Genomic DNA, 1153433 nt, shown 5'->3' with positions numbered 1-1153433 from the left:
TTTGACTGTCTTGCATTAGTTTAATAATATTCATTTCCTAATCATGGCAAATGCACTAACAGTGGACTTTTCCATCTGCAGAATATACTGAATGACCAGCAGGGGCAGTGTTGCACAACAGAATTTCTCTGCATTGCTGGGACGAAGCAAGAAAAATAAAAAACGTCCTCCAGCGTACTGCATCATTTTACCATTTTACACGGTAAGTCAAACTCACATTATATCATTTCTTTTTAGACGAAAAAAAGTTTACAGCATCTGAAGATACTCACTAACTTATAATGGGGTCTTGCACGCGAATATTCTTTCCGTCGAGATGGAAGCAATAGCCATTACATTGTGGTACTCTTGACTTTGACTGCCTCCAAGGCTGAAAAAAGATTGCTTTAGATACTGGTACTGGCAATATTCCATCCGAGAAAAAGACTGCTTTTGAGGTTAGAATGTTTTCTTTTACGTTAGTGATAGTCTTACCTTCTCACTGAAGGAAGCTCCTTTAACCTGTTCCCCTGCACTCTGTATGTGGGAATCTGATACGGAAATTGGTTTGTCGTCGAGGATACTCTGGGTTTTTGTACCTCCAACTACCTTTCATAAAGACTCCAATGCAGTGAATGGTTGAGAGTGCTTTAGCATTCCACCTCCGACCTGCCTTGCACTCCTAATTACAGATATTAGCTAGTGCATAATTACTGATCTCATCCTCCTCTGTGTCATCTTCACCCTGGACAATTGGTCCAGTGGTGCACTGACATTCTAAAGCTACAGCAGGAGGTCTTCTGATATAACCATTTTAAGGCCTACCTAGCAATACGATATATTTATCTTGGAATTCAATTGGGTAGCAGGGTAGACGAGATGCGCAACTGAATAATAGGATGGGAAAATGAAAGATATCAGGGCATTGTTTGAGACTTAAAAATTTCAAAGAACGTGTGCTTGATCAGAATATTCTTGACTGCACTCTTGGTTACCTGCTTGGATTTTGTGAAAATGAAGACGTTAAAATAAGTTGTTCAGAATTTGCATTATTCCTGTTAACTGCAGCAAAAAACCTGCTCTTTCGACTTAACATATGATTTAATTACTTCTGCTGTACCATAACCTAAAACAAATTCTGTGACACAGGTACACGGTCACTAGACTGGCAATGAGATATTTTGCTCTACGTCGTAATATAGGTGCTAAAGTTGTGTAGAGGGTAGAAGCAGATGAGGCATGGAATTGAGGGAAGTATTCCAGGGTGAAAACACAGAATGAGATTTGAATTTCTTATGAGCTGTTGATTTTTTCGCTCCATCACAGAGCCCATACTACTGATCTAATAATGCTTTATATAAATCATTTTTGACTGTATTGCATTAGTTTAATAATATTCATTTCCTAATCATGGCAAATGCACTAACAGTGGACTTTTCCATCTGCAGAATATACTGAATGACCAGCAGGGGCAGTGTTGCACAACAGAATTTCTCTGCATTGCTGGGACGAAGCAAGAAAAATAAAAAACGTCCTCCAGCGTACTGCATCATTTTACCATTTTACACGGTAAGTCAAACTCACATATCATTTCTTTTTAGACTAAAAAAAGTTTACAGCATCTGAAGATACTCACTAACTTATAATGGGGTCTTGCACGCGAATATTCTTTCCGTCGAGATGGAAGCAATAGCCATTACATTGTGGTACTCTTGACTTTGACTGCCTCCAAGGCTGAAAAAAGATTGCTTTAGATACTGGTACTAGCAATATTCCATCCGAGAAAAAGACTGCTTTTGAGGTTAGAATGTTTTCTTTTACGTTAAAGTGATAGTCTTACCTTCTCACTGAAGGAAGCTCCTTTAACCTGTTCCCCTGCACTCTGTATATGGGAATCTGATACTGAAATTGGTTTGTCGTCGAGGATACTCTGGGTTTTTGTACCTCCAACTACCTTTCATAAAGACTCCAATGCAGTGAATGGTTGAGAGTGCTTTAGCATTCCACCTCCGACCTGCCTTGCGCGCCTAATTACAGATATTAGCTAGTGCATAATTACTGATCTCATCCTCCTCTGTGTCATCTTCACCCTGGACAATTGGTCCAGTGGTGCACTGACATTCTAAAGCTACAGCAGGAGGCCTTCTGATATAACCATTTTAAGGCCTACCTAGCAATACGATATATTTATCTTTGAATTCAATTGGGTAGCAGGGTAGACGAGATGCGCAACTGAATAATAGGATGGGAAAATGAAAGATATCAGGGCATAGTTTGAGACTTAAAAATTTCAAAGAACGTGTGCTTGATCAGAATATTCTTGACTGCACTCTTGGTTACCTGCTTGGATTTTGTGAAAATGAAGACGTTAAAATAAGTTGTTCAGAATTTGCATTATTCCTGTTAACTGCAGCATAAAACCTGCTCCTTTGACTTAACATATGATTTAATTACTTCTGCTGTACCATAACCTAAAACAAATTCAGTGACACAGGTACACGGTCACTAGACTGGCAATGAGATATTTTGCTCTGAGTCATAATATAGGTGCTAAGGTTGTGTAGATGGTAGAAGCAGATGAGGCATGGGACTGAGGGAAGTATTCTAGGGTGTAAACACAGAATGAGATTTGAATTTCTTATGAGCTGTTGATTTTTTCACTCCATCACAGAGCCCATACTACTGATCTATTAATGCTTTATATAAATCATTTTTGGCTGTATTGCATTAGTTTAATAACATTCATTTCCTAATCATGGCAAATGCACTAATAGTGGACTTTTCCATCTGCAGAATATACTGAATGACCAGCAGGGGCAGTGTTGCACAACAGAATTTCTCTGCATTGCTGGGACGAAGCAGGAAAAAAAAACGTCCTCCAGCGTACTGCATCATTTTACCATTTTACACGGTAAGTTAAGCTCACATTATATCATTTCTTTTTAGACTAAAAAAAGTTTACAGCATCTGAAGATACTCACTAACTTATAATGGGGTCTTGCACGCGAATATTCTTTCCGTCGAGATGGAAGCAATAGCAATTACATTGTGGTACTCTTGACTTTGACTGCCTCCAAGGCTGAAAAAAGATTGCTTTAGATACTGGTACTAGCAATATTCCATCCGAGAAAAAGACTGCTTTTGAGGTTAGAATGTTTTCTTTTACGTTAAAGTGATAGTCTTACCTTCTCACTGAAGGAAGCTCCTTTAACCTGTTCCCCTGCACTCTGTATATGGGAATCTGATACTGAAATTGGTTTGTCGTCGAGGATACTCTGGGTTTTTGTACCTCCAACTACCTTTCATAAAGACTCCAATGCAGTGAATGGTTGAGAGTGCTTTAGCATTCCACCTCCGACCTGCCTTGCACGCCTAATTACAGATATTAGCTAGTGCATAATTACTGATCTCATCCTCCTCTGTGTCATCTTCACCCTGGACAATTGGTCCAGTGGTGCACTGACATTCTAAAGCTACAGCAGGAGGTCTTCTGATATAACCATTTTAAGGCCTACCTAGCAATACGATATATTTATCTTGGAATTCAATTGGGTAGCAGGGTAGACGAGATACGCAACTGAATAATAGGATGGGAAAATGAAAGATATCAGGGCATTGTTTGAGACTTAAAAATTTCAAAGAACGTGTGCTTGATCAGAATATTCTTGACTTCACTCTTGGTTACCTGCTTGGATTTTGTGAAAATGAAGACGTTAAAATAAGTTGTTCAGAATTTGCATTATTCCTGTTAACTGCAGCATAAAACCTGCTCTTTTGACTTAACATATGATTTAATTACTTCTGCTGTACCATAACCTAAAACAAATTCAGTGACACAGGTACACGGTCACTAGACTGGCAATGAGATATTTTGCTCTAAGTCATAATATAGGTGCTAAAGTTTTGTAGATGGTAGAAGCAGATGAGACATGGGATTGAGGGAAGTATTCTAGGGTGAAAACACAGAATGAGATTTGAATCTCTTATGAGCTGTTGATTTTTTAACTCCATCACAGAGCCCATACTACTGATCTAATAATGCTTTATATAAATCATTTTTGACTGTCTTGCATTAGTTTAATAATATTCATTTCCTAATCATGGCAAATGCACTAACAGTGGACTTTTCCATCTGCAGAATATACTGAATGACCAGCAGGGGCAGTGTTGCACAACAGAATTTCTCTGCATTGCTGGGACGAAGCAAGAAAAATAAAAAACGTCCTCCAGCGTACTGCATCATTTTACCATTTTACACGGTAAGTCAAACTCACATTATATCATTTCTTTTTAGACGAAAAAAAGTTTACAGCATCTGAAGATACTCACTAACTTATAATGGGGTCTTGCACGCGAATATTCTTTCCGTCGAGATGGAAGCAATAGCCATTACATTGTGGTACTCTTGACTTTGACTGCCTCCAAGGCTGAAAAAAGATTGCTTTAGATACTGGTACTGGCAATATTCCATCCGAGAAAAAGACTGCTTTTGAGGTTAGAATGTTTTCTTTTACGTTAGTGATAGTCTTACCTTCTCACTGAAGGAAGCTCCTTTAACCTGTTCCCCTGCACTCTGTATGTGGGAATCTGATACGGAAATTGGTTTGTCGTCGAGGATACTCTGGGTTTTTGTACCTCCAACTACCTTTCATAAAGACTCCAATGCAGTGAATGGTTGAGAGTGCTTTAGCATTCCACCTCCGACCTGCCTTGCACTCCTAATTACAGATATTAGCTAGTGCATAATTACTGATCTCATCCTCCTCTGTGTCATCTTCACCCTGGACAATTGGTCCAGTGGTGCACTGACATTCTAAAGCTACAGCAGGAGGTCTTCTGATATAACCATTTTAAGGCCTACCTAGCAATACGATATATTTATCTTGGAATTCAATTGGGTAGCAGGGTAGACGAGATGCGCAACTGAATAATAGGATGGGAAAATGAAAGATATCAGGGCATTGTTTGAGACTTAAAAATTTCAAAGAACGTGTGCTTGATCAGAATATTCTTGACTGCACTCTTGGTTACCTGCTTGGATTTTGTGAAAATGAAGACGTTAAAATAAGTTGTTCAGAATTTGCATTATTCCTGTTAACTGCAGCAAAAAACCTGCTCTTTCGACTTAACATATGATTTAATTACTTCTGCTGTACCATAACCTAAAACAAATTCTGTGACACAGGTACACGGTCACTAGACTGGCAATGAGATATTTTGCTCTACGTCGTAATATAGGTGCTAAAGTTGTGTAGAGGGTAGAAGCAGATGAGGCATGGAATTGAGGGAAGTATTCCAGGGTGAAAACACAGAATGAGATTTGAATTTCTTATGAGCTGTTGATTTTTTCGCTCCATCACAGAGCCCATACTACTGATCTAATAATGCTTTATATAAATCATTTTTGACTGTATTGCATTAGTTTAATAATATTCATTTCCTAATCATGGCAAATGCACTAACAGTGGACTTTTCCATCTGCAGAATATACTGAATGACCAGCAGGGGCAGTGTTGCACAACAGAATTTCTCTGCATTGCTGGGACGAAGCAAGAAAAATAAAAAACGTCCTCCAGCGTACTGCATCATTTTACCATTTTACACGGTAAGTCAAACTCACATATCATTTCTTTTTAGACTAAAAAAAGTTTACAGCATCTGAAGATACTCACTAACTTATAATGGGGTCTTGCACGCGAATATTCTTTCCGTCGAGATGGAAGCAATAGCCATTACATTGTGGTACTCTTGACTTTGACTGCCTCCAAGGCTGAAAAAAGATTGCTTTAGATACTGGTACTAGCAATATTCCATCCGAGAAAAAGACTGCTTTTGAGGTTAGAATGTTTTCTTTTACGTTAAAGTGATAGTCTTACCTTCTCACTGAAGGAAGCTCCTTTAACCTGTTCCCCTGCACTCTGTATATGGGAATCTGATACTGAAATTGGTTTGTCGTCGAGGATACTCTGGGTTTTTGTACCTCCAACTACCTTTCATAAAGACTCCAATGCAGTGAATGGTTGAGAGTGCTTTAGCATTCCACCTCCGACCTGCCTTGCGCGCCTAATTACAGATATTAGCTAGTGCATAATTACTGATCTCATCCTCCTCTGTGTCATCTTCACCCTGGACAATTGGTCCAGTGGTGCACTGACATTCTAAAGCTACAGCAGGAGGCCTTCTGATATAACCATTTTAAGGCCTACCTAGCAATACGATATATTTATCTTTGAATTCAATTGGGTAGCAGGGTAGACGAGATGCGCAACTGAATAATAGGATGGGAAAATGAAAGATATCAGGGCATAGTTTGAGACTTAAAAATTTCAAAGAACGTGTGCTTGATCAGAATATTCTTGACTGCACTCTTGGTTACCTGCTTGGATTTTGTGAAAATGAAGACGTTAAAATAAGTTGTTCAGAATTTGCATTATTCCTGTTAACTGCAGCATAAAACCTGCTCCTTTGACTTAACATATGATTTAATTACTTCTGCTGTACCATAACCTAAAACAAATTCAGTGACACAGGTACACGGTCACTAGACTGGCAATGAGATATTTTGCTCTGAGTCATAATATAGGTGCTAAGGTTGTGTAGATGGTAGAAGCAGATGAGGCATGGGACTGAGGGAAGTATTCTAGGGTGTAAACACAGAATGAGATTTGAATTTCTTATGAGCTGTTGATTTTTTCACTCCATCACAGAGCCCATACTACTGATCTATTAATGCTTTATATAAATCATTTTTGGCTGTATTGCATTAGTTTAATAACATTCATTTCCTAATCATGGCAAATGCACTAATAGTGGACTTTTCCATCTGCAGAATATACTGAATGACCAGCAGGGGCAGTGTTGCACAACAGAATTTCTCTGCATTGCTGGGACGAAGCAGGAAAAAAAAACGTCCTCCAGCGTACTGCATCATTTTACCATTTTACACGGTAAGTTAAGCTCACATTATATCATTTCTTTTTAGACTAAAAAAAGTTTACAGCATCTGAAGATACTCACTAACTTATAATGGGGTCTTGCACGCGAATATTCTTTCCGTCGAGATGGAAGCAATAGCAATTACATTGTGGTACTCTTGACTTTGACTGCCTCCAAGGCTGAAAAAAGATTGCTTTAGATACTGGTACTAGCAATATTCCATCCGAGAAAAAGACTGCTTTTGAGGTTAGAATGTTTTCTTTTACGTTAAAGTGATAGTCTTACCTTCTCACTGAAGGAAGCTCCTTTAACCTGTTCCCCTGCACTCTGTATATGGGAATCTGATACTGAAATTGGTTTGTCGTCGAGGATACTCTGGGTTTTTGTACCTCCAACTACCTTTCATAAAGACTCCAATGCAGTGAATGGTTGAGAGTGCTTTAGCATTCCACCTCCGACCTGCCTTGCACGCCTAATTACAGATATTAGCTAGTGCATAATTACTGATCTCATCCTCCTCTGTGTCATCTTCACCCTGGACAATTGGTCCAGTGGTGCACTGACATTCTAAAGCTACAGCAGGAGGTCTTCTGATATAACCATTTTAAGGCCTACCTAGCAATACGATATATTTATCTTGGAATTCAATTGGGTAGCAGGGTAGACGAGATACGCAACTGAATAATAGGATGGGAAAATGAAAGATATCAGGGCATTGTTTGAGACTTAAAAATTTCAAAGAACGTGTGCTTGATCAGAATATTCTTGACTTCACTCTTGGTTACCTGCTTGGATTTTGTGAAAATGAAGACGTTAAAATAAGTTGTTCAGAATTTGCATTATTCCTGTTAACTGCAGCATAAAACCTGCTCTTTTGACTTAACATATGATTTAATTACTTCTGCTGTACCATAACCTAAAACAAATTCAGTGACACAGGTACACGGTCACTAGACTGGCAATGAGATATTTTGCTCTAAGTCATAATATAGGTGCTAAAGTTTTGTAGATGGTAGAAGCAGATGAGACATGGGATTGAGGGAAGTATTCTAGGGTGAAAACACAGAATGAGATTTGAATCTCTTATGAGCTGTTGATTTTTTAACTCCATCACAGAGCCCATACTACTGATCTATTAATGCTTTATATAAATCATTTTTGGCTGTATTGCATTAGTTTAATAATATTCATTTCCTAATCATGGCAAATGCACTAACAGTGGACTTTTCCATCTGCAGAATATACTGAATGACCAGCAGGGGCAGTGTTGCACAACAGAATTTCTCTGCATTGCTGGGACGAAGCAAGAAAAAAAAACGTCCTCCAGCGTACTGCATCATTTTACCATTTTACACGGTAAGTTAAGCTCACATTAATCATTTCTTTTTAGACTAAAAAAAGTTTACAGCATCTGAAGATACTCACTAACTTATAATGGGGTCTTGCACGTGAATATTCTTTCCGTCGAGATGGAAGCAATAGCCATTACATTGTGGTACTCTTGACTTTGACTGCCTCCAAGGCTGAAAAAAGATTGCTTTAGAGACTGGTACTGGCAATATTCCATCCGAGAAAAAGACTGCTTTTGAGGTTAGAATGTTTTCTTTTACGTTAGTGATAGTCTTACCTTCTCACTGAAGGAAGTTCCTTTAACCTGTTCCCCTGCACTCTGTATGTGGTAATCTGATACTGAAATTGGTTTGTCGTCGAGGATACTCTGGGGTTTTTGTACCTCCAACTACCTTTCATAAAGACTCCAATGCAGTGAATGTTTGAAAGTGCTTTAGCATTCCACCTCCGATCTGCCTTGCACTGCTAATTACAGATATTAGCTAGTGCATAATTACTGATCTCATCCTCCACTGTGTCATCTTCACCCTGGACAATTGGTCCAGTGGTGCACTGACATTCTAAAGCTACAGCAGGATGTCTTCTGATATAACCATGTTAAGGCCTACCTAGCAATACGATATATTTATCTTGGAATTCAATTGGGTAGCAGGGTAGACGAGATACGCAACTGAATAATAGGATGGGAAAATGAAAGATATCAGGGCATTGTTTGAGACTTAAAAATTTCAAAGAACGTGTGCTTGATCAGAATATTCTTGACTTCACTCTTGGTTACCTGCTTGGATTTTGTGAAAATGAAGACGTTAAAATAAGTTGTTCAGAATTTGCATTATTCCTGTTAACTGCAGCATAAAACCTGCTCTTTCGACTTAACATATGATTTAATTACTTCTGCTGTACCATAACCTAAAACAAATTCAGTGACACAGGTACACGGTCACTAGACTGGCAATGAGATATTTTGCTCTACGTCGTAATATAGGTGCTAAAGTTGTGTAGAGGGTAGAAGCAGATGAGGCATGGAATTGAGGGAAGTATTCCAGGGTGAAAACACAGAATGAGATTTGAATTTCTTATGAGCCGTTGATTTTTTCGCTCCATCACAGAGCCCATACTACTGATCTAATAATGCTTTATATAAATCATTTTTGACTGTATTGCATTAGTTTAATAATATTCATTTCCTAATCATGGCAAATGCACTAACAGTGGACTTTTCCATCTGCAGAATATACTGAATGACCAGCAGGGGCAGTGTTGCACAACAGAATTTCTCTGCATTGCTGGGACGAAGCAAGAAAAATAAAAAACGTCCTCCAGCGTACTGCATCATTTTACCATTTTACACGGTAAGTCAAACTCACATTATATCATTTCTTTTTAGACTAAAAAAAGTTTACAGCATCTGAAGATACTCACTAACTTATAATGGGGTCTTGCACGCGAATATTCTTTCTGTCGAGATGGAAGCAATAGCCATTACATTGTGGTACTCTTGACTTTGACTGCCTCCAAGGCTGAAAAAAGATTGCTTTAGATACTGGTACTAGCAATATTCCATCCGAGAAAAAGACTGCTTTTGAGGTTAGAATGTTTTCTTTTACGTTAAAGTGATAGTCTTACCTTCTCACTGAAGGAAGCTCCTTTAACCTGTTCCCCTGCACTCTGTATATGGGAATCTGATACTGAAATTGGTTTGTCGTCGAGGATACTCTGGGTTTTTGTACCTCCAACTACCTTTCATAAAGACTCCAATGCAGTGAATGGTTGAGAGTGCTTTAGCATTCCACCTCCGACCTGCCTTGCGCGCCTAATTACAGATATTAGCTAGTGCATAATTACTGATCTCATCCTCCTCTGTGTCATCTTCACCCTGGACAATTGGTCCAGTGGTGCACTGACATTCTAAAGCTACAGCAGGAGGCCTTCTGATATAACCATTTTAAGGCCTACCTAGCAATACGATATATTTATCTTTGAATTCAATTGGGTAGCAGGGTAGACGAGATGCGCAACTGAATAATAGGATGGGAAAATGAAAGATATCAGGGCATAGTTTGAGACTTAAAAATTTCAAAGAACGTGTGCTTGATCAGAATATTCTTGACTGCACTCTTGGTTACCTGCTTGGATTTTGTGAAAATGAAGACGTTAAAATAAGTTGTTCAGAATTTGCATTATTCCTGTTAACTGCAGCATAAAACCTGCTCCTTTGACTTAACATATGATTTAATTACTTCTGCTGTACCATAACCTAAAACAAATTCAGTGACACAGGTACACGGTCACTAGACTGGCAATGAGATATTTTGCTCTGAGTCATAATATAGGTGCTAAGGTTGTGTAGATGGTAGAAGCAGATGAGGCATGGGACTGAGGGAAGTATTCTAGGGTGAAAACACAGAATGAGATTTGAATTTCTTATGAGCTGTTGATTTTTTCACTCCATCACAGAGCCCATACTACTGATCTATTAATGCTTTATATAAATCATTTTTGGCTGTATTGCATTAGTTTAATAACATTCATTTCCTAATCATGGCAAATGCACTAATAGTGGACTTTTCCATCTGCAGAATATACTGAATGACCAGCAGGGGCAGTGTTGCACAACAGAATTTCTCTGCATTGCTGGGACGAAGCAGGAAAAAAAAACGTCCTCCAGCGTACTGCATCATTTTACCATTTTACACGGTAAGTTAAGCTCACATTATATCATTTCTTTTTAGACTAAAAAAAGTTTACAGCATCTGAAGATACTCACTAACTTATAATGGGGTCTTGCACGCGAATATTCTTTCCGTCGAGATGGAAGCAATAGCAATTACATTGTGGTACTCTTGACTTTGACTGCCTCCAAGGCTGAAAAAAGATTGCTTTAGATACTGGTACTAGCAATATTCCATCCGAGAAAAAGACTGCTTTTGAGGTTAGAATGTTTTCTTTTACGTTAAAGTGATAGTCTTACCTTCTCACTGAAGGAAGCTCCTTTAACCTGTTCCCCTGCACTCTGTATATGGGAATCTGATACTGAAATTGGTTTGTCGTCGAGGATACTCTGGGTTTTTGTACCTCCAACTACCTTTCATAAAGACTCCAATGCAGTGAATGGTTGAGAGTGCTTTAGCATTCCACCTCCGACCTGCCTTGCACGCCTAATTACAGATATTAGCTAGTGCATAATTACTGATCTCATCCTCCTCTGTGTCATCTTCACCCTGGACAATTGGTCCAGTGGTGCACTGACATTCTAAAGCTACAGCAGGAGGTCTTCTGATATAACCATTTTAAGGCCTACCTAGCAATACGATATATTTATCTTGGAATTCAATTGGGTAGCAGGGTAGACGAGATACGCAACTGAATAATAGGATGGGAAAATGAAAGATATCAGGGCATTGTTTGAGACTTAAAAATTTCAAAGAACGTGTGCTTGATCAGAATATTCTTGACTTCACTCTTGGTTACCTGCTTGGATTTTGTGAAAATGAAGACGTTAAAATAAGTTGTTCAGAATTTGCATTATTCCTGTTAACTGCAGCATAAAACCTGCTCTTTTGACTTAACATATGATTTAATTACTTCTGCTGTACCATAACCTAAAACAAATTCAGTGACACAGGTACACGGTCACTAGACTGGCAATGAGATATTTTGCTCTAAGTCATAATATAGGTGCTAAAGTTTTGTAGATGGTAGAAGCAGATGAGACATGGGATTGAGGGAAGTATTCTAGGGTGAAAACACAGAATGAGATTTGAATCTCTTATGAGCTGTTGATTTTTTAACTCCATCACAGAGCCCATACTACTGATCTATTAATGCTTTATATAAATCATTTTTGGCTGTATTGCATTAGTTTAATAATATTCATTTCCTAATCATGGCAAATGCACTAACAGTGGACTTTTCCATCTGCAGAATATACTGAATGACCAGCAGGGGCAGTGTTGCACAACAGAATTTCTCTGCATTGCTGGGACGAAGCAAGAAAAAAAAACGTCCTCCAGCGTACTGCATCATTTTACCATTTTACACGGTAAGTTAAGCTCACATTAATCATTTCTTTTTAGACTAAAAAAAGTTTACAGCATCTGAAGATACTCACTAACTTATAATGGGGTCTTGCACGTGAATATTCTTTCCGTCGAGATGGAAGCAATAGCCATTACATTGTGGTACTCTTGACTTTGACTGCCTCCAAGGCTGAAAAAAGATTGCTTTAGAGACTGGTACTGGCAATATTCCATCCGAGAAAAAGACTGCTTTTGAGGTTAGAATGTTTTCTTTTACGTTAGTGATAGTCTTACCTTCTCACTGAAGGAAGTTCCTTTAACCTGTTCCCCTGCACTCTGTATGTGGTAATCTGATACTGAAATTGGTTTGTCGTCGAGGATACTCTGGGGTTTTTGTACCTCCAACTACCTTTCATAAAGACTCCAATGCAGTGAATGTTTGAAAGTGCTTTAGCATTCCACCTCCGATCTGCCTTGCACTGCTAATTACAGATATTAGCTAGTGCATAATTACTGATCTCATCCTCCACTGTGTCATCTTCACCCTGGACAATTGGTCCAGTGGTGCACTGACATTCTAAAGCTACAGCAGGATGTCTTCTGATATAACCATGTTAAGGCCTACCTAGCAATACGATATATTTATCTTGGAATTCAATTGGGTAGCAGGGTAGACGAGATACGCAACTGAATAATAGGATGGGAAAATGAAAGATATCAGGGCATTGTTTGAGACTTAAAAATTTCAAAGAACGTGTGCTTGATCAGAATATTCTTGACTTCACTCTTGGTTACCTGCTTGGATTTTGTGAAAATGAAGACGTTAAAATAAGTTGTTCAGAATTTGCATTATTCCTGTTAACTGCAGCATAAAACCTGCTCTTTCGACTTAACATATGATTTAATTACTTCTGCTGTACCATAACCTAAAACAAATTCAGTGACACAGGTACACGGTCACTAGACTGGCAATGAGATATTTTGCTCTACGTCGTAATATAGGTGCTAAAGTTGTGTAGAGGGTAGAAGCAGATGAGGCATGGAATTGAGGGAAGTATTCCAGGGTGAAAACACAGAATGAGATTTGAATTTCTTATGAGCCGTTGATTTTTTCGCTCCATCACAGAGCCCATACTACTGATCTAATAATGCTTTATATAAATCATTTTTGACTGTATTGCATTAGTTTAATAATATTCATTTCCTAATCATGGCAAATGCACTAACAGTGGACTTTTCCATCTGCAGAATATACTGAATGACCAGCAGGGGCAGTGTTGCACAACAGAATTTCTCTGCATTGCTGGGACGAAGCAAGAAAAATAAAAAACGTCCTCCAGCGTACTGCATCATTTTACCATTTTACACGGTAAGTCAAACTCACATTATATCATTTCTTTTTAGACTAAAAAAAGTTTACAGCATCTGAAGATACTCACTAACTTATAATGGGGTCTTGCACGCGAATATTCTTTCCGTCGAGATGGAAGCAATAGCCATTACATTGTGGTACTCTTGACTTTGACTGCCTCCAAGGCTGAAAAAAGATTGCTTTAGATACTGGTACTAGCAATATTCCATCCGAGAAAAAGACTGCTTTTGAGGTTAGAATGTTTTCTTTTACGTTAAAGTGATAGTCTTACCTTCTCACTGAAGGAAGCTCCTTTAACCTGTTCCCCTGCACTCTGTATATGGGAATCTGATACTGAAATTGGTTTGTCGTCGAGGATACTCTGGGTTTTTGTACCTCCAACTACCTTTCATAAAGACTCCAATGCAGTGAATGGTTGAGAGTGCTTTAGCATTCCACCTCCGACCTGCCTTGCGCGCCTAATTACAGATATTAGCTAGTGCATAATTACTGATCTCATCCTCCTCTGTGTCATCTTCACCCTGGACAATTGGTCCAGTGGTGCACTGACATTCTAAAGCTACAGCAGGAGGCCTTCTGATATAACCATTTTAAGGCCTACCTAGCAATACGATATATTTATCTTTGAATTCAATTGGGTAGCAGGGTAGACGAGATGCGCAACTGAATAATAGGATGGGAAAATGAAAGATATCAGGGCATAGTTTGAGACTTAAAAATTTCAAAGAACGTGTGCTTGATCAGAATATTCTTGACTGCACTCTTGGTTACCTGCTTGGATTTTGTGAAAATGAAGACGTTAAAATAAGTTGTTCAGAATTTGCATTATTCCTGTTAACTGCAGCATAAAACCTGCTCTTTTGACTTAACATATGATTTAATTACTTCTGCTGTACCATAACCTAAAACAAATTCAGTGACACAGGTACACGGTCACTAGACTGGCAATGAGATATTTTGCTCCAAGACATAATATAGGTGCTAAAGTTTTGTAGATGGTAGAAGCAGATGAGACATGGGATTGAGGGAAGTATTCTAGGGTGAAAACACAGAATGAGATTTGAATCTCTTATGAGCTGTTGATTTTTTAACTCCATCACAGAGCCCATACTACTGATCTATTAATGCTTTATATAAATCATTTTTGGCTGTATTGCATTAGTTTAATAATATTCATTTCCTAATCATGGCAAATGCACTAACAGTGGACTTTTCCATCTGCAGAATATACTGAATGACCAGCAGGGGCAGTGTTGCACAACAGAATTTCTCTGCATTGCTGGGACGAAGCAAGAAAAAAAAACGTCCTCCAGCGTACTGCATCATTTTACCATTTTACACGGTAAGTTAAGCTCACATTAATCATTTCTTTTTAGACTAAAAAAAGTTTACAGCATCTGAAGATACTCACTAACTTATAATGGGGTCTTGCACGTGAATATTCTTTCCGTCGAGATGGAAGCAATAGCCATTACATTGTGGTACTCTTGACTTTGACTGCCTCCAAGGCTGAAAAAAGATTGCTTTAGAGACTGGTACTGGCAATATTCCATCCGAGAAAAAGACTGCTTTTGAGGTTAGAATGTTTTCTTTTACGTTAGTGATAGTCTTACCTTCTCACTGAAGGAAGTTCCTTTAACCTGTTCCCCTGCACTCTGTATGTGGTAATCTGATACTGAAATTGGTTTGCCGTCGAGGATACTCTGGGGTTTTTGTACCTCCAACTACCTTTCATAAAGACTCCAATGCAGTGAATGTTTGAAAGTGCTTTAGCATTCCACCTCCGATCTGCCTTGCACTGCTAATTACAGATATTAGCTAGTGCATAATTACTGATCTCATCCTCCACTGTGTCATCTTCACCCTGGACAATTGGTCCAGTGGTGCACTGACATTCTAAAGCTACAGCAGGATGTCTTCTGATATAACCATGTTAAGGCCTACCTAGCAATACGATATATTTATCTTGGAATTCAATTGGGTAGCAGGGTAGACGAGATACGCAACTGAATAATAGGATGGGAAAATGAAAGATATCAGGGCATTGTTTGAGACTTAAAAATTTCAAAGAACGTGTGCTTGATCAGAATATTCTTGACTTCACTCTTGGTTACCTGCTTGGATTTTGTGAAAATGAAGACGTTAAAATAAGTTGTTCAGAATTTGCATTATTCCTGTTAACTGCAGCATAAAACCTGCTCTTTCGACTTAACATATGATTTAATTACTTCTGCTGTACCATAACCTAAAACAAATTCAGTGACACAGGTACACGGTCACTAGACTGGCAATGAGATATTTTGCTCCAAGACATAATATAGGTGCTAAAGTTGTGTAGAGGGTAGAAGCAGATGAGGCATGGGATTGAGGGAAGTATTCTAGGGTGAAAACACAGAATGAGATTTGAATTTCTTATGAGCTGTTGATTTTTTCACTCCATCACAGAGCCCATACTACTGATCTAATAATGCTTTATATAAATCATTTTTGGCTGTATTGCATTAGTTTAATAATATTCATTTCCTAATCATGGCAAATGCACTAACAGTGGACTTTTCCATCTGCAGAATATACTGAATGACCAGCAGGGGCAGTGTTGCACAACAGAATTTCTATGCATTGCTGGGACGAAGCAAGAAAAAAAAACGTCCTCCAGCGTACTGCATCATTTTACCATTTTACACGGTAAGTTAAGCTCACATTATATCATTTCTTTTTAGACTAAAAAAAGTTTACAGCATCTGAAGATACTCACTAACTTATAATGGGGTCTTGCACGCGAATATTCTTTCCGTCGAGATGGAAGCAATAGCAATTACATTGTGGTACTCTTGACTTTGACTGCCTCCAAGGCTGAAAAAAGATTGCTTTAGATACTGGTACTAGCAATATTCCATCCGAGAAAAAGACTGCTTTTGAGGTTAGAATGTTTTCTTTTACGTTAAAGTGATAGTCTTACCTTCTCACTGAAGGAAGCTCCTTTAACCTGTTCCCCTGCACTCTGTATATGGGAATCTGATACTGAAATTGGTTTGTCGTCGAGGATACTCTGGGTTTTTGTACCTCCAACTACCTTTCATAAGGACTCCAATGCAGTGAATGGTTGAGAGTGCTTTAGCATTCCACCTCCGACCTGCCTTGCACGCCTAATTACAGATATTAGCTAGTGCATAATTACTGATCTCATCCTCCTCTGTGTCATCTTCACCCTGGACAATTGGTCCAGTGGTGCACTGACATTCTAAAGCTACAGCAGGAGGTCTTCTGATATAACCATTTTAAGGCCTACCTAGCAATACGATCTATTTATCTTGGAATTCAATTGGTTAGCAGGGTAGACGAGATACGCAACTGAATAATAGGATGGGAAAATGAAAGATATCAGGGCATTGTTTGAGACTTAAAAATTTCAAAGAACGTGTGCTTGATCAGAATATTCTTGACTTCACTCTTGGTTACCTGCTTGGATTTTGTGAAAATGAAGACGTTAAAATAAGTTGTTCAGAATTTGCATTATTCCTGTTAACTGCAGCATAAAACCTGCTCCTTTGACTTAACATATGATTTAATTACTTCTGCTGTACCATAACCTAAAACAAATTCAGTGACACAGGTACACGGTCACTAGACTGGCAATGAGATATTTTGCTCTGAGTCATAATATAGGTGCTAAAGTTGTGTAGATGGTAGAAGCAGATGAGGCATGGGGCTGAGGGAAGTATTCTAGGGTGAAAACACAGAATGAGATTTGAATTTCTTATGAGCTGTTGATTTTTTCACTCCATCACAGAGCCCATACTACTGATCTATTAATGCTTTATATAAATCATTTTTGGCTGTATTGCATTAGTTTAATAACATTCATTTCCTAATCATGGCAAATGCACTAATAGTGGACTTTTCCATCTGCAGAATATACTGAATGACCAGCAGGGGCAGTGTTGCACAACAGAATTTCTCTGCATTGCTGGGACGAAGCAAGAAAAAAAAACGTCCTCCAGTGTACTGCATCATTTTACCATTTTACACGGTAAGTTAAGCTCACATTATATCATTTCTTTTTAGACTAAAAAAAGTTTACAGCATCTGAAGATACTCACTAACTTATAATGGGGTCTTGCACGCGAATATTCTTTCCGTCGAGATGGAAGCAATAGCAATTACATTGTGGTACTCTTGACTTTGACTGCCTCCAAGGCTGAAAAAAGATTGCTTTAGATACTGGTACTGGCAATATTCCATCCGAGAAAAAGACTGCTTTTGAGGTTAGAATGTTTTCTTTTACGTTAGTGATAGTCTTACCTTCTCACTGAAGGAAGCTCCTTTAACCTGTTCCCCTGCACTCTGTATGTGGGAATCTGATACGGAAATTGGTTTGTCGTCGAGGATACTCTGGGTTTTTGTACCTCCAACTACCTTTCATAAAGACTCCAATGCAGTGAATGGTTGAGAGTGCTTTAGCATTCCACCTCCGATCTGCCTTGCACTGCTAATTACAGATATTAGCTAGTGCATAATTACTGATCTCATCCTCCACTGTGTCATCTTCACCCTGGACAATTGGTCCAGTGGTGCACTGACATTCTAAAGCTACAGCAGGATGTCTTCTGATATAACCATGTTAAGGCCTACCTAGCAATACGATATATTTATCTTGGAATTCAATTGGGTAGCAGGGTAGACGAGATACGCAACTGAATAATAGGATGGGAAAATGAAAGATATCAGGGCATTGTTTGAGACTTAAAAATTTCAAAGAACGTGTGCTTGATCAGAATATTCTTGACTTCACTCTTGGTTACCTGCTTGGATTTTGTGAAAATGAAGACGTTAAAATAAGTTGTTCAGAATTTGCATTATTCCTGTTAACTGCAGCATAAAACCTGCTCTTTCGACTTAACATATGATTTAATTACTTCTGCTGTACCATAACCTAAAACAAATTCAGTGACACAGGTACACGGTCACTAGACTGGCAATGAGATATTTTGCTCTAAGTCATAATATAGGTGCTAAAGTTGTGTAGATGGTAGAAGCAGATGAGGCATGGGATTGAGGGAAGTATTCTAGGGTGAAAACACAGAATGAGATTTGAATTTCTTATGAGCTGTTGATTTTTTCACTCCATCACAGAGCCCATACTACTGATCTATTAATGCTTTATATAAATCATTTTTGGCTGTATTGCATTAGTTTAATAATATTCATTTCCTAATCATGGCAAATGCACTAACAGTGGACTTTTCCATCTGCAGAATATACTGAATGACCAGCAGGGGCAGTGTTGCACAACAGAATTTCTCTGCATTGCTGGGACGAAGCAAGAAAAAAAAACGTCCTCCAGCGTACTGCATCATTTTACCATTTTACACGGTAAGTTAAGCTCACATTATATCATTTCTTTTTAGACTAAAAAAAGTTTACAGCATCTGAAGATACTCACTAACTTATAATGGGGTCTTGCACGCGAATATTCTTTCCGTCGAGATGGAAGCAATAGCCATTACATTGTGGTACTCTTGACTTTGACTGCCTCCAAGGCTGAAAAAAGATTGCTTTAGATACTGGTACTGGCAATATTCCATCCGAGAAAAAGACTGCTTTTGAGGTTAGAATGTTTTCTTTTACGTTAGTGATAGTCTTACCTTCTCACTGAAGGAAGCTCCTTTAACCTGTTCCCCTGCACTCTGTATGTGGGAATCTGATACGGAAATTGGTTTGTCGTCGAGGATACTCTGGGTTTTTGTACCTCCAACTACCTTTCATAAAGACTCCAATGCAGTGAATGGTTGAGAGTGCTTTAGCATTCCACCTCCGATCTGCCTTGCACTGCTAATTACAGATATTAGCTAGTGCATAATTACTGATCTCATCCTCCACTGTGTCATCTTCACCCTGGACAATTGGTCCAGTGGTGCACTGACATTCTAAAGCTACAGCAGGATGTCTTCTGATATAACCATGTTAAGGCCTACCTAGCAATACGATATATTTATCTTGGAATTCAATTGGGTAGCAGGGTAGACGAGATACGCAACTGAATAATAGGATGGGAAAATGAAAGATATCAGGGCATTGTTTGAGACTTAAAAATTTCAAAGAACGTGTGCTTGATCAGAATATTCTTGACTTCACTCTTGGTTACCTGCTTGGATTTTGTGAAAATGAAGACGTTAAAATAAGTTGTTCAGAATTTGCATTATTCCTGTTAACTGCAGCATAAAACCTGCTCTTTCGACTTAACATATGATTTAATTACTTCTGCTGTACCATAACCTAAAACAAATTCAGTGACACAGGTACACGGTCACTAGACTGGCAATGAGATATTTTGCTCCAAGACATAATATAGGTGCTAAAGTTGTGTAGAGGGTAGAAGCAGATGAGGCATGGGATTGAGGGAAGTATTCTAGGGTGAAAACACAGAATGAGATTTGAATTTCTTATGAGCTGTTGATTTTTTCACTCCATCACAGAGCCCATACTACTGATCTAATAATGCTTTATATAAATCATTTTTGGCTGTATTGCATTAGTTTAATAATATTCATTTCCTAATCATGGCAAATGCACTAACAGTGGACTTTTCCATCTGCAGAATATACTGAATGACCAGCAGGGGCAGTGTTGCACAACAGAATTTCTCTGCATTGCTGGGACGAAGCAAGAAAAATAAAAAACGTCCTCCAGCGTACTGCATCATTTTACCATTTTACACGGTAAGTCAAACTCACATTATATCATTTCTTTTTAGACTAAAAAAAGTTTACAGCATCTGAAGATACTCACTAACTTATAATGGGGTCTTGCACGCGAATATTCTTTCCGTCGAGATGGAAGCAATAGCAATTACATTGTGGTACTCTTGACTTTGACTGCCTCCAAGGCTGAAAAAAGATTGCTTTAGATACTGGTACTAGCAATATTCCATCCGAGAAAAAGACTGCTTTTGAGGTTAGAATGTTTTCTTTTACGTTAAAGTGATAGTCTTACCTTCTCACTGAAGGAAGCTCCTTTAACCTGTTCCCCTGCACTCTGTATATGGGAATCTGATACTGAAATTGGTTTGTCGTCGAGGATACTCTGGGTTTTTTTACCTCCAACTACCTTTCATAAAGACTCCAATGCAGTGAATGGTTGAGAGTGCTTTAGCATTCCACCTCCGACCTGCCTTGCACGCCTAATTACAGATATTAGCTAGTGCATAATTACTGATCTCATCCTCCTCTGTGTCATCTTCACCCTGGACAATTGGTCCAGTGGTGCACTGACATTCTAAAGCTACAGCAGGAGGTCTTCTGATATAACCATTTTAAGGCCTACCTAGCAATACGATCTATTTATCTTGGAATTCAATTGGTTAGCAGGGTAGACGAGATACGCAACTGAATAATAGGATGGGAAAATGAAAGATATCAGGGCATTGTTTGAGACTTAAAAATTTCAAAGAACGTGTGCTTGATCAGAATATTCTTGACTTCACTCTTGGTTACCTGCTTGGATTTTGTGAAAATGAAGACGTTAAAATAAGTTGTTCAGAATTTGCATTATTCCTGTTAACTGCAGCATAAAACCTGCTCTTTTGACTTAACATATGATTTAATTACTTCTGCTGTACCATAACCTAAAACAAATTCAGTGACACAGGTACACGGTCACTAGACTGGCAATGAGATATTTTGCTCCAAGACATAATATAGGTGCTAAAGTTGTGTAGAGGGTAGAAGCAGATGAGGCATGGGATTGAGGGAAGTATTCTAGGGTGAAAACACAGAATGAGATTTGAATTTCTTATGAGCTGTTGATTTTTTCACTCCATCACAGAGCCCATACTACTGATCTAATAATGCTTTATATAAATCATTTTTGGCTGTATTGCATTAGTATAATAATATTCATTTCCTAATCATGGCAAATGCACTAACAGTGGACTTTTCCATCTGCAGAATATACTGAATGACCAGCAGGGGCAGTGTTGCACAACAGAATTTCTCTGCATTGCTGGGACGAAGCAAGAAAAATAAAAAACGTCCTCCAGCGTACTGCATCATTTTACCATTTTACACGGTAAGTCAAACTCACATTATATCATTTCTTTTTAGACTAAAAAAAGTTTACAGCATCTGAAGATACTCACTAACTTATAATGGGGTCTTGCACGCGAATATTCTTTCCGTCGAGATGGAAGCAATAGCAATTACATTGTGGTACTCTTGACTTTGACTGCCTCCAAGGCTGAAAAAAGATTGCTTTAGATACTGGTACTGGCAATATTCCATCCGAGAAAAAGACTGCTTTTGAGGTTAGAATGTTTTCTTTTACGTTAGTGATAGTCTTACCTTCTCACTGAAGGAAGCTCCTTTAACCTGTTCCCCTGCACTCTGTATGTGGGAATCTGATACGGAAATTGGTTTGTCGTCGAGGATACTCTGGGTTTTTGTACCTCCAACTACCTTTCATAAAGACTCCAATGCAGTGAATGGTTGAGAGTGCTTTAGCATTCCACCTCCGATCTGCCTTGCACTGCTAATTACAGATATTAGCTAGTGCATAATTACTGATCTCATCCTCCACTGTGTCATCTTCACCCTGGACAATTGGTCCAGTGGTGCACTGACATTCTAAAGCTACAGCAGGATGTCTTCTGATATAACCATGTTAAGGCCTACCTAGCAATACGATATATTTATCTTGGAATTCAATTGGGTAGCAGGGTAGACGAGATACGCAACTGAATAATAGGAAGGGAAAATGAAAGATATCAGGGCATTGTTTGAGACTTAAAAATTTCAAAGAACGGGTGCTTGATCAGAATATTCTTGACTTCACTCTTGGTTACCTGCTTGGATTTTGTGAAAATGAAGATGTTAAAATAAGTTGTTCAGAATTTGCATTATTCCTGTTAACTGCAGCATAAAACCTGCTCTTTCGACTTAACATATGATTTAATTACTTCTGCTGTACCATAACCTAAAACAAATTCAGTGACACAGGTACACGGTCACTAGACTGGCAATGAGATATTTTGCTCCAAGACATAATATAGGTGCTAAAGTTGTGTAGAGGGTAGAAGCAGATGAGGCATGGGATTGAGGGAAGTATTCTAGGGTGAAAACACAGAATGAGATTTGAATTTCTTATGAGCTGTTGATTTTTTCACTCCATCACAGAGCCCATACTACTGATCTAATAATGCTTTATATAAATCATTTTTGGCTGTATTGCATTAGTATAATAATATTCATTTCCTAATCATGGCAAATGCACTAACAGTGGACTTTTCCATCTGTAGAATATACTGAATGACCAGCAGGGGCAGTGTTGCACAACAGAATTTCTCTGCATTGCTGGGACGAAGCAAGAAAAATAAAAAACGTCCTCCAGCGTACTGCATCATTTTACCATTTTACACGGTAAGTCAAACTCACATTATATCATTTCTTTTTAGACTAAAAAAAGTTTACAGCATCTGAAGATACTCACTAACTTATAATGGGGTCTTGCACGCGAATATTCTTTCCGTCGAGATGGAAGCAATAGCAATTACATTGTGGTACTCTTGACTTTGACTGCCTCCAAGGCTGAAAAAAGATTGCTTTAGATACTGGTACTAGCAATATTCCATCCGAGAAAAAGACTGCTTTTGAGGTTAGAATGTTTTCTTTTACGTTAAAGTGATAGTCTTACCTTCTCACTGAAGGAAGCTCCTTTAACCTGTTCCCCTGCACTCTGTATGTGGGAATCTGATACGGAAATTGGTTTGTCGTCGAGGATACTCTGGGTTTTTGTACCTCCAACTACCTTTCATAAAGACTCCAATGCAGTGAATGGTTGAGAGTGCTTTAGCATTCCACCTCCGATCTGCCTTGCACTGCTAATTACAGATATTAGCTAGTGCATAATTACTGATCTCATCCTCCACTGTGTCATCTTCACCCTGGACAATTGGTCCAGTGGTGCACTGACATTCTAAAGCTACAGCAGGATGTCTTCTGATATAACCATGTTAAGGCCTACCTAGCAATACGATATATTTATCTTGGAATTCAATTGGGTAGCAGGGTAGACGAGATACGCAACTGAATAATAGGATGGGAAAATGAAAGATATCAGGGCATTGTTTGAGACTTAAAAATTTCAAAGAACGTGTGCTTGATCAGAATATTCTTGACTTCACTCTTGCTTACCTGCTTGGATTTTGTGAAAATGAAGACGTTAAAATAAGTTGTTCAGAATTTGCATTATTCCTGTTAACTGCAGCATAAAACCTGCTCTTTCGACTTAACATATGATTTAATTACTTCTGCTGTACCATAACCTAAAACAAATTCAGTGACACAGGTACACGGTCACTAGACTGGCAATGAGATATTTTGCTCCAAGACATAATATAGGTGCTAAAGTTGTGTAGAGGGTAGAAGCAGATGAGGCATGGGATTGAGGGAAGTATTCTAGGGTGAAAACACAGAATGAGATTTGAATTTCTTATGAGCTGTTGATTTTTTCACTCCATCACAGAGCCCATACTACTGATCTAATAATGCTTTATATAAATCATTTTTGGCTGTATTGCATTAGTATAATAATATTCATTTCCTAATCATGGCAAATGCACTAACAGTGGACTTTTCCATCTGCAGAATATACTGAATGACCAGCAGGGGCAGTGTTGCACAACAGAATTTCTCTGCATTGCTGGGACGAAGCAAGAAAAATAAAAAACGTCCTCCAGCGTACTGCATCATTTTACCATTTTACACGGTAAGTCAAACTCACATTATATCATTTCTTTTTAGACTAAAAAAAGTTTACAGCATCTGAAGATACTCACTAACTTATAATGGGGTCTTGCACGCGAATATTCTTTCCGTCGAGATGGAAGCAATAGCAATTACATTGTGGTACTCTTGACTTTGACTGCCTCCAAGGCTGAAAAAAGATTGCTTTAGATACTGGTACTGGCAATATTCCATCCGAGAAAAAGACTGCTTTTGAGGTTAGAATGTTTTCTTTTACGTTAGTGATAGTCTTACCTTCTCACTGAAGGAAGCTCCTTTAACCTGTTCCCCTGCACTCTGTATGTGGGAATCTGATACGGAAATTGGTTTGTCGTCGAGGATACTCTGGGTTTTTGTACCTCCAACTACCTTTCATAAAGACTCCAATGCAGTGAATGGTTGAGAGTGCTTTAGCATTCCACCTCCGATCTGCCTTGCACTGCTAATTACAGATATTAGCTAGTGCATAATTACTGATCTCATCCTCCACTGTGTCATCTTCACCCTGGACAATTGGTCCAGTGGTGCACTGACATTCTAAAGCTACAGCAGGATGTCTTCTGATATAACCATGTTAAGGCCTACCTAGCAATACGATATATTTATCTTGGAATTCAATTGGGTAGCAGGGTAGACGAGATACGCAACTGAATAATAGGAAGGGAAAATGAAAGATATCAGGGCATTGTTTGAGACTTAAAAATTTCAAAGAACGGGTGCTTGATCAGAATATTCTTGACTTCACTCTTGGTTACCTGCTTGGATTTTGTGAAAATGAAGATGTTAAAATAAGTTGTTCAGAATTTGCATTATTCCTGTTAACTGCAGCATAAAACCTGCTCTTTCGACTTAACATATGATTTAATTACTTCTGCTGTACCATAACCTAAAACAAATTCAGTGACACAGGTACACGGTCACTAGACTGGCAAGGAGATATTTTGCTCCAAGACATAATATAGGTGCTAAAGTTGTGTAGAGGGTAGAAGCAGATGAGGCATGGGATTGAGGGAAGTATTCTAGGGTGAAAACACAGAATGAGATTTGAATTTCTTATGAGCTGTTGATTTTTTCACTCCATCACAGAGCCCATACTACTGATCTAATAATGCTTTATATAAATCATTTTTGGCTGTATTGCATTAGTATAATAATATTCATTTCCTAATCATGGCAAATGCACTAACAGTGGACTTTTCCATCTGTAGAATATACTGAATGACCAGCAGGGGCAGTGTTGCACAACAGAATTTCTCTGCATTGCTGGGACGAAGCAAGAAAAATAAAAAACGTCCTCCAGCGTACTGCATCATTTTACCATTTTACACGGTAAGTCAAACTCACATTATATCATTTCTTTTTAGACTAAAAAAAGTTTACAGCATCTGAAGATACTCACTAACTTATAATGGGGTCTTGCACGCGAATATTCTTTCCGTCGAGATGGAAGCAATAGCAATTACATTGTGGTACTCTTGACTTTGACTGCCTCCAAGGCTGAAAAAAGATTGCTTTAGATACTGGTACTAGCAATATTCCATCCGAGAAAAAGACTGCTTTTGAGGTTAGAATGTTTTCTTTTACGTTAAAGTGATAGTCTTACCTTCTCACTGAAGGAAGCTCCTTTAACCTGTTCCCCTGCACTCTGTATGTGGGAATCTGATACGGAAATTGGTTTGTCGTCGAGGATACTCTGGGTTTTTGTACCTCCAACTACCTTTCATAAAGACTCCAATGCAGTGAATGGTTGAGAGTGCTTTAGCATTCCACCTCCGATCTGCCTTGCACTGCTAATTACAGATATTAGCTAGTGCATAATTACTGATCTCATCCTCCACTGTGTCATCTTCACCCTGGACAATTGGTCCAGTGGTGCACTGACATTCTAAAGCTACAGCAGGATGTCTTCTGATATAACCATGTTAAGGCCTACCTAGCAATACGATATATTTATCTTGGAATTCAATTGGGTAGCAGGGTAGACGAGATACGCAACTGAATAATAGGATGGGAAAATGAAAGATATCAGGGCATTGTTTGAGACTTAAAAATTTCAAAGAACGTGTGCTTGATCAGAATATTCTTGACTTCACTCTTGGTTACCTGCTTGGATTTTGTGAAAATGAAGACGTTAAAATAAGTTGTTCAGAATTTGCATTATTCCTGTTAACTGCAGCATAAAACCTGCTCTTTCGACTTAACATATGATTTAATTACTTCTGCTGTACCATAACCTAAAACAAATTCAGTGACACAGGTACACGGTCACTAGACTGGCAATGAGATATTTTGCTCCAAGACATAATATAGGTGCTAAAGTTGTGTAGAGGGTAGAAGCAGATGAGGCATGGGATTGAGGGAAGTATTCTAGGGTGAAAACACAGAATGAGATTTGAATTTCTTATGAGCTGTTGATTTTTTCACTCCATCACAGAGCCCATACTACTGATCTAATAATGCTTTATATAAATCATTTTTGGCTGTATTGCATTAGTATAATAATATTCATTTCCTAATCATGGCAAATGCACTAACAGTGGACTTTTCCATCTGCAGAATATACTGAATGACCAGCAGGGGCAGTGTTGCACAACAGAATTTCTCTGCATTGCTGGGACGAAGCAAGAAAAATAAAAAACGTCCTCCAGCGTACTGCATCATTTTACCATTTTACACGGTAAGTCAAACTCACATTATATCATTTCTTTTTAGACTAAAAAAAGTTTACAGCATCTGAAGATACTCACTAACTTATAATGGGGTCTTGCACGCGAATATTCTTTCCGTCGAGATGGAAGCAATAGCAATTACATTGTGGTACTCTTGACTTTGACTGCCTCCAAGGCTGAAAAAAGATTGCTTTAGATACTGGTACTGGCAATATTCCATCCGAGAAAAAGACTGCTTTTGAGGTTAGAATGTTTTCTTTTACGTTAGTGATAGTCTTACCTTCTCACTGAAGGAAGCTCCTTTAACCTGTTCCCCTGCACTCTGTATGTGGGAATCTGATACGGAAATTGGTTTGTCGTCGAGGATACTCTGGGTTTTTGTACCTCCAACTACCTTTCATAAAGACTCCAATGCAGTGAATGGTTGAGAGTGCTTTAGCATTCCACCTCCGATCTGCCTTGCACTGCTAATTACAGATATTAGCTAGTGCATAATTACTGATCTCATCCTCCACTGTGTCATCTTCACCCTGGACAATTGGTCCAGTGGTGCACTGACATTCTAAAGCTACAGCAGGATGTCTTCTGATATAACCATGTTAAGGCCTACCTAGCAATACGATATATTTATCTTGGAATTCAATTGGGTAGCAGGGTAGACGAGATACGCAACTGAATAATAGGATGGGAAAATGAAAGATATCAGGGCATTGTTTGAGACTTAAAAATTTCAAAGAACGTGTGCTTGATCAGAATATTCTTGACTTCACTCTTGGTTACCTGCTTGGATTTTGTGAAAATGAAGATGTTAAAATAAGTTGTTCAGAATTTGCATTATTCCTGTTAACTGCAGCATAAAACCTGCTCTTTCGACTTAACATATGATTTAATTACTTATGCTGTACCATAACCTAAAACAAATTCAGTGACACAGGTACACGGTCACTAGACTGGCAATGAGATATTTTGCTCCAAGACATAATATAGGTGCTAAAGTTGTGTAGAGGGTAGAAGCAGATGAGGCATGGGATTGAGGGAAGTATTCTAGGGTGAAAACACAGAATGAGATTTGAATTTCTTATGAGCTGTTGATTTTTTCACTCCATCACAGAGCCCATACTACTGATCTAATAATGCTTTATATAAATCATTTTTGGCTGTATTGCATTAGTATAATAATATTCATTTCCTAATCATGGCAAATGCACTAACAGTGGACTTTTCCATCTGTAGAATATACTGAATGACCAGCAGGGGCAGTGTTGCACAACAGAATTTCTCTGCATTGCTGGGATGAAGCAAGAAAAATAAAAAACGTCCTCCAGCGTACTGCATCATTTTACCATTTTACACGGTAAGTCAAACTCACATTATATCATTTCTTTTTAGACTAAAAAAAGTTTACAGCATCTGAAGATACTCACTAACTTATAATGGGGTCTTGCACGCGAATATTCTTTCCGTCGAGATGGAAGCAATAGCAATTACATTGTGGTACTCTTGACTTTGACTGCCTCCAAGGCTAAAAAAAGATTGCTTTAGATACTGGTACTAGCAATATTCCATCCGAGAAAAAGACTGCTTTTGAGGATAGAATGTTTTCTTTTACGTTAAAGTGATAGTCTTACCTTCTCACTGAAGGAAGCTCCTTTAACCTGTTCCCCTGCACTCTGTATATGGGAATCTGATACTGAAATTGGTTTGTGGTCGAGGATACTCTGGGTTTTTATACCTCCAACTACCTTTCATAAAGACTCCAATGCAGTGAATGGTTTAGAGTGCTTTAGCATTCCACCTCCGACCTGCCTTGCACGCCTAATTACAGATATTAGCTAGTGCATAATTACTGATCTCATCCTCCTCTGTGTCATCTTCACCCTGGACAATTGGTCCAGTGGTGCACTGACATTCTAAAGCTACAGCAGGAGGTCTTCTGATATAACCATTTTAAGGCCTACCTAGCAATACGATATATTTATCTTGGAATTCAATTGGTTAGCAGGGTAGACGAGATACGCAACTGAATAATAGGATGGGAAAATGAAAGATATCAGGGCATTGTTTGAGACTTAAAAATTTCAAAGAACGTGTGCTTGATCAGAATATTCTTGACTTCACTCTTGGTTACCTGCTTGGATTTTGTGAAAATGAAGACGTTAAAATAAGTTCAGAATTTGCATTATTCCTGTTAACTGCAGCATAAAACCTGCTCTTTTGACTTAACATATGATTTAATTACTTCCGCTGTACCATAACCTAAAACAAATTCAGTGACACAGGTACACGGTCACCAGACTGGCAATTAGATATTTTGCTCTAAGTCATAATATAGGTGCTAAAGTTTTGTAGATGGTAGAAGCAGATGAGGCATGGGATTGAGGGAAGTATTCTAGGGTGAAAACACAGAATGAGATTTGAATTTCTTATGAGCTGTTGATTTTTTCACTCCATCACAGAGCCCATACTACTGATCTATTAATGCTTTATATAAATCATTTTTGGCTGTATTGCATTAGTTTAATAATATTCATTTCCTAATCATGGCAAATGCACTAACAGTGGACTTTTCCATCTGCAGAATATACTGAATGACCAGCAGGGGCAGTGTTGCACAACAGAATTTCTCTGCATTGCTGGGACGAAGCAAGAAAAATAAAAAACGTCCTCCAGCGTACTGCATCATTTTACCATTTTACACGGTAAGTCAAACTCACATTATATCATTTCTTTTTAGATGAAAAAAAGTTTACGGCATCTGAAGATACTCACTAACTTATAATGGGGTCTTGCACGCGAATATTCTTTCCGTCGAGATGGAAGCAATAGCCATTACATTGTGGTACTCTTGACTTTGACTGCCTCCAAGGCTGAAAAAAGATTGCTTTAGATACTGGTACTAGCAATATTCCATCCGAGAAAAAGACTGCTTTTGAGGTTAGAATGTTTTCTTTTACGTTAAAGTGATAGTCTTACCTTCTCACTAAAGAAGCTCCTTTAACCTGTTCCCCTGCACTCTGTATATGGGAATCTGATACTGAAATTGGTTTGTCGTCGAGGATACTCTGGGTTTTTGTACCTCCAACTACCTTTCATAAAGACTCCAATGCAGTGAATGGTTGAGAGTGCTTTAGCATTCCACCTCCGACCTGCCTTGCACGCCTAATTACAGATATTAGCTAGTGCATAATTACTGATCTCATCCTCCTCTGTGTCATCTTCACCCTGGACAATTGGTCCAGTGGTGCACTGACATTCTAAAGCTACAGCAGGAGGTCTTCTGATATAACCATTTTAAGGCCTACCTAGCAATACGATCTATTTATCTTGGAATTCAATTGGTTAGCAGGGTAGACGAGATACGCAACTGAATAATAGGATGGGAAAATGAAAGATATCAGGGCATTGTTTGAGACTTAAAAATTTCAAAGAACGTGTGCTTGATCAGAATATTCTTGACTTCACTCTTGGTTACCTGCTTGGATTTTGTGAAAATGAAGACGTTAAAATAAGTTGTTCAGAATTTGCATTATTCCTGTTAACTGCAGCATAAAACCTGCTCCTTTGACTTAACATATGATTTAATTACTTCTGCTGTACCATAACCTAAAACAAATTCAGTGACACAGGTACACGGTCACTAGACTGGCAATGAGATATTTTGCTCTGAGTCATAATATAGGTGCTAAAGTTGTGTAGATGGTAGAAGCAGATGAGGCATGGGACTGAGGGAAGTATTCTAGGGTGAAAACACAGAATGAGATTTGAATTTCTTATGAGCTGTTGATTTTTTCACTCCATCACAGAGCCCATACTACTGATCTATTAATGCTTTATATAAATCATTTTTGGCTGTATTGCATTAGTTTAATAACATTCATTTCCTAATCATGGCAAATGCACTAATAGTGGACTTTTCCATCTGCAGAATATACTGAATGACCAGCAGGGGCAGTGTTGCACAACAGAATTTCTCTGCATTGCTGGGACGAAGCAAGAAAAAAAAACGTCCTCCAGCGTACTGCATCATTTTACCATTTTACACGGTAAGTTAAGCTCACATTATATCATTTCTTTTTAGACTAAAAAAAGTTTACAGCATCTGAAGATACTCACTAACTTATAATGGGGTCTTGCACGCGAATATTCTTTCCGTCGAGATGGAAGCAATAGCAATTACATTGTGGTACTCTTCACTTTGACTGCCTCCAAGGCTGAAAAAAGATTGCTTTAGATACTGGTACTAGCAATATTCCATCCGAGAAAAAGACTGCTTTTGAGGTTAGAATGTTTTCTTTTACGTTAAAGTGATAGTCTTACCTTCTCACTGAAGGAAGCTCCTTTAACCTGTTCCCCTGCACTCTGTATATGGGAATCTGATACTGAAATTGGTTTGTCGTCGAGGATACTCTGGGTTTTTGTACCTCCAACTACCTTTCATAAAGACTCCAATGCAGTGAATGGTTGAGAGTGCTTTAGCATTCCACCTCCGACCTGCCTTGCACGCCTAATTACAGATATTAGCTAGTGCATAATTACTGATCTCATCCTCCTCTGTGTCATCTTCACCCTGGACAATTGGTCCAGTGGTGCACTGACATTCTAAAGCTACAGCAGGAGGTCTTCTGATATAACCATTTTAAGGCCTACCTAGCAATACGATATATTTATCTTGGAATTCAATTGGGTAGCAGGGTAGACGAGATACGCAACTGAATAATAGGATGGGAAAATGAAAGATATCAGGGCATTGTTTGAGACTTAAAAATTTCAAAGAACGTGTGCTTGATCAGAATATTCTTGACTTCACTCTTGGTTACCTGCTTGGATTTTGTGAAAATGAAGACGTTAAAATAAGTTGTTCAGAATTTGCATTATTCCTGTTAACTGCAGCATAAAACCTGCTCTTTTGACTTAACATATGATTTAATTACTTCTGCTGTACCATAACCTAAAACAAATTCAGTGACACAGGTACACGGTCACTAGACTGGCAATGAGATATTTTGCTCTAAGTCATAATATAGGTGCTAAAGTTTTGTAGATGGTAGAAGCAGATGAGACATGGGATTGAGGGAAGTATTCTAGGGTGAAAACACAGAATGAGATTTGAATCTCTTATGAGCTGTTGATTTTTTAACTCCATCACAGAGCCCATACTACTGATCTATTAATGCTTTATATAAATCATTTTTGGCTGTATTGCATTAGTTTAATAATATTCATTTCCTAATCATGGCAAATGCACTAACAGTGGACTTTTCCATCTGCAGAATATACTGAATGACCAGCAGGGGCAGTGTTGCACAACAGAATTTCTCTGCATTGCTGGGACGAAGCAAGAAAAAAAAACGTCCTCCAGCGTACTGCATCATTTTACCATTTTACACGGTAAGTTAAGCTCACATTAATCATTTCTTTTTAGACTAAAAAAAGTTTACAGCATCTGAAGATACTCACTAACTTATAATGGGGTCTTGCACGTGAATATTCTTTCCGTCGAGATGGAAGCAATAGCCATTACATTGTGGTACTCTTGACTTTGACTGCCTCCAAGGCTGAAAAAAGATTGCTTTAGAGACTGGTACTGGCAATATTCCATCCGAGAAAAAGACTGCTTTTGAGGTTAGAATGTTTTCTTTTACGTTAGTGATAGTCTTACCTTCTCACTGAAGGAAGTTCCTTTAACCTGTTCCCCTGCACTCTGTATGTGGTAATCTGATACTGAAATTGGTTTGTCGTCGAGGATACTCTGGGGTTTTTGTACCTCCAACTACCTTTCATAAAGACTCCAATGCAGTGAATGTTTGAAAGTGCTTTAGCATTCCACCTCCGATCTGCCTTGCACTGCTAATTACAGATATTAGCTAGTGCATAATTACTGATCTCATCCTCCACTGTGTCATCTTCACCCTGGACAATTGGTCCAGTGGTGCACTGACATTCTAAAGCTACAGCAGGATGTCTTCTGATATAACCATGTTAAGGCCTACCTAGCAATACGATATATTTATCTTGGAATTCAATTGGGTAGCAGGGTAGACGAGATACGCAACTGAATAATAGGATGGGAAAATGAAAGATATCAGGGCATTGTTTGAGACTTAAAAATTTCAAAGAACGTGTGCTTGATCAGAATATTCTTGACTTCACTCTTGGTTACCTGCTTGGATTTTGTGAAAATGAAGACGTTAAAATAAGTTGTTCAGAATTTGCATTATTCCTGTTAACTGCAGCATAAAACCTGCTCTTTCGACTTAACATATGATTTAATTACTTCTGCTGTACCATAACCTAAAACAAATTCAGTGACACAGGTACACGGTCACTAGACTGGCAATGAGATATTTTGCTCCAAGACATAATATAGGTGCTAAAGTTGTGTAGAGGGTAGACGCAGATGAGGCATGGGATTGAGGGAAGTATTCTAGGGTGAAAACACAGAATGAGATTTGAATTTCTTATGAGCTGTTGATTTTTTCACTCCATCACAGAGCCCATACTACTGATCTAATAATGCTTTATATAAATCATTTTTGGCTGTATTGCATTAGTATAATAATATTCATTTCCTAATCATGGCAAATGCACTAACAGTGGACTTTTCCATCTGCAGAATATACTGAATGACCAGCAGGGGCAGTGTTGCACAACAGAATTTCTCTGCATTGCTGGGACGAAGCAAGAAAAATAAAAAACGTCCTCCAGCGTACTGCATCATTTTACCATTTTACACGGTAAGTCAAACTCACATTATATCATTTCTTTTTAGACTAAAAAAAGTTTACAGCATCTGAAGATACTCACTAACTTATAATGGGGTCTTGCACGCGAATATTCTTTCCGTCGAGATGGAAGCAATAGCAATTACATTGTGGTACTCTTGACTTTGACTGCCTCCAAGGCTGAAAAAAGATTGCTTTAGATACTGGTACTAGCAATATTCCATCCGAGAAAAAGACTGCTTTTGAGGTTAGAATGTTTTCTTTTACGTTAAAGTGATAGTCTTACCTTCTCACTGAAGGAAGCTCCTTTAACCTGTTCCCCTGCACTCTGTATATGGGAATCTGATACTGAAATTGGTTTGTCGTCGAGGATACTCTGGGTTTTTTTACCTCCAACTACCTTTCATAAAGACTCCAATGCAGTGAATGGTTGAGAGTGCTTTAGCATTCCACCTCCGACCTGCCTTGCACGCCTAATTACAGATATTAGCTAGTGCATAATTACTGATCTCATCCTCCTCTGTGTCATCTTCACCCTGGACAATTGGTCCAGTGGTGCACTGACATTCTAAAGCTACAGCAGGAGGTCTTCTGATATAACCATTTTAAGGCCTACCTAGCAATACGATCTTTTTATCTTGGAATTCAATTGGTTAGCAGGGTAGACGAGATACGCAACTGAATAATAGGATGGGAAAATGAAAGATATCAGGGCATTGTTTGAGACTTAAAAATTTCAAAGAACGTGTGCTTGATCAGAATATTCTTGACATCTGAAAGAAACACGTTAGTTAGATTCCTCACCTTAGAATATCCCCAGGTGTCAGACTGGATCCGGAAGATTTTTCGTCAGCAATACCCCTTGCGCGTCGCTAGGCGTCGTCTGCGGCTCCGCGTCCGTCGTCGGCGTCGTGCGCCGGGATGACGTCGTCGGAGTACTTAGACGCCGCCCTCGCGCGCTGACGTCAGTTCTTCTTTTTTCCGCGCCAGTAAGCGCAGATCCGGGAGAGCTACCCCTTTTAGTCTTTTTTGACTAAATCTTTTTGATCATTTTTGATCCTTGTCTGTCGACATCTGGTGCCGGTAGGATGCCTGGGTTCAAGGCTTGCGAAGATTGTCATCGACTGATGTCGGTGACCGATCACCACCGCCGGTGCCTCTACTGCTTAGGCCTCGACCACGACGCGGAGTCGTGCAACGACTGTCAGGCCCTGACTTCGAAGGCTAGGCGGGAGCGGTCCCGCAAGCTTCTCGAGCTTCGCCACTCGGCTCCGCGTCGTGCGCGATCCCGGTCCAGGAGGAGGTCCAAGGATCGCTCGCGGAGCCCTAGCCGACGCCACCATCGCTCGTCGGGCTCCAAGTCGTCGGGTAAGTCTAAACACTCTAAGAAGTCCAAGCGGCGACATCGCTCTTCGGACTCCCCTCGCCGGTCGCGCGACTCGGCCGAGGGTCCAAGTGGTTCCACCCCCGCGGCTCCGGCGGAGCCGCAGGCGCCGCGTCCGCCCCCATACCTTCCGGTCCCTGGGGCTGACGCGGCGCCGGCGGAGATCAGCGCCTTCCTCTGGGCCATGAGGAGCCTGGCCCCGCCGTCGACGCCCGCTGGCGCGCCTTCGGGCCCCGCGGACTCGACTGGGCGACCTCGCGTGCCGGCGGCTCCGGCCCCGGCGCCGTCGACGACTCCGGTCTCGACGCCGCAGGTCCCCGCGGGGCCCTTGCCTGGGCCCCAGTCGACGCCGGTTGACCTTGTCACTCCTCCACCGGCGCCGACGCCTGAACCACCGACGCCGTCACCGGCGCCACCGACGCCGACGCCTGTGACGCCGACGCCCCGGTTTAGCCCTCATCCGGACCCGACGCCGGCACGGCGTCCGCCGACGCCGCATCCGACGCCGCTTGAGACCTACCATCTCTACAGTCCGGTTCCGATCATTCCTCCTGTTTATCAGGAATCGGAAGAAGGGGGCGACTGGGAGGGGTTCGAGGACCCTCTGGCTGTTCAGTCACAGCTTTCTCAGGACTGGGCAGATGAACTGGGGGAGGCCAGCGGGCTGGACACTTCGCCAGACGCTGGATTCACTTCTCCTCCGACCGTGGCTTCGGAGGAGGGTGCAGCATTTTCTGTGGTGCTGCGCAAGGCGGCTGAGGCCCTTGGGCTCGAGTTGCCTGCCGTGGCTGTGAGGACCAACATCCTCACTGAGGTGCTTCAAACCTCAGCAAGCTCCACTGAGCCTCTGCTGCCGTTCAACGAGGCCCTCACTGACGTTCTGCAGGGCACCTGGTCCAAGCCCTCCACAGTTCCTCCTGTGGATAGGAACGTTGCCAGGCGCCACCGTCCTGCTCCGGGCGACCCCAGTTTCCTGTCCCAACACCCCACCCCCGAGAGTCTGGTTATCCAGGCCTCTACTTCCCAATCCTCCTTCCCGACCGCTCCGCCGGACCGGGATTCCAAGAGACTCGAGCAGTTTGGCAAGAAACTGTTCTCGTCCCTTAGTTTGGGCCTGCGGTCCTTAAATACCGCCTGTCTCTTGGACCGTTATTCCCATTCCCTGTGGGATACGGTGGAGGACGTGCTGCCCCTGTGTCCGGAGGAGGTCCGGACGCGTCTTACCCAGGCTTTGGCCGATGGGAGGGATGCAGCACGGCACGCCATAAGATGTGGGCTTGACACCACGGACTCGCTAGGTCGGGCGATTTCCACCACGGTGGCGCTCCGCCGCCACGCCTGGATGCGGTCCACGTCATTTTCCGGGGATGTCCAGAACACCCTCATGGACATGCCCTTTGATTGCACTCGCCTGTTTGGTGAGAAGGCGGACAGTGCGCTGAACCGCTTTAAGGACTCCCGGGCTACGGCCAAGTCCTTGGGCCTCTCGGCTCCGCGGGCGCACACCTCCGCTTTTCGCCCCTTTCGTGGCCAAGGAAGGGGCGCCTCCTCACGTCCGCAAAGCCACCAGCCGCAGAACCAACCTGCGCGCGGTCGCGGACGTGGCTTCCGCCGTGGCGGAAATGGAGGCCGACGTGGTCAGCCCACATCCACCCCGGCAGCATCCGCCTCAAAGCCTTCCTAGTCCGAGCTTTCAGGCCCATACCACGCCAGTGGGCGGCAGAGTTCGCCATCACCTGCTCCACTGGCGGTCCATAACATCGGACAGGTGGGTGCTGCAAATCGTCCGAAGGGGCTACTCCCTCCCCTTCGAGACGACCCCTCCAGCCATGCCACCGCAGCACCACCGTATCTCGGGGGATCATTTGGATCTTCTCCGCGAGGAAGTTTCGGCTCTCTTGGCCAAGGGGGCCGTCGAGCGCGTTCCGAGTCCAGAAGTAGGTCGTGGTTATTATTCCCACTACTTTCTGGTTCCCAAGAAGGGCAAGGGGGGCCTGCGCCCTATCTTGGACCTCCGGAACGTCAATGCCTTCCTCCGAAAGGAAACGTTCAAGATGCTAACGTTGGCTCAGGTTTTAGCTGCCCTAGACCCTGGAGACTGGATGGTAGCGTTGGACTTGCAGGACGCATATTTCCATATCCCCGTCCTGCCGGCCCACCGGCGTTACCTGCGGTTCACGGTGGGCCAAGAGCACTTTCAGTTTACCGTGCTTCCCTTCGGCCTCACCAGTGCCCCTCGGGTGTTCACGAAAGTGATGGCGGTGGTCGCAGCTCATCTGCGCAGATCAGGGGTCCCAGTCTTCCCCTATCTCGACGACTGGTTGTTGAAGGCGGGCTCGCCCCAGGCAGTCGTCTCCCACCTCCAGACTACGGCGGATCTCCTGCATTTGCTGGGGTTTTCCATCAACGTGCCGAAGTCACACTTGAGTCCCTCTCAGAAGCTCCTCTTCATCGGAGCGGTTCTCGATTCGGCGCGGTTCCGGGTCCATCCACCGGAACAGCGGGTCCGGGATATACAGGCCCTGATTCCCATCTTTCGGCCTCTATCCCGGGTTTCGGTCAGGCTAGTGTTGCGGCTTCTGGGGCTGATGGCCTCCTGCATCCTACTAGTGCATCACGCCAGGCGGCGCATGCGGGCTCTGCAGTGGGACCTGAAGTTTCAGTGGGCCCAGCATCACGGCAACCTGTCCGACCATGTCTTGATCTCGGAGGGTACTGCACAGCAGTTGCAGTGGTGGCTCACGGACCGCGAGTGGGTCAAGGGCAAGAGCCTCTCCCTTCCCCAACCGGAGCATGTCGTAGTGACGGATGCGTCCCTCCTGGGATGGGGTGGCCATATGGGAGAGGCGGAGATCAGAGGCCTCTGGTCTCCGGCGGAGTCTCGTCTCCACATCAACCTGTTGGAGTTGAGAGCGAACCGGCTTGCACTGAAAGCCTTCCTTCCCTCTGTCAGGGGAAGTGTCGTGCAGGTGTTCACGGACAACACCACCGCCATGTGGTACTGCAACAAACAGGGCGGGGTGGGGTCGTGGACCCTTTGTCAGGAGGCTCTGCGCCTCTGGACATGGCTGGAACACCAGGGCGTCACCCTGGTGGTTCAACATCTGGCGGGCTCTCTGAACGCCAGAGCAGACGAACTCAGCCGCCGGTGCATGATGGATCACGAATGGCGTCTGAACTCCGAAGTGGTGCAAGGCCTCTTTCAGCAGTGGGGAGAGCCTTGGTTAGATCTATTCGCCACCGAAGAGAAACCGCAATGTCAGCAGTTCTGCGCGTTGGAATTTCCAAGGCGGCACTCGCTCGGCGACGCTTTTCGTCACGAGTGGAGTTGCGGTCTGTTGTACGCCTTTCCGCCTATACCACTTCTGCCCAGAGTGCTGAAGAAGATCAGGCGCGACCGGGCCCAAGTCATCTTGGTGGCTCCGGATTGGGCACGAAGATACTGGTATCCCGAGCTACTCAGTCTGTTGACCGATCCCCCGATACGTCTGCCCCTTCGGGAGGATCTTCTGTCGCAGCAGCAGGGGACGGTCCTCCACCCGAACCTGTCCAGCCTCCACCTCCATGCGTGGAGATTGAGCGGCGGCAGTTGATGCCATTTGACTTGCCTCCTGAAGTCTGTGATATCATTCTGGCAGCCAGGCGTCCCTCCACAAAGTCGGTATACGCCTGCCGGTGGAACAAATTTGTGGCATGGTGCACAGCAAAGGCTGTGGATCCCCTTTCCGCCCCTCTTTCTGAGGTTCTCCTCTTCCTTCTTTCTCTGGCCCGGCAGGGCTCTGCCCTGGGCACCCTGAAAGGTTATCTTGCTGCCATCTCCGCCTTCTTGCGGCTTCCTGATCAGCCTTCTCTTTTCAAGTCCCCTGTGGTTACACGCTTTCTCAAAGGCATTACACACACGTTCCCTCCTGTCCCTTTTGTAATGCCTCAGTGGGACTTGAATCTGGTTTTGACATTCCTGATGTGCGCTCCCTTCGAGCCTCTTCACAATTGCCCTCTTCGTCTTCTAACTCTAAAGACTGCTTTTCTGGTAGCCATCACCTCGGCTAGACGGGTGAGTGAGCTCCAGGCTTTATCTTCAAAGCCTCCTTTTCTATCTGTTCATCCGGACAAGGTTGTCCTTCGGCCTCGTCCCTCCTTTCTTCCTAAAGTGGTGACTCCATTTCACCTTGGGCAGTCTGTCACCTTGCCCACCTTCTTTCCGCCTCCGCATCCTTCCAAAGAGGAAGAGAGGCTCCACCGTCTGGACCCAAAACGTGCGCTCTCCTTTTATCTGGACCGCACAAAACAGTTCCGGGTGGACGACCAGCTTTTTGTTGGGTACGTGGGCGCTAAGAAGGGGAAAGCTGTGCACAAACGAACCATCTCTCGGTGGGTCGTTTTGTGTATAAAAATCTGCTATTCCTTGGCTAAAAAGGACCCTCCTGTTGGGCTGCGCGCCCATTCTACTCGGGCCACGGCGGCTACTACTGCCTTGGGACGGGGAGTCCCTTTGCAGGACATCTGTCAGGCGGCGACGTGGGCTTCGCTACACACGTTTGCCAGGCATTATTGCCTTGACAGCCAAGTCCGGAGGGATGGCTTCTTTGGCCGTTCTGTCCTCCAGGACTTTCTGGTGTGATCTTGGTTCGCAGACCCACCACCGGGGATGGTATTGCTTGGGTATCTATTCTAAGGTGAGGAATCTAACTAACGTGTTTCTTTCAGATGAACAAGTTACTAACCTTCGGTAACGATGTATCTGTAAGAAACATTAGTTAGTTAGATTCCTCACCGACCCACCCATCCTCCCCATTCTGCGAACTGACATCTAGGGTTAAGGTTGTCCTTTCAGGCCCCTAGATTTTATTTTGGGCACCAGTGTCGGTCTTTGCATGGCTCTGCGTTCCTGGCGCGGAAGGCTATGTACAAGAACTGACGTCAGCGCGCGAGGGCGGCGTCTAAGTACTCCGACGACGTCATCCCGGCGCACGACGCCGACGACGGACGCGGAGCCGCAGACGACGCCTAGCGACGCGCAAGGGGTATTGCTGACGAAAAATCTTCCGGATCCAGTCTGACGCCTGGGGATATTCTAAGGTGAGGAATCTAACTAACTAATGTTTCTTACAGATACATCGTTACCGAAGGTTAGTAACTTGTTCTTCACTCTTGGTTACCTGCTTGGATTTTGTGAAAATGAAGACGTTAAAATAAGTTGTTCAGAATTTGCATTATTCCTGTTAACTGCAGCATAAAACCTGCTCTTTTGACTTAACATATGATTTAATTACTTCTGCTGTACCATAACCTAAAACAAATTCAATGACACAGGTACACGGTCACTAGACTGGCAATGAGATATTTTGCTCTAAGTCATAATATAGGTGCTAAAGTTTTGTAGATGGTAGAAGCAGATGAGGCATGGGATTGAGGGAAGTATTCTAGGGTGAAAACACAGAATGAGATTTGAATTTCTTATGAGCTGTTGATTTTTTCACTCCATCACAGAGCCCATACTACTGATCTATTAATGCTTTATATAAATCATTTTTGGCTGTATTGCATTAGTTTAATAATATTCATTTCCTAATCATGGCAAATGCACTAACAGTGGACTTTTCCATCTGCAGAATATACTGAATGACCAGCAGGGGCAGTGTTGCACAACAGAATTTCTCTGCATTGCTGGGACGAAGCAAGAAAAATAAAAAACGTCCTCCAGCGTACTGCATCATTTTACCATTTTACACGGTAAGTCAAACTCACATTATATCATTTCTTTTTAGACGAAAAAAAGTTTACAGCATCTGAAGATACTCACTAACTTATAATGGGGTCTTGCACGCGAATATTCTTTCCGTCGAGATGGAAGCAATAGCCATTACATTGTGGTACTCTTGACTTTGACTGCCTCCAAGGCTGAAAAAAGATTGCTTTAGATACTGGTACTGGCAATATTCCATCCGAGAAAAAGACTGCTTTTGAGGTTAGAATGTTTTCTTTTACGTTAGTGATAGTCTTACCTTCTCACTGAAGGAAGCTCCTTTAACCTGTTCCCCTGCACTCTGTATGTGGGAATCTGATACGGAAATTGGTTTGTCGTCGAGGATACTCTGGGTTTTTGTACCTCCAACTACCTTTCATAAAGACTCCAATGCAGTGAATGGTTGAGAGTGCTTTAGCATTCCACCTCCGATCTGCCTTGCACTGCTAATTACAGATATTAGCTAGTGCATAATTACTGATCTCATCCTCCACTGTGTCATCTTCACCCTGGACAATTGGTCCAGTGGTGCACTGACATTCTAAAGCTACAGCAGGATGTCTTCTGATATAACCATGTTAAGGCCTACCTAGCAATACGATATATTTATCTTGGAATTCAATTGGGTAGCAGGGTAGACGAGATACGCAACTGAATAATAGGATGGGAAAATGAAAGATATCAGGGCATTGTTTGAGACTTAAAAATTTCAAAGAACGTGTGCTTGATCAGAATATTCTTGACTTCACTCTTGGTTACCTGCTTGGATTTTGTGAAAATGAAGACGTTAAAATAAGTTGTTCAGAATTTGCATTATTCCTGTTAACTGCAGCATAAAACCTGCTCTTTCGACTTAACATATGATTTAATTACTTCTGCTGTACCATAACCTAAAACAAATTCAGTGACACAGGTACACGGTCACTAGACTGGCAAAGAGATATTTTGCTCTAAGTCATAATATAGGTGCTAAAGTTGTGTAGATGGTAGAAGCAGATGAGGCATGGGATTGAGGGAAGTATTCTAGGGTGAAAACACAGAATGAGATTTGAATTTCTTATGAGCTGTTGATTTTTTCACTCCATCACAGAGCCCATACTACTGATCTATTAATGCTTTATATAAATCATTTTTGGCTGTATTGCATTAGTTTAATAATATTCATTTCCTAATCATGGCAAATGCACTAACAGTGGACTTTTCCATCTGCAGAATATACTGAATGACCAGCAGGGGCAGTGTTGCACAACAGAATTTCTCTGCATTGCTGGGACGAAGCAAGAAAAAAAAACGTCCTCCAGCGTACTGCATCATTTTACCATTTTACACGGTAAGTTAAGCTCACATTATATCATTTCTTTTTAGACTAAAAAAAGTTTACAGCATCTGAAGATACTCACTAACTTATAATGGGGTCTTGCACGCGAATATTCTTTCCGTCGAGATGGAAGCAATAGCCATTACATTGTGGTACTCTTGACTTTGACTGCCTCCAAGGCTGAAAAAAGATTGCTTTAGATACTGGTACTGGCAATATTCCATCCGAGAAAAAGACTGCTTTTGAGGTTAGAATGTTTTCTTTTACGTTAGTGATAGTCTTACCTTCTCACTGAAGGAAGCTCCTTTAACCTGTTCCCCTGCACTCTGTATGTGGGAATCTGATACGGAAATTGGTTTGTCGTCGAGGATACTCTGGGTTTTTGTACCTCCAACTACCTTTCATAAAGACTCCAATGCAGTGAATGGTTGAGAGTGCTTTAGCATTCCACCTCCGATCTGCCTTGCACTGCTAATTACAGATATTAGCTAGTGCATAATTACTGATCTCATCCTCCACTGTGTCATCTTCACCCTGGACAATTGGTCCAGTGGTGCACTGACATTCTAAAGCTACAGCAGGATGTCTTCTGATATAACCATGTTAAGGCCTACCTAGCAATACGATATATTTATCTTGGAATTCAATTGGGTAGCAGGGTAGACGAGATACGCAACTGAATAATAGGATGGGAAAATGAAAGATATCAGGGCATTGTTTGAGACTTAAAAATTTCAAAGAACGTGTGCTTGATCAGAATATTCTTGACTTCACTCTTGGTTACCTGCTTGGATTTTGTGAAAATGAAGACGTTAAAATAAGTTGTTCAGAATTTGCATTATTCCTGTTAACTGCAGCATAAAACCTGCTCTTTCGACTTAACATATGATTTAATTACTTCTGCTGTACCATAACCTAAAACAAATTCAGTGACACAGGTACACGGTCACTAGACTGGCAATGAGATATTTTGCTCCAAGACATAATATAGGTGCTAAAGTTGTGTAGAGGGTAGAAGCAGATGAGGCATGGGATTGAGGGAAGTATTCTAGGGTGAAAACACAGAATGAGATTTGAATTTCTTATGAGCTGTTGATTTTTTCACTCCATCACAGAGCCCATACTACTGATCTAATAATGCTTTATATAAATCATTTTTGGCTGTATTGCATTAGTATAATAATATTCATTTCCTAATCATGGCAAATGCACTAACAGTGGACTTTTCCATCTGCAGAATATACTGAATGACCAGCAGGGGCAGTGTTGCACAACAGAATTTCTCTGCATTGCTGGGACGAAGCAAGAAAAATAAAAAACGTCCTCCAGCGTACTGCATCATTTTACACGGTAAGTCAAACTCACATTATATCATTTCTTTTTAGACTAAAAAAAGTTTACAGCATCTGAAGATACTCACTAACTTATAATGGGGTCTTGCACGCGAATATTCTTTCCGTCGAGATTGAAGCAATAGCAATTACATTGTGGTACTCTTGACTTTGACTGCCTCCAAGGCTGAAAAAAGATTGCTTTAGATACTGGTACTGGCAATATTCCATCCGAGAAAAAGACTGCTTTTGAGGTTAGAATGTTTTCTTTTACGTTAGTGATAGTCTTACCTTCTCACTGAAGGAAGCTCCTTTAACCTGTTCCCCTGCACTCTGTATATGGGAATCTGATACTGAAATTGGTTTGTCGTCGAGGATACTCTGGGTTTTTGTACCTCCAACTACCTTTCATAAAGACTCCAATGCAGTGAATGGTTGAGAGTGCTTTAGCATTCCACCTCCGACCTGCCTTGCACGCCTAATTACAGATATTAGCTAGTGCATAATTACTGATCTCATCCTCCTCTGTGTCATCTTCACCCTGGACAATTGGTCCAGTGGTGCACTGACATTCTAAAGCTACAGCAGGAGGTCTTCTGATATAACCATGTTAAGGCCTACCTAGCAATACGATATATTTATCTTGGAATTCAATTGGGTAGCAGGGTAGACGAGATACGCAACTGAATAATAGGATGGGAAAATGAAAGATATCAGGGCATTGTTTGAGACTTAAAAATTTCAAAGAGCGTGTGCTTGATCAGAATATTCTTGACTTCACTCTTGGTTACCTGCTTGGATTTTGTGAAAATGAAGACGTTAAAATAAGTTGTTCAGAATTTGCATTATTCCTGTTAACTGCAGCATAAAACCTGCTCTTTCGACTTAACATATGATTTAATTACTTCTGCTGTACCATAACCTAAAACAAATTCAGTGACACAGGTACACGGTCACTAGACTGGCAATGAGATATTTTGCTCCAAGACATAATATAGGTGCTAAAGTTGTGTAGAGGGTAGAAGCAGATGAGGCATGGGATTGAGGGAAGTATTCTAGGGTGAAAACACAGAATGAGATTTGAATTTCTTATGAGCTGTTGATTTTTTCACTCCATCACAGAGCCCATACTACTGATCTAATAATGCTTTATATAAATCATTTTTGGCTGTATTGCATTAGTATAATAATATTCATTTCCTAATCATGGCAAATGCACTAACAGTGGACTTTTCCATCTGCAGAATATACTGAATGACCAGCAGGGGCAGTGTTGCACAACAGAATTTCTCTGCATTGCTGGGACGAAGCAAGAAAAATAAAAAACGTCCTCCAGCGTACTGCATCATTTTACCATTTTACACGGTAAGTCAAACTCACATTATATCATTTCTTTTTAGACTAAAAAAAGTTTACAGCATCTGAAGATACTCACTAACTTATAATGGGGTCTTGCACGCGAATATTCTTTCCGTCGAGATGGAAGCAATAGCAATTACATTGTGGTACTCTTGACTTTGACTGCCTCCAAGGCTGAAAAAAGATTGCTTTAGATACTGGTACTAGCAATATTCCATCCGAGAAAAAGACTGCTTTTGAGGTTAGAATGTTTTCTTTTACGTTAAAGTGATAGTCTTACCTTCTCACTGAAGGAAGCTCCTTTAACCTGTTCCCCTGCACTCTGTATGTGGGAATCTGATACGGAAATTGGTTTGTCGTCGAGGATACTCTGGGTTTTTGTACCTCCAACTACCTTTCATAAAGACTCCAATGCAGTGAATGGTTGAGAGTGCTTTAGCATTCCACCTCCGATCTGCCTTGCACTGCTAATTACAGATATTAGCTAGTGCATAATTACTGATCTCATCCTCCACTGTGTCATCTTCACCCTGGACAATTGGTCCAGTGGTGCACTGACATTCTAAAGCTACAGCAGGATGTCTTCTGATATAACCATGTTAAGGCCTACCTAGCAATACGATATATTTATCTTGGAATTCAATTGGGTAGCAGGGTAGACGAGATACGCAACTGAATAATAGGATGGGAAAATGAAAGATATCAGGGCATTGTTTGAGACTTAAAAATTTCAAAGAACGTGTGCTTGATCAGAATATTCTTGACTTCACTCTTGGTTACCTGCTTGGATTTTGTGAAAATGAAGACGTTAAAATAAGTTCAGAATTTGCATTATTCCTGTTAACTGCAGCAAAAAACCTGCTCTTTCGACTTAACATATGATTTAATTACTTCTGCTGTACCATAACCTAAAACAAATTCAGTGACACAGGTACACGGTCACTAGACTTGCAATGAGATATTTTGCTCTACGTCGTAATATAGGTGCTAAAGTTGTGTAGAGGGTAGAAGCAGATGAGGCATGGAATTGAGGGAAGTATTCCAGGGTGAAAACACAGAATGAGATTTGAATTGCTTATGAGCCGTTGATTTTTTCGCTCCATCACAGAGCCCATACTACTGATCTAATAATGCTTTATATAAATCATTTTTGACTGTATTGCATTAGTTTAATAATATTCATTTCCTAATCATGGCAAATGCACTAACAGTGGACTTTTCCATCTGCAGAATATACTGAATGACCAGCAGGGGCAGTGTTGCACAACAGAATTTCTCTGCATTGCTGGGACGAAGCAAGAAAAATAAAAAACGTCCTCCAGCGTACTGCATCATTTTACCATTTTACACGGTAAGTCAAACTCACATTATATCATTTCTTTTTAGACTAAAAAAAGTTTACAGCATCTGAAGATACTCACTAACTTATAATGGGGTCTTGCACGCGAATATTCTTTCCGTCGAGATGGAAGCAATAGCAATTACATTGTGGTACTCTTGACTTTGACTGCCTCCAAGGCTGAAAAAAGATTGCTTTAGATACTGGTACTAGCAATATTCCATCCGAGAAAAAGACTGCTTTTGAGGTTAGAATGTTTTCTTTTACGTTAAAGTGATAGTCTTACCTTCTCACTGAAGGAAGCTCCTTTAACCTGTTCCCCTGCACTCTGTATATGGGAATCTGATACTGAAATTGGTTTGTCGTCGAGGATACTCTGGGTTTTTGTACCTCCAACTACCTTTCATAAAGACTCCAATGCAGTGAATGGTTGAGAGTGCTTTAGCATTCCACCTCCGACCTGCCTTGCACGCCTAATTACAGATATTAGCTAGTGCATAATTACTGATCTCATCCTCCTCTGTGTCATCTTCACCCTGGACAATTGGTCCAGTGGTGCACTGACATTCTAAAGCTACAGCAGGAGGTCTTCTGATATAACCATTTTAAGGCCTACCTAGCAATACGATATATTTATCTTGGAATTCAATTGGTTAGCAGGGTAGACGAGATACGCAACTGAATAATAGGATGGGAAAATGAAAGATATCAGGGCATTGTTTGAGACTTAAAAATTTCAAAGAACGTGTGCTTGATCAGAATATTCTTGACTTCACTCTTGGTTACCTGCTTGGATTTTGTGAAAATGAAGACGTTAAAATAAGTTGTTCAGAATTTGCATTATTCCTGTTAACTGCAGCATAAAACCTGCTCTTTCGACTTAACATATGATTTAATTACTTCTGCTGTACCATAACCTAAAACAAATTCAGTGACACAGGTACACGGTCACTAGACTGGCAATGAGATATTTTGCTCCAATACATAATATAGGTGCTAAAGTTGTGTAGAGGGTAGAAGCAGATGAGGCATGGGATTGAGGGAAGTATTCTAGGGTGAAAACACAGAATGAGATTTGAATTTCTTATGAGCTGTTGATTTTTTCACTCCATCACAGAGCCCATACTACTGATCTAATAATGCTTTATATAAATCATTTTTGGCTGTATTGCATTAGTATAATAATATTCATTTCCTAATCATGGCAAATGCACTAACAGTGGACTCTTCCATCTGCAGAATATACTGAATGACCAGCAGGGGCAGTGTTGCACAACAGAATTTCTCTGCATTGCTGGGACGAAGCAAGAAAAATAAAAAACGTCCTCCAGCGTACTGCATCATTTTACCATTTTACACGGTAAGTCAAACTCACATTATATCATTTCTTTTTAGACTAAAAAAAGTTTACAGCATCTGAAGATACTCACTAACTTATAATGGGGTCTTGCACGCGAATATTCTTTCCGTCGAGATGGAAGCAATAGCCATTACATTGTGGTACTCTTGACTTTGACTGCCTCCAAGGCTGAAAAAAGATTGCTTTAGATACTGGTACTAGCAATATTCCATCCGAGAAAAAGACTGCTTTTGAGGTTAGAATGTTTTCTTTTACGTTAAAGTGATAGTCTTACCTTCTCACTGAAGGAAGCTCCTTTAACCTGTTCCCCTGCACTCTGTATATGGGAATCTGATACTGAAATTGGTTTGTCGTCGAGGATACTCTGGGTTTTTGTACCTCCAACTACCTTTCATAAAGACTCCAATGCAGTGAATGGTTGAGAGTGCTTTAGCATTCCACCTCCGACCTGCCTTGCACGCCTAATTACAGATATTAGCTAGTGCATAATTACTGATCTCATCCTCCACTGTGTCATCTTCACCCTGGACAATTGGTCCAGTGGTGCACTGACATTCTAAAGCTACAGCAGGATGTCTTCTGATATAACCATGTTAAGGCCTACCTAGCAATACGATATATTTATCTTGGAATTCAATTGGGTAGCAGGGTAGACGAGATACGCAACTGAATAATAGGATGGGAAAATGAAAGATATCAGGGCATTGTTTGAGACTTAAAAATTTCAAAGAACGTGTGCTTGATCAGAATATTCTTGACTTCACTCTTGGTTACCTGCTTGGATTTTGTGAAAATGAAGACGTTAAAATAAGTTGTTCAGAATTTGCATTATTCCTGTTAACTGCAGCATAAAACCTGCTCTTTCGACTTAACATATGATTTAATTACTTCTGCTGTACCATAACCTAAAACAAATTCAGTGACACAGGTACACGGTCACTAGACTGGCAATGAGATATTTTGCTCCAAGACATAATATAGGTTCTAAAGTTGTGTAGAGGGTAGAAGCAGATGAGGCATGGGATTGAGGGAAGTATTCTAGGGTGAAAACACAGAATGAGATTTGAATTTCTTATGAGCTGTTGATTTTTTCACTCCATCACAGAGCCCATACTACTGATCTAATAATGCTTTATATAAATCATTTTTGGCTGTATTGCATTAGTATAATAATATTCATTTCCTAATCATGGCAAATGCACTAACAGTGGACTTTTCCATCTGCAGAATATACTGAATGACCAGCAGGGGCAGTGTTGCACAACAGAATTTCTCTGCATTGCTGGGACGAAGCAAGAAAAATAAAAAACGTCCTCCAGCGTACTGTATCATTTTACCATTTTACACGGTAAGTCAAACTCACATTATATCATTTCTTTTTAGACTAAAAAAAGTTTACAGCATCTGAAGATACTCACTAACTTATAATGGGGTCTTGCACGCGAATATTCTTTCCGTCGAGATGGAAGCAATAGCAATTACATTGTGGTACTCTTGACTTTGACTGCCTCCAAGGCTGAAAAAAGATTGCTTTAGATACTGGTACTAGCAATATTCCATCCGAGAAAAAGACTGCTTTTGAGGTTAGAATGTTTTCTTTTACGTTAAAGTGATAGTCTTACCTTCTCACTGAAGGAAGCTCCTTTAACCTGTTCCCCTGCACTCTGTATGTGGGAATCTGATACGGAAATTGGTTTGTCGTCGAGGATACTCTGGGTTTTTGTACCTCCAACTACCTTTCATAAAGACTCCAATGCAGTGAATGGTTGAGAGTGCTTTAGCATTCCACCTCCGACCTGCCTTGCACGCCTAATTACAGATATTAGCTAGTGCATAATTACTGATCTCATCCTCCTCTGTGTCATCTTCACCCTGGACAATTGGTCCAGTGGTGCACTGACATTCTAAAGCTACAGCAGGATGTCTTCTGATATAACCATGTTAAGGCCTACCTAGCAATACGATATATTTATCTTGGAATTCAATTGGGTAGCAGGGTAGACGAGATACGCAACTGAATAATAGGATGGGAAAATGAAAGATATCAGGGCATTGTTTGAGACTTAAAAATTTCAAAGAACGTGTGCTTGATCAGAATATTCTTGACTGCACTCTTGGTTACCTGCTTGGATTTTGTGAAAATGAAGACGTTAAAATAAGTTGTTCAGAATTTGCATTATTCCTGTTAACTGCAGCAAAAAACCTGCTCTTTCGACTTAACATATGATTTAATTACTTCTGCTGTACCATAACCTAAAACAAATTCAGTGACACAGGTACACGGTCACTAGACTTGCAATGAGATATTTTGCTCTACGTCGTAATATAGGTGCTAAAGTTGTGTAGAGGGTAGAAGCAGATGAGGCATGGAATTGAGGGAAGTATTCCAGGGTGAAAACACAGAATGAGATTTGAATTTCTTATGAGCCGTTGATTTTTTCGCTCCATCACAGAGCCCATACTACTGATCTAATAATGCTTTATATAAATCATTTTTTACTGTATTGCATTAGTTTAATAATATTCATTTCCTAATCCTGGCAAATGCACTAACAGTGGACTTTTCCATCTGCAGAATATACTGAATGACCAGCAGGGGCAGTGTTGCACAACAGAATTTCTCTGCATTGCTGGGACGAAGCAAGAAAAATAAAAAACGTCCTCCAGCGTACTGCATCATTTTACCATTTTACACGGTAAGTCAAACTCAGATTATATCATTTCTTTTTAGACGAAAAAAAGTTTACAGCATCTGAAGATACTCACTAACTTATAATGGGGTCTTGCACGCGAATATTCTTTCCGTCGAGATGGAAGCAATAGCCATTACATTGTGGTACTCTTGACTTTGACTGCCTCCAAGGCTGAAAAAAGATTGCTTTAGATACTGGTACTGGCAATATTCCATCCGAGAAAAAGACTGCTTTTGAGGTTAGAATGTTTTCTTTTACGTTAAAGTGATAGTCTTACCTTCTCACTGAAGGAAGCTCCTTTAACCTGTTCCCCTGCACTCTGTATATGGGAATCTGATACTGAAATTGGTTTGTCGTCGAGGATACTCTGGGTTTTTGTACCTCCAACTACCTTTCATAAAGACTCCAATGCAGTGAATGGTTGAGAGTGCTTTAGCATTCCACCTCCGACCTGCCTTGCACGCCTAATTACAGATATTAGCTAGTGCATAATTACTGATCTCATCCTCCTCTGTGTCATCTTCACCCTGGACAATTGGTCCAGTGGTGCACTGACATTCTAAAGCTACAGCAGGAGGTCTTCTGATATAACCATTTTAAGGCCTACCTAGCAATACGATATATTTATCTTGGAATTCAATTGGGTAGCAGGGTAGACGAGATGCGCAACTGAATAATAGGATGGGAAAATGAAAGATATCAGGGCATTGTTTGAGACTTAAAAATTTCAAAGAACGTGTGCTTGATCAGAATATTCTTGACTGCACTCTTGGTTACCTGCTTGGATTTTGTGAAAATGAAGACGTTAAAATAAGTTGTTCAGAATTTGCATTATTCCTGTTAACTGCAGCATAAAACCTGCTCTTTTGACTTAACATATGATTTAATTACTTCTGCTGTACCATAACCTAAAACAAATTCAGTGACACAGGTACACGGTCACTAGACTGGCAATGAGATATTTTGCTCTGAGTCATAATATAGGTGCTAAAGTTGTGTAGATGGTAGAAGCAGATGAGGCATAGGATTGAGGGAAGTATTCTAGGGTGAAAACACAGAATGAGATTTGAATTTCTTATGAGCCGTTGATTTGTTCGCTCCATCACAGAGCCCATACTACTGATCTAATAATGCTTTATATAAATCATTTTTGACTGTATTGCATTAGTTTAATAATATTCATTTCCTAATCATGGCAAATGCACTAACAGTGGACTTTTCCATCTGTAGAATATACTGAATGACCAGCAGGGGCAGTGTTGCACAACAGAATTTCTCTGCATTGCTGGGATGAAGCAAGAAAAATAAAAAACGTCCTCCAGCGTACTGCATCATTTTACCATTTTACACGGTAAGTCAAACTCACATTATATCATTTCTTTTTAGACTAAAAAAAGTTTACAGCATCTGAAGATACTCACTAACTTATAATGGGGTCTTGCACGCGAATATTCTTTCCGTCAAGATGGAAGCAATAGCAATTACATTGTGGTACTCTTGACTTTGACTGCCTCCAAGGCTGAAAAAAGATTGCTTTAGATACTGGTACTAGCAATATTCCATCCGAGAAAAAGACTGCTTTTGAGGTTAGAATGTTTTCTTTTACGTTAAAGTGATAGTCTTACCTTCTCACTGAAGGAAGCTCCTTTAACCTGTTCCCCTGCACTCTGTATATGGGAATCTGATACTGAAATTGGTTTGTCGTCGAGGATACTCTGGGTTTTTGTACCTCCAACTACCTTTCATAAAGACTCCAATGCAGTGAATGGTTGAGAGTGCTTTAGCATTCCACCTCCTACCTGCCTTGCACGCCTAATTACAGATATTAGCTAGTGCATAATTACTGATCTCATCCTCCTCTGTGTCATCTTCACCCTGGACAATTGGTCCAGTGGTGCACTGACATTCTAAAGCTACAGCAGGAGGTCTTCTGATATAACCATTTTAAGGCCTACCTAGCAATACGATATATTTATCTTGGAATTCAATTGGTTAGCAGGGTAGACGAGATACGCAACTGAATAATAGGATGGGAAAATGAAAGATATCAGGGCATTGTTTGAGACTTAAAAATTTCAAAGAACGTGTGCTTGATCAGAATATTCTTGACTTCACTCTTGGTTACCTGCTTGGATTTTGTTAAAATGAAGACGTTAAAATAAGTTCAGAATTTGCATTATTCCTGTTAACTGCAGCATAAAACCTGCTCTTTTGACTTAACATATGATTTAATTACTTCTGCTGTACCATAACCTAAAACAAATTCAGTGACACAGGTACACGGTCACTAGACTGGCAATTAGATATTTTGCTCTAAGTCATAATATAGGTGCTAAAGTTTTGTAGATGGTAGAAGCAGATGAGGCATGGGATTGAGGGAAGTATTCTAGGGTGAAAACACAGAATGAGATTTGAATTTCTTATGAGCTGTTGATTTTTTCACTCCATCACAGAGCCCATACTACTGATCTATTAATGCTTTATATAAATCATTTTTGGCTGTATTGCATTAGTTTAATAATATTCATTTCCTAATCATGGCAAATGCACTAACAGTGGACTTTTCCATCTGCAGAATATACTGAATGACCAGCAGGGGCAGTGTTGCACAACAGAATTTCTCTGCATTGCTGGGACGAAGCAAGAAAAATAAAAAACGTCCTCCAGCGTACTGCATCATTTTACCATTTTACACGGTAAGTCAAACTCACATTATATCATTTCTTTTTAGATGAAAAAAAGTTTACGGCATCTGAAGATACTCACTAACTTATAATGGGGTCTTGCACGCGAATATTCTTTCCGTCGAGATGGAAGCAATAGCCATTACATTGTGGTACTCTTGACTTTGACTGCCTCCAAGGCTGAAAAAAGATTGCTTTAGATACTGGTACTAGCAATATTCCATCCGAGAAAAAGACTGCTTTTGAGGTTAGAATGTTTTCTTTTACGTTAAAGTGATAGTCTTACCTTCTCACTAAAGAAGCTCCTTTAACCTGTTCCCCTGCACTCTGTATATGGGAATCTGATACTGAAATTGGTTTGTCGTCGAGGATACTCTGGGTTTTTGTACCTCCAACTACCTTTCATAAAGACTCCAATGCAGTGAATGGTTGAGAGTGCTTTAGCATTCCACCTCCGACCTGCCTTGCACGCCTAATTACAGATATTAGCTAGTGCATAATTACTGATCTCATCCTCCTCTGTGTCATCTTCACCCTGGACAATTGGTCCAGTGGTGCACTGACATTCTAAAGCTACAGCAGGAGGTCTTCTGATATAACCATTTTAAGGCCTACCTAGATATACGATATATTTATCTTGGAATTCAATTGGGTAGCAGGGTAGACGAGATACGCAACTGAATAATAGGATGGGAAAATGAAAGATATCAGGGCATTGTTTGAGACTTAAAAATTTCAAAGAACGTGTGCTTGATCAGAATATTCTTGACTTCACTCTTGGTTACCTGCTTGGATTTTGTGAAAATGAAGACGTTAAAATAAGTTGTTCAGAATTTGCATTATTCCTGTTAACTGCAGCAAAAAACCTGCTCTTTCGACTTAACATATGATTTAATTACTTCTGCTGTACCATAACCTAAAACAAATTCAGTGACACAGGTACACGGTCACTAGACTTGCAATGAGATATTTTGCTCTACGTCGTAATATAGGTGCTAAAGTTGTGTAGAGGGTAGAAGCAGATGAGGCATGGAATTGAGGGAAGTATTCCAGGGTGAAAACACAGAATGAGATTTGAATTTCTTATGAGCCGTTGATTTTTTCGCTCCATCACAGAGCCCATACTACTGATCTAATAATGCTTTATATAAATCATTTTTGACTGTATTGCATTAGTTTAATAATATTCATTTCCTAATCATGGCAAATGCACTAACAGTGGACTTTTCCATCTGCAGAATATACTGAATGACCAGCAGGGGCAGTGTTGCACAACAGAATTTCTCTGCATTGCTGGGACGAAGCAAGAAAAATAAAAAACGTCCTCCAGCGTACTGCATCATTTTACCATTTTACACGGTAAGTCAAACTCACATTATATCATTTCTTTTTAGACGAAAAAAAGTTTACAGCATCTGAAGATACTCACTAACTTATAATGGGGTCTTGCACGCGAATATTCTTTCCGTCGAGATGGAAGCAATAGCCATTACATTGTGGTACTCTTGACTTTGACTGCCTCCAAGGCTGAAAAAAGATTGCTTTAGATACTGGTACTGGCAATATTCCATCCGAGAAAAAGACTGCTTTTGAGGTTAGAATGTTTTCTTTTACGTTAGTGATAGTCTTACCTTCTCACTGAAGGAAGCTCCTTTAACCTGTTCCCCTGCACTCTGTATATGGGAATCTGATACTGAAATTGGTTTGTCGTCGAGCATACTCTGGGTTTTTGTACCTCCAACTACCTTTCATAAAGACTCCAATGCAGTGAATGGTTGAGAGTGCTTTAGCATTCCACCTCCGACCTGCCTTGCACGCCTAATTACAGATATTAGCTAGTGCATAATTACTGATCTCATCCTCCTCTGTGTCATCTTCACCCTGGACAATTGGTCCAGTGGTGCACTGACATTCTAAAGCTACAGCAGGAGGTCTTCTGATATAGCCATTTTAAGGCCTACCTAGCAATACGATATATTTATCTTGGAATTCAATTGGGTAGCAGGGTAGACGAGATGCGCAACTGAATAATAGGATGGGAAAATGAAAGATATCAGGGCATTGTTTGAGACTTAAAAATTTCAAAGAACGTGTGTTTGATCAGAATATTCTTGACTGCACTCTTGGTTACCTGCTTGGATTTTGTGAAAATGAAGACGTTAAAATAAGTTGTTCAGAATTTGCATTATTCCTGTTAACTGCAGCATAAAACCTGCTCTTTTGACTTAACATATGATTTAATTACTTCTGCTGTACCATAACCTAAAACAAATTCAGTGACACAGGTACACGGTCACTAGACTGGCAATGAGATATTTTGCTCTGAGTCATAATATAGGTGCTAAAGTTGTGTAGATGGTAGAAGCAGATGAGGCATAGGATTGAGGGAAGTATTCTAGGGTGAAAACACAGAATGAGATTTGAATTTCTTATGAGCCGTTGATTTGTTCGTTCCATCACAGAGCCCATACTACTGATCTAATAATGCTTTATATAAAGCATTTTTGACTGTATTGCATTAGTTTAATAATATTCATTTCCTAATCATGGCAAATGCACTAACAGTGGACTTTTCCATCTGCAGAATATACTGAATGACCAGCAGGGGCAGTGTTGCACAACAGAATTTCTCTGCATTGCTGGGACGAAGCAAGAAAAATAAAAAACGTCCTCCAGCGTACTGCATCATTTTACCATTTTACACGGTAAGTCAAACTCACATTATATCATTTCTTTTTAGACTAAAAAAAGTTTACAGCATCTGATGATACTCACTAACTTATAATGGGGTCTTGCACGCGAATATTCTTTCCGTCGAGATGGAAGCAATAGCAATTACATTGTGGTACTCTTGACTTTGACTGCCTCCAAGGCTGAAAAAAGATTGCTTTAGATACTGGTACTAGCAATATTCCACCAGAGAAAAAGACTGCTTTTGAGGTTAGAATGTTTTCTTTTACGTTAAAGTGATAGTCTTACCTTCTCACTAAAGGAAGCTCCTTTAACCTGTTCCCCTGCACTCTGTATATGGGAATCTGATACTGAAATTGGTTTGTCGTCGAGCATACTCTGGGTTTTTGTACCTCCAACTACCTTTCATAATGTCAAGAATTCCTGTCATACAAGGGAAACACGCCCTTATGTAAACAGGAGAGCTGTTACATAACTCAAGGGAAACACGCCCTTATGTAAACAGGAGAGCTGTTACATAACTCAAGGGAAACACGCCCTTATGTAAACAGGAGAGCTGTTACATAACTCAAGGAAAACACGCCCTATAAAGGGAGGAACCGGGAGGTACAAGGCTGTCGGATATTGTGTTTACACCGACGTACCTGCTTCGTGAAGAGCAGTGTTCCGGAGTGGTGCTCCAGTAAGGCAAGAACGGAGGTAGGTCGAGTCGTTACTCCCTGGGCCGTGTCTTGCCCCATCGTCACCTGTGAAGGACCCGGAAGCTCTACCGGTCAACCATTGAGCTTCGCTTTTTGACTCGGCTGAGTCCAAGCGCAGTGGCGCTTTTGCTGGTTGGAGTCGTAACTCCCAGCCCGACCAGAGACACAGGGACTGCCAGCTGTAACGCACACCAGGAGGTGTTTGCCGCGTTACAGACTCGGAAGTCCACAGGATCGATCGAGCGGCTGCTCTCGGTTCAGTCTTCTTGCTTGTGATTGGGGTATCGGTGACGCATCACCAGGAGGTGACTCCGCGTCCCGGTGCAGTCTGAGGAAGAGGTTGAGCGGCTGCTCCCTTCAGGTAGAGACCCCGGCTGGGTGTTTCCCTGACTCCTCGATTCTCCCCAACACTCTTCGTGCCCCTCACAGCCTACCGATTGGCATTGTCGGCCATTTCATTTCTGCCCTCTGTTGGCATACGCCGGGATCGGCGTATATGCAGAGGACGGTTAGGACCATCCGTGCTGTGGGCTGGTAACGTACTTAGCCTGGAGGATTCCAGTGACTATAACTTTTGTTTGTTCTTTGTATTTTATTTGCCTTCATTAAAAGAACTAACCCTTCACAAGTGGTTGCGTCCTCATTGTCGTGTCTGTTAAACGATCCTGAGACGTTCAGGGCGTTACAAAATATCCGACCTTAATAACACTAACTGTCTCCCGGTCGATAACAGACATGGCAACACTTGATGATGTGCTGGCTGCTTTAGCGGCCATGCAAGTTGAAGTGGCTGCCTCTAGGCAAGAAACAGCCGATGTAAAAGCCAGACTGGATGCTATCCAATTGGACCCGCTCACGCCCAGCACCTCCCTCACGAACCAGACCCCTGCGGTTGTAGTGGAAATGCCGGTAGCCATCCCCTTGGCAACACCAGAGAGGTACAGTGGGGATCCTAACACAGTGCTGGTATTCCTCACACAAGTGGCGCTACATTTATCGTGCAAACCAAAGGCGTTCCCCACGAGTCAGGCTCGTGTGGCTTTCCTTATATCCTATTTGGCTGGAAACGCGGCACAATGGGCCGTACCTCTGGTGAGCAGGGACGACCCCCTCTTATGTGATTGGGGTGCTTTTCGCGAGGAATTCCTGAAGGTATTCGACAGAAGGGCTGACTCGTACACGGCGGACCGTGAAATGCTTGAGTTGAGACAGGGATCCAACGACCTGGTGCAGTATCTCAACGCGTTCCGAAGGCTGGTTGCGGAAACCAAGTGGCCTGTTGCTAAACAGACGGCGCTCTTCCATCAAGGGCTGTGCGATGAGCTCAAGGACGCCGTGGCTCATATTGACCCTCAACCCGAGACATGTGAGGGCCTTATCAACCTGGTATTACGGCTGGAACATAGGCTAAGTGAAAGAAAGGGGGATCATGGGAGAAAAGGAAAATCCCTTCCATCCTATGTGACGGTGGGAAGTCCTGAAACTTCCACCGCATCCAAGGGAGAACCCATGGACATCAGCGCAATACGAGCGAGCCTCACAGCCACGGAGAAAGAGTCACGCCGTAAACAAGGATTGTGCCTATATTGTGGCAAAAAAGGCCACTACGTACGTGAATGCCCTGCCAAACCGAAGACGTCACGTTATCGGGCCAACCGGTCGGTAACAGCCGTGGTGGACATACCGGCGGAAAACTAGAGGACTCCAAGACCAGAGAAGGGGCATCTCGGAGTCACTCATCCATCCCTTCACTTTCCAACTCGGTCACTAAGGGACAACGACACCTGTTTATCACGGTGCACGTGGGAGTGCATGACCAGTGGATACCCGTTGTGGCCATGGTGGATTCAGGGGCCACTGGCATGTTTATGGACCACAACGAGGCATGCAGGCTAGGGCTAGTGCTTCTTCCCAAAGCAGTACCCGAAGACGTCTATGCGGTAGACGGAAGGCGATTGGTGACTGGGCCCATCGGACAGCACACGGGGGTCCTTCCGATGAGATATGGGAGGAACCATTTGGAACAAATCGATTTTAACATCATCCGAGCGCCCCAATATGGCGTCATATTGGGATTGCCGTGGCTACAGAAACACAACCCCTTTGTGGATTGGCCAACACATCGCATCGAAATGACGTCACCGTATTGCATCCTGCATTGTGGAATAAGAACGGAATCCCTTGACGCAGATGAGAGCGGGAGTCAGACGGTGGCTACAGCGGCAGAAAAAGATGTGGCTCTCCCCCAGGCTTATCACAGTTTTAAGGATGTATTTGATGAGGTGAAGGCGGAAGTGCTACCACAACATAGACAGTTTGACTGCCAGATCGACCTGGTGCCAGGGGCCAGCGTTCCCAGCGGCAGGCTGTATGCCCTGACGGAGCCTGAAAACGTGCATCTCCGGGAGTACCTGGATAAACTCCTCAAGCTAGGATTCATCCGCCCGTCCAAGTCTCCGGCCGCCTCGCCACTCTTCTTCATCCCGAAGGCTAATGGGGAGCTGAGAGCCTGTGTGGACTTTAGGGCATTGAATGCGATAACCATAAAAAATCGGTACCCCTTGCCTCTCATCAGTGTACTTCTGGAACAGGTCAAGAAAGCTCGTATCTACACAAAGTTGGATTTGAAAGGGGCATACCATCTGGTGCGCATGAGGGACGGAGACGAGTGGAAGACCGCCTTTAAGACCAGGTTCGGCCTTTTTGAGTACCTCGTCATGCCGTTCGGTCTGTGCAACGCCCCGGCAGCCTTTCAGTACTTTTTGAATGAGGTATTCAGAGAGGAGTTGGATATCTACGTGGTCGTATATATCGACGACATCCTCATCTATTCGTCCAGTGTGGAGGAGCACGTACACCACGTCAAAGCTGTGCTCCAAAAGCTGAGGGAAAACATGCTGTTTTGTAAACTCAGCAAGTGTGACTTCCACGTCACATCCGTGGAATTCCTCTGAGTGATGCTGAGTCCAGAGGGACAGGAGATGGCAGAACGAAAGATCAAGGCGGTGAAAGAATGGCCGGTGCCCCAAAGCGTGAAGGACGTCCAAAGTTTCATTGGCTTCGCCAACTTTTACAGGCGGTTTATAGGTGGATTTTCAGGAGTGGTGGCCCCAATCACACAGCTACTGAGGAAGTCCAAGGAGTTTGTCTGGTCCCCTGAAGCGAACAAAGCCTTTGAGGCCCTGAAAAGCGCCTTTGGTAAGGCGCCGGTGTTGGCTCACCCCGATCCGGATCTCCCCTACGTGGTGGAAGCGGACGCGTCGGATGTGGCGCTGGGGGCTATCTTGTCCCAACGCAACCACGACACAGGGGTGCTTCATCCCGTTGCGTACATGTCCCGCAAACTCAACGACGCCGAACGCAACTACCATATTGCGGAGAAGGAGCTTCTCGCAATCAAGGACGCCTTCACCGAATGGAGGCATTGGTTGATGGGGGCAAGACATGTGGTATCGGTGTACACGGACCATCGGAACCTACAGTTCATGACGGCCACTAGACACCTTTCTCCCAGGCAGCTGCGGTGGATGATCTTCTTTGCGGGGTTCAACTTCCGCATCACATATCGGCCGGGGACGGAAAACCGGAAGGCGGACGCCCTGTCCCGTCAATCTGCAGTTAAGGAACCATTGCCTGCAACCGAGCGTTCCATCATTTCCCCGAGGATGGTATTGGGGGTTATCCAACCGGATACTTTCCTGAGGGGAATAAAGAGAGGGATCAGGTCATTCGCACGGCGGAGGTGGCTCCTCAGTCACAGAGAATGGCAGCTGAAGGACGGGATACCCCTGAAGGGCAGGTGCCTATTGATACCCACGCCTAGGCTAAGGAAACAAGCATTCATCTGGTACCATGACTCTCCATGCGCAGGTCATTTGGGCTTTGAAAAAACGGTGGCTAGCATGGGACGGCATTTCTGGTGGCCAACCATGAGAGTGGATGTCAGGAGGTGGGGACAGGAGTGTCCTACGTGTGCTACCATGAAGGCCGACCATGGCCGAACCCAAGGGCTCTTACATCCACTTCCGACCCCGGATAGACCATGGGATAGCATATCACTGGACTTCGTGGTGGGCCTACCGGTAGACCAGGGGATGACGGCAATACTGGTGGTGGTGGATTACTTGACGAAAATGGGGCACTTCATCCCCTGCAAGAGAGTCCCTACGGCCGGGGAATTGGCGTCACTACTCCTAAAGAATGTGGTACGACTGCATGGATTACCTGGGGTGATCGTGTCGGACCGGGGGTCGCAGTTTACTGCGCAATTCTGGAAGACTTGGTGCACTGCGCTGCATGTTAAGACCGCCCTGTCCACCAGCTACCACCCTCAAACGGACGGCCAAACCGAGCGCCTGAACCAAACGCTCAAACAGTATCTGCGATGTTTTGTGGACCAGGGCAGGGAAGAATGGGTCGACTTGCTATGGGTTGCAGAGATAGCCTATAACAACGCCACTCACAGCTCCACACAGGCATCTCCGTTCTATAGCAACTATGGCCAACATCCCAGGTTCTTGCCATTTCTACATCCGTTCAGAGAGGACAGGATTCCCGCCACAGCGGACAGGGTGGCACACATAAAAGACACGTTGATGCGCTCAAGGGCTGTCCTAATAGAGGCCAAGAGAAGATACAAGGCTGCGGCAGACAGGAAGAGAAGGCCCGGGCCACTGTACCGCACCGGAGACTACGTCTGGATATCCACAAGAAACATGAGGTTTCGAAAGAACAGTGTGTTCCATCCCAAGTACATGGGCCCCTATCGAATTACCAAGTGTATGGGTCCCGTGAACGTGAAGGTGTGCTTGCCCCAGTCATTGCGGATACACCCTGTCTTTCATGTATCATTGCTCAAACCAGCACCCTCCAAGCCGTCTGGGACACCTAGGCCGGTATGCGTGGAGTCGGAGGTGGAGTATGAAGTGTCGGGCATACGGGCGTCCAAATGGCGCAGGGGGAAGCTGTGGTACCTGGTTGCGTGGAAAGGCTATGGCCCGGAGGAGCATTCATGGGAACCGGCTGAAGGGGTTCATGCTCCGCGCTTGGTCTCCTTGTTCCATCGGCGTTTTCCTGCCAGCGCTGGACCCGTGGGGAGCCGCTGAGAGGGAGGATGTACTGTCAAGAATTCCTGTCATACAAGGGAAACACGCCCTTATGTAAACAGGAGAGCTGTTACATAACTCAAGGGAAACACGCCCTTATGTAAACAGGAGAGCTGTTACATAACTCAAGGGAAACGCCCTTATGTAAACAGGAGAGCTGTTACATAACTCAAGGAAAACACGCCCTATAAAGGGAGGAACCGGGAGGTACAAGGCTGTCGGATATTGTGTTTACACCGACGTACCTGCTTCGTGAAGAGCAGTGTTCCGGAGTGGTGCTCCAGTAAGGCAAGAACGGAGGTAGGTCGAGTCGTTACTCCCTGGGCCGTGTCTTGCCCCATCGTCACCTGTGAAGGACCCGGAAGCTCTACCGGTCAACCATTGAGCTTCGCTTTTTGACTCGGCTGAGTCCAAGCGCAGTGGCGCTTTTGCTGGTTGGAGTCGTAACTCCCAGCCCGACCAGAGACACAGGGACTGCCAGCTGTAACGCACACCAGGAGGTGTTTGCCGCGTTACAGACTCGGAAGTCCACAGGATCGATTGAGCGGCTGCTCTCGGTTCAGTCTTCTTGCTTGTGATTGGGGTATCGGTGACGCATCACCAGGAGGTGACTCCGCGTCCCGGTGCAGTCTGAGGAAGAGGTTGAGCGGCTGCTCCCTTCAGGTAGAGACCCCGGCTGGGTGTTTCCCTGACTCCTCGATTCTCCCCAACACTCTTCGTGCCCCTCACAGCCTACCGATTGGCATTGTCGGCCATTTCATTTCTGCCCTCTGTTGGCATACGCCGGGATCGGCGTATATGCAGAGGACGGTTAGGACCATCCGTGCTGTGGGCTGGTAACGTACTTAGCCTGGAGGATTCCAGTGACTATAACTTTTGTTTGTTCTTTGTATTTTATTTGCCTTCATTAAAAGAACTAACCCTTCACAAGTGGTTGCGTCCTCATTGTCGTGTCTGTTAAACGATCCTGAGACGTTCAGGGCGTTACACATAAAGACTCCAATGCAGTGAATGGTTGAGAGTGCTTTAGCATTCCACCTCCGACCTGCCTTGCACGCCTAATTACAGATATTAGCTAGTGCATAATTACTGATCTCATCCTCCTCTGTGTCATCTTCACCCTGGACAATTGGTCCAGTGGTGCACTGACATTCTAAAGCTACAGCAGGAGGTCTTCTGATATAACCATTTTAAGGCCTACCTAGATATACGATATATTTATCTTGGAATTCAATTGGGTAGCAGGGTAGACGAGATACGCAACTGAATAATAGGATGGGAAAATGAAAGATATCAGGGCATTGTTTGAGACTTAAAAATTTCAAAGAACGTGTGCTTGATCAGAATATTCTTGACTGCACTCTTGGTTACCTGCTTGGATTTTGTGAAAATGAAGACGTTAAAATAAGTTGTTCAGAATTTGCATTATTCCTGTTAACTGCAGCAAAAAACCTGCTCTTTCGACTTAACATATGATTTAATTACTTCTGCTGTACCATAACCTAAAACAAATTCAGTGACACAGGTACACTGTCACTAGACTGGCAAAGAGATATTTTGCTCTACGTCGTAATATAGGTGCTAAAGTTGTGTAGAGGGTAGAAGCAGATGAGGCATGGAATTGAGGGAAGTATTCCAGGGTGAAAACACAGAATGAGATTTGAATTTCTTATGAGCCGTTGATTTGTTCGCTCCATCACAGAGCCCATACTACTGATCTAATAATGCTTTATATAAATCATTTTTGACTGTATTGCATTAGTTTAATAATATTCATTTCCTAATCATGGCAAATGCACTAACAGTGGACTTTTCCATCTGCAGAATATACTGAATGACCAGCAGGGGCAGTGTTGCACAACAGAATTTCTCTGCATTGCTGGGACGAAGCAAGAAAAATAAAAAACGTCCTCCAGCGTACTGCATCATTTTACCATTTTACACGGTAAGTCAAACTCACATTATATCATTTCTTTTTAGACTAAAAAAAGTTTACAGCATCTGATGATACTCACTAATTTATAATGGGGTCTTGCACGCGAATATTCTTTCCGTCGAGATGGAAGCAATAGCAATTACATTGTGGTTCTCTTGACTTTGACTGCCTCCAAGGCTGAAAAAAGATTGCTTTAGATACTGGTACTAGCAATATTCCACCAGAGAAAAAGACTGCTTTTGAGGTTAGAATGTTTTCTTTTACGTTAAAGTGATAGTCTTACCTTCTCACTGAAGGAAGCTCCTTTAACCTGTTCCCCTGCACTCTGTATATGGGAATCTGATACTGAAATTGGTTTGTCGTCGAGCATACTCTGGGTTTTTGTACCTCCAACTACCTTTCATAAAGACTCCAATGCAGTGAATGGTTGAGAGTGCTTTAGCATTCCACCTCCGACCTGCCTTGCACGCCTAATTACAGATATTAGCTAGTGTATAATTACTGATCTCATCCTCCTCTGTGTCATCTTCACCCTGGACAATTGGTCCAGTGGTGCACTGACATTCTAAAGCTACAGCAGGAGGTCTTCTGATATAACCATTTTAAGGCCTACCTAGCAATACGATATATTTATCTTGGAATTCAATTGGGTAGCAGGGTAGACGAGATGCGCAACTGAATAACAGGATGGGAAAATGAAAGATATCAGGGCATTGTTTGAGACTTAAAAATTTCAAAGAACGTGTGTTTGATCAGAATATTCTTGACTGCACTCTTGGTTACCTGCTTGGATTTTGTGAAAATGAAGACGTTAAAATAAGTTGTTCAGAATTTGCATTATTCCTGTTAACTGCAGCAAAAAACCTGCTCTTTCGACTTAACATATGATTTAATTACTTCTGCTGTACCATAACCTAAAACAAATTCAGTGACACAGGTACACGGTCACTAGACTGGCAATGAGATATTTTGCTCTACGTCGTAATATAGGTGCTAAAGTTGTGTAGAGGGTAGAAGCAGATGAGGAATGGAATTGAGGGAAGTATTCCAGGGTGAAAACACAGAATGAGATTTGAATTTCTTATGAGCAGTTGATTTTTTCGCTCCATCACAGAGCCCATACTACTGATCTAATAATGCTTTATATAAATCATTTTTGACTGTATTGCATTAGTTTAATAATATTCATTTCCTAATCATGGCAAATGCACTAACAGTGGACTTTTCCATCTGCAGAATATACTGAATGACCAGCAGGGGCAGTGTTGCACAACAGAATTTCTCTGCATTGCTGGGACGAAGCAAGAAAAATAAAAAACGTCCTCCAGCGTACTGCATCATTTTACCATTTTACACGGTAAGTCAAACTCACATTATATCATTTCTTTTTAGACTAAAAAAAGTTTACAGCATCTGAAGATACTCACTAACTTATAATGGGGTCTTGCACGCGAATATTCTTTCCGTCGAGATGGAAGCAATAGCCATTACATTGTGGTACTCTTGACTTTGACTGACTCCAAGGCTGAAAAAAGATTGCTTTAGATACTGGTACTAGCAATATTCCATCCGAGAAAAAGACTGCTTTTGAGGTTAGAATGTTTTCTTTTACGTTAAAGTGATAGTCTTACCTTCTCACTGAAGGAAGCTCCTTTAACCTGTTCCCCTGCACTCTGTATATGGGAATCTGATACTGAAATTGGTTTGTCGTCGAGGATACTCTGGGTTTTTGTACCTCCAACTACCTTTCATAAAGACTCCAATGCAGTGAATGGTTGAGAGTGCTTTAGCATTCCACCTCCGACCTGCCTTGCACGCCTAATTACAGATATTAGCTAGTGCATAATTACTGATCTCATCCTCCTCTGTGTCATCTTCACCCTGGACAATTGGTCCAGTGGTGCACTGACATTCTAAAGCTACAGCAGGAGGTCTTCTGATATAACCATTTTAAGGCCTACCTAGCAATACGATATATTTATCTTGGAATTCAATTGGGTAGCAGGGTAGACGAGATGCGCAACTGAATAATAGGATGGGAAAATGAAAGATATCAGGGCATTGTTTGAGACTTAAAAATTTCAAAGAACGTGTGCTTGATCAGAATATTCTTGACTGCACTCTTGGTTACCTGCTTGGATTTTGTGAAAATGAAGACGTTAAAATAAGTTGTTCAGAATTTGCATTATTCCTGTTAACTGCAGCATAAAACCTGCTCCTTTGACTTAACATATGATTTAATTACTTCTGCTGTACCATAACCTAAAACAAATTCAGTGACACAGGTACACGGTCACTAGACTGGCAATGAGATATTTTGCTCTGAGTCATAATATAGGTGCTAAAGTTGTGTAGATGGTAGAAGCAGATGAGGCATGGGATTGAGGGAAGTATTCCAGGGTGAAAACACAGAATGAGATTTGAATTTCTTATGAGCTGTTGATTTTTTCACTCCATCACAGAGCCCATACTACTGATCTATTAATGCTTTATATAAATCATTTTTGGCTGTATTGCATTAGTTTAATAATATTCATTTCCTAATCATGGCAAATGCACTAACAGTGGACTTTTCCATCTGCAGAACATACTGAATGACCAGCAGGGGCAGTGTTGCACAACAGCATTTCTCTGCATTGCTGGGACGAAGCAAGAAAAAAAAACGTCCTCCAGCGTACTGCATCATTTTACCATTTTACACGGTAAGTTAAGCTCACATTATATCATTTCTTTTTAGACTAAAAAAAAGTTTACAGCATCTGAAGATACTCACTCACTTATAATGGGGTCTTGCACGCAAATATTATTTCCGTCGAGATGGAAGCAATAGCCATTACATTGTGGTACTCTTGACTTTGACTGCCTCCAAGGCTGAAAAAAGATTGCTTTAGATACTGGTACTAGCAATATTCCATCCGAGAAAAAGACTGCTTTTGAGGTTAGAATGTTTTCTTTTACGTTAGAGTGATAGTCTTACCTTCTCTCTGAAGGAAGCTCCTTTAACCTGTTCCCCTGCACTCTGTATGTGGGAATCTGATACTGAAATTGGTTTGTCGTCGAGGATACTCTGGGTTTTTGTACCTCCAACTACCTTTCATAAAGACTCCAATGCAGTGAATGGTTGAAAGTGCTTTAGCATTCCACCTCCGACCTGCCTTGCACGCCTAATTACAGATATTAGCTAGTGCATAATTACTGATCTCATCCTCCTCTGTGTCATCTTCACCCTGGACAATTGGTCCAGTGGTGCACTGACATTCTAAAGCTACAGCAGGAGGTCTTCTGATATAACCATTTTAAGGCCTACCTAGCAATACGATATATTTATCTTGGAATTCAATTGGTTAGCAGGGTAGACGAGATACGCAACTGAATAATAGGATGGGAAAATGAAAGATATCAGGGCATTGTTTGAGACTTAAAAATTTCAAAGAACGTGTGCTTGATCAGAATATTCTTGACTTCACTCTTGGTTACCTGCTTGGATTTTGTGAAAATGAAGACGTTAAAATAAGTTGTTCAGAATTTGCATTATTCCTGTTAACTGCAGCATAAAACCTGCTCTTTTGACTTAACATATGATTTAATTACTTCTGCTGTACCATAACCTAAAACAAATTCAGTGACACAGGTACACGGTCACTAGACTGGCAATGAGATATTTTGCTCTACGTCGTAATATAGGTGCTAAAGTTGTGTAGAGGGTAGAAGCAGATGAGGCATGGAATTGAGGGAAGTATTCCAGGGTGAAAACACAGAATGAGATTTGAATTTCTTATGAGCCGTTGATTTTTTCGCTCCATCACAGAGCCCATACTACTGATCTATTAATGCTTTATATAAATCATTTTTGGCTGTATTGCATTAGTTTAATAATATTAATTTCCTAATCATGGCAAATGCCCTAACAGTGGACTTTTCCATCTGCAGAATATACTGAATGACCAGCAGGGGCAGTGTTGCACAACAGAATTTCTCTGCATTGCTGGGACGAAGCAAGAAAAAAAAAAACGTCCTCCAGCGTACTGCATCATTTTACCATTTTACACGGTAAGTTAAGCTCACATTATATCATTTCTTTTTAGACTAAAAGAAGTTTACAGCATCTGAAGATACTCACTAACTTATAATGGGGTCATGCACGCGAATATTCTTTCCGTCGAGATGGAAGCAATATCCATTACATTGTGGTACTCTTGACTTTGACTGCCTCCAAGGCTGAAAAAAGATTGCTTTAGATACTGGTACTAGCAATATTCCATCCGAGGAAAAGACTGCTTTTGAGGTTAGAATGTTTTCTTTTACGTTAGTGATAGTCTTACCTTCTCACTGAAGGAAGCTCCTTTAACCTGTTCCCCTGCACTCTGTATGTGGGAATCTGATACGGAAATTGGTTTGTCGTCGAGGATACTCTGGGTTTTTGTACCTCCAACTACCTTTCATAAAGACTCCAATGCAGTGAATGGTTGAGAGTGCTTTAGCATTCCACCTCCGACCTGCCTTGCACGCCTAATTACAGATATTAGCTAGTGCATAATTACTGATCTCATCCTCCTCTGTGTCATCTTCACCCTGGACAATTGGTCCAGTGGTGCACTGACATTCTAAAGCTACAGCAGGAGGTCTTCTGATATAACCATTTTAAGGCCTACCTAGCAATACGATATCTTTATCTTGGAATTCAATTGGTTAGCAGGGTAGACGAGATACGCAACTGTATAATAGGATGGGAAAATGAAAGATATCAGGGCATTGTTTGAGACTTAAAAATTTCAAAGAACGTGTGCTTGATCAGAATATTCTTGACTTCAATCTTGGTTACCTGCTTGGATTTTGTGAAAATGAAGACGTTAAAATAAGTTGTTCAGAATTTGCATTATTCCTGTTAACTGCAGCATAAAACCTGCTCTTTTGACTTAACATATGATTTAATTACTTCTGCTGTACCATAACCTAAAACAAATTCAGTGACACAGGTACACGGTCACTAGACTGGCAATGAGATATTTTGCTCTACGTCGTAATATAGGTGCTAAAGTTGTGTAGAGGGTAGAAGCAGATGAGGCATGGAATTGAGGGAAGTATTCCAGGGTGAAAACACAGAATGAGATTTGAATTTCTTATGAGCCGTTGATTTTTTCGCTCCATCACAGAGCCCATACTACTGATCTAATAATGCTTTATATAAATCATTTTTGGCTGTATTGCATTAGTTTAATAATATTCATTTCCTAATCATGGCAAATGCACTAACAGTGGACTTTTCCATCTGCAGAATATACTGAATGACCAGCAGGGGCAGTGTTGCACAACAGAATTTCTCTGCATTGCTGGGACGAAGCAAGAAAAAAAAACGTCCTCCAGCGTACTGCATCATTTTACCATTTTACACGGTAAGTTAAGCTCACATTATATCATTTCTTTTTAGACTAAAAAAAAGTTTACAGCATCTGAAGATACTCACTAACTTATAATGGGGTCTTGCACGCAAATATTATTTCCGTCGAGATGGAAGCAATAGCCATTACATTGTGGTACTCTTGACTTTGACTGCCTCCAAGGCTGAAAAAAGATTGCTTTAGATACTGGTACTAGCAATATTCCATCCGAGAAAAAGACTGCTTTTGAGGTTAGAATGTTTTCTTTTACGTTAGAGTGATAGTCTTACCTTCTCTCTGAAGGAAGCTCCTTTAACCTGTTCCCCTGCACTCTGTATGTGGGAATCTGATACTGAAATTGGTTTGTCGTCAAGGATACTCTGGGTTTTTGTACCTCCAACTACCTTTCATAAAGACTCCAATGCAGTGAATGGTTGAAAGTGCTTTAGCATTCCACCTCCGACCTGCCTTGCACGCCTAATTACAGATATTAGCTAGTGCATAATTACTGATCTCATCCTCCTCTGTGTCATCTTCACCCTGGACAATTGGTCCAGTGGTGCACTGACATTCTAAAGCTACAGCAGGAGGTCTTCTGATATAACCATTTTAAGGCCTACCTAGCAATACGATATATTTATCTTGGAATTCAATTGGTTAGCAGGGTAGACGAGATACGCAACTGAATAATAGGATGGGAAAATGAAAGATATCAGGGCATTGTTTGAGACTTAAAAATTTCAAAGAACGTGTGCTTGATCAGAATATTCTTGACTTCACTCTTGGTTACCTGCTTGGATTTTGTGAAAATGAAGACGTTAAAATAAGTTGTTCAGAATTTGCACTATTCCTGTTAACTGCAGCAAAAAACCTGCTCTTTCGCCTTAACATATGATTTAATTACTTCTGCTGTACCATAACCTAAAACAAATTCAGTGACACAGGTACACGGTCACTAGACTGGCAGTGAGATATTTTGCTCCAAGTCATAATATAGGTGCTAAAGTTGTGTAGATGGTAGAAGCAGATGAGGCATGGGATTGAGGGAAGTATTCTAGGGTAAAAACAAAGAATGAGATTTGAATTTCTTATGAGCCGTTGATTTTTTTGCTCCATCACAGAGCCCATACTACTGATCTATTAATGCTTTATATAAATCATTTTTGGCTGTATTGCATTAGTTTAATAATATTTATTTCCTAATCATGGCAAATGCCCTAACAGTGGACTTTTCCATCTGCAGAATATACTGAATGACCAGCAGGGGCAGTGTTGCACAACAGAATTTCTCTGCATTGCTGGGACGAAGCAAGAAAAAAAAACGTCCTCCAGCGTACTGCATCATTTTACCATTTTACACGGTAAGTTAAGCTCACATTATATCATTTCTTTTTAGACTAAAAAAAGTTTACAGCATCTGAAGATACTCACTAACTTATAATGGGGTCTTGCACGCGAATATTCTTTCCGTCGAGATGGAAGCAATAGCCATTACATTGTGGTACTCTTGACTTTGACTGCCTCCAAGGCTGAAAAAAGATTGCTTTAGATACTGGTACTGGCAATATTCCATCCGAGAAAAAGACTGCTTTTGAGGTTAGAATGTTTTCTTTTACGTTAGTGATAGTCTTACCTTCTCACTGAAGGAAGTTCCTTTAACCTGTTCCCCTGCACTCTGTATGTGGGAATCTGATAATGAAATTGGTTTGTCGTCGAGGATACTCTGGGGTTTTTGTACCTCCAACTACCTTTCATAAAGACTCCAATGTAGTGAATGTTTGAAAGTGCTTTAGCATTCCACCTCCGACCTGCCTTGCACGCCTAATTACAGATATTAGCTAGTGCATAATTACTGATCTCATCCTCCTCTGTGTCATCTTCACCCTGGACAATTGGTCCAGTGGTGCACTGACATTCTAAAGCTACAGCAGGAGGTCTTCTGATATAACCATTTTAAGGCCTACCTAGCAATACGATATCTTTATCTTGGAATTCAATTGGTTAGCAGGGTAGACGAGATACGCAACTGAATAATAGGATGGGAAAATGAAAGATATCAGGGCATTGTTTGAGACTTAAAAATTTCAAAGAACGTGTGCTTGATCAGAATATTCTTGACTTCACTCTTGGTTACCTGCTTGGATTTTGTGAAAATGAAGACGTTAAAATAAGTTGTTCAGAATTTGCATTATTCCTGTTAACTGCAGCATAAAACCTGCTCTTTTGACTTAACATATGATTTAATTACTTCTGCTGTACCATAACCTAAAACAAATTCAGTGACACAGGTACACGGTCACTAGACTGGCAATGAGATATTTTGCTCCAAGTCATAATATAGGTGCTAAAGTTGTGTAGATGGTAGAAGCATATGAGGCATGGGATTGAGGGAAGTATTCTAGGGTGAAAACACAGAATGAGATTTGAATTTCTTATGAGCTGTTGATTTTTTCACTCCATCACAGAGCCCATACTACTGATCTATTAATGCTTTATATAAATCATTTTTGGCTGTATTGCATTAGTTTAATAATATTTATTTCCTAATCATGGCAAATGCCCTAACAGTGGACTTTTCCATCTGCAGAATATACTGAATGACCAGCAGGGGCAGTGTTGCACAACAGAATTTCTCTGCATTGCTGGGACGAAGCAAGAAAAAAAAACGTCCTCCAGCGTACTGCATCATTTTACCATTTTACACGGTAAGTTAAGCTCACATTATATCATTTCTTTTTAGACTAAAAAAAGTTTACAGCATCTGAAGATACTCACTAACTTATAATGGGGTCTTGCACGCGAATATTCTTTCCGTCGAGATGGAAGCAATAGCCATTACATTGTGGTACTCTTGACTTTGACTGCCTCCAAGGCTGAAAAAAGATTGCTTTAGATACTGGTACTAGCAATATTCCATCCGAGAAAAAGACTGCTTTTGAGGTTAGAATGTTTTCTTTTACGTTAGTGATAGTCTTACCTTCTCACTGAAGGAAGCTCCTTTAACCTGTTCCCCTGCACTCTGTATGTGGGAATCTGATACGGAAATTGGTTTGTCGTCGAGGATACTCTGGGTTTTTGTACCTCCAACTACCTTTCATAAAGACTCCAATGCAGTGAATGGTTGAGAGTGCTTTAGCATTCCACCTCCGACCTGCCTTGCACGCCTAATTACAGATATTAGCTAGTGCATAATTACTGATCTCATCCTCCTCTGTGTCATCTTCACCCTGGACAATTGGTCCAGTGGTGCACTGACATTCTAAAGCTACAGCAGGAGGTCTTCTGATATAACCATTTTAAGGCCTACCTAGCAATACGATATCTTTATCTTGGAATTCAATTGGTTAGCAGGGTAGACGAGATACGCAACTGAATAATAGGATGGGAAAATGAAAGATATCAGGGCATTGTTTGAGACTTAAAAATTTCAAAGAACGTGTGCTTGATCAGAATATTCTTGACTTCACTCTTGGTTACCTGCTTGGATTTTGTGAAAATGAAGACGTTAAAATAAGTTGTTCAGAATTTGCATTATTCCTGTTAACTGCAGCATAAAACCTGCTCTTTTGACTTAACATATGATTTAATTACTTCTGCTGTACCATAACCTAAAACAAATTCAGTGACACAGGTACACGGTCACTAGACTGGCAATGAGATATTTTGCTCTACGTCGTAATATAGGTGCTAAAGTTGTGTAGAGGGTAGAAGCAGATGAGGCATGGGATTGAGGGAAGTATTCTAGGGTGAAAACACAGAATGAGATTTGAATTTCTTATGAGCTGTTGATTTTTTCACTCCATCACAGAGCACATACTACTGATCTATTAATGCTTTATATAAATCATTTTTGGCTGTATTGCATTAGTTTAATAATATTCATTTCCTAATCATCGCAAATGCACTAACAGTGGACTTTTCCATCTGCAGAATATACTGAATGACCAGCAGGGGCCGTGTTGCACAACAGAATTTCTCTGCATTGCTGGGACGAAGCAAGAAAAAATAATGTCCTCCAGCGTACTGCATCATTTTACCATTTTACACGGTAAGCTAAGCTCACATTATATCATTTCTTTTTAGACTAAAAGAAGTTTACAGCATCTGAAGATACTCACTAACTTATAATGGGGTCATGCACGCGAATATTCTTTCCGTCGAGATGGAAGCAATATCCATTACATTGTGGTACTCTTGACTTTGACTGCCTCCAAGGCTGAAAAAAGATTGCTTTAGATACTGGTACTAGCAATATTCCATCCGAGGAAAAGACTGCTTTTGAGGTTAGAATGTTTTCTTTTACGTTAGTGATAGTCTTACCTTCTCACTGAAGGAAGCTCCTTTAACCTGTTCCCCTGCACTCTGTATGTGGGAATCTGATACGGAAATTGGTTTGTCGTCGAGGATACTCTGGGTTTTTGTACCTCCAACTACCTTTCATAAAGACTCCAATGCAGTGAATGGTTTAGAGTGCTTTAGCATTCCACCTCCGACCTGCCTTGCACGCCTAATTACAGATATTAACTAGTGCATAATTACTGATCTCATCCTCCACTGTGTCATCTTCACCCTGGACAATTGGTCCAGTGGTGCACTGACATTCTAAAGCTACAGCAGGAGGTCTTCTGATATAACCATTTTAAGGCCTACCTAGCAATACGATATATTTATCTTGGAATTCAATTGGGTAGCAGGGTAGACGAGATACGCAACTGAATAATAGGATGGGAAAATGAAAGATATCCGGGCATTGTTTGAGACTTAAAAATTTCCAAGAAATTGTGCTTGATCAGAATATTCTTGACTTCACTCTTGGTTACCTGCTTGGATTTTGTGAAAATGAAGACGTTAAAATAAGTTGTTCAGAATTTGCATTATTCCTGTTAACTGCAGCATAAAACCTGCTCTTTCGACTTAACATATGATTTAATTACTTCTACTGTACCATAACCTAAAACAAATTCAGTGACACAGGTACACGGTCACTAGACTGGCAATGAGATATTTTGCTCCAAGTCATAATATAGGTGCTAAAGTTGTGTAGATGGTAGAAGCAGATGAGGCATGGGATTGAGGGAAGTATTCTAGGGTGAAAACACAGAATGAGATTTGAATTTCTTATGAGCCGTTGATTTTTTCGCTCCATCACAGAGCCCATACTACTGATCTATTAATGCTTTATATAAATCATTTTTGGCTGTATTGCATTAGTTTAATAATATTCATTTCCTAATCATGGCAAATGCACTAACAGTGGACTTTTCCATCTGCAGAATATACTGAATGACCAGCAGGGGCAGTGTTGCACAACAGAATTTCTCTGCATTGCTGGGACGAAGCAAGAAAAAAAAAAACGTCCTCCAGTGTACTGCATCATTTTACCATTTTACACGGTAAGTTAAACTCACATTATATCATTTCTTTTTAGACTAAAAGAAGTTTACAGCATCTGAAGAAACTCACTAACTTATAATGGGGTCTTGCACGCGAATATTCTTTCCGTCGAGATGGAAGCAATAGCCATTACATTGTGGTACTCTTGACTTTGACTGCCTCCAAGGCTGAAAAAAGATTGCTTTAGATACTGGTACTAGCAATATTCCATCCGAGGAAAAGACTGCTTTTGAGGTTAGAATGTTTTGTTTTACGTTAAAGTGATAGTCTTACCTTCTCACTGAAGGAAGCTCCTTTAACCTGTTCCCCTGCACTCTGTATATGGGAATCTGATACTGAAATTGGTTTGTCGACGAGGATACTCTGGGTTTTTGTACCTCCAACTACCTTTCAAAAAGACTCCAATGCAGTGAATGGTTGAAATTGCTTTAGCATTCCACCTCCGACCTGCCTTGCACGCCTAATTACAGATATTAGCTAGTGCATAATTACTGATCTCATCCTCCTCTGTGTCATCTTCACCCTGGACAATTGGTCCAGTGGTGCACTGACATTCTAAAGCTACAGCAGGAGGTCTTCTGATATAACCATTTTAAGGCCTACCTAGCAATACGATATATTTATCTTGGAATTCAATTGGTTAGCAGGGTAGACGAGATACGCAACTGAATAATAGGATGGGAAAATGAAAGATATCAGGGCATTGTTTGAGACTTAAAAATTTCAAAGAACGTGTGCTTGATCAGAATATTCTTGACTTCACTCTTGGTTACCTGCTTGGATTTTGTGAAAATGAAGACGTTAAAATAAGTTGTTCAGAATTTGCACTATTCCTGTTAACTGCAGCAAAAAACCTGCTCTTTCGCCTTAACATATGATTTAATTACTTCTGCTGTACCATAACCTAAAACAAATTCAGTGACACAGGTACACGGTCACTAGACTGGCAATGAGATATTTTGCTCCAAGTCATAATATAGGTGCTAAAGTTGTGTAGATGGTAGAAGCAGATGAGGCATGGGATTGAGGGAAGTATTCTAGGGTGAAAACACAGAATGAGATTTGAATTTCTTATGAGCCGTTGATTTTTTCGCTCCATCACAGAGCCCATACTACTGATCTAATAATGCTTTATATAAATCATTTTTGGCTGTATTGCATTCGTTTAATAATATTCATTTCCTAATCATGGCAAATGCACTAACAGTGGACTTTTCCATCTGCAGAATATACTGAATGACCAGCAGGGGCAGTGTTGCACAACAGAATTTCTCTGCATTGCTGGGACGAAGCAAGAAAAAAAAACGTCCTCCAGCGTACTGCATCATTTTACCATTTTACACGGTAAGTTAAGCTCACATTATATCATTTCTTTTTAGACTAAAAAAAAGTTTACAGCATCTGAAGATACTCACTAACTTATAATGGGGTCTTGCACGCAAATATTATTTCCGTCGAGATGGAAGTAATAGCCATTACATTGTGGTACTCTTGACTTTGACTGCCTCCAAGGCTGAAAAAAGATTGCTTTAGATACTGGTACTAGCAATATTCCATCCGAGAAAAAGACTGCTTTTGAGGTTAGAATGTTTTCTTTTACGTTAGAGTGATAGTCTTACCTTCTCTCTGAAGGAAGCTCCTTTAACCTGTTCCCCTGCACTCTGTATGTGGGAATCTGATACTGAAATTGGTTTGTCGTCGAGGATACTCTGGGTTTTTGTACCTCCAACTACCTTTCATAAAGACGCCAATGCAGTGAATGGTTGAGAGTGCTTTAGCATTCCACCTCCGACCTGCCTTGCACGCCTAATTACAGATATTAGCTAGTGCATAATTACTGATCTCATCCTCCTCTGTGTCATCTTCACCCTGGACAATTGGTCCAGTGGTGCACTGACATTCTAAAGCTACAGCAGGAGGTCTTCTGATATAACCATTTTAAGGCCTACCTAGCATTACGATATATTTATCTTGGAATTCAATTGGTTAGCAGGGTAGACGAGATACGCAACTGAATAATAGGATGGGAAAATGAAAGATATCCGGGCATTGTTTGAGACTTAAAAATTTCAAAGAACGTGTGCTTGATCAGAATATTCTTGACTTCACTCTTGGTTACCTGCTTGGATTTTGTGAAAATGAAGACGTTAAAATAAGTTGTTCAGAATTTGCATTATTCCTGTTAACTGCAGCATAAAACCTGCTCTTTTGACTTAACATATGATTTAATTACTTCTGCTGTACCATAACCTAAAACAAATTCAGTGACACAGGTACACGGTCACTAGACAGGCAATGAGATATTTTGCTCTACGTCGTAATATAGGTGCTAAAGTTGTGTAGAGGGTAGAAGCAGATGAGGCATGGGATTGAGGGAAGTATTCTAGGGTGAAAACACAGAATGAGATTTGAATTTCTTATGAGCCGTTGATTTTTTCGCTCCATCACAGAGCCCATACTACTGATCTAATAATGCTTTATATAAATCATTTTTGGCTGTATTGCATTCGTTTAATAATATTCATTTCCTAATCATGGCAAATGCACTAACAGTGGACTTTTCCATCTGCAGAATATACTGAATGACCAGCAGGGGCAGTGTTGCACAACAGAATTTCTCTGCATTGCTGGGACGAAGCAAGAAAAAAAAAACGTCCTCCAGCGTACTGCATCATTTTACCATTTTACACGGTAAGTTAAGCTCACATTATATCATTTCTTTTTAGACTAAAAAAAGTTTACAGCATCTGAAGATACTCACTAACTTATAATGGGGTCTTGCACGCAAATATTATTTCCGTCGAGATGGAAGCAATAGCCATTACATTGTGGTACTCTTGACTTTGACTGCCTCCAAGGCTGAAAAAAGATTGCTTTAGATACTGGTACTGGCAATATTCCATCCGAGAAAAAGACTGCTTTTGAGGTTAGAATGTTTTCTTTTACGTTAGTGATAGTCTTACCTTCTCACTGAAGGAAGTTCCTTTAACCTGTTCCCCTGCACTCTGTATGTGGGAATCTGATAATGAAATTGGTTTGTCGTCGAGGATACTCTGGGGTTTTTGTACCACCAACTACCTTTCATAAAGACTCCAATGTAGTGAATGTTTGAAAGTGCTTTAGCATTCCACCTCCGATCTGCCTTGCACTGCTAATTACAGATATTAGCTAGTGCATAATTACTGATCTCATCCTCCACTGTGTCATCTTCACCCTGGACAATTGGTCCAGTGGTGCACTGACATTCTAAAGCTACAGCAGGATGTCTTCTGATATAACCATTTTAAGGCCTACCTAGCAATACGATATATTTATCTTGGAATTCAATTGGTTAGCAGGGTAGACGAGATGCGCAACTGAAGAATAGGATGGGAAAATGAAAGATATCAGGGCATTGTTTGAGACTTAAAAATTTCAAAGAACGTGTGCTTGATCAGAATATTCTTGACTTCACTCTTGGTTACCTGCTTGGATTTTGTGAAAATGAAGACGTTAAAATAAGTTGTTCAGAATTTGCATTATTCCTGTTAACTGCAGCAAAAAACCTGCTCTTTCGCCTTAACATATGATTTAATTACTTCTGCTGTACCATAACCTAAAACAAATTCAGTGACACAGGTACACGGTCACTAGACTGGCAATGAGATATTTTGCTCCAAGTCATAATATAGGTGCTAAAGTTATGTAGATGGTAGAAGCAGATGAGGCATGGGATTGAGGGAAGTATTCTAGGGTGAAAACACAGAATGAGATTTGAATTTCTTATGAGCCGTTGATTTTTTCGCTCCATCACAGAGCCCATACTACTGATCTAATAATGCTTTATATAAATCATTTTTGGCTGTATTGCATTAGTTTAATAATATTCATTTCCTAATCATGGCAAATGCACTAACAGTGGACTTTTCCATCTGCAGAATATACTGAATGACCAGCAGGGGCAGTGTTGCACAACAGAATTTCTCTGCATTGCTGGGACGAAGCAAGAAAAAAAAAAACGTCCTCCAGCGTACTGCATCATTTTACCATTTTACACGGTAAGTTAAGCTCACATTATATCATTTCTTTTTAGACTAAAAGAAGTTTACAGCATCTGAAGATACTCACTAACTTATAATGGGGTCATGCACGCGAATATTCTTTCCGTCGAGATGGAAGCAATATCCATTACATTGTGGTACTCTTGACTTTGACTGCCTCCAAGGCTGAAAAAAGATTGCTTTAGATACTGGTACTAGCAATATTCCATCCGAGGAAAAGACTGCTTTTGAGGTTAGAATGTTTTCTTTTACGTTAGTGATAGTCTTACCTTCTCACTGAAGGAAGCTCCTTTAACCTGTTCCCCTGCACTCTGTATGTGGGAATCTGATACGGAAATTGGTTTGTCGTCGAGGATACTCTGGGTTTTTGTACCTCCAACTACCTTTCATAAAGACTCCAATGCAGTGAATGGTTGAGAGTGCTTTAGCATTCCACCTCCGACCTGCCTTGCACGCCTAATTACAGATATTAGCTAGTGCATAATTACTGATCTCATCCTCCTCTGTGTCATCTTCACCCTGGACAATTGGTCCAGTGGTGCACTGACATTCTAAAGCTACAGCAGGAGGTCTTATGATATAACCATTTTAAGGCCTACCTAGCAATACGATATCTTTATCTTGGAATTCAATTGGTTAGCAGGGTAGACGAGATACGCAACTGAATAATAGGATGGGAAAATGAAAGATATCAGGGCATTGTTTGAGACTTAAAAATTTCAAAGAACGTGTGCTTGATCAGAATATTCTTGACTTCACTCTTGGTTACCTGCTTGGATTTTGTGAAAATGAAGACGTTAAAATAAGTTGTTCAGAATTTGCATTATTCCTGTTAACTGCAGCATAAAACCTGCTCTTTTGACTTAACATATGATTTAATTACTTCTGCTGTACCATAACCTAAAACAAATTCAGTGACACAGGTACACGGTCACTAGACTGGCAATGAGATATTTTGCTCTACGTCGTAATATAGGTGCTAAAGTTGTGTAGAGGGTAGAAGCAGATGAGGCATGGGATTGAGGGAAGTATTCTAGGGTGAAAACACAGAATGAGATTTGAATTTCTTATGAGCTGTTGATTTTTTCACTCCATCACAGAGCACATACTACTGATCTATTAATGCTTTATATAAATCATTTTTGGCTGTATTGCATTAGTTTAATAATATTCATTTCCTAATCATCGCAAATGCACTAACAGTGGACTTTTCCATCTGCAGAATATACTGAATGACCAGCAGGGGCCGTGTTGCACAACAGAATTTCTCTGCATTGCTGGGACGAAGCAAGAAAAAATAATGTCCTCCAGCGTACTGCATCATTTTACCATTTTACACGGTAAGCTAAGCTCACATTATATCATTTCTTTTTAGACTAAAAGAAGTTTACAGCATCTGAAGATACTCACTAACTTATAATGGGGTCATGCACGCGAATATTCTTTCCGTCGAGATGGAAGTAATATCCATTACATTGTGGTACTCTTGACTTTGACTGCCTCCAAGGCTGAAAAAAGATTGCTTTAGATACTGGTACTAGCAATATTCCATCCGAGGAAAAGACTGCTTTTGAGGTTAGAATGTTTTCTTTTACGTTAGTGATAGTCTTACCTTCTCACTGAAGGAAGCTCCTTTAACCTGTTCCCCTGCACTCTGTATGTGGGAATCTGATACGGAAATTGGTTTGTCGTCGAGGATACTCTGGGTTTTTGTACCTCCAACTACCTTTCATAAAGACTCCAATGCAGTGAATGGTTTAGAGTGCTTTAGCATTCCACCTCCGACCTGCCTTGCACGCCTAATTACAGATATTAGCTAGTGCATAATTACTGATCTCATCCTCCTCTGTCATCTTCACCCTGGACAATTGGTCCAGTGGTGCACTGACATTCTAAAGCTACAGCAGGAGGTCTTCTGATATAACCATTTTAAGGCCTACCTAGCAATACAATATCTTTATCTTGGAATTCAATTGGTTAGCAGGGTAGACGAGATACGCAACTGAATAATAGGATGGGAAAATGAAAGATATCAGGGCATTGTTTGAGACTTAAAAATTTCCAAGAAATTGTGCTTGATCAGAATATTCTTGACTTCACTCTTGGTTACCTGCTTGGATTTTGTGAAAATGAAGACGTTAAAATAAGTTGTTCAGAATTTGCATTATTCCTGTTAACTGCAGCATAAAAGCTGCTCTTTTGACTTAACATATGATTTAATTACTTCTGCTGTACCATAACCTAAAACAAATTCAGTGACACAGGTACACGGTTACTAGACTGGCAATGAGATATTTTGCTCTAAGTCATAATATAGGTGCTAAAGTTGTGTAGATGGTAGAAGCAGATGAGGCATGGGATTGAGGGAAGTATTCTAGGGTGAAAACACAGAATGAGATTTGAATTTCTTATGAGCTGTTGATTTTTTCACTCCATCACAGAGCCCATACTACTGATCTATTAATGCTTTATATAAATCATTTTTGGCTGTATTGCATTAGTTTAATAATATTCATTTCCTAATCATGGCAAATGCACTAACAGTGGACTTTTCCATCTGCAGAATATACTGAATGACCAGCAGGGGCAGTGTTGCACAACAGAATTTCTCTGCATTGCTGGGACGAAGCAAGAAAAAAAAACGTCCTCCAGCGTACTGCATCATTTTACCATTTTACACGGTAAGTTAAGCTCACATTATATCATTTCTTTTTAGACTAAAAAAGGTTTACAGCATCTGAAGATACTCACTAACTTATAATGGGGTCTTGCACGCAAATATTATTTCCGTCGAGATGGAAGCAATAGCCATTACATTGTGGTACTCTTGACTTTGACTGCCTCCAAGGCTGAAAAAAGATTGCTTTAGATACTGGTACTGGCAATATTCCATCCGAGAAAAAGACTGCTTTTGAGGTTAGAATGTTTTCTTTTACGTTAGTGATAGTCTTACCTTCTCACTGAAGGAAGTTCCTTTAACCTGTTCCCCTGCACTCTGTATGTGGGAATCTGATAATGAAATTGGTTTGTCGTCGAGGATACTCTGGGGTTTTTGTACCTCCAACTACCTTTCATAAAGACTCCAATGTAGTGAATGTTTGAAAGTGCTTTAGCATTCCACCTCCGATCTGCCTTGCACTGCTAATTACAGATATTAGCTAGTGCATAATTACTGATCTCATCCTCCACTGTGTCATCTTCACCCTGGACAATTGGTCCAGTGGTGCACTGACATTCTAAAGCTACAGCAGGATGTCTTCTGATATAACCATTTTAAGGCCTACCTAGCAATACGATATCTTTATCTTGGAATTCAATTGGTTAGCAGGGTAGACGAGATGCGCAACTGAAGAATAGGATGGGAAAATGAAAGATATCAGGGCATTGTTTGAGACTTAAAAATTTCAAAGAACGTGTGCTTGATCAGAATATTCTTGACTTCACTCTTGGTTACCTGCTTGGATTTTGTGAAAATGAAGACGTTAAAATAAGTTGTTCAGAATTTGCATTATTCCTGTTAACTGCAGCAAAAAACCTGCTCTTTCGCCTTAACATATGATTTAATTACTTCTGCTGTACCATAACCTAAAACAAATTCAGTGACACAGGTACACGGTCACTAGACTGGCAATGAGATATTTTGCTCCAAGTCATAATATAGGTGCTAAAGTTATGTAGATGGTAGAAGCAGATGAGGCATGGGATTGAGGGAAGTATTCTAGGGTGAAAACACAGAATGAGATTTGAATTTCTTATGAGCCGTTGATTTTTTCGCTCCATCACAGAGCCCATACTACTGATCTAATAATGCTTTATATAAATCATTTTTGGCTGTATTGCATTAGTTTAATAATATTCATTTCCTAATCATGGCAAATGCACTAACAGTGGACTTTTCCATCTGCAGAATATACTGAATGACCAGCAGGGGCAGTGTTGCACAACAGAATTTCTCTGCATTGCTGGGACGAAGCAAGAAAAAAAAAAAACGTCCTCCAGCGTACTGCATCATTTTACCATTTTACACGGTAAGTTAAGCTCACATTATATCATTTCTTTTTAGACTAAAAGAAGTTTACAGCATCTGAAGATACTCACTAACTTATAATGGGGTCATGCACGCGAATATTCTTTCCGTCGAGATGGAAGCAATATCCATTACATTGTGGTACTCTTGACTTTGACTGCCTCCAAGGCTGAAAAAAGATTGCTTTAGATACTGGTACTAGCAATATTCCATCCGAGGAAAAGACTGCTTTTGAGGTTAGAATGTTTTCTTTTACGTTAGTGATAGTCTTACCTTCTCACTGAAGGAAGCTCCTTTAACCTGTTCCCCTGCACTCTGTATGTGGGAATCTGATACGGAAATTGGTTTGTCGTCGAGGATACTCTGGGTTTTTGTACCTCCAACTACCTTTCATAAAGACTCCAATGTAGTGAATGTTTGAAAGTGCTTTAGCATTCCACCTCCGATCTGCCTTGCACTGCTAATTACAGATATTAGCTAGTGCATAATTACTGATCTCATCCTCCACTGTGTCATCTTCACCCTGGACAATTGGTCCAGTGGTGCACTGACATTCTAAAGCTACAGCAGGATGTCTTCTGATATAACCATTTTAAGGCCTACCTAGCAATACGATATATTTATCTTGGAATTCAATTGGTTAGCAGGGTAGACGAGATGCGCAACTGAAGAATAGGATGGGAAAATGAAAGATATCAGGGCATTGTTTGAGACTTAAAAATTTCAAAGAACGTGTGCTTGATCAGAATATTCTTGACTTCACTCTTGGTTACCTGCTTGGATTTTGTGAAAATGAAGACGTTAAAATAAGTTGTTCAGAATTTGCATTATTCCTGTTAACTGCAGCAAAAAACCTGCTCTTTCGCCTTAACATATGATTTAATTACTTCTGCTGTACCATAACCTAAAACAAATTCAGTGACACAGGTACACGGTCACTAGACTGGCAATGAGATATTTTGCTCCAAGTCATAATATAGGTGCTAAAGTTATGTAGATGGTAGAAGCAGATGAGGCATGGGATTGAGGGAAGTATTCTAGGGTGAAAACACAGAATGAGATTTGAATTTCTTATGAGCCGTTGATTTTTTCGCTCCATCACAGAGCCCATACTACTGATCTAATAATGCTTTATATAAATCATTTTTGGCTGTATTGCATTAGTTTAATAATATTCATTTCCTAATCATGGCAAATGCACTAACAGTGGACTTTTCCATCTGCAGAATATACTGAATGACCAGCAGGGGCAGTGTTGCACAACAGAATTTCTCTGCATTGCTGGGACGAAGCAAGAAAAAAAAAAACGTCCTCCAGCGTACTGCATCATTTTACCATTTTACACGGTAAGTTAAGCTCACATTATATCATTTCTTTTTAGACTAAAAGAAGTTTACAGCATCTGAAGATACTCACTAACTTATAATGGGGTCATGCACGCGAATATTCTTTCCGTCGAGATGGAAGCAATATCCATTACATTGTGGTACTCTTGACTTTGACTGCCTCCAAGGCTGAAAAAAGATTGCTTTAGATACTGGTACTAGCAATATTCCATCCGAGGAAAAGACTGCTTTTGAGGTTAGAATGTTTTCTTTTACGTTAGTGATAGTCTTACCTTCTCACTGAAGGAAGCTCCTTTAACCTGTTCCCCTGCACTCTGTATGTGGGAATCTGATACGGAAATTGGTTTGTCGTCGAGGATACTCTGGGTTTTTGTACCTCCAACTACCTTTCATAAAGACTCCAATGCAGTGAATGGTTGAGAGTGCTTTAGCATTCCACCTCCGACCTGCCTTGCACGCCTAATTACAGATATTAGCTAGTGCATAATTACTGATCTCATCCTCCTCTGTGTCATCTTCACCCTGGACAATTGGTCCAGTGGTGCACTGACATTCTAAAGCTACAGCAGGAGGTCTTATGATATAACCATTTTAAGGCCTACCTAGCAATACGATATCTTTATCTTGGAATTCAATTGGTTAGCAGGGTAGACGAGATACGCAACTGAATAATAGGATGGGAAAATGAAAGATATCAGGGCATTGTTTGAGACTTAAAAATTTCAAAGAACGTGTGCTTGATCAGAATATTCTTGACTTCACTCTTGGTTACCTGCTTGGATTTTGTGAAAATGAAGACGTTAAAATAAGTTGTTCAGAATTTGCATTATTCCTGTTAACTGCAGCATAAAACCTGCTCTTTTGACTTAACATATGATTTAATTACTTCTGCTGTACCATAACCTAAAACAAATTCAGTGACACAGGTACACGGTCACTAGACTGGCAATGAGATATTTTGCTCTACGTCGTAATATAGGTGCTAAAGTTGTGTAGAGGGTAGAAGCAGATGAGGCATGGGATTGAGGGAAGTATTCTAGGGTGAAAACACAGAATGAGATTTGAATTTCTTATGAGCTGTTGATTTTTTCACTCCATCACAGAGCACATACTACTGATCTATTAATGCTTTATATAAATCATTTTTGGCTGTATTGCATTAGTTTAATAATATTCATTTCCTAATCATCGCAAATGCACTAACAGTGGACTTTTCCATCTGCAGAATATACTGAATGACCAGCAGGGGCCGTGTTGCACAACAGAATTTCTCTGCATTGCTGGGACGAAGCAAGAAAAAATAATGTCCTCCAGCGTACTGCATCATTTTACCATTTTACACGGTAAGCTAAGCTCACATTATATCATTTCTTTTTAGACTAAAAGAAGTTTACAGCATCTGAAGATACTCACTAACTTATAATGGGGTCATGCACGCGAATATTCTTTCCGTCGAGATGGAAGTAATATCCATTACATTGTGGTACTCTTGACTTTGACTGCCTCCAAGGCTGAAAAAAGATTGCTTTAGATACTGGTACTAGCAATATTCCATCCGAGGAAAAGACTGCTTTTGAGGTTAGAATGTTTTCTTTTACGTTAGTGATAGTCTTACCTTCTCACTGAAGGAAGCTCCTTTAACCTGTTCCCCTGCACTCTGTATGTGGGAATCTGATACGGAAATTGGTTTGTCGTCGAGGATACTCTGGGTTTTTGTACCTCCAACTACCTTTCATAAAGACTCCAATGCAGTGAATGGTTTAGAGTGCTTTAGCATTCCACCTCCGACCTGCCTTGCACGCCTAATTACAGATATTAGCTAGTGCATAATTACTGATCTCATCCTCCTCTGTCATCTTCACCCTGGACAATTGGTCCAGTGGTGCACTGACATTCTAAAGCTACAGCAGGAGGTCTTCTGATATAACCATTTTAAGGCCTACCTAGCAATACAATATCTTTATCTTGGAATTCAATTGGTTAGCAGGGTAGACGAGATACGCAACTGAATAATAGGATGGGAAAATGAAAGATATCAGGGCATTGTTTGAGACTTAAAAATTTCCAAGAAATTGTGCTTGATCAGAATATTCTTGACTTCACTCTTGGTTACCTGCTTGGATTTTGTGAAAATGAAGACGTTAAAATAAGTTGTTCAGAATTTGCATTATTCCTGTTAACTGCAGCATAAAAGCTGCTCTTTTGACTTAACATATGATTTAATTACTTCTGCTGTACCATAACCTAAAACAAATTCAGTGACACAGGTACACGGTTACTAGACTGGCAATGAGATATTTTGCTCTAAGTCATAATATAGGTGCTAAAGTTGTGTAGATGGTAGAAGCAGATGAGGCATGGGATTGAGGGAAGTATTCTAGGGTGAAAACACAGAATGAGATTTGAATTTCTTATGAGCTGTTGATTTTTTCACTCCATCACAGAGCCCATACTACTGATCTATTAATGCTTTATATAAATCATTTTTGGCTGTATTGCATTAGTTTAATAATATTCATTTCCTAATCATGGCAAATGCACTAACAGTGGACTTTTCCATCTGCAGAATATACTGAATGACCAGCAGGGGCAGTGTTGCACAACAGAATTTCTCTGCATTGCTGGGACGAAGCAAGAAAAAAAAACGTCCTCCAGCGTACTGCATCATTTTACCATTTTACACGGTAAGTTAAGCTCACATTATATCATTTCTTTTTAGACTAAAAAAGGTTTACAGCATCTGAAGATACTCACTAACTTATAATGGGGTCTTGCACGCAAATATTATTTCCGTCGAGATGGAAGCAATAGCCATTACATTGTGGTACTCTTGACTTTGACTGCCTCCAAGGCTGAAAAAAGATTGCTTTAGATACTGGTACTGGCAATATTCCATCCGAGAAAAAGACTGCTTTTGAGGTTAGAATGTTTTCTTTTACGTTAGTGATAGTCTTACCTTCTCACTGAAGGAAGTTCCTTTAACCTGTTCCCCTGCACTCTGTATGTGGGAATCTGATAATGAAATTGGTTTGTCGTCGAGGATACTCTGGGGTTTTTGTACCTCCAACTACCTTTCATAAAGACTCCAATGTAGTGAATGTTTGAAAGTGCTTTAGCATTCCACCTCCGATCTGCCTTGCACTGCTAATTACAGATATTAGCTAGTGCATAATTACTGATCTCATCCTCCACTGTGTCATCTTCACCCTGGACAATTGGTCCAGTGGTGCACTGACATTCTAAAGCTACAGCAGGATGTCTTCTGATATAACCATTTTAAGGCCTACCTAGCAATACGATATCTTTATCTTGGAATTCAATTGGTTAGCAGGGTAGACGAGATGCGCAACTGAAGAATAGGATGGGAAAATGAAAGATATCAGGGCATTGTTTGAGACTTAAAAATTTCAAAGAACGTGTGCTTGATCAGAATATTCTTGACTTCACTCTTGGTTACCTGCTTGGATTTTGTGAAAATGAAGACGTTAAAATAAGTTGTTCAGAATTTGCATTATTCCTGTTAACTGCAGCAAAAAACCTGCTCTTTCGCCTTAACATATGATTTAATTACTTCTGCTGTACCATAACCTAAAACAAATTCAGTGACACAGGTACACGGTCACTAGACTGGCAATGAGATATTTTGCTCCAAGTCATAATATAGGTGCTAAAGTTATGTAGATGGTAGAAGCAGATGAGGCATGGGATTGAGGGAAGTATTCTAGGGTGAAAACACAGAATGAGATTTGAATTTCTTATGAGCCGTTGATTTTTTCGCTCCATCACAGAGCCCATACTACTGATCTAATAATGCTTTATATAAATCATTTTTGGCTGTATTGCATTAGTTTAATAATATTCATTTCCTAATCATGGCAAATGCACTAACAGTGGACTTTTCCATCTGCAGAATATACTGAATGACCAGCAGGGGCAGTGTTGCACAACAGAATTTCTCTGCATTGCTGGGACGAAGCAAGAAAAAAAAAAAACGTCCTCCAGCGTACTGCATCATTTTACCATTTTACACGGTAAGTTAAGCTCACATTATATCATTTCTTTTTAGACTAAAAGAAGTTTACAGCATCTGAAGATACTCACTAACTTATAATGGGGTCATGCACGCGAATATTCTTTCCGTCGAGATGGAAGCAATATCCATTACATTGTGGTACTCTTGACTTTGACTGCCTCCAAGGCTGAAAAAAGATTGCTTTAGATACTGGTACTAGCAATATTCCATCCGAGGAAAAGACTGCTTTTGAGGTTAGAATGTTTTCTTTTACGTTAGTGATAGTCTTACCTTTTCACTGAAGGAAGCTCCTTTAACCTGTTCCCCTGCACTCTGTATGTGGGAATCTGATACTGAAATTGGTTTGTCGACGAGGATACTCTGGGTTTTTGTACCTCCAACTACCTTTCAAAAAGACTCCAATGCAGTGAATGGTTGAAATTGCTTTAGCATTCCACCTCCGATCTGCCTTGCACTGCTAATTACAGATATTAGCTAGTGCATAATTACTGATCTCATCCTCCACTGTGTCATCTTCACCCTGGACAATTGGTCCAGTGGTGCACTGACATTCTAAAGCTAGAGCAGGAGGTCTTCTGATATAACCATTTTAAGGCCTACCTAGCAATACAATATCTTTATCTTGGAATTCAATTGGGTAGCAGGGTAGACGAGATACGCAACTGAATAATAGGATGGGAAAATGAAAGATATCAGGGCATTGTTTGAGACTTAAAAATTTCAAAGAACGTGTGCTTGATCAGAATATTCTTGACTTCACTCTTGGTTACCTGCTTGGATTTTGTGAAAATGAAGACGTTAAAATAAGTTGTTCAGAATTTGCATTATTCCTGTTAACTGCAGCATAAAACCTGCTCTTTTGACTTAACATATGATTTAATTACTTCTGCTGTACCATAACCTAAAACAAATTCAGTGACACAGGTACACGGTCACTAGACTGGCAATGAGATATTTTGCTCCAAGTCATAATATAGGTGCTAAAGTTGTGTAGATGGTAGAAGCAGATGAGGCATGGGATTGAGGGAAGTATTCTAGGGTGAAAACACAGAATGAGATTTGAATTTCTTATGAGCTGTTGATTTTTTCACTCCATCACAGAGCCCATACTACTGATCTATTAATGCTTTATATAAATCATTTTTGGCTGTATTGCATTAGTTTAATAATATTCATTTCCTAATCATGGCAAATGCCCTAACAGTGGACTTTTCCATCTGCAGAATATACTGAATGACCAGCAGGGGCAGTGTTGCACAACAGAATTTCTCTGCATTGCTGGGACGAAGCAAGAAAAAAAAACGTCCTCCAGCGTACTGCATCATTTTACCATTTTACACGGTAAGTTAAGCTCACATTATATCATTTCTTTTTAGACTAAAAAAAGTTTACAGCATCTGAAGATACTCACTAATTTATAATGGGGTCTTGCACGCGAATATTCTTTCCGTCGAGATGGAAGCAATAGCCATTACATTGTGTTACTCTTGACTTTGACTGCCTCCAAGGCTGAAAAAAGATTGCTTTAGATACTGGTACTGGCAATATTCCATCCGAGAAAAAGACTGCTTTTGAGGTTAGAATGTTTTCTTTTACGTTAGTGATAGTCTTACCTTCTCACTGAAGGAAGCTCCTTTAACCTGTTCCCCTGCACTCTGTATGTGGGAATCTGATACGGAAATTGGTTTGTCGTCGAGGATACTCTGGGTTTTTGTACCTCCAACTACCTTTCATAAAGACTCCAATGCGGTGAATGGTTGAGAGTGCTTTAGCATTCCACCTCCGACCTGCCTTGCACGCCTATTTACAGATATTAGCTAGTGCATAATTACTGATCTCATCCTCCTCTGTGTCATCTTCACCCTGGACAATTGGTCCAGTGGTGCACTGACATTCTAAAGCTACAGCAGGAGGTCTTCTGATATAACCATTTTAAGGCCTACCTAGCAATACGATATCTTTATCTTGGAATTCAATTGGGTAGCAGGGTAGACGAGATACGCAACTGAATAATAGGATGGGAAAATGAAAGATATCAGGGCATTGTTTGAGACTTAAAAATTTCAAAGAACGTGTGCTTGATCAGAATATTCTTGACTTCACTCTTGGTTACCTGCTTGGATTTTGTGAAAATGAAGACGTTAAAATAAGTTGTTCAGAATTTGCATTATTCCTGTTAACTGCAGCATAAAACCTGCTCTTTCGACTTAACATATGATTTAATTACTTCTGCTGTACCATAACCTAAAACAAATTCAGTGACACAGGTACACGGTTACTAGACTGGCAATGAGATATTTTGCTCTAAGTCATAATATAGGTGCTAAAGTTGTGTAGATGGTAGAAGCAGATGAGGCATGGGATTGAGGGAAGTATTCTAGGGTGAAAACACAGAATGAGATTTGAATTTCTTATGAGCTGTTGATTTTTTCACTCCATCACAGAGCCCATACTACTGATCTATTAATGCTTTATATAAATCATTTTTGGCTGTATTGCATTAGTTTAATAATATTCATTTCCTAATCATGGCAAATGCACTAACAGTGGACTTTTCCATCTGCAGAATATACTGAATGACCAGCAGGGGCAGTGTTGCACAACAGAATTTCTCTGCATTGCTGGGACGAAGCAAGAAAAAAAAACGTCCTCCAGGGTACTGCATCATTTTACCATTTTACACGGTAAGTTAAGCTCACATTATATCATTTCTTTTTAGACTAAAAAAAGTTTACAGCATCTGAAGATACTCACTAACTTATAATGGGGTCTTGCACGCAAATATTATTTCCGTCGAGATGGAAGCAATAGCCATTACATTGTGGTACTCTTGACTTTGACTGCCTCCAAGGCTGAAAAAAGATTGCTGTAGATACTGGTACTGGCAATATTCCATCCGAGAAAAAGACTGCTTTTGAGGTTAGAATGTTTTCTTTTACGTTAGTGATAGTCTTACCTTCTCACTGAAGGAAGTTCCTTTAACCTGTTCCCCTGCACTCTGTATGTGGGAATCTGATAATGAAATTGGTTTGTTGTCGAGGATACTCTGGGGTTTTTGTACCTCCAACTACCTTTCATAAAGACTCCAATGTAGTGAATGTTTGAAAGTGCTTTAGCATTCCACCTCCGATCTGCCTTGCACTGCTAATTACAGATATTAGCTAGTGCATAATTACTGATCTCATCCTCCACTGTGTCATCTTCACCCTGGACAATTGGTCCAGTGGTGCACTGACATTCTAAAGCTACAGCAGGATGTCTTCTGATATAACCATTTTAAGGCCTACCTAGCAATACGATATATTTATCTTGGAATTCAATTGGTTAGCAGGGTAGACGAGATGCGCAACTGAAGAATAGGATGGGAAAATGAAAGATATCAGGGCATTGTTTGAGACTTAAAAATTTCCAAGAAATTGTGCTTGATCAGAATATTCTTGACTTCACTCTTGGTTACCTGCTTGGATTTTGTGAAAATGAAGACGTTAAAATAAGTTGTTCAGAATTTGCATTATTCCTGTTAACTGCAGCATAAAAGCTGCTCTTTTGACTTAACATATGATTTAATTACTTCTGCTGTACCATAACCTAAAACAAATTCAGTGACACAGGTACACGGTTACTAGACTGGCAATGAGATATTTTGCTCTAAGTCATAATATAGGTGCTAAAGTTGTGTAGATGGTAGAAGCAGATGAGGCATGGGATTGAGGGAAGTATTCTAGGGTGAAAACACAGAATGAGATTTGAATTTCTTATGAGCTGTTGATTTATTCACTCCATCACAGAGCCCATACTACTGATCTATTAATGCTTTATATAAATCATTTTTGGCTGTATTGCATTAGTTTAATAATATTCATTTCCTAATCATGGCAAATGCACTAACAGTGGACTTTTCCATCTGCAGAATATACTGAATGACCAGCAGGGGCAGTGTTGCACAACAGAATTTCTCTGCATTGCTGGGACGAAGCAAGAAAAAAAAACGTCCTCCAGCGTACTGCATCATTTTACCATTTTACACGGTAAGTTAAGCTCACATTATATCATTTCTTTTTAGACTAAAAAAAAGTTTACAGCATCTGAAGATACTCACTAACTTATAATGGGGTCTTGCACGCAAATATTATTTCCGTCGAGATGGAAGTAATAGCCATTACATTGTGGTACTCTTGACTTTGACTGCCTCCAAGGCTGAAAAAAGATTGCTTTAGATACTGGTACTAGCAATATTCCATCCGAGGAAAAGACTGCTTTTGAGGTTAGAATGTTTTCTTTTACGTTAGTGATAGTCTTACCTTCTCACTGAAGGAAGCTCCTTTAACCTGTTCCCCTGCACTCTGTATGTGGGAATCTGATACGGAAATTGGTTTGTCGTCGAGGATACTCTGGGTTTTTGTACCTCCAACTACCTTTCATAAAGACTCCAATGCAGTGAATGGTTGAGAGTGCTTTAGCATTCCACCTCCGACCTGCCTTGCACGCCTAATTACAGATATTAGCTAGTGCATAATTACTGATCTCATCCTCCTCTGTGTCATCTTCACCCTGGACAATTGGTCCAGTGATGCACTGACATTCTAAAGCTACAGCAGGAGGTCTTCTGATATAACCATTTTAAGGCCTACCTAGCAATACGATATCTTTATCTTGGAATTCAATTGGTTAGCAGGGTAGACGAGATACGCAACTGAATAATAGGATGGGAAAATGAAAGATATCAGGGCATTGTTTGAGACTTAAAAATTTCAAAGAACGTGTGCTTGATCAGAATATTCTTGACTTCACTCTTGGTTACCTGCTTGGATTTTGTGAAAATGAAGACGTTAAAATAAGTTGTTCAGAATTTGCATTATTCCTGTTAACTGCAGCATAAAACCTGCTCTTTTGACTTAACATATGATTTAATTACTTCTGCTGTACCATAACCTAAAACAAATTCAGTGACACAGGTACACGGTCACTAGACTGGCAATGAGATATTTTGCTCTACGTCGTAATATAGGTGCTAAAGTTGTGTAGAGGGTAGAAGCAGATGAGGCATGGGATTGAGGGAAGTATTCTAGGGTGAAAACACAGAATGAGATTTGAATTTCTTATGAGCTGTTGATTTTTTCACTCCATCACAGAGCACATACTACTGATCTATTAATGCTTTATATAAATCATTTTTGGCTGTATTGCATTAGTTTAATAATATTCATTTCCTAATCATCGCAAATGCACTAACAGTGGACTTTTCCATCTGCAGAATATACTGAATGACCAGCAGGGGCCGTGTTGCACAACAGAATTTCTCTGCATTGCTGGGACGAAGCAAGAAAAAATAATGTCCTCCAGCGTACTGCATCATTTTACCATTTTACACGGTAAGCTAAGCTCACATTATATCATTTCTTTTTAGACTAAAAGAAGTTTACAGCATCTGAAGATACTCACTAACTTATAATGGGGTCATGCACGCGAATATTCTTTCCGTCGAGATGGAAGCAATATCCATTACATTGTGGTACTCTTGACTTTGACTGCCTCCAAGGCTGAAAAAAGATTGCTTTAGATACTGGTACTAGCAATATTCCATCCGAGGAAAAGACTGCTTTTGAGGTTAGAATGTTTTCTTTTACGTTAGTGATAGTCTTACCTTCTCACTGAAGGAAGCTCCTTTAACCTGTTCCCCTGCACTCTGTATGTGGGAATCTGATACGGAAATTGGTTTGTCGTCGAGGATACTCTGGGTTTTTGTACCTCCAACTACCTTTCATAAAGACTCCAATGCAGTGAATGGTTTAGAGTGCTTTAGCATTCCACCTCCGACCTGCCTTGCACGCCTAATTACAGATATTAGCTAGTGCATAATTACTGATCTCATCCTCCTCTGTCATCTTCACCCTGGACAATTGGTCCAGTGGTGCACTGACATTCTAAAGCTACAGCAGGAGGTCTTCTGATATAACCATTTTAAGGCCTACCTAGCAATACAATATCTTTATCTTGGAATTCAATTGGTTAGCAGGGTAGACGAGATACGCAACTGAATAATAGGATGGGAAAATGAAAGATATCAGGGCATTGTTTGAGACTTAAAAATTTCCAAGAAATTGTGCTTGATCAGAATATTCTTGACTTCACTCTTGGTTACCTGCTTGGATTTTGTGAAAATGAAGACGTTAAAATAAGTTGTTCAGAATTTGCATTATTCCTGTTAACTGCAGCATAAAAGCTGCTCTTTTGACTTAACATATGATTTAATTACTTCTGCTGTACCATAACCTAAAACAAATTCAGTGACACAGGTACACGGTTACTAGACTGGCAATGAGATATTTTGCTGTAAGTCATAATATAGGTGCTAAAGTTGTGTAGATGGTAGAAGCAGATGAGGCATGGGATTGAGGGAAGTATTCTAGGGTGAAAACACAGAATGAGATTTGAATTTCTTATGAGCTGTTGATTTTTTCACTCCATCACAGAGCCCATACTACTGATCTATTAATGCTTTATATAAATCATTTTTGGCTGTATTGCATTAGTTTAATAATATTCATTTCCTAATCATGGCAAATGCACTAACAGTGGACTTTTCCATCTGCAGAATATACTGAATGACCAGCAGGGGCAGTGTTGCACAACAGAATTTCTCTGCATTGCTGGGACGAAGCAAGAAAAAAAAACGTCCTCCAGCGTACTGCATCATTTTACCATTTTACACGGTAAGTTAAGCTCACATTATATCATTTCTTTTTAGACTAAAAAAGGTTTACAGCATCTGAAGATACTCACTAACTTATAATGGGGTCTTGCACGCAAATATTATTTCCGTCGAGATGGAAGCAATAGCCATTACATTGTGGTACTCTTGACTTTGACTGCCTCCAAGGCTGAAAAAAGATTGCTTTAGATACTGGTACTGGCAATATTCCATCCGAGAAAAAGACTGCTTTTGAGGTTAGAATGTTTTCTTTTACGTTAGTGATAGTCTTACCTTCTCACTGAAGGAAGTTCCTTTAACCTGTTCCCCTGCACTCTGTATGTGGGAATCTGATAATGAAATTGGTTTGTCGTCGAGGATACTCTGGGGTTTTTGTACCTCCAACTACCTTTCATAAAGACTCCAATGTAGTGAATGTTTGAAAGTGCTTTAGCATTCCACCTCCGATCTGCCTTGCACTGCTAATTACAGATATTAGCTAGTGCATAATTACTGATCTCATCCTCCACTGTGTCATCTTCACCCTGGACAATTGGTCCAGTGGTGCACTGACATTCTAAAGCTACAGCAGGATGTCTTCTGATATAACCATTTTAAGGCCTACCTAGCAATACGATATCTTTATCTTGGAATTCAATTGGTTAGCAGGGTAGACGAGATGCGCAACTGAAGAATAGGATGGGAAAATGAAAGATATCAGGGCATTGTTTGAGACTTAAAAATTTCAAAGAACGTGTGCTTGATCAGAATATTCTTGACTTCACTCTTGGTTACCTGCTTGGATTTTGTGAAAATGAAGACGTTAAAATAAGTTGTTCAGAATTTGCATTATTCCTGTTAACTGCAGCATAAAACCTGCTCTTTCGACTTAACATATGATTTAATTACTTCTGCTGTACCATAACCTAAAACAAATTCAGTGACACAGGTACACGGTCACTAGACTGGCAATGAGATATTTTGCTCTAAGTCATAATATAGGTGCTAAAGTTGTGTAGATGGTAGAAGCAGATGAGGCATGGGATTGAGGGAAGTATTCTAGGGTGAAAACACAGAATGAGATTTGAATTTCTTATGAGCTGTTGATTTTTTCACTCCATCACAGAGCCCATACTACTGATCTATTAATGCTTTATATAAATCATTTTTGGCTGTATTGCATTAGTTTAATAATATTCATTTCCTAATCATGGCAAATGCACTAACAGTGGACTTTTCCATCTGCAGAATATACTGAATGACCAGCAGGGGCAGTGTTGCACAACAGAATTTCTCTGCATTGCTGGGACGAAGCAAGAAAAAAAAACGTCCTCCAGCGTACTGCATCATTTTACCATTTTACACGGTAAGTTAAGCTCACATTATATCATTTCTTTTTAGACTAAAAAAAGTTTACAGCATCTGAAGATACTCACCAACTTAAAATGGGGTCTTACACGCGAATATTCTTTCCGTCGAGATGGAAGCAATAGCCATTACATTGTGGTACTCTTGACTTTGACTGCCTCCAAGGCTGAAAAAAGATTGCTTTAGATACTGGTACTAGCAATATTCCATCCGAGGAAAAGACTGCTTTTGAGGTTAGAATGTTTTCTTTTACGTTAAAGTGATAGTCTTACCTTCTCACTGAAGGAAGCTCCTTTAACCTGTTCCCCTGCACTCTGTATATGGGAATCTGATACTGAAATTGATTTGTCGACGAGGATACTCTGGGTTTTTGTACCTCCAACTACCTTTCAAAAAGACTCCAATGCAGTGAATGGTTGAGAGTGCTTTAGCATTCCACCTCCGATCTGCCTTGCACTGCTAATTACAGATATTAGCTAGTGCATAATTACTGATCTCATCCTCCACTGTGTCATCTTCACCCTGGAATATTGGTCCAGTGGTGCACTGACATTCTAAAGCTACAGCAGGATGTCTTCTGATATAACCATTTTAAGGCCTACCTAGCAATACGATATATTTATCTTGGAATTCAATTGGGTAGCAGGGTAGACGAGATACGCAACTGAATAATAGGATGGGAAAATGAAAGATATCAGGGCATTGTTTGAGACTTAAAAATTTCAAAGAACGTGTGCTTGATCAGAATATTCTTGACTTCACTCTTGGTTACCTGCTTGGATTTTGTGAAAATGAAGACGTTAAAATAAGTTGTTCAGAATTTGCATTATTCCTGTTAACTGCAGCATAAAACCTGCTCCTTTGACTTAACATATGATTTAATTACTTCTGCTGTACCATAACCTAAAACAAATTCAGTGACACAGGTACACGGTCACTAGACTGGCAATGAGATATTTTGCTCTAAGTCGTAATATAGGTGCTAAAGTTGTGTAGATGGTAGAAGCAGATGAGGCATGGGATTGAGGGAAGTATTCTAGGGTGAAAACACAGAATGAGATTTGAATTTCTTATGAGCTGTTGATTTTTTCACTCCATCACAGAGCCCATACTACTGATCTATTAATGCTTTATATAAATCATTTTTGGCTGTATTGCATTAGTTTAATAATATTCATTTCCTAATCATGGCAAATGCACTAACAGTGGACTTTTCCATCTGCAGAATATACTGAATGACCAGCAGGGGCAGTGTTGCACAACAGAATTTCTCTGCATTGCTGGGACGAAGCAAGAAAAAAAAACGTCCTCCAGCGTACTGCATCATTTTACACGGTAAGTTAAGCTCACATTATATCATTTCTTTTTAGACTAAAAGAAGTTTACAGCATCTGAAGATACTCACTAACTTATAATGGGGTCATGCACGCAAATATTCTTTCCGTCGAGATGGAAGCAATATCCATTACATTGTGGTACTCTTGACTTTGACTGCCTCCAAGGCTGAAAAAAGATTGCTTTAGATACTGGTACTAGCAATATTCCATCCGAGGAAAAGACTGCTTTTGAGGTTAGAATGTTTTCTTTTACGTTAGAGATAGTCTTACCTTCTCACTGAAGAAAGCGCCTTTAACCTGTTCCCCTGCACTCTGTATATGGGAATCTGATACTGAAATTGGTTTGTCGTCGAGGATACTCTGGGTTTTTGTACCTCCAACTACCTTTCATAAAGACTCCAATGCAGTGAATGGTTGAGAGTGCTTTAGCATTCCACCTCCGACCTGCCTTGCACGCCTAATTACAGATATTAGCTAGTGCATAATTACTGATCTCATCCTCCTCTGTGTCATCTTCACCCTGGACAATTGGTCCAGTGGTGCACTGACATTCTAAAGCTACAGTAGGAGGTCTTCTGATATAACCATTTTAAGGCCTACCTAGCAATATGATATATTTATCTTGGAATTCAATTGGTTAGCAGGGTAGACGAGATACGCAACTGAATAATAGGATGGGAAAATGAAAGATATCAGGGCATTGTTTGAGACTTAAAAATTTCAAAGAACGTGTGCTTGATCAGAATATTCTTGACTTCACTCTTGGTTACCTGCTTGGATTTTGTGAAAATGAAGACGTTAAAATAAGTTGTTCAGAATTTGCATTATTCCTGTTAACTGCAGCATAAAACCTGCTCTTTTGACTTAACATATGATTTAATTACTTCTGCTGTACCATAACCTAAAACAAATTCAGTGACACAGGTACACGGTCACTAGACTGGCAATGAGATATTTTGCTCTAAGTCGTAATATAGGTGCTAAAGTTGTGTAGATGGTAGAAGCAGATGAGGCATGGGATTGAGGGAAGTATTCTAGGGTGAAAACACAGAATGAGATTTGAATTTCTTATGAGCTGTTGATTTATTCACTCCATCACAGAGCCCATACTACTGATCTATTAATGCTTTATATAAATCATTTTTGGCTGTATTGCATTAGTTTAATAATATTCATTTCCTAATCATGGCAAATGCACTAACAGTGGACTTTTCCATCTGCAGAATATACTGAATGACCAGCAGGGGCAGTGTTGCACAACAGAATTTCTCTGCATTGCTGGGACGAAGCAAGAAAAAAAAACGTCCTCCAGCGTACTGCATCATTTTACCATTTTACACGGTAAGTTAAGCTCACATTATATCATTTCTTTTTAGACTAAAAAAAAGTTTACAGCATCTGAAGATACTCACTAACTTATAATGGGGTCTTGCACGCAAATATTATTTCCGTCGAGATGGAAGTAATAGCCATTACATTGTGGTACTCTTGACTTTGACTGCCTCCAAGGCTGAAAAAAGATTGCTTTAGATACTGGTACTAGCAATATTCCATCCGAGGAAAAGACTGCTTTTGAGGTTAGAATGTTTTCTTTTACGTTAGTGATAGTCTTACCTTCTCACTGAAGGAAGCTCCTTTAACCTGTTCCCCTGCACTCTGTATGTGGGAATCTGATACGGAAATTGGTTTGTCGTCGAGGATACTCTGGGTTTTTGTACCTCCAACTACCTTTCATAAAGACTCCAATGCAGTGAATGGTTGAGAGTGCTTTAGCATTCCACCTCCGACCTGCCTTGCACGCCTAATTACAGATATTAGCTAGTGCATAATTACTGATCTCATCCTCCTCTGTGTCATCTTCACCCTGGACAATTGGTCCAGTGATGCACTGACATTCTAAAGCTACAGCAGGAGGTCTTCTGATATAACCATTTTAAGGCCTACCTAGCAATACGATATCTTTATCTTGGAATTCAATTGGTTAGCAGGGTAGACGAGATACGCAACTGAATAATAGGATGGGAAAATGAAAGATATCAGGGCATTGTTTGAGACTTAAAAATTTCAAAGAACGTGTGCTTGATCAGAATATTCTTGACTTCACTCTTGGTTACCTGCTTGGATTTTGTGAAAATGAAGACGTTAAAATAAGTTGTTCAGAATTTGCATTATTCCTGTTAACTGCAGCATAAAACCTGCTCTTTTGACTTAACATATGATTTAATTACTTCTGCTGTACCATAACCTAAAACAAATTCAGTGACACAGGTACACGGTCACTAGACTGGCAATGAGATATTTTGCTCTACGTCGTAATATAGGTGCTAAAGTTGTGTAGAGGGTAGAAGCAGATGAGGCATGGGATTGAGGGAAGTATTCTAGGGTGAAAACACAGAATGAGATTTGAATTTCTTATGAGCTGTTGATTTTTTCACTCCATCACAGAGCACATACTACTGATCTATTAATGCTTTATATAAATCATTTTTGGCTGTATTGCATTAGTTTAATAATATTCATTTCCTAATCATCGCAAATGCACTAACAGTGGACTTTTCCATCTGCAGAATATACTGAATGACCAGCAGGGGCCGTGTTGCACAACAGAATTTCTCTGCATTGCTGGGACGAAGCAAGAAAAAATAATGTCCTCCAGCGTACTGCATCATTTTACCATTTTACACGGTAAGCTAAGCTCACATTATATCATTTCTTTTTAGACTAAAAGAAGTTTACAGCATCTGAAGATACTCACTAACTTATAATGGGGTCATGCACGCGAATATTCTTTCCGTCGAGATGGAAGCAATATCCATTACATTGTGGTACTCTTGACTTTGACTGCCTCCAAGGCTGAAAAAAGATTGCTTTAGATACTGGTACTAGCAATATTCCATCCGAGGAAAAGACTGCTTTTGAGGTTAGAATGTTTTCTTTTACGTTAGTGATAGTCTTACCTTCTCACTGAAGGAAGCTCCTTTAACCTGTTCCCCTGCACTCTGTATGTGGGAATCTGATACGGAAATTGGTTTGTCGTCGAGGATACTCTGGGTTTTTGTACCTCCAACTACCTTTCATAAAGACTCCAATGCAGTGAATGGTTTAGAGTGCTTTAGCATTCCACCTCCGACCTGCCTTGCACGCCTAATTACAGATATTAGCTAGTGCATAATTACTGATCTCATCCTCCTCTGTCATCTTCACCCTGGACAATTGGTCCAGTGGTGCACTGACATTCTAAAGCTACAGCAGGAGGTCTTCTGATATAACCATTTTAAGGCCTACCTAGCAATACAATATCTTTATCTTGGAATTCAATTGGTTAGCAGGGTAGACGAGATACGCAACTGAATAATAGGATGGGAAAATGAAAGATATCAGGGCATTGTTTGAGACTTAAAAATTTCCAAGAAATTGTGCTTGATCAGAATATTCTTGACTTCACTCTTGGTTACCTGCTTGGATTTTGTGAAAATGAAGACGTTAAAATAAGTTGTTCAGAATTTGCATTATTCCTGTTAACTGCAGCATAAAAGCTGCTCTTTTGACTTAACATATGATTTAATTACTTCTGCTGTACCATAACCTAAAACAAATTCAGTGACACAGGTACACGGTTACTAGACTGGCAATGAGATATTTTGCTGTAAGTCATAATATAGGTGCTAAAGTTGTGTAGATGGTAGAAGCAGATGAGGCATGGGATTGAGGGAAGTATTCTAGGGTGAAAACACAGAATGAGATTTGAATTTCTTATGAGCTGTTGATTTTTTCACTCCATCACAGAGCCCATACTACTGATCTATTAATGCTTTATATAAATCATTTTTGGCTGTATTGCATTAGTTTAATAATATTCATTTCCTAATCATGGCAAATGCACTAACAGTGGACTTTTCCATCTGCAGAATATACTGAATGACCAGCAGGGGCAGTGTTGCACAACAGAATTTCTCTGCATTGCTGGGACGAAGCAAGAAAAAAAAACGTCCTCCAGCGTACTGCATCATTTTACCATTTTACACGGTAAGTTAAGCTCACATTATATCATTTCTTTTTAGACTAAAAAAGGTTTACAGCATCTGAAGATACTCACTAACTTATAATGGGGTCTTGCACGCAAATATTATTTCCGTCGAGATGGAAGCAATAGCCATTACATTGTGGTACTCTTGACTTTGACTGCCTCCAAGGCTGAAAAAAGATTGCTTTAGATACTGGTACTGGCAATATTCCATCCGAGAAAAAGACTGCTTTTGAGGTTAGAATGTTTTCTTTTACGTTAGTGATAGTCTTACCTTCTCACTGAAGGAAGTTCCTTTAACCTGTTCCCCTGCACTCTGTATGTGGGAATCTGATAATGAAATTGGTTTGTCGTCGAGGATACTCTGGGGTTTTTGTACCTCCAACTACCTTTCATAAAGACTCCAATGTAGTGAATGTTTGAAAGTGCTTTAGCATTCCACCTCCGATCTGCCTTGCACTGCTAATTACAGATATTAGCTAGTGCATAATTACTGATCTCATCCTCCACTGTGTCATCTTCACCCTGGACAATTGGTCCAGTGGTGCACTGACATTCTAAAGCTACAGCAGGATGTCTTCTGATATAACCATTTTAAGGCCTACCTAGCAATACGATATCTTTATCTTGGAATTCAATTGGTTAGCAGGGTAGACGAGATGCGCAACTGAAGAATAGGATGGGAAAATGAAAGATATCAGGGCATTGTTTGAGACTTAAAAATTTCAAAGAACGTGTGCTTGATCAGAATATTCTTGACTTCACTCTTGGTTACCTGCTTGGATTTTGTGAAAATGAAGACGTTAAAATAAGTTGTTCAGAATTTGCATTATTCCTGTTAACTGCAGCATAAAACCTGCTCTTTCGACTTAACATATGATTTAATTACTTCTGCTGTACCATAACCTAAAACAAATTCAGTGACACAGGTACACGGTCACTAGACTGGCAATGAGATATTTTGCTCTAAGTCATAATATAGGTGCTAAAGTTGTGTAGATGGTAGAAGCAGATGAGGCATGGGATTGAGGGAAGTATTCTAGGGTGAAAACACAGAATGAGATTTGAATTTCTTATGAGCTGTTGATTTTTTCACTCCATCACAGAGCCCATACTACTGATCTATTAATGCTTTATATAAATCATTTTTGGCTGTATTGCATTAGTTTAATAATATTCATTTCCTAATCATGGCAAATGCACTAACAGTGGACTTTTCCATCTGCAGAATATACTGAATGACCAGCAGGGGCAGTGTTGCACAACAGAATTTCTCTGCATTGCTGGGACGAAGCAAGAAAAAAAAACGTCCTCCAGCGTACTGCATCATTTTACCATTTTACACGGTAAGTTAAGCTCACATTATATCATTTCTTTTTAGACTAAAAAAAGTTTACAGCATCTGAAGATACTCACCAACTTAAAATGGGGTCTTACACGCGAATATTCTTTCCGTCGAGATGGAAGCAATAGCCATTACATTGTGGTACTCTTGACTTTGACTGCCTCCAAGGCTGAAAAAAGATTGCTTTAGATACTGGTACTAGCAATATTCCATCCGAGGAAAAGACTGCTTTTGAGGTTAGAATGTTTTCTTTTACGTTAAAGTGATAGTCTTACCTTCTCACTGAAGGAAGCTCCTTTAACCTGTTCCCCTGCACTCTGTATATGGGAATCTGATACTGAAATTGATTTGTCGACGAGGATACTCTGGGTTTTTGTACCTCCAACTACCTTTCAAAAAGACTCCAATGCAGTGAATGGTTGAGAGTGCTTTAGCATTCCACCTCCGATCTGCCTTGCACTGCTAATTACAGATATTAGCTAGTGCATAATTACTGATCTCATCCTCCACTGTGTCATCTTCACCCTGGAATATTGGTCCAGTGGTGCACTGACATTCTAAAGCTACAGCAGGATGTCTTCTGATATAACCATTTTAAGGCCTACCTAGCAATACGATATATTTATCTTGGAATTCAATTGGGTAGCAGGGTAGACGAGATACGCAACTGAATAATAGGATGGGAAAATGAAAGATATCAGGGCATTGTTTGAGACTTAAAAATTTCAAAGAACGTGTGCTTGATCAGAATATTCTTGACTTCACTCTTGGTTACCTGCTTGGATTTTGTGAAAATGAAGACGTTAAAATAAGTTGTTCAGAATTTGCATTATTCCTGTTAACTGCAGCATAAAACCTGCTCCTTTGACTTAACATATGATTTAATTACTTCTGCTGTACCATAACCTAAAACAAATTCAGTGACACAGGTACACGGTCACTAGACTGGCAATGAGATATTTTGCTCTAAGTCGTAATATAGGTGCTAAAGTTGTGTAGATGGTAGAAGCAGATGAGGCATGGGATTGAGGGAAGTATTCTAGGGTGAAAACACAGAATGAGATTTGAATTTCTTATGAGCTGTTGATTTTTTCACTCCATCACAGAGCCCATACTACTGATCTATTAATGCTTTATATAAATCATTTTTGGCTGTATTGCATTAGTTTAATAATATTCATTTCCTAATCATGGCAAATGCACTAACAGTGGACTTTTCCATCTGCAGAATATACTGAATGACCAGCAGGGGCAGTGTTGCACAACAGAATTTCTCTGCATTGCTGGGACGAAGCAAGAAAAAAAAACGTCCTCCAGCGTACTGCATCATTTTACACGGTAAGTTAAGCTCACATTATATCATTTCTTTTTAGACTAAAAGAAGTTTACAGCATCTGAAGATACTCACTAACTTATAATGGGGTCATGCACGCAAATATTCTTTCCGTCGAGATGGAAGCAATATCCATTACATTGTGGTACTCTTGACTTTGACTGCCTCCAAGGCTGAAAAAAGATTGCTTTAGATACTGGTACTAGCAATATTCCATCCGAGGAAAAGACTGCTTTTGAGGTTAGAATGTTTTCTTTTACGTTAGAGATAGTCTTACCTTCTCACTGAAGAAAGCGCCTTTAACCTGTTCCCCTGCACTCTGTATATGGGAATCTGATACTGAAATTGGTTTGTCGTCGAGGATACTCTGGGTTTTTGTACCTCCAACTACCTTTCATAAAGACTCCAATGCAGTGAATGGTTGAGAGTGCTTTAGCATTCCACCTCCGACCTGCCTTGCACGCCTAATTACAGATATTAGCTAGTGCATAATTACTGATCTCATCCTCCTCTGTGTCATCTTCACCCTGGACAATTGGTCCAGTGGTGCACTGACATTCTAAAGCTACAGTAGGAGGTCTTCTGATATAACCATTTTAAGGCCTACCTAGCAATATGATATATTTATCTTGGAATTCAATTGGTTAGCAGGGTAGACGAGATACGCAACTGAATAATAGGATGGGAAAATGAAAGATATCAGGGCATTGTTTGAGACTTAAAAATTTCAAAGAACGTGTGCTTGATCAGAATATTCTTGACTTCACTCTTGGTTACCTGCTTGGATTTTGTGAAAATGAAGACGTTAAAATAAGTTGTTCAGAATTTGCATTATTCCTGTTAACTGCAGCATAAAACCTGCTCTTTTGACTTAACATATGATTTAATTACTTCTGCTGTACCATAACCTAAAACAAATTCAGTGACACAGGTACACGGTCACTAGACTGGCAATGAGATATTTTGCTCTAAGTCATAATATAGGTGCTAAAGTTGTGTAGATGGTAGAAGCAGATGAGGCATGGGATTGAGGGAAGTATTCTAGGGTGAAAACACAGAATGAGATTTGAATTTCTTATGAGCTGTTGATTTTTTCACTCCATCACAGAGCCCATACTACTGATCTATTAATGCTTTATATAAATCATTTTTGGCTGTATTGCATTAGTTTAATAATATTCATTTCCTAATCATGGCAAATGCACTAACAGTGGACTTTTCCATCTGCAGAATATACTGAATGACCAGCAGGGGCAGTGTTGCACAACAGAATTTCTCTGCATTGCTGGGACGAAGCAAGAAAAAAAAACGTCCTCCAGCGTACTGCATCATTTTACCATTTTACACGGTAAGTTAAGCTCACATTATATCATTTCTTTTTAGACTAAAAAAAGTTTACAGCATCTGAAGATACTCACTAACTTATAATGGGGTCTTGCACGCGAATATTCTTTCCGTCGAGATGGAAGCAATAGCCATTACATTGTGGTACTCTTGACTTTGACTGCCTCCAAGGCTGAAAAAAGATTGCTTTAAATACTGGTACTAGCAATATTCCATCCGAGAAAAAGACTGCTTTTGAGGTTAGAATGTTTTCTTTTACGTTAAAGTGATAGTCTTACCTTCTCACTGAAGGAAGCTCCTTTAACCTGTTCCCCTGCACTCTGTATATGGGAATCTGATACTGAAATTGGTTTGTCGTCGAGGATACTCTGGGTTTTTGTACCTCCAACTACCTTTCATAAAGACTCCAATGCAGTGAATGGTTGAGAGTGCTTTAGCATTCCACCTCCGACCTGCCTTGCACGCCTAATTACAGATATTAGCTAGTGCATAATTACTGATCTCATCCTCCTCTGTGTCATCTTCACCCTGGACAATTGGTCCAGTGGTGCACTGACATTCTAAAGCTACAGTAGGAGGTCTTCTGATATAACCATTTTAAGGCCTACCTAGCAATACGATATATTTATCTTGGAATTCAATTGGTTAGCAGGGTAGACGAGATACGCAACTGAATAATAGGATGGGAAAATGAAAGATATCAGGGCATTGTTTGAGACTTAAAAATTTCAAAGAACGTGTGCTTGATCAGAATATTCTTGACTTCACTCTTGGTTACCTGCTTGGATTTTGTGAAAATGAAGACGTTAAAATAAGTTGTTCAGAATTTGCACTATTCCTGTTAACTGCAGCAAAAAACCTGCTCTTTCGCCTTAACATATGATTTAATTACTTCTGCTGTACCATAACCTAAAACAAATTCAGTGACACAGGTACACGGTCACTAGACTGGCAATGAGATATTTTGCTCCAAGTCATAATATAGGTGCTAAAGTTGTGTAGATGGTAGAAGCAGATAAGGCATGGGATTGAGGGAAGTATTCTAGGGTGAAAACACAGAATGAGATTTGAATTTCTTATGAGCCGTTGATTTTTTCGCTCCATCACAGAGCCCATACTACTGATCTAATAATGCTTTATATAAATCATTTTTGGCTGTATTGCATTCGTTTAATAATATTCATTTCCTAATCATGGCAAATGCACTAACAGTGGACTTTTCCATCTGCAGAATATACTGAATGACCAGCAGGGGCAGTGTTGCACAACAGAATTTCTCTGCATTGCTGGGACGAAGCAAGAAAAAAAAACGTCCTCCAGCGTACTGCATCATTTTACCATTTTACACGGTAAGTTAAGCTCACATTATATCATTTCTTTTTAGACTAAAAAAAAGTTTACAGCATCTGAAGATACTCACTAACTTATAATGGGGTCTTGCACGCAAATATTATTTCCGTCGAGATGGAAGTAATAGCCATTACATTGTGGTACTCTTGACTTTGACTGCCTCCAAGGCTGAAAAAAGATTGCTTTAGATACTGGTACTAGCAATATTCCATCCGAGAAAAAGACTGCTTTTGAGGTTAGAATGTTTTCTTTTACGTTAGAGTGATAGTCTTACCTTCTCTCTGAAGGAAGCTCCTTTAACCTGTTCCCCTGCACTCTGTATGTGGGAATCTGATACTGAAATTGGTTTGTCGTCGAGGATACTCTGGGTTTTTGTACCTCCAACTACCTTTCATAAAGACGCCAATGCAGTGAATGGTTGAGAGTGCTTTAGCATTCCACCTCCGACCTGCCTTGCACGCCTAATTACAGATATTAGCTAGTGCATAATTACTGATCTCATCCTCCTCTGTGTCATCTTCACCCTGGACAATTGGTCCAGTGGTGCACTGACATTCTAAAGCTACAGCAGGAGGTCTTCTGATATAACCATTTTAAGGCCTACCTAGCATTACGATATATTTATCTTGGAATTCAATTGGTTAGCAGGGTAGACGAGATACGCAACTGAATAATAGGATGGGAAAATGAAAGATATCCGGGCATTGTTTGAGACTTAAAAATTTCAAAGAACGTGTGCTTGATCAGAATATTCTTGACTTCACTCTTGGTTACCTGCTTGGATTTTGTGAAAATGAAGACGTTAAAATAAGTTGTTCAGAATTTGCATTATTCCTGTTAACTGCAGCATAAAACCTGCTCTTTTGACTTAACATATGATTTAATTACTTCTGCTGTACCATAACCTAAAACAAATTCAGTGACACAGGTACACGGTCACTAGACAGGCAATGAGATATTTTGCTCTACGTCGTAATATAGGTGCTAAAGTTGTGTAGAGGGTAGAAGCAGATGAGGCATGGGATTGAGGGAAGTATTCTAGGGTGAAAACACAGAATGAGATTTGAATTTCTTATGAGCCGTTGATTTTTTCGCTCCATCACAGAGCCCATACTACTGATCTAATAATGCTTTATATAAATCATTTTTGGCTGTATTGCATTCGTTTAATAATATTCATTTCCTAATCATGGCAAATGCACTAACAGTGGACTTTTCCATCTGCAGAATATACTGAATGACCAGCAGGGGCAGTGTTGCACAACAGAATTTCTCTGCATTGCTGGGACGAAGCAAGAAAAAAAAAACGTCCTCCAGCGTACTGCATCATTTTACCATTTTACACGGTAAGTTAAGCTCACATTATATCATTTCTTTTTAGACTAAAAAAAGTTTACAGCATCTGAAGATACTCACTAACTTATAATGGGGTCTTGCACGCAAATATTATTTCCGTCGAGATGGAAGCAATAGCCATTACATTGTGGTACTCTTGACTTTGACTGCCTCCAAGGCTGAAAAAAGATTGCTTTAGATACTGGTACTGGCAATATTCCATCCGAGAAAAAGACTGCTTTTGAGGTTAGAATGTTTTCTTTTACGTTAGTGATAGTCTTACCTTCTCACTGAAGGAAGTTCCTTTAACCTGTTCCCCTGCACTCTGTATGTGGGAATCTGATAATGAAATTGGTTTGTCGTCGAGGATACTCTGGGGTTTTTGTACCACCAACTACCTTTCATAAAGACTCCAATGTAGTGAATGTTTGAAAGTGCTTTAGCATTCCACCTCCGATCTGCCTTGCACTGCTAATTACAGATATTAGCTAGTGCATAATTACTGATCTCATCCTCCACTGTGTCATCTTCACCCTGGACAATTGGTCCAGTGGTGCACTGACATTCTAAAGCTACAGCAGGATGTCTTCTGATATAACCATTTTAAGGCCTACCTAGCAATACGATATATTTATCTTGGAATTCAATTGGTTAGCAGGGTAGACGAGATGCGCAACTGAAGAATAGGATGGGAAAATGAAAGATATCAGGGCATTGTTTGAGACTTAAAAATTTCAAAGAACGTGTGCTTGATCAGAATATTCTTGACTTCACTCTTGGTTACCTGCTTGGATTTTGTGAAAATGAAGACGTTAAAATAAGTTGTTCAGAATTTGCATTATTCCTGTTAACTGCAGCAAAAAACCTGCTCTTTCGCCTTAACATATGATTTAATTACTTCTGCTGTACCATAACCTAAAACAAATTCAGTGACACAGGTACACGGTCACTAGACTGGCAATGAGATATTTTGCTCCAAGTCATAATATAGGTGCTAAAGTTATGTAGATGGTAGAAGCAGATGAGGCATGGGATTGAGGGAAGTATTCTAGGGTGAAAACACAGAATGAGATTTGAATTTCTTATGAGCCGTTGATTTTTTCGCTCCATCACAGAGCCCATACTACTGATCTAATAATGCTTTATATAAATCATTTTTGGCTGTATTGCATTAGTTTAATAATATTCATTTCCTAATCATGGCAAATGCACTAACAGTGGACTTTTCCATCTGCAGAATATACTGAATGACCAGCAGGGGCAGTGTTGCACAACAGAATTTCTCTGCATTGCTGGGACGAAGCAAGAAAAAAAAAAACGTCCTCCAGCGTACTGCATCATTTTACCATTTTACACGGTAAGTTAAGCTCACATTATATCATTTCTTTTTAGACTAAAAGAAGTTTACAGCATCTGAAGATACTCACTAACTTATAATGGGGTCATGCACGCGAATATTCTTTCCGTCGAGATGGAAGCAATATCCATTACATTGTGGTACTCTTGACTTTGACTGCCTCCAAGGCTGAAAAAAGATTGCTTTAGATACTGGTACTAGCAATATTCCATCCGAGGAAAAGACTGCTTTTGAGGTTAGAATGTTTTCTTTTACGTTAGTGATAGTCTTACCTTCTCACTGAAGGAAGCTCCTTTAACCTGTTCCCCTGCACTCTGTATGTGGGAATCTGATACGGAAATTGGTTTGTCGTCGAGGATACTCTGGGTTTTTGTACCTCCAACTACCTTTCATAAAGACTCCAATGCAGTGAATGGTTGAGAGTGCTTTAGCATTCCACCTCCGACCTGCCTTGCACGCCTAATTACAGATATTAGCTAGTGCATAATTACTGATCTCATCCTCCTCTGTGTCATCTTCACCCTGGACAATTGGTCCAGTGGTGCACTGACATTCTAAAGCTACAGCAGGAGGTCTTATGATATAACCATTTTAAGGCCTACCTAGCAATACGATATCTTTATCTTGGAATTCAATTGGTTAGCAGGGTAGACGAGATACGCAACTGAATAATAGGATGGGAAAATGAAAGATATCAGGGCATTGTTTGAGACTTAAAAATTTCAAAGAACGTGTGCTTGATCAGAATATTCTTGACTTCACTCTTGGTTACCTGCTTGGATTTTGTGAAAATGAAGACGTTAAAATAAGTTGTTCAGAATTTGCATTATTCCTGTTAACTGCAGCATAAAACCTGCTCTTTTGACTTAACATATGATTTAATTACTTCTGCTGTACCATAACCTAAAACAAATTCAGTGACACAGGTACACGGTCACTAGACTGGCAATGAGATATTTTGCTCTACGTCGTAATATAGGTGCTAAAGTTGTGTAGAGGGTAGAAGCAGATGAGGCATGAGATTGAGGGAAGTATTCTAGGGTGAAAACACAGAATGAGATTTGAATTTCTTATGAGCTGTTGATTTTTTCACTCCATCACAGAGCACATACTACTGATCTATTAATGCTTTATATAAATCATTTTTGGCTGTATTGCATTAGTTTAATAATATTCATTTCCTAATCATCGCAAATGCACTAACAGTGGACTTTTCCATCTGCAGAATATACTGAATGACCAGCAGGGGCCGTGTTGCACAACAGAATTTCTCTGCATTGCTGGGACGAAGCAAGAAAAAATAATGTCCTCCAGCGTACTGCATCATTTTACCATTTTACACGGTAAGCTAAGCTCACATTATATCATTTCTTTTTAGACTAAAAGAAGTTTACAGCATCTGAAGATACTCACTAACTTATAATGGGGTCATGCACGCGAATATTCTTTCCGTCGAGATGGAAGCAATATCCATTACATTGTGGTACTCTTGACTTTGACTGCCTCCAAGGCTGAAAAAAGATTGCTTTAGATACTGGTACTAGCAATATTCCATCCGAGGAAAAGACTGCTTTTGAGGTTAGAATGTTTTCTTTTACGTTAGTGATAGTCTTACCTTCTCACTGAAGGAAGCTCCTTTAACCTGTTCCCCTGCACTCTGTATGTGGGAATCTGATACGGAAATTGGTTTGTCGTCGAGGATACTCTGGGTTTTTGTACCTCCAACTACCTTTCATAAAGACTCCAATGCAGTGAATGGTTTAGAGTGCTTTAGCATTCCACCTCCGACCTGCCTTGCACGCCTAATTACAGATATTAGCTAGTGCATAATTACTGATCTCATCCTCCTCTGTCATCTTCACCCTGGACAATTGGTCCAGTGGTGCACTGACATTCTAAAGCTACAGCAGGAGGTCTTCTGATATAACCATTTTAAGGCCTACCTAGCAATACAATATCTTTATCTTGGAATTCAATTGGTTAGCAGGGTAGACGAGATACGCAACTGAATAATAGGATGGGAAAATGAAAGATATCAGGGCATTGTTTGAGACTTAAAAATTTCCAAGAAATTGTGCTTGATCAGAATATTCTTGACTTCACTCTTGGTTACCTGCTTGGATTTTGTGAAAATGAAGACGTTAAAATAAGTTGTTCAGAATTTGCATTATTCCTGTTAACTGCAGCATAAAAGCTGCTCTTTTGACTTAACATATGATTTAATTACTTCTGCTGTACCATAACCTAAAACAAATTCAGTGACACAGGTACACGGTTACTAGACTGGCAATGAGATATTTTGCTCTAAGTCATAATATAGGTGCTAAAGTTGTGTAGATGGTAGAAGCAGATGAGGCATGGGATTGAGGGAAGTATTCTAGGGTGAAAACACAGAATGAGATTTGAATTTCTTATGAGCTGTTGATTTTTTCACTCCATCACAGAGCCCATACTACTGATCTATTAATGCTTTATATAAATCATTTTTGGCTGTATTGCATTAGTTTAATAATATTCATTTCCTAATCATGGCAAATGCACTAACAGTGGACTTTTCCATCTGCAGAATATACTGAATGACCAGCAGGGGCAGTGTTGCACAACAGAATTTCTCTGCATTGCTGGGACGAAGCAAGAAAAAAAAACGTCCTCCAGCGTACTGCATCATTTTACCATTTTACACGGTAAGTTAAGCTCACATTATATCATTTCTTTTTAGACTAAAAAAGGTTTACAGCATCTGAAGATACTCACTAACTTATAATGGGGTCTTGCACGCAAATATTATTTCCGTCGAGATGGAAGCAATAGCCATTACATTGTGGTACTCTTGACTTTGACTGCCTCCAAGGCTGAAAAAAGATTGCTTTAGATACTGGTACTGGCAATATTCCATCCGAGAAAAAGACTGCTTTTGAGGTTAGAATGTTTTCTTTTACGTTAGTGATAGTCTTACCTTCTCACTGAAGGAAGTTCCTTTAACCTGTTCCCCTGCACTCTGTATGTGGGAATCTGATAATGAAATTGGTTTGTCGTCGAGGATACTCTGGGGTTTTTGTACCTCCAACTACCTTTCATAAAGACTCCAATGTAGTGAATGTTTGAAAGTGCTTTAGCATTCCACCTCCGATCTGCCTTGCACTGCTAATTACAGATATTAGCTAGTGCATAATTACTGATCTCATCCTCCACTGTGTCATCTTCACCCTGGACAATTGGTCCAGTGGTGCACTGACATTCTAAAGCTACAGCAGGATGTCTTCTGATATAACCATTTTAAGGCCTACCTAGCAATACGATATCTTTATCTTGGAATTCAATTGGTTAGCAGGGTAGACGAGATGCGCAACTGAAGAATAGGATGGGAAAATGAAAGATATCAGGGCATTGTTTGAGACTTAAAAATTTCAAAGAACGTGTGCTTGATCAGAATATTCTTGACTTCACTCTTGGTTACCTGCTTGGATTTTGTGAAAATGAAGACGTTAAAATAAGTTGTTCAGAATTTGCATTATTCCTGTTAACTGCAGCAAAAAACCTGCTCTTTCGCCTTAACATATGATTTAATTACTTCTGCTGTACCATAACCTAAAACAAATTCAGTGACACAGGTACACGGTCACTAGACTGGCAATGAGATATTTTGCTCCAAGTCATAATATAGGTGCTAAAGTTATGTAGATGGTAGAAGCAGATGAGGCATGGGATTGAGGGAAGTATTCTAGGGTGAAAACACAGAATGAGATTTGAATTTCTTATGAGCCGTTGATTTTTTCGCTCCATCACAGAGCCCATACTACTGATCTAATAATGCTTTATATAAATCATTTTTGGCTGTATTGCATTAGTTTAATAATATTCATTTCCTAATCATGGCAAATGCACTAACAGTGGACTTTTCCATCTGCAGAATATACTGAATGACCAGCAGGGGCAGTGTTGCACAACAGAATTTCTCTGCATTGCTGGGACGAAGCAAGAAAAAAAAAAAACGTCCTCCAGCGTACTGCATCATTTTACCATTTTACACGGTAAGTTAAGCTCACATTATATCATTTCTTTTTAGACTAAAAGAAGTTTACAGCATCTGAAGATACTCACTAACTTATAATGGGGTCATGCACGCGAATATTCTTTCCGTCGAGATGGAAGCAATATCCATTACATTGTGGTACTCTTGACTTTGACTGCCTCCAAGGCTGAAAAAAGATTGCTTTAGATACTGGTACTAGCAATATTCCATCCGAGGAAAAGACTGCTTTTGAGGTTAGAATGTTTTCTTTTACGTTAGTGATAGTCTTACCTTCTCACTGAAGGAAGCTCCTTTAACCTGTTCCCCTGCACTCTGTATGTGGGAATCTGATACGGAAATTGGTTTGTCGTCGAGGATACTCTGGGTTTTTGTACCTCCAACTACCTTTCATAAAGACTCCAATGCAGTGAATGGTTTAGAGTGCTTTAGCATTCCACCTCCGACCTGCCTTGCACGCCTAATTACAGATATTAGCTAGTGCATAATTACTGATCTCATCCTCCTCTGTCATCTTCACCCTGGACAATTGGTCCAGTGGTGCACTGACATTCTAAAGCTACAGCAGGAGGTCTTCTGATATAACCATTTTAAGGCCTACCTAGCAATACAATATCTTTATCTTGGAATTCAATTGGTTAGCAGGGTAGACGAGATACGCAACTGAATAATAGGATGGGAAAATGAAAGATATCAGGGCATTGTTTGAGACTTAAAAATTTCCAAGAAATTGTGCTTGATCAGAATATTCTTGACTTCACTCTTGGTTACCTGCTTGGATTTTGTGAAAATGAAGACGTTAAAATAAGTTGTTCAGAATTTGCATTATTCCTGTTAACTGCAGCATAAAACCTGCTCTTTCGACTTAACATATGATTTAATTACTTCTGCTGTACCATAACCTAAAACAAATTCAGTGACACAGGTACACGGTCACTAGACTGGCAATGAGATATTTTGCTCTAAGTCATAATATAGGTGCTAAAGTTGTGTAGATGGTAGAAGCAGATGAGGCATGGGATTGAGGGAAGTATTCTAGGGTGAAAACACAGAATGAGATTTGAATTTCTTATGAGCTGTTGATTTTTTCACTCCATCACAGAGCCCATACTACTGATCTATTAATGCTTTATATAAATCATTTTTGGCTGTATTGCATTAGTTTAATAATATTCATTTCCTAATCATGGCAAATGCACTAACAGTGGACTTTTCCATCTGCAGAATATACTGAATGACCAGCAGGGGCAGTGTTGCACAACAGAATTTCTCTGCATTGCTGGGACGAAGCAAGAAAAAAAAAAACGTCCTCCAGCGTACTGCATCATTTTACCATTTTACACGGTAAGTTAAACTCACATTATATCATTTCTTTTTAGACTAAAAGAAGTTTACAGCATCTGAAGAAACTCACTAACTTATAATGGGGTCTTGCACGCGAATATTCTTTCCGTCGAGATGGAAGCAATAGCCATTACATTGTGGTACTCTTGACTTTGACTGCCTCCAAGGCTGAAAAAAGATTGCTTTAGATACTGGTACTAGCAATATTCCATCCGAGGAAAAGACTGCTTTTGAGGTTAGAATGTTTTGTTTTACGTTAAAGTGATAGTCTTACCTTCTCACTGAAGGAAGCTCCTTTAACCTGTTCCCCTGCACTCTGTATATGGGAATCTGATACTGAAATTGGTTTGTCGACGAGGATACTCTGGGTTTTTGTACCTCCAACTACCTTTCAAAAAGACTCCAATGCAGTGAATGGTTGAAATTGCTTTAGCATTCCACCTCCGATCTGCCTTGCACTGCTAATTACAGATATTAGCTAGTGCATAATTACTGATCTCATCCTCCACTGTGTCATCTTCACCCTGGACAATTGGTCCAGTGGTGCACTGACATTCTAAAGCTACAGCAGGATGTCTTCTGATATAACCATTTTAAGGCCTACCTAGCAATACGATATATTTATCTTGGAATTCAATTGGGTAGCAGGGTAGACGAGATACGCAACTGAATAATAGGATGGGAAAATGAAAGATATCAGGGCATTGTTTGAGACTTAAAAATTTCAAAGAACGTGTGCTTGATCAGAATATTCTTGACTTCACTCTTGGTTACCTGCTTGGATTTTGTGAAAATGAAGACGTTAAAATAAGTTGTTCAGAATTTGCATTATTCCTGTTAACTGCAGCATAAAACCTGCTCTTTTGACTTAACATATGATTTAATTACTTCTGCTGTACCATAACCTAAAACAAATTCAGTGACACAGGTACACGGTCACTAGACTGGCAATGAGATATTTTGCTCCAAGTCATAATATAGGTGCTAAAGTTGTGTAGATGGTAGAAGCAGATGAGGCATGGGATTGAGGGAAGTATTCTAGGGTGAAAACACAGAATGAGATTTGAATTTCTTATGAGCTGTTGATTTTTTCACTCCATCACAGAGCCCATACTACTGATCTATTAATGCTTTATATAAATCATTTTTGGCTGTATTGCATTAGTTTAATAATATTCATTTCCTAATCATGGCAAATGCCCTAACAGTGGACTTTTCCATCTGCAGAATATACTGAATGACCAGCAGGGGCAGTGTTGCACAACAGAATTTCTCTGCATTGCTGGGACGAAGCAAGAAAAAAAAACGTCCTCCAGCGTACTGCATCATTTTACCATTTTACACGGTAAGTTAAGCTCACATTATATCATTTCTTTTTAGACTAAAAAAAGTTTACAGCATCTGAAGATACTCACTAATTTATAATGGGGTCTTGCACGCGAATATTCTTTCCGTCGAGATGGAAGCAATAGCCATTACATTGTGTTACTCTTGACTTTGACTGCCTCCAAGGCTGAAAAAAGATTGCTTTAGATACTGGTACTGGCAATATTCCATCCGAGAAAAAGACTGCTTTTGAGGTTAGAATGTTTTCTTTTACGTTAGTGATAGTCTTACCTTCTCACTGAAGGAAGCTCCTTTAACCTGTTCCCCTGCACTCTGTATGTGGGAATCTGATACGGAAATTGGTTTGTCGTCGAGGATACTCTGGGTTTTTGTACCTCCAACTACCTTTCATAAAGACTCCAATGCGGTGAATGGTTGAGAGTGCTTTAGCATTCCACCTCCGACCTGCCTTGCACGCCTATTTACAGATATTAGCTAGTGCATAATTACTGATCTCATCCTCCTCTGTGTCATCTTCACCCTGGACAATTGGTCCAGTGGTGCACTGACATTCTAAAGCTACAGCAGGAGGTCTTCTGATATAACCATTTTAAGGCCTACCTAGCAATACGATATCTTTATCTTGGAATTCAATTGGGTAGCAGGGTAGACGAGATACGCAACTGAATAATAGGATGGGAAAATGAAAGATATCAGGGCATTGTTTGAGACTTAAAAATTTCAAAGAACGTGTGCTTGATCAGAATATTCTTGACTTCACTCTTGGTTACCTGCTTGGATTTTGTGAAAATGAAGACGTTAAAATAAGTTGTTCAGAATTTGCATTATTCCTGTTAACTGCAGCATAAAACCTGCTCTTTCGACTTAACATATGATTTAATTACTTCTGCTGTACCATAACCTAAAACAAATTCAGTGACACAGGTACACGGTTACTAGACTGGCAATGAGATATTTTGCTCTAAGTCATAATATAGGTGCTAAAGTTGTGTAGATGGTAGAAGCAGATGAGGCATGGGATTGAGGGAAGTATTCTAGGGTGAAAACACAGAATGAGATTTGAATTTCTTATGAGCTGTTGATTTTTTCACTCCATCACAGAGCCCATACTACTGATCTATTAATGCTTTATATAAATCATTTTTGGCTGTATTGCATTAGTTTAATAATATTCATTTCCTAATCATGGCAAATGCACTAACAGTGGACTTTTCCATCTGCAGAATATACTGAATGACCAGCAGGGGCAGTGTTGCACAACAGAATTTCTCTGCATTGCTGGGACGAAGCAAGAAAAAAAAACGTCCTCCAGCGTACTGCATCATTTTACCATTTTACACGGTAAGTTAAGCTCACATTATATCATTTCTTTTTAGACTAAAAAAAGTTTACAGCATCTGAAGATACTCACTAACTTATAATGGGGTCTTGCACGCAAATATTATTTCCGTCGAGATGGAAGCAATAGCCATTACATTGTGGTACTCTTGACTTTGACTGCCTCCAAGGCTGAAAAAAGATTGCTGTAGATACTGGTACTGGCAATATTCCATCCGAGAAAAAGACTGCTTTTGAGGTTAGAATGTTTTCTTTTACGTTAGTGATAGTCTTACCTTCTCACTGAAGGAAGTTCCTTTAACCTGTTCCCCTGCACTCTGTATGTGGGAATCTGATAATGAAATTGGTTTGTTGTCGAGGATACTCTGGGGTTTTTGTACCTCCAACTACCTTTCATAAAGACTCCAATGTAGTGAATGTTTGAAAGTGCTTTAGCATTCCACCTCCGATCTGCCTTGCACTGCTAATTACAGATATTAGCTAGTGCATAATTACTGATCTCATCCTCCACTGTGTCATCTTCACCCTGGACAATTGGTCCAGTGGTGCACTGACATTCTAAAGCTACAGCAGGATGTCTTCTGATATAACCATTTTAAGGCCTACCTAGCAATACGATATATTTATCTTGGAATTCAATTGGTTAGCAGGGTAGACGAGATGCGCAACTGAAGAATAGGATGGGAAAATGAAAGATATCAGGGCATTGTTTGAGACTTAAAAATTTCCAAGAAATTGTGCTTGATCAGAATATTCTTGACTTCACTCTTGGTTACCTGCTTGGATTTTGTGAAAATGAAGACGTTAAAATAAGTTGTTCAGAATTTGCATTATTCCTGTTAACTGCAGCATAAAAGCTGCTCTTTTGACTTAACATATGATTTAATTACTTCTGCTGTACCATAACCTAAAACAAATTCAGTGACACAGGTACACGGTTACTAGACTGGCAATGAGATATTTTGCTCTAAGTCATAATATAGGTGCTAAAGTTGTGTAGATGGTAGAAGCAGATGAGGCATGGGATTGAGGGAAGTATTCTAGGGTGAAAACACAGAATGAGATTTGAATTTCTTATGAGCTGTTGATTTATTCACTCCATCACAGAGCCCATACTACTGATCTATTAATGCTTTATATAAATCATTTTTGGCTGTATTGCATTAGTTTAATAATATTCATTTCCTAATCATGGCAAATGCACTAACAGTGGACTTTTCCATCTGCAGAATATACTGAATGACCAGCAGGGGCAGTGTTGCACAACAGAATTTCTCTGCATTGCTGGGACGAAGCAAGAAAAAAAAAAAACGTCCTCCAGCGTACTGCATCATTTTACCATTTTACACGGTAAGTTAAACTCACATTATATCATTTCTTTTTAGACTAAAAGAAGTTTACAGCATCTGAAGAAACTCACTAACTTATAATGGGGTCTTGCACGCGAATATTCTTTCCGTCGAGATGGAAGCAATAGCCATTACATTGTGGTACTCTTGACTTTGACTGCCTCCAAGGCTGAAAAAAGATTGCTTTAGATACTGGTACTAGCAATATTCCATCCGAGGAAAAGACTGCTTTTGAGGTTAGAATGTTTTGTTTTACGTTAAAGTGATAGTCTTACCTTCTCACTGAAGGAAGCTCCTTTAACCTGTTCCCCTGCACTCTGTATATGGGAATCTGATACTGAAATTGGTTTGTCGTCGAGGATACTCTGGGTTTTTGTACCTCCAACTACCTTTCATAAAGACTCCAATGCAGTGAATGGTTGAGAGTGCTTTAGCATTCCACCTCCGATCTGCCTTGCACTGCTAATTACAGATATTAGCTAGTGCATAATTACTGATCTCATCCTCCACTGTGTCATCTTCACCCTGGACAATTGGTCTAGTGGTGCACTGACATTCTAAAGCTAGAGCAGGATGTCTTCTGATATAACCATTTTAAGGCCTACCTAGCAATACGATATATTTATCTTGGAATTCAATTGGGTAGCAGGGTAGACGAGATACGCAACTGAATAATAGGATGGGAAAATGAAAGATATCAGGGCATTGTTTGAGACTTAAAAATTTCAAAGAACGTGTGCTTGATCAGAATATTCTTGACTTCACTCTTGGTTACCTGCTTGGATTTTGTGAAAATGAAGACGTTAAAATAAGTTGTTCAGAATTTGCATTATTCCTGTTAACTGCAGCATAAAACCTGCTCTTTTGACTTAACATATGATTTAATTACTTCTGCTGTACCATAACCTAAAACAAATTCAGTGACACAGGTACACGGTCACTAGACTGGCAATGAGATATTTTGCTCCAAGTCATAATATAGGTGCTAAAGTTGTGTAGATGGTAGAAGCAGATGAGGCATGGGATTGAGGGAAGTATTCTAGGGTGAAAACACAGAATGAGATTTGAATTTCTTATGAGCTGTTGATTTTTTCACTCCATCACAGAGCCCATACTACTGATCTATTAATGCTTTATATAAATCATTTTTGGCTGTATTGCATTAGTTTAATAATATTCATTTCCTAATCATGGCAAATGCCCTAACAGTGGACTTTTCCATCTGCAGAATATACTGAATGACCAGCAGGGGCAGTGTTGCACAACAGAATTTCTCTGCATTGCTGGGACGAAGCAAGAAAAAAAAACGTCCTCCAGCGTACTGCATCATTTTACCATTTTACACGGTAAGTTAAGCTCACATTATATCATTTCTTTTTAGACTAAAAAAAGTTTACAGCATCTGAAGATACTCACTAATTTATAATGGGGTCTTGCACGCGAATATTCTTTCCGTCGAGATGGAAGCAATAGCCATTACATTGTGTTACTCTTGACTTTGACTGCCTCCAAGGCTGAAAAAAGATTGCTTTAGATACTGGTACTGGCAATATTCCATCCGAGAAAAAGACTGCTTTTGAGGTTAGAATGTTTTCTTTTACGTTAGTGATAGTCTTACCTTCTCACTGAAGGAAGCTCCTTTAACCTGTTCCCCTGCACTCTGTATGTGGGAATCTGATACGGAAATTGGTTTGTCGTCGAGGATACTCTGGGTTTTTGTACCTCCAACTACCTTTCATAAAGACTCCAATGCGGTGAATGGTTGAGAGTGCTTTAGCATTCCACCTCCGACCTGCCTTGCACGCCTATTTACAGATATTAGCTAGTGCATAATTACTGATCTCATCCTCCTCTGTGTCATCTTCACCCTGGACAATTGGTCCAGTGGTGCACTGACATTCTAAAGCTACAGCAGGAGGTCTTCTGATATAACCATTTTAAGGCCTACCTAGCAATACGATATCTTTATCTTGGAATTCAATTGGGTAGCAGGGTAGACGAGATACGCAACTGAATAATAGGATGGGAAAATGAAAGATATCAGGGCATTGTTTGAGACTTAAAAATTTCAAAGAACGTGTGCTTGATCAGAATATTCTTGACTTCACTCTTGGTTACCTGCTTGGATTTTGTGAAAATGAAGACGTTAAAATAGGTTGTTCAGAATTTGCATTATTCCTGTTAACTGCAGCATAAAACCTGCTCTTTCGACTTAACATATGATTTAATTACTTCTGCTGTACCATAACCTAAAACAAATTCAGTGACACAGGTACACGGTTACTAGACTGGCAATGAGATATTTTGCTCTAAGTCATAATATAGGTGCTAAAGTTGTGTAGATGGTAGAAGCAGATGAGGCATGGGATTGAGGGAAGTATTCTAGGGTGAAAACACAGAATGAGATTTGAATTTCTTATGAGCTGTTGATTTTTTCACTCCATCACAGAGCCCAAACTACTGATCTATTAATGCTTTATATAAATCATTTTTGGCTGTATTGCATTAGTTTAATAATATTCATTTCCTAATCATGGCAAATGCACTAACAGTGGACTTTTCCATCTGCAGAATATACTGAATGACCAGCAGGGGCAGTGTTGCACAACAGAATTTCTCTGCATTGCTGGGACGAAGCAAGAAAAAAAAACGTCCTCCAGCGTACTGCATCATTTTACCATTTTACACGGTAAGTTAAGCTCACATTATATCATTTCTTTTTAGACTAAAAAAAGTTTACAGCATCTGAAGATACTCACTAACTTATAATGGGGTCTTGCACGCAAATATTATTTCCGTCGAGATGGAAGCAATAGCCATTACATTGTGGTACTCTTGACTTTGACTGCCTCCAAGGCTGAAAAAAGATTGCTGTAGATACTGGTACTGGCAATATTCCATCCGAGAAAAAGACTGCTTTTGAGGTTAGAATGTTTTCTTTTACGTTAGTGATAGTCTTACCTTCTCACTGAAGGAAGTTCCTTTAACCTGTTCCCCTGCACTCTGTATGTGGGAATCTGATAATGAAATTGGTTTGTTGTCGAGGATACTCTGGGGTTTTTGTACCTCCAACTACCTTTCATAAAGACTCCAATGTAGTGAATGTTTGAAAGTGCTTTAGCATTCCACCTCCGATCTGCCTTGCACTGCTAATTACAGATATTAGCTAGTGCATAATTACTGATCTCATCCTCCACTGTGTCATCTTCACCCTGGACAATTGGTCCAGTGGTGCACTGACATTCTAAAGCTACAGCAGGATGTCTTCTGATATAACCATTTTAAGGCCTACCTAGCAATACGATATATTTATCTTGGAATTCAATTGGTTAGCAGGGTAGACGAGATGCGCAACTGAAGAATAGGATGGGAAAATGAAAGATATCAGGGCATTGTTTGAGACTTAAAAATTTCCAAGAAATTGTGCTTGATCAGAATATTCTTGACTTCACTCTTGGTTACCTGCTTGGATTTTGTGAAAATGAAGACGTTAAAATAAGTTGTTCAGAATTTGCATTATTCCTGTTAACTGCAGCATAAAAGCTGTTCTTTTGACTTAACATATGATTTAATTACTTCTGCTGTACCATAACCTAAAACAAATTCAGTGACACAGGTACACGGTTACTAGACTGGCAATGAGATATTTTGCTCTAAGTCATAATATAGGTGCTAAAGTTGTGTAGATGGTAGAAGCAGATGAGGCATGGGATTGAGGGAAGTATTCTAGGGTGAAAACACAGAATGAGATTTGAATTTCTTATGAGCTGTTGATTTATTCACTCCATCACAGAGCCCATACTACTGATCTATTAATGCTTTATATAAATCATTTTTGGCTGTATTGCATTAGTTTAATAATATTCATTTCCTAATCATGGCAAATGCACTAACAGTGGACTTTTCCATCTGCAGAATATACTGAATGACCAGCAGGGGCAGTGTTGCACAACAGAATTTCTCTGCATTGCTGGGACGAAGCAAGAAAAAAAAACGTCCTCCAGCGTACTGCATCATTTTACCATTTTACACGGTAAGTTAAGCTCACATTATATCATTTCTTTTTAGACTAAAAAAAAGTTTACAGCATCTGAAGATACTCACTAACTTATAATGGGGTCTTGCACGCAAATATTATTTCCGTCGAGATGGAAGTAATAGCCATTACATTGTGGTACTCTTGACTTTGACTGCCTCCAAGGCTGAAAAAAGATTGCTTTAGATACTGGTACTAGCAATATTCCATCCGAGGAAAAGACTGCTTTTGAGGTTAGAATGTTTTCTTTTACGTTAGTGATAGTCTTACCTTCTCACTGAAGGAAGCTCCTTTAACCTGTTCCCCTGCACTCTGTATGTGGGAATCTGATACGGAAATTGGTTTGTCGTCGAGGATACTCTGGGTTTTTGTACCTCCAACTACCTTTCATAAAGACTCCAATGCAGTGAATGGTTGAGAGTGCTTTAGCATTCCACCTCCGACCTGCCTTGCACGCCTAATTACAGATATTAGCTAGTGCATAATTACTGATCTCATCCTCCTCTGTGTCATCTTCACCCTGGACAATTGGTCCAGTGATGCACTGACATTCTAAAGCTACAGCAGGAGGTCTTCTGATATAACCATTTTAAGGCCTACCTAGCAATACGATATCTTTATCTTGGAATTCAATTGGTTAGCAGGGTAGACGAGATACGCAACTGAATAATAGGATGGGAAAATGAAAGATATCAGGGCATTGTTTGAGACTTAAAAATTTCAAAGAACGTGTGCTTGATCAGAATATTCTTGACTTCACTCTTGGTTACCTGCTTGGATTTTGTGAAAATGAAGACGTTAAAATAAGTTGTTCAGAATTTGCATTATTCCTGTTAACTGCAGCATAAAACCTGCTCTTTTGACTTAACATATGATTTAATTACTTCTGCTGTACCATAACCTAAAACAAATTCAGTGACACAGGTACACGGTCACTAGACTGGCAATGAGATATTTTGCTCTACGTCGTAATATAGGTGCTAAAGTTGTGTAGAGGGTAGAAGCAGATGAGGCATGGGATTGAGGGAAGTATTCTAGGGTGAAAACACAGAATGAGATTTGAATTTCTTATGAGCTGTTGATTTTTTCACTCCATCACAGAGCACATACTACTGATCTATTAATGCTTTATATAAATCATTTTTGGCTGTATTGCATTAGTTTAATAATATTCATTTCCTAATCATCGCAAATGCACTAACAGTGGACTTTTCCATCTGCAGAATATACTGAATGACCAGCAGGGGCCGTGTTGCACAACAGAATTTCTCTGCATTGCTGGGACGAAGCAAGAAAAAATAATGTCCTCCAGCGTACTGCATCATTTTACCATTTTACACGGTAAGCTAAGCTCACATTATATCATTTCTTTTTAGACTAAAAGAAGTTTACAGCATCTGAAGATACTCACTAACTTATAATGGGGTCATGCACGCGAATATTCTTTCCGTCGAGATGGAAGCAATATCCATTACATTGTGGTACTCTTGACTTTGACTGCCTCCAAGGCTGAAAAAAGATTGCTTTAGATACTGGTACTAGCAATATTCCATCCGAGGAAAAGACTGCTTTTGAGGTTAGAATGTTTTCTTTTACGTTAGTGATAGTCTTACCTTCTCACTGAAGGAAGCTCCTTTAACCTGTTCCCCTGCACTCTGTATGTGGGAATCTGATACGGAAATTGGTTTGTCGTCGAGGATACTCTGGGTTTTTGTACCTCCAACTACCTTTCATAAAGACTCCAATGCAGTGAATGGTTTAGAGTGCTTTAGCATTCCACCTCCGACCTGCCTTGCACGCCTAATTACAGATATTAGCTAGTGCATAATTACTGATCTCATCCTCCTCTGTCATCTTCACCCTGGACAATTGGTCCAGTGGTGCACTGACATTCTAAAGCTACAGCAGGAGGTCTTCTGATATAACCATTTTAAGGCCTACCTAGCAATACAATATCTTTATCTTGGAATTCAATTGGTTAGCAGGGTAGACGAGATACGCAACTGAATAATAGGATGGGAAAATGAAAGATATCAGGGCATTGTTTGAGACTTAAAAATTTCCAAGAAATTGTGCTTGATCAGAATATTCTTGACTTCACTCTTGGTTACCTGCTTGGATTTTGTGAAAATGAAGACGTTAAAATAAGTTGTTCAGAATTTGCATTATTCCTGTTAACTGCAGCATAAAAGCTGCTCTTTTGACTTAACATATGATTTAATTACTTCTGCTGTACCATAACCTAAAACAAATTCAGTGACACAGGTACACGGTTACTAGACTGGCAATGAGATATTTTGCTGTAAGTCATAATATAGGTGCTAAAGTTGTGTAGATGGTAGAAGCAGATGAGGCATGGGATTGAGGGAAGTATTCTAGGGTGAAAACACAGAATGAGATTTGAATTTCTTATGAGCTGTTGATTTTTTCACTCCATCACAGAGCCCATACTACTGATCTATTAATGCTTTATATAAATCATTTTTGGCTGTATTGCATTAGTTTAATAATATTCATTTCCTAATCATGGCAAATGCACTAACAGTGGACTTTTCCATCTGCAGAATATACTGAATGACCAGCAGGGGCAGTGTTGCACAACAGAATTTCTCTGCATTGCTGGGACGAAGCAAGAAAAAAAAACGTCCTCCAGCGTACTGCATCATTTTACCATTTTACACGGTAAGTTAAGCTCACATTATATCATTTCTTTTTAGACTAAAAAAGGTTTACAGCATCTGAAGATACTCACTAACTTATAATGGGGTCTTGCACGCAAATATTATTTCCGTCGAGATGGAAGCAATAGCCATTACATTGTGGTACTCTTGACTTTGACTGCCTCCAAGGCTGAAAAAAGATTGCTTTAGATACTGGTACTGGCAATATTCCATCCGAGAAAAAGACTGCTTTTGAGGTTAGAATGTTTTCTTTTACGTTAGTGATAGTCTTACCTTCTCACTGAAGGAAGTTCCTTTAACCTGTTCCCCTGCACTCTGTATGTGGGAATCTGATAATGAAATTGGTTTGTCGTCGAGGATACTCTGGGGTTTTTGTACCTCCAACTACCTTTCATAAAGACTCCAATGTAGTGAATGTTTGAAAGTGCTTTAGCATTCCACCTCCGATCTGCCTTGCACTGCTAATTACAGATATTAGCTAGTGCATAATTACTGATCTCATCCTCCACTGTGTCATCTTCACCCTGGACAATTGGTCCAGTGGTGCACTGACATTCTAAAGCTACAGCAGGATGTCTTCTGATATAACCATTTTAAGGCCTACCTAGCAATACGATATCTTTATCTTGGAATTCAATTGGTTAGCAGGGTAGACGAGATGCGCAACTGAAGAATAGGATGGGAAAATGAAAGATATCAGGGCATTGTTTGAGACTTAAAAATTTCAAAGAACGTGTGCTTGATCAGAATATTCTTGACTTCACTCTTGGTTACCTGCTTGGATTTTGTGAAAATGAAGACGTTAAAATAAGTTGTTCAGAATTTGCATTATTCCTGTTAACTGCAGCATAAAACCTGCTCTTTCGACTTAACATATGATTTAATTACTTCTGCTGTACCATAACCTAAAACAAATTCAGTGACACAGGTACACGGTCACTAGACTGGCAATGAGATATTTTGCTCTAAGTCATAATATAGGTGCTAAAGTTGTGTAGATGGTAGAAGCAGATGAGGCATGGGATTGAGGGAAGTATTCTAGGGTGAAAACACAGAATGAGATTTGAATTTCTTATGAGCTGTTGATTTTTTCACTCCATCACAGAGCCCATACTACTGATCTATTAATGCTTTATATAAATCATTTTTGGCTGTATTGCATTAGTTTAATAATATTCATTTCCTAATCATGGCAAATGCACTAACAGTGGACTTTTCCATCTGCAGAATATACTGAATGACCAGCAGGGGCAGTGTTGCACAACAGAATTTCTCTGCATTGCTGGGACGAAGCAAGAAAAAAAAACGTCCTCCAGCGTACTGCATCATTTTACCATTTTACACGGTAAGTTAAGCTCACATTATATCATTTCTTTTTAGACTAAAAAAAGTTTACAGCATCTGAAGATACTCACCAACTTAAAATGGGGTCTTACACGCGAATATTCTTTCCGTCGAGATGGAAGCAATAGCCATTACATTGTGGTACTCTTGACTTTGACTGCCTCCAAGGCTGAAAAAAGATTGCTTTAGATACTGGTACTAGCAATATTCCATCCGAGGAAAAGACTGCTTTTGAGGTTAGAATGTTTTCTTTTACGTTAAAGTGATAGTCTTACCTTCTCACTGAAGGAAGCTCCTTTAACCTGTTCCCCTGCACTCTGTATATGGGAATCTGATACTGAAATTGATTTGTCGACGAGGATACTCTGGGTTTTTGTACCTCCAACTACCTTTCAAAAAGACTCCAATGCAGTGAATGGTTGAGAGTGCTTTAGCATTCCACCTCCGATCTGCCTTGCACTGCTAATTACAGATATTAGCTAGTGCATAATTACTGATCTCATCCTCCACTGTGTCATCTTCACCCTGGAATATTGGTCCAGTGGTGCACTGACATTCTAAAGCTACAGCAGGATGTCTTCTGATATAACCATTTTAAGGCCTACCTAGCAATACGATATATTTATCTTGGAATTCAATTGGGTAGCAGGGTAGACGAGATACGCAACTGAATAATAGGATGGGAAAATGAAAGATATCAGGGCATTGTTTGAGACTTAAAAATTTCAAAGAACGTGTGCTTGATCAGAATATTCTTGACTTCACTCTTGGTTACCTGCTTGGATTTTGTGAAAATGAAGACGTTAAAATAAGTTGTTCAGAATTTGCATTATTCCTGTTAACTGCAGCATAAAACCTGCTCCTTTGACTTAACATATGATTTAATTACTTCTGCTGTACCATAACCTAAAACAAATTCAGTGACACAGGTACACGGTCACTAGACTGGCAATGAGATATTTTGCTCTAAGTCGTAATATAGGTGCTAAAGTTGTGTAGATGGTAGAAGCAGATGAGGCATGGGATTGAGGGAAGTATTCTAGGGTGAAAACACAGAATGAGATTTGAATTTCTTATGAGCTGTTGATTTTTTCACTCCATCACAGAGCCCATACTACTGATCTATTAATGCTTTATATAAATCATTTTTGGCTGTATTGCATTAGTTTAATAATATTCATTTCCTAATCATGGCAAATGCACTAACAGTGGACTTTTCCATCTGCAGAATATACTGAATGACCAGCAGGGGCAGTGTTGCACAACAGAATTTCTCTGCATTGCTGGGACGAAGCAAGAAAAAAAAACGTCCTCCAGCGTACTGCATCATTTTACACGGTAAGTTAAGCTCACATTATATCATTTCTTTTTAGACTAAAAGAAGTTTACAGCATCTGAAGATACTCACTAACTTATAATGGGGTCATGCACGCAAATATTCTTTCCGTCGAGATGGAAGCAATATCCATTACATTGTGGTACTCTTGACTTTGACTGCCTCCAAGGCTGAAAAAAGATTGCTTTAGATACTGGTACTAGCAATATTCCATCCGAGGAAAAGACTGCTTTTGAGGTTAGAATGTTTTCTTTTACGTTAGAGATAGTCTTACCTTCTCACTGAAGAAAGCGCCTTTAACCTGTTCCCCTGCACTCTGTATATGGGAATCTGATACTGAAATTGGTTTGTCGTCGAGGATACTCTGGGTTTTTGTACCTCCAACTACCTTTCATAAAGACTCCAATGCAGTGAATGGTTGAGAGTGCTTTAGCATTCCACCTCCGACCTGCCTTGCACGCCTAATTACAGATATTAGCTAGTGCATAATTACTGATCTCATCCTCCTCTGTGTCATCTTCACCCTGGACAATTGGTCCAGTGGTGCACTGACATTCTAAAGCTACAGTAGGAGGTCTTCTGATATAACCATTTTAAGGCCTACCTAGCAATATGATATATTTATCTTGGAATTCAATTGGTTAGCAGGGTAGACGAGATACGCAACTGAATAATAGGATGGGAAAATGAAAGATATCAGGGCATTGTTTGAGACTTAAAAATTTCAAAGAACGTGTGCTTGATCAGAATATTCTTGACTTCACTCTTGGTTACCTGCTTGGATTTTGTGAAAATGAAGACGTTAAAATAAGTTGTTCAGAATTTGCATTATTCCTGTTAACTGCAGCATAAAACCTGCTCTTTTGACTTAACATATGATTTAATTACTTCTGCTGTACCATAACCTAAAACAAATTCAGTGACACAGGTACACGGTCACTAGACTGGCAATGAGATATTTTGCTCTAAGTCATAATATAGGTGCTAAAGTTGTGTAGATGGTAGAAGCAGATGAGGCATGGGATTGAGGGAAGTATTCTAGGGTGAAAACACAGAATGAGATTTGAATTTCTTATGAGCTGTTGATTTTTTCACTCCATCACAGAGCCCATACTACTGATCTATTAATGCTTTATATAAATCATTTTTGGCTGTATTGCATTAGTTTAATAATATTCATTTCCTAATCATGGCAAATGCACTAACAGTGGACTTTTCCATCTGCAGAATATACTGAATGACCAGCAGGGGCAGTGTTGCACAACAGAATTTCTCTGCATTGCTGGGACGAAGCAAGAAAAAAAAACGTCCTCCAGCGTACTGCATCATTTTACCATTTTACACGGTAAGTTAAGCTCACATTATATCATTTCTTTTTAGACTAAAAAAAGTTTACAGCATCTGAAGATACTCACTAACTTAAAATGGGGTCTTGCACGCGAATATTCTTTCCGTCGAGATGGAAGCAATAGCCATTACATTGTGGTACTCTTGACTTTGACTGCCTCCAAGGCTGAAAAAAGATTGCTTTAGATACTGGTACTAGCAATATTCCATCAGAGGAAAAGACTGCTTTTGAGGTTAGAATGTTTTGTTTTACGTTAAAGTGATAGTCTTACCTTCTCACTGAAGGAAGCGCCTTTAACCTGTTCCCCTGCACTCTGTATATGGGAATCTGATACTGAAATTGATTTGTCGACGAGGATACTCTGGGTTTTTGTACCTCCAACTACCTTTCAAAAAGACTCCAATGCAGTGAATGGTTGAGAGTGCTTTAGCATTCCACCTCCGATCTGCCTTGCACTGCTAATTACAGATATTAGCTAGTGCATAATTACTGATCTCATCCTCCACTGTGTCATCTTCACCCTGGACAATTGGTCCAGTGGTGCACTGACATTCTATAGCTACAGCAGGTTGTCTTCTGATATAACCATTTTAAGGCCTACCTAGCAATACGATATATTTATCTTGCAATTCAATTGGATAGCAGGGTAGACGAGATACGCAACTGAATAATAGGATGGGAAAATGAAAGATATCAGGGCATTGTTTGAGACTTAAAAATTTCAAAGAACGTGTGCTTGATCAGAATATTCTTGACTTCACTCTTGGTTACCTGCTTGGATTTTGTGAAAATGAAGACGTTAAAATAAGTTGTTCAGAATTTGCATTATTCCTGTTAACTGCAGCATAAAACCTGCTCTTTTGACTTAACATATGATTTAATTACTTCTGCTGTACCATAACCTAAAACAAATTCAGTGACACAGGTACACGGTCACTAGACTGGCAATGAGATATTTTGCTCTAAGTCATAATATAGGTGCTAAAGTTGTGTAGAGGGTAGAAGCAGATGAGGCATGGGATTGAGGGAAGTATTCTAGGGTGAAAACACAGAATGAGATTTGAATTTCTTATGAGCTGTTGATTTTTTCACTCCATCACAGAGCCCATACTACTGATCTATTAATGCTTTATATAAATCATTTTTGGCTGTATTGCATTAGTTTAATAATATTCATTTCCTAATCATGGCAAATACACTAACAGTGGACTTTTCCATCTGCAGAATATACTGAATGACCAGCAGGGGCAGTGTTGCACAACAGAATTTCTCTGCATTGCTGGGACGAAGCAAGAAAAAAAAAAAACGTCCTCCAGCGTACTGCATCATTTTACCATTTTACACGGTAAGTTAAGCTCACATTATATCATTTCTTTTTAGACTAAAAAAAGTTTACAGCATCTGAAGATACTCACTAACTTATAATGGGGTCTTGCACGCGAATATTCTTTCCGTCGAGATGGAAGCAATAGCCATTACATTGTGGTACTCTTGACTTTGACTGCCTCCAAGGCTGAAAAAAGATTGCTTTAAATACTGGTACTAGCAATATTCCATCCGAGAAAAAGACTGCTTTTGAGGTTAGAATGTTTTCTTTTACGTTAAAGTGATAGTCTTACCTTCTCACTGAAGGAAGCTCCTTTAACCTGTTCCCCTGCACTCTGTATATGGGAATCTGATACTGAAATTGGTTTGTCGTCGAGGATACTCTTTGTTTTTGTACCTCCAACTAACTTTCATAAAGACTCCAATGCAGTGAATGGTTGAGAGTGCTTTAGCATTCCACCTCCGACCTGCCTTGCACGCCTAATTACAGATATTAGCTAGTGCATAATTACTGATCTCATCCTCCTCTGTGTCATGTTCACCCTGGACAATTGGTCCAGTGGGGCACTGACATTCTAAAGCTACAGCAGGAGGTCTTCTGATATAACCATTTTAAGGCCTACCTAGCAATATGATATATTTATCTTGGAATTCAATTGGTTAGCAGGGTAGACGAGATACGCAACTGAATAATAGGATGGGAAAATGAAAGATATCAGGACATTGTTTGAGACTTAAAAATTTCAAAGAACGTGTGCTTGATCAGAATATTCTTGACTTCACTCTTGGTTACCTGCTCGGATTTTGTGAAAATGAAGACGTTAAAATAAGTTGTTCAGAATTTGCATTATTCCTGTTAACTGCAGCATAAAACCTGCTCTTTTGACTTAACATATGATTTAATTACTTCTGCTGTACCATAACCTAAAACAAATTCAGTGACACAGGTACACGGTCACTAGACTGGCAATGAGATATTTTGCTCTACGTCGTAATATAGGTGCTAAAGTTGTGTAGAGGGTAGAAGCAGATGAGGCATGGAATTGAGGGAAGTATTCCAGGGTGAAAACACAGAATGAGATTTGAATTTCTTATGAGCCGTTGATTTTTTCGCTCCATCACAGAGCCCATACTACTGATCTATTAATGCTTTATATAAATCATTTTTGGCTGTATTGCATTAGTTTAATAATATTCATTTCCTAATCATGGCAAATGCACTAACAGTGGACTTTTCCATCTGCAGAATATACTGAATGACCAGCAGGGGCAGTGTTGCACAACAGAATTTCTCTGCATTGCTGGGACGAAGCAAGAAAAAAAAACGTCCTCCAGCGTACTGCATCATTTTACCATTTTACACGGTAAGTTAAGCTCACATTATATCATTTCTTTTTAGACTAAAAAAAGTTTACAGCATCTGAAGATACTCACTAACTTATAATGGGGTCTTGCACGCGAATATTCTTTCCGTCGAGATGGAAGCAATAGCCATTACATTGTGGTACTCTTGACTTTGACTGCCTCCAAGGCTGAAAAAAGATTGCTTTAGATACTGGTACTAGCAATATTCCATCCGAGAAAAAGACTGCTTTTGAGGTTAGAATGTTTTCTTTTACGTTAAAGTGATAGTCTTACCTTCTCACTGAAGCAAGCTCCTTTAACCTGTTCCCCTGCACTCTGTATATGGGAATCTGATACTGAAATTGGTTTGTCGTCGAGGATACTCTGGGTTTTTGTACCTCCAACTACCTTTCATAAAGACTCCAATGCAGTGAATGGTTGAGAGTGCTTTAGCATTCCACCTCCGACCTGCCTTGCACGCCTAATTACAGATATTAGCTAGTGCATAATTACTGATCTCATCCTCCTCTGTGTCATCTTCACCCTGGACAATTGGTCCAGTGGTGCACTGACATTCTAAAGCTACAGCAGGAGGTCTTCTGATATAACCATTTTAAGGCCTACCTAGCAATACGATATATTTATCTTGGAATTCAATTGGTTAGCAGGGTAGACGAGATACGCAACTGAATAATAGGATGGGAAAATGAAAGATATCAGGGCATTGTTTGAGACTTAAAAATTTCAAAGAACGTGTGCTTGATCAGAATATTCTTGACTTCACTCTTGGTTACCTGCTTGGATTTTGTGAAAATGAAGACGTTAAAATAAGTTGTTCAGAATTTTCATTATTCCTGTTAACTGCAGCATAAAACCTGCTCTTTTGACTTAACATATGATTTAATTACTTCTGCTGTACCATAACCTAAAACAAATTCAGTGACACAGGTACACGGTCACTAGACTGGCAATGAGATATTTTGCTCTACGTCGTAATATAGGTGCTAAAGTTGTGTAGAGGGTAGAAAAAGATGAGGCATGGAATTGAGGGAAGTATTCCAGGGTGAAAACACAGAATGAGATTTGAATTTCTTATGAGCCGTTGATTTTTTCGCTCCATCACAGAGCCCATACTACTGATCTAATAATGCTTTATATAAATCATTTTTGGCTGTATTGCATTAGTTTAATAATATTCATTTCCTAATCATGGCAAATGCACTAACAGTGGACTTTTCCATCTGCAGAATATACTGAATGACCAGCAGGGGCAGTGTTGCACAACAGAATTTCTCTGCATTGCTGGGACGAAGCAAGAAAAAAAAAAAAACGTCCTCCAGCGTACTGCATCATTTTACCATTTTACACGGTAAGTTAAGCTCACATATCATTTCTTTTTAGACTAAAAGAAGTTTACAGCATCTGAAGATACTCACTAACTTATAATGGGGTCATGCACGCAAATATTCTTTCCGTCGAGATGGAAGCAATATCCATTACATTGTGGTACTCTTGACTTTGACTGCCTCCAAGGCTGAAAAAAGATTGCTTTAGATACTGGTACTAGCAATATTCCATCCGAGGAAAAGACTGCTTTTGAGGTTAGAATGTTTTCTTTTACGTTAGTGATAGTCTTACCTTCTCACTGAAGGAAGCGCCTTTAACCTGTTCCCCTGCACTCTGTATATGGGAATCTGATACTGAAATTGGTTTGTCGTCGAGGATACTCTGGGTTTTTGTACCTCCAACTACCTTTCATAAAGACTCCAATGGAGTGAATGGTTGAGAGTGCTTTAGCATTCCACCTCCGACCTGCCTTGCACGCCTAATTACAGATATTAGCTAGTGCATAATTACTGATCTCATCCTCCTCTGTGTCATCTTCACCCTGGACAATTGGTCCAGTGGTGCACTGACATTCTAAAGCTACAGTAGGAGGTCTTCTGATATAACCATTTTAAGGCCTACCTAGCAATATGATATATTTATCTTGGAATTCAATTGGTTAGCAGGGTAGACGAGATACGCAACTGAATAATAGGATGGGAAAATGAAAGATATCAGGGCATTGTTTGAGACTTAAAAATTTCAAAGAACGTGTGCTTGATCAGAATATTCTTGACTTCACTCTTGGTTACCTGCTTGGATTTTGTGAAAATGAAGACGTTAAAATAAGTTGTTCAGAATTTGCATTATTCCTGTTAACTGCAGCATAAAACCTGCTCTTTTGACTTAACATATAATTTAATTACTTCTGCTGTACCATAACCTAAAACAAATTCAGTGACACAGGTACACGGTCACTAGACTGGCAATGAGATATTTTGCTCTAAGTCATAATATAGGTGCTAAAGTTGTGTAGATGGTAGAAGCAGATGAGGCATGGGATTGAGGGAAGTATTCTAGGGTGAAAACACAGAATGAGATTTGAATTTCTTATGAGCTGTTGATTTTTTCGCTCCATCACAGAGCCCATACTACTGATCTAATAATGCTTTATATAAATCATTTTTGGCTGTATTGCATTAGTTTAATAATATTCATTTCCTAATCATGGCAAATGCACTAACAGTGGACTTTTCCATCTGCAGAATATACTGAATGACCAGCAGGGGCAGTGTTGCACAACAGAATTTCTCTGCATTGCTGGGACGAAGCAAGAAAAAAAAAAAAACGTCCTCCAGCGTACTGCATCATTTTACCATTTTACACGGTAAGTTAAGCTCACATTATATCATTTCTTTTTAGACTAAAAGAAGTTTACAGCATCTGAAGATACTCACTAACTTATAATTGGGTCATGCACGCAAATATTCTTTCCGTCGAGATGGAAGCAATATCCATTACATTGTGGTACTCTTGACTTTGACTGCCTCCAAGGCTGAAAAAAGATTGCTTTAGATACTGGTACTAGCAATATTCCATCCGAGGAAAAGACTGCTTTTGAGGTTAGAATGTTTTCTTTTACATTAGTGATAGTCTTACCTTCTCACTGAAGGAAGCTCCTTTAACCTGTTCCCCTGCACTCAGTATGTGGGAATCTGATACTGAAAATGGTTTGTCGTCGAGGATACTCTGGGTTTTTGTACCTCCAACTACCTTTCATAAAGACTCCAATGCAGTGAATGGTTGAACATTAGCATTCCACCTCCGATCTGCCTTGCACTGCTAATTACAGATATTAGCTTGTGCATAATTACTGATCTCATCCTCCACTGTGTCATCTTCACCCTGGACAATTGGTCCAGTGGTGCACTGACATTCTATAGCTACAGCAGGATGTCTTCTGATATAACCATTTTAAGGCCTACCTAGCAATACGATATATTTATCTTGCAATTCAATTGGATAGCAGGGTAGACGAGATACGCAACTGAATAATAGGATGGGAAAATGAAAGATATCAGGGCATTGTTTGAGACTTAAAAATTTCAAAGAACGTGTGCTTGATCAGAATATTCTTGACTTCACTCTTGGTTACCTGCTTGGATTTTGTGAAAATGAAGACGTTAAAATAAGTTGTTCAGAATTTGCATTATTCCTGTTAACTGCAGCATAAAACCTGCTCTTTTGACTTAACATATGATTTAATTACTTCTGCTGTACCATAACCTAAAACAAATTCAGTGACACAGGTACACGGTCACTAGACTGGCAATGAGATATTTTGCTCTAAGTCATAATATAGGTGCTAAAGTTTTGTAGATGGTAGAAGCAGATGAGGCATGGGATTGAGGGAAGTATTCTAGGGTGAAAACACAGAATGAGATTTGAATTTCTTATGAGCTGTTGATTTTTTCACTCCATCACAGAGCCCATACTACTGATCTATTAAGGCTTTATATAAATCATTTTTGGCTGTATTGCATTAGTTTAATAATATTCATTTCCTAATCATGGCAAATGCACTAACAGTGGACTTTTCCATCTGCAGAATATACTGAATGACCAGCAGGGGCAGTGTTGCACAACAGAATTTCTCTGCATTGCTGGGACGAAGCAAGAAAAAAAAGAAAACGTCCTCCAGCGTACCGCATCATTTTACCATTTTACACGGTAAGTTAAGCTCACATATCATTTCTTTTTAGACTAAAAGAAGTTTACAGCATCTGAAGATACTCACTAACTTATAATGGGGTCATGCACGCAAATATTCTTTCCGTCGAGATGGAAGCAATATCCATTACATTGTGGTACTCTTGACTTTGACTGCCTCCAAGGCTGAAAAAAGATTGCTTTAGATACTGGTACTAGCAATATTCCATCCGAGGAAAAGACTGCTTTTGAGGTTAGAATGTTTTCTTTTACGTTAGTGATAGTCTTACCTTCTCACTGAAGGAAGCGCCTTTAACCTGTTCCCCTGCACTCTGTATATGGGAATCTGATACTGAAATTGGTTTGTCGTCGAGGATACTCTGGGTTTTTGTACCTCCAACTACCTTTCATAAAGACTCCAATGCAGTGAATGGTTGAAAGTGCTTTAGCATTCCACCTCCGATCTGCCTTGCACTGCTAATTACAGATATTACCTAGTGCATAATTACTGATCTCATCCTCCACTGTGTCATCTTCACCCTGGACAATTGGTCCAGTGGTGCACTGACATTCTATAGCTACAGCAGGATGTCTTCTGATATAACCATTTTAAGGCCTACCTAGCAATACGATATATTTATCTTGGAATTCAATTGGATAGCAGGGTAGACGAGATACGCAACTGAATAATAGGATGGGAAAATGAAAGATATCAGGGCATTGTTTGAGACTTAAAAATTTCAAAGAACGTGTGCTTGATCAGAATATTCTTGACTTCACTCTTGGTTACCTGCTTGGATTTTGTGAAAATGAAGACGTTAAAATAAGTTGTTCAGAATTTGCATTATTCCTGTTAACTGCAGCAAAAAACCTGCTCTTTCGACTTAACATATGATTTAATTACTTCTGCTGTACCATAACCTAAAACAAATTCAGTGACACAGGTACACGGTCACTAGACTGGCAATGAGATATTTTGCTCTACGTCGTAATATAGGTGCTAAAGTTGTGTAGAGGGTAGAAGCAGATGAGGCATGGAATTGAGGGAAGTATTCTAGGGTGAAAACACAGAATGAGATTTGAATTTCTTATGAGCTGTTGATTTTTTCACTCCATCACAGAGCCCATACTACTGATCTTTTAATGCTTTATTTAAATCATTTTTGGCTGTATTGCATTAGTTTAATAATATTCATTTCCTAATCATGGCAAATGCACTAACAGTGGACTTTTCCATCTGCAGATTATACTGAATGACCAGCAGGGGCAGTGTTGCACAACAGAATTTCTCTGCATTGCTGGGACGAAGCAAGAAAAAAAAAAAACGTCCTCCAGCGTACTGCATCATTTTACCATTTTACACGGTAAGTTAAGCTCACATTATATCATTTCTTTTTAGACTAAAAGAAGTTTACAGCATCTGAAGATACTCACTAACTTATAATGGGGTCATGCACGCAAATATTCTTTCCGTCGAGATGGAAGCAATATCCATTACATTGTGGTACTCTTGACTTTGACTGCCTCCAAGGCTGAAAAAAGATTGCTTTAGATACTGGTACTAGCAATATTCCATCCGAGGAAAAGACTGCTTTTGAGGTTAGAATGTTTTCTTTTACGTTAGTGATAGTCTTACCTTCTCACTGAAGGAAGCGCCTTTAACCTGTTCCCCTGCACTCTGTATATGGGAATCTGATACTGAAATTGGTTTGTCGTCGAGGATACTCTGGGTTTTTGTACCTCCAACTACCTTTCATAAAGACTCCAATGGAGTGAATGGTTGAGAGTGCTTTAGCATTCCACCTCCGACCTGCCTTGCACGCCTAATTACAGATATTAGCTAGTGCATAATTACTGATCTCATCCTCCTCTGTGTCATCTTCACCCTGGACAATTGGTCCAGTGGTGCACTGACATTCTAAAGCTACAGTAGGAGGTCTTCTGATATAACCATTTTAAGGCCTACCTAGCAATATGATATATTTATCTTGGAATTCAATTGGTTAGCAGGGTAGACGAGATACGCAACTGAATAATAGGATGGGAAAATGAAAGATATCAGGGCATTGTTTGAGACTTAAAAATTTCAAAGAACGTGTGCTTGATCAGAATATTCTTGACTTCACTCTTGGTTACCTGCTTGGATTTTGTGAAAATGAAGACGTTAAAATAAGTTGTTCAGAATTTGCATTATTCCTGTTAACTGCAGCATAAAACCTGCTCTTTTGACTTAACATATAATTTAATTACTTCTGCTGTACCATAACCTAAAACAAATTCAGTGACACAGGTACACGGTCACTAGACTGGCAATGAGATATTTTGCTCTAAGTCATAATATAGGTGCTAAAGTTGTGTAGATGGTAGAAGCAGATGAGGCATGGGATTGAGGGAAGTATTCTAGGGTGAAAACACAGAATGAGATTTGAATTTCTTATGAGCTGTTGATTTTTTCGCTCCATCACAGAGCCCATACTACTGATCTAATAATGCTTTATATAAATCATTTTTGGCTGTATTGCATTAGTTTAATAATATTCATTTCCTAATCATGGCAAATGCACTAACAGTGGACTTTTCCATCTGCAGAATATACTGAATGACCAGCAGGGGCAGTGTTGCACAACAGAATTTCTCTGCATTGCTGGGACGAAGCAAGAAAAAAAAAAAAACGTCCTCCAGCGTACTGCATCATTTTACCATTTTACACGGTAAGTTAAGCTCACATTATATCATTTCTTTTTAGACTAAAAGAAGTTTACAGCATCTGAAGATACTCACTAACTTATAATTGGGTCATGCACGCAAATATTCTTTCCGTCGAGATGGAAGCAATATCCATTACATTGTGGTACTCTTGACTTTGACTGCCTCCAAGGCTGAAAAAAGATTGCTTTAGATACTGGTACTAGCAATATTCCATCCGAGGAAAAGACTGCTTTTGAGGTTAGAATGTTTTCTTTTACATTAGTGATAGTCTTACCTTCTCACTGAAGGAAGCTCCTTTAACCTGTTCCCCTGCACTCAGTATGTGGGAATCTGATACTGAAAATGGTTTGTCGTCGAGGATACTCTGGGTTTTTGTACCTCCAACTACCTTTCATAAAGACTCCAATGCAGTGAATGGTTGAACATTAGCATTCCACCTCCGATCTGCCTTGCACTGCTAATTACAGATATTAGCTTGTGCATAATTACTGATCTCATCCTCCACTGTGTCATCTTCACCCTGGACAATTGGTCCAGTGGTGCACTGACATTCTATAGCTACAGCAGGATGTCTTCTGATATAACCATTTTAAGGCCTACCTAGCAATACGATATATTTATCTTGCAATTCAATTGGATAGCAGGGTAGACGAGATACGCAACTGAATAATAGGATGGGAAAATGAAAGATATCAGGGCATTGTTTGAGACTTAAAAATTTCAAAGAACGTGTGCTTGATCAGAATATTCTTGACTTCACTCTTGGTTACCTGCTTGGATTTTGTGAAAATGAAGACGTTAAAATAAGTTGTTCAGAATTTGCATTATTCCTGTTAACTGCAGCATAAAACCTGCTCTTTTGACTTAACATATGATTTAATTACTTCTGCTGTACCATAACCTAAAACAAATTCAGTGACACAGGTACACGGTCACTAGACTGGCAATGAGATATTTTGCTCTAAGTCATAATATAGGTGCTAAAGTTTTGTAGATGGTAGAAGCAGATGAGGCATGGGATTGAGGGAAGTATTCTAGGGTGAAAACACAGAATGAGATTTGAATTTCTTATGAGCTGTTGATTTTTTCACTCCATCACAGAGCCCATACTACTGATCTATTAAGGCTTTATATAAATCATTTTTGGCTGTATTGCATTAGTTTAATAATATTCATTTCCTAATCATGGCAAATGCACTAACAGTGGACTTTTCCATCTGCAGAATATACTGAATGACCAGCAGGGGCAGTGTTGCACAACAGAATTTCTCTGCATTGCTGGGACGAAGCAAGAAAAAAAAGAAAACGTCCTCCAGCGTACCGCATCATTTTACCATTTTACACGGTAAGTTAAGCTCACATATCATTTCTTTTTAGACTAAAAGAAGTTTACAGCATCTGAAGATACTCACTAACTTATAATGGGGTCATGCACGCAAATATTCTTTCCGTCGAGATGGAAGCAATATCCATTACATTGTGGTACTCTTGACTTTGACTGCCTCCAAGGCTGAAAAAAGATTGCTTTAGATACTGGTACTAGCAATATTCCATCCGAGGAAAAGACTGCTTTTGAGGTTAGAATGTTTTCTTTTACGTTAGTGATAGTCTTACCTTCTCACTGAAGGAAGCGCCTTTAACCTGTTCCCCTGCACTCTGTATATGGGAATCTGATACTGAAATTGGTTTGTCGTCGAGGATACTCTGGGTTTTTGTACCTCCAACTACCTTTCATAAAGACTCCAATGCAGTGAATGGTTGAAAGTGCTTTAGCATTCCACCTCCGATCTGCCTTGCACTGCTAATTACAGATATTACCTAGTGCATAATTACTGATCTCATCCTCCACTGTGTCATCTTCACCCTGGACAATTGGTCCAGTGGTGCACTGACATTCTATAGCTACAGCAGGATGTCTTCTGATATAACCATTTTAAGGCCTACCTAGCAATACGATATATTTATCTTGGAATTCAATTGGATAGCAGGGTAGACGAGATACGCAACTGAATAATAGGATGGGAAAATGAAAGATATCAGGGCATTGTTTGAGACTTAAAAATTTCAAAGAACGTGTGCTTGATCAGAATATTCTTGACTTCACTCTTGGTTACCTGCTTGGATTTTGTGAAAATGAAGACGTTAAAATAAGTTGTTCAGAATTTGCATTATTCCTGTTAACTGCAGCAAAAAACCTGCTCTTTCGACTTAACATATGATTTAATTACTTCTGCTGTACCATAACCTAAAACAAATTCAGTGACACAGGTACACGGTCACTAGACTGGCAATGAGATATTTTGCTCTACGTCGTAATATAGGTGCTAAAGTTGTGTAGAGGGTAGAAGCAGATGAGGCATGGAATTGAGGGAAGTATTCTAGGGTGAAAACACAGAATGAGATTTGAATTTCTTATGAGCTGTTGATTTTTTCACTCCATCACAGAGCCCATACTACTGATCTTTTAATGCTTTATTTAAATCATTTTTGGCTGTATTGCATTAGTTTAATAATATTCATTTCCTAATCATGGCAAATGCACTAACAGTGGACTTTTCCATCTGCAGATTATACTGAATGACCAGCAGGGGCAGTGTTGCACAACAGAATTTCTCTGCATTGCTGGGACGAAGCAAGAAAAAAAAAAAACGTCCTCCAGCGTACTGCATCATTTTACCATTTTACACGGTAAGTTAAGCTCACATTATATCATTTCTTTTTAGACTAAAAGAAGTTTACAGCATCTGAAGATACTCACTAACTTATAATGGGGTCTTGCACGCGAATATTCTTTCCGTCGAGATGGAAGCAATATCCATTACATTGTGGTACTCTTGACTTTGACTGCCTCCAAGGCTGAAAAAAGACTGCTTTAGATACTGGTACTAACAATATTCCATCCGAGGAAAAGACTGCTTTTGAGGTTAGAATGTTTTCTTTTACGTTAGAGTGATAGTCTTACCTTCTCACTGAAGGAAGCTCCTTTAACCTGTTCCCCTGCACTGTGTATGTGGGAATCTGATACGGAAATTGGTTTGTCGTCGAGGATACTCTGGGTTTTTGTACCTCCAACTACCTTTCATAAAGACTCCAATGCAGTGAATGGTTGAAAGTGCTTTAGCATTCCACCTCCGATCTGCCTTGCACTGCTAATTACAGATATTAGCTAGTGCATAATTACTGATCTCATCCTCCACTGTGTCATCTTCACCCTGGACAATTGGTCCAGTGGTGCACTGACATTCTATAGCTACAGCAGGATGTCTTCTGATATAACCATTTTAAGGCCTACCTAGCAATACGATCTATTTATCTTGGAATTCAATTGGATAGCAGGGTAGACGAGATACGCAACTGAATAATAGGATGGGAAAATGAAAGATATCAGGGCATTGTTTGAGACTTAAAAATTTCAAAGAACGTGTGCTTGATCAGAATATTCTTGACTTCACTCTTGGTTACCTGCTTGGATTTTGTGAAAATGAAGACGTTAAAATAAGTTGTTCAGAATTTGCATTATTCCTGTTAACTGCAGCAAAAAACCTGCTCTTTCGACTTAACATATGATTTAATTACTTCTGCTGTACCATAACCTAAAACAAATTCAGTGACACAGGTACACGGTCACTAGACTGGCAATGAGATATTTTGCTCTACGTCGTAATATAGGTGCTAAAGTTGTGTAGAGGGTAGAAGCAGATGAGGCATGGAATTGAGGGAAGTATTCCAGGGTGAAAACACAGAATGAGATTTGAATTTCTTATGAGCCGTTGATTTTTTCGCTCCATCACAGAGCCCATACTACTGATCTATTAATGCTTTATATAAATCATTTTTGGCTGTATTGCATTAGTTTAATAATATTCATTTCCTAATCATGGCAAATGCACTAACAGTGGACTTTTCCATCTGCAGATTATACTGAATGACCAGCAGGGGCAGTGTTGCACAACAGAATTTCTCTGCATTGCTGGGACGAAGCAAGAAAAAAAAAAAACGTCCTCCAGCGTACTGCATCATTTTACCATTTTACACGGTAAGTTAAGCTCACATTATATCATTTCTTTTTAGACTAAAAGAAGTTTACAGCATCTGAAGATACTCACTAACTTATAATGGGGTCATGCACGCGAATATTCTTTCCGTCGAGATGGAAGCAATATCCATTACATTGTGGTACTCTTGACTTTGACTGCCTCCAAGGCTGAAAAAAGATTGCTTTAGATACTGGTACTAGCAATATTCCATCCGAGGAAAAGACTGCTTTTGAGGTTAGAATGTTTTCTTTTACGTTAGTGATAGTCTTACCTTCTCACTGAAGGAAGCTCCTTTAACCTGTTCCCCTGCACTCTGTATGTGGGAATCTGATACTGAAATTGGTTTGTCGTCGAGGAGACTCTGGGTTTTTGTACCTCCAACTACCTTTCTAAAAGACTCCAATGCAGTGAATGGTTGAAATTGCTTTAGCATTCCACCTCCGATCTGCCTTGCACTGCTAATTACAGATATTAGCTAGTGCATAATTACTGATCTCATCCTCCACTGTGTCATCTTCACCCTGGACAATTGGTCCAGTTGTGCACTGACATTCTATAGCTACAGCAGGATGTCTTCTGCTATAACCATTTTAAGGCCTACCTAGCAATACGATATATTTATCTTGGAATTCAATTGGATAGCAGGGTAGACGAGATACGCAACTGAATAATAGGATGGGAAAATGAAAGATATCAGGGCATTGTTTGAGACTTAAAAATTTCAAAGAACGTGTGCTTGATCAGAATATTCTTGACTTCACTCTTGGTTACCTGCTTGGATTTTGTGAAAATGAAGACGTTAAAATAAGTTGTTCAGAATTTGCATTATTCCTGTTAACTGCAGCAAAAAACCTGCTCTTTCGACTTAACATATGATTTAATTACTTCTGCTGTACCATAACCTAAAACAAATTCAGTGACACAGGTACACGGTCACTAGACTGGCAATGAGATATTTTGCTCTACGTCGTAATAAAGGTGCTAAAGTTGTGTAGAGGGTAGAAGCAGATGAGGCATGGAATTGAGGGAAGTATTCCAGGGTGAAAACACAGAATGAGATTTGAATTTCTTATGAGCCGTTGATTTTTTCGCTCCATCACAGAGCCCATACTACTGATCTATTAATGCTTTATATAAATCATTTTTGGCTGTATTGCATTAGTTTAATAATATTCATTTCCTAATCATGGCAAATGCACTAACAGTGGCCTTTTCCATCTGCAGAATATACTGAATGACCAGCAGGGGCAGTGTTGCACAACAGAATGTCTCTGCATTGCTGGGACGAAGCAAGAAAAAAAAAAACGTCCTCCAGCGTACCGCATCATTTTACCATTTTACACGGTAAGTTAAGCTCACATTATATCATTTCTTTTTAGACTAAAAGAAGTTTACAGCATCTGAAGATACTCACTAACTTATAATGGGGTCTTGCACGCGAATATTCTTTCCGTCGAGATGGAAGCAATATCCATTACATTGTGGTACTCTTGACTTTGACTGCCTCCAAGGCTGAAAAAAGATTGCTTTAGATACTGGTACTAACAATATTCCATCCGAGGAAAAGTCTGCTTTTGAGGTTAGAATGTTTTCTTTTACGTTAGTGATAGTCTTACCTTCTCACTGAAGGAAGCTCCTTTAACCTGTTCCCCTGCACTCTGTATGTGGGAATCTGATACGGAAATTGGTTTGTCGTCGAGGATACTCTGGGTTTTTGTACCTCCAACTACCTTTCATAAAGACTCCAATGCAGTGAATGGTTGAAAGTGCTTTAGCATTCCACCTCCGATCTGCCTTGCACTGCTAATTACAGATATTACCTAGTGCATAATTACTGATCTCATCCTCCACTGTGTCATCTTCACCCTGGACAATTGGTCCAGTGGTGCACTGACATTCTATAGCTACAGCAGGATGTCTTCTGATATAACCATTTTAAGGCCTACCTAGCAATACGATATATTTATCTTGGAATTCAATTGGATAGCAGGGTAGACGAGATACGCAACTGAATAATAGGATGGGAAAATGAAAGATATCAGGGCATTGTTTGAGACTTAAAAATTTCAAAGAACGTGTGCTTGATCAGAATATTCTTGACTTCACTCTTGGTTACCTGCTTGGATTTTGTGAAAATGAAGACGTTAAAATAAGTTGTTCAGAATTTGCATTATTCCTGTTAACTGCAGCAAAAAACCTGCTCTTTCGACTTAACATATGATTTAATTACTTCTGCTGTACCATAACCTAAAACAAATTCAGTGACACAGGTACACGGTCACTAGACTGGCAATGAGATATTTTGCTCTACGTCGTAATATAGGTGCTAAAGTTGTGTAGAGGGTAGAAGCAGATGAGGCATGGAATTGAGGGAAGTATTCTAGGGTGAAAACACAGAATGAGATTTGAATTTCTTATGAGCTGTTGATTTTTTCACTCCATCACAGAGCCCATACTACTGATCTATTAATGCTTTATTTAAATCATTTTTGGCTGTATTGCATTAGTTTAATAATATTCATTTCCTAATCATGGCAAATGCACTAACAGTGGACTTTTCCATCTGCAGATTATACTGAATGACCAGCAGGGGCAGTGTTGCACAACAGAATTTCTCTGCATTGCTGGGACGAAGCAAGAAAAAAAAAAAACGTCCTCCAGCGTACTGCATCATTTTACCATTTTACACGGTAAGTTAAGCTCACATTATATCATTTCTTTTTAGACTAAAAGAAGTTTACAGCATCTGAAGATACTCACTAACTTATAATGGGGTCTTGCACGCGAATATTCTTTCCGTCGAGATGGAAGCAATATCCATTACATTGTGGTACTCTTGACTTTGACTGCCTCCAAGGCTGAAAAAAGACTGCTTTAGATACTGGTACTAACAATATTCCATCCGAGGAAAAGACTGCTTTTGAGGTTAGAATGTTTTCTTTTACGTTAGAGTGATAGTCTTACCTTCTCACTGAAGGAAGCTCCTTTAACCTGTTCCCCTGCACTGTGTATGTGGGAATCTGATACGGAAATTGGTTTGTCGTCGAGGATACTCTGGGTTTTTGTACCTCCAACTACCTTTCATAAAGACTCCAATGCAGTGAATGGTTGAAAGTGCTTTAGCATTCCACCTCCGATCTGCCTTGCACTGCTAATTACAGATATTAGCTAGTGCATAATTACTGATCTCATCCTCCACTGTGTCATCTTCACCCTGGACAATTGGTCCAGTGGTGCACTGACATTCTATAGCTACAGCAGGATGTCTTCTGATATAACCATTTTAAGGCCTACCTAGCAATACGATCTATTTATCTTGGAATTCAATTGGATAGCAGGGTAGACGAGATACGCAACTGAATAATAGGATGGGAAAATGAAAGATATCAGGGCATTGTTTGAGACTTAAAAATTTCAAAGAACGTGTGCTTGATCAGAATATTCTTGACTTCACTCTTGGTTACCTGCTTGGATTTTGTGAAAATGAAGACGTTAAAATAAGTTGTTCAGAATTTGCATTATTCCTGTTAACTGCAGCAAAAAACCTGCTCTTTCGACTTAACATATGATTTAATTACTTCTGCTGTACCATAACCTAAAACAAATTCAGTGACACAGGTACACGGTCACTAGACTGGCAATGAGATATTTTGCTCTACGTCGTAATATAGGTGCTAAAGTTGTGTAGAGGGTAGAAGCAGATGAGGCATGGAATTGAGGGAAGTATTCCAGGGTGAAAACACAGAATGAGATTTGAATTTCTTATGAGCCGTTGATTTTTTCGCTCCATCACAGAGCCCATACTACTGATCTATTAATGCTTTATATAAATCATTTTTGGCTGTATTGCATTAGTTTAATAATATTCATTTCCTAATCATGGCAAATGCACTAACAGTGGCCTTTTCCATCTGCAGAATATACTGAATGACCAGCAGGGGCAGTGTTGCACAACAGAATGTCTCTGCATTGCTGGGACGAAGCAAGAAAAAAAAAAACGTCCTCCAGCGTACCGCATCATTTTACCATTTTACACGGTAAGTTAAGCTCACATTATATCATTTCTTTTTAGACTAAAAGAAGTTTACAGCATCTGAAGATACTCACTAACTTATAATGGGGTCTTGCACGCGAATATTCTTTCCGTCGAGATGGAAGCAATATCCATTACATTGTGGTACTCTTGACTTTGACTGCCTCCAAGGCTGAAAAAAGATTGCTTTAGATACTGGTACTAACAATATTCCATCCGAGGAAAAGTCTGCTTTTGAGGTTAGAATGTTTTCTTTTACGTTAGTGATAGTCTTACCTTCTCACTGAAGGAAGCTCCTTTAACCTGTTCCCCTGCACTCTGTATGTGGGAATCTGATACGGAAATTGGTTTGTCGTCGAGGATACTCTGGGTTTTTGTACCTCCAACTACCTTTCATAAAGACTCCAATGCAGTGAATGGTTGAAAGTGCTTTAGCATTCCACCTCCGATCTGCCTTGCACTGCTAATTACAGATATTACCTAGTGCATAATTACTGATCTCATCCTCCACTGTGTCATCTTCACCCTGGACAATTGGTCCAGTGGTGCACTGACATTCTATAGCTACAGCAGGATGTCTTCTGATATAACCATTTTAAGGCCTACCTAGCAATACGATATATTTATCTTGGAATTCAATTGGATAGCAGGGTAGACGAGATACGCAACTGAATAATAGGATGGGAAAATGAAAGATATCAGGGCATTGTTTGAGACTTAAAAATTTCAAAGAACGTGTGCTTGATCAGAATATTCTTGACTTCACTCTTGGTTACCTGCTTGGATTTTGTGAAAATGAAGACGTTAAAATAAGTTGTTCAGAATTTGCATTATTCCTGTTAACTGCAGCAAAAAACCTGCTCTTTCGACTTAACATATGATTTAATTACTTCTGCTGTACCATAACCTAAAACAAATTCAGTGACACAGGTACACGGTCACTAGACTGGCAATGAGATATTTTGCTCTACGTCGTAATATAGGTGCTAAAGTTGTGTAGAGGGTAGAAGCAGATGAGGCATGGAATTGAGGGAAGTATTCTAGGGTGAAAACACAGAATGAGATTTGAATTTCTTATGAGCTGTTGATTTTTTCACTCCATCACAGAGCCCATACTACTGATCTATTAATGCTTTATTTAAATCATTTTTGGCTGTATTGCATTAGTTTAATAATATTCATTTCCTAATCATGGCAAATGCACTAACAGTGGACTTTTCCATCTGCAGATTATACTGAATGACCAGCAGGGGCAGTGTTGCACAACAGAATTTCTCTGCATTGCTGGGACGAAGCAAGAAAAAAAAAAAACGTCCTCCAGCGTACTGCATCATTTTACCATTTTACACGGTAAGTTAAGCTCACATTATATCATTTCTTTTTAGACTAAAAGAAGTTTACAGCATCTGAAGATACTCACTAACTTATAATGGGGTCTTGCACGCGAATATTCTTTCCGTCGAGATGGAAGCAATATCCATTACATTGTGGTACTCTTGACTTTGACTGCCTCCAAGGCTGAAAAAAGACTGCTTTAGATACTGGTACTAACAATATTCCATCCGAGGAAAAGACTGCTTTTGAGGTTAGAATGTTTTCTTTTACGTTAGAGTGATAGTCTTACCTTCTCACTGAAGGAAGCTCCTTTAACCTGTTCCCCTGCACTGTGTATGTGGGAATCTGATACGGAAATTGGTTTGTCGTCGAGGATACTCTGGGTTTTTGTACCTCCAACTACCTTTCATAAAGACTCCAATGCAGTGAATGGTTGAAAGTGCTTTAGCATTCCACCTCCGATCTGCCTTGCACTGCTAATTACAGATATTAGCTAGTGCATAATTACTGATCTCATCCTCCACTGTGTCATCTTCACCCTGGACAATTGGTCCAGTGGTGCACTGACATTCTATAGCTACAGCAGGATGTCTTCTGATATAACCATTTTAAGGCCTACCTAGCAATACGATCTATTTATCTTGGAATTCAATTGGATAGCAGGGTAGACGAGATACGCAACTGAATAATAGGATGGGAAAATGAAAGATATCAGGGCATTGTTTGAGACTTAAAAATTTCAAAGAACGTGTGCTTGATCAGAATATTCTTGACTTCACTCTTGGTTACCTGCTTGGATTTTGTGAAAATGAAGACGTTAAAATAAGTTGTTCAGAATTTGCATTATTCCTGTTAACTGCAGCAAAAAACCTGCTCTTTCGACTTAACATATGATTTAATTACTTCTGCTGTACCATAACCTAAAACAAATTCAGTGACACAGGTACACGGTCACTAGACTGGCAATGAGATATTTTGCTCTACGTCGTAATATAGGTGCTAAAGTTGTGTAGAGGGTAGAAGCAGATGAGGCATGGAATTGAGGGAAGTATTCCAGGGTGAAAACACAGAATGAGATTTGAATTTCTTATGAGCCGTTGATTTTTTCGCTCCATCACAGAGCCCATACTACTGATCTATTAATGCTTTATATAAATCATTTTTGGCTGTATTGCATTAGTTTAATAATATTCATTTCCTAATCATGGCAAATACACTAACAGTGGACTTTTCCATCTGCAGATTATACTGAATGACCAGCAGGGGCAGTGTTGCACAACAGAATTTCTCTGCATTGCTGGGACGAAGCAAGAAAAAAAAAAAACGTCCTCCAGCGTACTGCATCATTTTACCATTTTACACGGTAAGTTAAGCTCACATTATATCATTTCTTTTTAGACTAAAAGAAGTTTACAGCATCTGAAGATACTCACTAACTTATAATGGGGTCTTGCACGCGAATATTCTTTCCGTCGAGATGGAAGCAATATCCATTACATTGTGGTACTCTTGACTTTGACTGCCTCCAAGGCTGAAAAAAGACTGCTTTAGATACTGGTACTAACAATATTCCATCCGAGGAAAAGACTGCTTTTGAGGTTAGAATGTTTTCTTTTACGTTAGAGTGATAGTCTTACCTTCTCACTGAAGGAAGCTCCTTTAACCTGTTCCCCTGCACTGTGTATGTGGGAATCTGATACGGAAATTGGTTTGTCGTCGAGGATACTCTGGGTTTTTGTACCTCCAACTACCTTTCATAAAGACTCCAATGCAGTGAATGGTTGAAAGTGCTTTAGCATTCCACCTCCGATCTGCCTTGCACTGCTAATTACAGATATTAGCTAGTGCATAATTACTGATCTCATCCTCCACTGTGTCATCTTCACCCTGGACAATTGGTCCAGTGGTGCACTGACATTCTATAGCTACAGCAGGATGTCTTCTGATATAACCATTTTAAGGCCTACCTAGCAATACGATCTATTTATCTTGGAATTCAATTGGATAGCAGGGTAGACGAGATACGCAACTGAATAATAGGATGGGAAAATGAAAGATATCAGGGCATTGTTTGAGACTTAAAAATTTCAAAGAACGTGTGCTTGATCAGAATATTCTTGACTTCACTCTTGGTTACCTGCTTGGATTTTGTGAAAATGAAGACGTTAAAATAAGTTGTTCAGAATTTGCATTATTCCTGTTAACTGCAGCAAAAAACCTGCTCTTTCGACTTAACATATGATTTAATTACTTCTGCTGTACCATAACCTAAAACAAATTCAGTGACACAGGTACACGGTCACTAGACTGGCAATGAGATATTTTGCTCTACGTCGTAATATAGGTGCTAAAGTTGTGTAGAGGGTAGAAGCAGATGAGGCATGGAATTGAGGGAAGTATTCCAGGGTGAAAACACAGAATGAGATTTGAATTTCTTATGAGCCGTTGATTTTTTCGCTCCATCACAGAGCCCATACTACTGATCTATTAATGCTTTATATAAATCATTTTTGGCTGTATTGCATTAGTTTAATAATATTCATTTCCTAATCATGGCAAATACACTAACAGTGGACTTTTCCATCTGCAGATTATACTGAATGACCAGCAGGGGCAGTGTTGCACAACAGAATTTCTCTGCATTGCTGGGACGAAGCAAGAAAAAAAAAAAACGTCCTCCAGCGTACTGCATCATTTTACCATTTTACACGGTAAGTTAAGCTCACATTATATCATTTCTTTTTAGACTAAAAGAAGTTTACAGCATCTGAAGATACTCACTAACTTATAATGGGGTCATGCACGCGAATATTCTTTCCGTCGAGATGGAAGCAATATCCATTACATTGTGGTACTCTTGACTTTGACTGCCTCCAAGGCTGAAAAAAGATTGCTTTAGATACTGGTACTAGCAATATTCCATCCGAGGAAAAGACTGCTTTTGAGGTTAGAATGTTTTCTTTTACGTTAGTGATAGTCTTACCTTCTCACTGAAGGAAGCTCCTTTAACCTGTTCCCCTGCACTCTGTATGTGGGAATCTGATACTGAAATTGGTTTGTCGTCGAGGATACTCTGGGTTTTTGTACCTCCAACTACCTTTCTTAAAGACTCCAATGCAGTGAATGGTTGAAATTGCTTTAGCATTCCACCTCCGATCTGCCTTGCACTGCTAATTACAGATATTAGCTAGTGCATAATTACTGATCTCATCCTCCACTGTGTCATCTTCACCCTGGACAATTGGTCCAGTTGTGCACTGACATTCTATAGCTACAGCAGGATGTCTTCTGCTATAACCATTTTAAGGCCTACCTAGCAATACGATATATTTATCTTGGAATTCAATTGGGTAGCAGGGTAGACGAGATACGCAACTGAATAATAGGATGGGAAAATGAAAGATATCAGGGCATTGTTTGAGACTTAAAAATTTCAAAGAACGTGTGCTTGATCAGAATATTCTTGACTTCACTCTTGGTTACCTGATTGGATTTTGTGAAAATGAAGACGTTAAAATAAGTTGTTCAGAATTTGCATTATTCCTGTTAATTGCAGCATAAAACCTGCTCTTTCGACTTAACATATGATTTAATTACTTCTGCTGTACCATAACCTAAAACAAATTCAGTGACACAGGTACACGGTCACTAGACTGGCAATGAGATATTTTGCTCTACGTCATAATATAGGTGCTAAAGTTGTGTAGAGGGTAGAAGCAGATGAGGCATGGGATTGAGGGAAGTATTCTAGGGTGAAAATACAGAATGAGATTTGAATTTCTTATGAGCTGTTGATTTTTCCACTCCATCACAGAGCCCATACTACTGATCTAATAATGCTTTATATAAATCATTTTTGGCTGTATTGCATTAGTTTAATAATATTCATTTCCTAATCCTGGCAAATGCACTAACAGTGGACTTTTCCATCTGCAGAATATACTGAATGACCAGCAGGGGCAGTGTTGCACAACAGAATGTCTCTGCATTGCTGGGACGAAGCAAGAAAAAAAAAAAACGTCCTCCAGCGTACTGCATCATTTTACCATTTTACACGGTAAGTCAAACTCACATTATATCATTTCTTTATAGACTAAAAAAAGTTTACAGCATCTGAAGATACTCACTAACTTATAATGGGGTCTTGCACGCGAATATTCTTTCCGTCGAGATGGAAGCAATAGCCATTACATTGTGGTACTCTTGACTTTGACTGCCTCAAAGCCTGAAAAAGGATTGTTTTAGATACTGGTACTAGCAATATTCCATCCGAGGAAAAGACTGCTTTTGAGGTTAGAATGTTTTGTTTTACGTTAAAGTGATAGTCTTACCTTCTCACTGAAGGAAGCTCCTTTAACCTGTTCCCCTGCACTCTGTATATGGGAATCTGATACTGAAATTGGTTTGTCGTCGAGGATACTCTGGGTTTTTGTACCTCCAACTACCTTTCAAAAAGACTCCAATGCAGTGAATGGTTGAGAGTGCTTTAGCATTCCACCTCCGATCTGCCTTGCACTGCTAATTACAGATATTAGCTAGTGCATAATTACTGATCTCATCCTCCACTGTGTCATCTTCACCCTGGACAATTGGTCAAGTGGTGCACTGACATTCTAAAGCTACAGCAGGATGTCTTCTGATATAACCATTTTAAGGCCTACCTAGCAATACGATATATTTATCTTGGAATTCAATTGGGTAGCAGGGTAGACGAGATACGCAACTGAATATTAGGATGGGAAAATGAAAGATATCAGGGCATTGTTTGAGACTTAAAAATTTCAAAGAACGTGTGCTTGATCAGAATATTCTTGACTTCACTCTTGGTTACCTGCTTGGATTTTTTGAAAATGAAGACGTTAAAATAAGTTGTTCAGAATTTGCATTATTCCTGTTAACTGCAGCAAAAAACCTGCTCTTTCGACTTAACATATGATTTAATTACTTCTGCTGCACCATAACCTAAAACAAATTCAGTGACACAGGTACACGGTCACTAGACTGGCAATGAGATATTTTGCTCTAAGTCATAATATAGGTGCTAAAGTTGTGTAGAGGGTAGAAGCAGATGAGGCATGGGATTGAGGGAAGTATTCTAGGGTGAAAACACAGAATGAGATTTGAATTTCTTATGAGCTGTTGATTTTTTCACTCCATCACAGAGCCCACACTACTGATCTAATAATGCTTTATATAAATCATTTTTGGCTGTATTGCATTAGTTTAATAATATTCATTTCCTAATCCTGGCAAATGCACTAACAGTGGACTTTTCCATCTGCAGAATATACTGAATGACCAGCAGGGGCAGTGTTGCACAACAGAATGTCTCTGCATTGCTGGGACGAAGCAAGAAAAAAAAAAAACGTCCTCCAGCGTACTGCATCATTTTACCATTTTACACGGTAAGTCAAACTCACATTATATCATTTCTTTATAGACTAAAAAAAGTTTACAGCATCTGAAGATACTCACTAACTTATAATGGGGTCTTGCACGCGAATATTCTTTCCGTCGAGATGGAAGCAATAGCCATTACATTGTGGTACTCTTGACTTTGACTGCCTCAAAGCCTGAAAAAGGATTGTTTTAGATACTGGTACTAGCAATATTCCATCCGAGGAAAAGACTGCTTTTGAGGTTAGAATGTTTTGTTTTACGTTAAAGTGATAGTCTTACCTTCTCACTGAAGGAAGCTCCTTTAACCTGTTCCCCTGCACTCTGTATATGGGAATCTGATACTGAAATTGGTTTGTCGTCGAGGATACTCTGGGTTTTTGTACCTCCAACTACCTTTCAAAAAGACTCCAATGCAGTGAATGGTTGAGAGTGCTTTAGCATTCCACCTCCGATCTGCCTTGCACTGCTAATTACAGATATTAGCTAGTGCATAATTACTGATCTCATCCTCCACTGTGTCATCTTCACCCTGGACAATTGGTCAAGTGGTGCACTGACATTCTAAAGCTACAGCAGGATGTCTTCTGATATAACCATTTTAAGGCCTACCTAGCAATACGATATATTTATCTTGGAATTCAATTGGGTAGCAGGGTAGACGAGATACGCAACTGAATAATAGGATGGGAAAATGAAAGATATCAGGGCATTGTTTGAGACTTAAAAATTTCAAAGAACGTGTGCTTGATCAGAATATTCTTGACTTCACTCTTGGTTACCTGATTGGATTTTGTGAAAATGAAGACGTTAAAATAAGTTGTTCAGAATTTGCATTATTCCTGTTAACTGCAGCATAAAACCTGCTCTTTCGACTTAACATATGATTTAATTACTTCTGCTGTACCATAACCTAAAACAAATTCAGTGACACAGGTACACGGTCACTAGACTGGCAATGAGATATTTTGCTCTACGTCATAATATAGGTGCTAAAGTTGTGTAGAGGGTAGAAGCAGATGAGGCATGGGATTGAGGAAAGTATTCTAGGGTGAAAATACAGAATGAGATTTGAATTTCTTATGAGCTGTTGATTTTTTCACTCCATCACAGAGCCCATACTACTGATCTAATAATGCTTTATATAAATCATTTTTGGCTGTATTGCATTAGTTTAATAATATTCATTTCCTAATCATGGCAAATGCACTAACAGTGGACTTTTCCATCTGCAGAATATACTGAATGACCAGCAGGGGCAGTGTTGCACAACAGAATGTCTCTGCATTGCTGGGACGAAGCAAGAAAAAAAAAAACGTCCTCCAGCGTACTGCATCATTTTACCATTTTACACGGTAAGTCAAACTCAAATTATATCATTTCTTTATAGACTAAAAAAAGTTTACAGCATCTGAAGATACTCACTAACTTATAATGGGGTCTTGCACGCGAATATTCTTTCCGTCGAGATGGAAGCAATAGCCAGCCTCAAAGCCTGAAAAAGGATTGTTTTAGATACTGGTACTAGCAATATTCCATCCGAGGAAAAGACTGCTTTTGAGGTTAGAATGTTTTGTTTTACGTTAAAGTGATAGTCTTACCTTCTCACTGAAGGAAGCTCCTTTAACCTGTTCCCCTGCACTCTGTATATGGGAATCTGATACTGAAATTGGTTTGTCGTCGAGGATACTCTGGGTTTTTGTACCTCCAACTACCTTTCAAAAAGACTCCAATGCAGTGAATGGTTGAGAGTGCTTTAGCATTCCACCTCCGATCTTCCTTGCACTGCTAATTACAGATATTAGCTAGTGCATAATTACTGATCTCATCCTCCACTGTGTCATCTTCACCCTGGACAATTGGTCCAGTGGTGCACTGACATTCTAAAGCTACAGCAGGATGTCTTCTGATATAACCATTTTAAGGCCTACCTAGCAATACGATATATTTATCTTGGAATTCAATTGGGTAGCAGGGTAGACGAGATACGCAACTGAATAATAGGATGGGAAAATGAAAGATATCAGGGCATTGTTTGAGACTTAAAAATTTCAAAGAACGTGTGCTTGATCAGAATATTCTTGACTTCACTCTTGGTTACCTGCTTGGATTTTGTGAAAATGAAGACGTTAAAATAAGTTGTTCAGAATGTGCATTATTCCTGTTAACTGCAGCATAAAACCTGCTCTTTCGACTTAACATATGATTTAATTACTTCTGCTGTACCATAACCTAAACCAAATTCAGTGACACAGGTACACGGTCACTAGACTGGCAATGAGATATTTTGCTCTAAGTCATAATATAGGTGCTAAAGTTGTGTAGAGGGTAGAAGCAGATGAGGCATGGGATTGAGGGAAGTATTCTAGGGTGAAAATACAGAATGACATTTGAATTTCTTATGAGCTGTTGAGTTTTTTCACTCCTTCACAGAGCCCATACTACTGATCTAATAATGCTTTATATAAATCATTTTTGGCTGTATTGCATTAGTTTAATAATATTCATTTCCTAATCATGGCAAATGCACTAACAGTGGACTTTTCCATCTGCAGAATATACTGAATGACCAGCAGGGGCAGTGTTGCACAACAGAATGTCTCTGCATTGCTGGGACGAAGCAAGAAAAAAAAAAAACGTCCTCCAGCGTACTGCATCATTTTACCATTTTACACGGTAAGTCAAACTCACATTATATCATTTCTTTATAGACTAAAAAAAGTTTACAGCATCTGAAGATACTCACTAACTTATAATGGGGTCTTGCACGCGAATATTCTTTCCGTCGAGATGGAAGCAATAGCCATTACATTGTGGTACTCTTGACTTTGACTGCCTCCAAGGCTGAAAAAAGATTGCTTTAGATACTGGTACTAGCAATATTCCATCCGAGAAAAAGACTGCTTTTGAGGTTAGAATGTTTTCTTTTACGTTAAAGTGATAGTCTTACCTTCTCACTGAAGGAAGCTCCTTTAACCTGTTCCCCTGCACTCTGTATATGGGAATCTGATACTGAAATTGGTTTGTCGTCGAGGATACTCTGGGTTTTTGTACCTCCAACTACCTTTCATAAAGACTCCAATGCAGTGAATGGTTGAGAGTGCTTTAGCATTCCACCTCCGATCTGCCTTGCACTGCTAATTACAGATATTAGCTAGTGCATAATTACTGATCTCATCCTCCACTGTGTCATCTTCACCCTGGACAATTGGTCAAGTGGTGCACTGACATTCTAAAGCTACAGCAGGATGTCTTCTGATATAACCATTTTAAGGCCTACCTAGCAATACGATATATTTATCTTGGAATTCAATTGGGTAGCAGGGTAGACGAGATACGCAACTGAATAATAGGATGGGAAAATGAAAGATATCAGGGCATTGTTTGAGACTTAAAAATTTCAAAGAACGTGTGCTTGATCAGAATATTCTTGACTTCACTCTTGGTTACCTGCTTGGATTTTGTGAAAATGAAGACGTTAAAATAAGTTGTTCAGAATTTGCATTATTCCTGTTAACTGCAGCATAAAACCTGCTCTTTCGACTTAACATATGATTTAATTACTTATGCTGTACCATAACCTAAAACAAATTCAGTGACACAGGTACACGGTCACTAGACTGGCAATGAGATATTTTGCTCTACGTCATAATATAGGTGCTAAAGTTGTGTAGAGGGTAGAAGCAGATGAGGCATGGGATTGAGGGAAGTATTCTAGGGTGAAAATACAGAATGAGATTTGAATTTCTTATGAGCTGTTGATTTTTTCACTCCATCACAGAGCCCATACTACTGATCTAATAATGCTTTATATAAATCATTTTTGGCTGTATTGCATTAGTTTAATAATATTCATTTCCTAATCATGGCAAATGCACTAACAGTGGACTTTTCCATCTGCAGAATATACCGAATGACCAGCAGGGGCAGTGTTGCACAACAGAATGTCTCTGCATTGCTGGGACGAAGCAAGAAAAAAAAAAACGTCCTCCAGCGTACTGCATCATTTTACCATTTTACACGGTAAGTCAAACTCACATTATATGATTTCTTTTTAGACTAAAAAAAGTTTACAGCATCTGAAGATACTCACTAACTTATAATGGGGTCTTGCACGCGAATATTCTTTCCGTCGAGATGGAAGCAATAGCCATTACATTGTGGTACTCTTGACTTTGACTGCCTCCAAGCCTGAAAAAAGATTGCTTTAGATACTGGTACTAGCAATATTCCATCCGAGGAAAAGACTGCTTTTGAGGTTAGAATGTTTTCTTTTACGTTAGTGATAGTCTTACCTTCTCACTGAAGGAAGTTCCTTTAACCTGTTCCCCTGCACTCTGAATATGGGAATCTGATACTGAAATTGGTTTGTCGTCGAGGATACTCTGGGTTTTTGTACCTCCAACTACCTTTCAAAAAGACTCCAATGCAGTGAATGGTTGAGAGTGCTTTAGCATTCCACCTCCGATCTGCCTTGCACTGCTAATTACAGATATTAGCTAGTGCATAATTACTGATCTCATCCTCCACTGTGTCATCTTCACCCTGGACAATTGGTCCAGTGGTGCACTGACATTCTAAAGCTACAGCAGGATGTCTTCTGATATAACCATTTTAAGGCCTACCTAGCAATACGATATATTTATCTTGGAATTCAATTGGGTAGCAGAGTAGACGAGATACGCAACTGAATAATAGGATGGGAAAATGAAAGATATCAGGGCATTGTTTGAGACTTAAAAATTTCAAAGAACGTGTGCTTGATCAGAATATTCTTGACTTCACTCTTGGTTACCTGCTTGGATTTTGTGAAAATGAAGACGTTAAAATAAGTTGTTCAGAATTTGCATTATTCCTGTTAACTGCAGCATAAAACCTGCTCTTTCGACTTAACATATGATTTAATTACTTCTGCTGTACCATAACCTAAAACAAATTCAGTGACACAGGTACACGGTCACTAGACTGGCAATGAGATATTTTGCTCTAAGTCATAATATAGGTGCTAAAGTTGTGTAGAGGGTAGAAGCAGATGAGGCATGGGATTGAGGGAAGTATTCTAGGGTGAAAATACAGAATGAGATTTGAATTTCTTATGAGCTGTTGATTTTTTCACTCCATCACAGAGCCCATACTACTGATCTAATAATGCTTTATATAAATCATTTTTGGCTGTATTGCATTAGTTTAATAATATTCATTTCCTAATCATGGCAAATGCACTAACAGTGGACTTTTCCATCTGCAGAATATACTGAATGACCAGCAGGGGCAGTGTTGCACAACAGAATGTCTCTGCATTGCTGGGACGAAGCAAGAAAAAAAAAAAACGTCCTCCAGCGTACTGCATCATTTTACCATTTTACACGGTAAGTCAAACTCACATTATATCATTTCTTTATAGACTAAAAAAAGTTTACAGCATCTGAAGATACTCACTAACTTATAATGGGGTCTTGCACGCGAATATTCTTTCCGTCGAGATGGAAGCAATAGCCATTACATTGTGGTACTCTTGACTTTGACTGCCTCCAAGGCTGAAAAAAGATTGCTTTAGATACTGGTACTAGCAATATTCCATCCGAGAAAAAGACTGCTTTTGAGGTTAGAATGTTTTCTTTTACGTTAAAGTGATAGTCTTACCTTCTCACTGAAGGAAGCTCCTTTAACCTGTTCCCCTGCACTCTGTATATGGGAATCTGATACTGAAATTGGTTTGTCGTCGAGGATACTCTGGGTTTTTGTACCTCCAACTACCTTTCATAAAGACTCCAATGCAGTGAATGGTTGAGAGTGCTTTAGCATTCCACCTCCGATCTGCCTTGCACTGCTAATTACAGATATTAGCTAGTGCATAATTACTGATCTCATCCTCCACTGTGTCATCTTCACCCTGGACAATTGGTCAAGTGGTGCACTGACATTCTAAAGCTACAGCAGGATGTCTTCTGATATAACCATTTTAAGGCCTACCTAGCAATACGATATATTTATCTTGGAATTCAATTGGGTAGCAGGGTAGACGAGATACGCAACTGAATAATAGGATGGGAAAATGAAAGATATCAGGGCATTGTTTGAGACTTAAAAATTTCAAAGAACGTGTGCTTGATCAGAATATTCTTGACTTCACTCTTGGTTACCTGCTTGGATTTTGTGAAAATGAAGACGTTAAAATAAGTTGTTCAGAATTTGCATTATTCCTGTTAACTGCAGCATAAAACCTGCTCTTTCGACTTAACATATGATTTAATTACTTCTGCTGTACCATAACCTAAAACAAATTCAGTGACACAGGTACACGGTCACTAGACTGGCAATGAGATATTTTGCTCTAAGTCATAATATAGGTGCTAAAGTTGTGTAGAGGGTAGAAGCAGATGAGGCATGGGATTGAGGGAAGTATTCTAGGGTGAAAATACAGAATGAGATTTGAATTTCTTATGAGCTGTTGATTTTTTCACTCCATCACAGAGCCCATACTACTGATCTAATAATGTTTTATATAAATCATTTTTGGCTATATTGCATTAGTTTAATAATATTCATTTCCTAATCATGGCAAATGCACTAACAGTGGACTTTTCCATCTGCAGAATATACTGAATGACGAGCAGGGGCAGTGTTGCACAACAGCATTTCTCTGCATTGCTGGGACGAAGCAAGAAAAAAAAAAAACGTCCTCCAGCGTACTGCATCATTTTACCATTTTACACGGTAAGTCAAACTGACATTATATCATTTCTTTTTAGACTAAAAAAAGTTTACAGCATCTGAAGATACTCACTAACTTATAATGGGGTCTTGCACTCGAATATTCTTTCCTTCGAGATGGAAGCAATAGCCATTACATTGTGGTATTCTTGACTTTGACTGCCTCCAAGGCTGAAATAAGATTGCTTTAGATACTGGTACTAGCAATATTCCATCCGAGGAAAAGACTGCTTTTGAGGTTAGAATGTTTTCTTTTACGTTAAAGTGATAGTCTTACCTTCTCACTGAAGGAGGCTCCTTTAACCTGTTCCCCTGCACTCTGTATATGGGAATCTGATACTGAAATTGGTTTGTCGTCGAGGATACTCTGGGTTTTGTACCTCCAACTACCTTTCATAAAGACTCCAATGCAGTGAATGGTTGAGAGTGCTTTAGCATTCCACCTCCGATCTGCCTTGCACTGCTAATTACAGATATTAGCTAGTGCATAATTACTGATCTCATCCTCCACTGTGTCATCTTCACCCTGGACAATTGGTCCAGTGGTGCACTGACATTCTAAAGCTACAGCAGGATGTCTTCTGATATAACCATTTTAAGGCCTACCTAGCAATACGATATATTTATCTTGGAATTCAATTGGGTAGCAGGGTAGACGAGATACGCAACTGAATAATAGGATGGGAAAATGAAAGATATCAGGGCATTGTTTGAGACTTAAAAATTTCAAAGAACGTGTGCTTGATCAGAATATTCTTGACTTCACTCTTGGTTACCTGCTTGGATTTTGTGAAAATGAAGACGTTAAAATAAGTTGTTCAGAATTTGCATTATTCCTGTTAACTGCAGCATAAAACCTGCTCTTTCGACTTAACATATGATTTAATTACTTCTGCTGTACCATAACCTAAAACAAATTCAGTGACACAGGTACACGGTCACTAGACTGGCAATGAGATATTTTGCTCTAAGTCATAATATAGGTGCTAAAGTTGTGTAGAGGGTAGAAGCAGATGAGGCATGGGATTGAGGGAAGTATTCTAGGGTGAAAATACAGAATGAGATTTGAATTTCTTATGAGCTGTTGATTTTTTCACTCCATCACAGAGCCCATACTACTGATCTAATAATGCTTTATATAAATCATTTTTGGCTGTATTGCATTAGTTTAATAATATTCATTTCCTAATCATGGCAAATGCACTAACAGTGGACTTTTCCATCTGCAGAATATACTGAATGACCAGCAGGGGCAGTGTTGCACAACAGAATGTCTCTGCATTGCTGGGACGAAGCAAGAAAAAAAAAAACGTCCTCCAGCGTACTGCATCATTTTACCATTTTACACGGTAAGTCAAACTCACATTATATCATTTCTTTTTAGACTAAAAAAAGTTTACAGCATCTGAAGATACTCACTAACTTATAATGGGGTCTTGCACGCGAATATTCTTTCCGTCGAGATGGAAGCAATAGCCATTACATTGTGGTACTCTTGACTTTGACTGCCTCCAAGGCTGAAAAAAGATTGCTTTAGATACTGGTACTAGCAATATTCCATCCGAGAAAAAGACTGCTTTTGAGGTTAGAATGTTTTCTTTTACGTTAAAGTGATAGTCTTACCTTCTCACTGAAGGAAGCTCCTTTAACCTGTTCCCCTGCACTCTGTATATGGGAATCTGATACTGAAATTGGTTTGTCGTCGAGGATACTCTGGGTTTTTGTACCTCCAACTACCTTTCATAAAGACTCCAATGCAGTGAATGGTTGAGAGTGCTTTAGCATTCCACCTCCGATCTGCCTTGCACTGCTAATTACAGATATTAGCTAGTGCATAATTACTGATCTCATCCTCCACTGTGTCATCTTCACCCTGGACAATTGGTCAAGTGGTGCACTGACATTCTAAAGCTACAGCAGGATGTCTTCTGATATAACCATTTTAAGGCCTACCTAGCAATACGATATATTTATCTTGGAATTCAATTGGGTAGCAGGGTAGACGAGATACGCAACTGAATAATAGGATGGGAAAATGAAAGATATCAGGGCATTGTTTGAGACTTAAAAATTTCAAAGAACGTGTGCTGGATCAGAATATTCTTGACTTCACTCTTGGTTACCTGCTTGGATTTTGTGAAAATGAAGACGTTAAAATAAGTTGTTCAGAATTTGCATTATTCCTGTTAACTGCAGCATAAAACCTGCTCTTTCGACTTAACATATGATTTAATTACTTCTGCTGTACCATAACCTAAAACAAATTCAGTGACACAGGTACACGGTCACTAGACTGGCAATGAGATATTTTGCTCTACGTCATAATATAGGTGCTAAAGTTGTGTAGAGGGTAGAAGCAGATGAGGCATGGGATTGAGGGAAGTATTCTAGGGTGAAAATACAGAATGAGATTTGAATTTCTTATGAGCTGTTGATTTTTTCACTCCATCACAGAGCCCATACTACTGATCTAATAATGCTTTATATAAATCATTTTTGGCTGTATTGCATTAGTTTAATAATATTCATTTCCTAATCATGGCAAATGCACTAACAGTGGACTTTTCCATCTGCAGAATATACCGAATGACCAGCAGGGGCAGTGTTGCACAACAGAATGTCTCTGCATTGCTGGGACGAAGCAAGAAAAAAAAAAACGTCCTCCAGCGTACTGCATCATTTTACCATTTTACACGGTAAGTCAAACTCACATTATATGATTTCTTTTTAGACTAAAAAAAGTTTACAGCATCTGAAGATACTCACTAACTTATAATGGGGTCTTGCACGCGAATATTCTTTCCGTCGAGATGGAAGCAATAGCCATTACATTGTGGTACTCTTGACTTTGACTGCCTCCAAGCCTGAAAAAAGATTGCTCTAGATACTGGTACTAGCAATATTCCATCCGAGGAAAAGACTGCTTTTGAGGTTAGAATGTTTTGTTTTACGTTAAAGTGATAGTCTTACCTTCTCACTGAAGGAAGCTCCTTTAACCTGTTCCCCTGCACTCTGAATATGGGAATCTGATACTGAAATTGGTTTGTCGTCGAGGATACTCTGGGTTTTTGTACCTCCAACTACCTTTCAAAAAGACTCCAATGCAGTGAATGGTTGAGAGTGCTTTAGCATTCCACCTCCGATCTGCCTTGCACTGCTAATTACAGATATTAGCTAGTGCATAATTACTGATCTCATCCTCCACTGTGTCATCTTCACCCTGGACAATTGGTCCAGTGGTGCACTGACATTCTAAAGCTACAGCAGGATGTCTTCTGATATAACCATTTTAAGGCCTACCTAGCAATACGATATATTTATCTTGGAATTCAATTGGGTAGCAGAGTAGACGAGATACGCAACTGAATAATAGGATGGGAAAATGAAAGATATCAGGGCATTGTTTGAGACTTAAAAATTTCAAAGAACGTGTGCTTGATCAGAATATTCTTGACTTCACTCTTGGTTACCTGCTTGGATTTTGTGAAAATGAAGACGTTAAAATAAGTTGTTCAGAATTTGCATTATTCCTGTTAACTGCAGCATAAAACCTGCTCTTTCGACTTAACATATGATTTAATTACTTCTGCTGTACCATAACCTAAACCAAATTCAGTGACACAGGTACACGGTCACTAGACTGGCAATGAGATATTTTGCTCTAAGTCATAATATAGGTGCTAAAGTTGTGTAGAGGGTAGAAGCAGATGAGGCATGGGATTGAGGGAAGTATTCTAGGGTGAAAATACAGAATGAGATTTGAATTTCTTATGAGCTGTTGATTTTTTCACTCCATCACAGAGCCCATACTACTGATCTAATAATGCTTTATATAAATCATTTTTGGCTGTATTGCATTAGTTTAATAATATTCATTTCCTAATCATGGCAAATGCACTAACAGTGGACTTTTCCATCTGCAGAATATACTGAATGACCAGCAGGGGCAGTGTTGCACAACAGAATGTCTCTGCATTGCTGGGACGAAGCAAGAAAAAAAAAAAACGTCCTCCAGCGTACTGCATCATTTTACCATTTTACACGGTAAGTCAAACTCACATTATATCATTTCTTTTTAGACTAAAAAAAGTTTACAGCATCTGAAGATACTCACTAACTTATAATGGGGTCTTGCACGCGAATATTCTTTCCGTCGAGATGGAAGCAATAGCCATTACATTGTGGTATTCTTGACTTTGACTGCCTCCAAGGCTGAAATAAGATTGCTTTAGATACTTGTACTAGCAATATTCCATCCGAGGAAAAGACTGCTTTTGAGGTTAGAATGTTTTCTTTTACGTTAAAGTGATAGTCTTACCTTCTCACTGAAGGAAGCTCCTTTAACCTGTTCCCCTGCACTCTGTATATGGGAATCTGATACTGAAATTGGTTTGTCGTCGAGGATACTCTGGGTTTTTGTACCTCCAACTACCTTTCATAAAGACTCCAATGCAGTGAATGGTTGAGAGTGCTTTAGCATTCCACCTCCGACCTGCCTTGCACGCCTAATTACAGATATTAGCTAGTGCATAATTACTGATCTCATCCTCCACTGTGTCATCTTCACCCTGGACAATTGGTCCAGTGGTGCACTGACATTCTAAAGCTGCAGCAGGATGTCTTCTGATATAACCATTTTAAGGCCTACCTAGCAATACGATATATTTATCTTGGAATTCAATTGGGTAGCAGGGTAGACGAGATACGCAACTGAATATTAGGATGGGAAAATGAAAGATATCAGGGCATTGTTTGAGACTTAAAAATTTCAAAGAACGTGTGCTTGATCAGAATATTCTTGACTTCACTCTTGGTTACCTGCTTGGATTTTGTGAAAATGAAGACGTTAAAAAAAGTTGTTCAGAATTTGCATTATTCCTGTTAACTGCAGCATAAAACCTGCTCTTTCGACTTAACATATGATTTAATTACTTCTGCTGTACCATAACCTAAAACAAATTCAGTGACACAGGTACACGGTCACTAGACTGGCAATGAGATATTTTGCTCAAAGTCATAATATAGGTGCTAAAGTTGTGTAGAGGGTAGAAGCAGATGAGGCATGGGATTGAGGGAAGTATTCTAGGGTGAAAATACAGAATGAGATTTGAATTTCTTATGAGCTGTTGATTTTTTCACTCCATCACAGATCCCATACTACTGATCTAATAATGCTTTATATAAATCATTTTTGGCTGTATTGCATTAGTTTAATAATATTCATTTCCTAATCATGGCAAATGCACTAACAGTGGACTTTTCCATCTGCAGAATATACCGAATGACCAGCAGGGGCAGTGTTGCACAACAGAATGTCTCTGCATTGCTGGGACGAAGCAAGAAAAAAAAAAACGTCCTCCAGCGTACTGCATCATTTTACCATTTTACACGGTAAGTCAAACTCACATTATATGATTTCTTTTTAGACTAAAAAAAGTTTACAGCATCTGAAGATACTCACTAACTTATAATGGGGTCTTGCACGCGAATATTCTTTCCGTCGAGATGGAAGCAATAGCCATTACATTGTGGTACTCTTGACTTTGACTGCCTCCAAGCCTGAAAAAAGATTGCTTTAGATACTGGTACTAGCAATATTCCATCCGAGGAAAAGACTGCTTTTGAGGTTAGAATGTTTTGTTTTACGTTAAAGTGATAGTCTTACCTTCTCACTGAAGGAAGCTCCTTTAACCTGTTCCCCTGCACTCTGAATATGGGAATCTGATACTGAAATTGGTTTGTCGTCGAGGATACTCTGGGTTTTTGTACCTCCAACTACCTTTCAAAAAGACTCCAATGCAGTGAATGGTTGAGAGTGCTTTAGCATTCCACCTCCGATCTGCCTTGCACTGCTAATTACAGATATTAGCTAGTGCATAATTACTGATCTCATCCTCCACTGTGTCATCTTCACCCTGGACAATTGGTCCAGTGGTGCACTGACATTCTAAAGCTACAGCAGGATGTCTTCTGATATAACCATTTTAAGGCCTACCTAGCAATACGATATATTTATCTTGGAATTCAATTGGGTAGCAGGGTAGACGAGATACGCAACTGAATAATAGGATGGGAAAATGAAAGATATCAGGGCATTGTTTGAGACTTAAAAATTTCAAAGAACGTGTGCTTGATCAGAATATTCTTGACTTCACTGTTGGTTACCTGCTTGGATTTTGTGAAAATGAAGACGTTAAAATAAGTTGTTCAGAATTTGCATTATTCCTGTTAACTGCAGCATAAAACCTGCTCTTTCGACTTAACATATGATTTAATTACTTCTGCTGTACCATAACCTAAACCAAATTCAGTGACACAGGTACACGGTCACTAGACTGGCAATGAGATATTTTGCTCTAAGTCATAATATAGGTGCTAAAGTTGTGTAGAGGGTCGAAGCAGATGAGGCATGGGATTGAGGGAAGTATTCTAGGGTGAAAATACAGAATGAGATTTGAATTTCTTATGAGCTGTTGATTTTTTCACTCCTTCACAGAGCCCATACTACTGATCTAATAATGCTTTATATAAATCATTTTTGGCTGTATTGCATTAGTTTAATAATATTCATTTCCTAATCATGGCAAATGCACTAACAGTGGACTTTTCCATCTGCAGAATATACTGAATGACCAGCAGGGGCAGTGTTGCACAACAGAATGTCTCTGCATTGCTGGGACGAAGCAAGAAAAAAAAAAAACGTCCTCCAGCGTACTGCATCATTTTACCATTTTACACGGTAAGTCAAACTCACATTATATCATTTCTTTTTAGACTAAAAAAAGTTTACAGCATCTGAAGATACTCACTAACTTATAATGGGGTCTTGCACGCGAATATTCTTTCCGTCGAGATGGAAGCAATAGCCATTACATTGTGGTACTCTTGACTTTGACTGCCTCCAATCCTGAAAAAAGATTGCTTTAGATACTGGTACTAGCAATATTCCATCCGAGGAAAAGACTGCTTTTCAGGTTAGAATGTTTTCTTTTACGTTAAAGTGATAGTCTTACCTTCTCACTGAAGGAGGCTCCTTTAACCTGTTCCCCTGCACTCTGTATATGGGAATCTGATACTGAAATTGGTTTGTCGTCGAGGATACTCTGGGTTTTGTACCTCCAACTACCTTTCATAAAGACTCCAATGCAGTGAATGGTTGAGAGTGCTTTAGCATTCCACCTCCGATCTGCCTTGCACTGCTAATTACAGATATTAGCTAGTGCATAATTACTGATCTCATCCTCCACTGTGTCATCTTCACCCTGGACAATTGGTCCAGTGGTGCACTGACATTCTAAAGCTACAGCAGGATGTCTTCTGATATAACCATTTTAAGGCCTACCTAGCAATACGATATATTTATCTTGGAATTCAATTGGGTAGCAGGGTAGACGAGATACGCAACTGAATAATAGGATGGGAAAATGAAAGATATCAGGGCATTGTTTGAGACTTAAAAATTTCAAAGAACGTGTGCTTGATCAGAATATTCTTGACTTCACTCTTGGTTACCTGCTTGGATTTTGTGAAAATGAAGACGTTAAAATAAGTTGTTCAGAATTTGCATTATTCCTGTTAACTGCAGCATAAAACCTGCTCTTTCGACTTAACATATGATTTAATTACTTCTGCTGTACCATAACCTAAACCAAATTCAGTGACACAGGTACACGGTCACTAGACTGGCAATGAGATATTTTGCTCTAAGTCATAATATAGGTGCTAAAGTTGTGTAGAGGGTAGAAGCAGATGAGGCATGGGATTGAGGGAAGTATTCTAGGGTGAAAATACAGAATGAGATTTGAATTTCTTATGAGCTGTTGATTTTTTCACTCCATCACAGAGCCCATACTACTGATCTAATAATGCTTTATATAAATCATTTTTGGCTGTATTGCATTAGTTTAATAATATTCATTTCCTAATCATGGCAAATGCACTAACAGTGGACTTTTCCATCTGCAGAATATACTGAATGACCAGCAGGGGCAGTGTTGCACAACAGAATGTCTCTGCATTGCTGGGACGAAGCAAGAAAGAAAAAAAAACGTCCTCCAGCGTACTGCATCATTTTACCATTTTACACGGTAAGTGAAACTCACATTATATCATTTCTTTTTAGACTAAAAAAAGTTTACAGCATCTGAAGATACTCACTAACTTATAATGGGGTCTTGCACGCGAATATTCTTTCCGTCGAGATGGAAGCAATAGCCATTACATTGTGGTACTCTTGACTTTGACTGCCTCCAAGGCTGAAAAAAGATTGCTTTAGATACTGGTACTAGCAATATTCCATGCGAGAAAAAGACTGCTTTTGAGGTTAGAATGTTTTCTTTTACGTTAAAGTGATAGTCTTACCTTCTCACTGAAGGAAGCTCCTTTAACCTGTTCCCCTGCACTCTGTATATGGGAATCTGATACTGAAATTGGTTTGTCGTCGAGGATACTCTGGGTTTTTGTACCTCCAACTACCTTTCATAAAGACTCCAATGCAGTGAATGGTTGAGAGTGCTTTAGCATTCCACCTCCGATCTGCCTTGCACTGCTAATTACAGATATTAGCTAGTGCATAATTACTGATCTCATCCTCCACTGTGTCATCTTCACCCTGGACAATTGGTCCAGTGGTGCACTGACATTCTAAAGCTACAGCAGGATGTCTTCTGATATAACCATTTTAAGGCCTACCTAGCAATACGATATATTTATCTTGGAATTCAATTGGGTAGCAGGGTAGACGAGATACGCAACTGAATAATAGGATGGGAAAATGAAAGATATCAGGGCATTGTTTGAGACTTAAAAATTTCAAAGAACGTGTGCTTGATCAGAATATTCTTGACTTCACTCTTGGTTACCTGCTTGGATTTTGTGAAAATGAAGACGTTAAAATAAGTTGTTCAGAATTTGCATTATTCCTGTTAACTGCAGCATAAAACCTGCTCTTTCGACTTAACATATGATTTAATTACTTCTGCTGTACCATAACCTAAAACAAATTCAGTGACACAGGTACACGGTCACTAGACTGGCAATGAGATATTTTGCTCTACGTCGTAATATAGGTGCTAAAGTTGTGTAGAGGGTAGAAGCAGATGAGGCATGGAATTGAGGGAAGTATTCCAGGGTGAAAACACAGAATGAGATTTGAATTTCTTATGAGCCGTTGATTTTTTCGCTCCATCACAGAGCCCATACTACTGATCTAATAATGCTTTATATAAATCATTTTTGACTGTATTGCATTAGTTTAATAATATTCATTTCCTAATCATGACAAATGCACTAACAGTAGACTTTTCCATCTGCAGAATATACTGAATGACCAGCAGGCGCAGTGTTGCACAACAGAATGTCTCTGCATTGCTGGGACGAAGCAAGAAAAAAAAAAACGTCCTCCAGCGTACTGCATCATTTTACCATTTTACACGGTAAGTCAAACTCACATTATATCATTTCTTTTTAGACTAAAAAAAGTTTACAGCATCTGAAGATACTCACTAACTTATAATGGGGTCTTGCACGCGAATATTCTTTCCGTCGAGATGGAAGCAATAGCCATTACATTGTGGTATTCTTGACTTTGACTGCCTCCAAGGCTGAAATAAGATTGCTTTAGATACTGGTACTAGCAATATTCCATCCGAGGAAAAGACTGCTTTTGAGGTTAGAATGTTTTCTTTTACGTTAGAGTGATAGTCTTACCTTCTCACTGAAGGAAGCTCCTTTAACCTGTTCCCCTGCACTCTGTATATGGGAATCTGATACTGAAATTGGTTTGTCGTCGAGGATACTCTGGGTTTTTGTACCTCCAACTACCTTTCAAAAAGACTCCAATGCAGTGAATGGTTGAGAGTGCTTTAGCATTCCACCTCCGATCTGCCTTGCACTGCTAATTACAGATATTAGCTAGAGCATAATTACTGATCTCATCCTCCACTGTGTCATCTTCACCCTGGACAATTGGTCCAGTGGTGCACTGACATTCTAAAGCTACAGCAGGATGTCTTATGATATAACCATTTTAAGGCCTACCTAGCAATACGATATATTTATCTTGGAATTCAATTGGGTAGCAGGATAGACGAGATACGCAACTGAATAATAGGATGGGAAAATGAAAGTTATCAGGGCATTGTTTGAGACTTAAAAACTTCAAAGAACGTGAGCTTGATCAGTATATTCTTGACTTCACTCTTGGTTACCTGCTTGGATTTTGTGAAAATGAAGACGTTAAAATAAGTTGTTCAGAATTTGCATTATTCCTGTTAACTGCAGCAAAAAACCTGCTCTTTCGACTTAACATATGATTTAATTACTTCTGCTGTACCATAACCTAAAACAAATTCAGTGACACAGGTACACGGTCACTAGACTGACTATGAGATATTTTGCTCTACGTCGTAATATAGGTGCTAAAGTTGTGTAGAGGGTAGAAGCAGATGAGGCATGGAATTGAGGGAAGTATTCCAGGGTGAAAACACAGAATGAGATTTGAATTTCTTATGAGCCGTTGATTTTTTCGCTCCATCACAGAGCCCATACTACTGATCTAATAATGTTTTATATAAATCATTTTTGGCTATATTGCATTAGTTTAATAATATTCATTTCCTAATCATGGCAAATGCACTAACAGTGGACTTTTCCATCTGCAGAATATACTGAATGACGAGCAGGGGCAGTGTTGCACAACAGCATTTCTCTGCATTGCTGGGACGAAGCAAGAAAAAAAAAAAAGTCCTCCAGCGTACTGCATCATTTTACCATTTTACACGGTAAGTCAAACTGACATTATATCATTTCTTTTTAGACTAAAAAAAGTTTACAGCATCTGAAGATACTCACAAACTTATAATGGGGTCTTGCACGCGAATATTCTTTCCGTCGAGATGGAAGCAATAGCCATTACATTGTGGTACTCTTGACTTTGACTGCCTCCAAGGCTGAAATAAGATTGCTTTAGATACTGGTACTAGCAATATTCCATCCGAGGAAAAGACTGCTTTTGAGGTTAGAATGTTTTCTTTTACTTTAACCTGTTCCCCTGCACTCTGTAAATGGGAATCTGATACTGAAATTGGTTTGTCGTCGAGGATACTCTGGGTTTTTGTACCTCCAACTACCTTTCATAAAGACTCCAATGCAGTGAATGGTTGAGAGTGCTTTAGCATTCCACCTCCGACCTGCCTTGCACTGCTAATTACAGATATTAGCTAGTGCATAATTACTGATCTCATCCTCCACTGTGTCATCTTCACCCTGGACAATTGGTCCAGTGGTGCACTGACATTCTAAAGCTACAGCAGGATGTCTTCTAATATAACCATTTTAAGGCCTACCTAGCAATACAATATATTTATCTTGGAATTCAATTGGGTAGCAGGGTAGATGAGATACGCAACTGAATAATAGGATGGGAAAATGAAAGATATCAGGGCATTGTTTGAGACTTAAAAATTTCAAAGAACGTGTGCTTGATCAGAATATTCTTGACTTCACTGTTGGTTACCTGCTTGGATTTTGTGAAAATGAAGACGTTAAAATAAGTTGTTCAGAATTTGCATTATTCCTGTTAACTGCAGCATAAAACCTGCTCTTTCGACTTAACATATGATTTAATTACTTCTGCTGTACCATAACCTAAAACAAATTCAGTGACACAGGTACACGGTCACTAGACTGGCAATGAGATATTTTGCTCCAAGTCATAATATAGGTGCTAAAGTTGTGTAGAGGGTAGAAGCAGATGAGGCATGGGATTGAGGGAAGTATTCTAGGGTGAAAATACAGAATGAGATTTGAATTTCTTATGAGCTGTTGATTTTTTCACTCCATCACAGAGCCCATACTACTGATCTAATAATGTTTTATATAAATCATTTTTGGCTATATTGCATTAGTTTAATAATATTCATTTCCTAATCATGGCAAATGCACTAACAGTGGACTTTTCCATCTGCAGAATATACTGAATGACGAGCAGGGGCAGTGTTGCACAACAGCATTTCTCTGCATTGCTGGGACGAAGCAAGAAAAAAAAAAAAACGTCCTCCAGCGTACTGCATCATTTTACCATTTTACACGGTAAGTCAAACTGACATTATATCATTTCTTTTTAGACTAAAAAAAGTTTACAGCATCTGAAGATACTCACTAACTTATAATGGGGTCTTGCACTCGAATATTCTTTCCTTCGAGATGGAAGCAATAGCCATTACATTGTGGTATTCTTGACTTTGACTGCCTCCAAGGCTGAAATAAGATTGCTTTAGATACTGGTACTAGCAATATTCCATCCGAGGAAAAGACTGCTTTTGAGGTTAGAATGTTTTCTTTTACGTTAAAGTGATAGTCTTACCTTCTCACTGAAGGAAGCTCCTTTAACCTGTTCCCCTGCACTCTGTATATGGGAATCTGATACTGAAATTGGTTTGTCGTCGAGGATACTCTGGGTTTTTGTACCTCCAACTACCTTTCATAAAGACTCCAATGCAGTGAATGGTTGAGAGTGCTTTAGCATTCCACCTCCGACCTGCCTTGCACGCCTAATTACAGATATTAGCTAGTGCATAATTACTGATCTCATCCTGCACTGTGTCATCTTCACCCTGGACAATTGGTCCAGTGGTGCACTGACATTCTAAAGCTGCAGCAGGATGTCTTCTGATATAACCATTTTAAGGCCTACCTAGCAATACGATATATTTATCTTGGAATTCAATTGGGTAGCAGGGTAGACGAGATACGCAACTGAATATTAGGATGGGAAAATGAAAGATATCAGGGCATTGTTTGAGACTTAAAAATTTCAAAGAACGTGTGCTTGATCAGAATATTCTTGACTTCACTCTTGGTTACCTGCTTGGATTTTGTGACAATGAAGACGTTAAAATAAGTTGTTCAGAATTTGCATTATTCCTGTTAACTGCAGCAAAAAACCTGCTCTTTCGACTTAACATATGATTTAATTACTTCTGCTGCACCATAACCTAAAACAAATTCAGTGACACAGGTACACGGTCACTAGACTGGCAATGAGATATTTTGCTCTAAGTCATAATATAGGTGCTAAAGTTGTGTAGAGGGTAGAAGCAGATGAGGCATGGGATTGAGGGAAGTATTCTAGGGTGAAAACACAGAATGAGATTTGAATTTCTTATGAGCTGTTGATTTTTTCACTCCATCACAGAGCCCACACTACTGATCTAATAATGCTTTATATAAATCATTTTTGGCTGTATTGCATTAGTTTAATAATATTCATTTCCTAATCCTAGCAAATGCACTAACAGTGGACTTTTCCATCTGCAGAATATACTGAATGACCAGCAGGGGCAGTGTTGCACAACAGAATGTGTCTGAATTGCTGGGACGAAGCAAGAAAAAAAACAAACGTCCTCCAGCGTACTGCATCATTTTACCATTTTACACGGTAAGTCAAACTCACATTATATCATTTCTTTTTAGACTAAAAAAAGTTTACAGCATCTGAAGATACTCACTAACTTATAATGGGGTCTTGCACGCGAATATTCTTTCCGTCGAGATGGAAGCAATAGCCATTACATTGTGGTACTCTTGACTTTGACTGCCTCCAAGGCTGAAAAAAGATTGCTTTAGATACTGGTACTAGCAATATTCCATCCGAGGAAAAGACTGCTTTTGAGGTTAGAATGTTTTGTTTTACGTTAACCTGTTCCCCTGCACTCTGTAAATGGGAATCTGATACTGAAATTGGTTTGTCGTCGAGGATACTCTGGGTTTTTGTACCTCCAACTACCTTTCATAAAGACTCCAATGCAGTGAATGGTTGAGAGTGCTTTAGCATTCCACCTCCGACCTGCCTTGCACGCCTAATTACAGATATTAGCTAGTGCATAATTACTGATCTCATCCTGCACTGTGTCATCTTCACCCTGGACAATTGGTCCAGTGGTGCACTGACATTCTAAAGCTGCAGCAGGATGTCTTCTGATATAACCATTTTAAGGCCTACCTAGCAATACGATATATTTATCTTGGAATTCAATTGGGTAGCAGGGTAGACGAGATACGCAACTGAATATTAGGATGGGAAAATGAAAGATATCAGGGCATTGTTTGAGACTTAAAAATTTCAAAGAACGTGTGCTTGATCAGAATATTCTTGACTTCACTCTTGGTTACCTGCTTGGATTTTGTGAAAATGAAGACGTTAAAATAAGTTGTTCAGAATTTGCATTATTCCTGTTAACTGCAGCAAAAAACCTGCTCTTTCGACTTAACATATGATTTAATTACTTCTGCTGCACCATAACCTAAAACAAATTCAGTGACACAGGTACACGGTCACTAGACTGGCAATGAGATATTTTGCTCTAAGTCATAATATAGGTGCTAAAGTTGTGTAGAGGGTAGAAGCAGATGAGGCATGGGATTGAGGGAAGTATTCTAGGGTGAAAACACAGAATGAGATTTGAATTTCTTATGAGCTGTTGATTTTTTCACTCCATCACAGAGCCCACACTACTGATCTAATAATGCTTTATATAAATCATTTTTGGCTGTATTGCATTAGTTTAATAATATTCATTTCCTAATCCTGGCAAATGCACTAACAGTGGACTTTTCCATCTGCAGAATATACTGAATGACCAGCAGGGGCAGTGTTGCACAACAGAATGTGTCTGAATTGCTGGGACGAAGCAAGAAAAAAAACAAACGTCCTCCAGCGTACTGCATCATTTTACCATTTTACACGGTAAGTCAAACTCACATTATATCATTTCTTTATAGACTAAAAAAAGTTTACAGCATCTGAAGATACTCACTAACTTATAATGGGGTCTTGCACGCGAATATTCTTTCCGTCGAGATGGAAGCAATAGCCATTACATTGTGGTATTCTTGACTTTGACTGCCTCCAAGGCTGAAATAAGATTGCTTTAGATACTGGTACTAGCAATATTCCATCCGAGGAAAAGACTGCTTTTGAGGTTAAAATGTTTTCTTTTACGTTAAAGTGATAGTCTTACCTTCTCACTGAAGGAGGCTCCTTTAACCTGTTCCCCTGCACTCTGTATATGGGAATCTGATACTGAAATTGGTTTGTCGTCGAGGATACTCTGGGTTTTGTACCTCCAACTACCTTTCATAAAGACTCCAATGCAGTGAATGGTTGAGAGTGCTTTAGAATTCCACCTCCGATCTGCCTTGCACTGCTAATTACAGATATTAGCTAGTGCATAATTACTGATCTCATCCTCCACTGTGTCATCTTCACCCTGGACAATTGGTCCAGTGGTGCACTGACATTCTAAAGCTACAGCAGGATGTCTTCTGATATAACCATTTTAAGGCCTACCTAGCAATACGATATATTTATCTTGGAATTCAATTGGGTAGCAGGGTAGACGAGATACGCAACTGAATAATAGGATGGGAAAATGAAAGATATCAGGGCATTGTTTGAGACTTAAAAATTTCAAAGAACGTGTGCTTGATCAGAATATTCTTGACTTCACTCTTGGTTACCTGCTTGGATTTTGTGAAAATGAAGACGTTAAAATAAGTTGTTCAGAATTTGCATTATTCCTGTTAACTGCAGCATAAAACCTGCTCTTTCGACTTAACATATGATTTAATTACTTCTGCTGTACCATAACCTAAAACAAATTCAGTGACACAGGTACACGGTCACTAGACTGGCAATGAGATATTTTGCTCTACGTCATAATATAGGTGCTAAAGTTGTGTAGAGGGTAGAAGCAGATGAGGCATGGGATTGAGGGAAGTATTCTAGGGTGAAAATACAGAATGAGATTTGAATTTCTTATGAGCTGTTGATTTTTCCACTCCATCACAGAGCCCATACTACTGATCTAATAATGCTTTATATAAATCATTTTTGGCTGTATTGCATTAGTTTAATAATATTCATTTCCTAATCATGGCAAATGCACTAACAGTCGACTTTTCCATCTGCAGAATATACTGAATGACCAGCAGGGGCAGTGTTGCACAACAGAATGTCTCTGCATTGCTGGGACGAAGCAAGAAAAAAAAAAACGTCCTCCAGCGTACTGCATCATTTTACCATTTTACACGGTAAGTCAAACTCACATTATCATTTCTTTATAGACTAAAAAAAGTTTACAGCATCTGAAGATACTCACTAACTTATAATGGGGTCTTGCACGCGAATATTCTTTCCGTCGAGATGGAAGCAATAGCCATTACATTGTGGTATTCTTGACTTTGACTGCCTCCAAGGCTGAAATAAGATTGCTTTAGATACTGGTACTAGCAATATTCCATCCGAGGAAAAGACTGCTTTTGAGGTTAGAATGTTTTCTTTTACGTTAAAGTGATAGTCTTACCTTCTCACTGAAGGAGGCTCCTTTAACCTGTTCCCCTGCACTCTGTATATGGGAATCTGATACTGAAATTGGTTTGTCGTCGAGGATACTCTGGGTTTTGTACCTCCAACTACCTTTCATAAAGACTCCAATGCAGTGAATGGTTGAGAGTGCTTTAGCATTCCACCTCCGATCTGCCTTGCACTGCTAATTACAGATATTAGCTAGTGCATAATTACTGATCTCATCCTCCACTGTGTCATCTTCACCCTGGACAATTGGTCCAGTGGTGCACTGACATTCTAAAGCTACAGCAGGATGTCTTCTGATATAACCATTTTAAGGCCTACCTAGCAATACGATATATTTATCTTGGAATTCAATTGGGTAGCAGGGTAGACGAGATACGCAACTGAATAATAGGATGGGAAAATGAAAGATATCAGGGCATTGTTTGAGACTTAAAAATTTCAAAGAACGTGTGCTTGATCAGAATATTCTTGACTTCACTCTTGGTTACCTGCTTGGATTTTGTGAAAATGAAGACGTTAAAATAAGTTGTTCAGAATTTGCATTATTCCTGTTAACTGCAGCATAAAACCTGCTCTTTCGACTTAACATATGATTTAATTACTTCTGCTGTACCATAACCTAAAACAAATTCAGTGACACAGGTACACGGTCACTAGACTGGCAATGAGATATTTTGCTCTAAGTCATAATATAGGTGCTAAAGTTGTGTAGAGGGTAGAAGCAGATGAGGCATGGGATTGAGGGAAGTATTCTAGGGTGAAAATACAGAATGAGATTTGAATTTCTTATGAGCTGTTGATTTTTCCACTCCATCACAGAGCCCATACTACTGATCTAATAATGCTTTATATAAATCATTTTTGGCTGTATTGCATTAGTTTAATAATATTCATTTCCTAATCATGGCAAATGCACTAACAGTGGACTTTTCCATCTGCAGAATATACTGAATGACCAGCAGGGGCAGTGTTGCACAACAGAATGTCTCTGCATTGCTGGGACGAAGCAAGAAAAAAAAAAACGTCCTCCAGCGTACTGCATCATTTTACCATTTTACACGGTAAGTCAAACTCACATTATATCATTTCTTTATAGACTAAAAAAAGTTTACAGCATCTGAAGATACTCACTAACTTATAATGGGGTCTTGCACGCGAATATTCTTTCCGTCGAGATGGAAGCAATAGCCATTACATTGTGGTATTCTTGACTTTGACTGCCTCCAAGGCTGAAATAAGATTGCTTTAGATACTGGTACTAGCAATATTCCATCCGAGGAAAAGACTGCTTTTGAGGTTAGAATGTTTTCTTTTACGTTAAAGTGATAGTCTTACCTTCTCACTGAAGGAGGCTCCTTTAACCTGTTCCCCTGCACTCTGTATATGGGAATCTGATACTGAAATTGGTTTGTCGTCGAGGATACTCTGGGTTTTGTACCTCCAACTACCTTTCATAAAGACTCCAATGCAGTGAATGGTTGAGAGTGCTTTAGCATTCCACCTCCGATCTGCCTTGCACTGCTAATTACAGATATTAGCTAGTGCATAATTACTGATCTCATCCTCCACCGTGTCCTCTTCACCCTGGACAATTGGTCCAGTGGTGCACTGACATTCTAAAGCTACAGCAGGATGTCTTCTGATATAACCATTTTAAGGCCTACCTAGCAATACGATATATTTATCTTGGAATTCAATTGGGTAGCAGGGTAGACTAGATACGCAACTGAATAATAGGATGGGAAAATGAAAGTTATCAGGGCATTGTTTGAGACTTAAAAACTTCAAAGAACGTGGGCTTGATCAGTATATTCTTGACTTCACTCTTGGTTACCTGCTTGGATTTTGTGAAAATGAAGACGTTAAAATAAGTTGTTCAGAATTTGCATTATTCCTGTTAACTGCAGCAAAAAAACTGCTCTTTCGACTTAACATATGATTTAATTACTTCTGCTGTACCATAACCTAAAACAAATTCAGTGACACAGGTACACGGTCACTAGACTGACTATGAGATATTTTGCTCTACGTCGTAATATAGGTGCTAAAGTTGTGTAGAGGGTAGAAGCAGATGAGGCATGGAATTGAGGGAAGTATTCCAGGGTGAAAACACAGAATGAGATTTGAATTTCTTATGAGCCGTTGATTTTTTCGCTCCATCACAGAGCCCATACTACTGATCTAATGTTTTATATAAATCATTTTTGGCTATATTGCATTAGTTTAATAATATTCATTTCCTAATCATGGCAAATGCACGAACAGTGGACTTTTCCATCTGCAGAATATACTGAATGACGAGCAGGGGCAGTGTTGCACAACAGCATTTCTCTGCATTGCTGGGACGAAGCAAGAAAGAAAAAAAAAGTCCTCCAGCGTACTGCATCATTTTACCATTTTACACGGTAAGTCAAACTGACATTATATCATTTCTTTTTAGACTAAAAAAAGTTTACAGCATCTGAAGATACTCACAAACTTATAATGGGGTCTTGCACGCGAATATTCTTTCCGTCGAGATGGAAGCAATAGCCATTACATTGTGGTACTCTTGACTTTGACTGCCTCCAAGGCTGAAAAAAGATTGCTTTAGATACTGGTACTAGCAATATTCCATCCGAGGAAAAGACTGCTTTTGAGGTTAGAATGTTTTCTTTTACTTTAACCTGTTCCCCTGCACTCTGTAAATGGGAATCTGATACTGAAATTGGTTTGTCGTCGAGGATACTCTGGGTTTTTGTACCTCCAACTACCTTTCATAAAGACTCCAATGCAGTGAATGGTTGAGAGTGCTTTAGCATTCCACCTCCGACCTGCCTTGCACTGCTAATTACAGATATTAGCTAGTGCATAATTACTGATCTCATCCTCCACTGTGTCATCTTCACCCTGGACAATTGGTCCAGTGGTGCACTGACATTCTAAAGCTACAGCAGGATGTCTTCTAATATAACCATTTTAAGGCCTACCTAGCAATACGATATATTTATCTTGGAATTCAATTGGGTAGCAGGGTAGACGAGATACGCAACTGAATAATAGGATGGGAAAATGAGAGATATCAGGGCATTGCTTGAGACTTAAAAATTTCAAAGAACGTGTGCTTGATCAGAATATTCTTGACTTCACTCTTGGTTACCTGCTTGGATTTTGTGAAAATGAAGACGTTAAAATAAGTTGTTCAGAATTTGCATTATTCCTGTTAACTGCAGCATAAAACCTGCTCTTTCGACTTAACATATGATTTAATTACTTCTGCTGTACCATAACCTAAAACAAATTCAGTGACACAGGTACACGGTCACTAGACTGGCAATGAGATATTTTGCTCTAAGTCATAATGTAGGTGCTAAAGTTGTGTAGATGGTAGAAGCAGATGAGGCATGGGATTGAGGGAAGTATTCTAGGGTGAAAACACAGAATGAGATTTGAATTTCTTATGAGCTGTTGATTTTTTCACTCCATCACAGAGCCCATACTACTGATCTATTAATGCTTTATATAAATCATTTTTGGCTGTATTGCATTAGTTTAATAATATTCATTTCCTAATCATGGCAAATGCACTAACAGTGGACTTTTCCATCTGCAGAATATACTGAATGACCAGCAGGGGCAGTGTTGCACAACAGAATGTCTCTGCATCGCTGGGACGAAGCAAGAAAAAAAAACGTCCTCCAGCGTACTGCATCATTTTACCATTTTACACGGTAAGTGAAACTCACATTATATCATTTCTTTTTAGACTAAAAAAAGTTTACAGCATCTGAAGATACTCACTAACTTATAATGGGGTCTTGCACGCGAATATTCTTTCCGTCGAGATGGAAGCAATAGCCATTACATTGTGGTACTCTTGACTTTGACTGCCTCCAAGGCTGAAAAAAGATTGCTTTAGATACTGGTACTAGCAATATTCCATCCGAGGAAAAGACTGCTTTTGAGGTTAGAATGTTTTGTTTTACGTTAAAGTGATAGTCTTACCTTCTCACTGAAGGAAGCTCCTTTAACCTGTTCCCCTGCACTCTGTATATGGGAATCTGATACTGAAATTGGTTTGTCGTCGAGGATACTCTGGGTTTTTGTACCTCCAACTACCTTTCAAAAAGACTCCAATGCAGTGAATGGTTGAGAGTGCTTTAGCATTCCACCTCCGATCTGCCTTGCACTGCTAATTACAGATATTAGCTAGTGCATAATTACTGATCTCATCCTCCACTGTGTCATCTTCACCCTGGACAATTGGTCCAGTGGTGCACTGACATTCTAAAGCTACAGCAGGATGTCTTCTGATATAACCATTTTAAGGCCTACCTAGCAATACGATATATTTATCTTGGAATTCAATTGGGTAGCAGGGTAGACGAGATACGCAACTGAATAATAGGATGGGAAAATGAAAGATATCAGGGCATTGTTTGAGACTTAAAAATTTCAAAGAACGTGTGCTTGATCAGAATATTCTTGACTTCACTCTTGGTTACCTGCTTGGATTTTGTGAAAATGAAGACGTTAAAATAAGTTGTTCAGAATTTGCATTATTCCTGTTAACTGCAGCATAAAACCTGCTCTTTCGACTTAACATATGATATAATTACTTCTGCTGTACCATAACCTAAAACAAATTCAGTGACACAGGTACACGGTCACTAGACTGGCAATGAGATATTTTGCTCTACGTCGTAATATAGGTGCTAAAGTTGTGTAGAGGGTAGAAGCAGATGAGGCATGGAGTTGAGGGAAGTATTCCAGGGTGAAAACACAGAATGAGATTTGAATTTCTTATGAGCCGTTGATTTTTTCGCTCCATCACAGAGCCCATACTACTGATCTAATAATGCTTTATATAAATCATTTTTGACTGTATTGCATTAGTTTAATAATATTCATTTCCTAATCATGACAAATGCACTAACAGTAGACTTTTCCATCTGCAGAATATACTGAATGACCAGCAGGGGCAGTGTTGCACAACAGAATGTCTCTGCATTGCTGGGACGAAGCAAGAAAAAAAAAAACGTCCTCCAGCGTACTGCATCATTTTACCATTTTACACGGTAAGTCAAACTCACATTATATCATTTCTTTTTAGACTAAAAAAAGTTTACAGCATCTGAAGATACTCACTAACTTATAATGGGGTCTTGCACGCGAATATTCTTTCCGTCGAGATGGAAGCAATAGCCATTACATTGTGGTATTCTTGACTTTGACTGCCTCCAAGGCTGAAATAAGATTGCTTTAGATACTGGTACTAGCAATATTCCATCCGAGGAAAAGACTGCTTTTGAGGTTAGAATGTTTTCTTTTACGTTAGAGTGATAGTCTTACCTTCTCACTGAAGGAAGCTCCTTTAACCTGTTCCCCTGCACTCTGTATATGGGAATCTGATACTGAAATTGGTTTGTCGTCGAGGATACTCTGGGTTTTTGTACCTCCAACTACCTTTCAAAAAGACTCCAATGCAGTGAATGGTTGAGAGTGCTTTAGCATTCCACCTCCGATCTGCCTTGCACTGCTAATTACAGATATTAGCTAGTGCATAATTACTGATCTCATCCTCCACTGTGTCATCTTCACCCTGGACAATTGGTCCAGTGGTGCACTGACATTCTAAAGCTACAGCAGGATGTCTTATGATATAACCATTTTAAGGCCTACCTAGCAATACGATATATTTATCTTGGAATTCAATTGGGTAGCAGGATAGACGAGATACGCAACTGAATAATAGGATGGGAAAATGAAAGTTATCAGGGCATTGTTTGAGACTTAAAAACTTCAAAGAACGTGGGCTTGATCAGTATATTCTTGACTTCACTCTTGGTTACCTGCTTGGATTTTGTGAAAATGAAGACGTTAAAATAAGTTGTTCAGAATTTGCATTATTCCTGTTAACTGCAGCAAAAAACCTGCTCTTTCGACTTAACATATGATTTAATTACTTCTGCTGTACCATAACCTAAAACAAATTCAGTGACACAGGTACACGGTCACTAGACTGACTATGAGATATTTTGCTCTACGTCGTAATATAGGTGCTAAAGTTGTGTAGAGGGTAGAAGCAGATGAGGCATGGAATTGAGGGAAGTATTCCAGGGTGAAAACACAGAATGAGATTTGAATTTCTTATGAGCCGTTGATTTTTTCGCTCCATCACAGAGCCCATACTACTGATCTAATAATGTTTTATATAAATCATTTTTGGCTATATTGCATTAGTTTAATAATATTCATTTCCTAATCATGGCAAATGCACTAACAGTGGACTTTTCCATCTGCAGAATATACTGAATGACGAGCAGGGGCAGTGTTGCACAACAGCATTTCTCTGCATTGCTGGGACGAAGCAAGAAAAAAAAAAAAGTCCTCCAGCGTACTGCATCATTTTACCATTTTACACGGTAAGTCAAACTGACATTATATCATTTCTTTTTAGACTAAAAAAAGTTTAAAGCATCTGAAGATACTCACTAACTTATAATGGGGTCTTGCACGCGAATATTCTTTCCGTCGAGATGGAAGCAATAGCCATTACATTGTGGTACTCTTGACTTTGACTGCTTCCAAGGCTGAAAAAAGATTGCTTTAGATACTGGTACTAGCAATATTCCATCCGAGGAAAAGACTGCTTTTGAGGTTAGAATGTTTTCTTTTACTTTAACCTGTTCCCCTGCACTCTGTAAATGGGAATCTGATACTGAAATTGGTTTGTCGTCGAGGATACTCTGGGTTTTTGTACCTCCAACTACCTTTCATAAAGACTCCAATGCAGTGAATGGTTGAGAGTGCTTTAGCATTCCACCTCCGACCTGCCTTGCACTGCTAATTACAGATATTAGCTAGTGCATAATTACTGATCTCATCCTCCACTGTGTCATCTTCACCCTGGACAATTGGTCCAGTGGTGCACTGACATTCTAAAGCTACAGCAGGATGTCTTCTAATATAACCATTTTAAGGCCTACCTAGCAATACGATATATTTATCTTGGAATTCAATTGGGTAGCAGGGTAGACGAGATACGCAACTGAATAATAGGATGGGAAAATGAGAGATATCAGGGCATTGCTTGAGACTTAAAAATTTCAAAGAACGTGTGCTTGATCAGAATATTCTTGACTTCACTCTTGGTTACCTGCTTGGATTTTGTGAAAATGAAGACGTTAAAATAAGTTGTTCAGAATTTGCATTATTCCTGTTAACTGCAGCATAAAACCTGCTCTTTCGACTTAACATATGATTTAATTACTTCTGCTGTACCATAACCTAAAACAAATTCAGTGACACAGGTACACGGTCACTAGACTGGCAATGAGATATTTTGCTCTAAGTCATAATGTAGGTGCTAAAGTTGTGTAGATGGTAGAAGCAGATGAGGCATGGGATTGAGGGAAGTATTCTAGGGTGATGTCAAGAATTCCTGTCATGCGAGGGGAGGAAAACGGTAACCAGCGTAAACGGACTACATCTCCCAGGATGCTTAGCGGTTGAGAGGTTATGTAAACAGGAGAGCTGTTACATAACTCAAGGAAAACACGCCCTTATGTAAACAGGAGAGCTGTTACATAACTCAAGGGAAAACACGCCCTTATGTAAACAGGAGAGCTGTTACATAACTCAAGGGAAAACATGCCCTTATGTAAACAGGAGAGCTGTTACATAACTCAAGGAAAACACGCCCTATAAAGGGAGGAACCGGGAGGTACAAGGCTGTCGGATATTGTGTTTACACCGACGTACCTGCTTCGTGAAGAGCAGTGTTCCGGAGTGGTGCTCCAGTAAGGCAAGAACGGAGGTAGGTCGAGTCGTTACTCCCTGGGCCGTGTCTTGCCCCATCGTCACCTGTGAAGGACCCGGAAGCTCTACCGGTCAACCATTGAGCTTCGCTTTTTGACTCGGCTGAGTCAAAGCGCAGTGGCGCTTTTGCTGGTTGGAGTCGTAACTCCCAGCCCGACCAGAGATACAGGGACTGCCAGCTGTAACGCACACCAGGAGGTGTTTGCCGCGTTACAGACTCGGAAGTCCACAGGATCGATCGAGCGGCTGCTCTCGGTTCAGTCTTCTTGCTTTTGATTGGGGTATCGGTGACGCATCACCAGGAGGTGACTCCGCGTCCCGGTGCAGTCTGAGGAAGAGGTTGAGCGGCTGCTCCCTTCAGGTAGAGACCCCGGCTGGGTGTTTCCCTGACTCCTCGATTCTCCCCAACACTCGTCGTGCCCCTCACAGCATACCGATTGGCATTGTCGGCCATTTCATTTCTGCCCTCTGTTGGCATACGCCGGGATCGGCGTATATGCAGAGGACGGTTAGGACCATCCGTGCTGTGGGCTGGTAACGTACTTAGCCTGGAGGATTCCAGTGACTATAACTTTTGTTTATTCGTTGTATTGTTTTTGCCTTCATTAAAATAACTAACCCTTCACAAGTGGTTGGGTCCTCATTATCGTGTCTGTTAAACGATCCTGAGACGTTCAGGGCGTTACAGGTGAAAACACAGAATGAGATTTGAATTTCTTATGAGCTGTTGATTTTTTCACTCCATCACAGAGCCCATACTACTGATCTAATAATGTTTTATATAAATCATTTTTGGCTATATTGCATTAGTTTAATAATATTCATTTCCTAATCATGGCAAATGCACTAACAGTGGACTTTTCCATCTGCAGAATATACTGAATGACCAGCAGGGGCAGTGTTGCACAACAGCATTTCTCTGCATTGCTGGGACGAAGCAAGAAAAAAAAAAAAGTCCTCCAGCGTACTGCATCATTTTACCATTTTACACGGTAAGTCAAACTCACATTATATCATTTCTTTTTAGACTAAAAAAAGTTTACAGCATCTGAAGATACTAACTTATAATGGGGTCTTGCACGCGAATATTCTTTCCGTCGAGATGGAAGCAATAGCCATTACATTGTGGTACTCTTGACTTTGACTGCTTCCAAGGCTGAAAAAAGATTGCTTTAGATACTGGTACTAGCAATATTCCATCCGAGGAAAAGACTGCTTTTGAGGTTAGAATATTTTCTTTTACGTTAAAGTGATAGTCTTACCTTCTCACTGAAGGAAGCTCCTTTAACCTGTTCCCCTGCACTCTGTATATGGGAATCTGATACTGAAATTGGTTTGTCGTCGAGGATACTCTGGGTTTTTGTACCTCCAACTACCTTTCATAAAGACTCCAATGCAGTGAATGGTTGAGAGTGCTTTAGCATTCCACCTCCGATCTGCCTTGCACTGCTAATTACAGATATTAGCTAGTGCATAATTACTGATCTCATCCTCCACTGTGTCATCTTCACCCTGGACAATTGGTCCAGTGGTGCACTGACATTCTAAAGCTACAGCAGGATGTCTTCTAATATAACCATTTTAAGGCCTACCTAGCAATACGATATATTTATCTTGGAATTCAATTGGGTAGCAGGGTAGACGAGATACGCAACTGAATAATAGGATGGGAAAATGAAAGATATCAGGGCATTGTTTGAGACTTAAAAATTTCAAAGAACGTGTGCTTGATCAGAATATTCTTGACTTCACTCTTGGTTACATGCTTGGATTTTGTGAAAATGAAGACGTTGAAATAAGTTGTTCAGAATTTGCATTATTCCTGTTAACTGCAGCATAAAACCTGCTCTTTCGACTTAACATATGATTTAATTACTTCTGCTGTACCATAACCTAAAACAAATTCAGTGACACAGGTACACGGTCACTAGACTGGCAATGAGATATTTTGCTCTAAGTCATAATGTAGGTGCTAAAGTTGTGTAGATGGTAGAAGCAGATGAGGCATGGGATTGAGGGAAGTATTCTAGGGTGAAAACACAGAATGAGATTTGAATTTCTTATGAGCTGTTGATTTTTTCACTCCATCACAGAGCCCATACTACTGATCTATTAATGCTTTATATAAATCATTTTTGGCTGTATTGCATTAGTTTAATAATATTCATTTCCTAATCATGGCAAATGCACGAACAGTGGACTTTTCCATCTGCAGAATATACTGAATGACCAGCAGGGGCAGTGTTGCACAACAGAATGTCTCTGCATTGCTGGGACGAAGCAAGAAAAAAAAAAAACGTCCTCCAGCGTACTGCATCATTTTACCATTTTACACGGTAAGTCAAACTCACATTATATCATTTCTTTTTAGACTAAAAAAAGTTTACAGCATCTGAAGATACTCACTAACTTATAATGGGGTCTTGCACGCGAATATTCTTTCCGTCGAGATGGAAGCAATAGCCAATACATTGTGGTACTCTTGACTTTGACTGCCTCCAAGGCTGAAAAAAGATTGCTTTAGATACTGGTACTAGCAATATTCCATCCGAGGAAAAGACTGCTTTTGAGGTTAGAATGTTTTCTTTTACGTTAAAGTGATAGTCTTACCTTCTCACTGAAGGAAGCTCCTTTAACCTGTTCCCCTGCACTCTGTATATGGGAATCTGATACTGAAATTGGTTTGTCGTCGAGGATACTCTGGGTTTTTGTACCTCCAACTACCTTTCATAAAGACTCCAAAGCAGTGAATGGTTGAGAGTGCTTTAGCATTCCACCTCCGATCTGCCTTGCACTGCTAATTACAGATATTAGCTAGTGCATAATTACTGATCTCATCCTCCACTGTGTCATCTTCACCCTGGACAATTGGTCCAGTGGTGCACTGACATTCTAAAGCTACAGCAGGATGTCTTCTAATATAACCATTTTAAGGCCTACCTAGCAATAGGATATATTTATCTTGGAATTCAATTGGGTAGCAGGGTAGACGAGATACGCAACTGAATAATAGGATGGGAAAATGAAAGATATCAGGGCATTGTTTGAGACTTAAAAATTTCAAAGAACGTGTGCTTGATCAGAATATTCTTGACTTCACTCTTGGTTACATGCTTGGATTTTGTGAAAATGAAGACGTTAAAATAAGTTGTTCAGAATTTGCATTATTCCTGTTAACTGCAGCATAAAACCTGCTCTTTCGACTTAACATATGATTTAATTACTTCTGCTGTACCATAACCTAAAACAAATTCAGTGACACAGGTACACGGTCACTAGACTGACTATGAGATATTTTGCTCTACGTCGTAATATAGGTGCTAAAGTTGTGTAGAGGGTAGAAGCAGATGAGGCATGGAATTGAGGGAAGTATTCCAGGGTGAAAACACAGAATGAGATTTGAATTTCTTATGAGCCGTTGATTTTTTCGCTCCATCACAGAGCCCATACTACTGATCTAATAATGTTTTATATAAATCATTTTTGGCTATATTGCATTAGTTTAATAATATTCATTTCCTAATCATGGCAAATGCACTAACAGTGGACTTTTCCATCTGCAGAATATACTGAATGACGAGCAGGGGCAGTGTTGCACAACAGCATTTCTCTGCATTGCTGGGACGAAGCAAGAAAAAAAAAAAAGTCCTCCAGCGTACTGCATCATTTTACCATTTTACACGGTAAGTCAAACTGACATTATATCATTTCTTTTTAGACTAAAAAAAGTTTAAAGCATCTGAAGATACTCACTAACTTATAATGGGGTCTTGCACGCGAATATTCTTTCCGTCGAGATGGAAGCAATAGCCATTACATTGTGGTACTCTTGACTTTGACTGCTTCCAAGCCTGAAAAAAGATTGCTTTAGATACTGGTACTAGCAATATTCCATCCGAGGAAAAGACTGCTTTTGAGGTTAGAATGTTTTCTTTTACGTTAAAGTGATAGTCTTACCTTCTCACTGAAGGAAGCTCCTTTAACCTGTTCCCCTGCACTCTGTATATGGGAATCTGATACTGAAATTGGTTTGTCGTCGAGGATACTCTGGGTTTTTGTACCTCCAACTACCTTTCATAAAGACTCCAATGCAGTGAATGGTTGAGAGTGCTTTAGCATTCCACCTCCGATCTGCCTTGCACTGCTAATTACAGATATTAGCTAGTGCATAATTACTGATCTCATCCTCCACTGTGTCATCTTCACCCTGGACAATTGGTCCAGTGGTGCACTGACATTCTAAAGCTACAGCAGGATGTCTTCTAATATAACCATTTTAAGGCCTACCTAGCAATACGATATATTTATCTTGGAATTCAATTGGGTAGCAGGGTAGACGAGATACGCAACTGAATAATAGGATGGGAAAATGAAAGATATCAGGGCATTGTTTGAGACTTAAAAATTTCAAAGAACGTGTGCTTGATCAGAATATTCTTGACTTCACTCTTGGTTACATGCTTGGATTTTGTGAAAATGAAACCGTTAAAATAAGTTGTTCAGAATTTGCATTATTCCTGTTCACTGCAGCATAAAACCTGCTCTTTCGACTTAACATATGATTTAATTACTTCTGCTGTACCATAACCTAAAACAAATTCAGTGACACAGGTACACGGTCACTAGACTGGCAATGAGATATTTTGCTCTAAGTCATAATGTAGGTGCTAAAGTTGTGTAGATGGTAGAAGCAGATGAGGCATGGGATTGAGGGAAGTATTCTAGGGTGAAAACACAGAATGAGATTTGAATTTCTTATGAGCTGTTGATTTTTTCACTCCATCACAGAGCCCATACTACTGATCTATTAATGCTTTATATAAATCATTTTTGGCTGTATTGCATTAGTTTAATAATATTCATTTCCTAATCATGGCAAATGCACTAACAGTGGACTTTTCCATCTGCAGAATATACTGAATTACCAGCAGGGGCAGTGTTGCACAACAGAATGTCTCTGCATCGCTGGGACGAAGCAAGAAAAAAAAATCGTCCTCCAGCGTACTGCATCATTTTACCATTTTACACGGTAAGTGAAACTCACATTATATCATTTCTTTTTAGACTAAAAAAAGTTTACAGCATCTGAAGATACTCACTAACTTATAATGGGGTCTTGCACGCGAATATTCTTTCCGTCGAGATGGAAGCAATAGCCATTACATTGTGGTACTCTTGACTTTGACTGCCTCCAAGGCTGAAAAAAGATTGCTTTAGATACTGGTACTAGCAATATTCCATCCGAGGAAAAGACTGCTTTTGAGGTTAGAATGTTTTCTTTTACTTTAACCTGTTCCCCTGCACTCTGTAAATGGGAATCTGATACTGAAATTGGTTTGTCGTCGAGGATACTCTGGGTTTTTGTACCTCCAACTACCTTTCATAAAGACTCCAATGCAGTGAATGGTTGAGAGTGCTTTAGCATTCCACCTCCGACCTGCCTTGCACTGCTAATTACAGATATTAGCTAGTGCATAATTACTGATCTCATCCTCCACTGTGTCATCTTCACCCTGGACAATTGGTCCAGTGGTGCACTGACATTCTAAAGCTACAGCAGGATGTCTTCTAATATAACCATTTTAAGGCCTACCTAGCAATACGATATATTTATCTTGGAATTCAATTGGGTAGCAGGGTAGACGAGATACGCAACTGAATAATAGGATGGGAAAATGAGAGATATCAGGGCATTGCTTGAGACTTAAAAATTTCAAAGAACGTGTGCTTGATCAGAATATTCTTGACTTCACTCTTGGTTACCTGCTTGGATTTTGTGAAAATGAAGACGTTGAAATAAGTTGTTCAGAATTTGCATTATTCCTGTTAACTGCAGCATAAAACCTGCTCTTTCGACTTAACATATGATTTAATTACTTCTGCTGTACCATAACCTAAAACAAATTCAGTGACACAGGTACACGGTCACTAGACTGGCAATGAGATATTTTGCTCTAAGTCATAATGTAGGTGCTAAAGTTGTGTAGATGGTAGAAGCAGATGAGGCATGGGATTGAGGGAAGTATTCTAGGGTGATGTCAAGAATTCCTGTCATGCGAGGGGAGGAAAACGGTAACCAGCGTAAACGGACTACATCTCCCAGGATGCTTAGCGGTTGAGAGGTTATGTAAACAGGAGAGCTGTTACATAACTCAAGGAAAACACGCCCTTATGTAAACAGGAGAGCTGTTACATAACTCAAGGGAAAACACGCCCTTATGTAAACAGGAGAGCTGTTACATAACTCAAGGAAAACACGCCCTATAAAGGGAGGAACCGGGAGGTACAAGGCTGTCGGATATTGTGTTTACACCGACGTACCTGCTTCGTGAAGAGCAGTGTTCCGGAGTGGTGCTCCAGTAAGGCAAGAACGGAGGTAGGTCGAGTCGTTACTCCCTGGGCCGTGTCTTGCCCCATCGTCACCTGTGAAGGACCCGGAAGCTCTACCGGTCAACCATTGAGCTTCGCTTTTTGACTCGGCTGAGTCAAAGCGCAGTGGCGCTTTTGCTGGTTGGAGTCGTAACTCCCAGCCCGACCAGAGATACAGGGACTGCCAGCTGTAACGCACACCAGGAGGTGTTTGCCGCGTTACAGACTCGGAAGTCCACAGGATCGATCGAGCGGCTGCTCTCGGTTCAGTCTTCTTGCTTTTGATTGGGGTATCGGTGACGCATCACCAGGAGGTGACTCCGCGTCCCGGTGCAGTCTGAGGAAGAGGTTGAGCGGCTGCTCCCTTCAGGTAGAGACCCCGGCTGGGTGTTTCCCTGACTCCTCGATTCTCCCCAACACTCGTCGTGCCCCTCACAGCATACCGATTGGCATTGTCGGCCATTTCATTTCTGCCCTCTGTTGGCATACGCCGGGATCGGCGTATATGCAGAGGACGGTTAGGACCATCCGTGCTGTGGGCTGGTAACGTACTTAGCCTGGAGGATTCCAGTGACTATAACTTTTGTTTATTCGTTGTATTGTTTTTGCCTTCATTAAAATAACTAACCCTTCACAAGTGGTTGCGTCCTCATTATCGTGTCTGTTAAACGATCCTGAGACGTTCAGGGCGTTACAGGTGAAAACACAGAATGAGATTTGAATTTCTTATGAGCTGTTGATTTTTTCACTCCATCACAGAGCCCATACTACTGATCTATTAATGCTTTATATAAATCATTTTTGGCTGTATTGCATTAGTTTAATAATATTCATTTCCTAATCATGGCAAATGCACTAACAGTGGACTTTTCCATCTGCAGAATATACTGAATGACCAGCAGGGGCAGTGTTGCACAACAGAATGTCTCTGCATCGCTGGGACGAAGCAAGAAAAAAAAAACGTCCTCCAGCGTACTGCATCATTTTACCATTTTACACGGTAAGTGAAACTCACATTATATCATTTCTTTTTAGACTAAAAAAAGTTTACAGCATCTGAAGATACTCACTAACTTATAATGGGGTCTTGCACGCGAATATTCTTTCCGTCGAGATGGAAGCAATAGCCAATACATTGTGGTACTCTTGACTTTGACTGCCTCCAAGGCTGAAAAAAGATTGCTTTAGATACTGGTACTAGCAATATTCCATCCGAGGAAAAGACTGCTTTTGAGGTTAGAATGTTTTCTTTTACGTTAAAGTGATAGTCTTACCTTCTCACTGAAGGAAGCTCCTTTAACCTGTTCCCCTGCACTCTGTATATGGGAATCTGATACTGAAATTGGTTTGTCGTCGAGGATACTCTGGGTTTTTGTACCTCCAACTACCTTTCATAAAGACTCCAATGCAGTGAATGGTTGAGAGTGCTTTAGCATTCCACCTCCGATCTGCCTTGCACTGCTAATTACAGATATTAGCTAGTGCATAATTACTGATCTCATCCTCCACTGTGTCATCTTCACCCTGGACAATTGGTCCAGTGGTGCACTGACATTCTAAAGCTACAGCAGGATGTCTTCTAATATAACCATTTTAAGGCCTACCTAGCAATAGGATATATTTATCTTGGAATTCAATTGGGTAGCAGGGTAGACGAGATACGCAACTGAATAATAGGATGGGAAAATGAAAGATATCAGGGCATTGTTTGAGACTTAAAAATTTCAAAGAACGTGTGCTTGATCAGAATATTCTTGACTTCACTCTTGGTTACATGCTTGGATTTTGTGAAAATGAAGACGTTGAAATAAGTTGTTCAGAATTTGCATTATTCCTGTTAACTGCAGCATAAAACCTGCTCTTTCGACTTAACATATGATTTAATTACTTCTGCTGTACCATAACCTAAAACAAATTCAGTGACACAGGTACACGGTCACTAGACTGGCAATGAGATATTTTGCTCTACGTCGTAATATAGGTGCTAAAGTTGTGTAGAGGGTAGAAGCAGATGAGGCATGGAATTGAGGGAAGTATTCCAGGGTGAAAACACAGAATGAGATTTGAATTTCTTATGAGCCGTTGATTTTTTCGCTCCATCACAGAGCCCATACTACTGATCTAATAATGCTTTATATAAATCATTTTTGACTGTATTGCATTAGTTTAATAATATTCATTTCCTAATCATGACAAATGCACTAACAGTAGACTTTTCCATCTGCAGAATATACTGAATGACCAGCAGGGGCAGTGTTGCACAACAGAATGTCTCTGCATTGCTGGGACGAAGCAAGAAAAAAAAAAACGTCCTCCAGCGTACTGCATCATTTTACCATTTTACACGGTAAGTCAAACTCACATTATATCATTTCTTTTTAGACTAAAAAAAGTTTACAGCATCTGAAGATACTCACTAACTTATAATGGGGTCTTGCACGCGAATATTCTTTCCGTCGAGATGGAAGCAATAGCCATTACATTGTGGTATTCTTGACTTTGACTGCCTCCAAGGCTGAAATAAGATTGCTTTAGATACTGGTACTAGCAATATTCCATCCGAGGAAAAGACTGCTTTTGAGGTTAGAATGTTTTCTTTTACGTTAGAGTGATAGTCTTACCTTCTCACTGAAGGAAGCTCCTTTAACCTGTTCCCCTGCACTCTGTATATGGGAATCTGATACTGAAATTGGTTTGTCGTCGAGGATACTCTGTGTTTTTGTACCTCCAACTACCTTTCAAAAAGACTCCAATGCAGTGAATGGTTGAGAGTGCTTTAGCATTCCACCTCCGATCTGCCTTGCACTGCTAATTACAGATATTAGCTAGTGCATAATTACTGATCTCATCCTCCACTGTGTCATCTTCACCCTGGACAATTGGTCCAGTGGTGCACTGACATTCTAAAGCTACAGCAGGATGTCTTATGATATAACCATTTTAAGGCCTACCTAGCAATACGATATATTTATCTTGGAATTCAATTGGGTAGCAGGATAGACGAGATACGCAACTGAATAATAGGATGGGAAAATGAAAGTTATCAGGGCATTGTTTGAGACTTAAAAACTTCAAAGAACGTGGGCTTGATCAGTATATTCTTGACTTCACTCTTGGTTACCTGCTTGGATTTTGTGAAAATGAAGACGTTAAAATAAGTTGTTCAGAATTTGCATTATTCCTGTTAACTGCAGCAAAAAACCTGCTCTTTCGACTTAACATATGATTTAATTACTTCTGCTGTACCATAACCTAAAACAAATTCAGTGACACAGGTACACGGTCACTAGACTGACTATGAGATATTTTGCTCTACGTCGTAATATAGGTGCTAAAGTTGTGTAGAGGGTAGAAGCAGATGAGGCATGGAATTGAGGGAAGTATTCCAGGGTGAAAACACAGAATGAGATTTGAATTTCTTATGAGCCGTTGATTTTTTCGCTCCATCACAGAGCCCATACTACTGATCTAATAATGTTTTATATAAATCATTTTTGGCTATATTGCATTAGTTTAATAATATTCATTTCCTAATCATGGCAAATGCACTAACAGTGGACTTTTCCATCTGCAGAATATACTGAATGACGAGCAGGGGCAGTGTTGCACAACAGCATTTCTCTGCATTGCTGGGACGAAGCAAGAAAAAAAAAAAAGTCCTCCAGCGTACTGCATCATTTTACCATTTTACACGGTAAGTCAAACTGACATTATATCATTTCTTTTTAGACTAAAAAAAGTTTAAAGCATCTGAAGATACTCACTAACTTATAATGGGGTCTTGCACGCGAATATTCTTTCCGTCGAGATGGAAGCAATAGCCATTACATTGTGGTACTCTTGACTTTGACTGCTTCCAAGGCTGAAAAAAGATTGCTTTAGATACTGGTACTAGCAATATTCCATCCGAGGAAAAGACTGCTTTTGAGGTTAGAATGTTTTCTTTTACGTTAAAGTGATAGTCTTACCTTCTCACTGAAGGAAGCTCCTTTAACCTGTTCCCCTGCACTCTGTATATGGGAATCTGATACTGAAATTGGTTTGTCGTCGAGGATACTCTGGGTTTTTGTACCTCCAACTACCTTTCATAAAGACTCCAATGCAGTGAATGGTTGAGAGTGCTTTAGCATTCCACCTCCGATCTGCCTTGCACTGCTAATTACAGATATTAGCTAGTGCATAATTACTGATCTCATCCTCCACTGTGTCATCTTCACCCTGGACAATTGGTCCAGTGGTGCACTGACATTCTAAAGCTACAGCAGGATGTCTTCTAATATAACCATTTTAAGGCCTACCTAGCAATACGATATATTTATCTTGGAATTCAATTGGGTAGCAGGGTAGACGAGATACGCAACTGAATAATAGGATGGGAAAATGAAAGATATCAGGGCATTGTTTGAGACTTAAAAATTTCAAAGAACGTGTGCTTGATCAGAATATTCTTGACTTCACTCTTGGTTACATGCTTGGATTTTGTGAAAATGAAGACGTTAAAATAAGTTGTTCAGAATTTGCATTATTCCTGTTCACTGCAGCATAAAACCTGCTCTTTCGACTTAACATATGATTTAATTACTTCTGCTGTACCATAACCTAAAACAAATTCAGTGACACAGGTACACGGTCACTAGACTGGCAATGAGATATTTTGCTCTAAGTCATAATGTAGGTGCTAAAGTTGTGTAGATGGTAGAAGCAGATGAGGCATGGGATTGAGGGAAGTATTCTAGGGTGAAAACACAGAATGAGATTTGAATTTCTTATGAGCTGTTGATTTTTTCACTCCATCACAGAGCCCATACTACTGATCTATTAATGCTTTATATAAATCATTTTTGGCTGTATTGCATTAGTTTAATAATATTCATTTCCTAATCATGGCAAATGCACTAACAGTGGACTTTTCCATCTGCAGAATATACTGAATTACCAGCAGGGGCAGTGTTGCACAACAGAATGTCTCTGCATCGCTGGGACGAAGCAAGAAAAAAAAATCGTCCTCCAGCGTACTGCATCATTTTACCATTTTACACGGTAAGTGAAACTCACATTATATCATTTCTTTTTAGACTAAAAAAAGTTTACAGCATCTGAAGATACTCAATAACTTATAATGGGGTCTTGCACGCGAATATTCTTTCCGTCGAGATGGAAGCAATAGCCATTACATTGTGGTACTCTTGACTTTGACTGCCTCCAAGGCTGAAAAAAGATTGCTTTAGATACTGGTACTAGCAATATTCCATCCGAGGAAAAGACTGCTTTTGAGGTTAGAATGTTTTCTTTTACTTTAACCTGTTCCCCTGCACTCTGTAAATGGGAATCTGATACTGAAATTGGTTTGTCGTCGAGGATACTCTGGGTTTTTGTACCTCCAACTACCTTTCATAAAGACTCCAATGCAGTGAATGGTTGAGAGTGCTTTAGCATTCCACCTCCGACCTGCCTTGCACTGCTAATTACAGATATTAGCTAGTGCATAATTACTGATCTCATCCTCCACTGTGTCATCTTCACCCTGGACAATTGGTCCAGTGGTGCACTGACATTCTAAAGCTACAGCAGGATGTCTTCTAATATAACCATTTTAAGGCCTACCTAGCAATACGATATATTTATCTTGGAATTCAATTGGGTAGCAGGGTAGACGAGATACGCAACTGAATAATAGGATGGGAAAATGAGAGATATCAGGGCATTGCTTGAGACTTAAAAATTTCAAAGAACGTGTGCTTGATCAGAATATTCTTGACTTCACTCTTGGTTACCTGCTTGGATTTTGTGAAAATGAAGACGTTGAAATAAGTTGTTCAGAATTTGCATTATTCCTGTTAACTGCAGCATAAAACCTGCTCTTTCGACTTAACATATGATTTAATTACTTCTGCTGTACCATAACCTAAAACAAATTCAGTGACACAGGTACACGGTCACTAGACTGGCAATGAGATATTTTGCTCTAAGTCATAATGTAGGTGCTAAAGTTGTGTAGATGGTAGAAGCAGATGAGGCATGGGATTGAGGGAAGTATTCTAGGGTGAAAACACAGAATGAGATTTGAATTTCTTATGAGCTGTTGATTTTTTCACTCCATCACAGAGCCCATACTACTGATCTATTAATGCTTTATATAAATCATTTTTGGCTGTATTGCATTAGTTTAATAATATTCATTTCCTAATCCTGGCAAATGCACTAACAGTGGACTTTTCCATCTGCAGAATATACTGAATGACCAGCAGGGGCAGTGTTGCACAACAGAATGTCTCTGCATCGCTGGGACGAAGCAAGAAAAAAAAATCGTCCTCCAGCGTACTGCATCATTTTACCATTTTACACGGTAAGTGAAACTCACATTATATCATTTCTTTTTAGACTAAAAAAAGTTTACAGCATCTGAAGATACTCACAAACTTATAATGGGGTCTTGCACGCGAATATTCTTTCCGTCGAGATGGAAGCAATAGCCATTACATTGTGGTACTCTTGACTTTGACTGCCTCCAAGGCTGAAATAAGATTGCTTTAGATACTGGTACTAGCAATATTCCATCCGAGGAAAAGACTGCTTTTGAGGTTAGAATGTTTTCTTTTACTTTAACCTGTTCCCCTGCACTCTGTAAATGGGAATCTGATACTGAAATTGGTTTGTCGTCGAGGATACTCTGGGTTTTTGTACCTCCAACTACCTTTCATAAAGACTCCAATGCAGTGAATGGTTGAGAGTGCTTTAGCATTCCTCCTCCGATCTGCCTTGCACTGCTAATTACAGATATTAGCTAGTGCATAATTACTGATCTCATCCTCCACTGTGTCATCTTCACCCTGGACAATTGGTCCAGTGGTGCACTGACATTCTAAAGCTACAGCAGGATGTCTTCTAATATAACCATTTTAAGGCCTACCTAGCAATACGATATATTTATCTTGGAATTCAATTGGGTAGCAGGGTAGACGAGATACGCAACTGAATAATAGGATGGGAAAATGAAAGATATCAGGGCATTGCTTGAGACTTAAAAATTTCAAAGAACGTGTGCTTGATCAGAATATTCTTGACTTCACTCTTGGTTACCTGCTTGGATTTTGTGAAAATGAAGACGTTAAAATAAGTTGTTCAGAATTTGCATTATTCCTGTTAACTGCAGCATAAAACCTGCTCTTTCGACTTAACATATGATTTAATTACTTCTGCTGTACCATAACCTAAAACAAATTCAGTGACACAGGTACACGGTCACTAGACTGGCAATGAGATATTTTGCTCTAAGTCATAATGTAGGTGCTAAAGTTGTGTAGATGGTAGAAGCAGATGAGGCATGGGATTGAGGGAAGTATTCTAGGGTGAAAACACAGAATGAGATTTGAATTTCTTATGAGCTGTTGATTTTTTCACTCCATCACAGAGCCCATACTACTGATCTATTAATGCTTTATATAAATAATTTTTGGCTGTATTGCATTAGTTTAATAATATTCATTTCCTAATCATGGCAAATGCACTAACAGTGGACTTTTCCATCTGCAGAATATACTGAATGACCAGCAGGGGCAGTGTTGCACAACAGAATTTCTCTGCATTGCTGGGACGAAGCAAGAAAAAAAAAAAACGTCCTCCAGCGTACTGCATCATTTTACCATTTTACACGGTAAGTTAAGCTCACATTATATCATTTCTTTTTAGACTAAAAGAAGTTTACAGCATCTGAAGATACTCACTAACTTATAATGGGGTCTTGCACACGAATATTCTTTCCGTCGAGATGGAAGCAATATCCATTACATTGTGGTACTCTTGACTTTGACTGCCTCCAAGGCTGAAAAAAGATTGCTTTAGATACTGGTACTAGCAATATTCCATCCGAGATCACATTGGCTACACTGTGAAGGGTTGACCTTACAAATGGGTGGACCATGAGCATTCCCATACACCCACCCTTGTATTTTAATGCATTCCTGAAATACTGAAGGTAGTAAACCTGATTTAATGTGACAATCGTGCACCTGCCAGGTAGAGCAGTAACAGGGCGAAAAAGCTTAATTTTGCTTTGTTACTTCCTCTTTGCATTTGTGCTTTATTCTGCAGCACACATATTACAAGGAATATGCCTCTAAGTATTGTTTTTCTGCTGGGAGGTATGCCTTCCAATACAAAAATAACAACTGCCCATAATATATTCACCTTTGCATCCTGGTGCAAGTCTGCCTGAGTTGGTGCAAGTTCACCAGCGTAGGTAGAGAGCTGAAATGTGCCATAGGTTTGTAATGTGGCACTGTTCTGTTCTTGTATCACAGCACAGCAACTTCTCTTGCTGCATTATGTTGTGTGCATTTTTTATGAAAATCTGCCAATACACTTTGAAATGTCCTACTTTTAAATACAATGTATCCTGCTTTATGGGCAGAAAGGCCTTCATAGGCGTGATGTGCTAATATTTAGAAAGAAAGTTTGGACCGGTAAAAAGGGGTTACTTTGATAGGTTGAACTGTAATATTTAAACTGCCACACTGAGGCTATAATGGTAGTGTAGGGAAGTGCCGCTTTCTGTATAGTTACCCCCCTCATTGCTCTAAAGGCTGATGGATATGACAAGTGAACATGAGTTTGCTGCCTATACACCAGTGCCTGTCCTCTCTCCTAAAACTGCTATCTTCCACTTGGTAATCCCAAATTGGCAAACATTTTACCACCTTATAAGTTTCAAGCATATGGTACACGGAGTACCCAGGGCATTGGTAGTAGAGGAGTCACCAGGGCTTCAGCACATTTTTTGCCACCCTGGGTGACCTATGTAAACTAAAGACAGCAGGCCTGTCATTGCAGAAGCAGTGCAAACTACACAAACTCTACTGTGCCCTCACAATGTGTGGCACAGTCACCTACACAGCCTTTACTGTATCTATGACACTCCTTAATGTAGGACCCCTCAGCCCAGGCATCAGGTTGCATTATATTAAAGGTGTGAACAAATAAGGGAAAGCCTATATGTCCCTATAGTAGCATTCCCCATTATAAATTAGTATATATGTTAGCGGTCAATAGGATAACATGGGCTGCCAACCGGACATATCGAGATTGGCTATTCCATTTTTGTTGCCCCTAGAATAAATCATGTTTGGTATCAAACAAAGTGCCTTCTCACCGCGGACACAATTCTTGTGCACTGGATGATGTGGCAAGCACCCATGTGGCACCTTAGAGTTTACCCCCAGCTCTACTGTGCTTCGGCTGACCAACCCGCGCTTTCTCGTGCCTGATGTAGCCAAGACAGGAGGTGACACCTCCCTCATCCCCAGCAGCCTAGTGAATTGTCACATCAGAGCAGTGAGCTTCAAAGGCTGCACCGCCTCTGATATGGATCTGGGAGGAAAGAACACTCCCCTTGCCCCATGCGCACTTGCAACGGGGAAAGCTTGGAAACTAGCCATGCAGGAGGCAATCACATAGATGAAGGATGGCCATACCTCTAATTTGGGCAAGCTGGTATGTACACCTAAAATTAAATTCTTTCATCTTTAGGAGGGCAGAAATAGTGTTTACAGGGTAGAAATGGTGACCTCCACCACCGGATGAGGTCACTTCAAGGGCAGACTAGCTGCAGAGGCTAGCTACGCATTGGCTCCTAGCTCACACATCCCTACATTCCCTAAATCTAGGATTTCAGGGACCCCCAATGACACCAGAATCTTAGATTTGAACAAATTTCTTTTAAAAGGGCCCAAGAGGAGACCCGTATTCCCAATAACAGAACTTTGCCCACCAGCCAAAAGCAAATGGCAACAGAATTGGAACTTTTTGAACGACCCCCGTCCTTGGCTAGAACTCAACACCCCTCAAAACGGTGGCCCCTGTGGAAGCCAGACGAACCCTCAGTCTACCCTGGACTAGAAAAACTACTCCCCTACAAAATGCTTTTAAAAACACTCACTGACTCTGAATAATTCTTTGCTATTGGGCCCTCTGAGGGATTGCCCAAATCAAGGTGGTCCAGTGCATTGTGGGAGATGTAGTCTCACCTGCCCCAAAGTTTCACACCACTATGTTACTGACCCAATGAGGTTCCTGAAGCTTTTCATTGTGTTTACTGCAGCCAAGACATGTTAGTCACCAATCTGTAAACCAACCCCCACAGACGACGCTGTATCTAGAGAGAACAGTGTGCAAACAACATCCGACATCAGCAGTGTGTGCCTGTTGTGCTTTTTCATTTTGCTTCTTGCTGCTCCGTGTAAGCAGTAAAATCAGGGGTAACACAGTGGGTACTGTTCTGCACCAAGGAAGCGCCAGGACAACTATGCACCTGGGGCTATGTAGAATGTAGCTGACTGTTGTGGCCTGGTCCCAGTCCTGGGGCCCGCATGACCTCACATTTATCATGGTTCCAAGTAACTCGACCCAGTGGCGGCTGCTGCGGAACTGGGGTGTTGGGGGGAAGAAAAAACACTTAAGAAGAGAAGAGGATTGAGGAGAGACAATGGTCGTACACAGTTGTCTTCTTGGCATCACGGAACAGAAGCACACAGGCTCCCAGACTCCCCTAAGCCAATCACAACTCTGCTGTCACCAACAAGACATCAGCGTTGTGATTAGTCTGAGCTTCCTGTTTGGCTGCTCAGGCAGTGCCTGGAAGACTAGGACAGTTCTCCACCTGGCTGGCTGGCCAAACTGACATGTGCACTAATGTGAGACATATTTTCTCCTCCCACTGGCTCTGACAGCCCAGCCCCGCCCCACCCTAACCTGGCTCTTAGTCTGCACTGAAAAATAACTGATAATAACATTGAGTTATTACTATTTTCTTTTTTGTTTTTTGCGCTGCTCAAAGAGTAGTGGGGTGACTTTGTTCCGCTTTAGCGGAGGAGCCGCCGCTGAATCGACCTACAAGTCACTAGTGGATTTTGCAATTTACTTCAATGTTATTTTTTCTATGTATTTTCCTGCACTGATTTACTATTGCTTTAAAAATCTATAACTCATATTATAAGTATGATATTCTGTTAATTTTGGTCTGTTACCCATACTTTATATAGATTGATGCTGGATTTCTTACAAGTTGTGTTATTTACATGTTCCTCTAGTAAAGCCTGATTTCTTTTAGCCACTCGACTTACTAGGACCAAAAAAATGAAGTATTACTGTGAATTCAAGGACCATCTTTGGGGTATAAATCTAATATTACAAGGTAAGGCTCCCCAACCATAATATTTCTACAGGTAGTCCCGAATCCTTGTTTAACACCATCAGTTTAGTGGATGGTACACTCGGAGCTACAGTCCAACAGTGACATTTAACTTGCAGGCCTTGGGTACACTTTGTGCACAAGACTAGGGGCTTAGAAGTAAGATTAAATATGCCAATTTACAATATACCAATTTCATCATATTGAAAGGCGGGTCAGGTGTAACGTATAGGGAGTTCTACACCCAGTAGTAACAGATATGGCAAGACATTGGGTATATGTAATGCAAAAGATGTTATTTTCCTGAAGATAAATCACAGATATTTATTTTCTTTTACCTGAACTGTTTCTTCCCATAACGTCCACTAAATTTGTTGTCCTTTTTAATTTTGACAGACATGACGTTTATTTTCCTGCCATTTCTCAAACATCTATACAGCAATTAAGTGCATTTCTATATTAATACCAGTTTAAATTAGTAATAACATGAAATTGTAGTTGATGCAGAATTCAACTTTTAAAATTGAACTGTATGGTAGTCATTTTGATTTCTATGTTCCACAAACCAAAAATGATGTACAATATGATTCTGATTGTTTATTAAAAGATTATCTTTTTTTTAATTGTTTAATAATATTCTATGTTGAAATGAAGCATAATCAAAATAGGCATGCCAAAGAATATCTTCTTTGTATTAATATCTCATTACTAAAAATACCTCCTTGTTTTGCTTTTATTTTTAATTAAACCACAGTAAACATTTATACATATTATATTTTAATCAATAAATATTTTTCATAACAAATCTTTTACTAAAGTTACATGTAATACTATACACCATTTGACATAAACATATAATTTAATTTTTCAATGTAATGAACAAGGCAATCTTTCAAAAATGTTAATTCAGTGCGTCCCTTTTCACTTTTTTCAATCTTTGCACTTCATCTACTTCATCCTCATCGGAGTCTAGGAAGTATCCTCTCATCGGAGTCTAGGAAGTATCCTCTCATCAGTACAAGTTCTGCTTCATATCTATTTAACTCTTCCTGTTTTTGGAGAATTTTGATTGTCATCTGCAATAAGAAAATAAAGAACTTTTAAATCTACATACGTTTAGCTTAAAAGCTTGCATGGAAAGTGTTGATACCATATAACATTCCTTACAAAAATTACAGTCCTCCATTGTTCAAGAAGCCAGAACTGGCTCCTCCCCCGGGAAGGAACATGGCGGCGGGCTGACACCGGTCATGGGAGCTCCCGGAGCAGTGAGGCAGAAAATCGAAGTTGGCAATGAAATGACTCACAGCGACGTTTAGTGAAGATACCGGCAGGTACATAAGAACGATTATTCTTTTTAAAGATACGCCGTGATTTTAAAACTCTTTTTTCTTATTTTTCTTACTTTCTTGCCGCCATGACGTGCCGCACCATTGTGTTATCGTATGGGGCAGGAAGCGGCGGTGTACCTTGGGTTCGGAGGATGCCGAACCAAGCTGTGGCGGAGAAAACAAGCCGCCGTCACCCGGATTGACTTTAGGGTTGTCGAGGGCAGAGGCAGCACAGTACACCGGCGGGCAGCCACGCTGCAAGAGGATCTTGCAACACAGGACTTCTCTGGCACCTTGGTTGATGGGATAAGTCTGGCGTCTGGCGGGGGTAAGGTTCAGCCCATGGAAAAGGAGCTTTGTTTTTCCCGCCAGGGTGTGTCTCACGGCCCCTTTGAGTCAGCTTTAGGGAACAAGGCTGGAAGACAGGAGAGGATATCGAGCCCGCATCTTTACAGGAGCAGCCTGTGCGAAGTGCTCCGGCTCGGTTTGGCAAATCTCTTAACACTATACCTGCGAAAGGAGTGTCGGCCTCCCCTCCAAGAAGCAGATATCAGCTACGTTCACATTTCGAGGCAAAAAATAAGGGGGACCCAGTTGTGGAGGGGAAGGCTGTTGGGGAAGTACTTCTAATCACCCCCCCAAAAAAGTGATAAAATCTGGGGAAAATAAAAAGCGAAGGGAGGCCAAGGCAGTAGTTAAGACTACCCATCACTGAAATCCTACTTTAAAATAATGGAGCGGGTCGCTACCTCTAAGGGTCCGCTATTAGGAGTTCAGCAAACCTCTCCCCCGCTTCTGCTGGAAAATAGGTATGCATCATTAATGTTGGACGCTGGAACTGAGAAAGGGGTTTGTCAGGCTGGACGCTGGAACTGAGAAAGGGGTTTGTCAGGCTGGACCCATAGACATACCCAGAGATGGAAACACCGCCCCCACGACAGATCAGCTTTCTAACATACCACCAATGCCGGTGCTGGTTAGCGACATTGCCCTGGATGGAAGAAATACAGATATGCCTATAGGAGCAGAGGCTGGCCGGACTCGATTAGAATCAATGCTCCTCAGCCTAAGAGGGGATCTACTCTCAAAATTTGAGATCTCTGAGGCCAATCAGAGAGGGATACATGAAAAATGTGAGACTTTAGGGGGAAAACTGGACAATATAGTATTACGAACTGGATTTCTGGAATCTGAGGTTAAGGCCCTCTCGGAAGTTGTACTAGGGAATATTAAAGACCTAAAGAAATTAAAAGTCCAAAATAAAGCTTTACAAGCAGACTTGGAAAGGTTGGAGATGCAGGCAAGGAGAAATAATTTGAGAGTTCTCAAAATACCTGAAGGCGCTGAGGGAGGAGATATTAAGGCGTTTATATGTAAGGTTTAAAAAGAGGGAATTCTGAAGGACAGACCGGATATAGACTTGGACAAAGAGATACAGAGAGCCCACAGAGACCCGTTTAAGTTGCACCCTGACAGGAAAGCCCCTAGAAATATCTTGATAAATTTCCATACTTATGCATTTAAGGAATTTGTTTTGGGGAGAGCCTTAAAATAAACGGCACTTCAATATGAATTGGTTAAATATCAAATTAGATCGGACCTTGCCAAGAGAACGGCGCAAAGGCAATGGGATCTTGGATCCAGAATGCCTGATTTAAGAAGCCAGAGGGCCCAGGTTCAAATGAAATTCCCGGCCTTACTAAATGTAATGGGGAAAAATAAGATGTACAACTCTAGCTCCCCGAAGAAGTAGATGTTTTCCTGGCACAAATGAAGAAGTAACATAGATTTAGATTATTACTCATATCGAAACGCAAAATACGAGTCAGATAACTAGATAATAAAAAATGAAGAAGGGCGTATATTATATTCGGGGGAAAAAAGGAGGAAGAGGGAAAAAAGAGGGAAAACAAAAAAGGAAAAAAGAGGAGGCAACAAAAAGTTTAGTAAAATTTGGTAAAAATTGTTATAGCTAGCTATAATTCAATTGTTGAGCCCTTTCTTTTTACAGTAGGTTTCTCAGTAGCAAAGGGAGGCTTCCGAAGAGGCGGTCTTTTATCTCCAAAGGTATTGTAGGAGGGTTCCTTATGGGTGGGATGAAGGGAGGGAGCACAGGGTGTTGGGAGCAAGAGGGAAAAAATAAAAAATGTAGTCCTCACACAAATCTTAAAGCTTTAGAGTAGCGAGGGATGAGTTTAGGGTGCGGTGAAAATGAACAGGCCAAATAAAGTTAAATTAATAACTTGGAACCTAAATGGATTGAGAAGTAGGAGGAAGTTGTCCCGGGTTATTGAATTCCTGAAGAACAGTGAGGCTCACATCGGTTTTTTAGAAGAAACCCACTTAGAGGACCATGAGTGCAAACAGGGTTTCAGTAAGGTTAGATGGATCCAAGAGGTGCTTTGCTCAGACCAAAAAGGTATTACAAGGGGAGTCGCTCTAATTATCAGAGGTAATGTAGGCATAAAAGTAGTAAAACAAGACACAGATAAGTCAGGGAGAGGGTTAACAGCCACCTTAACAGTCTGGGGTATCCCTTTAGTCTTTGTAGCTTATTACGGGCCTAATGAAGACAATCCAGAAGCGTTCTTACAACTAGAGGCTAGTTTGCTGAACTCGACCGCACCAATTATAATTGGGGGAGACTTAACCTGGTGTTAAATAAAGAGCTAGATCGTACCTCAAAAGCAAAATACAACAGCCCACCAAAAATGTCTGCTGCGATGAAAAGTTGGATTAAAGATATTAAACTGCTCGATATTTGGAGATGTAAGAATGGGAAAACTAGGAATTTTACCTTTTACAGTAAGAAATATAAACATCATTTGAGAATCCATTATTTTCTTGTTGATCAGGCGATGTTTTCAGAAGTTGAGTCAAGTTGAGTCAATAACTCATATCCCTGCAATCGTATCAGATCATTCAGCAGTGGCAATGACATTGGGGTTTAAGCAAAAAGAGATTCAAAGAAGGTGGACTCTTGATAGGACCATGTTACTAGATGAAGGAGCGATATTGGAGTTAGGAGACAAAACGGATGAGTATTTTAAGTTCAACATTGGCACAGTTAAAGATCAGATAGTCTGGGAGGCCTTCAAAGCTTATATAAGAGGGTTACTTTGTTTGATAATGATAAGTAAAAGGAAAGCTTTGAAAAAAGAAGAAACAGATAAGATGACTAAGATAAAGGAAAAAGAGACAGAATTGCAGAAGGCATCATTGGCAGAGTATAGTATCACGTCTGGAAAAAGAGCTGTAGGGCTTACAGGCAGAATTTCAAGCCAATTTAGATAAAAAAACGTATGGATAGTTGGAAAGCTAGCAAGCTGTAGCATTTTGCATACGGAGAGAAATGTAGCTCTCTATTAGCTTGGAAGGCAAAAATGGATAGGGCAAGGAACCTGATAAAGAACCTAATCCAAAGAGGGTCTGGAGTGTTGATATATGAGGATGATAAAATTTGGGAGGAGGCTAGAATTTTTATGAATGACCTGTATAAGGAAGACACCACATCAGGACTATAGGGAGTCCACGAATAGTTAAAGTTAATAACTCTCCCTCAGTTGACAGAAGAATATAAGACATCCTTGCAAGCCAGTATTACGGAGGAAGAGGTCAGAGCACAATTTAAAAAAATGTCCAGGGGTAAGGATGCAGGCCCAGATGGGCTTCCAATTGAGGTATACTTAGCTATTTTAGATAAGGTAGTACCAGTGTTAAAAAATCTGTTTAACAAAATATACATAGAGGGGAATGTACTCCAGGATCATGGGCAGAAGCAACAGTGACTCTGATCTTAAAACCAAACAAAGACCCACAGAAGATTGAGTCTTATAGACCAATATCTTTATTAAACTCAGATCATAAGGTTTTTGCAGGAATATTGGCAGCAAGGGTGGCAAAAGTTATTAAGGCTATAGTTCATCCGGATCAAAGAGGGTTCATACCTGGGAGACAGCTAAATGAGCTTACCTTTCAGGTAATGGGGGCAACAGATGTAGCAGAAGCAAAGAAGGTCCCTCTAACGATCGTAGCAATAGATGACGCAAAGGCTTTCGACCAAGTCAACTGGGTATATCTATGGGAGACATTAAAAAGCTTTGGTTTTTCTAACAACTTTGTCCAGGCGGTGAAGTGCCTATATCTAAACCCGAAAGCAAAGGTTTTGGTAAATGTGGCCTGACAGATTGGTTTAATATCTCAAGAGGCGCTAGGCAGGGGTGCCCCCTGTCACCACTTTTATTCAACCTGTACATTGAGCCGTTTGTCAGTTGACTTAGGACAGACCCTATCATTCACCCTTTCAAGATCGCAGAGTTAGAGCTAAAACTTGCTCTTTATGCAGATGACTTGCTTCTGTTTACATCAAATCCAGCAGAGGCAATACCTAGGTTATTTGAGAAGGCAGAAAAATTTGGTAAAGTTTCAGGGTATAAAATAAATAAGGAAAAAACTGAAATAAAGGAATGGAACCAAGTCATTGCTAGTCAGGGGGTAAAAAGTCAAATGAGGTACCTAGGGGTTCAGTTAACCCCAGAATCTAGATGATGTCCCCAAAGTTAATTGGAAGAGGGTCTCCAAAGAGGTTGTCAGTTTATTAACACGATGGGCAAACCTCCCTTTAAACATCTATGGGAGGGTTAACCTTGTCAAAATGATGATTTTGCCCAAAATTACCTTCCTATATAACTCAATCCCATTGCCAATTAGGGTGGAGGATATAGCTAAGTTACAAGGTAAAATTGGTACCTTCATTTGGGCTACGAAAAATCCCAGGATAGCTTGGAAAAAGCTAAGGAGAGGCCTTACAGTGGGTGGGTTAACAATAAGTGAGTAGGTCTGATAGTGCTATGCTTTCCATTTAAAAATGTTTAGGATGTTGGCTAACAAAACCGATTCTTCATCATTAGGTATATTGTTCGAGGCAATGTTAAGGGATGTGGCGCAAGGGCAGGATTTATTTCTATATAAGTACTGAGACCCGAAGTTCTATAAAAAAGTTAGACTAAAGATTTTGGGGGCTGCTTTAAAGAATTGGATGTATATTAGAAGAAAAATGAAAATTCCATATTATGCAGCTCAGGCTCCAGTTTGGGACTCCCCTGGCACTCTGGAATGCTTACAAGATCAACTTTGTCAGACGCTAAAAATGGGAGCTATAAGACGCTAGGGTGACCTGCAAGAAGACTCGAAGTTAATAAGTTGGGAGGCGCTTAGCAGATTAAATGGAGGGTCACTGACAAGGTTTAAGTTTTATCAGTTATCCACCTGGTGGGCGACGCAGACCTGGTGCAAGTAGGAGGCAAACTGGAAGTTTGATCTAGTTTCTAGTACAGGCATAAGGAAAAAGGAAGTTTCGTTTTGGTACTGGGCCCTCTTGGAAGCCGACGAGGATGGGGAATCTGAAGTCATAAGACTGTGGGGCGAAGTATTTGGCGACAGAGTAAATGATGTGTATAAAACATGGTCTGACTCTTTTCTTATGTTGCTGGCTATAGTCCAGGGGTCTCCAACAAGTAGCTCGGGAGCTACTGGTAACTCGCCAGTACCCTCAAAGTATCTCTCAGAGGTGAAGTCAATCCCAGTATCTCATTCAGAGAGTCTATGCAGAGACTCTAAGCATTTTAAAAAAGGCAGCACTTCTCATCTGAAGATCTTTAGCCAACCAGCCAATGGCAGGGACTAATATTAACAATCAAACACACACTGTGTCGGCCTATTGAGTCTGCCACATGGTCACCTTTATCCAGTCTCAGACTAAGTCACAAGGTGATTAGCCATGTGGTAGTCAACTGGTTTATCAATTTCACCATGTGTGTGAACAGTGGGCCATAAATGAAGAGTGCCGTTGGTGGCCTGAGCAGTAATCAGGGCTGACCCACCAAAGTGTGGGACTTCAGGAGTCAGAGTGAAAATGTTTTAGTTGGGTGCATGAGCAGCCAAGGGCTGAGGAAAGCTATGATCCTGAGCAGAGAAAATGAAGAGCCTCATCTGCATTCATCTATGTTTGCATCCATTATAAACATTGTTGATTCCTGTAAGCTACACCTGTTGTCACGGACTACCAAATGGGTACGCTAGCCACCATCATATGGGTTTTGTCTGTAGCACAATTGTGTCAGTTCATGGCATAATAGTCCCAATGACATAATTATGGCCATCCTTTACTATTTTGGGTATTTGTGGTCTAGTTATGGTACACTGGCAGCCATCAGTGACATATTAAGAGCATGACTGCACTATATTTAGGTGTTCATGATATAATTGTGGCTGCCCCTTGCATAATAAGGACCATGACTAATAATATGGTGGCCATCCTGGTCCTTATGGTGTCCAGACTAGGCACAATTTATACTAGTGTGCATTATTGGCATTATACAGTCGTCCTCGGTGCTATGGTGCCATGGATTATGACTGTAATACCTGAGCATTTGAAGCAGTCTGTCCATATGAGGCATTTGTACAGGTGAGTGCTCAATTAAAATGACTAGCTGATGTTTGCGGACTATGTATTTCCTAAAAATGAAAAAAAACAAGGGTTTTCTTCAGGAAAATGTAGTTTGTTTGCCCAAAATGGAAAGTGGTGATAGAAAAATCTGTATATTTTCAGAAATTGATATGCTGATGAAGACAAAAGGTTTCAATTCCAAAACACATTTAAAGTTGATACTTGAAAGATATGTCAAGCTGAATTGAGGAGACTTATTGCTGTGGTTATGTCCTTTGTGCCACAAGGCATGTGAAGATTTGAATATTACTTTATCAGTCAGGTGGGGGCATTTAATATTGATAATTGTTTCCCTAGCATTTCTTCTGGTACTATCACCTGGAATACTTGGGTGGCACTATAATAATCCTGCTTAGGGTGGTCATAGTGTAATGTTTACATGTGCTGTCCATATTTTACAGTGATAAAATTTGCGAGGAGCTCAACAGGACTTTCCTTGAGCTGAAGTAGCTCTCAATACAGAAAAGGTTGGAGACCCCTGCTATAGTCAAACCAGCTGCATCTCTATACCGCCTACAGAGTATATTGGTCACCAAAAAAGCTATCTAAAGTGACAGGGAATGAATATAGCTGCCCTAGATGTAAGTACCCTGCAGCCGACGATATTCATATGTTCATGGAATGTCCAAGAATTAAACATTATTGGATGGAGGTATGTGATTTTGTGGAAGCTGTGCTGCATCAACAGATAGAAGTCCTAGTATGATATTTTTTGGTCTACCCAACGATGACTTCATGAATGCATCTGCTTCCAAATTTGTGTTCTATGTGGTAATTCTTGCAAGGAGGGAAATCTGCAGGGCATGTAAATCAGAAATCCCCCCGACCTTTGCTGAATGCTTGAAGAGTATTATCTATGTTATGGAATCATATATGGCTTACGATCAAAAAAGCAAAGGCAAGAATTGGGCAGCTCTATTAGACTGGAGGGAGATTGAGAGTGGGTCCCATGATTAAGCCAATGTACCGTCGGTCCTGGCCTCCTAAGTAACATCCTGGAGCCCCATGAGATGTGAACAGTTGTGGAAGAAGGTAATGGTACTATCTTGGAGGTAAAGCTCCTTTTTTTCTCTCCATCTGCCTCTCCCAAGGGCTGGAAACAGGATGGCATGGACTGATTGGAGGAATCCCATCAAGACTTTTTTTTTTTGGCAGTATGAGCACACAAAAAAAAAAAATGAATTACAGTCCTCTGTTATTTGATTTTTTAGTAGTGTACGTTTATCAGATGGATTTATTGTCAGGTGTGAAGTGTGTACACTTATTTATGATAAGCTGCTTACTTTTTATTCTTTCCATGGAAACAATTTTATTTCATGTTATACGAAAACACACAGTTAAATGAACAACTATTTAAGATTGTAAATATGGCTTATCTTTTGTTGTCTTACCTCATTTTTATAATTATCATTACCCTTGCTACCTACATTTGTGAACATGTTACAAGTTGTATGATTTTACCCAATTTAAACATACAAGGATATCCGTTTGCCTATTGTGTTTGCGCTTGAAAAAGGCCTGGTTATTTCAATTTTCAATGTTTCACAGTTTTTCGCTGATGAGTTAAACACCACATTCTTTCAGGTTTATGTGCATACATTTTTAAATAGCACATTTTAATTTCAAGTTTTTTAATCAACGATAGATGTTTTAGTTGAAATTTCATTTTGGTGATATGTAATTAATTATTGGCAGTTTTATGAATAATGCCAAATTATAAGGTATGTGTTGTAAAGAGAAGGGCTTACTCATTTGTGTCTATTTATTTTTATGTAAATTTTCCCAATACCCTCTGCAAGTGTATAACCACATTTTCCTGCACCACATCCCCACGTTTTCACTCTGGCCACTTGATCACAGAAGATGGCTAAACATCAACCCACAGTTTTAGCCCTTTTAAGAAAAATGCATGTCTTTTTATTTTTTTATATATGAACATCTTATAATGGGTAAACACACCCAAATAAAAAAAATCTGTCTCAAAAGGAAACTAAATTTTTACTTCAAATTTCTTTTTTCAAGCATAGACCCTATATGCCCCCTTGTGATTCTCCTAATGCAAATGAATCTCATTGGAATATTCTGCTCAGCCTGACCAGGTTTCGTTTACCACATTCCAAATTTGACTACCATAATGCTAAAGATGACTACTTTATGCAAGGAAGCCCACTGTTTTGCCAGGGACACAACTGTTCAATGGATGTACACCATAATCCTAAGAACCTTCACAACATGTCAGTCATAGACATTATTATTCCAAGAATAGCCAGAATGATGTGACAAATGGCCACAAATATACCATGATTACTAACAATGTGGCATTTAAAGCTGCCATTATCCAATAGTTTGCGGAAGCCTGATTTAAGCAGTATTTAACTTCATTATGCCATTGCAAACATACTAAGAAAAAGTTGGCATTAATCACAAACGGTCATACTTATGGCATAGATGTGCTGTAAAAATAATGTAAAAAAATATCCATACATTCTTAGGAATACTGTACACAGACCAAGATCTTTAATTTAGGCCCCTGCAGCATCGATTGGAACAATAGGAGACTCAAACCTTTTCCCATACCATAGACATTCAATATTAATTTCCATAGGCTTTGATAACAAGTTGACTGTGGCTCATAAACATTTTTGGGGATCAGCTCAAACAACACTCCTACTAACGTTTATCAATTCTTAGATATACCTAGTCAACTATCATATTCCTTAATCTCCTACAATGCATCGGTTCGAAGGAGATTTTCTCAACAACCCACTACAATTTCCTTCTAAATAAACTGGTATATTTTATGTTTGCATTAGACTTGTAGCACAAAATCTCATGCCGTAAATGGCTACCATAAAACCTTCTTCCTGGATACAATGGCATGTAAACATGGTCCCTCACCACCTAGTTTTTCAATTTACATATCTACAGCTATCCATTTCACTATTACACATTAAAATAATTCTGAATTGATTTCAAAGCAGTTTTTTTTGTATAAATGTAGTATATTAGGAAAAATATCCCACATTTTAATATTATAATTGTCAATGTAACTATGTATGGAAGTGTCCACAACATTTTATTTAAATATTTGTTTTTAGTAATATCGACAGATTGAAAACCATATGTCTTGGAGCAGCATTGATTACAGCGGTGGATTTTAATTTAAATGTATTTAAAAATAAAAGGAAAATGTTATAATGATTACACTCATGCTACTACTTATAATTAAATAGGGTATCCCCCAGTAAAAATTATAAGACAGAGGGCATGGAAATTGTAGGTCTCTTTCACACCTTGAATCCCTTTCCTTTAAATGGCAGCCCCTCATTTAATTGTTCACCCCTGTAGCTGGCCCACACAAGATTATATATTTGGTTCATGTTCACTATATTAATTCTGTTCTCAATGTACTGTGGTTCAGAGTAACAACATTGACCACTTCCATATTCTTGCACAATGTCATGTGAAATCCCATTTGTTGCTTATTAGCCACATATTGGAAATACCAAATGCTTTTATTATTACATATGATCAAAAGGTTCCTTAGTCCCTGATAAATGTAAACATTGGTAGGAATCCACCCTGCCCCTAGATTGTGAACCATCCAGATAGCCAGGATATGTTTATCAACATTTATTAAATATGGCTGAGTGTCATAATTCCTTGAAAAAGAATCTAGCTAGCACAGACCAGCATATAGGATGACTTAGACCCCAAGTAGGAAATAATTGGTTCTCAGATTCACTTAGACAAAGAATGAGTGCAGTTAATAGTGATAAACAACAATAGTAAATACGCCACAGGTATGAAGAACTTGTAAATAATTTAGTACAAATGATAAACAAAATTACAAGAAAAAGATAGAGGCTACAAAGAGGTACTTTTTAATCAAATATTGGTCTTAATTTACACTCTCAACTAATTCTGTCATTTTAGAAATCAACCAAATGATATTAATAGCCCAGACAGAAAAAATGGAACATGAATTACTGAACAAAAACACTGATTTTTATTACAATTAATTCCATGCCGCATAAAAATACCAATCAGACTCAAGTCGAGGGATGCCCGCTTTTTTATAACACAACAACGAAGGTCAATTTTTTTTACTTGTCTTACATCCTCCATTTCTTTAAATTATCTTTTTACCTGTTTAATATCCATCTAAGCAATCAGACAATGACATCCAATGATGCACCATCATCCAACTTAGTTTGTAAATATGATACAGAATTCTTGGTCTTTTGGTCCCACCCAGTACTTAATGTCTGCTTTCAATTGAGCTCTGTCCTTGACACATGGGAAGGCTCTATCTTACACGTTTTTTCTCAAACGGAACACAGAGCCAATCCATGTAATTAGCACCCAATTGCCCCTTTTAATATTGGATTAAAATGAGTTCCAGGCTAGGATTCAATGGATTGAATCCAATCCGCTCACTGATCTTAAAAACTGGGATGAGGAGAAACAGAATATCTCTTTCTATCAAAAATGGTTTGGGCAAAATTGCTGCAATGAAGATAATATTATAGCTCTTATTGTTATGTCTATCACTGTATTGACAAGCAATGCATTTTTTATATGTATGTTTTAATGAATATACTGTAGCATTTATTGTTGTTGAAAGAAGGATTTTATGGTTAATTTGAAAGATTGAGGAATTCCAAACACAGTTACTCAGTGAAATCCTTTCTGTACTCAACACCATTTGGGTCATAATTGAAGTAGGTGGTGGCACTTGAATTTCTAACCAGGGACCTACTAACAGATGTTGGATACAATGCTGCTGTCTATTCTCTCTCTATAAAGGTGGCATTGGTATAACCTTACTTCAGGGCTGAGTATTCACCCCACAATTTGACAATCAACATATTTAAATATCACATTATATAGTTCATCTAATTATCCTGTATCTGATAGGCCTGCAAAGGGCATTGAATTCCCTTTACATCTACAACAACAATAAATTATTATAGGCCAACCTGAGCAAGGTAAATATTATAGTCCTTGGCAGAGACGTCAAGAACTCCAACAGGAAATGGGGCCTAGGGGCCCCATTCTGAAGACGTTCACAAGGGCTCTGAATCGGATTTGTGTTTGCCGAATCAGATCCGGAAACCCTTGTTTCCATCCGAATCGGACACACTTTCCATGCCAGGAAGGTCACATTTTCACGAGTTTTGCTATGGTGGTAGGTCCCAGTCCTTCTGAGGTCTGGAAGTCCAAATGTTTTCAAAGTCCCATTTTTGCAGTGGCCATTCTCTGTCTCCCATTAACAATAAAATTCAAGATGTTATGTTAATTTGACTTGATACCCTAGGGCATCTTGGCGCTGTTACGAACCAAAAACAAGAGTCGATGAGGGTGCTTAAAATAAGTGGGCTTTGAGTTGTTTCCTAAATTTACAGTAATTTGGACATGAATGAACAAGAAGAGGGAGCTTTTTCCATTACACAGGGGTGAAATATGAAAAAGCCATTCTACTGCTGTGTGTTAAACGAATGCGGGGGCACCCACAACAGGTCTTTCGAGCCAGATCTTGCAATACAGTAGGGAACATATGCTTTTATTCTTTTCTGAAGATAAAGTGGGCCTTTGCCCTTTAAGCCATTATATGTGAGACACAATATTTTAAAATTACAGTGTTTCTTCACGGGCAACCAGTATAGTTCTTTCAGCAACGGCTCCAAGGAAGTGATAGAAGGGCAGTTAATCACAAACCTCGCTGCCGTATTTTCAACAACCTGAAGTTTAGAGATCAGCGTCTCACTAACGTTTGACAGCAGGGCATTGCCATAATCCAGTCTGCTTATTACGATGGACTGAACAAAAGTACTCCGGGAGGAAATAGGGAGGTAAGGGAAAATTATGCACAGTAGTCGTAGGTTGTGGTGACATGAGCAAGTGGTGGCCATAATGTGCTCTCTCATAATTAAGGATTGGTCTAGTTTTATCCCAAGATTCTTTAGTGCTTGATTGGGCATAGGAGTGGCACTCAGTTGATGAGGCCAACAATCAGATGCCCAGATGGAAGAGGCTTTACCAAACAGCATGGTCTTGGTCTTATCTGCATTGAGCTTGAGATTGTTCTCATTCATCCTCCTTTGTGCAGATCCTATTTACTTACACATGGGGCTAGTTAGGGAATTCAGCATGACTCTTATTTGTGATCACTCTAAACCATTACAAGGATGAGATTCCCTCCAACATTGTATTTGTGAAAACGTGGCTGGTTGACAAAGGCCAGCCTTCTCCAGGCTCCACCGTTCATTTACTTGTTGGGTACATTTTTGGTCCAACCCTACTAGCCTTCCGGTAAGGGGAAGAAAAACACCTCCACAGAGCAAGGCCATTATTACTGCACTGGGAGAAGTTTTCACAGTTTATAAAGGCCAAGGAGTGGCTTGACATCTGCTGTAGAGCAAATGCAAATTAGCATCCCACAGTTTTAGACAGGGAACAGGTAACTTTCTAAAGATTACTTTAAATAAATATTTGCTAAGTATTAGGTATTATCAATGTATTTCTTTTTTTTTTATAAACATGGAACATCTTTGCATGAATTTAGTACTAATTACCTGTCAATAGTTACAAATTAAAGTATATCATCTTTACTTTGACATTTTCTAGGATTCTGCTGGTGCCTTGTTAGTGGAGAAAATGTTTTGTGGCCAACATATACCCAGTAAAGAATGCCTGGGACTATAGACACAAATACTTCTTTGAAGATACAACATTTGTAGGTGATTGGGCTCACCCTGCAGGTGTAATGGTATTATATACCTTATAGGTGAGAAAAGCAAATGATCTCCTCCCCTTACGCGCACACATAAGTGGATAAACATCAAGTAGAAGGGCATCAGCAGATATTGAAGATCGGTTTGGAATGTATCTTATTTAATGACAGACAGTGTAAACTGTGGACTATGTCTGGGTGACCGTGTTGTTTCAATTCACAGCAAGCAGAATCTTAACTGCCCTTTTCTGAACATGTTGCAAGCAGGGCCACATTTTTAAAGAGGGAAGCCAAAAATATAGTGAATTGCAGTAGTCTACCCGGGAAAGAATGGTAGGACTAGGTTTCACACCTATGTTAACACCCCAAAAACAAAAAACAGGACACTAAATTTGCATTTACTTGCTTTTAGAAAGTGACCTAAATGTTAATGAAGACACTTGTTCTATCAGAAGGTGCCGGTGTAGGAGCCCCTTGCAATTTGGAAGTGCACTAGTTTCTACTTTAAGTTATTGATAAAGGTTCTAAGCCAGAAGTTGTGTTTTAGCCCTATTAAATTTCAAGGCATTTTTTCACAGCCCCTGGTTCACATAAACCATACATGCATGAAAAGTAATCCCAGATGTAGATTCAGCTATCAAGGTGATTACAATTTGTGAATTGTTTGAGTATTTCATAATGAAAAGGCCAACTCTCTATGTCAGCCTATTTAAAGGGGAGATGTATAAATTAAACAATGTGGGATTCAAATGCCTATCACTCACAGGCGGATTATGCCAATATTATTTTGCACACATTCTACTTTTAAATTCCGGTACCCTACCATTTGGGCAGCAAGATGTACTTAGAAGTGAATTATCAATATTTAAAAACTAGGTTTTCTTCCTGTCAAAAGGGTTATAGTGACATGTGTAACGGAACACATTTTAAGCTGCTACAGTCTGGCAATATATGGAAGGCCTAAATCATATTTTTAAGGCCCATCCGTGGATCACACAATCTTTAGAGTATTCCACATGTGGAATTTTACTTCCAGGCCCTGGGTTCATTTTCTAACCCTATACTAGAGCCTTTTATGGAAGTTAAATAAGTCATTTAAGTTAAGGATAAACTGATATACATGTGTTAAAAATTAAAGCACAGGATATTTCGTTTTTAAAGTTGCGATAATGTGCACATAGGTTGAAATCCAGCAAAAGACATTGGGTACACATTTGGGAGAAACACAAAAAAGATGGTAATTATCTGCAGTACTTAATTTGAATTGCAGTTAATATTGTTAATATTGTTTTCTTAGATAGTTTTTATGACATTTCTGTCACTAAATAAGAATATACATAATTTGGGCAATGCTGATGATGGTGCAATGCAATCCTCATGTTAATGTGTTAATTTATTCACACGGCTGCTTGTTATGATGGTGCTATAAAATCTAACGTGTCTAATCATAAAATCAACTCATTCACTACTGATTTGTCATTTGTGTGGGCTAATAATGTAACTCCTTTTTATTTGTATTTTATATGTATTTACTTATAGTTTGTATACTTAGCCACAAAAAAAGTGTTAAAAGCAGTTTGAACGTATTTATTTCTTATATCCTGGACCCTTCCCAGTCAGGGTTCCACAGCAACCACAGCACCGAGACTGCCCTCATCACTGCCACCGACGACATCAGGACACTGCTGGACAACAGTGAGACCGCAGCACTCATCCTCTTAGACCGCTCCGCTGCCTTCGACACCGTCTGCCACCGCACACTATGTGCACACCTCAACGCCGCAGGGATCCGAGACAAGGTTCTGGAAAGGACCGCCTCCTTCCTCTCCTGCAGAACCCAGAGCGTTCGCCTCCCCCCATTCCGTTCCAAAGCCTCCGAGATCATCTGCGGCGTACCCCAGGGATCCTCCCTCAGCCAGACACTGTTCAACATTTACATGGCCATGCTCGCAGACGTCGCCCGACAGCACTACCTCAACATAATCTCCTACACCGACGACACTCAACTGATCCTCTCCCTCACCAAGGACCCCATCACCATCAAAGCCAACCTCCACGAAAGAATGAAGGCCGTCACCGACTGGATGAAGATCAGCCGTCTGAAGCTGAACTCAAACAAGACGGAGGTCCTCATCCTCAGCTCCAACCCTTCAGCCTGGGACGACTCCTGGTGGCCGACAGCACTGGGGGCAGCCCCGACACCCACCGACCATGCACGCAACCTGGGAATCTTCCTCGACTCAACAACGCTCTCTATGACCAAGCAAGTCAACGCCGTCTCCTCCTCCTGCTTCAACACCCTCCGCATGCTCCGCAAGGTCTACAGATGGATCCCGACAGATACAAGAAAGACAGTCACCCAGGCCCTCGTCAGCAGCAGACTCAACTATGGAAACGCCCTCTACACGGGAGCCCCGACCAAGCTCATCAAACGACTACAACGCATCCAAAACGCCTCAGCACGACTGATCCTCGACGTACCACAACACGGCCACATCACCCTGCACTTGAGAAACCTGCACTGTCTCCCCGTCAACAAGAGGATGTCCTTCAAGCTCCTCATCCACACACACAAAGCACTCCACAAGACCGGCCCAGCATACCTCAACAGACGGCTTTCCTTCTACATCCCCAACTGCCAGCTACGCTCCGCCGACCTCTCACTCGCCACCGTCCCGCGCATCCGCAGAACAACCAATGTAGTGCGCTTCACAAATGATTGATTGATTGATTAATTGATTTTTAGAAATCACAATTTAGAAAAGCAGTGATCCTTTCATTGATGTATTATTACCAGAGGTGAGAGTTTACTTTAATCATGAGTGATGTATTTCGGATACTTAGTGAAAAATTTAGAACTTTTTTAATTTGTTCCATTAGACTTCTTGCCTGCAATAAAAAATAATCATAATATAAAGGTTTTGGTATTAGCGACATAGTTTAATTTACTAAATCAATTACAAAGTGTGCTTGATAAATGTAATATTTTACTCACATCATTTTCATTGAATATTGTCATCCTCCTATTTAATTCTTGTTTTAATTTTGGCATAAATGTAGGGTTGGAGAAAAGGAACATTCGATTGGATTTCTTTTTGCCCTTGATAATATTGTTTGCATGTTCCTATTAACGATAAAAGACAAATCACCAATTAGCAAATCAATGTTTCTCAACTTCGACTTTATTATCACATGGCAAGAAGCTGAGAATGTCCATAATGTTTGTTTTCAGCTGTCTTTAACTAACCAACCTTATACATTTTAACTACAGTCATCTCTACATCATTTTACTTATTGAAAAGACTTGCAAAGAATCATCTTTATTTAATATGAGCACAAGCTACAAAGATCATGATCAAATGTACTCTTGTACTCTTGACTTGCCCACACATGGAGTATGTTAGGAGTAAGACAACTTGTACATGTAACTCAAGAGTAAACCAGGGGTGTTGCAATAATAGGTTACATATAATCATAACAAAGGTTTTGTGTATCAGTCCTGATGAAAATGTACTCCTATTCTAACAGAGGCAACTCCTCCACTAGGGAGGAGGAGTGTTGCCTTACTGCTTTCTCGCAGTGCAAGAAGCAGAAACATAAAATGGTAATGACTTTCGGTTATTAGCATTTTATGTTTGATTGCGGGCGGGCTGGTGTGTTGGTGGCACTGCTCTGCAAAAGGAAGGGGAGGAGCGGTGTGCCTGCGCACTACTTAGTCTGCAAAGACTGTTTCGTCGCCCCCCTGGGGCTACCCAAACTAGTCATGCGCACTCTGCCCTGCTCCATGCAGGCTGCAAGGCAGCCTGCATGGAGAACATGGCCTCCCCATAAGCCGCTGGCTGGGCGGCATCTGAAACAATCGAAATTCTGCTTGCAGTATTGTGATTGGTTTATTTGCGGGAGCCTGGCTGCCTGCTTTTGGTTCCTGTTTCTGCCGGAGGCAGGAGCAGAGAAGATGCTGGACCCGGCCGGCGTACAGGCAAGTTAAATTTGACCCCACCCACTCGTGAGCCATGGTGGTCACAACTATATTCCAATTGTCTTTTTTATCTTTTTTGTTAACTCACTTTTTCGTTTAATATATACATTTTAAAATTGTTGTAACTCAATATAAGTGAGTACCTGTTTTTCTAAACTGTGCTGAAGGAATAGCAACAAAATTGCACCACACACCCAGATACCAATCCCACCCTAATAATGTTGCTATTTGTTGACATCCTGCTGGGTATGGTACTATATTAACGATTATATAACTTAACGGAATTATTCAGTAATATCTCAAATTTATCTTAAATTTATTCTGTATGACAGTTGATGCACCCTACAATGTATTATGTACCACATGGGGAATTTAATAAAAATCAGTGGAACTACAAAGGTCTAATCTGTGACAGTATTAATTTTGTTTTAAAATGCGTATTTTATTATATAGCATGTCATTACATTTCCTTTTGCCATATAGTAAAGATGAAAATCTTAAAGTTACGGTACCAATTCCACACATTTATGTAATATAAAAATTGGATTATAAGCAAATAATGAAACTCTTCAAAAAGCAATGTACACTAAAGATTTAATGCTGCTAGTTAACCATGACCTTTATGGATTAAGATTGCCCTCCTAATAATATGTCTTTTGGGTGCACCTGCTTAGTTCAATTAATTTATTACCTAAAGTTATTTTCATACTAGTTACTGCTTTCTCCCCTGCTATTGATTTCTAAAAGTATGCATACATTATCCTGTTAACCTCATGTCTCAGTTTGAATTTCTTAGTGATTCCCTTTCATTCTCATATTTTCTGACAAACCCTATTTCATGGGTCATACCTTCATATTCTATTACTATACTGATGGCTTAACTAGTCTTTTCAAAACTCAGCTGGCATTAGCAACCCTTACTGCCTTGTCTTCGTGATCATTCTCTTATTTGTCTTACAAATGCTACCCACATAGTGCCTAAAATATGTTTAGGTCATTTATCAACCTCTTTCCCATAGACTTTTACATTGATCGGTTAGTATCTCTCTTGTTTTCTTATTTTGGATGATGATTATGACTGCTCTGCTATCTGCTCTGTTTACAACTTCACCTAATGAGTAACATTTAGACCCTGATTCCGCAATGGTCTCCAAATTCCAAATCTGCCTAAGCAATGCTTACAAGGTAACAAACTAGCTTGTATCTGTTCTCGCCATACCTGTCTCTCCCGTCTTGGATGAAAGACTTTCAACTTTATCTAGCCCTCGCCATATTAGGGCTTCTAGCTTAGTTGTTTGCTATTCCTTTCTAAGCGCACCCAAGTACAGGCCCTTGCTCCACCAACTATTTATTTAGAACTCTTGTTTTCGGTCCCACTCGCTCCAAATATCTAATTCTAACATGTCTTGAATAGTTATACACATTTACCACTGAAAGAGTGGCTGCACCAATCACATTCCCTTTCCTATAAGTCTAGGAACAAATTTTTGTAACACAACAGTTAACTCATGACCTTTTGTTGTTTTTCAATAATAATGTCATGGCTTTCTTGACAAAAGATGACAATTGCATCTCCTTTGCTTTTAAGTTTGTCTTTGGACAGACGTGAGCCAGGTGTCTGCACATAACCACACATAAAGTGATCATGAATTATACAACAATATATATTTATATAAGAAATCTGTTTACATTTGGCACATGTTGTCAATGTGTCTGATATTGGTGGTTCCCTTCAGTTATTGAGAAGGGGTGATAAAGGGATTGACAATATGTGCCGATTGCCAAATATCCTCCCACTGGTGATCCTTGAAGTTAAAGAGCATGGCAGTGGCACATACTTTTTATTTGTTTGTCTTCAGTGCTACCCCAATTTTGCAAATTCATTATGTGTTGGTTCAAGGCACCATTGAAGAATGGCTGGTGATTCTAATAGGGGTTATTTTGCCATAACTTGCTGTAAGGCAGACATTTTCTTTTCAGCGTCCTCTAGATCTATTTAATCTATATTCACACATTCTTTAAATTGTCACAACAGTGACGTGAGCAGGTGGGCTCTACGAGGGACAAGGTTAAAGGATGCTACTGATGCATGTGCATTCCTGTACTCACCATTGCAAGAATCCTTCCTCTATAATCTCAGGTTCAGATGTCTTTTGATGTTTCATGGGACCAGTCTAAGGCAATTCTCCTCCAATTTCATATCGTCCCATCTCTGGCCCTTCGCTGACCTTCACCGAACTCAATGTTCTTTTGTTCATGATCATGTCCAGCAGATTTTAGGAGACAGAGAGCTGCAGCTCTCTTGACACCTTTTGAAGATTTCTGCAATATGGCTGGCTGACAAGTGCCACAGCCTTACCCTACACTTACCTGTTGCCTTTGCAACATGCAAAAAGGAGGTATTTATCACTTTTGCCCAGCAGGTAACTCTTAAATGATTATGAGACTAAGGTATAGATATATTTCTACATAAACCTTTGTCTGTAATAAGTGTAAGTCAGCATGTATGTTATTGAGTGTGTCATTCTAATTTGTTTCTATGCTTGCTTATATGTATGTGCTAGCCTACTGGGCTCTTTGTATGTGTGTGCCTAAGTTATGGTCTGGCAAGCCTATATTGTTGGAACAATATTAGAGAGATGTAGGAGTTTTGGCCTTGTACTTTCTGAAAATCACCAGACCAAGGCAAAATATGTGTCCAGTTAGGAAGGCAAAAACGATGATTAAACCATGAGATGGGTTCAATAGACCCAATTAAGGCTATGAAACTACTATTTGCCATGGGACTCGCAAAAGTTTGGGCTGAATATACCTTCTTTCCTTCACTTCCGCTTACTTTTTCTTCTTTTTAACTATGGACACTGTTAGACCTGACATCCTTGGCATGGTTTACCCTGCCTTTTCCCTTCTGAGTTCATGTTTTTGCTGACTTCGCTTTTGATGTCTTTAGTAGCCTGGGTACTTTAACCATGATAAACAGTGCTAACGTGCAGCTGTGCTTTACTGACAACATGGCAACATTGGCTTATCCAAAGTTTGCATATTTAAATAACTTATAATTTCCTACTAAAGTGCCCTACATGTGCCTAGGGCGTGTAAATTAAATGTTTCTAGTGGGCCTGCAGCACTGATTGTACCACCTACATAAGTAGCCCTTTAAACATGTGTCATGCTTGTCACTGCAAAGTCTGTGTGTGCAGTTTTAAACTGCCATGTTAACCTGGAAAGTTAACCCACTTGCCTGACCCAAAGCTTCCTTCCTAATACACATAGGTCAACCCTACATTAGGCCCTGGACAGCCCATGGACAGGGTTCAGTGTTTTTTAAAAGTAGGAAATATTTAGTTTTTAGTTTCTGTAATACTCTTACATTTGTTTCACTACTGCAAGGCATATCTCTCCCATAGGATAAGGTAGGATTGCCTTATTACATTTCAAAAGTATAATTTCAAAATGGGAAGAGATGAGAACCTCAAATTAAGGTCTCTCTGGAATCACAATTTCAAAACACAACTTATGATGAAGATGGATTTTAAAATGAAATTCCGAAAAATGTTACTTTTTTACTGTAACAATTTGGTGCCTTCTATGTGTCTTTGCATACACGTCTGGGGTGGGTGAAAGCTGGCTTTCTTCATTACCTCTAGACAGCCACAAACAAAGGGAGCATAGGTATGACTAAAAGATCATCCACATCCTGAGAGCCTACCCCGGGCAGAATGAAAGCAAGGTGCTGACACTTTAACCTGAAAGCGATATGCACTGACCCCACAGAAATGGCTGCAATTATTGAGTCTGGAGACAGGGCTAGAAAGGCAGTGACTTGTGCATTTTAAAAGGCATCAATTTGAAGTCTCCCCACTTCTAAGGCCCAGCAGAGTATACGTGGTGAATCCACCAACCCAGAACACTTCTAGAACTGAGGACATTATATCAGTAAAAAGGAATACTGTGTTGCTGCTGGATGGAATGCCACTTTGCTGAACTACTTTGATGTCTTTTCCTGCTGTCCTTTTGCCTGGTGATGAGGAGGACTGGATCTGCATCTCAACATCCCTGAGCATCTCCAAGGGCTTGTTGGCTTGCATCCAGTTTCTGAAGTATAAGAGATATCAAAGACATCTTTTCAACCAATAAACAGCACCCGGACTGTGCTTGCTGCAAGTCTTGCTGGGCTAAGTGGTAGCAACCCAGTCCAGGGCTCTTAAAAGTTAGCATAAAGTGCTGCAACGACAAAAACACTTGCATCGAGGCAGTTGCACTGATCAGAACCAACACATCCCCTGTAGTGAGCTTTGGGGTGATGCATTACTGCTGTGTTGAAGCCAGGTCAGTGCATTGCACTCGCAACCTTCCCATCGCCTCCGGAACCACCAATTCAGAACCAATGCATCTCTGCCACTGTGTGGAGTAGATCGACAAATCATCTTTACAGAGTGGAGAAACCCCAGCGCATCACACTCGGAACCACTACACTTCAGACCTGGCATCTCATTCATGGAACTGATGCTTTACCGCAATTGCATGGAAGCATGATTTGCAACACTACAACTGCGTGGGGATCACTGACATATTGCATGGCTGCACCCCACTTCTTTATCTATGCAAACCAAGGACTAAGGTACTTTTATTTAATAGGCCCAGGTGGTTCCCCGATTCCCGCCCGTGCTCCATCGCAGTCTGCCTGCACTCTTTTTTTTTTTTTTTTGAAACCGTTTATTACAAGATTCAAAAATATACAAATATGGGCCTTCAACCTTCCGGCCGGCCGCTAGCAATGAAAGGAGCATACGATATACATTTATACAACACATGGTGTCGGGCAGAGCATGGATAGGAGTTAATAGCGTTGCGAGCTATACCATCCAGACCCCACTATACGGTTCCATTTTAAACTGAAAGAACAACAAATACAAACAAACCCACAAGGCAATCCTCAATCGGAAATAGCAACACGTGCTCCCCTAAGGGGGAAATACTAGCCATCCATAGAAGTCTCAAGAGGGGGGAGAGATCAGAACTAGGGCTGGGTAAACCCACTACCCAGGTGCCGGGGGGATGAATTGGCTAAGGGGACGGGGCCGGCGACGGACCAGGCAATAACGGTGGAGCACAGATTCCCCCGCGGTAGGCGTTCCAGGGGCCCCACACTTTCACCCATGTCCCAGGCTTACCTCTCGCCACATACACCACCTTTTCCCGAAACATGCACCAATCCATATGGTCCTTCCAAGCTGAGACAGTCGGGGGCCTCTGGGATCCCCACAATTGGGCAATATCACGCTTGGCAACCATATACCCCAGAGTCACCCACCACGTCTGCGACACCGAATAGTCGGTAGGCTCCCACACATTCAACAAGCATCTCCTCGCTTCGGGCAACAGCGCCACATGCGTAACCACTCGCAGCACCTCATGCACACCACGCCAGAATCCCTCCACCTCCGGGCACTCCCACAGGATATGCAGAAAAGTTCCCAACGCACCACACCCACGCTTACACAGACCGTCCTCAGCATAGCCCATACGCAGGAGCTTTGGCCCCGTCATGTAGACCCTGTGGAGTATCTTGAGCTGGACGAAACGAAGGCGAGCCGGTATGGCCACCTCTTTCGGGGAGGCCACCGCGGAGGTCCAGTCCTCGTCGTCCAGCTCCAGCCCATCGGCCACCCAAGCCCCACGAAGGGCAGTCAACAAGTCTGAGCGGTCGTTGATCAGTTTTTTGTAGATCAGTGAGATCGTGCCGTCCGGGATGTGTCCATCCAGCACTCTATCCTCCAGGGGGGAACACTCCGGGATGGAGGCAACGTCCGGAAAGGCGGAGCTCAGCGCATGACGGACCTGCAAATACCGAAAGTACTCGCTGCCCTGCAACTGAAATTCCGTCTGCAGCATCTCGAACGTTTTAAATCCTCCCCTCGTCCAGAGATCCCCCACTTTGCTAATGCCTATTATGTCCCACTTCTCAAAGCCCTTCGAGGTCCACAAGGAGCCCAACCGCTCAGACGCGTATAGTGGTGACGCCCGGGTCAAACAATCCTTCCACCCCATCGCCGCATTGGCCGCATGCCACACTCGCACCATGACACGCGTGGGGCCCGTTAGGCGAGCATCAGGCGCGATTATGGTCACCACCTGGAAGGAGTATCCTATCCATTTCAAATGCCGGGTTTAAGGCGGGCCCATATAGGCCCTGATTAATAGCGGCTAGCTGGGAGGCCCAATAGTACCGTTTGATATCCGGAAGGGCAATCCCCCCCATCATACCATGGGAGCGTCAGCTTCGCCAGGGCAATACGTGGCCTCCCGTCCCAGAGCAGGCGGCACTGCAAACTCTCCACTTCGCGGAAGTAGCGCGCTGGGACGAGGTCCATAGTGTTCTGCAACGCGTACAGGAAACGCGGCAGCGACATCATTTTAAACAATGCCGCCCGGCCGAGCGGCGAAAGCGGCAAACGCCGCCAGCGCGCGACATCCTCTTTCAGGCGCTGGAGTGGGGGAAGCAAGTTCCGGTCATACCGAGCCTCCGGGTCCAGCGTTATGAAGATACCCAGGTACCTAAATCCCCGCGGGGCGACCTGGATCGGACAGCCCCGCGGGAGGATAGGAGCCTCCCCGGAGAGAACGTACACACACGATTTAGCCCAGTTGATGACAAGACCGGAGTTACGACCGAATGAATGCAAAACATCAACCAGTACTATGAGTGATTTACGTGGGGAAGCTAGGTACAAAAGGATGTCATCAGCGTATAGGGATACGCGGTCCTCATACTCGGGGGTCCAGCGGAGACCACGGATGGAAGGCTCCCACTGCAGCCACTCCGCCATGGGCTCCAAGGCAAGTGCAAAGAGGAGCGGCGATAAGGGGCAGCCCTGCCGCGTGCCCCGGCCCAGCTCGAACGGAGCCGATACTCTTCCGTTCACCACCACTTGCGCCAATGGGCCCGAATACAGCAATTTGACCCAACTGATGAACCCTGGGCCAAATCCGAACTTCGCAAGCATCGCCCAGATGTATGGCCACTCAAGCATGTCAAACGCCATGGTGGCGTCTAAGGACGCCAAAATGGCCGGCTCCCGTATAAACGGGACACGTGCAAGCACACCGTGCAAGCGCCGCAGATTAAGGGCTGTGTTGCGATGAGGAATGAAGCCGGACTGGTCCTGATGGACCAAATCGCCCACCACGCCGACCAGCCGATTGGCCAGTACCTTAGCGAGAATCTTGGGCTCCGCATTCAGTAGTGAAATGGGCCGATAGGATGTAACCCGGTCCCGAGGTCTCCCCTCCTTGTGAATGACCACGATTGTAGCCAGACGCTGGTCCAGCGGGAGGGAGCCCACCGAGTGTGCCGCCAGGAACATAGCCCGGAGATGGGGTGCCAGCGTATCCGGTCGCAACTTGTACAACTCGATAGGGAGACCATTCGGACCCATGGCCTTGCCGGACGCGACCGAGCGTATGGCGAGGGCGATTTCGTCGGAGGTGGGAGCGGCATCCAGCAAAACCCTGTCATCCCCGGAAAGGGACGGCAGCGCAATATCCCTGAGCAGGGCACGGGAATCCTCTTCCGAGCAGGGAGACACCGGGGAATACACCCCACGGAAATAATCCGCGAAACAGGAGACGATTTCTTCTGGCTCAGTTACACACACACCATCCATTTTCTCAATCAGCGGGACCACACGATTCGCTCTCTCTTTTTTGTCCAACCACGCTATCAGTTTACCAGCCTTATCACCCACATCATACAGTCGCCCCTGTTGCTCTCTACTGAGGCCCCTGGCCGCCTCCGTAACGAGGGCCCTATAGGCCGCTTGCTTGAGTTGGAGGACATGTAATGCGGCATCCGTCACCCCACCTTCTAAATTACCCTCCAACTCGGCTATTTCAGCCTCCATCCGGGTCACCTCCTCCCGCTCGCGCCTCCGGGCATGGGAAATAAGGGATAGGGCTTCCCCTCGGAGTACTGCCTTGAAGGCCTCCCACAGCGGTACAGCCGAATGCACGGACCCCACGTTCTCATCGAAATATCGCTGAAGGGATTTAATCAATTCAGCACGAATGGTGGGGTCGCGCAGGTACCAAGGATTGATTGGGACAACCCTACCCTCACCTCTCGGAAAGACATCAAAGTGCAGTAAAAGCTGGGAGTGGTCCGAAATACCCCGTGGCAAATGGTGCACCTCTCCCACCCTCCCGACATAGGCCGCCGGGACAAGGACATAGGCTAGTCGTGAGAGACTACCATGGGCTCCCGAGTGGAAAGTGTACTGCAGCTGCGTGGGGTGTTTTAAACGCCAGCAGTCCACCAACCCAAATGTATCCAAGAGGCCGGGTAGCCACGCCTGTGCCCGGGGGAGGTCCCTGGGGGGGTGACGATCCAGAGTCCCAGATACCACCGCATTGAAATCCCCCCCACAACTAAAAGCCCCCCCGGAAGGCCAAGGAGAAGCTGCCCCAGGTCTGTAAAGGTGGTCGACTGCAGCCCCGGTGGGATGTACACTGACACAAAGACAACCACTTTGCCCTCCAACCTTCCCACCAAGACCGTGTAGCGTCCCCTGTCATCGTGGAGCACCTCATCAATCTCCAACGGGAGCGAGTTCCTCACCATGATGCCCACACCCCTTGAGCCAGACGTAAAGCCCGAGTGAGCCACTAGGCGGTAGCCACGCCGATTCATGGCGCAGAAGGAGTTGCCAATGAGGTGTGTCTCCTGCAGAAATACTACATCGGGCGAGATTCTCTTAAAAAACTGCAGGACCACACCTCGTTTGATCCTGTCCCCCAGCCCATTCACATTCCAAGACAACAAAGTTAAGTCCCTACCCCCCATCATACACAAAAGCCATCATTCGTCTCCCGGAGAGCACTTTAGAACTAACACAAAAGTACGTTTGCCTTGTGATAAAAACGAACAACACCCCATCCCTACCCACCCACCCCAACAGAACTCCCCAGAACTCCCCCCTCCCTGCACCCCTGCATGAGCCCGAACAGCCCCCCCAACGTGCAGTGTGCCTGTCGCCCCATATATGGTTGAACTAAGTAGACCCCCTAGAGGAGGAGGGAGATCCCCCAACAGACCCAACACAACCCCCATAGGAGGGGAACTTACAAAAACTGACGCAGAATCGAAAGTGGCATCATTTCCGTCCAGAGTGAGGCCCAATATTAAACCCTCAGTCCCGATCCAGCGTGCCGTCTCCCCCCGCCGCCCCCCCCCCCTCCCCCCCGATCACGATCCCCGGGCAGAGTATCCAGCCAGTCCCCGGCCGCTTCGGGACGATCAAAAAAGTGCGTGCGACCATCCACCTCCACTCGCAGCTTGGCTGGGAAGAGCATGGCGTATTTGAGGTTTAGGTCCCGAAGACGGCGCTTGACGCCTAGGAAGCTCAGTCTCTGCTTCTGGACCGCTGGGGTGAAATCAGGGTAAAAATTTACCTCCATATTGTCAAACTTGACCGGTCCATGCAGTCTGGAGGTTTGCAGGATAGCGTCTCTGTCCCGAAAATTGAAAATCCGGGCAATGAGAGGTCTCGGAGGGGCTCCGACCTTCGGCCTTCCCCCGGGAACCCTGTGGGCCCTCTCCACAGCGAAGAATTTACTCAGCCCCCGTGGCTGGAGATGGGTGGCAATCAGGTCCTCCACAAAGAGATCCGCCGCCGCCTCCTCACGTCCCTCAGGCACACCAATGATGCGGATGTTGTTCCTCCGTGCCCGACTCTCCGAGTCTTCCAGGCGTCGGTCCATAAGCGCACACGCCTGACTAAGCCGGCGCACCTCTGTTTGTAAGGCCGCCACATCTGTCGTTAGGCTCGATGCGGTGTGGGCCAAAGAATCTACTCGGTCGTTGGTTTTGGAAAGATCGGCCCTCACCAGGCCAACATCCACGAGGACCGAGTCGATCTTCTGCGCCAGTGTATCAAACCGCTGGCCCACCGAGGCCTTCATCTCGGCAATGGCGCCCATGATATCTCGCAGAGTCAGATCTGCGGGCAGGTCTGGGGCATCAGGAGGGCTCTCAGGGGACTTACGCGGTCCATCGGGAGATCCCTTCTGGAGGGTATAGCGGTCCATACTATTGGCCTGATGGACGGCGCCACGCCGGGTCGATTTGGTCTTTGCCCGGTCTCCATCTTGTTTCGTGGCCATGGCCTCCAGCCTCCCAGTCGCACCAGCCAAGTCGTGTAGGACAGGAAAGCAGGGCCACGAACTCCGGGGGGGGGCCCCCTCAGAGCAGCGGGGTGGATCACAGCCCGCAGGCAGGCAGGGCCTCCCAGCAAGGCCACACCAACACCAAGGGCTCCGCAACCCAACCTCGCAGAGATGGCAAGGAGGTGCGAAAGCGAAAGTGCGGGGTACGCGAGTCGCCAGGCCCTGCCTGCCGCTGTTGTTCACTTTGTCACTGGACCACCCCACAGCGCAAATCCGGGGTCCGGCGAGGGGAAGGCCGCAAACCTCGATCGGTGCTCACTCCGGTGTCCGAGGTCCGATTCGGAAGCGGGAAACGGGTGCCACCTCAGCTCAGGTTCACCAACATAGTCCCCTCATCCAGGGCAGGATAATTTCAGGATAATCGTAGGAGGTTGCGGAGGTCCTCAGGAGCCTCGCACCTACGCGGCCATCTTGGTTGCGCGCTAGGCTCCTCCTCCCTGCCTGCACTCTTAACTTTGTCCCGGTCTGGCATGACCAAATAACTCTTTAGGCAATAACTGCTTCTAAGCACTATTTTTGCTTTTAATCATTAAAAATTAATGCCTTGACTGCTACACATTTGTTTTTTTAATGTCTTGATCTTGTTTAATCCATTGACTTAGGGGTCGATTCCGATCTCGCTCGGAAGGCCGTGGAATCGGATTTGGCTTTAACGGATCAGTTTCTTAGTCCTTTTCCTGACCAATTTGCATCGTACTTGGTCGTTCGGACCAGTCTACAAAGTTCAAGTACACTTCAAGAGAATCATCTCCCAACCCAGTCCAGTTCATATGACTCGTACTCAGATGCTTCATACAGCTCTATGGACTCTGTTTCTGAGTGAGCGAGTACTATGCATGATTCGGACAGCCTTCACATTTCGGTATGTCGGGATACAAAAATTTGACGGAATCATTCTTTTGGGGCCCTTAGAAGGCCTACTGTCACTTGGCGCACTCTGATTCAGACCTGTGTGGTTACCCATGGGCCCCCTCTTCCTATGCATGCACAGTGTGGTGTGCACCATGGGGTGCCCACCACAGGGTGTACGTTTTTCCCCATTCACCCCTTTTTGCTATGGGAGCCAGTGCACGCGTCCAGTATAATTGATCCCATGGAGTTCAATGGGAGTCTGAGCAAACCGAGTCCGTAAGCATAAGAATGCATCATACTCGCTCGTTTGGACTCCAGTTGCACGAATTGCTCGTAAAGCCCTATGGATCCGAGTTGTACGGAGGGCATTACTAGCGAGATATGAATTGGGACCTTAGTCTTTATTTTTCTTAACTGTGTGGATTTTTTGAGGAGTTTTCACTGTGTTACTGTTTGATGTGGTGCACAAATACATCACATATTGCCTTTTAAGTTAAACATGACAGCTCTGTCCCAAGCCACCAGAGTTTGAGCACAGGTTAATTCCACAGTGTGTTTCTGACTTACCCTGACTATGAATGTGGTTACTCCATGTACAGTGAACATACCTTTGCCATCCAGTAATCCAATTTCTAACACACACCAAATTAACTACTCCTAGAGAGCCATGTTCAATTCTCACATCATCTTAGACCATTAATATAACTATATAATAATAATCTAAACAAAAATACATTTTAATAATTATGGTTAATTTTAAATGAAAAAAATCAATTTCCACCTAATGTAGAAGAAAGATTTTGTGTGCTTTAATACGTATTAAAGAGCAGGAACAGAATGAATCATAAATAATGTAATTTGATTTTAATAATAAATACTGTAACATTAATTTGTACATGAAAATAAATTATAACATATTCTATAATTATATACAAAAGTACAATTTTTACGTCAGCTTTCAAATAAAAACGTATTTTTTTAAATTTGTAACTGTTCCTCTTAATTTATCTTAATGTAAGATGATTTCCTATGGCGTTTTAATCTAAGTTCCTATCACCTTTATTTTGTATAGGAGGGTGTTGCATTATCATTTGTTGACCATGGGTGGTTCTGAGCTTATTTCATCTCTGAGATTGACTGATTTCCTACTGTTTTGGAGCTCTTTTGGGCTGTAGTTACTACATAAGTGATTTTTTTTAGAGAAATAGTCTTACTCTTTTGTGGGTTCCTAACCCCCTAACTCACATTCCTTGACCCTCCGTAAATCCCTCATTATTCCCCAAACCCACTCACTTTAATCATAACTGTTCCCTATTTTCCAGCCCCTCCCATCAAAACCCTCCATATTTACTACTTTAACTTATACCTACGTATGCAGATATTCCGCATTTGGACAGAGATCTCCACAGCAGAAAAAATAGGATAGGTGTACAGTCTACAAGTAGGTTTGTAAATAGCATTTTATACATTGTTAGTAGCACTATAGTAATATTACTAAATGCTGTTTCTAAATAGACCTGTAAGTGCTGAACATGGGTTTGCATCAAACTTTAGTAACTCTGGGTCTTGTTGTACGTTATGTTTCTTACATCATGATTCAGAAATATGCTTTTTTTTTATAAAAGCATTCACCAAAGTACTTCACATTATTTCCTTATTTAGTAAAATATTTGTTTCTTCACGTAGCTCAGACCTAGATTTTTTTAAGAGTCATTTACATGTTTATATTACCCCTTATCCACATGTTCTGCAACTAATTTGCACCAAGGTCGCATGTTGAACCAGGACCATGAGTTTTAATATATTTAATTCAGCCAGAGAACCCATTCAACATGTTAAAAAAAAACTTATGACAAATCTATGTAATTAAGGAAATGAGCATTTTACAAGAAGTCGATAAATGGCTAGTAGGGACATAAACACTTAAAAAATTATGTTGTTATTAATTAAATTGTTTTCAAAGAGGACAGAAAATAATACAGTTAAGATTTTTCCATGTTTTCACTAATCTTCAAAAGGCATGCATCCTCCTTTTATATGTCATGGATCTTGAACACATTACATTAATATGAGGAAGATAGTTCCATTCAGTACGTTTGTGTTATGAAATACATGTTTTAAACACACAAAATGGAAAATTCATAGAAATACTCATTATTTGATACAAGCCTTTATCTCATCTTCAGTAAGTAAATTCACGATGCCTCTGTCTTCCAGTTTTTTTTTAGCCTAAAAATCAATATTTACAAATGAATTGATTGTCTGACAATTTCACCTATTTTTCTAAAAACATACATAGACTTTAATTACATTCAATGGTTATGACTCTTTTAAGGAATACTTATTCAGAATAATAAAAAACAGTAATGCCTAACCCTTAAAAACTCTTTTAAATGTTTTCATTTATGATTCTAATTTAAAAATTAGAAACCATTAAATACAATGCATTTAGCAAAATCAGACTTTTAGAATTTCTTCTTGTGCATTTTTTATCAAACATTTCACTAATTGTGTGACTAAATTTAAACATAATATATTTTTACTTGTGAATTACATAATGTTCTATTGCTGATAAAAGCTTGAAATATCATCTCATAAAGACTAGTTTATTGTGAATTATTGAATAACGTTTCTCAAAGCTATGAAGAATTCTAAGACAACTCAATATAATGTATGTCAGTTACAGATTCATATCAGTAATTCTAGAATGCTGCTGGAATTTCAAATAATTTATATTTGCCACCATTTACATTTTGGGAAATGTAGCAAGTGTAATTGCTAAAAGGTTTTTCATCAACTTCTGACATATTTTTCTCTTAGTAGAACATCCAACCTCTAAACCTCAACTAATTATCATAATGTTCCTACTTTAACCTCACCTGGTGACTTTCTATTGGCCTTCAAATGATGGGAATTTCAAGTATCACAATTTACTTTGCCGAATTTTCAACTGCTCATTATTTCCATCAATGTGGTGTTCAATTATATAGCAAGATATATCTACACCTAATCATTTATTATGGATTCCCCCATGCAAAATTGGTAATAGGAATAGTAAAGGTATCACTTGAATCATTCATAACATATAAATGTGGAGATATGCAGTACACACTGCCTTATCTATCATCCAAGTTTACTGTGGCACATAGTTTTACACCTTCCCTTTCAAGAAGTAGGTCAAATAAATACACATATTCAATATTTAACTGCATATTTACCTGTCCAATGCAAGTGGAAATTCTTTGTGGCATCCGCAATAAAATGGAGTGTCCACAAACTGTTCTGTTATTGGCACATCTGCACAATCAGAATGTAACCACTGTTTGCACTTTTCGCACTCTATCCATTCCAGTTTTTTTTCTTTGGGATATAGTGACCTGCTCATGCAAATATATTGTGATAAGACATTTACAACAGTGAAAATTTAATATTTAAAATACAATGTGCATCTTTTGCATCACTTTTCCAGGCAAAAATACTCATTTACATTATCTCCAATTCTCAAAACTCAGAACAACATAAACACGTCAATAAAAAAAATTGAAGTGTGCTCTCATTTTTCTCAAGCTTAGAATAGTTGCTATTTATTTATAACATGAAACAAGATCACTATAGATTCAGTTGCATAACTTTCCCTGCAAAAAACAATTATTATATTATTTGCAGGTTTTGATTTTAGAAGACAGTCTAGTACTTCTCACTGTCACAAACTAATATTTATATAAAATATAGTTATATTATAAACAGACATGACTTAACTTCCTTTTTTTTATAATCAGCACTCTCTTGGTATAGGCAGACCATCTATTTTGCTGCAATGCATTCTGTACCATCGATTCCTCGAACTAGGCTCTTTCCTGTCTCTCTTTTTTGGACAACACTTTGCTCTGCTCCTGCAGTATCTTCTTTTTGCATTAAGTGTTCAGTGTTCAGACCAGTCTCTTTGGAAACTGAGGCTACCTTCTCCTTCTCAATGCCCTATAAAAGAACAATATGCAAATGTTTATGTTCAGTGAGGTTACTGTATAGATGTAATTTACACCATGAATACCATGAATAAGGATCATTTTCCCAAAGGTATTGTGCACCTAGGTTGTTCTTAGGAAAGCATCCACTTTACTTTCTCATAGTTGTTTGTCATGGAAATGGTTTTCAGCCCAAGACAAAGTATTCTCTTTAATGGTAAAAAAATATAGTGAGTCCAATTGCGTATGGCGCAACACAACATGCGGACATAAATGCATATGTGCTATATGTTTGCATGTGAAAATCTTTTGACATTTGAGTAAGAATTCACAACACAATTCAAGAACCGGTCTCAGGAAAGTGTGACTGTCAAGATTAGAGTTTGAACAAAATAGCAGTACTTTCCTTCATTGGTTTTATGCAAATGAAATTTTTCATGTAATACATTAACAACATTAATGCTTGCTAATTTAACTTAGAAGTAACTACATAAAATAATAACATACAATTGATAAATCATGGCAAAAAATATTCTAAACACATCCAAAAAACTGGAATAATTGGACATAATGTAATGGAATTCATTAATTTTGTATGATACTTTGTTTTAAATCTACTGTCGATGTAACAATCAGATGATTGTCATACAATCCACAACATCAAACTCAGACAGAGCTACAGTTAGATAAAAAGTTGATTTAGGTTGACATTTTACTTTGATACATTGTCTTAGGTGGACTTGACATATGTGCACATCATGGCTTTAAACATTCAGCTGTATTTTAATACTATCATATGTGGATGAACAAATGCATGTTTTAAAAAGAAAATTACAGTCATAACGTTTTCCAATTGTATTGTAACAGAAGGACAAATAATGCCAGGGTAAATAGGATGACAATTTATTGTCATGACAAGCTGATGCATGGAGCCAGTTTCTCCTAATTAAGGAGTGACAGTACAATAGAATATATGCTTATAACTTCTGAGGACAGTTGATGATCTCATATCCACCATCCAACTTACATCAAGCATGTCCTTTGCATGTATTTTCCACAAACTGAGAGTCCATATTTTCACCTGCCGCATAAAATGCTCATCAAAATTGATCAATAATCAGTGAAATAAATATGTGTGCACACATTTCATTATGATTTTTTTTTTAATTCACTAGGAAAAAATCTAAATATTTTACTAGTATTTATTATCTAATTGATTAAAGAATGATCATACCTGTTTTCTAAGAATCAGCATGAGTTTTGAAGCATGGTATCTTCTTAGGTGCTGCATATTAGTCGCTGATAATTCTTCGGATGACATTAAGATACCACGACTGACTACATCAGCTGCCTATTAATTGAAAAACAAAATAAAACAGTTGTGGGTTATCCATGGAAATTAATATTAGACAATGAATAAAGATTTCTATTGAAACTTACAGTGCAGACAAATACACCACAACTCTCACTGTCTGTCTGTTTCCATTGTATTGGGTATTCAATGTTCCACTGTTGAAGATCCCATATGTGCTTGAAAACATTACTGAGTTATAAAAAAACACTTCTGATAAATATACCACAGTGGATCTACTATTATTTTAAAAGTATTGATAATAATAATTTAACAGGTGTGCTGATGATACTTACCAAAGTACGTTCATGTCATTATCATCAATACGTTTATATTTGCCCAAGGAATCAAAAATTTGTATTATATGTGTTTTGCCGTTAAAAATCTGCAAAAAATCAAATGAAATATTGCTATACATCAAAACGTATTAATAAAAGGCTTGCCTAATGCTCGTATATTTATATATCTATGCCAAGCCATATTATCAATAAAGGTTGTTTAAATACAAAGAATCTAAAATGTAGTAATCAATACAGCAATAAGATATTATTTCAACAAGGCATAGATTTTACTTACACATTTCAAATTGGATACCCCTGCATTGAAGAGAGTGTCCGCTGACATGCACAAAGGGGAAACAAAGTACATATCTCATTGTATCCACCCAATAAAGATGTATGTGTTCATAACTGGAACTACAGCACCACTGTTCGAAAAGCAGATAGAAGATTTGTTTGTTACACTACAAGTGTGATTGTGACTCAAATCTTTTTGATGTGTGTCACTTTGTGCACCCACAAATTCACTTTCTCAACAAACGGGTGTGCCAATGTGACTGCTTATGATGTTTATCAGTACAGATTTGAAATGTAGTTTTCTTCTTAATCTTATGCCAGATTTTACAATAACTCTTTAGATTTGAAATGTTTCAATTTTAAATGTAACTTAGCATACCCACAGAATAAAATGGTTTCCAGTTTCCGGTGAATTACCGCCAACAACTCGAGGAAAAAAAACAATGCTGTCCCTGTGAATGTCCTACAAAATGAAAATAGAAAACAAAGCTCAACAAATAATATTTTACAGCCGCTTTGCAGACCTAAACAAGAGTCATATAGACATTATGAGCCATATCATAGAGAGTGCCACAGGGACGCAATGGGCGCCCACTTTGTTGTGAAATTCTTCATGTTTCATGGAAACTATTGTAGCAGAACTCGAGGCAGATTAAAAAAAGTCCCTATGGTGAAATGCTACACCGGTTAACTCCCCCTGTACTTGATACTTGATGTTAAAATTTAAAAGAGACATACCAAACTTACTATGGGCACAGGGAAAAACAATTTCACCACCATGATTACTGGACCACAGTGCATTCCAAGATACATAAAGGAGAAACATTTTCCCATACAAATATGCACACATTATTCAAATTACTCACCCATACATACAAAACACTTCACAGACTAGTACCCACTTACCGCAACCTCCGCATCACATTTCACACCCCCACTGGAAAACTCAGCTGAGCCAACCTCCTGATGACCACTGGTACCCACATCTGAAGAACAAGAGCCACTTGCATCACCTTCTTTGTTCTGGCTCCTAATCTACTTCACATGAGGGTTGCCAACTCAGTATTTGAATTTAGAAAGAAACAACATATGAAGTTCTTCACATGGGCACCAGCCGGAGCCCACTTGCTCATGTGCACCAGGAGACCCTCCTGGGAGAGACGTTGGTTTAAAAGTACACTTAACATGACATAAAATAACATTGCATAGCATATGTGAAAAGACATTTGCTGTTATCTTCAACTTCTTTATTTCAAACTGTTCATAAGTTAAACATGTGTGGGATACTGTATCTCCAATATGCTTGGAAGTTTGTTATCTTTTAATGCCACTTTCAAAAATCATGAAAGATATACAAGATTTTCTATGCACAGGAATGATGAGCTTTTCTGGATTAATTCCTAAAAGATGAAGGACAATGCCAGCAGGAATCTAAGAAGAACATGGAAATGTGATTTACATATCTGAACTATTATGAATGGAGAATTACAGATCGTTAGTGAGGTTCAACAGGTCAACAATTATATGAAGTTAATCAATCAATCAATCAATCAATCAATCGAAAAGGATGTATAAAGCCAAGCAAATCACCTGTTAAGGTCTCTCGGCTCTGGAGTTGCTAGCTGCTTTGTGGAGAAAGCAAGTAAAGCACTCAGAAAAACAGAGACAATAGAAGGAGAAAACAGTGAAAAATGAGGGTACAGCAGGAGAAAGCACTAAAAAAAATGGGTGAGATGAAGGCGAAAGCCAGAAAAAGAAGGCAAAAGTGGGGGAAAAGGAAGGAAAAAGCAGTCAAAATTATGGCAAATCAAGACAATTCACTGAGGCGGAAGCAGAGTGGTGCAGCAGCATGGGAGAGCTGGGCCGGATCTCCATTGAGAGTATAAATGGTCTACCATTTTTTTTTCGTTTTTACATTTATGAGAGTGATGGGCAAAAGTAGTTAATCATTATCTCTATTGGCACATATGAGCTAAATGATTGAGTGCAACTAAATTAATTGTTAGGGATTCACATTAATTCCAAAATGTCCACCTATTGCATTTATTTACCTGCTTCCTAGAATACTGTGATTATTGTAGTGCATGTGCCTGCAATTTACAATTTTAAACAATATTTGCCATTAAAACACATCAATTAATTTAGAAAATGACAATACACACTGAACAACTATAAAACAATAAATTCTTTGTAAATAAGTTCTTCATAATGAAGCTTGAGCATTATTGAAAAAACAAACAAAAGAGGACTTTGTTATTTGGTTCAAAAACCCAAAGTAGACTTATATATTTGCTTACCTTTATTCTTGAGATGTTTTGCTTCACTGTTCCTAAATTTTTGAATTCTCTCCACCAAGAAACAAACTGGAATGTTTCTATAATGTGATGCTAAGTATTGATAAAAGTATAATTGTGTGGCAAGAAATTATATTTTCTTTTGTTTTATGGTACTGCTCAAAGAAATCACATACTTTAAATAGACAATCAAATATTCACATCCTATGGGAGCACACACACACACAACTGTAAAATGTACAATTGATTACCTTATCCCATGTCATTAATTGAGCTTTCCAAAAATATCTTATGAGATATGCCGTTTCCTGTTCATTTAATACATCATACAATCTCAATAAATAATTGCAATACAGGAAGAGGCCAACATATAATATGGGTCTTGATTTCTGCCATAATTTATATATACACTGTAGTAATGGAGTAAGTTTTAGTTCCTATCATTTATTGTATTTGACCCGAATACATGACATTTAAAGGCACTGAACAAATAAATGTCAACAAATTAAACATCCAGGTATAAATAAATAGAAGTCTAGCCAATGTTATTTATTATACAGACAGTAATGCTATGTAATTAGCAATGTCATACTTTAAAAACACTTTATATGCAATGTCACATCTTAAAGTTACAAAAATCTGTATCTCCAACCTTTTCTTTTGTAGGAGCTACCTATGTTCTTTTTTTTTTTATTTTTTTTATTGTTATTATTCATGACAGTACATTGAAATTCATACATCACATACATATTTTGGCAGTGGAAAAGTATCATTAATTAATTGAAAGAATACAGAAAATTATTCCTAACTAAATCCTGTATCTCCGACTTCAACCATTCTCTAAAAAATTAGTTAACGCTCCCCAAATTAATAAACCGATGCGTTTTTTCCTAGCTCCCCTCAGTGCATATAGATTCCACTCAATTTCATAAATACGATAGAGCTTTGATCTCCAGATTCCAAAAGTAGGAGCGTCTGGAGATAGCCATTCTGAAGCAATACATAACCGTGCCACAGTCATTGCGAGAAATAAAAAGTACTTATAATCTAACAAATGACTATCCGTTTTATCCTCTGTTCCCAGTAACATAAGTGTAGGTGAAATTTTGAAAGGACATGCAAGTACCAACGATATAAATGATTCAATTCCCTTGAAAAAATCGGAGAGTTTTATACAATAAAAAAAGATATGCGCTATATCAGCGTCCGGGTCCCCACAGCGAAAACATTTTCCATCATATTTGTTTCCCCAACTTGCCATGCGTTTAGGAGTATAATATAACCTAAACAGCGTCTTATAGACTTGAGCTTTTAGATTAGCAGCAAGACAAATTTCTTTTGACAATTTTAAAGATTCGGATATGTCAATTAGAGGGTCTCCCAAATGTTCTATCCAATACAGATTATATTTGTGTAAGTCATCATTTCTATATTCCATCAAAGCTTGATAAAGTGAAGCAATCCTCTTTTGAAGGCGAACCCCTTCTAATATATTATTAGAAGATGCCGCTATCTGATTTTTAAAACAGAAGTCTCGAAGTTGGAGATATTTGAAAAATGAGGATTGAGAAAGCTGATATTTCTCTATCAGCTTAGCATATGTTAAAAATATTGCTTTATTGTCCTATAAATCGCCAATTTTGGAGATCCCCTTTTTGACCCAAATTTTCGCATTATTGTCCCAAAAAACTGAGGGGAGTATTTTATCCGCATCGAAAGGTGTGTAGTATGAAATTCTACCAAAATTAATCAATTTCTTAATATTTCTCCACACTCTAAACGCTGAAACCAATACCTTAAAGCGAGTATGCTTGTAGTAATGACCTTCCAGTTCCTTTAATAAACATCCTTTAGCGTGCTCTCCCAGCATCAAAAAAAAAATAGAGGGAGCTTCCGCCTCATTTTTCGGGGGGTCGCCAGTCAAAATATAACTCATTTTCTGCAGAAAGCAAACATAATAATAATATAAAAAGTCAGGCAGATTTCGTCCACCTCTTTCTTCTCGAAGTGTTAACCATTTCATACCTCTTCGAATCTTACCAGGAGCCCAGAAGAATTTTCCACAAATAGTTTGTAATTGCTGTATCTGTTTGTGAGAAAATTCAAGTGGAATACTACGAAATAAATATAATATCTTGGCAAGAACACTCATCTTAATAATATTTCCTCTTCCAACTATTGATAGTTGAAGTCGGCTCCATCTATCTAATGATTGCTTTATTTGAAGTGTAATTTCTTTCCAATTACTGTCAGTTATCTCTGACACCTGAGTTCTAATCTTAATACCTAAATAAGTAACCTCTTCTATTACACGCGATTCGTTAAACTGTATGTTTTTTGTACATAGTATTTGGGTTTTAGCAGAGTTTAGTTTATACCCTGATATAGCTCCAAAAGTTCTAGCTAAAGATTCAATCTCCACTATTGATTCCCTGGGATCAGTTGTCGTTATTGCAATGTCATCTGCATATGCAAATACAGAATGAGGAATATCTGAAGCTACAAACGGTTTAATATGGAGCGAATTTTGTAAGCTAATAATAAAAGGATGGATATACAGTGCAAAAAGTAAAGGTGAACAAGGGCACCCTTGTCGTGTCCCTCTAGTAATATTGATCTTATCGGATTTAAGACCCATAGCAGCAACTCTCGTATTAGGAGTTTTGTACAGAACTTGAATTGCAGTTAAAATAGCTTTCCCAAATCCCATTCTTCTCATCACTTCCCATAAATAGTCCCATTCTACCCGGTCAAAAGCTTTTTCTGCATCGAGCAGTATCAATGCCAAGTCTCTCTTTTCAGCTTCTGCAATATCAAATAGGGTAATAACCTTATTAATATGAGAAACCGTTCCCCTTTTAGGTATAAAACCGTGTTGGGTAGTTGTGACTAGTGACGAGATAACTTTGGATAAACGGTTCGATATCATCTTTGAGTAAAGCTTACTGTCGCAGTTAAGTAGGGATATTGGTCGATACGAGCCAGGTAGCTCTGGTGGTTTCCCCTTTTTACTAAACACTACTATGGATGCTTCGTTCCATGTATTTGGGGCAATTCCCTTTTGTGCCATCCTAAATGTTTCTAGCATCACAGGCTTCATTGACTCAAAAAAGCATTTATAAACTTCCCCCGGGATGCAATCTGGACCGGCAGCTTTGCCATTCGGAATATTCTTAACTGCAGACTCTAATTCTGCCATAGTGAAAGGGCTATCCAAGGCTTCTGCCTCCATTTCGGTTAATTGATTTGTTATACAAACATCGGAGCTACCTATGTTCAATGAAATTCTTCCTGAGCTTCTAATATTATTAGTGCTGTAATAGTGACCAAATCAGACAAGATTTACATGTGTTTCAATGCCATTCAAGACTGCCAGCAGTGATTACCGTGACCAAATCAGACAAGATTTACATGTGTTTCAATGCCATTCAAGACTGCCAGCAGTGATTACCGCAATGCATCAGCAAGGTTATTAGCAGTAATGCTAAAAAAGGCTTTATCAATTTGTCAGGCCTCTGAATAGGTAATACATAACAGCAATAATGTAATGCCCCTGGAACCAAAATAATAAGACTCCCTACGAATGCATGAGTTTTTACTCAAATAATACCTTTTAATATAAGATAGCATGTAGATTTAAAAAACACGTGCAAGCTAAAGGGTATATTGTTGCAAAAATAATTGCTTGTATTGCAAATTCTAATGGAAATTTAAATGAAATTCACAAAACTTTTCTCAAAACATTAGCTTTGCATCTCGAATACACAGTTTTCAAAACTGGTATATATTTATTGAAACAACCAAGCAAAAGCTTCAAATTTAGTAGGCTGGGTTCCATACTGGAGAGCTATTTACAAGCAGCTGGAGAGCCACCACTGGCTCACGAGCTACTTGTTGGAGAAGACTGACATAGCTTTGCACTATATATATATATATAGAGTTTGCTCTTCTGTTTTCAGTGTACGCTTGATAATCTTAAGGACGGAAATACAAACATTATCAAAGTTAGTGTATATTATTATACAGTATGACACAAAACTTTACTCCGCTATGCTACTTTTCTTTGGTTAGTTTGAAGACTAGATTCTAAATTCCGAAGTCTATTTAGGAGCTTCTCTTATCTGCTTTTAGAAGTTATGTGAAAGAACAGATTTTAATCTTACCATGATCATGATCTTAACCTAAGTCAAAAAGGCATTCTTATGTCTATAGTAATAAACCAATATAGTCTTCTGAGTTAGGGAATATTAGTTGTAAACAATTGTCAAATGCCATTATCCCAAAAAAGGGTGCGATTAAATTAGAAAATGTTATCAATTGCTATAAAAATTGTTAAATGAGACCTAGCAACACAGAAATCAGACTTTCGGGACCAAGCAAGAAAACCACAAATAGGTTGCCCTATGACACTCTACTGGCTTCTTATGTGCAAAATGTCACGGATAAAATGCATGAATTAATCTCAGCCAATGGTGATTACTCTGTACAGCATTCACCTTTTTTTGACAAAGCCATATGCAAATCAGTCTTGACCCTGCTCGAATGTAAACAATCTAAACCAAACTGACCTGGTAAGTACTCCTTAAACAGGAGCACAAGAACCTAGGACTTGTTTTGCTCTTTTTGGGGCTCATCAGCCAGGTATAGCTTTGGTCCAGTGACACAGTGTGCGGGGAGGACCGATAATGATGTACTGTGATGTGGCTCGAGTAGTTACCAGTGGCTGAGAATGATTCAAGCATTACATCCATCTCGTTTTTGTATAACATCTGTTTTGCCAGTTTTTTGCTAGCTCACACTATATATGTCTCTCTTTATATGTCTGTCTCATATATCTAGAGGTAGAAGCTGGGGCGAAAGGCAGAACAGGTCTTGGAGCATTATTAAAGCAGCTGTTTAAAGCAGGAAAAGGACCATTGCTGTTGTTTCATCTGTTATTTTTTTAAAGCTTACAGTGACAAGCAGACAGAATATTTTTTGCACTGATTAGAAAGAGAAAGGCTAGTTTTTTTGCATGTATCTTCACTTTCCAAGCTACTGCAATATTTTAAAAAAACTGACTTGTATTGCACAGCTGATAATATCTGTTTAAAAATATCAAACAGCTTCATTATATGTTTAATTTTGCACTACAAATTTAATTTCTATTCTTCATCTTTGAAAACATGCTCGCTCATATAAAAGAACTATGCAACAATGTTTTAAGTGGTGTTTGGGAAAGGTGATGGTGGGACAATGTATTTCACGTGAAAATGTACCCCCTTGTATACCTGATAAGTATTTTGCAAGTCACCTCGGAGTTCCATAACTTTATAAAGGAACTTGGCCTTTGGCATTGTTCCTCTATATGGTTATGGGACATCTTGGTGACTTTTAATATTCTTATAATGTACAGCAGCGTTCATGTTATCCCTTATGTCCAACTTTTAAAAAACCTAATGAACATATAACTATAGTGAAAAAAATTTATGAAATGCACTTACATCTCTTTGCTCTGAAACTATTTGATAAATCCGTGCATTAAGCACCTAGAAAGTAAAGATATTTCCATTAAAATAGTAGCATTTAATCTCATAATGTTTCAGTTTATCCGTAAGTAGCACAGTGCTTTGTACAATAGTTTAAAAATGTTCCTACATCATCAGTGAGCCAGTTTTCTGATCCATCTTGAGTCTTCTGGCTGTGGTTCGTTTGAATGTGAATTGGACAAAGGCTCCTCAAGCCCTTTACATTTATTGGGTTGTTTCCTGCTAGGGCTAATGTTTTTTCTTCATCACCATCATCATTTAAAATTGTCTTCAGAAATTCCTTTTGCAGAATAAAATGTAATAGTTAAATATTATATTTTAGGTTGCTTTTCTAACTGGTATGGATAATGATAGTTATACTATCACATTTTTATTGAAGTGGGTATTTAAAACATGTTTTATTCTAATAAATATATGCTCAAATATACAGATGTAATGTTAATATACATGCATACATACATATGTGAGGGGTGTGTAGACGTACCAATATGGAAACATCTACATATTGATATCATGTAATCAAGGCCACTATTGGTGCCCAAAACGCGTCATGGACATATAACAGCAAAATAAATGCACTTACCAACTTGGAGTCTGTGCCAGATAATTTTTGTCTGATAAATACAGGATAATATATAAATTTGTGAGGAAGAGAATCGTGTGATATTGTTTGCGTCGGCCAGAGACGCAATTCAGAGACCCCCGCTTCACTTTCAGGGCTGGACTTTACTGGCGCTGCTTCGGCTGTTCTGTCCTATTTCATGGTTGTGAAATGGTCCGTGCCCGCCTCGAGAACTGGGTGTGGGGACCCAAGGGAGCGCTTGATTGCTACCACAAGCAGGATAATTTGGCTCACGTTCGTATGAGATCCCTGCACTCCGCCCGACCACTCGGTCCAGTAACCACTCCACACATCACCTACCTGGAAGCAGAGTGCTGCATGCTGGGATTTGGAGTTTTCGACCACTTTGAACACTGCAAATAGGGGGAGTTACGTTTTAGAGGGCGGAGCCTTATTTTACCACTACATAAGGCGGCAGGACTTTGTACTTTGTGACGATGGAAGCCACCTGAAAACTTGGGCGCTGAGGAAGGCAGCACTATGCCGAAATGCATTCGCCGTGACATCTTTGTTTCAATTAAACGCTTCCATGATCATCCCCCGCTGTGGTCTCTGCTCTTTTGTGAGGAAGAGAATCGTGTGATATATATATATATATATATATATATATATATATATATATATATATATATATATATATATATATATATATTATCTACTGGCGGTCGCCAGTAGATAGTTATAGTTACAACCTAGTTTCCATAGGAAATCTCAAAATTCTATTTTGAATAACTTTGGCGCCGGTTGACGAATCCTCGCGAAATTTTCAAAACTAATGGGGCGCTCCGTTCAGCTCCTACCCTGAAAGTCTCGGGGGGATTCGTCAAGCGGGGGCTGAGATAAAAGGGGGGTCCCAAAACGCGTTTTTCCCATGCATTTTTCCATAGGACCTTTAGACACAGCTACAGCCCGAACGGCTGAACAGAATTACTTGAAATTTGGCAGAGAGGTAGTCCTCAGGTCAAGGAAGTGCCTTTTGTAGGTTTGGTGTAAATCTGTTCAGTAGATTCAGAGAAAATAGCCTTTAAATCAACATATATATCTGAGCCAGCTTACGGTGCGCTTACGGTGCGCTTACCGTACGCTTACCATACGCGTATGGTGGCGTGCACGAGCTCGATTTTGATTGGCTGTTAGATCTTAGTAAACATTCGAATCGGTCGAAACCAGGAAGCGGCGGCCGCCATTTTCTCTCTCGCTCTCTGAGTTGGGCAGCAAAAACGATGCCAACAAATGTCTAAAGAGGCAGTTTCTTGAGATCCTAACCACCCAGCATTGATATAGGGGTCCCCAAACAACCCCCAAGCCCAAAAAAAAAAATTTTTTTTTTTCGGAAAATCGCCGATTACGCTTACCACACCCTCCCCACCCCGTGTGCAAATGGTGCCCGAAGGGCACCATTTGTGCATGGCTTATTACAGGTAAGAAATAAACAAAGAATAAATTTCACAAAGATGCGCATAATATGTCCCCCATGTGCGCACGGTGCGCGAAGCGCATCGTGCGTACCCGGCCCATCCCCGCATAACGTGGGCACGCGGTGCGCACAGCGCACCGCGTGACCACCGTGCGTGCACGGCACTAACTGCGTAAAGTGGGCGTAAAGTGGGCGCGCGGTGCGCAAAGCGCACTGCGTGCTCACTGTGCGTGCACGGTGCGCAAAGCGCACCGTGCGCGCACGGAACGATCTGCGTTAACTGGGCGCGCACGCCACGAATGGCGTAAAGTAACTTAGCATTTAAAAAACCGTACAAATTCACTGAAAAAACCATAGGTTTCACACACGTTATAGTTAGCTGGACATTTTATTGATAAAAAACCAATGAAATTCCCCCGTTATAGTTAGTGCAGGCAACTATAACTCACGCGACCGCAATCTTCTGCTGATGACATATGTGTCTTTATGAAAAAAAAATATTTGTAATATATGTATAGCTAAAATTTAATGGAAGAAGACATGGGCAAATAAGTGTCTAAATACGGTATTAGCATCAGCAGAGGATTGCGGTCGCGTGAGTTATAGTTGCCTGCACTAACTATAACGGGGGAATTTCATTGGTTTTTTTATCAATAAAATGTCCAGCTAACTATAACATGTGTGAAACCTATGGTTTTTTCAGTGAATATATATATATATAAAAATATAATCAATCCAAGATCCTCCTGTACATGCCTTCAATCCTTAAGGGGTGGCGCGAGACCGGCGGAGCAGAACCGGTAATCAATATGTTCCAAAAACTAAATAACACTCGCGCTCTCAGAAAGTATCTGACGCATAGACACCGAACCTTATTTCAAGCAAATTGGGGGTTTATTTTCAGTCATAAACCCGCCGTGACACGTTTCGCCACCGTAGCGGCTTGTTCACACAGCGTTCGTAGCCTTAAGGATGCCATTATGTACATTTTTTCTAAAGTCATGAAAAGGAAAAAGGGGACTTTCGGTTTGCTTCCGGAGTTGCTGCATTATGGGCGCCATCTTTACATATGCAATTGCTGCCTGTTCAGTCATCTGTACATCTTTTCATGAAGAGATTATTAAATATCGGTATTAACACATATATAGAGTATCAAGCAGAAAAGTGACAGATCTATCTCACATTTGTAGCGGATCCAAGTTTACATGATATTACGCAGCTGACATGTTGCCGACATTATTTAGTATTGCCTAGCATTGCGGTGCTCAAAGTCCTTTGTGACATCACTCTGTACTGGTCAATCAGAAAATGGCCCGCCGATCTTTCCAGAGGAATTCTGGTCTATGTAGTTTGGACGACTTTTATATTTTTGCCATTACTCTATTGAGCACCTGAAGTGCATATCATTCTACTACACTTTATTTCGGTCACATGTTAATAAAAGTTTAATAAACTTTCCTTACTTCTGATATTACCCTTGCTAGTGGGTGGTTTCACGATGACAACCATAGTTATATACATATATGGAAAGTCCACAAGCACCTCATTCTGTCATAAATTAATACTACCCAAATGGCATCCCGGTTACCCCCCGTGTCACCCCACAGTGTATACACAATTTTTTTTGTATCAAACAAGTGTCAAAATTTAAAATCTTATCTTGCATGTCACACATATTCGCCGGATGGTCTGAAGAAAAGGGTAAGGATCTCGTTGGCATTGGTCAGTGAAATTTTCCCTTCCTTTTCTTCCTGTAGGAAATAAATATATTTACATCAGACATGTTAAATTAATGACTTTGCATACTTCACATATTTAAAAAATATGCTCAAAATTACTGATTAATCATTCATTTTGAAGATGTATGGCCATTTCCTCATCCATATTATGGCCATTCGGAAAAAGGGTACACATGCCTATTATATGTTTTGATTCTCGCTGTCTGAGTCTCAAAACTCGATTGCCGCCCCTGGCCTTAGGTAAGATCTGTTCTATGGCATAGTATTTTAATTTGGTATAATCTGAAAAATGGTGACTAGCAAAATGACGTGCAATAGGATATTGCTTATCATTATTTGTAATCGCTCTCATATGTTCCAGCACGCGTTTTTTCGCCATGTGTGTAGTACTGCCCACATAACGAAGTTTGCATGGGCATTCCAACACATAAATGACAAACGTGCTGGTGCATGTCAAAAATTGAGAGATATTAATCATAGTATTAGTACTAGTGTTCCAGTATTCTGTGATCATTTTGCTACTCCGACAAGCTTTAGAATGACCACATGGGAAAAAGCCTTGTAAATTTATACCTCTCGTCTCAATATTGGAAGTCAAATCACTATGTACCAATGAGTCTATGAAGCTACGTGCCCTCCTATATGTTATACTAGGTTTAGCTGGTAAGTTCTTTCCTATTGTGGCATCATTCCTCAAAACCTCCCAGTGTCGATGTATTACTTTACGTATCTGGGCAGAATGTCCATTATATGTCATAATCATCTGAGTTGTGTTGTCCTCATCGCTGACTATGGTCGTTGTGTCTGGTGTAACCAAAGTGTTCGATCTCTCAACCATTTTTACCCTTTCAACTGCCTTCTTGAGGACCCATGCTGGATATCCTCTTGTCTTATATCTTTCGATCATAGTTGTTTCTTCTTTGAGGTAGTCTATTGTGGAGCTGCAGTTTCTTTTTGCCCTAAGTAGTTCCCCATAGGGTATACTCCATTTTAAATTGTCTGGGTGACTACTTAGAACATGAAGTAGTGTGTTACCTGCAGTACATTTGCGAAAAAGGATCGTATGTATAGTGTTGTTTTTGACTTGGACACATGTGTCCAAATATTCCACTTGATCTTTACTCATGGTACTTGTTAGGGTGAGATTCTTGTTGTTATAGTTTAAATCATTGATAAAACATACTGCTTCTCTTGCTTCACCCTGCCATACCACAAAAATATTGTCAATATACCTGAGCCACAGTTTGACTCTGGTAAATGATTCTTCCAGTTCAGTATTAGCACGTATGTCCTCCTCCCATGCCCCCATGAACAGATTCGCGAAACTAGGCACGAAACAAGTGCCCATCACGGTACCGTGTTCTTGTTTATATATTGAGCCATTGAACATAAAATAGTTGTTCATGAGACAGAATCTGATCATTTCTAAGATCATGTCTGTATGTTCCAACAGGCTAATGTTTCTGCGTCTCAGAAATTTTGCACAAGCTTGTATCCCCTGTTCATGATATATTATGGTATAGAGTGAATTAACATCCAAAGTTATAAGGATGTAATCCTCTCTTCATATCAGATTGGCAATTTTATTCAAAAAATCTTTTGTATCCCTTACATAAGAAGGGAGAGTGAAATAAAATTCTCGTAGGAAATGGTCTACATATCGTGAGATGTTTTCCAGGGCACTACTCTTGATGAAATAATCGGTCTGCCTGGGGGGTTGTCCTTGCTTTTATGTATCTTGGGAAGCAGGTACATAACTGGGAGGATAGGGTAGTCCGTTTTCAGAAAACAAAACTCCTCCCATTCCAACAGGCCTTTATCTTTCCATTCATTGAGTAATTCCCACCCATTGGAAATGCTATTGTTATATTCCACCCTGGTTGCACTGATGTAGGTCTTACTGTCATTAAGTTAGCGTAAAGCCTCATTAATATACATCTCTCTTGGTAAAATAACAATATTACCACCTTTATCTGCTGGTCTTACTACAATACTTTCATCTGTGCCCAGATCATTTATTGCTTTTTTTTGGGTCGCAGTTATATTATGCTTAAACTTTTTCATTTTTTTATCCCAATTTTTTTGTCTAAAGTTTAGCATCTCAGCACTTACTAGTTCTTGAAAGGTGTCGATGTTATCATGCCCCATTCTGGGTACAAAAGTAGATTGTGGTTTAAAATCACTACAGGCTGCCTTATCATGCCTAATCTCTAATTCATCCAAGATGAGCAAAGAATCTGGACTCATGTGTGTCTCGTCTGGATTATTTTGAAGCTCATGTAGAATTATCATGGTATCTATATCCCCAATTGATAATTCATCCTCTTGTGTAGTTCGTACTGTATGATGTACCTCTCTACTCTTTGCTGGTTTCAGTTTATGCCACTTTTTCAGTTTCAATTTCCTGCAAAATTTGAACACATCAATTTTACTTTCAACATAATTCATGGGAACTGACGGACAGACTGAAAGTCCTAAACATAATGTTCTTTTGTCTTTGTTACTAATGGCCTTAGTGGTTAAATTCACAATAGTTTGATTTACCATCCCATCGTCCATTATTAATTCTTCCTGGAGCGTGTTTGTCTTCTTCCCATGTACTCCGTAGTTTTCTCTTTTCTTTCTTGTTTGCCTGGACCTTTTCTTCCTCTTCCTCTGGTACCCCTTCCTCTCCCTCTGCCCCTTCCACTCGGTTGTGGAGAGTCTTCCATCTGATTTGTTCTGGACATGGATCTCGTTGTCTGACGACTCTGCTTCATGAGCCGATACTCGTCTAAAAAAGTTGTTTTTAGCCAAGTCACTCTTTCTGTATCTGATGTTGAGCTCTCTGATGTTCTTATTTCTGATTCATCTGTATTGGTGTCACTGGGATCAGTTACTTCTTCCCCATGTTGTTCAGGGTATTGTCTGATATTAGTTTCCACAGTTGTCGCCTTATCGTACAAATGATCATATTTTTTGCTGTACGTCAGGACTCTGCCCGACTCATAGTCGCCACAGTCCCTGTGTAACTTTCTTTGTTTTCTCCTTTTGATGTCATCCTCCATTATTTTTAATCGTTTTTTTCATTTCTTCCCGGAATTTCATAATCGTTTCTTGGTCGTCATGCGCATTTAACAAGATTTTAATTTGTTCTATTTCCTGTTTAATCTTGTCTCTGTCTGACCAGGCGTATTTAACTAATATTTCTAACATATTCCTGGAGCTGGTGGCTGAATTCACCGACCACTCCTCTAGCCTTTTGGGGTCCGGAGAGTCATATGAAGGAGTTATATAGATTCTTAGGCCTCGCGGTACTATCGATTTATCAATATAATCTTGCAAAGACGTTGCCTCCCACCATTTGGAGGTTTCCTGTTTATGGATTTTTCAAATGTTCTTAGTGTTTCAAAGATTGTTTTCTCACTTGATGTTATAGCCTGTATATATGAAATATCTTTTAATTAATTAAAAATAAAAGTTTTCCTTTAATTGTTTGTCTAAATTTATGAATAAAAGTATTTTTAAAGTATTATTTTCAATATAATTTAGACTAAAAATTATTCGATTATTATTGGATTCGGAGGTTAGGAAGGATGGCCATTTTGCTCGATCTGTTTTGCAAGATTTTTTGGTCTAGTCAGGTGGACACCCTCCTCCGGGTAAGGTACGGCTTGAGGATTCTATTCAAAAGGTGAGGAATCAACAGGCAGAAGTATTCATCAGAAGAGCAAGTTACTTACCTTCGTTAACGCTTTTTCTGGTGGATACAGTATCTGCCTGTGGATTCCTCACTGTCCCACCCGCCTCCCCATTGTCCACCTGTTTCTACCAAAAAGATGCGTTTACTGTTTGGCATGAATGTTTTTAATATGTCTTAATCATGCTTATGTTTGAATAGTGAGAAATGCTTGCTCTGTTGCTATTTCTTTATGCCTTATTGGTTATGCATGTGTATATATATATATATTCACTTAAAAAACCATAGGTTTCACACGTGTTATAGTTAGCTGGACATTTCACTCGTAAAAAAACATTGAAATTCCCCCGTTATAGTTAGTTCAGATAACTATAACTCGCGTGACCGCAATCCACTGCTGATGACGTCACATATTACATCACTCATGACATGGTCAGTGACATCACTAATGACATCACGGATGACATCATCCTTGTGATAGAGTGGCGGTCGCGCGAGTTATAGTTATCTGAACTAACTATAACGGGGGAATTTCAATGTTTTTTTAAGAGTGAAATGTCCAGCTAACTATAACATGTGTGAAACCTATGGTTTTTTAAGTGAATATATATATATATATATATTACTTCAGGAGTGGGGAGAACATCTACTAGAGTCATCCATGGGGCTAATACGGATTTTAATAAAGCACATAGAAAAGGCCCTGAAAGAAATTAGGGTAGAATTAAAAGGAAAAGAAGAGGAAATCGAAAAAATTACTTTACCAGAAGATATGGCCAAATTGAAAAGTGATATCCTCAAGAATCTTGAAAAGCATGAGGACAGAGTTAAACAACGCAAACAACAGAAATTCCAAAGTGATAAATTGGACTTTGAAGAAGGTCACATTTTCACATTTGGCAGAAAATATGAAATACGGAAAAGTAAAGCACGATTAGAAATGACCAGTAGAGAATTCTCCGTTTATGACTCCCTCACAAGCACTGATGTAAGTGACAATGAAAACACAACACCAGTCACATCAGAAATGAGAAAAAACTAAAGACCGATTTTTTAGCGGAAATGCGGATTGCATTAGAACAACAGCATCAAAAAAACAATCAAAGAAGTGGGATGAACAGAGGCCGGGGAAGAGGAACAAGAAGTATGAGAGGAAGACAAGAAGAGGCCAGAGGGGCAGGGGAGGAAGCAAGAACGGACATTTGGACCAAGGATCGACTGAGACAACAAAAGAAATAACATCCTTCGCTTCACAAGAACTTAATATAATTAATCTGTCAGGTAAAACTCTAACAGACATTGAAGAAAGTGTCCTTAAAAAAGGTCTTAATTTCTGTCCAACCGCTCATCTAGATGTAGCACAAACCAGGATTGATTTGTACAAGTACACCAGGAAAATAATGTTGGCTAAAATACATGCAGAGAAAATAAAATCAAAAACTCAAATGGAGGCAAAAACATCCTCGACGAATGTACTTCAAGCTGAAGACATTCAAGGCCTAACAACTTTATTAACAATGGGAGTTGAAACACCATCACAAGAAACAGAAATCATACGAGATTTACAAAAATCACAACCACTATCAGGAGCTGGTGAAAACGGACTCAAGACAAAATCAAAATTCTATCCAACCCTACCATCGGGCAACAAAGTGGATTTATTTCACGAAGCTGTAATAGAAGATCTTTACAAAATAAAACACAGCCAGGTAATACACAATTTATCCATAAAAGAAAAACAAGCAATAATAAATCTGAAATTGGACACCAATATTGAAATTAAACCAGCAGACAAAGGTGGGAACATCATAGTCCTGGACATAAGGGATTTTGTAATTGAGGCAAACCGCCAATTAATGGACAAACAATATTATCAACTATTAACAAAAGATCCCACAAAAGAAATTGCAGACAATTTGAAATCACATTTACAAAAATGGTTGGCAAAAGGCCTAATCAACACGGAAGAACATAAATATCTGGTATGTGATTTTCCAACAATGGCCACCTTCTATTATTTACCAAAAATACATAAAAATAAAACCAACACACCAGGCAGACCAATAGTCACCGCAAATGGATCTCTTCTTGAGCCAATTTCAAACTATATAGATCACTTCTTGACACCACTCGTAAAAGACCTCAGTTCTTACTTACGTGACACCACGGATCTATTACAAAAATTGGAAGGAATAACATGGCAATCCACCTTTAAATTAATAACAATGGTCGTTGTTTTACTATATTCCAATATTGAACATTCAATTGGACTCCAGGCGTGCCAATACTTCTTAGGCAAAAGAAACATCGAATATCATCAACACAACACCATGTTAATGGAAATGATCGCTTTATGCCTGAATAACAACATTTTCACCTTTAACAAACAGATTTTTAAACAAATAAAAGGTTGTGCTATGGGCTTTTCTTTTTCCCCCAACTATGCCAATCTCACCATGGGCTGGTTCGAAAAAAAAGTGGCTTGGTCTCCAGCAAATGATGAATTTCTGGAAAAAACTATCCTTTTGCTTCGTTTTATAGACGACCTCCTAATCATATGGGATGGTACAGAATCTGAATTCCTAAGTTACTTTGATAAACTTAACAACAACATATATAAATTACAATTCACTTTTGATATTTGCACCACACAAGTAACTTTCCTTGACACCAACATTTACGTGGAAAATAACACACTCCACACAACATTGCATCGTAAAAAAACATCCACCAATGCAATACTCCATGGAGAAAGCTTTCATCAAAATAGCCTGAAATGGAGCATCCCCTACGGGGAGTTCCTGAGACTAAGAAGAAATTGCTCCGCGGATGATGAATTCAAAAAGCATAGTGAACAAGCATGCGAGAGTTTGCGGAAACGTAAATATCCATGGAAAGTGATCGAAAAAAGCTTACAAAGTGTAACAAATCAACAACGTCAAGACATACTCAAACAAACCAAACCAAAGGAAGAGACTCAAACAAACCAAACCAAAGGAAGAGACTTCAGACCAACAAATAATAAGACTCATCACAACACACAGTTTGGAAAACAAATACCTCATCAAAATTATTAAGAAACATTGGAACATTCTACAACTGGACCCATTGCTAGGAAAAATATTGGGAGACCATCCCAATATAACTTATCGGAGAGCAAGAAATCTCGCAGACAAAATCACACATAGCCACTTCAAAGAAACGAGAACTGCTACATGGCTAACAAGAGAAGGAATTTGGCCATGCAAACAATGTAAGGCATGCAAAATTGCGAAAAATATGATCGAACTGGAAACTCAGCATGGAACCAAATGGAGAATTAAACAACACTTAACCTGCAAGAGCAATTTTGTCATCTACATGGTAGACTGTCCATGTAAACTACGCTACATTGGAAGCACAATTTTTGAGGTCAAGAAACGAATATTCGAACACATCCGAGCCACCATACATAAAGATCGCTCAAATGCAATAGCGAAGCACATGGAGAAAGAACACGACAGTCAGTGGGAATGTCTTAGATTTTGGGCAATAGAATAAATACCCCCATCAGAAAGGGGAGGAAACCGTGAAAGAACATTGGGTCAAAAAGAATCACGACACATAGTGGCATTTAGAACCCTTGATCCAAGAGAGCTCAACCAGAATGAAGAACTTTACGTACATCTTTGAAACATTTTCAAAATATCTCAAAAGAAAATCAATGTCAAAATGAAGCATCAATCGATCGCATTATCAAACTGAGTAAAGAGTAAAAGATACTAGAATCATGCATGAACAAATAATTTTAAAGCTCACCAGGGAGCGAAACGGGACATTCAAAAATTACGATGAACAAATTAATTTCAGCTCACCAGGGAGTGAAATGGAACATTCAAATAAATAAAAATCACGGACATGAAGCGTGGACTTTGCCAAAGTGTATATATATACACAACAAAATTAACAAAAGACTAAGGAGGCATAAGCATACACTAAACGTTGTAAATACCACATTTACCATAATGCACCATGTTATTAAGGGGAAGTAACCTTTACATGGAAATAAAAGAAGTCTTTTTTTTCTGTTTTAGAGTAATCCCGTGATCAAGGTCAAAGTAGTCTGACCGAAACGCGTAGGGCATGGCGAAGAATGAATAAAACTGCCTGATTTACTTTCGAGATACAACAGAGTGCGTCTTTATTTCGCCCTCGGGCGACAACTTATTCACAAATACCGGCGTGGCTCTGCCGGAAAAGAAACACACCGCCCCAGTCTTAGAGCGCCAGCGTTACAATTTGGGCCGCACAAGGAAAACATATATGTATATGAATATGAGTGAAATGATATTGTCTTCAAGTTATTTAGATTCTGAGTGTTGCACTAGAATATATGATTTTCTAGATTATGCATATTTCTGATATTTCTTGTTTTTTTAATTATCAATGCAAGCACTAGCACACTTTAAAACTGCACGGTAACTCTTTATCTCATCAAATAAGGGGAGGACTATTTTTTACCACTAGTCATTGAGATCATGCTGTATATATGACCATATTGATGGTAACATTATTAATCAGCAACAACCTGAGGTTATACATATTGTTATTTTTATAATTACTCTAGGTTGATTGAATGGGCATTTACGCCATTATTGCATTTTTGTATTGCACACGTCATAACAATGTTTAAGACGCTGTCATGTGAGCAAGGCTCTGAGGAGCCGAAACGTTATGGCCGTCGCTCTGGGCAAATAAAATTGACTTTGCACTACAACTTGGTTCGTGTACCTACTTTGTGAGTTCGGAGGATTACCGAGGCTGGCGAATGCGGTAACCAGGATATATATATATATATATATATATATATATATATATATATATATATATATACACACACATATACACATATACATATACATATACATATACATATACATATACATATATATGTATATATATACTGACTTGTTTTTTGAAAAGACAAATAACAGAGATGCCAAAATTCAAAGGTTCATTGTTTCCATTATGAAATTAAATGAATGCATACCAGTGTCAAATTAAAATATTTCCAAATGTACAGTAGTCTACTATGGATTTACCTAAATTAGTTTGTATGTCAAATTGCATTTAAGCTGAGTACTTTAAGAAATTTGACATGTAATTGGGAAGTTTGACGAGCCACCTTAAGGAAAAATAACAATCCTTTTCAGGGTGTCAGGATGCACCCTTAAAGCAACTAAATTAACCTGCGCTCAGCATCTGGTATCTACGACACAGAGCAGACAGGCTCAACTTAGAGCAATGTTCAAAATATTTATACAGTCCTGAAAGTGTAATAAATTAATGACTACAAAACAATGGAAATCATAAACTGAAATAGAAAAGAAGAGTACATTTTAATAAATAAAGTTTATTGATATCGTTTTGTATAGATATAAAGCAAAATTGTGCCAAAAAGCACAAAACAACAATAGTAGTCAATATTTGCAATAGATTGGAGCCTAGGTTCGATTTCCGTTGGATTGCATGTTGGAAATGCCAAACACATTTCACCGGGACCGGGGTTTTAACTTGTGCTGTTGGTTTTAGCAGGGAAAGCTGCAAATAGAAAATTGAAAATCCCCCACAGGGAAGTCCTCACGTTGGCAGATACTTTTAGCAACTTCACCCTGTCAAGCCTTCTACTTTTTGACTTAGGGGTTGATGTAGAGGTTGGCAAATATGTTACTTAAGCACCAATGTCACTGGCATTCTGTACGCCATATTATATCCAATGCTAGTTGTATTAGGGTGTATAAGATACCGGAAACATTAGTGACTGGTTGTTCATCTGCTGATCCATAGTCTCTTTTTGGGAGCTCATAATATTCCAGCGGGGCAAGGCAGCTGGCTGTAGCTGATAATGTATTCCACAAGGATAAATACAGTTTCACTGAACAGGCCTGCTGAATTGGGTTTTATGTTGCTTGAGAAGGTCAGAGTGGGAAAAAATTGACTTCTTAGCTAAGTAAGGCTGAGATATGGGCTGATAGGCTGGGGTGGTTTATCTCAGTCTCCAGTAGTCTTGAAGTTCAATATTTCTAGATCATTTTTTCAGATGTGTTAGGAGATGTCCAGTTAAATGCAGCAAAATGTTCAAGGAGTCTAGGAAGAGCATTTGGGGGTTAAGACTCCCTTCAACGGAGGGCACCAACAGGGTTCATGTCTGGACCAGTTCATACTGGTCAGCTGGACACTTCATAGAAAGGGTCACTTATAGTTTGTGTCCTTGTTGTCACACAGGAGTTCAACAAATTGATGTTTAAAGTCGACTTCTTTGTCCTTGGAGCAAGAGCAAACCTTGTCTTGTCTTTCAGTGCTCCTCTGAGATCACGGACAGCAGGTCCAGTCCTCTTTTATTCTTTCACACGTCCATATAGTGTTATAAAGTGGGTATCTTGGTGTGCTACATGTCCGGCACAAGTTAATGAGTGTAGGTATTCCTGGCTCCTTCCGACACAATTTATTATAAAGTTCCAAGGGGTAAACATACAAACATTTGTTGCATTTCTTGTGTGCCTCAGAGCAAACACTCGCACAGTGCCCCCACTCCCAAGATCTTCAAATTCAAAAAACTCTTTTCCCCTTGTTCAGTGTCTCTGTACCCACCTAGATACCGGGGCAGGTTAATGAGCAGTCATCTCCTCTGTGGTCACTCTAAACCAATTTTGAAGGCAGTTCTTCCACCCACTGGGCTTGGTGCCTTCCTGACTGGAGGACAAAGGCTGAGCCCTTTTCAGATGAAATCTGTCATTTGCTTGAGACATGAGAGGCCCTTCGTCAGAGGGCCATGGGTAATACAGGAGTTACTGAGCCCAACCAAGGTGGTTGAGGCCTTTTAATCAGAAGGTCCCAGGTCCCAGTCCACCATGAGTTCTGAGTACCTGTGTTAAGTACTACCCAATAAGCACTTGAGTCTCAGTGGTAGCACAGGTCAAACCGACTAAGGCTTCTTGCACGTGAGGTTGATGCAAGGTATAGACAGACTTACAACTCAAAACATGCTCAACAACCCTAATTAATAATTGTTCAAATGGGAAAGGCCTGTGCTTTTGCATTGTCTGGGTAAGTCATAGCATCCCAGTATCCTGTCTAAGGAAACTGATTAATCTCTATTCACATGAGGCAACCTTCAGGTTAGGCCCAACTAGAAAGAGTACATTTTAGAATTTCCAGAATAGATTCTTAAAAGTCAAGCCGATTTATACTCTGGCAGACGGTTTCCATGGTGGAGTTCTTAATTCCCGCCACGATGTGAGTACTCTGCCCACCATATTTAGGGCTGTTCATTAGCAAGTCAACATCACTTGTATTACTGTGAACCACCCTCACACCCGTTCCTGCCAATACATTAAAAGTTGACATGTTTCAACTTTTTTAGAATTGTTTTATTTAAAAAAAAAATACCAAAGCATGATTTTGTTTTTGAAAATAATAAAAGCGCTGACTCCCTTGCCAATGTTTTTTTATCCAATTTGTGAAGGCCATTTGGCAGTTTTTACTGCGCCATACAGCAGCCTTTACCAGGTGGTGACCCGCAGTGAAAATCTGCCATTTGAATGACCAACATAAATAGGACAGACAGACAAATGACAATGCCTCCAATACACCTTGCACTGTTGGACCGTCCTTGGTATATGTCAGAGTCAGAAATGGAGGAGTTCCTACATCTACTTACTAAGGTACACCTGAACATAATGAGATGGAGAGAAGCTTTCCGCCATCGGGCCCCAAAGTGTGGCAGTGGTTTTAGTCCGAGCAACTTCGCCAAGCGGCTCTGTGGCTTGGCAATCAATCTTACTCGCTATCGCTGGATGTGGGTTTCAAAAGATCTGTGTATGTATCAGCGGCCTGGAGTTGAGCACAAGTATGGATGTTGTGAGTGAGGTGGCACATGTCCAGGATGCTCTTTCTATCAGATGCTAAGCCTTCTTGATTTCAATGATCATTATTAAGTCATGTTGGTCAGCCCCAGAATTACTGAGTAATTACAAGTGTGGTGATTGCCAAAAGTGTAGGTTCACGATGAACACAGGAACATTTAAGACAACTTTTAAACAATTTCATCTTGGGTCATTCTCCAACTATAATACAAATATTGCAAGCTGTGTAATTTCTTATCCTTTTAGTATGTTATATGTTGGCCAAAGTTCACAGATGGTAGAGCATTGAAAAAGCAAATACCGCAGCATGATCAAGTGGAAACTGGAATATGCCTCCCAGGTTAGACACTGAAATAGGCCACGCAAATGACAAGATCAATTGGCAGGTGGTGGAGGTGATGAAACATGACCCAAAAGGTAGCAATTTTGCAACGCTATTCAACACCAAGGAATGCAAAGAGATTTATTGCAAAGTTAAAGGATGGTACTGATTGAAATATGTGAATTAAAAAGCTAAGTGTTTTAGGGTATCATGGCTTAAGGATGCAATTTCTCAAAAAATTCTTGCCAGGGGGAACTGTGACTAATTAAATATAGATTGTGATGTTTATTCTTTACTGAGTGATGGATACATAAGATTGGACTAATCGCACAAGATAAACAATTGGCGTTCTTTTTTGGTAATGGGTTGACTTTACTTCTACAGTGTCATATAATGTGTTTTATTTTCCCTTTGAACAAAATCTTGGACTAATTAAACAAAATGAATTGTTGGTGTTCTATATCAGTAATTCATTGGCACTGCTCCCCCATTATTATATGAATGGATTGTGTTCTGCTTTTGAAATATTCTGAGAGCTGCTCTCCAACTGGACCATTGACAATTGAAACTATAAAATGTTGATGTATTATTTAGTGGGATAGAAAACCCTGAATTATTATTTTGATCTAGTTACTAGGTTATTACCTGGCTTCAGACATTTTTAGATGACAGAACATTCCAGGTTTTCAAAGGAGATACTACCTCAAAGAGCCGATAGCTCAGCTGTGGATTGTCCCAGGGCTTGTCACTGAGCCCCACATTATTTAATGTGTATATGAGACTGTTCACAGAGATGATCCTACCATATGGGATTAATATTGTCACATATGCTGACAATACGCCATTGGTGTTTGCTCTTAACCACCCCCAGAATTCTCCATCTGACCTGGAATCCTGTCTAGAGAAAGTGGCAAACTGGATGGAACACTCCTTTCGTAAGATAAATGGAGATAAAACATCGTTAATGGTCCTGGGCAACCACCCATCGCTGACCTCAAATGGACATGGCCAAACTGTCTTGGCCCCGCTCCGATCCCTAATTCAAAGATTCAAAGGCTGGGCGTTTGGCTGGATAAGTCCTTTAAATTTGACCATCAAGCAGTGAAACTGGCAGCAACCTGCTATGTGATTATTATATTCAATCAATCAATCAATCAATCAGTCCTTTGTAGAGCGCGCTACTCACCCGTAAGGGTCGAAAGGCGCTGGGGGGGAAGCAGCTACTTATGAAACAGCCAGGTCTTCAGGAGTTTACGGAATGTCAGCAGGTCCTGGGTCTGTCGCAGGTGGATGGGGAGGGTTTTCCAAGTCTTGGCAGCAAGGTGGGTGAAGGATCTGCCTCCGGTGGTTGTTCAGTGGATGCGTGGGATGGTCGTGAGGTCAGCGGAGCGGAGCTGTCGGTTGGGGGTGTAGAAGGTGAGGCGCTTGTTGAGGTATGCTGGTCTGGCATTGTGGAGTGCTTTGTGAGCATGGGTGATTAAAGGTGATCCTTTTGTTGATGAAATGCCAGTGTAGGTCCTTCAGGTGGACGTTGATGTGGCTGTGGTGGGAAATGTCGAGGCTGAGTTATGGGGAGGCGTTTTGTATGCGTTGGAGTCTCTTCTGCAGTGTGGTCATGGTTCCCACGTAGAGGGCGTTGCCGTAGTCCAGCCTGCTGGTGACGAGGGCTTGGGTGACCGTCCTTCTGGTTTTGGTGGGGATCCATCTGTAGATCTTATGAAGCATACGGAGGGTGTAGAAGCAGGAGGAGGAGACGGATTTGACTTGTTGGGTCATTGACAGAGAGGAGTCCAGAATGAACGCCAGGTTGCGTGTGTGGTTGGCAAAGCTGGTCACCAGGAGTCGTCCCAGGCAGAAGTGGTGGAGCCGAGGATGAGGACCACCGTCTTGTCCCAGTTCAATTTCAGGTAACTGCTCTTCATCCATTCGGCGACGGCCTTCATCCCTGCGTGGAAGTAGGTTTTGGCGTTGGTGGGGTCTTTGGTGAGGGAGAGGATCAGGCGGGTGTCGTCGGCGACTATGTTGTGGACGTGCGATCGGACTAAGTTGGCGAGTGGTGTCATGTAGACGTTGAAGAGGGTCGGGCTGAGGGATGATCCTTGGGGTACTCCGCAGGTGATCTTGGTGGCTTCGGATCAGAATTTGTGGGAGGCGGACTCTCCGGGTTCTGTCGGTGAGGAAGGAGGTGATCCAGTCCAGGGCTTTGTCATGGATCCCCACTTTGTAGAGGCGTGTGCAAAGGGTGTGGTGGCAGATGATGTCGAAGGCAGCCTCGAGGTCCAGGAGGATGAGGGCTGTGATTTTGCTGTTGTCCAGCACGGCCCTGATGTTGTCGGTGGCGGCGATGAGGGAGGTTTCTGTGCTATGGTTGCTGCAGAATCCAGATTGGGATGAGTCCAGCGTTTTGTTTTCTTTGATGAATTGGGTCTGTTGTCTGTTGACGATCTTTTTGATGACTTCCGCCGAGAACGGGAGCAGGGATGGGCCTGAAGCTCTTGAGGTCCTTTGGGTCGGCATTGGTTTTCTTGAGCAGGGCATTGATCTCTGCGTGTTTCCAGCTTTCCAGAAAGGTGGCGGTCTTGAATGAGTTGTTGAAGATCTTGCGGAGTTGGGGTGCGATGATGGAGCTCGCTTTGTTGAAGATGTGGTGGGGGCAGGAGTCAGATGGTGAGCCGGAGTGGATGGTGTTCATGGTCTTGATGGTGTCTTCGTCGTTGACGTGGTTCCAGGAGATCAGGAGGCCGGTGTGACTGGGGGCCGGTGAGTCTGTGGTGTTGGCTGCTGTTGGGGAGGTCTGGGTGTTGAAGCTGTTGTGGATGTCTGTGATCTTGCAGTGGAAGAAGGGTGCTAGGGAGTCACGTAGGTCTTGTGACGGCGGGATGTTGTTGGAGCTGGAGTTGGCGAGTTCCTTCCCGATGTTGAAGAGCTCTTTGCTATTGTGTGCGTTGTTGTTGATGCGTTCCTTGAAGGAGGTCTTTTTGGCCGTACGAATGAGTTAGTGGTGTCTGATGCTGGTGTTCTTGAGGTCTGCATGGTTATCTGGAGTTTGCTCATGGCGCCATTTCTTCTCTAGTTTCCGGCGGGTCTGCTTGGATGTCTAGAGGTAGGCGGTGAACCAGATGGATCTTCTGTCGGTACGTCTGTTTGTGGGTTTCTTGATCGGGGCGAGAGTGTTGGCGCAGTCATCAATCCATTGCTTGAGGTTGCGGGCGGCTGTGTTGGTGTCGGTGTGGTCGGTCGGTGGGTCTCGGGCGAGGGTGGTGATTAGCTGTTCTTCAGTGACCTTGTTCCAACTGCGGTGGGGGATTCTTTGCTGGTGGTTGTGTGCGGTGGTTTTCTTGAAGGAGTAGTGGATGCAGCGGTGGTCATTCCACTGGAATTCGGTGGTGTGGCTGATGGAGACGTTGCTGCTGGCAGAGAAAATTGGGTCGAGCGTGTGTTCGGCGGAGTGGGTGGGTGTCGTGATGAGCTGTTTGAGGCTGAGGTTGGCGAGGTTGTCTAGTAGTGTGGTGGAGTTGCTGTTGGTGGTGTTCTTGAGGTAGAAGTTCAGGTTTCTGAGGAGGATGTAAGCAGTGGGGGCCATAGCGTGCGTGCTGATGGCGTCTGTGATGGAGTCGATGAACTGTGGTCGGGTCCGGTGGGTCTGTACACGAGTGTTCCTCTAAGGTTGGTGTTGGGATCAATGTGGATCAGAAAAGTGCAGGTGTTCGGCGTGCTTATGGTGTCTTTGGTGTTGGTCGAGATTCTGAGGGTGTTTCTGTGGACGATGGCGATTCCTCCTCTTGATCCGTTGGTGAGGTCCCTGCGGGTGATCTTGTAGCCAACCGGGATGGCTATGGCGATGTCAGGTGCCAATGAGGAGTTCATCCAGATCCCCGTCAGGAAAGCGACGTCCAGGGAGGATAAGTCGAGTAGGTCTCAGAGTTCGACGGCTTGCCTGTGGACGAAGCGGGTGTTGAGCAGTATGCATCTGAGTGGTTGTGGTCTGCTTTGGTGGGGTGTGCAGGACGTACCCGTGTGTGCTGGCAGGTGTAGCTGCAGTTTTGGCAGGTGAAGGGTCCGTGGGTGAACTTCGGGGTGGCCGGTGTTGATTGCACGGAGGGTGTTGGCGTTGTAACAGAGTTGGTTGTGGCACTCGCGTGGGCCAGGGGTTCTGGTGCTGGGCGTGGTCCCGGTGCGGATGGGCGCAGACGGGCTTGCCTTAGGCGCTCCTTCGGCTGGGTCAGGGGATGGGCTGCAGGGGCAGCAGCAGGGGAAAAATGGCAGACAATGCAACAGATTGCTTCAGAAAGTCTTACCTCTCCTTTCCGTTATGGCAAGGAGAATCATGATCCAAGCTCTGATCCTTTCCTGCCTGTCTACAGAAACTCCATCTATCGTGGGTCCCCAAAGTCAACGATAAGCAAATTGCAAGTTGTGCCGAATTTTACCGCATGGATGCTGCTTAATATTTTAAAAAATCCATTCCGCTAATCCGGCCTTGAAGACCTACACAGGCTGCCTATTAATAAAAGAATTACATTTCAATCTCTTTACATAGCCCATAAGACCCTCTGGGGGGAAAGGGACCCCAATTAATTGCTCTCTCATAACTTTCTACCATACCAGGTAATCCCTTTGCTCGGCTAACTTATACTTAGCCTCAATCACTAAAATTAAAAAGTTGTGTAGGCAGTTCCCTTTTTGTATAACACTTATAGATTGCGGAACACTCTCCCTCCACATCTTCGCTCAGTGACCCTCCATCCCCCCTTTTGGAAGCTCCTCAAAACCTGGTTGTTCCATAACGCCATCCCATAAACCACCTAGCTTCTGCCCTGTCTGTTGCTGGTAGCGCTGGGATGCCTCCGGGTAGCTATGTGATTAACAAAGGCTGATAATAATAAGTTTCATTGGTCCATTGATCAAGATTAGACTTTAGACATTACAACCGTAATCTTAAAGCGGTTTTCTACACACAGGAAGGAATGGTGGTATGGGTAGTAGGGAAATGGTGCCTGAGAGGGTATATCCAGTAAATATTGATTGAATAGTCTCAATTAGTACGGTGCTGTAGGGTGGAGAGAACCACCGGTCTCTCCAAATCCTGTGGCCTAAGGTACAATACAACGTAATTCAAGCTCATACACGAGAAATAGGCATGTGGACTCGGGACATTTACAGCAATACTGAGACGTGACCTAACTCCAATATTGAAGAGCGAGTTTAAGAAGCGCATCGTTTCTGCTTAACACACACCGAAGGACAGCGTGTGATGGAGTTATCACCACACTTCAAATACATAAAACAGAAAACTGCAAAGCCTTGAAAAATGTGCATGTACATATTAATGAGGCGACAAAATACGTGTTGGTTTAAAGATCAGAGTTTGAAGAATTCATGAGAAGGAATAAAAGATCAAGGAAACAACTTTGATTTCTGTATATATAACTATTGTGACTTACAATAGCTACTGCTGTTATTTATTGCATTGTCAGATTTCAACGTGTACTGGAGACTTGAATTACGATTTTATACACATGAACATTTGCACTACGTCTTATGTTTTATAATTGTCAGCTGTTTCTACACCAAGACTGACAACAATATAAGTTAGCCGATATTCCTATTTTCCTTAGAGGTGATCACTGCACCCCAAGATGGTGACCTTTTAGTCATAAGTAGGGCTAGACAGTTTATAAGTTATGGATTTCAACAACTATCTAAAATAGTTTCTCCCTGCCTGTCTTTACTTTCATGACAGGTTGAGGGTCTCTGTGCTACCATGCCAAACCATTTTGAAAGACGTAAGTCATTTCTTTCTAGTTAGATTGTGGTTTGGTGTATGTCTTGTAAATATTTTGGAAAAAGGGCTAACATATTTTTGTTATCTGACTCTCCTACAGTGCAACACGTTGATAATGGTTGATGAAGTGGTACTGTATTGACTGCTGTTTGCTTTTGCCATTGTTGGTTAATAAGTAGTACATCTATGGTGCAAGTTGTTACACTGATGTGTTCGTTCATGGTGACGTGTTCATAAGGATCATATTACATTAGTTGAGTGCCCTGACAAAGTGGTTAGTAGTTATTATATATAGGGGTAAAATTGATAGATTGATGTGCTTCTCTTGACATATTTCAACTAATATTGATTGGTTCTTTAATACTGACATGATGTCCATGTTCCATTAAAACAGTGCATGCTCCACGTTGGATTTTTTTGAGAAACATCTAAACATGCGGTTTATTGAACTTTGGGGTGTCAGAGACTTCTTTTGGGCTTGAACACACTCTTGGTCATTACACCCCGTGTGAAATTTAACATTAACTCGACTATCTCCTTGCATGGATTTTTTTTGTAATGAATGATATTGGGAGTTTTATTAGGGCCATGACAGATCAGACAAACATCTTCACTCTTTACAGACTAACTATTGTTTTGTAACTTGGTGCCATTCTTTAGGATATATTCACTATGCCCACTATTCTCTGATGAAAGGTATAGAGTATTTACCCACATCTTGTTACTAGTCAGTACAGCCTGTCTTTTTATAAAATCTACTTTTACCTACAGCTTTTTGAGATACATAGATGATCTAGACCCTGCTGGTGGCCTCTGATGGATTGATTCTTGCACCCCAATTGATTTACCTGATGTCCTGGAAGCCTTGGCGGTGAATCAATAGACTTCTACTGGATTTAGCAATGATTTAGACTGGAAGAACTCTAGCGGGCCAGGACAAAACTGCCAAGCTAATCCGTCAAGGTTGTGTTGCTGTTGGGCTGAAGAAACAAACTTCTTTTGCTCAAAACTTTTCACCAAAATCAAATGAGATTCAGCTTTATAATGCAGAGACCAATTTCTTGGAGCCATCATCAGACACAGTCCACAGCCTTACCACCTGAAGGATTCTGAGCTCTGAATAAAGGCATGAGCACCAGTTCAGACATCTTGATTTTGTGAAGGTGCAAAAGCATTTGCCAATTAGAAAAGTTCTCTGGGTGCAAAATGATATTTTTCCACTCTGAGATTTTCATGAATAAACCAATGGCATCATGCAGATCTAGTTTAATGGCTATCCTGTATAGTGGAAACCTTTTTGGATATAGACTGTTGTCTTGCCCTGATGAAATATTTTGACTTCCATTCTTGAGACTAGGACCCAAGATTAAACCTCTTTCAATGTTGAACTTGGTTTCTGTATCCCACTGTCCACTATCTTGGGCAGCCTGAAATCATGAGTACGTCTCAGTGTTCCACTACCAGTTGTTCCACATTGACAAGTAGTGTTTTTGTTAGCCAATTTTTACAAGGAATGTAAAGATTCATGTTTAAAGGCTGCCAAAAATAGACTGCTAACATTTTAGTGTAATTGTATTTATTAAAATGTACTTTCTGAATCTGATTGTTATTGTGTTTTCATTTTAATGTATTACTCTTTTGGTGCAGATACATGCTTCACACATTGCTCCAAGTTAAGCTTGTCTGTTCTGTGTCATAAATATTAAGGGATTTAGATTTGGTAACTTTAATAACAGTGGGAGTTATACCCTGATTAATCATAAGGTGAGTAGTCATCCACTTCAACTAATAATCATTTTTCTTATAGAAACATATGTACAAAAAGTGGTTTTCGATTATATCATAAGCATTGTTTTTTTTTTAAAGAAATGCATCATTCCAGAATTCATCAATATTAGTCAATCATACCTGTGGCAGAGTATCAAACATAATCATTTTTAAATACTACCTTCCTTTTTCTATTCACCTCATCACTTGAATTGATCAGAAAATGTCCAACAGAAAACCTGTAAATCATATTCTCTTTCAATGTTTCTTTGTGTATTAGCTCTTGCTTTAGTTCAGTTTTAATGAGCTTCATGGATTTCTTTCTGTGGTTCTCCTTTCATCTACCAAATAAAAGTAGTTTTTATAAATATATGTTATAAAGTAATACACCTTCTCAAGTAAATAAAAAGCAAGTGTATGAATTGTTAATCGCATTAATGAGTATTGTAATGTGGGACTGTTGAATTACACTTCATACGTCATTTTTTATAGTTGTATTATTATAAACTCATCCATCAGAAAGTAAAGTGAAATTGGCTGATGTAATTCTCTTCATTTGTTTTTCAAATGTTTTGTTCATTTTTTCATTGTTTAAATGAAATAGAAGACGAACTGAAAATAAGAAATGCAACTCTTTCATATCGCAGACAAAGTAACGGTTCGAAGCAAGAGCACGATTCACTTGCTCAGCCTCAGCAGTGTTTATGTATCCAAGCAAGTCTGGAGTTAAAGCAATGCTCCTTAATTTTTCTTCTGCTCGTTTCTGGTTCTTTTCGTGAAATCGATCATACAAAGACAATCGTTCGTGTGTGCCGGATATGGGATGCTGTCTCTGATAAAATTCTGTCTCTGACATTTTCATGGATTCCATTGGATCATTAGATAATAATTTTTTTAGCCAAGGAATTTCAATCTTCAGGGTTTTCTCTGTGGCTTTCTGGATATTCTCCTCAGTTGCTCCACATAGTCTTCCATCAGAGGGTTGAAAGAATTGTCGCTCTGTTCGGTTGTTGGTGTGTCTAGCAACCTGACCAGCAATATCAGATATATAGATTGATGGTGGGTATAAAAAACTTAGCAGCCCATCTGCATGTTCACGTGCAGATTCTTGCCACCACAGTGGCGAACTGTAATAAATGACGGAATGTGTGCAGCCCATGTGTAGAACACCTCCTGAAAAATAAGAAACACATATTACACAATTTGTGTTTCTTTATTACTGTTTCAGCATTAAGAAAACACAACACATTTGGGGCTGCTCCAAATTTTATGTGATAAGATTTTAACAACATATACAACAATTAATAGTTCTATGAATGAGTATTATATACTTTTATGATGGAGATTGTTTTAAAATAACAAAACGTGGCTTTCTAATGAATATTGAACAAACACATTATAACTGGAGCATTCAAGCGTTGTGCTAAGATGCAACCGTCATTTATACATTTCTATAGAATGAAGTACAATTTGTATTTTAATGGTCATGGATTAACTTAAAGATGTTAGACCTGCATAACATCATCTAGAATAACATTTATTTGAGCAAGAAGATCACAGCAAATGTGTTGCTTCATTTTGTATTCTATTAGGTGAATATTTACACAATCTGAACCTATGAACAATAGCCTGACTTACATTATCATGCCACCCAAAAAATCCTTGCTTTAGGTTGAGCAAACGGATTTATTTGCAAGTGTAGAATCATTTTCATTGTTCAGACAATGTTAATAAACACTCACATAAATGTATTAATATGGAAAATGCCGCAAGCATGGTTTAAATATATGTGTTATATAAATTTCCTCATTGTGGAAGGGGACTTTCAAATAGTAGAATGATTTGAAAGTCATGTAGTAGTTTGCACCCGTTGCTAACACAGATATGACCTTTTTCTTTCTTTGCAAAGACCCTACAAATTAAAGGTCATACATTATAAACTTTTTTCCTGATTGAAAAACCGGGCCAAAATTACAACAAAATGACCAAGCCCTGCAAACCATTTTCTTGCAACATTTAAAAGCACATGGATGCATCATATTTACATAAATAGAATGCATCCGTGAGCTTTTACCAGCACTAGTGCACAATTGGTTGTCGTGCACCAATGCAGGCACCCTTGCGCCATGGTGCAAGGGTGCCTGTGTCACAGGGATAATTCCTGTTGTTGCTGAAACAGGACAAAATGAGGAGAAACAAAGGTATTCTCCTCGCTGGGGAACTCCTTTGCCTCCTGTGGAGCGGCATATAAAAACTGACGCATCCCGAGGTTTATGAAACCTTGTAAATCTGGAAATGCCTTTGAATTCATGGATATAACATGGGCCGTACCATGTTTATTGCAGTGGATTTGCCTATCGCGCAGAATTATGCGTGAAAGAAGAACATATTTACAAGTTAAGGAAAAGCCACGCATCGTGAATTTGCTTGGCAAAGTAATATAGGCCACCACACTGTGCCAGCATCGTAAGAGCATTGTAAATGAGGCTCATCATCTATCTCCAAATGTTGATTTTTTTTAAAAAAATGACATTTACTATTTGAAAAAAATGAATGCATACATAGATGTATATCTGCCAAATGTATTCATCATACATATTTGACCTTTACATATTGCCAGAGTTATAATTCAAAATTATATATATATAATATATATATATATATATATATATATATATATATATGTATGTGAAGACAGGGTTCTGCTTGCACACATTGCTATGTTAGCATAAGCGTATTAGAAGTTTAAACGCAATTTTGCCACTTTGCCGCTCTTGCACACAACACTACATGTAGCTGTTGTTGTAAGTTAAACTGCTTGCTTTTCTTCACATGAGAAAGGTCTGTTTTTCACATCCCTAGACTTACACCGCGACCTTAGTCTGTACACTGTGTGCAGAAGTCTTCAAGGTCATAATAACAATGAATGCTCTTGATTCAGGCCGATTGGCCCCTGCTCGAGACACAACACGCACACAGCTGCTACTAACTGAAACTCAAGTGCCTTTACTATTACTTTGCATGCATGATTCGGGCACTTGGAGAAAAAACCTTTCCAGTGACAGAGAGCTTTGCTGATCCTGAGATGTGATTCACCTCTGCTGATCTTGGAGGTATGGGGTTCCCCGTTTAAACCTAGAGACCTTCTATTATCATTATAAAACCTAGCTCCTAGCCAGGGGAGGGTGGTACAAAAGGCGCTATACGACCTGTTTCCACTACCATTGTAACAAGATTTCTCCCTTTGGGTTTTATGGATTTGTAACAATGCTGATTGGTTTCTTTCTAATAATTTTCCTGCTTGTGTTAGCCAAAACACAGCATCTTAGAGCACGTAGTTAAAACTAAACATTTTAAACTTTTCCATCTCTCTGATTACTCATGTTGTGGACTGTTATGAGAATAAAAATGAAAGAGTGTTCTTGATTCCCACCATTCCTGAGAGTACCCTAACTCACTTGTTCTGGGTTGTCTAATCATTGGTAGCTTCGCTGTAGTACGGAGAACGAATGAGACACTGATGCTAGTCGGATAGGTGTTCTGGGTACTGAGGTGAGTTTTTTGGTACATCACAATTCACTGAGGTCCTGGTTTCCTGTGCATATTTCTGTGTATGAGCAGAATCCCAGCAAAATTATGTACATTCTTCCTCGCATCCACACTCCATTGATGGGTGACACGCCGGCACCAAGCACCACAACAATTCACAGCAGGGGCTAACACACATTTATGGATGTGCGAAAGAGGAATTTCATAAGGCGTCTCCACAAGATGCAGTTGTAGGTGCAAAAAACAAACTATTTTGTGGTTATATCTATATATATCCTCAAACTTTGCCGGGTGCAGTCTCCAGCGGTGGTGAACCGCTACACAGTAATCCACAAGGGTGAACAATTCACGTTCAAACAAAACGAGTGCACTCACGGGTGAATTATAACAAAAATGCTTTTCATGTGCAAGCCTTCAAGCGCTGACATGCTTGAATGCGTGAATTGTTCGCCCCTGTGGATTTATATATACTGAATCCCAGCTACATGGCTCGTTTTGACTTTGCCTTGGTTTTGGGGCTGGAGCGATGGGGACCCGAGGGAATGCTGGACTGTAATCTATGGGACTGCTTCATATCTACAATATCCCCACCATTTGTTAAGGAACTACAGCGTTCAATTTGAGATTGAACATTTTTGTCTCCACAAACCGAACTTACCGGAATATTGCCCATGGGAGCTGAAGTTCACAGACATTGAGCTTCAGCTGACGGTGATTAATGGGTGGAGCCAGCTGACCTCCCCTGATTGGGAGGGCCTTAGAATATCAAGGGTGGTAGAAGGATGATTCTCGTTCAAGTTAGCGGCATCTGACGAAGGCAAGACGCCGAAATGCATTATGCCACATCTAACCGTCATTAAAGCATTCCTGAAACGTTTCCCGCTGTGTCCTCTGGCTTCTTTCACGGAGGGGTCTTTGTTGGATATATATATATATATATACACTTACTTAAATATCAGACATACGCCACTTTGCTGGTGAATTGGTCCTTGTGTTACTAATATTTAGCTGGAAAAAATGTGCGCTGCTTATTCTCTTAAACTTGCCAGATGTAACGTCATGACTGGAGTTTATGATAGGAATGTGTAGCATGACCAACTCACACTGTTTCCATATGAGAATCAATGAAATATTGATGTCTTTTCACTGATTGATCTTGAAGAAGCTGTTATGGATTGTGGATTTAGATTTGTTCAAAGAGTTTGAATTAACACATTTTTAGCTTTTCATACATATAAATGATTACTTATTTGCATTAGTGCAAAAATATTTTTGAAACTCATATGTATTATATGTATATGATGATGTTGTTACTTTTTTTATACATTTAGTGACCAAAATCTATCAGTTGTAAGTACTTATATAATGTCAGAAATTAACATTGATGTTTTTTAAACTCTCCAACCCCAGCTCCAACGACATCCCACCATCGCAAGCCTTGTGCGACTCCCTCGCCACCTTCTTTCACCGAAAAATCACCGACATCCATGACAGCTTCAGACCCCGGACGACCCCTGCCTATCACACCGCACCGAACCCACCGCACCCCACCGCCTACGACACCCTGACAACCTGGGCCAACGTAAGCATCGAGGACACAATCAAAACCATGTGAAAAATCCACTCCGGTTCTCCATCCGACCCTCTCCCGCACCACATCTTCAATAAAGCCAGCAAGTCCACCGCTCCCCACCTGCACAAAATCATCAACCTGTCCTTCGAAAACGCCACCTTCCCTGAGATCTGGAAGCATGCAGAGATCGACGCCCTACTGAAGAAACCCAAGGTGGATCTAAGCGACCTCAATAACTTCCGACCCATCTCCCTGCTTCCGTTCCCAGCAAAGGTCATCGAGAAGATAGTCAACATCCAGCTCACCCGTCACCTCGAAGACAACAACATCCTGGACCCCTTCCAATCAGGATTCCACAGCAACCACAGCACTGAGACCGCCCTCATCGCCGCCACAGACGACATCAGGACCCTGATGGACAACGGCGAGACGGTTGCTCTCATCCTCCTGGACCTCTCCGCCACCTTCGACACAGTCTGCCACCTCACACTACGCACGCGCCTCCATGACGCAGGGATCCGTAACAAGGCCCTGGACTGGACCACCTCCTTCCTATCCGGCAGAACGCAGAGAGTCCGCCTCCCCTGTTCCGTTCCGAGGCCTCCAAGATCATCTGTGGCGTCCCTCAAGGATCCTCCCTCAGCCCGACACTGTTCAACGTCTACATGGCACCTCTAACATGCATTGCCCGCCAGCACGACCTCAACATAATCTCATATGCCGACAACACTCAGCTGATCCTCTCCCTCACAAAGGACCCCCTCACCGGCAAATCCAACCTCCACCAGGGAATGAAGGCCGTCGCCAACTGGATGGAGGACAGCCGCCTCAAACTGAACACAGACAAGATGGAAATCCTCATCCTCGGATCCAACCCCTCCGCATGGGACGACTCTTGGTGGCCCACTTCACTGGGGTCCCCCCGGCTCCCACTGACCACGCACGCAACCTGGGCGTCATCCTCGACTCGAAACTCTCCATGACCAAACAAGTCAACGCAGTCTCCTCCACCTGCTTCAACACCCTCCGCATGCCCCGCAAGATCTACAGATGGATTCTGACCAGCATGAGGAAAACAGTCACCCAGGCCCTAGTCAGCAGCAGATTCGACTATGGAAACGCCCTCTACGCCGGAGCCCCGTCCAAGCTCATCAGCAGACTACAGAGAATCCAGAATACCTCCGCACACACCTGATCCTCGATATCCCATGCCGCGACCACATCACCCCCCACCTGAGGAACCTGCACTGGCTCCCCGTCGACAAAAGAATCTCCTTCAAACTCCTGATCCACACACACAAAGCACTCCACAAAACCACCCCAGCCTATCTCAACAGTCGACTCTCCTTCTACGTACCCAACAGGAATCTCCGCTCCGCTGACCACGCCCTGGCCACAGTCCCACGCATCCGGAGAACCACTTCCGGAGGCAGGTCCTTCTCCCATCGCGCCGCCAAGACCTGGAACGCCCTCCCCCCTCGACCTGCGACAAACCGAAGACCTGCTGTCTTTCAGGAGACAACTCAAGACCTGGCTCTTCGACCAGTAACAGCACCCCACCCTCCCCCCTCCCAGCGCCTTGAAACCCTACCGGGTATGTAGTGCGCTTTACAAATAATGTGATTGATTGATTGATTGATTGATTGATTTAAATGGGAATATTAGACACTACAGAAATTGAATAAAGGTATACGAAAAAAAACCATGTAAAGTTATCAATTGTAATTACATTGTTTCCCAAAAGTGCATATTAAAAAACAAAAGCAATTGCATTAGTGTAAAATGTTAAATTAAAAAATGCTGACACTGGCATATGTTATAAATATTTCCTGAAACACACCAACACAGACTGTTAATTGATTATTATATAACTTTATGCCATGGAAATAAAAAACACACAACTCTCCCATCATTCTATGCGAACACAATTATAATACTGAGGTTATATCACATAATTGCAACTCAAATATTTTATTTCTATATCATACCTCCGGTTTTCTGTAGTTTTGTAAACATCTTAGGGTAAATTTCTTTATAGAGGACAAGCTCTTGAAGCCTGTTTATGAGATCTGATTGTGATCCAATTCCAGAAACACCCAAACTTTGGCACGCATTAATCAGTTCATCATTTGTAGCCTATGAAAATACTGTGTGTTAAGACTAATTATAATAATGAAAATCAACTCCAACTACCATAATATAACAGCTAATTGTAATTAAAATATTTTAAGGAGTTCATAGACATGTGGTTGCTTTTTTTATATGTCCCAAAGACATATTACCTATAACCCAATGCACTTACATTTATCCTCTTCAGATTGTAATTTATAAATGCACAACATTTTCATTGGTTCAACATAGAACAAAATCAAAAAGAATTGTTCAATTAACAAAGATGTATTTCTTGAATTGTAAATTGCTTTTAAAGTTTTATGCCGTCATACATGTAGTTTGGATAAAAGCAAATTTAGCTTAGAAGTGAAGTCATTTAAAGAACTGCCAATGCACCAAGGTCAGAAGAAGAACAAGGCAGACAAGTATTGTGGCAACCACATCTGCTTGTGCACCTTTGCAGAGTGGTGCATACATATATGAAGGGGAGCTATGAGAAAGAGTACATCTAACACACACATGTAATATGGTAAAGGCACAATGCAGAGGATCAACAAAATTCTTCCAAATTAATAATCAGAATTAAAATTGAGAGTAGGGTACACTTCATGTACATTTCACATGAAATCCCTAATAGTTCTTCATTTGTCAATTAAGCTTCCTTGTATAAACCTGAAAACCTATTAGCAACAAACATCTTAAGCAAAAGTAGTATAACCTGAAAGTATGTAATATCTCTGAGGACAGCCCGTGGATCCATCATGGAGACAGAAATTACTCTGTCCCTATGGTGGAGAGGACACAACCTAATTCCCACATGATTGCCAAGCAGTTGGTCATGTATAGAGGCATTAGCAGGATGCATACTCATGGTGGTTACTGCCATTGCATTTTACAGTTTGCTACAGGGCTATCTGGCAATGACACAGCCCTGTAGCTAACAGTATTAATTTTATTTTTTTCAAAACGAAAATTTAAAGTGAGATTTGCTTTTTAAAAATAAAAAATCGAACACTCCCCTTATAATGTGTGAGTCTTCTCCCATGGCAGAGGTAGGCATTACAATGGTTTTATTTTCCCTTACCGCCTGGTTTTACCTGCCGATGAACATCAGTAAAAAAAGTCACTCCATGTCTGCCCACCTAAATTGTGCTGGCAGACATGTTGCCTTTTCTCAAACGGCCCTCACTGCACAAGTCAGTTGGAGAAGTTTTGCCTATGGCAGAAACAGAGTAGTCTTTGCCCTGGCCAAACATATGGTCTAACAGCAATTAAACTTGTTGGGCGGACCACTATATTAACATGGAGGGAACTCTGTCTGCATTGAAACGAAATACCCTTGCCACCAATGTATAGCTCAGGCCCTAAGTCTTTATTGGATGTAGATGTTCAATAAGATTTACAATTGGAGACGAAACCCGGTGACTATTACTTACAGTGGTCATCAAATAACAGGTAAAATGGAAAATAACTTTTGTATTGTTGAAATAAAGAAATATTTTTATTAACTAACACTCCTCATTCCCACCACTGCATCTTCTAATTGCAGTTCATGTATTTATTTTTTCATAAGGGGCTAGTTTTACATTTAACATTTCTGAGCTGTACCTGCTAGACCCTCAATTGCACTAATTAGCTCATAGTTGAACCTGTGATTAAAACCAGCTTAATAAAATAATTTAAATAGCTATGGAAATCATGTAAGAGATACAATTATCCTGCATTCTTTACAAAAACCATAAAGCAATCTAGACTTCGTTGTGCCAGACACATAGATGAACTTTGAAACAATACATTTGTAAGAACCCCTTGAAATAAAGTTGTTACAATATGTATTACCTACTTTGTAAGTAAATCGGAAAAAAAAAATGAAAACATACACCGTGGAAATTATGATACCATACAGCACGATCAATGATTTTGATAAACCATTTATACCAACATGTCAAGTCTCTGACTTTGAAAAGTCTATAACACATTTAAATTGATACCTGTGTTGATTCCAGAAGTAGCAGGATTTTATCTTCATTAATTGTTTTGTCTTCTTCTTTATTAACATTTTCATCTCTGCACCTCAATGGCAACCCTTTCTTCACTTCACTTTTTGGCACCTTAGGGCCCACCCTGGTTGCACTACCGACCCAAGGCACAAAGTTTGAGTAGTCCAGTTGTGTACAATAAGGGTTTTTCTGGTCATTTCCTGAAACATTAGTCGGCAATAACAAATATTTAATATAAAACAAACTATTTTCGGTTTATAAGAAATAATTCTAATCAAACATATTGCTTCAAGTTTATTATAACTCCAGTAAGTTATCATCTTGGTATAATATAGAAGATAAAGTCAAAATAGCAATAGTTGTATTCAAAATGATATAGTTTTAATAACAGAACAGAAATGCATCCTACAGAAGACCACAGAAGAGCTAAAAATAATAATTGTTGTAGTGGTGCTTATTACAAATGAATTTAAAAATGTGCACAAATCAATCAATCAATCAATTAATTAATCAATCAGGATTTTTAGAGCAAGGTTAATCACCATGAGGTCCTCCAGGCACTAGGATCATGCTGCAATCAGTTGAAGAGCTATTTTTGACTTACTTCTGAATTCCACGAGAAAGAGTGCTGTACGGTGATGGAAGTAAAGTCCATTCTAGGATGTGTCAACAACGTGAGAGAAGGAGCATCCTCTGATGCAGCTTCAGCAGATGCCGGGAGTGCGAGCAAGGGTGATGGAGGCAAAGCGCAGGTGTCTTGATGGCTGGGGGTAGTTCAGTGTGGTTGATAATGCATGCTGGTCCCTGGTCGTGGAGGCCTAATATGCATATATCAGCATCTTGAATTGGTATCTCATTTGGATGGCAGTCAATGGAGGTACCTGAGGTGGTGGATGATATGGGTCCATTTGGGAAGTCTGTGGATGAGTCAGGACACTGAGTTCTGGATGATCTAGAGTCTACGCAGGAATCACCACCGAGCTCCTAAAGAGAGTGTGTTGCCGTAGTAAAGCCAGCTGGTGAATAGTGATTGGATGGCCTTTTTCCTGGTATGTACGTCGATCCATTGGAAGATCTTTCGGTGCATGTGCATGGTGTTGAAGCTGAGGGAGGAGGAGGCTGTGTTCATCTGGCATTTCATTGTGATTTATCTACCCAGGATGATGGCAAGATTATGGAGGTGGTCTTTTGGTGTAGGTGTGGGTACAAGTTCAACATGCCACTAGGTTTCATTCCTCTGGGAATTATTTCACAATATCACCAATTCTGTCTTGTCCATGATGAGCTTCAGGCAGTTGGTCGTTATACAGTCGGTGATGCTCGTCAAGCATTTGTGGTAGCTGGTGCTGGTGGAGGCTGGGTTTTTCTGAAAGCGTGATGATGAGCTGGGTGTCATCTGTGTAGGAAATGATGTTGATACCATGGCTTCGAACGGTGGAATGTAGCAATGACTATGATATATTCGCCAACATGTAGTACTACATTTTTGTTGTAATAGTGGAACTGCTTACAAAACCTACTAAAACGAAAAAAAACTGTTCAAATAACTTTCAGCATTACAAATGCCCTTTTTAATCACATTGTCGTTAACACAAAACAAAAATATTAAAAAAGAATTATATATTTCTCAAGGACATATAGCTTTGGACATTAAAGACCCTCATATACATCTAATTGTAGAAATATAAACACATCAGATGAATCAATTGAAAAATAAAATTAAGGCCTCATTATTCATAGTGCATGTCAGGCATTGATGGCATGCTGTGGCATGTGGAAGGGGGGACAGGTTTGCTATAAAGGAAATCCCTTAGGATTTGGGGATGATTTTTTAAGAATAAGAAATGCATGGGGCAAGTGGCAGACTCAAAAAAAGGAAGTGCTATTTGTATATAAAGCATGGAAATCAAGAGTGGATTTCTGGCATGTAAAATCCAAACACTATGAAAATAGAAGAAGGACCAGCACACATTTCCCATGACAAAAAGGCTTCTGGCTCAACTACGTTCCAGCTAAACAGATGGTACAGTGGCAGTTCACAGGGCTCACAAGTGCTTTTTGACCAGGGCTCAAACCCCAGCTGGGGAAAATCGATTTTTTAAATTTTTTTAAATTTGTTTTCTAAATTCCACAAATGAAAGCTGTGCCTTTGTAAATCACCCCCTAGCAGTGTCTGGGAAAATTAACGCCTCCTTATTCATAGTGCATGTCAGGCATTGATGGCATGCTGTGGCATGTGGAAGGGGAGACAGGTTTGCCATAAAAGAAATCCCTTATTTAGCGGAATGAGAATTTAGGGATGATTGTGTAAGAATAAGAAATGCATGTGACAAAAAGGCTTTCGGCTACAAGAGCACTTCAGGAAAACAGATGGTATAGCAGTAGGTAACAGAGGTTATGAATTCTTTTTGACAAGGGTTCAAGGCCCATATGTTCTGTATTTCAAATGTTTTGTAAAATTTTTGTTAATTAACCCAAGATGGAAGAGATATCTTTAAAATAATCAACTAACCTTTCTGGAGGGTTTATAACACCATTATACCTCAAGCAACATATTCCCAAAATGTGACACGCTGTGGCATATGCCATGACATATGCCACATGCCAGACTTGGGCTCCAACCCCTTCTCCCCCCCGGGTGTGATGGGAAGTCGACAGTTACGGCGCTGGGAGTCCTAGGGGCAGTCCTTGGGGCAGAAGGGAAACCAGCTGGAGTCACCGAGTTACCGCGAGTAGAAGGAGTAGACCGGCTTTTAGTCTTTGACCCAGTCCTGCTCCGTTCATTCCTTTCTCTCGGCAGCCTGAAGTGGAGGCAGGTAGGCAGGGAAAAGGTAACTTGGCAATTCGGCAACTTGGTAAATAAGTGGCAACGTCGAGTAGGCTGCTAATGTTGAATGTATTTGCTCCAGAGGTTTGCGGGCATTTACTGTGGGGCAGTCAGCGGCCACTACCCTTGTTGGTGAATTTCTGTGGCTTTTGTGACTTTGAAAAAAGGGGGCTTTAACTTCAACTAAAAGGCCTCTAAGAGAAAAAGCAAAGAAATACATTAGAAAAGGTGAGGACGAGAGAGAGCGCCCTTTCCTCCGATAAAAAGGAACAAAAAACCTCAAGGCTTGACTGCAAAAAACAACAAAGCAAAAACAGAGGGGGTGGCTCAACCTTTAATCTCACCAGTGTATTGAATGTTTGCAAAAGCCATTAATATACCAAGTAAAGGGGAGGAGCCAAGATGGCGACCGGAGCAGACGCTTGAGCGCCCGGCTCCGTCGGTCCGTGGCCTCGGACTACTATCCTGATGCCCATCCTCGCCGATTTTCGAGGTGCAACGTGTGCGAAGACGCGCTGACCGCGCTGCCGCTTTCCCGGAGTCTCAGCCCGCCCGGATGCCCGAGTTCTGGGTGCGTTTGTCCTCTGCACTGAAACCCTGCGCCATTACGGCCTTTGCTGGCCCCCTGGAGGCTCCGCAGTTGCCGGACCAGCTAGCGCTAACCTGAGCCCCGCGGTCCCGATTTCACCTCGCACCACGGATCGTTGCCGGACGAGCCCGGAGAGGGACGGCCGGACACCTTCTGCACCCTGTGCCGGACGGGCTGGAGCTGTGGGGTGGGCCCCGGTGCGGCGGGTCCCCTGCCCCGCTCTGAGGACCGCGCTGTGGGAGGCAGCTGCCCCCTTCACCTATTGCCTAGCCAGCGGCGGAGGGAACCTGCGAGAAGAGAAGCGACTGTTGGCCTTTCCCGTTGCGGCGTAGACCTGAGGGGATTTGACTCCTTGCTACGACCCCCCCCCCGGCCATTGCACCGTATAGCGGCAAAACATGGCGTTTAGTGCCTGCTTGCGGCTGGGGGGCGATACTCCGGTCTCGCCTGCTGCCCACTTCGCCCCCCCTCTTCCGGACACCAGCTCCACGGTGCCGTCCCGGATTGCTGCCGCTGTGGGGGCCCAGCCTCCGCTTACATGCGGCTCCGTTCTGGCTGCCCTGCGGGACTTCCAACTACAGATGTGCGCTGGCCTGCAGGCGCTGAGTGAGCGGTTTGACCCCATACTGTCGGCCGCGGGTCGTGAGCGCACTGTGTGCCATCTACAGGGCGTGGGTCTCCCGGTGCTTTTGTCCGCTTGCGGGGACGCAACGGCGGTGTGTGACTGTGTTACACTGGTGCCTTCACCTGGCGCTCCCGGCGCCCAGGGTACACCGCTCTACACCTCAACTGCGGATGCTTTGTCCCCCTGGTCATGGCTGCCTGCTTCATTGTTGCCTGCCTCACCGCGTCCACTGGACTATCCTGTTGAGAGATGCCTAACGGCTTCGAGGAACCGTTCGCGGTGGCCCACTGCTGACTTTTTGTGGAACTCCTGTACCTTACTTGCCAGGTTTGGATTTTATGTGGTGCAAAGAGGGACCTTAATCGATGGGCGGCGGCCATTTCGTGATCCTACTTCACCATCCTTTCACAAGCGACCATCTTGTTTTTGTTTGTTCGGGACACGGGGCCTTCATGCAGGGGCTGGTTTAATCCCAAGCCCGCGATCGGGCCAGGGCTAGACTGATTTCTATTGTCATGGTTTATGGACGGGCTGGCCTGGGACTGGAACTGTATGTATGTTATGCGCGCACTGTTGCGACTTGTATCCCTTCGCTTACACTGTGGTGCCATGGTATCTTCGCATGCCGTTTTTTGGCGTAGTGGGCTCTCAGTGTGTGGGGGCCATGATTGGCTGATGGTTTGGGGCGCTCTGGTGTCCCGTGGGCTCCTCCCCGCCTTCTTTTCTGTTTTCTTACTTTCTTTCCTCTATTCCTACTTTCTTTCTCCTCTATATTTCGGGTTCATTGGGCGACAGGCACTATGCTGGGGGGGGGGGTAGGCCGTAGCCTCCGCATTGGTGTAGGGTGGGGGGGTAATACTCTGTTCTTAATTAGTTCTATGGGCCTTTTTTCCTTTATGTCTCTGCGTTCTACTTTCTTCGATTCGGGGTCCGGGTGTGGGGTGGATCGAGTGGGGGCGGCTCCGGAGGGGTGCGTACTTGCTCATGTGACTATCCTTTTATATTTCTGCACCGCCTCACTGTTTGAGTTTTTACTTCAATTGTTGTTCTTACTGCTGTTGCTGCTCTCCCGTGTGGTGAGGCTATCTTGCGGACTCGAGTCTCCTTTGTTCCTATCCTTCATTGACTTTTTTCTTGATAAAATTATCTAAAAAACTTAAAATTAACCTTCACTTCTCCTTCCCCGGGTGTCAAAGATATCTCCAGCATGTGATCCATAACTTGTTGTTAATCCTGACTGTTGACGCACGGGGGATTTAATGTGGGTATCAGTGCTTCATTGTATCGTGGCCGGCCTGACGGTTGTAGGCCCGTATTTGTTCTTTTAAGATGCACGAATAAAGGTTTTTTAAAAATAAAAAAAAAAAAAAAAAAAAATATACCAAGTAAATTTGACTTCTTAAAGGATCCAGCGGGGGCAATGTTACGCCACCATGAGGGACAGGACCAACTTCCTGCACCCATTACACCAATAGGGACAAGAAACTCAAGGAATGGTCAAATTAATGTCAATAAAGGGGACAATACTTGGACTATAGACTTAACTGCGTCTCAGCTTGAACAAGAATTAAGGGAACACATGGACCAATCATGGGGGTCCATTACGGAATTTTGAACTTCTGACAACAGGAGACCACTCCTCACAACAGGACAAACATCCATCTGAAACACCTTCTAAGCAAATGCTGCAAAAAACTCGAGAACAATCTTTGAGCATTTCGACTCATCATCCAATTGAGGTACATGTAAAAATCAACAATAAATCATTAAAGCACATACAACATGTGGAGAAAAAAAAAATCAAACAGAACATGTTTCACTAAATACACCACTAACATTGATCCCTTCAGCACAGTCGCCTAAAATAACACAACAAAGTATTCACTGGGAAGAAAAAACTTAAGCCCTCAAGGCTCAGAATCCCAGAACATGGTGGCAGACACACTGGAACACAGTATACTTAATAGTAAAGACAAAATACAAATTCACTCCACAGTAGAGAGTGAAATTTCCAGCAATAGCCCGGTAAAGGACAACCTCTATCAAACCCCTGATAACAACCATTCCGTAGTAGTAACTGACCCAGGAACAATATGGGATATCTTCTATAAAACATCACAACTTACAATAGAGGCATTGAATTATCAATCAAACAAGATGGATGTCTAAATAGACTTGCTTAATATTATGGCAAAAGCAATATCAGCGATTGATCAAAAACTGGCAAATCTGAATGTATTAGTAACGACGGCCCAAGCCTATGCATCTACATTAAACACAGACTGGGCCTGTTGCTCAACAATTGACAAACTGGCGACAAATCTGGAAGTCTTGTCCACCCAAACTGCTACGGGAGAGGATCCACGAGAGGTCAGTACAAACACAAATACAGATTTAGTAATAAAGAATCAATGACCGTAAATAGAGAAATGCCGGATAAGGAAGGAAAGCAGGAAAATGTAATCAGTACTACGCAGCCAAACCTGTCACGACGTATGAAGAAAAAACAACAAAAAACAACTGAAATGCCAAAAAGCCTCACACATCAGAAAACATTAGGGGCAGTCAACGTACGTCTCGACAGAGCCCGTAAAAGAATCAGCTCAAAATCAGGATAGGCAATTGAATAAAAAGCCATACCCAATTTTCACCAAGATCCAAGAACAAACAAACCCCTAGGAGAAGGTCCTGCTATAGTAAACCTCACAACTTCAAAAACTTCATTAGCTACTCGAGAATCAAAGCACATTGTAAAGGAAGAGGCAGTAAAGAAAGATTCACAAGCCACAATGAAACCTGTATGGATAAAATAATTTGTGGTCTTCCTAAAGAGACACTTGATGAAGGAATAAAATACCTACAGCCTGCTACCAGTAATACACCCAACCTTCACAAAGAGATACAAGGAGAAGTAACAATACATCTACACCCTGTGAGTAACAGTACATGAAACTCTGTCTACACTAGCAATACATTTCAACCACAATATAAATCAAAGGGTAGGCACGACACATTAAATAGGGGGAATTTATTAAGGCTCCTTCAATACATACCAACATTGTCTCACATAAAAAGTGAAGATATGGCAGCGTCCAATTTGAACCAAGGGACGAAGATATCCACCACGAAGACACTATAGTGACCTGGATAAATCACCATATGCTAGAAACGGTGCATAGTGAAAAATAAATTTGTAAAAATTGGGGGATTGCAGTAATGGAGCCAGAGCAAGAAAAGTACCCGTTAATTTTACTTGAATCAGCAAATATAACCAAACACATAATGAAAGCAAAAGAACACTTGCATGGCATATTGAGAGGTACCCCAAAAATACAACCAGATCAGAACTACAAAAAGTTTAGTATATCAGTAAGAACACAGGAGGACACGTTCACAAATAGGACAGTAAAAGACGACGCACCACATAAAATCCAACAAAAGGATCAATACAGCAGGACAACTAGTAAGATACATCCCTGTTTACGTTACTCCTGATGTTCCAGTGGGTAATTCGTATGTCTTGCCGAGCCACCTAGAGGAGCCTACCACAAATCCTTCAGTATTGGAAAAGTCTAGCATTTCTTGCCCTAACCAAAATAGAAAATCCAACATCAAAATTGTTTCTTGAAACGTGGCAGGCATACATAAAGCTCTTAAAGAAGCAACAGCAACAAACATACTGCAGGAAGGAGACATTCTATGCCTTTAAGAAACTTGTGCCACAGAGCCAGTACATCTGGAAGGCTATGCTGGTTTCTATAAACTAGCAATTAAACGCAACCGGTATGGTAGACCATCGGGCGGGATCTCGATTTACGTTAAACACTTAAAATTGTTAACAGTAAGGAAGATAAAAACCGAGTCAGATATGTTACAGGCACTCGTAGTTGAGCAAAATGGGTATAGAGAAGGTAGCGCTTCAATCCTGGTAATAAATGTATATTTAAACGCGTGTGGTCCATCAAAACTGGAGGCCACAAAAACTGTTATTAACTCAATACAGGAAATTCTATGCACTCATTTGCTACCAGCTAAATTGATTGTGGGAGATTTCAACTTGCACCATCTTGGAATGAATACGATTAGCAGTATGTATTTAGGTCATCATTTTGTAAGAAGGTATTAAAAATTCTTTCTGAGCTCGTTAAAGTCCACCAAGGAAATATTGAAAAGTTCAGACCCAAAGCATTCAGCAACGACCACATTTAAGAATTGCTCGACAATTGATTATATCTTTCTGTGCAACCAACTTAACCAGAAAATAGCTCACTTCGAAACAAAAGCACATGATACCAGCGATCACGCAATTCTCCACGTCGAACTGAATATCACTATCAAGCAACGGGAACAAGTTTCCGCAGTAGCTCATTCAACAGGGACTGAAGAATACTCATGAGTCAGAAGGATAAAATGGGATGAGCACAAGGCCACCATACTAAATGCATGGAAAGATTAACAATAGGGTAGAGGTAATCACCCTGTAATCAAGCCCAGTATGGATAATTGGATGGCGTGGACCACCGCCTTGAAACCCTCTCTCAACAACCATAAGAAAGCCAGTTTCCAATCAAAAATGAAAATTACACCACAAACTCGACATGACAACACAAAACTAAGTGTTGTAACACGCAACCTAAACAGGGCAAAAGGAGCTCATAGGATTGCTGGGACTCAAAGAACACAGGATAAGTGCAAAGAATTACGCAAGGAGCGCAAATATCTGCTGTGGACTCTCAAACAGAACAAGTTAAAGGAAGATTGGATAACGATTCACAAACTCATGAAGCCCCATAAACAGCGACAGCTTTGGCAATATATAGCCCATTTGGAAAATGGTAAAGTGGACAGGCGTAATTGCAGATGCATGGCTGAGAGACGTCTCCACAATCTACATTGAAAAGGAAGGCTGCATCGACTCTGGAAGCATAGCGGAATGCCCCATTGAGAGCACCAATACAAAAGTGGAGATTACAATGGAAACTGTGGGCACAGAACAAGATAGCCCTGCCAGTGAAAAAGTAATAAAAAAGATAGGCCTGGGTGCCCCATGTTTTCTTAACGGTCTTCCAGGAGCAATGTTTAGAGAAGACCCAGCATACTGGTGAAAAAATCTATCCAAGCTATTTATCGAATGTCTACTACAAGTAAAGGTGCCTGATTCATGGTGCGGGTCATTCTTACAACCAATATTCAAGGGAGGAAATAATACAGAACCAAAAAATTATAGATTAATTGCCCTCTTGGATATTGAAGGGCAAGCCTACGCAAGTACCCTATTGATAGAATTAAATAGATGGATCAAAGAGAATGAAATCCTCCCTCCTATTCAACCAGGATTCCGCAAAGGCTGCTCTACAATTGACAACAATGTGGCCATGTCATATTTAAGCCAGGAAGCAAATGTCAAAAACAAAAAAACAGTCTTTGCCTGCTTTGTAGACTATTCAGCTGCCTTTGATGGAGTGCCCCGAAACAAGCGTTGGGCCAAATTGCGCAACTGGCAAATTCCAGTAGGTCTCCTTAATGCCATCATCTCGCTGTATAGTAATACTTGGACTAAAATCAAACTAGCAGATAACACCACATCAAAAAAGTGCTTCACAAATCGTGGACTAAAACAGGGATGCTTACTTGCCCCTACACTTTTTAATGTATATACCGCAGATCTGGGAAAGATGCTCCACAACGCCAATCTTTTAATCCCAAAAATTGGAGCTAACAAATTTAAAATACTACAATACGCTGACGATTTGGTGGTGATGGACCACACGAAAATTGGACCACAAAGGGGTCTAGACGCCCTAAACAATTACAACAAGAGAAATTAATTAATAATAAATTCTCAGAAACTAAAGTAGTGATCTTCGGTCGTTGTCCAAAAAAAATATTACTTAAATGGGTTGTGGGCAAAGAGATTATCTCGGCTTCAAAATCCTATAATTACCTTGGGTGTTGGCTAAGTGAATCGGGCAAAGCGACTCTACATTTACATAAAATGAACTCCAAAGTAAAGTCGCCAATCTATGACCTGTGCAAATTACACGAGAAAATGCAAAGTCCAACGATAGTCCCAATCAGAAAAGTACTACAAGCCAAAATAAGGGCAACCGCGGGGTACGCACAGCAGGTATTCCCAGGCAAAATACACACTATGCTAGAAAAAGCACAACGCTAGGCGTACAAACGCATTTTCAAGTTACCAAAATATACTCGTAACAGCCTGATCTGCCTGGAGTTTGGTCTGATGCAACAGAAAAAAGAATGTCTGGGTACGCACGCAAAATACTACTATCAAGTACTCACAGCCCCTGCAGGAAACTTAAAGAGCATGCTGAAACCGATCTACGGGGTACAACCAACCCATGACAAATTTACATGCAGGAAGCAGTGGAAACACTGGATCTGGCAATACACAATTGGGATCAAGAGGACATAAACCACCTGGCCATTAAAAATGCAATTCGCAAACCATGCTATCAATTGTCACGGAAAAATTACTATGAAATGGGAGGAGGCCAACCTGGACTGATTGCAACACACATAGAGCACAAAACTCAGCCTTACCTCAGTCAAGCATTGGGGAGGAAGGCCCTAAAAAACCTTCAGGGGGCCAGGTTAGTGCCCCTCCCAATCAAAGAATTAAATCCCGGGTGGAAGTCCCTTGAACTTAAAATAAAATTTAGAATTTGCAACTTTAAAACAGAATCTTTGATTTGTTGCTGTCCAGGCATGCTACATTCCTGTCAGATGCTTTTCAAGCCAATGTGGTTACGCAATGGGGTACGGACAGTGAAAGAAGCATCTTTGGTTTCATTTTCTTGCACCCTACCAACAAACTTGGCTTGATTTGGGAGATATATGGACGATTTGCGCCTTAGATTTATTGAAGAAGATGGTCCTGGCTATACTAAAAGAGTCTCGACCAGCAATAAGTCACCCTCTAGAAAATAGTCTCGATGCTGACAGAAATTAATGCTTCTTTTAAAAAAAAAATTGCATTTAGTCCAGTCATAATGCTGAATCGGTAACCTTTCTCCTCCTAAATGTAAATAGTATATTACTTTTTAGAATTGAAATGAGAGAAAGTCACAAGTGAACTCTATTTAATGTATGGATATTTAGTAATTTAAGTTTTCGTTTTAATTTTTTTATGCATGTAAGCTTCATTGCAAGTAACGGTGCAATAAAAAAAAAATCAATTCTGTTGCCACTGTTGGCTCGTGTGTAATGTGTGTAAATAATAATTCACATGTGTGAGCATGGATCAGTTTTAGAACCTTGACATTGATGATCTCAAACACATTGGTTAAACATTTACTCATTTTACCATGGGTGACTGTTATTTTATGCCTACCAATTACTATATGTGGTTCCATAGTTGATGCAAGTGTCAGCCTATGCAATGGCCACACTGTAATACATGCATGAAAACTCTGTGCAATGGCAAATAGGCACATGTAGCAATTTGGAGGCCTTTGGTAGTAGTCTAGAGGTGTAGGTGTCTGACTATTGCCTGCACATATCCCAATTCATACACCCCCTTGCATGAGTACCATACGCATCCCAATGGTGCCCAATCTGCATCTTGTAGTTGCCATGCACTAAATATTTTCTGGTACCGGAAGATGCATGGTTTGTATTATATACTGTGCTAGATGACTAGTCTGTGTGACAAGGGAGTCTTTGGCAGTTTGAGGAGGAAGTGGGCAGACCACATGCCCCAAGCAGCTTCGCGGCAGCAGCCGCAGCCCTACACCGCACTGTCACATCCGCGACTGGGGGCACAGTTTAAATTCAACTGCCAGAATCCCGCGCTGCGGGAGCCCGCAGTCCAAAGAGGAAGGGGGCAGACCACATGCCCAAAGCAGCACAGTAGCCCTACGCCGCATCATCGCGTCCACGCCTGGAGGCACAGTTGAAATTGGATGGCAGGCTCCTGCAGTGCAGGAGTCTTTGGGGTGTGTGGTCTGTCCCCTTCCTCCTCAAACTGCCAACCAGCACTGTGGCAGCAGCTGTAGTCCTACACCACAACATCACATCCGCACCTGGAGGTGTAGTTGAGATTGGATGGCGGACTCCCGCAGCGCAGGTCGCGTGTCCGGGCGAAGACCAGGTCAAGAGCGGGCCCGTCTGCACCCGTCCGCGTCTGGCCGAGACTGGGCTGGGCCTACCCTCTTGGCACATATACTAAGCTGGATCCCAAATCAACCAGCCATTTGCCAACCCTCCCCAAAGCCAGCGTGTTTGTATGGTAGGCTCAGGACATGCAAGTGAGTAACTTTATTGATTTGTGTCTTATCCCTGTTTACTTGCTGTGGACTTGAGTGAGCTGTCATAGCCCCTCTTTGTGCTGTGCTTTGAAACTTGTTTTATAGCACTGATACATCCACCATCATGGGAAAGAGGAAGGCACAACCCTCGACACCCTCGGGCAGCCTTGTCTAACCATTGACTCGTTCTTGGCAAAAGCTGTGGGGGCCATCTCCAAGGAGATAGATCGAGTGGAGAGGTGGCTCTCAGCCAAGGGACCGTGCTTCCCGTATCAACTTTCAACTGATATATCAGCAAATCCCAATGGTCAGGATTTGGCAGCTCCCCCCTCTAATCTAACCACCTTGCTACCAAATCCTGCTGTATCAGTGACACTTCCTCCTGAGCCATCATCTCCAAGGCTCCTACAATCTTCTTCTCCAATTACAAAAGTGGCGAGTTCTCCTGCCCCCAAATGGAAAAAGAAGGTTAAGAAGGCGGTCGAAGGTCCTGTGGTTACACGCCAGGGACAGGCAACCATACAGACCAGGATTAGTGCGGAGGAAATGCTGACCCACCCGGCTCCAGTTTTACATAAAATCACGGCGACTTTTACTGACTTATTATCCCCTCTTTGGACCAAATCGGACAATTTGGTAAAGTCCCTAGAGGCTGTCTCCAGAGAAGTTAAAAACTGTCCATTTTACTTGACAAGTCCCCTCAATATTTACCCCCACAGCTCCTTACCCCAGCTGCTCCAACGTCCTTAGTTAATCCCCCAACAGTGGTTGTAATTTGCATGTAAATTACCTCTTAAAGTCTAGGGTGGTATTGGCTCAGACTACCCCTGTAGGTCTCAGGATTCTCTGTGATAATGTTGATGGTTTGCCCAATGCTGATCGGTTCACTTTGCTCCCCTGTCCATCTACCATAGGTGGGGCCAAATATATAAGGCCTCCCAGCTCTCAGTGATTGACCTCCCCCCCTGCATGTGTCCCCTACCCCATTGTATTGTCTGGTGTACTTGGACTCTCTAATAATCAATTGAACAGTGGATTCCCCCTTATAAATAAAGTTTCACATTGGTTAGCCCTGCACTTTGTCTTGATGATCCCTGATGGTGTAACCATTTTGGTGGCGCGGAGTGTAGCTTGGATAGGGCCCTCAATAATGCAGTCTCCACCAAAGATTTTCCTGATTTCTGAGCAATACCCTGAGTTGGCTCGGAAAATTCTACATGGAACTTCTAAATCATTTTCCCAGACTTATGTATCAAATTACTCCAGCTGTGCTTTTTTTTTTTTATAGACCTCCATTGAGCAACCTAATGGTTGAGCATCAAATTATGGGTGGGTCTGAGGAAGGTAGAATAGGGCTGCTTCAGCCACTCACAAATTCCTATACTCCCCTAGCGGACCTTAATGACTTGGGGTGACCAGGTAAGTGTCACCTTTACCTTGTGAAGTCAATCCATCATATAGGTCCTTCTCGTCAGTGCACAGAGGTGGGCGGTGTTTTACCGGCTACAAGCCAGATTAAGCTTTTGCCAGATCCCCCTCTTTGCGAGACCCCTTTAGGTATCTCCCATTCTTGGGGGACCCTTCCCTTGCCACCTTTTAGTTTATCTCTTCCTGATAGCACTAATTCGAAGCCTGGAACTGATTCAAGACTTATCTCTTGGAATGTGGCAGGTTTGTCCTCAACTACCTGATGTACAATATCCAACTATTGTCAGTGAACTTGAATATTATTGGTTTACAAGAGACCTGGGAGTCAAAGAAAAAATTCTTCCTGGAAAGGTATAAGACTATTTCTGCCCAGCGGCAGAATCGAATATGGGCAGAGCCAGAGGGGGGCCTCATTATTTATGAAGTGGGAATCTCAGGTGTTCCAGAGTATAAAATTGTGCATGTGGAGAGCTTTTCTACTGGTAACAATTAACTTTGATAATGCAAATAGGGGGCTCAGATGACCCTCTAATTTTAATGCTTTAAACAGTGCCTTAGACTCCTTAAACGGGGAGGATTTGGGGCATGAGAACCTCATGATGGTCTGAATTGCAACCTGTGCCCATATTTTGTAAATAGTCTTCCTAATGCACAGCTCTGTCCGGAATCAGATGATCTGCATATGGCGCACATCACGGAAGGGGAGAAGTTAAATAATTTTTTATATAGACATAACCTGGTATTTACCTTAGATCCTTTGTTTGTTATCTTTCTGACAGCTCCCTTGGGTGGGCTACTTGCTTCTTTTAATATAGAACATAGCCCTTTTAGCGATCACAATCATCTGACATTTTCAATGATGGGGGTGAGAAATCACACAACTGGCCCCCAAAAGTCCCAGGCACTTTTAATCCCCAAGGACCAGGGTAGGTGTCTAAAGGTCTTGACATCTATTTGTGGCTAGCGTAATCACAGCCTCTTTTCCACCTGCCAGGAAGAGATGTGTATGTGCTTGGATCCCTTAATCCATAGTGAGGAAATGTTAAGCTTGTTTGCCTCCATCACTCGGGTAGTTTCCAGCCTTTTATCTACACAGTGGCGGGGCATTGCCTGGCCTCCCCTTTATGGATTGCTCTCAAGTGCTCACGGACCCTAAGGCAGCTGAAGAAAGCTTTGAAACATGTCCCCCAGGATAAGGCTAATGTGTCTCTTTACTGCCGTCTCTTAAGGAGAGGATGTAGCCTAATGGCTAGAGCAGTTGACCTCAAAGCTGGGGAACCTGGTTCAAGTCTCGGCAACGATACTCAACATCCTGTGATTCTGGGCAAATCAATGAATCTCCCTGTGCCTAGCAAAAATTAATGTGCCCATCTGTAGCGAAACTGGTGCTCATGTAAAGTGCTCTGATAACCAATGTCTCTGGTCTAGTTCGTGCTATATAAAACTTAAAAAAATAAATAAATAAGAGGCCTTGAAAGATCATAGGCTCCAATTACAGAAACAGGCATGGGAGGATTTAATGAAAGCGAGTGATTTGAGGGATTCAACACTATTTTGGAAGATTAATAGTCCCTGTTTTGCGGTGCCAGTTAGATCTACTGTGTGCCATCATATCACTCCAGATCAGTGGGTTTCCCATTTTGAAAGTGTATATAGTGCAGGCCTCCCAGATGATCTCTACGTAGATATAATTCCCAGCCTCACTGTTACACCAGTTAGCTTTTTCCTGGAGGCGGTATACACGAGCATTGAGTTGTTGTCGCAGAATAAGCCACTGGATCTTTTTCGTGATAATATTGAGGTGTGGGCCCCAATTTTGACCCAAGTATTAAATGCGGCAGGCCCTGAAAGAGACGTTGCCCTCATGGTCCACTGCTCCTATTATACCTATTTTTAAAAAGTGGGTGTCATGGTTCCCTAGGGAGGGCTAGACAATGTTTGGTGGCTATTGTTGGGTTCCGGTCCGTGTTGTGCGCGGCGGGGCAGGGCAGGTCAGCGGTCTAGCTGTCCCGCCCATCCTACCCGGAAGTGTATCAGCCTGCCGGGATGCGCTGCCGGGTGAGACCGCATAAAGCCGCGGTGCTCAACCCAACAGCGCTTCCAGTACTGACCTGGAGAGCAAGCCTGCCGCTTGCGACCATCTGACAGACGCCTTGTTACAACCGTGCAGCCCAAGACCTTTGCCGCCATAGACGCGTGGTTGCGTCATCCTCGCCCACAACCCTCCTCTGTGTCTGGACCTCCAAGACGCTGGTACGCGTTCTTTGCTTCTTGCTCCCCCTCAGCGCAGGAGACTTGTTTCCTTGACCCTGCAACACGCTTGCTGCTACCCCCCTTTGCCTTCCGGCGCAGGAGTGCCGTATGTTCTTGTATTTCGCTGTGACACGCACAGGGAAGCGTGATTACGGCTATTGGTTTGGTTTCACCGCGCAGGAGCGCCTTGTATTTCACTGTGACACGCGCAGGGAAAGCGTGCTCACGGTTGCTTGTTGCTTCCCGGCACAGGAGCGCCTTGTGTTCTGGTACTCGCTGTGACATGCACAGGGAAGCGTGCTCACTGCAATTTGATTGGTTTCACCGCACAGGAGCGCCTTCTTCTTTCTACTTCCCGCGACACACACAGCTAACGCGTGATCGCGGCTTCCTCGTTTTACCTTCATTCACCGGAACACTCCTTGTTTTCTCTTCGTCCTTACCCAGCTACCACGCAGGAAAGCGTGGTGGCCCTTCTTCTGTCGCTGACGTTGGACTCTCTGGGGCCGCTCCTTACTGGTGCTTCCGGAACCAGACCCGCTTGCCTTCTCAGGTGACTATACTCATTGACCCTTGTATTGGTATGAGTGCTGTGTATGTACAAGCGTGCTAGAAGGGTGAACACATGCACTAAGCTATGGGTTCCTTTCTTCTATAGCTGGCGATCCCACAACCACAGTCCTCAGTTTAGTGCAGATCCTTCAAGGACGGTGTCCCTTCCCACCACCTTTAGAATCCTTCCCCTGGTCCCATCCTCGCCTCGGTCAGTATATCCACGCTGCCAAGGTAAGGAGGGGGACGGTGGAGGTTGTTCATGTCATCTCTGCGAGATAGCCTCACGAACATACCAGGTAAGCCTAGTGGGGTTCTGACAGTGGGACACAGATAATCTGCAATGTTATTGCCCGATTTCCCTCATTGACGCCGTAGTTAAGGTGTTGGGTCAGGTTCTTTTATCTAGACCAGGGGTCTCCAACCTTTTCTGTAGTAAGAGCTACTTCTGATCAGTGAAAATCATTGGAAGCTACTAAAGGCCAAGCTACTCAGGCATTTTTCTGAGACCCTTCCCACACCCAGCTTCATGACCTTAAGCCTAATTTCTTCAGAGCCCATACAGTGGTTTGAACAAAATACCTAGAGTTCTCTTGAAACACTGATAGGAATGATTTTGGATTTGTGTTTTCACTACCCTCCAAGACCTTTCAATCAATAGCTGTCACTGAAATAATCATTGTAATGCAGCTCAATTAACAAATATACAAGGAAGTCAATTTTACCTTCAATGTGGAGCTGTGTGATGTCTAATACTGTCATTATAGTAGGGTAGTAGTCACAGTGTGTGGCAGTCAGCCGGTGCAAAGCTTTGCTGAATCACCAATACAGATGGATTCAAAGAGGTATTACTCATCGATTGAAAAGCACAGCCATCTTGTCGCAGCTGCAATGTCCAGATTAGCTGAACTTCAGCTTTGTTTTATTCAGCTATTTGGACTGGACTGGAGCATGAAAGAAAGTAGTGGATTTGTCCTCTTGTCTGCATTACTTGAAAGGTTAAGTTTTGACTTTAAGGTTTTTTATGGCACCAGTCACGTGGGCAATTATATTCTCATTGCTCCCTTTACTGTTTTTTGGTATCAGTTAACCAGGTTTGCAGTACACATTGCTTTGTTCTTGTTCAACTAATAAAATAGCTATTGAGAAGAATCTTCAGCATCTTTCAAAAGTTATCTTTTTTCTTGATGTCAATATGCCTCCAGCAAACACTTTGTTCTTATCTTGTGCAGCAAATGAATCTTCAGCATCTTTCCACATTTTTTTCTCTCCAGCTACTTTTTCATGGTGTTAGGAAAGCAGGCTTACAGTACACATTTCTTGGTTTCTGTTAAACAAAAAAAAGCTTTCTAAGATGCTGAAAATTCTTCTCTGCAGCAACTTTTTCCTTGGTGTGGATTTCACCAATAACTGTCACTGAATGTGTATTCATTACCGCATAGAATCAATTTCAGTGAGAGACTTGACACTGCCCTGTGTCCACCAATTCCCTGTAATCTGAGGTTTAGCCTGAGAGATCCACTCTAATGGAGTCATTCAAATGTTCGCCAGTCAGACGTGTTTGAAACTTATCTTTGTGAATTAGCGTTCTCTGATATGAACGTTGCCAAATATAAGTAGAGCCGGGAAAAAAGTTTCATTGCAGCTGTGTGGATGTTCTTATACTTTTCAGCATCTACAAGACTTTGAATTGAAAGCAAGGCAATCTGAAATTAATTTCCATGTCATTTTGAAGTGTGACAATCTCCATTTCCATGGTGGCAGAGTCAAGGTGGAGCAGCGCACTAATTTTCTCAGACATTTCACTAACATCCACTTCCATCAAGGGGTTTGAAGTAAACATCACACAGGACTCCAGTTGCTCAAGATCACCTAATCTATCACAGAACTCTTGATTAACCCTCATCAAGAGGCTACTCTATTTTTGTATATCTAGGAGCTCAGCCTCTGCTTTATTTTCTGAAAGGATTTGGAGCGAGGGGAAGTGCTGCATCTTTCTGTACATGCTGTATGAAAATGTTAAGACAATTGCCAACATGATTTGTGAAAACATTCAAATCAAAACTTGTTTTTTTCTTGTAATTCTCAGTTGAAGACATTACATTTTTCTGTCACATTTGTCAAAAATGCTAAATCGAGCAACCACTCCGTGTTTGATAACTCTGCGGTATCTTCGTTTCTAGACTCATGAAAGCTTTGACTTCTGGCAATAGCGAAAGGAATCTGTGCATTATTTTTCCTCTGCTAAGCCATCGGATTTGAGTATGCAGTATAAGGTCACCATACTCAGCTGATATTTCTTCAAGGAACAATTTAAAGGTGCTGTGTTGCTTGGCCTTAGCACAAATTGAATTATTAATTTTAACACGGTTTGATCATGTGATGACTCGCATCAACAGGCAATATGTGCCAAGGTAATAGATCAATGGTAGTTCAATAATGCAGGGAAATCTGTATCTGCTTTGCAATTGGCAATGAAGCTAGAATGATGCTTTATCATTGCAGGTGTGCCATCAGTTGTTATTGCCACTAACTTTTTCAAGGGACATTTTGTTTCACAAAATAATTCTTCTCCTCATTGTGGATGTCAGCTCCTCTGGTTGTGGTTTTCAGAGGCAATAAAGTTAAAAATTCCTCTTTATCAGTGAAATCTTCAAAAACCATTCTAACAAACATTGCCAACTGGGCAATATCGCTTGCATCAACAGATTCATCACACTGAATGAAAAAATATTTATATGTCTTTAAATCCCTGTGAGAAGCTGGCATTGTATATTATGTCCACTAATGTAAGTGTGCACCTTGCACCAGTCCAGACAACCATTATTGTGATTTAAGAGGTCTCAGACAACCTTAGAATGTTATCCAAGGGGTAGCTGTGGAGAGCAGCCTTCAGGCTTAGTCTTGAAGAATTGTAAAGCAGCTTGTTTTACCAGAATGCAATCTTATAGTATAGATTGAAGGAAAAAAGAACCACACAAAGTATTTATAAAAATATGTATTTATTATGTAACACTATCTAGTATGTTACAGTATCTCCTACATGGAGATCAACACAAAGCACCCAATACCTTAGCAAAGAAATCACAGTAAATAGCACTAATACACAGTGGGCCCGGGAAGGGGGGGGGGGGGTGTACCAAACCATATACTAAGAAAGTGGTATAAAAACCACGACTCTAGTCAGGCCAATGTCGAAGACGAAGAATGGCTGGGTCCCACAGAACCACCCAAGGTAAGTAGATAAGGAACCCAAGGTGTGCAGTGTGTGAACATGACCGCATGCTCCGCACAAGTCTATGTACAAGCCGCAGTTGGAATTTTAAAGATTAGGGACTTCAGAGAAAACCCTTCGGAAGACAGAAGTTTGGAGAGCCAGCCCACTCGTGGATAACATGGTGCCCAAGTTACCTATCCCAGGGAAGCTGGGTGCATAGGTGTGAAGCAGCATCGGAAACTGCCATCAAACCCAATTGAGGACTTCAGGAAAGTGCTGCTGCTGGAAGGGGATAAAGTATCCAGAGGTATCCAAACATGCATTCTTGACAAGAAGTACCTGAAAGCAAAGGGTACAGTGTCTATGTCACTCCAGGAGTGACAAGGAGACTTGGAAGACAGATGTCCTCCGATGTCGGGTGCTTCAGTAAGGAGACTGTGACCTTGACTCTGCAGTTGCGAGGACCAGGCGATGCTGAGGATGACCAGGGCCTGGATACGAGCTGTCTCATGAAGGATGTCAAGTGCTGAGGGGTCGGTGTCCGGCGGGAGCACCACCAAGCCTTGGCAAATGCAACCCACAAAGGAAATCAAGAAGGTGCACGGTTGGGACAAAAAGGTCCAGGAGACTCACCACAAGCAGGGGAGTCAGGGCAGGCCCCGAGCAATCAGGGGAGCCCAAGGTAAACAAAGATGACCCTCAATTGGACCCACAGGCCGGAGGCACAGGGATCATGAGAGGATCTCGAACAGTTCACCAAAAGGAGCAGGACACGAGGTGGTGTGGCTGAAGATCTTGGTGGAGGAAGTTGCCGGAGCTCAAGGGCTACTTGGGCTACTTGTCGCCAAGTTGCCAACAAGCATATTTGGCTCCAAGTGTATGAACTTGCAAAACACGTGGTGCACAGGGGTTCGGTTAATGCTGCCCCCAAGAGGGATTCTGGCCTCAGACTTAGTGAGAGGGCAGCTCAGGCCTCAGGAGATGTATTGCTGAACCCTTCGGTCTGCTGAGCCCGAGTTCTGGCGGACTCCGGTCAGCAGTGTTGAGTGACTCCTTCAAGATAATCTCCATTGAAGTGAAGTGTCTTGGATGCTCCACAGGTCCTGCACGGATCCTGTTTGAACTTCATTTGGACATGACTTCATCTCCCTTTTAGTCTGGTGCCTCGTCTTTGTCTGTGCACCAGAGTGCCCAGATAGTAGAAGTGCAGTGGTTTCAGCTCTGAATGTTGTCCACTACAAATCTAGTGACCTACACCCAGGTAAGCTCTTAAGTACTCTGAGGAGATGGTTGGGAAGATTCAGGGGACCCTCCCAGTGGAGGGTCTGGACAGGGGGAGGTTACTCCCATGTCCTTTGTCCAGTTTTGCGCCAGAGCGGGAGCCAACGGCTCCCAGGACTGGTTTGAACTGGACTATGCACAGGGACACCAAATGCCCAACCCTAATACACTAAATCCTATCTGGGAGGTGGTGACACCTCCCTGTGACAGGATGCCTATTGTTCTGCCTTCTCCTGCTTGAGCTTGGCTCAGAAGCAGGAGGGCAGAAATGTGTCCCTGGTCGGCAGCAACCATTTTTTGCTGTCCGGGACTAGAAGGCTGGTACTGGGAACACAGAGAGCCTAACAGAGGGCGCTTCCAGTGCTTGGAATCATACCTCCCACACCGGGTATAATTCCAATATGTGTGGTACCAAACGATAGGATTCGTTGCAGCCGTTTTCGAGATGGTCATCGTGCGGTCATGCGAAGCCCCTCTATATAGTATACGGCTGCTTCACTGACAAACCGGGAGAATAAACTCCGTAGGCTGCAGGGGTGTCCTGCTCATGCAGGGGCACCCTCTTGCTTTGAACCAAGCACCCAGCGCACTCAGGATTTTAAAGGCATATACCAACTTACACAGACTTCAATGGCAGGCCTGTAGTTCCATTTTGAATGGTCTCTCATGGGTGACATAATACATGCTACAGCCCATGGGAGACCTCTAGGGTACCTATGCCCAGGGTACATGGGTACCATATACTAGGGACTGACCAGGGTACCCCAGTATCCAATCTGGGATGTACCAAAGTACTGAACACAACAGTTTAGGGAGAAAACAGAAAGACTGACTGGGATCCTGCTAATCAGGACCCCAGACTACTCAAAAACCAGCTTGGCACCAGTCATAAAGTGGGGGTACACATGCAGAAGGATCCTACCTTCCTACAATACCACTCTAGCTGCTCTATCATGTTGGCCGATAATGCAGAAACCCTTATTGCCATAGTGTTCGAGCCTAACTGCACATCTGAAATGGCAGACTTTCAAAGACTTCCAAAATAGCCCAGAAATTAAGGACTCTGCCATTAGACCACAAAAGTGGCTCATTCACTATAGCCATTGTGAAGGAAGCAATGTTCTGACACCCTATGATGACCCTCAACCACCACCATTTTGTACTGACTTAAGTGTGTTATGTTGCCCAAACCTTAATGTAGGATAGGTTTGCATATGCCTGCTTTTCTTCTGTCTTTTAGTGGAATAGTCTTTCCAAGAATAGAAGGTATGGGATGTTGAGGTGCAGTGTTGTGGGTGGTGGTGCACACATGTGCTTAATGTTGCATACTGAGGGATTAAGAGTATAATGTTATTTGGGTTAGGTGAATTATGACTTTAGACCACGTCAAAGCCAATAGGTCAATGTCATTCTGTTTTCTGACTTTACCTTGCTTTATGGTAGTGCTGACTTTTGCCTTTGACATGTTCTCATGTCATCTTGCTTTGCTTTGGGCCTTTCTGTGTGCATGGCTTAACTAACCCCATTTTCATGCTGAAGCCATTTTCTGTGCCTGCACAAAGAAGAGGGCATGTTTTGCTTTCCTCCTGTCTTTACTGACTAGCGAGAACTGGTTCTTATCAGAGGAATGTACATGGTCTGTCTTGTCGTCATAGCAAGAGCCTGATCAACCGTTGCTGTGACCTTAGAGCAGGCTGGTACGGGCTCTCATGAGAACGAGGGGCGGGGCTTGCTAGAAGCTTCGCTGTGTTTGAATGTGTTTTAAAAAGGGGAGCCTACACTGGCCTGGTGGAAGTTCACGCCGTGGAGCAGACGTGCTGTCACGCAAGAGTGGAGGCTGGTCTCACCTCTGAGCTTTCGCCCGGTTCAAGCAATGGACTCCCCTTGAGCGAAGTGGGGTGAAATGATGGAGCAGTAGGTGAGGTGTCTCTGCTACTAACTGTCTATTGATTCTTTACTGATTCTCTCCTTTCCTTCTTATTTTCTGATTCTTATATCCATACATATATATTTCTACATATATATATTTGCTTTGATTGTGTATTTCAATCAGTTATTTGATATGTGAGAGTCTGCCATGATCATTATATATTCGGCCTGCCCGTGATTGAAGTATTGTGTTAATAAATTTATATATTCCATATGTTTGAATTCGTCTTTTCCTTGAAGCAGGAGGTGTGGACTCTTCTTGGCCAAGTATTCTGTTGTAGAAGGATGGGTGAATTCCCTTCTAGCAGGTAATTGTGTTATAGGAAGGTGTTCTACTCCTGGCAAGTGATGCGCAAATTACCTTGGTATGTTATATTCCATAAGTTTGGAACTGATATTCTCTCCCTGGGAAAGTGACGGTACATACCTTGGTCCAGGGGAGATATAAGTTTGTCATTACAATGGCTCCGTCCGAAAATGTTGCTTTGTGCTTGATCAAGTGATGGGTAACTTTGAAAGATGCTTCCGTTGTGGCAGTGGCTTTCTTTGATGGCTTTGTAAAAAAAAAAAAGAAATTGCTGTGTCTGCATTGAAAATTTGAGTTCATTTACTTTTCGTGACCTCAGGCTACTTCCTTTAGGGAACTACTTCTCAAAATGCATGTGCTTTGTTGAAAACATGTCTCTAAACATTGCCTTTTTTCCCCACTGTAACTTTTGCTCCACAGATCAAACATACACAGTTATCTTAAATTTGTGTAAATAAAAAGGTGTTCTCCCACTCTTGGTTGGAAGTAGTATGTCTTACTGCTCTTTGGCCTTTTGGAGGGACCTAACTCTTCATCCATGATTATGTAAGTGACACATTAAGCTTACACACAGTCACAATTGTTCATGGCAGACACACTACAACACAGACAAGTGTGGTGTTGTCATGATCCGAAGGGCCGACGGCGCGGGGCCGCGACTAGGAACTCCAAGTCCCAGCAGCCCCCGCGGCCACCCGTCAGAAGCAAACATCATGGCACCCCGGTCGCGCATAAAAGGCGCGGCAACATGGTAGGCGGGGCCAATGATTCCCGTCCAAGCTGCAAATCACAACGGCCCAGAGCAGACTCCCGCAGCACCCGCCATCCTGATTCCGCGTTCAGCCTGCGACCCGGCGAGGAATTCAAGAAAACAGACTACCCGACGACCCTTCGGAGGTAAGCATGCCGCAAGTTCTCCCTTCGCGCCGCCGGAACCGGCGGGGCTCTCCCTGGCCCATACTATTCCCAGAGGCCCGGAGCAGTCTCGGTACCGGTTCTCCCAGCGCTCTTCGGCAGACTCCTCAAGCGCCACCTGAACCTCCTGACCTCCCGGCGCTCCTCCGCCCCAGGATTTCCCGGGCGTGAGTGGCATCGCCACCCGCACCACCGGACCTCTCGGCGCTCCTCCGCCCAAAGGATTTCCCGGGCGTGAGTGGCAGCGCCCCCCCAGCGTCCCCGAGAGGACCCTAGCCAAATCTTCCGCAGTAGGAAGGAAGGAACACCAGGTAGGGGAAGAACTAGTTTGGGTGGTGGTGGGGAGGCAAAGAGGAGCCTGTGGCTAAATCCGTCTTCTTGTCTCTTCCAGGTCTCTCTCCCCGCTGTCCCTTCCCTTCCTTCCCTCACCCACCTATCTTCTCGTCCGAGGGTATTACACGTACACCGGACAGGGGACGGATGGGCGGGGGACCCACACATAGCATCGACGTTATCCTGAGGAGAAGAATCATTGGGACCGCAACAGAATCATTGGCCCACGAATATATCTCCTCCTGATCTCGTCGGTGCGGAAACATGGCCTCACTAGACGATGTAATGACAGCGTTGACACAAGTCCAGCTAGAACTGGCTGCGTCCAGAGCTGACTCAGTAGCCCTGCATGCTCGTCTAGACCGCATGCAGCGTAATCCCTTTGATGCAGGAATGCCACCCCAGTCAACCTCGCCGCAGGTCATAGAGGAAATGCCGGCTCACATCCCCTTGGCTCCCCCGGAGAGGTTCCACGGGGACATCCAGAAAGTGCAGGTTTTCCTAACACAGGTGCAACTACATTTCCACTGCAAGCCAAAGCTTTTTCTCACAAACCAGGCCCGAGTAGCGTTTCTCGTCTCCTACTTAACCGGAGAAGCAGCACAATGGGCGGTCCCCATAGTGCGGCGAGATGACGCCCTCCTATACGATTGGGACTCATTTCGGCAGGAATTTGAGAAAACATTCGACCGTAGAGCAGACACTTTCTCCGCCGACCGCGATCTTCTGGACCTGCGGCAACCCCCCTCCGATTTCCTGGGGTATGTCAACAGCTTTCGCCGCTTAGTAGCAGAAACCGATTGGCCGGAGACGAAACAGTCCGCGATCTTCTACAGAGGGCTCACGGAAGAGCTTAAAGACGTTATCGCCCAGATCGACCCGCAGCCTCTCACTTGCACGGCCATGATCGAATTGGCTTCCCGGCTTGAATATCGTCTCCGGGAGCGAAAAGGCGAACATAAACGAAAGGACAAGGCTTCCTCGCCGTACGAGCAACCCCGCTTGTCGGAAGCAACGTCGTCCAGGCCCGACCCCATGGAGATAGGGACGGTGAGAGCATCCCTGACCCTTTCGGAGCGGGACCACCGACGAAAACAGGGCCCCTGCTTATACTGCGGGAAGAAGGGCCATTTCTTACGCGAATGCCCAGTGCGCCCGAAGACCGGTAGGCCCCGAACGGGTCAAACAACGGCCAGCCTCGTTGAAAGGCCGGCAGAAAACCCCCGGGCTTGAAGGAATGGGAAGGGAAGCCTTCAAGCTGTCAGTACATCCCTTCACTGGAAGCCGACATCTCCCAGGAACCAGACCATGTGTTTGTCTCCGCCCAAGTGACGGTCGACAACAGCCCTCTGGACGTCAGAGCCATGATTGACTCAGGAGCCACGGGTTGCTTCATGGATATCGAGGAAGCGGAGAGACTGAGAATCCCCCTCCGTCTCAAAGACGTTCCCGAATTGGTGTATGCCGTTGATGGCAAGGAGTTGGAATCCGGTCCCATTCGGCAGGTCACTCCGTCCCTGTGGGTGACGATAGGGAAGGAACACGGAGAGTGGCTTACCCTGAATATTATACAAGCCCCTCGTTGCAGGATCATCCTGGGGTTGCCGTGGTTACGGCGGCATGAACCTCATATTCATTGGGCGACGAACACGGTTACGTTCGATTCCCCATTCTGCCAGACCCACTGCCGTCACAGAGAAGACCCACTGGGGAAAAAGGACGGGACCGCGCACCATGTGGCAACAGCCGCAGAGAAGGAGGTGGTTCTCCCTGACTGTTATGCACTATATACCGGGGTCTTTGATAAGCAAAAGGCCGAAGAGCTGCCACCCCATCGGGACTTCGATTGCCGCATTGATCTGGTCCCAGGAGCCATCGTTCCGTGCAGCAGGGTGTATGCTCTCACCGGTCCTGAAACCTGTCACCTGAAAGAGAACTTAGAGAAGTACTTGAAACTAGGGTTTATACGCCCCTCCAGCTCTCCGGCGGCATCCCCCCTTTTTTTTATCCCGAAGGCCAACGGCGAGCTACGCTGCTGCATCGACTACCGCTCTCTCAATGCAATGACCATCAGGAACCAATACCCTTTGCCGCTCATTCCCGTCCTCTTGGAACAGGTCCGGGGAGCGCGGATCTACACGAAGCTGGATCTCCGTGGGGCGTACCATTTGGTTTGTGTACGCGCGGGTGATGAGTGGAAGACCGCCTTCAAGACCCGATTCGGCTTGTTCGATTACTTGGTGATGCCGTTTGGGCTGTGCAATGCCCCGGCCGCTTTCCAATACTTCCTCAACGAAGTATTGAGGGACTATTTGGACAAATACGTCGTGGTCTATATCGACGATATTTTGATCTTTTCGTCTGATCCCAAGGAACACGTCGGGCATGTACGATCAGTGCTGGGAGCCCTGGAACGAAACCGACTGTTCTGCAAGCTCACAAAATGTGAGTTCCACGTTACCACCATTGAGTTCCTTGGCTTCCTGCTCACCCCTGAAGGACAGATCATGACCGATCGGAAGGTACAGGCCGTGGCCACTTGGCCACAACCAACCACCGTGAAGGAAATACAGAGCTTCCTCGGCTTTGCGAACTTTTACCGGAGATTTATTCACCACTTCTCCCAAATGGTAACACCGCTCACCAAGTTAACCCGCAAAGGAACCTCCTTCATTTGGTCTCCAGAAGCCCAGTCTGTATTCGAGCAGCTCAAGAAAGCGTTTACATCCGCTCCCATCCTACGCCATGCCCAGCCGGAGCTACCGTTCCTGGTGGAAGCTGATGCGTCCGACGAAGCGGTGGGAGCGATCCTATCTCAGCGACAGCCGGATACTGGGCTGCTCCATCCGGTGGCCTTTATGTCCAGAAAACTGAGCCCGGCTGAACTCAACTATACCATCTCGGAGAAGGAGCTGCTCGCCATACGTGAAGCCTTCTTGGAATGGCGGCACTGGTTGATGGGGGCTCGTCATCAGGTGACCGTCTTCACGGACCATCGCAACCTCCAATTCCTACGGTCCGCCCGCCACCTGTCCCCAAGACAAAAAAGATGGATGCTCTTTTTCGCGGAGTACCATTTCGTGGTGACATATCGTCCCGGGGCCCTGAACAGAAAAGCCGACGCCCTCTCACGCCAAAGTCCTCCGTGTCTCCCTGCGGTGACGCCCGAGCAATCCATTCTTGCTCCAGAACAGGTCATCGGCAGCCTGAAGACCGAATCCTTTCTACAGGGGGTAAAGAAAGGAATCCAAACCTTCGCCTGGTCATCATGGTAATGAAGCCACAAGGAATGGCGGCTGCACCAGGGCCTTCCTGTGTGGGGGTCCCGGGTATTGGTTCCCACACTCCAGCTACGTAAGCTTGTCTTCTCATGGTGCCATGACATACCCAGCGCGGGGCACATGGGAGGGACAAAAACCCTGGAAAAGGTGTTGAGACAGTTCTGGTGGCCTTCCGTTCGACCTGATGTGTTGCTATGGGTGAAAAGATGTGCGGTATGCGCACAAATGAAGACTGACCATCGACGACAACAAGGACTGCTGATGCCACTTCCTACCCCGATGACTCCCTGGGAACGGATCTCCATAGACTTCGTGGTAGGGCTGTCGAAGGACCAGGGATGTTCCGCCATCATTGCCGTCGTTGACTATCTCACGAAGATGGGACATTTCATCGCCTGCAAGCAAGTCCCCTCAGCAGGGGTGTTGGCATCTCTCCTGTTGAGACACGTAGTGCGTCTCCATGGACTCCCGGTGGGGATCGTCTCAGACAGGGGGTCGCAGTTCACCGCCCGGTTCTGGAGGGTGTGGTGTGAACAGCTGGGCATCCATTCCTCCCTTTCCACGAGCTTCCACCCCCAGACGGATGGGCAGACAGAGCGCCTCAACCAAACCCTTAAACAGTATTTACGTTGTTACGCCGATAAAGCGGCGGACTCTTGGGTTGATTTGCTCTGGGTGGCCGAGGTGGCGTATAACAACTCACAACACGCCTCTACACACCACACTCCCTTCTTTCTCGCATCAGGGTTCCACCCCCGGTTTGTTCCCTTCCTTCTCCCCCGGGAGGTGGTGTCCCTTCCTGAGTTACAGACAAGGCTCAGCACCATACGCTCCACTCTCAAAGAGGCCAGGGCTAGCTTACAGATTGCGAAGACACGTTATAAAGCTCAAGCAGACAAACGGCGGAGACCCGCACCGGTGTACCGCAAGGGGGAGAGAGTGTGGTTGTCCACCAGGAACATCCGCTTCTGCTACCCCAGCGTTTTCCATCCGAAGTACATAGGGCCATACCCGGTGGTACGACATGTGAACCCGGTGGCAGTGCTACTGCGGTTGCCCCCGCATCTACGCATCCATCCGGTGTTCCACGTGTCGTTGCTCAAACCCTCTCTGTGCCCGGTGAAGAAGGCCCCGGCACCTGTCTGGGTGCGCCACGAACAAGAGTACGTTGTTCGCCGTGTCCTAGATTCCAAGCTGGTGAGGGGCAAGCTCTGGTACCTTTTGGCCTGGAAGGGTTACGGACCCGAGGAGAACTCGTGGGAGCCGGCGGCAGCGGTGCACGCCACCAGACTGGTGGCGGCCTTCCACCGTCGTTCGCCCACCAAGCCCGGGGGCTCCGGCGGTCCGGTAGCCGGGGTGAAGAGGGGTGTGCTGTCATGATCCGAAGGGCCGACGGCGCGGGGCCGCGACTAGGAACTCCAAGTCCCAGCAGCCCCCGCGGCCACCCGTCGGAAGCAAACATCACGGCACCCCGGTCGCGCATAAAAGGCGCGGCAACATGGTAGGCGGGGCCAATGATTCCCGTCCAAGCTGCAAATCACAACGGCCCAGAGCAGACTCCCGCAGCACCCGCCATCCTGATTCCGCGTTCAGCCTGCGACCCGGCGAGGAATTCAAGAAAACAGACTACCCGACGACCCTTCGGAGGTAAGCGTGCCGCAAGTTCTCCCTTCGCGCCGCCGGAACCGGCGGGGCTCTCCCTGGCCCATACTATTCCCAGAGGCCCGGAGCAGTCTCGGTACCGGTTCTCCCAGCGCTCTTCGGCAGACTCCTCAAGCGCCACCTGAACCTCCTGACCTCCCGGCGCTCCTCCGCCCCAGGATTTCCCGGGCGTGAGTGGCAGCGCCACCCGCACCACCGGACCTCTCGGCGCTCCTCCGCCCAAAGGATTTCCCGGGCGTGAGTGGCAGCGCCACCCGCACCACCAGACCTCTCGGCGCTCCTCCGCCCAAAGGGTTTCCGGGCTTGAGTGGCAGCGCCACCCGTACCACCAGACCTCTCGGCGCTCCTCCGCCCAAAGGATTTCTGGGCGTGAGTGGCAGCGCCACCAGCACCTCCTGCACCATCCATAACAGCGGCGACACCGGCGCTCCTCCGCCCCAGGATTTCCCGGGCGTGAGCGGCAGTGCCTGAGACCCCGGACAGGTCCAAGCCATTCCCTTCGCCTCCCCGTGAGGGAACGAGGAGAGCGAGTGAGAGGTGAGCCTGGCCAATACACGCATCTGTGACATTCCGAGTTGGACTCTTCAGACACCCGAGAACCCCCCAGCGTCCCCGAGAGGACCCTAGCCAAATCTTCCGCAGTAGGAAGGAAGGAACACCAGGTAGGGGAAGAACTAGTTTGGGTGGTGGTGGGGAGGCAAAGAGGAGCCTGTGGCTAAATCCGTCTTCTTGTCTCTTCCAGGTCTCTCTCCCCGCTGTCCCTTCCCTTCCTTCCCTCACCCACTTATCTTCTCGTCCGAGGGTATTACACGTACACCGGACAGGGGACGGATGGGCGGGGGACCCACACATAGCATCGACGTTATCCTGAGGAGAAGAATCATTGGGATCGCGACAGGTGTCCTCTGTGATGCCTTCATTTCTTGACATTCAGCTAGAAAAAGTATACTCTAGCCATCAAGTATGCTAAGAAAGATCATTTTACTCATAGAGGAGAACAGTAACTCCACGAAAGAACTATATAAGATAGTGAAAGAACTAAGTAAACCTGCTAGCATTTCTCAAACACTTACTCCCACGGTTGAGGCCTGTAACCGCATAAGTACCTTTTTCTCAGAAAAAATTAGGAAAATTTACTCAAACTTCTCCCCCGATCCACTAATACCAATATAGATAAATCCCCTAATACTATACCAGATTCTGACACCCCAGATATGGGAACTATCCCCTGTCTAGCGGATTTTGAACCACTTTTAGTGGAAGATGTTTTAACAGCAATGCAATCAGTTAAATCGGGCTCTCCTCTGGATCCCTGCCCTCATTTTGTGTTTTCTAAAATTGCACTCACACTTTGCCCTTTGGTCACTCAACTTTTTAATAAATCTCTCAAAACTGCCATATGTCCTAATGTCTGGAAGCATGCAGCTGTGATCCCTCTCCTGAAGAAATTGGGCTCCGATATTGCCAACCCTGAGAACTATAGACCCATTTCTCAGCTCCCATATCTTTCTAAAGTTCTAGAAAAATTGGTCAATGCCCAACTGACCAAATATTTAGAAACTAATTTTCTCATAGATCCTACCCAGACAGGCTTCAGAGCCAATAACAGCACTGAGGCCACGTTGCTGGCAGTTTCGGACAGTATTAGGTCCTCCATAGATCAAGGAGGATCAGTGGCACTAATTCTGCTCGACCTGTCAGCAGCCTTTGATACGGTCTCTCATCAATGTCTGTTGAACATACTTCGCCACAAGGGAGTGCAGTCCAATGCCCTGAACTGGCTGCACTCCTTCTTGAGTAACCGCACTCAGACGGTACACATGGGCCAATTTCATTCCAGCCCTACCCCCATTGACTGCGGGGTCCCCCAGGGCGCATCGCTGAGCCCCACCCTTTTCAATGTTTATATGTCATCCTTGGCTGACATTGGAAGGAAGTGGGGCATCGGCATGTGCTCTTATGCGGACGACACGCAGCTAGTGGTGGCTCTAAATGAAAAATCTGAAATTATTAAAACTAAATTACAAGGCTGCCTTGCGGAAATGGCTCAATGGATGCACTCTCACTGCCTGAAGCTAAATGCTGGAAAATCGGAGATCCTCTTATTTGGGGGAACCAAGCGAATCTGGGATGCCACGTGGTGGCCTCCCACGTTGGGCTTGGCCCCACCCCCAAACAACACGCCAGGAATCTGGGAATTATCATGGATGACGAGCTATCCATGAAAGATCACGTGCGATCCCTCTGTGGCAAGGGTTTCGCCATCTTGAAACTCCTAGTGAGGCTATTCCCATGGATACCGTTGAACTGCAGACGCTCAGTTACACAAGCCTTACTGGTCAGTCGTCTTGATTACGGGAATGCATTATTTGTAGGGATGAATGAACATCTTTTTTCTCGCCTACAGGTACTGCAAAACGCAGCCGCCAAACTGATTTGTGATAAAGGCAAGTTAGACTCGGCATCAGAATGCCTGAAAACTCTCCACTGGCTCCCTGTGCGCCAGAGGGCCGCATTCAAACTTCTTTGTCATGCTCATAGAGCTCTACACAGGACAGGTCCCATCATGCTCCAGGATAAAATTGAATTTTATGTCCCTACTAGGAACCTACGTTCCACTCAATCAGCATTAGTAAGGACAAAATGTATATATAAAGCTAGAACTGGTGGCCGCTCTTTTTCTTATCTAGCAGCCAAGAGATGGAACGAGCTTCCAGATGATCTTAGACACACCACCAACCACCTTCTGTTCCGTAAAAAGCTGAAAACGCACCTTTTCCCCTCTTCTCACTAATATCCTTCTGTTATAGCTATTAGCTGTGTTCATCTGGTTTAAGCGCCGTGATATCCCTCGGGATGAGTGATGCGCTCTACAAATACCATAAATAAATAAATAAAGTGTTAATGCCTTGTAGGTTTTTATTAATCACCAACTACAATATTTTATTTGCTATTTATTGGGCAATTGCCTGTTCAGCTTTTATTGTGTTGATGTATAGGTAGCATGCAAAAATCTAAACATTTGTCATGTAATTGGAAAGATAAAGGTCAGTAGCTATTGTAGCAAAAGCTGTGTGGCAGAAGGAAAATACTAAATTTTTGATTGCATGTACCTTTTTCTATATATCGGGTATGGAAATGAAAGTGTGCACTACCATGTGTTAATTGTCACATGTTTAATTCTCAATAGGGGGTAGAACAAAAGGGAGTGCATATACGCATCCACATCACCACTCCAGAAGGGGTATTCACAAAAAATGATAGGATGCTGATTTACTAGAGACCAAACTAAACTTCAAAAGGAGAAAAAAGGAGAAAAAGGAGGGGAGGGGAGATCTTTGTCTTAAAGACGAGAACCCTCACTCACCCAAAGGTGACATGCTTCATCATTGGGTCCCCTCTTGCACACAGTTACCGCAAGGTATCCAGTGTGAGCTACAACTCTCACTATAGAGAGGAGCGTGAGGTGTTTTAATGTACCCAATCGCAGCAATTGGGGTGAGGGGCAGAATGCATAAGAAAGAATCGTGTGTGTTTAAAATTAGCTCATGGGTGACTTAACTTAATTTAATATTCGTCCCCATAGACCAGTATTAAAAAAGCTAGTGATTATCTCGCTGGTGGCAGATCACAAAGCATCCCAGAAAAAGGAGGTTGAGGGGCTGGAACAGAGGGTGTCCCGGGCTGAGGCAAGGCATGCGCTACAGGTAGATGAGCATACGACACACCAGCTGCACCTGGCACAGCAGGAATACAAATCATATGTCTGGGGGCTGGCGACTGTGAGGCTCACGGAAACACGACATACAGTGTATAAAATGGGTGATAAGGCGGGAAAATTGTTAGCGTGGCTAGACTGCAGGGAACGGGCCAATAGATGGGTGGCTAGAATTCAACTGGCTGACGGCACGTCTACGACAGATAGCGGAGGCGTTTGCATTGCATTATCGCGGAATTTATACCCCGAAAGCCATGAATACCGTGGACGACAACTTGGCCTTCCTCCGAGATATACACATGCCGGCACTGGCCCCTTCGGCAGTGGCTACCCTAGAAACCGACCTGACTCCCAAGGAGCTCACGGCGGCGATAGCTGCCCTTCACCCAGGGAAAGGCACTGGGACCGAACGGCCTGCCTGTAGAATTTTATAAAAGGGCGGCGGCGCAGGTTGTGCCCCACTTGTTGAATATGTACACAGACAGCCTGGAGAAGGGGGCTTTGCCCCGAGATCAGCGGCTGGCCACGATTGTGGCTATCCACAAACCCCATAAACCTCAGCACGAATGTGCCTCCTATAGGCCGATCTCCCTTCTCAATGCGGAAGCGAAGATTTTGGCAAAAGTGTTGGCCACCAGATTACCGGCCTATTTAGCCACCATAATACACCCGGATCAATCGGGCTTCATGCCCAACAGAAACACCGCCCTGAAACTCAGGCGTTTTCACGGGGTCCTTGCACGGCAAATCACTATTGAGGAAGTAGCTGTTATTCTGTCACTCAACGCCAAAATGGCATTTGACCTGGTGGAGTGGCCCTTTCTTTTTGCTGTTCTTCGGCATGTAGGCTTCGGTCCAAAGTTCTGTGCCTGGGTCCAATTACTTTACACTCATCCTCTAGCCCAGGTCGTAGTGAATGGCCACGTGTCATCCACTTTCCCGCTGGGACGGAGAACGCGACAGGGATGCCCCCTCTCGCCGCTTCTTTTTGCGCTGGTGCTGGAGCCGCTGGCGGCTTGGATTCGGCAGGACCCGGTTATCCGGGGTCTCCAATGGGCAAGGGAATGGGAGGACCGCATATCCCTCTATGCGGATGATATCCTGCTCTACCTGGCATCGCCGGCGAGCTCCATTAATTGTCTCCTAGACATATGCATGTCCTATGGCCGAGTGTCCGGGTATGCTATTAATTGGGAAAAATCGTGTCTCTATGTGCTCCGGGGCCCCCGCCTCGGCTTCCGCAAGGATGCGGGATGCAGATAACGGAGGAGGGTTTCAAATATCTGGGAATATATGTCACCACCAACAAGGCGCACTTCGCGAAGAACCTCGTGCAGCCCCTTATGCGGCTTCGCCGTGATGTCAAGCATTGGCGCTCCTTACCGCTGACGCTGTTGGGGAGAGCGGCCCTCTTCAAAATGATGGCTCTCCCCCGTTTCTTGTATATACTACAAAAAACGCTGTTTCCGGTTTCCCACACGTATTTTGCAACGATAAATGCTGAGGTTACCAGCTTATTATGGGAGGGGAAGGCACCACGAATAGCGATGCGCAAATTGACGAAAGGCTGCTACGATGGCGGCATTGCCCTCCCAGATATCAAAATCTACTACTGGGCCTCGCAACTTGCGGTTGTCAACCAGTGGCTTCATACGCCAGGAGATGAACCAGCGTACCGCATGGACCGGCTGCTGCTGGGCGAGGGCGGCATCATGGGGGCATTATATAACAAGAATAAGAGACATAATCTTACGGGCCCGACGGCGCACACTGTTCAGGTGTGGCATGAGGCACAGAAGGACCTGGGTTGGGACGGAAAGATAACACAGGCTATGCCACTGTGGGACATGCGGAGGCTGGGTAGTCTGCGTAATACTAAAGGATTTCGACAGTGGGACCTGATAGGGATCTCGCGAGTGGGGGACCTCTGGAGGAAGGGAGGGGTGATACCATTCAAGCAGCTGCAGACTGAGTATGACATGGACGATGCCGAAAGATTCAGATACATCCAGGTCAGACATGTGCTCATGGCACAGATCGCGCCGGGTACACATCTGGCGGAAGCTTCGCCCTTGGAGGACAGACTCCTCACGGACCACCTTACTAAGCGAGCCATATCTCAGACATACCGTAAAATCATAAACAATCAGCCAGACCCTTTGGTGGCCCTAAAAACGAGGTGGGAGGAAGAGCTCGGTGACTTTGACGAGACGAAGTGGCGTGAGGGCATAGCTTCCCCTAGGGAGGTAGCGATACCATCCAAATTCAAACTCATACAGCTGAAAATACTACACCGCACATACTACACACGAACTCTGCTTTATAAACTCAAACAGACGGACTCTCCCCTCTGTCTTCGACGCTGCGGGCAGGATGGGACCCTCTTTCATACACTGTGGACGTGCCCCGTAGTCAGCCAATACTGGAGGGCGGTCATGCGTACACTTTCGCAGGCGACACACATCACGACGCTCCCGGAACCCAGGAGGTGTCTCCTCAATATATGGGAACCCACCGACCTTAACCGCGCAATGCAAACATGGGTAACAATAGGCTTGATGGTTGCAAAACGAAACATAGCGCAGAAATGGGGGTCCAGTCAGTCCCCTACCCTCCCCCAATGGTGTAGGGACATGGACTCCATCATGGTTGCTGAAAAGGCGGTTTATATACATAGGGGGGTGCCCCAAGAAATGGACACAGATAGGGGGGAAATGGAACAGTTACCGAGGAGACATCTGCGAGCCCCCGAGGGAGAACTCAGATCAAGAACTTAGTGACTAGGCATTCCGGGGGACGAGCGGAGGGGTGGGTGGGTGCAGCTGGGGTCTTAGCAAGCGTGATGACACATGTTTTAGTGCTACTGTACCTGATAATGATTGTAATGCCGTTTTTTGATGTGGAATGACACTACAGTTACGGATGTACTGTTTCTCGAGGTATGCAATGTCACAGATTGTTCTATATGTTATGAGAAAACCAATAAAATGTTATTTAAAAAAAAAAAAAAAAGCTAGTGATGTGAAGGACTGAAAGGATGTCCTATTCGTAATCGGTCAATATGTTTCTGCCAGATGACTAAAAGTTTGCGGCATTCATCAGGACCTAAAACGATGTCACTCTGCTTAGAAAAGTGTTAAAATAAAAACCATACTTAATTGTTATGGTAATTTAGACAGTGGTACCAGCTGCAGTCTGGTCCAGTGTCTGAAAAAGACAAACATTAATGTAAATATCATAACCTTTTTCTACCATAAATCCCTTTAGACACCACACTCGTGATGAGAAACCCACACGTGATGAACAACGTGAAAAGTTAAAATCCAAGTTTTCAATCAAATGACCACTCACCTAGGCGGTAATATCAATTTACCTCCACCTTGTGGGAGTTTTACCTCAGATCACAGATTTTCTGAGGAAAAAAGAACAAAAAGAAAGAAAAAGAAATCCATTGAAAGGGTCAACTTCCAGATCACACCACACAATCCTGAGGAAGATATCGCATCCACATGTTCCTACTGCTCACAGCGATTAACAACATGTAATATGTGGACGGCTAACGTGGTCAATAATAATCGCAATGAAACACCTCTAACACATAGGCATGTAAATAAAACCAATAAAATAAAACATGTCGCTTTGATAATGGTAGCATGTGTTGGTAAAGTGCTTCTAAAGGATGATGACTAAAACAACTCTTGCATATATCCAATTATGAGCGTTCGGTACAAATCAATCCTTATTAAAATGTCAATATGTATAGACAACATGGCTCTTTTAGGGGGAATAACCTTATTCTCGAATAGCGAGGCTAAAAAAGACCAGGAATGCCCAATGTCAAATATGTAGTAATAGCCATCTTATAAGAGGGTAGTCGCCATTATTCATATTCGTAATATCAGCAGAAAATAGAAGCGCGTGCTGACTCGTGTGCTCCCTCTGCAAAAGTCATATGTAATACCTCTCATTTCTCTGTGTCCGTCCCGTCTGTCGGTAAAATCCAAAGGGGAAGAAAGCCATACTCCTCGTGTGTTTTATGTACCCGTTATGCTTCGTAATTACGTATGACCCGGAAGTTAACGTCATGGACTTCCGGGTCAAAAGAACCTTTGGAAATGTAGTCAAGAGGAATCCCGAGATGTCACACGGGAACCTCTAATGACTATAATGGGGGAAAAGTAAGAAATAAAGCTTTTCCCAATCTCAGATGCCTTCTCAAACACGGCGAAAAACCTGGTGTAAGAGAAACGTAAAACAATGTAGTAAAAATTCACTACATGTCAGTCAAGCCAAATCCCCATATAGAGGGAATATAAAAAAATATATAAATATATATATTGGCTCGCTGTGGTTCTGACAGTACTGTATGTAGTAAATATTCATTTTCCAAATGTGGGAGGGAGGGGCTTTGCAGCATCGATGTATCTTCAAACCATGTATATGAGGGACCGTCAATAGCTCATCTAGTGTTGCTAAATTCGCGTCCATATCATCCAATATGACATAATGTATCACAGGACAAATACCAAGAAATCCCAGTGCTAAAAAAGCACCGAGGCCCATCCAAAAACACAGCATGTCCCAAAATGAAAGATATACACGTATCAAACCAAAGGCAAAGACCAGGCTTATACAGAGCACCAGGGAATATCCTCATTTAAACCCCTCAAATGGCTCTTTGTGCGAAACACCCATCGTTGTTCGCGGCGAAAGAGCACACTATCAAGGGGACCCATATTGATGTCATAATTGGGTTTGTCAATAATCACCCATTGTAAATTGTCCTCTATATGTGCCTTATCTAAATAGTGTTTGGTCATGCGTGTGTTAGATTTCTTACACCTAAAGGCACTCCGGTGTTCAATCATTCTTTGTCGAACCTTACGTGTTAACATGTCCATGTTCACTAATCTATATTGGAATGACATCATGTAAATCACTCCACTGGTGTTACAATTAGTGTGTTTGTTCAGATTCCATGGTGAGTCTGGTAATATGTTAACTTCAGTCATATGTTGTGTGAAAGGACATACTGAACACGACCCACAGGGAAAATGGCCAACCACTGGTGCCGCACCCCACAAAGTCAATTGTCTACTCTGGCTAGTAATAATCCTTGGTCTCATATGCACCATCAGGTCTTGTAGATTGCTACTGCGTTTTAATGCAAAAAAGGGGCGGTCTATGGTCAAGTTTCCAGTATTCAGTATATGCCAATTTTTATTAATGGCCCTTTTGATGTTTTCTGTAAGATTACTGAAAGCAGTGACACACACCATCCTTTCTGTTTTAGTTTTAGTAAATGTTTCTAAAAGTGCCTCTCTATCATTATTGCGTGCTCTTTTGGAGGCTCTTTTAATTAGTTGCATTGGATAGTGTCTTGCGGCCAATTCTTCACTCAATTTCTTGGCATGTTTATGGTACTTAGCCAGCTCCGTACAATTTCTCCTCAATCTAAGAAATTGGCCCACCGGTAGATTGGTCAGTAGGGCCCGAGGATGAAAACTATGAAAGCTTAATAGAGAGTTCCTTGCCATAGGTTTCTGATACAACTCAGTATAAATCCTACCTTCTTTGGGGTATAGTCTCAAATCCAAGAAGGCGATAGATAAATTACTAGCCTCCCCCGTAAACCTCAAGTTGTTATCACGTGTATTCAGCCACTCTGAGAAAATCACCAGGGACTCCTGGTCACCTTCCCAGATGACCAAGATATCATCTATATAGCGCTTCCACAATTTAAGCCTAGTCTGAAAGGGGTTTGTTACAGAGTAAACAGGTTTAGTTTCGAACCCATGCATGTACAAATTTGCCATGCTAGGTGCACATGTGCTTCCCATGGAAGTTCCTGTGGTCTGCCAAAACAACTCTCCTTCAAAACTAAAAAAAAAATCTTTGTTATGCGTTGTGCAACTTTAGCGCTTAAAGTCATCAGGGGTCTGATCATCACGCTGATTGGAAGCTAAAAGGTCACCTATCGTCTCAAGTGTGTCATCCTGAGTAATGTTGGTGTATAGTGATTCGACGACATACGTGGCCATCAATTGGCAAGCAGAATCAAAGGGAATACTTTCTAAACAAGACAACACATGTTTTGTGTCCTGTAGATAAGATGGCATCTGTGCCACAATTGGTCGAAGGAAATGGTCTACAAATTTTGATAGAGGTTCCAAAATAGAACCAATACCCGACACAATGGGCCTGCCCGGAGGGGGTCGTTGTTCTTTATGTATTTTGGCAGGGTATAGAAGCTGGGATTTTAGGATTCTTAGTAATCCACCCTGCCTCTCTCCCCTCTTCCACTAATGACTTGATTCTTTGTTGTAGTCGTGTGGTAGGATCTTGTGTGATGCATGTGTAGAAAGTCACATTGTTTAGTTGTCTCAAACATTCTTCTCGATATGTCACTGTATCAAGAATTACCGTGGCTCCGCTTTTATCTGCTGGTTTTATGGTAATCTGTGGATCATTGCCCAATCTAGAGACACAACGTCTTTCTGCATTAGAGAGATTACAAAACACCTTTTTTGTGTGGCTGAGATTAGTCTCGTAATCTTTAAGAACAGCCTTCTCAAAAGTCAAGACTTCAGATGGTATTTGTTGTGACGAGGGCACAAAAGTAGATTTATTTCTAAGCCCTGTATTCGGACTAGGGGGGGGTGACTCCTCGTCAATGTTGCTAAAAAAGAAACAGGGACTTACTTTCTGGAAAAATTCAGAAAGTTGCTTATGCATCATGAAATCATCTCCATGTTTAGTGGGAACAAAGCCTAGTCCCTTTGACAAGACACTCTCCTCCATTTCTGTAAGGATTTTGGTGCTCAGATTGACAATCAGATTGTTAGATCGCTCGTGGACGCTGTCATGCTCCTCGTGATCCTCTGTTCTAATGCTGGATCCCAACTCACACGTGGGGTCTCTATAGTTTGACCTCTGTTGCCTCTCCTTCGCCCTCTACGTCCCCTGTCCTGTCCCAAAAAAGGCTGATACGGCGGACCCCCATAGGTTGGACATGGATTGTAAGGAGGTGGTGGAAAAGCCCATGGTTGAGGGGGCCACCAAGGTACTTGTTGATTGAAGGGGTACGGTATCCCTCTACCCCTCCCTCTACCTCTCCTAGGTTGACGGTGAGATAGTTGTTCTGTATCTGAATCGTTGGAATCACTCCACTCATCCGAGTTGGAGGTCCACTCGTCAGTATCTCTACGCCAACCACGTGTGCCTTTCTTATTAGTCTTTTTATTCAGGCTTGCCTGATATCCATCTGTCACATGTCCACATACATCCATAGTCCACTGTGTGAACAGTTCACAGAAGTTAGTACATGTGTTGTTCAACTATTCTGTTCAACATCACAAGTAGACTGTGTACACTGTAATGCAAGACATACTGGGAACAGTGTAGGCCAAAGCTTTGACATTAAGCAGTATCCATTCATTGTGTCTACGCTGGCAGAAGCAGTGCAGCTTTTCTCTTTGACTTTCACGATATGTCCCATGATATGTTGTTGTTTGCTGTCATAGCGGATATAGTTTATGCAGCAAGGTGATCCTTCATGCACAGTCTCAGACCTTGGACGAGAGCTGTAGTGATTTTTGCAAAAAACTATTTTTTTTTTTACATGTTGTACACACGAGATGTGATGTGTGTCTATGATTTGTGATGTGATGCTGCATAACTATTGCAGTATGTATGTAAGCCCATGTTTTTCAATCTCACAGAAGTATGATATGTCTTCTCTCCTCTTGCCCATGGGAATGACTTGTAGTACACAGACATTGCTAAAGTAAGGCGTTCCCTGTGTAAGTCTATTTGTGCCTAATCATTAAGATGCAGTGTTACGTACCCATCCAATTTTTGCTACGACACTCACATAAGTCCTAATGGTGTTTTTATGCCACAATACATTGATGAGTGTGGAAAAGGCTGCACTAACCTGCATCCAAAGCAAAGTTGTGGAATGTGCATTTCTTTCATACAGCACATCCATGGGGTTCAACATTCAATGCATTACATAATGGTGAGTAGTGGGAAAACCACCACCCAACATTGCATCATGGTGCATGTGTCAACGTTATGTCTGGACAACAAGCTATGTTTTGAGTAACATATTCCAAGTGCAAGTATCATAGTATCTGTGCTATTCCAACATGATTTTATCCAGCAATCTGTAGCACACATTGTATGAGGGAAGTGGGATCTAGCCCTGTGCTTATGTATTCCCTTTTCTGGTCCCTTAGCATGGCACACCACTTGCACACTGCCACATAGCCCCTGTAAGTAGGATGTGTGTAAGATTGTTATTGTCTACATTGTTATTGGCTGGGAAGGGGCGCCACATTGTCCATGGAATACATTGTTGACATTAGAAGAATTAAGTATGTACTTTGTAGTGACCTGCCTTACTTCATACCTATTAGGCCTTGCAATGTTATGCAGACATCATGTCAAAATGTTTATGGGAAATATATGGGCATGTGCTCCACCATAGCATCATGATGGGATGAGGGTCTGTCATCTATTATACTTGTTCATATGGACCACATTGGCTTAGTAAGTGTCAACATGTGTGACTTGTTAACTATACGTTCTACTTTTCCCATATTGACTGGTAAATGTGTTGACTTCCACTGTGCATTTATAGTTACTGGGGCGACATGTACAAGATCGATTTGTCAATGTTTTCCTACATGATTGAGTGCCATTCCCATAGGTCCCATTCTGGAAATGCTGATTGATGGCAAATTGCCAAAAGATGTAGGAGTCAAGCGTACTGCCAAGGTACTTCGCAAGTAAATTTATGAAGAGGCCCAGATCGTCCACAATTGCCTGCACATTCATTGAATAGGTGAGCTTCCTGTTGCGGTATATATGTGATGTTTCTGCAAGAGGCAGAAGTTGTGTTGGGGGCAAAGGACTGCACACATGTACAAGCAGGAATCCTGCAATGGCTTAAAAGCCCTGCTTGTTGTCCTGTTGTTGCTGTACTGTGTTGGGGAAGTAGAGGTACCGTGGTGTGAGGCTTAGGATAACATCCAGGATGGTGGGGAGGAACCTGGAGAAGGATGCCTGGGATGGCAGAGGTGGGTTGGAAAGTTCCTGAGGCCAGCATGTGCAGGACAGCAGAGGGATGTTGGCGCAGCACTGGGATGTGGGCTCCAACCTTGGCGCAATCTGGTTCAGGAGGTAGACAATGGACCCCCTCTTAAGCCTGTAATGAGCTATGACCTCCCCTTCCCTGAGGTCAATGAGGGTGATCCTCTGACAGTATGTCCGCTCCCTTCTCCTGTGTTGTCTCTGTGGTGGTGGTAGTGATCTCCTTGGTGCTCCTAGCTGCAATAGCAGTAGATACATGGTGTACAAAAGTAGAACAGACCCAAATCACCTTGGCAAGCTCAACAACAAATGTTTTAGCTAGTCTTAAAAATGGCTTTTTTTCCTAGTGGTAAAAAGCTGATGCTATTGGGACCTAGCTGCAGTTTTTTCTTTTTTTACAACAAACAAATGATAGACGGAATGCTGACAATGCAGACATTCTCCCCCAGTCAAGAGATCTGGGTTAAATCCATCGTTCTTTTGCACACTACGCCACCCCAGTTTAGACATGGCCATATGCAAATCAGTCTTGACCCTGTGCCTCATGGGAACAGTCCAGCCCGAACTGCCATGTCTTCCCTGGACCGGAATCAAGCATCCTAGGACCGGTTTCTGGCTATCAGCCGTCATCAGCCAGGATAGCTTGACTCCAGTGGCGTAGTGAGCACGGGTCCCACGTCTGGGAATACCCATCCCACTTAGGGCGAAAAGCGTTACAACAAACAAATGATGGACGGAATGCTGACAATGCAGACATTCTCCCCCAGTCAAGAGATCGGGGTTAAATCCATCGTTCTTTTGCCCACTACACCACCCCAGTTTAGACATGGCCATATGCAAATCAGTCTTGACCCTGTGCCTCATGGGAACAGTCCAGCCCGAACTGCCAAACCATGTCTTCCCTGGACTGGAATCAAGCATCCTAGGACCGGTTTCTGGCTATCAGCCGTCATCAGCCAGGATAGCTTGACTCCACTGGCGTAGTGAGCACGGGTCCCACGTCTGGGAATATCCATCCCACTTAGGGCGAAAAGCGTTACAACAAACAAATGATGGACGGAATGCTGACAATGCAGACATGATATCTAAAATTAATAATAATACAATCGCCCGTACAATTCTTTCTAGAATTACCAATCCAATTGACCCTTCTAGTAGTTAGTATATCATCGGAAAGAACCGTTGGGAACCCGCATTGCTTATGCAGCCAAAATACAGTTTTATTTTTCAAAGATTCATGTGATTCGAACTGAGACTTGGCCAAGAGTGAGTCAGCCCGTGGTACATTAGTTAAAACCACCACATAGGGGGCACAGTCTGGCGGCAGATTAATAGAACCCTTTCTCCTCACCTCGGTCCAACCCGCGTTACTTTCAGCTGCTAAAGTGGCCTGATTCTCGTCGCTCACAATGTGCCGTTGGGCTGGAATGACTATTTGGTTAACCTTAATCCCCTCATCTGGTATGGCCATGGCCATAGGGGGGCTAGATTGAGTAGTGCGAGTATCCAAAAGATGACCTAGTTTAGTTACTTCTTTCGAAATCTGGTCTAATTTAGCAACCAAGGGTAGAATAATCTTATCAAATTTGGCATCGATGATACTAAAGAACAGGTTGAATTGCTCGGTATTCAATTGGACTGGGCTATCCTTTACTTGGGCCTCCCCCCCCCCCCAGCTAAACATTTGGGGGATGTTTGAATTCGCTTAACCTTTTTAATCCCCCCTCACTTCATAGGTAATTTCCGACAAGCCCTAACAGCTCTACAAACCGGGGTGTTCTCTTCAGGGTTATCGGGGATATCATTACACACGGCCTTGTTAATGTCCGCTAGATCATCACTATTAGTTGGCACCTGTAAGTCATGATCAAAGCTAACGTCCAGGTGTGGTACGCCTAAGGCAGTAGACAAAATAGGCGAAGAAGCGGGGGGACTACCCCTGCTTAGGGAGAGTCGACGTTCACTATTGATTTTATTGACAACTTTGACTAAATAATTGTCTAACATGGCTGTAGCTACAGAAGATTTAGAGGCATTTTGTTTGGACATGATTGAAACCACAGACACAACCTGCTACACAGTATTAAAACATAAATACCCAGCTATCATGAAATTCACAAACATATAAGGTTGACAAAGATGAAATTTTAAAACAAATATACTATCTTACACACTAAGCGAGGAACCTTCACTACAAACGTCAAAGTCCGTGGCCCTGCCCTGCCAAGTCCTGCCACAGACGGCCCGTCCTTTGCCCGGGCTTAGCCCGGCGGCCGCCCGCGCTCGTCCCGCGTGGCGGGATACCTGTCTCCAATAAAAATGCTTAGCTTACAGTGGGAGTGGCCGCTGTTCGTTCCTGCGCCCCACTGGCTCCTGGGAGTTGGAGTCCCTCCGTAGGCACTGGCAGTCAAGGTTAGTCTCTGGCAGCCCCTAGCGATGCGTCTCCCGCGAAGCGGGAGGCGCGAGCAGGTCAAATAGCCCTCGCTCGTTGGGGGGAGCAGCCGCTGTTCGTTCCTGCGCCCCACTGGCTCCTGAGAGTTTAACTTGGAGTCCCTCCGTAGGCACTGGCAGTCAGTCTCTGGCAGCCCCTAGCGATGCGTCTCAGGACGCTTAATATATGGCATCGTACATTGTAATATGGAATGTGTTGAACTGAAGACGAACCCAGCAGCAAGACAGAGCAGAGAGTGCAGAGCGCAAAGATTTCATGGCCACGGCACTTCTGAAACCTGGGGAGATATCCAATCACCTCTTTTGGGAGTCTTTGGGAGCCTCATGCGTGCGTTATGGAGATATGCAGACCTGCGGCTTCATTCAACATTCATCCCATGTGTGCATTAAGAGGGTTAAAGAGGCTATAAGAAATATGTATGCCTCTCGAGCTATACCAGTGATGACCTTTTCCGCTGCCCCCCTGCTCAGGGTCCAACTCCAGGTTCAAACGTTCAAAAGTTCCTGCAGGGGGGGTCCAGACTTAACACTAATTCCTCCCTAGCTGCAGCGCTGCACCGGTGGATTTTCCCTGTTGCTTACTGTAGCGCCAGTATCTTCCTCAGCGTCAGCACCAGCATGCACCCTCTTATCTTTCACTTGCCAGCTCTGCAGCGCTGGATACCAATGCAGAGTCCCAGGGCTCAGCGCCTTAATGCCGCGCTTACCGCAATCCTCCTGCTGTCAGTGTCCGTTGAAAGAAGCTTATTTTTCTAAGACCAAGAAGGAAAAATACTTTAACAGTACAAAGTGTAATTTTCAGGCTGTGCAATAAGTGTCCACCTATTAACCTATGGAAGAAAACAAGAATGCAGTTTTGTAGGCAAGTACAAAACTTCCAGATCCAGTCTTAGGTCAATGCCAGGCAAAGTTCAGACACTCCAAATTGGTACCAAGAATGCACCACCAGTGGCACAGAGGCGGCCGGGTGCAGAGGTCAAATTCGGGGTCAGGCGCCAAATGTTACCACTGGAGACTGGGGGTGATTGACTCTGCTTTACTCACCTGTGAGCAGCACATCTTCAGAGATTGATCTGTAAGTACAGGGGAGGACACAAGGCAGCACCAAACTTAGACCCTCAGCGGCTCAAGGGTGCCAACACAATACAATTCAATCGGGGAGATTAATTCTGGAAAGAGGCTGCAGGCGCTGGCCAGGAGGCTGCAGGAAGAAAAGCCACAGCTGTCCATTTAAGTTTGGATGCTAGGGGATGTAGGGACACCGTTGGTCAAGCTTCCCAAGGCCCAGAGACTTCGGGTGCGGGTTGTCCTTTGGCATCAGGAAATGCTTACTGACCAGGATGTGGTCAGGAGGAGTATTCAGATTCAGCCTGCAGGTGTTTGGGTAGAGTACGGCAGGGGTCAGCCCACCATGGCTCAGACGCGTTGGGGAACCTTTGCAGGACCGGTGGGCCACATTGACTTGGTCCGTGGGCGTCTGATGCAGAGGTAGGTCCGGAGCCGGTTCTGCAGTTCCTCGGGGCTGAGTTCCCTTTCTTTAAAGTTGGTTTCTTCTGGACAGGTCCGCTGCCCACAGGCGATCTTTGTCAAGGGCAAGCAGCCCTCCAAAGGCTTTGGAGATCCCTGAGCTGCAGGACAGGTTGTCTTTTGGTGCATGGAGGGAGGTAGGCTCCTTCTAGCATGGTTACCCCCACTTTTTTCCTGGTGTGTGTTTTTGACCTAATCTGACTGGGATCCTGCTATTCAAGACCCAATTCACTGTGCTTTTTTCCTAAATTGACCATGGTAAGTACCTTTGTACATCCACAGGTGGCTACTGCTGTACCCTTGTAAGTTCCTAGTTTATGGTACTAAGGTACCCAGAGCATAGGTACACCAGGGGTCTCCCATGGGCTGCAGCATGTATTGTGCCAACCATGGGAGTCCACTCTGTGACTAAAGGCCTGCCATTGCAGCCTGTGTGAGTTGGTGCTTGCATCTCTCATGACAGATATATTTTAGGTCACTGCACTTAAAACCTATAAGGAAACGTCTAACCAAGCACCCTGCCCTCAGGATGAAAGAGCCTGCCATAAGGGTGACCTATAAGTGTGAGGTTGCCCCTGCATGAGCTTGACACCCCTACATAACCCGGAGTCGATTCTCCAGGCTTTGTAAGTGCAGTCAGCCATTTTAATACATAGAGTGAACATCAGTCATTACAAGATGTCTAATTGTATAGTGGCTGCACCAAACCGGTCATGTTTGTGTCAGATCCCATAGTAGAGCGCCGACCGAAGCACCGATGGACACTGCCATCGGGGGCATTTCCGGACTACAAGTCCCGTGATGCCTTGCGACGTGATCGTCATCGCGTGCGCAGGGACGACTTCCTTTAAGCACTTCCGGGGCGCCAATGCGCTGCCGATTATTCTGTGTGTTTTCCTGATGGAGCAGGAACAGAGGAGCCGGTCTGGTAAGGGTGTCTGTGACACCGTGATCTCTTCAGGGCATTTCTTCTCCCCTCTGCCTGAACCTGTGACCCCTATTGGATTTTGGGGGATTTCGTTTGACTGCATGTCTTTACTCATTGTCAGCAGTTCCTTCGGTTCTTTTCCCTGGTTACGATCTCTGAGGAGGATTCACAGGGAAGGTGAAGACGCCTCCATTCCTTTGGTCCTTTGCTGGTGGTTTGTTTTCTCTCTGTTGGCGAGTCGCATTTCTGGACTCTTGCAGAGAGAAACGCCACACACAGTCTTCTTGTCTTGTAGAGTACTTTTCCTCTGCCATCAGCTGAAATACACACACTTCGTTTGGGGAGTGATGTTAACTCCATGATGTGGCATCTATAACTTTGGGGGTTAGAGGGTGCAAAGCAAATGTCATTAGAACCAGAGGGATATCTGCTTCTGCTACATAACGGATACCCCCCCTACATATATTCAGGAGCTATTGGACTGATAGCACGCTGATGTTTTGCAATTTTTTCTTTCTTACTGTTTGTTGTGCATATAATAGGGTTTCTGTGTGGAGAGGCAAGCTGAATTGCTCTTACGTCCCCTGTGTCGCTTCGCATTACAAATTAAATATGTGTTTACATACCCCTCTGAGGGCTTTGGTGCTTTGCTTAAAACAGCAGGTACTTCATGTTCCTTTGTGTTTTCCTTCGTTTTAGTGGTACCTTTACTTGCTACCTGCCATACAGAGGTGACCCATCTGTACCAGACTATCTCAACAGCATATTATCTTTCGTTAGAGGTATTACTATTACACCATAGAATAGATGGGGAGGGTAGGTTACGGACAGAGTTAAGACTGTACTTCTGATACTGTTACAATTAGGTAATTGTATGTTGTTTGTTTCCAGATCCCCCCTCCCCGCTGATCCTTACCTTTCCTTCCCCCACTTAATCTTCAATAGTCTGTGCTGTAATAGCTCTCAGACTTGAAGCTATTGAGAGGTGGATCCCATTTGAGCATCAAACCAGCCATGAGGACGTGTGGGGATTACAGTTTGGTATCAAACATGTTGGAATCATACTTCCAACACTGCAATCAGTGTTGGGGGTATGATTGCATGTCCTGGGGGGCTCCCTTGCTGTACCTCCCCTGTACTCCCTGTAACAGCCTTTCAGGGTCTGACATCAAAGCTAATGCTGCTGCTGACCACAGACTTGATTATGCCCTCCTGCTGCTGAGTCGAGCTCGAGCAGGGGAAGGGAGAACAATAGGTTTCCTGTCACAGGGAGATGTGGCCACCTCCCAGACAGGACTTAGTGTATTGGGCTGGGGTGGGGGTGCTTGCCAGCGCCACCTGACTGCTTTGAAGGGCACATTTGTTGCCAACCTTGCATACTCCAGTTAGAGTGTGAGACAAGGGCTCCCTGAACTGACTCTTGCATGAAACTGGACAAAGATCATAAGGGTCCCTACCAGAGGAGGGGCTGGACACCTGAATTGTTCCAAGTCTTCCCTTATGGTAATTAAGGACTTAACTGTGGGTGGGTGCTCAGATTCGTCTTGGGACAAGACTCAAGAATGAAACCATGTCACTCTTCGACCATCTGGACACTTGCACTTCGTTGGACTTTACACAAAGGAAGACTCCTGCTGCTCCTGGTCTTGCTGTTCTGCAAGTCTCGGTTCCAGGTAGTCTTCTTGGTTGTCTGCATTTCTTCCTGTTTCTTCGACAGACCTGGGGGCATCAAGGACTCCTGAAGTAATCTCCCTTGGAGTGAAGGAGTCCCTCCCCTGCATCTGCCAGCTCTGCAACAAAACTGACCGGGCTGCTGCTCCTTTTGTGTTGCTGAGCCTTGGGAAGTCCGTAGTACAAGTTGTGGTTCTGCAACTCCCTTGAGGCCTGACCTGTCCTCTCTGCAGTTATAAAGCCAGTTTTTCTTGTTGGAACTACTGGGACTAAAGCCCCTGTGCACTGCGTCGATTTTCCGTTGACAAGGCTTGTTGGCTCTGCACTCAAGAGATCTTCAAGCTACAAGAAGCTCCAGCATCTTTTCCTGTGAAGTACAGCATCCTAACCACATCCTCTGCACCATGGGCCTTCTTTCTAGGTGAGCTACTAGAAGTCCTCTGGTGGCTCCTGTGCCTTTGGCCTATGGGTCCTCCTGAGGGTCTTCTACTGCTTCAGTGGGCTCCCCAGCTTGCTTGGGGCCTGCATGGCTTTTCTGCTGTTGGTGAGTCCCTTGGACCTTGCTGATCCCAACGTTGCTCCTTCTTCGTTGTCCACGTCAATTGAGGCTACCAAGGCTTGTTGGTGCACCCGTCAGACACAGACCGCCTAGTCACCGACATATGAAGTGGGACTCACTTTGTACTCTTCTGAACCTCCCAATGCTCAAAGAGCATTGTGTCTTTATGCCACTCAGAGTCCGTGCCTCCTGGTCACATCCGTCTCCTCTCCTTGCAGGTTCTTCACTTCCATAATCCACCCTAGGAAGAAAATAGTTCAGGAAGAAGACGGATCTTAAGTTCTTTCACAAACTTCAGAGAGGCTGACTGAAGTGTAGATGCTGGAATATGCCATTGGAATCGATCTGTTAGGTAGACAGGACCAAGGTTATGCAATGCCTTAAAGGCGATGAAAAGTGCGTTAAACTTCATTCGCTTCTCTACAGGAAGCCAATGCAGGGTATTGAGGGCATGTCTGGCAGATGAATATTTGCAGCTCGGCTGCTCTTCGGCTTAACCAGAGTTTTGGAGTACCTGCAGTTTTGCCACTACTGATTTGTTTACTCCAACCAAAGGCCCGTTACAGTAATCAAGTTTAGATAGAACTAAAGCTACCACTACTGTTTTCTGTAATTCTATTAGGATAAATTGAAAATCCTGAGGGAAATTCTTCAAAGTAAAGGAGATTACATGTTGTGAGCAGGATAGGATAGAGATTGTCGTACTTTAATATTCGGGACCGCGTAGGGGACAGGGCCCTACCCCTGTCTATCTTGGTATTAGCGAACCGCAAATGGTAAATGCGGCATGTACGAGTGTTTTATATACCGTTCTAGCTATGAATGCACTGTGTACACGTTATTCTGCTTCAACTACGCGGGTTCCATTTTGGAAGCAGTGGCCATCTTGTCATTGCCCTCACATAGGCTATAATGGAGTAAATACGGGCCTCACAGTACATGGGCTTTCCCTCTGACTTCTCTGTGACCTGGGCAGCTGGCTCTGCTGCCCCAGGTCAAACCGGTCTCACGAGCTCCCCTTCCTCCGTCCACCTGTGATTAGCATCAGGGCTTGACCCGTCATAAAACCCTTTCATTCTATACAATCCTCCGGCTAATCTCTTCCACACCTGCTTGTTCCTGCTTTATGACTTGTTTCCCAAAACAGGAGATGCTCATGTTTATTGGGGGGTCTATTGACATCCGATGTGGGATCTGAACCTTACTGTGTAAATCATTGTGGGCTGGCCGAACTGGAATGTGGGATGGTCATCATGACTCTGCTTTTTCGTTTGTAATGTATACCTTTATATGGCCATATCGTAAACCAAGGAATGTGTGCCTGGAGCATGATATTTTGTACTTAAGGAGAAGCCCGTTCCTATGATTTTCAGCAGTCTCCTGAGAACATACACGCTGTTGTACTTCTAGGATACCTGTCATTGGTCTGCAGCCAATAAACGATTCTTTGACTTCACCCAGAAGACTCTGTGTTTCTGTAGGTCCGGAACAGGGTGAACCCAGAAGTCATAGGGTGTGTGCCCCTGCACCGCTGGGTCTAAAATACCCAGTACTTCAAGATGCTCACCTCATCAGTGCCAATAATGACTCCTAGATTTTTAGCCCTGGTGACTGGGGTGGGAGAGTTCTCCAGCTCCGCTGGCCACCATTCTGAGGACCAGAATGATGTGTCTCTGCCGAAGAATAGAACTTCTGTTTTATTTGAGTTCAGTTTGAGGCAATTCTCTGCCATCCAATCACTTGCACATCTCATACACTCCTTGAAGTTGGGGGCTGTGGTGTGATTTTTGCTCCAGAGGGATACAATAATCTGAGTATCATCTGCATATGATACTAAATCGAAGCCATGGGCTTTGATCAAGCGGGCCAGGAGTGTGACGTAGATATTAAACAGGATAGGGCTCAGAGATGAGCCGTGTGGCACCCCACATGGAAGCCTAAATCACTGTGATTTAAAGCCTTCTACTTTGACAAATTGTTCCCGGTTTGACAAAAAGGATCTCAAGAGTGTAAGGGCTGGGCCTACTATCCCTGCCTCTTGAAGCCGGTTTATTAGAATGCCGTGATCTACCGTATCAAAGGCAGCTGACAAGTCTAGTAATATCAGAGCTGCCGAGCCTCCATTGTCAACCGCATGTCTTATTTCCTCTGTTGCAGTAATTAAAGCCAGTTCAGTATTGTGCTTGATTCTGAAACCATATTGGGTGGAGTCCAAAACATGGTTGTTCTCAATAAAGTTTGCTAATTCTTGGTTCATATGTTTCTCCAAGATTTTTGCTGGCAGAGGTAGACGGGAGATTTTTAACAGAGGTAGAATAGATGTTTTTTTCCACCTTTTGGGAAACAGCCCTGATTCAATGGTAGTATTAACTACCTCCATGAGTGGGCTGGCAACTGTTCCTGCTATCATATGGATTACTTTGGGAGGGCGTATTTAGTGGCTAAGAGAAGTTTTAAGATTTGTTCATAGGAAATTAATGTGAAGTTAGCACATTGGGGTGGATCAGGATTCTGGGTGTAAGTTGAGCATTTGTGAAGATGAGTTTACAGCGTCTGACAGTGCCTGTGAGCTATGATTGTTAGCAGAGCTTAAAGCAAAGGTATAGTAAAAAGTGGACACTTAATTGCAGAATGAAGACACTAGGCTATTACAAAAAGCTTGGTGCTGAAACTAAGCCATCTGCAGGAAACTAAACAAAATACCATAGACCGTCTCAAATAGCTCTTTGGAGCTATTCTTTGCTCCTATTTTTTCTGAAAAGTAGCTGATTTTAGTTTTTGGAATAAGTTCTTTGTATTGTGCCAATTTTGTCTTATATAGTTCTTTCTCCCTAGGGTCATAATGTTGTCACCAGCACCTTTCTTGTCTGCTGCAGAACCTTCTTGATAACCTAAGTTCCTCTGAGAACCAAGGTTCTGTTGGTGCTGTCTTGCTAATTTTCCCTACTCTCTGGGGAATAGTAGCTTGTATAGCTGCAGTGATCCAGTCATGATATTCTGATGCAGCTGCCTCTGAGTCTTGGGAGGGACCGGGTTTATTCTGACTCAAATGACAGATACACTCTTGTTTTATCTATTCCCTGCCACAGATATCTTTTTTTGACTTCTAGCTAGGTATTGCTTAGGGCTTGTTGAGGGAGGCAAGATGAGATTTAACATCACTGCCGAGTGGTCGGACCAGTGGAGTTGTAGATTATTCTTATGTTTTATATCTATCTATAATGGGAATGTCCATAAGAAACCCAGTAGAAGTGGTTAGGTCTCCAGGCAGCGTGCTACTGGCCCACAATACATGAGGAACTCCTCATGTATGACCTACCGGGTACTGTTGAAGCCTGGTTAGTCCAAAGATTTGGGTAGTTCCAGTACTACCAGGTACTCGACTAGTTAGTTGTATGGTTGATGTGAGTGTGCAGCTATGTCACCATTGTAGTTTTTGAATTGTAGATAGGTTAAGCGTTCTTATTGGTGACAGGTCAACATGTTTCTCACCAAGTGAGTAGTCTGCGGGCGATTTGTCAGGACCAAAAAAGAAATCTAAGACATAACCTTAGCCCAGGGCCTTATTTATTGCTTTTACTTAGGGTAGGAGACCCATTGATTAAAGTTGTCGTCGCTGGTACTCCCAACCCTATTTTACATTCACCCAAAACACATATTCATCTACACTCACTAGGCCCCTCACCCCACTTCACCTTACGGCTGTTGGAAAAAGATCTCCGCTAAAGTGCCCCTACTATAGGGAGCCCGTTGGGTATTGCACCGCCGACCTGACGAGGAGCAGCCCAATGATGAAGCATGACACCCGACTGGGTGTGTGAAGGCATTATAATCCAATAAATGGATTCCCAACTTCCAGCCAACCTGACCAGAGTGGTTCATAGTCCCGTTGTCTGACTCTCATTTCATAGGAACAGCATAACCTTTTTCTCAATAATGTCCATAAGAAAGCAATGAAAGCTCCAATTTTTCTAGTGGAGTGGGCCTTTGTCGGAGCAGGTAAAAGTTAAATGCATATAAATATGCTATGCAAAAGCAAAACAACTATCTATCTTGAAATGGCTGATTTTGAAATTGTTGCCTTTGCCTTTCCCATACAAGGAGGTGCAAACAATTGTTTTGTTTCTCCATCTTGTCATTGCCCTCACATAGGCTATAATGGAGTAAATACGGGCCTCACAGTACATGGGCTTTCCCTCTGACTTCTCTGTGACCTGGGCAGCTGGCTCTGCTGCCCCAGGTCAAACCGGTCTCACGAGCTCCCCTTCCTCCGTCCACCTGTGATTAGCATCAGGGCTTGACCCGTCATAAAACCCTTTCATTCTATACAATCCTCCGGCTAATCTCTTCCACACCTGCTTGTTCCTGCTTTATGACTTGTTTCCCAAAACAGGAGATGCTCATGTTTATTGGGGGTCTATTGACATCCGATGTGGGATCTGAACCTTACTGTGTAAATCATTGTGGGCTGGCCGAACTGGAATGTGGGATGGTCATCATGACTCTGCTTTTTCGTTTGTAATGTATACCTTTATATGGCCATATCGTAAACCAAGGAATGTGTGCCTGGAGCATGATATTTTGTACTTAAGGAGAAGCCCGTTCCTATGATTTTCAGCAGTCTCCTGAGAACATACACGCTGTTGTACTTCTAGGATACCTGTCATTGGTCTGCAGCCAATAAACGATTCTTTGACTTCACCCAGAAGACTCTGTGTTTCTGTAGGTCCGGAACAGGGTGAACCCAGAAGTCATAGGGTGTGTGCCCCTGCACCGCTGGGTCTAAAATACCCAGTACTTCAGTTTGGCGCCCAACTCGGGACGATTTCAGCGGTACCAGTCCAAGCCAGAGGTTCGTGAGGAGCTTCGTGTGGAAATTCCGGAGGAAGGCCGCCACTTCATCGACCCCTGCATGTCGACGTGGTCCGAAAGTCTTTTCTGCGAGGTTCTCCGCGTCCCGACGGCTACGAAGGACTGCTGCCCTGATTAATCGACCTGTTTTGGACCCTTGACGAGTTTTGAGAGAGCGAAACAATCGAGAGAGTCTTCTGGTGACGCCATCGATCAGCAATATTCAGTTAAGTATAAGTGGAGCGTCTCCCATTTGTTTTTGGTATCCTTCGGGATCGTTTGATTTGGTAATTTGGTACTTTGGAGTTTGCAAACGCCAAAACCAGAGGACTCGTGTATTCACGAGAATATCGTATTCGATAATCCTTTGACGTTTGGATCTAGACTAGTGAGCAAAGATGCCTGGTTCTGGACTATTTGGTAGAATATTCTGTTTGGGTTGTGGAAAAGATTTCCAGCTAGAGGAATCATGTCCGGTTCCTCCGGTTGGAACTCCAACTTATGAGCTCTATGTAAAACATGGCGTAGGCCCCATTGCATATAACGAAGTGTGGATCCACTACACCAGGAAAGATGGTGTTTTAAAATGGCCCCAAAATGGTAGTTTTGATACCGATATTTTAGATAATTTGGAAATTAAATTGTTTAAGAAGAAAGCCCGGCCGGCGATGTTTGACTCTTTCCGCTTATGGCGAAAGGAAGCCAAACAAAAGGAAATTAAGTTAGCGAAAAAGAATAAGAGGGAGAAAGGTATGACAGTAATGCAAGCAGCTGTACAATTTAAAGACAATGAGGAGGAGCAGATGAGCGAGCAATTGCACAGGCAGCATAAGTTAGGGATTGACAAATGTTATCCAGCTTTGCCACATTCTAAGCAGAATGAGTCCGAAGAAAAGGAGAAAGATCCCCTGATGTCACATTTGTTGAGTTCGCCACCCCCGTATGCTCAAACTGCCACGGCGCCTCCCCAGCTTGCAAATATGCCGCCTCCAGTGCATATACTGCAAGCCTTGCCGCAACCGCCAGTTGCTTTGCAGCCGGTTCCTATCCCTGTAGCGCAGCCCTCTCAAGGGCCGCCAGTTGCGCTTCCAACTGCCCCCGCACTTCCTGCGACTTTGCCTAATACAGCAGCTGCCTCCCTTGACACTCTTCCTTCCACCACTCCAGTACCTGTCTCTACATCCTCTTTTCTTCCCTCTGTTTTTCCCCCTGTTCTCGCCTCAGCTTCTCCTTCGGCGCGACAGCGCTTAGCTAATGTGGTTACTACATTAATGTCTCCTCTCTTTGAGTCATCTGGTGCGACTCCTGGTTTACAGCGTAAGCAGTTGCGCAGCCAATTGCCTAACCCCGATGAGAAAAAGGTAATAGATAACATGGCGCGTAGATGGATCGTTTTTCCTTCACTGTATAATGTGGAATCAGTTGTCAACGTTTTCCATCAATGGGATGCCCCAAAACAGAGATATGTGTTTGAGAAAATGTGCGAAATTCTCTGTGAAGAATTGGAGGATAGTGGTAAAAATCCGAACCCGCAGGAGTTGTGTAGAGTGAGGTTCGATTTTGGAACTGGTATAATTGTGGACCGCGAAGTAGATAAAGCAGTTGCGGTTGTATTGTCCTTTAGGAATGATGATTGCCAACAATCATTGTTTGAACAAGATGTCCTTGTGGGGAAAAAGGCAAAAGCGCGACAATACCCTATGAGAGAAGTTCCCCCGGTATGGAAGGAAGCGGTTGCAGCTGCCGGTGGTAACCCCGCTGTGGCAGCGCATTTCCAGCGTGTTTGGGTGCATGTTCCATGGAAGCGCTCTGAGGTGTTAGCGCTTAAGCAGTCCTTGCCTGATCCCCGTAAGAACCCAGCAGGTTATTATAAAGAGTTGTCGCAGACGGCAGGGTCATGCATTATGAATCTGGCCGACATAGACATGTTGTTTGGTAATGTTGTTCCACAGCCTCTATGGGGATCAATTCGTAATGTAGATCACAATGCAGAACTAGGGGATACATGGGCTAACATTGTTGCTGCTGATGCTAGACAAACGGGTGGTGCGAAACCAGAACCTTTAGTAGCTGAATTGCCTGGTAGAATCATCACGTATATGAAGACAATAATGCCTGCGATGCGCGTAAATTGGGACAAGTTATCTGCATGCAAGCAGAAGAAAGATGAGACAGTGTCAGACTTCTTTACTAGGTTTGAAGAAACATTTATTGATCACAGTGGGCAGGATATGAGTACTGAGGGTGGCCAACGGTTGTTTGTGGATAGGTTTGTGCAGAATTTACTTCCTGACCTGTGTAAAAAGTTAAAAGATTCAGAAAGTTCTTGGGCTGTTTCTTCTTCAGCGCAAATACTGGCTACTGCACAGTATTATGAAAATAGAGATAAAGACGAGAAAGATAGAACAGAAAAGAAAACGAAGGAACTGAAGACAAAGGTCCTTTTACAGCAGGCCTATCCGCCACGTGGAGGTCAGAATAATTATAGGCAACCCCAAGGTGTCTATCACCAACCTCAACAGTTTCAGAACAACCAGCAAATGAATGGGTATTACCAACCACGTGTCCCTGTAGGTCCCAACCAATGTTCATACTGTAAAGAGGAAGGTCATTTTAAATATAGTTGCCCTAAATTAGTGCAGCGGAACGGTAATGTGTATAGCACAAGAGGTAGGGGTGGTCAGCAAGCTCCTAGAGGCAGAGGGCGTGGAAGTGTTCCCCAGAACGCGCGTCCTCTGCCGCCTCATAATACCATCAATAGCTTTGATCAGCAAGCTAACGCGATCAGTAATACGGCTCAGTATTATAATAATGATTATTATGCAGAGGACGGTGATGCAGAGAATAATGATTACTAGGACAGCCATAGACAGAGAGAGGGAGTTGTTTCAGTGCCAGTGGATCAGAGCGGACCGTATGTTGAGGTGACTACAGCAAATGTAACGGAGCCTTTTCTGCTAGACACTGGTGCTGCAAAGAGTTCAATCATGCATTCAAAACTCCCTGGCGCACCTTTGTCTGGCGACATAAATGTTTCAGTAGGTTTTTCTGGCGCCCCAGTTAGGAACCCGATTTCTAGTCCCATGTCACTTTCTGTTGGACCTTGCGAGCTGAAAGCACCCCTGATTCTGACAACAGGTTGTGGTGAGAATTTGCTGGGATTAGATTTGTTGAAAAGATTGCACGCTACACTGTATTGTTCTCCTTCAGGAGTACAACTTACATTAGGCAAGAAAGTGATTTCCCCAATGTATTTGTCTAAAAATACAATGCCACCTGAATTGTCATCCCTTCCGGATGCCCTTTGGGCTACTGGTCCCAATGATGTGGGCCTCTTGGAGATACCGCCATATGTGGTGACTCTAAAGGCTAATGTCAGACTGCCACGTATTCCCCAGTACAAGATCTCTAATGAAGGGCAGAAAGCATTGTTAGACATTGTCAGCGACTTGATTAATAAGGGTGTGATTGAAGAGACAAGAGGCAACGTTTGCAATAGCCCGATTTTACCTGTCTTAAAACGAACGGACCCTTCACAGCCACCTGTTTACAGATTTGTGATTGATCTTAGAGAGGTTAATAAGATTGTTGTGCCACAGTTTCCGGTTGTCCCCGATATAACCGCCTTGTTAACAATGATTCCAGCCTCTGCTGCGTGGTTTTCAGTGATTGATTTAAAGAATGCTTTCTTTAGCATCCCAATTGCAGAAGAGAGCAGAGATATTTTTGGTTTTAGTCTGGGAGGCCGAAGCTTCCGCTTCAAACGCGCCCCCCAGGGCTACTGTGAGAGTCCATCCATATACAGTCAGGCTTTGAAAGCACAGCTTGATGCACTTGTTTTACCTAGTGGCGCTATCCTGATTCAGTACGTGGATGATTTACTGATCGCCGCGGATACTGAGAAGATTTGTAAAGAAGCCACATTGTCACTGTTGCGCCATTTATCCGCTTTCCATCACAAGGTGTCTCTCTCCAAGCTGCAATATTGTCGACAAGAAGTGACCTACTTAGGTCATCTCTTATCGAAGGAGGGAAGGAAACTGACCCCAGAAAGAATTCAAGCCATTGCACAGTTGAGTGTGCCAAAAACACAGAGAGAAGTACGTGCTTTCTTGGGCATCACTTCATACTGTAGGCATTGGATCCCTAGTTTTTCTTTATTGGCAAAACCTTTGTTAGCCTTAACATGCAAAGACACACCGAATCCTATCCCATGGTCTGAAGAGTGCCAGAAAAGTTTTGTGGAATTGCGTAATGCATTATGTTCAGCACCTGTGTTGGGTACCCCCGACTACAGTAAGCCTTTTACATTGTATGTTCACGAGAAAGATGGATGTGCGTTGTCAGTGTTAACACAACCTTTTGGTGACAGACCGCGCCCATGCGCATATTTTTCATCAACCTTGGACCCTGTAGCGAGGGCATTGCCAAGCTGTCTGAGAGCGACAGCTGCTGCAGCGATGTCTATCCGACAATCTGCTGGTTTGGTAATGGACAACACATTGATTGTTATGGTTCCACACGCTGTAGACACATTATTAAATAGGACCAAGACACAACACTTGACTAGTGCGCGGCTATCAGGTTATGAACTTACACTGTTAGCAAATCACATACACATAAAAAGATGCAATACGCTGAATCCAGCTACATTGTTGCCAATTCCAGCAGACTCAGATGAGATTGAGCAACATGACTGTCTGTTCAGAACAGAAGAAGAGACGAAAGGGAGAGTAGATCTAAAAGATACTCCCCTGACTGAGTGTGAAGGCACTTTATGGGTAGATGGGTCATGTTTTAAGCTCCCTAATGGTGACACGACTGCTGCATATGCTATCACGACTTTGCACACGGTCGTGGAAACTGCACGAGTGCCACATAACTCGGCCCAAGCAGCGGAATTAATCGCCCTCACGAGAGCATGTGTGTTGTCTGAAGGAATGAGAGTGAATATATACACAGATAGCCAGTACGCCTTTGGCGTGGCTCATAATTTTGGGCGACTGTGGAAGGAGCGTGGGTTCCTGACGTCGCATGGAGCTAAAATTCAGAATGGCAAGTTGGTGAATGATCTCCTTGAGTCACTGACCCTACCGTTGCGAGTTGCGATCATGAAATGCAGTGCGCACAGGAAAGTCACAGATGATGTTGGACGTGGGAATGCGTTTGCTGATGAGACCGCGAAAGAAACAGCACAGAATGTGAAGACTAGAATGTATGTTGCAGGTCCCGCAAGATGGGTTAATGATGTGGGAATGTGTGAGAACACAATAGAGAGTGTGAAGTCGCTTCAAGCTGAAGCCACAGAGGAAGAGTTAAGCAAGTGGAGAGAAAGTATGGGTAAGTTGGATGAGAATGGTTGTTGGATTGATCTGACAGAACATAGGCGATGGTTGTTGCCTGATGCGTATGTGCTTCCAGTGGTTACTATGGCACATGGAATGGCACATATCAGTACGAAAGGTATATGCAAGTTGTTGGCTCCAGTATGGCAGAATGCTGGGATTCCCAAGTGTGCAGAGAATGTGGTCAAGAATTGCATAGTATGCTTGAAGTACAGCCCTGGTAGGGGAACCCCAACTCCAGCTGGCCACTTTGCACCCCCATCATGTCCATTCGAAGTTTTGCAGCTGGACTTTATTCACATGGAAAGATGCAACAACCTGAAATATGTACTGGTGGTTGTTTGTGCTTTCTCAAAATGGATAGAGGCTTATCCTCTGAAAGATAACACTGCCCTATCCACAGCCAAAGCCCTTGTGAAGGAGTTTTTCCCTAGGTTTGGGATGCCAAGAATGGTGTGGTGTGATAACGGAAGTGAGTTTGTGGGTAAAGTGATGAAGAATGATTGTGAAGGGCTAGGGATAAAGCAGAAGTTCCACGCTGCAAATCACCCCCAATCAGCTGGATTAGTAGAACGCTACAATGGAGCCTTAAAGCTCAAGCTGGCCAAAATCCAGGCGAGCACCGGTCTTAAATGGCCTGACGCTCTGCCTTTAGCACTCCTGTCCACCAGAATGACCATACACTCACGAGTGGGGCTTAGCCCTTACGAGGTTGTCTTTGGCCGTCCGGCCAATGTATGGGGTGTACCGAGGCCCATGAAGTTCAGTGAGGTAGAACATCCAGTACTGCTCGATTACCTGTATGATTTGACTGTTAAACTGCGTGTTTTGCACCAACAGGTACATGATACTCTTCCCCAAGCCTCTGAACCTCCTGGACACCCTATCAACCCTGGTACGTGGGTGCTAGTCCGAAATTTCCAGCGCAAGAGCAACGACGAGCCTCGCTGGATCGGCCCTCATCTTGTTCTTCTTTCGACAAGATCAGCAGTGCGAGTGAAAGGGAAGAAACACTGGATTCATGGTACCCACTGTAAAGTAGTCCCCTTGCCTCTGCCATACGACCAGTGGGTCAAGGAGGGTATCGCCGACTCAGAGACAGACATTGTACCTCGTTTTGTACCATTCAGCGACGCACGCATAAGAGGCACAGTTTCAGACCAAGAGAGTGACAATATTCTGCAGGAAGCTGTGCCACCATCAAGTCGACTGGACACCACTGAGCCTGAACTTTTGTTTCAAGACCAAACAGCACCTGGCCGTCTCCGCTATAATTTGAGACCTAGGCCCATGGACAAATAAAGATTTCCTCACTATTTCCTTTTTAACATTTTTTGCTCTCCCATCTGAAGGACTTTCTTGATTTTTGTTTTTCGAACCACCATCCGGGTTCTGCCGCAGGGTCGCGGTGCCAAGACTTTGGGGTACAGGCCGAAGACGCTAGGTCAACGGTTCTGGTTGGTCTAGGGCGTTTCCCTGGACTGACAGGCGTACTCCTTAGCAGAAGACACTCATCCACCGCGAGCGGCCCGAGTAGAGGATGGAGTTTTTTAAGATGGAGAGACCGATTGAGGAAATGAACTCTAACGCAAGGATGTGTAGAATTGTAAAAAGTAAATGTTTTGTCTTTTTGTGCCTTTTTACACTATGTAGTATCATAATGTTTATTGTAGGATTTGTGTTCTTCTCCGCTCAAAAGCCCATTGAACCCACTGAACAGCCTATACCTCTTTCTACTGCCTCCTCTCACTCTTTTCACCCTTTGCCTGAGCACGAGCAGACCAGACGATCAGAGTTTGTAAATAACTCGTTTATCCAGCTCTTGCACCAGCACCAACTGGTAATGAATACGACCAATTGCTGGGTGTGCGGGTTAATGCCCCATACCATTAACAAAGGTATTCCCTACCTGGTGCTGCCGTACAGTTACAATGGATCGTCATGGGCATTCCAAACCATGTTTCTCTATGCTCTAGAAACATACTCCCCTCGCCAACCGCGTTCCATCAGACCTATCACTAAATAATAAGGCTTTGATGAAAGGAGTTGCCGATATGAGTAGGGATATCGATGCATACTCATCCATTCCCAAAGAAGAGTTGAGACCTTATGTAGGATGGAAAGCGACGGGGTATAGTATTAGTCTGGGTGAAAGACAGCGAAAAATCTCATCTCCAATCTGGGTCGTACCCCACATGGGTCGGTTCTGCTTACAGGGTAATGGTCAGAATCCTAGAGCTCAACTGGGAAGAAGTGACTGTACTGAAACGTACACCTTCCCGTCACAGTTTTCCCCTGCGTTTTTGGCTGCCAAGGGCACATATTTCATCTGTAATGACCGAGCATATACATGGCTGCCCCCTGATTTCTCGGGCACATGTTATATTGCGAACTTGCTACCGCCGACATTTACTGCTGCCTCTGACTATCACAAGACCAGAGTTGTGAGAGGTGTGATTAGTAAGGAGGATACTGCCGGTCAGGAAGCGGGAGACTTCTTCTTGGGTTTCCTGCCGTTTTGGGGACCTATGGTCAACAGTAGGAACCTGAGACAACTGACTCGTGTGGTTGAATCCACTGTCAATGTAACGGCTGGTGCCCTTAGTAATCTGACAGCTGAGCTCCAAGCGGATCGCCTTATGACTTTGCAGAACCGCATGGTTCTAGACGTCATACTTGCAGACCGCGGTGGGGTATGTAAGGTTATCCAATCCAGTTGCTGCATTTTCATACCAGATAATGCTCCAACAGTGTATCAAGCCATCTCCAAACTCCATAAAATATCCGAATCCATACACGTGGATAAGGGAGATTGGTCACTGGTGGGGTGGTTCTGGGAATTGATATCTGCCTGGGGTTGGAAAGTTCTGATGGTCATTGGAATGATCTTAGCCATTCTTTTCCTGTTCTGTCTGTGCATACAGTGTGCTCCTGCGATATGTGGCCTCTGTGCTACCTTATGTGTAAGGAAACCTGTATCGAGGGACGAACTAAGTAATAGGATGATGCTACAGCAACATCTCCATGACTTTGTGAACATTGACCTAGATTCGGATTAAGATGAGTATAGTGATTGCCTATGTAAGGGCAAAAGGAGGGTCTGTCGTACTTTAATATTCGGGACCGCGTAGGGGACAGGGCCCTACCCCTGTCTATCTTGGTATTAGCGAACCGCAAATGGTAAATGCGGCATGTACGAGTGTTTTATATACCGTTCTAGCTATGAATGCACTGTGTACAGGTTATTCTGCTTCAACTACGCGGGTTCCATTTTGGAAGCAGTGGCCATCTTGTCATTGCCCTCACATAGGCTATAATGGAGTAAATACGGGCCTCACAGTACATGGGCTTTCCCTCTGACTTCTCTGTGACCTGGGCAGCTGGCTCTGCTGCCCCAGGTCAAACCGGTCTCACGAGCTCCCCTTCCTCCGTCCACCTGTGATTAGCATCAGGGCTTGACCCGTCATAAAACCCTTTCATTCTATACAATCCTCCGGCTAATCTCTTCCACACCTGCTTGTTCCTGCTTTATGACTTGTTTCCCAAAACAGGAGATGCTCATGTTTATTGGGGGGTCTATTGACATCCGATGTGGGATCTGAACCTTACTGTGTAAATCATTGTGGGCTGGCCGAACTGGAATGTGGGATGGTCATCATGACTCTGCTTTTTCGTTTGTAATGTATACCTTTATATGGCCATATCGTAAACCAAGGAATGTGTGCCTGGAGCATGATATTTTGTACTTAAGGAGAAGCCCGTTCCTATGATTTTCAGCAGTCTCCTGAGAACATACACGCTGTTGTACTTCTAGGATACCTGTCATTGGTCTGCAGCCAATAAACGATTCTTTGACTTCACCCAGAAGACTCTGTGTTTCTGTAGGTCCGGAACAGGGTGAACCCAGAAGTCATAGGGTGTGTGCCCCTGCACCGCTGGGTCTAAAATACCCAGTACTTTAAGATGCTCACCTCATCAGTGCCAATAATGACTCCTAGATTTTTAGCCCTGGTGACTGGGGTGGGAGAGTTCTCCAGCTCCGCTGGCCACCATTCTGAGGACCAGAATGATGTGTCTCTGCCGAAGAATAGAACTTCTGTTTTATTTGAGTTCAGTTTGAGGCAATTCTCTGCCATCCAATCACTTGCACATCTCATACACTCCTTGAAGTTGGGGGCTGTGGTGTGATTTTTGCTCCAGAGGGATACAATAATCTGAGTATCATCTGCATATGATACTAAATCGAAGCCATGGGCTTTGATCAAGCGGGCCAGGAGTGTGACGTAGATATTAAACAGGATAGGGCTCAGAGATGAGCCGTGTGGCACCCCACATGGAAGCCTAAAACACTGTGATTTAAAGCCTTCTACTTTGACAAATTGTTCCCGGTTTGACAAAAAGGATCTCAAGAGTGTAAGGGCTGGGCCTACTATCCCTGCCTCTTGAAGCTGGTTTATTAGAATGCCGTGATCTACCGTATCAAAGGCAGCTGACAAGTCTAGTAATATCAGAGCTGCCGAGCCTCCATTGTCAACCGCATGTCTTATTTCCTCTGTTGCAGTAATTAAAGCCAGTTCAGTATTGTGCTTGATTCTGAAACCATATTGGGTGGAGTCCAAAACATGGTTGTTCTCAATAAAGTTTGCTAATTCTTGGTTCATATGTTTCTCCAAGATTTTTGCTGGCAGAGGTAGACGGGAGATTTTTAACAGAGGTAGAATAGATGTTTTTTTCCACCTTTTGGGAAACAGCCCTGATTCAATGGTAGTATTAACTACCTCCATGAGTGGGCGGGCAACTGTTCCTGCTATCATATGGATTACTTTGGGAGGGCGTATTTAGTGGCTAAGAGAAGTTTTAAGATTTGTTCATAGGAAATTAATGTGAAGTTAGCACATTGGGGTGGATCAGGATTCTGGGTGTAAGTTGAGCATTTGTGAAGATGAGTTTACAGCGTCTGACAGTGCCTGTGAGCTATGATTGTTAGCAGAGCTTAAAGCAAAGGTATAGTAAAAAGTGGACACTTAATTGCAGAATGAAGACACTAGGCTATTACAAAAAGCTTGGTGCTGAAACTAAGCCATCTGCAGGAAACTAAACAAAATACCATAGACCGTCTCAAATAGCTCTTTGGAGCTATTCTTTGCTCCTATTTTTTCTGAAAAGTAGCTGATTTTAGTTTTTGGAATACGTTCTTTGTATTGTGCCAATTTTGTCTTATATAGTTCTTTCTCCCTAGGGTCATAATGTTGTCACCAGCACCTTTCTTGTCTGCTGCAGAACCTTCTTGATAACCTAAGTTCCTCTGAGAACCAAGGTTCTGTTGGTGCTGTCTTGCTAATTTTCCCTACTCTCTGGGGAATAGTAGCTTGTATAGCTGCAGTGATCCAGTCATGATATTCTGATGCAGCTGCCTCTGAGTCTTGGGAGGGACCGGGTTTATTCTGACTCAAATGACAGATACACTCTTGTTTTATCTATTCCCTGCCACAGATATCTTTTTTTGACTTCTAGCTAGGTATTGCTTAGGGCTTGTTGAGGGAGGCAAGATGAGATTTAACATCACTGCCGAGTGGTCGGACCAGTGGAGTTGTAGATTATTCTTATGTTTTATATCTATCTATAATGGGAATGTCCATAAGAAACCCAGTAGAAGTGGTTAGGTCTCCAGGCAGCGTGCTACTGGCCCACAATACATGAGGAACTCCTCATGTATGACCTACCGGGTACTGTTGAAGCCTGGTTAGTCCAAAGTTTTGGGTAGTTCCAGTACTACCAGGTACTCGACTAGTTAGTTGTATGGTTGATGTGAGTGTGCAGCTATGTCACCATTGTAGTTTTTGAATTGTAGATAGGTAAGCGTTCTTATTGGTGACAGGTCAACATGTTTCTCACCAAGTGAGTAGTCTGCGGGCGATTTGTCAGGACCAAAAAAGAAATCTAAGACATAACCTTAGCCCAGGGCCTTATTTATTGCTTTTACTTAGGGTAGGAGACCCATTGATTAAAGTTGTCGTCGCTGGTACTCCCAACCCTATTTTACATTCACCCAACACACATATTCATCTACACTCACTAGGCCCCTCACCCCACTTCACCTTACGGCTGTTGGAAAAAGATCTCCGCTAAAGTGCCCCTACTATAGGGAGCCCGTTGGGTATTGCACCGCCGACCTGACGAGGAGCAGCCCAATGATGAAGCATGACACCCGACTGGGTGTGTGAAGGCATTATAATCCAATAAATGGATTCCCAACTTCCAGCCAACCTGACCAGAGTGGTTCATAGTCCCGTTGTCTGACTCTCATTTCATAGGAACAGCATAACCTTTTTCTCAATAATGTCCATAAGAAAGTAATGAAAGCTCCAATTTTTCTAGTGGAGTGGGCCTTTGTCGGAGCAGGTAAAAGTTAAATGCATATAAATATGCTATGCAAAAGCAAAACAACTATCTATCTTGAAATGGCTGATTTTGAAATTGTTGCCTTTGCCTTTCCCATATAAGGAGGTGCAAACAATTGTTTTGTTTCTCAAAATGATTTAGTCCTGTCAATGTATGCATTAGTACCTGTTTCACATCTAGAAAAGCCCTTTCTGAACTGTCATATGTTGTGGCGAACAAAACAGGTAAATCAATGGATTGATATGAAAATTAGAACTAATCCAAAATTTCCACCAAAAGTGGTTTCCAAGTACTACTCTGTCCCGATGTAGTTGAAAGAAAGGATCTTCGAGAGTTGAAGCATGAATTTCACTGACTCTTCTAAGAGAAGTAACAGATTATAAAGCAAGTTTCCATGAAAGGTACTGCAATGGACAAGCGTGTAAAGGTCCAAAAGGAGGACCCATTAATCTTGTTAGAATTCCACCTGCCCCAGCATGAAACTTAAAAATTCCAGTTATCAAAGCCTTTATGGAGGGACTTATCCCCTTCGCTGCTAGGCCTTTCCACCCCCGTGCTAAGCCTTTTTTTGGCTATTTGGGGTAGTTTGCGCTTAGGCCCCTGTAACTTTTTGACCACATAAGGTATCCATGCCAAATTTGCGTCCTTTTCTTCTAACATCATGGGGATTGTAAAGGTACCAAGGGTTTGTGGATTCCCCTGTGGGGGTCCCAGAAATTAGCCAAAATACAGCAAAATTTGGTTTTTTGGGGGAAAACGGGCTGCAAATGAAAGCGTCTGGGTTTTTCTCTGCAGATGGAATCAAAAAAGGGTTCGTGGGTCTGAAATCACCACTTTCCCAGCTTTTAGGGAATGACAGACTTTTGTCAGAAAACCAACATTGTTTACACAGTTTTGGCATTTTTCTGGGACATAGCCTATTTTTGCTATTTTTTGTGCTTTCAACCTCCTTCCAGTTAATGGTAGAAATGGGTGTGAAAGCAATAATGGATCCTGGAAAGCTATACAATTTAGAAAAGTAGATAATATTCTGAATTCAGCAAGGGGTCATTTGTGTAGATCCATCAAGGTTTCTTTATAGAAACTAACAGTTAAATATAGGAAAAATTGAAAATTAGTTGAAAAAAAACAGCCTTTTGTGTCAACGTTTTCACCTGTAACTTCTTCTAATTATGACAGCTCTTTGAAAGCAATATACTGTTACATCCGCTGGACCTTCCTGGTTGAGGGGATATATAGGACTTGTAGGTTCACCAAGAACCCGATGAACCCAGAGTCAAAAACTGAGCAGCAATTTGCAATGTTTTTTTATTATGTTCCGGGTATATAGCAATTATTGTGGGAAAATGTATACATGGAAAAATCGGTATGAAAGACACCTATGTATTTCTGAAATGGGAACAAATTATAGAGTTTAGAAACAGTAAATATTTGCACATTTTCTAAATTGGGAATACTCCTACTAGCATGAGAATTATCGGTCATTTTTCAAAATGTTTTCTTTTTTACACAATGTCTTTCATTTGGAAGGCAGAAATGCATCAAAAATCAATAGGTAATAACATTTGCTTTACAAATCTGAATTACCCTAAGTCTCCCGATAAAAATGGTACCTCACTTGGGTGGGTAGGCATAGTGCCCACGACAGGAAATGGCTCAAAACCCAACGTGAACACACCACATTTTCACAATGTATATTTACCCTTTTTTTGCGAAGTGTCTAGCTGTAGTTCTTGAACACTAGCTCTGCCGGCACCTAGGGAAACCTAGCAAACCTATAAATTTTTGAAAACTAGACACTCAGGGGAATCCCAGGATGGGGTGACTTGCCTGCCTCCCACCAGGTTCTGTTACCCAGAATCCCTTACAAACCAAAAAGATTGTCCAAAAAAACACATTTTCCCCACATTTCTGTGGTGGAAAGTTCTGGAATCTGCGTGGATCCACAAATTTCCACCCACCCCGCATTCCCCAAAGTCTTAAGAGAAAAATGGTAATTGTATGCCTGAGGGGGGTGGGGGCATCGGCATGCCCATTTTGGGCAGCCCCCACCCCTAATGAATAAATTATCATATAATCCCTGGTGTCTAGTGGGCTTTCTACCCCCCGGGGTGCAGAAAGACTAATTGTGCCCAAAATATTTATGGGGGGAGCAAAGGCCCTTGCCCAAGGGGCTGCTCCACCCTCCCTGGTGCCTAGGGGGTGGATCCCTGCTTGGGGATCACCCTCCTGTGGCGATCGCCAAGCAGGGATCCACTGGGGATGGGTACCATTGGAAAGGGGAGATTCTCCCCTTTCCAACGATACCTCTCCCGTCTTTCTACGTGCTGAGATAGCCCCCTGAGCACGTAGAAAGTGAAACTGATATGAGCCTCTTGGCTCATTTCAGTTTCGGTTTCACTGAAATGACGTCAGCGTGACGTGCGCGCCGATCGTTATTTCAGGGAAACCGGGGAGAGGGGCCTCGGGAGCTGGGGAAGCTCTTCCCCAGCTCCCGAGGCTCTTTTAGCAAAAAGGGAATCCCTCTGGTGCCCGCACCAGAGGGATTTCCAATGCCATGTTTCATGACGAGCTGGACTCGTCATGGCACACAGTGCTCGTGTGCTCATGACGAGTCCAGCTCGTCATGAGCACGCAAGGGGTTAAAAGCATAATTCCTCTTAGGACAATGTTTAACACAGAAATGTGTTGTCTACATCTTGCAGCTATTGTGGCATATCTGCAAAATAATCGTATAGAAGTGTATGCCAACCCTGCAGTTTATTTTATACCTGATGCATTTACAATTGTCTGAACCTTTGCCTGAAGAGGGTTGATTTCTTGATAGTGGCAGAACATAAATATTTTCCATTTTGCTGTATAACATTGAATATTTTTAAAGGGGCTCGTAAACCAACTAAAAGGCATATATTCTTGAGGTAAATTTCAGTATCCGAATTGTAAGACTTCAGGAACCAAATTGCAAGATTTATTTCTTTGGAATAGGAATGTCTTAAGGTCCGGGTTGAGGACGTGTTCTGTGTGAGCAGTTACACACAAGAAGCTTTAAGACAATTCAAGTAGTGTTGAAAACATATAGTTTCTTACATGTCCGTGTAGTTTTGTAGCTTGAATAATTTTCTGGATTCACATGCTGTGCATTATTTTGCCATCTAGTGGTTGGGTCAGGAATTGTTGTATTTGTCCTTATTTTTTTTTGTGGGCGTCAACATACCACCATTTGGTGTCCTCTTAAGACATTGAAGTGCTTCCTCCGGGAGCTCTCACCTTTGGTCACCATCTTTGGATTTTTTTTTCTTGTCTCATCCTTCCTAGTGGAGGTGGGTGGGTTCGCTTGCGAATCCAGAATATTCTTCAAGCTGCAAAACTACACCGACAGGTTAAAAAACTATACATTTGGCAACATTAATCTTTTCTGGACTCACGTGCTGTGCATAGACTTTGTAGCAATTTACTAGTCTTGTGGTGGCTGGGTGGAAGATGAGGGCTGGTTTGTGAACAGATGTTGTAAGACCTTTTGTCCTACCTGTGTTTCTTTACTGTGTGGACATTCAGAGGAATAATGTTTCGTGAACATGTTCACTGAAGACCATGTTGATGATAGGCAAATGTCTTGAATTGGTGTATTGGCCAGAAAAGCGACTGTTGCTCCTTTCTTTCTTGTTACAAGGAGCCCCGCAGGCTCACTCAATATCTGTACAGCTTGTCTGTGGCATAACTGTATGGCTTGTACAATCCATCTCACAATTGTGTTTTTGGTTACTGGTCTTCCCAGATAACACAAAGAATTTCTGTATTGTTTCATATTTTGTTAAGTTTTTTTCTATGTTATACATGACTGCTCTTCTAGCATCAAGAGTGTGCAACGCTCTCTCTGCTTGTGTCTTTTGTTTTTGGAAGGAACTTGGTATTTGTATGGTTTGGTGTATGTGGAATTTTGATACCACTTTTGGCATAAAATGTGGATCTGTTCTCATGACAATCCTGTCACCATGTATTTGGAAGTAGTGTTCCAGTAGTGTTAGTGCTTGCAATTAACTAACTCTGCCTTTCCAGCAGCAATAACATCACTACGCATTCTTTAGTGTGAGCATTTGTGGCGTTGCCTTGTGTAGTGGCTCGAATGGTGCTTTCATCAGGTGAGCGAGTACTATATTTAGGTTCCATGTGGGTGCAGACACCATTTTTGGTGGTTTCAATTCTTTTTGCTCCTTCTAGGAATCTTTCTTCACTTCTCACGTGGTAAAAGCTCTTCCTGGTTCGCCCTCTTGTATATGCTACAATTGCTGCTAAGTGAATCTTCAGTGATGTGTAGGTTAGTTTGCTATGTAATAAATGTATCAAGTACTTCGGAACAGTGTTTCCCTTGTGATCTTTTTTGAAAGACGTTCTTTGCACACCTAAGATTACTAGAAAGCCTAATGGCAGTTCTCTCAATAGTGCCTCAAATTGTAAGAGCAACAAGAAAGTATATTTTCCATTTTACCGTGCAACATTTTCTTGTGGTTGGCTATGTCCTCAGGAGTCATGCAGCAAGGCTTAGCTCTCGGGTTCTGGGTGAAGAGCTTTTCGTTCTTGCATTGTTAGTAGGTCTTGCCTTTTTGGAAATTTGTTCCCTGAGATATTTCCATTATCTCTGAGAACCATGGACAAAGTTTGTCTCGCCCACGGTGGTGCAATGAGAATCATTGTAATTTGGCTGATTTTGGGTTTGGGTACTCTTTTTCCGCGATTCCACTTCTCCAGAGTGATCAACAGTCTATAGCGCATTCCCCAGGGACTGATTGCAAGGGTGCCTGGATGCGGATTGTTGGCATTTTGCATTGTGGAGTGTTGCAAAGAGGTTGATTTGCGGTGTTCCCCATTGGTTGAAGACTTTCTGGAGTTCTGGAGCAGACACACAATGTAGAAGCAGACAGACATCATCATCCCACAAATGGGAATTGAATCAGTATGTGAGCAATTCCAAGGAACAAAGTTGCTGAGCTAAACATAATAGCAATACATCTGCCAAGAAAGGACATAGTCAAGATTGCTAAACAAACAAGGAGGAACACAGTGTTAATAGAAATAGCTCTACAAAAAGACATGGTGGTTGTGTTGTCTGTTTCTGAAAGGTCTTCGAGTTCAAAACAGTGTTCCTAGCCTTTAAGATATTGATGTGCTATACAGCATCCTGCTGTGTCCACAGCCTCCTTACTTTGGGGTTGTTCATGTGCGCTCCCCATCCTATGTGGGGATAATCTGTCGTTATGGTCACAGTTCGAGTTGGTTGCGTGAAAAGTCAGCATGGTGGAACAAGACAAACATAGCACAAGGTAATGTCCTGATGAACTGTCTGCGTGACAAAGTCTGGATCTTCCAAACTCCCTGTTGCTTGAGACCATTGCGCTTGAAGCCATTCCTGCGATGGTCTCATGTGCAAGTGAATGTTGGGTATCAAACGAATGCACAAAACCATCATTCCTAGCAGCTTTGCCACTGTCCTAACTGTCACATCGATACCGGAGGAGGCAAGCTCTGACTCCTTTAGCTGGGCTAATATTCTCTTCTTCCTTGGGAACACATTCCCCGATATTGTATTTAATTCTGCTCCTAAGAACACTTTTTCTTGTTCAGGCTCTGGGGAAGACTTTTTCCGGTGTATGGAAAACGGAATTGAACTAGTGTCTGCACATAACATATACAGCAGTGATACAGAGACTGTACAAGCTTGCTTTTACTAACCAGTTGCCTAGGTATGAGTATACATGGATTACTTGCTTTCTTAGAAGTACAGCTACTGCAGCTAGGCACTTTGCTTGCATTCGGACTAAAATCAGCACCAAGAGTTTTCACACTTTGAATTGGTAGTGTGTTTTGTTGACCACAAATCTTAAAAGATGCCTACTTGCAACCATAGACTTATTTGCAACTGAGGGATCACCTCTTGGAGAGTTGTCATTTTGAACCTTTAAGATTTCTCAACAAATTCATAAGAACTCAGACAGGTCCAATATTCGACGTAGTGTTCCATTATTGGAATTAGAAAGTACGTGGAGTAAATGCCTTTGTTCCTTTCCTTGAGTGGTACCGGTTCTATTGCATCTTTGCCTTGTAGTTCTTGTACCTCTTGGAGTAACTGAGACATTCAAAGAGAGAATTTATATCTTCTTGTTTGGTCTTTTGTTCATTTAGCTCTATGCAGTAACCGTACTGTATTATGTTTAAGATCCATTTGTCTAAAGAACTTCCTCTACAAGTGGAGAAAGATCACTTCAATCAGTTCCTACAGCATACTACACCAGTAGTCGGCAGTTTGTCTTGTTGGGAGCACACTCCGTGATGTTCTTGGAGTGTGGGCATGCCTTAGAATGTTTATAGGATGTTGTTTTTCTAATAATTGCAGCCACTTTGTTGTAGTTGGAGCTCCCCCTCTTTGCGGGAGGCCTCTTCTCCAGGGGCGTCCTTGAAAGGATTGTCTTCCTTGCTGGTATTGACAATTTTGTTGCTGCCCTTGTTGTCCCTGGCTTACTCCTTGGTAAGTTTGTTGATATGTTTGATGCAAGGTTGTAGGTTGATGGTGACCTCTTCCCACTGGTCTCATTGAGGGCGTGCCTCTATGCATGTCTCTGAAACAGCAAGATCAATGGATGCCCTACAATTCATTGTCCTTTTTCAATTGGTTCAGCTTGTCGTCCATGATGCTTCCAAACAATTGTTCTCCATTGAACGGTGAGTTCAGTATATTGTTCTACACTTCTGGTTTGAAACCTGAGATTCGTAGCCATGCGTGCCTTTTTACGGTGATGCTGATCATCATTTGTCTGCTCACTGTTTCTGCAGCATCTAGGGCTGATTTTAAGCATGTGTTAGCTATGTTCTTTCATTCTTCCACTATGTGGCTTGCTCTTTTTAAAATTGGGAAGAGGTGGAAGAGCTACTAAAGCACCTACCAGAATAATGTTGGTATGCATGCCTGTTGAGTAATGCGTTCGAATTTGATATGCGCCATTGATTTGCCGCACTTCTCTCGACCTTTCTCCCCATAAGGTCCATCCTCTTGCTTCCTTTGTCTGCTGGTGGACCCATGGTGGTTGGAACATTAGCCCTTTTCCTAGCAGTGGATGTTATAATGGAGTCCGCTGCCACTGACTCCTTGATTTAAATCGGGTCTTTTGAGAAATGTTTGTATTTTTTATCCCCTCTTGGAGTGACTGCTTTACATGTGGCAGGTTCTTTAAATGCTTTTTTCCCTTGATCTAATACACTTGTCAGAATAGGGAGGAATTGGCTCCTTGATTGAGTAGGCATCAAAGTCTCTTGTAGAAAACATGGAGTACAACTGGAGGAAGAAAACCCCCAATCTTAAGTATCTGTATGTATAACCAGGTCATCAAAAAGGCAGCAAATACCCTTCGAGGCCAGCACCACCAGATGCCATGCTGCCAACCTCCCCAGAAGAAGCAGTGGATACGAGATCTTGCCATTGTAGGTCTTGAACCTCTGAGGTTGCCAAGCCCACATACGTTTGTTCCTAGTCTTCTTCGAAGAACTCTTCTTCTTCTTCTTGCTCGTCGAGCGGTTCAGGTGTCATTGGAGGCTGTAACTTCTCGACGGTCTTTACCACTTCGACGAAAGCTTGAGCAATTCAAGATACTGTCAAACTTCCACAGAACTCTTTTTTCTGTTGCAAAATGGTTGCCATTTCTGCCACTCGCCTCTTTTTCTTCTTCTCTCTCGGATGCGTGAGGTTTGGCGTCGAGACCTTCTGCCTTCCTTTTCAAGCTTGATGACGCAGACGCGAAGCGAAGGAGTCAAAACAGCCTTCGACTGCCAACACCGAAGTGTCTTTTTCTTGAGCGTCTTTCGACGTCATTGGTTTTTTGAGGGTCTTCATCGGATCCTTAGACAAGGACTCCAGAACGGCGGAGTGTTTGTCTTCGGACGCAACTGCAGACTTCGAGTGCTTCGACGCCGGGGCTCCCTTTGAGGCCCTGGAGTCTGTTTTTTGTGACTCGTCTTTTTCGAGGTCTACGGTTCTCTTACCTCCTTCGAAGTCGTCTTTTCGACAACTACAACTGGGACGTCTCTGTCGCTGAAGGGCCAGAAGTTGATGAGGACATTGTCCTCTTCTTCGCTGGAGAGGCCCAGGTCTCGTAGCGATGGTGGTGCACCTTGCCCCTGTATGTTGTAGTTGGCTCTTCTCTGTTTCTCTCGTATACTAAAAGTCTTTGTGGTGAAAGCAGAGCATGCGTTGCAATCGTCACTTCGGTGATCCAGTGGCAAGCAAAGGTTGCAGACTGGTTGCTGGTCCTTTTGTGCGTACTTGTGATGAATATTCTTGCAAAACTTGAATGGTGTCCACTACCTAGCACAGGGAGTCCCCTGTTTGCGCATTATCCATTTCTTGTCAAAGGCTGTTGTATTTACCTTTCAGGGCACTCCGGTTCCTCAATTCCAAGTCCTGCATGTCGCATCCTTGTATCGTTGTCTTTTAGAAGTTTTTCCTTCCTTTTCATCGATTCTTTTCTCCAAATATCAGGAGATCCTTCCATATCGATCCAGACCCAATGGCGGAAAAAAAGAATCTGAAGATTGTGACCAAAGGCGGGAGTTTCCGGAGGAAGCGCATCGACGTCACAAGAGGACACCAAATGGTGGTATGTCGACGCCCACCAAAAAAAAAGAAAGAGGACAAATACAACAATTCTGGACCCAACCGCTAGATGGCGGAATAATGCACAGGATGTGAATCCAGAAAAGTTTCACACTGCAAAACCATGGTTGTCGAGCCCATGTTGGAGATATTAAACATCTCTCACCATGATACTGTCTGAGTTTCCTGACCATTAACAGAAGTAGTGGAAGTGGTGAACTGGTCAAAGATATTTGCATGTGCTTTTCCATCAATAGAGCATTGCCTTTGCAACAAAAGAAAATGCAAAATCCCACACTTTGGATTGCAAGCAAGTATCCAGACCATCAAACAGGTCTATTTCTGGAAACCCCACTTGTGAAAGTATGGGTGGTGAATATTGGGGTGAATCTCCCAATGTGGACTTGTTGTTGCGTTCTGGTTAGAAAGTTTTAACTAAGGACATCTTTGTGTAGTAGGTGAGGTAGGAAGGCTTTGATTGCTGGATGAACAACTTGCAGCTCTAGAATCCCATATTCCCTGAATAGAGAGGCAAGCATCTCCACAACCTAAGAATCTAAATATCAGTCACCTAAACACAACAGGTTGGGGAGCACATATGTTGTTAGAATTATGTGGGGAATTGGGATCTGAAAAGGCATCCTTTGGATTGCAATGGTGGGATCCACAGAATCAAAGTGTGATGTGTGCGGTTGTCTACCAACAAGAGATATTAAGTTGTCCCAGTGATTGTGTCTATTGTTGAGAGAGACATTGTTGTAAAGGTCTCATATTTAGTCTGGCATGTGGGACTATGTGAGAAATATTTTGGCAGGAATTTAATTCAGCAGTTTCAGATTTCAGGGCAAGATGGCATCCTGTATTCAAACAGGAAGTCAATGGTACTATATTGTGTATTCTGTCAGTGTTAGTTTGTGCTGAGTATAACCCCTAGGTACGACTTTGTGTTTGGGTCTGCTGAGTAACGGCTAGTAGTAGATAAGACTGTAGGTTGATGGTACACCCTTGTTGATGTAGCAAATTTATAGTTTGTTAACTTCGAGGTTTGCAACCAAAACACTTGTTTGCTTTGATTAGCTAGTTGTCCAGACATGGGAAGACATTAATATTTTGTCTAAGCAGGAGTGCTGCTACCACTGCTATACATTTTGTGAATGGGATTACCACTGCACCAATAGCAAAGGGAAGAGCGTTGAACAGATAATGCTTCCTTTGAAAGAGAAATCTGACGTATTTCGGTGTGCAGGATGAATTGGTATATGGAAATAGAGGTCCTTAATTCTAAATCCGCCATGAAGTCCTCTTTTTGTAATAATGGAATGATAGCTTGGAGAGTGACCATATGGAAGTGTTCTGATAGGTGAACAACCTTTACAACGCACTACACTTACAACGCATTTTTTACAACGCAACATCAACTACAACGCATTCCATTACATAGCATGACACTACAAAGCATGTTTAAAAACTACCTTTACAACGCATTCCATTACATCGCATACTACCTTTACAACGCATACCATTACAACGCAATCCAACACTTACCCTACTGTTGCACCCCCTGGAGTTAGAATAGTAATTTTTACCCCTATACTATGCGTTGTAATGGTATGCGTTGTAAAGGTAGTATGCGATGTAATGGAATGCGTTGTAGTGGATGTTGCGTTGTAAAAAATGCGTTGTAAGTGCATGCATTGTAAAAGTGTGCGTTGTAATGACATACATCCGTTCTGATATGATATAATGGTCTGAGATCGAGAATAGGCCAGACAAATCCATCTTTTGGGGGGATAAGGAACTATAGTGACTATACTCCTGTTCCCTGAAATTGCTGTGAGACTGGTTCTATTGTTCCCTTTTGAGTTTGCGAGGTGGGATATTTGACCAGCTCTATTACAAATCCTTCTGCAAAAAGAGATGATGTTGTGTAGATAATTTTGAGGAGTAGTTATGAGCTCCAGACAATAACCTTGTTGGATAAGGTTCAAGACCCATTGGTCTGTTGTGAATAATTTTCAATTGTTGCAGATTACCCCCGCCAGGTGTTATGGGGGTATGGTAAGGAAGTCCTTGCTTGTTTTTGGCATTTGAGGAATGGGTATTGTTTCCTCTGCCTTTAAAATTGCTTTCTCTGTAAGAACCTCTGGGTCACAATACAAAACTCAGTAGAATGTTCTTGGTGTACAGGTTTGTCCCAGATTTATCTGCGGTAGCTGTTTTGACACCTTGTTTATAATTTGGCCTATGAAAAGAACCACTATAGGTGTTAATTTTTAAAGCTCCCATTAATTTTGCTACCTCAGTGTCCTTTTTCATTTTCTCAAGGGCTATATCCAATTGAGGTCCAAAAACATGTTCTTTATTGAACTGGAGATTTAGTATCTCCTACTGTACTTCAGGCTTAAATCCTGATACGCAGGCACGCATGTTTAAGGGTATTGAAGGATCCCCCCGCCCCATTTCGGCCCAGTGGGCCCTGTTGTACCTTGCTAACAAAGCCTGGCTATTGGCTATATGTCAATGATTAGCTGCTTATGCCGCAACTCTTTTACCAGAGGCATCTATGAGCTTGTACTCTTTTTCTGGAAGTGGTGCATCTACAGTTGTTTGGGAGTTAGCTCTTTTCCTGGCATGTGACACCACTAAGGAGCCCGGGGTTACAAGACATTACAAAAAAAAAGGGGGTCTGTTGGTGCTGGCTTGTGCTTTTTGTCAAAGCGTGTAGTAATTATCCTCGCTTTAATTGGTTCTTTAATAATGTCGTCAGAATGACGTGCCACACCTTTGAGCAATGGTAAGTATTGTTCCCCTCTCTGTGCAATCGAGAAAGTCTCGAACAGAAAATCCTACTCTATTGAGTCCTAATAGCACGTGTACTCACATGACCTTTACATCTAGTACCTCTTATTTCCCACTGGACCATCACAACCTGATATACAATCAGGGTCTGTGTCTGCTTGGGGCTCAATATCATAATCATCCCAAGGATCCCCTGGTTGTATCATCTGGGATGCTCTGATCTTCCTCTACCACAATTGTCTGAGGTAGGTAACAAAACCCCTTTATCTATAGTAGAGTAGGTGGTGGTGGAGGTGTTTTCACATATCTCTGTGGTATTGGTGAAGTGGGCAATGGGCTAGTTACAGCATCCTTTCTCTTTACAGGTTGAACAGAAATGTTTCTATTCCTTTTCAACCTCAACTGCTTTATAGAAGTCTTCTTTGCAAATTCAGCCTGGAAAGAAAATAATGATAAAACAAAGAAGACTGGTGGTTGTAAGTTGAGCTTTTGATGAAATTGCTAAAGAATGTGCTCTGGAGGAGACTTCAAACCGCAAAAATGAAGAATATTGGTGGTGGAAGCTTTGCTTTCGATGAAGGAATATTTGGTTCCGAAATATGGAGTCTAGATCTTCGGTCTCCGCACGGAAACAACCTAAAGCAGGGTCCTCCACCTCATTTCCATCCGAGGCCACAACACCGTTAACTTTCGGAGCCGAGCCGCAGGGTCTGGCTTCCAAGTTTTTTTGTCGGTGAGCGCCATGGCTTGTCTGCAGTGGCGGCCTGTGAGCAGGTTTTTCGGTGAAAACCAATGGCTTGGGCTTAGGGTCAGGGGTAGAAGTACTCACTGTTGTTTCTGCGCTGGCTGAAGAATGGTAAACAAAGTCTGAGTCTCAATCGAAGGATGACTTGATCATGGATGGAAAGTGATTACTCCTGCGCAGCTGAAGCTTCTTCTTCCTTTTCTTGTCAACCGAAGAGGTCCGGGACATCCTCTGCTTGTTTGCGCTGCATTTTCTGGCATCTCAACGTTGGTCCCAAAGAGTCGTTTTGGACCGAAAGTATTTGAAGGCCTCACAGGTGTCTTCTCGATGCTTGGGCGAGGGGCATCAGTTACAAATGGGGTGTTAGGCTAATCGGACAGAAACGGAATGGAGTGTGTTCCAAGTGCCACTCCATATACCCTCACATCGGCGGTCAATTTCAGAGAGCATTGGAAATGGAGACGCGTTGCCCATCCGCGCGCGGTCTGTGGGCCAAGGAAGCGAACCGAAGATCTGCTACGGAAAGGGTATATGGGAAGCAAAAGTTTATCGATCGAATCAATACCATTGAAAGATATAAAGGGACCGAAGGGAGCCCGAAGGAGTCTCGAACTGGAGCGTGAGATACTACATCTGAACACCTCAGCAGAAAAAAACAATCTGAAGGTGGCGTCAATGACCATGCGCAGTATTACCAAGGGGAGAAGTCAGACAGCCTTGTGACTCGAGGAAAACTTCTAGGAACATAAACCACTTGTAATCATCCAAGCCCAACACTAGATGGCAGACTGAGGCATGTGTGCTGTAGATACACATGCTTGCACAAAACATTGAGGATCCCTAGTGTCATTATGGGAGATTTGGTAATCCAGGAAGAAACATTGTATATCAAAATATGGTCACCCGACTAACCCATACACAACCCTACCCCCGAATTTCCTCTGTCCATACTGGAAATAATATCTATCTATCCATCACCCTTGTTCTTGCACCACAGTTATGAGGAAACCAGCAACATTTTTGGGATAGTTGCATATGTTTTCCCTCCAAGTTTCCTCTGTTTCAAACTCCAGATCGTCTGCTGCTCTCCAAAGTATTGTGCTATTCATTGTCACATCCCTGCCAGTCAGAGCTCCTATGAGGCCACCACAGAATGCTTTGTCTGTAGTAATCTGACAACAAAAGCATACGCAGGTGGAAGGGACTGTCACTACCTCCATTACCTAAAATATCTCTCCTCCTATTTGTAGAGGACTGCCTCAGTATTAATCTCCTTCAATCTTCCCTCTATTAGACTTTAGCTGAAATACTAAATAGCCACTTCCAGAGCTCTCGCTATCCTAAAACGGAGTGTGCATTCTTTAATCTCCTCGGTTCTGAACTTCTTCAATACCACAGTCCAACACTGGTAGGGGTTCTTAAGTGTCTTTCTTGCCCCACTGCTCACTATTAACCATGCTGGCAGGGTTGTCGTTATTACCCCCAACCCAAAGATCCATGTAGCTAATGATTGTTCACTGTGGCATGTCATTGGGATTGTTTTGGACTTTTGAAGGCCACCGCTGTGAGAAGCTGCCTCCAGACGCTCTCTTGGGGTAACTAACAGATCCCTGCTGCAAAACAGATTAATGTGTTTTGCATCTTGGTGGTAGGGTTTGGATTCGGAAAGTGGTAACATGTTTTGGTGTACAGAGTGTCAGGAAGCCCTCAATCTCTACCTTCTATCAAAGATATTCACTTCTGGTTATAAACAGTTCCTTCTCTACCTTCAGATTCTTTCGCTTAGCGTCATTCTGGTCTTCGGTGTGCATTGAGTTTCCTTGTATCCATGTCAATAAGTAGGCACTAATGGCAAATCCCACAATCCATATACATTATTTTAATAAAATATGCACTTTCATTGGCTCCTTAGTGTGAATTTAATAAAAGCACCCTAGCTTCTAGACCAAGAGGAACGGTTTGTTGGATGCTCCAAACATGGATACTGCCCATTTTATGACAATATTAGGTGTCCTATTCCGCTTCAAACCTTTTTGCCTTCCTACATATTAAATCCTGAAAGCGAATAGATTCAAATGTCAAATTTACTCATGCACTTATGTTTGTCATTTACATAGGTTTTGAGTCCAACATTGCCATGATGGCAGCACAAAAATCTTTACTATGGCCCTCTGGAAACTGAGTTTGAGTTTAGAGGGCAAGATAACTGTTCAAGATTTATAGAATAAACCATTCACTGCCATAGCTTTAGGCATGCCGATAGTCAATCTCTCTACACTTGCAGCACAATATGACAGGCATTTGGTCCCATCCATCTGAGTGAACAGAATTTATCAAGGAGAAGAAATAAAGGAAAGCAAAAGCCATCAATCAATTAAGACAGGGTCCACCAAGACTCTAATACTTTGGTTGGATCCTGAGAGCCAGATCACTAGGCAGCTGCCACAGAGGTTAGTTCCAACCACCGTTCTTCACTACAAGTACCAGACTAAAGCATGAGATACAGGATACTGCAGACAGTACACCTTTGCCATGGAAGTGGATGTGCCAGAAAAAAACCAAAAGACACATATAGGAAATGCCTGTAGAAATAATGCTTGTGAATGCCATAACTGCATCGCTTTCCGCACACACATGATGGCAACCGCAATCCTCAGAGCCATTATAGTCATAGTTAAAAACAGGGCATGAGCAATATTGAGGCTGTGCTTTTTTCAATCCAGTAAAAGTGGGATATCACAGATTTGTATGGGAATAATTGCATCTAGGAACTAACTGAATTGGAAAAATCAATCCTAGATCATAATACTCCAGTATGGAAGCACAGTTATTTTTTGACAGAGCAGTGCAACATCTTGAATGCTTGAGGGGTCAACAAATTTGAATTCTCTCAAATGTCATTCCGTGTATGATAACCCTCCACCCCAACCTGACTGTAAATGTAATGGAAGCAAATTTAATTTTTTCCTGAAAATCACATTTGGATCAATTTTAGACATTCAAAAATGGAGTAACTGATCTACTTTATGACAAAAATACAATATTGCTTTACGATCATTGTAAGGAAAAAACGTGCAAAACCAGGATTGAAGTGGTATTCATAATTTCTAGTGACGTCATCAAAAAGACTCTGTGTGAAAGGTTATTTGTCCATTGGGCTTGCAGCTCACGCATTCCCGGAGGCAAGGTGGTGCAACAACTGCATGCCGTCTTGTCTAAGGCACTACCAGTCAATTTCAAAATTAGTCAATGTTTATCCTTGTATCATTTGTCCATTTTGATTTACCTGTTGAGTGCCCTATATGTATTGGAGCAATAGGAGCCTTAACCTGCTACGTTGCTATATTAAGGTTGCTAGAGGTACGAGACCGTTGGGTGTTCCCATAGTACCTTCTAACCATATCATGTTTGTCTTTTATATATACTTGCACCACAAAGCTATCATCTTTCAGTACAATTTGTAGGTCGAGCCTGGGCAGCGCATGCACTGCTCTGTGAGCCATGCTGTATTGGAACATATACTTTAAGCCCAGTACACTCACAAGCCAATGACAAATATGGGCGGAGTCACTGTCCTTCGTAAATGCTGGCTTCTGATTCGTTATTCGGCATGTTAGTCCCTCCTTAGTGCCGCCTTGTCTTTATTTGTAATCTCCCATGATCCTGGCCCTTGTACCATGTAACAACTGAAGTAAGAAACTATTCGTTAGTGGTCAGGAGGACGGAACATTTATACATACTATTTGGCACTGCCCAGCACTGGACCGCTTCTGGAAGGGGGTGATCTCTTGTCTAGCTGAAGTGCTGGGGTGGATGATTCCGCGCACGCCACGCCTGGCATTGCTTCATGTTATGGAGGGCGTTGGGGGCAATATATACAAGCAGCACCTACTGCGGCTAGGCCTTACGCTGGCGAAAAGAGATATTGCCAGGGCGTGGAAGGCGCCTAGAGCCCCATCGATTGCAGCATGGAAGAACGGCCTAGATTTCTGTATGGGGCTGGAACAGCCTATATTTGTGGCCCGAGGGTGTCCACGCAAGCACTATAAAATATGGAAAAGATGGGCGGATTACCGGGGACTGTGGCTGGAGCCACCAGTGGAAGAGGTGGATTAATTAGTGGAAGGCCTAGGGAGGGTAGTCGGGAAGAAGGGGTGCCAGGTAGGAGGGGACGACTGGGGAATTCCTCTTCTTACGGCATGATGTGGCAGCGGGGTTGTGGGGCGAGGGTAGGGAGTCCATGGGCAGGGTGCGACACAGGGGCAGGGGTGGGGGGAGTTAGGGGGGGTTGTTATTGTTCGATATGTATCCTTGCTAAATGCACAAATAGATTGCTACGACGATATACTGCAATGTCATGCTGTTGTTGACCCTGATATTCAGGGTCCTGTACCATCTGTGCAATCGCTCAATAAAATATGTTTAAAAAAAAAAAAAGAAACTATTCGTTACAGACTAAAGAAGACTTACCTGTCAGTAGAGTTTTGCAGCTTGAAGAATTTTCTGGATTCACATGCTGTGCATTATTCCGCCATCTAGTGGTTGGGTCCGGAATTATTTCTCCTGTTATTTATTTTAATTTTTTTGGTGGGCGTCGACATACCACCATTTGGTGTCCTTCTGTGACGTCGACGTGCTTCCTTCGGAAGTGCCCACCTTTGGTCGCCGTCTTCGGAATTTTTTTTTTTATAATTGTTCTTTCCTTTTTAGGTCTCGGCTAGTGTGGCTGCGCACATGCGCAGCTCGCTCGGCAAGATTTAATGATTTTGAGGAGTTTCAGTTAAGGGCTTTAAGCCCCGCCCCTCTTTTCCATTGGCTGGCGTCACTGTTTATACTAAACGGTGGCCAGCCGTTGGAAAAGAGCTTTCCATGTTGCTTCCCTTTGGCTTTTTCAGAGCCCACTTGGACGGGCTCGCCTGCTTTCCTCCCGTCGCAAACATTTTCTTATCTTTGGGATCTCTTGTCTTTATGGGGCCATGTGTTTAAACACATGGCCCCATAAAGACAAGAGATCCCAATGCTTGCAGCGTGGTCCTCCTTTCACTTTCGGGACCGCGCTTGTTTTTTTACGAGGAAGTCGAGAAACCGCTAATTACGTCTGTCTTTTATTTCTTTACTCTGGGAGCCATGGAGGCAGCTGTTAAACAAAACCCGTCTGACTTTTGACCTGCTCCCGAGTTGCTTGACCAATCAGAGAGCGCCCTGTTAGCTCTGCAGGATTTCCCCATGTCCCCTCATGTACCTAGGTCTACATCAGCAGAACCAAGATGGTGGTGTCCATGAAGCGGTTTCAGCTCTCTCCGGTATCCTGAGGACTGTCATTAGTTCTATTCTTCTGCTTCCACCTGAGCTCTGCTGAACCGGGCACCAATACCCCCTCAGTCCCGCATAAAAGGTTTGAATATAAGTACAGTTTCAAGAGACCACACCTGGTGCACAGCGATGGTAGCGTGCCTTTCTGGATCCCCAGTGGAAGTGAGTATGCCAGAAGGAATATGCTACTTACCAGTATGCATCTGTTCTTGGCATGTAGAGCTGCAGATTTGTACACTTAGCATAGATCGCCATCTGGTGTTGGGCCCGGATGTTTGCAGTTTGTTTTTGTTCTTTGGACAGTAATAATAATAATAATAATAATAATAATAATAATAATAATATGAAATTTGTAATGCGCTCAGCTTACCCAGGGGCGTCCCGGCGCAACAGACCAGAAGGGGAGACTCAGCTAGTCACTACTGTGGAAACAAGTAGGTCTTAAGAAGTTTCCTAAATGGTAGGATCTTGGGCTCTGAGCGAATCCTGAGGGGCAGAGAGTTCCAAAGAGAAGCCACCTGCACCGAGAAACGCCTACCCCGAGAACGAGCTTTTCTTACTCTGGCTGACTGCAAAAGGTGTTTTTGGTCCGAGCGCAGCAGACGTGGAGGTTTATAGGGACGGGCCATATTCGCAAGGATAGGGGGGCCTTTGCCATGTAGAATTTTGTGGGCAGTACATAGCGCTTTAAATTTCACCCGCTCCTTCACGGGGAGCCAGTGAAGCGCTCTAAGGGCGGGAGCATCAGACTGCCTTCTGGGAACATCCATAAGGATTCTCGCAGCTGCATTTTGCACCTGTTGGAGAGTTTTGAAGGTCGCTTCGGGGGCACCGAGAAACAGCGCATTCCCATAATCGAGCCTCGATAGAATTAGGCCACGTATCAACAGCTTCCTTGCTGGATCAGGAAGCAAAGGTAGCACCTTTCGGGCTGATTTCAGTAAGCCAAAGCAAACCCCTGCGGTCTTCCTGGCATGAGTCCTGAAGGACAGATCTTCTTCCAACCATACTCCCAAGGACTTGATCTCCTTCTTGGGGGATGGTGGGTCACCAAGAGACCGGGGCCAACAGGTCGCAATAATGGAGGGACTGGGATTGCCCAGGAGCATCAGCTCGGTTTTACCTCCATTGAGCTTTAAGGCAGAGGTGGACATCCAACGATAAACATTGGCGAGGCAGTCGTGTAAAACCTCAGGTTGTTCCGCCAGCTGAGTGAGGCCGACCACCAGCTGAGTATCATCAGCATAGCTGATGATCTTCACCCCCGAGGGGGCGACCACTCTTTCAAGTGGAGTCATATATATATTAAATAAAGTAGGGCTCAGCGATGAGCCCTGCGGGACTCCACATTGAAGAGGGATTAGGGCAGATTGCTCTGACCCCTCCCAGACTTGGTAGAAACGGTCAGATAGAAAAGATCCCAACCATTTCAGGGCCGTCCCTGAGACACCTACCTCTGACAGACGTTGGAGGAGCACTTGATGACTCACAGTGTCAAAGGCAGCACTCAAGTCCAGGAGGATCACTGCCACTGACCCTCCTGTATCTAGAGTGCTCCTTGCCTCCTCCACTACTGCCAACAAGGCAGTGTCTGTTCCATGGCCGGGACGGAAACCAGTCTGGGAGTCTCCTAGCAGGTGGTTGGACTCAAGATGGTGAGAGAGCTGACGGTTAACCAGCTTCTCTGCAATTTTTGAGAAACCAGGCAAAAGTGAAATTGGCCTAAAGTTGGTCAAGTTGGATGAGTCCATTCCTGGCTTTTTCAATAAGGCCTTCACCACGGCCTTTTTCCATCTCTGGGGCACTATGCCCTGCGTAAGTGAAAGGTTCAAGAGGTCAGTCAGAGGAGTTGACAAGGTGTTAGCCACGAGTTTAAGATGTTTTATGGGGACTGGGTCACTCGGGGAGCCACTCTTCATCTCTAACAGGACTTTTATGACCTCCTCTTCCAAAAAGGGGCCAAAAGATGCTAGCTCAATCAGGCAACTTGTAGGACTAGCAACCGATTCATCGCTTTGAGGGATAGTAGGTAAGGAGGATAATATTTTCTCTATTTTAGAGTGGAAGAAGCTGGCCAGTTCCTCACATTTTTCTTTGGGATTATCATGCAACACTGGAGGGACCGGGGCTTTCAGAAGTTCCTTAAAGATTTTAAACGATTCTCCTGAAGAATTACTTGCTCTCTCAATCCGGTCGCTAAAGAAAGTCTTTTTAGCGTCCTTCAGTGCGCTTTTATATTTCCTTAGTTCCCTTTTATAATTGGCCCGGCTATCTTCCGTCCGCTCTCTCCTCCAGGCACGTTCAAGCCTTTTACAAGAGGTTCTGATGCACCCCAGTTCGGGGGTATACCAGGGGGCAGAGCCAATTCTTCTCTCCCTGACAAGCCTTCTTTTATTTGGGATCAGTAAGTCCAGAGAGTTGGTAAGCCATTTGCCCAAGAGCTGGTCAGCAGTGTTGGGGTCATCTGTGAGGTGAGGACAGGTTCTAGATAGCTCTTCCGCCCAACTGTCCACCGGGAGCTTCGACCAAAGTCGTTCCACAGTATGTTGTCTAGGAGCGGGGTCTCTGCGGTTCCCCAGCAGCCAGCTAAACGGAACAAGATGGTGATCAGTCCAGGGGAGAGCCAACATCTGAAGAGCCTGCAAGTTCACAGAGTTAGCAAAAACTGCATCAAGCTGATGGCCTCTGTTATGGGTAACTCCCATATTAACAAGATGAAGGTCCAGTGCACCAAGCGAGCTTACAAGCTCCCTTGCCACTACATCATTGGGGTCGTCAAAATGAAAATTGAAGTCCCCAAGGGTGACAAAGTAGGACGAGGCAGCAGCCAATGGGATGGCAGCCTCCATGAAGGAATCCACGAAATTCCCTAGAGTAGCGGGAGGCCGATACACAAGGAGGCCAGAGATAGAGACAGTTGAAGAGATGCAAAGGGTAAACTGACAACTTTCAGCGTTGTTAATGCCACAGTCGACTGCTTTGCATACAAATGTGTCTCTGTAAACAATGGCCACTCCACCCCCTCTCCCATCCGGCCTATCAAGATGGAACATAAGATACCCCGAAGGAAGAGCGTTGACGATGTCAGGGTCGGAACCTGTAGTCAGCCACGTTTCCGTCAGAAATAAAACATCCAGACTATGGTCCAGAAGGAGGGAATGAACTTCGGTAGTATGACAAGGCAATGATCTACAGTTGAGCAGTGCCATAGTAAGAGAGTTAGGGTGCTTGCAAGTATTGTACGGGCGACAGTCAAGACAATGGTTAAAAACGGAGCCCTCAGCCCAATAATAGCAGCAGCTGGAGTGTCTAGGCGTGCGTAAAGCAAGCAGTGTGTCCCGTGAGTACCTGTAACTGGGGGTCTGAGGGCAGGAGGTGTTTAGCAGAGTAGTGTGCCCTGGGCCCGTCTGGGCTCGGACGGGCACAGACGGGCTTGACTCTGGCGAAACTCCGGCGATAGTCCGGCGATGACGCTGCGTGATGACGCTGCGCGTCAGCATGGCTGGCTTTATGCTCGCCGAGCGCGGGACACTAAAGACACTAGAGCGCTACCTGCGCCTCCTGCAATATCCCCCCTCCCAAGATGGCCACCAACACGAGACAGTGGGCAGGGACCCGCTAAAACGCGGTGCTTTGACCAAATTTAGGTGAGAGTAAGGTGGCAGCAATGCAGGTATGCGAATGGACCTAATTTAAAAACAGGGGAAAAACGAGTAACTAAAATTAAAATTAAAGAAAAAAACGGGACGTTTAAAAATAAATTACAGCAGCAGCCAGCAGCAGAATAGAATAGCGGTGAGTGCGAGGCTATCCTAACACTAATGGTCAAGATGTTAAGGGTGCTCACCTGAGGTTTGCCTGGCTTTATGCACGCCGAGCGCGGGACACTAAAGACACTAGAGCGCTACCTGCGCCTCCTGCAATATCCCCCCTCCCAAGATGGCCACCAACACGAGACAGTGGGCAGGGACCCGCTAAAACGCGGTGCTTTGACCAAATTTAGGTGAGAGTAAGGTGGCAGCAATGCAGGTATGCGAATGGACCTAATTTAAAAACAGGGGAAAAACGAGTAACTAAAATTAAAATTAAAGACAAAAACGGGACGTTTAAAAATAAATTACAGCAGCAGCCAGCAGCAGAATAGAATAGCGGTGAGTGCGAGGCTATCCTAACACTAATGGTCAAGATGTTAAGGGTGCTCACCTGAGGTTTGCCTGGCTTTATGCACGCCGAGCGCGGGACACTAAAGACACTAGAGCGCTACCTGCGCCTCCTGCAATATCCCCCCTCCCAAGATGGCCACCAACAGTCTTTGGAAGTCACGAGTTCGGTGACTCCTCGTTCGGTCCGTACTGCGCATGGGCTTCGGCTCCATCCTCAGATTGTTTTTCGCCAACAGGGAAATGATGGAGCGTAGTAATAACAGTGAGAAACCCATGTGTGTTGTATCTAAATAAGATGGACTGGAACGGATACAGGTAGCCGGGGAGGCGGGTGGGCGTATACAACTCTGCAGCTCTACATGCCAAGAACAGATGCATACTGGTAAGTAGCATATTCCGTTCGAGGCATATGAGCTGCAGATTGTACACTTAGCATAGATTATATAGCAGTACCCAACCTTAGCGGCGACCACCGGTATCCGTTGCAGCGGTTTGAAAAAGTGTCTTTAGTACAGCCTGGCCCACACTAGCTTGCTGCTTGGAATGCACATCTACACAGTAATGTTTTGTGAAGGTGTGCGGTGTTGACCATGTGGCTGCTTTGCAGATGTCATCTAAGGGTAAGTTCCCTAGAAAAGCCATAGAAGCCCCTATCTTTCTTGTAGAGTGGGCTTTAGGTGGAACCAAAATGTTCTTTTTGCCTTTTGATAGCAAATTTGTATACACTTTACAATCCACCTAGCTATCCCTGATTTAGAGATGGGGTTGCCTTTATGTGGTGGAGAGAAGGAAACGAACAATTGTTTAGTCTTCCTGAAAGGTTGCATTCTTTGTATGTAGTACAGCAAAGCCCTCTTAACATCAAGTGTGTGTAAGGCCCTTTCTGCAACAGATTGAGGTTGCGAGAAAAAGACAGGCAATTCCACCGATTGATTGAGATGGAAGGGGGAAATGACCTTGGGCAGAAACTTCGGATTTGTACGAAGTATGGCCTTGCTGTGATGTATTTGTAGGAAGGGTTCCTGTATATTGAACGCTTGTATTTCACCAACCCTTCTAAGGGAAGTGATAGCTACGAGGAAAGCTGTTTTCCAGGTGAGGAACTGTAGCTCACATTTATGCATTGGTTCGAAAGGTGGACCCATTAGCCGTGTAAGAACTACATTTAGATTCCACACAGGGGAAGGTGGTGCCCTGGGAGGAATTACTCGTTTAAGGCCTTCCATAAAGGCTTTAATAGCGGGCACTCTGAACAGTGACAAATGCTGTCTGTTTTGTAGATAAGCAGCAATCGCTGCTAGGTGTAGGCGTATGGATGAATATGCCAGGTTACACCTGTGAAGATGGAGCAGATAGCATATGATGTGCTGTATGGATGCGTCTAAAGGGTTGATTGTATTGTTACGGCAGTAAATTACAAATCTTTTCCACTTTGCGGCATAGCATGCTCTAGTGGTAGGACGTCTGGCTTCCATGATAATGTTCATACAATCAGGGGGAAGGTTAAGGTAACCAAATTCTAAGATTTCAGGAGCCAGATCGCAAGGTTGAGCTGAGCTGGGTCCGGGTGCCTGATTTCTCCATGGTTCTGGGTTAGGAGGCATGGGGACAGGTGCAGTTTTTGATGTGGTACCACTGATAGCTGTAGTAGTGTGGTGTACCACGGCTGCCTGGCCCATGTTGGGGCTACCAGAATGAGTGTGAGGGAGTGCTGCTGTAGCTTCCTTACCACTAACGGAATTTGTGGGAGAGGTGGAAAGGCGTATGCAAATCTGCCTGACCAGTTCATCCATATCGCATTGCCTTTGGACAATGGGTGTGGGTATCTGGCGGCGAAGCTTGGGCATTTTTTGTTTTCGTGGGTGGCGAAGAGGTCTATCTGAGGATGCCCCCACTTTTGGAAGAATGGTTGAAGAACTTGTGGATGCAGTTCCCATTCGTGTAGTTGTTGCGTTTGTCTGCTGAGCAGATCTGCCATGGTGTTTTGTACGCCTGGAACGTGCTGCGCCAGGAGAAAGATGTTTTGAGGAATTGCCCATCTCCATATGCTCTGGGCTAAGCGGGAGAGCTGGGGAGAGTGTGTCCCCCCCTGTTTTTGGATATAATACATTGCAGTCATGTTGTCTGTGCGAATGAGGAGTGCTTTGCTTGAAATCTGTTTTTGAAAGGATTTTAGGGCTAGAAAGATCGCCAAGAGCTCCAGATGGTTGATGTGGAGCGATTTTTGCTGTGGCGTCCATAGACCTTGCATTGTGAGGTGTAAGTGGTGCGCTCCCCAGCCGGAGAGCGATGCGTCCGCTGTTAGAATCACCTGAGGAACCGGGTCCAGGAACGGCCGCCCTTTGGAGAGGTTTGTGGTGTTCCACCACTGCAGAGAGTGATGGGTGCGGCCGTCCACCAACACCAGATCCGTCAGCTGACCCTGGGCCTGGTTCCACTGTCGTGCTAGGCACTCTTGAAGTGGACGCATGTGGATTCTTGCATGGGGCACTATGAAAATGCAGGACGCCATCATTCCTATGAGCTTCATAAACACTCTTGCTGAAAGAGAGTGTTGAGGAAGGAATGTTTTGCGCAAGGCTTGCATGCTTGCGATTCTGGCTGGGTTTGGATAGGCAATACCTTTGGAGGTGTCTATAGTGGCCCCGAGATATTGCTTTGTGTGAGATGGTAGGAGGTGGGACTTTTGGTAGTTCACCGTGAAGCCTAGCCGGTGGAGCAGTTGAATGGTGCTGTTGGTATGTTGCACACATTGGTTGTAGGACGCGGCTTTTATGAGCCAGTCGTCTAAGTAAGGGAAGACGTGAATATGTTGACGTCTGAGGTGTGCTGCTACAACTGCTAGGCATTTGGTAAACACCCGTGGTGCGGTGGTGACCCCGAAGGGGAGAACTGTGAACTGGTAATGTTGGCCGTCCACCACAAACCTGAGGTACTTCCTGTGAGAAGGGTGTATTGGAATGTGAAAGTATGCGTCTTTCAGATCCAAGGTAGTAAGAAAGTCTCCCTGAGAAAGGAGCAGGAGGACTTGTTGTAGGGTGACCATGTGGAAATGGTCTGAATGTATGTATGCATTTAGAGGCCGGAGGTCCAGAATGGGCCTCAGGGTCCCATCTTTCTTTGGTATTAGGAAATACAGAGAGTAGACCCCTAGATTTTGCTGATTGACGGGGACCTGCTCTATAGCGTGTTTTTGGAGGAGGGAGAGCACCTCCTGTTTGAGCAGTGTGGAATGTTCTTGAGACATTGGACGGTGCCTTGGTGGGATATTGGGTGGGGTAGATGTTAGCTCGAGACAGTACCCTGACCGAATAATTTGGGTCACCCATTTGTCCGATGTTATGGACTCCCATGCGTGGATAAAGTTTTGTAGTCTGCCCCCGACCGGAGTGGGATGGTCTGGGGGGAGCGAAGGGAAGTCATTGTGCGGGCGGGGTGGCAGAACGGGTGGTGTTAGTTTTGCCCCTGCCCTTATTGTTGTTGCCTCTGTAACCACCCCTTTGGTAGCCCTTTGAAAAGGTATTTTGAGGAGGGGACTTGTAGGAGGTAGAGGCGCTATCGGTGGAGTAGCCTCTGCCTGTGCTACGAAAGGATGAGCGTCGAAAGGAGCGTTTAGGGGCCTGTGATTGTAGTGCCCCCATGGACTTTGCTGTGTCTGTGTCCTTTTTCATCTTTTCTAATGCTTCGTCCACCTTTGGCCCAAAGAGAGTTTGTTGGTCAAAGGGGTGATTTAGTATGGACGCCTGGACTTCAGGCTTGAACCCTGAGATCCTGAGCCAGGCATGACGACGAAGCAGGACACTAGTATTTATGGCTCTAGAAGCAGTGTCAGCTGCATCGAGGGCACACTTAATGGAGGTGTTAGTAATTAGTTTACCCTCCTGTATCAGGTCATGAGCCTTGCGTTTGTGTTTTTCGGGGAGGTGCTGCATAAGAGCCTCAAGCTCGTCGTAGTGTGCTCTGTCATAGCGCGCAAGTAGTGCTTGTGTATTTGCAATGCGCCACATGTTTGCAGCTTGGGAGGCGGTGCGTTTGCCAGACGCGTCTAGAAGTTTGGATTCCTTATCTGGCGGTGGGGCTTCTCCTGAGGACTGGGAGTTAGCCCGCTTTCTAGCTGTGGACACAACTAGGGAATCTAAGGGAGCAGGGCTCCTAATGTATGCAGGGTCTGTGGGTGCCGCCTTGTACTTTTTTTCTATTCTAGGGTTCAATACCCTGGCCCTGACAGGGTCTTTGAACACCTCTGCAGCATGCTTGGTGACACCTTTAAGCATGGGCAAGATAGATGTGGACTTGTCCTGAATGTCAAATGTGTCCAGTAGGAAGTCGTCTTCCACTGGTTCACTATGCATTTCCACCCCATGGTAGTGTGCTGCTCTCTGCACTAAGTGGTGAAACCCTAAGGAGTCCTCTGGAGGAGACGGCCTGGATGGGTATAGGTCGTCCTGAGGCATATCAGGTATGTCAGGGTTTTGGTAGTCTTCCCATGGGTCTGGGGTCCCCGGTGGAGTGGGGTCCATTGGGGCGTCCGCCGGGTCATAATCTGGATCCCCGTAATCCGGATCTGGGGACGGGGTCGGGGAGTGATGAGGTAAGGGTGGCGGAGACCTGGGAGGGGGTGGAGGAGGTGGAGGAGGCGGAGGAGGAGGTAGTGGGGAGGGCACTCTGAGAGGAGAAGTAGCAGAGTCCTTCCGCTTGGGAGGTGGAGGAGGAGCCGGTGTGTCAAGACGTCTTTTCTAGACAACTAAAGTCAATAGCCCAGTCTTTGGATCTTTAAATAGAGTCTTTTGCAAAGGGTCTGGTGTAAAGAGATCCAATGGCGCCGAATCGTCCGCTGGCGCCGATGTTTTCGGAGCCGAGGGTTTCGATGGTTTCTGTGCGCCATGTTTTTTTGGAACCTCCGGTTCTTTCGGCGTCGAAGGAGTTTTCGGCGCCGGAGCGTCGGTGCCGACAGATTTGTGTTTGTGTTTTGTCGGCACCGAGAGTCCAGGCTTCGGCACCGGGGGCTTCGGAGTTGAGCTGGGTATCACTTTCTTTGGTGCCGGATGGTGTTTTTCGGCACCAGGCGTCGGCTGGCTCGAGCCCGAGCTGCCGTGAGACTTCTGAGGCTTCGACACCGGGCCCGAAGGTGGGGTGATAGAAGCTGTGTGCTTGGTTTTGCCCAGGCCTGCAGGCGAGGGTGTAACCGGAGTCTCTTTGGTTTTGGGCGCGGGGGTGGGAGGGGGTACAGTACTCACGACCCGCTGCGCCGGTGTGATGTCCTCCACGTCGGAGTCGTCGGCCTCGGAAGCGCTGACGACGTCGTCCTCCTGCTCGGTGTGTAGTTGCCCCGAAGCTCCGGCGTCGTCTCCGAAGATGTCCGGTGGAGCTGCGGTCGATGAGTGCGCCATGGTGCGTCGAGCTCTTCGATCCCGGATGGTCTTTTTTGATCGAAAAGACTTACAGGCGGGGCAGTCTCTAGCCTCGTGTTCTGGAGAGAGGCAAAGGTTACACACCTGATGGAGGTCGGTGTGGGGAAATTTAGACCCACATTTTGGGCACTTTTTGAACCGAGTCCTTTTCATCGGCCGGGACCGGAGTCGAGGAGGGCCCGAAGGCCGGTGCCGATGTACGGAATGGAGAAAAGTGCCGCTTCGAGAGATGAAGATATGATGAAGAAACTCGAAGAACGAGGATTTTCCGTCGAGGCTGGAACCGTAGAATTTCGAAGCCGGAGCACGAAGTATCACATCCGAGCCCGATGGCGGAAAAAACCAATCTTAGGATGGAGCCGAAGCCCATGCGCAGTACGGACCGAACGAGGAGTCACCGAACTCGTGACTTCCAAAGACTGTCCAAAGAACAAAAACAAACTGCAAACATCCGGGCCCAACACCAGATGGCGATCTATGCTAAGTGTACAATCTGCAGCTCATATGCCTCGAACACATATTTTTAAAAGAGTTGGTGAGAAGACAGACAGGCGCGTTGCTATGTATATAGGCAGTCTATGTGGATTTATCTGGCACCAAGATCCTAGTCCAGGGCGATTATTTTGTGCACTGCGGTAATTCATTAACGGTTCACTTCACTGCATCTTTATTATATCACTGTGCTATTCTGGGCAGTAAAACTGTGATAACAAAAAGCAAGTGTGTGTATTTGTTCCGGGGGAAGACCAACATCTTATTTACATGCATTGACCTGCCTCTTCTGAGTTATTTGCAGATGTGTCCACTACAGCGGGTTAATCGGTTAAAATAAAAAGTATTGCAGAGTGTAAATGTGCACGATGGGTAACCTCTGAGGGTTAGTCCTTGTGCCCTAATGGAGTTAGATCCTGGGGACACTAAGACTTACACTTTATACCACTTAATAGACCCACATACCACATTTGCTAGACGTACTATTTTAAAACTCACAGAATGACCAACTGATGGCTAGCACTTGTTCCAATAGATATGCGAAGTGGCTTCCTCAAGAAGCTATGTGATGGGCCCATTAGATGTTATGTGAGCCAGCTAGACGGTTTCTGATCCCTTCAGACTACGTGTACTCAGGCTGTGCCACAAAATTCTGGATCTAGCAAGACATTGACCAGGCATGGGTGGGCCAAGAAGATGGATGTTGTGCGCGCAAATATCAACTAAGGTAAAAATGGGCCCATGCCTTCATTGGCCAAATCTAACAAGTCTAAGATGTGAAAGTTGCATATCTTTGGTAATATTGGGTCTAATTGATATCAACATTGGTCCTGTGCAGTGCCAAATTTGTAGTGCACGCAGGGTTATAGGGCATTAGTGCAGACCATACTGTGCTGGCATTAGTGCAGTGCCCTCTGAGCACAGCAACAGAAAATGCTTATTTGAGATGTGGGAGCAGAAAACTGGTTAAAGGGCCATGACCTTTGTTGAGTGCTCGTGCATTCCCAGGCCCAGAGAGTATTATGGGCAAGATTGTTTTGGCTACAAAGCATGCCTAAAATGTATGGACTGTGAACTTGAGGGCAATATGTTACCATAACTAACAAATGTTGTGAAAGGCAATGTTTTTTAGGGTTGTATCATAAATAGAATGTCCTTCAGCAGTGATTTCAAAACGCTTATTTCACAGGAATTATGCTATGTTGTTGAATAGTTTATTTCCCAATATTTGTTGAGCTCAGAGTATTGTAATATACTATTGTCTATAGAAGCGACATCTGTTCATGCTTTCAAAACACAGTTTACCGTTTTCAAAAAACGTGATGTGAAAAGTACATAACTTAAAGTTATGAAGTTCTGATGACATTCAAGTATGCGGCAGTGACTGGTAAATATCATGCCACAGGCATCCTACTTTTGTAGTATAGAGTTAGAGCATAGTGGAGTACTGTTGATGCTAAAGAAGTTCTGATGCAATGCAGCTATATTTGTTAATATTCACGTTTAGCAGCATGCAGCAAACTGCTTTATATACAGAAAAGGGGGGGTGGGGGAATAATGAGGAATAGAAAAAGAGGAAAAAAGTATCAGGGAGAGAGAAAGGACAATGATGGTGATAAAGTGCATTCAGAATGATTCATAAACATCTTTATACTTTTGAAAAACAGTATTTTTCAGTCAAAGTGTAAATGCCTTAACAGGTAAATTATGCAAATTATTAGCAGTAAATTGGCACCTGTTGGATAGTAAGAGTACTCAAGGCGATGATTCATATATCTCATATATGCAGCAGCATGTACTGATCTAAAGTGCTAGTGCATTAATCGCTTTTTCAGTGCAATTTTTAAAAAACGACTTAGCCCGATAAAGTGCAAGTGCATCAGCTGCCTCTCTGTTACATTTTACGATTTCTTTAGCATGTATACAATGAAACTCTGTATAGTAAATTCATATTTATACAAAGATATAAATGTATATTTAAATATATGCTCCTTAACTGATTTTTCATTACTTTTGAGACTTTTTCTGTTTACTTGTTGCCTACACACATCTTTTATTATCTGTTGTCAAAACACTATTATGGCTAATACCGTGCAGGCTTCACTACTTCATTGTTTCTCTCTCCTCTGGAGAATGTCCCAAGTGCTGCTTCCTTACCCAGTGTTCTTCAACTGCTCGCACTTTCAGAGCTACTTTTTAGGTCAAGCTAGACCGCGCATGCGCTATCTCTTTGAGACCTGTTGTAATCACTCAGTGGGCATCCAGTCAAGGCCTCTTTTTTCTATTGGCTGGCTGCATTTTCACTCGTACATTCTGTACTTTGATTTGTTAAAATCATGCATTTTTAGGTCTCGGCTGTAGAAAGCAGCGCGCATGCGCTGCTATCGGCATCCGAGAGCTTCTATGAATCAATACAGATTCCGAAGCTCTCGGAGGCGGAGTTGAAGCCCCGGCCATTTTTTTAATTAGCTAGCGTCAGCTTCCATGCAAAACGCTGGCTTTTGATTGTAAAGGAGGCTTCTTAGTCCCTCCTTGTTGCCGCCTTGTCTCCTTTTGGCCATGCCCACCGGGATTTGATCTTTTATCGGCGGCGTGACACTCTCCCTTTCATTGCTCCCTACGGACTTTTTTCTTTGCAGTCGGCTTTGGCAAAGTCAGCCGCGTGTTTAAGTAAAAGCGTGATGCGAAAATAAACAAAAAAAAGTAAAACAAGTGCTGTACCGCAAAGGCAGCCGTGTGTTTAAGTTTGGGCTATATAAAAATGCATACATAAATCAATAAATAAACAATAGTAAAGTGCATTACTACACAGTGTGATAATCCTAAGACGCCAATCAATGCTCTGAGACATGACTGGCAAAAACAAAATGTACACCGTGCTATCTATAACTGCAGGGAGGGAGCCAAATTTCTTTCTGTCACCGCTCTATCCAAGCAAGGGGCTAGCACGCAGCACTGAGGTGAGCCAACATTCTGCGGGGAGACACTGCCCCTCTCGCTACAGAACTCCTGAAATGTCTTCCAACAGCAAGTTACTATCGTTATTCTTGAGCTGTCTAATAAGACCCGTCGATCGATGAGTTGCTGGCGTATTTGAAACAAAAACGGCCCTTTTCCGTTTTCAAATATGTGTTCGTAGACTCAAGGGAAACCACTGGGCTTCTTTGTCAAGTTAAAAAAAGAGCTTGTTTCGTTTAATACTTTCTGGTTGCGTTACCGCCAGCACATGAGGGGGGTTACGTTTCCTTCTGAATACATCAGTATGTGTCAGCATTTTCTTTTTATTTTCTGTTACCCATAACCAGAAAGTTCTGCTATATTATCCTATATACTTGGGCTTATGCGTCAATTCGTCCGTTGCCAGGTCATACACTCTGTGTTTTGCGGGTCCCTTTGTGGGCAGGGCTTTTTTTGGCCATGGGAGCGCAGTTTCTGCGGGGCTGATGGGAGATCTGGTGCGCACTTGGTCGCATTGCGAGTGAGTTCTCTGTGGGGAGGTCTAACCGGCCTGCCGACATTATCCCCACTGGTAACGGAGGGATCCTTATAACGAGCTAAGTAGACCCCCCCCCCGTCCCCAGAGACTGATTAGCTGTACACCTGCCCCCTGTAGTGAGCTACCCGTACTTCACCCGCCAACACGGCCAGTACCCTGGGCAACCACCATCTTTTACAAGACCGATGTAACCCCTGCTCTGGTTACAACTTCTCCCTAATCATATATATCCCGACTGAATGCCGACCATCTTTAAAAAAAAACACACACACAAAAAAATCGAAGATAGCACCTCTACTCAGGATAGCTAACCTAACCACGGTAGAAACACATCAACACTACACGCCCGCGTTCCACCCACACTCCTGCCAGCATAAGCCATAGTAACCAGCAACCACCGCTTCAAGAGGCATGCTGAACGGATTGGGTTGAGACCCCAGCTTTCACCCCAGCTATTATTTCCTATAAACTAAGCTGTGAATACAAGGAGCACAGTGTAAGCATACTGTGGAGGACTACCCAGTTTGTGTTTGGGCGCAATCCCAAGTAAGCTATGTTAATCTGCCAGTCTCATTTTCTCTTCAGCATCACCTCCCTATTTTTAATTCTCAATATAAGTGCAATAGCCAATATGCAACTATCTACTCACACTTGAAATCTTCTTCCAACAGCTCACTCCGTGCAGAAACCGTAAGGGTGCCCTTTAGAAAGTACAGTAATCATTGATACTCCTCTGTTCCATACCTCCATAAATCAAAATTGGCAACAAGGCATTACTGTTGTGAGCTTGGTTTCCAGTCCCAAGATCCAAAAGGCATAGTTTGTATCTAACACAAATGAAGTCAAAAGATAGGTTAGGATGCCTCTTGCACTTCTGTACCACAATGGTTATGTCAGTTCATTAACTAATCTAAGCAGGCACCTACTAAGTCAAATTTTGTTTCCATCCACTCACCCGTTTGATTCGCCCTCTTATTGACATGGAAGTCACAACACTTGACTCCATCAAAGCTACAGTGGGTACCCATAGCTTTAAACGAACCGAGCTTCCTTTACTACCACAATTGACACGTGATCTGCCAACCCCGCTTACCCACCGCCCCCTTTTGACTTGGAATAGCTTCCACGTATTGAGCACATACAGGAAGATGGTCTTGAACCTAATAAGAAATCCTTACTTAAAATGTAATTGGCCTACAGTATTTCCCAACGTTTTACTGGCTGATTCCATTCTACTGCATCCCACAGACCCCAACCTCAGACCAATACATCCTAGTCTTGCCCTCTGATTAAGAAGGTTCTTAGTGACCTGGCTTCAGGATAGCTCCCACATAAGAATAGCTATGTTTTATGTTGAAAACGATCACCATAAATGTCTTTAAAAAAGCAAAAAGACGCAAAGTGCCTTTTATAACATTGTTCCTTCCAGTTGCAGTAATGCCATAAAAGTCAAAGATCTGGTGTAGCAGAGAGCCAGCTGGTCTGACTAGATGAATCGTGGTATCACGATGGCCTAGAATTGAAAGGTAAGGAATGCTGAGATTGTCGACAGAGTGATATTTTGAGGGGTGAGGTTTGAAAAGGAACAGGAGGGACGTGGGCTGCTGGCATTAGGATGGGTTTGGTGAGAACTCCGTTATGTTTACTAGAGTGGGGTTAATGTTAAGAGGTGAGGTAGAAAGGTGTAGTGTCTCAGGACCGTTTGATACAGTCCACTTACACTATCATGCTTTCTTTTGCTCATTGTGGCATGCCACCTACTTTTTATCTTTGTGAAACTTGTCTAATGACTCCTATAAGGTTTGCATTAACTTTTATCTTTGTTTGGTCCCATAACCAAATTCCTTATGCTTCTGTAGGGGGCTACTCCAAAAAGAGCCAATTCATAGTTAAGGATGGCTACATTCCCCGAAAGTAAAGCCAATCCATCACTTTTAACTGGAAGCCATTTCTTCCCCACCCCTTAAGAGCTTGTAGATGTCACTGTAATCTATGTAGAGAATCAACATTATGACAGCCAATATGGTGGCTCCTATTGCAACAACAAGCAATAAAAGGCTATACCTATTGCATTTGTAATAAGTTAAAGCCATTTGCTTTGCTAATGGTATTGTATAGCAAAGGCGAGACCTATTTTGCTTGTTATATATTTCCTCCCGTCTCATCTTTCTGGCAGACGGTGGGTTCGCTAATGAATCCAGAAAATTCTTCAAGCTGCAAAACTATACTGACCGGTAAGAAACTATTTGTTTTGCAGTGTGATTCTTTTCTGAATTCATATGCTGTGCATAGATTTTGTAGTGGTTTGCTAGTCCAGTGGTAGCTGGATGGAAAATGAGCGTTGGTTTGTGAATAGATGATTTAAGACCTTTTGTCCCACTTGTGCTTCCTTAATATTGTGTGGACATTCAAATTCATGTTTTGTAAATGTGTATGTGGAAGACCAGGTTGCTGCCATGCAAATGTCCTGAATTGGAGTATTTGCCAGAAATGCGATTGTAGATGCCTTCTTTCTTGTTGAGTAAGCCCTTGGCGCTCCTTGTAATGCTTGACGTGCTTGTTTGTGACATAACTGAATTGCTTGTGCAATTCATCTAGAAATGGTATTTTTGGTTACTGGTCTTCCTAAAAAACTTTAAGCAAAGGAGACAAAGAATTGTTTTGTCTTTTTGTACTCTTTGCATACACTGGACGCTAGAAGAGCAGCCTGGTTCTTTCAACGTAGTACATACGTTCTTTCTGCTTTCGTTTTTGGCTTTTGAAAGAAACTTGGAATTTGTATAGTTTGGTCATGAGAACAGAGCCACATTTCATGCCAAAGGTGGTATCACAATTCCACATATATCACTCTATGTATTTGGAAGTAGGATTCCTGCAATGTTTGCCACTAAGAGCCTGTAGTTCACTAACTCAGCTCTCTGTCCCGCTCACTCTAAAGACTGCACAGAGATGTGATAATTTGTGGAGTTGCATTATGTAGTGGTTCAAATGGTGCTTTCATTAATTGTGTTAGAACTAGGTTTATATTCCATGTGGGTGCTGGCACCATTTTTGGTGGTGCTATTCTTTTTGCTCTGTCTAGGAATCTTTTGACCACATGAGAAGTGAAGCAACTGCTCCCTGTTTCTCCTCTTGTGTATGCTACAATTGCTGCTAAGTGCACCTTTAGGGAAGTGTAGCTTAGGTTATTGTGAAGCAAATGGGTCAAGTACTTTAGAACTGTTGTTTCTTTAGTAATTTTGTTTGTGAGCTGTTTCTTAAGGCACCACAGTGTGTATCTTTTCCATTTTGCTGTATAACATTTTCTTGTTGGTTTTCTTGCTTCCCTGAGAACAGCCATTGTACTGTTAGAATTTGTGCACCTTAAACTACCCAAGTCCTCAGGAGCCATGCTGCTAAGCTTAAGCTTTCTGGTTCTGAGAGTAGTACCCTTCCGTTTTGCAATGTTAGTAGGTCTTGCCTTCTTGGTAGTTTGTGCATTGTTCCCTGAGATATTTCCATTATCTCCGAGAAGCAAGTTTGCCTGGCCCACTGTGATGCAATAAGAATCATTGTCATGTGACTGATTTTGCATTTGAGGATTACTTTGTGGAGTAGTGGGATTGGGGAAAAAGCGTAAGCAAATAGTCCCTGGGGAATGCCCTATTGATGTACTGGTCAGGGATGATTGCACGGTTGCCTGGATGCGAAGTTAGACTTATTTGCAACACCCCACAATGCAAAATGGGCAATTTGTGGAGTCCCCCATTGTTTGAAAATGGTTTTGAGTTCTGATTGAGAAGACTGATTCATTTCCCACTCGGGGGATGATGTTTGTCTGTCCGCTCCGATGTTGTCCTTCCCTGGTAAGTGTATCGCTACTATGTCTACGTTCTTTTGGATTACTCTATCCCAAGAAATTTGGAAATGGGCAGAGAGGGCTAGAGACCGAGTTCACCCCTGTTTGCTTATATAAAACATGGTTGTTGTGTGGTCCGTTTGAATCAACACTTTCTTGTTGTAGATTTGTTTTTTAGATGCTTTCAAAGCTAATATCAACTTTTTGGCGTTGAAAATAGTGTAGTGTTTCACTGCATCCTGGTGCGTCCACAATCCTTGTGCCTTGAAATGGTTCATGTGTGCTCCCCACCCTTTTTGGGAAGCATCCATTGTTATGGTCACTGTTGGGGTTGGTTGTGTGAAAGCAGTGCCCGTGATATGTTTGTCTTGTTACACAAAGAATTAATCAGGAGATGGCATGGTGGAACAGTCAACAGGGAGTTGGGAGGATCTAGTGGTTGTGACCATTGCTGTTGGACCCATTCTTGAAAAGGTCTTGTGTGTAGGCGGCATGATGGCATCATGCATTCATTTAATTCCCAACATCCTAGTATCCTTCCCACTGTCCTCACTGTCAGATGATGTCCCTTCTGGTAGAGATGAGTCTCCTTCAGCAAGGCTAATGTTCCTTTGCTGCCTGGGAAGGCCTTCCCTAACACTGTGTACAAGTTTGCGCCCAGAAACACCTTTACTTGTTCTGGCTCTGGTGATGGTTTTTTCCAATGAATTGAAAATCCCAGCTGAACTAGTGTTTGCAAACTGTATCACCTATTGTATATGTATATGCTGAGACAGTACGAGTTTGCTCTTACTAACCAGTCGTCTCGATACGGATAGACATGAATTCCCCGTCTTCTTAGGTGTGCGGCTACTTTTGCTAGGCATTTTGTGAACACTCTTGGTGCTGAATTTAGTCCTAATGCTAGCACCTTGAACTGATAAAGGACGCCTACTTGCACATCCCCATGAACGGAAGACACAAACACCTATTAGTGTGTTTTGTTGACTACGAACCTTAAGTCTGTTTGCCATGTAATCTCCTTGCTGCAATTGGGGAATCTCCTCCTGCAGTGTTGTCATCATGAACCTTTGTGTCTTTATGTACTTGTTTACGCCCAATATTAGACTTAAGGTTCCTAGTGTCCCATCTACCTTTGTAATTAGGCATTTACTCAACGTCCTTCCTGTGTTCCTTGCCTTGTGAGGCACCTGTTCTATTGCCTGTTTGGTTTGAAGTTCTTGCACTTCTCCATGTAGTCGAGATAATTCCCTTTGTGAATGGTGGTTGTTTGGTTAGCTGTGTGCAGTAACCGTATTGTATTATGTTTAACACCCAATTGTCCGTTGTTACTTTCTTCCATTCTTGGAGGAAAAATTTTAGTCACAACACCAGTGGGAGGCAGTGTTGAGTGAACTGTTCGCATACCGGCTGTTGAGCTTGTGCAGGTTGTAATGCTGTACACTTTGCACTCCAAAAAGGGCACACTTGGTCCTCAAACTACCACCAAGTGACTGTGATGTTTTCTCCACCTCTTTGCTGCTGTTAGTCCCTTCCCCGTGGGCGCCCACAAAAGGACTATCTTCCCTGTTGGTACCGCCAGTTTTGTTGTTGGCCCAGCTGTTGAGTTTGGCCTGTTCCTTAGTATCTTTGGTGGTATGCTTGGTGTGAGGTAGTTGGTTGGTGGCCACCTCTACCTGTTGGTCTCCTGGATGGGGTGCCCCTACGCATGCCTCTGAATTGTAGAGAGCCCATCGACCTTGCTGTGTCGTCTTTTTTCAACTGATTTAGCTTGTCGTCCACCACGCTACCCAATAATTGTTCTCCATTGAATGGTGAATTTACTATGTTTCTTTGGACTTATGCTTGGCTGAGAATCTCAGGTTTCAAGCCAGGTCTTCTCTCTGTGATGCCGATCATCATTTGTCTACTGGATGTTTCTCCAGCATCCAGAGCTGATATTAAGCATGTATTTGCAATATTTCTCCCACTTTCCACTAAGTGGGTAGCCCTCTTTGGGAAGAAGTAGGGGATCTGCTGAAACACCTACCGGAGCAGTTCCAAAAGTTGGTATGCATGACGTTCAGCACCGCATTGGAGTTAGCTATGCGCCATTGGTTGCAGCACTTCTCTCAACCTTTCTACCCACTAGGTCTATTCTCTTGCTTTCCTTGTCTGGGGGTGGGCCAGCAGGAGTTGGCATATTTGCTCTTTTTCTGGCTGTGGAAGTGATAATGGAGTCAGCCGCTATTGACCCTTTGATGTAGTTACGATCTTTTGAAGAATGTTTGTATTTCTTCTCACCTCTTGGTGTGACCGCCTTGCATGTAGCAGGCTCCTTAAATGCCTCCTTCCCTTGATCTAGCACACTTGGCTTCTTGATTGTACTGGCATCAAGGTTTCCAATTCCGTCCAATGCTACCAACAGAAAGCAGGACTGTGGTTTCTCCTCTTCAACTGCATTCCATAAGTTTCTGCAGTATTTTTTATGACATGATTGTACATTCCAATGTCATCAGGCGGTAAGGGTCTTGAGGATATGTATCAGTTGCCTCTTCTGGTGATTCTGCGTCGAGATCTTGCCATTGGAGGTCCTGAGTCTCCGAGGCCACCGACTCCACATATGTGTGTTCGTCCCCGTCCCTCTCTTCGTCGAAGAAGTAATCTTCTTTCTCTTGCTCGTCGAGCTTGTCTGCTTCTGTAGAAGCCTTCGGCGGAATCTTGAATTGTTTCAAGCTATCGTCGAATTCTTTTTTGTGCTGTAGTCTGCTCGCCATTTTGGCTTAGAGGCGCTTCCTTTTCTTTTCTACCTTGGCTGCATGTAATTTGATGCCGAGAGTTTCGGCCTTCAATGTCAACAAAGGAGAGGTCGAAACAGGCTTTCGCATCGGCAAGTGTGAAAAGGAAGCGTCTTCATCGTGTCCGTCTTTCAACGTCTTTGATTATTCGAGGGTCTATGCCATTCTAGAGTCCTTGTCCAAGGATCCGACGGGCTGCCTATCTTTGGATGCTTCTGCGGTCATCGATTGCTTCGACGCAGAGGCTCCTCTCGAGGCTTTTGAGTCTGTTTTTCGTGACTCTTCAACTCTTTTTGGGGCCGACGTATGTCTTACCTCCTTAGAAGTCTTCTTCTCGACCATTATGACCTGGATGTCTGTGTCCTCTTCGACTTCAGGCCGTTCTGCGACATTGTCCTCTTCTTCGCTGGAGAGGCCCAGGTCTCGAAGCGATGGTGGAGGGCCCTGTCCCTGAATGTTGTAGTTGGCCCATCTCTGCCTTTCGTGGATTCTTCTCTCCAAATCCTTGGAGCTCCTTCCGAGACGATCCAGACCCAATGGCGGAAAAAAGAATCTGAAGATGACAACCAAAGGTGGGAGCTTCCGGAGGAAGCATGTCGCCGTCGCAGAAGGACACCAAATGGTGGTATGTCGACGCCCACCCATAAACAAAAAAGAAAACATAAGAAATACTACAATTCCAGACCCAACCACTAGATGGCGGAACAGCGCTTTTGAAGCATGAATCTTTTCTGGATTCACATGCTGTGCATTATAGTTTCTCAACTGCGCATTGAGAGACCCTCCTGCAGTAAGTGACCTCCGGCTTGCTTATTTAATTTGTAGCAAATGGGGAGCTAGTCAGGGGTTATGTGAGACAGAAGGGGGGCACCTCAGCAATGCCTTTAAGCATTTAGGTCTCGCATTTGCAAGAGTTTATTGCATTCTAAGCTATAGGCATGGTAAATTACTATGTTTTGGTTTTTAAAACATAATGCCTTAATGGCTTTTGTTTGTCATTTACTATGCCAATACCTCAAACTTGTGTATATGCAAGACCTATTGCATTGCAGGTGCTTGTTCTAGCAAGCCATTGCCTACAAACCCTGACTCCCAAGGGAGAGGATGGGAGAGTACTTGTGAGAAACATTACAGTTGGCAAAAAAAGCAGTGTCACTACATACGTATGTACAAATTGTTTGAAGACACTACTCTTTGGTTTCATGCTCCTGCTTAGCTTGTATTTGAATGCCATGTGGCGTATCAGAATAAAATTAAAATTAGGTGCCTGTACTATTATTCATCACCTGTTTGGCAGACCTGGTTCCTCATTTCTCAAAACATCACAGTATTTGAAAGGTGTGCAGATACAAGATGTCGCACTGGTTATGCAGCATGGAATTTGTTGTTAAAATAATACATCTTGATACCCCAGCCGCTCCATGACATTGTTATGCCTTTACAGTTCAGAGAACCTTGTTGTTAATACTAAGAGCGGCATCGAACCCTAGAGGGTTCTTCCTGTCTGCTTCACAAGCATCTGGTCACTGTCAGTACCCATGCTAATGTAAAAAGTCCTAATAATCGACCTTTGTGTAACTACTCTAAATGTATCCATCAGGTAGGTGGGCTAAAGTACATAGGGCATGCCAAATTTCAATCATTAATTTAAAGGTGCACAAGAAACCTTACAGTTCAGTACTGTCATCCCACACTGGGAATGTCTGCTCACTTCCACTATGCCAGACCAATTTTTGGAAGCATTTGCTCCCAACTGACTGTATGGAGGATTTGGGTTGGGGAAGAGTGCCGACAGGAAAGGCAAAGTACCTCTGCAAATTTACAAAACTAGTTACAAGCATGTGAATCTATGAAAGATAATACTGGAGAACCATAGTGTACAGGTAAGTATCTTCCCCGTCATCATGGTGGGAGTTTCACGGTAAAAGAATAACCATAGCAGTAAAAGAAAAAACTGCCTGGAAACCATAGAGAGTATATCCTTGTGTAATCACTCATCCTCATTATGTGGCCCAAACAGCCAATCAGCAGCCATCCCTGAGATACACCATCCCCAGCAGAGCCACCATACCTCAGATTTCCAACAGCCCAAGAGTGAGCTACCGATGAAACCAGAGATAAAGGCGGTCTACCTAAGAAGAAACAGGGAGGTGGGCGGGCCACATGTGAATCTATGAAAGATAGTACTGGAGAACCATAGTGTACAGGTAAGTAACTATTTTTTTTCTCCAGTATTGAATCTTTCATAGATTCACATGCTTGTATCAGAATGGATAGCAGTCCTTATCCCATATAGCGTTTTTAGGATAGACCCCTTTGTCTCCAGGGCTCTGCGTTGTCTTTTAGTTTATTTTTTAATGCTATACTGCATAGATTGAAATTGCTGTAAGATAAAAGATTCATTAAGAACTACAAAACTGACCTTAACAGCTGTGAAAATATATATATATATAAAAATAAAAAAAATAAAAAATATATATATATATATATACATACACAATTATATATTTAATAAACCATATAGTGAAAAACAAGTACCTTAGTGAAACAGGTGAGCAGAACCGCATGACCCACTGCTGAATCTGCTTTCCACTGCGTGTCCAGACAATAATGTCTGGTAAACGTGTGTACATTTGTCCAAGTTGCCGCTCTGCAAATGTCTGGAAGCGAGACACCTGCCAGCAAAGCTGTTGAAGTTGCCATCTTCCGAGTGGAATGAGGGCCCACTCTCGTGTGCAAAGGTTTTCCTGCTTTTTCATGACATAAAACAATGGCAGATGCAATCCATATAGAAATGGAAGTTCTTGACAGGGCCAAACCTTTCCTGGGCCCAGAATAAGCTATAAGCAGTTGATTTGTTTTACGAAAAGATTTTGTTTTCTCTATGTAAAATTTGAGGCATCTCTTAATGTCCAACGTGTGCAGAGATTTTTCTGCTGCAGTGTAAGGATTCTTGAAATATGCGGGCAACACAATTGGTTCATTGAGATGAAAAGCCGTAGGAATTTTAGGAATAAACTTTGGATTTGTCCTGAGAATTACTTTATCTTGTCTGAATTGTAGGAATGGCTCCATAACTGAGAATGCTTGGATCTCGCTGAGCCTCCTGGCCGAAGTGAGGGCAAGAAGTAAAACTACTTTCCATGATATGAACTGCAATTCAGCTTTGTGAATCGGTTCAAACGGAGCTCTCATGAGTTGAGACAAAACAGTGTTGAGCTGCCAAGGAGGCGGTGGATGTTTAATTGGTGGGTACTGTCTGATTGAACAAACCTTTTAGGAATTCTTTAGTCTTTGAGACCAAAGCGATGGACAATCCGGTGTTCTGCGGTATCTGGAGATAGCCGCCAGATGTACTTTTATAGATGCATGAGAAAGTCCGGCCTTGGCTAGGTGAAGTAGATATGGAAGTATTTACTGTGGAGAAGAATTAAAAGTATGCACATTTTTTGTTAAATACCAATTGCTAAATCTCTAATATTTTGCTGTATAGGTTTTGTTAGTAGAAATTGCTCTAGAACTTGCTAGTATCTGTCGGCATTCTTGAGGAATATCTAGCGATTGTCAGCTTGGAAACTTATGAGCATGAATTTCAATTTTAGAGAGGTCAATTGCGGGTGAAGAATCTGTCCTTGTTTCATGAAGATTAGATCCTGAATTATTGGAAATTGCACTCTTGGTTCCACTGATAATTGGAGAAGTTCTGTGTACCAGAACTGTCTCGGCCAAGCCAGGGCTATCAAAATTATTTGGCATGGTTCCGACCTCATTTTTCTTAGAATCCTCGGAATTAGAGGGAATGGGGAAACGCATATGCAAACATCCCTGTCCAGCAAAGGTGTAGAGCATTTCCTCTCGATCCTTTTTGGGGAAATCTGCTAGCAAAATGTTTGCATTTCTTGTTGTTTTGATTCGCAAACAAGTCTAATTTCGGTGTGCGCCATAGACTGGATATTCGTAGGAGTTGATCGTGATTCAGTTCCCATTCGTGGCAAATGGAAGGTGATCTACATAGGTAATCTGCCCTTGTGTTGTGTACTCCAGGAACGTGCTCTACCTGCAGAGCGATGTTGTGCTGTAAAAAGAGCCAATTCCAAATTTCCTGGGCTTGAGCTGACAGGGAGTTTGACTTCGTCCCACCTTGCTTCAGAAGATAAAACATTGTTGTCATACTGTCGGTCCTGGCGAGTCACGAATTCTGGGAAGAAAGGCTTGAAGACCCAGGAATACTGCTTTTAATTCCAATAGATTGATGTGTAGAGTTGCCTCTTGAGTTGACCACTGACCTTGAATCTCTAGGTCTTGCAAATGTGCTCCCCAACCTTGTAAGGAAGCGTCTGATGTCATGACGTAACTGGGAGACTGAGGTTCGAAGAGGAGACACTTTGTTAAGTTGTCCCTGATGCCCCACCATGACAGTTCGCGTTTGAGCTGAGTGTTGATATTGAATTTGTCCTCGAATGAAACCAGGGCTTGAATCCATTGCTTGTCTAGAGATTCTTTCAGTGGTCTCATGCGCAGGCGACAGTTGGGAACCAATGGGATGCAGGATGACATCCATCAGAATCTTCAAATCTTTACTGGGAATGAAGTGGACCTTTTTGATTTTATTGATGCTGTTAAACGCAAAATCTTTTGTATACGTTCTTCCGAAGGGTATGCTTTCGCTTCCCGAGTATTTAACATTGCTCCGAGGAATTGAAGTGATTGTGCCGGAATAAGGGAAGACTTCTCTCTGTTTATCCGAAGGCCTAATTCTTGGAATAGATCCATGCAACTTATTAGGGACCGTTGCGTTTCCTGGTACGAAGCGCCTTTTATCAGTCAGTCGTCCAAATATGGAAAAATCTGGAGACCCTGCTGCCTCAAGTGTGCTGCGATCGGCACCATACACTTTGTGAAAACCCTTGGAGCAGATCTGAGACCGAAGGGCAATACTTTGAATTGGTAATGGCGCCCCGCCACCACGAACCGCAGATAGTCTGTCCTTTCTGTGAATTGGGATATGGCAGTACGCATCCAAGAGGTCTAATGATGTCATGTAATCTCCTCTGTGTAGTAATAGGAGGATTTCCTGCAAAGTCGGCATGCGGAAAGAATTTTTCTTTATGTATTTGTTCAGATGCCTGAGGTCCATTACCTGCCTCCATTTGGTAGGCTGCTTTTTCTTTATAAGGAAAATGTGTGAATAGAATCCTTTTCCCTTGTTGTTCTGGGGAAACTTCTTCTATTGCTCCTTTCACAATGAGAGCTAAGACTTCTGCCTTGAGGGCTGAAAGATGGTTTTGCTTTCTGTGAATAGGAGGTTGAGGTGGAGGTTTTTGCAAGCATTCTAGGGTGTGGCCTTGTTTTATAATATCCAACACCCATTTGTCCGATGTTATTGACTGCCAATGATTGAGATAACGAGAGAGGTAATGGATCTGCTTGCTTTGAGACAGGTCGGAGGCGCCTGAAGAACGTCACTGCCTCCTACCGTAGTCCTGTATCTTTCCTCTCGCAGCATTTTCCTCCTAGTCTGCTGTTGATAGGTGGTGTTAGAGGACCGATACTGCTGATTGTTGGAGAATTGGCGGTACCCCTGCTGTTGGTAAGGTTGGTACCTGTTTGATTGAAAGGAGGAACACTTTTGATGGTATTGTCGTCTCGATCCTCTACCATGAAAAGATTGAAAACGGCCCAGTTGTAAGGACCCCAGAGCTCTAGCCGTGTCTGATGAAGCGCTTCAGGGGATAAAGGCAGACACAATGTGTTTCCCGAAAAGACTCTCCCCATCAAAAGGCATGTCCATGATTTTTGCTTGGACTTCCTGTCTGAAAGATGTTGATTTCAGCCATCCTTGCCTGCGAAGCGCCACCGCTCCAGCCATCTGCCTGAAGCTCACTGACACAATATCCATCACTATATCAATGGACTCCGAGGCTGCTCTGGCTCCGTCCTGGAGAATTGTAGTTGCTTCCTCTTTCTTGTCGTCCGGAAGGTGGGACAGAATTGGTGCGATGTCGGACCACATTTGTCTATTGTATCTGCTGATGAGAGCTAGTGCGTTTGCTGCCCTGATGGAAGCTGCTGCAAAGCGCTTTCCCACGCTATCCAACCTCTTACACTCCTTGTCAGGGGGGACTGAACAGGAAGAGGCCGGATTTTTGAACGTCTCTGTGCTGCCTGTGTAACAACGGACTCAGGACGTGGAAGTTGATCAGGCACGCTGGGGGAAGTCTCAGGAGCACGCTATTTCTTTTCAATTTTTGGAATTGAGGCTGGTACTGAGGCCGGGTTCCTCATCAATTTCAGACCTTCATCCCATATATGTTGGATAATCGGGATAGCTCTTACAGATTTTCGAGATGTTTCCTTAAAATCATAAAGAAAACATTCATTCTCCTTCACGGGTAATGAAAGTTCAAACCTCTTCGAGGCATTTTCCATCAGATCATGGAAACTGGCAATGTCTTCTGGCGGGGAGCTCGCCTGAGGTAACTGTGATGAAGGTGATGTTGGAACAATATATTGATCCCATTCATCTCCTACTATGTCATCTTGGGGTATCTCTCCTTCCTCTGTTTGGTCTTCATGATCACTCTTCCCGAGGTCATCCCTAATAGTTATTATTTTTTTTGGGGTGTCTACTCTTTGCACTGGAGGCAGAGATTTAACCACTGGTGTCTGAACCACTGTCTGTGGTATATTTGCTGAGGTGGAGGCCGGAGCATTATCTTCTGGAAAACGACGATAATAGCTGTTTATCATGTGCCTTAAATCAGTTATTAAGGATATAGGTACTGACATAGAGTCCTCCTGGACATTGGGATTCGCTTCCTCCTCTTCCTCATAATTATAAGCCTGAAGGAAAGATTCATAACGTTTAGAACCTAGAATTGTTCCTGAACTTCCTGGAACTCTTCTTCATCTGACTCTTGATTTTAATGTGCAGTTGAGAGGGACTATAGGCTATACCATAAGGCCCTTCATCCTCAGACTCCTGACAATCCAGAATAGTGGAAGGAAGAAGCGGTGACATTTTTGGTGTGGAAAACTCTGCTTTCTTGCCCGTCGACAAGCCTGTCAATGGAGCAAAACTTTTAATTGAGATGAATGTGGAGGACTTCGTCGGAGATCTAAAAACAGCCACCGTCGACGGCTTGCTCGTCGACGGGTTTGTCGATGGCGCAGATGTTGATGTCGACGATAGCCTCACTCTCACCGTCGACGGAGTCGTCGTCGTAACCGCTGTCGACTACACAGTCGTCGTCGAGATGGTCGTCGTCAACAAGGAGATCATCCTCTGAGTCGTCGACGCCTTCGTCGGCGAGCTGACAGGAATTTAGACTTCGACCGCAACGACGACGGAGCCTTCGTCTCCAAGGTAGTTCTGTGTGGAGTATGAGGCAAAGAAAGAGGATGACTCTCTTTCTTTAGATTTTCCAGATTTTTGCCTTTTTTGTTCCCCTTTCTCCTCAGAAGATTCCCTCTTATGCTTTTTAGAAGAATGTCCTTTAGAATCTCCATCAGACTCAGAGTCTGTGGTTTTCTTCTTTTGTAGCCATAATAATAGGCGTGCTTCTCTGTCCTTAAGTGTCTTTGCAGAGAAGGTGCGACAATGCTTGCACTCCTTTGGAACGTGCTTGGGGTACAGACAGTACAAGCACTCCTTGTGTGGGTCCTCAGAAAAGAATCTGGGTTTTACACAGGATCTGCAAGATTTGAAGAGTCTCTTTTTAGAGCTTTCAGACATTTTGAATGAAATAGAGATGAAAAAATCAGTACCTCACTTCCAACTGTTGAAGGTGAAAAGTTCAGCAAAGAAACAAACTGAGCTAGGCTCAGGGAGACTCCTTCTCACATGATGGCGGTTGGAAATCTGAGGTATGGTGGCTCTGCTGGGGATGGTGTATCTCAGGGCTGGCTGCTGATTGGCTGTTGTTTGGGCCACATAACGAGGATGAGTGATTACCCAAGGATATACTCTCTATGGTTTCCAGGCAGTTTTTAGGTCTCGCCTGAGACAGCGCTTTAGCGCTGCTCTCGCGAGAGCTTTTGTAAATGGGGGATCTGGAAAGTGCAAACGAGTGCTTTCAGGCCTCCAAATACAGTGCATGTGCGCCGGGCGCGCGCACCATTTGGCAGCCTGCACACCATTTGCTTTCACTTTCGCGGACGCTTTGATGTTTGATCGCGATCACTTTCACTTTCGCGGCCGCACGGCCGCTTGTTACTAACTGGGTGTTTGTGGGCGCTGTGTGATTCTCGGGAGGTTCAAGGGACCCATTCTGCCCCCTTCTGGTTCTTAGCTACGTCACTTCTTACGTAACTATTTTCTGTTTCATCTTTCGTGTTGTTTCTTTCAGACCCACCCAGTACCGTTCTGATTATTCCTTCCATCTCTGGTTGTATCTATCCCCTTCACCTTGCTTTTTTTTCACAGAAATACAAAACTGTGCCTGTTATAATAAAGTCACTATTTATTAAAGCACCAACGCCCTGAGTTTGTAATAACGTCTATTAAAAAAAACAATGTCCGTCATCAGAATTAAAGGTGTGAAGTCATTTCCTCTGTTGTCATTGTTATCGAAGGGAGCGTGATGTCATGTCCTCTAACGCAGTGTTCCGATTATGCCTCTGCCTTTAGACCTGCAGCAGTGTAGAATTTGGTGCCATGCTGAGCTCCTAGTACTACAAAGCGGTCTGAAGGACGGCATAACAAAAGAGGTGGCCGACCGTGGCCCCTGCCCTCCGCAAATCCAGGTCACTAAAAGGATGAGGACGGAGCAAGACCGCCTCACAACAGGAGAAGACAAGGCCATTCACGTAACTAGACTGTGAACAAAATCATGTCTGCGATATTACGATAAAAGGAAAATCAGAGCTGTTGACAAATAGCAAACTTGTGTTTTTCTTTTTTTTTTGCCGGTGACATTTTAATTTGTGCCTTTTAGTCACGTTATACAGCAGATGTCTAGAGCACCAGCGCCGACAGCTCCCTTAACTCAGAAATGTGTTATTCACCTCCATCTTACACTGCCGCATACCCCTCCACCCCCCCACAAGTTGAGTTGTGTCAGGCCTTTCCTCGTGCCTTCGAAGCACGAGTGCCTATTGCACAAATATATTTAAAGAACAGGGAAAGCAAACTTCAAACACTGAAGCAGCGCGAAGCAAAACACATTATGTTCAATTAATGGGACTCTGAAAGGTTACGTGATTTGGCAGGCTCAGCTCAGCACATGATATAGATAAAGATGTTCTGACGATAATCACCATATTTCTCGGATGAAAGATTTAGATACATTTAGATTTCTCTGTACTGTGGACCGCTGAATTATACATTCTTTGCCACTTGAAAGTCGAGTCTTCAAGTAAAGAATTGAAAACTTCATAAACTGTTGCATATGTTTTATAGCTTTTCATTTAACATATATGCCAATATTAATAGATACGGTATGGCAGTGTCCAAAACCTCGTAACAGAGCAATGAAGATGAAATGCATTTTTTTAAAAGATGTACTTAATTGCAATCACGCCGAATGTTTGGCTGATGAAAGCACCCAAATATAGCATTCATATGTATATAATTTGCTATATAACATGCAAGTATTTGATACAAAGGTGGTCTGCAACAAGATTAGCACTTTTTCAGGGTTGTAGTAAAAAACCTTCTAGGTTTTCTTGGTGCGCTTGTCTTGTACATTAATTGAATTCATATGTGGCCTTTTTCAGTATTGATTGTGGTCAGCATATGAGAGAGATAATTTTTTTTAATCGTACTTGCAAGCCAGAGCTAGTCCAAGACAAGCAAGGAAGCCTTATTGAATTTATGGATTTAGGCATGTGTCGATGTCAGCCATTTTAGGGTGCAAAAGATACACAATTGATGGACGGAATGCAGAACAAATCAAAACATTCACCCCCAGTCAAGAGATCTGGGTTAAATCCATCATTCTTTTGGTCACCATGCCACCCCAGTTTAGACCTGGCCATATTCAAATCAGTCTTGACCCTTTGCCTCATGGGATGGCCATTTTAGGCTGGCCATATTTGATCGTTGTCATGGAAGGGCATGGGAGGCCATTGACATGGAGGAAAGACTTCAGACTCCACTTCCTGTTCCTTCCTCTTGACTGGCCCCTCTGTGGTGTCTCTACTGCGGCTATTATTGAACTGGGTAATTGACCTGTAGACAATGTTGGTTTCTTGTTTTTTACTACCATTGCTGTGGGAACGGGGACCTGATAATTATGCACTGATGGAGTAGTATAGGCTCTGAGTCGCCACTGTTGCCTCCAGTGTGAATTTGGGCACTATCAGGGATAGAAAGCTCCTGGTGAGGCCACTGCATCAGAGGACGGAATCAGTAGAGGCCCGTCTTAGGCTGCATAAAAGTGATATGGGCCACCACTGGACCCTTTCTTTGATAGCAGGATGGGATTTGTGGGGCTGTGTTCAACATGTTGGCTGGTGAGGGGGTACCGGCTTAGATATGCCCATTTAAGCGGGTTTGTCAGGGGAAGTGAATCATTGACTGGGGTAGGTACCACATTTGGGGTGTCTGGAGCAGCCTGTATGCCCCGTTTGGCTTCATTGCTGGCGGTTCTTTATTATTTTTTACAAGGGGGGCAGGTTGCTTTGGAGGAAACACCTTGTAAGAGGTACTTATCCTTGAACATTTTTTCTCTGTAATGGGTTGCGGCTGACACACCCAAGAACATCCAATTAAAAGTTGCAATTTATTCTTCGACAGGCTTCCTGAGCCAAGCTGCAGTCCCACTCTGACCACCAGTGATGCATTTCCTCAGTAATAGGCCCACTCAGACAGCCTGGTCACCCTACATCCTTAGCATAACAACAGAGGACACCTGGCAATGAGACAACAAGAAAAAGATCTCCCTTGGCACGTGCCGGCTCTGCCAGTGTATACCTTCCCAACAAAGGTAGTCTTCAGTCACAATTTAAACAAGCATTAGCATAGCCAATAGGTCTCGCTTTTGGGACCTTATAAGTATTTAGTTATGCAACTGTTGCATGGCTAAACAATTATAAGGTCCCAAAAGCGAGACCTATTGGCTATGCCAATGCTTGTTTCTTTTACTGCTATGGTTATTCTTTTACCGTGAGACTCCCACCATGACGACGGGGAAGATACAAGCATGTGAATCTATGAAGGATTCAATACTGGAGAATCAAATGGCACATAAGGAGAACGGAGAAGTGAGTTTGACTTTCTGGGGACAGGTGAAGAATGAAACAGAACAGCAGCTCTGCAAAACTGCGAGGCACCAGGTGAAGAGCAAATAATACTGACGGGTAAATAAGTCATGGCGCTGAACACCAAACAAGATTTGCACTCTTGGGACAAGCCACAGTTACAGACAACTCCGTCATAAGCTAGAGCGACCTCAACATCATCACCTTCAAGATCTAAACACCTATATATAACAAAACTTCTAAAACAACCAACAACAACAAACACTTGTAAACACAATGAAAAAACCTAGACGTCCAGCAACTCAACACCCACCTTAAAAAACAAACAATACACATTCAGCCAAAATACATACACACCTTCTAATACTGGATCTTCACTACACTGGACAAACATATACCAACCAAAAACACATCCAGAGCAGACCACAGAATGAACAGCACATGTGTTTTCATTCATTTGCTTTTATCATTAACCCAACTCCACATACTACAACACAAATGGAGATAATCAGGAGATAAAACAGGGCAAAAGCATACTACAGCACAATAGTATTGCAACAGAGCCTACAAAAGAACGACCAGAACCAAAAAAATGTGCGTGGAGCAGTGGTGCCTAACTGAAGTAGACAGCCTTTCCATATAGCTCCATAAAAGTCAAACAGAATTCTACAACTTAAGTGCCTAAACTCAAATACCATGATCACAAGATTTCTGTGACAAAATATCCAATAAATCTATCTCAAACAATACAAATATTGAAAGGAAAATGCTACTTACCCAGTATGCATCTTTTCTTGGCATATAGAGCTATAGAGTCATATGCTATGCATAGATCGCCATCTAGTGTTGGGCCCAGATGTTTGGGAAGACTTCTTCGAAGAAACCCAAAGTGCAGTCAAGAGGTAGGTGACTCCTCCTTTCGGGGATAGTGCGCATGGGCATCAACTCCATTGTTAGATACAATAAACATGGACATCTCTTTTTACTACTCCTACTATCTTCATTATCACCCTCTGCGGTAAAACAATCTAAGTAAGATGTTACAGCAAGAGGTAAAGGTACCCCAGGAAGGTGGGTGGGGACATATGACTCTACAGCTCTATTTCACAAGAACAAATGCATACCGGGTAAGTAGCATTTCCGTTTGAGGCATATGAGCTGTAGATCATATGCTATGCATAGACTATATGGCAGTTATCTCCCAAAGTAGTGGCTATCCTGTATCTGTTGCTGTGGTCTGAAATAGTGTATGTAAAACTGCCTTGCCCACTCTAGCTTGTTGTCTTGCTAACACATCTACACAATGGTCTACACCTCACACATTCACAAAACACTATGTTGCAGCTTTGCATATGTCATCTGTGGGTATATTACCTAAGAATGCCATAGAAGCCCCCAGTTTGCATGTAGAGTGTGCTCTAGGGGGAAGTGTTAATGTTTGTTTTGCTTTTGCATAGCAGATTTGAATACACTTGACTATCCACCTTGCAATTCCTGATTTTGAATAGGGAATTGCCTTTTTCGCTTTTGCTCCACCACACAAAGAAAGGACAAAACCTTTCCGTAACACAAATAAACTCTGAGTAATACAGCAATGCTCTAACTCACCAGATTGAGTGATATGAAATGCAGAAATGACTTTAGGAAGGAATTTAGGATTAGTTCGAAGAACTACTTTATTTTGGTGCATTTGTAAAAAAAGGTTCTCCTATAGTTAGAAGAGTGAGTGAGCTTCAGGCATTGAGTGATGTGAACTGCAATTTCTCACATGGAAAACTGCTTTCCTGGTGGCTATCACATTTGTGCAATGGCTGAAAGGGTGGACCCATTAGTTTGGTGAGGACAATGTTGAGATTCCATATTGAAGCAGGTGGCCGTCTCAGGGGAATAACTCTTTTGAGTCCTTCCATAAATGCTTTAAGGAAAGGTACTCTAAAAAGATAGATGTCTATTTTGTAGATATGTAGCTATTGCAGCTAGATGAAAACATATTGACGTGTATGCTAAATTGGAACGTTGTAGATGTAACAAATAGCAAATAATGTTTTGGACAGAAGCATCAAGCGGGTTGATGTGGTTATTACAGTAAATCACAAACCGCTTCCACTTTGCTGCATTGCATGCTCATGTGGTTGGACGTCTAGCTTCCTTGATAATATTCATACAGTCTGGCGGTAGATTAAGATAGCCAAACTCTAAGACTTCAGGTGCAAGATCGCCAGATTGAGTTGACTGGGGTCTGGGTGTCTTATGTCTCCATGGCTATGTGTGAGGAGATTGGGTGTAAGACGTAGTTTTTGATGAGGAACTACCGAGAGTTCCAACAGGGTTGTTAACCATGATTGACATGCCCATCTGGGAGCAACTAGGATTAGTGTTAGGGATGCTTGTTTGAGTTTCCAAACCACTTATGGAATGAGTGGGAGAGGTAGAAAAGCATTAGCAAATATCCCTAACCAGTTCATCCATAGTGCATTGCCTTTGGACAATGGGTGTGGATACCTGGACGCGAAGTTTGGGCATTTTGCGTTTAGGTGCATGGCGAATAGGTCTATGTCTGGAAAGCCCCACATTTGAAAGAATGGGAAGAGAACTTGAGGGAGTAGTTGCCATTCGTGGATTTGCTGTGTCTGATGATCTGACATCTGATTGTTTACTCCAGGGAGGTGTTTTTCTAGGATGTAGATTTTATGATGAATGGCCCAGCTCCAACTGTCCTACCTAGCCCAGGACATCTGGAGGAAGTGTGTTCCCCCCCTGTTTTTGTATGTAATACATAGCTGTCATGTTGTCGGTATGAACCAGGACAGCTTTGCCCGCTAGATGGGTTTGAAAAGCTTGGAGGGCTAGTAATATGGCAATGAGCTCTAGATGGTTGATGTGGAGCAACTTTTGTTGGTGACACCACAGGCCTTGTATTGTGTGTTGCTGTGGATGAGCACCCCAGCCAGTTAGAGACGCGTCCGCTGTTGGCCCTTCATAGACCCAGTTCCACAGACAGTACTGTCCTTTTGACTGATTTGTGTGTTCCACCACTGAAGAGAGCGATGAGTACGGCCGCTTACCAACACTAGATCGGTTAATAGACTGGTTCCACTGACTGGCTAAGCTTTCCTGAAGCGGACGCATGTGGAGCCTGGCATACAGCACGATCATGATGCAAGACGCCATCATCCCCAGCAGTTGCATGAAAACCCGAGCTGGGAGCGATTGTTTTGTTCATTTTAAACCCAAAGCCTGAATGTTGCGAATTCTGGCTGCGTTGGGAAACGGCAGAGCCTTCTGAGTATCTAAAGTGGCACCTAGGTAGTTCTGTATATTGGCTGGCTGAAGATGTGACTTTGGCACATTGACTGTGAACCCTAGTCAATGTAGTAACTTGATGGTTATGGAAGTATATTTGAGACACGTGCTGGCTTTGATGAGCTAGTCGTCTACCAACAGCAAGTATGGGAAGACATGGATGCTTTGGCAGTAGTAGCTGCTCATCTCAGGAGACATACATTTTCTGAAGACTCGGGGGACAGTGGTGACTCCGAATGGGAGTACATTGAACTGGTAATGTTGGCCCGGTAGCACAAACCTGAGAAATTTGCGATGAGCAGGGTGGTTTGGAATATGAAAGTAGGCGTCCTTTAAGTCTAGAGTGGACAGAAAGTCGCTTTTTTGCAAAAGAGGTAGTACCTGTTGAAGTGTTACCATGTGAAAATGGTCAGACTGTATGTAAAAATTGAGTTCTCCGAGATCCAAGATTGGTCTGAGAGACCCATCCTTTTTTGGTATTAGGAATTAAAAGGAGTACACGTCCGAACGTTGGTATTGTAGTGGTACGGGCTCTATTGCCCCTTTTAAAAGTAGGGACTGTACCTCTTGTTTGAGGAGGTGTAGATGATCCAATGAGAGTTTGTGTGACTTTGGGGGAATGTTTGGAGGAGTGATGATGAACTCCAGGCAGTAACAAGTACGAATAATTTGTAGAACCCATTTGTCTGTTATTGACTGTCAAATTTCTTACCAGCTTGGCAGTCTTTCCCCGACAGGTGTTAGTGACTCACCTCTCCTTCCCCCGACCACCTGTTTTGTAATGGAGGGGGAGGTGCGTGTGTTTGAACCTCTACCTCTTCCCTCATGACTACTTCCAAGGGGGTTACAGAGAAAGTAACAGTTAGAGCCAGAGGGTTGGTCGTTACCCTTGTAGGTGGAGGTATTTTCTGAGGAAGAATTCTTGGACCCCGCTCGATAAAAAGAGCGACGAAAGGAACCACGGCCTTGCGGTGACTGAAGCGCCCCCATGGATTTGGCCACTTCAGTGTCTTTCTTCATCTTTTCCAGAGAAGAGTCAACCACTTGGCCAAAAAGGTGTTCCTTATCAAAAGTTTTTTTTTAAGATAGAGGTTTCAACCTCGGGTTTGAATCCAGAGATATGTAGCCAGGCATGCCTTCTTAAAAGGGCACTGGTATTTACTGCTCTGGCAGCTGTGTCTGCAGCATCGAGGGAGCACCTGATTTGATTGTTGGAAAAAAGTTGTCCATCCCTAATCAAGTCTTCAGCTTTAGATTGATGTTCTTGGGATAGATATTGGATCAATTGTTCCATCTCGTCCCAATGGGCACGATCGTATCTAGTTAGCAACTCTTGTCTGTTGGATATCCGCCAGAAATTTGCTGCCTGAGATGAGATTCTCTTCCCCGAAGCATCAAGAACCTTAGATTCCTTATCTGGGGGTGGAGCATCTCATGTGGTTTGGGAGTTAGCCCTTTTACATGCGTTAGACACTACTAGCGAGTCCAACGGTAATTGTCACCTAATGTGCGCTGGGTCAGATGGTGCTGACTTATCTTTAGTGACCCTGTCGGGGCACGTATCATTGCCCCTAGGGTAGACAAAAACTATATCACACACTTTACCAATGCTCAAGGGTATGATCAGACATGTGGATGATGACTTTTGAGTAGTGCGAAGGGTCTCGAAAAGGAAATCCTCTTCAAGAGAATCTTTGTGGAGCTGCACCCCATGGTAATTGGCAGCCCTACCCAACAATTCAATGTAACCTACACTGTCGTCTGGTGGAGAGGGTTTGAGTGGAATAGAAGTCAGGATCATTGCCTGTGGGCGAGTTAATGTTCTAGTCGTCCCATGGGTCTGCAGGTATTGGCTGACTATCGTCATCTCCATCCCCATTATCATCCCCATCATCCTGGTTGTCAGGTGAATGTGGTGAATGCTGAGGTGAAGTAGGCACAGGTATAGACTGTGGAGAAGGAGATGGGATAGGAGGAGGAGGGGAAGGGTTAGTTCCGACAGTTCTCTTCTTCGAAGGAATGTCATATTCCTCTTCAGCATCAGTCATTCTTTTTAGAGTCACTGTGGTGGTGATATGCCCAGTTTTTGGATGAATGTAAAGCGTTTTCTGTTTCGGGTCCAGTTTATCGAGCGGATCGTTGAAACTGTGCTTTTTTGTGATTTCGTTGCTTGCGGTTGTTTCGGTGCCAAGGGTTTAGGGGCTGGTGTTTCTCGGATCCGAAGTGTGTTTCGGTGCTGAGTGTTGTGGGTCGGAGCCGGACATAGATTTCAATCCCGAAGGTTTTAGCTCGATGCCCGATTAGGCTTCGGTGCCGGGCCAGAAGGCGGTGTGTCAGAAGCGTGGTTTCGTGCCGACTGGAGCCCGAGGGCGTGGGTTGCTCCGGAGGCTTCTTTTTCAGTTGAGGTGGATTTTGGGGCGAGGGAGGTTCTGTACTTACAGCACGTTGTCCATGTGGGATGTCTTCATCCTGGTCGAAGCCGTATTCGGAAACGGAGATCGGTTCCTGTTCCTCCTCAGCCCGATAGCATCACCGGCTTCTTCCTCAGGCTCCATTCCGGATCTCTTCAGAACTGAATCTGTGTGCTGGCTCTGCAGTGTCTTCTTGGAGCGGAAAGCTTTGCACGCATCGCAGTCCTGTTCACTGTGCTCAGGGGAAAAGCACAGGTTACATACTTTGGGTGAGTTGGTGCGCTGGTATTTTGCGTGGCACCAAGTGCTGAATTTAAATGGCGTTCATTCCATCAACTGCGAGTCGAACCGACGCGCGTAGGCCCGACAGCCTACTACGAGCTCACCGATCGAAAAAGGTTTTTTTTTCAGTAAACACGACATGCGAAGAATGGAATACGCAATCGGAAACAATACTGTTGAGGTAGAATGTCTTGCCCACTGAGGGAAACTGAAGGAACAATGTCGAACCGGAGCTCATCGACTAACATTCGAACCCGATGGCGGAAAAAAACAATGCGCATGGGCATCGACTCCATTGTCAGATTATCACCGAAAGGAAGAGTCACCTACCTCGTGACTGCACTTTGGAAAGACTTTGTCGAAGGAAAAACAAACATCCAGACCCAACACTAGATGGCGATCTATGCATAGCATATGATCTACAGCTTATATGCCTTGAACATTGCAATGTTGTAGAGTGTTCCGCACTCTTCTTCATGTATGACTGAACCATCACAAAAAGGGTATTAAAAGTATGCTTTGATGGGTGGTTAAAGGCATCTCTGTCACAAAAAGATTTTCTTGATATTATCATTTCAGCCAGACCATCAGGGTCGCGATCAGACCCAGCACCGACAAGAATCTTTAAAGATATCCTTTGCTTAACCTTTGAATGAGAGGTAGCCAGATGCCGCCTCCTCAACAAGTCCCTGGAACTAGGTTCATTCACACCTCAGCTCTAAACCTCCGACATCAGATCTCTCTTCAAAACGAAAAACCTCGACCCATCTGATCTAGCAAACTACAGGTCCATATCAAATGGACTATTCTTAAGAAACATTTTTCAGAAAGCAGTGTTTAAGCCATAATGGTTGGTGTGACAGTACTCGACTCTCTAAATTAACCAACAGTCCGGTTTTCAGACTAAGCAGAAGCACAGAGTCAGCCTTCATGTAATCTGCACAGTGGATAAAAACATAGTTGCTGCCAAGTGTAGTCTACCTACTCCCATTCATATTACCCCCTCACCCACAACACAGAGGGCTTATGATGGACCCCTGAGGAACACCACAATTATTCAGCATCTACCTAACACCTTACTAAATCGGATTTAGTCGTACAACCTCACCTGCTACAACTATGTAGATAACACCCAAATAATTTTTTTAATGGATAGCTCCGAAGACCTTTACAGTTCAAAACTCGATGACTGCCTTCATGTCATTAACACATTAATCATGAATAACCATCTAAAGCTCATGTATCACAAAGACAGGCTGGAGGTTTTGGCATTGTTTTGTCTCTACTACCATATGTCCTAAGGAACTTCAAGCCCCTCTGACGAGATCAAGAGAAGCTTGCAACCTAGGAGTAACCATGAATTTCAGACCTATCCTTGATACCTCATACTAACAACGTCACAAGTAGCTTCTAAACAATGAAAATGATATGTCGCATCCTCCCACACCTTGCATACCAAAGCAAACTACAAGCCATCCTCACACTCGTAATCTCCATGCTTGACTATGCCAAAAATCTATACCTTGGCACACCCCCGCAATCATTATACGTAAAATACAACTTATCCAAAATGCTGCTGCAATGTTTCTTCTCTGCCTTCACTCAAGAGAGTGCATGACTTCCGTCCTGCAATCGCTATATTGGCTACCTATAGCTAGAAGGGCAATGTTCAAGGCACTCTGCACTGTTCACATAGTCTCCCGAAGCAAAATACGGCCAAATCTACAAGTTAAATGAAAGCAATATAAATCAAACAGAACAATGCACTCCATGCTTGCATCACTTTCTTTTCATCATACCACCTTATCTCAAGAAATCCGTAGGAAGCACTGCTTTTCCAGTACAAGCTGGCAAGGTCTGGAAGTCACTACTAGCCAGCATCCAGAAGCATATGCACCTCTGAAGACAGTTGCATCCTCAAGTGCTCTTCTCAGCTTACAACCCACAAACTGGAAACGTTTCCTGGGCTTTATTGCCGAGATGCAGGTAATGCTGTTAACTAGGAAACAGCAAAGGTTTCAACTAACTCTACCTGCATAATACAGGCAGTCTTCTGGTAAGCAAAAAAGGGCTGATCTAAGGTTTGTCTTGGCATTATATATAGTAACGTACTTCCTAATATAATGGTTATGGCCCACAATAATACTAAAAGTCTGAGTTACTTACCTTCGGTAATGATGTATCTGGTACAGACACAGTCTAGCCGCAGATTTCTTAACTGAGAATATCCCCAGGCGGCAGACTGGATCCGGAAATATTTTGCAGCAGCACCTCCTTCCTGACGTCATCCACGGACATGACGTCAGCGGAGCCATATAAGTCACTCCCGGCGCGCTGATGTCAATTTTCTTCGGAGAAACTTTTCTGCGCCAGAACGCGGAGCTACCACCAAAAACTGTGAGATGATGGGAACAGTTTGTGAAAAAAATGTGAAGATCAGTGAAACAAAAATAATCGAATGGTGAGAAACATCACCAGAAGGGACAGTGACGAGCACTGTACACTGGAAGAATTTGAAGAGAAAGAGTCGATCATCGCTCTGAGAAACAGCCCTGCAAAAGCGAAGGCAATGCCCTCCCCTGAGGCAATCGACACATGAAAAGAATACCAAGGCAGACGACAGAAAGCCTGCAATCACAAGATCTAACCGCGATAGGCAACAAGATCCGAACCATATAATTAAAGATGATCCGCCAAAGGTTGGCAACACCAGGCATGCCATATCCTCTGCAAGAGAACCATTGGACTGACTGAGGCCCAGTCAAAGAGACCCCAAACCAATGGAGAAGGTGGGAGGGACTAAGAACAGTAGAAGGCCCCACACTGGAAGAACCAGGGTGTAGGAATGTAGGAGGAGACATGAACCCTCTGCCCCATTACGAGAATGGGAGTAGCAGAACAAGGAAAACGGAAAGAACCATCCTCCCGAGAAGGGAGGATGAAAGAAGTCACCTCGTAGAAAGACAAAGCCACCCAGAGGGCGGCGAGAGCATAATACCCAATTTGAAAAGGTCCTCGCAGAACAGGGAGGATGGGCGGGCGTTAAGGAACCTGCAGCTAGACTGTGTCTCTACTAGATACATCGTTACCGAAGGTAAGTAACTCATACATCTGATAGAGACATCTAGCCGCAGATTCCTTAACCTAGAATAGATTCCAAAGCCATACCCTTGAGATTGTGGGTATGCGACTGAACCCCACCAAGTTCCAAAGGAACCCAGTCAACAGGTTGACTAAACACAGTGGGGTCAGCAATGCCACAGTGGACAATTCCAGACCAGGAGCTCTGCAAGGAGCGACAAACAATGGGAGGCAAATGATCACAAACCGCCGAGGAAGGGCAGGAAAGCCCCGTCAGTGTACACACTGTAGAAAGGGAGCAAAGAACTATAAGGGCAGTGCAGAACGACAAAGTCCCAAAACTCCAGTAAAGGAAAGGAAGTGAGCATAGGAACCGAGGGATCGGCAGGATCCAATGGGTCCGCAAAAGAGAAGGGCCTAGAGAGAGACAAGACTGTATGACCGAGTCCACGTATAAAGGTTGAACATGCATAACAGTGGAAGAAGCACTGTGTAAGCGCACCAACGAGGACACCGGGGACAGCAGCGGCAGAATGCTGACCATGCCCAGGAAGAGTCAAAGCGTCTGGGAAAGGGCGATTGCGCACTATCGCGTCTGGTATCTCTAAAGAGATATATGAAAGGGCGGACATCAAAACCATATAATCGTGCTATAGAAAAGCACAAGCGGGAGACGGAAATACACAGGGAAGACCGGGTGTATCGCCAAAACCACACCACGTAAAAGGAAAGGCACAAGGGAGTGGAGCGAGAATAGTCCAGATGCGAGAGATGTCTCACTAGGTACGCAACCCGTGAAACGGATCTGTGAAGCGAACACACACAGAGGGATTGCACCTACGAGAACTTTAGGGCAAGTCCACAGACACCGCCGCCAGGACCGAGCATGCGTGGCTCCTGGCTGTGTGTAGACGCCAGACAGCCATGAGGATGAGTGGCATACGTTTTGTTTCTTGTCTAGAAAAAGACTCAGCTGTTGTTACCTATGGTGCACTCTTATCTTTCCGATTCTATTACCACACAGAACAAAGACCAGAGCTATAAGTGACATCAGCCACCCGGCAGGGAGAAGCCACGGTCCCCCGCGAGACAGGCTGGAAGGCTGAACAATACAGGAAAGAACCAGTATGAAACGTACATAGAGTATCGTGAATTGTATAGAGATGTACATACAAGATCACAGAAGACAGTGAATGTCCTGAGGAGTGCACCTCTACAGAGAGCTTTTGCAGTAGCCCGCAGAAGAAATATGCCAAAACTCCTGTGCGGAAGGCAGCAGGGGAAGAGGAAAAACACATTCTGGGGAAGGACCCAGGAAGGCGCGTCACTAATCTACATAGTCTTGTGCCCGAAGTGACCCAGATGCCACCATGTAAGAACAAATTACGAAAAGCAGTACCCACCACGGATGGAGGGGGGGGGGGGGAACTAGGCATCGCAGAAGCGTAAGGAAAGCTTCAGGCCTCTGTAACAGTGAACACTCTATGGAACAACCACGGTATGCACCAGAACATAGGAGAAGTGCGCCGTACCCGCCCTACGCGTCGTGGGGCAGGGCACCGACCAATGCAATCCACAGGTAGGACATCCGCAGCGGCAGAATCATGCAGAGATGGAACTGAACAAGGCGGTGCTAGTACACAGAAAGACAGCCAACCCAGTCAAGGAGGCTAAGCGGAAAAGACCCTCCTGAAAGAGACACACGAGGTAGAAGCCCAGAGATAGTAAGCATAGTCAATTGCCAGGAAGTGCCACGGACCAACTGCAGACCCCAACGGATAGGCCATATAGCGATGCCAACCGGTGGGCTGCAAAAAAGAATAAATGGAAGGTCCACAACAGCAGAAAAAGACCACAGTCACATTGCAGGGCACCGCCCTCCGAAAAAGACTCCACAGGAGCCTACCAAACCTTATGTGTAAGGGAGGCAGCTACACAGTAGCCAACAAATACCCCACATGGGGTAAGCCTCAACCCCAGTTAGGGGCACCTCTTGAGCAGGGGCTCATAGAGGAGCAACAGAAACAGAAGCAGCCGATCAGCTGCACTAAAGGGAAGCAAAAACGGCGAAAAGCCGCCCAGGCCACCTGGGTATTACAGCATGAACCCAGGGCCCAAAACAACACTGCACATGGACCGCAAAAGAATCTCAAAAACATAAAATGGATGGCAGGCCAGACAGGAGGCGGTTGACTGCTGAGTCCACATGGCTGTCAAAAAGGGATACGCCATCAAACGGCAAATCCCGTAGACTCTCCACAATATTCTCAGGGAACCACCATCGCGTTGCCAGGCATGGCGACGCAAAGCAACGGACCTGGCCATCGCCCGACCCACAGTCAGTAGTGTCGATGGTCGATCTAATGGTAAATTGTGCCATTTCCCGGCCATGATGGAGACGAGCCAGGTCAGCACGAGGACCCTCTGGGACTCGGTCGAGGGTCGTCTTCCTTCTCTTCCAAAGGGCAAAGGCAGCCCGTGCAAACACGCAAGGGGTGTTCACTAGTTCGGGTCTCCGTGCTTTGGACGCGGAAATGTGGCAGACACAGGTCTCCAACCAGTGAGACTCCCTAGTGGGAGGCAGTAACGGGAGAGGAGAGGCAGGCTGTGTGGCGAAAGCCACCTGGACGTCCCGGCCCTGAGCCCTAAGATGAAAGGACAAGCAGACCGGCCTCATCTGGAGCTGGACAATGCCAATGTGCAATTGCTCGATCCAAAGGGTAACCTGAGGAGGGCCATGTGTCGGGTTTCCCTGCCATCCCGCTAAAGCACACACGACTCTGCCAGGATACTCACTTCCGGGTGAAGGCTGAGCCCCGGTCTAGTCCTCGGCAGCTGACGACGGGTCACAGAAGCACTTCCGGGGGAAACGCTTAAACATCGCGTTTCCCACCGGCTCCGTGCTTCGAATTCTTCCGGCTTCCCCTGAAGACGCGTAGGAGTTTCCTGAGCCCAGACGCTACTGAAGTGAGCTGTTGGTTTGTTTCACCCGCGCAGGAGCGCTATTCTTTTGGTTCTTTTGGTGTCCGCGCTGGAGCGCTATTCTCTTGGTTCTACTGGTGTCAGCGCTGGAGCGCTGTTATCTTGGTTCTTTGGGTGCTCGCACAGGAGCGCTTGTTGATTTCCGTAGGTCTAACTGCACAGGAGCGCCATCAGGGGCAGTTCGTGTTCTGCCTACAGTGACCCTTACCTCGCCAGCGCTCTGGAAGGGGTGAAGGGTTTTCATGCACAAGGAGTGCTTTACGTTGGTTTTGGTGTACCGTTGTGTTGTTTCCCCTTCGCGCAGGAGCGCTGTTCCTTAACGTTTGACAATTGTGTTTGACACATCGCGCAGGAGCGCCTCACCTGGATTATCCTTCTTGGAGCTGCACTGATGTCTGAGTGCCGTGGTCTACAGAAGCACTGGTGAATCCCCGGCAGGAGAACGTTTGTGTGTGTTTTAAGGGTTGTTTAAAAGACGAGAGTGGGGTTCTTTACCAATCGGGTTATTTTCTGTTTTCCAGTTGGCCCCGGGATATCCTGCAAGCTCCACCCCACTCACCAAGCCTCTACATCCTTTTCTGGCTCCTATCCCTGCGTCCATCTCATCCCTGCTGGGTCCTATTTCCACAAGGGTCAGGTGGGTACAGGGGCGGGTGCTCTTGTCGTCTCTGCGGAATCGCTTCACAAGCAGAGGTAAGTCTTGTGGGGCACCCAACACCATGCCCACGTGCCAAGAAGGGTGTCAAATAACGACCCGCCAAAAGGCAGCAAGGGCTCCTCCTCCACCGCACCCTGGTGGAGGAGATCCAATAATGGATCTGAAGACAAGGAGACCGAGGGGGGCTGCAAGTGTAAAAGAGTTGCAGCCCTCACAAAGGCGATAACAGATCATCTGTAGGGGACGGTTGGAGGCTAACTCGTCCACAGGGAAAGAAAGACGCCGCAGTCGGATGAGCAGGGGGCCACTGGCCAAGGGGCAGCGGAGCCAAAGGGCATAGAGACAGGGGTCCGCTCCTCTTCAGAGGAACAGTAGGGACCGGCGCCAGCCCCGGCATCAAGACGGCGTCATATCGACGTCGACATTAAGCAAAGGCAACTCGGCCCGGTCTCGGACCGGCGTCAACTCACCCTCCACTGAGACCTGTGGAGAGGAAGAGTCGATACCCGTGGTGCAGCCATCGCTGACGTTGGCGCAGGAAGCCGCAAAGGGCTATGCAGAGACATGGCAGAAGGGCCCAACGTCTGACTGGGATGCCCCTCCGGGCCGTGTCCCAACATCGCACCGACTCCGGAACCGGAGTCGAGTGACCCGGCCTGTGCCGAGGGCGAACCCGCCGGCAAAAGTCCGACCTGAGTCCCTACCTCGCTGTCACATTGCAGAGAGGCTGACGACCTCCGTGACTTGTGCTTCCGCTTACCTGCCTGAGGCGAACGATGTACGCGAGAATGACTCCATGACGTACTGGAACAGAAGCCCCATCCCAAGATGGAGGCGCCGAGCAGGACATCCGAGCGGCCAACAGCTTCATCCGGCGCTCCCGCAGGGACTTCGAAGAGTGCGACACATGCCAGCAGATGAGGCCGGAGTCGTGGTGCGCCCCTAAGCACCACATGCAAATTGTGTGCAGATCGGTCGCCGACATCTGTCACATGCACGTTTCACATGCCTTAAAGCCTGAAGGCATCACGCACTGTTCCCAGACACCTGGAGGCGTCCAGAAGGCCTGGGAAACAGGCCAGAGGAACTCCTTACACCTGGATCCGCGTCGGGACGCGTAAAAGAAGGAAACTGACGTCAGCACGCCAGAGAGACTTATATGGCTCCACTGACGTCATGTCCGCGGACGTCAGGGCGGAGCCATGAGGCGCCGTCCCTTGGCGCGCAGAGGTGCTGCTGCAAAAATATTCAGGATCCATTCTGACTCCTGGGGATATTCTAAGTTAAGGAATTTGCGGCTAGATGTCTCTGCTGCATATTATGGATCTGATAGTCAGCAACAAGTTGTAACTTGGACAACCCTCATGTATTATACCTATTAAATTTACATATCACCAGCACTGTACAGCCAAAAAAAAAACATCACCAAATTAACAGGCATGAGTAACTGAAGACATCAGTCACACGTTAATGAATAATTTTGTAGGACTAATATAGACCATTTATTGCAGGTCCCAAATATCTATCCAAACTCCCTTTTGTAGATCTCACATATGGGATGGTAATAGGAATGCCCCTACCAACAGATTTCGCCCCCTGAGCTGGTCTGGTTGGAGGGAGAGAGAAGTGGACAACTATACACAACATCTCAGACTGGAAACCCCAGTGCTGTATTAATGTAAGGAGATTATATCATGGGAAATATCATAAAGACCTATCAGAGCTGTTCAAAGCTACCAGAATACTGAAAATCATAAAAATGTGCTTCAGTCTCTTACACTTCATCATCCAACACACTTTACGCTTATCGTGTTATGGAAAGCAGCACATAGCAGAGGAGGTGATCATGCACCACATGGAAACACTTCCCATATAGGATCATAACAAAAACAACATTCTTCCAACTACAAACCCTATGTGGTGTAGCATGCTACTCATGCAGACCAGCATGTCATCGCCCCACATAGGGGTAGTAAGCACTATATAAATGCTGCAATAGACTTTAGCAGCATATTGTGCTGTACTGTAGGTGAGAAACGCTGCCAAGACCCAGGAGAATACGTTTTTGCTGATCAGGCAAAGGGAATCATGAAGACCAGATAAAGAATGCTGTCAAGTAAAGGCTTCAGTAACCCCAGCTCCTGATTGCCCCTTTTCTACATTTAAGTGCAAGTCCAAACCTTCTTAATGCTAGTTTTGGCGATACCCAAGCCTTCCATTTGATGCACCAGCCAGGGCCTTGAACATCCAGTCAGTTACTCATTTGCATTAACCCTTTGGTGTTTGATTATTTTCCTTAAGTTTTTATGAATAAGAGGCTGGATAGAGCAGTCAACAAGCAGAACCTCATGAAAGTAGAATATAGGATTTATTTATTCAATAGTGGAGGGGGCTCCTATATACCTCAAGGAACAAAGTCCCTTCTAAAGTCAGGCCAGTTTAACATGTTCAGACTGAAATTCCACACAGTATGGTTGTTGGACATGGATGGCAAATTAGCTAGGCAACGGATGTGAAACCCCACAACCATGGCATGTGTCTTCCAGCAACACAGATACATGACATCAGGAATAATTCCAGCCCAGCAATTGAGGTAAGAGACGGCAGAGATGCATCCAGCCATGGTGTGTTCCAGAAAGTCCTGGATGAAGCCTTACCTCTAATGTAAGGCTTAGGCCATTATTTATGCTGTGTGCCACATCCTCATTATGGGGTGAGCAGGAGCAAGAAAGGAAGCAAGATGTCAAATTGGTCTGATGAGAGATCTGGCCTGGCCCAGCCTCCATTTCATTAAGGCAGAAAAGTGAGAAAAAAGTATTTTTTTAAGTGGGTGGTGGATGAGTGTCCACTCGGGGAACTGGGTTGAGGGGCAAGTCTAAGGTCATTAGCTCTCAGAAGTTGCTCTCCTTTGCAACTGGGGGTAAGTGGGCAACAGAACCCGGACTCCTAGGCTGCACATCGCGCTCCATGAGTCGCTGGATTCGGAAGCTCTCATAGTGGATGTTATGAGTAATGTCCTTCAAGTCTTGCAAATTAGATCTGTGTGAGGAAACACAAGCAGAAAAGAGGCATGAGGAAGGAATGAATAATATGAGCGAGCCAAAGCAGATGAGAGTGGAACAATATGAAGAGCAAAAACACAGAAGGTAGATGAACAATTCATCTTGAGCAAGAATGACAGTACACCTTTTTACTAAACAGCCCATATGTTGAAGACTGCTTTCACCTGCAAGGAATATTGCCAAATGACAAGTAATATAGGTACTGAGAGGAGTTATGAGAAGGGATTCATGGGAGTGAAGATACAAATGAGCTTGTCAGGGGAAGAATGCAACAACAGCAAATGTAAAGTGGGGTTCTGTACTTGCTGAACCTTCCCACCACTGCTCATCTCAAGCTTCCCATGGGCAGAATCTCAGCAGTACCCTATATACAGACTATGTGAAGTGTACAGAGTGGGGCTGAAGACTGGTAAGCGATACCATTTTGTGCATCATGTGGGGATGCCTTGTGCTGTGTATTTAAGAGCCATGGGACTCTTCCTACTAAGGAATGACTTCTTTCTGTGGTAGGGGTCTCTGCTTTTCTGTAGGTATTAAACCCCATGGAGTTCTTCTTTGTAGGTATTAAACCCCATGGAGTTCTTCTTAGTGAAATGTCTTTTCTTAGTGGTAGATGGGTGTTAATACCCATAGGAAAGTAGAGACAAAGGAGCTTATCCCTCAGGAATGTCCTCTCCCTGTGCCAAATGGCCTTTCCCCTCCTTAACATCCATGGAGCTTTTCATACTGGAATGCACTCTCTCTCTCTATGGGTGTCAGGGGTTTCCATGTTAACTGCCACAGAATGTCCTCTCAGTACCCAGAGGAGAGTAGAGACTCCTCCTACCAGACTGTCCTCTCTGTGTGGGTTAGAGCTCTGTAGATGTTAAAATCCAAAGGAGACCAGATAACAACACACAGAGCGAAGAACTTCCAGTAGGAAGGGCTCCATAGGGGTTAATACCCACAGGAGAGCAGAAACCCCTTCCATCCATAGAGTGTGTGCATTCCAGTATGAAGAGCTCCATGGATGTTAATACCCACAGGAGGGGAAAGGCCATCTGGCACAGACTAGAGACTTTAAGCCACACAAACACTCCTGGAGCTTTTCATTCTAGAATGCCCTTGCTCTCTGTGTGGGTGGCAAAAACCCACTTTCCTACAACTTCTGTTTCAGTACCCTCCCCCTTCCACTTTTTGCCTGACTGATGGATCTTTGACTGAATGTGCATTGTGTTCCTGATAACCAGGTTCTCAGTGCCTGTTTTCTTTTCCAAAACTGTACCTTTGTTTCCACAACTGGCATACCTCTGGCACACATATACGTCCCCTGTAAAAGGTACCAGTAGTACCAAGGGCACTGTGACCAGAAATGGTCTCTAAGGGCTGCAGCATGTACTGTACCAACTGAAGAGACCCCTCACCAAACACATGCAAACTTATCTGCACCAAAATACGCAGGCTGCAGTGGCAAAGTGAGGAGTCGGCCTGGCACATATCCCTGTGTGTAAGGCCTACCAGCGCTGCAAGAGGCATAGGTAAGTAACCCCTACAGCCTTACGGCTCTATAGCTGGTTGCACTACACCTCTTGTGAGGGCATAACTGCATGAGAAGATATTCCCCTAGAGTGTCTAAGTACATTCTTGGACATTGTAAGGGAACAGTGAAGCCATACTGAGCATATGGAGAAGAGGGGAATGAACCTGTGCCTGTACAAGGGGAGGCGGGGAAAGAGGAGGAGCCTGTTGGAGAGACGGCTCTGGAGGAAATCTCCTCTTATAGTCTGCCAGCATACATTGTAGATACGTTATCAGATTTGAAGGGAGGCACATTGTCTCCTGCTGCTGATATTTGTAGGAAGCTGGCTCTGTATATACTATACCTCTGCTACCTTTTGGGTTCTACTGAGTGTGTGAATTTATTTGCTATCTACTTTAACAGAGTGAGGTATGGTGTGCGCAGAGAGTGAGGTGCTGACTGAGGGTGTAAAACAAATGCTTAACACAGTAAGGCTTCATCAGAGGACAGCTTGACCTCACTACCACAAATTAAGACTGAACTTCAGACGAATTGTTTTTGTATAGAAATATTCTTTTAGTTATTTTATTTTCTAGAACAAAGCAAGCTTGGCACAGGTAAGCAATAAATACTTTACATTTACAATTCAAACTGTTTACAAACTGCATTACTACTGTACTTTGCATTATCAGTAACACTACTGTAACAAAATCAATGCTTTTCAGAATACAGTACATATACTTTGTATAGGGTTTTTAGTAGACTATCATGTAAGTTACTTTTTAGATTACTTTTCTTAGACAGGGCAGTATACCTGGATACTGCACTGGGACATTTCCTGTAAACAGGTAAGTAAAAGCGTTTTGGTTAGTTAGTTACAGTTTTAAAGGATTTATTAGATTTTCCAACTCCACAATTAATGTTAACACTATTTTCCTCCATAGGATGACTGTTTTTCTATGAAACGTTTTTATCGGTTAACAGGTAAGTAGTTTGTTGTGGGAGTTGGTATTCTGGGGTTAGACTCAGGGGTCCCCCAGGGTCAAGGATGCACTCTTGTTTGCACACGGGCATCCTAGTGCCGCTGAGGGTGCGAGTGCTGAGGCGAAATGTTATACGATAGGGGGCCGCCGGTTGGTGGCTGCTGACGAGCAGGCCACTGGGTTGTGGGAGCAAAGCTCCTGGACTTAAGCTCAGGACAAGTGGGGGTTTAGGCTAGCACAAAAGATGCACCCTCTGCACCTAGCCGCCCCAGTGCCGCTGAGTGCTGTTTTGGCATTGAAAGACCTATAGCTTTCAATGGGGAGTCTCCGGTTTGCAAAAGAACTGCAGGCTCGGGGATGAAGTTCTTCTGGGTGCGACCACCACTTGAAGAGGTAAGTTGGGATGTTGAGGGTTGGTTAGGCACAGTCGGTTGGGCCACCCAAGACCGTGGGGCGTAGGGTGCACGCGTGCCTTTTAGGGTCGGATCTTCTTACCAGTTCCTGGTCGCGGTTAGGGGGACCTTCTGGTTTGAGGCTGCAGGCGTCGGCTGGAGGCTTGAGGCAGGTCAGGGGTCGCCGGATCTCAGGCCAGGATCGCCTGGGAGACCTCTTGGTTTTGGGCCACTCGAACTCGGGCCGTGGGCGTTGGGTGCAAAGTGGTGCACACTCACGGATCCTTGCAGAGCTGGAGTCTGTTGTTCGAACAAATCCTGTGTTAACAGGAGACAGAGTCTTTTGGATTTAAGGCAGGCAGGTCCTCCGGGTTTCTCGAGGGTGCTGGCTGCAGGACACACTGGGATTTCGCTGGAGCAGGTTTGAGGTGGGGACAGGCCGGTAGGGCTGGGGCCAAGACAGTGGGAGTCCTCCTCTTGTTAGCTGCGGCACGGCTGTTCGGTGGTCCTCCTCCTTTTCTTCTTCTGGTTTCTTGTCTGAGGAAGCAAGGTTCAGGGGTGCTCCTAAATACTAGATGCAGGGGCGTTACAGGTAGGTAAAAGTTTGGGACCAATGGGTCCCTTCCCTGGGGTGGGTACGTCCCCTATTTTGCCATGCTCCTGTGGGAGGGGGGCATAAGCCTTTCCCTGGTTGGCTGGGTTCCCCCACCTGCAAGATGGTGGGGACTGAGACGTGTGTTTCACCTCGCCTCCCTCACCTGAGGGGTGGAGTTGGCAGAGGTGGGCACAGCTCTCTTCCTCACTTGCTTTTCCTGCCGGTTCTCCTGCCCAGAGTGGGGGTCAGAACCAATGTGCACCAGTTGCTGAAAGCAGCAAGTGGCATGGGGAAGCTCACAAAAGGCGGCAAGCCTTTGAAGCTTCCCCTTCGTGGACCCTGCCCATCCTAGGAGAGGAGGCTTGGCACCTCGTCCCAGGATGTGCATTGTTTCAGGCCCCCAAGAGCAGCAGGCTTTCGATCCAGGGGTCCAGAAACTGGCTGCTTTCAGCTGCCACCACCAGACATCTCAGCCTGGACAATAGTGGTAGGTCGTTTTTCTGGGGGCATCTCTAAGATGCCCTCTGTGTGCATTTTTCATTAACTCCCACACTGATACCAAACTTCTCCGTTTTTAGTGCATCCTTATGGAGTGGTGGATTTCATAATGACACCCTCCCAGCACCATAAACTCTGTAAGTGCAGTGCTGCCATTAAATGTCCAAGAATGGACTTTGACACTCTAGGGGTACAGGGCTCATGCATCAGTACCCTCACCACTGGTACAGGGCACCCATCTAGAGAGGTGACTGATCTATGCCAGGGCAGTGGGTTGTAGGCATGGCACACAAGGATGTGTGCCATGTCGACTCTTCACTTTGTGAGTGTGTTTTTCTTGGTGCAGAACAAAGGCACACTGCAGGCTAATGGTACAGGGCCTCTAAAGGTGTCACAATAAGTGCTGCAGCCCTTGGAGGTCTTTCCTGGTCACAGTGCCCTGTGTACCTGTGGTACCATTTACCAGGGGCAACTTCTCACAATATTGGTGTTGATTATGGTTATCAATATTATCATTCACATCATCAGAATCCTCCTGGTATTTGACATTAGGGTATGTTCAGGATACAGTCAGTAAAGGCAGTGCTTGTGTTGATCATCAATATGAAGTCTTTTTTTCCTGCAATGACTACAGGCTCAGATTCACCTAAAAAAAAGGTATTTTAAGGTGATTTAAACTGACGTCCAACATGTCTGAAAACAGATCTGCTAAGTTGGTATTAAATCGGACTGGAGAAAATACTCCAAAATAGAGAAAATAGAAGAAAACTGAGCAGAGCTCAGGGGAGACTCCCTTAGCACGACTTAGGGTAGAAAATCTGAGGGACTGGAGCTTCTCCAAAGAAGGTTCCACAGGGTGGTGTCTACTGATTGGCTAATTCCAAGTCTTAGTCTTTTTTTTTTATTAAAGGACAGAGATATGTTACAAATATTTTAAGGCCAAGGGCCTTATGTTCTAGGTCTAATAGGACATTTATTTTAATAATACTGGGGGCTCCCATCTCGACGACGGGGAATGATTCAAGCATGTGAATCTATGAAAGTTCCAATACTGGAGTAATGAGCCTACACTAATGCAAGTGTTGGATTCCGTAATAAATGCACTCTGGGGGCACCTCAGAGGTGCCCCCTGAAAACCTACCAACTCACTAGTGTGTGCCTGACTAGAAATGGCAGTCTTGTGTAGACAGACCAGACATGTTTCTGACCCCTGAGGTAGGAGCCTTTTGCTTTCTGGGGGTCAAAATCAAAGCCTGCTCCGGGGGGAGGTGCTTCACACCTATACCCAGGCAGGAACAGCATGCCCCATTAAAAATGAGCCTCAAAAGCTTCCTGCCTGTTACGCTGACCAGGGCCTCTCCAGCTAGTGGAGATTCCAGTCTCCTTGACCAAGCCCCACTTTTGGCGGCAAGGTCAGCAGGAAAATTAGTAAACAGAGGTGTGTCCCCTCTCAGCCAGGACCACCCCTAAGGTGCCCTGAGCTAAACTGACCCCCTCTTTAGAATCCTCCAAACCAATAGGGAGGATTTTCAACCAATAGAGTAAGGGGTATGCCCTCTACACCCTTTGGATATCCAGTCCCTCTGGATAGTCACCCTAAAGGTAAGTAGGCCATTGGCTACTACCTTCTAACCCCTGTAAAGACCTAAATTGAGTATTTAGGGGCACCCAAGAACCTTAATACTCAGATTACGTATGACCTATGAAGAAGAGGACAAAGAAGAGCCATGCAGCAGTGAAAACAGAAGACACCAACTGAATTGGCTCAAGCCCTACCAGCCATTCTGCTGCACTCAAAGACCCTACTAAAGAAGAGAGGGTTCTGGAGGTTGCTGGGCTGTGGAACGAGTCAGTGAGGATTCCAAATCCCTGTGAGTATTCCAAATCCCTGTGAGTATTCACTGCCTTCAACAAAGACTTCTGATCTCCAGTGGTCAGCTGACCTGTCCAAAAGAAAACCAAGTAAAGACTAAAGCTCTGTCTGTGGAACCGTGAAGTCAACCCCTCTGCCCCCGACACCCACAGCCCGAGTCCAAGATGCCCACTGGTCCAGAAAAGGTTCCCCAGTGATCCTGAGCAAGAGTCCCTCGTGGGTTGACCTCTGCCGGACTCCACATCGATGCATGCAGCCTCTGCACGTAGAACCCCTCCTCCCCCACCAACCACACTGGTAAGCTGACTTCCGACACCATAGGGCCCAGGGGCTCCCGCGGTCCTAACAACGGTGTTTCAACATCATAAAAACCTACAGCTTCACAGGTAAGCTGGAATGTGCTATCGATCGGCTCCAAGTTTCAGATTTCCCATTAGTTTGCATTGGGCACCCAACGCTGTGTTGGCACTCTGCACCCGACTCCCCCTTTGCCGCTGGAGGTGTAAGTTTGGTGCCACCTTGTGGCCCCCCTTGCTTATTTTAACCTCCGGCGACTGGGTTTAAAAAGCATTTTAGTCACCTGTAAGTAGTACCACTTTGATTGCTCTCTTTCTCCACTAGATAACATTGGCACCAGGCCCCAATAATGACCTCTGAAACCCGGCCGCCCAAGTGCCGCTGCTGGTGCAGTTTTGTTACTTACCTGAACCTTGCCTGGTACTGATTCTTCATCCGAAAGCTTAATACTGTAAAATGTTTACTCACCTGCTAATTGCTGATTGTATTTCCTCCCACAGGATAACGTTGTATTGATTGTTGCAGTAAAATACATTTTGCAATATCACTGAGAAATGCAGTGCCCACTTGATATTGAAAACAAAGTATCTTTGGTTCTAAGAGATAAATATACAAAAATAAATCTGAGACTAATTGTTTGTAAAAATATTTAGCCATTGAGTGAGTGGGGGAGCAGTTAGCACTACCCTCTGATAAGCCAAAGCATTTGCTGTACACACAACCACTAAAGAAAGCATTAGTATTTTTCAGAATGAATCCTTTTCTGGATTCACATGCTGTGTATTATTCCGTCCTTTAGGAGTTGGGTCGGAACTCTCAGTTCTATTTTTTTGTCTTTGTCAGGCGTCGCTGACCACCACTTGGTGTTAGGTCTAGCCCTTGTGTGACGTCCGATTGCGCCCCGGACGTTTCTGTGTGTGGTAGCCATCTTCTGATTCTTTTTTCTTCCACTGGGCCTGCAAGCAAGGGGAGACACTCCAAAGTTTGGGATGAAATCCCCCCAAAAACCTAGGATTTTAGGAGGAAAAAACATTGTTTATCGATTGAGAAGACACCTGAGAAGGAGAGAGAACCCAGACACCTTTCCACGTTGGGGGATCCCGATGAAACAATAACGACACAGATGGCCGGCAATGAGGAGAGGTAGAGACCATGGAAAATACCCCTTTCAAATGTTGCCCTAATTGTCACCACAAATTTGCTCAACGCGAGCCACATGACGTTTGTAACCTGCCGAGGGATCACAAGGATAGGGACTGCAAGGCCTGAGCGGTACTAGTGCCGAAGACTCAAAGCCCGTCTAAAGCAGAGTGAGGACTATTACGCAGTCATGTTCTTTGGTCCGAAACAACAGGTATCGCTGAGGGACTTCGGCCTCTCAGCTATGAAGACGAACAGGGGATGACCGCAGAATCGACACATGGAGGTGGGGGCGTCGAGATCCTTAAAGGGGGCGCTGCGAGGAAGCGTACCACGAAGAGGATGGCCAAGGTTGTAAAAAAAAAAAAGCATGGTAACATGTTAAATGGTAACGAAAACCCCTCACCCATTAGATACCAAGGGCCTAAAAAACAAGCATTTACAATGCAATGGTCTCGGCAATATTAAAGGTAGAGCTATTGGTATTGCTCATTATTTTTTTATTATTTTTGTATCCCTAAATAAATGGCATTGTCATTTCTATTGGCATTAGCTTTTTTTTTTGCATATGTGATACCTATTGCATTAGCAGAGAGAGAGTGAGGTAGTGAGAGAGAGAGTGAGGTATTGAAATAGAGAGTGAGGTAGTGAGAGAGAGTGAGGTAGATAGAGAGTGAGGTAGTGAGATAGAGAGTGAGGTAGTTAGAGAGTGAGGTAGTGAGAGAGTGAGGTAGTGAGGGAGAGGGATGTTGTGAGTTAGTGATATATAAGCATAGAGTGATGTTGTGATGTAGTGAGATTGAGAGAGAGGTAGTGAAAGAGAGAGTGAAAGTGAGTTAGTGAGATAGAAAGAGTGAGGTAGTGAGATAGAGAGTGATTGAGGTAGTGAGTGAGAGAGAGTGAAGTTGTGAGCTAGAGAGTGAGTTAGTGATGTTTTGAGAGAGAGAAGTTGTGAGATAGTGAGGTAGTGAGATAGAGTGGAGTAGTGAGGTAGAGAGAGTTATGTAGTGAGAAAGAGTGAGGTAGTGAAACAGTGATGTAGAGAGGGAGAGGGATGTTGTGAGGTAGTGAGATGTAAGCAGAGTGGTGTTATGATGTAGTGAGATAGAGAGAGGTAGTGAAAGAGACAGTGAAAGTGAGTTAGTGAGATGTTGCAGAGTTCTGATCCCGTGATGAAGAGCACACACGCTGCTGAACTTGGCTCCGGTGGGAGTATAACTTTTGCTTGTTTTTGTGTGCAGTGTTTGTGCAAGTTAAGTTTGCACATTCACGCTGGAGCAGTTTAAGGCAGCAGGCATGATCCTTGGATACTTTGAGTTTCTGACACTTTAAGCTTCACATTTCGAGCCAGGTGGAGAGGATTGTTAAAATTTAGAAGGACACCTAAAAATTCTAAAATGTACAGACCTGCAAGAGCTGGTATCCATTTGCAAGAGAGGAGAAAAGTCGAGCAATGGCCTACGATTGGATTTTCGCTAAAAACTGAAGTATCATAAACGAAAATAATAAAAAGTAAAAGAAATGTGGTCAGCAGAGAGGAGCTGGAATGGCATACGTCAGTATGATAGCTGAGCTCTTGAATACCATTGATTTAGGTTTTAGAGCAATATGAATCGAAAATACAAGCCTGATAAATGACAACGATTCTGAAAGTTTAAATGTCCGCACTCCAATTAAACTGAAGGGCAATCTTGGAAAAGAAGATATCGGTGTAAGTTATTTTTAAAACTACATTGATTTACTCGCTCGAAACTGACACGCTGCCAACATAACGTGGATGGCACACTGGGTTAAGTTTGCTGCTAAAACACGAGTTTCTTTGGGTCACAAGTTCCAGCCACATCAAGGACCACCCATCCGTCTTAGTTTGGTAAATGGGAGAACAAATGCATTGGGTAATAGCACTCCATTATTTACAGTGCTCAAACGGTAATAAAGCAGTATGGAGTTCTATATGAAAAACAAGTTAACATTAGATATAGCTTAAGATAGGGAATGCCTTGTTTATATCAATAATGTTTTTATGTTTGGTTTGTTTATCAGACACTGCGTGTGGACTAAGGGGGGGCGGCATGTACACCGGAGTCCTGTCAAGCGCGTGCTGTCAAGGCACCACCGAAAGTTTGAGAGCTCGGATTTCTCGCTCTTTAAAGCCAAAAGTCTTCTCTTTAAAATGAACATATACGGCCTTTCACGGATTGCGCTTGAGGGATGCAACAACAACGTTTTATTATGTAAATATGTAGAATTCTATCCACGATTTTATTCAAAACTGTCTTTACTGACATGCTGGCCTTAAGTGAAAAGAAAACACAAGAGCTTGTTCTTAGATTTAAATGGCTCTTATTAATCAGCACGTCATAGTTTCTTTGAGCAGGATACCGCCACCAGCACGCTTGGCGCAGTTTGTGAGGGGCGAGCCCCGATATTGGTGCTGCTGTGTGGGGAGCTCTGCGCCAAAGGTAGTCGCCTCTCCAAGCTCGCTCTCTCCCCCACAGAAGCAGTCTGGAGCCGCGGCGCTGCCCGGCAGACGTGTAATTTAAAGGCTGGTGGAAGAGCTGCCTGGGTATTCAGCCCTGTAATCTGCAGGCGAGCGCGCTGTCTGTGCACGTGTTTACCAAAGGGCATCGCGGAGAGGTGATCTCTGACCAGGGCGCGCGGGACGGCCTGGGATACTAGGCACCCCGGGGGACAGATGGGGCAGCAGCAAGCACAACACCCCAGGGGAGAGAGGGGGCAGCAACAATCACGGTAGCGTAACCACTGTGTCAGGTCCCCATTGACAGGAAAGAAATGTCCCCTCTAGCTGCTGTATGAATTATCAAATAAGGGCTCAGTGGGCCCTGGTGCCACTGCACCCATGGAAGCCACGCCCCCTCCAAATTCAGCCCTCAAAAGATACATCAACCGAGCATGAAGTTCGCTTTCAATAAGTGGTCTTAAAAGTACACGGCGACCAGACTTTGCGGTATAGCCACAGGGCTCCCCCTCTAAAGCAATTGTGGCCAGGCCTCTTTAATTCTGAGAACGATCTAGACTACAGACGTCCGGTCGACCGTGGTAAAGCCCCGAAGCTTAACATAGACAGTTGGAGCACTACCTGAACCGGAGACACCACGCAGGAGCCAGCGTGGGAGTCTGTAACCAACACCATCTCCGGCGGGATCACTGCGAGTCCGGGTAAATGCCGGCTCCGGAGGCACAAGGGGGAAAGGCGTCCAAAGCACGGTGCAGATCCCTGCTCGTCGAACTGGAGCCTGCCCCGGCAGCGCCGCCACCAGCACAACACGGCGCCGGACGGATGGATCCTCACGGCCAGACGATAGCAAAACCAGAAGATCAAAATATGTCTTCCCAGTCAGCCCTGAGAGACCGCCTCCTTCATCTGCCCTCTTCTGGAGGCGGCTTCTATTACTCCAGCTGTCAGGACGAAGGGTAGCCCAAATTACCGGCGCTAAGGCAAATATAACATCCTCATCTTGTGGTCCGTTCCTAGAGAGCACGCCTAGGACTCGAGTCTGCAGGGGGAGAGGACGAGCACACCACCGCCTTTCTCCGAGGCATTTCTGTTTTGCCTCGGAGAAAGGCAGCGGCGTTTCCGGATTCGGGGGCGTGTTTTTCTGTTCTCTCCTCTTGCCATTGGCTGGAGGAGATAATTAGAAAAGTTGCAAAAAACACGCCCCCGAATCCGAAAAGGATGGGGCCTGTTCGGAGTGACGGACCTCTTCACCAATGGCTGGCCAGCATTCAAGAGGCCAGCCAATGGAGAAGAGGGGAGAAGAGGGGCGGGTTCAAGCCCCTCTTCTCCAAGTCATTATATCTCGTGAGCGAGACTGCGCAAGCGCAGCCTTCGCTAGCCGAGACCTAAAAAGGCGCAAAAGGCAGCCGAGGCATTGAAGAAAACAACAACCAAGGGTCAGCTGAGGCAGAAAGAACCCCACAGATTCCATTCCATGGATAACGATGAGGTAATGACGTTGAAATCCTTGAAGATGGGTGCCGGAGAAAAGGCTGCGAAGGACAAGACGGTACCTTTGGAGGCAGAATCCTCCACACTGAGGAAGAGGATCTCCCGAGATTCAGAAGCCGAAAGGGCCCTCTAGGTGGAGAAAAAAAATGGCTGGAGGCAGAAATGGTGGCACTCCTTCCAAGAAAGGAGGATTTGACGAGAAGCTAAAGGAGTTCAGGATTCCTACTAAGCGCTCTACTACCAGAGAGGGAGAGGAAGAGGATACCCTTGAACCTAACGAGGAGGACGAAAAGGAACTTGACGTTCCAGAAGAAAAGGAAGTGACAGGAACTTTTGAGCAAGAGTGGAAGACCTCAACACAGAAAGCCCTGAAGAAGAGGTCTGTAGCAATCCCTCGAAGGATCTGCCACCAGGCGACATAGCCTTCTACTACAGCCTCATCAAGCGAGCAGTTGATACCTTTGGGGTCCCCTGGGAGGAGGAGAAAGGAGACAATATTTCCTCCTGGAAACATTACCACATTTCACGAAAGGTGCGCAATACCTGTCAATGCAGCCAAGCCATCCGGACCAGGGAAAGGAGGCTTTCAAGGAGCCTGCCTCAGAAAAGGGAGTAACCCCAAGGGTGGAGAAAAGATACAAACCCTCCACAAGGGACCCTAGATACATCCACGGGAACATGGTGGCTGACTCCATCACTGTTACCACAGCAAGGAGAAGCAACGTTGATTCCTCCACTTGCACGCCTCCAGAGAGGGAAAGTAAGAGAATGGACATGGTGGGGAGACAGATGGAGAAGGAGGCATTAACGCAATGGCACATTGTGAACACTAATGCCCTCCTCAATAGGTATGGCCACCAACAATGGGACGACATTAGTTCTTCAATGAATAAGCTCCCAGAAGAAGCTAAAAAGAGAGCAATATCCATCATACAGGAGGGAAAAAACATAGCCGATACAAACAGGTTTTAGCTGTGTCTAGAGCTGATTTCAGTCAGCAGACAAATGTGCACAGGCAAACTTCCATAATCAATAAACCCTTCACAGGAGATGCCCTGTTTGGAAGTGAGGTAGATGAATCCCTACAACAAATAAAAAAGGACAATGAGATGGCCAGGGCTATGGGGGCCCTGCAACAGAGAGGGACCTTCAAAAGAGGAGGATTTACCTCAGAAGACCCACAGGAAGGGGAGGTCTTCTCAACAGGACAACATTTACCACAAGGAAACAGACATCAATCTGGATACTAATCCTGGCAGCAGCAACCAAAGCAGTCCTTTCATGGCAGAAGAAGAGCCAAGTAACAACCTTTAAGAGGGGGAGGCGAAAACTCCAAGTGACTTGCCCACAAAGGACAACATCAATGGGAGGCAGAATAGTGTATACCCACTTCAATGGGAAAACATAACTACAGACAATTGGATTTTAAATGTGGTACACCACTGTATACAACTAACAAAGAAACCTCCACCAAGGAAGAAAAAGTTCCAAAGAACAGAACTCTAATAGTTGAGGGAGCAAATAAAGGAGAAACAAGCAATAAAGAAAGTACCAACAAGGGAACACAACAAGGGAAACTACTCACGATAAGACCGATCTTCGATCTCAGATTCATAAACAAATTCATTTGCACGCAGCATTTCAAGATGTCAACACTACAAGAAGTAATCCCACAACTACAAAAAGGGGACTTCATGGCAACAATATACCTAAAGGAGGCTTATCTGTACATCCCTATGAACCAAGCACACAAGAGATACCTCCGGTTTATCCACAAGGATACCCACTACGAATTCAAGGTCTTTCCCTTCAGAATAAAATCAGCACCAAGAGTTTTCACAAAGTGTCTAGCAGCAGTAGCAGCGTCCTTATGAAGGATAGGTATAGATTTGGATTCCTATCTAGACGACTGGCTGGTGAAGACAAGTTCAAGGCAAAGATGTTACACACACGTCCGTCAGGTGATCACAACTCAGCAAGGATTGGGATTTCCATAAACCACAAGAAATCCTCAACAAGACCGGAACAAGAAAGAAACCTTCCTAGGAGCAATATTAAACTCCAAGATGTCACAGGCATACCCGACCCAAAGGTGGATACAAGCTATCAAACAGCAAACTCGCCTCTACCAGAAGGGACAGTCTCTGACAGTAAGGACAGTTCGGAAACTCATGGGCATGATAGCATCATGCATTCCCATCATCACAGGGGCATACCTACATATGCACCCTCTACAGGAATGGCTGAGCAACAGTTGGTCACAAACCACAGGGAGTTGGGAGGATCTAGTGGTTGTAACAGGAAGGGTACAGAAGGAGATACAATGGTGGGCTTCCAAAAACATAACACTAGGCAGCCCTTTCGAATCACCAACTCCCTCATTGACCATCATGGATGCATCCAACAAGGATTGGGGAGCACATTCAGGAAACCCGAGTATACGAGGTCAATGGAACGGTGCAGACTCGATAAAATAGATCAACATCCTAGAAAGGAAGACTGTGTTCCTGGCAGGAAAGCCCACACAGTCCCAGAATCAATACGGCCTTTGATCCTTGGGGGAGGGTTTAGAGAGTGCAAAACAAAGAGCATGCGGAGGTCCCTTCAGGACACTAGGAAAAGCGCAAGAAAACCATAAAAAACAAACATTGCCCTAGAAGAGAGGCAGTAGAACACGACTTACTATAGAGATATCTAAGAAAAGAAGGTATAATCGGATAGCTAGTCCCCATCTTAAAAGAAATAATAGCAGATGGAGAAGGGACCTGATTGAAGTAGCAGACAAAAAAAGTAAGAACATAGTATGGGAAGACCAACGTCACAAGTGAAGGTCCAACCAAAGAACCAGTGTAAAAGAACTGAAGGGACAGATGGCCCAACAAGCTTGGAGGCCAAAGCAAAAGAATTTCTTGTTTGCACGGAACAACCCGTGCCCAGCCAACAAGCCAGGTAGCCTTGTGAGTGAGGATCCTGACGTCACCCAAGATCGTATTTGGTATGCTCATTAGTACAAGGAAAACAAACCCCCACGGGGTGGAACTGTATCTGCACTTGCGAGAAGGAAAGTCCCCAGCGAGAATCCCAAGAGAACACCAAACTCCACACAAATCAACCCAGATAGGGTGGCAAAGGAACCCATGTCTGAGAAGAAACAAAGATGAAAAAAATCGCAATAAATCCCCAAAAAGGGACAGAAGGCACGTCTGAAGAACAGCCAGGCCAGTAGCAGTGCTGTCATGGAGACATCTCCAATCCAAAAGGGAAAAGCAACAGCAGCTTCACGCAAGGCAGCAGATTTCTATGCCTCTGCATGGCCTGTTTTAGAGAAAGGGTCATGCCTTGACATGGGTGGCCTACTCACTCAGACAAGGTATGCCTTAGAGAAAAAGGAGAAAGGGCAGGAGCTCGTCTTGCCCGTGTATCGCGAGAACTAGCACAAGAAGTACTAACGCCTGAAGAGAGAAAGAAGAGACACCAACTAGGTCAGGACCAGGCAATACACCCTAGGCCAAAAACCATGCCCCTTCCCATGTGTTTGCCAGGAAAGAAGGGCACAAGATTGAGTGTTTTTCCACACTAGCCAGGGGATTCCTTCCTTCCACTCCAACGGGGAGAGGGAGGTGGTGTAGACGTCGAGAGGAACCTCTGTGCACCATCTTCAGACCTGCACCGGTGCACCAAGGCACAGCATGTGGAACCCCCTATAAGGGGTACTATGGTGTCAGAAACATAAGGAGGAATACCTGTAAGGCATACAGACTAAGTACCCTGTAGGACAGGGGACAAGGCAACAATGCATCCACACAATACCAAGAAACACCCCAAATGGAACTTGGGTAGAAAGCAAGAGAACACCAAGCAGCCACTAGTGTACAGACCAAACAGGGCCAGAAAATAAGGCGCGCCCCTAAACAACCTGGGACCACAACCTGTCATTGACAGGGTAAGACTGCAAGAAAAGAAATACATGCCGGCACACCACACCGGATGCCACTTGGAGGTGACGTGTGAAAGGAAAAAGACAACTGGCACTGCCCTATAACGGATCACACAGAAAAGAAATGAAGGCAGACCGAGTACAGGGGTGGGGGAGGAGAATAAGAGAATGGTATAGCAATCGGGGATTAAAGTTTTGCTCCAATCCGACTATCCCGAAAACGGCATAAAGTGGAGTCAGCTTGACAGCCAAACAGATATTGACCATTGAAAGGCATGTTCACCAAGGCAGACTGAACAGCATCAGAGAAACCAGAGGTGCGTAGCCAGGCACGCCTGCGAAGAGCTACCAAAAGGGCCATGGGTCATCCAACAGAATTAGCGGTATCCATGCCACAACGAATAAGCTTGTTCAGGATGCCCGTCAGGTGGCTAAATTGATGACTCTCGGGACACTCTTACTTAGCAGAGACAGAGGGGAGAAAGAGTGAGACTGAATCCCACAACAGATAAGAAAAACGGCCCAAAACACAAGCTGTATGAAGGGAAAGCAGAGCTAGTGGCAGAAAAGAGATATCGACCAAGAGCATACAGACTTTTAGACTCCTGTCTGGAGGGACGTCTGGGATAGAGCTGATGTTGAGGGAGGCTTTAGCAGCCTGAACCACAAAGCTGTGCGGAGTAGGCTGACTAAAAAGGCAGAGCGGGTCACAAGAGGCGCACTCACTTCTTTGGGACTGAGAAGCCCACGAGAGGGAGGCTGAGAACCAAAAATGGCATGGAGGGAGAGATAGTATTCCTTCATCTAAGCCAGAGTCACCTCAGCACTGGGAAACACCAATAGGCGAGGGATAGATTCTTGATCCGACTTCGAAATTGGAGTAATAGGAGACATGTCAAGGACACTGCCTGTACACGGTAAAGTCGAGGAAGGCCGCGGCTCTGACCGCCTGCGTCATGACTTAACAGACGACAGTGAGGACGAAGGACTTCGGAGCTGGCCCTCAACCAATGAGGGGCCTTCGACCACTGCGCCGCTAACAGTTTCATGCTGTGCTCCTGCAATGCAGACAACCGAAGCTGAAGAAATGAGCTGCAAAGTTTGGTCAGGGTGTGCACCAGAACACCACATGCAAATAGGATGAGGATGCTGGTCAACATCATAGTTCACTGGACCTCGACGATATCTAGGAAAAAGCACAGTTTCGTCAACAATGACAAGGTAGGCTCAAAATAGGCAAAGGTACCGTGCCCCGGATCCACGAGGAAGTGCAGAAAGGAAGAAACTGACGTCAGCGTTTAATGGGAGGGCTTATATGAACTCCGTAGCAAAGTTGTCCACCAGTTGTGATGTCAACTGAGTTGCTCAACAACCTCTTCTACAGCAGTGCCTCTGCGCTTCGGTAATGCTTTGAGATCCAGTCTGGTGCCTGGGGAGAATTCAAAGGTACCTGCAGATAGATGGGTCTATCAGTTGTGTACCTGGAGTGGAATCTCTGCATGGTTGCAATTCTCCCTGCAGGCTGGGCCTAGGTATGAGAAACACTGCTGAGCAATCTTGTTGCTCTGACCTGGAATGAAAGGGAATATTTGCCTGCATGTTAAGGAACTGGATTGCACCTTGCTGGAAGGGTTACCTAATTCTTGGCAAGATCTGCCCAAGGCCTAGCTGACTTTAAGGACATGCATGAGAACAGCTTGATTCTCAGCCATATGGTCCCTGTAGCCCAGGAGGAAAGCAAGAAGAGAATCTAGTTTGAGTAGATTCTCCATCACCTTCACAGTTCGAGACAGATGAGTCTGAATCATCCCCTCCTAATCCCATAACTGTAGGATGCCTCAATTCTTATTTCTTCCGGCCCAGAGCAACCAGGAGACAACTGGCCTTCAAATACACAACATGGAGTCAGGCTGCACTGGCCGGAGTGGTCTCCCAGATGCAGAACCATTTGAACCATCCTTTAGTCTGTTCATGTTGCCAGTTGAAGCCACAGCTGAGCATGACTCTAATCTGACCAATTTCAAGTGGGGACTGGTGTTGTCAAGTGACTGCTTTAGAGATGGATTTCTTGAGGGGCAAGCACTGTAATGACACGCTTGGGAAGCTGGTCCACTACTTTTATCTAAACTGCCACAAACAGACTACTTTAGTCCTAACTGATACACGGCCTCAAGTGAATTGGACATTGTCCCCAACCAGACACTGGTACATGTAAATCAGGTCACCAGGACTTCACACCCCTAGGCTCTTGGACCATCAAAAAGGCTTTTTGTTGGGTTGTATCTTGTTTTTGCGATTCAGTGCTGTACATATTTGGGTGCTACATTTTCATCTTCATTAGGACTATTTTTTTTACATTGGACCAAATCTGGTCTCTGGGTAGCACTCTGGTAACAAGGGGTTAAACAACAAAAATGCATCCAGAGTCCCTGTAACAGCAGTCCTAGCTGACCTTTGAAACCCGTTGCTCAGAGTTTAGCCTCTTCGAAGAACTAGAGACCAAACTGCCTCTTGTTATCCCAGAATCGAACCAAATCAAGTCCTTTACTTGAAATTGGGCTTGTGCCCAATGTTATCCTAAAATCTTGCACCTAATGAACCATAAAGACTTTTGGCGTCATCTCTCCGCAACAGAATGTACTAGCACCTTCTGGTTTTTATTATATATATTACTGTTAACGGTTACATTTTACTTAGATGTTGAAGCATCGCCTGTATACTGGTCTTATAAGTGTTATTTATCAGCTTGGCTATCTTCTTGAAGTACACCAATATTGTAACCTTGAAGCACCACTAGTAAACAACAGTATCTATACAAAATTCTGCTAGGTATCCTCTACCACCCCCTCCCCCCTGCCAAAAAGGAAGTTCCCAGAGCTCCTCCCAGTGCCAAACTGCACTTTTCATGTGGCAAATCCCGAGCCACATTCATATAATGATGTCTGCGTGGCCCCACCATTGGGGGCAGTTCCCCTTACCTTTGGCTCTGCTCTCCTGGGCTGTGCTTCCCCAAGAAACAACCTCTGAATATTTCTGTAATACTGTTCTTATAAAATTATATTTTTGTTTGTACCCTGAAGATGTTTCTTACAGACAGTACTCTGCTAACTCAGAAAAGCTGGCCAACGTGTGAGCTAGCAAGCAGACCACCCTTGGGATTTGTGCTTTTTAGAAGCTGAAATACTCCAAATAACTGCTATTGACAACTTGCTCTATGAAGTAGCATTCACAAGTGAGGGTTTCAAATGTTTCATATGTAGGGTGAGTAGGGGACACTGAAATACACCTGCCTCTCAGTTTATTTTTTAACATTCAACTACTGGCCAATATGGTGGTCAGATATCCAAACACATTTTCTGTTTGTAACTCACAGGTGAAATTGACTTAATCTACAACATTTGCAGGCAAGCCTACAACAGTAATTGTCACTTTTATCTTTCATACTTAGAAAATGATTACATCATTATGACAGATAATCTGAAAACCGACTAGGAAACTAATAACCATTCTCCAAATACCCACATACAAGATGTCAAAACATTGGATCAAATTCAAGATTTTGTAACAGCCTGAGCATTTATCTGCCCCCATTTCAGACTCTTAATCAGTAGTTCCAGCAATTCTCCCCAGGCGCCAGTCTGGATCCAGAATGCTTTTATTACAGCAGTACCTCTGCGCATCAGTAGAGGTCATCAAACGACTCACCGCAAGGTAATCCACCAGATGTGACGTTGACGGAGTCCATATAAGCCCTCCCCTGACACCAGTTCCTTCTGTGACTATTTTTCGAAGCCAAAAAAGTAGAGCCACCTATAGAAACTGCCTATGGAAACAATGTGCCATAAAAAAAGACATCTTTGTGTCAAACATTTACGAAGTCCTAAAGACAGGCATCATAATGGGATCTTGTAGGTAACAAGACAAGCAGTTCACAGAATGGGGAGGATGCGTGGGTCAGCGGGGAATCTGCGGAAAGATCCTGTTTCTACCAGATATGGCGTTACAGAAGGTGAATAACTTAATCATCTGATAAGAGACATCTAGCCGCAGATTTCTTATCTTAGAATTAGATACCCCGCAAACACCATCCCTGGAGGAGGGTCTACAAACTGATCCCACAAAAGATCCCTGAATAAAGTGACCAGGCTATCTTAAAAATATAGGTGAGGAAATGGGGACGCTCCACCAGCAGAACTGTGGTAAGTCGTAGGGAGATGAAGTCTGTAAGACGATGAAAAGCATGTGGAAAACGTTACCCACAGCAGAGGATAAGAAAGTGTTGGAGAGAATACTCCATACAAACAGCAATACCATGTAGACCTGCCAAAGGTATTCAAACCATGACGTCCTTGGTCTTTTAGCCTTTGTAAACAGCCCATACCAATGATTTAGTGGATACCACTCTCCGTCCGAGAAAACCCTCCTCAAGAGAAGGTAACCCACCGATGTGATATAAAATAAAAGGCCAGGAGAAAGGAAAAAAAATGCATAGGCAATGACCAAGTTAAAGTCGTACTAGAGCACCAAGAAAGGCGTAGTTAGAAAAGCAGACATGTATGTGGAAGAAGTTCAGCACAACCATGCTTGCAATATATACTCATATATATGTGAACATACACACACACACACATAAATATACACTCACAAGTGTGTGTATATATATATATGTATATATATATTATATATATATCAGAATACACAAAAAAGTATCATCCTCCCCATTAGTGAAGTGAACCACGGTCTCCCACAGCAAGCGGGAATACTGACCAGTATAGGAATGAGGAACACCTATAGAATAGAGCTATCCATCGAAAAGATACATATAATTACACACATACATTGGCAACAGTGTAGGAGTGTGCCCCTTTATTGCTAGTTACTCTCTAACTTTTTGCCAGATACTGGATGCTACCTGAATGATGCTGGGGTCTGGTTAGCAGGGTTCCAGCACACAGTGTTCTTTCCCAAAACTGTTTCCACAATTGGCACACCTCTTGGCCACATGCAAGTCACTTGTAAAAGGTAGCCCTGGTATCAAGGGCCGTGTGACCATAGAGGGCCTCTGAGGGCTGCAGCATATAATATTCCACCCTCAGAGACCCCTCACCTTAACACCCACACACTGCCATTACAGGCTGCGTGTTTTGGTGGAGACCAAACTGAAGAGTTGACATGGCACACATCCCTCTTGGCCATGCCCACCACCACTGCCTATCGCATGGGTAAGTCATCCCTCTCGCTGCCCTAAGACAGGGTGCCCCATCCCATAGGTGAGGGCATAGTTGCAGGAGCAATATGCCCCTACGGTGTCTTTGCCATTCACAGACATTGTAAGTGCAGTGAAGCCATAATGAGCACATGGGCTGGGAGTTTGTCATTATGAACTCCACAACTCCATGATGGCTTTACCGAAAGCTAGGAAGTTTGGAACCAAACATCTCTGGAATTAGCGTAGGTTTATTATGCTGTGTTGGATTTATTATAAAATGCACTCGGAGGGCATCTTAGAGATTCTCCCTGAAAAACGGCCAACCTATAGTGTATTGGCTGACTGGTCCCTGCCAGCCAGCCACCACGAGACAGGTTTCTGTCATCATGGGGCGAGAGCCTTTGAGGCTCACCGCTAAGTCTTGCTGTTCCTGCCAGGGAGAGGTGTGAAGCACCTCCACCCAGAGCAGGCTTTGTTTCTGACCTCCGAAACCACAAAGGCTCACGCCTTGTGATGTGCTGATATGGGCAGCTCCAACCAGTAGAGATGTCTGCCCCCCTGTCCAAGTCCCACTTTTGGTGACAGGACAGGCGTGAAAATTAGTAACAGAGTAGCAGTGTCCACCTTAGCCTAGCACACCCTTAGAGTCACCAGGAGCGGAGTTGAACTCCTCTCTTAGAAATTCTCCATCTTGGATAGGAGAATTAAGCCCAATAGGATCAGGGATGTGCCCCTCTACCAAGGACAGTAGCCATTGACTACTGCCCCTCACCTCAGTAACGCCCTTAAATTTAGTTTTTAAGGGCTCCCTTGAACCTTGTTCCTCAGATTTCACAGTCTAGGAAGAAGGACCGAAGAGTCGTGCAGCAGTAGAGAAGACAATGACAACTGACTTGGCCCAAGCCCTACCGGCTTGTCTCCTCTTTCAGCAACCCTGCTCCAAGAAACCGGCGTGGCCCGCAGCCAGCAACCTCCAAGAGCCCCGGGGACCTGCTCGGTCTTCAACAAATACTCTTGTCTCCTGTGGGTGCCGGTTTTGTCTAGCAAGAATATAACACAAGGACTCCGGATCCAGGCGGATTTGCGACACTTGCACTGCTCCTGATGCCCACGGCTGGAGTCCCGGTGGCCTCTGACCCAGTGAAGTCTCCCCTGCAATTCTGACCTGGGATCCAGAATTGAATGACCTCTCCTGATCTTCCCCATGACGCCTGCCTCAACTCGAAAGGTCCTCCAACTGCGACCAGATATGTTGAAACCAGACACCGAAAGATACCCCTTCACCTGCCGCCGCAGGCCTTGGTGTGCCCAACCAATAGTGTCCTGGCATCCCCCCACAACCCAACTTACCTCTCAATTTGTGGGCTTACTTCAGCCAGCCTTCCGAACCAAGCCTGCAGCTGTTTTCTCCAACCGAGGATCTCCATTGATTTCTACAGGACACCCAATGCCCCCTTTTAACACAGCACTGAGACTGAACCACCAGCTGCACAGGGGCGGCAGGGTGCAATTTGGTGGACGATCCAGTACTGACCTCAACCCCCAGGGTCTGTGTCCCTCATCCGCAGATACGTGCAAGTGGTGCCTCTTCAAGGTGCCCCCAGCCTCCATTGGATAACATTGGGTCCCGTGACCTCTGCACCCGGCCGCCACAGTGCCGCTGGTGGTGCTGTACCTACCTTGTTCCGACCCTTGCCGAGTGTTGACCAAAACCCCTGGAGACTGAACCTCAAAACTGTGTACTTACCTGTAAGTTTTTCACCTGTCTTTCACCCATAGGATTGCATTGGTCTCTCACTGTATTGTAGGTGTGTTCCTGAATATATAGGATCTTTTTTACGTTGAAATGGATTTCATACACACGTAAAAATATTGTTTGTTATTATTGCCAGTAAGGTTTGTATTCCATCAAACAATATTTTCATGCATTATTGGCAATAATAACGAAGGTATTGCAAGTGAAAAGTCAACTTACCTTTAACTAGTTACTTTTATTACTAGGAACCAAGTTTAACTCCAGGCCAATGTTTTGTACAAAAATATTACTTTGTGTTCGTCATTGAGTGTGTGTTTGTGCCCTGGATGAGTATGTACACCAAATACATTCTCACTACCCTCTGATAAGCCGAACTGCTAAGCCCAGCTTTCACTAAATTGAGAGTAAGGTATTATCTACTTTATCCTCTGCTGTACCTTTGGGGACTCTCTGGACTCTATATACTATACCAAAATAGATATAGTGAGCACACACAGCCAGCTTCCTACAAACAGACCTTAGATGAGACAACGACGGAGTGCACATTATGAATATTAAGATATTAGTACCAAGCTGGAAAACCAACAACTTGATACCATATTAGAAGGAAGAGGGAGTAGAAGGCACCACGCACCTCCGAAAATAATAACAATCGCTCATGAAACAACACTACTGACTAACGAGGCTACCACTAGGTGGCTGACAGGAAATCAAAAGAAAGGAGCTGGTGTGAAAACCCTGCTATGAAGGAAATGAAGACCACCACCAGGGTCCATAAAACTGTAAAGTTGAAATAAAGGCCAACATACGGAAGTCCTTGACAGATAACCAATTCAAATCCAATAGACAGAGACATCAGGCAGAGCAGGACCTGACTGAAGCATCTGATAAAAGATGAAGTACATAATTGTGAAGGGACCAAGTCCCACGAAATGGAAAAGCCGAAAACAAAGGATGTCAGTGTGTACAAGCACAACAAGGATTGAGGCCAGTAAATGTCTCTATCGAAGAAAGGATCTATAAATAGCAAAACTTTCAGTATACCACAACTTAAAAGAAGATAAGACCCACATCTTGAAAAGGAAGAGAGGGAGAGAAAGAGAAAAAATAATTCAAGCAGAAGGAATTCACAAAACTAAGGTGGAAGTGGTAGAACGAGCCTTTGAGGGTCAGAATCGTTATCAAATCCTCTGAGGAGGAAGAAGAACCTCCAGGAAACAGACGCTAAGGGAGACCAAAGCCCCCTTGGAAATTAATCCTTAGAGAGAAGGAGCCATAATATCGAAGAGACACCTGTTCAAGAAGGAAAACTAAAGATGTAAATTAGCCACAACACCGAAAAAAGGGGAGGAGCCAATAAAGTAAGTAAATGCCATGGATGTGATCTGAATTGGCAAACAATGCCTATGGGAACAAAGGAACAAGGTAGTCCAAAAAGCGCCAAGAAACAACATCTTCTCCAGGGATGAGGCAGAGAAAAGGCATCCAAGGTAGGTGCGCAAGACCAAGGTAACCTTGCAGCAGTGGTGGGATATGAACCATTGCATTAGAGGGGTCTCTGATAACCAATGCATCAGCGATCTGCAGCCTAACAAGGAACCTGAAATATCAGCTGCAGAGAGCCTTCTTGCCAATGCATAGCTAGAGCAGAACAATTAGAAGTGCCAATGCACTAATAACAGACCCAAGTGGAAACACTATCTTAGGCCAGAGCGGAACATCTACCCAGGCCAAATTATGCCACTCTCTTCACTGCTTCCGCTATGGATAGGACGACGCCAGTTAAAGGGAGGAAATGCCCCATGGTGATGAGAGATGACCCACTATGATGGTTGAGAGTCCCGAGGGGTTATATTGGGTGCCGATGCACGGTAAAACGCACAAGCACTATGTTTTTAAATACAGTATCCGTTATAGGGACTTCAGTTTATCTAAGTGCCATTAACTGATCCCAAAGTGCCAATGAGGCATACAGAAGATGATCCCTGTAGAACAGGGATCAAGGCAACAATGCAACCACACAATGCAAGCAAAATACCCTCTATAAAGTAAGAACCTGGGTAGAACTAGCTGCAGAAAGAAACCTGTAGGAACAGGCACAAATAGGGTCACAAAATAATATACATCCTAGATAAAGGGAACCATAACTGGTTATCAACAGTAAAAGAAGAATAAAAGTACCAGCAGAAGGCAGGACCACCCCACCAGGTGTCACCCGTAGTTTGGGAAGGGGATTTGAAAAGAAAAGCCAATGGGCTCCACCCTGGAATGGCTCATAAGTGAATCAAAAAGAGACTTCACCCATACAAACCTAATGCAGAAAAACTAGGGAAGCAGGTGACAGGTTGGAGCAGACTCTTAACTCTATCTCGAAATCGCCATAAAGCAAAGTCGGCATGTGCACCGACTAGACGGGCACCGACCAAAAGGCTTATTCATCAAGGTGGCTTCAACAGCAGAGAGTGAAAGGAGGGTGTCAGGGCTAGGCAACACTACCGGCATTCTACCCAAAGGTAGGGAGGCGTGGGGTGGACTTGGGTATCGAATACTCAACCAAAGAATAGGAGGAGGCGGGGGAAGAGGAAACGCGTGAAGTCGGGAGATGCCACGACATGGACATCACACTTCATCAACAACCTGAGGTAAGTCTAGATGCAGGAAGTCGAAGAGAACGGCTCCTAGAATGTGCTCGCAAACGGACAGTGGAGTGAAAAGGAGATTGAGGATGATGTCAAGTCTTGAAAGGTTGTGACGGCCATGTGTAGGTAAGTTCCCCTTTGGCAAAACGTGGGGGTTAACCATGCACAATGGTTGATGCACTTTGACTGGCAGGACCCCAGGGCACACTCAACCAGGTACCCTGGGCCTATGTTCTTTCCCTAAACTGCAATGTTGCAAAACCCAATTGGCAACTCTCTGGCCACATGTAAGCTCCTTGTAAAAGGTACCATGGAAAAGCCTCTAAGGGCTGCAGCACTTGCCACCCTTAGAGGCCCTGTACCTTTACACACACACATTGCCATTGCAGGCTGCTTGTTTTGGTACAGAACAAAGTGAAGAGTCGACATGGCAAACATCCCTGTGTGCCATGCCTACAATCAACTGCCCTGGTGTAGGTAAGCCACCATACCAGTGGTGAGGGTACAGGTGCATGAGCCCTGTACCCCTATAGTGTCTAAGTCAATTCTTAAACATTGTAAGTGCAGTAATGCAATAAAGAGTATATGGTATGGGAGTTTGTCATTACGAACTCCACAACATCATAATGGCCTTACTGAAAACTGGGAAGTTTGGTATCAAGCTTCTCAGCAGATTAAACCCACATTGATGCCAGTGTGGGATTTAATGAAAAATGCACTCAGGGGGCATCTTAGAGATGCCCCCCTGAAAAACAACCTAACTCTGGTGATATGTTTCTGGACCCCTGGGTAAGTGCCTGCCACTCTCTGGGTCCTGAAACAAAGCACATCCTGGGTCGAGGTGCCAAGCCTCCTCCCCAGGATGGGCAGGGTCCCTGAAGGGGAAGCTTGAAAGGCTTGCCGCCATTGTGAGCTACCCCACCCATTTGCTGCTCCCAGCAACTGGCCCTCACCGGTTTGGACACCCCAATTTGGGCAGGAGAATCGGCGTGAAAATCAAGTTAGGAGGAGGTGTGTGCCCACCTTTGCCAAGTCCACTCCTGAGGTGGGGGAGGCAAGATGAGGCACAAGTCTCAAGTTACCTGGGACTTACTAAATGCGATCTTAGGAGATTGCAGTCAGTCCAGCCGCTCCATTCTGTACTGATTTTGAAAGTGGCCATAAGAATTCATACTATTGCTTTTTTGGAAACAACTGTACTTTGCCAATCACACTAAGAATACAATTTAAATCCTGCTGCTTGATCTTTAAGGCCTTGTCCAGTGTGGCCTACTCATTTGTAACAAAACACTTCCTAGCGACACACCAGTACAGGCTCTCTGATCCTCCACTGCAAATCTACTAATAGTTCACAAATATAGGATGCAGGGGTATGGAGGGAGGAGCTTTTTAGTCTTTGCCCTGAAGGAGTGGAAGTCCCTACCAGGGCATCTTTGCTCTGAACATGATCTTAATTTCTTTAGGAGATCATTAAAAACAAGGGTATTGAAACACACTTTCTCATGCTTATTATGCTTTGTCCTCTGGATTTTTATGTGTTTTCTTGATGGCTACTCTTATTCTGTTTGGATGTTCATTCCCTCAACACTCACTTACACTTGACTATTGCCATGAAACCTTTGATATGGGTGCGCTCTTATAAATAAATAAGACACAAGTCCTAAAACCAGCGGAATAGGTCAGATAGGTTTGGACTGGTCAAAGGAGTTTTGCACATTAACAGTCAGACAAAGCTATTCATCTGTTCTTGTTACCTCAAAGATGAGCAGCAACACGGAAAGAGTGGTGTGGGTGTATTTCTTTTAAGCAAGGGGATAAGAAACGCGTTACTTACCTGTAACAGCAGTTATCCAGTATTGGTGTCTTTCATAGATTCACATGCCTGAATCATTCCCCGTCGTCGAGACGGGAGCCTCCGGTACATAAAAAAGTAATGTCCTATAGACATACATAGAGAAAAATAGGCCTAAGGGCCTCCCCTTAGCCGCCTATCATAGTCCTTATGTAAAAAGGACCAAACTCTTAGAGTCAGCCAATCAGCTATCACCTCCCTCTAGAACCTTCCTGGCAGGAGCCTCAGTCCCTCAGATTTTCGTACGCACCAAGCTAGGTAGGCGTAATATAGTTAGAGAGAGGCGTGAGTCCTTCCAGGGGAGGCGGGAGGGTTGCATGTGAATCTATGAAAGACACCAATACTGGATAACTGCTGTTACAGGTAAGTAACGCGTTTCTTATCCAGTATTAGGGGTGTCTTTCATAGATTCACATGCCTGAATCAGAGTAGTTAGCAATACAATATGCACATTTCCGATGTAACATGCCATAAAGGTATTTGAGATAATACACTATTATCATAACAGTTCAAAACATTGGCATACATCAAAAACAGTAAAACAGTAAAGAATGTGCATACCAGGAAGGCGGGTTGTTGGAAGGCTCACCTCACTGGAACAGATGGCGGAGCACCGCCTGGCCCACTGCCGCATCCTTCGTGAGTTCGGCATCCAGGCAGTAGTGTCTGGAGAAGGTATGCGGTGACTTCCACGTCGCCGCTCTACAGATGTCCAAAATCGGCACTCCAGCGAACAGCGCTGCTGATGTGGACATCGCTCTGGTGGAGTGTGCTTCCACCCTGTCTCGCAACGGCCGTCCGGCCCCTTCATGGCAGAACGCTATTGCAGAAGAGATCCACCTTGAGATGCTCTGCTTTGTTAGAGGCATACCCAGCCTTGGTCTGCTGTAGGCCACAAATAACTGCGAAGACTTTCTGAGGGTTTTTGTCTTGTCTATATAAAACTTAAGACACCGTTTGAGATCCAGAGAATGGAGCGTCCTTTCTGCTGCCGTGGTAGGGTTTGCAAAGAAGGAGCGTAGGACCACCGGCTCGTTGAGGTGAAAGTCTGAAGGCACTTTCGGTATGAACTTGGGATTTGTCCTCAGCACCACCCTGTCCTGTTTGAACTGCATGAAGGGCTCCTGAATGGAGAGAGCTTGCAACTCACTGACTCTCCTGGCAGATGTTAGAGCGAGTAGCAGAGCCGTTTTCCATGAGATGTACTTGATGGAAGCTCGGTGAATGGGCTCAAAGGGGTGCTTCATGAGTTGGTTAAGGACCAAGTTGAGGTGCCATGTCGGTGGGACCCGTCGAGGTCTTGGAAAGGACCTATAAAGACCCTTAAGGAACTGTTTAACAAGTCTACTGGACCAGAGAGACGGGCCTTTGAAAGTCCTGGTAAAACGTGAAATTGCCGCTAGATGCACCCTTATGGATGCATGCGCTAGTCCGGACTGTGCCAAGAGCAGGAGATATGGCAATATCTGTTCGGGCGTGATATGAAGTGGTCTCAGGCCCTTCTCCGAGCACCAAACGCAGAAGCGCTTCCATTTGAGAGAGTAGGTTTTGTTGGTACTGTCCGCCCTCGCTTTTGCTAGCACGTCCATGCAGTCCTGCGGGATGTTCAAATGACAGAACTCTCTGTGCTCAGGAGCCAGGCCGATAACCTGAGCGATTGGAGGTTCGGGAATTGCACCTGCCCTTTGGACATTGTCAGCAGGTTCGGGTGCTGTGTTAGACGAATCGGTGTCCTGATGGAGAGGCGATGAAGGTCCGAGAACCAGTGCTGCCTCGGCCAGTACGGGGCGATTAGAATTAGGGTACAGGGCTCCGCCTTCATCTTTCTGAGGACCCTGGGAATCATCGGGAACGGTGGAAAAGCGTACGCAAATACGCTGAACCAGCCTATGGAAAAGGCATTTCCGAGCGACTCCGGTTGGGGATGCCAGCTTGCGTAGCTTGGGCATTTGGCGTTCTCCCTGGTGGCGAACAGGTCGATTCCTGGAACCCCCCATTCCGAGAATACGTGTGTTAGTGCACTCTCGTCGAGCTCCCATTCGTGGGAGAGGGATTTCTGCCTGCTTAGGGCGTCCGCAATGGTGTTGTCCTTTCCCGGGACGTAGTCCGCCCTGAGGGTGATCCCCTGGAGAACAAGCCAGTTCCAGATCTTCTGCGATTCGCGCGATAGCGTGAGCGAACGCGTTCCTCCCTGTTTGTTCAGATAATGCATCGTCGTGGTGTTGTCCGTTCTGACGAGCACCTGGGAGTTCTGGATGCGTGGTAAAAAGGCCTGCAGAGCTAGATACACAGCCCTCAACTCCAGCAGATTTATATGGAGGCGTTGCTCCCGATCCGACCATTTGCCACTTACTCTGAGGTCCTGAAGGACAGCTCCCCAGCCCGCTAGAGATGCATCTGTGGTGATCACCAGTGGCGCTGCTGGAAGCAGGAACGGTAGTCCTCTCGAGAGGTTTCTGCAATCCTTCCACCACTCGAGACTCTTGGATATTTGCGGTGTTATGCTTATAATGTCCTCGAACGAACCTGTACTCTGAGTCCACTGGTTCGCGAGAGCCTCCTGCAGTGGACGCATCCGCAGCCTGCAGTGAGGGATGAGTAGTATACAAGAAGACATCATTCCCAGGAGTGACTTGAAGGTGCGAACCCTCAGGGATTTCCTTGATGCCACCGTCTTGGCCAGCGATATGATCCTGTGCTTTCTGTCGTCTGAAGGAAATGCTCTTGCGCATTCCGTATTCAAGGTAGCCCCGAGGAAGGTGATGCTTCTCGTTGGGGACATATGTGATATCTGAAGATTTGAGTGTCAATCCTAGATGTTGGAAAAGATTGGTACAAGCGTTGAAGGATTTGGTTGCGCCTACGGCCGTGGGCGCCTTGACCAGCCAGTCGTCTAGGTAGGGGAAAACTTGGTGACCCATTTGACGTAGGAAAGCTGCCACAGGGGAAAGGCACTTGGTGAAAATCCGCGGAGCGGATTTGAGGCCAAACGGAAGGACCTTGAACTGGTAGTGCTGTCCTGCCACTTCGAAACGTAGAAACTTTCTGTGCCCCCTGAGTATCGGGATGTGATAGTAAGCATCCTGAAGATCCAAGGATGTCATGAAATCTCCTTCCTCCAGAATGCCTAGGATTTCTTGGAGCGTCACCATCCTGAACGACTGACTCTTCAGGAAAGAGTTGAGTGCTCTGAGGTCCAGGATGGGCCTCCACTTCTTTTCTTTCTTTCGTATCAGAAAGAAACGGGAGTAGAATCATTTCTCCCTCTGAGCTGATGGAACTCGCTCGATTGCTCCCTTCCTCAACATCTCCGATATTTCCCGGAGCAGCAGCCGCAGATGTCTGTGTGGAAACCTGCGGGGATGAGTTGCAGGCGGGATGGCGGTAAATTCTAGGGAATGGCCGAATCTGAGGAGTTGGAGCACCCAACGATCTGAGGTGATGATGCGCCAATTTTTTAGGAAATGAGTCAATTTTCCTCCAATTTGTGAAGAAGAACATGGTAGCTGGACTGGCTGGAGTAAGCGGTCACTGGCGTCCGCCGGTGCCCCTTTTCTGGTTCTTACCCCTGAAATTAGATCTTCCGTAAGATGACTGTCGACCCTGTTGTTGCTTTTGCTGGTACTGGGTCTTATTCTGGAACGAATATGTGGACTTATTCTGGAAGGATCCTCTGTAGGAGGACTGACCTCTAGATTTGTTGCCCCGAAAGGACTGGTTCCTTGACTGCAAGGTTCCAAGCGCTCTAGCCGTGTCCGTGTCCTTTTTAATGGCTTGGAGCGCCTCGTCAATTTTATCTCCGAATAGATGCTGTCCGTCGAAGGGCATATCTAGCACCTTCGTCTGCACTTCCTGCCTGAACGATGTCGCCTTGAGCCATCCTTGGCGGCGCAGGACTGCAGCCCCAGCCAGTTGACGAAAGCCTGTCATGGCTACATCTATGGCGCAGTCGATGATCTCGGCCGCAGAAGACTGGCCTTCGGAGAGTAGTGCCTTCACCTCATCCTGAACTGCACTCGGAAGTTCTGCTAAATATGGGGCAATATCCTCCCAGAGTTGGCGGTTATAACGCCCTAAAAGGGCTATGGAATTGGCCACCTTGATGGTCATTGCCGAAGTGGTCGAAAACCTTTTGCCTATTGTGTCTAATTTTCTGCCCTCCTTGTCCGGTGGTGCTGACAGAGGCGAGGAGGGATTTCTTGAATTTTTCTGGGCTGCTTGGGTCACGACAGAATCCGGCTTCGGGTGGCCAGCCAGCCAGTCAGGCAAGCTGGTGCCGTGGACGGTGCCTTATACTTCTTATCCAGGCGCGGAACAACCGCAGGAACTGAAGCTGGCGTCAGCATCAACTTCTTTCCCTGGTCCCAGAGGAAGTCGATGATAGGGATTGATTTGGTCGTCTTCTTCGTCTGCTCCTTAAAGTCATGGAGGAAGCATTCCGTCTCCGCCGACTCCATGACCATATGGAACCGCGTCGCAGCCCGTTCAACTAGCTTATGAAAACCACCGATATCCACAGGTGGTGAATCCGCCTGGCGCGGTTGTGGGGAAGGTGGTGAAGATGCTACGTACTCCTCCTCCTCATCCTGGTCCGATTGGTCTCCCTGGACCTCTCCTTCTTCCATCTCCTCAGCCTCCTCATCCGATGAGTCTATCACCTGAGGTGGCGGCTCGTGGCAGACCTGCGTAACCGGCCGTGATTGCCTTGGGGCTGTCGCTGGGGGGTTTGTTGTTGGCACTGGGACCCCTGTATCCAGCCTTGGTGGTTCCGGGAAACGTTGTTTGTAATCCCTGATAAGAAACTTGAGGTCCCTAACTATTGCCAGAGGGAGGCAGACCATTGGAGTGACCTCCGTGCGGACCTGTTCCTGGACGGGGCGCTCCTGCGCGCTTGAATCTTCCTGCTCCTCGTCCGTGCTTTGGCATTTGACAAACAGCTCGGAAGGGGAAGTAGCCTGCTGAAAGAGCTCCTCTTCGGACTCTTCACTCTGCAGAATCTCCAGAGGTAAATTGGTTTGGACCTTGCTTGGAGATGTTGTTTCCGGGGTAATCTGTGGTCTGGAAGCAGATCCTTGCACAGAATTCTCCGTGGTTTTCCGTCCCAAGGACGACGACGACGTTCCCGTCGACGGCTCCGTCGTCGACGGTGTGGCTGTCACCAACGGCGTCCCCATCGACGATAATTTCCTCGTCGACGAAGTCTTCGTCGATGATGCGGTCGTAGACGATTCCGTCGTCGTCGACGCCTTCGTCGTCGACGCTTCCGTCGTCGACGCTTCCGTCGACGATGCCTTGGTCGTCGACATCTTCGTCGACGATGCCTTCGTCGTCGACGCGCTTGTCATCGATATCCTCGTCGTCGACTCTTCCGTCGACGGAGGGCTCCTCATCGACGAAGTCCTCGACGGGACTATCTTCGTCGTCGACGATGATTTAGACGACGGTTTTAATAGTATAATAGACGAGATAGGGGTACCTGCAGACGATGATGAAGGGGTCGTTGTCGTCGACGAGCGGACCGACGCCGCTGTGGAAGTGGACACTGTCGTCGTTGCTGTGGAGACATGTCCTGATGGCCTTTTTTGCGCAGAGGATGGTGTCGCTATTTTTGTGGCCGACAGAGTAGGCTTCTTGAAAGTGAGAGAGACCTTGTCAGACACTGAAGATTTCGAAGATCTTGCCTCTGAAGACTTCTTGTGCGTCTTCTTAGGAGGAGCATCTGAGGGGCCAGGAGATGTCACTCTCGGCCTCTTCAGGGAGACTTCAGAGGTTCCGGAAAACACTCTCTCTGTCCTTGAGCCTGTCCAGCCAGATAAGCAGGCGGCCCTCCCTGTCTCTTAAGGTCTTATGTGGAAAAGACCTACATATTTTACAGTCCTTAGGGACGTGGTCCGGATAAAGACAATACAAGCATAGTTCATGCTTGTCGTCCACATGAAGCCTCTTCTTCCCACATGAAGAGCAAGCCCTGAAAAGGGCTTTCTTCTGGGAGTCAGACATGCCAGGAGTTGTAGATGAAATAAACACTCACTGCAGCAATAAGAGGCCTGAAGTGGTCAGCGTTGAAATCCTGAAGAAGAAAGTCACCAAAAAACGTGAATAATCTGGTTTGAAAGAAATCCTGAGGAGAACTCAGGCTGGAGACTCCCTAGCACAACGTGCAGTAGAAAATCTGAGGGACTGAGGCTCCTGCCAGGAAGGTTCTAGAGGGAGGTGATAGCTGATTGGCTGACTCTAAGAGTTTGGTCCTTTTTACATAAGGACTATGATAGGCGGCTAAGGGGAGGCCCTTAGGCCTATTTTTCTCTATGTATGTCTATAGGACATTACTTTTTTATGTACCGGAGGCTCCCGTCTCGACGACGGGGAATGATTCAGGCATGTGAATCTATGAAAGACACCCCTAATACTGGATAACTAATGTAACAGAGTAAATGTGCTGGAAGTCTTTTCCCACCCCCCAAGAAGACCATGCTTTGGGAAGAGGATATGAAGAAACGGTTTGTGCAGGCTGGCATGTCCACATGGTGAAAGCCAGCCTACATTATTAAGAGCCTTCACACACGCCCCACACATGATCAAGGAAGGCACTACAGTCATGAAGACTAGAAAACTCAACAGGGGAGACACAATAGGCATTTTTCCAAAAGGGGAAAAAGTTAAAAAAAAAAATTGCCCTTAGACTGTTAGTTTACTGTCACCACCATTGTAGCCTTGGTAGAGGAAGAAGTTGCCACCATCAATTAGGGCTTCACCAAAAGAATGCTCATTTTCTGCCATCAGAAGCCAGCTCTGATAATCAATAGAAAAAGCAAAATGATGAAGTTACTTCAGGGGGCTCACCTATTTATTACGTTCACTGAAGAAAAACACAGGGACAGCGAAACAAAGTGACTTGCCTTTTTTGAAGCTGTGTAGGGGGCTTTGTTACCAACAACATGCTCTTAAATAACTTTTCAAACACTAACAGAGAAACTTCATCGGAAAGACTGTTGCTGGAGGCAAAGCCTTCATGTTAGTAGAGATAGGTGTTTGTACCCCAAGCCTTTCAGATATCACTGAAGGACTTGGATCAACAACTTTATACGGGACTTTACTTGCTGTAAGAAACTGGCTCTATATATACTACACCAAAATGAGATATAGCGTGTATAGAGTCCAAGTGTCCCCAGAGGTAGGCAGAGATTAAAGTTAGATAGAACCTTACTCTCTTTTTGTGGTAGAGTGGTCGAGCAGTAAGGCAGTATCAGAGGACAGTGATAAGCATTTGATGTACACACTCAGTCAGCAAATGAATTCACACACTCAAGAACTGTACTCTAGGCCAATTGTTTTTGTATAAAAATATACTGTTTATTTTTTAGAACCAAGCAAGCCTGGCACAGGTAAGCAATAAATACTTTTCAGTAATAAGTTACTGAATATAGAAGAGTTTGAAAAGGCTATAGAAATTGTACTTTGTTTGATTTACAGGGGAGCAGTAGTATGCAACACTTAGCAAATACAGTCCATTGAAATGAATAGGCTTTTTCAGTAAATTACAGGTAAGAAATAAGTTACTTACCTGTAACTGCAGTTATCCAGTATTGGTATCTTTCATAGGTTTACATGCTGGAATCATTCCCCGTCGTCGTAGTGGGAGTCCCACGGTACAAATTACATGGCAGTAAATAATAAAAAATCCATAGGCCCATAGATGCAAACATGCATTATATAGCCTATTAGTCTCTTTTTGTAAAAAGGACCAAACTGAAACATATAACCAATCAGCAATCAGCACCCTCTGGAACCTTCCCAAGAGAGGCTGAGTTCCTTAGATTTACCAGCACAAGTGTAGTAAGTACCGTAGTATAGAGGAAGCCTCTCCGGGGAGGAGGGTGGGTGCATGTGAATCTATGAAAGATACCAATACTGGATAACTGCAGTTACAGGTAAGTAACTTATTTCTTATCCAGTATTGGGGTATCTTTCATAGATTCACATGCCTGAATCAGAATAGCACGCAGTGCCCCATATGGATAATGGAAACCTATCCATATATATACGCACGCGTATTAGTTGGTAAGCACTATAGTGGACGGTGTGTAGTGCTAATATATTGCTTAGTACTCTGTGAAACATGGAAAATGATGGAGCATATCAGCATAAGCAACAACATTCACCAGTACTTGCTAATATAAGGATACACATCTATATATAAATATAAATACATATAAATATCCATACACATAGATAAATATATATACAGAGCACATCTAGAAAAATGTGTTTACCTTAGTGAAAAAGGTGTTGTAGCACTGCCTGTCCAACAGCTGCGTCAGCTCTGTGTGATGACTCAAGGCAGTAATGTTGCGAGAACGTGTGGGTTGTCTTCCATGTTGCTGCTCTGCAAATTTTGTCAAGTGGTACTTCGGTAAATAGAGCAACAGAAGCGGAGACTGCTCTAGTGGAGTGCGCTCTTACAGTTCGTGATAATGGTTTGCCAGCCTTGTCGTGGCAAAACTGTATCGCATTTGCTACCCATCTAGCTATGGTAGCTTTGATGACTGCATTTCCTTGGCAAATTTGACCGTAAGCCACAAACAACTGATTTGTTCTGTGGATCTCTTTTGTGTGTTGCAAGTAAAACTTGAGACATCTCTTTATGTCAAGAGAGTGTAAAGGTCTTTCAGCCGGTGTGGATGGGTTAGGGAAACAAGTTCTGAGGACAACCGGTTCATTCAAATGGAATTGAGAGGGTACTTTAGGAATGAACTTAGGGTTTGTTCTTAAAATGACCTTATCATTAGAGAACCGTAGGAAAGGATGAGATGTAGTGAATGCTTGAATCTCACTAACCCTTGTTGCAGAGGTGAGAGCCACGGGAAGGGCGACCAAGTTAAGAATTTCAGATCCGCTTTATGTATAGGTGTGAGAAAGTGGCTCTGTATATACTGTTCCCTAATAGGTACAGGGTGTACAGAGTCCACAGTCCCCCAGAGGCTGATAGAGGTCAAAGTTAGGTATGACCTTACTCTCAAAAGTGGTAGCTTGGTCGAGCAGTAAGGCAGTACCAGAGGACAGTGTAAAGCATTTATTGTACACACTCAGTCAGCAAATGGTTTCACACACTCAATAACTGAACTCTAGGCCAATGATTTGTATATATAAAATATATGCTTGTTTTATTTTTAGAACCACAAGGGGGTAAAAATATACTTTCTCAGAATGAGAGGTTGAATATAAATACTTTTGTTTCAAGCAATAAATTTGTGTAAACAGTCACAGTTGGTTGCAATAAACAATCCTATTTCCTAAACATAACAATGCATTGAGCTCAATGGTAAATTCAGGTTATTTGTAATAAATTACTTTTCAGATTACTTTTGGAATTCCAGGTCTGGATCCTAGAACCAGCCTGGGGTCAGTATTCAGAATCAAGTGAAGAAAGTCGACTTAATAACTGTAATGATTTTTAGATAATTTTTAGCTATTTCAAAAGTTAGCACTTAGAAAATATTTCACAGAAAACATTCAATGGATCTCTATGGCAAGAAATTCAAATTGCAGGTAGAGTACTTTATCGTTACTTTAGTAATCCAGGACTGGGTGCCTAGACCCAGGACTGGGGTCCTTATCAAAAGCAGGTAAGTAATTTCGTTTGCAGAAATGGTACGATTTTAAAAGAATATTTCAAATTTGCAAAAGTAGACACTTAGAAGAAATTTCACAGAAAAGCAGGCAATGGTTTCCTATGGGAGAAAAATGAGTTAGAAGTAAGTATAGTTGTGAACACTTTTCAGAGTCAGGGCTGGGCACCAAGATCCAGCACTGGGAGCTCACCTAGGAGCAGGTGAGTAAATTCGTTTTTGTCACTTGGCTGATTTTTGGTGAATTTTTGCAGTTTTGAAAAGTTCACACTTAGAAGATTTTTGAAGAAAAAGCCAGTCAATGTTACCCTATGAGGAAAATGAAGTTAGCGGTTTAAGGGTAAGTACTCGACTGGTAGTGTTGAAATTCCGGGCATGGACTCAGGGGTCCCCCAGTGTCAGGTAGGTACAGTTGGTTCACCCTCAGCGGTTTCAGGACGGCCGGGTGCAGAGAGAGTTGGGCCCAATGTTATCCTATGAGGGATAGGGGGGCCTTGGTTGGTGGCTGCTGTCTGGCAAGCCACGCGGCTGTGGGAGCTGGGCTCCTGGTCACTTACTCAGGGCAAGTGGGGAAGTAGGTTAGAGTAGAGAGGGCACTGCCAGGGCCACTCGGGCGGCTGGGTGCAGGGTGCTTTTGAGCCTTAGGGCGCTCAATGGAAATCAATGGGAATGTTCCGGTTTGGAAAGAGGCTGCAGGCTCGGGGACGAGGATGTTTCAGGTGCCACCACCACTTCGAGAGGTAAGTTGGGTAGTTGTAGGTTAGGTGGGTACCCCAGGATTGGGCACAGGGGGTCGCAGGGCGCCGGGTGCAGGGGTGCCTTTTGACGTCGGGAATCTTACCCTCTGGTTGATCGCGGCTGGGGTGGCACTTGGTTCTGAGGCTGCAGGCTTCTTCCGGGATGTCGAGGGGGGTCCTTGGGTGCCGGACTCTGGGTCACAGTCGCCGTGGGGTCGTCCTCTGGGTCTTTGTCCACTCCGGCACTGGCCAGGCTTGGCTGGTGCAGAGTGTGTTGGGTCCGCGGTCCCGGGCTGGTGCCAGGGATAGCAAGTAGGTTTCTTGAGTAGAGCCTCTACTCGTGGGAGTCCCAGGGGCTTAGAGCTAAAAGGTAGCCAGGTCCTCCGGGGTTGGTGAGGTTGCTGGCCACGTGGGATGCCGCGCTGGTGCAGGTTCGAGAGTCGACAGGCCGGTAGGGCTGGGGCCAAAGCAGTTGGTGTCTTCTTCTCTTTTTAGCAGCTGCAGGGCAGGTCTTTGTTCTTCTTGCTCTTCTTGTCGTTTTTCTATCTGGAATCTGAGGAAGGAAGGTTCAGGGGGCCCCTAAATACTAGATTTAGGGGCGTTACAGGTAGGTGAAGGCCAGGGACCAATGGGTCCTTGTCCTGGGGTGGGTACACCCCCTATCCTGCCTCTCTCCTGTGGGAGGGGGGCAGTAGCCTAATCCTGATAGGGTAGGGCCTCCCATCTTCAAGATGGCGAGAGCCCGGAGATGTGCTTCACCTCGCCTCCCCCACCTGAGGGGTGGGGTGGGCAGGCTGGCACATCCCCTGTCCTTGTATGGGGTTTCCGGCCAAGCTTCCCGTCAGAGTGGGGGGTTGCAGTGGCCTGGGGAAACTCCAACTGGCGGCATGCCTTTGAAGCTTCCCTTTGCTCATCCTGGGGGAGGAGATTTCTCACCTCACCCAGGATGTGCATTGTTGCAGGCCCGGGAGAGCAGGGGCTCTCCCACCCAGGGGTCCAGCAACGTGTCTGCTGTGTGGCAGCCTGGGCAGCCTCAGAGCAGACGTGGATTGCAAGTTAGCTGTAAGGGGGCATCTTCTAAGATGCCCTCTGGGGTGCTTAGTACATTAAATCCTACACTGGCATCAGTGTGGGTTCAATGTGCTGAGAAGTTTGATACCAAACTTCCCAGGCTTCAGTGTTGCCAATATGGTGCTGTGGAGCTCGTGTTTGACAAGCTCTCAGCACCATGTATTCTTAAATGACAGCACTGCACTTACAGTGCCCAGGAATGGACCCGGGTACTGTAGGGGCACAGGGCTCCTGCTCCTGTGCCCACACCATAGGCGTAATGCACCCAGCTAGAGGGGTGGCTGACATATGCCTTGGCAGTGTAGGTGATGGGCATGGTACACAGTGATGTGTGCCATGTCGACTCTTTGTTTTGTCCTGCACCCAGACACTCAGCCTGCAAGGGCAGTGTGTGTGTGTAAGGGTACAGGGCCTCTGAGGGTGGCACAATGAGTGCTGCAGCCCTTAGAGGCCTTCCCTGGTCACAAGGCCCTGGGTACCTAGGGTACCATTTACTAGGGGCTGACATGTGGCTAGGGTTTGCCAATTTGGAGTTTGTGTGGTTTAAGGAAGGAACATAGGCCCTGGGCACCTGATTGGCAGGAACCCAGGGTACACTCAATCGAAGTACATTCAGCAATTTAGCAAAAAGTGGGGGCATACCATGCAAGAAAGATGGCACTTTCTCACACAACCCCCCCCCAAACGAAAGGTGATGAGACTAACCTTGTCCTATGGAGTCTTCATTGTCTAAGTGGAAGAACCTGGAAAGTCCATCTGCATTGGCATGGGCAGTCCCTGGTCTGTGTTCCACTTCAAAGTCCATTCCCTGTAGGGAGATGGACCACCTCAGTAGTTTTGGATTTTCCCCTTTCATCTGCATTAGCCATCTGAGAGGTCTGTGGTCAGTTTGAACTAGGAAGTGAGTGCCAAACAAGTATGGCCTCAGCTTCTTCAGGGACCAAACCACAGCAAAGGCCTCCCTCTCAATGGCACTCCAACGCTGCTCTCTAGGGAGTAGTCTTCTGCTTATAAAAGCAACAGGTTGGTCTTGGCCTTCATCATTGGTCTGGGATAGGACCGCTCCTATCCCTAGCTCAGAGGCATCAGTCTGCACTATGAACTGCTTGGCATAATCTGGAGCTTTTAGAATTGGTGCTGAGCACATTGCTTCTTTTAGGGTGTCAAAAGCCTTTTGACAACTAACTGTCCAGTTAACTTTCTTGGGCATTTTCTTGGAGGTGAGTTCTGTGAGGGGGGTCACAATGGACCCATACCCCTTCACAAACCTCCTGTAGTACCCAGTCAAGCCAAGGAATGCCCTGACTTGGGTCTGGGTTGTTGGAGCTATCCAGTCCATGATGGCCTGGATTTTGGGTTGTAAGGGCTGTACCTGGCCTCCACCTACAAGGTGGCCCAAGTACACCACAGTGCCCTGCCCTATCTGGCATTTGGATGCTTTGATAGTGAGACCTGCACTCTGCAGAGCCTCTAAAACCTTCCCAAGGTGGATCAGGTGATCCTGCCAGGTGGAGCTAAAGACAGCAATATCATCAAGATAAGCTGCACTAAAGGACTCCAACCCAGCCAGGACATGGTTCACCAACCTCTGGAAGGTGGCAGGGGCATTCTTTAACCCAAAGGGCATCACAGTAAACTGATAATGCCCATCAGGGGTGGAGAATGCTGTCTTTTCTTTTGCTCCTGGGGCCATGCCAATCTGCCAGTACCCTGCAGTTAAGTCAAAGGTACTGAGAAATTTGGCAGCCCCCAATTTGTCTATCAGTTCATCTGCTCTTGGGATAGGGTGAGCATCTGTCTTGGTGACAGAGTTGAGCCCTCTATAGTCCACACAGAACCTCATCTCTCTCTTTTCACCCTGTTGATGAGGTTTGGGGACCAGAACTACTGGGCTAGCCCAGGGGCTCTCTGAAGGCTCAATGACCCCTAACTCCAGCATCTTGCTGACCTCAGCTTTGATGCTTTCCTTGACTTGATCTGACTGTCGATAGATTTTGTTCTTGACAGGTGCACTGTCACCAGTGTCCACATCATGGGTACACCAGCTTGTCAGACCAGGGGTCAGGGAAAAGAGGCTAGCATATTGTTGCAAGACTTGCTTGCAGTCAGTCTGCTGTTGGGCAGAGAGGGTGTCTGAGAAAATCACACCATCTACTGACCCATCTTTTGGGCTGTAGGATAGGAGGTCAGGGAGTGGCTCACTCTCTGCTTCCTGTTCTTCATCAGTCACCATCAGCATGGTGATGTCAGCCCTATCATTGTAGAGTTTAAGGCGGTTCACATGGATGACCCTTTTGGGTGTCCTGCTAGTGCCCAGGTCAACTAGATAGGTGACCTCACTCTTTCTCTCTAGGATAGGGTAAGGGCCACTCCATTTGTCTTGGAGAGCCCTTGGTGCCACTGGCTCCAAAACCCACACCTGTTGCCCTGGTTGAAATTCAACCAGTGCAGCTTTTTGGTCATACCAGTGCTTCTGGAGCTCCTGGCTGGCCTCAAGGTTCTTGGATGCTTTTTCCATATACTCAGCCATTCTGGACCTTAGGCCAAGCACATACTCCACTATGTCCTGTTTGGGTTCTTGAAGAGGCCTCTCCCAGCCCTCCTTTACAAGACACAGTGGTCCCCTTACAGGATGACCAAACAGAAGTTCAAAGGGTGAGAAACCTACTCCCTTCTGTGGCACTTCCCTGTAGGCGAAAAGCAAGCATGGTAATAGGACATCCCACCTCCTTTTGAGTTTCTCAGGGAGTCCCATGATCATACCTTTCAATGTCTTGTTGAACCTCTCAACAAGGCCATTGGTTTGTGGGTGGTAGGGTGTAGTAAACTTGTACTGCACTCCACACTCTTTCCACATGTGTGTTAGGTAAGCAGACATGAAGTTGGAACCTCTGTCTGAAACCACCTCCTTAGGAAAACCCACCCTGGTGAAGACACCCAGGAGGGCCTTGGCTACTGCAGGAGCTGTAGTAGTCCTAAGTGGAATTGCTTCAGGGTACCTAGTAGCATGATCCACTACTACTAGAATGAATTTGTTCCCTGAGGCTGTGGGAGGTTCGAGTGGACCCACAATGTCCACACCTACCCTTTCAAAGGGGACCCCCACCACTGGTAGTGGAATGAGGGGGGCCTTTGGGTGGCCACCTGTCTTGCCACTGGCCTGACAGGTAACACAGGAGCTGACAAACTCCTTCACCTTTTGGTGCATCTGGGGCCAGTAAAAGTGACTCACTAACCTTTCCCAAGTTTTGGATTGCCCCAGATGTCCAGCTAGGGGGATGTCATGAGCCAAAGTTAGGAGGAACTCCCTGTACTTCTGTGGCACTACCACCCTCCTGGTGGCTCCAGGAGTGGGGTCTCTTGCCTCAGCATACAGTAATCCCTCTTCCCAATAAGCTCTATGGGTACCACTGACATCTCCCCTGGCTTCTGAAGCAGCTTATTGTCTCAGGCTTTCAAGAGTGGGACAGTCTTGCTGACCCTGGCACAGCTCTTCCCTAGAGGGTCCCCCTGGGCCCAAGAGTTCAACCTGGTAAGGGTCAAGCTCCATGGACTCAGTTCCCTCAGAGGTATCTACATCCTCTCCAGGGGGAGAGGGGTTCTGAGTGTTTGGCTGTACAGAAGCTGGTCCCCCAGTCTTCTTGCCCTTCCTCTTGGTTGGTTGGGCCATTATTCCAGGCTCCAAACCTACTTTTTCACCCTTCCTCTTGCTCTGTGCTCTGGTTTGCACACACACCAATTCAGGGATGCCCAGCATGGCTGCATGGGCCTTTAACTCAACCTCAGCCCAGGCTGAGGTTTCCAGATCATTTCCAAGCAGACATGCAGCTGGCAACTTTGGAGAGACCACTACCTGTTTCAGGCCAGTAACCCCCCCCCAGCCTAATGTTACCATGGCCATGGGATGACTAGTGGTGACACTGTCAGCGTTGGTGACTGGGTAAGACTTCCCAATCAAGTATTGCTCAGGGGAAACCAGTGTGTCTTTCACCATAGTGACACTGGCACCTGTATCCCTCAGAGCTTCTACCCTAGTTCCATTCACCCAGGGGTACTGTAAGTATTTCTTCAAGTTGGGGGGCCACACAGCCACAGTGGCAAACTCCACTTCTCCCAAGGAGACTAAACTTGCTTCAGTGTGTTCCCAGATTTGCTCAGGGTACACCTCTGATCCCATTTGTATACTTGCTGCCCCAGGAGTGGCTGTACTGGGTGCCTTAGGGGCTTTGTTTTGGGGGCAAGATACAGTTAGGTGTCCCTGCTTCTTACAGGTATTACAAAAGGCCTTTAAGGGATCAAAGTTCTTCCCCCTATATGGTTGGGGCACATAGGGAGTAGTTTGGGTCCCACCCACCTGAACAGGTTTTTGGGGCCCTTTGGAAGACTCAGACTTTTTATCTTGGGGATTCTCACCACCTTTCCCCTGGGGAGGTTTTGTGACCACCTTCTTTTGGTCACCCCCAGTGGTTGTCTTGGTCACCCTAGTCTTGACCCAGTGGTCCGCCTTCTTTCCCAATTCTTGGGGAGAAATTAGACCTAGGTCTACCAAATGCTGATGCAACTTTTCATTTGTGCAGTTACTCAAAATATGTTCCTTCATGAATAAATTGTACAATCCAGTAAAATCCTGCACACCATGTCCAGCTAACCAACCATCCAGTGTCTTCACTGAGAAATCTACAAAATCAATCCAGGACTGGGTCTGGGTTTTGTGAGCCCCCCTGAATCTAATTCTATACTCCTCAGTGGTGAATCCAAATCCCTCAATCAGAGCTTTCTTCATGAGGTCATAGGATCCTGCTTCTGGCCCAGAGAGAGTCAGAAGCCTGTCCCTGCAGTTACCAGAGAACAGTTCCCACAGGAGTGCCCCCCAGAGAGGTTTTTTTACTTTCCTGATATCACAAGCCCTCTCAAAGGCTGTGAACCATTTGGTGATATCATCACCTTCCTCAAATTTAGGGACAATCCCTTTGGGGATTTTAAGGTCAGAAGTTTCCTCCCTATCCTTGTTTTTATTATTGCTGCCACCATTGATGGGTGCTAAACCCATCTCTCTCCTTTCCTTTTCTAGAGCCAGGAGCCTGGACTCTAGATCTATTCTTTTGGCCAGCCTCACAAGGCTGTCCTCTTCCCTGGGGGGTCCCCCAGTGTTGTCTCTGGGACCAGAGCCACCTGTGTGGTCTCTAGGTGCCCAGATGCTATGTCTTGAGTTGGAGGGTATGGGTGCCATCTCCTCCCTAGGGAATAGTATGGGGAGGTTGCTGTCCTCCTCCCCTGTTTCCCTTTCCTCATCTGACTGGCCATCACCATGTTCAGATGGGTGGTCTTTAGCATACTCAGCCAGGAGCTCCTGGAGCCCTTGTTTGGATGGATGCTGACCCATTTGTAAATTTTTGAGTTTACATAAGGACCTCAATTCCTTGAAAGACAAGTGTAAGTAAGGTGTGAGGTCGAGCTCCTCCACCAGGTCCATGTTATTATTATCACTAATAGCTGGGTTTGTTTGAGACATTCTAACCTGACAGTTCTAACCCTCTACCCTGACTATAGTGACTTTTATTTTTCTAAAATTCTAATGGGACTTAAGCAAGGCCCTAGCAAGACTTTTAGTAATTTTGGAAAAACCAATCAGAATTCTAAAGGCAATTTTTAAGAGTTCTGTCGTGTGATCAGATGGTAACCAAGTAGTCCAACAAATGCAAGTTTGTATCCCACCGCTGATCCACCAATGGGAGAAAGTGGCTCTGTATATACTGTTCCCTAATAGGTACAGGGTGTACAGAGTCCACAGTCCCCCAGAGGCTGATAGAGGTCAAAGTTAGGTATGACCTTACTCTCAAAAGTGGTAGCTTGGTCGAGCAGTAAGGCAGTACCAGAGGACAGTGTAAAGCATTTATTGTACACACTCAGTCAGCAAATGGTTTCACACACTCAATAACTGAACTCTAGGCCAATGATTTGTATATATAAAATATATGCTTGTTTTATTTTTAGAACCACAAGGGGGTAAAAATATACTTTCTCAGAATGAGAGGTTGAATATAAATACTTTTGTTTCAAGCAATAAATTTGTGTAAACAGTCACAGTTGGTTGCAATAAACAATCCTATTTCCTAAACATAACAATGCATTGAGCTCAATGGTAAATTCAGGTTATTTGTAATAAATTACTTTTCAGATTACTTTTGGAATTCCAGGTCTGGATCCTAGAACCAGCCTGGGGTCAGTATTCAGAATCAAGTGAAGAAAGTCGACTTAATAACTGTAATGATTTTTAGATAATTTTTAGCTATTTCAAAAGTTAGCACTTAGAAAATATTTCACAGAAAACATTCAATGGATCTCTATGGCAAGAAATTCAAATTGCAGGTAGAGTACTTTATCGTTACTTTAGTAATCCAGGACTGGGTGCCTAGACCCAGGACTGGGGTCCTTATCAAAAGCAGGTAAGTAATTTCGTTTGCAGAAATGGTACGATTTTAAAAGAATATTTCAAATTTGCAAAAGTAGACACTTAGAAGAAATTTCACAGAAAAGCAGGCAATGGTTTCCTATGGGAGAAAAATGAGTTAGAAGTAAGTATAGTTGTGAACACTTTTCAGAGTCAGGGCTGGGCACCAAGATCCAGCACTGGGAGCTCACCTAGGAGCAGGTGAGTAAATTCGTTTTTGTCACTTGGCTGATTTTTGGTGAATTTTTGCAGTTTTGAAAAGTTCACACTTAGAAGATTTTTGAAGAAAAAGCCAGTCAATGTTACCCTATGAGGAAAATGAAGTTAGCGGTTTACGGGTAAGTACTCGACTGGTAGTGTTGAAATTCCGGGCATGGACTCAGGGGTCCCCCAGTGTCAGGTAGGTACAGTTGGTTCACCCTCAGCGGTTTCAGGACGGCCGGGTGCAGAGAGAGTTGGGCCCAATGTTATCCTATGAGGGATAGGGGGGCCTTGGTTGGTGGCTGCTGTCTGGCAAGCCACGCGGCTGTGGGAGCTGGGCTCCTGGTCACTTACTCAGGGCAAGTGGGGAAGTAGGTTAGAGTAGAGAGGGCACTGCCAGGGCCACTCGGGCGGCTGGGTGCAGGGTGCTTTTGAGCCTTAGGGCGCTCAATGGAAATCAATGGGAATGTTCCGGTTTGGAAAGAGGCTGCAGGCTCGGGGACGAGGATGTTTCAGGTGCCACCACCACTTCGAGAGGTAAGTTGGGTAGTTGTAGGTTAGGTGGGTACCCCAGGATTGGGCACAGGGGGTCGCAGGGCGCCGGGTGCAGGGGTGCCTTTTGACGTCGGGAATCTTACCCTCTGGTTGATCGCGGCTGGGGTGGCACTTGGTTCTGAGGCTGCAGGCTTCTTCCGGGATGTCGAGGGGGGTCCTTGGGTGCCGGACTCTGGGTCACAGTCGCCGTGGGGTCGTCCTCTGGGTCTTTGTCCACTCCGGCACTGGCCAGGCTTGGCTGGTGCAGAGTGTGTTGGGTCCGCGGTCCCGGGCTGGTGCCAGGGATAGCAAGTAGGTTTCTTGAGTAGAGCCTCTACTCGTGGGAGTCCCAGGGGCTTAGAGCTAAAAGGTAGCCAGGTCCTCCGGGGTTGGTGAGGTTGCTGGCCACGTGGGATGCCGCGCTGGTGCAGGTTCGAGAGTCGACAGGCCGGTAGGGCTGGGGCCAAAGCAGTTGGTGTCTTCTTCTCTTTTTAGCAGCTGCAGGGCAGGTCTTTGTTCTTCTTGCTCTTCTTGTCGTTTTTCTATCTGGAATCTGAGGAAGGAAGGTTCAGGGGGCCCCTAAATACTAGATTTAGGGGCGTTACAGGTAGGTGAAGGCCAGGGACCAATGGGTCCTTGTCCTGGGGTGGGTACACCCCCTATCCTGCCTCTCTCCTGTGGGAGGGGGGCAGTAGCCTAATCCTGATAGGGTAGGGCCTCCCATCTTCAAGATGGCGAGAGCCCGGAGATGTGCTTCACCTCGCCTCCCCCACCTGAGGGGTGGGGTGGGCAGGCTGGCACATCCCCTGTCCTTGTATGGGGTTTCCGGCCAAGCTTCCCGCCAGAGTGGGGGGTTGCAGTGGCCTGGGGAAACTCCAACTGGCGGCATGCCTTTGAAGCTTCCCTTTGCTCATCCTGGGGGAGGAGATTTCTCACCTCACCCAGGATGTGCATTGTTGCAGGCCCGGGAGAGCAGGGGCTCTCCCACCCAGGGGTCCAGCAACGTGTCTGCTGTGTGGCAGCCTGGGCAGCCTCAGAGCAGACGTGGATTGCAAGTTAGCTGTAAGGGGGCATCTTCTAAGATGCCCTCTGGGGTGCTTAGTACATTAAATCCTACACTGGCATCAGTGTGGGTTCAATGTGCTGAGAAGTTTGATACCAAACTTCCCAGGCTTCAGTGTTGCCAATATGGTGCTGTGGAGCTCGTGTTTGACAAGCTCTCAGCACCATGTATTCTTAAATGACAGCACTGCACTTACAGTGCCCAGGAATGGACCCGGGTACTGTAGGGGCACAGGGCTCCTGCTCCTGTGCCCACACCATAGGCGTAATGCACCCAGCTAGAGGGGTGGCTGACATATGCCTTGGCAGTGTAGGTGATGGGCATGGTACACAGTGATGTGTGCCATGTCGACTCTTTGTTTTGTCCTGCACCCAGACACTCAGCCTGCAAGGGCAGTGTGTGTGTGTAAGGGTACAGGGCCTCTGAGGGTGGCACAATGAGTGCTGCAGCCCTTAGAGGCCTTCCCTGGTCACAAGGCCCTGGGTACCTAGGGTACCATTTACTAGGGGCTGACATGTGGCTAGGGTTTGCCAATTTGGAGTTTGTGTGGTTTAAGGAAGGAACATAGGCCCTGGGCACCTGATTGGCAGGAACCCAGGGTACACTCAATCGAAGTACATTCAGCAATTTAGCAAAAAGTGGGGGCATACCATGCAAGAAAGATGGCACTTTCTCACAATAGGCTCAAAAGGTTGCTTCATCAACTGAGACAATACTACATTTAATTTAGGTGGAAAAACCCTAAACAGGCCTTTCATGAACTCCTTCACAATTCTTGATGACAGTAACGAGGGGCAGTTAGGTAATCGTCTGTATCTCGATATAGCAGCCAGGTGAACTCTAACTGAAGAATGTGTGAGTCCAGATTTTGCTAAAAAGAGTAAATAAGGCAGGATTTCTTCAGCCGCAGAGTGGAAAGGATCTAAGGCTTTGCCTCTGCACCATATACAAAAACGCTTCCATTTAAGTTTGTATGTTCTATTGGTGCTGTCAACTCTTGACTTGGCTATAATCTCTTTACAGTCCTGGTCAATGTTTATGTTCTTAAATTCAAAGAATTCAGGAGCCAAGCATGTAATTGCAGTGTGGCTGGTTCCGTGTAACACACTTGGCCATTGTTCCTGGACAACAGTGTTGGCGTTGGGAGAAGGCGAATGGGCATCGCTTCACACAATAGGAGGAGTTCTGAGTACCAATGTTGCCTGGGCCACCTGGGGGCTATGAGCAGAATGCAACAACGTTCCCGCTTGATCTTCGTGAGGACCCTGGGAATCAGGGGTAAGGAGGGAAAAGCGTACGCATAGATCCCTGACCAGCGCATCAAAAGCGCATCCCCCCAAGATCCTGGGAGAGGGAATCTGCATGAAAACAACCGGCATTTGGAGTTGCTTTGAGTTGCAAAGAGATCCAGCTCTGGTTTCCCCCATGTCGCAAGTATTCTGTCCAGCTGAGATTGTTCCAGCTCCCACTCGTGACAACCTTTGTTTGCCCTGCTCAGGGTATCCGCCAGGGTATTCTTTAAACCTGGGACATGTTCCGCTGTTAGAGATTTTGTGGGTCGTTAACCAGTCCCAAAGTTGTTGGGAATCTTGTGACAGAGATAGGGACTTGGTTCCTCCTTGCTTGTTTATATAAAACATGCTTGTGGTGTTGTCCATGCGGACTAGAACCGAGGATCCCTGAATCTGTAGGAGGAAAGCTTGAAGTGAGAGAAAGATGGCTTTCAACTCCAGTCTGTTTATATGCATTTCGCGTTGGGCTGAGGACCATTTGCCTTGAACTTGCAGGTCCTGTAAGTGCCCTCCCAAACCTTCCATAGACGCATCTGTTGTGACAATGTAGTCTGGAATAACTGGGAGAAAAGAGAGTCCTTTGGATAGATTTGATCTCTGTGCCCACCAGAGGAAAGCGTCTTTCATTAAAGGAGTGATCTTTATTATGTCGTCGAAAGAGCCCTTGGTCTGTATCCACTGGCATTGCAACTCCTCCTGAAGAGCTCTCATGTGTAGTTGAGTCATTGGCACTAGGTCTATTGCCGATATAAGCATTCCTAGCAGGGACTTGAACACCCTTACAAAAACGCACTTTTTTCTGTACAATTTTAGTGCGAGCGTCTGTAATCGTTGCTGTCTTTCCTGGGAAAGGAAGACCTTGTTCTGGTGTCCAAAATTGCTCCCAGAAAACACATTCTCTGGCTTGGAATGAGTGAGGATTTTTGGTAGTTTAATGATAGGCCCAATCGCTGAAACAGGGAAATGCAATCTTCCGTTGCTGCTTCCACTAGATGAGCTGACTGCGCTTTCAGAAGCCAATCATCTAGGTAAGGAAATACCTGATGACCGCTGTTCCTTAATGCAGCTGCTACTGGGGCCATGAATTTCGTGAAAGTTCGTGAAGCCGATTTGAGACCAAAAGGAAGGACTCGAAATTGATAGTGGGTAGAACCACTGTAAACCTTAGGAACTTTCTGTGTTTCGGGTGAATAGGGATATGAAAATAAGCGTCTTCAAGGTCCAATGACGTCATGAAGTCGCCACTGTTGAGGCGACGCAAGGTGTCTGCCAGTGACCACCCTGACTGATTGAGTGTTCCAGAATTTGTTTAACTTTCTGAGGTCCAGGATAGGCCTCCACTCTCCTGATTTCTTGTGAATAAGGAAAAAACGGGAGTAGAAACCTTTCCTCCTCTGCGAAAAAGAGACTTTCTCTATTGCTCTCTTTTGAAGCATGATCTTCGCTTCCCTCTTGACCATATGTAGACGAGGGGGGTGCGATCCCCTGGGGGGGGTATTGGGTGGTATCTGAATAAACTCCAAGGTGTGGCTGTGAGATACGAGATCTAGGACCCACTTGTCTGAGGTGATTTTGCGCCACTGGTGTAAATCCATGGAGAGTTTTGCACCTTTTAAGGGAAGAGGCGCACTCGCTGGTACCCTATTGAACTCATTGTTTGCGGCCGGAGTCATGACCGTGGGATGTTGACTTCCGTCTTGAGCCCTGTCGAGAGAAACCAGCCATAGTTGGTTGACGGTTATATTGCTGATATCCCTGTCGTGGCTGGTAAGACTGATAGGTCTGGGAACGCTGGTAATTACTTCTGTAGTTTGAGAAACCCCGGCCCGAGCTCTCCGAAAGGGAACCTGGCGGTACTGAAGGGTACCCAGAGCTCTAGCTGTGTCAGTATCTTTTTTGATTGCAGTCAAAGCTTCATCAATGCGAATGCCAAAGAGGCTATCACCGTCGTAAGCCATATAAAAAAATTTGGATTGCACTTCCGGTCGGAAACTTGTCGCTCTCAGCCACCCTTGACGCCGTAAGACGGCAGCACTCACTAACTGATATCGCTATGGACATTGCCACTTTAGGCAATCAGCTCCGACGCTGCTCTTTCTCCTTCAGTGAGGAGCTTAGTAAACTCATCCTTATTTTCTTCCGAGAGGAAGTATTTAATTTCCCCTACATCAGATCATAGCTGATGGTCGTATCTGCTCAGGATTGCCAGAGCGTTTGCCACCCTTACAGAAATCGCTGCCATCGACGAATGTTTATTTCCGATGGTGTCAAGACGTCTACTATACTTATCAGGTGGGGAGGTAACAGGAGCGGAAGGATTTTTAGAGCGCCTCTGAGCCGCCTGAGAGATTACTGAATCCGCTTTGGGGTGACCTGTTAGACACGCGGGAGAGTCCTAAGGGGCTCTATATTTTTTATCCAGTCTCGGCAGCACAGGGATTATAGAGGCTGGTGTATTCATCATTTTCACCCTTTCCTGCCAAATGTGATCAATGATAGGTATTGACCTCACACTTTTTCTGGATTACTCTTTAAAGTCATAAAGAAAGCAGTCTTCCTGATGTACAACAGTTGGTAGGTGGAACCTAACAGCAGCCCTATCCATAATATTATGGAAACCTCTTATGTCTTCAGGAGGGGAATCCGAAGGGCGATGTGGTGGCGTTGAAGGAGTTGGCACTACGTAATCATACCATTCATCTGTGGGTGTCGCAGGGTCAGGAATCTCTCCCTCCTCCTGCTCTTCATCAGAGGTAGCTGGGTCCTCTTGTGGAGGTAGCGGGATAATGGGACTTGGAGGCGGCAACCGTGCTGGAGTTGCTCTATGTGGTGGAGGTACTACAATTTCCTGTTCTTGAGGAGGAAATCTCTTCCTATAGTCCTGCAGCATACTCTGGAGGTCTAATAGTAAAGCTGATGGGAATTGCACAGGTTGTTGCACAGGCTGCTCAATGTATCTGTAATGTCTGTAATGAGCAGGAGGGGCTTCATACTGTTGGTAGTAGTGCTCCTCCTCAGCATAGTCATCATCCTCTTGACATTTCACATTCAACTGTGAGGGGCTATAAGCTGCTCCAAATTGACCCTCCTCGTCGTCCGTATTTTCAACATCCAGAAGATTGCTGGGAGGTAGAGGTTACATTTTTGGGGTTTTAAACTCCATACGCGCCCTTTGCAAAAGTGGCGTTGAAAAACTGCCATACATAACAGCTGGTGAAATCTTTGTCGTTGACGGTGGTATTATTGCCGTCGATGATGTAATCGTCAATGGTGGTGTCGTCGTCGACGGTGGTGTCGTCGTCCACGGTGGTGTCGTCGTCCATGCCGTCGACGCTGGAGTCGTCGTCGACGTCTGTGCCGTCAATGATGGAGTCGACGTCGACGGAAGTCGTCGTCATCGTCGACGGTGATGTCGTCGGCGATGGTTTTCTCGACGACGAATACTTGCTCGTCGACGGTGCGGTCGAGGCTTTTGATTTGGATGCCCTCGACGACTGAGGTGTCGTCGACGATAAAGGCAATGTTGATGCAATAGACCCTTTAAGATTTGCCGTTGAAGAAGTCATCCTCGTCGACGGTCTGGAAGATGACACAGTTGAAGTTGTGGAAGTAGCAGGTAAGACCACTGAACTTGAGGAGGTTTTCTTAGCAGATTTGGTTTTAGAAGCACCTGCAGATTGAGGGGATGAAATCCCTGAGGAGACTGTGTTTTTTCTCCTGAGTAAGGGATTCTTTTGCCATGTGAGAGACTTTAGGCTGTATCATTTTCTCCTCAGGCTGTCCCTCAGGCGACCTCTGCCTCTTATGAGACTTAGAGGAAGTATCACTCTCTGCATCTGAAGCGGCGTCATTCTTCTTCTTTACCCACAATAAAAGCCGTCCTTCTCGATCCCTCAAGGTTTTAATAGGGAAAGTGCGGCAGATCTTACAATGCCTTGCCTCATGCTTTGGATGAAGGCAATAAATACAGTCTTTGTGGGCATCATCAATATGAACATTCTTCTTCCCACAGGACTGGCAAGGTCTGAATAATCACTTAGAATCCGACATTATCCTGATAAAGTATAAGATATACACTTATCTGAATCACTGAAGAACTGAGCCAGGGAGACTCCCTTACACAACAAAGTGCGGTGAAAATCTGAGGAACTCAGCCTCTCTTGGGAAGGTTCTAGAGGGTGCTGATTGCTGATATGTTTGGGTTTGGTCCTTTTTACAAAAAGAGACTAATAGGCTATATAACACGTTTGTATCTATGGGCCTATGGGTTTTATATTATTTACTGCCATGTTATTTGTACCGTGGGACTCCCACTACGACGACGGGGAATGATTCAGGCATGTGAATCTATGAAAGATACCCCAATACTGGATAAGTTACTTTTTACGTTACTTTTCACGTTACTCTTCTAACTCAGTGCTGGATACCTAGATTCAGGACTGGGACATTTCCTGGTAAGTAAATAGGTGTTGGTTATTTGTGCGATTTTTAAAGAATATTTTCAGATTTCAAAACTCCATACTTAACCTGTTTTTCCTCCATAGGATAACATTGACAATTTTCTTCCAAAACGTTTCTATCGGTTCTCAGGTAAGTAACGGACTGTGGGAGTTAAGGTTCTGGGGTTAGTCGGATGGGTCCCCCAGGGTCAGTAATGCACTGTTGTTGCACCCTCAGCGGCACTAGGGCGGCCGGGTGCGGAGTGTTGAGGCCCAATGTTATCCAATGGGGGATAGGGGGCCTCCGGTTGGTGGCTGCTGGAAAGCAGGCCACTGGGTTGTGGGAGCAAAGCTCCTATGGTTAAGGTCAGGGCAAATGGGGAAATAAAGTAGCACAAAAGGTGCACCCTCAGCGGCACTGGGGCGTCCGGGTGCAGAGTGCTGTTTCGACGTCGGGCGCCCTGTTTTCTATAGAAAACCTCTGGTTGGCAAAAGCACTGCAGGCAGGGAGACTAAGGACTACTGGGTGCGACCACCACTTGGAGAGGTACGTTGGGAAGTTAAGGGTTGGCTAGGCACCGTCGGTTTGGGCACACAAGGCCATGGGGTATCGGGTGCAGGGGTGCCTTTTGGGGTGGGATCTTCTTACCAGCTCCTGGTCGTGGTTGGGGGATCTTCAGCCGACGCCTGCAGCCTAAATCCAGGAGGCTTGAGGCAGGTCAGGGGTCGCCAGATCTCGGGTCAGGATCGCAGGTGTGACCTCCTCATGGTGTTTTTCCACTCAAGCTCGGGCCGGGTTCGGTGGGTGCAGAGTGGGCTAGATTTGCGGTGTCCGGCAGGAGCCAGAAGCTGCAGTTTTAACAAGTCTGGTGTTCACTGGAGATTCAGTCTTTGAAGTGAAGGCAGGCAGGGCCTCCGAGGTTTTTGACGTTGCTGGCTGCAGGACACACTGGGATTTCGCAGGAGCAGGTTCGAGGGGAGACAGGCCTGTAGGGCTGGGGCCAAGTCAGTGGGTGTCGTCCTCTTGTTAACTCTGAACGGCTCTTCGGTCCTCCTTCTTATCTTCTTTTCTTGTCATTTCTGGATCTGAGGAAGAACAAATGTTACTTACCTGTAAACTGTGGTTCTCCAGTATTGGTGTCTTTCATAGATTCACATGCTTGAATATCCCCCGTCGTCGAAGTGGGAGTCCCACGGTATATATAAAAAGCAATAAGTATCATGTATATATACATATACACATACATAACCACATAAGAGTATATACATACCCAAATAAACTTATATATATATAGTTCAAATAACATATCAAGTTAAAAATACCATAGGATAGCATTGAGACATAGGAAAGCATTGAGAAAAAGAATCACTTTGCTAACATATCACTGTCACTTTATAGTCCAAACTCCAGCCAATCAGGCGCTATCACCCTCTAGAACCTTCTCCTCAGAGGCTCAGGCCCTCAGATTTTCCCGCACGAGAGTGACCATAGAGCCGAAAGAGGAGAAGAGAGCCTCTGAGGGGAGGAGGGTGGGTCGCATGTGAATCTATGAAAGACACCAATACTGGAGAACCACAGTTTACAGGTAAGTAACATTTGTTCTTCTCCAGTATTTGGGGTGTCTTTCATAGATTCACATGCTTGAATAGAATAGTAAGCAGTAAACAGTATTCGGCTGACCAAGCCGTATTGATATTGCATGTAATACAAACAATGTATTTAAAGCGCAATAATAATAATAATACCCCAGGAGGAGGGAAGTAGCAGAGGCTCACCTTATTTAAACAGACTTCGTAGAACTGCCTGTCCCACAGCCGTGTCTGCTTCGTTAATGGATTCCAGACAGTAGAGCTTCGTAAACGTGTGCCTGCTGGACCACGTAGCTGCCCGGCATATTTGATGGATGGGCACACCAGCGAACAGGGCAGTGGAAGATGACATAGCCCTCGTTGAATGGGCTCTCACTCCCGAAGACAGAGGCTTACCAGCCTTTTGATGGCAAAAAGAGATTGCTGATGAAACCCAACGGGGAATAGTAGGTTTGGTGACAGATTGTCCTTTGCAAGCACGCCCGTAGGCCACAAACAACTGGTCAGATTTGCGAAAGGATTGAGTTCTGCTAATGTAGAATTTTAGACATCTCTTCAAGTCCAGAGAGTGTAAGCTTTGCTCCGCCGGGGTTTGTGGATGCGGGAAAAAAGTCTTTAAGAGCACCGGTTCGTTAAGATGGAAATCGGATGGCACTTTAGGTATAAAAACCGGATTAGTGCGGAGGATGACACAATCCGACCTGAATTGAAGGAACGGAGGCTTTATAGTAAATGCGTGAATGTCACTGACTCTGCGGGAAGAAGTCAGAGCAAGGAGGAGGGCCACCTTCCAAGTTAAAAATTTGACATCCGCAGAGTGGATGGGTTCGAAGGGCGCCTTCATGAGTTGAGCCAGCACGATGTTCAGGCGCCACGTGGGTGGAGGACGCCGAATGGGCGGGAACATGCGGAAGAGACCCTTGAAAAATTGTTGCATGACTCTGGATGAATAGAGAGAGGACGAGCCGTCTTGTCGGAAGCGAGATATTGCTGCTAGAAAGACCTTTAAGGTAGAGTGCGATAATCCAGACTGCGCTAGTTGTAGGAAGAACGGCAGAATGTGTTCTGGGGGAGCGTGCACAGGATGAATGTGGGCGGAAGCACACCAATGACAAAATCGCTTCCATTTGAGCTTATACGTTTTCACTGTGGATGGAGCTCTTGCCTTAGCTAACACCTCCCTGCAGGCTGGAGGAATGTTCAAATGTGCAAATTCAAGGTGCTCAGGTTCCAAGCCGACAAGCTGAGAGATCTGGGATTCGGATGGCATATCCGACCATCGTTCATTGTCAGCAGATCCGGCTTCAGGTGGAGAAGGATGGGCTCGCGTTGGGATAGGAGAAGCAACTCCGAAAACCATGCTTGCCGAGGCCACCGTGGAGCTATTAGAAGTACATGGCACGGTTGTTGTCTCATCTTCCGCAGCACTCGCGGAATCAACGGAATCGGCGGAAAAGCGTACGCAAATATCCCGTACCAATTGATCGAAAGGGCATTTCCGCACGACCCTTGGTGGGGAAACCAGCTTGCGTAGGACTGGCATTTTGCATTCTGCGGGGTTGCGAAGAGGTCGATTGTCGGGTGACCCCAAAGGTTGAAGACAAATTCCAGCGTCGGTTGATGTAACTCCCACTCGTGGGTTGATGATGCTGACCGACTGAGTGCATCCGCCAGAGTATTGGAAATGCCGGGCAGATGAATTGCTTGTAACGTCATCTGATGGAGTATGGCCCAACTCCAAATCCTCTGCGCCAGACGGGAGAGCAGTGGAGATCTTGTCCCGCCCTGTTTGTTCAGGTAGTGCATGCACGTGGTGTTGTCCGTCTGAATGAGGACTGACTTCCCTTGGAACTGCAGGCGGAAGGATTTCAACGCCAAGACAATGGCCATCAGTTCCAGTCTGTTGATGTGCCAGCAACGCTGAGCTGCTGACCATAGGCCCTTGACGGATAGATCTTGAAAATGTGCGCCCCAACCCTCCATGGATGCGTCCGTGGTAAGGACGAGTTCTGGGGTTGACGACAGAAAGGATGTTCCTGCTGCGATGTTGGCAGGACAAGTCCACCAATGCAGCGCTTGAGCCATGCGGGGTGACACCACGACCTGATCGTTGAAGGAACCGGAAACCTGGCGCCACTGCTTGTCTAACTCCTCTTGGATGATGCGACTTTTTAGTCTGCAGAGAGGGATCAAAGCGATGCATGAGGACGCCATTCCCAGAAAGGATTTTAATATGCGGACTGAAACTGACTGCTTTGCTGCGATGGAGCTCGCAAGCTGTTGAATCCGTTCCTGACGCTCTGCTGAAGCGAAGGCCATGGTTGTGCTCGTATTGATACAAGCGCCGAGAAAAGTCTTGCACGTAGTCGGCGTGAGTTGAGATTTTTGTACATTGATCGACAACCCCAGGGACTGAAACAGATCGAGACAGCGCTGGGTATCGAGGGCCGCCTGGTGGGAGGATTGAGCTTTGATGAGGCAATCGTCCAGGTAGGGGTATATCTGAATACCCTCTTGTCGTAAGTGAACCACCACCGGGGCTAGGAATTTTGTAAAGACCCGCGGGGCTGAGCAGAGTCCGAAGGGTAGGACTTTGAATTGGTAGTCCCTGTGGCCCACTCGAAACCCTAGGTATTTCCTGTGACGTGGCAGAATGGGCACATGGAAATATGCGTCCTGCAGATCGATCGTTGTCATGTAATCCTCTTGAGAAAAGAATTGGAGGATGTCCTTCAATGTGAGCATCCGAAAGGACTGAGTCTTGAGAAATTTGTTGAGCAATCTGAGATCGAGGATGGGACGCCATTCCCCTGATTTCTTTAGTATGAGGAAAAAACGGGAATAGAATCCCAACCCTCTTTGAAATTTCGGAACCACTTCGATGGCACCCTTGTTTAACATTATTTGGATTTGTTTGAAAAGTTCTCTGAGATGGGCGGGTGGTGGCCCGGATGGAGGTGTGCGTGGAGGAACCTTCACAAACTCTAGGGCGTGGCCCCTTGAAATAATATCCAGGACCCAGCGGTCCGAAGTGATTAAGGACCAGGTTGAAAAGAACTGGGAGATTTTTCCTCCAACAAGAACTAGAGGACAACTGGGAAAAGGAAGTTCTTTCCGTACAGAGTCACTGCTTCTTGGTTGAATTTCCTCTGTAATTCGACTTTCCTCTGTATGACTTGCTAGTTTGCTGTCTGTAGGACTGCTGCGGTTGTGAATAGTACCGCTGTTGCCCCTGATTGTACGAGCGGTATTGGGACGAGGAGCCACGAAAAGATGATGATGTGGAGGTGCCGCGGCCGCGCGCACCTCGAAAGGGCTGCTTCTTAAACTGTAGAGTGCCGAGGGAACGAGCCGTATCCGTATCCTTTTTAATGGTTTGCAAGGCATCTTCTACATGCTGGCCGAATAATGACTCCCCGTCATATGGCATGTCCAAAATCTTAGCCTGGACCTCTTGCCGAAAAGAGGTTGATCGAAGCCAGCCCTGTCTTCTTAGGACGGCTGCTCCCGCCAATTGGCGAAAACCGGTGGATGCGATGTCAACAGAGCAGTCAATGATCTCGGATGACGCCCTCTCTCCCTCTTGCAGGATCTTCTGAGCTTCCGCTCTTGAATCCTCCGGAATAAGCTTGACCAATGCAGCCATGTCCGACCACATCTGTCTATCATAACGGCCGAGGATAGCCAAGGAATTCGCAGCCCGGACCGTTGTTGACGCCATGGTTGAAAACTTCTTGCCTATGGCATCCAGGCGACGGCCGTCGCGGTCCGGAGGCGCCGACATTGGAGATGATGGATTCTTGGAGCGGCGCTGTGCCGCTTGTGTGATCACTGAGTCCGGCTTAGGTTGAGACACCAAGCAGGCTGGGGAAGAATCCGGAGCTTTATATTTTTTCTCCAGGCGTGGGAGCACCGCCGGAATAGAATTAGGTGTCTTCATTAATTTTAAGCCTTCATTCCATATGAAGTCTATGATTGGCACAGCTCGTACTTGTTTCTGAGGCTGGGACTTGAAGTCATATAAGAAACAGTCCTCTTCCCTAACCACCATGGGAAGGTGAAAGCGTTGTGCTGCTCTCTCCATCAGCTGATGGAACCCTGTTATGTCGACAGGTGGCGAGTTGACTGGTGACCTTGGCGGTGATGCGGGCGAATTGATTTGGTAATCATCCCAGTCCGCCATAGTGTCGTCCTCTGGGAGCTCGCCCTCTTCCGTATCCGGATTGTCCATATTATCATCCTCTGCATTGGAAGGCAGTGCAGGTGTGGAGGGCGTGGGTATCGTTGGCAATATAGGATGAGGTGGAACCTCAGATGGCGCTTCACGTGGAGTATTTTGAGGGGATGCTGGAAAACGACGATTATAGTCTTCCAACATATATTGGAGGTTGGAAACAAGCTGCACAGGAAGCTGCATCATAGGAACCGGAGTAGAGGGATTTTGCTCTTCTTCCTGTTCATAGAATTCATCCTCCTCAGACTCTTGGCATTTTATATGGAGCTCCGAAGAACTATGAGCATCCCGAAAAAGAGACTGATCGCCCTCATCCGAATCGTCCTCATCCCCTGAGGGAAATAGTTGACGAGGTGGCCGTGGTCCAGGTGGTAACATAACTGGGTCTAGCATGGCCTTACGACAAAGCATTAAGGAGCTGTCCACAGACCCCGGTGCTGGCGTTGACATTGGCACCAATGGCATTGTCGCAAAATTTGACCCTACCGTCGGCGAGGCGACCGTCGACGAAGCAATCGTCGACGGAGCTGCCGTCGACGAGGTTGCTGCCGTCGACGGGACTGCCGTCGACGGGGTGGCTGCCGTCGACGGGGTGGCTGCCGTCGACGGGATGGCTGTCGTCGACGGTGTGGCTGTCGTCGACGAGGCTGTCGTCGACGAGGCTGTCGTCGACGAGGCTGTCGTCGACGAGGAAGATTTCCTCTTCTTCTTTTTACCCATCGTCGACGGAGTTGTAGACGTCGACGGAAGCGCCAGCTTCCCAGTCGTCGACGAAGAAGTGAGTGGTATCGTCGACGAGACAGTTCTAAGAGACACACATACTATCGTCGACGGAGAAGACGTCGACGAAGTCAGTGTCGTCGACGATGGATATCTACTCGATACCGTCGTCACCGTCGTCGACGAGGCTGATGAAGTAGCCGATCTCGTCGACGGAGGGGCCGTCGACGGGCCCGTCGACGGTTTTGAAAGTTTCTGACTGGAAACATGTGCTGACGGAGTCACAGACGCCTGAGAGCTACGTCTCGGGGGCGCAGACGTGGTGACAGAGACTTTGCCTGTAGACACTTCCTCAAGGTGAAGTCTCTTCTTTTTCAGAAAAGGAGATGGCAAGTCCTGGACACTTCCACGCTTTGAGGAGACTCCTGTTTTGACAGAGGCTACACTTTCCACCTCAGAAAGTGGGTTGTCTGTGTCCTTTAGTTTTTGAAGCCATATTAAAAGGCGACCTTCTCTATCTTTCAAAGTTTTGTGAGAGAAAGTTCTGCAGATCTTACAATTAGCCACCTTATGATCAGGATACAGACAATAAATACATTTCTCATGGGGATCCTCAGAGAAAAGTCTTGACTTTCCGCAAGATGAACAAGGACGGAAAAGAGATTTCTTACTTGCAGACATGATGAGAGATAAAAAACCTCAAACCAGATGAAGAACTGAGCAGAGCTCAGGGAGACTCCCTTCACACGACGTGCGGTAGAAAATCTGAGGGCCTGAGCCTCTGAGGAGAAGGTTCTAGAGGGTGATAGCGCCTGATTGGCTGGAGTTTGGACTATAAAGTGACAGTGATATGTTAGCAAAGTGATTCTTTTTCTCAATGCTTTCCTATGTCTCAATGCTATCCTATGGTATTTTTAACTTGATATGTTATTTGAACTATATATATATAAGTTTATTTGGGTATGTATATACTCTTATGTGGTTATGTATGTGTATATGTATATATACATGATACTTATTGCTTTTTATATATACCGTGGGACTCCCACTTCGACGACGGGGGATATTCAAGCATGTGAATCTATGAAAGACACCCCAAATACTGGAGAAGCAAGGTTCAGGGTGCCCCCTAAATACTAAATTTAGGGGTGCTACAGGTAGGTAAAGGGCAGGGACCAATGGGTCCCTTCCCTGGGGTGGGTACACCCCATATTCTGCCACTCTCCAGTGGGAGGGGAGCAGGAGCCTATTCCTGGCTGACTGGTTCCCCCAATCCTCAATATGGCGGGACCTTGACGTTGTGCTTCACCTCGCATCCCCCTCCTGAGGTGTGGAGTTGGCAGAGGTGGGCACACCTCTTCCTCACTTGTTTTTCCCACCGGTTCTCCCACCCAAAGTGGGGGGTTGAACCAGTGGGGACCAGTTGCTGAAAGCAGCAAATGGGCTGGAGAGGCTCACAAAGGCGGCATACCTTGAAGCTTCTCATTCGTGAACCCTGCCCATCCTGGGGGAAGAGGCTTGGCACCTCGTCCCAGGATGTGCATTGTTTCAGGCCCCTGAAAGCAGCAGCTCTGAACCCAGGGGTCCAGCAACATGTCTGGTGGTGGCAGCCTAGGCAGCCACTCAGTCAGGTCACTAGAAGTTGGTTGACTTTCAGCGGGCATCCCTAAGATGCCCTCTGTTGTGAATTTTACATTAAACCCCACACTGGCATCAGTGTGGGTTTAATGTGCTGAGACGTTGATACCAAACTTCCCAATCTTCAGTGCAGCCATTAGGGTGTTGTGGAGTTCGTAATGACAAATTCCCAGCACCATATACTCTTAATCGCCGCACTGCACTTACAGTGCCCAGGAATGGACTTGGGCACTGTAGGGGTACAGGGCTTGTGCACCCGTACCCTCACCACTGGCAAAGGGCACCAGCTAGAGGGGTGACTGATGTATGCCAGGGCAGTGGTTTGTGGGCATGGCACACAAGGATGTGTGCCATGTCGACTCTTCACTTTGCAGGCTGCGTGTCTTGGTGCAGAACAAAGGCAGTGTGAGTGTCAGGGTACAGGACCTCTAAGGGTGGCACAACAAGTGCTGCAGCCCTTAGAGGCCTTCTCTGGTCTCAGTGCCCTGGGTACCTGTGGTACCATTTACCAGGGGCTGACATGTGGCCAGCGATGCCAATTGGGTTTAGGCTTCAATGCAGTTTTAGGGAAGGATCACAGGCCCTGGGTAACTGATTAGCAGGAGCCCAGGGCACACTCAGTCAAAGAACATCAGCAATTTAGCAAAAAGTGGGGGCATACCATGCAAGAAAGAGGGCACTTTCTCACACTTGCCGCTTGTACGGTTTAAGCCAGATGGAAGAAGCATTTGCTTCTATCTATAAAAAAAAGTTATCCTACAAGGAAAGAGTAAGCACAGCAGCTCCAATATATGGTGACATCTAGTGGTATGGACTTGTATAGCTGCCTCATTATTAATAAACAGGCAGGGCTCACTTTAAAATATATAAATTAATTTTGCAGTAGGAGCAGAGGGCCCAGAAATAGCACAGGCCTGGGGCATAATGCCTACTTAGCATTCCCCTCCTCCTCCAGCAATACCTTTCACCCCAGATGTTCATGAAGTTGTGGAAATAAGAACTAGACAATAAGTAATATAACATTGTTTCCATCCAGACCAGCATCAAAGATACTTGTTGGAGAGCACCGCTCACCACCGCAACAGAGATTCATTTTTAGGAAGGATCACCCTTGACAAGAGAGCCAAGTGAATGATTAACCTTCCGCAGTAGAAGAGATACCCCTTAGAGGACCCGACACTCCAGTCACAAATTTCAGTGCTTTTGATTATTAATCATACCTGATGAGCAGATCTCTCAAGTTTGCAAATTCACAATGTTCCACATTTTCAACTAGAAGAGAAGCAAAAACAACAAGCATGTCAATTGCATAAGAGACAACGAGTAAATACATTTGACATTGAGGAGAATTTACAAGTAGGGCACTTGTGCATTTGCATGAACCATATGTATGTGACTCAGCATAAGCAGACTTACACATAAAGCCAACGTGCATGACTTCTGTGCATCAAGGTTGTGCAGGTGTTGCATAACCAGTAGACAGTCGGAGATCCTAAATGGTGAAGTAGTGCATATCTAACTGATAGCACACATAGGACTTTGAAAAACCTGATACTTTAGGAGACCAGACATAACGCACATGCTGGCCCTTTTATTTTAACTGCTAATAACTTGCACTTTAATATAATGGAGACAGGCAGTGTCCACCACAGTATAGGGCACCAAAGCGTACAACATTATCCTAATCACATGCATTTCTCTTGGCATCAGGCCACAGCCACACACATAGGCCAGTTACCAGTGTGCATCAATAAACTAGTGGCAAACTCAATCCATAAGCTAGGATTTCAGCCCACATTAATATGCCAATGCCACAAACCAATTGCCAACCAACAACTGTGAACCAGTTGCCAGTACACAACCTTCAACTAGACGCAGCCCACACCAATTATACTGTCACCCACAAATATAAGTCAGTCAGAAACCCACACAAACATTTGCCAACCATCAAGAAACAATGAGTCAGTCAGTAATTCTTTATTCGGCCATAGATAGCCAATCTAAGACAAGAACCAACAAACTTTTCACATGTGACCTAAACATAAGAGTAATGCAGTGAACAAAGCACTTCCAACCAATATTTTTATTAAAAATAGATCACATAAATAGATAAAAAACCTGATCAGAGTTAATAAAAATATTAAGACCATCAATAATACATCATGAATCATTAGGTGTAAATTAGCTTGTTAACATCAAGGGATCCTAACTTTATTAACATTTGCTTGTTGGTAGTTAATTATATCCAGTATCTGGAATAGGGGGACCGACTGAACGTATTTCAGAATATATAGACATATTCTTGCAACCGATTGTACGTAATCTTCCTGCGTTCATTGAGGATACGAAAGATCTTCTCAATAAACTGGAAACTTTGGTCTGGACTAAAGACTTCACGTTTGTAACCCTAGACGTGAGTGCCCTATATGCTAGTATCCCTTTGGACAAAGGGATGGAAGTTCTTACATACTTCCTGTCAAAACGAGATGCAACTCTGTATGATCATACACGAATGATACTGGAATTGACACGTCTGGCACTTGACAACAACTAGTTTATGCATAATGAGACCTGGTTTTGACAGCATTCAGGGTTGGCTATGGGGGCAACATTTTCCCCATCATTTGCTAATATATATATCCAGCATATATGGAGACGTTGTCCCCAAGACTTGACCAACCCCATCAGTTTTTGGGTTCCATTTATCGATTACATTCTTATGATTTGGGGGGGGGGGTGACAAAAGACACTTGATGCATTTCTAGAACACATCAATGTTAATCAGCACAATCTGAGCTTTACTCATAACATTAGTAGTAGCCATATCGAATTTTTAGATATTACACTCTTCACTGACAATGGTAAGCTTGAGCGCAAACTTTTTGGCAAGGACACAGCGTGTAATTCGGTTTTGCACGCTAGTAGTGCAAACCCTCAAATTCATGCTATACCATTTGGCGAAATGACTCGGCTCAGACGTAAGGATGAGTTATTCCAGCAAGAAATTGAAACTCTCAAATGACGCTTCTTGATTAGGGGCTCTGATTGCACATTATTGGAAAAAGACCACACTAGGATTAATAGAACAAAAAGAACAGGACTCCTTAAACCAAAGTGCAAAAAGAAGCGTGTTGTACCCTGTGGCACAAGTAGAGACTGGTAGCCAAGTAAGGTTCACAAGTACCTTTATTCTGTAGCTGGTCGAAGTACATCAAGATGGAATACAAGTACATCAGGTAGGTAATCCAGGTAAACAGGTGATGTAGATGTAGGTAGCCAGAAGACAAGTTTTAGTTCCATGTCACAGCAAACCCCACCAGGTGCAGCCTGGCTAATTTGCAGAGCCACTTATAGAAACTGCTAGGAAACAGTGTGCCCAAAAATAATTTTCTTTTAGTAAAACATTTGATATATTATTTTTTAAACTTAAAGGGACAAGAATGCCAGAAAGGATCTGGGAAAGGGAAAGACAAACCAGTTTGCAGAACAGGGAAGAAGGAGGGTCGGTAAGGAATCTGCGGCTAGAGCCTGTCTCTACCAGATAAAGCGTTACAGAAGGTAAGTAACTTATTCATCCGATACAGACATCTAGCCTTACGTTTGAATTAGATGCCCAAGCAATACCATCTTCAGCAGCGGGTCTATGGAGAGAGAGAGAGTGTGAGAGAGAGAGAGAGAGAGAGACAGAGAGACCCCATCGGAAGGGTAGGTGAGGGAGAAGACGCCCTACCAAAAAAATTGTAGAAAACATGGGAAAAGACACCCACGACAGAATAATAAAGATGGGTTAGAAGACTTCAAATAATTACAACACCATAGAGCATCCCCAATGGTAACCGGACCAGTAGCAAACGGGGCTGAATGCCGAGGATATTGGCTAATATCACTGAGTCTAAGCTCTTTGCTATGCTTTCTTATGGCTAGGCTGGTACGTTTTGCATCACTTGTGTCTATGGCAAACAACAAGACCATGAGTGGCTGTAGGAAATACTCCGAGAAGCAGCAGGGCTCTGAGGGAAGATGGTGGCTGACTAAGGAGCTCGGTCGGGAGCTCCGTGCCCTAAGCTATATCAAACAACTGAGATATGGCCTCTATATCAATATTCAGCTACCATCGGATAAAGATTGAAATAATGTGGATCGGGAGTGGATCCGGAAAGATGGGATATACTATTGAGGCATAAAGAGGCACCAACGAGGCACCAACAAAAGTAAATGAAGAACGAGGAGAAAAAAAAGCAAATCACAAGGGGCCAACGTACCTGGTGGGCCATCGGCATCACTGGCACGGTATCGCTGCCGGCCAGCGGTCGGCATCTTTGTTTAACGCTGTCCCGCTGTTGCGGCGGGGGTCACTCGTGCGAAGCCTGTGTGAAGCCTCCTGAAGGGAGGTCAGACATCCGACCCTGGCACAAGGGAGCAGGTCAGAGGCAAAGTCGCGTCGATCCGCAGGAGTGTGGGCGGAAGCAACTGTGGCGCGCCACAGCAGCAGGAGGGCCGCCTACAGAGTTTCCTTCCGGGGGAGAACAGTGGCAGCAGTCGCGATAGCCTACGTGGAAGAAAAAACGAGGTGCAGCTCCACTTACAGCATTACAGATAGCCCAGACTGGGAGAGACTAGATCGTATCATCATCACAGGAAGGCGGGGGACTGGAGGACAGCGTGAACATGAGCCGATAAGTGTGCAGGACTCCTTTTCTGGTTTAGTATCTGTCAAAAAGCTAATAGAAATGGGAGTAGGGCAGGGAAAAGCTTCTGCAGGGGCATTTCTGGGGTCAATTCCAAGGGTACCCGGCAGCCAAGGGGCAGTAGCAGCAGGGATCCTGGAAGGCGTTAAGGTCCCTCCTACCACTAGCAGAGGATTGGTGAGTGGATCGATTGAAGGAGTGGGTTATTGCCTTAGGAGCAGATACTTGCCCACTAAGGGGAGCACTGATTCCAGGACGCACCCAGCCACTAAAGACACTAAAATCAGTAAAAAGTAATCTCCAACACTGGCTAACTCATTGCCCAAAGTGATAAAAAGACACAACAAAAAATATATCTCAGGGCAGCCACAAGCCCCGTTGTCTAGGGCGAGTCGCGCTAAGCTTAAAACACCAGGTCTGAGCAACGTACAGAAAATCACCCCCTCTCTGAGATCCTACTTCAGGGTACAGGAGAAGGACGACAAATTAGAAACAGGAAGGGGAGGATCAAAGATCTTGGAGAAAACTCTCAGCAGCGTCACCACAGAAGCAGATCTTCAACCGTCTTGTTCGCCTTTGGCAGGAGTCACAAAATCAATAGTCATAAGAATGGCAGGGTAAAACAAGGTTGGAAGTATAGATCTAGCGATGAGCAATAGATATCAAGTTCCCTCAACACAGGAGCCAGAAACTGGAGGAAAAGCCCTAGAAGGTGCTGAAGCTGCAAAAGGGGTTGTCCCCAAGGGGGGGGGGCAGAAACTAACCCAAATATCAGACAAGATCCAGTAGCCTCCGGTAATCGCCACGCAGAAAACATCCTAGAAGAAATGATGAAGGAGATGAGAGCCAATTTTGCGATCTCAGAGAGGAATCAAACGAAGATACAAGAAGCCTGTGAGGCACTCGACCAAAAAATAAACACGCTCATTGATAGAGTGACGCAGGTGGAAGTAGAGTCATTGAGCAAGAAGACTGAGGCCAATCATGAAGAGATAACTAAGTTGAAAACTAGAGAAACTGAGATCAGTGAAATAATGGAATCCCTGGAGAACCATGCTCGGAGGAACAACCTTAAAATCCTAAATGTGCCTGAAGGTATTGAAGGGGAAGATATAAAAGGGTTCATGATTCAGCTACTGGAGGAGAAAATTCCCTGGACTAAAAAATGTACATCACAAAACTTTGAAAAAGAAAAAAATCATAGCACGGGGTGGGGAGCAAAATGGGGGAAAAAAGAAAAAAATGTCCTAAGAGCAAATTTAAGAGGAGAAAGGGTACCCCTAAGTGAATTACAAAGGATTAAAGAAGATGCTGGCCGCCGGTAATGAAGCCAAAGAAAAGAGGCTTAACATTTTATCGTGGAATATAAACGGGCTAAGGATAAAAAAACGGTGATTGAAGATCGTGGAATATATAAAAAATATTGACTGTGAAATAATCATACTACAGTAAACTCACTTATTAAAAGAAGAATGGGCGTTGATCTGAAAAAATCAAAGATGGGTGGATCACTGTATATGCACAAACCAAGACTGTAAAGTTAAGGGCGTAGCAATTATATTTAAAGAATCTTTGAAAGCAATCATTGAAAAAACAGAAATAGATAAAAAAAAGGCAGATGGGAAATTGTAAAAGCAAAAATACACAATAATTCTTATACTGTAGCAGGATACTACGGCCCTAACATGGATGATTCTGAGCCCCTGCAAAAAATATACTCTCATCTAATGACAGCTCAAGCACCAATAATAATGGGTGGGGATTTTAACATAATACTAAACCCCAAGGAGGATCGACACCCAGCAAAAATGTTTCCTAATCTACCAAAATGGAGAGAATGGGTCGGGATGTGCATTAAGGACTTGGGGCTTATAGATGTATGGAAAGAAAAAGGAAATAAAAATCATAGATTCACTCTTCAGAATAAAAGGCTAGGGCATACCTCTAGAATCGATTTCTTTTTGATTGACAGAAGCCTGGTTGACCGCACAAGTAAGGTTGATCACATTCCAGAACATATTTCGGACCACTCAGCTGTGCAACTCAGCCTAAAAATCTCCCCTTGTATTCAGAGATGGACAGTGAACAGAGTTCTCTTTGCAGATACATCTTGCACTGAAAAGCTAATAGAAGAGACAAATCTTTTTTTCCAACTAAATAAAGAAGGCACAAAAAAAACAGATAGCCTGGGATGCCTATAAAGCCTTTATTAGGGGGAGAATCATAAACATTACAGGGCATAAAAACAAGGAGAATAAGACCTTTATTAAACAAATTGAAAAAGATCTAGTAGCGCTGGATGTAGAGCACATGAAAGCAAAAACCGCACAAGAAAAGGTAGTAATAGAGGAAAAAAAGAAAGGAAAAAGGGTAGAACTAGCAGACTTCCTTGATACAAAGGTTAGAGACAGATGGGAGGCCAGTAAATTATCGCAATACGAGTATGGCGAAGGCTGTGGGAGAATCCTTGCATGGAAAACAAAAACAGAACCAACACGAAATAGGGTCACGAAGATTCAGAAGGAAGTCCAACCTGGCTGCTGTTCGGAAGATATGGAAATTAGACGAGAATTTAAAGATTTGTTTGATAAATTATATATGGAAGAAACAACTAGACCTAAAGACCAAATACAATGTTTTTTGGATAGGATAACAACTCCAGCAGCAACCCCTGAGCAGAGAATAGCCCTGAACCAGGAGATTTCCAGAGACGAAGTCTCAGACGCAATAAAAAGCCTAAAGAAAGGAAAGGCGGCAGGCCCAGAGGCGTTACCAAATGAATTGTACTCAATCTTAAGGGAAGTTCTAATATCCCCCCTAACAGACCTTTTAAACGATATCTTTTTAGGGAAAAATGATCTTCCAGATTCATGGAATGACGCAATAGTGAGCATTTTACTAAAACCAGGAAAGGACCCAGCCAAATGTGAGTCTTACCGACACATCTCACTTTTAAACTCAGACTACAAGATCTACACACAGATACTGGCCAAGAGACTATGGGAAGTGGCAGGGTCTCTGATCCATTCAAATCAAAAAGGGTTCATCAAAGGCAGACAAATATATGAATTATCTCATGAGCTCGTCAGTGCAATTGACATTGCAACCCATAATTCCACACCATTGGCAGTGATAACTTTCGACGCTGCAAAAGCGTTCGAAAGGGTTAGCTGGCCTTTTTTGAACGCCAGTCTAGTCAAATTTAATCTTGGGGACAACTTTGAGAGTGCAATTAAAAATATATATAAAAAGCCAGCAGCCAAAGTGCTGGTCAACGACGCTCTCACGGACAATATAAAGAGGCACAAGACAAGGGTGCCCCCTCTCCCCACTACTTTTTAATCTTTATATAGAACCATTAGCGTGCCTTTTGAGAAGGGAAGAAGGGATAGTATCTTTTAAACATCAAGTCTGGGAAAAGAAAGTTGCATTATATGCAGATGACTTAATGATATTTACTGGCGACCTAAATAGCTCACTCCCAAAGATAGAAGAGGTTATAGATCAGTTTGGGGCAGTTTCAGGCTATCTTGTGAACCAATCAAAAACGGAAATCTTAGAGTGGAATACAAACTCTGGAAACCCATTAGTAAAGGAAAAAATAAAATATCTAGGGATAGAAAACATAAAAGACTTAGACAGGATAGCCAGTATGAATTTTTCTAGAATTCATTAAGACATAAGGAAACTCCTTAAGGCCTGGTCAGGTTTACAATTGTCTTTTTTGGGGAAATCTAACTTGATCAAAATGAGTATATTACCTAAATTTACATACTTATTTAGTTTTATCCCGTTGGATTTCAAGACAGAGCAGATAAAAAAACTGCAAGGGGAGATATCTAGTTGTATTTGGGCGGCCAAGGGGGTAAGGATTGGTTGGAAAAAACTGAGAAGAAACAAGGCGCAGAGAGGAATCGCGAGCCCAGATATACTCGAGTACTGCAGAGCTTTCCAATTTAAGAACATAAGGAGACTTCTGGGTAATTGAGAAACATGGCCTACATATATGAAAGCCTTGGTCGACTCTGATGGAGACCATTTTGTTTATAAATTTGGACACCCCAAATTCTTCAAAAAGATTAAACTAAAGACCTTGAAATCAGCCGCAAAAACCTGGTATGGAATAAGAACGATCCTAAAGATTCCCTACTACAGGAAACATGCACCAATCTGGGACTCTCCAGGTACCCCCGAGTGTCTAAAAGACAGAATAGTGCTTCCCATGAGAGAAGGAAACAAACAACTGGGGACAGTTAATAGAAAACAACAAAATCATAGAATGGGAGACCATGAACGAAAAGACTCTGGGGTCTCTAGCAAGATTCAAATACTACCAACTCAACAGTTGGATAAAAGACATAAAGGAAAATCTACAAGGGGATAATGACACTGAACAAAAGCTGTTGAATACAAAGCCCTTTAAAAAGGAAATATCATTTTGGTACTGGGCCCTCATAAGAGCTGGCGAAATAGAATATAAAGCCCCAAGTGAAATCTGGGGAAAAGCCTTGTTAAGGTTTGACATTTCTCACTACTGGCAAACCTCAATGGCAATTCTTGGGCACGTGGTAAAATCAGCCCCACTGAAGAAAAACCACCTGTTCACGGTACACAGATCATATTGGACGAACAAAAAGCTGACTAAAATCAACAGTAATATGGTAAAGAAGTGCCCCAAATGTGGGGAGGAAAGAGCAGATGATCTGCACATGTTCCGGTACTGCGTTGAACTGGAATAATTCTGGAAACAAATTGGTAAGACTCTTTCCAAGGTGCTGGAACAGCCCATAGAGGTAAGCATGGAGACAGTTATTTTTGGGATTAATCAACAAAATATAAATTATCCTTCATTGAATAGGGATCAGGAAAATATCTTCTTCTTATTCATACTGCTTGCCAGAAGGGAGATATGTATTAACTGGGTAAAAGTCACACCACCAACACACAAAGAATGGCTGGCTTCTATACTGAGGGTGTACAAATTAGATAAACAAGGGAAAAAAGTAAGAAGTTTAAATTTTGGAATATTTGGGAACGTTACAACCAAGTAAACAACAGGGTGTCTAATGATTAAGGCAATGGCAACAAAGATTTCAAGCTGGGCCTTGAATTGAGTAGTCATCATGACTAGCTCCCCCAACTCTAACAATCTTGTGCCGGGAGATGGACAAAAAGGGGCCCCGGAGGACAAGGCTAGATCTACCACCCCACACAACACTGTAAGGTTTCAGTGTATCGGCTACAGAGTGTTTAAAGGGGCCCCCGACTCCTCCAAACTCCTAAAAAACTTTGCTTGATGAGGACAAGAAGAAAAACTCCAAGAGAAAAGCGAGCCCTTTGGGACCATGCAAAAGAGAACTATAGAGGAAAAAGTGTTGCGATTGCAAAGCAACGAGCAAGTGAAGGTGCTGTGGGACATGAGGAAAACACAGTAACATAAGCAAAAATATGCTACCTTTCTAGAAGGGAGCACAACATGACAAGTCTGTAGTCATACATCTTTTTTATCAGTAACTCTATAGACCAACAGAAAGATATATGTATGGACACCCAACTCATACTCCCACTCACCAACGACCCCACCACCACCAGAACCAGCTTCCACAGATACATGACAAACATCGACTGGATGAAGAACAACTGCCTGCAGCTGATCACGGACAAGACAGAAGTACTGATCGTTGGCAGCAGCAGCAACACATGAAAAGTTTGCTGGTGGCCATCAGACCAAGGACCGGCACCCACTCCCTCCAACCACACCAAAAACCTCATAATCATCATTGGCAACAACCTTACCATAAAATCACAGATCAACGCCATCTCCTCCACCTGCTTCCTCACTCTGCCCATGCTACATAAGCTCTTCAAGTGGCTACCCCTAAACACAAGACGCACCATGACACAAGCCCTCATCACCAGCCATCCGGACTACGGTAATGCCCTCTACGTAACAATTGGCCCACACCTTCTAGAGAGACTTCAGACTATACAGAGCACCACAGCCATACTCATCCTCAGCCTTCCCCAATGATCCCACCTCATGAAACACCACTGGCTCCCCATACAGAAGAGATGCTAATTCAAGCTGCTGACACACGCACACAAGGCTCTACATAACCAAGGACCCGCCTTCATTAACCACCGCCTGAACTTCCACCAACCATTGAGAAGACTACGCTCGGCCTCACTTTCACTTGCCTATACTCCCGCATTTACCGAAGCAGAAGTGGAGGATGCTCCTTGTCCCACATGGCAGCAAAGACCTGGAACAGCCTCCCCACACACCTCCAAACCATTACCTCATTTCTGGTTTTCCGAATGGCCCTCAAGACCTTGCTGTTCAAATAGGCCTCCAGGGACTGCAAGCGCCTGGATAGCCTATCGGGTGATTGGCTGCCCTTTATAAATCCGGATTGATTGCTTGATTGATAGACATATATGTATAATATTATGAAATACATACAAATGCACCATATACACTGTATAATAGAATACACCCAAGAAAGGTACACAGAAACGTGCACAACAGTTGGCATTGGCCGACATGTGAAAGCAGCGGGCTGGCACCAGCCATACGGTACCGCATAAAATAATAGAGGACATGGAAGATATCACATGCCCCAGAACAAGAAAAGAAATCTAACATAAAACAAAACTACTGACTGAATGGCAACAATGTGGCAGCTGAGAGATGACCGAAATGGAAAACTGCAGGTGAAAAAAAACCTGCTAGAATAAAGCAACAAAGACCACTATCTGAGACTGTAAAAGCAAGTTGAACAAAGGTTAACTTAGGAGAGGCCAATTCAGACAACCAGTCTCCATCTTAGAAGAAAAATATCAGGTAGAAACAAGAAGGGGTGGACTAGTTGAAGCAGTGGAGAAAGACAGAATAATAAGTGTGGGAAGACCAAAACCACAAGCAGAGGTCCACAACCAACCGATCAGTGGAAGAACTAGAGCAACAGATGTTATGCTGTGTGCACCGACACTCCAAGTGCAGAAGCCACAAAAGAAATGTGTACATAGGAGATAGAACTCTTAAAAGGGTCAGAAGGTATAATTGACACACAGTAATACACCCACAGTATGCCACGACTATGGAGGAGAAAGAACCTCACCTCTTCCAAAGAAAAGAGAAGGGAGAACATTCCACAAGCAAAATGAAATCTGCAGTGTCCATGGGACAAACTGAGTTCAGCCAACAATTCCTGTGACATCAAAAGTGAGGATCTCTGCATCACCCAAGAGCGTTATTGTAGGTGGCTGGCTTAGTATATGGTGCACACTTATTCAAGAGATGCACCTTGCACTAATCCAGACAACCCTTATGGTGATTTTAGTGGTCTTTCATAACCACAGAAAACTCTCAAAGTGGTAGCCGGGGAGAGCAGCCTTTAGGTTTACCTTGAAGGAGACTAAACCATCTTGTTTTACCACATTTAATCACCAGTATAGATTAGATGAAAAAGAACCACAGTGATAGTGTTTTATAAAAACAAGTCTATTTATTACACAACACAAACACACTGGTATATCTCCTACCCAGAGATATCAACACAATAAACAAGAATACTTCAAAATAATCCGGTAAGTAGCACAAATAGACACTAGTCTCCAGGGGGAGAGCAAACCATATACTATGAAAGAGGAATACGAACTGCAAAGGAGAACAGGACTTGGACCAGAAGACTCAGAGGAGCTGGGGACACAAGGAACCACCCAAGGCAAGTATCAGGAACCCCACAGAGGCTGTGTGCAGAGTAGAAACACAGATCCATGCCCAACAGAAGTCAATGGAGAAGTCCCAGTTGCAGTTTTAAAGAAAAAGGACCCTTACCGGAGGACCCCGAAGAAACCTTTTGAAAGGCAGAAGGTTGGAGAGCCACCCAAACCCGTTGATGCCCTAGGAACCAGGTTACCTGCACCAGGGAAGCTTGGCGCATAGGGATGAAGTGATGTCTGAACCTGCCATAGATGACAATGGGAGACTTCGAAGAAGATGCCTCTGGAGAAGACTGTGAAGGAGTCCGGTGGAATCAAAGGGTGGATTCTGGAAGTGGAGAACATGCAAGCAGAGGGGACAGAGTCTATGCCACTCGGAGGTGACCAAGAGGCACTGAAGCACCATGCGCACCGATGGCGAAAGGTTCAGAAGAGACGACGGTGACCTTGTCGCTGCAGCTGTGAGAACCAGGCGACGCTGAGGAAGCCCAGGAGCCGGGCGCGAGCTGTCCCAGATCGGATGTCGGTGTCTAGGTGGTTGGTGTGTGGCAGTAGCACCAACATGCATTGGTAGCCACAACTGGCATGAAAAGGGAGGAGATGCTGTTGTTGGGACCAGCAAGGTCCAAGGGACTCACCAAGTGCAGGAGAGTCAGAGCAGGCCCAGAGCAAGCAGGGGAGACCACTGAAGCAAAGGAAGACTCTTGGGAGGACCCACAGGCCAAAGGCACAAGAGGGCCTCGAGCAGCTCACCAAAGACGGAGGCCCACCTGAAGGTCTCTCGAGTGAAGAGGCAATAAGCCTTGGCAGAGGCAAATCGACGCAGTGCACAGAAGTTTAGTCGCAGCGGCTCCGACCAAGGATACTGTCCTCAAAACTGCTGAGAAGACAGGTAAGGTCTCTAAGGAGCTGCAAAACCACAACCTGTGTTGCTGGCCCTCAGGAAGTCCCTAGGACGACAGGAGCAGCAGACCATCAGCTTTGTTGAGGTGCCTGCAGATGCAGAGGAGTGACTCCTTCACTCCAACAGAGATTACTATGGATGTCCTTAATGCCCACAGGCCTTCTTTAGAACCTGGATGAAGCACAGACACAGATGAGGCAAAAGCCTTCAAGAAAAGCAAAACAAGGAGCTACAGGAGTCTTCCTTGATGCAGTCTTAGTTCCAGTCGAAGTCCAACAAAGTTCAAGTGTCCTAACGGTCGAAGAGACTCTTGGTTTCAGAGATGTGTCTTGTTCCACGATGAATCTGAGGACCCACCCACAGGGGAGACCTTAAGTACCCTAGGGAAGGGGTTGGAACGACTTGGGGTCCCTCCCAGAGAGGGGGCTGGACAGAGAGGAGGATACTCCCCGGTCCTTTGACCAGTTGAGCACCAGATCGGGAACCACTGGTTCCTGAACTGACTCAAACTGGAGTATGCAAGGAGGGCACCAAATGTGCCCTTCAAAGCAGTCTTGTGGCACTGGCAAGCGCCCCCACCCAAGCCAAATACAGTAAGTCCTGTCTGGAAGGTGGTCACACCTCTGTGACAAGAAACCTATTGATCTACCTTCCCCTGCTCGAGCTCAGCTTAGCAGCAGGGGGGCAGAATTGGGTCTGTGGTCGGCAGCAGCACTTGCTTGCTGGCAGATCCTGAAAGGCTGTTATTGGGTGTACGGGGGGTCCCCTAAAAAGCCCCTCAGTACTTTGGATCATACTTCCAGCATCGGAATCGGTGTTGGGGTATGATTCCAGCATGTTTGATACTGAATATGACTAGGTTTGGTGCAGCCATCATATAGTTTGACATCTTGTTAATGACGGATATCCACTATATATCTTAAAATGGCTGACCACACTTACGAAGCCAAGAGAATCGACTCCGGAGTTTGCAGTGGTGTCCTGCTCATGCAGGGACACCCTAACCCTTGTAACCAAGCACCCTGCTCTCAGGACTGAAGAGCCTGCCATAGGGTTGACTCATTCATTTCCTTATAGGTTTTAAGTGCAGTGACCTCATACCGTCGTTAGGGGTGAAAGCACCATCCAACAGAGGCAAGTCGGGAGTCACAGTTTGAGTGGACTCCCAAGGGTGGCACAATACATTCTGCAGCCCATGGCAGACCCTTGGTGTACCTATGCTCCGGGTACCTTATTATCATATACTAGGGACCTATAAGGGTACACCAGTAGCCAATTGTGGAAGTACTAATGTACATACCAGAACAAATTTAGGTGAGAGAGCACAGATGCGGGGATCCTGATTAGCAGAAACCCAGTAAACTAAGTAACAAATACACTGACACCAGGCAAAAAGTAGTGGGGGTAACCATGCTAGAAAGATCTCACCTTCCAACAGATATTTTCCCGCTCATGTGTCCAAGGGATAATGAAACCCAAGGAGGTGGAACTTTATCCTCGCTCGCGAAAAGGGTAGGAAAGTCCCAAGAAGAATCCAAAAGGCGTGCCAAACCTCTCTATGAACCAAACCAAGAGAGGGTGGTCAAGGAACACACATTGGAGAAAAACAAGCAGTTCAGTAACTAAAGGTTGGTATAGGAAGGGTCATGGGAATGCTTCCACAAATAACAAAAAACATTGTCGAAAAGCAAAAAGCAATAACAGCTTTGTGCAAGGTAGAAGCAGAGCAAAAACAGACCACACAGTGGCATAGAAGAGAAAGAGTCAGCAGAGCAGACTACCCGTGCCAAGAAACAGACAAGATACATCCACAAGGACCCTTGAGAGAAAGAGAAATGATAAGAGTACTTTGTACCCGTGCATAACGGGAACTAGCACAAAGAGGCACTAAGCCGAAAAGGAAAGAAAGCAAGCAAGAATGAACATCGCCCAGGGCAGGAGCTCTCAATATACCCTAGGTCAAGAAGTATACCCTCTTTCCCTACATTTTCTCTGGTGCCCTTCTTTCAAAGCAAATGCAAAGAAAAGATCAAGGAGAAACCTCATGCGCCCTCCTACCAAGCACACAATGTGACGTCCCCTATAAGGGGTACCAAAGAGCCAGAAACATATGAAGGAATGCTCGTAGATAGGATAGGGAACAAGGCAACAGTGCATCTTCACAAGAGAAGCAGAATACACATAGAGTAACACTGGGACAGGGTGAATCCCAATGCATGAGATATCCACATTCAGACTGACAAATGGTTTGTAGAGACAGTTAATCTATAGCGAAAATAAAAAATGGTACCAAGCACACAACCCTGTCGCACTCCCCTAGCTAGGTTGAATGTTGTCTCACCCTTAGGGCCATACGTCATGCTTGTGGTTACCTCATAGGGCAACTGTCTTAAAAAACCAAGAATGTTTGCCTCCACCCCCATGCCTGTCATGATGTGCGCCTTCAGTGATTTACATGATTGAATTCCGATCTCAGGTCCATAAAAGCAAGGTAGGGTACATTATATTTATTAATAGATGTAAGTTGAGACTCAGCTCTACTGTTCCTAATCATGCACAAAATCCAAACCACACATCTGATATGATGTCATTTTGGTGGGCCCAACAGAATTTTGCCCATGATTTTTGTAGGAAAGTTGATTAGTGAAATTGGGCTGTAGCATTTTGGGTCACATCTACTTCCCTTTTTAGGTTTAGGCTCTAGACAGCGCATGCACTGTCTCAAAAGAGACAGGTTGTATAACCTTGGTGGCCTTTAACAGCCCATAGGCTGACTCCATCAAAGCTCTCCTAATCTTTCTCCCTATTTGCACATGGTATGCATGCGTCATGCCTCTTCCTGTGTTAAGCCCTCCACAAGAGCAGGGACCAACTACTACTACCATTTTAGGAACTACTTTTTGTGTGTTTTAAGCACTTAATACAAGCTCTTTTGTTTTCAGTCACTCCATTTATGTTAAAAAAGGCTCGTTATCTCTTCACATTTCTCAGCCGAATGTTTTCAAATGTGGGCAGAAGAAACGCAAGCGCAATGCTTTCACTGATCGGGCACTTTGAATTTGTGCAGTTCCGTCTGATGCGAGCGGAGTATAGAAAGCTTTGAAGAGGTCGCAGGCAATTTCACCACAGTTGAGCACTGCTGTCTGACAGCCCCTGGTACCACACCCGCTATCTATTAAGATGCACAAATACTTTATGAGGATAGATTATGTGAACATAAGTATGCACAGCATCTCCAACTACTCGTGGACACTCCTGCTTAAAAACCGAGGTTAAAAGAAGATAATTGAATCCTTATTTTTAATGCAACAGTTGAGCTAGTAATATGAGGACTTGAGATTTAGGAAGGCCATACTTAAAAAAGGGCTGGCCTGATCCCGCTCGGCTCCAGTGTCTATGGCCCTGCTAACAGCATGCAATCCTGCAGCCCAGGCGCAGACCACACCCCTCAAGCTCCCGCTCTCTGCCGCTCTCTTCCAACTCGTTTTCTCTCTATATGTCTTTCTATTTCTCTCTCCCCATCTTTTCCCTCTCCACCATCTTTTCAACCACCCTCCCCCCACTGCCTAATTCTGGATTTCTTCCTATGCATCCGCCCTCCTTTGTGTACACTGTGAGGAGCCAGCGTCGGAGCCAGAGTGCTGTGGCTGCAGTCGCTGCAGCAGGGATATAGACTGCGGCGCCCAGAGCTAGCGAAGTGGCTCAAAGTGAGTAGAAAGGGGAACAATAGCGCAAGTAAGATCAGCGCATGCCAGGGTACCTGTCTGTGCTCAAGGGGTTTAAACTCCCCGGGAACCCAAAGGAAGAAGGAGAACCCTCTATGCTTGCATCGTGCTAAGTGTCAGGGCTGTGGTGGTGCCCCTCTGGCGCAGACATGCAGAGCCAAAACTTTCCATTCAAATGCACTGACTCAATGTTTTAGAGCACGGTTACTCATAGAACGGCCCGCGGGCTGCCAGCGGCCCAGCAAACCTTCCTTGGCGGCCCACAGACCTTGCAGACATCCTACCTGTGTTTAAAAAAAAAATGTAAATAGTGTTAGCAAACACTGCCGGTTGCAGCAGCCCGGACTCTGAGACTCTGCTCTGTGGGGGCCGGGGGATTCCAGTGATTGTCAAAGTGGAGATGCAGGGGCCTAAGAGGTGAAATACAAGAAAGCTTTATTAACATGTAAATGGTCTTTTAAAGACCTGTGAAGTACTCGGGTGCGGCTGTGTGTGCACACTGGGAAGCTGTCTCAGTGCGGCTGTGTGTGTGCACTGGGAAGCTCTCTCAGCCTGGGCTGAGGGCTGACACAAACACGGGGTGAGATGACAGAGGGTGACGGAGGGAGGGAGAGGGTGACGGAGGGAGGGAGAGGGTGACGGAGGGAGGGAGAGGGTGACGGAGGGAGAGGGAGGGAGACGGAGACAGAGGGAGAGGGAGGGAGACAGAGGGGGAGGGAGGGAGACAGAGGGGGAGGGAGGGAGACAGAGGGAGAGGGAGAGGGAGGGAGACAGAGGGAGAGGGAGGGAGAAAAAGGGAGAGGGAGGGAGACAGAGGGTGACAGAGAGAGGGAGACAGAGAGGCGCACTCTGGGGGAGACAGAGGGAGAGAGGCAGAGGGAGGGAGAGGAAGGGAGACAGAGGGAGAGAGACAGAGGGAGAGGGAGGGAAACAGGGAGGGAGAGGGAGGGAAACAGGGAGGGAGAGAGACAGGGAGAGATAGAGGGACGGAGACAGAGAGAGAGATGGAAGGAGGGAGACAGAGGGAGGGAGGGAGAGGGAGAGGGATGGAGGGAGACGGATGGAGGGAGGGAGACAGAGGGATGGAGGGAGGGAGACAGAGGGATGGAGGGAGACGGATGGAGGGAGGGAGACAGAGGGAGGAGGGCGACAGAGGGAGGAGGGCGACAGAGGGAGAGAGACAGGGAGAGAGACGGGGAGGAGAGAGAGAGGGGGAGAGAGAGCGAGGGGGAGGGAAAGAGCGAGGGGGAGAGAGAGAGAGAGAGAGCGAGGGGGAGGGAAAGAGAGAGAGAGAGAGAAAGAGAGAGAAAGAGAGAAAGAGAGAGAAAGAGAGAAAGAGAGAAAGAGAGAAAGAGAGAAAGAGAGAAAGAGAGAGAAAGAGAGAAAGAGAGAAAGAGAGAAAGAGAGAAAGAGAGAAAGAGAAAGAGAGAAAGAGAGAGAGAGAGAGAGAGAGAGAGAGAGAGAGAGAGAGAGAGAGAGAGAGAGAGAGAGAGAGAGATGTGTGTATGCCGGGTCTGGTGGCTCAGTGGACGAAGGCGTCTGATGCAGGGACCTGTGTTCAACCTCATGGTCACAATTTTCTTTTGCTGTAGCCCCGCCCCCACCGGTGCGGCCCTCGGCCACAAACCACACTGTAAATTTGGCCCCCGAGAGAAAGTTTGTGAGTACCCATGTTTTAGAGGGTCACGACAGGAAATGGGCCTTTTTAAACACTGATTTGAGGGCTTTGGTGCACAAATTCTTAACACTCTGACCATGCATCTCAAGAACCTTGTTAGAGGTAGGAAGCACAATATGAAATATGTTCAATGCAATGCAATATTGGCACATGCTACTCAGCACACGGAACCGCCGCAATAAAGCCCAAGACAATAAGTGTGCACTATAGTCACCTTTACGGGATAGGGCACTATATTTCCAATCGTTTCACTCCAAAAGCACAGACCCCACATCTGTGCATTAAGTTCGCTCATGCAGTACAGTACGCTATAACTGTCAATTGATTTGTGCAGACAGCTAACCTTGTGCAAACGGGTCAGTTTTGTTTAGTACAGGAAGCTATATTTTCAGTAAGTTCACTTGCATGTCGTACACAGTGCTATATCCGTGCACCATAAAGCCCCCTCATTTAGTACCTGCAGATGGATCACGGGACAGTTATGGAATTCACGGCGCTACATCCATGCAATCAGGGCACTATACTTTTTAAATGAGACGACCACTCGTATATGGCACTATAACTCAGCAATCTGGACACTATCTACAGGAAGGGCTCTTAGCAGATCAGCTGAAGGAATCCACCAGAAACGGAGGTACTGGCCAAGCCAGGAGTGATTCATATGAGGATGGGGCGCGCTGCTGGCTGGATCCGATGCAGAGCACGAAGGCAGGGTGTTGCTCTGTTCTGATCTCTGAAAAGTCCTCCTTATTGAGGCTCAGAAACTTTTCTGGAAGTCGAGCTGCTTTCAGCAGGGCAAACTAGCCAGTTGAATCTGACCAAGAATGCGACAACACTGGCTGTGGTTCAGTGGTGGTACCATAATAGTCTCTAGTCCTTTTGTGAAATATATAGTTCATTTATAAACACCATAGAACAGAGCACAGTTTTTGAATATCAGTGCATTTCTCTAAAAGTGCTTAAAGAGAACGGCCACTCATCAATCGTGAACTAATGTGCTTACACCAAAGTGAGGGACCGTAAGTGCATCCCAAAATAGTACAAAAACATTGACAAAATATTGAGTCAATTGTAAATATTCAAATCATAATAAAACAGTCTAATCATGTGGACAGGTGTCCTAACATATTGATTAACCCCTTGTGTGCCACGCCCTTTCCCCGCCCTGTGCCGGCCGTTGCATTAGCGGGCGGGGTTCATGACGAGCTGGACTCGTCATGGGCACAGCGCAACCGCGGCCCATGACGAGTCCAGCTCGTCATGGGCACAGAAAGGGTTAAATTCATACATGTGGTAAAACAATCAATACAGAAGTCACAAAAACCCACTATGAATGTAGAAAATGGACAATAAAGCAGAGGAGCCAACTGCTCATCACTCTTGCCCTTCCATCAAGGTATTCTGCGAAGATTTTAAATCCAATGTTCTTGGCCCAAATGCTGTCGATGCGATTCGCTCCCTAACATTGGTGGTGATATATATATATAGATATCTATATCTCCCTAAACTTATACCCTTACCAGCCAATACCCATCCCTAAATCTTAAAATCACCCTTACCATTCAATACCCTTCCTCACCCCTAAAAACACCTTTGCCACCAAATGCCCACCCCTGAAAACATCCTTACCACCCAACACTCTAACACACCCCTAGACCCCAAAAACATCCTTACCATCCAATACTCTTACTCACCACTAAAACATCCTTTCCACCCAATACCCTTACCCACCCCACAAGTCTAAAAATACCCTTACAATCCAATACCCTTACCCAACCCTAAAATCACCCTATATCCTTACCTACCCCATAACCCTTAACACCACGTGTGTGTACATTATATATAAAATGGGGTTACCCTTACCTGATATATACTTACATTTTCGTTGTAAAGGCATGCATGCTAAAGGTAAAGGTATTGCCTGGTAAATGGTGCGTTGTAAAGGCTGTTCCCTGCGCAGCCCTGCACTCAGCGCTCTTCCATGCATGCAGTCTCACTCGCCCTGCACCCCTTTAAAAGTTGCACCTCAGTCTCCACTGTGCAGTGTGTACCTGCTATATCTCATCTAGATGGTTAAACCTTCAATTTTAGTAAAAGAAAGGCCCGTTTCATACCGTGACATTCCAAATATCTAAGTATTTCAGATGAAAGTTGAAGCTAGAAACAGTATTTCAATGTCCGAGAAGCCTCATTGCTACTGTGACAGCTTGAGAGGTATGCGCTTGGTGGTGACAGAGTGCTGACAATGCGCCTCTCTTCTGGGCAAGCACTGGTGTGCATTTCTGAGGCTGAGATGGGGGTGTTGTCTGACAGCCAAGAATGCCCGCGTGAGGAGAGGTGGAGAGGGCTTTACAGGTGTTTTCCCTCGAACTGCCAGTTAGACAGAAGAAAGTGTGTGTGGGAGACAGCTGGAGACTCAAGAGCTCTTAAATCCTCCAACACATCGCTAACGTGTCTTCATCACATCAGGGAAACCCCAAGACAAGTGGCAGGCTTAGACATACCCGCTGCTGCTCCTCCTTCCTACATACCAATCCTTCCCCATCACAAACAGACATGTTTTACCGTGCAGCAAACAATGAACAGCATACCAGCCTATCCTCGTGCAAGGGGCAGCCACACAGAAAATACCACCGGAGTGCGCTGCTCAGTGCAAGAGAGCCTCACCTTCAATAATGCCCCACTTGGTCTTCCGGCCGAGCACCGTCTTCCCGTTCACCTGATGCTCCTGGTCGGTTCCCACCACAGCGAAGGGGATTTTTTCCTGCAGGAGAGCACAGTGTGCACTTAAGTCAAAAGGTCTTATGTCTGCTGATAAACCATGCCCACTTCCTCCCTCAGACGCCCTCCTTCATAGACACACAGGAGTGCGCACCCTTATTAGGTCTCGCCTGACCCAGCGTATGCGCTGGTCTGGCGAGAGGTCTCGCCTGACCCAGCGCATGCGCTGGTCTGGCGAGACTTTTTGAGAGGGCTCCAAAAAGTGCTACCAGGCCAGTCTAGAGCTACAGTGCATGTGCGCGGGCGCCGCGCTTTACCGCAAATACTTTCACTTTCCGGCCACACGGCCGCTTTGATGTTTGATGGTGATCCCGATCGCGATCACTAGCTTTGCATAGCTAATAGGTCTCGCTTTTGGGACCTTATAAGTATTTAGTTTATGCAACTGTTGCATGGCTAAACACTTATAAGGTCCCAAAGGCGAGACCTATTGGCTATGCCAATGCTTGTTTTTCTATCCAGGGTGCTCGTTCCCATGCTGGGCTGGAGAGACTGCTGCGCTCCAGCAGAGTGCACGGGCCCACCCTCTCCTTCAAAAGGCTCCGTGCACGGGCTGAGCGGAGTATTTATGCCTGCCAGACGTGAAAGTGTAAAGAAGGCAGGATGCAGGACTGTGTGTGCCTGGACGAGGAAGAAGACCGTTCTAATAAGTGTATTCAATCCACTGGGCCAATAGGGCAGCAACATCCTACATATTGCAACTGAAGATAAGTGGCGATGGGGGGGACTGATGTTCTAAATCATTTTTTGTACAAAAAAGGGGTATTCTAATGATGTTTATGCACAATAGTTTCCCATGACCACCCCGCAAGTTGCATGCAACATCTCGGGCGAACAGGGCTAACACATACAGAACGGGGAAGTTATTTATGTACAACTTAATTTACAAGTAAATAACTAACTCCAAATTGTCATCTTTGAGGACAGAACTTTCAACAGAAGTAGTGTGATTAGAGCTGTGTGTTTGATTCTCTCACACAGAGGGACGCTGTACAATAGTGAGGGGGACACCAACGTACACCCCTAGTCTAAGATGAGTATTCCCCGCAGCACCAAAATCCGTGAATACTTACTGAGGGCCAAGGAGAACAATAATGAAAGCTTGTAAATTTAATCAGAATCCAATGAAAATCATTTCTAAATAAACCTTTGCAACAATTTGACATTGGGCCTATTGTATATATGGAGAATTCTATGCAACCTTTATTTCCTCGATGGGGCAACAGTCCTGCCACTTTGAAGCCTAATGACAACTGCTGCAGACCTGCTGATGCTGCTAGGTGGAACGGTCCAGCAGAAGTGATCACTCCATTAGTGACCCCACATCTCAGACTAGGGTTCAATGAATATACAAAAAGGGGTGAGCTAAGTACACCAGTGAACAATTTGTAGGAGTTTCCTGATTTGTTGGAGCAAGTACTGCAGAACAGACATGTAGAGATAAGTATGTCTCTCACTTGGAACATATGCTCTTTTCTCGAGGAAAACAATATATACCTTTAAAGCTGGCAGGAGCTACAAGCTAGACTAGAGAATGATACACACCACAACATCGCATTCTGTATGCCTAAGGGAGAAAGGGGTGGGTGGGAACACAGACATTTCCTAAGGCAGTGAAAATACTAAGCCCTGATTACATTAAGGCTGCTAATCCCATTTTAGGCACCAACTTCAGTTTACATCCAAAATGCAATCTGGGTTCCTATTGTGAGTGTCTGCTAGCAAAAAATTGCCTCACGTTTGTAGGACACTGCCTCTGTATATACTATACCAAAATGAGGTATAGTGTGCACAGAGTCCAGTGGAACCCCAGAGGTAGGAAGAGGTAAAAGTAGATAGCACCTTTCTCTCTATTTGTGGTAGTGTGGGCGAGCACTAAGGCTTTATCAGAGGGTAGTGTTAAGCATTTATTGTACATACTCGGGCAAGAAATTATTTCACACACTCAAAGACTGAACTCAGACCAATTTGATTTACATAAAAATATTAGTTCTCCCAGGGGTTCTGGAGGTTGCTGACTGCAGGACAAGGCGACGTTTGACGCAGGATCTCTGGAAACTGCAGACGGACTGTTCGGGCTAGGGCCAAGTCAGTTCTTCTCTACAGTCTCCTCTGCTGGGCGTCTTCTTTCGTCCTTCTTCGTAGGTTACGGGAATCTGTCTTCATGGTTCAGCGCTGCCCCCTAAATACCATATTAAGAGGGCGCCTTAGGGGTCTCGAGGTTAGTAGCCAATGGGCTACTTACCTTAAGGTGACTACATCCTTTGTGTGCTCACCCCACGTGGGGGAGTGGGAACAATCCCTAGTCCTGATTGAAGAATGCCTGCCATCTGCAAGAGTGGGCACTGAAGAGTGGGCTTCATCTCGCCTCCCCCACCTGAGGGGTGGGGTTGGCAGTGGTAGGCACACCTACTGGGCTGTGCTAATTTTTCCCACCGGTCTTCCCGCCAAAAAGGAGGGGAGATAGGAAAAGGGCCTGCTCCTGATAGCAGGAGAAGCTGGGGGTCGCATTACAAAAGTGGCAAGGCCTTTGAAGCTCCTCTGCTACAGATGGCTCTTCCTGGCTGGAGAGGTGTAACCCCCCCCCCCTCATTGCAGGCTAAGAGTGGCACAATAAGTACTGAAGCCAATGGAGCCCTTCCCTGGCCACAGTGCCATTGGTACCCATGATACCTTTTACAAGTGTCTGACATGAGGCCAAAGACGTGTCAATTGGGAGTGCAAGGTACAGTTTTGGGAAACAACACAGGCCCTGGGAATCTGATTGCCAGGGACCCAAGGCACATAGAGTCAAAGTGCATCAGTAGTCTTGCAAAAAGTGGGGGGGTTACTGCAACAGAAACCCAGATTCCTACAACGTTGTGTGAAACTGTGCAAAATAACTCTGTGCACCCGGCAAATTACGCATGCCTCCCCATTCCTCGATGTACAAACTGTAAGCGCACATGAATGACTAATTTCAGTACGCAATGATTTGCAAAATATTGCAAATGTATTCCATAATTTTTGCAGCTAATTTTTGCAGCCCAATTGTCATTGACACTGCTTGACACCCTTTTCAAGAGATAGATGGTGAGGACCCAATCTATCAGGATTCTTATAAAGCGTGACTAGTCGCCCGTGAGGGCCTCAAGGCACTGTCTAGCCTAGTCTTGGCCTGTCTAGCATATTTTGTCTACAGAGTATCGCTCCAACATTATTCATCAAGGACCTCTCTTAGTCCACCAGTCTCAAGACTTCAGGTTACAGCTCACCCGTATCTGGTCATTTAGCATGGTCTCCTCTGGGTCCTCATCCAGTTCTCGCTGAGGGTATGTACTGATCCCATGGGCATCCAGGTCTTGACGGATCTGTGGTGCCAACATACAATGTCCGTTAGTCACTCGTTAAAGACATCTGGCTAACAAGTCTACTTCGCTGCCTGAATATCATTTATCTCTGTAACTCCATCACTCTGCACCCCAAGCTTTTCTTCCTAAGCCTGAGCCTACAGTGCCCTCCACGGACAGCTGTAGGCTGCTTCTCTCACAGCAACACTACCAAGAGTCACTTGCTGTTCTCCTCTGAAATATATGCCTGATGACGGGATAAAATGACAAGATTTAACCCACATGGTCCATTGTTAATCCACCTGGTGAACACCATAAACTCAAAAACTACTAATTATGATCAGATGAGAAAAACAAATTGGCTGCCATTCTTAGCTGAGAACGTGGCTTGACCTTGCTAAAAGCTAATTTGTGCTGCAGCTCACCTTACCACTCAGTCCCTCTTGACAAGTACAGCCTTGTCAATTCAGAACCAGGCTTTAATTATTGGCCCAACTCAATCTCAGGCTCACTCACAACTGTAGCTAGGATTGTGCCATCACCCTGCCATGCTGCACGTTTCTCCAGCTTCATAACGCTTTCCTTGAAACCTGTTCTCTCAGCTTCTCAGGGCAAACCATTCAGCATTCCTAAGAAGGGCATCGGCTTTCGCTTAGCCACCCTATACCCAGTGCATCCTCATTTGCACCCTGATCTCAGCCCAGTACAGCTCAAGACAAAACCTGCATGTCCAGAACAGTTTTTCCTCAGCATGCTTCATCGGTGTGCCCATGAATTATGAACCTTTGACACACTAAGCTTCAGTTGGCACCCAATTTGTCCCTTGCTTCCTCCAGTTTGTGCAACCCTTAACATCCCCAGATCCCCCCTGGCATCCCCTAAGGCCATAGGATTCTACGGCACCTGGCACAACTACATCCAAATGCCTCCTTATGCCTAGAGCAGCCTTTCCTACATGTAGACATCCAGATCACTTGCCCGTCACTCTTTACCTCATATTAAGAACAACTTTTCTGGTATAAAGTAATACCCAACATCACTCACCCCAACCCTAAAACCCTACCTCGTTGGACTCACCCGCTCTTTAAATTCCTCCCGTTCATCCAGAGTCATCGTGTCCGCCTTGGCGATCACAGGAACCACATTCACCACCTTACCCAGGCGCTTCATGAATTCCACATCAAGCGGACGCAACCTGCAGTGAGCAAGGGCAGAGTGTGAGACTGAGGATGAGTCCTGTAGGGCACCCATTTTGCAGTAAGGAAGCAGAGGCCTTGTGCTTCTGTGTGTACGTTGGCATGCTCTCTATCTCAAAACACTTTTTGGTTTCCACATCAAAACACCAGTGTGTGCCTCGTGCAACATCTACTTCCATCAGTCTTAAGCGTCATTGCATTTGTGAGCACACTAGTCTACTAATTCATTTGAACATGCGTACTGCGGCACATGGATGCATCCTGGTGTTTTATGCAGTTAGTACCTGCTGAGTATGAGAAGGTGCAGCAGCAGGCCAAATGCACTGTCCTATATATATATATCCTTTAGTCCCCGGCTATTTACAGAATCCACTCAATAGGGGAGCCACAGCTCAAAGGTCATGAAGAAGCCAGTGCAATTTACCTGCATGTGCAAAGGACACTACCTCTGATGCAGAGGTGCAATAAGCATCAGGGACACAATTTCAAAAATTACAGGAAGGGCTGGGGCAAGTCTTGGAATCTTTACTGGTACCAGAATCACAGCAGTGCAGTTTGAAGTGGTGAGACAGAGCCGTTCTACATTATCAGTCACTAAATCTGCAAGAGGTTGTGCATAAGTATTGGTACTCTGCATATCCAATGAGCTCTATGAAGGAAACTTAATGCTAAACTCATCTCGCAAGAGTGCTCTTAATACAGTCATCTGTTAACACATCTGACATCAGATGAGGCTGGACCTACCACCAAATGATTGACGACTCCTGAGGGGGGAGGAAAAAAAATCTTGAAACAAGGCAATTCTCAACTCAACCACTAGAAGGTGGAATAATGCAAAGCATGAGAATCCAGAAAAGATTTAGGCTGCAAAACTATAGATAGTCTGTGGTTCTAGCTGATGACAGCCAAGTTCTCGATTGCGTCCAAGTGTTGAAGTGTCTTCTGTAAGTGGCCATTGCATCTAAACCCTGCACATGGTTATGGATAACAATGTTTATCTAAGTTAACCAGACCTTAGTATACCTGATATTCCTTTATACAGAGTCTACAATGTGTACTGAACCACCTATAAAAGTAGTTTTATCCATATAATGATTTTGCATTTTATCGACATTAACATATAAACATGCGAATGCTATCAAATGTGTATTTATTCACGTTTAGATTGACCATAACTAATGTAGGCGTGCATTTGAAATGGCTAATGCATGGGAGCTATTTCGTTTCTCGACACGTGTGCATTACGTTTCTAGGAGAATCTAAGTACAAATTAACAAAAGCTATGTGTCTCTGCTTTTTCCCCCATGTGAAATGTTTTCTTTTACATGATAACTGTTGAATATCCTAATTGATTGCAACAGTACACCTGCAGAACACAGGCTGGTCCAATGTATCTTGTTTTGTGGGAGATAATTGTACGTTTGAAGGACGCTTGGAAGAGCAGTATTTTTGGAGGATTGGGAGAAACTAAGGAGCTCAAGATTGCATCTTTTTACTTTACTTGATTGGATCGTTTTAAGGGAACCCGGTGTAGAAATGTTAAAACTGTGATTTAAGTTAGCGTTCAGAACTGTAAAAACCTACTCTCCACTAACAGAACTTTTTCCAGACAGCTTAGAGCAGAGTAGGGTACTCTCTTTATTGAGAAGGAATGGTTTCTTACCTGTAAGGATAAGTTACTTACCTGTAATCCTAGTTCTCTTCCAGGGGTATCCTCATCAAAGTCATAAGCACTGAATATTCCCGCCCATGTGTGGGGACCCCGGAAATAATAAAAATATATATGAAAAACATATATATACAGCTCTGTATATGTATAAACATATATTATTTTTTGCAAGCAAATGCAGCCCCCATAGTAGGCTAGACAATGTAGATATAAATATCCAATAACACACCATAGGTATAATAATACACCTAAATCTCTCTTTTTTTAATTTTTTTTTTTAATGAGATAAAAACTCATGAGAAAGAAAAGAAAACGCTGTGCAAAACACAGATCCATAAACATTGTCAGCCTGCAGGCTGCATTGCAATACAATACCATAGAGACTGAAAAGCCTTGTACAGGTAAAAACTGGCACCGTGCCTTTAAGGCAGCCCTGATTCCAATATCCCATCCTGCCTCAGGGGTGACAGTTGGGTCAGTTGTTCTTTGCAGGACCGTAGTCCTAAACACAAAGATATACTTCTTCCATATTTAATAATACAGACCTCTCATTTGCCTGGGGAGGCGGGTGGGTTGCTTATGACTTTGATGAGGATACCCCTGGAAGAGAACTAGGATTACAGGTAAGTAACTTATCCTTCTCTTCCAGGGGATCCTCATCAATAGTCATAAGCACTGAATAGAATAGCAAGCCCATCCTCCACCGCAGGCAAATGAGAACTGCACTATACATTGAAGATAAGAACCGAAATAATCAGTTGTTGAACAGATTCCTCAAGGAGGCTTGCCCTACTTGAGTGTCTGCTCTGGTGTCCGAGTCCAGACAATAATGTCTCGTGAATGTATGGACAGATCTCCAAGTAGCTGCTTTACAGATCTCGGAGAGTGGGACATTATTGAGAAATGCAGCAGTAGCCGCTTTCCCTCGTGTGGAATGTGCCTTAGGCAGAGGCCACAACGGTTTCTGAGCTAATTGGTAAGCTAATTTAATGCTTGACACAATCCATCTGGCAATGGAACGCTTAGATGCTGCAAAACCTGTACGGACAGCACCATAGTTCACAAACAGTTGGTCAGACTTTCTGACAGCCTTAGTTCTATCCAAGTAAAATTTGAGAACTCGTTTAACATCCAAAGAATGCAACGCCCTCTCAGCTGGCGAGGAGGGATTGGGAAAGAAAGTTGGTAGTGAGATAGACTGATTCACATGAAAATCGGACACCACCTTAGGTAAAAATGAAGGATGAGTTCTCATCACCACCCTATTAAGATGAAAAACTCTATAGGGTTCTTTTGAGCAGAGAGCCTGTATTTCACTCACCCTACGTGCTGAGGTGATAGCTACCAAGAAGGCTGCTTTCCACGTAAGGTGCTGTAATGTAGCCTTATGTATGGGTTCGAAAGGTGGACTCATAAGCTTTGAAAGAACCAGATTCAGCTCCCAAGGAGGCAAGGCAGGCCTCACTGGGGGGTAAACCTTCTTGAGCCCCTGCAAAAAAATGTTTACCACTTGAATCTTAAAGAACGAATGCTGAGATGGAGAGCGCCTATAGGCCGTAATGGCCGCCAGGTGCACTTTGATGGAGGAGAATTTCAACCCCACCCTGGCTAAGTGAAGCAGATAGGGTAATATCACTTCCTCTTGACATTTCGTAGGATTATGATGAGTTTGAAAACACCACAAATAAAATCTCTTCCACTTACAGAAGTATGAGTGTCTCGTAGAAGGCCTCCTAGCTTCCTTCAATATGGCCATACATTCCTGGGGAAGGTTTAAATGGCCATTCTGGAGGACTTCAGGAGCCATGCTGTTAAGTTCAGCGAGGGAAGGTTGGGATGGTAAATCCTCCCCTGCATCTTGGTTAGCAAGTCCGGCCTGCACGGCAGACGCTTGTGCGGCCGGATCGATAGGTGAAGGAGATCTGGGTACCACCACTGCCTCGGCCAGTCCGGTGCTACTAGGATCATCTTGGTGGTAGCGCTGCAGCTTGGTCACCACTTTCGGGATTAGCGGGAGAGGAGGAAAGGCGTACACAAATGTCATTGACCAGTCGATCAAAAGGGCATTCCCCAGAGACCCTGGTCGATAGTACCTTGAGGCGAAGAGGTCTACCTGCGGACGGCCCCACTCCTCGAAAATGTCCTCTAGCACTTCGTCGTTGAGAACCAAGTCTTCTGGGTCTTGAACATGTCGACTGAGTGAGTCCGCTTGAACATTCAGCTCGCCTGGAAGGTGCACCGCCGTTATGGAAATGTTCCTTGCCAGGATCCAGTGCCACAGGGATTGAGCCTCCAGCGAGAGTGTCCTGGAACGAGTACCCCCCTGCTTGTTCAGGTAATACATCGTGGTGGTATTTTCCGTTTGTACTTGAATGGAACTCGTTCTGATTGAGGGCAGGAACGCTTTGAGGGCTAGGTGGACTGCCCTGAGCTCCAGCATGTTGATGTGATACAGCTGTTCGCTGCTGGACCAAAGCCCCAGAGTCTGCAGGGGTCCCAAGTGCGCACCCCAAACCTGCAGCGATGCATCGGTGATCAACGTCTGTGATGGGGGTTCTTGATAAAAAGGAATCCCCACCTGAAGATTGAGTGGTTTTAACCACCACTTGATTGACTGCCTGGCCGCAGATGAAAGACAGACTTTTTCCACCCACAGGGAATTCTTCTGGTTCCATTTGTCCTCCAGATCTTGTTGGAGAGGACGCATCCGCAATCTGGCGTTGGGCACTAGGAATATGCAAGATGCCATGGCCCCTAGCAGAGATGATATCTGCCGCGCTGTAGACAGACTGTTGGCTATAATCTGCCTGCCTTTCTGGGCAAGGGATAATCGTCTCTCCTCCGAAGGAAACACTTTTCCTACTGCGGAGTCTATAATTGCTCCTAGGTAGTGAATCCTCTGCGTTGGTGTGAGGGTGGATTTCTTGTAGTTCACCCTGAGTCCCAATCGGTGGCACAAATTCAGGCAGCGTGTCAGCTGTGAGTTTACATTCTGAGGCGATGGACCTTTGAGTAACCAATTGTCTAGATAGGGATAGACGAAGACTCCTGCGCGCCTCAGTGCGGCCGCTACTACCGCCATACATTTTGTAAACACTCGAGGTGCTGATTTCAGGCTAAATGGTAGAACCTTGAATTGGTAGTGAGAAGTCCCCACTACGAATCTTAGAAATTTCCGATGACTCTGGAAGATGGGAACATGAAAGTATGCGTCTTGCAGGTCCAGCGAGCACATCCAATCACCTCGACGGGGATGTGGATATATTTGGTGAAGTGCAAGCAAGCGAAACTGTTCCCTTCTGATATGCTTGTTGAGTGTCTGTAAGTCCAAGATGGGCCGGAACTCTGCTTTTGTATTTCTCTTTTGAGTTAGAAAATATCTGGAGTAGACTCCTTTCCCTCTCTGCGCCCTGGGAACTCTTTCTATTGCTGATTTGAGCAGAAGGGTCGCCACTTCTTCTCTTAGCATCCTGAGCTGATGAGATGAATGTACAGGGTGGATCGAGGGAGGGGGCCTTCGGAAACGAAGCGAGTATCCATGTCGCAGTATATTTAGAACCACCTTGTCTTTGGTTATGGATTGGCACTCTCGAAGATGTTGTGCAATACTTCCTCCCACCGGAGCAGTGGACGGCATTGGAGGAAGCGATCGCTCATTGCTTTCCTTGAGCCTTGTTTCCGCCGCTGGATTGGCGGTTATTTCCACGTCCCCTAGATGATCTGCGGGACTGAAATTGCTGCTTTTTCTGCCCTTGCTGAACTTGATTTTTCTGCCAGTGAGGGGTTTGAACCCTCTGTTGGAAGCTACACCTGTCGATTCCCCTACGACGACGGAATTCTTTTCGTTTCTCTAGCCCCACGGCTTTCATGGTATCGAGCTCTGATTTCATGCGAGCCATCTCGTCATCCATATGTGAACCAAAAAGCGAGCTCCCAGAGAAAGGCAGATTCAAAATTCTTGCCTGTGCTTCAGGCTTCAGAGCCGTTAGCCTTAGCCAAGACGATCTTCTGGCGGAAATCCCATGAGCATAAGAGTGCGCTGCCAGCGTTGCTCCATCCGCTGCTGCACTTATCACCTGATTTGAGACTAGACTGCCCTCTTGCAGTATCTCCTCAAAGTCCTTTCTATCTTCAGGAGGAACTTTTTCTATAAATCTTTGAAGAGAGTCCCAGAGTGATCTGTCGTAGCGCCCCAGAAGCGCTGAGGCACTGGCCACTTTTATGCTGGAGGCCGCTGACCCACATACTCTTCTCCCCCGAGAGTCTTGTGTCTTGCTTTCCTTATCCGGCGGCACTGTGGATGACAAAGCCACTGAGTGAGTTTTTCTGGCTGCAGCAGTGATCACAGAGTCCGGTGGAGGGTCCGCCCTGAGAAAAAGAGGATCCTCCGGGGCTGGACGATATTTTTTAAGTATTCGTGCCGGAGCTGATTTGATAGTAGCCGGCGTGAGGAAGATATCCATGACTGGTTTCAGCAACCCAGGAACCAGAGGCAACAGTGGACGAGACGCCGATCGTTCGTGAAGGGTCTCAAAGATAACAGAGGAAGTGGTTTCCTGAACAGGCATTGGAATGTTCAATTTAGCCGCTCCTCTGCACAAAACATCTTGGAAGGTGCTAATGTCATCCACTGGCGACACTCTAGATGGTGGCGTATCTGAGAGTGTGGGTGAATAATCTCTTCTGAACGACTGGCTTGACGAAGAGGATGTAGGAGACCCATGTCGTCTTCTCTCCGATCCCACCGACTCTCTCCTGCGAGAGGTGGACCTGGATCGTCTCCTGGGCGAACGTGAGCGCCGTTGATATTCTCTTCCTCGAGAATGGGAACTTGCTGGTCTTAACGGTTGAGCCAGATTCCTCAACCTTGCTAAGGAAATACTAACCGCCTGTGCCACAGAAGTTTCCTGAGGCAGTACTCTGGTGGGGCTGTGACCCAGAGTATGAACCTCCTCCTGTCTTAATGGTCTCGTCGACGTTCTCACTTCAGGGCTCTTTTCTACTGGAGGAGCTGGGTCTGGCGATCCGGATCTTGAAATAGACAAAGGGGATCCTGAGCCTTCTGAAGCTGAAGGAGAAATTGAAATAGGCCGAGATGAACCATGTTCCGATGTGTTATAAATCAGTTTATGTGGAGATTTGCGCCTCGACACTGGTCTGAACGTCAAACGAATTAGTGACGTTTCGCAGTACTCCCCCGCGGAGGACTGTCTCGACGGTGATATGCCTATCACCGGAGATCTGGACTTCGACGCCGAGTGGATAAGCGGCGATGTGTCCTGCCTCGACGTCGAGAACATTGTCGTCGACGGAGGACTTGTCCTGGACGGAGGCCTAGAACCCAACGGGGAACTTCGCCTCAACATCAGTATCCTCTCCGACGTTTTGAAGGCCTTTGAAAACGGAGGCCCCTGCCTCGACGTCGATCCCGACGGAGGCACCTGCCTCGACGTCGAGTGTTCCGACGATGATCCTCGTCTCGAGGTCGGTAATGCTTTCGCAAGCGATTCAGGTCTTGAAGTCGAAGACCTTTCCTGATCTTTTGACAACGATCTTTGCCTCGACGTCGCAGTAGATTTCGACGCCAAACGCCTGTGTTCATCTTGCGGCGTCGACTTTTGCCTTGATGTCGATTTCGACGCCGACCGACGATGTCTATCCTTCGACGTCGATCTCTGTTTTCTTGACGTCGAACGATGCTGTCTCTCCTTCGACGTCGATCGCTGTTTTCTTGACGTCGAACGATGATGTCTCTCCTTCGACGCCGATCGATGTTTTCTTGACGTCGAAGTTGCCGACGACGAACGAAAGCGCTTCGCCGCCGGATCGAGTGTCGACGTAGATTTTCTCTTTGAAGCTTGACTCTCCCTGGACTCCTCACCTCTCAACGATGATCCCGCCGCTGGAGTCTTCGACGCCGAGCCCGACGCCGATGGAGAACATACAGGGATCAGCTGCTTCGACTTCGACCATTCAGAAAGGCCATAAAGCCTGATTCTTTCTCTCTCTTTCAAAGTCCTCTTTGAAAGATCCTTGCAGTGACGACAGGACGCAGGAGAGTGTGAATCCGGTAGACAGACGATACACACATCGTGTGTGTCTGAAGAAGCCTTCTTTTTGCCACAGGATGGACAGGGCATGAACAGAGAAGGCATTTTTCTGACAGAAAAAGTTCTTGAATCTTGTCAGAAAACACAGGAAAACTGCTTCCCCAACAGGATATATTAAGAGGAAGCAAAAAAGTCACTAGAAAAGTAACAATTCTTGACTAGAAAGTCAAAAATGAAGAGAGCTGAATTCCAGGGTCCTGACTGAAGGAGCCGGAAAGAACAACTGACCCAACTGTCACCCCTGAGGCATGATGGGATATTGGAATCAGGGTGCCTTAAAGGCACGGTGCCAGTTTTTACCTGTACAAGGCTTTTCAGTCTCTATGGTATTGTATTGCAATGCAGCCTGCAGGCTGACAATGTTTATGGATCTGTGTTTTGCACAGCGTTTTCTTTTCTTTCTCATGAGTTTTTATCTCATAAAAAAAAAAGAGATTTAGGTGTATTATTATACCTATGGTGTGTTATTGGATATTTATATCTACATTGTCTAGCCTACTATGGGGGCTGCATTTGCTTGGAAAAAATAATATATGTTTATACATATACAGAGCTGTATATATATGTTTTTCATATATATTTTTATTATTTCCGGGGTCCCCGCACATGGGCGGGAATATTCAGTGCTTATGACTATTGATGAGGATCCCCTGGAAGAGAATTCTAGTTCTATCTCAAGAGACTCTCCACTGAAATCATAAGCAGATGCTGCATGAGGTACACATGTGGGCGCGACTATTCAGTGTCTATGATTATCAGCGGAGATCCCACGAAAGAGAACCAACTTGACTTAACTGTTTCTTTGAGGCGACATTAAAATACTTTGTCCTTTTGCTAATCTGGCTTTGATTTGAACTTTATATTAACAAATGCATTCGTATATTCATTATTGAGTGATGTAAATGTGATTGTTTTGTCTTTTGACACTCACTAACATTTAATAAACTTTTACAGTTCAGAAATTGAACCACTCTCTGTCTTCCTTGAGAAGCATAATGTGCTTCATGTTATTTAAATGTATTGATTTTTTACAAGACTCCGTAACAAATTTTGATTAATTAGATAGCGCTTTATGGGCCCCAAATTTGCACAAAGAACAGCCCTAACACCTCCTTATAGTATTAATTCAGTTCCATCCAAAAGAAGGTAAACCCCACCGAGAAAAGAGCAAGGGGGAAATATAATTAGTATCTGATCATCATTTGTCGTGCAGCGCACTTAGCTCATATGGAAACTTTGTGGTGTGTGTATTTATATCTTGATAAGACAAAGTGGTGCAATTTACTTATATTCCCCCTAAACTAATGGAAGTGTCATTAAACACAACAAAAAATAGACCCATCACTGCATGGACTATACAATATGAAATCAAACCATTGTGACCTTGGTTAGCGACAAAGGCCTTAATGATAGTAAATTAACCTTTTCCACTGCTGAGAGAGCTACAAAGCCATACAAGTAGAAACAGTGCGAAAAACAAATGCTGATAAGTTAACATAAGGTAACATTCCTTAATCTTTCAATGTAGAGCGTCTGTAAGAGTGCCAAAATCTTCCTTACTATAGCGGTTGTATTAGAAAAGCTGGCAGTGGCCGAGTAATGCAGGGAAGAGTGTAATGCTAAGGAAATTCACTTTATTGTGATACAAGTGTGAACAACATTACAAAGCATCAAATATGTCAGGCAAAACAAGACTTTGGAATGTTTTCCTAGCAGTGGCAAAGTATACATACACATGGGTTTTGATCAGACAATATCTCCCCTACCACATAGGAACAAACCATGACTGAAACAGCACAAGGAGGAATGTACACAGAGTATGCTAAGCTGAACAAAAACACTGTAACATAACATAGGCCTAGCTATGGGATACAACTCTGGCACATGGAACTCACAATGAGTTAGAGTATGGGTGCAGGTAAATCAGTAAACCATTGTGAATGTTCTTCCTTCGCCAATGTAACGAAGGACAGGCCAGCATGTTTATGGAAGTATAGGTTTCACTGTGAAAGTAGTCGATTTTGCCGCTTCAAAAATCAAAACATGCCAGTGTGCGGCTACAAAGCATATCTCAGAAATCAGTTTACATTTGTCAATGCCCACATATCAAGTATCTCTGAGCATGTTAAAGACACTATTCATATAATTTCACTTACTAACAGTCTCTTTCAGGGAGCCCCATTTTATGTCTAAATCACATTAATTTCCGTCTGTGACAACGATGTACCTCTTAGTTGACAGCTCCAGTTTTATAACACTTCTGGTGCCTTGTTTTCCCACACAATTCACCCAGCACAGTCATGACAACTCAACACACACCTGTGGGATGTTAGCCCCAAGATAACATGATTTTTGGAAAGTGTAGCACCTCACATCAGATTATAAATACTATGAATACATTTATTACTGTTCCTTGTTTTTGGTTCCAGCCTTGAGAAAGCTCATTTGGCCCAGCTCAGCTTACAAAGAGCGAAAAAACATATTTGCCGTTTATCATCAATTATCCATTAAGGAATATTAATTAAATCAGCTTTTATACTTCTGTAAAATATACGAAAACCAGAAAAGTATGTGTGCCATCCTTGTAGTTATTTGGACCCTAAAAACCTGCGAGATGCAGCAAAACAGATCATATACAGCATAAGGGGAAAAGGTCAAGAAACCTAGACGCCTGTTGCCTTATTCTTGCAAAACCATGTTCACAGTAAGCATCTGTTTGTGGCATGTAGTGCCTTAGATTCACATGCTTAGCTTAGCATACATCCGCCATCTAGTGTTGGGCTCGGCAGCTTACAAGTTGTTTTACTTTGAATAAGTCTTTTGAGTCACAAGGTATAGTGCCTCCTATGCGCATTGTCTTTGACTCCATTGTTAGATTGTTTTTCGCTTGGTGGGTGAGGGTGGAGTGCGAAGGATGATGTATCCTAGTGAGATAGTGTAACGTAGAAAACTGCAGCCAACAAAGATGAATGGGGAGGAGGGTGGGTGCATGTGAATCAACAGCATTACATGCTACCAACAAATGCTTACAGGGTAAGAAACGTTTTCTTTTTGATGGCATGCATGGCTGTAGATACACATGCTTAGCATAGACTGTAAAGCAGTTTTCCACCCAAAGTGGTGGCTAACATATGTGGGTTGCGTTTGCTTGAAACAATGTTTGTAGAACCGTTTGGCACACATTGGCTTGTTAATGGACCTGGACCTCCGACCCTCAGTCTAGGTCCACTCTCTCCCCGGTGCTCTGCTGTGCCTTTTCTTGCCTCCAGACCCGACCTCCTCCTCGGGAGGTTCGAGGCTGCTGTCCGCTTCTGCGCCTGCTGCCCGCTCTAACTGGGACCACACTACCTGCAACCACCGTAACCTTTCTCACTCGCTTCTTTTCTTAATTTTTCCCTGTTGTGCAACTGTTATTGTGCCCATCTGTGTCTTGCTCTAATTCCACCACTGTTTTTACTTTCTTGTGCCTGCCTGTTCCTTTCGCCGCTGCTACCCCTGCGGCCCCTCCCCCTGGGAATTCACCCCAGGAATTCCCCCGCACCCCCCTCTCAGCCTCTCCTCCCTCCCACCTCCCCTACTTAATGGCGGCCGCTGCACGGTCGTGCAGCGGACGCGCCTCTGGCGCACCGAAGGCTCACCAAAGGCAAGCCCATCTGCGCACATCCGCGACCTGACCGCGGGCAGTGCCAGGAACCCTGGACTTCCTACTACCCATCGCTACGACACCACCACCCTCCTCGCTCTCAACCCTGGAAGACTTAGAGAATGCCAAGAGGCCTCGCCTAACACGACCCACAGCCAGTTCTCCTGCCTCCACTACCACCAGACCCTCACCGCCACCCCCGCCTCCAACACCGCCGATGCCAGCACCAGCGACACCCTAAAATGCATCCTCCTCAATGTACGCTCCGTACACAAACACGCCATGGAAAACTAGAACCTACTCGTCTCTCTCTCGCCCGACATCGCCTTCTTCACAGAGACCTGGACCAACGCATCCTCCGCATCTGAAATCAGCCCCGCCATCCCAGACGGATACAAGATCCAGAGGAAAGACCGCCCCAACCACCCAGGAGGGGGCCTCGCCATCACCCACAAGAGCACCCTCTGCCTCACAACCTCCAGCAAAACCTTCCCCTCTGCCGAACACCTGCACTTCCAGATCCAGACCACCCCCAAAGCCACACTCCGAGGAACCCTCGTCTACAGACCCCCGGCCCCCGAACACCCTTTGCCACCACCATCACCGACTTCATCGCCTCAACAAACTACATACTCATTGTAGACCTGAACTTCCACCTCGACAACCCCAGCGACCCCAACTCCACTATCCTTCGTGACATCCTCGCCAGCATCGGACTTAAACAATTTGTCAACACACCAACCCACAGAGCAGGAAACACCCTCGACCCCATCTTCGCGGCAGCAAACAGCGTCCAATTCAGCCACACAATGCAGCCGCCATGGACCGACCACCACTGCGTACACATCGCCATCAACAAACCTAAGGCACCCAAACCAGCCCCACGCCCACCACGAAGGAACTGGAGCAAGGTTACCAACAAGCAACTTAACTCCACGCTCAACCGAGACAACCACACTTGGGCACCCGACGCAGCCAGAGAACTCCACACCTGGATCTCCGACTGTGCAGACGAGCTCGCCCCGCTACACAACCCCGACAGACAATGCCCCAGGAAAGCCGCCTGGTTCACCACCGCTTTCCAAGAAGCCAGAGGCACCTGCAGACGCCTGGAGAAGAACTGGAGAAACACCAAGACAACCGAAAACCATACAACCTACAAGGACGCCATGACGGACTAACATAACCAGATCAGAGCCACCAAGAGGAACTTCATCCATAACAAAATCCTGGCCAACTCCACCAACTCACGCAGCGAAGCCACAGACATCACCCCATCCCAGGACCACTGCGACAAGCTTGGAACCTATTTTCACCTCAAGATCAAAAACCTCTACGACAACTTCATCGACCATCCACCAGACGCCACAGACAGCCCCCCGCCCCCCAGAAACACCAGCCAGCCACCATCTCCAACTGGACATCGATCACGGCCGAAGACACCGCCTCAACCATGAAAAGCATCCACTCAGGGGCCCCCACCGACCCCTGCCCCACTCACATCTACCACAGAGCCGCCATAGCACCCGAACTACAACGCACCATCAACACCACCTTCGAAACAGGCACCTTCCCAGATGACTGGAAGCAGGCAGAAGTCAGACCTCTGCTCAAAAAGCCCACAGCTGACCCCACCGACCTCAAGAACTATCGGCTCATCTCGCTCCTCCCTTTCGCAGCCAAAGTTGAGAAAACAGTCAACAGGAAACTGACACGATTCATTGAAGAGAACGCAGTCCTCGACCCGTCCCTATCCGGATTCCGAAGCAACCACAGCACAGAGAACACCCTACTCGCCGCCACAGGTGACATCCGCACCCTCCTGGACCAAGGCCACTCCGCAGCCCTCATCCTACTCGACCTATCAGCGACCTTCGACCCCACCACTGCCAAACTCAACTTCCAGAAAGGAATGCAAGAAGTTGCAGTCTGGATGACCAACAGCTGGCTGAAGCTCAATGCCGAGAAGACAGAAGTCCTCGTCACCACCCCTTCTGCATGGGACAGCACCTGGTGGCCGACCGCCCTCGGAAGCCCACCTAGCCCCTCAGACCACGCCAAGAACCTCGGCATCATACTCGACTCATCACTCACCATGAACCGAAAAGGTCAACACCGTCACCTCCAGCTGACCTTCAAGTGGATCCCCCCTGAATCAAGGAAGACAGTCACCCACGCACTCATTACCAGCAGACTGGACAATGGAAACGCACTCTATGCAGGCATCAACAAGTCCCTACTCCGCAAACTCCAGACAATACAGGACACCGCCGCCAGACTCATCCTTGGCATCCCCCGACACAAACACATCAGTCAACACCTACGAAGTCTCCACTGGCTCCCCGTGGAGAAAAGAGTCCATTTCAAAATCCTCACTCATGCCTACAAAACAACGGACCCAAATACCTCAACAACAGAATCAACTTCCACGTACCCAAAAGAAACCTCCTATCTTTCAACCTCGCACTGGCCGGAACCCCGCGCATCCACAGAGCCAGAGGAGGCGGAAGATCCTTCTCTCACATTGCAGCCAAGACCTGGAAGGAACTACCGGCAGACATCAGATGCGCCCCCTCCCTGAACACCTTCAGGAAGACCCTCAAGACCTGGCTCTTCGGCTAAACAGATCTGCGGACTTTTGAATGATAATAGTGATCAAATTGTTTCCACTTTGCTGCATAGCATGCTCAAGAAGTGGATCTTCTTGCCTTTTTAAGAATGTCCATACACAGAATTCAGATACTTGAATCTACTTCAACTAAGACCTCTGGACTGGAGCCAGATTGCAAGATTGAGAGATCTGGGGTTTGGATATGTTACTTCTCCCTGGTTTTGAGTTAATAGAGGTGCCAGTTGGGAAGTACCTGGAGTGGAACTACTGGGAGTTTCAGTAGATGGTGAACCATGGTTGTATGGCCCATGTGGGAGCCACTAGGATGAGGGTCAGCGATGTCTGTTGCAGTTTGTGAATCACAAACTGAAGCAGTGGCAATGATGGAAAGGTGTAAGCAAATATCCCTGACAATTCATCCACAGTGCATTGGCTTTGGACTGTGGGTGTTCGAACTTGTAGGCGAGGTATGGGCATTTGGCACTTTCTGCCATGGCAAATAGGTCTGTGTTTGGGTTACCCAATTGCTGGGAGAATTGGTGAAGGACTTGGAGGTTGAGCTCCTACTTGTGAACTTGTTGTCGTTTCCTGCTTAGGAGGTTTGCAAAGTCTTTGTCTACTCCTGGTATGCCTGGACAGCATGCCTACAGATGGTCTGTAGTAAGTGAGATAGTTAAGGTGACCTGGTGCCCCAGTTTCTGCAGATAATATATGGTATTCATGTCTGTTTTGATGAGAATTACTTTGCTCGTGAGCTGTGGAAGGAATGCTTTCAGTGCTAGATGAAGAGCTAGCAGCTCTAGGTGACTGATATGGAGATGAGTCTGACTGAGTTTCCAGTGGCCCTAACAGTCAACTTCTGTGAGTGATGTATCCGTTGTTATGGTCCTCTGTGGAACTGGGCTTAGGAAAGGCCGTCCTTTTAGAAGGTAGGTGGAATTCCACCACTGCAGAAGGTGGCAAACTTGACCGCTGATCAACACTAGATTTTGCATATGACCATTCGCCTGAGACCATTAATGCGCTAAGCATTCTTGCAATGGGCGCATATTGAGTATGGCACAGGATACTGTGGCTATACATGATGCCACGGTGCCTAGGAGGCGCATTACTGTTTGAATCTCATCCCACAGTTTTAACTGGTATCTGTTGATAAGTGTTTGAAAGGATTGAATCCTTGCAATATTTGGATAAGCTATCCCTGTTTGACCCTGTTTGAGAACTGAGGATGGGAAGAGGTTGCAGGTGTGACTTGATTCCATTGACTGTCAAACCTAGACAATGGAGTAGGTTTATAGCAGTTTGAGGGTCATGAAAACAGCTCTGATAGGTTGAATTTTTGATGAGCCAGTTGTACAGATATGGGAAAACGTGTATTTTTTGCCTGTGTAGATGAGCGGAGTAGATGAGCTGTTACTGGAACATCTGCTAACACATTGGGGGCTGTAGTGACCCCAAATGGAAGTACTTTGAATTGAAAGTGTTTTCCTTTTAAAGCAAATCAGAGGTACTGTTGATGTGCTGGGTAAATTTGAATGTGAAAGTATGAGTCCTTTGGGTCCAATGCAGACATGAAGTTGCCTTGTTGTAGCACTGGAATGAAATCTTGTAGAGTGACCATATGGGAGTGAGAGGATGTACCTGTTTAGAGGTCTGAGGGCTAGGATTGGTGCGAGGGATCCGCCTTTATTGGGAATGAGAAAATAAACTGAGTACACTTCTGTGGCCTGTTGGTGTAGTGGCACAGGTTCTATTACTCCCTTTTGAAGAAGAGCTTTTACTTTCTTTGAGAATCCGTTGATGGTCTATTGACAGTCTGTGTGTGTGGGTTGAATGTTTAGCGGTGTTAAAGTGAGCTCCAGGCAATACCTATGTGGGATAATAACCAAAACCAACTGGCTGGAGGTGATAGTTCGCCATGTGGGCAAATAACTGTTGGCCACTTCCCCCGACTGGTGTAATACGATCAGGGGAATGGCAGGTAAGGATTAGTTACTTACCTGTAATCCTAGTTCTGCAGGGGTATCCTCATCAAAGTCATAAGCAAGTGAATATTCCCGCCCATGCACGGGACCCCGGAAACACAATCATATATGTGAAAAACATATGTATCTCTCTCTCTCTCTCTCTCTCTCTCTCTCTCTCACTATAGATATATATATATATATATACACACACACATAATAAAACACAAATGCAGCCTTTCCTACATCAAGAGCTGAATAATGCTGTAAGGACTTCCCCTGTATACCAGAAATAATACATTAAAAACAGGGAAAAAAACAAACAGCAAAGCATGTTTGAAAACTGTTTTAATGCTTAGCATTTAGCGCAATCCTGTAAAAAGGACTGAAAGCATTGACAGCTCACAGGCTGCACTGTAGAAACATAGCATAGAAAAGCCGAAAAGCTAACCCATAGCAACATAGAAATAAACTGGCACCATACCTTTAAGGCAGCCATGACCCCTAGCTTCCCATCATGCCTCAGAGGTGACAGGTCAGTTGTTCTTTGCGGTGACCCGAAGGCCAGAGCACAAAGAGTTGACATTTAAAGCGTTCCTTTGCCCGGGAAGGCGGGAGGGTTGCTTATGACTTTGATGAGGATACCCCTGGAAGAGAACTAGGATTACAGGTAAGTAACTAATCCTTCTCTTTCAGGGGATCCTCATCAATAGTCATAAGCACCTGAATAGAATAGCAAGCCTCATCCCTTCCACCTGCTGGCAAAAAGGAAAAACAGAACTACAAATCAAGCTCATATCAAAAACTTGAAAACACAGATATCGTACCATCTGAACAGATTTTTCAAGGAGGATTGGCCTACTTGGGTATCCGCTCTGGAGTCGGAGTCGAGACAGTAATGCCTCGTGAAGGTGTGCACCGATTTCCAGGTTGCTGCCTTGCAAATCTCATCCATTGGAACGTTATGCAAGAAAGCTATCGTAGCTGCTTTCCCCCTAGTGGAATGTGCTTTAGGAGATGACAAAAGGGGTTTGTTTGTCAATTGGTATGCCAATCTAATGCAGGACACTATCCATCTTGAAATGGACCGTTTGGAAGCTGGAAAGCCCGTACTAATGGCACCATAATTTAAAAAGAAGTGGGCTGATTTCCTTATGGTCTTTGTTCTCTCCAAATAGAATTGGAGCACCCTCTTAAGGTCTAAGGAATGGAGTGACCTTTCTGCTGGAGTAGCAGGATTGGGAAAGAAAGAGGGGAGAGAAATAGCCTGGTTAACATGAAAATCAGACACAGCCTTTGGCAAAAAAGAAGGGTGTGTTCTCAATACCACTCTGTTGTGATGGAACACAGTATATGGTTCATTGGAACATAGCGCTTGGATCTCACTTACCCTGCCCGCTGATGTTATTGCCACTAGAAAAGCAGCCTTCCATGTTAAGTGCTGCAGCGTGGCTTTATGAATGGGCTCAAAGGGGGGGGGGGGCATTAGTCTGGAAAGGACTAGATTCAACTCCCAAGGAGGAGGAGGAGGTCGAACAGGGGGATACACCTTCTTCAAACCCTGTAGGAAATCCTTAACCACCTGCAGTTGAAAAAAGTTAGGTTGGTTGGGTGACCTTCTGTAGGCCATAATGGCCGCCACGTGCACCCTGATTGATGAATACTTCAAATCTGCCTTTGCCAAGTAAAGGACATAAGGAAGAATTACCTCTTCCTGCCCAGTTGTAGGATTAAAAGGATTATGTGCACACCACAAATAGAATTGCTTCCACTTAAAAGCATATGATGCTCTCGTGTATGGCCTCTTTGCCTCTTTCAAGATATGCATGCAATCCTGAGGTAGATTCAGGTGTCCGTACTGCAGGATCTCAGGAGCCATGCTGCCAAGTTCAGTGAGGGAAGGCTGGGGTGAAGAATCTTCCCATCCATCTTGGTCAGAAGGTCCGATCTGCACGGCAGCCTCTTGTGGGGGCGTATTGACAGCTGTACTAGGTCTGCATACCACCACTGGCAAGGCCAGTCTGGTGCTATCAATATCATCATGTTGGATTGGATGAGCTTGGACACCACCTTCGGGATGGGAGGTAGGGGAGGAAAAGCGTATGCAAATGCTCTGGACCAATCCTACTAAAGAGCATTCCCTCTCGTCCCTGGTCAGTAGAATCTGGACGCGAAGGCGTGGCATTTTTTGTTTTGGTCGTCTGCAAACAAGTCTATTGATGGTTGACCCCACTGATGAAAAATGTCTGCCACCACCTCGTCATTGAGCACCCAGTCTGGCTGATCTTCAAAGTGCCGACTGAGTGCGTCTGCTCGCACGTTTTGCTCTCCTGGAAGGTGCACTGCTGTGATGAGGAGGTCTCGAGCCAGAAGCCAGTGCCAAATCGCTTGAGATTCCAGGGAGTGTGGGCGAGAGCGTGCACCACCCTGTTTGTTGAGGTAATACATTGTGGTTGTGTTGTCTGTTTGTATTAGAATTGAGTTGGATTTTATCGATGGCTGAAAAGCTTTTAGAGCTAGATGGACTGCTCGCAGCTCTAATATGTTTATATGGTAGGACTGCTCCTTCCTGGACCACCGGCCTTGTGTCTGCAGGCCACCCATGTGCGCCCCCCCATCCTTGCATGGATGCATCCGTGATCAAGGACTGCTCCGGAACTGGTTGATAGGAAGGGACTCCTACCAAAAGGTTCTTCGGTCAAGTCCACCAAAGAATGGACGACTTTGCTGCTTGGGAGAGCAAAATCCGATCTTCCCAGTGACCTGACGACTGATCCCATTTGTCCTCCAGATCCTGTTGCAAAGGTCTCATTCTCAGTCTGGAGTTGGGAATGGGAAATTTGCAAGACGCCATCGACCCCAGCAGAGATGCTACTTGCCGGACCGTTGGCTGATCTGTATTGAGGAGAGTACTGCATTTCTGTTTCATCGATAAAAGTCTCTCCTCCGAAGGAAACGCTTTTCCTATGTTTGAGTTCAGAGTGGAGCCCAAATAATGGATGGTCTGAGTAGGCCGGTGAACCGATTTCTCCATGTTCACATGAAGGCCCAACCGGTGGAGCAGATTCATACAAATTTGAAAATCGTTCCTTACCACCCGAGGGGATGGGCCCTTCAAGAGACAATCGTCTAAGTACGGCTAAACAAACAGACCCTTTCGATGCAAAGCTGCCGCTACCACTGCCATGCATTTGGTAAAGACTCACGGTGCGGATTTCAGACCGAAGGGTAAGACCATGACTTTGTAATGTTTGTTGCCGACCAAGAATCGCAGGTACTTGCGATGACGTGGAACGATGGGTATGTGGAAGTACGCATCTTGTAGATCCATCGAACACATCCAATCTCCTTTTTGTAGCTGTGGAAATATTTGATGAAGCGCCAACATGCGAAACTTCTCCTTCAAGATGACTTTGTTCAGCGATCGAAGGTCCAGGATAGGCCTGCATTTGTGCTCTTGATCTTTTTTCGGCACAAGGAAGTATCTTGAATATACGCCCTTCCCTCGCTGAGCCGTGGGGACCTCTTCTACGGCCTTTTTTCTTAAAAGAGTTGACACTTCTTGAAGCAGCAACTTTAGCTGGTGAGGACGTGTTCTTTTTGGAGGAATGTCCGTTGGAGGTACCCGAAAACGTAGTGCGCATCCATTGCGCAGTATACTGAGCACCCACTGATCTTTTGTTATGTTGCACCACTCTTTTAGATGATTTGATACACTTCCTCCCACTGCAGTGGGCAACGGTGCTAGAGGAAGCTCGCACTCACTGCTTCCCTGTGGATCTGGCAGTGTTGGAGGATTGTTGATGATGACCATCTCTGCCTCTGGATGATTTTCGGCCGTGGTACTGCGACTTGCTTTGATTCTTGCTTTGAGACCACTGAGTGGTTTGAACCCTCTTCTGGTAGTTTTTGCGCTGATTGGGCCTGTATCTTCGCTTGAATGCTTTTTTCTTTTCTAAGCCCACTTTTTTGAGAGAGTCTAATTCGGTTTTCATTCTTGCCATCTCCTCATCAGTATGGCTACCAAACAGAGAGGAGCCGGAGAATGGCAGATTAAGGATCCGTTGCTGGGCATCCGGTTTTAGCGCCGTTAATCTCTACCAAGCAGATCTTCTTGTGCAAATTCCATGTGCATAGGAATGCGCCAACAGCGTTGCACCATCTGCCGCTGTGCTGATCACCTGGTTGGCTACCAGAGATCCTTCTTTGATGATTTCCTCAAAGTCTCTTTGATCCTCCTTCGGGAGCTTTTCTCTGAAACTGTTCAGGGAGTCCCATAAAGCCCTGTCATAGCGCCCTAACAAGGCTGCAGCACTCAAGACCTTCAGCGAGGATGCTGCAGATCCGCATACCTTCCTTCCCCAGGAGTCTTGGGCTCTACTTTCCTTGTCCGGTGGGACTGAGGAAGATGCGGTTACTGCATGTGTTTTTCTTGCTGCTGCTACAATCACAGAGTCCGCAGGTGGATCTGCTTTCAAGAAAGGAGGGTCCTTTCTGCCGGCTTATATTTCTTTTGGATTCTGGCCGGTGCAGCCTTAATTGAAGATGGAGCAAGAAAAATGTCCATCACAGGTTGCAAAAGTCCAGGAACCAGGGGGAGCAGAGGTCGTAACGCTGATCTTTGATGGCGTGTCTTAAAAATAACTGTTGTTGCGACCTGAGGAGCCGAAATTTCAATGTTCAACTTCTGTGCTCCCCTTTGAAGAACATCTTGATAGGTATTGATGTCGTCAATTGGAGATACCCTTGATTGAGGGATATCTGACAGAGTGGGAGAATAGTCTCTCTTACATGAACGAGTAGAAGAGGACGACCATGTACGGGATCTTCTCCTTTTGCATTGAGAAGCCGCAGATCTGCGATCTTGAGATCTGCCTGTGCGGTCCCTATGCCTGGTAGATGAAGACTTATCCACCTCTCGCACCAATCACTGCAAAGGAGATCTGTGAAGCGGACTGGAATACTGCTCTTCTCGCCTCACTGCTCCCGTAGGATTTTTGGTCCAGTGATGTAAAGGAAGGAGCCATCTCGGTGATAAATGCACAGACGGAGAGTCACCCCTACGCTGTGAAGGAGACCTTCGTTGCGACCTGCCGGAATGTCTCTCTGGGGACAGTGAGGGTGAGTGTTCTGATGAATAACGGCTTGAGGAGTGGTGAGATGAAAAAACAAACAGCAAAGCATGTTTGAAAACTGTTCTAATGCTTAGCATTTAGCACAATCCTGTAAAAAGGACTGAAAGCATTGACAAACTGTTCTAATGCTTAGCATTTAGCACAATCCTGTAAAAAGGACTAAAAGCATTGACAGCTCACAGGCTGCATTCTAGAAACATAGCATTGCTAGAATGCAGCCTGTGAGCTGTGAATGCTTTCAGTCCTTTTTACAGGATTGTGCTAAATGCTAAGCATTAGAACAGTTTTCAAACATGCTTTGCTGTTTGTTTTTTCCTGTTTTTAATGTATTGTTTCTGGAATACAGGGGAAGTCCTTACAGCATTATTCAGCTCTTGATGTAGGAAAGGCTGCTATTGCGTTTTATTATGTATGTATATATATATATATATATATATATATATATCTATATATATATATATATATATATTCTCAAAATCCAAATTGGATCCTCTTTTGACGTTGGCGCTCCTCATGTAGCGCGGTGCGTATCTCTTCGGCAGGATCCAGCCGATATCTATACATCAAACTTAGTCTCTCAGACTAAGAAAGAGCGCACTCACTCGTAGATTTTTAGGTAAACGGCTTTATTTTTCTTTTTGCCAGGCCCAACGCGTTTCACCTCTTCCAGCTATATATTATCTACTGGCAGTCGCCAGTAGATAGTTATAGTTAGGACCTATTTTCCATAGGAAATCCGCAACATTCTATTCCCAATAAGTCTGGCGCCCATTGACGAATCTTCGCGAAATTTTCCAAACTTTTGGCCAGCTCCCCTCCGACCCTGAAAGTTTTGTGGTGATTCGTCAAGCGGGGGGCCGAGAAAAAAGGGGGGTCCCAAAATACGTTTTCCCCATGCAATTTCCCATAGGATCTGTTGTCGCAGCTACAGCCCGAACTGCTGAACGGAATTACACCAAATTTGGCAAAGAGGTAGTCCTCAGTTCAGACTCGTGCCTTTTGCTTAAATGGTGTAAATCCGTTCAGTAGTTCCTGAGAAAATTAGGGTAAAAAAGTTAGTGATATCTATGGCTGGAGAGGATCCGCGCACCCTCCCCGCACCGAGCGCGCACCCTGTATTCTAATTGGCTGCCAACACTCCAGATCAGGAAGTGTTGGCAGCCATCTTGTGCCTCGGTAGAACCGAGGCACAAGAAACCTAAAAAACAAACGCGCAGAACGCAACATGGGGGCAGGGTAGAAACAAATTATTATTATTTTTTTTTTTTTTTAAATCGGCGAGATTCGCGCACCCAGCGCGAATTTCGGCTGAAAATAAAAAAAAAAATCTGCGCGGTCTCCTGCGCTGAATATTCTAATGTGCCCCCGGGGGCCAAATCCCGGGGGCTTAATTAAAAAAAAAAAGTGTGGGGTGTCCCAATCCCCCCCACACTGCCCCGGGGACCACCACCCCCCGGGGCTCCGAGATTGTATATGTGGGGGGGCTCACGGCCCCCCCGCAGTCCCGGGAACCACCACCCCCAGGGCAACTTATACATGTTGGAGGGGGGGCTATGCGGCCCCCCTCCTGGAGCCTTGTATTGGCCCTGGGGACCGCCACCCCCCAGGGCCGGCTCCTGCAGTGTCCCGGGGTGCCCACCCCCAGGACACTGCTGTTTGCAATGGCAGGGCGGGAGCCGCGGCTCCCACCCTGCCATTGCAAACTGCTTTGCTTCATTGAAGCAAGAGCAGGGAAACCTGCTCTCGCTTCAATGAAGCAAAGCAGATTGCTTTTCCACATGGGGAGCAGCATGTTAGCTGCTCCTCATGTGGAAAAGCAATGCCGGCTCCCGCAGGAGGCAGGGAGCCGGCTGGGACCGTGGGGGGATTGGGGACCCCCCCACGGTCTCCAACGAGAGGCCAGGCCCCGGGGGATGGTGTCCCCGGGGCCAGAAGTGGCCCGGGAGGGGGGCAACACGGCCCCCCTCCCAAATTAAATTAAAAACTAAATAATAATAAAAACAACAATGGCCAGCCCCGGGGGATGGGGTCCCCGGGGCCTTAAAGTGGCCAGAGGAGGGGGGCTATGCAGCCCCCTCCATAACATATTTTTTTTAAAAGGCCCATGCCCCGGGGGATGGGGTACCCAGGGCCAAAAAAATAGAAAAAAAGGGGGGTACACAGCCCACCTTCTAAAAAACAAGAAGGAACAAAAAAAACGGGATGGGGCCGGAGGCCACGCCCCCTCCTTACACCACTCTGCAAACGCGCCCCCTGGCGCATTTGCAGAGGGGGAACTAATTCCCCTTGAATACTGGGGGTCCCTGGGGGCCAACTAGCCCACCAGGAACCTCCAATATGCGCCAGGGGGCTGCGTTGCAGAGAGGTGTAATGAGGCCACGCCCCTTTTTACACCTCTCTGCAATGCAGCTCTGTGGCGCTTACTGGAGGTACCTGGTGGCCTAGTTGGCCGCTAGGGGACCTCAAGATTCAAGGGGACTTAATCCCCCAACTTAAAATGCGCCACGGGCACGTTTGCACCATGGTGAAGATAGGGGGCGGGGCCTGAGGTGATACTGTGCAAACACGCCCTGTGGCACGTTTTAAGTTGGGGAATTCATTCCTCTTCAATCGAGAGGTCCCCTAGGGGCCAACTAGCCCGCCAGGTACCTCCAGTAAGTGCCACGGAGCTGCGTTGCAGGGTGTTGTAAAAAGGGGCGTGGCCTCTGAACACCTCTCTGCAACACAGCTCCCTGGCGCATACTGGAGGTACCTGGTGGGCAAGTTGGCTGCCAAGGGCCCTCAGGATTCAAGGGGACTTAATCCCCCAACTTAAAACATGCCACGGGGCGCGTTTGCACAGTGGTGAAGGTAGGGGGCGGGGCCTGAGGTGATATGTGTGCAAACACGCCCTGTGGCGGGTTTTAAGTTGGGGAATTAATTCCTCTTCAATCCAGAAGTCCCCTAGGGGCCAACTAGCCCACCAGGTACCTCAAGGAAGTGCCACAGAGCTGCGTTACAGAGTGCTGTAAAAAGGGGCGTGACCTCTGAACACCTCTCTGCAACGCAACTCCCTGACGCATACTGGAGGTACCTGGTGGGCTAGTTGGCCCCCAGGGGACGACAGGATTGAAGAGGAATTAATTCCCCAACTTAAAATGCGCCATAGGGCGTGTTTGCACATGTCACCTCAGGCCCCGCCCCCTTCCTTTACCATTGTACAAATATTCCTCTAAAATCAGCCGAACTACGAATTCCGATTTACTCACCTGTTATCAGGAGAGAACCCAGGGCTGCATCTTTTAGACCAGCACTGACCCTGAAAAGTAATTCTAAGCGTACTTACCAGTAACATGTATTTCCTTCCATAGGAATCCAATGTGTGGTTTTCAGCAGAAAAGTTTCTAAGTGTCTATTTTCACAAACTAAAAATATTCCTAAAAAATCGTCTGTATGAATTAAACACATTCTTTCAACTGTTTACAGGAGGTTGGCCAGTGCTGGATCCAGGATCCACCACTGAGTAAGAAAAAGTAACGATAACACTACTTACCTGCTAAGTGAATTTTCTGCCATAGGATAACATTGGTGATTCTATCGGAAAAAGGTTCCAAGTGTCAACTTTTAAAATACAATAATCCTTAAAAATTACTACTGTAACCAAAGCGCTTTTACTCAACTGTTTACAGGAGATGTCCAAGGACTGAATCTAGGATCCAGTCCTGTGGTTAGAAAAGTAATCCATAAAGTAACTAATTGCATTTAATTAAAAATTCACATTGAGCTCAATGTTGCTTTGTGTTTGAAATTGTGTTGCCCATTGCAACAACTGTGAGTACTGTAGTTAAATGTCTGTTGCCTATTTGCCAAGTATTTAACCTAAAGTAATTCATTCTGAGAAAGTATATTTTGTATTGTAATGTACAATGTAATTATAATGTATTTTTTAAAAAAATATCTAAAATTAAATAGTTTTAAAAATGTAGTAAATCAGTATCATAAAAATCAGTATAACAATTAATACATTAAAAATTGTCATTTACAAAACCTTTGAAATTCACTGAAAAAACCATAGGTTTCAGGCCTGATATAGTTAGGAATTAGCATTTAAAAAACCTTTGAAATTCACTGAAAAAACCATAGGTTTCAGGGGCGTTATAGTTAGCTGGACATTTCCCTCGTACAAAACCCTAGAAATTCCCCCGTTATAGTTAGTTCAGCTAACTATAACTCGCGCCCCCGCAATGCACTGCTGATGATGTCATATATTACATCACTCATGACAGGGTCAGTGACATCACTGATGACATCTCAAATGACATCACTGATGACATCACTGATGACGTCATCCAGTGAGTCTGTGTTTCTGTAAAGTTTTAATATGTTTAATATATATAGGGAAAGGCCTGTTGAAGAATGAGTGGGTGTACAAGTGTGTGAATGGATGATTTTCTAGGTGCGTAACTGACTCTATAAGTGAGTCAATAAATGTGTCTTACTGCAGACTAGTGACCAAACTGTGTGAATGTCTGTATGTGTCTGTGTGTTGGTGTATAAGTGGCTGCATGGTTTTGTGAATAGCTATATGAGTGTCTATATGGGTTATTGATTGGTTGTTTGAGTATCTGTATGGGTGCCTGAGTGTTTGTGTGGGTAGGGTGTGTGTGACTCTGTGCAGATGTGTGAGTGGGTGTTTCTATGGGTGCATGGTTTTAAGAGTGCAACTGTGATGGACTGTATGGTTGGGTGAGTGTATGTATGAGTGTGTTAGTGATTGAATGTATATCTCAGTTGTACATGTGTCTGTAACTACATATGTGAAATGCAGTGTATATGTGTGTAAGAGTATATAACTATCTATATGTGAGAGTGTGTGATTGCGGAAGTGGCTGTATGGATGAGTGTGTGCTTGTATCAGTAATTGTATAAGAGCGTCAGAATTTGTTAGTATTTTTATGAGTAAGTGAACTTGAGTCTGTTTAACTGTATAGGTGAGTAAATTGGACTGTGATCAATTATTTGCATGACTGACTAGGTGTGTCAGTACCTCAATGGATGATTGGCGGTGTGTGAGTGTCTATATAGGTGTATAAATGCATATGATAGTCCTGTACTGAGTGACTGTAAGTATGAGTGATTGTACAGGTGAGTGAGTGGAGATGTATGTAGACCTAAGAGTCAATGAGTGGGTATGTAGTTATTGGTATTGGAGTATCTATGGTTTTCAAAATGGCCGTCTGAAATTTTGAGTCGGTGTATCAAAGGTTATATTAGGGTGTGAGAAGATGCACTAATTTATCACATGGATGACGTCATCAGTGATGTCATCAGTGATGTCACTGACCATGTCATGAGTGATGTAATATGTGACGTCATCAGCAGTGCATTGCGGGGGCGCGAGTTCTAGTTAGCTGAACTAACTATAACGGGGGAAATTCTAGGGTTTTGTACGAGGGAAATGTCCAGCTAACTATAACACCCCTGAAACCTATGGGTTTTTCAGTGAATATATATATATATATTACCTACTGGCGGTCGCCAGTAGGTAGTTATAGTTAGGACCACGTTTCCATAGGAAAACCTCAACATTCTATTTTGAATAACTTTGGCGCCGGTCGACGAATCCTCGCGAATTTCTCAAAATAGGTGGGGCGCTACGCTCCGCTCCTACCCTGAAAGTCTCGGGGGGATTCGTCAAGCGGGGGCTGAGATAAAAGGGGGGTCCCAAAACGCGTTTTTCCCATGCATTTTTCCATAGGACCTTTAGAACGAGCTACAGCCCGAACGGCTGAACAGAATTACTAGAAATTTGGCAGAGAGGTAGTCCCTAGGTCAAGGAAGTGCCTTTTGTAGGTTTGGTGTAAATCTGTTCAGTAGATTCTGAGAAAATAGCCTTTAAATCAATATATATATCTGAGCCCGCTTACGGTACGCTTACCGTACGCTTACCGTACGCTTACCGTAAGCTTACGGTGGCGTGCGCGAGCGCGATTCTGATTGGCTCTTAGATCTTAGTAAACATTCGAATCGGCCGAAACCAGGAAGCGGCGTCCGCCATTTTGTCTCTCGCACTGAGTGTTGTTTATCAAACATGATGGCCAAAAACATGTTACGGGGCTGTTTTGACAACTCCCTCCCACATAGTCATGTTGAGGGAGTCCCCAAACATCCCCCAAGAGCAAAAACGGTTTTATTTTTTTTTCGGCAATTTCGCGGGGTACGCTTACCGTACGCTTACCGTACGCTTACCGTAAGCTTACCGTACGCTTACGGTAAAAAAATAAAAATAAAAAAAACACTATCCACACTTACCCCACCCCCTGTGCTTTTGGTGGCCGCAGGCCACCAAATGTGCAGGGCTTATTAATAGAGAATAAAACGTAATTTTGGCAACATGAAATTATAAAATCGAAATAAAAAAAACACTATCCACATTGACCTCACCCCCTGTGCTTTTGGTGGCCGAAGGCCACCAAATGTACAGGGCTTATTAAAGTTGATAAAAACCGTGCACGGAACGAACTGCGTTAAGTGGGCGCGCACGCCACAAATGGCGTAAAGTAACTTAGCATTTAAAAAACCGTACAAATTCACTGAAAAAACCATAGGTTTCACACACGTTATAGTTAGGAAATAGCATTTAAAAAACCTTGCTAATTCACTGAAAAAACCATAGGTTTCACACATGTTATAGTTAGCTGGACATTTTACTGATAAAAAACCAATGAAATTCCCCCGTTATAGTTACTGTAGGCAACTATAACTCACGCGACCGTAATCCTCTGCTGATGACATATGTGTCTTTATGAAAAAAAAATATTTGTAATATATGTATAGCTAAAATTTAATGGAAGAAGATATGGGCAAATAAGTGTCTAAATACAGTATTAGCATCAGCAGAGGATTACGGTCGCGTGAGTTATAGTTGCCTACAGTAACTATAACGGGGGAATTTCATTGGTTTTTTATCAGTAAAATGTCCAGCTAACTATAACATGTGTGAAACCTATGGTTTTTTCAGTGAATATATATATATATATATATAGAGAGTGAGAGAGATACATATATGTTTTTCACATATATCATTGTTTACGGGGTCCCACGCATGGGCGGGAATATTCAGGTGCTTATGACTATTGATGAGGATCCCCTGGAAGAGAAGTCAAGGCTTTGTGGCGGTGGCTGATGTTTGATTGAAACCACCTCTGCCTCCATAATAATTTCCTCTGTAGTACCTTTTATAAGATCCTCTGGGGGATGTATGTTGTGAATTGAGACCCTGGTATGTAAAGAAGGCGTCTGCAGATGTACCTTTTGCTGCTCCACAACAGGAGGAGCGATGAAAATTCCCTCTTTAGATATGTTTGTAACACCCCCATGTGTTTGGCCGTTTCATTGTCTTTCTTAATATTCTCAAATAAGGCGTCTATTGAGGCCCAAAGAGATTTTCTCCATCAAAGGGAAGTGCTAGAATATTTTGTTGCACTTCTGGCTTGAACCCTGAAACTTTGAGCCAGGCATGTCTTCTCCTACGGACACTGATGTTAATGCCTCTAGAGGCTGTATCAGCTGCATCTAGTGCACAGCAGATGGAGGTGCTGGCTATTTGTTTACCCATTGAAGCAATTTCAAGTGCCCTTTTTTTGTATTGTTACGGGAGATGTCAGATGGACCTCTCCATTTCATCCCAGTGTGCCCTGTCATAGTGGGAAAGTAGACCAAAGGAGTTTGCTATCCACCAATGGGTGGCTGATTGTGTTGCCACTCTCTTCCCTGCAGCATCTATATTCCTCGCCTCTTTGTCTGGTGGGGGTGCCTCATCAGAAGTTTGTGAGTTCACTACTCTTTCTTGTTATGGCAACCACTAGAGAGTCTGATGGTAGTTGACCTTTTACATATGTTGGACCTGTATGGGACGGCTTATATTTTTTATCCACTCATGGTGCAATGACCCTTGCTTTTACTAGGTCTTTTTAAATATCTGTGCAATGTCTCACCATACCTTTAAGCATGATCAGATACTCTGACGAACAGTGGGTGTATGAAAGCATTTCAAATAGAAAATCATCTTCCAATGGTTCTGTGTGGAGCTGAACCTTATGATAACTAGCTGCTCTACCTTTGATGTCATGGTATGTAATAGTATCATCTGGAGGGGGAGGCTTAGCCAGATGCAAATCCAGGTCTGTGTCTGCATCATACATCACCCACAGATAGTCTTGAGGGGAAATACAGTATTGATCCCCATGGTACCAATGTCCCTGAAAGGAATGACTAGAACCCTTTGTGTGAATCGGCAGGAGGTGAACGTGGTGGAGAGTGTGCCCTTGGTGGTGGTGGGCTTAATGGGTAGTGGACTGGTGGCATTGTCCATCCTTTTTCTATGCTTTGGTGGGCAGGGGCTCTCCAATGCTTCTTCAAAAGTCAATTTTCTCTTTGCTGTCTGTTCCTTAGCTTGTGGAGGCGCAGCCATGATTCTACCGGTGTCTGGGTGAATCAACAGTTGTTTTTGCATGGCATCGAGGCGTTTAGGTAACCATTCATGTACCGGTTTCACAGTTTTGGAGCCGATCTTCTGTTTGGCTGAAGTATGCGTCTTTGGTTCCAAAGCAGTTTTCGATGCCGATGGTTTCAGTGCAGAGGTTTTCGTGCTTGGAATTAGGAGTCTCGACTAGAGGCAGATGACTGCTAAGCATGAAATTAAATTAAATTGATATGTGAAATGAAACTGAGATTTGTACAGAGCGCTACTACCCGAGGGTGGCTATGCGCTAAAGATTCAGGGAGGAGAGAGAAGAAATGCCTAAGATAGTTTATATGTGCTGAATAATTCTTAGACTCTATTTGTTAAACAGCAGGTTTTTTGCGCTTTCCGGAAAGCTAGCAGATCATTTTTTTCTTTAACTGGCAGGTTGTTCCAGAGTCTTGCAGTAATGGCAATGAAGCTTCTGCCGCCTCAAGTGGCTCTTCTGGCTTTAGGGACAACAAGGTTAGCAAAGGAAGCGGATCGTAAAGTTCACAGAGACTTAAAGTTAATCAGTTTCTTTACTGGAAGACAATGAAGTGTCAGAAGGACATGGGAAACTGATCGATATTTAGGGATTCCCATAAGAAGCCAAGCTTCCGCATTTTGAATAATCTGTAGCTTGAATAGGGATTTTTTCCAGAGGCACAGAAATAGTGCACTGCATTCTAACTTAGAAAAGATGAGAGCCATAATGACTGATTTCCGCAAATCCAAGCGGATAAATGAAATAATTTTACTGAGCATTGTGAACATAAAAAACACAGGAAGAGATGGAGTTCACCTGTCATTCGAAAGACAGTTTGTTGTCAAAGTATATTCCTAGATTTTTTAACTTTCTCAGCCGTTTAGTTTCAGACAGTTCCTGGCCATCCATCTACCGACTTCCTGAATACAGTCATGAGAACGGGAGGCCACACTGTCTGGGTTACCTGCGATCAACACCATAATCTGTGTGTCGTCTGCGTATGACACTACTGCAAATCCAAAGAATGTAATCAATTTGGCCAGAGGAGTGACATACAGGTTAAAGAGGGTAGGACTTAGGGCTGTGGTTCACTGTGTCGAACGCTGCGGAGAGGTTTAACAAGATTAGTGCAGTGTTTCCTCCAGTATCCAGTGTATGTCTAATCTCTTCTGAGGCTACCAATGCCAGGTCTGTGCTATGATGGCTCCTAAAGCCAAACTGGGTGGCATCCAAGAGCGTGTTCTTCTGAATAAAGTGGGTCAGCCTGTGGCAATGGCTTTCTCCACCATCTTTGCAGGAAAAGGCATCGGCCTTATGCTGTTGTTTCGGCCGGGGCTAGGCATTTCCAGTACAGCTGTTTGGTGCAGACCATGGCCCGAAGGCAGTGGCGGCCCATGTGAGAGCTTTGGTCGGTCTAAACCAGACTGCAGACCCTTTGGTATGTGTTATTGAGACTGTGGTCGGGAGGGATGGGGCACAGTACTCACGGTTTAACCCGGGGGAATATCCTTGGTTTAGAGTTCGGACCCCAAACTGTTGACATATGAGAAGGAGCCCTCATCTGCTGTCGAGGCATGAGCGTGTGCCTTGTGGTGGTATTCTTCATATCCAAAAATGCCCGGAGTGTCGTCGACTGTATGTCTGGAAATTTCAAGGTGTCTTTCAGGTCACGCAGTGTCTTTTTTTAACTGAAGCATTTGCACGCCTCACAGATGGATTGCTGATAATCTGGAGACAGGCACAAGTTACACACCGAATGTTGGTAGGTGTGTGGAAATTTGGCGAGGCATTATGGGCAAAAACAAAAAGGTGTCCTTTCCATCACCAGATGGGCATTACGGGAGTGGAACTTGGAAACGAAGGATCTGCCCCGAAGGATCTGCCCACCGGGCCTTGGTCGGCTGGAATGTGTTGACGGTGACCAATGTAAACTATAAGTAACCGCGATCTATAACAATACTGATGTTACAGGCCTAAATGCAAGTTTTTTGACGATATCGAGACGGAGCAGAGGAGTCCACAACAGAACCAGATGACTGAAAAAAACAATCCGACAATGGAGTCGAGGACTATGCGCATTGCAAGCAAGAGGAGGAGTCACTACACCTCGTGGCCTGAAAGACTTCTTCAAAGAAAAACAACGTGCACACTTCTGAGCCTAACACTAGATGGCGGACTTATGCTAAGCATGTGCATCTACAGCCACACATGACATCAAACAAGGCATTCCACGGTAAGGCTACTGAAAGAGTGTGATTTGTTCAGTTGAATCAACTGGTGTCAAAGATATTATCAGCCAAGGAATAGTTTCCCTCAAAGGAACTTCCTATACATTCCTGGCATTCTGTTTCAGTGTGGCTCTTCCCCCATCCGCAAAGGGGCGTGTAGGTGGGCTGAAACCTACACAAGGGTGGCTGTAGTGCCCGATTGCACCAGTTCTAAACAGGGCCCACATGCTCCATCACAATCCACAGCAGGGTATGTTATTGCATATCCAGACTGCACCGCCCTGACCGCTCAGCATGGAACTTTGCAAGGGCCCCTCTCCCACTCGTCGGATTGCACCAATTAGGGAAGTGGAGCAGGTGAGTGGGACCCTGGAGAGTACTTGCTAAAGGTATGATGGGGTATTGGAGGGGTGTTCCAAACTATAATCCAAAGTTTAGTGTCTCATGGAGTAGTAAAGGTTGGCTCTGTGTAGATTCTTTAATTATAAATATTCTAAGACAACTGGTAAATCCATCACTGTACATCTCCTATGCCTTTTTTAGTCCCTAAATTCACCAGTAGTTTTCATGCTCCCCTGACCGCTTCAATGCCTCTGCTTATTCTCACCAGTGTCCTGTTGGTGGCACAAAGTAGATGCAGCAGTGTATCCTTGAATCAGGAATTCGCCGTTTGCGATTGATGACCATCTCCTCACGCAGATACTTCTCATACTGCTCCTGGATGTACTCCATAATAGGCTCCCAGCTGCGAGAAAGGTCAAACCGGTGAAAAGAGGAGCAGGAGAAAAGCAGCAGGTAGAAGGTAGAGAGAGGATGTACATAGAGGAGAAAGAGGGACAATGGGTGTTATGGAAATAGTAACAAAGGGGAAATAGTAAGAAGTGCGGAAGAAAAGGACAAACACAAATGAGTGTTGGACAGTGAAGAAACAATGGAGATAAATAACACAAGAAAGTGGCGGTGAACAAACACAGACACCTACCCAAGGTGGAAAAAGAGTGGTGAAAATGAGAGACAAGTCACCTGTGAAGAGAAGGCAGAAAGAGAAGTGGAAAAAGGGTGGCAGAGAAGCAAGGAGGTGGGAGAAAGGAAGAAGCACATGTGACAAAAACTGGGTAAAAAACAATCAAAGAAGAGAAGAGACAGAGGGAACACAAAGACTGAAAGATGAAATAATCATTAAAAGCACTGCATTGAAGAGGGCTGAGACGCAGTGGAGGCAGTGCATTATAAGGAAGCCTTATGAGCGCAAATCGCTTTCAAACAACTTCAGGGTTGTAAACTGAAATGGGCCTCTCTACTGAATCTTCCCTATCTTGTTATGGTATACTTAAACAGAAAAGTTATCCACCTCTAGTAACTGAATTACATGTAATCTACTGGAAGTGCTAATTATATCGCAAAGGAACTGTGCGCCATAGTTCGACTTAGCAGTCAAATACTGTTAAAATCCAGAGAACCACAGTGCAGCTCTCCTTCAGATCTAAGTAGGATAAGTCAATCTATCTGACCACTATGAAAACTAGGGAGGTTGAGTGGGAGGTCGAAATAGCCATTTATTATGAAAACCAGATGGTGCAATAATTTATAAGTCTGTTCTGTGTAACCTTGGTATTTTGAAAGAGAAAGTCCCTTGGCCAGTCAGTTGTCAACATAGGGACCCCACAGGTCTACTCTTCCTTCTGAGATGAGAGCAACCACATACACACATTAATTGGACACTATGGGGGTGTTTGGTAGAATTCGTGCAAATGAGTAGAGCTGTAAACGGATAGTGCTTTGGCTCTGCCTTGTGAGATTTGACTATAGAAGAATGCTTCACTCAGATTCATAGATATGTTTTTTAAAAGGCTCTTTATTGGGTTCTTCAAAATTCTATAGATACGAGTTTGATGAAGCATGGTAATCTATCACACATTTGTTTGCATTTATACATTGTTCCAACATACTCAGAGCATTTTTTGGAAACATTAAAATCAATCAACTGTGGTACTGTTTGTAGTCAGTTTGCTTCTTATACGTTTTTCACATTTTGAATCACAGCTATCCTTAAGTAGCCTTTTATGACACGACGTCTGGCATCCTCCAAGCTGGTCATTCCTTCTTGAATAAACCTTTTTAATGGTAAGAGGTTCAATGTTACTCTCAAGGTACCTTAAATGTACACAAAATGCCAGTTGTCCTCTTTTTAAAAAAAAACATATTTTAAGGGTTTTTATAGGGTGCACAATACATGGTTCAATATGCATCTACATCTTAGTAGATACACCTGTCATAACATCAAATGAACATCCTAAGATGTCAGCATAAGGTATTAGCACATGAATGCAGGGGAAAGTCATTAGCAAACACTGACATGAAACTTCATATTATGAGTGTGGTACAAGATATTGTCCGTTATGGAGTGCCAGCAAAATTACTGCACAGCCATGAAAGACAAATGCACACAAATAAATAGTTATTAACCAAAGGCGTCTGACTGTGCATCCTCTTTACTTAAGGAAGGTGATGGACTAGGCCTAAATAACCCTGGTCTATGCAAGACCATAGACGTATTGCTTGGGCCACCTCTAGGTCACCCTGCATTTTTAATGAAGGTTATAAAAGGGAACTGAATCTTATCAAACTTAGTCATCCTTTCAGATATCAAAGCTGACAATTGTTCCATAACATAAACGCGCGAGATCATGAACAACCACATGTTCGTGGGAGGGGAATTTGGTTTACTTCCACAGAAGACCTACCGTTAAAAGGGCTGCAAGCAATCAATGTGTGAGAAGTTTACTGATATGAATGGTTAAAGGCTATTCTGCCTCTCCTCCTGTGCCTTTCATCAACAGTACCAACCTAGGTAATCTATGGCAGTTATCATACTCATTTATTGAAGTATCTCTGATTAAAGCATCTGGGCCCGATGACACATGAGCCATCGGGCCCATTTCCTACAACCTTTCCCATTCAAATCTTGAGAGCTAAACATTGGATGAAATCTGGTTGGGTTGAGGTACCAATGCAAAATCATTTTGCATCTATTTTCTTTGCATTGTGTGTAGATGGATGATTTTGCAGCACAAGTCCATATATGTGCCCAGGAGTCATCAGATATTCTGTGTTTCGAGGTCTGTCTCCGATGCTAAGGCATAAGAAGACTTCAAAAGCTGTCAAAGAGAATTCAATATCCTTTATAGGATGGAAATCCCTTTTGCGTTAAGGCTGCTATTAAGAAAGTCTCAATCGAGGTAGGGTCACATGATCCCACCTCTCTCTGTCTGTGTAGTGTAGCCAGTTTGTGTTGCTGAATATACTTAAAGGGATAAACTCTTAGGAAATGAAAGGCTTGTTGATACGCCACTTGCAATTGCATTTGTCCTGATTCATACAGGTCACATATGTAAAGCCAATGTTGCCGTAGGGGCGGCAATCCAAGTCCTGAAACTCCTATCATACAGGCTGGGCGGCAAGTCGGGATTATTTAGAACTGGTGTGAAGGGTGTGGAGAATGGCATCATCCCACCCAACAGTGTAGTTGCTAGAGGGCTTTCCCTAACAGCCAACCTGGGAGCTAACCATACATAACATGTACGGTTAATTTATGATGGTGGCTCTTAACTTGTGGTCCGCGGACCCCTAGGGGGTCCACAACGCCTACTTAGGGGGTCCGCAACTGAATAAAATATTTATATATACTTTATTCATATTTTAACAAAGAAGAACAATGTCAACTTGAACTGTTCTGCAAATGGGAAGAAATTTCAAATTGGAGGCTAAAAATGATATTGCTATCGTCAGATTGATTTGTGGGAGCAGTGTAAGTGCACCAAACAGAATTTAGTATGAACGATGGGTGGCCTCAATTGTATTTAGAAAAGCTCTAACCTTCGCGCATTAAAATTTATGTTGATGTTTTTTTTCATTTGTGAATCACATAAAATATTTATTATATTTGTTTTATGAATGCCTTTTGCCATAATTGTGTGTATTGTTTTGGAGTTGAAGTCATCTAAATTGCTTAGGCCGGTGTCCTTGGATTCCAATAATGATTCAGTGGGGGGTCCCCCGATCACAGTATTAATTAAATGGGGGTCCACAAGAGTCAAAAGGTTAAAAGAACCACTGATTTAGGATATTGATTTTCTACTTGTACGCATAATTTCCCAAAATCAGCTTGGAGGATGTCCTATATGGGGTGTAGTTGTGTCTCCCTATCTTAAGTTTCTAAATGGGAAACAAATCAGACCCCTTCATGTACAGATTTGAATCGGATTTTCTAGGACACTCTGGGTTTACTATTAGCCCAGGTAAAGACTAACAAATTGTTTGCCTTGTTATGAGAGTGGTTATGGTATTGTCGGAGATACAGACAGTAGCTTTGAGAGGAAGTTCATTTCAATAACTGCTACACTAGCTTAAGGTCTTGGCAGCCTGGAGCACAGCGTCTCATGTTGTCCTCTTTTTCTGCATGACCACTTCTTCCAAGGAGTTGCAGCAAGTTACCTTCTTGCACTGGACTGTGACTAGGCGGTGTACTCTTTGACTTTTTATACAATTGGATACAATCTCCCTAGGACACTGTAAATTGCATTTAAGTCCTCGAACATATTTTTTGGCTGGGCCAAGCACTCATATGCAAGGGTTTATCTTTGATCACCTGGGGCCGTATTACAGAAGGTGCCCCGGGGCCGCAACAGGCGTTTGCGCCCGCTTTGCGCACCCCGGGGAACTTTGGTATTATGGAAGGGGGGCAGACGCTTGTGCGTCCCTTTTATAATACAGATAGAGCTGGCGCACTTAATGCACTAGCGCTACCTTCAGAGAGTGTTCCTCATTTGCATAGGGGGGTGCCCTATGCAAATGAGGGGATTACTTTGACTCTGCACCATATGACAGACAGGGGCGCAGAGTTAAAGAAGCCTGCAGGAGACGCACTGACAATGCGCCATTTAAAAGGTGGTGCACTGTCAGTGATCCCCTGTGAGCAGCCTGCTGCAGGGGGCCCCACGGACCCCGAGACATGCCCTTGCAGGCGGGTGCAACACTAACTGCACCCGCCTGCAAGGGGATCTCTAATCCCTTTTGAAACTGCATGCGGGTGCCGCCTTCACAGTGAAAACAAGGAGCAGCTGCTCCTTGCTTTCATATGAATTCCTGGGAGCAGCACATTCACCATAATAGGGCGCATTATCATTGTATCCTTTGAAAGGAGCGCCAGGCGCAAACGAATGATAATGTGCAATACGGCCCGTGTATGGCAATTACCCCAGTCTACCTCCCCCGACAACAGCACCCAGCTCGAGGGCAGAGTAACAATTTTCTAACCAAAAACTAAACAGGGCAACCCACTATACCTCCAAAAGCCTGTTTAAATAATTGACAATGGTTCTCAAGGATTCATTAATGTGGTATACTTATTTAGTTGAAAGAGACATGGTAGCATCAGCTATTCTCAACTTATAAAATCCGGCTCTAGCCATCTTAGCCTTCATACCTACATATTGCTACCGTCCTTTACGGCCAGAAGGTCTGTTTGATGATAGATCTGGTGCAAGATCTTTCTTGAATCTCTTCCTAGAAGTTTAGAACAGTACCTGAAACGGATTCTGGTGTCTCACTCACACAGACGAAATCCTGAGGTGGAGGTTTACATTTTGTTTCAATCCGTGAATTGTCAGATTTAGAAGTGCCAGGTTTTGAAAATAACTCTCCTCTACCTGAACATCTGCTTCTTCCAAGGCAATAGTCATCAACATTACTGCTGTTAGTCAACAACTTCTAATATTTTTTCCTCCTTCAGTTCTATGTGAAAATGTTCTTCAGCTCATTATGGCCCACTTGTTAAAGTCATTTCATTTCCTAGTGATGAGGCTGGGCTCTGTGGCTTCCTCTGGGGCTGCAGTACAGTGCAGTCAAAACTCTTGCTCTTCATTTCATCCCTTATCTGTAGTCTGGGAAGGACAATTACTCTTTCACCTCTGGTTATAATTCAATTTAACATTTTGGAATATTACACTCTCATTGGGAGTCTTCAGGATCTGGTGAGATACCCAGTAGAGGCATAAGCAGTTTCCACCAGTCCTTGAAATGACAACACAGATGTTTAGGTACTCAACTTCTGATTGTATTGCACCCCTTTCATATTAAAGAAAAGCAGCCTCTATTTGCCTAATAGTAACTGCATATTTAAAACATTAATGTTTGTGTCAACATGCTTGTCACCCCTTTTCTGTTACTTGTTGTAAATCTAAGCCAAACAGCCAATATACAATTATCTTCTAGACTTAGAGTTGGCCTTCACCATCTGGAAAAAGGATGCCAAAAATGGGTGCAATGTGAGGAGATCCCTAAACTCATTGGCCTTCCGTCATCCCCATTCAGGAGGTTAATACCACCTACCAGTCGCTGCTTTTTTTTTAATTTGGAGAAACATCAATATTGGTGAACGGAGTGGACTCGTTTTCTGTTGGAGACGGGAGGATAGGCAGACTTTGCATGTTGGTAAATTTGGACCAAGAAGATATGGGTGGGTGGGCTCGGGGTGAGTGTTGTGTGTAAATATATATATACGAGGCAGCAGGAACAATAGGAGTGTTTGAAGGGTATCAGGAAGGTGTTTAATAGGGATAAAGTACTCAGCAAGGTGTGCGGGTTGGATGTGAAGGGATTAGTAAGAAATTCAGCAGATGGGAGGGGATTGAAGATGTGTCGGACTAGACCAGTGAGGTGTGGTGGAGACGAGGACCTGTGAGGTGGGCAGATTAGTGATGAATAAAGTGTACTGGAGGATAGTTTGGCGTGCGAGATAGGTGGAGTAAGCGTTGCTGATTTGTGAAGATCTGAGAGGAACAGGGAGGAGCAGTAAAGGCTGTTTAGGAGGAATGGAATAGTTGATAGGATATTATGAGGTATGTAGGGCCAGGAAGAGATTGCGAGGGATGTAAGTGAAAGGGATTTTAGATGCATGTGTGGGGAACAAAGGTAGTCATGACAAGTGTGGGAAAGTACTGTTTAGGTGTAGAGAGTAAAGGAGGATATGGGTGAGGTGTTTGGGTTGAAGAAGGAATTGTGGAGGTGTTGGATTGGAAAGTGGAATGTGTAGGGTAGTTAAAATATTTGGCTTGATTTGTAGATATGTGAGGTATACTTGGGGGAGGAGAATATTGGAGAGGGCTGTGCCATGACTAGTATGGATGACGGGGGTCAGTGAATTGCATGTGGTAGAGAAAAACAATCAATGGGGACTGCTTAATTGTGAAAGGAATCGATGAGATCTGTGGAATAGAGGAAGAATTAGGGAGATATTTGTGGTGCAGAGGAGAACTATTTTTAGTTCTGAAAGGTGTTGTTGGGTGTGTCTAGGGTACAGAAGGGGATCAAGGTGTGCAGTGGAGGAAGACATTGTTGAGATGTTAGGTGATGGGGGAATATGAGAGGTGTAAGAAGACTGGTGAGGCGTGTGGTGTATAGTAGGTAAGGAATCAGAATGACATTGCTGTTTAGGATATCAGTAGAGTGTATAGAATGAAGGAAGAAATCTGTAAGCTGGTTGGGATGCAGAAGACGGACACAATAAGATCTGTGAGGTGGATAAAAGGATCAACAGTATATGTTGGAAATGATGAATTATTACAGCATTGCGTTACCAGAGTATTAGTGAGGTGTGTTAGGTGAATAGGCTCGAAAAGCATACCTATGAGAGTTAGATGAAATGGCGCTGGTTAGTTGTTGAAGAGATGAATGTGGTTAGTGGTACTGAAGAAGGGTGTTTGTTGGGTGGGAGAGAACAGAATTTGGGTTAGTAAAAAAAGGATGTTAGTTGTTAATAGGAAGGAAGATAATATTGGTAAGGTGTGTTGGGGTGAGTTTTGTAGGTGATGAGTGTGGAGCAGTTTCAATTAATGAGGGCTATGTAATTTGGGAAGATATGAGATTAGTTACCTCATTTACCACACCTGCCTCATAGATTCCCTGCATCCTACTTTTAAACTAGTTAGGTTGGTACATGGAGGGGTTCTTTGTGCAATGGGTGGGGTAGAAAAGAGGATTGATAAAGTGTGTGGGTGGAGGACTGAATTAGTCAGTTGTGTATAGTGCCTGGGGAATTTCAGAAAGGTGTATAAAGTGATTTGTGAGGTATTTGTAGTGAAGGAAAGAGTCAGTGATGTGTTTGGAAGGGGATACACAAGATGAATGGGGTGGAGGTGGGTATGATTTGATTTTTCAGTTTATATAGCGCTCAAGTGCCCTGAGGTGTGTTGGTGCTGCTGCTATCATGACAAGAGAAGGAAAATAAGACCAGGAAAAAAATGCTACTTCACTAATTGAAGAGCCAAGTATTCAGGGATTTTCGAAAGGACATCAGATCTGGGCACTTTCTTAAATTCATGGGAAGGGAGTTTCACATTCTTGCGGCCTTCAAAACAAAACTCCTACCTCCCCATGAAGCTTGTTTAACCATAGACATTACTAAGTAGTTTGCTTCTGAGGATCGAAGTCTTCTAGGAGGGGTGTACCAGACACATTTCTCACAAAGATATAGTGGACGAATATTATGTAGTGCCTTAAAGGCAATACAGAGCGCCTTTTGCCACAGGAAGGCAGTGTAGCCTAATCAGGGCTTGTGAAGTTGATTGGTATTTTGGTATTCCTGTGAGAAGGCAAGCTGAGGCATTCTGTAGCTTCTGGAGTTTAAGGAGGGATTTTTTCAGGATACCAATGAAAAGGGCATTCCCGTAGTCCAATCTGGCTTGGGCTAAGGTGGTAACCACCAGCTTTTTAAGGTCAGAAGGGATAAAAGGAGAGATCTTTCTGATTATTCTTTTAAGTTAAAGAAACTGATGTGGCAAGAGCATTGACCTGATCTTCAAAATTAAGCTGATCATTGAACAGGATTCTTAAATTCTTCACTTTTCGCACCGGTGAAGGTGGAGCCCCCACATCCTATGGCAACCAATTTGGTGACCAAAAGGGATTGTCTTTGCCAAAAAGAAAAAGCCTCCGTCTTCCCTGAATTGAGCTTTAGGCAATTTAATCTCATCAAGCAATTTACCTGGGACATACAAAAGCTAAACTTTTGAGCAGTGTCCTCTGGGTTACTTGAAATGGATACCACTATTTGGGTATAGTCGGCGTAAGAAACCACTGAGAATCCAAAAGTTTTATTAGTCTTGCCAGTGGGGTGACATACAGATTAAAAAGAGTAGGGCTTAATTAGGAGCCGTGGAGTACCCCACGTGGCAGACAAAACAGTTCAGAGATAAAATCGCCTTTAGCAACATGGTTTGTTCTATCTGTTAAAAAATATGTTATTAACTTGAGCGCAAGGATGCTTATTCCTTGCTCAGCTAGTCGGTCAATCTAGAATGAGCCTCAGTTCCTCTGAAGCGGCTATCAGCGCTGTCTCAGTACGGTGTGTTTTTCTAAAACCATATTGGGTGGAATCCAGAAGGCTGTTATTGTCAATAAATGACATAAGCTCAATGTTCAAAGCCTTATCTAATACTTTAGCTAGAAAAGGCAGTCTAAATATAGGCCTGTAGCTACTAGGCTCTTGAGAATCCAAATAATTTTTCTTCAGCAAAGGTAGAACAAAGGCTTTCTTCCACTCAAAAGGAAAATATACAGTGCTAATGACTTTATAAAAATCGTAGTCAATTAAGTGCAAAAAAAGTCAGCAGCAAGAATTATATAAGGTACAGGAGATTCTTAAAAGGTTTATAGGATAGGTGAGAGTCTTACGTAGGTGGCTGGGGTGAAGGTGTATATGGAAGTGTGGACTTTGAAGTGGCAGTGTAGAAGGGACTGGGTAGGTGTATAGGTTGGAAGAGGATGTTGGTGAGTTAAGTGGAAAATCATATTGGTGAGTTCGGCTGAAATTATTTATGAAGTGTTCGTGGGGTGGAGATGAGCCGCAGAAAGATGTCTTAGATAATGCATTATAATAGTCAAAGAATTCTCCAACCCAACTGCCACAGAGAACACCATCCACCCCTCCCAGGAACTCTGCAACACCCTCATGGACAACTTTCACAACAAGATCGCCACCATTTACAACAACTTCGATCCCCAACCCACCCCTCTCAGCCTGGAAAACCTCAACCAACCAGCAATTGCTAACCAAACAATCACCACCTGGTCCCCCCTAACCACCTAGACCACCACAGCCATCATGTTGTCCAGCCACTCCGGGGCACCCACCGACCCCTGCCCACCACCTCTCCAACATCAGAACCAACTCTATCAGCACAGAACTTAGCGCATCCTCAACTGCGCCATTACCACAGCAAACTTCCAAACAAATGGAAGCATGCTGAGGTTAAACCCCTCATAAAGAAACCCTCAGCCGACCCCAGAGACCTAAAAAATTCCCAATCATTCTCCCTTCTCCCCAACCCAGCCAAAGTACTAGAGAAAGCCTTCAACCAACAACTCACCAAATACCTAGAAGAAAACCATCTACTCGATGCCTCACAATCAGGATTCCGGGCCAATCACAGCAAGAAACCGCTCTGATCACTTCCACAGACGACATCAGAACCCTCCACGACCACAGAGAAACCATGCCCTTGATCCTCCTCCACCTCTCTGCTGCATTCAACACCGTCTCCCACCAAACCTTCATCAACAGACTCTCCAACATCGGCATACAGCAAAAAGCCCTCAAGTGGATCATCTCTTTCCTGACAGGTCGCACACAGAGCACCCAACTGCCTCCTTACACCTCCGCACCCAAAGATATCATCTGCGGCGTACCCCAAGGATGGTCCCTCAGCACCACCCAGTTCAAGATTCGGAAGGACCCCCCTCGCTGGCGTTGTCAGATCCCATGGACTCAACATAATTTCCTATGCTGCCAAAACGTAACTCTTTCATTCGCTCACAGAGGACCCTGCCAAAGCCAAAACCAACTTTTGCAAAGCCATAACCGACGAAGCTGTGGAATCCATTTCCTCTGCTTGTCCTTTTTTGCGTTTGACCGTCTGGAGTAGAACAGCCCCATATCCCAGTCATAACATTTACAACCAAACAGTGATGGAAGGTACACACATACACCTGCCAATAGGTGCACAGGACTAATCGAGCAACAATGTAATACAGATGCAGAATTATGTGGGTTGCACTATGGTCAGGACTATACTCTGCACTGAGCACAGCATATTAATATGAATAGAGAGCCCAGGGAAGGGTGGGGCATCTTCATTTGGGAGGTTATAGACTTTCATGGCCCTGGGCATGCTGCAGTAAAGATACCTCCTGCATGGACATGAACCCAACATCAAGGGTAAAGGAATGACTGAATATGACCCCAGGACTTGGCACTCACCAAGGGACAAGAGGGCAGAGGACTTAGGGGAAGCAAGTCTAAGAGTGCTGCACACCATGACCGCACAGTAGCGCATGGGGAACACCCGAGGTGACTCTTTAGTTCACAAATGTACTGGGGAGAACCTCTATGCACAGTGCACACCGTACAATACCCCAATCACACGCAGGAAAGGAAGAAGAAGGAATAGACATGGGGCAATGAAGATAGGAAGTGTAGGAGGAATCATTATCAGAGGACGGGGTGTGGAATCCATTTTCTCTGCTTGTCCTTTTCTGTGTTTGGGCATGATATTCAATGCTGATGAAGCCTGTAGAACGTGCAAAGCAGAATGCTTGACCCTCGGTAAACTAACATACAGTGTTGAATTTAATACGTTGTAACACAATGCAAGTCTTGCTCAGAGACATCACCCGTGACTTGCAACTGCATGCCAGCCCAGCAACAAGGCACCGTTATCATACCATATATGGATGAGACAAAGTGTCTACCTCTGATTAGTTACTGGATTGCTTAGGTTTGGAAAAACCCATGTGTCCCAATTTGGACACATGGGGTTGACGAGCACCACCTCACTGCATCATACAGGTGGCACACACACTATTAGCTTCTTCTGATTGGCTCTGTATTGAATATACTACTTACCAGTATGCATCTGTTCTTGGCATGTAGGGCTGCTGACATTCATATCTGTGCATAGATCGCCACCTAGTGTTGGGTCCGGATGATTGCACATTGTTGTCCTGGAAGAGTCTTCGAAGTATCACGAGATAGGTGGCTCCTCCCCTGGACTACAGTGCGCATGGGCATCCTCTCCATCCTCAGATTGTTTTTCGCCATTGTGGCAGTGATGGAGTAGATACCGTAAGTGATGACCATGCTATACAGTAATTCTGAGTGCTGCAGCCGCTACAGGCGCCGGGGATGAGGGTGGGCGATATGAATGTCAGCAGCCCTACATGCCAAGAACAGATGCATACTGGTAAGTAGCATATTCAGTTCGAGGCATGTGGGCTGCTGAATTCATATCTGTGCATAGATTATATAGCAGTCCCTCCATTAGCGGCGGCTGCCCGTGCCAGCTGCAGCAGTCTGAAAAAGGGTCTTGAGAACAGCCTGTCCTACAGCTGCCTGCTCTTTTGAATGTACATCTACACAGTAGTGTTTTGTAAATGTATGTATAGTGGACCATGTGGCTGCTCTACATATTTCCTCTAAAGGAATATTCCCTAGGAAAGCCATTGACGCCCCTAACTTTTGTGTTGAGTGGGCTCTGGGAGGAATCGTTAATGTGCGTTTAGCTTTTTCATAGCAAATTTGAATACATTTAACGATCCATCTGGCTAACCCTGCTTTGGAAATGGCGTTGCCCTTGTGTTGTGGAGAAAAGGCAACGAACAGTTGTTTTGTCTTCCTAAAATCCTGTGTTCTGTCTATATAGTACATGAGGGCCCTCTTTACATCTAGTGTATGGAGCATTCTCTCCGCGACATTTTGTGGATTTGGAAAGAAAACAGGCAGTTCAATAGTTTGATTCATGTGGAACTGCGATATCACTTTAGGCATGAAAGTGGGGTTAGTTCGTAGTACAACTCTGTTTGCGTGAACCTGTATGAATGGCTCTTGAATGGTTAGTGCCTGGAGTTCACTAACTCTTCTCAACGAAGTGATTGCCACTAAGAAGGCTACTTTCCAGGTGAGGAATTGAATCTCACATGAATGTAGAGGTTCAAAAGGTGGACCCATCAATCTGGTGAGGACCACATTCAGGTTCCACACCGGTGCCGGTGGGTGAGTTGGAGGAATCACTCTTTTGAGTCCCTCTAAGAAGGCTTTGATGGCAGGCACCTTGAATAAAGAGAGGTGCTGCCTGTCTTGAAGATAGGCCGCTATTGCGGTTAGATGTATACGGATGGAGTTGTATGCCAGATTGCATCGGTATAAGTGTAACAGGTAACAGATGATGTTCTGAATGGATGCATCCAGAGGATTAATGTCATTGTTTTTACAGTAAATGACAAACCTTTTTCCATTTAGCCGCATAGCAAGCTCTGGTCGTGGGTCTCCTGGCCACCTTGATGATATTCATACATTCTGGAGGCAGGTTCAGGTAGCCAAACTCTAAGACTTCAGGAGCCAGATCGCCAGGTTCAGCTGTTGCTGATCTGGGTGCTGAATTTCACCATGGTTCTGTGTTAAAAGTTTGGGTGTGAGCCGCAGTCTTTGAGGCGGCACCACGGACAGTTCTAGTAACGTGGTGTACCATGGCTGGCGTGCCCACAGTGGAGCAACCAGGATAAGTGTCATTGAGTGTTGCCGTAGTTTGCGTGCCACTAGCGGTATTAATGGCGCTGGGGGAAAAGCGTACGCAAATCTGCCTGACCAGTTCATCCATATCGCATTGCCCTGCGACTGTGGATGCGGAAACCTGGCGGCAAAGCTTTGGCATTTTGCGTTTTCCCTTGTGGCGAATAGGTCTATCTCCGGATGACCCCACTGCTGGAAGTACGGTTGGAGTACTGATGGATGTAGCTCCCACTTGTGTATTTGGTGGCTGTGTCTGCTGAGCAGATCCGCCATCTGGTTGTCCTTGCCCGGGAGGTGTTCCGCAATGAGGAACATGTTCCTCTGAATGGCCCACTTCCACCTGCTCTGAGCCAGATGAGACAACTGTGGAGAGTGTGTTCCTCCCTGCTTCTGTATGTAGTACATGGCAGTCATGTTGTCCGTCCGGATCAACACGACTTTGTTGCACAAGTGTACTTTGAATGCCTTCATTGCCAGGAAGATAGCCATCAGTTCCAGAAGGTTGATGTGCATCTTCTGTTGCTGTGTTGTCCATAGTCCCTGCACTGTGTAATTGAGTACATGAGCTCCCCATCCCTGGAGAGACGCGTCCGCCGTCAGTATTATTTGTGGAACAGGCTCTTGGAATGGTCGGCCCTTGCAAAGGTTGTGTGGATTCCACCAATGCAGAGAGTTGTATGCCCGACCGCTCACCAACACTAGGTCTTTCAACTGTCCTTGAGTCCGATTCCATTGACGTGCCAAGCACTCCTGAAGCGGGCGCATATGTAGTCTCGCGTGCGGGACTATGAAGATGCAGGAGGCCATCATGCCTATCAACTGCATGAACACTCGCGCTGGAAGGGAGTGTTGTGGTCTGAACTTTTTTATCAGCAGTTGCATGCTGTCGATTCTCGCTAAATTTGGCTGAGCTTTGGCAGCCAGAGTGTCTATGGTCGCGCCAAGGTACTGCCGTACGTGGGCGGGTTGGAGATGTGACTTTGGATAATTTAGTGAGAATCCCAGACTGTGAAGAAGGTGAATGGTGTGGGATATGTGGCTGGCACACTGCTGGGCTGACTTTGCCTGAACAAGCCAGTCGTCCAGGTAAGGGAAGACGTGAATGTGCTGTCTCCTTAAGTGTGCAGCCACTGTCGCTAGGCACTTGGTAAAGACTCTGGGCGCCGTTGTTACTCCGAAAGGGAGTACTTTGAACTGATAATGCTGATCCTGAAGAGTGAACCCGAGATATTTTTTGTGTGATGGGTGTATGGGTATGTGGAAATACGCATCCTTCAAATCTAGTGTTGCTAGGAAGTCTCCCTGACTGAGTAACGGCAGAACCGGCTGGAGGGTGAGCATATGAAAATGCTCTGACAGAATGTATTGGTTGAGGGGGCGGAGGTCTAGTATAGGTCGTAAAGACCCGTCCTCTTTTGGGATTAAGAAGTACAGAGAGTACACCCCTGACCCCCGCTGTTCCATAGGCACGAGCTCTATGGCTCCTTTTTGCAGCATACTTAGTACTTCTTGCTGCAATAATGTCAAGTGCTCTGCGGACATAGGACGGTGTCTTGGTAGTATGTTGGGTGGATTGGATGTTAATTCCAGACAATAACCGTACTGGACAATTTCTCTGACCCACCTGTCTGTGGTGATGGATCTCCAGACTGGCAGGAACTGTTGGAGTCTCCCCCCGACCGGTGTTATGTGGGCGGGGGGCAGCGACAAGATGTCACTGTTTGTTATTGGTGTTGTTGTGTCCACGTCCTCTGCCTTTGGTGTTGGATCCACGATATCCACCCCTATTGTTTTTATTATAGGTACTCTGGGTACCTCCTTTACTGTACTGCTGCTGGGATAGATTTCATATAGATTTCGCAGTTTCAGTGTCCTTTTTAATCTTTTCCAGTGTAGTGTCAACCTCGGGGCCAAATAAAAAAATCTGGGTTGACTGGTTGATTCAAGATATTATTTTGAATCTCAGGTTTGAAACCTGATATTCTGAGCCATGCGTGCCTCCTCAACATCACACTAGTGTTGATTGCCCTTGCTGCAGTGTCAGCTGCATCCAGTGCGCATTTGATGGACGCATTTGTAATGAGTTGTCCCTCTCTGATGAGGAGCTCCGCTGCTTCTTTGTATTCATCTGGTAGGTGTTCTAGCAGGGTTTCTAGTGTATCGTAGTGTGACCTGTCGTATCGGGCCAGGAGTGCCTGAGTGTTGGCAATGCGCCAGATGTTTGCTGCTTGTGCTGCTACCCTTTTGCCCGATGTTTCTAGCACTTTGGACTCCTTGTCTGGAGGAGGAGCATCACCTGTAGTCTGCGAGTTAGCTCTCTTGCGAGCATTAGAGACTACCATGGAGTCCAACGGCAAGTGACCTTTAATGTATATGGGGTCTTCGGGTGCAGGTTTGTATTTTTTCTCTATTCTGGGGTTTAATACCCGTGCCCTGGTGGTGTCCTTAAAGATGTCCTTAGCATGTTTAAGAACCCCTTTCAACATTGGTAGAGTCTTGACCGTTCTTTCTGACGTGGAGAACGTGTCCACTAAGAAATCCTCCTCCACAGAGTCAGAATGGAGTTCCACTCCGTGATTGGCAGCTGCCCTTTCAATGAGGGCATTAAAAGCAGCAGTATCTTCAGTGGGAGATGGTTTGATATTGTAAAGATGAGTATCAGGAGCATCTTGTGGGTCACCTTGGTCAGTAGGGTCTCCCCATGCTTGATCTTGGTCTTGCTGTTGGTCATCAGGGTCAGTATCCACAGGATAAGTGGTATCCTCCCCAATATAGCCCTCTCCTGCATCATGCTCTGAGTGTGTAGGAGAAAAGGATGGTGGTTCCTGATGATAGGTGTGGAATGTTTCCACAAGCACTGGCGTTGAACCTGATGCCAGTTTCCTTTTTAGTGGAATCCTGTAGGAGTCCAAAGCCTTCTATGGAACAATTCTCCGCTTGCGGAACAACAGCCTACCAGTGTCAGCGTCGATAAACTTGTCCTGCGAGTCCTCAATATCGGTTCTTTCCGTGGACACTGGCCGTGGTTGTTCGACACTCCTCCTAAGTTCGAACATCTTCGGCGTCCCCGGTGGCGGCAATCCAAACTTGATCGGTGCCGGCGCCGAGAGAGCTTTGGCGACTTTGTGTGGTTCGGGACCCGTTTTTGGTTCGAGGGTTGCCCGTTCCCTGATGCGCTGTAGGGACTCTGACACCTGTTGCAACGTGAATGCAGACGGTGCTTTGGAACCGATAGGCTCTTTGGAGACAGGCCGCGACGCCGTCTCCAGTTTCTTCCCAGCCTTCGGGTTTTCGATCCGAAGTTTGGGATCGACGCCTGGTTGATTCGAAAGTTTGGCGGTCGCCACACTCTTCGGCGTTGACGTAGTCGGATCGACCACCGAGACCTTGGTGGTCGGTGCCCCAGCCTTTGGTGCCGTAGGCCGTAGCGTCTTGTCGGGACCGAGGGCCTTCTTCTGTGTCTCGGTGCCGAAGCCCTTTTTGTCTTCTCGGTACCGAAGTCCTCCTTTCTTTGGTCGGTTCCGATGTCCCTTTTCTGTGTCGACGGATTGGAGGGCTTCGATGCCTTCGATCCGACTTGAACCAGTTGCACTTTCGGTTTCGTTTTAACCGGTGCTGGTTTTGGTTTCGCTTTAACTGAACCGAATACAGTCTTTTTTGATAGCGTTGGCTCTTTTGAAATGTTCGAGGCCGGGCCTTCAGGCGGGGCTGTAGAACGATCCGACTGATTTTGGGTAAGGCCCGCAGGCGATCCCTCGACCTGATCCTTAGCAGGACTGTGTCCTTCGGCCTCCGCATCGACGGATTGGCCTAGCTCTCCTGAGCTATCTTCCTCGGCCCCAAGGGCCTCATCGTCGTCTCCTACCTCGTTGACGACGTCTTCGTCCTCGAAGATCACCTCATCATCGTCGTCAGAATGGGATTCAGGCTCTGAAACATGGCTCGAGTCGATCTCTTCGACGCTCTCGACTTCCTCCTCCTAGGTACTGAATATGTTAACCGGGTTAGGCGCCGATTGTTTGGCCTCCAATCTAGCCGCCCGTCGATTCCGAAATGTCTTCTTTGACCGGAACCGGGCGCAGGCCATACACCTTGACTCATGATCCGGTGATAAACATTTGTTACACACCAGATGGACGTCGATGTGTGGATATTTCGCATGGCATAAAGGACATCTCTTGAAGGGAGTCCTCGATTCCATCCTCGAACGTCGATCGATGGTCGGACCGAAACTAGGTCCGAGAAGTGTGAATAAATCCGAGAACAGGTCTAAATATATGTCGATACCGAACGTAAACAATACCGACGATACTTAAAGGCTTTTGGCCTTCAATAAAGTTTTCCTAACTTGAGCTAAGATAAGCACATCCGAACCCAATGGCGGAAAAAAACAATCTGAGGATGGAGAGGATGCCCATGCGCACTGTAGTCCAGGGGAGGAGCCACCTATCTCGTGATACTTCGAAGACTCTTCCAGGACAACAATGTGCAATCATCCGGACCCAACACTAGGCGGCGATCTATGCACAGATATGAATTCAGCAGCCCACATGCCTCGAACCTATTAATTGTGTAACCTGGACTGTCTGCAGACGGACATGGGATGTACTGGACCATAGTTGCGAGAAATACTCTTGTACGTGTGACTTTATTGAACATGTACCAAAATGCCTTTCTGTGGTTTACAGGCCTAAAAAACTGCAATGAACGTCTGCAATTTGGACACTTGGTCACCAAGATAGCTGTTCCCGTGTACATGCATAAAGCTGCCTTTGAAATTCACCTGAGTCTGTGACTATTTTCTTTAGCTCCAACATAGCCAAATGAATGAGAGACAACTGCCTCAAACTCAACTCCGACAACACAGAAGTTCCGATCTTCGGGAAGGATGACTCCACATGAGATCACAGCTAGTGGCCAGCTCAACTAAGACCAACACCCACTCCAACAGACCATGCACACAACATGGCCATCATGCTCGACAGTCAACTGACCATGAAATGACAAATCCACTCTGTTAACGCCTCCTTCTTTTGCATGCTTCACAGACTCAGTCTTCAGATGTCTCCCAAATCACCACCAGGAAGACCGTCACACAGGCCCCAAATACCAACCGCCTCGACTACCGAAACGCCCTCTACGCCGGGATCTCCACCCAGCTCCTCAGAAGACTCTAGACCATACAGAACACTGCAGCCAGACTCATCATGGACCTCCCCAAATGGACCCACATCACACCCCACCTTAGGAACCTCCACTGGCTACCCATCCAGAAGAGATGCCAGTTCAAGATTCTCACCCACGCATACAAAGCACTACATGACCAAGGACCGTCTTGCATCAACCAGCTTTCCATCAGCCCACAAGACACCTGCACTCTGCCTCTCCTGCGCACGACCCCCGCATCGGTCACAGCCAAAGCGGAGGACGCTCCTTCTCCTACACTGCCACAAAGAACTGGAACAACCTGCCCCTCAGAACAGCACCCTCCATGGCGAACTTTAGAAAAAAACTCAAGACCTGGCTCTTCGAGAGAAACTCAAGACCTGGCTATTCAACAGAGACACAGCAACCTCAGCGCCCAGATACCTCTAGGGGTGACAGAGCTGCACTATACAAGTACTGATTGATTGAATGGGAAGGTGACTGAGATAGAGGACAGGAATGGAAACGTGGGTTTGTTGAAGACAGTAGTGATGTGTGTTGGGTGGATGAGCAAGTGAGTAGAGAGGGTAATAGTGAGGTCTGTGGTGTGGGTGAGACAATACATAGTGGATGTGCATTTGTGTATGTCTACCCACCTGCAAGATATATTTGGCAAGGAATGGAATCAATGAGGGTTAAGCGGTTGGGATAAGTATCGGTGACATCTATAAAGTAGTTGATGGGCTCAAGTGTGTAGCGCTACAGGTGCAGGATCTATGCATTGTGTGGTTGGAGGGGGAATTGATGTAGAGTAGAGGATTGGAGATAGGATTGGTGTGATATGAGGGACAGAGGACGGGATTGGTGTTCAGTGGCGAAGGGGATCACTGAGGTTTAAGCAAGGCATAAGGGAAAATCGTTCTAGAGAGGGGGATCAGTGATGATTGTGTGAGGTACATGGTGTATAGTGCGTGTTTGGATGAAGAGTGTAACGGTGGAAAAGGGAATAAGTGCAGTGAGTGGGGCAGAGACTGGAGTTGAACACTAAAGTTACCAGTTTTGGTTGTTGATCTGATCCCCAAAACCTGGTGTGTCAATTACAGTCAGCTTCATCTTCAAGCCCTTCTCCTCAATCACTGTGAAAGAAATACAGGATGATGGTTACGGAGAATGAGTAAAAGATAAAAGGAAGCAATGCATACAGTTTCATGCAGCAAGGAAATTAGATGTTATATTACCTGTAATATACATTTTAAAACTTGGTACTTACATGTAATACAAGTTGTGCAATTTTGCATTCTTCTGTCCTCTGGTGTTTAAAAATGGAATAGGTGTAAAACGTTTTAAAACACAACTTGTGGGTGTTCACCAAGGGAGCGTGTATAACCACAGATATCATGGCTTTGTTCCGAAATCTAGAATTCTTATTGTTTGTTCCCGCCCTGTTTGCTTAAATGAAAATTTGGACGACAGTCACGTCTATTGCTTAGTAAGAGTGTGCTATCCTGCCATTATTTTTTTTTGGGGGCCTACCCCGTGTTTTTCCACAATTGAACTTGACAATTAAGTACACTGGAGGAACTCAAAATGTTTGTGTTTGTTTGGCATTAGAGCTGTCCCTAAGTTTACACCCTTTCAGAGAAGGTATATACTGCTCCCTCCACTTAGGCTTTTTCAAGGCTGGAATTGTTGTCAGTGATCTAAAAGTAGCTGTAAGATACAATATGGAGTACAAAAATATTGTACATTTATCATATATAATATTTTGTTGGCAATAATTTGTCTATTTTAAAACTTTACCATACAGCATTTACACTTATATCAACATATCATTGTGGTGTATACATTGCAATGTGTTTTACCATTGTATTGTCTACACTTCTGTTACTAAAATGTAACTGCACACTTAATCCCTACTCCACCTACCCCAGCCCTGCATCTAACCCAAGCCCTGAATCGAACACAGGCATTGAACCGAATCACAACCATGAACCTAAACCTTAAACTAATCTGAGTTCTGAACCCAACTCTAACACTAACCTGACCCGAAACGTATAATTAATACCTACCTGATGATATTATTGCAGACTGTATTATGAATCCAGATGTCTTTATCCTGGCAATATTTTTCCCAGAATATGTTTGGACAAAAACATCAAAAACTAGATAATTTGGTGGCACACCTTGACAGTCCAGGAGCACAAGTCCTTTAACCTGTCTGTTGGCTCTCCCTGGTTAAAAATCAATCTGGCTCCATAACTGGGCACCCATGCCTTCATCATGTGTCGAACACGTGCAAAGAATATCGATGCCCTTGAGGTCCATGGATGAATTGGTGGATGGTGTGGTCAATTTGGACTGCTTGTGCATGGGGCCCAACATGATGGTTTTTCCTTTCAGGGGGCTTGCTATGTACATGACTGGCTAAAAGTACTCAATTGAAAACTACTGTACCTGGTGAGTGTTGGTGAGTATTGACAACACCTGGAAAGATGCACCTCTTCCAGGGGTGACTGCGCTTTGAACTAAGCATACCTAGTTGTTGGCTCTGTCTTTTGGAGCTATTATTTGACAGGCATAAGTGCTGGAACCTTTACTGAGTACGATGTTGGTGAGGCTTAGCTGGACACCCAGAGACCTGCACTACACCGCAGAACATATTTGTTAGAGCAGTGGGTGAACCTTTGCTGGGTTAAAACTCGCCCCTAAGAATGAACCCATACTTAGGAAGCTTGTAATAATAGTTTTGTTGCTTGATGATGTAACAGATTCACATACCTGATATAAGTATGCGATTAGGTTCATGGCTGAAAAAGTGTATTCCTTGTGGAAGTCGATTGGGGTCTGCAATGACACCCCAGTATGACATGGACCAATGCCAAATAACCCAAATATCTTGGTTATCCTCAGAATATGCTTTTATGCCACTATACAGTAGTGATAGGGCGAGAAAAGTGTATTGGGGAGAGGCGTGGTCATTTATTGTATAGGATATTCAAACTGCAAGACTTTCGTTTTACATCTAAAATCATTATAGATTCAGATTATTTACATAGAGTAGCAAGAAATGTCTGTTAGATGACAGGTTTGGGTAGAATTAGTGCCCTGTAGGCTTCTTCTTAATTTGTACTTTCCGAAGGTTTTATTTTCATTTGCTCAGCCTTATTTCCTAGGCTGGCTGAAGGGTCGCATGCGAATCCAGAAAATAAAAATCAAGAAAATCAAGCAGCAAAACTTCTACTATGCGCAGCAAGTAAACATTTCGTTTTGTAGTGTGAATCTTTTCTAGATTCACATGCTGTGCATTTATTTCGTAGCAGTTACCTCACTGTTGCAGTTGGGTTAGAGATGAGTTTGAGCTAGTACCTAAATACTTCAGTAATCGCTCTCCCACTTGTGATACTTTATTCACTTGGATGTCGATGCAGTAATGTTTCCAGAATGCGTGGACTGACGACTGTGTGGCTGCCTGTCATATGCCACTAATTGGGATGTTTGACAGGAAAGCTAAAGTAGATCCTTTATTGTTGAGTGTGCCCTTGGTTTGGTTTCTAGTTGAATGCCAGCCTTTTTGTGCCACATTTGAATTGTCTGAGCTATCCACCTTCCGATGATGTTCTTAGTACCTGCCATCCCAAAAACACCTTTCTTTTTGTCTGCAAACGATGGAGATTTACTTTCCTTTCAGGATAGTTTTTATACTTTCAAGATGAAACATTATTTCCCTGCACTAATCTATTGTATGGAGGGCTCTTTCGGCCTAAGTCTATAGTTTCTGTAAAAAAAACACTAGTTATCTGGATTGTTTGATTTATGGACAACTGTGATATGACGTTTGGTCGGAAGCTTCAGTTGTTTTTCATGACTATACTGTCTTTCTGTATTTGTAGGTATGATTCTGCATGATAAGTCCCCAAGGCTCACTTACTCAGCAGAGCAATGTCATTACAATTAGACATACTGTCTTGATTGTGAAAAAGGTTAGCGCTGTACTGTGGAGTTGTTCAAAAGGGACTTTATCAGTTGCGTACGCACCAAGTTTGGGTTCCACATGGGAGTTGGTACACATCTTGGTGGGGCTATTCTGTTGGCCCCTTATAGGAATCATTTGACCACTAGTGTGGTGAAGAATCTTCTTCCTGTGTGCCCCCTTATATAGGCCACTATCACTGCCAAGTGTACTTTCAGTGACACATATGTTAATTTGTTGTCCGACGGGTGTGTGAGCTATCTGATGACTGTCGTCTCTTGTGTCCTGTCTTGGAAGGAACCGCTTTCTGGCACCAACTTGCGCATCTTGCCCATTTGGCTGTGCAACACTTCCTTGTAGTTGGCCTTCTTGCATCCCTGAGGACTGCCATAGCTGTCTCCCAGTGAGTCCCAAGTGTCTGAAATCTATGTTCTCAGGAGTCATGCTGCTAGACTCAGGGTGTTTAATTCTGGGTGGAGAACTCTCCTCCCTGGCAAAGAAAGCAGGTCTTGTGACACTGGCAGGCTCTGTATGTTGTTGTGTGCCATCTCTATGAGTTTTGAGAACTAGGTTTGTCTTGCCCTCTGGGGTGCAATGAGTATCAGTGTCATCTGCGATTGCTTGCACTTGTTGATCACTAATAGCAAAAGTGGGATCAGAAGAAAAGTGTTTGCAGTTTCTGTGACCAGTCTCTCAACAGTGCATTCCCTAGGGAGCAGTAGTGTGGGTGATGGATGTGAAGGACTGGCATTTTCCCTTCTCTGTGATACAAACTGGTCTATTCCTGGTTGATTCAGTTTCCACTCGTACAAGGAGGATGCTTGTCTGCTAAGACTCTCCGCCTCCACGTTATCTACCCCTGGCAGATGAATTGCTGTTAAGGTTATCTGCCTCAGGGTGGCCCAACTCGATGTCGTTTTCTGCCAAATTCAATAGGGTGAAAGACTTTGTACCCCCTTGCTTGTTGAGGTAGAACACTGTTGTTGTGTTGTCTGAACTTGTATGGATTTTGCCCACAATTGTTTCTGGAAAGCTTTTAAGGCTAGGAACATTATGTTTAGCTCCAATACAGTTATGTGCTATGTCCCTTCTTTTCGCTTCCAACTCCTTAGATTTTGAGCTTCCCATCCTATGTGAGATGCATCTGTGGTGATGGCCACTGTTGGAGTTGGTAGCATGAAAAGTCTTCATATTATGTTTACTTTACTCCACCATGCCTTTCCTCCTGCACTTTCTGCATGACAACCACTTTATCCTCTAAATCCCAGTTGAACAAGTTACTTACCTTCCGTAATGATATATCTGTAAGAGACATATATTAGTTATAGATTCTTTACCTTAGAATTACCCCCAGGCGTCTGACTGAATCCGGAGAAATTTCTTCTTAGCAGTACCCCCGGGCGTCAGTAGGTGGCATCGGTCGACTCCAGGTCAGTCGTCTGCATGGTGGTTGGTGGGATGACGTCGCGGTGTCTACTGAGATGCCGGCCCTGCGCACTGATGTTAGTCCTGACACAACTTTCCATGCTAGGAGCGCACAGCCAAGCAAGACACTGACCACTAGTGCACAAACCTGGGGCCCTACAAGGGAGTCTCTATCCCTAGAAGTCAGTTTGCAGACGGGGAGGATTGGTGGGGTGGAAAGGAATCTATAACTATTATAAGTCTCTTACAGATACATTGTTACTGAAGGGAAGTAACTTGTTCATCTGAAAGAGACTATTTGTTATAGATTCCTTACCTTAGAACAGATATCCCAGCAACACCTAACCCAGAAGTGGGTCTGCGGACTAAGTTCAAACCAGGAAGTCCTGGAGAACAGAACGGCTCAAAAAGCTGTCTCTCCCGACTTGGCTGTCCAGGCAGTAATGCTTAGTAAACATGTGCAGGTATGCGCACGTGGCTGTCTGGCAGATGTCAACCAGCAGAACTCCACGTTCCAAAGCAGTAGTATTTGCCAACGTCCTGGTAGAGTGGGCGAGCAGTCCTACTGCAGGTTCCTTTTTAGCCAAAGAATAACAGATCTCAATGTAGAAGACGGCCCATTGAGAGATGGTACCTTTGTGCACCGGCCAACCTTTCTTGGCGACCACATAACCCACGAAGAGTTGATCGTCCACCCGGAAGTCTTCAGTGTGGTCGAGGTAGAAAGACAGCGCACGTTTTGGGTCCAGACGGTGCAGTCTCTCCTCCTCTTTGGAAGGGTGCGGGGGCCGGAAGAAGGTGGGCAATGTGATGGTCTGACCTATGTGGAAAGAGGTAACCACTTTGGGTAGAAAAGAGGGCCTAATAGGGAGGACTACTTTGTCCCAATGGACAGCAAGAAAGGGAGGTCTGGAAGATAAGGCTTGAAGCTCACTCACCCTGGGAGCAGAGATGATGGCAAGCAAGAAAGCAGTCTTCAAAGTAAGGAGGCGAAGAGGACAATTATGTAGTGGCTCAAAGGGAGCACACATAAGATAAGCGAGGACAAGATTCAAGTCTCACTGGGGCATTACAAAAGGAGAAGGAAGAAAGAGATGAGTAATAACCTTCAGAAATCTGTTAACAATATGAGACTTGAAAAGAGAAGGCTGATCAGGAAGGCGAAGAAAGGCTAAAATAGCAGAAAGAGCTCCTTTAAAAGTGCCCAGAGCAGAGCCCTGCTGGGCCTGAGAAAGAATGAAGAGGAGAACCTCTGAAAGAGGGGCGGAAAGGGGATCCACAGCCTTTGCTGTGCACCATGCCACAAAATTGTTCCATCTACAGGCGTATACCGTTTAATTCGAGGGACGCCTGTCAGCCAAGGTGACATTACAGACTTCGGGAGGAAGCTCGAAAGCGGTCAACTGCCGCTCAATATCCACGCAAGGAGGTGGAGACTGGACATGTTCGGGTGGAGGACCGTTCCCTGCTGCTGCGACAGAAGATCTTCCCGAAGAGGCAGTTTGATCAGAGGATCGATGGCCATGCTCAAGAGCTTGGGCTGCCAGACTCTTCGTGCCCAGTCCGGAGCCACAAGAATGACTTGGGCCCAGTCGTGCTTTATTTTCTTCAGCACTCTGGGCAGAAGTTGTACAGGCGGAAAGGCATACAGGAGGCCCCAACTCCACTCGCGACTAAAAGCGTTGCCGAGCTAGAGCTGCCTTGGAAATTCCAACATGCAGAACTGCTGAAATTGCGCGTTCTCTTTGATGGAGAATAGATCCAACCAAGGCTCTCCCCACAGCTGAAAGAAACCTTATACCACTTTCAAGTGAAGACGCCATTCATGATCCATCATGCACCAGCGGATGAGTTTGTCTGCCCTTGCATTCAGGGAACCTGCCAGGTGGTGAACCACCAGAGATATGCCCTGAGGTTCCAGCCATGTCCAAAGGCGAAGAGCCTCTTGACAGAGTCCACGACCCCACCCCGGCCTGTTTGTTGCAGTACCAAATGGCGGTGGTGTTGTCTGTGAACACCTGCACTACTCTTCCTCTGACAGAAGGAAGTAATGCCTTCAGTGCAAGACGAATCGCCCGGAGCACCAGAAGGTTGATGTGGAGCCCAGACTCTTCTGGAGACCAGAGGCCTCTGATCTCTGCCTCCCTCATATGGCCGCCCCATCCCAGGAGTGACACATCCATCACTACTGTGAACTCTGGTTGGGGAAGGGAAAGGGATCTGCCCATGACCCAATCCTGGTTCGAGAGCCACTGCTGCAGCTGACTTGCAGTTCCCTTTGAGATCTGGACGACATCAGAAAGATTCCCCTGGTGCTGCGCCCACTGGAACGTCAAGTCCCACTGCAGAGCTCGCATATGCCATCTGACATGATCCACCAGAAGGATGCAGGAAGCCATGAAGCCCAGCAGCATCAGGGTCGTTCTCACTGAAATCCGGGATAGAGGCTGAAACATCGATATCGTAGCCCGAATATACCGGACTCGCTGCTCGGGAGGATAGACCCAAAACTGCGCTGTGTCCAAAACCGCTGTAAATTCGGCATGCTAACTGTGAACCCCAGCAAATGCAGGAGGTCCGCTGTAGTCTGGAGGTAAGAGACAACAGCCTGGGACGAGCCTGCCTTCAACAGCCAGTCATTGAGATAGGGGAAGCCTGGAACCCCTGATCTGCACAGATGAGCTGCGACCACCGCCATCACTTTGGTGAACACCCGAGGGGCGCTGGTAAGGCTAAAGGGGAGCACAGTAAACTGAAAATGCTCATGGCCTACCGTGAACCATAGGTAACGCCGGTGGGCAGGCAAGACGGGGATGTGAAAGTACACGTCCTACAAGTCCAACACTACCATCCAGTCTCCAGGGTCGAGAGCCGACAAGACCTGAGCCAAGGTTAACATCTTGAACTTCTCCTTCCGGAGGAAGCAGCTGACATCCCTGAGGTCTAAGATAGGACACAGGTCTTTGTCCTTCTTGGGCACCAATAAGTAGTGCGAGTAGCAGTCACGGCCTACTTCTGGCGCAGGAATTTGCTCAATGGCTCCCTTGCCCAAGAGAGCCACAACTTCCTCCTGGAGAAGGGAAAAGTGATCCTCCGACATGCGATGGGGTGTTGGTGGCATGGACGGAGGGGTAGTCTCAAAAGGGAGGGAGTAGCCCCTTTGGACTATCTGCAAAACCCACCTGTCCGACGTGATGTCGCATCAGTGGGGGAGGTGATGGCAGATCCTGCCGCCCACTGGCAACTGGTGGCCCTGGAAGGTCGGACTAGAAAGGTTTAGAGGCTGCTGCAGAGGGACTTTGGTGGACTGGCCTGCCTGCTGGCCCCCAGACCAACAGAGCTGGGTCCCACGTACCTGACCACGCAGAGGCCGGAAAGCTTGGGCATCCCGTGGCTCTGGGTGGAAGGTGGTGGGGCACCCCTTCCGTAGCCACGAAAGAGACTGCATGGGCGACAAGTTATTGCGAGGCCCAAGGATCTGGCCGCAGCCCTAGAATCCTTGAAACGCTACAGCACGTTGTCCACCTTGTCACCAAACAAGCGACGGCAATCAAAGGGCATGTCCAAAAGGGTAGATTGGACAACCCCAGAGAAGCCAGACGTTCTCAGCCACGCGTAGCGCCTCAGGGCTCCCGACATGGAAACTGTTCTACACAGCGAGTCAGCAGTATCCAGCCCACACCGGATGGTGAACTTTGCTGAATCTCGACCCTCAGCAACAGCGCGGGTGATCCCTCCCAGTCCTCCTCACCCTCCTCTGGCTGCTACTCAGGGCGGTAAGGAACACAAGGAATGAAGAGCGGTACAAAAGTAGATCTAATATTGGTTGCATTGATTTGTCTGGTTTTGGGACCACGACGTATGTTGAGTAGTTTCCATGGTTGGTCTCCTTCAGGGATGTCTTTTCCTTCTCCATATAGGTTGTTTCCTTTGGTCTAACATAAGATGCTCAGTCCGTTAACAAAGAATAAGTAGCCACTGAATACCGTGAAAAAATTTGTTCGTGAACAGATTTTGTGAGGAAACTTGATCAGATAGTTTGCTCATCACCCGGCAAGAGTATAGAGTTCATCAGCCCACCCTTATTGGCGGAGCTTCGTCATCTGGAACTCTAGGAGAACTGGAGAACAGTAGGGCCTGGCGGCTCAAGACTGTGGCCCTCCACAGTCTTGAGCCGCCAGGCCCTACTGGGTACCTGACCCTTATGCGCCTGGAAAGGACTCTTGCCCAGATGTATGTTCCAACTATATGAACTCCAATAACGTGCAGTGCTCTAGTGTATGTGCAGATTAAAAATGACTACCGGGGCAAAAAAATATATTTATTAAGAAATTGTCCAAGTGTCATATCTAAAATAATCTAATAGTCTTGAAAAAATATAGACTATTTCCTGGCTAAATCTAGTGTGGTCCTTCCAGGAGCATAAGGGTCAGGTACCCAGTAGGGCCTGGCGGCTCAAAACTGTGGCCATAGATCCAGTTCTCCTAGAGTTCCAGATGACGAAGCTCCGCCAATAAGGGTGATGAGCAAACTATCTGATCAAGTTTCCTCATAAAATCTTTTCACGAACAAATTTTTTCACGGTATTCAGTGGCTACTTATTCTTTGTTAACAGACTGAGCTTCTTATGTTAGTTGTTAGGTTTTGAATGGGGATTGGAGGTGGTTCAGTCTTTAATTAATTTCCCTGTGACCCTTATTTATATAGTGTTGTTGTTTCCTTTGGTCCCCATTTTGGTGGGTGCTTTATTAGTTCTATGCAATAGCTCTATAGGATGATGTTGAGTATCCATCTGTCTGCTGTCACTTCCCTCCACTCCTGGAGGAAGGCTCCTATTCTCCCCCCCCCACAAGTGTCTTGTTTGGGGGTGGGCCCTTGCCTTGTAAGTCGCTTGTTTGTTGGTGTCACCCCTCTGGATGGTTGTCCTCTGCCCCTCAACTGTCCGCGAAAGGGCTGCCTGTGTGGCAGTTGGTATTGCCATTGTTGTGTTGTCACCTGTGTCTGTTGGAAGGGTTGGTGTGTTATTGTGGGTTGGACACCCCCTCTTCTTGTTGGTCTCCTAGTGGGAGGGACTCCTCTACTGTACTGTACTCTAAATTATAGGGCTCTCATCGACTTTGGCATTTCATTATCCTTTTTTAGTTGTTGCAGTATGTCATCCACTGCACTGCCAAATAGTTGTTCCCCATTAAATGGTGTGTTAATGATGTCAGCCTGGACTTCATTCCTGTAGCCCAAACTACTTGCAGCCTAGCGTGCCTTCTCAATGTTGTCCCTGTGTCAGTGATGTTCAGTGCTGTTTTCAAGCACGTATTTTGAATGTTCTCATCTTTCTCCACGAGAGAGCTTGCCCTCTTCTGATATTGCCCTGGTAGATGCTTCAACAGTTCTCCCATCTCCTCCCAGAGGTAATGGGCATATCTGTTCAATAGTGCACTGGAGTTGAGGATTCACTATTGGGTGGAAGCCCCTCTTTCAAACTTTCACTCTACCATTTCTAGCCTTTTTACGGTGGTGGTCCTGAAGAAGTTTGCACATTCACTCTTTTCCAAGTGGTGGCCATGATGATAGAGTCCACCACTGCAGTGCCCCGTATGTAAGCCGGGTCTTTTGAGGAATGCTTATATTATTTCTCAACCCTAGGTGTCACTGACCTGCAGGTTGCTGGCTCCATGAAGGTCTCTCTCTCCTAGTCTAGAATGCTTGGAAGCATTGGCATGTATTGTCTTTTTCTTTGAGAGGGTAGGAGTGTCTTGAGCAGGCAGCTTGTCTGATTTTTCCTTCTCAAACTGGACAAAATATCGGTTTGCCAGCCCCTTAACCACCAGGTTATACATGGCAATGTGATCAAGAGGCGAAGGCCTCAACGTATATGCGCACTCTCTCCTCCAGGGAATATGCCTTGAGGTCCTGTCATTCCTCTTCAATGTCTTCCCACATCTAGGCATTGTGGAATTAGCTTGTGACTCTGGGTTCTCATCTTCATAGAAGATCTCCTGTTCTTTCTCTTGTGGTTCTGAGGTCAGTGGGAGTCAATTGACGATGGAATATCCTCTGCCCCTGCATGACGTAGGGTGCCTGCTTCTCACTTGCTCTCAGAGTTTTGGGATAGAACTCTGTGCAAACCTTGCAGCCCTCTGTGTTGTGGTCTTTTGGAAGGCAGAGATTACACACCTGGTATATTTCTCTATAGGCAAACTTGTGATGGCACTCCGGGCAGAATGTGAAAAGGGAGTTGCCCTTGTTGCCCCTTGTATTCTCTTGTCTTCTCCTATTGGTCTTCCTTGTGTCCTACCTACGTCAGTATTTTTCAGTTAAAATCAGTTGATTTCAGTATGATGCTCCGTCTCTTCTGCACTTGCAATGCTTCTATCCCCTGGAACTTCGAATTTCCCTCGATGGTCTGTCACCTTCTTTCTCTCGACGATTGGACAGCTTTCAGAGATGCTTCTAGACCTAATGGCGGAAAAAAGAATCTGAGGATGGTGTCCGCACACATGGGCTTTCAGGGTGGGCGTATGATGTCATAAAAAGATTGGACTAAGGGCCAAAGTGTGGAAACGAATAGTTTCTTACCTGTCGGTGTAGTTTTGCAGCTTGAAGATCTTTCTGGATTCACTATGCTGTGCATTATTCCGCGATCTTGTGGTTGGGTCCGGATTCGTAGTCTTTTCTTTGTTTTTTTTTTTGTAGCCCAGGTGGGCGTCGACGTCCACCATTTGGTGCTCCTCCCGTGACGTCGTCGTGCTTCCTGCGGAAGTCCCACCTTTGGGGCGCCATCTTCGGGTTCTTTTTTCCCTTTCCCTTTCTCTCTCTTTTTTTTTTTTTTTAACCCTAGGCGATTAGTTAATCTTTCCTGTTCATTTTTCTGTACGTTTTCATTTTTTCTGATTTTTTCCATTTTACCCCCTCTTCCTCCAGCCTCATCTTCCTGGCGGAGGTGGGTGGGTTCGCTAGTGAATCCAGAAAGATCTTCAAGCTGCAAAACTACACCGACAGGTAAGAAACTATTCGTTTTGCAGCGTGAATCTTTCTGGATTCACTATGCTGTGCATAGACTTTGTAGCGGTTTCCCTAATTCTGTGGCGGCTGGGTGGTAGATGAGCGTTGGTCGTTGAAAATGTGCTGAAGCACCTTCTGTCCAACCTGTGCTTCCTTGTTCATCTGAATGTCCACGCAGTAGTGTTTCGTGAACGTGTGCACCGATGCCCAAGTTGCCGCGAGGCATATGTCCTGGATGGGCGTGTTCGCCAGGAAGGCCACGGTGGCCCCTTTCTTCCTTGTGGAGTGGGCCTGAGGCCCCACCGCTAGCTCCTGTCCCGCCTGTTTGTGGCAGAATTGAATAGTGAGGGCAATCCACCTTGCGATGGTGCCCTTAGTCACTGGCCTACCCATGAAGCTAGTTGCAAAGGACACAAACAGCTGTTTCGACTTCCTGAGTCCCTTTGTTCTCTCAATGTAGTGCATCACCGCTCTTCTTGCGTCGAGGGTGTGCAGGGCCTTTTCTGCGTTTGAAGTCGGGTTCTGGAAGAAACTTGGTATCTGAATGCTCTGATTCATGTGGAACGCCGACACCACCTTGGGCATGAAGTGTGGGTCCGTTCTCAGGACTATTCTGTCCTTGTGAATCTGAATGTAGGGCTCCTGCAGTGTTAGCGCTTGAAGCTCGCTCACCCTGCGTAATGAGGTTATGGCCACCAGAAAGGCCGTTTTCATCGTCAACATCTGCAGTGTGGCCTTGTGAATGGGTTCAAACGGTGCCTTCATGAGCTCCGTCAGAACCACGTTTAGATTCCAAGCCGGCGGAGGCAACCTTTTCGGGGGGGCCATCCTTTTGGCTCCTTCCATGAATCTCCTCACCACCTGCGAGGTGAAGAAACTTCCACCCTTTTCACCCCTGGTGTAGGCCACGATTGCCGCTAGGTGTACCCTTAGTGAGCTCGAGCAGAGGTTACTCTTTAGAAGGTGGGTGAGGTACCTCAGTACTGTCGAGTCAATTGTCATTCTGTTTTGCAGGCCCTTTTTCCGGCACCACACAGTGAATCTCTTCCATTTTGCGCTGTAGCATTTTCGTGTAGTTGGCTTCCTTGCCTCCCGTAGCACTCGCATAGTGCTCTGAGGCAATCTTAGGTGTGCGAACTCTAGGTCTTCAGGAGCCATGCAGCCAGGTTGAGGGTCTCTGGCTCTGGATGCAGGACCTCTCCGTTTTGCATTGAGAGCAGGTCTTTCCTCCTCTCGAACCTGTATGGATTGCCTTGTGCCATTTCTTTAATTTGTGAGAACCATGTCTGCCTTGCCCACTGCGGAGCCACTAGGATCAGAGTCATGTTGCTGGTTCTGCACTTGTCGAGCACTCTGTGCAACAGGGGTATCGGTGGAAAGGCGTAGGCAAATGTCCTCGACCAGCTTATCCATAGGGCATTTCCCTGGGATTGCTGATCTGGTTGCCTGGACGCGAAGCTTTGGCATTTTGCATTTTGGCGTGTTGCAAATAGGTCTATTGTGGGAGTTCCCCATCTCCGGAAAAGCTTCTCCGCTTCCTGGCCATTGAGCTCCCACTCGTGTGATGCCGAGGTCTGCCTGCTTAGCCAGTCTGCCTCCACATTGTCCTTCCCCGGTAGGTGAATTGCCAGTAGATCTATCCTGAGAGGTATGGCCCATCTCCAAATCTCCTGCGCCAGAGAGGAGAGAGGGAACGACTGCGTCCCCCCCTGCTTGTTGATGTAGAACATCGCCGTGGTGTTGTCTGTCTGAACCAACACCCTCTGGTTGTTCAGGTGCCTCTGGAAGGCCTTCAGGGCTAGCAGGATTGTTTTCAACTCTAGGTAATTGATATGGCGAACCGCATCTGCTGGAGCCCACAGACCCCTCACTCTGAGGTTGTCCATGTGCGCTCCCCATCCCTTCTGCGATGCGTCCGTGGTAATGGTCACTGTTGGGATTGGTGGTGTCAGGCTTCTCCCTGTTGTTATGTTGTCTCTGTTCCACCAAGTTATCTCCTCCTGCACTGCGTGCGTAACAACCACTAGATCCTCCCAACTTCCGTTTGCTTGTGACCATTGCTGTTGTAGCCATTCCTGGAATGGTCTCATGTGCAGGCGTACATTCGGCACCAGCTGGATACACGACGCCATCATCCCCATCATCTTGCTCACAGCCCTCACTGTCAGAGCTCGCCCCTTCCGGTAGAGCTGCGTCTCCTTCAGTAGAGCATCTGTCCTCCTGTCGCTGGGCACTACTGTACTGTTGCGGGAGTTGATCTTTGCCCCCAGGAAAATCTTCACCTGTTCCGGTTCCAGCAATGATTTTCCCCAGTGGATCGAGAATCCCAGATTCGTGAGGGTGTCTGTTACGCGTTTTGCGTGCCTCTCGCACTTCTTGCGTGAGTTTGCCTTGACCAGCCAGTCGTCCAAGTAGGGGTAGACATGTATTCCCTGCCTTCGTAGGTGTGCCGCTACCGCCGACAGACATTTTGTAAAGACCCTTGGTGCTGATTTTAATCCGAAGGCCAGGGTTGTGAACTGGTAGTGTTCCTGTTCGATGTTGAATCTTAGAAGGCCCTTGTGCCTTCTGTTTATTGGGATGTGAAGGTAGGCATCCTTGAGGTCCACGGTGACCATGAAGTCCCCTTCTCTTATCTGGGGCAGTACCTCCTGCAGCGAAGTCTACCTTCGGAACCACGAAGTAGTTTGAGTAGACCCCTTTGTTGCGTTCTCTGAACGGCACTGTCTCTATGGCTCTCTTTTGTAGGAGTTTCCGCGTTTCTTCTCTGAGTATTGCCAGTTCTTGGGCCGATCTCTGTCTTCCCTTCGGTTTCCTGTTTGGAGGTCTTTTCTCCAAATCTACGCAGTATCCGTACTGCACGATGTTCCGTATCCACTTGTCTGTGGTTATACGCCGCCACTCCTGAAGGTAGAACCTCAATCTTCCGCCTACTGGTGTCGTATGCTCGTAGGCTCTTGAATCTTCTCTTCCCCCTGATGATACTTTTTTGCGCCTCACCCTTGGGGTCCTGACGAGGGTAGGCGTCCTCTTGCATGCTGAGTCACTTCGACGAGGGCTGTTCGCCCCCTCTCCTCCTTTGGCCACGTCCGTTCCCTCTCCCGCGAAAGGACTGGCCCCGAGGCTGATATTGCCAGTTTTGCTTCTGCTGACCTTGTCCGTGACCTTCACCCTGCTGACCTTGTTGGAACGTCTGGTGCGACGTCCCCTGCTGGCTTCCTCCCCTACCGTAGGGTCTCCTCGAGGGATTTCCTCGCCTCATTCCCCTCAGCTGTAGGGCCCCCATGGACCTCGGCGTTTCGTTTTCTTTTTTCAGCTGGGTGAGCTTCTCGTCCACTGTTGCTCCGAACAGTGTCTCTCCGTTGAAGGGGGTGCCAAGGATGTTGTTCTGCACTTCCGGTTTGAATCCCGAGATTCTTAGCCATGCATGCCTCCTCTCTGTGACCCCTATGGCCATGAGTCTTGCTGAAGTCTCTGCCCCATCCAACGCCGTCTTTATACAGGAGTTGGCGATGTTCTTGCCTTCGTCTATCAGGTGAGAGGCTCTCTGGCGGTATTCTTCGGGGAGGTGCTTTACTAGCTCCCCCATCTCATCCCAGTGCTGGTATTGGTGTCTATTGAGGAGTGCATTCGAATTCGCCATGCGCCAGTGCATTGCGGCGTTCCTCTCGACCTTTCTTCCTGTGAGGTCTATCCTCCTGCTCTCCTTATCCGGAGGTGGGCCCGAAGTTGCTGGTACGTTGGCCCTTCTCCTGGCCGTGGAGGCTATGATGGAGTCTGCGGTCACGCTACCCTTGATGTAAGGGGGGTCCAGGGAGGAGTGCTTATATTTCTTCTCTGTCCTGGGCGTGATCGACCGGCAGGTCGCTGGTTCCTTGAAGGCTTCTCTCCCCTGATTCATCACGCTTTGTAGCATGGGGAGGAACTGGCTCCTTGTCTGGATGGGGAGCAGTGTCTCGACGAGAAAATCGGCTTTCGGTTTCTCCTCGTCGAGTTTGACGCCGAAGGCCATTGCTGCGCTCCTGACCACCATATTGTACACCCCGATGTCGTCGGGTGGCGAAGGCCTCGAAGGGTACGTGTCCACGGGCTCCTCCGGGTTTTCGGTGTCGAGATCGTGCCATTCGACGTCGTTGCTGGTAGATGCCGCCGAGTCGTAGAACGACTGTTGGTCTTCTTCCTCGGCTTCTCCCTCATAATAGGGCTCTTCTTCCTCTTCGAGATCCCTTGTCAGCCCTTCGGCGTCGAATTCGTCTTCGACCTCGACGACGTCCGCCGATGAAACCGTTGGAATCTTGAATTCCTTCATCCTGGCGTCGAACTCCTTCTTCCTTTGAAGGATGTTCTCCATTTCGGCCTCGAGCCGCCTCTTCTTTTTCTCCATCTCGGAGATGCTTTCGGCGTCGACCGCGGGTCTTTTCGATGAAACTTGCGCCGACGTCGAATGTTCTTTCTGCGTCGATCGGCCCGTTTCCTGGGATGTTTTCGACGACCCTTGCCTTTCGGCATCTTTCGGCACCAGGGAGTCCTTTTCTAAGGGTCCGCTCGGCCTCTTGTCCATGGTTCCCCCTTTGGTCGTCGAAGTTTTCGGCGCCGGGGCTCCCTTCGTGGACTTTGACTATGTTTTTCTCGAGTCACCCTCGTGTTTTCGAGGTACTTTCTGTTTTGCGCTCGACGATTCTCTTACCTCGTCTTCTTTCTTCTTGTCGGTCTCTACGACCGTGAAGTTTTCGGCTGTCTCGGCGACGTTGTCCTCGTCGTCCGTGGAGAGGCCCAGATCGTAGAGCGTCGGGGCCTTACCCTTGCCATCCATGCTGGCGTTGGCTCTTCTCTGCCGCTCTCTCACCCTGAGTGTCTTCGGCGCGAAGACTGAGCAGGCGTTGCAGTCGATACTCTAGTGATCGACCGGTAGGCAGAGGTTGCAGACCGGATGCTGGTCCTTCTGCGTGAACTTGTGGTGGCAGTTTGGGCAGAACTTGAAGATCGTCGAAGAAAAAGGGCGCTGGTCCTCCTTTCTTCGCGCTCCTGATGAAATCTCTTCCTTTCCTGATATCTTCTAGTGATTATATCGACGAAACTCGCTTTTCTTCCTTCTTCCTTCGAGTGTAATTCTGGAGCTTCCCGATGACGATCCAGACCCAACGGCGGAAAAAAGAATCTGAAGATGGCGCCCCAAAGGTGGGACTTCCGCAGGAAGCACGACGACGTCACGGGAGGAGCACCAAATGGTGGACGTCGACGCCCACCTGGGCTACAAAAAACAAAAAAAACAAAGAAAAGACTACGAATCCGGACCCAACCACAAGATCGCGGAATAATGCACAGCATAGTGAATCCAGAAAGATTCACGCTGCAAAACTGTCGACACCCAACAACAAGAAAACCAAACAAGCATTGGCATAGCTAATAGGTCTCGCTTTTGGGACCTTATAAGTGTTTGGTTATCCAGCACAATATCCTTGGTGCAACAATATCAACTGTTGCATGGCTAAACACTTATAAGGTCCCAAAGGCGAGACCTATTGGTTATGCCAATGCTTGTTTTGGGGGTTTTTCTCGAGCGGCCGGCAACTGCATACTGGTGTCAGACTGCTCACTTTCTCCTGCACTGGTCGCTCCCCATCCCTACCGTTGTTTTATATTTATTTTATATTCTGCGTGGCCCCAGTAAATGTATACTACTACTCAGCCGCTTTTATTGCTGTAGTGCTCACCAATATATTTATTTACTTTAATATTTTAAAATGGTTGTCGGCTGTGTTGTCATGGTGAACTACAAACAGCAACAAGCAATTGGTTTCGCACCGTAATATTTTTAGTGCCATTTTTGTGTTAAAATTGTTTAGATTGGCTGGTGTTGGAAGTCATAAGGGTGTGCAGTGATTTGCTTTGTGGGTAAATATGTCTGGAAGATGTATGCAAGCTGTGAAGCTGTATCGGGGGCATGTTTGAGATGGAAGTGTGTTCCTTGAAGAATCCCTAACTGGACTACGAAACCGCCTGCAGCCTGGACATGCCCTTCCACAAAGCTGGAAAGGAAAATAAAGCTCTTGGCAGAGGGCCTGGGGACCGAGGAACTTCAGCAGAACAGGGATACTGTAAAGAAGTGACCGAGTCCGGGAAGGTTTGAGGGCAGGACCAGGCGGTATGGAAAACTAAAACATGAGCAGATGTCGGTCAGAGTGAGGAATTAAAACAAGTTAAATATGGCGAGCCACCGTTATCAAAGTAAAAGCGCGCATGGTGTACTGCAAATAAAAACAATGGCCAGTACTGTAGCCTCAAACTATATTTATATATAGTTATAGTGAGTTTTGATGGCCAGGTGGCCTTCTCCGCACCTCTCCCTATGCCGATCGCCTAGTGTCGAAATGACAAGTTCTTCTGCTAATGGATGTCGGGGTGTGTTTGTGTGAGAGATGGAGTGGGCGGGCGGGGCTGTTTGCTTACTACTTAAAGCATGTCTGCCGAGACCCCGCTAAAGTGTAAGAGACAAATCACGTGCGAACCTGCACCTCGCGCCCCGGGCGATATGTATATGCCTATTCTATTGATGTCTCTAACTCAATTACTAGGGAAGCCCTCCTTTTGAAAATGAATGGAGGCAGACTTCCGGTCGAAGCGAGTGCCCTAAAATGCACTCTTCTGTGTGTGTGTGTGAGATATGCAACAAGGTACCCCCAGAGGCAACCCGGCATCTCATGCCCCTGTGAAGCTGCGCCTGTCACTGACTCCTGAATCAATACCGATCTGATGCTGTGCGTTACATTACAAGTGCACTACGCTCGGCAGATAATCTGATCGATAAATATTGGAAGCTGCAAGACCTGTCGAGAGGTCATGTTTACTTCACAGCCTGGGACGCCAGTAGATTCTGGGCCATTCAAGCTCCTTTGTAATAGTTACTGGAAAACAACTGTAACGAACAAGTTACTTACCTTCGGTAACGCTTTTTCTGGTGGATACAGTATCTGCCTGTGGATTCCTCACCTTGTGAATATCCCTTGCGCCAGCAACATTCGGAAACTTTTGTAGCAGTCCACGCTGATGAGGCCGAAGACGACGTCACAGAGACACGGCTCCGCTCGCGACTCCGCTGACGTCACCGGCTCCATAAGAAGACCTCGTCGGCGTGATGACGTCAGTTCCGCCCCTTTTTTCCGTGCCTTCGAGGCACACGGACGGACTGACAGCAATATGTACATAAACAGTATACACAGTACACAATATGCATATCAACACACTCAGTGTGGAAAATAAATAACAAAACAGAAATACCAGTATAGAAGGATGGACAACGGGGAGGCGGGTGGGTCAGTGAGGAATCCACAGGCAGATACTGTATCCACCAGAAAAAGCGTTACCGAAGGTAAGTAACTTGTTCTTCTGATGGATACATCTGCCAGTGGATTCCTCACCTTGTGAATAGATTCCACAGCAGTCCCCACTCCCGGAGGAGGGTGTCCACCCTTCTATACCAGAAAGTCCTGAAGGACGGAACGAGCAAAGTGTCCGTCCCTCCTCACCTCGGTGTCTAAGCAATAATGTTTTGCAAAGGTGTGGAGGGAGGCCCAAGTTGCCGCCCTACAAATGTCCTCCAAAGGAACACCCCTAGACAAAGCAGACGTAGAAGACTTTGCCCTGGTAGAATGAGCCCTCAAACCCTCCGGAGGCTCCTTACCAGCTAGGGAGTAGCAGATCTTGATGCATAGTACAATCCATCTTGAAAGGGTGCGCTTGTGCACCGCACGACCCTTTCTGCAGCCAGCAAAACCCACAAAGAGCTGGTCATCAATCCTGCAGTCTTTTGTCCTGTCCAGATAAAAGCTCACCGCCCTCTTAGGGTCCAAGCGGTGAAGTCTCTCCTCCTCCTTGGAAGGGTGTGGGGGAGGATAAAAGGAAGGAAGGGTAATGGACTGCCCTAGATGGAAGGGAGTAACCACCTTAGGCAAAAATGCAGCCCTGGTCCTAAGTACCATTCGTTCAGCATGAATGGTCAAGAATGGGGGTTTTGAACTTAGAGCTTGAAGCTCACTTACCCTCCTTGCCGAGGTGATTGCAACGAGGAATACCGTCTTAAAAGACAACAGCCTCAGGGGACACTTGTGCAAAGGCTCGAAGGGAGAACCCATGAGATAGGTTAAGACAAGGTTCAAGTCCCATTGAGGCATAACAAAGGGAGTTGGAGGAAATTTGTTTACAAGGCCCTTTATAAAACGAAGAACAATAGGAGACTTAAACAACGACGGCTGATCCGGCAAACAAAGGAAAGCCGATAGAGCCGATAAATACCCCTTCACTGTAGCCACAGCAAAACCCTGCTGAGCAAGAGAAAGGGCAAACTGTAGAATATTAGACAGGCGAGCCTTCAAGGGATCAATGGACCTCTCACCACACCAGAGAACAAATTTAGACCACCTATATGAGTAAATAGATTTGGTGGAGTGTCGCCTGGCCGATAAAATAACATCCACCACATCTGGCGGGAGAGAGAAAGAATTCAGGTTGCCCCGTTCAATCTCCAGGCATGAAGGTGTAAGCTCTGGAGGTGGGGGTGTAGAACCTGCCCCTCCGACTGCGAGAGGAGGTCTGCCCTCAGAGGGAGACGGAGCGGAGGGCACGAGGAGAGGTGGAGAAGATCTGTGTACCACACCCTTCTTGGCCAATCCGGGGCGATCAATATGACTTGGGCCCGGTCTTGGTGAATCTTCCTCAGAACCCGAGGAATCAAGGGTATGGGAGGTAACGCGTAAAGGAGTCGTGAGCCCCAACTCAACTGGAACGCGTCCCCTAACGCTCCCTGCAACGGATACTGGAGACTGCAGAATGACGGGCAGTGCGCGTTCTCGTAAGTGGCAAACAAGTCCACCCGAGGAGTCCCCCACGTCCGAAAGACATGACGAACCACCTCCGGATGGAGCCTCCACTCGTGGTCGGCGGAGAACTGTCGACAGACTGTCCGCACGCACGTTCAGAACTCCGGCCAGATGATTTGCCATCAGACAAATCCGATGGTCCTGAGCCCAGGACCATAGACGCAGGGCCTCTCTGCAGAGACAAAGAGACCCCACTCCTCCCTGTTTGTTTATATACCACATCGCGGTCGTGTTGTCCGTCAGGACTTGAACAGACTGACCGCGAAGGGAAGGGAGAAAAGCCTTGAGCGCCAAACGTATCGCCCGTAACTCCAGAAGGTTGATGTGAAGCAACCTTTCCTCTGGAGACCAAAGACCCCTGATCTCCAGATCCCCCAGATGAGCACCCCACCCTAAGGTGGATGCATCCGTTATCACTGTTGTCACCGATGGAGGTAGATGGAAGGGCTTTCCTTGGGACAGATTGCCCTCCACGCTCCACCAAGATAGATCCGCTGCAGTTTCTCTGGAGATCCTCACAGACTCCCTGAGATCTCCCTTGTGCTGATACCACTGCTTGCGGAGGCACCACTGGAGCGCCCTCATGTGCCAGCGTGCATGGTTGACCAACAGTATGCAGGAGGCGAACAGACCGAGCAGGCGAAGGACCTTCAGAACTGGAACGACCGCTCCGTTGTAAAATAAAGGAATCATTTCCTGTATGTCGAGAATCCTTTGTGGAGGAGGGAATGCTCGACACACAGTAGTGTCCAGTACCGCACCTATGAACAGGTTGCGCTGAGAGGGCACCAGGTGAGATTTGGGCACATTGATCGAAAAACCCAATCTGTACAACAGCTGAGTTGTATCCTGCAGATGGCACAGCACCTTCTCCGACGACTCCGCCTTGATCAGCCAGTCGTCCAAATATGGGAAAACCGAAATTCCCGATCTTCTGAGATGGGCTGCCACCACTGCCATCACCTTTGTGAAGACTCGAGGTGCCGAAGTAAGACCAAACGGGAGGACCGCAAACTGATAATGTTGCGACCCTACCGTGAAACGGAGATACTTCCTGTGCGACTTCAGAATGGGGATGTGAAAATACGCATCCTGCAAGTCGAGCGACACCATCCAGTCCTCCTGATTCAGCGCCTGAAGAACCTGAGCAAGGGTGAGAATCTTGAACTTTTCCTGTTTCAGGTAAAAGTTCAGGATTCTGAGGTCTAATATCGGACGCAATCTGCCGTCCTTTTTCGGGATCAGAAAATACCGGGAGTAGCATCGCTGACCCCTCTCCTGCTCCGGGACCACCTCTATCGCACCTTTCTGAAACAACTTCAGGACTTCCTCCTGTAGGAGAAGACGGTGGTCCTCCGAGCAAGCCCCTTGGCAAGGAGGGTAATTTGGAGGGAATTCCCGAAAGGGAAGGGCAGACCCATTTTCCACAAGATCTAGAACCCAGAGATCTGTAGTTACAGATTCCCAATCTTGTAGAAAATGGGTAAGCCTGCCCCCCACAGGACCAACATGATCCGGAATGTCGGATCTAGGGCTGTTTTGCGGTGGTGGGAGGGGCTGAGGAAGAGGAAGAGGAGGAGGAGAGCTGACGAGAGCCACGTGTGCGACCCCTGATTCTTCCTCTGTAACCTCTGGACGAGGAACTTTGCTGCTGCTGCTGCTGCTGCTGAGTCTGCCTATAGGTACGAAAGGATGCTCTTCCAAAACCTCTGTACCTCTTAAAAGACCCTCTCGACTGAGACTGGAGTCCCAAAGATTTAGCAGTTGCCTTGCTCTCCTTGAATCTTTCCAGAGCAGCATCTGCCTTTTTCCCAAATAGGCCAGACCCATCAAACGGTAGATCCAATAAAGTAGACTGTACATCCTGAGAGAACTCCGACGTTCTCAACCAAGCACTTCTCCTAGTTGCAACAGACGACCCCATGATCCTTGCAACAGAATCTGCAGTGTCCAGCCCACTTTGGATCACTTGCCGCGCAGCCGCCTGAGCATCAGCCAAGATGTCATTAAATCCAGATCTATCATCCTCAGGCAATTTCGGCGCCAGTTTCCTAGCCGAGTCCATCAGCGCGTGAACATAGCGCCCCAAGAGACATGTGGCGTTAGTCGACTTCAAAGCCATGCTGGCTGATGAAAAAACTTTCTTAGCTGACTGGTCCAGCCTTTTAGCCTCTCTATCCCCAGGGACCTGTGGAAAAGCCCCCTTAGACTTTCCAGAACAAGCTGCTTGAATCACCAGACTCTCAGGTGACGGATGGGATGACAAAAATTCAGGATCTCCTGGGGCCACTCTGTATCTCCTTGCGATCGTCTTTGAGACCGCAGGAGCAGAAAAAGGTTTGCGCCACGCCTCCAATACAGGCTCCACAATGGCCTCATTAAAGGGAAGCAGAGGCTCTGATACCGTTGCTGGAGAATGCAGCACTTCAGTCAAAATATTTGACTTAAACTCTGTTGTAGGAAGCTGGAGATCAAGCAACTCCGCAGCTCTCCTTATGACTGCATGGTAGGGTGCGACATCCTTGGATGGCTCATCAGATGGCGGAGTAATCTCCCACTCAGGAGAAAGGTCCAAACCACTAGCTTCCTTAAGCTCATCAAAAACCTCATCCGACTCCACCAATTCGCCATCCTCCGCCTCCTCTTGAAGGTATCTCTGCTCCTCAATAATCCTCTGAGTCTCCCTCCTGGAGCGAATTCGAATCCTCGGCGGCGCCGAAATCGACTCCGACGGCGCCGGTGCCAGTGGAGCCATCGGCGTCGAACGTGGATCCAGCGGAGCCTTCGACGTCGAACGAGGTCGAGCCGGAGCCGGCGAGGATGGAAGCGGCGTCGACGTTCTCGGAGCCGGAGGATTCCAAGATGGCGTCGCTGGATAAAATGGGTAGAAAGGAGCCTGAGGATACACCTGCGGCACTCCCAAGTTAAAGGCCAAAGGACCCATCGGACCCGTAGGTGCACCAGGGGCATACATGGCACGAGCAAATACCCCATACATCGCATTTAAATAATGCGAAGGGTCCTGACCTGGCCCAGGAAAGGCAGGATACTGGTCAGGCCCCACCGGACTCGGGCCAACCGGCGCCGACGGTGGATTCAACGGCGTCGCAGGCTCACCCGGGGCTTGAAGTTCTTCCGGGGCCGGAGATGGAGCCGGAGCCGGGGATGAAACCGGCGTCGGAGTCCAGATCGGAACTGGCGAAGCCGGAGACAAAGGGACCACTGGAGTCGAAGGACCAGCCGGTGAACCCGGCACAGGAGCAGGAGAGACGGAGTCCCTTCGACGCCGAGCAGGTGACTTCGGCGCCGTACTCTTGTCAGAATGACGCCGAGAGGAATGCCTTCTCTTTTTCTTGTGCTTCTTAGCTCTCGAAGCATGCCCTGACGTCGACCTCGATGCCGACCTCGACTTCGATCGAGACCTCGATCTCGATTTCCTCCTCCCTCTCTTCTCCTTCTTCATCTTGGCAATAAAGAGTTTTGCCTCCCGTTCTTTCAGAGCCTTTGAGCTCATTTTACAGCAGCTGGTACAGCCGTCCACATCGTGGTCCGAGGATAAACACCACACACAGTCCTCATGTGGGTCAGTGATGGACATATGCTTGCCACACTCCCGGCAAGGCTTAAATCCAGACTTCCTCGATGACATTTTCAAAGAAGACAGGAAACAGCAATGAAAATACACAAAGTATCCACGACGCTAACAACAGCGATTCCCGAAATCCGTTGGCTTCGACGGCGCGGAAAAAAGGGAACTGACGTCATCACGCCGACGAGGTCTTCTTATGGAGCCGGTGACGTCAGCGGAGTCGCGAGCGGAGCCGTGTCTCTGTGACGTCGTCTTCGGCCTCATCGGCGTGGACTGCTACAAAAGTTTCCGAATGTTGCTGGCGCAAGGGATATTCACAAGGTGAGGAATCCACTGGCAGATGTATCCATCAGAAAATATAGTTTTAAACTCGACAACAGGCTTGACTTTCCCCCAAAATGAATTCTCCAGAACTCTCAAAAGAATATCTATACATTGATTCAAGTTCCTCAAAAGGCTCTTATTTGAAAGCAGTTTTACAACAAGCATTAGCCGCGGGGTCAAAGCGAAAGTGATCGCGGGGGAAGCACGTGAGTGGTGCACGCGCAGCAGTAATCACACCATATGGCGCCTCTGCTCAAGCGCGCGCCCGCGCACATGCACTGCAAGCTTTGGCCGGTGGTAGCATTTTTTGAAGCCCTTACTTAAAGTCTCGCCAGACCAGCGCAAGCGCTCTGTCAGGCAAGACCTAAAAAATAGAGAGAGAAATTAGACTATAAAAGGAGAGTTCTGTATCCAACCGCTAGATGGCAGAATAATGCAAAGTATGTGAATCCAGAGAAGATTCAAGCCCCACAATAATAATCCACTGGTATTGTGTCTTGAGATACAAAGTTAAGGTTGCTAAATGATCCAAAAGAGAAGTATATACCAGAGTAATTTCCATCATACATAACATGTATGATAACATACCCCTCTCACAATTTATTACACTCCACTCTGTAGCAATATCGAATGCTAGGTTTTCTGGCCTCTTTCAATACCTTCAGGCACTTATCAATATTAAGACTAAGGTATCGAAATTCTATTAGGTCAATATTTATGACGTGTTCTTAATTGACCCTGAATTGATGGATATATTCACTCCTCCCTTCATAACGAGTAGTTTGGGATAGACATTAAATTTCAAGTGTGGTGAAATAGACACCTCACTATTCCTGACAATATCCATCATGCTCATATTGGTGTGATCACAATATGAGTCACTGCCACAGAAGATGTATGTTTGTAAGTAAGTAATAGACTTGTATTGCACAAGCGTAGCTGGAGAGTAATGTAGCACTCAGATAGTTCTCTGAATGTCCTGTTCAATATGTTGAACATAAATTGTGAAAAAGCATACGCAAATGACTTGTAGCAAGTTCTGCCTAGGGTGTCCCAGAGTGGCTACTGGTCAAAATATGGTGTATTGTGATTGTCGCTTTAACTGGCAATACTTCCAGAACCATACAGGCTACAGCAGGAGTGAAGACATATTGTGTCTTGGTCCCTCTGGTCTGCACCAATGTGCACCAAACATGTACGGGGTGGGGTCTAGATGAAGCAGGGTTACTCTTCTTGCTCTGTGAAGGCGATGGAGCAAATTCTCAAACCAGATCTTTTTGGTTATCTCAAGGGCAACTGGATGGGGCAACCTTCTGACTGGTCTCAGTTGATCGAGCTATCCTTGTGTGGGTTCTTCTAGTCAGATTGTGCATGTCTTCTGGGGGATGCAGTTTCTAAGCTTGATAGGCGCAGTGCAGCTCTTACAAAACTGGTTAATTTCTCCCTCTCTTGAAGGTACAGCAGCATGGAGACTAACCAAGACTTGGGCCCAATCTAGAGCGAACATCGCAGTCCTGCAGTGATTCTTCGTTATAACGCTGGTGTTCAGGACCCAACAGAATCATGATGATGTCAAAGAAATAAAAAGTGACTGAGGTGTCCAGTACCAATCCAACTTTGGCGGTCCAGGCGCCTGCTAGGACTAACTAGTGGGATTATCACATTCACAGATTTGGGGAATTGTCTGGAACTGAGGAGCATTCTGTTGTTTCTTGCCAGATTTTGTGTGCTTCCCTGCTCAGTGTCCACAGTCTGACCAGCAATGACTGACTCGTGAGAATTGTGTATTCACATCTGCCTGGAGGTGTGGTGCTCACATGCATGGAAGTTTACCACATTACAGAAAATGGGCAAGGTGCACATTTTCACCCACACAAGGAAAACCTACCTTAGAGAGAAAATGGGCAGGAAATCTCACTTACCTACCAGGTACTTCAGGTTTCCGGTTGAGGGTCAGAGAGTGATGTTTAACTTGGATTTCCTAATCTACAGATGCACCCTAACTCAACACCAAGGACCTACCACTTTGTGGTGAACACATGTGGTCCAATAGACACCACCACTCAACAATACATTTTTACACCACAGAACCACATTAAGGCACCGTTCATACATGTCTCAGACATAATGGAGAGCAGGTAGTCAGTCTCATGCAGGTAAACAGGCCGGAGGCCCTGCCTGGGTTACGAGGTCAGTAGCAATTCTTACGAGGAATAGGGTGTATTTTGGGTGACTCTTTACACCAAAGCACAGTTCTGAACAACAAAAACCACGAATACAGGGAGTGCTTCCAGTGGGTAGCCTGATTGTTGATCTCACTGAGGTTGGGGAGGGGAGGAGTGCAAGAGAGGACATGTGGTTGTCCAGAGAAATATACAAGGAAATACGACAGATTTCCATAGCAAAGCATAGCGCTTTCATTCAAACACCGTCTAAATGTGAAATATGCTGGAGCTCCAATAGCAGGGACACCTCCTTTGAAGAAACTTAGACTTTCTTATTTCTCTTGGCGACTGTTGGTGCTGATTTGTTCCAGGGCCGAAATCTCAGACACAACACTTGCAAGCAGAAGGAAACACTCCTTCCAGCTCGAATCTCTTCAGCTCAAAAGGTTCTTGTAACCTGCCCGCGGTGATCTGTATGAGATGTTTCTTGGTTGCTGAATGCATCTTTGCTTTTAAGGTTTAAGTATTTTCTATCAATTTAGAGGACAATTGCTTCTGGTCTTTTGTTTGGCCGCTTCTCTGTCAAAGGCACTTTTGGTAAGATTTAGAGGAGTCCTCTGGTCTGAGGATAGCCCTCGCCTTGGCACACTAGTAGCTGATTTCGGTGTAGCTAATCAAGGGACATTAACCTTTTAGGAGCTATATGTGACTCAGCTCAAACAGTGCAACTTCATCAAAACTACTACCGTTTTAGATCATAAAAGATATCCAACAATAAAAACATTTAAAATAGAGTTAACATTCGAATAAAAAGCACATGACATTTTGAGAAGGAGCATAAATAACAACATGGTGCAAAATACAATTCATTCAATAGTTCTATTATCCCCAGCCTCAACCTGCTTTATATGTCTTGCTCGAATGTGCCACATTGCTCTTAAAAATTTAGCTACCGCAAACACAACCGGGGGCGAAAGATCTGTTTTTAACACTCTGTATGCATGTAGATAATGCCTAAGACCCAGGTTCTTAAGAAGGGGAACAAGCCATTAATTTCTGGGTCTACGGTATGCTTTACAGAAAAAGATCATATGTAGGTCATCCTCCCGGGTTTGGGTGCATAGTGAGCATTGCTCTGATGAGGGGGGATTGGACCACTGCTTCGTAAATGACCCAAGTGGGAGTGAGCTATGTCTCCACTGAAGGAACAATTTTCTGATGAAGACCGGGCTGATATTGTCAAGAACACTCTCTTGGTGGTACACATCTTTCATTTTAATAAATAAGTTAGTAAGAGACCCCTCCTTTGTAGCCCCTATAAGTTTTGATAATTTAAATTCATAAAATTCCTTTACCAGGAGTTTCCTAGGGATCCTACAGCACGCACTCCCTGGGTTTCGCCAAAGCTCCGGCCGTCCCAGATTCTCACATGTCTTTTTCAGATAGGATAACCATGGGATAGGAGCGGCTTTTGGCAGAGTTAAAATCTCTTGTAGTTCAGACCTATATGTTGCAAGTTCTGGCCTAGCCCACAATCGACGCCAGAAAGTCAGCGGTTTGAGTGCCAGCTCTTCACTAATGGGTCTCAATCCCAGGTCCAGCCTCAACGGCAAAAGAGGTGTACTTGTTGGAAGGGCTGCCAGCTGCCTAATAAAATTGTTTTCAGTGACTAGTAAGTTCTGTGTAGAGGTGTGGCCCCACAGTTCCCCGCCGTATACTACTGCCCCACGCGCTTGCATTTTATAAATTTGTAGGGCTGGGGTCAAAGGTTTAAAGGACAAAGTATTCTTCAACCTACAGATACCTCCAGTTAATTGAACAAGTCTCAAATAGGCCTTGTTACGATGGGTGTCCCAGGACATTGTTTGATTAATGGGGACTCCCAAATACTCAAATGTACATACTCTCTCCAACTTCTGAGTGCCTATGATGGGATTAGGCCGGGTGGAATTTGGGGGGTTGAGAATCATGTATTTCGTCTTCATTGCATTGATCTCTAGACCCCGCTCAGTACAAAAGGTCGAAAATCCATCTAAAATTCGTTGAATTCCCATGGGGGACTTAGACAGCAGCAGGGTGTTATCCGCAAACATAATAGCGGGCACCCTGCTGCCATTGAGTTTTGGTGCGTCGGAGTCGGCCACCCTCAGCAGGTGGTCGATAACCCCGTTGACAAAGAGGCAAAACAGGGTCAGAGCGAGGACACAGCCCTGTCTTACCCCCCTGTCAACCGGAAATCTATCCGTAAGTACCCCATTCCTACCGCACCTCACACGTGCAAAATTTCCCATGTGCAGTCTTATCAAAATGGAAAGGATATCTTGCGGTATGGCCAGTCCGCCAAGACGGACCAGAGTCTTGCTCTTGGGACTAAGTCGAAGGCAGCACGCAGGTCCACGAAAACCGTGTACAAGCTGCCACCCTCGATTATTGCGGTCTTCCAGTAAATAAGGTTCAAGCGGAACACCTGGTCCGTAGTCGAAACCCCCTTCCTAAATCCTGCCTGATAGGGGCTAAGGATGGAAAAGTCATCAATCCAAGTTTGGAGGCGATGAAGAATCAGCCTACCAAACAACTTCTGGGAGACATCTATAAGGCTAATGGGCCTGTAGTTAGCTGGGAGCAGAGGTGACCCCTTTTTAAAGACCGGCACAATCTCTGCGCCCAGCCAAGTACTAGGCACCTCCATGCCCCCAGAATAGCATTAAACATAGACAATAGATATGGTGCCCAAACATCTGGTTCCTGTTTAAAGAGATCCCCGGGGAGGCCATCCAAACCCAGAGCCTTGCCAAGGGGTAAGGCAGAAATTGCTGCTCTAATTTCAGTCACCGTAAAATGGTCTCCAGAATGACATGGTGTTACAGTGGGTGGTAATTCACCGGGGACCCCAGCCTCCACCCTATAAAGGGACCAGAAATGCTCCTTCCAGGCTTCAGCTGAGATGTTAGGGTCTATAGCCGATGGAAGATCTTCTGAGCCAGTATTTACAATTCTCCAGAATTTGCGGGAGTCCCTATTGGCTAATGATTTAGTAAGGTCTTCCCACTTCTCCTGATCCCACTCAATCTTAGCGTTAAAAATCAATCCCTTATACTCCCTCCTCCTAGCCTTGATCTCAACTCGGCTATTGCCTTCCTTAATGGCGATTAAAAGGTCTGATTTCCCCTTACGGCAAGCAACATTATACCAGGTCTGGCGATTAGTGCCCCCCCCCCCTCTTCTTAAGTGGACAGAAGAGGACTTCAGCCAGAGACTTTATCAAGTCATCGTGCGCCAAACGCAATAACTCATAAGTGTCTTTGGCGATAGAATTTCCCATTAAAGTACACACTACCTCCAAAATGGGGATTACCCTGGAGTATAATTCTGCGACTTTCCCTTGATTAGTGGCAAGCTTTTCCCATCTAATTCTCCTTCTGTTAGACGTAAGGACCAACCCCGTTGATGCAGAACCTACCATGACCTTTCTTCCCACTAGACCCGGGATCTTATATTGTAACTGGAGCGCATTGTGGTCGCTGTCCTCCCTTGTAATTACCTTAAAGTCAATGATTAGCGACCACTGGGAGAGTTGGACCAAGATATAATCTATTCTTGATTCCCTACCCTGTTTATTATACGTCCACTTTGGAGGGATATCAGAGTTTACACGGCCATTACAGGCCCGCAAACCATGCTTAAGTGTTAGGGCAGTGACCTGGACCGCAAGGGGTGTCCAAGCTCTAGGTGGGATAGCATATGTGGGAGGAACCAACCAAACGGCGTCCTCGTCTCAAGAGGGTCCATCCACTAAGCCCGGTAGAGGCTCAAATTTTGAATTCAGATCTCCCCCCACCACGAAGGGTATTGTCCGGGGAAATGCTATCGAGAAAGGCTGAGAGTTCATCCATCGTCCTCGATTCTTGGGTGATATTAACCAGCCTTGAATAGACATTGACCAGGGCGAGCCTGGAAGAATTTGACCATTCCAGTATCACGCCGAGGATGTCCTCTTAATGGGTGAGGATTCGTGTAGCAGAGCACCCCAGATCTGTTGCCACCCAGATGATAAGGCCTCCCGATGGCCGCCCACGACCCCCCCACCTAGCTGCCACTGAGAATGCTGCGAAACCTGGGCGAGAGTACTCCTCTCTCGCCCAGGTTTCTTGGAACATACAGATATCATTACCTTCCACAAAGGAGGCCCATTCTGGGGAATCCAGCTTGTTCCCCAGACCGGCCACGTTCCAAGACAGTATCTTTAGATGTGGAGGGCTGCTTATTTCATAGGGAACTGTGGGGGTATTTTCACCCAGGGTGGCCATAGATCTGATGTGTTGTCGGGGTTCCTCCCTATCAGCTATAGGATGGTTAATACTAGGTGGGGGGACTATTGCCCATGACTCGGGGTCCTTAACAACACTAAGCGCCTCAGACTGAGCTACCTTGGGGGAGTTTGACGTTAGACCAACTGGGGTATCATTTCTCCTCTTGGGACCCTTAGATGAACTGGTGGCCACCCCTCCACTCTCCTTGTGTTGTCAATCCACCATGTCCAGCGAACTAAACCTGTTAAATGTCGGAAAATAAACAGGCTGCTGGACACCATGAGAGTAAGCATCCCCACACTCTCTAGCACCCCATCCCCTACCCCTCCTAGGAACAGTTTGCCATCCATCCCCCTCACCCCCGAAAGTCTGCGGTGGATAAAAGAATGACAATGGTAGCGGCTGGATAGATGTGCCTTGGTTATAATGCGGCCAGGAGCATATGTGAGAAACTGACCTAGGTTCCCTAAAGTTAATCAGCACACAATCACCATTAATGGTTTTTCTTGAGTTGCCCAGCCATGGAACCCTTCTTACCATGAGTACCTCAGCAGATACTCCTCGCGGGAGAGGTCTATTAGTGGTAAGCCAATTAACAACCTTGTTTCTTAGTGCAGCAACAGGTTCTTTAGAATCCTGCTTAAGCTCTGGCACCCCTGCTAAGATGACTGTGTAAGGGGCCGCCTCTGGGGGTAGATGCACCGGCCTAGGCCTTTTGGTTTTCGGGGGGAGAAGTTGTGTGGGTGTACTTTTGGTCTCTACCAGAGTAATGGAAGGTATCCCCACGGTGGACAGTGAGGCTACCGGACGTGTGACCACCGGCTGCGATTGTGGGGATTTCACTTGTGGATTTGCTCCCTCTAGGGGGGGTACAAGTGTGGCCTCCTTAGTCATGGTTCCCCCTCTACCCATATCTGCCCTATTACCGGACTTGAGTGTGTCAGCTAGTTTAACAGTAGCTTTGTCTATAGTCACTAATCTTGCCTCAATCTTTATCAGACGAGCCTCAAAGGGGCTTAATAAAGCCCTCATAAGAGTGCCAATATTATGTAAGGTTAAGTCCTCCTCTGTATTTGTGCTAGGGCAGGGGTTCTCTAGATATGTTAGGTGCGGATCTGGATTTGTAGCAGATGCCTCATGGGGTTTGTCTTGCACGGAACAATTTATTGTGGGTACATCTCTCGTATTATTCCCAGCTCCCTGGTTATGCTTCGCAAGTTTAGCCTTACGTCCCCCTGGATTATGAGCCCCTCTTTTCCTCTTTGAAATAGCTCCCTCCCGTTGTCCCTGTGCTGCCCGGCTTTCTTTATCAGTGACAGGGGTATTATCTTCCTCAATGGCCGAAATAGGGGGTAGGGTGTATTCCCCAATTTCCCCAATTTCTCCAGTGACTGAAAGTATACATTCAAGTCTATTCTCTGGGGTCCGTGCCTGTGCTATCGTTCCCATGGATGATCTCCTAACCCACTCGATTTCTTGTGAGATACGTCTTTCTAGGACAGTGATTTCATCAATTAACAGGTAACCAGCTTTGGCGAAATATGTGTCCAAAGTACCTTTAGCCGGTCCAGGACCCAGCGTGGTTTTGCTACGAGTCTCACTGGCGATCATTATCCCCAGTATCACGGTGCGGATCGGTCGAGCGCTCAAACACCAAGGGGGGTAGCCCGGTCCCGGTCTCTTCCGTTCTCTAACGGCCTCAAACGGCCCGCCCTTTGCCCGGGCTTAGCCCCGGGCGCTCCCGCGCGCTCCCGCGCAGCATAGAGCTAGATCGATTATATAGGGCGGGGTTAGGGGCCGTGGGCGGAGCAACAGGGAGAGCGGACCAGGTGTTAGGTGTCGGTCGAGCAGGGACTCCTGGGAGATGCAGTCCCTGGTAAAAGGCTCGCAGCCCTGATGCAACCTGAGGCCACAGACCACCACTCCTTCAGGCGGATTCAGCTGACTCTGTCCCCACACAGCGAAGCGGCACCCGCGGAGCGGGTGCGACGAGGAATGGAGGTGAGTTTTGATTCAGCAGCAGACCTCCTGTTGAACTAGGCTCCTCACAACGAAGGTTTTGGCAAGTGATCCCACAATAGCAGGGCAAGCAGGTGTTTGAAATCCCCTCGGGCGGGCCGTGGGCAGAGCAACAGGGAGAGCGGACCAGGTGTTAGGTGTCGGTCGAGCAGGGACTCCTGGGAGATGCAGTCCCTGGTAAAACGCTCGCAGCCCTGATGCAACCTGAGGCCACAGACCACCACTCCTTCAGGCGGATTCAGCTGACTCTGTCCCCACACAGCGAATCGGCACCCGCGGTGCGGGTGCGGCGAGGAATGGAGGTGAGTTTTGATTCAGCAGCAGACCTCCTGGTGAACTAGGCTCCTCACAACGAAGGTTTTGGCAACTACTACTCTGCCACTTCAGCATACAGCATTTGTGGATCCTGGCACCTACTCTACAGCACTTAACTATGAATATCTGCTCAAGTGTCTAAGGCTAGGAATTTCAGTAGTAGAGCACCTGGCCTCCCGATGATTGGTTGCAGGCCTTGGTTTCATACTCAGTGCCCATCTATCCTTGAGAACTGCCCATGGTACACTGTGCAAAACTTGAAACAGAAAACCGTACATTACCCAAGGATAAATTGACTAGTGCAATCAACACATTATCAGAAACAAAAACATTCTTATATATCCTCGTTCATTGTTGATTACCGCCAAAACACTCTTGAACTCTGACAACCTTGAACTCTGACATTAAGGTTCGGTCCCCGGCTACTGTCCACACCGAAGGCATTTCTATTCTTAATGCCACCATATAAAACAATCTAAAGAGACCACTGATGTGCGTCATTTTGTCTAGCACCAATCAATGTCATAATGTGGTCTTATGATATACTTGTCCGTTGTTGACATTCACTGTAACTCTTTTACACACAGAAGATGAACTTTTCCAATGACAACTAATGGGGAGATGCATTCAACACATGTGGGGCCAAAGTTTTGACCTCAGTGGAAATGACAATGGTGGACCCCAAAGACCTTTGATATCTATTACTCAGAGGGAAAGGACCTCGCGCCTGCCTAAAGCCCTAGAAAGGAGAGATAATAAAAGCTGGGCTTTGAAGTCCACTGTATATTCCCAGGATTCAGAAAGGGGCTGTAGTTTCTGGGAATAACACCAAATATATAACAAGGGGAGAGACCAAGAATGCCGGGGGCTAAAGAACCTCTGTATAACTCCAGGATTCAGACATGACCTGACAGTTGAGGGTACAGAAGCTCCCTCAATATCCCTGAGCGACTGAACAAAGAACGCTTGACAGAATGAGGAATATCTATGTACAGGCTGAGTCTATTGGCAACATTGATATCTGCGTGGACAGGCAGGAAAGCACTCACCATGGCTTATGGATTTAAGCTCCACTGTCTTCGGAATCTTCTCCTCAGGTTCTTCAGTTGCACACTTCCAGCTAATTTTGGATTTGAAGAGTGTGTTTACCAGTGTGGACTTCCCTAGACCACTTTGACCTGCCATGGAGAGAAAAGGAGATCTGGTGAGTGCAGCAAGAAGGGGGACACTGATAAGAAGCACTGAGCACTGTCCCGCAGCAGACACCATGCACAGGTTGGGGGATACTGCCAGTGTGGAAAGTGACGTTACATTTTCTCCAGTGTATCTTCAGGAGGAAGTACTACATGTTTTAAAGAAGTGATTAGATCCCTCCCTTTGCATGCCAGGCCGTGATATTGCCTTTGAGGGGAATGCGGCGACTACCACAGAGAGGGAAACTCTGGTTTGTCACTGAGTGGCAAGGTTTAGCTGCTAACATGGTACAACCTAGAGGCAGTTGTACTACCCTCTAGGATGTAACCATGTCCTTCCAAACATTATACTGCAGAGCTTAGAGAGAGTTTTTCTACCCTCTAATATTTGAAGAGGCACGATTAACTCCAGGGCGTAGAAGAGACAATACCATATGTTGGACAAAGATAGCATAAATATCAACTAACCTCATGTGATAATAAAAGCAGGGGCTTAGTAACAACGAAATAGCCAAACAATAAAAAACCCTACGTTGCCACTTTCAGCATTACCTATAATAGCACTGCAGCAGCAAAGTCCGATCCCCCTAGAACAAGAACTTTCTCTCTTGATGCCACCCACTCAGCTACTCACCTTTCCATCATTCCTTCCTTTCTCCCTTCCATCCATTCTTTTACCCATCCATCCTTGCATAGTCCATCTTTTCACCCACCTATCTTCCATCTACAATTTCAACCTTCCAGCTATCATTTCATCTATCCGTCCAGGCATCCATCAGTTTACCCAACCTTTTTATCCATCCTTTCATCGCCCACTCGTTCATCTGTCTTTTCACCCTTCTGCCCACCAAGTCAACCCTTCAACATTCCATCCACCCTTTCAACAATCTGTCCACGCTTCCATCCATCCACATTTCCACCCAGTCAGCCTTCCATCCATCCTTTGACTCATCCATTTTTCACACATACTTCCAAGAATCATTTCAGTCATGCAGTTATCCATCCTTCCTTTCAGGCACTCTCAATTTTCCAACCATTCAATAATCCTTTTGCTCATTCATCATTTCATTCATCTATCCTTTCCCACATTTATCTATCCATCCCTCACCTGTCAATTCTTTCACCCACATCTTTATATTTTCTTTTAAACCTTGCTTCCTTTAACAACTGGACTTGCTTACCATTCCCCCTTTATTTCTTCCTTCTTCCCCCATCCGACTATTTTTCTTCCCATATTACTTTTTCCTTCTTACTGTTCTCTTCAACCTCCACTACTGATATTTGCATCCAACCACCCTCACTCCTTTTTGGTTTCACCATATAGGGCTATTTATGAGAATTGTTCTACAGAAACTGTCAACACTTTATTGTGATCCAGCTTTGCAATCCAGTGGCAAGAACCACCTTTGTACCAGAGTGAGGAATTCACAAAATCAGTAGTAGGCAAAATTGGCGCCTACAAGTGGTCATCAGGAGAGGAGACAAGAAACACTCATTGTAATAAGAGGGGTAATAGAACTGCAAAAGGTAGATGCAAGATGGCGCAGGAGGAGAAGGGGCAAGTTAGTGGTGGTGAAAAGGGACCGTGCAGCCTTGGTTAGAGGGGTGTGGTGGGTGCATTAGGAGAGGTAGAAAGCAAGTGAACGAGGAAAAGGTGACTTTTTTTAACTTAGAATAGGGAATTGGTTATAGTGTCAGACTAGGGATTCCCAAGATTTAGCTCATAATTAAGGATTCCCTATGCCCATGGTGGGATTTACACAAGCCTTCATCTTTCTGAAGTCCAAAAATGTTTATAAATTTAGCACTATAGAACAATTAAACCAGTTAGTGACGAAGTATATACATATATATCAAGTAAAAAAAAACTACTTAGGTATAATACTAGTTCTCTCCTTAACTGAATATCTAAACAGTAGCATTTGGAAAGGTATTTGCTGAGGACCATGTAGCTGCTCTTCAAATACTCTTGAGAGAGGTTTCCCACAAATGCTCAGGTTGCACCCTTTCTCCTAGTTGAGCATGACCTAGTGTTTTCTTCACTATTGTAGAACACATTAGGATTATTCGTACAATCCATCTTGCTTTAGAGGCCTTTGATAATGATTGGTCATATGATTGTAGCACATGAGCCACAAGGAACATTTGATTCTGTCTGCGGTCCTTAGTAGTTTGTAAAGGGTGAATAATCGTCTATCTGACATCTAATGTATGTAGTGTTGTTTCCACAGGTGGCTTTGGCTTTTTTTTTTTTTTTAAGTCAGGCAGTTGAATGGTGTGATTCACATACAAATTGGACACTAATTTATGTAGGAATTTTGGGTTGGTTTTCATTCGTACCATCTACTTATATATTTGAAAGTATAGTTTTTGTATAGTAAGTGCTTGCAGTTCCCTTACTCTAGCTAGAGATGTGATTGCTATTACAAAGACTTGCTTTGGTCTTAAATGCTTTAACATGAACTTGTGCAGCACTACAAAATGTGATTTTAGTAGCTGTTTTAAAAGTGTATCAAAGTTGCACGAGTGGTGTCATCGCTCTTTGACGGTACATTTTTTTAGGCCCTTCTTGGGATCTTTTAGTGGCCGGTAGCCTCAAACGTGATTTTTGGTGTATACCAAAGCAGCCAAAAGATGTAATCTTAGTGATATGTATGATCATTTGCATTCTAGCATGTGTATTATATATTGGAAAATAGTGACCTCCTCTGTCATGTTACCCATTTTTTCACACTGATTTCAGCTGTGATACAGTAAATATTTAGGAGCATAACATTTGTGTGTGAATGGCGTTCTAGAATCTTTCATTACTGGTAAGCACTTTTTGATAGTTTGAGGTGTGAAAATTCTATGTCTTCAGGAATTATACTGCTATGGAGTGCTAACTTGGTTCTCGGTGGTATGTTTTCCCCCTTTGCATTATGAGCATGTTAGTGAGGTTTGGTAATCTTTTCACTAGTCTCTTGGACAGTCACAGGGTGTGAATATCACAGCTGTCTTCCCACTCTGGACCTATTAGAATAATTTGCATCTATGTAGTCGTTCCTTTGTTGATTGCTGCTGGTAGCACTGGCTTTGTGTAAAAGCACAGGCACATTTATTAAACTATTTTTGAGAGAGTGCTTTGCTCTCGAAGAATGTGTGATGAAACCTGGATGCAAAATCTTGGCATTTTGTGTTTTTTTGCTGTTGCATACAGGTTTATTGATGGTGATCCTTAATCTGCAAAGTCGGGTGATATACTTTGTGTTGAAATTCCTTATTAAGTTTTGTAAAAGAAGAAAAATAAATACATCAGAAGAACAGTAATAAATATCAGCAGATTTTGGATTATTAATACTGTAAGAATAAATAACAGCAATAAATATATGACATTTGGTAATAAAGAAATACAAATATAAGAGAAATACACAAATTATCATATGTTAAATATAGGTAAAATTGCGTAACTAAAATTTTTAAATATTGAGAGAAAGGTAGGAGAATAACGTAAAGAATAATAGGATAATGTGAAAGTGTAAAAGATGTGGAAGATGAGGAGAATGGAGCCAGGATACTCAGAGACAAGGAAAGATAAAAGAGGAGAGAAAAAGGTATTGAGCTACAGAGTTGTTTCCCCTAATTTGTTGTATTGGTAGCGATAGAAATATTGTTAATATCATCATCGTTCGATTTAAGGAAGGGTGACCAAGTCTGAAGAAATATGTCCGTTTGATCAAGTAGATTATAGATCACTCGTTCATGTGATGCTATTTGTATCATGGCTACTAACTATTCTTCCTGTGTAGGTGGGGATGATGATTTCCAATGGCATAGTACACATATTTTAGCTGTAGCCAATGCAGTATGAAAAAGGCGATGTTGAGGTTTTGACAGTTTGGGGGAGTTTCGCAGATCATGTAGGAGGATGCTGGCAGGTGTAAGTGGAAGAGATAAAGGCATAGTGGAGTGCAAAACCTTGCCTACATAATTCCAGAAAGATTGTATGTTTGGGCATTCACATGTAACATGAGTTGTATCACAGCCAGGATTGGAGCATCTCCAAAAATTAGTATGTGAAAGGAGACCATCTTTGTGTAATTTTGCAGGTGACCAATTCCAATCATGAAGAATTTTCAATAAACAGAATTTAAGCCTTGCTTCGTGGGTTCCTTTGTGTAGATTTTCCAATATCTGTTCCCATTCATCATCTGAGTATGCCATTTAAAGTGAAGGTTTTGAGAAAGGGGTCGCGAAAAGAGATGTAGTGTGGGAGTTTTGTAAAGACCAAATGTCACTCCTTTATGTTTTCCCCATGTGTTTAGATATAATAATATTGGTGAGTGTTGTAATATCCAGGGTGGTGATCCTAACTGTTTTTCCAAACACTGTTGAAGTTGAAGATATTTTGAAGACTGCTGTGTGGGTATGTTAAATTCCTCTTTTAATTGTGTAAATGATTTAAAGTCGCCATTGTGAAAAAGTTGATCTAGAGAGTGAATACCTGTTTTTTCCCATAAAGGCCAGGATAAGGTACGGCTATTAATGCGTATACCTGTATTTTTCCACAAGGGTGCCTTGTTATGAATTTGAGGGTTTGAACCAAGTAACCAATGCGCTCGTTGCCAAGATTTATGCATAGCTGATATAATGACGACTAGACCCGCTCCCATATAGAAGCGAAAGGCCTGAATCCGTGGATAAAAGGTGTCTTTCTATTTGAACCCATTGTGGAACATCAGTGATCCCTGATAAAAAATAAGATACTTCTGACAAATGCACCGCAAGGGCATAATGTTAGATCGACAGGAGACTAATTCCTCCATACGATTGATAAGCTTTTTGTTTTGCCACAGCAAGGCGAGGTTTAGCTGAGCCCCATATGAAAGTTTAAATCTTGGAGTCTATTATGCTAAGCATGTATAAAGGGATCTGAAGAGGGAGCATGCCCAGAATATACATGAAACGTGGAAGAGTAACCATTTTAACAGCCTGGACCCTACCCCAAAGAGAAAGCCTCAGTATTTTCCATTTTTCAAAATCACGCTGCTGGTGGGTTTCCCTGATTCCCTCTACCCAGTCACTAGCGATTTTGGGCATTCGGCCCGGCACGTTGAAGGCCATGACTTCGGTGGACTGGCACCTAGTTCTTCATCTATTGGGAGCAGCAAGACAGTCCATTGCCTCCTGCTGGAAGCGACCCCACCCTCCTCCCATTGCCGCTTGGTTTCTCCGGCTGTGGGATGTCTTGTCCTTGGAACTACTCACGGCACGCCTCAATCACACAGACACTCGATTTGACCGCATCTGGCAGCCACTTATACGCTATTTCACTAAAACCGAGCACTCCCGCTTGATGCCCCCAGACACTGCGCACCCTGCAGCCCTTCTCTCGGGGTCGGAGGCCGGACTCCCCAGAGCAACCCACTTGAACTGGCAGGCAGGTCCCTTTGCTCCTGAGGTCACTGGCCCCCACTCTAGGCCCTGCCTCCCCCCCAATGGCGCATCCTCCTTCGACCCCCTTCCTCTTCCCTCCAGGGAGGACGCACCCTTAGCCGATCTCTCCTCTTTCTTTCTGTCCTCACCTCTTTTCTGACTCTTGTTTCTTTCTTTCCTTTGTTGTATGATTCCTTTTATATTGTGTATGGCAAAGTTTATGAATATTGTCACAGTGCGAAGTGTATCACTCCTGCGGGGTGGAGGTTTCATATTTGCTGGGGCTATGTTAACTTAGCACCTCAGCTAGAGAGTCAAAAGGGTCTATGTCATCCTTCTACTGGACGATCAAACTCTAGTTTGGCGGCTGCCCTCTTGTTCCTCCCATAGTCCCTCCCTTTCTCCAGGTGGGGGTTTCTTTTTGGCGCTGCCGCTTGTGATTTGGGAGGGCCCCATGCCTTAAATGCATTTGTGTACCAGGGTCTGTGGGGTAGTGGCTGCTCTGATGGGCCGACTCTGAACTGATAACCTACTGTGTAGCCCAGCTGTGATGCCTTCCCACTCTTGTTTTTCCTTCACTGTGACAATGGCTTTCTATTTGTTTGTATTCAATAAACAGATAATAAACAAAACCACGCTGCATTTGGGAGATCAAAGGGTTTAGGTTATCTATAACCATACCTTCCAAACCTTTGTTCACTAATACTCCTAAATATTTAAGGCATGAAGATTGCCAATGAAAGGGAAATCCATGTATAGCTGCCTTTGTCGTTCCACCTGAAATGGGCAATGCCTCACTATTATCCCAGTTGATTTTATAATCTGAAAAGGAGAAAAAATCATTTATAATTTGGAGAAGGGACGGTATGGAACGGGGAAGATTGGTAAGAGTAAGTAGAATATCATCTGCATACAGATAAAGTTTAGAATTTCCTTTTGGGAGCTGTATACCCGTACCTTCATCTGATTGACAATTTGTGGCCGCTAAGGGTTCCATGGCTAAGAGAACAAGCATTGGCATAGCCAATAAGTCTCATCCTTTGGGACCTTAAAGTATTTAGTTATGCAGCACAATATCATTGGTGCAACAACATTAACTGTTGCATGGGTAAAGTGTCATCTGTCTCACTCGCTTATGCACTAGTGCAGCACGGATCTACTTTGAGCGGTGGACGCTTCACGTTATCTGAGGCTCACCGATGCAGCTGGGCTCGGTAGTTCAGAGATGCTCCAGCGAATGCGGAAGACTCATTGGAGCAGGGGATTACAGGATAGCTTGGGGCTCTGGATGAGTCAGTGGGTCTAGAACATGGCTTTGTTAACTCAGGTGGTTGAGCAGCGAGGCTGTTCACTAGTGCAGTCTGGCTCTGTGATAACTTAGCAATGGCTCATTAGTGAGCAGAACTCAATGATGGGTGTAGGACCGGCAGGACAGAACTCTGCGATGGGTGTAGGATCGGCAGGACAGAACTCAGCTATAGGATTAGGACCGGCAGGCCCTCTGGTGGGCTTTCGCCAGTAGTAACAGTCTGCATGTGAGCTGGGACGATCTGATTAGCAGACAATTCACCAGTAGATGCGGGATCCTGCGAGTACAGATCTGTCAGGGGGGTCATAATCCACCGACAGATGTGAAGATGTGGAACATTACATTGTACAGGGGGTTGTGTGTGCCATGAGGGGGTCAAAGCCGCCAGGAACCCTGAGTGTGCGGGGGGAGGGTGGGGGTGTACCCAGCAGTACCGGCTTGCCGCTTACTCTCCGCTTACCTCTGACCCCCGCGGCACCAGACTTCCAGGAAATGGCGGCATGACTCTGGCCGGCGGCAGAGTCAGACCCGCGTCGCGGGAGGACGACACTTCATCGGGCTTCGGGGTGCAAACAATGCAGCTCTGTCTGATTCTGACCGTGGAGGAAGGAGGGCAGGGAAGGACAGATGTGAGGCAAACAAAAGGGAAGTGAGAGTGGATCATATGTCCCGGACTGGAGTCAGCAGAGAGGGGAGGGGTAAGGAGGCGGGCCTGTGAGCAGCTGAGGCGGGGGTGGGAGCGGCTCGAATGGGCCAGTGTCCACACCCCTTCATGCGGTACACACCCACTCCCTCTGCGGCTTGTACAGTACCTTCGGCTGGCGTAGGACAAGAACAGAAACCAGCTGTAGCCCAGGGATCAATGTTTAAAGCACATCAGTGGGAGCACTGAGCTGCGGCGCTGAAAGTGGCACATCGACGGCACTGATTGCTCAGCACTAAGAGCAAGCAACACAGCACGAGAAACCACATTACACCATGAGAACCGCATAGTAATACGAGTCACGTTGTTATTTATTTGCTGTTTTGTATAGCTCTAATCAGAGTTTTAAAAAAATAAAAAAATAAATTTATGAAGCTTCCAAGGTGAGTTTTTAAACAGAAAAGGCATACAATGCAGGGCGGTGTTTACCAAGTTTCTAAAGGGTATTCAGTAGATGAATGGAAATAGTGTTTATTTAATGACACGCCGGAGTAAGCTGATCCCAAGTGGGGGAGGTGTGCTGTGTCTGCCTGCTGGAAATTGAAGCACTCATGCTTGTGCTGGCCTCCGCCTTGCGGGAGCGAGGAGCGGCGGTGCGAGAACCATATGTTTTCAATTAAATGCGCCGCTGCTCGCTCTCGCAAGGTGCATGCCGGCACAAGCACAAGTGTGGGGGAAAAGGAGCAGACCAATTTCTAAAGGTCATCTCCTAGAGCAGCGCATGCACACTGCCTAGGCGAGACCTAAAAAGGAGTGGGGAAAGACGTCAACCTTGACGTGTTCCTCTGCGAATCGGGAATGATTCAGACAGAAAATCACCACAATTTACTTGAGCGGATGGGTTGTCATATAATAAACGCACTTTATGAATAAATTGATTTCCTAATCCAAAACGGTCCATCGCCTTAAAAAGGTATTCCCATTCAATGCGATCAAACGCTTTTTCTGCGTCTAATGAAAGTGCATCGCTTGGGAGAGGTTCAGCAGACCACAAAGTATAAGCTCGTGTACGAAGATGATTCCGAGAAGATCGCCCTTGAACAAATCCCACTTGGGTTTGGTGTATCAAAGAGGGTAGAACTTTACGAAGAAGGGACGCTAGAATACTGGCCAATAGTTTGAGGTCACAATTTAATAACAAAATGGAGCGATAACTACTACATAACAAGGGATCTTTACCAGGTTTAGGCAGTACAGCAATAACTGCTTAGATAGAAAGAGATCCTAATGAGGATACTCTAGCCGCTTCTTGGAATGAAGTATGCAGTGTCAATAAAAACATGCCCTGTCCAGCGATAAAATTCAGCTGGAAATCCATCTTCCCCAGGAGCCTTGTTGTAAGGTAGATTAGCTATTGCACGGGATATCTCTTCATCCACTATGTCTTGGGGACGTGTGAGGATATTACCCTGTGTTGTTTTTATGGCAGGGATGACCATAGCTGCTTCTCTTTGGCGTTATTGTGCGGCTAGCAGTCTCCCTGCCTTTTCCCCTTGTTCATAATGCCTTCCTTTCATTTTCTGCAGAGCATATTCGGCTTTCAATTGAAAGGGCTATTTAATGTCATGCGGGCTTGTTCAAGTAACTTGCGATTCTGAAAAGTTGGGTTTGTTGTGTATAGACGAGTATAAGATTGAATATCATGCTCTAGTTCTTTTTGTTGTGCAGCATTTTGATTATTAGCAAGTGCTGCATCCCTCATTAACTGGCCCCTGATAGTGGCTTTAGCTGCAGCCCAAATAGTCCTGCTGGAAGTCACAGATCCTCGATTAGAGGAAAGGTAGTCTTGAAGGTGTGATTGTAACTGAAATTTACCCTAAGGAGTCCTATGTCTTTGAATGCTCATGCGCCAGGGTTTGTGTCCTTGGTTAGAGAGTCCCAGGTCTAGGGATAAAAGGACCGGAGAGTGATCGGATAGTGAGGTTTCCAAAATGCGAGTTTCTGTAACTAATTGGACCACTCTCTGTGATGTTAAAAAAAAAATCCAAGAGAGAAAAGGTGCCATGAGTGGGAGAAAAGAATGTGTATTCTGCTTCTGTTGGATGGCTGAGACGCCAGTGATCAACTAGCCCATTATCCATTATGATGTCACCCATTAGAGCTCTATTTCCAGCATTTCCCTTCTCTTACGTGCCCGTTTTATCCAGAATCGGATCTCTTGTTAAATTCCAATCACCACCAATGACGTACTGTGAGGCATCTATTTCTGTTAGTAGACGATTCAGTTGAAGAAATTATTTTTTTGATCCGGTCGGTGCGTAAACTGATCCGACACAAATGAGAGCATCTCTTATGCGTAACTTAGCAAACACATAGCGTTCATCTGGATCTGTCCAGGTTTTAAACACTGTGACTGGAAGGGATTTGCGGATGAGAATTGCCACTCCACATTTGCGAATAGGGTCCGTAACTGTGGAGTCACCCTTATGAATACTGCTATGGATCACCTTTCCCACCCATTCTCTACATAGTTTATCAGATTCTAGAGTGTCTAAATAAGTTTCCTGAAGTAATGCCACGTCTCCTATCTTCAATCAAAACATGTAAAGTACTTTCTTCCTTTAAATGTAATGTATGAGACCGTGGACATTCCATGTGAATGTGCATAAAGGATGGGTGTTCACCATGTTGGAAAAATATCAGATTACAAAATAAAACAATACCCAATGACGTATTCAAGTTTAAGAGGATAGTAAAATGTGGGGAAAAATAAAATCTAGAAAAATAAAAAGAGAAAGGTACCTTGGCTCCCTACAAAAACATTAAAGTCCGGGTAAGTAACTGCTGACAAAAAGATCTAATTGAAAAATGAATTGAAAGCGGTTTAGTTTATAAGATAAGAAATACAAAAGACAAAGGGAGAGAAAACGGGGGGAGAGAGGGAGGTGTAAAAGGTAATTAAAATGAAACGTGTAAATTGCTAGTGTAAAAATACTAGCAATCCTAAACTGTTGACCGCGGGTCTGGGCTCACAAGAGCACCACCGCGAGGAAGGACCCCATAAGGAATAATGAGATAATAAGTGGGATGAACATAGGAATAAAGTTAAATGGATGTGTCCCAGACAGTAAGATTAAACGTGTATGCTGATGATTAAGTAAAACATAGCATGACATGGTATGAATTAAGATGATATCCTATGATAACACATTAATATGTTTAGAAGTAGCAAATAATGCATCACATATATCATAAGTTATAAAGGGCAAGAAGGCAATGATAAAATACTAAGTGCATTAGAAATATTATAGCAATGGAAAGAAACTAATACTTTTATGAACTAAGCTCAAGCAATATGTATTATATGAATAAATAGATGTATATAAGTGAAGTGGTAAATAGGAATCATGATATATCAAACATTATAAATATTAAATAGAATAAAATAGTATACTAAAATATGCTGTAACCTAGAATATGATATAGTGTAATCTAGATACGATATTCAACTGAACAGAATTTGAGCATCATTTCTTGTGATATTATGCAATTAGTTTTTAATGCTTATTCTAATAATAATGGACTATAAACATATTTTAGTCATACTTTTAGCAATAATAGTTAAATGACTGTACTAATTAGCGGTTAATTTAGGTAACGTCCTATTCAGTCAGTGTTTTAGGTGGATTTAAGAGGTGATCGACCTAACCTGAGATACTATGATATAGTAGAATACAAAGAGAATGATACTCAGCTGAGTAAAATTTGAGCAACATTTCTTGTAATATTAGGTAGGCTGTTGAAAGTACTTATAGTAATGATGATAGAACACAAACTTATTTGAGGCCTTCTTTAACAACAACAGTTACAATAACTATAATAATCAACAACCGATTTGGTTCATAACACTTTGAATCCGCATCTGATGAGGGCTTGAGAGGAGATCTAGACTTGTCTCAGAGCGGTTCCGGTGAAGATTTAGTTGTTCTAGGTCTCTGCCGCGGTGTCGTGAGTTCCTAGGATTCCGACTTCTGTTGATCGGCAACTGTTGAGAGAGGTTATGAGTTGGCTGAATTAAATCCTTTTGCGCATATTGTACCTCCATATCTTGCGGTTTTATAGATTCTAGGAATTTCTGCAAGTCTTCTGGGTCATAAAAATCTTTTGAGTCCCCATTCTTAGTGATGCGAAAACGTGCAGGTTCAAATAATCCATATTTGATATCAAGCTGTCAAAGTTGAGGTCTCATGGAAAGAAATGCTTTTCGCCGTTCATTTGTTTCCTTGGAGAAATCAGCTGCCATGTGAATGAGGTGTCCCTCATATAAAAAAGAGCCTTGTGAACGAGCTGCAGCCAATAATTGCCTTGCCTGTTAATGTCTGAGGAAGCAGGCAATAAGTGGCCTCGGGCGTGCTGAAGTTTCTTTTCATGGAAGACCAACTCGATGAGCTCGTTGGATTTCTGGAGGCGTATTGAAAGAGGAACCAATACATTTTGGGAGAATGTCACAAAGGAAAGCTCTAGTATTTTGGCCTTCAATGTTCTCCGGAAAACCAAAGAAGCGGACGTTATCTCTTCTACTTCGGTCTTCTAAGTCAACTACCTTGCTAAGAAGAAATAGAAGGTCCTGGTCTCTACCTTGGAATGATTCAAGATGACTTTCCATCACTGTTATTAGAGAATCTAGTCCTTCAACTCTGGCGTGAAAGCCTGCAATATCTGCCCTAATTGATTTGGTTTCTGTAGCCAGAGATGTTATGGTGACGTTCATACCTTCTAATCGAAGGCTGACGCTTGAAATTTCATGCAATATGCGATCCATGGTGTCTGTTGGTATAGAGTCAGTAGCAGTAGGTAAGACCTGGGGCGAGCTAAGTGCACGAGGAGTACTCCCCTTTATTGCTAGGTTGGCATATTGCTAGGTTGTTTAAGAACTTCTGTAAAGAGAAGTCGTTTAGGGGGCTTGCTTGCATGTTTATTATTAGATATTCGCCCTGGATTCTTGGCCAATGCGCTGAGGTAACACAAAAGGTAACCTTCCCCGTCTTAAAGTGGCAACAAACAGAAGATTTAGGAACCTTAGCAGATTTGGCAGACTTGATAAAATATTTAACATGGCGATGTAGATGCACAAAATTAAAGAAATCTCTATTGTAGATATTGTTTGTTGCATGCTTAGCTTGCGTAATTGAAGATTATATTTCTTTTGTTAACGCATGTATTAAATGCTGGCACACATCTCTGCAGATATTGCTGTTAGTTGGTTAGTCAAAGGACTATGATAAGGTCAGTGAATAACTGTGTAACCGGTAAATGCAAGGCAATGCAAACGCCTGTTAGTAAAATTTTAATTTCAGTTCATACAGGCATTCAAGCACATATATGAAGAGAAAGTCTCATGAGAAAGACCATTAGGTTTAAAATTTTACCTCATAAATCATTTTTAGGAAAGCTGCACACATATTAAACGATGATTAAACAGTCAATTAGGTCATTGCGTACCTCCTCTTGAGCCCCAGGCGTTATACTGAGCCATATGTGCCATTTTTGTAAAGAAAACAGGACTTTGCAAAGCATGTGAGGTAAATTAAAAATGGAGCTTAGCAACAGGTCGAGGGAATTCCTGTCATTTTATCGTGTACTTGCCGCAGTGAAGATGTCATTGTGGAGATACGCGGTATTGCAGTTAAATGAATAAAACTTAAATTCCCATGCAAGGCGTTGTGGCGCGCCGACAGACGTAAGAGGTACAGCCTAGACAGGATGGTGAGGCGAGCTGAGGCCCAAAGGAGCTGCACTCCGTTGCCTATTTGAGGTGAGGGCAGCGTTTGTTTTCCGTCGGAAGACCAAACTGGTCTACACACCCTTAGTGTGAATAAAATGAAATTAATTGGACCCTTTACTTGTTGGTGAGAGCGCCGCTTCCTTCAGGCGTCCGTCCCGTGGCGGAGCTCTCACATTAGGCGGCTATCTTCCTTTGAGGCCAGACCACACCCCCCGGTGATATACTTTGGAGATGGGTTTACTCTAGATCACATCACTCCCTACATTCCTTATGATGCCATTGTTTTATGTTTCAGCCCTGATGAAGTCTAGTTATATTTAACAGACGAAACGTGTTGGCAAGGAGCTGTAGCGATATAAAGGAATGACATGTATGGCGAACTGTAATTCCAAAGAAAGCCTGGATGTCTGAATAAAAGATATTGGATACTTCTACATACAATCATACTCGTTTTCTTGACTTTGAGTGTTTGGAGTTACTTTGAACATGGCCACAAAAGGAAGTTATGTTCTGATTAGTTTGCCCTACATCAGGTTTCTCTTTCACCAATATTTCAGATGTTTTTTTAATTGCTCTTTTGACAGCCACTAGATTGTCATACTTGCCATTGTTCGGTGACCACTGCCTCATGATTCACTTCTGTGGAGGTCTTGTGCATAGTCTGGAATGTGGTATGATAGAGTAAGATTGATAAGCATGATACCATTTTAGTCTCCAACCTGATCACTACTCTGTGAAAAATTGAGTCATCTGATTTAATCAAATGTGTTCTTGCGCTGCAATAAATGTTTTCTATGTAGCTACTGCTATCAAGCTTTTTTTGAAGTTCTAGACTGCCCCTTGTAAAAAATTTATTGTATTAGTACCGAGGATGATTTCTCAATATTGATGGAGAAACAGGGTTGTGTAATAGCTGCATCACTGTACTGAACTCTTGCAGTTGTCTTTTGGCGTTGATGGAATGATTTCCCCCTTTATCAGCCAGTCATCAAAATATGTATACATAAATTGACTGCCTCCTGAAATAAAGTGCTACCTCCACAAGACATTTTACAGACCCCCCTTATCCTAAAGAACACTGAGGATTGCAGTATAATAGGAAATAAGACCCAGGTTGCTGCATATGCTGTTTGTCTGTTTGGTGTAGGAATTAACAGTGTAGATGTCAAACAGACATATTGTCTACACTACACAAAGAGTGAGCTTAGGTCTGCTCCTTTAAAAAACTGGCTTCCTTCAACCAGCTTCTTTCAGTCATTGGCTTGAGAATTTGTCAATCACGACTTGACTTAGCACAGTGGAGAAGTAATCTCTCACCTAAACTTGTTGACTGTTTGAGTGTATCCTTCTATCTCCACTTGAGTGCTTGTATTGAAATACTCTACAACTATTGCCCTATCTGTCCACTCCTGTTGACTCCCTCCTGTGTGTCATACTCTAATGTGCTGAAGTTGCATGTATTCCCATATCTATTCAATACCCTTAAAAAAATGTACCGATACCCACATTGATATGGATCAACTTTGTCACGAGATTACGTGATGTGTGCAGGGTAGTGCCCAGCTCACCACTGTCATCAATAACCCTTTGTTATCAGTGGCATAAAAATCTTTTGGACAATTGAATACTTCCACAGGGAACACATATCCAGAGTAGACGGTCCCTACTGCCTCTTTACTGTAGGGTGACTGACAGTTGGCAGATGTTAATTGCCTTTTAATCCTTTCCCTCTTCAGTCCCCCCCCCCACCTAAACTGGGCTATTTCACTTTACCCTGCTTGTATGTGGTGGGTAGTGTGATATCACGCACGTTTGTAGAGTGACTGTGGTTGTATGTTACATGCCTGTGTTCATGTTAGAGGACTGCACGAAAACAGCACTTGATGGAGGGTCTCATCTATGATACATTTGGTAGACTGAACTCTTCATGGACTTTTCCCCTGCAAAACCCTACTACCCAGATTCCTGAGAGATTCCAAAAGGATTGCACCCCCAAGGAAGGCTTCAGCCCCAATGTGGAGCTTAAACACAAATCTAACTCAGTTAATGAAGGAGCCGTTCAAACCCATGCCCAAAGCAGAACTACGAAACTTCATGATAAAGACTGCCTTCTTAATAGCTATAACATCCCTACGGAAAGTACGTGAACTACAGGCATTATCTATTTTGGAACCATACATGCAAATCCACAAGGAAAAGGTTATCCTAAGGACCAACCATCAATCCCTACCTAAGGCAGTAAGCAAATTCTACATGAATCACAGCATTCAGCTATCAGTTTTCTTCAAAAACCCACAAAAACGACCAGAAAGAAGCCTTCATACCCTGGATGTAAGAAGGGCTTTACTATACTATCTACAGGAGACAAGACCATTCTGTAAGGGGAATCAGTTGTTCGTCTCTCACTCCAAGTCCAACAAAGGAACACCTGTGACAAAGGGGACAATTGCACATTGGATTGTAGAAGCAAAGGTATGCTAGTCCTCAGCGGGAAAAACTCTAAACGCCCAGCCCAAAGCCCACTCAACAAGGAAAAAAGGGGCAACCCTAGCCTTCGTGGCCAATGTGCCAATCATAACAATATATGCAGCGGCGACATGGGCATCGCCACACACCTTGCCCAACCATTACTGCATGGATATACAAATGACAAAGAAAGCTCAGGTGGGACAAAATGTACTTCAACATCTGTTCACAAGGTCTTCCTCACCTTACCACAGCCACCCCAAGGAGGGGGAAACCGCTACATAATCTAATGCACAGTATGTGAATCCAGAAAAAGATTGATGCTGCTAAATAAAATGGTTACTTACCAGTAAGTGTAGTTTTGCTACTTGAAGAGTTTTCTGGATTCACAAATTCCACCCACCCACCTACCCTCAGAGAAGGAATGCAAACGGGTGGGAGGAAAGATCATGTAAATGAAAAACAACCAAAGACACGAACATTTAAGACATACCCTATTTTACCTAAGAAGGAAAAGGGAAAAAAAGAATCCAAAGATGGCTATCATGCACAGGAACTTCCGGGGTGCCAGCTGACGTCACACAAGGGATGGACCTAGCACCAAGTGGTGGTTGACGACGCCCCACAGAAAAGAAAAAAAAAAAGAAACAGACAATTCCGAACCAAACCACTAGATGGGGAAATAATGCACAGCATATGAATCCAGATAAGGATTCATGCTGCAAAATCTTTATTTATGTATGCCGATGATTTAATCCTGATGTGCCTCACCCCAATTTGGTCTCCAAAGACAACTTGATGCCTTAGCAGTTTACTCTGTAACCCGTGATCTAAAGATAACTAAAGGTAAGACACCAATTATGGTCATGGGGGCTTCTGGTTTGAAATCTTGAAATCAGTGGCTGTATTTAGGATATAATTTAGAAATTATAAAGTCATAAAACTACATAAAGACAAATAATCTTCAACAATTTATCATGGTCAAATCATGCTAAGGGGAAAATCTCCAAAGTCACTACAATAGTGCTCAACCCTAAGAAATGTTTCAGTTGTGTGGGGGGCACATCTCAAAACTTCCATCAGTGGCACTATATGCTGTGGAAACCAACTCAACTGCACTGACGTGAGGAATCCACAGGCAGATACTATGTCTCCCAGAAAAAGTGTTACCAAAGGTAAGTAACTTGTTCTCCTGATGGATACATCTGCCTGTGGATTCCTTACCTATTGAATTGAATCCCCAAGCAGTCCTGCTCCTGGCGGAGGGTGCCTGCCTACCTATACCAAAAGATCCTGCCGCACAGAACATGAAAAATGGCCGTCCCTCCTCACCTCCGAGTCTAAGCAATAGTGCTTTGCAAAAGTGTGGAGGGAGGTCCAAGTTGCCGCCTTGCAGATGTCTACAACAGGGATGCCTTTAGCTAAAGAAAAAGACTTAGATCTGGTAGAATGAGCTTGAATATCTTCAGGAGTCTCCTCCTTGGCCAAGGCATAGCAAATCTTGATACAGAGGATAATTTACCTGGACAGAGTTCTTTTGTGGACAGCCTTGCCCTTCATCTTTCCCACATATCCAATAAAGAGTTGGTCGTCCAACCTAAAGCCCTAAGTCCTGTCCAGGTAGAAGCTGACCACCCACTTAGGGTCCAGGCGGTGAAGTCTCTCCTCCTCCTTAGAAGGGTGAGGGGAGGATAGAAAGGGGGCAAAGTGATGGATTGCCCGAGGTGAAAAGGAGTGACCACCTTAGGCAGGAAAGAAGCTCTGGTCCTAAGAACCATCTTATCCGCATGGAATGAAGTAAATGGAGGCTTGGGACTAAGAGCTTGCAACTTACTCACCCTCCTAGAGGAAGTGATTGCAACCAGAAATATTGTCTTAGACGCTAAGAACCTTTAGGGACAACTATGTAATGGCTCAAATGGAGAACTCATTAAGAAAGCGAAAACAAAATTCAAATCCCAATGAGGCATTAATACATGGAGTGGGAGGAAACCTATTCTTGAGACCTTTAATGAATCTCCTAACTATGAGATATTTAGATAAAAAGGGTTGATCTGGTAAACAGAGAAAAGTCAACAAGGGGGACTAGTAGCCTTTAACAGTAGCTGCTGCACAACCCTGTTGAGCCATGGAAAGAGAGAAACTCAAAATATCACACAAATGGGCCTGCAAAGGATCAATCAATCTCTCTCCACACCATTTAACAAACTTAGCCCACCTACCAGAAGAACCAGTTACTTACCTTCGGTAACGATGTATCTCTAAGAGACATATGTTAGTTGTAGATTCCTTACTTTAGAATTTCCCTCAGGCATCAGTCTGGATCAGGAGATTTTTCTTTAGCAGTACCCCTGCGCGTCAGTAGTTGGCGTTGGTCGACTCTGCAGCAGTCGTCGGCATCGTGGTCGCCGGGATGATGATGTGGTGCCGACTTGGGACATCACCCCTGCACTCTGACATCAGTTCTGACACCACTTTTCACACCAGAAGCGCAAAGCTATGCAAGACACTGACCACTGGTGCTCCACAACTAGGGCCCTGTATGGGAGTCCCTATCCCAAGAAATAAGTGGATGGGTGGGGTGATAAGGAATCTACAACTAACATATGTCTCTTACAGAGACATAGTTAGAGACTGTTCATTGTAGATACCTTACCTTAGAATAGATACCCCAGCAATAAGATCCCTGGAGGAGGGTCTGTGAACGAAGTTCAGACGAGAAAACCCTGGAGGACCGAACTGGCAAAATAGCCATCCGTCCGGACTTGGCTGTCCAGGCAGTAATGTCTGGTAAATGTGTGCAGAGAGGATCACGTTGCGAACAAAACTATATCAATGAGTGGGACTCCCCATGCCAATGCCATAGTTGCTGCTGTATCCCTAGTAGAATGAGCACGAACCCCACTGAAGGATCCTTCTTCGCTAAAGCATAGCAGCTCTTTATGCAAAGGACAACCCATCGAGAGATGGTACGTTTTTTAACAGCTCGGCCTTTCTTGGCACCTACATATCCAATAAAGAGTTGATCATTCACCCAGAAATCTTTGGTGCGGTCAAGGTAGAATGACAGCACACGTTCTGGTTCCAGATAGTGAAGTCTCTCCTCCTCTTTGGAAGGGTGCTGAGTTGGGAAAAAAGTGGGCAAAGTGATAGATTGTCCTACCTGAAATGGTGTAACCACTTTAGGAATAAACAAAGGCCTTGTTCTAAGCACCACTTTGTCCTGAAGCACAGAGAAGAAAGGGGGCTTGGAAGACAAGCTTGAAGCACACTCACCCTGCGAGCAGAGGTGATAGCCAAAAAGAAGGCAGTTTTGAGAGTAAGGAGCCCAAGAGGACAGTTATGAAGAGGAACAGAGGAAGCACACATAAGATGTGTGAGAACAAGATTCAAGTCCCACTGGAGCATTATGAAAGGAGATAAGAGAAACAGATGAGTAATGCCCTTAAATAACCTATTAACAATAAGAGACTTGAATAAGGATGGCTGATCTGGCAGCCAAAGAAAAGCAGAGAGAGCAGCAAGATAACCTTTGAGAGTGCACACAGCAGAGCCCTGCTAGGCCAACGAAAGTATATACAAAAGGACGTCTGAAAGAGGGGCAGAAAGGGGATCCACAGCCTTTGCTGTGCACCATGCCACAAACTTGTTCCATCTACAGAATATACCGATTTAGTGGAGGGACGCTTGGCTGCCAAGATGACATTACAGACTTCGGGCGGAAGGTCAAAGCTGTCAACTCTCGCAACTCAATCTCCATACAAGGAGGTGGAGACTGGACAGGTTTGGGAGAAGAACTGTCCCCTGCTGCTACAACAGAAGATCCTCCAGAATTTGGATCCACAAGAATAACTTGGGCCTGGTCGCGCTTGATCTTCTTGAACACTCGGGGCAGAAGTGGTACAGGCGGAAAGGCGTACAGGAGGCTGCAGTTCCACTCGCAATGAAAAGAATGACAGAGCGAGTCCCGCCTTGGAAACTCCAACGGGCAATACTGCTGACATTGTGCATTCTCTTTGGTGGCAAACAGATCTAACCAAGGCTCTCCCCACTGCTGAAAGAGATCTTGCACCACCTTGAATAAATACGCCATTTGTGATCGACCAAGCACCGACAGCTGAGTTTGTCTGCCCTGGCATTCAGAGAACCCTCCAGGTGTTGAACCACCAGGGTCATGTCCTGATGATCCAGCCATGTCCAGAGGTGAAGAGCCTCCTGATAAAGGGTCCATGACCCCACCCGCCCTGTTTGTTGTAGTACCACATGGAAGTGGTGGTGTCTGTGAACACCTACACCACTTTCCCTTTGAGAAAGGGAAGGAATGCCTTCAGTGCAGTCGGATCCCTCGGAGCTCCAGCAGGTTCATATGGTGCCTGAACTCTGATCTCTGGCTCTCCCAGATGGCCGCCCCATTCCAGGAGTGACGCATCTGACATCGCCATTAGATCTGTTTGGGGAAGGGAGAGGGACCTACCTCTGACCCAATCTTGGTTCGTTAGAGTGAACTGCACATCAACTGCAGTGGTGGCTGAGATCTGAACGTAGTCGGAAAGATTGCCCTAATGCAGCACCCACTGGAACTTCAGGTCGCACTGCAGAACCCGCATATGCCACCTGGCATGATCCACCAGCAGGATACAGGAGGCCATCAGGCCCAGCAGCCTCAGTCATTCTCACCGAATTCCGGGACAGAGGCTGAAACATCGGTATCATAGTCCGAATATCCCAGACTCACAGTTCGGGAGGATAGGCCCAAAAGTGAGCTGTGTCCAGAACAGATACAATGAAAGGGAGTATCCGTCATGTGCGACTTCAGCAAGTTTATAGTGAACCCCAGAGAATGCAGGAGGTCCGCCATAGTCTGGGAGTGGGAGATGACAGCCTGGGGCGAGTCTGCCTTCAACAGCCAGTCGTCAAGGGAGGGGGGGGGGGGTGTAGAGGGACTGGAACCCCTGATCTGTGCAGGTGAGGTGCGGAAATCACCTTTGTTAACACCCGAGGGGCACTGGTAAGGCCAAAGGGGAGCATGGTTAACTGAAAGTGCTTGTGGCCCACCATGAATCGTAGGTAGTGTCTTTGGGCTGGCAGGACGAGAATATGGAAATAGGCGTCTTGCAAGTCCAACGCCAACATCCAGTCTCTGAGGTCGAGGGCAGACAGGACCTGAGCCAACCTGAGCATCCTGAGCTTCTCCTTCCGGAGAAAGCGGTAGAGGGCCCGGAGGTCTAGAATAGGATGTTAGCCTTTGTCCTTCTTGGGCACCAGAAAGTAGTGGGAATAGCAACCACAAACTACTTGTGGCGCAGGGACCCCCTCTATAGTTCCGTTGGCCAAAAGAGCGGAAAATTCCAGACGGAGAAGTGCATATCGGAGGCCCATTTGCCAATCGTAAGACCGTGACATGGAGGGAGGAATAGTCTTGAAGGGGAGGGAGTAGCCCCTTCGGACGATTTGCAAAACCGACCTGTCCGAGGTGATGATGAATCCTGCCTCCAAATGGCCGTTGATGGGCCTTAAACATTGGGCTAGGAAGGTTTGGCGGCTGCGGATGGCCCGCCAGCTGGCTCTCAGACCCGAGAAGACGCTGGGCCCCACGGCAGAGGCTGGGCAACCTGCATGAACCAGTGGCTTGGCTGGGCCGGACATGGTCCGTAGCCACAAAAGGGACGAAAAGCAGACTGGAGTGGGCAAGAAGGCACAGAGATGCCCAAAGGTCGGGTCGTAGCTCTAGAATCTTTAAAGCACTCCAGCTCTCAGTCTGCTTTGTCACCAAAAGAACGATGGCTATCAAAGGGCATGTCCATCAAGGTTAACTGGACTTCCCCAGAAAAGCCAGATATCCTCAACTAGGCGTAGGGCCTAAAGGCTACTGACAAGGCAATCATTCTGCCTAGTGAGTCGATGGTATCCAATCCACATCTAATAGCAAATTTGTCTGTGTCTCTCCCATCCACCACTGCCTGGGAGAGAACGGCACTGAGGCAGCACCTGCGCAACCGTATCCCAGATGGTATGGGAATGGCAGGCCAAGAGGCATGCGGTATTCACTGACCACAGTGCCAAGCTGGAGGAAGAGAACATATGCTTCTAAAGATGGTCCCGCTTCTGGGATTCCCTATCTGGAGGGGCAGAAGGGTATGCACCTTTAGAAGAGGCTTGGACCACCAAGCTCTCAGAAGAAGGGTGTTGAGTCAAGAACACTGGGTTGCCCGGGGTAGTGCGGTGGTGGAGGGCAATTGTCCTCTCCACAGGAGGCCCTGTGCTGGGCTTGGACCAGGAGGAAATCAGTGAGGGCCTCACTGAACGGCAATAGGAGTTCAGAAGAGGAAGCCGCAGGATGTAGCGCCTGTGTCAGGAGGTTAGTCTTGACTGCCACCAAAGGGAATTAGAGGCCCAAGACCTTGGCCACCAGTTTCACCACCAAAGCATAGGACGCTCCCTCCTCCATGGCCACGGTAGGGGGAGAAAGCAAACCAGTGTCTGGAGAAGTGTCCAGATCACTGGCATCAATCACCCAGGTCCTCTCACCAGTCCGGTTCTTCGAGCTGGTCAGATGAGGATGGGAAAAGGATCAGCAGGGGAAACAGCCGGCATGGTGTCGTCGGGATCGGCGCTGGAGAAGGTCGAGCAAAATCGACCAGCATCTTACCGGATCCAGGCCTGGATCTGTGGGGGCCCTCCAGCACCTGGACTAGAGCTGCAGGCATCGAAGGCCCAGGACCCCCAACCCGCTCTGCAGGGACCGAAGGTGCGCCGGCGAAGTCGGGCTGCCCAAAGACTAGGTGGAAGGCCTCGTAGAATTGCCTAAATTGGGTATGGGACGCTCCGGTTCCTGGAAATGGTGGGAGGCGCAGAGAGATCCCTGAAGCAGGCCCGGGAGATGAAGCCTTTGAGTGACGACTCTCTGAATCCTGCGTTGTGTCAGCCGACCAACGGGGAGAAGACGAAGAGTGCTTGTGCTTTCTGCACTTTCTTCTTGTGTTTTGACCTACCCGAAGACTGGGGGCTCCTCAAACGGTCTCGAGCAACCTTCCTCTCTAATGAGACTGGAAACGACACAGAGCTGACTGCCGGGCCTCCAACAACTTTCAGGACCGCTCCCGCAGAGTCTTCGGGTGCATGGTCCGGCAGTCAGAGCGCAAATTCGGGTCGCGCTCCAGACACCACAGGCACACGAGATGCCGGTCAGTCACAGACATCATTTTGTGACAGGACCCGCAGGGTTTGAAACCGGTCCGACGCTGGACAATTCCTCACGCACCAGGAGTCCAAGACTCAAAAAAGATGTTGACAAAAGTCGCAAAAAAGCTAGCCAAAAAATGTCTAAGGGTAGCTCTCTCTGGATCTGTGCTAGGTTGGCACGTAAAAAGAAAGAACTGATGTCAGGCACAGGGGCAGCATCTTAGTAGGCACCACAACGTCATCCCGGTGACCACGATGCCAACGACGGACGTGGAGTCGACCAACACCGCCTAACGACGCACAGGGGTACTGCTAAAGAAAAATATCTAGACTAACGCCTGGGGAAATTCCAAGGTAAGGAATCTACAACTAACACTCTCTCTCAGATTAGACAGATTTGGTGGAGTGCCTCCTGACCAATAAAATAATATCCACCACATGCGGTGGGAGAGAGAAAGAGCTCAGGTTTCCCACTTTAATCTCAAGGTGCAGGCTCTGGAGGTGGGGGTGTAGAACCTAACCCCGCGACAGTGAGAGGAGGTCAGCCCTGAGAGGGAGACGGAGCGGAGGGTGCGATGAGAGGCAAAGGAGGTCTGTGTACCACAGCCTTCGCGGCCAATCCGGGCGATCAATATACTTGGGCCAAGTGTTGGCGAAACTTCCTCAGAACTCAAGGAATCAATGGTATGGGAGGAAACACGTAAAGAAGCCGTGAGCTCCAATCTAACTGAAATGCATCCCCCAATGCTCCCCGCACCGGATACTGGAGACTGCAAAATGATGGGCAGTGCGCGTTCTTGTGAGTGGCAAACAGGTCCAACCGAGGAAACCCAGACATCCTGAAAATGTGATGGACCACCTCTGGATGGAGACGCTGCCCATGATCGGCCGAGTACTGCAGACTGAGGCTGTCCGCAAGCACATTCACTTCTCAGGCCAGATGATTCGCTATCACATAAATATGATGGCCCTGAGCCAAGGACCAGAGTCGCAGAGCCTCTCTGCAAAGAAGATACAACCCTACTCCTCCCTGTTTATTGATGTACCACATTGCGGTATTGCTGTCTGTCAGGATCTGAACCGACTGACCGTGAAGGGAGGGAAGAAAGGCCTTGAGAGCCAAACGTAACGCCCGCAATTTAAGAAGACTGATGTGAAACAATCTGTCCTCTGGAGACCAAAGACCTTTGACCTCCAGATACCCCAGATGAGGTCCCCACCCTAGAGTGGAGGCATCTGTTATCACTGTGGCCACCGGAGAAGGAGGTTGAAATGACTTTCCTTGAGACAGATTGCCCGAAACACTCCACCATAACAGATCCGCTGCAGTGTCTCTGGAGATCCTGACCACCTCTTTGAGATCTCTGTTGTGTTGAAACCACTGCCTGTGGAGGCACCACTGGAGGGCCCTCATATGCCAGCGTGCATGGTTGACCAACAGTATGCAGGAAGCCGACAGACCGAGCAGGAGCAAGACCTTCAGGACTGGTGCATCCGCTCCATTCTGAAAAAGTGGAATCATAGCCTGGATGTCTTGAATTCTCTCCAAAGGCAGGACGCATGACTCACAGTAGTCCCTATGAACAGGTTGCGCTGAGAGGGCACCAGGTCAGATTTGGGTACATTTATCGAAAACCACAAGTCGAACAACAGCTGTGGTGTTACTTGCAAATAATGCAGCACCATCTCTGGACGACTGGCTGCTCAATGCAAAGTCGTTAGTTAGGGGATAACGGGAATCCCCCAACTTCTGAGATGTGCTGCTGCCACCGCCATCACCTTTGTGAAGACCCGAGATGCGGAAGTAAGACCGAATGGAAGGACCGCTAACTGGTAATGTTGAGACCCCACCGTAAAACAGAGAAACTTCAAATGCAACTTCAGGATGGGAATGTGAAAATAAGCATCCTGTAAATCAATCAACACCATCGAGTCTTCCTCCTGGAGTGCCAGAAGAACATGAGCCTGGGTCAACATCTTGAATTTCTCCTGCTTGAGGTAAAAATTCAAGACCCTAAGGTCTAGGATCAGCCTCAAGCGAGCATCCTTTTTGGGAATCAGGAAGTACTGGGAGTAGCATCCCTGACCCCTTTCCTGCTTTGGCACCACCTCAATCACACTTTTTTGTAGTAAAGATAGAACTTCCTGCTGGAGAAGCTCTTATGAGCACCAACCCTGATTGGGGGAGGGAGGAACTCCTGGAAGGGTAGGGCATGCCTATTCTCTACAAGGTTCAACACCTAGAGATCTGAAGTAACAGACCTCCAATTCTGAAGAAAAGGGGATAACCGTCCTCCCACAGGACAAACATGCTCCAGGATGGAGTAGCTAGAGCGGCTTCCCTGCTGTACCAGTTGGAGGAGCAGAAAAGGAGGAGGAGACTTGCTGCCAAGCCAAAACTCGCAGATGACCTCAGCCCTTTCCCCTGTATGACCTGTACAGGGGATTCGCCTGCTGCTGCTGTTTGGCACGAAAGGATAAAGTCCTGCACAAACCACGAAACTTGCGGTATCCAAAGCCCCTAGATTGAGACTGGAGACCCAACAAATCTTGCTGTGGCTCTGCTGAGAACCCCGACTCCCGTAGCCAAGCGTGCCTCCTGGTCGCAACAGAGGAACCCATTGCCATGGCAACAGAGTCAGCAGTGTCCAGACCCGATTGCATGACCTGGCGGGCCACAGCTTGAACGTCAGAAAGCACCTCAGAACAAGCATTGGCATAGCCAATAGGTCTTGCCTTTTGGACCTTATAAGTGTTTAGCAATGCAGTACATTATCCCTCACTGGCATGCCTACACACTGCGAGCCTTAAATAATATAGCACCATATACCTCGGAAGAGCGCCGAGAAGAATGTATTTTTGCCTCCCTCTGCTCCAATTATACAACTGCCAACATCGGAGGATGCAAAATAAGTAACTATGAAATGTACGTTTAAAGAAAAGCGTGTGTTCCGCAGAGAAGCGCCTAGAAGCGAGTAGAGAGGCATCAAAATGTTGAATGCATTCCCTATGGACTGCTGTGGTAGTACTGGGCCCTTCAAAGGAGTACCGTAACTACAATACTACGTGCTATAGCACGCGCAAGGTAAAGGCAATATTGAAATAAGTCCGGGTAAAAAAATGTGCATTAGGAACCTGCGTTGGTAAAATTAACTGCCGGTGACCCGCTCCTTCCCCAAACAAAGTCCTCATAAACAATCCAAGAGCATCCTGCCATCCATCAGGGACGCTGCGGTTTTATTATGAACCCCAGACAGCCCATCTGTTTTCTTTGTGAAGCCGCTCATGCGTGCACGGAAATAGGATGGGCTGAAGGCGAGTTTAGAGCTCCCTACTGAGAAGTGGTGTGATCTGCAGTTCGTAGGTTTTAATCCCGGCAGAAAGGATTTAAAACATAACAAGCATACGAAGGAGATATTGGACTAGCTACTAACGCCCTGTCTCTAGCAGGGAAGCATCACATTTCACATAATACAGAGGTATACATTTAGGAAGAAAAGATGGTAACCATAAACACGTTCGATTTAAAGCATTGACAATGAAACCTGATTTCAGTGGCACCACTGTTCTCTGCTGAAAGAAACCCAAACCCAGTGGCTAAACGAATACCAAGGCCATGAGGACATGCCAAGTTGGTGAACGTCTAAGGAAAAAAAAAAGCACACAAGTGGTGCGCGCGTGCCACAGGGAGCCATGTGTTTTGAATTATCGCGCCCGTGTCTGGGCACGATAATTCAAAACATATGGAGCCCGTGTGGGTAACCGCAAGCAATAGGCCACACACGCACGAGCGTGTGGTGAGCTTTTCAAAGCCCCTTACTAAAAGTCTTGCCAGAGCAGCGCATGCGCGCTGCTACAGGCTCGACCTAAAAATGGCCCTGAAGGTCCTCCAGAGGTTTCGGGAGCACTTCCTTTGCCGAGTCCATCAGAGCTTGGATATAGCGACACAATAAGCATGTAGCATTAGTCGACTTGAGAGCCATAGTACCTGAAGAGAACACCTTCTTTGTGGATTGCTCCATACGTTTGGATTCGCTTTTTGCAGGTGCAGATGGGAATTATCCCTGCAGACTGCTTAGAGGAGCACGACGCTTGGACCACTAGACTATCTGGTAATGGATGGGTAGAAAGGAAGACAGGATTCCCCCAGAGCCACCTTATACCTTCTTGCCACAGACCTAGACACCGCAGGAGCAGCCATCGGTTTCTGCCACAACTCCAGGATGGGCTCAGTCAAAGCCTCATTGAAAGGAAGCAAAGGCTCCGAGACAGAAGAAGGGGAATTGAGCATTTACGTCAAAATGTTAGCCTTCAGTTCTGCTATGGGCAATGGTAAATCGAGCAGATACGCTGCCTTCCTAATCACAGAGTGATACAAAGACACCTCTTGCGTTGGAAGACCTTCTAGAGAGGAGAGTTCCCATTCAGGAGATGTATCTAGGCCACTAGCTCCTGAAGACCCTCAAAATCCTGTTCAGGATCAACAATCTCACCTTCCTCAGCCTCCTCATGTTGATCTTGATGCTCCTCCTCTTCCATCAACCTCTGTGCTTGCCTTCTAGATCTCATCTTCGGGACTGGCGTCGGCGACTTCAGGATCGGTGTTGAAGGGAGGTCCACCGGGATAGTGGACAGCGCCAGTCGTGGTCGAGCCAGCGCCAGACCGGAGCCAGGCAGCGATGGTGAAGATCCATCTAGTGGTACTTGCCCAGCGTTGAGAACCTCAGTGTCAGGAGAGGCCAACTCCCGGAGCCATTGGCATAAAAGGCATGAGAGGTGCCTGAGGAAAGTGAGGTGGCAAGTCTCCCGGGGAGTACGCCAGCGGACCCATGGGGCAAACAGGCGCACCAGCAGGGTTAGCCGCTCTGGAAAACAAGCTGAACATTGCATTAAGGAAATGCGACAGATCCTTACCCGTAGTCAGGAAAGCAGGATACCCTGAATCTGGTATTGTGGGCTCTGAGACTGCTCGAGGAGGCATCACAATCTACTACGGATGTGGCACCGGAGACCCTCAAGCCACAGGTGGAGTGGAGTGGCCGGCAGCAGAGTCGGCGCTGGTGAAGACACCACTCTCGGAACCGGAGACGGGGCTGGAGTCAACTCAGGAGAAGGAGAGACTTTGTCCTTGCAATGACGCCAGGGAGCCAGAGACCCTGACTTTGGTGTCTCATCCTTTGATGATAGACGTCGAGATCCATGGTGCCGCTTCTTTTTATGTTTTCTCATCGACTTCGAGGTATGCGGAGTCGCCGACTTGGACCGGGAACTCGACCTCCTTCGACCTCTTTTCTGTTTTTTTAGCCTTCGCCATAAACAACTTGGATTCCCTCTCCTTCAATGCCTTGGGCTTCATGCGCCTGCATGACAAACACTCCCCAATGTCGTGGTCCGACGACAGACACCACAAACAGTCATCATGAGGGTCAGTAATAGACATCTGACCCCCACATTCCCTGCATGGCTTGAATATGGATTTCCTCTGCGTAGCCAAGCATGGTCGCTGCCACAAAGACTCGAAGACTTGCAAAAAAGAAACTCTCAGAAATAGACCGCCCTGGGAAAAAATGTTGTGTGTCGACGGTGCAGAAAAAAGGGAGCGGACGTCACCACGCCGACAAGGTCTTCTTATGGCTCCGATGACGTCACGTGGAGTTGCGTGTGGAGCCGTTCCATTGTGACGTCCTTGTCGACGCGGAAGAGCTGAGAAGAAAAATTTCCGCGGAATGCTGTGCAAGAAGGTACTTCAAAAGGAGAGGAATCCACTGGAAGATGTATCCATCAGAAAGTTTGATTTGGGCTGTGCGGAGGGTTTTATCTGTCTTTTTTTTTTACTGTGATGAATTGTTTTGAAAATGGACTGTTTCTGTGGATTCACTACTTTTTATGTTAAATAAATAAACTCTCCGGATTTGGATTGGGACTGAAATAGGACTGACCACTCAACAAGTGTGCCTGGAGTAAGAACTAGCATTGAAACTGCAATAGGTCTCGCCTTTGATTAAGTTAAAGCCATTTTCTTTGCTAATGGTATTGTTTAGCAAAGCAAATGGCTTTCACTTAATGAAAGGCGATACCTATTGCATTTTTAATGCTTGCTAATATAGCACATTATTTATCACATGCGTGTTCGAAGCATCCTCTCTGTGTATCTCATAAAATGGATTATGTGTCAAGTATCTGCGGCGTCACCTCGGACGGTTGCCCACTGCTCCGAAGCAGGCTCACTGGGGCTCTGTGCCGGGCTTCAGGGAGAATGGGAAGGGGCGGAGTAATAACCGGACTTCAGACTAGGGGTATATAATATGAGAACTGCCCACTTGGCAGCACCAGCCAGACTATGTTATTTTTTCTTTCTTTTTTTTTGTTATTCTCATTCTCTCTCTCTCTCCTTTATTCTCTCTATCTCTCTCTCATTCTCACTAGAGCTTTTTTCGCCTGGAAACCTTAAGACGTACATTATAATCTTAACATTAAACACTGATAAAAAAAAATGGTGGTACACTACACACCTTTAATATGCTGTGGGTTGGTCACTACAAATCAACTCGAGAACAGTGCACAAATTACTTCATTACAACAAAGTAAATGTAACCTAGCTTGAAGACAGCCCGCGAGAGGGACTTGGGGTAACGTCCTTTTCCTTCCATCACTATGCACTCCATTTTGATAACCCCTTTGAAACGCCATCTGTCTAAGAGGAGTGACAAGCGTCTACAAACAGCCAAGAGGGAGATACGCACAAAGATAAAGGCATCATTTGCGGTTCTTACCGACAGATACCAGTGTGGCGGCACGTGACGGGTGCTATTCTCGAGAGGAGAGGAGTTGTGCACTGGTAATTCTGTGACAATATCAGACGTGCAAGGACACTGAAGCATCTTCGAATCCTAGAGCTAAGCAAGAAACCCGATCTCTGCTCACTGGAGCAGACCCTGCTCCACGGGTGCTCACTCCGTGCAGCACGAGACTTCTGGAGATAGTTTGTTCCACGGTCTCTTGTTATCCTCACAGGCAGTGAGTGCCCTTCATGCTGGAGGCTTGCAAGGAAAGGGCCAGCGTCCGTTTCTGATACCTACCACTCCAAGTTGGAGGGAAATGTAATTGCCGAAATGTGATTAGGTCACCCTCACCTGTTACCAAATGTTGCCATGAGAACTGACAGACGGCGCCAGCTGATATTACAATGAGATGCACAGGACTTCGTTTGCGGTCCTCCTTGTAAAATGAGTTCAATTTCCCAAACTGGGCGTTTTAACCTAACACTACGGTTTAGTCCCTATCAAACGACAACTTAGCCAGGGAACACTGCAGCCTTTGTCAATGCGGCGAGCCCAAGTACTTATATGACTTATTCACACAATCAAGGAGTGCCTACCGATGTGCCTCTCATGGAGCTGCCAGAGTTGGACCAAAATAGTATAAAGACCGTCAGTGTATCAAAATGGTGTAGCCCCGGTCAAGATTTCGGACCGAGGGTTCACCGATTATACTAGGCCTATAGCAACTGCGACTGGCCGTGTTTTAGAGTAGACAAACAAGGCCACTGAAAAACCGAACCCATGACAATTGACCGCTTTAACACAACAGCCAGGAGACAAAGCTAACCAAGTTCGAGACAAAGTAAACTAACCTACCACATTATTCACCCGCCAATGTCGCATACCATTGTCTTAGGGATTCCGCATCTGTAGTACCACTCGAAACAGACTGGGAAGTAATAGTCGGGCAGAACTATTCACTTCCTCCAAAATGCCAAAAAGGCATCACTCTGATTTGGAGGGGCACGTGGGGACAAAAAAGATTATATGGTGAGAGGCATGTGCGAGGTCACATACAAGGCGGATTATCCTGAAACGCTTTCCTAAAAGACCCGTTCCAAGTTCTCCAACAAGAGGAAAAAAGACCAACTGGGAAAGGTAAGAAATAAATCTAATTGTTAAAAACTGTTTGTCTATGTGGGGGTCTAAAAAGCTGCATAGTCGCTTATGCGGATATACCCAGCGTCTAATGTAGCAAAGAGAAAAGTGAACAGCTCTGCTGGAAGGGGATAGGCCAAGCTTTTTATTCACGGCGACCACCATAAGGAGCTGAGCATGGGTGGCGACAAACTACGCAAGCAAATCTTAGCCCGTAACTCGAACGGATCAATAGGGCCTCCCCATTAAATACAGCACTCGCATTCAGCTTGATTGGCTACGGAGGACAAAGCATCGCCGAACAAAGCAATCTCAGCCCCGTTTGTTGGTCTACAACCCTCAGCAACGTACACCACCTTACCTACGTTAGAGATCTCTGTTCCTCTCGGCCGCCGGTTTGTTCACCAGGGGGCGGCTCTAAACACCAACAGGATCCTTTATCACCGCGCCAGACGGAAGTTCCGCCACAGCAGCATTCCCATAGGACATTATTTAACAAGTAAAACAAGACATTATTTGACAATTAAAACAAGCTTGCTACCGCAAAGGCAGCCGCGTGTTTATTTTCGCATCGCGAAAGCGCGATGTGAAAATAAACACGTGGCTGACTTTGCCAAAGCAGAGTGAGAAGAAAAAAGTGCGTGGAGACTAATGAAGGAGAGAGTGTCACGCCGCCGGTAAACGATCCAATCCCGGTAGGCGGGGCCAAAAGGAGACAAGGCACCAACAAGGAGGGACTAAGAAGCCTTCTATACAAGCAGAAGCCAGCGTTTTGCATGTAAGATGACGCTAACCAATTAAAAAGATGGGCGGGGCTTCAACTCCGCCTCCGAGAGCTTTGGAATCTGTATTGATTCCAAGAAGTCCTCGTATGACGAGAGCAGCGCATGCGCGCTGCTTTCGCCAGCTGAGACCTAATAAACAAACAAATACCCAAAGAGGGTCCCTGAAACATTGATTCAAACAGGGAAAAGAAACCAGGGAAAATACTAATAACAAAGAGTCGATAAAAACCTTCTCCAAAATATATATAGGTAAACACTACGTTTATGATATAAATGTACCATAAATCAGACCAGTGTTATTAATAATTTATTGATTTTTTAATATAAACATTTTACTTTTTTGGGATTGTCGTTTAAAAAAAAAACATATAGTAGTGATATTTAACAGATACATATACATTCTGTGAGCTCCACACATATAAAAAGTCACAAATTAACTAAATCATTACACTAAAAACCAAGACAAAAATACATTTACTACATGACAAATTCGAACAAGACGATCACATACATTCACATTGAAATACAATATATATATTGAGACATAAAATACGAATAAATAATGGAATCTTAATTCCTAAAGTAAAGACAACAAGTGCAGTGCGCACCTGTGTCTACACAACATTGGACTTTAGAGAATTTTTTTATACTGCACTGTTATTGTTTTTACTTTAGGAATTAAGATTCCACTATTTATTTGTATTTTATGTCTCAATATATATATATATTGTATGGTACATTTATATCAAAACGTAGTGTTTACCTATATATAGTTTGGAGAAGATTTTGTTGACTCTTTGTTATTAGTAAGAATAAACAAAGCCAAAAAGTAACCAAGGCTGGTGTGGCCGTTTCCCCTCCCAGGCCCCCCCTCAAAGGATCTGGAAGGAGGGCAGGATCTTTCAGGGCCCCGAGTCTATGGGGAGTACGTGACTTGTCTCAAGTCTCCCTTCTCTCTCCAGAACCTCAGTCACAAGGACAGGAAGGAGGAGCTCTTAACTTCCTCTCTACCTCACAGTCATTGGTCAGCAGAAAAGGAAATTGAAGATCAGAGCTCCCTCTCGCCGCGGCAGTCGAGAGTCAACAGAGCAGGAAGCGGGATCTCCGAGTTCATGTTCTTTGTCTCACTGGGTCAGGGTCGGAAAGTAGCAGCTCATGCTCAACATTCTTTGATGCCTTCCAAATCCCAAAGCAAGACAGACCGTGGAAGCTCTCGCCAGTATTCCCACTAGCCAGTGTTAACGGGAACTGGGGTTTCCAACTATTAGCCAGTCCTGGGGCGCAGCCCACAGGTTGAAAGCGACTATCCTGGTGCCTTGTCCCCTTGCTCTGAGTTCGCAGGTCCCTTAGGGGAAGTTTCCACTCATCAAAGCCCACAACTCCCCTCCTCATCACTCTAACGGGTCCTGTCAGATGTACATTAGTGCGAACACAATATTACTCCTAACCTTCGCCAAATGTAAGGAAAGACGGTTCACTCTGTGGAAGAGGAACAGGTAGAACCTACAGCTGCCTCGAGCAGCGACCTCCTCTGTCGAGGCAGAGAACTGAATATCTGCTCCATCATTGTAAAGGAACCGAGCTGGCTTCACCAGAAGCACCACCTGCCATTATAGCACCGGAACACCAGCACTTCCCCTTCTGTCAACGCTTCTGAATAATGACCTGCAGCACTGTTCCAGTACCAGGGCGAGGACATCTCTTTCGAGGTTTCGCGTTCCTCTCAGTGCCCTGAAATGCGCCTCTTACACTCGGTGCTGTGATTTTAGCCTAATCCCGCACCGATGTGGCCTGAACAACCCGGCATTATGTTTTTTTACTTTAGGCAGGTGACTTCCACCCCTCAGCTGTCACCAATGGCGCTCGCCGTCCCTGCCGACTGCGATCCGCCTCCCTTGCCTGTCGTGTGTGAACACGAAGAGGCTTCTCATCTCGCCGCACAATTAGTCTTGCCGCCATGGCCTCCCCTGGCTGCCTCTGATGCGACCGGCTCGGGGGTGACTGACAGGCTTCTCTACCCGGATCACTGGGACGGCTGCATGCAAATCCCCGCATTACTGTCGGCCACATTCCTGCCCTCGGGCGAGAAAGGAGCTCGGGCTGGGATGAGCTGTCAGCGGCAGGGCAGGCCGGGACGAGCGAGTCCACGGGAGAGCTGACCGACGGGCATAACGGGGCCACAGAGGGCAAGCTGGGCTCGAAGGACCCATGTCATGTCCATGTCAACGTAAGGTGAGTATCAGCGCATGCCACTGGGGGGGTGGAGGTAACGCAGGCGCCCCATGTCTGCATCAGTACTGGCTTTAAGTAGAGAGGTGAGACGTCCTTTTGTCTGAGGGACGATCACAGGCACAAGGGGTACAGAGAGAACGGGGGCATCCATCTTTCATTCCGACCTTTCATGCTACCTGGGTACACATAGGGTACCTCGCCAGCCTTCACCGCCACCAGCGTTACAAAGAGAGGTGGGGGTATTCTGCAACTTCCACTGTGTATGCACTCTGTTGAAAATCTGTCCAGCAGTCACAACAGACTTTAGGATATGCACAAAGATGCTCTACAGAGGGCCAGTGCCACTCTTGAGGTGGGTGGGATAGCCGTCTCCATCTTTCGCAGCACCCGTCTGCTCTCACCAGTTCTCTGCTTCGTTCTGCTTCTGGCCCCTCTTGCGCCTTGTCTCCACTACGTCTATATCAGCACTGCCACAGTTCTGCTGTCTCTGCCCACCTTCATCTAATTTCTGTTCCCTCATCGGGTGCCCTGGCCTCTATTCCCTTTCCCTTCGTCTGTCTCTCTAATGCTCTCTAACCTCTGCTAATCTCACTACCCACTGCTGTCTTTCCCCTCCCACCGGTCTCTGTTCGTCGTGGTATTGGCTCCTCTTTTTCTACGCCTCTCCATCATACTCGTCTTCCTCATACTACTCAGTTACCTCCAGGGCTTTAAGTGGGCCGGGTCCTGCCGGTACTTAGCACTGGCGTTTCTAGAAAGCAGGTGCTGAGACGGGTCCCTATCGGGCTCTCCATTTTTGCCCTCACCGTCAGGGTGAAAAATAAAATCTTAGCTCTGCGGCAGGGCCACCCTTCTCTGCCTTTGAGTAAACTTCAGTGACTCGTTATCGCACCGACGCATTTTCAATAGTGTGTACAACGAAGCCATAGTTTTATCTTACGCAACTAACACCCATTGGCAAAGCCAATGGTGCTGGTTTGTTGTAGGTGTAATGTTACTTGCTGTATTATATATCTGGATGCAATGACAGAAACAGCAAAATACCAGTCGGCCGCTCAGTATGCGAAGCACAGATTTTTAGCTTAGGTGTTTTGAAGCCACGCTCTTAATTTCATCTACCACCCCCCTTCGAGGGACCCCCCCCTAGTTTTTTCATCCCACTTGAAGCCCTGGCTACCTCTTTCTGCCATCCTCTGGGCCTTTCTACATTTCTGCCACCACTTGCCTCCCAGTCTCTGCCGCAGCTTTTGGTCCCCTTTTCTCATCGGCCCTCATCTCATCGCCCCACCCACCGCCTCTCCATGGTCTTCTCGGGGTCAAGCTCAGCTCTTGCTTTGAAGTTGTCTTATGCAGTCAATGCTCCCATTCAGCACAAGAGACCCACAGCTGCATGATGGGAGCCAGATGTCTGTCCGGGGGGACCCAGCCCAGAAGCTGGAGAAGCTCATGTTCTCCTGGTCTGTTTAGCAACGCATCTTTTGGCTGGGACATATTTTATCCATGTTCGTGTTCCCATATACCCACCTCCCTGACGCCCCCACCTCCCCCTACTCCCGAGAGCTTTCCAATAAACTGTGCCTCGCCATGTGCTAACTAGGGCAGTGGCGCCTGAGTTGCTGATAATCTAAGGAGACGTCTTCCCCTCTGCTTTGGAGGAAGTGGTAATGCCTTCCGGACATTGATCTAAAGTAGGGAATGGACGGCTTTTGTGTTTTAGAGTAGGAGACGAGGTCACTGTGGACACAATACAGAAGCCACTGAAAAGATGGGCAAGCAAGGCCCAGTTTGGATACAGCGGAGTCTGGGTGGCGAAGGGCAGACAAAAGGATTATGTTCTCTTTCATGTTGGATCAATCCCCAAAGGCAGTGTCGGACAGGCCTATAGGGCAATCACGCAGTGCCCGATGGGCTGGTCTGACACGTCAGTGTGTGGGCTGGTTAGGTCTCGCCTGACCCAGCGCATGCTCTGGTCTGGCGAGACTTATTGAGAGGGCTCCAAAAAGTGCTGCCAGGCCAGTCTAGAGCTACAGTGCATGTGCGCGGGCGCGCGCGCGCGCCGCATTACTTTCACTTTCGCGGCCGCTTTGCATAGCCAATAGGTCTCGGTTTTGGAACCTTATAAGTATTTAGTTATGCAACTGTTGCATAGTTAAACATTTATAAGGTCCCAAAGGCGAGACCTATTGGCTATGCCAATGCTTGTTTTATTTCCAGTTGGGACAGTTTTTACAGTTGATGTCCCTGATATTACCACTTTTTTTTTTTACCCCTTCTGCTTTGCTAACCGGGGACGCTTTTATTTTGGTGTCCAGGCCTATTTTTTTGTCCCATTCCGACCCTGCCCAAAGAGCGTTGACCAGCTCTCTCAACTATCCCATGTTAATCTGTTTTGCTATAGAAAGTGGGTGGTAACAGAAAGGGTGGCCTACTTCTTATATAAGAGTTATATGCCAGGGAGCACATTTGTGCAGGAGGTGAGCCGGGAACTGTGTGTGATTTTTCACTTGATTAATAGTGTTTCAGAAAGGCAGAGTAGCAGAATCAGAAACGGTGACGTTAATTGCTGCAGTCAAATCAGTGCTTCTGTTCTCTGAAACGCTCAAATGTTCTTATTTTGTTCAGGAGAGTCCAGGGTCAAGAGACAGTTTTTAGGTCTTGCCTAAGCTGTTGTGAAACATATTGTTAGCTTACAATAGGCTTAGAGACTGCCCATTCCTTACCATTGACTGGCTTTATTGTCACACTCATTTGCTTGCTTCTTATTTATTAGCATATGTGGGCTTTCTCCTTCCTCTTCCTGTGTTTGTGCCTCCCCTGAAGCAAGGAAGAATTGCTGTATTCTTCCATTGCTTACTTTTTCAGGCACTACTTTTTACGTTTAAGCACTGTACACAAGTGCATGTGTTTTCCAACTGTCATCCTCGTGTGCGTCTTTCCCCCCTCTGCCACGCTCAGTGTTTTTATCTCTCGTCCATGTGTTTCTACTCCCTTTTCTCCTTGCGTTGCCTTCATGCTTGTATGCTTTCTCCCTGGCAGCACCACATTGCTATTGTTTGTATAATCCCCCAACCCGCGCATAACATCCACATTTGTGGATACAGATTCAAGGAAGAGACAAGGGAGACTGCCTTAAAATGTTCTTCAGAGGAGGTCTGAAAAAGGCTTATTGGGGCTATCTAACAATAAGGCCCGGGTCCTGATGAGATTCCTCCCAACCTTTACATACAGGATGTGGAGGTTTGGCCCCCATCCTGTCCTCCCTTATTAAGACGGCTGTGAAGGCAGACAACACAGTGTCATGAGCAAACTCAATTATTGTACCGGCTTTGAAAAAGGGTGACTGGGCTAGCACCATTTGCTACAGGCCCATTTCACTGCTTGACTCATTGGTTAAGGTGGTGGGGGCGCATTCTCTTGAACAGGCTCTCTAAATAGGTAGAAGCTGATAACATTCTTTCAGAAGCACAGTATAGCTTTCATTATGGGAGGTCAACCGTGGATCAATGCTTGAACTTGTATTTAGTGTTAAGCACATATATTGTTGCACAGTCCGGCTCCATACTCTTGGCATTTAGGGACCTATCATCCGCGTTTGACCGAGTAAATAGATCCAAACTCTAGCAGATTGTGTCATCCATGGGGGTAGATCAGGACATGGTTTTATTTTTGAGGGACCTCCACAGGGACACGGTGGCAGCAGTATGCTTTTCAAAAGATTTAAAGGTCACCTGCCATTTTAATTTTCAAAGAGGAGTGAAGCAGGGATGTATCCCGGTCCCATTTCTTTTTAACTTGTATGTTAATAATCTGGAGCAGGTCCTATCTGACTCAAAAGTAGATTGTCCACAAGCGTGGCCCTGGCGTCAGACGGTTTTATTATACTCGGACGATGCGGTCCTTATGGCTAGAACTGCCAGGGGCCTGCAGACCTTACTGAATTTGTTTGTTTATTTTATAGAGGAGTTGGATTTATCGGTGAACGATAAAAAATCTTTTGTGATAGTCGTAGGCCCATGATCCACCAAAGTGATTACTTTCAAAGTTGGGTCTTCCCCGGTGCCAAAGCCCAGAGAGTTTTCTTATCTGGGTCTGTTGTAAGACTCTTCCCTGAGTTGGCATCCCCTACTTAACAGGAAAAAATAGGACCTTGTCAGGGAGAACGCTGCCATATTTAATTTTGCTACACGGTTGGGCAGTAGATCCACTGGTGCTCTCTTACAGATTTACAGGGTTAAGTGCACCTCTAAAGCAGTTTATGGGAGTGAAATCTGGGGATATACCCCTCAAAAGGAGGTACAAATTGTCGAAAAGCTAATCTCTTTGCTCAGTTGGATCCCAGGCCTGGCCAGATATTTATCTAAAGGGAGAGAGGGCAAAAGGTAGTAATATCAGTTAGATAAGCCACTCTCAATTCCTGCAAAGTACCCCAACTTTCTCAGAGCATGAAGAATTGGGAGTGGCTTATCTAACTGATATTTCTGCCTTTCGCCCTCTCTCCCTTTAGATTAGGGGTCCTCCTAGTACGGCCCGCGGGCCGCCAGCGGCCCGGCAAGCCTTCCTTGGCGGCCCGCGGACCTTGCAGACATCGTACCTGTGCCGGTAGCAGCAGCGTGGAGCTATGGGGGCCGGGCGATTCTTTTAAAAGCCATTCACTTGTTAATAAGGCTTTGTTGTATTTCACCTCTTCTTAGCGCCCCTGCGTCTCCCCTCTGAATGAGTGGAGATGCAGGGGCGCTAAGAAGAGATGAAATACAACAAAGCCTCATTAACAAGTTAATGGTCTTTAAAAGACCTGTGAAGTACTTGGGTGCGGAAGCTCCCAGTGCGCTGTGCCATTTCCTGCCCAATCGTTCTTACTGTCACGTAGGCTGGCGTCAGTACCTCTTCACTGAGCTCGCACAATAGGCGCATGGAACAGAATTTTCGGTATACAGTGGTCTCTTTTTGAAGGGGGCAGTGTCATTTATCCCCCCCAATCAGCTAATGAATGATGAATTCTTAAAACATATGCAGCGAATTCCACAGCTAGGTTCTTTCTAGGCACTACGATCTATGTTAAATAATCATCCGAGAGTCCCACGGTGAGGCATTTCTAATTGCAAATAACCTGAGAGCACCGTTGCTCTTCTGAAGTCAGCTTGAAATATCCCCCTCTGTCCAATCTCCCATCTTCTCTCTCACCCTTACTTATCTGACAAAACGATTTCATGCTGTTCGTAATGTGTACTTACCTACATCTCTTTTTACCTGAAAAATGAGATGCTTAATTACAGCTATTGGAAACTTGCTCTTTTTAGCCCACCCAGACAGAGTTGTTAACAATGATTAATAGATCATGCATTGCACCTCTTTACAGCTTGAGCAGAATGAGTGAGCTGCAGAGCACAGGGGAGAGCCACAGATAGGAATGAGGAACTGATTGAGAGAGAGGGAGAGAGATAGAGAGAGGGAGGGAGACAGGGAGAGAGAGAGGGAAGGAAGGAGAGAGAGTGAGGGAGGGAGACAGGGAGAGAGAGAGGGAGGGAGAGGGAGGGAGAGAGAGAGAGAGAGAGAGGGAAGGAGGGAGACAGGGAGGGAGATAGACAAACGCAGTGAGTGAGGCAGAGGGAGAAAGAGAGAGATAGAGGAAGAGAGAGAGATAGAGGAAGAGAGAGAGAGAGGAAGAGAGAGAGATAGAGATAGAGGAAGAGAGAGAGATAGAGGAAGAGAGAGAGGGAGAGGGAGGGAGACAGGGAGAGGGAGAGTGATAGAGGGAGAGTGATAGAGGGAGGGAGACAGAGATAGATAGATAGATAGATAGATAGATAGATAGATAGATAGATAGATAGATAGATAGAGATGTGTGAATGCCGGGTCTGGTGGCTCAGTGGAGGAAGGCGTCTGCTGCAGGGGCCTGTGTTCAACCTCATGGTCACCGGTTTTTTTTCTCTAGCCCCGCCCCCTCCCCCACTGACCCCGCCCCCACCGGTGCGGCCGTCGGCCACAAACCACACTGTAAATTTGGCCCCCGAGAGAAAGTTTGTGAGTACCCCTGCTTTAGATAAATATCTGGACCAGGCCTCGTATCCAATTGAGCAAAGAGATTATTAAGGATTGCCTGGCCTTGGATCATTTCCTTTATATTCCGTGGTTAAACTAGATCAGGGATTGTTTTTTAAACTTATGTAGGGAGACTTATTTAGGAATCCAGGTAGTAAGCAGGACTATAAATGGGTGAAAGAACACTTTTTTAGAAGGAGACGGTTGGATAGGGAGGAGGATGCTTTAATGAAATCTAGTGTTTGCCGATATTTTCTTTTGAATACCCTGACCTCCACTGAGCCTTACTTTTTGTGTGTTAAAAGGCTGCTGACGTACGTTTCCACAGGACACGCTACATTTTTTTTATGTTTTGTAGCTTTTACAAAGTACCTAGGCAACATTATATTCTCCCCGTATTGAAAAGGGACGATTTTACTCAGGTTTGACAGCACTCTTAGCTGCAAATGCTCTTGGGAGATATTCTTAATGTTCTTCGTTTTTTAGGTCTCGCTGAGCCAGCACATGCGCTGCTCCGCGAGAAATTTAGAGTGTGGGTTTTCAAAGTGCTGCCACAGGCTTTTGGTGGCCTAGCGCTTGCGTTCACGCAAGCGTGCACACGCGCAGCCGCCATCTGTCTTTGATCGCAATCACTTTCATGGGCCGCGCGGCCGTGTCACTTTCACGACCACGCGGCCAATGCTTGTTTTAATTGTTACTTGTTATCTGGTACTACACAATTTCAATTGACTGCGGGCGTTAGTGTACATTTCGTCCTTCATTTTTTCTTTCAGATTTGAAAAAATTAACCGATACTCTACTGCCATCATGTGGCTAAATATCTCAACTGTGCAACATAACGTAGAGAGTAGGTCAAATATCCCGAATGTCTCAAACTCTTCAGAGATTAATTTATAAAACCAAAACAAATTACTTGTCCATCATGTAGCACGGTTAGGCTAATACAGTGATAGCATTTTTAAGACCTGTGGTCGATATATTTAGATCTTATCAGATGGCTAGTGTAAAAGTTTGCTGTACGAAAACGTAGTAGGAAGAAATCCAACCACTTTGCAAAATAAGAACGTTAACAAATAACATTTTATGTATTCTTTTGTACACATTGCTCAAAGTTTCTTATATCTAAACTGGTTTTAGCACTCTATGATTTATAACATACATATGTGAATGCGTCGTCATGCAAGCATAGACGTCGATTCACCAAATTACCAGGGGTAGTGGAAGTGACATCACTTGTCCTTTGTCAATAATGACATCACAGGAAGTGACAACATATGACCTTTCTTTACTCTTTCTAGCCTCTACCACCTACCTCCCACCTCTGTCCCACTCCCGCATCCATCTTTTCTCACATTTCACTGTCTCTATATCACCTCTCTTTTTCTACCCTATCCCCCCACCTCACAGATTTTGCGGTTTCTTTTTCACCTATCTTTGTATCGCTTATTTAGTTCACCTTTTGATCTTTTTTGTTTCTTTAGATCCCCTCTTTCTCCCCTCCCCCCTCTTTCTCCGAGTTCTCTCACACCAGTCTGCCTCTTTTTCACCTCACGTCTCCCATTCTCTAACTCTTCGAATTGTCTCTTTATGATCTGCCCGCCCTCTTTTTCTTATCTGTCTCTCTCATCCATACGTCTCCATCACTTTTTTTCCACACCTGGCTCCCCCTCTCTTTCTGTCACTTATACTGTCTTTTTATCATCTGTTGTTATAGCCTGTGTCTTTCCCTCACCTTCTCAATCTCCCTTTCATAAAGGGTTTTTTTGTTGGTCACCTGTCTCTCTTTCTCTCTTACGCATACAAACATGCACACACCTGGATATGAACAGAACAAAATAACTCAGTCACCTTAACTGTGGTTTCATGACGTTTGAAACTGGGCGGTGTTCTTAGTTCATGGACACCGTCTTCGTCTTTCTGTCACCAACCTGCTACTCTGCAGTGCCCTCCTCCTGTCTTCTCTCTGTTTCCTCTGGTCTTCTTCCCCTAGTCATTCATTCATTCATTCTCTCTCTCTCTCCTTCTCGCTTTCTGTCTCACTCTCTCCTTTCTCTCATCTTTCACATATGCTGATTTTTTCTCTCAGTCGCCATATGTGCTTAACAACAGCCAAAGACATGGAGACGCTTTTTTACCAGTGCTATGTCCACTAGGAAAATATGTAATTATATTGCAAGATTGTTGCTTTCTGCAATGAAATTGTTTTCCATGTCTTCCTGTACTGCAGTTAGCTAAGGGACACCTCAGAGTAGAACACCCCCGACACGAATGTTGTGTCATTGTCAAGTTTCAGATGGAAACATTTTGATTCATTGTAGCCCTGTGTTCCATTCCTGAACGCATATAATTCTCATAAATATTCTAAATAAATACTGGCTACTAAAATTAAAGGAGGATCAGGAGACCCACTGTTTCATTTTTGTTTCTGTCAGACCTCTCATGCCAGGGGTCGCAAAGGCAGTGCTAGGAGCAGCAGGGGCATGTCAGGGGTCAAAGCTGCAACCCCTGGCAACCCCTTTATGATGTCCATGAACGCAAGGCGTAATTTCACCAAGTTTGAATGTTGTGTCTACACACTCCCTTTGACGCCCGCAAATACGGATACCTCATGGGAGCATACGTCACCCTTTTGAGTAGAAGTGAGCAAGTCACTAAAAGTTCGAGCCTCAGGCCTAGCTCTGAATAAATAAATCAGGGTTGTTAAAGTGCAACTACTCATCCGTGAGGGTCTCAAGGCGCTGGCTGAGCTCGTGGTCATCTTGGAATCTTGAGCAACAAGCATTGGTATAGCCAATAGGTCTCGCTTTTGGGACCTTATAAGTATTTAGTTATGCAGCACAATATCCTTGGTGCAACAACAACTGTTGCATGGCTAAACACTTACAAGGTCCCAAAGGCGAGACCTATTGGCTATGCCAATGCTTGTTAAATGCTATTGTTAGGCTGAGAAAAAACTCTGAGTAAACCCCCTTGGTGTGCAGGTCGCCATCTGTTAGATTTGTGTATGACTTTAAATTGTGTACATATTATTTATGTATTTTTAAATTGACTATATTGAGGGTGATTTATATCTGAAGTGCATGTTATGGCATGTTTTACTTTTATGCTTTTTATCTTAAAGACTGAATAAAGTGATGTATTTATTGATTGACAGGTGCACAATAAGCGACTGGTATCCAGGATAAAGAAACTCTCGCTCTTCACAAGAGTGGCCCAGCTTCCAAGCTGGCATATCCTGGACAATCAGCACTTACTGCAGAGCTGAAACTTCTTGTTCTGCTCGCTCCATCTTCAAGGAAACAAGTTACTAAATTGTTTTGTCTTGTTGGTGGGATTGGACTGACTGCAATATAGATTGTCTGTACGTTACATCTACGTGTTCTACATGCATTGCTACATGAAGAATGGATTTCCTCTCATTGTTTTATTTCTGAATCGAATGAAATGTTTGTTACTGTATATATACGTTTATGGTCAAATTGCCCGTAATAACGTTTTATTGATTGATGATAAATTGTCTTAAGGCCCCTTTATAGCATGCCGCAGCATAACTGAATTCTAGGCGTTCTATGGCTTCCTCCTCCTTGAGATCATATTTTTGGTCATTCTTTCCCCTGTGCCATTCATCACAGCAGGAGGCCTGACGAATATTTTAGCTTATTTTAGCATTGGCACTCTATTGCTATTGGCACTCATGTGATTCCCTCCTTAAAATCATTTTGTGGCCATTGTTCGTTGGTTGGCAGTGCTTTAGAAAACCCCACATAAAATGATAATAAATAAAACAAAACAAAAACATGTTAATTGGGCTACACAGCACTAGGGCTAGACTGAGTCTCTTACTTTCAGATCATTTGAAAAAGAATAGACGAACATTCAGGAAGATTATCCCCGTCACTAAGAAAACCCAAAGATCTTGCTCCATTGACACCAAGCACTACAGCAAGACATGTCTACAACTCGTGAGAGATACATGTAGGTTGCAAGGCACATTTCCCAGGGGGCACATTACGTAAGTGCCACGAGGGCAAGTCGGAATTAGAGTTTGCACTGCGTTTTGTGTTGCAGGCACTTTCCTAGTACATAAGTGACCACAGACCCTTTCACGGCATCTTCTGTAAAACAGAACATATGGTTGGCACCAGGTCTACTTTGACCCATGCAAATCGGGGAAAGCCTATGAACCCGTGCCCACACCACGATCCATCAACTGACGCTGGGGCTCGCAGCATTTTGGAAGCCTTTCTAATTGTGTGCTTTATGGGAAGTGGCACACAACATTTAGTGCGTCTCTCAAAGGCACGGGGGCATGGAGGTCCTAGGGAACTCTGGCAAGCACGTGCCATCACCCACTGCACCCACGTGTGGGAGGAATTCCTTCCCGCTTCTTGAATAACATTTTGAGTCCAAAATGGTAGTTAAGGCGAGTCACACGATTGCTGTACTCTCACTATTACAGGTGTGAATGCAGCACAATGTCGCTGTGCTTAGGAGAGGGCACCTTTCCTGTAATCTGGCGTTTAGTCCCAGACTGCACCAGTTGTACTTGACACAGACCAGAGCCGTGTGCTGGAGTCATGTAATCCAACGCATAGTCTGTTTATCATGATATAATCGTGACACATTTCTACGAATCATTGTGTTAGTATTAACTTTGGATGTGTGAGATACATAAAAAGACGTTGATTTTTTTTATATAGAAACCAGGTTCATAAATACATTTTCTGTTGTGACGCACAGTAATGGCACTGATGCGTCACAGAAAATAATCTAAATACACGAAGTTCGATTTACAAAGGAGCATATTATATGGCAGAGTTACAAACTGACTTCAGGAAAGTCTGCCACCTCTTAATTTGGGAATCTTTGAACTAACTATTCTTTCTACCACCAATATTCTGTCTGTCAGTACAGAAGCAGTGGGGTGAGGTGAGGTGTACAGGGGATTCAAGGAGGTGGGAAGGTCCATGGACCACGACATTCAAGATGTAAGTTTCCCTTAAAGGTTGACTTTTCAGCAAACAGTCCAAGGGATAGGAAGCCAGGGAGTACTTCAAGGGGTGGGAGACTGAGGGCCATTAAAAAGAAAGGAGTGAAGGTGGCAGAGCACTCTAAGCAGGATACAAATAATGAGGTGAGACGTATGAAGGCCGGGGGAGGGGGGGATGGGGAGCTCAAGTTGGTAAAGTATTCAATGATTATAATGTTTGAGCAAGAAGGCGCTTCAGGGCGATTGGAAGCTCGGAGAGGGGGCTTGGCCATCAACGGCATTGCTCCCAAAACCTATTTGGTTTTGTGCTCCATTTATTATCAGCCCGGAAGTCATGTTTCTTTAGGATGTAAGAACTTGCATCTGAGAGGTGATGGTAAAGAGACCAAGACAGGTGTCCTTTTTTCGGACAGAAAGTTAGATTGCTTTCGCAAAGTATAATTCTGCCGCTTTATTCCGGTTTGGGGGTCAGCCAGGCAAGAAAAGTAGACAACCGCGCTGTACTCTTGTAATACTTTAACACAAGTCTCCAAGGTCAAGCCAGAAATGCTCGTCTGTTCTGCTTTTCTTCAGCTGCATACCTTTAAAATAGAGGTTCTCCCAAAAGATTCCCTGCAATGTAAGGCTTTTGTTTCGGGCACTGTTGTAAAAGGTAGCCTGGGCTAGGCGATTTCAGCACAGTACCCACTTACAAACTCACATCGAAGGGAAAGGCAAAACCGCTATGGTATGGACTCCCATCCCACATTTGACAGTCATCATATGAATAGCGGGAAAAATATGCCCCAGGAGGGGTTTTTACTAAGTTCAGATACCGGTCACCAGCACATTGAAGCTGATGATATTTAGGCACTAAATGGACAAACCGCGAGTGAAAGCCTGAAGCTTAGAGACACTCATAAACAAGCATTTGCAAAGCAAAAGGTCTCGCATTTGTGAGAGTTAGAGATATTGGCGTTGTAAATGAAAATGTTTTTTACCTATGTGTTTTGGTTTGGAGTGTAGTGGATTTATGAACAAAGACGCAGCTGTCGCACTGCCTAGAGGACTGAGGATGGGGAATTACCACTGGGAACCGAGACACAGTTACACCACTGCCTACAAGACTTAGAATGGGGAGTTATTGACGGGACCAGCGAAGCAGCTGCAGCACTGTCTAGAGGACTTAGAATGAGGAATTACCACTTTGACCAGAGACACAGCTGCAAGTACTGTCTAGAGGACTAAGAATGGGAGAGTTACTGACGGGACCAGAGAAGCAGTTAGCAGCACAGCCTACAGATCTAAGAATGAGGAATTATCATTGTGACCAGAGACAGCTGCAGCACTGCCTAGAGGACTAAGAATGGGGGAGTTATTGACAAGTCCAGTGAAGCAGCTAGCAGCACTGTCTAGAGGACTAAGAATGAGGAATTACCACTGGGACCAGAGAAGCAGCTAGTAGAACTCTCTAGAGGACTTAGAATGGGGGAATTACTAATGAAACCAGAGAAGCAGCAAGCAGCAGTGTCTGGAGGACTTAGAATGAGGAATTACCACTCGGAACAAAAACACAGCCGCAGCACTGCCTAAAGGACTTAGAATGGGGAGTTATTTTTTTTTTGTATTGAGCAAGATAAAGAGTCAGGTCTTACAAGAGACATAAATACAGTAATGTGCAAACGGCAAGTATAAGTCAGATAAGCATAAGCCTTTAGTTCATTTAACACCACATACCGGAAATACATATTACAATAACAGCGCCTTAAAACTTATCAAATCCCGTAGTGCAACGAATACCTCAAGAAAAACAGTTACAATATTTTTGCAATACTGTTATCTATAAAACACCTTTGGCCTATTTAATCAGTAGCAGGGAATTGCCATACTCATATTGAAGAAGAAGCAGAGGAGTATCCTGCCCACGTAGCCTTAAATCTACGGAGTGCCCCTACTCTCATTTGCCTCCTCAAACAGATAAGCCCGATCCAGCTTGGCAAGCCACTGCTCCATTGTTGGTACCTTGGATGATCTCCAATTCTGCAGTAACAAGGACCTAGCTACTGCTACTGCAGAGGAGATAAATATTGTTGGTAGTTTGATAGCTGTAGCCCTGCCTGGTAAAAACCAAATAGGACCTCCTGCATTGATGGAAGAATAGGCCTAGCCATGCAATCACTAATACATTTGGAAACCTCCACCCAAAAGTGCTGTAAAGTAGGGCATGTAAAAAATGTATGGACCCAGCCACCTGCCCCCTCCATCTTACATCTAAGTCATTGCATAAAATGTTCCCAGCCACTCCGATTCAGTCTCGGAGGCGTATAATATGACAACCATCTAGATAATAAAGTCATCCTCCTAAAATTAGCCGCTCTCACGGATCTGTGACCAATTTCACACAATAGTTGCCATTCTTTAATGCTAAAGCTACAGCCTGTTTCCTGCATACTTTTTGCGATCATATCCTCAATAAGCTTGTTATTCGCACTTTGACGTAGCAGCCAATACCAGTTCCTTTACCACATACTTTCATGTCATTAATCCTGCTTGCTATATTTTTGTTACATCATTAATCTTTATATCATTATTTTTAAGGTAACTCATTATTTGAATAAAACTTAACCGTAGGAATGGATATTGGCTACCATATTGCTATAAAAATGCTTCCCAAGTCATTGGGTTAGTAGCATTATAAAAATCACCTAGCACAAAAAGCCTAGTTCTCTCCAGGACTGCAGCACTCTATGTGGAATCTGTAAGCCCCACAATCCGCCGTCTTGGAGAGGGGTAAATACATGGCATGCTGAACATTATATGCCCTATAGAGTTGTTGATTGCTATAGTCATTATACCTTTTCATAGGTAGTTTCGTTGACAGAAGAAAAGCTGCTAAATTATTCGCACTCTCTTTTAACATATGATTTAAGATAAAATTATCATATATTGATGAAGGAGCTGCTAATTGTATTGTCTGGCTAAACTAAGAGGCCTGATAATATGTGGGAAAGTGGGGTAGAGCTATCCCCCCATGCTCAGTGTCTAATTGAAGAATAGATAGTTTTACCCAAGCTTGTTTCTTTGCCCATACAAATTCCTGGATATCTTTATCCAGTTCCTCAAAATAGGAAATTGTCACATTCAGAGGAAGGTTCAGAAACAGGAATACAAACAAGGGGGGCATTGACATTTTAACTAATTAAATTTGATCCACTAATGTCAGGGATAGTAACGGCCACCTCTCTAAAAGCTCTTAACTTTATAAGAGTGTTTTCATAATTTAAATGAAACAATTAGGAGTTATTGACGGGACCAGAGAAGCACTATCCAGAGGACTTGGAGCACTCGTGTAAGCACCTAGAACAGTCTTAAACCAGCTAGAAGAGAGAACTTTCAAATGTCCCTTCGGAGATGAGCTGGAAGGCACAAACTTTGACTTCTAGGACATGACTGGAACTGGATTGCCAAAAGTGCTATTGCTGAAGGTAACACTGATGGAAGTTATAGTTATTATGAGGCACTGAGAAAGCAAATAGAGCTTCAGAAAACGAGTTGTTAAAGATACAGAGCAAGTGTAAAATTTCCACAACAGCCTAGACTCACCAAGTCATAAGGTTCGCAAACACAAATAAAACAATGAGCTTTTCTATAGCTCTTCTTCACTTGCTGTAGTATGTGCAATAAACCGCTAAATGTATCTTACTAGCACTGGAATGGAACCGCTGATCTGTAGCGTACTTGCAGATTACTGCAGCAGACACTTTAACTGAGTGAGATCTCTGGGTTTCAACATGTATTCCGTTTTTGTAGTAACTTATCATCCATTTGAGCTAGAAACCTTTTGGGGGGTTAACATCTGCAAATTATGTATCGGAAGCTGGATTATGTGGTAACTAAGATAGATCCATAATTATGTGGAAAAAGCGGTAGCATAATTAGGTGGTCCTGCCTAAAGTTAAGGGTTGCATATACTGCTCGGCTGCTTGATGATTCCAAGTCAACCTTTCTTTTCACACAGCTTCCAGGAATATCAGAGCGCATCCGAACACAAACTTATTGAAATACAAAAGTCTAGCAACCGGGACAGTTGACCACCCAGCTAACCCTGAAACGTCTTCGCACAAAGTGGCGGGGTTAGACAGTGGCTGTGTTTCTGGAACTGCATAGGACTAGAATTACCCATGTTTGGCAACCCAACTTCCATACAAAATCATTAATTTCGGATTTCTACCCTATACCTGAAGCGTGTGTGAAGGAAGGGTGAAGGTAGGGTGGACTCCCTTACCCGTATGGTGGTTATTGCTCCGCGTGCCTCAGCATTGCATGGTAAAACATTTTCGTTGCACAAAAAATAAAAGACAGTCTTCGTTAATTATTGTTTGCATTAATAGATTCATAGACGAAAGACAAATATGAGGATAAGCGCGACTTTGACGGATGTCATTTTCATAGCCCAACCACAACAAGCCTATCTCTGCGCAGAGCGCACGCACCACACATCATTTTTACGACACTGGAATACTGCAACGGAAGGGCGCAGGTACAACATCAGATTCACTCTCCATTATGGAAAAAACAGCCTTCAATTCACAAGCGGCACATTTGCAACTTTGCAAAGGGCACAACAGTGAATTCTTCACTTAGCGAGGAGTAATGATATGTTCAAGCATGGAGGTCCAGGGTTTCCAAAAAAAACTAAAGCTGGTAACAACATGGACGAGTGAAAGCGGCAGGCAGTGCACTGCGCAAAGGCTCCTCTGTTGTTCTGCTTGCCTGAGGCAGGGTGGGAGCAGGGAGTTTATAACCTGAACTGCAAGAGGAAGGAGGAGGGACTAAAGTCTACACGGACATCGGGTGAATAACAATGAGAAAGGAAAGGCAGCCATCAGCTGAGCATGAGAGATGCTTGAGGACAGCTAAAAAATAGTCCTTACAAGTGTTAAAAATGACATGCAGCATAAGAGCCCATGCCAAATGGGCCGTCCGTTTGGAAGGTTACAAAATTTGAAAAGGAGGGACTAGTAGATGCTATTTCATGAATGAAAAGCCCAAAGACAGTAAGAGGAGCCAACAGAAAAGATGGGAGGGGCTTAGAAAAGATGGGAGGGGCTTCAAGCCCATTTCCTGAGCATAGCATGTCTCGAAGAGACAGCGCAAACGCTGCCTAGGCGACACCTAAAAAGAGACCCGAGGCACAAGAGGCAAAATGTGTAGTCACCAGCAGCAATGCGAAGAAATGTCTTTCTACCCCTATGGCAGGCAGTGACCATGAATATACATCTTGACTCGTGACTCTACACACTAATGTTCACTATACAGGCATTTCACTTCACCAGGGGGCTGTATGAAGAATGTCGTTACAGTGAGTCACGTGGCAGCACAATGCTAGTAGGCAGCTCTGCTCTTTATGTACAGGGTTCCAGCCATACAACCTCCAAAGTATACATAATATATATCCTGGGGCAGCAGGAGAAATGCCCAGAGACAGTGGGAAGCACAAGCCCAAAGAACTGTAGGCCAGAGCAGTGGGTAAGATCCTGAAGTGAGGTGAATGGAGTCAACAGACATGGAAGTTGAGGTCAGAATCCATGACAGGGAAGCAGGAGGCAATAGAGAGGTCTGGGGTAGGGGTGAGGTAGGTAAGAGAAAGTAATAGAAAGGATGAGAAAAGAAATGAAAGTAGAAAACAAGCAGTGGGGCGGATGGGATGGGAGCAAGAGGTAGTAGGAAGGAGGAAGGTGCCAGTGGTAAGTGTGCTGGGTTTTAGGCAGCAGTGCAATAGAAGCAAGAGGCAACAAGTATTTGCAATGCCAATAGGTCTCACATTTGTGAGAGTTAGAGTTATTGGCGTTGTAAATGACAATGTCTTTTACCCATCTGTTTTGGTTTGTGGTGGAGTGGTTGTATGTGGTGTGGAGTGGGATTGTGTGGGTTGGTTTAGAATGGTTAGTTGTAGAATTGTGTGGTGTGGAACTATGTGGTGTGGATTGGCTTTGTGGAGTGGAATTATGTGGCATAGTGGATAGATAGGGGTAAGAGCTGCACAGAGTAGACAGACAGGAAGACAGAGAGGGATAGGTAGTTTGTGCATGAAGTGGTGAATGAATTCCAGTCAGAGGAACAGAAAGTGTGTGTGAGAAAGACTGGGAGAGCAGGTGACAGATGCATAAAGAGGGAGTGCCTGTGTACACATAACACACCCCAAGAAGAGGAGGAGAGCGTGGGATTGATGTACGGAAACCTTGAAAAGGCATGGGAGAGAAACTGTGCTTGAAGACCTGAAGTCAACCATATGAGAGAGGCAGGAAGAGTGCGTGAGGGAGTGGTGAGAGAGCGAGAGAGAGGTGAGAGAGAGAATGGTGAGAGAGAGAGAGAGAGAGAGAGAGAGAGAGAGAGAGAGAGAGAGAGAGAGAGAGAGAGAGAGAGAGAGAGAGAGAGAGCGAGAGAGAGCGAGAGAGAGAGAGAGAGACGGACGCTGGTTGTTCTTCCCAAAAAAAACTTATTAACTTCAAACTAAGGCAGGTGTTCAGAAAGTTAATGACCACCTACCAGCTGACAGCGGGGCACCGAGGATGGGCACCGGACCGAGAGAGATAAGACAGACTGGAGAAAGAATATGTAAAGGGGAAGAAAAGTAAGATTGGGGAAGAAAAGTAAGATTAGGAAAGGATCGGATAAAGAAAGGCTCAGTGGAGAAAAAAGATGGCACGAGGAGGAAAGAAAAAAACTGATGAGGCATCACACGCAAAGGCTTGTGAGGCATGCCATGAGTGTTTGGTGGCAGATTTTATTCAGTGTTATAGTCTTGTGTGACCAATGCCGTTATATTCAGAGCTGTAACACAGCATCTCAAACAAGCTTCAGTGGTCCTGCATTCACTACAGGCGTCAGCTGCTGCTGAGCACAAATAGGAGGAGCTCAGCATGCTGGCCTCTCCGAGGCATCAAAAGATAGGGGCATTTTGTGGGGGGCAGGAGTGGGTTTCATCAGTGAAGAAAAGTAAGACCTACAAGAAGTAGTGGACAAGAAACTGACGCGACACACAGCAAACAGAGCATGTGCACAAAGTGGCGACTATTAAAAAATAATAACAAAAATTGCCACTTTGAACAATAAGGAGCTCTAAAACACCCTTGAAACTGGTGCAAACTCCCTGATAAGGAATGTAAATGGACACTAAAGTAATTGATGGTCAATGCACTTTCTAAATAAATCCCTGCAGTCTAGTTACAAGTTTGATTCATCATATAATATGGAGAGTTATTAAGACTGCTGCAAACCACAACATGTAGCATGCAGGGCACAGATTTGTATTTTGTGTAGACAGCTCAGTATGCTTGAGAGATCATTTTATTGCCCACAGGTCACAAGCTACACTTAGAAGTGAGATATGAACTGGCATCAAGGAGCTGCATGCTAACAGACTGATTTTCTTTGAAAGCACTGGCATCAGTGCAGCTACCCCCTGTCAGGATGACACTCAAACAAAAGCAGTGTGATTGGCCTGATACATTGATAACACCTACTAAATGTACACACACGTCAGTGTTGGGTTCAATGCGCACAGTATTAAAAAACCAAGCATTGGCATAGCCAATAGGTCTCGCTTTTGGGACCTTATAAGTGTTTAGCCATGCAACATTTGCATAACTAAATACTTATAAGGTCCCAAAAGCGAGACCTATTGGCTATGCCAATGCTTGTTTCTGTTAATTTCTGCTCTGTAGTAATGGCGGCGCACGGGTGCCACCATTACTACATAGAAGTAATAAACTGGAAGAAAATAAACTGGCTCACGGAGAACATCAAAGCGGCTGCAAAAGTGAAAGTGATCGCGATCAAACATCAAAGCGGCCCTGTGGCCGCGAAAGTGAGGCGCGCCCGCGCACATGCACTGTAGCTCTAGGCTACAGTGGTAACACTTTTTTGAGCCCTCACAAAAAGTCTAGCCAGACCAGCGCATGCGCTGGGTCAGGCGAGACCTAACAAGGCTTTTTAACGCAGACATGAAGACAAGTGCCTCGATGCAAGTCAACAGCGCTATAACATTCTGTGTGCAATTGCATCAATAGAGTATTGGACAGAGGGTGATTGGAAACTTCAAACAACAGAACGCATGTACAATTTGTTGATTACTCATTTATTCCCTTAATAGATTAAGCAAGTCTTATTGGACAACTGAGGTTGCATATAAAACAAGCCCCAAGCTTTAAAGGACAACCTAACGCACGCTGGTAAATGTAGTGTGTTTCCTTCCATTTAGAGAGCAGCAAGAATCATGCTGGTGTTTATTTTGCATTTTGAAAGGTTTGAAAGATATAGATAGATAGATAGATAGATAGATAGATAGATAGATAGATAGATAGATAGATAGATAGATAGATAGATAGATAGATAGATAGATAGATAGATAGATAGATAGATCGATCTTACATTCCATGGGAATCAAGCTCTCATGACCGTATATCATATTTACACAGGATTGATACTGGAGCACAAAATGCTTGCTACGGTTTGCAGCTGCAGTCTTAGCCTTCTCTACATCCTGGAGAATTAGAGCGCATGGCCCAGACAGGAAGGTGCGACCAACATAACATGCTTGACTGCTCATTAGAAACAAATGTCAGAGGATGGGCAGTAGTCTATTGGTACAGGAGTAAAAAGTGGCTCACACAGATGGGACAGGTGTCAGAGAGGGCGGGCAGTGAACAGCTGGCACAATGGGACCAGAGTTCAGGAGATATACAGAAGCACAGTGGCACAGAACAGGTAGCAGAGACTACAAACAGTGGTAAAGAGGCAGGCTGGTGCATGAATCACCAAGTATAGGATTCTGCATGGTTACCCCCACTTTTTGCCTGATATCTGGTGCACTCTGAGTGTGCACTGGCTCCCTGCCAATCAGGTTCTCAGGGCCTGTGTTCTTTCCCAAAACATTATCTTTGTTTCCACAATTGGCACACCTCTGGCCCGCATATAAGTCCCTCGTAAAAAGTACTGGTGGTACAAAGGGCCTTGTGACCAGAGAGGGTCTCTGAGGGTGGGATAATACATGCTGCAGCCCTTAGAGACCCCTCACCAAACACATACATACTGCCATTGCAGACTGTGTGTTTTGGTGCAGATAAAACCTAAGAGTCGACATCAATCAATAAATCAATCAATCAATCAGAACATTTGTAAAGCGCACTACTTACCTGTGAGGGTCTCAAGGCGCTTGGGGGGGGGGGGGGGGGTGGATGCTGCTACTGCTTGAATAGCCAGGTTTTGAGGAGTTTTCTGAAGGTAAGCAGGTCCTGGGTCTGCCGTAGGAGGATGGGGAGGGTGTTCCAGGTCTTGGTGGCGAGGTGGGAAAACGATCTGCCGCCGGAGGTCGCTCTTTGGATGCGGGGGACTGTGGCGAGGGCGAGGTCAGCGACGCGGAGCTGGCGGTTCAGGTGTAGAAGCTGACTCGTCTGTTGAGGTATGCTGGTCCGGTGTTGTGAAGTACCTTGTGTGCATGGGTGAGGAGCTTGAAGATGATCCTCTTGTTGATGGGGAGCCAGTGCAGGTCTCTCAGGTGGGGTGTGATGTAGCTGCGGCGAGGGATGTCGAGGATCAGGCGTACAGAGGTGTTTTGGATGCGTTGAAGTCGTTTCAGGAGTTTGGCCGAGGCTCCTGCGTAGAGGGCGTTTCCGTAGTCCAACCTGCTGCTGACGAGGGCCTGGGTTACCGTTGTTCTTGTTTCGGTGGGGATCCACATGTAGATCTTGCGGAGCATGCGGAGGGTGTTGAAGCAGGAGGACCAGACGGCGTTGACCTGCTTTGTCATGGAGAGAGTGGAGTCTAGGATGAACTCTAGGTTGTGTGTGGGGTCGGTGGGTGTTGGAGCTGTTCCCAGTGTGGTCGGCCACCAGGAGTCGTCCCAGGCCGAGGGGGTGGAGCCGAGGATGAGGACTTCCGTCTTGTCCGAGTTTAGCTTCAGTCGGCTGTTCTTCATCCACTCGGCGACGGCTTTCATTTCTTCGTGGAGGTTGGTTTTGGCGGTGAGGGGGTCCTTGGTGAGGGAGAGGATCAGCTGGGTGTCGTCGGGGTAGGAGATAATGTTGAGGTCGTGCAGTCGGGCGCCGTGCGAGAGCGGTGCCATGTAGATGTTGAACAATGTCGGGATGAGCACTGGGGTACGCCGCAGATGATCTTGGTGGCTTCGGAGCGAAAAGGGGGGTGGCGGACGCTCTAGGTTCTGCCGCAGAGGAAGGAGGTGGTCCAGTCCAGAGCCTTGTCTCGGATCCCAGCGTCATGGAGGCGTATGCGTAGGGTGCGGTGGCAGACGGTGTCGAAGGCGGCTGACAGGTCCAGGAGGATGAGAGCCACGGTTTCTCCGTTGTCCAGCAGGGCCCTAATGTCATCGATGGCAGCGATGAGGGCAGTTTCGGTGCTGTGGTTGCTGCGGAACCAGCACTGGGATGGGTCTAGGATGTTGATCTCCTCGAGGTAGTGGGTCAGTTGTCTATTGACGGTCTTCTCGATGACCTTTGCCGGGAGCAGGGAGATGGGCCTGAAGTTCTTGAGGTCCTTGGGGTCAGCCTTGGGTTTTTTGAGTATGGCGTTGATCTCGGCGTGCTTCCAGCTCTCTGGGAAGGTCGCTGTCTCGAAGGAGATGTTGATGGCTTTCCGGAGGTGGGGTGCGATGGTGGTGCTGGCTTTGTTGAAGATGTGGTGAGGGCATGGGTCTGACGGTGATCTGGAGTGGATGGTGTTCATGATTTTGATGGTGTCGTTGTTGTTTATGTTGGTCCAGAAGAGCAGGGGGTCAGTGCGGATGGTGGCCGTGGGGACAGAGGTCTCAGTGGTTGTCGGGGCAGTCATGGCGTTGAAGCTGTTGTGGATGTCTGCGATCTTGCGATGGAAGAAGGTGGCAAGGGAGTCACACAGGTCTTGCGAAGGTGGGATGTCATTGGTGTTGGTGCTGGGATTGGAGAGTTCCTTCACGATGTTGAAGAGCTCTTTGCTATTGTGTGCGTTGTTGTCTATGCGGTCTTTGAAGGAGGCCAATTTGGCGGATCTGATAAGGTGATGGTGTCTGCGGGTGGCGTTCTTGCGGGCTGCGTAGCTGTCCGGTGTCTGTTCACGGTGCCATTTCTTCTTTAGCTTTCGGCAGGTTTGCTTGGAGGCCTTTAGGTCTTCAGTGGCTTTCTTGCTGGTGTGTCTGTTGGAGGGTTTCTTGATTGGAGCGAGGGTGTTGGCACAGTCGTCGATCCATTGTCTGAGGTTGCAGGCGGCGGAGTCGGGGTCGGTGGATGGGTTCCAGGCAAGGGTGGTGGTTAGCTGGTCTTCGGTGACTTTGCTCCAGCAGCAGCGGGGGGTCTGTTGGGTGCGGTGGTGCGTGGTGGGTTTCCAGAAGGTGAAGTGGATGCAGCGATGGTCGGTCCAGTAGAGTTCGGTGGTGTGGTTGACGGCAACGTGGGAGCTTGCGGAGAAGATGGGGTCAAGCGTGTGACCTGCGGAGTGGGTGGGCGTTGTGACGAGTTGTCACATCGCTGTGTACCATGCCCACAACCACTGCCTGTGGCATAGGTAAGTCACCCCTCTAGCGGGCCTCACAGCCCTAAGGCAGGGTGTACTATACCACAGGTGAGGAGTTAGCTGCATGAGTAATATGCCCCTACAGTGTTTAAGTCCATTCTTAGATACTGTAAGAGCAGTGAATCTATAGTGAGTACATGGGCTGGGATTTTGTCATTATGAACTCCACAGCTCCATGATTGCTTTGCTGAATACTGAGAAGTTTGATATCAAATTTCTCAGCACAAGAAACGCATGCTGATGCCAGTGTTGGATTTATTGTAAAATGCACTCAGATGAAAACGATTAACTCCCTCATGTCCAGCTTACTGGTCTGCACCAGCCTGCCGCACACAGACATGTTTCTGACCCCTGTGGTGGGAGCTCTTGTGGGTCAGGGCCAAAGGCTGCTTGTGGTGGACGTGCTTCACACCTACCCCCAAGCAGGAACAGCATTAAGGGCGGTGAGCCTCAAAGGCTTCCTGCCCTTTGATATGGTAGCCAGGGCCTCTCCAGCTAGTGCAGATGCCCACCCTCCTAACCAAGCCCCAGGTTTGGCAGCAATTCGACACCAAAGGGCACTCCTACATCCACAGCCCGACCACTTCGGGGAGCCCAGCCGACGGTGCCCAGCGCTCCTTCGACATTTCAACTTACCTGACCTGCAGGTGGTCCCCTTCATCCAGCCTCCAGGTCCGAGCGTGCAGCCTCTTTGTGCAACTGAGACTCCCCATTGAAAAGGATTGGCTGCCCGACGCGGATTTGCACCCTGCACCTGGCCACAACTGGTGGTGTAAGGTTGGTGCTGCCTTGTTGCCCCCCCATCCTGCGCTTGCTTTAAGCCTGGGGCCTGTGTCCTGAAACGGCGGGTACCTACCTGCTAACAGCACCTCTTGTTGGTTGCCCCCAATCTCCCTTGACTAACATTGGGCCAAGTGACCTCTGCACCCGGCCGTCCAAGGGCCACTTGAGGTGCAGCACCTAACTTGATCTGACCCTTGCCCAGTGTTAGTCCAAACCCCCGAAGACTGGATGAGTAAGAGTTGAGTACTTACCTGTAACAGCATAAAACTGTTTTCCTTCCATAGGATTGCGTTGCATCTTTTGCCTATCACACTAAATGTCTATCTTTTGCAATTGCTAAGTTTGCTACTGTTTGATTGACATTACCAAAGTATTTCGATGCTGCTGTAAAGTATTTGATTGCCTTTACAAAAAAATCCCTACTGCATTTAAAAAGTAGTGCAGTTCTTAAAACCGTTACTTAACTGCAACTGAGTTCCTCTTGGTTCTAAAAATAAAATAAAGTAGTAACTTTTTATACAAAACACTTGGTCTTGGATTCAGTCTTTGAGTGTGTGTGTAATCAGTTCTTGCCTGTGTGTGTACACAAATGCTTAACACAGCCCACTGATAAGCCTAACTGCTCAACCACACTACCACAAATAGAGCTTTTAGTATTATATACTTAAGCCTCTGTAAGCGTCTGGGGATTAACTGGTCTCTGTGTGCACACTATAACTTACTTTGGTATAGTATATACAGAGTCAGCTTCCTGCAGCATATTCTTGGTTGTGAGTCAAGCAAAGGAATGCCCTGACTTAGGTCTGGGTTGTTGGAGCTTCCCAGTCCAGAATTGTCTGGATCTTGGGTTGTAAGGGTCTACACCTACAATTGGCCCAACTATAAAACAGTAACCTGCCCTAACTGGCACTTGGATGCCTTGATAGTTAGGCCTGCAGATTGCAGGGCCTGTAAAACCTTCCCCAGATGGACCAGGTGATCCTGCCCGGATGAGCTAAAGTTAGCAATAGCGTCAAGATATGCTGCACTAAAGGTCTCCAACCCAGCAAGGACTTATTCACCAACCTTTGTAAGGTGGCAGGGGCATTCTTTAAGCCAAAGGACATAACAGAAGCTGATAATGCCCATCTGGTGTGGAGAATGCAGTTTTTTCTTTGGCTCCTGGAGCCATGCCAATCTGCCAGTACCCTGCAGTTAAAACAAAGGTACTGAGAAATTTGGCTGCACCCAATTTGTCTATAATCTCATCAGCCCTGGGCATAGGGAGAGCATCTATCTTAGTGACAGCATTGAGACCTCTGTAGTCCACACACATCCTCATTCCTCTCTTTCCACCTTGGAGGCGTGACTTGGGGACTGAGACCACTGTGCGGCCCAAGGACACTCAGGGGTTCAATAGTCCCTAACTCCAGCATCTTGCTTACTTCAGCTTTGATGCTCTCCTTAACTTGGTCAGATGACCGATAGATCTTCGTTTTGACAGGCAAGCTGTCCCCAGTGTCCACACCAGTGTGTCTGTCCAGGGGTAAGGAGAATAGCTCAGCATATTGTAGTAGGACTTGCCTGCAATCAGCCTGCTGTTGGGCAGACAGGGTGCCTGAGTAGACAACTCCATCAACTGATCCATCTTTTTGAGTGCAAGAGACTAGGTCAGGAAGAGGTTCACTCTCTGTCTCCTGCTCCTCATCAGGAACCGTCAGCATGGTCGCATTAGCTTGGTTACAGAAAAGTTTGTGGTTGTTGACATGGATCACCCTCTTAGAGTCCTGCTAATGCCCAGGTCTACCAAGTAGGTGACCTCACTTTTCTTTTCTAGGATACAGTAAGGACCACTTGATTTGTCTTGGAGAGGCCTTGGTGCCACAGGGTCCAAAACACATACCTCCTGCCCTGGTTGGTACTCCATCAGTGCAGTCTTTGGTTTGGCTTCTGGTGCTTTTGATTGTCCTCAAGATTTTGGATGCTTTATCCATGTACTCTGCCATTCTGGAACATAGGCCTAGCACACAGTTCACAATATATTGCTTAGGTTCTTGGAGAGGTTTCTCCCAACCTTCCTTCGCAATATAAAGGGAGTCCCCTAACAGGATGGCCAAACAGAAGTTCAAAAGGGGGAAACCCCTACTTCCTTCTGAGGCAGCTCTCTGTAGGCAAAAAGTAGGCAAGGCAAAAGGACATTCCATCTCCTTTTGAGTTTTTCCGGGAATCTCATGATCATGCCTTTCAATTTCTTGCTGAATCTTTCAACAATGCCATTGGTTTGTGGGTGACAAGGTGCAGTAATCTAATAGTTCACTCCACACTCATTCTACGTGTGTCTCCAGTATGCAGACATGAAGTTGGAACCACTGTCTGAAATCACCTCCATAGGAAACCCTACCCTGGTAAAGATACAGATGAGGGCCCTGGCTACTGCAGGGGCTGTAGCCCTAAGGGCAATTGCCGTAGGATACCTGGTAGCATGATCCACTACTACCAGTATGAAATGGATTCCTGATGCTGTGGGAGGCCCCAGTGGACCCATCATGTTCAAACCTACTCTTTCAAAGGTAAACTCAACCACTGGCAGCAGTAGAATTAAAAGGGCCTTGGGTGTCCACCTGTCTTGCCACTGGCTTGACAGGTGACACAGGAGCTGATTAAATCCTTTACTTTCTGGGATAGGTTTGAACAGTAGAAATGACTGACAAGCCTATTCCAAGTTTTTGTCTGGCCAAGATGCACAGCTAGGGGGGTGTCATGGGCCAATGTGAGGAGAAATTCTCGAAACTTCTAAGGCACTACCACTCTCCTAGTGGCACCAGGGTTGGGGTCTCTGGCCTCAGTGTAAAGGAGTCCCTCCTCTCAATAGGTCCGCTGGAAGCCACTGACATCTCCCTTTTCCTATGCAGCAGCTTGCTGTTGCAGGCTCAAGAAGTAGATGGAACCTCCGTCCAATGCCCAGGAGCTCAATCTGGTAAGGTTAAAGTTCCATAGTTTAGGTTCCCTCTGAGGTTGACAAGTCCTCTCCTTGAGGAAAAGGCTGAGCTTTTTGCTGTACAGAAGCTAACACCTTTCCTCTTGGAAGGTTGAGCCATTATTCCAGACTCCAACACTTCTTTTTCACCCTGTGCTCGGCTTTGTGCCCTTGTTTTTCACACACAAACTCAGGCATTCCCAGTATGAGTTTTCAGTTCTACCTCAGCCCATGCTGAGGTCTCCATATCATTCCCCAGCAGACATTCAACTGGGATCTTGGAAGAGACCACTACCTCTTTCAGGTAGTATAGCCATGAAGTGGACTGTAGTGACATTATCAGCATTGGTGACTGAATAGGTTTTTCCAGTCAAATTTTGTCCTGAGGAAAACAGGGTTTCTTTCACCGTGGTGACACTAGCACCTATATCCCCCAGGGGTACTGCTGTTACATTTTCATATTAAGGGGCCAAGCAGCAAGAGTGGCTAAATCTACCCCACACTCAAAGACTAAAATAGCTTCAGTGTGAACCCTGATTTGCTCTGGGCACAATATTGATCCCTTCTTGAGACTTGCCACACCAGTGCCAACTGGAGGATTACTAGGGGCATTCTTTTTGGGACAGGCAGATTCTCCAGTTTTCTCTCCCAACTTCTTACAGTTAACACCAGGCCTCTAGGAGATCAAGATTTTTACCTTTGTACCCACTGCTGGGCTGTGAAGAGTTCTGGGCCCACCCTCCTGTGCAGATGTTTTGGGGGCTTTAGAAGACTCTTGATTTTTATCTTTAGAGTGATGACCCACTTTCTGTATGGGAGGTTTTGTAACCCCTTTACTTTGGTCACCCTCAGTGTTAGTCTTGGTCACCCTAGTCTTGGCCCAGTGGTCTGCCTTCTTTCCCAATTCTTGGGGAGAAATTTGACCTAGGTCAACCAGATTCTGATTCAACCTTTTATTAATGCAATTACTTAAAATGTGTTCTTTCATAAACAGAGTATAAAGCCCAACATAGTCATGCACTTCACTTCCAGTTAACCAGCCATCTAGTGTTTTCACTGCGTAGTCTATGAAATCAATCCAGGACTGACTCGAGGTTTTGTGAGCTCCCCAGAATCTAATTCTACATTCCTCAGTGGTGAGTCCAAAGCCCTCAATCAGGGTAACCTTCATGAGGTCATAGGACTCAACATCTGCCCCAGAGTCAGGAGTCTGTCCCTTCAGTTACCAGTGAACAGTTACCAACGCAATGCTCCCCAGTGTGACATCTTCACTTTTCTCATTTCCACTGGTCCTCTCAAAGGCTATGAACCATTTTGTGATATCATCACCTTCCTCATATTTGGGAACAATCCCTTTCGGGATTTTAGGGTCATAAGAATGTTTTCTGTCCCTAGGTATTATATTGCTGCCACCATTTATTGAGGCTAGATCCATCTCTGCTCTATCCTTATAGCCGGAGCCTATCCTCCAGGGCTAGTTATTTAGTCAACCTTACTAAAAGGATATCTCCTTCATCGAGGCTGTCCTCAATGTCACTTGGGGTGCCTGTCCCAGCTGTGTGGGATCTAGATACCCTAATCGCTACTTTTGGGAGGATGGGTGCAGGGGACACATCCTCTCTAAGTAGGTGAGGAGGATGGGAATTGTCCTCCTCGTCACTACTTTCTCCTTCTGCAGGAAGGCAATCATCTTCAGAACGGTGTTCCTTAGCATATTTTGCCAGGTGCTCATGGAGCTTAACCTTGTAGGATTTAAACCAGTTTTGATTTTTTTAAGTTAGCAGAGGGTCCTTAGCTCCTTCTAGCCAAGATGGAGGTAAGGGGTCGGGTTGAGTTCCACAACCACATTCTCTATATCTTCCATCATTTTACTAATAGTTGGGGCCTTTTTACAAGGACTAAAATATCTCCTACGCACTTTTACCTCTAATTAAAGTAAACTTTTAAAATACTAACAGGACTTAACCAAGGCCCTACCAAGACTTAATTTTTTTTAAATTGTCAATTCAGAAATACAGTAAATCTAAAGGCAATTTTTGATTATAGTCCTGTGGTCACTTTTTGTCAAAGTGGTCCAACAAATGCAAAGTCGTTGACCTCACCACTGATTCACCAATGTAGGAAGCTAGCGCTGTATATACTATACCAAAGTAAGGTATAGTGTGCACAGAGTCCAGTGGATCCCCAGGGGATTTACAGAGGCTAACGTAGATAATACCTTACTCTCTTTTGTGGTAGTGTGGTTGATAAGTTAGGCTTATCAGAGGGCTGCGTTGAGCATTTGTTGTACACACTCAGGCAAGAAATGGTTACACACACTCAAAGACTGAATCCAAGAGCAACTGCTTTGTATAGAAAATATTACTTTGCTACTTTTATTTTAGATCCAAGAGAAACTCAGTTGCAGGTAAGAACCAGTTTAAAATAGCAATACTTTTCAGGTACATTAGAAATGGGTATGCAAAAGCAGTAAAAATACTTTCCAGTGATACTGAAAATACTTTGTGGTGTCAATCAACAGCAGCAGTAGCTTTGCAAGGTAAAAAATAGACAAGTAGTGCAAATATCAAGAAATGCAATGCAATCCTATGGGAGGAAAACAGTTACGTACATTTACATGCAAGTACTCTACTTACACATCCAGTCTTCGGGGTATTAGACCAACACTGGGCAAGGGTCAGATTAAGGTAGGTACTGCATCACCAACGGCACTGGGGCGACCGAGTGCAGAGGTCGCTGACCCCAATGTTAGTCATGGGAGACTGGGTGCACCCTAGCAAGCATGGTGGGGGCTGAAAGGCAGCACTGAGCATATGCCACCAGCTTCACAGGTGCAACCGGGTGCAGGGTACAAATCAGCATTGGGTGCCCAATGCAAGTGAATGAGGAATCTTGGTCGCACAAAGAGGGTGCAGGCTTGGAACAAGAGGATGGACGAAGGTGACCAACGGTTGGGCAGGTAAGTAGAGGTGTCGGTAGACATCCGGGCAATGTCTGCTGAGCCCCCCCAAAGTCGGGGGCAGAGGATGCAGGTGTGCCTTTAGATGTCGGAACTTCTCTACCGGAGATGGTCGCGGTTAGGGGGACCCTTCCAGATGAGGCTGCAGGCGTCTTCGTGGAATCCAAGAGAGGTCAGCCAACAATAGTTTCGAGGTCAGAATCACTGGGGAGACTTCACTGGACAGGTGAGATGCTCAGACTCAAGCGTGGGGTGTCCGGTGCAGAGTGGGAAAGAATCCCAGTTCCAGCTGGATCCGGAGTCCTTGGAGTTGGTTTCTTGTTGACAGAGCCACTACCCTTGGGATATCTGGTCTTTGCTGAAGTTCAGAAAGTCTTCCTCTGGTTTCTGGAAGTCACTAGCTGCAGGACAAGAGTCGTCTTCTTTGCAGTCTTTAAGCGGTAGAGCTGGGGCCAAATCTTTGTTCTTCTTCCAGCTTTGCTGCATGGCGTCTTCTTTGTCCTTCTTAGGTCGCAGGAATCTGAGGATCAAGGTTGCCTCTAAATACTGAATTTAGGGGGGGGTTACAGGTACTGGCAGATCGTAGCCAATGCGATGCTTACTTTTAGGGTGAATACCCCATTTGTCTCTCCCCTACCTTTGGAGAGGAGGCATCCCCTGACCTGAGCGGCTAAAATCCTTCCATCCAACATGGGAGATTTTCTTAGGAGGGGTCACTTCAGCTCGAGACATCTTATGGGTGGTCCTGGCTGAGAGGGGACACATCTCTCCTGCTTACTTGCTGCCAAAAGTGGGGCTTGGTCGGGGGACGGGCATCTCGTCTAGCTGGAGAGGCCCTGGCTAGCATAACAAAGGGCAGCAAGCCTTTGAGACTCACTGCCCTGAATGCTGTTCCTGCTTGGGGGTAGGTGAGAAGCACTTCCACCTCAAGCAGGTTTTGTTCCTGACCTTCAAGTGCAGAAGGGCTCCCACCTCAGGGGGTCAGAAACATGTCTGAGTGTGGCAAGCTGGTACAGACCAGTCAGCTGTATACTAGGGAGTTGGTCCTTTTCAGGGGGCATCTCTAAGATGCCCTCTGCGTGCTTGGTACAATAAATCCAACACTGGCATCAGTGTGGGTTTATTGTGCACTAGTGGGACACAGTGGAAAGAAACATGGAGACATTGGTACTAGAGGGGCAGAGGTAGCATGCAACACTGGTTTCTAGTACAGTGTACGGGAACAGCAGGTAGAGAGAATGGACAGCAGCATGTTGGCAAGAAAGATGCAAATGGGAAAGAGGATTGAAGAGGAGAGGAGATTGTTGGCACAGAGAAATTGTACAAAGGGCAAACAGGAATATGGTAATGCTGAGGTAAGTGGGTCAGATAAGGAGTCTGGCGGAGGAAGCAGGGATGGGGGGGGGGTCGTAGCAAACACCATGGCAGAGAGTTAAAAGATAGGGAGCACGGGGGGACTGCGGGAGAGAGGAAGACTACACACTGTGATAAGCAGGTGGGGGTGGCGCATGGTAGCTGATAGGAGGTTGGAACCAATGGATGACAGACAGGGGAGATGGGGAACCTTCATCACAATGGAGAGGAGCATTGAATAGCTACCTCTAAACATCGGGGGCAGGGGGAGTCTATAAGGCCACTAACTTGGGGGAACATTGGACCTAGAGTCAGTGTCATGTTGCGTGAACAGCTACAAGTGGAGAGGTCCATGGCCTATGCTTCCTGCCCAGACGGACAGTGAACCCACACAATGGTGTACTCCTAAGAGGGCACTGAAGCAACCAATGTCAAGGCTGGTATTGGTTCTGGCATCGCTTATGGAATCTGTGCCAGGTCATGAATTAACAGCTCCTAGAAATGGTATGCAGGGAATTCCACCGTGCATAAAAAGCACATTTGGCAGCAAAATGCTACAAGTGGTACCTGCAAGATAGTGGGGATGAGTTTCCTGAAATCAGGAGGAAGTGGGAGAAAGTATTACATTTAAAAAGAAATTGAAGACGTGGCTGATCAATTAGCCATTGGGTGATATGTAAAAACGCTATTTATGTCAGTTTACGGCGCATTATACGTCAATGCGCTTGGCACACAAAGAAACAGAAGGAACAGAGGTGAGACAAGGGTGCGTTGGCATAGAGGGAACAAGAAGTACAGAAGGTGGATATCATCATTGGGAACGAGGGGCAGAGACGATCGACAGGTACACACGGACAGTGAAAAGAAGGGAAGTAGGAGAAACGAGTATGGCTATGCAGGAAAAGAGGAGATGGCAAGGCAGAAATGGTCATAGAGGCACAGAGGAAGAGAGAACTAAGGGCTGCAGGAACGAGCCTGAGCGACTGCAGCATAATGGACAAACCTGTGTCAGAGTGGAGCAGGGAGGCACTGAAGAAACAGATCTGGAAGTGTCGGGGGTGGTTTAGAGAAACCAGTGACAAAGTTTGCCAGACAATGAGTGACAGTATTAAGACATAGAATGGCAGGCATTTCAGATGGCACAAGAAAGGAGAAGAGAGGAAAGTACCAAACGGGCCTGTTCAGTTCTAGGTACCTTTACAAAATATTGTAAAATAAATAAGTACAAATGTGTTTGCCGGGTTTGTTAAAAAAAAAAAAAGAAACGCAGAGTGCAGGAAACTGAAAGAAAGACAAAAGGCAGGTTTAGGAAGCTGGCTCTGTATATACTATACCAAAATGAGGTACAGTGTGCAAAGAGTCCAGTGGAATGCCAAAGGTAGGCAGAGGTAAAAGGAGATAGCGCCTTACTCTCTATTTGTGGTAGTGTGGGGGAGCAGTAAGGCTTTATCAGAGGGTAATGCTAAGCATTTGTTGTACACACTCAATAAGCAAATGATGTCACACACTCAAAGACTGAACAAAGGACAATTTATTTGTATCAAAAATATAATTTAGTTATTTTATTTCTAGAACCAAGCTAGGCCTGGTGCAGATAAGTGACATAAATGCTTTGCAAAATCTTATGCAATGTTTTACAATGGAATGCAGGTTCAAATGCAGTTGATTGAAATACAGGTAAGTCAAAATGTCGAAATTACTTTTTAGTTACTTCGCAGATTACTTTGTACGTTACTTTTCAGATTACTTTTTGAGTAACTTTTTCTACAAAGTGTAATATGCCTAGATATCACACTAGGACATTTCCTAGAGAAAAGGTGAATAAATCAGTTTTTGTACAGTTGCAGTGTTTCAGGATTTCATACAAATCAACTTCACAAACATTTTTCAAGGAAAAGCAGTCAATGTATTCCTATAAAGAGAAATGAAGTTATCGGTTAACAGTTAAGTACTTTGTTGTGGGAGTTGGTATTCTGGGGTTAGAAGCAGGGTTCCCCCAGGGTCAAGGATGAACTCTTGAAATACCCTCAGCACCACTAGGGTCGCCGGATACAGAGTGCTGAGGCCAATGTTATCCAATTGGGGAGAGAGGGCCTCCGGTTGGTGGCTGCTCATGATAAGGCCACAAGGTTGTGGGAGCTAAGCTCCTGGTGTTAGGCTTAGGACAAATGGGGATCCGGTTTAGCACACAAAGTGCATCCGCAGCGGCGGCTGGGTGCAGGGTGCTGTTTTGGCGTTGGGTGCCCTGTTTTCAATGGGAGTTGCCAGTTTTGGATTTTGGCTGCAGGCTCGGTCCCGGAAGACTTCCGGGAGGAACCAATAGTTGGACAGGTAAGTTGGAGGGCTAGGGGACGTAGGTGTACCTCGGGTTCTTTTCTCCAGGGCACAGGGCGCAGGGCAGCTGGATGCAGGGGTGTCTTTTGAGGTCGGATTTCACCTTACCAGGCCACTCGCAGTTGAGGGGGGGTCTCCGTACAGAGGCTGCAGGCAATGGCGGGGAGTCCTGGAGGGGTCAACCCACGGTGGACTCGGACTCTGGAGCGCTGGGGGACCTTGCTGGGACCGGTGGGCCAATCCAACTCGTGCCATAGGCGACTGGTGCAGTGGTGGTTCCAGGCGTTGGGTTTCTTTGTCCTCAGAAGGCTCAGAGTCTGTTTTGGGAGTTTCTTTTGAACAGAGCTGCTATTCACAGGAGATCCAATCTTTCTTGAAGGCAGTCAGTCCTCCCAGGGTCCAGGAGGTCGCTGGCTGCAGGACAAGAAGACTTTTGGTGCAGGATCTCTGGAAACTGCAGACGGGCCGTTAGGGCTGGGGACAAGTCAGTTCTTCTCTGTAGTCTACTCTGCATCTTTTTTCATCCTTCTTCTTAGGTTGCGGGAATCTGTTTTCTTGGTTCAGGGATGCCCCCCTAAATACTGTATTTTGGGGGAATTTTAGGGGTCTCTGGGTCAGTTGCCAATGGGCTACTGACCTTAGTGTGACTACACCCTTGGTGCACTCACTCCACATGGGGAATGGGCACAATCCCTAACCCTGATTTGAAAGTGCCTGCCATCTGCAAGATGGCAGGCACTGAAGAGTGGGCTTCACCTTACCTCCCCCATCTGAGGGGTGGGGTTGGCAGAGGTGGGCACACCTTCTGGGCTGTGCTAATTTTTCCCACCTGTCTTGCCCCCGAAAAGGAGGGGAGACAGAAAGGGGGTCTGCTCCTGATAGCAGGAGGCTGGGGGTCGCATTATGAAGGCGGCAAGGCCTTTGAAGCTCCCCTGCCACACATGGCTCTTCCTGGCATGAGGGAGGGGTGACCACCTCCACCCAAGAAGGCTTTGTTTCTGGGCTCAGGGAGCAAAGGCTCTCGCCCCAGGGGTCCAGAAACATGTCCTGTGGTGGCAGGCTAGTGTGTACAAGTCAGGGAATCCACCAGAGGCTGGTCGTTTTTCAAGGGGCATCTCTAAGATGCCCTCTGAGTTCATTTTTCATTAAATCTCACACTGGCATCAGTATGGGTTTAATATGCTGAGAAGTTTGATACCAAACTTCCTAGTTTTCAATAAAGCCATTATGGTGCTGTGGAGTTCACAATGACAAACTCCCTGCGCCATATACTCTTAATGGCATTACTGCACTTACATTGACTGAGAATTGGTATAGACACTGTAGGGGTACAGGGCTCATGCACCTGTACTCTCACCACTGGTTTAGTGCACTCAGCTAGAGGGGTGGCTGACCTATGCCAGGGGAGTGGGTTGTAGGTATGGCACACAGGGATGTGTGCCATGTCGACACTTTACTTGTTCTGCACCAAACATGCAGCCTACAATGGCAGTGTGTGTGTGTAAAGGTACAGGGCCTCTACGGTTGGCATAATAAGTGCTGCAGCCCTTAGGGGCCTTCCCTGGCCACAGTGCCCTTGGTACCCATGGCACCTTTTACAAGGGACTGACATATGGCCAGAGCGGTGCCAATTGGGGGTACAAGATACAGTTTTGTGAAAGAACACAGGCCCTGAGAACCTGATTGGCAGGGACCCAGGGCACAAAGTCAAAGTGCATCAGTAGACTAGCAAAATGTGTGGGGGGGTTACTGCAACAGAAACCCAGCTTCCTACAGCAGGGATCAGCAAATGACAAGCTACTGACGGGCTGAGAACCCAGTGGTTCCATCTCATGTGTGCCACCTTCAGCCGGTGCAAGCCAAAAGGCAAATCATACCAAGGCAAGCATACTTTATAGGTTGGGTCATTCAAGCCCAGCCTTCTATTAAAAACATGAAGCTGCAGGATACAGGTGATGTTGGTTATAAAAAGAAAGACAGCAATGGCAGAATGTGTGTACATGCCATTGCACGTGGGAGCAATGTATTAGGAATAGAGAAAAACACTGCATTGAATGACTAATAAAAATCAAACATGAGTAGGCACATTTGGTGACAGGAAGGGGCACTTAGACTCTGGAAAATGACAAAGGAAAAGACATTGGAAAAAAATAAATATGGCACATGTCTACCGGCCACTGAGCACAAAATGCCTGCTATTTTGTAAATGCAATTCTTTTAAATGGGAGAAAATTAAATCATTAAGTTAACCTTTCATTTGAAAGTTCTCCCATTTAAAGCAATAAGAAACATCATGTTGCTCTTAGCTCCAATATGGAGTTGACAAGGACTTTTATATAAGAGTTAAATGCCTCAGTGCTTTGGTTCTTAATGTGTGTGCTCTACATGAGGCCAAAAACCTGGAGTTTGCTCATTATTAGACCCTGCTATCTGCAGCCTGATGATAATAATGTAAAATAAACATAGGCTTCCCCTAACTTTAAAAGGAAAGCCAACACTTATTTATTGATTCTGCGATTATTTATGAGCAACTAGTGGCTCCTGATCAAGCAGTTGGAGACACCTGCATTATGGTGAAAGGTTGCAAGACCAGCACCTTATTTGGAATGCACTGAATGCTAAAAGAAAAACCTGGACCAGATGAGCTACTCGCTCTTGGACCTGGGAAACTCGAGGGATCTCTCTGCCACGTGCCAACAGCTTTACAGTTTCATTGGGTTGTACCACTGCTGACCATGCAGTACCTGGTGTGTACGCCAATCAGATTTGTTGAGTACCTACCTTTTGGCTATTAAAAAAACAAAAGTATCAATACTATTTGGTGGGGAAGGCAAAGTGAGGGATTTTGGAGAAAGGGCACTAGATGTTCCAGGTCAGAAGTTGGGATAGAAAGAGTAGATGAGGAAGAATGCTAGCTGCCACCAACAGGCCACATGCCCATTCCGACCGCACCCCCTCCGCTCTGTAAGATGAAATCACTGAACTATATTAGACAAATATAACTCTGAAACTCAGAACTGACTTAGTAATACGCACAGGTGGGTAAGTATGAGAAAAAAATGCCTTTGTATCCTTCATGATTTCCTCTCCTTTAAAGGAAAATGCTACTTCTACTTACCCAGTATGCATATGTTCTTGGCATGTAGAGCTGTAGATTCACATGCCGTGCATAGCCTGCCATCTAGTGTTGAGTCCAGATGTTTGCACTTTGTTTATCCTTCGAAGAAGTCTTTTCCAGTCACGAGGTAGGTGACTCCTCCTTTCGGTGATAGTGGGCATTGGCATCAACTCCATTGTTAGATTGTTTTCCCGCAGAGGGTGATAATGGAGTTAGAGAGAGTAGTAGAAAGAGATGTCCACGTATATATGTATCTAAGTAAGATATCACTGCAAAAGGTATAGGTACCCAGGGAGGTGGGTGGGTACATGTGAATCTACAGCTGTACATGCCAAGAACAGATGCATACTGGGTTAAAAGCATTTTCCGTTCGAGATATGTGAGCTGTAGATCACATGCTGTGCATAGACTATATTGCAGTTATTTCCCAAAGCGGTGGCTAAACTACAGCTGTTGAAGTCATTTGAAGTAGTGTACGTAAAACTGCTTGGCCCACACTAGCTTGCTGTCTTGCTAACACATCTACACAATAGTATTTTGTGAATGTGTGAGGTATAGACCATGTTGTAGCTTGGCAGATGTCATCTATGGGTATATTTCTTAAGAATTCAATAGAAGCCCCTAGTTTGCGTGTGGAGTGCACTCTAGAGGGAATTGACAATGTTTGTTTTGCTTTTGCATAGCATGTTTGAATGCACTTGACTATCCACCGGGCAATACCTGATTTTGATACGGGATTGCCTTTATGTGGTGGAGCAAAAGCCACAAATAGTTGTTTTGTCTTACGGAAAAGTGTTGTTCTTTCTATGTAGTAGACTAACGCTCTTTTCACATCTAAAGGTGTGTGAATCATGTTCTACCACAGAATCTGGTTGAGGGAAGACCATGGGCAACTCAACAGATTGGTTGATATGAAAGGCAGAAATTATCATTGGTAGAAATTTAGGGTTGGTCCTAAGAACCACTTTTCTTTGTGCACTAAATGGTTCTTCTATAGTTAGTGCCGGAAGCTGACCTACTCTCCTCAGTGATGTGATAGCTATGAGGAAAGCTACCTTCCAAGTGAGAAATTGCAGTTCACATCTATGTAATGTCTCAAAGGGTGGACCCATCAGTCAGGACAATGTTGAGATTCACACTGGAGCAGGTGGAAGTCTTGGATGAATGATTCTTTTAAGTCCCTCCATAAATGCTTTAATGACAGGCACTCTTAAGAGAGACAGAGGATGTCCGTTCTGTAGGTATGCAACTATTGCAGGAAGATGTAAGCGTATGGAAGAGTATGTGAGATTGGAACGCTGCAGATGTAATAAATAGCAAATAATGTTTAGAACTGAAGCGTCCAGTGGATTGATTTGATTGTAATTGCAGTATATCACAAATCTTTTCTACTTTGCTGCATAGCATGCTCTTGTGTTAGGACGTCTAGCCTCTTTGATGATGTTCATGCATTCTGGCGGGAGATTAAGGTAGCCAAAACTCTAAGATTTCAGGTGCCAGATCACAAGATTGAGATGAATGTTTTATCTCTCCATGGCTCTGAGTGAGAAGATTGGGAGTGAGATGTAGTTTTTGGTGAGGAACTACTGAGAGCTCCAACAGTGTTGTGAACCAGGGTTGCCGGGCCCATGTGGGAGCAACTAGGATTAGTGTCAGGGACGCCTGTCTGAGCTTCCGAACCACTAATAGAATGAGTGAGAGAGGCGGAAAGGGGTAGGCAAATATCCCTGACCAATTCATCCATAGGGCATTGCCTTTGGACAATGGGTGTGGATGCATGGATGTGAATCTAGGGCATTTTTCATTTAGGTTTGTGGCGAACAGATCCAAGTCCGGAAAGCCCCACATTTGGAACAATGGGAGGAGAACCTGAGGGTGGAGTTCCCATTCGTGAATCTGTTGTCTTTGACGACTCAGCAGATCTGTAATCTGATTGTTTACTCCTGGAAAGTGTTCTGGAAGGAGATAAATTTTGTGACATATAGCCCATTTCCAGATGGTCTGTGCTAGTTGTGACAGCTGAAGAGTGTATGCCCCCCCCCCCCATTTTTGTATATAGTACATTGCTGTCATGTTGCCTGTATGGATCAGGACAGCTTTGCCTACTAGATGTACTTGAAACGCTTTGAGCACTAGAAAAATCGCTAGCAGCTTGGTAGGACTTAGAGGAACCACTCCAAGGATTCAGCTCCCGCATAAGAGGAACCGAAGACTACAACTCCCAGAGTGCAGGCAGTGCGCACTGCAGTTCATCAAAGTTCTAATAGGATCATAGTGTCAGTTCTCCTCAGTTCTGAGGTACAGCACTTTCTATTCCAGACTGTAGCTGGGCCTTTACACATGACATTGGGATTTTTTTTTTTTGTTGCAGTTTTATGTAGCGCAAACTCAACCAGAAGGCATTGGAGTACTTTACATGAGAACCACTTCCATTACAGAAGAACACATTTATTTATTTTTAGCCAAGGGATATGAAATGATTTGCACAGACTTACAGGAAATTGAGCCTAGGTCAACACTTGAACCTGGATGCTGTAATGACATGGAGTTGTCTTTCTAAAGAACAAGTTACTTACCTTCGGTAACGATATATCTGTAAGAAACATTAGTTAGTTAGATTCCTCACCTTAGAATATCCCCAGGTGTCAGGCTGGAGCCGGAAAGATTTTTCGTCAGCAATACCCTTGCGTGTCGCTAGGTGTTGTCTGCGGCTCCGCGTCAGTCATCGGCGGAGTACTTAGACGCCGCCCTCGCGCGCTGATTTCAGTTCTTGTACATAGCTTTCCGCGCCAGGAACGCAGAGCCATGCAAGAGACCGACACTGGTGCCAAAAATGTAGGGCCCTGAAAGGGCGGACCTCAACCCAGGATGGATGGGGCGGTGAGGAATCTAACTAACTAATGTTTCTTACAGATATATCGTTACTGAAGGTAAGTAACTTGTTCATCTGAAAGAAACACAGAAACACGTTAGTTAGATTCCTCACCATAGAATAGATACCACAGTAATACCAACCCCGGTGGTGGGTCTGCGAACCAAGATCACACCAGAAAGTCCTGGAAAACAGAACGGCCAAAGAAGCCGTCTCTCCGGACTTGGCTGTCCAGGCAATAGTGCTTGGCAAACGTGTGCAGTGAGGCCCACGTTGCTGCCTGACAAATGTCCTGCAAGGGAACGCCGCGTCCCAGGGCAGTGGTCGCCGCTGTGGCCCGAGTGGAATGGGCCCTCAGCCCTACAGGAGGTTCCTTTTTAGCCAAGGAATAACAGGCCTTGATACACAAAACGACCCGAGAGATGGTTCGCTTGTGCACCGCCCGCCCCTTCTTAGCACCCACGTAGCCAACAAAGAGTTGGTCGTCCACCAGGAACTGTTTGGTGCGGTCTAGATAGAAGGACAGCACCCGTTTTGGGTCCAGACGGTGGAGCCTCTCTTCCTCTTTCGAGGGATGCGGAGGCGGAAAGAAGGTGGGCAGAGTAACAGACTGGCCGATGTGTAAGGCAGTTACCACCCTAGGGAGAAAGGAAGGACGAGTCCTGAGAACAACTTTGTCCGGATGGACAGAAAGGAAAGGAGGCTTAGAAGAGAGAGCCTGGAGCTCACTCACCCTTCTAGCAGAGGTGATGGCAACCAGGAAAGCAGTCTTAAGAGTCAGAAGACGAAGGGGACAATTATGAAGTGGCTCAAAGGGAGCGCACATCAGATAGGTCAATACTAGATTCACATCCCACTGAGGCATTACGAAAGGGACAGGAGGAAACATGTGAGTAATGCCCTTAAAGAATCGAGAAACAACAGGGGATTTAAAAAGAGAAGGCTGATCAGGAAGCCGTAAGAAAGCAGAAATAGCCGAAAGGTATCCCTTGAGGGTGCCCAGAGCAGAGGCCTGCTGGGCCAGGGAAAGAAGGAAGAGGAGAACCTCAGAAAGAGGGGCGGAAAGGAGATCCAGAGCCTTTGCTGTGCACCATGCCACAAATTTGTTCCACCTGCAGGCGTATACCGATTTTGTGGAGGGACGTCTGGCTGCCAGAACAACATTACAGACTTCAGGAGGCAAGTCAAATGGCATCAACTGCCGCCGCTCAATCTCCACGCATGGAGGTGGAGGCTGGACAGGTTCGGGTGGAGGACCGTCCCCTGCTGCTGCAACAGAAGGTCCTCCTGAAGAGGCAGTCGAATCGGGGGATTGATCGATAGACTGAGTAGCTCGGGATACCAGTATCTTCGTGCCCAATCCGGAGCCACAAGGATGACTTGGGCCCGGTCGCGCCTGATCTTCTTCAGTACTCTGGGCAGAAGTAGTATAGGCGGAAAGGCGTACAACAGACCACAACTCCACTCGTGACGAAAAGCGTCTCCGAGCGACTGCCGCATTGGAAATTCCAACGTGCAGAACTGCTGACATTGCGCGTTCTCTTCTGTGGCGAACAGATCTAACCAAGGCTCTCCCCACTGCTGAAAGAGGCCTTGCGCCACGTCCGAGTTCAGACGCCATTCGTGATCCATCATGCACCGGTGGCTGAGTTCGTCCGCCCTGGCGTTCAGAGAGCCCGCGAGGTGTTAAACCACCAGGGTGATGCCCTGATGTTCCAGCCATGTCCAGAGGCGCAGAGCCTCCTGACAAAGGGTCCACGAGACCACCCCGCCCTGCTTGTTGCAATACCACATGGCGGTGGTGTTGTCCATGAACACCTCCACTACACTTCCCCAAACAGAGGGAAGGAATGCTTTCAGTGCAAGCCGGATCACCCGCAGCTCCAATAGGTTGATATGGAGCCGGGACTCCGCCGGAGACCAGAGGCCTCTGATCTCCGCCTCTCCCATGTGGCTACCCCCATCCCAGGAGGGACGCATCCATCACCACTACATGCTCCGGTTGGGGTAGGGAGAGGCAACTGCCACTGACCCAATCGCGGTCCGTGAGCCACCACTGCAACTGTCTTGCAGTGCCCTCCGAGATCAAGACATGGTCGGACAGGTTGCCCCGATCCTGGGCCCACTGAAACTTCAGATCCCACTGCAGAGCTCGCATCCGCCACCTGGCGTGATGTACCAGCAGGATGCAGGAGGCCATCAGACCCAGAAGCAGCAGCACCAACCTGACCGAAACCCAGTATAGAGGCCGAAAGATTGGAATCCGAGCCTGAACATCCCGGACCCGCTGTTCCGGAGGATAGGCCCGGAACTGCGCCGAGTCCAGAACCGCTCCGATGAAGAGGAGCTTCTGGGAGGGACTCAGATGCGACTTCGGCACATTGATGGAGAACCCCAGCAAATGCTGGAGGTCAGCAGTAGTCTGGAGGTGGGAGACGACTGCCTGGGGCGAACCCGCCTTCAACAACCAGTCATCGAGATAGGGGAAGACTGGAACCCCTAATCTGCGCAGGTGAACTGCGACCACCGCCATCACTTTCGTGAGCACCCGAGGGGCACTCGTGAGGCCGAAGGGGCGCACGGTAAACTGAAAATGCTCGTGGCCTACCGTGAACCGCAGGTAACGCCGGTGGGCCGGCAGGACGGGGATGTGAAAATAAGCGTCCTGCAAGTCCAACGCTACCATCCAGTCTCCAGGGTCTAGGGCAGCCAGAACCTGAGCTAAGGTGAGCATCTTGAACTTCTCCTTCCGGAGGAAGGCGTTGATGCTCCGGAGGTCCAAGATAGGGCGTAGGCCCTTTTGCCCTTCTTGGGGACCAGAAAGTAGTGGGAGTAACAACCCTGACCTACTTCTGGGCCAGGAACGCGCTTGATGGCCCCCTTGGCCAAGAGGGCCATAACTTCCTCCTGCAGAAGTTGCAAGTGATCCCCCGACATGCGGTGGTACAGCGGTGGCATGGCTGGAGGGGTCGCCTCGAAGGGGAGGGAGTAGCCCCTTCGGACGATTTGCAGCACCCACCTGTCCAAGGTGATGGTACGCCAGTGGACCAGGTGATGGCGAACTCTGCCTCCCATTGGCATGGAATGGGCCTGAAAGCACGGACTAGGAGGGCTTTGAGGCGGATGCTGCTGGGGTAGATGTGGACGGACCGGCTCGTTGTCCCCCTGTTCCGCCTCGGCGGAATCCACGTCCGCGACCGCGTTGAGCCTGGTTCTGCAGCCTGTGGCTAGACGGACGTGAAGGGGCACCCCTTCCTTGGCCACGAAAGGGGCAAAAAGCGGAAGTTTGCGGGCGCGGGCCGAGAGGCCCAAGGACTTGGCTGTAGCCCTGGAGTCCTTAAAGCGCTCTATCTGCTTTGTCGCCAAAAAGGCGACTGCCATCGAAGGGCATGTCCATGAGGGTGCTCTGGACATCCCCGGAGAAACTCGTGGACCTCAGCCAGGCGTGGCGACAAATCGCCACCGTGGTCACCATTGCCCTGCCTAGCGAGTCCGTTGTGTCCAGTCCACATCGGATTGCATACCGTGCCGCATCCCGCCCCTCGGCAAGAGCCTGGGCGAGCCGTGTCCGGGCCTCCTCCGGACACTGGGGCAGCACGTCCTCCACCGTTTCCCACAGGGATAGGGAGTAACGGTCCAAAAGGCACGCGGTGTTGATAGACCGCAACCCCAAACTAAGGGCGGAGAACAGTTTCTTCCCAAACTGTTCCAACCTTTTGGATTCCCGATCCGGGGAAGCGGACGGGATGGAGGTCTGGGAGGTAGAGGCCTGGATAACCAGGCTCTCGGGCGTGGGGTGCACCGACAGAAAACTGGGGTCGCCCGGTGCAATGCGGTGGCGCCGGGCCACGTTCCGGTCCACAGGACGAACTGTCGAGGGATTGGACCAGGTGCCCTTCAGAACGTCAGTGCTTCATTGAACTGCAGCAGAGGCTCCGAGGAGCTTGCCGGCGGTTGAAGCACTTCAGTGAGGAGATTAGTCCTCACGGCCACAGCAGGCAGCTCCAGCCCGAGGGCTTCGGCCGCCTTGCGCAGCACCACAGAGTATGTAGCACCTTCCTCCGTAGCCACGGACGGAGGAGAGATGAAGCCAGTGTCAGGGGAGGTATCCAGACCACTGGCATCCCCCAGTTCGTCTGCCCAGTCCGGAGATAACTGGCACTGCCATGCCAGAGGGTCCTCAGACGCCTCCCAGTCGTCTCCGTCATCCGACTCCTGGTATACAGGTGGAAGGGTCGGAGCCGGGCGGAAGATGAACCTGTCATCCATCGGCGTCGGATACAGCGCCGGGTGGTTTTTCTCCGACGCCGGGCCCGGACCGGGACTAAACCGGGGAACGGCGTCGTCCGAAGGCAGCGCCGGGGGCGGCACCGAATGGTTCGGCACCGGCGGAGGGGTCGTAAGGTCGACCGGGATCCAGGCCTGGATCCCGCGGGGGCCTGCGGCGTCGGGACCGGTGTCGACAACGGCACCAGGGCCGCAGCCACCGGCTTGTTAGGCCTCCCAGGCGAGCCTGCGGGGACCAAAGGTGCGCCGGCAGGCGTCGACGGCGGAGCCAGGCTCCTCATGGCCACGAGGAAGTCCCTGATCTCTGCCGGAGTCGCGTCAGACCCAGGGGCCGGAGGTATGGGGTCGGACGGGACTCCTGCGGCTCCGACGGAGACACGCAGGTGGTGCCACCTGAACCCTCAGCCGCGTCGCGTGACCGTCGAGGGGAGTCGGAAGAGCGATGTCGCCTTTTGGACGTCTTACTGTGCCTTGACTTACCTGAATGTGAGGACTTAGACCCCGACGAGCGGTGATGGGTGCGGCGCTTCTCACGGTCCCGGTCGAGGAGGAGGTCGAGGGACCGAGCCGACTGCCAGATCTCGAGCAGCTTGTGGGACCGCTCCCGCCTAGCCTTCGAGGTCAAGGCCCGGCAGTCGAGGCACGACTTTGCATCGTGGTCGTCCCCGAGGCAATAGAGACACCGGCGGTGGTGATCCGTGACCGACATCAGTCGGTGACAGACGTCACAAGGTTTGAAGCCAGGCATCCCTTCCGGCAACAGAGTCGAGGTCGACTGAAAAATGGAACCAAAAGAGTTCAAAAAGGTTTTGTCAAAAAACGGACTAAAAGGGTATGCTCTTCCGGATCAGCGCTTACTGGCACGGAAAAAGGAAGAAGTGACGTCAGCGCGCGAGGGTGGCGTCGAAGTACTCCGACGTCGTCATCCCAGCGATCACGATGCCGACGGCGGACGCGGAGCCGCAGACGACGCCTAGCGACGCGCAAGGGTATTGCTGACGAAAAATCTTTCCGGATCCAGCCTGACGCCTGGGGATATTCTAAGGTGAGGAATCTAACTAACGTGTTTCTTTCAGACACAAGTTTATTACTTGTTAAAACACAGCACTGCAAGAGGGTACATCAATCTCCCAGTACATGTGGCAACTGTCAGATTCCAGCACAAACATTTAGTTATGTCATATATGTTCAGCCAGCGTGTTGTGAAGGTCTCTGTGTAGGAAACGGGCTCTGTATATACTGTACCAAAAAGAGGTATAGTGTGCACAGAGTTCAGTAAGTCCCCAGAGGTATGGCAGAGGTGAAAGTAGATAATACATTACTCTCAATGTAGTGGTAGCAGGGCTGAGCAGTTAGGCTTATCAAAGGGTAGTGTGAATGGTTTTAGTCAAACATACTCATACAAGGCAGAAAAACACAGTCAATGACCGACTCCAGGCCAATGTCTGTAGAAAAATATCACTTTGTTACTTTTATTTTTAGGAACCAAGTTGAACTCAGTTACAGGTAAGCAGACTTTTAGGCAACACTTTCCATTATTGGCAATAGGTTTTGTATGGTACCAAATAATACTTTTCATGTGCATGAAATGGTTTTCAATACATAAAGAGATACTTTGTATTCAGGATCACACTTAGTACAATACAGTGAGAGACCAATGCAATCCTATGGGAAAAACACAGGTGTGTAACGTACAGGTGAGTAAGGGGTTCTCAAGTTCAGTCTCGGGGGGTTTGGGTCAACACTGGGCCAGGGTCTGACCAATGTAGGTACTGCATTACCAGCGGCACTGGGGAGGCCGGGTGCAGAGGTCACTGGGCCCAATGTTATCCTATGGAGGCTGGGGGCACCTTAAAGAGGCACCGGTTATAGGGAACTACCTGGCGGTGCAGGGTCACAGGCCTTGGGGGTTATGATCAGCACTGGAGAGGCCACCAAAGAGCACAGAGACTGCTCCACCAGCAGCACAGGGGTGGCAGAGTGCAAAGAAGGCATTGGGGCCCCGTTGAAATCAAGGGAAAGCCGCTGTTGTGGAAAAAGGCTGCAGGCCCGGTTCTGGAGGTTGGCTGAAGGAATCCCACGACTGGAGAGGTAAGTTGGATAGTGTGGGGATGCTGCAACACCGCCAGTTGGGCACACCAAGGCCGTAGGGCTGTGGGTGCAGGGGTGTCTTTTGGCATCTGGTTTCCTCACCAGATCCTGTGTCGGCCGGGGGGACCATTCAGGTTGAGGCTGCAGGCATCGAGGGGGTGGTCAGGAGAGGTCGTCCAAAGCTGGATCCCAAGTCAGGATCGCCAGGTAGACTTCACTGATTCGATGGGCCACCTAGATCTGGGCAGTGGGTGTCGGGTGCAGAGTGGTGCAAGTGCCGCAGATCCCGAGTCCTTGTGTTGGTTTCTAGCTGGACAAATATGGTGTCCAGGGGAGAGACAGAAGTCTTTGTTGAAAACAGCACAGGTCCTCCAGGGTTCTTGAGGTTGCTGGCTGTGGGCCATGTCGGTTACTTGGAGCAGGGTCAATGGAGGGAGAGACGGGCCGGTAGGGCTGGGGCCAAGTCAGTCGTATTCTTCTGCTCCACTACTGAATGATTCTTCAGTCCTTCTCAAACATAGGTCATCAAATCTGAGGAACAAGGTTCAGGGGAGCCCTTAAATACTAAACTTAAGGGCGTTACTGAACTCAGTTTAAGGGTGTTAAGGAGGTCGGGGGCAGTAGCCAATGGCACAGTCCCCCCAGGGTGACTACACCCTTTGGGTGCCACTTAACTTTAGGGAAAGGGGTGCATCCCTGTTCCTATTGGGCCTAATTCTTTAATTCAAGATGGAGAATTTCTAAGAGAGAGGGATTCACCTCAGCTCCTGGCAACCCTAGGGTTGGGCCAGGCTAAGGTGGACACTCCGACACTGCTTACTAATTTTCCTGCCTGTCCTGCCGCCAAAAGCAAGGCCTGGACAGGGTGGTGGGCATCTCCACTAGTTGGAGCTTCCCAAATCAGCAAATCACAAGGTCACCACCAGGTGTTGCTGTTCCTGCCAGGGAGAGGTGTGACGCGCCTCGGCCCAGAGCAGGCTTTGTTCCTGACCTCCGAGAGCACAAAGGCTTTCACCCCATAAGGTCAGAAACCTGTCCGATGGTGGCTGGCTGGCAGGGACAGGTCAGTCAATACACTAGGAGTTGGTTGTTTTCAGGGGGCATCTCTAAGATGCCCTCTAAGTGCATTTTATAATAAATACAACACTGGTATCAGTGAGGGTTTATTATGCTGAGGAGTTTGATACCAAACTCCTTAGCATTCAGTAACACCATCATGGAGCTGTGGCGTTTGTAATGACAACTCCCAACCCATGTACTCAATATGGCTTCACTGCACTTACATGTCTGTGAATGGGTACAGACATTGTAGGGGCATATTGCTCAAGCAGCTATGCCCTAGGGCTGAGGGGCCTGCTAGAGGGGTGACTTACCTATGCCGCAGGCCGTGGTATGTAGGCATGCCTCAGCCCTCAGAGGCCTTCTCTGGTCACAAGGCCCTTGGTACCAGTGGTACCTTTTGCACGGGACTTACATACAATACTTGGTCCCTATTCCAGTGGGAGTAAAGAAAGACAAAAAGGAGGGACAAATAGGCAACACTGGCCCCTAGCAAGCAAGGATTTTTAAAGGACATAAACAAACAAATTAAAAGCAGGGGGCTGATTTAAGCCCACAAGAGAAGTATACTAAAGTGTACAAGAGGTCAAAAAAGCTAGACCTAAAAAGGGAGCAGTGAGGCGGTAGGAAAGGAGCCAGCATTAGAGAGCAGGTAGTGGGTGGGAAAGCAGTAGACAGTGCAAGTGAAATTAGAAAGCAGTAGAAACTGGCAGGACGTCTAGGATGTGGATGTATGCAGCACTGGGAGAGGAAGCAGGAAGTGGTGAAATGGGGGTCCAAAAACACTGGGGAAGGGAAACAAGAGTCCGAGATTATGAAGGTGGGTGGACAGAAGCTGTGGGAGAGATAAATCATGAGTCGGTGCGAGTGTAAGCAGGAGGTGGTGGAAGGGAGACAAAGTCATTGGAAAGGAGGTACGAGGCAGCTTTAAGGGTGCAAAAAAAGTAGGAAACACAATGAGATGGAGGCTATTATAAAGTTAAAGCTTAAACACATCTGTCCGTGTCTGCAGAGAGATGTGCTCAGAGTATGGCTTGGGTACTCACCGACCACCATTATGTTAAATTCAAAGCCTGTTTTCATGGCTTTGCGCCTCATCTGGTCCAACACTGCCTCAATGCCCACATAACCGAAGGGTTCACGTCCCAGCCCGCATGGGTGGCATTTGTCACCCGTTGGATCATCTTCCACTGCTGCCTGCAGCCCTCGATCCTCCATTCCAGTCCACGCCGACTCCACGCAACTCTCTGTGACAGAAAAGAGGAAGACAGAATGAGGCAGTGAGATACTCATCACACAACACGTTCTCTGCATGTGTCCGTAAGCAGACCGAGGGGGAACTGAAAACAGTAAATCACACAGCACAAATATTTCTAAGGTCTCTGTTAGGAAAAGGAGAGCTTAGAACAGTGAAACTATCTACACATCATATGTAGCCTGTGAAAGCTGGCTGGGAGAGGTGAGCTGAGAAAAGAAACAGTTGCATCACATGAAGTCAGTTAAGGGCAGTGAGCAGCACCGAAAACGAAAGTGAATGCAGTATTGACATGAAATTGGTGGTACCCCTCTGGGGCCCATTGTTAAGATACTATGGATTGGAGATCGGAGATCCGGGAGGGGGGGCGGAAGCCAATGAAACTCATGTACCGATTATGCAACAGGGACAAAAGAGATGGGGAGATCCTACACTCATGCTGATGCTATGGATATGACTGGGACTTTACAAGCGACCCATGGGTGGGGGGTAATCTCAACACTAATCTATGAATGCACCTTGTATGATTCGTCTATGTGTACTGACCACAGAATAATGTTCACTATGGCAAAATGTGTGCTGTTAAAAATATGCTAATAAAAAAAAAATATATATATATATATTTTAAACAAATTGGTGGTACCTGTCCAAAAAAGCCAATTCCACCCTGGAGGAGCTAGTTACAGGCAAGTACGAGATCTAAATAATATCAGGGCTGTGAAGTACCAGGATACAGTGGATTGTAGGTGGACTCCCATTATTAGTCAGTAGAGTTACATTAAACATGCAGACACAAATCACTCTGGTGCTGACAGCAGTGGTAAGCACAGCATTGTAGCAGCACTGTGGCCAATGTAATGGGCTTTAAATTGGTGGAGGCAGTGGGTGCAGACCCTCGTAGGCAATGCACAATATATATGTGTTACCCATCAAAGCCCACTGATTTAAAAAGCACTCGGATTACAAATTTACTTCACTGAAAGCAACTTTATCACATAAGAAATAAGTTACTAGGCTCCAACAATAGCTTTGCAGCTGGAAGGTCTTCTAGATTCAGATCTTCAACCTCAGAAACCAAAGGAACCACATCTTCAACCTCAGGATCCAATGGCTATCCAGAAACTCACCACCCTGCTCAACACCTTTTTCACCACTTCAACATTTCCCAATGTCTGGAAACACGCCGAAGTCAGACCACTACTCAAAAAACTCTCAGCCGACCCTAGTGAACTCCAAAACTACTGGCCAATCTCCCTGCTCCCACTCCCAGCAAACGTACTGGAAAGGATCATCAACAAGCAACTCAGGGCACGCCTGGAACAGAACCAGCTACTCGACGCCGCCCTATCCGGCTTCCACAGCAATCACAGCACAGCAAACTGCCCTGATCACAGCCACCAACGACATCCAAACCCTCCTCGACCAAGAAGAAACAGCAGCTCTGATCCTCCTCGACCTCTCAGCAGACTTGGACACCATATCTCACCACACGTTGATCGAAATACTCCACCACATCAGCATCCAAGTGGAAACACTCAGATGGATCACCTCCTTCCTCACCGGAAGAACCCAGAGGATCCTCCTCCCAACTTAAACCTCCAAACACAACGAGATCACCTGCTGTGGTAGGAGTTCCACGCATACTGGCCATATTACAGGCTATCACTTATACAAATGTAAAGGACACACTTCAACATTACATTATATATTTGGAGGAGTTGGATTTGCATTACAGAACGTATTGGTGTGATTGGATTTAGCCGGGAACATTGTTTCCAGATTTGAAGTTTGATCAAAATAAAACAGCCCTGAGGACGTTGAGGGGTGACCTACCCATTGATGAAACACCTATTGGATGGCAGAGAAGTTGAATCAATAAAAGAAAAGAACTGGAGAATATACGGATGTCTGGATGACTAATATCAATATTATTGTACATTATTGCGTGTGCTTAGAGGCTTGTGTCAATTCCACACATGTATCACAAGTGTCGCTGAATGGATGAAGAAGAACTGCCTGCAGCTGAACACATATGATGCAAGTACTAATCTTCGGCAACACATGGAACGACTCCTGGTGGCCATCTGACCTGGGACCTGCACTCGCTCGCTCTCACCACGCCAGAAACCTCGGAATCATCACTGACAACAAGCTCACCATGAAATCACAGATCAACACCAACTCCTTCGCCTGCCTCATCACTCTGAGCATGCTACGTAAGATCTTCAAGTGTCTACCCCTACACACGAAGCATACTGTGACACAAGCCCTCATAAATAGCCCATTAGACTATTGCAATGCATCCTACATAGGGCTCGGTACACACCTCCCACAGATACTTCAGAACATACAAAACACCACAGCCAGACTCATCCTCTGCCTTCCCTGACGAAACTACCGCAGGCAACTTCACTGGCTTCCCATATACAGAGATGCCAATCGAAGCTGCTGACACAGGTTCTACACAACCAAGGACCTGCCTACATTAACCACCATCTGAACTTCCACCTACTTTTGAGAAGACTTTGGTCCGCTTCCCTTCAACTTGTCCATACTCCCCACGTCTACCGAAGCAGAATTAAAGGACACACCTTCTCCCACATCACAGCAAAGGCCTGGAAAAGCTTCCCGCAACTCCAGGCCATCGCCTCACTTCTGGAATTCTGAATGGCCCTCCAGATCTGGCTGTTCCAGTAAGCCTCAGGAACATGCAAGATTGATATGCAATATTTTGCACTCTATTGGTTGAGTCAGAAACTTCTCTATTTCTCTTTTTTTCCCTTTTCAGGGCATAGGAGTTATGTAGAACCCTGTGATGGTAAACGTAAACAGACAATGCCCCAATACGTGGTCAGCACCTTTCGATTTTGTCCATCTGTTGCATTTGTTACTGTTTTGCTGTCTATCCTGGCTTTTATTTACCTTGCCTTCCTGAGTCACTTCTTCTTTTATTCATTCTTTCATCAGAGAGGCAGGTGGGTTGCATGTAAAGTCTAGAAGAGCTCCAAGCTGCATAGCTTTTCTATAGATAAGCGACTTATTTCTTTTGCAGCATGGATCTCTTCTATACACACATCATGTGAATCAGTGATGCAGTGGTTTCAGTTAATGGACTCTGAGGAATATGGTAGTAAAGTGCGCATAAAATGTTTCAGAACTTTCTGCCCATCTTGTCCCTCATTTCGAGTCTGAACATCTACACGGGGATGTTTTGTGAATGTGTAAATTGATGATCAAGATGCTGCTTTATAGAGAATATTGATTGAGGCATTTGACAGAAAAGATAAGGTTTCACCTCTTTTTTTCCCGTATAACTTGCCGCTGGTCTTACCAGTGCAGTGTAGTATGTTTGGATGGTTTGTACTAACCACCTTGCTTTTGTAACTTTTTATTCAGGCACGCCCTATTTTGAGTCACATACACTACGAACAATGGCTTTCCTCAATGGTTGTGTTTCTTGTATGTAACACATAATGGCCTTCCTTAAATCAAGTGTGTTTTGGGCTAGCCTGGACAGACGTGGGAATACTCGAAGTGGGCGACTGCTACCAGCAGGGAACTTTAATCCCAATGGAGGACTTAATGGACTCCTATCAGCTACCTCCTGGTCAGTTTCTTAGGTATGAAGCGTTGACACGAGCATTCCAAGACCTATGAGGCGGGGAGGGGATGGAATCCGCGACGCATAGTACACTACAACTGGTGGTGTCAATGGGGGCCACAAAACACTTAGTGACCTGGTTTTACAGATCCCTTACAGGCATGACCAGAGGCCCACTAACTGTATTGAGGAACAGGTGGAAAAAAAGCTCAAAAACAGGAGCTATCAGATTCGGAATAGCGAAGAACACTAGCCTCACCTAAAAAGATATCTAGAAACACCAGAATCAAGTACATTCAATACAATTATGTACATATGAACTATATGACACCATATAGGTTTCAGGTTACATACGACAATGATCCCCAACCCTGCCCTAGGTGTGCTCACATAGACGAGGGGTTTGTACACATAATATGGGACTTCCCGCCATTGCAATCATACTGTTCAGAAATCCTGGAAGCTCTAGACCTCTCACGGGGAAGAACCCCCCTCCCTCCCCCTCTCATACACTAGAGAAAGGTATTTTAGGGTTATACCCGAGACTGAACTCCAAGAAAGTCAGAACTAGATTCCTAGACTAATCGTTAGGATTGGCCAAGAGACGAATAGCCATAGACTGGAAATCAACGATAGGGCCACTTGCTAAGACATGGAAATCAGATGTGATGCAGTGGGCTAGAGCTGAAGAAAGCGCGCTGATTAGAGAAGAAGCTAGGGGGATAAGACTCCATCCAATAGCAAACCTGTGGACAGAAACACTAACAATGTGGGAACACCCAGAACAGAATAGCAGTAAGAAATGTGAAACCACTGAAATACTGAGCAGCCACTAAGGCGCCCAGTGGCACAACAAAGGGACACACCCAGACAAACCGCGCATACCCCCACCAAACACACCACCTCGGACATAAGCCGCACAGCCGGCCAAACACAGGGAAACACTAGATACCCCAGATGCCCCCCACCCCGCAGGCCAGGGACTATAGCAATAAACTGAAGCTCTTTCTTGTTTCCTTCTTTTTCCACCTTTTTCTATTGTTATGTAGAATTAGATACACAGTGTATGCGGATTGACGAACTGAGACTAGATGCAAATACTTAACATTACTGTCTCCCTGTGCACGTAGAATGTACTCCCAGAGCCTCTTAGAAACGATATGGTGTATTCTCAAAAGCTGCGATATAGCATCCTTTGCATCTAACATGAAAAAGGCATAAGAAGAAAATATAGAAGTAAATGATGCCACACAGCAGCAGAGATACCCAAATGTATCATAATTTATGTTGCAATATTGATAAATAATAAGGCACTATTGTTTATAATTGAAATTTAAAAAACCAATAAAAAGATACTTTCTGCCTGTGATTAGGTAGTTGAAAAAATAAGCTAGGAGCATGGATGAATTTTTAAGTTTGTCCTCATATCAATCCTGTGTAGTTGCAGATAAAACTCTGGGAATGTTAAAAGAAGTTCACTAGAACAATAGATGAATTCACCTCTAGTGTGCGGTATTTCAGTTTTTGTTTGTGCATTAGTTCAAATTGTTGTTTATTGAGTTGTGCTAGAATTAGATTAAGGCTTCACAAGCATGCCGGAGTGAACCTTTTTATGTAAATATTTTTTGTCCTCACATGGAATCTCTCTATTGCTGGGTTACTAAATACATTTCTTTGCAAAATTCCTCTGGTGTATGCAACTATCGCTTACAGATGTACACATATAGATGTGTATGTGGGTTTTGAATCCAACAATGCATTACGTACCTGATAAATGTGTCTGCAGTTGGGTAATCTAGTAAATTCTCCTTTGTGTACATGTGGGCAAATCTTGTAAGTTGTGCAGCATAACACTTGTGTGGTAAGCCTCGGTGCATTCATGATCATCTCAGATCGACCCAGGTGGCAGCATTTTAGGTTTTCAGGAGTGAGGCTTCTAGGTTGAGACTGGGTAATTCTAGGGTACATATCCCCCACCCTTGCATTTTTAGGAGGTTTTGGGATTATCAGTATCTTTATTACCCTATTGTCTGCCATCACCAAAGATGTGAGTGCCATATTTGTGGGGCTATTAATGCGAATGCCTTATTTATTGTCTGCATTGGTTGACCGATAACAATGGGATGAATGAAATAGGAAAGAAACGGGTCCCTGGCCAATTCATCAACAGTGTATTCGTTTGTGAAAGGGAGTGTTGGAATCTGAATGAGCAGCTTAGGCATTCTGCATTTGCACAGGATGCAAAACGGTCTATTTATGATATTCCCCCAAATCTGAAAAATTGCACGTTTGACCCATGTTCTAGGTGCCATTTGTGTGATGTTCCCGTTTGCTTACGGAGCACGTCCACTTTGACATTTTATTCACCTAGTAAATGTGTTCCTACCACATACAGAAGTCTTATTCTAGCCTTAATAAAGGCAGATGATTGTGATCCCTCTTGTTTGTTAAGGTAGAATTTTCCAACTGCTTCCTTATGGAATGCTTTAAGAGATAGGAACACAGTCCATACACATTCATATGTTTGATGGATTACTCCTGTGTACACTGTCTTCTGATCCTTACATTTCCCAGGTGTGCATCCCACTCTCAGTGTGATGCTCTTATTGTGATGACCACTGTTGGGAGTGGGTGTTTGAAGTCTTTGCCTTTTGCCATGTTTCCTACTTGTAACAAGTTCAATTCTTATTTTTCTGTGCCAGTCACTAGAACCTCCCAAATCCTTGACACTTGTGACCATTGGTGGATGAGCTATTACTGCATGTGTCTTACGTATAACCTAGTAAATGATATTAGGAGACTGTGTTATGCCATAATGTCTAACATCTTCATTATCGCCCTCACTATCAGAGATTGTGATGACTGGCAAAAGCAAACTTGTCTTCTTAGTGCCAGTTATCTCTTTTGTAAGGGAAAAACTTTGGCTTTCACACATTCCGATTCAACCTCCCAAACAATCTTTTATTGACCAGGGTTGATTGATAATTTTTCACAGATGGTGGAGAACCCCAATTTGAATTATGTCCTCACCCCGTGGGTTATGCTTATCTGGCACTGTGAGATCATGTTCAGTCAGAAGGGTATATGTGTATGCTGTACTGCCAAAAGTGTGTTGGTGCCACAGTGAGACATTTTGTAAACACACTTTGTGCAAGCTTTATTCTAAATAGTAATAATTCAAACTGATAGTGAACCATCCCACCATACACCTGAGGTATTTCACGTGGCTTCTTTTGAATGAAGTAAGCATCCTTTGGTAGTCAGGTAGTCTCCTTTCTCCAGCACTAGAATCACTTCTTGTGTGGAGATGTGTGGCTCTATGATTAGAGCGGCAGACCCTGATGCAGATGTCTAGCCCGGGACCAGGGTTCAATTCCCCGCCTTGGCGGGTCTTGGGCTCAAAAATTCCAGGGACCTGATAATTCTTGCCTCGGTGCCATTCCAATCATGGAGTCCCACTCTGCAACTCTGGGCAATAGCTTGCTTAATCTCCACAACGGCCCCCACAACGCTAAGGATGCCTGGCCTCCACCTTGTGGGTGCCCAGGAGTGGACGCCTCACAGGGAAAGCCAGGATGGGTTCCACAGCGGTATTCGTACAAGCGCCTTAGTGCGCTATACAAGTATCAATTTACATTTTGTTGGGTTAGCATTAATTTCTGAGTGTTTATAAATGTCTTTAAGAATCCCGGTTTCATTACAGATCTAAATAGCAGGTCTTTTTTGTAATTAGAAAGTAAAATAAGTTAATTCTTTGTATGTGCTCTTCTTTAGGAACTTCCTGGATTGCTTCCATCTTTATTTGATCTTCGACTCTTTGCTGTAGATGTTTGAAGTTTTCTATTTTGCACGTCTATGTTTTTTTGGGGGAAAGTTGGTTGCTGTTTCCTCCAACTCTACTCAGCATCCGTACTGTTGGACATTTAGTACCCACTCGTCAAAGGCTATCCTTTCTTATTCCTTTAGGCAATATATGCCCTCCTGGTGTTTGTGTAAATACGGCGCATGTGTAAAAATCCTTTAATTGTTTGGTCACGGGCGCTTCAGCTATGGTCTCTAGCTCTGGCTGAAAATGACAGTCTTGCCTGTACTGGTTGTTGCCATTGTGATGGTGTGGCTTCTGAACCCGAGACCCCACTGCTTGGAAAAGGGTTGCTGAAAGGGTGGACCTCCTTTACCTATTCTGTTTCATGCTCCCCCTATGAAAGACCCACTAGCTTATTAGGCCTCCATGGGCCTTGCCTTTTGTCAGCTTGAGCAGGAACACACATTAATGAGTCACGTAGTACTCTTGTTCCAATTATAACAGTAATCCTTTTTTTTTTTTTTTATCCCAAATAACAAAGTAAATACATAGTCAATCCTCTTCTTCTGAAATCTTCTTTGGTCAGCCACAACAGGAGAGCCAAGCGCCAGTGCCCCTCTGGGAAGAAGAAAGAGAAAACCAAAGGTAAGTGCCCAATAATGCCACACATGGCTTTTAAGGGAAGTGGACAAAGTGATGAAGTTTCACCAAAAGAAAAGTATCTCTTTGGCACGTCACCGAATGTGCACAAGAATAACCAATAAACGGCTTCTAGCAGCCTCTCTGCCTGGTAAGTCAGCGGATTCTTATATGCCGGTAGGCTCAAGAGATTATGGAACGTACAATAAAACAAACAAGCATTGGCATAGCCAATAGGTCTCGCCTTTGGGACCTTATAAGTGTTTAGCCATGCAACAGTTGCATAACTAAATACTTATAAGATCCCAAAAGCGGGAGGAGCCTAGCCTGCAGCCGAGATGGCCGCCTAGCTCTTCGGCTCTGCCGACCTTTTCGCCCTTCGTCGATATCCTGGCAAGAATCCTGCGCCTCCGAGCCCTACGCTTACCTGCGCCACGTCCCTGACCACGATACTTTGACTCCGGTCGAAAACGGAGCTCCCCCGGCGGAGTTGGGCCCCGGTTTCCATTCCGGCCTTCCAGGCGGTCGCGGCCGGGCCATTGTTTGGTGGGGACGGCCGGCGGCGACAACGATAGCAGCGGCCGCTGTGGAGAGGGAGGAGCCGGTACACCGGACCTGGAACGCGGCGCTGGGATTCTCACAGCAGCCTTTTTCGTGCTCGGCTGCCCAGCGCGCCCCGCTCGCAACATTGTATCCAGCTCCCGTATACTGTATCCCGGCCCAGCTGGGAGAGGGCCGGGATCGCTTCTTTGTTGCAGCCTACAGCAGCGGACGCCATCTTCCGCATCGGAAGCCCTGGTCTCGCCGGTGGGTTTCCCTGCACCACAGATTCTCCTGTCCCTGAAGCCTTTCCACGACCGGCTGCCTCCACGTTTCCAGCACCACCGGGGCCCCACAGAGAGCTTATCACCTTCCAGATACCGATGGTTGGTGAGGGGGGCTTGCTCCCCGGGGCGCTCGATGGTTGCTTGCCTAAGATGGCGGACGCAACAGCACCCTCCATCCTTGATCCACCGCTGGGGCTTCGCGACATCCTGGCAGCACTGGAGGACCTGTGGTTGGCCTTCCGCGACTCTGCCACTGGTTTGGAGGACCGGTTTGATCGGACTTTTTCAGCTGGCCATGATGATTCTCCAGTGCGGCATGTTAAGCCACATCTTCAGTCGACTGTCGGTGGACCACCCGAGTTGAGGTATGTGGCGGTGACGGGGGGACGTGTCCCAGTGCCCGCTGCGGTACTCCTCGGCTCTGCCCTGGAGGAGTCTGACAATCCTGCTCCCTTGGTATGGCCGGAGCTTGTGCCTCAGCCGCCGTTTTGCCCATCTCCTCTGTCCTTTGGTGCCACGTCTCTGAGCGTCCTCCTGGACTTGCTTCCTGTACATCGGCCGGCCGCTACTCTGGGATTTATGCATCGTCCTGCTCCCTGTTGTGCTAGCCACCGCATAGCAGTGGCGCATTCTGTGGTCCTTTACTATCGAGCTTCGCTCCAGTTTGACTTGTCTCTTACCCCTCGATTGCTGCAACGGACTCCATGGTGGCCCATCCCGTCCAGGTTGGCTGTACTGCAATTGGACTCTGTTGGACTGCAGATTCGAAGGGGCCAAGGCTGAGGAAGGGGGTTTTTCTTGTTGCACATTGATACGTATATGGCTGGGACTGGGACTTGTGACTGTTGGAGGTACATGTAGCAGGGTGTTAGGTCGGGGCTTGGGGTTGGGTGACCGCGGGTAACGATTTTGCTGGTATTGAATAGATCCTTGGCCCTCCTCCGATCAACCGTGACATTCTTTTTCTTTTTCTTCTCTTTCTCTTCTCCTACATTTCGGGTACTCTTTTGGGGCGACAGACACACTGCTAGGGGGGGTAGGCCGTAGCCTCTGCATGCGTGTAGGGTGGGGGGTATATTTCCTTGTTGGTTTTTTTTTTCTATGGGCCTCCTTTTTCTTTCTTTCTTTTCTCTCTTTCTCTTCTCCCTTTCTACTCTTTACCTTTCTCGTTTGTTCTCTCCTTTCTTATTTCTTGGGTCGAGGGGAGGATTGGGAACTTGTGGGTAGTGCTTGGGGATCGTCATGTGATATGCTTCTTTTCTATCCTGATTTTATTGAGTGCGATTGATTACCTTACGGATAATGCTTGCTGACTCTTCTGATGATCGTTGCCCACTATAGTCCTAACTGCATTGCTCTGATTCGGATCCTTCCAGACCTGTTGCTATGGACTTATTTCAAAACTTTATAAAACTTAAACCTCATCATCCTGCGCTCGGCGGCACAATTGTGTATAACGTAATCCGGTCTATTTGTGCTTGTACTGATATGCTGCTGAATCGTATAATTGCTTGCTGATGTGCCCTTTTTTATGTCGAGGCCGGCCTGAGGGTTGTAGGCCCGTATTTGTCTGCACATACTGTTAAATAAAGGTTTTAAAAAAAAAAAAAAAAAGATCCCAAAAGCGAGACCTATTGGCTATGCAAAGCGGCCGTGCGGCCGAGAAAGTGAAAGTGATCACGAGCAAACATCAAAGCGGACGTGCGGACGCGAAACCGAAAGTAATCGCGGTAAAGCGCGGCGCACGCGCCCGCGCACATGCACTGTAGCTCTAGGCTGGCCTGGTAGCACTTTTTGGAGCCCTCTGAATAAGTCTCGCCAGACCAGCGGATGCGCTGGGTCAGGCGAGACCCAAAAAGATACTTAGGAGAGAGAGCATCCCTTAGCTCAACCAACAAGTACGTTACTTTTCCCAGTCCTCCTTGCGCCTCTCTCCCCACCTCCCTCTCAAGTCCTGCACCCGTACACGTACCTTGGTCAGCCGCGCTCCTCCAGGAGCGGGGCGGTTCGTGGGAACGTTGACCTCCTGGCGTTTCTCAGACTTCGGGAACAGGCTGGCGGTCTTCCTCCCTGCTGACAACTCAGCTCAGCTCCGTCTCCGGTCTTTGATCCCGCAACGTCCTCTCCAGCGTCGGTGTTTCTTCTCCAAAAACCCCGCTTTCCATGATCTCTTCCGGGGTCTTCACTGCCGGGAACAACAGGGATTGGCTGGAAGAACCCATGTTGTTCTCCTCCTCCTCGGGATGTTCCGGCCAAGCCTTAAATGGGCAGGCAGTCTAGGGCGTCTGTATCGAGAGCAAGAAGGCTGGAAGTGACGGGTAAGCGGAGGGCCACGGAGTAACATCAATAGCGCCCTCCTACCCCTCACACCTTATAATTGGCGTCTGCTTTGGTGAGTAGTCCACTGCAGACACAAATAAGTTTTCCCCTGTAAAGGTTGTGTTTATGACTGGAATTCACTTCATGTTTTTAACCTGAGATTCTGAGCCAAGCCTGTCTTATTATTATTGTCTGTGTACAACTGGCTGCTTCCTGCACCTCCAGCATCCAGAGATGATCAAAGGCATCTGTTTGAAATGGATCTTCCCTTACTGAATGACTGACTTTGCAGTCTTTCTAAACTCTTCTATAACTTCTAAAAGCTGCACGATTTATTCAATATCATCCCATGGCCATACTTGCGGAGCCGAAAATTGGAATCTACTCTCCTTCACCCTGTTGCCGCTGTCCCCTCAATCTTCCTCCCCACTGCCTTCGGCTTCTTGCTTCTCCTTGACTGGAGGAGGTCCAACTGATGGTGGAGCATTTTTTTCTCTTACAGGGAGTGGGGACTATCAGTGGGCCCACTGGCACATTTGTTTTAACATACGTCAGACCTTGAGGTGATGCCTTTTGCTTCTTTCCAACTGAAAGTGTCACTGTCTTTGAGGAGGCTTGCGTGCTGGAAGGTTCTTTGCCCTGATGGTTGATACTTGGTAACAGAGGCAGGAACTAATTCCTTTTCTGAGTTGGCAGAAGTGTCTACCGGAAAGCAACATTATGCTTCCTCCTCCGTCAAGTGTACCCCGTAGGTATTCCTTATATTTTTCAACAACGCTGCCCATTTAGGCTTTGAGGCATCGTCTTTACTCTTCATTGTTGTGTAATGGCTGGCTCGTCTTTTTGGAAGGATGTGGTATCTTTTTTCCATCCAGAGTCTCTTTATTATTCTTTTCTCTGACTGCAATTATTTTCAGTCGAGTGAGATGGTCTGTCTACTCTGGTACTTTTGGTCACCGATTTGACTGCCGAATGTTTTGAAATCAACGCCTCTACCCAGTCTTCAAGTCTAATTGCTTCGGATGGGGTGTGCTCTGCATCAATGCAATGTGGTGATATGCGTTTTCAGAAGCGTCAAGAATTTGTCTAGATTTTGTTCTGATACACTCCTCAAATCTAGACGTTGAGTCCATGACATTGAAACCTTACTGCTTCCTCTGGGCCCCTACAGTCTCTTCAAATAATCCCTCCTCATGTGAAAGTCCTCATCTTTCGAAGGATAGCGGTTTTGCTTGTGCCATGGCGCAAATCACCCAACCTTGCTTGTTCCTCACTGTTAAGAGTTCTCATCAAGAAAACTTTGCAGACTTTATAAGTCTTCTGGTCCTCAGAAAGGCATCAGATGCAACCTCAGCGCACGTCTTTCTGTGCCAGTTTACGGTGACACTTGGGTTACAATCTACAGGGAATATTTTCCATCCCACCCGATTCTGAAACACTGAAAAGACCCTGGGATTACTGCTGACCCCTGGCAAAGCATTCTATGACCCCATCCCACTCTCCCGTGCTCAAAGTCCAGTTAGAAAGAAAACGGTCCTGTTTGTTCTTTGAAGCTGGTCTTTCAACATCTCGGTGCTTCTCCATGTGTCCTCGTTCAGCCATGGAGTTATGGTTGAAGTCTGCTCACTGACATCCATTGCTGTTCTTCCACACTGCTTTTTTGGTTTGTTGACATGGAGCTTTCAAAATTGCTGCCGAACTAAACTGAAGAAAAAATTATCTAAAGATGTCAACCATGTACTGGGACATTGTGATCTTACATTCCTTGTCGTAGGGAGTCAACGCCAGCAAAAGAGAAGAAATTTAAATAGGAGTTTTTCTGGATGCAACCACAAGGTGGTGGAATAATGTACAGCACATGAAACTAGAAGAGATCCACACTGCTAAACCACACTTGTTAGACACTGTTACCCATCTTTGGTCTCACTTTCAGGGACACATTTCATCAAATATACACCTTAACCTCTAGGTAGAGTATCAACCAAAGACAACTGTGTACACCTAACTTTACCTTGAAGGAGACATCATACACCTTTGAAGACACATCCTCTGATGTGTTTGTATGAAGTAAGATCCTGTACAGACCACATTTCTGGCTTTGGTATGTTGAAGGATTCAAAACAAGCACTGCCTTCATTCCTCTATAGTGCCTGCCAGTGATGAGAGCCACCAGTGTAGATTTTAATTTGCTTTGTGTTCGCAGTCTAAGAGAAGAGAACTTGATGTTAGCCATGACAGGCTGTTGAAAGCACACCACCTCTGCATGGTATGCATTCTGAAGCACAATGAGATGAAAGTCAGTTGCTGGTGCACTGGTGACTGATGTTGGTGAGTCCAGATCAACATCTCTACAGCGAAAGCCAGCTGAAGATCTTGCCTGCAGCTCCCCATTAAGAGCAGTATCACTTAGAAGCAGAAAGGACAGGTCATGACAAATGATTGTGTGCCTTCTATTGGGCAAAGACTTTTTGTCCCAAGCGGTACTTGAGTAGAGTCCTGCCTGTGCCTGCCTATCTCACTCTCTCTCTCTCCCTCTCGCCCCCTCTGACCCCCACAGGCAGGGTCATTTAAGAATTAAGACTAAGATTTTTTATCTAGAGCAGCTATACTCAACCATAAGTGGGACTTGTGAAGAAGCCTGTATACGTCACCTCATCAAGTCGGTTCCACAAAGTGGAGTTATGCCTGTAGATGCTCTTTATTCTTTATTTCTGAACCCACTCTGCCATATGTGAGGACCTTTAAGAGTCCTACTTTTGCGACTTCAACATTTTCATCTTTGCCCCTTCACATGTAGGATTGGTGAGTAATTCTTTATTTGATTTGACAGCTGCCCACTCGGTATTTGGCCTTGCTGTGGGCTTTATGAAGAGAGCTGCCTGTAGGCACCCATTAATACAAGCCCAGTACCAGAAACCCTCTCACTGTTATATCCGACTCTGCTCAAAGGCATGATTGGAGAAGCGATCTGCTGGTGGCCACCAATCACCAGACCTGAGTGCAAAACCTCCTCTACTACCACTTGTGGTATAGCAACCCTCCACCACAGTGGAGTCCAGTGATGTACTGCAAGCTGCTAACCACTCTCCAGAGCTACACCCCTCTCTCTGCTTGGGGGAGCTACTGAAAATAATGGGTCTGTGGTTATTCCCCTGAAACAAAGAGCCATGTAGTCCATGCTCCCAGAACTTCTCTTTTCCATTTTTCACAAAACAAAATACATTTTACAGAAATTCGTTTTAAATCATGCGAGCTTTAAAATGTTTCTAATTCTTGAAAACAAACTAACCAAAATGCCTTAAAATATACTATTTCGTTCTATTGTGAAAATGTTTTTAGGGATGTACCCCAAACTCCCTTTGCAATTAACGAGAAATATGATTTGGATCATTTATAATTTTGACAGAGTAATACTTTAGCGCCTCATAAGGCAAACATTGGTATTATAAGGGGGGATGGGTGAGGGGGATAGGATAAAGCAGGAAAAGAAATAGCACACCATGGTTTTTGCCTCCTCAAAATATGACTTCTTTTTTCAGAGATTATAGATGTGTGCGTGAAGAGGGCTGATCCAAGGACTGGGTGACAATAGCTTCTCTGAATATCAGAACTGAGGAGACCATTTTGGTACTGGGTTGTTTCAGCGGTATTTGATCTAAATGATGTGTACCTAAAGGTACAGCACTGAACAGTAATGTATTTCGCATGTATATCCTTCTGGACCACTATGATACATAACATGAAATGGCAGTAATTTATCTTATGCTTTATCTGAGAATTCTCACAGAGCTCACCGTGAAAGGCCCGCCCAGCATCGGGAGATGGCAAAGCTGTCAGAATGACAGTTAAGTTGATATCAAGGCAGTCCTTTGGTGCACGCTTGCATACACTGAAATGGGAAGGCAGGGCAAGAGGGAGATACTACAGCATGCCTGCACTATATTGACACATTATTAGTGTAAATCAAGTCTTGCCCCTAATGTTTTCAAACCACATGCAGTACACATTTTACAAAATCCACTGCACTCAGTCCCACAAGGGTGTAAACAAAAATATAACAAGCATTGGCAAAACCATCACTTATGGGAGACCTGTTGGCGTTGTCAATCTTTTTTAAAGATCTTGCACAGCAGCGCACACTACTGTGCAACATGGCTCAAAGTAAAGTACAGTCAGCATTGACTACATCATGGCGCTATTTTTGTTTACTTTAAGCAATGTTGCACAGCAGCCTGCTCTGCTGTGCAACATCTTTAAAAAATAACAAGAATAAATAGCTCTGTGCAAGCTATTTGGCTTTGTTGATGTTTAAGGATCCACAGCAGCCTGCCCTGCTGTGCAACATGGCGTAAAGAAAATATAAACAAAGTGCTATGGCATAGCCAGCATTAACTGCGCCATAGCACTTTGCTCATATTTACTTTAAACCAGATTGCAAAGCAGCCCACTGTGCAACGTCTTAAAACAGCACTTGGTGTGGGTGGTAAGCTACAAGAGGGAGAATAGTGGGAAACAAAGACTGAGTAGCAGCAAGCGGTCGGGGAGTTGATTTTTATAAAGAGAGCAAAGGGGGATTTTAAAAAGAATGAACGGAGGGGGGGGGGCAGGTTAAGAAGATCAAACGCGGGCAGAGACCGTGGGGGAGGGTGGCATCACGGAGAGCGGGAGGAAGGCAGGGGTGAAGGATAGGTAATGCAGAAGCATGCACATTCTAACAGTGCATGCCAAAAAGTAAAAAAAAAAAAAGTTAAAAAAATCTGCAGTGAGTGGAAGAATACTGGCCACAGGAAGCTGTACTTGGCCCAGGCTCCATAGGAGGGAGGACAAGTAAGCCCATGAGGCAGCCGGTGACGAGGAAGAGGTGCTGACTAATAGGAAGCAAGGAAACAAGAGACACGTGGGAGCAAACCAAAGGGAAGTAAAGTAAGTAATGGGCGTGCTTTAAACCCCTCTTAAGATTTATTTTTCTTTACAAGACATTTTGCAGACGGAACCTAAAAAATAAATGACTGCTGCGTATGCTGAATCAGGCAGATGCCTGCTCTGTGGTGTTCAATGCCCTAAGCCTAACTGGACTCCAGAGTCTGCCTGAACCTATGATCAGGACAACTGATCGTCACAAAAAGGGGTGATTTATTTATTAATTTAGCCTGATAAAGTCGAACAATGCTTATTCATTATACAAGAGTGATTCTGGTCCATTAAGGATTCCCATGTCTGAATGACATTATTTACTATGGCTGTGGGGGATCCTTTTACATTCCTGAAAAATACAATGCGCGGCACGACGGCTGAAGTGTGTGGATTTATGCAACAAGCAATTTAAAAGAAGCATTGGCAAAGCCAAAACGTCTTGCTTCGACAGGCGAGTGCTGTCACTATCTTTTGTTGTTGTAAGCATATGGAACAAAATAAAAAAGCATGATGCCAGAAAATGAAAAAAACATGCTGTCACCCAAGGCAGGCTGCTATATGCTTGCAGTAATAATTGTAAAAAACATTCACCAATATGGCTGTTTTACTAATTATGCTCTTTATATAACTAGCCTTTCACTTGTGCTGGATCATCATCATCTATCTGAGCAACCAAGTGGTAGGCAAACTAAATAGCAGTTAGTTAAAGATAAAAACTAAATTAAAAAGCCCATTTTGAACCAGCTTTGTCACTGAAGAGATATAAACTATTATTATAGTTGGGTGAAAAACATGCACAGGCTTAGACCACTCACTCAAAATTAGTGGATAAAGTGTTACGGCCTCTGTGACATGATGGGTGAATCAAACTGTAAATGACAATTTAAAAGACTAATAGATGAAGTACGATGGCTAGGAAGTCCTCTAAGTATATTCTGTGTGTTATTTTTCTACCCAATAGTCGGGTAAGACACCTAAATATGTCTCAAAGTCCAGACCTAAAACATGAAAAGAATGTTCAAAAAGACACTTACACCAATTTTTCCATTTCTTCAACAACCACTTTTCGGTGACTTTACTTAAAAAAAACATTGCAATGGTGGGATTAGTTTGGGAGCATTGGTACAACTGACGGACAAACATGGAACTGTACATTCAATTCAATTTTATTACTTTATTCAAATACATATTGTATCCATAAAAGAACAAATAAAATTCATATGACCTATTACATTAAAAAAGTCATAAAAACATACATAAATATAACATACAATAAATAAAATACACCCACATCAAAAGTGCATAATCATACATCAGATCTATACAGTGGTCATGGAGCGACGTACTCTTACAGCTGCTTTCATTACATTCTTTTTGTCTTTTTTAAGGTGGACCGTTGCTCTTTATGATATGAAACGTGTACTGTATTGCTCATCATGATGTAAAATATTTATGGTGAAAACATTGTAGTTATTGTAAATACAAAACCATAGTTTGCAATTAACATAAGATATGCAACTATTTACATCTGAATTAATGCAATGATTGTTGCACCTGTGCCTTGTGAGTGGTTGTCTGGTTGTTTTATTTTTACATCACTGACTCAGCAAAAAGAAAAAACTAAAACACGTATTAAGCGACTGATTATAGCACTAGAGGTTGTGAGTATGAATTCCTCACAGCTGGGCCAACTTGGGTACTATTTGAAATGTTTTTTCAAAGTAGTATTGGCTATAATGGGGTTAAATCCCTAAAAGAGTGGTTTTTGGTCTGGTTTCCCCTTCTGAAGTTATTATTCAACAGGATCCTTTGCCTGAACATTTTTCATTTCTTCACCAAACTTGCCCTGGGTCTGGAGAAATGAAAGGTCGCCCATGTTATATAAGCATACATTACTTAGTGTACATTTTGTGGCTCTTGTTTGTGTTTAAATATGTTATCCTCAATTTTAACAGTAATGGAACTTATGCCTTGAATTTGTTGTATAGAAATATTTAAAATTCATGAATTAACTAATTTCTACTGTAGTAAACTTGAAATGCTAAATTCCCTTTTTAATGACCACGACCGCTGTGAGACTGAAAAGAGAGAACGCTTTGTTGTTCAATGGCGTGGACTACTACAACAAGACCAGTGTTTTACACAATCTCGTTTGACGGACATTGATCACTATACCCCAACACCACAAAAGTACTACAACGTGTCTAAAACTAAGCATTACATATTTACAAATCTTTAGCACTACAGCTCTAATACACCACACCACAACGAACTGCAACCACATTTTAGCTGCAATAAAATAACAGCACTGCAATTTTAGCACTGTGACCCTACAACATAACAATACAGCACTATATCTACAACAAAAGTACCACTTAACATTATACAACTGCAGTACAAGCACTACCGCAAAATGTAATTCATCAGTGACAGAAAAACATGTTCACTTGCCCAAAGATTTCCACATCACCCGGAGATGGCATTAAGGGAGGTGGCAATTCAAGAGCACACAAATTGATGTTGCTATCTCACACCAATGTGTTAAGTACACTTGGATCTGGTGTACCTTTCCAGTTTTTACTAGCAATCCTTGACAAAGCATAATTGAAACAAGTGTTTTTTAGGTTTCATGCTCAGTAACATGGATTGACTAGATCAGGTCAATTGAAACTGTACTGTTGAAAGTTGCACAGACAGTAATGACTGTATGCCTGTGGCATAACCAGCTTCAGGTATGCGCTGCGGACATGTCCCTTGTGACTGACAGGAGGCAAAAAACATGGATCACTTCTGACAACCAGATGAGAGTATGGGTTGCAAACTTTTTTTTTTTTTCCAGATCCTGAACTCCACCACCGCCAGGAACCCCTCACGCCATGCTACACTAGAACAGTGCCTACCTTATTTCAGAATAGGGCAATACATTTCTTTTCCTTCATAAATTTCACCCATAGCATAGAGCGGTGCAAGCGGCGCCAGCCTGGATTACACGAAGCAGAGAAAAGGTCTAAAGGGATAAACCCACTCGGTGAGAAAGGAGGGCACCATCTCTTTCTGAACAAGAGAAAACAGCAAGAGACAACCCTCCACGACCGCCTCCTCATGGCAAAGCAAATAGAGGCGGGCATTGCTGACTTCCACACATGACTAGAATGGCAATAGCCCGCTGGATTGCCCCTTCTGGACTCTTTCCCTAGCTTTCAGTAAATATGCTTTCCAACTTCTGCAAGAATGCCTAGAAGGCACAGAGGCTACATGTTCAGATGCCAGTGAATACAGTCTGTCGTTCATCCTTCTGAGGAAAATAACATAATAACTATCAAGTTAGGTAAAATACAAAATCTATGATTCTCGTCCAAGATGCTCAAAGGGGTAAATGCTTGCTTATAAATTACACATATTAAGTTATATTACTTCGGGAAGTCCTGCACAGCTGTGTGAAGCTGCATAAGTCTTGTTTTCCGGCTTTTGTGAAGGTTTCAAAGCTGTTGGCTTTGTTCATTGGAGAGGAAACGTATGCACCTACTTTAAAACGCCCTTCCGCCATAATCATCATTAGTGAAACATTTAATTGAGCTTTCCTACCTGTGAGTTTCAGATCAAGTTATCAAATAAAAGCTCTTCATCGGTTCCTAGAACCAGCATAAATTCAACATAATCACTTAGTTTGGCACCTCTCAGTGTTAGACCATAATTCAAATCAATGAAGGTGCCAAGATTATGAAGTCACCTCTTGGACCACATTGAGTTAATCACAGGCTTAGCTGGTGAAAAGGAGGCAGCAATTGCAAAAAATGATTTGTGATTCTTGAGGTGAACATCCTTGGGATGATACTTCGATTACCCCATTCAGATCCTCAGTTCCCATGGCGAAGCCTGGATAGTAGATGCTTCTCTCACAAGGAAAACATAGGCGGTGTAAATTTAGGATGACGACTTCTCCATACTTTTTTCATATCTACCTTTTCTCATAACATACGACAATGTCATCAATGTGGCAATGGAGTTCCCAGTGAGGAAAATCTTGGAGCTGTCATATGAATTGGTAATAGAGGTTGCACATTTCAATGTGTCTAAAAAAAGTGTTCATTATTCAAAGTGTGCAGATGACAGATAATAATCAATTCTAGGTCTACAACTTCCTGGCTGTATACTCCGCAGAGTCAATGTCACACAATTATCTGATGACTTCGATAACAGCAAAATTAATCAGAAATGTTCCAGGACAGCATAATGTTAAAGTGAATGAAGGTAGGAAATAGCTCCGCCAGTGTAGGGACGCAGAGTATCTCTAAGCCATGACAAGTACACACTCATCTCTGCTTTCCGAGAATGCCCGAGAGCGCATTTCATCCTCGTCAGATTGCCTATCAATGTATCCCCTCTTCCAATAATATTCAACGTCACTTGTTAGCACAGTCTCTAATGAAAATCAGTATCAATTGAACATTAACTACCTGGATGGTGTGGGTAGACCTTTTAGACAGAACTCCTATACCTGGTCTTTAGGAGAGTATAATTAAAAAACCTCTGCTCCAAGTGTCTTTTTAATTTTAAATGCGGTCTTTGAGAGCAACAGATCATATCCCCTCCAACAAATATTGCCAATATATTTTAACATGGAGTGTAGTACTCCTGTAAAGCTGAATATATTTTTTGTGGATTTACCTATTTTCGTACAAGGCATATAAGCAATGGTCGCCAACTCAATGCCCAAGGAGCTAATGCCCCGAAGTTGCAGAACAGAACTTCATAATGCTGTTGTGTATATATCATTATCATGGGAATATCATGACTTCCAGTAGATTGACAAGAAGAGGCCTGGTAGTGAGTTGTTTCTACTTTCATTATTTGAATTCAGACAACCAGTTTCCATGCACGATCTGCCCCTTATCTTGTCTGCCCAATGAAAAAGTATCAAGGGTCTTATTTTGTTTAAGAATTAGTGAGCGTTTTAAAGTATAAATACTGCTCTGATAAAATAATTTGTCAAGATAAATTATTGAGATCATCTACTCACTTGTCAACTTTAATACACCCATCGCCCTTTACACTTTACAGCAAAGCACTAATACATTTTGGTATGCGCCTTGTTTGTGCTAAAAATAATATTGTAAATATGCAATTTTTGCGGATTTGTTTTCCATATTTTGCCCTATCCAGGAATAGATTCCATGATTCACCAATCTACCACACTGAAAATAGTTGATGTAAAATTAAGTTCTGAGGAACACCTAGCACTTCAGACATGGGCTCTGAACTGAGAGCATGGGAGCTGCTTCGTCCAAAGATAAGGAAGTAGAATGTGCACTGTAGAAATTCCAAGCTTACTGATCCACCGTCCACCCAGGACATTGGAGCTACACACCTTTTCAGTAACTCCATCTTCCATTCCTTCTTGACATTGCTCATCAGGCCCCGGTTGTAAGAGAAAGGGCTCAGGTGCTCGGCTGGTCAGTGAATGGTTAGATGTGATTGACAGTTACTGGGCCTATATGACACAAGGGCGACCGTCCTCTTCCTTAACAATACTCACCTTTGTGAAATTGAGCACTTGAAGCAGGCCTATTTAGGAACTGGACAACTTTAATATTCTATCTCTACAGTTGTCTCAGAATGTATGTTGTTAAATAGTGTTTGTCTGGTTTGGTTTTGCCTTTGTGAATAAGCTTTTTCCAGATCTTTACATTTGTTTTCCAATGTGCATGGCCTAGTTTCCTTCATAGGTCACTCTTTTCAGATGGGATTCCTTGTCTGCACAGGATGAGATCCTACATTGAAGCTCGATGTTGAACCGGAGGTGTGTTTACACTTTGCCTGCAAAGTTTTGCAAGATTTTAAATATTCGCCAGTCATGAAGTTCCTGCTCTACGTTCACCTGACCAAAATGTATTTCATTTTAGTATGATAATTTTCATCGTATTGCGAGTTCAATTTAACTTTAATTACAACAAGTCAAGCTGGAAAGTGAAAGCAGAGTTTTTCTACGTGAGTTTATCTTGCAAACTTTTCTGTGGACTTTGCCAAATGTTTGCAGAATTGTTCTCTGCAAGTTGATGTTTTGCAGAGATTTTCTATGCTGCATGGCATTGTGCAGGAAAATACCACTAACTGTTTTCTGGTAAGTTTATCCTATGCAAAACCAGTTTCTTAATTTTAAAACGGAATTTCTTCAGTATAAATTGTTGCATAAAACATAATTGTTCATTGCGTTCTTAATTACTTAAAAAAATTCACAACACTCATGAACCAAAAAAGGAAAGGGTAAGCAGGGATATTTGCCTTGGCATCCTTGGTTGCTGACTTCATTTTTGCTGGCTTTAAGACTCTGAGCACTTTACCACTGCAGCTCAGTGCTAAAGTGCATGTACTCTCTCCTTAAAGCATGGTAACATTGGCTTATCCACAATTGGCATATTTAATTTACTTATAAGTCTCTAGTAATGAGCAATATGTGTGCCCAGTGCTTATAAACTAAATGCTACTAGTGGGCCTGCAGCACTGATTGTCTCACCCACTTCAGTAGCCCTTCAAAAATGCTTTATTTAGGCCAGCCACTGCAGAACCTGTGTGTGCATATTTGAACTGCAATGTCGACCTGGCAAGTTAACCCACCTGCCAGGCCCAAACTTCCCCTTTTAAAATGTAAACGCCACCCCCTATGATAGGCTCTGGACAGCCTCAGTGGAAGGGTGCAGTGTATTTAAAAAGTTGGACATGAACTTTTGAGTTTTACATTTCCAAGTAGTGAAAAACTCCTACATTCGTTTTTTGCTACTGCAAGGCCTATCTCTTCCTTAGGTTAACTTTGGGATTACCTTATTACACTTTATAATTGTAATTTCCAATTGGGAAAAGTTAGACTTTGAGTTTGGTGTCTCTGGACTCACCATTTAAAATCACAACTTAAGGTAACGTTGGACTAGTCTGAAAATGGCACTTTTAGAAAGTTAGCATTTTCTTACTTTAACCATTCTGTGCCTTTTGCCAGTCTCTGAATACACGTCTAGGGTGAGTGACAGCTGGGCTTTGTGCATTCCCTCAAGACAGCCACACACAAAGAGGAACTTAGGTTGATAGGTCATTCTGTGCAGGATGGCAGGAAGGAGCTGACATTTACACCTGAATAGGTTGTGCCTGTCCCAACACAAACAGCTGCAGACCCCCCTGTAGTGAGCCTAGAGCAAGGGCGGGAAGGGCACGGACTTTCTACACTTCAAAAGTTTCTCTTTGAAGTCTTCCCTACTTCAAAGGCACAACTGGGTATAAGTACTGGACCCATGACACTACCAACTCAATACACTTCTGGACCTGAGAATGTTCTTCCAGGAAGGAGGACTGTTGTGCTGCTGAAAAGACTGTCACTTTGCCGGACTTCTGCTTTGCTGTGCCTACTGCCCTCCGTGTCTGGGAGTGAGAAGGACTGGACTTGCATCTCTACATACCCAGAACCAAGGTGACTTTAAGGGCTTGTTGGCTTGCCTCCTGTCCTAAAGTCTCAGGGACATCAAAGACTTCCAACAACCCTTCTACAGCCTCTGAACTCTGCTGTGAGCCCCTCCCTGCCCAGCAGTGACAATCTAGTCCTGGGCCCTTGGAAGTGGTTTTTCCTGTGCTTTACTTGCAAAATCCACGCATCGCCGTCACTGCGCCGGTCGGAACCGACCCATTTCCCCTCGACGCATCGCCGCTGCCACCGAAGACGCTCGCATTGCCGGGCTGCACGGCTCGACGCCGATGCATCTCCTTCATCGTAAATGGTTCGCCGGTGATGTATCACCAACTGCAAGGATCGGAATTGGCGCATCGCCTACATTTGAAGGGATCAACTTCGACGCATTGCCTCCTCTGCTCCCCGCATCCTGTCTTTGCCGTTGCCGCACACTCCATCCAAGGTACTTTGCGGCGGGACAAGGTTGGTCCCTGCATGTGACGTGCTCCATCGCGATCGGCCTGAACTTTTGGATTTACCCCGGTTGGCACTTCATGGTTTAAGCACTATATTTGCAGATATTCTTTAAAAACTCATAACTTTGGTTCTATTTATTGGAATTTTTTCGTTTTGGTCTTGTTCAGTTCAATACATTAAGCTATATTTTTCTAACCAGGTTTGGATTCTTTTTGTGTTATGTTTCGACTGTTGAACTGTTGTAAAAGTTGCACAAACACTTTACACATTGCCTCCAACGTTAAGCCTGCCTGCTCTGAGCCAAGCTACCACAGGGTGAGCAAGGTTAATTTATGGTGTGTAACTAACTTGCCTTGATAAGGATTGTTGTCCCTATTTAGACAGGGTGCATACCTCTGCCAACTAGAGGCCCAATTTCTAACACGAGCACACCCGGCACCTTGGTGAAGTTAAAAGTATAAGTATAACTCGCAAAACATACACAAGCATAGATGCTTAGTGCAGGTATAAACAAAACTCCAGACAACCGTGGCAACTGATCAAAGTGGGAATTTCTAGTGCACAACTAGGAAATAATCATAAAGTAGTTGCTCAGACTATCTGGGAGAGTCACATCTAAATGTACAGAAATTAATAGCTACTCTTAAGGTAAAGTGCGATATTAATAAATCTATTTTGTCCCAGAAAGGTGAGCCAGGAATGCACTTTAAGGTTTGATGAGTACAGGGCACAGATTCTCTCCAACGTGCACTATACTGTGTAGCGACTTGATATCTCTTCAAAAGAGTGGAATGGGGTGAGTATGATGACAATTTTCAAAAGTGTTGAAATTGCTTCCTCTTCAAATTAATAACTATTCTTTGCTTTACCGATGTTTAGGTCAAGCCTACCAGAAACGGCAAGCTGCCTGGTTTCCAAGTACTATTGTGGGCATTCCAAGAACTTACAGCAGCTTACATCACCCCCCATTGCTTACTATTGGTTAACTTTATTGTCAGTCTCATTAGATTGTTTCTTATTCAATTACTTTCCTTGTCTATCTTGTCTCTGTCCATCCCCTAGAGCATAGCCTCAATACCATTCTTTTGATTGGCTAACTTGTGCCCCTCCACTACGCACTTTTAGTGATTTTTTGTTTCTGTTTAAGTACTCCATCAGAGTGCATGTGTTTATCAACTTACTCCCTCCCCCCCTAAATATATGTTCCCCAGTTCTGTATTGCCATCTTCCTCAAATTATTCTCCCTCTGTCCCTGCATTTTTTTTCCTATATGCTTCTTCTCCTGCCCTGCATATTGTTCTCTCCCTCCTGCCTCCTCTGCTATTATTTTTTTTAACATACATATTTTTGGAAGGGCCAGGCAGCAAGTTGCTGCTTGCCCTATACAATCGCGTCATCCACTATCTTAGATCAGTCATTACAAGATACAAGAAAATGAGGTCACCTCCAACAGCGAGCGCTTCAATACGCCTTTTTGTTTTGCAAATACTTAACGGGGTTAGCAAAAGGCATTGTTTTTTTACCAATGTTGTTAAAAATCGCAATAAGCATTAAAAAAGCCATTAGGTCTCAAAGGTGAGAGCTACTGACGCTGTCAATGCTTGTTGCTATAGCACTGCTTTATCAATCTTCAAAAATGGGTGGAGAGTAATTGTGCATTGCTCCTTACAGATAGAATGCCCATGTGGTAATGATGAGTGTCTGATAAAAAGCATTTGGACATATAAGGTGCCAAAAAATAAAGCCTTTTGGGAACACCTCTTTAAAATGAATTCATTTCTGACTTTCATAATGCTTTATAGAAGTGAATGGAGTACACTGCTCAAACTGAAGCAATTTACATCCACTGCCTCTTCATAGCAGGCGAAATATTTTGGCCCAGACTTGCCCCATGGGACTACGATGACAACTGAACCCCCTACAATGGTAATGTAGCAGAAATAATCTTACAGTGCACACCATAAAAGTAAAATCGTGTTTTTGCGGATGCAACAAAAAATGTAATTAGATGTTTAAGGGCAAAAGTATTATAATAGTAAGTACAATTACTTGTGTTTTACAATCAAAAAGACAGATTGACCCGAGAACATTGCCAACAGCTAAAATGATCATGACAAACCAAGATCTGGGTTAGTTCAATTGTAGTCATCTTCTGGGGCACCACTCACTGCAATCCAGGTTACAGGTGGCAGACGAGACACATTTCTGTCTATTCTACTGCAAGAAGATGCTGTGTGGGCTGAGAACTAGAATGCACGGCAATGCATGGTAGAAGGATTGCTATTATCAGGGGGTAGCTTGGGGAGGGGTGTTTGCGGTGTTACACTTCCCCCCCAGAAGATGTATTCTGTGGTAAATAGTTGGGTACAGGTGTTTTCAGTCGGGTCCGGTGCGATGTCTGTCGGATTTCACCCTTGATTTGTACATGCACACAGACAACATACACACTCTCTCACTCTTGCCTCTGCCCTAAAACTTGGTACTTTTGAAAACTATTGTGTCTTAAGTACCCCTAACAATCCGCACTCCTCTTTCTTTCCACTGCCTCTTAAGACCCCCTCGAGTCCTGCTTCCCATAATGGATTTTGACAAGATATGCCAGCATGATTGTTGGGGAAATCTGAAGCTTACACCCCCCCCCCCCCCCCCCATTTTACTGGCCGAGCTAAGGCCCTGGCTATTATGCAAGGCAATGACTTGCGTATATCCACTTTCTGGACAGTATATAAAGGGCCAAATAAATCAGGCTGTTCTCACTTCACACAAAATAACTGGAAAACATTCCTGGAGGTACTACTGGACAGGGCAAGGTCACTCCTACTGTGGCAATTATTGTCTATTTTCCATTTTCAAAGCTGGCTTCAAATGAATTTCAAAAGTTGTCCTTAACAAATTGTGAGAAGTTGGCCTGGTATATGATGCTCACTAGTTAAAGTGATCACCTTGTACCATGCCAAGCAACCCTTATGGTGTGGTTGTAAGTCAACCTTTTCGGACTAGCTGCCCTAGTGGTAGCGTAGGCTAAGCAGTCTTTGAGGCTAAACTCGTGAAGCGTGTTAAGCCAGCTGTTTTACCAAATGTAACCCCCTTTTATACCAATGAAAGGACACCACACAGATATATATTCAAAATATATATGTATTTATTTCTCAAAGTAACCCCTAGTCTCTTTATGAGCACAGGAGCACAAATCGTCAAACAAGATTACAGTAGAATACACAGAAGTTGCACTTTATATGGATAGGCCCTGGTGGCCGCTCGAACCATATACTAAAATAGTGGTATAAGTACCACGAACAGAAAAGGGAAAAGGCCTAGGGCCTCTAGAATCGCTGGGCCTACAAGGAGCTAACGTCAGTTAGTGACCAGGAGGTCCACGGGTGGCGTGTGCAGAGCAAATAGTCACACGCGTGCTCCCATAGGTTTCAATGGGTGCGTAAAAAGTACAAAGTTACTGCAAAGAGGATCTTCCGGATGGACTAGGAACTCAAGATTTGGAACACAGGCACTAGAGATGTAATACTACACTTGGGCACAGGTGTGCCAGCTTTACCTCACCCACAGGAAGCGGGTGCATAGGCCTCGAAGTGCGTCGGGTTTCTTCTATCTGTTCCGTGGAGCTTGAAGACAAAGATGCTGCAGGCGGTCGGTCCGGGAGAGATGCAGTGGATCCAAGAGTGGATCGGAGATGTTGAAGACCTGTAAGCAGAGGGGACAGTGTTCACAGTCACTAGCCAGTGACCAGCGTGGCACCAGGTGGGTACCAGGCAATGTCGGGTGCAAACAGGAAGAAAGGTGTAGCTTGTCTCTGCAGCCACGTGGTCCCTGGAGGTCGACGACGTCCAGGAGTCGGTTCACGAGCTGTCCCACGCAGGCTCTCGCTGTCGGCGGTGTCGGCGACTTGATCGAAGCAAACAAGCCTTGGCAAAAGCAATTGTTGTAGGAGATGAAATAAGCTGATGGTTCTGACCAGCAAGGTCAGAGGGACTGCTCCTTTGGAGGGGAGCAAGGGCCAGTCTGGAGCAACCAGACCAGCAGTGTATTTCGTAGAGTTCGTCGCCAAGATGGCTACTAGCCAGCGGGCCAGCAACCGGTTAGGCGCGTCGAGTGGCAAAATGCAGAAGGGCCCCACGCAGATCGTGGAGATGCTGGAGGGCTCACCTTTGGTGCAGATGCTGCTCGGGTGTTGGGCTTCTCAGATCCCAAAGCACAACTTGGAGGGAGCCTCGGTTGTTGCACTTGTCAGCTTGTCGTGGTCGTTTCAAGATGGCTGGCTCCACGTGTCTCGGTGCCTCCACGGGTCTCCTCTTTTCAGGGACTGTGGATCGGGCGGTGAGAGGTCTGGAGGTCCAGGTCTTGTCAGTCTCTGGGCTCGGGCTCCGGCGGGAGGCGGCGGCAAAGCAGACGTTGATTCGCTGGATGGTGCTTGCGTTAGCAAGGTGGTCACTCCCTGACCACAGGGGAGATTGGCTTCAGTCCTCTGTGCAGCAGAGCATCGAAGTTCCCGTCTTCTTCTTAGTGTTAAGTTGATTCCAGGATGTCTGAAGTCTTAGGACACAGCTCCTACCTTTAAGCGGATTCTAGGGGCCGGACTACCTGCTAGGTCCCTCCCTATGGGTGGGACCAGGAAGGGGGGTGGTTACACCCCCAATCCTTTGTCCAGCTCGCCCCAGGCCCGGGACTGGTGTGCCCCAGGACCGGTTTGAACTGGCATATGCACCGAGGCTCCTTGTGAGCCACAGGCATGTCTGGTTTCTTTCAAGCCCTACCTGACCAATACACAAAATCCTGTCTGGGGTGGTGCACGCACCTCCCCTGGCAGGAAACCCTTTGTCCACACCTCCCAAGCTGGAAGGACTCCCAGCAGCAGGAGGGCAGACTTGTGTCTGTGGTGGCAGCATCCATTTTGTGGAGCTGAGGCTATGTCTGATTTTACCCGGGTTTCAGGTACTGTACATGTCGTGTCCCTCTAGAAGGGTGGAATGCTAACCCCGTCGCCAGAATTGGCGAGGGGTTAGTATTCCAATTCGTATGACACCTTACTCGACATGTTTTGATAAAGCCAAACCAAAGATAGCATTTAACCGCGAGGTTCATAATGCACTTAAGAGTATATGGTATGACGATATCTGGAAACAGTAGAAGGAAGTTGTTCCGACCACTGCAGACAGGCTCAGCTCATGCCAGAGCACCATCTCACATGGAACCAAGCACTCTGCCTTCAGGATTGTTAAGGCCTGCCATAGGAGTGACTTATAGGTTACCATGTGTCCCATTTAAGGTTAGGTATAGGTATACTACACCTAAGTAAGAGGTGATTACACCAACTTACCCCAGCTGAGTGATCAGCCAGTTGTGTCAAATTGTTAGGCCAAGCCTGGGGTGGCATAATACATGCTTCAGCCCTTGGCAGGCCTTGGGTACACCAATGCCCTGGGTACCTAGTGTACACTGGTATAGGGGCTGACAGGGTGATCCACTTCCAATTGGTTATGCACCTAGGGTGCATAGTTTTAATTTAGTAGAGAGAACAGCAGGCTGGGGGTCTGATTGGCAGGCCCACAGCCTCAATATGTCAAAAACCAGTGAAGCAAAAAGCAAAAATTTGGGGTGACCATAGGATAGCAGACCCTACTCTCCTACACAACACCCCCCCAAACGCTGGGACATTAAACTAGCCTTGACCAGTCTCGTCTTCATGTCCTAAGTGGAAGTACCTGGAGAGACCATCTGCATTCCCATGGTCAGTACCTGGCCGGTGCTCCACTGTAAAGTCCATCCCCTGTAGGGAAATGGACCACCTAAGCAGTTTGGGGTTTTCACCCTTCATCTGATTTAGCCACAAGAGGGGCTTATGGTCGGTCTGAATCTTGAAGTGAGTGCCAAACAAGTATGGCCTCAGCTTCTTCAGGGCCCACACCACAGCAAAGGCCTCCCTCTCAATAGCTGACCAATTCTTCTCTCTGGGGGTCAACCTTCTGCTAATAAAAGCAATGGGTTGGTCTTGACCATCTACATTAAGTTGTGACAGCACAGCTCCCACACCCAACTCAGAAGCATCTGTTTGGACAATAAACTCTTTGGAGTAGTCAGGACTTTTCAGGATAGGTGCAGAGCACATGGCCTCCTTCAGGTCATCAAATGCCTTTTGACAGCTTACTGTCCACTGAACCTTTTTGGGCATCTTCTTGGATGTCAGATCATTAAGAGGAGTCACAATGGACCCATAGTTCTTAACAAACTTCCTGTAGTACCCAGTCAAGCCCAAGAAAGCTCGAACTTGAGTCTGGGTGGTTGGAGGGGACCAGTCCTTGATGGATTGTATCTTACTCTCCAGTGGTTGAACTTGGCCTCCACCTACAAGGTGGCCCAAATATACAACCTTACTCTGCCCTATCTGGCACTTAGTAGCCTTGATAGTGAGGCCTGCCCTTTGCAGAGCCTCAAGAGCCTTCTTCAGGTGGATCAGGTGATCCTCCCAGGTGGAGCTAAAGACAGCAATGTCATCCAGATATGCTGCGCAAAAGTCATCCAACCCAGTAAGGACTTGGTTCACCAGCCTTTGGAAGGTGGCAGGTGCATTCTTCAGACCAAAGGGCATCACCACAAACTGGTAGTGCCCACCTGGGGTTGAGAATGCTGTTTTGGCCTTAGACTCCTCAGCTAATCTGATTTGCCAATAGCCAGCTGCTAAGTCAAATGTGCTCAAAAACTTTGCAGAAGCTAGTTTGTCTATGAGCTCATCTGCCCTTGGAATAGGGTGTGCATCTGTCCTGGTGACAGCATTGAGTCCTCTGTAATCCACACAGAACCTCATCTCTCTCTTGCCATCTTTGGTGTGAGGTTTGGGGACCAGAACCACTGGGCTAGCCCAGGGGCTCTCTGAGGGTTCAATGACACCTAATTCCAGCATTTTATGTACCTCAGCCTTTATACAGTCCCTGACGTGGTCAGGTTGTCTGTAAAGCTTGTTCTTTACAGGCAGACTGTCACCAGTGTCCACCACATGGGTACACCAGTCAGTTTGACTAGGTATCAAGGAAAACATATGTGAAAATGATTGTAGAACTTGTCTACATTCAGTCTGCTGATGGGCAGTGAGGTTGCCTCCAAGGGTCACTCCTTCAACTGAGCCATCTTCAGGGTTCTGAGACAACAGGTCTGGGAGAGGGTCACTCTCTTCCTCCTGTCCCTCATCTGTAGCCATGAGCAAGCCCATGTCTGCCCTGTCAACATATGCTTTAAGCCTGTTAACATGGAGTACCCTGTGGGGACTCCTGGGAGTTCCTAGGTCGACCAAGTAGGTGACCTCTCCCTTCTTTTCCAGGATTGTATGGGGTCCAGACCATTTGTCTTGGAGTGCTGCTGGGTCCACTGGCTCCAACACCCATACCTTCTGTCCTGGCTGAAACTCAACCAAGACAGCCTTTTGGTCATGCCAAGCTTTCTGTAAGGCCTGGCTTGCCTCAAGGTTTTTGGATGCCTTCTCCATATACTCAGCCATCCTGGAGCGGAGACCAAGTACATAGTCCACTATGTCTAGCTTAGGCTTTTTGAGAGGTAACTCCCATCCTTCCTTCACCAAACACAGTGGGCCTCTTACAGGGTGCCCAAACAACAATTCAAAGGGGCTGTAGCCAACTCCTTTTTGTGGGACCTCCCTGTAAGCAAACAGAAGGCAGGGTAGAAGGATGTCCCATCTTCGCCTGAGCTTTTCAGGTAATCCTTTGATCATACCCTTTAGGGTCTTGTTGAATCTCTCAACAAGCCCATTGCATTGTGGGTGATAAGGGGTGGTGAACTTGTAGTTGACACCACATTCCTTCCACATAGCTGTCAAGTATCCTGACATAAAGTTGGTACCTCTGTCAGATACTACCTCCTTAGGAAACCCCTCTCTGGAGAATACTCCCAGCAGGGCCCTGGCCACAACAGGAGCTGTAGTGGTCCTAAGGGGAATTGCCTCTGGATACCTGGTGGCATGATCCACTACCACCAGTATAAATCTGTGCCCAGATGCAGTGGGAGGATCCATGGGACCCACTATGTCTATTCCCACTCTTTCAAAGGGGACCCCCACCACAGGTAGTGGTATTAGGGGGGCCTTTGTTGTGCCACCTGATTTGCCACTGGCTTGGCAGGTCACACAGGAGCGACAAAACTCCTTTGTATCTTCATTCATATGAGGCCAGTGAAAGTGAGGGACAAGCCTGTCCCAAGTCTTATTCTGGCCTAAGTGTCCTGCTAAAGGAATGTCATGGGCCAAGGTAAGAAGGAAGCCCCTAAATTGCAGAGGTATAACCAACCTCCTGGTAGCACCAGGCTTGGGGTCTCTAGCCTCTGAATAAAGGAGCCCTTCATCCCAATACACTTTATGGGTACCTTGAGCATTCCCAGCAGCCTCAGCAGCAGCCAGCTGTCTGAGGGGTTCAAGAGAGGGACAGGATAACTGAGCCTGCCTCAAGTCAGCCCTTGAAGGTCCCCCTGTCCCCAGAAACTCAACCTGATCAGGTTCAAGCTCTTCAGGGACAGTTCCTTCAGGGTCCTCTAGATCAGCTTCCTGGGAAGGCTGATCATCACTCTGAGGCAGGGGGGAAGGCACAGCCTTGACCCTCCTGTTCTTCTTCTTGGTAGGTGCTTGGTCCATTGTTCCAGGATCCAAGACCTGAGGTTCAGTGAGGCACTTTTTGGCCTGTGACCTGGTCACAGCAAGGACATGTGATGATATACCTAACATCTCTGCATGAGTCCTGTACTCCACTTCTGACCATAGAGAACTCTCTAGGTCATTGCCCAACAAACATTCTACTGGGAGGTCTGCACTAACCACAACCCTTTTGAGGCCAGTTACCCCTCCCCATGAGAAGTTAACAACTGCCACACTATGTGAAGTAGTGGCATTGCTGGCATTGGTCACCAGGTAGTTCTCACCTGGTATGTACTGTCCAGGGTCCACAAAGCCTGGTGTCACCATAGTGACACTGGCACATGTGTCCCTGTAGGCTTGAGCCACTTTGTCATTAATTAAAGGAGTCTGTCTGTACTTGCCCAGGTTATTGGGGCTCACAGTCAGGGACAAATCAATGTCCCCATCACAGATCAAGACTGCCTGTGTCAGGGTTCTGTCTAAGTCAGAATCTCCTTCAGTTCCCATAGTGATTCCCACTACACCCTTTGTCTGGGGACCAACACTGCTAACAGTAGTACTGGGAGCAGGTGCCTTAGGGGCAACAGTGTTGGGAGCTCCACCCTTTTTGCAATCACTAGTCCAGTGAGTTGTATTTTTGCAATGATTGCACCAGGGTTTCTTTTGACCTTCTTTCTTCTTTTTGGACTGTTGTTGGGACCCACCCTCCTTAGCAGTAGTTTGGGGCCCTGTTGAAGACTTCTGGTCTTTAGGTTTCTGATCTCCACCCTTTTGGTCTGTTTTCTTCTGATCACCCCCTTGGCCCTGGTTCTGGTTCTTTTGCTTAACCCTGGTTCTGACCCATTTGTCTGCCTTCTTTCCCAATTCTTGGGGAGAGGTCAGATCAGAGTCAACCAAGTGTTGATGCAGTTGCTGGTTTTGACAGTTATTTAAAATCTGTTCTCTCATCATCAAATTATACAATCCTGTAAAATCAGATACCTTACTTCCCAGCAACCAACCCTCCAAAGCCTTAGTGGCACATTCAACATATTCAGACCAGTCCTGAGTCTGTGTCTTTTGGGTGTCTCTGAACATTAACCTGTACTGTTCAGTGGTTAAGCCTAACCCATCTACCAGAACACTCTTCAGGACTCTGTAATTTCTGACATCCTCTTCTCTAACAGTGAGGAGTCTGTCTCTGCCTCTTCCTTCAAAGGAGAGCCAGAGGATTGCTGCCCACTGGTCTTCAGGAACCTGCTGTACTTTGCAGGCTCTCTCAAGAGCAGTTATCCATTTGTGGATGTCATCCCCACTTTTGTAGGGGGGCACAACCTTAGACAGGTTCCTATTGTCAAAGACCCTATCTTTGTCCTTAGGGACAATGCTGCCACCAGTGGGTATAGACCCACTCTCTCTAGGTTGCCTAGCCTTGTTCAGTTTCTCTTCCATCAGGGCTACTTCTAGCTCCTGCTTCCTGATCCTCAGCTGGGCTTCCTGCATTCTGGCCTCATGTTCCCTCCTCTGAGGGGTGGTCATCCTTTTCCTGGAGCGACCTTGAGAGCCTCTAGAGCCATGGGAAGCATTGGAGTCACCTGAGCGATTCCTTTGCCTCCCAAGCACTGTGTTAAGTCCACTGGGGAGATCCAATGGGGTAAACCCACTGTCAATCCCCAATAGCCTTAGTTTAGCTGGGCCAAGTATAACACTTGGCACTGGGCTAGTTCTCCCTTCATCATCACTACTTTCTGTATCCTCACCACTTTCCTCCCCTGTAGTATGATTCTCATCTAAGGGATGGCTATTGGAACTGGGTACCTCTGTAGCATCTTCAGAAGGGGGGCCTCCTGTTCCTGACCCTAAGGGGGCTAACTGGGAAGCTTTCCTGAGTTCTCTCTGATTCTCATCATTTTGCAAGAGTTCTCTGAGCTCAGCAGAGGTAGGGTTCTTGGGCTGTTTAAGGCCTCTAAGAGTTGCCAAATGCCTGAGCTCATTCTGGTTAAGGGTCGCAAAGCTGGATGGTGCCCTCTGGGGGTCACTCTCAACAGAGATGGGTACAGTGGACCCCTCTGCCCCGGCCATTGCTCTTAAGTGTGGGTGGATGTGTTGCAATCTACCTACACTTGGGTTTACCTACTAAACCTATCTAGTAGTTGTAGTCAGGGTGTGCTACTCCCTTTGCTCTACAACAACTAAGTTCAGTAGAACTTAAGTATATCTAATCTTGTTTTATATGTACCTACAGGTATCTATGTGATCTTTCAATTGGTAACCAAGAGATTACAATGGTAAAACACAGCAAGCTCAAATCCAACCGCTGCTCACCAATGTGAGAAGTTGGCCTGGTATATGATGCTCACTAGTTAAAGTGATCACCTTGTACCATGCCAAGCAACCCTTATGGTGTGGTTGTAAGTCAACCTTTTCGGACTAGCTGCCCTAGTGGTAGCGTAGGCTAAGCAGTCTTTGAGGCTAAACTCGTGAAGCGTGTTAAGCCAGCTGTTTTACCAAATGTAACCCCCTTTTATACCAATGAAAGGACACCACACAGATATATATTCAAAATATATATGTATTTATTTCTCAAAGTAACCCCTAGTCTCTTTATGAGCACAGGAGCACAAATCGTCAAACAAGATTACAGTAGAATACACAGAAGTTGCACTTTATATGGATAGGCCCTGGTGGCCGCTCGAACCATATACTAAAATAGTGGTATAAGTACCACGAACAGAAAAGGGAAAAGGCCTAGGGCCTCTAGAATCGCTGGGCCTACAAGGAGCTAACGTCAGTTAGTGACCAGGAGGTCCACGGGTGGCGTGTGCAGAGCAAATAGTCACACGCGTGCTCCCATAGGTTTCAATGGGTGCGTAAAAAGTACAAAGTTACTGCAAAGAGGATCTTCCGGATGGACTAGGAACTCAAGATTTGGAACACAGGCACTAGAGATGTAATACTACACTTGGGCACAGGTGTGCCAGCTTTACCTCACCCACAGGAAGCGGGTGCATAGGCCTCGAAGTGCGTCGGGTTTCTTCTATCTGTTCCGTGGAGCTTGAAGACAAAGATGCTGCAGGCGGTCGGTCCGGGAGAGATGCAGTGGATCCAAGAGTGGATCGGAGATGTTTAAGACCTGTAAGCAGAGGGGACAGTGTTCACAGTCACTAGCCAGTGACCAGCGTGGCACCAGGTGGGTACCAGGCAATGTCGGGTGCAAACAGGAAGAAAGGTGTAGCTTGTCTCTGCAGCCACGTGGTCCCTGGAGGTCGACGACGTCCAGGAGTCGGTTCACGAGCTGTCCCACGCAGGCTCTCGCTGTCGGCGGTGTCGGCGACTTGATCGAAGCAAACAAGCCTTGGCAAAAGCAATTGTTGTAGGAGATGAAATAAGCTGATGGTTCTGACCAGCAAGGTCAGAGGGACTGCTCCTTTGGAGGGGAGCAAGGGCCAGTCTGGAGCAACCAGACCAGCAGTGTATTTCGTAGAGTTCGTCGCCAAGATGGCTACTAGCCAGCGGGCCAGCAACCGGTTAGGCGCGTCGAGTGGCAAAATGCAGTAGGGCCCCACGCAGATCGTGGAGATGCTGGAGGGCTCACCTTTGGTGCAGATGCTGCTCGGGTGTTGGGCTTCTCAGATCCCAAAGCACAACTTGGAGGGAGCCTCGGTTGTTGCACTTGTCAGCTTGTCGTGGTCGTTTCAAGATGGCTGGCTCCACGTGTCTCGGTGCCTCCACGGGTCTCCTCTTTTCAGGGACTGTGGATCGGGCGGTGAGAGGTCTGGAGGTCCAGGTCTTGTCAGTCTCTGGGCTCGGGCTCCGGCGGGAGGCGGCGGCAAAGCAGACGTTGATTCGCTGGATGGTGCTTGCGTTAGCAAGGTGGTCACTCCCTGACCACAGGGGAGATTGGCTTCAGTCCTCTGTGCAGCAGAGCGTCGAAGTTCCCGTCTTCTTCTTAGTGTTAAGTTGATTCCAGGATGTCTGAAGTCTTAGGACACAGCTCCTACCTTTAAGCGGATTCTAGGGGCCGGACTACCTGCTAGGTCCCTCCCTATGGGTGGGACCAGGAAGGGGGGTGGTTACACCCCCAATCCTTTGTCCAGCTCGCCCCAGGCCCGGGACTGGTGTGCCCCAGGACCGGTTTGAACTGGCATATGCACCGAGGCTCCTTGTGAGCCACAGGCATGTCTGGTTTCTTTCAAGCCCTACCTGACCAATACACAAAATCCTGTCTGGGGTGGTGCACGCACCTCCCCTGGCAGGAAACCCTTTGTCCACACCTCCCAAGCTGGAAGGACTCCCAGCAGCAGGAGGGCAGACTTGTGTCTGTGGTGGCAGCATCCATTTTGTGGAGCTGAGGCTATGTCTGATTTTACCCGGGTTTCAGGTACTGTACATGTCGTGTCCCTCTAGAAGGGTGGAATGCTAACCCCGTCGCCAGAATTGGCGAGGGGTTAGTATTCCAATTCGTATGACACCTTACTCGACATGTTTTGATAAAGCCAAACCAAAGATAGCATTTAACCGCGAGGTTCATAATGCACTTAAGAGTATATGGTATGACGATATCTGGAAACAGTAGAAGGAAGTTGTTCCGACCACTGCAGACAGGCTCAGCTCATGCCAGAGCACCATCTCACATGGAACCAAGCACTCTGCCTTCAGGATTGTTAAGGCCTGCCATAGGAGTGACTTATAGGTTACCATGTGTCCCATTTAAGGTTAGGTATAGGTATACTACACCTAAGTAAGAGGTGATTACACCAACTTACCCCAGCTGAGTGATCAGCCAGTTGTGTCAAATTGTTAGGCCAAGCCTGGGGTGGCATAATACATGCTTCAGCCCTTGGCAGGCCTTGGGTACACCAATGCCCTGGGTACCTAGTGTACACTGGTACAGGGGCTGACAGGGTGATCCACTTCCAATTGGTTATGCACCTAGGGTGCATAGTTTTAATTTAGTAGAGAGAACAGCAGGCTGGGGGTCTGATTGGCAGGCCCACAGCCTCAATATGTCAAAAACCAGTGAAGCAAAAAGCAAAAATTTGGGGTGACCATAGGATAGCAGACCCTACTCTCCTACACAAATCATGAAAATTTGGCCCATTTGCATGATGCAACTCTTACTCTAAAACAAACAACTTATCTTACTTAAGAGGTGAGATGCAGCAGCCAGGGTGGCTGACTCCGGAACACTGGGGCTCACGGTTCAATCCCACGCGCCGGCGGTAGTTTAGTCCAGTACCTTGTGACTCTGGGCAATAGCTTGTTTAATCTTACCGATTGTCCCCAGCGCCGGGACACCTCTCCGGAGGTAGCTGTGCGCTTTCAAATACTGGTATATTTCATTACTTTCACGTGAAATATTAAATGTTAAAAGGAAAGCAGTTTGCAATTACTGTACTAGTTACCTTACAGGATCATAAGCACCAGAGCACCTTGAAGTCTATGCAGTCATGAGAGCTGAGGCAAAATGTTTGCAATTTTGCCAAATTTTTACTTTCTTGCAGTTACTAAAATGTGGCTCACTTTTGTCTACATCACACTTATTAACTATATCTGTTTTAAGTTATTGTTTTGGTGTCTATATATTAATGCGTTTATTGCGTTTAATGACTTACACAAAAACAAAGGAGCCATTAATGAAATCATTGAAACTGTTTCAGTGCCATGATAAATTAATAAAAATAAGTCGAAACCAAGCACTGTAAATTGTTACAAAATTGAGTACTGCCTTCTTCTCTGCCAGTTCCCACTGCCTACAGGTGAGTGGTGCCATCCGACTCAGAACTACATCAGGCAAATTTGCCAAAATCGCTCTAGCATGGCAAATGTTATACCCTCCAACACAACTTTGAACTTAAAAAACAAATGCTATTCATGTCGCGTCTGATCTTCAATGCACCTCAACAAAAAAGGTGACACTACTGCTAGACCAGAAAACCATACAGTCCCCGTAAGGGTCTTAGCCTATCAAGTTGGAGTAGGGTTTTTTGGACAGACTACGGCAGACTAGGATTAGTCAACCCCTAAAATCAACATAACATTGATCACTTACAGTCAGTTGTCCCGATAACCAAAGATTTGGAGGCTGACCTTGAAGCTGGGGAACGGGGTTTGAGTCTCTTCAGGGGCTCTCAACATCCTGTGATTCTGGGCAAATCACTTAATCTCCCGTGCCTAACAAAATGAATGTGTCTGTCTGTAACACAACTGGTGCTCATATAAAGCGTTCTGATACCTTTGGGTCGAGTTTGTGCTATATAAAACTCCCCAAAAAATTGAAAATTGATCGCAATAATTCCAGACCAGTTACAACTTGGGCAACAGTTTCATATTCAGCCATGCGTGTTTACAACCAACAGTTCCTCTAGCTCGAGGTTGAATGAGCACTGAGTGGTACACTAACGAATCCAATGGGCTTCTTCTGGTAGGCTCATACCATGTGATGAAAACTCGCCTGCTCCACTAACGTGACAACGCAGCCGCCCTTCTTCAAAGCAAAGTGTCTTTCCGAGAGTCAACGAGATATTACGGTGAATGGAATTACACATAGATCCAACCTGTCGCTGCCAGTTGCTCCCACTACTCAACAGATATAAAAATCTCAGTCCTACATAAAAGACAGTGAGAGAGTAAAAATAACCCAACCTATATCAGGAACAGACGACGCTAATACTTTATATTTGGAGCTACTACAATCATGTATTTAAAGTCTTTGATTCAAAGACCACAGCTAAAGCTCTCGATCAAATGCACAAGAATGTTCATGATACAGCCTCTCCTGACATGAACAGTAACACCAAATACTCATCTGAACAAAAATATGCCCCTGTACTCAGCTGCTACAAAGCATACTGGTCTGCTACACAAAAGCTTCCGATCAAGGCATCTCTCAGCCCGATTAAAACATATAGAACGATTACGAAAACGAAAGAAAAAAAAAACGACTGCTCAGATTTCAGAAAGGTCTTAAAATAGAACGGTTTTGGCGCAGTAGGGATCTAATACCAATTTCCCTTTTCAGAAGGCTTGCATAACCACGTTTAAGTGGACTATGAACGTCAAAACCTATCTGGAATTGGAGCAAGACAGCTTTGAGCAGAAAAATGAAAAACTAATATTTTATTTTGTTTTGTAATAATTAACTGGGGTCATTAGAATGTGCCAGATTGGTGTGAACAGTGCGGCAAACTCAGCAGAGACAGAACGCAGTTTCACTTCATTTAAATTAATTAACTCTTAAAGGCGTGGCTGAAGATAGCAGCAACATGTTGGTTTCACTTTTCTCCACACAAAACACAAATGTTTCCTCTTTTCTGTTGAATGCAAATATTTTAAAACTCTCCTTTCCAAAGTGTGCGTTGCTGTTTTTAAATAAAAGCTTGGCCGTGTTACTTAACCCTGCGGGGTTCCATTCAAGTGTTGTTTCATTGAAATACAAAAGCCAAATGTTCACCATTAACTTCTGCACAACTCCAAGGACATCAATAGTGAATTATTGTGGCTCTTGCCTCACAAATTGGGTTTAGGATGACCACAAAATTCCAGAGCCTGGATTAGGGATGCCACAATAATGTATAGCGATCTATATTTGTAGAAAATGATCAGGCTTAAATCTAGCAGTAGAAAAAAATGTCTGCAGCAGAACAGTTGGAGCTGTCAGTAAACCCCTGCTGCAGGGCATGCTTCTGTCTCGCCCACAGCTGTACTCCGTCTCCATTGCCTGCACGAGAACATAAGTCATTCCCTGGGCTCCCTAGCACTCATCAGCCGGGCAGGATGGGCATTCATAGAGCAAATGTCAGGGTAGTGTCCTCTTGCTGGCAGTGCAGGTGATGGCCACACCATAGTTATTGTTTGAAACTTCATCTCCGTCCTAGGCCAATGGTTGAAGGCCACAGAAATCCTCATCACTGCCAGAGATGGTGCTCGGATACAAGTCTTCCACTCAAACTTCAGCAGCAACCACGGAGAGTCATTACTTGAAGCTAGGAGACTGTGTGCTGGCTAAGAGGCACAAGCCAGCAAGGGCACACAAGCAGGGGCTACCATGCAAAGGACCTGTATCCACCGTCCTGAAGAACGTAAAAACATGTGCTTTGTGATAACATACAAAAGTCAGCTTTTTCATTTGCTATGTGACACATGCAGGTGTTGGCACAGAGTATCAGAGATCTGTAGAACACACACTGCCGCAACGTGCGTGCCTGCAGAGTTCCTCCAAACCAGTCCCAAGCTCTTCTAAACACAGCACTCACGTTCTAAGTCTTCACATATTTATCAACCAAATCCTCACCCATCTCCAAAATGGCCCTTCACTAACAAAACACATCCAAAACAAACCTTCCAATTCTGCAGGCCCAATTACAATTCAAGTTAAAAAAAAAGCAGTGGCACTACCATTGTTCTGCTTGACACCCATCTTATATTTCAATGACTCAAGACATTTTTAGATCTCGCCTGACCCAGCGCATGCGCTGGTCTGGCGAGACTTATTGAGAGGGCTCCAAAAAGTGCTACCAGGCCAGCCTAGAGCTACAGTTCATGTGCGCGGGCGGCGCACTGCGCTTTACCACGATTACTTTCACTTTCGGCCGCTTTGCATAGCCAATAGGTCTCGCTTTTGGGACCTTATAAGTATTTAGTTATGCAACTGTTGCATGGCTAAACACTTATAAGGTCCCAAAGGCGAGACCTATTGGCTATGCCAATGCTTGTTTTTTAAAACTATCTGTTCTGGCAGTTAGAAAACAGCCATCTGAAGGTTTTGTTCAGTCCAAACGAGGTCAACCAATAGCATGAAAACAAAGAAGCACAATTACAAGTCTGTGGTGTCCACCAGCGCTCTCCAGTTAAGGGTAATTTCAGAGTTGTGATCATACTCTGACTTCCAACTGCCTTCCAAATGGTTTGACCTGGATAGAAAGAACATGTTCTTCCCCATCCTATCATTCCACTTATGAAGAATCAAACTAGACAAGGGCATGCCTGTCTAAGCTACATCTATCCATCAAGTGCCACACCCTCTGTTCTAAGCCAAGCTTGTTTAATGTTCACATCATATGCAAGAGACCTCAGCTGGCACTACTAAAAGAATACAGTGTGCAATAACTCTCCTGTGCCTCGAACGCTCAAACAGTCCTACAGCTTTCAAAAAACAAACTCACCCTTATCAACAGTACCAGACTGTCATGTGCCGAAGTTGGAGGTCGGACAATCAAACTGTGGCAAAATAAATCACATCAAGCACCAAGTAACCCTATACAAACATATTCTTCATTGCAAGTGCAAACATTCCACCTCCGCTTGGCTCCACAACTTCTCGCTTTACAAACACCTCTCATTAAAGTCCATTTTCCACCAATTGTGAATTTGTAGGCACTTTCTTCAACCAGAAAACACAACTCCCTCACAGACCACCATTTTACGATGTTTTATAAGAAAAGGTATCTCTAGCAAGATGTTTTAACTGAACTAAAAGTGGCGAGCTACCAAGCTCCTGATGAAGCTGAAATTCCAAGGGCAATTTAGGAAGAATGTTTCAGGAAGGAATGACTTTCCAGATGCAAACATACTTTTTTTTTTTTTAATGCACAGGGATTCTAGGCCTCAGTTATAGTCACTTACTTTTATATGAATATGAAAGGTATAAGGGTTTCATTCTGTACGAGGCAGAATAAAATGGGGAGCAAGGAGCTAGTTTCCACTGGGTTCGTTTCTTTGGGGTAGGTGTGGGTTTTCTCAAAAAAGTTTTAATGGTTCAAAAAAATAGCCAAAGGATTTATGTTATTTAAATAGCATTTATACAGCACTTACTACCCCTGCTGAGGCATTGAAGCACTTTAAGACGAGCAGCACACTACCAGGGAGCCCAAAATTAGTGGTCAGTCCATTAGCTATTGGGGTTAGTTTTGCATGCGCATTCCATGCGTTCGCTCCACTTTTCTTGTGGTACATTGACATAGATGTGATCATTAGAGGCGGCTATATGAGAAGCAATTGCTTGCTGGAATAAATAGATAGTTATGGTTTCCAAAAACAGCTTACGATGGATAGGCATGAGTTTTAACAGTAATTTATATGCATAAGAGGAAGGCAGAAGGTAGAAAAGTATATGGGATAGAAGTAAACGTTTCAAAGAAGGTCTTTAATGATTATAGCAGGTGGAGACTTTTTGCATGCAATTTGTGCATGTAAATCTGCTGAAAGAAACAATTGTAAATTCTGCTCCTAAGGAATGTAGCTTACACAATCTTTCTAGAGGCACTTAAGAGGTGACACAGATACTTCCCACAGTGAAAAGAGAAGCCCAGTGCTTGTTGACAACCCTTTACTGTCAAGCAGTGCAACATATAAACACATTCCTTAACTGTAATTATAATGAGAACACACCCCATTGAGATCCCTTTTTATATACCTACTACAGTAGTGCAGTCAATACAATTATTGTTACAGTTTATGCAAATCATATGCACCATACATAAACTACACATATAATATATAAAACTTATGTAAACAACCACCAACTTGAAAATATTGCACATGCACGTTTATGACCTATTTAACCCCTTTAGCGCGGCACGGATTTCTGCGCTGTGCTGAAGGTTCTGTGCGCGGGCGGGGCCATGACGGAGCGGTTCCGTCATGCGCACAGCGCAACCGATGCACATGACGGAACCGCTCCGTCATGCGCGTCGAAGGGGTTAATACCTAGTTAGGAAGGTGCAGTTCCCTGCGTCCACCTGAAGAGCACTCCCACAGAACATACACAATGCACAGAAGACTGGATGTTTCAGAGGTCACCTTCACCTTCCAGCATCCATCTTACCTTTATGGGTAAGGAATATACTGCAAAGTTGTAGGCAACAGCTATCCAACATTACACATTAGTTGTTTTTCTCTACAAGTTCCCTGTGTTTGTCTTTTCCATATTGTACTCTCTGACCCCTAGTAAAAAATAGTGCAAACTTTAGTAGTTGCCAATTCAGACCAAAACATGTGGCCTAGGTTCTGGCTGGTTGGGTGGGTCCTCAAGAGAGGGCACCTAGCTCCCTCCCCAAATGTGTAACCTAGCTCATCGGGTCAGGGGAGTGACTGCCTGGTTGAAGGCAGTCCATCAAATATGGGGAGTGCAGGTTTTACGGGCCTAGTACGGGATGTGACCTGCTGGCCCGGAATCTTCCATGCTCTCTTCCAAGACAACACTTTTCTTTACACTTGAAGTTTGTGGAAGTAATGTTGCAAAGAAGGACCGGAGCCTCTCCTTGAGAGACAGATGCCAGCAATCAAGCCCGCAATACCCAAGGGCAGCCCGGGGGACTTAACCTTCTTCTCTCCCGAACCATGGCAAGTGCATCTATGGAATTACACGTTATTATTCATACCAGAGCAGGCTGAAATACACTCATCTTCCTGCAAGGTTGCTCCTCTAAATGTGTCTGGGAAAGAACATTCTAAAATGTTACCTTCATGACTGCCCACAGGCCAACCACAACAATGCCTCAGAGGCGGCAAGCGAAGTGGCAGTGAAGAGAGCGGTGCGTTGAACTCCTTCTGCAATGGTCTATGGCGGAAAAAGTTACACCCTGGCAAAAGTGCAACAAACAACCCAAAAGATCAAAACGTCTCTTCTGTGCCACTGACCGGACTCAGACTAAGTCATGCAGAAGAGTAGCAAATGCACACGCTCTTCCTACAAATAAATATTTGTATTATTCGCAACAAGAAACAGAATAGATTTTTTTTATATTGCAATCGTGTACAGAGATAAGAATGTCAAATAGACGGAGAAAAAACGCAGCATCACTGTGCCAGCGCCATGATAGTAGGATGGCAGCAATGAAGTACGTACACGGTCAAAGAGTCCACATTCTTCTTCAGAGATGCTGTTGGGGGGGGGGGGGGTATCCTGTGCAGCCTGCCATCCCTTACGCAACTCATAAGACAAAAGGGGACATGTAGTAACAAGAGAAGAAAAGAGCACAGACAGCTGCAAACAGCTCTCCCGAGCACGCACCCCTCCCCCAAAGGATGGAACAGCCCCGTCTCAAGAGGTTAATATAACGGTGGGGGCGGGTTACCATCTCGTAGGTCGTCCGGTGTGTCAGGGGTTGGCGAGGATCCTGGCAGCATTCTGGCGGCATGGGGAAGCCTGCTGCTAATAACATGCAGGGGCTACACTTGTATTCGCTACCAAGGGCGGGGGTAATTTAGAAACAAAAAGTGAACTTCCGCTGCTGCGGTTTACACTTCCTCTTAACCAGAGTCAGGTGGTAAAGTGGTGCACAACAGAGGAACTGGGAGGAAGAACGTCTACCGCGTAGAAACCATAAGGTCTATAATACAGAAACTAGAAATCCTGGACACGGGCCCCGACAGACCGCTGCTGAAGGAAGCTTACAATAAATAAGAACTGTAAAACTCGCGTCACAGCTCGAGGAAAGTCACGACAATAGGGCCTCGCACACGCCCTGGTGACGCATGCACGTCCTACGGCACGTGCAGGGCAGAGCATGGAGGCGTTTCTGACAAGTGGCATACGTAACTCTGGCATGGTGCTGCCGCACGAACATCTCGCTACTGCGAGCACTGCATGTGCGAGAAAGCCATTGTAGGACAGACATCAGGACACCAGTGGCAAATAACCCCACGCACCAAGGTTGTGGCTCTGTAGCTCCTGGATGCCCTGTGGCCTCTCGAACCAGGACTGATGGCAGCCACAATAGGTAGCCATCAGTGAAACATGCAAGCATCAACGATGGAGTGTAAATCAGAAAGACAAAGTGGAGCAAATCACTGGACTGAAAGCAACTTGCAGATCGCTGTAGAGGTCTTGAATTAATTTGAGGGCTGAAGGGCAGGAGAAAAGGTATATATACTTGGAGTCTCAGCAACTTTGAAATCAGCAGGAAGAGGCCAAAAAGGACTGATTTTAGGTTAGAAAATGAATCCCTTATTAAAAGGCGGAAGAGCAGAGTGCAGAGTGAGAACAAAAACAGAAAGGTGTGGATGGCCTTGTGTGGAGGATTATAATACAAAAAGTCCAGAACGGAGTTTGGAATCGTCTAGTTTGCTGGAAGAAGAGGAAAATAAGGCCTGCTTGAAAATGCATTTGAAACAATAATTGGGAGTGTGAGTGTGTTCAGGGTTTATTGAATAGTATATTGATGATACAAAATCCTAGATTTCCTCAGGTTCACTCCTAGTGGTTACAGATAGGGACTGATGGGTGTAAGAGATAGCATGGATCCTAGAGAAACTCCTTGCGTGAGCGAAGACGGTGAGATGGAGGGTCTGTGATTTTGACAAATTGTGACCAGTGTCAACACTAACTCACTGATACCTAGTCTCACTTCCAGGGTTTTGAGCCGAAGGGAGTGACTGACAATATAGAAGACAGCAGATATGGTTAAAAGCGCAAAGAATCATGAATTACCGAGTGCATTATTTTGGTAAGCGGCAGGTGAGCGGTCTCTATTTGCAACATCTGCACATGGATCATCGCCTGTAGATATCCCAACCTGTCTAATCAGTGAACCTGCGGCAACAATTTTATAAACAAAAGGATTGTTAGTTTACTTTAGTGTGTCACAGGCATGGTATTTTAAGATCGCCTTAGTCATTGCTTCCTCAGAGGGCTATGAGCAGCAACGTTAATGTTAGTCTGCTGCAGAAGGCAGTGTGGTCCCTGCAGTCGTGTTAGGCCTCCTGACCTGGCCACCTCCAGCCGCAGCCCTATATCCCAGCTTCAAGCTGCCGCGGTTCGAGTTCTACTACAGTTTTAGGTTTCCGGTTAACTAGAGCCCTTTCGATCCCGGCCTGGGCAGGTCATTCTCTGATTTCAAAGGGCCTTTCACTTCCAACCTCTTCGACCCTCCGACTTCCTCGCCGCCAGCGCGTTCTTTCGTTATTCTCACAGACCTTCGCTTTTCTTTTGGGGTCAAGGGTTAAGGGAGAGACTGACCTTTTGCTCTCCTGCGCCAGCAAGGCCCCAAATCATACGGGAGGAAGCTGCTGACATGTGGGTGTGGCCCTGAAAGTGCACAAGTGTGTCTTAGCCGGACCGCCCCGGTAACGCACCGTGGGGTATTGACTCTAAACACCGCTGCTGCAGGGTGGGGGTAGCGCAATAAATATTAACTGCCAAACGAGGGACAGGGAGCTTCATCTTAGTGCCAGGGAACCCCATGGTGGCGCAGGAGCAGAAACTGATGAAGCAGTGAGTTTAGTTTGGGTTTTTGTTTTCCAAAGGTAGCTGCTCAATTTTGGTTGGAGCCCAAATGGCTCTGCAAAGCAAGCCAAGTGGACTCCTTCCTCACTGGACTCGGAAGGTAGCGAGAAGGAGCAGTCAAAGGCTTCTCAGGAAGGTAGTGTGTTGTTAGAGACTTAGAACTCAAACAATAGACACAATAAATCACTGTCCTTCCCTGTGCCTGTCTGTAGAAAAAACAAAGTACTATAATGTCACAGTAGAATAAAATACTTTCAAATTAGATGGAGGTATAGTCTCAACCAAGGGCTCTTAGTCATACAATGCACCCTTAGGATCCCCCAACAATATCTGTGACAATTCGCAGAGATAACGATATAGATAAAGACTAGGCACTTGTGTGAGTTTATTAAGCAATCACCACATTGGGAATTTGTGGATCAGTTTAAATAGCACTTGAGCCAGAGATCACGCTAAGCAAAAGAGAACTTCCTATAAGCAGGATTACCTTTGTGCATTCAAGACAGTCTTAGGGTCTTTCTAATTCAGACCTTGTGTTACTTGCTCAGTGGAGACCGGGCTGTGGCGGCTCTGCATAGGATGCTTGTTAGGATCTAAATCCGCCTCTTTTAAGATGTAGCAGGCCCACGGGCAGCAGCCTCACTCTGGCCAGTGAGGTGACTGGCACAGTAGCCCTGGTCTGCGATTGTGGCCTCTGAGCCATGGAACAGGTCTTCCATTTTGGTAGCAACAACGGCTATTAAACTGCAGAAAGCAGCTTTGCACCTCACTCACAGGTGATCCGTTTCTTACCTGGGTCCTTTTCAGTGGAACAGGCTTCCGCCTCACATTCGCATCTGCTCTGACTTTGTCCCTTCAAGAAGTTACTTAAAACCTGGCTTTTCTGATCATATTTCTTCTTTTCTCATCTTGGGACTGTGCTGCAGTGCTGAGATGCCCTGCAGTGGTGATTCATTGCGCTATATTAAGTTTGGATAACATAACATCAGCACAGTGTGTTAAATTGGGAAGTATTCATCTTTGGCAGTTGCCACATCCGGGTTGAGGGTCATTTGTTCTACTTCTGCCGAGACAACCACTTTTTGCAGGATATCTCCTAGCAGTTACAGAAAATATCTAGCTCACGCTGGATTAAGGCAGATCAGCAGTCCTTATCCTTCTTGACCTGGCTGCAGCATACGATAACATGTCACACATTATTTTATTGAAACAACTGCACAAGATTGGTCTGCAGTTTAGAGTCTCCAAATGGTTTCAATCCTTACTAACTGGCCAAACACACGCGGTCTATCTTGCACCATTTGGATCGGACCCTGTGCATGTCACCTGTGGTGTACCTCAGGGGTCATCTATGAGTTAAAGACTTTTCAAAATATTTATGGCTCCACTGGCAACCGCTGTAGAAACAAAAAACAAGAGGCTTCAAATTTTCCGCATATGCTGATGACACTCTGCTTATTGTGTCGGTCCCAGAGACTGTGGAAACCACAAGAAATGGTCACGTGGTCTGTCTATCAAAGGTGGCCACTTGGATAAGGAATCGCTGCTTAAAACTAAATGGTGACAAGACCGAAGTGATCTTGATGCAAAAAGCTAAATCGTTCTGGTCAAATAGCTGGCAGTTGGCTGATGCTGAATTGCCGCAGCATCATTGTCCAGATCTTATCTATGGGAATGTGTTGAGCATAGGAATGGCAGATGATCTGTTTTCATCCCTTCAGATAATTCAGAATCCAGCGGCATGCCTGATCAACAACCTACCAAAAAGATCCACTTCTTACCTTGTGCTGAAAACACTGCACAGGCTTCCAGTGCACGAGGCAGCCATCTTTAAGCTGCTGTGCCATACACACCAAGCTTTTCACAACACTGTTTACACAACAAAGTCCCAGCTATACTTGTGAAACACAGTCCAAGCCTTCCAACCTTTGAGGCAACTGGGATCAGCGAATCTGGCACTCCCTCAGTCTCGACACATTTATTATGTGAAAACTGGGGAACGCTCACTCCTTTACTTATCTTGCTGGCCTTAATTGGAACCCCTTACCCCTGCACCTGAGACTAACCCCAACTTACTGCCTTTTAGGAAGGCTCTGAAAACATGTTTTTTTAACACTAATCGAGTGCCCTACCCTCTGTACGTGGCACCATTCTCATATCCTTCTGCTTTGGCCCATACCAGGACATCCCTCTGGCGATGAGTGGGTACGCTACCGATCAGATTAACATAACATAAAACTAAAGGCCATGGCAGCATAAGTCCTTCTGATAGGGTATGGGGTACCAAATTGAATGCAGTTCTGGCTTTATTTTTTTTCATACAGTTTACCACATGAACTGTGATCTGAGAGACTGGATGACCCCTCAAGACTCGGGGTCAGCACTGGCTTTACTGGCCTTCCCTCTCAGAGCAGATAGGCAGCGTGAAGCAGACCCACATCTCCAGCAAACTGAGAAGACTTCAGGTGTTGTATCTTTACGTCTGGGAGACTGGCTGCCATGCGGATAGCCACCCTGCTATCATAGCAGCTCGTAAAGTACTTTGCAGAGCATTACCATCCTTGGTTAGGAAGGACTTGCACTTGAAACAAAGTGCGGTGGTCTTATTCCCATATTCATACTCAGGATGTAAGCGGTCTAATGGTCCAGGCACCAATTTGGGTTGATTCCCTTTCAAATGTAATGTTCTTGTTATAGTGCAGATACAGCTTCTGTGCACGGTAATGGTTCACACAGCAAGTAGAGATCATGCTGGTTCCAAGCAGGAGTATTCAAAACATGGGTACAATTAAATATGAAGACTCTACACCTGCTTTTCATCAGCCATCTTAAAGTAGCAATCAAAGGAAGACACATTGGCTGGCTATGCCTAGAAGCGGTCTCAGTAACAGAAGCTGCTGGCTCACTCCAACTCCTCTACTATCCACACCAAATGGTACTGTTCACTGATTTCGAATTTACAACGCCGTGCTAAAAGGACCTCCTAAAAGTTGTAAAGGTAGCCTGGTCTCCAGCCTGCCTCATTTTGGCATCTGGGTCTCCAGCCACAGGAATGCAGGCAATCCATTTCCACTGTCTGGGGAAGTTGCATCTTCCTTGCATCTTGAACCAAAGGCAATCCAAAATGGATCTCGAAGTCCCAGTATTCATACTCACACCTCACACAGAATCCAGCTACCAGTGTATGCTACACAACCACCATATAATTGCAGCAAACGGTTTCAGTGTTGCATGGAAGCAGAACTTTACGCAAGGGAAGCCAGTATGCCACAATCATCACAATACAAAAAAAGGTCCGTTTAGGACTATTAATTTACAAAAAAATTAAAATGCTGCCATCACCGCTTAACGGCTTACTTCCAGGACTTGGACATTAGATTAGTCCCATATGGACAAAAGAGAGCATGCTTTGTGCACACCTCCAGGCCACAGAAAACATTCGGACCTTGGCATTATCATGGACAGGCCTAGCCCTCGGCACGCGCACTAGATTCACATGTTAGCCGGGCCAATAAAAAGTCAGGATCCCAGTTTCACATGCAGTCAAGGTCATCCTGGGCAGGGCTGTATGTCAGTTTACCATGCAGGGGACATTCCCGTCCCAACACGTTCATGTGTACTTTCGATGCTCTAAATTATAAACGTACTATTCTAATGTATAGGCGTTGCAACATCTTTCGGCCATATTCAAGCTTTATAAAAGTATATAAATAAATCTTACTATGAAATGTAATGCCTCCAGGCTCTCCCATTGTTGGCAGGCAAGGGGACTGTACACAAGGTTGTAACATAATTTCCCAGTACTACACACTTTGGTAAAGTTGGCAGGCCAGATTCCAGGACATACCTCCTGCATCCGAAGTCTGCAACCTAGACATTAGACCACATCTCCGCATTCAACAAGGAGTTATATACAAACTAAACTGGACTGCACTGAAAATAACCAAGTTGAAACTTGTGAACATTAAAACCATGTAGTCTGAGCCTCAGCTGAACCAAACAGACAAGTAACAAGACTTTGGTAATCTGTTAATGGATGGAATAAAAGCCGGCTGCCAGACCTTGGTCAATTTGCTGCTTTTCAAAAGAGTCGTGTAAAAGTCACAGTTCTCTTTCTGTTTGAGTGTAGTAATGGCCCATTAATAAAAGACCTTTAACAGATGAAGACAAAATGTAATCCTAGTTGTATTTTCGTTCTGTATATATAATTGGTGACTCTGGTCTACCTTTCCCATCGTGATATGCGTTTCTTTTTTACACCAATTAAATGGTGTCATTTGAGTTTTGACCAGGAGGACGGGTGGGTTTTACAGGACTATACTAAGAGGTGTGTTTCTAATCCTGTTCAATTAAAATCGTGTTTTTGCATTATGCGCTTAAGAGGTAAATAGGTTTGTTTTAAATTGGCCTTTCTTGGTAACCTGTATGTATAGAGGAGACTCCCAAATGTTGCAATGGCCGCCTCAGAGAAAGACACACAACTTGCGCAGAGCCCCCTGGATGTTCACCCCTCCCCTGCACCGCACCGCAGAGGCCTGTGCACCGGACGAATCTATGTACAGATTCCAGGGTTGGGTGCCCAGGCAGCAGAATGTTGGCCAGAGGAAGTGTTTGCTTTCCTCCTCCAGTCATCCGTTTTGTCAGAGCAAACACCGCGGCCCCGCTTCATTCACAACAAAGCAGTCTGTCTGCATCTGATCGGCCTCAACTGTGCCCTGGTCTGTGCGCGGCGCAGGCCCGTGAGCCTGTATCCACCTCCCCTCACCCAGACTTCAGTCAATGCACGTGGGAACTAAGGGGGGAACGACGAGTTGCTCAGGAACCGAGTGTATTATGGAAAAGCACGGCTTGTAACGCCACCGGGTATTACTGCTTTAAAAGTGGGCATCGCTGAGCCTAAAAGTGGGCATCGCTGAGCCTAAAATGCGATTCACACACACGGAAAACATTCCCAGGTGTCACTGCCTCAGAACTGATCAATGGAGACATCAACGGGTAACATCACCGGGTAATAATATCACGCAGCAAACAATCACACACAGTATAAGCATCACTGGGTAACACTGCTTTAGTAGAGATGGCACACACATGGATACCTCTAAGCATCACACGGTATAACCGAAGAATCAGATACACTGAAAACACCCCCAGGTATCACTGCCTCAGAACTGATCAATGGAGACATCACTGGATAATCCTGCTTCAGTACTGGACGCACACACTGTGAACATCTTTAAGAATCAGTGCAACCTAAGAATCGCACACACTGAAAACACCCCCAGGAATCACTGCCTCAGAACTGATCAATGGAGACATCACTGGATAATCCTGCTTCAGTACTGGACGCACACACTGTGGACAGCTTTAAGAATCAGTGCAACCTAAGAATCACACACACTGAAAACACCCCCAGGAATCACTGCCTCAGAACTGATCAATGGAGACATCACTGGATAATCCTGCTTCAGTACTGGACGCACACACTGTGGACAGCTTTAAGAATCAGTGCAACCTAAGAATCATACACACTGAAAACACCCCCAGAAATCACTGCCTCAGAACTGATCAATGGAGACATCACTGGATAATCCTGCTTCAGTACTGAACGCACACACTGTGGACAGCTTTAAGAATCAGTGTAACCTAAGAATCACACACACTGAAAACACCCCCAGGAATCACTGCCTCAGAACTGATCAATGGAGACATCACCGGGTAACATCACTGAGTAATAATATCACACAGCAAACAATCACACACACTATAAGCATCAACGGGTAACACTGCTTTAGTAGAGATGGCACACACATGGATACCTCTAAGCATCACACGGTATAACCGAAGAATCAGACACCCTGAAAACATCCCCAGGTATCACTGTCTCAGAACTGATCAATGGAGACATCACTGGATAATCCTGCTTCAGTACTGAACGCACACACTGTGGACAGCTTTAAGAATCAGTGCAACCTAAGAATCATACACACTGAAAACACCCCCAGGAATCACTGCCTCAGAACTGATCAATGGAGACATCACTGGATAATCCTGCTTCAGTACTGAACGCACACACTGTGGACAGCTTTAAGAATCAGTGCAACCTAAGAATCACACACACTGAAAACACCCCCAGGAATCACTGCCTCAGAACTGATCAATGGAGACATCACTGTATAATCCTGCTTCAGTACTGGACGCACACACTGTGGACAGCTTTAAGAATCAGTGCAACCTAAGAATCACACACACTGAAAACACCCCCAGGAATCACTGCCTCAGAACTGATCAATGGAGACATCACTGTATAATCCTGCTTCAGTACTGGACGCACACACTGTGGACAGCTTTAAGAATCAGTGCAACCTAAGAATCACACACACTGAAAACACCCCCAGGAATCACTGCCTCAGAACTGATCAATGGAGACATCACTGGAGAATCCTGCTTCAGTACTGGACGCACACACTGTGGACAGCTTTAAGAATCAGTGCAACCTAAGAATCACACACACTGAAAACACCCCCAGGAATCACTGCCTCAGAACTGATCAATTGAGACATCACCGGGTAACATCACTGAGTAATAATATCACACAGCAAACAATCACACACACTATAAGCATCAACGGGTAACACTGCTTTAGTAGAGATGGCACACACGTGGATACCTCTCAGCATCACACGGTATAACCGAAGAATCAGACACCCTGAAAACATCCCCAGGTATCACTGTCTCAGAACTGATCAATGGAGACATCACTGGATAATCCAGCTTCAATACTGAACGCACACACTGTGGACATCTTTAAGAATCAGTGTAACCTAAGAATCACACACACTGAAAACACCCCCAGGTATCGCTACCTCAGAACTGATCAATTAAGACCACCAGGTATCACTGCTTCAAAAGAGATCAATGGAGACATCACCGGTATAACCGAAGAACCACACACACTGAAAACACCCTCAGTAATCACTGCCTCAGAACTGATGAATGGAGACATCACCGGGTATCACTGCTTCAAAAGAGATCAATGAGACATCACCGGGTATCATCACTTGGTAGTATCACACAGCAAACAATCACACACACTATAGGCATCACCAGGTAATAATGCTTCATTAGTGATCACATACAGTTTGGACTTCACTGCATAACCTAAGAATTACAAACACTAAAAACATCACCAGAGATCGTTTCAATAGAGATTACGCTCTGTAAACATCACTGGCCCCAGCTCTTTCTTCTTAGCAGGGCAAGAGAAGGTGTCTCAGAATAACAATTAAATAAGCACTGGGTATCAGCCCAACTTGGCTGTTTTGCCATCGTTACAGGTAGGTGGTATACATGTTTGGGTGCCCCCTTTTCCAATGTCTTGCTAGGAGATTAAGGGCAGCTGAAAGGGAAAGGAAGAGAAAAGAGAAGAGAGAAGCTAGTATACAAGAAGAGTACTTTTGCCGTGGGCGTGGTCTGGGTTTGTGGCGTTTTGTTTTGTGGGCAGTTGCCCCTCTCAAGTGAGCTCACGGGGGGTTCATAGGGGTCCAGGTACTCGTCCAGTGATGTCCACATCCCCCTAGTTGCTGGTCTCCAGGGTGAGTTTTGCAGTGCGGTGCTGTCTGCGCCTCTGAGGTATGTCACCCAATTGAGCCAGCCTTTGAATGTCGTCTTAGCTGTATCTTTCCAGTTGGACAGGATCATTTTCACTGCCGAGGTCCAGCAGATTCTTGTCGTACTGTGAATCTAGTTCTGAGGTCATAAATGCGGTGGCAAGGGTAGAGAACTCTGGTTTTAGTGTGCACCCCAGCGCCTTTTTTATGAAAACGAAGATCTTCTCCCAGAACGTTTTAATTTTGGGGCAGTAGAAGATGAGGTGTGCTAGGTCCCCCTTTTCGTTGTCGCAGTTCCAGCACAGGTCGTTTTCCCTGAGGCCTAGCGCTGCTAGACGAGCCGGGGTCCAGTAGATCTTGTGTAGCAGCCAGAATTTTGTCTGAGACAGTACTGGGGAGATTTTGTTCCATGAGGGGGAGGCCCAGAGAAGAGCCAATTCATGCTCGATTAGTGTGGTGCCAAGTTGTTTTGACCAGTAATTCGATAGCTTATCGTTAATTTTGGTAGTGCTTGGGCGTAGAAGTTTGTACAGGTGCGATACATGATGACCTATTCTGTTGAGTTTCGTCATATATTGTATAATCGATGGGTTGTGATGTGCTAGTTTGGCTTTTGTTAGTGTTGTTCTGATTTTTAGGAAATTGTAGAACTCGATGTCTGGTAGCCTATGTCTCTCTTTTAGCACGGCGAAAGTGATGGGGTTGACTTCCTCTTCCAGGTGGGCTGGGTAGGAAATTCCTTTTGTCTTCCATGCCTCTATAGACAGGCATTTCCCCATATACTTAATCTTGGTGTAGGCCCACAGAGACTCCCATTTCGAGTTCCTTACACTGTTCTTCATTTTCTTGTCTATTTTGAGCAGGGCAATTTTTGTGTTTTTGAATATTGGGCTGGAGGCGTGTGTGTGTGTTTATTGGCTGTTAGTAGCACCAGCGGTTCTAGGTTGTTTAGGATTGCTCGCTCGATTAATAGCCATACCGGCGTGTACCCTTGAGGGGGTGACATCCAGTAGGCTCCTTGCTTTGCTAGGAAGGCGGTTTGAAAGGTTCTGTAGTCTGCTAGGTTTAGTCCTCCCATTTTGTTGTCTAGCCTTAATTTTTTTATACTTATTCTCGCTTTTTTACCTCGTCATAGGTATTTATTAATCAGCTTGTCCAATTAGCGGTGGAAGTCGTCAGTGAGTAGAAGTGGCAGCATGCTCAGCAGGTAATTAATCATTGGGGTGATCATCATCTTGATCGTTTCAATTCTGCCCCACCAGGTTATAAATTTGGGAGACCAGGACTCCAAGAGAGTCTTTGTCTTCCCTAACAGTAGCTTCTCATTTTGGTCTAGTGTGGACCTAAGGTCGTTGCCGAAGTGTATCCCTAGGTATTTGATGAACTCAGTTTGCCAGGTCAGGCCCGACCTCCCTAAGGCATCCCTAGTGGTGTGGATGTTGAGGGGTTTACATTCTGATTTGTCCCTGTTGAGCGTATATCCTGAGTGGTTTGAGTATGTTTTTGCCCTGTTGTTGCCGCCCCCTGCCTGTCTGAATCTCACGCTACGCTGCGCGAGGACGCCTAACCAGCGCAGAACTCGTGCCGCCCACCGGAAGCTGTGAGCTGACTCGCGGTATGCGGGACGCGAGCAGATAGACGCGCTAAGTACCGGCACCTGATTTTTAATTTCGGCGGACCCAAGGAAAATACCGGGCCTTGCCGAAAATCGCAGCCAAGGATACTGCTGGAGAGGAAGAGCCGCGGGTGATACAAGAAAAGGCCCACAGAAGAAAGGTGTGGTTAAACTGCACCTATGTGGCTAAACTGCATTTTAAACGTGCCCTGACTGCCCAGAAGAAACCAATGCATAGGAGAAGGCGGATAGACCGCCCAGAAGAGAGAAAGTGGGAGAAAGCTGGGAAGCAGGTGACCCGGAGTACCCAAGGAGTACCCAAAAGCCTGGGGTGGAGTTACGGAACTGCTCCCCACTGCAGAAGGAAAGAGGTATAGGAGAGGCCACCAGGTCACCGATTTGGAAAAAAGGAAGAAAAGGGCACAAAACTTCAAAAGCAAATTGGCAAGGTATGGTGGGATAAAGGCACAACAGAGGTAAGTGCATGAATGATTGCATGAACAATTGCTGTACCCCGGTGCCCTTCTAAGTATTTATTAGCTGGTAAAATTGGCTGATTAGAGGGCAAGGGAAGGGGGAAAAAGCAAAGAGAGTGCAAGGAAGATTTTTAAAATTATAACGCACAGTAAAATTGGAGTATATAAGCGCACAATAAAAACAGATTCGCTATACCTTAGGGACGATGGCACCAAAAAGGAAGCAAAAAACTTGTAAGGAGCCCATGGAGGAAAGCCCCGGGGGAGAGAGCTCTCTGGGGAGGTAAGGATCCAAGAAGAGAGCCAGGAGAACCAGGCCAGTCCCAGAGAAGGAACTAAAGGGGCGCCTCAAAAGAGAAAAAATAAAAAAGCCATTAAGAAGACCCTGCAAGAAATTAATGGAAGTATGTCAGCAACTAAATCCAAAAAGGACTTTTTAGGTAAACACTATAAAAGATTAGACTTATCTACAAAATCCATAGAAGTAGAAGCGGAGCAACAGAATGGGAATGGCATGGTAGAATCCCCTGAAGAATTCTTAGCGGCATAATTCCTAATAAGCCACTCCCTTCTGAGTCAAAACAATCTAGCAATAGCACCGCGTCTGTCATCATCCTCCAAACTACTCTCGATGCAAGCACATGAATCAGAGACCTCAGACCAAATGGAGAATAACAGCCAAAGGTCAAGAACTGTCTGGGGGGTCTCACCAAATATATCGGCACTACAATCAAAAGGGATAAGAAATCAAATCCAGCAGGAAACATCGAGAACTGAAAGAACAGTCGATCCCGAGAGAACTAGTCTACAAGATCTAGACATTTCCACGACCCCCTCCTCTTCAATGATGGATCTATTATTGATGCTTCAAAAAACTATGCAGGGGTTGTTGGAAGTTACAATGTTAAATAATAGGGTTCTGAAAACGCAAAAGCTTTATCTGAAAAAGATTGAGGAGGAGCTGCAAGTAATTAGAGGTCAAATGCCACACATGATGAGACCAGTAGTAGATGCCCATCCTATAGAACAGAAAGAAAGCATAGAAACAGTAGGAACCCCACATAATGTATATATATCTAAGTGTCTGATGTTGATCAAAAGAAGAGGGGAAAACTCAAGATATAGCTTCTTGAACATTAGGGGTCATCATAAAAGAAAGATACGCAGAAAGAGGGAAACAAAAGCAGAAACAACGGGAAAAATAAAGGAAAAGGAGAAAGAGGTAAAATTAAAAATTCCCGCACTGGCAGTGTTATCTGCCAAGACCCCAAGTGCTGAGGGGCAAGAGGAAGGGCCACAAAAATCATGTAAAGAAACAGAGTAGTAAGAGTCCTAGAAATGAGAAATTAAAAACTAAAACCACAAAGACAAAACCCATAGTAAATCTAAATTATGTGGGACATAATATAAATCTTAAGAACCAAAATCAAGAAAAAGCTGTCCCGCAACGAGGTAAATTAGAAGCAAAAGGTAAAATGGGGGAAAACACCGAGCAGGTAGGTATAGAAGCCCCCAAGACAGGAATAGAGGTGGGAAGTGACAAATGGCTGTATTTTGAACCTGAGCAAACTGAAAAAAAGGGAAAGAAAATAAGAAAGATTATACCTTTAAATAGGTCTCAAATCCTATTCTCATTTTCTAAATGCCCAAGCTTGAGGGGAATAGGAACACAAGGACCTGAGACAGGTGGGTTTTATAGAAAATATAAGTGGAAAGGAGATTACAAGAGTACTACTCTAGTCTGACCTGGTAAAAATGGCAATTTGGAAAGCAGCGAGTGAGATACGCCAGGAAGGTATACGGTTAATCCCAGAGAAAGAACTAAAGGGAAATGGTCAATCAGAAAGTAGCTTTCTAAAATGTCATGCAGGACTAGGAAAGAGACAGGTGAGGCTACTAGAGGAAAATGAAGATGGGGGAAGCACTCTGAATGTAATAGTCAAAAACTCAGTAATTGATAACTCTTGGGGTAATTGGAGCCAAAGAAGTAGCCCTGCAGGACCCTCTCAGAGGTACAAGGATGTAATGGATGAAGATGGAGGATTAAGTGAGGTGGAATAGGATGAAGGGGTGTCGCATAGCCTTAATTTCTTATCGTGGAAAATTAATGGCCTTGGCGATATAATAAAACAGGAATGTATAAATAAGCTAGCAAATAAAGTGGAAATTGTTTGCCTGCAAGAAACCTGGCTATGCGACGAAACCATAATATTTGATGGCTTCCATCAACTCCATCGACCGGCCAAGAAAAAAAGGTTTGGTCGCCCGGCAGGGGGGGATCATGACCTTACTGTCTACAAAAGTAACAAATAACGTGATACCGCTAAAAGTAAAATGTAAATGGCTCCTGGCTTGTAGACTATCTCTGTTGATTTTAGACAAAAAATATGAAAATGTAATTATTATAAATGTGTATATTCAATGGAAGAATGCTACAGAGTATGGAATTGAGCTGGTATATTTTTAAGATGATATAGATTCTTTATGTGAAAAGTATGACTCTGATATATTTTTTATTTTGGGGGATTTTAATCATAAATTGCACCCAAGGAAGGTAGACCTTTGGCATAGAGATATACTGGATGCATATGAAATAAAACGAGCAATTTTGCCAGCCTGTGAAATCTTAAGACAGGACAAAGATCTGGGAAATTATCTAGGGGCGAAGAGTCTTTTCTGCCTGAATGGCAGATTTGAAACAGATCGCCCAGCAGAGAAAACATTCAAAATAGGCACACAAAATTGCCCAATAGACTATGTCTTTATGTTTGCTTGGAACTTCTCTCTTATAAGGGAATTTAAGATATTTCAGAAAGAAGGCCGTGACCACAATCCCCTGCAGTTGAAGATTCAAGGGGGAACCCCGAAAGCTCGAGATAAAGTAATCTCACAACAAGTTGAATACCCCAAGAGAGTAACAACTAGATTAACGGAAGAGTATATGGAAAAACTAGGATCATTTCAACAAAAGGTAGTCTTGGGAGATATAGGGGGCCAGAATTTGGAATGGTATGAGGGAAAAATAGACGAAGTGGTGCAATGCCTTCGAACTGAATTAAAAAAAGATAAAACAAACCAACAGTTAATCCCTGTTAGATGACCTAAATGATTCTCTGCAGACTGTCTAAAGAAAAAAAGAGAGATAAGGAAAGTAACAAGAAGCATTAGTAAAAAGCACGATCTGAAGAGACAAAGTCATCTTAATAAATTAAAAAGAGAGTATAAAAAGCTAATTACAAATGCAAAAAGGGTGTATAAATGCTGGGAAAATCTACTGGAATCTATTGAATCAAAAAATATAAGACAGTTTTGGAAGCTGGTAAAAGCATCAGCCGATCACCCAGAGGGGGCAATGAACTGTGTGATAGTCGAGGAAGTATGGGAGAAGTACCTGAAGGAATTGTATGGCGCTCACAGAGATCTAGAAGTAGAAGAGCCCCAGCCATGGCATGACTTAATGGAAGAATTAAAACCAGACTTTACAGAACAGAATGTAGAGAATACAATAATGAAATTAAAATTAACAACAGCAGCAGGACCAGACAATCTCCCAGCAATCCTAATAAAGTCACAGATGAAGTGGTGGGCGAGATTTTTTTCTCATATGTTCCTGGTAATCTTAGCGGTAGGGAAAATACCAAAGAATTGGAAGGGAGCTATAATAAGGCCAGTCCATAAAAAAGGTAATGTGAATGCAACACAAAACTATAGGTTGATTAATTTGCTAGATATAGGAGAAAAAGTATTTTCAAAAATAGTTCTGAATAGATTAAAGGACTGGGTGGAGGAGTTCTCAATTGTACCAGTCGAACAGGGGGGCTTCAAAGAAGGCCACTCCACGGTTGATCACTGCTTCGCCTTGTGGGCAATAGCGCGCAAGCCAATAGAACAAAATGGTAAGCTGTGCTGCTGTTTTGTTGATTTTCGAGCAGCAATCGATTCAGTTGATCGGAACTGCCCCTGGGAAACTCTTGTAAATAAAAATATCCCTGAAGGCTTGCTTGCGATAATAAAAGAGCTACACAGCCAAAATTGGGCACAAGTGATTAGAGACACAGAAGGGTCATTGACGCCAAAAATAGCAATCGAGAATGGCCTTAGACAGGGCTATGTGTTGGCCCCTTTGCTATTTGCCATATTTTTAGCAGATCTACCAGCAACCCTAGAGGTTGAAAGAAGTGCAAGCCCGAGAATGGATGGAAATAAAGTGTCCTGCTTATTGTATGCAGATGATCTGGTACTTTTGGACCAGACTGAAATGGGCCTCCAAAGAAAGTTAAACGCCTTTAGCGAATATTGCGAAAGGAAATTTTTAACTGTAGATATGGAAAAGACAAAAATGTTATGCTTTGGGAAAAAAGATATTCGATTTAATTGTTTTTTAGGAGATTTGAAACTGGAAACGGTGAATGAATATCGCTACCTCGGGATGTGGTTTGACAGGTCTTTAAAGTGGCACACTCACCTAGAAGCCCAGAAAGCGAAAGCCTTTACATCGATCTGTGGTCTGAAAAAATGTAATTGTGATTATGGCAATTATGTCTCACAGACCGTTGTTAAAGACTTTCAGCGCAATGATACCCCCACAAGTACTCTATGGAGCGGAAGTTCTTAATTTAAGTGGCAAATGTGAATGGGATTTAGAGGAAGGGAAATGCCTGAAAACATTGATGTCACTACCACATTTGTCGATGATCCAAGCAATAAGAACCGAGTTAGGTACAACTGCTTGGAGTGTACAGTCACAAACGGCTTTAATTAGATTTTGGAAACGCTTGGATATAGAGATAGGACAGAAGGTATCTCAATGGTGCAGAAAAGAGATCCAAAATAGCAAATTAAAATGGGCTACATAGAACAGGAAGAAAATACTATTGGCCTGTAAGAACATAAAGTTGAAAATTTGCCAAGAATCCCTGTATGTAGAATTTATTAAAAGCGATCTTAGGAAGCATGGACAAGAAGTCTCTAGACGTGCAGATATGGAATATCTGGCAAAGAAAAAATCTGTGCAATTTATGAGGGACTCATGGCTAAATGAAAATTGGCTCCCTTATTTGGACATTTTACCAAACCATTGGTACAGACAGGAAATCTTAAGACTGAGAATTGGTATAAATCCCTGGTTGGTAAACGAAGAATTAAAAATAAAAATTTTAGATCATGTTGGTTATTGTAAGTGTACTCTGGGAACAAAAGGTGATATATTACATATTTTGTTAGATTGCGCAACAATACTAGAACAGCGTAAATTTTATCTCCGCCAATGTTTTAAAAATATGATATAAAGCTACAGCCACAGGCGGTGGAGTTAATTACAGAAATGCCTAATCTCGAGATTGCGATTGCATTAGGGAACTATATGAAGGTAATCAAAAGTTATCTCAGAGAGAATTAGCCGTAATTTTTAGAATTTTTAAACTGTTTTAAATTTTAAACAAGGTTAATATAAATCTTTTTAAAATGGATGAATTGCACATTATTTTAAAGTGAGTTTTAAATTATGTATAACTTTTATAAATAGCCCTGTTGATTTGCGTCGAAAAGTCACTATTTTACTCCATTTTTGAAAATTTATTAATTTTTAACGTCGAGAAGGTATAAATTTGTGCTGTTGAACTGTCGTTTCTAACCGGTTTTATCACTGTTTAAAGACCAAGGTCCAAATAAACATTGCATTTAAAAAAAAATAATAATAAAGTATGTTTTTATGGTTTCTATGAGGACTGCGATGGAGGTCGTAGGCTGCTCTGTCACAATGAGGATGTTTTCCGCATAAGCGGCTAGTTTTATTTCCACGTCGTTGATACCTTTCATTGTAATAAGAGATTGGACACCATGGCCAGTTCCCTCTGTAGGCATGTGACCGAATGACCTGCTTCCAATCCATTCCAGTCAGGAGGAGCATTCAGTGAAACTCTACAGCTGAGGACAAGGCGACCGTGAGGGACCCAACAAATTCTATCATCTACTCGCATGCAAGGGTTGGTTACATATCTTATAATTACTTCAATACTTGTTAATACCCGGAACCTAACTAAATGACTGATATGGAGTGGATGTATCACAAATTGTAAGTTTCAACTGCCTCTCTATGCCAGTCTGTACACTTTTTCTTCCACATGACTATTCAAGACCCAATAGGTATACAGCTGCAGATCTTACAATGACCTTCAATCCTCCACAATACATATCAATGAGAGCTCCCTGAATCTATATATGGCCTACACAAAGCGTCCACATTGAACACAATCCCTGGCACCAGCAGATGCAACAGTGTTACAGTTTCAAGGCATGCAGTTGGCTCAGCTTTTGGCACCTCAGCAACACACCTATATCAAGTTCAAGTTCTATCTCAACCTGCTTCAAACGTACACATAAGACTAAACTTCAAGCAAAAAGGGCTCCAAGACATGTAGTTGGGCAAGCATTGCATTGCAATCAGCACAATCATATCAAATTATCCTGCACTAAAACTACACTTTAAAGACAAACCCTGGCACCATCATTCACACAACTCAAAGCCATATGAATGGCTACATGTCTGCCACCTCAACACCACATCCTCTCAGCAATATACATGCTGATCCTGTCAAAAAAAGAGTTTACACTTACGACACCTCAAGTTCCCTATAGCCCTGCATCAAAGGCATGCAATGGAAAAGATGCCTTGAAACAACACAATACTCACTTAGGGCCTAGCCACAGACATCCAGATATACCAGCATAACAAAAAAACACTATCCTTCACACACAGGCATCCATGCACATAATGTTTTACACAGAAGTTATACGATCTAGCTGGCCACTCTTTAATAAATAGCACATCACTAAACAATCCCCTAGTAGATATAATCCCTCTTTGACCACAATTCAATACAACCCAACTTTTGCAATACTAAAAACAACCAAATACTAGGTCAACGGACCACATTCACTCATGCCAACCAGTACCCCGGACCTGTAAAGGGCACACAGATTCTGAAAGTGTTACTAAAGAAACAATAGTAGAACACTATGCAAATACACAAATATAGATGAAAAAAATTAAGATGCAATAAAATACAGACAATTATATTAAGAAACATAAGTGTAACGTAGCAAAAAATCTAAAAAGAATTATCAATCAGAGTATCTAAAATTCTCAAAAACATAGTAAAAACATGTGTTTAAAATATTGGCAACCTCAGACTGGCTAAGATCTCACTTTCCCATTATGCTCCTGGTGACTCTGGTACAGCTATGGAAAACACATGGACAGCAGTCCCAGCCCCCTGGCTTCTGACACTACACAAGTCCAGCTGCACCCTCCAGGTTCATGTTTTCAGAACCATCAGTAATGAGCGACATTCCTTCTGATCCAACAGCCGAGCTTCCTTTACACATGAGTATATGCCCTCGGGATCAACAGATTTTGTAGGCTAAAAGCGTTAATGCTTAAGTTTGTATTCTAAAATGTGTTCTTGGTGGACAAGGCTCCCGAGTCCTATGAAAGGAAGACTTATAAGTCCTGGGTCTCTCACTCCAACAGACTCTAGCAGCAGGAGTGGCTGGCACGGATTGGGGGTGGTGAGGCAGAGGGTGGGGGCGTAAAAAAAGAGGAAAAAGAAGTAACACCTTGCTGCACCTCTCCTCCGTCGTCTTTCCCGGCCGGTGTTCCAGGAACAGGAAGCACCTAGGCTGAGGCTCCCCTGTGCCAGTTACAACGCTGCAATGCAGCGTTGTGATTGGTCTGAGAGCCGTGGTTCGGCACTCAGCCAGGGAATGGGAGCCTGGGCATGTTCTCCACCCAAGCTGTAATGCAACCTGGGTGGAGAACAATCAAAGTGCGCATGACTGTTTGGACGGCCTGAGACGGCTGGCCAAACATTCATGCCAACTTAGGGAGAGCAAACCATTGCTCTGTCAGCAGAGCAGCACCACACGCAAAGCTGCCGCAGCAGGGAAGACATAAAATAACAATAAATGAGTTATCATCATTTTATTTTTCCTTTATTTCACTGCTACAAAGCAGTGGGGCTACGTTCCTCCGCCTCAGCGGAGGAGCCACCACTTTATAGCAGTACCATTATGGAGAGTTGTGTGCAACGCTTGTGGCAGGAGTTTGATGCTGCACCTCATTTGTGTCCAAAATAACAAGGGAACTTAAGAAAAAAGTTCAATGGAACACAGCCTGCTCTTAGGACTGCAGATGAGAAAGTGACGCTGAAAGGTCCAAGTCTGCAAAAATGGGTTCAAGAGTATTTAGCTACCACAACATCTCTGGTGGGACACCAATATGGTAACAGACTGTAGTGGCTGTATACGAGATATAAATATGAGATACACAGAACTTAAATGCCAAGCTAGGGGCTACGACTTGTCAATTTAGATTAATGCTTAGTCATAAAATAGAAATTAGTCAAATGAACACAACAGAGCAATCAAATCACAACACTCCAAATATTCATTTGACATTGTTGTTACAGGAGCAGTTCACAATGACGAACGAGTTGTAACCGCTCTCGTCGCCCCACTCCAAAACAGGTTGTCAGGCTCTGTGTGGTATCCAGGTACACCATACATTAGGGGTGGTCTCCAGTCCTACAAATTGGTATCCCAAGGTTAGCCCAGTCTACCCCCCTGTAGACAGGCCGGGTGGGTCTGCATTGCGACACTTGCTGCTGATATCGCTTGGCAGATACAGATATATAGGGATTTGCCCTATTAATCCCACCAAAACCTGGGCTCAAGATGTAGTAATCTCTTTCTGCAGTAGCGAGGCCTATAAGCAGCAGGGCTAGCATATGTGCGTTGGCACATTATGAACAGCAAAGAAAGACTTATATTTTTGTACCAGAAAATAACCTGGCAGAGGATATTTGGCTGATATTTGTGCTACTGATCATAGGTTGTTTTTTTGCGTTCGGCGAACTTGGTGTAATTTGTTTGTTGAGTGGGGCAAGTCAACAAATTAACAGGGAGTGCCGAGCCAAGCCGTGAAAATGTTTGCTATATAAAGCATATAACAAACACCACATAAAATATGATAAACTTTCTTCAAATTTCCAAAAAGTGTTTTGCTTTAACATGAGGAAGCTCAGACATTAAAATGCCACAATATAGCACTGCACTGCGAAGTTCTTTATTAAAGTGACAGTTTTTGAACATGAACCATTGGCAAACCAAGAAGTCAAGACAGCTGTCATGTAAACCCACTTGGCCAGATTAGTACAGAGCAACATTATAGTGTATTAAATAAAACACGATAGGTTTTTGTTGTCTGGTGTTCTGAGCTCACGTCTAAATGTGTTGTCATACGCGATAATGAAGAAAATGAGTTTTGGTGAAATAAAATATTTGCTTAAGATCACACAATTTCGCTGGGAAGCCGTGATTTATCCAGGTTTTCGGGTTTCAGATTATATGCAAATCAGCCATACGTGCATATTTACTTGTCTTTCTTTATGTTATGGCTTTGTTTTTTACCTCCTTATGCATTTTTCTGCATTTTATTTTAAATAGCATAAGCTCACCCTGGATGGTATCAGAGGATTTTAAACTAGCACGAATTACATTAAACAAGGTCATCATTCATTGTCTACAGAGAAGGGGCGATTGAGTGATTTGTTCAGAATTTCAAGATGTTGAGCCGACGCCCAGACTCGAACCTGGTGCTCCGGTTTCAAAGTCGGCGGCTCAGGCCGGAACGCTACATTCAAGGTACATGGCGGGAGGCAGGCAGAAGTCACACGAAAGCCCAACTCGTTGTAGGCTTGGGGTTCTAACTGGACGTGGCACACACTTTCAGTGGCTTGCACAACTCCATCAGTTTGAACCAATTAGATTGCAGGTCTCAGGACACATTCAGCAGAACTGTCTTTGGGGAGGCCTCAATCTGCCACCCCACAACATTTCCCTTGATATGGAGTGCTTTCCCATAACCCTAGGCACCCGGAAGGGCCGCAGTCCGGGGCACTCACCCATTACCTTCAAAAGAGGACTGGCTCCCAGATGTTGGCGCAGGAGACGCTCGCGCAGCACGGTTTAAATGTTTTAAAATGCTGATGACATATTCTCAAATGAAATCTGTACTAATCACAAGGTATTTGGTGGTATACTACGGTATGGTTTTGGCGACCTCATAATAAATACAATTAATTGATTATCCACATCTTTCGGAATGAAATGTGGCTCCATCACCAAAGTGACAAAGGAAATGCATCATTGTGAAATAAAAGGAAACAATCTATAGAAGGGCATGTGCGACTAGGATCAAAGAAACAGGCAAAAGCCAAAAACTCCACCGGATGGGAACGATCACCCAGCCACAGGCAAGATTAAGACACTGATTGCACGAGTGAAAGTGCCCAGAGATGTCTGCTAAACATCTGTCCCAGTAAATTGCAGGTAATTTGGGCGTCACTGGTTAGCCTTGCAGTGACTGACCACAGGTGGCTAAATCTCCCGCCTTAGGAGACAGGAAATACAACCTCTTCCTCTGTGAATGGGCAGCTGCCTGGCCTCAGGCGAGCTGGAGACACGGGTGGGTGACCCGCACCCACAGACCAGGAGTCAACAGGGAAGGATGGCCCTTTACACCAAGTCAACCAAACTCAGTGACTCCAACATTCCCAACAGGAAGTCGGAGGGAGAGAAGGCATGTGATGGTAACGTCACCTCAGCTCCTAAATGGGAAGAGATGGAGCAGAATGCTTTAAGGGTGATAATCGGAACGCGCTGGTGAAGTGACTTTTGACAACATTATTTATTTTATTTGCAGAGTTTTATATAGCGCTGGCTAGACCCGGAGGTATCAGAGCGCTTTACATGAGAACAGTTGTACAGAGTTACATCAGTTACCATGGCATAAAATAAAACAGATACGAGTCACTTGGAGCATAGAGGGTGGGTGGGGGAAGGAGATTGAGACAGGGTGCGGTAGAAAAAGACAAAGTCAGGTAAATCGACAAAGGGGGAACGAAAATCAAGGGACCCTCAAAATCAAAGTCCACGCGCCCAATAGTCCTAAGTGGGTCACAGAATCTCATCGTCCAGTGCCAGACTCGCTCTCTGTGCCAAAGCACCAATGGTAGTGGAAGGGGCAAAAATAAATCCTTCTCGGTGGGGGGTACGTGTCCCGACAGAGGTGGTCAAATTGATGTCATGTAAAGGCAAGCGACACCAAGACGAGGACCAGAAGCTTGGAGCGAACTTTGTAGCTAGTTGAGACCGTCAAGATGGGGAATCGGGACACGGACCCATAAACCTCCAGCACAAAATGGAGGGAATACAGAACAACAGACATACAATCTCAAAGTCAATGAAATAACCCACCTCCAGCTGGACTGGAGAGGGGAGGCTGCCAAGGGATCTGAAAGGCAGAAAAACAGAGACAAGCATTTGCAATCCAATAGGTCTCGCATTTACGAGGGTTTCAGCAATTGGCATTGTAAATGACAATGCATTTTATTTATGTTTTGGTTTTTAAAACAGATAAAAGGCATTGTCATTTACAATGCCAACAGCTTAAACTCTCGCAAATGCTAGACCTATTGCATTGCAAATGCTTGCTATTTTAAAGCTGTAGGTACATAGAAGCAACTAGGAGAATCGATTTGGGGTTTGACCAGAGGATGAGCCAGCTGATTGCGTGGACATTTTACTGCAGAACTTTCAATCAACAAGCTAAAAAGACCATCCAACATTGAGAAGTAAAAACACTGTTTTTTTATGGAGTGGTGCATTTCTAACACTCACTGAAAATAGGCAATGTAGAATGTAGATGTGCTTGATGTATGTGGACGGTTTTGAAATATATTGTGACATTATTTATTGAATGACTCCATTAACCATAAGAGTCAGCGCAGCATTTCACGCAGGAGAGGAGAAAAATAATCTAATCTAATTAAATAACTGTACTCATTCATTAAAACTTCGTTTGCAAAGAGACAAGTCCGTTTGTGGGTTGGGATGCAAGGCGGCAAGGTGTTTCATTTAATTTTAACGCTCACTGCTGCAACGTGCAGTGGTCTGCAAGTAAAATACATAACAGAGCATGGCTTTTCTTTCAAGATCTTTTCGACTTCATTTATATCCCTTCATGCTTCCTCAAATACAAACATGCTAAACTATGCTGTTACCATATTTCTGTTTGGAAACTGCCTGAGAAAAGAAGAAATTAAGTTGAAAAGGTGGTTTAAAATGTGCGTTTGTCAGACGTATTTACACACGAGCGTGAAGTCAGAAAGTTAGTATTCATGGGTGTGCAGACCACAGTGTGTCGCAGAGTGTGAATTTATGCATATTTAATCTGGGGGACGCCTTTCTTTTAGGGATATCTAGTCATTCATTTCCAGCAGAGTAGTGACTTCAGAACAAGACTATGTTTATCATCGGCAACTTCTTTGTTACTTTAAAAAAAATGGCTCAGATAGAATTTGTTTTCCCAAGTTAGCCTTGGGGCTTTACACTACACTTGCGTGGAACTGGATAAAGGAACTACCCTTAATTGATTCGAAAGGGAGTCTAAGCAACTCAAACGCGTCATATGTTTGTGAGAAGCTTCTGACTGTTCTACGTTAAAGTTATCTCCTTTTGTTTCAGTGAGGGTGGTCAAAGGTCGTTGCAAAGATGTTTTGGGTGGACTGAATAAAAATCTGTTTGAAATGTTCCTAGGAATAAAGAAAAGTTACAGGACTGCAGCGAGAACCCCGTTGTCTGCTCTGCAAATTGCCTGCTATTAGATGAACGGATGAAACACGAGAGCTTAATGACAAAATGGTTACAGCAGAACGGGAGGAGGGGTTAACATGGCAAGCAGCGACAGGTGGTGGTGTGCGTAGGACACCCAACGGGGAGATTAAACAAAGCACGACACAAGCTGTACTGAAAAGACGCCCTAATGGTAAAACGCCATACAAATGGTTGCAATCTGTAATATTTACAAGTGCAGATTACATTAGGTTGCCATTGTGAAACAAGCAGGAAGTGGGATAAGGGAGGGGGTGGCAAATGGTGTGCACTTTCGCGGCCGATTTGATGTTCTCAGTGGCCGCGCGGCTCACTGAGAACATCAAAGCGGCCGCAAAATGATCAGGCAGGCTGCCAAATGGTGTGCGTGCCCGGCGCACATGCACTGTAGTTGGCGGCCTGAAAGCACTCGTGTGCACTTCCAAATCCCCCGTTTACAAAAGCTATCGCGAGAGCAGCGCTAAAGCGCTGGCTCAGGCGAGACCTAAAAAAAAATCGCCGATTTCACTTGAGTCATCAGGGAAAACATTCGGCAGCAGCGTCTCGAATATAACTTGCTGCTATTGTCACAGGACTTCGACTCGAGGGCCCACTCAGTAGCCCCGGGAGGGTGCGGCCGCTACGGGGTCAGAAGGGAAGAAGATCAGGAAAAAAAACTCCGCTCTCACTAGGAGTTCGCAAAGGAGAAAAGGTTCAGGGAGACGGGGCAGCAGTTTCATGGCAAATAACCTTGCAGCTTTGTCAGTGGAATACGGCTCAAGTAACCCAGCAGCAGTCCCAGCGGGCGAAGTGGAAAACCGAGCAACCAAGTCCATGCCCGGAAGGTAGGTGACAGTCAGAGGGGTGATCCCCAGCCTTTCTCCTCTTAGCTGCATAGGCAGCTCAACCGACCATGATTAATTAGATATCAGCTAGCGTCAGTCAGTCCTGGATACTCTGTGAGTGCAGAAACCGATCATTGAAAATTCTCTCGGGTGTGGAGCAATCACTGGACAGCCTTCCACAGGTCCACTGGAGGAGTAGGGTTCGAAAATGTTTTTTTTCCCGGGAATTATGTCCAAAGGAATTCCTTAGCCGGGGAGCTCCCGGCCAGAGCTCCTACCTGGCGGCCATCTTGTCCATGTCTAAAAAAGGTTCACGGTTTTGGAGAGAAACTGACCTCTCGTTAGATCACACGTAGAGACTTTGCAGTGCTGCCTCTATTTATTTATCCAGCACAGAAGGTTTTAGGTCTTATACTGCAATGATCCCATATCCGAGAAGAGTCTTAGTTAAGGCTCACCTCCTGCCCATAAATGAATTAATGAATGAATATGCACTTGTATAGCGCATGGCTACCCAAGGGCATCCCAGCGCTTCATGTGGCGCCTCAGTCAACAAAGCACAAATCAAGAGAAAAGGAAGGTTTTAAGCTGTTTCCTGAAACTAAGATGGCTCCATCACCATTACCTATCAATGGGGTAACCCAACAATAACCCGAACGACCTGGGCAAAATATGATACGCAACAGTGGTCTAGTCGGAGAGACCAACAGGAAAGACAAGACTTAACTAATTAGCTCATCCAAATTTAATTTGTACAAACCAGCCTCCTCAACCTTGAGGTAGGGGGTAAGCTACTACTTCTATCAATATGGAAGGGAGTATACAGTAAGATCAATTCTTATCACACACAAAAGAGTAAATGCGCGAGTATTTTATATATGCGACTTGACAGTATAATTACATTATTTACATACAGTCGCTCCAGATAGAAAAATAAGAGAAAGAAGTTGCTCACAAAGAGTGCTCATGTGTGAAACTTTCTTCCGTACTGATAAAAATAATATCTTACCCCTACCTCAATGTTGAGGAGGCAGGTTTGGACAAATTAAATTAGGATATAAGCTTTGTCTCGTCTTTCCTGTTGGTCTCTCCGACATGTTTCCATCACAGCATGAGGGGAGGTTGAGGGACAATTTAATGACACATTTTCCAGTGTTAGATATAGCACATGTACTAGATATAGCACATAGGAGGAAAGGCATTGAGTGCATGCAAGCAGTTGCCCCACAGAAAAACACTGAAGATGAACCAGTCCTGGTTTTATCCTTTGCTTTCTGTTGCATGCAGTTTTCTATTCACTAATACAGAACTACAAGTCCCAGAATTCAAAGAAAACTGGATTCAATGCCCATCAGTGGCAGCGGGGCTCAGGAATTTGAGGGTCCCCACGAACTCAAAAATAGCTATTTTTATTATGAACAAACCAGGGGATGGGTGCGGGGAGGGTCATTTCCCTTGCTTGCATTAGTACTCGTGGCACCTTTGCTACGCTGCTGGAGACCTTCTTTCTCCCCAGTGTGTTCTTAGATCAGCTAACTATAGATCTGTGATTGCTAGATCTCCTAATATAAAAGTAGAACTGGTTATCAATCTCTTTTGAGCAAACAAAGAAAGAAAGGGAGGTCCCCTAGTAATCCAATCAAGGACAGGGGGAACAAACAGAAAGCAAAGACGTCCCTCACAACAATATGATAAAATCACAAACTAAACAGTGCTAATGGTCAAGAAATTACTAATATGAGAGGACATGACAGTTATTTGATATCATAAAGTCAACAATAAAATCTTCAAAAAATCATACGTTTGCATTGGGTATTTGTTAGATATGATTATGTACACAGTAACATAAAAACAATATCATATAAAAGCATTTCATTAAAAATACATCATTATGAGAAAACAATTGTCGACGCAGCGTTTCTGCGTGAAATGAACACCTTCTTCAGGACAGTTTTCTAACAATAGCGAAGATGCTGTTAGGTTTCAATCAGCCTAAACTGCAGAATACCAATCACCATACACCGGTTGGCATTACGAAGTTCTTATTAATTCGCATCCTGATCCTATAGACCAACGGTGGCACCAGTATACATATTTACATTGTGAATACCTTGCACCATAAGGTTTTTAATGAAGAGGTGATCATCATTTCTCTCTCTCTGATTTTATACCGCAACAAGACAAATCTCCAGATGTGTTAGCTAAATTGAAACCTAACGGCATCTTCGCTATTGTTAGAAAACTGTCCTGAAGGTGTTCATTTCACACCGAAACGCTGCGTCGACAATTGTTTTCTCATAATGATGTATTTTTAATGAAATGTTTTTATATGATATTGTTTTTATATGTTACTGTGTACATAATCATATCTAATAAATACCCAATGCAAACGTATGATTTTTTGAAGATTTTATTGTTGACTTTATGATATCAAATAACTGTCATGTCCTCTCATATTAGTAATTTCTTGACCATCAGCACTGTTTAGTTTGTGATTTTATCATAGTGTTGTGAGGGACGTCTTTGCTTTCTCTTTTGAGCAAGCTACAAGGTTTTGGCAAAAACGTTACAGAAATTCAAAATTGATAAAAATCGACCCTTTTATCTTTTAGTCCGCCTGTTGAGAATATGGTATGTTTGATACACCACCAAAATCTGCTCGGTAGACAAACAAAACACATACAACCACCTTTGCCCAGGCAGTCCATGCCTCTGTGACACACACACATCTTTAGTGAAAGAAGCCAATCAGAATGGTCCTAACACAGGGACCTATTCTAATTTGTTGAAAGGGTCACCAATCAGCCATGAAGGATAGCCAATCATTTATGAGCCATTCGTATTTTGCCTCTGAGGTCTGGCATGTTAGAATGACTAGCACTATAGATTCTTTGGTCACATTTGCCTTGCATGGTTTCTTTCACCTATTTATACATACCAGTGTGCTAAAGAATGTCCGAAGTATCTGAAAATGTGGATCTCTGTGGATCCTCTGCTGCTGGATGGTTCACACACTTCTAGATCTGAAGGATAAGTTACTTACTTGTAATCCTAGTTCTCTTCCAGGGGTATCCTCATCAAAGTCATAAGCACTGAATATTCCAGCCCATGTGCGGGGACCCCGGAAATAATAAAATTATATATGAAAAACACATATATATACAGCTCTGTATATGTATAAACATATATTATTTTTCCAAGCAAATGCAGCCCCCATAGTAGGCTAGACAATGTAGATATAAATATCCAATAACACACCGTAGGTATAATAATACACCTAAATCTCTCTTTTAACCCCTTGCATGCCCGCCCCTTTCCCCGCCCAGTGCCGCGCTTAACATTAGCGGGCGGAGTTCATGACGAGCTGGACTCGTCATGGGCACAGCGCCACCGCAGCCCATGACGAGTCCAGCTCGTCATGGGCACTGAAGGGGTTAAAAAAAATTTTTTTTTAAATGAGGTGAAAACTCATGAGAAAGAAAAGAAAACACTGTGCAAAACACAGATCCACAAAACATTGTTAGCCTGCAGGCTGCATTGCAATACAATACTATAGAGACTGAAAAGCCTTGTACAGGTAAAAAAACTGGCACCGTGCCTTTAAGGCAGCCCTGATTCCAATATCCCATCATGCCTCAGGGGTGACAGTTGGGTCAGTTCTTTGCGGGACCGTAGTCCTAAACACAAAGATATACTTCTTCCATATTTAATAATACAGTCCTCTCATTTGCCTGGGGAGGCGGGTGGGTTGCTTATGACTTTGATGAGGATACCCCTGGCAGTGAACTAGGATTACAGGTAAGTAACTTATCCTTCTCTTCCAGGGGATCCTCATCAATAGTCATAAGCACTGAATAGAATAGCAAGCCCATCTTCCACCGCAGGCAAATGAGAACTGCACTAAACATTGAAGATAACAACCGAAATAATCAGTTGTCGAACAGATTCCTCAAGGAGGCTTGCCCTACTTGAGTGTCTGCTCTGGTGTCCGAGTCCAGACAATAATGTCTTGTGAATGTATGGACAGATCTCCAAGTAGCTGCTTTACAGATCTCGGAGAGTGGGACATTATTGAGAAACGCAGCAGTAGCCGCTTTCCCTCGTGTGGAATGTGCCTTAGGTAGAGGCCATAACGGTTTGTGAGCTAGTTGGTAAGCTAATTTAATGCTTGACACAATCCATCTGGCAATAGAACGTTTAGATGCTGCAAAACCAGTACGGACAGTACCATAGTTTACAAACAATTGGTCAGACTTTCTTACAGCCTTAGTTCTATCTAGGTAAAATTTGAGAACTCGTTTAATATCCAAAGAATGCAACGCCCTCTCAGCTGGTGATGAGGGGTTGGGAAAGAAAGTTGGTAGTGAGATAGACTGATTCACATGAAAGTCGGACAACACCTTAGGTAAAAATGAAGGATGAGTTCTCATCACCACCCTATTAAGGTGAAAAACCGTGTAGGGTTCTTTTGAGCAGAGGGCCTGTATTTCACTCACCCAACGTGTGGAGGTGATAGCTACCAAGAAGGCTGCTTTCCACGTAAGGTGCTGTAATGTAGCCTTATGTATGGGTTCGAAAGGTGGACTCATAAGCTTTGAAAGAAGCAGGTTCAGCTCCCAAGGAGGCGAGGGAGGCCTCACTGGGGGGTAAACCTTTTTGAGTCCCTGCAAAAAATCTTTTACCACTTGAATCTTAAAGAACGAACGCTGAGATGGAGAGCGCCTATAGGCAGTAATGGCCGCCAGGTGCACTTTGATGGAGGAGAATTTTAACCCCACCCTGGCTAAGTGCAGCAGATAGGGTAATATCACTTCCTCTTGACATTTCGTAGGATTATGTTGATTTTGAATACACCAAAAATAAAATCTCTTCCACTTACAGAAGTACGAGTGTCTCGTAGTAGGCCTCCTAGCTTCCTTCAATATGGTCATACATTCCTGGGGAAGGTTTAAATGGCCATACTGGAGGACTTCAGGAGCCATGCTGTTAAACTCAGCGAGTGAAGGTTGGGATGGTAAATCCTCCCCTGCATCTTGGTTAGCAAGTCCGGCCTGCACGGCAGACGCTTGTGCGGCCAGATCGATAGGTGAAGGAGATCTGGGTACCACCACTGCCTCGGCCAGTCCGGTGCTATTAGGATCATATTGGTGGTCGAGTGTTGCAGCTTGGTCACCACTTTCGGGATTAGCGGGAGAGGAGGAAAGGCGTACACAAATGTCGTTGACCAGTCGATCAAAAGGGAATTCCCCAGAGACCCTGGTCGATACTACCTTGAGGCGAAGCCTCGGGCATTTTGTGTTGTTATCGTCCGCGAAGAGGTCTACTTGCGGACGGCCCCACTCCTCGAAAATGTTCTCTAGCACCTCGTCGTTGAGTACCCAGTCCTCTGGGTCTTGAAAATGTCGACTGAGTGAGTCCGCTTGAACGTTGAGCTCGCCTGGCAGGTGCACCGCCGTTATGGAAATTTTCCTTGCCAGGATCCAGTGCCACAGGCATTGAGCCTCCAGCGAGTGTGTCCTGGAACGAGTACCCCCCTGCTTGTTCAGGTAGTACATTGTGGTGGTGTTGTCAGTTTGTACTAAAATGGAACTCGTGCTGATTGAGGGCAGGAACGCCTTGAGGGCGAGATGTACTGCCCTGAGTTCTAGCATGTTGATGTGATATAGATGCTCGCTGCTGGACCACAGCCCCTGAGTCTGAAGAGACCCCAGATGCGGGCCCCAACCCTTTAGCGATGCGTCGGTGATCAGTGTTTGCGATGGAGGTTCCTGATGGAAAGGAATCCCCACCTGCAGATTGCTCGACTTCAACCACCACTTGATCGACTGCCTGGCCGTTGTCGAAAGGCACACTTTGTCCTCCCACAGAGAAGACTTTTGGTCCCATTTGTCCTCTAGATCCTGTTGGAGAGGATGCATCCGCAACCTGGCGTTGGGCACTAGGAATATGCAAGATGCCAAGGCCTCTAGCAGGGATGATATCTGTCGCGCTGTAGACAGCCTGTTGTTTATAGCATGCCTGCCTTTTTGAGCGAGGGATAACTGTCTCTCCTCCGAAGGAAACACTTTTCCTAGTTCGGAATCTACAATCGCTCCCAGGTAGTGTATCCTTTGCGTTGGTGTGAAGGTGGATTTCTTGTGATTCACCTGGAGCCCCAGTCGGTGACACAGATCCAGGCAGCGTGTCAGTTGTGAACGTACAGCCTGAGGCGATGGACCTTTTAGTAACCAGTCATCTAGATAGGGATAGACGAAGACTCCTGCGCGTCTCAGGGCAGCAGCTACCACCGCCATGCACTTTGTGAACACTCGAGGTGCTGATTTCAGGCCAAATGGTAGAACCTTGAACTGGTAGTTGGAGGTTCCTACCACGAATCTTAGGAATTTCCGATGACGCTGGATGATGGGTATATGAAAATACGCGTCTTGCAGGTCCAGCAAGCACATCCAATCGCCTCGACGGAGATGTGGATATATTTGGTGAAGTGCAAGCATGCGAAACTTCTCCCTCTTGATATGTTTGTTGAGTGTTCGTAAATCCAAGATGGGTCTGAACTCTGTTTTTGTACTTCTCTTCTGAATTAGAAAATATCTGGAGTAGACTCCTCTCCCTCTCTGCGCTCTCGGAACCCTTTCTATGGCCGATTTGAGAAGGAGGGCTGCCACCTCTTCTCTTAGCATCTTGAGTTGATGAGACAAATGTACCGGGTGGACAGATGGAGGACGACTCCGGAAACGAACAGAGTATCCATGTTGCAGTATAGTCACAACCCACTTGTCTCTGGTGATGTTTTGCCACTCTGGATGATGTCGCGAAATACTTCCTCCCACCGGAGCGGTGGACGGTTTTGGAGGAAGCGATAGCTCATTGCTTGCCTTGAGCCTTGTTTCCACTGTTGGACTGGCGGTTGTTTCTTCGTCCTCTAGTTGATCTGTGGGACTGAAATTGTTGTTTTTTCTGTCCTTGTTGGTCTTGATTCTTCTGCCAGTGAGGGGTTTGAACCCTCTGCTGGAAGGCACGCCTGTCAGTTCCCCTACGACGACGGAACTCTTTCCTTTTCTCTAGTCCCACGGCTTTCATGGTCTCGAGTTCAGACTTCATCCGAGCCATCTCGTCGTCGGTATGTGAACCAAAAAGCGAACTCCCAGAAAAAGACAGATTGACAATTCTGGCTTGTGCCTCAGGTTTCAGAGCCGTTAATCTTAGCCAGGAAGATCGTCTCGCTGAAATACCATGGGCGTAGGAGTGAGCTGCCAGTGCCGCACTTATGACTTGATTAGAGACCAGACTGCCCTCCTGCAAGATCTCCTCAAAGTCCTTCCTATCCTCCTGCTGATGTTTCTCTACGAATCTTTGGAGAGAATCCCAAAGCGATCTGTCGTAGCGCCCCAAGAGCGCCGTGGCACTGGCCACTTTCAAACTGGAGGCAGCCGATCCGCACACTCTTCTTCCCCAAGAGTCTTGCATCTTGCTTTCTTTGTCCGGCGGCACTGTGGATGACAAAGCCACCGAATGGGTTTTCCTGGCGGCCGCAGTGATTACAGAGTCAGGTGGAGGGTCCTCCTTGAGGAACAGAGGATCCTCCGGAGCAGGACGATATTTCTTAAGTTTTCGCGCCGGAGCTGACTTGATGGTAGCCGGCGTGAGGAAGACGTCCTTCACTGGTTTAAGCAACCCAGGGACCAGGGGCAACAGTGGACGAGACGCCGTTCTTTCGTGAAGGGTCTCAAAGATGACTGAAGAAGTCGTCTCTTGAACAGGCATTGGAATGTTCAACTTTGCTGCTCCCCTGCACAAAACATCCTGGAAAGTGCTGATGTCATCCACTGGTGAAACTTGAGATGGAGGAGTATCTGAAAGTGTGGGAGAGTAATCTCTCTTGGAAGAACGGCTTGAAGAAGAAGAAGATATAGGAGACCTACGCCGTCTTCTCTCAGATCGCCCGACTCTCTTCTGCGAGAGCTGGACCTCGATCTTCTCCTGGGCGAACGTGAGCGCCGATCATACTCTCTTTCCAGAGAGCGAGGACTTGTTGGTCTCCTAGGCTGGGTAAGATTCCTCAATCTAGTTAAGGAGATGCTTACTGCATGAGCCATGGAAGGCATACGTGGTGGTATGGACTGAGGCAGCACTCTGGTGGTGCTTTGTCCCGGAGGATGATCCTCTTCCTGCCTTCTTGGTGTCGGTGACGCTGTCCATCGAGGACTTGTCGGCCCAGGATGCTCTATAGGTGAAATAGGAGCTGGAGATGAAATTATCACTTCAGGTGATCTGGATCTTGAAGGAGGAGATCCTGATCCTGCTGAGGCTGAAGGCGAAATAGAAATCGGCGGTGAGCCAGAAGCTGAATCATGCTCCCATGCCACATCGTATACTTCACTCTATGCGGAGACTTGTGTCTCGACGCTGACCTGGATGTTAGTTGGCGCTCCTGATACCCCACAGCGGAGGACTGTCTCGATGGTGATAGGCCTATCGCCGGAGATCTGGACCTCGACGCCGAGTGGATAACCGGCGACGAGTCATGCCTCGACGTCGAGAGCCTTGTCGTCGACGGAGGGCTTCTCCTGGACGGAGGCCTAGATCCCAATGGGGAACTTCGCCTCGACGTCTGTTTCATCGCCGACGTCATGGACATCTCTAACGACGGAGGCACCTGCCCCGACGCCGATCAAGACGGAGGCGCCTGCCTCGACGTCGATCCAGACGGAGGCGACCGCCTCGACGTCGATTCATGCTCCTATAACGATCTTCGTCTCGACGTCGGCAATGTCTTCGACGACGATCGCTTCTCCGTCGACGGCGAACCAAGTCTCGACTTCGATGATCGCCCATGTTCTTTTGACGACGATCTTCGCCTCGAAGTAGATTTTGACGTCGGCCTTCTTTCCTTCGACGTCTACTTCCTCCTATATGTTGACTTCGACGTCGAACGATGATGTTTCTTCTTCGACGCCGAACGATACCTCCTCGACAGCTAAGTCTTTGACGACGAACGAATGCGTTTCGCCGCCGGATCTTGCATCGACGTTGATTTTCTCTTGGAAGTATGAGCATCCCTGGTCTCCTCACCTCTCAACGGCGATCCCACCGCTGGAGTCTTCGACGCCGAGCCCGACGCCGATGGAGAACACACAGGGATCAACTGCTTCGACGTCGACTGCATTTCAGAAAGGCCATAAAACCTAATCCTCTCCCTGTCTTTCAAAGTCCTCTTAGAAAGGTCCTTACAATGTCGACAGGAAGCAGGAGAATGAGTGTCCGGTAGACAGATGATACACACATCGTGAGTATCTGAAGCAGCCTTCTTTTTGCCACAGGATGAACAGGGCATGAACAACGAAGGCATTTTCTGACAGAAAAAAGTTTTGAAATCTGTCAGCAAAACAGGAAAAAATGCTTCACCAAAAAGAAATAATTAAGATGAAGCAAAAATGTCACTAGAAAAGTAGCAAATCTGGACTAGAAAGCCAAAACTGAAGAGAGCTGAATTCCAGGGCCCTACCTGAAGGACCTGGAAAGAACAACTGACCCAACTGTCACCCCTGAGGCATGATGGGATATTGGAATCAGGGCTGCCTTAAAGGCACGGTGCCAGTTTTTTACCTGTACAAGGCTTTTCAGTCTCTATGGTATTGTATTGCAATGCAGCCTGCAGGCTAACAATGTTGTGTGGATCTGTGTTTTGCACAGTGTTTTCTTTTCTTTCTCATGAGTTTTCACCTCATTAAAAAAAATTATTTTAAAAGAGATTTAGGTGTAATATTATACCTATGGTGTGTTATTGGATATTTATATCTACATTGTCTAGCCTACTATGGGGGCTGCATTTGCTTGGAAAAATAATATATGTTTATACATATACAGAGCTGTATATATATATGTGTTTTTCATATATAATTTTATTATTTCCGGGGTCCCTGCACATGGGCGGGAATATTCAGTGCTTATGACTATTGATGAGGATCCCCTGGAAGAGAACAACATGGTTATCAGGTTCCAGGAGCAGATGACCCCATGACCTGGTGCTTTCATGTTTCTGAGGATTGTGCACATCACTTGCACGGTGAACATTATGTTGTCTTGGAGTAAGGGAGTAACTGATATGCTTCCTTTCAACCTCCATAACCAACCCAGCACTCGACTCTAGATAGATGTATGCCAGTGCTCTATTCTTAGGGGTCTCAAAGCAACATCTGAATAGGTCTACAATGTAGGAGACTCTCTGATCCGTTGACTTGGGAAAAACATGGTTTTGCGGGATGCACTGGATTATTGTGAAGAGCCAAATTAAAATATTTATTCATAACTATCAAATTATGTGAAGCCACTAAAATACTATGTTTGAGACGCACATATCTGTACAAGCAAATGTCTTTTTGACTCACTACATTGAAAGGGTGGGGAACCCATGTTTACCCACGCAATTATGGCATAAGTTTCATGCAGAATGTGGACCTGAAACATGTTTTAAACATTTAGAAGCTAAGTCAACATTTACTTCACCGTTTTCTTCTGCTCGGGCAACAGTGCTGAAATACGGTTCTTAGTTATGTAGCGTGCTAAATCGATTACATCATTCGTGCTTCCAAGCACTCATTTGCTCGAGGTGCTTAGCTGGGGCTACTAGATAGTGGCTCTGGGTACTGGATTCTTATGGGTCGGGATCTAACAACACAACATGCCAGTCGAAGACTATTTTGGTGCCTTGTGGTCGTGAAGTCCTGGTAATCTGGCTGGGGGCAGTAAGTCTGCCACTAAAACTTCAAACCCAATGCATGCATAACTGCCAGTGGCTTTTGAAAGGTGATTAAGCTGTTGGATCTCTATAGGATTGGACATTTTTTTGCAGTGATTTCCAAGGTTTCTTGTAGCAAAGGATCTTGAAGCTACAAAAAATGAGCAAGGAGGTGTCAGCTCAGTGAATGCTGCCGTCACCAGGCAGAAGTGTTGGGTGGCCTTAAATGACTTCTGTCAAACTCACAGCACACCAGTTGAGGAAGGGGGAGGGGGGGGAATAAATGCCTGGTCACTTTTTAGGTCTCGCCTGACCCAACGCATGCGCTGGTCTGGCGAGACTTATTGAGAGGGCTCCAAAAGAGCTACCAGGCCAGACTAGAGCTACAGTGCATGTGCGCGGGCACGCGCGCCGCGCTTGACCGCGATTACTTTCACTTTCGCGGCCGCTCTGATGTTTGATCGCGATCACTTTCACGGCCGCTTGGCATAGCCAATAGGTCTCGCTTTTGGGACCTTATAAGTATTTAGTTATGCAACTGTTGCATGGCTAAACACTTAAAAGGTCCCAAAGGCAAGACCGATTGGCTATGGCAATGCTTGTTACCCTGGCAGAAGCTGCACCATTGATCCTAGACCGGGGTTGTGAAAGAGAATGCAGAAGACCCATAGAGGGGAGATCAAGGTTCTTGCGTTGGTACAGGTTTGAGTAACTCCCCACGCCAAGGTCACTGTTAAAGGGCGGTCTCAAATGGACTTTTTCATCTGTGTTGAGGTTCTCTTCTTGACCACAGTTCCTCCACTATCACTTGTCCCTCGGTCAGGCAGTCTGTCTCTGGGCCAGAATGGGCAGGAGTCCTATCTTGTTGGCTTGTCCTGATAGTAGGGTGTTTACTAGCTGCTCTTCACAAGGCGCATTGCCGTTCAGATGGATAAAAATGGATTACGTATTGTACGATGTCTCGAGAAGAACTAGCACATAAGAACCTAATGGCATGTTGAGGTCAAAAGCATGCTGATGTACTGGGCTATAGGGTCCAGTATGTATTCTGCTTAGTGTGGAGCTGGTCGTGGGCCCAACTCAAATCTGTGGCTGTGATGGATCAGCACAAACCGGATTTTGTGGCCATGCTACAATCAGATTAGGCGTGCTGACTCCAGCCACTGATCAGGGAGTTACTAAAGAAGTGGGGCAAGAGTGCAGGGCACAAACAACAAAGAGGTCCTTACTCCTTTCCAGAGATGTGAAGAGAGATCACTCAACCTCCTGAGAGGCAATGGCTCCAAAACAGACACCGTACAGACACACAACCGCACCCCGAAAGTTACTGTCAAGTTGTTAAAAGGAGGCGCATTTGGAGAGCTGATCGATCAGGCAGATCTGTCACCTGAGTGACCCCACGTCGAGAGACCACTGGAGAGGAATTAAAGGGGGGGGGGGGCATTACAAACAGAGGAACTTGAATGAAAGGTAAAATGTAACATGAGGCTACAGCTGCGACCTCAGCCGTGGTCTCGCGCACTTGCAGTACAGGAGATTGAGACTACAGGCGTGCTTAAAAGCAAGAGATGCTTGAAAAGATGAGTTCAGGAAGGAATTGAAAAGAGGAGACTAAATCGTGCAATTGAAGGATACAGTTGGTGCTGAAAAGGCGAGAATGTTAAAAGGTGCGGTCAGTTTACAAGATGTAACAGAAAAAGAGGCGACTATAGAGGCCAAGTACAGAGGCCAAGTACAGAGGACAGCAGATGTCCTGACAATAAGATACTAAAAAGATAAGAGTGCAGGAATAGAGTGCTGAGACAGATGATATGCGAGTGCTGGAAATGAAGCCCGCACCCATGCATGATACGGAAGTGCTGAAAGGGATAGAAAATGCTTAAGAATGGACGCAGGGAAGGCGCGAGAGATACGCCCACTTAGTGGAAGAAAGATGCGAGAGATACGCCCACGAAAGTGGAAGCAGCTGAGCAATTAGTGGTCAGGGAGAGGAAAGACGCCTGTGATAAGTAACGAAGAAATAGAAAAGGCGAGACCCGTACTGCTGAAGGGAGAGCCTGGAGGGGGTTGGGGGCGTGGAGGCGGCTGATGCCTGAAAGCAGTACAGAGATAAAACTGTTGAAAGAAAAGCGGAGCACCGAGATAACGCTCAAAGACGAAGGGGGGCGGGGCGTTATGACAGGAGTCGTGGTGGGGAGGGGCACGAGCGGTCTTCAGCCCAGACCTCCATCCCCAGGCCCTGCTATCCTGGGACAAGATTTGAAACAGATGTTGTTTTTTTCTTGAGTGCAAGTTGTCCTTGAAAGAGCATTGTTCAAGGAGGCATTCATCTCCAGAGATACAATCAGGCAGGACAGGCCCTGGATGTGAGACAGGCCAGCCCTACTGCAAAAGGCAGGCCATCAATGCAAAGAGGGGGGAAGAGCATGGAAATGGCAGGGTGGCACTCGCATACAAAGGGGAAAGACAAGGCAGCGCTGCTCACATGCAGAGCCAAGTAGGGCTTTAAGTGGGCCGGGTCTGGCCGGTGCCAGCACCGGCAGTTCTTAAAAGCAGGTGCTTTGACGGGTCCCTATCGGGCTCTCTATTTCTACCCTCAGGGTGGGGGGGAAAAAGGCAACTCTCTGCAGCCTTCACTACTTTTGATGCAACATGAAAGAGACTCGTTTTTCAGTTTCATAAAGCGCAACCATGAGCTCCACCACACAAGGACATATTCATGTTTTGAATCACATGATGTTGAGCCGACAGGAGGCTCTAACCTGCTTTCTCAGCACAGTCGGCAGCTCTACCCTTTTGCCACAACCTCCACAGAAACGAACTGACACCTTTTCAAAATAATATACAACGAAGCAATAGTTGTTGCTTATTTATCTTATGCAATTTAGAACCATTGATAACACCAATAGTCCTTGCTTATTTCACGTGTAATGTTACTTGTTGTGTTATATATCTCGATGAACAGACAGAAGCAGCAAAATACCATTCGGGCAGCAGACTATACTAAAGTGCAGATTTGTAGCTAAAGTGTTTCAAGCCACGCCCTCAATTACATCGGCCACGCCCCCATGAGAGCGCCCCCCGTTTCTTCATCCCACTTCAAGCCCTGGAGCCAGGTAAAGACAGGCCTGCTCCACAGCGGATGAGACAACGCAGAACACTTCAGATACGAAGCAAGGGAGAGGCCGGCTCGCGCCCTCACCTACACAGCGCGGCAGGTGCCAGGGAAGCACAACCTGGAAACGGACAAACAAACATTGCCAAAGGAAACACGTCTGGCCATTTATTTTGCAAACGTATGCGATGCGCATTTAATATAAAAGTAATAACAAGTAAAAAAATGATGCGGGGTAAAGGTGGTATGCATATCTTTTGGGAAAGGGGGGGGGCATTGCAAAAACAAATAAAAGGCATAATGAAAAGGAACAGAAATAAAACCAGAGATTAGCCCACCAGCCCTAGCACTGAAGTAGACAAACTTTTTGGCCGATTTGAATATGTACACATGCAAAATTCCATCGTTCACACTGAAGACAGCCAATGGGAGAAACAGGCTGGTCCATTACACAGTGCTGTATGCTGCGGTAGTCAGGTGTTAAATGTAATTGACACCTGAACATACCAACAGATAAAGAGGGACGACTGAAAGCCCTTGAAGGTATACATTAAGCCTGGGCAAAGCACTACGCTACGCTCGCGTAGTTTGCGAAGTTTGCGCTACTTCGCACTCCGCGAATTGCACGTAGCACAGTGCAAACACGCGTAGCGTAGTGCAGCGGTCATTTTTTGCTTGCTCGCGGTCCTCAACGTCAAATTGGCGACCGCGAGCAAGCAAAATGACATCCCGGCGAGACTTTTTCCTCGTTCGCGATCAGCAACATCAAGTTACCGATCGCGAGCGGGGAAAACAAACCACCCGGCGAGATTCTCAATGCGGGGAGGTCAGGTTTCTCATTGCGAGTGGTCGCTTATGCTCGCGACCGCTCGCGATGAGAAAGCTGCCGCTCGAGTAAAAATCTACTCGAGCGGCAGAAAACTACAGCTCGCACTGTGCAAGATGCCGTTTTCAATGATTGCACAGTGCCGGATGCTTGTTCGCACTGTGCAATCATTGAAAACGGCATCTTGCACAGTGCGAACAGGGTACTACGCAGTTCGCGAAGTGCCAAGCATAGCTCGCGTAGTGCGAAGTGCACTTTGCATAGCTACGCGTAGCTCTACTTCGTGCACTACGCCCAGGTTTGTATACATAAATGTACTTAGTTTTATTGTAAGTTTTTTTTAACATAAGGCTGGGAAAACAGCTAAAACTCTAGGCCTTCCATAGGAAGACATATGCCAGTGCTAAAGAGGATATCGGTGAACGCCCTTTAGGGAGGCCCAGCCAAAAAGATAGAGTAAATAATTACTTGAAGAGACACAGCTAGTTAGAGATAGGCCAGCATTTATCAAGGGCACAGAGCTAGGAGGAGACAGAGCAGTACCTCCTCGGCCAGAGCAAAGAAGAGTAATGCTTGTACAGGGTGTAGACACCAAAACAGAAGTACTCTTTAAAATGTGATGCAAAGAAATGGGACAGCAGCAGCTCTGTTGGCCACGGCAGGTTTAACCAAATAATGTGACCAAATTGGGTAACACTGCCAGTCTGGGACTACTCCTGTATGGCACTCTGAATGGACCAGCCCATCTCGAAGTGCAGATGTTGGTATGGTCATGGTATAACTAAGAGTGCAAAATCACCAGTACTACTTGCACCAAGTGTAGAGTATGACAACAAAAAGAACTGGACTAGGCATACAAAAACAGAAAGACATCAATACTACCTGCACCAGGTACATAGAAGCAATAAAAGGGCAGCATTGATAACATGCAATAAAGCGTGAAAAAGAAAATAGTTATTGGCTTAAATGTGAACAAATAAGAAAACGTTAGAAAGCAGACTGCGTACACAAACTGCAGTTGAATTGAGTGACTACAGTGTAATCTTAAAGTTATTTTTCAGTTACTTCAGATGCTGGTTCTGCTGCAAAACACTGACTAATGGGGGGCATCTTTGAATCAGAAGACACTCCGATGAACTACTTGCGCCATATGAGGGGCAGAAAAGGGTGTGGAAAGCACCAGCAGAAACTGTGCATCCCAGTTATTCTTCAAATTTGGGATCAGAGGGCTTGTCATTGCATTTTAGCTGCAGCAATTTCTACGTAATCAATACATTATTTCTTCTAGTGTATTCAATGGGCTATATTCAAAGACTATATCAGTAACAGGGGATCTGCCTGTTGAGGCTAAGATGAAGAGGTGGGAACAGAGTGGCATTTGAGAGGTAGATTGGAAACTAAAACCTCTCCAGGAAAATGTTTTAATACAAGTTCTAGATTGGACCAGATAAGAAAGCACCTATAGCACCCTCCATGGCAATTTTATGGGGATGGCCCAGACATACTCCTACCCTCACTGACCACACTAGGATCCTAGGCATTATTCTGGACAACAAGCGAACCATGATGACTCGGGTAAAGTCTGTCTCCTCCACATGTTTTCTAAGATATTTAAATGGCTACCCCAAAGCTCAAGATGCACCATCACCCAGGCCATCATCTCCAGCTGATTGGATTACGGCAACATCCTCTAGGCAGGGATCACAACTCACCTCCGAAGACAACTACAGACCATACAGAATGCCGAAGCGAGAGTCATCCTGGGTCTCCCTAGACAAACCCACATCACCCCATACCTCAGGGAATTCCACTAGCTCCCCGTAGAGAAAAGATGCAAGGTGTCCAGTGACCTGCACAGTTTGCTCCTGTGAGTGCGCTCCCCAGACCGTAAGTGATGCGCCCATTGTTAAGGTTCTCTGTGGTACTAGGTCTAGAAAAGGCTGTCCCTTTAGAAGATTGTGGGGGGTTCCACTACTGCAGAGAGTGGCAAGCTTGACGGCTGATCAACATTAGTCTGGCATGAGGTACTATTGCTGTGCATGATCCCATAGATCCTAAGTGACGCATAACCATCCTCACTGGTATACACTGGTGAGGTTGAAGCAGTGGAATTAGTATCGGGAAGAATTAAATCCTTGCTGTATTTTGGCAAGCTGTCCCTCTGTGTGAGTTGTGGATGGCTCCAAGGTAAGGCTGCCTTTGAAGGGAACGCAGATAAGACTTTGATGCATTGATGATGAAACTTAAATTGTGAAGTAGGTTTATTGTTGCCAGAGTGTGTTGAAAACAGCTCTAATAAATCTGTTTTTGATGAGCCAGATGTCTAGATAGGGGAAAACATGTATGTTTTGCCTTTGTAAATGAGCTGTTACTATGGCTAGGCATTTGGTGAATATCATTGGAGCTGTATGTCTCAGAATGGAAGCACTATAAACTTAAAGTGTTGACCTTGAAACGCAAACCTGAGGTATTTGCGATGTGCAGGGTTAATTGGTATGTAGAAGTAGGTGTCCTTCAGGTCCAATGCTGCCATGAAGTTGCCTTGTTGAAGAAGAGGGATGACATCCTGCAGAGTGACCATGTGAAAATGCTCTGATAGATTGCACCAGCCAAGGTTTGGTAGGTCCAGGATTGGCCTTAGAGACGTGTTCTTTTTGGGTATTAGGAAGTAAAGTGAACAGACCGCTGTGCCTAGTTGGTGTAATGGCACAAGTTCTATTGCTTTTTTTTGTAGAAAAGCTTGGACTTCCTGTCTGAGCAGCTGCTGCTCTACTGTGGACAGTCTGTTTGTGCAAGGTGGAATGTTTGAAGGTGTGTATGTGAGCTCCAGGCAGTAACCATGTTGGATAATATCCAACACCCACTGGGAGGTGGTGATGGTCCACCATGCGGAAACAAAATGTTGAAGTCATCCCCAGACAGGTGTTGTGTGTTTGAGGAATGGCAGGTAAGCCCAGGTTTAGAGGCGCTTACGGTACACTTGGTAAAGCCACATGTGCCTCTGCCTCATGAGTTGTTGCTGCTGAAGGAGCTTTTGTAATATCCTCTGGGAAAGGATGTTCGAGTATGTGCCATATGGTATGCAGTGGAGGTCTCAGGGGATGGTGTCTTGGATCCTCCACAATAATACAAACAGGAAAAGAAACCCAGTTGATCTGGATTTTGTAGGGCTACCATTGCTTTTGCTGTCTCATTAACTTTTTTGATTTTCTCTAAAGGGTGTCTTCCAGAGGTCATAAAAGATGTTCTCCAAAGGGGAGAACTAACAGGTTCTGCTGAGCTTCAGGTTTAAACCTGACACCCACAGCCAGGCTGGCATCTATTAAGAAACTAGAATTAATGCCCCTTGCAGCAGTGCCTGCCGCATCAAGGGCACACCGTATGGTGGTGTTTAAAATGAGCTTGCCCTCTGAGGCGATTTGATATGCCTGTTTATTGTATTCTTCTGGAATCTCCCATCTTGGTCCAGTGTGCCCTGTTGTAACGGGATAAGAGACTAATGGAGTTTGCAATTCTCCAATGGTTGGCAGATTGTGTGTCCATCCTCTTACCCGCCGCACCTATCTTTTTACTTTCTTTGTCTGGAGGCGGAGTGTGACCAGACGTTTGAGAATTTGCTCTTTTACGAGCTGTGGCACTACCAGTGAGTCAAGTGTAAGATGACCCTTGATGAATGCTGGGTCAATAGGGAAGAGATTGTACTCTATCAGCCCTAGAAGTAATTACCCTAGCCAGGACATCGTCATCAAATATGTCCTACATGCGCCTGAGCATACTTTTTAATGTTGGTAAATATTGAACTGAGTTTTGATTGGACGAAAGTGTTTCTGTCAAGAATTCCTGTCATGCGAGGGGAGGAAAACGGTAACCAGCGAAAACGGACTACATCTCCCAGGATGCTTAGCGGTTGAGAGGTTATGTAAACAGGAGAGCTGTTACATAACTCAAGGAAAACACGCCCTTATGTAAACAGGAGAGCTGTTACATAACTCAAGGAAAACACGCCCTTATGTAAACAGGAGAGCTGTTACATAACTCAAGGAAAACACGCCCTTATGTAAACAGGAGAGCTGTTACATAACTCAAGGAAAACACGCCCTATAAGGGAGGAACCGGGAGGTACAACGCTGTCGGATATTGTGTTTACACCGACGTACCTGCTTAGTGAAGAGCAGTGTTCCGGAGTGGTGCTCCAGTAAGGCAAGAACGGAGGTAGGTCGAGTCGTTACTCCCTGGGCCGTGTCTTGCCCCATCGTCACCTGTGAAGGACCCGGAAGCTCTACCGGATAACCATTGAGCTTCGCTTTTTGACTCGGCGGAGTCAAAGCGCAGTGGCGCTTTTGCTGGTTGGAGTCGTAACTCCCAGCCCGACCAGAGATACAGGGACTGCCAGCTGTAACGCACACCAGGAGGTGTTTGCCGCGTTACAGACTCGGAAGCCCACGGGATCGATCGAGCGGCTGCTCTCGGTTCAGTCTTCTTTGCTTGTGATTGGGGTATCGGTGACGTATCACCAGGAGGTGACTCCGCGTCCCGGTGCAGTCTGAGGAAGAGGTTGAGCGGCTGCTCCCTTTAGGTAGAGACCCCGGCTGGGTGTTTCCCTGACTCCTCGATTCCCCCCAACACTCTTCGTGCCCCTCACAGCCTACCGATTGGCATTGTCGGCCATTTCTGCCCTCTGTTGGCATACGCCGGGATCGGCGTATATGCAGAGGACGGTTAGGACCATCCGTGCTGTGGGCTGGTAACGTACTTAGCCTGGAGGATTCCAGTGACTATAACCTTTGTTTATTCCTTGTATTATTTTTGCCTTCATTAAAATAACTAAACCTTCACAAGTGGTTGCATTCTCATTATCGTGTCTGTTAAACGATCCTGAGACGTTCAGGGCGTTACAAAATATCCGACCTTAATAACACTAACTGTCTCCCGGTCGATAACAGACATGGCAACACTTGATGATGTGCTGGCTGCTTTAGCGACCGTGCAAATTGAATTGGCTGCCTCCAGGCAAGAAACAGCCGATGTAAAAGCCAGACTGGATGCTATCCAATTGGACCCGCTCACGCCCAGCACCTCCCTCACGAACCAGACCCCTGCGGTAGTAGTGGAAATGCCGGTAGCCGTCCCCTTGGCAACACCAGAGAGGTACAGTGGGGAAACTAACACAGTGCAGGTATTCCTCACACAAGTGGCGCTACATTTCTCGTGCAAACCAAGGGCGTTCCCCACGAGTCAGGCTCGTGTGGCTTTCCTTATATCCTATTTGGCTGGAAACGCGGCACAATGGGCCGTACCTCTGGTGAGCAGGGACGACCCCATCTTATGTGATTGGGGTGCTTTTCGCGAGGAATTCCTGAAGGTCTTCGACAGAAGGGCTGACTCGTACATGGCGGACCGTGAAATGCTTGAGTTGAGACAGGGATCCAACGACCTGGTGCAGTATCTCAACGCGTTCCGAAGGCTGGTTGCGGAAACCAAGTGGCCTGTTGCTAAACAGACAGCGCTCTTCCATCACGGGCTGTGCGATGAGCTCAAGGACGCCGTGGCTCATATTGACCCACAACCCAAGACATGTGAGGGCCTTATCAACCTGGTATTACGGCTGGAACATAGGCTAAGTGAAAGAAAGGGGGATCATGGGAGAAAAGGAAAATCCCTTCCATCCTATGTGACAGTGGGAAGTCCTGAAACTGCCACCGCATCCAAGGGAGAACCCATGGACATCGGCGCAATACGAGCGAGCCTCACAGCCACGGAGAAAGAGTCACGCCGTAAACAAGGATTGTGCCTATATTGTGGCAAAAAAGGCCACTACGTACGTGAATGCCCTGCCAAACCGAAGACGTCACGTTATCGGGCCAACCGGTCGGTAACAGCCGTGGTGGACGTACCGGCGGAAAACTAGAGGACTCCCAGACCAAAGAAGGGGCATCTCGGAGTCACTCATCCATCCCTTCACTTTCCAACTCGGTCACTAAGGGACAACGACACCTGTTTCTCACGGTGCACGTGGGAGTGCATGACCAGTGGATACCCGTTGTGGCCATGGTGGATTCAGGGGCCACTGGCATGTTTATGGACCACAACGAGGCATGCAGGCTAGGGCTAGTGCTTCTTCCCAAAGCTGTACCCGAAGACGTCTATGCTGTAGACGGAAGGCGATTGGTGACGGGGCCCATCGGGCTGCACACGGGGGTCCTTCCGATGAGATGTGGGAGGAACCATTTGGAACAAATCGATTTTAACATCATCCGAGCGCCCCAATATGGCGTCATATTGGGATTGCCGTGGCTACAGAAACACAACCCCTCTGTGGATTGGCCAACACATCGCATCGAACTGACGTCACCGTATTGCATCCTGCATTGTGGAATAAGAACGGAATCCCTTGACGCAGATGAGAGCGGGAGTCAGACGGTGGCTACAGCGGCAGAAAAAGATGTGGCTCTCCCCCAGGCTTATCACAGTTTTGAGGATGTATTTGATGAGGTGAAGGCGGAAGTGCTACCACCACATAGACAGTTTGACTGCCAGATCGACCTGGTGCCAGGGGCCAGCGTTCCCAGCGGCAGGCTGTATGCCCTGACGGAGCCTGAAAACGTGCATCTCCGGGGGTACCTGGATAAACTCCTCAAGCTAGGATTCATCCGCCCGTCCAAGTCTCCGGCCGCCTCGCCACTCTTCTTCATCCCGAAGGCTAATGGGGAGCTGAGAGCCTGTGTGGACTTTAGGGCATTGAATGCGATAACCGTAAAGAATCGGTACCCCTTGCCTCTCATCAGTGTACTTCTGGAACAGGTCAAGAAAGCTCGTATCTACACCAAGTTGGATTTGAAAGGGGCATACCATCTGGTGCGCATGAGGGACGGAGACGAGTGGAAGACCGCCTTTAAGACCAGGTTCTGCCTTTTTGAGTACCTCGTCATGCCGTTCGGTCTGTGCAACGCCCCGGCAGCCTTTCAGTACTTTTTGAATGAGGTATTCAGAGAGGAGTTGGATATCTACGTGGTCGTATATATCGACGACATCCTCATCTATTCGTCCAGTGTGGAGGAGCACGTACACCACGTCAAAGCTGTGCTCCAAAAGCTGAGGGAAAACATGCTGTTTTGTAAACTCAGCAAGTGTGACTTCCACGTCACATCCGTGGAATTCCTCGGAGTGATGCTGAGTCCAGAGGGACAGGAGATGGCAGAACGAAAGATCAAGGCGGTGAAAGAATGGCCGGTGCCCCAAAGCGTGAAGGACGTCCAAAGTTTCATTGGCTTCGCCAACTTTTACAGGCGGTTTATAGATGGATTTTCAGGATTGGTGGCCCCAATCACACAGCTACTGAGGAAGTCCAAGGAGTTTGTCTGGTCCCCTGAAGCGAACACAGCCTTTGAGGCCCTGAAAAGCGCCTTTGGTAAGGCGCCGGTGTTGGCTCACCCCGATCCGGATCTCCCCTACGTGGTGGAAGCGGACGCATCGGATGTGGCGCTGGGGGCTATCTTGTCCCAACGCAACCACGACACAGGGGTGCTTCATCCCGTTGCGTACATGTCCCGCAAACTCAACGACGCCGAACGCAACTACCATATTGCGGAGAAGGAGCTTCTCGCAATCAAGGACGCCTTCACCGAATGGAGGCATTGGTTGATGGGGGCAAGACATGTGGTATCGGTGTACACGGACCATCGGAACCTACAGTTCATGACGGCCACAAGACACCTTTCTCCCAGACAGCTGCGGTGGATGATCTTCTTTGCGGGGTTCAACTTCCGCATCACATATCGGCCGGGGACGGAAAACCGGAAGGCGGACGCCCTGTCCCGTCAATCTGAAGTTAAGGAACCATTGCCTGCGACCGAGCATTCCATCATTTCCCCCGAGGATGGTATTGGGGGTTATCCAACCGGATACTTTCCTGAGGGGAATAAAGAGAGGGATCAGGTCATTCGCATGGCGGAGGTGGCTCCTCAGTCACAGAGAATGGCAGCTGAAGGACGGGATACCCCTGAAGGGCAGGTGCCTATTGATACCCACGCCTAGGCTAAGGAAACAAGCATTCATCTGGTGCCATGAGTCTCCATGCGCAGGTCATTTGGGCTTTGAAAAAACGGTGGCTAGCATGGGACGGCATTTCTGGTGGCCAACCATGAGAGTGGATGTCAGGAGGTGGGGACAGGAGTGTCCTACGTGTGCTACCATGAAGGCCGACCATGGCCGAACCCAAGGGCTCTTACGTCCACTTCCGACCCCGGATAGACCATGGGATAGCATATCACTGGACTTCGTGGTGGGCCTACCGGTAGACCAGGGGATGACGGCAATACTGGTGGTGGTGGATTACTTGACGAAAATGGGGCACTTCATCCCCTGCAAGAGAGTCCCTACGGCCGGGGAATTGGCGTCACTACTCCTAAAGAATGTGGTACGACTGCATGGATTACCTGGGGTGATCGTGTCGGACCGGGGGTCGCAGTTTACTGCGCAATTCTGGAAGACTTGGTGCACTGCGCTGCATGTTAAGACCGCCCTGTCCACCAGCTACCACCCTCAAACAGACGGCCAAACCGAGCGCCTGAACCAAACGCTCAAACAGTATCTGCGATGTTTTGTGTACCAGGGCAGGGAAGAATGGGTCGACTTGCTATGGGTTGCAGAGATAGCCTATAACAACGCCACTCACAGCTCCACACAGTCATCTCCGTTCTATAGCAACTATGGCCAACATCCCAGGTTCTTGCCATTTCTACATCCGTTCAGAGAGGACAGGATTCCCGCCACAGCGGACAGGGTGGCACACATAAAAGACACGTTGATGCGCTCAAGGGCTGTCCTAATAGAGGCCAAGAGAAGATACAAGGCTGCGGCAGACAGGAAGAGAAGGCCCGGGCCACTGTACCGCACTGGAGACTACGTCTGGATATCCACAAGAAACATGAGGTTTCGAAAGAACAGTGTGTTCCATCCCAAATACATGGGCCCCTATCGAATTACCAAGTGTATGGGTCCCGTGAACGTGAAGGTGTGCTTGCCCCAGTCATTGCGGATACACCCTGTCTTTCATGTATCATTGCTCAAACCAGCACCCTCCAAGCCGTCTGGGACACCTAGGCCGGTATGCGTGGAGTCGGAGGTGGAGTATGAAGTGTCGGGCATACGGGCGTCCAAATGGCGCAGGGGGAAGCTGAGGTACCTGGTTGCGTGGAAAGGCTATGGCCCGGAGGAGCAGTCATGGGAACCGGTTGAAGGGGTTCATGCTCCGCGCTTGGTCTCCTTGTTCCATCGGCGTTTTCCTGCCAGCGCTGGACCCGTGGGGAGCCGCTGAGAGGGAGGATGTACTGTCAAGAATTCCTGTCATGCGAGGGGAGGAAAACGGTAACCAGCGAAAACGGACTACATCTCCCAGGATGCTTAGCGGTTGAGAGGTTATGTAAACAGGAGAGCTGTTACATAACTCAAGGAAAACACGCCCTTATGTAAACAGGAGAGCTGTTACATAACTCAAGGAAAACACGCCCTTATGTAAACAGGAGAGCTGTTACATAACTCAAGGAAAACACGCCCTTATGTAAACAGGAGAGCTGTTACATAACTCAAGGAAAACACGCCCTATAAGGGAGGAACCGGGAGGTACAACGCTGTCGGATATTGTGTTTACACCGACGTACCTGCTTAGTGAAGAGCAGTGTTCCGGAGTGGTGCTCCAGTAAGGCAAGAACGGAGGTAGGTCGAGTCGTTACTCCCTGGGCCGCGTCTTGCCCCATCGTCACCTGTGAAGGACCCGGAAGCTCTACCGGATAACCATTGAGCTTCGCTTTTTGACTCGGCGGAGTCAAAGCGCAGTGGCGCTTTTGCTGGTTGGAGTCGTAACTCCCAGCCCGACCAGAGATACAGGGACTGCCAGCTGTAACGCACACCAGGAGGTGTTTGCCGCGTTACAGACTCGGAAGCCCACGGGATCGATCGAGCGGCTGCTCTCGGTTCAGTCTTCTTTGCTTGTGATTGGGGTATTGGTGACGTATCACCAGGAGGTGACTCCGCGTCCCGGTGCAGTCTGAGGAAGAGGTTGAGCGGCTGCTCCCTTCAGGTAGAGACCCCGGCTGGGTGTTTCCCTGACTCCTCGATTCCCCCCAACACTCTTCGTGCCCCTCACAGCCTACCGATTGGCATTGTCGGCCATTTCATTTCTGCCCTCTGTTGGCATACGCCGGGATCGGCGTATATGCAGAGGACGGTTAGGACCATCCGTGCTGTGGGCTGGTAACGTACTTAGCCTGGAGGATTCCAGTGACTATAACCTTTGTTTATTCCTTGTATTATTTTTGCCTTCATTAAAATAACTAAACCTTCACAAGTGGTTGCATTCTCATTATCGTGTCTGTTAAACGATCCTGAGACGTTCAGGGCGTTACAGTTTCAAATAAGAAATCATCTTCTAATGGCTTTAACCTCCTTTTTCTTCTTCTTTGGAGGAAGAGTCACACGCAGATTTATGGCTTCCTCAAAAGACAACCATCTCTTAGCAGGTCGCACCCCTGAGTGAAGGAATCTTGCGAAGATATGTACTGTGTCCAGGTGAATGACCAAATGTCTTTGGCGATAGTCTAATTCTTGGTGAAGTCTCTGGAGGAGGAGACGGCATTTACTTGCTGGGTCATTGACAATGCTGAGTCCAGGATGACCCCCAGGTTGCGCGCGTGGTCAGTGGGCGTCAGTGCAGCTCCCAGAGCGGCTGGCCACCATGAGTCGTCCCAGGCGGAGGGGGCGGGTCCGATGATGAGGACCTCCGTCTTGTCCGAATTCAGTTTCAGGCGGCTGTTCATCATCCATTCGGCAATGACCTTCATTCCTTCGTGGAGGTTAGATTTGGCGGTGGTGGGGGCGAGGGAGAGGATCAGCTGGGTGTCGTCGGCGTATGAGAGGATGTTGAGGTCGTGTGATCGGACGATGTTGGGGAGTGGTGCCATGTAGACGTTGAAGAGTGTCGGGCTGAGGAACGATCCTTGGGTACGCCACAGATGATCTTGGTGTCTTTAGAATGGAATGGGGGAAGGCTGACACTCTGGGTTCTGCCAGTGAGGAAGGAGGTGGTCCAGTCCAGGGCTTTGTCACGGATCCCTGCGCTGTGGAGGCGTGTGCGGAGGGTGTGGTGGCAGACGGTGTCGAAGGCGGCAGAAAGGTCCAGGAGAATGAGGGACGTGGTTTCTCCGTTGTCCAGCATGGCCCTGATGTCGTCGGTGGTGGCGAGGAGGGCTGTTTCGGTGCTGTGGTTGCTGCAGAATCCCGATTGGGACGGGTCCAGGATGATGTTCTCTTCGAGGAAGGAGGTCAGTTGCCTGTTGACAATCTTCTCGATGACTTTCGCCAGGAACGGGAGTAGGGAGATGGGTCAGACATTCTTGAGGTCCTTGGGGTCTGCCTTGGGTTTCTTGAGTAGAGCGTTGATCTCGGCGTGCTTCCAGCTCTCCGGGAAGATGGCGGTCTCGAAGGAGCTGTTGATGATCTTGCGGAGATGGGGTGCGATGGTGGAGCTTGCTTTGTTGAAGATGTGGTGTGGGCAGGGGTCAGATGGTGAGCTGGAGTGGATGGTGTTCATGATTTTGATGGTGTCATTGACGTGGGTCCAGGAAAGCAGGTGGTCGATGTGGCTGGGGAGCAGTGAGTCTGAGGTGTCGGTGTCTGTCGGGGGGCCTGGTTTCTGAAGCTGTCGTGGATGTCTGTGATCTTGCGGTGGAAGAAGGTGGCTAGGGAGTCACAGAGGTCTTGTGATGGCGGGATGTCGTTGGAGCTGGGGTTGGAGAAATCCTTCACAATGTTGAAGAGCTCTTTGCTGTTGTGTGCGTTGTTGTCGATGCATTCTTTGAAGGAGGTCCTTTTGGCGGTTCGGATCAGTTGGTGGTGTCTGCAGATGGCGCTCTTGTAGGCTGTGTTGCTGTCCAGTGTCTTTTCGCGGAGCCACTTCTTCTCAAGCCTACGGCAGGCCTGCTTGGATGCCTGAAGGTCAGCGGTGAACCAGATGGCTTTTCTGTTGGTGCGTCTGTTGAAGGGTTTCTTGTTCGGGGCGAGAGTGTTGGCGCAGTCGTCGATCCATTGCCTGAGGTTGCGGTCGGCGGAGTCGGTTTCGGTAGTGTCTGTTGCTGGGTTTCGGGCAAGGGTGGTGACTAGCTGGTCTTCGGTGACTTTGCTCCAGCTGCGGTGGGGGACCCGTTGTGTGCGGTGGTAGCCTTCTCGAAGGTGAAGTGGACGGAGCGGTGGTCGGTCCAGTGGAGTTCGGGGGTGTGGCTAAAGGTGCCGTGGTTGCTGGCGGAGAAGATGGGGTCGAGCGTGTGTCCGGCGCAGTGGGTGGGAGTCATGACGAGCTGTTTGAGTCTGAGGTTAGCGAGGTTGTCGAGCAGGGTGGTGGAGTTGCTGTCGTAGGTGTTCTCAAGATGGAAGTTCAGGTCTCTGAGGAGGATGTAGTCCATGGATGCAAGGGCGTGCATGCTGATGAAGTCGGGATGGAGTCGCTGAACTGCTGTCGGGGGGTCTGTAGATGAGGGTTCCTCTGAGGGTGGTGTTAGGGTCAGTGTGGATCTTGAAGTGCAGGTGTTCGGTGGCGCTTAGGGTGTCGTCGGTGCTGGTCGAGATTTTGAGGGTATTTCTGTGGACGATGATGATTCCTCCTCCTGTTCTGTTGGTGCGGTCCCTGCGGGTGAACTTGTAACCGTCGGGGATGGCTATGGTGATGTCGGGTGCCAAGGAGGGGTTCATCCAGGTCTCCGTCAGGAAGGCGACGTCTGGGGAAGAGTCGTCGAGTAGGTCCCAGACTTCGATGGCGTGTTTGCGGGCAGAGCGGGTGTTGAGTAGAATGAATCGGAGGTTGTTGCGTCCTACTCCGCTGGACATGGTGGTGGGCTTCGGGGTGGCCTGGAAGCAGGTGGTAGATCGGCCGGCGTTTAGTGCGTGGAGGAGGTTGGCATCGTAGCGGCGTCTAGTGTCGTGGCGCACACGGGGGCAGGGGGTCTGGCGCTGGGCGCGGTCCAGGTGCGGACGGGCGCAGACAGGCTTGCCTTAGGGGCACCCGCGCAGCGGCTGCCATTAAGAGGAGGAGGTGGGAGGGAGGGGCAGCTGGGAGGTGGGTGGAAAAGAGGATGGGCGAGCTAGGGGGGCGGGGCCGCAGGGGACGCAGCGGCGGGAAATGAGACCAGGGTGGCTACGGGGATAGGGGATCAATGGAGGTCCAGACATCAGAAGGCAAAGAAAAAAATAAAAAGCAACAGGAAGCCAATACAAGCCCAGAAGCAGGCAAATATAGAACAGAACCAGTGCAAATGAAGCCAAGTGAGCGAGGGCGGCCACAGGAGGCTAGAACTCGCAACAGCAGCGGTGGGGAGGCACGGCACTAACAGGTGGAGCTAACTGTGCGGCGTGGGGGAGAAACCTGCCTGAACAGGGCCAGGTCTTCAACAGTCATGAAACTAGGCTGAGGGTGGCTGGCTCCAGGTGGTATATCTGATGCCTAGTTACTCACATTGTCAACAAGTCTTGCCCTGCGCCATGTACACCAGATCTGAGAACTATGTCTGTCTGGCCAACTGAGGTGCTATCAGAATTAGTGTAATGCTTGCTTGTTTTCACCAGTCTCTCTCTAGTGGTGTCAACAGAATTGATGGGAAAGCATATACAATTTTCCCGGACAAACCTTTTGATAGGGCATTCCCAAGAGATTGGTGGTGTGGGTACATGGATGGGAAATCTTGGCATTTTGCATACTTTTCTGTCATGAAGATATATACCTGTGATGTGCTCTAGTCTCGAAAGATGTGCTATTTTACTTCCTACTTAAGTGAGGAGCGAGACTGCCTGTTTAGCCTGTCTGCTTCTGTGTTTGAACTCCTGGAAGTAGTAGGGTTTTGCTTCTCTGAATAGCCCATCTCTATATGTCCTGGGCTAACCTGAACAGTGTGCGTGACATTGTTCTTCCTTGCTTGTTGAGGTGAAACATAGTGGTCCCGTTGTCTCTCTATATTTGCACTGTTATCACCATGACAGGGGTCTGGATGGCCTTTGGGGATAGGAAGACAGTATTTATATATTTTACCACTTCGTCGTGGTTTCACAGGTCCCTGAAGTTTAGTCTCCCCATGTGAGCTCCACTCCTTGTGTGGGGTGTGTCTGTTCTGATGGATAATGAGGGAGTTGGTTGTTTGAAAGGTCTGACTACTATGAGGTTGCTGGTATTCCACCATGCATTTCTTTATGTACCCTCTCAGTGACAACCACTGGAAACTCCCAATTCCTGTACACCTGTAACCACTGATGATCAAGCTACTCTTGGATTTGTCCATTGTGTAGCAGGGCATGGGAAATTAGCTGTAGGCCGGATGCCACCATGCCCTTAAGCTTCCCCACTGTCAGATTGTCCCTTCTGGTATAGATGAGTTTGTGTGGTCTGTGCCAGGATCCTCTTGGTAACAGGGGAACGCTTTGGCCTCCCTGGAATTTAGTCTTGCCCTCAGAAATGTATTTTCTCAGTCTGTGACTGGGGATGATTTACTCTAGGTGCAGGAAAAACCCCAACCTGTGGAGTGTTTCAATTACTAGATCTTCTTTCATCAGCACATGTAGGTAGGTGTGCTTGAGGTCTAGGTTTTCCATGTAGCATCCCCTTTTCAGAGCTATGGAATTACTTCTTACAGCATGGCCATCTTGAATATTTGGGTATGATGAATTTGTTCAAAACACATAGGATGAGTTTGAGTGTGTTGTTTGTTTTTGACACCAAGATGTAAACAGAGTCGACCCCTTGATGTTTTTCCTCCTTTGCTACCTTTACTATTGCTGGGTTGCTTAGAAAGTCTCTCAGATCTCTTTTCTCAGATGCACCAATTCTTCCTTGCTGCAGATTCTCACCTCTTGGCCTGTTTGTTAGAGGCATTCATACTATTCACCTGCTTGCAGATCCTGGCCCCCTGTCGGATTGTACCTCACTACCCTGGCTTTTTCTTGTAAGCGCAACCTCTGTGTTATGTGGCAGTGAAGGAGGCATGGGGAATGATGGGGTGTGACCCTCTCCGTGTCAGTGCTCTTCTTCTTGGTGTGGCTATTTCCTGGAAAGGAGACCTCAAAAGAAGGGCGTCCATTACCTTTGAGGCCTTGTTGTACTTTTTCCTTCACTGCAGTGACTCCTTCAATGCATTCCCAAAGAGATATTTGCCAGTGAAAGGCATGTTTACTACAGCTTCCTACACCTTATGCTGAAAACCTGACACCCTCAGCCAGGCATGTCTACTTGGGGTGGTGCCCGAGCACAAGTGTCTGCTGGCTGTATCCACTGCATCCTGTGCCTATTTTAGGCATGTGTTCAAGATGATCTTTCCCTCTTGGATCACTGCCATCACCCTCTTATAATGCTCTGGGAGATGCTCCATCAGTTCCTCTATCTCCTTCCATTACTAGTGTCTGTACCTGATGAGCAGTGCACTAGGGTTGGCTATGTGATACTGTGTGGCAGCTTACTTCTCCTTCTTGCACCCTACCATCTCCACCCTCTTGCTCTTGTTGTCCATCGGGGGCCCCATGGCAATGGGTGTGTTGGCTTTCTTTGGCGTGGGGGTGACAATTATGGAGTCCCCTGCTGCGTGCCTTTAATGTAGATGGGCTCCTGAGAAAAGTGTTTGTACCACTTCTCATCCTTGGGTGTTACTGCTTTGGCTCAGGCTGGTTCCTTGAAGGCCTTTTGCCCCTAGTCCACAATGCTAGGGAGCATTGGGAGAGATTGCTTTATCCTCTGCCATGGTAGTAGATTCTTAAGAAGGAAGCTTCCCCTCGATCACTGGTTGCTTCAGCTTCGAGGACCTTAGTTCAGTCCCTGCACTCCTGAGGTGTTACCTGTTGCTTCTTCAACTTTTCTCCTTTCGACATACTCTCCTGCACCTTCTCCCATTCGACTTTGTCAACTTCGTTGGTGTCGGAGCATTCTATTTGTTCCACTTCGGTTTCCTCTGAGTTTTTTCACCTTTCAACAACCTTATGTCTTTTTAGCAAAGGTTGCTCGTGCGGTGACTGTGGCATGGTATAATGCTCCCACCTTTGTTTCTTTCTTGCCTTCAGGGTCTTGAGCAAGAACGTATGGATGCACTCTTCCAAGCTGTGGCCTTTTGGTAGACAAAGATTACACATCTTGTGGCTGTCCTTCTGGGTGAACCTGTGGTGGCATTTCGTGCAGAACCTAAAGGGGGTATGATACATCTCCGGTGTATATTCTCCAACATGCTTCCCGATTCATCTGACATTAGTCAACAATTCTGTGGTTTCTCGGTTTTCCTCGATCATCCTCTGTCAAAACTCAGCTTTGGATCTTTCATGCAAGGAGTGACATAGCAAAAACTGGTTGACTGGACAATGTCTATGACCGAAAAAAGGAACTAAAAGGGACAAATATGGACTGAATTATTAACTAACAAATGATACACATTCTGCTTCCATCCACCACAGTATACTGCATGGGAAAAATCAGCCCACTTAAACGAACAGGCTAGGGACACATGGATTGAGAGCATTTAGCCTGTGCACACATGCTCAGCCACCACAAAAAAGCCTATTTTGGTACCACTGTTGCTGGGCTCACTTTTTTACTTAACGCTTTTATCAGTCCCTCGTTGTCGCTTGCAGGATGAAAGAGCCTGTGTGGGCAGTTCTAGCAATGACTAACTTATAAAGTGTGTGTGCATGCATGCCCTATTCACTGGCAGTTATCTGTGAATGATTTTTGCTACACTACACTAAAAACTATTTAAGGATGGTCGACCTTGAGATTGCCTTGCATTTTCAACCCATCACTCCATCTTTCCCTCTCATGTTTCCACTCAATGCTTTATGGAGTAAGCGATAAACCAATATATGCTCATTATATAAGCAATATAAGCAACCAATATATGCTCATTCACTTTTAACCCCTTGGGCGCTAGGGATATGCTGGATACGTGCTCACCGCGTGGACACCTGCCCGCACCAGGGATGGCAGCAGAAGCGCTTCTGCTGCCACCCCAAGCCTTTCCCTGGTGATCTGATGACATCAGCGTGCACACTGCGTGCCAACGTCATCAGCAGGCACCAGAGACATACTGAAAGCCATTTGTTTCCAGTGTGTCCAGGGAGCAGGATCTGTTTCAGGTAAATCCTAACTCCTTGGAGGGATTGGTAGGGCAGAGACACAGGAGGAAAGAAAAGAGTTTGTCTTTTCCCCCGTGTCTCTCCGAAGTGCAATCCTGCGGCAAGATCGCAGGTGGGAATGCTATCACACAGCAGAAATGCACCACTAGACACCAGGGTTGTTTTTTAGGTGGTAGTAGGGTCTCCCCCTCCCTTCCCCAGGGGCGGGGGGAAATCAGACATTTTTTAGGCAAATCTGCCTGCTGTGAGTGGGGTAGAGGAGAGGCGGAAAGCCACTAGACACGTATGGGGAGCGACCCCTTGGGCAAAGGTTTCTCCCTGTTTATAAGCGGCCATCTTTTGGCTAATGGTCAATGGGGCGATGAGGTAAAGCGGGGAAAACCCATGCTATCCTGTATGCATTGTATTCCATCTGAAGGGGCTATGCAGGAACATAAATTAGAATGCTAAACGGGGTCCAAATTCCACCATAGAAAGAGGAGGCAATCCTTCCTCAGCACCAACGCTGCAGTGGAATGCCTGAAACTGAAGTTTTTACTCTTTGACAAGAACGTCAAAAACAAATTGGTAACCCCTTTACCTCCAGTGCCGATGAGGCCTTAAATACATCAAAGGCCGAAATGCGTAGTCCATTTCCCTTCTTGGAAAAGTTAATTCACAGATGGAAATTGCGAATTAACCATTTTCTGATGGGGAATTGCATTAGGAGATATAAAGAAAATACTTTGTATATCTACAGATACTATTCTTTGGTTGGATTTCAATGCAATGCATTTGTTAATTCTGTTGAGAAATAAATGCAGTCGGGAGAGGCCAAGACTGACCTTAATTTAGCTTTTTTAGTTGAAAATGTATGTTTGTATATATTCAGGACGTTGTTAACTACTTGTTCTATTTCATTTACGTAATTGGAAGAAAAACGCAAGGGAAACTAAAGCAGCACCAACAAATGGGTTTGAAAATATTTGTTCTCATTGGCTTTTCTTTGAATTGTTTTCACCAAGATTAATTAAGATGGCATTCCAAGCATATTTGTTTGGGTTAACACTTTTTTTGCGGATATTTTGCTAGCCCAAGAACTGCAATGAGTTTGGGTATCTCCCTATTCTTTAACAGTAGTGCAAAAAGAGCAAGCTGGATTGCAGACAGGGGCTGGAAGGCTTCCCATTGGAAGTGCTGAAACCTGGGTTGCTCCTAATATGGAGCAGTCTTTTTGCCTACCTTTAGTGGTGCTGCAGGCATTAAAGTCAATACTGAGAACTTTTTGCCTATCAAATTTTTTTAAACTGTTTATCAATTAAGTGTTTTTGTATGATACTGTTGAGTAGACTAATTTGTATGCAGACAGTTTTTGAGTGGCAACAGTGCCACACTTAAGACCCACTCTAGAGCTATGCAGTGGACTCCCACAAATCTCCATGAGATTAAGCAGTTTTGGTGTTTAACTTTGTTGATGGTATTGCTAAGGAATCCATCACTTTCTATATATTGGTCTACTAGAATCTTGATGGCAACTGCAAAGGAATTCAGCAACCATGAGTTGAGACCGGTATTTGCTTCTGTAGCAGATGCTGCCTTTTATGAATAATGCTACAGCATTGCCACAATATAATTAACACTGGGCGTAGTTTGCATAGTTGCGTTACGCGTAGCTACGCGAACTGCGTAGTGCGGTAGGGAAATGCTGTTCGCAATGATTGCACAGTGCCGGATGCTTGTCCGCACTGGGGTGTGAAGATGGGATGTGAAGATAGGAAATGGGATGTGAAGATAGCGTAGATTAAAGGAAAGAGCCTTACAATGCTGTTTGAAAGTCAAACATCTGGTATGAGAAGTTGCTATGAGAAGTTAGCTGTTCTTTTGTTTTATTTGGTCTCCTTCATTGCAGTTTCATCCAGCAGTCTGTAATAGGCAGCCTTGTTGCAGTTGAGCAGGCAAGTGTACCCAGGTTTGGAGTGGTGGAGGATGTGGCTAGATTGAAAGAGTGCCTCTTTCCTGAATACATTCCTCCAACACCCAAAAAAGACTTTCCTTGTCAGACATGTAGAGTCTGAGTCTGAAGAGGAGTACGAAAGGAGAGTTGTATGTAATGCCCTGTGTGTTTTTCTAATCCTGGCCTATGTGTGCCCACATATTTTAAATCGTACAATACACAACTCAATAATTAGGAGAAACCAACCATGACAGTAAAAAGGAACTGACTGTGGTCTGTAGTGCTATATTTTTCTGTTTAGATACTGGGTTGTCAGGACTTTGATGTGCTTAGCTACCCCTGTTTATGCAGTCAGTCGGTATTTCATCTTTTTCCAATAGGTTGGTTCTTTCTATTTGAAAACAAATTGCGGTTTTTAGTTGAATGTTTTATTTTTTACTGTCTGTGCTTTCTGTGTGTTTTATCTATTCATTGTGGGAGTGTTTTAGAAATGAAAGTGGTGTGGAGCTTCATGAGGATCTCTGAGTGGCATGTGGATGGTGACGTGTTTGGCTGGCAGTGTGTGTGAGTGTGTACTGGCGTTAGGCTGTCAGTGTGTGTAGTGACCTACAGCAAGTCCCTAGACACACATACCACTACCAAAACGCCAGTCCACACATTACGCGAGCTTCCAGGCAGTGAAATTGTAGTGTTTGAACTGGCATGTGGCTGGTGGTGTGTGTGGCCGGCCTCCGGCTGGTGGTGTGTGTGAGCTGGCATTGGCTGGCGGTGTGTTTGCGTAGTGACTTCCTGCTGGTCACTACACACACATTGCCAGCTAAACGCCAGTCCACACACTTCGACAACTGCCAGGCGGTGTGTTTGCTGTGTCAGTCCTAGTGCATATGAACGTGATGGCCCTTGAATGGTGCTATTTGTTGATGTGAGTGTTGTCATGTGCTGGGCCAGCGACTGGCTGTGTGAATCTTTATGTGTATGTGACGTATGAAAGGTGCATGAATTGTCTGTAAAGCGGTTGGTGCCTTGTTGTTCTTTACAGCTCACAAACTGAGTCTCACTGGTTCAGTATTACATAATTATCTCAATAACAGTGATGTCTACATTTTTATTTTCATGAAATCCTTTGTTAATATAATTTACATTTTGAACTTTTCACTCACCCTAGTGAGTATGTATGTGTGTGTACTTGAGAAGGTTGTGCAGTACTATTTGTGTATTCTGTCTTTTTCTGCCAGGTTGTACAATGTCTCTATGGAAAATCTACCAACTTCAGATATTTTTGTAAACTAGAAACCAGAGGGACTCTAGGTGGCTAGTGTGGATCGCGTAAGATTTTTGTACCCAAAAGCCCTTGCAATCCTCAAACAGGCTAAAAACACTTCTTTTCTCCATACTTCTATGGCTCAAAGTACTGGAATTTGCAGGAAGCCGCACATTTCCTGCCACCCAGAGTTCCCACATGTCTCCTGATAACAAGCACTGGCAAAGCACTAAGGTCTTGCATATGCTTAGGCTTCATTTTTTAAGCCATGTTGCAAATGGCTGAAAGTAAAGAAAAAAAGCTTTATGACACAGCCACCGCTGACTGTGTTACAGCATTTAGTTTTTTTGTTGTTTTTTTACTTGCAGCTATGCTGCACTGAAGCCAGCGCTGCTGTATAGTCTACACTATAACGTTCCAGTAGATCTACAGTCTGGGGGCTGCAAGCGAAATCCTGACCTTTGCATGCAACCCCCTATTCAAAATGCGCAAGCATTTATTTACAAGTTCATTAACATGAAAGAAAGCAAGTAACTAGGGTGTCCTGCACAGTCAACGTTTGGGCCACCTTCATTTTTAAAGACATTCTGCAACAAACGTGTAAAATATGAAAACGTCTCTTCAAAAAATGCATTTTATTTACATGCTAGTAGTAGTAGGGCAGCAGACTAAATCAGTATTTTTTTTTAGGAATATTTTTCAAACATTAATTATGAAACGTTCATGCTTTAACTCACCCTGAGAGGCAAGTTAGTTATGTGCACCCTTTGGATGGCCTGGGTTGCTAATCTACATGCACAACATTTTAGTAAATTCAGATGTTGGAGAAGTTTTTGTACAGCGCACATCCTGAAGGTATGTATTTCAAGATCGCATTACATTCAATAATAAAGAACAAGCACCGGCACAGCCAATAGGTTTCGCCTATCTGAAATCTATTGTCTTTGTCAAGGTTTTTTGTATATGTTTCAGAGGTCTATAATAAAGATGGGATCAGTGACGGGAGTCACAAATAAAGGGTGGTGCGGGAGGGGGCATGCAGAGGGGTTTAGAAATAATGGATAACAAAAGAAATTACCTTTAACCGCCGCCAGCCTCCAGTGTCGTTCCGTGTTCGCTGCCTTTCCTTTTCTTAGGTCCCAGCAGCCCCTGGGACAGACTCCCATTGGCCTGATTGGGCTGAAAAGTTGCCCTACTCAGACCAGGGAGTCTGTGGGGGTTTCTCCAGCCCGGATGCTCAATGCATCTGGGCTGGAGAAAACCTAAGTGCGCATGTGTATTTTGATAGGACTGCGACGGTTGGCCAAACACACATGAGCACTTAGGGAGTGGAGTGCACATAGCACTTCTCTTCCCCCCTTCCCATGCCTAGGCCCCACCCCTCCCTACAGAGCTGGCAAATGCAAAATAAAACGAAACAAGAACATTGTTTTATTTTACGTTTGCTAGCTCTGAGCCAGGCAATGGAGTTAAGCTCCTCTGCCATTGCGGAGGAGCCACTGCTGGATGGGACGGAAAGAGCTGTTGACTTGCGGAACTGGGTTAAAGTCTCCGCGCCGGCTCAACATCCTGTGATCCTGGCCATATCATGTAATCTCCCCAGTGCCATAAAAACTTGTCTTTATGCAATATATTATACTTTATAGAACTTTTAAGTGTTTTTTATAAAAGCTCCTCTTACTGTGATAAAAAGTGATCTGTACACTTTTAAGATGTGCCAGTGTCCTAGGTGAGGAGAAGAGGAAGCCTGTGAGGGAGAAAGCCCATGAGGGGAGAGAGGAAGGGTCAGGAAGTGTGGTGGAAAAAGCGGCACTCACACTGCACCACAGGGAGCACTGGGATGGCAGATGGATGCTAGGGAGCAGAAAGACAGCGGCTAGAGCTGGTAGTAGTAAAATATAGCAATAATCGGCGTTTAGTGGGTTTCATAGACCTTTTGGCCGCTGTGCCACTGCACCTGCCGCACCATTCAAATCTTGACCTTAGTGCCTGCAAGCTAACTCCACTGGTGGCTGCTTGCTCAGTAGTAAAATATAGTGTAAGGCCTGCCCCTTTTTGTAGGGTTATCTCTAAAAGTTTTGCCTTCTTCCTTGTATGTTTTCAGACCTGCTTATGTTGGTTTTAGGAGTCTGGGTACTTTACCACAGCTAACCAGTGCTAAAGTAGCTATGCTCTCTGTGTAAACTGCACTGGTGATTAGTTTGTCCATGATTTGCATATTTGATTTACTACTAAGTCTCTAGTAAATTGCACCAGGTGTGCCTAGGTCTGTAAATCAAATGCTACTAGTGGGCCTGCAGCATGGATTGTGCCACCCACATGAGTAGCCCTGAAAACATGTCTCAGACCTGCCACAGCAGTGTCTGTGTAAGCAGTTGTTAAGCTGCCATTTCGACCTGACAAGTGCAGCCACCTACCAGGCCAAAACCTTCCTTTTACTACATACAAGTCACCCATAAGGTAGACCCAATGCAGCCCTGTGGGCAAGGTGCACTGTATTTAAATGATAGGACATATACTGGAGTGTTTTACATGTCCCAATAGCGAAATACTGCCAATTTCATTTTCACTATTGCAAGAAATCTCTCTCCTATAGGATAACATAGGGATTGCCTTGAAATATCTTTTAAGTGTAATTTCCCATTGGGACCGGGTAGAGATTTAGAATTTGAGTTATCTGAACTCACAATTTCAAAATACATATTTGGGTGAAATTGTTTTTTAAACTTTGTTTGAAAATGCCACTTTTAGAAAGTGGGCATTTTCTTGCTTAACCATTCTGTGCCTCTGCTTGTCTATAGAATCCACGTCTGGGTTAGGATGACAGTTGCGCTCTTGTGCATTCACTCTAGACAGTCACACAAAGGGAGCTGAGGTGTGACGTGCATACCTTGATGGGCCATCACCAGGCTGATTGGCCTTCCTGAGCTAGAGTGATGGGAGGAATGGTCACTGACACCTGAATAGGGATGTGCCTGTCCTCGCTCAAAGCTGCCTCCACCCCCATGTAGTGTGTCTGGAGCCAGGTCAGGAAAAGGCAGGGTCTTGTGCACTACAAAGACTTTCCTTTGAAGTTTGCCTATTTCAAAGGCAGAAAGCGGTATAAGTATTGGACCTCTGACACTCCAAAATCGAACATTTCTGGACTGAGGACATTCTGCCAGGAAGACAAGCTGGATGCTGTAGGAGGGACTGACAATCTGCCAGTTGCTTTGCTGTGCTGGCCTGCTGCTTCTGTCCTGGGAGTGAAAGGACTGGACTTTGCTTTCTACATCCTGCTTACAAGGTTTTCCAAGGGCTTGTGCATGCCTGCCTCCTGTTTAGAAGACTTAGGGCCATCAAAGACTTCACCTACCAGTGCCTGGGCTCTTCTGCTGAAAGCCCTGTCTTGGCAAGTGGTGTCAAATCAAGTTAATAGGCCCTTGGAAGTGCAAGCTGGAGATAAAATCCAAACATCGACTTTCAGCACCCATTTTATTGCCGCATCGCCGCTGTACAGCCAAAGAATCTACGCAGCGCCTGCAGTGTGGCAGAAAAATTACCACAGCCCAAGTCCCGAGCACAGTGTCACCAATGTCCATGGCATCCGCTCGGACTCCGTCCCTGCTTTGCGGCTGAAGAATCGCCACATCGCCTGCTTCGCTGCATCGACAGTGTGATGTGCCGAAAATCCAGACGAGCTTTGACACTGCCCCCTAATTGATGTTGCCCAGCAATAAGGAACCACGGCCACATGTCCGGAGATCGATGCATCACCTCCCTTTCCAGTAAGAAACAGGCGCATCACCTCCCCTGACAGTTAGGAACCAGCGCATCACCTCCCCTGCGTTGCAGTAAGTAATCAACACATCACCTGCATGGCAGTAAGGAACCGACGCATTACCCTCCCTGTTAGTAAGGAACCAATGCATCGCTTTGTTTTTCCGGCGCCTTACCTCCTCTGCACCTGTAATCATCTTTGAATTTAGACGCTTCCCAGGTAATTGTGCTAAAAGTGACTCATCCATAGATTTCTATGGACTACATTCGCTTAAACTTTGAAAAGTGATCTTTACTTGTGTATGTTAGATTTTTGTCGTTTTGGTCTTGTTTTATTCAGATAAATATTGGTTATTTTTCTAAACTGGTGTGGACTCATTTTGTAATGTTTTCACTGTGTTACTGCATGTGTATGTACAAATGCTTTACACATTGCCTCTGAGATAAGCCTGACTACCTGTGCCAAGCTACCAAGGGGGTGAGCAGGCTTTATCTTACCTGTGTGACTCCCTTACACTAACTAAAGTAAGGGTACCTACTTGGACAGGGAGCATGCCGACTGACAACTAGAGACCCCATTTCTATCATATAACAATAATCGGTATCAGTTGGTTTACTAAACCTTTTGTCCTCTGTGTCACTGTACCTGCTGCACCATTCAAATCATAGCCCTAGTCCCTGCAAGTTAACTGCACCTATGATTGCTTGCTTAGAACTAAAATATATGAATAATCATTATTCAGTGGGTTTCCTTGACCCCCTGTGCCACTGCACCTTCTGCACCATTCAAATCATGTCCTTAGTGCCTGCAAGGTCAGTGCACTTTTGATTGCTTGTGTCATATTAAAATACAGCAATATTCGGTGTTCTGTGGGCTTCCTAGACGTTTTGACCCCTGTGCCACTACACCTGCTGCACCATTCAATTCATGACCCTTGTCCCTGCAAGGTAACTGCACTGATGACTGCTTGTTTAGAACTAAAATATAGCAATAATCGGTGTTCAGTGGGTTTCCTCGACCTTTTGGTCTTTGTGCCACTGCACCATTCAAATGATGGCCCCAGTGCCTGCAAGGTAACTGCACTTGTGACTGCTTGTTTAGTTGTAAAATACAACAATAATCAGTGTTCAGTGGGTGTCCTAGAGAGTTTGGGCCCTGTGCCACTGCACCTGAAAACATGTCTTAAGAGGGGTCACTCTCCACATCAGAAACTGGGTCATCCTTCATGTTAAGCTTCTGTAGCCACAGACGTAGTTGACCTTCTCTGTCCCTTAAGGTCTTTTGAGGAAAAGACCTGCATATTTTACAGTCTCTCACCTGATGGTCAGGATGTAGGCAGTAAATACATTTTTTGTGAGGATCCTCGGAGTGAAGACGCAGTTTTCCACAAGACTCACAGAGTCTGAAGAGTGATCTCTTAGTAGTAAACATTGCTGTGAAGCTTCAAGTAGAATTCTTGAAAGGAAGAGTTGAAGTACTGAGCAGAGCTCAGGGAGACTCCCTTCACACGACGTGCGGTAGAAAATCTGAGGTTCTGAGTCTCTGGGGAGAGGGTTCTAGAGGGTGCTGACACCCGATTGGCTGGAGTTTGGACTATATCTAATCACTTGGACGAGCTAATAAAGTGACAACTTTTTTCCTATTGATTGCTATGTTACAATACTGCCTATGGTATTTTTTAGCTATACTTTTGCTATACTATGTATATATGTATGCATATATTGCTATTTTATGTACCGTGGGATTCCCACTTCGATGACGGGGAATGATTCAAGCATGTGAATCTATGGAAGACACCCCAATACTGGAGAATCGGTATTCAGTGGGTTTCCTAGGCATTTTGGCCCCCGTGCCACTGCACCATCCAAATCATGACCCAAGTCCCTTCAAGGTAACTACAGTTGACTTCTTGTTTAGTAGTAAAATATAGCAATTATTGGTGCTCAATTGTTTTCCTAGACCTTTTGGCCCCTGTGCCACTGCACCTGCTGCACCATCCAAATCATGACCCTAGTACCTGCAAGAACAAGTGAGGAATTCGTTGGCACAATTGCAGTGTTATGCCAGAGTAAGGCCCATGTAGCGAAGCGGCTACTTTCTTACATTGCCCTATTTTTCACAATAACATTTCTTCTGTGACCTTTTGCATATATTTGCGTGCACAACAATGTTGGATTAGTTTCTTCGAAACTACTTTGTTTACACACCTAACTTCGCACAACATTATCACGATGCCTCGAACATCATGTACAAGGCCATTCTACACACTATAAACGAATGTTGTTCCATCTTCTTCCATTGGGCGATAGGGCTATCTACATATCCATAACATCACTAATCTAAATGCACATCGCAAGGCTGCTTTCTATTATAAATAAAAAACATCCCTAAAGATTAAAGGAGGCAATTCAGCTGACAGAAGGTCTCTGCATTCTGAGACCTCACCACTCAGCGGTCTGACATTTCCGTGAGGGGGTGACTAGTTTGTGACCAAGATGGATGGTTGTAAAGGTGCGCTCATTGACCTTTTGGTTTAATCTGTTCCTGCTGTGGGCACTAGGCCCAGCCACACAAATGGGGCAACATTTGTATTGGGTTAGGTGGGAGAATGTTGGATGGTAGAAACTTTGGGGATTCCTGCTGATTCGGGATGTTTACATCACAAAAATGCAAGGAAAATGTGGAATATTATGCAAAGAGTGAGGTTTGCAGGGCGTTGTGGGTACAAAACGTTGTGGGACACAGGCGAGGTACTCCACCTTGGACTTCCCTGGGTGTCTAGTTTTCGGAAAGGTCTGGGTTTGAAAGGTTTCCCCGGGTGGCTGTCGATCCCCAGCCCAAAAAATAAAATCCTACTCCCATTGCCAAATCAGATTCTTTTTGTGACAGGAAAGATTAACGTCTCCACGTTGTATTTGGGGCCTTCCCTGTTGCGGGTACTAGGTCTACACACACAAATGAGGTACCATTTTTATCAGTCTACATAGGGGAATGGTAGATGGCAAGAAATTAGGTGCTCCCTGCAGATTCACAGAAATTTAAGGAAAGTGTGTTCTTTAGTCAAAGTCTGAGATTTGCAAGAGCCGAGTAGAAAAAAAACCTGGTGGGAGCCACACAAGTCACCCCACCCTGGATTCTCTATGTGTCTAGTTTTTAAAAATATGAAGGTTTTTTAGGTTTCCCTAGGTTCTGGCTGAGCTAGGGCCCAAAATCGACAGCTAAGAACATTGCAAAACAAGCATTGGCATAGCCAATAGGTCTCGCCTTTGGGACCTTATGAGTGTTTCGCCACGCAGCACATAATTCCCCACTGGGCAAATTTCTGTAATGGAACTAGTGCTTATATAAAGTGCTTTGCTCCCTTAATTTGCACTATATAAAAATGCAAAAATTAAAGAGGAATGTAAGAAGAAGTTCTTGTGGGTTCTTGAGGTGGGAGTGCGAAAAGATGCACTCCGCACAGTGATTAAATTATTCATGTTTGGATGTGAGGGTTATCTGGCTGGGATTATAGGGAGAGGCGAAAGAAGCAGCAAAGGCATCCATGGCATGATGCTGCACATCCCTGACCTACTGTTTACCATTGGCCTAATGCTGGTTTACATGCACTGTTCACGTCTGGTTACTGTTGGCCCTGGCATAATGGTAGTAACTCTTTACTTATTCTTGCCATCCTTACCATAAGGGTGGCCAGCAAGACAATGGTGGACGTGGCATCAGTCATAGTGTTGGTCCTAGCATAACGGTATCATTTCTTGTCATATTGCACATAATATTAATTCAAAGAATTAAGCAGCAGTAGGGGTATCTGGGCGCTGCATTGACAGCTACCTACAAGTAAAGCAGTGGTGGTTCATTTGCAAAACTATTTGAAAGTTTGAGGAAGAGATGCACCCTGCACCTTACTTTGTTGAATGTGAAGCATTTCTCAGACCAAATGAATATTCCAAACAAGTAAGAGAGAGAGAGTGAATGCATGTATGAAACTCTCCATTAGGACTTATTTCCTCAGCTTCTGCTACTCCTTTGTATCACTCCCCACCCTCTAGGCTGCAAAGAGCTTTAAAAGAGCAGAAGGGCAGCACAGGCGCAAGAAAGACAGCAAGGTGTTGGTGATTTAAACGCTCGCCGCTGTTTTCTGCACATCACGAGTTAGAATCCCAGCAAGGCCATCTCAGTCCACCATCCTTCTGATGTTCATAAATCAACTGGTTAAGAGTAACGGTTGTTACTTACAGCACTTAGAAACTGCAGAAGCATGGGACGACACGCTATATATAAAACAGGTTATTAATAGACAATAATGCTACATGAAAAAACCTCGCTCCCGAGGAAGGCTATGTAACGACTGCTCTGTAAACTGGATAAGCCACCCCTGTTGTGAAGGTATGGTCACTGGTATGGGATCAGAGAGGCGAGAGGAGGCGCTCACAGATCATGCCAGAGTGCGCGCTGTTTGCATCTTAGCGCTAGTTTATGGCGCTTGCACCGATCTCATACAGAGGCAGCTCAAAGGACTTGCCATGGGCATAACTGCCATCTCCTGCCCACAGGGCATTCCTAGAAAAGACAGTTAAAGGAGGGTGAAGCAATGGATGGATGGATGGGTCATGGGTGCACACGGGAACACCAATGACCATCCCTCAGACACCTCACAAGATAAGATCCCTCCAGCACTGCTTCCCCAGCCCAGAAGCGCACTTGCCCCTCACCCACAGCTCGGCCTTCACCTCATCAGCCACTCGGGACTCCAACGGGTGACTGGACGGAAGAGGGTAGAGAGAATGCGAAGTCGCTCCCGTAACATTGCGCGAGGTGGTCTGGGTAAAAACGCAGCTCGTGTGTATAAGTTACCCCTGGGCACACGTGAGAAGTGGTGCCCAGGAGCAGTCAGTGCTTTGTTAAGTTGCGTGTTGTCCCCGGAGGTACAGGGGCATAATGCAACCTATGGCAGCCCCTGCGGCGCAGCCCCCCCCCCCCCCCCAAGTCTTCAGGCCCCAACCCTTCTTTTGGGCCCCCTTAAGCCCAAAGTAAATGAATATATGTGAGTTATGGGAGGCTGGAGGTTCCCTCTTCACAGTGTGCGGGGGAGGGGAATAATTTTGCGTTGGGCCACTGCTGAGGGGCGCTTCTTTCTAAACCAGAGCACCTCACCTACCTTTACCCCAAACTTGCCTTTCTATAGAGGCAGTCAGTCAGCATGATGTGCACAGCAGTGCATGGCGCTGAACTTGCAGTATACCAGTTGCACACATGCACATGTCGAGACCAGAGGCCTCCAGCAGCAGTGGGCTTTCAGTGGGCCAGGTCCTTACAGGTCTCAGACCCGTTAGTAATTAAAAACGAATATTGAAAGGTGTCCCTATCAGCCCTATATATTCATGTCCTTAACATCACTGGCAAATAACACTGATCGATTTCTGAGCAAGAAATGTAAAAGACGGTGAGCTATTCAATTTCAGTGATTTACCTCCTGTTTATATTTCACATATTTGACATTAATCTTGCACCAAAATACCAGTCGTGTGGCACGCTATAGGAATCACACAAAAATTCGTTTTCATGTTTAACCCACTCCTTTAATTAGAGAAGCCACACCCCCTTCAGAGACCCCCACTTTTCTGCACCCCACTTAAAGCTCTGGAGACATCTCAGGCCATGTGTGAATGTCGTTGCAAAGGCCCCTCAGAGAGAGAGCTTGTGTGGCATGCTTGACAATACCAGCGTTCAGGGCTCCCAAGAAACAGTCCTGACCTTGTGAACATCATCGCTTCTAGTTCTCATAGACAAAGCATGGGCCTACTGTATCTGTACACAGTGCTCCCCTGAAAATTGACTCGACCCCCTGAGAGTCAGTTTATGTCTGTGAAATGGACTACATTACCCTGTGAATGTCTGTGGCTGGACTCCCAAAGAGACTGCCCATGCTTAGGTTTTGAGAATGCCAGTGCACGGGACTCCCAATGAGAATGCTTAGGCGGTATCCTTGAGAGTGCCAGTGAACTTGAGAGGCCTGATCCTGTAAAATGACAGTTGTTTGTCTTTCTCATGGAGGCAGCATGGCAGCATCCTACCGCTAAATGATGGGGACGCCCTACAGAATGTGAGGACGGGCCCCTTAGTGCCCCGTTTCTCACATATATTAGCCTTGGGACGAATGGGGGCCCCTGAAAAGTTGCACCGCAGGGGCTTGCGTTACGCCCTTGTAGCATGAGACTAGTGAACGTCCTTATGCAGGGCTCCCTTAGCTATACTCGACCTTATGAGTGCCAGTGAGCGTGGCTGTCGAAGAGACAACGACGAGACTAGTGGATGTAAGAGCGCAGGACTCCCAAGAGACAGCTTTGGCTGCGGCCTTGAGAATGCCAGTTTGCACGGACTCTGTAGATGTACAGTCCTCATCGAGGACGAATCTGAGCAGGGTGAATGTTAGGTGTCTCAAAAGACAGCCCAAGCCCCGGAAGTGCCATGCACCAAGTATCATTGAGGCAACTCTCAGTTGTAACTGTAAACAACATTTTGTACTCGGCTTATTGTAACTGCGCACTGGCAGTGCCGCAGAAACCATGGTGATGTTTTTTTTTTTAAGGGTTGGAAGGCACATGAGACAGTTATTCTTGTGCCTCACCTCCACCTCCTCCCAACCCACCAGCCGGCGCGTCCTCATGGCTGAACAACCCAGTGACACCACCACAGCTGTGCCTGGAGCCCAGCGACAGCTCTCCGCTAATGGCAGAGCCGCGTATCCTAGCAACTTAAAAAACAAGGTTAACAAGCAAAGGGGTCGGGGGTGGCGAGGGCGGCAAAGATGAAGAAAGCCCATGAGTGGTGTGCGCGTGCGCGCTTGGGAGAGCGAGCAGCGTAACTGTTTTCAATTATCGCGCCTGCGTCTGGGCCCGATAATTAAAAATAGAAGTGGCCCCCCACGCGCGTAACCGCAAGCCTTAGGCCGTGGGTGGTTACATTGGCTGGGAAAGGCGTGACATGCACCCGCATTTACCTACTAGCGTGCAGTCTTTTAAGGAAGACGCACGCAAACACCAATAGAAATATTGGTGGAAAAAATGCCACAAGCAAGAGCTTGTGAAAAGTCCTGGTCAGCTGCAAGAGGTCGTTTTCCAATTGCAGCGCATGCACACTGCTATAGGCTCAACCTAAAAAGGGTCAGTTTTCAGTGGAAAAACGTGATGCGTCCATGTTGTGTTTTAGGGCCTTTTTTGACATGGGTACTAGCCCTACCCACACAAGGGAGACTTTGAGAAATGGTAGGTGGCAGAAAATTCCAGAACTTTCCATCACAGAAATGTGAGGAAAATGTGTTTGTTCAGTCAAAGTTTGAGGTTTGCAAGGCTACTGGGTAAGAAAACCTGGTGGGAGCCACACAAGTCACCCCACCATGGATTCCCCTAGGTGTATAGTTTGAAAAAATATACAGGTTTGCTAGGTTTCCTTAGGTGCCGGCTGACCTAGGGCTCAAAATCCACAGTCCGGAAAATTGCAAAAAAAAAAGGTCAGTTTTCAGTGGAAAAATGTCATGTGTCCATGTTGCGTTTTGGGTCCTTTCCTGTTGTGGGCACTAGCCCTACCCACACAAGTGAGGTACCATTTTTATGGAGAGTCATATGTGAATACAGAAAGTAGAATATTTGTTATTACAAATTATATTTCTCTACATTTGTGGCGTCCAAGTGTAAGTCAGTGGGTAAGAAAGAAGACATTTTGAAAAATGCCCTCTGAATCACATGCTAGTGTGGGAGCCTACAAATTCAGAGATAATGTAGTTCCAGTGTTGTTTTGGAACTCCGACTTCTATGTAACCTCTTTTTGTATGCCACTTGTCTGGTCGTGTATGTCTATTAATTGTTATATGTACCAGCTTATATGTCTTAGCCTCACGATACTACCTTTTTATTAAATAAATAATTTTTTATATGTTTCTATAAACAAATTTGTATATAAGGGCCGTATTTTCTATTATTTTTCTCTTCTCCTTTTTTTTCACTTTAGGTGTCGAGGGTAGTTTGATTTAAGTATTTGTGATCCAAAAATATGTGTGTGTTATGATAATTTTATGTATGCTGTGAACCATTGTTAGGATAAAATACAAATTCAGAGAGGTACAAATAACTACTGGTCCTAAATTCCATATCCAGTGTCTACTTCAGAAATACATAGATTTTCTAGATACCAATGTTTTAGTCTTTATATTTTCCCATATGAATTGCTCTATACACAGTACACAATGAAAAACCATTGTAAGGTGCAGTTCAGTTGTTGACACTGGGTACCATGAGTTCGTCAAAAACCTACAAACCCTATATATTCCCTAAACCACAAGGGTCTACCGGACATAATGGTATATTGCTTGTGTAAATCAGCCATTATAATAATAAGTTACAATTGAAAACACTGTCACAAATGGCTGTTTTTTTTCCTACTCATTTTGAATATTTCTTCACACAAATGACACCAAGCTGAACTCAAAATTCGGTCTACTTTTTAGACATATATAGCTCCCCAGGATCACCCATAGGTTTCACCCTGATTTCCACCACAAACTGCAAGTAGGTTGAAAGCATAATAATTTGGAAAATGGTCTAACTCTTTGAAAAATTCCAAAATGAAGGTTACAAAAAAAGTTTTTTTGATTCAGTTCTGTATGTTTCTGAAAGCCAGGAAAATGGTGATTTGAGCACAGAAAACCTTTTGTTGATGCCATTTTTATGAAAAGAAACACACACTTTTTTGCAGAGCATTTATTTCCCCCCACAAACCAACAATTTGCTATATTTTGCAAATTTTTTCAATCCCTTCCAGGGCAATCATCAAACCCTGGGTACCTTTGAGAACCCCAGAACGTTGGAAAAACACGAGAGCAAATTTGACATGGATACCTTATGTGGAAAAAAGTTATGGAGACCTAAACTCTCAGCCTTTTACTGAGCAGTCCTTTTTTTTGCACTGTTTGGACAAGAAGCGGTGAATTAAATATCATAAATTAGATCTTCAATTTGAAATCTGCTACCTGGGCCACTTACAATATTGATACAATCTGCTACATTTTCAATCCAGTTTTTATTTTTCATTATGCCATACTCTACCCAAAGAGTGTTAGTGCATGCGTTGTTTGCGTGCAGAAGACCAGCACACGTTGCCCCGCAGGCAGGCTTTAGAAAATGAGTGATAGACAAAGGTAAGCTCCCCCACGACATGAGAGCTAAGGTGAGGGGCATCCCTCCTCTCACAGCAGCTTCAGAACCAGAAATCCCATATCTACCCTAAGCACAGGACTCACTCTGCCAGTGTTTGACTTAGAGAAATGCTGGGTGAAGGCCTTGAACTGCCCCTCTTTACATAGAGCAGTCATGTTCAGCTTCAGAAAACTCTGCATTGGTGGAGCCTTGGACACTACAGGTGATAAATTACTACTACACATGCTCTACCTATACTTTGGTCTCCACTTGCTGATAACAGATGTCAGCTATTATTCAATGCTATTCATTTAATTTACCGTAGAAGGATGAAACCTGAGTGGGTGCACTGGGACTTGAACCTGTGACCTTCCTGTTTCGCATAGATCTCCCAGGAGATGCAATATTCTATCTTGCTGGCTCTCTAAATATGTTCTCTTTGTGCAGCTTCACTAGCACCACTGCACCCCAATCTACTCTTGAATGTGGTTAATCCAAGCTCATTCATCTCTTGTGCACAAGGCCACGCTGTGAGTTTGCAAACAATACACCGCCGGTGCGCAAGGCAAGTGGAGGTCAGTTTAAGAGAAGAGCATCGTGCAGAGGTAGATGTGGTGCACATAATCATCCTTTGGTGAGGCACTGGCGTGGTCTTCTAAGCCTTATTACTGCCATTTGGGGACACAGTTATTGTGGTGCAGGAGTGTGACCTGCATTTTAGGACACAATGTTCTGCCTGATTTTTTGTCTTCTGGGATGCAGAAGGTCCACATGTTGTGTCAGTTATGCTTTACCAAAATGTAACATAGCTCAATACAACAAAGATAAATTAAAAAGATCATCATAAACCCCTAAATGGCATAATTCAACTGTTTTACTCTCCAGTCCTGCCCACGAGACACAGCTTTTGTGTAAAGTGATGTTTCTCAGGCAGGAAGTACTGGGGCTGGCTTCAAGCTGGAGCACCCACAACATTGGAACAATGAAGTGTGAACCCAGAACCTGGCTATGTCATCCTTCATGACACAGCAATCACAATTTACATCTTGTAAAACTAAAACGTCAATCCCACCCCTCGCCCCTGCGATCTACTAAAGGGCCGTTCTCAGGAAGACTAATCTGCATCTGCTTCTTAAACATAAGGCCTCATGGAATTTCTAAAGTTAACCTAGTCTTTCCCTCTTCACTTCAGTGTCTGGGTCTCCTCCATCCACCTACAAGACTACAGGCAATACACTTCCATTGTCTGTGAAGATATTGTCACCTCCACTCTTTACCATGATTGATCCGGGGCATTCAAATGGATCCCACTTTGCTGTGAAAATTAAAATTTTGAGGGTACACATCAGAAGACATCTGCTCGAGCATTTACAGAATTTCCTTTTCGTTTGCATTAGATTTTTGCTTTATTCATAATGTATATTTTCGAATGTTGCTTTCATCGGGAGGTTACAGCCTCAGTCACGTACACACGTACAGACTACAGCTCTCGATATTTCCCTATATAGGAGTCCAGCCATTACTTTAAACTTTAAGCGCTGAGCTGGTCAGTTATCCATGCTGAAGCAGTGGTCTTTCAATAGCCTAGCAGTAGACAGACTGTTTGCCTGAATTTAGTGCCCATTAAAATTACCTAATATAGCGCAATCTCACATGTAAATAATGATGCTTCTTTCTCCAGTTTTGTATCCTTAGAGTGGGTGCTATCTCAAAAGTCTACTCTATGTACTACGTTCCTAAAATGCTGCATGAAAATATTTGCCTGGACTTAAAACTTCTGATTGTCACCTCTTCTTTTTTCCTTTGATTGACCATTCTCCATACATTCTTCCATCATCTGCATACCTACTCTCTCTGAGTACAGGCTACTATGCCATGTGAAGGTTTGCCTTAATCAATATTTTTTGTATTTCTGAAAATTGCCCACACCTCATCTCAAAAACCTAGCAATACCTAATTTCTTCTAGTTCTGTTACTAATCCAAACTACCATCTCCATGAACTCACTTATGCACCACTAATAACCATACCAAACACCTATAAATGTAATCAACCACAAAGACATTGCAGTAACAGCATGGAATGGTATCTGTTGAAAAGGGCCCTTTTTGCAGGGGGACCCCATTTGTTTAGGTCTCGCCTGACCCAGCGCATGCGCTGGTCTGGCGAGACTTATTGAGAGGGCTCCAAAAAGTGCTACCAGGCCAGCCTAGAGCTACAGTGCATGTGTGCGGGCGCGCGCGCCACCCTTTACTGCGATTACTTTCACAGCCTCACGGTCGCTTTGATGTTTGATGTGATCGCGATTGCGATCACTTTCACTTTTGCGGCCTCACGGCCGCTTTGCATAGCCAATAGGTCTCGCTTTTGGGACCTTATAAGTATTTAGTTATGCAACTGTTGCATGGCTAAACACTTATAAGGTCCCAAAGGCGAGACCTATTGGCTATGCCAATGCCTGTTTGCCTTCCTCCTCGTCTTTTTTTGACCTTGTTTTTTCTGCCTTTAGGACTCTGATCCCTCTACGACTGCTGACCAGTGCTTAACTGCATGTACTCTTATCTAAAACATGATGGCAATTGGTTTATCCACGATTGGTAGATTAGGTTTACTTATAAGTCCCTAGTAAACAGGTATACCATATGCCATGGGGATGTAAATCAAATGCTACTAATGGGCCTGTAGCACCGATTGTGCTACCCACAGAAGTAGCCTTTCAAACCTAACCCCAGCCTACCACTGCGGGCCTGTGGGTGCACTTTACTGCCACCTTGACTGGTCATTTTCAACAACTTGCCAAGCCTTAAACTCTCCTTTTATTACATATCAGTTGCTACTAAGGTAGACCCTAAGTAGCCCTAAGGGCAGGATGCCGTGTAAGTAAAAGGTAAGACATGAACCTTTTTGTTTTACATGTCCTGGTACTTACAACCACCCAAGTTTGTTTTCGCTACTGTGAGGCCTGTTTCTCTCATCGGTTACCTTTGAGAATTCCTTAAGTACCCTTTTTAACTGTAATTCCTGATTGCAGAGGAGTAGCTGCTTTATGTTTCATATCACTGGTAAAGTTGGATCAGGTATTACTAATCTAGAAACTCCACTTTTTGAAAGTGGACATATCTCCGCTCTTAGCTGTCTTGTGTGCCTTACAGCCCGTCTCCAATACACATCCGGGGTATGGTGACAGCTACACTTTGTGCATTCCCTCTAGACAGCCATGAGTACAAGACACTCCGCTGCATCTGAATTTATCTGCATACTGATGGGTCTTCCTGAGCAAGAGGGAAGGGAGGGGCTGACACATGCACCTCAATAGGTAGTGGCCTTGCCTCACACAAAACACTGATTTACCCCCACACATAGGTTGGTAGACAGTGGCGGGCTGAAAAGAGACTTGTGAACCATAAAGGCTTTGCTTTGTCGTCACCTCCACTTCAAGGACACATTTGGCAATAGGTTTTGGGTCTATGACCCCTCTCAGTTAACTTCGGGATCCTAAGGAGACTGCCAAGAGGAGCTGTACTATAGGAGGAACTGCCACTTTGCTACCTGCTCTACAGTGTTGGCCTGCTGCCTACTGCCTCTGACCTGAGCGGTGAGAAGGACTGGACCTGTTCTCTACAACCGTTTGCAACCTAAGTAACTCCAAGGGCTTTGTTGGCATGCCCCCTGGTCAGAAAATGTCAGGGCCATCAAAGATTTCATTTGCACAAACGACCGCTGCTACGCTGTGCTATTCCGAAGCCTGACTCGCCCTCAACCAGTCATGGGCCTTCACAGCGTGTCAGCAGCCGCTTTTGGGCATCCACATTCATCAGCACAGTGCACCGATCAAGAACCGTCATGTCTGCCTTCTCAAGAGCAGACCATCATGTTAGTCAACTTTGCCGAAGCACAGCACCCAAAGGCAGTACAAAAGCAGTTCAGCGCAACCCGTGCACTCTGCACACATCAAGGAAAGAAGGGTGTCTGCCCTCTGTGGCTCCAATCACTGCATCATATCCAGCATGGGGAGACTCCAGCAATGTGGGCCAATACAGAGCCAATGGCAATGCTGCAATCCCCCGAGAAAGGTACTGTGCACTCTGGGACTTACGAGGTCCCTGGCGCCCCCCAGCATTCTCACTGGCAGCCCCCAAAGGAGCAGATCAGTCTCCCACAAACTTGACATTGGTTTTCAACTGTAATACCTTTGGAGGCATTGCACTCGTAACTGTAAAGAACCTACTGAAAGCGCAAGGGCTCTTTCAGCATTGTACATACTTGAAGTATTCGTAACTTAAAATGCTTTATTTGGATTCTTATCATGTTTATCTTGTTTTGAAGAGTAAAATAGATACTATTTTCATATCTCATTGTGGAGTCTTTTTGGTGGTGTTTTCAATGTGCTACTGTATCCACGTATGCACACCTGCTTTACACATTGCCTCTCATGTTAAGCCTGACTGCTCTGTGTCAAGCTATCAGAGGGTGAGCACAAGCCGATTTAAGTGTGTAACTTACGCTGACAAGGATTGCAGTTCCTACTTGGACAGGGTGCATACCTCTGTCAACTAGAGGCCTGATTTCTAACTGTATCCTTGAGAGCACAAGACTTATCTCAATAACCAACAACAACCAATGCATTAACAATAACCTCAGGTGCCAGAGCAGTGTGCTACCTGGCGTAAAGCACTTCAATGCCTCGTAGGGGTAAGAAGTGTCATATAAATGCAATTACAATACAATACATACTCCCCAGAAGCAGTACAAAGGACTGTTGGCAACTGAGCTGTGGGGGAGGTGAGGGTTAGTAGGGCAGTGCACGTTTGGCAGTGATTTTCTGGGAAGTCCTTAAGTTCTGTTTAATCATCACTGGATTGTAGTTGGATTCCCAGTGCCTCACTACCACGGTTTTAGAGCTCTGTGGCCTGTGTCCCCTCAGAATTTGATTATTTTAGGTGACCTGGCCGATCATGGGGAAATAGCAAACATTCGACATCCAGCCAGCTCCGAGTTAAGAAAGCAAGGTTAACACCCTTGAACAAATTGTTAACACGTCTACCATAAACAGTGCCACATTCTGGACATCATTTTTTTTGCATCCCATCTTCATTTCTGAATGACCTGAGAGTCATGTCGATTATTTAGACTCATCCAACGAGGGGTATTGGCTTTGTCAATGTTCTTAGCCATATTGTACAGAACCCTGGCTGCTGTGCAGCATGGCTGAACGTTTTTTTTAAAACTGTTCAATAATGGGGGCGTGCAACATTGAGGGTGAGGGTAAAAAAAAAAGTACTATGAAGCAGCCAGCACTCTTTTTTTGTTGGGGGGGGGGGGTGTCAACCACCATTCGAAGGAGAGAAGGCGAATGAGTAGGGGCAAGATTTTTCTTGCTGACGGGAGGGTGGACGTGCAACACAGAGGGTGTGAGTTAAAACGGAAAAAAACACAATGACGTGGCCAGCAGTGTCCACGGCGCAGCATGTTTTTTTGTTCTTGGTTTCGATGGGTGTGGCAACCAGCAATGGGGGGGTGGGGTTGAGTGGGGGCAAGTTTCCTCTTGCTGGCAGGAGGCATCAGAGAGAGGGCATACAACATGGCGGGTCTGGTGGGGGGGGGAGAAGAGTAATATGACTTGGTCAGTGGTGTCTGTGTTGCAATTTTTTTTGCTCCGGTGGGTTTCTACAACCAGCAATGGAAGTGGGTAGGGAAGGTGAGTGGGGACAGCTTTTCTCTTGGTGGCAGGAGGGAGGACATGCAACACGGAGGGTATGGGTAAAAAAAAAAGGAATATGACATAGTTAGTGTTATGGCGGATCAGGGGTACCAGCAACAGATGGTGAGAGGGCTGGTGAGTGGGGGAGAAGGTTATTATTGCTGGCAGGAGACATCACCGAGGGAGGAAAAACGTGCAACATGGAGGGTGTGGGTAAAAAAAATAAAAAAAATAAAAAAACAACCGGCATGACCTGCAAGCTGTGTCCACATCACAACACTTTTTTTTTCTTTTCTTTTTAATTATAAACGGTTGGTGGGGCTACCAGAAATGGAATGAGGGAGCGTGGGTGAATGGGGGCCAGCAGCATCTGAAGGAGGGAGGGCAGTGAATGGGGGCAAGCAGCAATGGATGGGGGTGGGTACTGGGGACAAGCAGCAACAGGAGAGAGAGTGGGTGAGTGAAGGCCCCGTAACAAAACAACAAAAAAAAAAAAAGAGAGAAAGCCACGTGTAGCCAAGGTACGGATTAATAATTTCTTAAAGTCTGTATTGAATCGCCCAAGAATCAGTAGGTAAGGTACGGATGAAAAGTTTCTTAACAAAGTGTGTATTGAATCGCCCAAGATATATCACAGCTCTGCATATATGTGTGTATATCAAAAATATAAATAAAATTATGTGAATTATTACAAGACTTATTGGTTTTGTCATTAATACACCAGGCAGAAATTGTTAAAACTCTATAACTCTGGATGACTGATGCAAATTGTGAATACTTGTTTTATGTACTAATATCAAAATCTTGCTAATAATATTCAAGGTTGTGCATTTCTTTCTATACTACTTTGTCTCCCCATCCTGTAAAATTCAATTCTTTCTGTATGCTACAATTAAATGTAGGCCCAACAAGCTGCAACTGAGGGGACATTCATTTTGATTACCTTTTTCTCAAAATATTTAAGCCAGGGGGACCCCCTTACTTCTGAATTTTGCACTTCCACACCTTCTCATTATTACAGGATTAAGTTATATAGATTACTCACTGAAAAAACAAAGGTTACAGCGACGTTTAAGCTAGGAACTAGAATTTCAAAAACCTTAGGAGCTCACTAAAAAAACAAAGGTTACCAGGATGTTATAGCTAGGTTCAGATTTTACACACACAAAACCATAGAAACTCAGCAGTAGTTAGAGGTATCTCAAGTAACTATAACTCGTGCCCGGAGGTAACTATAATTCGCATACCCACCATGCACAGCTTTCTCATCAATAATTTTACAGCAAATGTTGCATCAATGATGTCATAGAAGATGTCATGAGTGATGTAATATGTGGAGTAACAAGCAGTGCATGGCAATGGCACGGGTCATAGTTACCTTAAGGCACAAGTTATAGGTACTTGAGATAACTAACTATAATTGCTGAATTTCTATGGTTTTGTGTGTATAAAATTTGAACGTAACTATAACATCCCTGTAGCCTTTTTTTGTGTGAAATTTTAAGTTTATTTTACATTTTGGCCCCAGAGACCCTATCTTCCAGGGCCCAGTCAATAAAAGGTGGGTGCTCTGGTGCGCCCTTAGGTCACCCACTATCTCCATTGGGGGGTGGGGGGGAGGGAGGTGCAGGAGGAGCCTCAAGGCCCCTGCAGCCCCAGACACATCCAGCGAGAGCCGGCATTGCTCCTGCCAGTAAGGAGCAGCTAAAAATGCTGCTCCATGTGGGTGGGAACAATATTCAGATGTGTTTCTCTTTCTGCATCACTGCAGTTGGGATACAGATCAGAAGTCCACTACTAGCTGACGAAAGCATCTTTAAAGGCCCCAGGGCATGTGGCTCCAAGGGTCGAAATCGGCCCGGGAGGAGGGGCTGTGTACTCCCCTCCCACTTTATATTAAGGACGTGCCACGTGTGATGGGGTCTCCAGGGCCGAAATCAGCCCAAGATTGGGGGCACATGCCCCCTCTCCTAGCTAATTGCAAAGCTGGCCCCTGGAGTACCTGGGGCTGAAATTGGCCTGGGGAGGGGGGCCATGCACACCCTCCCTCCCAAATTATATTTACAAATCCATCCTCCTACCAAGACCTGACCCACCCAGGGGGGAGAAAGAAAACAAGCGCAGGCGCTAGCCATTTTTTTTTCCTTTATTTTGGAACGGATTCGTAGATCCTCTGCGAATCTGCAGTAGCATTTTTTTTTTTATGTTTTTGGCCCCAGGTGGGATCCCTGTGGGACCCCATCCCCAGGCCTAGGGGGTCAGGGTATTCCTACCCTGCCCCCTTCTGTTTTTTCTGTGGTTTTTTTTAAAACTCGGGCTGAGTCTCAAGTCCAAAGATGGCTGCCACCACTTCCTGGTGGAAGTGGTGACAGCTCATCAGATCTCATCATGAGATCTGTTGGATCCGCGGAGGCTCTGCAACCCTAAATAAACATACATCTTTTTTTCAATAACTCCAAAACTACTAAACAGATGTACACCAAATTACAAAAAGCACTCTTTCTGGACCAAGAACTAGCTTTCTGCCAAATTTGGTAAATCCATTTAGCGATTCAGGCTGTAGTAATGATCAAAATCCCTATGAAAAAAAATTTGTTTTGGGACCCCACCTTTTACTTGGCCCCCGCTTGACGAATCACCCTGAAACTTTACAACCAGCAGTTGCAGTGAGTAGTAAACTAGTTTTGAAAATTCTGGGAAGAATTGTCAAACGACGCCAAAGTGATTAGCAATACAAAAAAACACCTTTCATAAGGAAACTAGGTCCTAACTAGAATGACCTCACCAGTAGTTAATAATTAGCTTGCCTAACAATGTACAAGTCATGTGAAGTCAATAAAAGCTTCTCTAACACAGTTTGGGCATTTCAAGCTACCCTCGCAAGCAGCATGGACAGTGAGGAATCTTCTCAAATAAAAAGAAGTCAATAGCGCTTACAATTCAAGTCTCCATCACACCATCACATACAATACACTGTTCCCCATTTGTTCCAAATGTTTGTGGTTTCCGGTAATAATTCTCCCCAATGATGGTCCTAAATAATTATTGTCCCCAGTGATAACACTTCCCAATGAAGGCTGCTCACTAATGATGATCAGTCCGAAATGATGAACTCCATCGAGAGTTTTACACAATAGTGTCGGCTCCCAAAAGGATAACGGTCTTCAGTTACATCCTTTGAGAATGACTGCTATAATGAATGATGACTGCACCTAAAGCCACTGTCATCAATGACTGAACCCGAGACAACTGCTCTAAATGATGACTATCACCAATGATGATAAAAAAACAATCCAGATTTAGACTACTGCCAATGGCTGCCCCAATAATAGATGTCCTGTTAATAAATGTCCCAGTAAAGGAAATGTTCTAATTAATTGCTAAGAGCAAATGCCCCAAATGACAGACTGCACACAAATGATTAACATCCCCGACAACATATCACACCTGCATTTAATAATGACCATCTTCAATGGTAACGGTTATCCAATGACTTTTTACTCACTTGTAGTGCTGGAAGAGGTCACCATTGATCTTGTACTCTGCTGTGGCATGGCCTCCATGCAAGCTTGTGAATCCCATTCCTCATCCTGACGTTGAAGATAACAGACGAGATGTGCCTCTGTGGAGAGAGAACCAAGCAAGAATAACTGGATTGCGGTGCAAGATCTTTAATATATTCACACTATTGTGCTCTAGGTCAGGGCCCTTCAGCATGGCTGAAAGCAAGGGCCATGAGGTTGCCTCTTATACACACTCCACACTGCCTGGGGTGCTACGACTGAAAACAAGGTCACAGTTTCTTAACTCAAGTAATTCCCTCACAAATAGAGCCATCTAGCAAATATCTCTCATTCGGTGTGGGTGGAGCTACTGGCATATTTATGGCAGAAACTGTTTTCCAATAATAAATGCAGATGCAACTGACATGTTAAGAATATTGTGCATCAAAGGGTCTGTAATTGACCGCTAACCACAGCACAAACAAACTGGGCAGTGTGAGAAGCGATGCATTCCCTCTCCACAGCCGGTCCATTCTGAGCTCTCCACCACTGGGGCTTAATTTTAGGTCTCGCCTACAAGACAATCCAAGCTGTTTGTTTGTGAATGACCTTTGATGCTCTTACTAAATACTTGCAGTGGACTTAGAGGCCACCCACTGCTTACCATTGGTCAGCTTTATTGTCACTTGTTGCTTCTTATTCAATGGCTTTCCTTTACTCTTCTAGTGTTTGTCCTTCCCTTTGAACATAGCCTTTCTACCGTCCTTTTGAATGGCAGTCTTTCTACTTTTAAGAAAATAACAACACCCTTTGGGCTTGTTCGTCAGATCTCAGACACTTGGCACTCTTACCATAATTTAATTCCTCACTTTATGTATACCCCAGGTCACATTAAGGTTCAGACAACACACCTGTGGATTATTAAAATAATGTTTCTCTTTAACACTTGATTTGCATACAAATCACTATATATGATCCAAAACAAATGATCAAATCTCATATAGGTACCAAAAATATGGAACCATCATTCTTTAAAAATTACATAAAATGATTAAAAACACATTTATATTCCCCGTCACAGCAATATAAGAATGTTTTTCTTATTTACCCTATTTTAGAATCAGAAAACAATTCATTACACAAAGACAGAAACAGACAGGGGGAGTACAGTACACAATCACATATGTCTTTACAACCACTAATCTGTTTAGATCGTTGCTCATAGCACAGAGTATCTTCAAATGGGTAATATCTACGGTCTCATTCAATGCCAGTCAGATTTAGTATCATATATGCTTCAACGAGTTTCGGTGGATACCCAATATTTACAGCCACCTTCTTCAGAATATTTCTCCTACAATTTCAATAAAAACAGTTTTGCTTGTTTTCAATATTGTTCTAACTAAGAGCTCTGTCTGAAAGGCATTTAAGGCTTGGAATACTGTCTTTAGCTCCAAGATATTGTTAAGCTGTACTGCATCTTGTTCCTTTCAGACCACTCAGACTTTGAGCGAACCCATGTGAGCTCTACAGCACATGAGAGACATCTGTTGTAATGGTTACAATTGGAGTTGGTTGTGCAAATTCCCTTCCTTATGTTATGTGTGATCTGTTCCACCACACCATTTCCGCATGTAGTTATGTGTGGCACCACTAGATCTTACCAACTCCATGTTGCTTGTGACCATTGGTTCTCTAGCCATTCCTGAATTGGTCTCATATGTAATCTCCCTGGTAATGAACTGATTCTTGCTCCTAGAAACAAGTTTTCTAGTTCTGAATTTGTGGAAAGCTTTTCTAAGTTTATAGAGAACCCCAGTGTAAAAAGTGTCCTCATCACCTGTTGTTTATGCTCCTTGCATTTGTTGTCAGAGTCTGTGCTTACTAACCAGTCATTCAAATAGGGATAAACATGTATCCTTTGTCTTCTTAAGTGTGCTGCCACTACTGCAAGACACTTTGTCAATACTCTTGGTGCTGATTTTATTCTGAAAGCTAGTACTCTGAAATGAGTTCTAGAATTGGGCAAAAAGACCAGTCTACCTTTGGGATTAGGAAATATGTTGATTGATTTCCTCTCTTGATCTCTTCCCAGGGTACCTTTTCTATTGTCTTTTTTCCCCAGTAATTCCTCTAACTCCTGGAGTAGATGTGATGTTTCTTCGCTTGAATGGATCTTTTTCTTTGGTCCCCTTGCTGGTGGTGTTTTGACATATTCTATGAAACTTCCAAACCTTACGATGTTTAATATCCAGTAGTCTAACGTTATCTTCCTCCACTCCTGAAGGAAGTTTCTTATTCAGCCTCCTACTGGTGTTGAGTGTGGGAGGCTTTTTGTGTAGGGCAAGTCACTTGTTTGACGGGGTGGTGCCTCCCCTGTGAAGCTGTCTGCTCCCACTGAATATTCCTTGAAAGGATTGGTACCCTTGTTGCTGGTACTGACAGTGCTACTGGGGTGCAGATGATTGGCTGCTACCTTGGAATCCTGATGTGTTGAGCTTGATTAGAAACTGCCTCTTACTGTAGGCTTGCTTGTTGTTGCGGCACCTCTTCTCATGGAATCCCTAAATTGCAACTCTCCCATGAACTTTGCAGTCTTGTAGTCTTTTTTAAGCTGGTGCAATTTCTTATCCACAATGCCCCTTAACAACTTTTCCTCATTGAAGAGTGTATTTAGGATATTAGCTTGCATCTCCAGTTTAAATCCCAAGGTTCATAACTATACATAATGGTGTAAAGTTGTTACTGCCATCATTTGGTGACTTGCTGTGTCAGCAACATCTAATGCAGATTTCAGGCACGTATTTGCAATATTCTTGCCTTCCTCTGCTAAGCTTGCTGCTCTTTTCCTGTATTGCTCAGGTAGGTGTTAAATGAGCTCTGCCATCTCCTCCCAATGCTGGTATGCGTACCTCTTAAGGAGGGTGCTAGAGTTCACTATACACAATGGATTGGCTGTGCTCTTTTCAAATTTTCTTCCCATGAGTTCAATCATTTTCTGAAGGTAGCCTAGATGTTGATGGGATATTAGCACTTCCTCGCAATGGAAGTGATAATGGAGTCAGCAGGCACAGTACCCCTGTTTATATTTCTTCTCCGGCAAATGCGAACAAAAACTTCTCCAAACCACTACATATACCCTATGCAATATGTCTATAATGTACAAAGAGCTATGAATCAGACCAGTAGTTTTTGTAATTTATTCATCTAGAATACAAAAATATATTTGTAATTTATGTGTCCTAAGTTCAAAAAATATTTTTATATAAATCATTTTTTTAAAAGACGAGAGAAATAGTTCATACAATGATATAGTTATAGGTATTCAATTCGTGAGCACCCACATGTATGAGCAATCAATACACATGTTACATCTAGTACAGCACAAAAAACACAAATCACAATACAATAGCAACAAAAAAATGATCAAAAGACTATACAAGACACTATACAGAACAGTAGATACATTGCAAATATAAAAAGAAATGACAATGAATAAAAATTGTTGCTCATTATGCAAATATTTTTAGTGTAATGAGTATTGTGTGAAATGCACAGAAATGCATCGACGCAAGGTTCGGATGTTAACAATTGATAAGATCAACCTTCATCAGGGCGAGCTTCGATGGGGAAGTACCTTACCTCCAGGTAAAAGTGCATGGCTTGCCAGCCTCACTTTTTGCAATACAAACCGTGAATTATACGCTACACTACTCCCACCTAAGTCCCGACCGAAGGATATCTGGAACCCACTCAAGATATATTTACAGACCTTGGCACTTGGCTCCCTGGCACTCACTCCAGATGGTATAGTGCCAACGGGTGTGGGTTGAGCGGGCTGGATGCGCTGACGCCTTATTGAAATAGTATCAGCCACTTGGGCGATGGGTGCTTGCTTGGCTGTGGTGAGTTTGGGCTCTAGATCACCAGGTGAGCGTGTTATGGTCATTTATTAAATTTAGAGCTGTTTTTCACATTTCTTTTGCTTTGACATGTGACTAAGCATGATACTGTCATGTGAGTGGAATTGTTACCAATTTTTTCTTACAGGAATTAATGTAACAATAATATTGACTGTATATGTTGGAATAATGAGAACGTTTTTTTTTTTTTTTTAAACCTTCATCAGGGCGCTGTCTGTGCGAATAAATTCTGTGGCAGGGGTCAATCCATTCAAAGTATAATCAAACTGAGCTGTGCACAAGGTAGGGGGCTCACAATCTTCACAACCATTGGTTATGAATGGACGTACCCAATGGGTATAAATGGAAACAACACTGCGCCATGAATACATAAGTCATGTGGCACCCACTTCTTGTAACCGATTCACAGGAGGGAGCCGATGGAGGTAAAGGAATTATATACTGGTCCTACCTGAGCTATGAGACTCCTACACCCTCGACGGGGTGAAATGGAGCAACATGGCTCAGGGGGCTGGAGCGGGTGACCAGCCAAGAAAAAGCCCTAAAGATAGAGTCAGTGACTCAGGCTTAAACAGTCGTGAGCGATAGAATCAAGATAGGAACACACCTCCTCTCTGACCTTGATGTCACTGCTATACATGTAGCGGGCTCTTTGAATGCCTCCCTTCCTTGATCCAGTAAACTGAGCAACATTGGAAGCAATTGATTCCTTGTCTTCGATGGTATTAGGGTCTCTGGTAGAAACATGCCTGAAACGTTTCCTCTTCCAGCTGTGCTTCATACTTGTCTGCAGCCTTCCTTATTACCTAGTTGTACATTGCAGTGTCATCCTGAGGCAAAGGTCTCAATGGATAACAATCTACCCTTTCCTCAGGGGAATCCGTCTTTGTCGCATGCCACTGACTTTCTGCATATTCGGAGTCTTCTGACACCTGAAACATTTCCAGGCCTTCTTGTTCTTCTTTCTCTTCATAAAAGGATTCCTCTTCCTGAGGCTCTGGTGTCACAGGACGATCCATTTCCTCAACTTCCTTCTTCCCCTGGTCTTTCGGGATTAAAGATTTTTGAGCAATTTGAAATTCGTTCAGAGAGGCATCGAAATCCTTCTCCTTTAGGATAGGATGCAGCCATTTCGGCCTTGAGGCACCACTTCTTTCTCTCGCTCTTCGCCAAGCGTTCTTTGGGGTCAAGAGTTGAGTTGATTTTCGTTTCGACACTGATGAAGCATTTATCTACATACTGGTCATCAAGCTTTTTATCTCCTCTTGAGATTTTTCCCCGTTTTGACTTTGAAACATCTCGAATTTTAATGTCTTCCGATGATTGAGTCTTTTCGGTAGACTTGACTCCTGCTGTGTCCCTTTTCGAGGGATTTGAAGGGTTCCTTGTCTCTGGGCTTGTCTCAAATTGGAGACCTTTTCGACATCAAGGCTCTCCTTAGTGCCTTAGTCTGTTTTTCAAAAACTCTAGCAAGGGCAAGGTTTTTGGCATTACCTGTGATCTTTTGTCTTTAAGTAGGATTCACATGCTGTGCAATATTCAGCTTTCTAGTGGTTGGGTCAGGAATCTTTTTTTTTTAGTCCTCTTTTTAATTATTTTTGTTTTTGTTTTTTGCTTTCAGGCATTGTCTGTAGCTAGTTAGCACTATATCCATTCTCCTATGATGTCAAGAGTGTGCCTCGTAAGCCTGTGTGTGTGGTCGCTATCTTAAGGTTCCTTTTTTTCCCTCTGCAACTCCTATTATCCTAAAAGACTTCCTTTCTGTATTTTGGGTATTGTAATATCTTTTCCTCACTTTCTGGGGAGGTGGCGGGTCGCATGTGAATTCAGAAAATTCTTGAAGCTGCACAACTACTCCTACTGGCAAGTAACTTTTTTGTTTTGCAGCATGAATACTTTTATGGATTCACATACTCTGCATTGATTTTGTAGCTGTACCTCAGGTCACTCTTTGGGCAGTGCTAGAATGAGCTTAAGCTTGCAAACTGATGTTTCATTACTCTCTGTCCCAATTAAGACGCTTTGTTTATTTGGATGTCCACGCAATGGTGTCTTGTGAGGGTGTGGATGGATGACCATGTGGCTGTCATACATATGCTGCTTATGGGCACGTTTACTAGGACTGCCAGTGTGCCTCCTTTTATCCTTGTGGAATGTACTCTGGGCCTTGTGTCAAAGCGCAGGCCTGCCCTCTGGTAGCACAATTGGATTATTTGTATTATCCACCTTGTGAAGGTGCCCTTTGTCACTGGCCAGCCTTTGAATCTGCAAACGATACGAAGAGCTGGCTTCCTTTTCTGACCTCCTTTGTTCTTTGTAGGAAGTACATCATTAGTTGTGTTAGTACCAGACTGAGGTTCCGCATTGGCGTCAGAACTGATCTGGGTGGAGCTATTCTTCTAGGAAGCTTTTGTGTTGTGAAGAAGCTTCTACCCATGTAGCTTTGTGTATAGGCTACTATTGCCAACCAGTGTGCCTTTAACAAGGCGTACATCAGGCTGTCTAGCAATCAATCATTCAATCAATATAGATTTGTTCAGTGTGGTTTATCACCCAACAGGGTAACCAGGCGCTTGCAGGTCCCGGAGACTCATTCTAACAGCCAAGTCTTGATAGGAAAGCAAGGTGAAAGCAGGGAAAAAGGAGGAAACGGCACTCAAAAACAGGGGAAAAAGCAAGGAGAAGGCAGTGAAAAAGAGGGAAAAGCAGGCAGAAGACACTCAAAAAAAGGGGGAAATAGCAAGGAGAATGCAGTGAAAATGAGGGGAAAGCAAGAAGTCACCCAAAAAGCAGGGAAAAAAGCAAGGAGAAAGCAGTGAAAAGAGCAAGGAGAAGATATGATCAAGAGCGATGCAGCAGCACACACGGGACAGCTGGGCCTGGGGCACATAGATAAGGTATCTGATAATCCTTGTGTCTTCTGTTCAGCCGAGGAAAAGTCCAGTCTCTGCACCACAAGACAAACCTCTGACATTTTGCCATGTAGTATTTCATAATACTTGGTCTTCTTGCTTCCTTCAGAACATCCATGGATCATTTTGGAAGTTCAAGTATCCAAACTATATGTCCTCAGCTGCTAGGCTAAGGCTGCTTACTGCCGGGTGATGGACCTTGCCTCCCTGTAAGGAAAGAAGGTTGAGCTTTTCTGGTAGTCTTTTTACTTTTCCTTGTGCCATATCCACGATGTGCGAGAACCACATGTGTCCTTCCCATTGAGGAGCCATTAGGATCAGTGCCATCTGAGACTGTTTGCACTTGTTTATTAGTAAGGTATGAGGGGAATCAGTAGAAAAGCGTATGCAAATTTCCCTGATCAGTCTATCGACCGGGCATGTCCCTGGAAGTGGCACTGAAGGTCCCCGGATGCGAAGTCTTGGCATTTTGCATTTTCTGGGGATGTACAAAGATCAATCTCTGGGGTGCCCCACTGGCAGAGAACCTCTTGAAGCACTAACTTGTTTAGTTCCTATTCGTGCAAAATGGTTGTTTGTCTGCTTAGTCTGTCTGCTTCTCTGTTCTCTATGCCTGGTAGGTGCATTGTTATCAAGGTTATTCCTTTCTGAATCGCCCATCTGCAGAACTCTTGGGTTGGCTTTGACAGCACGTGCAACCTTGTCCCTCCTTGCTTGTTCAGATAGAACCTCGTGGATGTGTTGTCCATCTGGATTTACATGGTCTTTCCCTTCATCTGTGTCTGAGGGGCCTTTAGGGCCAGGCAGCCCATTTTAGTTCCAGGACATTTATCTTCTAGAGTGCTTCTTCTGCTATCCCTAGCTCTCTGATCTTTAGTTTCCTCATGTGCGCTCCCCAGCCCGCATGGGACATGTCCACAGTGATGGTCACTGGCGAAGTTGGGTGAAATAAAGGCCTGCTTACTGTTATGTTTTCCACATTCCACCATGTCATCTATTCCTGTACTCTTTGTGATACAACTACTAGATCTTCCCAACTTCCCCCGTGCCCTGGGAGCATTGGTTTTGGATCAACTCCTGTAGTGGTTTCATGTGTAGCCTTGCATGTGGGATGCATAAGGCATTCATGCCCATCCTCTTCCCGGCAGTTCTCACTGTCAGAAACTGACCATTAGGTTAGCTGCAAGCCTGGTCTGTGATTGCCTGAATCCTCTTGAGGGTGGGAAAGGCTCTTCCCACCACAGTGTTGATTTTCGCTCCCAGGAAACTCTTTTCTCTCTCTGGTTTTGTCAAAGACTTTTCTAGGTTGATTGTTGAACCTAGCCGTGACACGTGTCCATGACTGTAGTGGTGTCATTTTGTCACTGCAAGAGCTTGCTTTGACTAGCCAGTCATATACATTCGGGTAGACATGTATTGTTATCCGTCTTAAGTGGGCCGCAAGGGTAAACAGGCATTTTGTGAAAACCCTCGGTATTACATTGATTCCAATGGTAGTGGCTCTTGTAGACTACGAACCTTAGATATCTTTTGTGTTTGCAGTTCATGGGAACATGTAGTTAAGTGTCCTGTAGGTCTATTGTTGTAGTGTAGTCCCTTTCCCACAACCACAGGATGGCCTCTTGCAAATATTTCACTTTAATTTTTTGCATCTTTTTGAACTTGTTTAAGAAGAGCAGGTCCAGTACTTGTCTTAAAGACTTGTCCGGTTTTGGGACGAGAAGTACACGGAGTAGTTTACATGACTGATTTCTGCTGTGAGCACTCTCTCTATTGCTCTTTTTTGTAAAAGGTCCTGTGCTTTGTGTTGCAGGCAGCGCATTTCCTCCTCCTGATGTGTTTTTTTCTTTAGTTTGACCCCAAGTGGCACCTTTACAAGTTCTATGCAGTAACCATGTTGGATGATGTAGACGGTCTATTTGTCTGAAGTGACCCTCCTCCAATCCTGGAGGAAGACCTCTATCCTGCTCCTCTCTGTTATGTGGTGGAGCAGTTGATAGGTAGAGTCGCTTGCTGGAGGAGCTGGCCCCTCTACAAGGTTGTCCCCTTCCTCTGGCCCGAAAGGGCTCACGCTGCAGTGTTGTTAACTGTCACTGTTGCTGCACTCCCTGATGTCAAGCAGTTGGTAGGATGGCTGTGACTTTGCGCTTTGAAAGCTTCCCAGGCCTGCATATCTTCTCACCAGGGTTGTTCCCTTTCTTGGTTGACCCAGGAGTTGCAACATCCCCATAGGCCTCGCAATGTAATTGCCCTTTTTTATCAATGGTGTGTTTATAATGTTTGCCTGAACCTCCTTTCAAAAACTGGACACCCGTAGCCAGGCAAAGGACATTTCTTGTACCTGGTGAATCAAGCTACCTGTGCTCTTCTTCCTTCCCCCTCTTCTCCCATAGAGGTTTCGAGGGGATTCTAAATTCTTTCCAAAAAGACCCAAAATATTTATTTTTCTGTAGGATCGCCGCCATTTTAGCTTCGAGCAGTCTCTTCTTTCTCTCAATTTTGAATGCCTGCTGTTTTACCGACCTCTAACACTTCAGCATCGGAGCCTTCCACTCCAACCACTTCGGATTTCTTGACGTTGTCCTCCTCTTTGATTGGCAGGTCGAGTCCTTCAGCAACAGGCTCCCTTTTCTCTGTGTTTGCATGGTTGCTTGTTGTTCTCGCCTCTGCCTCTCCCTTGCTCTCAGGGTTTCCGGTCTGAACTTGGTACAAGCTTTGCAGTTCTTCGTGCCATGGTTCCCTGCCAGGCAGAAGTTGCAGGCCTCAGGGCTGCCCTTCTGGGCAATCGTTCAGTGGCACTTAGGGCAGAATCTAAAGGGAGTATTTTCAATTTCCCCTGGTGGTTCTCTTTCCCCTTCTATGCATGCTCAGACCACGTGGTCGACGACTGACACGATCCGCTCCCTTCTCTGGTGATCTGCAGTCACTTTCTCTGTGATTTTCTGGGGCTTAAGGTTATTCACCTTCCGCTTTTTGTTTTGCTGTCCTTTCTTCACAATCCGTTTTAATTCCTTCAGTGATTCTTTCAGCGTCCAGAGAGCTTGGCAGTTGCTTCCAGACCTCATGGCAGAAAACAAAATCTGACATAATTCCTAGAAGCTACAGACAACGCCCAAAAGAGAGACAAAAAAGCATGTAAAAACACAAAAGCATTTGTGCTGCAAAACAGCAGATATGATTTTTTACATTTTTAAATGGAAATAGTACCAAGAAGCACAAAGTGCCAATTATAATCAATGGTCATGGTAAAACAAGGCCTAGGAGCATTTTGAAGCGGACTGTGATGGAGCGTGGGTCGGATACACTAAGCAAGTTCGACCTGGTTAAAGATTTCACCTTCTGACTTTAGTCCTTAAAAGTCCTGATCCATCACAGGAGAACACTTCGAGAAAAAAAAAAATAGGACCTCAGGGAGGCACTTAGAGACTCAAAGGGTGGCAGGCAGCGCCCAACAGGAGAGTCCAGTTCAGGTCCAGTCACCACTGGTCAGCTGGGCAGGCGCAGGAAAATGTCTCCTGTAGCATGTTGTGTACCTGCAGCTTTAACAGGTCAGCCCTATGATTCTTGGAGTCCACTTCTTTTTGTCCTGGTGTTAGAGGGAGAGCAATGGCAGTCTTCAGAGCTCTTCTCGGGTCACAGACAGCAGAAACAGTCCTCTTCTGGTCTTCCACAAGACCAGAACATTTCCTGATGTGGGTGCCTCGAGATTTCACATTTAAGGCCTGGCATGAGCTGGTGGGTGGAAATGACCCTGGTCTCCCCTAACCAATGGGGTAAAGGTGCCTGGGGATAACCATACCCACTTTTGGCATGTTCAAGGTGGAGAACGTCTTCAGCCACACTAAATACTGTGATGTCAACAAGGGGCCTACTATGATTGGGGCTGGGCTGGCTGGGGAGGGACAAAAGACGGGAGCTGACCTGGGTGTTAACTACATCTGCTTGGGACACAGTAGGTCTCTTTGAAGTTAATCAAGTTCCTGAGCTCAGCCCACAGGCCAGCATGCCATGTGCATAACACTAGCTCCCCACTACCAAGGCATTTTGTCCCTGTCCTGGGAGCATGTTTACACCATATTCACACCTATTCAAATGCGAAATACTGGCTGGCAAAATTGGGAGAACAAAATACAGATTAGATTCCAGAGACTTCAAGCAGGGCAAAGGTAACTTCTCAGAAGTACCTTTTCCTAGATGGTTATACAAATTGTGATGTTACTATTACAATGGATTTTGAATAACTATTAAAAAGAGTCCTTGAATTATATTTTCTAGCATCATTAGATGTAATAATGTATCCTAACGTTTTCCTATGGAGCAGTCCAGCCATGCTATTGTGAAAATGGCTTTTGGGCCTATTTCACTGTAAGGCCACGTGGAATGGTACATTTTACATGCCCTACCTTTGAATACCATGCACCTGGCCTTATCAGAAATACGGCTTACTTCAGGTGACTTATTAATATTTAAGAAAAGGTATTGACCTGTAAAAAAAAGTTTTATTTTGACAGGTTTGATTACCAGTTTAAAACTGCACAGCCAGGCTACAATGGTAAACCTGTAGACAGGTTTGCTAGGTCCCACCAGTGGGTGGCACAATGGGTGCTGCTGCCCACTAGTGACCTTTAACTTACAGGCCCAGGGTACACTCTGTACCATGTACTAGGGACTTGTAGGTATATTAAATATGACAATCAGGTGTTCACAAATTTCAACATGATAAAAGGGGGATCACAAGTACATTATTACTGTTTAGCAGGAGTAAAGCGAGCAGAGTTCCATGGCTAACAAAAATGGAGTTCAGCAAAAGGGCAAAACAAAATTCAGGGTGAGGATGCCAAAAGGGAAAATTTCCAACATTCACTCGCCCCATGAAAAGTTTTACCTGGCTAAATGAGAAACATTCCACCACATCACTCTAATCAATAACAGAGAAGCTTGAACATGTATGTAGATTTCATGTATCAGAGTTTACCTATTGTGAGCTTTTTTCTTTGGCATTATACAGAAAAGCAACTGTTTTCTGTAGAGCATATCTGATGCAGAATATTTTTGTTGGTGTTATATAAAGATACAAGCAACATTAAATGTCATACAGGTCACGTGGCTGTAGCAAATCAAAACAACTGTGCAAAGTTTTGTAATACTTCACAACTTTGCACACTCCTCCCTAACACAAGACTTGGATATTATCAGGGTACGGGTAGATCATTGTAAGGCACTGTATGGTGGCCATACTTAAGGGTGTAATTCTCTCTCTGAGTAAGGTCCTAAGGACACTCAAAGCAGTGCCCTGTACCACTCTTTTCCCGAGTGCCTGACCTCCAAACTGCTATCGCAATGCAATCTGCTGTTAACTACACACACGCCTTACGGGTGGGAATATCCTATATGTGCATTATACCTCATGGACCAATTTGAAATGGAATGCATGTGGTGTTCGGTGTAGTCTTTACCTTCTAAAAAGTAACACAAGTTCACCTTCCACACAACCACATGCTGTCCTGCTGCTTGTTAGGTTTGGCCTAGTCAGCGGTTTCATTAGCCGTACGTTTTCCAAAAATTCGTAACACAAATACATACATTTATACATATACACAAGGACTTTAGATGAGGCCCTTTCATCCATTGTCCTAGCCATGGGTCATTCACATTTTGCTTCCACTCGCCAAAGCCTACAGATTGGGCAGTAGTCAATCCACTTCATATAGTGGCTGCCTTACACAGTGGGGGGACAGCATTTTAATCCTCATCACATGTGTACAGCTGCCATAAAAAAAGAGTGCACTTTAGTACCGGAGCTGGGCCACTCCTTTTTAAAACAAACAAAAAAAATAAACGTTTTCACAAATTTGCCATTTTTTGCATATATTAACCAAAAAACATTAAAAAACATAACTACTTTTCTAGGGCAGATCGTTTGTCTGGAACTAACTCACTGTTGAAAATAGAACCAAACCCACCCTGTGTTCATTCCACTGACTCCTACTCTGTCTCTGATGTAAAATAACTGCTTAGGCCTTGCCTCCCACTTTTGTTAAACTCTTTGACCCGTTTACCCTTGTACCATCTACCCACATCTATGTCGGCTTTCCCTGCTTCCACCCAGAGCCCTTCCTTTCTGAACCCCATTGTAACCTCTCGCCCTCCCCTGTCCGCTCTTCCTTGCATGCCTGCACTACTCGTTTCACCCCGCCTGCTCAGCTGCCCCCCAATTTGGCTTTCTTATTATCTTTCATACATACCATATGCTGGTTTCGTGATTAACTCGTCACATCATATGCTGTCTCTTTTATTTAGTCCTTTTCATTTCGTTCCCTCTCTGCTAATATTTTACCGTCCTTCACTATCGCCCCCTCCCTCCGCTCTTCCCCCCTGCTTACTCGTACTTGCCTCAGTGCTCAGGCGCTAGATAAAACTGTAAAATAAATACATTTGGGTTTGCCTATGGTTGTTTTGTTTCCTTGTGAAATTCTTCAAAGAACTTTGACATCGCAAGTCATTACTAGTATCCCACAAGATTTGTTTTATCTGTGACTCTCTCGACACTAATAATTCGGAGACCTTACTAAAATAGGACCTGCGGCATAGTCCTAGATGCCAACATGTCGTCGTCTGAACGGCCATTGCTCTGTGACTGCTGGAAGCAGCACGTCACTAAACACGACAGCATGGGTGTAAGAGCAGGCCCCCAGAGGCGGTGTGGCGTACGGGGACCCTCAGTCTTGGGGGGGGGGGGTCACTAAACACGACAGCATGGGTGTAAGAGCAGGCCCCCAGAGGCGGTGTGGCGTACGGGGACCCTCAGTCTTGGGGGGGGGGGGGGGTTGGGGGGGGGAGGGGGTTCCTTCTCTCTTCAATGAATATCTATGAGACATAGGAATCACAAGGGGCCCTTACCAGATTCCACATGCCCCCCCTCATCATTTTGCTTTACACCACTGCCTACGAGTAAATTACCCATTTCAATGATGGACATTCTGAACCGTTGACTAATTCCATTCCATCATTGTTTCGCTCATCTGACATTTTATTGTTTTTCACGTATTGTACTTGGAGTACACAATGCATCCTACAGTGCCTGTCGGCCTTTCTTCGACTAGGCTACAATGACGGTTGCCATAGAGAGGCTACAGACAAGCCCGTAGTGGGGCTCAGGTGTCCTGTCAAATTTGTGATAGAACTCAAATACTCGTGTGCGCCTGCATGACTACTTCATCCGCATACTAGCCAATAGCTTCTTCAAGGCCCTGTACAGGTAACAGAAGGGACTGGGAGGACGGGTTCAATTTAATAATGGAGACAGTGCTCAATTTGAGCCGGTGGGGCCCACCGATGCTCATTTTTGGGACCAGTTCTTACTTTACCTCAGACTTTGAAACAGAGCAAGAGAGAGGAAAACATTACAAGGGGAAAGAAGGAAGAGAAACAGAAAATGGTGACAAAGGAAGAAAGTGATTAAAAAGAACCAGCAAGCGAGATTAAGAGACATGGGGTGTCTAGTGGTATATTAAAGAGTAATGAGATGAAATCAAGTCAATGCAGCCTGGTATTGACCACTCCGACCTTCGATAGTGCCAACTGAGCAAACCGTTGGGCTTGGTATTTATTCTTTTCTGATTATACAGAACTCACCAATGCTTTTTGGCATTGGATTATCCACAGTTAAGTGAGCTGTGATAATTTCCTCTGCCCGCCCCCCCCCCCCCCTCCCCGTCCCACAGTGAAGGGCTCAGTTCCATCTAAAAGAGATCCCACCGACCTACAGCAGGGCCTTCCGCCAACGAACACCTTATTCCACTCTATACACCGAGGTCTCTTCCCACCGCCCCACCCTCTCTGCCATCACACTCGCACCTTGAACACTTCTCAGGTCCCTCCTCACTGTCGCCAGCATGATCTCCATGTCCCGTTTGGAGCGGCTCATGGTGGAGCCTGCTTCTTACACAACCAGGGACGTTAAGTCCAGTAAAGCCCCTCATAACCGTGTCCATCTGTGGCATTCTAATCACCACGGCAACGGGCCTGCTGCCGCGTGAGGTCACAGAGCCAGAGCACGTCACTGTCGTCAGGTATCTGAGGGAAAGGTAGAAATCGTTGCCAGGTGGGCGATCACAGGTTCCGACGATGTCACGGTGAGGTGGCTTCTGGGAGACAGAATTCCAGCACAGGCCAACTGTTAATGGGTGGCAGCGCCTCTTTAGTTCCACGCCGACATCTTTTATGAACTGATAGCAGTTAAGCAAGAATTGCGAAAAACGTTGACAGATGCTCTAAGTTCAGCCGAAGTCTGCCATTCAGTAAGCAGACGGACGAGGCAGGGAGCCTGGTAGATGAGAAAAATCAAAGACGTGTGTTAACTACCAAAGGCGGGTTTATGAACTGTTCTCTGATAATCAATCAGAGCCAGAGAAGATGGCGGCGGTGGCAGATTTCTCAATGTATCTAGGTTCGTTCGTGAGCATTCAAGCTTTAAATTTGCATTCTGGGACTTGCAGTCCTGATTTTGAAATTGAGTAAACAAGACTACAAATAAAAGGATGCAATGGAAAAATTACAACCAGAGGAGTTAAACAAAATGTTTTTTCAAGAAAACACACATGGCGCCACTAGTCACCGGCACTGAAAGGGACTCCATAACGGGACAGTGCACATTGTGTAGGAGCCGAACACCGGGACTTATAGTGAGGTAAACCAATGGATAGGTGGCCTGAACCCGTGGCACAGGATGTATGTAATGGTGAAGATAAGATAAATGAGAAAGACACATGCAACAAATTAATGGATGAAGAGGCTGACTGAAAAACGGCTTTAAGTATATATGTGACATAGTGGCAGTTTCCACTGCATAGTTGTGCTGCGATTACTTACCAGTAATAGCATAACTCTGAGTCCTTCTCTCACCGTGATGACTCACTCACTGAGGCTTCCTGTGCCTCCAATCACAACCTCTTCCCACAGATATAAATGCCACCCCTTACTTTCTGTTCCAAACCAAGACCAAAACCGTACACAGTTGGACTGGCCGAAAAGGGCGGGAGGGAGGGCCTGAGTCATCACGGCGAGAGACTATTACCAGTAAGCAATCCCAGCATCACCCCTTTGTGCCTCTCGCTGTGATGATTCACTCATTGAGATGCACCCAAGCCAAAAAGCGGCCAGGACAACTGCAAAGAAAATGCAAACCCAAGTTGAAACCACCGGCAAAAACACTGTACAATACGGAAGACAGCACCGCGGAACCCAACTAATCTGGAACCGTCAGACCATTCAATAAGGAGACCCAAAGGGAGAAAGAACTGCCCAAAAGAGTCCCAGCAAAAAGTACCAGAAACCCCAGCCATGGAAGCCAACAAGCCACAAGGAGACATTTCCAGCAACCCCAGAAGAGAAGAAAGACCAAACTGCTAAATAACAAGCAGAAGCATGAACCGGCCTACCGGCACAATGCCAGAGTCGAAGGTAGATCTCAACCCCCATGATTGGAACCAAGCGCACGAACATGCGGAGGAGCCCCAGAACATCCAAACATGGGCCAGGAAGAGCAGGAAGGCAATCCTGACAGCAAGCAAGGGAAACGCCACCTGTCCAGGAGACGAGGAGCTAAAATAAAAAAACACCGGAAGAAACACCACCCAGCAGGTAATGAAACAAGATATACTGGGAGCCCAAAGCCCAGGCCAAACCAAAGAATAATCCTGCCCACAAACACCTGAAGTAAAGACAACAATCGAAATGCAGCCAGCTGGCGAGCAGACTATACCACCACCAGAAACAGCACCAGCAAGGCCAAAAGACAGGACGCCAAGCGTGCAAACACGGGGGACCAGAGAGTCTGCAAAACCAGATGCAAATCGCAAAACGGGCACATCACCAGAAGGACAGATATGAAAATCCCAAAAGGTCCCTGGAAACAGGTCCTGAACGACTTCCAGACCCCCATAGGGGGACTGAAAGCCAGAAAAGCCCCACCAGGAGGAAACCAGTACCTGAGGCAGAGAAACAGAAAGCGGAAACCCATGTGACCAAGCACACCAAGCCAGAAACAACTCCCATGCTGAGCAGAACAACAGGCAGCAACCTTCCGGAAGCCGGCACAGAAGGGGAAACCCAGGCAGAAAAACCACAGGGGGGATAGAAACAATGGAAACTGCCACACCAGACTCCTACCATCTCCTGCAACAAAGAAACACAGAACGAGGCCGTGCTAGAGCCACCAGAACAACTGGAGCTCCCACCCTCCAACAACAAAAAGGGAAAGCAAACAGCAAGACCACAGGCCAAAGATCAACCAGGAAACAGAACACATAGAAACAACAGACTCACAGCACCAAGACACCATGACAGGACAGAAAATCAAGCACTGTCAGCACATGTAACAGGGCATGGAAAACGAAGCCCCTGTGGACCAACAGCCAGCTAGGAAGGGGAAGAAGGATATCCCCCGCAGACAAAGAGCAGCCAGCAGAGGAGCAAATACTCAGGCAACAGCCAGGGGACAGGTACACAGGGCGAATGGCAGGACCAGGAACTGGAAAAGCACGACTCCACTGCGAACTACAGAACCGCTGAAGACATGGATAAACGTGCAGGAGTAGAAACGCAACCAGCAGAATGAATCTTACCCGAAGACCCCAGGAAACAACAGGTGAAGGAGCTGCCGCAAGGACAGAAGTCAAATGGAAAGCAACCATGCTGGAAGAGATGCTGTGTCTGACCCACAGGCCATGTCGCCACCGAACAGGCCAAAACAGGAGCACAGCCCAGAGGAACCCGCATCGTGGGAGACAACAGACCGCATATCCCACCTGACAGAGATAAGCCCCAATGGAAAACAAGCATTGGCATAGCCAATAGGTCTCGCCTTTGGGATGTAATACGCCATGACAGAGAGGAAAGCCAGATGGCGCCGCGCGTAACTGTGCACGTATCCGTAAGCTTAAGGCCACAAGCAAAAGCGTGTGCTCAGACTTTTTAAAGCCCACTTACTAAATGTCTCGCCAGAGCAGCGCATGCGCTGGCTCAAGCGAGACCTAAAAATGTAATGGAGTGGTGTTCAAGACCTTCAACTGAAGGCATGGAAGATGATGCCTCAAATGCAAAATGGGCTAGGCGAAGGGGCTATGGTTAAGATATTTAGGAGAAGAATGCCCACAATCACCAAGGATCGAATGGTGGGCTTTTTATTTAAAATGTAAGCGGATGCAAAAGTTGAACAATTATTAATAACCAGAGGATTATCAAGAAGTGTGAAGGCGGACCTGTACAGGTAGTTATATTCAAAATTGCAAAAGGGGGTGGGGCGAAGTGTGAGGTCTGTAGGTTGGAGTTATAAAGAATGCTCAGATGTATTTTAAATGGATGGCGTTTGCATGTTGTGAAAACAGTGTAATGTTAGAATCACTAAAATGTGATTGACACAAACAGTAGTTGAGCAGAGGCAAATGTACGTATTTGGGATGGGGTGTTTATACAAAATATACATTGAATAGTCAATTGCACAGGTTGTAAGGGTGAAGCGGGTGACAACAAAATGTGTGCTGAATTTCTGATCTTTAGGGAGGGAGGGGGTACAAGCGAGGAGGCAACAGATGGCCAGAGCTAGCTAATAATCAATGGGAGAGGTTGAGGCGTTACTTTGAGAGCTGCTGACTTCGGACCTGGGGAATAGGGTTTGAGTCTCAGCATTAGTTTAAACAGGGCCTTTAAAATAATATATATATATATATATATATAATGTAAATACATGACGATCGTCACGGAAACAAAATGAGGAATGCCCAACAATCCCTAACTGAGCTTGAGGACACAAGAGGAGGAGGAAAAGCAAAAAGTCGTCAATGTCTAACAGGAGAGAGGCTTTGTCGTAACTTTGAGAGCTGCCAACTTCAGACCTGGAGAATTACAAACAACCAATATTTTGTGGAGAGTAGGGTTTGGGAAGTTAAAATTAAAAAGATACATTTCTGCATAATTTATTCATAATTCGTTTTCAATGCCCAAAAAACTGTAAATTAACAAACGTGGAGTAAACTTGTGGAAGTAGATCTCCAGCATTGTGAATGGAAGCCCTGCTTATGATAAACACTTGATTTGAGAGAGAGTCCTGGTTTGAGGCCCATCGATACCCATATGCTCCCTCTCTTTGAGAGCCTTTTTACTTCAGTACACCGCAGCTTCTCTGCAACAGCAACTCTCCCCTTTAACACTAAAGTGTGCATGCACTGTGGCCCGCATCACCAGTGGCCATTAAATACGAATATGAGTAGTTACTAATTTACTAACTCAAAGCGAAAACATTGGGGAAAAATGCAACCCTGTTAACACCACAGAAAAAGACAGATGATTTAAAGTGCAATTAAACGCGTCTGTGGGCCTCAGTCTGCATGAAGAAGAGCAGCAAACAAACCTTCAGATAGTAAACCATATGTCTATTATATTCCAGATCAACAAGTTTGAGCTATTTGCATTGTAAATGACAATGCTTTTTATGTTTTGGTTTCTAAAACATAAATAAAAGGCATTGTGATTTACGATGCCAATAGCTTAAACTCGTGTAAATGCGAGAATTTTGCATTGCAATTTGCTGTTTTATGGTTGAAATTGCCGTCACCACTTTTGTGCACCCGATGACTTATTATGCAAATATCTCCGCAAGATAAAAACACGAGTAAACACTTACACAAAGAGGCCACTAGACACAGAGTGCTTCCTGGCTCACCAGAATATTCCGAAACCTAAGGACAATGTAATACACGAACAGTCACTAGTCAAATGTGTTTCCTTCAAAGAGCTCTAAGTTTACCATTCCACAACAAAAGAATAAAGTTCCTACCTGCTGCTATTGCTAATTGGGCTTCGTAGTAGGTTCTATCACTCGTAGCTGCGTTTCAAGGTCTCGTGTCTATTCTGAGAAAAGGAGGTTCAATTACTATACCATCATCGTAAGGAGAAGGTTTACCCATTTAAATTCTATTATACCGATTGCTGTGCCTTCTTACCATCTATCTGTAACTCTCGTTTCCTACAGCTGCAACGTGAAGCAGTCCAACGGAAAGCAGTACGCCGGGAGTGTTTCGCGTACTCGTTTTCAAATGGACCAAATCTCGCGATGAGATCCGTAACTAATCAAAACATGGGGTGCCCGACCTCGTCAGAGATAAGACTCAGAGGACAGCAAAAGCTGGGCTACAGGAAATTACGGCTAACGACCCAATACACAGCGCCTCTAATCTATTTAAAGACGCTTCTAACTGTGCGTCAGGGAAAATCTGTCCAAGAGCCCATATTGCAATAGGCGCTAGTGTGAGCAGTCTGGCAGGAATCACAACACGTCACTACACCTGTGACGCTTCTTACAACTCGATTAATGAAATGGACGTAATCAACCACAGGGAGGCCTTCCACAAACAAGACGGAAGAGACGCCATGCCCAACAGACGCCGTGCGCGTGCACATCATCGCGCATGTCTGCCACTTGTTTATATATGCATTGCGCTTTCACCTTAAGTGAAAGCGTAATGCAAAAATAAACAAGCGTGGCTGGAAGAGACGCCGTGCACGAGTGTGCGCGAGCTAAATCTCCAGTCTGGGTGGGCGGGGCCTATGGGTGACAGGGCGGACACAAACTCCGCTCCCAAAGAAGCGGGACACAAAAGCAACAACTATAGCTCTCGCCAAGGCGAAGCAGCACATGCGCTGCAACGCGGGCGAGACCTAAAAAGGGAGTTATAATTATTTCGCAGTCTCATCATTTTAGAACTGAAGCAGTTTCAATACTATAAGCAACGAAGGCAGTTGTTGCTTTTTTATTTTATGCAACTAACAACCATTGACAAAGCCAATAGTCCTGGCTTGTTGCAGGTGTGATGTATTATATATCTGGATGCATTAACAGAAGTAGCAGAATACCAGTCGAACAGCACATTATGCTAAGCACAGATTTTTATCTACCTATTTTAAGCCACACCCTTAATTACATCGGACTCACCCTTTGGCGAGACCCCCAAGCTTTTTCAACCCACTTAAAGCCCTGGAAACAACACCATGTCACAGTCACCTCAGGTCCCGGCACTGGGCAACATGCATGACTCATGACTTCCAAGTATTCAGATAGCCTATGTGCAGGGGTATAGTGAACCCTCCCCACCCCAACCTTGCTTTGGGAACAACAGCAAGGGTGAAGTTCTTGATGGGCATCTTCTGTCTGCAACTATGCAGACAAAGCCTCAGCTCATAATTAATGTATAAAGGTGGGTGAGTAAGTAAGTGAAGGAATGGGTAAATGGCTGGGTGGATTAGTGAAGGGATGAATGGATGAGTGAAAGGGTGGATGGATAATGAGAGGATGGATGGAAGAGTGAGTGGAAGGATGCATAAGAGAAAGGGTAAATAAACAGGTGGAAGGGTGGATGGATGGGTAAAAGGATGGATGGATGGATAAAAGGGTGGATGGATGGGTAAAAGGGTGGATGGATGGGTAAAATGGTGGCTAGATGAGTGAAAGGATGGATGATGGGCGAGTGAATGGGCGGGCGGCTAGATGAGTGAAATGATGGATTGATGAAATGATAAGTGAAAGGGTGAATGGACGGATGGAAGAGTGAGAGGGTGCATGTAAGGATGGATGAGTGAGTGAAAGAGGGTAGATGGGCAACAGGATGGATGGGTGAGTGAAAGGGTGGATGGATGAGAGAAAGGGTGGTTGGATGAGTGATAGCGTCAATGGATGGATTCATGAGTGGGTGAGTGCATGGATTGTTGGGTGGATGGAGGGGTGAAGGATGGCTAAGTAAAAGGGGGATGGAGAGAGAAAGAGGATGAATGGATGAGTGAACGTATGGATGGATGACTAACAGGATGGATGGGTGCATGAGTGTATGGATGAGTGAAAAGAAGGATGTAAGGATGCATGAGTGAAAGAATGCATAGATGAGTGAAAGGGAGGGTGAAGAGCTGGAAGAAAGGGTGGATGGATGAGTGAAATGGTGAATGGATGGGCGAATGGACGGATGAGTGACTGGGTGAATAGATGGATGGATGAGTAAGTGAAAGGATGGCTAGATGGGGAGAGGGTAAATGGTTGGATGGATGGGTGAATTGATGGGTGAAAGGAAGGATGGATGAATGAGTGAAAGGATGGATGAATGAATGAGTGAAAGGATGAGTGAAATGCTGGATGGAAGGATAGATGATGAATAGGTTTGGCTATAGATGGCACACAGATGGAAGGACAGAAGGAATGGTGAAAGATTAAATAATGGATGAAAGAATGAATGGATGCCACACCCCCGGGTGACTCAACCCACCATCACAAACCGGCACATGATTTTAGGCAGCAAGCGCAGAACTCGGGCTTGAAATGTTCCTTTAGCCTGCCAAAAAGCAGAAACAAATTCCTTGTACAGCACCGCGGTACCACAAGACATGTTCCACTGTTGTGCCACTGGGCGGCGCTGCTCTCATGCCACCAGGGAACAGCGCGAGCAGCTACCACCTGCCCAAAGGCCATGGGGGATACATGAGGGCACAGCTCTGTGCAGCCCTTCTGCGGGGAAAGGCGGGTAAGACAACATAACCTGCACTTGCAGACAACAGCACCGACGTGACTAGAGTCCTTTCCACCACAAATGTTTTTTCTTTTTAAAACTTTACACCCCTAAGAATATTGCGCCCGGGGCAAACACCCCTTAGTGGCCCCGCCCACGCTACGGCACTGCCTACCAGTATGGATGACATCTGACTCTTACACCTTGTAGCCCTCAATGTCTTAAGTAAAATTTCCTATACACTGACTTTCACATTTATGAGTCACTGTCTCTATTTAATATGTGTGTGATGCAACACAGTCTGTCACCCTGCCATACATACTTCGAATGAGTAGCTCTCATTTTGGTTAAGATGCGATGCAAAGCCACCCTGCATGGCTTTGAGTGGCCTCATAAAGCATGACTAAGGTGATGCAGCGCAAATCGCTGTGTCGCCTTACTATGTGCCCCATAGTCGTTCTATGGGCGTTGCAGTGAGTTTTCTCACACACCACCAGTGGAATTTGACGCTGCTCCAGATTTATAAAGGCATGTAAACCTAAGGAAGCGCCAAATCCGTACACTTCACAAGATGACGCGCAACGAGGAGAAATATGTTCATTTCTCCTCATTGTTTCCTCATTCTGTTTGTGCTGCACACATAAAATAAGGAAAAAACCTATTCGCATTGATCTTGTGCAGGAAGGTGCTCCTTCCTGCACAAAAATAATCCTGCGTGCAGCAGAGGGGAGGCACCCTTGCACCACGGTGCAAAGGTGCCTGCATTTGCGCTAGGCTGCAGAAACGGCACCAGCGCAGGGTGAAAGGACAGGAATGCACCATATTGCAAAAATGTGATGCATTCCTGCCCTTTCACTTTGGCATAGGGCATCACAGAAAGATGTCTTGTTGCATTGCCCTATGCCAAAATCCCATAAATAAGCGACAAAGAGGCAAGACAGTTGTCATGTGCACCCTAAATGGGGCCTAGATTCTTATTATACATGTAGAAGCATTATAGACTATTAAATCAAATGCAAGGCATTTTTATACAGTGCTCACATATTTCAAAATGCTGCCATGTGCAATAATAAAAGGAGGTATGGAGAAATTAAATATTGCCTAGGATCACACCATTTAGTCAAGCAAGGAAGCTGGGATTGAACTCAGTTTTTCTGGTTTCCCATTGTGAATTTCAGACACTGGATGGCTATTACTTTCTCCTGTTTTACATCACAGGTCAATGCTTTGTTTTTAATTCTTGATGCATGAGGTTAGATCAGAGGTCTTCAAACTTTTGTTGGCCGAGCCCCCCATCTAAACCTTTTTACACGTCGAGCCCCCCCACCACCACCACCTGATAAAAAAGTTCTGGAAGCTGGTACTCTGCATCATTGATGGCCATTCCCTCCTGCAGAGCCCAGGTTGTATAGGGCAAATAATATTAAATAAAGTCAGAGTGTTTAGTATACTGAAGTTTTGGTAGTACATGTGCTTATTCTAAAGTTCAAATAAAAAGAAAACAATTAGCACAAAAAATTTCATTGGTGCTTTATTTTTCACATAAAACACAAAATTTAGGATAGATTAGCAAAAACACTCCCAAAACTCAGGTGTGGGAGTGCATGTTTTTCTCCACAGAGACAATGTGTGGATGGATTCTTTCTTCTGCCATCCTTAGGTTGTGCTCCACTTCCAGTCTTGAGCAGAGCCTGGAAACGGGAGTGCTCACAAAATGTTGTAATATATTTTTTTCAGTTTTATATAGCGTGAACATGACCCAAAGGTATTGGAGCGCTTTGCAGGAGCATCTTTTACATTACACAAGCACACATTCTTTTTTTGTAAGCACAGGGAGATTTCGTGATTTGCCCAGAATCACAGGATGTTGAGCAGACATCAAGAATTGAACCTGGTTTCCCAGCTCTACAGTCATCAGCTCTGGCTGTTGTGCCACATCCTTGCCCCTAAACAAGATATCAGAAAAAGAAGATCCACAAAACATGCTTTCTGACACAATTAAAAAATCCATGATTATGTGGAGTATGGCCAGGTGTTGCCATATCAGTAGGAGGCCAGCCACAGTTTTCCAAGAAGGCCTAGGGGACATTTACATCATACACATGTGATACAAGTGATTCAAAAGGATATATACATCTTTATTCTCTAGCAGCATCAAGAGTCAATTTGTTAGCATAGTTGGCTTATAAAGAAGACCGCCTTCCAAAGCTTCAGAAATAACTGCACAAGAAAACATTTAAATTTGGTCTATGAAAGAAGCGAGGACAGATGGTAGGCATACTTGACAATATTTGTTATATTAGGCTTGTGGACTCCGCTCTAGGGATTGGAACATGTTAAACAAGCACCAGTGACTTTAATCAAGGTCAAATTCATTTTTCGTAAGTCACTGGTAAATTAAGTGATTTTGCCCAGGATCACAAGATGTTGAGCCGATACCAGGACTCGAACCCAGGTCCCCAGAACCAAAGTCAGCACCTATGGCATTAATGCCAAATCCGCTCCTCCTTGAAACATCCAACGTTCCCACTAGTATTTAAAAAAGTAATACAAAAAGCTCTTCACTCTTACCTGCCAGAGAATGAAATCTTCAGGAAGGTTACAGCCGTGAGCGTACGTGCAGTTAAACGTACTTCCGACGTGGGAAGCAATATGGGGCGCAACTAGACCTGAACTTCGGGGGGTTGGGGTGGCAAAGACTCCCAGCCAGGGCTGACCCTGACACTGATCGCTTCAGCTCATGTTGCAGCAGAAAGTCACGCTTCCGGATTTAGATGTCACATGGATCGAGGAGAGCTCCAATGGGCAGTCTCCCCTGTGAGCTGTCCCATTTCAATCTCTGCCCTCCCTGCAATGTTTCAACACCACCTCCACACAGACATAGCTGAGGAGCATGGGTACGTGAGGCAGGACACAACAGTAAGATATGTTATGGACACGGATTTTATCATGTGTGAATTGACAGTACCTGAATCGGTGGCGGCAGCCATGTCAAAGGCCTTAAAAAACATACAGGACCTCCTGTCTGACCAGTTTTGACTTGCAAAGGGTCACAGTTCGGACACACCCTGTGGGTGCAGGCGGGTCCCCAAAGTGTGGATCAGAGTTACGAGAAATACGGAACAAAGGCATACTCTGTTGACAAGTTGCAGTTGTGAAGACCAGAGGGATGAGGTAGCTGCTGGGCCCAGTGGTGTATTTTGACCAGAGAAGGGGCGCCGCCCATAAAGGGGCTTCTGCAGTGGTCGAAGTGGGGGGAAAAAAGTAGGGGAACTGTGGGCGGAGAATCAGAGGGCGAGAATAACCCAAGGATTGGATCAGTGGGCGGAGCCGGAGGTGTGGCCAGAATGCGCAAACATCCCAATTTTTTATATTTGTTTGGCATTTCACTGCCCAGTTTAATCAACCAATGGATACACATGATTATTTAAGGTTATAATGAGTTATTGACATTAAAACACATTCACAAAGTGGGATATGCTTCTAATCACAGAATGTCCCAAATACGAGAAAATGTGGAAGCACAAGCTATTTGTTGCCGAGCCATGGAGTTTGTCATCAGCACTTCTCCCTTTTTTCACAACAGCAGTTCAAACATAAATGGCAAAATATCCTTGTTTGCAAATGTTTTCTATATAATTATGGCTCTGCCATATTTGCCTCATAATGCAAGATCTGCTGCATGATCTGACCATTTAAACTAATAAATTGTTTATAGCTCAAACGTATCAAAAGTTAATAAAAAATGTGACTTGTTTTTTTGCCGAGTAGATGGCTTGTTGCAAAGGTTGACTGATCACCTTTCTCACTGTTGCATTTGTATGTTACACTGGTACTAATAAGGCAAAATCTTTCCAAAGACTGTTAGCATGTGTACACATGTCAAAATAATAAAGTGTCAGAAAATATACTGCATTACGCGGCAGCCTTTTTTTAAATGCATAATTTAGTCAACACTGCGGCATAATTTTGTCCTCCTTTGCTGCATAATTAATTCCAGTGGCCCCACAGCAAGCAGTACATGTTAAAAGTAAGGGTGGGCGTAGTTCGCGAAGTAGCACTTCGCGAAGCTACGCAAAGTGAAGTTCGCACTACGCGAGCTACGCGTAGCACTTCGCGAACTGCGAAGTAACATGTTCGCACTGTGCAAGATGTTGTTTTCAATGATTGCACAGTGCGGACAAGCAACCGGCACTGTGCAATCATTGAAAATGGCATCTTGCACAGTGCGAGCTGTAGTTTTCTGCTGCTCGAGTAGATTTTTCCTCGAGCTGCAGCTTTCTCAACGCGAACTGGTAGTTTCTCATCGCGAGCGGTCGCGAGCATACGCGACCCCTCGCAATGAGAAACCTGACCTTCTCGCGTTGTGAATCTCGCCGGGAGGTTTATTTTCCATGCTCGCGATCGCGAACAAGGAAAAAGTCTCGCCAGGATGTCATTTTGCTTGCTCGCGGTCGCCAACTTGACGTTGAGGACCGCGAGCAAGCAAAAAATTACCGCAGCACTACGCAACACTACGCTACGCGTGTTCGCACTGTGCTACGTGCAGTTCGCGTAGTGCGAAGTAGCGCGAACTTCGCAAACTACGCGAGCGTAGCGTAGTGCTTCGCCCAGGCCTAGTTAAAAGTGCTTGTGAATGAAGCAGAGAGACTGTGAAGTTTGTGAACTTAGTTTGGTGTGCGTGCAAATTCTGCATTGCCAATCCCTGGTGAGTTCCAGCTACTACTTCTTGAAACAAGGCCAATGGAGGTACCTATGGGTGAGGCAGACTGGCCTCAAGGGCAGGTCCGGCCTTAGCACTGGTGGTGCCCTGTTCATTAATGTTTTTTTATTGCCCCCTTAATGACCACATCTGCCATGGGTTCCCTCACTACCACCCTTTAACAGTGCCCCTCAAGTCTCCATAACCACACTCTCTGATGCATTTAATTTGATTTACAGCGCTGCTCATACCAGTGTAGGGTGTCAGAGCAGTTTACATCCCACACATTACTTAGAGACAATCAATATGTGTGTAAATCACTGTATAGAAAATTTTACATAAGACTAAGGACTACAAGGTGTAGGAGTCACATGACAACCATACTAGTAGGCCATATAGGTTAATAGCGCACTGTTCTATGTTAGGATTTTAACTTATAAACTGCAAGCAACAAAAGTATTTCTCTGACAAAAGCAGTGACCACTGACCTATTTACATTATGTGCACTTTGTGATCTGCATGGTACATGTTCTTTGCAGCAGGCACATTAACCCTCTGTGCTACCTAACCATGAGTCAAAACTTCCACTAGACAAAACTCTGATCTCTCTCTAGGAAGAACATTAAACACCAGAGTCATCATAACATTTTTATTGTTTCTGAAAATTGCTGGGGGCCAGGAAGGAGGCAGCAAGCACTTTTAAAACCTTAATATACCTGCAAACATAATGTCTCCACCCAAAGTCAGCGCCCGGTCACACCGGTTGCACTGCCCTAGAGCTGGCCCTTCTCAAGGGTCCTGTGATCTCAGTGACAGAGTCACTGTTGTTCTTGGCTGTGCTGCTTAATAGGCCTGCCCGCAAGACTGGAGGTGAACTTCAGTATGGATTGTGGTGGACAAACCTTGAAGGTTAACCCAGACTTGCCAGTGCTAGGGTCTACCTGCTGGTGCTAAGACACCAGCGCTTCTAAGGTCTTGCGAAGCCTTCTAAGGTCTAGCATGGGATTGTGCTCTCTCAGGAGAGTCGTCTGGTGGACTGATTATTAAGGCTGAACCTTGTTCCCCAGTTCCAAATTCAGCAGCTCTGGCCATAGTGCCACATCCTCTCCCCCACTGAACACCATACTGCCCCACTGAGAAAAACTCACACTGACTTTAACTACAACCCAATTGCTGCCAACTATAAACACCTGGATGAGGCTCAATTTAAATGACGCAATAGACAAGAGCAATATGCGGCCTACAAAAAAAGTAACAACATCCTGGAAAAAGCAAACACTCATAGGGAATGCAAAATTTAGCAAGCCATGTGAAATTTAAGCAGGAACAACATGGTTACCTTAATGCTTTTACACTCACTATTCAGAAATCAGTGAGTTCTTTTGCCTCAAAAGTTAAAGACAAGACTACAGGGCCCTGAATGGACCCACTTCAATGTCCATTGCTTATATCCTTACAAAGCGTAAGCAGTATGGTAAAAAGACCACATCCCTGGACGCAGAGCCGCAGTACACATTTTGTTTTCCAATCCACACTTTGCAGTACCTCCAGGATTGGTGCACTAGTTGCAAGCCCAGGGAAAACAAAGACAAGAAAACAAAAATAGCGCTTCACTCGCAAACTCTGTAAAAGTGCCACTGATGTGCTTGGGTGTGAATAAAATCAATCTGGCCAGTTTGCTACCACTCTGTCTTACTTTATTTAGTTATTTTTCATATTTTTAACCTTTTATTCCAGAGGCTGCACTTTGGAATTAAAATACGGCATTTCCAGCAAAAATGATTTTCTTTTTTGGATCCATTTCACAGGGGAGCAAATAAAAGAAAGGAGAGGAAAGAGAGTGAGAACCCCATCTTGAAGTCACATTTTCAGTAAGAGAAGAACTGCTAGACAGAAAGAGAGGGAAGAATGAAAGAGTGTGGGGGGGCAGCTGAAGCGGCAGAGCAGAAGTTGACACTGTATTTTCTTCTCTGAGCAAGATGCAGGGGCGTAACACAGGCCCCCCGCATCCCCCGCAGTGCGGGGGGCCCCCAAGCTACAGGGGGCCCCCTCAGAACTGCCCTTCGGCCGGGGAGCTCCTAAAAGAGTCCGGAGGGGGCTCCTCCACGTACCTTGCAGGGGGGCCCCCGCAATTATTGTTACGCCACTGGCAAGAAGGAACAGACAGAGTCCTGTTACTTCTCTGCCGCCCGTCCTCGAACGCCAGGAAAGGCTGAGCTTTATTTAAAGGCGATGGTGATTTCTTGTCCTGGGACGCATTTTCAGAATAAAAAAGTAGGGGAACAGAATCCTTGGAATTGAAGAAGTAGGGGCACGCTGTGCCCTTCCGATCCCGCCCACTTCGACCACTGGGCTTCTGACTAAGACCTGGGGATACAATTGCCTACACATCAGGTGCGCAACGCCCATAGGGCTCAAAGGGCTTCAGCGCCCTCACCCCCCTGGCCCCCAAACCCACCCGTAGTGTGCGTCAGCCCCGGCAGAGACAGCTTCCCGGGCACACACACACAGACAGTTTTGGAGCTGGCAGCCTAACCCGAGTACTTCACAGGTCTTTAAAAGACCATTTACGCCTTAACGAGGCTTTGTGTTTTTCACCCCTTCTTAGAGCCCCTGCATCTCCACTCTTCCTATTGCTGGAAGAATTACCCCCCCTTCCACTCCCCACCACCTCTGAAATCATTGTGCCTCTGGCCTTTAAAGACCTGTGACTCCAGACTCTCTCAGCTGAGCCCCTAGCAGCTGGAGCTGCAGCGGCCCGGGCTGAGATACAGGACTGGCGCCTGAAACCAACAATAGAAGATGAAGTACGCGCCCCCCCTGGAGACATGCTGCGCCCCCCAGGGGGGGGCGCCCCACAGTTTGAAGACCTATGGGTTAGAGTGTGAGTGGCAGTCAAAAGCCTCAGGCAAACTTGGCTCTTTTTGGTCTTAAGGGTCTGAGAGGGCCTCAGGATGAGCCAGAGCCTCGAGCCTGCCTTGAATCTTCAGTCACTCAACCAACTCTAAAGCCCGCCGGAGATGGATTTGAATTCCAACAAAGGCATCTTAGATTTTGATCCTGGGATCAATAAAATAGCTAACCCAATCCTGCAAAACCATAAAATATCCTGTGGCCTGTGTAATGTAGAAAACAAATGTATATATGTACCTTAAACAGTTTTCAAGCAATGCTAAGTTTACAATGTGTTGTATACTAGAACCCCTACAAATAAAAGTCTCAAAAGTACAAAAGAGCATCAGTTATGTTGCTTTTTTTTTTTATATATCACAGCACTTGCAGATATCTTAATTGTGTTGTGTGCTGTGGAGTAATGGTTAGACATTCAGAATTAAGTACAGCTTTAAAAGCACCATCAATGATGCTTTTCAAAAACGTTTGAGATATATTTTGTAAGTGTTGTAGTTTGTGGTGCCCACCTTTGTACCGTTCTTAAAACTTTGTGTTCTATGAACTTAAGTGGTTAAAGCCACCAATTATCTTTGGCCTAGTTAAGTTTTAAATGTATGGTAGCTCCTGGGACAGCACATATGCACATCGCAAGCCCCACAACCACAACATTTTTCCCAGGTAAATTTAAACAGGTTTTCCCTGCCAAAATGTACCAGGGAAAAACGTTGCCTTGTAAATAACAGAGCATGCAGGTTTTGGTACAGAGAACACTAAAATCTGTATCTTATGTCCCATTTTAGAGAGAACACACAATTGATGCTATTTATCACACCGGATAAATTGAGGCCCCCTCTTAGTATGCAACTTAACATGTGCAATAGATATCACACTCTCCTCCAAGACATTTGTAATCAGGGCCTAAGTGGAATTACGTAATTTACAGTACAAAATTGTGCAGTCCTAATGAGCATAATTTTCAATGTGTTTTTGAGAAAAGATATATGCATGCAATATTGTTAGATACACTTGAGCTTGGATTGGAGCGGAGGGGAGTGAAAAATGCAAATACCTACCACAAGTGACTGACTCAACTATGTGGGGATGTTAGGATTTGGGACTGCTTTGCAGTAAGGGTGTCACCTTTTACGGAATAGCTAGGTCTTTACTGCGTCCCTGAATCTGATGTGGTTTTGAATGTTTCTTATCTTTGCAGGGACTGAGTTTTAAAATGTTGCTTTGAGGACAGAGAAGGAAGTTCCATCAGTGTGCAGCTTCCTGAAGGAAATGAATGAGGGCTGGGATGCCAGTTTTGAGGCCAGAGTTCTAGTCTGTGTGCATCAGTGAAGCTTTCTTTAGATTGCCCGGTTGGTAAAGAAAAGTGATTTGAAAGAGGAACATCTCACCAAGTATTTTGAGAGCAGGAGATACTAGGGCAGGCCAAGAAGAACCCATTGGAAGCAGGAGCTGCCCACCTTATAAATAGGGCCTCATGGCAGACCTCTTATGATCCTCGCTATAATAGTTACATTTAGCTGAGGAGACCGCAGGAGGGAATGTGGAAGGGAGAGATTACTTCTTTGAGGACAGAGGCCAGCATGATTGTCTGGTCTTCTGCAATAGTTTATAGGGTAAAAGGCTATAGTAGCAGGAGGGGCAGTGCTTAAAATAGATAATACTTCCTGAAGGTATTTTCTGTCTCTGCAGTAATTGCTTCCTGCTCAGATGAGCCAAAATGTTAACTCAAATGAGGCTGGGATTAGGTTTGCGGGGCCTAGGAATTCCGCCTAATTTCCTGCCTGCCACAACAAAGCAGAGACTAGTTTGTCTGTAGTCCAGTCTTTTTCTCACAGTACGATTACCCAAAATGTTATGCAATTGTTCTAATTTAGCCCCATCATTCTTATTAAACAACAGACTCATGCATCCAAAGTTTTTCTGGGATCACTTTGTCATACTGCTACTAAGCTTCCACCCCAAGAAGTCTTATTTCATACGTAATTTGCTTCACACAAGAACTCAATATAAATCTGCAAACATTGTTAAACGTAAATACATTCTCCTTCTTCGAGCACCATGGCAAATTCTTTCACAAATGTTATTGCTATCAGATAATCTGCTCCCATTTGTGTTCAGGGGTACGTTGTAGGTCTGAATGTCAGCCCTGAGCTGCCTAGGCATTTATTTATTAAATGGCAGCTATAGCTGTAGTGGCATCAGAGGTTGATCCCTTTACCCATACTTAGCTCCACAACAGCAACTTTGTTGCTGCTGCCCAATGGCTTGGTAGAGAGACTGGAATGTAAAAAATACATAGGACTTTTAAAGGTCTGTTTAATTTCTGATCCTTTCACTTAGACAAGGGGTACTGAGCGCAGTGCGATGAGTGCCAAATGGAAAACTAGGTCAATATCTCTTACCCTTGGTATTCCCAGACTGACACCCATCTGTGATGTGGGGGTATCATCTATAATCAAGCTTGTGTGCTCCGTTTCTATCCTTAATGTATGTCATTAGAGCAAATCTTATCAAACATGGGCTGTATGTCTTGCTAAATGACCACCCAAGCATTTCAAATTCAAACATATTTGGTGGGAGTGGTTACAATGACCAAATACTATGTATTCAACATTCTTTGTGCTATAGAGCTAGGATATGTGGCAGCTTCTCCCAAACAGCTAAAAAGCTGTTTACTACAGTAATATATTCAGAAAATTACATAAAAGTATTGTGTGCAGGTTAATGAAGCATGAACAGAGCAGTAACTAAATAAATGTGAATAAACTGCATTATTTGCTTCCAATTTTCAAAACCTTCATTTGGAGGAAGGGTGGTGAACTATCTTGTAAAATATTTTTTTAAGACTTGTTAGGCTGACACAACTGGCCCCAGAGTGTTTGGAGTATACAATTTGCTAGAGATTGTGATGTAAAATAGAATCTGGTGTTTCACATCGCACCAGGTTTACTGGCATAATGTGTATCAGAGGCGCAACGAGATCCGAATTTCAGGGGGGGGGGGGGCTGTGAAATGTTTTTGGGGGGGGGGTTGATTCTTCAAGCAAAAGGCAGAGTGTTGCTGCAGGGACTCTGAGAAGGGGTGAAAAACATCAAAGCCTCATTAACAAGCAAAAGGTATTTTAAAGACCTGTGAAGTACTCGGGTGCGGTTGTGTGAGTGCCTGGGAAGCTGTCTCATCCCGGGCTGCCGCACACGGGGGGGGGGGGGGGGGGGGGGGGACTGAAGCCCTTTGAGTCCAATGGGCATTGCGCCCCTGATGTGTATTTAAATAGAACATTTGTCATTCACTGTACTAATAATCTTGGGAGCCCCAAAATCATGTTATGCTGAGAATGTTACTGACCCTGTGTGCTTTAAAATGCACTATTTGCCGCATGTAGTCTCAAAGAAATAAGTGTTTTACGCACTACTTCGGAAAAGCGAAGGGAGCCCCCAACAAGTAATTTTGATTTGGCTCTTATCTTGTCTCTGCGTCCACTAATCCACGCGTTAGACCCCACCACCCCCCTTTCACCCCCCCCCCCGAAATTTGAGTTTAGTTGCACACCCATGGTGTGTATACACACATAGCAAAACAGATACTGATGGCAAATAAAGCTTAACAGGTTTGCGCAGTCAGCAGATGGTACTGCCTGCTGCAACACACGAGTCTCAGGCTCGGTGTATGCTCACACGCATAACTTTGGAAACCACCTTTGAAAACCGTGCTCAGAATTATCAAATGTTCCTTGGCGCTTATAATATCAAGACATGTCTGTCCAGTCCATCTATGTTACAGATAGAAACTGGCAATGTTTATTTATTTAGATGCTTTATATACTACACACATGTTGTTTTACTGTAAGCACATCATAGCACCCTGTCGTGCATGTTTACGAAACGATGCTAGATGGCTTCATGGATTCATGTGGGATGAGAGGGCCATGAATGAGAGAAGAGGAAATGCTTCTGTATGGCGTTGACGGTCAGCGCTGGTCTGCCTGGTTGCTTGCCAAGCACCACACATTGGAAATGTTACCCAAGCAGCTCTTTTGCAAAAGCCTACGTTAAAGCATATGCGTTGGGTAGGCTCTCGGTATAGATTTAGTAGGTTCTAGAACCTTGGTCAATGACGTAAGGAACTAGTTCTCGCCTTTTTTTTCTTCTTGGACACTGGGCATCAGATAAGGTTACCGTAGGGCTCTTTATCATCACGGACACTTTATCCCAGTCCAGCCTCATTTCACTCTTGAAACTTCACCCACGAGGTTTTATTTGAGAAAAACCCAAACTACTTCTCCCAGAACTCAAAGGGTCCTCCAATGGAGGCCTAGGAGCGGAAGGCGGTCGCCCGGTGACACGGACTCATCTCAAGTGTCAGACTGAGTGCCCGTTGGCCGATTGAGGAGCCCTCCTCGGAGACCCACACGTAGCAGGAAGGGATGGGAGGGCCCGCACATTATTCTGATCTGTGCAGGTGGGTTACCGTTAATTCCAGACGCCACCGGAAGCGAATGAATGCTCCTGCATACAACTCCAGGGCACAGAGTAAACATACAGCCGCTACACTGGCCACGCACCGGCTGCCGTCCTCTCTAGTGTGACTGCTTGAAGACGGCTGGCAGGGGTTCTCTCAGAGCGGACGGTGGTTGGAACGGGGCACAGGCGGGGCGGGGCTCGCCGCCTGCAGTCTCGCAGCCCGCACAGGGCCAGGTATCAGAGGTCACATACATCCCTTTCATCTAGCCGGCACTTGCTGGGGCAGGAAGCACGGCGGGTCGTGGCCAGAGGCAATGAATCTGTCCGTGACTCGCACAGATGGACGTAAATCACTGACTTTCAGGGGGGGGGGGGGGGGGGCGGGTCTGAAGCCAGCAGCTGCTCTCCGGGGTCAAGGCCAAGACTTTAAAGCGGGACAGGGAGGCGGAGGCAGCTCCAGCACGGAGAAAACCAGATAGAGGCAACCCCCGAGTAACGCAAAAGAATACAATCATTGCGGGGTAGGGGTGGGGTACCTCAAAAAGACAAACATGTCCTTAAGAGAATTCTGTACATTCGGCAACTCGGGACATATTCAGGCTTCGCCGTTAGGGCAGATTAAAGTGGTTCAATACCAACCGGTTCTTTTTTCACTACAAACAGCACTTTTCTTTCGGCAAGCGCTTTGTCTTGGTTCTCCAGGCGCTCATCTTCGACAGTCTCTATCCCACCGGAAATCATCTTAGTCCCCGCCCCCATCCCCCGCTGGTCACCCCACAGTTTGAAGACATCTGCACTACAGTGACACTGCATTGCCTCACATCCCTTCCTTCAAAGTGCAAAATTACTATAGTCAACACACAATATTCACGTGTTTTTTTAAACCCTTACTGTCGAAATTCAGCTATGATGAGGGCCTCGAAGAAAAACACCCAAAAGCACCTCCACCGGACAGCCACGGCTGTCAAGGAAAGCAAAGTGTTACACATCCGACCCCACTGTTAGCAGCTTGCTCTGGCACAGAGTCACGTGGTGTGCGCTCTCCAGACACCTAGTGTTGGGATATTCCAACCTGTTTCACAAATCTTTGTTTTGAGCTTCAGGCGAGACATAGTCGAACCAGAAAAGCATCACTGTCGGGGTGGTGCAGTCTTCCTTCCCAAGACATGCCTGCAGAGGCGTCTCATCCCAATAGGCTGTCTGGTGTACCCGGTGCTCTTTTAGATACAGGAAAACAAGGGCAACCCCATACATCTAGAGAACCTAGGGTTAGTAATATGTTTACATGAACCAATGGTCACAAAGAAATCAATCTCCTTTAGAGTTTCACCATGCTGGGAGTCGCATATCTAGTTAGCATGGAGGAGTCTCGTTTATTATCAGAATTACCCTCACAAATCGCTCCACCAACTAGAAACCGCCATGCACTACTAACTACAGTATTGAGAAAGAGCTATCAGTCTGTCAGTCCTTTCCGTGTCCAAGCCGGGTGAAGTTTTCCGTGTTGTGTGTCCAATCTTAGTTGGTGCAGCGTTTTATCTGGTTAATTGCGATATAGAACGAGACTCCTCCATGCTAACTAGTTACACAACCCCCAGCATGGCACTCTTTTAAGCACAGCTAGTGTCTAGTGGTGAAAGAATACAGTGTGACAGACCAGAGGGTGACTGCAGGTCTTAGGAGAACACCTTTGCTAATAGATTACGTAGGAGAATGTGTGCCCTATGAGAAAACAGACCTTACAAAGAAAAAGGGACAAGAGTTCTATCAGTAAACTGACCCTACAAGAAATGTGGTTCCTACGAGAAGGATGGCCTCACGAGTAATGCTGCCCCTTAGGAATGCAGGTTGTAGGAGAAGGTAGGCCACATTAGAATGCACGTCCATAGTAGAAAGGTGCCTTGGGCGGCGGCCATGACTGCAAGCCCAAGCTCTGTCTAGACGGAAGGGAAGAGCTTACTCTTCCTTAGGTGTGGTGGATAATCTGAGGGAAGTGACACTCACAAGGTCACCTAGAATACGGCACTGAGACAGCTCACTGATTGCACCCAGCCTCTGCAGGAGGGTGGTCACAGTCGGACTGGCCAGCCAGCCACCTTTGGCATTTTCCCCATGGGCTGCTAGCTAGGGCTCTGCTTTCTGAGCGGATGGACTGACATGATCAAACGACGAAAGCCCTCGTAATCCTGTCTAGTAGCACGCTCATGCAGTGTGAGGGTGGATTACACGTTTTTGCCAGGGTGGTTTAATTTTATAGTCTGTTCTTGAGTATGCCTTCTGTAAGGAGAAGAAAACGTTGGAGAGGAGAAACGGTGAGAGGATCTCTCAGCAGCACAACCCTCCCCAAGTCTTTGTCAAAACGCGCTCCTGTCCTGGGAGCTTACCAAGAGCTGAGAGCATCAAGAATGTGAGAAATGTACTGGATTGACACATGTATTGTGTAAGATTTGCACCGCACCTCCTGATCTCCACACCAAACCAGCACCTACAAGTGACTCTTGTGCAGGGTCAGAAATACGACCCAGGGGGTGGTATTTTGGGCCCTCTATGGGGACGGTAAATACCCATCAGAATGATAAATGATGTGGGCCCGCTGCATGTCAAGGCTCTAGTTCACCAAGTGATGTTTCCATCAAGGATGCTTTGTGCCTGCAGCATGGTCCCATTCAAGGTGCTTGTTGGCGTAGCCGAGTCTGCACAAGAGTCCTCACTGCCAAGTCAGGGCAGCACAATGGTGCCATTTACCTCTGCACAAGGGGGCACAACCTACCCAAACACCTCAGGGAGGTTAGCCATGAGCCCATTCACAGCTAACAAGTTGAGGCACGCCCAGGGGGCAGAGGAGCAGGAGGCATCCTTGGGGCAGGGTATCTTGTGGGAGGAGCTTCATCTTCAACACATGCCCCCAGGGGAGGGAACTAGAGGCTACGGGGTCTCAAGGGTGAGCTGACTACCCGAGATTTATATTCAGTTACGTTACACTGTCCCTCTGCACACTACTTAATAGGAATGTTGGACATACAGAAAAATGTAACTTGTCCTCACACACCACCAGGTGTCATGCTTCATCACAGGACAACCCTCGCTCTCCAAAAACCCGGTTTGGTGGAGAGCGAGCCTACACCTGAAGACAGGGAGGCACTTCTAAATTAGAATGGGCCTGTGTAAACAGTGAATTGAAAACCCAATGTGGCATCCTAAATTTTATTTATTCATTGGATAAACCACTTGGTATTAAAAGATGAAAATGTGGAGATAAGGGGAACTATTAGCTTCATCACCCCAGCCTATGGGAGGGACCACCACAATACCCAATTCTAGTGGCTAGAAAGCCGAACTGTGTCATCAAAAGGTGCCCTAATGTGACTCCGATTCAAGTTTATACTTGCAACAAATGTAACAGTCTCTGCAGTACCTGTTAACATAGAATACCATGTAAGTGGAGCACGAATAGCAGCACCACCCTAGCACGAGGTTACCAAGTAACTTTATGACACGGGAAGCGGGATCCAGTCATGGGCAATTTTTGAACAGCATCTTCATGCGTGCTTGATTTCAACTGAAGCGCGCAAGCGCTGCAACCTAAATGCATATGGAGTAACTGTTACATAACCTGCGGCAGTGAAGGGATTTCCAGTCAGGGTCCATGGCTTAGCAGGCCCGGTGAGTCCTGTCACTTATTGCTTTACTGTACTGTGTGAAAGACAGGGGATTCGGTGGGGCCGGCTAGGGGAGGAGAACAAGAAGACACCATTGTGGTTTGAGTGATAAAAAGGATATACTCAGCCTCATCATCTGGAGCTCTTCCACAAGCTGATGCTCTGCATGGGAGGGGAGGGAGAAGAACAGTGGAGAAAACAGAGATAAGGCCTGGAAGAAATGGATACTTAAGGCTTGGGAGGAAAATGGTGGTAAGAAGACTGAAGAGAGGAAAAAAAATAGAAAGGCTGAGGGAACTATACCAAAAGATAAAGGGATAAAGGAAGGAAAAGAAGAGAAAAGAGTGGAAAAAGAAGGGGTAATAGGCCAGAGACAGGAAAGTGAGGGAAAAGGAACACAAGTTAACGAGGATGGTGAGGAAGAAAAGGCATGTAGAGAAAAGTGCTGATAAGATGAAATTGAGGAAAAGCAGTTAGATGGTGGGAATAGAAAGAAGAGAGAAGAATAAGAGGTAGAAATAAAAGAACAAGGATGCAGGGAAGATGGTGGAAGTGGAGCAGGGGAAGAATTCCTCAAATACAACATACTTCGATTTGAATGGTCGCAATCCTTGAGTGCAAGGCATTCTTTTCGGGGGGGGGGGGGTTTGGTCCCAATCCATACACGCCCTTAAATTTCCACACCACATGCCAAGACAAAGGGTATGAAGAGCTCAAACCATCACCACTGATGCCTTAATGCACTATGAGGTGCAAAGACTGCCCTTAACTGTCAAAGAGTGGCTAAATATAACTCATAGGCTTGGCCCTTGCACTGAATCTACCCCCAGACCTTCCCCACCACACACACACACAATTACACAGACCTCAAGGCCCTGGCCTAAGACAGCAGAGCTATGCCTCAAGGTGATACGTACCATGGAGGCTCAGGCATCTTGCAGTAGGGCGTCACATCAGACAGCAGTTACACAGTTCTGACATTTTCTTTAGGCAGCCCAACCATCCTCGAGCGCCACAGAAGGTAGGCGATATCCTCGTGCACCACAGAAGGTAGGCCCAGCAATGGACAGCGGGTCTCATGTAGAAAAACCAGTCACAAGACTGAGTCTCAGACACCTAGGTTGATAAAATGATTGATTGAAACTACCATAGGCGAAACTAGGCAGATGTCCAGGATCACACAGATTCAGTGAGGAGCTCTAAGCGCCTCAAAGGAGTACCACCTGTGAGCTGACTCCTTCCAGCCCACCCTACTTGCAGCTCCGGGGAGGGGGGGATAAAGCAGACAGTGGAGCAGGGAGGTCTCGTGGATACAGGATCGCTTTAATGTTTTGTCTGACTGGCAAAACAGAGAAAGGACTGTCCTCTTTCTATAGATCACAAGTGAACAGACCAGGAGAGAGGTAAACGTTGGAGGGTTGATTCTGACCCCTTTTCCTGAACTTTTGACCTCTCCTCCCAAAGGCGATGATATCAACAGCTGCTTGTCATAGGTTGGTACACCGATTTGAATCGGATACTAGGAAGCTGCAACCTGAAACTGTGAAAAATTTAAAAACTCTATTTCTCACTAGGAGGCAATTAGATAGAGAAACAAAAGAACTTATGAAACCTTCGTGTAGATATTTTATGATTTTAAGTCCTGGCATTTTAAGTCAACCATTTTGGTCTTTTGTAAATAACCTGCACCACCGCTTTATTTTATCTAGGTTTAGATTTTGTTGTACTCACTGGCTCCTAACTGTACCTAAAGGCTTCTCAAAGTTAGGCTCTCTGCAACCATGCGCATGTGACAACTCCTCCGAACAAGATATATTGCACTTTATGTTCTTCTGTGGCTTTTATATTGAACTGAGAGTTAAATATATTCTACCACTTTTTAAAGATTGCTATTTTGCACAAGTTAGGCCAGCACTGACCTACCTACAAATGCTTTCTTCCCCCTTCGTTTGTTATGGGGTTGCATGTTTTCTGTCAAGGGCGATCCATAAACGAAATAATATGGTGGGCTTACATTCATGATTTGGGCCATTAGAAAATGTCTGCCCTTTGTGTCTCTATAACTTTCTCAATTTTAACTTACATCATCAATGTCTTTTTAAAAAAAAATGTAACATGTACTTTTATGGCCATTATGTGGCCAAATAAAGTTTTAATTGATTGACTGATTGAATCGGATACTCTTCAGTGGTGGATTAACACTGTATAGAGCACTGCCCAAGAACGCTTCTAGGCGCTCTTTATTCATAGAAGGCAGAATGAGGTAGCGAGAGAAAGAGGGAATTGTATTAGATCACACAAAGCTTCAATCAATCAATCAAGAATTTGTAAAGTGCGCTACTTACCCGTGAGGGTCTCAAGGCGCTGAGGGGGGGGGGGGTGCTGCTACTACTTGAATAGCCAGGTCTTGAGGATCCTTCTGAAGATGAGCAGGTCTTGGGTCTGCCGTAGATGGGAGGGTGTTCCAGGTCTTGGCGGCGAGGTAGGAGAAGGATCTGCCGCCGGAGGTCATTTGTTGGATGCGCGGGACGGCGGCAAGGGCGAGGCTGGCGGAGCGGAGCTTTCGGGCAGGGATATGAAAGTTGAGTCTGTTGTTCAGGTAGGCTGGTCCGGTGTTGTGGAGTGCTTTGTGTGCGTGGGTGAGGAGCTTGAAGGTGATCCTCTTGTTGACGGGGAGCCAGTGCAGGTTTCTTAGGTGGGAAGAGATGTGGCTGCGGCGGGGGACGTTGAGAATCAGTCAGGCTGAGGCGTTCTGGATGCGTTGTAGTCGTTGTAGGTGTTTGGCCGGGATACCTGCGTAGAGTGCGTTGCCATAGTCCAGCCTACTGCTGACGAGGGCCTGGGTCACTGTTCTTCTTGTTTCGGTCGGGATCCACTTGTAGATTCTGCGGAGCATTCGGAGGGTGTTGTAGCAGGAGGAGGAGATGGTGTTGACCTGCTTTGACATGGAGAGGGAGGAGTGGAGGATGAATCTCAAGTTGCGTGCGTGGTCCGTCAGGGTTGGGGCTGCTCCCAGTGCGGTCGGCCACCAGGAGTCGTCCCAAGCAGAGGGGGCGGGACCTAGGATGAGGACTTCCGTCTTGTCCGAGTTCAGTTTCAGACGGCTGCTCCTCATCCACTCGGCGACAGCCTTCATTCCCTCGTGGAGGTTGGTTTTGGCGGTGTGCAGGTCCTTGGTGAGGGAGAGGATGAGCTGGGTGTCGTCGGCATAGGAGATGATGTTCAGGTTGTGCTGGCGGGCCACTTGTGCGAGGGGGGCCATGTAGACATTGAACAAGGTCGGGCTGAGGGATGAGCCCTGGGGTACGCCGCAGATGATGTCGGTGGCTTCAGATCGGAAGGGCGGGAGACGGACTCTCTGGGTTCTGCCGGAGAGTAAGGACGTGGTCCAGTCCAGGGCCTTCTTCTGGATTCCGGCTTCTTGGAGGCGTGTTCTTAGTGTGCGGTGGCAGACCCGTGTCAAACGCAGCTGATAGGTCCAGGAGGATTGAGGGCTGAGGTTTCGCCGTTGTCTAACTGGCGCCTGATGTCGTCTGTGGCGGCGATAAGGGCAGTCTCAGTGCTGTGGTTGCGTCTGAATCCGGACTGGGATGGGTCTAGGATGCTGTTGTCCTCGAGGTGGTGGGTCAGCTGCATGTTGGCGATTTTCTCGATGACCGTCACTGGGAAGGGGAGCAGGGAGATGGGCCGGAAGTTCTTGAGGTCTTTGGGGTCCGCCTTGGGCTTCTTGAGGAGGGAGTTTATTTCGGTGTGCTTCCAGTTTTCCGGGAATGTCGCAGTGTCGAAGGAGATGTTGATGATCTTTTGCAGCTGGGGCACGATGGTTGTGTCAGCTTTGTTGAAAACGTGGTGTGGGCAGGGGTCTGATGGAGATCCTGAGTGGATGGAGTTCATGATCCTGCATGTCTCTTCATCGTTGACGTGTGTCCAGGAGGACAGCTTGTTGGTGCAGGTGGCGTTCGGGGAGTGGTCTGATGTGGTCGGGGTGGGTGAGGAGTTGAAGCTGTCGTGGATGTCGGCGATCATGCGATGGAAAAAGGTGGCCAGTGAGTCGCACAGATCCTGTGAGGGCGGGATGTCGTTGGTGTTGGCGCTGGAATTGGAGAGATCCTTCACTATGTTGAAAAGTTCTTTACTGTCGTGTGCGTTGTTCTCCAGTCGGGTTTTGAAGGACGATCTCTTGGCTGTCCTGATGAGGTGGTGATATCTGCGGATGGCGTCCTTTGTGGGCTGCAAGGCTGTCTGGTGTGCGGTCGTGGAGCCATTTCTTCTCCAGTTTCCGGCATGCCCGTTTGGAGATCTGGAGTACTTCGTTGAACCAGGTGGCTTTCTTGCTGTGGTGGTTGGTGGAGGGTTTCTTGATCGGAGCGAGGGTGTTGGCGCAGTCGTCGAGCCACTGTCTGAAATTTCGGGTGGCGGAGTCTGTGTCGATGGGGTCAGTGGGTGGGTTCTGGGTGAGGGTGGAGGTTAGTTGGTCTTCGGTGACTTTGCTCCAGCAGCGTCGAGGCAGTTGTTGGGTGTGGTGGTGCGTGGTTAGTTTCTTGAAGGTGAAGTGGATGCATCGGTGGTCAGTCCAGTGGAGTTCGGTGGTGTGCTTGAAGGCGACGTGGGTGCTTGTGGAGAAGACAGGGTCGAGCGTGTGGCCGGCGGCGTGGGTGGGTTCGGTGACGAGTTGTCGGAGGCCGAGGTTGGCGATCAGGGCGCTGGAGTTGACGTCATTGTTGTTCTCGAGGTGGAAGTTCAGGTCCCCGAGGAGGATGTAGTCCGTGGAGGCGAGTGCGTGGGTGCTGGCGAGGTCGGTGACTGAGTTGCTGAAGGGGTCCAGGAGGTCTGTAGATGAGTGTTCCTCTGAGGGTGGTGTTGGGGTCGGTGTGGATCCGGAAGTGAAGGTGTTCGGCGGAGTTGTGGGAGTCGTCTGCGAGGGTGTGGACCAGGAGGGTGGACTTGTGAACGATGGCTATTCCTCCTCCCATCCCGTTGGTGCGGTCTCTGCAGGAGATCTTGTAGCCGTCGGGGATGGCTATGGCGACATTGGGTGCCAAGGAGTCATTCCACCAGGTCTCGGTCAGGAAGGCAACATCTGGGGCGGTGGTGTCAAGCAGGTCCCAGAGCTCGACAGCGTGTTTGCGTGCGGAGCGGGTGTTGAGGAGTATGCAGCGGAGGTGGTTGGGTCCATTCCTTGGGGTTATGGTGGTTCTGTCGCATGTGAAGTTGCAGGTGTGGCAGGAGAAGGGTCCGTGGGTGCGTTTCAGGGCGGCCAATCAACTTTTACATGCGACTATGAGCAGAGGCAGCGGTCACAGCGGCCGTGAACTCGCGCTGGGAGGCAGCGGCGAGGCGTCAATCAGGAGGAGCTGAGTGGCGGCAGGGGGGCGACCTGGCCTGCAAGCGGGTCAGAAGTCAGTCAGTCGGGTCAGTCAGACACAGGCCTACATCTCTAAGCAGAATCAGCCCCCGAGGGGGAACATAAAGAGCTGCCCAGCGGAGCTCCGTCCCCTTTCCGTCCCCTTGTTTGAGCCGTCCGTGTTGTGCACGACTGAAAAGCTCAGTGTGTGTAAAACTGTGGACACCCAAAGCGGGCTGAGTGTTCTGCAAGTCCTTTCAGATGCCACTGTACACGTGACACACGTCAGCCACTGAAAATCAAGCAGGTAAACGCGCGTGTAATGCAAGTAATATTGTGCAGGCTCGGTGTTGCAGTGCTGTAAATGGAAAGATAGAAGCGCTGGTACTCACTGTACTCTACCTGCTTGCTCCTGAGAAGTGCCGGTGAGCTCTCATTAAACGTGTCGCAACATTGAAATAGTGTTGAGAAGTGCATGTTCTCTCCCTTTCACACTAACGAAGTGCAGGTACTCGGTGCCGGACAGTGCCTGCCTATTTAAATCACTGGGTGTGGGCAACAGTGGTGTTGTGTCGAGTTTCCAACGCGGTTGCATTTTGAAAAGATGGTTGGTCGAAGGACTCGGCGATTTCAACCGGAATTACTGAAGCAAGACAGACTGTATTCATTTACATATGGCTGCCATACTGACGCCCCGTGGCCACAAACACCCCCAAAATGGTTCACTTCTCCTCACCGACCAATACTGAACTAATGCGGACCGATTGGAGGTCAGATTTTACAGCCCAAATGCATGCATATATTCTAGAGTGTAATGCAGGTAAAGCAGTGCAGGGCTGATCCGAGAACACTGCAAGCACAGGTTATACTCTGATGGGGGTTACTGGTAGAGAGAGTCCTGATGACAAATGACATCAAAGTGGTAAGGGTCAGTTTTCATGGAACGGGTGGGCACGGGTAAGGCAGGGTATCCGTTTTGTGGTGTTTGTCTGGAAATTGAACCCTTGACTCTAAGGAGCACTCTGTGTACCTGAAGGGCCAACGTCAAAGAGGCACTAAATTAAGTGAGACCTTCACCCAATAAGAGAGACTGTTTCCAAAATGAAGGAGACTGTACCAGATGACTGAGACCCACAAGCTGTGACTGAGGATCTCACTCAATGAGTGAACTTGCACGCAATTAATTAGAACCAAACTCAAGCATGGAGGCACTGATCCAATAGGCAAGGTCCTTCGTCAGTGTGTGAGGCCCGCACCCAGCAAACGACAAACTTCCCAATAAGCCCCTCTTTGAGGGAAACCCTTGTCCAATGCATTAACAGGTAATCATGTGAGAGCCTTATTCAATCTGTGACAGTTTCTCTATAAGCGAAATATACATCAAATGAGGGAGGCCCTTTCTCAACACAAGAAACCCCTAGCTACTCAGTGAAACCCTCAATAAAAAGGTCTGCAAACATTGAGACCTGCACTCACTATGTGAAACCCACATCTAGTGAGTGAGCCCTGTCAAAGTTTTCAGCAGGCCCTAAGACTAACAAAAACAATACTCACTGAAGTAATGTTGGAACGGCCCAATAAGAAGTCCCGCTGTAGCAGCTTCCAGCTGTGGTTTCTTCACAAGGGCGGGTAGAGGCGGAGGCGTCGCCCCCCCACCCCCCAGCCCGCTGCGAGCCACGCTAGAAAACATAAAATGGCAATGATTGCCATTTTATTTTTATAATGTGCGCACTGCAACAGCCAGCCGAGCCTAGAGACATGCATGAAGTGTCCTCTGCTGCCCGTGGCTGGATGGATCCTCCAAAATGCGTGTGTTACTTTGGCCGACTGTCTTGAGCCAGCCACAGTGACATGTGCACTTTGAAGCTCTCCACCCAGCTGTCTAGACAGTTGTGTGGAAACCAAGCACAGGCCACCAGGGCCTGAAGGAGCGTCTAGCCAACCCGCTCCATCCAATACTAGCGCTGTTCTCGTGCTGGTTTACAGCAGGAGAGCAGCGTCTGGATTGGCTAGGGAAGCTCAACTTCCAAAGCAGCTTCACAAGTGCAACACCAAGGGGGGCGTGCAGCCATGAATAAGTACCTTTTATTTTATTTATTTAAAATGTTATTCTAATTGTGTTTTTTCAACTTTTGGTGGGAGGGGTATTATTTTATGCTTTTGGAGGGAGGGGTATTTTATTTATTTTTTGGGGCGGGAAAACGTGCTTTATTTTGTTTTTTGGGAATTGGTAGGGCACTTTACTCGCCCCCCACTTCCAAAGAGTACCAGCCGCCCCCGAGGGTGGGATTAAAATGTACCACGATTTCCTCGTTTGAACGAAATGCCCCTTTTTCGACTGCTCTATTGCCGAGCCGGGTGCCCCTCGTTGGTACTAAGGCGTCGTGAGATATCAGCTCGGCTCTTCTGCTGGCGCTCGTCGGCGCCTGGAGTCTCCCGGTGACAGGCGGGTTGGAGCCTGCTCACGCAGCCCAAAGTGAAAACAGACTGGGGGAGCCGCCGCCCCCTCCCCCTCAGAGACCCTCGCGAACAATCGGGCCTTGTCTCTCGGAGCCCGCCCCTCCCGGCCAGGTAGAGAGAGCAGGGAGGGGATCCCAGGGCGGCGTCGACGCCAGAGAAAACGCCGGAATCCTGCCCAAAGCCTGGTGCTGTAAGCGGCTCTTATCACGCATTTTCTCTTCGGAAACAAAGTTCAGAAATATACTGTTAGGTTTCAGCAGAATATGCATTTACCTTCATGTTTCTACCTGTAGTCTGCGGAAACTCCAGCCTGAGAGATTCCTACACATTAGCCAAGAAGGCTGCGTGGGCTAAAAGCCCGTCCCACAGGCCTTTGCTCGACGCCGCGGGTGACTGGAGATTGCGGCCTATTGTGGCGAGAAATTGTAAAATCTACAAGGCACAATGCATCGCTATCTGGACATGATTTTAGTGCTAGATAAACACTTTACGCCTATGTGGACATACGCAATTCATGAGGTGCGGAAGGCGGAGCGTGGCATTCAAACGTCTAGCCATGAAAATACAAGGTTATGTAAAGTTTGTACAACGGAGGCTACCCAGTGCGGGATGCATCAACAGTTACACAGCACTAGGTCTTCGAGAACGGGGCACAGCACTAGGTCTTCGAGGACGGGGCCCTTGGGCTCCGATTTAGTAATTCCGCAGAACATGGGCATGTCTTTCAAATAAAGTTTGGGCTGTGGTACTTCCTCTGGTCGATGGCGTATCCCCGTTGAGTCTGATGTTGTTTAATAAATGGTGACGGAGTATGATTTGTGTTGTGTTTTTTTTTTTGTTATGAGGCTTGATTTATCTACTGTTAACACATGGTGAATACTCGATGGAAATCAGTTATCATTAAAAGAAAAAAAAACATTGACTTAAGAGAGTGTGCTTTCTTTTCCCTATCACTGCACATTCTATGCTCTACACCTAGATTATCTGCTGCCTACACCTCCCCCTACAATGACATCCTTTCACCAGCAACACCACCACGCTCCACAACAAACAGCATCCACCTCTTCCCCACTCTCTACACCCACACATGTACAGCCCCAGAAACCTTTGCTTCTACCTCTCCGCTCCATGCTGCCCGAGTCACCTTTCGAACCAGGAACAGGCAGAGATTTTCCTCACCATCTACCCTAAACTATCCCAGGGTTGGACCTCTAGAACAATGAAATCAGGTCAACGCGCAAACATGGAAAACTCACGGGACATGCCTACACTTTCAAGCAGCTGCCATCAACTCACTTAAACCAAGTCGCATAATATCATAGAGGACATTCATGCACCCAATGCACAAATACGTCTGCCACGTGAAGGTGGACACCTTGGATGACTTTAATATAGTCCAACCCTACAGGTTCTGCAGTCGTACCTCACACCCAAAAAGAACAATTGATGGGCAGAATGTTGCACAATGTCAAACATTCACCTCAGTACCGAGATCTGGGCCTATATCCATCGTTTTTTTGCTCCCCATGCCCTTCTAGTTCAGACCCAGCCATTTGCAAATCAGTCTTGACCTTGTTCCCCATGGGAACAGTCCAGCCCGAACTGCCAGACCAGGTCCTCTGTGGACTGGAAACAAGCATCCTAGGACCGGTTTCAGGGCATCACCCTTCATCAGCCAGGCTAGCTTGCCTCCAATAGCATGGAGAGCATGGGACCCACATCTAGGAATACCTCTACCACTCGGTTGACAAATGCAAAAAGAAGAATTGATGACAGAATGCTGCACAATGGGAAACATTAACCCCAGTACACAAAATCTGGCAAAATCCATCGGTTTTGTTGCTCCCATGCCATTCCAGTTTGCCCAGACGTGGGTCCCAGGCTCACTGTGTCACTGGATTCAAGCTAGCCTGGCTGATATGGGGTGATGCCCCAAAACCGGTCCCAGGATGCTTGTTTCCGGGCCAGGGAGGACTTGGCTTGGCAGTTCGGCCTAGACTGTTTCCATGAGGCACAGGGTCAAGGCTGAGTCGCATCTGGCTGGGTCTAAACTGGGGTGGCATGGTGAGAAAAAGAATGATGGATTTAACCCAGAAACCCACAACTATTGACTGGGGGTGAATGTTTGATTTGCTCTACATTCCGTCCCTCATCTGTTTGTCTTTTGTCGTACCTCACACCGGCCTCAAGATGGAACACTATAGAACATTATCAATTCTTTCGGTACAAAAACAACATGGGTGAGTGATAATGCTGACGATACATGTGGATATTAGTATTCCCTGTTCTCTTTTAACCAAAATGAATGCAAGATTCAAAGAGTGTCTGTCTTAATTGAGGTATCCAGCACAGGATGTGGACTGAAGGCTTCGTAGTCACCAAAAACTGCAAAGGGGGAGGGGGGGGGGGGCTTCAGAGTATCGCACAACAGTCAACTAATGTGGATGAACTGTGTAGGTTCTCTCTCACTAAACTTTTCTTCATCACACTTCAGTGTTGGGACCCAGGATCTGGTAAATTGAGCGTTGCAGACCACAACAGGATCAGATCACCACTCTTGTTACTCATGTACAACAACAAAATGCTTCCCACAATGGTCCAGCCAGCCTTACTAGTAAGAATAGCTTTGAAGTGCTAGCCACTGTAATGGCATGTTAACATTACATTTCTACATGGTGGGTTTAAAACACCCTGCCTTGTGGGCTACAAGGCCTAAATAGGGATGATTTATTAATATTTAAAAAAGGAGCCTTTGGTCTGTTAAAAGGGTATATTTTGACAGGTCAAATTGCAGTATTTACACTGCTACCATCAGGCTACAATGATATGCCCAAATCTGTTTGCATTACCACTGTAATGGATGTCACGATAGGTGCTGCAGTTCACAAGTGGGATTTAACTTCCAGGACCTGGAAGCACTTTGTACCATATACTAGGGATCCATAGGCAAGTACAATATGCCAATGCAATGATGTTTAAAGGGGAAGAACAGGTACTTTACTTCGGGTTAGCGGGAGTAACGTGCACAGAGTTCTAAAGCCATCAAAAACACAGGCTCCAGCAAAAGGCGAAAAATCAGGGGTGACCACACAAAAAAGAAGATTGCTTACACTTCCCTCCAGAGCTTACCATAGCAAGGGTAAATTTGAAACTTGTCAGTACTTACACTCATCAGGTTTGATTTAGCCTAGGCTTTTTAGGGAGGAGTGAGATTAGACCAAACTTTAAAAGGGAATTTACCTTGGGAGAGAAAAGCATCTATCAAGCTACAACATGAAGATTCAAAGACAAGATAATTTTCTCTCAACGTTAGCAAATTGAAGCTCGGGGGAGTAAATGGTCAATTGGAGTTTCCTTATGATAGCGGATAACTATCAGCTATCATCTGGCTGTGTAGGAAGGTGAACTTATCTCTAATGGAAAATGTTTTGTCAGAAAATACTGAGGTGCTTCTCTCAATGGTGTGAGAGGGTAGAAATGAATTTGTTCTATAGCTCACAATGGTGGATTTAATGTGCCAAAAGAGGGGTTGGATACTATTAGATGACTTAGTGATTTGATACCGAATGTATTAAGTTGTTAAAACTGCCAATTTGTGTTCTTTCCTCCTCTTTTTAGTTTGGTAAGGAGGGCATTTTGGTTTTGCCTCATAACACCACAACATCACTGACACACTACACCCACACCAACTCCTTTTATCGACACAGCCACCTTCGACCTACTCCTACACTATACATTTTACACCACCATCTAACCCTCCTCTCACACCCTATGTGACTACCTAGATCCCACACTGCCACCAACATATATTACTGACAGGAACACCAATAACCAACATCGTTTACCACCAATACCCTAAACCCGACACTTCCTCTAAAACAACAGATACTGCCCATAATCTAGTATCTATAGCCCACATCATCACCTAGGCCATAAACCGTCACCTACTCTACATTCTACACCCCAAAACCATACTACACTAACTATACCCTACTCCCACACCACCACAAACTACCACCTACAACACCACTCTTGTACTGTTCTTTCTTAGGACAGGTTTTCCTCACAGTGATTTAATTCTGTACGCCGTACCGGCTGACCCGCCACGTTAAAAATACCTGAAGTATTTTTTCACTGTAAGGAGTTCTTGAAGTAGATTTTTTGTGCAGCATTTAGAAGTGATAGACGAACATGTTCAAGCACATGCTTCAAACCATTTGAGATTCCACTTTTTAGCATTGCGCTCCAAACTCCAGAGTTGGCCAACATCCCACAAAATCTCACAGTTCACGTATCGTTCAGCCAACATAGCTCATTTTAAGCAACATCTTCCAATGTCTTCTCAGTTGTAACAAACGGTCACTGCTCCAGGTATTTCGCTCCTTGGTGCCGAATCCTTTGCGTCTATTGTAGGGCCTTATTCGTGCTACTTCTAGACAGGCTGCCCTACTTAACTGATAGGCAAACTTGTCTTCACTCAGGACCGAAATTCCTCAATTGAGCGTGGCAGCACTAGATCCCAGTGTTAACAGCATCTTCGTGGAGTCCTCTACGAAGTCCAGATAAGGATAAACATTCAAGAGACTGGCTATATCCTAGATGTTACTAAATATAATGGAAGTATGCGTTCAAAAATATATATCAGCCCTATCCAATCCGCAATCAATACCCTCTACCCAAATCCAGCTAGATTGGAAAGAAAAAATAGAAGGTAAAAATGCTGACTTCTTTTAGAAAGTCCAGGTTACACTTGTTTTACACTTATTTCAAATATCTTCATTGTAACAACAGACCGATAGGCTACCATACATCATCTCATGGCACACGCAGCCGTCTATTACAGAGAATCAAGTGATAAAAGTGTACAATAAGCGTTAGCTGTATGATTTACGGCATCTGTAAAATTTGCACCAGCGTATCACACTTCAGGTTAGGATTCGAGTAATCTAAAAGGAGTTACTTTCCACTGCTGCAAAGAACATAACCAAATTGGTTGTTTATCCTAAAATTATTAGAAGTCATAAAAAAATGATTTAGTAACCAATGAATACTGTGCATACATGCCTTGCTCAGGGTAGCTTCAATGGCACCACAACAAAACAAGCTTCCAGTCACCTTCCAGTCTGCAATGACACTCATAGTAAATCACAGTTGCAAGGTTTTGTATCCACCGTGGCCAATCACTAGAGGAAACCAGAGCTAGGCGCCAATAATGCACGCTGTGGGCACATAACTGGCACGAAGTGTTTAGAGCCCAGAGAGAGTCCAAGGCAGTCTTCTGCAATTACAACATTTGTAGATATGCCGTAGAACGCATGAGCGTAGGTAAAAAAGTGAGCAGTTCCACATAAACTGTTTTATTCTTTTCGTGCTTATCTTTCTGTACAAGATAACTATCTTTACAAAACACCTACATAAATACAAAAGTGCATGCTGGGAACCTTCTGCTTGTTTTGTGAATATACAGATGTGTGAGTGCCAGACTGAGGGCATCAACACTTGAGTGTCTGCCCATACACCTGGACATGGAGGAGCCAGGAATTAGATGAGCTGAGGGGGCACTAAACTAGAGAAAAGAGTGTGTCATCCTACTGTACAGTGACTATGAATGGCCAAAGAAGGCAACAAATGGCCATGGAAAGCCATGTGTGGCCACAGGCAGCCTTAACAGGCATCCATGTTAATGGACGACCACTGAAAGACGACTGCCCACACCATAAACGTCACAAACTGTGATTCACATGAATGCCCACGTGTGTTCTTTAGACAACTTATTGTGGAGTACTGCCAATGCATCAGAACTGGACCCTCTAGTGCTCTCTGATGCTTCCACACCCCTTCTGTCTGGGATCCTGGAGTGATCAAAGTGTAGCCTCCTTCACAAAAGGAGTTCTAGAAGATTCTACAGAGCTGGGAGGTCACTCTAGTGTCACTGTATAGGGAAATGCCACATAGAAGGTGTTATCCGTATAGAGTGGGTGTTCAGGATGTTCGGCAGGGTTGACCGGAAGCTACTGATCGATAGGTGGTTGGGCTTCCAACATGGAGTATACATAAGTATTGAACGCAGTGTGGTGCTTGGATTGGTTACATGATTGATGGCAGAGTAGTATGACTGTTGCAATTAGGTGGAAGTAGACAGCCAGGCTGAGAGGAGCCCCTGTCACCCACAGAAAATCAACAGCATAGATTTCTTTAGGGTCACCTCAATATCTGGAAGTTGCCTTGAGGTCTTCTCTGTGCTAATCTGTGCTGTTTCCCAAAGAACTAAATCTAACCAAAGGTGTTCTCCATGCTCCGCTGTTGCCGCACATGGTTGTCTAGCAACCTATAGACAAGGCATATTGTAAAGGTTACAGAACGGCCTCAGGGTTGCATAACCCTTGTATGTTGCTGGAAAGAGCAACATTTGGGGAAATGAAGGTCCTTGTCTGAAGAAATGCAGTGATCCTTCATGAAGATGGCCCGATTATCGAGAACTTGGTTGCGCATGCACTGATCCCATCATGGAATTGATAGGAAGGTCAGGTGAGTAGTAGAGTCATCTCCACCCTTCCCCCATACTCCCATCCAAAAGTAAGCTTTCTTTATTTTTGTTTGTTGAACCCATAGAGAAGAGGGCAGTGCAACAGATTCTATCTTGTCCCTGTAGTTAAAGCCATACCTCGCACAGCAGTACGCTCTACTTAAAGCACATTTCAAAAACAACAACAAAAGATTTACTAAGCAATATTGTCAGTGGTGTGCTGATGCACGCACTTGAGTGAGGTGAGTGCACACAGTTTCTCACCTTTGGCTACTGCGCAAACATTATTTGCAGTCTCACTGCTGACAGCTTTAGCCACCTGTCACATACAGCATTGCAACCAATAGTTTAACATATATTTTGAGTGTTGTCTGGGTCTGGATGGCTTCTTTATCTATTTCAATTCCCTGCTCCTGAATGTATGGCTTTTCTTCCTGTTCTTAGGTTATTTCCTACCCTGGTGCATTCAGTTTTCTCCTTTGTTTTTGACTTGTTGAGTGTATTCTTCCACAGCTGATGTCAGCAATCTTTTTTTGTGCGGGTGATCTGATTTAGCAATCGATAGGCATTCATGTGTGCCCTCTCCGCATACCCCTGGTGCTGTCTGATAGGCTAGAAGGTGAAATGAAGGAAGACTTCTGAAGGGGTCCACTCAGGGGCGGCTCCTTCGTTAAAATGGAGGAGCTTCGCCCCACTGAAATGCCCCAAGAGATACAAAATAAAATGGTAATGAAGAGAATCCATTATCAGTTTATTTTTCCTCACTGTATGAAAGTGCTCACTTTGGTATGGCTACCCCACACTTTTTGCCACACTATGAATGCAACTTTGACTGAATGTACTAACCAGGTTCCCAGTGCCTGTGTTCTTTCCCAAAACTGTATCTTTGTTTCCACAACTCGCACAACTCTGGCCCACATTTAAGTCCCTTGTAAAAGGTACCAGTGGTACCCCAAGGGCCTTGTGACAAGAGAGGGTCTCTAAGGGAAGCAGCGTGTATTATGCCACCCTCAGAGACCCCTCACAAAACATATGCACACTGCCACTGCAGCCTGCGTGTTGTGGTGCAAGTCAAAGTAAAGAGTCGACCTTGCACACATCCCTGTGTGCCAGGCCTGCCAGCGGCATAGGTATGTCACACCTACAGCAAGACCTAGAGCCCTAAGGCAGGGTGCACTATACCTCTGATGAGGGAATAACTGCATGAGCAGATATACCCCTATAGGCATTATAGGTGCTTAGTGAAGCCATAACGAGTACATGGGCCGGGAGCTTGTCAATACCAGTTCCAAAGCTCTGTGATGGCTTCCCTGAATCCCAAGATGTTTGGTATCAAACTTCTCAGATTAATGAGCCCACACTGATGCCAGTGTTGAGTTCATTATTAAATGCACTCAGGGCACCACCCAAACCTACCTAACCAATAGTGTGTATCTGACTGGTCTGCACCAGCCTGCCATTTCCAGAGTGTTTCTGACCCCACCTAACATGGAAGCCTTGTGCTCTTGTGGGTCAGAAACAAAAGCATGCTCTGGGTGGAGGTGCTTCAGACCTACCCCAAAGCAGGAACAGCGTTCAAGGGCAGTGAACCTCAAAGGATTCCGAACCTTTGTTATGCAAGCCGGGGCCTCTCCAGCTAGTGAATATGCCTGCCCCCTGACCAAGCTCCACTTTTGCCAGCAAGGTCGGCAGGAAAATTAGTAAGCAGGAAAGGTGTGTCCCCTCTCAGCTAGGACCACCCCTAAGGTGTCATGAGCTGAAGTGATACCCTCCTTTGAAAATTCTCTATATTGGTTGTGAGGATTTTAGCCAATAGGATTAGGGGTATGCCCCCTCCCCAAAGGGAGTGGACATACAAAGGTTGTAGTGACCCTTAAGGTAAGTAGCCCATTGGCTACTACCCGCCATTACCTGCAACACCCCTAAATTGTGTATTTAGGGGCACCCCTGAAACTTGATCCTCAGTACTCTGGTAACCTAAAGAAGAAGGACGGAAGAGCAGTGCCAGCAGTGAAGCCTCAAGACGACAACTGACTTAGCCCCAGCCCAACCGGCCTGTCTGCAGTCCTCGAAGAAACCTGCGCCAATAAGCGACTCGTCCAGCAGGCCCAGTGACCTCCACAACCCTGGGAGGACTGCCTGCCTTCCCTAAAGACCAAGAACTCCTGAAGGCAGTGGCCCTGTCAACAAAGAACCCCACAAGAAGAGCTCCAGTGCCCTGCTGAACCGCCCAACCAGACCCCCGGACCTACCTCTGCACCGGACGCCTCTGACCCGAGTTGAAGTGGCCCACCGGTCCTAAGAAGGTTCCCCAGTGGTCCTGAGATTGAATCCACCCCAGAGTGACCTATCCTGGACTCCACTACCACGCCTGCAGCCTGAACATGAAGGGTCCCCCGACAGCAACCGGCTACGGTAAGACTTATCCGACGTCCAAAGACACTACTGCACCCGCAGCCTACCGGCCTTTGGGAGCTCGTCAGACATTGTCTCCGAGTTCTTCAGCACCCCAGCTTACCTCCAGAGCCACTGGTTCCCTTCCCTCAGACTCCTGGTCAGAGCCTGCAACCTTTGCTGGTCCTAAAGCCCAAAGATTGACCCCAAACTCCGATTTTACTTACCTGCAACCGTCTACAGTGACTAACATTGGGCCCCAGTGACCGAATTTGACCTCTGCACCCGGCCACCCCAATGCTGTTGGTGGTGCAGTCTCTACATTTACCTGACCCTTGCCAAGTGTTGGTCCTAGAAACCGAAGACTGGAATTTTAAGTTGTGTACTTCCTTGTGAAATTACAACATTGTTTTTCCATCATAGGTTAACACTGAACTGTTTGAGAAATGCATGTGTCAATTTTTTATACTTAAAAATTGTGATATTGCAAAACGTATTTTACTGCAACTAAGTATAATTGGTTCTAAGTAATAAACATACAAAAAGTACATACAGATGGTTTTGATGCATGTTAAATTGACAAATAGGCTCATGAACAGTATGTATCAACAAAAGTTGACCCAGTCTGGGCGCGCAGTAGTTACTTGGCTGGCTCCAACGGGCTAAATGATTACATTTGATCACAGTCTCCCCACTTATGTATGGATCTAGTCGTATTCACTTTTTAACAAACACTGTTGCATCTTTATCCTTCCAGCATTACCTGAATGTTCAGTCTTACTATTCTTATGTATAAATATGCCTATTATAGGAACAGAAAGATTCTAATGTGCTATGCTACTTCATACATTAAACAGTAGGATCCTTACCTTCATCCGGCTTGTTTTCGATCAGTCGGCTACTGTTCCCAGATTCCTCCGTGGATGCAGACATCTTGCCGCCATGCCATGTATCCTGGGTTCTCAAGACTGTAGTAGGAGAAGCCTGATCAGCCCGGGAAAAGGATCGGGCCCGTTCCATCATAGACTGCAGGCTGACTTTTGAAGCAGGTTCCACAATGGCAGGTTTGGGCAGCAGTGGTGTAAGTCCAGAAAATGTGGCAGGAGGTGACGTCTGGATCACCTGAGCTGATGATCCTTGGTGAAACCGGCGTTCTTCCGGAGGGGACAGTGGTGGAGTCAGGCTCAAGCTAAGAGGAAGGGTGTCTGGAATTCTTACCATATCACTAGTAGCAAAAATGTCCCTTGGGGTTCCTGCTGGAGATTCATGGGTTGTAGATGAAGGATTCAGTGGGCCTGAATTCACATGGGGCCCGACCTTCAGTTGGGTTCTTGGTAATGGTTTGGGGGTCACATGTACCTCAGAGACCAAGTTTTGGCATTCTGCGGGCTTCACCAAGAATCCGTCCAAACTGATAGGAAATCTTGGTATCCTGGCGGGCTGTGGATACGCTGGTCTGACAAATGGTGGAGGAGTGGCCTGATCCTGTCGCCCATTTCCATGAGGTGGTGAAGAGGAAGAGGATGATGAGGAAGAGAAAGATGGCTCTCTGCTGATGGGCTTGCTGAATATTGGTGCAGAGCCCTGTGATGGGGAGCCCCAACCTGTTGGAGAAGGATAAGCATCGTTTGGGGATGGTATTAGATCATGTCCCTGATCCTCTGCAATGTGGAGGTCCAAGGAAGGCAAGGAACTATGGTTAACGGCATCACGTGCTGCAGGCCGTACTGCTGGCCGCTCCACCTCCGAGCGAAAAACACTCCCATGGGAGGAAGAGAATTTTTTCATGACGGGACTGGATATCCGGGCAATTCTGATGCCTGGTTCGTACATTCCCACGGGCAGCTGGGATGGACGCTGGGGGGTGACCATCTTACTGACAGGCTGCCATTCCAGGCTGGAGGTGGAGCTGTGGAGGCTCTCGCTGTCACTACCTGGTCCAGACGAAGAGAATCCATTTGGCTGCAGGCGGGTCTGGAATGATGAAACACGTGTTAGGCTAGCATGGGCATTCCCGTTGCTCTTTGCCGTCTGAATGGTGCCTCTGTTGAAGGATAGGCTGCTGCCGATGCGGCTCTTCTGGGCAGGGATGTGGCTGGGGTTGGAACCGATACGGATGTGAGATTGGTAGAGGGGCAGGTGCGGCCCTGGAGATATTCGACTATCACCATTGCTTCGAATGACCATTCCCGGGGAGGTGGGGCTGAAGGGAGAGCTCAGTGGGGAGGAGGGTGAAAACGCCGGTAGGTCATCCACGTCCTCCATGTCAAAAGACCTCTTCAGAGCTGCGGAAAGAAAGAAATATGGGAGTCATTACCAAAGGAGAACACTTTTAAGCCACTCAACAGAAAGCAGGTGAGAGAGAAACACCATCCCCACTCCCACTATATTCTCTTGGTTCTCGGTCTACTTGGCTATGTCTGCATGCTTTTTATTCCTGCCCTACTATTCTTGCTCCTCTTTCTTCGAATTGACACTTGATTGGCTCTATGAAAGGCCCAAACAAAGCGCTGCCCAACATTTGGCTTGCTCCTCACAAAACTCGACCATTTACAAGCAACACTTGACCAGCTCATGTGCACATTTCGTCACACTTGCCCAGCACCATACTTGCCAAACTTACATAGCCATTTACATAGCTTCACGGGATACATTCCCGGCTTCAAAACATATTGCCCGGCTTTGCATGAAACTTTGCAGCAGATCACATTTTAGTTTATTTGTGGATACACAAAAATGCTGTTTAAACATCACAGTTTGCATGGATTACATTCATTTAGCTTTTTTCTGCGATTGATATACAATGTGACATGGTCCGAACCACGTGGAAATATTATTAATCAACCCAATGTTTTTCTAAGTTTGGGCTCTTTTCTAGAAAGCAAATCATATCTCTGGTGTAGTTGTCCGAAGCGCTATCACTTGATTCTGCAGCGTTATCACTTGATTCCGCAGTAAGTACCAGGATTAGTTGACAGTTGGCCAGTGTCTGTCTACTTTTTGGTTCAGGCCCTATGTTGTGTGCTACATTTCAATTTTCCTCAGAACTTTCTATTAATACTATCTTCTTTTATTCATTTGTGCCTTTTGGGCTGATTGTATTATTGTGAGTCAATGTGTCCAACTATGTGATTTAGTTGACTGGATTGTTTTGTAAAATTGTGATTATATACTCTTGGTTCTTTTAATCACGTTATTATCTGTACATTGGGAATATCCACGTCCTGATGTAGGCAACTAGTAATTACTGGCAAGGTGAACATACCATGACTTGTAAAGGACTGAAATGACTTTAATATTTGTTCTGTTCAATCATAATCTGGTTATTTATGCTGGGGCTGTTCAATATTTTAATTTCACGAGATTACCATGTCCTTCCTTTACAACTTGTTGCAGATTACAAATGTACGGTGGGTAATTGATTTTTCCTTGGTATTTTATTTTGGGATCAATGTATGGACGATTGTGGTTGTTCCGAAATTATGGAATAAAACATGTTCTATATTTTGTGAATATTGCTCTATGATCCCGTGTTGTCTGTAGTCTATCTATTGAGTTGGGTGTTAGCAAAAGGTACAGGCTGATTTAACTCTTTCGGTTCCAGTTAGAATGTATAAAAGGAAAATAATTGGAATTTTCCATTTCTTCCTGGTTTTTTATAGATTGAACGAATTCTCCTACTGGGCATCTTTTTAATTCTGTCTCTCTAATGCCTCCCCCTCCCCGCCCCAGACATGTTGGAATTCATTGAGTTGAGCAATGCTGTGCAAGACTGTGCAATCCTGCATGCAAAACACCCGACAAGCCAGTCAACACGTAAACCTTGTGCCTGCTTGAAAAGTATCCTGTTTTTATAGTCATTGGAAGCGATGTAGATCCTTGGTTAACACGTGGCGACCATGGATATCCAAGGTTTAGGCTTCTTTTGAATGTAAATTGAATATTGATGGTTCCATTTGAGCTGGAGACACCACATGCCAGTGAGGGTGGGCACTATAGGGGGTACACGAGACTGACTGCGCCTGCTGTGTGTGGTGACTGGGTGGTTAGGAGTCTGCTTTCACCTGGAGGACTTCGAGCTCAGGGGTAGCTGCACTTGTCCCGTTCAAAAGTCAGTTTCAAGTGGGACAAAAAAGCAGTGTTCTTTTGGTCTGATGGGCAGACTTTGTTTTGAGTCCAGGCCTGTTGAGGCTTGGGTGTGTCAGAGAGAATGCCTATCGCAGATCTAAAAGAAGGTCTCCCCTATCTCATAGGGTGCTACCGCCCTGGTCTGGAGAATACATCACAGAATACATTTTTCAGTACCAATATGAAAGCCGTACTGGAACCATTAGCCAAGACACCATAGAAAAGACAAAAATAATCCAATTCCCACGTTATTTTAACATTTAATGTTAGTAATATGTGTTTTCATAATGAATCTTTTTCCTATTAGTATCACTGTAAATAAAAAGTGTCACTGATCTGTCAGATCCCATCTGGGGTGGGGGGTGGGGGGGGGGCAACAGGGCACGCGGTAATCAACCCTTTGTACGCGGCTTTTAGTCCGCATACCATTACTACGCAAGCGTTACTATGCTTGCGATGTAACAACGCGTACCATTACTACGCAAGTTGTTACATTGCAAGCATTGTTAGAACGCATGCGTTGTAATGGCTGGCTACCCACATCGTTGTTTGGAAAAAAAGCTGCTTCTGTTTCCAAACAAGGACGTGTAGCGCGGACGACGCATAAGAAAGGAGAATAGAGGAACCACGCTTTACTGAGAAGAGAGGGGCCACGAGGTAAGTGGGGCTGTGTAGTTTTTAGGGTTGCGCAGGGGGTAGTTTTTTAGGTTGTAGGGTTGTGTTTGTGTAGTGTAGAGTAGTGTATTTGGGTTTAGGGTAGGTTCGGGGTCGTGAAGGGTAGGGTTTGGGAGTAGGGACAGGACTGGGGGTCGGGGAGGGATGTGGAGGGGGTAGTGTTTTAGTGTTTATGGCAGTGTTGTGGTGTTTGAGTAGGGTAGTGGTTTAGGGAAGTGTAGGGGGCGTGCAGGGTAGTGTTTGAGTATAGGGAGCGGACTGGGGGTAGGCGGAGGGACTTACAGGGGGTAGTGATTTAGGGTTTAGTGTAGTGCTGTGGAGTTTGTGTAGGGTAGAGTTCTAGGGTTTAGGGTAGTTTCGTTGGTGGACGTGCAGGGTAGGGTTTGAGTGTAGGGACAGGAGTGGGGGAAGGGAAAGGTCATGCAGGGGGTAGTGGTTTAGGGTAGTGGTGTGGTGTTTGTGTAGTGTAGGGTAGTGTTTTAGGGTTTAGGGTAGTGTTGGGGGGGTTGTGCAGGGTAGTGTTAGAGTGTAGGGTCCAGACTGGGGGGTCGTGTTTAAAGTAGTGTAGTGGTGTTTGAGTAGTGTAGAGTAGTGTAGTGTTAGAGGGTTTGGGTAGTGTCAATAAACGTTGTAGTGGTATGCGCAGTAATTTAATGCAGTGTAAAAGCATTTTTAGTTAATTTCTAAGCAGTTGCGTTTTAAAAGCATGCAAAGTAAAACTTGCGAAGTAAGGCCATTTACTAAGTAAAAACCTCGTAATAAAAACATGTGAACTAATGGTTTGCGAAGTAAGGACATACATTCGGGCTTGCAGGGGCTACTGGCACAACCGTGTTGGTGGGGTCCTTCGCCTGCTGGGTGCTAGGGTCCATCCCAGTGAGGCGGTGGAAACTGGGCCAAGTACCCTCTCTGCACACATGACTCTCAGGGTATCAAGGGCGAGCAGTCAAAGGCTTCTCGCAGAGATAGTAAGAGTTGCAGAGACTCAGAATCCAAACAATGGATGCATTATCTTATTGTCCAGTCCTGGGCTCGTCTTAGTAAAAAAAAGAAGCGATTTAATATCACAGCAAAATGTAATACTCTACACGGTAATAAAGGCTTACCCACATGGTTGCAGAAACTCCTCTATGGGACTCCAGTCAAATACCACAATTATCACTTGCTCTAAAAGAGGCTTAATACAGCTCCTATGGTGCCCACAATATCAATAATGATTGGGCAGCTATAAAAGATCCTGGGCAAGAATCAGGCAGCGGTGCAAGTTCATTATTCAGTTGCGCAAGGAACTATCGTGCTTGGCAGCTTATAGGCCACTTTTTCGGATCTTAAGCAAAATGGCTCACACTGGCCGCCATTAATCTCCCTAATGTGCAGCCTTACCCGTTGGAGTGCAAGATACTATCGCTCAGTCTTTCAGGCTTCGCGTTACCTGTCCTCATAAGCGGCACAGGATTGCTGGCAGGCAGCAGTCAGTCTCTAGGATATTGCTGCTGGGAATGAACAGCGCAGTAGGCGTTAGCAGTTGCCGCCCCCAGCCCGTTGGGGCTGTCCCCCACTAGAGCAATGTTGTCAGCACGTCGAGGCAGAGGCAGAACAAGTCCTTCTGTTCAGGCTGCAACAATCCCAGATGGCATGCGGTCACTTGGGGATTGTTGGTGCTGATCACAATTTGTAACAGGAATCACACATGGAGGTTGGGAGACCCTTCATAGCTTGGGTCAGTACAGGGACGCGCCCAGTACAAGTCTGCTCTCAGTACAAGATGGAGGCTACACTCCCAATACAAGACGGTTCTTCTATGTGCTCCACACAGGGCTTCTCCTTCTGGGCAGTCTCTCCTCCTGCAAGGCCAGCCTCCCTCTTCCCACTCTAATAAGGCAGACTCCAAGGCAGATCCACAGCTCTCCAGCAAGTTGTGCAGTCTTCAGTTGATGCCCCCTTACATCTGGGAGAGTGGCTGTCAGGTACCAGCCCTGGATTAAAGTCACTCTTTGAGTACTCTGCAGAGCTTTGCCTTTCTTGGCCAAGAGGAACTTGTAAATGGAAACAAATGGGATGGGGTGGTTTCAAATCCCACCTTTATACTCATTTTCCAGACAAGGATGTTCATTCTTAAGGTGGTTCCTTTTCGATGTTCATTTTCAAGCTGCCGTGCAGATCCAGTTCCTGTGCAAGGTGATGGCTTAAACAGTATGCAGTGATGATGATGGCTTCAAGCTGCGGTGCCCAAAACATATCCACGATGAAGAGTGAAGACTCTGCGCCTAGGTGTTATCTGCCTTCTTGAAGTAGCCATCAAGAAAAGAGAAACGGGTAGGCCCTGCCTAGAAACTTCCTTACCCTTAATAACAAAGGGTGCTAACTCATCTCCACTCAGCTCCAGGAAGGCAAGAAATAGACTTCCACTGTTTGGGGAAGGTGTATCTCATTCTCCACCTTGTGCCATGTCAAACCAGGGGCAATCCAAAATGGATCCAGCTGGTTCAAGCAATCATACTGTCACCACAACACAGTCTTGCTACCGTCCGTACCTTACATGGATGCACTCAGAATGCACATGGGATGTCAGCTCAAGGGTCTACTGTCATATCTTAAAAAATGTATATAAGTAGGGCCAATAGGCACAGTTTGCCTCCTGAACCTGGAAAATTGTTCAGTACAATTAATCCACAAAAATGAGTATTCTGTCAACACGCTTCATGACAACATTCCAGGACATGTACAGTAGTCCTATGTCATTATAGAGAGTAAGCTTTGTGGGCTGCTCCAGGAGCAGGACTTTGGATTCACCATGGACAGGCAAAAGCCTCAGTACACACACTTTACTAGCATGTCAATTGTTCCAGCAAAAGGTAAGTATACCAGTTGTAGATGCAGTAGGGTCACACCCAGATTACCATGCCTAGGGCATTCTCATCCCAACACCATCTCAATGACCCTCAGCTTATTGTTTTCTATTATAGTGTTTGGCATTTGTAGAGCACATTCCTACCCCTTGCAAGGTCCACTGCACTCAAGTTTATTGAACTCAGAAGAATCGAAAGCCAAGTTGTCCCTTTCAGTCTTCAAACCCATCACCTACAGGATGTGCACATATCTCTCAGAAAGTGAATATGAGAGTGAGTGAGTGAGTGAGAGAGTGAGAGAGTGAGTGAGTGAGTGAGCGAGTGAGCGAGTGAGCGAGTGAGCGAGTGAGCGAGTGAGCGAGTGAGCGAGTGAGCGAGTGAGCGAGTGAGTCTCCCCCCCCAAGCATTAGGAAACATCTACCGGAGTGGTAAGCAGAGTGTATCTGTTTTTCAGCTAATATCGGTGGGTAATGTGTGGGGGACATCTTTGCCAGTAGGTACTTCTGTGTCAGGTATTTCCATGTAGCGGTATGTACTGGGTGAGAGCATCTGAGAGTGGCAGCAGGTCCTGGGGTGGATAGTATCAGTACAACAGAAATTACTGGATGGAAGTGGATATTGCATGATATTACAAACGGGTAGATATCTCTGCTGCAATGTGCTAGCATTTCTGTATAGCGGTAAGTACTGATGGTGAGGTGGACTCTGTATAGCAGCAGGTACAGAGTTGGGATTGTACATGTTTGTGGGACCGAGTACTTTCGTGAGATCATCTGTAAGGCAGAAGGTATTGTGGTGACTGGTATCACGTCTCTATACAAGCAGGTACCTGGGGTGGGAGAGTACCTGTATGGCTGCAGGTACGGCAGTGTATGAACACAAATGATGGCGGCAGATACTGGGACGACAGTACCATTGCTATGAGTAAGCACATTGTTGTGATCTACAATCCAGAATGATAGGGATGTCATAGAATGGAGTGATGCATCGGATGATGATCACTCATTCCAGGGGGCGAGAGGAAGCGGAGCTGGGAGAGCGATAGTTGGTGCTGTACTCTTGATCTGGTTCTGCCAATAAACATCTTACTACAATCCTCCAGGTGGAAAGATCTTTTATTACACACATGCTGGGTGTGAGTCAGGAACATGGTACTGTAATGACGGTCTCGGTGCACATGGCAGCAGGTAATGGAATGGGAGTCCTTTGTGTGGTAGGGAGTACTGATGTGGGAAAGATACAAATGTTTCCCATAATACATGTGGTCTGGGTGGCTCTCTGTAAGGCATGAGGTACTGAGGCGAGAGGTGCTGGCTGCAATTTACTGGGCTGCATGGGCATCGATGCTGGATACCAGCAGGTACTTGGTGGGGGTGGGGGGGGGGTAATGTGTGGTGCAGATCTGTCAAGTTTCCCATTTCTATGCACGAGTAGCTCATCAAATCAGATTATTTTCTTTGCATTCTGGGACTTGCAGTGTTTTTGATCCGGTTATACTATACAAGTATCAGAATTAAAAGGGGCAAAAAAACATGGTCTAGAAGCAGGAATCCTGAGAGCACTGCAGGGGTAGAAGGGCATCTGTACAGCACTGCCTGCTGGTGGGAATGTGTGATACAGCAATATGCAAACATCATCGGTTAGGGGCGAGTATTGCTAGGGAGAAGTGGGAATGTTATGAGGACTTTTACTGCGAAAGTTAGTTGTGTATTCTTACAGCAGAAGGGTAAAGTTGAGTTTAGACATTTGAAAAGGGTGTAAGGGGGTTGGGTCTTACGATGTGGTCTTTCATATGTTCCCTTATTTTTTGGGGAGCTGGATTAAGTCTACGTCAGACCCTTTAAAGCCTGGCCTGGGCAAAGGATACGGCTGTCAGTTTAACTCCCCTCCAGCCAGCGCCTGCCAAGGGCAGCATTCTGGGGGGCTAGTAATTGGACCTGGCGCACACAGCATAACTGTACACCAACTCAGTAGCGGTGCGGCCATTGGGGCGGTGGGGTGACGCCCCACTACCCACTCACACAATCACAGCACACTCAACAAACAAGTCAAAGACTCGTGAGACGCTCTCAATATAAGACGCCTACATAATGTGATGGCCCGGAGGAACTACATTGAGGAGGATGCAGCAGTGCTCTCCCTGGATGCCTCAATGGCATTTGACTCCATAGAATGGCCATATCTATTTGAAGTGCTGGAAAGGGTGAGACTGGGCCCGAAATTCATAGCGTGGGTAAAGCTTCTATACACAGAGGTGCTGGGACAAGTGAGGGTTAATAGTTATACATCTCGAACATTCCAGCTGAGGAGAGCTACTAGGCAGGGCTGCCCGCTTTCCCCGCTGATATTTTCGCTTTTGCTGGAACCCCTTGAGGCCTGGGTTCACAGGGATGTGATGGTGAAGGGGTTGCGGTGGGCAGACGGGGTGGAAGATCGCATCTCCTTATACGCCGATGACATACTGTTATACCTAGCCTCCCCGTATAAATCAATCAGAGTAGTACTTGACATTTTCACAAATTTTGGTAGGTACTCGGGGTATGCGATCAATTGGCACAAGTCGGTATTGTTTATGCTGAGGGGACGGGTCCCCCGACTCCCGGCTAATTGCACGGTGGCGGTAGCAGAGGAGGGGTTTCAATATCTCGGGGTTTTCATCACATCAGACCCAATCTGCTTCTACAGATCCAATCTGGACCCCCCTTGGCTCGGCTACGAGTGGACGTGAAGCACTGGAGATCTCTGCCTTTAACATTGGTGGGGCGTGCTGCACTCTTTAAAATGCTGGCCCTTCCTCGTTTGTTATACATACTCCAAAATTGTCCACATAAAGTCCCAGACTCGTACTTTAGGGCGCTTGAAGGAGAAATCCGAACGCTGTTGTGGGATGGGAAGGCCCCCAGGATAGCATTGAAGAAACTGACCAAAGGTTGGTATTATGGAGGCATGGCTCTCCCAGACCTGCAACTATACTATTAGGCAGCGCAGCTGGTGACCGTTAACCACTGGCTATATCGCTCACCAGGCGACCCAGCGTATGCTCTCGACTGCTACCAAACTGATGGTTCTGGATATCTGGGGGCCCTATACGCCAGTGATAGGAAGAGTAGAGGGAATTTTTTTGGACCAACCCAGCATACACTGGAGATAGGGTATGTAGCTAATGCTAGACTGGGATGGGCGGGAGCTCTTTCACAGGTGACACCGTTATGGTACACCCAGAAGTTGGGCATGCTATGCTATCAGCCCGGCTTCGACAAATGGGACCTAATTGGTATCTCCGCGGTGAAGGATTTGGTGAAGAAGGGAGCCATGCTTACATTTGGGGACCTTCAGAGGCAATATCACCTGGCTCAGGGGGAACAGTATAGGTATTTACAAATCAGCCATGCGGTACGGGCGGCCTTTCCGTCCCTCAAAGATATACCATACTCGTCCCCACTAGAGGACTGACAGTTGGACGGGCCCCTCGTTACAAAGGCGATATCCCTGACTTACGAGAAGCTAAGCAATAACCTACCGAACACATTTCCAAAACTCAGAGAGCGATGGCAGGAGGACCTAGGCCCGATAGATGAGGAAGATTGGCAGTCGGCTCTCATGTCCCCCCGAGAGGCGGCCATTACCCTTAGATTTCGGCTGATCCAGCTTAGGATATTCCACCGATCATATATAACAGGGGTAGTCCTGGCGCAAATAGGAGCTAGACCGGATGATCTCTGTGTGAGAGGATGCGGACACCGGGCCACATTCTACCATATGATATGGGGTTGCCCAAAGATACATACCCTATGGGAGGGAGCGTCAACCCATATGCAGGCAGCTTTAAGGAAAGAAATAGTATTGAAGCCACAATTGGCTATATTAAACATATGGGAGGCGACTGACCTCACGGAAGTGGAACAGCAATTCACAACACTGGGGTACACATTAATTTAACGAGAACTGGCAAGGAGCTGGGGGGGGGCGCAGACCCGCCACTCGTTGCCATATGGGCTAAGGAAATGGACAGATGTATGCTTGAAGAAACTGAGGTTTTGAAGATGAGGGGATGCCCCAAAAAATGGGATAAGAAATGGTCACGATGGAATAAATACAGAGGAGAGCCCTGTGTGTCGCCCACAGTTGAACTGGAAATGAGTAGACGTGCTGCATAAGAGTGTTCTACTGAATTGTACCGTACATCTAGGGCTACCCAGCTGAATAGTGGTATATCCTGAACATGTTGTCCATGTTTGCATTTGTGGCTGTAATGAAAAACCAATAAACAAAGTTTCAAAAAAAAAAAGACTCGTGAGACGCTGTGCACGCGCTCGCAGGCAGCAGCAGCAGTCGGCATTATGCGTCCGCGGCGCTTAAGGGGGTGGGTGCAGGGCTGACAGTGCTGACAGTAGAGGTAGCTGCGCTTAAGCGCTGCTGCAATAGTGCGGGGTAAGTGCGCATGCTCGGTTTTCGGATACGACCATCCCGAACATGCGCACTACCCAAGTTACCAAAGCATTGGCCAATAGGTAGCCACTCAAGCCAGGAAAGCGAGGGGGGGGGGGAGTCGGAGCAGAGGGTTGCTTCATGCAGCAGCCCCCGGTCTCCTAATGGGCGAGCCGTCACCCGTGCTCTAGCCAATCCTGGCGCTGCTAATGCAGCGTCTGGATTGGCAGAGACACCGCGCAGCCTGAGGGCAGGCATTTGCCGCATTGGGTGCCGCGCGTGGGTGGGGTGGCCCTGCCGCTGTGCCGCACTGTGATTGGCCACAGATTTGTGACGTGACCTCGCTTGCGCAGGCTCCTTCACGGTCACCGAGTCACTCAGTGCCACGAGGAGTCAGTCGACACACAAAACGAGATGACTGACTGAGACCACACTGACTACAATAATTATTTACCACTTCCAAGAGTAAGTGATTTATATCTGCTGGGAGTACTAAGGGGCTTAAAAAAAACGGGCTGTCACTCTGTCGTCTGCCATTTCGCGGTTCCGCCCGGTCACCGCCCTTTCACAGCTCCCATTTATTTATATAAAGAAGAAAGGTGAGGCGAGCACCCGCAGCCCACCCGCCTCCACTCCCCCACCTCTGATTCAGGTCAACATGTTTCTCGAGAGTGGCCCCTACAGGTAGACTAGAGGCTGCTCTCAGTGACGGGGTAGTGGGTGGCGTAGCCAGAGTACCATGGGTCCTAATTCGAGGAAGGAAATTGGCTCTCTGGTTGCTGTTCGAATTGTGAAATACTGCAATAATCTGGGTTTGGTGGTCCCCTCAAGCCTATGGCCATCGGTGCCACTGCATCTGCTGCACCGATGGAAATACGCTCCCTGTGATACGGGTAGTAGGAGGTGAAACGGATCGATAATCCTCAAGCGTTTACAGGAAATGGGACCAGACACGCGGGCAGCTTGCAAAGCACAACAGACTTCCAAGGTAAGACAGCAAAGCTGTTACTACATTTATATGTATGAAAAAGTTATCACAGGACAGTTTTAATTATTATTAGAACATTGGAATGTTGGGAGCTCCACTGAAAACAATGGAGCGCTCCGGGCTTATAATGGCTGGTATAAGCCCGGAAGTCCAACATTCCAATGTGTCTTTGTTCACAGCTCTGGCTGTGAACAAAGGCTTCAGGGAGCCTGAGGGGATTACAATCCCCTCGCGCTCCCTGGAGGCTTTGTTTTATTTGTTAGAACATTCTTCCCTCTAGTGGCAGAATGTTCTAATATCCTTATAGCCCTTCGTAGCAGGGCTATACCGGCTTTTAAAGTCCCTCTGCTTTGTTAAAGTCCCTCGCCTACGGCTCGGGCCTTTAACGCTGCAGCGGGCCTTTAACAGCCGGTATAGCCCGCTACGGCGGGCTATAAGGCTATATTCTTTTTTTTACGAAGGCAGTGAGAGTATAAATAAGATGATGCCCTGCCTTCACTCGGGACGCCCTTATCTAAAAAATCTATACATTTAAATTAAAACAAAACCTTCCGTCACCGAAGAATTTGTTTCAAAAGAAATGTATAGATGTTTGAGATAAGGGCACAGTGCCTGTATAATGTGAAACGATCTGAAATTGACGCCTCTTACTCAAAGCAAACAGCGGAGTGGTCTGGCATTGCACGTTTTGCAATAGAATGCAATTACTTGTGGCTAGTCTGCTGCAGATGTGGCACAGAACATTGCCTTAAACTAACTAAACGATGTACACCGCTCCTTGTCTCAATTAAAGGACTTGGATTCAAGTTCTACATTACAATCATCTGTAAAATAGAAGTTTGCTCAGGAATATGGCGTTCCAGATGACTTCCGCCTAGTAACACTTTAACAATTTCAGGTTATTTTATAGTACATTTCATTTTATATTATTTTGATTTACACCATGGTATGTTGTAGTAGGGTCATTATCTTTTTGTTATGTAATATCATTTCATTTTATTTTATGAGATTGCTATTGCACTCACTACTAGCTAAATAATCACTAGGCGTATTATCTAACATATCTGTGGGTTTGCAAGTGTTTCCAAAGCTTTACACATTAGCTTCTTGGCACTTGTGATTAAGGTACCAAGCAGTAGCATGATAGAATGCTATAATGAGAGGGGATGGGTCACCCTGTTGCTTATTCCCAATGAAAGTCGCCCCCTTTATGTATATTATGCTATGATGTGATGTGTTTCGTATTTATGTGGTGTACATTCTGCCATTGGTTTGGGCTCACAGTGCCACGCAATCATTATAGCAGCGGTTCTTGTTGGATGAGAAGATGCTGTAGGAAGCAGGTTGTGCATGCTCTGCACAGTACACATAAGACTCCAGATGCATGTTTTGCAGAATATATGTTGTGATTGGCTGCTGAATGATATGTTGGTAAGGCCAGACTGGCCATTCTGCCACATTGGCATGACTCTCTATATCATACTCACTCTGTTTCCCCAGTTCTTTCCATTTGTTTCTCTTTTTCCCTTTTCCCCTTGTTCCTATCCCTAGCTCACTGTAATAGACACTCTTCCACTTTCTTCCCCCAAGCTATTCTTTTGTATATCTTTCTCCTCTTCTTTATATTTGCCAATAAACTGCACTCTTTCTCTCAAGTCTTTGTTCACCTTCCTCTTCCTAGCTCACCTTTCTTTCTGTCTTCCACTTCGGTCCACTAATTGTACCTGCATTGCCAACAGGTCTTTCTCTTTGATGTACACTCTGGGCTACCCAATCTTCCCCCATCTCTCCCTGCATCTACAGTCTCTTTGAACCACAGAGTGCGGGGCAGATAAGGTTAATTATTTCACTCAACACCCACATGCTCACGGAGACACAAACAAAGTGCCCAGGACACATGAAGCATGGGCAAGGCCTGGCTAGCATTCTGAGTCCTGGTTAAAATATTTTGTAAAAGCCTATTGTAGATACAGTGGGGGAAAAAACCGTCAGCTAAAAATATTGCTTTCTATATATAGTGCATCTATAAGATAAAGAATGCAATGTGTGATTATTCACTGTACATTACAGAGGTTAAAAGGTATTTCATGTCATACCTACACTTTCACAATTGCCTTCCTTCTTGCTTTCTCAAATTTGGTTGAAAATGCGCCACTTTTTTCACTCTTTTGTCAACATTTTCTCGGGGGGGGGGGGGGGGGGGTGTATGGAGAACCCACCGAGTCCCCCTTTATGATGGCCAGGCCTGCTCTCTACGCTCGCTCACCACAGATCACTCATCTCTAACTTTTACGCCCCTCCACTTTCACATGTCACCAGCCACCACTGCACCAACTGGAACAACGTGGCCCCTGGAGCTGGTCAGGAGTTACAGCCTCCATTATGCACTACGTTCTTATTCCTCGTCACAATCTATTAAATTGCACTTGTTTTCAGTCACGGATGGTGTCCGGGGAAAGTGACGGGGCGGGGGGGGGGGGGGGGTTGGGGGGATGACACAAAACAAACAAAAGGCACTTACCTGAATCTCACCGCATTCTCCATCTTTTGGCTTCACTGCCGGCACAGACTCCCTGCCTGTCCTGCGGCCAATCCTGACGCTGCTCTCACAGCATGAGAGCAGTGCCAGGATTGGCCTGAGCCCCTGATTTGCCCTCCCAGTGAGATTGTGCCTGCTCTGGCCAGTGGCCACCCCAGCAATGCAGCTGGTTGGAGAAAGCTTCAGAGCGCATGACGGTTTTGCCGGCCTCAGACAGCCAAACCACCACTTACCCTCAGTGCCTGGACCGCCCCCAAGAATACAAGGTAGGAGAAAAATAAAACGATAATAAACATGGTTTTATCATCGTTTTATTTTTCAAGTTTTGCAGCTGTTGGCAGTGGGGGTGGAGAAGCCGCCCCTGCTTGTTTTCGTATATGCCAAATTATTGCATACATGGTGTTACATCCTGCTTTTCCTTCTCCTCTGTCCTTCTTTTGTGTTTGTTCTAAGCCCCTCAGCCTGTATCTGTGATGTCACCTAAGAGTTCCTTTTGTGTATCTTTGATTCTACTGACAGTTAGATCTGAGGCTGAGCAGCAGGGCAGCTGCTCCCGGTGGGGCTTAACCTGGGCTTAACCTGGGCTTAACTGGGTTTTAACTGGACTATAACTGGATCTTAACCTGTGCCTGTATCCTGTACATTGATTCCTGATTAATGAGAATAAACCTATATTTGGATACAGCAACCCAAGGACTCATTTTTATTTTATGAAATATTACACTGGCGACGATTTGGAGGAAGAAACCACGCGTGATCAAAGAAATTTTACAAGAGAAACTGGAAGAAATTAAATGAACCTCATGTCCAACCCTTTGATTGCCCCACCGGTGTCTACAACAACTGACAGCCTGAAGTAAGTTGGGTTTGGGGTTATATATCTTTGCTTGGCATTCTAAGTTCTTTCAGAGCTTTCTTGTGGTATCATTCTATCTGGTTAAGGCAGTTGTTCCTGTCCTTCAACCTGTATGGATGCATGGAGCCGTGTTGAAATAAAGACTCAAGTTTAAGAAATTCATTACTTTTCCTGGATTTAATATTGGCGACGACTATTACTCCTGCCTTCTTACAACATATCAACACGGGAGCGGAGTGTAACCCACGAGAGGATTTTATGAAGTGAAGATTAATTTCGGCTCAAGGATAAAAGCGGAGCCTCGTCTATCTTTTAATCTTTGTGAACTGTTCGCATCGATGCAGTGTGCGCTGTGTCAAGATTGGACTTCGAGCTGATCAACCAATATGCAGTAGCGGTGAGTTCAAATATAACAGAATTTCAGGCTTCATTTGAAAGCTTCGTGTAAATTCTCTCACCTGGCAAGGAATTCTCCCAATCCAACCTTCTACTGCTCGGAATGTCTCCTATGACGGCGATGAGCATTGACGATTAGCGTTTGACATCATCACGCTAACGCAATTGCAAGCAACGCACAGCGGCCATTTTGTGTTGGCATAGCAACCATCACTTTGTTATCGGATATACTTTTACAACGGGAACGCGTGTGCAATTTGAATAATACAGCAGATTACACTTTTCAAAATAAGAAATTAAAATAACAAAGGTAGTCACCGTAGACTGAATGTTGAAATGCCGCAGTCACAGTCATCGTAGATTAGCAACGAGATATCCACACAGCTGTTCTCATCAGATGCAGTGTAGGACAGTGATCTTCATCTGGTAACGTTTCGTGAATGGTGTGCCAAGTGATAAGAGTTGTGGTGTGTTTCCTGTAGGAAGGTGGATATCTGACTATGGTTACCCCCAACTTTTTGCCTAGTGTCTAGCTGGTTTTTCGACTTAGTTGGCCTGAGATCCTGCCATTCAGGGTCTCAGGCTGTCTGCTCTCTCTGTAAAATGGACTCCATGTACCCTAGGTACATAACCAATTGGTAAGGATCACCTTATTGGACCCTGTACAGTGTACCCTAGGTACCCAGGGCATAGGTGTACCCTAGGCCTCCCAGGGGCTGCAGCATGTATTATGCCACCCCTGGTCTGGCCTTCCAATCAGACACAACTGGCTGTTCACTCAGCTGGGGCAAGGTCGTGTAATCACCCCTTGCTTAGATATAGTATGCCTATATCTACCCTTATATATAGACACATGTGTACCTATCAGTCACTCCTATGGCAGGCCTTAACAATCCTGGAGGCAGAGTGCTTGGTAACATGTGAGATGGTGCTCTAGCATGAGCTGAGCCTGTCTGCAGCTTTCGGAACCATGTCCTTATAGCTGTTCTATGATATAGCCAACCATATACTCTTAAAGTGCCTTATAATCTTAAACGGTTATGGTAACTATGGTTTGGCTTTATGAAAACATGTCGTGTAAGGTGTCTAACACTTTGGAATAATACCCCCATACCATTTCTGGTGATGAGGATATTATTCCTCCCTTCTAGAGGGAGAGACATGTTAAAATCCTACTTTGCTGTGTAACCTCTGACCAAAGCCTCAGCATCACAAAATGGATGCTGCTGCCACGACACAAGTCTGACCTCCTGCAGCTGGAAGTGATCCCAGCCAGGGAGGCCTGGACAATAGGTTTCCTGCTTGGGGAGGTGCTAGCACCTCCCCAGACAGCCTTTAGTGTATTGGGGCAGGGTGGGCTGAAAGGAATGAGACATGCCTGGGGCACACAAGGTGTTCCTTGCATAGTCCAGTTCAAACCGGTGCTGGGGCACTCCAGCCCCAGCTCTGGCGCGAAACTGGACAAAGGGAAGTGGGTGTAACCACCCCCTCCCAGGTCCCACCCATAAGGCGTGACCTAGCAGGTAGCCCAGCCCCCCAGATTAGTATAAGAGTGGGAGTTGGGCCTCAAGACTTTAGATTATCCTGAACCTGCAAAACTGAGCAGAAACTCTGGACCTTCGACATTCGACGAAAGAAGAAGACTGAAGAATCTCCCTTGTGGCCAAGGAGTGGCTACCCTGTGCAAACAGGCACCATCAAGAGACTACCCTTTGCTTTGCCCACGTTCTACGAGGAACCGACTGCAGAGCCCGACCAGAGCCTTGACTTCCAGACTTCTCCGACCCTGATCCACATCTGCAGCAGAGCTGAGATCCGTGGAGGCGACGAGCGACGTGGGACCGGCTACCTGGGAAAAGTGGCTAGTATCTTCAAGCGCAGCTTCTGAGGCACCCTCGAAGTTGTGCACCGGGGATTGAGAAGCCCCACCCCCAAGCACCATCTGCACCGAAGACCAGCCCCCCACACTCAACGAGTCCTGCGTGGGGCCCTTCAGCATTTTCCTGCTTGCCGCGTCTGTCCGGTTGCTTGCCCGCTGGCTAGTGGCCTTTGTGACGACGCATCCCGAAATCTTCTGCGCTGGTTTGGCTCCTCCAGACTGGCTCCTGCTCCCCTGCAAAGAAGAAGCACCCCAGACCTTCCTGGTCTGATCCTGAAGCAAGTCCTCCGTTCCTCGTGGGTTCCGCTTGCCAAGGCCTGGTGAGTCCTAGCCCAGCTTCGACGCCGCCGACAGCAAGAGCCTTCGTGGGACAGCTCGCCTCCTGGTCCTGGTCGTCCTCGACGCTTCCTGGTCCTCCTGGCTGCAGCGACAAGCTTCACCTTCACCTGCAATCTTCACGACATCGTCTGGTTCCTTCCTGGTTCCACGTGGTCACTGGCTAGTGATCTTGACTCTGTCCCCTCTGCTTGCAGGTCTCTTCTCTTCTTGATCCCAGCCTTGGGATCCACCGGACACTCTTCACTGACTGCCTGTCAGCACCTTTCCTTCAGGCATCCATAGGAGTCGACGACGAAACCCGACGCAACTTCAACCCTATGCACCCGCAGCCTGTGGGCTAGGTAACTTGGGTACTCCGGTGCTCATCAGGGTAGTGACTATCCTCGTGTCTAAGTTTCAAGTGTCGACTTCCTAGCTACTCCGGAAGTGTCCTAAATCTATTTCCAAACTGTACTATTGCTAGTGACTTTTACGCATTACGCGTGAGTGTTTCCACTCTGCATACGAATCCCGTGGGCCTCCCACTTCCTAACTGTTGCTAGTGCAGTGTAGCCCCAGCGATTCCCTAGGCCTAGGCCTACTCTATTTCCGTGACAGTGGTCCTTATACCACTTACTTAGTATATGGTTTGCGTGGCCCCTAGGGCCTAACTGTATTACTTACCTGTGTGACTTACTGTATGCATTATTAAGACTGTGTTGTACTTACCTCTAATCTCATAAAGAGTGCTGAGGGTTTGCTTAGAATAAATACACTTTATTTTATATATATATCTGTTGTGGTGTCCTTTCATTTGGTATTCAAGGGATTATATATGGTATCACAGCTGGCTTCACATGCCATTCAGAGTTTAGCCTAAGACTGCTCTTGTCCATGCTACCACTAGGATAGCTGGTCTATAAGGTTGACTTTACAACCAATCACCATAAGGGTATTTGGACTGATATAAGGTGTACACTATAACTAGTGACATCATACATCAGGCCAACTTCTCACATTGGTGAGCAGCGGTTGGGATCTGAGCTTGCTGTTGTAATACCATTGTAATCTTGAGATACTAAATTGAAAGATCACACAGATATTGTCTAGGTACATATAACATAGTTTATAATACTTAAGTCCTACTGGACTTAGTGGTTGTAGGTTGAAGGGAGTAACACACCCTGACTACAACTACTAGAGAGGTTTAGTAGAAACAACTAGTGTAGGTAGGTGCACACACCACACCCTCACTAGATCATGCCTCTGGGAGGAGATCAAGTAGATGCTCTCTCAGGAGGGGCAGGTCTGCAGAAGACCCCCTCTAGGTATGATACCTTAACATTCCAGGAGATGAGACAATTGTGTACCTCCAGAGGAATAAGACAGGGTGCAAACCCTACCCTTAGACAGCTAGTGGAGCTACTGGAGGCCTATGATGCTGAAAGAGCTGTCAGGGATTGTGCCATAGCTGTAGATGGGGGTCTACCCACCACAGATGAGTCAGATGGGGAGGTAGACAGCCAGGGCCAAGTAGGAAGACTTAGCCAGGCTAACCTAAGCTTACATGGGAGTTTGCATGGGGTCCCCCCATACAGACCCCCAAGTAGGTTTTCACAAAGAAGCAGGAGGGACAGATCCCCTTCAAGGGAATCCATCCACTCCCATGTCTCTAGCATCTCTAATGCTTCCTCTCACAGGGGAATGACTTCACCTGAGAGAAAAGAGCATAAAGCCAGAATGAGGGAAGCTAATCTGAGGATTCAGAGGGAAGAAATTGCCCTTGCCAAGGAGAAGCTTGCTCTGGCTAGAGAGCAAAAATTGTGTGGGTCAGAACCCACTGGTGGCAGCAACATCCCTAGAGATAGGGATAGGTCATATGACCATAGAAACCTAAGCAAGATAGTCCCCCCATATCAGAATGGGGATGACATCCACAAATGGATGACTGCTTTGGAGAGGGCCTGCAAAGTACAGCAGGTACCCCAAAGTCAGTGGGCAGCTATCTTTGTGGCTCTCCTTTTCTGACAAAGGTAGAGACAAGCTCCTCACAGTCAGTGATGAGGATGCAAACAATTACAAAGTCCTGAAGAGTGCTCTGATAGATGGGTTTGGCTTAACCACTGAGCAATATAGGTTGTTGTTCAGAGACACCCAGAAGACACAGACACAGGACTGGTCTGATTTTGTGGATTGTGCCACTAAGGCTTTGGAAGGTTGGTTAAATGGCAGCAAGGTGCAGGACTATACAGGATTGTACAACTTGATTATGAGGGAGCAGATCCTTAATAATTGTCAGAACCAGCTTCTCCATCAACACCTGGTAGACTCAGATTTGACCTCTCCCCAAGAATTGGGAAAGAGGGCAGATAAATGGGTCAGGACCAGGATTAGGCCTAAAAATCAGGGTGGTGACCAAAAGAAAGATACCACCAGGCCTCAAGAGAAGGGTGGGGATAAAACAAAAGAGAAATCTTCCTCAGGGCCCCAAAACTCCACACAGGGTGGTGGGTCCCAAGCTCCCTCCTCTACCACAGTTAAAAAGCCTTACTGCCATGTGTGTAAAACACCTGGGCATTGGAAAACTGACAGCAGTTGTCCACAGGCTAAAAACAAAGCTGTTCCTCCAACTACTCCTGTCACACCACCTATTACTGTCAGCAGTAATCCCCCAGGTGGTGGGAGTGCCCCCAAAAATTTGGTTGGGTTTTCTTGGGGAACACAGGGGGATCCTGGCTTAGCCAATTCCCCTACAGCAGCTACTCTTGTCTGTGATGGTGGCATGGGGTTTGCCAACTTCACTGCCTGTCCCAACACTTTGGGTAGGTACAGACAGGAACCCTACATCAATGGTAGAAAAGCTGAGGCCTACAGAGACACTGGAGCTAGCATCACTATGGTGGCCCATAGGCTAGTTCCCTCTGAGCAGCTTTTGCCTGGTTTCTCATACCAGGTAACTAACATTGATGGCAACCAAAACAGTCATCCCATGGCAGAAGTATGTCTCAGCTGGGGAGGGGTCACTGGCCCTAAAAGGGTGGCAGTGTCTCCAACCTTGCCTGTGGACTGCTTGCTGGGGAATGACTTAGAACTCTCAGCTTGGGCTGGAGTTGAACAAGACACCCATTCCAAAATGGTAGGCCTTTCCAAAAAGGGTAGTGGGGTTGTGCCAGTCACAACCCCTGTCCAAGTAGCTTTCCTCCCTGAAAAGGTTGGAAGGGCAGTGGTAGCCACAGCCCAGGCACAGACAGACTTCCCTGTAGGGACTGGCAGAGCTGTGACAGTCACAGCTCAAACACAAACTGAGTGCCTTCCTGAAAAGGTTGGCAAGGCTGTAATGGTCTCAGCCCACACTCAGACTGATATAGGTGTAGTGAAGCCTGAAACTATGGATCACTCCACACAGACAGAGAGTAGTGGGGAGGAAGAAAAGTCTCCCTCTTCCCAGACATTAGGAAAAGGTCAGCCTCCTCAGGGATCTGACCTCACCCCTTGTGAAGGAACTGCCCCAGAGGTAGCCAGGCCTGGCCTGGCAGAGCCTCTGATGTCAGTGGCCCCTTCCAAGGTGGGACCCAGTCTGGTGCAGGTAGCCTGCCTCTCTCTACCCTGCCTCAGTCAGCCCAGGGCTGCAGAGGTCAGGGAGGCCAGTGGACCCCAAGAGGGCCCCTGTCCACAAGAACCCCCCCTTCAAAAGAATGAGGATTGCCTGGTTAGTTGCCCTAGCCAGGTGATGGGTAAAAACATTCCTGAGGGATCCCCTTCACAGGTAGTTAGGGACCTCCCCCAGAGGGATTCTGTTGGGCACAGGCAAACCTGGGACCTTAGGGCCCCAAACCTGACCTGTCCCTCCAGTAAGCCCCCAAAAGGGACCCAGCCTCCAGCTTTAGGTAGCCAGAGGCTGACCCTGAGAGCACAGTGCAACTCAGTTAGAGAAAGAAAGGCATCCATGGTGGAGGATGATTGGAGGAAGCTGAGGCCTCACTTTGAGGACACTCACTTCAGTACTCCATCTCAACACCAGCCTTTTACTTTGCAAAGACACACCAAAGGTAGAGATTCCCTATGGTGGAGACCCTATGATATCTTTAGGATGAGGGATTGCTTAGTGGACCATGAGACAGGGGGTAACCATGCCAGTGCTGGTTCTTCCTTATATGGCCAATCAGGCAATAGAGTCTTACCTTGTCAAGGCCAGCCTTATCTCCTTTCGTTTGGGGGGGGGTTGTGTAGGAAGGTGGATATCTGACTATGGTTACCCCCAACTTTTTGCCTAGTGTCTAGCTGGTTTTTCGACTTAGTTGGCCTGAGATCCTGCCATTCAGGGTCTCAGGCTGTCTGCTCTCTCTGTAAAATGGACTCCATGTACCCTAGGTACATAACCAATTGGTAAGGATCACCTTATTGGACCCTGTACAGTGTACCCTAGGTACCCAGGGCATAGGTGTACCCTAGGCCTCCCAGGGGCTGCAGCATGTATTATGCCACCCCTGGTCTGGCCTTCCAATCAGACACAACTGGCTGTTCACTCAGCTGGGGCAAGGTCGTGTAATCACCCCTTGCTTAGATATAGTATGCCTATATCTACCCTTATATATAGACACATGTGTACCTATCAGTCACTCCTATGGCAGGCCTTAACAATCCTGGAGGCAGAGTGCTTGGTAACATGTGAGATGGTGCTCTAGCATGAGCTGAGCCTGTCTGCAGCTTTCGGAACCATGTCCTTATAGCTGTTCTATGATATAGCCAACCATATACTCTTAAAGTGCCTTATAATCTTAAACGGTTATGGTAACTATGGTTTGGCTTTATGAAAACATGTCGTGTAAGGTGTCTAACACTTTGGAATAATACCCCCATACCATTTCTGGTGATGAGGAGATTATTCCTCCCTTCTAGTGGGAGAGACATGTTAAAATCCTACTTTGCTGTGTAACCTCTGACCAAAGCCTCAGCATCACAAAATGGATGCTGCTGCCACGACACAAGTCTGACCTCCTGCAGCTGGAAGTGATCCCAGCCAGGGAGGCCTGGACAATAGGTTTCCTGCTTGGGGAGGTGCTAGCACCTCCCCAGACAGCCTTTAGTGTATTGGGGCAGGGTGGGCTGAAAGGAATGAGACATGCCTGGGGCACACAAGGTGTTCCTTGCATAGTCCAGTTCAAACCGGTGCTGGGGCACTCCAGCCCCAGCTCTGGCGCGAAACTGGACAAAGGGAAGTGGGTGTAACCACCCCCTCCCAGGTCCCACCCATAAGGCGTGACCTAGCAGGTATCCCAGCCCCCCAGATTAGTATAAGAGTGGGAGTTGGGCCTCAAGACTTTAGATTATCCTGAACCTGCAAAACTGAACAGAAACTCTGGACCTTCGACATTCGACGAAAGAAGAAGACTGAAGAATCTCCCTTGTGGCCAACGAGTGGCTACCCTGTGCAAACAGGCACCATCAAGAGACTACCCTTTGCTTTGCCCACGTTCTACGAGGAACCGACTGCAGAGCCCGACCAGAGCCTTGACTTCCAGACTTCTCCGACCCTGATCCACATCTGCAGCAGAGCTGAGATCCGTGGAGGCGACGAGCGACGTGGGACCGGCTACCTGGGAAAAGTGGCTAGTATCTTCAAGCGCAGCTTCTGAGGCACCCTCGAAGTTGTGCACCGGGGATTGAGAAGCCCCACCCCCAAGCACCATCTGCACCGAAGACCAGCCCCCACACTCAACGAGTCCTGCGTGGGGCCCTTCAGCATTTTCCTGCTTGCCGCGTCTGTCCGGTTGCTTGCCCGCTGGCTAGTGGCCTTTGTGACGACGCATCCCGAAATCTTCTGTGCTGGTTTGGCTCCTCCAGACTGGCTCCTGCTTCCCTGCAAAGAAGAAGCACCCCAGACCTTCCTGGTCTGATCCTGAAGCAAGTCCTCCGTTCCTCGTGGGTTCCGCTTGCCAAGGCCTGGTGAGTCCTAGCCCAGCTTCGACGCCGCCGACAGCAAGAGCCTTCGTGGGACAGCTCGCCTCCTGGTCCTGGTCGTCCTCGACGCTTCCTGGTCCTCCTGGCTGCAGCGACAAGCTTCACCTTCACCTGCAATCTTCACGACATCGTCTGGTTCCTTCCTGGTTCCACGTGGTCACTGGCTAGTGATCTTGACTCTGTCCCCTCTGCTTGCAGGTCTCTTCTCTTCTTGATCCCAGCCTTGGGATCCACCGGACACTCTTCACTGACTGCCTGTCAGCACCTTTCCTTCAGGCATCCATAGGAGTCGACGACGAAACCCGACGCAACTTCAACCCTATGCACCCGCAGCCTGTGGGCTAGGTAACTTGGGTACTCCGGTGCTCATCAGGGTAGTGACTATCCTAGTGTCTAAGTTTCAAGTGTCGACTTCCTAGCTACTCCGGAAGTGTCCTAAATCTATCTATTTCCAAACTGTACTATTGCTAGTGACTTTTACGCATTACGCGTGAGTGTTTCCACTCTGCATACGAATCCCGTGGGCCTCCCACTTCCTAACTGTTGCTAGTGCAGTGTAGCCCCAGCGATTCCCTAGGCCTAGGCCTACTCTATTTCCGTGACAGTGGTCCTTATACCACTTACTTAGTATATGGTTTGCGTGGCCCCTAGGGCCTAACTGTATTACTTACCTGTGTGACTTACTGTATGCATTATTAAGACTGTGTTGTACTTACCTCTAATCTCATAAAGAGTGCTGAGGGTTTGCTTAGAATAAATACACTTTATTTTATATATATATCTGTTGTGGTGTCCTTTCATTTGGTATTCAAGGGATTATATATGGTATCACAGCTGGCTTCACATGCCATTCAGAGTTTAGCCTAAGACTGCTCTTGTCCATGCTACCACTAGGATAGCTGGTCTATAAGGTTGACTTTACAACCAATCACCATAAGGGTATTTGGACTGATATAAGGTGTACACTATAACTAGTGACATCATACATCAGGCCAACTTCTCACATTTCCAACACCAGATTGTAGGCAAAATCTTCACCAACCAACAATCCAAAACATTACTAATACATAACGACTTAGTACCGGAAGTCCGCAGGAAGAAAAGACATAGTGGTTGGCAATGCGAGTGAAAAGCATGTTGAAATTTAGAAATGCCAAACTTAAAATGGCGGCACGCAGCGTGCGTTACACCGGGTGGCTCTCGGCACGTTCCAGCATCAAAACGTCCTTAGGCAGCATAGAATACCAGGATGCATAGAAGACGTCATGAACTCACCCTCTGCTCTGTGGGACACGCGACACAGTGAATCAGGTAAGAAGCGCGAGCCATATTTTAAATTTGAACTGCAGCGTAACTGTTTCTCTTGAGCCCAGGTAGCAGGGAAAACAGCGTAGACATGCCAAAAAGCGTAAATTCAAAGTCTCTCACCCAGCAGTTCCACAAATCCGGCAGGCAGCAATCCGAGGCGAATATTCTCCTCCTTTTCAAAAACACCCCTCTGACTTCAGAAAAACGAACAGGCAATAATGAGGAGAATAGGCACAAGTTTAACTCCTCAAGTCTTGAAATTAACAAAGGAAATGTCACCAAATAAAATCCTGGAAAGTCTGAAATCGCTAGTCTTCCTAAACGGGAAAGCCGTCTGTTTACATAAACTGCCAGTGCACAACCTCCAAGGTACCGAAACACGGAGTCCACGCAGATCAATGCAGGCACACTTAATTTTGAAGTTGCGGTTTTGTAAACAGGAGACCTTTGGAGCGCAGGCACACTGAGAATAGTCAGCAGTAGAAAAATCACTCAAATGTAAGGTGACTGAACGGCAGAAGGCAAAATTGTCCTTTAGACATGTGCCAGAGGTTATTGCAGATAATTAGAAGTAAAGTCGCTTCAGTTTTAGAGGTGTTCATTTTCAATTGATGACAAGGTTTTGGGAGCAGTGTTCTCCAATATTTTAAGAAGTTTTGGAACTTGAGTCAGAAATGTTTTAGTGGATTTTTCCCAAGGGAGGGGAATGGTGATCATTTCATCTAAATGGTGTTATATTTGAAAATGCTAATCCATTGCGCCATGGTGATTATTTCATCTAAATGGCATTATATTTGAAAATGTCGTTATATTTATGAATATTTTGTAAATGTTTCCATTTGATCTCTTTCCTCTTTCACTTACTTGGGGAAGAGGGTTTTCTTTTATGTGCTGTTTGTTCTATCATTTACTTTTCTTCTTTCTGTCGTTTCCGTATGTCTCTAATTTCTTTTAAAGGTGAAGTTGTGTTACTTTCATCTCTGCTGTATGTACTATTTCACATCTGTCTCTTATTTCTGTCAAGGAGGGAGATGTGTTACATCCTGCTTTTCCTTCTCCTCTGTCCTTCTTTTGTGTTTGTTCTAAGCCCCTCAGCCTGTATCTGTGATGTCACCTAAGAGTTCCTTTTGTGTATCTTTGATTCTACTGACAGTTAGATCTGAGGCTGAGCAGCAGGGCAGCTGCTCCCGGTGGGGCTTAACCTGGGCTTAACCTGGGCTTAACTGGGTTTTAACTGGACTATAACTGGATCTTAACCTGTGCCTGTATCCTGTACATTGATTCCTGATTAATGAGAATAAACCTATATTTGGATACAGCAACCCAAGGACTCATTTTTATTTTATGAAATATTACACATGCCCCTGCTTTTAGCAAACATAACATTGTACTCTGGGGGGGGCGTGGCTTGGCTGCGAGGCGGAATGGCTGCCTGAAACCGCAGCTCCGCCGATCGAGCGAATTAATCCGGTGATTATCCGACGAAATTGTGCCTAGTCTCGGTCCTCTCGCCCCCGCTTGAACACCTGGTGTGGGGGCCCGGCCGGAGGGGATCCCTGCCGCGGCGTGTGCGGCTGCAGTGACTATCGGCCTGCCGAGCGGGGCACCGGAGGCGGGGCCTGCGACCCTCCTGGAAGCCGGGGACTGGCGTGGGACTGATGCCCGGAGCGGCGCGGTGCTGCTCATAGGTGTGAGGCTGCTCTCCCCAGGCCTGATCGCTGACTTTTCCCCCTCGGGGGACGCTGTGATTCGGAGGCGGTTCGCCCTGGGCTGAGGTTCGCTGCTGGCGGAGCTGGAACTGGAGATCGGCGCTGGCGGGGCGCTCTGTGTCCCCGCGCTTGGAGGCCAGTACGGAGGTCGTGGCGCGTGGGCCTGGGCTGTCGACCGGAGAGAGGCCCTGTGGGACACCGGGAGCTGGGCGCAAACTGCCAATCCGCCCGACAAGGTAACCCGTGCTGTGCGCGTGGGGCGCTTCTGCTCCCCTTTGAGTACTGGGTTCGGCGCTGTGCCTTGGGACCGGAGACGGAGGTCGACCGCCGCGCCTGGACCAGCGAAGACACGGCTGCCTGCGAGGGAACACCCGGTGGCGGAGGTCTGCCTGCGGCTGTGGAATGGTGAGAAGTGCCTGCTGCCGGGTCCCTGAGAATAAGATATAGTGGGCCGACACCCCCCGAGGTCCGGTGCATGTGCCTGTTGTGGCGGGCGGCGTTTGTGCCTTGGAGACACTGAATGCGACGCCATTTTGCCGGGCTGGAGCGCTACTGACGCTGTGCGGTGCTGCTGCGAGGCCCTGACCTGGGAGCTTAACAGTACAGTGGTCGCGCTGAGGGCGGCCTTCGGCTGGTGAACTGTGCCGCAACTGGTCCGGCGAAGCGTACTGCTCCGTGGAAGGGCGTACTCTGCGGCGCGGGTCTGCGGCTGCTGGCGACCCCCAGCCGGGTTGCGATTTGGGGACAGCGGCGGCTCCGTTCCATAGTTGGCGTTGCGAGACAGCAATGGGCAAGCCTGATACCCGGCAACCGCGCCTGACATTTGACAAATCTAAGCAAAAAACGCCGGATCCGAACACTCGAGACTCCGACGCGGCGCAGGATGCCCAGGGCGGCTCTCAAGACGTGGACATTAAATCAATGTTTCAAGACCTAAAGACGAGCCTGCAGGGTATAGATGGCAAGATGGACGCGCTAGCGGCGCGCATGGATGGCATTACGACGCGAATGGACAAGCAGGAGGGCAGAGTGGAAGGGCTGGAGACACGTGTCGCGGAGACGGAGGAGAGCCAGTCAGCGCTGGCCACGCAAATGAAGGGTATGGAAAAAGTCCTGGCACTCATACAGCAAAAGAACGAGGATTTGGAGGCTCGCTCAAGGCGCAACAACATCCGCGTCACGGGGGTGGCAGAATCGACGGACATCACCAACATGGAGCAATATGTCGAGCAGATGTTGAAAGACTTGTTTGGGTCCGGCCTCTCGCAGATGTTCCTTGTTGAAAGGGCACATAGGACACTGGGACCTAGACCTAAGCCGGGAGCACCGTCCAGACCCATTATTGCGCGCATCCTGAATTACAGGGACCGGGACACGATATTGCGCATGGCACGCGACATGAAGGACGTACAATACAAGGGCAATCACATCGCGCTGTACCCAGACTTCACGCTACAAGTTCAGATGGCCCGCAAGGAATTTATGCCGGCGAAGAAAATCTTTCAACAAACGGGCACGAAATACTCATTGATCTACCCTGCCAAGCTCCGGGTGCATGGCCCGGGGAAACCTTCTTTCTTCGTGGATGCGAAGGCAGCCTTGCAGTACGCGAAGCAATTGGCCAGAGACCAGAAGAACCACCCGCCTGCGGAGGGACCAGATCTTCAGGACAGGCTAAGTGATGTGGAATGATTGTATCCGATGGGGTTTTCTGGTGTTTCACTGTGACCTGCCTGTATGGGCTAGACTGGAGACTGGTGTCTGCTGGGGACATTGGGAAGTTCCTCCAGATGGCTGGGCTACTATTAATACGACCTCTTGATCTTGGGGGTGGGGGTCCTCGAGCTGGCACAACCCACTGGCGCTCGATCGCCCTGTCAAAAGTACAGGGTTAGTAGGTGGCCAACCTGCGCGCCTCAGGGGATGATTCCCATTTACGGGCTGCTATCGATGGCCTTAGTGACTGATTGTGGGGTGGGGTGGGTAATTGGGGGGGAAGTTGCACAACCTGATTGGGGGGTTGGCGCGGGTGGGGTTTCTGATTTTGGGAGTTGGGAGGCTGTTATGGTTAGTTGTGGGGTTTGTGGCGACGACCGAGAAGAGGCACATCGCTGTGATTTATCGTTTACTATACAGTACACACTGCAATGTTTTCCATCAAGGTGCACGGGGTGCTGCGTTCACTCCTGTGCCTGGCTGCTAGCCGTGCGGCAGGTGTTTGACCCTTGTGTTTGCGGGTGGGGCGAGAGTGGCGAGCTGAGCGGACATGGCCTGCAGCGAGCTTATGGTTTTTTGAGGTACCTGTCGCCGTGCAGAGAGTGAGGTGCCTAACTTGGAATGTGCGTGGTATGAATGACGGCCGCAAGGCCAGGCTGGTGCAGGCCTACCTACTTAGGAAAGACATAGACATCTGCCTCCTGCAGGAAACCCATCTAACTGCTACTGCGACACAGCTGCTCCGGCGACACCGTTGGGCAGAACCAGTACATGCGGCGTACTCCAATTACTCCAGAGGTGTGGCGATCTTAATAAGGAGAGGGCTTCCATGGACCACACATGAGACGATTAGGGATGCGGATGGCAGATATATCATATTGGTGGGGGCGCTGCATGGTATGAGGGTGGTGCTGGTGAATGTCTATGGCCCCAATGACGACAATCCCGACTTTTATGGAGAATTATGGCATAAGGTACAGACCCGGGGGCCGGCGGCAGTGTTGTGGGGGGGGTGACTACAACGTGGTGCTCTCTGACACGCTGGATAGGCAGGGCGCGGCCAGGGACCATCATCCTAGAGCGGCGGAGACGCTCGGAGATATTATACAAGATGCGGGGCTGGTGGATTCCTGGAGGGTGCTGCACCCCGGGGATCGTGCGGGTACGTGCATAACTGCGCATAGGGCTGCTTGGTCCCGGCTGGACTACTGGCTGTTGTCCAGGGACCTACACACCTCGGTATTGGAGGTAGAGCACCTGCCGAGGTCACTCTCTGATCACGCTCCGGTGTTATTGTCACTGGCTACCCCCTCCAAATATGCTACGCCCTTTAGCTGGCGGTTCCCCTCCCGGGCACTGCGCGACCAGGTATTCCAGCAAGGTCTCCGCGAAAAGCTCGAGGAGTACTTTGAGCTTAATGAGGGATCTGTAGAGTCCCCGGGTATACTGTGGGAGGCCTGCAAAGTGGTCACCAGAGGGTACTGCATGTCCCTAAAGTCGGGAGTTCTGAGAACCATACGGCGCACGCTTAGCTCCTTGGAGGCGGAACTTGCGCGGCTTGAGTCCACGTTACTTGCGGCGCCCTCTGATGGCGTGAGGGCTACACTCCGATCGACACTGACTAGATATCAGGAGGAAGCTGACCGTGAGGTCGCGTACTTATCTAAAGACTGTCAGGCCAGACGGTATGGAGAGGGGGACCGCGCGGGCCGCACGCTGGCGAACCTGTTGCGGGCGCCGCGTGGGGCGGATCATATCCTGGAATTACGGAGGGAAGACGGCGGGGTGGTGCGGGAGCCGCCGGATATACTCGCCACTATGACAGATTTTTATAGAGAACTATATACTTCCAAGGTGGATCCGGACGACACTGTTCTCCGTGAGTACTTAGATACTATAGCGCTGGCGTGGTTCAATGATAGAGCCAGGCAGTACATGGACCTCCCGTTTGCGCCGGACGACATAAGGGCAGTGATCGCTAGTTTACCCCCATGCAAGGCACCAGGCCCTGATGGGCTGACGGCGGCCTTCTACAAGGAATATGCTGACATCCTGGTCCCGCGCTTGCACAAAGTGTTTGAGGAGGCGGTGGAAACGGGTATCCTTCCCCAGTCAATGCGTGAAGCATTGATCATCACGCTGCTGAAACCAGGAAAGGACCCCACTAGCCCGGATTCCTACTGCCCACTTTCCCTGATAAACCTTGACGCTAAAATATATGCGAAACTGCTCTCTGACCGCCTAAAATTCATGCTGCCACAGATAGCGCTGTCTGATCAGTCGGGCTTTGTCATGGGGAGATCCACCTCCCAGAACCTGAGGGTGCTTTTTGGGCTCCTACACTACCTGGACCCCAGGGTGCAGGCGACGGCGGCGTTGCTGGACGCGACCAAAGCGTTTGACTCCCTGGAGTGGAAATTTTTGCGGACACTGTTTACCCGAATGGGCTTTAGCCTGCCCTTTGCTAGGCGTATCGGCGTTCTGTATAATGGCCCGACGGCAAGAGTGCGGGTGAACGGTCAAACGTCTGCGCCCATACGCATAACCAGAGGGACTCGACAGGGCTGCCCGCTTTCGCCGTTACTTTTTGCCATCGCCACGGAGCCCCTGGCGGCTCGATTGAGGCAGCACCACACCCAGCGCAGCATAGGCTTCACGTCACGTGGCCTATTGATATCGATGTATGCTGATGATCTTACCATATATATGATGAACCCGGCAGAGAACTTTGATCCGCTGATGAGAGAGGTGATACGCTATAGTGGCCTAACCGGCATAGATATCAACTGGTCGAAGTCAGTGATGTTGCCGCTGACGGACGGCACATCTGCATGTCACACGGAATTCCCGATTGAGTGGGCCACTGACGAGGTCAAGTACTTAGGCATTCGGATCAGTCGCTCAATTCAGGAAGTGTGGCTGTCTAACTTCGGGGTGGCCATGGAGTGGCTGGAGACTAAGGTGAAGAGATGGAAGGCGCTGCCGCTTTCCATGTTGGGCCGCATCGCTATCGCGAAAATGGTCGTTGTGCCCAAGTTCCTTTATCTATTTGTAAACATCCCTTTACCGCTAACAAAGGCATTCTTCCGTCGCCTCCGCTCAGCCGTGATCGAACTGGTCTGGGCGGGCAGGCAGCCTCGAGTGGCTTGGAACCTCCTCACACTTCCCTTCCGTCAAGGGGGCCTGGCAGCCCCGGACTTTGAGCTGTATGCGTACAGCGCGCAGGCACAATACCTACACTATTGGCATCACCCAATTCCTTACCAGCCACACGTGGCGATAGAGATGGACGTGGCGGCGCCCTGTCCGATACGGACAGCGGTGTACCAGAAATATAAACGACCCAGGGAAGACATTGACACCGTGGAAATGGTGAGATGGGCCTGGGCGGGCATTGCCGGACGCGCGGGCATCTCCGATCTCTACGCCCCGAGCATGCCTCTGGAGGGAAATCCCCTGTTGGGTCCGCTGACGGACGCGGCGGTGGCGCGCCGGGCCGGTGCGTGTGGGCTGACGGTGGCAGGTGACCTATATCCGGACGATACTTTCATCACACTGCCTGACATGGCCGCGACCTCTGAACCAACGGCATCGGAGCTGCTGCTCTACTATCAATTACGGTCGGCCTGTAGGAAGAGGTACCCTACGTTCCCGGAGGCCCCGCCATCACTGGCGGCCTTAGAGGACGTGCTGTCCAACTCCTCCTCGCGGAAATTAATAACACGCATATACAGGTCTACACAGCGTGCGACGCCTGTTGCGCATGTGGACTCCAGGACATTGTGGGAGGGGGAAACGGGCGTGCGCATCACGGAACAACAGTGGGAATTCTGCTGCGCTCAGCTTGAGCAATTATCGCCTAATTATAGGCTGCGGCTGGTACATTTCAACTACTTACACAGGACGTACCGTACACCTATGCAACTTTTTAAGAAGGGCCTGCATGCTGATACGAAGTGTTGGAGATGTGGCGCGGGGGACGCTACGTTCTTCCATCTTGTGTGGACATGTGGACCCATTGACGGTTTCTGGGATGCCATTTTTAAAGTTGTCGGTGAAATTGTGGGCATGCGCATTGTTCCGGACCCATTGGTGGCCCTCCTGGGCTTTGTCAAGAATATACCCCCGGCGTCGCGTCGTCTTGTGGCCCTTCTCCTGTTGCTCGCTAAGCGCCAACTGGCAGTACACTGGAAGAAGCAGGCCCCGCCGGCCGTTGCGGGATGGGTTAGATCCGCGATATACTGCAAGGACCAACTCACTGCCTATTGGGATCAGTTGCCGCAGCGTTCACGACCGGTGGATATATGGCAGCCGTTAGTGGACTGGCTGGCGAGGAGGGATGCGACTGGCGAGGACTGAGGCCATGAGTGTGTGGACTGGTGGTTTGATACGGGCGCGCTTTGGGTCTGCATGTGGAGGCTGACTGGCATTGGGGGTGCGCTGCCCTGGCCGCTGCTGCTCCGGTGGCTGGGCTGCGATATGACTGGTTGGAATGCCTGGTGTTCCCGCGGCTGCGGCACCGCGTGGGTAACGCGTTAGAGACTGCAGAAGTACTGATGATTAGCGTGTGCTACTGTTCCTCGACTGTCGCTTTTTGGTTGTTTGTTGCTATAAATCGTGTATATTCTTATTTTGGATATATTGCTCAGATGTACAAGGTGGATAAGCTTTGGCGGCGTGCCGCCACGTCACTATGCTGCCTGCCTCCGGGTTGTTGGCTAAATAGCGGTGTACATTTTGAAGTGACAATAAAGGTTTTTAAAAAAAAAAAAAAAAAAAAAAAAAAAAACATTGTACTCTGGGATTTGTAGTTTGTATTTTCTATTCTGTGAAGACTTTCGTAGCATGAACGTGGTTTTGCTACTAAAAAACGAACACTGACATAAGCTGTCACATGGGCTTGACAGATAAGAATTTCGGGGAGCTATGTTGCAGTAGTAATGAAGCGTTCATCCGATTTTTAACACACCCCTTACTCACAGACTGCAATTGGGGGGTTTCGCCACAGAATCAAGATACAAGATGGTTCGTGTCTAAATTAGTTTTGCTTCGGAGATAGTGGTACCGAGCTCAACATTGCTGTCCTTGGCTAAAAGTAGCGTTTTAAGTGTGACGTCGCCAGCCTAAAAATGACTTTTCTCAAAGACGTTTAGGAATCACAGACGGGTTCCTCAGCATTGTTCATGAAGGTGATGGCGTGGACAGGGCTTTAAGTGGGCTGGGTAACGGGTTTCAAGGGCGCAGAGCACCGGCAGTTTTTTAGGTCTCGCCTGAGACAGCGCTGTAGCGCTGCTCTCGCGAGAGCTTTGTAAATGGGGGATCTGGAAGTGCAAACGAGTGCTTTCAGGCCTCCAAATACAGTGCATGTGCGTCGGCCGGGCGCGCGCACCATTTGGAGGCCTGAAAGCACTCGTTTGCTTTCACTTTCGCGGGCCGCACGGCCGCTTTGATGTGATCGCGATTACTTTCACACACGCACATACCCTACCACGGTCAGTCATTCCCTCGTGAGTTTAGCAGAGTGCACTTCAACCAGCTTGCTACTGCTGTAGCTCTCGCGAGAGCTTTTGTAAATGGGGGATCTGGAAGTGCAAACAAGTGCTTTCAGGCCTCCAAATACAGTGCATGTGCGTCGGCCGGGCGCGCGCACCATTTGGAGGCCTGAAAGCACTCGTTTGCTTTCACTTTCGCGGGCCGCATGGCCGCTTTGATGTGATCGCGATTACTTTCACACACGCACATACCTTACCACGGTCAGTCATTCCCTCGTGAGTTTAGCAGAGTGCACTTCAACCAGCTTGCTACTGCATTTGCTCTTGCAGCTTTAAATAATCATGTTGACTGTGCTCTGCATTGTAAAATGAAGGTTCTACTAGAATTGTTTTATTGGAGTATGTAAGAGTTGTGCTGTGAATTATCTTCACTTTTTAAATTTCCCGCAATCACTTTTTGTTACACTGCACCCTTCTTCTTGTGTCACAATTCAGGACAAAAAGCATGTTGCTTTCGATTCTCATTCCAAAAATAAATTCAAGCTATGCAAATGGGCAACTGAGGAACACGTTTTGAGTGGAATATAACTTTTATTAAACCCAGAACTTGACAAATGATTCACGACTCATTTCCATAACTCGTGAATTCAGTAACTTATGCTTATTTGCTTGTGAGCTCGATATCCTTTTGATGTATGCTCTTTATTTTTTCTCTTTCATGCCATCGCTATTGTATGAAATTATTTAAAATCATTACTAGACTGCAGACCCACAATACATTCAATGCTTAAACTTCAGGCCTCCAAATACAGTGCATGTGTGTCGGCCGGGCGCGCGTACCATTTGGAGGCCTGAAAGCACTCACTTTCACTTTTGTGGGCCGCACGGCCGCTTTGATGTGATCGCGATTACTTTCACACACGCACATACCCTACCACGGTCAGTCATTCCCTCGTGAGTTTAGCAGAGTGCACTTCAACCAGCTTGCTACTGCATTTGCTCTTGCAGCTTTAAACAAGCATTTGCAATGCAATAGGTCTCGCAGTTACACGAGTTAAAGCTATTGGCATTGTAAATGACAATACCAATAGGCATTGTTATTTGCAATGTCAATAGCTCAAACTCGCGTAAATGCAAGACCTAATGCATTGCAAATGCTTGTTTTAAGGAGGCCTCGAAACGGGTCTATATCGGACTCTGTTTTATGCCCTGGCTGGCACAGGCGGGCCGTTTATTTCCGGACTGCAGTCAGACCCTCCAGGATTTCGCGATTTCGCGATTTCGCGGCTTCCCGCGAAATCGGCACTTTTGTAAAAATGCCGCGATTTTTACAACAGTGCCCACGAAATCGGCACTTTTGTAAAAATGCCGCAATTTTTACAAAAGCTCGAGCTCCGGAGTGGCGCTCGCATCTACAGCATCGGTACAGCAGAGCGCTCAAGACAACCACCAGCTACCTGGACGGAGATTACGGGTGAAAGGAAGGGGAAAGGTTGGGCTATGCCCCAGCAATGTCCTGTCAGTTCATCTGTGCTGGAGCTTCTGCAGGGATCAGCCATTGGACTGGAGGTTTTCAGCCGCCGAGAGGGGTTACTGGGGATACTGGCATTGGTGATGCTCTTCACCAGGTCAGAGAAATTCCCACTTTAGCGGAAGATGTACCGAAGCCTGAGGGAAGGGAGATAAAGCCCGGAAAGCAGCTGAGTGTGCCGCCTGTCATGCATAAGGTAAATGCCATAACTTGTTCACCTTTGCCTGACTGTAATATATGTGACAGCTAAAATGATACAGCCTGACCCCAAACTTCTGAGGCTACTGCAGATCTGGAGGGGGTTTGTTGGATAATTAAGTAATGGGTCCAAGTATGGTGGTGGAGTAAAGGTATAGATGCCCCCAAAATATAACTAAACCACAACGGAGGTCTAGAAAAGTTCGACAGTCACTGGCGCAAGCCTCGAGGATGGAGCACGAGACAATTGACTACAATCTTGAGACTAATGACTGTTACTTTTCGCTGTCCGATGAGACATGGTTAGCAGACGGGTCAGGCTCACTCACGGAATCTAGTGAAAACAACAGTATGCCTGATATAAGTGGTGTTGATTCAGCCATCACAGCGCGCAAAGTGACTAGTAAACGAGGATGACAAAATGCAGCCAGGGGAAAAGATCTGAAGTGGGATTATTCACCAACAGAGCAGTTGATTGGCATCTCGACTATCACTCCCCAAGACGCCCATAATACAATACCTCCTACTCTGGATACAACCCTTCAATGTATCTTGTCGCACTGTGAGAAACTCGGCAAGACAGCCGATGAATGCAAGCAGCCATGCGCTAAGTGCAAGGGGTAGTCGGAAAGGTGGCCAAGTCTTGTAAAGCCATTGGGGAACGCTCAGGCTAATCTCTACGCTGCTCTCATAACATGAGTGCAGCGCGGGGATTAGATGGGAGTCTGTCCGAGGGGCTGATGGGACCAGGGATGGAGAATTGCATTTCCAAAGGATAACAGCATTCACCTGTGAGCTGCTTCCTCTGTTCCATATTCCAGGTTGCCTATTCAAAGTGGAATACTCTGCTAAAAGAGTTTCCATTGATTTAAGGCTGAAAATTAATGATTATGAGTAAAATAAAGTGCCGCAAAAATGCCGCTAAATTTCCATATTTGTGCCGCTAAATTTCCATATTTGTGCCGCTAAATTTGCGAATCCATGCCGCTATATCCTGGGGGGTCTGTTGCAGTAACAGCGGCACATCGATGTGCGCAAGCTCACACTGCTCACTTCTCAGTAGAGGAGAAATCACGGCATGACGTCATGCCTGGCGAGCGCTGTAAAGGAAGTGAGTCCTTTAAAGAGAGCCATTTTCTCTTTGGATTTTCCTTCTCTGTTTGAAACCCAGAAGCAGCAACAATGTTGTGGTGTCATCAGGGCTTTAAGTGGAAGCTTTTTCAATATTATATACAAGCCATAGTTGCTGCTTATTTATCTTATGCAACTAACAACCATTGACAAAGCCAATAGTCGTGACATGTAGGTATGATGTTACTTGTTGTATCATATATTTTGATGTAATGACAGAAACAGCAAAATACAAGTCGGATCGCACACTATGCCACTTAAAGCCCTGGATGTTGACTTGTTTGTAGTAGTAGAACCAGGGCTTTAAGTTGGCCGGGTCAGTACCGGTAGTTCTTAAAAACAGGTGTTGAGACAGGTCCCTATCAGGCTCTCCCTTTTTGCCCTCACCATCAGGGTAAAAAAAATCTTAGCTCTGCAGCAGTACCACCCTTTACTGCTTTTGAGGTAACTTCAAAGAGACTCAAAGTACTTTCACAGCCTCGTCATTTCATAACTGAAGAATTTTCATATTATATACAACGAAGCCATAGTTGTTGCTTATTCAACTAGCAACCATTGACAAAAGCCAACCATTGGCTTGTAAGTGTAATGTTACTTGTTGCATTGTATATCTGGGTGCAATGACAGAAGAAGCAAAATACCAGTCGGGGCACACTATGCATTTTAGTGGCGCCCCTCCTTTCTGAATAGGGGATGGTTGGTTTGATTTAAGGTTTGTGGCATGCTTCTCCTGCAGCCAACTTCTCCCAGTGTTTTCATTGTGCTGTCTTCTTTAGATAGTTTGCCAATCTCATGTGAATTCTCAAGTCTGATTAGAGCTCACCTCCTGCTCCACAGTGATAGGATTTTCTTCCTTTCACATAGCCCTGGCTTTGCATATTCTCGCAGATTAGTCTCTCAGCTTTCGTCTTGGTTTGTTGGCTCAGACGTTTTGCCATCCCTCAAGCCATTCCAATGTCTGTTCTGGGTTGAGGAAGAACCAGGTCTAGCCCTACACCAGTACTTGTTCTTTTGCTGGGTAGAGCAAGCCAGTTTTATTATTCTTTTGAGTGAAGATTGTTTTCCCCCAAATTAATGCCTAGTTTTGGTGAATTACAGATTGCGTATTCATAGTTTCATTTTGATAAATTTTGTAGCTGCTTCGCCATCTTTATTTCCCTTAAACTGTCTGAAGGCTGAGATTTTTTCACATGCTTTTATACTCTCAAGTCAGACAGACAGACTGTGAAAGAATCATGCACAGTTGCTGACAAATTCATTACCAATTTATAACCTAAGCAGGGCCGGCTTTAGGGCGGTGCAACCGGTACAGCCACACCTAGTGCTGACTTTGGTGGGATTCGCTGTGTTTAAAAATAACGATTGGTTTAAAAGCATATGAACTTCCTTTTGCGTCCAGCAGTGTTTAGGCAACAATAAAAATGTCAAGATAACGCTGGTGATTTATGTTACTACTGGTGAGAAATCAGATTTTTTCAGGTGGCAGGCTTGACTCATCATAAAGTAGCATGGAGGGTTAATGCCTGCTGCAAAGAACGTGTACCATACAGATCACAGAACTGAGTGTGAGTGAACTATGAGTAGCGCTATAAAAAAATGAAATGTAAGTCGAAGAGAGGCTATGAAGAGACAAGGGGCACTTTTGGATAGTGGTAGTGAGGGAATTCATGGAGAAGGAGGTCATGGGGTGGGGGGGCACCAAAAAAAGACTGTTGTACCAGGTGCCACCAGTGCTAAAGCCATCCCGGAATCTAGGCAAGGAGTCATCCACCAAAGGAAACAAAATGCTTCCTTACCTGTGAGAGCAGTGTTGCAGGGTGAAGAATTCCCTGGATTCTCATGCTTTGTATTATTCTGCTATCCTGTGGTCGGGCCCGGAATTGTCTCTTTGTAGTCTTGCTTCTATTTTTTTTCATGGGCATTGTTGACCATGTGGGGCTATGTCCCTCCTTATGTGACATTATAAGTTCACCCCGGACACCCTTAAATATATTCACCACCTTCAGATTATTTTTTTTCCAGTTCTCTAACAACTTGATGTGTGAGCTTCTCTTATGTTGGTTTCTCTCTCCGTGCTTACTTTGTAAATACACTTCTATTTGTGGAGGAGGGCGAGTCCCATGTGAATTCAAAAACTTCTTCAAGAGACAAAACTACTCCTACCAGTAAATAACCATTCCTTTCTGCAGCGTGCATCTTTTCTGGATTCACATGCTATGGATTGATTATATTGCAGTATTTTGTCCAGTGGTGTGGGTAGGCTGGGCCCTTTACAGTCTGCATTTATAAATAACGTTTTAGAACTCCTTGGCACACTTCTGCCTCCTTGCTGATTTGAAGGTCCACACAGTAATGTCTTGCGAAAGTGTGATTAGCTGCTGCATAGATATCATCCAGTGCCAAGCTTACCAGGCATGCTAATGTTGCTCCATCCTTCCTTGTTGTGTGTGCCTGTGGCCTTTTCTTGAGTGTTGCTCCTGCTACCTTGTGGCAGTTTTGTATTGTTTGCACTATCCATCTTGCGATAGTACCTTTAGTAACAGGAGATCCTTATCTTGCTTGTGCGAAGGATACAAAAAAGTGTTCTCCTTTCCTGATGGTCTTTGTCCTTTCTAGATGGTACATTATTACTCTTCGTACATCCAGTGGGTGAATGGCCTTCTCTGCCTGTGCCTTTGGCCGCTGGAAAAAGACCGGTAAGTATAATGCCTGATTCAATTGAAATTTCTTTATCACTTTTGCTATGAACCTTGGATTTGTTCTTACAACTTTGGCTTTGTGTATATGAAGATACGGCTTTTGTGTGGCGAGTTTCTGGATCTCGCTAACTCTCCTAAGTGAGTTGATGGCGATTAAAAAAGGCTGTTTTTAGGGTTAGGAACATTAGTTGTGCACTTTGCATTGGCTCAAAGGGCGATATCATTAGCTGAGTAAGCACCACATTGAGGTTCCAGGGGAGCATGAGTGTGCTTCTTCGAGGTGCCACTTTTTTTGCGGTCTCTACAAAACATTTCATCAGTGGTGTGGTGAAAACATTTCTTCCTATCAGCACTCTCGTGTATGATTCAGTGGTCACTAGGAGGAACTTAAGTGAAGCATTGGATAGGCGCTTGTCCATCAAGTGGTTCAGGTGTCTAATTACTGTGGCGGTTTGTACCCAATCCCTGTGACATCCCTCCTTGTTGTACCAGTGTAACAATCTCTTCTACTTGTTGCTCTAACATATTCTTGCCGTTGGTCTCTTGTGCCTCTTTCAGAATCACCATTGCTCTTTCCGGTTCGTTGAAGAGGTGTGGAAGAGGTGTGGCGCAGCGCCAAGGGTGCCTGACTCCGGACTACGGGGTTCACGGTTCGATCCCCGGTGTCGGACGGAGGTTAGCCCAGCACCATGTGACTCTGGGCAATAACTTGTTTAATCTTCACGAGGGCCCCCAGGGCCAGGACACCACTTCGGAGGTAGCTGTGCGCTGTGCAAATACCGGTATTTCATTAATATGCCCAAACTTTACATCTTCAGAAGTTGCGCTGTCAGATTGAGAGTTTCTGTTTCTGGATGGTATACTTGACCTTCCTGAATTGTCTACAAATCCTGATGTGCTGAGAGTTCTATGAACTGACCCTGAGATATCTCCATTAGGTCTGAGAACCATGTTTGACGAGCCTATTGTGGGGCTGACAGGATACGAGTAAACTGTGCTTGTCTGCACTTGTGTATCACCTGCGGCATTTTTGGAATTGTGGTCAAAGCATAGACACATCTCTTTGACCGTCTTATCGACAGGGTATTCCCATTTGATCTTGGGCGATAAGACCTAGATGCGAAGCATTGGCATTTTGCATTCTTGTGTGTGGTGAATAGGTACATCTGTAGTGCCCTGCACTTCTGGAAGGTGTTTTCCAGTATCTCCAGTTTTAGTTCCCACTCGTGAGTGGCGTTTGCTTGTCTGCTTAGTCTGTCCACTTCTGCGTTTTGTTCTCTCAGGAGGCGTATCGCAACCAGGGATATAGTTTCTATCGCCCATCTCCCTATCTCTTGGGCTAGTTTCAAGAGGTTTGACCTAGTTCATCCCACTTGTTTAAGTAGAACACTGTTGTCTTCTTGTGTGTTTGGACAAGCTCTCCTCTCTACTAACGGTTTTTGGAAGGCTTTCACTGCTAGGAAGACAGGCTTCAACTCAACACATTTGTGTTGCACAGCTTCCTTGTAGTACCATAGGCCCTTGATGTTTAACTTGTGCATGTGAGTCACCCTATCCTGTGTGGTGCGCGTCCATTCTGATGGCTATTTAACCCTTTCGCTGCGGCGGGAATTCCGCCGCAACGCTGGGGGGTGCGGGGGGGCAGCGCGGTGGCGCTGTGCTCATGACGGAGCCGCTCCGTCATGAGCCACGGTTGAGCTGTGCTCATGACGGAACGGTTCCGTCATGACTCCGCCCATTTGCGTTGTCCCCCCGCACAGGCGGGGAAACAGCGCCGCGTAGGCGGGGCGGCCGCCAACGGCCGTGACATGACGGAACCGTTCCGTCATGAGCACACGGCAACCGTGGCTCATGACGGAGCGGCTCCGTCATGAGCAGGGAAGGGGTTAAAGAGTTGGTGGTTTGAGTGATTTTCCCACTGTGATGTTCTGTAAGTTACGCCATTGCGTTTACTTGCGCACCTTGCCTGAAACAACCACTAGATTGCAACTCTTGATTGCCTGTGGCTCTTGTTGTTGGAGTCATTACTGTATTGGTCTCATGTGTAACCTTGCAAGTGGTTCTAAGGGAGTGCAGGAGGCCATCATGCCATCGTTTTCACCACGGTCCTAATTGTCAAACGTTACCTCTTCTGGTAAAAGTGACTCTGCACTATGGTTGACTTGACCCTCTTGTCCATTGGTAGGGTGTTTGTGGTCCAGGAGTTCAGGATAGCCCCTATAGAGGTCTTCTTCCTTTCTCATTTGTGTGATGATTTTTCATTGCCGATTGAGAGCCCCAGGTTGTGGAAGGTAGCCTGTCGTCTAGGTATACGTGTATTCCCCTTCGTCTGAGGTGCGCTGTCAATACAGCCAGGCATTTTGTTACTACCTTTTGTGCTGTACCATGATGGGACTCACAAACTTCCTACACACGCGTCCTTGGTAGTGATGCCAGGCACTTAATTGTGAGCCCCATCATGGTGCATTCGCAGTTCTGTAAATAACTGTTACTGGTTCCCGCATATGGAACTCTGGGGTGATAGTGTATTCTACAGTTGACTCAAACCTGCTTACTATTCCAGACACCCCTTCATTGGACCATCTACTACTTGTATATATTATTCAAGCCCTGATGAAGTTCAGTCTCTTCTGAACGAAACGCGTTGGCTGGAGCCTATGTTCTGACATTGTTGAAATAAAGGAATTCAAATACTAAGGAACTTTGTCTGTTTACATCTTTTGAAAAGACAATCTAGTGGTGCACCTCTCCACTCTCTTCCATTTCTTGATCTGCCTTGCAGTTGGCATCCAACAACGGCAGGCGCAAGAGTATGTGCTCATGCCTATAGACTCTCTAACGAATCATAACTAAAGGAACAGAGCAGTGAAGCGCGGCTCTCCAAGTCCGCCGGTGGTCTGTCCTGTTGTTAACGTAGAGAAATGTCTATTTCTCCTGGTTGTTTCCTCGTCCTGAAGCACACTTAGAAAGAGGAAAACGCCACTGAGAATTGTATTTGAGGTGGAAGGTGTCCCTTCCTGCACAAAAAGAATCCTGCCTACAACGCAGGCATCCTTGTGCCATAGTGCAAAGGTGCCTGCGTTGGTGCTAGGAAGCAGTTTGTGCGCCAGAGCTGGTAGAGAGCAGGAAGGTGCTGTACTATGTTAAATGCAGCACAATCCTGCCCTCTCCCTTTCACACAGCGCAGCAAGGTGTCTTGCTGTGTTGCGTCCTGTGAAATAATGATAAATATGGCCCAGAGGGTACCAGAGCAGGGCTACCGGGCCCACTTCTCTGACAATGCAGGAGTACAGGAAAGTTGTGTTGTCCAGAGGGCACAACCCACTGGGAAGGGGGCACGCTGTCAGGATTTCACATAGTGTGTGTGTGTGTGGGGGGGGGTGCTGATACCGCTGCACCATCTGTTTTGAAGATCGTCACATGAGGATGTGGTGTAAGTTACCGGTCAGAGCTGCCGACTTTAGAACTGACGAACCGGGTCGAGTTCGCGCCAACTCAGTACTATTGTCTCGACCCAGGATGCAACAAAAACAAAAGCCGGTTCTGCCAGCAATGGCAAATGCAACACATATGTGTAAGGCACGGACGTCTAGATAGGCGCTGAACCCACTGCGCTGCCATCTGCAGTAGACTCCCACGCGGTCATGGTTGCAGGGGGGAGGGGGTCGCTACGCTTAGCCACTTCTACACAGACAGGCGTGACACACCTGATGGTGAGGATGGGGGCACGCAGCATGGGGTCTGTGTGAGTCTCTCGCAGCCGGTTTCTAAGGGTCCGTGGAGGGTCCTGGTGACTTCCGTGGAGGCGTTGCTTTGCAGGGGACAGAACTGCCACTCTCCTTGTGGGCAGTGCGGGGTGTCACACCTCTCCATCTGCCCCCTCTGCTCTTGCAACCCGACATCTGCGGGAGGGGGCCCTGCCCCACGCCTTCTGTTGCACAGCGAGGACTTTCACACTCGGACATCTCTCGACACATCCAGGGGCCCGCACGCACTCATCTGTCCCATGTGCCACTGATCTCCGTGGGCGGGTGATGACCACCCACGGGTCTGCCATTTGTGGGCTATGAGGTGTAGGAATCTAATTCCCAAACACTCTGCGGAGCGCCCATCAGAGGTACAGCCGGGTCCGGCAACACAGTTACTTCCCCGGTTCTGGTTTAACCCCTTTCCAATTCCGGTCCTAGCAGCATCGTGTGCTGCCCCTCCGCCTTCTCGTAATGTTCTGGTTTTGGAATCCACCGTTTGTGGTCGGGGTCGTCTAGAGCTCCCAACGGATTATGATGAACCTTTGATTCCCACAAGGGTCACCCCAAGCCTGTGAATACTAGATCTGGGGAGAGGATGTGGTCCGTCGGTTCGACTGTCGACTTTGGTGCTGGAAACCAGGGTTCGAGCCTCGAGGTCGCGTCCACATCCTGTGATTCTGGGCAAATCACTTAATCTCCCCCCTGCCTGAATGTGTAATGTAAATACGGTGCTCATGTAAAGCGCTCCAATACCTTATATAAATATGCAACAAAAAAAAAAAGATCTGGTAACACTGCGCTTCCCGCATCGGGGAAAGAGTCCACTTCGATCCCAAAGAGTTTACATTGATGAACGTCTTTATATCCCTTTATGGGATGGCATTCAGGGGTCTGTGGGAAGCGCAACGTCATTGTCACACCTACGATCATAAGGCGACAGCCTAATGCACACAATTAAAGGGAGGAAGATAATTACACCACTCGTGAACAGAGGAGTGCTCGGCCACCCAACTGAAAGTGTAAGACGAGCTCTGGTACACAGGTACAGTTGCAGATCTTGACGCCATGACAGCCGGACACCAGAGGGAGTCCCCAAGTGTCACGTCATGCGGGGCGGTGCTTTTAGTCAGTAGACGAGGCTTGCTGCACGGAGAAACTGGGGGCCAGGGCAGGCCACGCTCAGATTTTAGCAGTAGGGAGCGAGCAACAAGGCGGTTCCAGCGCCCATGAATCAGCCATGAAGCAATCTTAAGGCCCAAGCAGGGATTGCAGTGTAGCACTTCAATATCAGAAGAACAAGTTACTTACCTTCGGTAACAATATATCTGTAAGAAACATTAGTTAGTGTTAGATTCCTTACCTTAGAATATCCCCAGGCGTCAGACTGGATCCGGAAAGTTTTCGCTATCAGTACATCTGCGCATCAGTAGGTGGCGTTGTGCGGCTCCCCGTCCGTCGCTGGCATCGTATGTGCTGAGATGACGTCACGGAGACTAGTTAGGTGCCACCCATATGCGCTGACGTCCGTTCTGTACATGACTTTCCGCGCCAGGAACGCAGAGCCATGCAAGCCACTGACCACCGGTGCATAAAACTAGGGCCCTAAAGGGATGACCTTAAACCTAGAAATCAGTTCGCAGAACGGGGAGGATGGGTGGGGCGGTAAGGAATCTAACACTAACTAATGTTTCTTACAGATATATCGTTACCGAAGGTAAGTAACTTGTTCATCTGAAAGAAACAAGTTAGTGTTAGATTCCTTACCTTAGAATAGATACCCCAGCAATACCAACCCCGGAGGTGGGTCTGCGAACTAAGATCACACCAGAAAACTCTGGAGAACAGAACGGCCAAAGAAGCCGTCTCCCCGTCCCAGAGCGGTAGTGGCTGCTGTTGCCCGAGTAGAATGGGCACGCAGCCCCACAGGAGGCTCCTTTTTAGCCAAGGAGTAACAGGCTTTAATACACAGAACAACCCACCGAGAGATGGTTCGTTTGTGCACAGCCCAACCTTTCTTGGCGCCCACGTAGCCAACAAAGAGTTGCTCATCCACCCGGAACTGTTGTGTGCGCTTCAGATAGAACGAGGTGGAAGAGAACAATGGTTCGGGATGGCCTGAGAAGGTCCAGTGAAATGAAAAGCCCTAAGGAGGGCGAGATGATTTAGTATAGGTTCAAGGACTCATATTGGAGAGTCATACTTAATATAGAGAAACAAGGGACAGGGGAGGTCAATGTATGACACTTATTTATTGAACAAAGATTAAATTCAAGTGCTCACATATTTAGTGACAAGAAAGCGTGACATGCAGGTGAGGGTGGAGTCTTTAAAAGAGAACATCGCATTGGCAACAATAGAGAACCATTTTTTAAATAAAATTAGTACAAAATAGGTTCGAGTTGCATAGGGTCGACGGCGTTTCGAACTCAGTTATTTGAGTTCATCATCAGGACAAAATGTGAGCATATGAACTCTAAATGTGAAAAAAATACAGAAAAAATAAATAAATAAACAAGTACAAAACATAAATTAGTCCCTGAACTGTAACAAGCATCACAAGCAATTAATGAGCGGTACATGGTGTTCTCCAAAACGTGATGCAATTACATAAAGATGAGAAATCGGTAACCTGGCAGAGTCAGCAAAATCATGGAACTGAGCAGTCTAGTGCCCTGAAGAAATGCGCAATTACAAGAATATGATGTTAGAGACTCGGAGCTCATAGTGACGAAGTAAATTATAGCGCTAGGGGCGGAGGTTGGGGCATTATTGCGCGCGCATGAAGTGGAACACTTACTGAGCATATGAGCGGTAGAGTGACGGGATAGTCGTCAGTGAAAACGTGTTCGTCGCGGTAGTGAACGTCTTGGTTTGAATCAATAGCCTAGGAAAACGGAGTGATTATGGGATACAACTGGACAAAGCGCGTGGTGATTAAAGCAAGAATACCGCGTGGTGTTACGGTAGTGAAGACACTTACTGAAGTAATAAGCTGGGTCCGGACTTCTCATTAAATGGAAGCGCGGTGTCTGTGCCGAAATTTATTTCAAGCAGGTATCAGGAGGAAGTTGCCTGAGGAAAAAGGGGGGGGGGGTTGTGTTTGTTAAAGGGACGTAGTACGGTGTGTGTAGATGTAAATACGGGGCGGTGCCAAAGTTAGAGCGAGGACACTTACTTAAGGTAGGAGTGTAATCATGCCTGCTCAGCGAGTAGAGGCGAGTTTTCGGTGCCGAGGAAATCAATCTGTAGAGGAGGATGCGGGAGGTTACCTTCAGGCGGATATCAAAGCCGCGAGCAAGTGGAGGGAAGGGGATTTTAGTTTTAATAGTACTTACTTGATCCATGCGGCACTCGGTGCATTCAATGGGGGTCACGGGGTGGAGCGAATCCTGTGTGCGTGTAGTTACGCGCGGCGACTGGCCGGGAAATGGGAGGGGGAGGTATTTAAGGGGCAGGGTTGCCATTGGTTACTCGAGGCGTCTGCAGCTGCGCCGATCGCAAGGTGTGAAGGCCCAACAAGGGTAGTAGGCTCAGGGGGTGCCTGTATGCAATTAAAAACGCTAGCATGAATGGAACTGCTCGAGTTATTAGTTACTGTGATAGAGCATGATTCCATACCGTTGGGCACACAATGTTGAGAGTTCTTAAGTCTGGGGTCAATACAAAAGGGCCAAAGGGGGGGTATTGGGCGGTGCAGTAACTAAATTGCAGCGTCAATATAGTAAAGGCAGCGTAGGTGTTCAAATACTTGCCCGCTTAGTCTACATTCAAGTATATACAAGTAGTACAATAAGAAACAGAAGGGTTGCTTTACATACAAGAGTACAGAATCGCATGCACGAGGTCTCAGGGTTGGCAAGAAGAGACTGGTGTTGCAAGAGTTAATGGCATATTTGAACACAGAAGGTGGTTACAGAATGGTTCTGTATTCGTCCAGAGTGTTAAGTCCTTGTTCAATGGAGCGGCATTTAAAAATCCATTTACATTCCATGCGGTTAAGGATTTGCTGAGCAGGCATGATTACACTCCTACCTTAAGTAAGTGTCCTCGCTCTAACTTTGGCACCGCCCCGTATTTACATCTACACACACCGTACTACGTCCCTTTAACAAACACAACCCCCCCCCCCCTTTTTCCTCAGGCAACTTCCTCCTGATACCTGCTTGAAATAAATTTCGGCACAGACACCGCGCTTCCATTTAATGAGAAGTCCGGACCCAGCTTATTACTTCAGTAAGTGTCTTCACTACCGTAACACCACGCGGTATTCTTGCTTTAATCACCACGCGCTTTGTCCAGTTGTATCCCATAATCACTCCGTTTTCCTAGGCTATTGATTCAAACCAAGACGTTCACTACCGCGACGAACACGTTTTCACTGACGACTATCCCGTCACTCTACCGCTCATATGCTCAGTAAGTGTTCCACTTCATGCGCGCGCAATAATGCCCCAACCTCCGCCCCTAGCGCTATAATTTACTTCGTCACTATGAGCTCCGAGTCTCTAACATCATATTCTTGTAATTGCGCATTTCTTCAGGGCACTAGACTGCTCAGTTCCATGATTTTGCTGACTCTGCCAGGTTACCGATTTCTCATCTTTATGTAATTGCATCACGTTTTGGAGAACACCATGTACCGCTCATTAATTGCTTGTGATGCTTGTTACAGTTCAGGGACTAATTTATGTTTTGTACTTGTTTATTTATTTATTTTTTCTGTATTTTTTTCACATTTAGAGTTCATATGCTCACATTTTGTCCTGATGATGAACTCAAATAACTGAGTTCGAAACGCCGTCGACCCTATGCAACTCGAACCTATTTTGTACTAATTTTATTTAAAAAATGGTTCTCTATTGTTGCCAATGCGATGTTCTCTTTTAAAGACTCCACCCTCACCTGCATGTCACGCTTTCTTGTCACTAAATATGTGAGCACTTGAATTTAATCTTTGTTCAATAAATAAGTGTCATACATTGACCTCCCCTGTCCCTTGTTTCTCTATATTAAGTATCACTCTCCAATATGAGTCCTTGAACCTATACTAAATCATCTCGCCCTCCTTAGGGCTTTTCATTTCACTGGACCTTCTCAGGCCATCCCGAACCATTGTTCTCTTCCACATTGTATCACCCCAGGTTCGCATAAGGGGTACCCTTGTTCTTTATAACACTCGTACGTGCAGTGGCTTCACTGCAAGGGTTCCACTCTTTAGTGGTTATATTAAGTTATACTAAAAAGAAATTACTCTGTTCCCTCCTTTGATCTATGTACATCACCCTAACTTACAGGCCAGCCAGAAGCCCTACCTCGTTATCAGACTATGTCTACACCCACTATCCCAACCTATACCGAGGAATATATAGCAAGATTGATTAATGGTCCTTCACTTTTCCATACACCGATACCAGCCAACAACACTCCCTCTAATGTAGCAAGTGAAAAACTTATTAGTCTAGAAAGACTAAAAAAGAAACACATACGTACTGAACTACACGCCCGTATGCTTACGGAATATCTGAAGGCAGACATCATTCCAGTAGGTTTGCAAGTACGCAACATCCCTGCAATTTTCCTACAAGACCCAAAATTTAAGAACGGTTTCGCCCACATTGGCACTACGTGTTCCCGCCACTGGATGGTGCTAGGTATTGACACTGCATTAGAACACAGTAGAAAAGAACTACTAGAAATCCGAGAACTAGAAAAGGCAATCTTAGAACTAGACAGCCTAGCAGATGCCAAATCAGCCCTGGAGAAACTAGAACGTACCATTGTTGACTTTCAAAACTTTGAACACCATAAAAAGTCAACTAAAGTGACAAAGGACATAAGGACCTACAACAAAGAACAAACTTACCCTTATCTCAGAGAAGACTTCTTTACTCAAAACAACCAAGACCAACAGAGGTACCCAACAGGTACTTGGGGTAGATTCAGAAACAGGCAGCCGGTCACGTTCTCAACCTCCTCTCTAGAATCCGACAACTCTGATCCCGGGGAAGGCACTAGCTCCTCTACATACAATCCCAATTTTTTAGAGAGAGGCCAAACATTCACAGGGGAGAGACCGAGAGGCAGAGGTCGGGGCAGAGGGAGACCCAGGTACAACCTCCCCCCAGGGGAGCGACAAACACGCAGGAAATTCTACCAATGGGGATACCAATACTAACACCTTCCCCCCTCCCACCTCTCTCATCTAACATGGACCAAATGCCTATCTTTAACCTCTCCAAACATCAGCTGGCCTCGACTGACATATCCCTACTTAGTAGAGGACTTTCCTTTGTCATCACGGAAAAACCTAACTGGTTTGACATCCACACCGAAATTCTTCAATTCTTTAGGAAAGTAAGACTTAATGTATTTTTCCAAGATAAAGAGACAACCACGAGAAATGATATCACAGGATTGCGACCCAAATCCACATTCAATCCACCCACTGGTTCGATGCCCCCGGAAGTTATTACCTTCGAACATCTCGTACTTAAAGACTTCAACAACATAAAAACTAACTACAGGTTCACTCCCTTCAATGTTAGCCTTGAAGAAAGACATAGTCTCAACGCTCTAAAAAACCTCGATGACGTGGTGATAAAACCCTGTGACAAGGGAGGCGGTATCGTCCTACAGGACAAAACCGCCTACGACAATGAAATCCGCCTACGACAATGAAATCCAACGCCAACTCAGGAACACGTCACACTATGAACGCCTTATGCGCAATCCTCTTCAAGACATCAGTGACCTCATCCTCACAGCTACCAAAACGGCTCTAGAAGAAGGCTACATCAGCAAACACGAATTTTCCTTTCTAAATAATAAAAACCCTAGGACTCCTGTCCTATATACTCTTCCCAAGATCCATAAGAATCTGGAAACTCCACCAGGCAGGCCCATCCTTTCTGGGTGCGGATCCATTCTAGAACCTTTAGGGAGCTACATTGACTTCTTTATAAAGAATATGGTACAAGACACCGCCACTTACGTTAAGGACACCACTCACTTTATCAACCTAATTGAATCCCAGCCCTTTGACTCCCAAACTGAACTCCTGGTCACTCTGGACATCGAGTCACTATACACCAACATTCCCCAAGACAAAGGCATAGAAGTTATCACTAAACATCTCAATCTACGCCCAGCACCTCATCGGGTCCCAACAGAATTTATCATCTCACTCCTGGAAATAGCCCTCACCAGAAACTATTTTATGTTTGAAGACCAGTACTACAGGCAATGTAAAGGCACTTCAATGGGGGCCATTTTTGCTCCTAATTTTGCCATACTCTTTGTTGATGACATTGAAAATAAGTTCATCCTCAACAACAACAACCCCTTCTTTAACAAAATTCGCGTATGGCGAAGGTACATAGATGACGTCTTCATGATTTGGTCTGGCACTGAAACTAAACTCCAACTATTCAGTGCATGGCTCAATAACACCCAGCCGGACCTAAAATTTACCTACAATTTCAATAAAAACAAAATTGACTACCTAGACGTCACGGTCAAAACGTCCGAGGGTGAACTCTACACTACCCTCTTTAGAAAACCTACAGAGCGTAACACCCTCTTACAGTACGATAGCTGTCATCCCAGGGCTCTGAGAGATGGCCTACCCTACGGTCAATTCCTGCGTATTCGCAGAAATTGCAGGTTCAAAGAGGATTTCTTCCAAGAGGCTGAAATCCTGTGTAAAAAACTCACCAATCGGGGCTACCCTAGACGTCTAGTAAAGAGGTCAATGAAACGAGCATGGTACTCACATCGTGAATTCCTGCTGCAACCCAAAGAAAAGGCATCCCTCAACAAAATCACATGCGTCACTACCTTCTGCCCGGTTAGCAACAAACTCACTAAAATGATAAAGAAACACTGGTCAGTACTAGGCCCATTGGAACTCAATACAGGCACTCCACTCTTTGCCTTCAAGAGAGGACGTAATATTAAGGACCACCTAGTTAGAGCCCAGAAACCAGTGCACAAGGACAATACTCTTCATTCTTTCCTTGGCCTCCCTCCTCTACAAGGCCACTATAAATGTAACAACTGTCTGTCGTGTGATTCCACCTGTAACACCCAGTCCTTTGAATATAATGGCACCAAACACACTTTACAGTTCTTCTCTAATTGTAATTCACAAAATGTGATCTACTGTATAAAATGTCCCTGCCAACTACTCTATATCGGGCAAACCACGCAGAAAATCAAGACTAGGATCTCGCAACATAGGAGCAGGATCCGCTGCAAAACACAAACGGCACCTCTTGTGGAACATTTTCTGGCCAAAGGACACTCTGAATCTGATTTCACATGGCAAGTGATTGACAGCCTACAACACAACCACAGAGGAGGAAATCAACAGCAAATCCTTAACCGCATGGAATGTAAATGGATTTTTAAATGCCGCTCCATTGAACAAGGACTTAACACTCTGGACGAATACAGAACCATTCTGTAACCACCTTCTGTGTTCAAATATGCCATTAACTCTTGCAACACCAGTCTCTTCTTGCCAACCCTGAGACCTCGTACATGCGATTCTGTACTCTTGTATGTAAAGCAACCCTTCTGTTTCTTATTGTACTACTTGTATATACTTGAATGTAGACTAAGCGGGCAAGTATTTGAACACCTACGCTGCCTTTACTATATTGACGCTGCAATTTAGTTACTGCACCGCCCAATACCCCCCCTTTGGCCCTTTTGTATTGACCCCAGACTTAAGAACTCTCAACATTGTGTGCCCAACGGTATGGAATCATGCTCTATCACAGTAACTAATAACTCGAGCAGTTCCATTCATGCTAGCGTTTTTAATTGCATACAGGCACCCCCTGAGCCTACTACCCTTGTTGGGCCTTCACACCTTGCGATCGGCGCAGCTGCAGACGCCTCGAGTAACCAATGGCAACCCTGCCCCTTAAATACCTCCCCCTCCCATTTCCCGGCCAGTCGCCGCGCGTAACTACACGCACACAGGATTCGCTCCACCCCGTGACCCCCATTGAATGCACCGAGTGCCGCATGGATCAAGTAAGTACTATTAAAACTAAAATCCCCTTCCCTCCACTTGCTCGCGGCTTTGATATCCGCCTGAAGGTAACCTCCCGCATCCTCCTCTACAGATTGATTTCCTCGGCACCGAAAACTCGCCTCTACTCGCTGAGCAGGCATGATTACACTCCTACCTTAAGTAAGTGTCCTCGCTCTAACTTTGGCACCGCCCCGTATTTACATCTACACACACCGTACTACGTCCCTTTAACAAACACAACCCCCCCCCCCCTTTTTCCTCAGGCAACTTCCTCCTGATACCTGCTTGAAATAAATTTCGGCACAGACACCGCGCTTCCATTTAATGAGAAGTCCGGACCCAGCTTATTACTTCAGTAAGTGTCTTCACTACCGTAACACCACGCGGTATTCTTGCTTTAATCACCACGCGCTTTGTCCAGTTGTATCCCATAATCACTCCGTTTTCCTAGGCTATTGATTCAAACCAAGACGTTCACTACCGCGACGAACACGTTTTCACTGACGACTATCCCGTCACTCTACCGCTCATATGCTCAGTAAGTGTTCCACTTCATGCGCGCGCAATAATGCCCCAACCTCCGCCCCTAGCGCTATAATTTACTTCGTCACTATGAGCTCCGAGTCTCTAACATCATATTCTTGTAATTGCGCATTTCTTCAGGGCACTAGACTGCTCAGTTCCATGATTTTGCTGACTCTGCCAGGTTACCGATTTCTCATCTTTATGTAATTGCATCACGTTTTGGAGAACACCATGTACCGCTCATTAATTGCTTGTGATGCTTGTTACAGTTCAGGGACTAATTTATGTTTTGTACTTGTTTATTTATTTATTTTTTCTGTATTTTTTTCACATTTAGAGTTCATATGCTCACATTTTGTCCTGATGATGAACTCAAATAACTGAGTTCGAAACGCCGTCGACCCTATGCAACTCGAACCTATTTTGTACTAATTTTATTTAAAAAATGGTTCTCTATTGTTGCCAATGCGATGTTCTCTTTTAAAGACTCCACCCTCACCTGCATGTCACGCTTTCTTGTCACTAAATATGTGAGCACTTGAATTTAATCTTTGTTCAATAAATAAGTGTCATACATTGACCTCCCCTGTCCCTTGTTTCTCTATATTAAGTATCACTCTCCAATATGAGTCCTTGAACCTATACTAAATCATCTCGCCCTCCTTAGGGCTTTTCATTTCACTGGACCTTCTCAGGCCATCCCGAACCATTGTTCTCTTCCACATTGTATCACCCCAGGTTCGCATAAGGGGTACCCTTGTTCTTTATAACACTCAGATAGAACGAGAGCGCACGTTTTGGGTCCAGACGGTGGAGCCTCTCTTCTTCTTTCGAAGGATGGAGAGGCGGAAAGAAGGTGGGCAAAGTGATGGTCTGCCCGATGTGGAAGAGCGTGACAACCTTGGGTAGAAAAGAAGGACGGGTCCTTAACACCACCTTGTCCGGATGAACAGAAAGGAAAGGAGGTTTAGAAGAAAGCCTGGAGCTCACCCACTCTTCTGGCAGAGGTGATAGCAACCAGGAAAGCATTCTTTAAGGTGAGAAGACGTAAAGGACAGTTGTGAAGTGGCTCAAAGGGAGCGCACATCAAATAAGTAAACACAAGATTCAAGTCCCACTGAGGCATTATAAAGGGGACTGGAGGGAATGTGTGTGTAATGCCTTTCAAGAAACGACTAACAGGGGACTTGAAAAGAGAAGGCTGATCTGGAAGCCTTAAAAAAGGCGGAAATGGCCGACTGTGAGAAGTTGGCCTGGTATATGATGTTCACTAGTTCAAGTGACCACCTTGTACCATGCCAAGCAACCCTTATGGTGTGGTTGTAAGTCAACCTTTTCGGACTAGCTGCCCTAGTGGTAGCGTAGGCTAAGCAGTCTTTCAGGCTAAATTCGTTTTGGCGTGTTAAGCGAGCTGTTTTACCATATGTAACCCCCCTTTATACCAATGAAAGGACACCACACAGATATATATTCAAAATATATATGTATTTATTACTCAAAGTATCCCCTAGACTCTTTATGAGCACAGGAGCACAAATCGTTAAACAAGAAAGTATCACAATATACAGAAGTTGCACTTTATATGGATGGGCCCTGGTGGCCACTCAAACCATATACTAAAATAGTGGTATAAGTACCACGACTAGGAAAGGAACAAGGCCTAAGGCCTCTAGAATCATTGGGCCTACAAGGAGCTAACTTCAGTTAGTGACCAGGAGGTCCACGGGTCGCGTGTGCAGTGAGGAAAGTTACACGCGGGCTCCCATAGGTTTTCAATGGGTGCGTAAAAGTTCAAAAGTTACTGCTAAAAGGCTCTTCTGGTTGAACTACGAAATCAAGACTTCAGATCTAGACATTAGAGATGTTACTCTACACTTGTGCACCGGAGTGCCAGCTTTACCTCACCCACAGGAAGCGGGTGCATAGGTCTCGAAGTGCGTCGGGTTTCGTCTATCTGTTCAATGGAGCCTGATGACAAAGATGCTGCAGGCGGCCGGTCCAGAAGAGATGCAGTGGATCCAAGGATGGATCGGAGTTGTAGAAGACCTGTAAGCAGAGCGGACAGTGTTCACAGTCACAGTGACCGGCGTGGCACCAGGTAGGTACCAGGCGATGTCGGGTGCAAACAGGTGAAGAGGTGTAGCTTGTCTCCGCAGCCACGAGGTCCCTGAATGTCGACGACGTCCAGGAGTCGGTTCACGAGCTGTCCCACGCAGGCTCTCACTGTCGGCGGTGTCAGCGACTCAAAGGAAGCAAACAAGCCTTGGCAAAAGCAGGAGTTGCAGGAATTGAAGAAAGCTGTTTACTCTAACCAGCAAGGTCAGAGGGGCTGCTCCTTTGGAGGGAAGCAGGGGCCAGTCTGGAGCAACCAGACCAGCATTGTAGTTTTCAAAGATGGTCGCCAAGATGGCCACTAGCCAACGGGCCAGGGTCCGGTTAGGCGCGTCGAGTTGCAAAGTGCAGAGGGGCCCCACGCAGATCGTGGAGATGCTGGAGGGCTCACCTTTGGTGCAGATGCTGCTCGGATGTTGGGCTTCTCAGGTCCCAAAGCACAACTTGGAGGGAGCCTCTGTTGTTGCGCTTGCAGCTTGTCGAGTGTCTTCCAAGATGGCTGGCTCCACGTGTCTCGGTGCCTCCACGGGTTCCTTCTTTGCAGGGACTGTGGATCGAGCGGTGAGAGGTCTGGAGGTCCAGTTCTTGTTGGTCTCTGGGCTCGGGCTCCGGTGGGAGGCGGCGGCAAAGCAGACGTCGATTCGCTGGTTGGTGCTTGCGTTAGCAAGATGGTCACTCCCTGACTATAGGGGAGAATTCCTTCAGTCCTCTGTGCAGCAGAGCATCGAAGTTCCCGTCTTCTTCTTAGTGTTAAGTTGATTTCAGGATGTCTGAAGTCTTAGGACACAGCTCCTACCTTTAAGCGGATTCTAGGGGCCGGACTACCTGCTAGGTCCCTCCCTAAGGGTTACACCCCCAATCCTTTGTCCAGCTCGCCCCAGGTCCGGGGCTGGTGTGCCCCAGGACCGGTTTGAACTGGCATATGCACCGAGGCTCCTTGTGGGCCTCAGGCATGTCTGATTCTATTCATGCCCTACCTGACCAATACACAAAATCCTGTCTGGGGTGGTGCTCGCACCTCCCCTGGCAGGAAACCCTTTGTCCACGTCTCCCAAGCTGGAAGGACTCCCAGCAGCAGGAGGGCAGACTTGTGTCTGTGGTGACAGCGTCCATTTTGTTGAGCTGAGGCTATGTCTGATTTTACCCGGGTTTCAGGTTCTGTACATGTCGTGTCCCTCTAGAAGGGTGGAATGCTAACCCCGTCGCCAGAATTGGCGAGGGGTTAGTATTCCAATTCGTATGACACCTTACTCGACATGTTTTGATAAAGCCAAACCAAAGATAGCATTTAACCGCGAGGTTCATAATGCACTTAAGAGTATATGGTATGGCGATATCTGGAAACGGTAGAAGGAAGTTGTTCCGACCACTGCAGACAGGCTCAGCTCATGCCAGAGCACCATCTCACATGAAACCAAGCACTCTGCCTTCAGGATTGTTAAGGCCTGCCATAGGAGTGACTTATAGGTTAACATGTGTCCCATTTAAGGTTAGGTATAGGTATACTACACCTAAGAAAGAGGTGGTTACACCAACTTACCCCAGCTGAGTTATCAGCCAGTTGTGTCAAATTGTTAGGCCAGGCCAGGGGTGGCACAATACATGCTTCATCCCCTGGTAGGCCTTAGATACACCTATGCCCTGGGTACCTAGTGTACACTGGTACAGGAGCTCACAGGGTGATCCAATTCCAATTGGGTATGCACCTGAAGTGCATAGTGTCAATTTAGTAGAGAGAACAGCAGGCTGGGGGTCTGATTAGTAGGCCCACAGCCTCAATATGTCAAAAACCAGTGAAGCAAAAAGCAAAAATTTGGGGTGACCATACAATAGCAGACCCTACTCTCCTACACCGACAGATAGCCCTTGATAGTGCCCAGAACAGAGCCCGCTGGGCCAGAGAAAGGAGGAACAGAAGAACTTCTGAAAGAGGGGCAGAAAGGGGATCCACAGCCTTCGCTGTGCACCATGCCACAAATTTATTCCACCTGCAGGCGTATACCGTTTTAGTGGAGGGACGCCTGGCTGCCAAAATAACATCACAGACTTCGGCAGGAAGGTCAAAAGCTGTCAACTGTCGCCGCTCAATCTCCACGCATGTAGGTGGAGGCTGGACAGGTTTGGGTGGAGGACCGTCCCCTGCTGCTGCGACAGAAGATCCTCCCGAAGAGGCAGTCGGATTGGAGGACAGATTACCAGACTGAGTAGCTCTGGATACCATACTCTTCTTGCCAAATCCGGAGCCACAAGAATGACTTGGGCCCGGTCGCGCTTGATCTTCTTCAGCACTGTGGGCAGAAGTGGTATAGGCAGAAAGGCGTACAACAGACTGCAACTCCACTCGCGACGAAAAGCGTCTCCGAGTATGTGCCGCCTTGGAAATTCCATCGCGCAGAATTGATGACATTGCGCGTTCTCTTCAGTGGCGAATAGATCTAACCAAGGCTCTCCCCACTGCAGAAAGAGACCTTGCACCATGTCCGAGGTCAGACGCCATTCGTGATCCAACAGGCATATGCGGCTGAGTTCGTCCGCCCTGGCGTTCAGGGAGCCTGCCAGGTGTTGAACCACCAGAGACATGCCCCGATATGCCAGCCATGTCCAGAGACGCAGAGCCTCCTGACATAGGGTCCACGACCCGACCTCGCCCTGTTTGTTGCAATACCACATGGCACTGGTGTTGTCTGTGAACACCTGCACTATCTGTCCCCGGACAGAGGGAAGGAAGGCTTTCAGAGCAAATCAGATTGCCCGCAGCTCCAGAAGGTTGATATGGTGCTGGGATTCCACCAGAGACCAGAGGCCCCTGATCTACGCCTCTCCCATGTGGCCACCCCATCCCAGGAGGGACGCATCAGTCACCACTGTGAACTACGGTTGGGGAAGGGAGAGGGATCTGCCATTGACCCAATCGCGATTTGTGAGCCACCCCTGCAATTGACATGCAGTGCCCTCCGAGATCTGGACGTGATCGGACAGGTTGCCCTGATGCTGAGCCCACTGAAACTTCAGGACCCACTGCAAAGCCTGCATATGCCATATGGCAAGTTGCACTAGCAGGATGCAGGAGGCCATCAGGCCCAGGAGCCGGGGGGTCATCCGGACCGTAACCCAGGATAGAGGCTGAAAGATCTGAATCGTAGCCCGAAAATCCCGGACTCGCTGTTCGGGAGGATAAACCTGAAACCGTGTCGTGTCCAGAACCGCTCCGAGGAAGAGTAGCTTCTGAGTGGGAATCATGTGCGACTTCTGCACATTGCTGGAGAACCCCAGCGAATGCAGGAGGTCGGCCATAGTCTGGAGGTGGGAGACAACTGCCTGGGGCGAGCCAGCCTTTAACAGCCAGTCGTCGAGATAGGGGAAGACCGGAACCCCTGATATGTGCAGATGAGCTGCGACCACCGCCATCACTTTTGTGAACACCCGAGGGGAGCTGGTAAGGCCAAAGGGCAGCACGGTAAACTGAAAGTGCTCATGGCCTACCATGAGCCGCAGGCAATGCCGGTGGGCCGGCAGGACGGGAACATGAAAATAGGCGTCCTGCAAGTCCAACGCTACCATCCAGTCTCCTGGACCGAGAGCAGACAAGACCTGAGCCAAAGTCAACATCTTGAACTTCTCCTTCCGGAGGAAGCGGTTGACGTTCCGGAGGTCCAAGATGGGACGCAGACCCCCTTTGTCCTTCTTGGGGACCAGAAAGTAGTGGGAATAACAACCACTCCCTACTTCTGGCCCAGGAACGCACTTGATGGCCCCCTTGGCCAAGAGGGCCATGACTTCCTGCTGGAGAAGTGCCATGTGTTCCCCCGACATATGGTGGTACTGAGGTGGCATGGCTGGAGGGGTGGACTGAAAGGGAAGGGAATAATCTTTGCGGATGATCTGCAACACCCACTTGTCCGATGTGATAGCGTGCCAGTGGCGGAGGTGATGGCACATCCTGCCACCCACTGGCGTGGGGTGCCCCCCAAAGCTTGGATTAGGAAGGTTTGGGGGTAGGAGCAGCGGGGGCGGAGGTGGACTGACCCCCACGTTGATTCCCAGACCTGCCCCTGCGGAAACCGTGTCTGCGACCGCGCTGAGGCTGGGTCTGCACAGGCTTGCTGAAGGAACGTGCCTGGGCGCCCCTTATGTGGCCACGAAAGGAACGAAAACCAGGAGTGGCTGGGCTTTTCGTGGAAAGACCTAAGGACTGGGCCCTGGCCCGCGAGTCCTTAAAACGCTCCAGCGCACGGTCGGCTTTATCGCCAAACAGGCGAGTGCCATCAAAGGTCATGTCCATGAGTGAGCTTTGGACATCTGTCGAGAACCTGGTATATCTCAACCAGGCATGGCGACGAAGCGCCACAGTCGTAGCAATTGCTCTACCTAGTAAGTCCGCGGTGTCCAAACCACACCGAATGGCGAACTTAGCCGCATCTTTACCCTCGGCAACAGCTTGGGACAGCACAGCTTGGGTCCCTTCAGGACACTGAGGCAACACCTGTGCAACTGTATCCCACACAGCATGGGAATAGCGGCCTAATAGGCAGGCGGTGTTCACCGACCGCAGCCCTAAGCTGGCCAAAGAGAACAACCGCTTGCCGAACTGCTCCAGCTTCTTGGAGTCCTTATCCGGCGGAGCCGTGGGAAAGGCACTCTGGGACGTCGAAGCTTGGATAACCAGGCTCTCGGGCGTAGGATGAGTGGTCAGAAAGGCAGGGTCACCAGGCACCGGGCGATGACGCCTGGCGACGTTCTTATCCACAGGGGCCCCTGTGGCTGGCCGCGACCAAGTGCCCAGTAAGACGTCAGTGAGGGCGTCATTAAATGGCACCAGGGGCTCCGACGAAGTGGACGCCGTCTGGAGCACCTCAGAGAGGAGATTAGGTTTTAAGGCCACCGTAGGGAGATCAAGGTTGAGGACCTCAGCTGCCCGACGGAGCACCACCGTGTAAGAAGCGCCCTCCTCCATGGTAGGCGGAGGAGAGGCAAACCCTGGGTCAGAGGAGACATCAAGGCCGCCAGCCTCCTCTAACTCGTCCGCCCAGTCCTGCTCAGAGTCACACTGATGATCAAGAGGGTCCTCGGACCCCTCCCAGTGGTCCTCCACCTCCGCCGTATGTGATACAGACTGCGGCGGCAGGGCAGGGACCGGGGAAGGAACAAACGGCGCCGGACGGGGCCAAACCGGCGCCGTGTCCCAATTTGGATCCCAGGTAGGGACAAAATTGTCCTGGAACCTGGGCAGGGTCGGAACAAATGGTATCCACTGCGGCGGAGCCGAGGGTGGCGCTGGTGCTGGAGCTGGCAGCGTGGGACCTTGTGGTGCCATGGCCGGAGCCAGCGGCGCAGGATCCTGTGGCGCCAAGGCTGGGGCTGCCGGTGGCACCGATGGCCCGACAGGATCCTTACACGGGAGCGCGGGGTCCAAGGGCGTCCCGACAGGAGCCCGAGGCCTAAACAGGCGGTACAAGGTAGCAAGAAATTCTTGCACCTGTGCGGGAGTCGCCGACGGACCCAGATAAGGTGCGTAGGCCGCGGGACTCCCAGGCTCCGAAGGAGCCGCAGGGGAAGAACCCCTGTCCCACTCGTCCGCATCCGGGGACAGACAGGGGGACGTCAGAGAGTGACAAAGGAAAGAAAGAGTACCTGCCACGGGTTGATCACAATGAGGCCCTAAATCAGGGTCCAGATACTAAGGGACCACAACCAATAGGCAAACCGAACCAAGATAGAATGGAATGGAGACAAACAGACAGAGTCTAAGAGTGACCACGCTTCTTCGACTTCTTTTTGTGTCTGCTCTTACCCGATTCAGAGGGTGAAGACTTGGAGCCCGAGGAGCGATGATGGTGGCCCCGCGAGTGTTCTCTGGAGCGGCCCCTGGACCATGAACAGTGCTGGGACGAGTGCCGGATCTCAAGCAGCTTCCGGCGCCGCTCCCTCAAGGCCTTCGGGGCCATGGCCAGACAGTCCATACAGGACCGGGAGTCGTGGTCGCTCTCCAGGCAGTAGAGACAGACGTCGTGGGGGTCCGCCACCGGCATATTGCGACGGAAGGCCCCACAAGACTTAAAACGAGGCATCCCTACGTGCACCAGAATAGACTCAAGCTTACAGGAGACAAAAGTCTCAAAAAGATAGTCAAAAAGGTACTAAGGTACGTGCTCTAACCGGATCTGCGCTTACTGGTGCGGAAAAAGAAAGAGTTGACGTTAGCGCGAATGGGTAGAGCTTAAGTAGTCTCCGTGACGTCATCTCGGCGCATACAACACCAGCGACGGACGCGGAGCCGCACAACGCCACCTACTGACGCGCAGAGGTACTGCTAGCGAAAACTTTCCGGATCCAGTCTGATGCCTGGGGATATTTTAGGGTAAGGAATCTAACACTAACGTGTTTCTTTCAGATACAGCCTTACAACAGAGGCTGAGCCACGCGTGCCGGTTCCCCGCAAGCCTTAACCAGGCATATACATGGTTAAGGCAGTGTGCAGTCTAGATGCTCGGAGGGAAAGAAAAAAGGTTCGGAAGAAGTGGAGATGATCTGGTAAGGGGGGGGGGTCACTGATCACTCTAATTTTTTCGCCGTGTGTGGCAGTGCAAGACCTTTATGCGCTGCAGCCAAGGCTATGCGTGCCAGCGATCCAACCGCGCGTGTGGGTGCAGGGACAAATAGTTTGGATTGTCTGAGTATTCATGTTAATCACAGCAATTAACATGAATACTTTCTCAGAGGCATAAAATATGCCCCACACAGGGCCTTAGCGCTGGTAGCACCCTGTGTGACAATGTTTGTTGGTGCCACCCAATGACCACCTCCGCCAGCGATTCCCTCACTATTACCTTTTAACAGTGCCCCTCAAGTCTCCATTACCACTCTCTCTGAGATGCATTCAATTCATTTTATAGCGCCACTCATACCAGTGTAGGGTGTATTTTAAATTGCACACACATTAAACAGGGAGAGGCATAAAACACTCAAGCTCAAAATCTGTACTTTGCGTAGTGTGCTGCCCCACTGGCATTTTGCTGCGTCTGTTCATTCATCCAGATATATAACACAACAAGTAACATCACACCTATAACAAGCCAGGGCCACGGGCTCTTTCAATAATTGTAAATTGCATAAGATAAATAAGCAACAACTATGACTTTGTTGTATATAATCTTTAAAATGCTTCCTATCTTGTGAGCGAAGTTGTGGCTAAGGCTAGAGCTGCTGACTTTCGAGATGAAAAAGCAGCTTCTAGCCTCACGTCGGCTCATCATCCTGTGATTCAAAACATGAATATGTACTTGTGTAATGTAACTGGTGCTCATGTTTGCTCCGAGTTTGCGCTATATAAAACAGAAAAATGAGTCTCCTGAAGTTACATCAAAGCAGCGATGGATGGTACTATTGCAGAGTTAAGCTTTTTTCCCCCTCCACTGTGAAGGTAAAAATGGAGATCCCAATAGGGACCTGTCTCGGCACCTGCTTTTAAGAACTGCTGAGCACCGGCACGTCCCGACACACTTAAAGCCCTGCTTGTAGTCTTACTGGATTTCTTTTGTTAATAGAGAGCAGCCCACAATCTGCCCCCCTCTATTAACCCCTTCAGTGCCCGCCCCTTTCCCCGCCCTGTGCCGGCCGTTGTATTAGCGGGCGGGGTCTATGACGAGCTGGACTCGTCATGGGCACAGCGCCACCGCGGCCCATGACGAGTCCAGCTCGTCATGGGCACTGAAGGGGTTAATAAAAGAAATGCAGCACGTCTACAAGCACAACTTGTGATTTCACAATTACCTGAAAGCACACGTCATGCTTGTAGACTTGCTGCATTTCTTTTGTTAAAAGGGCGCAGCAGCGGGGCAGTTGTGTGCCTTTGTGAAAGTAATCGTGTTAGCTGCAGCGCATGACTGGTGCTGCGATTAACATGAATACTTTGACAAAGGCATACAATCCACCCCGCGGCCGCACCCTTTTAATAAAAGAACTGTAGCAAGTGCAGGAGGCACTTGCTGCTGTATTTACCTGACACTTTGCGCGCTTAATACACCCCACTGCGTGCTTGAGGTGAGATGGGTGTGCGCATGCCTTACAGGGCTTGAGTGGGGTTTGGTTTTTAGGGCTCGGGGAGGGGGGGTCAGTGTTGTTTTTAGGGCTATGGGGATCCGGGTTGTTTTAGGACTCGGGTGGTCGGGTTGTTTTAGGTCTCAGTCGGTAGTCAGGGTTGTTTATAGGACTCTGGTTGTTTTTAGGGCTGGGGGGCTGGGTTCTTTTTAGGGCACAAGGGAGGTAGGGGTTGTTTTTAGGGCTCAGGGTAGGGTTTGTTTTTAGGGCTCAGGGTGGGGGTTGGGTTGTTTTTATAGCTCAGGGCAAGGGGGCTGGGGTGTGCTCTTTACCACACATATCCCTTTACCAGTCATGCATTTAGCACAAAATTGGGTGGTAAAGGCATGCGTGGTGAAGGCATGTGTTGTTAAAAGCATTTGTTGTTCAGGCAGCGTTGTAGAGGCATGCGTGTTTTAGGCATGTGTGCCTCTGTCATACAACCCTTCAGTATACAGCCTGCACAGGCCCAGACATGGTAAAGTCCAGGGTAGCTGGAGCCGGACAGGGTTCCAACTTCCATTGCCAGAAAGCTTGTTACATTTTAGACCCTTCCGAAAAGGAGCATCCTTGTGGGCATCTCTCTGTGCAAACTGAGGGATAATGCATTGGTAGGCAGAAATTCATTTTTGCTGGCACATAAAACTTGCACTTTGGAGGGGCGCCTGCAGTAAATCATTCCTGTACTTTCTTCCTTAAAGATATTTTCCAAGTTATGTTAGGTTTCTGTTTGGATTACATTTTAATTTCCATTTTAATTCTATTCCTGTTCTGGACAATTCCCCTTTCGATTAATGGTTCCTTTCTATCCCTTTTTGTGCCGTTTCTAGGCTCCCAGGCCTGTACAGTTATCTTCCTTTTTGCTGATTTCTTTCAGTACAAGTTCTTGTTTATTGAACTTAGTCTCCACCTCTACTACCCTAGGGCCATGGCTGTGTTCTAGAGGTGGGCAAGTCAGCAAATTAACAGGGAGAGCTGAGCCAAGTGTTGGCCTTGGCTCGAAGAGCCCGTGCACGAGCTGAGCCATACAAACATTTGGCATGTAAACCATGCAACACACATCATGTCATAATATGATACTGGTGTCTACGAAATTCAAAAAGGGGTATTTATTAACTTCGCCTTAGTACATCAAATTATATCTCTGCACTAGCGTTTTTAAAGATGAACTTAGAAACATTCTTACCCTACTGACAATGCTCAAGTGATCTCTGTACTGGGGTGAATGTATGACATTGTTCTGCATTCTGTCCATCAACTGTTGTTTTTGCATATGTCACTCCGAGTGGGACGGGTATGCTCAGATGTGAGTCCTGTGCTCTCCATGCCACTGGAATCAAGCTATCCTGGCTGAAGAGGGGTGAAACCCCGAAACCGGTCCTAGGATGTTTGGTTCCAGTCCAAAGAGGACCTGGTTTGGCAGTTCGGGCTGGACTGTTCCCATGGGGCACAGGGTCAAGACTGATTTGCATATGGCTGGGTTCAAACTGAATGGCATGGTGAGCAAAAAAACGATGGTTTTAGGCCCAGATCTCTGTACTGGGGTGAATGTATGACATTGTTCTGCATTCTGTCCATCAACTGTTGTTTTTGCAAGTGAACTAAGAGGCAAGTCAGTTGTCACGTGTACCCTACATGTGGGCTAGATTATTATTAAAGATGGAGAAACATTTTAGTTTATTGAATCAAACAGAAGTGGTTTTTGTAAAGCACACATCCTGAACTCACATACTTGAAGATGCTCTTATATGTGATAATTAACAAAAAGGAGGCTCAGTGAAATATAGTGTTTGCCTAAGATCACAGAATTTGTTCAACCAGGGAAGCTGGGATTGAACCCAGATTTTTCAGTTTCACACTGTGCAGTTCAGCCATTAGATGGTATCTCTGTTTGACATCAAATGGTAATACATTTTCCTTAGATGTTGGAGGGTGAGGTTTGAGTATGAGTGACAGGCAGGATCCACAATTTATTTTTGGCAGTTTTATACAGTTTAAACCCATGGACATCTGAGTGTTTCAAAACAGACGGACTACAGGGAGATTTGCCTAGGTTCGAACTGGTTCCCCACGTTACATGGTCAGCAGCTCTGACTCCGGGGGCACGTTGCCTCGATGAAAACTGGGCTTGTTTTGGGCTCGAGGTTCCAAGTGGACCCCCGAGCACAGCCAGAGCCAGGTACCCAGCTCGAACTTTCCGTGGCTCGCCCACCTCTACTCTGTTCCTCAGATTACTACTGCATGTTCCTGCCCCACTCTGCCGGCATTCTGCAGGTTTCACGTGTGATCCGGGTAAGCGCTGGTTCTGGTTTTTTTCTGGCCATGTAACTGGTGTGCACTGCAGCCTCCTTTTCTGTCACAGATTTTTAAAGACGCCTTAAGTATGCAGAGCCCTTTTATGGGCTAAATTGGATAATAGACTGCCCTGGAAGGCATCAATGTAGTGAAAGGGTTAATAAGCCTGTCCAGCACTCGGTTAGCAGTAAAGTGGTTACATGGGCTGCCTCACACGTGCATGGCTCAACTCCAGCAGTGAAGGGGTTACAGAGACTGCCCAAGGCAAGGGGTCACTGACACAACCCCATGTGTGCATAGTTCCTATATGGCAGCGAAAGGGTTAGTTACTGAGACTGTCCAAGGTATTCAAAGCAGTGAACAGTTCATTGGGGCTGCGGCAGGTATGTGATCATATCTCCGGCAGTGAAGGGGTTACTCGATTATTAGGCGGATTCTGCACATTCTTTCTCCCTCAGTGAATGGGACTTTGTCTCCGGTTTCACCTGGAGCGCTACCTGTCTAATTTGGACCCTGGGAGAGCGCCTTCGCGCTGTGCCTCAGAGCTGGCAGAGTTTCGGTCCTTGGTGAACCTCACCGGGGTGGGGGTTCTCTTCTCTGCTCCACAGTCCCTAGCCTTATGCCCCAACCTCCCAGTCTTACCGCAAGCCTAGGCTCAGACGGAAATGAGAGCTTGTGAAACCGACAGTCCTTGACTGTTTATCCCTCCGACTCTCTGGTCTGTTCTGGCCTCTCAACGCAAGCCTAGCCAACACGGACTATGGCGATGGGGCAGAGAGGAGTTGCTTATCTCCCCCTGCAGCCTTCTCCGCACAACTTTGGGGCAACACATGTGACAGACTTGCACGTGGGGCCGGCGACAGAGACACTCTCAGGTTGTAAACAGCGCCGGGAACATGCACACACTAAACGATATCGTCCGCGGATTCTGTAAAGTAATTAACAAGATCCGCAGTGAGACCGCCCTCGACATTCACAACCTGGAGGCAACAGTCAGTAGGACATGGAAACCGAGAGCAAGGATACAAGATCTCCCTCAGAGAGACAGACAAGGGGGAAAGGGAGCACTCACTGGCCTGCCAGGGGCTAAACACTCCCAAGGTCCGATAGCAACAGGAGACGAAAAGTAAAAATGGGGTATTAGGGGGGAAGCTGACCACCAGGAGGTCTGCTCCCCGGGAGAATTTCAACAAACAAATGATGGACGGAATGCTGACAATGCAGACATTCTCCCCCAGTCAAGAGATCTGGGTTAAATCCATCGTTCTTTTGCCCACTACACCACCCCAGTTTAGACATGGCCATATGCAAATCAGTCTTGACCCTGTGCCTCATGGAAACAGTCCAGCCCGTTGTTTTTGCATTTGTCACCCCGAGTGGGAAGGGTATGCTCAGACGTGAGTCCCGTGCTCTCCATGCCACTGGAATCAAGCTATTCTGGCTGACGAGGGCTGAAAGCCCGAAACCGGTCCAAGGATGCTTGTTTCCAGTCCACGGAGGACCTGGCTTGGCAGTTCGGGCTGGACTGTTCCCATGGGGCACAGGGTCAAGACTGATTTGCATATGGCTGGGTTCATACTGGAATGGCATGGTGAGCAAAAAAACTATGGATTTAGGCCCAGATCTCTGTACTGGGGTGAATGTATGACATTGTTCTACATTCTGTCCATCAATTGTTGTTTTTGCCCCCGGGAGAATTTGGCACATGGAGCAGTCCAGCGACTGCTGAGGTTTGGGCTATAATGTAGCCCGAGGGGTATATAACCAGACATTTTGCGATAACAGACACCATTGTATAGTGGGGACACGGTGGTTGGTTCTAGGTCCCCTAGTGTTTTTTCCCAGCTGCTCACTCCTCATTTGGAGGTTTCAGGGTCTGGTCATTTTGAGGTTGGCTTATTATGGCTGGCTTTATCTTGGAACAGGTGTACGGGGGGAGTGAAGCTTGTATGCTAATCGCTTTGAAGCAGGGGCAGGTACGGTTGGCCAAGAAGTTGGCATGGGTTAGCAAAGTTTATTGTTGTTTACAGCGGCAATCCAGGCTGAAAGGGAACAGGTGGACAAGCTCATGCCTGGATGAGGCAGGAAGCATAAGGTTCATTAGGAAGTTAAGTTAGTTAGCGGGTAATAGTTGCATTAAAACTGTGTGGGAGGTTAAAGGTCTCAATTGCTGAAGATCAGCCAGAGGTAGAGACTTGCAGGTTTAAGTTTGGTGGACTGGGGGACATTTAGGGGTGGGGGTCGTTTAACATAAGTTACATTTTTTTTATATAAGCGATGTGCAACTGTTTTAATGAAAGCGGCCTTTTTCACACAAATACGGTGTCAGTGGTCTGTGCTGCTCCCCCCTTCCACAATGCACAGGCGTGGACTTCAATTAATGGTCGCAGAACCAGCTCCCGCTAGAGCACATCCCCAAGGACAATCTATAGCTTTACCCTCTAAAACACTGATTAACTCCAGGCGGCAGTGGGAATGGTGTATGTTGTACTTTACAACAGTGTATGCAATAACAAAACATATCGCTGAGCCACAGAACCAGGAGGGTTTCATGACCCAGACTCAGGGGAGCCCTTCTCAGTCCCAAATATGGCAAAGGATCCCCCCTTTGAACCCTGGAAGCCTTTCTTTCTTTTGCCTCACGCCTCAACGTAGTAGAGCTTCTTTAGGTGTGTATGGTCCTGGCGCAGTATTACTGTTATTTACTCTAGAAGAACGTACCTCTATGCCACACAGCTTATCCGAGTAGTCTCCGCGGTGCCCCCACATCTGGCAGAGAGTTTCCTCCAGGAGTCGAGGACCAGGCACAGCTTCTTGCTTGTGCCAGACTATGGCAAAGCTTCAGTTCCTCATATGCTAGAAGAGTGCTTCCTGTGTGCCCCCGCCCGATACTGGCATGGCTACTTTACTCTGTGCCCAAGACCCTGGCATCACACCTCGTATCCCTTTCCCTATTTAGTGAGAGCTTCCCTGAGCCCCTGAATCAATCAGAGATTTTCTTTCCCTGTAGCTCAGGCCTTGGTAAAGTACCTTAATTCTGAACCAGAGACCCAGGCAGATCCCCTCCTCCCTCTGCCTCCCAGGGGCATTCTCTGCACCAGGGTTCTGGCCCTAGATTTTCAGACTGTTCCTATGGACCATGGCTGTTTTGCACATTGGGACCTCTTTGTACAGTGAGCATAAAATGATGCATTAGAATGCGGCCTGAGTAATTACTGGCGTTTGTGGTTAATTCAATTATTTCACCCATAACCTTTTTGTTACTGTCCAGTACTGACATAGCATCTCCCTCTATGGCCCCAGAGCCTGGCAGACCATTTCGTCTCACTACCCACATTCTGAAGCTTCTATGAACCCCAGAATACATCACAGCATTTCTTTCTCTGCAGCTCACACCCTGGAAGAATAGTTTCTTTCTCTCTCCAAGAGACCCTGGCAGAACCGCTCCTCTCGATGCCAGGCCAGGTCCCGTCAAGGTGTGTTCCCACCTGTAGGGCTCCAGGCCTGGCTGTTCCTACTGGGCTGTTCCTGTTGGAAAAGTGCCAAAGGCTGACTTGTAAATAGATGGACTCTTTTTAGAGTGGTCAAAAAAGGATGGAGTGGAACTCGGCCCTAGTATATGCCAGTGTTTGAGATTCATCCACGCATTCCGCATATCACCTTTTTTATTCCCCTCAGATGCTGGCATACCCTCTCCCCTCAATGCCCCCAGAGCCTGGCACAACTTCTCTTCGCCCAGACCCTGGCAGTGATCCGATGACAGCCAGGATGAATATATTTTTTTCAGGATGGGAAACTGAGCAAAGGAAATACGAACTGTGATTTTGGTGCGCTTCAAGAGACTCAAATATGAAGCCTGAGGGCACACACATCATTCTTCTCTGGGAGCTGAACATTGTTGCCATGCCTCAGCCCAGCTGTGAGTTGGGTTGAATGAAAGCCTGCTAAAAAAATGTTTGTAGCAACGAGTTCTTGTTGAAATAGTTACCAGGTCTGCCAAGAGGTGGATGAGAACCGAATTTTTTTTTTTTTTAAAGGTGCGTCTGGGAAGGTAAAGGGAGGGGCGTGGTGGAGGAGAGACACCTGAATGGTGTTAGGACAGGGACTGTGCCACACACGGGGTAAAACGGCGGAAACAGGAGGCAAAAGCTCTACGGAGGCTCTCTGTGGGTTTGCGAAGTCCAGCACTGAGTTGAGGGAACCATCTATGATGGCACGGACTCAGGAGGACGCGTTGGGAGGCTCTCTGCGTGGCCAGCGCGGCTGCTGGACAGACAAACAGTCCCGGCCCCTGGCTCCGTCTCCAAAACTCAATGAAAATTACCGATTTGTAGCTGTGAGATTATGAGATTAGGTCCATACCCCCTTCACAATTTGAGCGATTTACCCTCCCGGCATTACGTCACAGTAGACGGCGGAATGGCTAGAACACCACAGCACGCGCCACTCCCTCCCAGGCGGAGCCTCTCACTTCCAAACCCACTCCCAGCTGCGGCAAACTCCGCGCTAACACCGCCCCCTTCTACAAACCTCCTGCTCCACACTTCTCAAACATGCGACCCCCTTCACCTCGTTCCAAACGCCACACACACCTACCTCCCCCCTCCCCACTCCCAGGCTCCACCTTCCTCCCCGTTCCCCACCGTCTCACAGGCTCCACAGACACCACCTACCTCCCCACTCACCACTCTCTCCCAGGTTCCACAGACTCCACCTACCTCCCCTCTTACCACTCTCTCCCATTTCGGGCTCCACGGGCACCACCTACCTACCCTCTTACCACTCGCTCCCATTACAGGCTCCACATACACTTACCTTCCCTCTCCCCACTCTCTCCCAGGCTCCACAGACACCACCTACCTCCCCGTTTACCACCGTCTCCCAGGCTCCACAGACACCACCTACTTCCCCTACTACCACTTTCTTCCATCTCAGTCTCCGCATACACCACCTACCTCCCCTATTACAATCTTACCACTCTCTCCCAGGCTCCAGACACCACCTACCTCCCCTCCTACCACTCTCTCCCAGGCTCCACAGACACCACCTACCTCCCCTAATACTACTTTCTCCCAGGCTCCACAGACACCACCGAACTCCCCTTTTACCACTTTCTCCCAGGCTCCACAGACACCACCTACCTCCCCTCTTACCACTCTCTCCCATTTCAGGCTCCACTGGCATCTCCTTCTCCAAATCTCGTGCTTCAGACACCCGCACTTCTAGCGGTGGGCGAGCCAACAAATGAATAGAGGGAGCCAACCCAGAGCCGAGCCCAGTTTCAGCTTCTAGAGCCTGTGCACGAGCCGTGTCTTGAAAATATTTGGCATGCAAATTAGGCAAAAAAGATAGTGTTAGAAAATGACAGGGCGTCTTCAAAATTCCAAAACGTGTTTGTCTTTAATTTACGCGTTTCACCTTAGTACATCAGATTATCTGGGAATTATTTATTAAAAGTAAGACATGAACTGAGAATCATTCCGGCCCGATCCCTGATGACACTGCTATCAGTGAACTAACAGGCAGTTCAGGGCTCATGAGTGCCCTACAGGTGGCCTAGATTCTTATTATAGATGGAGCGGCATTGCAGTACATTAAATCAAGCACAAGAAGTTTCTGCACAGCCCGCTTTAACTCACAGATTTGAAAGTATCGTGTAATGATGAATAAAAAGGAGGCTTAGTAAAATAAACGATTTGCCCAGGCTCACACAGTTTGGTCAAGCAGTGAAGATGGAATTGGTCCTACATTTTCCAGTGTCACATTATCCGTTTCAGCCACATGATAGGTTGATGCTCCAGTCCCTCCTAAATTCTTGGCGTGTGAGATTTGAGCATGAGAGATCGGCTGAATCCACATTATATTTTTTGCAGTTTTACATAGGGCAAACCATGCCCAAGGACATAAGAGCACTTCTGAATAGGCATAGACGACGTGCCACATTTTGTTTGGGGCACAGGAAGATTGGCAGGGATTGGAAAGATGCTAAAATATGGCCAGGATTATAACTTGGTTCCTCATGCTACATGTTCAGCAGCTATTGCAATAGGCCATCCCCTCCATTTTGTGCTCAGGGTTCCAAGAGGACCTCGAGCTGAGCCAGAACCAGGCATTACACACAAATATACACCTTGATCTACACTTTAGTGAGTTACCTGTATGAATTTATAAATACAATTAGCATTGTTTCGGGAAGAGTGGCCTTAAATATGTTTTATTGACACATTCATTGGTGCACATTAGATGAGGAATTTACTTATACAGCTGTATATAACTGTATGTTAAGCTTTGAATAAATCCCATAGGACATTTGTGCATTTATAAGTACTACCCCATTCCTAGATGGGTTTATGGGGTTGTTCCATGTTTAGAAGAATCCAACAAAACTTTAAGCATCCATACTTCTAGGGCTCTCCTTTTCCAGACTCCAAGACATCTACTAATCTCTCCCGTTCCATAGTCCGCAGAAAGACCTGTCCCCTTCTATCAGTCTCGCCTGACTGCAGCAACACACCCACCAGTGTCTCCCCAGTTGTAGATTCCACTGGCAGGCTTCTACTTTCTAACTGCAATCACTCCCTCCTCTGTTTCAAACCCTCCACACACCTCTGCCACTCTCCCTACTGCCACAGAACTCACACACAGACTTGATCAATTCACCTTGCAGGACTAAAAGGGGTTATGAGGTAGATGAGTACATGCTCAGTTTGTCATGCATGAACGAGAGAGTTGGTTTTGTCAATGGGAGACAAGTATCGATTGGCAACCTGCGCGAAGACTGGAAATGGAGTCCAATCGTGTTGGAGTGGGCATAGTACAGCAGAATATTGCAAGGGGCCTGGAGTGAAAGACTTGGTGGTAAGTTCAGTTTCCATATACACACAATAGTTATTTTAAAGTCGTGTCCAGGGTAATTATGTTTTAGGAAACAACCAGGTATTTAATGATGGTCAATAATCCTTATGTTATTCATCAGCGTCTACCCAATTGAATTTTAGGTCGAGCCTGTAGCAGCGCGCATGCGCTGATCTAGCGAGACTTTTAGTAAGGGGCTTTCAAAAGCTCACCACACGCTTGTGTGTGTGTGGCCTATTGCTTGCGGTTAACCGCACAGGCGCCATATGTTTTGAATTATTGTGCCTAGACACGGGCGCGATAATTCAAAACATATGGCCTGGAGCTCGCTCTTGGGCGAGAGCCACTTGCGGGACGCTCCGTCGTCATGGCTCATTAAGCGCATCATTAAGCGCATCGCTAGCGGGCACCCTTACAGCACGCACCACTCACGTTTTTTTAAACTTTTGTTTCATTTTGCTAAGAAAGCTTTTGAACATTAGGACGCCTTGGCCGTAAGCGGTGTCATTTTTCTATCAATTAAACCTTCAGAGAGAAGGGCACTAACAGCCACCGCCTGCCTCCGAGTAATTTACTGTCACTTCGGTTAGGAGGAACTTGACTTGAGGCGCTGCATCTGTGTACGCCATCTGTGCGCTCGGAAATACTGTGGCGTCAGCGAGGCGCCAGCTTGAAAAATAACACCTCGACACTGATTGAGCGAGCCACCCTATATTTAAATAGAATAATATTAAATACGAATGATCAGAACATTTTAAGTATCGCGCTGTGGGGCTTGTTTTTAAATCTTATGTCAAGTTTGTAAAATGCTCCGACAAACGCACAACTCCGCGGAAAACTTTGATACAGTCCACCGGCCGCGTAGATAATGCTTATATATATGTTTTTATAGATAGACAGCAAATGTATTTAATCGATTGAAAAGAAAAGTCGACACATTCTAAATAATACACATAGTTTTATAATCTGTTAAAAAAACTTGTTTTTCAACTTTGAACGAAACAGCTTGAGGGGTAACTGTAAACCTATAGGCAGACATTTATGAATGAATTAATGAATGCATACGTGAAAATTCTCGAAATAGACAAATGACACACAAGAAACACCTCCGTCACTTTCATGTTCTGCAGACAGGACATGTGATTATATTTACATTAAAATCTCCGCAAACGGAAGAGCTGTCGCTGACCGCTTACACTATTTACAGATCAGATGATAGTGAACAGATATGTGTGTCACCAGCCGGTGACGCCAGACTGTGTTTGGACCCGCGCGCCCCTTGCACACGTGGGCTGTGTGTCCTTGCACCCTAAGCAGGGACACCTGACCCTGGCCTGTCATCTCTGCACGGCTGTCTTCGCATAACGGGGCACGGATTCTAGCGCCAAGTCCCGTGACACTCGCAGAGTGCCTCACTTGTGAAGTTTCTTATTTTAGGGGGCATATCACCGGAAACCCCAGGGTTGTTACTGACTGTCACTCCTCGAGGCAGACACTTCCATCATATCAGCTGATTACCGTTAGGGAGGATTCATGCACTACAGCAGCAAGAGAAATAGGATGACACGGTTTGTTGTGTTGTTGGCACTTGTGTAGCCACCATTCAGCGGCATTCATGGCCTCATGGTGCTATATTACTCTTTCTGTATTCTCAGTGCATCCTTCTATGTATGTCGTTACTGCTGCGCTAAAAAGTTAGATTTCGATCAATCGGTCTGAGGGATATGTTTGCACTATGGTGGTATTGTACAATTCACACACATATGAAGAAGTGTGTATATTGTGTGGTTGTACATCCCACATGCATATATGACTTCTTTGCATTATACTGTTTACATACAATATGATGTTTTTAATTAACTGAAATAAATAAGGACATGGAAGCCAGCAATCATAATTATGTCTAATGGATCCCAGTTAAGAAAAAAAAAACGAGAACATGCGGTGACCCCCAGTCACTGCTTTAAACAGAAATATAGAAGTGTGGGTACTCACTCTTTGGAATACCTGGAATCCCACGTTCTTTTTGTCTTTCTCTCAATCATTTTATCTCTGTTTCTTCCTCTGATTTATTCTTCCTTTCTTTCCCTCTCTTTCCTCCCCTTCTCATTTTTCCTCCCGCAATCTGTTCATATTCTCTCTATTTCTTCTCCCTTCCCTTATCTTCCTCTCTGCATAATCGTCACTACTTCACTTTTTTCTTTCTCTTCAATTCTCTCTCTCTCGTTTTTCTTTTCCATCCTTCCAATTTATCTTCCTCTTTAACCTTTCGCTGTCCTCTTTTTTTCTCCTTGTTCTCCTCTCTCTTCTTTTTATCTTTCTATCTCTTGCACCCTATTTTATTTCCCCTTGTTCTTTTTCTCTATCTTTCTCTTCTTTTTTTCTCCCATTTTCTTTCTCTAGTTCCTCCTCCTTTCTACTCCCTCTTTATTTGTCTTTCCTTTTCTCTACTGCACTGTTCTTTTTCTCTCTTCTCTTCCTCTCTTCCTCTTCATCCTCCTGCTTTGCTCAGTCTTCTTCTACTTTCCTCTAGCTGGACTGTGAATATTTCAGTCTTCTCTACATCTAATAGTGGGCAGTATATCAATGTTGTCCCGTATTCCTCTCTATTTTGGCGCACGTTTCTGTTTGTGCCTGTGTTAGTAGTATCTATCTATCTATCTATGGTTTTTAGTACTTAAAGATGGCAGTCAACAAACAAGCATTGGCATAGCCAATAGGTCGCGCCTTTGGGACCTTATAAGTGTTTAGCCAAGCAACAGTTGATGTTGTTGCACCAAGGATATTGTGCTGCATAACTAAATACTTATAAGGCCCCAAAGGCGAGACCTACCAGGAAGGGAGGTATTCTTGAACAAATGCATTACAAGAGAGGTTAGCGTTTAGTTTGTAGAAAAATGGGTGCTATACTGTGGATGTCCCAGTGTCACGATTCACTCCCTGTGCTCTCATGCCCACCACCAGGGGGCCGAATTGTGGGGCTTTCCAGTATTCTAATATGCTTCCAGACACTCCCCTGTATGCATATCCTGACTTCCAGGCATTTGGACATCATTTAGGAATTGACATCCATTCCCAATCCATGCCGGGTTTAGTGGAAGCCAGTCTGCTCATGCTGGAAACTCCATTACCTATAATCTCCTGCTCACTGCTTTGTTTCCACCCCTGCAGGCCAAGGATGGGTGGAGGAATTCAGCTCACCTGTGGCTGGCTGCTGCTAGCCTGCTCACACCTGATGCGCAGGAGTACTGTGAGCTCTTTTAAGCTTCAGCTCCCTTCAGCCCAGTGTTGGTCCTTGTAGCTGTTTTCCGGTGAGACCGATTCTTGTTTCCTGAGCTTTTGATATTCCTTGATTCCTGAGCTATAGTTAACCCTTGTTCCTTGATTCCTGAGCTATAGCTATTTCCTTGTGCCTGAATTAGTGCTGCTTGCAGGGCTACATTGTTTCCTGAGTTCCTGAGCAATAGTTATTCTTTGCTCCTGTTCCTGGGCTTCAGGTATTTCTTGCTTCTGATTTGCACTGCTTGCAGTGCTCTCTTGACTCCTTGTTTCCTGAGTTGTAGCTATTTCCTGTTTCCTTGAACCAGCACTGTCTGCAGTGCTCCCTTGACTCCTGAGCTTCAGTAATTCCCGGTTCCTGAACCAGCACTGTCTGCAGTGCTCCCTTGACTCCTGAGCTTCAGTAATTCCCTGTTCCTGAACCAGCACTGTCTGCAGTGCTGCCTTGACTTCTGAGCATTAGCTCAATTCTTGTTCCTGCCCCAGCACAGCCTTCTATGCTATGCTACTTTGAACCAGCACTCTTCTAGTATATTCTTGTAGCCTCCCCTTCTGCATATGCTTTTCCTGTCCCTGCCTTTCTTCCCAACTCCTTGCTTCCAGTTCCTAGTTTGCTGTCTTTCTATTCTGCTGTCTTGCTTCTGTTGCCTTGTATGTTTGTTACCTGCTTTCTGCCAAGTGTGCCCTGAGATTTCCTTCCTTTCCTGTTAAGCACTCCTTCTTGCTAGCTCCTTGTCTATTGTGCTTGTGTTTAGTTCTACCCCTTTGCTGTTACTGCCTCGCGTGTTCCTGTTTGATCGCCAGGATCCGTGGGCACAGCCGACTACCTAGGTGGTGTTTCTTGTTCACTGTGAGTATTGTTTTTGAGTTAGTTATAACATCACCATAGGTATAAGCTCCACAGACCCTGCCTTTGCATACATATCCTATATGTGAGTATTTTCAGTCAGTATCTATAACAGCAATTGTGGGTGAGGAACTTACTGAGCTTCAGTCTTACCGTGTGGAGCTCAGTAGTGCTTTACCCCACATTCCCTTTATTGTTAATGTTGTATTATATATATATGTCTTGCACGTCTGTCCTGGGTGTAGTTAGTCTGAATGCTAAATTGCCTTGTGAGTGCCCATCCTCTCTGAGTCTTAGCCATCTTGTACAGGCTTCCCCTTTGGATCCCCTTTTCTCCTCCGACTCCTTGTGTGATCCTGGGCAGCGCTGTACTACTCTTTCTGTGCACGGTACGTTTTCTACCCAGTTCTCAGTCCTTGCACAAGTCCCTGACTGTGTTCCCGACATAGTCCCGGATAGTCCCTGACACCCAGTGGGCAACGCAGAGAGATTTGAATAAGATTCTTCTAGCAACCAGAAGCCAGTGCAGGCCTGCTGCAGCTCTGGATTTGTCATAATTTGCTCAAGAAGAGCCCACTATGTAATCCACTGGCATACTCAAGGTATGATTGGGCTAGAGCTCTTAAGTCCGGGGAGAGTCCCGGTAAGAAAAGATAGGCATAGGAGTTTCATAGCGAAGGCGGCACTTTTGATCCCTAGGTTGGCCAAAAGCTGGAGTGAATGTTTGAGAGTCCATGCTCACACCCAGGTTTACTACTGTAAAGGTGTTGTTTTGTGTGTGGCCGCAGAGTGGCGATGCAGGGGGGTTATCCACATTCTTTAGGTCAGCTGTGGAGTCATTCTTTTATAGCACTCCATAAGGGAGGATCTCTGTTCTTGGTGGTCGGTTTCTGTAGAATACAAATATGTGCTGCTTGATGGTACAGGCAGAGACCTGACCTATCCAGATATAAAGAACTTTCCGCAAAGATAGGTGTCTCCCAGTCTCACGCCAATTACAGACTTAAGAGACAGATCCCCTTCCTTGCTACCACTCTACTGTTCCAAACTCCAGACCCCGACCCTGCGAATTGGCTCTTGTTCTCCGTTTCGCTGACACTCCTCTACCATTCTTGTTTCCAGAGGCCACAGAGCGTCATATACCACTTCATTGTCCTCCTGTTAAAGACACACAAACCCCTCCTACCCTCTCCTTTCCAGATACAGAATGCAGGGGTGCAAATGTGTGCCTAAGATGAGAAAGTAGTCAAGGAGCCAAGGAAAATCTGTACACAGGAGAGGAGATAGTTCATTTGTTAACTGGTTGTAGGGGATGGTGAAAGCTATGTGCATTTCAAAAATATATTTGTAGCTGATAATTGAATGAGTGCTAAGTTGGGAAGAGTTACTGCTGAAACTATTTCATTGGATCTGAAGGGGCATGCTGCTATTGTAATTATTGAGATATTCATGATGAGGCGTATCATATTAATATTTTATGGCATTGCTGTTGTTAACTACCTGATACACATGATTGGTGACTGCAGGTAATCGTGGGCGGGGTAGCCACTAATGTTAACTTGTATGATGTGGTCACTGTTGAAACAGATACTTGTTAGCAACGTAGGCTGATATTTATGGCTCAGAAGAGGTTCTTCTTACAGAGAACGTTGGAGACTCTTGAACTAGAGAACCCATCAGGCACATGCATCAAAGCTTTTTGTGATCGCAAACGGTGCGATTCGCAAAAATCTGGCGTTTGCGATCGCAAAAATTGCTTTTGCGACGCATGAAACAACTTGCCACTCGCAATTTAAGAAACCGCAAATTTTTGCGATTTCTTAAATTGCGATTGCATTTAAGAAATCGCAAAGTGCGATTCCTTAAATGCAATGCAAGATGCCTTTAAAAATAGCGATTTCGCTATCTGGACCCGCTATTTACCGTGGAATCACACCACATGGTAAATAGCGAAAACTTAGAAAAAGGCACTAAAGTGCATTTTTCAAAGTTGTAGGTGACACACACACATGGTGCTGCTGGACATGTCGGCCGCTTTCGACACGGTTAGCCACTCGGTGCTACTGGAAGGACTGGGGATCACGGGCGGGGCTCTGAAATGGCTGAAGTCCTATCTGTCTAATCGTCAACAGGCAGTGACCCTGACATCTTTCGTCTCTCCTTGGCTCCCGGTTCACCATGGAGTACCTCAGGGCTCAGCCATCAGCCCAATCCTCTTCAATGCATACTTGGGACCTCTGATCCCCCTGATAAAATCTCATGGGATCGAGGTAGTTAATTATGCGGACGATATACAACTGATGTTCCCCCTGGAAGGAGAGCAGGCAGTCTCCTTAAACTCGTTCCAGGTTTGCATGAGGAAGGTCTCTGATTGGCTGAAGCTCAATTCGCTCCAGTTGAATGCCGGGAAAACGGAGCTCTTACACTGCGGTGCAGCTAAAATGTCAAAATTTCCTCTGTCCGAGTTTCGACTATGGCCGGAGGACCCTCCCATAACTGCAGTAAAATCAGTCCGCAACTTGGGGGTTATGATGGACAATGACCTCCAGGTGCAATCCCAGGCCAATAAAACTATTAGCTCCTGTATCGTTTTGCTGAGAGCTCTTCGCCAAATCCTCCCGCTCCTCCCAGATGAGACTAGGTCTCTGGTGGTCCAGAGTGTGATCCTGAGTAGACTGGACTATTGTAATTCTCTGTACTTGGGTGCTCCCCTTTTCATTGTACAGGGATTACAAAGAGTTCAGTCGATAGCAGCAAAACTGGCTCTCAGAAGGCAGCGTGAATCATCTGTCACGCTGGCACTAAAGGACCTCCATTGGCTCCCGGTTAAGAGGAGGATTGAGTTCAAGTCGCTAGTTATGGTTTATAAGGCCTTACACAATCTTGGCCCGCTGCCTCTGCGAGATAGCTTCTCCTGGTACCAACCAACAAGGTCCCTCCGCTCCTCTAGCCAGAGTCTGGCAGTTGTTACTAGAGTAAAGAGTGCTAGGATGGGAGGTAGGGCTTTCAGCACGACGGCAGCTCGTCTGTGGAATCAGATGCCTCTAGAACTGCGCCAGGCTAAAACATTGCTGGGTTTTAGGAGGCTTCTAAAGACCTGGCTCTTTCGTCAGGAATAGTATGGCACTAACTCTGACTCCTGGCTAGCAGTCTCTGTATTGTCCTTTGTTGCTGTGTCTCAGAGCACCAGGATACCCGTTGGGTGGCAGACTCGCGCGTTACAAGAATTTATACAATACAATACAATACAATACATGTCCTTGGGACATGTGTGTGCGCAACATATGTGCACGGATCAAATTTAGAGGTGCAACAGGGTGTCCCTTTGACACCCTTGAAGTTGCATGCACAATTTGCGAGTACCTATTGATACTCGCAAATTGCGCTTGCAATTTCCCATTCATTCCTATGGGCAAGGCCCATAGGAATGAATGGGAAGCTATTCCTTATTTGCGAGTCGCAAATAAGGAATGTGTAGGAATCGCTATTATAGCAATTCCTATATGCATAGGATTTTGTGACTCCTTAATTGTGAATCCTTAATATTCGCAATTAAGGACTCACAAATCCTAGCTTGATGCATGTGCCTGTAAGTGCTTAACATTGCAAATATGTGAGCGCTCCACTGGTCAACGAGAACAGCACCATTTCTGGGGGCAGAAGAAGTATTAAACATCACGCTCAAAGTTGCAAAACTTTGCACCTCATGCAGTTTATAACACTCCTAACTTACTTTTAGCATTAGGATTTATCCCTTGAATTATTCTTGAAAACTTGTGGAAATGTGCAAAATTAAGTTAAAAAGCATTACAAAGTTGTAGTGGAAATCACTTAGCCACTTCAGACATCCCTAACATTTCCTTCAGTGGTAGTTACTGCAAGGACCTGTGGATGCAGTACCACGGTCTCTCTTGGAAACCCACAGGCCAGGCTCAGAATTCTACATCATCTGCGAACCACGAAGTTGGGTGTCCATCAGGAGCAACGCTAAGGCATAAGGTGCTTGTTTTTGGTAGAGGGGGGGATCAGGCCGTAAAACCCTTTAACACAGATAACATTGCTACTTGGCTTTAACTTCTAATTTAGCAATAACATGCCCTGTAACATTCCTGTCATAAGTTGTCGGACATTTTGTTTTCTCAAGTTTTTCCGCTACAGAGTTGACAGTTTTTTTTGTTATACTGGTAGCGGGGCACATACTTGGCGAGCTCAGATTAGCCTTTCCCTTGTCAGATAAAGAAAAACACATTACACATAGTGGTTTTGCCTCAAAACCTAAAATATGTGGCCATTGTGTTACTAAATCTTTTTGAAACTTGCTCTAAATGAGCATGGTGGATGTAGATTCCAGGGAGCCAGAATACAAGTAATCTCAGCGGTGCAGCCTTGAGTTCATCAAAGCTCTTGATAACAGACCTCTCTCCTTACAGCAGCACTATTTGTCTGAGTTCCTTTAAAGCACCAGTGTCTGAGCTGGTTTAAATACTGTCAAAGACAACATGTTCCTTCACAGAAAAGCTCAGAGTTTAACGGCAATCAATCAACTGCCATAAATGCAGTCACATCTTATAAAGCATGCGTATTTAATTGTGTTTTCATGGCGGCAAGGGGGGGAACAAACATTTTCTGAGCAGTTTTAATAATATGGAGGTAATGAATCATTAAGGGAGACGTCTTCTATCATCTGTGTTCCTACAGGAACTGGAAGCAGGGATGTGGGTGTTTCCTTATGTGAGGAAATTCATGTTTGGCCACAAAACAGGAGGACAACCTTGGCATCACAATATGCAAGTGCAGGAAAATTCTAGATGGAACTGGTTTTTTTAAGTATTCGCTTAACCTGGGGCAGAGGTGCTGAGGTCTCTATTGAAGGACTGGTGACATCTGCTGCATTGATTGTCCCTATCCCTACAGGCTACTCCATTACATGGCACTGGAGAAGAAATGATGGATGCACCAGGGGACAAACATATGGCCCGGTTGCCCAGGTCCATCTCCTTTATTGGGTTCCAAAGTCGATCCTTTATTGGTTTCCTCTGGCATGGCTGTTTGAGGGGAGGGGGGGCAGCTTTCATGGTGGCCCACGCTCCTTCCTTACGAAGGAAGCATTCAGTTCACCTTGTAAAGGGCAGCTTGTGTAGAGACCAGCTGAGTTTATACCTGGGCCTGAGTCAACTGAATTAGTTGATGCCTGAGGGGGTGGTCAACCATGACTGAATGGAATGTGAAATCTTTTTGGTAAGAGAATTTCGTGTATTAAGTCCATCTGATTCTGTACATACTGTAAATTAAGATTAAAAAATGTAACTTTTTTTTTACAGTTCAAATATTTGTATTAGTTGTTTTTCAAAACAAAACAGACAAAGAGATAGTGATGACATGCGATGTACAGCATAATAGCATTATCCTGTAACATTGGTTGAGGCAGTACATGGCTTTTTTAGTTAGCCAATAAGCAATAATTATTAGCTTCATAATTACATGGGACGTGGGCGAGATAAAAAACATAAGAGTAAAACACGCCGTACATTGATAACTGATTATCCTATAAACTAGAAATAAGAAAGAAGGAGGAATAAGAGAAAGAAAATAGAATAAATTAACCAGAATAGAGAAGAGAGAGTATTGAGATCAGGGTGATTGAGAGACCTACCTCTGTTGGTGGTACGTGTATGTCCAATATGTGTGTCGGGGAAAAGGACCTATGATAAGGAGTCTTCCAGAGTCCATCACAGAGGTTTATATGTGCTGAAAAAAGTGTCTAGACTATCCCACATGTCTAGTCTAGGGTTTCCAGGGAGAGTTTTGAAGGGCGATATTGTCCGCGCCTCTAAGGTGAATAATCCAGTTCAACCAGTTTTCATATGAAACCTTTTGAGTGTCTTTCCAGTTACTCAAAATAATTTTAACTGCGGAGGTAAATAAAAGGTCCAGTAGGGCTTTATCTGCTTAATTCAATGTATCAACGCCAAGAAAGCCGGTTATTAAAGTTGATAGTTCCCTCTTTAAATTACAGGAAAAACGTTTTGAAATAAAGTCACAAACCTTCTCCCAAAATGGTGTTACCTTTCTGCAGTGTAGAATAAGATTACCCTAATCGTCTGTTTCCTCCTTACAGTTCCAGCACAGAGGATCATCTCAAAAGGTTTTGTAAATGTAGTCGGGCCAGTGTCCAGAAGGCTTTGTGTAGGAGCCATAATTTTGTTTGAGATAGGACCGGGGATATTTTGTTTTTGGTGGTAGAGCTCCATAACGGAGACCAAACAGTATCGGGTATTGGGCTAGAGGATTGTGATTCCCAAAAGGCTGTGAGTTTTTTATTAAGCAATAAATTGTTAGGATGGAGTAGTTTATAAATCATGGAAACCTGGTGACCTAGTTTATTGATTTTCATTACGAAGTTTGGTAAGGATGGGGTTACATTATGTAAATTGGCTTTTGCCAACGCAGCCCTAACTTTAAGAAAATTGTAATATTCTATGTTGTCCAAATTATAATTAGTTTGGAGTTCCTTAAAGGTAAACAGGTAGGGTGAATTTTCCAGTTGATAGTGGAAGAAGATCCCTTAATCGATCCAGGAATTATAATGTATCATTTTGCCATTCTATAACATATTGCGGTTATCCCATATGGATTCCAATTTCGAGTGTTTGATGCTGAAGTCAAGTTTCATATCTACTTTTAGTAATGCTGCCTTAGTGTTTAAGAACAGATTTTGATCTAACTAAACTTGCATGGTTGGAGGTGAGAAGGGTGAAAGGCTCAAGATTATTAAGAATGGATTTTTCTACCTCTAGTCATACTTGAGTGTAGTTGATAGGGGACGAAAACCAGTAAGAGCCCTGTTTCGCCAGAAAAGCTGTTTGATAAATTGACTCCACCTAATGATTTATCCAATCATAATTTTTTAGGTCCGATAAGAGCCTTCTTGCCTTGCCATATAAATTTAGACAGTAGGACATCTAGTTTACGATGGAATTCTTCAGTTAATATAAGAGGAAGCATAGTGATTAAATAATTAATTAGGGGTGTGATCATCATCTTTGTTTCAATTCTGCCCCACCAAGTAATGCACTTTGGAGACCATGCATCTAATAGTTTATTAGTTTTTTCCAGTGTGGTACTTTCATTATGGAGTAAAGTTTCTATTATATTGCTACCAAATTCTACGCCAAAATATTTTATATGGCCCGGTTGCCACGCAAGACCTGAATTACCTAAAATCTCCCTGGTACAATGGGCATTTAAGGGCTTTACCTCTGATTTGTCCCTATTTAGTTTGTATCCCTAGTGTATAGAGTATTTCCCTATTGTGAGCATCAGTGCATTATTTGAGAGACCCGGGTCTTCCGTCATTATAAGGATATCTAAGGATATCATCCGCATAAGCGGCCAATTTAACCTTGATGTCACTGAATCTTATTCCTTTTATATCTGGGTTTTGCTTGATGTCCTGTATTAAGGGCTCAATAGCAAGAAGGAAGAGTGATGGGGAGAGTGGACAACCTTGCCTTGTGCCCTGTTGGAGAGTAAAAGATTCATAGAGTGCCCCATTGATAGCAATACGTGCAGTGGGAGTCGAGTATAGTGCCATAACCATATTAATGTAAGGTTCCCCCAAGTCAAATGACTGCATGTATTGTTTTAAGAACGACCATGAAACTGTTGAATGCCTTTCCTGCGTCTAGGGTGATTGCTATAGACTGGTCCGGGTTCAGCGTTACATTTTCTAATACATGGCATAGAAGACTAGTGTTGTCGTTAGACATACGATTTGTAAGAAAATCAACCTGTGAATTACTTATCAGGTGTGGAAGGACTACATTGAGTCTTGTAGCTAGTATTTTTGCGTAGACCTTACAATCAACATTGATGATGGACATTGGTCTGTAATTTTTTGGTGATAATGGGTCCTTTCCTTCTTTGGGTATAACTATGAAATTGGCTTCTTTCATTGAATTAGTTGTACATCCCTTTAGAGCTATAGCGTTGAATAGTTTTAGCATAGTCGGTTGTAGTGCCTCTCTAAAAGTTTTATAAAATGTGGCTGAGAAGCAGTCAGGACCCGGGGCCTTATTGTCTTTCAGGGATTTAACCGAGTTAATCACTTCCAAGTCACTTATAGGGTTTCCTAGAGCTAGCTTATCTACTACTGTCAGTTGAGGGAGTTTCAGTGTGTTTAAATATTTGGCGCACTCTTCCTGATTAAAATCTTGATTATTTTTATATAAGTCTTCGTAAAAGGTTTTAAAGGTATTTAAAATTTCTTTCTGCCTAGTCTGTGTTTTATTGTTAGCATCTTTAATGTAATTTTCATGCTGTGATTATGATGTGTAATAAGTCTCTAAAACAAGAATGGGGCAGCTTCAGCTTTAGGTTTATGGCATGTAATTTCTGTCTTGATCTCAAATGGATTGGTCTCACTATGATACTCGACCTGGTATTTGGTAATAGCTGTACCAACGGCATGCAAAGCATGCATTAACATGGACCAAGCAATAACTGGACAGAAAGTCCTGTAGGCCACGGAAGGGGGTAGGAAATGTAGCAGCATCTTAACACCCCCAACCCAACAACAACAAAAAAAAAAAAGATCAGATGCGTGCCAAAAGGAAACGCTTGGAGACAAACAGTACAAAGGCAAAGATCCCCAAGAGGTATGGACCTCAGTCGATTTGGGAATGGCTGAGACAATTTTTGAATGAACCATTGGCATACTGGTGTGGGCGGGGAGAGTTAGAATAAAGGTGGATGTTTAGTCAGGGAACCAGAGCTGCACCTACCTACTGGAGCACAGCATTGGAAGATTTGTCCCACCCCTCCAAACCAAGGAGGTCAGAAGCCTAAAGGACTGTCGCAGTGAAAACCAATACAGGAGGAAGCAGTCACTGCAGTAAATTTAAAGAACCCCAGGCCTCAGGTGGCCCGAAGGGGAAGAACTCAGACTCTAGCCTCTGGGATGCCAATCAGCAGGGCCAACGGGGAAAGATTGGGGGTAGCCCAGGATTACAAACTCTGCACTTGCAGCCTAAACAAACATTGGCAAAGTCAACAGTTCTCGCCTATGTAAGAGCTATCAGCTTTGCCAATGTATTTTAGCAATGTTGTACACCAGCGTGGCTGCTCTTCAGCATGGCTAAAAGTCAGTGGCGTGGATGTTTGCCATGAAGTGGAGTGACTAAGAGTGGAGTAGTGAGTCGCAGAGTGCAGTGGCATAGAGTAGAGTCACACAGCATGGCGTACAGTGGCATGAAAGAGTGCATTGGCGCAGAGAATTGCAGAGTAAAGGGGTGTAGAATGCAGTGGCAAATAATTTATCGGTGTACAATGCAGTGCCATAGAATGCAGTGGCATAGATTAGTGTGTTGCATTGCATACTGTAGTGGCGTAGAGTGCTTTGGTGCAGAGTGCAGTGGTGTAGGTTAGAATGGCATAGAGTACAAACGCGTAGAGTGCCGTAGTGGAGATTAGAGCGACAGGCGCAGAGTAGACTGAGGTAAAGTATAATGTCGTAGAGTGCAGTGGCATGCAGTGCAGTGACGTAGCATGGAGTACTGCAGAGTAGAGTGGCGTAGAGTGCATTGGCAAAGAATGCAGTAGTGCAGAGTAGAGTGGCACAGAGTGCAGTGTTGCGAAGTAGAATGTCGTAGAGTGCAGCGGTGTAGAGTGTAATGGCGCAGAGTACAGTGGCACAGAGTAGTGTGGCGTAGACCAATGCAAAGTGGTGCAGAGTAGGGTGCAATGGCATAGAGTGGGTTACAGTGGAGTGTAGTAGAGTAGAATAGGGTTGACTGGTGTAGAGTGTTGCAGAGTATAGTGCTATAGAGTGCGGCGGCATAGAATTGAGAGGCGTACAATGCGGCATCGTAGATTGCAGTGAGGTAGATTAGAGTGGTGCATGGTAGAGTACATCGGCATAGAGTGCAGTGGTGCTGGGTAGAATAGCCTAAAGTGCAGTGGCATAGATAGAGTGGCCTAGAATGCAGTGGTGCAGAGCAGAGTGGTTTAGCGTGTAGTGGCGTAGAGTTGTGCAGAGCAGAGTATTAAGGCATAGAGTGGATTGGCATAGAGTTGTGCGGCATAGAGTGGAGCGGCGCAGAGTGTAGTGATGTAAAGTTCAGTGGCGGCGAATGCAATATTGCAGAGCAGAGTGTCTTAGAGTGAAGTGATGTAAATTGGCACAGGCTACGGTACTGCAGGGTAGAGGGCAGTGACAGAGTGGCATATAGTAGAGTGGTGCAGAGTGCAGTGGCATAGAGTGGTTAAGAGTAGAGTAGAGTGGGGTAGAGTGGAGTGGCACAAAGTGCAGTGGTGTAGAGTGCAGAGTAGAGTGCAGTGATGAAGAGAACAGAAATGCAGTGGTGTAAAATGGCATTGAGTGCAGTGGCATAGACTACAGTGTTGCAGAGTAAAGTGCAGTTACGTAGAGTGCAGTGGCACTGGGTGGAATGGCATAGAGTTGATTGTTTCACAGTAGAGTGGAGTGGCATAGAGTGAGTGGTGCAGGATAGAGGGAGGTGGCGTAGAGTGGAGTAGTGCAGGGTAGAGTGTAGTGGCGTAGAGTAGCATTGAGTAATGGCGTAAAGTGGTGTAGAGTTCAGTTGAGTAGATTAGAGTGGCATACAGTGAATTGGCATAGAGTGCAGGGGCATACAGTGGAGTGGTACTGAGTAGAGTGTATTGGCGTACAGTGTACTGGTATAGACTACAGTGGCGTATAGTGAAATCGTGCAGAGTGGCATAGAGATGAGTGATGTAGAGAGATCTTGTACAGACTAGAGTGGAGTGGTGTAGAGTGCAGTGGCGAAGAGTAGAGTGGCGTAGAGTGTATTAGCATAGAGTAGAGTGGTGCAAAGTAGAGCGGCGTAGAGTGGAGTAAGTGGCTTACAGTGCCATGGCGTAGAATGGAGTAGTACAGAGTGGAGTAGAGTGCAGTGGTGTGGTGTAAAGTGGAGTAGTGCAGAGTAGAGTGCAGTAGACCCTAATTGTGCAGAGTAGAGTGGAGTGGCGTAGATTAGATTGGTGCAGAGTGGAGTGGTTTAGAGTAGAATATGCATGGTGTGGTAGTACACTTCCATTAGAAACAACACATCTTCAATTGAAAACACCATTACATTTGCACAGACATACAGTTTCACTGATAAACGTGTACAGCGCACAAATGATAATGTATGGAAATATCATCTAGCGTATTGATTTGTTTTGATCGGTTTAAAATATTTGTTTTCACCATCCTTAATAATTACTAAAAAAATTGCCTAATTTGTGCTTTTGTAATTCTGAAATATCTGCAGTTTATTTGTAGACATTTAAATTTTGATGTGTGTTAGATAAAAAATAACTTTGTACAACCTTCCTCAAGCACTCCAGAGCCAGCGTGATTTTCATCTAAACCCTCTCACTTTGAAGTCTGAGAAAGAAAAGTAAATACCAGACTCAAAGGAGGAAACAGCCTCACATTTGACCACCATCTTTGAATGTACAGCAAATGTGACAAGATAAGAACAAGATTTAAAAACCTGTTTACAGAAATCGAGCACTGGTGGAAGAATACTGCAAACAGAGTTAAGGCAAGGGAAAGGATGAACTTGAGCTGGGCAGCGTAAAACAAATAGAGGCAGCAAATAGAAAGCCAACAAATGTGAGTTACAAACCACAAAGCCAATGCTGAACAACCGGCAGAATGCATTCCCAGGGAAGCTTTCTGAATGTCCCCAAGATGTTAACAAATGAGACATATGCGATGTCTGATAGGCTTCGACCTAAAAAGGACTAAGGGCCAGCAATAGGCACAAATGGTTGCTAGCAAAGTTGAAGCCAGGAATGTCCAATGGGACACAACCCTCTATATCAGGACACAACAATAAGGACTGCAAAATGTAAATAATGGTAAGTGTGTATGTTAATCTCAGGTTTCTACCGTCTTATAATGTGCAATTATGGACCGCCTGTGTGCGGTGGTTAACCATCTTATGTACCTGTAAACTGCTGCCAGAATACTCCACATAAACGGCTTGAGAAGATTTGGGCGGGGTTAAAAATCGGTTAGGGAATGTATTTTTTAAGAGAACAAACGCCTTTCAGTGCAGACAGAAAGCAGCCCATTTGCAGCTAAATACTGGGATGTAGAAAGTGGAACATCTGTGTGACTTACAGTGAAAAACTGCAGGTTTCGCTTTCAGAACACATAGCATACGACTGAACAGAAAGATGCTGTGCAGTGACATGATGGTGGGCTGAAGTACAAAAAATGCATGGCTGCGAGCTATGTCAGGCAGTATGTTTTAAAATCCCCAGAGGAGCGTTATGCTTGCAGCTCTACAGTTCCTCTTTGAACTGGATTTTATTAAGCATGAAAGCAACAATTTAAAAAAAACATGCTGTACAGGGGGGGTTGGGGGAACACTTGGGTGAGAGGGGGTGGTTTGAGTATGGGTGGGGACTAGAAGCACATGAGTGACAGACAGCAACGCTATGGGCACAAAAGCTCACAGGCCAGGGGCCAACATATGCGTAGGTGGGGGACAAAAGCACAACAGTGAGAGAGAGCGTCATGGAGTAAAGGGGTCGGATGGGGAGAAGCACACGAGGGAGACAGCTCACAAACACATGCAATCTCATTGAGTGCGTCAACAAAAAGAACAAGCATTGGCATCGCCAATAGGTCTCGCCTTGGGACCTTATGTGTTTAGCCATGCAACAGTTGCGTAACTAAATACTTATGAGGTCCCAAAAGCGAGACCTATTGGCTATGCAAAGCGGCCCTGCGGCCGCGAAAGTGGAAGTGATCACGATCGCGATCACGATCAAACATCAAAGCGGCCCTGCGGCCGAAAGTGAAAGTAATCGCGGTAAAATGCGGCGCGAGCGCCCGCGCACATGCACTGTAGCTCTAGGCTGTCCTGGTAGCACTTTTTGGAGCCCTCTCAATAAGTCTCGCCAGACCAGCGCATGCGCTGGGTCAGGCGAGACCTAAAAACAGTAGCTGCCAAAATGTGAGCAGTGGAAGGACACAAGAACTTTGGCCAAGCTCCAGGGACGTGAAGCCTGCGCACACTAACAAATGAGAAGCAAGCACATGAGAGTGAGGATGAAGCCAACCAATGATAAACAATGTGGCGGGTTCTAAGCTCACTGTAAGCTAACATATGGTTTCATACCTGAAGGTGTTGTTTTGCAGCGTAAGAAATTTTCTTGATTCAGATGCTGTGCATTATTCTGTTATCTAGTGGTTGGGCCCAGAATTTTTTCCACTTATAGATTTTTTTCTGTGTTGGTGGGTGTCAGTATACTCCAATTTGATATCCCTTGTGACGTCTTACTGCTTCCCCGGAAGCTCCCACCTTTGGTTACCATCTTCAGATTTTTTTTTTTGCTTCTTCCATCCATCTTTTTGGTGGAATCGTCGGGTCACTAGTGAATCCAGAGAATTCTTCAAGCTGCAAAACTACACCTACAGGTAAGAAACTATACATTTTACAGCGTGAATCTTTTCTAAATTCACATGAAGTGCACTGATTTGGTAGCAGTTGCTAATTTTTGGGTGGCTGGTTTGAAGAGGAGTATTGATTAGTAAACAGATGTTTTAAGAACTTTTGGCCTACTTATGCATCCTTGTTCATCTGTATATCAATAGAGTAATGTCTAATGAACATGTGTACTGATGACCACGTTGCTGCCATACAGGTTTCTTGCAATGGAGCATTTGCCAGAAAGGCAGTGGTTGCTCCATTCTTTTGTGTGGAGTGTGCTTGGTGCTACACTCAATTTTTCTTTAGCATATGTGTGGCACAACTAAATGGTTTGCACAATCCATCATGCAATTGTGCTCCTAGTTACTGGATTCCCCAGGAAACAGTTTGCAAAAGAAACAAAGAGTTGTGGCATTTTCCTGTTTGATTTTGTCCTTTCTATGTAGTACAGTATGGCAAGTCTTGCGTCTAATGTGCGCAACGTTCGTTCTGTGTGCATTTTTGGCTTTGAGAAAAAACTTTGTATTTATATACTTTGATTCATGTGGAACTGTGAAATGACCTTTGGTAAGAATTGTAGATCTGTCCTCAATGACTATCCTGTTTTTATGAATTTGAAAATATGGTTCTTGTATTGTGAGTGCTTGCAGCTCACTCCCTCTGCACAGTGAAGTAATAGCTACCAGGAAAGCTGTCTTTGAGGTCAGCATTCGTAACAACGCCTTGTGTAAAGGTTCAAAGGGCGCTTTCATTAATTGTGTGAGTACCACATTTAGATTCCTCGTGGGTACCGGAACCTTCCTTGGCGGTGCTAATTTTTTTGCTCCTTCTAAGAACCTCTTTATTACCGGTGATGTAAAAAAAATCTTTAAATATGACCTGTTGCGTAAGCCATTATCACTGCTAAATGAATTTTCCTATGCTGCTAGGGGTCAAAGCCTCTGTTTCTGGGTGTAGTATCTTTCCCTTTTCCATTGACAACAGATCCTGTTTTGGTAGTTTTAGGATGTTCCCTTGGGTTAATTCCATTCGCTCCGAGAACCAGGTTTGTCTCACCCACAGTGGGGAAATTAATATTTGTGTAATTCTGCTTGTCGTGCATTTGCTGGTCACTCTGTCTAACAGAGGAGTGAAGGGAAAAGTGTATGCAAAGGTCCCTGACCAGTCTATCAACAGTGTATTCCCCACAGATAGGTAGTATGGTTGTCTGGTGAAAATGTTTTGGCATTTTGGGTTCTGAGGTGTAGCAAAAATACCTATTGTTGGTATTCCCTATTTCTGAACGATCTTTTTGACTACTCCCTGGTTCAGTTCCCATTTGTGGGAGCTTGAGGCTTGTCTGCTCAGTTTGTCTGCCTCAACTTTGTCCTTTCCTGATAGATGAACTGCTTGGATTTTCATCTTCCTCTGTATTGCCCATTTCCAGAGTTTTTGGGCTAGTTTTGATAAGGTAAGTTATTGAGTCGCTCTCTGGTTGTAGATGTAAAACATTGTAGTTGTATTGTCTGTTTGAATCAATATGGTCTTCCCTAATAGTTGTTTTTGGAAGGCCTCAAAGCTAGAAAAACTGTCTTTAATTCTAGGATGTTGATGTGTTGCACTGCATCCTGTTCCTTCCAGACTCCTGGTATTTTGAGTGGTCCGATGTGAGCTCCCCAGGCAAGTTGTGAGGCATCTGTGGTTATTGTCACTGTTGGCGTTGGTTGTGCAAATGTCCTTCCCTGCGTTATATGTGATCTGTTTCACCACGCTATTTCCTCCTGTACCTTCTGCGTGACAAGCACTAGATTGTCCCAACTCCATGTTGCTTCTGACCATTGGCTTTGTAACAATTCCTGTATTCATCTCATGTAAAGTCTTGCATATAAGATTAAAGGGATGCATTAAGCCATCTTCCTCAATAATTTCCCCACTGCCCTCACTGTCAGAACTTGACCCTTCTGGTAAAAGTACATTTCTGTCAATATAGATCGTGTTCCTATTTTCGCTGAGAAAAACCTTCCCCTGTACTGAGTTGATTCTTGCTCCCAAGACGATATTTTGCATTTCCAGTTCTGGAGTTAACTGTGAGAATTTGGCCTGGTATATGCTGTGCACTAGTTATAGTGGGCACCTTGCACCAGTCCAAACAACCCTTATTGATGATTAGGTTTAAGACAACATTTATTGAAAGCTATCCTAGTGGTAGCTATGGCGAGCAGCCTTCAGGCTAAGTCTTGAACGAGTGCAAAGCAGCTTGGTTTCCCAGATTATAACCTCTTGAATAACTAAATGAAAGGAGACCCACACAAGGTGTGTGTGTGTGTGTGTGTGTGTGTGTGTGTGTGTGTGTGTGTGTATGTATATATATATATATATATATATATATATATATATATATATATATATATATATATATATATATATATATTTCTAATCACTCTCTACTAACCTCTCTATGAGATTAGAGAGCAAGGCACACAATAATACAATTCTAAAACGACAGTAAATAGCACAATATACAATGGACCCCAGGGGGAGACCTAACCATATATTAAGAAAGTGGTATATGAACCACGACTTGACTAGACACAGTGCCTAGAGCACGTAGAATCACTGGGACCCCAAGGAACCACCCAAGGTAGTGACGCAGGGGACCCACGGGGGACGCGTGCAGTGTGAGAACACAGCCGGGAGCTCCGTAAAATCCTATGGGAAAGTCACAGTTGGAATTTTAGAGTTTACGGACACTTAGGAGAGGACTTGGAGCAAACCCTTTCAGACTAAGAAGGTTCTAAGGCCAGCACCCATGTGAGCACCGGAGTGCTCGTGTTACCTAAACCGGGGAAGCCGGGTGCATAGGTGTCAAATGGTGTCGGGAATCTTTGATGTCGTCAATGGAGAGTTGCTGCAAAGTGCTGCTGCCGTGGAAAGGAGAAGTATCCGGTGTGATCCAAGCCTGGATCGAAGATGTGAAGAACCTGAAAGCAGAGGGGACAGAGTCTGGGTCACTTGCCAGTGACCAGGGGCACGATAGATGAATGCCCACAGATGTCGGATGTCGGGTGTTTCGGGTGTGATGAGGTGAAGCTCGACTCCGCTGCCACGGAGACCAGGAGGCGTCGACGATGACCACAGTCTGGAGGCGAGCTGTCCCGCGAAGGATGTTGAGAGCTGGGGGGGTCAGTGTCCGGATTGGAGACCAATAAGCCTTGGCAACGGCAACCCACACGGTGAGAGTAAATCGGCTTCAGTGTGGACCAGCAAGGTCCTGTGGACTCTCCAAGTGATGGAGAGTCAGGGCACGTCTGGAGCAACCAGGTAAGCCCGTTGAAAGTGAAAGTACCCTTTCCAGGGACCCACAAGTCGACAGACCAGGGATTGCGAAGGGACCTCGAGAGGAATCACTTAATACCAGGCCACGGGTCACTCGAGGAGTGTAGGCCAGTAATCTTCAGTGGAATCACTGCTCTGGGTCTGGACTACAAGAAGCCCAAAGCACAGCCTCAGGGATCTCCAAGAAGCAAATGCTGCTGCAAATGTGCACAGTATCCAGGGGTTCGGGTTGCACGGTCCACAGGAGGGCTTTGGATCTCAGAGTTGCTGAGAGTACGGATCAGCCTCAGGGAGGCTTGGAAACCCACCTCCTGTGTTGCAAAGTCTTCAGAGTCCTTCAGGAGCTGCGTAGTTGCAAACCGGACAGATGCGTCTTTGGTGCCTGCCTTGCAGGGGAGTAACTCCTTTACTCCGCAGGAGATTCTTCGGTCATCCAACCTCGTGTAGATAGTAGAAGTTCTGGAATTCTGTAGCAGAGTTTCGTCCAGGTAAATTTAAAATCCTGTAGTCAGGGGTTCCTACTTTATACCCAAGGAAGGGGTGGGACAAACTCTGGGAACCCACCTATGGGAGGGTCAGGACAGAGGGATGGCTACACCCATATCCTATGTCCAGTTTTGTGCCAGAGCAGGGTCTGGCAGCCCCTGCAACCGATTTGAGCTGGACTGTGCACAGGGACACCAAATGTGCCCCCAGTGCAAACATCAAAGCACTCTCAGAGTGCACCCACCCAACCCCAATACACTAAAGCCTGTCTGGGAGGTGGTGACAACTCCCTGTGACAGAAAACCTATTGTCCAGGCCTCCCCTGCCGGATTTTCATCCAGCAGCAGGAGGGCAGACGCGTGTCTGTGACTGGCAGCATCCATTTTGTGATGCCAGGGTCTGTGAAGCTGGTACCGGGTGTACCGGTGCTGTCATGTTTCTCCCTCTAGTAGGGTGGAATCATACCTCCCACACCAGTTACTGGTGTGGAGGTATGATTTCAAGGTGTTTGACACCAAACACGACGTGTTTCCATGCAGCCATTCCAATTTAGCATTTACCGCGAGGTTATAATGCACTTAAGAGTATATGGTTTGGCTGCATCACAGACAACCCCGGAATAAAGGTTCCGAAGGCTACAGAGGGGCTCTGCTCATGCATGGGCACCCTCTCACATAAGACCCAGCACTCTGCCTTCAGGATTGATAAGGCCTGCCATAGGGGTGACTGATAGGTTTATATGTGCAGTGATATGGAGAGATATAGCGAACCTATATCTCAGTAAGGGGTGCATACTCCACCTTACACAGGCTGCTGTAGTAGACCTGTTGTGTCATTTTAAATGGCTTTCCAGGGGTGGCATAATACATGCTGCAGCCCCTGAGAGGCCTCTGGGGTACCTATGTACACAGTATACCATATACTAGGGAATTATAAGGGTACCCCAGACTCCAATCTGAAGTGTACCTAAAGTACATGAACAACCAATTTAGGGAGAAAGCAGATATACTGGGGTCCTGATTAGCAGGATCCCAGTCAAACTAAGTCAAAAACCAGCAAAACACCAGACAAAAAGTGGGGGAAACCATGCAGTCAGATTCCACCTTCCTACAATCTCCAAATGATGTTTCCGTTTCGGCTTCCTCTGTAACGTTTTTCTTATCTTCACTCGAGGTTTCTCAGAGATGGAGTTGTCAGCTGGCCCTGCATGGTGTGATGGGTGACTGTCTCTCTCTCAGCCCCAGTGTTTTTGACGTAAACACGGAGCAGGTGTTAGTCTTCGCTTTGGTGCTCTACGAGCAGACAGAGGTTGCAGACCAGGAGTTTGTCCTTCGGCGAAAACTTGTGGTGAGAATTATTGCTGAACATGAAAGGTGTCTTCTCCATTAGACCAAACAGGTAGCCCCCTGAACGGGCACTCTCAAAAACTTCTCTAAGGGAATCTCGTCTTTTTCTGCAGATATCACTTCCTGTACCTCGTTGGAGATAGTTTTCTTCATTTTTGCTGATGTTTTAGACAAACTTTTTCAAAAACATCTTCAAAACTTCTTCCTCGTATTGGAGTTCCTTCGGCAAGCATCCAGACCCAGTGGCGGGAAAAGGAATCTGAAGATGGCGACCAAAGACAGGGAGCTTCCAGAGGAAGCAGTACGACGTCACAAGGGACAACAAAAGGGGGTAGGGTGAAGGCCACCAAAGAAAAAATCTAAAAGAGAAGGACTACAAAGAGGAGAAAATTCCGGACCCAACCACTAGATGGTGGAATAATGCGAAGAATGTGAATCCAGAAAAGATTCAAACTGCAAAATATATGGCAAGCACTGTCTCAGGCAAGACCTAAAGGGTACTCCATGCTGGCTCATGGCTCATTCATTAAGAGGCAGTCAGTTCATCTTCACTGGGTAGTGACAAATTCTGCATTTTCTCTTTCCTGAATAACCATTTTTTCTATGTACAATTTTACATCACAGTGGAACCCCACAAACCTTTTGACAGAAACCAAACAACACCTGGGAGTAGATCCTTTAGCTGAACACACTCCATTTGGAAATATAATTTATACCCTCAAGAATAGGGCTATGAAAAGGAGTCTGAAAACAGTTTTACATTATAAGAAGTGAACTTAAAAGTCATACACAGCAAAATGTTTCCTAGTAGACACTTTTGATGTAGGGCAACATTTTTGTTGCATTTTTTTCTAAAAAGCCTATGTTTCTGTACATCTTTACTTTCTGCATAATTAATTCTGTAAAACCAAAAAGTAATCATGGCAGCAAAGTAAAAGAAATAAACACCTAAGTAAAAGAAATAAACACCTAAGTAAAAGAAATAAACACCCAAGTAAACGCCTAACACATCCAAACAGCACAAGCTTCTTAAATTAAACAAAAAAATACATAGATCAGAAATTACAATGTTGCAAGCAATTTAAAAAACATTTTAGAACACACACTTGCTCTTATTTTGTAACAAAAAAAAACTATTTGGTGCTTCATTACCAAAACCTAATGGGAACATAAAAGGAACAACAGAACCATCCACCAAATGCCCTTGTTGTGATGGACGGGCAGTAGAAGTAATGGCACTTTCTCGATGTATCTTTATTGCACTTTTTTGAAGACTTGTTGACATAGGAACTTTCAGATTGCAAACTTTGTCTGCAGCCTCATCAAAAAGCACGTCTTTAACAGAAGGTTCTTTCATTGTTGACAAGATACTAAGGGCACATTTTGTATGACATAACTTTGACTAGTTTGAGAATTTCACCCGCTCATCTGAGGCTTTATTTAGACACTCCATCAGCACAGTGTCACATACGCACACAACAGAGAGGATTTTCAAGAAAGGGGACAATGGCAGAATTAAAACCTTGAACCACTAAAAATGCACCAGCCTGTTCAGCGTAAACTCAGACTGATCTCAAGTTGTGTGCATTGTTTCAGACGTGTTTACATAACCACCAAGCCCCACACACCATCTTTGCGCTGATCACTCCATGCTTGAACAAACGCTGCATCACCTCAGCAGTTTCTTTTAGCAAAATGTGACTTCAGTTGTTTAGGAGAGAACTTTATAGGCCTCGTATAAGGATGCCATGGTAAAAGCCCCACCTTTGTGTCTCGCAGAATTAGGAATTACATCGCCAGGCATAACCTCAGATAAGCACATCTCACAATCTCTTAGCGGTGCCTACATTCAATAGGAGAGGGGGTGGGGGGTGGGGGTGGGCAGGTTCTCTGTGCCGACTCCCAGTCTTTGGAACGCTCTCCCGGACAACTTAAGAGCCGAGCCGCTACCTCCTTCCTACAAGCATTTCAGGACCCTGCGAAAAACATGATTTTCAGACAAGCCCTCCATTAACTGCCTCTTCACTCCGCTTCAAGTGCACTCAGTGCCATGAAAGCTTTCGGTGAAAGTGCGCTATAGAAGCTCTTTAAAAAATAACAAGATCTCCAAGGTTAACTTTACTTAAAAATCACCTTTGTCAAATCAAAGTATATGGGTTTTCTCGAGAAAAAAATTCATTTGAACGGACTTTATGGTTAGTATTAATAAATATTTGAAAAGGAGAACAACAGGAATTCCTGCTTACACTAAACTACAGAAACATATCTTATATTATACTTTTTTACGAGATACGCGAAAGTAAAAAATAATTATCCCAATCATTTTTATCTGGTAGATGCCTGTCTCTGCTAAACATGTTCGCTCAAAGAAATTCCACTGTAAACACAAACCCGCAAATCAGCAGGTAGATGTCAATAGTAATGTCTGTAATTCCACAGGAGTGAAGTCCTAGTACAGGTTGCAGGAAGGAAAACCTGTTAACCCATACATATACCATGCCTATGCCGCCTGCCCCTGGAGCCCATTGGGAATGGCCCGCAGGCTCTCGGTACAGGTTTACAGCTTATGCCCACTTATGCAACACCCAAACCACGCCAACTACAGGTCCAGTGCCCAATTTTCCTTATACTGTTTGTCAAGCTTTGCCAATGTTCCAGTAACTTTACAAGTATTTTGGGCACCTAGTGTGTACATGTAAAAATAGTATTTAACCTCTTCAGTGCCCATGACGAGATAGTCTCGTCATGGAGCACGGTCGCGCTGTGCCCATGACGAGACTATCTCGTCATGAACCCCACCCACTAATGTAACGCCCGGCACAGGAGGGGGAAAGGGCGTGGCACAGAAGGGGTTAATCATGTGATTATCAGTTACCAAATCCGGTAGCTGAAACACGTAACACAAATAACGCTGTCCTAGAAGGGGCGAAGGAGCTGCAACACGCTTTGCGAACCACTTAAAGGCTTAGAATCAAAAAAATCTGCTCGTTTGACAGACATATTTCAATCTCGGAGTAAAATTCTGGTTCAGATTCATTGTGAATGGCCCGTTCGCAATGCAAACTGTCCATTTATCATCACTTATGTTGGGAATAATTCAAAACCATTTAACTGATTTACACCAGGTCATACAAAAATAAAAAATGAAATGGTCTCTGTATGCAAGTTCCCTGTAAATTCATCCAGATTATTTTGGCAATGGTTTACTTACAGCCCTATAAGTATCCAAACTGCAGGATAAAAATTCCGTGCATTTCCTTTTTTGTAAATATTTGTATAAACTGGTCAGGTTGGGGCGCATTAATTGTATCAATAAATAGCATCTGGAATTGACTACTGGTCTCAGGCGTAAGTACGGAGCGGCTGCCGGACACTCTAATCAATATACTGCTCAGTGAGCTTTCTTTTGGACTGCTAGAACCCGCGTCCATTGACCGAATAGCCATAAAACTTAAAATAATTTTTTTAAATAAACCTTCACATAAATCTAACCTTGGAATGCATTTCTCTGATTGGTCATGGTTGGAAAGGTTATGTGGAAAGAGGACTTCAAAATGTTCATTTTTTTGTGCTTGAGCTATTGACACCAAACCTTTCAAAGAAGTTCAAGGTTGCCACTGTGAGATCCCTTTTTGGTTGGATACAAATCAGCTGAGCAGTTTCTTAAAAGTCCACTAAGGGTAAAAATGGTTATAGGTACGTGGCAGGCTGGCCCTCAAACCAAAATTGGACTGGAGCCGTCTTCTGATTGATTGCCAGGACACAAACTGTTTTGCTCTGGCAGCCATTTTCAGGTTCACCGGCATTTGGTGGCATACTTCGTTGGGAGTGTTGTTGCATTGCAACAGGTTTTAAAAATATATTTTTTCGGACACTATTATATTCGGCTAGGGAGTCCTTAATCCAAGTTTAAATCCACATATTTTTCTCTATGCCAGACTACAAGGAAGATCGTATTGGCCGATACCTCCGAGTCTAGTAATAACCCTGCATGCAGTAACAAAATGTACTGATTCCATTTAGCCCTGTCCAACACAAAACAAGACGGTATGTGCTGGCTACTTACCAGCGCTTGGTCAAGAAAATACTAACGCTGTAAAAGCTTCCTGCCTTTGTACACCGACGCACCCAGAGTAAGAGTAACCAACCTGCACAAACACATATATCTCTTACGTTTTCTGCTTGTGATGTATTCTAATTGTGTTTTTCCTGGTTTTCTACGTTTGTCTGTCCTATGTTGTATGGTCATACCATTATGTGCCGTGTGCAGCAGGGCTGATGGTCATGTTCCCAGTTCAACACCTGTGTGTACTGGTACACAGTGGAACTACAAGCAGACCATTGAGAAAACACATAGCTTATAACTTCAGATCAATTTGACAAACCTACACATAGCCTTGAGAAATCAAAATGTGTCCGCTTACGATTGTACTTGGAAAGTTTCAGGCAGACTGGGCTGGGGAAGAGAAAGTTAGATGTGGAATATGCATAGTTCCTTGTCTACTTTCATTTCCCATAGGAAATTTTTGGAAACCTAGGAACCCAAAACCGCTGCCGTTTCCTGTGGGAACTGGTGTCATGGGTAATGGGCACACGCCATGACAGAAGTGCCCTTTGTCCCAGTACCCACCAGCCAGCTGTGCACTGAGTATTGCAGACATGGATAGAGCCCATGTTGCAACCCATGTCCTGTGCCCTGTACCAGGGAGGCCCTTTAAGTATTGTATGAATGAGTGCTGGGCACATAATATGGTTTAAGGCCATGACCTGTGTCCAGAACACGTAAGTGGGTACAAGGGACATGGATACTGGCACGGGGCATGGTCGAATGTACATGGCTACAAGGTATGCCCTGCAAGGACAGCAGGCAAGGGTGATGGCAGACCATCCCATGTGGTTCTCTTGGTAGAGTACAAAGTCAATTATTACAAAGTCAAATACATTTACTAAAAAAATGCAATTGATGGGACCTTCTAATTCTATACTAAGTTAAAATACCGGTCTAAATTGTAAAAAAAAAAGGAAAAAAACCAGCAAAAAATTGAAAATATTTCAGAGCCTGCAGCTGAAGGGCACTAAGGGTCGAAAGCTTAGGAGTCACTTTCCTTTGCCAGTTATGGTTATCTATGTAACCTTAACCTGCAACCCCTAAACACTGCTCATGAACATGTGTGGCATTGTGGATTACATACCTGATGACATCATGCAAGCCATGGCCTATGTGCATGGTGCACGGGCCGTGTCTTAATGACATAACAGACATGCTGGGGTACATTAGTCTCGTGTATGTAGATCGCAAAGGTCATGACCCCTGGTAAAAGGTGGAGTGAGGCAAGCAGTATTTTGGAACTTGTGAGGAGCATTGATCCAGTGGGGAAAATGTGCTAGGCGTCGAGAATTCCTCCTTGGTCTGTCAGTCAGGGTGCAAGGGTGATGTAAGGCATTGTTGCTCTTTGTAGTAACTTTACGTGCACATATCCTCCCACACATTCCTCCCACGCCTCCGCCTCCTCCACTTAAATCGCAGTGCCCTACAGGCAGCTTAAAACATTTCCGCCCTCTAAATTCACGTTGAAAAAAAAAAAAAAAACTTAAACCGCAAAAGCCGTCTGATCAGCTACAGATCTCCGTGCCCTCGAGCCCCGCTCCAACCCCAGCCCTCTGTTTCGTACCGCGCGCCGCCAAGGCAGCGCTCCTGGCTCCGCCTCTGACTGGGCGTGGCCTGGGTCAGAGGCGCGAGCACAGGTGATCGGAATACATACAGACCTCACTAGACCCGGCTCGAGCACAGCAGCTTTAAAGGCGGCTCCCGTGCAGGTCCTTACAAAGCGCAGGGGCACTGGATGCAGGGGTTTACGTGGGATGCGGCATGTGTTTTTAAGCTCCCGATCGTTCCCACCACTGTATGGTACACTGCTCTGGAAGGGGGCCCGTCTGCCGGTTCCACTGGGTCTTTCTTTGCTGCCCACGGGGTGCTGTTCTTTCTCTGCTTTCTCTGCATAGGCACTGGTGCGTAGATGCATCAATGTATCCTTATGGGTTCCCCCACTCCCGCCGCTATGTGGTGTGCCCTATGGCTGCCTCTGGTCACCAGCTGCATTTCAATGACAGTGAACCACATTTCATCCAAGGATGGCTTCGTACGTGAAGCACCTTCTTAAAAAACAAGCATTGGTAAATGCAATAGGTTTGTTGTGTGAGTAATAGGCTGTTTTTTTGTAGTAAGTTTTAGCTTGGTGAGCAGTTGCGCAATATAAGTAACTGAAACTCTATAAAAGTGTTATGACGTGGTTATTGAGAAAGCCAATATATTGTGCAGTAACTGGTGGTGATATAATGGGGGGAGATTAGGTAAAGGGCGGAGGACAGAAGAAAAAAAAATATGCAGTGGACAAGCACGCTGGAGGTTTGGGCCCTGTGCCACTGCACTTGCTGCACCATGCAAATCATATCCCTAGGCCCTGCAAGATAGCTGTGCTTGTGACTGCTTGTTTAGTAGCAACATACAGCAATGATCAATGTGCAGTGGGCTTCCTGGAACTTTTGGCCCCTGGGCACCTGCTGCGCCATCCAAATCATAGCCCTAGTGCCTGCACGATAACTGTGCTTGTGACTGCTGGCTTAGTAGCAACATATAGCAATAATTAATGTGCAGTGGGTTTACTGGACCTTCTGGCCCCTGTGCCACTGCACCTGATGCACCATCCAAATCACGGCCCTGGTGCCTACAAGATAACTGCACTTGTGACAGCTTGTTCCATAGCACCATACAGCACTGATGGGTGTTCAGTGGGTTTCTCCTCGAGCTTTTAGCCCCTGTGCCACTGCACCTGCTGTACCATGCAACAGGGTCATCCAAGGGGCTGCCTTGGCGACTGTTCATGGAGATGAAATTGAAGTTGAACCACTTGCAATGAACGGTGCGCCAAAGCACAGCTCCCGGTTCCTGCTTCTGTGGCTGGCTCTACCTCCTCCGAGGAGAACAAGACACCTCCAGCAGCGGGAGATAAAGCGGGGTCGTGATGAGCGGGGTTTGCGAGGAGTGGTAGCAAAGTTACCCAGACGCAACTGCTGAAGGAAGGGGGGGTTGAACTGAGGGAGGTTTCTGCTGTGCGGCTATCTATACCTCCTCTGAGGAGAATGAGACATGGTGAGCTTTAATATTTATCTGTGTGTATATTTAGCAATTTTGAGTGGCATTCAAGCAAACATTACGGTATAAGAGCGCTTTAGACTGCAATAAAAGATACATTAGGGATTTTCTGTAACAGCAGCAGCGGATGAGAGGTGGGCGGTCAGAACATGAGCCGTAGACTGGAGGGGGTCGTGTTGAGGAGGGATAGCGAGGAGCAGCGGCGAAGTGACCCAACCGCAATTGCAGAAGGAAGGGAGTGCCACGGAACGCGCAAAATAAAAAAGCTGTGGTACTGCTTTGTGTGAACCCATCTAACAGCAATTATTTAAGAAGTAAATCGATTATTAAGGTGTTAAAGTGATTTGTAATCCGATGTGATTTTGTAATGGCTCTGGTAAAGTAACTGCGCTTGTGACTGCTTGCTTCATAGCAACATATAGCAATAATCAGTGTTCGGTGGGCTTCCTGGACCCTTTGGCCCCAGTGCCACTGCACCTGCTGCACCATCCAAATCATAGCACTGGTGCCTGCAAGGTAACTGTGCTTGTGACTGCTTGCTTAGTACCAACATGTAGCTATAATTGGTGTTAAGTGGGTTTCCCGGACCTTTTGTCCCCTGTGTCACTTCACCTTCTGCACCATGCAACAGGATTGTCCGGGGGGCTGCTTTGGTGACTGTTCATGGAGATTAAACCAAAATGGAACCACTGCCCCGCAGCACGGCTCCCAGGTCCTTCTCCTCTGGCTGGCTGTACCTCCGAGAAGAACGAGACATCTCCTGCAGCCGAGGACTAAATAGGGGGCATAGTTGAGGGGAGTTTGTGAGTAGCGGAGGTAAAGTGACCCAGCCGCGATTGCTAAAGGAAGGGGGGCCACACTGAGTGAGGTTTCTGCAGTGCAGCTGGCTGTACCTCCGACGAGAACAAGACACAATGAGATTTAATATTTATGTATGTATATATTCAACAATTTTGTGCAGCACTCAAACAAAAATTAAGGTATAAGAGAGCTTTAGACTGCAACAAAAGATACAATAGTGTTTATTTGTAGCAAAAGCAGCAGATGTGACAGGGACAGTCAGATCATGAGCCATAGACTGAGAGGGGGGCCATGTTAAGGGAGGTTTGCGAGGAGCGACTGCGAAGTGACCCAGCCGTGACTGCTAAACAAGAGTACCAAAAATAGAAGAAAAGGGGCAGGACAGAAGATATGACTTAACGGCCAGAACTGCCAACCCTGGAGCTGGTGTGACGGATTTAAGTCTTGGCCTCGGTTCAGCATCCTGTACAAGGCTGCTGAAGACAACAGACTCATAAATATGTTTGGGAGATGAAAAGCAGCACTTGGGCCATGGGACATTGATAAGAGCAAACACATGGGGAGAAACAGTAAATAGTGTGCAACAACCACTGGAAACAGAGGAAAAGTAAATGGCAAGCACACAAACCGAAAATTAAGTAAGGCAAGGATGTAAGCCCATTTTAAGATGTATATTAAACACAATAGATTTCACTTAGCAAGTGCTTTGCAGGCGAAACCAGGGGCCTGAAAGTGCTTGCTACTAAACGCAAAATGTTCTTTATAGCCGTGCAACTTAACATGGTTATCGAATATTATCTGGAGACTTCGCTTCTCTCAAACTGTTCACAAACAATCCCTTGCCGCTGCCCCAGTATTAGTCTAATCCAGTCTTAGTTGTAATTTGCTTCTGTGTGCTCTAACTATATAATTACATCCCTAATTGAAGTTATTGTTTGAAAAGTGAGGGAATATCATAGGGTATACAGTATAAAAATAATATATATAATAAATACAGTTCTGTTGAAAAATGTAAGCTTGTGTTGTGTTTTATGGTTTTCCTTTATGGGTGTGAATGTTTCCATCTTAAGCCCATCCCTCTTATTTGTTCTAGTGTGAACATGTTTACATTCTAGGAGTTCATCGCTGTTCATGTGAGTATTTTATACTCTGTATGTTTAACTTGGCAATACCGGACTGACTTGTTATGCCAACACATCAGTTTCAATTTTGTTGCGCTTTTTTTGTTGTTATTGTCCTAGTTTTAAATGAAGGTTCATTCCAACCAAAACAAGATTCTAAGAAGTAGCCGTGGGAGCCCATGACACTAGAATCTATGTGACCACAATGAGCAAGCAGCGAAGACAGGCTGAGCCATCACATCCTACCAAGAACACCATCAGCAAACAGTGAATACAGTCCATGGCGCCGAAAAACGTATCAGGAATACCATAAGCAAGCAGTGAAGACAGCTCATGCTATCACAACGTATCAGGAATACCATAAGCAAGCAGCGAAGACAGCTCATGCTATCACAACGTATCAGGAATACCATAAGCAAGCAGCGAAGACAGCTAATGCTATCACAACGTATCAGGAATACCATAAGCAAGCAGCGAAGACAGCTCATGCTATCACAACGTATCAGGAATACCATAAGCAAGCAGCGAAGACAGCTAATGCTATCACAACGTATCAGGAATACCATAAGCAAGCAGCGAAGACAGCTAATGCTATCACAACGTATCAGGAATACCATAAGCAAGCAGCGAAAACAGCTCATGCTATCACAACCTACCAGGAATACCATAAACAAGCAGTGAAAAAACAGCTCATGCTATCGCAACGTATCAGGAATACCATAAACAAGCAGTGAAAAAACAGCTCATGCTATCACAACCTATCAGGAATACCATAAACAAGCAGTGAAAAAACAGCTCATGCTATCACAACGTATCAGGAATACCATAAGCAAGCAGTGAAAACAGCTCATGCTATCACAACGTATCAGGAATACCATAAGCAAGCAGTGAAAACAGCTCATGCTATCACAACGTATCAGGAATACCATAAGCAAGCAGCGAAGACAGCTCATGCTATCACAAAGTATCAGGAATACCATAAGCAAGCAGCGAAAACAGCTCATGCTATCACAACCTATCAGGAATACCATAAGCAAGCAGCGAAGACAGCTCATGCTATCACGACGTATCAGGAATACCATAAGCAAGCAGCGAAGACAGCTCATGCTATCACAACGTATCAGGAATACCATAAGCAAGCAGTGAAAACAGCTCATGCTATCACAACCTATTAGGAATACCATAAGTACGGAGCAAAGACAGCCCAAGCCACTACATCCTGACATGAATACTGTAAGTCAGCTACAACCGCATCCTACTGGGAATACTGAAATAAAGCAGCAAAGAAAGGCTGTGCAACCACTTCCTACTGAGAATATCGTAAGCAAGCAGCAATAACAGCCCATTCCACCACATCCAACCGAGAATTCCACAAGCAAGCAGCAAAGACCACCACCTCCTACCAAGAACACCATAATCCAATAGTAAGGACAGCCAAGCCACCCCAGTCTACTGAGTATACTGTTAGCAAAGGCAGCCCATGCTACCGCATCCTACTAAGAATACCATAATCAAGAGGCGAGGAAAGGCAGCGCCACCACATCCTACAGAGCAAGCAGCAAGGACTGCCCATGCCACCTCATCCTTCCAAGAACACCTTAAACACGCACCAAGAAAGCTCATGCCAGCACATCCTGTCGAGGCTGCCACAATCAAGCAGCAAGGAAAGGGCATAGCCTCACATCCTAAAGAAGAGTGCTCTCAGCAAACACAGCCGCTACCATCACAACCCTCCAAGAAAACTATAATCAAGCAGCAAGGGCTTCCATCCCGCCAGGAAAATTGCAGTCAAGCAGCAAGGAAAGGCCATTCCACCACATCCTAACTTCAGGGTGCTAAAAACAGGCTATGAGAGCTTTTTCAAAAACATACATGGTGGCATCCATGAAGTAATGCTCCCCAACCTAATCTTATCTGCAATGACCTAGCCAAACACTTTACCCAAAAAAATCAGATCAGAGATTATATTAACCGCCTCACAGTTCAAGCAGATTGCTTTCACCGGAAAAGCATCAGCGTCATGGTCCTCCTTGACTTCAATTTCAGAACTTGACTTGAAAAGAGCCACTGCAAGGAATAAGTCTTCCTAACTCCTGTGACCTACTGCCACCTTCCCTCCTCAAGTAACATGCTGGTGCCCTCCTGCCCATGTGGCCACAAATTTGACTCATGTGCAAGGCACTTTTCCATATGTGCTAAAAGGGGAATGTAAAAGGGGGCAATTGTAAAGCAGGTATTGATTTCCACCAGTATGTGGACACTATTCTGCTGTACCTCAAGACTGACAGCACAGATGACATTAACACTGTACCCTAAAGCCTATTAGACACAAGCCCAAAGATATAATGGATGAAACAAACTTTACCCTCAAGAAACTGAATTGCTCCCATGATCACCTAACAGCACTATGGTCTTCTGTTCTGACTGAATTGCTAAGCTATGGGCCCTAAACATCTTCCCCAAGATTGTTAAAACAGCCAAATCCTTATGTCACACTGGAAACCACCCTCAGTCTCAATCCCCACATAAAGAAAAAGAATGTGTTCGATTTCAATTGAAGCTGCTCTGTAATATCAGTCCATTCATCCACAACATTAATTCAAAGCTGCTGCACAAGCCCTGGTGTATCTCGCATAGAATACGGCAACTCTCTACAAATTAGATTACCGATGTCCTACCTAAACCCTTTCAAAGGCATCCTACACTTTGCAGACAGGCTGATCATTCACAAGACAATTCTACCTAATTATTCATGTTCTAAACTCTCCAAATGCTCAATACTGAATCTTCATCACCTTATAAAACAACTTCTATTAAATACAAAGTGATACACCCTAATAACCTACTAACACCCCACAACTCACACAACAACTAGAACAGTTAAGTTACAAAACAGACCCATCTAAACTACTACTCTCAAAAACTCATTACAAAAAATATTTGCTATCATGGAATGCACCCAGGAGCTAGCATGTCCTTCCAACTTAGATGAGACTTGCTCCTTTGCTGTAAATCTTCAAGGCCAAACGAAGAGATCATATACTAAACGTGCCCTAACATTGCTCCCTTTGCTCATTCCTGCTAATATGGACTTCCTACTGCTATAACTCTGTTGTACTGCTGCACACTTTAAGTGCATAAAACCTGTCAGTTGTACCACAACCAGACACATTATGCCAAATTCCTAAACCCACACAGAGGTTCGAGGGAGCTCCATGTCTCCTTCATGTACTAACTAACCACACCATCACCCCGTCCTCTTTCCCACCACAGCAGCTTATTACAAATGCACATAGCTTACTACTGTACCGTTGTCTTCTATACAAGTTCTGCCACTGTTTACGACAGTTGTATATGTCCTTTACGTGTGCTAGTGTATACTAATGGTATCATACTAATCACATCCACAAACGTATACAGCTCACACTTCCCCATTAATTCATTATATAATTTATCCTCCACTTACAAATGTTACCTATGCTATGTCCTATTGTGCGTTGTTGTAAAGCACGTTATCACTCTTTAATGTCTAGCACACTTTAACAAAAACTCTCAAATGAAATAAATAAAAATAAATGCCGCCACATCATACCAGGAATTCCAAAAGCAGACAACAAGGACAGGTAATGCCTTCAAACTCGATCAGAGATACAATAAGAACACAGCAAGGACAATTTACGCTACCACGCCAGCTGTGGCGACAGTCTATGCCATGGAACCCTACCAGGAATACAATAATCGAGCTGTGAGAACAGTTCATGCCACAAAACCCTGAAGGAAATACTATAAGCAAATAGGAAGTACTGGCTATGCCATCATTACATTCCGGGAATATCATACGCAAGCAGCCAGGATAGGCTGTGTAGCCATAGCCTATTTGGAATACTGTAAACAAGAAGCGAGAAGATAAACCATATGCTATCTGGAATGCTAGAAGCTAGAAGCAGAACAGCTCATACCATCACATCTTACATGCGTTACTCAAGCACGCTATAAGGATAGGCCATGTTTCCACATCTTACCTGAAGTACCATGTGCAAGCAGCGAGGAACACTGATGTCACCCATCCTACCAGGAATAACATAAGCAGGCAGCGAGGACACCTACTGGGAATATGGTAAAGCAAGTAGCAAGATAAGTTAATGCCACCTCATACTACTGGGAATCCGACAACCAAGCGGCTAAGGCATGCTCTGATACCGCACTCCGCAGAGAATACGGTAAGCAAGCAACAAAGACATGCTAAGCCACTAAATCCTACAAGAATGAAATACAAAAACAAGTGAACAGCGGGGATAATTTAATACCACCACCACCTACAAATAATACCAAAAACATTGAACACCTCCACACCAAGCAATATTTTAAACAAGGGAGGGCACGCCATGCTAATTAAAACTCCATGATCAACCAGTAAGCAAAGATCCTGTTACCAGATGTAACCGGGAATTTCATAAGGAAGCAGTGGGGATAGGCCAATCTTTGTTTTTCTGCTGGCAACAAAGTGAGCGAACAACAAGGATGTCATATGAAGTGTGTGTCTTGCCACAAAATATAAACGGAAAAACTGTGGGGTAAAATTGAGAGTACAGCATGAAGTAATTATTTGCCCGTGCGGTATGTTCTATCAATGAGCTCACAATCACTGCACTGCCATCTTACTCCATGTTAAAGACTACAATGCATTCTGTTGGGAATCGCAATTTCTCTGCATAAGAAAATATATGATGTCCAAAAAATGCCACACCTGTGCAAAAAGATCAACGCATGGTCTGGAAGAGTAGGAGTGTGAGCCTATTTTGACCATTTATTCAACATCCCCACAATCCAATTGTTAAAATAGACAACACACAGCAATGCCATTAATTATTTTGTAAATTCAAAGTCATATACCCAAATAATAAAAACTAATTTTCTTTGTATGTGGCTGTAATGAACACAGAAATAAACGTGACTTAGTGAAGAAGTGACACAAAGTGCAAAAGGGATTTGAAACAGAGAAATGCCCGTCCTATTATAGCAAATAGTTCAACAAACACCCTGTCTTATTATTATTCATTTTAAGGATGGTTGACCAAGAACATAGACCAATAAGGTTGTCAGCAACATTTCAACCCTGTATATATGTGTTAAGAGATACACATCTCTGCGGGTCTTCCTCAGGACTGATGAGTTGAGGACAGCCTAATTGAAACTATTTAATATGGGACTAAAGGTTCCTCCAATCCAGGTCAGAGCCCATGACAAGGATCAATAAGTATCCTACCAATTTTCATCAAGGAAGGAATTTTACCATATTGTAACATGAGTCAAACCTAGACTACTCCAACAAAGGATGGAACCTGCTGTCAGGATCAAAAAAGTATCCATACAAATCCTTCAAGCGAGGGAAGGGGTGAGTTATATCACCAAATTTCAGTTGCCACTGGGGTCAAAATCCACTATTTAATAAGTGGAATCCATACACAAACTTCGCAGAATCCCCAGAGTTTTCAGTCAACGTATTACTTCGAATTAAGTCTTCTCACAGCTCGTAGAAGCCAGTTGGCAGAAATTTGGTGATATAACCCACCCCACATATACATAAAGGGTAGAAACGTCACTGACAATCTTATTGGTCCACCATCCATACAAAGACTAATGATAAGATAGGGTGTTTGTTGAACTATTTGCTATAATAGGACAGACATTTCTTTAATTGTTTCATGTAAATCTTCTGTATTGTGTTCTGTTAATCACTTTTGCACTTTGTGTCACTTCTTCACCAAGTCACATTGTTTATTTCTGTGTTCATGACAGTCACGTATGAAGAAAATGTGTTTGTATTATTTGAGTATATGACTTTGAACATACAAAATAATTAATGGCATTGTTGAGTGGTGCCTATTTTTACAATTGGATTGCGGGGATGTTGAATAAATTGTCAAGATAGCCCCATACTCCTACTCTTTCAGACCATACTTTGATCTTTTTGCATAGGTGTGACATTTTTAGACATCATATATTTTCTCACGCAAAGAAATTGTGATACCCAACAGAACGCATTGTAGTCTTTAACATTATATACCCAGGTTCTGAGGGACACACAGCAACCCCATTATTTTTTATGCCATCTTACTCCATGGCATGTGTTGATACACGTTGGGCCAGATGTATGAGACACGTCATAAAAGCCGTGCCCCAAGTTTTTGTGACCGGTGTGTGATTCTGCGATGGATGTGGTCTATGTACTAGTAGTGTGGTGAGCAGCATCCACCAGCCAACCCAGAAAGTACTAGCGTTGTTTTATCGCGGCCTATTGAACTACATCAGCAGGGGTGTCCATCCTACCAACCAGATTCTCTACCACACTCCCTGTGTCACCCTCAGCATTTGATCATAACTTCATGGAATGTGGCGGGTCTGAAAAGTAAGTTAGCCTACCCAGAATGGGGCACCTTTGTTGACACATCTGATGTGATCCTATTCCAGGAGACTTGGGCCAGGGAGGAGGCTCATAGATTGGGGTTCGTGGCCTTTAATATCTTGGCCCGTTGGGGAGGCAAAGGCCGCCCCTCTGGTGGCCTGACAACGTGGGTCGGTGTACATCTGGGTTGCAAGGTGGAATCGATCCAGACCAACTCGGACGACATTTTATGCGTCCTTATGACATGGCCCACTTTATATAAACTGGCAGTAGTGAATGTATATTCTCGACCAACCGCTTTGGCAAAGGAATCTAGCACCATTGGGGAATTATCAGTTTTTCTTGATTCTCTAAATCGTGATATTCAGTATGTGATTGCAGGAGATTTTAATTGCCACTACGAGCCCCTGCAAGGGCTGAATGAGGAGGCTCTGATGGGAGAGGATGAGTTTTGGGGAATTCCTCCTTGTAAGTCCGCTTACACAAAGGCATGGTCTCCACTGGCCATGCAGATTATGACCCTAACTCTTCATAATTCGGTCAGGGCGGTAAATGGTCGGAAGCCCTCAGACATTCCCTCAAAGTGTACTTATAATAAAAAAGACTATGAATCCCATTTAGACTATGTCATGGTCGAGACCAGGATGTGGCCAAAGATAGTGGATCTGGAGGTATTGAATAGAACGGACAGCGACCATAACGCACTGATGTTGAAGATGGAATTTCCGCATACCTTGAAAAGCCATACTGAACCGCCCGATGACCCTGGCCTTGTCATTACCAATAACAGGAGGCGGGTTAAGTGGGGGAACTTGTGTGAGAGGAGGGATGCACTTTCCAGTTTATACACACTCATCCTCCCTCTCCTTACAATGGCAAGTGATATCTGGGCTCAAGGGCTGCACCTTGGTGCTTCTGTGAACCTGCTTACTGTTCACCAGGATTTGGTGGACACTTTAGCAGGCATTTTTAACCCGATCGCCCCACCCAACAAGTCTAGGCACCCCCCATCTTCTTGGTATAATGCCACTTGTAGGAGATCTAAAACCGATTTGATAAATGCCATTACAGCCGGTATTGAAAGGTCAACTATCTGCGCCCTTAGGTATTCCTACAAAGAAGTAATGAAACAGGCAAAAATAGATTGGGATTGGGAGAGAGGGGAGAACTTAGCCTCCGCGCTTGCCAATAAGGAAGCGCGGAGATTTTGGGCCATCGTGAATTCAGGGTGTGCTGAACCCCGTAATGCGATTGAAGTTAATTTAGATGCGGGGGTGTGGGAATCTCATTTCAAATCCCTATATGCAGCAACTTCCGATTTAGATCTTTTGCCTTTGCATACACCGATACCTGGGGATGCATAGGTTTTGGAATTCTCCTTTGAGGACGTTTCTATTGCCCTTGGAAAATTGACGAGGGGCAAAGCACCAGGTATTGATAAACTCCCTGGGGATATGTTCAAAGAACAGCCAAAGATATGGGCGCCGTATTTATGTGCTCTATTCAATACCATTTTGCGTGGTGCTGAGGTTCCGGGCACGTGGTTGGGAGCAGAAATTATATCAATTTATAAAAAGGGTTCCCCTTTGCTCCCCGTTAATTACAGGCCCATCAGCCTCATTGATGTCCCCCAAAAAATATTTGCACGACTTATTTTAGATCGTCTGCAGGAGTGGATCAATGAGAACGAAATTCTTTCACCATATCAGGCTGGTTTTAGGAGCAAAACATCCACCATGGACCAGATCTTCCGTTTAATAATGCTGTACTGGAAGACCGTGCTATTAGAGGGTGGCAGCCTCTATATGGTGTTTGTAGACCTCCGATCAGCTTTTGACACTGTCCCCAGGGGTAAACTTTGGGCTGTTGTACGGGATATGGGAGTTCCCAATTCACTATTGGGGATACTGGTGAGGTTGCACACCCAGAATTTTGCACAGGTTAGGTGTGCAAGAGGAGGAGTATTGTCTGCTAGGTTTCCGGTGAACAAGGGAGTCAGGCAAGGGTGCGTCCTGGCCCCCACCTTGTTCTGTTTATATGTAAATGGGATGATATCATACTTGGATGCAGTGCCAAACAATGATGCACCCAGGTTGGCAGGCAAGAAAGTCGCGGCTATAATGTTTGCCGACGACACTCTTTTACTATCCAAGTCACCCATGGGGATACAGCGCATATTGAACGGCTTTAACAACTTTTGCTGTGAACATGGTTTACAGATAAATGTAGACAAGACCACATTTATGATTTTTAATCCCTCATCACACACTAGACCACCACCTATCCTGGATTCGGTTTCATTAGAGAGAGTCCAGATATTCCAATACCTAGGTGTCACATTAAGTGAAAACCTCTCCTGGGGTCCTCATCTTGCCAAATCCCAACTTAAATTGACCCAAATAGCGGGGGGAATACTAAAAATGACAAATGCCTCCACATTTAGACCTATAAGCCCTGGGCTTGAAATTTATAAATCGAGGGCAAGAGCGGCGGCACTGTATGGAGGGGAACTATGGGGGCACGCCGCTAGACCTGAAATTACCAAAGTAGAGAACAGATTTTTGCGGCAGTTGCTCCTGCTTCCCCAAAGCACACCCCTTCTACCGCTAAGGCTCGACTTGGGTTTACTCCCTATCCAGGAGGAATTATCCATTAAACCCCTTTGGTTCTGGAGGAGGCTATGGATGACCCCCGAACTCTTGCAGTACAGAAATGAATTACAAGAAATATTGAATCTAAGTAAGGCAGTGCATATTCCCTGGCTCACTTATGTCAAACAAGAACTATTGACAATGGGCCTTGCTGATATGTGGCATAATCCGGCAGTTGCCTGCAGCGAGATCTCAGGGAAATCATTTACGGAGTGTTATAGATCACGTTGCTCCAGTGTATGGCTGCATGATTCGCAGAACGGTACTATGGTAAAATCATTCTTAGAGATTAAATCTGCATATTCATTTGAAGATTACTTGAATGTGATTTACCCTGCTATGGCCAGGAAGCTTTATATACAATGGAGGTTCGGTTCCCTTCCAATAGCGAGCCTTACCAGCAAATGGTCATTGTCCAGGGCCTCCCAATGTCCAGGCTGTGGTGCGGATAAAGAGAATGAATGCCATATTTTATTTGTCTGCCCTCTCTACAGCAGAGCCCGGAAGCACTGGATTGTACCAATTTGCAGAAACTTAGGCTTCCGGAAATGTTCAGATGCACTAAGGATTTTTAAATCTGACACTGCAGGACACATTGTGTTTGCCCTCTCCAAGTATCTGCATGCTATCTGGATTAAAAGGAACTTTTTAATTTCAAACAGTGGCTAGTACCACTGGTTTCTATTAGATCATGAAATGTAGTTACTGCTTTAATACTGTATGTTTTTATTGTATATATGATTATGTTTTTACTGTATATATGATTTTAATTGTATCTTTTATGGCTGAAACATTGCCGAAATAAAGATTTATGATGATGATGACTAGTAGGTTGCACTGAAAAATCTCCAGTCACAGGGGTTGACATAACCTGCCTGATGAATGTTTGTTAGGCATGTTGGTATTTGCGACCCCCTGTGATTGGCTAGAAACACTGGGAACGGCAGGCCTGTGTATGCATCCCTTAGTCTGTATTCCTTAACAGGAAACTTGTTTTTTAAAGCAGTCCATGTAAAGGAAGCAGAGCTACTTTGATTGGGGGGGGGGGGGGGGGGGAAAGATTTCCAGAGACCACTATCTAACCCCCACCCACCACGCAGGCCATTCATAAACGGTTATGTCTCCATTGGGTTACTGGGAACTGAGTCATGGGTTGCAGTTATGGTTGCACACCATGATACATGTCAAATTAAAATTCGGAAGGGACACCTCTTTCACCCCCCTGTCTAACTGCGGTTCGGTAGATGTCCTACACCTATTGAGCGAGTGGGAAGGGATTTTTTGACTCGCTAAATTGGTTTAGCACGCGTGTAGAAAACGTTTTGCGGTTGCGAACCTTTTAGTTTTGTGATCTGCAGAGTTTGTCATTGCGAAACGGTGTCCTGCGGCTTGTCAGTCATATATCTACGTTCGGACTTTACTTGCCAATTAGCAGTGGCGTGCAGGTGAGCTCTCAGGCTTCCGACAGTGACATGTTGAAAGTTTGCGTCATCTATGCCGACTCCCACGTTTATAGATGGGCATCGCAGCTTGAGCTTGCTTCAAGTCATAATTCCGATCACCTCACCTTCATCGTCTGTTTCTCAGTCATTAGAACAAGGATAATACCAGCACGCGCGTGGAGAATGCGGGTGGATCTGTGTTCCCACTCAGAGCCCCATCCTCTGCCTGTTCTTTCCCCACAGGCTTCTCAAGCTCTCCTGCCCTGCCCAATTCGTCACACCCCTGCTCAATCAGATGTTGGTATTTCTGGGCAGTGTCGTGACCTGTGCGACTCCTGTCCCATTCCTGCTGCTCCTTGTCCGTGGAAGGCTGACAACCCGACCCCTGGGGGCGGGAGGCGGGGATTCTACAGTAATCTCGATGGAGCCGGGGGGGGGGGGGGGGGGGCGGGGGACTGCTCCTCACTGACAAATGGCGCAGTTAGAATAGGGTTGTGAGAAGGGAGAGGGGGTGTCCCAGGGAGGAAGACAGCATGGGCCTGTTAATGAATCGGCGCTGCCAGGGTGTCAAGTCATTGGCAACCTTTTCCAACCTAATGAGAGGCAGCTCTGGGAGGGTCGGGGTCGAGGGTCATTGAGAGGAAGGGCCACCCGTTCAAACCTGTTGACAGAGGAGTCAAATGCTTCATCCTGCCGCCGCCAAATATTTCAGTCTGACAGCACCGAATGCTTCACTGAGTTAGTGATAAACGCTGCTCCTTGACAGCAGCAAACATTCTCTTTTAATAGCACGTAATACTATATTATGGCAGTACTGCATTCTTGATGATTGCCGTTAAAACAAGTAGTTCAGTAGCAGTTTCAAACACTGCTCCAGAACAGCACCGAATACTTTATCCCATCAGGCGCAAATGACCCTTCCCGCCAATGCCAAAAACACATTCTGTATGTGACCAAAAGCTCACCTCCTCGGTGCCAGATAGCCCACCTTGTAGCGACAAATACCCCGCCACCACCACCCCCGCTGGTGGCAAATACCTCTTCCTGCCAGTGCCACACTTCATCAAATACCCATTCACGAGCAGGCCAGACTGATTTGCATATGGCCAGGTCTAAACTGGGGTGGCATGGTGAGCAAAAGAATGATGGATTTAACCCAGATCTCTTGACTGGGGGTGAATATTTTGCTTTGTTCTGCATTCTGTCCATCAATTGTGTGTCTTTAGCCCTCTCTGCCAGCACCAGGTGCCCCGGAGCGTAGTTCAGCGCTACATCCTAACAGCAGCGAATCCTCCTCCACGACAGTGCCAGACATCTGTCCCCGAAACTGCTGAATTCACCCAAAACTGGACTGGAACCCAAAAATCAGTCCAGGCGAGAAAAAAAAACATTTAAACCAGCCTCACAATGCTGGAGGCAGCGACTTGAAAACAGTAATGGGGTCATGGTTGGGTGATGTCAGTCAGCCCTTAAGCCTGGATCCCACCGAGAAGCCAGTATGGCCCATCCGGTGGTGAATGCACCTCTTCCAGAGCAGCACATTCTTTAGTAGGGTGACCAGACGTCCCCGTTTTCCCAGGACGGTCCACGTTTTTGGGGAAGTGTCCCTGTGTCCCGACACTTTTCTCCAAGTGACTCAAATGTCCCTGTTTTCAAACAGTGTCCCCGTTAAACACAGAAATGTCCCTGTTTTTCATTGTTCCGGTTGAGCATGCGCGCGCATGCTCTCTTTGCACTGTTTACGGCATGTGTCGTCACTGAGGTGAGCGCTGTAGCAAGAAGGGAAATCCTTTGAAGAGAGACATTTTACACGCAGCGCCACCTACGTCATCGTGCCAGCCAAAGTTTCTTCTTTGGATAAAACAATATTTCTTCATCCTGTAGCTTGTATTCATAGTCATACAAACTTTTCAGTAGCCCTTATGCATACCGTGCAAGGGTTAATGCATTGCTCATTGCATGTTTTATTCATGACCAATTGACGCATGCTTTGTGTTCTCCATATCAAAGCTATGACTTGACCTTTTGACTGACCTTTCAGATCACGGCAAACTGTTTAGCTGGAAAGGACTTAAAAGAGCAGGGTTAACGCCTGTGGGAGAGGCGAGCAGCGCTGCTCGAGCTTTTTGCTCAGGTCTTCACACTATTGCACTATGAGATGATACCAATGGCTAGAGTGCACTATACATACCCCAGTAAGGTAACATGACATCTCAGCAGTAACTACGCAAATGTGGGAGGACAGTGTGGTCGGCCAACCTTTGCCACCCTTAAGACCATAAGGCAGTAATACCTGGAGAGAAGTTTTTTTTTTGTACATTGGTCCATGGCTGCCATTTGGCAATTTAGCATTCCGCAGTTTACCTCCCATGCTTTTCTGTCATGAGCAACTAAGCAACATTGGTGAGTTGTACTTTATGTGGTGCTGACGTGCAGCTATAGAAACGAGCATTGATAAAGCTAGTAACTCTGGCGTTTGCTAGCCTGTGATGTTTTATTGATTTTTGGCAAATATATGCTATAGTCCTTAAAAGTGTAAATGTAATAAAAAGTACTAATGCTGCTGTGTGAAGGAGAGGGTTGCCAATAAAAGACCACGGATTTGTTGTCTGTAATGCTTCATCTCGGTCTGTGGAGGGAGCTGTAATTGTAGTCCCTTTTCTATGTCTATGACATCCGTCAAATAGTCCTACTTTTATGTTGATGGTTACTGCAAACCATAGTCCTACTTCTATGTCTATGACCTGTCCCCGTTTTTTGTTTTGAGAATCTGGTCACCCTATTCTTCAGAGACGCTGCTGTCGCTAAATCCCTCTCTTGGCATTGCGAAACACTCCTGCCAACGAAGGAGAGCGCCCAATACCATCCCCCAGCTCCAAGATAGTATTTACCCAATGCTTCTCATTAAAGAGAGCTAGTCTTTGGCACCAGCAGATGCAAGAAGTAAACGGCCCACCTGGCTGTTATTTGAATTATAAAATATAGCAATAACCAGGGTCCGCTCAGGTCTCCGGTGCACTGCACCAATGGAAGTCCCTACCCTCATACGGCCCTGAGAAGAGCAGGGCTTTAAGTGAGTACCGGCAGTTTTTGAGGTCTCGCCTACGCAGCGCACATGCGCTGCTAGGAGGGGACCTCTTGGAATCGATCAGCTTTTTTGCCCAAAAAAGGTGCACGCTTTGCATTACTTTCAATTGCATGTTTGGCGTTTCCCTTGCGGGAGCGAGCTTTGACAATATCTGTTTGTAATTATCGCGCTCGCTCCCGCAAGGTAAACGCTGCGTGTCCTGCTCTCGGCCACACTCCCCCCCCCCCCTCCACCCCTCCCACTTGGTTATTATTGTAGGCGACCACTCCCCTGCCTCTTTGCGACACTCGCCGGGACCGTTGTCTTTAAACGCTTGTTACATTTAGATGGTGCATGGAATCTTTGCCTGCTGCTTTCGTTCGTGGCAGGGGTTGAAAGAGCTTGTCTTAAAATCAGACCATCAGAGTCGGGATGACCAGGGAGGCTAGACCGATGTTTTTTTTCAGCATCCCATGATTGTCTTGTTTTTTCATGCAGATTTCTATAGCACGAACTCTACCTGAAGGTATTGGACCGCTTTACATGAGCTCCGGTTATGTTACACAATGGCACATTCAGACACGGGGAGATTATGTGATCGGCAGGCAGGGCTGCTTGGGAGGAGTGCTTGAGGCAGGCTGGCACGGTGTTTTTTTTAATACTGATTTCTATAGCGCGAACTCTACCTGCAGGTATTGGAGCGCTTTACATGAGCTCCGGTTACGTTACACAAGGGCACATTCAGGCACGGGGAGAATATGTGATCGGCAGGCAGAGCTGCTCGGGAGGAGTGTTCGAGGCAGGCTGGCACGTTGTGTTTTTTAAAGCAGATTTCTATAGCGCGAACTCTACCTGAAGATATTGGAGCGCTTTACATGAGCTCCGGTTGCGTTACACAAGGGCACATTCAGGCACGGGGAGATTATGTGATTGGCAGGCAGGGCTGCTCGGGAGGAGCGCTTGAGGCAGGCTGGCACAGTGTTTTTTTCATGCAGATTTCTATAGCGCAAACTCTACCTGAAGGTATTGGAGCGCTTTACATGAGCTCCGTTTACGTTACACAAGGGCACATTCTGGCACGGGGAGATTATGTGATCGGCAGGCAGGGCTGCTCGGGAGGAGCGCTTGAGGCAGGCTGGCACAGTATTTTTTTTTAATGTATGGCGCCGCCCCTAACTCCTTTGGAGACCTCATCTCCAGACTTTCTTTGTGACAGTGAAATCCCATCTAATTCTCAGACGTGAACAGCATGGGACTTGCCTTAATTTGGGACCTTCATGCCACAGCTTTAGATCATCAGCGCGCAAGTTAGCCTCTCCAAGTTGATGCGCTTAAACTTTTTTTATTCATTGCTTCTCTTTTCGACCTCGTTGTACGCGTCTCACATTCCTGACTTATATTTGAAAACTAAGTTGTGTGTCCCGTTTATCATGTAGAATCTGCGTTCAGGACCTGGACACTAACTGTGACCAATAGGAACAAGCATTAAAAATGCAATAGGTCTCGCCTTTCATTAAGTTAAAGCCATTTGCTTTGCTATACAATACCATTAGCAAAGCAAATGGCTCTAACTTAATCAAAGGCGAGACCTATTGCATTTTCAATGCTTGTTTTAAGGAGGCCTCGAATCGGGTCTCTATCAGGCTCTGTTTTGTGCCCTGGCACAGGCGGTCCATTTTTTTCTTCTCCAGACTACAGTGACAGCAGGCACATCGATGTGCTCACACTGTTCACTTCTCAGTAGTGGAGAAGTTACGGCATGAGGTCATGCCAGGTGAGTGTTGAAGGGGAAGGGAAATCCTTGAAAAAGTATTTTTCTCTCTGGATTACCCATCTCTTTTTGAAACTCAGGAGCAGCAGCATCGTCGTGGTGTCACCAGGGGTTTAAGTGGAAGCCTTTTCAGTATTAAAGACAAGCCATAGTTGCTGCTTATTTATCTTATGCAACTAACAACCATTGACAAAGCCAATAGTCCTGACAATTTGCTTGGGATCAACACTAACCCATACTGGATGTCGAACTAGTTTGCGGCTGGCCACCGTCTGTATCCGCGGCGAGCTCGCCGTGCAATGCTGATGTGGCATTACAGGCCAAAGCTGTGGACTTTGGAACTGGGGAACCGGGTTCCAGTCTCGCCTCAACTTAACATCCTGTGATTGTGGGATAGCACTCGTCTACAAAAAAAAGAAATGTCCTTGTGTAATGTAACTGGTGATTATGTAAAGCTCTGCAATAGCTTCCGGTCGATTTTTCGCTGTGTGGAATAGCATTCTAGAGGCCAGATGTGACAAGCAGTTACCTCTGCCCACTGGTAGGTTACCAGCCTGTGCTAACAGCTGTCTCCTAGTTTTGGCGCAAGGACGACTCGCTGCAGTTATAATAGTAACTGTAAACCTCTCTGTTCCAGGCTGCTGGCTCTCTCCCATACCTTTTTATCCCAAGTTTGTCATTGCACCCCCCTAGCAGTGCCACGATGAAGGCTGATTTATTCTCTATCTCACTTTTAGTCCCCACCACCCCCAGGCTACCTGGACTTCAAACATCCGCCAACTGGCTGCACAGGCTTAGTAGAAGGAATGCATTCTAGGGTGAATTTAGACACAAAAATCAAATATCGCGTCTGGTGAATAAAGGTCTGCAAGAAAATCAGTCTGGACGGGTTGTCTTTGGAGACAAATGTATGACATTATTCTGCATTCTGTCCATCAATTGTTTTTGCATTTGTCACCCCGAGTGAGACGGGTATGCCCAGAAGTGGGTCCCGTGCTCTCGATGCCACTGGAGTCAAGCTGTCCTGGCTGATGAGGGGTGAAACCAGAAACCTGTCCTAGGATGGTTGTTTCCAGTCCAGGGAAGACCTGGCCTGCCAGTTCGGGCTGCACTGTTCCCATTGGGCACAGGGTCAAGACTGATTTGCATATGGCTGGGTTCAAACTGGAATGGCATGGTGAGCAAAATAACGATGGATTTAGGCCCAGATCTCTATACTGGGGTGAATGTAGGACATTGTTCTGCATTCTGTCCATCAATTGTTGTTTTTGCATTTGTCACCCCGAGTGAGACGGGTATGCCCAGACGTGGATCCCGTGCTCTTCGTGCCACTGGAGTCAAGCTGTCCTGGCTGATGAGGGGTGAAACCAGAAACCGGTCCTAGGATGCTTGTTTCCAGTCCAGGGAGGACCTGGCCTGGCAGTTCGGGCTGGACTGTTCCCATTGGGCACAGGGACAAGACTCATTTGCAAATGGCTGGGTTCAACTGGAAAGGCATGGTGAGCAAAAAAACGATGGATTTAGGCCCAGATTTCTGTACTGGGGTGAATGTATGACATTGTTCTACATTCTGTACATCAATTGTCGTTTTTGTATTTGTCACCCCGAGTGGGACGGGTATGCCCAGACGTAGGTCCCGTGCACTCGATGCCACTAGAGTCAAGCTGTCCTGGTTGATGAGGGGTGAAACCCGAAACCTGTCCTAGGATGGTTGTTTCCAGTCCAGGGAAGACCTGGCCTGCCAGTTCGGGCTGCACTGTTCCCATTGGGCACAGGGTCAAGACTGATTTGCATATGGCTGGGTTCAAACTGGAATGGCATGGTGAGCAAAATAACGATGGATTTAGGCCCAGATCTCTATACTGGGGTGAATGTATGACATTGTTCTGCATTCTGTCCATCAATTCTTGTTTTTGCATTTGTCACCCCGAGTGAGACGGGTATGCCCAGACGTGGATCCCGTGCTCTTCGTGCCACTGGAGTCAAGCTGTCCTGGCTGATGAGGGGTGAAACCAGAAACCGGTCCTAGGATGCTTGTTTCCAGTCCAGGGAGGACCTGGCCTGGCAGTTCGGGCTGGACTGTTCCCATTGGGCACAGGGACAAGACTCATTTGCAAATGGCTGGGTTCAACTGGAAAGGCATGGTGAGCAAAAAAACGATGGATTTAGGCCCAGATTTCTGTACTGGGGTGAATGTATGACATTGTTCTACATTCTGTACATCAATTGTCGTTTTTGTATTTGTCACCCCGAGTGGGACGGGTATGCCCAGACGTAGGTCCCGTGCACTCGATGCCACTAGAGTCAAGCTGTCCTGGTTGATGAGGGGTGAAACCCGAAACCTGTCCTAGGATGGTTGTTTCCAGTCCAGGGAAGACCTGGCCTGCCAGTTCGGGCTGCACTGTTCCCATTGGGCACAGGGTCAAGACTGATTTGCATATGGCTGGGTTCAAACTGGAATGGCATGGTGAGCAAAATAACGATGGATTTAGGCCCAGATCTCTATACTGGGGTGAATGTATGACATTGTTCTGCATTCTGTCCATCAATTGTTGTTTTTGCATTTGTCACCCCGAGTGAGACGGGTATGCCCAGACGTGGATCCCGTGCTCTTCGTGCCACTGGAGTCAAGCTGTCCTGGCTGATGAGGGGTGAAACCAGAAACCGGTCCTAGGATGCTTGTTTCCAGTCCAGGGAGGACCTGGCCTGGCAGTTCGGGCTGGACTGTTCCCATTGGGCACAGGGACAAGACTCATTTGCAAATGGCTGGGTTCAACTGGAAAGGCATGGTGAGCAAAAAAACGATGGATTTAGGCCCAGATTTCTGTACTGGGGTGAATGTATGACATTGTTCTACATTCTGTACATCAATTGTCGTTTTTGTATTTGTCACCCCGAGTGGGACGGGTATGCCCAGACGTAGGTCCCGTGCACTCGATGCCACTAGAGTCAAGCTGTCCTGGTTGATGAGGGGTGAAACCCGAAACCTGTCCTAGGATGGTTGTTTCCAGTCCAGGGAAGACCTGGCCTGCCAGTTCGGGCTGCACTGTTCCCATTGGGCACAGGGTCAAGACTGATTTGCATATGGCTGGGTTCAAACTGGAATGGCATGGTGAGCAAAATAACGATGAATTTAGGCCCAAATCTCTGTACTGGGGTGAATGTATGACATTGTTCTGCATTCTGTCCATCAATTGTTGTTTTTGCATTTGTCACCCCGAGTGAGACGGGTATGCCCAGACGTGGATCCCGTGCTCTTCGTGCCACTGGAGTCAAGCTGTCCTGGCTGATGAGGGGTGAAACCAGAAACCGGTCCTAGGATGCTTGTTTCCAGTCCAGGGAGAACCTGGCCTGGCAGTTCGGGCTGGACTGTTCCCATTGGGCACAGGGACAAGACTCATTTGCATATGGCTGGGTTCAACTGGAAAGGCATGGTGAGCAAAAAAACGATGGATTTAGGCCCAGATCTCTGTACTGGGGTGAATGTATGACATTGTTCTACATTCTGTACATCAATTGTCGTTTTTGTATTTGTCACCCCGAGTGGGACGGGTATGCCCAGACGTAGGTCCCGTGCTCTCCATGCCACTGGAGTCAAGCTATACTGGCTGATGAGAGGTGAAACCCCAAAACCGGTCCTACGATGCTTGTTTCCAGTCCAGGGAGGACCTGGCCTGGCAGTTCGGGCTGGACTGTTCCCATTGGGCACAGGGTCAAGACTGATTTGCATATGGCTGGGTTCAAACTGGAATGGCATGGTGAGCAAAAAAACGATAGTTTAGGCCCAGATCTCTGTACTGGGGTGAATGTATGACATTGTTTTGCATTCTGTCCATCAATTGTAGTTTTTGCATTTGTCCCCCTGAGTGGGACGGGTATGCCCAGCCGTGGGTCCCGTGCTCTCCATGCCATTGGAGTCAAGCTATCCTGGCTGATGAGGGGTGAAACCCCGAAACCGGTCCTAGGATGCTTGTTTCCAGTCCAAGGAGAACCTGTCCTGGCAGTTCGGGCTGGACTGTTTCCATTGGGCACAGGGTCAAGACTGATTTGCAAACTGGAATGGCATGGTGAGTAAAAAAACGATGGATTTAGGCCCAGATCTCTGTACTGGGCTGAATGTATGACATTGTTCTGCATTCTGTCCATCAATTGTTTTTGCATTTGTCTCTGGAGATGAGGCGAGAGGCAAGCACCAAGGGTCTCTTAATGGATGAGGCGCAAATATCTCTAGTGACGGTCCCTATAATGGCCACCTAGTCCCTCCTCCGCAGTAGCCTGGCTGCCCGGAACTTTTCTTTTGCACAAGTGTGGCTAGAGACTATATAATAAACAGGCAGGACCGCTCATGGTTTTCCGGCCCACATCCAAAGCAAAGTGTGAGTGTGTGTGTCATTCTTCCATCTTTGAGGTCTACTCCTGAGGGCCCTGCTTCCACCTGCTACACTGACGACACAGGTCCGCCACGCCACGTGTGCCCTGACTTCATGACATTGCTCGCTGAGCATTTGGAGGTGCTCCCTGCTGTTTTCCTGCCCTTCAGCTCCACAACATGGTGCACGGCCAACCCTTGCGCGACTACTGCATGCACTGCTCTAGCAGAATACCAGGTTGGAGCGATGCCTGGCATTTTATCAGCCCCTATCTGCCTGCCCTTGAAGCCACTGTACCTGCATTTTGCATCAAGAGACGGCCCCCCACACACGTGACGTGCTGAAGCCTCTCTAGGCAGGGACATTTTAAGGATGTTGGGGCCCGGGGCCAAATGTATTTTGAGTGCCCGGGGCCAAATTATTTTGAGGGCTCCTGTTCGAACAGTTTTGAATTTGTGGTCCACATTCTACTCTTTCATCCCCTGTTTGGCCAAGTCACTGACAGTGCACATGCACTCTCATCCAAATTCTAAATGTGTTTAAATCTAATATTCAGTGATAATGATGCATGTTTTCAATATTGTAACACAGCAGCTCAATAATATTACTGCAAATATCTCTGTGCTACCTTCCCATTTCTCATGTGCCAGAACCTGTTTTGATCTAAAATAAACATTTTTATGGATATTGCATGAAACATAAACACAACATTTCTCTGCAAAATGTCTGCAATAGACTTTCATACATCACCCACATTAAAAAACAAATGAAAGGAAAACGGTATATAAACAATCTGTTTAAAAGTTATTCAAGGTCATCAGGGCAAGACTCTTGGCAGAACTGAGCTGGCTCAATCAGGGGGGCCCCCTGAAAGGCTGGGGCCCTGGGCCAGAGCCCACTTTGTCCATGCCTTAAAACGTCTGTCTCTAGGCCCTGGGTGCCCCAAGTCAGTGGTGGCCCCGCAGGCAGGCCTGTGCGTGCACAGGGGCTTGCGGTAATCTGCAGTCAGCAGACCCTGGGTACCGTGAACGTCCTCCATACACTGGGTGGCGCGACAGTGGCTAGTAAAAGGTACAGAAGTCAGAAGAAGAAAAAATACATCAAAGGGGAATAAGAAGGATCAAACAAGCATTGACATCAGTAAGGGCAATTGAATTACATAATGAAAAGGAAAGAGATTGTTGAATGGAAGGCTAGGGTAGTGGGGCAAAATAGCAATACACTGATAAAAGGATACAGAGCAGTAAGGACAGCTGCGCAGAAGCCCCTTTGTTAAAGCCAGACGGCACTGCGTTTTGCCAGCTACCCCCCATAGCACCCCCTTCATCAGAACAGCCTCTACAGCACCTGCATTCCAGGGGAGCCCAACAAGGAGGATCGGCTACAAGCATCAGGCCGGCAACACCACATGTGTCAAGCTTGCTGCTAACCTCCACACCCTAGCTGTGGGCCTCAGGGCTACTCACCATGGCAGATTAAGCCAATGCTGCAGCCCAGCAGGGGCTGCCATGAGGACAGTTCCCTCCCCAACATGTGCTCATTCGGGTACTGCAACTCTTTAGCAAACTTACTGACCAGGAAACCGCTTCGCCCCGTAGGGAAACCTGGTTCAGAAGGCTTGAGAATTACTTAAGACTGATGGGGCCAACAAACACTCTCTCCGACTCCACTTTGCAGTCAAAGAGATCTAAAAACTCTTTGAGTACCTCCTGGACACCGGAACACCCAACGACTACGACGCAGCTGTGCGTGCACTTCAACTCACAACTTAATTCAGACTTTGAACGCTTCAAGCTCCTCCAGGCTCAGCAGGGTGAAGGAGAGTCAATTGACGCAGTTTACGTGAGCTTGCCAGCAAATGCATAGCGAATGACCAGCCCAGCCCAAAGAGATAAGGGCGCAGATTATTCAAGGGTGCTGGAACAAGACTCTCAGAGGCCTCATCCTGGCAACCCAACATCAGCCTCAATGGCATCCTCATTATGGCCAGGTCCCATGATCTATCGGAGTCGCCAAAATGGATGGAGCCATCACGCAACAGCCAGAGAAGACCCCGTAGTGTAAGTGGAATGCACAGGCGCAATCCACATGAAAGGAAAGGTGAACAAGCCCAAGATTCAACCCACCCATCCACAAGGGCATTGCTGCAAGTACTGAGGCCAGGATGAGAACCCGCTTGACTGCCCGGCGCATGGCTGCATGTGCTTGAACCATAGTAAGTTGAACCACTTTGCCACCATATATAGAGGGGGGTCCTGAGGGAGAAGTGCAAGGGGCAGGCGCACCTGTACCGTGCCATACGGCAACTGACTCTTGATGATCCTGAACCACAAGGGGCCACCAAAGCCCCGTAGCATTACAAACATCGCCTTGAGGTCTTGTCACCTGAAGACTACGAGGAAGAAGCCTTCTTCATCTCATTCACCAATGACACGAAACACCCCCGGCGGCCACAGCCCACATGCCTAATTCAGATCGCCGGTTCCGATGTCAAAGCCCTCACCAAAACCCACGTCTCAGGGAACAGTACAGGCACCTCCAACCAAGACCGCCTTCATCACTGGCCAACACCAAGATATTCACCTATGGCAGCCAGTCTCCACTGTTGTTAAAGGGACAGATGATAGTATGAATAAAGTCAGAAGATCAAGATATAAAACGATCATGTTCCATTTGGTCAACAGAGAAGCTAACACCCTCAGCAGGAGCCACACAGCAGAAGGTCTGAGCCTTGTGTCCTTCGCCCGGAATGTGAAGACTCGGCAAGTTGATGAGCTACTGAATCAATTTCCTGAGCTCTTTAAGGGACTAGGGTGCCTGAAAGCTCCACCAATCAAGCTACATATTAACTAGTCCGTCAAGCCAGTCACTCTTCGCCGCTGGCGTGTGCCTTTTCATCTCCTGCTGCTGGTTGTGAAGGAGCTAGACAAACTGGAAAGCCAAGGTGTCATCGAAAAGGTATTGGACCCGACGCAATGGGTATGCCCCATAGTTATAGCAGAGAAGTCGAAGCAACCAGGGAAGAAATGTCTCTGCTTTGAATTGCGCCTCCCCAATAAAGCCATCAAACAGGAGAGGCACACAACGCCCACGATGGACAACATCACTGAGGACCTCAACGGGTCGCAAAGGTTTTCCATATTGGATCTCAATGCAAGATACCATCAACTGATCCTCTCCGAAGAAAGCAGATACATCACCACATTTTTGACACACCTTGGGCTGAGCAGATACAAAAGACTGAATTTTTCTCATCATTTATGCAGCTGATGTCTTCCAGGATGTCTTCAAGGAAACATCGTCAGTCCTCCGGGGTGTCATGAATGTGAGTAGTGAGATCCTGAATTACCTTTTTGGGGGGGAGGGGGGGGGGGGTTATATAGCGCGAACTAGACTAGAAGATATCCGGTATCAGAGCGTTTTACACGAGCACCAGTTTCGTTACACAAGGACACGTTCATTTTTTTAGGTCTCAGCAGCGCGCATATGCTGTTCTGCGAGACTTACTGTAAGGGGATTCAGAAAGCTCACCACACGCACGCTCGTGTGTGTGTGGCCTATTGCTTGCGGTTACCCGCACGGGCGCCATATGTTTTGAATTTTCATGCCTAGACGCGTGCGCGATAATTCAAAACACATGGCTCGCTGTGGCGCGCGCGCACCATTCGCGTGCTTGTTGTCAATTATCGCTGCATTGCTCTGTCAAACTGGTAGTAATGAGGTGAAACATTTGTCCACAAAATCAGTGTTTAAAAAAAAAAGTAATGCTTGTACGCAATTTTCCTTATTACGTCCTAATTTTCTACGCAATTCCAGTGGCCTCGTTTTTATAATGCAGGATTTTTTTGTCTCTTGCCACGCAGAATCTATCACCGACTAGATTAAGCCCCACGCATAATATTGCAACTCTTTATTGTTATGCCCAAACATTGTTTGTTCACATATTCCCCTTTATGCCCTTTATGCCATCTCGTTTGACAAGCAGTTGCTGTTTTAAAAAGATGATGTGCATAACTGTACCTGTTTACTTTGAATTTTGCTCATTGCATTATTCGCCGCAGCCTCTAAAATGTTTTATAGTTAGGTTATCTCCTAAGTGGATTGAGTTGGCGACTTGGGATCTCTCTGTAGCCCAAAAGTCCTGAAAATAAGTTACTGCTATACCTTCAGTGACTCCAGGGAAACACCGATTTCTTAATTGAGAGGCAGACAGCAGGCACGTTTTCTGGGCTTGCTCTTGAGTGGGTGAACACTGACGTTGCACCTGGCATCTCGTGTTTGCTTAGGTAGAGCACACATTCTATTTTTTATTGTGTTCAAACGTTTACACTTGCTCTTTGCCTTGGTATTCTGGAAAATAGATTAAGTATGAAACCCACGTTGACTCATTTGCTTGCGTGCACACTTTTCAGGCCCTGCACAGTACTGTCACCAAAGGAGTAAACCATGGAGTTGTGCAGATTTTGCGCTTTCGCAAGTGAGCTAGGATAACAAATCCCAGTTTCCCCCCATGGATTTTTGATGGGAAGCTTTTTTGAGGGTCTGTCAAACTCAATCTGGGGCTGTTTTGTGACACATTGTTTTTCGCTTGTATATAGTTCTTGAGAGCCCAAGGTTGATTTAAGGTGCTGAGAAGGGACCTGGCTGAAGAAAAGGACTCAAGAAAGAGAAGGCATTGTCATCCCCAAGGAAGGAAAACCTAGAGATAGCTGCGCCTCCTATCGACCTATCTCCCTGATCAATGCGGAACCCAAAATCCTCGCCAAACTTCTGGCCACCCGCCTATCGCAAGTGATTGATGCCCTAGTACACCCGGATCAGTCAGGCTTTATGCCCCATTGCAACCCTGCTCTCAACCTGCGGCGAGTGCATGGGGTGATAGAGTGGGCCGACACTATCCAAGAGGACGCTATAATCTTGTCCTTGGATGCCTCCATGGTATTTGATACTTTTGAATGGCCCTACCTCTTTGCAGTACTTTACAAATTGGGGTTTGGACCGCAGTTTATATCATGGGTCAGACTCCTCTAGTCTGCTCTTCTTGCACAGGTGGTGGTCAACAATAAACGGTCTGAATCCTTTGCTCTCAGTCGCGGTACTAGGCAGGGGTGTCCTTTGTCGCCCCTGCTCTTTGCCCTGTCCTTGGAGCCCCTCGCTGCCTGGATCCGGGGCGACTTGTCCATACGTGGACTGAGGTGGTCAGTGGAGTGGGAAGACCGTATCTCGCTCTACGCGGACGACATTCTCCTTTACCTGGCTTCCCCCAGGAAATCCATCTGATGTGTTTTAGACATCTTCACATCCTTCAGTAGATTTTCGGGCTACTCAATTAATTGGAAGAAGTCACTCCTTTACACCCTATCGGGTGAGACTCCGTCTCTCCCCCAGGGATTGTCCTATACAGGTCGTGTCCGACGGTTTCCAGTACTTAGGGATTTTTGTTACCATCGACCCCGGGCTCCGTTATGAGAGAAATCTACTCCCACCCCTACAGCACCTGCGACGTGAAGTTGCCAACTGGAGGGTGCTCTCTCTCTCGCTGCTTAGTCGAGCCGCTCTCTTTAAGATGATGTCCCTGCCCCACTCCCTCTATACCCTGCAAAACTATCCCGTCCCAGTTCTGGCCGGATACTTTAAGGAGATCGAGGACCTACAGCGGCAGTTACTATGGGATGGGAGACCGAGAATAGCGCTTCACAAACTGACCCTTAATTGGTATGACGGCGGCATTAGCCTCCCCAACATAAAGAAATATTACTGGGCAGCCCACCTAGCTGCCATCAACCAGGGTACATACCGGACTCCGGGAGACCCAGGTTATGCCATAGACAGATGGCTGCCGCCGGGTGGGACATACAACAGGGCCCTATACGCCAATCCCAAGAAACTCCCCCTGACTGAGCCCACCTCCCACTCGGTCCAAGTATGGCACGCAGTCAACAAAAGTTTAGGGTGGGACCGTAAACTGACACTTGCAACCCCCTTGTGGGATTCGGAACATCTGGGCAGTCTACACTCCTCCAAAGGTTTCGATAAGTGGGACCTCATTGGCATCTCCCGGGTGGGCGACCTCTGGGTGAAGGGTGACATGCTCAGCTTTGGCCAGTTGCAACAACAGTACGAACTCGCAGACTCGGAGTTCTTTCGCTATCTGCAGATCCGACATGCACTGACCACCGCCATAAATAGGGACTCCCCCCCCCCCCCCCCGACTCCTCCCCCCTAGAGGATAGGTTGTTGGATGGGCTACTTCCGCAGAAAGCTATCTTATTAACATATAAAAAGCTTGTTAACAACACACCAGATCCTCTGGTTAAATTACGCGAGCCGTGGGAGAGGGATGGCCTCTTACTGGACGACGAAGAGTGGAGAGAGGCGGTGGCCTCCCCCAGGGAGGTGGCGATTTCAGCACGTCTCCATCTTGTCCAGTTGAAAATTTTCCACAAGACTTACATCACTGGACCACAACTGGTCCACATGGGGCGCGGGAAGAACGCGGACTGCAGACGACAGTATGGACAGACTGCTACCTTTATGCACATTTTGTGGGAGTGTGTACAGATCCAGAGATATTGGAGGGGAATACATATGGTCATGAGTGAGGTCCTTCATAAGTCTATCCGCCCAGAGGCTCAGAGATGTCTACTCAATGTGTGGGAGCCCACTGATTTGGTGTGGATGGAAAGACTGTGGGTCACCCTGGGTGCTGCCGTTGCTAAAAGAGATATTGCTCAACTATGGGGTGGACACGCACCCCCTACCATTGCCGTGTGGAAGCGCAACCTTGATTGGTGCATGTTTAGGGAGAAAACTGTTTATGTGGCAAGAGGTTGCCCCCAAAAATGGTCCCGAGTGTGGGCCAAGTGGAACACATACAGGGGAGATATTTGTTTTGCACCTACGGCCCCCTCTGATAATGAATCTGTCCCCCTGAGGACCCCTCCAGATTCATGCGATGTTCCTCGTAATTGCTGTGTATTCCAAAGGAACTGCCATATCTGTTATGCATTGTTTGCTGATATATGTGATTTGCCGATTGTTTGTGTTTTTTGTAAATATAATCAATAAAAAGATATTTTTTTTTAAAAAGAAAGAGAAGGCATTAAGCACTGTTCTGCCAACAAATGGCGATACAGTAGACAGAGCAAGTATGTGGTATAATGCTGCACATTTTGTGGTGGTATTATTTCATTACTTTGTAATTTTTATGCATTTTCAATACACCTCAGTAGTACCAGTTTAACACGCAAATACAGCAAGCAATAAGCAGCAGAAAAGTGACCAGTCAACCTTTGCAAGAGACCTTCCACTCTGAAGCAAGACGTGTTGTTGCCTTTTTAGTAATGTATGGGCTCGAATTGTCTTTTTTTTATTAACCCATCAGCTGCTGCATACTATGCAGATCTTATCTGGCAAATCCATAATTATGTGGAAAACACAGCGGCTGCAGATTCTCATAATTCCAGTGCCTGTTATTATGGTTCTATGTTGCCATCTCTGGGTTCTTGTGGCCTTTTCAAACCGCTTTGCCTTCAATATTGGACCATATTACATGGTTGCACATTATGTATGTGTCTGTGCATATTTACCAATTTAAGCACTGTCTAAGGTGTCATACCAGCAGGAAAGCATTGGGTGGGGGAGGTGTAGGGATGGTTGAGTTGGAAATCATTCTACATAGGTTGAGGTCCATTGCAGACCATAGAGTTCATGGAAGTGCATGTCTGCTTTTTTTTTAGGATTACCAGGAACCTGAAATTGGTCTGTAATGTCTGCATGTGACCAGATGGTATCAGACTGTGCTCATGAGAGTAAAAAAAGGGGGCGTTGAACTCCGATTTTCACAACTCTGATTAATTGATGTAAAACATTTGATGGATAAAGTGACAGGATACAGTTTTTTCTGTAAACTTTTGTGCGGATTTGTGAAGAGTGGTTTGCAAAAAACATGGACTTACTGACGAGCCATAGTTACAGAGGCACTAAAACATCTGTGCAATACCTCAGTATGAAAGATGAAAATGAAACGATTGACTGAGTTTTTCCTCACAACCTCCCCTAGTTTCAGTCTTGGTTCTCGCAAAGAAGAAAACAGCAACATGTTTCTAAAGTGTAGCAGCTTCATATAGGTTAGGTTGCACCCCTTCCGCCCCCAATAACCCTTGTGTTATCCTGGCTTTGCCAAGCTTAGAATGGATATATTCAACACACCATGTGCTGAGTCTGTCCCGCCCATTTGCAAACCACTGCCTCTGAACTGTTGACCAGTAACAACCAACTTAAAATCATCTTTTGAAAAACTGAGAAGCTAACCTGTGGAGAATGGAATAGCGAGCTTTGTGCAACCATCTGAACCCAGAACTCGACACATAAGACATGTCAACTGAAATATCAAAGTGTTAGAGAGAATATGGACTACTCCAGCTTTTTCCTGGTACCCGCATGAGCAAAGTATCAAGATTTCTACCCCTTGTTTACTCATCTAGGATTCCCACAGCAACATCAGGCCACCATAGTCTGTCATTCCTTGTCTACATTACACACACATGGTTTCTACCTGGAAGCCACACTTGCCACTGTACTTTGGGTCAAGGATCCACAATGTAGCAACAAGACCTCTTCGAGACATAGTAACTCATCCCACCAGTGCCCCAAGAACTTCACTGTATCCTAGCAAAGATATTCTGTCTTCAAGACACTCTTCATTACTCTCACCACCATCCATGACAAGGGCCAATGTTTCTTACAAGTAAAGTTCTAAAGATACACTCCTAAGAAGAAAAGGAGAGGTTTCTGTTCTAAGGCCAAACTCGCTGGTGGGACCACTTTCTTTGTACTGGCAGCAGAGTATGGCACCCCATCCTGGCAAAGCGTGAAACTGATTGATTAAGGAAGTAAAGTTTTTTTGTTTGGTTATTTGCAATCATCTGTCACAGGATCACACTGACCAGTAAACAGTTCCAATCGCCTACAAAAGAAAAGGATGGATATCAGACAACACTAGACCACACCCACCCATTGATTAAAACCTCCAACACGCCGCTTCTCACAAGGATGGTAGGTACAATCATGTGCGCTACTATTTCTCACTATATTTCATTCCACTTGAGCCAATAAGTACTGCTTACCAATAGTAGCACGGAGTATACCGCTACACCAGTCCTTTCCTGTGTGCTGGTTCTTATCTTTCACTCCTATTAGTTTGGAGACATTCAACCTCATTTACATTGAAGTGAGTCTTCAGTCTACACAGTCCACTTCCATGACAAAAAGGCATCCCATAATAATTGGTCTCTCGGGATGCACGACATTGGCAGGCATCCTATACAACTTGATTAGGGTGTACATTCAGCCAGGTGAGTGTCGGGCAATGCTTGACTTGCTGAGGCATGATCATCAGAGTTCTTTGGAAAGGGAAATGGCACGTATCCTTTTTGCGAAAGTCAGAGAAGTACTCTGACCTCTTTTGTTTGTGTTGCTACCACAAGCTTCAATTCTCAAACTATTAGATTAAACAGGAGGTTCTCTATTTCCAATCGCATTTTGTATAACACACGTTCCGAAGCGAGTGGGAGGACTTTGGGTTGGTACAGGATGAGCATAACGGAAGGCAGGGGTGAGTATCAAGGCTTGAGAAAGGTCTTCTGCTCTTTGTGATCGCAACCCCACTGTCTTTGGGGTGTCTCGTCCTTTAATATAGCTTTCAATGTTCATTTACATTCCTTCTTTGGAAGGCTAAGTGAGAGTGAAGCTTTCCAGCCACAATTCTTACCTTGATGTTCCAGCACGCTGGCACGTCTAGCCCTGCCGTTTCAGAAGAACAGGAACCCCATACCTGTCAGGAACATCCAGAAGTGATATGGTGAGGAAATGGGAATCTTTGTCCCCTTTGTTGAAAGAACATTCAGTTTTGGAGACCCTTACCTGACGTTTCCTTCAACAACAGTAAATACTCTGCTTAAGACCAGTTATCATAATCTCTGTGGAGGACCTCTTAGAAACCTTGACACCAATTTCCTGAGTAAGGAATGCTGAGCTGGTACGCTCGAGCTGCTGTGTAACATGCCTGTCAAGAAAACAATGAAAGAACAAGCATTGGCATACCCAATAGGTCTCGCCTTTGGGGCCTTATAAGTATTTAGTTATGCAGCACAATATCGTTTGTGCAACAATATCAACTGTTGCATTGCTAAACACTTATAAGGTCCCAAAGGGGAGACCTATTGGCTATGCCAATGCTTGTTTTGTTAGACACTGGAAGATTAAGTGATTTGCCCAGAAGCATAGGATGTTGAGCATCGTTGCCGAGACTCGAACCCGGTTCCCCAGCTTCAAGGTCAACCGCTCCATCCGTAAGGCTACATCCTCTCCCCAAACTCTACTCTACAACTGCGGAACACCACAAACATCTACGTGCCACAATGAAATGCCTGTGGGAGCATGGTGTCACTTTTCACAAGGAAAAGTGTTTTTTCTTCCAGAACTCTATTAAGTTCTTCAGCTACGTGTTTAATCAAGAAGGTGTGCATGTTGCTCCCAGGAAGTTCCAGGCTATACAACAGGCTCCTGTCCCAGTGATAGTTTCAGAAGTCTGCAGTTTCTTGGGCATGGCCACCTATTGTGGGAGGTTTATTCCTAACTTTGCTACCATACGGAGCCACTGAGAGCCCTGACCAAGACGGACCTCCCCTGGAGGTGGGGCTTGGAGGAAGAATACGCAATCCAGACTGCATAGGCAGCCCTACTGAGTAAGATCATCATGGCCTACTGCGACCCTGGGAAACAGACCGAACTCTTAGTCGATGCCAGCCCAGTAGGCCTGGGAGCAGCAAGGAGGCAGAACCCGGGAGATGAGCCCCACTAGCCTTTGCCAGCAAAGCACCGATGCCTAAAGAGACAAGATACTCCCAGAGAGAGGCGCTGGCCTTCAAGTGGGCGTACGGGCACTTCTAACTGTATCCCTGCGTAAGACCGTTCAGAGTTATCACTGACCACCAGACGCTTTTCCCCTTGTTATGTGGAACTGCACCGCACCATCAGCCTCGGACAGAACACTAGGCATCCAGGTGCAACAAGACCACATGGAGGTTGTATATCGACAGAGGTCCAAGAACCCAGCAGACTTTCTCTCTCACCATCTGCCCCTCCCCGAGATGGGAAAGAGGACAGCACCACAGCTACCGAGGTGTACATCAGTATGATCTCTCAGGATGACTGTCCACAGGTGCTGAACCTTCAGGTGCTCAACCTCCGAGAGACCACTGCAGCAGCCTCCATGCTGGCAAAGGTAATGAGTAATCTACAGAGCCGTTCCTATGAGATGCCAACGAGTGGCCAGGCCTGAAGAGGATGAAACTCACGACGATATGGAGAATTCATGAAGAGCTGAGTGCCACCACAGACTGTCTTTTTCTAAGAAGGCAGCGCCTGGTGAGTCCAGAGAGGCTACAACACCAAGTGACTGAACTACCTCACAGTGAACATGAGGGAAAAGGTCTAGTTTCCTGGCCTAGAGGGAGCTGTGTACAAACTGGTAAAGCTACCGTGCATGCCAGCTCCCAAGAAGCACCCGCGCCTATCATGACTGAAGAACCTTGCATTGCACCATGGGTCAGAGTAAGCCTCAACCTTGGGAGGTCAGAGGCTATATAATAAACTGGCGGGACCGCTCATGGGCTTCCAGCCCACATCCAAAGCATAAGTGTGTGCGTACCATTCTTCCATCTTTCCGGTCTGCAAGTCTACCACCACGGGACCCGCTACAGTCCCAAACGTTTAATACAGGATTTCCACCCCAACAATCATATAAAATGCAGCATTTTTTTCTTAATTCCTATTAGTAGGTTCACACACAATTCCATACCTCGCGATATAATAGTCATAATTAGATGTTCCAGTACTGTTTCAAAGCCGGGTTGTTCACTGAGCGCTATTCTTCACATATATTCACGAGACGTCACGTGTTAACAGTCTTGCCAGGCTGCCCCATGTGCAACACTTTCTGGTTGCACTAGCCTTTAAGCCAGTACGACTTTGCGTTCTGGGAATTGTAGTTTCGTAGTGCCCAGGGCTTTAAGTGGGCCGGTCTCACCGGGTCCGAACATAAGCAGTTTTTTTAAGGGGGCCTCGAAACGGGGCTGTTATTTGCCCTGGCACAGGCGGTCCGTTTTTTTCCCGGCCTGCAGTGACAGCAGGCACATCAATGTGCGCGTGGTGAGCGTTGTAGCGAAGAGAAACCTTTTAATGAGTCATTTTCTCTCTGGATTTCCCTTCTCTGTTTGAAACTCATGATCAGCAACATTGTCCTGGTGTCACCTGGGCTTTAAGTGGAAGTTTTTTCAATATTATATACAAGTCATAGTTGCTGCTTATTCATCTTATGCAACTAGCATCCATTGACAAAGCCAATAGTCCTGACATGTAGGTATGATGTGACTTGTATAAATCTGGACGCAATGACAGGAACAGCAAAATACAAGTCGGGCGGCACACTGTGCTAAACACAGATTTTTAGCTTACGTGTTTATAAGCCACGCCCTTAATTACACTGACCACGCCCCCAGTTTTTCATCCCACTTAAAGCCCAGGTAGTGCCCATTCTAAGTGCGAGCCTATATTCAAATGATTGTTGCGTTGAAACTCGAGTCTGACAGATGTCACGGGGGTACTTAACAGATATTGTAAATGCCAAGAAATTGCGATTTGTCGTACAGGAGCGGTCCATACACTGTTCCGGAGCCCGGTGATCCGGGCAGCGGGCTGCTCACTCTAAGTCATGGATTAAACATAGAGGCGAGTTTCACTTCATGCTCATGTTTCTATCTTTCAAAATTCTCTCAAGTAAAATAAAACTTTATTTCCATTATGAAAAACTGCTCAAAGGTAAACTTTGATTTTGATGCGAACAGTGACAGGAGAATTGAGAGAATGCACAATGTGGAACCCTTCACTGCATGTATTGGCGAGGCACAGAGAAATGCGTAAACAGACAAATAGAAATTTACAGCATTTCACCCTAGAAGAATCGGAAAGGGCGGGGCAAGCCGCAAGCATAACATTAGAAAATATTGTTTTTGTAGTTAGAGGGGAGGGGGGTACGCATGCAGCAACCTCTCACTGGGTTGATAACATCAGTCGGCCAAAGGCAGCGAACGTGCAGAAAAGAAGGGATAGTAAATCTGGAGACCACGTAGCGTCTGCGCGGCGAGCAAAAACTACAAAGCAACGCAACAAAATACCACACCAGATCATTCCACACCGCACGTGAGTCACCAAACCGCATTTAACAACGTGCAGTGCACCACCCACGATGCATGCCACACAACACAATCCATATTATTCCATGCCGCGCACCACGTAGCGCACGTTACTGATATCGGACCCTCGCGCCAGCACGCAGCTTACGACCCGACGCGCCTCCCGCCTTACCTTCGAAATCAGACAGGATCCCCTCCAGGTGGTCGCTCACGGACAGCTCCATTCTGCCGCCGGGGGAGGGGGCACTCTTGCACCCCTCCGCCCTGGACTGACTTGCACCCCTTCGCCCCACAACTGTACACTTCTGCTTACAATTCCAGTTTAGGGAAGGGTCGGGTGATATCAGCGGTCCAAGGTATGTACTGGGAAAAATAGAGGGGGGTGGCTCTGTAGTTGCTGCGTCTACTTGAGGGGGGCTCTCCAGGCAGAGAAACTTCTGAGCTCACCCTTGCCTCTGTCCCGGCCAGGCTGTATGAGGGGGAGAACGGGGGCTTGACTGTAAGGGGAGAGGGCTGCTCCCAGGAGGAGGAGGGAGAGACAGCTGGCCTCAGCCCCCGGCTCCACCCCGTGGGCTACAGGGGGCGGAGGGGCTCGGGTCTCACTTTTCCACTTCCAGGAGGGAGGGACGAAAGGACAGGGGTGTGTAAGTTGGAGAGGTGAGTAAGTTGGTAGGGGTACAAGGAGAGGGCTGCAAGTAGGAGGGGTGCTCTGCAAGGAGAAGGTTATGTTAGCAGGAGAGAGGTGTGCATGTTGGGGGGCGGACTGGCCGTAGCGGGGCACCGGGCATTTTCCCGGGAGGCTGGAAAGGTGAGGGCGATTTTGCAGAGGTAGGTACCGTTTTTTTTTATTATTACTGGGGCCAGTTTTGCAGAGGTGCTGCTATATTGCGGTTGGATGCGGTTAGGAATTGTAACGAAGAAGAGAAGTTGATGGAAAGGACAGTGGTAACATTGTGGCCAACCACCCACGCAACTTCTGAACGAAGTTGTAAGGACTAGAGAGGCCCGGCAGCAAGCCATAACGTTTCTGCCTGCTACTTAATGCTAGACGCGCATCAGTAAATATGGCGACAGAGTAACATCAGGAAAATTGTCTCAGTTGCTTCTTTCTCTCAGGTGCTGCAAGACCAGCCAGTTCCCTCTCTTAAGATTCATTATTTTTTGCTTTTATACAGCTCCATTCTGTTGCATTTCGAAATGTACCAGGGGCATTGCAGATGTACTCAGAGACACTCATGGCAACTGTTTTGTTGTTACATTTATATAGCACTTCACACCTCTGACAAGGAAAAATATGCCTTCACTGAGGGGTAGCATGGCAGTCCTTGGGCACGATTGCTTGGAAGCGAGGGTCTCTAATGTGTGCTAATTACGGAGTGTTTCCAAGTGCTGCAAAGGACCAATGTTGCACTCTTATTGTGTTTTTTGTTGCTAGGATTTGGCATGTAGTAATACAAGTGAGGGATAGAAAGCGAAGACTTAAAAGGTGCTAAAGTATAGATGGAGAAAGGTGTGTGAATGTAGCCTGGTTTATGTGGGAAGTGTTTTAGTGTATGGATTGCAGAAGCTGTTCAGACGGTGTCACTGTATACATGTTACTCCATTTATGCATGAAGTGGCGCAAAGGAGAGTGAGAGAAAAAGAGCATGTGGTTGCCTCTATCATCCTTGGGTTTTGCCTGGTAAGAGAGTTCCAGAATTTTGCTGCTGGTACAGGAGAAATTATGCTGATTAGTTTCTTCTTCTAAGGAGGGGTGGGGTAGCTTGGAGGGGAATCTTAGGTTAATTTTTTTCTTAGATGAAGGATATGTTCTTGCCATAGATGGTGCTGTGGATTCAACAGAAATTCTTGAAGGTCGATCATCTGGTAGCGGGTAGCCACATCGGCCCTTGAACATCATGTCGGGTCTAGTCATGTGGATGGAGTAGTAGTTGTCCTGCTACTGAAGTCTGGGCTCTGTGGTATTCAGAGCAGAACGAGCAGGGCCCACTCATAGACAATGTCTCTCCTCTCCTATTTGGCAAAACTGCTTGAGCCACATGTAGCTCAGCTACTCAACAGAGGCATTGATTCTCTCAGTATTAGATGACATGGGAGAGGAAGTAGATAAAGACAACGCTCAAGCCCTAGTCCTCCTCTACCTGTCAGCAGCCTTTGACACGGTCAACCATTACCTCTGGGCTGACCGTGTCAGGATTGCAGGACTCTAGGACTCAGCAATCAACTGGATCATCTCCTTTCTCAAGGACAGATCCCAGTCAGTTAGACTTTCCTCTTAAGATTTTCCTAAAATCCAGTTGAACTGTGAGGTTACACAGGGCTCTTCTCTCTCTCTCTCTCCTCTCATCTTTGTAATGTATACATCCGTCCCCCTGGTCCACTCTCTCAAAAACATGAATTTGTGAACATTGAAAGTTAATTATGCTGATGAAATGCAACTCCTCTTCACGATTAAGAGCACTCCGAATTCTAAGCTGCATTTCCAAAACACCATGCTGTGTTCATCTGGGATTGGATGAACAGCAACCACTTGAAACTAAACTCTGCCAAACAGAGATGATAGTCACCAAAAATAAGCCCGACCTTTGGAGTCCTTCCTTCTGGCCCAATGAGTTGGGTCCTCCTCCCTCTTCGAAGAAGTCGGTAAAAAGTCTTGGTTTTAAAATTGACGAGTATTTATCTCTGAAACCACAACTTGGCTCAGTGATATCCCCTGCTTTTTACAACTTCACAGAATTAAGATCAAGAAATTTCTCACTACCGACACCTTGGTCCAGGTCATAATAGTTTTGGTCATGTCAAGAATTGACTATGCCAACTCTCTTTACTTGAGTCCCCCTAAACATCTTATGCGGAGGCTTCAGTTGGTCCAAAACCAGGCTGCTCGGCTGATATATCAGCTTCCCAAACGTTGCCATATCGCTAAAGTTACAAAAGACCTTCACTGGCTCCCAGTTGCATAGAGATCTACATTCAAAACGGGTTGCACTATTTTCAAAGCCTTGCACATGAAAAGTCCGTTATTTATTAATTCTTGGATCCACAAGTACTCCCCCACCAAAGATCTCAGATCCACCCACTTGCACCTGTTAGTGATCCCCTAATTTAATACGTTTAGGATAGGTGGAGTCAGGTTTTCAGTCACTGCTCATCAAGTCTGGAACTCCCTGACCATGGAACACAGTACCACCTTTAATTAGAGGAAGTTTAGACAGATACTATAGACTTGGCTCTTTAAGCAAGCCTATTAAGTTTCCTGAGCGGTGCTGGGACAGTTACCAAGCACTAAGAGACCGTTGGCGTAGTTGTGCTATACGAGCTGAAGTAACATAACCTAACAAACCTTAGATATAAACAATTTAAATGTGTCAATATGCTGCTTTTTGGATTGTAAAATTGTTTATGGCGCTTTTCATCACTGGAATGAGGGCATCAGAGGCACCGTTTGTCTTAGAGTGGTAAAGTGGTGAGGACAGGGTGAAAGATGTTTTCAGTGCTTGCATGCACTAAGGATGGTTATTCAAGGAGCTACTTCTGTTGGTATCAAAGTAACCACCTCTAAAATCTTTATGAAAACAACAGTTCTGGTTCTTTGCTCACTCCATCCCTCATTTGAGATTCGCACCAACCAAATTATTTGTTTCTCTGAATATAAACTCTGCACATGGCCTTTCTGACCACGTATCATGTATGTAAGGTGAGTGCGTGGTGTGTGGGTGGTTGGCGGTCTAGCTCTCCTCGTGAGTGCAGTACCGCAGGTCACCTTTAGAGCACTTCTGGGTGACATCAGTTAAATCCAGCAATGCCCATAGACCGGTGCTTCTGATACAGCACCAGACGCTTCCTGAACACTGCCGGTGGAACTACCAGCAAAGCCAGGTATTCGGGACGTGAACCTTTGTTTCCCTTGTCAGCGCCGGAGCGCTGTTGCATGCCGCGAGGAGCCAAGTGCGGACGCACTTTCTCCTCCTCCTTCCTGATCCTGGTGAGCGCTAGGCGCGTCACCGCTTGTGTCCTCCATTGCCCTGTCAGCACCGGAGTGCTGTTGCATGCCGCAAGGAGCCAAGTGCGGGCGCACTTTCTCCTCCTCCTTCCTGATCCCAGTGAGCGCTGGGTGCGTCACCGCTTGTGTCCTCCATTGCCCTTGTCAGCGCCGGAGCGCTGTTGCATGCCGCGAGGAGCCAAGTGCGGGCGCACTTCTCCTCCTCCTCCTTCCTGATCCCGGTGAGCGCTGGGCGCGTCACCGCTTGCCTCCTTTCGTGGACCTCAGCAGCGCCGGAGCGCTGTTACTTGCCTCGGGGATTTTAGTGCGGGCGCACTTGCTCTTCCCCATTTCTTTACACGGTGAGCGATGGGGCACAACACCGTTTATTTCCTTGGTTTATTTCTACTCGGCAAGCACCGGAGTGCATTGCCACCTTTCATTTGCCACACCACGGTGAACACCGGAGCAGGTCCCCGCTTTTCTTCCCCTTTTTTACCTGGCAAGCACTGAGTGCATTGCTACCTTTTCTTTGCCCTCACCACGGTAGCGCAGGGGCGCCTGATACCGTAACCATCATTTCACAGGAATTCCTTGTTTCTTCGGAATTGTGCTACGCTGCGCAGGAGCGCATTACTGGATTACCCCTTGGCTGTGGCGCTGGGGCGCCTAGTACAGTAACAGCTGTATTAAGGATTCCCTTGTTCACCTGGGATTGTGACATCCAGCACAGACGTGCTATCTGCACCTTCCACGTCCGTCCGTGGTAGGCGAACCTACCATAGATTCCTGGACTACACTCATCCTTTTTCAGGATACAGGTCAGAAAGATCAACGCCTTCTACAAGGGGTTTGTTGTCATCTCACCACACCTTTAGGCACGTTTACTAAGGATTCCTTCCCCCGGTCTTCACCACGCCCTGGTCTGGTACTGTTTAAGGGAGGACAAGGGAGCAGGTGGGGAACAGTGGAGGTTGTTCGTGTCATCCCTGCGAGACTATTCTACAGGCAGACGGTAAGGCTTGTGGGGTCCGTGACACCAAGCCCCTGAGTTGCAATAATTGTGACTTTCAAGGCCACTCTTTGTGGACATGTGCAGTGGACGTCAAATGATAAATCGTATAGCAGAATGTGAAGCATATATTTTATGATCTCCACCTAAGCATCACTCAGCACCAGTGCAGCTCCACCCGAGTACTACCTCAACATCATTTAGCACCATTTCAGCATCACTCTGCATCACTTCAGCAACACTCAGCACCACCTCACCATTCCTCAGCTCTACCTGAGCACCACCTGAACATCACTCGGCACCAGCATAGCACCACTTTAGCTCCACCTGAACACCACTGCAGCATCAGCACAGCAGCACCAAGCATCAGTGCAACACCACCTGAGCACCAACTCAACACCACTGCAGCATCAGTGCAGCATGACCTCAGCGCTAAAGCATAAGTGCAACACCACCTCAGCGCAGCACCACTTCAAGCACCCGTCCGCTTCATTCAGCACCACCAACTGAGCATCTCTCTGCAGCACCTGAGCACCACCACAGCACTACCTTAGCACCACCTCCGCATCACTCAGCCCCAGCGCAGCACCACCTCAGCCTCAGACCTGCACCACCTCTGCACCAGTGCAGCACCACCTCACGACCTGTACAGCACCACCTCAGCATCATTGCAGCACCACCACCACAGCATAAGTGCACCAGCATAGCATCACTTAGCACCACAACAGCATCACTTAGCGCCACCTCGTTACCAGTGTATCATCTCCTCAGTATCACTCAACACCACCACAGCACCCAGAGCACCACCTCAGCATAGCACCATCTCAGCACAGCACCTTCTTTGCATCAGTGCACCACCCCCAGCACAGCACCCAACTCAGCCCCACCAGAGCATCAGCGCAGCACCACCTCAGCAACTCTGCAACAACGCTGCACCACTTCCGCATTATCACAGCACCAGTGGAGCATCACCTCAGCACCAGCACAGCAGCAACTCTGCACCGCCTGATCACAAGACAGCCACACCTGAGCACCACCTCACTCAGCACTACCTCCACACAAGCACACCACCACCTCAGTATAACTCAGCGCCTCCTCAGCACCACCTGAGCACCACCTCCACACAAGCACACCACCACCTCAGTATTACTCAGCGCCTCCTCAGCACCAGTGCAGCCCCACCTCAGCATTAGCACAGCACCACCAGCGCAGCCACACCTCCGCATCAGCCTAGCATGACCTCCGCATCCACACAACACCATCCCAGTGAAGTAAGTGACCCGATTAGGGATACCCTGGTCACTCGCAGGCACCTCTCAGCCTTCCACACAAATGAAGAGTCGGTCAGACAGTAGAGAATTCAAACCAAAGTTATTTATTAGTCATACACTGGAGTTGAGCTCAATCTGACCAGCCTCCTTGGATTGCTGCAGAGGGGGCTGACTTCAGACAACATGGTAAGCTGTAAAGTACATTTCCAGCACCCCTAAAGACCCACCCCCACTGGATTTTTCCAGTTGGGAGCTAATGAACAAAGGAGGTACAGAAGGATGAGTTACAATCCTGGGACCAGGCATGCTTTATCTTGTATTCAAAGTTACTCTACCTGCCCTCACCGCTCTGAGCAGTGGGAGCAAGCTTATCTAGTCAGAAAGGTATGCACTAATAAAACATTTTATTTATTAGCACAGCAAACTCAGCCTTGGAGAAATACACGTACAGAGGACACATTGGCAGCTGTTTCTCGAGGAGGCTAACACAAAGTGAGACAGAAGTTAGTTTTCAATCACAGATCAAAATAGCGGCTAAATACAAAATTGTGCCGCAAATGTTAACTTAAGGCATACAGTGTATGGGAAAGTCGGGAAAAGCAATTTTCTAATCCAACAGACCCTCCTTTTAGCATTCACTAATACATTTTGCTACTATTAGGAGCAAAAAGCTCCCTACAGAACTAAAGGACTTTCCAATTGTAAGCATATATGTGCATTAACAATATTCAAAAATATCTTCATCTATTGACATGATATCTTGCATCATCATGGCAGTTATCTTAGGGTCAGATACCAAACTCTTTGGCTTGGGCTTTAGAGTCTTGGCACAATAAGCACAGCAGGCAGGGAGACAATGTAAGCACAGGTGAAGAGTAGACCAGCAACTACAGGTAAGAAAATGAGAATCTTCCAACCCCAGGATGCGAACAGACCCCAGAACCATCCAGAGAGGGACCAAGTACCATTATCTTAGTGGATGTCCCATGCAAGCTTGTGCAACTTCAGAATGGCAGAGTATACATTAGGGGCATGGTCTGGTATATAGACGCAGCAACCGCTGCCAATGACGTGATGGGCCCCTCCCTGATCAGCAAGGATGACGTCTAACACTATCCAGTTTTGCAAATCAACAAGCCTCGGAGCCTGAAGCTCAGCTGTATTATTCGTCAAAATACCAGATGTGGTATTAATGACCCCCTCTACTGCTCTTGTGAGGCGACGGATATTGAGACTGTAAGACATGGGGCCCCAAAAAGGTACGATACCCTTCATTGCGTCTGTGAACTGTTGCAAAGTGGTATCTGTCTGATCTATATCTTCTGTTTTTATTACCCTTCGAACTCGAGGCAGGTATGCACTCCTATATTGTAATTGATGATCCCTATGGTAAGTGGATGGTGCTATATACACTGGCGGAAGAACGAAGGACAGATAACAAGTACCTGACCATCCCCTTGGAAGCCAAACAAAAGCTTGAGACCCACAGACATAATACCCATTAGGTGGTGGAAGCAAAGGCTGACTACTACTTGTGTTCAAAATGTAGGTGTAATTACAATTGCTCTCTCCTACCTTGACCAGACCTATTCCCTGAACACAAAAATCAGCTGTCGTGTTAACTATTGGTATTGGCATTGCTTTATCCGTGGTAATATTATGAGACTTAAAACGTGAAATATTCAGTAGCATTGAACCACTGGAAATCTGACACTTCATTTTGAAGCCATGTTGCATTATTCTTCTGCTCATATACATTCAAACAAGCTGTTGGGGACAATGTATCAGGGGCCCCTTCACTTCCTGGATCAAACCCTTGATGGGCTCGTATATATTCCAACACTGTGTGGTAATCAGTTGTTGTCATATCCATAGTAGAGGAGTGAAAATGAATATGTACCATAGTAAGCAATGTGAACCAACCCTCACAGCTCCCTAAATATGAAAATGGCTTTGATATCAGGACGTCACTTTTATGTGTTACAGAGGGCAGTAGTCTGCATATCCAACAATCTGTAACATTAGACGTATCGTGTGCCTGGTGCAACATCATTGTCAACATACGTTTTTTGATGTTCCCCTTTGTTAGGGGGCCAAAGTAACAAACATATGTTCAGGGGTGTGAGACCGGCCTCACGGCGTTGCCCTCCCAATCATCCAGCCAACCTGTAACCACCCTCAAGACACGACATCTCCGACTCCGGCCGCCCCAGCCACCCAGATCCGAGGGCCGGCCAGAGCCCTGACAGACTCGACACCCTACCACGCATGTCCGACCGAGGGAGCGGGAACCCTCGAGCCAGACCCAAAGGCGCCAGCCCAGTCACACCTCGGGTCGCCTTCCCCGGGAAGACTCGATCGGCCACCAGGCCCCTGGGGAGCAGGCGCCTCCCCTGCCGAGCGTCTGGGGTCCCTCCCAGACCCACCTGAAAAGACCAAAGAAGTGAGCAGCAGGAAATCCCGCCGAACCCCCTCCGTCACCCCAGTCCCCCCTCTGCGAAGACCCCGGACTTCAAAGAGCAAGCGGAGTATAACAAGGGGTGCCGGAGAAACGAAGGTAGAGAAGACCTGGAACCATCCGAGCCTGCTGACGCTGTCGCGGCTCCTGAACGCTGAAGTCACCTGGGCCTGCTGAGTGACTCGCGGCCTCTTGCTATTGAACCATCTGAGCCCTGCTGACGAGGTCGCGGCTCCCGAGCACTGAACCACCTGGGCCTGCTGAGTGACTCGCGGCCCCCAGCTATTGAACCATCTGAGCCTTGCTGACGGAATCGCGGCTCCCGAACTCCGACCACCTGTGCCTGCTGAGAGACTCGCGGCGCTCCCCTTGTGGACGACTCGGTAAGAGATCGCCCAGAGACTCGACACCCTCCAGCTCGAGGATTGTGAGCTATCCGCAGGGTATTTCGCAGAGACACTATCTTGAAAGACTGTCCCGCTACCCCCATTCCCCATGACCGATTTGTGGTACTTTGTGCCACTGCTGTACTACTTGCATCTTGGATCATAAAGATCCCTTGAAAATCATCGATAAAAGAACCTATCGTCCTACAAAGAATACGTGTGGTGTCACTCTGTTCGTAGTGTATATCAGGGTGTGCGTGCCTAGTTCGGCCTACGTGGGAGAGGTGGGTCAAAGGGGTGGGCAAGACGGGCATCGAACCCCCCTCCGGCGAACGCCTTTCCAACATTTGGTGGCAGCGGTGGGATCCGAGCCGACACCGAAAGAGAGCGTGCAGTAAACGACTGACACACTACCAAACAGAGATGGAAGGAGAAACCTCCCTGGGTGCCGCAGGTACCGAAATAAGCTCACCGTTCCGAGAGGATCAATTGGACTATTACACACATAGAGAATTAAAACAGTTTTGCAAAGACCTTGGCATCGCTACCACCGGATTAAGCACAAAGGAAGACTTCCAGAAAGTATTGAAAACCTGGGTCGAGACGGGGGCGCCCCCGACCCAAACGGAAGGAGACTCTGCCCATGAACCACAAAGCATCCCGGCGAGAAACAACGGGCCAGAGGGGAACCTGTCCCCCGAGGAGCTAGCGGACCGAGAGAGAAGCCGCAACCACGAACTTGAACTGGCAAAACAAAAAATCGAGGGAGAAATAAAACTAGCAGAGAAAAAGTTGGCCGTCGAGCAGTTACGGCTACAAGGGGAACTCGAAGAGAAGAGACGCCAAAGAGAGCACGACGAAAAGAAGCTCCAGCTAGAACATGAACGCAGCCTGAAGGAGATCGAGTGGCGGGCTAAAAACGAAAAGTCACAGCCACCCGGGAAGCCACCGCCCGCTCCCACCGGGGAAACCAAAGTCCACATCCCCAAGGATGTGGTAAAAGAGTATTACAAGAACGACGATATCCAGCAGTGGTTTAAGGCCTACGAAGTCGCCCTGACCTCTCACCGAGTCCCGCAGAAGGATTGGGGGGCTGGCCTATGGGGCCGGTTCTTAAGCGAAGGAAGAGACACCCTGCTAGATCTGCCCTCCACGGTCATGAACTCCTACAGCCACATGAAGGAAGCCCTCGTGGGCCGGTATGGACTCACCCCCGAAATGTACCGACAACGGTTCCGAGATTGTAAGAAGATACCGGGCACCACGTGGGTAGAATACGTGAACTTTTACAGCCGAGCCTTGGACGGGTGGATCAAGGGCAGCAAGGTCTCCACCTTCGAAGAACTGTTTGATCTGATTGCCTGGGAACATTTAGCGGCCAATTGCTTTGTAGAACTGCGCCAGCATCTCCTGGACAGTAAACTCACCGACCCTCGGAAGCTGGCCGCTGAGGCTGATCGTTGGGTGAATACCCGAGCCACCCGAGGCCCCGTGGGGGACTACGGCCGCCACAGTCAAGGCCCCCCCGCCAGAGGGGCGGAGGGAACCACGGCCAACCAAGAGACTTCCCCGGGGGGTCCTCAACCAGCCCCCCCAGCAGCCCACCAGCGGCGGGTTCAGCCCCGTCTCCAGCAGGCATCGGAGTCGCAGGACGGCTAGGTCCACGAGCTAGGATCACCTGCTTCCGCTGCCAACGGCCCGGACACTACGCCAATGACTCCCAGTGTCCCCAGTATCAGCGAACCACAACGACCAACCCCCCGGCCCGGCAGATGGCCTCCGTGGCTCTGGGGGAAGAGATGGAGGACTCTGAAGAATGGGAACCGGCGGCCATGGCCCTGGTCTCCCTTGGTGATCGAGAAATGGTCCCCGGGACACCCTTGCCCGCCAACACAAAGAAATACCGACAGCAGGTGACCATCAACGGCCACCGAGTCGAGGGCCTCCGCGACACCGGGGCGAGTGTCACCGCGGTCCACCGCAGCCTAATTTCAGAAGACCAGATCCTAACCGGTGCCCTCTTTCCAGTCGTATCCTCCGACAATTCTGAGAGCCTCTGCCAGATGGCGCTGGTGCCCTTCGAGTGGGGACTCCGGAGAACTGAAGGTAGCGGTCCGGACATCACAGCCCGTAGACTGCCTCCTGGGCAACGACCTGGAGAGTTCCCCGTGGGGGCAAGTAGAACGAAGAGCACATCTGGAGATGATGGGCCTACCAGAATGGGTCTGCGCCACCACGCGCTCCATGACCGCGCGATTGCCTCTCTCCGAGGGCAGTGAGGCCCTCCTACCGAACACTATCCCCGAGAGCCGGGACACTCTACCAGAAGCGGACAACCCTCCTTCGAAGGGAGAAGAAGACACTAACCCGGGAGAAGGGCCAGAACCTTCCGCCCCGGAGGCCCTGACTGAGCTCGGAGAACTGCCCGAGATGGGCCAGTGGCGCTGTGAGGGGGGGCCCTCCCGGAAGAGTTCTGCCAGGAACAGGCCACTTGCCCCTCCCTCGTGGGACTCAGACAACAAGCCGAAGCCCAGGCCGCCGGTGACCGAACCGGAACCCATTGGATCTATTGGGACAATGGCCTCCTATACAGCGAGCAAAAGTCCGCCGAGCTAGGCGCAGCCCGGGTACTGGTGGTACCCCTGCGTTTCCGGAGCCTCCTCCTGGGCCTGGCCCACGATGTACCCTTGGCAGGACACTTAGGCCAAGACAAGACATATCAGCGATTGGTTACCCACTTCTATTGGCCCAAGATGCGAGCGAATGTAGAAGTACACTGCAAATCCTGCCTCACGTGCCAGGGCAGTGGGAAGAGTGGCGGAAAACGCAAAGCTCCCTTACAACTGTTCCCCGTTGTGAGTACCCCGTTCGAGCGGGTCGGCATCGACATCGTGGGACCCCTGGATCCGAAGACCGCCCAGGGCCACAGATTCATCCTTGTCCTGGTGGACCATGCCACCCGCTACCCCGAGGCCATCCCCCTCCGCACAGTGACGGCTCCCGTGGTGGGCCGAGCTCTCATGGGGATCTTCTCCCGTGTCGGATTTCCAAGCGAGGTTGTGAGTGATCGCGGCACTAACTTTATATCCCGCTACATGAAGTCCTTGTGGCAGCAGTGCGGAGTCACGTATAAGTTCACGACCCCCTACCACCCCCAGGGCAACGGCCTAGTGGAACGCTTCAACCGAACCCTAAAGGGAATGATCCTGGGCCTCGAAGAGCCCCTGCGCCGGAAATGGGACGTCCTCCTCCTGTTCGCATACCGAGAAGTTCCCCAAAAGTCTCTGGGGTTCAGCCCCTTCGAACTGCTATACGGACATCCCGTCCGAGGTCCCTGAGCCTGGTCAAAGAGGGCTGGGAGACAAGCCCCCGGGGGACACCCCCTGATGTGTTCCGCTACATCCTGGCGCTCCGCAACCAGACGAGGAAGTTCAGAGAACTCGCAGAGGCTAACCTCGAGGCCAGCCAAGAAGAAATGAAGCGCTGGTATGACCAGAACGCAACCCTGGTCGAGTTCCAGCCAAGCCAGCAGGTTTGGGTCATGGCCCCGGTGAAGCCCTGCGCCCTACAAGACAAATGGACTGGTCCCTTCAAGGTGATCGAGCGGAAGAGCCAGGTCACGTACCTGGTCGATGTACAGTCTCCACGGAACCCCCTCCAGGTCCTCCACGTGAACCGTCTCAAGCCCCACTTTGTGAGAACGGAATTAAGTTTGCTACTGGCCACCGATGAATGGGCGGAAGAAGACACCGAACCCCTGCCTGACCCCCTGTGCGCTAAAGACCTGGATGGCTCCGTGGAGGGAGTAAGACTTTCAACCACCCTCACTCCCCAACAGTCCGACGACTGCCGCTAGCTGCTCAGATAATTCGCAGACCTCTTCTCCCTCATTCCAAGGGTCACCGACTGGTGTGTCCACGACGTGGACACCGGCGACAGCCCGCCTGTGAGACACCGAGCCTACCGGGTGCCTGACCGGGTCCGCACCTGCATCAAGACCGAGGTACAGAAGATGCTCACCCTTGGAGTAATCGAACCCTCCGACAGCCCCTGGGCCAGCCCGGTGGTCGTGGTCCCGAAGGCGGCTTCCCCGGGGGTCGCCCCCGAACTAAGATTCTGTGTGGACTACCGGGGGCTCAATGTGGTCACCCGAGCAGACGCTCACCCTATCCCCTGCGCCGACGAGCTCATCGACCGCCTGGGGGCCGCCCGGTTCCTCAGCACTTTCGACCTGACCTGCGGATACTGGCAGATTGCTCTCACGGAGGGAGCGAAAGAACGCTCTGCCTTCTCCACACCAGATGGCCACTACCGCTTCAGGGTCATGCCGTTCGGGATGAAGAACGCCCCGGCCACGTTCCAGCGGTTGGTGAACAAGGTCCTGGCCGGACTCGAGGAGTTCAGCGCGGCATACCTTGACGACATCGCCGTATTCAGCTCTCAATGGCACGAGCATCTCCAGCACCTCCGACAAGTACTCATGGCCCTGCGCCAAGCCGGCCTAACAGTGAAAGCCAGCAAATGCCAGCTCGGGCAAGGCTCCGTGGTCTACCTGGGGCATCAGGTGGGCAGCGGCCAGGTCGCCCCCCTCCAACCGAAGATCGACGCCATCAAGTCCTGGGAGCCCCCCACCACGCAGACGGAGGTCCGGGCATTCCTGGGCCTTACAGGGTACTACCGGAGGTTCATTAAAAACTATGGTAGTATCGCGGGGCCCCTCACGGAGTTGACCTCCAAAAAGCTTCCGAAGAAGGTGCAGTGGACCACCCCGTGCCAGCAGGCGTTCGACGCCTTGAAAACCGCCATGTGCACCGACCCCGTACTCAAGGCCCCCGACTACTCCCAAGGGTTTGTGGTCCAGACCGACGCATCCGAACACGGCATCGGGACCGTCCTCTCGCAGTTCGCCGACAAGGGCATCGATCAGCCCATAGCCTTCATCAGCCGAAGGCTGCTGCCGCGAGAGCAGCGTTGGAGTACTATAGAACGAGAGACCTTTGCCGTAGTCTGGGCCCTCAAGAAACTACGGCCCTACTTGTTCGGAACCCATTTCCGAGTACAGACGGACCACCGGCCCTTGCGGTGGCTAATGCAGATGAGGGGGGAGAACCCCAAGCTACTACGATGGTCCATCTCTCTCCAAGGGATGGATTTCACTGTCGAACATCGCCCCGGGGCGGATCATGCCAACGCCGACGGCCTGTCCCGGTTCTTCCGCTTCGGCGAGGAGAATCCCCCAGTGGATGGGTAGTTCTCCACGCCTTTCAGCTGGGGGGGACGTGTGTGAGACCGGCCTCACAGCGTTGCCCTCCCAATCATCCAGCCAACCTGCAACCACCCTCAAGACACGACATCTCCGACTCCGGCCGCCCCAGCCACCCAGATCCGAGGGCCGGCCAGAGCCCTGACAGACTCGACACCCTACCACGCATGTCCGACCGAGGGAGCGGGAACCCTTGAGCCAGACCCAAAGGCACCAGCCCAGTCACACCTCGGGTCGCCTTCCCCGGGAAGACTCGATCGGCCACCAGGCCCCTGGGGAGCAGGCGCCTCCCCTGCCGAGCGTCTGGGGTCCCTCCCAGACCCACCTGAAAAGACCAAAGAAGTGAGCGGCAAGAAATCCCGCCGAACCCCCTCCGTCACCCCAGTCCCCCCTCTGCGAGGACCCCGGACTTCAAAGAGCAAGCGGAGTATAACAAGGGGTGCCGGAGAAACGAAGGTAGAGAAGACCTGGAACCATCCGAGCCTGCTGACGCTGTCGCGGCTCCTGAACGCTGAAGTCACCTGGGCCTGCTGAGTGACTCGCGGCCTCTTGCTATTGAACCATCTGAGCCCTGCTGACGAGGTCGCGGCTCCCGAGCACTGAACCACCTGGGCCTGCTGAGTAACTCGCGGCCCCCAGCTATTGCACCATCTGAGCCTTGCTGACGGAATCGCGGCTCCTGAACTCCGACCACCTGTGCCTGCTGAGAGACTCGCGGCGCTCCCCTTGAGGACGACTCGGTAAGAGATCGCCCAGAGACTCGACACCCTCCAGCTCGAGGATTGTGAGCTATCCGCAGGGTATTTCGCAGAGACACTATCTTGAAAGACTGTCCCGCTACCCCCATTCCCCACGACCGATTTGTGGTACTTTGTGCCACTGCTGTACTACTTGCATCTTGGATCATAAAGATCCCTTGAAAATCATCGATAAAAGAACCTATCGTCCTACAAAGAATACGTGTGGTGTCACTCTGTTCGTAGTGTATATCAGGGTGTGCGCGCCTAGTTCGGCCTACGTGGGAGAGGTGGGTCAAAGGGGTGGGCAAGACGGGCATCGAACCCCCCTCCGGCGAACGCCTTTCCAACAAGGGGAAACAGGTGTTGTAACAATCAAGGAATGCACTGGGTATTTCTCCTCCAAGAACCATGCTATTCCAAGTACAGTTACTAAAAATATCACAACCATCGCTACTGAAACTATTTTACTCTTTATGGACAAACTAGACCAACTAGACTCATTCCGTTCTGAACGCGTGGCTGCAAATGGCTGTTCTTCTTGGGATATGGGTCGACCAAATGGGTACAGTGTAAAATCAAGGGAAAGAATGCAAGCAAACAAGGGGCAAAAAGGGAAAGTTCCCAGCATCTGTTAGAGCCTCGCTGGCAGACTCCTATTGTTCATCTACTTTGGAGCTGTTGAGCACCGGCGGTGGAGCTGCCGCACCAGCTCTTGAAGGAAATCCCACGTTGCTCAGGATAATGTACCCCCCTTCGGGGAAGCACATTCAATCTAACCTGACCAATGTCCGAACAGTGCACCAATTGCGCCTTTCTCTCAACTAACTCCATTGGTACTGCAGCATAGTACACCCTAACTAATACAGTCCGTCCCTAACTAGTCTGACTTCTCCTTCGGTGCACCATTCTTCCTTTGAGAACGCAAGTTGTAGCTAGTCACTCCAGGCACAGAGGGGTTGGGAAAGAGGGGCTCAGTGGACTCAGACACAGAGGGGCCAATGGACTCAGACTCCAGCACAAATGGGCCAGCAGAACGGGACTCCTGGACTACCCTGATCTCAGGTGGGACAGCCTCATTCAACACAGCCTTGTTCTCCTCCTCAGTTTTGGGTCCAAGTTAGCTGGGCATCAGATAAGGAGACAAAGCAGGGCACCTGCTCCCCCTCAAAATCCCAGATGCCTTCAAGGGCCCATTGGTCGTAAGGCAGGGGAAGAGGTACCCGGCAGCAGTGCTGTAGGTGAATCCAGTTCTTTCGGCCGGCAACTTTGACTCCACTTCAGGTAGCAAGGAGCACCTGAACTGGCCCCTTCCACCTCTGCTCCAAGGCTTTCTTACTTTGAAAGTTGCAAGTTATGTCATAATCACCAGGCCGAATATCATGTCCGGGCCCCTCAGGTGCAGACGGTAGGGTATCCTGGATCTGTTGGTAAATAGAACGCAGACTTTTAGTTAACTCATACAGATAGTCCACCAACAGAGGGTATTCAATCTCAGAAAACGTTTTGGGGCATGGGACGCCCCAGACATTTGCCAGGCGCCCGAACACAACTTGATAGGGTGACAGACCCGTTCTGGAGTGGGCTATCGTCATGTTGACAAGAGGGCTAATGATAAAGCATCTGGCCATTGCAACCCTATACTCTCCTGTATCTTTGCCATCTTCAGTTTGAGTGTACCATTGTACTTCTCAACCAGGCCTGCTGACTGGGGGTGGTTTGCAGCATGAAACTTTAGTTTGATGTGGAGTCCCTTGCAAATCAACTGTATCATTCTTGCATTAAAGTGGCTTCCGTAGTCACGCCAAATCAAACTGGGTAAGCTGAAGCGAGGAAAGAACTCCTTGAGGAGTACCTTTGCTGTCGCCATGTCTGTATTTGCTTTAGTGGGGTAAGCCTTGACCCATTTACTGAATGCGAAAACAGCCACCAACACCTATTTCAAATTGTTGACCCTGTCCATCTCAATAAAATCTTTTTGAAGAACTTCAAAAGGAAAAGCAGGAGGTGCAAAATTACCAGGTGGTATAGGGGTACTCTTCCCATTTAACCAAATGGGTGGCTGTTTTTGGGATGTCTTCATTTTGCCACACAGGGTCTAACAACTTGCAAATGCCTTTCGCACTGATACGAGCTGGCCCGTGATCCATGGTAACCACAGGAAGAACATATGCATCTGGTAACATCCATCTCTGCTTTCCTGACTTATCAGTCCAACACCCATCCTTGTCCAAATGTGATGTGCTTTCTTGCCATATTGCTAATTCCTCAATCCTTGCCTCACTCTGAATCTCCTTAACATTTACCAACGTGTCCTCAAATATGGTAACCTCGGGCACCCACCTAGCGGGACCTGCTACAAACATCCTTTTGATTTTTGTTTGAGCTGTCTCCTTGGCTGTCTGACCTGCAAATGCATTCCCTCTGCCCACATCATCTGCTATTGCTTTGTGGGCACTACACTTCACTACAGATAATTTCTGGGGAAGTGTCAAGGCTGGCAAAAGCCTATGTATCAGGGGGCCATGCTGCATCCTCATCCTAAGGGAAGTGAGAAACCCTCTTTCTGCCCAGCGCCACCCGAAATTATGGGAAACTCTGAAGGCGTACTGACTGTCAGTATAGATATTGACAGCCAGTCCCTCACTCAACTCACAGGCTCGAATAAGAGCAACAAGCTCTACAGCTTGAGCCGACAGATAGGTAACTCGTGATGTCTTGACTATAGTTTGCAGTGTCGTGATTGCATACACAGCTTTTGTAGTGCCATCTGGTAACTTGAAACAAGAGCCATGGACATATAGTTCCTCTTGGGGGTCAGATAAGGGAAAATCAGTCAGGTCTACCCGTCCCTTCGTCTACTCCTCTGTCTGAAAAATACAATCATGTATGTCAATTTCTTCACTCTCAGAAGGGGGGTAGTAACGTGGCTGGATTCAGGGTGGCACATCTTTTTATCGTGAAATGAGGGGCAGAGAGTTAGCTCACAACCGGTCAGATGCCCACTGATAAGGTGCTGCGTCTTGGTCTTATTCAAAAGGGTATCCACAGCATGGGGACCATAACTGTGAGGTCAGTATCAAGTACGAGCCCAGCCGATTGTCTTATTGAGACGGCTACAGCCGTGACCGCTGTAGACAGCTCGTGAGGGCTCTGGTGACAGGATCAAGCAAAGCAGAAAAATAAGCACACGGCCCTTGCTTGCCTCCAAAGGCCTGTGTTAAGACAGCGCACAACCAGCCGTCTCATGTACGTACAACACGAACGGCTTCATGTAGTCAGGCGTGCCAAGCACAGGAGCAGAGCAAAGTGCGACTTCTAGTTGCGCAAAAGACCGTGACATTCACGCGTCCAAGGCAGGGGTTCATGCACATCTTTAGTTGTTAGTGCTAACAGGGGGTTTATCAATAACGAATAGTTAGGAAGCCTTTGCCGACAATAGGAAGTAATGCCAATGAAAGCACGCACCTCTCTCTGAGTTTTGGGGGTAGGCATTTTAACAATAGCACCGATGCGCTCAGGAGTCAATCTCCTACCCTCCTTCGACAGTAGGTGACCTCCTGTCGACAATATTGAAATTTAGAAAGGTACACTTTATGTCCATGATGTGCCAAATGCAATAACAATTTGACTGTGCTGTCTTTGCAACCCTCTTCAGTGTCAGGTTCCGCCTCTGGATGTCCTCGGGGTTGCGCTGATGATCAATGGGGTCCACCTCTTGACTGCCCCAAGTCCGGAATAGATATTAACATGGACTAGTGAAGTAGTCAAGTGAGGGAAGGAAAGGATGGGGACTGCAGGGAGGGAGACCTGGAAGAAGAGACAAGAAAGCACCCTATTAGTTTTTTGTTGTTCACTCCCCCCTATTACCTACAACAGTGGAGACAGTGGAATTCCTATACAGTACAACCCCCTACCTGTAAAGGAAGAAAACGAAGGGAAGACTGCCAGAAGAGAAAAGGGGGTGCGAACACTGAGTATCCTGCAAGGGACCAGAAAGGGGAACACATCAAATATGCATGCTACCATAAGACAGTTGTTATCAACACCCACTTTCTCCCATTACCCTGAGTACGTTGGAGAGGGCTCTTCACCTACCCAAAGAAACCAATACACCAGGTCGTAGGGAACTGCAATGCTCTGTGAAACACCCTTCTGCACCTTACTCTCTCCTGGAATCAAATAAACAATTAACGCACAGGTGCACGTGATGAACAACTCATGGCAATGTAAATCGTCACAGGTATAGCCGTGTCGTGTGAACCCTTGCAGTACTTGGTCTTTGGTTCATGGGACACGGAGAGTTCTCTGTGTGGCAATAGTTATTTTCCACTTGACAAGTAACCTAACCACTACTCTCCGGTGTGGTAGGCTGTCTACATTCCTCTGCAATGGGACGTGGCAACAGTCCCTTCCAACAGAGGAGTGTACGAGTAAGGTTTGACCAGCGTTGCCCTGGAGGGGGCCTGAACAAAGGGTCTTGCCCCAAGGAGACAAGCGCAGCGTTCCTCTTGCCTCAGAGGAACCTGCGCGGGTGTTTAAAACACAAGGAACCCCAAAGAGGAGAACCAAAACGCTAAGCGTCAGGAGTTGAGGGCTCTCCCCCTCGATATGGAACAGGAGCGAGGAAGCAGGCAGGCGCTCCTCTGCATGAGACGCGGATCGCGGTCTCGCCAACGGAGGAGCGCGTGTGGTGACAAACACACCTTCCTAAGTGTACTCACGGTACCAAGACGATAGAAGGAGGCTCCGAGATCAGGTCAGATACGGGCACGAAGAAACCAGGACTGCCACTCCGGAAGGAATATCCGACACTGCTTGTTCTTCCTGCCGGATCAAGTAGCGGAACGTCGTAAGGTGTCCAGGTCACGTGGGGCGTGACTCGCGCCATGACCGTCGGGGGATGTAGTTCCCGAACTGGTTACGGGAAACGTGGCAGGGTGTAGGCAGTGTTTACCGGACGCGCTGTCTGACAGTACATCCCCCTCTCCGAGGACACTGCCGAACACCCGGCTTACCCGGATACCGGGCATGAAACAAACGCACGAGACGGTCAGCATGTACCGCCTCCGCCGGTTCCCAGGAATTCTCTTCCGGGCCATACCCCTTCCATGCTATCAGGTACCAGAGTTTCCACTGAACAACCTTGGAATCCAATATTCCCTGGACTTCGTACTCGGGTTCCTGCTGAACCCACACAGGTATGGGCTGCTTCTTCATCGGGCAATGAGAAGGTTTCAGCAGGGAAACATGGAAGACGGGGTGCAAACGAAAGTGCGGAGGCAATGCGAGTTTGACAGCGACAGGATTGACGTGCTTGATCACTCGGTATGGGCCGATGAACTTAGGGTGAAACACACTATGCTTCTTAAATTTAATATGTTTCGTCGACAACCAGACCCTTTCCCCTGACTTATAGTAGGGGGCTGGTCGTCGATGTTTATCGGCTTGGGCCTTGTACTTGGTCTTGGCTCGGAGTAGATTATTCTGGGTGTTTAGTAGGGTGGTACGGATGTGGTCAAGTCTAGCCTGCACATCAGGGAGTTTGGTATTTTGACTAGGAAGGATAAGCGGCGTAAATCGGGGGTGAAACCCATATGTGCTGAAGAAAGGTGTGTGTTGTGTGGAGGCATGTTTGGCATTGTTATACGCTATTTCTGCTACCCATAGCCATTCTACCCATGCTTCGGTGTTGTTGTTGACGTAGCACCTGAGATATTGTTTCAGGGTTTGATTGAGGGGTTCAGTCTGCCCGTCTGTTTGGGGGTGAAAACTGGTTGACAGGGATGATTCAATCCTGAGTTCGGAACACCAGGTCTTCCAGAAACGGGCAGTGAACTGGGCCCCTCGATCAGAGACGATGACTTTCGGAAGGCCATGGAGTCGAATTACATGGGTTAGCAACAGCTTGGCTACCAGTCCAGCGGTCGGGACCTGTTTACAGGCTATGAAATGCCCCATCTTAGACAAGTAATCCACCACGACCATGATGGTGGTGCACCCTTGGTCTCGAGGTAATCCAACGATAAAATCAACCGAGAACCTTTACCAGGGGGTGTCAGGTGTGGGCAATGGCTGCAACAACCCTTGAGTGGGGCGATGGTCGGCCTTCATCTGAGCGCAGGTGGAGCAGCGTTTCACCCAAGAAAGTACGTCAGGATGCACCGTAGGCCACCAGAATTGCCGTAGGACTCGCTCCAAGGTCTTCTGTCCTCCGGTATGTCCTGCACAGGGAAGGTCATGACACCAGGCGAACACCGTCTTCCTCAGTTCTTGCGTTGGCACTAAGAGTTGTTCCCCTTTCATGGGGAGACCCTGCCGACTCCGCCATTCCGGGTGTCGTTTCAGCCAGTATCTCCAAGTGAAGGTTTGTATACCTCTTTGAACTTTTTGTAGGAATATGTCGGTGTATGTGGTACCGATCACTCGGCTAGGCTCGATAATGGCCCTTTCCTCCGACACCTGTTGTTGCAGTGGATTTTCTTGCCTCGTGAGTGCATCGGCCTTCTTATTGTCACGACCAGGGCGAAACGTGACGATGAAGTGGAACTCGGCAAAAAACAACATCCATCGAAGTTGGCGAGGGGTGAGATGGCATGCTGCTCGCATAAACTGGAGGTTTCTGTGATCTGTGTAGACCGTCACTGGATGGATCGCTCCTAATAGCCAATGTCTCCATTCCAGAAACGCTTCTCGTATGGCTAAAAGTTCTTTCTCGGCGATGGTGTAATTTTGTTCCGCTGCATTGAGCTTTCTGGACATGAAAGCGATGGGATGGAGGTGTCCAGTCTCTTCCCGTCGCTGGGACAGGACGGCTCCCACCGCCACGTCGGAGGCATCGGCTTCTACCAGGAAAGGCGTTTCAGGACGGGCATGGGCCAGAACGGGAGCCAAAGTAAAGGCCTTTTTTTAGAAGTTCGAAGGCTTTCTGTGCCTCGACAGACCAGCGGAAAGGCGTTTTCTTACGCGTCAAATTGGTGAGGGGGGTTACCTTGTCCGAAAAGCCGTGGATGAACCGCCTATAGAAGTTGGCGAATCCGAGAAAACTCTGGACGTCCTTCATGTTCTTTGGTTGTGGCCAGTCGAGGATCGCCTTTACTTTTCTCTCGGCCATAACTTGGCCCGAGGGTGTGAGCATGACTCCTAGGAATTCCACGGAGGTCACGTGAAACTCACATTTGGTTATTTTGCAGAACAGTTTGTGGTTCTGCAGTGCCTCTAACACGCGTCTGACATGGATCACGTGTACTTCTTCAGTAGCCGAATACACCAGGATATCATCTATATAGACGACTACGAAGCGGTCTAATAAGTCAGTCAGGACGTCGTTGAGGAAGAACTGGAACGCGGCAGGGGCGTTGCAAAGCCCGAAGGACATGACCAAGTACTCGAACAGCCCGTACCGTGTCTTGAAGGCCGTCGTCCATTCGTCACCTTTGCGCATTCGGACCAGGTGATACGCCCCTCTAAGGTCCAACTTGGTGTATATTGTTGCTGTTCGTACCTGCTCCAAAAGAACGGGGATCAGAGGCAATGGATACTGGTTTCTGACGGTGATGGCATTCAATGCCCTGTAATCGATACCGCATCTCAACTCTCCATTGGCTTTAGGGATGAAAAAAAGGGGAGACTGACCGTCACGCTAACATCGCGCTGGTCTTTGCAATTTATCGCTTTGCTGCAATTTTTCAGAATTTGTTTTTAAAATTGTATACTCACTGTTTATTCGCATTAAATTGTTCTGCTTGTCCCCCACTGACCGCATTGCCTGCACTTTAAAACGTTGATAGCACCATTCACCACTTGGGTGTTTGTATCCCTGCACGAGCGCCATCTTGGGAGTAGGGCTCAGACGCCCCCAAGACGTTTTACGGGGCTGCGCTCTAGTTCGAGTGAGCACCGCCTGGTAAATGGTATTTAGGGGCCAGTTGGTCGGCGCGCGGTCAACAGACTGACCGTCACGCTAACATCACGCTGGTCTTTGCAATTTATCGCTTTGCTGCAATTGTTCAGAATTTGTTTTTAAAATTGTATACTCACTGTTTATTCGCATTAAATTGTTCTGCTTGTCCCCCACTGACCGCATTGCCTGCACTTTAAAACGTTGATAGCACCATTCACCACTTGGGTGTTTGTATCCCTGCACGAGCGCCATCTTGGGAGTAGGGCTCAGACGCCCCCAAGACGTTTTACGGGGCTGCGCTCTAGTTCGAGCGAGCACCGTCTACCACACGCTATTTAGAGGCCATTATGGTCGCGCGCAGCGTACGCGCGCAGCACCGCGCCGGAGGAGCGCCAGAGGAAAGCCCGTCTGTGCCCGTCCGGGCCAGGACGGGCCGTAGGGCCTCCCCCCCTGGTTGGCCGCGGGTCTACACTCCTGCTACCCTCAGATCTCTCCATCAAGGGAGAAATACGCTAGATGAGTCAACGCTTGCCACCCTTCGGTCGGAGGACCTATTACAGGTAGAGGATAAATCAGTCATCACAAGGTCACAAGGCCTGATAATTGCCACACTTAACACACGATCCCTACAGAAACACCATTTAGAGGTGTTTACACTGCTGGACGAGGGTGAGATTGACATCCTTGCGCTCTCAGAAACATGGTTAGGGACTGCCTCAACACCTGACATTATAGCTGCTTTACCGCCCAACTTCGACGCTCGGTGGTATAACCGCCCAAAGGATAGTAGAGGGGGTGGGGTAGCTATCATGTTCAAAAGGAATCTCAAGGTAACACAAATCATCGCAGAAAACTGTGCTGGAGCAGAAGTCCTAGGGATTAAAATATCACTGAAATCCTCATGTATATTGCTTCTTTTAGTATATCGTCCTCCGCAGAGCTCGCCGGAATTTAATGATTCCTTTTTTGAGCTGTTGACCGATCTGGCATCCAGATATAAGTCCCTGGTAGTGGTTGGGGACTTTAACTATCATTGGGACGAGATCCCCAGGGGGCCCACTGCGGCGGAGTTTGGAACCAATCTTGCCACTCTCCATCTAAACCAGCTTGTAAAAGGGCCCACCCATGAGAAGGGACATACCCTTGATCTTGTCTGGTCCTCCCTTCCTCGAATGGAAATCCTGGAAGTTAGCCCTTGCATCTGGTCAGATCACTATCTGATTAAGTGCTGGGTCCCAGGGGAGCCTTTAGCAGCGGCCCCTCCACAAACAAGGAGGAAGGTCCGCCCATGGAAGAAGATCGAGGCCGACTCTTTAGTCACAACTCTTCTCTCCTTTCCCCCCTCCGAAGATGAAGCAGGGGAACCTGGACGCAGAGACCACGACCATTATGGCCTGGATCCGCTCTGCCTTAGACAAACTAGCTCCAGAACGATCAGAGCTCACTCGGAAAAAAGGGAAAGGAGCCCCTTGGTTTGATGCATCCCTCAGGGAAAAGAAGCAAGCTCTCAGGAAGGTGGAGCGAAGCTGGAGACGGGATTATGGGCTTACAGAGTCATTAACATACAAAACTCTTCTGGCCAGTTACAAACGGGCCATCCTGGCTAGGAAATCCGCCTTCTATGAGGGCCGGATCAGGGAGGCTACGAATAAACAAAGGGAAACCTTTATTATTCTAAGGGAACTCACGCAGCTGAATGACAATAGCGGCGGTCTGGCCCAGCCTGACTGTGACACCTTTCAAGGATTTTTCCTCCAGAAGGTGCAGGATATCCTGATGGATATTTCTACGCTCTCTGATAGCCTACCAACGCAACTCGGTACAGACAGCTTGCAGTCTGCGGGGGCTTTGCTTAACTTCCCAGATATCGACGGAGAGCACCTGATAGAACTGGTTAGCCATATCAAATCAGGATCCTCCAGTGATCCCTGCCCTCCGAAGCTTTTCAAACTGGCTTTGCCAGGCATTCAACCCCAGTTGCTGCATTTACTAAATGCTTCATTGGAAGCGGGTTACCTCCCAGCATCTCTGAAGGAAGCCAGAGTCTCCCCACTTCTGAAGAAAGCGGGCACTGACCCTAAAGCACTAAAAAACTACAGGCCTATTTCTCAACTGCCTTTCCTAAGTAAGATCTTGGAAAAACATGTCCTGAACGCAGTAGCCAACTATCTTGAGGAACACCATCTCCTGCATGCCAGGCAGGCAGGTTTCCGACCACAACACAGTAGGGAACTGGTTATGGCCACGGTCACCGACGAGTTAAGAATAAGAGCAGATAATAAACAACCCTGCGCTCTGATTCTGCTAGATCTATCGGCAGCTTTCGATACGGTCAGCCATTCCATCTTGCTGAGCCGTATCGCGAAGCTGGGGATTGCCGGCCAGGCATACAAGTGGTTGGAGTCCTTCCTGTCGGGTCGCACTCAGAGGGTTCAGATGGGGGACCAGTTATCTGGGATTAAGGATGTGACCTGGGGGTGCCTCAAGGGTCCGCACTCTCCCCTCTATTGTTTAATATCTATCTGCAACCCCTGATGGATGAACTCACGCGCAGGAACTGTGAGGTCTTTAACTACGCAGACGACACGCAGTTACTGGTTCAGCTGGGAGATACACCAGAGGCCCATGAATCAGTCAGGAATCTTCTGAGATTCACGGTCAACTGGATGACCAACAACTTCCTCAAAGTAAATGCAGAGAAAACGGAGGTGTTGGTGGTAACCAACAAAGCCAATCCCTGGGATGATTTGTACTGGCCCCCAGAACTCGGCAAAACCCCTATCCCCGGCACGGTAGTGAAGAGTCTTGGCCTAAAGATCGATGCAGATCTTACTATGGCCCTTCAAGTGTCGGCTGTGGTGGGCTCCTGCACAGCCGTGATGCGGCAGTTACGTAAGCTTACTACCATTCTCTCTGCCTCCACGCTGCAAACTATCGTCTCAGCGACTGTCATCTCGAGGCTAGATTATGGTAATGCTTTGTATCTGGGCCTATCACAGAAGCTGATGAGGAAACTGCAGGTTGTGCAAAACGACGCGGCCAGATTGGTCTTCTCTCTTCCCAGAAGTTCGCACGCATCTACTCTTCTTCGCAAACTGCATTGGCTTCCCGTGAAGCTTAGGGTCCAATTCAAAGGCCTCTGCATGGCCCACAAAGCACTCTTTGGCAATGCCCCGGAATATGTCAAACAGCGCCTGAGGAAGTATGTTCCCGGTAGGCCCTTACGCTCCGGGTCTGTCCCAAATCTGGCTCAACCCAGATTCAATTTAAAAACCAAAGGAGGTTGTGCTCTCTCAGTACTCATTCCTCAACTTTGGAATGATCTTCCATCCAGCCTGAAGGAAGACTCTCACCTACTCTCCTTCAGGAAAAAACTGAAGACATTTCTGTTCGGAAAGGTAACCTCTTCGGTCTAATTGGAGCAGGCAGATGGTTGTGGAGGCGTCATTATGTTGTTGGTCGTCTGTCTAGCGCTTAGAGACCGGTGGTGATAGGCGCTTTATAAGAACCATATAACATAACATAACAGATGCCGCCGGTGATCTGGAGGGGCGGATGAACCCCAGGGCCAGGTATTTGTCGAGGTATTCCCGGAGAGTTTCAGGGGCTGGCAGCGCATAAATCCTACCGCAAGGTATTGCTGCTCCCGGAACCAATTCTATCTGGCAATCGAAGGTCCGATGTTGCGGCAATTCCTCTGCCTTGGTGTCGCTGAATACCCCAGCAAAGGTTTCATAGCACTTGGGTAGGGACACGTCCTTTTCTGCCGCGGTGGGTAGGTGGAAACAGGTGGCTAGGGTCTCCGAAGGCCGTGGGGGAGCTTGGTTACATACAGCCTGACAATAGGTGGACCGGAGGGATAATTTCACAGTGGTCCAGTGTATGGTTGGTTCGTGCCTCCGTAGCCATGGAAGACCTAGTATCACTCCGTAGTGAGGTGCTTGGATGACTTGAAAGGAAATCCATTCATGGTGGTACCCTTCATAGACAAGTTCGTGTTCTTCGGTGACAAACCCTATGGGGCCCGACTCCAACTCCTTGCCATCCACTGCATAGACGCGTTCGGGAAATGGTTTGGGAACGAGTTGTATTTTCAACCGTTGTGCTTCCTGGCGGTCCATAAAGCACCCTGTGGCACCTGAATCCACCATGGCCTTGATGCTCTTGGGTTCTTGGTTAACCCAGAGTTCTAACGCGATAAAAAAGTGGCTTGAATCCCAGACGGCGGGAGAGGTCAAGGAAGGGATTATATATGAGCTTGATGGTTCCCCTGGAAGTGTCCCTTCTTTCCACAATAAAGACATAGGCCTTGTTTCCGTCTATGGTCCTTTTCGCTGAGTGTCAACGAATCTCTTACCGCCCCTATGTCCATAGGTTCTGGTCTAGTCCCGTTAGGTTCCATGGGAGGAGTCCGATCAGGTTGAGGGGAGCTCCGGTCTTTCTTTTTGTGGTCTCCTTTTCGTTCTTTCAGACGATGGTCCAGTCGTAGAGTTAATTCAATGAGGGCGTTACATGTTTGTGGTTGTGGATCGATCTGAGCGAGGACGTCCTTCAGCTCATCTTTCAGCCCCTGATAAAAAATGGCTGCTTGCTTTGACTCCGGCCACTCTGTTTTGGCCACCAGGCGACGGAAGCTGTTCAAGTAAGATATCAGGTCCATGTTCCCTTGCCGGAGTTCGAGCAAGTCCCTGTCTGCAGCGAAGGACTCCGTTCTACGGTCAAACGTTTTCTCGAACTCAATTCGAAAAGCATCCCAGTCGTATAGTAACGGGTCGTCCCGTTTTACCAAAGGGACTGCCCACTGCGCTGCTTCCCCTGCCAAATAAGAGATCACAAAGGCCACCCTAGCCTGATTTGTTGAAAACAGTTTAGGCTTACAGTTAAAATGAAGCAGTGCTTGGGTCATAAAGACTTGTACCTTTCTGTTGTCCCCATGGAAACGTTCAGGAGGGGCTAACGGGATCTGCGAGGGCATTTCCACAACAACCGGTAAAGGGGCAGGGTGTGAGGGCATGCCGGCATCGAACGGGTTCCTTTGTAACCTCTCTACCCTAGCCTGTAGGGCGGCTGTTTCGCTCCTCGAGGCTGTGAGCTCAGCCTGAACAAGAGCCAAGGCAGCCATGACATCCTCAAGAGTGGCCATTCTGACAACAGCGCAACCAGGAGGAATAGAATTCGTGGTTCGGATATTCTGTCAGGTTCCGCCTCTGGATGTCCTCGGGGTTGCGCTGATGCTCAATGGGGTCCACCTCTTGACTGCCCCAAGTCCGGAATAGATATTAACACGGACTAGTGAAGTAGTCAAGTGAGGGAAGGAACGTATGGGGATTGCAGGGAGGGAGACCTGGAAGAAGAGACAAGAAAGCACCCTATTAGTTTTTTGTTGTTCACTCCCCCCTATTACCTACAACAATGGAGACAGTGGAATTCCTATACAGTACAACCCCCTACCTGTAAAGGAAGAAAACGAAGCGAAGACTGCCAGAAGAGAAAAGGGGGTGCGAACACTGAGTATCCTGCAAGGGACCAGAAAGGGGAACACATCAAATATGCATGCTACCATAAGACAGTTGTTATCAACGCCCACTTTCTCCCATTACCCTGAGTACGTTGGAGAGGGCTCTTCACCTACCCAAAGAAACCAATACACCAGGTCGTAGGGAACTGCAATGCTCTGTGAAACACCCTTCTGCACCTTACTCTCTCCTGGAATCAAATCAACAATTAACGCACAGGTGCACGTGATGAACAACTCATGGCAATGTAAATCGTCACAGGTATAGCCGTGTCGTGTGAACCCTTGCAGTACTTGGTCTTTGGTTCATGGGACACGGAGAGTTCTCTGTGTGGCAATAGTTATTTTCCACTTGACAAGTAACCTAACCACTACTCTCCGGTGTGGTAGGCTGTCTACATTCCTCTGCAATGGGACGTGGCAACAGTCCCTTCCAACAGAGGAGTGTACGAGTAAGGTTTGACCAGCGTTGCCCTGGAGGGGGCCTGAACAAAGGGTCTTGCCCCAAGGAGACAAGCGCAACGTTCCTCTTGCCTCAGAGGAACCTGCGCGGGTGTTTAAAACACAAGGAACCCCAAAGAGGAGAACCGAAACGCTAAGCGTCAGGAGTTGAGGGCTCTCCCCCTCGATACGGAACAGGAGCGAGGAAGCAGGCAGGCGCTCCTCTGCATGAGACGCGGATCGCGGTCTCGCCAACGGAGGAGCGCGTGTGGTGACAAACACACCTTCCTAAGTGTACTCACGGTACCAAGACGATACAAGGAGGCTCCGAGATCAGGTCAGATACGGCAACGAAGAAACCAGGACTGCCACTCCGGAAGGAATATCCGACACTGCTTGTACTTCCTGCCGGATCAAGTAGCGGAACGTCGTAAGGCGTCCAGGTCATGTGGGGCGTGACTCGCGCCATGACCGTCGGGGGATGTAGTTCCCGAACTGGTTACGGGAAACGTGATTGGCAGGGTGTAGGCAGTGTTTACCGGACGCGCTGTCTGACATTCAGTGTCAGAAGTAATGAGAAAGTCGTCAACATATTGGCACAATAAATTACCTGAGGGAAGCGTGAGGGAATCTAATTGGGCTTTTAAAGCTTGGCTATATATGCTGGGGCTCTTAGTATAGCCCTGATGATCGCGACAGAATCTAAAGCTCCTGCGAGCCAGTGTAAAACCAAAGACATGTATACTGTCTGGATGTATTGGAATACTGAAGAATGCATTTTTCAGATCAATGACAGAAAAGTATTTAGCTGAGGAATTGGAGTTGAATTTCCTTTGGCTCTCTTGGGTTTAGCCATCGTTTTGGGATACGAAACAATTCATTTGATCTAGGTTATTTACCAACATCAACGTATCTATCCTACAAGACACTAACCATAGGAGACACTATCCTTTCTTTTCTGTTATCCTCTTTTCATCTTTGTTTATCGGAATGAGAGAAGGGTACGTATGAGGCTGTTTGTTCCTTATGGTAGAAGGACAATGTGGGTAAGTGGATTTGTAACTATCCTGTTTTGTTTATAGGTAGATATTCCTCCAGGTGAGAGAGGTATCTTATCTGGTTAGGGAGACACCCCAGCAACTACTGGAGTTGGACACAGGTACTGGTTTATCTAGTGAGACTCTCTGAGAGTAGCCAGTGTTGCAGTACATTATTAACCCTGTGTTTTTTGTTGCAGGTATCCAAGTCCCCCGCTCTTCTTACCCTAATCCCTATCCCTCGCTTGATCGCCTCAATACTCGGTGCATACTAAGTCAGAGTTGGGGATGTCAAGAGGTGGACCCCTTTGTGCATCGGCCAGATCCTGAGGAGTTCCTGTGGTTGCGACAGTAGGGCGACACTGTATAGCAGTTTCGCCATATCCACAAGGGAGCCCCCCCCCCAAGGTATTTGTCTAGTGCTGCGAATAGGAAACCCCACTCCAGAGAATCGAATGCTTTTTCTAGATCTAATATGAGGCAGCCCGCTGTTGGCCATCAGGTTTGTGAGTACGCCGCTATCCTGTGAAAGAGCCTTAAGTTTAAGGAGGTATTTCTAGAGGGCACAAATCCATTTTGATAATTATGAACCAGGGTGGGGACCGCCTGCGCCAGCCCATCTGCTAAGAGTTTGCTAGTATTTTATAATCTACATTGAGAAGGGCAAGTGACCTATAAGAGCCTAGTTCTGTGGGGTCTTTATTGGGCTTAGGCAGGGATACTAAGTTAGCTTCATTCATAGATGGAGGGAGACGCTGTTCGCTGATGCCCATTGTGTGCAGGTAGGCGACGAGTATCGTGGCGTAAGCCTTATAGAGTTCAGCTGGGAACCCATCTGGGCCTGTAATTTTACCGCTCACCGGCACCCTGATTGCGCTACGGAGTTCCTCGGGTGTGACGGGCTCGTTGAGCGCATCACTTTGCTCCAGTGTGACTTTCGGCAAGCTTATTGACTCTAAGAATGTGGCGATTTGACTCTCTGCCTGGGGTGTCTTGGATTGGTATAATTCAGTATAATGTTATTTCATTGCACTGTGTATTTCATGCTGCGTATATACCACTGAGCCCATGCCTGTTTTTAGAGCCGTTATGGGTTGCCGCACCTCATCTTGACACAGTAGCCATCCCAGCGTTCTGCCTGCACGGTCTGCAGTGGCGTACGTGCGTGCTGAGTGTGCCGCGTAATTATGGCATAGGAGTTGCTCTAGCAGGTCCGCATGCTCCGCCCGTAAGGAGTCTAATGTGTGTGTGTTTCTGCTCCCTTCTTACTGTTGCGTTTCGTGTATCAGTAGCTTCCCTTCTATTTTGCCTAGGGCCGTGGTTAGTTGTTTACGTATGTTCCAACTAGCTCCCATGCAATGACCCCTGATCGTTGCCTTAAAGGTGTCCCGTTCGAGGAGGTGATCGCCCGTTGAGTGCTAATTGGTTTAAAAATATTCGAGCATTGCACTCCCCAGCGAGGAGCGGTATGCCTGATCTTCGAGAGCCGCTGGCTGTAGGCGCCATGTAGGTATCTGGGGACGGCCTTCGTCCCATGTGAAATGTAATAATTGGGGATTGTGGTCTGAGTGTGTGTGCCCCAGGTACTCGGTATGCTTGATAAGTGGGAGCAGCACATGTGACCCCACAAATCAGTCAAGCCTGACGTCGAGGTCATGGACAATGGAATTGAATGAGTATAGGCATGCCGTGAGGTTACATGCACACCAGATGTCTATTAGGGTCCAGTTAGTGAGCCAATCCTGTTACGTTTGTGCGTTAGAGGTTGCCTGTGTGCACGCTAGAGGCACGTATGACCTGTCTAGGTGTACGCCCAGGACTGCGTTAAAATCTCCCTCTATAATCCATGGAATCCCACTCCATCTAGCGAAAACTTCAGTTAGTATACGGAGGAAAGCAGCTTGGTCTACGTTTGGCATGTACACCGAGCCTATAAGTAGCATCTGCCCATTCAGTTTACCTGTCACAAAGACGTACCTTTCCTCTGGGTCTTTTGCCACCTCTTCCACTGTGTGGGGAACGCCCGCCTTAACCCATGTCAGCACCCCAGTGCCTGGGATGAGTAGTTCCTGCTGTACACTTGGCCCCTCCAGCGTTTACGGAGGCGTTCTGCCTCAGCCTTGGTAAGATGCGTTTCTTGCAGGAGACCGATCTGTGCACGCCTGCGCTGGTAGTATGAGTATACTGAGTACCTTCAGGGCGGTGTGTGCATGCCCCTCACATTCCAGGGTATTGTATTAACTTGCGCCATGAGTGTCTGGTGCGGCCCCCTGTGCAGGGGGAGTTGGAATCATCTGCAATGTCGAGGGTGCCAGCCAATGGTATTGGGGTAGGGATGAACTGAAAGGGGGCTAAAGGTGCGCCAATAGGGCGCTTAATATCATAAGAGCAAGTACGTAGTCATTGCTCGCCCAAACTATGGGGCCAAACCGTGGCAACTGGTGTGCTTAACATACTTAGTTTTGGGGTTATGTGCTGTGTGCCTGTGCACTGTCACTTGCCCTGGTGTCTAGCGAAGAGATGAGCATTATGGTGAATTATCCTGCCCGCTGCTCGCACGACTTGTGCCTCACCCTGCGAGTAGGGGAGCAGGGACATAATGTTTGCGCTAAATATGCCTATTGCCCATGCCATGTGGTGGGCATGCAGTTCGTGGGACTGCGCTCCTGCCAGTGTGTTACTTGTGGTTGAAAGCACGCTATTATTAATTCACACAGTAAAAGGATATTGTATAACAAGACTGTGTCCAGTGTTCAAATTATCTCGGATGTTTGTGGAGTGATCTCTGGTAGCTGGTCTACTGATCTCGCCGGGGACAATTCAGTCAGGCTTTCGGGTTGGGATGTGTGACGTCCAGGGCCCGATCTCGGAGATCCAGCTTGCATGGCCGCTGCTGCATGGAGAGCCCCGCGATGTTCCAATTCCCTCTGTTCCATGTCTGGTATGCCTGCCTGTGGATGCAACTGTTTGGAATATGTCCTCCTCCCGCAGCAGCGACCTCACCTGTTTTGATGGGGTGAATGCCCTTGTGTCAGTGGCCTGGGTCATGTCAGTCGGTCTGTTTCCTCAAGCCAGTCCCAGACCTCAGATGGCATTTCAGAGAATTTGGTCTGGCCCTCACAGACGACTCGCAGTTTCCCCGGGAACATAAGAGAGTAATGTATATTCAGGGAACACAGTTGCTGCTTCACGTCAAGGTATGAGCCCCCGCCGCCTTTGAACTTGGATAGTGTAGTCTGAAAACATCATTACCGCTTGGTTCTGTACACGCACCTCAGTGAGTTTACGCACTTCCCTCAATATTGCATCCCTGTCCCTGTAGTTGAGGAGCTGGAAGAGTAGTGGCTGAGTCCTGGCCCCCGGAGGCAGTCGGCGGGTCGGCACCCTTTGGGCCCGCTCCACTACAAATTGTGCTGAGAGTACGCTGTCTTGGAGGATATCGTGCAATTGCTCCACATACGCCATCGGGTCTTGTCCCTCCTCTCCCTTGGAAAGGCCTACTACGCTTACATTGTTATGACTTGAGCGGCCCTCCGCATCCTCCAGACAGTCCTCCAGGGCATCTATTCTGTCTATGAGGTCTTGCAGCGTTGATGCATGGCTGCGCGTGACAGGTTTCAATTTTGCCAGGGTCTGTACGTTGAATTGGACCTTCTCAGCCAGTTTATGATGGTCTGATTTTAGTAATGTAAAGTCTGAGGCTACCTTATCTATTTTTGCCTCCAATGAGCTCCGAGTTCTCTCTAGGGCTGTGCTGATTTTTTCCACATGCCACCAACAAAGTGTCCAGTTTAGTTGAGATCGCTATGTTTGGGGTCTCGCTAGTGCCCCTTGCTTCCATAGGTTGATTATATTGCTCCTCGGGTTGCCCTGCCACTTGTTGTGTGTTGTTTCGGAGGCACCCATGACCATCTGCTGCACAGTGGGCAGTCAGGTGCATCTCAGAGACAACAACTGCGCAAGGAGCCAGGGGCCCAGGCGGGCTGATCCCTGGTAGAGACCTAGATGTTTGTAGCTGCCTGTGACTGCCACTCAGCAGATGGGCCCCTCCACTGCTTTTAGGTGACGTCCTCGCGTTTCGCAACAGTGCATTACCAGTGCGCAAATTTTCAGGTCCCTAAAGCTGCCTCTGGAGGGATCCCCTTTTTTCACCTGTTGGGCTTGCCGCATGTGCTGCGAAGCTGCCGCCTGTAGCCAGGGAAGAGGTGCCCATTAAATAGTCCAGCTTACGTTGTTGTCCTCCGGATGCTTTGCTGCGTGCGTTTCTGTACCTTCGGTGCACTTCCTGCTCTCTCAAGGGTCCAAGGCCGCAATCACCGCGTTTAATTCAGTTGTGAGTAATGCTCTGTCTAGGCTCCCTGCCTCTCCGTATATCTCCCACCTGCTTTCCTGCCTCGAGAGGTGTTTATATTGTGCTCACCTTAATTTGTTAATGCAGTTATCTGCATCCCTGTGTACAGTTAGTCCCTGAGCCAGGTGGATGCATGCAAATTCAGGTGTTCATGGCCAGGATTTGCCAGCCCCACGGATGGGTCTCAATTGCATAGTGCGAGGCTTTTGTGCTATTCTCAGCACCTGTGATCCTGCTCATAAAGTGCCAAGTGGGTCTGCGTGCCTGGACTCTCGCCAGTGTAAGTACTCTCACCGTGTGCGTGTTTAAGCAGGGAAGGATGACGCTCGCCCGGGGTGCACGTGTTCCACAGGTTGCGCCTACTGGCACACAGCATTCCATCTGATGCCTCACTGCGCCGGAGCTCTGCTTATCATACTCTTCTGCTTGGCCTTACACTACTCTGCTGCAGTCCCCCGTGCCCGATGGTTCCCTGCCAGCCGGTCCGTTGCCAAAGGCAGCGCCGTGTCGGGTAGGCCGTGCGCTTCCCCTCATGCCTGTTCCACCATGTTGAGGTCCCACCTACACAGAATGTCAGTCCCAGATTCGTGAGTGCTCCCTCCTTTCGCCTTTATCATAGGTCCCGGGCTAGCCGCCTCCCTCGCATTCAGTGAACTCCCACAGCTGATCGCTGTGCGGGCCGAGCTGCCGCTTGCCACTGTGGGCCATACCTTTGCGTTGAGGTGCTGTGCTCTTCTCACTGTATCTGGGTGCGCCCGACAGCTCTGTCTCCCCGCAGGGGCCGTCCAGCACCTGCGACGTGAAACCTCGCAGTCCGGCGGGTCTCTTCTCGGGCGCCCTCGCTTCTGGCCCCGGGTCTGCCGGCGATGATTCTGACGGGACCCCACACTCCCTACAGAGCCTGGCAGGCCTTGCGTTTCACCAGCGATGAGAGGCCTCCTCTCCGGGACACAGGCGCTCCGCCGCAGCTTGCCACAATGGGGTGCTCAGGGGCTTTCTCCACCCGCGGCTCCCACTTAGGCGCGCGCGGCCATGTTGTCCTGGGCCACGGAAGGGCGCACACTTGCTGCCATGGTGTATTTGGCAATAGAAGTCTCGGAATTTCAGGTGGCAGCTCCACTACTATGCCTTTAGTCGATTCCACCCACTTACAGCGCAGCGGGGCTGGATCACCAGGAGGTTTCGCAGGATAATCGGGGCCGCACGGACTGAGCACTAAAGACTTGCGACCATCATCTTAGCAGGCTAGCCTCGCCTACCCCCCCCCTCCCCGGGAGTGGCACATCCTTGGACAGACACTGCTTAGCATTGACCACATTACGACCCATTGTCATGTAAACACCTTCAGGGAAACAATAAATTGTTGCATGCAAGTTTTTAAACAAATTTAAACCCATCAGATTTTCTCCGCAATTAGATGACAGCAAAAATGGAGAATTACAGTAAAAGGACCTATAGTCAGTGCAAGAGGTTTAGAAATGGGGCTCACAACCGGTACACCAGAAAAACCTACCAAAACATTATTTTGGCCAGACACAGCTGCCCCGGGGAACAGTGAACGAGAAATTGAGCTATTCATTGCACCTGTATCCACCAGAAATTAGTTGGCTGAGCCATGCAAATCCGCAGTAACATAAGGACCGCGCTGATCTACAGGTATTGGAACTGGGCCCTCATGCTGTCCTAGCTGTGAGAAATCCCTGTCACCTCATCCATGTAGTAGTCATCATGATAATGTCCACCCCTAGTGTCATCAAAGTAATTACCACTTGAACTATTCTGTGATGGCGCAGCCTGCTGAGCTCTGTCCTGTCCACCAGCTCTGCGACCCCATCCACAGGAACCTCGTTCTCTAGGGGCCGTGAATTTCTGCAACACTGGACACTCGCTCCGCCAGTGTCCCTCCTCCTTACAATATGCACACTGATTCTGCCCTACAGGTGTAGTAGTCCGGTTGGTACGCGGAAGCTGCCTGTCCGAACCACCACCTCCTCTGCCATTCCCCCTAGAAGCCTGCTGCAACACCATCGTTTTCAATTCCTTATGCTTTTTGTCCACCTTCTCCTTCTCCTCATTCTCCCTGTGCTCATAATACTGTGCCATACTCAATATTACAGAAGGTGAGGATGTAGTCCAAGTGCTCTCCGAAGCCAGCAACCAAGTTGCTATCTCAGGAAGCAAGCTTATAACAAATCTATTAACGAACAATCAAACACCCCCTTCCACTGACAAATCCTGTCTGCTAAAATCCAAAAAGACACCATCAAACCGGGTGAAGAAATCTGACACACTTTTATCTTTCTTCTGAAGACATGCCGTTAACTTGTCCCAATCTACCCTTCTCGGAGAGTGCATTTAGGTAATAATTCGGCCAGGCAATGCTAGTATCTCGGCCTTGGACTTTCCCCCAGGCTTCCTCTCCTGATCCAATTCTTTAATCTGATCCCAGGTGCCACCCAATTCCACAACGTGGGCCTGCATGTGCACATGTCTCCAAATAACAACAGGCAACAGAAGACCAAAGAACATTTCAAAATCCGTAAGCGTCATCGCTGTCGATGAAGCAGCCTCAATCAATTCCTTATAATATGCAGTGGGATTTTTCCTAGGCTCTGGTAACTGAGTCTTAAGGGACAAACCTAACTCCTTTTCCACAGAGTGTAATCCCATTGTTCTTGGAAAAGGGCCTCTACCCTTGGTCCAATTACAGTTTTCTGCTGATCCCGTAGCTCCGGTAATTCAGGGTGGTATATGGGATGAACTTCCCTCTTCAGAAACTGGGATACTGTCTTCGTGCTCTTTGCAAGCAGCCTACTTCGATAAGTGACCAGTGTCTTGACATTACCAAAAACCTCACCAAGTGCCATACCAGCAGCATATACATGGTCCCTAATATCATAAATAATTTGGGGCGCTACATCATTGAAACATTGTTCCCACAGTCCAATCAATGTTGCCGACATGTGCATAAGGGCATGTTGCTGCACAAATGGCTCATAGTCTTTCATCACATCCCACAAATCTTCCACACCATAAATGGGATTACGAACTCTTTGCGCAGCCTGATTAGCCACCACCTTCTTCTCATCTTCCCCTACATCAGACCGTATCAATGCCTGTCCCAGCCGGTCCTTGTATTTCATCCAATCCCTGTCCTCAGAGCCACGTACTGGTGTCTCAATATTCTCTAACATCGGGGAATAGGGGAAAACAGAGGGCGTGATAATAGAGCTACCGGGCAATAACGTTGCTACTGACTGGGTCGTGGGTGTAAGAGCTGGTGAGAGGGACGTCAAAGCAATAGGTGCTGCCGGGACACTAACAGTCGTAGTTGCCACAGACGGCGAAGACAAAGAAAGGACAGGAGGTGCCGTGGCCAAGGCAGACTGAGCAACAGTAGCAGAGACAGAGACAGCAGAGGCAGAAGAACCGGGTAGCTGGGCCTGTGAGGGAAGAGTGGGATATACCCTCTGTGGGGCATACGGAGGTGGGGTCGAGCATCTAGCAATTCTTCAACAAAAGCGTCATTTTCTTCTCGAGCAACATAAGACTTTTCACATTGTAATCAAAATCTTCTGTCAGCACACTATTCCTTTTTCTATTTTCTCTCTATCATGCGCTACAGCTTTCTGAGTCACTGTCTGCATTCTCCCCCTTCGGATCTCTTTCTCTGCTTTTATTCATCTCTGTTTAGCCTCCTTTTGCCATGTTCTGAGGGAATCAAACATCAACTGCTTAATCTTTCTCGCAAACAATTTTCCCTGTAGGAAATTAATTTTCTGTTCATCAAAAGTGCCCGTCAGCGTCCACTTTAACTCGGCATTGTCCGTCGTATATTTGTGCCATAACGTACTAAACATAATAGTGCCAAGGCCATGTTTAACATACATGTCAACATTCGGAGTGCCTTCTGGAGGTGCTGGCTGACTTTCTTCCAGTCGGGCATCAGCAGAACGACGACAGCCTAAGCACAGAAACCGGCTAAAACACGGCATTTTCAAAAGAAAACGAGTCCACTATTTATGCCGAGCAGATATTTGCAAATATCTTGAACAAAGTCAGTCCTCAGACCTCATCAAATACAAATCAAAGTGGTACCATGTCCATAAAGAACTCAAACATATTCAAGCTCTTGTTCCAAAGACGGTCCTCAGACTGTGTCAAATACCAAACCAAAGTGGCACCACATCCACAAAGAACCAAAACAAACTCACCTGGTGCACGCAGGTCAAACAAGTTTATTCTCCACTGCCGACTCTTTGGACCAAACGGTCAGATCCAAGGGTTTCTCCGTTCAGGACCCCAGTCAGGATGACCACTGGAGAAGGCACCGCCCAGTCAGACAGACTGGGCAGCTGCGAGTACAAGACTCTCTCTCATGCTGGGATTCCCGGTCCGCCCATCTGACCCCACATGGCCTTGACCACCTACCGGTCCGCTGGCGCCAACTGAAGGAAGTGACCCGATTAGGGCCACCCGGGTCACTTGCGACCACCTCTCAGCCTTCCATTCAAATGAAGAGCCGGTCAGACAGTAGTGAATACAAACCTCAGTTATTTATTAGTCATTCATTCGAGTGGAGCCCAGTCTGACCTGCCTCCTTGGATTGCTGCAGAGGGGACTGACTTCAGACAACATGGTAAGGTGTAAAGTACATTTCCAGCACCCCTAAAGACCCACCCCAACTGGATTTTTCCAGTTGGGAGCTAATGAACAAAGGAGGTACAGAAGGATGAGTTACAATCCTGAGACCAGGCACACTTTATCCTGTATTCAAGGTTACTCTGCCTGCCCTCACCGCACTGAGCAGTGGGAGCAAGCTTATCTAGTCAGAAAGGTATGCACTAATAAAACATTCTATTCATTAGCAAAACAAACTCAGCCTTGGAGAAATACATGTACAGAGGACACATTGGTAGCTGCTTCTCGGTGGGGCAAACGCAAAGTGTGACAGAAGTTAGTTTTCGATCAAAGCTCAAAAGGGCAGCCAAATACAAAATTGTGCAGCGAATGCTAACTTAAGTCATACAGTGTATTGGACATTCAGGAAAAGCAATTTTCTAATCCAACACCAGCACCACCTCCTCATCAGTGCACCACCAGTGCATCACAAAGTCAGCAATGCTCTGCATCACCTAAGCAACAGCACAGCACACCCTGAGCGCAAGTGCAGCACCACTCAATCAATCAATCATGGGTTTGTTAAGTGCGATTACACACCCATAAGGATTCCAAGGCCCTGGGGATGGGGGGGTGCAGGTTCCAGTCCATCAAGGAAGGGTTCTGTCGAAGAGCCAGGATTTTAGGTTTCTTGCGAAGATGGGGAGCGATGTGATCTGTCTGAGGTGGAGCGGAATTGCGTTCCAGGCTCTGGCTGCCAGGAAGGAGAAGGAGCGGCCTCCCGATCTGGTCTTTCTGATGCGGGGGATCAAAGCATAGGAGAGCTGGGCTGATCATAGGGTCCTCTGGGGTGTGTGGAATTTGAGTCGGCTGTTCAGGTATGCTGGTCCGGTGTCGTGCAGGGCCTGTGTGCGTGGGTAAGCATCTTGAAAGTGACTCTAGCCTCGATGGGGAGCCAGTGGAGTGTGCGCAGGTGCTGGGAGATGTGGCAGTGTCTTGGCAGGTTGAGGACCAGTCTTGGGGCTGCGTTCTGGATGTTCTGTTGCTTGCGGGTGAGGTTTTTGTTTATCCCGGCGTAGAGTGCGTTGCCGTAGTCGAGTCTGCTGGTGACCACCACCTCAGCATCACTCAACACCACCACAGCATAACTCAACACCACCTCAGCATCACTCAGCACCACCTCAGTATCACTCAGCATCACCTGAGCTTTACCTCCACACCAGCACAACACCATCTCAGCACCACCTCAGCATCACTCAGCACCAGCACAGAATCCATGCCTCACCACCTCAGCATCAGCGCAGTACCACCTCAGTGTCACCTCAGCACTAGTCAGCACCACCAGCGCAGCACCACCTCAGCATTAGCACAGCACCACCTCAGCTTATCTGCACCAACTCAGCACAGCACCTGCTCATTTAGGTACTGTGCTGGTGGAGGTGCACTGATGCAAAGGCGGTGCTGTGCTGAGATGGTGCTGTGCTGAGGTGGTGCTATGGGTGCTGTGGTGGTGTTGAGTGATACTGAGGAGATGCGCTGGTAATGAGGTCGTGCTGAGTGATGCTGTTGTGGTGCTAAGTGATGCTATGCCGGTGAACTTATTCTGCGGTGGTGGTGCTGCAATGATGCTGATGTGGTGCTGCACTGGTAGTGAGGTGGTGCTGTGCTGGTGCTGCACTAATGCTGGTCTGGGGCTGAGGTGGTGCTGGTCTGGGGCTGAGGTGGCGCTGTGCTGGTGCTAAGGTAGTGTGTGCTGGTGCTCAGGTGCTGCTGTGTGATGCTCAGGTGGTGCTGCTGAAGTGCTGACTGAAGCTGACGGGTGCTTGAAGTGGTGCTGCGCTGATCCTGCAGTAGTGCTGAGTCGGTGCTCAGGTGGTGTTGCGCTGAATGTGAGGTGGTACTGTACTGATGCTGCGGTGGTGTTCAGGTGGTGCTAAAGTGGTGCTGTGTTGGTGCCAAGTGATGTTGAGGTGGTGCTCAGGTGGTGCTGAGAAATGATGAGGTGGTGCTGAGTGTTGCTGAAGTGGTGCAGAGTGATGTGATGGTGCTGAATGATGTTGAGGTGGTGCTCAGGTGGAGCTGCACTGGTGCTGAATGATGCTGAGGTGGAGATCATTAAATACACGCTTAACATTCTGCTATATGATTGATCATTTGAAATCCACTGCACATGTCCACGAAGAGTGGCCTTGAAAGTCACAATTATTGCAACACTGGGGCTTGGTCAGAAGGACCATGTGCAAAGTTTATATTCAGAGAAACAAATAATTTTGTTTGGTGCAAATCTCAAATGAGGAATGGAGTGAACAAAGAAACAGAACAGTGTTTTCATAAAGATTTTAGAGGTGGTTACTTTGATACCAGCAGGAGTAGCTCCTTCAATAACCATCCTTCGTGCATGCAAGCACTGAAAACATCTTTCGCCCTGTCCTCCTCACTAGAATCTACGCAGCACCACCTCAGCATCAGCGCAGTACCACCTCAATGCCATCTCAGCACCAGCGCAGCACCACCTCAGCAATAGTGCAACACTACTGCAGCACCACCTCAGCACAAACGAAGCACCAGTGCAGCACCATCTCAGCATCAGTGCGGCACCAGTGCAGCGTACCAGCACAGCACTACCTCAGCAAAAGCAGAGCACCACCTCACCATCACTCAACAGCAGCACATCCGCAGCACCATCTCAGCGCCACATCGGCTACAACGCAACACCGCCTCGGCTCCAGCACAGCACCACTTCAGCTGTGAAGCTCCTTGGCACCATTTCAGAGACTGGCTGACTATAGACGTCAGTCTTCAGTGGTATGCAGCAGACTTGTCTATTTAATGCTATACATCCAGTTAGTTATTGTGACGTGTGCGGCGGGGCAGTAGTGTTGTTAGAACTAGTGAGATTCTAATTTGAATCACCTTCAGTTAAACACATATTAATCAAATCTATATTGATTAAAGTATCTTGGAGTAAACTTGAAGAATAGTTTGAGTGTAAAGCAATGTGGCAACATTTGTCATTTATGTCTTTGTACGCTATTAAAACCAGGAGCGGCCTGTGCAGGTAAGAGCGGTGACGAGGGAGAATTAAAAAAAATATTTAATTGTCCCTTGTCTGTCTATTCTGTACCGCTCTTACCTGCATAGGCCACTCCTGATTAAAACGGTCAGTGCTCCGAAAACACACAACAGCTCCACTATTGACAACACATGGGAGGTGCTTTCTCTGATATTGTTAATTAGATTCTACATCTATCGGTTTCGTTTCTTTATTTAAAGCATACACATCTGCATTCAATGAACCTCAAAGTCATGTGTGTCTCTCAAAAAGTCCTGATTTTTTTCAGGAATGCAAACTAAGCCACAGCTACGTGATGGAGCAACTGAAACTACAAGTCCCAGCATGCTTAGTGTTGTTGATGTAAAGCCACAACTGAAAGAAGATCCCAGTCATGACATAGCGGCATATCCACAGCTATGTCCCTTTTATAAGGCAGGTATTTATTTCTAGCCTAGGCATCTTGTGCTCACCACATATTGTGCATTTTAAAAATCCTTTCTGTGAGATGTCATTTAAGGGTTTATGCAGAGTTGGTAATATGACTGAAAGACAAGCCAAGTGAGAGATGCTCAGCAAATACTTCTTTTTTTATCTCAGATGCCTTTCATTTTAAATTTAAGAATGCAGATTGTAAAACACAAATTGACAAGAATGTGGAAGACATTATTAGGTCGATCCTGGGAAGCACATGTGCTGCTCTGCGGCATGCTGTATTGGAGTATGGAATAGAAGCCTCTCCCACTCCGCTCATATTGGTCATTGGCTTGTGTTATTGCCCTTCGTAAATGCTGATTTCTGACTCGTTACTAGGCTTGTTAGTCCCTCCTTAACATCGCCTTGTCTTCATTTGTAACCTCCCATTAGGACTGGCCTTTTTACTTTGGTTGTTACACGTACATCTTTTTTGGCCTGCAAGCACTATTTTTGTTAATGAGGTTCTCCTACTGCAGACATGACATGCTTTCCTGCAACATTCAACATGCCATGCATGCTTTCACTTTCCAAGCAGCCCGGGACAATGGTGGCCGCTTCTTCGAATAGGTCTCACATTTACAAAAGTTTGAGCTATCAGCATTGTAAATGACAATGCCTTTTATTTATTTGCTAATTAGCAAAACAGATAAATAAAAGGCATTGTCATTTACAACGCCAATAGCTTAAACTCTCGCAAATGTGAGACCTATTGCATTGCAAATGCTTGTATACTATTATGTTTTGCATTGTCTTGCAAGGTCTTGATTGATAAAATAAGCATCTTTTAGACATTCCACTCTCATCAATTACTTAGAAGATAATCATTCTGAACAGTATGGTGTCTCTTTTGTGAGGGTTTTTGAGGACATGAGAAACGTTTTGTTCTGTGTTTCTGTTATAAGTTTCATGTGTTGCATGCCGGTTTTCCTCTGCTCCCTCTCTCTAATTCTTATTCTGCTTTATCTTCCTCGTATCCTCTTCCCTCTTTCTGTCTTCCTGCCAATCTCTCTCCTTCATCTTCCTGCTCTCTCATCTTCCTCAATCCCTCTCTCTTTATTTGTTTCTCTCCATCTTATACACTCTCGTACACACTCTCTTCTTTTTTTCTCTTTTTCCAGTCTTCTTTCTCTGCCCTCTTATTCCTTCATTTCTCTCTGAGTCTGCCTCTCTTTTTTTTTTTTTTTTTTTTTTAAATTGCAATAGATTTTTATTATTATTTTGTCACATACAAATGACATATAACATAAAACATAGCACATACATATAACATAAAAACATGCACTTTGCATCGCTTGTTGTTACAGGGCAGCCCACGTTGGCTGTGATAGTTATGGTACAGTTTGCCTATTTTGGCTGCCCCCCACCCACTGTCCTCGTATGGGTCATAGAAAGTACAGAGAGGGACAGGGAAAAGGAACCAGAGCAGAGAGAGAGAAGAGATATCTCATATAGGGAGAGTTAGCCTGCTCGCTCTGTCTAATGAGGGTTGCTATCCGGGTCGTTATACTAGGCCTTTTCAGGGCGGGTCATAGGGGTCTAGGTACTTGTCCAGGGATGCCCACATTTTTCTTCCGGGCTGTCTCCACGGTGAGTCTCGTAGGGCCACTGTATCCGCCACTCTGAGGTATGTCACCCAATTGAGCCATCCCTTGAACGTTGCCTTGGAGGTGTCTTTCCATTTATTGAGTACCATTTTTACAGGAGATCTAGTAAGTCTCTGTCTTGTTGTGAATCTGCATCTGTCCTAACAAAGGCAGTTACTAGGGTGGCAAACTCCGTTTTAAGAGTACAACCTAACATGTTTTTTAAAAAGGCGAAGATCTTCTCCCAGTATGATTTGACTTTGGGACAGTAATATATGAGATGGGCCAGATCCCCCCTTCCCTTATTACAATTCCAGCACTGGTCATTGGTGTTCAGTCCCAGCATCGCCAGGCGCGCTGGGGTCCTGTATATTTTGTGTAGTGTCCAGAACTTTTTCTGAGCTAGTACCAGGGATATCTTACTTTGCGTGGGGAAGGACCATAGCATCTGGGTCTCGTTTTCGCTAAGTGAGTCTCCAAGCTGGAATTCCCAGTATTTGTGTGTCTTTTAATTATGTTTGGTTGAGCTGGGCCGTAGGAGTCTATAGAGGTGTGATACCTGGTGGCCTATTTTATTGAGGTTGGTCATATATTGGATGATTGACTGCTTGGTATCGGAAAGTCTCGCTTTGGTCAGTGCTGTTTTGATTTTTAGGAAATTATATAGTTCTATGTCTGGTAAATTATGTTTGATTTTTAGCATACTGAAAGTGGGGGGATTCCCTCCCTCTTCGAGTTGTATAGGATGGGAAATCCCTGTTCTTCCCCATGACTCCATAGAGAGCGGTTTGCCCCTGTATTTTATCTTAGTGTTTGCCCACAGAGATTCCCATCTCGAGTTTATTATACTGTGTTCCATCTTCTGGTCTACCTTTAGTAGGGCGCTTCTGGTATTTTTGAGTATTGGGTTTGCTACTAGCATGTGTTTATTGGCTGTTAGTAGGGCTAAGGGTTCAAGATTGTTTAGTATGGCTCTCTCTAGTCTCAGCCAAACTGGTGTGTATTCCTGGACGGGTAGGATCCAATAACTCCCCTGTTTTGCCCAGAAGGCTGTTTGGAAGGTTTTAAAATCTGTCAGGTTTAAACCCCCCAGTTTTTCCCCCAATCTTAATTTTTTAAGGCTTATCCTTGTTTTTTTGTCTCGCCAGATGAAGTTATTCAGCATCTTATCTATTTTGCAATGGAGGTCGTCAGTGAGTATTAGAGGGAGCATATTTGCCAGGTAGTTGACCATTGGGGTGAAGGGTTCTAAGACAGCCCCATTGATTACAATACGGGCCGTGGGCTTTACGTATAGAGCCAATACTTTCCACGTGAAAGAGTTTCCCAGGTTGAAGGTCCACATGCACTGTTCTAGGAAATGCCACGATACCCTATTGAACGCCTTCTCCGCGTCTAGTGTGATGGTCACCGCTGGTTTGTCGGACTTGGCAGCTCTATCCAGAATATGGCATAGGAGTCTGGTGTTATCGTGTGACATGCGTGTCTTGAGGAAGCCAACTTGTGTGTTACTTATAAGTTGTGGTAGTATCTTATTAAGCCTTGATGCCAGAATTTTTGCGTATATCTTGCAATCAACGTTAATCAGTGAAATAGGCCTGTAATTTTGGGGCAACTGGGTGTTTTTTGCCTTCCTTGGGGATAAATATAATATTAGCTTCGGACATGGTATGTGAGACCATCCCCGCCCCCTCGCAGTGGTTAAATACTTTTTTCATAGTCGGTTGTAAGTGAGTTAAGAAAGTCTTATAGAAGGTGGCTGTGTATCCATCTGGCCCGGGTGCCTTGTTAACTTTAAGGGACTTAACTGCCATCCTAATTTCAGCTGAGCTTATCTCCTTTCCTAGGGTGTGAACTTCTTCTGGTGTTATCTTTGGGAGGTTTAGTCTGTTTAGGTACTCGGTGCAACCATTTTCGTCCAGTGTTTGGTCTTTTTTATAGAGTTCTTGATAAAATTCACTAAATGTTCGTAGTATTACTTTATGTCTTGTGTGTGATATTTTGTGAGTCCGTGATTGATGAGATGGTATGCTGTCTTTGTTTATGTTTTAGGTAAGAGGCCAGGAGCTTCCCCGCTTTGTTAGCCTCGCATAGGTTTATTGCTTTAAATTTGTTTATCCACATACCCGCTCTTTCGCTCAGAATTCTGTTGAATTCGTATTTCTTCTTTGTGAGTTCTGTAAGCGCACATGCGTTCTTTGAGTCTGAGATATGGGTTGCCTCTAATCTTTGGATATCCATCTCTAGTTGTCCCAGCTGTGCCTTCGCGTTCCTGTTCATCTTGGCTTTAATGTCCATAATTGTCCACCTAATTGTGGCTTTTAATGCGTCCCACATGGTTTTAGGATCAGTGTCTGCAGTGGCATTAAAGGCCTCCTCTATTTTGATTCTGTTGTTCTGGTCTGACAAGACATCACTGTTGAATCTCCATCTTCGTGGATGATCCTCATTGTGATGCCCGCACAGCAGTAGGCTAATGCATGAGTGGTCTGAGACAGTTCTCGTGGCTATGTCTGTGTGTTCTATTAAGTGGGTGTGTGTTCCTGTGATCAGTATGTAATCTATTCTGTTGTATGAATTGTGTGGGTTTGAATAAAAAGTGTAATCTCTTGTGTCCGGGTGTTGTAGCTGCCATGTGTCTTTAAGATTAAATCTGGTACATACATTTTTTTAGTACGTTGTGTGCACCTGGGGGTAGTGAATGGCACTGTGATTGTCTGTCTATGGTGTAATCTAACGCCATATGGAAGTCACCTGCCATCACTGTTCGGTCACTTTGTGGGAGTGCCTCCAGCCTTTTAGAGATGCCCTCCCAGAAACCGGAATCGTCAGCGTTTGGCCCGTAGATGTTGAGTACATGGATGTTTAATTCCCCCTTTTTCAAATGCGTCAATAGTGCTCTCCCTTCCTCATCGCTTTGTTGATCTTCTATATTTATTTTGGAGTTCTGATTTATCAGAGTGATAACACCCTGTTTCTTTCCTATGGCCGGAGAGCAGGCCATCTGTCCAACCCATCTCGCCCTAATCCGCTCAGGATCGTCAAGGAATAGTCTGGTCTCCTGTAGGAGGAAGATATCTGCTTTAGTTTTAGCTAGGTAATAAAGTATTTCTTTTCTTTTAACAGGGTGATAGAGACCTTTAACATTTATGGAGACTATCTTTAAGTTGGACGTTAATGTTTTTGTATTGTCTGTTGCCATTATGTTATGCTAGGTATTGGTTGTTTAGCCAAAGCCATTTTTCCTTTCTGTTCAGTATTGCCCCTCCCCCCTTTAGGTCAGGTGTGTGATAACTGTGCCACCCCCCATTGGCCCCTCATCGCTGCTCCCTCCCAAGACCTGATGTCGCTCTTTTCCATGATTGTAACAGTGTAGATGAAAAGGTTTAAAAAGAATAGGATACGGTGGGTAGAAACAAAACATGTGTGCCTGACAAACATTACTAACATGAGACAAAAAACACTAACCCCCCCCCTGCTTCCTACACATAGAATTCAGGACGTGCGACAGCAAAGATCCAGCTCCGCTTTCCCCTGGAACATTCTGGTTCTATACGCCCGAGCATCTATATAGTTACTCTCCCCAGCCTAAATGCTTCTGCTTATCTTGTCTAGCAAGCTATATTCCCCTATTGAACAATACGGGTGTACACTCATGGTTAATACATTCACACTTATACATTCGAGTAAAAATGTTCTTAAAAAGGTATATCAGTGATTATAGTGTTATCGTATATATCTTCTTTGTCTCTTCAGCTGTTTTGTTTTGCTTGTTAGCGCGCTTTGTTAAAGTCACAAACCCGAAGACTTCAAATCCTCCTGATGGGGCGGTTTAAAGGTCCAAGTTTCAGGTTCCTTTCTTGAGGTATGTTCGGCCATTCGAAGTAGATAATTTGAGGATAGGGACCTGTCTGAGGTAGATCGTGTGTGTTAAGGAAGCGGTAGAATCAGGCTTCAGAGACTGACCGCATAGCCAGTTTTTGAGATTTCGTATAGTCATTCATTCCACTCTTACATCTGGTGAGGCTCTCCTCTTGCTCGTGCTTGCTTGAGAGAATTCAATTTCTTCCTGTGTGGGGCCTTGTAGGTATCTTGTCAGTTCATTGGGGTCTTCAAAAACTTGCGTTCTGCCTTTGTCGGTAATTCTGAACTTTGTAGGGCCTATGAATGAGAAGATTATGTTTTCCTTCCTTAAATTGTCTCGTTGTGCCAGAAAACCTTTCCTTAAGTACACTGTGGGTTTGGAGTAGTCTTGAGTAAGGATTATTTTTTGGCCATTCCACTGTATATTCTGGTTTTTTGGAGAGGCTTGCATATAATGGGGCGTGGGATCGCCTCATTTGAGTTTTTGAAGGCTGGTACTCTGTAGGCCTTGTCTAGCTCGAAAGGAAGATCAAACTTAATGTTAGTAATTTTGGGGATCATGTCTTGTATAAAGGTGATGCACGACCCGCTTTTCTCTTCCTCTCCTTCGGCGACCGTATTCTGATGTTCCCCCTCCTGTTGCGATCGTCTTGTTCTGCTGTTTGTCTTCGGAGTATTGCAGTGGTTTTGGATAGTTCTAACAGAGTCTTCTTTGCCTTTTGTTCACCATCCTCTATATCGCTCACCCTCTGCTCTACTTCCGTTAATCTGTTATTCGCCGCATGGATGCCCGCTCTGTCTGTGGCCAGTTCCAGCTGTATAGCATTCGTCGTTTGTTTAGTCGATTTTGCTAGGTCGTGAACTTCCGCCAGTTTTTTCAGGATCATGTCCAGCGTGGTGTTGATGTCATTCCTTTGTTTGATAGGGGAGTCAAGAGGGTCGCTCTTGTTATTTTTTGGCTGCTGCGTAATTCTTCCTTTGGTGCCAGCCATGCCTGATATCTCACTTTCCGTTCTATGGCTACTATCTTGTGCTCACACGTTGATGAAAAATGTTGGCATCCCTTGTTGATCTCCTCACTTAGTGTGGGGTGGTTGTGCTGTTGGCGTTGAACTGTTGAAGGTTTCTGCCCTTGTAGACTGTATTTGCCTTTTCAGACTAAAGACCTCCTATGTAGCTGGTTATTAATCTACATTACTCTTGGGTGGGCACAGTGGTGGCCATGTCCGATGGCAGCTTATATCTTATTCGGAAGGGCTGTATGGTTGTTAGTGGGGATGTTGTGGATTGATTTTGCCCTCTTGTTTCCTTGTTAACCTTCGTCTAGCTTAATCGCTTTTTACTCCCCCGTTATGCACCCCACTGAGTTATGTACATCCTATCACGTTGTGCTCATTCGTCTCCTTCTGGTTCCTCTTATTTGTTGGAATTTTGAGACCACGTGAATTAGCCACCCCTGACTTGTTGGTTCCACTACTGTCCGATTCTTTTGTTTTACTTTGCACCACTATGCCGTGTACTAGAGCCAGCGAGTGAGGTTTTGGGGTCTTTACTCCCGCTGTATTTAGCGCGACAAAACCGGTGTATTTCGCTTGCTATAGCGCTATGTCAGGTCTGGATGCGTCTGCGCTTTATTTTCTTTTTTCCAGAGACTCTCCCTCTCGATCACTGAAAGAAGAAAAAACAAAAAAGGGTATTCGTTTGGAGTTGACTTCTTTTTCGCAGTGTGGTGCTGGAGGTGCTTCTATTTCGCTATACTCGCTGATTTGGATACCGCTGTGTTTCTTCCCTAGCTGTAATGGCGGCTCACACTGAACGCTTACTTTCATTTCTGTCGTTGCGGCTGTTTTCGGGGCTTTCGTTGTCAATAGCCTACCATAGGTCTCCCCCCGCACTTATGAAAGAGCTCGTTTTCCAAGGCTGAATCAGCACACCCCCCTCCGCTGCAATCTTCCTTGTGAAATCTTTTTGCCCCCAACAGTTAGTTCTTTCCGGACCGAGTTGTTTATCAGGCAGTCAGAGCTGAGATGGCGGCCCCCTTCTGTGGTTTCAGTTTTGTTCTGCAAACGAGCGATTGTCTTCCCCACCAGAGTCTGCTGCTATTGCTACCGATGCCATGGTGTCCTCCACAAGAGGCCCCCAGCACTAACCTTACGTAAGCTAGCTGCTGGCCCTCCGGTGTTTGTTTTGGGTACGATCAGCAACAGATCCGGCAGCGGTGGAGGGTCTCACTTGCGGGCACCATCTTGGTTTTTTCCTCTTCTCCCCGGGCGATCCTCTTCTCCGTATTTTCTCCCTTTGGCTGTTGGGGTTGGGCTCGCGTGTCCGGGCCACTTTCTTCCTTGTTATCTCGGACGACTTTCGGTGTGCTTCCTTCTTTCGATGGTCGGCTCTTGCGTGTTCTTTTTGTTGCTCGCTCCCAGGTTTGGCGGAGCGCTGGATTCAAGCGTCTAGTCCCATTGCCGTCCAAGCCACCTTGGATTCTGCCTCTTTAATGCTCTAGTTTATCCCCCCCCTTTTTCTTGCCCTCGGTCTTCTCACTTTTTCTACAGATTTCTTTCATTTTGCTCATATCTATGTGTCTTCCCTCTTAATGCTCCCTCTTTCATATCTGCCATATTACTTCTCTTGTATTTCCACTTTTGATTTCTAACATTACCTAACCTTTTAGTTCTCAAGCATTCTTTTTTTCTTTGACAAACATCAGTTCACATTTTTGTTTCTCAGTCAGTTTTCAATTTCTTTCCTTCATTCCTTTGCTTTTTCTCCCTGATATCCATGTATTTTCCTCTCATTTCCCCTTTCCTGTAATTCATTTCTCTCCCTTTCACACTTCCTCTGACAGCCTTTCTCTTCTTCCTCTTCCTCTCCTCTGTTTCTCTTTCCACTTCTCCTTTCACCATTTCCCTTCTTCTCTTTTTCTTTTCCTCTTTGCTGCTCTTTTTTCTCTCCATCTCTAGTCTTCTGCATTCTCTCTTTCTCTGCCTGACCTTCACACAGGCACTGATCCTCTATTTCTTTTAATCTCTCCTGTGGTCACTCTCATTCTGACATGCACTATCTGTTCCCCCTCTCAGTTTCACTCATTTTCGCTCTCTTGCTTCCTCTATCCCTCTCTCAAGCTCATAAACACATGATTTCTTTCTCTTTCTCTCTCTTGTTTCTATTTCTATTCTGTTGCTCTCCTCTCATAAAGCTCAGTCTGTCTTTCTCACATGTTTATTTCTTCCGCCCTACACATACCCTCTTACCTCAATGTTTCATTCTCTATCTCTGGCCTAAATGCTTCTATATATGTATTATGTTATACTGATTTCAGACTCTGTCCACACCGTTTCTAATGTGCCCCATTGCCATAAGTGCAGTCTGCCCTCGGAATCTGGCATCTGTTAATTCTCCCCTAGTGTCCGTCCACTGCTAATGTTGTAATTCAGGTACTATTTCCCATCCTCCACCCTCCTGTGGTTTATGCCCGCTATTTCCCATCCTCCACCCTCCTGTTGTTTATGCCCGCTATTTCCCATCCTCCACCCTCCCGTTGTTTATGCCCCCCCAATAACAAAAAAATGCTATAACAAACAAGCATTTGAACGGGCAGGAAGAAGTTGCGAGCATCGCAAGGACAAAAAACTAGAAGACATTTTTATGTTTATTTGTTTTTTTAATAGGGTCGTTCGGTTGTACATCATGGGCCCGATTCACAAAGGCAATCTGAGACAAAAGTCTAACTTTATGACTTTTGGTATTCACAGAGGTCATTTACGAGTCATATCTTTACGTCTGCAGTTGGGCCGGAATCTCCGGCTCAAGCCAGATGAAGTGTAATCAATGGGCCAGAACACAATTTTTACAAAAAGGAACATTAGGAACATAAGATAAATGGTATAGGAGGTCATGAAAATCAGTTTGGGCTGGGAAAAGGGTGTGGTGAGACACTGCATCTCATCCAAAAAAGGTTGCTACTTTACATCATGGTACATTCAGTCCACAATTTGTGCTCCCCTCAGTGTTGACTGTTGGCTAGGGGTGTCTGGAAGCCTGGGTGCTTCCTGTTCCTGCTTCCTATGGAGGAGAGGTGGTGGCTGGCGACTGCTACGAGCAGGTAAGATTTGTTGTTAAATTGATTTCCTACCCCCACCTTCCCACGCACCCTCCACCACTGTCTGTTCATAAATACATTTCCAGTTACCAGGACTCAAATTGGAGTTATGAGGCATTGCATATCTTGTAGTTTGTTGCACTGCATTCCAAAGACGTATGCATTTTCCCCAGAATCAACCTCACTTCACACTTGGCTACTGCGCTCCCCACAGCTTCCACTTTAGATTGCTGTCACACAAAGCATGCAATGGGTGGCAAAGATGATTCTTGCCTGGAAGAACACACCTGTGAGTGAATGCGTTTAGGAACACCTTCTTCCTTCATAGCACAGGTCCAAGGAGAGACTCCTGTGCCCTTCTCTTGTGGGAGGTCTAAGCAGTGTTGATTGTGGAAACAGTATTCCCTTTTAGTTTAGGAGGTTGAACAGTGAGGGACAATTGTGGGGTTGAAAGAGTGAGTAATGCTTTGCGCTGCTGAGAAAATGTTGTGGCATTTTTGTTGTAATTGGAACTCTGGGAAAGATTTGATAGTACCAGACCAATTCACATACTAAAACTAGAAGCATATCACTTGAATGCAAATATGGTCATGGTAATCATGGCAGTTTTCTTAGGATTGGTTTAGGTATAATCATCAAGAGGAAACGTATGTATCCCATCAAAATGCATGCTCATCACTTAAGAAGGAACCTACCTGGAACTAAAAAAAGAACAGAAGACTTCTATGATTGCCAGCAAAAAGGAATTCATGTCTGCTTGACAGAGTATTTGAAAGCGTTTACCCCAGCTCTTTTTATTTAACTTTTGCCTCCAGCACTCTTCTTCAGAACTGATATCACCAGTGTCCTGCTTTAGGGGTGGATATTCTGATCAATCTTCAGAGAGCAGCCTGTCTACTGTAGGAACTTGATCCAAGACACCTAGGTGCTAGAGCCTTCCTGATGGAAGGTGCTGCCATGCCTGTGGACTGAGAAGAGCACGTGAGAAGAGGGAGATGACGAGAGAGATTACTAAAGGAGGACTCATTTAGTTAAATGAGCTAGAAAAAAACTGCAACTTATATAGTGGATTTTGCCACTTATCCATGTGAATTTGCATTTTGAATCAAGGGGATCTTCCGTGTGGAGCTGACATTGGACCCCACACAATGCTTTTGGACCTGTATCAGACCGCAAGAGTTATCCTCTCCCATTCCGAGATCTGTGCAAAACATTACCTGGAAACCGAGGCTTCATGTTGATTAAAACAGGGTCAGTCCTGTCTTGACCAGCAGCTCGTTGCAGTTCTACTCACTGTTCGACACTGCCTAACCAAAGCTTCACTGTGCTAGAGGCACTTGGAGCCAAGGACTTCACACTTTCAACAACACTGTTGATTATCAGTTTCTTGCGACTCAACGCTTTTGAATCCTTCTGTGACTACTGCCAACCTGAATCTTTGACCTAGCTTACTGTGAACCCAACACTGCACCTGCAGTGGGTGAAATGTGGTTTGACCCCCTTATTCGATTTGGAAATATACATTGAACTAGAGCCAAACTGTGGAAAGACTATTTTTGGCATTTATTTTGTTTTTTGATACAGTTATAAATTCTCTTTTACATAATTGTGACAAATTATGCATAGTCTTTGACTTCATTTGTTATCTTTTTAATTTACTAGATTTAGACCCATAAGTTCTTTATAACATAACTGCTTTATTAACTGTTTAGCTGTTGAACATATTCCATGTACACTTTCTCTGAGGAAAGTCTCGCTTCTTGGGCACAGGCTTCCAAGCCCAATTTTAAGGACATTGTGGAAAATCATTCTCAGTTCCCATTATGCCTGTGGTCATTCTTCTCCATAGCCTTACATTCCATTTCCCTATGATAGAGGCAGCAGTGTGAAAGTACTGTATGTATTCAGTCTCTACTAGACAGTCTTACCAGTAACGACAAAGGGCCTGGTTTAGAATTCGACAGATACGGGACATCCGTCATAAAGCAGCAGATGACCCAGGAGCTCGTTTTACAGTGTATAGATGTCTGTGTACTCTACATAGATTAGATTAGACATCTGCCACTTTTTGGTGTAGGAGTATTGTACAACCCTTAATTGAATAGACTTCCAGTAGTCAACCTAAGTTCACAGTTGCATCGGGAGGCAGTCTGTGTCTCTCAGTGGCATGGCGTGCTGATGGGACACGTCCTCCGCTCACAATCCCCCCATTGAGATGGTGTGTGTTAGGCCTCCGGTTTTCAGAAGAGCACGCAGCTATGGCTTACCTGGGCATCTGTTGCAAAGCAGTATTGGCTCACCTAATGTAGGACATCAGGGGAAAACAACTTGGCTGCAGTTAGGAAGCCTTTCAGAAACTCCACCTCAAAGTGCATCAGATCACAGCCCTAAGCAAGATGGTCACTATACCTAATATTGCATAAGCAACCCAATTCAACAAGGCGGTCAAATTTCCAGTGGTGCATTACCTCTTCTTCCTATACTCAACTCTTGTTTCTCTCCTATACAAGGGGCCGTGGTTGAAAAGATATGTCATAACACGCTTGGTCCATTCTTTTCTGTTGAATCTCTACTCCCTTGCTATTATGTTTGACCTTTTTTAGTTTTCCACCAATCATCAGGGTGAAATCCATGAACTCCTGGGGGAATATCATCTTCAGAACCTAAGTCCTATTCCATTCTGCCTGTAGAGCTATCTGGTACCTCTAAATATTCCTCAGTGCTAAACTGGATTTTATCCCCCAACCCACATCTACCTTGGCCAAGAGGTTGTTTTTGGTCTCTGTGCTTTTTCATCCTTTTGTAACTTCTGGAAGACCCTTGCTGTTTAATCTGCTTCTTCGTGTATGTAGCAGCATTATGGCCACAAGAAGGGGTCAATCTTTTCACTGGTAAGCAAAGCAAAGGGGCATCACCTCCTGGCTATCATTTTGTTCCTTTTCTTTCTCTTTTTCCACTGATCAGGTTGGAATCCTTGATCTCCTCTGTGGACATCATCTTCATAACCTCAATACTATTCCATTCTGCCTTCAGAGCTATCTGGTGCCTCGAAATATTCCTCAATGCTACAATGGAACTTTTTCCATATACCTTGACAAGGCAGTTTCTTGTGGCCATCAATGCCTTGTCCTCCTCTTGTCACCTTTCTGGAAGACACTTGCTATTTTCATATACTTCTTCATGTGTGCAGCAGTATTTTAGCCATAGTAAGGAGTCAATGGTTTCTCTGGCAAGTGAAGCAAAAGACACAGGGGTGGCTGTTGCATCCAGCACTTGGTTCTCTTGGAAGGGACCAAGTAGTCAGAATGCCTTTGACACTTACGGCGAGTCATTTTGCACATTGCCAGAGCTTAGAGAACCTGACTATGGGAAAGAATTAATAGAATAGGCAAATATTTTGGACAATCGAACACCCTTCCGTGGCATTGAACAGTAAAAGTTTGCTTCCCATGAAAGAGCGGTGTCCCTCTGTGGAATGAAAGGCCTTTGCATTAATGAGGTACTTGAAAAAACTGAAATCGTACATTTGGTACTTATTTTCAGTTTCAGGCAAATCACAAACCTCTGAGGCGATTCATGCAGGTCAGCAGGCGAATATCTATCTGTTGAGTTGATAAATACCTCCATAGCGTCTGAATTTGACAGTGGAGCAAGATAGCCTGACCAAATGTTTCGACTCGTATGATAAAACTCTTGAGGGATGGGCTAGTCTTGTATTTTTTTCAATGCTTTATTTATAAGTTCAAAGGAATCAACGTTGCAGCAATGAACCTGCACCACATTATGCAGAGTATCATGAAGAGAACAGAATCACATCAGTATGCAGAACCGCTGCCCACACCGGGGCAGTGCATCGATCTGTACAGAACAGAAGCATCTTCCTCGACCCAATCGGATGGCACCCCAATACATCTTGGGGCTTTAGTTTTCCATAACAGTACATACATCACTTAGTGATATATCTCCTGGGCCCAGAAACCTGTCTCCTAGGGCCCTTTATATATGCCCATCATCCTCTATGTTCTGAACTCTCCTGCTTAATTTCATGTGGATCTCTTCCACTCCTCAACGTCCCTATGCCAGCTCTCTGTTTCCAGGGCCTGCTGACCCATCCATGCTATGGCCACTCTGCGGCTGCAAGTACCAGTGCGACCTGGAGGTATTTTTATGCCATCTTGCACCCTTTAAGCCTGCCTATACTGCCCAGTTGGCAAATCTGTGGGATGAGGAAGCACTGCAATTAGGTGATGTGCGCCCAAAAATCCTGCATCATGGACATGCATCCTGCTGGGTCTGAGATATCCTATGCAACTTCAGGTGCGTCATGTAAGTGCGATGTAGAACATTGTAGTGGACTAACCTGAATCAAGCATTGCTAGATACTGTTTTGTTGAGTGTACATATGCGCGGCTAGTTTGGATCCGCCAGTTGCACCCCAGGTCGGTTTCTCAGGTTGCCAGAGCCCGTAGTGAATGTCCAGTAGTGTCCGTGACCAAGTGCCGGCACGACCTGCAAGTCAAGAGGATTCACAGTATGCAGGAAGGCACTGGTGCCAAAGGAAAAGAAGACCAGATCGACCAGGCCGGCATAATGTAGAAAGGGCCCCATGCCCAGCTCAAACTCCCCACCCACGCATCCTCAAATGTAATAAAATGTTCTTTAGGGTACAGGTCCCCGATTATTTCTCAACCGCCTTCTCTCCAGGTCTGAGGGAAGGGCAAGTCTTTAATCTGACATTCAGCTGCTAGGGGGATGTGAGGAAAGATCTGTTTTGAATATTACCTCTTCCTTTTGGTTCAGGACTTCTGGTATTTTGATCTCTGTTGTGGTTGCAGCCTACTGATTAAGCCCTTCCACATGAGTTCTACATTTCTAAAGCTGCCACTCTAATGAGCCAGTGGTCTGTGAGCAGGTTCCATATGCAGTATATAGATCACAGATATGCACAACATTAGTGACACATAGACTGACTCACACTTGAAAAACTATAAGATATGGTTTAAACAGCATATTATCCTGACAGCTCGTAATCTATAAACATATCAACAGCTAAATGAAATGAGATTTAACTTATCAATTTATAACTTTTGATTGGACAATGCAACCGGAACCAAATTTGTTAAAATACACATAATTTGTCAGAAAAGACAATTGGTGAAGTTACATTGAAGTCATCATGTACACTAATGGTGAACCTGAGATATTATATATATGCTGCATAAACTCAGCTAATGTAAATTCCAAAGTCCTTCACATTTCTGTCTGGACTCAACCCCACTTCACAATTTGTAACAGCTCTTTTCTCCAGCATTCCGTTAAAATGACAAGATGAGTTGAAGGGGCTTTTCCAGGCCTGACATAAATACATCAGTAAACGAATAGGTATAGTAACAACATTCTCCTTTGATAGCACAGGTTGAAAGGGTCCTTCTGGCACCTTCCCCACACGAGAGTCCTAAGTCAAATGTTGGTATTGGAGTAGTTTTCCATTGTAGTTCAGGGAGTTGAACTGAGAGGCACATGGGTTTAAAGATAGGCAGAGGCAAGCTCTGCGCAATTGAAACACATCTTGACCATCCAAGTGTTTATGCACATGGTCCTCCGAGAAGCATAAGCTGTCAGGACAAATATCCGTAAAACAAAAACGTGTATGACTTTGCTGAAAATATGGAGGAGGTAGTTGTAGGAAGCTGGCTCTGTATATACTATACCAAAATGAGGTATAGTGTGCACAGAGTCCAGTGGAACCCCAAAGGTAGGCAGAGGTAAAAGTAGATAGCACCTTACTCTCTATTTGTGGTAGTGTGGGTGAGCACTAAGGCTTTATCAGAGGGTAGTGTTAAGCACTTGTTGTAAACACTCAGGCAAGAAATGATGTCACACTCTCAAAGACTGAACTCAGACCAATTTGTTTGTATCAAAAATATTATTTATTTTATTTTCTAGAACCAAGCCAAGCCTGGGGCAAGTAAGTGAAATAGTGCTTTGCAAAATCTTATGCAGTGATTTACAGTTGAATGCAGGTTCAAACTAGGTTGCTTGATTAACAGGTAAGTCAATATTCGAAATTTATTTTCAGTTACTTTGTAGATTACAGTACGTTACATCTTGGGTTACTTCTTAAGTTACTTTTGCCAACCAGTGTGATATGCCTAGATATCACACTGGGACATTTCCTGGACAACAGGTAAGTAATTCAGTTTTGGTACTCTACGCTTAGAAGAATTTTCAAAGAAAAGCAGCCAATGCAATCCTATGGGAGGAAATGAAGTTATCGGTTTACAGGTAAGTACTTGTTTGTGGGAGTTGGGTTTCTGGGGTTAGAACCTAGGTTCCCCCAGGGTCGAGAATGCACTCTCAGAACACCCTCAGTGACACTAGGGCGGCCAGGTGTGGAGGCCCGATGTTATCCAGTAGGGGATAGGGGGCCTCCGATTGGTGGCTGCTCATGAGCAGGCCACAAGGTTGTGTGAGCAAAGCTCCTGGTGTAGGCTGAGGGCAAATGGGGATCCAAGTTAGCACACAAGGTGAACCCACAGGGGCAGCTGGCTGCAGGGTGTTGTTTTGGCATCGGGTGCTCTTGTTTTCAATGGGAGTTGCCGGTTTTGGATTTTGGCTGCAGACTCGGTCCAGGAAGACTTCCAGGAGGAACCAACAGATGGGCAGGTAAGTTGGAGGGCTCAGAACGCAGGTGCACCTCGGGTTCTCTTCTCCAGGGTGCAGGGCGGCTGGATGCAGGGGTGTCTTTTGAGGTCTGATTTCACCTTAAAGGGCCACTCGCGGTTGGGGGGGGTCTCCGTGCAGAGGGTGCAGGCGACGTCGGAGAGTTCTGGAGGGGTCAACCCACGGTGGACTCGGACTCTGGAGTGCTGGGGGACCTCACTGGGACTGGTGGTCCACCCGGATTCGGGCCGTAGGCGTCGGGTGCTGTGGTGGTTTCAGGCGTTGGGTTTCTTTGTCCTCTGCAGGCTCAGAGTCTGCCTTGGGAGTTTCTTTTGAACAGAGTTGCTGTTCACAGGAGATCCGGTCTTTGTTGAAGGCAATCAGTCCTCCTAGGGTTCTGGAGGTCGCTGGCTGCAGGACAAGGTGACTTTTGGTGCAGGATCTCTGGAAACTGTAGGCAGGCCGGTAGGGCCGGGGCCAAGTCAGTTTTTCTCTGCAGTCTCCTCTGCTGGGCATCTTCTTTCGTCCTTCTTCTTAGGTTGCTGGAATCTGTCTTCTTGGTTCAGGGCTTGTGAGAAAGTGCCATCTTTCTTGCATGGTATGCCCCCACTTTTTGCTGAATTGCTGCATGTACTTAGACTGAGTGTGCCCTGGGCTCCTGCCAATCAGGTGCCCAGGACCTATGTTCCTTCCCTAAAAACTGTGCTAAAGGTTCTGGGGTGGGAGGTCCCGCATGACCCTAAGCACACGATCCTGGGCATTACGGATGGATTGGATAGTGGTTGCTAAGAGAGACATTGCGGCCTTGTGGAAGTGTCCTGACCCCCCCCACCGTGGGACGTTGGCGGCGTGGGGTGGACTGGTGTGCCACACAAGAGAAGGTTATGTACCGAGCACGTGGCTGCCCCAAGAGATACCGTAGAATTTGGGGGAAGTGGTTGGGTGGGGTGGTCTAACCATGAGGGGCTTGATTGGTTCCATCGTTTCTTTATCTCATTTTATCTGTATGCTGGGATTGGGGGATTCTGTGACTGTCATTCTCGATCGTTGACTTATGGTGTGATATGGCTGGTGCTGGTCTTTTGTAAAATGAATAAACTTGTTTATCAAAAAAATAAAATAAACGGTGCTAAAACCTAAAACCCAAATTGGCAAACCCTGGCCACATGTCAGCCCCTGGTAAATGGTATACTAGGTACCCAGGGCCTTGTGACCAGGGAAGGCCCCTAAGGGCTGCAGCACTTATTGTGCCACCCTTAGAGGCCCTGTACCCTGACACAAACACACTGCCCTTGCAGGCTGAGTGTCTGGGTAGAACAAAACAGAGAGTCGACATGGCACACATCCTGTGTGCCATGCCCACAACACACACTGCCCTGGCATACATCAGCCACCCCTCTAGCTGGGTGCCCTATGCCAGTGGTGTGGGTACAGGAGCATGAGCCCTGTGCCCCTACAGTACCCCGGTCCATTCCTGGGCACTGTAAGTGCAGTGCTGCCATTTAAGAGTACATGGTGCTGGGAGATAGTCAACACGAACTCCACAACACCATGATGGCTCCACTGAAGACTGAGAAGTTTGGTATCAAACTTTTCAGCACATTAAACCCACACTGATGCCAGTGCAGGATTTAATGTACAATGCACGACAGAGGGTATCTTAGAGATGTCCCCTGAATCTAACCTACAATCCACGTCTTGTCTGAGGGGCTGCCTAGGCTGCCATACAGCAGACATATTGCTGGACCCCTGGGTAGAGAGCCATCCGCTCTCCTGGGCCTGCAACAATGCACATCCTGGGCGAGGTGCTAGGTCTCCTCACCCAGGATGGGCAGGGGAAGCTTCAAAGGCATGCCGCCTTTGTGAGCTTCTCCAGGCCACTTGCTGTACTCAGCAACTGGCCCCTACCGGTTCTAAACCCCCACTCTGGCGGGAAGACTGTCCGGAAACCCCAAGGAAGGACAGGGGGGGGTCTGCCAGTCTCTGCCAACCCCACCCCTCAGGTGGGGGAGGCGAGGTGAAGCACATCTCCGGGCTCTCACCATCTTTAAGATGGGGAGCCCTGCCCAATCAGAACTAGGCCACTGCCCCCCTCCCACAGGAAAGTGGCAGGATTGGGGGTGTACCCACCCCAGGGCAGGGACCCAGTGGTCCCTGCCCTTTACCTACCTGTAACGCCCCTAAATTTAGTATTTAGGGGCACCCTGAACCTTCCTTCCTGAGATCCAGATTCCGAAACGGCAAAGAAGATCAAGAAGCAAGAAGACCTGCAGTGCAGCTGCTAACAAGAGGAAGACACCAACTGCTTTGGCCCCAGCCCTACCGGCCTGTCGACCCTCGAACCTGCTCCTGCTCAAATCCGGCATCTCCCATGGCCAGCGACCTCACACACCCCGGAGGACCTGGCTACCTTGTGACTCTAAGCATCTGGGACTCCCACGAGCAGTGGTACTGCTCAAAGCAAGTAACTGACCCCTGGCAGCAGCCAGGAACCGCGAACCCTGCACCCGCCAAGCCTGGCCTGTGCTGGAGTGGGCAAAGACCACGAGAACGTCCCACTGGCGACTGTGACCCCGAATCCGGCACCCAAGGACCCACCTCGACGCTCCGGACGACGCCTGCAGCCTCAGAACCAGGGACCCCCCCCAACCGCGAACAACCGAGGATAAGATTTCCCGACACCAAAAGGCACCCCGGCGCCCTGCTACCCCCTGTGCCCAACTCCTGGGTACCTACCTATCCTCCAACTACCCAACTTACCTCTCGAAGTGGTGATCGCACCTGAAGAATCTTCTTCCCCGAGCTTGCAGCCTTTGTTCGTTCTTGAGCTTCTCCATTGCAATCCATTGAGCGCCCGATGGCTCAAAAGCACCCTGCACCCAGCCGCCGAGTGCCCCTGGCAGTGCAACTTCTACTCTAACCTACTTCCCCATTTGCCCTGAGCAAGGTACCAGGAGCCCAGCTCCCACAGCCGCGTGGCCTGCTAGCCAGCAGTCACCAACCACGAGCCCCCTGCCTCCCATAGGATAACATTGGGCCTACCTCACTCTGCACCCGGCTGCCCCTGTGCCGCTGAGGGTGTAACAACTGTACTTACCTGACCCTGGGAGACCTCTGAGTCTATGCCCAGAACCTTAACTCTGCCAGTCGAGTACTTACCCAAAAGCTTATAACTCACTTTTCTTCCATAGGGTAACATTGACTGGTTTAACTTGAAAATTCTTTTAAGTGTGGAGTTTCTAAACTTTAAAATATACACCTAAAATCAACCGAGTAACGAAATCGAAAATACTCCCCTGCTATTAGGAGAGATCCCAGTGCTGGATCTTGGTGCCCAGCACTGACCCTGAAAAGTAATTACAACCATACTTACCGCTAACTCAATTTTCTTCCATAGGAAACCATTGACTGTTTTTCTGTGAAATTTCTTCTGTCGATTTTTGCAAACTACAAATATTCTTTTAAAATCGTACCAACTGTGAAAACGTAATTACTTACCTGTTTTAGATAGATGTCCCTGTACTGAGCCTAGGAGCCCAGCACTGGATTACAAAAGTAACGAGAACATACTTTACTTGCAACTTGAATTTCTTTCCATAGGATAACATTGCCTGGTTTTGCTGAAAAAGTTTCTAAGTGTCGATTTTGCAAACTTACAAATATTCGTTAAAAATCGCCTGTATAACCTAAACGCGTTTTCTCAACTGCTTACAGGTGGTATGCTAGTGCTGGATCCCGGATCCAACACTTAGCTAGAAAAAGTAACAATAACCCCACTTACCTGCTAAGTGAATTTCCTCCCATAGGATAACATTGGTGATTTTATTAGAGAAAAGTTTTTGTGTCAACTTTTAAAATACCAAAATATTGCTTAAAAATCACTACAGTAACTACTCACCTGTTTTGAGGAACTGTCCCAGGACCAAATCTAGGATCCAGCCCTGGAGTTAGAAAAGTAATCCTAAAAGTAATCAATTGCATTTACTTAGAATTTCCCATTGAGCTCAATGTATAATTGTGTTTGAATTGTGTTGCCAATTGCAACAAACTGTAACTATTGCATTCAAAAGACTTGCCTATTGAAACGTATTTAACTAAAGCATCTCATTCTGAGTAAATATAAATTGATATCTATTGTTGGTTCTAAAATAAAACAACCATATATTTTTATATACAAACCATTGGCCTAGAGTTCAGTTCTTGAGTGTGTGAGACCATTTGCTGACTGAGTGTGTACAACAAATGCTTTACACTGTCCTCTTATACTGCTTTACTGCTCGACCAAGCAACCACTTTAGAGAGTAAGGTTATATCTAACTTTAGCCTCTGCCAAACCTCTGGGGACTGTGGACTCTGTACACACTGTACCTATGTGGGAACAGTATATACAGAGCCACTTTCCTACAGGGCTGCCCCCTCAATACTGTATTTAGGGTGCTTTTTAAGGGTCTCGAGATCAGTAGCCAATGGGCTACTGACCTTAGGGTGACTACATCCTTGGTGTGCACCATCATCCTGATTGGAGAGTGCCTGCCATCTAAAAGATCGTGGGCACTGAAGAGTGTGCTTCACCTCGCCTCCCCCACCTGAGGGGTAGGATTGGCAGAGGTGGGCACACCTTCTGGGCTGTGCTAATTTTTCCCACCTGTCTTCCTGCCGAAAAGGAGGTAGACAGGAAGGGGGCCTGCTCCTGATGGCAGGAGAGGCTGGGGGTCATGTTGCAAAGGGGGCAAGACCTTTGAAGCTCCCCTGCCACAGATGGCTCTTCCTGGCCTGGGGGAGGTGTGACCTCCTCCGCACAGGAAAGGCTTTGTTTCTGGGCTCAGGGAGCAAAGGATTCCACCCCAGGTGTCGAGAAACATGTTGTGGTGGCAGGCTGGTGTGTACCAGTCAGAGAACCCACCAGCGGCTGGTCGTTTTTCAGGGGGCATATCTAAAATGCCGTACTTCTTGGTTGGTGGATTGTGTAGGGTAATGACGCTCCTGGGAAATATGCAGTGAGTATATACTAGTGTACAGTTATGATTGTGGTGCATAAGGGTGAGGAGAGCCACCCTCCTCTCCAATGTGTGGATAACTACTGATAAACCAAAACAACAGTCCCTTGCACACATGAACAATATATATTATGTATCATAGACAATAATAAAAAACACTCTTGTTCCTCAGTTGAAACAGTCACTTCAGTTTAAACTTGAGATCCTTAGCCAACACGTGTTTCCTCACACTTAATTGTTGTGCGCAGCGACCTCTTCAGGGCTAAGAAACAAACAAGCATATAGAAGTTGGAAGTAAAAGATATCCATCACTATCATCAGATGTCTGTTACTCTTTGTGACAGTATGTTTATCGCAAAGAGCGGCTAAAGTATAGTTCTCAAGCCTGTGGAAACCCATGCTGTTTTACTAAAAAAATATCACCATTGTTGTCTCTAGACAGACTTGTGCAGTTAAAAGATGATCACTATTCCAAACAAAAATTGTCAGCAAATGAAAATAAGCCAGTTTCTGGTGACTTATTTAGTGACATTCAATCTCCGAACATTTAGCAGTGACTCTTCTAAAGTGATTTAAGAAACACAGCACCCTCTCAATGTTGCATCAGATCAAGAAAAAGTACATTTATATTCTAAGAAGTACCTCTAATCTCTTTGTATGGATCCTATATGGAGAAAAGGTACAAGGGAAGAAAATAACATGCTATTAAAATAATAAATCCACTAGGACTGGTGAACAATGATAATTGTGGAAAGATATTGTAGGGAAACCAACCTCAGTTCCGGTTGTATTTCCAGCCCGGAATGGGTCATAGTACTCCAGTGATATTTGCACAATAAAGGGCAACAGTGATTACTGTGTCCAAGATTTAGTGTATTCCAGAATTCTTTTCTGGGGATAAACGAGAAGGGCAGACAGAAAAGTCCCAGTTACAATTGTGAGTACATCCCACTTAAATGAGGGCTTGTTATCACCCCATTCGTAACTGACAACAGTAAGTTCCACGAACCTTAAGTGTTGATCTTGTGTGTATAAGTCATAAATCCATCATGAAGAATGATGACGTGGTATAGTAAAACCACTCTTTGGGGGCTAAGTGAGTCCCTCTTGCCAGCAACCAAGTCTTAGCTGGCGTAAACGCAAACCCTAAGCACAATAAAGGGAAGATGGGGATTTTGTTACAATCACTATATATGGCCTCCACATGTAATACTATTAAGGAGCTTACCCCAGGTTAAGGGTGCGCGTCTCAGGAGTGTAAAGTATGCCACCGCTGAGTGCTACCGGGTACCCTAACACGGGCGCTTACCTCTGTTCAGTAGCAGGGCTGCCTCCGGTGTGTCCGCAGAAGAGATTGGCCTGCTGAGGTTCCTGCCTAAATACTGGAGAGACCGCAGACGTAGTCATAGGACTACACCCGCTTACTCTAACAAATCAAAGAAATAGCTTCGGCCATCTTGAAATGGAGTAAAGTTAATGTTTGAAAGTACTGCTGCCTCCAAAAAGCTAAGTGGATTGTGCAGTCCTGAACCCAAAGTGTATCAAGGATCATATTTTTTTTTAAAACATATTTTTATTGGTATTTTGCAAAATATGGACAATTTGAATGCCATCAGAAGACACAATGAGAATCAGAAATCCCAAAAAAGGAAACGGGGGAAGCAGAATAGTTTATATCTACTATCACAGTCCACAATAAAGGGTGTTAGCTCCACCAATACCAGTATATCTCACCAATTGTTTAGGGAGTCGCCCAACATCAGTCCGTCTTATGCATGCATACTTATAATTTGAAACATAATTAGCCATTGACCTTATATGAATTCAATCCAATGAAAAATGAAACAGAAGGAAACAAATAAAGTAACTAGCAACAAGTAACTGGTGCAGAGGAGTGGTGTGAGCATGTCTATGTGCTAATATCTAGCGAGTTGCAGGACTTTCCCACCCCACAAAGCTGAGCTGTGGCAGGGGACCCCTCCCCCAATTGTGCTTTCCCACCCTCGGTGAGCTTAGCCGTTCCATTGTGTTTTCCAAGACTACTTACACCCTCCCCATATATCAGACACTAGGAGCCTCCGATGGCTCCAGTCTAGGCTCCTGGATCTCTGCATCCATTTGCGACAAGCGGTCGAACTCTTCCCCCTCACTGCCCGACCCCGCTGGCCTCTCCCATTCAGCTAGTACTTCCTTCCATTGCTGGGCCGTCGGGAGCTTCCTCACCCCTCTGCCTCCTCTCATGCCAACGCTCTGCCCTCCGCTCCCGCCCATGCAATGACATCCCTATTCCAAGCTGAAATTTGTGGGCCCCTCACAGATTTCCACTCCATCGCAATCCTGTGTTTAGCTAAGCCCAGTGCAAGATCAATCAAGCGGTTCCCAACTTTGCGTTTAGGCGGTCTGGGGAAGAGACCTAGCAGGCACGCCTGGATTGTTAAAGCCAACTCCCCACCAAGCACGTCCTTGATCTTAACCAACACTGCCTCCTAATAGGGGCGCAACCACTGGCAATCCCAGGTCATGTGGCCAAAGTCAGAATCTGGGTGTGCGCATCTAGGGCACTGTCTCACTTCCCCCCCACATGTCACGTTAAGTCGATGTGGTGTCATATAAGTCATATGTGTATAATTAAATTGAGTATATTTCAGTCGGGTATTCCGGGAAACTTTCCCTGACTATCTCAAGACTCTACGCCACTCCGAGTCAGTAAGGTATTTATCCCCCATTGTATCCCATCGCGCCCATAGTCTATCCAGGGGCCAGTGGAGGCTTCCACTAACGTGGCATAAAGCCATTTCACGAGATGCCCCGCCAACCCCAAAGTGAATAACGCTTGGAGGACAGGGTGTGTATCAGGTTCATCCCTTCCAGGGCCCCATATTTGTGCAAACGTACGTATTAACACTTCATAGCGTAGGAATTGGCCAGGGGGGAGTCCACTATCCTCCATCAGGTCCGCAAAGGGGATCCAAACCTTCTCTAAGTAACAATCCACTACAGTCTCTAGTCCAGCCTCCAACCATTTGGCCAGCTGGGCGTCGATGAATACCGACTGCGGGTCCCCGTGCGGTAGACCCACCAAGGGAATCGGGGGAATACTTTACAGCTTGTTACCTTCCGCTACAGCATCATCTCCACATCTTGAAGGACGTGCGCTGCAACAGGGAGCAGGAGGGGATGGACGTGGCCGGTATTAGGAGTTTTGCCTTCACCAATCCTCGACTAGATAATGGATTTGTTGGATAGCGTAATCCGGGCCATGATGGGCAATTGCATCGACCTCCAAAACTGAACACAAGAGCGAAGGAAGCGCAACGTCTTGCCTAAATTCCCGTCCTTAAGATCATCCAGCTCGTGGAAAATTTGTATGCCTAAATATTTGAACGTGCGCTGTGCCCAGAGGGTATCAGGCGGCAACGCTTCGGGCCTGGGCAGAGGCCCAGCTATTGGAAACAAATAGGTCTTGGTTTTATTAACCTTGAGGCCTGAAAGCACAGCAAAATCACCTAGGATCCGCAAGGCCGCAGCAGCCCCCCAACTGCCTCCGTGAGGTACAACAACAGGTCGTCTGCATACAACGAGACGTGATGGCAACGCCCGCCCAAGGTCAGTCCCAAGCCGCTTCCCCCCAGGCGGAACCGCTCCGCCAGCGGCTCCACAGCCAAGGCAAACAGGAGCGGAGAGAGGGGGCAGCCCTGCCGGGAGATCTTATAAGGTCTAGTTATGGCACATCCCGTCTTGACCCTTGCAGTGGGGGAGTCATAAAGGAATTGCACTCACCGCACCCAGTCATCCTCTAAGCCCATGCGACGCATCACCTCGAAGAGGTACTCCCAGCTCACCGTGTCAAAAACTTTCTCCAAGTCGACTAATAAAACCGCTGCATGCTGGAGAGCTGGAGCATCCGCGTGATAGAGCACGGAGTAGGGCCGATGGAGGTTATAAGAGGTGCTACGAGTGGGGATAAACCCATTTTGATCCGGGTGAATCAGAGATTTCATATGCATTAGCAACCTACCTGCCAGTACTTTACTCAGGATCTTAAAGTCTAGGTTCAGCATAGAGAGCGGTCGATAGTTCCTCACTCCCGCGTCGGGTTCTTTGGTCTTGGGGAGCGGGATCACTAATGCCGTCTGGGTGGAATCAGGCAAACCCCCCCCCCCCCTCATATGCCTCCGCGTACAATGCCACCAGATGTGGTGCCAGAATATCAACAAACCGTTGGTAGAATTCGGCCGGGTGGCCATCAGGCCCAGGCGTCTTACCATGTGCCAGTGCAGCTATGGCGCCTCTGACTTCCTGCACTGTAACCAGACTTCCCAGTACCTCCTGGTCTTCCACCTCCAATGTGCGGAGCTGCAAAGGGGCCAAGAAGTTGCGTATATCCGACAAGGGGGCCTCGGTGGGGGCCTCATAAAACCCCTCATAATATTGCAAGAAAGTGTCATTAATGATGTCAGGGTCGTGCACTGTTTCCCCCGTTTCCAGAACAAGCCGCGTGACAAGCGAGCCCCCCCCCATCTCAGGCTTAATTAGTGTGGTCTAACAGTCGACTCGCTCTCCCTTCTTCCCGTTGTACTTTGTCCAGATACTCCTTATGGTTATAACACTGCAGTCTACTCAACGTCTCATTGTACCGCACCCTCGCTTCGTGTAAGGACGGCAGGGCCGCATCTTCCATACCTTGCAAATTATCCAGTCTGTGGATAGACCCCTCCAATTCTAAAAGTTCGCGCTGAATCTCCCTGTGCGCCCCACACACCTGAGCCATGCAATGGCCCCGCACCACAACTTTAAATGCTTCCCACTCTACCTGGGGAGACGTGTTGGCATTGATAGGACCCCTCCCCCAATTGTGCTTTCCCACCCTCGGTGAGCTTAGCCGTTCCATTGTGTTTTCCAAGACTACTTACACCCTCCCCATATATCAGACACTAGGAGCCTCCGATGGCCCCAGTCTAGGCTCCTGGATCTCTGCATCCATTTGCGACAAGCGGTCGAACTCTTCCCCCTCACTGCCCGACCCCGCTGGCCTCTCCCATTCAGCTAGTACTTCCTTCCATTGCTGGGCCGTCGGGAGCTTCCTCACCCCTCTGCCTCCTCTCATGCCAACGCTCTGCCCTCCGCTCCCGCCCATGCAATGACATCCCTATTCCAAGCTGAAATGTGTGGGCCCCTCACAGATTTCCACTCCATCGCAATCCTGTGTTTAGCTAACCCCAGTGCAAGATTAATCAAGCGGTTCCCAACTTTGCGTTTAGGCGGTCTGGGGAAGAGACCTAGCAGGCACGCCTGGATTGTTAAGGCCAACTCCCCACCAAGCACGTCCTTTATCTTAACCAACACTGCCTCCTAATAGGGGCGCAACCACTGGCAATCCCAGGTCATGTGGCCAAAGTCAGAATCTGGGTGTGCGCATCTAGGGCACTGTCTCACTTCCCCCCCATATGTCACGTTAAGTCGATGTGGTGTCATATAAGTCATATGTGTATAATTAAATTGAGTATATTTCAGTCGGGTATTCCGGGAAACTTTCCCTGACTATCTCAAGACTCTACGCCACTCCGAGTCAGTAAGGTATTTATCCCCCATTGTATCCCATCGCGCCCATAGTCTATCCAGGGGCCAGTGGAGGCTTCCACTAACGTGGCATAAAGCCATTTCACGAGATGCCCCGCCAACCCCAAAGTGAATAACGCTTGGAGGACAGGGTGTGTATCAGGTTCATCCCTTCCAGGGCCCCATATTTGTGCAAACGTACGTATTAACACTTCATAGCGTAGGAATTGGCCAGGGGGGGAGTCCACTATCCTCCATCAGGTCCGCAAAGGGGATCCAAACCTTCTCTAAGTAACAATCCACTACAGTCTCTAGTCCAGCCTCCAACCATTTGGCCAGCTGGGCGTCGATGAATACCGACTGCGGGTCCCCGTGCGGTAGACCCACCAAGGGAATCGGGGGGATACTTTACAGCTTGTTACCTTCCGCTACAGCATCATCTCCACATCTTGAAGGACGTGCGCTGCAATAGGGAGCAGGAGGGGATGGACGTGGCCGGTATTAGGAGTTTTGCCTTCTCCAATCCTCGACTAGATAATGGATTCGTTAGGCACGTTCCCTCCTCATTCACTCCCTCCACCCACTGTGCCAACCACTGCAGTTGGGCGGCCGACATATAAAATTCGAAATTTGGCACCCCAAGTCCGCCTTTCGCCATAGGGCACTGCAGGGTCTGCAGGGAGACTCGCGGACGTGCATCACCCCAAATCAATTGCCACAGGAGAGCATGCAAAGGTCTGAACCAGCTGCTCGGCATCAGAACCAGTACGTTCGCAAAGAAATAAAGTAACCTAGGCAGCATAACCATTTTCGATAGCGTAATCCGGGCCATGATGGGCAATTGCATCGACCTCCAAAACTGAACACAAGAGCGAAGGAAGCGCAACGTCTTGCCTAAATTCCCGTCCTTAAGATCATCCAGCTCGTGGAAAATTTGTATGCCTAAATATTTGAACGTGCGCTGTGCCCAGAGGGTATCAGGCGGCAACGCTTCGGGCCTGGGCAGAGGCCCAGCTATTGGAAACAAATAGGTCTTGGTTTTATTAACCTTGAGGCCTGAAAGCACAGCAAAATCACCTAGGATCCGCAAGGCCGCAGCAGCCCCCCAACTGCCTCCGTGAGGTACAACAACAGGTCGTCTGCATACAACGAGACGTGATGGCAACGCCCGCCCAAGGTCAGTCCCAAGCCGCTTCCCCCCAGGCGGAACCGCTCCGCCAGCGGCTCCACAGCCAAGGCAAACAGGAGCGGAGAGAGGGGGCAGCCCTGCCGGGAGATCTTATAAGGTCTAGTTATGGCACATCCCGTCTTGACCCTTGCAGTGGGGGAGTCATAAAGGAATTGCACTCACCGCACCCAGTCATCCTCTAAGCCCATGCGACGCATCACCTCGAAGAGGTACTCCCAGCTCACCGTGTCAAATACTTTCTCCAAGTCGACTAATAAAACCGCTGCATGCTGGAGAGCTGGAGCATCCGCGTGATAGAGCACAGAGTAGGGCCGATGGAGGTTATAAGAGGTGCTACGAGTGGGGATAAACCCATTTTGATCCGGGTGAATCAGAGATTTCATATGCATTAGCAACCTACCTGCCAGTACTTTACTCAGGATCTTAAAGTCTAGGTTCAGCATAGAGAGCGGTCGATAGTTCCTCACTCCCGCGTCGGGTTCTTTGGTCTTGGGGAGCGGGATCACTAATGCCGTCTGGGTGGAATCAGCCAACCCCCCCCCCCCCCACCCTCCCTCATATGCCTCTGCGTACAATGCCACCAGATGTGGTGCCAGAATATCAACAAACCGTTGGTAGAATTCGGCCGGGTGGCCATCAGGCCCAGGCGTCTTACCATGTGCCAGTGCAGCTATGGCGCCTCTGACTTCCTGCACTGTAACCAGACTTCCCAGTACCTCCTGGTCTTCCGCCTCCAATGTGCGGAGCTGCAAAGGGGCCAAGAAGTTGCGTATATCCGACAAGGGGGCCTCGGTCGGGGCCTCATAAAACCCCTCATAATATTGCAAGAAAGTGTCATTAATGATGTCAGGGTCGTGCACTGTTTCCCCCGTTTCCAGAACAAGCCGCGTGACAAGCGAGCCCCCCCCCCATCACAGGCTTAATTAGGTGTGCTAACAGTCGACCCGCTCTCCCTTCTTCCCGTTGTACTTTGTCCAGATACTCCTTATGGTTATAACACTGCAGTCTACTCAACGTCTCATTGTACCGCACCCTCGCTTCGTGTAAGGACGGCAGGGCCGCATCTTCCATACCTTGCAAATTATCCAGTCTGTGGATAGACCCCTCCAATTCTAAAAGTTCACGCTGAATCTCCCTGTGCGCCCCACACACCTGAGCCATGCAATGGCCCCGCACCACAACTTTAAATGCTTCCCACTCTACCTGGGGAGACGTGTTGGCATTGATAGGGAAGTAAGTGTCAACTAATATTTCCAGTGAGGACCGGAAACAAATGTCGTCTAGTAAGAGCGGATTCAATTTCCAAGTTGGGATTGGGGGGTGTGAACATAACGGGTGGTGAGGCATGAGTAATGGGCTATGGTCTGACAGGTTACGTCCCAAGTACTCCATGTGTGATACTGAGCCATTGAAGGCCGGGGTACAGAGGAACATGTCAAGCCTAGTATGGACTTGGTGCACCGGTGAGAAAATGGAGTTCTCCCTATCCCTTGCGTGTTGCAGCCTCCAGGTGTCCTCTAGACCCAAATGGGACATCCAAGTCTGGAATCCTGATGCAGTACGGTGTGGCTGGGTTCCTGGCATGGGAGGGTGCGAACGATCAACAGTAACATCCACCACACAGTTAAAGTCGCCCCCCAGTATGAGAGAACCTGTCAAGCGTTGGGTCAGAGAGGCGGACAAAGACTCCAGAAAACCGACCTGGTCCTGGTTGGGAGCATAAACACTGCCCAGGGTCACTGCCCGTCCTGCCAGTCGGCACACAAGGAGGGCGTACCTCCCCTCCGAGTCCAGCCATGTTCCTTCAGTTGATAAAGGGACCCCAGGTTTCACCCAAATTAAGACCCCTCTGGCAAAAGCAGAGAAGGTGGTTGCAAAAACCTGCCCTCACCACCTCCTCTGTACCCTCCCAGCCTCCTCTTTATTAAGAAGTATCTCTTGGAGAAAGGCTATGTGCACATCCCTGCGGCGAAGGTAGGAGTATGTATTATCTTGTTTGGTTATTGTTCCCATACCCCAGATGTTCCATGTGAGAAACCTCACAGTGTCATGTGTGCCTGTCATTTCCACAGAAACCCTCTCCAGAGTGCCTAGGGGGGATCCCTCCCCCGCCCGTGTCCTGATGCATGCACCACCATCCTCCTCCGCAAGCGATCAAACAAACGAGAAAAACCTCAATTAACAAACCCTCATTTTGCACAACTCCCCAGTCGTCCAAACAATATGCGGAACATGACCCTTAGTGAGGCCTTACTCTAGTAAGGATCCCAAGGGGGTGGACAGTAAGAGCAGTAGCCAACATAGGCTTAGCGCGCAAACCGTCCTGGTCGCGCCAGTCCCATCAGGTCTTAATGAACCAGAACCAGGGACCTCCACCAGTGGATCAGCAGCCCTCCAAGGATTCGAGCCAGGACGGAGCCCTAGCAGTCTCAGATAACGTCATCGGCTGTACGTGGCATCACCACCGGCATCTGCACACTATCGCTGCGGGGTGTGTCAGAGTCAACGTCCCCAGTGTCCTTTGAGTGAGCCAGTGTCTTAAGAGCGGGGCTTCTGCCCTGCATCAGCGCCGCCACTACCCGCAGAGCTTCTGCCCTCTCCTTTTCGGTCTGGGAAGAGGTTGGATTCTAAGGGGCTCCCCTCCAGGAGCGCTGCCTGGAACGCTTCCCAAGCTCCGCCGGTTTCTTCGATTCAGTTCTAGGACCAGCAGGCTGGGAGGTCCCAGTCTTATAGGCCTCAATCCAGTCCCAGGCCTCACCCGGGCTCCTGCAGAAGTGGGTAGTACTGTCCAACACAATTCGTAGCCGAGCCTGGAACATCAGGGAATACTGCAGGCCCTCCTCCCGCCCTTTTAACCTCCAGGAAGGAGGCCTGCCTCCGTTGCACTTCCAGGGTGTAGTCTGGAAAGAGGGAAACCTTGCTGTTGTCAACAGTGTAGGGACCCTCCGCAATAAGAGATCCCTGTCCCGGAAATGAAGCAAGCGGGCCACCACTGGCCGTGGGGGGACGCCCGGGTACCGGGGACCTGGCCGGAACCCTGTGAGCTTGTTCAAGAGTGTAGAAGGGCGACAGGCCCTCAGGCACCACCTCCGAGTGCAGCCACTGCTCCAGGTAGGCCACCATGTCATCGCCCTCGATTCCCTCCGGCAGGCCCAAAATCCGTACATTATTCTGTCCGTTGCGCCCTTCCGCGTCTTCGGCTCCCCGTTCCAGGACACCCACCCTGTCCGTAAGGGCTTCCACCTGCTGCTCCAAGGACTTTTGGGCTGGGGCTAAATCAGAAATGCTGGCTTCGGTTCCTTTCACCCTCTCAGAGAGCTTCTTATGTACCTCTCACCCCTCCGCCACCGTGCTGATGTCTTGGGGGAGGGTGACCTTCGTGTCCGCGATAGCCTCTATTATCTTGCCCAGTTGCTGTTGTATTGGGGCATCCATAGTAGTCTGCGACTGCTCCTGGGTAATGCCATCCAGGTCCTGTGTGGCTTCGGCTTGTCGTCCTCCGGGTATGCCCATGGCGCCAACCCACCTCCAGCCGGTGGGCCACTCCAGAGAGGAGGCCTAGGCAAGCTATCGGTATTGCAATCTCACACCCCGCACCAGGGCCCAGGTATACTCCACCCAGGGGGGCTCCAACACTGCCACCAAAAGCAAGTGCTCCACTGCAGGGCTCGGCAGAAGCAGCTCCCCTGTGTTCACGAGCCAGCCCTGGCTCCGCTCTGGCCCAGTCTCATATCCATGCGCTGGGTCCAGCCAAAACACCTCCTGGCGGTGAGTCGCCCCTTGCCACTCACTGTTCAGGTCAGGGTGCCCTTAGTCACGCCGGAAAATGACCACCACACTCCAGGGCAATGTCTATATCAATGCGCAGGTAGAGGGCCCCCCAAGCCCCTCACAGCGAGCGTACAATTCAGGCAGCCCCGGGCAGGCCTCGCAAACCAGTGTCACCGGCAAGGCTATCCAAGTCTCAGGCTCTCGTCCAGAGAGATCCTCCCGGGCCACATGCCCTCACCAGAAGCCTCCGCTGCCTGGTCTCAGGAGCCGGTTGGGTCCCCAATGCACTTCACCCCAGCACAGCCAGCAGGGGCTCCAAGCCTCAGTAAGGGGGGAAACCAGAGGGCAGCAGCTGCTTGTCAGTCCCTGAGCCCCGATATAGGCCCGAGCATCAGCACCAGCACACAGCAGTCTCCCCAGACAGACCAAACATGCAGGCCGGGTGGTCGCTGCCCCTCCTGCGCCCAGTCGACCACACCAGGTTGGGCCCCAACAATCCATCGGCACATGGAGGGAGCTGCAGCCTCACCTCGCAGGGTCCAGCCAGTGGCCACACTGTTCCTCAAACCCCCAGAGGGGGGCCCTCTCCTTCCGCGAGGGCGCCGCAAGGGTCCGTTGCTGCTGGGGCCAGTAGCGCCGTCCACCAGTCCCCGACCGGGCTCTTCACACTGCGTCTCTGCACCAAGGTGTGCTCGGCCCACAGCGACAGCGTCGGTACCTCCGCCGGTGGCCACCTAACTTCCGCTGCCGCACGCCGCAACCACCGGCTCCGCGGCTGCAGGTCCACCCACAGAGCACGATCCGCTGAGAGGGGCAGGCTCTGCTCCTCCTTCGACGGCCGTCACCCGCAGGCCGCCATCCTGCCTGCCGCTAGCTCCAGCCGCCGTCAAAAGCTCCGTCGCACCTCAGCAACGCGGGGAGCCGCCCGAGCACCAAGGCAAGCCCCACAGTGTCCCAGCACTGTTGGGCACCGTGTATGGGCGATCCCTGGTCTCCAGCAGCTAGAGAACTGTGGATAAATAGTGGGCTGGCGCGGATCTCACAGCTCACGTGTCCGCCATGCTCGGCTCCGTGGCCACACCCCGTGTATCAAGGATCATATACCAACGTACTGGGGTATCTGCGTGGTCACAAATATAGTGTGAGGGGCCATTCTGTCTAATTTATAAGTTATGAAACAGATGCATAATAATATGAAGAAAACTGTTGGCCATCTTGGAGCAGTGAAGCGCCACAATCTTAGTTAAATCCTATGTAGTGTTGAGTAAATGAGTAATAAAAAGTTATATTGAGGTCAAAACCGGTGCTAAACTATGGCAACATTGAAGCAAACAATGGAATCTAACGACCTGCACTGCGATGAATCTGCTCCTTCGTGACTGGAAGGACCTGGTCAGTCAACCTGACCCCATACACTTTGGAACCCCGCGACCTCATCCGTGGAGTTCCACAAGGATCCTCCTTGAGCCTAACCCTGTTCACTGCATACATGATCCCTCTAGCCAGCATCATTCTCTCTCAAAACATTAACCTCCTCTCCTACGTCAACAAAACACAACTCATTCTCTCCCTCATGGACGAGATACCCAGTACCCAGATCAAGTTCAATGCCTGCATGGCTGAATTTGCCAACTATCTAAAGCTGAACACGCACAAGACCGAAATCATGATCTTTGAAAAGAGCACATCACTGTAGTACTTCACCTGGTGGCCAACAGAGCTAGGACCGACACCCAGCTCTACCACCCACGCCAAGAACTTTGATATCATTGTCAACAGCAAACTCAACATGGCCACCCAAGTCAATTCTGTCACTGCCACATGCTTCAATACCCTGAAGAAGGTGAGGAAGATTTTTAAATAGCTTTCAATCAACTCTAGGAAAACCATAACACATACCCTGGTCACAAACATGCTGAGCTATGGGACCACCCTCTATGCCATGATCAACAAAAAACTCACCAGAAGCCTGCAGACCATTTAGAACTCGATGACCAGAATCACTCTCAACCTTCCACATCGCACTCACATCACATCACACCCAAAGGAGCTCCACTGGCTCCCCATTTACTGATGAACACAATTCAAACTCTTCACCCACACTCTCAAGGTACTAGAGAACAATGGACAAGCATTCCTCAACAATTGCATCTGCTTTTGCAAACCTACCCGACACCTCTGTTCAGCCGGACTCCTGCTTGCACAAATCCCACACTTGGGGAAAACAGATCTAGCAATCGAGCCTTTTCCTACATTGCTCCTAAAGCATTGAATGACCTGCTGTTATACATAAGAGGTTTCTCCTCAGCTCTTCACAAGAAGCTGAAGACCTAGCTTTTTGAGTAGTCCCACTAGGCTCTAGGTGTGGCTATACTCACACTTACGCAGCACCAAGATACTGCCCTGGGTGATAGTGCGGCCTGCAAATCAACAAACCATAACACATATAGCCTGCTTTGTCTAGGTTCCAGGTTAGCTAGTCAGGCCTTGTAGAAGCTGTATCACAGCTTACAGGAGTAATGCACCTTCTCTGTCAAATAACCGAACATTTGGATTCCCAACAAACTCGCAACTGGGGTAAGAGAGTTTGCACTGGGAGACACACATTTGGTAGTACACTATGTACTAAGAGACCCACTTGGGAGACACAACTGGGCCAATATACTAAAGGGGGATCATTTAGATTTTGGTGGAATGGTGCAGCTGCCATAAAATGGCAAATGCATTGTTCTGCCAAACTCGTGGTTTCCTCCACTGGATTTGGAGATTGGGCAACCAATGCATATATGAAGACAGAAGTTCAGTGAACTTTACCAGATGAGACTCTCGACTCGTGGTCCATCCAACAGTGGTCTGCCATAATGGCAGTTGCCCTGCCCTATTTAGCCCTACTCTGGACCGCCATACTAGAGCTGGCGATTCTGAAAACTCCCTTCATGCTGGAGCCATTGTTATTTTGTTCAGGAAGAAAAAACTTCCACTTTTGGAGTTTGTTCTTGTAGAGCAAACTAGTTTTCCTGGCGGACACATCAAACATGGTGCCAGCTCTGTAAAGGAGGAGCGCCTTCAATGGAGTCACAGCGGCCGTGCCCCACGGAAGGCATAGAGATCCCATCAAGGCAGACAGGGATGTCTAAATCCAGCAGGCGGCCCTCCACAAATGGAGTGGAGGTCATAGTCCGACTCTAAATGATTCCTGCAGTACTGATTGTCCCCCTTGAAGAACATACAATATACTAGGAAACATACTGGGGCAGTAGCCAATGGGATGATTGCCTGTAGCAATGCAAGAAGCTAGAATGTTACAAATTACGTGTGAGAAATTCGGACATACAGAAACTACCAAACACCTTCCCAATACAGACTCACTACGAGTACAGATAGGGACAAGCCAAAACATATCAAGCCAGAAACCCAGGGAGGCCTCAATTTTTTCACGAGGTGTCCTGAGCGAAGTAAAGACCGAGATCCACTAACTCCTTAACTGAGCGACATGCGAAGACATACTTTTCTCTCTTTCTTGCAAGGAAAACTAAGGCCTTGTGAAAAAAGAGGACACTAAACAATGTCATGCTCGGGAGTTAGCATAAACCTCAGAAAAGACAGCGTCGTCCATCTGTCTCCCCATATCACCAACAAAGACAGCCTGCACATTGTAACGCCACTACTGGTACACCTGATTTGTTTTGTGTACAAAGTGTGTTTGATTGACAATACCTGTCTCAGCCAATGAAGCTCTCTCTATCTTATCCTTTAGGAGAGGCCGAGAAGGGGTTACGAAGAAGCCTGACGAAAGAATGAGTGCTGGGGAGGTGAGACTGATCTCTGCTTAGACCCTTCAATCTAATTGAATGGGTCCCCTCTACTCTCTTTTCTCCCGCAAGTATCTTTATTTTAAAAGTTATCTTTAACTGTTATGAACGCTTGTCCCACCAGACTTTATTGATGTAATAGCAATTTAATCTAGCGATTTTACAAAGCACTATTGGCCTCACTTGAAGTATGGAAAGCACTGTGTAAATAACCTTAACATGACACAGTTCAGACCAGACTAGTGTGTGACAGAGTTCCTTACAGGCCGGTAGATTAAGCCACTGCAGAGCAGCATGACAAAGGGTCATAATTATAAACACAGATAAATTGAGTCAAACACTCAAGAGCACTGCAACTAAACATCGCAATTATATGGATAATATAAAAGGTATTTTAATGACAGGTCTCAGCTAAATGCTACACATAAAAAGTAGAGGGCAGAATGTAGACAAGTAACACTAGTGGTCAAAATGTCAATACAGTTACTCCCATAATTCTACATGAAACACAACATCATGTAGGGAGAGAACCACATTTGATTATCCCTAGTCAAGTGGGTAGACCAAAACCTCCTGTCGCTCCCCCAGAGCTGGTGCTACCGCTGTCTATTTTTCATGGTAAATTTTTGATGTCCTAATGTTATCATTCTGGTTGTCCTGTGTCTCTTACTGTAGCTTCCACAACCAGGGGCATAGCTTCAGGGGGTGTTTGGGGGTGTCACATCCCACTAATACATTTATTTTGGGTAAATAGATGGGTACCGTTGCTTTCAGTCGGGAATGGTGAGGTGTTTGTCAGATTTCACTAGGAATGTTTACATACACACAGACAAAAACACCCTGACACACACTCTCCCTGTCTCTGTTTTAAAAAATGTTGATACGTCTATAAAAATGTCTTTTCCCTCACTTAGTACCCATACCAATCTGCATTCCTCTCCCTTTCCACTGCCCCTTAAGCCCCTCTCATGCAACCCGGCCCACGTATAATGTATTTTAACATTAAATGCCACCGTGATTGTTGGAGAGTCTGAAGCTCACCCCCAAACTTACTGACCAAACTACGCCCCTGTCTGCAACCTCTGTTGTACAGTGCACCTTCAATAGTTCGACCACAGCAACCTAAGTGCAGCGTTTGGTGGTGGGGGCTGGTGTGCAGCTGTGGCTGGTGAAGGCACGTGCTCACGATTATATGATAGAGGCACGCATTACTAAACCAAGCATGCCTCTACAACGCTGCCCTAACAGCGAATGCGTCTGAACAGCACATTCCTTTACCATGCAAGCCTTTACCATGCAATTTTGTGGTAAAGGCATGACTGGTAAAGGGATTTGTGTGGTTAACAACCCAGCACCCCCCCCCCCCCCCAGCCCTAAAAACTACCCTGCCCCTCTGAGATCTAAAAACTAACTCGACCCCCCCAACCCAAAAAGCTAACCGAACCCCTTGAGCCCTAAAGACGGACCTGACCCTCCCCAGAGCCCTAAAAATGACCTTAACCCCCCCGAGCGCTAAAAAGTTCCCTGACCCCCAAGACCTAAAAACTACCTCGATCCCCCCCAGCCCTAAAAACTACCCTGACCCCCCAGCCTTAAAAACGTACCGAGCCCTGAAAACAACCCGGAACCCCAGCCCTAAAAACGACCCCCAACCTTTAAAAACTACCCCCACGCCCCCAAAACCCAGCCCCACTTACTTCACCGCGTCCTCTACCAATCCTTCCTGTATCTGGGCCCGCAAGTTCCAGCATCTAGACCGCGCATACCCTGGGCATATGCGTGGTTAAGGCAAGCGTGGTTGCGCTTGCGAGGAAACGGAACGCATGTCTTAGCCCTCCTTGTAAATACAGTTTCCCTACGTTCAGACACGAGAAAGAGCAGCTTTGCGTGACTCGGCCTGGCTCAGTCATCTCCTGTGATGTCTATCTGATGGTTTGGTAGTGCACAGGTGTGTGCCCCCCGTTTGAGTGAGAGGGGCTGCACGGGCACCATCAGCCTAGACTGCACTCCTCCACGTCAGCTGTGAGAGGGAGGTCTTGTTTAATGAATTGTACTCTGGCACTAAGCTTAAATCCAACACTCAAACAAATGAAAACTCCAGGTCACAGTGTTTATCTCTGATGAGGTGAAATCTCTGAAAGCAGCTGCGATTTTTGTTAGTGTCAAGACATCACAGGTGCTTTTTTTTCCCAATGATAATCCCCGTTGCCACATTTTGTAGCACCAAAGCGCCAAAGGTGCTTCTTCTGGTAGCTTTTCTATGTAGTTACTTCATTTATCTCTGTTCACCGTAGGCCACTCTCTGCCGACTGATCAGAGAGAAAGAGAAGTGCCCTCCTAAAACCACATGTACGAGGAGCAAGGCGCCTCACTGCTGGGCACATTGCAAGGGGGCCAGGATCACAAGGCGTCATCACCTGGCCTGGGGTACAGCTGGCCGGCTCCTGCTGGACAGCCCGAAACCCTCCTCTTCTAGGCAGCCTTTCTTCATCATAGGATATCTCCAGTACCTCGCTCCACATGTCAGTGGGCTCCTTCCTTCGTGGTAGTTCCATACACTTATCCTGGTGGGATGCAGAACTTTCGAGTTTCTGTCCTCTAACATGGCAAAGGAGTGTTAGCACAGTCAGCAACCGCAAGCCTGGAGCACAGATATCTTTCTCAGTTCCCTCTGTTGTGGGACTGCTGGCCCTGGTCAGTGAGAAATCCTGGCACATAGAATGGCGGTTTGTGCCCCAAACCTATACCAAGTTTTCAGATAGATTTTGTGTACTGCACTGGTCCCGCCGTGGGCTGGTTTCAGGCAGTTCTTGGCTGCAGCATACTCTTGCCAGACTGTTCAAGCCTGACTCTATTGTAGTGTCAGCAGGACGGAGGGGAGGGGCTGGGTGCTCTCTGTTAGGGGAGATACAAAAGGCAGTCATGAAAGACCGAGATACTTCCTCAGTTACCTACCTCTTAAACTGCCAGGTGTAACACCTTTGGGGAAGAATGGATCTGGAAAGTGTGGGAGGGGAGGCAAGGGTTGTCCCTATTCTTCAAGGGAACCTCAGTCTGTTATCCACCACTCCCTGGAACTACAAAGACCCTTGGAATTCTCAAAAGTTCTTCAATTCACCTAAGTGTCTCGCAGACCCTCCCCAACCCCCATTTTATGTACCAATTGTACTGGAAATCAAAATGGATTCCATGTGACATCCATGTAACATATAGATGGAGCAAAGGACCTGCTTTCAAGGGGCTGACAGACCCATATAAAACAGGAGAATCGAGTATGCAACACTCCTTGGCAGGAGACAGCTAAAAATACTTTTCCTGCCACTAAAATATGATGCTGCCACAAGTGTAATCCTCCACTACCCAGTGATCTAACTGAAGACCTGCTCAGTATAAGGAGTGCACATGGTCGGACTTTCAAAGCTACATAATCCAGCTTTGGGATACATTCCATTTCATCTTAGGCACTCTTCATTATGATTATAACGTGTGCTGGTACCAAAATCAAAAGGCACTGACAAAGCCAATAGGTTGCGCCTTTTCCACTTTTTGGCTCTGCCACTATTTGAGGAATATGCTATGCACCATTGGCAAAAAAAAAATTATTTTGCTGATGCCGTGCAGCAACAGCTTTTGAGAAAAAGGGCGACACTATCTGTGGGCTCACAAGCACCATGGCAGCCAAGCACAATGTAATGACAAGCATGCACATACATAATCATGCATACATGTTGCATGACTTGGCTATCAGATTTACTGTGCCAAGATGGCAGATGCCACTTGCAGTGGCAAAATATAAACAAGCATTTGCAATGCAATCGGTCTCGCCTTTGGGACCTTATATGTATTTATCTATGCAGCACATTGGCCTGGCTGCTGAAACATCTACTGTTCTTTAACATGGAGGGAAAGTAAGCACCAAACTGCGTGACTCGCCAGGTATGGGAACACATGGAGAGAAATATTGCCTTCGGTGGTCATATCACTGAAAATACAAAATTTAAAAAAAATATAATTTACGGGTGCTTGTGGAAGACAATTTCTATGGACTGGAATCTAGAGAATGCTGAAGTGATTCTGGTATTTTACTGACCTCTGCTGGTCGTTTTCTATCAAGTCAGTTAAATAGAGGCAGTTGAACAGAAAAAAAGTCCCTAAGCGGAAGCAGACAAGTCCTAGGGGTGATCTCCAAAGTCCACAAAGTACATACACATATAGGTATATACTAAAGTATATACAAGAGATCTCAAATGCTTGACCTACTGATTTAAAAAAAAGACGACGTGCTAAAAGCACTATCGAAAAATGAACTGGCCTAGCAGCAAATTGTAGCTTCCAGGCCTTCCAAAAACATAAAAACAGAATTAAGAATAGAGTACAAATAATGAATCAGGGGTGGAAGAAAAAAGGGTGTAAGCAAGGGTCTAAGGAAAAAGTAAGGACAAATGGTGAAAGGAAGGTCAACAGTATTGATGAAATGTATTAGTAAAAGGATGAAAGAAAGAGTGATGATGGAGTGTGCAAGGATGGATGTATGGAAGAAAGACACTGTTTTATGGTGGCTTGGTCTCCCTTGTGCAGTGCCATTAGAGGTGCATTATAATGTGGGGGATCTTTAAATTTTCAAGGCAAGTTCCTTTGCGGGGATCATTTTGGTGGTGGTGGTGGGGAGGCACCGGGAACTAGGGCACGCGTGTGTTGTTTGGTTTTACACCGCATCGGCTTTTCTCACGTTTCCCCTCCCTCACGTTTCCCCTCCCTCACTACCGGAGGGGCTTTGGTGACGGTAGCACGTACGACTGGAAGAAGAAAACACCATAGTAACCCCTGGTCATTATTTCTTTTATTTCCTTTCCCTGACCCACGGACCGAGGGAGTCATCAGGTACACCCAGACGCCACAAGAACCAAGGGCCCGGGGTGGAGAGCAAGTGGGACCGTAGACCACTCTGTGTTGACAGTGATTGCGAGACTGGACACCTTTTCTGTTACATAAACGTATTTGCTTTGACCGGGAAAAAGGTGGAAACTCTCTGCTAATAAACCCCCTTGCTAACACAACTGATGTTTCTCATGGTCCCTTCTGTGCAACCGCTACAAAGTGGTGTCAGAAGTGGGATAGACTAGTTGGAGTGTCGAACCATGACAAAACCCGTAACCATGGAGGGCATCATTGCCCAGCTGGCCGAAGGGCAGCGGCACCTTCAATTAGTGTTAGAACAGCACTCCCAAACCGCCCAGAATCAGGTCAACCTACTTACCCACAACCAACAGGTCCAAGACACCGCGATTTTACGTCTCACAGACGCTGTAGTGAGTACAAGGGTGAGACCTAATGTCCTGGGATCCATCCTCCAAAAGTATCAAGAAGGGGATGATCCAGACTATTTTTTATTAACTTTTAGAGAGTGGCAACCACAGCAGCCTGGCCCCAAGAGAGGTGGGGCCAGTGTATAGCTCCTCTGATGTCAGGTGAACTCCAGGCGGCCAACCCTGCCGGAACCACTGCTTATGAGGACATAAAGAAAACCATCCTGGAACGCCTGGTTTGCGACCAGGAGCATTACAGAGCAAAATTCAGAAAAGAGAAATGGACATCAGGAGATAATCCCCGCGCCTTCTATTATAGGATACGAGACATGGGAAATCGATGGTTGACACCCCATATATCTAGCGTAGAGGAACTCGCTGAGAGGGTATATCTGGAACAGTTCCTGGAGGCTTTGCCTCCCAACACCAGGTCATGGGTTAAGCAACATCCCAACCTCACCTCTGCCACTGTGGTTGAACTAGCTTGCGCCTTCCATAGCTCCCCAGATTTCAGGGCCAATGTACCTAGACCACCCTATAACCCCTCACGAAGTACAGGACGACCCGAACCCAGACCCCCAGTGCATCCTCGCATGCCACAAAAACCCTGTTCCCTTCCCCGACACCCAGCAGTCAAGGTCCCTAGTGCTATCACTGTGCAGAATGGGAACATATTGCCAGGCAATGTCCTCATCGAGCCCCTCCCGCTGAACCCATGGAAATAGGCTACTCTACAGGGCGGATATACGTGACAGGGAGGGCACACCAACAGTATACGAAGGAGGTCCTCCTAAATGGAAAAAAAGCAGGCACTCCTGGACACTGGGTGGCATGTGACAGTAGTAAACGAGTCCCTGGTACCCCAGCCACAAATGCGAGAAGAACAAGTGAACGTCATGTGTACATGGAGACACCAAATCATACCCAGTAGCCGAGATCTTGTTAGACGTGAATAATGATCCCCATCTACGGAAAGTGGGTGTCATGCCATCCCTTCCCGAAGCCATCATCATAGGAACACACCATCCGAGGTTTAGTCAATATCTGGAAGACTCAAAGGAGGCCCCTAATACCTGGTTAAAAGAAGCGCCCTTTAACGGTAGTGAAATAGAAACCACACATATAAAGGACAAAAAAAGCAGGCAAGACAGACGAAGGGATAAATGGAACTTCCCACGGACACAACACCCCTGTCCTGCCTTTCCTCTCTCTCTCTCACAGAGACGAATGAAGCAACCCCAGTTAGTTTTCGTATGGTCCAGAGAGAGGACAACACTCTTTCACATGCTTGAACATGTTCGAGACCAAGAGCCGACGCAGGTAGAGCCCTACTTTCAGGTAAAAAGGGGGTTGTTATATAGAATTGTGACGGGGCTACACACACTACCACGCAGCTACTGGTTCCCTCCTCCTTTCGTACAAATGTATTACACCTGGCACACAATCAGGTGGGGGGGGGGGTCACTATGGCAAGGAAAACACCTTGAAATATCTCTTGGAAATGTTTTACTGGCCAGGGGTATATAGAGATGTGGCGAGACATTGTGCTGCACGCATGAGGTGTCAGTACGTGAACCCGAGTGGTGTGACGAGAGCTCCTCTTTACCCCTTACCCATAATTGATGTACCATTCAAAAGGGTGGGGATGGACTTGGTAGGACCCTTGCCCCCCTCAGCCAGAGTACATAGATACATCCGTGTCATAGTAGACTATGCGAGTCGGTATCCCGAGGCGTTTCCCCTAACGAGTATGACTACTCCCACCATACCCCAGGCCATGATCTCACTGTTTTCAAGGGTGGGGTTCCCATCCGAGATCTTAACAGATCAGGGAACCCCGTTCATGTCCCTCCTTATGGCACAGATATGCACGATGTTAGGGATTGATAGGATACGCACGTCAGTGTACCACCCCCAAACAGATGGCCTAGTGGAGCGTTTTAACGAAACCATTAAGACAATGCTCCGCAAGGTCATCTCGGAATCAGGAAAAGACTGGGACCACAAGCTACCCCTCGTTCTCTTTGCCATAAGGTCGCACAAACAGAGTTCCACGGGATTCTCTCCGTTCGAACTGCTGTTCGGAAAGAAACCCCGGTCTCTACTGGACATGGCGGCAGAACAATGGGAGAGGAAGGACGAGGAGGGAAAACCCCTGTTAAAATATGCAGCTGATCTTAAGGCCACGGTAATCCACCTATGGGGCTTAGTGCATGAAAACATGGAAGACACTCAAAGCAAACAAAAGACATATTATGACAGAAACTGCAGTTTGAGGGAGTTCCATCCAGGGGATAAGGTGTTGCGTTTTTTTACCCTCTAGCGAGAATAAACTGTTATCCCAATGGCAGGGTCCCTTCGTCATTGACAAATGAATCACCCTGGTTACATACCGCATTTCTTTACCCTTGCGGGCAGGGGGTACCCAAATATATCATGTGAACCATTTAAAGAAATGGGAAGAAACCCCCAAACCCAACACCACGGGGATACCAGTGTGTCTAGTAAGCACCAAAAGGTCCATTGATATACCCCCGTTTACCACGCGGAAATCCGAGTCAGAAACCGTGCCCACCGGAAACATCCTATCACCTATGCAGCATACGCAGTTGAGGGCTTTGTTGGACTCCTTTCCGGGTCTGTTTTCTACTGTCCCTGGTCTAACCTCACTAGTACAGCATGATATAGTATCATTAGAAAACAAGGAAGTAAAACAGAAACCTTACCAAATCCCAGCAGCCCGAAGAGAAGTAGTAGAGAGAGAGGTGACGACCATGCTACAATCCCACATTATTGAACCATCACAGAGCAACTGGTGCTCCCCGGTGGTGATAGTTCCACAACCCGATGGCAGTCTTCGTTTTTTAATAGATTTTAGACAAGTGAATGCCATAACCAAATTCAACACCTATCCCATGCCAGGCATAGACGAGTTAATTGAACAATTAGGAAACGCCCAGTATATGTCGACCCTTGATTCAACCAAGGGTTACTGGCAGATCCCCTTGTCCCCTCAAGCCAAGGAAAAGACTGCCTTTTCGACTCCCTCTGATCTCTACCAGTTCAGGGTGCTTCCTTTTGGCTTACACGGGGCACCTGCTACATTTCAACGTTTAATGGACAGAATTCTACATCCACACAAGGGGTATGACGCTGCATACCTTGATGACATAGTCATATTTAGCTCCTCTTGGGAAGACCGCTTACACTCTGTATTCACTGCCATTCAAGCAGCAGTACTCACCATAAACGCAACGAAATCCTTACTAGTCACATACACCATTCAGTATCTGGGGTATACTATCCAAGAGGCAATCTCTGCCCCTAAAACCAGACGGGAAGTACGTTCCTTTTTGGGTTTTATCGGTTACTATCGACGATTTGTTCCGGATTTTTCCTCTCTGGCCAGCCCCCTTACTGATCTTGTAATGAAGAAATATTCCTCTCACACAGCCTCCTGGAACACGAGTACAGTTTTCTTGCCTTAAAAGATGCTATTTGTAGGGCTCTGGTACTACATTGCCCCGATTTCAACAAAACGTTTGTCTTGCAAACTGATGCTTCTGGACTGGGTCTAGGAGTCGTATTGTCTCAGCCGGGCCTGAACAATGACCTCAAACCACTCCTTTTCATTAGTTGAAAGCTCTTTCCATGTGAGACCCACTACTTCACCATTGAAAAGTAGTGTTTAGCCATCATATGGGCCATAGAAGCCCTACAATACTATCTGTTAGGGTGAACCTTCCTTCTACTCACCGATCATGCCCCCCTCACTTGGCTGGCGAACAACAAAGACACCAATCCATATATACTACGTTGGTTCTTAGCCTTGCAACCTTTTTCATTCCAGACCATCCACATGCCAGGTGCAAAACAGGTTTCGCTGATTATCTGTCACATCACCCCTCCTCTGAATGGCCACAACATCCATTCCTGAGGGGGAGATGTGTGAGAGGGACGGAGGCAGCAGGGACGGAGATGGCACAGACCGGAAACAGCCAGCAGACCGCGCCGACTCACCAGCCGAACCCGAAGGGGTTAGCGGTTTAGCTGCAGCTGGGAGAAGCAAGAAGGAACCCCTGACGTCATCAAGGTGGGATGTGAAAAGAGACAGAAGGAGGGAGTTGAGTGTGGTGACACCGGAGGAGGAGAAAGTGAGTAGAGAGGCGAAGAGCGTGGAGAAGACGGCAAAGGAAGACGAGGACGGCGAAACCGAGAGGAGGGAGACCAAAGAAAGCACTTTATACAACGCTACCAAGCCCGGCGGCCCACAGGTGAAGAAGGACGCCCTGGGTCCTTTCGCCACGGCCCTGGACACGGGTCGTGGCTCAAGGCAAGTTCCTTTGCGGGGATCATTTTGGTGGGGGTGGTGGGGAGGCACCGGGACCCAGGTCACGCGTGTGTTGTTTGGTTTTACACCGCGTCGGCTTTCCTCACGTTTCCCCTCCCTCACTACCCAAGGGGCTTTGGTGATGGTAGCACGTATGACTAGAAGAAGAAAACACAATAGTAACCCCTGGTCATTAGTTCTTCTTATTTCCTTTCCCTGACCCACAGACCAAGGGAGTCATCAGGTATAAAATGTGCAAAAAGAACTATTGATGGACAGAATGCAGAACAATGTCATACATTCACCCCAGTACAGAGATCTGGGCCTAAATCCATCGTTTTTTTGCTCACCATGCCATTCCAGTTTGCACCCAGCCATATGCAAATCAGTCTTGACCCTGTGCCCAATGGGAACAGTCCAGCCCGAACTGCCAGGCCAGGTCCTCCCTGGACTGGAAACAAGAATCCTAGGACCGGTTTCGGGGTTTCACCCCTCTTCAGCCAGGATAGCTTGATTCCAGTGGCATGGAGTGCACGGGACTCACGCCTGAGCATACCCGTCCCACTCGGGGTGACAAATGCAAAAAGAACTATTGATGGACAGAATGCAGAACAATGTCAAACATTCACCCCAGTAAATCCATTGTTTAGTCATCAGGTATACCCAGACGCCACAAGAACCAAGGGCCCGGAGTGGAGAGCGAGTGGGACCATAGACCACTCTGTGTTGACAGCGATTGCGAGACTGGACACCTTTTCTGTTACATAAACGTATTTGCTTTGACCTGGAAAAAGGGGGAAACTCCCTGCTAATAAACCACCTTGCTAACACAACTGACGTTCCCCTTGGTCCCTTCTGTGCAACCGCTACAAACCCAAACTTAAAGCATATTTTCTTCCCAGTTCCTTAGTTCTACTTAATTTAGACCGACATTGAGGAAGAGTCGGGATTCCTTCGGAAGGCGCCAATTTTGAAAAATTACTGATCTTGCAATTAAGACAACCATATATACTTGTTTTTGTAATAAGCCTATGTTAATAACAGGTGAATAGCCCAAAACTCATGTGTGGACATCAAGAGACTGGGTCAGTTCCAAAGTAAACAAGCAATACGGCTGACTCTTCGACCATAATGGTGTTATTTTTGGACAGCTCCAAATTATGGGACCATGGACCTTCCCCTTCTCTCAGACACCTAAAGCAGGTTGCTGAAATTTGAGGGTTGATTTTATGTAGAAAAGCTGGGGTTCCATAAAATAGTCATTTGGCGAAAAACTGCATCCGTCTAATTTTGCCCCTTTCATCAAAGTAAAATGTAATTAATTAATCTTATTAAGTGGTAGATGAGACCAGAATATCTTCTTTAGATTGCCACTTACCCAAAGCCTTCTCATAAACTATTCTTGCCTTATTTTGTCTCAGTTGTAATCCATCCACTAATAGATCTATGCGTTCTCCATTCTAAGTCCTCTACAAATTCCAGGCTTGCCTGAACTCTGCTAAAATGTAGTTCCCTTAAGAAACTTCTGATCTTAATAAAGGACCATTGGAGTATATTTTGCATTGAGCCTAATCTTTGGTTCAATATCCCTCCAGAACTTCCAACAATCCATATTCATAAAGTCCAAAATTACACTGAAGCTGTTACTCTCCCACTTTGAAAGGATATTCTTCTCCAACAGGAGACATCCTCCCATATTGATATCTACCAAATGAGTAACACATCATGTGAATACTGAAGTGATTGAATAACTGTTCTTTGCATTTTATGTATCATTGTACGGTCTTGTATCTGACTTTTTTAGGAACTCTGGTGAGGCGCATGAAACAAGATATTCCTGAAAGAATTATTTTAGGAACAAATCGTCAAAACCAAGACCATTTGGGGATTTAAAATCTCTAAAAATGCTCTGTGCAAGATTTGCAAACTAATATACTCTCAACTTGGGGAGAGCCAAACCGCCTTCTTTCAATGGCCTTTAAGTGTCTAGTGCCAGTCGGGATGATTTATTTGGCCTGATGAAAGCTGTAAATATACCCTCCATCTCATTAAAAAGATTCATCTGAAGGGCCTATGGAATAGCAGCAAACAAGAAATTAAACAGACGCAAACCTGACATCCAGACTGTGAGAAGTTGTCCTGGTATATGATGTTCACTAGTTAAAGTGAACACCTTGTACCATGCCAAGCAACCCTTTTCGGACTAGCTGCCCTAGTGGTAGCGTAGGCTAAGCAGTCTTTGAGGCTAAACTCGTGAAGCGTGTTAAGCAGGCTGTTTTACCAAATGTAACCCCCTTTTATACCAATGAAAGGACACCACACAGATATATATTGAAAATATATATGTATTTATTTCTCAAAGTATCCCCTAGACTCTTTATGAGCACAGGAGCACAAATCGTTAAACAAGAATACGTTAGAATACACAGAAGTTGCACTTTATATGGATAGGCCCTGGTGGCCGCTCAAACCATATACTAAAATAGTGGTATAAGTACCACGAACAGGAAAGGGAAAAGGCCTAGGGCCTCTAGAATCGCTGGGCCTACAAGGAGCTAACTTTAGTTAGTGACCAGGAGGTCCACGGGTTGCGTGTGCAGAGCAAATAGTCACACGCGAGCTCCCATAGGTTTTCAATGGGTGCGTAAAAGTTACAAAGTTACTGCAAAAAGGATCTTCCGGATGGACTATGAACTCAAGATTCGAAACACAGACACTAGAGAGGATACTCTACACTTGGGCACCGGAGTGCCAGCTTTACCTCACCCACAGGAAGCGGGTGCATAGGTCTCGAAGTGCGTCGGGTTTCTTCTATCTGTTCAATGGAGCCTGTGGACAAAGATGCTGCAGGCGATCGGTCCGGAAGAGATGCGGTGGATCCTAGAGTGGATCGGAGTTGTAGAAGACCTGTAAGCAGAGGGGACAGTGTTCACAGTCACTAGCCAGTGACCAGCGTGGCACCAGGTGGGTACCAGGCGATGTCGGGTGCAAACATGAAGGAAGGTGTAGCTTCTCTGCAGCCACGTGGTCCCTGAAGGTCGACGACATCCAGGAGTCGTTCACGAGCTGTCCCACGCAGGCTCCCGCTGTCGGCGATGTCGGCGACTTGATCAAAGCAAACAAGCCTTGGCAAAAGCAATTGTTGTGGAAAACGAAATAAGCTGATGGTTCTGACCAGCAAGGTCAGAGGGACTGCTCCTTTGGAGGGGAGCAAGGGCCAGTCTGGAGCAACCAGACCAGCGGTGTAGTTCTTGAAGTTCGTCGCCAAGATGGCCACTAGCCAGCGGGCCAGCAACCGGTTAGGCGCGTTGAGTGGCAAAATGCAGAAGGGCCCCACGCAGATCGTGGAGATGCTGGAGGGCTCACCTTTGGTGCAGATGCTGCTCGGGTGTTGGGCTTCTCAGATCCCAAAGCACAACTTGGAGGGAGCCTCGGTTGTTGCGCTTGCAGCTTGTCGTGGTCTTTTCAAGATGGCTGGCTCCACGTGTCTCGGTGCCTCCACGGGTCTCCTCTTTTCAGGGACTGTGGATCGGGCGGTGAGAGGTCTGGAGGTCCAGGTCTTGTCAGTCTCTGGGCTCGGGCTCCGGCGGGAGGCGGCGGCAAAGCAGATGTTGATTCGCTGGATGGTGCTTGCGTTAGCAAGGTGGTCACTCCCTGACCACAGGGGAGATTGGCTTCAGTCCTCTGTGCGGCAGAGCGTCGAAGTTCCCATCTTCTTCTTGTAGTTAAGTTGATTCCAGGATGTCTGAAGTCTTAGGACACAGCTCCTACCTTTAAGCGGATTCTAGGGGCCGGACTACCTGCTAGGTCCCTCCCTAAGAGTGGGACCAGGAAGGGGGGTGGTTACACCCCCAATCCTTTGTCCAGCTCGCCCCAGGCCCGGGACTGGTGTGCCCCAGGACCGGATTGAACTGGCATATGCACCGAGGCTCCTTGTGAGCCTCAGGCATGTCTGGTTTCTTTCAAGCCCTACCTGACCAATACACAAAATCCTGTCTGGGGTGGTGCACGCACCTCCCCTGGCAGGAAACCCTTTGTTCACACCTCCCAAGCTGGAAGGACTCCCAGCAGCAGGAGGGCAGACTTGTGTCTGTGGTGGCAGCATCCATTTTGTGGAGCTGAGGCTATGTCTGATTTTACCCGGGTTTCAGGTACTGTACATGTCGTGTCCCTCTAGAAGGGTGGAATGCTAACCCCGTCGCCAGAATTGGCGAGGGGTTAGTATTCCAATTCGTATGACACCTTACTCGACATGTTTTGATAAAGCCAAACCAAAGATAGCATTTAACCGCGAGGTTCATAATGCACTTAAGAGTATATGGTATGACGATATCTGGAAACAGTAGAAGGAAGTTGTTCCGACCACTGCAGACAGGCTCAGCTCATGCCAGAGCACCATCTCACATGGAACCAAGCACTCTGCCTTCAGGATTGTTAAGGCCTGCCATAGGAGTGACTTATAGGTTAACATGTGTCCCATTTAAGGTTAGGTATAGGTATACTACACCTAAGTAAGAGGTGGTTACACCAACTTACCCAAGCTGAGTGATCAGCCAGTTGTGTCAAATTTGTTAGGCCAAGCCTGGGGTGGCATAATACATGCTTCAGCCCCTGGCAGGCCTTAGATACACCAATGCCCTGGGTACCTAGTGTACACTGGTACAGGGGCTCACAGGGTGATCCACTTCCAATTGGTTATGCACCTAGGGTGCATAGTGTAAATTTAGTAGAGAGAACAGCAGGCTGAGATCCTGAATGGCAGGATCTCAGGCCAACTAAGTCGAAAAACCAGCTAGACACTAGGCAACAATTTGGGGGTAACCATAGTCAGATATCCACCTTCCTACACAGACCAAAGCGGGCTCCACTAAAAGTAGCTTTTTAAAGCATGTCTCAGGCCTGCCATTGCAGCCTGTATTATAGTTTTAAACAGCCAATTCGACCTGGAAAAATAAACCCTTTGCCCAGCCTAAACCTTGTTTTAAACTACATATAAGCCATCCCTAAATGAAGCCCTTAACATCCCATAGGGCAGGGTGCATTGTATTTAAATATTTAAAAAGTAGAACTTGCATGTCCTAGTAGTGAAAACTCCTAAATTCGTTTGTAGGTCTCGCCTAGGCAGCGCGCATGCGTTGCTCTAGGAGATGACCTTTAGAAATTGGTCAGCTCTTTGCACTCGTGCTTGTGCTGGCATCCACCTTGCGGGAGCGAGCAGAGGAGCGCATGCTAATTGAAAACAGATGGCCTGCGCGCCACTGCTCGCTGTCGTGGATGCAGCACAAGCTCGAGTGCTTGATTAGGCTTTTTTATAACTGGTGCTTTCAGTTTCCTTGCGAGCGTGCTTGATGCTGCAGCGGATACAGCAGGGTGCGCGCTTTGCTCGCACTGCCATTGTCCCCTGCTCAGGAACTCACTGGAGCCCACACTTGTATTTAAATAGTACAAGCATTTCCCTGGCTCAGCACGTCGCCTGTGAGATTGTGTTACTCCAGGCATGCACAGCGCAGCTTAGCGGCATCACAGTAAACTTTAAAGTGGGGGGATGAGTCGAATGTGTTTGAGAGGGGTGCACTGTGCGACTATGGAGCTTTTCAATGCTTGCTCTCGTTAAAGCACTATCAATGCTATAAGTCTCAACGTCAGCTTAAGATCCTGTGATTCTGGACACTTCACGTAATCCTCCCATGCCTTCAAAAGAAAATGAATGTGAATGTGTGTAATCTTACTGGTGCTCATGTATATCGCTCAAATACCTTCAGGTCAAACTTACGCTATACAAAACTGCGAAAGGCACCAAAGGTTTAGTTTGATCCTCTTAATGGTGTGATCTGCGTGCTGGGACTTTTTCACCCCACTGCTATCTCTAATCTGGACATCTGTGTTTTGGTTGTCAACACAAAGGAGCAGAAGCGGGGCACTCCGAAGATTACATAATTCTCACTCACACACACTGTACGCTGCACAAAGCCAGCAGTTACATCAAGCGCTGTTGTGTTGTTCCACGTTTGGTTTCTACTGATAAGACCCTTCATGACAACAGGTCTTTGCTTATAAACTAAAACACAGATTTTCAATGCTTGCTTTCTTTAAAACGCTATTGGTGCTATTAGTCTCAGCATCAGCTTAAGATCCTGTAATTCTGGACACATCATGTAATCTTCCTGTGCCTTAAAAATAATAATGTAACCATGTGTAATGTAACTGGCGGTCATGTATAGTGCTCCAATACATTCAGGTCAAATTTGCGCTATACAAAACTGTGACAGGCATCAAAGGTTTTGTTTGTTCTTGTTAATGGTGGGACCTGCGTGCGGGGACTTTTTCTCCCCACTGCCATTTCTACTCTGGACATCTGTGTTAGGATCATCGACACAAAGGAGCAGAAGTGGGACACTCCGAAGATTACATAATTCTCACCCACAGTACACTGCACAAAGCCGCCATTACTTCAAGCGCTGTTGTGTTGTTACACGTTTGTTTTATACTGATAAAACTCCTCAGGATAACAGGCTTAGCTTATAAACAAACACAGCATTTCAATGCTTGCTCTCTTTAAAACATTATCGGTGCTATTAGTCGCTGCGGCAGCTTACCATCCTGTGTTTCTGGACACATCACGTAATCTTCCTGTGCCTTAAATAGAAAATGAATGTAACTGGTGCTCATGTAGAGAGCCTCCAGTTCCTTCAGGTCGAGTTTGCGCTATACAAAACTGCAACAAAGAAAAACAAGCATTGGCATAGCCAATAGGTCTCGCTTTTGGGATCTTATAAGTATTTAGTTATGCAGCAAAATATCCTTGGTGCAACAACAACAACTATTGCATGGCTAAACACTTATATGGTCCCAAAGCGAGACCTATTGGCTATGCCAATGCTTGTTTCTGTACTACTGTAAGACCTACCTCTTCCATTGGATAACAATGAGTTACCTTATTACATTCCAGAAGTGCTAATTTTTTATTGGGGGCCGGTAGAAATGTCATGTGAACTTAAATGATTAGTAATTTTAAATCCCCTTTAATGGTAAAGGCATTTTTTAAGATTACAAATTTGAAAATGCCTCTTCTAGAACGTTAAGTAAAAAAGATGGGGTTGGGCCATTAGTAGCAAACTAGACTGGGCATCCCTAAACAATGTAAAGAAACAAAGTGTCTAGTTGCCAAGTTTTTTAATACAAATTCAAACATAAAGGACCAAAAACTCTTATTTGACGTCTTACCGACTAAGCATCATTCAACAACCGGCATCAGAGCAGCTCGAAGATTGTTCGCAGATCACGATACGAGGAGTAATGGAGATGAATGATGACGAAAACTGAAGGTGTGCTGGCACGGAAAAGACAACGCACACCGTAAATAAAAGAAAAAGGCAAGCTAATCGAAGATTTTTATGGTTGAAAAAGCCAATTGCTTCAATCATATCATTGGGTTAGCCATCGAAAATCTTCTACAGGAGACACAGATGCCTGTGATTTGGCCTCAAGCCTTTCAAAATAAGAAGTTACTACTGCCACTTCATTTTGTACGAGGAGAAATAAAGAACTGACCAAGTCCTGGCCCTGAGGAGAACCCCTCTAACCGCGTTGACCTAGCTTCTGGGGGAAGAATACTCGCAACAAACCAATAATGTTTGGGAGATATGGCAATATGCCTATTCCTTCATCATAAACATATAGAGTTAGAAACCCCCGGGAGCCTAAACCAGCAGGACATATTATGTTACTAACTAAAAGACGACATTTCCTCCTGGTGTGATTTGTTTAAATGAATGACTGGTCTAAGAAAGGTTACTTTCACTATTTGTTTTTTAATTGAATGAACGAAGCTTTATTGTCTTTTGTTATTAGTTGTGTTCATTGCATTGCCAAAACGTGTTTGAAATGTATATTTGAACCTTATTTCCCCAAAAAAGTATGCTCTTCAAAAAGACATGTACAGTAATGTCACATAATGTTTGGAATTAATATAGAAGTAACGTGAAATAAATCACAAGGGCCATTCAAAATAAGAGATTTTGGTCCTTTATATTTGAATTTATATTCAAAAACATGGCAACTAGACACTTTGTTTGTTTACAACTTTCCTGCCCTAAGCTTTCTCAGCCCATCTAGGAGTTTCCAGCTGCTTGGGTCTGTTAATTACTCCCCCATCAGGAATACGTATTGGGCCCAGACAGTGAACAAAAGCACCTAGATGTAGCTGGGTGAGGGCCATCGTGCCAGGATGGGAGGGGCAGATCTGTTCCCTGCCCCCTTTACATTTCGAAGGGCTGCCTCCAGCACACTCACAAAGAAACTTGACAACAGCCTTTTTGTCACCCTAGACCTCTAGGTGCCTGGGAAGGGGAAGAAATTAACTTTCCAGAACCAGATGAGGTGGTGAACTAGAGGCTTCCCTCACTTCACAGGGTAGCACCAGGTATAAATATTGGACCTCCTGAGACACTCATCAGTACACTCCTGGACCTGTCGAAGCCTTCAGAAGGTATGCCTTGTACTGCAGATGACTGCACTGCTGCTTGAGGCTCTTCCTTGTTGCTCAGATGATTGCCTTCTCCTTGAGGTCTGCCTTGCTGCTTGAAGGAGAGTTGCCCATCTCCTTGAACCCAGGACTACCAGAGTGTCTCCAGGGGTCAGTTGGCTGACTGGTTCTGAGCTGCAGGAACGCAACAAGCTTCAGAGGTCTCCTGACACCTGCCGAGCTGACCTGCTGCAACTGGCCCTCCCTGGACCTGCAACGGAACATTCCTGTGCCCTCCTGGTCTCTGCTGGAGTGATCCCCAAGTCCTGGACCCTTGGCTGGCATCAGTTGAGCTTCAACTGTGAAATCCTGAAGTTTTTAACTCAGTGTGCTGGACTTTGAAAAGGTAACTTTTTCAGCAAGACTAGCCTGATCCCTGTATACGGCTCTCACTTTATTGTGGTCGGCCTAAACATGACTTAATCCTGGTCTAGCACAACCAGATACCCATAGTTTGCGCCTTCTGCTTCTTGGTACTATTTTTACTTAAACCTTTAAAATTGCATATCGCTGTTTCTACAGATTGTTTTTTTGTCGTTTTGGTCTCATTTTATTTATAAATTGTTGCTCTCTTTTGGTAATTTGGAGTGGTATATTTCTTGTGTTGTGTTTTCATTTTATTACTGTGTGTGTGCTGCATACATAACTAACACAGTGCTTCTAAGTTAAGCCTGACTGCTCATGTTGCAAGCTACCAGTGGGTTAAGCACTGGTTAATATAGTGACTTATGTAGTTCACCTTGACAAGGATTTTTTTTTCCGTTTGCTTTTGTTTCGGCTAAAAAGCATACATACAAAATTACATAAAATACAATGCAATTTCCATTGTTGTGGTTGTTGGTTGAGAAGGTTTTTTCACCCCCCACCCCAGTAAAACAAAAACATTTACAACCAAGACACCAAGCCAGCCAGCAGGGATATCTCAACTGAGCGCAGCCATGCATACAGTGTCCAAAAAGGACAGCCAGTCACAATGTCCCACAATTTTTTTTGCCAGAATACGGTAAGGCAGCTACACAAACATGACCCCCAGATGAGGAATAATGGGGGTAAGGACCCCATATATTGGGGATTGGTCAAGCCTTGGGGGGGATCAGCTTCCAGTCACTGTAGTGCCTTCAAAGGCAGGGATAGTCGTTCCTGCACTATAGTTGGTGAACACATTAAGTGCACCTCCTTTCAGCAGAGCTAGACCATCCGCTGTGTGTCCCTTGGTCCCTTGTTAAAAGGGGTAACGTTTTCAGCAGAACCGTGAGTTTGCTGGTTGCTGAGTGCGCTTAAGAAAAAACGTAAAGCAAGCCAGAGAAACGCAAGCGGCACGGCAGCACAAATAAACATTTTTTTCTGCATTAATACCGCATAAGGTAAAATAAATGAAGTATACTGAGGTTACGTATGAATGAGAAAATACCCATATTTGAAGTATTTTTCTAACTCGAAGGAAGTTGTCAATTGACCGTAAAGATAGCCAGATCCTGCTGGTAGCCCACGTCACCTAGAGCCCTCCAATGTAGCCCTTTGACCCGCCCGGGGACCATCTACAGCTGCACAAACGTTCGCTTGTTTTTATTCAGCGCCTCCCTGGAGCCTATGGCATGCTTTCTCTGCCTAAAGGCTTTACATGCATGATGGGCAGCAATACTTCCCCTCTCACTAGTATCTGGGAATAGGCCTGAGGCCAGCAGGACCCGGATGAAAGCTACTGTTATCCTTCTCTCCCCTATCCACGCAAATCCCTATGGTATTTTGCAGTATCCCATATTAAAACAACAGGCAGAATGCAGGCTCCCATCACAAGGTGATAGATAGGCAGAGACGATGAGGTGACAATCTCTCTGAAAAGGACTTCCCAAGAAAAAGTAAATCAAAATGTGCGCAAAAGTAGATCTGGTTTGATGGGTGTTTGTTTTTTTTGTGTTTTTTGGTGTTCTGATGCTATTCATAGCATGGAGTGGCATATGAAAACTAAATTAAACATAAACTGAAAAAACGAAATGTCGCTTCTTGACTCTGCTAACTAAAGCATGTTCTAATGCACATTTTAGTCAAATCAGATGGCAAGCCATGTGCCTAAAATACAGATTTATATGCCACTGCTCAAAGATTCGAAGACTGAATTCATACAAACTTAGTTAAAACCATTGCATGTATACATATACATAAAACCCTACAAGTTTAATTTAAATCATACGGTTAAAAGTAGTGATCATTTTTGGAGTCCAGGTTTTTCATTGTCTGGCTCAGGAATTTAGCTAAGTGTTCAAGACAGTATTGCGCCCGTTAAACGATGCAGCTTTTGCCCACCTACCTACCAGTCCCGACCCATTAGTTAAATGTCTGGCCAATAAAGATCTTCAACCCGTCAAAAGTGCAGGACACAGGCAGATCACGTGCAGAATGGGTGCTAGCGCTTGTTTACACCATCGCACTCTTTCTGCACTCGTGACTGCCCATCTTGGAGCATAGTCCAGCAATATGCTATCAAAGTCTTTTTAATTTATACATTTCAATACTGCTGGCGAGAGGGAGCACGACAGCTGTTTGTATCGATCCATGCATGTGGCCGCTTCTCCAGGGTGATTTTATATGGGGTGTAGGAGAACTGCGGCAGGGTTCTCTTAAGGAGCTTCTAAAACTCCCCAAAATGTTAGGAATTTGCAAGTTCAAGTCAAGTCAAGTCAAAGAATCTTTATTCGGTGATTAAAAAACACCATAAAAGCACACTCATATTTACATGTTAAAAAGTCATTAAACATTTCAGGGTTCTTTGTACAGTGAATTAACAAAACATAAATACAACAATATAGCCATATTTAACACTTAAAAGTTAAAGTAAAAACATTTCAGTCTTCTCCTCTAGTAAGCCTTAAACGAAATGCTACCTTGATAAAGTTCATAATACTACACAGTGTTTGGGGTTCCTCAGCTTTCTGTAAGAATACAAGTGCCTCCCTAGCGTGGACCAAATTAGCATTTTTCAAAATATTTACAAGGTATCTGCGTCTGGGCATTGAGTAAAAGGGGCAGAGTAGAACAAAATGAAGGGAGTCTTGCGGAGACCTGTTGTCGCAGCCGCAGGGCCCCTTCTGTTCTATTGATGTAGCAAACCCCGCTGGTGATGCCAACATAAATGGGAGAAGGTTCAATCTGAAACGGCACATCAGGAACCTATCCTGTGCATTGTACATGAGGAACAAGTATGGCTCCATACCTTCCACGCTCTTCACTAGGTGATGGGCCCTCACTGTCTTTTTACACCCTTCAGCCTCATCTCTGCGTAGGTTTTTCCGCTCTAGAAAAATTCTCCCTACATGCAGTTTATTCTGGGCTACAATAGTTACAGGATGAGTAAAGAGGTTCCCAAAACATAGCTCCTCCAGGGTATTCTTCACATAAAGGAGCCAGGGGATGCGCATACACTTGTCCCTTTTTAGGCAGTCCAATAAGATTTCTCTACTAAGTGTCGCATCAGGATTGTACCAGATTTTTAACCAAGCGATAATAGGCCTCAATTTTATCAAATCTTCTATATATGGTCTCCCTAGCTCCCTATGGGCAATCAAACCAGTAGTACTTTGTGGTACCCTCAAGACTGATTTCAGATATTTATTTTCTTCACGTTGGATACTAGTGGTATTGACAAAGCCCCATACTTCTGCCCCGTAAATTACCTTGGAGCATGATACTGAGCTGTACAGATTTATCACCTGTTCCGGGGACCATCTTCCTAGCCTCCTGCCATAGCTAGCGATTGCCCCGTTAGATGCAATCATTTTACCACAACGTTCCTCCACCAGGGTATCAAACCGCAGGGCACCATCGAATGTTACACCAAGGTATGGAAACGTTTTGACCTCTTCCACAATGTGGCTCCCTATTTTGTATGTAAATTTAGAGGTGGTTTTTTTCCCCGCCAGGAGCACATAGGATTTACTCAGATTTACAGAAAGGTCCAAGGCACTCATGAACCTAACAAAACCATCAATCAGGATTTGTAGGCTCCTTGGTGTCCGTGCGATCAGTACCGCGTCATCTGCATAAAGCAGAACAGGAATATGACGCGACCCAACCCTTGGGCAATCTGCCTTCAGACCCAACAGAAACTGCTCCAAATTATTAATATAAAGGGAAAACAAAAAGGGAGCAAGAATGCAGCCTTGTCGGACTCCACTCTTACAGGGAAAAGAACTAGTCAGCCCCCCCTCCCTATTAAAGCGGACTTTGGCGGTGGTGTCACTGTGCAGTTCCCTCAATATATTAATTAGACCACTCTCTATCCCCATACTAAGCATCATGCCCCACAATTTTTCCCTATTGACGTGATCGAATGCTGCTGCCAGATCCATGAAACCCATGTAAATGGATTCATCACTAGCCATGGTATACTTGGCAGTCAGCAAATAAAGGTTCAGGCACTGGTCACTAGTGGACCTCCCTGCCCTAAATCCGTATTGAGTGTCCGAGAAGATGTTTTTTTCCTCGGTCCACTCGGACAGTCTATTAAGAATTGCCCTCCCCAAAAGTTTTGCTGACACATCAATCAGGGAGATCGGGCGGTAGCACTTTGGGTCATCCCTGTTGCCCTTTTTGAAAATCGGCACAATTACTGCCGTGGACCAAGACGGGGGCAGGCCACAGATGATAGCAGTATTAATAACCCTTGTCATTAGGGGATCCCAGAGTTCGATGTTACTCAAAAACAGATATTTTTGGTCAGGCCCTCAATCCCTGCAATGATCTCCTTAATGGAGAATTCTGCCAGTGGAGCCTCAGTTGGAATGGCCGGTAGGTCTACAGTAGAACCAGGCTCATGATTGTACAGGCCCCTATAGTGGTTGACCCACTGCTCTGGGAGAATATTGGCCCCTATATCCGGGGTATCTTTTTCCTGGAAAGTTGGGTTATTAATTATTTTCCAAAAGCCTGCTAGGTCCTTTCTTTCCCCCGCTTCTCGTAAATCTGCCCATGCTTCCGCCTGCAAGGCAAGTTTCCTCCTCTTAATTTCCTTTTTATAAATTTCTCTGCACACCTTAACTTTGTGGGGGACCCTTGGTTTAGTTTTAAGGCAGCTTTTCAGCTCCCTCAAAGCTTTAGAGCAGTCTTTGTCGAACCATCGGGGATTCCCGTGGTTCTTAAATGGGACACTAGTCTTTAGCAAACCATCGACCAGATTAGCGATCTGGTCGAAAGCTTCCATTATCCTCGGTCCGCGGACTTCTGTGTCCAAACAATCATTAATAGCAAGTATGCCTGCGTCCACCAGGCCCTTGTGGAACTTTTCCCCGTCTATTTTAGCCCATTTTAGTCTCCTGCCTTGGTCTGTTGCTCTCTCAGTGAAGGTGCGTTGAACTCTAATACTTAGACCCACCATATACTGCAGCTCCAAAACAAGAGGGTTATGGTCACTAAAGCCACTCCATTCGATCCCTACACTAGTTGTCTTATTAATTAAGGACCTTGAGACCAGAATGTAATCTATGAAGGAAGAGCATCCTCTACCCTTAAATGTGGGGGGGAGTGTGCCATCCTCCTGCATCCCTACCATATTAATGGTGTGTTCAAGGTCATATTTAAACCGTAACATTCTGAAAGCTGAGCCCAACGGCGTATGAGTGAAATGCGGTCCCTTCTCCATAGGGCATCGGGACCAATCTGTGCTTATTTGGACCAGTACCGGGCACAAGTGGCAATTATAATCTCCCATAACCACCAACCCATGTGGCTGCCCATTTTTTTGGCCTGTTATGACCTGGCCCAACCTATTATCTAATTCAGTAACAAGAGAGATGTTAGATCCCGCTATCTCGTTGTTATAAAGGTTTACTGCAACAAATCTAAGACCTTTCCCAGTGAACCTGACTGCCTGAATCCTGTGGGAATTCCAATCAAGGCAAGTGTAACTTCCCGGAAGGCTCAGATCTATATAAATAGCTAAACCTCCCATGGCTCTCCCTGATCTTGATTTTTGAGCAGGAACAAAAAAACACTTATACCCTTGCAGGTGGAAATTATTCTCCTGGGCCCAGGTCTCCTGCAGACAAATTACATGGAATTTTCTGATATAGTCAAGCCACTCTTTGTTATTAAATTTCCTAGCCAGGCCAGCTATATTCCATGAGATGATTTTTAGTGCCTCACCCCCCTGGACCCCTCCTCCCTGTGACCCACCAGGTGATTCTCGCACTTGTTTTCCCAATTCCGGTCCCTGTGCGTCACCTATACATGCAATAACTACAACCCTAGGTTCATCCAGCACATAACTCCGGGCGCAACTTGATGACTTTTGTTTTGCCTCGGGGCTGTGCTTCTCCCACTCAGCATTTGTAACCCCTCTACCCCCTATACCCCATATACCATTATCTCTTTGTCAATCTACCCCCTCAAGACCATCCAGGCAGTGGAACCGATTGAATGTATGGAAGGGTAGCCCTGGGCGGCTAAATAATGGCCTGGGATTGAACTCGTGATGAACACCCCTTCGACCCACCCTTTCCCAGTTGTCATATGAACGGGTCACGTGTACAGGGGCTGGGGTGGGGGGAAAGAAGAAAGACACATGAAGTGTTTGAATTGTTGTTACCTGTGATCTATTCTTTCCCTGGCATATGTGAGCAACTGTTCCAGCATCCCTGAAGCTCACCAATATGCAATCCCCTATGATGGATTTGCGTGTTCTCCCTATCCAAGGCACCCTTCTGACCATTATGATCTCATTGCTTAAGTGTACGGGTAAGGGTCTATTCAAATTTAGCCACTTAATCACCCTACTTTTCAGAGCACAGAAATCCTCGGCTTCACCTGCCTCTAGTGGTGGGACGCCCGCCATGACTACTGTAAAGTCATTCGCCTCTGGTGGTAAATTGGGTCTACGTGGCCTGGGGGGAAGCTTCATAAGTCGAGTCGGTGCAACACTATCTGGGGGCTGTACCGGGGGAACAGCATTTGCAGGGGGTATAGGTCCTATGGGGTTAGGTGGCTTATTTGGGGCAGGGTTATTCCTCTGGGTTTGTGGTGGGGCGGCCGCAGTTGCAACCTGTGAGGGAGCAAGATGCATAACACTTTTTGGAGCTGTTGGGGTGGCAATAGGTTTAGGAGCCCTCTCATGAGAATTGGCCGGATTTTTCATACTGCTTAGTGTAGCCTCAAGAATGGTTAGTCTGATTTCCACTTTTTTGATGCTTTCACTAATTGGTAACAAAAGTGACCTAAGCAGGAATTCCAAATTACCCAGCGGAGCAACAGAGAGGGGGGCATTAACAATGTTGCTAGCCGTCTCTTTAGTCAGGACGGGAGCCACACCATCCTGTGCAGCGGGTTTAGAATGTAAGTCAACCACCGTTGTCACAGTTGATATGGAGGGTTTGGATGACTTCCCAAAATCAGAATGAGGGATCTTTGGTTTGTTTTTAGCCTGGGCACCCCTCGACTTCCTCCTACGTTTGTTTGGTGGGGGCCCAAAAACCCCTTGTGCTACAGCTATTTTAGGTTTGGCTTTCCTAGACTTTGATGCTGGGGGCGGTTGAGAAATTAAGTCAATCGTCCCCCTACTTGGGCTTGTGCTACTCACTGGGGTTGAGCTCATAAGTACCACTGGGGGCGTTTTTGTAACATCCCTAAGCAGGATCGGAACATCTTCATTTAGTGTCAAGTCTTCGCTAGGTGTGGGAGGATAGTCTCCTAGAGGTCTACCTTTCAAATTATCTATAGAGCGTCTCCGCTCAGCTCTGAGCCGGCTTAATGTGTTCTCCTTGTCCCCATCTCCCCCCGCCCGAGGAAAGTAATTCTCTAAGGTCATATTTTTTGTTCCTGCCTGCCTTATGGGGGTACTTTCCTTTACCGGGGACGGCATGGTATCTTAGAGTGTGATGATAGCTATGGGGCAATTTATCAGCTTGTTGTGCTAGGGACTTGATGGCAAACGGCAGAACCAAGAGGGTAGGCCCAGCCCGGCCTACGACGGCCACAGACGGCCCCGCCCTTGTCCCGGGCTTCTCCCGGCGCCCTCCCGCGCGCTCCCGCGCAGCGGGATCCCAGTGCAAAAATAAAAGAGAAGGAGGTGGGGCGGGGGGCGTGGCAGTCAGGGAGAGCGACCCAGGTGTTGTGGGTTGACCTCACGCAGGGGCTCTTGGGAGTTGGAGTCCCTGCGGGTCCGCTCGCAGCCCTGTACTTGCCTGCCAAAGCCCAGAGTCCGGTGTCCAAGATCAGAGCCCCTCTATGCTCAAGGCGCCTCTCTCCACACCGCGAAGCGGGACCCGCGGAGCGGGTCCGGCGAGGAGCTGCGGCAGAAGAAAAACACCACAGGTGCAGGGAACAGCCCACGGCGAAGTCCAGGCAAACAAGGTATCCCACGTCGATCAGGAAGGGGGCTGCTTTCAAGTGCTAGGGCGGGGGCGTGGCAGTCAGGGAGAGCGACCCAGGTGTTGTGGGTTGACCTCACGCAGGGGCTCCTGGGAGTTGGAGTCCCTGCGGGTCCGCTCGCAGCCCTGTACTTGCCTGCCAAAGCCCAGAGTCCGGTGTCCAAGATCAGAGCCCCTCTATGCTCAAGGCGCCTCTCTCCACACCGCGAAGCGGGACCCGCGGAGCGGGTCCGGCGAGGAGCTGCGGCAGAAGAAAAACACCACAGGTGCAGGGAACAGCCCACGGCGAAGTCCAGGCAAACAAGGTATCCCACGTCGATCAGGAAGGGGGCTGCTTTCAAGTGCTAGGGCGGGGGCGTGGCAGTCAGGGAGAGCGACCCAGGTGTTGTGGGTTGACCTCACGCAGGGGCTCCTGGGAGTTGGAGTCCCTGCGGGTCCGCTCGCAGCCCTGTACTTGCCTGCCAAAGCCCAGAGTCCGGTGTCCAAGATCAGAGCCCCTCTATGCTCAAGGCGCCTCTCTCCACACCGCGAAGCGGGACCCGCGGAGCGGGTCCGGCGAGGAGCTGCGGCAGAAGAAAAACACCACAGGTGCAGGGAACAGCCCACGGCGAAGTCCAGGCAAACAAGGTATCCCACGTCGATCAGGAAGGGGGCTGCTTTCAAGTGCTAGGGCGGGGGCGTGGCAGTCAGGGAGAGCGACCCAGGTGTTGTGGGTTGACCTCACGCAGGGGCTCCTGGGAGTTGGAGTCCCTGCGGGTCCGCTCGCAGCCCTGTACTTGCCTGCCAAAGCCCAGAGTCCGGTGTCCAAGATCAGAGCCCCTCTATGCTCAAGGCGCCTCTCTCCACACCGCGAAGCGGGACCCGCGGAGCGGGTCCGGCGAGGAGCTGCGGCAGAAGAAAAACACCACAGGTGCAGGGAACAGCCCACGGCGAAGTCCAGGCAAACAAGGTATCCCACGTCGATCAGGAAGGGGGCTGCTTTCAAGTGCTAGGGCGGGGGCGTGGCAGTCAGGGAGAGCGACCCAGGTGTTGTGGGTTGACCTCACGCAGGGGCTCCTGGGAGTTGGAGTCCCTGCGGGTCCGCTCGCAGCCCTGTACTTGCCTGCCAAAGCCCAGAGTCCGGTGTCCAAGATCAGAGCCCCTCTATGCTCAAGGCGCCTCTCTCCACACCGCGAAGCGGGACCCGCGGAGCGGGTCCGGCGAGGAGCTGCGGCAGAAGAAAAACACCACAGGTGCAGGGAACAGCCCACGGCGAAGTCCAGGCAAACAAGGTATCCCACGTCGATCAGGAAGGGGGCTGCTTTCAAGTGCTAGGGCGGGGGCGTGGCAGTCAGGGAGAGCGACCCAGGTGTTGTGGGTTGACCTCACGCAGGGGCTCCTGGGAGTTGGAGTCCCTGCGGGTCCGCTCGCAGCCCTGTACTTGCCTGCCAAAGCCCAGAGTCCGGTGTCCAAGATCAGAGCCCCTCTATGCTCAAGGCGCCTCTCTCCACACCGCGAAGCGGGACCCGCGGAGCGGGTCCGGCGAGGAGCTGCGGCAGAAGAAAAACACCACAGGTGCAGGGAACAGCCCACGGCGAAGTCCAGGCAAACAAGGTATCCCACGTCGATCAGGAAGGGGGCTGCTTTCAAGTGCTAGGGCGGGGGCGTGGCAGTCAGGGAGAGCGACCCAGGTGTTGTGGGTTGACCTCACGCAGGGGCTCCTGGGAGTTGGAGTCCCTGCGGGTCCGCTCGCAGCCCTGTACTTGCCTGCCAAAGCCCAGAGTCCGGTGTCCAAGATCAGAGCCCCTCTATGCTCAAGGCGCCTCTCTCCACACCGCGAAGCGGGACCCGCGGAGCGGGTCCGGCGAGGAGCTGCGGCAGAAGAAAAACACCACAGGTGCAGGGAACAGCCCACGGCGAAGTCCAGGCAAACAAGGTATCCCACGTCGATCAGGAAGGGGGCTGCTTTCAAGTGCTAGGGCGGGGGCGTGGCAGTCAGGGAGAGCGACCCAGGTGTTGTGGGTTGACCTCACGCAGGGGCTCCTGGGAGTTGGAGTCCCTGCGGGTCCGCTCGCAGCCCTGTACTTGCCTGCCAAAGCCCAGAGTCCGGTGTCCAAGATCAGAGCCCCTCTATGCTCAAGGCGCCTCTCTCCACACCGCGAAGCGGGACCCGCGGAGCGGGTCCGGCGAGGAGCTGCGGCAGAAGAAAAACACCACAGGTGCAGGGAACAGCCCACGGCGAAGTCCAGGCAAACAAGGTATCCCACGTCGATCAGGAAGGGGGCTGCTTTCAAGTGCTAGGGCGGGGGCGTGGCAGTCAGGGAGAGCGACCCAGGTGTTGTGGGTTGACCTCACGCAGGGGCTCCTGGGAGTTGGAGTCCCTGCGGGTCCGCTCGCAGCCCTGTACTTGCCTGCCAAAGCCCAGAGTCCGGTGTCCAAGATCAGAGCCCCTCTATGCTCAAGGCGCCTCTCTCCACACCGCGAAGCGGGACCCGCGGAGCGGGTCCGGCGAGGAGCTGCGGCAGAAGAAAAACACCACAGGTGCAGGGAACAGCCCACGGCGAAGTCCAGGCAAACAAGGTATCCCACGTCGATCAGGAAGGGGGCTGCTTTCAAGTGCTAGGGCGGGGGCGTGGCAGTCAGGGAGAGCGACCCAGGTGTTGTGGGTTGACCTCACGCAGGGGCTCCTGGGAGTTGGAGTCCCTGCGGGTCCGCTCGCAGCCCTGTACTTGCCTGCCAAAGCCCAGAGTCCGGTGTCCAAGATCAGAGCCCCTCTATGCTCAAGGCGCCTCTCTCCACACCGCGAAGCGGGACCCGCGGAGCGGGTCCGGCGAGGAGCTGCGGCAGAAGAAAAACACCACAGGTGCAGGGAACAGCCCACGGCGAAGTCCAGGCAAACAAGGTATCCCACGTCGATCAGGAAGGGGGCTGCTTTCAAGTGCTAGGGCGGGGGCGTGGCAGTCAGGGAGAGCGACCCAGGTGTTGTGGGTTGACCTCACGCAGGGGCTCCTGGGAGTTGGAGTCCCTGCGGGTCCGCTCGCAGCCCTGTACTTGCCTGCCAAAGCCCAGAGTCCGGTGTCCAAGATCAGAGCCCCTCTATGCTCAAGGCGCCTCTCTCCACACCGCGAAGCGGGACCCGCGGAGCGGGTCCGGCGAGGAGCTGCGGCAGAAGAAAAACACCACAGGTGCAGGGAACAGCCCACGGCGAAGTCCAGGCAAACAAGGTATCCCACGTCGATCAGGAAGGGGGCTGCTTTCAAGTGCTAGGGCGGGGGCGTGGCAGTCAGGGAGAGCGACCCAGGTGTTGTGGGTTGACCTCACGCAGGGGCTCCTGGGAGTTGGAGTCCCTGCGGGTCCGCTCGCAGCCCTGTACTTGCCTGCCAAAGCCCAGAGTCCGGTGTCCAAGATCAGAGCCCCTCTATGCTCAAGGCGCCTCTCTCCACACCGCGAAGCGGGACCCGCGGAGCGGGTCCGGCGAGGAGCTGCGGCAGAAGAAAAACACCACAGGTGCAGGGAACAGCCCACGGCGAAGTCCAGGCAAACAAGGTATCCCACGTCGATCAGGAAGGGGGCTGCTTTCAAGTGCTAGGGCGGGGGCGTGGCAGTCAGGGAGAGCGACCCAGGTGTTGTGGGTTGACCTCACGCAGGGGCTCCTGGGAGTTGGAGTCCCTGCGGGTCCGCTCGCAGCCCTGTACTTGCCTGCCAAAGCCCAGAGTCCGGTGTCCAAGATCAGAGCCCCTCTATGCTCAAGGCGCCTCTCTCCACACCGCGAAGCGGGACCCGCGGAGCGGGTCCGGCGAGGAGCTGCGGCAGAAGAAAAACACCACAGGTGCAGGGAACAGCCCACGGCGAAGTCCAGGCAAACAAGGTATCCCACGTCGATCAGGAAGGGGGCTGCTTTCAAGTGCTAGGGCGGGGGCGTGGCAGTCAGGGAGAGCGACCCAGGTGTTGTGGGTTGACCTCACGCAGGGGCTCCTGGGAGTTGGAGTCCCTGCGGGTCCGCTCGCAGCCCTGTACTTGCCTGCCAAAGCCCAGAGTCCGGTGTCCAAGATCAGAGCCCCTCTATGCTCAAGGCGCCTCTCTCCACACCGCGAAGCGGGACCCGCGGAGCGGGTCCGGCGAGGAGCTGCGGCAGAAGAAAAACACCACAGGTGCAGGGAACAGCCCACGGCGAAGTCCAGGCAAACAAGGTATCCCACGTCGATCAGGAAGGGGGCTGCTTTCAAGTGCTAGGGCGGGGGCGTGGCAGTCAGGGAGAGCGACCCAGGTGTTGTGGGTTGACCTCACGCAGGGGCTCCTGGGAGTTGGAGTCCCTGCGGGTCCGCTCGCAGCCCTGTACTTGCCTGCCAAAGCCCAGAGTCCGGTGTCCAAGATCAGAGCCCCTCTATGCTCAAGGCGCCTCTCTCCACACCGCGAAGCGGGACCCGCGGAGCGGGTCCGGCGAGGAGCTGCGGCAGAAGAAAAACACCACAGGTGCAGGGAACAGCCCACGGCGAAGTCCAGGCAAACAAGGTATCCCACGTCGATCAGGAAGGGGGCTGCTTTCAAGTGCTAGGGCGGGGGCGTGGCAGTCAGGGAGAGCGACCCAGGTGTTGTGGGTTGACCTCACGCAGGGGCTCCTGGGAGTTGGAGTCCCTGCGGGTCCGCTCGCAGCCCTGTACTTGCCTGCCAAAGCCCAGAGTCCGGTGTCCAAGATCAGAGCCCCTCTATGCTCAAGGCGCCTCTCTCCACACCGCGAAGCGGGACCCGCGGAGCGGGTCCGGCGAGGAGCTGCGGCAGAAGAAAAACACCACAGGTGCAGGGAACAGCCCACGGCGAAGTCCAGGCAAACAAGGTATCCCACGTCGATCAGGAAGGGGGCTGCTTTCAAGTGCTAGGGCGGGGGCGTGGCAGTCAGGGAGAGCGACCCAGGTGTTGTGGGTTGACCTCACGCAGGGGCTCCTGGGAGTTGGAGTCCCTGCGGGTCCGCTCGCAGCCCTGTACTTGCCTGCCAAAGCCCAGAGTCCGGTGTCCAAGATCAGAGCCCCTCTATGCTCAAGGCGCCTCTCTCCACACCGCGAAGCGGGACCCGCGGAGCGGGTCCGGCGAGGAGCTGCGGCAGAAGAAAAACACCACAGGTGCAGGGAACAGCCCACGGCGAAGTCCAGGCAAACAAGGTATCCCACGTCGATCAGGAAGGGGGCTGCTTTCAAGTGCTAGGGCGGGGGCGTGGCAGTCAGGGAGAGCGACCCAGGTGTTGTGGGTTGACCTCACGCAGGGGCTCCTGGGAGTTGGAGTCCCTGCGGGTCCGCTCGCAGCCCTGTACTTGCCTGCCAAAGCCCAGAGTCCGGTGTCCAAGATCAGAGCCCCTCTATGCTCAAGGCGCCTCTCTCCACACCGCGAAGCGGGACCCGCGGAGCGGGTCCGGCGAGGAGCTGCGGCAGAAGAAAAACACCACAGGTGCAGGGAACAGCCCACGGCGAAGTCCAGGCAAACAAGGTATCCCACGTCGATCAGGAAGGGGGCTGCTTTCAAGTGCTAGGGCGGGGGCGTGGCAGTCAGGGAGAGCGACCCAGGTGTTGTGGGTTGACCTCACGCAGGGGCTCCTGGGAGTTGGAGTCCCTGCGGGTCCGCTCGCAGCCCTGTACTTGCCTGCCAAAGCCCAGAGTCCGGTGTCCAAGATCAGAGCCCCTCTATGCTCAAGGCGCCTCTCTCCACACCGCGAAGCGGGACCCGCGGAGCGGGTCCGGCGAGGAGCTGCGGCAGAAGAAAAACACCACAGGTGCAGGGAACAGCCCACGGCGAAGTCCAGGCAAACAAGGTATCCCACGTCGATCAGGAAGGGGGCTGCTTTCAAGTGCTAGGGCGGGGGCGTGGCAGTCAGGGAGAGCGACCCAGGTGTTGTGGGTTGACCTCACGCAGGGGCTCCTGGGAGTTGGAGTCCCTGCGGGTCCGCTCGCAGCCCTGTACTTGCCTGCCAAAGCCCAGAGTCCGGTGTCCAAGATCAGAGCCCCTCTATGCTCAAGGCGCCTCTCTCCACACCGCGAAGCGGGACCCGCGGAGCGGGTCCGGCGAGGAGCTGCGGCAGAAGAAAAACACCACAGGTGCAGGGAACAGCCCACGGCGAAGTCCAGGCAAACAAGGTATCCCACGTCGATCAGGAAGGGGGCTGCTTTCAAGTGCTAGGGCGGGGGCGTGGCAGTCAGGGAGAGCGACCCAGGTGTTGTGGGTTGACCTCACGCAGGGGCTCCTGGGAGTTGGAGTCCCTGCGGGTCCGCTCGCAGCCCTGTACTTGCCTGCCAAAGCCCAGAGTCCGGTGTCCAAGATCAGAGCCCCTCTATGCTCAAGGCGCCTCTCTCCACACCGCGAAGCGGGACCCGCGGAGCGGGTCCGGCGAGGAGCTGCGGCAGAAGAAAAACACCACAGGTGCAGGGAACAGCCCACGGCGAAGTCCAGGCACACAAGGTATCCCACGTCGATCAGGAAGGGGGCTGCTTTCAAGTGCTAGGGCGGGGGCGTGGCAGTCAGGGAGAGCGACCCAGGTGTTGTGGGTTGACCTCACGCAGGGGCTCCTGGGAGTTGGAGTCCCTGCGGGTCCGCTCGCAGCCCTGTACTTGCCTGCCAAAGCCCAGAGTCCGGTGTCCAAGATCAGAGCCCCTCTATGCTCAAGGCGCCTCTCTCCACACCGCGAAGCGGGACCCGCGGAGCGGGTCCGGCGAGGAGCTGCGGCAGAAGAAAAACACCACAGGTGCAGGGAACAGCCCACGGCGAAGTCCAGGCAAACAAGGTATCCCACGTCGATCAGGAAGGGGGCTGCTTTCAAGTGCTAGGGCGGGGGCGTGGCAGTCAGGGAGAGCGACCCAGGTGTTGTGGGTTGACCTCACGCAGGGGCTCCTGGGAGTTGGAGTCCCTGCGGGTCCGCTCGCAGCCCTGTACTTGCCTGCCAAAGCCCAGAGTCCGGTGTCCAAGATCAGAGCCCCTCTATGCTCAAGGCGCCTCTCTCCACACCGCGAAGCGGGACCCGCGGAGCGGGTCCGGCGAGGAGCTGCGGCAGAAGAAAAACACCACAGGTGCAGGGAACAGCCCACGGCGAAGTCCAGGCAAACAAGGTATCCCACGTCGATCAGGAAGGGGGCTGCTTTCAAGTGCTAGGGCGGGGGCGTGGCAGTCAGGGAGAGCGACCCAGGTGTTGTGGGTTGACCTCACGCAGGGGCTCCTGGGAGTTGGAGTCCCTGCGGGTCCGCTCGCAGCCCTGTACTTGCCTGCCAAAGCCCAGAGTCCGGTGTCCAAGATCAGAGCCCCTCTATGCTCAAGGCGCCTCTCTCCACACCGCGAAGCGGGACCCGCGGAGCGGGTCCGGCGAGGAGCTGCGGCAGAAGAAAAACACCACAGGTGCAGGGAACAGCCCACGGCGAAGTCCAGGCAAACAAGGTATCCCACGTCGATCAGGAAGGGGGCTGCTTTCAAGTGCTAGGGCGGGGGCGTGGCAGTCAGGGAGAGCGACCCAGGTGTTGTGGGTTGACCTCACGCAGGGGCTCCTGGGAGTTGGAGTCCCTGCGGGTCCGCTCGCAGCCCTGTACTTGCCTGCCAAAGCCCAGAGTCCGGTGTCCAAGATCAGAGCCCCTCTATGCTCAAGGCGCCTCTCTCCACACCGCGCAGCGGGACCCGCGGAGCGGGTCCGGCGAGGAGCTGCGGCAGAAGAAAAACACCACAGGTGCAGGGAACAGCCCACGGCGAAGTCCAGGCAAACAAGGTATCCCACGTCGATCAGGAAGGGGGCTGCTTTCAAGTGCTAGGGCGGGGGCGTGGCAGTCAGGGAGAGCGACCCAGGTGTTGTGGGTTGACCTCACGCAGGGGCTCCTGGGAGTTGGAGTCCCTGCGGGTCCGCTCGCAGCCCTGTACTTGCCTGCCAAAGCCCAGAGTCCGGTGTCCAAGATCAGAGCCCCTCTATGCTCAAGGCGCCTCTCTCCACACCGCGAAGCGGGACCCGCGGAGCGGGTCCGGCGAGGAGCTGCGGCAGAAGAAAAACACCACAGGTGCAGGGAACAGCCCACGGCGAAGTCCAGGCAAACAAGGTATCCCACGTCGATCAGGAAGGGGGCTGCTTTCAAGTGCTAGGGCGGGGGCGTGGCAGTCAGGGAGAGCGACCCAGGTGTTGTGGGTTGACCTCACGCAGGGGCTCCTGGGAGTTGGAGTCCCTGCGGGTCCGCTCGCAGCCCTGTACTTGCCTGCCAAAGCACAGAGTCCGGTGTCCAAGATCAGAGCCCCTCTATGCTCAAGGCGCCTCTCTCCACACCGCGAAGCGGGACCCGCGGAGCGGGTCCGGCGAGGAGCTGCGGCAGAAGAAAAACACCACAGGTGCAGGGAACAGCCCACGGCGAAGTCCAGGCAAACAGGCGATTGAGAGTGTGCACGTGACTGCTGTGGTCCTGAGGCGGAAGCCGGGACTGTTGTTGGTGTGTGTCAGAGGAATTTTAATCCTTTTAACTGCTTTTAAAATCGCTGCTCTTAAAATTGTGACTGTGTATTATTTATGTACTGCATGGGACAAACTACAATTTTAGAAGCATAATAGCGCATTTTGGCGAACGCTTACCTGGGCACTGAACTGAACTTTGTTCCTCCTGTTCTCGCCTCACGAGCCCTGCCCGCCCCATCGCAGCCGATCGGACGCTGCCGGGGACTCGAACGGAAGCCACCATCTTGGGTGAGGAGTAGGCGAGCGGCACAGTGCTCGGCCCCTCCCACCTCTAATCGTTTAAAGTCGCCAACTTAGAGCGCATGCTCCGATTGAGAGTGTGCACGTGACTGCTGTGGTCCTGAGGCGGAAGCCGGGACTGTTGTTGGTGTGTGTCAGAGGAATTTTAATCCTTTTAACTGCTTTTAAAATCGCTGCTCTTAAAATTGTGACTGTGTATTATTTATGTACTGCATGGGACAAACTACAATTTTAGAAGCATAATAGCGCATTTTGGCGAACGCTTACCTGGGCACTGAACTGAACTTTGTTCCTCCTGTTCTCGCCTCACGAGCCCTGCCCGCCCCATCGCAGCCGATCAGACGCTGCCGGGGACTCGAACGGAAGCCACCATCTTGGTTGAGGAGTAGGCGAGCGGCACAGTGCTCGGCCCCTCCCACCTCTGCGGCTATAAATGAACATCCCTCACAGGAAGCGCAGCGGACGAGCGCAGCGGGCGCGTCGGCGGCGCGTCGCCACACTCCCTGTCCCTTTTCCCTTGAGCAAAAATCATATCTCCTATTCAGGGAATGAGCTAAGAAACTTGAATATTGCGAATTTTCACACTCAAGCATTATGTGCTAAACTGGAACCCTCATGCTACACGGGACCGTTCAGCTGTGGGAACTGTCAATGGTTGAGTAACCCCGGGCATGGCCCCTCTAATCCCGGCGCCGCAGACATATCGTTAAAATGCATCTATCTCAACGTTAGGTCCCTCCCTAAACATGCAACGGAAGTATGGGATATTTTGGAAACTGACCAACCAGACCTAGCCTTCATCACGGAGACCTGGCTAGATAACCATAACACTCCGGATATTGCCATGGCCCTTCCAGAGAACTATAAAATTCTTAACCTGAATAGGAAGAAAAAGAAGGGAGGAGGGGTCGCAGTGCTGTTTAAAGACATTTTTTCTTGCAAACAAGAAGCAATCACTCAGGCTAGTACCCACGAGGTTATGGCATTCTCCTTATCCTCCAACACCACTATCCTACTCGGAGGAGCTGCTATTTATAATCCCCCGGGCTGTACCTCTGAATTTAACACTCGTCTTCTGGCTCAGGTTATGCCAATCTGTCTCCAGAACAAAAACATACTACTCGTAGGGGATTTTAATATCCACTACGATGATAGCAATAACCCTCTTACCAAACAACTAATGGAAAACATGGAGATACTTCAGTTATCGCAGAGAATTGACCAACCAACTCATCGGGCCGGTCATATTCTCGACCTGATGTTTTCCAATATTAACCATATTTCCATCTTAGGGATAAAACCAGTGCTTTGGACAGATCATTCTTTGGTCGAATTCGATATAAAACTATCAGTCAAGAACACTAAGCCCTCGTATCAAATAGCAGCATATAAAAGAAGTTATGCTAACTTCAAGGCCGAAACCTTTAAGGAAAACTTTGTATATCACACCACAGGGGAAATAAGTGTCAACGAAGCAACGGATAGACTGCAGGATCACATCGCAATGGCCCTTGAGCATTGCTCTCGACAGCGTCGGAATCCCAAACCCAGCCGTACTAAGTCAGAAAAATGGTACGGCCAGGAATTAAAGACACTTAAAAGGAAATGCACCAAGCTTGAGCATAAATGGAGGCTAACAAAATCTCAAGAGAATAGGTCAATGTATAAAATAGCTCTGTCGCACTACACCTTGGCCATCAGGAAAGCAAAAAAGGACTACTTCTCCCAGAGGATTCTAGAGAATAAAGACTCCTCCAAAGAACTCTTCAAAATAGTTAAGGAGCTATGTAGCCCGTCTAGTCTATCATCTGAATTGATCCCATCACAAATCAGCTGCGATAAAATAAGCAGCTTCTTCTGTGAAAAGATAGACAAGATTTATGCTTCTTTCCCTAATTCGGAAGCAGGACCCCTCATAGATCATGAGCCCCCCTCTCCTCAAGTCCTCTGCACTAGCTTTGGGCCATTTTCCGAAGAGGAAGTAGGCAAAACAATGATTGAAATTACATCTGGCTCTCCTTTGGATCCGTGCCCCCATCATATCTTCCGACAAATTATTCCCTTCATTTGCCCTGCAGTAACTCAAGTTTTGAATCACTCGTTAGAAGTTGCAGAATTTCCACGCAGTTGGAAGAATGCCATAGTCACCCCCCTCTTAAAAAAAGCAGGCCTAGACATTAACAATCCGGCCAATTATAGACCTATTTCCCAGCTTCCCTACCTGTCGAAAGTCTTGGAGAAACTGGTCAATAGAAAATTGGTCAGTTTTCTCGAGACTAATAAATTATTAGACAGTACGCAAACAGGTTTTAGGGCCAACAATAGTACGGAAACAACTCTCCTGGCCGTGCTTGATAACATCAGAATGCTGGTGGACCAGGGGAAAACAGTTGCCCTAATCCTGTTGGACCTCTCGGCGGCATTCGATACCGTCCCACACAAATTGCTCCTGGAGACACTAGCCACCAGAGGCATTAGGGACAGAGCACTGGGATGGTTGCGGTCCTTCCTATTGGAAAGATCCCAATCGGTGCATTTGGGCAAGTTCTCATCCTCCCCCCGGACCATCAAATATGGGGTCCCACAGGGGGCTTGGTTAAGCCCTACTCTGTTTAACGTTTTTGTGTCTTCTCTGGCCGGAATTGGCAGAAAATGGGGGGTGGAAATTTGCTCCTATGCAGATGACACCCAACTTACGGTAGTCCTGGATGAGAAGACCAATTCCAAGGACAGACTTAGGAGCTACCTCTCAGATTTGGCTGATTGGATGCATAAACACTATCTCAAGCTGAATGCAGACAAATCAGAGATATTGTTGTTTGGAGGCCACACACAAATGTGGAATGACACCTGGTGGCCCGAAGCATTGGGCATCCCCCCAGCCCCTACATTAACAGCAAGGAATCTGGGGATAACGATCGACACGTCCCTTTCCATGAAAGCTCATGTAGCCGCTATATGCGGCAAAGGCTTTGCGATCCTGAAAATGCTCAAAAGAGTTTTTCCTTGGATTCCATTAGATTGCAGAAGGATCCTAATTCAGTCTCTCTTGATGAGCAGGCTGGACTATGGAAACTCTCTGTTTGTTGGCATGGCGGAGTATTTGTTCACCAAGCTACAAACACTTCAGAACGCAGCAGCCAAGGCCATCTGTATGAAAAGGAAATATGACTCGGCCAAAAACTGTCTGCGAGATCTGCACTGGCTTCCGATGAAGCAGAGAGCAACTTTTAAGATGCTGTGCATTGCTCATAGAGCACTTCATGAGACAGGCCCTCTCATCCTTAGAAACAGGATCCGGTTCTACACGCCCACTAGACACCTCCGCTCACAAATCGCGGCTCTGGCCAGCATACCGAGGGTAAAGAAAGCCAGAATGGGTGAACGAGCCTTTTCCCACGTTGCCGCAAAGAAGTGGAATGAACTTCCCATGGCCCTTCGACTTACAGAGGATCATCTGGCGTTCAGGAAACAACTGAAAACTTTTCTTTTCCCTGACTATGACTAAAGACACCTATTTTTTCCCACTGCATCCTCACTGTAGCAATCGCAGCGCCGTGATATCCCCCGGGATGATTGTTAGCGCTTTATAAGTAACCTAAATAAAATAAATAAATAAAACAAGGTATCCCACGTCGATCAGGAAGGGGGCTGCTTTCAAGTGCTAGGGCGGGGGCGTGGCAGTCAGGGAGAGCGACCCAGGTGTTGTGGGTTGACCTCACGCAGGGGCTCCTGGGAGTTGGAGTCCCTGCGGGTCCGCTCGCAGCCCTGTACTTGCCTGCCAAAGCCCAGAGTCCGGTGTCCAAGATCAGAGCCCCTCTATGCTCAAGGCGCCTCTCTCCACACCGCGAAGCGGGACCCGCGGAGCGGGTCCGGCGAGGAGCTGCGGCAGAAGAAAAACACCACAGGTGCAGGGAACAGCCCACGGCGAAGTCCAGGCAAACAAGGTATCCCACGTCGATCAGGAAGGGGGCTGCTTTCAAGTGCTAGGGCGGGGGCGTGGCAGTCAGGGAGAGCGACCCAGGTGTTGTGGGTTGACCTCACGCAGGGGCTCCTGGGAGTTGGAGTCCCTGCGGGTCCGCTCGCAGCCCTGTACTTGCCTGCCAAAGCCCAGAGTCCGGTGTCCAAGATCAGAGCCCCTCTATGCTCAAGGCGCCTCTCTCCACACCGCGAAGCGGGACCCGCGGAGCGGGTCCGGCGAGGAGCTGCGGCAGAAGAAAAACACCACAGGTGCAGGGAACAGCCCACGGCGAAGTCCAGGCAAACAAGGTATCCCACGTCGATCAGGAAGGGGGCTGCTTTCAAGTGCTAGGGCGGGGGCGTGGCAGTCAGGGAGAGCGACCCAGGTGTTGTGGGTTGACCTCACGCAGGGGCTCCTGGGAGTTGGAGTCCCTGCGGGTCCGCTCGCAGCCCTGTACTTGCCTGCCAAAGCCCAGAGTCCGGTGTCCAAGATCAGAGCCCCTCTATGCTCAAGGCGCCTCTCTCCACACCGCGAAGCGGGACCCGCGGAGCGGGTCCGGCGAGGAGCTGCGGCAGAAGAAAAACACCACAGGTGCAGGGAACAGCCCACGGCGAAGTCCAGGCAAACAAGGTATCCCACGTCGATCAGGAAGGGGGCTGCTTTCAAGTGCTAGGGCGGGGGCGTGGCAGTCAGGGAGAGCGACCCAGGTGTTGTGGGTTGACCTCACGCAGGGGCTCCTGGGAGTTGGAGTCCCTGCGGGTCCGCTCGCAGCCCTGTACTTGCCTGCCAAAGCCCAGAGTCCGGTGTCCAAGATCAGAGCCCCTCTATGCTCAAGGCGCCTCTCTCCACACCGCGAAGCGGGACCCGCGGAGCGGGTCCGGCGAGGAGCTGCGGCAGAAGAAAAACACCACAGGTGCAGGGAACAGCCCACGGCGAAGTCCAGGCAAACAAGGTATCCCACGTCGATCAGGAAGGGGGCTGCTTTCAAGTGCTAGGGCGGGGGCGTGGCAGTCAGGGAGAGCGACCCAGGTGTTGTGGGTTGACCTCACGCAGGGGCTCCTGGGAGTTGGAGTCCCTGCGGGTCCGCTCGCAGCCCTGTACTTGCCTGCCAAAGCCCAGAGTCCGGTGTCCAAGATCAGAGCCCCTCTATGCTCAAGGCGCCTCTCTCCACACCGCGAAGCGGGACCCGCGGAGCGGGTCCGGCGAGGAGCTGCGGCAGAAGAAAAACACCACAGGTGCAGGGAACAGCCCACGGCGAAGTCCAGGCAAACAAGGTATCCCACGTCGATCAGGAAGGGGGCTGCTTTCAAGTGCTAGGGCGGGGGCGTGGCAGTCAGGGAGAGCGACCCAGGTGTTGTGGGTTGACCTCACGCAGGGGCTCCTGGGAGTTGGAGTCCCTGCGGGTCCGCTCGCAGCCCTGTACTTGCCTGCCAAAGCCCAGAGTCCGGTGTCCAAGATCAGAGCCCCTCTATGCTCAAGGCGCCTCTCTCCACACCGCGAAGCGGGACCCGCGGAGCGGGTCCGGCGAGGAGCTGCGGCAGAAGAAAAACACCACAGGTGCAGGGAACAGCCCACGGCGAAGTCCAGGCAAACAAGGTATCCCACGTCGATCAGGAAGGGGGCTGCTTTCAAGTGCTAGGGCGGGGGCGTGGCAGTCAGGGAGAGCGACCCAGGTGTTGTGGGTTGACCTCACGCAGGGGCTCCTGGGAGTTGGAGTCCCTGCGGGTCCGCTCGCAGCCCTGTACTTGCCTGCCAAAGCCCAGAGTCCGGTGTCCAAGATCAGAGCCCCTCTATGCTCAAGGCGCCTCTCTCCACACCGCGAAGTGGGACCCGCGGAGCGGGTCCGGCGAGGAGCTGCGGCAGAAGAAAAACACCACAGGTGCAGGGAACAGCCCACGGCGAAGTCCAGGCAAACAAGGTATCCCACGTCGATCAGGAAGGGGGCTGCTTTCAAGTGCTAGGGCGGGGGCGTGGCAGTCAGGGAGAGCGACCCAGGTGTTGTGGGTTGACCTCACGCAGGGGCTCCTGGGAGTTGGAGTCCCTGCGGGTCCGCTCGCAGCCCTGTACTTGCCTGCCAAAGCCCAGAGTCCGGTGTCCAAGATCAGAGCCCCTCTATGCTCAAGGCGCCTCTCTCCACACCGCGAAGCGGGACCCGCGGAGCGGGTCCGGCGAGGAGCTGCGGCAGAAGAAAAACACCACAGGTGCAGGGAACAGCCCACGGCGAAGTCCAGGCAAACAAGGTATCCCACGTCGATCAGGAAGGGGGCTGCTTTCAAGTGCTAGGGCGGGGGCGTGGCAGTCAGGGAGAGCGACCCAGGTGTTGTGGGTTGACCTCACGCAGGGGCTCCTGGGAGTTGGAGTCCCTGCGGGTCCGCTCGCAGCCCTGTACTTGCCTGCCAAAGCCCAGAGTCCGGTGTCCAAGATCAGAGCCCCTCTATGCTCAAGGCGCCTCTCTCCACACCGCGAAGCGGGACCCGCGGAGCGGGTCCGGCGAGGAGCTGCGGCAGAAGAAAAACACCACAGGTGCAGGGAACAGCCCACGGCGAAGTCCAGGCAAACAAGGTATCCCACGTCGATCAGGAAGGGGGCTGCTTTCAAGTGCTAGGGCGGGGGCGTGGCAGTCAGGGAGAGCGACCCAGGTGTTGTGGGTTGACCTCACGCAGGGGCTCCTGGGAGTTGGAGTCCCTGCGGGTCCGCTCGCAGCCCTGTACTTGCCTGCCAAAGCCCAGAGTCCGGTGTCCAAGATCAGAGCCCCTCTATGCTCAAGGCGCCTCTCTCCACACCGCGAAGCGGGACCCGCGGAGCGGGTCCGGCGAGGAGCTGCGGCAGAAGAAAAACACCACAGGTGCAGGGAACAGCCCACGGCGAAGTCCAGGCAAACAAGGTATCCCACGTCGATCAGGAAGGGGGCTGCTTTCAAGTGCTAGGGCGGGGGCGTGGCAGTCAGGGAGAGCGACCCAGGTGTTGTGGGTTGACCTCACGCAGGGGCTCCTGGGAGTTGGAGTCCCTGCGGGTCCGCTCGCAGCCCTGTACTTGCCTGCCAAAGCCCAGAGTCCGGTGTCCAAGATCAGAGCCCCTCTATGCTCAAGGCGCCTCTCTCCACACCGCGAAGCGGGACCCGCGGAGCGGGTCCGGCGAGGAGCTGCGGCAGAAGAAAAACACCACAGGTGCAGGGAACAGCCCACGGCGAAGTCCAGGCAAACAAGGTATCCCACGTCGATCAGGAAGGGGGCTGCTTTCAAGTGCTAGGGCGGGGGCGTGGCAGTCAGGGAGAGCGACCCAGGTGTTGTGGGTTGACCTCACGCAGGGGCTCCTGGGAGTTGGAGTCCCTGCGGGTCCGCTCGCAGCCCTGTACTTGCCTGCCAAAGCCCAGAGTCCGGTGTCCAAGATCAGAGCCCCTCTATGCTCAAGGCGCCTCTCTCCACACCGCGCAGCGGGACCCGCGGAGCGGGTCCGGCGAGGAGCTGCGGCAGAAGAAAAACACCACAGGTGCAGGGAACAGCCCACGGCGAAGTCCAGGCAAACAAGGTATCCCACGTCGATCAGGAAGGGGGCTGCTTTCAAGTGCTAGGGCGGGGGCGTGGCAGTCAGGGAGAGCGACCCAGGTGTTGTGGGTTGACCTCACGCAGGGGCTCCTGGGAGTTGGAGTCCCTGCGGGTCCGCTCGCAGCCCTGTACTTGCCTGCCAAAGCCCAGAGTCCGGTGTCCAAGATCAGAGCCCCTCTATGCTCAAGGCGCCTCTCTCCACACCGCGAAGCGGGACCCGCGGAGCGGGTCCGGCGAGGAGCTGCGGCAGAAGAAAAACACCACAGGTGCAGGGAACAGCCCACGGCGAAGTCCAGGCAAACAAGGTATCCCACGTCGATCAGGAAGGGGGCTGCTTTCAAGTGCTAGGGCGGGGGCGTGGCAGTCAGGGAGAGCGACCCAGGTGTTGTGGGTTGACCTCACGCAGGGGCTCCTGGGAGTTGGAGTCCCTGCGGGTCCGCTCGCAGCCCTGTACTTGCCTGCCAAAGCACAGAGTCCGGTGTCCAAGATCAGAGCCCCTCTATGCTCAAGGCGCCTCTCTCCACACCGCGAAGCGGGACCCGCGGAGCGGGTCCGGCGAGGAGCTGCGGCAGAAGAAAAACACCACAGGTGCAGGGAACAGCCCACGGCGAAGTCCAGGCAAACAGGCGATTGAGAGTGTGCACGTGACTGCTGTGGTCCTGAGGCGGAAGCCGGGACTGTTGTTGGTGTGTGTCAGAGGAATTTTAATCCTTTTAACTGCTTTTAAAATCGCTGCTCTTAAAATTGTGACTGTGTATTATTTATGTACTGCATGGGACAAACTACAATTTTAGAAGCATAATAGCGCATTTTGGCGAACGCTTACCTGGGCACTGAACTGAACTTTGTTCCTCCTGTTCTCGCCTCACGAGCCCTGCCCGCCCCATCGCAGCCGATCGGACGCTGCCGGGGACTCGAACGGAAGCCACCATCTTGGGTGAGGAGTAAGCGAGCGGCACAGTGCTCGGCCCCTCCCACCTCTAATCGTTTAAAGTCGCCAACTTAGAGCGCATGCTCCGATTGAGAGTGTGCACGTGACTGCTGTGGTCCTGAGGCGGAAGCCGGGACTGTTGTTGGTGTGTGTCAGAGGAATTTTAATCCTTTTAACTGCTTTTAAAATCGCTGCTCTTAAAATTGTGACTGTGTATTATTTATGTACTGCATGGGACAAACTACAATTTTAGAAGCATAATAGCGCATTTTGGCGAACGCTTACCTGGGCACTGAACTGAACTTTGTTCCTCCTGTTCTCGCCTCACGAGCCCTGCCCGCCCCATCGCAGCCGATCAGACGCTGCCGGGGACTCGAACGGAAGCCACCATCTTGGGTGAGGAGTAGGCGAGCGGCACAGTGCTCGGCCCCTCCCACCTCTGCGGCTATAAATGAACATCCCTCACAGGAAGCGCAGCGGACGAGCGCAGCGGGCGCGTCGGCGGCGCGTCGCCACACTCCCTGTCCCTTTTCCCTTGAGCAAAAATCATATCTCCTATTCAGGGAATGAGCTAAGAAACTTGAATATTGCGAATTTTCACACTCAAGCATTATGTGCTAAACTGGAACCCTCATGCTACACGGGACTGTTCAGCTGTGGGAACTGTCAATGGTTGAGTAACCCCGGGCATGGCCCCTCTAATCCCGGCGCCGCAGACATATCGTTAAAATGCATCTATCTCAACGTTAGGTCCCTCCCTAAACATGCAACGGAAGTATGGGATATTTTGGAAACTGACCAACCAGACCTAGCCTTCATCACGGAGACCTGGCTAGATAACCATAACACTCCGGATATTGCCATGGCCCTTCCAGAGAACTATAAAATTCTTAACCTGAATAGGAAGAAAAAGAAGGGAGGAGGGGTCGCAGTGCTGTTTAAAGACATTTTTTCTTGCAAACAAGAAGCAATCACTCAGGCTAGTACCCACGAGGTTATGGCATTCTCCTTATCCTCCAACACCACTATCCTACTCGGAGGAGCTGTTATTTATAATCCCCCGGGCTGTACCTCTGAATTTAACACTCGTCTTCTGGCTCAGGTTATGCCAATCTGTCTCCAGAACAAAAACATACTACTCGTAGGGGATTTTAATATCCACTACGATGATAGCAATAACCCTCTTACCAAACAACTAATGGAAAACATGGAGATACTTCAGTTATCGCAGAGAATTGACCAACCAACTCATCGGGCCGGTCATATTCTCGACCTGATGTTTTCCAATATTAACCATATTTCCATCTTAGGGATAAAACCAGTGCTTTGGACAGATCATTCTTTGGTCGAATTCGATATAAAACTATCAGTCAAGAACACTAAGCCCTCGTATCAAATAGCAGCATATAAAAGAAGTTATGCTAACTTCAAGGCCGAAACCTTTAAGGAAAACTTTGTATATCACACCACAGGGGAAATAAGTGTCAACGAAGCAACGGATAGACTGCAGGATCACATCGCAATGGCCCTTGAGCATTGCTCTCGACAGCGTCGGAATCCCAAACCCAGCCGTACTAAGTCAGAAAAATGGTACGGCCAGGAATTAAAGACACTTAAAAGGAAATGCACCAAGCTTGAGCATAAATGGAGGCTAACAAAATCTCAAGAGAATAGGTCAATGTATAAAATAGCTCTGTCGCACTACACCTTGGCCATCAGGAAAGCAAAAAAGGACTATTTCTCCCAGAGGATTCTAGAGAATAAAGACTCCTCCAAAGAACTCTTCAAAATAGTTAAGGAGCTATGTAGCCCGTCTAGTCTATCATCTGAATTGATCCCATCACAAATCAGCTGCGATAAAATAAGCAGCTTCTTCTGTGAAAAGATAGACAAGATTTATGCTTCTTTCCCTAATTCGGAAGCAGGACCCCTCATAGATCATGAGCCCCCCTCTCCTCAAGTCCTCTGCACTAGCTTTGGGCCATTTTCCGAAGAGGAAGTAGGCAAAACAATGATTGAAATTACATCTGGCTCTCCTTTGGATCCGTGCCCCCATCATATCTTCCGACAAATTATTCCCTTCATTTGCCCTGCAGTAACTCAAGTTTTGAATCACTCGTTAGAAGTTGCAGAATTTCCACGCAGTTGGAAGAATGCCATAGTCACCCCCCTCTTAAAAAAAGCAGGCCTAGACATTAACAATCCGGCCAATTATAGACCTATTTCCCAGCTTCCCTACCTGTCGAAAGTCTTGGAGAAACTGGTCAATAGAAAATTGGTCAGTTTTCTCGAGACTAATAAATTATTAGACAGTACACAAACAGGTTTTAGGGCCAACAATAGTACGGAAACAACTCTCCTGGCCGTGCTTGATAACATCAGAATGCTGGTGGACCAGGGGAAAACAGTTGCCCTAATCCTGTTGGACCTCTCGGCGGCATTCGATACCGTCCCACACAAATTGCTCCTGGAGACACTAGCCACCAGAGGCATTAGGGACAGAGCACTGGGATGGTTGCGGTCCTTCCTATTGGAAAGATCCCAATCGGTGCATTTGGGCAAGTTCTCATCCTCCCCCCGGACCATCAAATATGGGGTCCCACAGGGGGCTTCGTTAAGCCCTACTCTGTTTAACGTTTTTGTGTCTTCTCTGGCCGGAATTGGCAGAAAATGGGGGGTGGAAATTTGCTCCTATGCAGATGACACCCAACTTACGGTAGTCCTGGATGAGAAGACCAATTCCAAGGACAGACTTAGGAGCTGCCTCTCAGATTTGGCTGATTGGATGCATAAACACTATCTCAAGCTGAATGCAGACAAATCAGAGATATTGTTGTTTGGAGGCCACACACAAATGTGGAATGACACCTGGTGGCCCGAAGCATTGGGCATCCCCCCAGCCCCTACATTAACAGCAAGGAATCTGGGGATAACGATCGACACGTCCCTTTCCATGAAAGCTCATGTAGCCGCTATATGCGGCAAAGGCTTTGCGATCCTGAAAATGCTCAAAAGAGTTTTTCCTTGGATTCCATTAGATTGCAGAAGGATCCTAATTCAGTCTCTCTTGATGAGCAGGCTGGACTATGGAAACTCTCTGTTTGTTGGCATGGCGGAGTATTTGTTCACCAAGCTACAAACACTTCAGAACGCAGCAGCCAAGGCCATCTGTATGAAAAGGAAATATGACTCGGCCAAAAACTGTCTGCGAGATCTGCACTGGCTTCCGATGAAGCAGAGAGCAACTTTTAAGATGCTGTGCATTGCTCATAGAGCACTTCATGAGACAGGCCTCTCATCCTTAGAAACAGGATCCGGTTCTACACGCCCACTAGACACCTCCGCTCACAAATCGCGGCTCTGGCCAGCATACCGAGGGTAAAGAAAGCCAGAATGGGTGAACGAGCCTTTTCCCACGTTGCCGCAAAGAAGTGGAATGAACTTCCCATGGCCCTTCGACTTACAGAGGATCATCTGGCGTTCAGGAAACAACTGAAAACTTTTCTTTTCCCTGACTATGACTAAAGACACCTATTTTTTCCCACTGCATCCTCACTGTAGCAATCGCAGCGCCGTGATATCCCCCGGGATGATTGTTAGCGCTTTATAAGTAACCTAAATAAAATAAATAAATAAAACAAGGTATCCCACGTCGATCAGGAAGGGGGCTGCTTTCAAGTGCTAGGGCGGGGGCGTGGCAGTCAGGGAGAGCGACCCAGGTGTTGTGGGTTGACCTCACGCAGGGGCTCCTGGGAGTTGGAGTCCCTGCGGGTCCGCTCGCAGCCCTGTACTTGCCTGCCAAAGCCCAGAGTCCGGTGTCCAAGATCAGAGCCCCTCTATGCTCAAGGCGCCTCTCTCCACACCGCGAAGCGGGACCCGCGGAGCGGGTCCGGCGAGGAGCTGCGGCAGAAGAAAAACACCACAGGTGCAGGGAACAGCCCACGGCGAAGTCCAGGCAAACAAGGTATCCCACGTCGATCAGGAAGGGGGCTGCTTTCAAGTGCTAGGGCGGGGGCGTGGCAGTCAGGGAGAGCGACCCAGGTGTTGTGGGTTGACCTCACGCAGGGGCTCCTGGGAGTTGGAGTCCCTGCGGGTCCGCTCGCAGCCCTGTACTTGCCTGCCAAAGCCCAGAGTCCGGTGTCCAAGATCAGAGCCCCTCTATGCTCAAGGCGCCTCTCTCCACACCGCGAAGCGGGACCCGCGGAGCGGGTCCGGCGAGGAGCTGCGGCAGAAGAAAAACACCACAGGTGCAGGGAACAGCCCACGGCGAAGTCCAGGCAAACAAGGTATCCCACGTCGATCAGGAAGGGGGCTGCTTTCAAGTGCTAGGGCGGGGGCGTGGCAGTCAGGGAGAGCGACCCAGGTGTTGTGGGTTGACCTCACGCAGGGGCTCCTGGGAGTTGGAGTCCCTGCGGGTCCGCTCGCAGCCCTGTACTTGCCTGCCAAAGCCCAGAGTCCGGTGTCCAAGATCAGAGCCCCTCTATGCTCAAGGCGCCTCTCTCCACACCGCGAAGCGGGACCCGCGGAGCGGGTCCGGCGAGGAGCTGCGGCAGAAGAAAAACACCACAGGTGCAGGGAACAGCCCACGGCGAAGTCCAGGCAAACAAGGTATCCCCTTTGCAAGTTATTCAAGCATTTTTTGTAAGTAAACGGTACCAGATAATCCAGCTCAGATTGAGTGATCAAGTATACTCCTTTTAGGCTCCTAACTTGCAAACACATTTTTTTACAAAAGTCTCTGTCTTTTGAATAGCTTGTTTAATAACACCAAATTCCAGTCTAATTTCCGCTGGTGATGTGTTTTTTGCTTGTGAGAAAATGTGTCTTTATGTATTATGTTTATTGATTCCAGAGGCTTTATTTCACGCTGCAGAGTGGTTCGTACCCCTATGAAATACCGGGCAGTAACTTTGTGCTGGTCGATCACCTTCAACACGGGCAGTGGTATATGTCCCCACAGCGACTTGTGCAAGGTAAGAAAGGCTGAGAGGCCAGTTTTAGTTTTGACTTGTTCTTTGAGTTCTGTGAAGGTGCCTCGAGTCAATTATTATGCCCAAGTATTATATTCTGACACTTGTGCAAATTTATCGTTAATTATGTATCAGAGACTAGTTTTCTTCAGCCTTTTACTGATTGTGAGCTCTTTGGGTTTGTTTACATTAAATTCCAGTTTGTTAATTTCTGTGTCCTCTCTCAGTTTATTAAGGAGCCTTTGTAGACCTATATTGGGTTTACTGACCAAACAAAGGTCATCTGCGTTAAGTATAGTTGTCATTGGTCTTCCTCCCAACTTAGGCGCGTGTACCTTTATTTTATCTAACTCAGTTGGAAGATTTGCGGTGTTGAATATGTTAAATAAAGTAGGTACCAACACACAGGCCTGCTTTAGGCCAGTAGTAATAAAGACCCTAAGGGACACTATATAACTATTTGCTGTCTTTGACACGCATCCATGTTTTCGTATAAAGAAGATGGATTCCATAAGCATGTTTGTGGGTATTCCTCCTGTGACAAGTTTTTTCAACTGGGTGTTTCTGACCATTTGGTCGAATGCAGCCTTGAAATCCACAAAGCACGTGTACAATGTTGTTTTTGTTTCAAAAGTTCTGTTCATCATCATAGCTAGTGCTGTTTAATTTGAAAGTGTACTCATATCTTGTCCAAAACCCGCCTGGTTGTGGGGAATTGTCTTTTGGTCCTAGGTCCAGATGTTGAGATCCTGTAAGACCAGCAAAATATTTCGCCTCGTTATCGGAAAGGACTATTAGCTGGAAGTTAGTTGGATTTGATTTGAAGCCACATTTATAAATTGGGTGGAAGATTGCCCCATGTCAAAGATCTAGAATCTGTTCATTTACCCAGATGAAATCATACATCAGAATTAGAGTTACTGTCCAGAATGATGGATTCGTTTAGAAAGAGCTTGTTGTAGGCCATTACGTCCAGGGCTTCTTTTGGGCGAGTTTTATGTATTCATTCTACCAGTTGTATTGCAGTGTACCTCATATAGTTGGTATAATTCAGTTTCCAGCTGGACCTACTTGTAGCTACTTTATTTTTGTCAACAATAGACGTTGGTGTTGAACTTTCATTCCTATCACTGATAGAACAGCGTTCCTTAGTATTATATACCTCTTCCCATCAATGTGTTCGACTTTCATGCACCTTTTCTTCTTGTTCTACCTAGGTCAAAATTCTTGGGCTCTTGATTGTTCTAAATGTTGTCTTATTTCATGTACCCAATAGATTTTTGGAATTTGCCTTGTTGTTCCTAAAGATATTAGTAGCTTTGATATGCAATTTTTCTGAAGCCCAACAGGTAGGGCCGACCATTGGGTTTCGGGGTCATAACCATCACGAAGGAGAACAAGATCCAGCTTGAACAAGCATTGGCATAGCCAATAGGTCTCGCCTTTGGGACCTTATAAGTGTTTAGCCATGCAACAGTTGCATAACTAAATACTTATAAGGTCCCAAAAGTGAGACCTATTGGCTATGCAAAGCGGCGGTGCGGCCACGAAAGTGAAAGTGATCGCGATGGCGATCAAACATCAAAGCGGCCATGCAGCAGCGAAAGCGAAAGTAATCGCGGTAAAGCGCGGCGCGCGTGCCCGCGCACATACACTGTAGCTCTAGGCTGGCCTGGTAGCACTTTTTGGAGCCCTCTCAATAAGTCTCGCCAGACCAGCGCATGCGCTGGGTCAGGCGAGACCTAAAAAGGGGGAATAAAAGTGACAAATTCCACAGTGACCAAATATCCGTTGTTTTTCATAAAGACCGAGGCAAGTACCAATAAAGTACCAGGTCACTTATTGGAAGGACAAAGTAAACAAAGTAAACAAAAGAACACCCACGACTCAGTACTAAAGGACACTAAAAAGGGAAGCCAACTTCAGGAATAATCAGATGGTGAGCTAATAATAACAGCAAGCAGTGCAGGGGAAGGGCGCTGCTGCAGAGCACGTCAAACACAGAACAAGGATAGGGGATGGTTTCTAAAAGGACTAAGTACCTGGTACTAGCACACAGAATCTGACAACGCGGACCATCCTGAAAATAAGCGTATGGAATATTAGAGGTCTAATTGACTCTGAAATAAAGAAGGACGTAATAGCACAGTTAAGGAGATGTGACATCATTGCACTCCAAGAAACATGGACACAATCCACTCATCACCCTGGCATTACTTTACAGCAATGAAGCTACAGCAATGGCATCTCAGTCAGGGGATCATACCTCGGGAGGACTGTTGATAATAGTGGAAGAGCGTGGCCCACTCCCCTGCTCCTCATAGGTGGCCTCTACCTCCACCCAGTCAAGGACACAATAGAGTCAATACTGTCAACACTTCTCCCAATACTGAGAAAGTTAAAAATATCCCATCCGGATGCCATGTGGGTCATTATGGGAGACTTTACTGCAACTTAATATGTGTAGAACCAAATGATACTCTTATGAATCTTGATGCCGAAATCTAGGCCATACCACCAATTCAGAAGCAATTCCAAAGGCCTCTATAAAACGGTGCAAAGCATTAGCAGGCACCCTAAATCAGCTAGGTCTTCGAATTTTAAATGGCAGATTTGTATCAGATACTCTGGCCACCTATACTCATGCTTTAGGCTGGTCTTTCTGGATTTTATGTGGGTGTCCTTCGCCCACTTCCAGCGCATAAGCAAATTTGAAGTTGTGCCAACTTTGGCGAGTGACCATGCAATCCTTAAATGTGAAGTTTTAGTGCTAAGATACAGACAATCGAAAGTAAACCACATTGGAATGCAAGAAGATCTTGACCCCATTAAAAGAATAAAATGGACTACGGTAGACCAAGCGGGGCAGGAGGCTCGAGTGGACCGGATCTTAGAGGGGACCTTGAGAAAGCCTATCGATGAAAACCTCAATTTAAGTCTTTTGGGGTGTCCTTGCCTCTTACCTAAAGGAGAACGATGGAGCCTCTCTAAAACAGGTCAGCAGTGAGGACCCCGGACAGAGTAAAATCATGACCGGCACAAAGCACATCATGTGACCAACAGCTGCCTTAAAACAGCAATTAAACAAAGCACTGAAACCCCTGAGTCACGATAAGGCGGAAAATAGGTGGCTGCGGAACTGTGTGTGATGACCTTATCATCTCCATGATAAGGTCAAGCTATAGGAAATCCCTATACGCCCGAAAAAGGGAGAAGGACTCTAAAAGGTGGATCGAATTGCATGCAATAAAATCTAAAGACCTGAGGAAATTCTGGCTGGGTATAAATAACATCTCTGCCCTAAAAACAACAGGCGGTTGCATTCAACATTGCCCCTGCCAAATGGGAATGTTACATCAAAAGTGTAAATGTAGATCATTTTGCAGGTGGCCTGAGGTCGAATAACCCCAGCAGGGAGCCAAAGTGGAAATGACATCAATAAGCATGGGTCAAGTGGAAAAAGTCACTAAAGCCAAGCACTGAAGGAGAACCCCAGGTCCAAGCAGCCTCCCAGCTGCCATACTCATATGAGCTCCAAAACTATGGGCCTCTGTAATGGCTTCCCTAATTCAAGAGTATCTGCTGGGGGCATCCATTCCAGAGTCATGGAGAAGCTCACTATTGGCTCTCCTATATATGAAAGGGGCTCAATCCTGCCGAGGATTTATCGCTTGATCGCACTCTTAGATACAGAAGGAAAGTGCTATGCTAGCATTCTTAATAAGGAACTACAAACCTGGGCTTCAGGAAAAAAGCTGATGCCTCAAAGTCAAACAGGCTTCCAAAAGGGCTGCCACATCAAAGATAACCTAACCTGTATCTTTTATATGTGCGTGGCAAGGCTCTTTATGTTGGGTTTATAGACTTTGAAACTTTGTTTGATAGGGTCTCAGGAATAAATCTCTATTTGAAGTAGAACGCCTGGCATGTTCCACCCCCCCCCTTATTGACAGCTATCATATCTCTGTAATCCAACACTTGGGTGAAAGATAAAAGTCAGTGCCGGGGGGGCCACCGCTGCAAAAATCATGACGAATAATGGCCTCAAGCAAGGCTGCATGCTGGTGCCAGTACTATTCAATCTCTACTTGGCAGATAATGGAGCACCTCGAAAAGGAGAGGGGAATCCACCAAAGATGGCTGGCACCAGTGTCCAGTTGCTCCAATATGCAGAGGACGCTGTTCTCCTCGATCAGGCACCAATAGGTTTGCAAAGACTTTTCAATACACTTGCTACTTATTTTAAAGTCAACAATTTGAAAATTAATGTAGCAAAAACAAAGGTCATGATTATTTCATGCAAACTTGACAAGCATTGGCATAGCCAATAGGTCTCGCTTTTGGGACCTTATAAGTATTTAGTTATGCAGCACAATATCCTTGGTGCCACAACATCAACTGTTGCATGGCTAAACACTTATAAGGTCCATAAGCGAGACCTATTGGCTATGCCAATGCTTGTTCCCATTGTCACTGTTTTTCCTTTTTCTCTTCCTCATTCGCTCTCCTTATGCCATTTTCGGGCTTTTTTGGGGACAAATTTTGCTAATGTAAAATAGGCCCTAGTCCCCAAAATTGAGACCTGCAACCAATATTACAAATTAAGCACCGAGTTTGCCTAATGTGGAACTGACTCGACCCAAAATGGAACTGACTCTGCCCAGCCCCTCATGCATGACCTATTGGGGATTTTCCTCATTGGGCACTCTAATTCTAGGTGGTCCCCCATGAAGAATAGTGCAGCCTGGTCAAGAGGGGATCTTGTTATGTGTGTGATTTGAAAGACAATTAACTTTTTTGATGGTAAGCTGTTTTGTGAGCTGTGAAACAAATGTAACATGTTTTCAGCCATGGTATTTGCCTGCATAACTGTAGCGAGTCACTAAGAACAATGGGGAGCCATGGATAACTACTGAGTGACCAACAGATTGCTGCCTTTGGCCTGTGTTGGTGGAAAGTGACTGTGGGTGATGTGTTCGTTCACTTATAGTTGAGGGATGTACAGCTGTGTGGCCACTTTTCGTAGATAAGCACCAGCTGCACATTGATTTTTAATTTAAAGATTCCATAAGCAGCGCAATTAGTTTATGAACTCTTTGGAGTCTAACATATAACCTGAGGATCTTGAATAGGAATTCTAGTGTGTACATTTTATTTTTAGGATATTTTTATTTTTAGCTCATGAATTCATAATAATTGGCACTTTAAAGTGAAATCTTATAGTTGTTTGGCAATCCAATGGTGACTTTATTTCTTGGCGAAGAATCACCAGGGAAGATTGGGCTAACCGATTTGGAAAAACATATTTATGAAGCTAGTTGTTACGAATTAAAATATTGTAATATTAAAGGATCAACTGATCTGTTTGTTCAGGAACGGCACCACACTTCATTGTTTTTACTGATTTTTGCCAGGGAATACCCACAGAAAACAATGTGTTTTAATATCTGTATTTCCTTTAGAAAAGAAATAAAACATAGTTTGTGTGTTTTTTAGGTGACTGTTTTATCAGTCATGACTGCAGAACCAATATCTGTACTTATTGGCAGCATGGAGAGTCACAAAAGTCCAATAATTTCATTTAAAAACTCCAAATAGGCACACACGTGTATACCATAATGCTAATGTTTTCATTTGAGTGAATTGTTGTCATATATGAGACTGCAAATAGTGTTAAAACAAACCAATATTAGAGAGTTGGTGCATCATTACAGTTTAAACAAACGTGGAAATACTCCATTTGTAATTTCGTTCTTTCACAGAACACAAAGTAAATTTTGATAAACAAGCAAATTGGCTTAGCAAATCATAAATATGGATAAACACTGATGGAACTGTTAAAAAATACCATGAAAGCGAGATCTGTTTATAGTCAATTTGGAATTACTGTATGCAGAATATTCAGTGCAAGCCTTTTTGGGTAGTGATGCATTTTGTGAGCTTCTGCAGTGTGTGGGGCAGATAAATGTCGCTGCTGGGCCTATGTGGTTGTTGAGTTTGCTTATATCTGTCCATTGTTCTTTGGTCAGGGTGTGCATGTGTAGTGCAGTTTGTGACACTGCAGGGTGTGTACATGTTCTGCACTGTGTATGTGCAGAGCATGGTTGTGTGTGGTTTTGCTTTTTTTATGTGGAGAACAAGTGTGGTGCTTAAATGTGGTTGTGTGGTAGGGTAGCTTAGCTGTGTTTTTGTGCAATGTCTGTGTAGTTATGCAGTGGAAGTGGCTGTGCACTGAGTGTGCATGTACAGTGTGGGACCGAAGCAATGGGTTGTACTGCATGGGTTTGTGGCTGTGGAGCATTTTTCTCTTGTTGTGAAGAATGGGCTGGTGAGTTGTGCAGGTTGTAGGCGTTGTTATGTAGTGTTGCTGCAGTAGCTAGAAAAGCTTCAGTGGTTGTTAACATGGAGCAGTGTTTGCAAACAGTTCAGCTCTCTGGGTTTTCACTGTAATAAATAACAGGGAGAGGCGGAGAGAGGGAGGGCGAGGCAGCAGCGATGTAAGAAGTGCAAGCAAGGGCAGAGAGCAGGGAGGAAGAAGTGTACTGAGAAAGGTGGTAGAATGCAAGATGCCTGTGATGGCTCAGAAGAAGAGGATGGGGTTTCACAGAGAGGCTTCAGATAATGAATGGAGTGAAGGATGAGAGCTCACAAGGGTGCAGGTGGAAGGATAGATGAGGGAGTGGACAGGTGTGAGCTAAGGGTGGAGAGTGAGTCAGCTTGAAGTGAGGGTTTATAATGTGCTGATAAAGATGTTGAGTAAAGGTGTACTTTGAAGATCATATAAGCAGTGTGCGAGTATAGTGCAGCCAGAGAGTTCAGAAGAGGGGTCTTTAGGTAAACAAAGAAGGGCACACTATTGGTTGAGTTTGGAAGGTGGCCTGATGCTTACTGTAATTTCAAGTGGACAGAAAGGGTGGAGTGGACAGAGTGAGGGCAAGAGAGTAGAATGACAAAGTGGAGACCAGAGAGGCAGCATAGTGAGTGAGAAAGAGGGGGGAGAGAGAGAGAAGGATGGGCGAGGCAGGAAGGGCGGTCGAGGGATAAAAGGCAAGAAAGGGACGGCGGGCAGGGGATAAAAGCAAAGAAAGGGAGTGCGTGAGGAGGATAAAAGCAAAGAAAGGGAGGGCTGGAGAATGGTAAAAGGCAAGAAAGGAAGGACGGGGATAAAAAGCAAGAAAGGGAGAGCAGGAGGTAGTTAGAAGGGAAGAAAGGCTAGGGTTGTATGGAGCACGCGCTCAGATGGGTGTCTAGAACACTTTGCAAAAGGTAGATGAAAGTAGAGATGAATATCTTCGGGAAGGCGGAGAGGGGTGCAATTTTCTGAAAAATCTAAGTGTTGTGTAAACCACTGACCCGAACAATACTAGGTCGGAAGATATCTAACAGCCTCACAGCGCTGTACATGCATCAATGCACATAGAATGGGCCGTATCCGGAATTTGGCAAAAGAGTAGGGACTTGGGTTAACACACGGGAACACAAGATTAAGCATTTTGAACAACCATATAGTTTAAATAAAAAAATAATAGGCGCATACGTGAAAAGTAACCCACTGAACTAACACGAACAGCGTTTACCTGTTGGGCTACGAGCTTAAAGTAACACCGCCTCTTTACCTGGCTAAACACTGAAACTCATGAAAATAAACATGACTGCTTATCACTGCATTTGCGTACCTTCCTCTCCCTTCAATCTATGGCCGAGGGGCCACGCGCTGTCCATGAGTACCACACGTGCATCTCTGCTATCGCCTGCCATGCAGACTCGTTACCAAGCAACAGTGGGCACGCCTCTCGAGCAGCGGTGTCGTAATCTATGGAATGACGTAATGTATGATCAGAGTACACACATAAACTTGTCTCTGAAGCTTTTATTCAATGTTATATATTGGGACCTGAGTGCGTAGCTACATGAAAGCGTGGTCATCTCTTTGCAACCTGATGTCTACATTAGTATTTTCCCTAGTAACTTGGGTCACAGACTGCACGCGCCTTGGAAAAAAGAGGAGGAAGGGTAAAGTTCAATAGAAATCATGACGTGATGCGACAATGACAAAAAGAAGTCCGTCCTTTTTAGCGTAAGTGCACATATGCCTACAGAATAAACCATAAAACAAACAAACAACACGTAATGGTACACAGGAACACACGCACACAGGCTAGCATACAGTAAACTTGGGCACACCGACAATAATGAACAAGTATATGCTGAGAAAGAAAGTACCTGAAAATTTGAAGCCGGTCGAAAGCCTGAGCGAGTCACTGAAGTCATCAAGGCTCCCTTTGGTGTGCGGCGAAAGTGAAAGCAGCGCGAATTAACGGAGACGCGGTGGGGGAGGGGTGGAGGAGCGGTGGAGGAGCGTTCAGAGAGCAAGCGAGAGGAAAGACAGATGGCGCCTGATCGGGCGCAGAAAGCTGGCGGTTGCGCGCGTGAATGCAAGCGCTAGGCCTGCCAAAGCGTGGGGTAACACTTTGAAAACCCACCTACTAAATGTCTCGCAGAGCAGCGCATGCGCTGGCTCAGGCGGGACCTAAATACGGGAAGCCTGGTTTATTGAGGGGAGTGCAGTTGAAACTCTTGACCCGTACAAATACCTGGGGATATGGCTGGATTGTAGGGGCCACATCACACCGCACATCCACGCCCAGCAGGCGGCAGCAAATTCACTGGAATGGAATTTCCACGAGCTACAAAAATCAATTGTGAATCTTGACATACGGCCCTTCCTAAAGGTGATTGATGGGCTGCTAACTATTACACACCATTGCTAATGGAGCAACGATATTCAAAGACAAGCTGGCAAATTGGCTGGATAAGACGCAATCCACTTGCTATAGAAGAGATCTTTCCCTACCAGATGGCACTTGACATGCCCGAAATTGGCTAGAATTTTGCCTGTTTTTGAATCACTTGACATTGAAGGCAACATTCTTGGCCTACTGTTATGAAGCCTGCAAAGAAAGAAATTATAAAACATGTAATTTGGGAAGTAATAAGTGACCCCCTGACAATCTGGCATACCTACCTAAACTTTGCACTGGATGCTTTGGATGCCCAAGAGATTTGGTCAAGTGACCTCCCTGTGACCTTAATCTCAAAACTGTAGGTTAAGCAAGCACAATTAATATTGAGGGAACACGATGTACGGGCCCTGAAAGAACTGCCCCATGGTGCCTGGGCAGCAACATTGTATGATCCAGGGGCCCTTCAGACCTACATCTCACTGCCTTTTGGTAAGGACATGAAAAAACAGCTGATGAGATTTAGAGTTGGGTTAATCCTCCTGAAAGCATCCTGGTATGGCCAGAGGAACTTTAATGATTCTAATATACAATGTTGCTTCTGTGCTATAGGAGAGGAGTCCCTGTCCCCTAGCCTCTGTATCTCTGAAAAACTGCTCCCGCTAAGAAAATTATGGTTGCGCCCAATGAGGCGCACCCTAAACATCAGGACTTGCCAAGATGCCATGCTAGTATGTCTGAGGGGTGAATCATCGCAACTAGTGGCTCGAGTTTTTAAATTTATAAAATTTGCTATAGTAACTTCTGTAAATATGGTGAACATGAAAGGAAGCAAGTTTTCATAATTATGCCACCAAAATTCCTTTTTTTAAACAGATTTTATGCGGTTTTCAGACAGAACCAGGACATGCAATTACAACCCACGTGCTTCGTGAACCCCAATAACCATAAATAACTAGGGTATCCTGCCAGTTCATGTTAAGATAACATGCCCCCGTCATGAGCCGGTGCATCACCACTTATGTAGTATTCAGTAGTGTTAGAAGTGCGTGTATTTATCTCTTAGGCCTCGAGTTTCGGAGGGGTGCCCGTCCCCACGCTCAGAGGCATCCCCGGTCCGATTTCATGAAGGGTAAGATTCCAGATAGGGCTTCGCTTGTAACGAACCAGGTCATGATGGAGAACCCGCGACAGAGCCCACCGGTGTGTCTGCCTCTGGACTAGTCAGGTAGTTCACCAATGCCCCCCAAGTTTGGGTGTCCTCTATTTTGCCCATGCCTCGCTGTGTTTTCCATAGCAGGATTCTGCCTTCACCCCGCCCACTTGATCAGCTTTCTCCTCCTTATTGTCAGTCGAGGGCCCCTGGCTGGCTTACAATTATCTTGCGTTTAGCGAGAACATATGCTAAGTCCTGGAACCTCCCTGTTACTTTGGTCTTTGTGGGGCGGGGAAACCATCCCAGTAGACAGTGGCCTGGGGAATTGGAAACCTCTCTCGCAATGCACTCCTCGGTGGTTTGTCTGACTCCTTCCTAAAAAGCATGTAGTGTAGGACATTCCCAAAACATATGGAGGATATGTGCCCATAACTCCTCACATCTAGGGCAAGCCACGTCCAGCACTTTGAAGTGTCTGCCTATCCATTCAGGTGTCAAATACTGTCTGTGTTGCACATAGTCATTTATAAGTTTTAAGCATGCATTTCTGGAGAACTTTTGTGTCCTTTCCATTATCTTATCGCAATCCTTTGGCTCAATAGGGATACCCAGGTCCTCCTCCCACCTGGATCGCAGCGCATGCAGGGGGAGCGGTTGGTACACCCTTAGCGCTCTATAAAGACATGATCTTGTTCTAATGGTGCCTGTTGAAAGCGCTATTTATTGGCAGCTCTGAGATGATGCAGGCTCTGTGGTGCTCCCTCTCCAATGTTTCCGCATCGCCAATGTGAGGGCCCTATGAAGATGGAAGTTCCCTTGAGGTAAGTCGAACTCTGCGCTTAAGTCCTCAAAAGGGAGCAGCTCTGAGTCTCTATATAGGTCCACCACCTTTGTCGCACCTGCTTCCATCCATAGATCTAGCCCTCGCCACTCACCCCCATGCGGAAATACATGTAGGAAATCTAGAGGCATTTCCGTGGAGTAAGGAATTTTAGCTAGCATTCGTTGTAATCCCCTGTTCCAGCATATTGCTGTAGGAGAGTAGGATCTCCTTCTTATAGTTACCGCCACTTTTTGGTGATGTTTCACTGCTTTCGACTTAGTCTGGCTGGGATCCTGCTATAAAGGACCCCAGCCTAGCTGCTTTCTCCTCTAAATTGATTGCATGTACTTTAGGTACACTCCAGATTAGATTCTGTGGTACCCTTATAAGTCCCTAGTATATGGTATACTATGTACCTGTGGAAAACGTGTAATATTTATTTGGCAAAAGCAACAGCCATTTTGGCAGAGGTGTCCATTTTGTTTCCTTCGTAATTCTCCCGTCCTCCGCTGCTCGTCTTTTTTCCTGTCTGTGCTATCTATTTTAGTTGACTTCCTGACTCCGCTAAAAGCAATGTATGTGCTGAGAGTTTGTAGCTGCCAGTACACCTGTTAAATGTCAATCATTTGCTACTGCCATAAGCACTCCTGCTCCCGCTCCCACTTTGCTGACCATGTGGTTTTACATCTGTCCTTGTATTTGCTGAAAACTATTTCTAAAACGTATCTTCCTATTTCTGTTCACATGCTTACAATGCACAAAATCTGTATATAAGCTCTGTGTTCTGTGACTTCAGTGTACTACCTCAGACAGCACTTGAGAGTGCTGTGTGAATGTGGTCCCACTCATGAGTGATTAATAAACCTGTTATTTATTCCCAACTCCAGTGCTGATCTCTACTTTGTTTGATTTTGAACCCGTGGACAAAAGGGTGACCCTGCACCAGTGTACCCCATAAAAGGTATATTTCCACAGTTGGCGCCCATCGCGGGACACCATTGGAAACGCAGCCGTCCGAAGGAGTGGTCCCGACGGAGGATTGGAATTTCACTGAGGAAGCGCACTGCACAAGGAGACCTTTGTCTTTGCAGGCTGACGTGACTTTTCCGGTTTTCCTGATTTGACCCTCCAGGTGGTGCCGGTCTCAACTGGGATTTTCTTTGGTGCACTTTTTTAGTGACCATTAGGTCGACCAGAGATCAGCAGGTGGGAGTTGGAGTCTTCTGTTTGGTAAGGTCGCGAAAGCGACACTCTTGATTTGTTAAGCCTGGGCTTTTTGCTGGAATTTGTTATTCAGTTTTTGCAAAAATTGAAGGCAGGTAATGTGGAGATTTTTCTCCTTTTTAAATATTTGTTTGACATAGTAATATTTTACTAATATTTGTAGCGCATGCCTGTTCTCAGCACACTCCATAGGTGGTGTTGCCGCTCTGGTGGTACCAAAGTACACTTGAAGAAAAAAATAAAGTCCGCCGGCTCCCCCAGAGGGGACACCTAATAAAGACATAAATGTCAAATATGGTATTCCTTCCATAATGTACAGTACACTGTGGAATAAATACACAAAGAAAGTTTCTGATCTAGAATGGCCTGTGAATGGGTCATTTGATTTTAGAAAGTTTCAATATGTAGAGTAGTGTTTATTTGAAAGAAAAAATAGACAGGATATGTTTGATTGTGTGCGTATGTGGGAGAAAGAAGTACGAGAGAGAGTGAAAAGAGCAGAATTATAGCAGAAAAAGAACAATGAAAAACGATATATCAAAAAGTGCTAGAATTAAAAAAATAAATAAAGAAAAAATTGAAAAAATAGAAAAAGAGGATAGGGAACATCGATTAGAGGTAAATGGCCAGTACCCTACTAGGCACCCTATTTATCCCATACTTAATAAACCTCAGAATGACTGCATCCTCTTAGATCAATTCCCCACTCCAAGTGCCCCTGAGGATGACGTTTTTGATAAGGAGCATTTGTCTTCAGAAGAAAAAGATAAAGATACGCAAGATGGGTGACGGACTCACTCTACTTTGACTAGAGCAGGAAAAGATAAATAAAAAGCCACTGCTAGGGAGGAGGTTCGTCGGCCTCACGTGGCATCGCTCATTGTAACTATGGTTCAACAGTGGAACAGTGCAGAGCAATTTTATTTTGTAGAAAAATTCATTTGGGAGGTAATATTTGATTATAGACAAATTTCTCAGGAATTAGAGCCAAAGGGATATTTTATATATTGGATTTATACTCCTTAGAGTAGAGCTGATGTGATGGCTCTTCAAGCTGCTTTGCTCGACCCCCGGAAAAATCCTGCCGCCTTCTGTGAGGAGGTGGGAGGAGCCATTAGCTCCTGCACTATGACCTTGCCAGATAGTGATATGTTCTTTGGACTTATTTTTCCCCCTGATATGTGGGGAACGATAAGTAAAATAGATGACAGTGGTGATACTTGGGAACATTTAGAACAAATAGATGTGAAAAGGGAGCCTGCGCAGAAACCGCAGAAGGAGATATTTGATCTTCTTAAAGCTATTGTGGCTAAGTTAAAAACTCTCAACCCCCCTAAGAAAATAGATTGGACTACGTTAGCATCCTGGAAACAGAAAAAGAATGAGTTAGTTTCTGATTTCTTTTCAAGGTTTGAGGAAACATTCCATGATTTTAGTGGTCAGTTATTGGCCGATGATACGGGTCAGCATTTGTTTGTCGATAAATTTGTCGCTAATATGTTACTGGAAATAGCTAGTCATTTAAAGTCTAGTGAGAGTTCTTGGACTACGTCTTCCCCAGTTTCTCTTTTGACTATGGCCCAATATTATGAGCAACAGGTAGCAAAAGGCAGGGAGGATAAGAAGGATAAAGCTTTAAAGGCAAAAGTTATGTTGGCTCAAATATATGGTACACCATTTAGGGGAGGTGGAAAGGCGGACTTGAAATGTATACACATGAGTACCCCCTCTCCCTTGAGCAAATTTGTCCCCTGATCAGTGTGCTTATTGTAAAGAGACTGGGCATTGGCGTTCTGAGTGCCCTCTTTTGCGAGGTCAGCAGTATAAGCGGGGAAGGGGAAGTATGAGAGGACGCCATGGGAATTCAGGAAACAGGGGAGGTACAGGAGCTCGCCCTATATTTGAAGCAGTTGAACAAAGAAAAAATTACTCTAATACTTTTGATAAACAAAATCAATATCAAATGTCTGATTATTCTGCTGATGCCCTTGAAGATTCCGACTATCCATGGGGATGCCTAGGGTGGGGTTAGGAACCGGTTGAGGTGCCAGTTGATCAGCTGGGAAGAGTCGTCGCCACTGAGATACATTCTGACTCTCTAACAAGACTTTAAACTGAAAACATGTTAAATGAAGAAAGTCTTTACAAAGACTCAATTTAAACCCGAATTGTTCCGCGGACGGGACTCTAGCAGGGCTAAATAACTCCCTAGTGCCAGTTCAATTCACAGTTGCGTGGCTGGCTGGGCCCCCTCCTTGCGCTGCCTGGCTGCCGCTGGCTGCCGCCGGATGCCGAAGACGGCCTTGAGATCCTGGCTGCTGAGAGCGGCGTGCTCCGTGTGCGGTGAGCGGACTGCCCGGAGGTCTGACTGCGGAGAGCTGCTTGCAGACCCATTGGGTGATTTTGTGGAGGACTACTGGGCGTCTGATTGCTGTGCGCAGGGCGGCGGGATCCGCAAGTCCATTTTCAGTGGCGGTGGAGCTGCGGGTGCTTCATTGCTGCGGCCGGAGCCGCGAGACATTTCCTTTTTGCGGTAAAGCCGCGAGTGCCTCGCTGCTGCGGCTGGAGCCGCTTCGCTTTGTTCTTCGCGCGGCGGGGGCCGTTGCGGTCGGAGTCGTGGACATTGCAGCCGCGGGTACTTGTTCATTGTGGCGGGAGCTGCCAAATGCTTCCTTCAAGCGGCAGAGGCTGCGACTTTTTCATTACGGCGACAGGTTCCGCTTTCCAGTTTCCAAGGCGGCAGTAGTCGCAAAATGTTATTTTTCCTAGCAGAAGCCGCAAGTTGACTTCTGTTGTGGCACGGATCATGAAGCCTTTGTTCTGCAACAGCAGGAGTTGCCAGAGAACTATAATCAACGCTGCTGCTTTGGTTCCTGTGCTCTGGGGCTAACTCTGGGGGCATATCTGGCAGCATCTTGGTGGGATCGTAGTCCCAGGAAGTACCTTCTGTCGCTGCACGCATCTTTTGCCCCGCACCTCACCCTGGTGGGACCACAAGTCCCAGGGTACATCGGCCTCATTCTCCCACCGCCGCTCACGAGGGGGAGGCGCCACAACCACTACGCCACCGCCACGCTCAAAAGCGCTGCCTCGCTCCCCCGGCGCGGGATGCAGGACGAGGCAGGGCTGGACTGGGCCACCCCCCTGACATCTTGGCATTAGGGGGTCCCCGTGATTTTTAGAACGGACCCTAGAGTGGCCAACTAAGGACTCAAAAGGTACTGTTCTCTTTTTTTAACCTCAAAGTGCATTATGATGCGCGCAGTCTCTCCACAAGTGTTCTGCTCGTTGCAGGAAGGTTCTATTTGATTAGTATAGTATTTTATACTCCTGCTCGCGGTCCTTGTGGTTGCATTTGTGTTCCTGGGCACCCACTCACCTCCGTACCTGCATTTTCTTGCTCCGCTGTCCTGCTGCTTACCGTCCCCCGCTGCCGCCATTACCAGCTGCGGCCGCTGTGCGGGGACGGACTTCACTTCCCAACATCCCATGCTCCAGGGGAGCAGCTGACGCCGCTTACGCGCCAGGAGGCGCTCAAAAGGAACGGTGCTTCCTCGGCAGAGTGGGCTCCTGCTTGCGGTCCTTGTGGTTGCGTTTTGTGTTCCTGGGCACCCACTCACCTCCGTACCTGCATTTTCTTGCTCCGCTGTCCTGCTGCTTACCGTCCCCCGCTGCCGCCATTACCAGCTGCGGCCGCTGTGCGGGGACGGACTTCACTTCCCAACATCCCATGCGCCAGGGGAGCAGCTGACGCCGCTCACGCGCCAGGAGGCGCTCAAAAGGAACGGTGCTTCCTCCGCGTCGCGGGACGCGCGCGGGCAGCGCCGGGCTGAGCCCGGGCAGAGGGCGGGCCGGCTGGGCCATCCCTCTTACAGTGAGTGTTTGAAGTTGGCATTAAGGTGACGGTGAACTGATAAATGATTTACGTCGCCCGTGTGATCCATTCACCAACAACACACGTAAGGTTTTCACTAGGTCTGCTAAACATGGCTGGGAAGGGGAAGCGTGCCACAGCCCCTGTAACAGTCTCTGGTACCATGGACCAATTCATAACCAGAGCAGTCTCGGTAATTGAGCATGAAACTGCCATTACTGAGAGGCGCCTTTCTACGGATCCCATGCTCGCAAGACGTTCCTCACTAGGAATACTGGCCCAGTCAAAGTCACCGACCACATCAAGGGCGCAGTTCCGGAGGGATGCATCTCCGTCGAATGGCTTTGAAGCACACTCTAATGCATCAACATCTTCGGACAGGTCGCTTGTTGCTATTGCTTTGTCTGATGGAACTTCTGCAGCGTCAGCAATAGTCTCACCCAATGCCAACTCTACTCCCCCTCAGACAAGAGCCGCGAGCAAATTTTCTAGACCAGTCAACTCTAAAAGGAAAAGGGGTGGATCTATGGTACGTACCAGGCAGGCGAAAATGCCTAAAATATGTAAAAACTCAGCCATCCCCGATATTTCACGTATCCAGGAATGCTTACATGGGGAGGACGCTAGTACAAGTACCCCCTTTCTGCTCGATAGTAGAGACTTGATTTCCCAGCTAGAACAGGCCGTTCGATCTTTAATTTTGCCAATTCTAGAAAGAGTTAAATCAGTCACCGAAAAAGTTGACAGGTTGGAACAAACTATTTTGGACAATTTTTGTTCCTTAAAAAATGTTGTCAAAATGTCTACTAGAGATAATGTCAAAGCCAGCTGCCCCCATATTGCAAACTCTTCGAATAGCGCATCGCTCCCTTCTGGAAAATCTACCTCACCAGCCACCACAGACTTAGGAACTAGCTCTACCAACTCTGCGGCTAATACTCATCAGTTGCCAGGGCGGGAGGGAGGGACACGTAAGGAATCTATGAGCAATAACCCAAGGCACATTGCGGAAGGGGGGGAAGTTGTTAATCTTGTTACCCCCGCAAAGCCCTCAAGTCCACCCTTAGCCCGAATCCATTTACCACCAGAATCTGTCCCATACGTAGTTGTTTTAACTGGTGTTCCAGAATTAACCGAAGGAAAAACTGAATCTTTTCAGGAGCTAAGAAACAAAGTAAGTCATTGGCTAAATATAAATAGGCCAATCCCAAACAACCTGAATGGGAGAATTTTATTTGCAAGAAGAGTAAATTTGGTAGGCTCATGTACTAAAAATGTGGCGGGTGATTGTATTATCGTTAATTTTGAAGACACTCGAATCCCGAGGTTCATTACGAACCACACATCATACGGATCCAGTTCAGGGATAGAGACACACACCCTACACCATTTTTACGATACAGGCCCTAGATATTGACACTCACACCGCAAAACGAACTACACATTTTTTAAAGCCCAAAGGAAAAATGAATGTGATGCTGCAGGGGGCCATGACGTTGCCAACCCTGGTTCGCCAGGGGTGCCCATTCCATTTAAGGTTTGTCCAATAGGCCCTTGTAGTGTGAGAGGGAAGCCGAGTGACCCTATGGAGACTGTTGTACATCAAGGTTCATTGCTGGGGAACAGTCAAGGCACTTTGTTATCGTGGAATCTAGCAGGTATGAAGGCCAAACTAGATTCCCCTGATTGGGGGGGATTTGTCAACAATTATGATGTTTGCATTCTGCAGGAAACATGGTCCTGCGAGCCCCAGTTTTTGCTGGGATACCTGAACTTTTATGTTCCAGCGATCAAGGGCCCAAAAGGTCGACCTATGGGCGGGCTAACCATCTGGGCTCGTCAAGAGCTATTCTCTAGGGCAACTACGATTGATACGGGCTCCCCAGATATCCAACTAGTGAGATTAACCTCTGACTCAATGCATACATTAGACATCTATAACTTATATCTCCGCGGGACGAAAAGGATAAGGTCATGGGTACTGGACACTCTGATTAGTCTTATTGAAATCAACGCGAGCAATAAGGATATGATTGTCGCGGGTGATTTTACTGTTACATTTGAACCCCTGCTTGATTCGGACTCTGAATGGGGTCTTGACCCCGAAGAAGATCGACTTTGGGGAATACCTGTCCTGCCGCTCCGTCCAAATAAAAGGTGGTCCACGATAGCAGTGCAGGTAAATGCACTATGCTATGAGAAAGGCCTAAGGGCCTTGAACGGAAGGACACCTGGTGACAGGAATGGTGTACCTACCTTTGACAACGGTCGTTCGGCTAGTAGGATTGACTACGTTCTTTGCTGCATGAGGCTGTGGAAGCATATTATTGACATGGTGGTTGTATCAAGAGCCGAGAGCGACCACAACCCTATTTGTGTTACCCATAGTTGGTGGGGGGATTGTAACACGGCGAGAGGGGAACATCAATCGGGACACCCTGACCGTGTTCCTACTAATGATATGAGAAGACTTAAATGGCCCCAGGTTAAGATCAATGTTGAGGTCATTGCTAACATTGATGATGAGCTTGCCAAGACCACTGCAAAATTGGAAGATATTCTGATGACTAATCAAGCTAGCGACCAAGTCACTAGTCTTCATGAGTCCTTCTTTGAGGGACTACGTAGTTTTTTTTATAAGCCAATAAAGAAGGGCACAAAACCACTCTTCAAGCGTTTAAGATGGTACGAAGAGGAGTGCAGACGAGCCAGAGGCAATCTGGCGCAAGCTCTTTCTAGTAAGAGCAAGACTATTATTCAAATAGCAAGACTCCATTATAAGAAGTGTCTCGCCCAAGCGAAAAAAAGATGGGATGAATTATATTGGTCTGACCTGAAGGAGGCTAGCTACGCCAGGGACTCCAGATTGTTCTGGAGTGTGATTAAATGGAACAGAGGTGGTACACCTGACAGTCCATCTAACCATGTCACCCAAGTGGACTGGATAGGTTATTTTAAACCGCAATACGCATGTAACCCCCTATACAAATCTCCGGGGTCGACATCGTATGAATTTTATTCGCATGGTCCATTTACCCCAAACGATGTTCTAGTAGCCCTGGCCTGTGTAGCCACAGGGAGGGCACCGGGTTTGGATGGGGTTCCATCTGATCTCTTCCTTAACAACAAGCCCAGATGGAGTAAATACATCTCACATGTGGCCAACGCTGTGACCGAAGGGGCTTCCGTGCCCAAATCATGGGGGGGCGCAATTATAATTCCCATCTTCAAAAAGGGAGATAAATCCCTCCCAGGGAATTATAGACCTATTAGTTTAATTGACACAATCCAGAAGGTCATCGGGAGGATGGTCTTGAATGTGCTACTGGATTGGATCAAAGACAAAAAGATACTCTCCTCTTTTCAAGCGGGTTTCCGTAAATCCACCAGTACGGTGGACCAGGTGTTCCGCTTTGTTCAACTGCACTGGAAAGTAGTAACATTAGGCAAAGGCAGTCTCTACGTCGCTTTCGTCGACCTAAGAGCTGCCTTTGACCTTGTCCCCCGAGAGCAGTTGTGGAGGATTCTCGAAAAGCTAGGCCTTTCCTTGGAACTTTTGACCTTAATCAGGCGACTGCACGAGTCGAATTTTGCAAGTATCCAGTAGGGAGGCCCGGGGGACATCATTCCGGAGTTTCCGGTGGAGCGTGGTGTGCGTCAAGGATGTACCATGGCACCCACGCTCTTCTCCCTGTACATCAATGGAATAGTTGACTATATGGCTCAAGTTAACACCGATGCCCCCAAGCTGGCTGGAGTGAGCACCCCAATATTGATGTTTGCTGACGATACCCTTATCGTATCTAAAACACCGAGTGGTATGCGAAGGGCATTGTCAGTTTTTGAAGATTTTTGCAGAAATCATGGACTAGAGGTCAATGTGACCAAAACCAAACTCATGGCCTTTAATCCTCATCCGAGTTATAAAGCAGGAAAGTTTGTTATGAGTGGGCAGAAACTTGAGGAAGTAAAAAACTTCGTCTATTTGGGCATGCATGTGACACATGATAACAAGTGGAATAGACACTTGGAAATGGCCACATTGAAATTCAGGCAGATAACAGGAACCCTGATTGGTGAACATAAAAAATCTTACACTAGGCCTATTAAACCATTGCTCCAAGTGTATGAGGCAAAGGCCTTAAGCTCAGTGTTGTACGGGGCCGAGCTATGCGGTTTCGACACATTACCATCTTTAACAGTTGTCGAAAATAAATTTTTTCGCAATATAGTCTGCCTCCCGCAGAGCACCCCCTTGGTTCCGTTACGGTACGATCTAGGTAGGAAGGCAATTAAGGACATAGCCAAACTCCGCCCAGTCCTTTACTGGAGGAGACTCTGGACTACTCCAGAGCTTCACCCATATGCTATGGGTCTTATGGATGTAATACAGGCCGATACGTTTCATAAGATTGGGTGGCTAAGGAACCTCCGGGAAACCATGATAGATCTGGGTATGGAGGGACTATGGAGTGATCCGGTGGCTACCGGGTTCCCCTCAAAGAGAGCCCTGAAAATGCTATACTGGGAACGGACATACCATCGGATCTGGAATGATTCTGCCTCACCTACATTGACCAGCCGTTTTTTAGAGGCGAAGGTTTCCCCAGCTCTTGAACCATACTGGGATCTGATCATCCAACCCAGAGATCGGAAACTTTATTTCCAACTAAGAGCAGGTTCGCTCCCACTTAGGGCTCTAACTAAAGGGTGGGCTGGAGCAGGTGTAGGGACTTGTCCCATTTGTGGCCTCCACGAGGAAACAATCGCCCATTTTCTGTTTTTTTGCCCCGTTTACGCCATCCCTAGAAGGACATGGTTGTCCCCTTTGTGTAAAAACCTTGCCACAAGGAGCTCTGCTGTTGCCTTAAGACTCCTGTGTACAAGCACTCTTCCAGTATTATCTATTGTTTTAGCTAAATATCTGCGATGGGCTTGGTCTTTAAGACATAGGGCTCTTAGGAAATCTGCGGGAGCATCTACCATAGGGACTCATGGGTAGTTAGTAGTAAAATCCCCTCTAAGAAAAGTAGTATTATTCTGAAACGCATTCTTAAAAAAAAATGTTTCCATCTTTAGTCTTTTGTCATGTTTAATTCTCGTCTTAAATTGTAATTTTTAGTCTGTCGACATGTTTTTTTTTTTTTGTTTTTTTTTTTCTTTTTGTCTTAATTGCTTTAATTGGAATTTTAGGATATTTAAAGGACGATTTTATCTATTTTATAAGGCTCAGATCACTGACAATTGTGTTTTCTGTATATGTTTGTGTCTTTTATGGATTTTTAAACAATTCGAATAAAGACTATGATGATGATTTAGCCCCGTAGAATGAGCAAGCGTAAAGCAACGGGCTCTTTGGTGGGTGGTGGGTTCACAGGGACTCTTGATGCTTTCTTAGTTAGAGCGGAATCATTATTGGTCCATCAAATCCAGTTCACGGAGAAGAGACTTTCCTGGACTCCATAGTGACCCAAAAACGATCATCTATGGGCAGTTTAGCCATGTCTAAATCACCTAATTACTGGGTTCTTCCATGCCCAGAAAAGAGGGGAGGTGGTAACAACCAAAAAAGCCCAATTCCCGTTGTTTTGTCCCCACAGGTATCTCCCCCACTACCCCTACCTGTTGAGCCGCAGTCTGTGGAAAGTGGCTCCTTGGAGAAAGCTGCAAGAGATATTGGGGTCGGGGATACTGATTCGGACGCATTGTCATGGCAGGGGGAGGGGACCATCGCACTGGTTACACCAAGCACAAGTGCTGAAACCACATTACACTCAGGTGGGGAGGTTATTACTCGCTCCAAAACGGCCCCCAAATTAAATAGCACCATAAAGTCATTGGACAACGATATTGTTCCAGCAAAGCGAACGAGGGGTGGGGGGCCCTCTAATTCTAAACAAAAACCGAAACAATAGCCCAGACCAGCGCCTAAGGCTATTAGGCCCCCCAGATACAGGGAGCATTGTAGATAATCATTTGTGTCATAACTGTGTAGGGGATAACACGGGGCAGGGAGTGGACACTGAACTTTGGACTCGGATGGAAACGTTGTTAACCTCCCTTTTGGGGCCCGTACTAGAGAAAATTAGGTCAGTAGAAGAAAAAAAATTGTCGCTGCTCTTGACACAGAACAGTACCTCCACTATTGAGGGCAATGGGCGTTTAACTAGCAGCCACAAGGTACAGGAGGGTCCCAATCTACCAGATGTACCAACCATAATAGCCAGAGTGTCATCCTCAGGGCTCCTGGAAGGAAGGGCACCCAGTATACACATTAACCCCAGAGGTCATAGGCACACAAGGGAAGGGACTATAGGTCACAACACAAATCAACAATTAGCCCCCATCCATACTGGGGTTAGAGTATCCACAATCCAAGACTCTGAGCAAATGTCAGCCCTTATTGTTCGGGGTACCCTAGACTTGCCGTCTTTAGATTTGCCTCCTGCTTCATGCCCATACACAGTGGTTCTGACAGGGGTTCCGGCTTGTACAAGTGATGGAGAAGAAACCCCTCTAATGTTGATTAATAAAGCAGCCCACTGGATGAGTAGAAACGCAGGATTCAACATCATTAATCACAAGCATATTCTAATGGTCAGAAGGGTGTCCTGGATCGGCAAGTCCAGGAAATGTTTTCCAGGTGGCTGCATGATCGTGAATTTAAGGCACCCTGAGCTTGTACATAACTTGCTCATGCTAAGTAAGGGGTTTCATCATGATGACGGTGGCTCCAGCATTAAAATGCTACCCCATGGCTTCTTTTATAGGCATAGGATTAATCCGAACAACAGTGTTGAACACAAGGGCCACATGGTGGGAACATATGGGGGTGGTTCAACAATTTCAGTATGGAATCGGTATGCGTCACTTAAGAATGCGAGGGATCTAAATGATATTGATTGACTAGATTGGCCAGGGGAAAATAGGGGCGCCCATTGTGTGGAGAGTCATCTTTCTAACACAGACATGGGAGGAACCGTTAGGGCAAATCCAAATGAGGACACCTCAAGTCCACCGCATTTAGAGCTTTTGGGACCAGGCACGCAAGAGCATAGTCACCCACTCACAGAACCCCACAGTCCCCTACTTTGTCATACAGCAGATATTCCAGACGGTCATAGCCTGAGGGATTTTAAGATAATCTCCTGGAATATAGCCAGTTTAGGTACTAAATTTAAAAATGAGGATTGGCTAGTTTACATTAAAGATTTTCAGGTTATCTGTCTACAGGAGACGTGGGAGGTAAATAGTAGTACCCTCCAGCTTGAGGGTTTTAAAACCTATTTTGTGCCTGCATGTAAGGCCACATCGGGGTGAGCAAGGGGAGCATTTATCACTTATGTCGACCTCAAGTTACAGGGCAGATGGACCGATCTGGGCTGGAATTCAGATTTCATGCAGGGGATTAAGTTTTATAATAAGGGCCACAAATTAAATTTTATTAATTTCTATAATGCGATTTTACCGGGCAAAGTACTGCAAGAGTGGACGAGCTGGAGAGTAGGCTCACGTGCATTCAGGAGGAAGGGGCGCAGATGTCCCAGCTGGTTTTAGTTAGCGATTTTAATTGCCACCTGTGCCCACACCTGAAAGTTAATGGATGGGACTGGTTGTTGTGCACTCTGGAAGAGGGCCCACACATGGAACATACAAAGGAGGGAAGGGCGTTAGGCAAGCTTCTAAACACACATGCCCTCACACATACCATGGACCTGGCTGAAGCTGGAAAGGATAAAATTGTGCACTCCACATTTAAAGGCAGAGGAAGTGTTTCTTTTATTGATTTTTTCTTTGTTTCGAATACACTAAAAAAATTGGTCACAGGTTTCAAAACATGTCTAAGTATTTTCAGTGATCATAACCCTCTAGTCATGTCCCTCGTGGAGTTGAATCCCTACAAGAATCCACAGAGAGTGGGGGGAGGAGGGGTGGTATGTGCCACAGATCAAGGGAGGAGCGTCAGATGGTCACAGACTAACGGCGAAGCTTTTTACAGAGCATTAGCCGAAAATGGCCAACAGCTTATCGCGGACTGTCTAAACCCAAATGTGGAGGGTATTGAACGGGTCGTGGTTTTCAAGTGTATTGCCCATCTAATTGATGGTTTGCTTAGGGCCAAAACATACAAAGCAAGAACGAATGACCCAAGAAGGTTCGAACAAAAGTGCTCCCGCGACCTGAGAGAGTTGAAATTAGCATTAAAATCCTCCCCAAGAGATAAGAGGAGGGTGACCCTATGTAGGGCAAATTATAAATCGCCAGTAAAATGCCGTAAAACTAGTTTGCAGCAGCAGGCTTGGGAGGACTTAAGGGAAGCAATAGAGCTAAAGAACACAACTGCTTTCTGGAAAGTCATAAATGACTCTTGCTTCCAAGAGGCAAATAAACCAAGGGTAGCTAATCACATCCTACCAGAATCATGGTAAGAGCATTTCCATGGGCTTTACAATCACTGCCTGAATGAGGCCCAGACGGAAGCAGAAGGGGGGGAGCAGTCTATCAACCAGATAAGTTTCACCCTGGGGGAGATCAAGGTAGGAATTGAAGGACTGACTCGAAATAAGGCTCCCGGTCCTGATGGGATTCCTCCCGATCGTTTCTTGAGCCAGGTAGATCTTTGGGAACTAATCCTGACCAGAGTCATTAATGCAGCAGTAGACACAGGTATGCCACCATCCTGGTCCACAGCCATACTCGTTCCTATTTTCAAAAAGGGCAATAAGGACAGCTCACTTTGCTACCGGCCCATTTCCCTAACCGATGTGTCAGCCAAAGTTCTAGGAAGGGCTATCCGCAGCCGGTTAATGGACTGGGCGGAGAATCAACAGATTATCACTGCCACCCAATATGGCTTTAGGCCGGGAAAGTCAACCACCGATCAATGTCTTAACCTTTATTTATTGGTAGCCAAGTACACCATTGCCAGCCAAGAAACTGTGTACTTGGCTTTCATGGACCTGACGGCGGCTTTTGACCGAGTCAACCGTAGGAAATTATGGGCAATTATGGGAGGTCTTGGTGTGGACCCTGGATTTATTAACATTCTAAAGGTATTCCACCAGAATACCACTGCCAGTGTCAGATACAATCAGGAGGGAAGTACCACCGACCCTTTCCCATGTTCAAGTGGGGTGAGACAGGGATGTATTCTGGCCCCATTTCTGTTCACCCTGTACATAAATGGCTTGGATCAGGCACTTAGCACTTTAATGGTTGATACCCCGCGGATTGGCTCAAGAGGGATCCCCGTCCTGCTTTACGCGGATGACGCGGTTCTCCTCGCACGGACATCCATAGGGCTCCAGGGTTTGATAGATGGCTTTGTTTCCTTTATGGAGAACCTAGATCTGTCCCCCAATTTAACTAAGTCATACATCATGGAAGTGGGGGAAAAAAACAAGCAAAAACTATATTTACTCGATTGGTTCCCATCACCTGGGAAAGGTGCACTCATTTTCTTATTTGGGGATATTATTTGACAGTCGTCTTAATTTTAAGGCCCTTGTAGAAGAGAAATGCCGCACACTAGTGAGCTGCTCTGGGTCGATCATGAACTTTGCACGAAGGTTGGGCCGTTGGTCCCCGGAGCAAATACTGAGATTATACATCTCTAAATGTTGTGCCAAAATTCTTTATGGAAGCGAGGTATGGGGTTTTATTGACACGCAGCATCTGCAGACCGAGGAAAACGAGTACCTCCGGCGCCTACTGAAAGTGCCTCACAGCACACTGTCTCACATCATTCACGAAGGACTGGCTGTCAGTTATGTCAGAGATAGGTTGGAAGCCAAACCCCTAACCTGCTGGGCCAAAATATGGGCAAATACAGATGCCTCATTTAGTAAGCAGATTATAACAGACTGCCTTGCTGTGACGAGGGGCTGAACATCCCATGGCTTAAGTATGTAAAGGAGACTTTAGAAGCCATAGGATGTGCAGATCTTTTTAATAACCCCACTAAAATGTCAGTGCATGACAAGACTTTGATGCAGGTCCGGTTCCAGAAGCATGTTATATCACTCAGGGAAGATAGGGAACTGGTTAAACAGTCAGTTAGAGAACACCTCCTGACTAAATCATGTTTGGGTATTGAGCACTATTTATCTTATTTCCATAATGCCCATGATCGAATTATAATGACACGGTTTAGGCTCAATCTATTGCACCACACACTAGCTGATCCAGCAGGATACACCCCGTCCATAGAGTTGAAGGGTCCGTGTGGCTGCGACCATCGGTCTCCTCAGGATACCATTCACTTTGTTTTATTATGACCTTTTTATTCATTACCTAGGAGTTTGTTTTTAAAAAGTATTTTAAAGACTTCTAGATTTAAACATGCAAAGGTGGCCCTGTTATTTTTAAAATAGTCTACAGACACATTAACCCTGTTCTGCACTGTAAATTTGTTAAGGGCAGCCATCAGACTCCGAAATACAAGAGGTACCAGATGAACAAATGTGGCTCGTAATACTAGTTTTTTAAAGGCCCAAAAAAAAAAATGAATAAATTTGAAGAGGGGAAGGTTCTTTTAATTGTGATGGGAGCGAATATATATTAACTCTAAGCTGTCAAACTATTATGTTCCTCTCTTAATTTTGATGTATTTTATATGTACTTTTGTGGCCCGCGATGTTAGCCTCTCATTGGTCTTTAATATGAATTTCATGTGATAAGGGGTTTCCACTCATGGAAGGATCGAACATGTATCATTTTAAGCTGTTGATTGTTTTGTTTTTATATTATGATGTATTTGATCTGCACTTTTATGGTATTTTTTAATACCGAATAAAGTATTATTATATATATATATAAATGGGTCCTTATGTTGACGCAAATGTCTTGGGATCTACTGATCGGTTTCTGGTTGATACAGAGGCTACCCGTAGTGCTCTGTCTAAAAAATTGGTTCCTAGGGCTCCCCTGTCCGGCACATTGATAACATCAATAGGATTCAATGGGACACCTACACCTAGCCCACTTTTACAGTCACTTGAATTTGGACTTGACAAATTCACTGCAGCATGTCCATTTTTTGCTTTCACCTACCACACCTGACAATATTGTGGGTATCGATATGCTTAAATATTTTCATGCCACAATACGTTGTTTTCCTGGAAGGTGTGCGTGTTATTTTAACTAACAATTATCCAATGGTTGAGAGATCCTGTCATATCAATGAAGATGCCGCTCTGGCGTCCTTACCTAGTGTGACGAAGGAACACTGTCATTGTTACTATTTCTTGCCTCCCATCATCACAAAGTCTCTAGAAAGAAATTACAATTTTGTAGACAGCAGGTTACCTATTTAGGTCCCCTCCTGTCTAAGGAGGGGACATGCACTCACACCAGACCGCATTCAGACCATTCTAGACACTCCTGTACCCTGCACTCAGAAGGATGTTCGTGCACTGATTGGCCTCACCTTTTTTTTGTAGGCAGTTTTCCAAACATTATTAAACCTTTGTTTGCCCTTTTTGACTAAAGATACTCCAATGCCTTTCCCATGGACTACTGATTGTCAGAATGCCTTCTAACAGTCATGCCAAGCTCTTTGTTCTGCACCAGTATTAGGAACACCAGACTACGCTCACTAACAAGAGTATGTGAGCTTAGTACAGACTTACTTGTCAATATTTTCACCGACAGCCAGTACGCATTCGGGGTGGCATATAATTTTGGTCGTTTATGGAAAGAAAGGGGTTTCCTCACCTCACATGGGATACAGATAGTGCATGGAGAATTAGGTGCACATGCATCAAAATTCGAAAAAGCGGGTCCTTATTAGCGATAAATAAGGAATCGCAAATAAGGATTCGTTTATCGGGATGCATGTACATATTCGGTAAATTTTAGCGAATCGGTAAAAATCGCAAAAACAAACCGAATACGCGATAGCGATTCCTTAAAATAAATATTAGATATTACCGAAATCGGTATTAGCGATTTCGGTAATAGCGAAATCGTTAATAATGATTTCGCAAAAAAAAACAGGTCGCTCTGGAATCAGGCTGATGACATCACGACCAGGAAGATATCCAGACCATGCTTCATTCAGTGCCCTGAGGAGCTCAGAGGAGGAGGCAGAGCACAGAAGCTGAGCTGAGAGAGTTCACCCTCACAACCCGGCCACACTACAGCTATCCAGGATGGGCAACAATGCGTCAAATTCATCAACCACGCCCAGGAAGAGGAAGAGAAAGTTCTCTGATAGGGAACTGGAACACTTGATAGAGGGGGTGAGCAGCAAGCATGACAAACTTTTTGGAAAGTTGTCCCTCAAGGTGCCAGAAGCTGAGAAGCGCAAGATATGGCTGCGCATAAAGGAGAGGGTAAATGCTGTGGGAGTCACGCACCGCAGCATTGACAACCTGAAGAAGAGGTGGTATGACCTCAGGAAAAGGGTGAAGGAGCGCATTGCAGAAAGGGTGAAGGATGCATCTGGCACAGGACGGAATACCTGCCAACACAGCCCTGGAGGACCTCGTTGAGGGGACTATTGAGCCAGAGGTAAGATAAGGTAAGATGCATGCCTGCGCTGATACGCTGTGTATTGTATACCCATGCACATCACCCCAGGCTAATCACAGTGTGCAGGGAGAAGTGCATTACACGTATACCCTCACATACGAATTGCATCATGGGAGTTGCAGTCATGTTAACCAAGTGTGCATGTATGATCACCAATGCCCAAGAAATGAGACCAGCAGTACAGGTCCAATAGCTTGTTTAAATATGTTGTTTATAATGTTAAAAGTAGGCGAAATGATAAACAGATAAAGTAACAAAATAAAATAACAATGCACTGTTTCACACACAGATGCATCTCTGGTGGACTCAGATGACAGCGAGCGCCTCATCATTTCAGAGACACCGGCAGAGACCGATGGAGAGACTCCGCAGGACTGTCAATCCACACCACCACTGACACCACCACCAAGACGCAGAGCACATGTCCCCGCCCTGCAGGTAATGGAAACAGAGCCGATCACAGCCCCCACAAGGGTTCCCAGCCAGACACGTGTCACTACGCCAGCTCCAACACCAGCACGTGGCCGAGTCAGACAGTAGCGCAGGTCCATGGGCAGTATTGCTGCCAGATCCGAACAGGCTCCAAATGTCTATGGTGGGGTAGAGTCTCAGATGCTGCGTGTTCAGCGCCTGCAGGGGAGACATATGGGCACAATGAACCTCAACATCTCAAAACTGGCCAAACTCATGTGCACGATGACAGACGCTGTGCGTCACCTGACCACAGTTGTAGCAGAGGGGAATCATGAAATCAACAAGACTCTACAGTAGCTCACCCGTGCCGTCCTAACAGGACAACACAGCGAGCGCAGGAGGCATCGGCAGAGCTTGCTTCGTTCTTCTGCATCTACTAGGGCCATCACCAAGCTCTGCAACAGCACTGCTGTCTTGTCACGCCGCTCCGTGTTTCTGCAGATAGACATTAGACATTACTGCGGGGATGTAGCAAAGGCCTTAGGCCAGGTGACTACTGCAGTGGAACATCTACAGTCTGGCACATTTAGTGCTAGCAACTTGGGAGGGGAGGAGGGCAGTGAGGCGGCATCGAGATTGAGTAGCGTGTCCGTGCCGGAGACCAGGAGCAGAAGGTGTAGTTTGCGCAGCTCTACAGCCACAAACGCACATCATGGTAATGTAGAGGAGCCATGCGACAGGAGGCTGGGGGTATGTGGAAAGAGGCGCTAGACATGCAGTTCCGCCTATTTGTCCATGGTGGTGTAACCATGGGCCACTTAAATATTGAGATTGCACTCCTGTGCTTTCAACGGATATGTTTCTTTTCCCAATGTGTTGAATCATCGTCATGTTAACTAAATATGAATATTGACTTTGACAAGTGCTCATGTGAATTAAACATTTGCACTCCACAATATATTGTGATGGCTCATACTTACCTGGCTCTGAAGTGATGTTGTGTGATGTATGTCCGCCTCCTTTGACCTTCAGCTGTGTTTGGCACGTGTGACTGTCGGTGTTGTGCGGGTGGCTGGTCATCCCGATCGTTGTCAATTCCATCCATCTCAATGGGTATCCCCCTTCTCGTTGCAATGTTGTACAGCATGGCACATACTGCTACAATCCTGCAGCAGGCCTCTGGGTTATATTGCAAAGCACCACCAGTCTTATGTAAGATCCTGAAGCGACTTTTCAGGATCCCAAATGATCTCTCAACCACATTCTGGTGCTAATATGTGCTGCGTTGTAGTGTTGCTCCTTTGGTGTTGCTGGGTTGAGGTAGGGTGTGAGGATATATTCCCGCAAGGCGTATGCGCTGTCACCTACAGGGGGGAAGCAAAGACTTAGCGGCAGTACTGCAAATGCACATGTGATTCTGATGTAATGAATAGGTATGAGTATGTGCCAAGTAGGTGTCCCTCTCCGAATTCACAATTGAGCAGACACCTGTGGATGCCACTGTGTCTGAATATATATGAGTCGTGTGTGCTCCATGGAAATTGTGCCACTATGTCTGTAATTATGTGCTTGGCATTGCACACGACCTGCACGTTGATCGAGTGATAGAACTTCCTTTTACAGAAGATGTACTCGTTGGCTGAGGGGGGACAGATGGAGACATGTGTGCAGTCAATGCATCCTATGACATGAGGGAATTGGGCCACCTGGTAGAAATCCTGTTTGGTCTGGTTCAACTGCTGTGGGGTTGTGGGGAAGGTGATGTGGGTATTGTGGTTTTACTTATATTAATATATCCTTTTCCTTGCCCATGTGTGTTACTTGTACTTCCCTTGCCTGTGGTGCTGGGCTGTGTTCTGTATTCTATTTGTCATAGCCTAGCAACAGAATGCTGGCAAGGTTGGAGATTGATCCCTGACATTTGTAAGTCAACTGCTGTTTGGACTGGTGGTCTTTTAACTGCTTCTGGAATAAATCTCCTATATTTATTGGATTGCTCCTTGGACTTTTTTTTATCATCAGAACTGTCTTTACAGGTTTGTATCATTGTCAGCATGGCATCAATGAATTTACGGAAGAAGCGTGAAAGAGCGCTTTGTGAGACGCCTCCCGCTTCCAGACGCCAGTAGGTGCAAACTGCATAGGACCTGGACTTGCGCAGGAATGGCATTGGTCCTACGGGTCTGGTGCTGCAGTAGTAGTTCCAGGTCAGCAATCAGGCGCATTATCATGGCACGATTCAGACGGTACTTGTCATATACTTCATACTCATTTTGGCCCAGCAATGTAATGCGCACTCTGAATACCCTCTCCTGGATCCTCCTCCTGCGCTGTGCTGCTGCATTTATTCTCATCCTCCTTGCAAGCACGTAGAGGGTTGCCATTTTGGAAAAGAATACGGGGTCTCCAGCGCCATTTTTGAAGGGTTTCTGATTCATTACACCTGTGATGAAGTTTACATTTCTTTTTTTTTTTTTTTTTGTGTTTCATCAACTTTACCTCCTGGTTGAGATTCCCCTTATTCTGCTCATGCTAAATAGCGATTTGGATGATTTTCGGTATTAGCAATTTCTGATGCATTCATTTGCGATTCTTTGGTTGCTAATCACTATTGGCAAGCGCAATTGTTGTTTTCACTATTTCCGATTATTTATTTTGCGATTCGGTAATTTACCGGGATTATTTTTAGCCATTCTTTAGTTTTTTCGCTATTGAGGTTGATGCATTGGAATCGGTTGTTTGGCGCTCGCTAATGGCCTATTTTTTGGATTCGCTAATTTAGCGAGGACAATTTTGCTTGATGCATGGGTCAGTTAGTGCATAATCTTCTTATTGCCCTAACCTATCCTAAGAAAGTAGCAATTGTTAAATGTAGTGCACACAAGAAAGTGACTGATAAAATAGGAGCATGTAAATGCATTTGCGGATCACACAGCCCGTGAGACCGCAATGCAGCGAAGTACCACCTTCATGTATGTGGTGAAGTCACAAGCTGAACTTTGGCATGATGCCAGGCAGGAAGTGCTGGACATTCAACAATCTGCCTCTGCTGATGAACTAGATCAATGGTCTAAGGAGGAAACACTGGATGATGAGGGCTGTTGGAGGAATAAAGATATGACCAAATGGAAGTTACCCACAGCCTACTTATATCCCTTGATTCACATGGGCCGGCACATGTTGATGCATCCTCAATAGTAAAACAATTTATGCAAGTTTGGGATCATCCTGATATTGCTGGCACTGCTAAAAAGATAGTCCAGACTTGTCTGGTCTGTCTCCAGTATAATCCTGGAAAGTGAACGCAAACTCCAACAGGAGGGTTTGCGACACCAACTGCAACTTTTGAGGTCCTGCAAATGGGCAACTGACCTAATTCCATTGGGCAAGTTGTCGAATATGTCATGAAGGGGTTAGGGATTAAGCAGAACTTTCATGCCGCTTTTCACTCACAATCAGCAGGCTTGGTGGAGCGTTACAATTCCACCCTGAAATTGAAATTGGCTAAAATACAGTCTTCCACGTCTTTGAAATGGCCCGATGCTCTGCCCCTAGCACTACTTTCTATCAGATCAATACCACATACACGATCTGGCCTTACGCCATACGAGGTTGTGTTTGGCAGGCCCATGAATATTTGGGGAATCCCTATGCCTCGTCCTATACATGATGTACCTCATGTGTTGATGAGTGACTATTTGTCCCAGTTAACTGACAGCTTGTCTTCTATCTATCAGCAGGTATGGGAAGCCTTTCCAGACAGGTCGCAGGATGAAGGCCACGATCTGCGGCCTGGCGATTCCATGCTGCATGCCCTCGTGAGCCCAGCTGTGTTGACAGATCACAGTGACATCCTGGTCACTGAGAAAGGACAAGCTGTGTCACCTGAAAGACCTGAGAATCCCTGGTGCATCTAGATATCTGCTTCAATCCAGGAAGAAAGACATTTCAGCACAGAAAGAGACTGTTTGAGCCACTGTCCTGGGTGGTTAAAGACTGACTACAAAGGGGGGGTAGCCTATTGGTGACTACTAGTCTCCACGTTAGTGAAGAAACCAACGCCTGCCCGGGACCTTAGGGCATCATTAATTTTGTTGTTTGCCGATGAAAATGAGCTCACCTAAGAAGAAGGAGATCGTTGTGACAACGTGCAATGGCTGTACAATCTGTATCCTTGGTCTGACTTTGACTGCTGCCATCATCGCTACTGTAATGTGATTAGTGGAGGAAGTAATGCCTGGAGCCTCCTTACCTAACATTACTGTTACATCACTTGCTGCTAAAGAGCACTATCATTTTGATTTGCCACAACATGAACAGGGATACTGGCAAAATCTGAGAAACAATTCATTTCTTCAAATTTTACATCAGACACACCTGCTAAGTAATGCTACTAACTGTTGGGTTTGTGGCAAGATTCCTCCTCATCAGAACATAAAAGGAATCCTGTTGTCACCGCTGCCATTCTCTCAGAATGGCTCATGCCCAGCTTGGTTCAAACTTCTATACGCCTCTAATGAACAAAGTCTGTTACCCCAATGAAGATGGGGACCCATAAGCAAAAGGGACTGCTTTAGAAATTGAAGAATATAGTAAAGAAAGTGCAGCAACAAACTATGTGTATCCAAATTCTAGGTCGGCTAAAGTAAATGGACCCCTTGTAATCTCTGTTGTCATGACCACTGGCCCCTTTGTGTACAAAGTACAGGCGATGTGCCAGTGGACCACAGTAACTGTACTACAGTGTTGTAGATGTCTATGAGAGGCCGAAGCAGCTTCCTTTCATCACGTCACACTTATTTTGTTTGTGGAACTAAGGCATACTACCTCCTACATCCAGGCTGGTCTGGTGCCTGTTACATAGCCTTCCTTCTACCACCTGAGGTTTTAGCTCCCTCAACCTACCACCAAGATTTGCAATTGTTCACTCACCATGCTGGTAGTAGGGGAAAACATGCAATCGATATCTCTGTAGTCGACCAGACAGAGACCACATGGGAATAATATAGACTGGAGCATGCTGTATCATCGGATCCAGCTGCTGTGTCTTCACACCAGACAATTCACCTTCTGTATATGCGGTTATTTCCAAAATGTATAAATTAGTCACTGAGATACATCAAGATTCAGGAACATGGACTTGGGTTGGATGGTTCTGGAACGTATTTTCTGTATGGGGATTGAAAATATTGTCGGCCTTGTTCATAATTATAGCTATTCTCTTCTCTTGTTGTTTATGTATTCAATGCGGGCCAATGCTTTGTTCCCTCTGTATTTCCACTTATACTACTTGTCTACCATCTAAAACAAATGTCCAAAATGTAAATGCCCGTTAAGCAAAAGACCGAGAAGTCAGCGATATGATGTTAATCGATATATATGACATTTATCGTACCCCTTTAGAAGAATAAAAAATATGTCTTAGCTTATGCCAAAAGGGCCATCTGTGGAAAACGTGTACTCTTTATTTGACATAAGCAACAGTCATTTTGGCTGAGGTGTCCATTTTGTTTCCTTCATAATTCTCCCGTCCTCTGCTGCTCGTCCTTTTTCCTGCCTGTGCTATCTATTTTAGTTGACTTCCTGACTCAGCTAAAAGCAATGTATGTGCTGAGAGTTTGTAGCTGCCAGTACACCTGTTAAATGTCAATCATTTGCTACTGCCATAAGCACTCCTGCTCCCCCTCCCACTTTGCTGACCATGTGGTTTTTCATCTGTCCTTGTATTTGCTGAAAACTATTTCTAAAACGTATCTTCCTATTTCTGTTCACATGCTTACAATGCACAAAATCTGTATATAAGCTCTGTGTTCTGTGACTTCCGTGTACTACCTCAGGCAGCACTTGAGAGTGCTGTGTGGACGTGGTCCCACTCATGAGTGATTCATAAACCTGTTCTTTATTCCCAGCTCCAGTGCTGATCTCTGATTTGTTGGTTTTTGAACCTGTGGACAAAAGGGTGACCCTGCACCAGTGTACCCCTAAAAAGATATATTTCCACATACCCAGGGCATAGGTACCCCAGAGGCCTCTCAGGGGCTGCAGCATGTATTATGCCACCTCTAGGAGACCATTCAAAATTACACCACAGGTCTGCTACAGCAGCCTGTGTAAGGTGGTGCATGAACCCCTTACATAGATATAGGTTCACTATACATATCCTATATCACTGCACATATAAACCAATCAGTCACCCCTATGGCAGGCCTTATCAATCCTGAAGGCAGGGTGCTGGGTTTTATGTGAGAGGGTGCACCTGCATTAGCAGAGCCCCTCTGCAGCCTTCAGAACCACTATTCCGGGGTTGTTTGTGATGCAGCCAACCATATACTCTTAAGTGCATTATAACCTTGCGGTAAATGCTAACTTTAAAACGGCTGCCTGGAAAGATGTCGTGTTTGGTGTCAAACACCTTGGAATCATATCTCCCCGCCAGTAATTGGCGGGGGAGGTATGATTCCACCCTCCTAGAGGGAGAAATATAACAACACCGGTACACCCGTTACCAGCTTTCTCGACCCTGGCATCCCAAGATGGATGCTGCCAGCCACAGACACAAGTCTACCCTCCTGCTGCTGGACGAAACTCGGGCATGGGAAGGCTTGACAATAGGTTTCCTGTCACAGGGAGGTGTGACCACCTCCAAGACAGGCTTTAGTGTATTGGGGCTGGGTGGGTGCACTCCACGAGTGCTTTGATGTCTGCACTGGGGGTACATTTGGTGTCCCTGTGCATAGTCCAGCTCAAACCAGTTGCAGGAGCCATTTGCTCCTGCTCTGGTGTGAAACTGGACAAAGGACATGGGTGTAGCCACCCCTCTGTCCTGACCCTCCGATAGGTGGGTCCCCAGAGTTTGGCCCACCCCTTCCTTTGGTATAAATTTGGAACCCCTGACTACAGGACTTTAGATATTACCTGGACTAAACTCTGCTACAGAAACCAAGTACTTCGACGATCTGCACAACACTGGATGACTGAAGAATCTACCTTGGAGTAAAGGAGTTACTCACCTGCTAAGCAGGCACCTAAACACATCTGACCAGTTTGCATCTACGAAGCTCCTGAAGGACTCCGAAGATTTATGCAACACAGGAGGTGGGTTCCCGTGGTCTCTGAGGTTGATCAGCGCTCTCAGCTATTCTGAGGCCCGTATCCCTCGTGGGGACCATGCAACCAGAACCCCTGTGCACCGTGTACTTTTGCAGCAGCAAATGCTTTCCGGCGACGCCTGAGGCTGTGCTTTGGGCTACTTGTAGTCCTGACCCCATGCAGTGTTTCCACCGAAGATTTCCAGCCTACACTCCACGAGTGATCTGTGGGCTGGTGTTTTGTGATTCCTCTCAAGGTCCCTTTGTGATCCCTGGTCTGTTGACCTGTGGGTCCCTGTGAAGGTATCCTTTGCTTTCTGTGGGCTTTCCTGATTGCTCCAGACATGCCCTGACTCTTCATAGCTTGGAGAGTCTCCAGGACCTTGCTGGTCCTCACCGAAGCATCTTTCCTCTGATCGCGTGGGTTGCAGTTGCCAAGGCTTGTTGGTGTTCAATCCAAACACTGACCCCCCAGCACTCAACATCCTTCGTGGGACAGCTCACCTCCGGACTTTGGTCATCATCGACATCTCCTGGTCCCCGTGGCTGCAGAGTCAAGCTTTACCTCTTCTCACCTGAAACACCCGACATCGGTGGGCATTCGTCTATCGTGCCCCTGTTCACTGCGAAGTGACCCAGACTCTGTCCCCTCTGCTTTCAGGTTCTTCTCAGCTCTGATCCAGGCTTGAATTACCCCAGACACTTTTCATCTTCCCAGCAGCAGCACTTCTTCGCATCACGCCATTGAAATAAACGAGCGTTTCCAACACCAATTGACCCCTGTGCACCCGGCTCCTCTGGGATAGGTAAGCCGGGTACCTCTGTACTCTCAAGGGTGCTGGCCTTAGAACCTTCTATGTTCCAAAGGGTTTGCTTGAAGTCCTCTCCTAAGTGTCCTTAATCTTTAAAATTCCAACCGCGACTTTCCCATAGAGTTGTTTGAAACTCGAGTGTGTGTTCTCACACTGCACCCGTCCTCCGTGGGTCCCCTATGTCACTACCTTGGGTGGTTCCTTGGGGATCCAGCGATTCTATGTGCTCTAGGCACTGTGTCTAGTCAAGTCGTGGTTGTTATACTACTTTCTTAGTATATGGTTTGGTCTCCCGCTGGAGCCCACTTTGTATTGTGCTATTTGCTGTCGTTCTAGTGATTTAATATTGTGTGCTTTGTTCTTTAATCTCATAAAGAGGTTAGTAGAGAGTGTTTAGTAATAAATACATATATTTTATATATACCTTGTGTGGTTCTCCTTTCATTTGGTCATTCAGGAGGTTATAATCTGGTAACCCAAGCTGCTTTACATTCCTTCAAGACTTAGCCTGAAGGCTGCTCTCCACAGCTAACACTAAGCTAGCTTTCAATAAAGTTTGTCTTTGTCAGGAATCCCCTCCCGCACATGGATTCCCTCCCACGATGCCACTTCCGTGAACCTGGTGCGCTTGGAGGAGAGCGGACTACAACTCCCAGAATGCCCTCCGGCAACAATTGCCTTATGCAACTCAAGAGTTCTGGTTGCATAACACCAAGGGTAACGCCTAGTTTTCATGTTATGCAACTCAAGAGTAGGCCTGGGCAAAAATTTCGTTCCGTTCGCGGAAATTGCGATAATTTGACATTTTTGCGTTCCGCGGAGAGCGCGAAAATGTCAAAAATTCCGGTTTCCGCAGCTTGGCGATAATTTGTTTCTTGCTCGCGCTGTAAAATGATACATTCTCGCGCGCGCGCGATCGCCTTACCTGAATCCCTGCGTTCGCCGACAAGTTTTCTTGATCCGGTCGCGTTCTCCATGAGATGTTGTATTGTTTTTAGCCATTTGCGCTGTCTCGCGACAGTTCGCGCCCGCAGTGACGTCATGCGTCGCGCGATCACGTCTTTCTTCTCGCGATCATGCACCGCGAGAACAACTCAAAACAAGATGGCCGCGCCCGCAAGCAACCACATGGGTAAGTTGGCGACCCGCAACCATGCAGAAAATCTCGCGAACATGCCGGAAAAAAACTTCCGCATCTTTGCGATATTTCTGCTTGTTTGCGATAATTTTAAACATTCTCGCGATAATTTGCGAAGGTTAATTCCGCAAATTCCGCCCACCCCTACTCAAGAGTCATGGTTATACAACGCCGAGAGTACTACTTAAGGAGAAGATCACTGGGACTCGGCGTCGGATATTCTGATCTTTGCAGGAGTACCTGGTTGAGGTACACGGACCCGTTGGTGAGTTGAGCGGCGGAAGGAACATTCTAAGGAGCGGAGGAGAGGTGCTGGCGTGTGCTTCCTGCCCGTGTCCTGTCCCGTTCTGAGAGCCGTATTCAACGTCATTGGGCACAAGTCCCGTTGGTAGAGCCGAAGCTCCCAATGGCCTGACAATTTGGAGAAAACGAGGTTGGTGCGTGCCGAAGCTCCCAACCCTCGTTCCTTGGGTAAACACACGCTTAGAGCTAAGACGCTATCCAGGAGGTGTTTCCGCGTCTTAGCCATCGACACTCGTAGGAGAACTGGGATAGGTAGACCGGCTGCTCCCATCCATTCTCTGCGCCACCTTGGGTATCATCACTTAAACCCGGATACAAGAGATGCACACTAGGAGGTGTTCCCAGTGTCTTTGTGTTGTGGCAGTACTCTGGGGGATACTGGTAGAGCGGCTGTTCCCAGGTGGTAGAGAGCCCGGCCGGGTGACTCCCACGTGCCCCCCGTAGATTCCACAACCTTGGAACTACCCTTCACAGCGGTCGAGTGGCATTGTCGGCCACTGCTTAGCACTGTGCCCTCCGTTGGAGCATACCGGGCCCGGTGTGCATGCGGAGGACGGTTAGAAGAGCTGTGAATGGGTATCGTACTTTAACTGGTGATTCCAGTACCGGTATTCTTTGTTGTCTGTAGTTGTTTATCTGTTTATGAAATCATCCTTAAACTTCCATTTCTCTGGTCCGTCGTCTGTTTGTCCCAACCCCGAGAAAGCCAGGACGTTACATAATATCCGACCTCTTCCATAACCATCTCCTGGTTGGGCGAACGACATGGCCACGATTGAGGATGTGATGGCCGTCTTAGCCGCGATGCGAATCGAGCTCACCGCTTCCAGAAAGGAAATAGCAGACGTTAAGGCTAGAATGGACGCTCTGCAGAACGATCCGCTACAGGCGGGTGCCTCTCACACGGCCACGGCTCCTGCGGTTGTGGTAGAGATGCCCGTAGCCATTCCTTTGGCGACACCAGAGAGGTACAGCGGAGACCCCAACACAGTGCAGGTATTCCTCACTCAAGTAGCACTGCATCTGTCCTGCAAACCAAAGGCCTTTCCTACCAGCCAAGCCAGAGTGGCCTTTCTGATCTCGTATCTTGCTGGGAACGCGGCGCACTGGGCAGTCCCACTGGTGAGCAGGGACGACCCTTTCCTATGTGATTGGGGAGCATTCCGCGAGGAATTCTTGAAGGTGTTTGATCGAAGGGCAGACTCGTATACTGCCGATCGAGAGATGTTGGAGCTGAGGCAAGGCAACAATGATCTGGTGCAGTACCTCAATACTTTTCGAAGGCTAGTGGCCGAAACCAAGTGGCCCATAGCCAAACAAACCGCGCTGTTTCCCCAGGGCTTAGACTCTCCTGAGGCGAAAAGCCGGGAGATAGACACCTTGTTTTAATTGTATGCACGTGGGATATTGTGAGTCACTTTGAGCATTTCTGTGATTTTAAATACCTTCCCTACCTGGCTGCACAGGACTCGATCCTGCTCAATCCACCGCTCAGCTGCCCAGCGCTGAAAGCGGCTCTCGAACAACAAACTCGGCGCCATTGCCGGCGTGCGGCTAAGCCACGCCCCCTTGGAAGCCACGCCCCTTTTTCCTTCGCGCTATTATAAAAGCTGATTACAAGCACTACCTGCCAGAACCTAGACTCTCCTGAGGCGAAAAGCCGGGAGATAGACACCTTGTTTTAATTGTATGCACGTGGGATATTGTGAGTCACTTTGAGCATTTCTGTGATTTTAAATACCTTCCCTACCTGGCTGCACAGGACTCGATCCTGCTCAATCCACCGCTCAGCTGCCCAGCGCTGAAAGCGGCTCTCGAACATCAATCTCCGCGCCATTGCCGGCGTGCGGCTAAGCCACGCCCCCTTGGAAGCCACGCCCCTCGTCTGATAAAAGTATGTGTCATTTCCGTACGCGCAGCGGACAGGCGCAGCGGGCGCGCCGGCAGCGCGCCGAAGGCGCGCCAAAGGCAAGCCCGTCTGGGCCCGTCCGGGCCCAGCCGGCCCCGGGCCCTACCACCATGCCCATTTTTTCCAAGAACAACCTGACATACCCACGGAACAAGCTTTTAGCCTTAAGACTCCAGAAACACCCTGCTTGCATGCGCACTCTGACGGCCGACAACACATTCCTCAGATGCAACCTCTGCAACCCTGCCGGCGCGGATCCGGCTCCCAGTGTACTTCGACTAGGCCTACTCAATTGTAGGTCGCTCGCGAAGCACGCGCTCGAAATTAACCTCCTTATCGCAAACCACGCCACAGACATACTATTTCTGACTGAAACCTGGCTCACGTCCAGTAACGGCCCTGACACAGTCCTCGCACTCCCTCCCGGGTACCTCATGTGCTCCCTGAATAGACCAGAGGGGAGAGGAGGTGGACTAGCCATAATTTACAAGGACGTCTTTACATGCAGATACTTAGACGGCAACATCAAGGGATGCGAAAGCTGTCATTTCACCATACAAATTTCCCCAGTTACCTCGCTAACAGGAACGCTGGTCTACCGCCCCCCGGGCCACCTGGCGGAATTTCCAAGCAAAATTATCGATCAGATCTCCATCGGGAGTACGACCTCCTCCAACTATCTACTTCTGGGGGACCTCAATGTTCACTTCCTGGACCCGGTCGACAAGCAGGCGTTAGAACTGCTACAGGATATCACCTCCACCGGCCTTGACCTAAAAAATCCGCAGGCCACCCACGAAAGAGGGCAACTGCTCGACCCCATATTTACAAACATCCCAGATCTGAAAGCGCAAGATCACGTCCCCCTCCCTTGGACCGACCACTTCCTGGTCCCCTTTGTATGGCCTATCAATATTCCGCCCCCTCAACCCCCCAAAATCAGAACCCTGACTAGGCGATGGATAAATTGAACCCAGAAGAATGGGACGCCAAACTAAGGGAAAACGTCCCCCCCCCTCTCAAAACCCCATAGCCGCGGACAACGAATTTAACGCCTGGGTCACTCAATCTCTTGACGCCATCCTGCCAAAAACTAGCTCTCTGAAACGCACCAAGAGAGTCAATCCATCCCCCTGGTACACCCCCGAACTTAACCTTCTACGGAAGGCCTGCAAGAGGAACGAACGCCTCTGGAGGAAGGACAAAACAGAAGAGAACAAAGTCACCTTCCGTACCTCCGTAAATGCTTACAAAAAGGAGCTACGTAACACCAAAATCGCATTTTACGAGAGCAGAATCAAAAGTGCTGCAAGTTCGGCACACGAAACCTTTGCTGTTCTTAAAGAACTCCTTCATCCCCCTGATCCCCCCCTCAAACCACTCGACCCCAAAGAAGCGGAAAGCAAATGCACTAATCTTGCTACCTTCTTTGACGAGAAAATAAAAAAAATTCTTGTGGCCATCCCCCCCTCCGAACCGGGTCAACCGGGTCACATGGACGGGGATCCTACCAGCCCCTCACCTTCCCTGGACTCCTTCGGTCCAGTGACCACGGAAGAGGTTGTGGCAACATTGGCCTCAATTAAAAGTGGGTCCCCCCTCGACCCTGCACCCCTCAGCTTCCTGAAAAAAGTGACCAGCACCATCATTCCCCCCCTCACGGCGCTGATCAACTCCTCCCTCTCGCAGGGTATAGTCCCCTCCAGATGGAAAGCTGCAGCGGTCAAAGGCCTACTAAAAAAACCCTCCTTGGACCCACAGGACCTCTCCAATTACAGACCCATCTCTCTTCTCCCAGGAAATAGTAAGATCACAGAAAAATTAGTGAACAAACAACTGTCGCTATTCCTGGAGAGCAACAACCTTCTTGGGGTCTCTCAGACAGGGTTCCGACCAGGACATCGCCCTCCTGGCAGCCGTGGAGAAGGCCAGAAGCATCCTGGACACGGGAGGATCAGTGGCAGTGATCCTCCTGGACCTCAGTGCGGCCTTCGACACTGTGGACCATCTTACCTTAATCCAACGTTTGGGAGAAATTGGAGTAAGGGGTACGGCCCGGAAATGGCTAAAATCCTTTCTAGCAGACCGTTCCTTCCAAGTCTGGGAGAACGACAGCCACTCACCCGTTATCCCCCTCCGCTGTGGAGTACTGCAGGGCTCATCCCTAAGCCCTACGTTATTCAACGTATACTTGGCCCCACTGGAGAAACTGGTCAGTCCGTTCGGCGTGTCAATCATAAACTACGCCGACGACACCCAGCTGGTGGTTACCCTTTCACACCCCCACCACTCTCCCTCCGACCTTCACAGTTGCCTCACCGAAGTCCATCGCTGGATGAACCTCTCATCACTAAAACTAAACGGGTCAAAGACCGAGATACTAATGCTTGGCCACAAAGGGCCCTCCCTGCCGACTCACCTCTGGCCCAACTGCCTGGGTGACCCCCCCCGTTCCTAAGGAAGAAGTAAAAAGCCTAGGCGTCTGGATTGAAACAGACCTGAGCTTCAGAACTCAGGCAAAAAAGACGGCAGGAACATGCTTTGGACTACTCAGAGCCTGTAGAAAGGTCTTCCCCCTGCTCCCTGCGAACGCCAAGAAACTCCTGATTCAGGGCCTCATACTGGCGAGATTGGACTACTGCAACGCAATCTACCTGGGAGCTCCCGAAGCCACCCTCAACAACTTGCAGAAAGTCCAAAATGCCGCAGCCCGCCTGCTCACTGGCACACCTGAAAGATCCTCGGCTAAGCCAGCCCTCAAGTTACTTCACTGGCTCCCAGTGAGAGAAAGGGTTGCCTTCAAGGCTCTCTGTCTTGCCCATAAAACCCTTAACAACAACGGCCCCCCTCTCCTCAAGGAATTCATTATCCACTTACAAAGCGAATAGGGCCCTCCGATCCAGTGATGAAAATCTCATCACAGTCCCCAGAGTTAAAAAAGCCAGGGCCGGTGGCCGCCGCTTCTCGGTCCACACGGCCAAACACTGGAACAACCTCCCACGAAGACTGAGGACAGAACCCAATCTCTTCCAGTTCAGGAAAACTCTAAAGATCCTCCTTTTTCCTCAATCATAACACCCTCCCCGGCTGAAACCAATGGAGCCTTGGGTTTAGCGCTGGGATGCTCTAGGGTTACTACGCGCTCTACAAAACCTTTAAAATAAAAATAAAATAAAATAAGGGCTTGAGCGAAGAGCTCAAAGATGTGGTAGCACAAATCGACCCCCAACCCAAGACATGTGAGGGCTTGATCAACCAGGTGCTACGGCTGGACCATAGATTGAACGAAAGAAAGGGCGATCACAAGAGGAAAGGGAAAGCGCTGCCATCGTATGTTTCGATGGGTGGCCCTGAGACCAACTCCTCCACCAGGACGGAACCCATGGACATAGGAGCTATAAGGGCGAGCCTTACAGCCACTGAAAAAGAATCACGCCGCAAGCAAGGCCTTTGCCTTTACTGCGGAAAAAAGGGGCACTATGTACGCGAGTGTCCAGCCAAGCCATAAACCTCACGATACCGAGCGAACAAAACGGTGACAGCAGTGGTGGACGCACCGGCAGAAAACTGAGGGACTCCGGGTCTAGGGAAGGGGCATCTTGGAGTCACACCCACATCCCTTCCATGTTGAGCCCGAATCAAGAAGGGCGAAGACATTTGTTTATTACCTTACACGTAGGAGTGCAGGACCAGTGGATACCTGTGGTAGCCATGATTGATTCAGGAGCCACGGGCATGTTCATGGACTACAATGAAGCACGGAGACTGGGTCTCACTCTCCTTCCCAAACAGATACCAGAGGAGGTGTATGCAGTGGATGCGAGAAGTCTGGTGACCGGACCTATCGGACAGCACACAGGAGAAATACCAGTGAGGTTCGGAAAACTGCATAACGAACGTATCGATTTTAGCATAATCAGAGCCCCGCAGTACGGGGTCATATTGGGTCTACCCTGGCTCCAAAAACATAACCAAACGGTGGATTGGCCTACGCATCACATTGAGATGACTTCCCCGTTTTGTGAACAATGGTGCGGCATGCGGCAGGACCCCCACGAAGGTGAGGTAGGCGAAGGTCACACGGTCGCCACGGCAGCAGAAAAGGACGTAAAGCTGCCCAGAGTGTATCACAGTTTCGGGGACGTCTTCGATGAAATCCGAGCGGAGGTGCTCCCTCCACATAGACCGTTCGACTGCCAAATCGACCTGGTTCCGCGGGCTAGCGTTCCCAGCGGCAGACTGTATGCGCTCACAGAACCCGAAAACGTACATCTACGGGGATATTTGGATACGTTACTAGGGCTGGGTTTCATCAGGCCATCCAAATCCCCTGCCGCATCGCCTCTCTTTTTCATTCCGAAAGCGAATGGCGAATTGAGGGCCTGCGTGGACTTTAGGGCCTTGAACGCGATAACCATAAAAAACCGGTACCCCCTGCCTCTCATAAGCGTTCTCCTGGAACAGGTAAAAAAGGCCCAAATATACACAAAGCTTGATCTCAAGGGGGCATA

General features: G+C 45.5%; 2 protein-coding genes across 4 annotated transcripts; both read right to left on the bottom strand.

Moving 5' to 3' along the window:
• Positions 1-268749: 268749 nt before the first annotated feature.
• LOC146789870 (uncharacterized) lies at positions 268750-278036 on the bottom strand. Its single transcript, XM_085630147.1, has 3 exons — positions 277790-278036; positions 275675-275822; positions 268750-269737 (listed from the first exon to the last, which is right to left on the bottom strand). Exons 2-3 carry the CDS (start codon positions 275700-275702, stop codon positions 269073-269075), a joined length of 693 nt encoding a protein of 230 aa, XP_085486273.1. The 5' UTR covers positions 275703-275822; positions 277790-278036; the 3' UTR covers positions 268750-269072.
• A 129716-nt stretch (positions 278037-407752) lies between these two features.
• Positions 407753-982840, bottom strand: LOC146789869 (uncharacterized). Of its 3 annotated transcripts, none has more exons than XM_085632225.1 (13): positions 982436-982736; positions 953323-953406; positions 844894-846309; positions 789192-789308; positions 661688-661888; positions 580377-580505; positions 546387-546468; positions 527171-527308; positions 494614-494731; positions 493462-493557; positions 490094-490190; positions 469927-469978; positions 407753-408445 (listed from the first exon to the last, which is right to left on the bottom strand). In XM_085632225.1, exons 3-13 carry the CDS (start codon positions 846287-846289, stop codon positions 408298-408300), a joined length of 2574 nt encoding a protein of 857 aa, XP_085488351.1. In that variant the 5' UTR covers positions 846290-846309; positions 953323-953406; positions 982436-982736; the 3' UTR covers positions 407753-408297. The 3 variants fall into 3 exon arrangements, with proteins under 3 accessions (XP_085488351.1, XP_085488352.1, XP_085488350.1); XM_085632226.1 differs by having other exon boundaries at positions 953323-953403; positions 982436-982598; XM_085632224.1 differs by lacking the exon at positions 953323-953406 and having other exon boundaries at positions 982436-982840.
• Between the last annotated feature and the right edge of the window lie 170593 nt (positions 982841-1153433).

Source organism: Triturus cristatus, chromosome 10 (assembly GCF_964204655.1).
Source record: "Triturus cristatus chromosome 10, aTriCri1.1, whole genome shotgun sequence".
Taxonomy (NCBI): domain Eukaryota; kingdom Metazoa; phylum Chordata; class Amphibia; order Caudata; family Salamandridae; genus Triturus; species Triturus cristatus.
The sequence above is the reverse complement of the archived record's forward strand: the minus strand, read 5'-3'. Positions and strand labels throughout refer to the sequence as shown.

Coding starts and splice junctions, on each gene's coding strand:
- LOC146789870 (XM_085630147.1), bottom strand. CDS start 275,702: ATGTTTACAAAACTACAGAAAACCGGAG. Junction 269,738..275,674: donor AAAACTACAGAAAACCGGAG/GTATGATATAGA, acceptor CTTATTTTTCAG/GAGGTGTTCTACACATGGGC.
- LOC146789869 (XM_085632224.1), bottom strand. CDS start 982,487: ATGGAGCTGTCCGTGAGCGACCACCTGGAGGGGATCCTGTCTGATTTC. Junction 789,309..844,893: donor CGAAAACAAGCCGGATGAAG/GTAAGGATCCTA, acceptor CTCTCTCCACAG/AGGCACATCTCGTCTGTTAT. Junction 490,191..493,461: donor TGCTAAATGACCAGATACGG/GTGAGCTGTAAC, acceptor GCTCTCCTGCAG/GAAAAAATCCCCTTCGCTGT.